This window comes from Chiloscyllium punctatum, chromosome 11 (genome assembly GCF_047496795.1).
Source record: "Chiloscyllium punctatum isolate Juve2018m chromosome 11, sChiPun1.3, whole genome shotgun sequence".
NCBI lineage: Eukaryota > Metazoa > Chordata > Chondrichthyes > Orectolobiformes > Hemiscylliidae > Chiloscyllium > Chiloscyllium punctatum.
Genome location: NC_092749.1, coordinates 107,133,351 through 108,283,770, shown reverse-complemented (window position 1 = coordinate 108,283,770; position 1,150,420 = coordinate 107,133,351). Strand labels below are relative to the sequence as shown.

Genomic DNA, 1,150,420 nt, shown 5'->3' with positions numbered 1-1,150,420 from the left:
TTATAGTACAACAGGTTTATTTAAAATCACAAGCTTTCAGAGCGCTGCACCTACATCAGATGAAGTCGCGACAAAGAAGCAGCACTCTGAAAGTTTGTGATTTCAAATAAACCTTTGGACTATAACCTAGTGTCGTGTGACTTCTGACCTTGTCCACCCCAGTCCAACTGGCACCTAAACAGCATTTCTGTTTAACAATTCAGGCAAGGTTGAAACCATTCAGTATATCTTTCTCTTTTGCTATGTTGATTTCAAAACTGAGATTGCTGAAGAAATGATAGAAGTCCCCAGTTTTGAGAAAGAGTCACTCGACTTGAAACATTAGCTCTGATAACTCTCCACAGATTCTGCCAGACTTGGTGAACTTTTCCAGCAGTTTCTGTTTCTGATTTTACAGCATCTGCAGTTCTTTCAGTTTTTATTGAGATTACTGAAGTCTCACTAAATCTGGAACGTTGGTTCTGGTTTCTCAACAGATTCTGCCAGACCTGCTGAGTTTCTCTAGCTTCTTCCATTTTCGTTTGCCAGACGACACACTTTTTATTAAAAGTCCCTGTTTAACCTTGGTGCCTTACTCGTCTTTGAAATGAGTCACAAGCACATTGACTCAAGACTGCTTATTATTTGATCTTTCTAATTCCTGTCTTGTCATAAGGTCCAACCTTTCTTTAGGTCAATAGTTCACATCCTAACACACATTCTCTGCAGCCGTTGATCCTGATCTCTGACTTCATAGATTTTAAAATCTTAATTTTCAATTGTCTACATGTCTCTGCTTTACCCTGTGTCTAATCTCCAATATTGTTCTAACTCTCCTAACCCTTCTGACCTCTTTTAAATGCTGTGACATTCATATTTCACTGATTAAATGTTATTGTATTGGCAGGTGATTGTTTAAATCAGACATGAGTCTTAAAACTGTCTGGAAAAACTACAGAGTTTTAATTGTTATGGGAACAAGTCTAACATTGATCCATTGGGGATGGTACAATATGAAGTCTAGTGAAACCTTCAAGAACAGAAACCAAGACTATATTTCACAGCCTGAAATTGTGACGAGCATCATCCAAAAGGAAAGCCGACCAAAGGCAAATTAGTTACTGGATTTGTTAGGTAAGCCATACTCCCTTCATAAATTATGTCAAGAATAGGAAAATCACCTCAGAAATTATGATGGTTGAAAAGTGTGCAAAAATACACAAAACTGGGCTATAAGTACTTTGAAGCACCTCATCTATTTTGTAACAATACAAGCAAACGACTTTTTTTGAGATGCAAATATCCCTTTTAATTTTATTATGAATGTGGGAGAGCAGGTGAATAGTTTCAGGTGTCTTTCGTGCTTTCCTTGAATTGGTCAGAGGTCATGCTGACTGTCTTTGGTCGGGGGGGGGGCGGGAGGTGGTGGTGGTAACTCAACAAAAACCCAGCGGTTTAAACAAAAGATATATGTTTGATGCAGCTTTTGTCAAGTTCTTTTAAAACATCCTTAACATGCAAACTGCCATAGTTTGCAAATTTATAGAAGAAAAGTAGGATTTGGTGTCATTTCTGGGGCTTTTAAATATATAGGAACTTGGTATGTACTGAAATCCGCCAAAGCCATTACTGTTATTATTGAAATGACCAAGATTTGAATACAATTCCAAAATTGGGAACCCATTATGATCTTGGTAATGCGATAATTGAGCATGATAATAGTAGAGTTCAGGAGAAGAAGGGGACGTAAGTGAGAAATTAAATTTCGCCACCCATTTTTCAATTTAATTTTGGATATATTTGAAGTGATTACAGTTTATGAGCAATAACATGGAAAGACAGTATCATTTAATTGGTGCTAATTTGAGGAGGCTGTATGAACATGTGAAACTGCAGTGCAGGTTCTTTAATCTTTGAAGGTGCCAGGGCAAATTTAGAAGGTGGGTAAGAAATTGAATGGGATGTTTGGCTTTACAAACATACAAACAATGTCTAGGAGTAAACCATTTAGCCCTTCAAGCCTGCCCCACCATTCAATAAGATCCTAACTGATCAGGTTTCTTGCCTTAAGTTTGCATTCCCACCTAACCCTGATAAAATTTATAAAGTCATAGAGATGTACAGCACAGAAACAGACCCTTCGGTCCAATTTGTCCATGCAGAACAGATATCCTAACCTAATCTAGTCCCACTTGTCAGCACTTGGCCCATATCCCTCTAAACCCTTCCTATTTATGTACCTATCCAGATGCCTTTTAAATGCTGTAATTGTACCAGCCTTCTCCACTTCCTCTGGCAGCTCATTCCATACACAGACCACTCTCTGTATGAAAAATTTGTCCCTTAGGTCCCTTTTATTATCTTTCCCTTCTCGCCCTAAATCTGTACCCTTTAGTTCTGAACTCCCACACCCTGGGGGAAAAGAAACCTTATCTGTTTACCCTATCCATGACCTTCATGATTTTATTAACCTCTAAAGGTCACTCGTCAGCCTCTGCCAGTCCATGGAAAACAGCCCCAGCCTATTCAGCCTCTCCCCATAGCTCAAATCCTCAAACCCTGGAAACCTCCTTGTAAATGTTTTCTGAACTCTTTTAAATTTTACAACATCCTTCCAATAGGAAGGAGACTAGAATTGGACACAAAATTCCAAAAATAGCCTAACCAATGTCCTAGAAGCCTTAACATGACCTCCCAATTCCTAACCTTTCACCCCTATGCTTAACAAGAATCAATACGTCTCTGCCTTAAAACAAACAGATACCTAGGGATGCAGGTACATAGTTCCTTAAAAGTAGTGTCACAGGTAAACAGGTTGATGAAGGCGGCATTTGGCACACTTGCATTCATTGGTCAGAGCATTGAGTACATGAGTTGGGATGTCATGTTATAGCTTTACAAGACATTGGTAAGGTCACATTTGAAGTTCTGTGTACAGTAACTGGAAAGGTGCAAATAAGATTTACAAGGATGTTACTGAGATTGGAAGTTGCGCTATGAAGAGAGGCTAGGGCTTTTTCTCTCAAGAGTGGGACAGACGGGTGACCTTCAAGTTTTTTTTTAATCATGAGGGGCATAGATAAAGGGAATAGCCAAGGTCTTTTTCCTAGGGAAGGGAAGCCCAGAACTAGAGGGCATAAATTTAAGGTGAGAGGGTAAAGATTTAAAAAGGAGGTGAAGGGCAACTTTTTTAAATAGAGAGTGGTGTGTATGTGGTATGAGCTGCCAGAGGTAGTGATAGAAATGGGTACAGTTAGAACATTTGAACGATATTTGCAAAGGTACATGGAAAAGAAAGGTTTTGAGGGAAGTGAGCCAAATGCAGGCAAATGGGACTAGTTCGGTTTAGGAAACCTTGTGAGCATGCATGAGTTGCACTAAAGGAGGTGTTTCCATCATACATACAGATGTACAGCACGGAAACAGACCCTTCGGTCTAACTCGTCCATGCCGACCAGATATCCCAACCCAATCTAGTCCCACCTGCCAGCACTTGGCCCATATCCCTCCAAACCCTTCCTATACATGTACACATCCAGATACCTTTTAAATGGTGCAATTGTACCAGACTTCATCACTTCCTCTGGCAGCTCATTCTGTGCACGTACCACCCTCTGCCTGAAAAAGTTGCCCCAGGTCTCTTTTATATCTTTCTCCTCTCACCCGAAACCTATGCCCTCTAGTTCTGGACTCCCCTACCTCAGGGAAAAGACCTTGTCTACTTATCCTATCCATGGCCCTCATGAATGTATAAAGCTCTGTAAGGTCACCCCTCAACCTCCGTGCTTCAGGGAAAACAGCCCCATCCTACTCAACTTCTCCCGATAGCTCAAATCCTCCAACCCTGGCAACATCCTTGTAAATCTTTTCTGAATTTTTTCAAGTTTCACAACATCTTTCTGATAGGAAGGAGACCAGAATTGCATGCATTATTCCAAAAGTGGCCTAACCAATGTCTTGTACAGCTGCATCATGGCCTCCCAACTCCTGTACTCAATACCCTGACCAACAAAGGAAAGCATACCAAACACCTCCTTCACTATCCTATCTACCTGCGACTCCACTTTCAAGGAGCCAAGAACCTGCACTGCAAGGTCTCGTTGTTCAGCAACACTCCCTAGGACCTTACCATTAGTGTATAAATTCTGCTAAGATTTGCTTTCCCAAAATGCAGCACCTTACATTTATCTAATTAAACTCCATCTGCCACTTCTGAGCCCATTGGCCCATCTGGTCAAGAACCTGTTGTAATCTAAGGTGACCTCCTTCGCTGTCCACTGCACCCCCAATTTTGGTGTCATCTGCAAACTTACTAATTACACCTCTTATGCTCACATACAAATCATTTATATAAATGAAAAATAGTGGACCCAGCGCCGATCCTTGTGGCACTGCACTGGTCACAGGCCTCCAGTCTGAGAAACAACCCTCCACCACCACCCTCTGTCTTCTACCTTTGAGCTAGTTCTGTATCCAGATGTCTAGTTCTCCCTGTATTGGATGTAGGTTTGCTCGCTGAGTCGAACTGACTATAAAAAATATGTAAGAATGGCATCTACCACTTTCTCCTTTTCAGAAAGGTCATTGCAAAGTGTCACGACTCTGAGAGAAAATATTTCACCTAATTTCTTTTTTAAATGGGTGACTTGATTCTTCTATAATGTATCCTGTCCGCATTGACCCTGTCAAGACCCCTCAGGATCTTCATAAATAGGGGAAATAAATAATAAGAAACTCTTAACAAAGCTTTACAAATTTCTGGTTGGACTTAAATTGAAAGAGTTATAGAGTCATAGAGATGTACAGTATGGAAACAGGCCCTTCGGTCCAGCTCATCCATGCTGACCAGATATCCCAACCCAATCTAGTCCCACCTGCCAGCACCTGGCCAATATCCCTCCAAACCCTTCCTATTCAAATATCCATCCAGATGCCTTTTAAATGTTGCAATTGTACTAGCCTCCACCACTTCCTCTGGCAGCTCGTTCCATACATGTACCACCCTGTGTGAAAAAGTTGCCCCTTAGGTCGTTGTGGAATCAGATTTCACAGTGATGTTTTAAAGTCAATTGGATAGGTACTTGAAAAGGACAAATTTGCAGGTAGATTGAGTAAGTCCAGGCCGAAATTTGGATCTAAACTATTTCAGAGCCAGAGGCATGATACACTACATGGTCTCCACAATGATGTAGATTATATGATTTGAAAACTTAATGTTTTCAAAGCACAATTTAACTGTACATCTTTTCTATTTGCAGATAATATTAAATTGGAATGCAGATATTTCGTTGTCGCATCCTTACAGAAGAATGAGAAATAAAGCATGGTTTCGCAAAAATTGGCTTCTAGTGGCGGGACTGTCCTTACTTGGAATCCATACTGTAACATATCTGATGCAGAAGTTTGTAAAAAAATCAACAAGATTAGAACTGAAGCAGAAGAATATAGATAAATAATAATGAAATGTCAAGCAAGATAAATCTTTTACAATGCATCCAAATTTTGCTCTTCTAGTTGGTTTAGCATTGAAATATGGGAATTTCAAATAACTTTCATCTTCTATAATATGATTGGCACATTTGGAATGTACAAGCATTTTAATGATCAGAGGAGAAGTGCTGCATGTTAAATTTCGGTTCATTTTGAAAATAATAAACCAACTAATCTTTGCAAGTTTACTGTTTTCAGACCTTCCACTACCTGAATGATGGCCTCAATTTCACCTAAAATAGCATCTTCATGCAGTTCTGGACAGTTAAATAGTGATGTACTTTGTCAGGCTCTTTCCACTCTCAGAGGAATTGTGGAGTCCTGTTATGGCCCATTTGGTAGACTGAAACTAATTCACAATGCTGTAGGAGGCTACGTTCTAACCACATCACAGTCTTCTGCGCTTTTGCGTAATCTTTCTGTGTCCCATCCTGTGATGAAGTTGTTAATAGCTTCCGTGCTGAATCATGTTTCTCGATTTAGTGATTCTGGACTTTTTACAGCGATTCTATGCTGTAATTTGGCTGAAAATGCAAAACAACTTAATGTACCAAGCAGTCACATTGTCAAAATCCATAAACACCTTCTGAATATTTGCCTTGACTATCTAACTTCTGAGGAATGTAGCTGCAGAATACAAATAGATTTTAGTAACAGCAAGACTTTGCTTTCACTTGTTCGTACAATGATAAATAAGCCTACTTGTATGTTGACTACAAAAGAAGCTGACTACATCAGTTCCTTAGTGTTAAAGGCATTCTTTTACACAATACCATCTGTGATTGGAGATCATGTATCTTTGGGAAAGATGCAGATTATTCCCATTGAGGGGCAAAGTGTTTCTGACTCCTTTGTGCTTTCTGGGATCCTTATAGAGATATTTTCATCTCCTTCAACAACAGTTGATATTACAAAATTGACATTTGGTTACATTAAGATTGCTGTATTCAATGTTTCCATGTCAGGAGATGTTGTTGACAGTGGGAATGGAACCTGGGAGGTGACACCAGATTTCAGTCCTGAAGATGAATCACTTGCACAGCTGCTGAAGGTGGGAAAACAGCTAGTTTATGACCAAGTTCACCTTGTTTTGTGTCAGAGAGTGATCCATCCTGTTCTAAAACAATATCTCCAGGAACAACAAGTGATGGTAGGAGATAGACTTGGAGTTGCCCTCATGGAGCCTCTGATTCAAATGACAGGTTGGTATGTTAATCACGAGCAATATTTACTTCAACTCGTGCTTCTGATAGTGATATGTGATGTTTGTGATTAGGTTCAGACTTTGAAGGTGAAAGTGTACATATGTTCTTTGTTTTTGTATAGGTTGTTTAGTTGTTTTTTGTTTTAACTCCCTAAGGCTTATTCCTAGGAGGCAAGAGGAATAGACAAATAACGTAAGCTTTACATCAATTGTCTGTGGTAAGAATTTCTTAAAATCATAAATATGATATCATTAACCTAGTTGTGTGACTTATTTAATTCTGTGATCCAAAAGCGATTTTCTATGTAAATGTCACTGAAGGTTCTTTTGGCCATCAGATTAATTGCCTACTGTTTAGATTCCCATTCTACCTAGCAGCAATTGATATCTATACCTAATGAAAATAAGACATCAAAAGGTGCTGTTTTGTCAGATAAAAGTACATCAGCAACCTGACCTAAGAATCAGTCATTCCTTTCAACATTTGATGCTACTTTTAGCACTTCTCAAAACAAATCCTTGGTGCTTGCTACAGAATATTAGTCATCAAGTTTGTCCTTGTAGTTTCCTACATGATAAATTCTGTATCATCCAAACTGGGTACAAGAGGTGGCAAGAGAACATAAGAAAATATGTGAGCTAATCTCCCATTGTTCTTGCACAATGGCTCACCCACAGTGACCAGCAGAGAGACTTGGGAGCATGTCATTCCACCTGCACGCGTTGCTGAGGAATTGTACAAAATGCAAGATGTAAACAGTAGAAGAATATGAATAAATATGAAATATTAGCAGTGATCAGAATATGAAAAAAAAATTTCAGTCAATAAATATAATTTAAAAAATTACTCTATCATGGGATGTGGGCTTCATTAGCAAGGCCAGCATTTGTTGCATATCCCTAAATGCCCTTGAACTGAGTGACATGTTGGACCATTTCAGAGGGCATTTAAAAGTCAACCACATTGTTTTAGATCTGGAGTCACATGAAGTCCAGACCAGGTAAAAATGGTAAATTTTCTTCCCTGAAGAATAATGATAAACCAGATGAATTTTTAAAACAACTAATGATAGTTGTCATGATCACCAGCACTGAGACCAGCTTTTGATCTCGGATTTTATTAATTGAATTTAAATTCTACCGGTTGCCATATTGTGATTTGAACACCTGTTTCCATGGTATTGGCCTGGGTCTCTGGATTATTATTACCTATTAGAATGAACGTTGCTGTTTTCAGTGTAGATTGCTAATTTGAATAGGTCTCAAAAAATGGTTCAATACCTATCTCAGAAAACTTCTGATACCTTGCATTGAAATCTCTAATAACTAGAGTTCTGGGACTGGGTCTGTTTCTTGACTGGAGGTGTCACTTGCCCATCAGAAATCAATGTTAACACTCATTCCACATCAGTCCCACTGTCTCACAAATGCTCACAATTGTCAAACTCGTTGGTCATTCTTATTGGAAGCCTGCCCTAACTCTGGTCTCTGCCTTTATAATATCATGTTCCAACGGTGAAGCTCCACTAATTTTGCATGCTCCAACTATTGTGGAATCTCAATACCTGCATTTGATGAAAATATGGAATTTAACTTGGATCTTTGTCTATCGGTATACTTCATTAACCAGCATCCTCCATTGCCGGAAAATGATCGATAACAGCAACCTTAGTATAGCTAAAAAAATACAGGAATGATGAAAATAATGCTTGGCAAGAAAATATAAGCTCGAACAATCAGAGTCATAGTCATACAGAGTTTTGACATTGTTCAGGGACTGGATCCTACAAGGATACATTCTTAGCCACAAATTCTTCTACATGCACCCTTTGTCTGAAGACCAGATCAAGTTTGGAAAAAGAGTAGTTTATTTCAAAAGTAAGTCATTAGCCATAAGTATGAAATGGAGCAATATTGTGTTTCATGAATCTATCAAAACAAAGTCTATTTGTAAACAAAATGAGTGAAAAAAATAATTCTCACATGCTCTCTTTCACTGCTACACGCTGCTGTCTCAATTGCATTGATTACTTAAGTGTCGGCTTCAGAATGCTTTATACAGAAAGCTAATTTAGTGGAAGGACAAATTTTGAATTTAAATCCAGGTAATAAAGATCCAATCTTCTTAAATATTTTCAGAATGTGTTCATCATATAGTGTGCGCGATGAAAGTGTTCCTGAAATAAAGTACAAATAAATTGTGGCACTTGAGTATGAAATTAAAAATATAGTTGGAAATAAAGTGACAGTCTAGAAATTCTGGCTCTTCCTACAACGAACAGGATATGACAATGGATGCAGGAAATGCGATTTTTAATTTAGTGTAATAAAAGAATGAAATATGTTTGTGAAAATGATAGCATTCTAATAGCTGAACAAATGTATGCTGTGTGTAGCTGTGCTGAACTGCCTTTAAAAAAGTGTTTCGTTCAAAACCATGATAAAATATATTTTTCTAACCTCTCTTTTAATGTTTTTTGTGCTTAGAAAGACAGATTCTACGTAAATACACCTTTTAGATTCTTCATCACAGAGCACTTTGCAAGCAATAAATTAGAACTAAAGTCAGCTGCTATTTCCAGGTGATCAAGCTGCCATTTTGTGCATGTTCAGTCGAGAGAGAGAGCGTGCGCAATATAACTACTTATTCTAAAGATCAATTTTGGTTTGGATGCTAGGAGAGATCCCTTTTGTTCTTTGCAATGTTGCAAGACGTTTTTCTCCCTTGGAACAGTAGACGAAACTTCAGTTTAATGTGTAATCTGAAGGACTCTTGTGGTTCCTTATTTAAATATTGGTCAATGGCAGTCTGTGAAAATAGCTCCTTTATTAAGTCATTCCTTAAATTTCTAATGCACTATTCCTATTATTGATTATGCTTTCTACAATGGGCTGCCCAGAAATGCCCACATACACCAGCTAGTTAAGGTCTTAGATATTTTCATCTTTTTGATTTATATCTTTAAAAAAATAATGGGTCTGTTTGTCATTTTATTGCCTTTTCTACTTCTGTTGCCATCTTAAGTAACCTATGTATTTACATACCAATATGGTCTGCCCTCCTACCCAATTTAAATGGTTGCTATTTTGGATGCATCTTTATTTCCTATTCCTGTCAAAAAATTTTTCCCACAGTTCCATTTGCTACCTGTGGTCATTCACAATTTGTAATCATCAGCAAGTGTTCCTCAATTCTTAAGTTCTCTTCATTTGTTACGTTCTCGAACATGTCAGCAGATGTTTGTGACCTGAGAAAACTTTGTTTTGCTGCATACCTTCTTATTTTCTACCTCTTCTTAAATGTTTCTATTGTGGCAACAACTGCTCTGGGATCATCTGGATCTGAAGATAGGCTAGTTTCTCTGTCAGTCAATACTCAGTAGCAAATTGTCTTGCCAATCCTATTTTTATATGCCATAACAGTGAAACCAATGTAAGCAACCAGAAGTCAGTGTAAACACATCTAAACAGATGCTACATTCCTCCTTTAAGTACTTCTTTATGCAAATTAATGTTTGAAACCATCAAATTTATTTATGTGCACAGGGAAAGCATTTCAATATTTAATTAGCTTTTTGATTCCATAAGTTATTTACTTCAAATATGCAAATAATAGTGTAAATCTCATTAAAGAGAAAATAAATAAGCACAGTAAAACCGCACAATCATTTTGGTCTTTGCTGTCCTACGTTGTTTGTAATTGCATGCATGAAATTAAGCATTCTAACAAACTTACCTCCATCATGTGCTAGTTGAGAAATTTGAAAATACATTTTCTATCACTGTCTTCAGCAAGCCTTTGTTTACTGGTTAAGCACCTGTTCAAATTCCTATAGCTATAATGTGCAATAGGTATTTGAATCAACCTAATCAGAGATGTTATTACACATCTCTACAGCAGGTGAAATGTGAACCTGGGCCTTCTGCCATGCTACTAATGCATCACAGGAGCTCTATTATAATGCACTATAAAATTGGCCCAAATGATTTGCTAACTCGGCAAATTTGATGCAAAAAATAGGGTACCTTCAAACTATCCAGCAAATGATGGTTACCCCAATCAGATCATTGCTCCCTGTTTATCTCACTAACTTACAAATGCTACGTTTTGGACTGGAAAAGTGTATAGTCAACCTCAAATTGGGTAAGATGCCACACAAATTGGAGCAGCATGTAAAGCTAGCTGTTTCACACCATTATTATGCAGTAGTAACACTAATATTCTCCACCAACAGAATGCTGCCATGAAGCCAAAAAGATATTCTTTATTACATAGAAGAATAATATGACATGAATTTCAGTGCTCATTTGATGCCAATTTTGCATGCCGTTTATCCCAATAACTGGTGGATCATGTCCCTTCAGCTCTTTGCAACTATACTAACTATGCTCAACTAACCTACAATTGCAAAATTCAGATCATAATGTACAACATTAAACATGATTCTGCAATTGGAGTACAATTGCTAAATAATCCCGAGCGATCCAAGCAATACACTAACAGCCAATTTAAGATAATCAGTCAAGCTTGAATTATGTTTGCTGGAAACAACATATACTCATGCACAGACTTGGTCTGCAGATAAAATGAATTTGTCCAGCCATCTTGTATTTGAAATTAAACATCAGCTTTTGAGACAGCTGTTCCTTGGTGCATTTGCTGTCAATGTCTGAACCATTCAATGTCGACTTGCTTTGCATAAGTTTGTACAAAAGACTGGGGAATAAATTCTTCATGGCGATACCTTGACTAATTAGCATCTATTTTCCTCATTCAGTATAAGTTATTCCCGTTGAAGTTTGATATTCCTGAGTTTCTCTCATTAAGTGAAAAACAAACAATTTCAATAGCATGTGTCTTCACTCATCAAAGCTTGCATTGTTTTATTTAAACCTGCTCCTGTGGAAAGCTGGTATACATGTAGGATATTTGTGTGAGTTGCTCTTCTATATTGGGGCAGTTAATGATTAGCAGACAAAATTGTTGGAGGTTAAAATTAATGAAATGGGCTAGTTAAAAAAAACAGTACTAATACAATGAATTTCCTTAATTTTTTTGTCCTTTCAAGTTTCCAAAAACTCTGTGATATGTTCAAAAATAAAATTCTCAACCCCCAATTAAAATACCAACAAATATATACTTTTTTGAAGTTCAACTGCAACATAATCAAGTGACATCAAAAGTTCAAAGTAGTTCAAACAACTACAGCATAAAAATATTTTTTGGAAGTTCTTTGGTTCAATATATTTCACAATGTAAAATCTTGTGAATTCCAGTATGATACTTTTTTTTAGCAATCATATGTAATTGGAGTGGAAGATTGATGGCTGAAAATTAATTGAGCATCACCTTTTATGAGTATATTATCAATAACCAGATAGAATCATAAGAGTTATAAAACGCAGAAACAGACTCTTTGGTCCAATTCATCCATGCTGTCCAGATATCCTAAACCAATCTAGTCCTGTTTGCCAGCATTTGGTCTGTATCTCTCTAAACCGTTCCCATTCAGATACCTTTTAAATGTCATAATTAAAGTATTCTCAAAGTGTTTATACTTTGTGAAAACCTGAATGATGAGTATCCATTAACTATTCTCTGGTGATGGTATCTTGAACTTGACCCTATTCTTAGTTTCTTTGGGTAAGTACTTTCCAATAGGGTCACTGGATATCAACCAAGAGAAGGAATCTAATTGAATTGAAGTGCTTTATGCGTTTTGCCCACAACTACATGAGACTGATTTGAAATTTATTTCCATGAAAATCCCATAGAGATGGAGTCCGTGTTAGTTGGATTTATTCCAAAGTCCTACAAATGAAATAGCAATGTGCTAACCTACTACCTCATAAAATCACCAGATGTAAATTGTTTAGTCCATTAATTCTGAGAGAATCCAAAGAGTAAAACTGCACTTGCAATTATCAAAATCCAAAAAGTTTTGTAACGTTTTTTCTGTGTATAGATCTCAGTCATTTATAATATCTTACACTAAGGTATCTTACAATTTAAATTTTAAATAGACTGCTTCTATTTAAGGTAGGTAAGTTGAAGGAGCACTGCTACCTGATTTCTTCATAAATTACTGATCACTAATGAGACCACAGCATTTTTGATAATTAGGAGGAATGTTTGAAAGTTGTATTTTTCAGTAGCTTAGGATATTCATACCATAGTAACACCATAAAAGTTTACTGGGGTAGTCCATGAAACAAGCTTCTGTTTCCAAATACTTATTTGGAGACTAATAGAGGGTTAGCAGTTTACTGTACCTTTTTATTTTGAGCCTGTGAAAGCCTGAGTACTGTAATTTACAGATGTTGCATGTGTGAATGAGTTCTACAAGTTTTTCTCATGTATACAAATTAAATGTTTTGTACACTGCTTATTATATTTGCATTATTTTTATAAATTCAATTTCTGTGGTTATGTAATTGGCATAGGAAATGGTAATTGGTGTAGACTCATGGGTATTGTATCAGTTTCAATGACCATACTTAATATTTCCGCAATTCAGAACTCACCTAACATTTTGCATTGCCTTCCTAATTCACTAAAATAGCAGGCAAAAGCTATTTGTTTTGAACAGCTGTAAAATTAATAGTTGTATAAATGTTCTGAACACCAATCAATGACTGCAAAATATCTTGATATCTTAAGTGTAAAGTCAAGTGCAGATTGCTGCCTTCAAGTATTTAAGCATTTTGCAAATCACCTTCTGAGATTAACGCACCATTGGTATATTTTTACAGCCTTTTACAATCAACTCTATTTTTAACTTGCTTCATGAATTATTGCCAAGAAAAGGACTGTCAGATATGGTGTATTGCTAAAGTATATGAATCCCAGTTACACAATTAAATGGACCTACTAGGGATTTAACTTGAAAATAACCTTTGTCCATTAAAAAATGAAGTATGTTGGAAGAACAGTCACTTAGTTCAGTTTTGCTGTAACATTTTGAACAATTGGATAACTGATACATTGGCAAATTACAGAGTGCAGCAAAAATAAACAAATAGAGTGTGTAAGACTAAGGTGACAACAATAACAAGTTGCATTTATTGAGATCCTCCAAAGTAGTAGAAGATACCAAATTGTTTCACAAAAAAAAGTTTTAAAATTGGACATTAAGCCAATGAAGGAAATATTAGCATTGATGACAAAAATTGCCTCCAGTGTTCACTTTCGTCGTCTTGGCAATGCCAAATAATTTAGCAGACAAATAGAAATTATGTCCCACGTCACTGAACCTTGCTAAATGATCTAATGGCCTTTGCACTTTGCATGCTTGTAATAGTGATGGTCTAAGATTATGGGAATTATCTGTCTTGTCTGCAAATATTAAATAATAGGACGTTTAATGCATGTGAAAGCTGAAATCAGGAAATGAAGGAAATTCAGATGCCATAAATATGTAAGTCCTGAGACATAAACTCGACCAACTGGATCCTATAATTGTACAGTTTTGCAGTCAGGACAATTTGCAGGAATACCAATTTGAGGGGAAACCAACATTTATACTGTATAAGAGGAGAGAGCATTTTTGGTCTCACCAAGGCCCTATACAGTTGCAGTAAGACACCTTCTGTCCTCAAATTCTCTCGCAAACCAACATACTATTTGCCTTTCTCAGTGAATGTAGTACCTACCTGCTAGCTTTTAGTGATTCACAACAAGTTCAGCCATATTCCTTTGAACAGTTCCAAAGCACTCAATTTAGGAAATATTCAACGTTTCCATTTTTTTTCTGCCAAAGTGGATAACTTAATACTTATCCACATTAGATTCCATCCGCCATATTCTTGTCCATTCACCTAACCTGGCCAAGTCTGCTTCAAACCTACTTGGATTTTCCTCAGACTTACATTTCAACCCAGTTTTGTGGCTTTGGCAAATTTGGAAATGTTATAATTGATCCCGACATACAAATCATTTATGTTGATTGTGGAGAGCTATGCCACTGGCACTACTCCTTGTGGCAGCCTAGTAGTAAAATCCTATTGTCTTGAGAATGGTCTGTTTATTCCTACTTTGTTTTCTGTTTGTCATCCAATTCTCAATCCACATTAGTCTACAACCCCTCTGTTTTGTGAAGTTTGGTTTCCAGCAATTTTTGCATGTGATTCCAAAAGAGAACAAGCACACTTGTACTTTGCTTCTGTGAAGTCAAAGTCAAGCTGGAGTGAATGAACTAAGGGTGGTTAAGTGATCTCTATGCCAGAGTAATATGATTTTCCTGATGGGTGCTCCATCCTCTTAGTACAGTACAGCAAATTTTCATATCTATCATTCAGGACAGTAGAATCTATTGCAAATTTATAATGGCAGGTACATCAGAATCAGAAATAAATTGATCAAATTACAACATTTCAAAAGGTTTTTCTGCAACCAATATTACAAATATATTTACTTTTCATTCTTATCTGCTGAATAAATACTGCAAATCTACTGCAAATTTAATTTTAAAGAGATGGCACAGATATTATGGGATGAATATCTTCCTACTGTGCTGCAAGATTCTGTGTTTGAATTGTAATGTTATTAAGAGATTCTTTGTTTTTTTAATGAATGTTTAATAGCGCGCTTGCTCTGGCAAATTGCTTGTTTATTCTTCAGTTGTTTGACCATCAAAGCTTTACACTTGAGCATGGAATAGCTCATGTTTAATTCATGTTCCATTAGTTTATGTTTGATTCAATGATCTTTATTGATGTGCTGCAGTATCTGAAATATTAATTTGTAATGGAATGTTGTTGAATTTTTACAAATCTAAATACATTTATCTCGTGGTTTATTGTGCTTCTTTATAATGTTGCTGTTTTGTAATTTTTGGCCATTTTTCTTTTACCAGGTGCACAATCCATTAGTTCATATTATCATCCTATTCTCCCTAACTGCTATGGCATTATTAAGAACCTGCACATTGTGAAGTTTGGTTTCAAGCAATTCCTGCATCTGATCCCAAATGAGAATAAGCCTGTGTGTAGTTTGTTACTATGTAATCGAAGTGAAGCTGGAGTGAATGAGCTAAAGGTAGGTTAAATGGTCTGCATGTTGTATTTTTGTATTGAGTGTTTCATATTTTAACTCTAAAATAGTGATTTTTCATTATCTTTCAAAGCAACATGTATCACAAAACATGTAAATAGCAACTGCATCAGAATCACAATTTATTTGAAGCTGTTTTCTTAATTATGTAAAAAGAAACTATTGAGGCTGTGTCCACAATTTGGACTAAAACAGCAGCAAAAGCTGAAGCAGGATAATAGACCTAAAAAAGGAAATTAGAATTTTCGGCATCAAATTCCTGTAAGCAGACAAACTTCAAGACTATTTGTATTTCACCGCTGTTAAGCACTTCGTGATGTTCAGTCGTTAACAAAGGTGATCATTGCAAGTAGTTTTATAAGACACTGCCATTGAAAATAGTACTTGTCATCATTTATGTAGCGCCTATGTAACCCTATGGTTACTTTGTACATATTGTCTCATCATTTGATGCTCTGATCATTATGAAAGAAAATTCAGTGTGGTGATTTATCTGTTTCAGCTTGTACATCAGTGTACAGTTTAGTGACTAAGTTCATTGGTTTAACAATTTGAAATTTAAAAATGATTTTCTGACGAAATCCTTTTTGTATTTTTTTGTTCTGTGCTTGAAGGTGCCTTCTCTTTATTAAACTAATGGTTAGTATGTCAAGCAAATGTTTTGATTGGATGTGGATTGAGGCAAAAAAATCACCAAGGTTCATAAAACCATTAATAGGAGAATTCCAGGACATTGCTTAAGCAATGAATTCAAGCAAGACTGCTAGGCCTACAGTTGTTCCAGTCATTTGTTTCCTTGTCCTATTAAAAATCATCCAGGCATCAAAGAATGGAACTACATAACATTATTGCATTGATTGCTAACTGTTTCAAGTTATTTTTATTACTTTGACACTTTTAGCTGAACAAAGTAAAGCATGCTTGACAAAACAGATCACACTTTGCCACAAAGGAATTATAGTAAAGAAGTGGGTATAGTGGGTATATGAAAATTATCAAAATACCATCATTCTAGCAATTTAACTTGCAGATTGTTAACTAAAAAACACAATCTTCCTGTGTATATTAGGTCTTTGAGCTCTAAAACTGTATATTTTAATAGATGTGAGGGGTCTGTTACCTGATGTTACCCCTTCAAGAAAGGTCTTTTTAGCTGTGATTCTAAAATATTTGACAAAAAAATGGTAGATTATGATTGTAAAGAATTCCTGTCAGGGTTGAAGTTATAAATATAACTTTTAATTCTTCTATTGGAGGTTACTCAATAGGGTTTAAGATTCACAATAAGTGTTCTGGAAAACAAGATAATCTCTCAGGGGTATAGTTGCCTGCAAGCCTTTATGTTAAGTCTCTCACAAACCTATGTGGCCCCCTTGGAGTCTGTGGTGTCCCATGAAATTAAGCTTCTTGGTTTTCAAAAGCTATTTGATAAAGGGTCCTAAGGACTTGTGGAATTAGTGAATGAAAAACTGGTTAGACGACAGGAAACTCAGAGTAATTATAAATGTGTATTATTTGAACTGGGAGATGTCTAGTGGACAATGCCACTGACCCAGTCATTAGATCTCTACTTTTCACAGACTACAAATGAGCTAGATTAGAGGATTAGAAGTAAAATTTCTAAATTTGCTGCTGGCACAGACAAGTGTGCGACAGCAGAATGCTTAGTAGAGTCAGATATTCAAAGGGATCCAGAAGCACTCATTACATGGGCTAATAATCAGCAGTTGGTGTTTAGCATTCATTATTGTAAAGCCCTGTTTTTAGTCAGAAAGGAAATTCAATTACAATTTAGGCGGTAAAAAGTTTCATGATGTTGGAAGCATACAAGAAATTGAAATTCCTCACAGACAGTAAACTTTGAAAACATCGAAAGTGTGAATGTTTAACTATATTGATAAAATCATAAAATTCTAAGGAAGTTTATTTAGCACTGTACAGCGCAGTGATTAAATTATTGTACTTAGTGTTTGTCACCGGAACTTCAAAGAGGCATTGATGCATTAGAAAGGACCAGGTGACACATTGACATTTTGAATCATTGAACTATGAAGACAAGATAAGAGGACAAAGATTATCAAGGATTGGAGCTAGGATTTTTTTTTTCATTTTAAAGAAGAGCAAATGAAGTTTTAATTTTAATTTTACTAAGATAAGAGAATTGCTTTCACATTATAAAACTTCTACAAAACTGGAATTCAAGAAAGGTTTTCTCATTCTGCATAGTTAACTTGTGAAAAAATCTACCACCTAATTCAAGGGAATACCTTTTGGGAATTCATTCTTAAAGGAAGCTTGAAGTTCTATCTTAAAATTCTGTGGAGAGATTTAACATTAATGGGTCTTCTTTCAACAATTGTCTTTTCTTGAAAGTTCACTCACAAGCAAATTTCTGTTGCGGGTCTGCAAGCTCATTTGTACTATAGAGACACAAAAATAAGTTGTACTGTTTTGTTATAAAGAAAGGCTGTGCTAACACCAGCGCAAGCACCCTATGTATCACTTAATTTCACGCAGAAAACTTGTTCTTTTGCTGATTTTATGAAGTAAATTCTGGGAAGGAGAGACTATTATTGCTGGTTATCCTCTTCAGTTGCATTGTAAAAGGTTGGAGAGATTTTTGATTTGTAAGGTGTCTAATTTATTGTGTTCATCTGTGAAATAAATTGATTTGCAGGACTTTCTAAAACAAACTTGTATGCAATAATAATGATTTTGTAACAGTAAAATCTAAGAGAAATAACAGGTAAAACAGAATGCAGCACACAGTTCAAAATTATCTCTTCTCATTCCATAGAAATATTTCCATTTAAAATGTGCAGCAAATGTATATTTTCATGCATCTATAGTCCTTTAGTTAGAAAATGTATACTTGCAAATAATATTTGAATTGTTATGTCTAATTGTAATGTTATTTTTCCTACAAACATATGCCACTGAATATATTGGCAATGAAAATGCCCGTTGTGTCAGAATTTTCCACTTCAACTTGCATGCATTCTTTGTTAATTTTATGTATCTGCATGTTGTAGCTTGTCTGTCAATCTGCAGAACATGTGATGCGACTTACACTCAAAGAGCCTTTAGCTGTACTGGGAGGAGGGTGTACTGAATACCATCTCGCTACTTATGTTGGACATAAGGTGTGTACTTTATTGGTCAGCTCTTCAAAAATTGCAATTTTTCAGTTAATCCATAGAAATTTTAATGTAAGAACTTGCAATGAATGCAATAAAAAACTTTTGGCTGCGTTCTTATGAGACAAAAATGACATACTGGGAAAAAAAACTATAACAAATAAATACTTAAATGCACTTACTATGTCCATTTTCCTTGATTATAAAGTCTACCATCCACAATTAGAATTGAATCTGTCTAAATAAACTTGTCACTTTTGTAATTATACTTTCCCATCAATGGTGGCACTGCAGCATCTTGCTTTTCCAATTCCCAGTTCTTCAGTCAGTGCTGCAAAGAGCCTTGTGTTCCATAGAATGTAATTGCTTCGTTGCCGTAATAATTGTAACTTCTGTTGTTTGAATAAAATTAATAACATGAATCAATGAACAATTTACAATTGTGGAACAGAATGTATTGCCTCAAAATTTGTGAAATATGCTTACCTGCCTTGCTATTTGCTTCATCGTACATATTTGATGTTGACTTCCCATTTGCTACAAAATGAGTCATATGTCAATATATCAACAATGTATGAAAACAATAAAATACCACAAGATCGAAAAATACTGCATCTGTACAGAATGCTAAAAGTGCAATATTATGGGACAATCAAGCATCACTTGATACTACATGATGGACTAAACAAGACCATCACTGAGACATAGTATTAGGCACTTTGTCCATTCCAAATGAACAGCAGCCCCTCCTCTGCCCCTTTGTGCTATTCTATTTCAATCTTTCCTTCCCTTCTTTCTTTCCTTCCATTCCTGTTCTATGCTCTCCATTTCTTACTTTCCCCTTCTCTCTTCACAGTGATTACATCCAATTTTTCCTACTCTGTTATAGAGTCATAGAGATGTACAGCACAGAAACAGACCCTTCGGTCCAACCCGTCCATGCCGACCAGATATCCCAACCTAATCTAGTCCACCTGCCAGTACCTGGCCCATATCCCTCCAAACCCTTCCTATTCATAAACCCATCCAAATGCCTTTTAACTGCTGCAGTTGTACCAGCCTCCACCACTTCCTCTGGCAGCTCATTCCATACATGTACCACCCTCTGCATGTAAAAGTTGCCCCTTAGGTCTCTTTAATATCTTTCCCTTCTCACCTTAAACCCTTGCCCTCTAGTTCTGGACTCCCCCACCCCAGGGAAAAAAAACTTTGTCTATTTAACCCATCCATGCCCCTCATGATTTTATAAACCTCTATAAGGTCACCCCTCAGCCTCCGATGCTCCAGGGAAAACAGCCCTAGCCTATTCAACCTCTCGCTATAGCTCAAATCCTCCACCCGTCCTTTCTTCTATTGCAGGCCATTTTCTCATTATCCGAGATGGGCAACAAAAGGCCAGCATTTGTTGCCCATCTCGTATCACCCGTGAACTGATAGTTTGTCAGACCATTTCAGAGGGCATTTAAGAGTCAGTTAAATTATGTGAATCTGGAATCACATACAGGACAAGATCAGAAAAGGATGGCAGATTTTATCTCTAAAGAACATTAGTGAACCAGATGGGTTTTTAACACCAATTGATAATAGTCTAACAGTCATCATTGTTGTTTAAGCTTCATATTTAATAATTTTTGTGGATTTGATTTTCAAGGATTGTGGAGTTATCTAGGCTTTTTCTTTGAAGAGGACATTGAAAGGATAGTCTTTTTAGCAAAGCATTTCTTGGGAACCACATGCTTCTAGATCTTGTTAATATTGGTTGCTTGAACTCATACCAGTAAAAACACCTCACTATTTTCACCAATAGGTTTTCTAGCTGTCCTGTTGACATAGTGTTTGCAGGCGTGAAGATAGTTTGGTTTCCAGCTGGAGAAGCCTGCAAATGAACAAGCTGCTAAGCTCTCATTGTCTGCTTTTGAAGCATCTTTATGATGAATCCAGTCTGAATTCTTTTGTCACCTTGAGAGTGTCTGAAAGACTTCCCTGTTTCCTTAACAAGGTGCATCTGCCAAAATCCCAACTACTTACATTTGGTGACATCCATCTACATGTGCCAGCTGACTGCTGCCTGAAAATCTTAAGCTTTGTCCTTTTTTATTGCCTTCAGAACTATGACTTATTGACCGAGAGTGTTTTCTGCCAATAGTGAATCCCTGTAGATAGAATATGCCCCTCCCCACTCCTGGCTTTTACCCAGTGTATGTTTGTGTGTGTGTGTTTTAGATTGTTTAGAGGGATTAACATTTATATTGTGATATCATAAACCAGTTTTACACCTTCATTTGATAAGTTCTTTTTTTTTTAAATTTGCGTTTTTAGAAATAAATCTGTTGAATCTTGTTGTTCTAAGCCTAATATAGAAAAATATACAATTGGCCATATCACAAACAAGGTAAGCCAGTTAAATTTATGTTGCAGCCCATGGAGTACTGGGACTAAACTCAGTACTTCAGGACTAAAGACACAGTACTTCTCCCATCATAATCATAACACCTTCAATGAGTCAAGCTTTCAGTTCTAAATTTACTTAATATTGACCCTGAATTCCACCAGCAGCCATAGTGTGATTTGTATTTGTGTGCCCTGCGCATTAGTGTCGACCAATATTCCATTATCTCCTCACATAAAATATGCTGCCCTTCTTCCTCTCTGCTCCAACTCATCTTCCATTCCCGTTTTCCTCCCTCAGTTTTACCCTCTCCAACACCCATCTGTCCTCCCTCTCTTCCCTCAGCTCTCCATCTGTTATTCTTAACACTGTCTGTCCACCTCACACATTTTTCCTTTTCTTCTGTCTGCGTTTCATTCCCAGCATTGTACTAGTCACTTTAACTTGATCTGAAAGCATAAAATTGGCCTTGACTCCCCATGTGTGTAGATTTAATATATACATGAAGTAATGGAAAAATTGCTTGTCTTACAACTTGAATGCTTTAATATGGCTATCATTGCACATTAGCTGCATGGGCCAGTTTGGTTGTCAGTATGTTCCATGATACCTGCCACCAAGGGAAAAATAAATGAAAACAGAAACAAAAGAAACATGAACTCAATTCAAAAATAACAAAGGGGGTGTAAAGAAAATAATTTGATCTCATGATTCAGATGACAAAACATTCAAACGTCCCTCACAGGATTGGACATCTTTTGAACCCTTTATCAGATTTCTTTGCAATATTTTTATCTAATTCATTATTATTTTGACCAGATATAGATAATATAGAATTGCTGAAAGCCATATTTATGGATTTGAAGCTGGATTCTTTCCACTTGATTTGTTGATAATGTCTATCTTTTCTGTATGTTTGGGTAAAATTCAATCAAAATTGGTCTAAATTGTTTATGTTGAGTTTTACCTTGTTTTATAATTTTAGCAGTGCAGATTGTAAAATGATGTAATAGAAGTATGTTCGCACAAATTTTTATAATCTGAAAATTTAGGTGTTTTGCTCACTAGTGTGGTAGATTTGCTGCCATTGAAGTTGTGATCATCTATGAAAACAAGCAATACACTTACTTTAATCTGGTATATATCATAAAAGTATCATTGAATCCCTGCAGTGTGGATGCAGGCAATTCAGCTCATCGAGTCCACACTGACCGGCCAAAGAGCATCCCACCCAAACCCACCCCATCCCTTTAACCCTGCAATTCCTATGGCTAATCCACACTACACAGCCCTGGGCACTATGGGTAAATTTCCATGGCCAATCCACCTAACGTACACAACTTTGGACTGTGGGAGAAAAAACTGGAACACCCAGAGGATACCCACGCAGACACCGGGAGAATGTGCAAACTCCACACAGAAGCCGCCTGAGGGTGGAATTGAACCTGGGTCCCTGATACTGTGAGGCCGCAGTGCCTGCCACTGTGCCATTCCATTAAGTAATGGTGAAATCTAGTTAATTTTCACTAGTTAAAAAATTACATGTTTGAACATGCTGGTGATTGAAAATTGTGGAGCATTTTCTAAGCCGAACTCTTTTCACAGAGCCAAACTGTGACTGATGATAAGTTAGCGGAGTTGGGCTGCTCTCGATCTGAATATGGAATTGTTGCTGACAGTTTCTGCCGCTCATTGCAGCGTACTGCCTCTTCACTGGAACATGATGGTGGTGAGAACTTCGTTGATACTAAGTATTCCCATCGTTGGTCAGTTCTACCCAAGATGCCTCTGCACACAGACTGGTCAGAAGTATTTTCTAGATGTGCTTGTGGTTTATACACAGCAGAACCAAATCTAAACTGGATTGTTTTAGGTAATAGGGCAGAAATAGTAAGCCTAGAATTGCCCCTTGAGAGACCCAGTGGGTATTTCCCGGATCAATTAGTATTGGACTCTTACTCAGTGAAACTTAATGCTTTGCATGTAGCTGTAGAAACAGCAAATTTAATTGTTGATTTACAGTATGTTATTCAGGACCAAAATTAAACTTCTGGAACTCTGAAATTCCAGCCCATGCCAGCACAAGACCTATAAATATAACTTCCAACTTAAGGTCACAGGCATATTTAGTATTATTTGCCATGACACCGAGAAAGATGTTCTGATAACATTTCAGGGATGTATTATTTTGAACTAAAGCCAAATGTTTTGTAACATTGTCTTCTATAATAATTTTTCTCAGACAATTCTGCTTACAGAAATCAGGACTTGCATAGCATGGTCATGCTGTGTGTTAATGTATTAATTCTCCATGTTAAAGTACTGAATCACAGAGCAAATTTGTGGAAGGATATTAGTTTGATTTCTTCTCCAGTGAACCATACAAGGCACAGGCGTAGTATTTTACTACTGGGAGAGGAAATGTTGGATGTAACACTGAAAAATACAAGCTGGTCAAAGAGGGAATGCACAGTGTATGTAACAGGTCTCTGCCCACTTTTATATTTCAGAGATGTTGCAGTCAAGAATCTACAGACACAAAGAAACAGTATAGTTTTATCTCTAAAACAACATAGTTGAGCTCAAGATGCTACATTTTTTTCTGATGTAGGAGATATTAATGCTATCCATTGGTCCCTTATGTATATTAAAAACAAACATCTAACGTATACACATTTGTTTCATTAGGAAATATATATAGCTTTCAGCATATAGTTATTCTTGTTGAATTTTTCACGTTGTTGGTTTACTAATATAACATTCCATTGAAGACTTGACTTTGATTTACATAGTTTAAAGTGCTTAGCACTCTTGTTTTTTTATTGAAGACCTCTATAGCCGACAGTTGAAAATAAACTCCTTGCTCATAAATGAGTTTAATCTGTAAGGAAAATGTAGAAGAGGTCAAAGATTTTGAATTTGATGTCTGATAACTGAGTCATTGAAGTTAGTGGAGTGGGATTCAAGGCACAAGAGAATGTGGGTGTAGACCGTTGGATAAGTTTCAGGTCATGTTTGTTGGGAATTTGGAAGTTTGATGAGGAGTGGATTGAATAGAAAAGACTTGAGGCAGCAAGGGATGAATTGAGATTTTCAGCAGGATTCGAGTGAGACAGGGTCAGAGGTGGAAATAGACAGTTTGGTATTAGCTTGAATATGGAATTCGAGACTAAGTGGCAAACTAGGCTTGGTCCATCAGGATTTGCATAAGGGAGAAGCTGCAGAGAAAAAGAAATGAGATTGGAGATGATGGTACAGAATGTTGGCAAGAACTAATCAGGTTGACTTCACTTCTGGAGTTAAGTTGGTGCCTAGCCCACATTGGATAAAACTTTATTCTTCTGTCACTTATGTTTGATGGGCTTATGGATCCATTTTGTATATTTAAAAATAATACACCCGTGATCGTTGACTCAAATTCAAACATTTGGTTAAAATATAGTCCATTAGTCTTGTGAATAAGTATATGAACAGTGTATTCTAAAATCTGACTCATTTACTAATTGGTAAGCAGTATGAGTTTTAGTTGAGGTTTATATTAAGTTTACAAAATTAAATATGTAATGGACTATCATATAATGTTTCATGAATGTAAAAATACCTCTGAAACATGATAACTGAGACCTGATCATAAGTAGGAATATCTGACAGTTAGTTAATTGTATTGCAATAAAATTTCCGTAATGTTTGAACAATTAGTAGTTATTGTCTTTTTTGGAAAAAAAAGTTCAAGGTTTCATATCTCCAGAACTAATTTCTGTAAAAGTAATAGACAGTCATCAAACAGAGAGCGTATTCTAACATCCCCTGTCATCATAAGATGACTCAGGTACTTACTTGAGTAGGATGACACTCGTGAGTGTGTGTACAAACTTCAAATCAAAAGTACAACAGTATATCCCTTTAATCTATTGTTGACCACTGTTATTTAAAACTGGATAGTTTTGTCCTTAAAACATATCCATTTCTGAAAAGATTACTGTGGGAGGAAAACTACATGGGTAAACAAGTGGTTTGTAATTATGAACAAAGGACTTAATGCCTCAGTATGCACAATTGGAAGAAAATGTTAAGACTTGTTCTGCTGTCGGAACATGTAAAATGCGGTCTTTTTGTTCTGAAAGTCCAGCAGTGTTAAATGAGAGTGTATGCATTTAAATAGTGCCTTTCATTCACCTCATCTCAGGATATTTCCAAATGCTTCATAGCCAAAGAAGTATCTTAGAAATGTAATCAGTGTTGTAAGGGAAACATAGCATCCAACAACAAGGACCCACAGGCAGCAATGAGATGCAGGATCAGATCATCTATTGTTACTGATTGGTATTCTATTAGAATACACTCAGATCCCGTAAAACACCTGAACTCATTTCCTGTATTACTTAGCAAAAGCTGTGATCAGAGTTGACTGAAAAGATGAAAGAGCAATTGTGGCTTTGCACATGGAACTGATTGCTCCAATCAGGACAGCATTTGGTGAAAATGGATCTGATAAAATTGGGCATGGGCTGAGATAAGGCTCCCTCCCGACACTATTGCTTTTTGATATCTTTGCAGAACCCATGATTAAGAAGGCGCACTAGTGGGCGGCACAGTGGCACAGTGGTTAGCACTGCTGCCTCACAGCGCCAGAGACCCGGGTTCAATTCCCGCCTCAGGCGACTGACTGTGTGGAGTTTGCACGTTCTCCTCGTGTCTGTGTGGGTTTCCTCCGGGTGCTCCGGTTTCCTCCCACAGTCCAAAGATGTGCAGGTCAGGTGAATTGGCCATGCTAAATTGCCGTAGTGTTAGGTAAGGGGTAGATGTAGGGGTATGGGTGGGTTACGCTTCGGCGGGGCGGTGTGGACTTGTTGGGCCGAAGGGCCTGTTTCCACACTGTAAGTAATCTAATCTAATCTAATCTAGATGCAGTACAGAAAGGTGTCAAAGTAGGTCAGTTGGTAAAGATAATGAGATCTGCAGATGTGCAGACTCTGGTTGCCAGAGCAGCAGAGGAAATACGGGTGCTAATAGATCAAATTAAAGAAGTGACAAAAGGAAAATTATTGTTGAAGTACAACAGTTATGAAGGCTGGGGCAACCAATGGTGGGAAAACATAGCACACGATAAATGGTCAACATCTGGACCCAACCGTCACAATTTAAATATTTGGGAAACATCTTGTCAGAAGATGATCACAGCCATAAAGAAACGCAGTAAAATAGCACTGACAAACTGCATCCACTAAATATAAAGAATTGCTCAGTATGGAATGATAGAAATCCTAAGAAAAGAAGAATGATCAAGTCTGTGATTTGACTTGCCTTATACAGAGCTGAAACATGGAAATTAAGAAAAGCAGACATTCAGAGACTAGAAAATTGTGACCTGTGGTTCTGGTGAAAGATGGAGTACATCAGTTGGAGGGACCATGAGAGCAATGAACAAGTTGTCAGAATGGTTGAATGGAGGAAAGCTCATTAGTGAATATCTTTCAGATGATCATATCGTCAGGCATGAAAACATACTGAAGAAGCTGTTTGTATGGATGGAGACCCAAGAGGGAGAAAGTGAATGAAAGATGTCAGAGAAATGAAAATTAAAAATGTGGAGCCCCAGTGAGCAACTAAGAAGCCACAAAGTTTGGAGAAATAAGCAGAGAATCTGTCATTGGCTATATCATTATTATGGATCTTCCATTAGCTTTTCTCTCTTCTAGAATAGTGGATACGAAGCCATGAAGAAAATGATGAGATTGAGTTTCCTCACTGGATGGTGGAGAAATGCATTGAGCTAGAATTAACTTTGTTGCCCAGATTTTGAAACAACACAGTCATGATTTTTTTTAAAAATGTAGTTCCTGTATGTTTTTGACAATGTGGCCAATTGATGTGCCTAACTATGAACCAATCAGAATGCACCTTCAATAATGATGCTGAGCTGCTTGTCCTGTTGTTATGGAGGCACTTTAATGAACTAAGATCTACAGAGGTTCCCCGATTTATGAATGTCTGACTTACAAACATGATTCCCATATGTGGTTGTAATTTCAAAGACCCAACATATGGACATTTCCTGTACTTATGAATGGCTTCTTTACATCATCCTGCGCAGTGTTCCAACTTGCATTCAAATCAACTTGTGACTGGACTCCAGAAGGGGACCTGTTCACAACCCAGAGACTGCCTGTACAAAATGTTGTCTGGTGAAGATGTCTCTGTTGATTGAATCGACTGCATGTTGTTATCCTGGAATTTGTTCAGCCCTGCATTAGCAAGTTTCATGATTTTTGCTATCACAATACTGCAGCCTGATTAAGAATTATTGTTTGTGAGAGTGCTGCACACTTTGAATTTGGCATGTTTGATTAACAACTCCAGGATTAACATTCACTGGTTCTTGGGCAGGGCATGTGACACAACCAATGTTGCATATGTGCAGCATTTTGTATGTCTTATTAAATTAGATGAAATGGTGTCTCTGGGAGTGGGGTGTTTGAATAGCTTAGGTGCATTTTCACAATATTTATAAATATATTATTTTGTTCTGTAAGAAAGTCCGCTAGCACTACACTTGAATGCATGCATCATTCACCAGATGTTTTTTTGTTACCAATGCAATATAAAGTTTAAAAGTTTGACATTGTAAAGTCACACCCTGAAACTGAGGAGCACATTCCAATCAGCAAAGTTTTCTGAGCAGTTAACAGTTAAATTTTTAATTACTTAGGTCTGCATTTACTTAACAATTTGATTTATACCCTTGAACAGTCGGTCATTGCTGCACATTAGCATTGTGCATTTATGGTAAAACACTCCTCAATCCGCAACCTATTATGTAGATTCCACTCATCAGTGCAGAACAGACATTTGTGTATATGTCATATGAATCATCAGCATTCTGTTCACTAGAAACTGGTTGGAATAAATTGCCATTAACTGGACCAAATGGCAACCTCATCAGCAGCTATTGCAATAATTAGCTGGAAAGTGGCTGCAGCAACGCAGGCTGAGAAAAACAGGATGCTAATGTTCCAAAATGTGTTGCTAATTGAAATGATATAGTTGGGCTGATAGCTTCCTGTAGTTTTCTAGTGTTCCTTATAAAGAAACTAATTTGGTTAAAACTCTTTATTTGAGATGTGACATCACTGGCCAAATCCACTTTGTTGTCCGTCCCTAATTACCCTCAAGAAGACAGACAATTATCACTTTCTCTTCATTCCATGGCCTCTTGGACCGGCCACTGCTGAGGACTGGATCCTGTTCAACTGCTGAGGACTGGATCCTGTTCAACTGCTGAGCACTGGATCCTGTCTAACTGCCGAGAACTGGATCCTGTCTAACTGCCGAAGACTGGATCCTGTCTACCTGTTGAGTACTGGATCCTGTCCGATTGCTGAGGACTGGATCCTATCTAACTGCAGAAGACTGGATCCTGTCTAACTGCCGAGGACTGGATCCTGTCTGACTGTTGAGGACTGGATCCTGTCCAACTGCCGAGGACCGAACCCTGTCCAACTGCCAAGGACAGAACCCTATCCCAACTGCCGAGGACCGAACCCTGTCCAACTGCTGAGGACCGAACCCTGTCCCAACTGCTGAGGACCGGTTCCTGTCTAACTGCTGAGGACTGGATCCTGTCTTAACTGCTGAGGACCTGGGGCCTTTCAAAACTGCCAAGAACCAGAGGCCTGTCAAAGCTGTTGAGGACCGGGTCCTGACAAAACCTCTGAGGACCAGGGCCGATTGAAACTGCCAAGGACTGGTGGCTTGCCGAAACCGCCAAAGACCAGGGGCCTGTTGAAGCCACCAAGGCCCAGGGGCCCTTCAAAACTACTGAGGGCCAGGGGTCCATCGAAACCGCTGAGGACCGGAACCTTGATGGTGGTGATGAGTTGCTTTATTGAACAGCTGCTGTCAGTCTGGTGTATAGACACCCACCGTGCTGCTGGGGAGGGAGTTACAGAATTCTGACCCAGCAACAGTGAAGGAACAGAAATACAGTTCCAAGACTTGGTATTACATGAATTGGAAGGCACCTAGTAGGGTGAACTAAAATGTGGGAACTAGAACATCCTCATTTCTGACCATATGATGGAGAGATGGTAATTGATGAACAATCTGAAGACTGTTGAGCCGAGGACACTACCTTCAGGAGCTCTTCCTACATCTTAGGGATGAGATTTTTTTCCCCAACAATCACAATTATCTTCCTTTATGATTGTAATAATAGTGACAAGCACATCAATTAGCAGCACATAGCACAAAAGGAAATCATTCACCCCATAGTGTTTCTGCCGACCTTTTTGAAAGGGCTGTTCAGTTAGTCCCTCTATTTCGCTGATTCACCATAGTTTCGCAAGTATTTCCTTTTAATCCTATTTATTTTGTTTTTTTTAAGTTAGTCATGAGTCTGCTTGTACTGTAATTTCCAGGGGTGCATTCTTGGGTTATAACTCATTGTGTAAAACTAATTCTGTTGATCTCCTGTCTGGTTCCTTTATCTGATACCTCTGTCCTCTGGCTAGAAATCCATCTGCCGTAGAAACAGTTTGTCCCTACTTATTGCTTTAAAATGCCGTATAATTTTAAACAGCTCCAATAAATTAGCTTCTCTAATTCTTCCGTGTAACTGAAGTCCCTCATCGCTGTTGTATCACCTTTTATTTTAATATTCTTGTATGGTATGTGAGCTTTATTTTACCTGCTGCTCCAAGACACCAGCTCTGAATGTTCTTGGCCTTCCTATGTCAAGTCCAAAATGGCAGGATTTACTTGAAGCTCCAATATTTTCTTTCAATTCTGGCAGTCCAGAATGGAAGAGACGAATTTCATGAAAGTTGCTTGGAGCACACAGAAACTTGGAACATGATCATTCCATTTGGTGAGCGACAATAACTCTGAGAGAAAGTTGTTTCCCAAATCTACCACCTGTTTGAAAACTGGATAATTGTATCCATTAATATTTCCCATATGTTTAAACTTCTTGCATTTTGTATAAATCGCATCGTATCTGAAAGCCTTGCTGTGACAGTTTTGGGTGATTCTTACAAAGTGATTGTGTGTGAAGTCCACACTGTCCTGCTTGTGAAAAAATGCTGTGCAATGAAAAATATATTGCTGCAGAAAAGTGTGGGAACACTTAAAAATAAATCATCTCCAATTCAAAAGATTTTGTGCCAGTTTTTCTTCAGCTCTCTTAGTCACTTTAAACACAATAAAATTGCTTGAAAGTAATCAAATGTGTGTGATCTTGTTTCTGAATGTGTCCATGTAGATACAGTACCTTCCCTCAAAACCAACAGAACTGAGAATGCAACCATGCTGAATTTTGGATTTTACGAGGTCGTGGATCAGTGGGTGGATCTGGCAAATCTGGTCAGATGGGGTCAGGGGCCACTGGAAGTAATGGGCATATGCCAGTGCGCAAATAGCAAAACAGAAATGGAGTCTGGAGCCATGCTGTTCCTTTTTGAATTGTCCAGATAAATTAATTTTAATTGAGTAAATTTAAAAAAAAAGGTGCATGGCACATTCGGAAGCACCCAGTTTTTTGGACATTTTCAGGTTTTCAACAGCCAGTTTTGAGAGTACATCTGTGTAGGGAATAAAACCATTTTCTCCAGTGGATTTATTTTTCTGCAATAAACTTTTGGGTCAAAAAGTTTGAATCAGAAAATCAAAGACTTTATATTTATGATGCTCACTATTTTAGAGTTTACACATTCCCGAAATGCTGCATGAAAACAAAATCTCTTGTACTGTGTCACCTCTTTCGTCTCTTTAAATGTGTTCTGACATGCTGTATGTTTCACAAGTCTCTGCTGCTATTAAAAATGCCTAATCCTATTGGGTTTGTTTCTGTCTGCTACATAACAACCACATTTTGTTAAGTTTTGTTTTGTATAACACAGGAGGGCTGCAGTCCAAAAAAAAAGTCGAAATGATTTATGTGGTACAAGCTTTAATGAACTTTAGACAAAGTGTGGGAACAGGGTTGAGTGTGAGTAATTGGTGGCTGAAGTACAAAAATTGTTGCATGCTAATCCAGAAGATTTCCTGTTTGACTGAACATAACTCTTTGCTATGAATCTCATTCTTATCTTGTAATTTGTGTTCGATACATGAGAGTAAATAAGCTGACAAATCTTAAAGAGCATAATTCTTGTCCAAATAATATGTTCACGTGTGTACTTGCCATTCCTTTATGGTAGATAGGCTATGGTACTTTCATGCTAACTGGTCATAGCAATCAGTTAAAATGCTTCGTCAGACTTTTAACCAGACTTCATAAGTGATTAATCGGTCAGGCGGTGAGTTACTTTTGCAAATGGGCATGCTGGGGCCTGTATGTATCTACAAACACTGACTTACCAGCCCATTAACTTCAAAACACTTCATCGTGTTTTAAGCAAGCTTTGTAAATGACTTCCTGTCATCAGACACTGTTTGTTTAGAGAATGAGCATGTTCGGAACTCTTTGTGCACCCGTTTGAACATCCATAAACGTTTGACTAACTGCCTCAGTGACTTATGAGTTTTATGAGATTTTAACTAATGTCAGAAGTGACTTCCTGCCATCAGATCTGGAGTTGTTTTTTAAACGTGAACGCTGTGAATTGTCAAAATTATTCTCAAACTTGTGTTGAAATGCTTGAGAGCATATAGCACCCAAGTGACTCAGTGAGTTTACAGAATGGAAGCTGAGCCATATAGTTCAGAAATGCCCCAGTTTTGACCTTCTGTCAATGCTGAATTAACTTTACAGCCTTGGGTCAGTGGGGTGCAAAAGTTGGAATCAACACTTCTAAGGGAAACTCCAACCCAATCATGCTCCTTACTGCTATACAATAACCCAAAATTTAAAGTCCTCCTACACAAACTACAGACAGGATTGGGACATAGTGATAGGCTATGCAATAAGGTGGTCTCTTCTAATATTCATCAATCATACTTCCACTTGGGTAAGCTTGTAGTCACACTGATGAGAGTTTAAGTGTGAAATTCATGACTAGTTCAGGATATATACATTCCTGAGTTTTTGTTTTGGTTGTTTAGAATGTTATAAAGTAAATTCACTGATCTTATAAAAAAAGCACAGGCAACGTTTACACTTTTCTGACGCTATTCAGCACAGATCCTGCTGAATGGAAAAGATACAAGGGCCACAAAGCAACTTAGAAGAGCTACTAAAAGCGATTATGAAAGGAAATATGCCAGGGACATCGACGTCATTTAGAAGAAATTTTATAGTTACATAAAGGGAAGCAGGTGGTCAGGAGCAGTGTTGGCCCACTGAACACTGAAAGTGGGGATATTGTCAATGACTATAAAGAAATAGCAGATACATTGAATAATTACTTTGCCTCAGTATTTACAGTAGAAAAAGAGGATAGCTTGCCAGAACATAGAACATTACAGCACAGGACAGGCCCTTCAGCTCTCAATGTTGTGCCGCCCTGTGGAACCAATCTGAAGCCCATCTGATCTACACTATTCCATTCTCATCCATGTACCTATCCAATGACTATTTAAATGCTCATAATGTTGGCTACTCTACTCCTGTTGCAGGCAGTGCATTCCATGCCCCTACTACTCTGAGTAAAGAAACTACCTCCGACATCTGTCCTATATCTATCAACCCTGAATTTGAAGCTATGCCCCTCGTGCTAGTCATCACCATTCAAGGAAAAAGGCTCTCACTGTCCACCCGATCTTAACCTCTGATTATCTTATGTGTCTCAATTATGTCACCTCTCAACCTTCTTTTCTAATATAAACAGCCTAAAGTCCCTCAACCTTTCCTCATAAGACCTTCCCTCCAAACCAGGGAACATCCTAGTAAATCTCCTCCGAACCCTTTCCAAAGCTTCCACATCCTTCCTATAATACGGTGACCAGAACTGTACACAATACTCCAAGTCGGTCACAGCTGCAGAATGACCTCATGACTCCGAAACTCAATCCCTCTACCAATAAAAGCGAGCACACGTATGCTTTCTTAACAGCTCTATCAACCTGCTCATCTACACTACCAAGAATCTTACCATTCACCCAGTACTCTGTATTTCTGTTATTCCTTCCAAAGTGAATCACCTCTCACTTTTCTGCATTAAACTCCATTTGCCACCTCTCAGCCCAGCTCAGCAGCTTATCTATGTTCTTCCGCAACCTACAATATCCTTTGGCACTGTCCACAACTGTACTGACCATAGTGTCATCCGCAAATTTACTGACCCAACCTTCCACACTCCCATCCAGGTTGTTTATAAAAATGACAAACAGCAGTGGACCCAAAACAGGTCCTTGCAGTGCACCACTAGTAACTGAACTTCAGCATGAACATTTCCCATCAACCACCGTCCTCGGTCTTCTTTCAGCTAGCCAATTTCTGATCCAAACCGCTAAATCACCCTCAATCCCATGTCTCCATATTTTGTGCAGTAGACTACCATGGGAAATGCTTTACTGAAATCCATATACACCAGAGCGTCGGCTTTACCTTAATCTATCTGTTTAGTCACCCTCTCAAAGAACTCAATAAGGTTTCTGAGACGCGACCTACCCTTCATAAGACCATGTTGACTATCTCTAATCAACTTATTCCTTTTGAGATGATTATAAATCCTATTTCTTATAAATGTTTCCAACACTTCACTCACAACCGAAGTAAGGCTCACTGGTCTATAATTACCAAGGTTGTCTCTACTCCCCTTCTTGAGCAAGGAAACAATATTTGCTATCCTCCAGTCTTCTAGTACTATTCCTGTAGACAATGATGACATAAAGATCAAAGCCCAAGTCTCAGCAATTTCCACTCTAGTGTCCCAGAGAATCCTAGGATAAATCCCATCCGGCCCAGGGTATTTATCTAATTTCACACTTTCCAGAACTTCTAACACCTTCTCCTTGTGAACTTCAATCCCATCTAGTCTAGTAGCCTGTTTCTCAAAATTCTCCTTTTCATAATTGTCTTTTTCCAGGCTGAATACTCATGAAAAATATTCATTCAGTGCTTCCTGTATCTCCTCTGACTCCACGCACCACATCCCACTACTGGCCTTGATTGGCCCTAATCTTACTCTAGTCACTCTTTTATTCCTTATGTATCCATAGAAGGCTTTAGGGTTTTCCCTGCTCCTATCTGCCAACAACCTCTCATATCCCCTCCTTGCTTGTCTTAGCTCTCTCTTTAGGTCTTTCCTGGCTACCTTGTAACTCTGAATCACCCTAACTGAGCCTTCACATCTCATCCTGACATAAGCCGCCTTCTTCCTCTTGACAAGAGATTGAACTTCCTTAGTAAACCACAGCTCCTGTGTTTGACAACTTCCTCCCTGTCTGACAGATACATACTTAGCAAGGACACACATCCACCTGTTTGGTCACCTTCTCAAAGAACTCAATAAGGATTGTGAGGCATGATCTACCCAAGTTGTTCCTTGAGTAAGCTCCACATTTCTATTCTGCCCACCCCCTGCAGTTTCCTTCCCTATCCTATGCATTCTAAATCTTGTCTAATTGCGTCGTAATTACCTTTTGACCCACCTGTAGCTCTTGCCCTTCATGTATACCTATCCCTTTCCATCACTAAGGTAAACATGACTCAATTGTGGTCCCTATCACAAAAGTGCTCACCTACCTCCAAATATAACACCAGGCCGGGTTCATTTTATATCTTTCCCCTCTCACCCTAAACCTATAGCCTCATGTTCTGGACTCCCTCACCCCAGGGAAAAGAGTTTGTCTATTTATTCTATCCATGCCCCTCATGATTTTATAAGCCTCTATAAGGTCACCCCTCAGCTCCAGGGAAAACAGCTCCAGTCTATTCAACCTCTCCCTATTGCTCAAATCCCCCAACCCTGGCAACATCCTTATAAATCTTTTCTGAACCCTTTCAAGTTTCACAATATCCTTCCGATATTGCATGCGATATTCCAAAAGTGGCCTAACCAATGTCCTTTATAGCCGCAACATGACTTCCCAACTCCTATACTCAATACTCTGACCAATAAAGGAAAACATACCAAACACCTTCTTCACTATCCTATTTACCTGCGACTCCACTTTCAAGGAGCTGTGAACCTGCACTCCATGGTCTTTTTGTTCAGCAATACTCCCTAGGACCTTACCATTAAGTGTATAAGTCCTGCTAAGATTTGCTTTCCCAAAATGCAGAACCTTGCATTTATGTAAATTAAACTCCATCTGCCACTTCTCAGCCCATTGGCCCATCTGATCAAGATCCCCTTGTAATCTGAGGTAGCTTTCTTCGCTGTCCACTACTCTTCCAATTTTGGTGTTATGTGCAGACTTGCTAACTATACCTCTTATGCTCTAAATCATTTATATAATTGAGGAAAAGTAGTGGACCTAGCACCGATCCATGTGGCACTCCAGTGGTCACAGGCCTCCAGTCTGAAAAACAATCCTTCACCACCACCCTCTGATTTCGACGATTGAGCCAGTTCTGTATCCAAATAGCTAGTTCTTCCTGTATTCCATGAGATCTAACCTTGCTAACCAGTCTCCCATGGGGAACCTTGTTGAACGTCTTATTGAAGTCTATATAGATCACGTCCATCACTCTGCCCTCATCAATCCACTTTGTTACTTCCTCAAAAGACTTAATCAAGTTTGTGAGACATGATTTCCCACGCACAAAGCCAGGTTGACTATCCCTAATCAGACCTTGCCTTTCCAAATACATGTACATCCTGTCCCTCAGGATTCCCTCCAACAACTTGCCCACCAACAACGTCAGGGTCACTGGTCTATAGTGCCCTGGCTTTTAGGGGAACACATTATAGATGACCTGACTATAATCTTTGAGAAACAAAAACAGAAAGTGCTGGAAAAGCTCAGCAGATCTGGCAGCATTTCGGGTCGAGTGAGTTCTGATTTCTCTCCACAGACGCTGTCAGACCTGCTGAGCTTTTCCAGCAATTTCAATTTTTGTTTCTGATTTACAGCATCCACAGTTCTTTCGGTTTTTATCATCTTTCAGGATTCCCTAGAAACAGGGTCATCCCTCTGCATTGGAAAATAGTTCTCAAATCACTCCGCTTTTTAGAAATGGGGAAAGAGGAAAACTCAGGGAATTACAGACAAATTAGACTAACATCTATGGTGGGGAAATATTTGGAGGCTGTAATCAAGGATGAGGTAACTGAACACCTAGAAAGTTTCCACTTAACCAGGAAGAATCAGCATGGATTCATGACAGATAGGTCATGTCTGGTAAACCTCAGTGACTTTTCTGAATAGGTGATTAAGATAGTGGACGGGGTAATGTCTATGGACGTTGTTTCTTTGGACTCGTAGAAGGCGTTTGATAAAGTCCCATATAAGAGACTGTAACATAAGGTGAAAGCCCACGGAATTGAGGACAAGTTACTGACAAGGCTGGGAAATTGAGTGAGAGGCAAGCGACAAAAGGTAGGAGTAATGTGTAAATACTCAAATTACCAGTGGTGTCCTACAAGGATCTGCGCTAGGGCCTCAGTTACTCGTATTATTTATTAAGTGATTTGGATAATGGCGTAGAAAGTCATGCATCTAAATCTGCTGATGACACAAAGTTAGATGGAATTACAGACATTGTAGATGATCATATAAAATTCTAAAGGGATATTCTAAAGGAAGTGAATGGGCAAAACTGTGGCAGATGAAGTTCAACGTAAGCGAGTGTGAGGTTATCAATTTTGGACTAGAAAAGGATAGATCAGGGTACTTTCTAATGGTATGAAGATAAATACAATAGATATCCAAAGAGACTTGGGGATTCAGACTGTTTAGATCTTTAAAGTTCAGAAAAAATTCAAGGGGCTAATATATGAGGACTAGAGTATAAGGATAGAGGTTATGCTACTGTTATGCAAAATCCTGGATAGACTCTGCTTGTAGTACTGTGAGCAGATCTGGGCATCAAACCTTAGCCTTGGAAGGAGTATAATATAGGTTTACCAGAATGAAACCTGGACTTTAGGGTTATGAGGAGAGATTATACAAATTTAGACAGTTTCTCCAGAACTTAGAAGGTTAGGGAGTGATCTGATCAACTCTTCAAGCTACTTATAGGAAAGGATAAGGTAGATAAGGATAAATTATTTCCACTGGTTGGGAATTCTAAAACTGGGAGGCATAATCTGAGAATTCTAGACCACTCAGGAAAAAGAAATTAGAAACACTTCTACACATAAAGGGTGATAGATGCTTGGAACACTCTTCCATAAATGGCGGTGAATACTGGATCAGTTAATAGTTTTAAATCTGAAATGGTTAAATTTTTGCTATAAATGGTTAAACGTTATAAGATAAGTAAAATTAGGCTCTTCAGTCCATCCAGTCTGCTGCACCATTTGATCATAGCTGATATGTTTAACAACCCCATACTCTGCCTTCTCCTCATAACCCTTGATCCCTTACTAATCAAGAACCTATTTAGCTCTATCTTAAGTATGCACAATGACTTGGACTACACTCAATGTTGCCATTGGCAGGCAGAAATAAAGTGGTAGCTCATTAAAAGTCACGATGAAGCAGTTGGAGTCCTATTTTCAGTGCCTGTCTAGTGACTCCCATTTTGGTGGGGGGGTCCTCAAAATAAATGACCCAAGCACCTCCTGGCTCAACAAATATCTAGACTTTCCTCAGCTTCATTTCTCCTCCCCCGGATCACATTCTTGACATTTTAAATTACTGCCACCAACATGGCTCCATGAGGGTCCAGGTTCAGGGTTCTTCTAATCCCTCGAATGATGAGTTGCCTTTCAAAATTTATTTAATGCTGGCAGCTTGCTAACTCTTTTTTTGTTTTTTATTTATTCATATTTTTGTTGAAAAAGTTTATACTCTTTAACAAAAAGTATTGTAAAAATACAAAGATACAGAAGAATAGAGATAATACAACATTATATTACAACAGTATTAACAGTGAACTACCTACTACTCTACAGAGTACGATCATCTCATAGTTACTTAACTTAGCTCAAGTTAAATTAAGAGGAAGTTAAATAAAATGAAATGAAATTAAATAACAATTAAATTAGATTTCATCACGTTACTCTCCTTGCCGCACCTCCACCTCAACGGGAGCAACAATTATTATACCCATACTTACTAAGCCTCCCCTCTCCAGAGTCCTGGGACCGCCAAACCTGGCCCTCATGACTCAAAAAAGGCCCGAATCAGTATCGCTGATGGATCCGTGTCTGTGTAACTTAGAAAGGGCCCCCACATTTTATAAAATTGCTCTGCTCCATGGTGTACTATATTTATAAGATACTTTTGGGGACGTGCTCCCCGTAAGACCTGGGGTTTTTTTCTTATATCCAATTCTTCCTGGCACTGTGTAAGAATGTTAAATAAACTCTTCCTGTGTCACCCAGAGAGGGCAGATTCGGCAGTTCCAAAAGAAGGGATACCGGGTCTGCCTTAACTTCAATTCCCAGGATTCTCTCTAGCTTGTTCACATTGGCACCCCGGTATCCCCGGGCAGGACCAAAAGCAGTGTGGAAGGGTGCCTGTGCTAATTTTATGTTTGGAACATCCTGGAGATGATCCTTTCTTAAACTTTGCTAACCTCTCCGGTGCCATATGGGCTCTGTGAAGGATCTTCAATTGCATTGCTTGTGCTTTATTGCATATTGAAATTTTCTTCACATTCTCCTATATCTCCTCCCATGTTTCCAATGAGATTTCTTCTCCTAATTCCTGATTCCAGATCCAATGGAGTCTTTCCATATCTCCCAAGGTGCTCCCTCTCTGCAAATGATATATGGTACGATCCGAGAGAACGCCCCCACTTCAGAGCACTCTTCTCTCTATGTGCAACTTGTAAGGCTGAGCTAAGCACATGGTTTTCTTCTGTATATAATCCCTCACCTGAAAACATCAGAAGAGGTCCCAACTAGGTATCCTGTATTACTGACTTAACTGATTAAAAGACTTCAAGACCTCTCCCTCAAATAAGTCTCCCAAACAGGCAATTCCCTTACCCTCCCATGCTATGAAGCCAGAGTCCATTGACCCTGGTCTAATTCCTTGGGCTCCCACTAATGGAGTGAACAGCGAGGCCTTAAGCAAATTGCCCTCACCCTGGCACATTACTCTCCATGCTTTCACTGCATTTAAGATAATTGGACTCTCACAGTGCTAAGCCAAGGATCACATCATGTCCATAAACGATAAATTAACAAAGGGACACCTTGCCTGCGAAGCCTTGACGTCAAGCCATAACGACCTCGAGTCCTTATGACCCAGTCACCCACATATGACAACAGGGCATCTATTTGGTATCTCTTCAAATCTGGAAGATCCACCCCCATACGCTGTGGGAGTTGCAACTTAGTACATTTAATTAGGGATGCCTGTGGCACCAAATAAAGGACCCAAGTCAGCTAATAAGCATCCGCAGACCTGTTAGGGCAGCAACAACGGGAGCATCCTAATAGGGTATAATAACCAAGGAAGAACATTCATTTTGATCAGGGCTATAAGGCCTAGCTATGATATTGGTATCCCACCACTGTAGTCCTGCTTTATCCTATCCAACAACTGCACAAAGTTAGCTCTATACAGCTGATGACAGACGGGGTAATGAAAATTCCCAGTAGAGAAAAACGTTTTGCGACCTCTGAAAAGGAAACTGCGTTCCATTCTCCAACTCAGGCACTTCCACCAATCCTCCCACAGGCACTTCTTCCCACTTTGTAAAATTTATCCTGTATCCCGAGAAGCTGCTGAATAATTTAATATTTTGTGTTAACCGGGGTACCGACTTTTCCAGGTTAGCCAGAAACAGAAGGACATCATTCGCATAAAGAGTAATTTTGTGCTCTCCAATTCCTACTTTTGGCGCCACTATTTCAGGATCCTTCCAGATGGCGTCTGCCAGTGGCTCAATTACCAAAGCCAATAACAGCGGCAAGAGAGGACATCTCTGTCGGCTGCCTCTCCCAATGCTGAAATTATCCGATTTTACACTGTTCGTGATGACCACCGCCTTGGGGTCACTATATAACACTGCCATCCACCGAGCGAAGGCCCCCAAGACCAAAACGATCTAGAATACCAAAGAGATATGACCACTCCACCCGATCAAACACCTTTTCCACATCTAGGGAGACCACCAAGCCCGGAATCAATCTCTGCTGACATACTTGTAATATGTTCAGTACCCTCCTGCTGTTATTGGAAGAGCTGCAGTCCTTGATAAAACTTGTCTGGTCTTCTTTTATAATAATAGGCAGTAGCTTTTCCAACCTCAGAGACAGCACCTTTGATAAAATTTCGAAGACTACATTCAATAATGAGATAATACTGTACGATGCACAATCCTCAGAGTCTCTCCCTATCTTTAAAATGAGTGAGATATTGGCTTTCCTGAGGGAAGGCGGAAGGCAGTTCTGTCTATACGAGTGACTATACATCCCCAGAAGTGGCTAACATGTTTATAAAGCTCACTTGGAAACCCGTCTGGGCCAGGTGCTTTGCCACTTTGGAGCTGCCCCCTGTACCTCTTGTATCGTCAGGATTGCATTTAGAAGGGATGCCTGCTCTGCGTTTATACCGGGGAGGTTCAGGTTTTCAAAAAAGGATTCCATTCTCGCTTCTCCATCCTCACAGCCCTCCGACCGGGTATAATGCTGCATAGAATTCCCGAAATCCAGCATTAGTCTTTTTCAGCTCGCGGGTGATGGTACCAGTTTTCTCCCTAATAGATACAATGGATTTTTCTTCCTAGCCAGGTAAACTATGTATCTATCTGGCTTATCCCCATACTCTAACAACCTTTGCTTGCAAAGGAGACCCCTCTCTTTACCACCTCTGTCAGCACTGAGTCCAGAGCAGCCCAGAGAGCTGTGACCTACTGTAACTTAACCACAGATGGCCTGTTATAATAGAGAGAGAAAGAACCTGCACAGTTACTGCCTTTGCTGTTTGAATTCATGTATTGCTAGACATCAGAGTGCATCTGGGAAAATTAACAAACAGTGAAATTCACAACTGATCTTGGAGGAACTGTTGGGCGAAGTTCACAGCATAGAATCAGATAAGTTAATCATTTTTAAGTGTGGCCTACAGAGAATTTTCTGTAGTGAGTAGAGTGGGTTCTTTCTTGAGTATATGTTTTTGGAGATATGTCTCTTGATTAAGTTTAAAATATAAGCCATAACTATTAATTTAACCTGGGGCAGTGTTTTGTAGAGGAATAAGACGGTGTTATTTTCTGGGTCTGTAGATTGTGAAGGAGCACAAATGGTCTTTAGTACAGTGATATGTACTTCTTGTCAGATGTGGGAGTTTAAAGAGAGTTTAAGGGTTACTGTGGATTATATTGGCCATAAATGCTGTTGGCTGCAAATCTTATCAGATCGAATGGATCGGTTGAAGAGACAGTTAGAAGCAATGAGGGTTTTGCAACAGCAACATTATGTGATGGATGGCAATTATAGGAAGGGGGGAATGTCTCAGATACAGTCACATAGAATGGTTAACCCCAGGAAAGGTGAGAGCGGTAGGCAGCTAGTGCAGGAGTATTGTGGATATACCCATTTCAAACAGGTATGCTGTTTTGGAAAATGTAGGTGGTGATGGATTCTCAGGGGAATGTAGCACGAACAGCCAAGATTCTGGTATTGAGACTGGCTCTAATGCAACGAGGGGTACGTCAGGTTCCAAGAGATCAATTGTGTTAGGGGATTCTCTAGTCCGACGTACAGACAGACGTTTCTGTGGCCAGCAGTGATAAAGCAGAATGGTGTGTTGCTTCCCTGGTGCCAGGATCAAGGATGTCTCAGAGAGGGTGCAGAATGTTCTCAAGGGGGAGAGGGCCCAGCAAGAGGTCATTGTCCACATTGGAACCAACAACACAGGAAGGGAAAAGGTTGAGATTCTGAAGGGAGATTACAGCGAGTTAGGCAGAAATTTAAAAAGGAGGTCCTTGAGAGTAGTAATATCTGGATTACTCCTGGTGCTAAGAGTTAATGAGGGCAGGAATAGGAGGATAGAGCAGGTGAATGCATAGCTGGTGTATGGGAGAAGGATTCACATTTTTGGATCATTCGAATCTCTTTTGGGGTAGAAGTGACCTGTACAAGAAGGACGGATTGCATCTAAATTGGAAGGGGAATAATAAACTGGCAGGGAAATTTGCTAGAGCTGCTCAGGAGGATTTAAACTAGTAAGGTGGGGGGGTGGGACCAGGGAGATAGTGAGGAAAGAGATCAATCTAAGACTGGTACAGTTGAGAACAGAAGTGAGTCAAACAGTCAGGGCAGGCAGGGACAAGGTAGGACTAATAAATTAAACTCCATTTATTTCAATGCAAGGGGCCGAACAGGGAAGGCAGATGAACTCAGGGCATGGTTAGGAACATGGGACTGGGATATCATAGCAATTACAGAAACGTGGCTCAGGGCTGGGCAGGACTGGCAGCTTAATGTTCCAGGATACAAATGCTACAGGAAGGATAGAAAGGGAGGCAAGAGAGGAGGGGGAGTGGCATTTTTGATAAAGGATAGCATTACAGCTGTGCTGAGGGAGGATATTCCAGGAAATACATCCAGGGAAGTTATTTGGGTGGAACTGAGAAATAAGAAAGGGATGTCAACCTTCCTGGGATTGTATTATAGACCCCCTAATAGTCAGAGGGAAATTGAGAAACAAACTTGTAAGGAGATTGCAGCCATCTGTAAGAATAATAGGGTGGTTATGTAGGGGATTTTAACTTTCCAAACATCGACTGGGACTGCCATAGTGTTAAGGGTTTAGATGGAGAGGAAATTGTTAAGTGCGTACAAGACAATTTTCTGATTCAGTATGTGGATGTACCTACTAGGGAAGGTGCAAAACTTGACCTACACTTGGGAAATAAGACAGGGCAGGTGACTGAGGTGTCAGTGGGGGAGCACTTTGGGGCCAGCAACCATAATTCTATTAGATTTAAAATAATGATGGAAAAGGATAGACCAGATCTAAAAGCTGAAGTTCTAAATTGGATAAAGGCCAATTTTTAGGGTATTAGGCAAGAACTTTCAAAAGCTGATTGGGGGCAGATGTTCCCAGGTAAAGGGGCGGCTGGAAAAAGGGAAGCCTTCAGAAATGAGATAACGAGAATCCAGAGAAAGTATATTCCTGTCAGGGTGAAAGGGAAGGCTGGTAGGTATAGGGAATGCTGGATGACTAAAGAAATTGAGGGTTTGGTTAAGAAACCATATGTAAGGTATAGACGGGATACATTGAGTGAATCCTTAGAAGAGTATAAAGGAAGTAGGAGTATACTTAAGAGGGAAATCAGGAGGGCAAAAAGGGGACATGAGATAACTTTGGCAAATAGAATTAAGGAGAATCCAAAGAGTTTTTATAAATACATTAAGGACAAAGGGTAACTAGGGAGAGAATAGGGCCTCTCAAAGATCAGCAAGGTGGCCTTTGTGTGGAGCCGCAGAAAATGGGGGAGATACTAAATGAATATTTTGCATCAGTATTTATTTTGTAAAGGGATATAGAAGGTATAGACTGTAGGGAAATAGGTGGTGACATCTTGCAAAATGTCAAAATTACAGAGGAGGAAGTGCTGGATGTCTTGAAATGGGTGAAGGTGGATAAGTCCCCAGGACCTGATCAGGTGTACCCGAGAACTCTGTGGGAAGCTAGAGAAGTGATTGCTGGGCCTCTTGCTGAGATATTTGTATCATTGATAGTCACATGTGAGGTGCTGGAAGACTGGAGGTTGGTTAACGTGGTGCCACTGTTTAAGAAAGGTGGTAAGGACAAGCCAGGGAACTGTAGACCAGTGAGCCTGACGTCGATGGCGGGCAAGTTGTTGGAGGGAATCCTGAGGGACAGGATGTACATGTATTTGGAAAGGCAAGGACTGATTTGGGATAGTCAACATGACTTTGTATGTGAGATATCATGTCTCACAAACTTGATTGAGTTTTTTGAGGAAGTAACAATGAGGATTGATGAGGGCAGAGCGGTAGATGTGATCTATATGGACTTCAGTAAGGCGTTCGACAAGGTTCCCCATAGGAGACTGATTAGCAAGGTTAGATCTCATGGAATACAGAGAGAACTAGCCATTTGGATATAGAACTGGCTCAAAGGTAGAAGACAGAGGGTGGTGGTGGAGGGCTGTTTTTCAGACTGGAGGTGTGTGACCAATGGAGTGCCACAAGGATCGGTGCTGGGTCATCTACTTTTTGTCATTTACATAAATGATTTGGATGAGAGCATAAGAGGTACAGTTAGTAAGTTTGCAGATGACACCGAAATTGGAGGTGTAGTGGACAGTGAAGAGAGTTACCTCAGGTTATAACAGGATCTTGACCAGATGGGCCAATGGGCTGAGAAGTGGCAGATGGAGTTTAATTCAGATAAATGCGAGGTGCTGCATTTTAGGAAAGAAAATTTTAGCAGGACTTATACACTTAATGGTAAGGTCCTAGGAAGTGTTGCTGAGCAAAGAGACCTTGGAGTGCAGGTTCATAGCTCCTTGAAAGTGGAGTCACAGGTAGATAGGATAGTGAAGAAGGTGTTTGGCATGCTTTCCTTTATTGGTTAGGGTATTGAGTACAGGTGTTGGGAGGTTATGTTGTGGTTGTACAGGACATTGGTTAGGCCACTGTTGGAATATTGCATGCAATTCTGGTCTCCTTCCTATCAGAAAGATGTTGTGAAACTTGAAAGGGTTCAGAAAAGATTTACAAGGATGTTGCCAGGATTTGAGCTATAGGGAGAGGCTGAACAGGCTGGGGCTGTTTTCCCTGGAGCGTTGGAGGCTGAGGGGTGACCTCATAGAGGTTTATAAAATCATGAAGGGCATGGATAGGATAAATAGACAAAGCCTTTTCTCTGGGGTGGGGGAGTCCAGAACTAGAGGCCATAGGTTTAGAGTGAGAGGGGAAAGATATAAAAGGGACCTAAGGGGCAACCTTTTCACACAGAGGGTGATACATGTATGCAATGAGCTGCCAGAGAAAGTGGTGGAGGCTGGTACAATTGCAACATTCAAAAGGCATCTGGATGGGTATATGAATAGGAAGAGTTTGGAGGGATATGGGCCAATTACTGACAATAGGACTAGATTAAGTTGGGATATTTGGTAGGCATGGACGGGTTGGACCGAAAGGTGTGTTTCCATACTGCACATTTCTATGACTCTGTGGCTTATTGTCTGCAAATATCTTTTTCTCTTCCCCACTCAGCCCAATTCAGTTATTTCAGAATGTTCATAAATTCTTTTGCCTTTTCTGCTGAGTTGAAACTATAAACAGATCCACCATGATTAAAACGCAATACTGCCAGGTACCTCAGAGAAAATTGAATATTCAAGTCTCTTCTCTTTTTTCTTAACATCATCAAAAGATTTCCTCTTCTTAATTATGGTCCAGAAAAAACTTGAAAGATACCATTCTCGAAACTTTATATATCAGGGCCTGTGGATCCCTTCCCAGTCTTCTATTATCAACTGCTTTTCTTTACAGTACTGGAGTCACACTAGGACTGCGCGGGGGTGCCGTTCCAACCCGGATCTGCGCATCGCAATTCGATGGGCCCGCTCCATACTCACCTGGCCTGACTTGATCTCCAGCTCCAAGATTCTCAAGGTCGTCAACCTGGTCCAGCAGGACCTGAACTTGGCCTTCCCGAGTTTGGATCCACCCCTCAGTGATCTCTGTCATGGTCTCCGAGGCTGCGGTCCTTTGTCTGCCCGCTTCCACACGTCGGTCCAACATCCGAATCGCCTGCTCATGCCTTTTCAGAATGGCAGAAATCGGCTCCAGTGCTGTTTCGACTTTTTTTCGGAGTTTTGCAAACTCCAAGAGTAGATGTTGCTGCTCCACCGAGCTCAAAGGCGCTGCCATGGGAGTTGAAGCAGCAGCCGCAGGTGTGCCCGATACAGGGGAGTGCCCTGCCTGCTACGATCCCTTCGCTCCTTTACCCTTGTCTTCATTTCGACTCCAGAGCTTCCAGATCCTAATTTAAAAGGTTCTAGGTATTCCAACTGCTTTGTGTAAACAATATTTCTCAGGGATAGCTAATGGGGGAAGTGGGTAGAAATCCACCTTGCCTGGGGTATAGCACAGAGCCAAACACAGCAGACTTTTCAGACCGCTGCCATCTTGGATCTCCCCTCGCTGACTCTAGTTAAATGCGGGCCAATAGTGTAGGCTCCTGAATACTTCCATAAGGTTCATTTCTTGTGTCTCCAATTCACTGGAAGTAGTCACGTGAAAATCACTTTCAGCGGGTCTATTGCTGCAATAAAAGGAGGACTTAAACGATAACATTTAGCATTTGCAAAATGAACAAGTATCCTTAAACGTCAGCTAATAATTGCATCATTTGGCAGCTGTAATAAAAGAAGCATTGAATCACTGTGAGAAAATTTGAAAGCAGAATGAAATGGCGAATGAGTCTGCAATTGTTCAAAAGAAGCCCTGAAATGAGATAAACCTGAGAAATCTCATGGGTCACAGAACATATGGGTTAGAAAACAATTCTTCAGTTCTAACAATTTTAAAATAATTGTGCATTTACTGTTAACACAGAGTGTTTCAGCGCAAAAACTAACATGTAACATGATAGATCTCTGAGGAATTCAGACAACTGGAGAAAGAAGGCTGTTTAAGATAATTTTTTGAACTACTCTCAGTTATGAGAACATTTACACAAGGTAATTTTACAACTTTCTTCTAACAATAACCTTGGCTGCCAACAATGGCTATTGAAAACTTATGTCTTAATGTCTGATACATGCTTTAAATAAGACGGAAAGTCTGAAACTCACATTTATCAAAATATTATCTTCTTTGATTTTTGAAGCAAGGAAAAGATGACAGCTTTGCTTACTCAAATCTTTAATCATACATGACATCAAGGCATGCGAAGCTATGGGCCAAGTGCTGGAAAATGGGCTTAGAATAGTTAGGTGGTTGCTTTTGATAGGCATTAACACAATGGGCCGAAGAGCCTTTTTGGTGTTGTAGATCTCTAGGACTATATATTTAGTGCCAGTTGTGGCCTGGTTTGTAGCACCTTTATCTCTGAGTCAGAAGGTTATAGGTTCAATCCTAAACCAGAACTTGAGTTTATAAGGCCAACATTCCAGTGCCCTGCAGTTCTGCAAAAGCTGAAATAATGTTAGCACCTTATGCAGATAGCTTTACTTGAAGCATTCCTTAAATTTAAACAAGAGGCAAATCATGTCTCCAGTGTAATGGTGTGAGTCTTCATTGGTGAATTCAGGTGGGCTAATTCAGTGCATTTTGCTGACCTCCTCCCAATTTTGTTGTGTTGACTGTACAATTAATGGTAGGGCCTTGGGTAGAGTTGTAGAACAGAGGAACTCAGGGTTTCAGGGACTTAATTCTTTGAAGTTTGTGTCACATACAGACAGGTTGGTTAAAAAAGCATTTCGCAAGCTTGGCTTCATTGCTCAGTCCTTTGAGTATAGAGTTAAGATGTCACGTGGAGGCTACAGAGAACATTGGTGAGGCTTCTTTTGGATTACTGTGTCTAATTCTGGTTGCCCTGTTATAGGAAGGATGTGATTAAACTAGAGAGGGTTCAGAAGAGATTTTACTAGGATGCTGCCAGATATGGAGCTTTGAGTTATAAAGGAAGGCTGGATAGGCTGGGACAATTTTCACTTAAGCAGACGAGGTTGAGGGGTGACCTTATAGTGGTTTATAAAATCAGGAGGGGTACAGTAGGGTTAATGGTGGTTGACTTTTCCTTAGGATGGGGGATTTCAAGAGTAGGAGGCAATTTTTTAAGGTGAGAGGTACAGAAATTACTAAAATACATGAGGGACAAATTTTTTACAGAGCCGGTGGTTCACATGTGGAATAAACTTCCTGAGGAAGTAGTGGATGTGGCCACAGTTATAAGTTATAACATTGAAAAGATATTTAGATGAATACATGAGTAGGAAAGGTTTGGAGGGACATGGACCAGGAGCAGACAGGTGGTAGTAGTTTAGTTTGGGATTATGTTCAGCATGGACTGGTTGAATTGAAGATTCTGTTTCCAAGCTGTGTGACTCTATGACTGACTTGTGTAATCAATAAGAGCTTTAACCTCCCACTGTCAGATTCTTGAAATAGAGAACTTTTTAAAATTTCATTGGCCATTGCTGACTCAGTCAGCACTTACTGCCCATACCTAATTGCCCTAGATTTACCATTTGAGACAGCAGTTAAGAGTCAACCAAATTGCCGTGGGCCAAGAATCACATGGAGGCCAGACTCAGTAAGGATGGCTGATTTCCTTCTGCAAGGGGCACTGCAGAAATAGATTGTTGCAAAACCAGTTGCGATTGGGCCAGACACATTGCCAAATGTTTATTAAATTTAAATTCCGCCACTTACCATGGCAATATTCAAACACAGAGAATTAACCTGTGGATTTGGGATTACTAGCTCAGTGACACCATCACTGTGCTATCACTTCTACATGCAAAGTTTGCCTCTTAGAGTCATAGAGTCATAGAGATGTACAGCATGGATTCCTGATGAAGGGCTTTTGCCCAAAACGTCGATTTTCCTGCTCCTCATATGCTGCCTAACCTACTGAGCTTTTCCTGTACCACTCTAATCTTGACTCTAATCTCCAGCATCTGCAGTATCCACTTCTGCCTATGTACAGCATGGAAACAGACCCTTCAGTCCAGCTCCATGCTGACCAGATATCCCAACCTAATCTAGTCCCACCTGTCAGCACCCTCCCAATATCCCTCCAAACTCTTCCTATTCATATACCCATCCAGATGCTGTTTAAATGTTGCAATTGTACTAGCCTCCACCACTGTCTCTGGCAGCTCATTGCATACATGTACCACCGTCTGCGTGAAAATGTTGCCCCTTAGGTCTCTTTTATATCTTTCCCCTCTCACCCTAAACCCTCTAGTTCTGGGCTCCCCCCCTCCACCACTACCACCACCAGGGATAAGACTTTGCCTATTTACCCTATACATGCACCTCATGATTTTATAAACCTCTATAAGGTCACCCCATAGCTTCCGACGCTCCAGGGAAAACAGCCCCAGCCTATTCAATCTCTCTCTATCACTCAAATCCTCCAACTCTGGCAACATCCTTGTAAACCCTTTCTGAACCCTTTCAAGTTTCACAACATCCTTCCGATAGGAAGGAGACCAGAATTGCATGCAATATTCCAACAGTGGCCTAACCAATGTCCTGTACAACTGCAACATGATCTCCCAACTCCTGTACTTAATACTCTGACCAATAAAGGAAAGCATACCAAACACCTTCTTCACTATCCTATCTACCTGTGACTCCACTTTCAAGGAGCTATGGACCTGCACTCCAAGGTCTCTTTGTTCAGCAACATTCCCTAGGATCTTACCATTAAGTGTATAAGTCCTGCTAAGATTTGCTTTCCCAAAATGCAGTACTTCACAGTTATCTTGTTCAAATTTAAACAGTGTTTTCAGATATAAGTATCTGCACATGGTGCAAATTGTACTTCAGCTTTTGCAAAACTTCCAAAATTAACCATCATTATTTATATAGTCTTTGTTAAAGATAAGGATGCAATAGGAGGAGTACAAGGTAAAAATTAATGAGTAAAGGAGAAGTAAAGGAGAAATGTAGTTCCTTGCTGATGTTTGTCAAAGTGAGTACACTAGTGCCATCTTAGGGGGAAGACATCTCATTGGTTTAATGTCTGAGCTGGAAACTGGTATCTCCGACAACGCAGCACACCCCTCAGTAATGCACGAGAATATTTTGAATTGATTTTGTCTTTTCACCCTATCTATGTCGCCCATGATTTTGAATCTGTATAGATTCTTTGATACTATGACAAACTTTATTTCCCGTGGTGGAGGAGTCCAAAACTAGAGGGCATAGGTTTAAGGTGAGAGGAGAAAGGTTTAAAAGGGACCTAAAGGGCATCTTTTTCACGCAGAGACTGGTGTGTGAATGAAATGAGCTGCCAGAGGAAGTGGTGGAGGCTGGTACAATTACAGCACTTAAAAGGCATCTGGTTGGGTATATGAATAGAAGGGTTTAGAGGGATATGGGCCAAATGCTGGCAAATGGGATTAGATTTATTTAGGATATCAACAAGTTGCCCTAAAGGGTCTGTTTCCATGCTGTGCAACTTTATGACTGGATGACTCTAAATGATGGCGAGCTTTGGGAATTATAAGTCCCAGGTCACTCAGTTCCTCCACTGTGCACACCACACTCAGTTTAGTCTCGCAGTCACAGGATCAGTTTTATACCAGGAACTTTGTGAACTGGAAAGAAGTGTGTTACCAACTGTGACACGCCTGAGATCAGAGGTGAGAAAAGGTGTTTAAAATGTGTGGAACAAGTGCAATTGCAAAAAAGTTAAATAATTTGATAAAGACATTGCAATGAGAAGCCATTGAGAAAGAGAAAGAAATATGGGAATCAGCCATAATTAGTGCATCGGAAAGTAATATTACCTTCAATTGTCATTTTGATAATGCCACAGGAGGTGATATTTTCAAAGGTTTTTATTTATTTTTTGAGGATAGCTTTGGCTATGATTTTACTATGTTGAAGTTTGAGGAGGTAAGCCCAAAGGCTACTTCAACCAGGACAGGAATCACACCCCCATACTGTTAATGTTATTTTGAACCATACACAGGCAGTTTCCGGATTTCGAACAGGTTCCATTCTGGAGTTCGTTCACAAGTCACTTTGTACGAAAGTCAGAACACAATCCAGGACAGGAACGCTTTGTATCAGACCTTCAAAAATACACTGCTGTGTAAAATTGCGTTCATTTGTACAAGCTTCTGTAAGATTAGATTAGATTCCCTACAGTGTGGAAATAGAACCTTCAGCCCAACCAGTCCACACCGACCCTCTGAAGAGTAACCCACCCAGACCCATTTCCCTCTGACTGATGCACCTAACACTATGGGCAATTTAGCATGGCCAATTCACCTGCACATCTTTGTGACTGTGGGATGAAACCGGAGCACCCGGAGAAAACCCACTCAGACACGGGGAGAATGTGCAAACTCCACACAGACAGTCACCCAAGGCTGTAATCAAACCTGGAACCCTGGTGCTGTAAGGCAGCAGTGCTAACCTCTGAGTCACTATGCCACCCCAAGTTGGATATTTATAAATCAGGAACTCCCTGTACAAACAGTCTCGTCAACTAACCAGGCCCCTCACGGTAATCATCTAGATTAGAATACATTGTAATGCATTGTGTATTACTTGTTAAAAATTTTATCCTCTCACTCAGTGTGAGCACACTGTGAACTATTGATTTTAATTGAAATGCAAGTTGCAGCTCTGACATTTTTAGAAAAGATGCATTTCACCTGCATCTTACACGCAAAAGAAAATTAAATCCTCAGTAAAATGTGTGTCAGTACGAGGCTGTTTATGCTTGATTGTGCATGACCTGATTACTGACGAAGGATTTCCACGTCTGTCACCACCTCTGATGGAAAGAACTCATTTTTGTACGTTCTTTTCCATTTTCTGCTCGATTTCCATGGCAGACTCATTTCTGATTTGGAGGAAGAAAAATGGTGAAGCATTTCTTATGTTGTGTGACATGACCAATTCCTACCACTTTTGAGAGACTGACTGATATGGCCTTGAAATCTTGCAAAGTAATGGACAAAGTCTATAGCAGGTTGAGGTCACTTGATATATGGGGAGGACTTGGGTAAATTTGAACACTCTTGCTCGCTGCCAACTCTCCTAACACAGGGCTACTAAAGGAATTAGCAGTCTGGTATCGTCCTCTGCTTTCCATCTTTCTGAAACCAAAACTGGACACTCTTCCCCAACTGTGGTACAACCATATAAGTAGGTGGAGCATCACTGCCAGTCTAAACTTATTGGACTGAATGGCCTTCTTCTGTGTCAAATATCCTATTTACACAAGTAGTTTGAGAAAGAAGCAATTACTGTAGATAAACATGCACTTATGTGGAAATCAGACACAAAACTCAACACTTGGAAGAAAGGAGCTTAGGGTGTGTGGCTGGAATTTTGAACAAAGAGCTGAGATTTAATGAAGAATTTGATGGAGGGCAGAGGCATACCGAAATAATTTCTAAGCCCTGGAGCTTAAATGACCGAAGATATGACGATCTTCAGTGGGGATAAAGAGAGGGAGATGTAGCAAAAGCTAGACTCAGGAGAATAGAGAATAGCAGGGATGTGGTTCAGTCTCAAGGAAGATCAGACACATGGAAGAATAAAACTCTGGATAGATTTAAATGTGAGATTTGATTTTTAAGGCGGACTTTGGTATAGGCAATGATGCAAAGTGGCCGAGCAGAGGCTGATAGCCAAGTTCAGTGTCCATGAGGATAGCTTCAACCAGAACCTTGGGTTCATGGCACACTACAGGTGACCGCACTGCACTACACACAAACACACATACACTCTTACATACTCACACATTCACGCAGACCCTCTCTCATAGACACGCTGTCTCTCATACACACACGTATACACCCCCCCCACACCCAAACCCTCTCACCCAAACTCCATCACACTCACGTGCACACTTTACCAAGTTTTCACACACGCAAACACACACACTCTCACATGCACTCACACTCACACGCAAACACTCACAAGCACACACTCTCTTTCTCTCTCTCACTCTCTCATGCACGCACACATACATATAGGTCTAAGGGTTGAATTTGTATTTGCATAATTATATTTGCAGATATATTCTATTTTGCTCAAAAATGCACAATCTGCAGGAAGTCAATGCAGGCAGTCAATACATGTATTATTTTGTAAATTCCACTTTGGAAATAGAAGCAGTCTGACTCAAGATTAGGATACAGACAGACTCTGACTTCATATCTTTAATGCATTGTCTGAGTTGAAATGTCACCTTTTGTTCTAAAAGTTATCTTGAGAATGTGACTTAAAAGAAGTCCTGGGATTTACATATTACTGAACCAAAACCCGCAACCCATTCTAAAAGATGAAAGACTTAACAATAATCCAGGTTTGTTCAATATATCATTTTAGTTGCATGACACTTTTGCTATAAATTCTGTGTCTTATGATCTTATACTCCACCACCAACTGATGAAGGAGCAGTGTTCCGAAAGCTAGTGCTTCCAAATAAACCTGTTGGACTATAACCTGGTGTTGTGTGATTTTTAACTTTGTCCATCCCAGTCCAACACCGGCTCCTCCAAATCAGAATGATGAATGAATGGGCCATGGTGCGAGATCGATTGTATGGAGTACAGTTTTGGAATAGCTGAAGCTTACAGTAGCTGGAGAAAGAAAGTTTGCAACTGAGTGGCTGAGGAGCTGCTGTAATAGGCATGGAAGGAAAGTTGCAGAGGCTCTGACATTAATTTTCATATTCGCTCTGGTTACAAAAGAGGTGCCAGAGGACTGGAGGACAGCTAATGTGATACTATTATTCAAGAAGAGTGGTAGTGATAAACCAAGGATATATAGGCCAGTGTGTTTAACATCAGGTGGAGGTAGATGGTTTCACAATGGATGTACATGCAACTCAGCAGCTGGGGAGAAGGATGGAATTGGTGACAAGATTAAAGTTTGAAGACCATGGATTTGGTCTTTCCAATGTCTTGTACCAACCCAATATACTTTCAATTGCAAAACCACCTAGGAAGGATGTGATTGCACTGGAGAGATTGCTGAAGATATTCATCAGGTTGTTGCCTGGGCTGGAGCATTTCAGCTATGAAGAGAGACTAGATAGACCGGAATTGTTTTCCTTCCCGGAGAGAAGGCTGAGAGGGGACTTGATTGAGATAAACAAAGTTATGAGGGATGTATAAAAGTTAAAAATCACATAACACCAGGTGATAGTCCAATAGGTTTATTTGGAAGCACTAGCTTTCGGAGCACTGCTCCTTCATCAGGTGGCTTTGGAGCAGGATCATAAGACACAGAATTTATAGCAAAAGATTACAGCATCATGCATGCAACTGATACGATATGTTGAACAAGCCTCAATTGTTGTTTAGTTTTTAAGGTATTAAGGTTTGTTCAATATATTGTATCAGTTGCACGCATGATATTGTGATCTTTTGCTATACATTCTGTGTCTTATGATGCTGCTCCACAGCTACCTGATGAAGGAGCAGTGCTCCGAAAGCTAGTGCTTCCAAATAAACCTGTTGGACTATAACCTGGTGCTATGTGATTTTTAACTTTGTCCACCCCAGTCCAACACCAGCACCTCCACATCACAAGGGATGTAGACAAAGTAACTAGGAAGAAACCTTTCTCCCCTAGTGATTGATGACCAATGTGGGAATAATGGGTGACAGGATTTCTTTCCATGCTGTAATTCTCTGAAATTTCCATCACTGTAGCCCCTTTCACAACCTCAGACCATCCCAAAGCACATCATAGAGTCATAAGAGACATACAGCATGGAAACAGACCCTTTGGACCAACTTGCCCACATTGATCAGATATCTGAAATTAATCTAGTCCCATTTGCCAGCACTTGGCCCACAGACCTCTAAACCCTTCCTATTCATATACCCATCCAGGCACCTTTTAAATGTCGTAATTGTACGAGCCTCCACCACTTCCTCTGGCAGCTCATTCCATGCACCCACCACCCTCTAGTCACCCCTCATGTCCTTTTTGATTCTTTCCACTCTCACCTTAAACCAATGCCCTCTAGTTTTGGACTCCCCCAACCCTGGGGAAAAGATGTTAGCTATTCACCCTCTCCATGCCTGTCATGATTTTATAAAACTCTGTAAGGTCACCCATCAGCCTCCGATGCTCCAGGGAAAATAGCCCCATCCTATTCAGCCTTTCCCTGTAGGAGAAAGTAAGGACTGCAGATACTGGAGATCACAGCTGAAAAATGTGTTGCTGGAAAAGCGCAGCAGGTCAGGCAGCATCCAAGGAGCAGGAGAATCAACGCTTCGGGCATAAGCCCTTCTTCAGGAATCCTGAAGAAGGGCTTATGCCCGAAACGTCGATTCTCCTGCTCCTTGGATGCTGCCTGACCTACTGCGCTTTTCCAGCAACACATTTTTCAGCCTTTCCCTATAGCCCAAATCTTCCAAACCTGGCAACATCCTTGTAAATATTTTCTGAACACTTGCAAGTTTAACAACATCTTTCCTATAGAAGGGAGATGGAAATAAATACAGTTTTCTCGAAGTGACCTCACCAATGTTCTGTACAGCTGCAACATGACCTCCCAACTCCTATACTCAGTGCACTGACTAATAAAGGCAAGGATGCCAAAAGCCTTCTTCACTGCCCTGTCTATTTGCAACTCCATTTTCAAGGAACTCATGTTCAAAAGACTTTTATTAATCATAAGTAAAATTGAGAGTGATGCAATGAATCTATTGATTTGACAGCAAGGAAAGTGATATGAAGGAAATAGGGAGTTTATCCACTCTCAATGGGGATAGTTCTAGATTTGGTGCAATGTGACACTAAGTTGACACACTCTCTCAGCATTGGAGAATTATGAGCATTCATACTGGTGCAGTAGAGATAGAGATTGAGAGGAAAATGTCCATATGTCTATACTTTGTACTCTTGGTTCGTGTTATAGTTTATCCTTCATTCCTTGCTGAACTTAAAATGGGATTCACCTGACAAAGGAGCAGTACTCCAAAAGCTTGTGATTTCAAATAAACCTGTTGAACTATAATCTGGTGTCGTGTGTGATTTCTGACCTTGTCAAAAGGGGATTGTAAGCCTTCTGCTTGAAATTCTGCGGATTGTGTGGTAAAAGTGCTCCAACATTTCCATCAGGTTGGTGTTGTAGCCTTGGCTCAGTTGGTTACCATGCTTGCCTCAGAATTGCAAGGTTCTAAATTCAATTCCTACATTTGGACGTAAGCTCAAAACCCAAGGATAACGCTTCATTGCTCCCTCTGTGCTGCACTGTTGGAGGTGTCATAATTATCCTTCAATCAACATCATAAAAAAGACTGGCTGGTCCTTATTATTACTTGTGGGAGCTAGCAGTAAACTGCATTTCATATAGCACAATAATTTCTACATTTTGTTAGCTGTAAAGCACTTTGAGATATCTGAAAAGTGCTATATAAATGCAAGTCTCTCTAGTAAGGAAGGCAGGATGGTATGTGACTTGGTACGTGGACACGCATTTGGAAATGGTGTGGATATTGTATATAGAGTCATAGAGCATGGAAACATACCCTGCGGTGCATCTGGTCCATGCTGACCAGGTTTGCCAAACTAAACTAGTCCCATTTGCCTGCATTTGGCCCATATCCCTCTAAACCTTTCCTCTCCATGCACCTGTCCAAATGTCTTCTAAATGTAACAACTGTACCTGCATCAATCACTTCCTCTGGAAGGAGAAAGTGAGGACTGCAGATGCTGAAGATCAGAGTCGAAAAGTGTAGCATTGGAAAAGTACAGCAGGTCAGGCACCATCTGACAAGCAGGAGAGTTGACGTTTCGGGCATAAGCCCTTCATCAGGAATGTGTCCTGATGAAGGGCTTATGCCCAAAACATCGACTCCCCTGCTCCTCGGATGCAACCTGACCTCTGTGTAAAAATGCTGTCCCTCAAATTCTTTTAAAATCTTTCTCCTCTCACCTTAAAAGTTTGCCCCCTTGTTTTAAACTTGTGCATCCTGGATAAAATACCCCTGCTTTTCACCTTATCTATGCCCCTCATGATTTTATAAACCTCAATAAGGTAACTCCTCAACCTCCTGTGAAAATGTCCCAGCCTATCCAACCTTCCTGTAGCAGGGTGACCAGAAATAAACAACAGTATTCCAAAAGCACGCCCCATGGACAGAATGCACTGCAGCCATTGTATATCCATCGTGAAGGTGCTGGACATTTGGCCAAGAGTGTGAAGTATCAACCAAATGGACTGGATTATACCAGGCATCCTGAGTGTTGTTGCATCTGCACCATGCTTCACAAAGTGACATGCAGATCTTGAAGAGGCACTGAGAAAGCTGGAGATGTGCCATTTGCTGCGGATACCTAGCCTTTGACCTGCTGTGACATTTATATGGCCGGGCCAGTTGAGTTTCTTGTCAATGGTGAACCATACCCACACCTCAAGATACTGATGTGGAATTTCAATAGTTGGGAGTTGACTAGGCTTTCACTTTTGGTCATGTTCAAGATCTGGTACTTAATTGGAATAAATTCTCACAAATCAGGCAAGATTTTTAGTATGTCTTGCTTCATTCAGTTCAAAATCACCTAACACCAGTTATAGTCCAACAGGTATATTTGGAAGTACTGGCTTTCAGAGTAATTCCAAACAAACCTGTTGGACTGTAACCTGGTGTTGTGTGATTTTTAACTTTGTCCACCCCAGTCCCACCAGGTCCTCTATAACATTGCTGCATGCAGGCTGCTTCATTATATGAGATCCTGTGAAGTAAGTTGAGTAGTGCATGATCATTTACAAACAGCCCTCTTTCTGATAGAAGAAAGGTCATTGATAAAGCAGCTGAAGATTGTTGGGCCTAGGGCACACCTGCAGACCATAAGACCACAGGAAATAGTAACAGGAGCAGGCTGTTCAGCCCCTTGAGCCTGCCCCACCCCTCAAGAGGATCATGGCTGACTCGACATTCCTCACATCCACTTTTCTGGCTTTTCCCTTTAACCTTTGATTCCCCAACTGACCACAAATCTATCTATCTCAGCCTTAAGTATGCCCAAGGACTGTGCCCCCACAGCTCTCTAGGGCAAGGAGTTCTAAAGACTCACCACTCTCTGAGAAAAAAATTCCTCCTCATCTCAGTCTTAAATTGGCATCCCTTTATTCTGAGTCTATACCCTCTGGTCCCAGACTGTCCCATGAGGGGAAACATCCTCTCAGTATTGACCCTGTCAAGCCCCTTCAGAATCTTATATGTCTCACTAAGATCATCTCTCAATCTTCTGAACTCAGTAAATACAGTCCCAACCTGTTTAAACTTTGCTCATAAGACAATCCCTCCATCCCAGGGCTTAATCTAGTGGACCTAAGGAGACCAAAACTGCTTTCAGTACTCCATGTATGGCCTCACCAGCACCTGGAATAGTTACAGTAAGACTTCCCTCCTCTTATCCTGTAATCCCCTTGAAATAAGGGCCAACATTCCATTAGCCTTCCTGGTTACCTGCTGCGCCAGGTGCTAGCTTTCTGTTTCTGTGCAGAGATATTCTGAGACCCCCAAAACCACAGCCATTTTCCATTGTCACATTGGCCGCCAATGAAAGAATTTGCTTTTACAGATAGGGGCTTAGCGAGTTTTGAGAAGATTTGTAGCTCGGGTTGAGGTTTTGGATGTAGGTTTGCTTGCTGAGCTGGAAGGTACATTTCCAGACATTTCGTCACCCTACTAGGTAACATCTTCAGTGGGCCTCAGGCGAAGTACTGCTGATAATTCCTGCTTTCTATTTATATGTTTGAGTTGGTGATGTCATTTCTGCGGTGATGTCATTTCCAGTGGTGAAGTCACTTCCTGTTCATTTTCTCAGGGGGTGGTAGATGGGGTCTAACTCGATGTGTTTGTTGATGGAGTTCTGGTTGGAATGCCATGCTTCTAGGAATTTTCATGCGTGTTTTTGTTTGGCTTGTCCTAGGATGGATGTGTTATCCCAGTCGAAGTGGTGTCCTTCCTCATTTGTATGTGAGGATACTAGTGAAGGACAGTCATGTCTTTTTATGGCTACTTGGTGTTCATGTAACCTGGTGGCTAGTTTTCTGCCTGTTTGTCCAATGTAGTGTTTGTTACGGTTCTTGTGATATTTGTTTGTTACGATATTTTGTAAATGACATTACAAAGACTCATGTTTTGCTCATTGTCTATACAGGGTCTTTCAAGTTCATTAGCTGCTGTTTAAGTGTGTTGGTGGGGTTTGTGGGTTACCGTGATGCCAAGGGGGTCTGGCAGTCATTTTCGAGACGTCTTTGATGTAGGGGAGAATGGCTAGGGTTTCTGGACATGTTTTGTCTGCTTGTTTGGGTTAGGGTTAGGGGATTCTCAGGATGGTATTGCATGGAATGCAAATCTGCAGGGTGGTGCAAGGGGATAAGTAAACTGAGGAACCTTGATGACATGGTGAGCTATGATGATACTTGTCAATTAAAACCATAAGCAATAGACAAATGCTGTTCACCTGATTAAAAATAAGCAAAGTAGAGCTCTTCTGTAAATCTGGTCACCATTGTGGATTATACCTTACGCTGACAGTTTTCATGAAAATGCTTGCCTCCAAATTGGAATTTTAAAATTCCCCCCCTTGCACTGATTCTCTTTTTCAATATGTCAGTTGACCCCATGGAGTGCTAATACAGACATCATGTTATTCTCAGCATGGCTTTGTAACCTTTGCTAATGTAAATGTTATTAATTACAACATTGCTGTTTATTCACAATGCAAAATGTACTCTTGACCTCCATCCAGAATCTGCTCCAAAGAGATTCCTGCCATTTCCACATTTCAGTCGTCATGTACGATAATACACAGCAGAGGGCATCACTAACATTCGAATGCCTGCTTACTACTGTAAGTAACATTTTCAATAGATGTTGTCAGACGCCTTCATTTTGCTGCATTGTGACATCCACATCCTTAACCAACATAATGGAAAAAGTAGCCAGAAATGTTAAAATCTAAGCTCTGGCATTATTCAGTTGTTGTTGAGAAACTTCCTAAGTTTTCACTTTTTAAATATCCTATCCTTAAGAAGACAAGATTGGCATTTGTTTGTTATAAATCCTAAAGGATAATGTGTAAAATGAATTGAGAATTGTTTACTGGAGCAGAATGATTATTGTTCTATAAAGCAACACAACAACGTTTGCACAAAGAGTGGTCCTGTGAAAAATCACTCAATGTTATAATCTGCAATATGGGGACTTAGGGGAAGGGAGTTGGGAAAACTTTACTATTGTTTCATAAACACCTTGATTTAATGTTTTATACTTTTGACAGTGCAGCATTCCTGCAGCAACTCATTGATGCACATTCATAACTACTGTCCCCCAAAATTTGGGTCAATTAAAATTTAAAGACTGAGTTTGATAGATATTTCACAAATAAAAATAAGAACGTGAATGAAGGTCAGCAGATGGTGTTGAGATGCAGAGGAAATCTGCACCAACTAGCCACGAAACGACACGACCTACCATCCTTAGTAGCCACACACAGATGACAAGCAACATGAATTCGACTGGGACAACACTACTACTATAGGACAAGCCAAACAGAGAACAGCCAGGGAATTCCTAGAGACATGGCACTCATCCACAGATTCAATCAATAAGCACATCGACCTGGACCCAATATACCAACCACTGCAACGGACAGCTGGAACTGACAACCGGAAGCGGCAGATTCAAACCACTATAAATGCCGGAGGAAAGATTACAGAAGCGCTTCGCAGGAGGCTCCCAAGCACTGAGGATGTCACCTAGACAGAGGACGAAATGCCTGCAACACAAATTCCCAGCTCAGCGAACAGAACCATGACAATGAGCACCCGAGCTACAAATCTTCTCCCAAACTTTGAAGAGGAAATGAAAGCTAATGGAGTAAAATAGGGAGGCTGAACAGCTTACTGTTTGTTCCTATGACACAGATTAGGCATTCAAGTTTGACAAAAGAGCTTTTAACCTAGTGAGGACAGGATTACATTTAACTGCAGTAGATAAAAGAATTCCCCAGCTAGAGGATACAGCAGGATGAGAGTGATATAGAAAGAGATTTAAACCTAGAAACAAAATTACAGTGGCAGAACCAGCAGTATCACCCAGAGAGTTTGTAATGAGAAAGGCCACAAGGTTTTCAGAAGTGGTGCAAGGAGATTGTGTGAGGCAAGAAAATTGAGACTCCAAGAATGATGTTCCCGTAAAGTAGTTCTGTGCACATAATCTGGGATGAGATCATAGCTGGTGGTGGTCAGTGTCAAATCTACCACCCCAGACTTTCATGCTAGACACGTTGTATTGACCTCACCAGATGGACTAAGGTGCTTAAAGACATGAGTGTCCCTATAAATGCTGAAATAATGGTAGAAGTAACTCTCCATATGATCCAGGATCACAAAGGATCAAAGCTGAAGTCAGTGAGACCATGAGTAATAACAGATGCTGACATCTTATTCTAATAAGGTATACCTTCACTCCCATCATTGCACTGACCCATATGCCTACACAGGCCTACACACTTGGTCTTGCGTTCTGAACTCTCTGGTGGCGTTGTACATTATAAAGATACAGCCATCTGTCTAAACTGACTCCATTAGAGAGACAGCGACTAAAATGGTTTTATACTAGAATAGCACATGTTGTGATGCCATGTTGCTGTCTTAAAGGTTTGGTCTGGAATCTGTGCCATAATTCAGCAGTTGGGTTTCTCAGTGAAGGTAATCACTGACAATGTAATCTAACAGGAAAAACAGCAGCCAACTGTTTAGTGAGAATAAAATCAAGGGAGCAAGAGGTTGGGAGTCTTAGAACATAGAACAGTACAACACAGGAACAGGCCCTTCAGCCCCCCATGTCTGTGATGACCATGATGTCATTCTAAATGAATACTGTCTGCCTGAAAATGATCCACATCCCTCTATTTCCTGACTGCTCATGTGTCTGTCTAAATGCCTCTTAAATGTTGCTATCATCATCCCCTGTTTCCACCATCTCCCCCTGCCAATGCATTCCAGGCACCTACCATCCTCTGAACATAAAACTTTTCTTGCACATCTCTCTTAAACTTATCCCCTCTGACCTTAAACCTGTGGCCATAGAATTTGACATTTCCACCCTGGGAAATAAACTTTGACTAAGCACACTATCAATCCCTCTCATAATCTCTCGATACTTCTTTCAGGTTGCTCCCTTTAGTAAAAATTGAAGACAGACTGCACCCGGATCGCAGATATAGAGCATAGAGATGGACAGCATGGAAACAGACCCTTCGGTCCAACTTGTCCATGCTAACCAGATATCCCAATCCAATCTAGTCCCATTTGCCAGCACTTGGCCCATACCCCTCCAAACCCTTCCTACTCATATATCCATATCTCAGTTGTGAGAAGCTAGATTTTATTGAGATATAAATTAAATAGGAACAGTACAGAAAAAGTAGGCCATTCAGCCCCTCAATCTGTTCCTCCGTTCAAGGAGATCATGGCTGGTCTGTGGTCATGTACCTCCCTTTGGCTCATATATCTTAATCTCTTAATAATTGATAATCTCTGAGAAAAAATAGAGTGCTGCTATCTCATGTGGTGGATGTCTATGGGCTGAATTCCTTCTGAGACTTGGACTTGAGATTTGGGTAGAACCAATTCTTAAGAAAAGGTATTTCCAGAAACTCAAGTTTATTCTTCCATGGGATGTGGCCATCGCTGGCAAAGCCAGCATTTATTGCTCATCCCTAAATGCCCTTGAACTGAATCACTTGATATTCTATTTCAGAGGGCAGTTAAGCACCAATCACAAGAGCCTAACATCACGAGTATTGAGAGCAGATAGGAGCAGAAGGTTTCCTTCTTCAGAGAGCATTAATGAATCCAATGGGTTTTTGCAACAATCAACAGTGGGAGTGGCATGGTGGCTCAGTGGTTAGCATTGCTGCCTCACAGCACCAGGGCCCCAGGTTCGATTCCAGCCTTGGGTGACTGTCTATGTGGAGTTTGTATGTTCTCACCGTGTCTGGGTGGGTTTTCTCTGGGTGCTCCGGTTTCCTCCCACAATCCAAAGATGTGCAGGTCAGGTGAATTGGCCATGTTAAATTGCCCATGGTGTTAGATGCATTAGTCAGAGGGAAACAGGTCTGGGTGGGTTACTCTTTGGAGGGTCGGTGTGGACTAGTTGGGCCGAAGGGCCTGTTTCCACACTGTATGGAGTCTAATCTAATCTAATTTAACAGTAGTTAATGTGTAAAATCAGCTTTCAATTCCAGATTAATTAATTTTGTTCAGTTTAAATTCCATCCAGAACTCAAAATAGCCGGTTGCAATGGATGAATTTGCCCTGAAATCTCAAACTGATGCCTGAAAATTCAACCATAGGACCAACCAACCAGAGAAGGGTCCCCACAGTGTCTGAGAGACATTGGATCTCTGAAGGGATACCTTTCTCTCCCATCTAAGTTGCTCCAGGACATCCAATCACAGTTTGCCTCTCTCCCTTACTTGCTGCTCCTGTCATTGGAGGAGCAGCGTTGGGAGGGTAGAAACCTGTAATTGGATGAATTGGAGGGGTGTGGTGGTCAGTCTTGAGCCCACCATGTCACAAAGATTGAAAGAAGTCAGCAGTGAGGACCCATCATGGCCAGGCCCAAGTTCTGGACAGATGTGGCACAGGAGCAGGATGTCAGCTGGACGGGAACCGGTGCCCAATGGCGCAAGAGGGTCTGATTGCAAGTAGAAAATTTCCAACCAATCGGAGAAAACGTGGGCATATGCCTTTATTATTCATCCATGTGTAACGAACCGATCCACCCGTACCTTTTGTGTTTGAAAGCATGCTGAACTCAGATTTAACTTTGGTGAAGAAACATTCAAATTCACTGCCAAAGATGGCTTTACAGAACTAAACAGGGCTATTGATTGTCATATTGTAAAGTTGCGACAAACTGCACACACTGAAATTTAAGTAAAAGCTTCAAAAGCACTTCTAATTTAACCATCTAGGGAACTGGCTGAACAAACCTTCAATAGAATCAAGCGGTTCAAGGAAAATATCAATATCAAACCCAATAAGATATAAATAAAAATATCAATATAAAATTCAATAACTTTAGAAACGGTACCTCTTTTCCCATGTTCTTGACCCATTCCCCACACATTTCTGGTTCTGTCGTGACAGGGCAGCTTTCAGCACAGCGAAGCCATTTTCACTTACTCATGGTGTCTATTATCAGCTTTTTTCTCTCCCTGGCATTCTATCATTCATTCCTTTTCCATCCAACTATTTTCTCTATTTCCATCTCCATCTATCCAATCACTTGCTCCATCCCTACCTACCTCCTTCAATTCATATATCACCTTGTCCTAGCTGCTATCAGTTCTGAGGAGAGGCTGGATAGGCCAGGACATTTTTCTTCATTGGAGCATATGTGGTTGAGAGGTGACTTTATAGGAGTTTATACAATCATGAGGGGCATAGATTAGGTGAATGGAAGGTGCCTTTTCTCTAGGGTGGGATATTTCAAGACTAGTGGGACATATTTTTAAGATGAGAGAAGAAAGATTTCAAAAAGACATGAGAGGGAATTTTTTTTTTACACAGTGAGTGGTTCATGTGTAAAATGAACTTCCAGAGGAAGCGATGGATGCAGGATTTAAAAGATTTAAAAGATGTTTAGGTAAGTGCATGAATAAGAAATGTTTGGAAGGACATGGGCCAAGCATAGGCAGGTGGGACTAGTTTAAGTTTAGGATTATGGTTGGCATGGATGGGTTGGACCGAAGGGTGTGTTTCTGTGCTGTATGACTCTATAAGAAGGATCACTGCATTCAACTTTGTTTCTCTCTCCATAGATGCTGCCAGACCTGCTAAGTTTCTCCAGAAATTTCTGTTTTTGTTTCAACAAAAATACTGTTGACCCTAAACCAAGGGAGTTTTTCATTATTGGTGGCATTTCTGCAAAAGATTAAATGTCTGTCTCGTATCAAGGAATGGACATGGTGAAAGTGCGGAAAGAAGGACTGACAACAATACATGCATGAACCCATTTTTCACAAAAAGAATGTGGGGGGATATATATCATAAGTTAATAAAACATCCTATTGATAGATTCCATTTTAAAAGATCTAGGAATGCGTGTACACAGACTTTGTCAGAATTGTGGGTATGTTCGCTGAGCTGGGAAGTTAATTTGCAGACATTTCCTCCCCGTCTAGGTGGCATCTTCAGGGCTTTGGAGCCTCCTCTGAAGCGCTGCTGTACTGTATCTTCTGGAATTTATCTGGTTCTGTTCCTGTTGCTTCCGGTTGCTGGTTCCTGTTGTTCATTGTAGTTGCCGATATATTGGGTTTAGGTCTATGTGTCTGTTGATGGAGTCTGTGGATGAGTGCCATGCTTCTAGAAATTCTCTGGCTGTCCTCTGTTTAGCTATGATGATTGTGTTGTCCCAGTTGAATTTGTGGTCCTTGTCATCTGTGTGTGTGGCCAGAGAATTTTGTAGAAGCATGGCACTCATCTATAGACTCACAGGAGGCTCCAAAGCACTGAAGATATCACCCAGACAGGGGCCGAAATGTCTGCAAATCAACTTCCTAACTTGACCAACATACCCACAACCACAGCAACCAGCATCCAAGCTACAAAACTTTAAGCAAATATTGAATACAGTCTTTGTATTTGTATAGCTTATCTTTCCAAGGAACAAAGCTGCAAAAACATATTCAACATAAATACAAAAGAAGATGTTCCCATGGGACTACATTATGATTAGATTCCCTACAGTGTGGAAATAGGCCATTCAGCCCAACTAGTCCACACCGACCCTCTGAAGAGTAACCCACCCAGACCCATTTCCCTCTGAATGATGCATCTAACACTACGGGCAATTTCCCAAGGCCATTTCACCTGACCTGCACATCTTTGGACTGTGGGAGGAAACCGGAGAAAACCCACACAGACACAGGGAGAATGTGCAAACTCCACACAGACAGTTGGACCAAGGCTAGAATTGAACCTGGTACCCTGGTGCTATGAGGCAGCAGTGCTAACCACTGACTCACCGTGTCACCCATAAAAAAGTGGTAGGAGTGAGAACAGCAAGCACTCCGTCCCTGGGCGGTTATCAGCACAGAGGTTAGTGAGAAGGAGAAAGGAGCCCCTAAAAACTAAAAATGATCCCCCAAAATCAAAATGAAGTCCGTGAGAATCTCTCACAAAGAATCCTTGGGGGATTAGAAAATTTGACCCCTAATTCTATTGATGGGATTTGAATTTACATTCCCAGGAAAATAGACTTGATATTTTGAATATCATTGAACATCAACTGTGTGCCACCACCACCATCCAAATCTCCCTGATGAGTTTCAATTGCTTGGAGGGTCAGAAATAATTTCCTGCATTTAATTTCCCCGAATTCTTACCTGGCTTTTTAATCTGCTTTTCTCACCTCTTCCAAAAGGTCGCGTGGGTTTTGGTGAAATGGAGAATGCGGATAGTGGGGTACACAAAGTATTTGCAAGGTTTGTGAAGGTTTGTAGCTCAGGTTGAGGTTTAGGGTGTAGGTTTGCTCGCTGAGCTGTAGGTTTGATATCCAGACGTTTCATTACCTGGCTCGGCAACATCATCAGTGGCGACCTCCAAGAGAAGTGAAGCTGTTGTCTCCTGCTTCCAGGAGAAAAATATAAATAGAAAGCTTCGCTTCACTTGGAGGTCACCACTGATGATGTTACCGAGCCAGGGAATGAAACGTCTGGATATCAAACCTACAGCTCAGCGAGCAAACCTACACCCTACACAAAGTATTGCAACTGTGTGGGACAAGCGAAATAAACTAGAAGGTCTTCCCCATGTGACAGTATTTTGTTCTACTTTGATTCATTATTGAGACATTCCAATTGGAGCAAGATGTTCCTGACACATGAATTCTCAGAGAAATTCCATTTATTTAGTTCTTAAAATGGAGTAATGCCCGATTAGTTCATTCATTTTGAAAACAAAAGCTTGCGAATTATATATACATAGGAAACCGTATTGGAGAGAATTTCGTCAGCATTTCAATTTGCTTCATCAACACACACATTCGTCGAGGACAGATGTTTCGCTACATAAGATAAAAGATGCTATCAAATGGTGTAGAATCATTGACTGATAGAATCATATAGTACAGGAGAGGCCTTACAGCCCATCAAGTACTGCCAAAGAAATGCATCTACCTACACTAGTCCCACTTTCCAGCTCTTGGCCCATAGCCTTGAATGTTATGACATTTCAAGTGCTCACCCAAGCATTTCTTACAAACTGTGAGGTTTCTTGCCTCAGCTACCCTCCCAGGCAGTGCATTCTGGACTCCACCGCCCTCTGGGTGAAAATACTTTTCCTCAAATCCCCTCTAAACTCCTGCCGTACACTTTAAAATTGTCCACCTTTGTTATTGACCCTTCAACTGAAAGGAATTGCTGTTTCCTTGCACCCCGTCCATGCCACCCTTAATCTTGTGCACCTCAACCAGGTCCTGGAAAATAAACCAGGATCAAGGAATCCATTTGTGAAACATAGAGTCATAGAGATGTACAGCATGGAAACAGACCCTTCGGTCCAACTCATCCATGCCGACCAGATATCCCAACCCAATCTAGTCCCACCTGCCAGCACCAGGCCCATATCCCTCCAAACACTTCCTATTCATATACCTATCCAAATGCCTCTTAAATGTTGCAATTGTACCAGGCTCCATCACATCCTCTGGCAGCTCATTCCATACACGTACCACCCTCTGTGTGAAAAAGTTGCACCGTAGGTCTCTTTTATGTCTTTCCCCTCTCACCCTAAACCTATGCCCTCTAGTTCTGGACTCCCCAATCCCAGGGAAAAGACTTTGTCTATTTATCCTATCCATGCCCCTCATAATTTTGTAAACCTCTATAAGGTCACCCCTCAGCCTCCGACACTCCAGGGAAAACAGCCCCAGCCTGTTCAGCCTCTCCCTGTAGCTCAGATCCTCCAACCATGGCAACATCCTTGTAAATCTTTTCTGAACCCTTTCAAGTTTCACAACATCTTTCCAATAGAAAGGAGACCAGAATTGCACGCAATATTCCAACAGTGGCCGAACCAAGCAACATCATTGTCTTGGACAACCTCATGGGGGCAGGTTCACAGCCTGCTGCTGATACATAAGGAGACCCATATTTGTTGTTCAGTCTTTGTAAAAGTACCTCAGACCTCAGGATGTCCTGCTCTGACATGAAGGAGATGTTGGGGTATGGTGTGTATTGACTTGAACTGTAAGGGCCGGATTTTAAACTCATTCAACACCCACTCACCCACTCACTAACACAGTTTAAATTGGACCCCATGTTAACTCTGTAGGGAAGACAATAAAAGGAGAGAGGAGTAAAGCAGAAATAGAAGTGATTTTATTTGATAGATTATATAAAGCACAGCTGGAGGCACAAAGATGAATGCAATTATTTCTTATTGCTTGCATTTTGCTTTATTTCCTCCCACTTACTATGTACGAGCAGATGACAATGTAATCTTGAAAGGAAATTGCCAGGTCTGAATGAGAAATGTACGATTTTTAGCAGCTGTAGGGGTTACCATAGATCAAATACCATGCTTGTCTGATTTCCATATATTTAATTTAAACCCCATTTCACTCTTTGCAAGTAGAATCCAGCTGGGTTTTTTTGTGGTTTTTTTTGTTAATTCAATGAGCAGAATTTTACTGGTATTCTCCATCGAGGCCAAAGCCAGTAGGATAGGAAGCAATCATACTAAATCCCCAACCAAGTGTCTTTTTCAGCTTCACTGTCTCTAGACCTATGAGGATTTAAATAAGGCAGCGAATAATCTAGATTATTCCTCAACCGTGCCTCAGCCAGGTAGAGACAATGAAAATGGAATAGATTCTAGGACACTGCATGCACATTAATTGATCCTTGGCCAATCCATTCGCATTCCCTTCTCCCCAGTTTCCTTACTGCTTCCTCAAGACAAGCTGTGACAATGTGAGTTAATACATGGAGATAAGAAACATGAATAAGAGTTGAACAATACATAATTGTGAATCTGTTCCACTATTCAATAAGGTCATGTCTAATTTGTATCTTAACTCCATCTGCACCCTTTGGCTCTTTTTCCTCTTACCTTGCAAATGAATCTCTTGATATTAGATTTAAAATCATTAATTGCATTAGCACCTGCTTTTCTTTTGATGGAGAGACTTCTCTTTTTGTAAAGAAGTATTTTCTGAGTTTTCTCCTGAGTGGCCTGATTTCAACTCCTGCCCCAGTGCTAGACTTCCTCCACCTGTTTCCCTCCCAACCCTTATAAAGTAGAAGTAGATGCTTATTATTATTTTTAATTTACAGTAAAACCTTGATTATCCGAATGAGATGGGCGTGGAGTATCTTGTTCGGATAATTAATCATTCAGATAATCGATCTGATCGTAAACTTGTGGTAATTTATGAGTGCTGGTTATTCTCGGTTACCCGGCAATGCACACTGTAATGTTGTTTAACTGATAACTGAATGCTGAGTTGCTTAATGCCGTTTTTACAGGACCTTGAGATCTTGTTTGGATATTCCGAAATTTGGATAATTGATGTTTGGATAACTGAGGTTGTACTTACACTCCTGGAATGTCCCTCTTAGCAAGAAGGAGGCTTCATTCACTCTCTTCTTTGTCTGATTCTCTCTCCCCTTTTTCTGCAACATTCCTTATTCTTTACCATGCAGTGTCCCTTCATCAGCTTTCCTCTTTTCTCCATCCCAGTTGAGGTGAGAGGTTGTTGGGTGATAGGTTGGAGAAAGCAGCACTTTATGACTGGGGGCAGGGAGTCAGGATTATGGAGGTGTTTGTTAGATGACCAGGCTAGGGAGCCGGTCCGCAGACTGGCCTTTCCAATGGCAATGATGGGGTGAGGTGGGTGTGATGGATGAAATGGAAAAGAATAGATATTTAGTAGAAATTAGTAAGAGGAGAGGGAAGTGCCTTAGAGGGGAGGTGGTGTCAGTGGGGAAGAGTGGGACTGTGGGACAGGTTTCAGTGCATCGTAATCATAGACTTGTAGGGAGTAGGTAATGAGTGCAGGATATCAATTGAAGAGATTGTACGGACAAGTGAGGGATATGATCAGAGCAAAAAAAAAGAACTAAGAACAGAATTCAGGGAATTAAGGAAACTTTGGATGCCAAAGCTGCCATTGGAAAGAGGCCAGGAAAAAGTTGAGGATTGAGGAGAAAAAGCAAATTTTTGAGGAGATGTGCCGTACGGGAGAGAAGCAGAAAAAAATACTGTTGTGTGATTAGAGATTAACTTTATCATACAGATGCAGATTTCAGGAAGTGCTAATATGTATCTTTCTGTAGTTTAAATGGAAAAACTCTTTGGAAAGTTCTGTTTGTCATTCAAGAACCATTCCTTGCCTATGTTGTTCAGTGGCTTTTAGATTAGATTAGATTACATGACAACTTTATGACTGGGGGCAGGGAGTCAGGATTATGGAGGTGTTTGTTAGATGACCAGGCTAGGGAGCCGGTCCGCAGACTGGCCTTTCCAATGGCAATGATGGGGTGAGGTGGGTGTGATGGATGAAATGGTCCACAAGTCCACACCGACCCGCAACCCACCCATGCCCCTACATTTACCCCTTACCTAACACTATGGGCAATTTAGCATGGCCAATTCACCTGACCTGCACATCTTTGGACTGTAGGAGGAAACCAGAGCACCCGGAGGAAACCCACGCAGACACGGGGAGAACGTGTAAACTCCACACAGTCAGTCGCCTGAGGCGGGAATTGAACCCGGGTCTCTGGCGCTGTGAGGCAGCAGTGCTAACCACTGTGCCACTGTGCCACCGTGCCGCCCACAAATTCAGAAAGCCCAATCCTCCATGCAAAACTTATGAAAAGTATCAAATTATTTGACTTCATGAAATATTGTGAGGGAACACTTTGGGAAAACTTTACAATACTATTTGGGGATAGACGTCAAGACACTTGACAAAATGATGGGTTGAACTGTAGAGCGTGGAGATTGGGGGGCAGAATTTCTTTTATTGGGATGGGAGAACGTAAGAGCATAAGAACTAGGAGGAGGGGGTAGGCCATCTGGCCCATTGAGCCTGCTCTGCCATTCAATAAGATCATGGACATAGCTCCACTTACCCACCCGAGCACCATACCCGTAATTCCTTTACTGTTCAAATATCTATCTATCTTTGTCTTAAAAGCATTCAATGAGGTAGCCTCAACTGCTTCCCTGGGCAGGGAATTCCACAGATTCATAACCCTTTGGGTGAAGAAGTTCCTCCTCAGCTCAGTCCTAAATCTGCTCCCCCTTACTTTGAGGCTGTGCCCCCTCGTTCTAGTTTCACCCTCTAGTGGAAACAATCTCCCTGCTTTTAATCTATTCCCTATATAATTTGGCATGTTTCTATAAGATCCCCCTTATTCTTGTAAATTCCTTTGAGTATAGTCCCAGTCTACTCAATCTCTCCTCATAAGCCAACCCTCTTAATTCCGGAATCAACCAAGTGAACCTCCTTTGTACCCCCTCCAATGGCAGTACATCCTTTCTCAGTACTTGGCCATCACTGGCTGGCCAGTATTTATTGTCTATTCCTAGTGGCCTGTGACAAGGTGATGGTGAGCTGCCTTCTTGAATCACTGCAGTCCATGTGCTGTAGGTAGACGTGCAATGCCCTTAGGGAGGAAATTCCAGGATTTTGACCCAGTGACACTGAAGGACTGGTGATATATTTCCAAGTCAGGATGGTGAGTGGCTCAGGTGTTGGTGTTCCCATATTTCTGCTGCCCTCGTCCTTCTAGTTGGAAAAGGCCAGGTGTTGTCTTCGGATCTTTGGTGAATTTCTGCACTGCATCTTGCAGTTAGTGTAGGTATTGTGTTGGGGTTGGGTCAAGGGGAAATCAGATGTCTGATGGTGTAGTCAGAGGCAGCAAGGACGGAGGAAAGCAGTAAATCAGACTGAGAAGAAGTGAGAGGGATGTATAGAGAAAAAGAGAGAGTGAGTCGGATTTAGGACTGAGCTGAGGAGGAACTTCTTCACCCAAAGGGTTATGAATCTGTGGAACTCCCTGCCCAGGGAAGCAGTTGAGGCTACCTCGTTGAATGCTTTTAAGACAAAGATAGATAGATATTTGAACAGTAAAGGAATTATGGGTATGGTGGAGGGGAAGTCACAGGATGTTACTTTGGATTGGCAATGGGGAAAAGAGAAGCAGAGATTGTCAAACACTGTAAACTTAAAACAGAAGAGTAGAAGAATTATTTAGAAATGTCCATAAGGTGAAGAACAATTCATCAAGGAGTACAAACCTATCTGAAGAGGAAAATGAAAGGAAGAGATTTCAGCAACTGTTCCACAGAACCACCAATTGCCTATACTTGGGATTACAGTGTGACATTGTTCGGAAAATATTTAAATCTTTACATAAGCATTTCTATCTCAAATTCTTACATTGGGACATTCAGTGTTAAATGTTGACATGCAATATCCAACTCTAAGAACTCTGTTTCTCCCTTCACAGATGCTGTCAGACCTGATAAGTTTCTCCAGCATTTTCTGTTTTCATTTCAGTTCTGTGGCATCTGCAGTGACTTGCTTTTTATCTGGATTATTTGTATATTTTTTTACATGCAGCACATTGGCAGTACAATTTTTATTGAATAAACCAACATAGTCATCGAATCCTAGAATTATACACGGCAGGAAACAGACCCTTCAGACCAACCCGTCCATGCCAAACAGAAATTCTACATTTATCCAGTCCCTTTTGGCACCTATCTCTCTAAACCTTTCCTATTCATATAACATCCAGATATCTTTTAAATGTTGTAACTGTACCAGTCTCCACCACTTCCTCTGGTGGTTCCATCCATACATGTACCGCCCTCTGTGTGAAAACACTGCCCCTCTTACCTTAAACCTATGCCATCTAGCTTTGGACTCCCCTACCCTGGGGAAAAAGACCTTGGCTATTCACCCTATTCATGCTCTCATGATTTAATAAATCTCTAGAAGTTCATACAGGAACATTGGGAAGGTTAAGATGAATGAAAACAGATTATTGGTGGAAGCTGGTACAATTAAAACATTTAAAAGGCATCTGGATGGGTACATGAATAGGAAGGGTTCAGAGTGATATGGGCCAAGTACTGGCAAATGGGGCTAAATTAATTTAGGATACCTGGTCAAGTGCATTTCCATGCTGTACAACTCTATGACTCTAGTTGGGACATGGATCTGAAATATCGGTTTTAAGCCGGGGCAAGTTGAAAATCATTAGCATATACAGAGAGAGAAAGAAAAGCAGAATAACTGAGAGAGCACAGTAAGGTATATGCTGAAGAGCATATAAAAAATGTGGCTTTGCAAATCAGTGTAAAAGAAATCAAAATTGTTCACAAATACAGAAGAACCTCAAAACAGAAAAAAGCTCTAAGGTTATTATAAAACATTGTTCTTAGGACAAGATAAGAAACAAGCAACATAATGCCCACATTCATCATGGAGTGCCTTCCACCCTTTGGAAAAGATAAAGGCATCAGGCACAAGGGATCACCATCACTTGGAAGTTCTCCCTAGGTCACACACTATCCCACCTTGCAAACACATGTCATTTCTTCACTGTTCCCTGGGTTAAAATCCCAGAAAGCCCGACCTAACAACACTCTGGATGTCTGTTCACCATATGGGCAGGCAGTGGTTCAATAAGATGGCTCACCACAACCTTCTGAAGTGGATGTGGGAGTGGGCAATACATGCTGGTGGTGTCTGCATCCCATGAAGAACAAAGTACACAATCAGCCATTGAGCAGACAATCCAACAGCGAAGAAAGAAACATTGCAGAAAATTATTACAATAAGGACAGAACTGCACATTTTCACAAAAGAAAAGCATGTAATCATGCATTCTGTAGGGGGAGGCAATGTCCTAGTGGTATTATCGTAGGTCTGTTAATCCAGAGTCCCAGGTAATGAATCCTGACATGGCAGACAGTAGAATTTGAATTCACTAAAAATCTGGAACTAAGACTCTTATGATGACCATGAACCCATTGCCAATTGTTGGAAAAACCCATCTGGATCATTAATGTCATTCAGGGAAGGAAGCTGCCATCCTTACCTGGTCTGGCCTACATGTGACTCCAGACCCACAACAATGTGGTTGATTCTTAATTGCCCTCTGGGCAATTAGCAATTGGCAATAAATGCTGCCTAGTCAATGACACCCTCATCCCGTGAAATGAATAAAGAAAAATTCACATATCCTTGGAGTGGGAGCACTTTGTTTCCACCTTGAGGCATTTAGAGAGAGGTAGGCTCTGTGGGGGTTGGCATTACGTCCCTCTCCAACTTCATTTTAATTTAAATCCCTCCCTCACTTCTTGCCCTTTTTTATGTTGTTGTACTGCCCCTGGTGGACAGTGCTTTTTAATTGGCACTTTGATAAATGAAATGGGTGGGATTTGATGGTGGGTTTTCAAAAAGAAAGTAGACAAACTGGAGGCCGGAAGAACACAGCAAGCCAAGCAGCATCAGGAGGTGGAGAAGTAAACGTATCGGGTCTCTTCTGTCTCTCTTGTCAAAAAGAAAGAGCTGATTTCTCTCTTCACTTATTTCCTCCCATTACTGTTTATTGTCATTGTCCTTGTAGGCAGTCCATGTAATTTGTTCACAAGGTGATTGGTGAATTTGGTGGTGGGTTTCTTTGTTTATATATAAAAAAAAGTAGGGCTCCTTTAGGGGGATTCCCTTCTGGGTCTGTTCCTGTTCCTATCTAACGTAGCCATCAATAGGTGCAGGCAGTGGGCTACGATGTGGGCGAGGGGGCGGGGTCATAACTGCCGAATGCTCACCCCACTTCCATGGCTATGTTCATACCCAGGAGTCCTTGCAGAAGGAGCATGTGGTGTCCTTGAGGCCTTTAGAGAGAGGTGGGGGCTGGAGTCCCTTATCTCCTCCTTCTAACACTATTTTGATTGATTCCCTCCCTAGTCCTCCCCTTTTTGTATTTCCTTATTGTCACACGGCCCCTAGTAGGCAGTGGATGCTCATTCCTGATTGGATAATTGATTATTCAGTGTTGGTTTTCAAAATAAAATGTGATTTAGTGGGTCTCTCATGGCCTAGTGGTAGTGTCCCTATCTTACAGCCAGGTTTAAATCTTACCTGTCCCAAATGTGTATCATAGCAGGTTCGTTGAACATGAGAGCTGGGTTCTATTTCCTCCTGTTTCCTTCCATTTTCAATTTTTGTTATTTACCCAGTAGACAGTCCTTATAATTTGTCTGCTGGATGATTGATGGTGGGTTTCTTTAAATACAACAAAATACTCTTGAGGTGTAGTGGTAATCTCCCTGCCTTTGGACATGGAGGCCAAGGTTCACCTGCTCCAGAGATGGTAACAGGATTTCTGAACAGGCTGATCAGAAAATGTACTTCCTTACTAAAGAAAATAAACTGGGCTCTTTTTGAGGCCTACTACTGGGCCTGTCCTAAGTAGGCAGCAACATATCTTAGTGTGAGTCCATTATCCCTGCTTGTCTTTCACAGTTATGTGCTCGCTCAGGTGTCTTTGGAGAGGAGTTGAGAGTGTGGTGCTCGAAAAGCAACAGCAGGTCAGGCAGCATCCGAGGAACAGGAGAATCGACATTTCGGGCACAAGCCCTTCATCAGGAATTTGGGCTTTTGCCCCGAAGCGTTGATTCTCCTGCTCCTTGGATGCTGCCTGACCTGCTGTTGCTTTTCTAGCACCACACTCTTGACTCAAATCACCAGCGTCTGCAGTCCTCACTTTCACCTGTCTTTGGAGAGAAAGCATGCAGTGCCCTCTGGTACTCTTGCAGCAGTTCAGGATAGCAGGGCACATAACTGCGGCGAGGGGTGTACTATCCCCGGTCATAAGATTTTGAATACCACTCCCCATCTGTCTTATTTCTCAGTTTTGCCAGTGGGTCTTGGTAAATGTTATAGTGCCCCTCATAGTCAAGTATCATCACTTGGAAATTAATTTATAACGGGAAAGAGCTGAATTCTTCCCTGTGGAGGTTGGCTTCTGGAAAGGGAAAAAGGCCCAGCGCAAAAAGTGAAAGCTGGTGTTTACATTAACCTATAGGTTTACACTAAATCCCCCATAAATCTTTGAAAATCTTAATTCAACTTATGAGTATCGTTCTGTTAAACACGTGGCAACACAACACATGCACAACAGCTTGTAGTCAAGGAGTTAATTCAACTGTTGAGGTTTGGTTTTGAATTGTAAAGACACTGGAAAGTTGAAATGAGGCTTTATTGAATTAAGCTAAAACTCTGCAACAGGCAGTTTTAGGATTAAAAAAACTCCCTGGTGGTGTAGTTTCCACTGGCATGTTTTCTTCATCCTAGATTCAAACTGAAGATGAAACTGTCACTACAGGACCAATACACCCAGCAGTCTCATCACTTACTTTAAAAACCCACTGATTTTTACAAACCCACCGATTCCCACAGCTACCTGGATTACACCACTTCCCATCCTACCTCTTGCAAAAATGCCATCCCATATTCCCAATTCCTCCGCTTCCGCCGTATCTGCTCCCAGGAGGACCAGTTCCACCATAGAACACACCAGATGGCCTCCTTCTTTAGAGACCACAATTTCCCTTCCCACGTGGTTAAAGATGCCCTCCAACGCATCTCGTCCACATCCCGCACCTCTGCCCTCAGACCCCACCCCTCCAACTGTAACAAGGACAGAATGCCCTTGGTGCTCACCTTCCACCCTACCAACCTTCGCATACACCAAATCATCCACCGACATTTCCGCCACCTCCAAAAAGACCCCACCACCAGGGATATGATTAGATTAGATTAATTACAGCGTGGAAACAGCCCCTTCAGCCCAACAAGTCCACACCGACCCGCCGAAGCGCAACCCACCCATACCCCTACATTTACCCCTTACCTAACACTATGGGCAATTTAACCTGGCCAATTCACCTGACCTGCACATTTTTGGATTGTGGGAGGAAACCGGAGCACCCCGGAGGAAACCCACGCAGACACGGGGAGAATATGCAAACTCCACACAGTCAGTCGCCTGAGGCGGGAATTGAACCCAGGTCTCTGGCGCTGTGAGACAGCAGATATATTTCCCTCCCCACCCCTTTCCACCTTCCGCAAAGACCGTTCCCTCCGTGACTACCTGGTCAGGTCCACGCCCCCCCCACAACCCACCCTCCCATCCTGCCCATCCTGGCACCTTCCCCTGCCACCGTAGAAACTGTAAAACCTGCGCCCACACCTCCTCCCTCACCTCTATCCAAGGCCCTAAAGGAGCCTTCCACATCCATCAAAGTTTTACCTGCACATCCACTAATATCATTTATTGTATCCGTTGCTCCCGATACGGTCTCCTGCCTCCTAGGGATCATCTCCGGGACACCCACACCAATCAACCAAACCGCCCCATGGCCCAACACTTCAACTCCCCCTCCCACTCTGCCGAGGACATGGAGGTCCTGGGCCTCCTTCACCGCCGCTCCCTCACCACCAGACGCCTGGAGGAAGAACGCCTCATCTTCCGCCTCGGAACACTTCAACCCCAGGGCATCAATGTGGACTTCAACAGTTTCCTCATTTCACCTTCCCCCACCTCACCCTAGTTCCAAACTTCCAGCTCAGCACTGACCCCATGACTTGTCTGGACTTGTCCTACCTGCCTATCTCCTTTTCCACCTATTCACTCCACCCTCTCCTCCCTGACCTATCACCTTCATCCCCTCCCCCACTCACCTATTGTACTCTATGCTGCTTTCTCCCCACCCCCACCCTCCTCTAGCTTATCTCTCCACGCTTCAGGCTCTCTGCCTTTATTCCTGATGAAGTGCTTTTGGCCAAAACGTCGATTTTGCTGCTCCTTGGATGCTGCCTGAACTGCTGTGCTCTTCCAGCACCACTAATCCAGAATCTGGTTTCCAGCATCTGCAGTCATTGTTTTTACCACTTTTGGAATGCAGTGAGCAATTCTCTCTCCCTGCTAAGATTTTGTTATCCTTGAAAGGGGACAGAAAAGATTTACAGGGATGTAGCCAGGGTCGAAGGATTTGAGCTACAGGGGTAGGCTGGATACGCTGGGGCTGTTTTCCCTGGAGTGTTGAAGATTAGTGGGTGACCTATAGAGGTTTATAAAATCATGAAGGGCATGGCTAGGGTGAATAGCCAAGGTCTTTTTCCCAGGGTAAGGGAATCCAAATCTAAAGGGCATACGTTTAAAGTGAGAGGAGAAAGGTTTAAAGGGGACCTGAGGGGCAACTTTTTCACACAGAGGGTCATCCAGGTATAGAACGAGCTGTCAGGGGAAGTGGTGGAGGCCGGTACAATTGTAACATTTAAAAGATATCTGGATGGTGACATGAATAGGAAGGGCTTAGATAAATATGATTCTGGATTAGTGGTGCTGGAAGAGCACAGCAGTTCAGGCAGCATCCAAGGAGCTTTGAAATCGATGAAGGGCTTTTGCCCGAAATGTCGATTTCGTAGCTCCTTGGATGCTGCCTGAACTGCTGTGGTCTTCCAGTACCACTAATCCAGAATCTGGTTTTCAGCATCTGCAGCCATTGTTTTTACCTCTTAGATAAATATGAGCCAAATGCAGGCAAATGGGTCTAGATTAATTTAGGTTATCTGGTCAGCACGGACGAGTTGGACCGAGGGGTGGTTTCTGTGCTGTACAGCTCTATGACATAACATTTAATGATCCAGGTTACCACACACACAATAATGTAGATGATTTCTTACCTGTAGGTGTCTGAACAAAAAGCACAGCTTGGCTTTCCCATAGCAACCTGACAGGCTGCTGATGATCTACGGTGACAGCAATGGATGAGCATCCTGGATAACCTCACACTGTGACGCCAGGAAGAATTCTTAACATAATAATCAGTATTGCTTTACTTATATCAATCTAAATCAGGCTCAGCATGCAAAGTTGAGCTTGCGTAGCGTATAGTCAACTGGACATGCTTGATCATCTCATCTCATCAACGCTAACATGCTCATTCGAGATTCCGAGCTGGCAGAGTGTTGGAACTTGCCCAGTCTGCAAGCAGTTTGTTCATGCTCTACTACATCCATATCATTCACTTGGGCCACCTGGAGCCTGGGCTGGTGAATTGTGTCTTAACCACAGCCACAATTCATCAAAGGCCAACAGTGCTGTTGAGCTTCCCTTCAAACAGTAAGCATATGGTAACTTGATGAACACGGTGATCGCCCAACACCAACATACCCCTCACCTCCTTATTTGTCCTTTTTTGTTCTTTCAACTTTTGTACATTCCTTTGAGTCTACACAAATTCAATTGCTTGAAGTTGAGCTTAAACGCATATGAATGGAGGTATGTGTGAGGACATATACTTGAAAGAAACAACTTGCGAGGACTGGGACAAACCAGAGAGCTGTCACATGGAACCAGCACGGATACAAATGCCCAATTGGTTTCTTTCCATGTGGAATGATCCTCTGAGCTCCAGGGAAAACAGCCCCAGCCTATTCAGCTTCTCCCTATAGCTCAACCTAACATATTTTGAAAATCATTATTTTGCATGTAGCTGTTCAGGGATATTGGTTTTGTAATTAGTAACATTTAAGAATGCTTCCCTTCTTGTTCTGCTTGGCTGTTTCTTAAACAAATAACAAAGGAAACAATATAAAATTTAATAAGCACATTATTAGTTCTCACTATAATGGTTCACTAATGTATTACCTTTGCAATATTTTATGTTTATTAGCTTAGGTTTATTGTTGGGTCACTTGTATAGCTTATATTTCCCTCATGGGCAGTTTGGCAATCTGGGCAATGGATAGTTCATCAACCACTCTCTGCTGCTAATAAACTTCATAAAATCTTATTTGTAAATACTTTGAACAATCCCAATTTAATTTTACATTATTTATTGAAAGACTTAACTGCCTCTGCAGTGCCAAATTTGGTTGAATTTCAAATATTCAATGAATATTTTCTTACCTTGCATGTTTCCATTGGATGCCCAGGTAGACCATGTCTGGGCCTCATCAATACTTCTTCAGTCATATTTGGGAAACCACTGCTTTGGTTATTTTACACCCCTCCTGATCCCAGTTAGTAATCCTTAATCTAACATCGATAATTTGTTAATTTTCAAATCTCACTGAGCCATTGTAGTCAGCATACATTACCTAAGAAACTTTTGTGGTAGTCCTTCTACCTCTGAGACAGGAGACCCAGGGTGATGGCCTACCTGCTCTAAGATGTGGAATAACATCTCCAAACAGGTTGCTCAGAAAATGTCTACATTGCCGTTTCATTCACTAAAACAAGCAGTATGTGCCTGTTGGGGCTCTTGTGATGAAGTGGTATTGTCCCAACGTTTGAGCCAAAATTCCCAGGTCAATTTCATCTTCTCTAGAGGTTCACTATTAAATCCCTCAAGCGATTGGTTAAAAATTAAAGTGAGAATATGGAGGGTTTTCTTCTGCTGTTGACTTGATTGCTTTATTTCTCACTTTAACTTTTGTTCCTTGCTTTGTTCTCTTTACCCTTCACACCAAATTCTTGTCAACTAAAAAGTGTTATTGAAAATGTTTAAAATCTTCTTGTTTTCCAAACAGTGGTAGTTCTTTATCATTTTCAGTGCACCAACCATGTCTTCATTTCCTATCATATTACCTGCAAATTTATTTGAGTGCACCGTTCTATGTTGATCACCTTCATGTTTTCTGCACTAGTGTTGTCTTTTGCTATTCATTGTCTTCTTGTCCTGGGTGTTTAATCTGATTTGGGTACACATTTATGGTTGAATAGCTTCAGATGGCCAAACTAATGCAATGACATGTATAAACCTGAGATTCCCTCCAGTTTAATACACAAATTATGACATTTTAGTTATGCTGGAGGCTTCTCCCACTGACAATAGAAATATACCACTCCGCCTCAAAATACAATAGCACACAAGGTCACAATATTATAGAAACTATGACCTTCTGAACAATTCTGGAGGAACAGGTAAATTTGTTTCATAGACACAACTTGATTAGTCACCATTGATTGTGTTGCTTTTCACCCTTAAGATGAGGGTAGGTTTAGTTTAGTTGGCTGGACAGTTGATTTAGGAGAAAGTGAGGACTGCAGATGCTGGAGAGTCAGAGTCGAAAAGTGTGGCACTGGAAAAACACAGCAGGTCAGGCAGCATCTGAGGAACAGGAGAGTCGACGTTTTGGGCATAAGCCCTTCATCAGGAATAATGCCACTTCTGTCTGAACCATCCAGTCTCCTGCTCCTCGGACGCTGCCTCTTCTGCTTTACTTTTCCAGATTCGCACTTTTCAACTCTAGACAGTTGGTATTCAAAGCAGCATGATGCCAACAGCAAGGGTTTAATCCCCACACTCGCTGAGTTTACCATGAAGGACTCTCCTTCTCAACCTGTCCCCTCATCTGAGTTATGGTGGTGCTCAGATTAAATTACCATCAGTTATTTCTCTCTAATGAGAGAGCATCCCTATGATCTGGTAAGATCATTGTGACTTGGCATGACCCTTAAAATAACTTCCATATGGCATGGATAATCTCAGCAGAACAACAGGAGAGGAATTTCTCAGAAAGCCTGTTCTGATAAGCCATTTTTCTTGTACTTTTCAAGAGACGTATCAGTACTAGGAAGGGGGTTGCTATCCAATTTTTTCACCTAATATCACTACCGTGCATCCTTGGTCATCTGTATAGGAGAACTATAAGGAACAGGACATTTGTTTTTCTCTATCTGCCCTGTTAAAATGGATATTCATTGCCCCAATGGCCTAACTAGGAATAAGCCCTTCACCAAGAAAGTAATGAATTGTGAACGTTGCATGTTGACCATGAGCTACAAACCCGTAGTCCACATTAAGGTTAAGAAATGCACACAAAAAGAAGGGACTGAAAAAAATCCTAACATTCCCAGAAGCTGAAGAAACATTTGGAGGAAGGTAACCAGGTTTTTGACAATTGACCAAAATTTGCTGACAGAGTAGTGGCTAATTTAACAGTGCTTGGCTCTATGAATATGTGAATTGGCAAGGAAGAGATATTCTGTGACTGTGACAATTGTTGCTGGACAATTCATGCCACCCTGTCAAATGTATGCCAAAATGGCAACTCAATCCATGCCTTCTCATGAGTACGAATGCAGTTTTGCAGTTGCACATTAATTTCTAACTAAATTTAATTTAGAAGGTTAGGGCTGGCACTTAATAAAGTAAGTATATTTGTAAAGTTGAGATTTATCTTCCTGTAATTCTATTCAACCTCTCTAGCCCAGAAAAAGAACAATTAAAACTTTGGAGATTCATTCCTGCAGGTAGCAATTTTCCCTGGAGAGTTTCAATTTATTTTTCTCTTAGCTTCTTTTTTTTGCCTCTTAATCAAATCTATTTTCATTTCTCTTTATTTTTTCCTTTCTCCAAGTCTAATTCAGAGTGGATTTTATTTCCATTCTTCCTTTGTTTCTGTCTCAATCCTTAAATATATCACAGGTTAAGGAGATAGACTGGTCATCCCCTCATTCAAGGAGAAAGTGAGGACTGCAGATGCTGGAGATCAGAGCTGAAAATTAGATTAGATTAGATTACTTATAGTGTGGAAACAGGCCCTTCAGCCCAACAAGTCCACACTGACCCGCCACCCACCCATACCCCTACATTTACCCCTTACCTAACACTACGGGCAATTTCCCATGGCTGATTCACCTGACCTGCACATTTTTGGACTGTGGGAGGAAACCGGAGCACCCGCACACAGACCACGGGGAGAACGTGCAAACTCCACACAGACAGTCGCCTGAGGCGGGAATTGAACCCGGGTCTCTGGCACTGTGAGGCAGCAGTGCTAACCACTGTGCCATCGTGCTGCGCACAAAATGTGTTGCTGGAAAAAGCACAGCAGGTCAGGCAGCATCCAAGGAGCAGGGGAATCAATGTTTCATGCATGAGCTCTTCTTCAGCTCATCCCCTCATTCATCAATGTCCCAGAAGCCTAATTAAGCAGCTTGCGCATCCAACAACATTTGGAGCTGAAGGATGAAACAGCCCCAACAAATGCCTGACTTAAACAAGTTCTGGGTCATTGTTCCAGCAACAGTCCATGACGCATTCCGATGTATAACATCTCTTCTGGTTTTCTGACTTTCTTATTCTGAAACCAGTTTTTTTTGTCTTTATCTCCATAACATGTACAAGCATACGAATTCCACCAGATACGATGATATGTAATTTAATTCTCAAATGTGGCTTCAGCTTTGGGTAAGTACATGTAACGTGAAACCTGTTAAATAAAAGGCTCCAATAATGTTTTGCTTTTGCTCGTATTTCTGTTGCTTCTTTCAATGCATATGTGTCATTTTTCTCACCGTTAATTATCTTGTATTTTCATTCTCCTTCCAAGTCTATCAGAAGGAAAACAATTTAAAACATGCTTAATGATAAGGACTAGGCCAGTAATATACTAATCTCCAAAAAGGAGCTTATTATATTAGTGTTATTATTAACAATGAATGTTAATCAATAACTTCAAAGCACTGATTTAGAATTGCTGTCATTTGCATATTCATTAGCAAGCCATCGATTTGAAATGAGATTTTAAGTGGCAGCTATCAGTATGTGGAATATAAAATAAAAATGGTGTCCCTCCTGTTAGCTGTCAACACAGCTACATGAACATTAACATGAGTAGCATATCAGGACTTAGATATTTCTAACAAAAATTTCAGTGTGTCAGAAATAAGCATTTGCTCTTTGAGAAGTAGATCAAAGGATCTCTTTACAACACATCAGGTAATCTTTAAAAGAATTGGAAAATGCTCAATCATTGGATTTAATAACTAGTTTAGATCACATGAGACTTCCTTTATGTGCTAAGTGTAGCAAAATAGTAGATACGCCTTGATAAAGAGATCTCAGCTGTATAAATAATGTACAATGGAGCTCTTCTCCCTTTTGCATCAAAGACATTAACCTGCCTCAATGCATGTTACAGGTTTTTTAGAAGGTTTGTAGGCAACAAACTAAACTGCACAACGCTTAAGGTTCGTAATATTTAATCATTTTAACTAGCTACAAAACGTTAACCACTTCACAGACTGACAGAGGCAGTAGGAATTCCACATTACATGCTATAATAACATTTATCTCAACAGATTTTGCTATTTTTGTTTAGTTATTTCTTTAACTACACAGTCCAGCCATTTGCTGTGCATAGCTCTAAATACATAAAGCGACAAGAAACTTTACAAAACACAGGGTAATAACAAACAAAATACAATTTCTTTATAAAATCTACATATCTTTCATAAATATTCAGGCCTATGTATACAACTACGTTTCCCCTGTTAGTGCAATCTTTCCATCAGATATCGTTACCATTAGCAGCATCTAAACCTTGTGGATAAAATGTCTAACCGCTACCAATATGTTTTGCTTCTGCCTTAAGTTTTCTCATTTTGAGAATACTCATTGCAGAAATTGTTCATTTATTAAATGCTTTATCCTTATTTTACACCATGTTCACAGTTTTGTTTCTCGAACATAAAATGTGGCACTACTGTAGACTTGCAGATAAAACCTATTATCAACTGTGTCTCAATACTGAGCATGCTTTGCCAAGGCGCTACTGCCATGTGAAGATCATTTTAGCAGAAGGTCTTACAATTAATATCATGCATAATTGTATGAGTACATCACCTCAGTGCAAGGACGGTTACAGTTACACACACCACACTTCCTTGACGTTAAGTTAGAAAGGTTCTGTGAAATGAACATAAGACAACAGTTTTGTTTTTAACTATGCATTTTTATCATCACATTACCCTTAGGAACATGGCAGTAGCTTTGTGTAATGACACAGTTCACAAGGACAATACTGTACACCCTGCATTTCAAAAGAAAAACAGCTTTTCTCAAGCTCCTATTTTACCGAGCAAACTTTGTAATGGGAAAACAAAATTAAAAATCACGAGTGAGCTAAAGCCATCAATCCAGCCCTATATACATCCTTTGGAAAGAGATTTATCTAGAAATAAATAATTACAAGTACTCTGGTTAAAAATATGACAAGCTACACAGGGCAACTTTTACACTGGGTCTGTCATGTGCATGTGTGCAAACCTAGTCAGTAAATACCACAATAAAATCAATGTATACGCTGCTTTCTGAAGAGTGCCAGGGAGTAGTGCACTTTCCTGCAGGCTTAGCCACTTCCCAGCATCTTTGTTGCACGTTGGTTAGCTTCGTCAATCCTGGTTTTATTGGATTCAGCCTAAAATTTAAAAAAAAAATTGCAAGCACATTATTTTGTGTTGGAGGAAGAGCAAATTAATTGTACATTACCCAAAGAATGAAGAATAATTGAATGGCAAGCACCACAAACAACTGGATCAGAAATAAGAATTGAAATAGGCCATTTGGCCCTTTAGGCCTATTCTACCATTCAATAAAATCTTGGCTGACCACTATCTAATAGGAGAAATTGAGGTCTGTAGATGCTGGAGGGCATCACCCTCTTGACATGTCCATTGTCTTTCCTACCTATGTGACCCACCCGCCTCTCCAATCTATCACCTTCTGTCCCACCTTCATAGAACATAGAACATAGAACATAGAACAATACAGCACAGAACAGGCCCTTCGGCCCACGATGTTGTGCCGAACTTCTAACCTAGATTAAGCACCCATCCATGTACCTATCCAAATGCCGCTTAAAGGTCACCAATGATTCTGACTCTACCACTCCCACGGGCAGCGCATTCCATGCCCCCACCACTCTCTGGGTAAAGAACCCACCCCTGACATCTCCCCTATACCTTCCACCCTTCACCTTAAATTTATGTCCCCTTGTAACACTCGGTTGTACCCGGGGAAAAAGTTTCTGACTGTCTACTCTATCTATTCCTCTGATCATCTTATAAACCTCTATCAAGTCACCCCTCATCCTTCGCCGTTCCAACGAGAAAAGGCCGAGAACTCTCAACCTATCCTCGTACGACCTACTCTCCATTCCAGGCAACATCCTGGTAAATCTTCTCTGCACCCTCTCCAAAGCTTCCACATCTTTCCTAAAGTGAGGCAACCAGAACTGCACACAGTACTCCAACTGTGGCCTAACCAAAGTCCTGTACAGCTGCAACATCACTTCACGACTCTTGAATTCAATCCCTCTGCTAATGAACGATAATACTCCATAGGCCTTCTTACAAACTCTATCCACCTGAGTGGCAACCTTCAAAGATCTATGTACATAGACCTCAAGATCCCTCTGTTCCTCCACCTGACTAAGAACCCTACCATTAACCCTGTATTCCGCATTCTTATTTGTTCTTCCAAAATGGACAACCTCACACTTGGCAGGGTTGAACTCCATCTGCCACTCCTCAGCCCAGCTCTGCATCATATCTAAGTCCCTCTGCAGCCGACAACAGCCCTCCTCACTGTCCACAACTCCACCTATCTTCGTATCATCTGCAAATTTACTGACCCACCCTTCGACTCCCTCATCTAAGTCATTAATAAAAATTACAAACAGCAGAGGACCCAGAACTGATCCCTGCGGAACTCCACTTGTAACTGGGCTCCAGGCTGAATATTTACCATCTACCACCACTCTCTGCCTTCAACCGGTTAGCCAGTTTTCTATCCAATTGGCCAAATTTCCCTCTATCCCATGCCTCCTGACTTTCTGCCTAAGCCTACCATGGGGAACCTTATCAAATGCCTTACTAAAATCCATGTACACTACATCCACTGCTCTACCCTCATCCACATGCTTGGTCACCTCCTCGAAGAATTCAATAAGACTTGTAAGGCAAGACCTACCCTTCACAAATCCGTGCTGGCTGTCCCTAATCAAGCAGTGTCTTTCCAGATACTCGTAAATCCTATCCCTCAGTACCCTTTCCATTACTTTGCCTACCATAGAAGTAAGACTAACTGGCCTGTAATTCCCGGGGTTATCCCTATTCCCTATCCCTCCAGGTCCCTTCTGGCTATCCTGTATCTACCTATTGCATTCTCAGTTACCTTCCCCTCAGCTCCACTCCATTCCCATTTATCTCTCAGCCTCCTTGGCCCACAAGCCTCATTCCTGATGAAGGGCTTTTGCCTGAAATGTCAATTCTCCTGCTGCTCGGATGCTACTTGACCTGCTGTGCTTTTCCAGCACCACACTCTCAACTCTGACCATTATCTACCTCAACTCCACTTTCCCCATCTGTCTCCATTCCTTTAGCTCAGCTGGCTGGTTTATAGTACAGAGTGACACCAACGGCATGGTTCAAGTCCCATATCGACCGAGGTTACCATGAACAACTGGTCTTCTCAACCTCTCCCCTTGCCTGACTTATGGTGACTCTCAGGTTAAACCACCACTACCCATCTCTCACCAATGACAGAGCAGTCCTCTGGGACTACGATGACTTTACTTACTTAATTCCTCAAGTGAAAAAAAAACTTGTCAAATTTTGGATATTAGGTACTCAATGGCTAAATACCCTCAGCTCCCCGGAGTGAAGAATTCCAAAGCTTCACAACCCACTAAGTCAAAAAACTTATCCCAAATCTGCAACTGAAATGACTGACACCTTCCTCTGAGACTGATTATTTCTAGATTCTCCAGCCAGGGAGAACACGTTCTCAACTGGACACTCTTGACATGTCCATTGTCTTTCCTACCTATGTGACCCACCCTCCTCTCCAATCTATCACCTTCTGTCCCACCTTCATCTACCTATTGCATTCTCAGTTACCTTCCCCTCAGCTCCACCCCATTCCCATTTACTAGCACTAGTGGGCGGCACGGTGGCACAGTGGTTAGCACCGCTGCCTCACAGCGCCAGAGACCCGGGTTCAATTCCCGCCTCAGGCGACTGACTGTGTGGAGTTTGCACGTTCTCCCCCGTGGCTGCGTGGGTTTCCTCCGGGTGCTCCAGTTTCCTCCCACAGTCCAAAGATGTGCAGGTCAGGTGAATTGGCCATGCTAAATTACCCGTAGTGTTAGGTAAGGGGTAGATGTAGGGGTTATGGGTGGGTTGCGCTTCGGCGGGGCGGTGTGGACTTGTTGGGCCGAAGGGCCTGTTTCCACACTGTAAGTAATATAATCTAATCTAATCTAATCTAAACATGTACTGTACACTCACTGTTAAATGAAAACATGTTCTCAGAAGGAAGGTATGTCATTTATAAAATCTTTTCCATTGACCAACAATGCAGAGGATATATAGATAACGTCAATACCTAAACAAATGCGCTGTGCAAATAGAGGTATAGAGATGTACAGAACTGAAACAGGCCCTTCAGTCCAGCTGGTCCATGCCAACTGGATATCCTAACCTAATCTAGTCCCATTTGCCACCACTTCCTCTGGCAGCACATTCCATAGATGCACCACCCTTTGTGTGAAAAAATTACCCCTTAGGTGCCCTTTATATCTTTCCCCTCTCACCCTAAACCTATGCCCTATAGTTCTGGGCTCCCCCATCCCTAGGAAAAGAACTTGTCTATTTATCCTATCCATGCCCCTCATGATTTTATAAACCTCTATAATGTCACCCCCAAGTAAGCACTAGATAGGAAACATTCAGTTAATTGGATATCGGTGTTTCTAATGCTGACGAAATAGTAAATCACAGAGGTACAGCACACTGGAGAACACTGCTCATAGCTCTACTGATCAGTGGTGCATTGCCACTGTCCCTTTGCAAGTATGTGCAGATGTTTCACTGCTCAGTGCTAGAGACTAAAAGGCAGTGAAACATCTGCAGATATGGGATTAGCATTCTGACAGCAGTGTCCCGGAAATAAAGATTGATCTTCTGGACAATGCCACGAACAATGATGGAAATAAAATAAATCATCGGGGCAATAACAAATGGAAAGTTTTTTTTGATATTCCCTTTTTGGTTATTAGTCACAAACATATGGGGAATGTTTGGTAATACCAAACTTGAATATTGCTGAAAAGAGAGACACATTGCTTAAGTTTTTCGTCTTGCACTCATCAGGACACACGCAAGAATGCCAAATTTCTGCTCTCACAACAGTTTAAGGTACAGGGATAAAGGGTGCTGATTGGCTGAGGCATGAGCATGGAGGATGGAATGAGGAACAAAAGGCACCCCGAAACCTCTGGGTGAACGTAATCCTTCTGTTTGCAAATAACAGGTTCTTGCATCTGAATGAATGTCACTTTATGCAAGTATAAATATATTATGAATTTGACTGATTATTTTAAACTGGTTGTTAGTTGTTATTGAGAAGTGTGGCACTGGAAAAGCACAGCAGGCCAGGCAGCATCTAAGGTGCAGGACGGTTGACGTTTCGGGCATAAGTCCTTCATCAGGAATCCGATTGGTTGTTGCCCAATTACCCAAAAACTTGGGGAGCCGATAGTTCCCTCCTGGTTTCCCTACCAATGAGCACACTTTTTTCTTGTCATATAAATCTTTGTGATTGTTTAAAATTTGTTATGCTTGAGTTTGTTCTGCTGATTGGAAGGTTAAAAAGCATTGACAAATGTCTCTCTTTTCAGGAATATTGAAGCTTGCGGAGGAGAGAATTTAGACGAATTGACTCAGTCGGGAAGCTTGTTTATATGATGAAACTCATAGGCATGTATCCAAAATATTATCTCCTCCAGAGGTAGTCTGGAACTTAGCAGCAGCAAAAATGATGACAGGAATATTCTAATTACTTACTTAGTTGTGTTACTGATCATTATTCCCTCATACAATAATAATTGAAGTACCCTGATATTCCACAGGTAACTGCCCATACTTTACCCATAGAGTTTTCAGTTCCCTTTCAATTCAGAGATCGTTCACTAAGCACTGAACACGTGAGCAACAAGAATCTTCAGGTGAAGTGGCTTCTTTATAGAAAATATATTTGTGTGAAGTTACTGTCCCATGCTAATGTAAATCTTTCATTAAAGCCATCAACAGGGAAAGTTTCACTTCTCTGTTACTCCAATGATGATGTGCTCACACATCATATTGAAGCATCCAGAAGATTCAAATCAGGAGGTCAAACTCAGAACAAACTCAAGCATAACAATTATGTCAGTATTGAAAAGGTGTTGCTGGAAAAGCGCAGCAGGTCAGGCAGCATCCAAGGAACAGGAGAATCGACGTTTCGGGCATGAGCCCTTCTTCAGGAATTGTGTCAGTACAGCTGTTTATGAAGTGTGAATGATGCGTTTATCCCAAAGTTTGTCTCATGGGTCATGATATTCCTATCTTTATTGGAGTTAGATTATTGAAAGTTCTGCACATCAGCTGGCAATATACACAGCAACATTCAGATAAAAATGTAATTTAGAATAGTCATTGAGTACATCCAAGGCAGGGGTTGATAATTTGTTTTTCACTTGAGGAAATTAGGCACATTACCCCAGTTGAAAATTCATACAAAACACATATTAGTACATGTTGCAAATGAAATAAGCTCAAAAGACTTTTGTCTTTTTTTAAAAAGTGTTTCTTGCAGAAATTATATGTCACTACAACCCTTCCTTTGGATGGGAAATGTTGATAAACAAGATGCCGTTGCTCACAGTTTAAAAAAAAATTAACTTGTAGGACATGGGTGTTGCGGCCTGGCCAGCATTTATTGCCCATTCCCTAGTTACTCTTGAGAAGATAGTGGTGAGCTGCCTTCTTAAACCGCTGCAATCCACATGCTGTAGGTTGATCCACAATGTGCTTAATGGAAAGAATTGCAGAATGTTGACCCAATGATTATGAAGGAATGGTGATATATTTCTAAGTCAGGATGCTCAGTGACTTGGAGGGGAATGTGCAGGTGGTGATGTTGCCATGTATCTGCTTCCCTCTATTTTAGACGGAAATGGTCGTTGGTTTGGGAGATGCAGTCTAAGGATCTTTGGCAATTTTCTGCAGTACATATTGTAGGCAGGACACACTGCTGCTACTCAGTGTCGGTGGTGGAGGGAGTGGATGCTTGTGGATGTGGTGCCAGTCAAGCAGGCTGCTTTGTCCTGTCTGGTGCCAAGTTTCTTGAGTGTTGTTGGAGCTACACTAATCCAGGCAAGTGGAGAGTATTCCATCACACTCCTGGCTTGTACCTTATAGATGATGGACAGGCTTTGAGGTGTCAGGAGGTGATTTACCTGCTGCAATATTCCTTGCCTCTAATCTGTTCTTGTAGCAGCTGTTTTTATGTGGTGAGTCCAGGTGAGTTACTGGGGATGGCCATTACCTGGCATAACTGGTGTAAATGTTACTGTGAACACAGTGCATTGAATTTAAATAAAAAAGGGTTAAAATTAGCCAATATCCTTTTTGTCAACACATCAATCCCTCCCTCCAATCTTGGTAATTGGCCTCAGAATGGGGCACCATTTACTGGCTCGGCAGAACATTTGCTTATAGTGATCAGCAACATGACCTTCAACATGCGACATTTTTCCTACTGCATTTACATTGTTAATGTGGGCACATGGCTATACACTGCATAATGATAGTACAGTGTGTGTTTTCAAACTTCAAATAGCGTCAGAGAGTTGTAGAGATGTACAGCATGGAAACAGACCCTTTGGACCAACTCATCCATGCCGAGCAGATATCCTAACCCAATCTAGTCCCATTTGCCAGCACTTGGCCCATATCCCTCTAAACCCTTCCTATTCATATACCCATCCAGATGCCTTTAAATGTCGTAATTGTACTAGACTCCATCACTTCCCCTTGCAGCGCATTCCATACATGCACCACCCTCTGCATGAAAACATTGCCCCATAGCTGACCTTTACATTTTTCCCCTCTCACCCTAAACCTATGCCGTCTAGTTCTGGACTCCCCCACCCCAGGGAAAAGGCTTTGTCTATTTACTCTATCCATGCCCCTCATTATTTTATAAACCTCTATAATGTCACGCCTCAGCCTCCGATGCTCCAGTGAAAACAGTCACAGTTATGCAGCCTCTCCCTGTACCTCAAACCCTCCAACCCTGGCAACATCCTTGTTAATCTTTTCTGAACCCTATTAAATTTCACAGCATTCTTCTGATGGGAGGGAGAACAGAATTGCAAACAACATAGATCAGTAAACAGTTCAATGAGTGAGCCGAAGTGCATTTTAAACACACGAGCACCGATAGTTCAGAATTAGTTTAGGGCCAGTCACAAAGTGAATTCATATTCCCCCCCAAGTACCTTTAAAATTGATTTGCTAATAGTCTTACCTTCTCCATAATCCTGTCAATCTGGCGGTTCTGTGTATCAATCTCGTTACCCATGTCAAGAGCCATGTGGCGAAGATTACCAATGATACCACCAACTTGCTCTAAATTGTCATCCATCTCATTCTCCCGGGCATCATTGGTTACTCTGCATCAGAAGAAAGTGTCTTTAAAATATATTACTTGGATCATTTCCTCGAGTCTGACTATACAGAAAAACAATTTTATCTCTTAAATTTGGTTAGAGGAATGGAATAGGCGAATTTTCAACTCATCAGCAATAGTGGTTTCTACTTTATTATGGTCTCAACTCATGTTATGACTGGACAAATCAGATCACAGAATGCAATCTGGTTTGATAGATCATGCGTTTTTTTTGTAATGTAACATATCGGTCATGATTTGGAGATGCCGGTGTTGGACTGGAGTGTACAAAGTTAAAATTACACAACACCAGGTTATAGTCCAACAGGTTTATTTGGAAGCACACTAGCTTTTGGAACGCCGCTGATGAAAACCTGATGAACCACCTGATGAAGGAGCGACGCTCCGAAAGCTAGTGTGCTTCCAATTAAACCTGTTGGACTATAACCTGGTGTTGTGTGATTTTTAACATATTGGTCATTCACTGCAGGATAGGTACACAAGAATGGAGACTTTCTTTAACAACAAAACAAATATTTAATTCACAAGAAAATGAAATGTAGAGCACAGTTTGAAAGATATTAAACACAGTTTCATTTGTTCCACAATATTATTAGTTTACAGCAAGTCAATTCCAAAGAAATTGCTTTCTTTATTAAATCTTTAGGTTCAACTTAACTGATTCTGTTCAGTTCTGTTTTGTGAACTGTGAAGGCTTTGTAAATGAATACTCACAGAATTGAGAGCTTAAACTTTATCAGTTTTACCATAATCTGCAGCTTTCTAACCAAACACTCTGGTCTGGAAATTTCAGAGGATCAGCCTTTACCTCAAGGTAACTGAATTTTCCCTGAACTGTCCTATCCACTTTTTCAGGAGAGTAACTATATTTGGTTCTGACCCCTGCTGCAAATACACTGCCCAGGAGTGTAAGAAATGACAGAAAGTTGCATGCACAGCTCAGTCCATCACGAAAGGCAACCTCCCATCCATGGACTTCATTTATACTTCTCGTTACCACGGAAAGGCTATTAACATCATCAAAGACCTCTCCCACCCCAGTAATGTTCTCTTCCAACATCTTCCATCAGACAGAAGACACAGTCGCTTGAACACACGCACCAACAGGTTCAAGAACAGCTTCTTCCCTGCTGTTATCAGACTGCTGAAGGGAGCTCTAATAACTTCCAAATCTAATATTGATCTTGCTTTACACACCTCCTGTGTGGCCATAACCTTGTATGTCCTGCTCTGTCTAAGCACCCTGTGATCTGTATGTCCTTGTTTGCTATGATTTGCCTGTACAGCTCATAAAAGAAACCTTTTCACTGTACTTCGGTGCACGTGACTACAAGAAATCAAGTCAAATCAAAATCAGTCAATTCTCCTCCAAAATCTTTTCTAAAAGCTTTTATTCTCCATGTTTTCTCAGCGAAAAATCATTCCTTGACTATTCTAAACCAGAAGAAAGTGAGGACTGCAGATGCTGGTGATCAGAGTCGAGAGTGTGGTGCTGGAAAAGCACAGCAGGTCAGGCAGCATCCGAGGAGCAGGAGAATCAACATTTCAGGCATAAGCCCTTCATCAGGAATGAGGGAGAGTCAACATTTCAGGCATAAGCTTTGGGCATATTCCTGATGAAGGGGTCATGCCTGAAATGTTGATTCACATGCTCCTTGGATGCTGCCTGACCTGCTGTGCTTTTCCAGCAGCACACACTCTCTAATGCCCGTCAATTTTCACTTCACTTCTCATGAACCTCACAGTATAAATAAATAATCTTTCATGATCACTCCAGGGGTCTTGTTGCTCTCTGACCCATCTGAATTAGGTTGGGTCTAATTCTTCCATTATCAACGCTTCCTGTTTTTCTGTTCCTCACCATCTTATTGTCGATGCATTGAAGGCAATATTCCCACTTTTCACAGCAAATCTCTGCCATTGTCTGGTCCCTCCCAGCCTCTGCCATCTCTTCCAGCATGGAAAATTAACAATTCCTTGAGCTCCAGCCTTAGGGGAGAGCTCTGTTTTGCAGCCAGTACACCTTATTTTCACCCTCAGTTTCCCACGTCAGACATTGGAGAAGCTACCACAGCTCAATGAACCATACTCTACCAGTTACTACGTTCAAGATAAAGAACAAAAGATTCACTCTTGAAAGAACAGAAACATCTGAGTTTTATTGCTAGACTGATGGGACTTTTCCATTTCATCTTCCAAAGTAATCAGCCTAAATGCTAATTTTTAACTTTGTACACCCCAGTCCAACACCAGCACCTCCAAATCACAGTTACAAAACAGTTCACCTTAACCTGTTGGTGTGAACCATACATTTTCTCCTTGCCAATCCTAAGATCAATATAAACCTTTTGTATTTAGTGACAGAGACTTGAATATTTTTGTAAGTGGAACAATTCCACGTTGGTGATTGTGGTCTCCAATTTCATTATACTGTTTGCTGTTCTTGTGAACATTGTAGGTATTATTTTACAGAACCGCAGTAGCATAAAATAGTCAGTAAAAACATATGAAACTTAATATGCTACAAGAAGGCAAATGGATATGTAACAATGAGCTGGTTTTGCTCCTACCCCTGCTTTCCCTGTTATATATGAATGACTTACACACTGGTGAACAGGACACATATTCAAAAATTTTCATGTGGTGCAAAACAAGGAATCAGGCTCATTAATGAGCTAATTGATATTAATTATTTCGAAGGTCAGCAGAAATGAGTGGTGCTCAAGGAGCGAGTGTTACAGTCTTCAAAAGGTTAACCAGAAAGCCCCTGTGGGATTCACCCACAGCTATTAAGACAAAATCCATCTTTCAAAGGCACTTAGTGCTCGACTGAGGAAACTGGTACACATCCTTGCATCTTGCCCTCTCCGTCATGTGTCCAGAGATCCTACGATGATGTCTGATGGAGGCAAACCAGCTATGTTGGTCCCTCTTATTTTTTTTTCTGTCATTTGTGGGATGTAGGCATGCCTAGTTCACCATATATTGTTTATCCCCAAATGCCACGAAAACTGACCGACTTGCTCAGGCCATTTCAGAGGGCAGTTAACAGTCATGGGTTGGGAGTCACATGTAGGCCAGGACAGGTAAGGATGGCACATTTCCTTCCTTGAAGAACATTAGTGAATGTTGTTTAGTGAATGGCAGCACTGGGCCAAGCAGGGTTTCCTTCCTTGAGTTCTGAATTCTAGGAAAGGCCCATCATAGAGTCATGGAGATGTATAACACAGAAATGTCTGCCCAACTCATCCATGCTGACCAGATATCCTAAATTAATCTAGTCCCATTTCTCAGCATTTGACCATATCCCTCTAAACCCTTCCTATCCAATTACCCATCCAGATGACTTAAATGTTGTAATTGTACCAGCCTCCACCACTTCCTCTGGCAGCTCATTCCAAACACACACCACCCTCTGTGGGAAATGATTGCCCCTTAGGTCCCTTTTAAACCTTTCCACTCTCACTTTAAACATATTCACTCTAGCTTTGGACTCCTCTACCCTGGGAAATCAAACCCTGGCTATTCATCCTATGCATGCCCTTAATGATTATATAAACCTCTGTTGTTGTGGTTCTCTTCGCCGAGCTGGGAATTTGTGTTGCAGACGTTTCGTCCCCTGTCTAGGTGACAGCCTCAGTGCTTGGGAGCCTCCTGTGAAGCGCTTCTGTGATCTTTCCTCCAGCATTTGTGGTGGTTTGAATCTACCGCTTCTGGTTGTCAGTTCCAGCTGTCCGTTGCAGTGGTCGGTATATTGGGTCCAGGTCGATGTGCTTATTGATTGAATCTGTGGATGAGTGCCATGCCTCTAGAAATTCCCTGGCTGTTCTCTGTTTGGCTTGTCCTATAATAGTAGTGTTGTCCCAGTCGAATTCTTGTTGCTTGTCATCTGCGTGTGTGGCTACTAAGGATAGCTGGTCGTGTTGTTTCGTGGCTAGTTGGTGTTCAGGGATACGGATAATGCCGGAGGAAAGATCACAGAAGCGCTTCACAGGAGGCTCCCAAGCACTGAGGATGTCACCTAGACAGGGGACGAAACGTCAGCAACACAAATTCACAGCTCGGCGAACAGAACCACAACAACGAGCACCCAAGCTACAAATCTTCTCACAAACTACGAATATAAACCTCTATAAAGTCACCCCCTAAGTGCCTATCAGATACATAAATCAGCCAGACCTCCGGTTAAGAGTGTGTTTCATTCCAGCAATGATCTGGACCTGGGTCAGTAATATTAAACTCCACCCAAAATGAATTCTAAACCATCTTATCCACCTGTGGAGAGCTGGTGGGTCTTCCTCATTGGTCGATACCATGGCTTTCTTTCAATCGTAAGCTTGGCTCTTGATGACTGAAATTTTCACATCGTTCAACTTGGGACCATGGTAAAGCCCCAGATAACAGTATGCCTTTTAGTCTGATGCGTTCTGGGTTTTACCTCACCTGCGAATAAATCCTCCACTGATTGCCATCTGCTCACGCTCATCCATCACCCGGGCCGGTTGGCTGGCCACGACTCCATCCTGGTTATTCCCCCAGGCCTTTTTATAAGCATCACTGGACTTCAGTCTGCACAAGTACAACAGGACACCATAACGTAGACACCGAAACCGGGGCTCAAGCCGGGACACTTTATAACTCCACAATTTCCAACTGCACCAGGCAGATGGAAATTTTAGGAAGTAATAGCATACCGATATATCATATGATTGAGAAAAAAATTGTAGCCATGATTGCACCAAACACATATTACACTTTTCAGTGCACAAACGTCCACATAATTGTTTCCGATATTATTCACATGGAAATTAATGAAACTTTGGGTTGTTACACAGAACAAGACATACAACACTAACATTAGCAGACAGAAATAAAAGACTGTCAAATTCAGCATGGACAACACATGACAGAAACCAGACTGTCGTGTTGGAGTGAAGTTTAGGATGAGCTTGAAGTTTTCTTTTCAAGTATCTCCCTCCCCTTTAAAGATAGCACAAGTATTTAATATCATGAAGCAAGTAGCCAATAGTTATCAAAGTAGCTTGCACAAGCTGTGTGATCAGAAGCACCATTTTACTTACACTTTTTCCCAACGCAATCTACCAATGTTATGTTGAAAGTTTTGTATTGTTATTGGAAATGTTGGCCGCATTTCAGAATAATATATCGGTACTTGTAATTTATCAACCATAAGTTGTTGTCTAATGTACGCCCCTTTGCCAATGAACACGCAAACTGAAGAAGACATACAGTGGAATAAATGCAAGAGCAAAAGGTAACGCAGTTAGTGAACTACTAGGATTAGAAAGGAAAGCATTGAACACATCCTTGTGTCTTGTTTGTGTCTGGACCCTAGGCACAAAAGGGAAAGCACAAAGCATACTCAGGCAGGCCCATGAACCGACGGGTCACTCGCAGAAAAAGCAACATCAATGGAAGGATACTAATGACTTGTTCAGCACACAATTAGAATAGATCTCTGATCATCAACTAATAGTGGAAGGGGAAGGGGTTGGGGGGTTGTAAAACAAAAGAAATGAGTCAATAGCAAGCTGAAAAAAAATTGTGATTCGCAAAGCTAGTGCACGTTTTCTCTCTATATATAGGCCCATTCTCATCCGTGCAGCTACAATAACAGTGCTGCAGTGTCAGGCCTCTGGGATGTGCAGTATGTACTGTGTTAATTGTATAGCAAAGTATATTCTATCTAGGTATTTATAACATCAACCTATTATGCCACACATCTGGAGCAGGCCTCCTATGCCAGAGGCAGGGACACTACCACTGTGCCACAACAGCCCAATCATTCCATTGTTAAAGCCATTTCTGATTTTTCCCAGCTGCTTAATCCTGTAGAATCTAACAGCAAAGTGACTATCTGTTCTTGACCATTGGTAGACTTGAGTGGCCAGATGAAACATTGGTGTCTATTTATATGCTTCACCCAGCACTCGGTTCCGATAACTTCTGTTGGGCACATGATACACAAATAAATAGATCAAATCAAATACATGAGCCGGCCCAGAACTAATGGACTGTCTTTACACAAAATCCTCGCAACACTGAGCAGGTCAAGCACCATCTGTGGAGGGAGAAACACTGTTAACACTTTCAGGCTTTTCACCTTCCCTCAGAACAGGAAAATGTTAGAGATGTGATGGGTGTTTTAGTCTGGGCATTTTTGCCTTTCAGATGAGATCAGGCCAGACCTTAAGGCTTTCTTGAGCTGGCAGTAAAGAAAATAAAGATCTTGTTGGCTTGCACAGCAAAAGGATTCAAGAACAGGAACAACAATTTCTTGCTGCAATTATACAAGGCATTTGTGAGACCACACATGAAATATTATGTGCAGTTTTGGTCGCCTTTATCGGATGAAAGATGTTCTGTCTATAGAGGGAGCAAAGCGAAAGTTTACCAAGTTGATTTCTGGGATGGCAGGGCTGATGTATGAGGAGAGATTGAGTCAGTTAGACCAAAGAACAAAGAAAATTAAAGCACAGGAACAGACCCTTCGGCCCTCCAAGCCTACTCTGATCCAGATCCTTTATCTAAACCTGGCGTCTATTTTCCAAGGATGTGTATCCCTCTGCTCCCTGCCCATTCATGTATCTGTTCCAATTATATTCCCTGGGGTTTAGAAGAAATAAGGGGACTATCTCGTGGAAGCCTATAACAGGACAGGAGAGGTTAGACGCAGGAAGGATGGTCCTGATGGCGAGGAAGTCCAGAACCAGAGGTAATTGTTTAGGGATAAGGGGTAAAACTTTTAGGACTGAGATGAGGAGAAATCTATTCACCCACAGAGCGGTGAGCCAGTGAAATTCACTGCCACAGAAAGCCGTTGAGGCCAAAACATTTTGTGTTTTCAAGAGGGAGGTAGATATGGCTGTTGTGGCTAAAGTGATGAAGGGATATGGGGAGAGGGCCTGTTTAGGACATTGAGACCAATGAACAGCTATGATCTTAATAAATGGTGGAGCAGGCTACAGGGACTGTATGGCCTACTCCTGCTCCTATCCCCTTTGTTTCTACGTTTCTCTGATCTTACAATCTGTAAGGCTGGGTACCATGAGGATTTCCACTTCCATTTAAATATACGATGCACAGTATTCAGATGTCCATGGAAGAAGAAAGAAAATTGGGGGTGGGGGTGGGGAGCGTTGCTTACGATAGGGTGGCTGTCAGTCACAATAGCTCCCAGTCCAACATTCTACAACGGTCCCCACCACTCAATGGCTAAGGCCACAGTTACAGCATGCTTCAGAGGTGTGTCTGCATGTTCACTAAACCTTATCTCAGCAACAAGTTTAAAACTCGTGCAGAGGCTGACATACCATTGAAACATACACTCCATTGGTAGTGACAGACCTGCTCTGCATTTCTCAAAACCTCCTTCCTATATTTTCATCGCAGCCTTTGCAATTCACTGCTATTCTCTTCCAGAAATGTCCACCTCATAGAACGTCTGCTGTACTGAGATGAGGAGTCTCATCTCCATTTGTCTGTTTATCATATTTCACCTTTTTTTCCCCTTTGATTTAATCTCCCCCCCGACCTTTTCACAGATTCCAGCCGTTGGGTTCTATCACCCCCGTCACTCATTTTCCCTGCCTTTGGAATTGTTTAAAATCCATCATGAAGAGTTTGGAGGGATATGGGCCAGGTGCTGGCAGGTGGGACTAGATTGGGTTGACATATCTGGTCAGCGTGGACGAGTTGGACCGAAGGGTCTGTTTCCGTGCTAAAACCTCTATAACTCTATGTCTGTAACTTCTTTCACTTCAGATCTGAAGCTTTTCTCTCTCGGTAGGCAGAGCCTGACCTGCTGAGTGTTTGCAGCCTCATCTGCTTTTATACGAAAATAGACAAGCTTTGTTTAAACATAAAGCACAAGCAATAGCCTGGTTCATGAAGTAAACATCTTGAAAATGGGCCCCTTTCTTCATTCGTCAGGGGGAGCGTTCCTGTCAGATTAGATTCCCTACAGTATGGAAACAGGCCCTTCAGCCCAACAAGTCCACACCGACCCTCCAAAGAGTAACCCACCCAGACCCATTACTCTACCCTACATTTGCCCCTGACTAATGCATCTAACACTATGGGCAATTTAGCATGGCCAACTCACCTGACCTGCACACCTTTGGATTGTGGGACAAAACCGGAACACCCAGAGGAAACCCATGCAGACACAGGGAGAACGTGCAAACTCCACACAGTCACCCAAGGCAGGAATTGAACACAGTGCTAGCCACTGTGCCACCCCATCACCAAGCAGAGCTGAAATGGTGCTTTTGAATCATCTGACACCACTAATTTCTCATGCTTCCAAGAGGGAACTGCAATGACCGCAAACAAGGCCTATAACCAAATGTGCCTGAACCCTTCCAGGATACACCTGCCAACACGTCCACAAGCCCTGGAGGGTTATGGAGCAGAGACTCCTCTCCCTTCAGGTCGAAAGCATTGAATAAAAGTCGAAGCCAAGAGAACTGTGGATATTGGAAATCAGAAACAAAAACAGAAATTGCTGGAGAAGCTCAGCTGGTCTGGCAGCATCTGTGGAGAGAAATCAGAATTAACATTCTGGGTCCAGTGACCCTTGCTCAGAACTGGTTCCTGAGGATGCTGCCAGACCTGCAGAGGTTTTGTCTTCGTTCAAGGGTATTGAAGTCATGGCTTGTCAAAAATGGGGAGGCGGGAAGTGGGGTCAGGTGGACAAATTGGGGTGGAGAGCTGAGAGTTTGGGGTTGTGCTCTCCAAGGTAGCAAAGGCTGCAACAGAGTTGAGTGCCTCCTGGCCCGCTCTGCTCTCACAGTTCTTACCTCTCTTGTGGCTTGCTCTCTCTCTCTCAGTTCCCACTGAGCAGGTTGTGACGGTTTTTAATCCTCAGCCTGGGGGAAGCACAGATTCGCATCTGAGCACAGAAGGGACCTGGCACCACTGCCAGTTTGATCAGGCTGTGCAGATTTCCTTGACTCTGGGCCCCATCTGTGTCAGAATCGCAATAGGAGCCTACATTTCCGAAGGGAGTGTGGACGGGCGAGTAGAACAAAGAGAAAACAAATTTCAACTGGTGTTGATTAAACTTTGAAAATAAAAATGAGAAAATCTGACTTGTTAGACTAGAAGACACAGGAGCAGAAATTAGGCCATTCAGCCTATTAAGTCTGCCCTGCCATTCAATCAGGGCTGATAAGTTTCTCAACTCCATTCTCCCGCTTTCTTCCCATAACCCTTGATTCCTGCGTTACTCAAGAGCCTATCTATCTCAGTCTTAAATATACTCAATGACCTGGCCCCCACAGTCTTCTGTGGCAGTGAATTCCATAGATTCCCCACTCTCTGGCTGAAGACTTTTCTCCTTATCTCTGTTCTGAAAGATCTTCCCTTTACTCTGTTGCTGCAATCGTTGCATATGTATGACAGGTATTCACATTTGGAAGTTACAAACTGTTCTGATTTAACCACAGCATACTGCACATGCTCAGCTCCTGAATCACTACCTGCTGTTAAATTTGCATGCTGAAATAATAGACTGTTACATTACATACAAGAACACACTCAGGCATGAAATAAATCTGTCATAATAAACATGCTCGAGAAACAAGGTTATCATTTCACAAAATGATGCGAAATAGAGACTACTAAAGAGCATCTGTTGACTGATTTACGTCAAAATTACTTGATTTGAAATTATGTTCAGGCTGTGTCTTGTCACACTTTGCTTTTCAAGGAGGTAGAATTAACCAAATTCTTCTCATTTTTGCTTGTTTTCCCCACGAAGCAACAAATGACACTCCATAGCAATAATGAATCCAGTTGTGTTAAGAATCGGAATGGACCACTTTCAATTAAAAATTGAAAGGCGATAACACAGTTCATTCATTGCTGCTCAACTGAACATTTAGACATTACACACTATTACCCACATCACATGGCACAATAAAATAAGTTATTCTTGAATAGATCTGTCAACTGATAACACGCTGAGTGTGTTCTGGTAATGTTCTATTATTTACGCTTTAGCATCTCCAAGCTAATAGCTCGATATCTGTACAATGAGCATGCAAGGGCATTGCTTACAGAGTTGACATCGAGAGTGGAGGGTTTCTGTTGCAGCATGCCTGATTTCTCTATGCATTATACCGACCGGATAGTCTACACTATGAAATGGATGCCTTTAAACTATATCATTTCTCTGCATGCCAATTGCTCATCCTGCCACTAATGCCAAGCGTGGATGAGCTGTGCAAGGCTTGACTTTGAGCCTTGGATGCCCAGATGCTTAGGCAGGCAGGCAGGCAGACGGACACCACCTACTTGTTACATGGACAGGCACAAAGACCACAGAATTTTCCTAGATCTGTCAAATTCTTTTCTGCTTCTTTCATGTCCTTATTGATTTGGTCCATTCCTTCCTCGATGCGTTCCAGTTGTTCTGATTAAACACAAGATTTTTTTTTGTTTTTAAATCCCCACACAATGAAGCAGATGAGAAAGAAAGGACAAAAAGAAAAAAAAGACAATTCAAAAAAGGAACACTTCAGACATTCACTTTGACAGCTGGACACCACACATCAGAGCCAGCACCCAGTACCTACTTGTTACAAGGGCATATGAAAAGGCCACAGCATTTCCCTAAATCTTTTAAAGTTTTCTCAGCTTCCTTCATGTCCTGGTTGATATGGTTCATGCCATCTTCCACACGATCAAGTTGTTCTGGTCAGGATAAAGGGATTATAGCAGTGGAATGAATTTCGGTTTTCATTGACCATGAATAATGACCATGTTGACTAAGTTATGAAGCCAGAGACAAGTTCACTAGCTTGATGCATTGTTACTGCTGTATGCACATTGAATGTGGACCAAATTATTTCTTGTTGATAGACCTAGAAAGGAAAATAATTATCTCATTGTTTCAAGTAAAGATGGTATTGGGCCATTTGATGACCATATTCTGCAATCTAAATGTAATGTAGAAGAAAGAAAAATAGAAGCCAGACCTTCAAAGAGAAATTTGTTACTCTTTGATTATGAATTCATAGTTTCTCTCCACGTAGCCTCTCCTCCTGTCAAGCTAAGGGGGTAGCACTCTTGCCTCTGAGTCACATGTGTCTTGGGTACCATTTTCACTCCAGAGACTTGAGTACTGAGAGATGCTGCACTGTCGGAAATGCCATGTTGCAGGTGGGTCGCTATGCTGATGCCCTGTTTGATCTTTCGGGTGGATGTAAATGTTACGTTTGTTTGAAGAAGGGAGCAGGGAGAAGTTTATCCCTAGTTTCTGGGCCAATATTTCTCTGAAAAACCAATACAACCTGATTAGCAGATTACTCATGGGACCATACTGTGTGCAAATTAGTTGTTGTGATATTACAACAGTTATTACATTTTAAATGTTTTAATAAACTTATGAGAAAAAGTTGAGTAGATTAGCCCTAAACATATTAGGATATAGAATAATGTTAGGTGATTTTATTGAAACATAATAGGTTCTGAAAGGATTTGATAAGGTCGATGCTGAATGTTTCATCTTGTGAGGAAGTCTAGAACTGAGAGACATAGTTTCTACATCTGAGGTCTTCAATCTAAAATGGAGATGAGGAGGAATTTCTTGTCTCAGAGGGCTATTAGTGTTTGGCACTCTCTTGCACAGAGATCAATGAAGGAAGATCATTCAAGGCGAAGGTAGACAGAGCTTTAAAAGCCAAAGAACTGTGGATGTTGGCAATCAGAAAGAAAAGTAGAAATTGCTGGAAAAGCTCGGCAGGTCTGGCAGCATCTGTGCAGAGAAGTCAGAGTTCTGGGGAAGGATCACTGGACCCAAAATGTTAACTCTGATTTCACTCCATGGATGTTGTCAGACCTTCTGAGCTTTGACAGGAATTTCTGTTTGTGTAGAATAATTTTAGATTGACAATGGAATCAAGTAGTTTCGGGGACGGGCAAGAAAGTGGAATTAAGGTTACAATCAGATTAGCCATGCTTTTACTGAATGATGGAGCAAGCTCAATGTTTCAAATGCCTTCCTCCCTCTCTTAATCTGTGTGATCGTGTGGTCGTATTGGTTATTAAGCACTGAGGGACATCCCAAGTTTACTTATATAAAGGAAAGTAATTTCTCAAAATAAATACAATGAAATTAAATTTAATTGTCTCCCAGTCGCTGTGTAAATACGCACCTGGAATTGAATTTTGCTAACATCTAAAATACAGAGTCTGTTAGATAAAAACAAAAACTGTGCTGCAATGACAAAGAATCCTTTTTAATTTTACAGTAATAAAAATCACATTCTACAAAGTCAACTAATTCAGGGAAACAAGCTGGTGTCTCCAGAATCACTCAGTGGCATCTTGCAGTTGAAACCTATGACAGTAGGTATGGAAACTTTACTGAAAAGTCACACAAGTCCCAAGACAAGACCAACCATCTCAGAGATCCAAAGGAACAATATACTGCTTCAGTTTGATATTTTTCATCACGGCTCTCAAAAAAGTACTTCACAATAGTACAATTGTGAAAGGTGAACAGAGAAGCAAATAGGCAAAAGGCCCTGCAGCCACTGTGATCATAAACCATTCAAACCAAAGCCCACGCAGAGTTGAGAAGAATTTTCAAAAGTGCCTCTTTCTGTCAGTGTTAAGCATTGACAGTTCATTGAAGCGCAAGGGAGTAGAGGTAAAGTCACCATAGTCCTAGTTAGGGAGGGATGTCTGGTGGTGGGTTAACACGAGGGGCACAGCAAGGAGAGTCCTTCAAGGTAACCTCAGCCAGTGCAGGAATTGAACCCACACTTTTGTAGCACGCTGTGTGGCAAACCAGCCATCCACCCAACTGAGCTAACCAGTCATCCACAAGATTGCTGGATGGCCCATTGGCTATATTGGTTGACCAGCCAGAGCTTGTCTTGGGTCTGCACCTTAATGAGTTGCAACTGCTGAGACAATGACCTGAAACATGTATTTAAAAGTCGTAACAGCCAGTGTGAGTAATGTGCAGAATAAGAAGATTATAATCACTAATCCTGAGTACTTTAAATCCAGCAGCATCCCTTGCATTCAAATCAGAGAGGGTAAAATGGGATAGTTGGATGGGAACAAGATTAAATCTTCCTACATAATCCTTCCTCAAAATCTATTATTCTTGTAGAATTCGTCTAAAGAACACAATGTTATGTGTAGTATCCAAACATATTTCAAACTGAATGCATACTTACCTCATTTTATCAGATTATTTTCCAAAAGCTGTAAATTGAATTTCCAGTAAATATAAATGCATACTACCTCTACCAGAATCAAAATGCCATCAAAGGTTTTTGAACAAGTTCCATTTTTATCACGCAATGCACAATAGTGCCAGCTGCACCCGAACATGTGGAGTTAATTATTTTTATCCCACGCTTGGGGAGTCGTGCCTCTCAACCTATGTATAACTAACTGTCTCTCTGTGATGGAGAGACATGCCTATTAGCCAAGTGGACTATGACGAATTTTGCACTTAATAATTTTTGCGGTCATTATAGAAATAATTTCAGGATTGCAATGCACAAGTTTTACTTATTTGGCTCAAAAAAAAATCATGACTGAATTTGTGACCAAGATATAGAATTTAATGTGATCCAGGTTTAAGGTTTACTTAACTGTGTTTCTGTTACGAGTGGCAATTAATTTTGCAGATATCATTCCTGCTGAACACGCAAGACATTTAAATCATGACACTTTGAGTAAACACATAAACTCATTGTAAACAGCAACTGTACTTATGTTTTGTCCTTCATCCATCCCAATACCACCCACTTTTTGTCATTTAATCTCTTCAGTTTACTACATTACCACTTTCTTTTTCTTTTTTCCTTTCTTCCCTTTAATTTCCTGGTCTCTTCAATTCCTTAAATGAATGTTCAATGGTCAGGCAAACTTTTGCTCCTCAAGGGAGTCACAGGTTATGTTGTTAGGAAAGTGAAGTAGAGAGGTGGAGGGATTGAGTTTCGGAGCCATGAGGTTATGTTGCAACTGTACAAAACTCTGGTGTGGCCGCACTTGGAATATTGAGTACAGTTCTGATGGCCGCATTATAGGAAGGATGTGGAAACATTGTAAAGGGTGCAGAGGAGATTTACCAGGATGTTGCCTGGAATGGAGGGAAGGTCTTATGAGGAGAGGCTGAGGGATTTGAGTCTGTTTTTGTTAGAAAGAAGAAGGTTAAGTGGTGACTTAATAGAGACATACAAGATAATCAGAGGGTTGGATAGGGTGGGCAGGGAGAGCCTTTTCCCTCAGATGGTGATGGCTAGCATGAGGGGACATAGCTTTAAATTGAGGGGTGATAGATGTAGGACAGATGTCAGAGGTAGCTTCTTTAAGCAGAGAGTAGTAAGGGCATGGAATGCCCTGCAACAGTAGTAGACTCACCAACTTTAAGGGCATGTAAATAGTCATTGGATAGGCATATGGACAAGAATGAAATAGTGTAGGATAGATGGGTTTCAGATTGGTTCCACACGTCAGCACAACATCGAGGGCCGAAGGGCCTGTACTGCACTGTAATGTTCTGTGCTCTAAGTTAAGACTACAATCAGATCAGGTGAGAAGGAATTTCTTCTCTCAGAAGGTTGTGAGTTTTTGGAATTCCTTGACACAGACAGCTGTGGGGGCTGAGTCCTTGAGTATATTTAAGGCTGAGATAAATAGATTTTTGATTAGTAGGAGAATCAAGGGTTATGGAGAAAGAGAGGTAAGTAGACGTGAGGAATGTTGGATCAGCCATGATCCTACTGAATGACAGAGGAGGCTCAAGGGACCGAATGGCCTACGCTTGGTCTTTTTTTATGGTCTTAAGGTTATTGAATGGCAGAGCAAGCTAGAGGTTCAAATAGCCTACTATTGCTCCTATGTCTTACATTTTAAGATTTAACTGTATTTCTCTCTTTCTGTTACTACCTGGGTTTCCAACATTTCATGATTCTATTTTGCTACTGGTTTTGTTGAAAATGAATCTCTTTAGGCACGTAATGACACATCTCTGGAGCAGGTGAGACTTGAGCCCAGACCATCTAGAACAGAGGTAGGGACACAAACAAATGTGCCACTGGTGCCTTTTTTTCCATAATATCTTCCTTCCCAGGCAGTCTCCCATCCAAGTGCCAACCAGAACTGAGTCTGCTTCGCTTCCAAAATCCAAATTCCAAAATGAGATTGTTTTCAGACTAGTACAGCCAGCCATAGGCAGCAGTTGGCTTGTGTTCTTGCTACACTTCAGGATTAATTTAATTGCCTGCGAATCACTGTGTGGTGTCTTGAGGACATGCAAAGTGATCAATAAATACTCAATTCCTTTCTTTCCTACTCTTTCTCTCTCTGTTTCTCTGTCAATTGGACCATTTTTACTGAAATGTAAATTTCAATGGAAAATAAGTTTTCCAGTTTTACCAGTTTTGAAATATGAGTAAAGTGCAGCTCAAATGTAATATACAATTAATTTGTTTTTAAAAATTAACTCGGCCTTCAGCACTTTGAAGAACACTTGATGTACGTTTTGAGATTTTCACATCTTCTTTGAGTTAGGTTCATGTCAAATGGAGTTTCAACAAAATGTTCAACGGCTGTAGATCAGAGTTTCTGCCTTAAATTGTTCCAAGCTTGCACACAGCATTACAATCGAGTTGGTATATTTTGCCTTACTGCCACATGGCTTGCTCACTGGGTGTCAATGACACCACTTGGCTTAGAATCCTATTTGCATTGCTGAGTGATGACGTGTTATAGCTTCATAGACGCACTTGACATTTGGTGTCATTGTTGGAGGTGCCTGACTAGATTTGCTTTTATAATTGGTACTCTTTCCATTTAAATGTTGGTGAGTCCCACTCCTTCACCCTCACCATCTACATGGCATCCAGTGGGAGACCACATGCCATCACAGACAGTTATCAGTTTGTTTATGCCCCAGTACATTTGCAGGAGAAGAAAGCAGAAGACATGAAGGGGAGCAAAGCAAAGAAGAGGGAGAACAAGGAGATGGTCCTCCATGATTTCCCAGCAAACAACTTCACAAAGGGAAGCGCTGGAGGTCAGTGGCATTTTGTATTCCCTGATCACTGAAATGGGACACCTACTCCATTGAAACATCAGCAACCCATTTGTCATGCAATTTTTGGCCAGCATCATTTGATTTCCACAGTGAGTGAAATTATGCTTATCCTCATGGGGGCAGCATGGTGGCTCAGTGGTTAGCATTGCTGCTTCATAGCACCAGGGACCTGGATTTGATTCCACCCTTGGGCGAGTGGCTGTGTAGAGTTTGCACATTCTCCGTGTCTGCACTGGATTCCTCCCACAGTCCAAAGATGCACATCTTATTGCCCATAGAATCCAGGGATGTGCAGGCTAGATGGATCAACCATGGGAAATGAAGGGTTCCTGGGATAGAATGTGGGGGTGAGATCTGGGTGGAATGCTCTTCAGATGGTTGGTGTGGACTTGATGCATTGAATGACCTGCTTCCACATTGTAGGGATTCTATGTCTAAGTTGCTATATGTTCTATGTATATTTTTACCTTTAAGAGACTTTAGTTTTGAGGAGCTGAGTTGCTGAGGGTATAGGGACACCCTGTAACCAGTTGCTCTACAATAATGTTTATTTTATAACTTGTAATGGACCAGAGTTTCCACTGGGCAGGTATCATTAAGCCAGTGTAGATAGAAGTGCTGCATGGATATCCTGCAGTATTCCCATTGTTGAATACACCAAAGAGGGAAATTGAAGATTCTGCTGGAAAATTCTCCTATGCTGGGAACCTCTGAAAGTCTCCATTTAATTTGGAGACTTTGAATGTTCAAACTAAAGTCGGTGAAATAGTTACCGAGGAATTTTTTTAGACTACTCATTACCTAGCTTACCTCCTGAATAACTATTAAACTGACCCCAGAGATAACTCACACTTGCCTTATCTTCACCCCTCTCAGAACTTTTATACCACATCCCCAAAACCAGAAGGGACAGCACAGGGAGGGAAAGCACCGTTTTGAAAAAGCCTATGAAAGTCCAGAAATAACTTTTAAAGCTTGAATGTTTGGATGTAATTTTGTGCCATTTTGCAAGGGGACTGGGGGACAATGCACAATCATGAAAGAGGTAGGTTTTCAATCTGTAGCTCAGGGAGAAATGCAGAAGGAAGTGATATTGAAAGAGGGTAGGGTGCGTGGTATGGGAGATACAAGCAAATGGTCGCTGATGGAATCATCCATGATCATTAGATGCAGAGTGAAGAGGCCATGAGAGATGGGGAGGTTGAGTCAGTGGCAATGAACATGGGATAGGAATTTCTTTTCCAAATATTTTCATGGTATGTGGTATCACTGGCACTTTTTGCACATCCTTTATTGCTCTTGAAAAGGTGCTGGTGAGCTGGCATCTTGAACCATTGTGGTCCATGAGGGTTTTCAGGTGTACCCACAATGCTGTCTGGGAGGGAATTTGATCCAGAGAAGCTTTGTAATCAGGATGGAGCATAGTTGCGGGGAATTTTGGTCCCAAGAATCTGCCGCGCTTGCCCTTCTCGGCAGTCAAGGTCATGAGTTTGAAAGATGCTATAGAAGGAGCCTTGGTAATGTGCTGCGTAAATTACACACTGCTGCCAACCTGTGGATGGAAGGAAAAGCAAGTGAATTCTCAAAGTGGTGGTTGAGATGCAGATGAAGTAAGCTGCTTTGCCCTGGACGATGTTGAGCCTCATGAGTGCTGTTACAGATGCAAGCATCAAACCAAGGTTATAGGAAGTGAACAATGCAGTCAATGCAGAAGTTAACTTACTAGAGAGCAGGGAGAGTTGAGATAGACATCATGACTTCTAGCTTTAAGCAGGAAAGACGATTTGATTTCCCGACTTAAAGCGCAATCGGATCTCATGGATCATTTTAAATAAATCTTTGTTTGACCACCTTTCACTTTTCCCCTACCTCTGCCAATAAACCTCTCCCCCCCCCCAGAATTGTGGAAAGATGCAAGTTAAAATCCAAAGTGATATAAATGGGTGAGGATCTGAACAGGTAAGTAATCATTGCTTTTCTAAACCCACAGATGTCTGTTAAAGTTAACCTAGCTCCTTTGTTCTTGGGTTGATGACCCATCCTACGATACGCCTCTGCTGCTAAAAGTGTCCTGCTTCTATCTACAAAAGGAAAGTACAGTGAATTCTGGAAATCTGAAATAAATGGGAAAATACTGGAAACACACAAGTCAGACAATTTATTCTGATGAAATGTCACAGACCTGAAACATTAGCCCTGCTTCTCTCTCTCTGTCTCTCTCTTTCTGTGTCTCCACATACTGCCTTATCTACCGACTGTTTCCAGCATTCCCTGTTTTTACTTCTACTTCTCTCTCTCTCTCCTCCCCTACCTTTACATAATTTTGAACACACCTATGCTGTCTACTCCACAAACTGCACTGTGTTAATCAGAACCCAATTCATGTCAGTTTCTGAATATATTTGTAGTCTCTCATGTTAGTGAACCTACAGGATGTAGACTCTCAAACCTCAGTAAATTTCATATTGTCTGGGCTCCAATAGTTTGTGGCATTTCCTGAGAATGAGCTGACTGATCAAAAGTGTTGGCTTTCACCTCTGATGTCTTTTTGGCTGTGGATTCTTAAGGTTCCTTTAGAAATATCCTGAAAAATGTGGCACTCACCCCTTATTCTATATATTCTGAGAGTTGGGGGTTGAAGTTCTGCCAATATTAAAACGACACATTTCTGCAGGTTGTCTGCCAAAGCTATTTCAGAATCCCCCTTGGTGTCAATAAAGTTGGAAATGCAGCCTAACAATAGCAATAGACAGAACACCCATTGTAATATCTATAGACAGGGCCTGATTTTAACTCAAACAAAATGCAGAGTTAAAATCGGGTCCTCTTGTGTACAGTTTAGAATTCAAAGGAGTATGTTTTCTGATATATGTTTTACGTCTGCTGGAACCATTTGGGACATCTTGGGTAAATTCATTGTCATCAATCATTCTTGATGGAATTAGTCAAGACAGTTGGGGTGGGATGCCCACTTGAAATCTTAAGTAAAACCAGGTTCAGTCTTAGTATGTTTATTACATATTATTTAATAACTAATTACTTTCTTTCTAAGATACGTTATGACCTCTTCCAAGACATCAGTCTCAACTAAAATTCACATTATGACTTTAACTGTTTACACTGTACAGAACTGGCTTAAAGTAGAAGACAGAGGGTGGTGGTGGAGGGTCGATTTTCAGATTGGAGGCTTGTGACCAGTGGAGTGCCACAAGGATCGGTGCTGGGTCCTCTACTTTTCATCATTTATATAAATTATTTGGATGTGAGCATAAGAGGTATAGTTAGTAAGTTTGCAGATGACACCAAAATTGGAGGTGTAGTGGACAGCAAAGAAGATTACCTCAGATTACATCAGTTGGGCCAATGGGCTGAGAAGTGGCAGATGGAGTTTAATTTAGATAAATGCGAGGTGCTGCATTTTGGAAAAGCAAATCATAACAGGACTTATACACTTAATGGTAAGGTCCTAGGGAGTGTTGCTGAACAAAGAGACCTTGGAGTGCAGGTTCATAGCTCCTTGAAAGTGGAGTCACAGGTAGATAGGATAGTGAAGAAGGTGTTTGGCATGCTTTCCTTTATTGGTTAGGGTATTGAGTACAGGTGTTGGGAGGTCATGTTGCGGCTGTACAGGATATTGGTTCGGCCACTGTTGGAATATTGCATGCAATTCTGGTCTCCTTCCTATTGGAAAGATGTTGTGAAACTTGAAAGGGTTCAGAAAAGATTTACAAGGATGTTGCCAGGGTTGGAGGATTTGAGCTACAAGGAGAGGTGGAACAGGCTGGGGCTGTTTTCCCTGGAGTGTCGGAAGCTGAGGGGTGACCTTATAGAGGTTTACAAAATTATGGGGGACATGGGAAGGATAAATAAAGTCTTTTCCCTGAGGTTAGGGAGTCCAGAACTAGAGGGCATAGGTTCAGGGTGAGAGGGGAAAGATACAAAAGACACCTAAGGGGCAACTTTTTCACGCAGAAGGTGGTATGTGTATGGAATGAGTGGTGGAGGCTGATACAATTGCAACATTTAAAAGGCATTTGGATGGGTATATGAATAGGAAGGGTTTGGAGGGATATGGGCCAGGTGCTGGCAGGTGGGACTAGATTGGGTTGGGATATCTGGTCCGCAAGGATGGGTTGCACTGAAGGGTCTGTTTCCATACTTTACATCTCTATGACTCTATGACTAACAACAATTATTTGAGCACATTCTGATGAGTACACAGACAGCTGGTTAGCTCCTCCCAGGAGGACCCCCTAACATACAGATGAATGGAAATTATTTCATAGCACCCCTACAGAGTGGAACAGGCCCATCAAGTCGACAACAACTCTCCAAAAAGCACCCCACCCAGACTCACCCCCCTACTCTATCCCTGTAACCCTGCATTTCCCATGGCTAACCTACACATTCATGGACACAATGGGCAACTTAACAGGGGCAACCCAGCTAACCTGCACATCTTTGGACTGTGGGAGGAAACTGGAGCACCTGGAGAAAACCCTCACAGACACAGGGAGAATGTGCAAACTGCATAAAGCCAGTTGTCCAAGGCTAGAATTGAACCTGTGTCCCTGGCACTGTGAGGCAGCAGTGCTAACCACTGAGCTACTATGCCAACCCTAAAATTATCTTGTGATGTCAATTAATCCTTTCAGGTACTAACTCTGTGATCATGTATAACGGACAATTACATTTATACCATATTACATCGTTTTTTTTAAACTGCTCCATCTCACAAACATCTGCAGTAGGAGAAAGTGAGGACTGCAGGTGCTGGAGATCAGAGTTTGAAAAGTATGGCACTGGAAAACCACAGCAGGTCAGGCAGGATCCGAGGAGCAGGAGAGTCGACGTGATAAGCCTGATGAAAGGCTTATGCCTGAAACGTCGACATTCCTGCTCCTCAGATGCTGCCTGACCTGCTGTGCTTATCCAGCGCCACACTTTTCAAAACATCTGTAGTACCCTGTAGTACACTCTCAAGTAGCTCATCGTGGTGAGAAAAAGTGTGCTTTACTAATTTCAATAGAGTTCAAAACAAAACATTTCAAATTGCCCATTTCATAACAACACACATTTACACATTGAAATGTTTAAAACCATACCTCCTTGTTCATCCAGCATGACCAAAGTTCTGATGCCAGCATCCTTGCTCTGTTTTATTTTTAAATAGTTGGAACAGGGGTGGAGGAAAAGGGAAGAACGAAAAAGAAAATCAGCAAGTTAACAAAAAAGTTTCAGAATTCTAAAGGTTCAGAAGAACTAAAAGGTTAAAACCAGAGTCTGATGTAAGCACTGAAATTAATGATGTTATTTGGTATTTAATCTCACTGCTTTGTTATTTAACAACAGGAAATTGTCTTGTGGAGGCTGAAAGAGATTTGTGGAGAAGTTGCTCTGATTATGACTTCGTAATTGTTTTATCAAACTTACACAGTATGAAGAAATGACTAAGCAACAATTTCTGCTCATATCTATTATAAAAACCTCCACGAGAATCAATCTTATGGATTATAAGATGGATTTGATTTTGAAAGATAAGCCGAAGAAAAGCTAAGCAATTTATGCTCTTGGAGTGCAGCACTGATCTATACTTATAATATGACATTGGTCATATACAAGGCTATTACACTGCAACACAATCCACATCATAGTTAGAGACTCATAGAGATGTACAGCATGGAAACAGATCCTTCGGTCCAACCCGTCCATGCTGACCAAATATCCCAACCCAATCTAGTCCCACCTGCCAGCACCCAGCCCATATCCCTCCAAACCCTTCCTATTCATATACCCATCCAGACACCTTTTAAATGTTGCAATTGTAGTAGGCTCAGCCACTTCCTCTGGCAGCTCATTCCGTACACGTACCACCCTCTGCATGAAAAAGTTGCCCCTTAGGTCTCTTTTATGTCTTTCCCCTCTCACCCTAAACCTATGCCCTCTCATTGTGGGCTCCCCCACTTCAGGGAAAGGACTTTGTCTATTTATCCTATCCATGCCCCTCATAATTTTGTAAACCTCTATAAGGTCACCCCTCAGCCTCCCATGCTCCAGGGAAAACAGCCCCAGCCTGTTCAGCCTCTCCCTGTAGCTCAAATCCTCCAACCCTGGCAACATCCCTGTCAATCTTTTCTGAACCCTTTCAAGTTTCACATCATCCTTCCAATAGGAAGGAGACCAGAATTGCACGCAATATTCCAACAGTGGCCAAACCAATGTCCCGCACTGCTGCAGCATGACCTCCCAACTCCTGTACTCAATACTCTGACCAATAAAGGAAAGCATACCAAACGCCTTCTTCACTATCCTATCTACCTGTGACTCCAATTTCAAGGAGATATGAAACTGCACTCCAAGGTCTCTTTGTTCAGCAACACTCCCTAGGGCCTTACCATTAAGTGTATAAGTCCTGCTAAGATTTGCTTTCCCAAAATGCAGCAACTTGTATTTATCTAAATTAAACTCCATCTGCCACTTCTCAGCCCATTGGCCCATCTGATCAAGATCCTGTTGTAATCTGAGGTAACCTTCTTCGCTGTCCGCTACACCTTCAATTTTGGTGTCATCTGTAAACTTACTCATTATACCTCTTATGCTCACATCCAAGTCATTTATATAATAGCTGAAAAGTAGTCGACCCAGCATCGATCAGTATAACTGAGGGACATCCTGTATCCCAAAGATTTAATTTTGCAAATCTGGCCACAAGTCTCGCATTAAAACACAGCCATTTGCAAAAATCAAAGCAACCAAATAATTAAATGGTTGATTTTACACAACACTGCTTTATACCTGTGTTTTGAAGCCTGAGAACTGTGCACACAGTATTAGTCCAGGCTCTGATGTTCCAGGTTCCAACTATGATCATCTGGCTTTAAGAAATAGATACAGGAGTAGACCATTGGAAAGTGTCCTGATCTCCAATTTAAATGACAGACCTGATTTGGAGCTGCCAGTGTTGGACTGGGGTGTACAACATAGAACATAGAACATAGAACATAACAACGTCGTACAGGCCCTTCGGCTGTCAATGTTGCGCCGTCCTGTCATACAAATCACACAACACCAGGTTATAGTCCAACAGGTTTATTTGGAAGCACCAAAAGCTCGTGATTCCAAATAAACCTGTTGGACTATAACCTGGTGTTGTATGATTTTTAACTTAAATGACAGATACTTTGAAACTGCATCCCCACAGAGATCAGAGTTGAAAAGTGTGGCGCTGGAAAAAGCACTGCAGGTCAGGCTGCATCCAGGGAGCAGGAGAATCGAAAAGGAAACATCCTCATGGCACCCACCCTGTTAAGCCCCCTCTGAGGGTTTAGTACACTTCAATAAGATCACATCTGTACCTCCTAAACTCCAATGGGTATAGGCCAAACCTGCTCAATCTTTCTTCATAAGACAATCCTTTCATCTAAAGAATAAGCCAATGAAATTGCACTGAATAATTTCTAAAGTAAGTACATCTCTTTTTAAGTTAAGAGTCTAAGCCTGTACACTTTACTCAGGCTGCAGTCTCATTAATTGCTTGAACAGTTGCAGCAAGACCTCCCACTTTTTAAACACTGTCCCCCTTGCAATAAAGACTAGCATTCCATTTAGTGTCCTCGTTACTTTCTGAAACTGCATGCTGTTCTTTTGTGATTCATGTACAGACACCCAGATCCCTCTATACTGCAGCATTCTACAGTCACCCTTCATTTAATTTTCTATTGTTCTGGCCAAAATGGACAAGATAACATTTTCGCCCATTATTCTGCATCTACTCCTTTTTTGCCAACTCATTTAAACTACCCATCTCCCTTGAAAGAATCTTCATGACTTCCTCAAAACTTGCTTTCCTACCTGTTCCTGCATCACCTGCAAATTTGGCTACAGTATTGTTTCTCTTTTTATTCAAATCAATAATTAAAAACATTAATCAATGCTGGGATCAGTTCTCCAGTACTGATCCCTGCAGCACTCCACTAGTTAGTTTGAAACACAAGGATGACCCATTTATCCTGACTCTGTATTTCCTGTTTGTTAGCCAATCCTCTAACCATGTTATAATAACGTCCTCAACATCATGAAGTCAGTAACATTTTATTTGGTACCATGTGAAATGCCTTTTGAAAATGTATCTGCTGCTTTCCCTTTGTTCACTCTGTCGGATCTCAAGAAACTTAATAAGCATGACTTCCCTTTCACAAACCATGTTGTCACTGCCTGATTGTATTATGATTTTCTAATTGTCCTGCTACTTCTTCCTTAATAATGAGATCCAGCATTCTCCCAACAACGGATGTTAGGCGAACAGGCCTATAATTTCTTGCACTGTCTCCCTCCATTCTTGACAATTACCATTTGAGGTTTTTGAATCTGCCAAGGCTGTTAGAAAATCCTGGGAATGTTGAAAGATTCCGATCAAAGCATACACTCCCTGCAAACTTTGTTTTAAAAAGTTTAGGATGAAGGGCACCGGGTTCTGGGGAGCTGCCAGTCTTAGCTTCATTAGTACTGTTTCTCTAGTGATCTAGATTGTTGCACATTCTTCCTTCCCTTTTGTGCCCTGAATTCTATTATTCTTGAAATGTTTTGGTGTCTTCTAGTATGATGACAGATACAAAATACTTGTTCACATTCTTTGCCATTTCCTTGTTTCCCACAATTAATTCCACAGTCTCGTCTTCACATTTCTGAGGAATGAACACTTACTTTAGTTACTCTTTCCATTTTCTTAAACTTACAGAAGCTTTTACTGTCTAATTTTACATTTCTTGCTCCTATGCTTTGCTAGTTTTTAACATTTTCACAATCTCCTGAGCTGGTACTAATATGTTTTGCAGCAATGTATGTCTTTTCTATCCATTTCCTTACATTCCTTCATTACCCATTAATCCTTTCCAAAGCAGCTAACTTTTTCGGTGGAATACATCTTTATTAAGAGTTACTTACGATCTCCTCAAATGTCTACATTGTTTCTGCATTGTCTTACATTTTCACTATTTTCTCTTACTACTTTAGTCAACTTTGTCTTCATACTTCTGTAATTGCTTTTATTAAGTTCAAGCAGACAGATCCAAATGTCTCACCCTCAAAGAGAATGTGAATTCTTACATGTTGTGATCACTCTTACCAAGTGTACCATTTACTACGAGATCATTACTTAATCCTGTCTCATTACACATAACCAGGTCTATAATACTCCATTTCTGATTGGTTTTAGAATGTGTTGTTCTAAGAAACTATCCCAAATATAGTCTGTGAACTCATCCTGCAGACTAGTTTTGCCAATTTGAATAATCATAGTGGCATTAAGTCTAGAGTCCAACAGCAGAGACAGCCCCTTTAGCTCAAACTGGTACATGCTGATCAAAATGTCCGTCCACACTAACCCCATGACCCTGCACTTGGCCCATTTCCTTCTAAACCTTTCCTATCCACGTATTTGTTCAAATGCCTTTCAACTGTTATTAATGTACCCACTGCTGCTGGCAGCTCATTCCATGCGTACCACCCTCTGTGTGAAAATGTTGCTCCTCAGGTTCCCTTTTATTCTTTCCCCCTTACCTCAAACAGATGCCCTCTAGTCCTCAATTCTCCAATCCTGGGAAAAAAACTGAGTGGCATTCACTCTATCTATGCCTCTCATGAGTGGGGCAGGGGGGCTGCTATAAACCGCTTCCATCATTATTTCATTTGCTGTTTCTTATCTGCATCCAAACTGGTTCTATACATGTTCCTCCAATCCAAAGCCATTTCTTATGACTGAACTGATTCATCCTTTATTAACAGAGTGACCCACCCCTCCATTTCAGCTCTTTGTGTCCTTCCAAAGTGTAAAATACCTTTGGATATTTAGATCCCAACATATAAAGAGACAAGCAGCTCTTTATATGTGCTTAAGTAGCAACCAAACCAATGCCTTCTAGATATTTTCTTAATCACCTTGCAATCATGTCTCTTTCATGGTTATCTTATCACACTTAGAATCATAGAATCGCCATTTGGCTCAACAAGTCCACACCGACCCTCCGAAGAGTATCCACCCCAGACCCATTCCCCTACCATATTACTTTACATTTCCTCGGATTAGTGCACCTAACCTACACATCCCAGAACACTATGGGCAATTTAGCATGGCCAATTCACCTAACCTGCACATCTTTGGACTGTGGGAGGAGCACCCGGAGGAAACCCACGCAGACACGGAGAGAATGTGCAAACTCCACACAGACAATCGCCCGAGGCAGGAATCAAACCCAGGTCCCTGGCGCTGTGAGGCAGCAGTGCTAACCACTGGGTCTCCTATATAACTATTTGTACTATCAAGTCATCTCCATTGTTACAAGTGCATTCAGATATTAAAAAAGACTCTAATTTTATCTTTTCCCAAATGCTCCCTACTCTGACCTTATTTGCTGTTGCATTCATGTTTCTATACTCTGTACCGTTGTAGATATTTTCTAATTCGCCTGCTCAGAGATGTTATTGTATGCCTCTGGTGCTGGTGGGACTTGAACACATGGCCCAAAGGTAGGGATATTACTACTGGGCCACAAGTACCTCCTTCCTGTTGTACTCTGGTTATCTTTGCCTGCATCACTACAATGCACTAAGGCCTTTCTTCTAAACTTAACAAATCATCCCTCACTTGAACCTTCCACTGTACTCTTACCTACTACTTTGCTAAAAGTCCATGGTCTAACCTTTGTTACACAGTTTTCCAGTACACCGGTCCTAGGGCGATACAGATGGTACAGTTCCATACTCCCTCACTATTGGTGCCAGTGTCCCATGAATCAAAACCCATCTCTTCCATGCCAATCTTTGAGCCACACATCCAACTCTCTGATCTTATTTCCTCTATGTCAATTTCATTGTGGTCCAATAGTAGCATGCAGATTACTGCTTATGGAATAACATGATCTCACCTCTGTGGAGTGTCACAATATGGACCCCAAGGATTGTATTATCATGAGGTCTGAGTGTGCATTTCAGTGAACAAGAATTAAAAGGCTAAGTTACAAATAAATTTCCAACACAAAAGTTTAAATCCCAGCTCTAGCTTTGACTATTTGAAGTATCGTTGATATTATCCTGATTACCAATTGGTGAAGGGTGAAACTAGTGCCAATCTTTACTCTCTTTAAATTTATTTACAAAGAGAAACATTACATTCTCCATTTCAACTACCATCATCGTATGTCACTAAGTGTCTCTTCATATGTGCTTAAGTAAAAACAATGACTGCAGATGCTGAAAAGCAAATACTGGATTAGTGGTGCTGGAAGAGCACAGCAGTTCAGGCAGCATCCAACGAGCAGCGAAATCCGGATGCTGCCTGAACTGCTGTGCTCTTCCAGCACCACTAATCCAACATGTGCTTAAGTAGCAACCAAACCAATACCTTCTGGATATTTTCCTAATCAAGCTGCTCAGAAATGTGATCATACACCTCTGGAACAAGTAGGGCTTTGACCCAGGCCTCTGGCTCAGAGGTAGGGACACTACCACTGCACCACAAGAGCCCTCCCAACACTCTTGCTCTCTTTTTTTCCTAAGTAATTTGTTTAGAGGTGTTATTACAATGCCTCTGGAGCAGGTGGGACTTGAAGCTGGGCCTCTTTGCTCATAAGTAGGGATACTACCACCATGGCACAAAAGCCCCATAATTAATGCTCTCCATCATCATACAATGTAATTGTAAAATTAACCACAATCCACATACAACTAACAATAAAGCTATAAGGGGACAGATCTAACTCAAAGTCAGCTAATTCCCAACGTAATTATCTCCAAATGTCACCTCATGATCTGATGCATCCAAATGCAGAACACCTGTCAGAAAGATGTGAAACTTGAAAGGGTTCAGAAAAGACTGACAAGGATGTTGCCAGGGTTGAAAGATTTGAGCTTAGGGAGAGGTTGAATAGGCTGGGGCTGTTTTCCCTGGCGCGTCGGAGGCTGAGGGGTGACCTTATAGAGGTTTACAAAATCATGAGGGGCATGGATAGGATAAATAGACAAAGTCTTTTCCCTGGGGTCGGGGAGTCCAGAACTCGGGGGCATAGGTTTAGGGTGAGAGGGGAAAAATATAAAAGACATCTAAGGGGCACATTTTTCATACAGAGGATAGTATGTGTATGGAATGAGCTGCCAGAGGAAGTAGTGGAGGCTGGTACAATTGCAACTTTTAAAGGCATTTGGATGGGTATATGAATAGGAAGGGTTTGGAGGGATATGGGCCAAGTGCTGGCAGGTGGGACTAGATTGAGTTGCGATATCTGGTCGGCATGGACGAATTGGACCAAGCTGTTTCCGTGCTGTACATCTCTATGACTCTATGATTACATTGGGTCAAGCAGTTATTGACTGACAAGGACACCCATTTATAATTGGCATTTGGCTCTTTAAATGCAGAAATGTGGGCAAGAGCAGACTGGTTGTTGAATCCTGAATATGAATTTGAGATATCCAAGGGTAGAGTCAGACTATGCACACTTTAAAATGACCACTGGCTGAAATAATCACAACGGCGTTCCAGGACCATTTCAGTTTATATTTACATCTGCTCCAGTGAGGCCTACAAGGAAATCTCTGGCCCAGTGCAGGCAAGTTAGACGGTTTCCTACTCCAGAATTGTATCACCGTCAAGCCCTCCCCTGTCTGAACACCCTGCTCAATACAGACCCCAGATAATCTCCCATTCCTTCATGGTCAATAAGCTGTAATGGACACTTGACTCGAAGCAGATTGTGACAGCATTTAAAAGTCAAACTGAAATGACAGAAGATTAAGGCACAGAAATAACCCATTCTGTTCACTAAGTTTACACAAGTGGTCTTCCCCAATATCTATCCCTCGCCACATCCTGCAATGTTGTGAGCAATTACTTACATCACTTCAAAACTGATCAAATTTGCTTCAATGGTGGTTTGCAATGATGAGTTCCTGACACCTTAAATGTCCTTAAATACGTTTTGTGATTACATTGAATTCCTGCGCTCCCGTGAAAATATTATTTTTTCATCACTTCCACATCAGATGATTCAAAACGCCAACTAATCTCTTGTGAATGTCTCTAGGGGCATTGCTACCTCTCCCATAGGATTGCTCAGGGGAATAAACAAGTACACCCATGCAAACGTAACAAAATCAGGCTTGCACACACATTTATAAAATTCAATTTCTGTTGTTGTGTTAAAAACTATGCTGGCATTGAAAAAGAATACTACTGCCTATCGACCTTTCTAAGACCACTTGCTTCTCTTTATTTCATCTACAGGAACCCTTCAGGATTTGGAACAGTTCTTTTTCTTAATGGCAACTGAATATTGAAGACCTAAATGTTATTAATACATCTCATCTTTTTGGCACAGATGACAGACTTGATGGAGCAATGAACAATATTTTCCATCGCCTAATATGTTTCATCGAAATAGAATTTCGGAGCATTGATGTTTACTGCTAGAAAACATTATAAGAAAATATTCCTGAACAGATTAAAATCATAAAATCCCTACAGTGTGGAAGCAGGCCATTCGGCCCATCATGTCCACACAGACTTTGCATTTTCCCACGTTTAATTCACCTAGTTTGCACAAGCCTGGACACTTCAGGCAACTTAGCATGGCCAATCCATCTAATCTGCATGCCTTTGGACTGCACAGAATCAAATGGCACATTTTAAGACTATCATTTAAAAACTTAGAGGGCAATTTTCCTCAGATACCTTTGTCATTAAAGAGCCTCCATGTTAGCCAAGGTTGGTCTTATTCTGAAAAGGCAGTTTGGTGGTTCATGAAAAATGATATCATAATAAAGAGTTGAAGATTGCATTTGGAATGGAGACCTGGAGATCGTTGAGAATTGATTGCCTTTTTAGCTGTTTGTTAATGCACATGAAGGAGGTTGCCACTTATTTTGTTGGCTAACACTTACGGTAAGGGCATTGGACTTAGGACCAGGTCATTTAGCCCTTCAAGCCTACTCCACTAATTGACAAGATTGTCACCAATCTCATTGTGATATCAATTCCAAATCCAGTTCAGTGTTAAACCAGCAAGTGGATGGCTCCTGTGATAGTCTCCCTGCCTCTGAGTCAGGAGGTCCTGGGTTAAAGTCCCACCTGTTCCAAGCTGGGCAGGTTAATTTGAACATATCTTAAATCTGCAAGTGCCTATCTTGGTATCTCCTGCTGAGTTCAACTTTGGTAATCAGCAATTAGGATCAAAATTGCATGCTAAAATCAGAAATTCAAGCAGCTATGTCGTATTAGCACCTTTTTTTGGTCTGTTCACACCATTGCACCAAAATAGCCCTCCTAAATTAGCAAGTCCCAATGTCCTTTCTCAATATGATTTTCTGCTTTGAAAACAGGTTTGATTTTCTGTTTTCATTAATAGTACTTAAAGCCCTGAGTGCTGGAATAGTCCTGGTGTCCCCTGACCTCTCACGAAGGCATCATTATCACTTATGAAATACCAATATTGTAAAAAAAGGCTAAAAATGTACTTTCACAGGTGAGATGAACACTCACTTCATACGTAAAAGCATCCCATTCACCCCTTCAATAATTCAACATTTAAGTTTCACCCAGATGTTTTCCTTTATTCCCTCTTTTAATGCTACATAACTCACATCATTTTAAGATACATTCTGTTATGGACCAGACCAAACCCCCACAAAATACATTAAGAAGTTAATCAGGTTGCTAACTTGTTCTAATTTTAAAGGAAGATGTTGTGTTCCAGATGCAATTCGGTTGGTCAAACTACCAGGCTTGAAATAAAACACACTTCATTTATACAGCAATTAAAATACAGACAAAATAAAGCTAAAAGAAGAGGCTTAATTGTAACTCTATCAAAATGCTTAACAAAATAATATATATTTTAATAATTATCTATTCCAGTATAGTAACATCCCGTGAACACACCATTAATAAAGGCAAATTCAGGAAAATAGATTATCTCACATGCATTTCGAGCGCAGCACGAGAACACCAGCTTTTAACTGCAACAGAGAGAGGAATAAAAGTCTCCACATTCAGCTTCAAGTCCCCAGCAACTGCTACAGAAAGCTACAACTAAAAAAATCCTGGTTCTGCAGGAGCTTGACCCCACCCATTCAGGCTGCGTCTATTGTTTCAACTTTTAAAAATATCCAAGGCCTCACAAAATGTTTATTAGCTTTGGAGCAGACTACTCAGAATTTCTGTCTCAACCCTTCTTCATTAAAAAAAGGACAAAATGCAACTCTGAAAGCCACAATATCATCTCAATATTTATAGATTTATGTACATATGAAGATTTATCAGTTACAATTTATCACATGTGTTCAAAATTCTTTTCAATTCAATCAATTTAGCTTAATCCCATCTTCAAATCACTTAGCTCATTGTCACAGTTAATCTGATATTATTGCATAGCGAGTACCTCCTACATATTTTTCATGAAAAACAGAATAAACTCTTGAGGAGCTCTGAACAATCCACCTAAAGAGTTCTCATTTATTGCCATCTTTTGTACCTTGTTAACTATTTTCTGCCTTTTCAATCTCCTTCCTCTCAGTCTCTGCTAAAGACAAAGCCTGCTTCTGTGGTAATACTTTGATCATTTGCCAACATCTTGCCCAAAGATGTTGTTGTTCGTGTGAAAGCCCAGTATATGTTGGCAGTTGATTGAACCGTGAAGGATATCACAGTCCGATAATCTCTTTGCACTCAAACACACAACACATCCACGTCTCCACCTCTAGCAGGGACCACTGGATGGTGATAAGTAACCTAGACCATATCTGATTTGTCCACTGCTAGCCCAGGGCACTTCCATAATAAAACAAAGAACTGGGAATGCTGGAGATCTGAAACAAACAAAATTATAAATTGCTGTAGAAACTCAACAAGTCTGGTGGCACCTGTAGAGTGAGAAACAGAGTTAACATTTCAAGTCTGGTATGACACTTATTCAGAACTAAAGAATGGTCAATTGACTTGAATTGTAACTCTATTTTCTCTCCATGGATGCTTCCAGACGTGCTGAGTTTCTCCAGCAATTTCTGTTTTTGTTTGGTCCAGAGATCTGCCAGTTGTGAAATCTCTCTACCACTCAGAAAGTTGATTTAGATAAATTATATAGACCAGGCCCTTTATGAAGACTTCAATAAAAGGAAACTACTGTGGATGGTGGAATTCTGAAATAAACATATAAAGTGCTGGAGAAACTCAACAGGGTCTGGCAGCATCTGTGGAGAGAGAAACAGAGTTAATATTTCGAATCTAGCATGACACCTCTTCAGAGTGAAAGTAGCTGGAGATTGGGGGTTATTATGCTGTTGAGAGAAGGAAGAGGAGCGAGTGGAACAGACTGTGAGGGTGACCAGAGCTAACGACAGAGACACTGATAATGGTTTCTCAAGCAATTTCCATAGTAATTGTAACAAGGTCAGCCAGGTGGACTTCGTAGAATATAAGTTCCCTGACTGGGGCAGTTAATCTGGTCCAATCAGGGAGCCCTGGCTGACAGATATAAACAAGAGTGTTAGAGGTTCTGTTCATTCTGAGAGCTGGCTTTGATGGAGCTGGATCAAGGATTCTCCAAGTGAAAATAAAGGGTGACTTGGTGTTGGTAAACCAGCCTCTGTGGAGTTATTTCACTTTTTGTTTTGATTTTAGGCCTGAAATGACTCAGTCACTCTATCATGAGGATTTTTGAGCCTATGGTAAGTCCAACTTCTATTGCTGACTAAGTGTTCAATAACAATTAAGTAAAATACATATCAGTTTTACCTTTCTACCTTCAACAGCAACACCTGAACCTGAGACCTCATCACCGAGAATGACAACAGTGGATGGCTCATGGTAATGTTATCACTTCCATGTTCCCCTCCCAGCTTTACATTAACCAGTCTTAGCCTCTACCTTGCTGGATTGACCTTGCAGCGATGCTTGATGCTCTGCCAGATACTTTGTGGTCAGTCAGTTCAACAACCTCCTACAACTCCCTACCTAACAGCCCTGTGGAAGCACATTGACCACATGGACACAATGCCTTCAATAAGAAAGCTAGTATGAGAGATGACCTTGTTGAACCATGCAACATTCTCAGAGGACTCGTCGGGGTAGAGGTGGAAATGCCGTTTCTCCTCTAGGGAGAGTCCAGGACCTAATCTCAGAGTAAGATGTTGCAAGTTTAAGATACAAATGAGCAGGAACTATGGGTGGGGAATAAACTTCAATCTAGCCAGCAACACCCACATCATGGAATATTTCAGGTAACATTTGATAGCCTGCAGGGTTTGATATTCCTCTAACATAGAAAACAGAAACCAGCGTAGGCCATTCAGCCCTTCCAGCCTGCTCTGCCATTCACTGTGACCATGACTGATCGCCCTACTCAGTACAGTACCCAATTCCTGCTTTCTCCCTATGCCCTTTGATTCCTTCAGATCTAAGAACTATATTTAATTCCTTCTAAAAAGCATTCAATGTTTTGGCCTCAAATGCTTCCTGTGACAAATTTATTTATGGCCTCTAAAAGCATTAACTAGTACCTTACAAAAAAAAAGTGCCTCATTTCATTAAGGATTCAGGGGTGTAAACTATTCAGTACAGTGTCCATTTAAGAACACATTTTCCAGTCTGGGGAATAAGGTGAACAACGACGTCATTAACTCATTTTTGAAGGAATATATTTATCCTGTGCTGTAAAGAAAAATCACACACACAGCTGTCTCAAAATATCTGACACATTCTCATTGAGACCATTCACATCCTTTAAAAGATCACAAGGCAGACCTAAGATGAAGACAGCTCAAAAAGCTAGCTGATCTCATCATGACTACTTACGCCCACATTTCCCTCCAGCTGCTTTCCGTAAATGAAGGCACTGTCCTAGAATCATCCTCTCTCCCGATGGAAACCTATTGTAGCTATTTACCATTCTTTCTCTCCAAAGCACATGATATCTACCCTAAATGTTACCTTCTGAACCCACAACCTCTTGTCAAGCTGCCTGGTACAGCTCCAATTATTGGATCAGATTTCCTTCCTACTTCCTATTCAGGCTTTTGTCTAATAAGGGGTCCTCTCTGATATATCTTCAAAGGGAAACAATGCAGGGGGCACCCTTTAGAAGGTACATAAAACACTGAGTAGGATATGGAAAGCAAACCTGAAACAATGGCCTAACAATTCACTCTTCATCGCTCTTTCATTTCAATCCAGCTGGTTTACAAATATAATCCTGTATTCTATTTGCTATCTTTACTGTCACCACAAGCTGATTAAACACGATGAGCCTCGGAGTCAACTCACATGACCAGGTCCCTTTCAACAGTTCCCTTGACAGGTTCTAGCCCACCCAGAGAGTGCAGGTGCCTCCCATTTTTACCTTTACCTTTGTCCAAAGCAAATTTAAAGTGGGCCCAGGGTGCAAACCCTATCAAGCTCACTTTTAGTGACATTAATTTCCTGAAGACAAATCCATTCCCCTCACTGTCCCTCAACCTAGCCCACCTAGTGACTCTGAGCACCTCACATGTAGATGGTTAACCTGGCCCCTTTCCTTGCACTGCCGTAACCAATTGAAATGCAAGTTTAGTGTAAAATCACCATGAAGTGACAGGAATGTTGATTTTCCAAGTGACAGCTGGCCTGTTAGCATACAAACAGATGAGGCTCCTGAGAATCTGTGGAGGCGGTTCACACCCTGCAAGCAATTGTGTGGCTCTTCATCAATTTCTTTAAAGGAACATGCTGGTGAACAAATAGTCATCGCCTATCCCTCAACTTCGAAAAAGATACTGAATCAACCATCAAGAGTATTGAAATTGTATTGAGCTACCTGAGGGTGGAACACGGTGTGTGGAGAAATGCTTATTTTATATTGCACTTGCTGTAATTGTCAATTTGAAATGTTTTGCCCTCAGGCTACATTCCTGATATGCAAAGTATAACATAAATATTAAAAATATTACAATTGTATTGAGGGGCACCAAAGAATTAGAACTTGCTGTATGGGGACAAGCTGAATTTTATGGCACCTTCTGCAATTCTCAAGTCATAATATTTTCTAATCTATTTTGCATAAATTTTATGAATACAGAATATTTTCGCTCAAAGGATATTCTAGATTCTAAAGCCTTCGAAGCAAATTGATAAAGAACTTCAATCTCTAACAATGGGCTTTACCTTACTTCTTACCTGGAAGTTAGTTTATGCAGTAATTCAATGTCACAAAGTCATTAACACGTCTACCTTATTATTCCTAGATACTTTCCAATCGACCTGGTCAGAAATATTATTACATGCCTCTGGAGCCAGTGCGGTTTGAAGCTGGGCCTCCTGCTTCTGAGGTAGGGATTGTACCCTGTATCACGAAGAGTCCTTCAGTTTATTTATCAGATTGTCCTTATTGAAGGGCTCAATGTTAAAATTGTCTCAGTGGTCCTAACACCATATGGAAATGCAGCGTAAGCTATGGTGCAGAAATTCCTGGATCCAGCGAAAATTACTCTGGACCTCTCACACTTCTCTATAACCATTACTTATGCACAAAACACAGAATGCTAGCATACAGGTGTAGCAGGTAATCAGGAAGGCGAATGGAATGTTGGCCCTTATTTCATGCAGATTGGCATATAAGAGTAGTGACGTCTTATGGCAACTGTACAAGGTATTGTGAGACTGTATCTGGTATATTTGAGCAGTAGGATCCTCTTATTTCAAGAAATATATTATTTTGTGGGAGGCAGTTCAGAGAAGGTTTACTAAGTTAATCCCTGGTACGGAGGAAATATCTTTTGAGCAAAGGTTAAACAAATCGGGACTTTACTCCCTGGAGTTGAGAAGAATGGGAGGTGATTTCATTGAGACATATTAGATTCTCAAGGGGCTTGACAAGGTCAATGCTGAGAGGATGTTTCCCCTCATAGGAGAGTCTAGGACAAGAGGGTATAGTCTCAGAATAAAGGGGCACCAATTTCAGACTGAGATGAGGTTGAATTTCTTCTCTCAGTGAGTTGTGAGTCTTTGGAACTCCTTGACACAGTAGCTGTTGGGGCAGAGTCCTTGTGTGTATTTAAGGTTGAAGGAGATTGATTCTTAATCATTCAGGGAATCAAAGGTTATGGGAAAAATGCAGGAAAGTGGATGTGAGAATGAGAGATCAGCTTTGATCCTATTGTATGGTAGACCAGCAAGAGACTGGGAGAACACAGCAAGCCATGCAGCATCAGGAGGTGGAGAAGTCAACGTTTCGAATGTAACCCTTCTTCAGGTCCTGAAATGTTCACTTCTCCACCTCCTGATGCTGCCTGACTTGCTGTGTTCTTCCAGCCTCCTACTGATCTACCTTGGATTCCAGCTTATTACAGAGGAGGAAGTGCTGGATGTCTTGAAACACATAAAGGTGGATAAATCCCCAGGACCTGATCAGGTGTACCCTAGAGCTCTGTGGAAAGCTAGGGAAGCTGGGCCCTTTATATCATCGATAGTCACAGCTGAGGTGCCAGAAGATTGGAGGTTGGCTAACATGGTACCATTATTTAAGAAATGTGGTAAGGACTAGCCAGGGGACTATAGATTGATGAGCGTGACATCGGGGCTGGGCATGTTGTTGGAAGGACTCCTGAGGGACAGGATTTACACGGATTTGGAAAGGCAAGGACTAATTAGGGACAGTCAACATGGCTTTGTGCATGGGAAATCATGAGTCACGAATTTGAATGAGTTTTTTGAAAAAGTAACAAAGAGGATTGGTGAGAGCAGAGCGGTGGATGTGATCTATATGGACTTCAGTAAGGCACTGGACAAGGTTCCTCATGGGAGACTGGTTAGCAAGCATAGATCTCATGGAATACAGGGAGAACTAGCCTTTTGGATACAGAATTGGCTCTAAGGTAGAAGACAGAGGGTGGTGGTGGAGGGTTGTTTTGTCAGATTGGAGGCCTGTGACCACTGGAGTGCCACAAGGATCGGTGCTGGGTCCACTGCTTTTCGTCATTTATATAAATGATTTGGATATGAACATAGAAGGTATAGTTGGTAAGTTTGCAGATGACACCAAAATTGGAAGTGTCGTGGACAACAAAGAAGGTTATCTCAGATTACAACAGGTTCTTGATCAGATGGGTCAATGGGCTGAGAAGTGGCAGATGGAGTTTAGTTTAGATAAATGCGAGGTGCTACATTTTGGGAAAGCAAATCTATATACTTAATGGTAAGGTTCTAGGGAGTGTTACTGAACAAAGAGACCTTGGAGCACAGGTTCATAGCTCCTTGAAAGTAGAGTCACAGGTAAATAGGATAGTGAAGAAGGCATTTGGTATGCTTTCCTTTATTAGTCAGAGTATTGAGTATAGGGGTTGAGAGGTCATGTTCTGGCTGTACAGGGCATTGGTTTTGGAATATTGCGTGCAATTCTGGTCTCCTTCTTATCGGAAAGATGTTGTGAAACTTGAAAGGGTTCAGAAAAGGTTTACAAGGATGTTGCCAGGGTTGGAGGATTTGAGCTAGAGAGAGAGGCTGAATATGCTGGGGCTGTTTTCCCTGGAGCATCGAAGGCAGAGGGGTGACCTCATAAAGGTTTATAAAATCATGAGGGGCATGGATAGGATAAATAGACAAAGTCTTTTCCCTGGGACGGGGAGTCCAGAACTAGAGGGCATAGGTTTAGGATGAGTGGGGAAAGATATAAAAGGACCTAAGGGGCAACTTTTCCATGCAGAGGGTGGTGCATGTATGGAGTGAGCTGCCAGAGGAATTGGTGGAGGCTGGTACAATTGCGACAGTTAAAAGGCATCTGGATGGGTATGTGAATAGGAAGGGTTTGGAGGGATATGGGCCAAGTGCTGACAGGTGGGACTAGATTGGGTTGGGATATTTGATTGGCATGGATGAATTGGACCAAAGGGTCTGTTTCCGTGTTGTACATCTCTATGATTCTATGACTCTATCTGCAGTTTGTTTTTGTCCGTGATCCTATTATATGACAGAGCAGGCTTGAGGGGTCAAATGGCCTAGTTCCTATTTCTTATCATCTTATTAGCACGCCCTTTGTGTTTTGTCCTGTGACACCTGTAATCACTAATCTCCCTTGCCCTCTAACTTTCCTTTGACCTTCCCATCTTTCCACTGCTCCTCCCCACCTTGTTCCACAGTGTGAAGTATACACTTTCCCAAGTTCCTTTTCAGTTCTAAAGGCAAGTCACATTGGATTCAAAACATTAACACTGTTTCCCTCACTCAAAATTGTTTCCAGATGCCGCCAGACTTGCTGAGTTTCTCCAGCGCTGTTTGTTCTTGTTTAATCCTGCATGTTCTGTACCCGGCTTGCACAATATTATGCATAGGGTTCTTGTAATAAGACATATGGTATCATTCTCTTAAATTTGAAATTCCTGCATCCTCCAGTTTAGAAGGTCCCATATTTCCAATGTATATTCATGATGTTGATAAGGGAAAGTAAATCTAAAGTTACAGATGACACAGAGCTGGGTGGGAGGATGAACTGTGAGGAGGATGCAGAGATGCTTCAGTGTGATGTGGCCAAGCTGACCGTGTGGGCAAGTGCATGACAAATGAAGCATACTGTGGATAAATGAGAGGTTATCCACTTTGGTAGCAAAAAGAGGAAGGCAGATTATAACCTGAATGGTGACAGATTGGGAAACGGGGAGGTGTAATGAGACCTGGACGTATGAGACCCATACAGCAGCCACTGAAAGTACACATGCAGCTGCAACCAATAGTGAAAAAAAAACAAATGGTATATTGGCCTTCATAGCAAGAAGATTTGAGTACAGAAGTAGAGATGCCTTGCTGCAATTGTACAGGGCCTTGGTGAGACCACAACTAGAACACTACATGCAATTTTGGTCTCCTTACCTGAGGAAGAATGTTCTGGCTCTGGAGGGAGTACAACAAAGTTTTATAAGATTGATTCTTGGCAGGACTGATGTGTGAAAAGAGACTGGACCCAGTTAGGATTATCTTCATTGATATTTAGAAGAATGAGGTGGATCTCATTGAAACATATAAAATTTATAAAAGGATTAAGATAAATGCAAGAAAGATGTTGCCTATGACTGACGTGTCCAGAATTATTTAGGACTAAGACGAGGAGACATTTCTTCACCCAGAGAATAGTCAGCCTACAGAATTCTCTGGCACAGAAAGTAGTAAGACAAAAACATTGAATGTTTTCAAGAAGGAGTTAGGTGTAGACCTTAGGGACCGAATGTTATGTGGAGAAAGCAGGAACAAGATACTGAGTTGGACTATCTATGAATGGTGGAGTCGGCTTCAAGGGTCAAATGACCTCCTCCTGTTCCAATTTTCTATTCTTCTATGTTAACCTTGTATTGTGCGGCACCAAGTTAAGAGGTTTCCTAACTGGAGGTGTTGGACCTAAGATAGCTGTTTTTTTAACATCGGTTCAAAAAGGCAGCAGGATTGAGACTGCTCCCACTCTTCATTCTCCCCCTTTGTTTTCTAATTTGGCGGCACGGTGGCACAGTGGTTAGCACTGCTGCCTCACAGCGCCAGAGACCCGGGTTCAATTCCCGCCTCAGGCGACTCTCTGTGTGGAGTTTGCACATTCTCCCCGTGTCTGCGTGGGTTTCCTCCGGGTGCTCCGGTTTCCTCCCACAGTCCAAAGATGTGCAGGCCAGGTGAATTGGCCATGCTAAATTGCCCGTAGTGTTAGGTAAGGGGTAGATGTAGGGGTATGGGTGGGTTGCGCTTCGGCGGGGCGGTGTGGACCTGTTGGGCCGAAGGGCCTGTTTCCACACTGTAAGTAATCTAATCTAATCTAATCTAATCTAATTCCTCCATTGCTTCAGCCCTCCCTATCTCCCCGTAACGTCTGGGAACTTCCATGATTTCTGCACTGCTTACACTCTGCCTTCCTGAGCATTCCAAATCAGAAAGACAGTGCCATTGGCCCCCATGTCTTCAGTTGGGTCTGCTCCAAACACTAGAATTCCCTCGCTAACATCTCTACTTCTTGACCGCACTTTCCACTTTTAAAGCACTCTTAAAGTCCACCCCTTTGATTCAACTTTCGGTCACCTGACCTATTGTCACCTCGTAGCTCAGTATCATGATTTGCTTCACAGCACACCTGTGGAGCTCCTGGAGCTGCGTCATGAACTTAAAGATGCTACTTAAATTTAAATTGTTATTGTAAACGTTGGGGTTACAGTTTCTGAAACTGGCGTGATTTGGGGACTGCCGGATATTAAAAATGTTAAAGAGATAAGGGACACAGGCAGTAGTTACCATCATTAACTAGGCAAGTGAGTAACTGATGATTGTGATTTAAATTATGGATAAAACATCCCTGAAAAATAGATAATCTTCTGTTGTTTCCCATGCTTTCCCTCGAATTAAATTGCTTGAGGGAAAATCAGGCTGGTTTCTTCACAGGCATGCACTCAGAGTGAGTTGATATTCTGACACTTGCCACACCCAGACAATCTGTTCAGGAAACTCTTCCCAGTACATGAGATTTCTAATTTTAGCTACAAAACATTTGACAGTGCTAACATATTCCTTATTTGCAATAGGAAAATAGGCAAGTGATTTCTTTGTTAATGTCGGATTGTAGGAACAGTTCTATTTCAACAACTGACTGCCCTTTGACAATGTTAAGTTAAACCAGAGGCAGCGAGATGTCAGAGAGGGCAGGATTCAAATGCAAAGGATGGCTCCAAATCAATGAGGTTGTTGCTTGTCTGGCTGACAGTCACTCGAAGTGTCAACGTCTGATGAGTTCGGAGTCATGGAATCGAACACCCGACTTTCTAAATAAGACGTTTTAATGTCAGGGTGGGATCAGATTAATAACATGCCACTACTTCCTCATGTACACTATCATTTTTATATCAACTTTCAGTTCAAATGCAATCAAGGGTGAGAATCTGAAGCCATTAGCAGCAATTAAGCTTCACCCAAGCATAAGTGCAGCACGGTGGCTCAGTGGTTAGCACTGTCTCACAGCTCCAGGGATCAGGTTCAATTCCATCCTCGGGCGAGTGTCTGTGTGGAGTTTGCACATTCTCCCCATCTCTGTGTTGGTTTCCTCCAGGTGCTCCGGTTTCCTCCCACCATCCAAAAATGTGCAGGTCAGGTGGATTGGCCATGCTAAATTGCCCCATAGTGTTAGGCGCATTAGTCAGAGGGAAATGGGTGGGTTACTCTTCGCAGGGTGAGTGTGCACTTGTTGGGCCAAATGGCCTGTTTTCACACTGTAGGGAATCTAATCTAATCAATAAGTCAGCTTCCATTGCTAGGCTGGAGCCTAATTGTCCTAGCAAAAATAAATATATTATCATACCGGACCACAGGGTTGTTCTCACATGAGTGAGAGAAGTGGAGGTGCTGGGGGTGACTGGTGATTGCTTTAACCTGCGGTAAAGGGAGAGTTTGAGAAGGAAGGGTCCTTCATGGGAATCGCAGACAATGCAGGAATTAAACCTGTGCTGTTACCATCAATTTGCATTACAAATCAGCCATCCAGCCAACTGAGCTCACTGACCCTCCTAGGTAGAGCACTGTGTAGACCTGTACTCGGGATGTCAGCCCTCTAACATTGCCCTGGAGACTCCAGGAATTAAGGACAGATTGCCAGGTTATTGCCCGGAGCAATCCCAGAGGAAAGTCATAGCAGAACTCAAACTCATTGAGTTTTTAAAATGTCTTTGAGCATCTTACTTGCTACACATTAACAAAAACAAAACTGGGGGAGAAGGTGGCATAGTGGTACCATCACTGGTTGTCAAGAGATTCAGACTAATGCTGTGGATGTATGGGCTTAATATGTTAGCTGATATAATTTGTAATCAATGTATATATCTGCAGTTGCTAGCCAGTTTCAATAATGGTGACCATGATAACCGTGATTGATAGTTGTTTAAAATTACCATCTTATTCACTAATGTCTTTCAGGGAGAGAAATCTGCTGTTCTTACCCAGTCTGGCCAGACGTGACTCTGGACCCACAGTCATGTGGTTGACTCTATATTGCCCTCTGAAATTGTCCAGACAGCCACCCATTTGTACAAAACTGCTACAGATGCCAGATGACAATGCCCATATTACATGGGGTCAGCGGGCAAATTTGCTTTTGAAATCTCCAATTCATCCAGGAAATTTCACTCGCAAGGGTGCATACTATGGAAAAGTCACCCCCATGAATAGCATGGAAAGGAATGGTGAGGTGCGGTTTCTCTAACGATGGGGAGTTGTTTCCATGCTTGCTGCTAATGATAAGCACTTTGTTGTGACTATGCCAGTCTGTGGAAGGTGCGTTTAGGATGATGGCCTTTTGTATGTAGAAGTGTTGAAAAGTGTGGCGCTGGAAAAGCACAGCAGGTCAGGTGGCATCTGAAGACCAGGAGAATCCTATTCTCCTGCTCCTTGGCTCCTGCCTGACCAGCAATGCTTTTCCAGCGCCACACTTTCCGACTCTGATCTCCAACATCTGCAGTCCTCACTTTCTCCTGTGTGTAGAAGTGTGTCACAATTATTTTGTGAAAAGAATTATTGTTAACTTCAACATGTCGCCCTGTGCCAAGTTAATTACTGTGTCATCTAGGAAATTGATGCTTTCCTTATATATTCTGGCTGTAGGTTTAATGAAGTTGATATTGAGGATATTCATGAATTATTCTAATTCTGTTTCTATGTGGGTCCAATACAAATATAGAACATAATTTTATGTGACTGCATCAACTAATAAAGGGATCAGTAAGCATTAAGAAACAGCTCTGGAAAACCAAAAGATAGCCTTTAAAAATCAAAAACTATCTCTTGAGAGGTGCTGAGAATTACACACTATGTTGGGTCTTGCCACATTAGCCAAAACAGTTCCAGAAGACACTTGCTGAAAGCCAGTGCAGAATTGGCCATGCCAATGATGCTCATACCCCATTTAAAAAAAAAACTACAATCATAGAATTCCTACAGTGTGGAAGCAGGCCATCCGGATCCACACCAACCCTTCAAAGAGCATCCCATTCAGACCCACAACATTCCTGCATTTCCCCTGTGTAACCCACTTAGCCTGTACATCCCAGTACACTATGGGGCAATTTAACACCGCCAATCCACCCTAACCTGCGCATCTTTGGACTGTCAGAGGAAATCCATGCTGACACGGGGAGAATGTGCAAACTCCAGATTGGAGGATGGAATTGAACCTGGGTCCCTGGTGCTGTGAGGCAGCAGTGCTGACCACTGAGCCACCATACCACCCCTAGAGACGGGACAAAAGATTGAGAAGCAGTGAGGAACTAATCAACCCTGGAAATGGTGTGATCGTTAGATTCTCCATTTTCTGGGAAACCCAGGGCATTATTCATTTAGGCTCCAGCTCTGTTTGCCTGAGCAGAATTTCCCACACTGTTTGGAGAAGCCACAAGCTTTAACACAGCAGTGCACTTGTTGCTGGAGGCTTCATCCTCTAATGAGGATGCAGGAAATGCAAAACCTACCCTACTGTCCCAACAATCCTCTGCCCCTCCCTAACCCCAAGATGGATTCCTTTTCCCACCTTTGGTTCCTTGACTCATCTCCTGATGTTCCAAAGCTTGTCTATCATCTGCAAGGCACATGTCAGGAGTGTGATAGAATACTCCTCGCTTGTCAGAATGGGTGCAGCTCCAACAACAATCTAGAAGCTTGACAACATCCAGAAACAAAGCAGCCCCCACTGGATTGGCACCACGTCCACAAGCTCCCATTCCCTCCAACACTGGCACTCAATAGTGGCAGTGTGAACCATCCTCAAGATACAGTGGGGAAATTCACCAAAGAGTCTTAGACAGTGCCTTCCCAACTCATGACCAATTCTATCTAGAAGGACAATGGCGGCAAATACGTTGGAACACCACCACCTGCAAGTCCCCCTCCAAGCCACACACCATCCCGAAGTGGAAATATCTCGCCGTTCCTTCAGTGTCGCTGGGTCAAAATCCTGAAACTCCTTCCCTAAGGCCATTGTGGGTCAACTTACAACATATGGTCTGCAATAGCTTAAGAAGGTAGCTCACCACCACCTTCTCAAGGGCAATTGGGACGGGCAATAAATGCTGGCCCAGCCAGCAATACCCACATATCACGACTGAATAAAACAAAATATTTTTACTTCCTCCAAATCACAGCCTCAAGTTCTCCTGCCTGTCTCAGCAGCACCTACATTTCCCAGGGGCTGTTACTGACACTTCAGACCATTATAGGAGGCCTATTAATATTCTCATTAACTGGACAGTTAATTGTCCACCTATCCAGTTAATTGGACTGTTAAGGAATCACCTTTCACCTCAATGTCATAGTCATAGAAGGGCTGTAGTAAACTTCAGGTCTTTATGTGTATCACAAATTGAAAGCTCCCCACCCCTCCTTCCCCCTGTACCATCTGTAGGATTAGGACAGCAGGAAGGATTTGAAAGGAAATAAAGCCTTCATTATCCCAGACAGAAGACTGCCTTCACTGCCAGTACATTTTCTTTCTATTTAGTCCTGTGGTTACATCTAATCGTGAGGTAGGTGATTCAATAAGATTGGAAAGGATTTGCCTCCAATTTTGTTAGTGTCTCTTTGTATATCAAGCTGCAGGGATACAGAAATCTGCATGTTTTCCACATTAAACACAAAGGGATTTTACAGTAAGATTGAGTGAAATGGATGCTATTTTCAGTAACTGCAGAAAGGAGCTTCTCTTGGGGAAAGCAAGCCTGTTTCATTACCGGGGCACTGAGGGAAAGGGAGTAAATTCTAACATATTAACAAAACAAAAACAACAACCTGGGAATGTCAGCAAAATTCTTAATCACTTCAGAACCTCAGCAGGTAGATTATCTATCATTTCTTTTGGAATGAATAGAACTTTCTGGAAGTAGTTTACAGAGAAACAAAAAGTGAAGGAAAGGCTCAGCAAGTGAGAGCATCTTTGCAGAAAGAGAAAACTTAAAACATCGAGCAGGAATAGGCCATTCAGCCTTCCATCATTCTTTGTCATCATGGTGGCCATCCAACTCAATAGCCTGTTCCTGCTTGTTCCCCACCCCCCTCCCCCCGTCCCCCGTCCTTTGATCCTTTCAGCCCCAAGTGTTATATCCAACAGCTTCTTGAAACCATACAATGTTCTGGCCTCTGTGCTAACAAATTCTATAGGGTTAACTCTCTCTGGTGAAGGAATTTCACCTCATTTCAGTCTCAGATGGTTTATCCCCTATCTTTAGATGACGACCCCTAGTCTGGAATCCCTGGGGAATGCCCTTCTTTGCTATTGTTTCAGGTCAATGATCTGTCATCAGAATTACCTTTCACTGAATTGGATGACTGGACAGGATTGTCCCTCATGGGCTTCTAAAACCCTGGCCTCAAGTTCAATGGGCATCAGAAGCCCAAGACAGGCAGAAGTTATAGCCTTGTGGGTACTCCGCATGCCAGTGTAAAGTTCAGAAGTGCAAGATAGGCTCTGAAAGACCAGCAGCTCCAGGGTAAAACTTTTCAAGACACACATGAAGTGTTGAGCTTTCCTGCTGTCTATTATACATATTTTGTAATCATTGATTCAGACTTGGCATCCCTTTTGCAGCAAGTAGGAATTGAGCCTAGGTTAGCTGGGCTCAGGGGTAAGGACACTACCAGTGTGCCACATGTGCAAATTCACTGGCCCACACAGATATTTTCTAATCACCCTGTTCAGAGATGCTATCATGATTTGGAGAAGCCGGTGTTAAACTGGCATGGACAGAGTTAAAAATCACACAATACCAGGTTATAGTCCAACAGGTTTATTTGGAAGCACTAGCTTTTGAGGCACTGTCTCTTGGTGGTGAAGAAGCAGCGCTCCGAAAGCTAGTGCTTCCAAATATATCTGTTGGACTATACCCTGGTGTTGTATGATTTTTAACTTTGCCCAGAGATGTTATGGAGCAAATGGGACTTGAGTTTGGCCTTCAAGTTCAGAGGCAGGAACACTACCAATGCACTACAAGAACTCTACTCCTGCCCAGTATATTGGAGAGCTATGGGTATAAATTGCCCATTTAAGGGTATCCTCCAGGCTACTGGCAGGGGACACACACAGCTTTCCCCATCACCTGTAATATTGTAACCTGTCTGCATGGGTCGCAGACAGTATTGCACTGACATAATCCATCAATTATGGGTCCATCTTCCTGTATTCCCCATGTGGAGAATGAGAACTTGCCTATGACTCTTTTTTCCCTAAATAATCAATCAGGAGTCCCTCCAGCTTGATATAATTTGATGTAAACATCCCTAATAGATGCTGTGGATGTATCTACACCACATGGAGTGCTGCAGTTCAAGAAGATGGCTCACCACCACCCTCTGAAAATCTATAATGAATGGGCGACAAATGTTGGCCCTTTCAGAAATGCCCACATCATATTAAAAAATGGTCTATGGTGCCTTATGAGGAGAACACAGTGCTGTGTCTTTGGAAAGGTAGCAAAGACCTTTCCAGAGGGAGAAATGAACATAAAACATAAGCAATATGAGACCATTCAGCCCCTCGAGTCCCCCTCTTCACGGGCTGATCTGATTGTGGCCTTAACTGCATATTCCCACCTATCCCCAATAACCTTGTATTACCTTGTCAATCAAAAATCAGTCTAACTCAGTCTTGAACATGATCAATGACCTGGCCTCCATTCTCTGAGGTGGGGAAATCCGGCCCTCAGAGAGAAGAAATTCCTCCTAATCTCCATTTTAAATGGAAGGCCTATTTTCTGAAAATGTGCCCCCACCACACAGATCTAGATTTGAGCACTCACCCTATCACGTACTTTCAGAATCTTTCACATTTCAATAAGATCACCTCTCATTGGCCATGCTAAATAACAGAAAGTGAGGACTGTAGATGCTGGAGAGTCAGAGTTCAAGGGTGGCATTGGAAAAGCACAGCAGTTTAGGCTACATTTGAGGAGCAGGAGGGTCGATGTTTCAGGTGTAAGCCCTTCATCAGGAACAATCCTGATAAAGAGTTTATGCCTGAAACGTTGACTCTCTTGCTCCTCAGATGCTGCCTGACCTGCTGTGCTTTTCCAATGTGCCACCCTTTTGGACTCATGCTAAATAGCCTGTCGTGTCTAGGGATGTGCAGGCTAGATGTATAAACCATGGGAAATGCAGGGTCATAGGGATGGAGTGGATCTGCATAGGATGCTCAGTGTGGGCTGAATGGCCTGCTTCCAACACTATCGGGATTCTATGAACCACAGAAAGTTCTGTTCCACCAATGTTAGTGAAACATGAGATGGTTATATGGGAAAGTGGACGTGGGGAATATTGAATCAGCCATGATCCTATTGAATGGCAGGGCAGCTTTGATGGGCCAAATGACCTTCTCCTGTCCCTATTTCATACGGGACCATACAGGTGAACATCCGCCTTTCGGACCAGACTTTCACATTCCGATAGTTTTGTGAAGATGTCGTGGTTTTCATTCCCAGTACCTTCCAATCCTTCAGCTGTAATGAGGCTGTCACTTGCTATCAATAATAGATTGTCTGACCCTGGAGCTGGCTCATATCTTATGTAATGAGTGGCAGATATACTTGCGCTGCCCTTTAAGAATTTTAACATTATGTCAGACTGCAGTTGGCAGATCTATTTTCAGAGTTTCCTCAGAGCTAGTGATGAACTTAACTGAAGTGTTTCTGTATGATTGCTGACTTGTGCCTCCTGGCCTTCCTTCAGAGGAACATTTGTAGACAGCAGTAATTATTATCTCCTGTAAGGTCATTTTGCATCACTGCTAAGGATAGGCATGTAAGACTCTTCCCTAACAACTAGTTAGCTCCATTCTAAGGATATGTACACTTTGCATAAATCAAAGGAATTAGTTGTCCAAAACTATATATACTCTGAGATTATTCAGATAGGAATAGCCAGCTTACTATTAGCCTGATTAATTAAATTAATTGAGATTGCCTCCAACTTTAAAATAAAGCAATCATCCTAAATAAAGTTTGCACATTCAAGATTTGATAACAGAGAAACAGAGGTAACAGTTCATGGCTCAAAATGTTTAACTGTTTCTCTCTCCACAGATGCTGCTCGACCTGCTGAGTTTCTCCAGCGTCTCCTGGGTTTTTAATAGATTTCCAGCATCTGCAGTATTTTGTTCTAAAGACTTACAGTTTGCTTTTTAAAGAAACGAATATGAACAATTCTGTCCTTGAAAGAATGACCCAAAATATACCTGTGCATCACCATAGGCACTTCACAGTCCCCCAGTAGCAGAGTCTATTTTAATTCATCAATTCTTTGAGCAAGCTCATCTGAATGAATGCTCCTGCAATGTGTGCACACCATTTTGAAGGTCACCTGATTTCAGTGTCAATTCTGCTCAGCTATCTGCTTCAATGAGGAGATACAGCAGCTGCCTGTCAAAACATCCCTTTTGATGGAAGCCACTCATTTCCCTTGAGAAACATACAACAGGAATTCTTTCAGCAGGTCCACAAAACCCAACTGACGTCAGGGCTAGAGAATATGGGTATTGAGTTGGGTGATCAGCCATGATCATATTGAATGCTGGAGCAGGTTTGAAGAACCAAATGATTAGAGTGGTGCTGGAAAAGTACAGCAGGTCAGGCAGCATTCAAGGAGCAGGAAAATCAACGCTTCGGGCAAAGTCCTTCATGGGGCTTTTGCCCAAAACATCGATTTTCCTGCCCCTCAGGCGCTGCATGACCTGCTGTGCTTTTCCAGCGCCACTCTAATCTTAACTCTAATCTCCAGCATCTACAGTACACACCTCCACCTCGAAGAACCAGATGGCCTACCTGTGCTCCTATTCTAAGTTTCTATGACTTTACTCGTGGCGGTGATAAGAGGCTGCTGCTAGGCACTCTGCCCATTGTAGGTGACAGCCTGCCTCTGTGAGCTGCTCACTCCAAGCTGTTCTCAGCTGCTGAGCCTACAAGTGGGAGGTCAGTGTTTCCATATTGAGCCTCTGGCACAAAGACATTGTGGGTGACTGTGTCAGCAGGTCCCGACAACTTAAGAGGTGAATCCTCCAGTGGCTGCACTGGGACAACAGGACAGTTATGACCCAATGAAAATGGTAGATGCTACAGTTACAACATTTATAAGATATTTTGATAGTACGTGAATAGGAAAGGGTTGGAGGGATATCAGCCAGGAGCACACAGGTGGGACTAGTTTAGTTCGGGATTATGTCAGGCGTGGACTGGTTGGACCAAAGGGTCTGTTTCCATACTGTATATCTCTATAACTCTAATTGATTCACCCTAATACTATAATAAGAGAGTGATCCCTACCTCTGAGTCCATAGGCCCAGTTACAAGTCCCACCTGGTCCAGAGGTGTGTAATAACATCTCTGAACAGATTGATTCAAAAATATCAACAATAAAGTGGGGCACTCTGTGTGTTGACAGGAAGCAATGGTATGTAATGCAGTATTCTATAAATAAACAAACTATCAAGAAAGGATTTGTGACTAGTTTCATACTTTAATCATCTGTCTTTGGATCAATTTATCAATCACTGAGTAACAGACCAAACACAAAGGGCTGAACTTTCTCTTTGTAAATCCCTAACAACTGCTATAGATAGTGATGTTAGTTAAAGTGGGATGGAGAAAGGATAGAATTTACAGAGTCAGTTTTACTCTTTTAGGATTAAGTGCAGTTAGAGCCTTACAAGAGATATTTGCATCCCAGATTCCTCAATCAAAGATATAAAATATAGAAAAGAGGAGTAGGGATAGGCCATTCAACTCTTCCATCCTGCTCCAATAGGAAAATGATGTGTAAAATGGAAAGTTGAAGAGAAGGGGTATTCTCTCGAAACTAATCCATGTAACAACCAAAACTTACAATTGAAACGCTTAGCATAAAACAACAGAACACAGTCCACATCTGAACACTAAAGTCCTTACCTCTTCAACCAGTTGAAGCATGCGGCGAGTGCTTTCCAATGACTGTAAATAGGAAGAAAGACAGAAAATGAATTGAACAAAATCAGAAACTACACAGCTTAACCAATTTTCAGGAATCATTGAATCAAATGGCAATTGAACAGAATAGGAGGGCTCTTGTGGCACTGGTACTGCCCTAGCCCCTCTGCCCGAAACGTCGATTTCGCTGCTCGTTGGATGCTGCCTGAACTGCTGTGCTCTTCCAGCACCACTAATCCAGAATTTGGTTTCCAGCATCTGCAGTTATTGTTTTTACCTTAACTCTGGGGGTTGGCTAGCACAGTTGGCCAGGTGCCTCATTTGTGATGTTGAGTGATGCCAATAGTATGGATCCAATTCCGGTGCCAGGTTAACGTGAAAGTCCTGTTTTTTCAAACATGTCCCTTGTCTGGGTTTTGGAAACTCTCAAATTAAGCTCCTCACCAGTTGTCTCTCTCTTATGAGAGAGTGGGACTGAGCCAGGAGGCCCAGGTTCAAGCCCCACCTGCTCTAGCAATGTGTAATAACACCTCTCAACAGGGAGATTAAAAATGCCTAGAAATGAATGTGGCCACGTGCATCAATATACCTATGTTAACCTGTCAATTCTCCTTCCATAGCCTTGCAAATTGCTTCCTTCAGATATTTATTCTGGTGCCAACTGGAAGTTACTATTGAATCCTGTTACATTTCCTTTGTGTTCACAGTAGCACTGTGCCTAGTAATTTGGGGTTATGAGTTCAAATCCTACCACAGTAACTGGGGGAATTTATATTCGCTTAATTTGTGAATCTGAATTTAGAAGGAAACAATGTTGCTGGTAATGGTCATCAAAAAACTATTAGATCGTTGTAAAAATTGTCCGTTTGGTTCACTGAGGTTCTTGACAGAAGGAAATCTGCCAGTGTTACTCTGTCTGGTCCTTATTTTAATCCAAATCCGTAAGAATATAGCTGAATATTTGGTCCTGAGGCACTTCATTCCAATGACTGCAGTGGTTCAAGATGGCGGCTCACCACAACTTCCTGAAGGACAATTAGAAATGGGTAATAAATGCTGGCCCAGCCAGCAGCACCCACGTTGCATGAACGAGTGGAAAAAAAACTGCCCTTTCAAACAGCTGAGCAAGCCACTCACTTAAATTAATATTGTTATGAAACAGTTTGACCGGAAGTATCATCTGTGGTTGATCAACATTTTTAAGAGGTTGCAATAAGTTATTAGCAACAAAACCAGACATTGCTGGAAAATCTCAACAGATATGGCAGCATGTGTGGTTAGAAATCAGACTTAATTTTTCTGGTCGAGTGACCCTTCCTCAGAACCTGCTGAGCTTTTCCGGCAATTTCTGTTTTCTTGTTTCTGATATATAGCATTTGCAGTTCTTTCAGCATTTACATAAGAAGAATTGGTTCTTTAACAAGTTTTTCAATGTTTAGGTTTTTTTCTAGACAAAAATAAGAGATATGAAGTAGGCTAAGCCTCTATTATTGATATTGTTAACGACAGAATCTGATTGGTACTTTTGTAGGATTGCAAGAGCTATAGTTTTATTCTAAGAAGATGTTTGAATGGCTCTCTTCTGTCTTGAGCTGTTACTGTATTGCTCATTGGCTCTGTGCATAGTGAATACTTGGGGAGTGGGCATGAGGGTCACATGGGGATATGAGGGTTGAGGGATAGAGTGTCTAATATCCCTCAGTACAATTGTGTCAAAGATTCAGGAACCAAGGTTGGCTCTCTGCACTCTTACATTACCATCGCCATACCTCCACACTGCTTCAGACTTAAGTCCGTCCTGCAGCCATCTTCCAAAATGAAAATACAGCAGACAGTGACTTTTTAAAGGGAGAATGGTCTGTTGGAAGCTTCCCAACTCAACATACCTACATTATTGATGTGAATCCGGCTCTAAATTGATGCGATTTTATGATCAACCAGACCAGAGACAAAGCTCAAATAGATTTTTAATTAAGATGGATATGGGCAGGAAGTACATCTAATGCCTCAGCAGACACAGAGTATGAACAGTTGTGCTTTAGCCTTTTCTCCTTAGAACAATTTACCTTCCGGCAAGTCAGTGCAGATTCTGAACACTGTCATTATCAGCATTTAAACTACTGAACTTGAGCAGGTCATATTAATGCAGTGCAACCATTGTACTGAATAAAAATATACTTGTCCTTTTCACAGGTTACACACATTTGAAATGCATTACATAATCTGGAAAATGAGTGTAGATAATCTCAAATCTGGCATTAATTATACATGACAGTAACTTGTAAAGAAACAAAGTAAGGAAGCTTGTATTTAGATTGCGTTTCTCACAGCCACTTGACACTTCACAGCACTTTAAAGTATATTTACTGTTGAAATGTAGGAACCGCAACTGCTAATTTGTGCACAGCAAGCTTCCACATGTAACAATGTGTTGACAACAAGCTAATCTGTTTTAGTCATGGTGATTGAAGGATATAGTTTGGCCAGAACGCCATGGATATTGCCCCTGCTATCATTCTATGGGATCTTCCATGCCAAGTGGAGAGTGCAGCCAGGGCCTGAGTTCAATGCTTCATTGCCAAAGTCAGGCCAATCAAACAGTGTAGTTGTCACTCAGTACTTCACTGGAGTGGTCTAGAATGGAACTTAGATGTGGATCTTTGTAACTAAGAGACAAGTGTGCTAAGAACTAGGTGAAATAATCTGAAAGTGGAATAGCATAGAATTCCCACAGTGTGGAAGCAGACCATTCAGCCACCAGGGCTACGCCACCCCTCTAAAGAGCCTTCCACTCAGAGCCACCATATCCCTGCAACCCTGCATTTCCCCTGGCCAATCCACCCTAACCTGCGCATCAATGGATTGTGGGAGGAAATCAGACCACCCAGAGGAAACCCACGCAGATGCAAGGAGAATGGGCAAACCCCACACAGACAGTCACCTGAGGCTGGAATCGAACCCAGGTCCCTGGAGCTGTGACGCATCAGTGCTAGCCACTGAGCCACTCATTGCATATTGTGCATGAAATTTCATACATTGAAAAAGCTTTTAACCATACCATACTCGCAAAATTAGGAATTTAGATTGTATACTGGTCTTGTTAAAGTGTTTATTGTGGGGGTTCCTTGGACATTAACGGTGAGGCTGCACAATGAGATAAACCTATGATTAATGTACATGCAGAAAATGGCAGGAACAGATTTAAAAGGCAAAAAGAGGTACAGAGAGAGGTGCCTTGGGAAGGATGGACTGACAGAAATCTGACACCAGTTAGGTCAGATTTAATGTAGAACTAAGTCCAGCTAGATCCAGAAAGAAACATTTCTTATTTGTAGAGCATGCAACACCTCAAAAGATGCTGTGCATCAGGAGAAGGTTACATTGTGGTGACTGAAGGTATGATAAAAATGTAAACTTTGAAGATGTTAATAAATATTGCAGGAGAAGTAACAAAGCAAAAACGTTTAGGATGAGGGATCTGACTGTTGAGACAAGTTTCTGTTACTGACAATGAAGCAGGAAAAGGGGGAATTCAAAGGACATTTGACATGAATAGCACAGAGATCAGTCCTTGAGAATGAAGCAGACATAGGAGCTAGGGTGGGCTGAAGCCATGCAGGCATTGATTGTATTCTTGGCCTGATCCCCTTCTTTGTCAAATGCTGCTCTTGACATTGCTATCCACAGCCAAAGAGTTAACTTTCGCATGTTAATGGATTGTACCCTGCTCTCCCTCTCCAGTTCCTTGCACTACAGCTTGTGTCTTGCAGCATGGTATTACTGAATCAGTTGAGTGCACCAACACAGTGACATGAATTGTGAAATCAGTGGGAATTAAAGGACGATTTAGAATTCAGCACCATCTGACTCACCTCATCAGCCACCTGGTCAGCACGCTGTTGCATATTCTCCAACTCATTGCGCATATCTGCATCATCGGCCATGATGAATTCGAGCTGTCACTGGAGTCTTCAATCCCAGAAAATAACAGCACCAGTTAGGTCTGTAGCAAAAGGAAATTGGATACGTTGAAGTGATTAACACAAATTTAAATGATAATCATTCCCATAGTTTCCATTGAAAGAAGACTTAATTTGACAATCTCAAAACGTAATTATTTGTTATTGAAATTAACAAAAGAGAAGCATCCAGTGTCAATGATACTTTTGTGAGACCACTTTGATTAATACCCTGCTGAAAGGTTAATAACTCTGTTTTTCTCTCTTCACAAGAGGTGCCAGACTTGCTGATGAGCGTTACTAGCACTTTCAGCTCTGATTTCAGATTTCCAACATCCACAGCATTTTGCTTTTGATGAACAACCTGCCACATGTTTGAAACTAGTTACAGCTCATTCTTGTTTTGACTGGCTGACTACCTTATTCAGTCCTGTCTCATGAACATCTGCTCTGCTAAGACAAGGCATAACTTTACAGGAGAAAATATTAATCTATGAGTATGTAGAATCTTACAGATAGTCCCACTCGTCCATGCTGACCCGATAGCCCAAATTAATCTAGTCCCATTTGCCAGCACTTGGCCCATATCCCTCTAAAGCCTTCCTATTCATCTATCCATCCAGGTGTCTTTTAAATGCTGTAACTGTACCAGCCTCCACCACTTCCTCTGGCAGTATCTGAATAATATGAACATTCAAAGAGAGCATATTCAGTGATATCCTTCATTGAGCAGATCAGCCATAATGTCATTGAATGGCGTAAATGCTCAAAGGGGCTGAATGGCCTACTCCTGTTTCCAGCTAATGTTTTCAATTGAGTGATTGCCAATTAAGTGCCAATTTGAGGTTCAGGTGTCAAATAAAGCTTTATGATGGGAAATTATTTAAAACGAAGTACTCTAATGTATCCCTGACATCATAAATTCATATTACAATAAGCAAAAACTGGATGAATGTAAATATTGGAACTAACCGCATAGACTATTAGTTTTAATAACACATTAGTTTTTTCAATCTTTCATGATGTTATAACTCATCTATCACATCAAATGACAATGTGATTTCCATTTTCTGATTCTCTGCTTAGTGAGAATACTTAGTATGTCATCTGGATAACTGTAGCTATGTAAACTGAAAATTAATTTCATTCCATATGGACAAAACAAGCAATATCAGGTAGGCAGCAGTGAATTTAAAACTTTAAGTCAAATGTCTGATATTCATAAACCATGTGGCTTCATTCTCAGAGACTAAATGATATTCGTTTTAATAAATAGACTCAACTCTAACACAGTTGAATAGGAAATGAATGTGGAGTGTTTCAGTGATCTGTTATCAATTTGAACTCTACCGGCTAATTTCAAGATTGATTGAGGTTCCTTTCAACACCATCCTCCTCCATGATTGCAGTACATTAATCAGAGAATCATAGAATAGCACAGGACTGAAAATGGCCATTTGGCCTGGCTGATCCATGCTAGCTGTGTGCAGAGTAATCCAATTAGTCCCACATTCCTTCCTCTTACATGTAAGCATAGAGGGCATTGGTAAGACCACATTACAAATGCTGTGCCCAGTTTTGGTTTCCTTAGTTATGGAAGGATGTAAATGCAATGGATCAGATCAGAGAAGATCTATTAGATTGCTACATGAAATGAATGGGTATTCTTACGAGGGAAGGTTGGTCAGACTGGGCCTGTTTTGAGTGTAGAAGAGTGAGACGAGAATTGATTGAAATGCATGAGATCCTGAATGGTGAGTTATCGTGGGTGTGGAAAGGGTTTTCCTCTTGTGGGTCAGTCTACAACTAGAGTCCACTGTTTTAAAATAAGGAGTCATAAATGAGGAGGGCATAAATGAGGAGACATTTTTCTCTCAAAAGGTTGTGCAACTTTGGAACTCTCTGTCTCAGAAGATGCAGAAAACATTGAATATTTTTAAGGCAGAGGTAGATAGATTCTTGGCAAAAGCATCCATTCCTGATGAAGGGCTTTTTGCCCGAAACATTGATTTCCCTGCTCCTCGGATGCTGCCCGACCTACTGTGCTTTTCCAGCACCACTCTAATCTAGTAGATAGATTCTTGTTCAGCAGGGGAATAAAAGACTATCAAGGTGTAGAATTCAAAACCCAAACAGATCAGCTGCAATTTTAATGCATGGCAGTTCAGATTTGAGGGGACTAATGTCCTATCATTGCTATTATTTCATAAATTCAGCACTGCTGCCTCACAGCACCAGGACCCAGCTTTAATTCCAGCCTCGGCCTACTGTCTGTCATGAGGTTGCACATTCTCCTTATTTCTGCATGAGTTTCCATCGGGTGCTCCAGTTTCCTCCCACAGTCCAAAGATGTGCAGGTTAGGTGAACTGGCCGTGCTAAATTGTCCAGCGTGTTCTGGGATGTATAGGTTAGGTGCATTAGTCAGGGAAAATGTAAAAGTCTTAGGGTAGGGGAATGGGTCCAGGTGGATGCATTCTCCACCAAAGATGGAGACTCTTCAGAGTCTTGGTGTGGACTTGTTGGGCCAAATGGCCTGTTTCCACACTGTAGGAATTCTATGATTATATGATTCTTTTCTCCTTCTGAAAATGCACCTTTTATCTTACTGCATTTAAATTGAAGCTGTATCCATCATACTCACAAGCTATGTGTCCCAATTCATAGAACCCCTACAGTGCAGATAGAAGCCATTTTACCCATCAAGTCTACACTAACCTTCCAAAGAGAACCCCACCTAGACCCACTGTTCCCTGTATTTCCCACAGCTAATCCACCCAGCCTACACAGCCCTGGACTGTACAAAGCAATTTAGCATGACCAATCCGCTGGACCAGCACATCTTTGGACTGTGGGAGGAAACTGCAGCACCCAGCAGAAACCTACACAGGTACAAGGCGAATGTGCAAACACCACACAGACAGTCATCCAAGGGTGGTATTGAACCAGAGTCCCTGGTGCTGTGAGGTAGCAGTGCTAACCACAATGCCTCCTAGTTAAGTCCAAATTCTATTGTGTAAAATCACGATTTCCTCATGTGGTTCTTCTGCAACACATCTTAAACCTTGTTTTCTCCAGCTATCAACCTTTGAAATAGTGTTTCTTTATTTACTTTCTCTAAAGTCCTCCTGATTTTATACAACTCTGTCATATTGCCTCCTACCCTTGTCTGGAGCGTTGACATGCAAGCACGTATGAGTTTGAGCTAGGCCAGCTTCCAGTTTGGATTCTACAACAAGCATCAAAGGGGACAGTGCCTGTTTTACACAGCCACCTCAGACATCTCTACAATGCCTTCACCAAAATGGCACTTGACATGTTTCCACCATTACCTGTACTGAGTTGATCAATCCCCTTATAGTTGCAGCTGTAGAAAACAGATTAAATAGAATAGTTCCATCTATTCTATTTTCAAACTAAGTCGATCAAGAATTGCTATCTGCAAAATTTGCTAGTCAATTTACAGTTGTGCGGCGGAATGGTTTGCTTCTGTACAGCAGGTACTCCACAACTACTTCAATGGAAAATTCATTCTATCAGCAACAAAAGAGGGATGGCCAATTCAGTCTTAATACATTTAATAAATTCACCACTTCTGTGTATTTTACTCAGCCTATGAATTCAGCTGGCTTGCAAATTCAAAAGCAAAATCTGACCACATGCTAAGCAGGTTTCCAGGACTTCAGAAGACTACTGGAGAGGAAAGGACATATTTTCACACAGGAAGGAATATGAATCAGAGATTGGATAGAGACAGTGAAAATAGTCATTTCACTGCACATCTATGTGACAGTAACCAGTTACAAATACAATGGTTTTGCGCAAAGTTTCACTTATTCTTATGTGTGTATACTCTTCCAATTTGCTTTGGAGCAATTGTCTAATTTGAATCCCAGTCAGAGTATTTTAGAATGGTTACAATACAGGAAGAGGCCAATTACTCATTCGTTCTCTACAAGAGCAACTCAGCTGGCCCTTCTTCCCCGCTTTTTTCAGACTGACAATGCAATGTTTTCCTTTTCTCTTCAGACGCTTTTTGAAAACTACACTCGAAGCTGCCTCTGGGGAGTGAGTTCCAGATCCTAACCACTTACAAAGTGAAAAGGACTTTACTCGTGTTGCTGTTGGTCATTTTTGCCAATCACCTTCAATCAGTGTCCTCTGCTTCTCAAGCAATTGTTGATGCACAGAAAACAGACAACAGGAATAAATGGGTAATTTTCAGGTTGACAGATTGTGACTACCACTCACTCCTTGTTATCCACTGACTCACAATCCACGGAGCTGTGCACTCAGGAATTTGGCTTCAGGCCCAGTTTTATCCTTACCCCATTGTCTGCCTCGCTAAACATCATGCAATCTTTCACACTGCAGGGTCGAAGAACACAGTAGTGGTCACCGTTCTTTATTTCTTATTCATAGGAAATCCATATCCCTGTGCCTCGTGGATAATGAGGATTGAGTGTAATCAGGTTTCACTAGATCAGCATTTGGGCTTGCACTGTTTCCAACCCACATCCATAATGATGGCACTACGTGTAACCTTTTCTGATGATATGAAGCTAAGTAGGACAATAAGCTGGGAGGAGGATGTGTAGAGCCTGCAAATGAATGTAGACCAATTAGAGGGAGTAATCAAGAACATGGCTGGTGAAATTTAATGTGAGGGAGTGCGAAGTGAAGGGAAATTGGAAACTTTTTAAACGGTGACAGCAAGAGACAGGGAAATGTTAGTATACAGAGGAACCTGGACATCCCAACTCAAAGATCATCAAATGTTAACACAGCTAGCGAGTAATTAGGAAAGCACATGGAGATGCTAATCTGTATCAAGCAAGGACTGGAATGTAAGAGTGAAGTAGTTTTATTACAATGTTATCGGGCCCTGGGGAGAACACAGCCGTCGTGCTGTGTGCCATTTTGCTACCCATACCTGAGCAAGAACATCCTTACCAAGAGAATGCAACAAGAGTTTGCTCGATTGATCCTGGGATGAAGGGTGAGGAAAGATTGAGAATACTGGACTTTCTGTAGAATTTAAATAATTTTGTTGAAGTATACAGCACAATAGCAGCATTCAAGAAGCACCTGAACAAAGATATGAACAGGAATGGAATAGAGGGATGCAGATCCTGTAAGTGAAGACAATTTTAATACGGAAGGGTGAGATCTGTTGGCATAGGCTTGGAGGGTTGAAAGACTTAATCTTGTGCAGATGTTAAGAGAATGACTTTTCTGGCTGGAATTCGAGAATATGGGGTCACAGTCTTTGAATAAGGAGTTGCTCGCTTTTCTTTGTGTAAAGGGGAGGTGATGTCTTAGTGCTTTATCGTTAGACTATTAATGCAGAGACCCTGGTAAGGTTCTGGAGACCTGGGTTTGAATCCAATAAATATCTGCAATTGGGAGTCTAATGATGACCGTAAAACCATTGTCAATTGTCAGAAAAGCCCACCTAGTTTATAAATGCCTCTAGGAAAGAAATGTTTATCCTTGCACGCTCTGTCCTACACATGACTCCAGACCAGCTGCAAAGTGATTAACACTTAACTACCCTCTGGGCAACTAGAGATGGGTAATAAATGCTGGCCTAGCCAATTATGCACACACCCTCTGAACGGATAAAAAAATGTCATATGTTTTTAAGTTATCTTCTAGTCCATAATACAGCTGGCCATGCCTTTGCTCACGAAGACATTGGAATTAAAATAAAAATCTCTCCAATCGAGTTTGATTTTTATTCTTGCCCATTCCTAATTGTTGTTGAGCTGAGTGATTTGCAAGTCCATTACAGTGAGGAGTCAAGCACATTGCTGCGAATCTATAGTCATATGTTGACAAGCCTGGGGTAAGAAAGGCTAATCTATAGGTATTTACAATAATCAATACTTTGTTGATTGAATTCAGATTTCATCTGTTGCCTACTTGGTAAGATCTGAATCCATGTCCCCAGGGCAGTAGCCGGGGACCGCAGAGTATTAATCTAGTGACTTTACCACTGTTGTATAATTGTGTAAAGGGCTGAAAGGGTTAACATTGAGGAGTGCATTGAGCACTACCACAATGATGATGGCATACAGACTTGGGGGAAGAGGTGCGGGGACGCGGGGAACAGCTGATTGTAAATGAGAAAGTACAATTATCCAAGTGCTCAGGGTCTGGGACCAGTCCTCATCAGGAACTGTCTCCTTCAGATGGAAGATGGACCAGAAGATATTGAGGGAAGACCCCAAGGAAGAGTTTCCTAACAATTCATCTGGAAAGCTGTATGCTGTCTTCACAACTTTAATGAGATCTACACACTCTGTGCTTCCTGTAGCAGACTCCTTGGATGGCTGGAATATCTCCAAGTTTGCAAATGCTGGGTGGGAAGGTGAACTGTAAGGAGGATGCTGAAACACTTCAATGTGATTTAGACATGTTGAGTGAGTGGGCAGACAGGTAAAGTATAATATCGATAAATGTCAGTTTGTCCATTTTGGTAGTAAAAGCAGGCTGACAGATTACATCTGAATGGTGATAGATTGGGAAAGGGTGACGTGCAACAAGACCTGGATGTCCTTAACAACAGTTTCTGAAATAAATTGTGCAGGTGCAGCAGGCAGTAAAGAAACAAATGGTGTGCAGGTCTTCATAGTGAGAGGATTCAGGTACAGGAGGACCCTGGTGAACACACACCTGGAGTATTGCATGCAGTTTTCGACTTGCTATCTGAGGGAGGATGTTCTGACTATTGAGAGTGTACAATAAGGGTTTATAAGACTGGGATGGGCAGAACTGACATATGAAGAGAGACCAGATTGGCTAAGTTTATGTTCACTGGAGTTCAGAAGATTGAGGAGGAATCGCACAGAAACGGATACAATTCAAACAGGACTAGACAGGGAGAATGCAGGAAGAATGTTCCTAATAACCAGGGAGTCCAGAGCCAGAGGTCAAAGTCTAATGGTACAGGGTAAGCCATTTAGAACTGAGCTGGGGAGAAATTTCTTCACCCAGGAATGGTGAGCCTGTGGAATTCCCTGCCACAGAAAGCCATTGAGGCCAAAACACAGAATATTTTCAAAAAGGAGTTAGATACAGTTTTTAGAGCTAAAGGGATCATAAGATATGGGTAGAAAGTAGGAACAGGGTATTGAGTTGGAGGATCAGGCATGATCATATTGACTGGTGGAGCAGGCTTGAAGGACTGCTCCTATTCTGTGTTTCTAACTGCCTGTTCACCCTTTAGTACCAGTGGACCATTCTCATTGTCACTGAAGTATACTTTAATTTTGTTGAATTAACTAATGTGTCATACTTCAACTGTTAGCTCTTTGCAAACTTAATTAACCATCCAAAAGTCCCTTATGAATGGTCAACTGCCTATATTAGGCAGCTGTGGTCCCAAACCTCTAAAATCTAACTCTTGGAATCTCTTGTCCCAGCATTAGGGGCTCCTGACTGAACATGGGAAACAAGAAATGATCCCCACTCCTACATATAACAGCAAAGCACAGATTTACTTTTATAAGCAGGAACAAAATTCACACCAGCTGCATTCATCACATACAGTTGTTACATGTAGATTAGCTTAATGTTTTAATTCATTGGGGTAATACTATAATTTTGTAACCTAGCAATTATTTAATACTGAGCAGAACTGCAGGGGTGGCAATGAAATTTGTAACACTTCCAACAACGCTGACATATCACTGGATGTTAAACCAGACTTCGCCCCCAGTTCATTGCATGCATATTTTTCACAGAGAAACTATTAGCTACATTTTTCTCCCCTTGTCCAAATTGGTAAACTAAACCCATTCGCTTCCACCACCTGATCATTCCTGTGAGTTTATGACATGCATTGCTGCACACCCTCCCACACTTGATAGGGTGTTCTCTGGGAATAATTAGTCATAGAGGTCTACAGCATGAAAACAGGCCCTTTGGCCCAACTAGTCCATGCTGCCCAGTTTTCACAATTAAAGTAGTCCCATTTGCCTGCATTTGGTCCATATCCCTCCATCCCTATCCATCCATATACCTGTTTAAGTGTTTTTTCAATGACAAAATTGTACTCACCTCCACCAATATCTCTGGCAGCCCATTCCAGACACTCACCACCCGCTGAGTGGAAACATTGTCCATCTGGGCTTTTTTGTAACTCTTCCCTGTCACCGTAAACCTATCCCTCTAGTTTTAGACTCCCCTACACTGGGGAAAAACTGTTGGCTACCTACTTTATCTATGCCTCCATAAGGTCATTCCCTTAGCCTCTTGTACTCTCGGGAAAAAAATCCCAGCCTATTCAGCCTCTCTATATAGCTCAAACTTTCCAGTCTAGGAAGCTTTCTAGTAAAACTTTTCTGCACTCTTTCTAGATTAATAATGTCCTTTCTATAGGAGGGTGACCGGAACGGCTCACAGTGCTCCAAATTTGACCAAACCAATGTCTTGTACAGCTGCAACACTTATCCACCTCTGATAAGGTAAAGTCACTATAGTCTCAGAAGACCACAGGACTGCTCTCTCATTCGAGAGAGAGATAACTGTTGGTGGTTTAACCTGAGGGTCGCCATGCCTCAGACGAGGGGGGAGAGGTTGAAAAGGTGGGACCTTCATGGTAATCGCAACCAGTGCAGGAATTTTTGGCATCACTTTGCATTGTAAACCAGTTGCCCAGCCAAATTACTGCAAACGATCTCTGGTAGTGCTGAGTAGATGGCCTTTCTCACAACAGAGGAATACTACTTCAGAAAGCTGTAAAGAATCAACAGCATAGTTGTGGGATTAGAGTCACATGTAGGCTAGGACAGAGAAGGAACGACAGGTTTCCTTCACTAAAAGACAATGGGGACAATAATTGTGTTTTTACAATAATCCAACAGCTACCACAGCACCTTTAATAACACTAGTGACTTATTCCCACGTTTTTCCTCAAATTCTAAAATTGATTAAATTTAAACTCACGTTCACTGGAATACTCATGAAAGCCTCAGGAATATCAGTCCTTGGAACGTATCTGTCAGATTATTCTAGCACTGGTATGAGATATTGGATGGAAACATGGAAGCCAGCAGCACCGAAAGGAAGGCTATGCAAAGACGTTAAGAGGAACATGTGCAAGGGTTTTGGGAAGGAACTACCTGGATAGCTCTTTCAAAGGGCCAGCAGCAGCTCAATGTGTTGAATGGTCTTCTTCAGTATTGTATAATTACAATTGGTTTCAAATTCTTCCATGGCTGTATACCACCTCACATCTTCTCCTCCATCTCTGTTACCTCTCCCAGCCCTATAATGCACTGAAATATCTGTGCTCCTCTAATCCTCAGTTTTCATTGTGCTACCATCAGGGACTGTGCCTTCAGCTGTCTTTGTCCTAAACTCTAGGATGATCTCCTAATCCTTCCCACCTATCTATCTCTCCCTCTTCCTGTATGAGGATCTGTAAAACCAAGCCATTTTAAGTATGTGGTCACCTACTTTGATCTATCCTTAAGTGATTCTGTGTCAAATTTTGTTTGACAGTGTGCCTGCAAAGTAGTTTGGGACATTTTGTTACCTTTCTATTCGATCAAAGGCACTGATTAAGTGGAAGTTGTTGATGCTGCACAACTCCATGGTAATGCAAGAGAACGGAGAAATGGTGACATTGTGGTATTCTTCCTAGCCTATTAATTCAGAGACCCAAGAAATATTCTGGGGACCTGGATTTGAGCTGTGCCATGGTCAATGAAGGAATTTAAAATCTGTAAAAATCTGGAATTATGAGTCTAACAATTATCATTGTTGACTGGACTCATCTGGTTCACTACAGTCATGGAGTTGTACAGCATAGAAAGAGACCCTTGGATCCAAGTTGTCCATACTGACCAGATATCCTAAAGTGATCTAATTCCATTTGCCAGCATTTGGCATATATCCCTCTAAATCTTTCCTATTCATACACCCATCCTGATGCTTTTTAAATGTTGCAATTGTACCAGCCTCCATCACTTTCTCTGGCAGCTCATTCCATACATGCACCACCCTCTGCATGAAAAAGTTGCCCCTTAGGTCTATTTTAAATCTTCACCCTCTCACCTTAAACCTATGTCTCTTGTTTTGGACTGCCCTATCCTGGAACAAAGACCTTGGCTATTCATCCTGTCCATGCCCATCATGATTTTCTATAAGGTCCATTTAAGGAAATGCCCTTTAAGGAAGGAAGCCGCTATCCTTATCTGGTCTGTTCTATATGTGACTCCAGGTTGATTCCTAGCTGCCCTCTGGGTAATTAGGGATGGGCAATAAATTGCTGTTTGCGTCAGTGATACCTACATCCCAAAAATGACTGAAGAAAAGTCGAAGGGATGGGAGAGAATCATATATAAAGGAGAGAGGATCCAATGTCATGGGGATGTATGAATGAAGACAGAATGAAAAAACATCCTTGATGGAAATTTCAACATCCCGAATGTGTGATAATAACAGCAGTTTGAAAAGAGTGGAATCAAGACACAGAGGCAAACTGAACCAAGGGATTATGAATCAGAGTTTAAAGGAATGAAATTTGTGAGACTTGAGACACCAGTTGTGACACATGGAGACAGCAAACCGCAAAAGACTGCAGAAGAAATGAGGTAACATTAATGCAGCTTCAATGAGAAATACACAATCTTTCTTTTAAAAAAAGTGCCAGCCAAATTTTATTCTTTAATCTTCTTATGTGAAAATAAATCTCTAGTGGCAAAGGGGAATGCAGAATGATTCTACAGTCAATTATATTACTTTCCCTGAGGCAATTTTTTTCTGAAGAAAATAAATTAATTAAAATTTTATTTCTATCATAATGGTTTATTCGCCCTTAATGGCGAAAGAAGTTTCACAAGGTAAAGACAATGAATAACCAAACCAGCAGTAACGAACATTGAACGTGCAATTGTCTTTAAAACAAATCCAACATCTACGTTCCTTGCAGATCCCAACAAATACATGAGATAAAGTGTCCCAGAATCAAGACTTCCTTGGGGAGATATTCCTTAAATCCGACTTAGAAATTTGATCTTGTTCTACCAGTAGTAGAACAAGGGCGGCACGGTGGCACAGTGGTTAGCACTACTGCCTCACAGCGACAGAGACCCGGGTTCAATTCCCGCCTCAGGCGACTGACTGTGTGGAGTTTGCACATTCTCCCCGTGTCTGCGTGGGTTTCCTCCGGGTGCTCTGGTTTCCTCCCACAGTCCAAAGATGTGCAGGTCAGGCTAAATTGCCCGTAGTGTTAGGTAAGGGGTAGATGTAGGGGTATGGGTGGGTTGCGCTTCGGCGGGGCGGTGTGGACTTGTTGGGCCGAAGGGCCTGTTTCCACACTGTAAGTAATCTAAAAAAAAATCTAATCTAGTTGTATTCCCCTGTCCATTGTTTATTTCTGACAAGACAAATGAGAGAATGAGGAGGATTTTGCTGCAAAAAAAATCACTGTTTTTAAACAATGTATGTCATTCTTGATGCACGAACTAGCCAGAAATTCCAGGATATGCCCCTAATTGCAGATCTGGTTGATTTCCCCAATTCCCCCACACAAATGTCATCTCATTCTTAGCCTCCTTATTAACATTAAAAACTTGCTATAGAGTGTCAAAGCTCATGATTAACAGCATAAATACCATTTTAACAACCTGAAAATGAATGTCAATTACGCTCACTGGTCGTGAAAGGGAACAATTTATACTGTTATCTTCCAAGAAATAATCAATTGTTGTTTGAGATTTTAAAAATGCCAAAATGCTTTTGTTACATATCAGTCTCACTTTTTCTAATCTTCAATTCAGTCTTTCTTTTCATCTTTAATTCTCTTCGGTGTCTTAGAGTCATACAGTCATAGAGCTGAAAACCACCTGATGAAGGAGCAGTGCTCCGAAAGCTAGTGCTTCCACAGAAACCTGTTGGACTATAACCTGGTGTTGTGTGCTTTTTAGTCATAGAGGTGCACAGCATGGAAACAAATTATTTGGTTCAACTTGTCCACACCGTTCATGCCAACCAGCTATCCCAAATTAATCTAGTCCCATTTGCCATGATTTGGCCCATGTCCCTCTAAACTTTTCCTATTCATGTACCCATTCAGATGCCTTTTAAATGTTGTAATCTTACCAGCCTCCACCACTTCCTCTGGCAGATCATTCCATACATGCACCACTCTCTGTATGAAAATGCTGCCCCTTAGATCCCTATTAAATTTTTCCTCTTTTACCTTAACTTATGTCCTATAGTTCTGAACTCCCCCACCTCGGGGTAAACACCTTGTCTATTTATTCATGTCCCTCATGATTTTATAAACCTTTATAAGGTCACCCCTCAGCTCTGATGCTCCAAGGAAAATAGCCCCAGCCTATTCAGCCTCAAACCCTCCAAACCTTGTGAATCTAATTTCACACTTCTGGAGCCCCTCCATTAACCTTCTTCATTTTCCTGTTGTGTCTTTCTGAACGAGTAAATCCTGTTAGTTAAGGAGATACATTAGTGGTCTCACCATTTACAGGTGTCTCAGATACCTCCATTCCCTTGCTGGGTCATTATCAGTTCACACTTCCAAGCCAACAAGGTCACAACTTATATTCAAGCTGAAGGCTGCAGGTAGAAGTCTAATTAACAGGACGTTCTGCACGATACCACATTTCGGTCGAAAGTTGTGTATACCAATCACTTACATGAAGGGCTTATGTTCCACTGCATATCCAGTGCCCTTGTTTTCAATTCATTCTTTACATAAAAGGCGCTGTTTAAATGGAAATTATTGATGCTACACAATTCTATGGTAATCAAGAGAAGGGGTAAGTGAGATAGCATTAAATATGAGCATCACTGACTGGGCCAGTATTCTTTTATTTGTTTTGACATTGAGCTTATCTTAAGGAGTTGTTTTTGGAATTAAGTCAAATTCTTTAAAGATGCTGGACCCATATTCTGGAATGCACCAAGACATAAAACTGGGGTAGAAACTGAAACTTATTGTAGCTCTCTGATGTAGTACGCCTGTTAAGAAGGGAGGGGGACAGAACATTAAGGGCTAGTTAGACTGACTTGGAACGATTTAGAGTCCATTATTAAGGGTGAGGTTATGAAGTGCTTGGAAGTGCATGGTAAAGTAGGGCTGAGTCTGCATGGCATTATCAAAGGCAGGTCATGCCTGACAAATCTGTTAGAATATTTTGAGGAGTACTGACCAAGTCAGACAAAGGAGAGGCAGCTGATGTGATGTGTTTGGATTTTCACAAAGTCTATGATTAGGGATCACACAGGAGGCTGCTAAATAGAGTAAGAGGTCATGGGCAATGTACTGGCATGGATAGAGGATTGACTGACTGGCAGAAGGCAGAGAGTCTTCTTCAGGAAAGACTTAAACCACAAAAGGACTTGGGAGTCCTACTTTAGGATTCTCTTAAGGTTAACGTGCAGGTTCAATTGGCTGTTTGGAAAGCAAATGCAATGTTAGCATTCATTTCAAGAGGTCTAGGATACAAGAGCAGAGATGTACTGCTGAGGCTACATAAGGCTTTGATTAGACTGCATTTGGAATATTGTGAGCAGTTTTGGACCCCCTATCTAAGAGAAAATATGATGGCATTGGAGAGAGTCCAGAGGAAGTTATAAGAAAGATCTCAGGAATGAAGGGCTGATCACATGAGATCTGTACATGATGGAGGTTAGAAGGATAAGATGGATCTGACTGAAGCTTGTAGATTACTAAGAGGCCTCGGAACAGACAGGAGAGATTAGGACCTGAGGGCACAACCTCTGAGTGAAGGGATGACCCTTTAGAACTGAGATGAAGGCGAATTTCTTCAACCAGAGGGTGGTGAATCTGTGGAACTCACTGTCGCAGAAGGCAGTGGAGACAAAGTCATTGCGTGTATATAGGATAGAGATAGACAGATTCTCCATTAGTAAGGGGATCAAGGCTTCCAGGGAGAAGGCAAGAGAATGGAGTTGAGGAACATATCAGCCATGATTGAATGGCGGAGAAGACTTGATGGGTTGAATGGCCTAATTCTGCTCCTACATCTTATTGTCTAATGGAAACTCATGTACAATGGGCACAAAGAGGGACAGACTTAAAACTGGAGCCCCAAGGCCTTAAAAACCCCCAAATGTCTCTCAAAGCAACATCTGTTGGACAATTTTTTCAAATACCGCTGGCAACTGCTTAAGACAGGCATGAGGTTCCTAACATATGGAGGTAAATGACCTGATTCCTGCTTTAGGCTTCTTTGCTAATGTTCCAAGTTTCACAGGAGCCTAGTTAGATCCACCCAGGCACAAGCACCCACAAAAGGCACTTAGAACAGTTATAATGGGTGGAACCAGGAAGAGCAGGAGTGCTTCACCAACTTGAACACCTTGATAGCACCTCGGTTGTTGCTCCTTATACCTGTTGCCCCAACAACACTCCCTCCCTGCCATCAACCCCCACCTCACCAGCCCCCATGTCCTCTCACCTTCCAGGCTCTCCCTCCAGGATGCTGATGGAGCAGAAGTGATTCTAGAAAACAGCTTTAATGAGGGCTGTATAATTCAACGCGTTCTTGGCTATTTCATTAAAGTATAAGGTGTGCCACATTACAGATTTGTAGTTAAACAGCCATGGAAACACAGAAAGTAGAAGCAGGAATAGGCCATTCGGCACTCCAAGCCTACTCCATCATTCAATAGGATCACGGCTCATCATCTACCTCAATTCCCTGTTCCTGCTTTCTCCCCATGCCCTTTGATCCCTTCAGCCCTAAGAACATTGTCTAACTCCTTCTTGAAAGCATTCAACATTTTAGCCTGGATTGCTGTCTGTACCAGTGAAGTCCGCAGGCTCACCGTGCCCTGTGTGAAGGCAGGCTGGAATATTTTGAATGAGATGACAAGATCGGAGATACCTAGACAGCTGTTGGGAGAGATGGAGCATCCCACTTCTGTTTTACACAGCCAATTAACATATGAATCCTTATTCGTAGCTGCAATTGCTTCCATATGGTCTGTGGGTTGTCCTGTTACCTGCTCACGTAACCGTAATCTGTGAACTTCTACACACAACACTTCCCAGTTTTCTGAAATGCACCAGCATTAACACTATAGTAGCAAAACTATCTTCCAATTTTAATTCTTTACTTTCACTCAGAAATTAGAATCTATGACTTGACTATTGATGGTTCCATCTTTTCATCTCCTGTGCACAGGCCAGTGAACCACAATGATAATTCAAGCTGGACCTTAAATGTATGAACATAAGGACCTAAGAAGTAGGAACATGAATAGGCTATTTGGCCCCTCGAGCCTGTTCTGCTATTCAATAGGATCTTGAGTGATTTTTCTATTGAACTCCACTATACTCATTGAAATACAGGAACAAGAGTAGATCATTCATCCCCTTTAACCCATTCTGCCATTCAATGGGATCATGGTTGATCTGTGGCCTAACTCCATGTACCAGCCTTTGGCCCACATCCCTTAATACCTTTGCTCAACTAAAACTGACTGATTTCAATATCCCCGATTCCATGTCATACACAGTCATAGAGTCATACAGCACGGAAACAGACCCTTTGGTCCAACTAGTCCATCCCAACTAGTCCCACCTGCCTGAACTTGGCCCATATCCCTCCAACCCTTTCCTATTCATGTATTTATCCAAATGCCTTTGCAAAGTTGTAACTGTATGTGCATTCACCACTTCCTCTGGAGGTTCATTCCACACATGAACCACTCTCTGTGTAAAAAGGTTGCCCCCCAGGGCCATTTCAAATCCTTCTCCTCTCATCTTAGAAATATTGAATTGAATTGAATTGAGTTTATTGTCACGTGTACCGAGGCACAGTGAAAAGCTTTGTCTTGCGAGTAATACAGGTAGATCACATAGTTACGTAGCGTAGATAAGTAAATAACCTGATACGCCCTTGGTCTTGAAATCTCAAGAAATTTTATAATCTCAGCTTTGAAAATACTCAGTGGCTGATCTTCCACAGTCTCTGAGAAAGAGAATTCTCAGATTGAGAACCCTCTGGGTGTTCTTCCTCATCTCAGTCCCAAATGATGGCTTCTATATCCTGAGACTGGTGTTCCATTTTCTAAAGTCTCCATCCAAAGGGGAAAAAAAATCAGCATTTACCCTTTTAAGCCCCCTGATAATTTAAATATTTCAGTGAGATTGCTTCTAATTCTTCCAAAATCCAGGGAATGCCTAAATGATTAAATGTTGGACTTTAGATAACACATAATTTTCTAAGCACAATAAAGTCGGAGGAGAAAGTGAGTACTGCAGATGCTGGAGATCAGAGTCGAGAGTGTGATGCTGGAAAAGCACAGCAGGTCAGGCAGCCTCCAAGGAGCAGGAGAATCGATGTTTCGGGCATAAGCCCTCCTCAGATGCTGCCTGATCTGCTGTGCTTTTCCAGCACCACACTCTCCACAAATAAAGTGGTGACAGTTTAAAGGGAAATAACAGGAAGCAAAGTTAAAACAGTATTTTTGTAAGAGATATTCAGCCAAAGATATCACTGCAAGTAAGCGACTGGTTTGATCTAATTAACTGCCTCACAACATTGTGATAGAGCTCAATCTTGGTCTGCTTTTGAAGAAATAATCATGCCCAGAATTCACCACAATGTTATGTGAATGTAATATCCGACTGTTTTAGTTAAACTCAACATTGTGTCAACATAAATGAGTAAGTCACTATCCTTGTGACCCCCACCAAATCCATAAAGTGTGAGACACCTCCAGTAGGTGCTTCCAGCTAACTGGTCGTCACACCCAGTTGCATTATAACTCCAACCTGGTACAATAGCATGTTTAGACAACCCACTATGTTGTCCCAGAAACCTTTGCACTGAACATGAACAGACAGGGAATAAAGGGATAGGGGCCACATGCAGGCGGTCTTCTAGTTGGAATTGAACCTACAATCCTTCTTATTCAGAGATGAGTGTGCTGCCATCATTGATGGGTAGGCAGACAGGATTAGTTTAGAGTTAGAATAAGATTTAGTTTAATTGGGGTGGCATGGTGGCTCAGTGGTTAGCACTGCTATCTCACAGCACCAATGACCCAGGTTCAATTCCAGCCTTGGGCAACTGTCTGTGCGGATTTTCCCTGTGTCTTTATGGGTTTTCTGTGGGTGCTCCAGTTTCCACCCACTGTCCAAAGATGTGTGGGTTAGGTGGATTGACAAAGTGAGGACTGGAGAGTTAGAATCAAGAAGTGTGGCACAGGAGGTCAGGATTGGCCACGCTAAATTGCCCACAGTGTCTAGGGATGTGCAGGCTAGGTGGATTAACCATGGGAAATGCAGGGTTACAGGGATAGGGGTGTAGGTCGGAGTGGGATATTCTTTGGAGGGGCATTGTGGACATGATAGGCCAAATGGCCTGCTTCCACACTGTGGGGATTCTATGATTGTTTGAATGGTATCATGGTTGGCACAGCTGTACTGTTCCATGAGTGGGAAACTGTCTTTGTTGTTTAAATGTTTAACAAGTCAAACACCCAATTCGAATGTTTCAGCCTGTATGCAGACCTGCCTTGTTGCTGGGCAGAAAGTGAAGCAATAGTTGGCAGCATGTTTTTTTTTAATTCATCATCTGAGGCTACAGACGCAATCACGAGACTGGTCCTTCCAGTAAAATGGTGGTCGCAGGTTGATAGATTGCTCTGAGTTTGTCACTGATTCATGACTTCACAAATGACCTGAAAACGAATGTGGATTAAAATTACAGGGAGTTGCAATGTCTGCAATAGATTTAGGACAGACTTTGTTTCAAGGAAGTAAGATGATGAGACAGTAATATTTAGCTTTTTCTGTCCCAATTCCCAAGGGCTAACAAAAGTTGAAGGTGAAGATTTGGCAAGCACACCACCATGCCATTTTGACCACCAGTTCAGTTAGCCATGGCTTTCATTTTTATTGATTCATGGGATAACAAGGTCGATGGATGGAACTGCATTTATTGGCCCTCTGCGGTTGCCCTTGTAAAATTCTTAAAATGTGAAATCTTACCATGCCATGCTCAACTAGAATTTCGAATTGAATTCCTAAAACGTTATCAGTCTCCACTGTATTTTAACACACATTTGATTTGTGTAAATTATCTAGACAGAGTCAAACTTGGTCTTCACTGCCATGCATTTGAGAGGATCCCATCTGATTTCAGCAGGAACAGGTCTTGCCAGCTGAGCTATTGGAGGCCAAGTGAATCAAGGGATATGGTAGGGAAGTAGAGTTAAGGGATGAGTATAGCTATGGTTTCATTGAATGGCAGAACAGAGTTGACGGGCTGAATGGTCCACTGCTGTTTTTGATGTTTTTACTAAGGTTTGCTACCGAGGCTAAGGGATTAGTAACTTGGCGCTCTTTCTTTTTAATCTTGACGAATTTCTAAAGCAAGTGCGCAATCATAAGAATGTGGAAATCTCCCCAGAAACATATTCACAGAGTCTATGCTCCATACGCTAAGGACGAACAATGACATAGGTCAAGGAGAGTACTCTATAATATGGAGGTTTTATAGAAGGTTATAATCTACTACCCAACACTCAAAGCGAACTGAAACAGGAAATGCTGGAAAAGCTCAGGAGGTCTGGCAGCATCTGTGGAGAGAAGTCAGAGTTAATGTCTCAAATCAAGTGACCCTTCTTGACAGTTTGTCACTGGACCCCAAACTGGACCCAAATCCAGTGACAAACTGTGAAGAAGGGTCATTGGATTCGAAACATTAAGTCTGATTTCTCTCCACAGATGCTGCCAGACCTGCTGAGCTTTTCCAGCAATTCTCATTTTTGTTTCTGATTTAGCTTTTACCCAAAATGAACCTCTTGCAAATGAGACAAATATCGCAGTATGCTTGGGTTGGCTTGTATTTGGCTTGTATTGGTGTGTTATTTCTAGAGAGTTGCTAAAACTAACTTGCTGCCGCTATTAGCTAGAAATTACCTATGTGCTGTCATCTCCAAGCAACACTTCATTTGCTCCCATTTATTTTTGTGCAATATGCCACATTTTGATTTCAATGATCATTTTTAATTGCGAGCACAAAGTGCGCCCATGCGTACATCATTGTGCTGGTCTGTTTAGAAACCTGGTCAACTATCTTCCCAGAAAACCCCTGATTTTTTTTAAAAAACTACCAGGTGTCAGAAAGTGTGGAATTTGTAGGCGGCTATGTAAATGTACCTGAGGGAGAAAGTTCATAGAAGTCATGAATAAGAGCCTGAATAAAGCAGTTTTTTGACAGCTACTGTTAAGTAGCATCCAATATTACTTTTCACAACTCAATTTAATGATTATAATGGTCTCTTAAAAGAATTGCTATATGTTGAAAGCACAACAGCTTTGACTATAGAAAACAGATCTCCTAGTGCATGTAAAAACTGAAATACTTTAGAGACTGCTCTGTAGTCACTTAACAAGTCAACTCTTGTAACTTGTGCATTCTGCTCCACTTACAGTAGCTAATAGGCTCTGCTGTGAACAGTGCAGTGCTTTAATACCAGATATTGTAAAAGCAAAACAAGTAAAGTTCAGCTGCATAAACTCCAAGACTATTGAGCAAAAGTGCTGAAAACAAGAGTGCTTAACAAGCACTGTTGAATGCATTATTCATATTTCTGCCTCACATTCTATATCTACTCATCTCTGGCTGTGAAATTAAATGCAATCATTACTTTGCTTAGAATGTAAACAGATTAATGGGAACTCTCTGGTTTATGGGCCCAAATCACTGTGGGTTAGGGGACTTGGGGAGGTTAGCTAGCTCTTCCCCCAACCCTGCAAGTTCAGCCAAACTATTTCAGACAACCTAGTGAGGAAAAGACATCCTGGGCAGAAATTCCAGGCATATAAGATTAGATTCCCTGCAGTGTGGAAACAGGACCTTCAGCCCAACCAGTCCACACCGACCCTCCGAAGAGCAACCCACCCAGACCCATTTCACTCTGACTAATGCACCTAACACTATGGGCAATTTAGCTTGGCCAATTCACCTAGCCTGCACATCTTTGGATTGTGGGAGGAAACTGGAGCAAACCAAATTCCATACAGGTAGCCACCAAAGGCTAGAATCGAACCTGGATCCCTGGTACTGTGAGGCAACAGTGCTAACCACTGAGCCATCGTGCCACCCTTAAAGACAAGGAAAGACTTGCATTTATGATTTAATATGCAGTCAATATTGTACTGAAGATATTATTGAAACCAGTTGGTACACAGCAAGCTCCCACAAGCAACAACATGAAAATACCCAGAAAGAAAATCCAATAAAACTGGTGAATGAGTCATATTGATCTGATTCATTTTGTTCACCTTCAAAACAGAAGGTCAGTACTGTATATTCATTTTCAAGTGTTACTGTTTTCCTTTCCTCCATGCAGGTGGCGTGGAGACAGTATAACCTACACGATGTTGGTCAGGATACTAAGGCAACACTGTTATGGGATCATTTCAGATCCACTTGAGAAGACAGGCAGAGCCTCGATTCAACATCTCATCCTGAACAACACTCACAATGAGGCTCACACATTGACATAATGTTGCACTAAAGTCCTGGAGTCAGAATTGAACCTGTTGCCCTTCTGATTCAGAGGCGAGCATGCTGACACACAAGTTTTGCCCACTAAGACAAAAGGCTTGCTACGAAAGATATATTTGCCAAAGTCCTTCTTCCAAACCTTGGGCCCTAAAAATGTACAGCTGGTCTTGCATGTGCATGCAGTGACACTGGCAGGAGTCCATTGCTATAAATGGAAACCAGGCTGGATACATATCTAAGCTGTTTGTATGTGTCCTCATGGCTAAGGTGTACTGAATAATACAAGGAGAACAGTGTGGATGCTGGAAAGCTAAAATTAAAATAACAGAAAATGCTAGAGAAGCAAAACAAGTCTGGCACCATCTTTGGAGAGAGCAACCTTTTGAGTCGAAAATGACTCTTCTCCGGAACCTCTGCACAATTCCAAACAAGAGTCATTGAACCCAAAATGATAAATCTGTTTGTCTCGCCGGCTGAGGCCTTCTGAGCCTCTCCACCATTTTCTGATTTTAGTGCAATGGATAATGTTGATTCCATTGTGTCACCATTGTACACTTAAATGTGCAGTCGACTCTCTAGCCCACTTTGAAATTATATCAGTTTCCCGATCCAAGGGAATTATTACTTTTCAGTAAAACCACAATGAAGCTATGACTTGCAGCTATACAGCCCCAATCCCAAGAAACCATTTCCAAAGTCCTTCATGGAAACATTAGCAGACAATAACGGACATTAAGACAAAGAAGAACAGTGGGCGCCAAAAGACTAGTCATAGACATAAATTGTAAATGGGCTCCTAAGGGGAGAGAAACGGAGAAAAGGATGGGTCTAGAGAATGAGGGTTTTATATGACTGAAGGCAGACCTGACATCAATGGCACAAAGGAGTTGGGGGGAAGGGTGGTGTAAACACAAGGGGCCATCTGTTTGGTTGAATGATGCAAAAGCATTATATTCTTTATCACACATGCAGTAAATCAGCATGTTCACTATTCTAACTTACAATCTGCCTGTCAATCCTGATGCAATAAGACATTCTTGCCAATGCTTTGAATTGGAAAATTGGAATTCCTGTAGCAGTATTGGCATCTGTCATGCTAATTTATTTGTTGAACACTTAACTTACATTTAGGGAGCTCCAAACTGACTGGCCCACAGATTTTGGAATTATCTCCTTGCTTTTTTAAATCTTGCTTCCTGAGAACAGTTCAGTGGCTTCAATGAACAGCTTCCTTTCAGTTTGCATGGATTTCTGATATCAGGTAATGCATTGAGATTTGCACGACACATTTAAGTCTAAAGTCATTAGTGACTTTATTATAAGGAGTGTCATTTGGTCATTCAGACAAGTGGAAAGTAGTGAATTAAAATCAAATCAGCTCCAGAGAGATAAATGAATATGGAGAAAGAAAGAAATAATAAAGAGGCAGAAAGGAAAAGCTGAACAAAATGTAAATATGTGCAAACATTCACTTTGAAAGATATCTCTGTGAACAGTTTGGTAGCTGTTGGAAAGCAACTTCATAGTTTAAATGGTATCCCTTTCTAGACCAGAGAGGTTGAGTGGGATTACATGAAAATAACCCTGTTTTTAAAAAGGTCTTACTCTGTTAAATACTGGGCTTACCTTGCATTGGAAAATTTGATTGTTTTAACAATACAAATGCAGAAATGTTTCGACATTCACTGGAAGTATGAGCATAAAATTGTGTTTTCTCATGGCTAAAGGTGGAACAATGCAAATTGCCCAGTAGTTTATGGGAATTCATAATTCATGGGATATATCACACCCTCCCTTCCCCCAAAGCTTTCCAGGTGATTGGGTCATATATAATGACAAGATTCTTTAAACCTGCTGTTGTTTTACCAGCAAATTCTGAGCCGATATGTTTTGAGAAACTCAACCTCGAAAACTTGTCTTCTGGTTTGAAGGCTAAAGTCTCATATTTGAAAGCTTATGAAATGTACTGGGACAACACTACTATCTTAGGACAAGCCAAATAGAGAACAGCCAGGGAATTCCTAGAGGCATGGCACTCATCCACAGATTCTATCAACAAACACATCGACCTGGACCCAATATACCGGCCACTGCAGCGGACAGCTGGAACTGACAACCGGAAGCGGCAGAGACAAACCACTACAAATGCCGGAGGAAACATCACAGAAGCGCTTCACAGGAGGCTCCCAAGCACTGAGGATGTCACCTAGACAGGGGACGAAACATCTGCAACACAAATTCCCAGCTCGGCAAACAGAACCACAACAACAAGCACCCGAGCTACAAATCTTCGCACAAACTTATGAAATGTAGTTTAGTTTTAATTTCTCTCTGAAATATACCTTTTAATTGTAACATTTAGACTGTCATTGGCCACTGCAAACAATGGATAGCTCTTAGTACATTTCCAGTTTCTGCTCTCATTTGCTAGCATAACAGGGAGATGTGAGTTCTAGCTTAGAGGGCATGGCAATGCTATAGAGTTAAATTGATATCAACATTCAAAGTGACAGGATCACTGAAGCATCTGTGTTAATGATTTATGCCCATGGACGTCAATTTTACCGTCCTTACACTGTTCAGACTCAGTAACACCTCTGAGCTCACTGTCTCAGAACTATAAATCAGGACAGACTATCCTGTGAAAGAAAGTCTTCAAGAAAAGGCCCACTGATGGTGACATGCATTGTGAAATACAAAATCCAAAGACAAATTAATGGTGGACGTTCCAAAAGGCTATGAGGAAAGTGCTGGTCTGATTTTTGTTTTGCATGGGAAGTGTCCATCACTGGCAAGACTGGCATTTATTATACATCCTGAGTCACAGTTGAACTGAGTAACTAGCTCAGCTTCTCAGCATATAAGTTTAAAAATCACATGCTGCCTCAGCAAGTTAGCTTCCTTGCAAGGTCAGCTCGTTGGAGTGACTGGGCGGTAAGAACAATGTAAGGATTTGATGCCTTTTCTGGCTGACATGTTTCCTTATTCTACCCATGATCAAAAGTGTTGTCTGTGCTCAGATCTAGCTTCAGGCAGCGAGTAGGCACAAGTGATTCCATGCAAAGTTGCATGCCTTTTAACAAGGGGAAAGTATTAGTTATTTGCTGCAGTGTATCCTATAGGAAATACATGATGCAACCTTTAAGCAACTGGATGAGGCATTTGCCTCGGATAGTATTGACGTCCCAGACTGAGGATGTCAATCTTTTGCACACCAACCTCCAGTATTATCAACTGTGGATCCCAGGAGCCAGCAGCTATTGGGAGGACTTTGTGGAGTGGGAAAATAATTTACTTGCCTTTGGCCTGCTCTGCACCACCAAATAAGGCTCTTCAGCCCAACGGGTCTGCTCTGTTCTCGTCCTATCTATTCTCATCCTATTTTCCAGCACTTGGCGCATCCAAATACTTTTTAAATGTTTCTACCTCTACCACCCTTACAGGCAATGAGTTCCAAATTCCCACCACCCTCTGGGTAAAAAAAAGCTTTTCCTCACATCTCCTTCTGCTCCTTACTTTTAAACCTCTGCCCCAGTTTTTGATCACTCCGTCATGGGGAAAGGTTTCTTCCTGTCAGCTCTGTCAATGCCCCTCAAACTGTTATACATCTGAACTCTGCTCCAAGATAAGCAAGCCCAGTCAATCCAACCTCCCTTCATCACTAAAACTCTCCAGCCAGGCAACATCCTGGTAAACGCAATGTAGGAGCAAATTTCTGCAGATACTGAAAACAAAAAAATGCTGCCGTTTGCAGCTCTTCATTAGAGCCATCTAGACTAGAAACGTTAACTTGCTTTCTCTACATGGATACTACCTGACCCGCTATGATCTCCAGCATTTTTTGCTTTCAGTAACATCCTGGTAAATCTCCTCTGCACTCTCTCCAGTGCTATCCCATGAATAATCAATGCATTCATCTGACATTTTTCTCTTTACTGTGCTATTGAAATTAAATAGGTCAACACCAACAGCGGAGTTTGGAATTTCAGATGAATACGTTCAGCATTCACATACTATAGATCCATATGTCAATTTCAATACTATTACATTGAATCATATGTTATATGCTACTGGAAAAATGTATGCTATTTGTTCCTTAAACCACAACTGAATATCTATCTTTCTTATCTGGCATCCCAGTGCCTTGGCTATGTTGCCATTGGCAACAGCATCTATGCTGTATTAACCACACAACATAAATAGTGCCAAGATTGCTGACTCTAACTGAAATCATGCGATTTTGCAATAAAGAACCACCTCCTGTCTCAGAAACAAGCTCTTTCACGCGTGCATTCAGGTGTAGCGATTTCACCAAGTCACTTCTGTTCAGTGATGGCTCAGGGTACTGGATGAATGTTCAATTTAAAATTGCCAGTAAGACACATCAATTTAAACCTGTCTCTGAGAGCAAGGAAAGCAGTTTGAAGGAAATTCTTTATTCCACAAATTTGCTGAGGCATGAAAGGGAAGATTTGCAGCAGGTAATTGCTGAGGAAGTATCCTTTAAAGTGATGCAGGATAAATATTTGCAGCAAAGTACCACGCAGAGCAAAAGTGGGTCAGCAGAGAAATTGGTCTCAATTTGAATGGGGAAAAGACAGGAAAGAAATCAGCCATGATCTCATTGAATGGTGCAACAGACTCAATGGGCTGAATGGCTTATTTCTGCTCCAATACCTTAAGTCAAAGAACCAGCAGAGACTCACTAGAGCGCCGAGCCTCTTGCCTTTCTTAACTTAATGTGATTGTATGCTAGGAATCAAACAACCACAAACACAGCATAGCTAAATAATATGCAAATCTCATGTTAATAAAGTAGGGATTGCTACCATGGTTGATAGCTACAGTGTTAATAAACTGTTGACCAAAAAACTGGGTGACACTTTATAGCCAAAAACATTGCACCTGAAAAAGAAGCCAAAATATTTCTAGAAAAATATTGGGCTGTGAAATTTTCATAAACGTAATTAATAGAACATAGAACAATACAGCGCAGAACAGGCCCTTCAACCCTCGATGTTGCACCGACCTGTGAACTATTCTCAGCTCGTCCCCCTACACTATCCCATCATCATCCATGTGCTTATCCAAGGATTGTTTATATCTCCCTAATGTGGCTGAGTTAACTACATTAGCAGGTAGTGTATTCCACGCCCTTACCACTCGCTGTGTAAAGAACCTGCCTCTGACATCTGTCTTAAATCTATCACCCCTCAGTTTGTAGTTATGCCCCCTCGTACACGCTGACATCATCATCCTAGGAAAAATACTTTCACTGTCTGCCTTATCTAATCCTCTGATCATCTTGCATGTCTCTATCAAATCCCCCCTTAGCCTTCTTCTTGCCAATGAGAACAGGTTCAAGTCTCTCAGCCTTTCCTCATAAGACCTTCCCTCCAGGCCAGGCAACATCCTGGTAAATCTCCTCTGCACCTTTTCCAATGCTTCCACATCCTTCATGAAATATGGGGACCAGAACTGAACAAAATATTCCAAGTGTGACCGCACCAGCGTTTTGTATAGTTGCAGCGTGATATTGCAGCCCCGGAACTCAATCCCTCTACGAATGAAACCTAACACACTGTATGCCTTCTTAGCAGCACTATCCACCTGGATGGCAACTTTCAGGGATCTATGTACATGGGCTCCAAGATCCCTCTGCAGATCCACACTACCAAGAATCTTTCCATTGATCCAGTACTCTGCCTTCCTGTTATTCTTCCCAAAGTGCATCACCTCACATTTATCTGCATTGAATTCCATTTGCCACCTCTCAGCCCAATTCTGCAGTTTATCCAAGTCCCCCTGCAACCTGCAACCTTCTGCCAAACTGTCCACTACTCCACAAATTAATATTCAGGCTTCTGGGTAAATATGAATTTTGTGGTGAGAAATAACAGTTTAAAAAAAAATTGGACTAGAGCATATTTAATTCTTTAACAAACCTCTCATGAACTTGGCACAACATCCAAATTCAGGCCTTAAAGTCTCAACTATAAATATTAGGAAAGACACTGAGTTAATGAGGGGACTTGTGACTAAAACATAACATCAAAGGAATTGTAGGACGTTGGGGGAGGAGAAAGTAAAGTACCTTCTCACTGACAAAATGAAAGGTTGAACAAGCCTAATGCCTAGCTGTGCTCAGTCATCCTAGCTCATTATAATTAGTTTCTACTGGAGATGAATGTTCTCTCAGGGAATCCTTGCCTCTCAGCAAATCACACTGTAGTCATCAGATTTAATTTAAATCTTTACAGTTTTACTTTGTTGGCCCACTCAGACTGCACTAAGCAAAAGATTAAAGAGATCCACAAAAGAGGATTTACTTTTTATGCAAATACAGAAGGCCAAACCCCATTCTATTTATTCCCAGGCAATCAACTAATCCCAATCTATTGTGCTCCTCAAGAGATTTCATGCGTATGAACAATACCAAAAATGCTGTACCCTGCAAAAAAAGCACTCAACATATTTAATCGTTCATGGGTATATTCACATTTTATATTTATTGCAAATTAGGTGCGTTCAGCAAAGTAATTAATGGAATTATCAACCTAGCACTTCAGCAAAATGACCATGTTCTGACTCCACATGATATGGACAGAACAAAAGAAGAATTCACCCAGATTGGTCCCACACCTAAGAATTGTGTGATCTTTTAGACAAAATGTAAAGCTGCTTTGCCCTTCCCTTCACTGGGCTGGCAAACCAGGATTTCAAATTCTTGTTAGAGGATGCACTCACAATTCACATGCAATTATTCGAGGCAACAAAATATGTGTAAGGAAATTGTGCAAGCTCTTTCAGTCAAGGTAATCTGTGCAATGTTGTAGAGGTGAAAGCTGCAGCAGAACATTGAAAATATCACCAGTGCTGCCAAATCCCTTGAGACAGTTTCAAGGCATTCATTTCGACAGGTAGCTTTGTTCTAAAATCTGACATCCATCCCTTAGCAGGGACAGAAAGGAAAGGAGGAAGGTGAGAAAAATGAGTGAAGAAATGTGTCTATGTGTGGGGAGGGGTTCAAGGGTGGGTGAGACCGAGGAGAAGGGGTGGAGGAAAGGGGAGAACTGGAGTTGGCAGAGGAGAGTGGGTGAAAGGAGAGGAGGGGAAGGAAATAGAGAGAAAAATAAAAGGACCGGCAGAGGTGAATGTTGGGGGACAAGGAGATGAGGGGAGGGGAAGAACAAAATGGCAGGAGGGGGAAAGGAGCAAAAGAGAAAAGGGAGGGAAAAGGGGAGAGCAATGAAAGATAATTGAGAAGAAGATCTGAGAGGAGACAGATTGAAGTGGAGGGCAAGGGGAGTGAAGAGGAAAGCTTAAATTAGCCGGTTGCAGGATTTAGATTTTTAATATTTCAACTTCCCACACAACCTAGATTCATTTGTTTCTGGTTGTTAAAATATCAAACAAATCCTGTTTTACAAATCTGTAAAAAGGATTCACAGGGACCAAGTGACAAATTCAACCATTCGCTTCTGTAGCAAACAGGCATACTGCAAGAATAGTTTCTTTTCTTTGGTACCCATGACTATCCCACATAAATTAAATTTTACTTGTTCAGACCTTTATGGGTGTGTGTTGGTCATGCAAACCACGTGTTATCAAGTACAAAATGTCTGTAAGTTTCAAATCATAAATGCAGACAATCATGTGGAGACTTTGCTGTAGCAAAGTACTGATAGTATCGTCAGGGAAAGATAAAAGCATGTGAACACCGTGAACCTGATGCTCAAGGGGCAATTTCCAACTGACCGTATGTGAAAACGAGGAGCAGGTCAGAGTTTAGTAATTCTGCTGCAAGTAGCACTCCTTCAAAGTCTGTCCAACTTCGACAAAACACAAATCAGGAATGTGATAGAACACCTGGATGATTACAGCTCCAACAATAGCCAAAAAGCTCAACAGCATCCAGAACTAGGCAACTAGTCTCACTGGCACTTCCCAACTTCCTTAAATATTCAGACTGTCCACCATTGACCCACGGTGGCAGGAGTGCCTACATCTACAAGATGTACCACAGTAATTCTTCAAGATTGCCTTGGTAGTACCATCAAAACCATGAGCCTCTACCATTTTTAAGGACAAGGCGTATGGGAACACCACCTGCAAGTTCCATTCCAAGGCACATGCCATCCTATCATATCAGTCCTTTGCTAGTGCTGGGTCAAAATTCGAGAACTTTCTTCCCTACTGCCCAACATGTACTGCAGCTATTCAAGAAGGTGAGTCACAATTATCATTTGCAGGCAATTAGGGATGGTTAATAGATACTGGCGTGGACAATGGCTGCCAAACCTCGTGAATGAGTTTTTAAAAATGCTTGTTACGGTAAATAACTGAAATCTGTGGGCCAAAACTACACAAGATTAAAAAGTTTCAAGTGCTTGCATTTTATACTCTTGATACATAATATGATGAAGGTGATTGAAACTTCATTAATGTTAAGCAAAATGACTTTTTTAACATAGTGGAACAATGTGAATGATTTTGAAAGTTTTTTTTACACTTCCTAATTTCACTATGGGGTTCAATTGTTCTTTACAGTTTATGGAAGACCAGTGAATATGGAAGAGCCATAGTTTGGCTTGAGAGTGGATTGAGGTGCACAGTCTGACACATGGGGCAGGAAGTTGCATGGACAGGGCATGGAACCTGTATGGGGGTTAGGTAAGATATGAAGTGGATGTGAGAGCTAGAGGTCCATTATTCATTCATCATAACTGGGATGAAGTATCACAGAATGAGGTAGACCTTTTAAACATCCCACATGTGCACCAACCAGCCCCTGTAGCTACCTTCTCTGGGTTAGCTGGTCTGACTACGGCCTGCATGCATATTCCTCAAACAGCAAAAGTTCCATCTTTGAGGGCACTTTCTCCTGAGGTCAGGAAGTCTCCCAACTCCCGCTACCTGCTTTGAAGATTAAAAGCCCACGCTCTCTTAGCAAAGACAATACTAGAGCCATCTACTTCACCACTGAATGCAATAAATGGCTGCTCATAACTGCACCACTGTAGACCCATCTTCCTTAATTATGTCCCAACAGCCAGTAACTCAAATCACACTAGCTGTGCTGGGAAAGCTCCTGTGCCTTTCTCTTCTCCCTTGCAAACACCAGCTCAGAAATATCACGCAAAAGGGACTGAGAGATTAATTTCCACTGGACAATATATACACAGCATACATGTGCATTGTGTGCCTAGGAACAACCCGTAAACAGCAGGACATTTGGGAACACTAGTCATCACAGTGCTGTCACATGCCTAAAGGGAATGTAGTGGAATTGCTTGCTCAAGCAAATATGGCTGTGTGTGCGATACATCTATGCACAGCTGATTAACTTAATGTTGTTGATGCCTCCTGTGGCATCCTGAAATGATCTAGAAACACATACTAGGGAAATGATTGAGAGCATAATGCTGGCGAAGTGTTCAGCTCCTGAATGGTAGCATTGTTTCAAAGCGATGAGCAAAAGAAGTGGAGCAAAAATTAAATTTTAATGAACAGCAAACATGAGTGAAAAGGTTGAACACAACACTTGAAGAAAACTTTTAAAATTAACTCTCAAACTGGATTTGCTCTGCAATAAACCATTTTTAATAGGCTTTGTTTAACCATGTTAACCAGGTTAACTGTTAGTGGATAAATACTTTGTTGGGCTGGAGCATTTTACATGGAAAGGTTGGCAATACATCACCGCACCATGCTCAAGTATTCAGACTCTATTAATATTAAGGCTGTACCAAGCATTAACTTTACATGTAATAAGCTGGCTTATTAACAGCAAAGTGTGTGTTATTATTTATACGCATTTTATGCATATTTATTGCAGGACACGTTGTCATGCTTCAATAATTGGAGATGCAGGCTGACACATGCTGTGTTGTAACTGATGTCAATTTGTTCAGTTCATGAACTATATGTCAGTGACACCTCACATAAAGACTGTGATATAGAATTGTACTGATAATCCCATTGCTTCTTTCCTTCAGCTGATAGTGACATTGGTAACCTGTTCAAATTTCTTGCGTTTTCATGTAGGATTCATTGAACTGAATAATTAATACAGGCTCCATGTATGCCCTATAAAGAATCTTGCAACTGAGGAATCTATCCTCCTTTCCAACAAGAGTGGGTGAGTCAGCAATGGTAATGCCATTAAATGTCAAGAGGCAATGGTTAATGGTCAACGACTGTTAGATTAGATTAGATTAGATTACTTACAGTGTGGAAACAGGCCCTTCGGCCCAACAAGTCCACACCGCCCCGCCGAAGCGTACCCACCCATACCCCTACATCTACATCTACATCTACCCCTTACCTAACACTATGGGCAATTTAGCTTGGCCAATTCACCTAACCTGCACATCTTTGGACTGTGGGAGGAAACCGGAGCACCCGGAGGAAACCCACGCAGACACGGGGAGAACGTGCAAACTCCACACAGTCAGTCGCCTGAGGCGGGAATTGAACCCGGGTCTCCGGCGCTGTGAGGCAGCAGTGCTAACCACTGTGCCACCGTGCCGCCCACGGTGTTAGTTGCCACATGTCGGTCAATCCTGGATATTAACCAGGTCTTGCTGCATTTGGATAACATTCGTCTCTTTGTCTAATCTGCTCAGCCAATTGGGGAGCCAATGACTTCATGGGATTATCACTGGATTGTTAATCCAGAGACCCAGGGAATGTTCTGGGGACCTGCATGTGAATCCCGCCACAGCAGATGGTGGGATTTGAATTCATATGGGCACGGTGGCTCAGTGATTAACATTGCTGCCTCACAGCATCAGGATCCCAGGTTCAATTTCTGCCTCGGGTGACTATCTGTGTGGAGTTTGCATATTCTCTCCGTGTCTGCATGGGTTTCCCCCGGGTATCTGGTTTTCTCCCACATTCTAAAAATGTGCAAGCCAGGTGAATTGGCCATGCTAAATTGTCCATAGTGTTAAGTGCATTAGTCAGAGGGAAATGGGTCTGGGTAAGTTACTCTTCGGAGGGTCGGTGTGGACTTGTTAGGCCAAAGGGCCTGTTTCCACACTGTAGGGTATCTAATCTAATGCCCAGCATTTGCAGTGCATCGGCCAGCCATCTTTCACACTGGCACTCTGATGTCTTCATGCTCAGGCTCCCAACAAACTTAATTGACTGGCATTGACCTGTTAATTCACCTTCTCAGAAAAGTTCACACCGAATGTCCAACCACCTGTCTGGGTCTGTGACCTCGAAATCAGCTCAGATTCCAATTCGTGACTTGAACAGGAAAATTCAGCCCTCACTAAACAAAATTCTGAGACTGATCAGCTTTGAAACATAACATTGTTCACGAATAACTAATATGAGATGGATGTAGATATTTTCCTGTCCCTGTGTTAGAACACTGTACTAAGATTACTCAAGAATAATGCAGCAAAACACTTCTGACTTAAATCACACCAGGGGTTACATAACAGATTAAAAACATCCAAAGTCATTGACCACACTACATGTGGGTGCCACCTTAAATTAACGAGTGATCACCAAGCAGTACAATGTAAATCTTAGCTCATCTGCTTTGCCATATTCCTAAAATGACGTTCGATTTGATTGAGGTACTGCTGTTCACTCAGTTAAGAATATCATAGTCCATAATACTATATTATAACTTTCAATTCAATAAATAATGTCAAGTGCATAATTATATACAATACCATTAATTAAATGAGTAATATCAGAGTGCACAATGCTATATCGTACCATTAATTCATGAATGATATAGAAACAGAGGAAGTTGTTCAGCCCCTCAAGCATGTTTCATCATTCAATGGAATTGTGGCTGATATGAAACCTATCTGTCCTTGCCCCATTCACCTCAATGCCTTTGGTTAACAAAAGTCTAAAAGTCAGATTTAAAATTAACAACTGACAAAGAATAAATTGACGTTTGTAGAAATGAGTTCCACTGAGCTGTGTTTGTAAACATGCTTTCCAGTTTCACTCCTGAAGGATTTGACTCGAATCTTTAGGCTTATCCCCTTAGTCCTACACATGTCAGTCAGCAGAAATACTTTGCTGTATCAATCCTATATGTTTCCCTTAGTAGGAATTTAAAGCTGTTACTGCCTCTCTGAAAAATTAAACAAATCAAATCATCAATTAACTTTGTAAATTCCAGGGATTGCAATGTTAGGTTAACTTATCTCTTCCAGTAATTTAACCCTTGGGTACCAGATACTATTCCAGCAATCTACATTGCACTTTCTGCCATCTCAAGGTTTGGTGTCTAGAACTATTCACAGTATGACCACAGTATGGAATCTACAGTACCATTCAGTACCATTCAGTCAGTGAGTAATATCCACAGCACATAATATCACACATACCAATCATGGGTAATGATAGACAGTATGAAACACAAACCCACTGTGTTTCAAGAGACCTTATTTGAAGTATAAAAATATTTTCATTTTGCACAGCTCATATCTATAATACTTTGCAGTAATTGTCCTTCATCAAGCCATTAATATTTTGCCTCACTCTTAATAATGAATAACATTGGATATTAACAGTTAGGTGTGCTGTCTTTTAGCTTACATCAGATTTGTTAATTAAATCCTGGATGTCAGAAAAATGATAGTACTTTGAATTCCCAGTATCACCATCAAAGTTAAAGCTACAATTGGAACATTTTCAGGACATAGTGATCACAAATGACGCAATTTTGTCTCCTTTTTGGGATAGAATCAAACATACAGCCTAAATACCTCAAAAAAAAGGAGCAGCTCTTACAGCTAGAAATTTTTCCCATCCTCCATCTTGGATTACCAATTCTGCTCTCGTTCCTATCGGAAAGATGGTGTGAAACTTGAAAGGGCTCAGAAAAGATTTACAAGGATGTTGCCAGGGTTAGAGGATCTGAGCTGCAGGGAGAGGCTGAACAGGCTGGGGCTATTTTCCCTGGAGCGTCAGAAGCTGAGGGGTGACCTTATAGAGGTTTACAAAATTAAGAGGGGCATGGATAGGATAAATAGGCAAAGTCTTTTCCCTGGGGTCGGGGAGTCCAGAACTAGAGGGCATAGGTTTAGGGTGAGAGGAGAAAGATATAAAAACGACCTAAGGGGCAACTTTTTCACGTAGAGGGTAGTACATGTATGGAATGAGCTGCCAGAGGATGTGGTGGAGGCTGGTACAATTGCAACATTTAAGAGGCATTTGGATGGTTATATGAATAGGAAGGGTTTGGAGGGATATGGGCCGGGTGCTGGCAGGTGGGACTAGATTGGGTTGGGGTATCTGCTCGGCATGGATGGGTTGGACCGAGGGTCTGTTTCCATGCTGTACATCTCTATGACTCTATATAGCCACATGAAAGCAGATCACCCCAGTTCAGCTCTGTAGAATCAATATTGCTTTAGTTATTGGCCACATTGTCTGCCTTCCAAACCAGCTCTCTACCTTGTCATTATTACCAGGAGGACAGAGGAAATACTTCAAATATGTCATTAAAGTCTCCCTGGAAAGAAATGCAACATCTCCACCGATCCATGAGAGTCACGTGCCCACTCAAATTGGAGAAGAACCATTAATGCAGGTGACAATCATCTCTAGCACTTCCAACAGTCATAGATGGGAGTCAGGCACAAGCAGGGGTAGTGGTAAGCAAAACCCAAACATCCCATCCACCTGCTTCATCAAACACTTATGGCAGGGTGTTCAAAACCTGCCTGTCTAATTACCTCTGGATCCACAACACTGGAGTGGAAGAAATTCATCTGTAATCACAAGGGACGGCTTTGGAGAATAAGTGTTAGGCACACTGTATTGTTCGATAACATTAAAGGAACACTTGTAACACTTCAGAACTAGCTTAGTATTTGTATGAGAAGGTCAGAAATGATCTCAAATGTTTCTTTAGTGTCTAAGAAAATTTAATTTCAAGTAAAAGCAAATTTCTGCAACATGAATTTATCATCAAAACATTGTTACCTGCAAAGATTTGAATATTTAACTATTGTGTCAACTATAAATGTGGCAATTCATTCTTAATGTTATGGAAGTGCTTTATGTTGCTGATCTTTTGCTTGTTAACTGTAGGTTTGTCACGGCACAGTATTTCAATCCCAGGAATCAGAATCAAGTGAAAATACAAATTTAGAAATTGCTACACTGCTCCTCAATATTAGTAAAATTCCTTAGCGGACTGAACAACCGTACTGCCCAGTCTAGTTGTAGCTATTACCTGTACCATTTATTGCTTCAAGAGCACATCACTTAACAGAGTGAGTTGGAAACAGAGTGAGAGTTAGAACTTAAGCAGGAATTTGGTAAGAATGGGAATTCAGTGGGTACATAATACGGAATTTGAACATTTTGTTTCATTGGTAAACTTCATGTAGTTAACTAGATCAAGCAGCAACTACATATCTGCTATACATAGGTCACCATCCAGTTGTTGTAAGACATTGAGTATCCAAGATGGCGGTGATATTGGATTCCTAAGCCGGAACTCATCTGTTCCATCCACTTCTTTTCCTTTTCTTTCTCTTGTTATGGTTCTTTTTCCTTCTTTCTTCTTGGTGATGTCCTGAACGCCAGGCTTCAGCGCAGACTCGGACTCTCAGTTTCAGTGGAGACCCAACATGGCAGTCTCTCAGCTCGGTGTGGCAGTCTCCCAACCTGGCGTAGCTGTCTCCCAGTCTGTCTTGGCCATCTCTCGGTCTGTCATGGATGTTTCTGATCCTGTGTGGCTGTCTCCCGGCCCGGTGTGGCTGTATCTCGGGCTGTCATGGCAGTCTCCCTGTCTATTGCAGCTGTTTGTCGGCCAGGAGTGGCTGTCTCCTGGGCTGTTGTAGCTGCCTCCCAGTCTGTCGTGGTGGCCTCTCAGCCAGATGTGGCAGTCTTTCATCTTGGCATGGTCTCAGCGTCGGCTTCCGGCCTTGCGAACCGAGTTGAGGAGAAACTTCTTCACCCAGAGAGTGGTGGATATATGGAATGCTCTGCCCCAGAAGGCAGTGGAGGCCAAATCTCTGGATACTTTCAAAAAAGAGATGGATAGAGCTCTTAAAGATAGTGGAATCAAGGGTTCTGAGGATAAGGCAGGAACAGGATGCTGATTGTGGATGATCAGCAATGATCAGAATGAATGGTGATGCTGACCGGAAGGGCCGAATGGCCTACTCCTGCACCAATTGTCTATTATCTATTATCTATTGATACGATTCCAGAGCTGTCTGTAAGCCTCAAGAACCTAAAGGTGAGGCCTGGTATGGTCCGGAATCAAGACCCAGTGCAGACTAAAGGCCAGGTGCTGCCGTGGATTGATTTGGAAGGACTGTTATTCAGAACTTTTTATTTCTTTATTTTCCTAATGAATCCTATGATCAGAAATGCTGGACTTTTTATTTCTTTATTTTTCTAAATTACTTTTCCCCTGAAGAATTTATACTTAAGAATTTGTATCTAGGTACCTTTGTACCAAAATGGCATTGTAAGTGTTGACTTTTAAACTTTCACTGTACCCATGTGAGTACGTGACAATAAAGCTAATTCTAATTCTAGTTCTAGTTGGGAGAAGACAGACCAGTTGACAATAGCTGCAGATAGTGAGGAGGATTGCCAGTAGATACAACAGGATATAGATAGGCTGGAGACTTAGGCAGAGAAATAGCAGATGGAATTTAATCCGGACAACTGTGAGGTGATATCGAAGATTGAATACAGGAGGGATGTAGACAATAAATGATAGAAAACTTAATAGGATTAACATAGAGAGGGATTTAGGCATACAGGTCCACAGTTCCCTGAAAGTGGCAACACAAATGGATAATGTGGTCAAGAAGGCATCTAACATGCTTGCCTTCATTGGTCAAGACATGGAATATAAAAATTGGCAAATCATGTTGTAGCTGTATAGAAAATTGGTTAGGCCATATGTGAAATATTGTGTACAGTTCTGGTCGTCGCGTTACAAGAAGGATATGGAAGCTTTGGAGCGGTTCAGAAACTGTATACCAAGATGTTCCCTGGTTTAGAGGGTGTTGGCTCTGTGGAGAGATTGGACAAAGTTGGTATGTTTTCACTTGAAAGTCAAAGGATGAGGGGTGGGACCTGATAGAAGTTTACAAAATTATAAGAGGTGTGGATAAAATGGATAGTCAGAGTCTTTCTCCCAGGGTAGAAATGACAGTTGCTAGGAGACATAGGTTTAAGGTAAAAAGGGGCAAGTTTAAAGGAGATGGGTTTTTAAAAGTTTTTTACACAGCGGGTGGCAAGTGCCTGGAATGCGCTGCCCTAGGAGGTGGTGGAGGTGAATACAGTAACAATGTTTAGGAGGCATCTTAACAGATATATGAGCAGGCAGGAACAGAGGGATATGGACCATGTTGAGGCAAAAGGAATTTAGTTTCAAAAGGCATCATGTGTCAGTGTAGTTGGTTAAAGGTCCTGTTCCTGTGCTGTACTGTTTGTTCTTTGTTGTTTGGTTTGTGTCTCAAAGTTCTGGCTCTAAGACCACATCATGAAACAAGGTGGGAAGAGTATAAGAGTAGGGATTTTTCCCAATGGGAGTTTAACAACAATGTTGACTTTATGCAAAGGCTGCTCAAGGTGCTAAGTAGATTTGCTCATGTTGAACTCACTGCTTCAAAGAAGATCAAACTTACTAAGCCAAGATATAGCAGCACCACAACTGATGCATCATCCCATCAAAAATGTGCAACTTCCAAGTACCAGGAAGGTAAAATCTCCCAACAAACCTCCCTGCTGTGATTTAATAAAAATAAAAAGGACATTTTGATAAGTTGGGGCAGTTATAGGAAGCTCACAGATTGTGAGACAATACCAATAAGATTGGGAGAGATTCCTGTTCAGCTATATGACACAAAAGAAAGTTGTACCCTCTACAGAGTACAACATGCAGGTATGACTGTCCCCAGTATCTCAGACTCTCTGAGTAATCTGTAGCCTAACACCACCCCACAGACTTACAACACAACAGAATTCAGTTCAAGGTTAGTCCTTAATTTAGGCAAAACAACCGTGAATGAGGAATGACAAAATAAACAATAGAGTCAGAGTATTAAAAGCCCTTGATCTTATTCTGCCATTTAATTAGATCATGTCTGTTCTGAACCTTAATTTCATTTACCCGCCCTTGCACCTGCAATTAACAAAGATCTATTGAATTCAGTCTTAAAAATTTCAATTGATCCAGCCTTTTGGAGAGGAGAGAGTTTCAAATTTCCACTGTACATAATGTAGAAATACTTATTGAAATCACTTTCATATGTCCTGGGTCAAATTTTGAGATGAGACCCCAGGTTCTGTTAGTTTCTCTGATTCCACTACATCAAAGTACTTTACCATTGTAACCTGTTTGATTGTATCAACTTCAAGGGAATATAAAACACAACTATGTAACTTGTGTTTATGAATTAATGCTTGGATTATTCTGGTGAATCTGTGCTGTGCTATGTCAAAGACAGAAACCTTCAAGAGTTGATTGGAGTAGACTGTTCACGGGTAAAGGGACGACTGGAAGGCTTTTGAAAGTGAGAAAATGAGAGTTCAGAAGCACTATGTTCCTGTTAGAGTGAAGGTTAAGGTTGGTAAGAGTAGGGTACAATGGATGAATAAAAATATTGAGGCTCTGGTCAAGAATACGAGGGAGTCATACACAGAAGAACCTCGATTATCTGAACAACACGGGTATTTTGTTCGGATAACCGAATGTTCTGATAATCGAATGCCAGCTAACACAGTTTAGCCAAGCATCTTGTTCAAATAATCCAAAATTCAGATAATCGACGTTTGAATAATTGAGGTTCCTGTGTTTTATATATAGACAACTGGGATGAAGTGAATCTCTTGAAGAGTATAAGGGGTATAGGGGCACTCGTAAGAGGGAAATCGGAAGGTGAAAAGGGAATATGTGATATCCTTGGCAGAGAAGGTGAAGGATAATCTGAAGAAATGCGACAAGTACATTAAGAGCAAGAGAGCAACTAGGGAGAGAATAGGGCCCCTTAAAGATCAATGAGGTTGTCTATGTGTGGAAACAAGGAGATGGGAGAGATACTACACAAATATTTTGCGACATTTTTTATTGCAGAGAAAGAAATGGAGGCTAGGGAACAAGGAAATAAATGTTGATGTCTTGAAAACAGTCCACATTACAAAAAGGAAGTACTGAAGATGTTAAAAAACATAAAAGTGAATAAATGTCCAGCACATGATCAGGTGTATCCCAGTATGTAAGAAGTTAGGGAAGATGTTGCCGACCCCTAGCAGAAATATTTGTATAATCCACAGTCATGGGTGAGGTGCTGGAGAACTGGAGGGAGGCTAATGTTGTGCCTTTATTTAAGAAAGGCTGTAAGGAGAAGTCGGAGAACTAGGGACCTCTGAGCCTGACATTGGTGATGGATAAACTGTTGGAGGGGATGCTGAGAGATAGGATTTACATGCATTTGGAGAGGCACAGACTGATTAGGGATAGTCAGCATGACCTTGTACATGGGAAATCATGTCTCACAACTTGATTAAGTTTTCTGAGGACATAACGAAAAACATTGATGAGGGCAAAGCAGTAGACCTTGTCTCCATGGACTTTAGTAAAGCCTTTGAGAAGGTTCTGCATTGTAGACTGATTAATAAAGTTGGATTACACGGGGTCCAGGAAGACCTTGTCATTTGGATAGAAAATGACTGTAGGAGACAGAAGATGGTGCTGAAAGGTTGTTTTTCGGACTGGACCCCTGTCACTAGCAATGTTCCGAAGGGATTTGTGTAGGGTTCACTGTGGTTTGTCATTTATATAAATGATTTGGATGAGAAATTAGGAGGCATCATTCGTAAGTTTGCAGATGACATGAAAATTGGGAGAAATATAGTGAAGAAGGCTATCTAAGATTACAAAAGGGACTTTGATCAATTGGGACAATGGGATGAATAGTGGTAGATGGATTCTAATGTGGGTGAATGCGAGGTATTGCATTTTGGTAAAGTGAGTAAGGGTAGGTGTTCCTGATGAAAGGCTTTTGCCCGAAACGTTGATTTTCCTGCTCCTCGGATGCTGCCTGATCTGCTGTGCTTTTCGGGCACCACTCTAATCTAGTTATACAGTTAATGGTAGGGCCCAGGGTAGTGTTGTCAAACACTAGGGAGAACTAGGGTTCAGTGACAAAGTTCTTTGAAAGTTGTGTCACAGGTGGACGGGGTGACTAAAAAGGCATTTAGCACATTTGCCTTCATTGCTTAGACCCTTGAGTATAGGAGTTGGGACGTCATGTTGAGATTGTCCAGGACGTTAATGAGGCTCCTTTGGAGTATTGAGAGCAGTTCTGGTCACCCCGCTATTGGCAGGATATTATCAAAATGGAGAGGGTTCAGAAAAGATCTACCAGGATGTTGCCAGGCATGGAAGGTTTGAGATTTTGGGAGAGGCCAGAATAAATTGGGACTTTTTTCCCTGATGCGTAGAAGATTGAGGGGTGACCTGATAGACTTTTATAAAATTGTGAGGGGCATGAATAAGGTAAATAGCAAAGGTCTTTCCCTGGAGTGGATGAGTCCAAAGAGGGTATATTTTAAAGTAAGTGGAGAAAGATTTAAAAGGGGCCTGAGGGACAATTGTTTCACATAGAGTGTAGTTCATGTGTGGAATGAATTGCCAGAGGATGTGGTAGATGTAGGCACAGTTACAACATCTAAAACACATTTGGACAGATACACAAATAGAAAAGGTTTAGAGGAACGTAGGCCAAATACAGGCAAATGGGACGAGTGAAGTTTGAGAAACTTGGTTGACATCGACAAGCTGGACTGAAGGGTCTGTTTTCGTGCTGTTTGACTTTATGACGGTAAGACCAATATATCCTTTCATGGGTTCTTTGGCGCAAAACAAAGTGCATTACTCCAGAAGCTACCTTTATAAACAGTAGCATAAATTTTGCCTATTTGCACTCTTAAAACAGTATTTCATTTGAATTTCCTTTTTTTTTGATATGTGTATGAACCTTTAATGGTTTGTATATTTAGTCATCTCCTTTTAATTGCTAATATGGGGAGTATGGAACTGTCAGTTAAGAAACTAACCTCCATAAGCAGTTGAACCACCTCTTACCTGTGCTCAAATTGTACTGTATATCATTAACCTCCTTTACATGTCACGCTGAAGATTGTTATCCAATGGTGACTCCGTATGTTGTCCCAGTTCTATAGCACCTGACAAATAGAAGGCTCTTTCTGAGCTGAGGTAAGCACCAGGTATGTCCCAAATTGGATAACGGTCATTTGTGGGTTCCAATGTTCCAGTTGACTGGGATCCAACAGGGACCCTGCGTGAGGAGAGCAGTAGTGGTTTATATCCAAGCAGGAAAACTTCATCTTGCTCTGCAGAGGCATGGTGTCTCGGATGGATGATTGATCCAATATGAAAGCAACGTGACAGCTGCTGGGAAAATGGGCACAGACCTGTATGGTATGCTGCCAGTCATCACACTGGCTGTATATTAATAGAATGGAGCACTTTGGCATCATGAGGACAGTCACAGCTTGTGCAAAAACAAACAATATAACATCCCTTGGAGACTGTGCCCTGGGCAGAAGGCACCAGACATTTCATTTTCAACTTACTGTCAATTTCTCAGGCTTTCTTGTCTTTGAGCAGTCATTTGGCTCGGTATTAAAGAAAAACAGGGATTTTAGCAAGGAACCTTTATAAATAGAACCTTACCAAACTCACTGCAAAGGCCTGGCATGTAGTCACTTTACAATATAGCATTGTTGACAACTTGTTTTCAACAGATACTTACAGAATATTTTTGACCAACAAATGTTAATCAATGGTGCATTTCCCACCACCTTTAAGATTATCTCTTAGGAAGCCAAATGGGATGTTGACAATAATCTATAAGACAGAAGTCAAGATTGTGATGGAATGCTCCCCATTTGATGTATGATTACAGCTCCAAACTCACCCAGGAAACTCAACAGCATCCAGGAGATAATTGTTTGTTTTGGGGCACTATCTAAACATCTTTTGCATTCACTCCCTCAACCACCAACAAACGGAGGCACAGTCTGTACCTTCTCCAAGATGCACTGCAATAGCCCACCAAGGTTCCTTTGACAGCACCTTCCAAACCTATACTAATCCCATCCAGAAAGACAAGGGCAGCTGATACATGGCAACACCCACCAGCTGTAAGTTCCCCTGCAAGCTATACATTGTCCTGACTTGAAAATATATTGCCATTTCTTCACCGTCATTGGGTCAAAATCCTGGAATTTCCTTGCTAATGGCATTGTGGGTCTATCCCCAGTATATGAACTGCGGCGGGTCACAAAGACAGCTCACCACCACCTTCTCAAGGGCAACTAGGGACAGACAGTAAACTCTGGCCCAGCCCACAATGCTCCCATCCCATGAACAAACAAAACACATTTTCTCAGTTCCTGCTCTTTAGCTTTTATTTCTGTGCATTCAATATGTGGGCCTATTAGTCCAGTATTGAGGACAAGGTCCTGTTCTGTTTTTTAATTCACTCATTTATAGCAATGCTATTAGAAAGTCACCTCTTCAAGTTAGTGACTCAAGTTTCCTACTTCAATGCAAGGACAGTGAACCTATGGAGAACATTACTAACGCTGCTGGTGACAACCACAGAGTTATTTGTAGCACCGAGTAAGAACTAAATCTTTTGTTCCAAATAAAGTGATGAAAATACAAAGAAAAATTATCACTACTTAAGTATCATTCTAACTTTTGTCTTCCAGCTAATTTAAGCCCTGGTTTTATAGCTAGCATAAGAAAGGACAGCAACAAAGTTGTAATTTTAGTGAATTAGTTCTTCAGAGGGCCAGACCAATGCTATGCCAACAAAGGTTCAAATCCCACCATGTATGAGCGCATTTAAATTCAGTTAATGCATTTGGAATAACACACTAGTCTCATTAATAATTATGATAAAATTAGTGGATTGTTTTGGGGAAAAAAAACAATCTGGATCATTAATGCCCACCAGGGGAGGAAATCCATTGTCTTTACCCAGTCTGGCCAAATGTAACTCAAGGTTCATGGAAATGTGGTTGACTGTTAACAGTCCTCTGAGATGGCTGAATTCAAGACAAATTAAGGGTAGAAATAAGTGCCGGCTTTGCTATCACTGTTCCTATCCCTGGAGCACATTTTAAAAATAAACATGGCAAGATTTGTGCTTAAAATGAGAGAAATAAAAAATAAGTCTTTGATCAAAATTACATATGTTGTGAAATCATTATGTATTACTCCCACAGTCCAAAGATGTGCAGGTTAGGTGGATTGGCCATGCTAAATTGCCCATTGTGTTGAGGGTTGTATAGATTAGCTGCATTAGTCAGGGATAAATGTAATGTAATAGGGTAGGGGAATAGGTCTGGGTGGGATACTCTTTGGAGGGTCAGTGTGGACTTGGGCCAAATGGCCTGTTTCCATACTGTAGAGATTCAATGATTCTATGATTACTACATAGAGAAAATAGCAAAATTAATTAATTCATAATAACTATTGATTGATCTGTTTCATTCAAAACTTTAGCACATAATTCAAACCATGCTCCTGAAATAATCTAAATAAGCACTCACAGTTTATCTTCAATTGAGCAAAAATGAGTTTCTACAGATTTCCCAACATCTGTTCAGAATCTGTTACATCAACAGAAAAGCTTTAGATACATTTAGAAAAGCCATTGGCATATATTTAACCACTTTCAAAATAAACTCATCAAAAGTAAGGCCTTTGTCTTGCTTCAGACAAACAAAGGACATAATTATGAAGCTTGTGCCAATTCTCAGGATAGAATGTCATGAATATCCCAAGTTCAATAATACAGATGAAGGAACTAAATGCATGGTTACTAAATTTGTTAATGCCCTGAAGATAGAAAGGAGACTAAGTTGTGACGTGGACATGTGGAATCTACAAACAAATACAGAATGATTAAATGAGTCAACAAAAATTTGGCAGAGGTATTATAATGCTGGAAAATGTGAACTTATTGACCTTGTCAGGAAAAACAGAAAAACTGCATAATATCTAAATGGATAGAGATTGCAGGACTCTGAGGTACAATGAGATCTGGGTTACCTAATACATGAATCACAATTAGTTAGTATTCAAGTGCAGCAAGTGGATAGGAAAGCAAATGAAATGTTGTTGTTCATTGCAAGAAGAGTGCAATACATAAAAGCAGAGAAGTTTTGCATGATGTTGTTGAACCCATATCTAAAGGACTGGGTACAGCTTTGGTCTCCTTATTTAACAAAGGGTATGACTGCAATAGAAGCAGTTCAGAGAAGGTTCAGTCAACAGCTCCTTGGGATGTAGGAGTTATCTTAGAAGGAAAGGCCAGACAGATTGGGCCTGTATCCATTGAAAGTTAAAAGAATTAGAGATAATCCAATTAATTAATATAAGATCCTGAGAGGGCTTGACAATGTGGATGCTGAAAGGATGTTTCCTTTTGTGAGGGAGAATAGAACTATGTACTGTTTAAGAATAAGAAGTCTCCAATTTAAGATGAAGCTGAGCAGAAATGTTTTGTCTCAGGAGGTAATGATTGTGAAATTTTTCTGCCCCAGGCAGTGGCAGAGACAAGGTAGTTGAATATTTTAAAGATAAATGTCAAAAGATTGTTGGTTAACACGGGAGTGAAAGGATACTAGTTCTAGGCAAGAAAGTGAACTTGAGGCTACAAGCAGATCAGCCATGATCTCACCAAATGGCCGCAAGGGGCCGAATGGTCTGCTCTTGATTCTCACCCGTATGTTCTTGTATATGTTCCACATCAACATGGTTTGTACCCATGGCAAACTGAGTGGGTGCCTGTCTGAAAGCTAAAACCTGATTAAACATCTTTCAAATGTAGTTCCAGCAATTCTATAACTACCTATGATAAAATTCTAACTTCAGCAGTTTCTAATGAAACCAAAACTTCACACAGTAAATCGAAACCCAGTACCAGAAAGTGCTATTTGTATAAATATCGGCCTGGTGAGAAGGTCATGCTGTGATACATGTTATATTTCATGAGAGTCACAGTCTTGAATTGACTAACGTAAAACGTGCCCTGAGGGAGTAACTTAGACACAATACAGTCAACTTTCAATTTGCAGCCATCCCATTGTTAGGCATCATCGAGTCATTAAGCCAAAAGGTCTTTTAATAATCCCAGCTGATCACTCAAGTTTTTATCGATTCTGATTTTTGGGGGGAGAAATGAAGAGGGTTTTTTTGGAATATTTTCATCATCACTTTTAATAATGTGCCAAAGCATTGAAGAAGACCAATTTATAGTTTAATTATGGATGAATTTCTTATACTAGCATTGGATGCTGTCCAGAGAAGGTTTATTAGGCTGAATGGGATGGGAGGTTTCAAGAGTGGGGGCATATTTTTAACATGAGCGGAGTGATAGATTTAACAAAGAATGAGGCAATTCTTTTACACAGAGCGGGGTTTGAGTTTCGAATGAACTTCCTGAGGAAGTGGTGGATGTAGGTACAATTTCAAAGTTAAAAGATATTTGGATAAGTACATAAATAGGAAAGGTTTGAAAGATATTGGCCAGGAGTAGGCAGGTGGGACTAGTTTAGTTTGGGATTATGTTCGGCATGGATTAGTTTGATCGAAGGGTCTGTTTCTGTGCTGTATGATATGACTCTACAACAGATGTTGAGTCGGTCGGGTTCGCACTATTTGGAGTTTAGGAGATTGAAACATATAAGATTCTTTGGAGACTTGACAAGGTTGATGCTGAGAGGATGTTTCCCATTATGGTAGAGTCTCGACCAGATAGTACAATCTCAGTCGAAGAGATCACTCAGTTAAGGTAGATATGAAGAGGCATTTATATTCTCAAAAAATAGTGAATCTGTGGAATTCTTACCACATAGATTGTCAAGGCTGGACCAATACATACATTCAAGGCTGAGAATAGGTAGATTTTTAATCAACAAGGGAATCAAGGGTATAGGGAAAAGCAGCATATTGGAGTTGAAGATCAGTCATAATCTCATTGAATGATGCAGCAGACTTGATGGGATGTATGATCTACTTCTGTACTGAGGTTTTATGATCTTATTTTCTCAATGAGTTATTGTAAGGAATGAATCATAACTTACAGTTTTACCACTTTTGTGAATTTTTCGTTTTTATATCAAGCATTAATTTTGCTATGTTTAATTTTAAATTCATTCATGTGTGTGAGCATCCCAAATGATGAGCCGATGATAAGCAGCGTATTTAGCATTGGCAGTATATATCTATTTTATTTGATTGACCCTACTTTAGAAAATAGCACATTTATAAGACAGCTATGTTTTGGGACCCTCTATTTAATATGTGTAAATTGGAAGAATGAACAGATCATGTGACCTGTTCATGTCAATGAACAGATCATGTGACAATACACTCACTCCTGAAGAAGGGCTCATGCCCGAAACGTCGATTCTCCTGCTCCTTGGATGCTGCCTGACCTGCTGCGCTTTTCCAGCAACACATTTTCCGCTCTGATCTCCAGCATCTGCAGTCCTCACTTTCTCCTACAATACACTCACCTGCAAGCTTGGGTGGTCTTGGTTGTTAAAGTTTAAAGGAGACCTTTGTTGTTTTACTGAGAAGAATGTGCGTGATAAAGCAATGCTGCGTTGATGGTGGGTAGACTATTAGTCTCCACGTCACAAGATGGTGTTAGTAACATCAGGTTTTGTTTAATTACAACTAAATTGTCTGTTCAAAAGAGAATGCAATTGTGAGTCTAGAGTTGAACTGCTTAACATGTCTGCTTAGATATAGTGCCTGTGTGATTCACATTGCCACGGACTAGGGTTTTGAGAACAAAAGAGTCCATGGCAAGCAATTGTACTGTTGGTTTAGTGAGTTTTTCCTAATACATCCATGATCTTCACAGAGAGGTCAGCCTGCAAGGATCCAAGAGACAGCATAAAAATAAAGGCAATAAGTATCTATTGTTCATCCCCGAAGAAGTAGATGGGAATTCACACTCAGATTGAAGAGACCATGTTTTGAGGGTCTAACCAAAGCTGAGAGTTACTCCTAGCTTTGGCTAGAGGCTTGGCTTTCTAATTCAACCTTCACCATTAAAGTTAGTTCGTGGCATGGAGGACATCCAGTCAGAGAAGAAAACACAAAGGAGCCGAAAATAGTTTTGGTTTGGTTCCTGGTGAATGAAATGTGAACATAAGAGATAGAGTTAAGCATAAGCATGACAAGGGAAGTTTTGGCCAATGTAAATGTAAAGTTAAGCATCTTCTCTGAATTTTGGACAATAAGCACCCTTCGGAAAAAATGTTTAGATGAGATTCTCTACGGTGTGGAAACAGGCCCTTCAGCCCAACGAGTCCACACTATCCCTCTGAAGAGAAACCCACCCCCCCTATATTTACCCCTGACTAACACTGTGGGCAATTTAGCATGGCTAATTCACCTGCACATCTTTGGATTGTGGGAAGAAACCCACGCAGAATGTGCAAATTCCACAAAGAGAGTGGCAGGAATCGAACCCAGGTGCTGTGAGGCAGCAGTGCTAACCACTGAGCCACCGTGCCGTTGATATTGTCTTTAGTTTGTTTATTACAGAGAGAGTCTTAAAACCCGAAACATTGTTTTATCATTGTTTTGGTCATTCATTGAATGTTCAAACTTTTTTTTAAATTTGTCAGACTCTATAGGTATCATAACATTACATAAGCACCAGGTCTCCTGCTAGCATCATCAAACAGACATGTAAATCTAGGTACAAAAAATGACTACCTGTTTTATAAATAATCAATAGAGTAATTTCAAACTAAGGCTTTCATCTATCCATCTGTCACCCTACTCCTTTAACTCAATGTTGATTAGGTAATTTAATAAAACTGAATAGAAGTCCCGACATAGGAAAAGCTATGGACATTAACTTCTGATAGGAAAAGACAGGAACCTCTCTACCTTCAGAAAGAAAAAAACTACATTTAAATAGCACCTTTCATGTCGTTCAGCTGGCATGAAGCACATGAAGTATACTAGAAGCATCCTCACTATTGTAATATAGGAAATGCAGTAGCCAGCTTTTGCACAGAAAGCTCCCATAAAAATTGACTTATTGCACAAATAATTTGCTTTTTTTAGTGATTCCAATAAAGCAATAAATATTGGTTAGGACATTCAGTTGATCTCCCATGCTCTTTTAAACAGTGACAAGGAATATTTTATCCCAATTTGGGAGGATAGACGGCATTTCATTTGAAAAATGACACAACCTAACACTGCCGAGATTTTGTCCTGAAATTTCAAGAGTGGGGACTTCAACCCATGGCCTTCCAACTCAGATGGGAGAGTTTAATGAAGCATTGACTGGCCCCATATTTTATTTCCAATTTAGACTTGTGCCCACTGAACTGGCTTGGAGTTCAAGTTCAGGACCTTCTTCCTTAACGTTCAAGCTTGAACAGGAAAGTAATTCTACGAGCATGTGGCGAGAATCAGAGATGAATTGAACTGCTTGACCTTGAACTAATAATAACCACTCCAAATCCTTGCTTGACCCTGTCTCATTTAAAATGCATTTTTGTTCCAACACTTTCTGCTTTCAGCACACCCTGGAACGATTTATGTGCATATGTGATGTTCATTGGTGCTCATAATTTTCCCTGCTCTAACATTGACCTCATTTCCAGCTTTAGAATAATTCAGCCACAGGCAATTCCTGAGGATTAAGCACAGTAAAGGTACTCTGTAAAGCAGAGTCTATGTGTAGGTGGATAGTTATTGTGAGTTGCTAAGAATTCTATGCTCTAACATGCTATGAAATAAGGTATTGTGCAAAGAGAAAAAGGCTTGCTTTTTATCTGCAATGTATTCATGGCAATTACATGGAAATAAAACTTAGTTTCACTCTAGTCTACCACTGCTTACAAAGTCAGTTCCAACAGCCTCTGCAATTGCCAAGGCCAAGATCAGTGATTTATGCAGTAGAGTACTTATTCTCGACATTGTATGTTATCTGGGGAAAACAGAATCATGTGAATATAAATTCTGAAGCAGACGCAGTCCAAGAAGTGTTGGACAGCAAGTGTCCCATTGTTTCTTTTAAATATATTTCACATTACATAGTTGATTTCCTTTTGCTTTGTTTAACTTCATTTTAAATTATATTTAAGACCCACTCTTAATAATACCTGTAATTGTTTGTTTGACTCCTAAAAAGCCTTCATATCTGAATGGGTCTTGTACAACATGAGAAAATAACTTGTCTTTGGTTTTGAGGATTGGTAGAAAAGTAAGTGTAAGTTAATATATTAAATATATTAATATCATAGACTAAGTTAATAGCAATTATCGCTAAGAAGGATTTTCTTTGTTCTCTGAAGTTAGCTGAAATTCCTGTGGTGTTCAAGAACTTTGATGCTTCATGTCTATTGAAGGCTCATGTTTCTAATGCTCAAACTCAAACCAAGGTTTTGTGAGTTTGAGGAGCGGCTGGGTTCTCCACAGTGTAAGTGGATAGTTGAATGCTTCCTGGATCACAGTATGCAGAAAAAAATTAACCCCTGGTCAGACAGAGATGTATAAGTGGGAGGTCATCTGAAAATGCAGGAAGAGACACACAGCACAGGAATTCACTGTGGGAACCATGGCACTGTCATACCAACATCCAACAGTAAATACCAGTGTGGGTTACAACAAGTCCAGTCCCAATCCTGGCTCTGTAAGTCAAATGGATGCATGGGACAGGAGGTAAAATATAGAAGCACAATAATAATTGTGAATTTAATAGTCAAGGGAACAAACATACAGTATTCTACATCTGACTTGAGACCCTGACCCTATGTTTTCTCCCAGGTGGCCAAGAAAGGACTATCATGAAAAGCTTAAAAATGTGTTGCTGGAAAAGCACAGCAGGTCAGGCAGCATCAAAGGAGAAGGAGAATCGACGTTTCGGGCATAAGCCCTTCTTCAGGAATCTTCATGAAAAGATCCAGAACATTCGACCAGGGGATAAAGAAGAGCAGAAGTCACGGTCCAGGTTAGAACCAACAAAAAAGGATGGACGATGGTGGAGATTCTGCAGTCAGAGTGTGCAGAATAAGTATGGAAGTTGAAAAACAGGATTGCATTGACAGTAACCTCTGAATTCTTCCCAGTGCGGCATAATAATGAGAACTAAAACAGGAGAATCTGCCAAGTCCATGTGCGGCTAAAGATATAACATAGGAGTGAAGTCCTCACATTTTTGGGCACTGGGGCTACTACTGTGGAGCATTGAGATCTGTTCAAGACCGGCTTTTGCATTTGAAGGTGAACAGGGAGATGCAAGAACTATGGAATACCGAGAATGGGAGACTCCAAGTCCCCGATATTGAATGGAATTATTATCATGTTCAAAGGAAGAGAAGGAGGGAAATATCTGAAATGTGTTCAGGGGGCTTTTCTTGATGATAACGTTCCCTACTCATTGAGAAAGAGGACATTGAGTCTTGAAGTGGGTCAAGTAGGAAGTGGCACAGTGGGAGGACATCTTAGGAAGGGCAATTATAATACCAAGTAGGTAAGGACAAGGAGCTGTCTTGAATAAAAATAACTATATTGCAAGACAATTAACTTCAGAGTACTGAAGCGCCAGACAAAGCAAAGCCTAAGATTGATCAGCACAAATATAATGGAGCAATGATTAGCCATAAAGGAGAAGAAGGTTCAGGAAACACCTGAGAACGTTCTTATAAGGGAGGTATGGAGGACAAACAGAGTGCACAAGAGGACGAAAGAGTTACAGAGAAAGATAAAGCAAGAAAAAGGCAGCATATGGCAGAAGTCAGTCTGATGAAGGGCTTTTGCCCGAAACGTCGACTTTCCTGCTCCTTGGATGCTGCCTGACCTGCTATGCTTTTCCAGCACCTCTCTGATTTCCAGCATCGGCAGTCGTAACTTTTGCCTGAAGATACAGGAGATCAGGCTGAACTGGATTGTCCAAACCTTGGCATTAATAAGGGCATGATGATTTCAGAAAGTGTATAGATGAGGCTTACCAGAATGGTTCCAAAGATGAGGGACTGCATTTCCCCAGATAGATTCGAAAAGGTAGATTGTTCTTAGAGCAGAGAAGGTGAAGGGGAGCTTTGATAGAGGTGTTTAAAATCATGAAAGCTTTCAAGGGAATCATTAAAGAGAACTTGTTTCCAATGACTGAAAAGTAGCAGATTTAAGGTGACTAGCAGCTAAGACACCAAGAAAAGAAATGTACTGATAATGATTGGTTATGGTTTGATTGCACAGCTTGATTTGGATGATTAATATCAGTTAAACAATAATCTTCAAAGTGGAATGGATAAATACTTGAAGGAGGTTTTTTAAAATATTTAGGGATATGAAGGAACAGCAGGGTGGGGAAAGTAACCAGATTGCTCTTCAAGAAAATCAGTGCAGACCCGAGGGGCTGAATGACCTCCCATCTGAGCTGAATGGTTCCTTATTTGACAATGCTTTTGGTCATCTAATATCACTTGATGAGGCTTATTCTCAAATATTCTTTGATTAATCTGCCCCGAGATGTTTTAAGATGCTTCATAAATGCAGTTTATGGTCATAACTATGCAGGATATCAATCAACAGTTCATAATATAGTCAGGAATTCATGAGTGTGAACAAACAGAGCATTTCCACAGGCTTAACAGCTTAAGCTATTAAATGAATATTTCTGATTTTAAAGGTTAAATTAAGGCAGGCATATGTGTAATTATTTTTCGGAGCTAAGGGACTAACATGGTGCAGCTGTGCTTTTATCAGCATCAAGGTCCCAGTTATATTCTACAATAGGAAAGAGCGCCCTGAAAGCTCATGCTTTTTCAAATGAGAAATAAAAAAGTCTGTTCCAAAAAAAAAGTAATGAATAAAGCAAAGATTTCAAATAGATCTCTTAGCTCTTCGCAATATCCCGATTCAATAATACAACTTTAATTAAAGAAAAATGAAGAAAATTTGCAACCTGGGATACCTTTGAGAACGGTATTGTCTAAACTACAATAAGCGACTTCTGCCAAAAAGTAATACTTTTCAGCCCACCAGGACTATCCTGCACCATGACATACAATGCTATTTAGCATTACTGAAGCCCTGAACAAACAATGCTAAAATACCTTAAGACACTTTAGAGCAGTGCTTATTAAAACAATATTGGCTCTGATTCTTATCAGCGAACATGAGGGTAGATGACCAAAATTGTAATCAAGGAGAGAAAATTTGAAATATTTCAGGAGGAAGTTCCATTGTTTAGACTCTAGGCAGCTGCAGACACAAACACCAATACTGGAGCAATGAGAATCTGGGATACCCGAAGGATTAGATTTGGATAATTATAATGCTTCTAGAATTTATCCTGTGCAGCTCAGAATGATGGATGTATCAGAATATTTTAATAAGATCCACAGGGCCTTCCCTGGAGCTCTGAGCAGTTTCCTATTTCCTGTTACACGCAGAATCCACATACTCAGTAGGTTTATTTATAACTTTTCGAAACTTTGAGGCTTTTTTTTATTAATGAGTGAGATTGTCATTCCTATTACAGGTCCAATTGTCATTCTCGCTGCCAACATTCCAGTTCCAAATTTTAATTTTACTCATTTGGTTCCTCATTTACTTTAACTTGTTTGAATATTGAAAAAAGTTGGGAATGTTGCCAAAGCATTTCAGCTTGCATTCTTCAAGACAAATACAAACACAATGCCAATTTTAAATGATCACAATATTTTACACTATAGAAGAAGAGGGTGCTGATTAGTTGACAAAAGGACTCTGATTGTCCCATGTCAGCTATTATAGAGTCATGGAGTCATACAGGATGGAAAAAAATCCTTTGGTCTAACCAGTCCATGCCGAACATAATCCCAGACTAAACTATATTTATATCCCATATCCCATATCCCTTTCTTGTTCATGTACTTATCCAAATGTCTTTCAAATGTTGTAGTTGTACTCACATCCACCACTTCCTCACGAGACCAAACCTCAGTGTAAAATATTTGCCCCTCATGCTATTGTTAGATATGATTCAATGATGGGATAATACTTGCTGAACAATCCTGAGTGCGCTAATTGCTACATTGACATTTTAAGATAAAAAGTCAAGCTTGTGACCTGGCTCATTAATCTCAACTAGAAGTCACATATTTTCACATCCAAAGAGCCTATGTTCTCAGTAAACAAATAGAATATGCCTTGTGCCTTTTTTTAAATTAACTGGGTAATAGCGCACCTATATTTTCCTGTTTCATTCTTCAAGGCAATGTTTTGTCTGTGTCTCTACTGTGGTATGGAACTGTGATGAAGAATCTACATGCTTGTGCAGAGTTCGACAGGCAGAATTAGAGATGATAGCTTTTTCTAGATTGACACAACCACAATAGCCCAAAATGGTCTTCTTTTGTGTTGCTAATCATTTTTGTACTTGTATAGAGGCAACATCATCTTCCTATCTAAAGTATTGATGCAGCTGTATTTGTGAGGTGTGTGCAAATATAACAGATTATAAATAGTCAAAGGTGATTAATGCAGAACTCTGAATCGAGTGTTTTCTATATTAGCAGATGTAAGCTGCGTGTTGTTGGCTACGTATGCAGCAATTAGTTATTTAAAATGAAAATGTTATCACACTTTCAGTGCTATTCAATTTTTTAAAAGTTGCAACAATGGGCATTATTTTACCAGTTCATGGATGACAGATGAGGTAAAATAGCAGGAACATCTCTTGGGGCTGTCCCATCACTGGGGCTTCTATCCAGCAGTGAGATTCTGTTCCGAGGAAGTAGCAAGCCAATTAGCATAATTACAGATCCAATTAAGGGCTACTTGATGGGTCTGCTGGCATTTCACTGACAGCAGGGTGGCAACTAAATGAAGGTGACCTCACTGCACCCAGAGTTGGGGGGGGAGGGGTGCAGGAAGCAGAGGTGGGACCAAAAAAATGAAACATCCAGAGAGTGCTCAGAGGGGTCTCTCCTTGCTCCAGGTGTCGAATTCCTGAACTGTTGTATGAATTTACCTGGCACACCTGCAGGTCCTCCTCCATACTTCAGACACAACCACCTCTCTAGCTATCAGAAGCAGCCAAATTCTGAGGTAGACCCACTGCTGACATCTGTGAGTTCAGGATCCACTCTTCACTCTGATATAGGCCACTGAATTACAACAGCAATAGACAAAGCAATTGATGTGCACAGAGCAACTCAGTCATAAAAGTTAAACAGAACTCATGCAATCGAAAGGTTATTACAGACATCAATCTTTTTAAAATACTCTGATGGGATTAAAATCAAAACTGCCTGAACCTCAGAGCTAGCACACACTGAATGAGTTTTCAGAAGACTTTTAGTCAACGCTCGATTAAAAACAGAGCCCAAATTTCTGTCTGAAAGTTCTCCTGAGAAGCCTTTAGGGATAGTTTATTATAAAGAAGGTGTAATATAAATGTAGTTTGCTGTATACCCATCATTTTTAATGTTACCAGTTGTTATGTTATGGTGTTTTTCACAGAAGAAATAATTTTCATTTGATATCTTCCAGTCCTTTGGTTTTTCATTACGCAAACAATTTGCTTGCATATCTTTCCATCTCTCTCTCTTTTTGCATTTTTTTAAAACTATCTTTCTTTCTCCATCTCACTTCTTATGCTGCCTCTGTCTCTTTATGAAAAGAGCTCTCTTTGGCTGAGGTGACCAGAGTTAAGGAGTTTAAGAGAAAGTGGGGACTGCAGACACTGAAGAGTCAATGTCTAAAAGTGTGGTGCTGGAAAAGCGCGGCAGGCCAGGCAGCATCTGGAGAGCAGGAGCACCAATGTTACGGGCAGAAGCAGACTAAGATTTAGGAGTGAAACCTTTACTTATAGGCTGGCGAATCTAAGGCCCAAATGGTTGCAGATGCTCAATCACTGAGTAACCTCAAGGCTGAGAGCAAGTTGGTTTTCAATACTAAGAGAATTAAAGAATATGGACAAGTAGATGGAATTGGGGTCAAAGGTCAGGAACAATGGAACATGTTCAACAGGCCATGTGGCATACTCTTTCAATTCCTTACATTCTGAGGCTCTCGCTGTTCACTGGTTGTTTATTTTACACCTTTCTGTCCATGTATTTTTCTCTCTCTCTCCTTTTTATGCCTCCGCCTTCCTTTCTTTCCACACATTGGTTTGAACACCAAAGCCTCACGCAAATTATATTTAACTGGCATATGCACAAAGGACAACCAAAGCAATTACATTTGGGAATACCGAGATCTCAGTACTTTCTTGAACAGATCACCAGGTAGACAGAATGGACCATGGACAACTGCCATGATCTTGAAGCTGGGGAGAGGTGTCTAGCCTGAACTATGGGAAAAGGATAACTTTGTTATTCGGAAGTTACAATGGAAGGTTCGTGAGTTTTATCACTACTTTATTTTTTGAAGAAAATGTGTTCATTGTATAAAATATGCTAAATATGGAAACACAGACCCTGGTTTTCCAGTAGTCTAGAGGCTTCTCACTGTCTATTGTAAATAGGAAGACTGTTCACCCACCCAACAGTGAATCAAAGAATTGGTTTCAACCTGATGACTTCTGACATTGACATCTGGTCACACTTGCGCAAAGCACTTATCAATCTGTTGCTCAATGAACTGCACTCTGCACACACACCCTGCTACCATGCTATCTTGTCTCTCCTCCTTTCTGTTGTGCAATGCAGCAGTGTAAACACAACTTACAATGAGTTTCACTAACTTGTTTTTTTAAAAGTGTAACAATTTCTTCCACAGTCCTTGGTTTTAGGACAGTCTTTTGCCATATCTGACTACAATTGAAAAATTTTTTAAAAATTAAAATGTAGCTTTTAAAATACCGCATATCTAATAGGTGCATTCTCCACAGAAACACCTCTACCAATCAGTGTACACTTGCCAACCAATTAGCAGTTCTTCCCATGCAGTATAAAATGTTGTCGTTCTTTACAATAGTATTCTTGCGTATAATCCTGATGATTGCATAACAAAAATCTTCAATAAAATGTACCTTTTCCAGCCATTTTTATCTTTCCATTTCTACTCTCCTGTTTTGTCATTTTTTTTATTTTCTGAAAGCATTGACTCAATGCTGGGATATAGTTCCATGGGTGGGCATTGGGCACCATCAGGAAATTTATTTAAGTTTCCATGAATTAGATGTGTGCCAGGACAAAAAATATTTGGCAGGCCATTTCACTGTGTGGGCTTCATGTCAAAGTTTAGTCTCCTTCTATATCCATACACAACAACATCAACCTGCGGAGTCATCAATACACATTTCAAAATAAATGTCTAAAAGATCTCTAGTGCCTCTCTGTTTGGAAATTTGCTGAAATCCACAAAGGAATTTACTAAGCATTGGCATTTTTGGAAGCGTTTTGCAGTCTTTCAGCAAATTTCTGGCAGGTATATTAGGATTGAATCCTGAACTCCTTTAGCTTCCTGCCTATTTATTACAGAAACAAATATCCATCCACCTATCATTCCCCTGCAAAGAAAATTAGTTGCTATGTGGTTATAGACAAAATAGTTGAATCAGTACATTACATTCAACAAGCCTTCCTGAGGAGAAAGCAAATATGCGCATTGTTTATCAGACAAGCATGATCAGATACAGCTAACAAGTCAAAATTCATACTTTCACACAGCCAATACTCAAGAATTGGCCACCAGTGAATGCCAATCATCACAGCACAAACCATTTATAGATAAGGTGCAGAGATTTATACCGACTGTAAAATAGCACTGCATAAAGAAGGAGAATGTGATAAGTGTTCACACAAATTCTCCAGACAATACAACCTGGAAGGTCAACTATATTGAAGATATTTTTGTGCTGAAATCTGCCCATTGTAATGACAGGATAGATATGACTGACAATAAAGAAAAGGTAAAAGGTGTTAACCAGGATCAAAAATAATGCTGTTTGTAAGTCAACAATCCTGACTTATGTCCACCAAGCTGAAAATTTTCCAACACTTTCTGTCTCATTTTCTCCATCGCAAAATAACTAGGGAACAATAAAGTGCCAGCCAGCCTGAACCCTGTATGCTCCCATTATTTTCCCAGTCAATATGTTCTTCCCATTGGGATGTAGATTATTAAAGCACATGGACCAAACCCTGAATTGAAATTTGTTGAACTTACTCAATGTCAAGAGATACAAATGGAAGACAATTGAAATGTTGGCTTTTATTTCAAAGGGAATGGAATATAAAAATAGAGAGGTCTTGCTAAAATTATACATGGCTGTAGTCAGACACAAGCTGGAATATTGTGAACAGTTTTGGTCTCCTTTACTAAGATAGGCTTGCATTGGTGTCAGTCCAGAGAAGGTTGATTAGGTTGATTCCAGGTTTGGAGGGACTGTTTTATGGGGAGAGTTTGAGTAGGTTGTGCTTATACCCATTGGAATTCAGAAGAATGAGAGGTGAACTTATTGAAATAAACAAGATTCTAAAGCAGCCTCAAGGGTAGTTGTAGAAAGGTTGTTCCCCCTTTTGGAAGACTCTAAGACCAGAGGGCAAAATCCCAGATTAAGTGGTCACTCATTTAGGATAAAGACGAGGAGGAATTTCTTCTCTCAGAGGGCAGTGAATCTATGGATTTCTAAAAACAGGAGGCTGTCAAGGATAGGTCATTAAGTATATTAAAGATCGACTCGTATAGATTTTTAACCAAAAAGGGAATCAAAGGTTATGGGGATAAAGCATGACATTGGAGTCGAGGATTACTAGATCAGCCATGATCTCATTTGAATGGTGGAGTAGACCTAATGAGCTGAATGGCCCACTTTTGCTGTTACATCTTATGGTCTTATGCATCACAGTACACACACTATCATTTACATATATAAGAAAGGGCAGATTCAGCCACTCTACCCAGTTAAAACTCCACAAGATTTGTGAGGAGGCCCAAACCATGCACCAATAGAGTAATATAATTTAGCTCTGCTGTCTACGCTATTTATGCTTTGTATAGAAAACGCAATAGAGTTGATCTTGTAGAATACAGGTGGTAACGTATCCAACAAGATTCATCCTCAAAGAAATTATTGGTTGCAGCCACTTAAAGGTCATAACAAAGATCGGAACATTTTGATAGGTTGGGAAAGTATTCAAATAATCAATTACCTGATTTTGTAGATAATGTAAAACAGCAGAAACACAGATAATCTTGTGGAAGCAAGAACAGGAGTCACTGGGCAATGGGAGAACTGGTCAAACCCCTGTTTGACAGCTAGGGAAGTGAATGTGAAGAGAATTACTCTGTTTGGAAATGCAGTGTATTCTCCACAATGGATTGCTGGCACTACCATTGGCCGATTGCAGAAGCCAGGCTCCATGCGAGACGTGAATGCAGAAGAAGACAGTACATTTTAAGGTAAGACTCCCCACTAGTACCATACACCAGGTAGGCAACCCAAGGACTGATGCCATGAAACGCTACTTGTTAACTGGCTGCGTGTTTACCAAACCCTGCCTGTCATCCCAGCCACGTTGTACACCTAAATAAGCTTGCAGCTCTGGCATTCTATTCCAAAACACATTCACACTTCAGTAAGGCACACAGTCAAGATGCAATGTGCAGCTGAAAGCCTTATCACATTTGCATTTCTTTGTGCTATCTCCATGTTGCATGTTGACTTTGACCATCCTTGCTGTAAAACACCATCCTGCTGATCCTCAGGAAATGGAGCTCGTTGAATTCAATTCCTTGCTGACCAATGGGCTAGATTTCTGCAGATGTGTTCTCCAGTTTGCTGGACTTTTTGGCAGACCTCCTTTCATCTGTTGTCTCAATCAGACACATTTTACAGGGTCTGACTATTTATGTGCATCGATGCAATGAAGTTTTACAACAGGACTTACAGCTTGCTTCAGACTAGGCCAAAGGGAGTCTGACAACAACATAGGCCAGTTTAGCTCCAGAAAGAGGCAGGAATGCTGTGTGGGCCCACAAGAAAACTTGAGGTCTCCTCTGACCTGGACTTGACTTTACTCCAACTTGATCTTACTTAAAACTCATCCCCAAAACTTACATGGAAATAAAAAGTTGCCCAATGTACTGCTGCTTTGAGTCACGGTGGCACAGTGGTTAGCACTGCTGCCTCACAGCGCCAGAGACCTGGGTTCAATTCCTGCCTCAGGCGACTCTCTGTGTGGAGTTTGCACATTCTCCCCGTGTCTGCGTGGGTTTCCTCCAGGTGCTCCGGTTTCTTCCCACACTCCAAAGATGTGCAGGTCAGGTGAATTGGCCATGCTAAATTGCCCGTAGTGTTAGGTAAGGGGTGATGTAGGGGTATGGGTGGGTTGCGCTTCGGCGGGTGCGGTGTGGACTTGTTGGGCCGAAGGGCCTGTTTCCACACTGTAAGTAATCTATCTAATCTATCTTTTTCATTGCTGTTCCAGCTGACAACTGGATTGGCAGCACTTACACAAGGCATTGAAATGCCCCAAGACTGAAATTTAGACCAGGCACTGCATTTGGCTTTCTTCTCATTGCGTTACACTTTGTAATTCCAGCCAATCAGTGAAACTCAGACTAACCTTTGTAATTCCAGCCAATCAGTGAAACTCAGACTAACCTATCCAGCAGCCAGCTAAACCACAAGAATATGAGCATGTTCTGTGATTTTACCTCAATATTTCCAAAACCAGTCTTTTTTTAAATTGAAAAGAGAAGGCTTAATAATTCAAACGATTTCCTGTTTGTTTAATTAATTGTAGGATCAAACAATTTTATTTACAATCGAATTGTTTTCACATAAAGGGCTCAGTTTGATTCTTATTAAGTAGGAGCAGGCTGCTGAGGGCAGCTGTCATCTAAGCTTGAGGGCAGCTATTAGATGTAACTCATCAAGTTGGATAAAATATATTGTTAAATGATTTCCCTAGTCTTACCCACAAGAGACACATGATATGTCAATCAGTCTTTTTTTCATGTTAAAGTCTCCCAGCTGATCTTGATTCGCTGCCATGTTTATAAACAGAGCAGTGATAACAATCCTACTAAACTGACCTTTGTCAGCTTCATTCTCCAAACGTCCAGCAGCATCAAAGAAGTGAGGAGATAAAGAGAGATGAACAGACATGGTCAATGCAGGAAGGATGTTCCTGATGGTGGGGGAATCTGAAGTGGGGATGATAGAGTCAAAGTCTAAGCAAAGGGGGTAAACCATTTGGGACTGAGATGAGAAGAAATTTCTTCACCCAGAAAGTGGTGAGCCTGTGGAATTTTCTACCACCGAAAGTAACCAAGCCCCAAAAATGTGCGATTTTAAAAGGAATTGGATATAGCACTTGGGCCTAAAGGGAACAAACGATATGGGGGAATCTTCTGGTAAGACAGCGATGGAGTAGGACAGTGGAACTGGAGCTCCTCCATTCCACCTGTTTCTTTTCTTCTTTGTTTTTTAGTTTCTCCCTCTCTCCTCCCTTCTCTCGGCCACAGAAACCCAGCCCCAACTTCCGAAGCTGGGTCGGAGGAGATGACAGGGGCTCGAGCAGGGACACCAGCAACCAGAGGCCAGAGCACGGTCACTTGCGACCTGAAGCAGGAATGGGGATATTGGCCAAACGTGGAGTGTGGTGGCAGCCAGCAGTCAGACCACATTGAGGCTCCCTGCACAGATCTGTTGTGGAGAGTCTTTAGAGGGACACTGTTTTGATTCTGGATTAGTGGTGCTGGAAGAGCACAGCAGTTCAGGCAGCATCCAAGGAGCAGTGAAATCGACGTTTCGGGCAAAAGGCCTTCAACAGGAATAAAGGCAGAGAGCTTGAAGCGTGGAGAGATAAGCTAGAGGAGGGTGGGGGTGGGGAGAAAGTAGCATAGAGTACAATAGGTGAGTGGGGGAGGGGATGAAGGTGATAGGTCAGGGAGGAGAGGGTGGAGTGGATAGGTGGAAAAGGAGATAGGCAGGTAGGACAAGTCCGGACAAGTCATGGGGACAGTGCTGAGCTGGAAGTTTGGAACTAGGGGGAGGTGGGGGAAGGTGAAATGAGGAAACTGTTGAAGTCCACATTGATGCCCTGGGGTTGAAGTGTTCCAAGGCCGAAGATGAGGCGTTCTTCCTCCAGGCGTCTGGTGATGAGAGAGCGGCGGTGAAGGAGGCCCAGGACCTCCATGTCCTTGGCAGAGTGGGAGGGGGAGTTGAAATTTTTGGGCCACGGGGCAGTGTGGTTGATTGGTGTGGGTGTCCCGGAGATGTTCCCTAAAGCGCTCTGCTAGGAGGCGCCCCGTCTCCCCAATGTAGAGGAGACCCCTTTGGGAGCAACGGATACAATAAATGATATTAGTGGATGTGCAGGTGAAACTTTGATGGATGTGGAAGGCTCTTTTACCTTCGCATAAACCAAATCATCCGCTGACATTTCCGCCACCTCTAAAAAGACCCTACCACCAGGGATATATTTCCCTCCCCACCCCTTTCCGCCCTCCGCAAAGGCCGTTCCCTCCGTGACTACTTGGTCAGGTCTACGCTGCCCTACAACCCACCCTCCCATCCTGGCACCTTCCCCTGCCACCGCAGGAACTGTAAAACCTGCGCCCACACCTCCTCCCTCACCTCTATCCAAGGCCCTAAAGGAGCCTTCCACATCCATCAAAGTTTTACTTGCACATCCACTAATATTATTTATTGTATCCGTTGCTCCCGATGTGGTCTCCTCTACATTGGGAGACTGGGTGCCTTCTAGCAGAGCCCTTTAGGGAACATCTCCAGGACACCCGCACCAATCAACCACACCGCCCCGTGGCCCAACATTTCAACTCCCCCTCCCACTCTGCCGAGGACATGGAGGTCCTGGGCCTCCTTCACCACCGCTCCCTCACCACCAGACGCCTGGAGGAAGAACGCCTTATCTTCCGCCTCGGAACACTTCAACTCCAGGGCATAAATGTGGACTTTAACAGTTTCCTCATTTCCCCTCCCCCCACCTCACCCTAGTTCCAAACTTCCAGCTCAGTAACTGTCCCCATGACTTGTCCGGACTTGTCCTACCTGCCTATCTCCTTTTCCACCTATCCACTCCACCCTCTCCTCCCTGACCTATCACCTTCATCCCCTCCCCCACTCACCCATTGTACTCTATGCTACTTTCTCCCCACCCCCACCCTCCTCTACCTTATCTCCACACTTCAGGCTCTCTGCCTTTATTCCTGATGAAGGGCTTTTCCCAAAAAATCAATTTTGCTGCTCCTTGGATGCTGCCTGATTTGCTGTGCTCTTCCAGCACCACTAATCCAGAATTTGGTTTCCAACATCTGCAGTCATTGTTTTTACCGCTGTTATGTTTGTCATTTTAACTGTATTCCTTGTTTTTCTGACTTGACAGTCATACGTTTCCTTCATTTTTCTATTCTGTAACTAAGGATTGTACAAAGGAACCTTTGTACCCAATATAGTGCTGTAAGTAGTGACTTATAAACTTTTCACTGCACTCGTTTGAGTACATGGGTGGCACGGTGGCTCAGTGGTCAGCACTGCTGTTTCACAGCACCAGGGTCCAAGGTTTGATTCCAGTCTTGGGTGACTGTCTGTGTAGAGTTTGCACATTCTCCATGTGGGTTTCTTCTGGGTGCTTTGGTTTTCTCCCACAGTCCAAAAATGTGCAGGTCAGGTGAATTGGCCATGCTAAATTGTAGTGTTAGGTGCATTAGTCAGAGGGAAATGGGTTTGGGTGGATTACTATTTTGGAGGGTTGGTGTGGACTTGTCGGGCTGAAGGGCCTGTATCCACCCTGTAGGGAATCTAATCTAATTAAAGCCAATTCAAAAACAAGGAAGAGGCCATTGATTTGGATGATCAGCCAGGATCATATTGAATGGCAGAGCAGATCAAAGGGCCAAATGACAGTCTCATTTTCCTATGTTTCAAATTGTAACATTGCTGAATCTTAAAAAGGTGTTTGGGAATTTAAAAAGCTTAACAAAATTGCTTAAGTATGGAAGACAGTCAGAAAATCCTGTGGAGAACAGCAAAGCGACAGAACATGCAGCAGACTGCATCTGAGCTTAAAAAAACAAGTCTTTTGTTGCACCACCTCTGCATGACTAAGCATGGGGAAAGGGGGCAGGGAGTGGAATTCCATCATCGGCTGTCATGGACTTTGCTGGAGTACAGCTTGATGAAGTAAATAAGGATAAAACTTAGTGAAAATGTGTGGTCAGGCTGGCAGGAGACGTTAAAATAGAGCGCCAGCATTGAGACTGAACACCACACCTAGGGCAGCACTCTTCCAACCACTTTTCCAATCAATGCAACTCCCATTTACCCTAATTCATTGCTTTACTGACTGTGATGATATTTTGGCTTTAAGAGGTGTAAATTTTGTCCTTTTTTTTAATGAAGAGAGGTTGAGACAGTGGTACCAAGCAGTCCGTTCCAAGCCAATAAAGTAAACAGCTTGTGAGGGCATTGAGTTTTTAAAAATTGGAACAATAGAAGCAGCCTGAATGGGTGGAATCAGGTTCCACACAGAACCAGGGTTTTAGTTTAGGTTTCAGCAGTTGCTGGGGTTTTGAAGCTGCCAGATATCTCTCCCTGCTACAGCAAAACATTTGAATTCTCTCTCTCTGCCAGAATTTTCTTGTGATGTTTCCTCCTGGACTGGAGAAACATTGCACATGAGCCAATCTATTTTACAGAATTTGCCTTTGTCAAGCGTTGGTTATGGGTTGTTACTATATTGGAATAATTTTAGGTTAGTAGTTAAATTATCTATTATTCTGTTAAATTTTCTGATAGAGTTAAAGTTAGATCAATTCTTATTTCTTTAGTTTGTATTTTAACTGTGGAATAGGAATAAAGTGTACTTTGCTTAAAGCTGAATAGTGTAACCTTTACCCTTGCCTTTATAAAAGGAAACGTTAGGGTCCAGACTATCTTCTTCATATATTTGAAGGGGGTCTGATCTGGTCCATAGCATGAGGGTGGCATGGTGTTTCAGTGGTTCACATTACTGCCTCATAGCACCAGGGACCTGGGTTCGATTCCAGCCTTGGGCGACTGTCTTTGTGGAGTTTGCACATTCTTCCCGTGTCTGTGTGGGTTTCCTCAGGGTGCTCCAGTTTCCTCCCACAGCCCAAAGATGAGCAGGTTAGGTGAAATGGCCATGCCAAATTGCCCGTAGTGTTCAGGGATGTGTAGGTTAGGTGCATTAATTGGGGTAAACATAGAGTAATGGGATAGGGAAATGGATCTGGATGGGTTACTCTTCAAAGGGTTGGTGTGGACTTGTTGGACCTAATGGTCTGTCTCTACACTGTAGGGATTCTATGATAAATATAGTTTAAACTAACTCTCCACAAGCTGTTAAGAAACAACATATTTGGAAATTCCCAGCTCCATTTTGATTGGACGTGGGTTAATTCCCAAAAAAGCTGTCCAGGATTTTGGACAAAAATGCAAAAAACTACAAATTTAATTTAAGTAGCCTTAAGGATATCAGTGTCAAAAAGTGTGGTGCTGAAAAAGCACAGCCAGTCAGACAGCATCCAAGGAGCAGGAGAGTCAATGTTTTGAGCATAAACCCTTCATCAATGTTAGCATAGCTGTGCTTTTCCAGTACCACACTGTTGACTCTGGTCTCCAGCATCTGCAATCCTCACTTTCTCCTTAAGGATAGCAGTGTTGAGAAGTGAAAGCATTCATACAAATATAATTATTCCCTGATAGATAAACATTTAGTCAGGAAACGAATCAAGGGTTATAAAGCTAAGGCAAGAAAGTGGAATATATGATTATCAGATCAGTCATAACCTCATTGAAAGTCAGAACAGAACTGATGGGCTGAATGGCCTTCTTCTGCCCCTACATTCTATGGTTCTTATGATCTTGTAATGTTGTTCCTTCAAGAACTCTGCACCAATCTGTGATGATCTGTGATAATAAAGTTGTTCACTTGCTCATCACTAATATACCTCACACTGAAACAAAGAACATACTGGCTATACCTACTATTTAGTAGTAAGCCAGTCTACCACCAAAGCACAGTCTCTCCAGGAAGGACATTTCAAAACATGGCAGACTGTGACTGTGAGATGTGCAAGTCAGATAACATTTCTCCAGTCACACTGACAAAAATAGCCAAATTCAAATTGAATTGAATATGTAGCAATTATGCACTGAGACAAACATTTGCTACAGCACCTTCTAAAGATATGTTTCCCAATAGCAAAGCTAATTTCTGTTATGTCGGAAATGCAGTTAGCATGAAATCAGTAACTGCATTCAGACAAACCATAAGGATAGGTGCAATGAAATGGAAAGTTCACAATGTTGGCTGAGAGGTTGTCTGAAGTTGAGCTTCACACACCTATGACAGCGTGGAGAAAATTTACATCTGTGACTTCCAGTGGTTAATACTGTGCAAATAGAAAGAGAGATTTTATATTTTCCAACACTAACATTTCGAATGAGCATGAAAAATGTGCAGGAGAAAAACAAAAGAGTTGACACCCTTGACTGTACGCATTTCAGAAGGGGTCACCTACACTTTCGAGGACTTTGTGTCTGATCTGCGCTCAGAAGCTCTCAGCTGTCAGATCAATCAAGGGACAACTTGAGCTGTTTTGCTTTGGTCTTCATGCAAGAACCAAGGTGGTCTCTAGCAACGGAGCAAAAGCACCAGAAGCAGTGACAGTTGGTTGCTCACAGTCCTGCAGCTCCACAGGAAAAGGTGAATCAGCAGACAGGTGCAGTTCACAGGAGGCAGAACCTGTTAAAAAGAATATGCGGGTAGAGGGTAAACCTCCTCAACACATGGGAACAGTAGCTTCTCAAGAAGGCTCAGGGTCTTAAGTTACATTTGTTAGATTGGCACCTGCTTCCCCGTTGGTCTGGTGGCCATACTTTACCATCTACAACACCTCTAGCTTCAATGTTTGTGCCTCTGGATCTTTCCAGGACTTCACCAGAGACAATTGGAGGATCGTACGGTAGCTGGCACACAAATGCATTTGAGAGGCCAATGATGGCTTGTCTGCCAGAACCAGAAGTTACGTACACTTTTCCTGTGATGGTGCCAGTCAGAATGACTGGGCACTCAAGGTTGCAGTTCTCGCTGGCTTGGCACAACTACAGGGCATCATTGATTTCTGCAATTGAAGCAATCTCTCAACTCCCAGGAGTACTCATCAACCACATGAACTCCCCAGCTCCATCAATGTACAATGGTAAAGGGATCTTTATGGAAGTGTGTGTAAAATTCATGGCCATATAGTCCTGAAGCAACTCATCCTCCCTTCACAACTAACAGCGCAACTATCAAGTATTTGCTCAGGGCCAAGAGGTACCTGTTGAAAAGGTGGATGACACCCATGAAGAACCTAATCAATGAGACCACAAGAGAAAAAGTGAAAACAATTCAAAAAGTCATATGCACTATTGGGCAAGACATGAAAATGCTGAGGATGCTTTTCAGGTCAAAAGGATGCATCTTTTAGGGGCGGCATAGTGGCTCAGTGGTTAGCCCTGCTGCCTCACAGCACCAGAGTCCCAAGTTCAATTCCAGTCTCGGGTGACTGTCTGCATGGAGTTTGCACATTCTCCCTGTGTCTGCGTGGGTTTCCTCCTACATTCCAAAAATGTGCAGGTCAGGTCAATTGGCCATGCTAAATAATAGTGTAAGGTGTATAAGTCGGGGGGTGGGTTACTCTTCGGAGGGTCGGTGTGGACTTGTTGGGCCAAAGGGCCTATTTTCACACTGTTGGAAATCTAATCTAATCTAAACTTGAGGCATCCTTCAATAGGGAGCAATCAGGGTCTCCACAATGGCCATAGGGCACTGCCCTCTGCACCAAATTGCAAGGGAACTTGGTTGGGCCCAAAGGAGGAAGATGGTCCAGAGCATAGTGCCTCTTCAAATAATTGTGAGGAGGAGTTAGAATATGATGCACCAAAACCACCAGCACCAATGTTCATTGCTGGATAGGATTCTTAGAATACTGTCGCTAATGCAAGATGCATTTTACCTCCCCAGTCCACCCATCTGACAACATGTGTAAAAATCACTTTTGCCATGCCGCAGCCATGCTATGACATTAAGACAAAGCCATCCTAGAAACAACTGCACATTTTTCCCAGCCCCACTGGTGCTCAGCGTTATTTATTTATTAATCATTAATTAAGAGTCAAAAGCCAGATGCAAACGAAAGTGGGGAAGCCAACATAAATGGGAAGAAATAGTATTTATGTGGCTGCAAGACCGAACAGCAACTTACCAGTCATTGTGTAACATTGCAATGTGATATTCTTGTGCATTCAGAGATCTGCATTCTTCTTCCCAACACTTCTGCATGATGCAATTCCTGTAGCTTGAGCAGAGTACGAGATAGGATGGTCTGACCACTGAATTGCTCTCGGCTGACTTCCTTGGGGGTTTCAGGCCCTTGAGGGGCCAATGGCTACTCTGCCTGTACAAGAGCAGACCCAGCCCTATGAACACAAGGTAGCATCTGAGGCACTGACAAGCCAAGGAAAATTGGGTGTGAAATGGAAGTGCTTTGAGCACAGCTCACATTTCCCTGTTATATTTCACCATCATTCTTCTGGTGGCCCAAATGCCCTTGCCTGCTAGCAATGAGAGTGGGATATTTTGTTGCTGTGGTAAAATAAAAGGTCACTGCTATCAGCCATTCTGTTTAAGATGATTGTCAGAATGTGCAAGCAATGTGTGAAGGTCAACATGAACTTGTCTATAACATTTCACGAACATGAAGATGACTCATCTATGTGCACAATAAAGGCCTGAAACATCATGCCACTCATAAGGAAGATGGATTCTTTCAATATCTATACATGCTGTGGGTGAACAAACTGCCAGTTACCACATCTGCTTTGCTGCTGCTTTAAGACTATTCTGTTTATTGAGGTGAGTAGACTTTAAGCATCCTGCATCGTCCAACCCTGACTCCCCCCATCTGTAACCTCTGCTCATGCTCATTTGTGATGTGGGAGTCATTAGATGAAACCCAACAATCTGCCTTATCAGAGAAGTGTGAGTGTTTGAGCTGGTACAGGCCTGTATAATGGTGTACCGTCACAGGGAAATGATCTCTTCAGGCACTGTCCTCATCTTCCCCGGCCATCTCCTCAGAGACACTTAAAGGCCCTTTTAAGTGATTAAAGATACGAGTTTGAGCTGTCAAGCTAATGACACTTTAAGTGATCATTACGCACATGCCCTATATTTCACTGGCTGCTGGCACCAAATTAACATGAGTGAGTATTGCATGCCATGAGGCTGTCAGACATTTAATTCTGTGTTCTGAGCCAAGCAGGCTGAGATTTCACTGTTGCCTGGCACCTCCCCCTCAGCAGCTATCAATGGCAAGATGGCTAGCAGGCCACCCCCAGTTCTCTGTCTCATCCCTCATTTTCTGTGCTGTCTTCTCCAAGAGGGGAAAGGAGAGAGAGAGAGAGTAATATGAATACAGTGAACAAATGAAGAGGATATTTGTTGATGATGATAATGTGAAATATGCCATTGTATAAGGAGTGTTAATCGTGGATGTGTCCATAAAAAAGCACCTAGATAGGAGAGGGATGGGTGTACCTGCAACATAAGAGTAGGGTGATGTGGTGGAGTAGGTTTGAAAAGGCAGAATGAGAGGGTTGAAGTAATACACACTCCAGGATGCTTTTGAATGTGCCATTGTCCTTATCATTGCCATCCTGCTTAGATCATTAAATCACTTTCATCCTTGAATCCATGAGTCTGGCAAGACACTCTATCTACTGGCCTCATGGACAACCTAAGGCTCACCTTCTTGATTTCACCTGCAGGCTTCTTCCTCCCATCAGTGAGGAAGATTATTTCTCAGTAAATCATTACAGTAGCACATCCAGAGAAGTATCATCAAAATGAAATGCAGTCTTCCAATGATTGTGAACTCCATCCTGCCAAGTCAATGTTTTCTGCACCCTACTCCAGGTCCATTATTGAAGTCTCCCTTCAAATACTAGAGTTGATGATAATCATCATCTTACCCCTCACATTAACTTGCCAGGAAACCTTTAAATGATATGACAGTGCAGTATTGAGCCTGTGATGCCACTCTATGAAGAAACAGTAACACTGATAGTATGTTGGAGGCAGATTATGGAAAGAGTATTAGACTGTTATTTGAAAAGAAAAGATGTTCAGGATTATAGGGAGAAAGCAGGTAAATATCATTAAGTGAAATGATTATTTAAAGAGCTGATGGACTGATTGGACTCTTTTGGCACTTTAATAATACTGTAATTCTATGAATACTTCTCCGTTTTCTGCAATTTGTGGATTACCTCAAAAAGGCCAGATCATCCCCTCTCTGAGTATGTTGCAAAGCTCATATTCATCCAGTTGTACCATCATAACTTTGTTTCCATGTCATAAAATTATTAGTCTGATAAACAAGAATAATGTCCAATCATATCATGAAGATGTATATATTTTCTAATTTATTTTTCTGGAAATTTCCCATCAGAAATGCTGAAACAAAAATTTAATGTTCACCTATACAGGTTAACAAATTAAATATCTAAGTTATATCAAGAAACTCATAAGTATACAATCAGTGACCTTTAAACAGCATGTTTTAAAATATTTAAATCAATACTTATCTGTCAATATTATATTTTCTATCATACATTCTAACTCCTATTCTACCCACACCCATTTACTTTTTTTGGAGGAAAGCTGGAATTGAAATTATCAATATAATTTCACTTCACTGTTGACCTTTCAAGTGAAGTCTTCACTGAGGTGCATCAATTCCATCAAAACTCAGCAACAACAGGAAATCTGAATGTAAAAATCATGTCAGGTCAATACAAATGACTGCATATTAGATTGCATTCACAAAGTAGTCTCTTCATTATCAACCCACTAATATCAAACAATTGCTTCAGATCATGAAATGCTTCTCACAAATTTTAACTGCTATAAGGAACAAGTTTGTGTCGGATACAGTGTTAAAATATTAAAAATCTGAATCTGACCCTATACTATCCACTTCAATCATGTGGGAGTGGGAGGAGAGTTGGGGAAAGACGAGAAACCAAATCATGGGATTCATTGGCAATTTAAATTTTATCAGGTTATGAGTGTATAACAATATTATATTAAATTTAATCTGGACCAGAAAGGTTTCCTACATCTTGGAAAACTCAAAGATTAAATGGAGCCAGAACTTTTTGCATCCAATCTACCTGATTAACCCACCCCATGATCAGACATTACCAAATCACCACTCACCCCAACCCTTCACTGTTGTAATGTTTGGTTAATTACATTGTTTCATTTTAATGTCTTTATTTAAGGTTTAGAATAAACAGATGTTGGCTATTAATTGTCTGCACACATGTACAGTGAGCACACATGGCACTGGCAGGTGGAAGCTGCTGTGAGACTGAGTAGTCAATAAGCTTCTATACACTGACTGGCTTGGATCTGGATTGGCAACTCACACCACCAACATTCCAGTTCCCTCTTACCCCACAATCCTTCTTATCCTCTCCTTGGGCCTCCAATCTTCCTCAAACGGGCCTCCAATTTTACACGGTCTCTGATCTTATCAATTAATTTGCATTCATACTTCTAATATTCAACTAATAGTTACCCTGATCTGGCCTCTGATTTTTGCTTCTGGTCAGTGATCTCCCCCAAATCTTGCTCCAGAACTGTATCTCTGCCTCTTCTGACTCAAAGCATTCCACCACCACGCATCTCTCATCAGCCCTCCCATCATCTCTCATCATCCTCCCCACTCACATACACCACCCCACATCATCACCCCACCTCACACTTCATCACTCCCCATGCTCACCTCTCATCATCTACCCACCCAAACAATTTCCTACTCACTTCTGTGGCCTGATGTTGAAGGCCGAGTGTCCTGTCAACCACTCAACCTTGTAATCTGACTGGCTGTGTCCTTGAAATGGAAGCAGGAATACTAATTGACATTCAGGCCCGCAGGAAACCTGTGCCACTGAGCTTCCTAAGGTCACAAAACACTGTGCTCTCACCTCTGCACCGTCTCCACCTCCAAATTCTGCCTGTCGACATCTAAACTCACCCCTCAGAGCCACCTAAACGTAAGTCTACAAATACAATGTGACAGTTGAATTGGCAAAATTAAATGGGAAATGTTGACACAGTCGATTAGAATTGCAATGCTATCATCAGGTGTCAACCAGATGTTGCGATAGCAGATAGCATTGGCTCCTTGCAAGAAGTTTCTGCGTTATTAACATTTATTTTAGACACAGGCGTTCTCGGTTTTGAAAATCAAATAGTGAGTCAGGAATCCATCAAATTCGATTTTGTTTTAAATGTCACGCAAGCTTTCAACAATGTTTGTTCCAAGGGACTTTAACAGCTTACAAACTCAAGATCGCTTGGTCTTCGATTGCAAAGTACATCATTTCTCTCTTGTCGTTCACAGCACCACAGATCATTCGCGTTCTCACAGCTGACCCATGTTCCAGGGGCTAGACCACCTAAACAAACCGCTTGAGAAGTCACGTTTGCTGGACCTAGAATTTTTTTTTGCTACTGAATCTTTCTCAGGCATTTCTGGGGGATAACAACCCCCACATGACCATTGCATTAAATAAAAGTAAAGCTTGCATGTTGCACTAATGCATATTTAAAAAAAAACCCTCAGGAGAACACCGAACAAGTAAATAACCTCCTCCCTTCCACTTACACCAAGCCACGTAGATATTCCCATCCGAGTCACGTGGAAGGATTTCATTCGACGTAACTCCGTGGCAGATCAGTGCGTGAACCAGAAGCGCGTGTTCATGGAAGTTTTACAATCATCTTTTTAAAATACAAAATAGCCCGGCATAACACACTGGGTTGCTCACACAGAACAGACTGGCGAATGGAAATATCTTTTAAATGATTGACTAATACAGAACATAGAGACACACTGTCAACGCAACTGAACTGGGTAAGCAATTGGGTCATTAATAAATTACAGTCATGAAAATGATCAGATCTCGTCTCATTTCTAGATGTTGGAATCGACAACTGGCAGCTCAAGTATCGTGTCTCCCTAATTAGATTATCTCACAGCTCCTTCTCTCGCAAGGTAGGTCTTGGGTGTGCCCTTAACAAATTAGTAAGCTCTGACAGCGGGTTCACTGAGAAATACAGTAATATATGGACACATGGTGGTTAGTGTTGGAACGCCTCCAGAAGCACCCGCCCTATTCAGGCAACAGGCGGGCGCTGTCCAAGGTCCTGGAACCACCCAGCGGCCTCAATCACACACTCGGGTCGTGAGATCGCTGTCCAGGGTCCTGAAACGAAACTCCCCTGACCTACTCCAGCCCAGGGTTCGGCCGGCAGATTGACTCTGTCCAGGGTCCTGAAAACCGACCTCAGTCCAGCTGAGGATCGGTCGTCAAACTAGCGCTGGACTGTAATCGCTGAACGTCAGTCCATCCCCAGGGTCAGGCATTATTCAAGCGTTTCACGGGGAGACCGCCCAGAATCAGCAGCTGCCCTCGGTGGCGATTCAATCCTGTACAATTAACACAGGCAAGAGGCTGACCCGCCCAAAGTCCCCCGAACACCATATAGGCAAGTTATACACCATCAATTCCCCCATCCCTCCCCCCCCAAAAAAAATCAGAATTTATATAGCTGGTAATTTAGCAATCGTAACACAAGAAGACACACGCACATCGGTCGGGAGCTTACTCACCAGGGACCCTCTGCTGCAAACAGTGTGAGAGGTGGAACTACTGCACAGTTTAAACAGATTTCTCACCTGGTCTGGAAAAAAAAAGATGCGGATGGCAGATTCCAACTTCTGCTGGCTTCGCCGGGTGTGAAGACTAGAAATGAGAGAGAAAGGGTGTATTTGCAGTGGGATAGCACACTGTTGCTGCCTTGCTGTCGTCGCCGTTCCGTATGTGTGTATGTGTGAATGTAGCAAGTGTTAGTCTCCTCCTCCCTCCCCGCTCTCTCTCTCTCTCTCTTTCTCTTTCTTCAATGGCAACAGCTCCAGTACCCATCGAGCATGTCCGCCTTTGACGTCAGCGCTTTATATAGACCCTGGCTGAGGGACAAACATCAGACACTGGCTTTGAGTCATCAACAGCTGCTCTCAGGATTTCTGCCTTCCCCTCAGCATCATTATTCCAGTGTCTGTGCTGTCACGACAGTTCCAGCCCTGTCGCATCTAGGAGCACTTTCTCTGGAGAAATCACAGCAGTTCGGCAAAGGAGGCTCAACAACTTCTCCAGCTTTGATCAAGGACTGATAGTGAAAGAACTAAAACTAATAGTTAAAAATATCCCAGCTTTTAAATATTTCCTGCAGATCCCGTTTTCTTTTCTCTCCCCGTGTGTGACGATCTAAATACAGTTTATTTGATGAACTCAGGACTTTATAACACTTTGAAGTTCCTAACAACTTGTTTCATAGGAATGTGCCTACAGAATTTCGCAGTTGGAAAGGGTTGAGTAGAAATATTGTACCCCGAACGCCACTTACCTTAAAAGAAGCACTCGGACCTTATATGCATCAATTATATTCATGCAACTAACGTGCCCAGAATTTACGATAAATTGCTTGTTGATTGTTCTCTACACTAAGGAACCTTGCTTTAATTCTTTGTCTCACAAAAACCGTTAACTTTGCTCTAGTGTGGTTTCCAGCGTACAAAGATGTGTAAGAAATGTAACTGTAATACTGTTGTGGGATATGACCCGCAATCCTAACTGAAAACTGGAGGGCTCAGTAAGTGGGCGCTGGGCAACGCTCCAAGTATAAACACAGAATTAATGACAGAAACAGAAAGCGCTGGAAACGTTCAGCAGGCGAGGTGGAGAGAGAACGCGAATTTATTTTTCAAGTTCATGTCTCTTTCACAGGGATAAAGCGTTGTTCCACTCTACAGACGCTGCCTGACCTATTGTACATTTACAGCTTTTTTTTGGTCAGATTTCCAGCATACACAGGCATTTCCATTCTGTAATCCGTCAACAAAACCATCTGTTCTGAAATGAACTGAATTCGCCAAATTGTACCAGTAATCTGTTCTTCTGAACTGCTAAATGCAACTCTATTTTGAAGCCAGGGTGGGGAGATGTTTGAGATATTTGCCCTGTTTAATTGTAAATCTTCAGTCACCTTTTCAGATTTGAAGGGATTGTGAGGTAATCCAAACTCTAGAGTAAACCAGGCATTTATTATTGGCTCCCCTGTTACATTGAACATCTTTTTTTTCAACAACAAACCCCACAATGTGAGGAATCGACCGCCTCCGGGAAGTTAACTCGAACCTCACGCAAAGTTTGAGGTTTGTTAACAATTCACCGATTAAGATATGTCTTGGTCTGCAGGGAGTCCTCTCTGAGGCAGCTGAATGCAAACATTCTCAGGAAATGACGCAGTTCTCCATTTTTGGGAGAGCAAACACGCTATAAAACGGACGGGCAGTTTTCCCATAAGCATTGTCAATATTTTATTTCAAATTGCAGTCAACAACCCTGCCTTTAGCTTCTGTAGCTCACATCACGGCTCTGTCAACTGCCCTCTAACCCTTGAAGATGCTAACCCCACTGGGGAGAGGCTTCTGTGGAAAATCCCAGATCTCACCAGCGGCTCTATGTTTGTCCATTCATTAGGATTACACGGTACCAAATGTATTGTTTCAATAGGGGACATCAGAACAAACGGTTTGGCAATGACCATTCATAACGATGTGAGTACCGAGGCAAAGATTCATCATGCATAATGGACAGACGCGTCTAATCCACTCCAGGTTCCGAGACCATCATTTTGAAAGCTTTCAGCTCACACACAATGACAGAGTCATACAGTAACACAGTAAGCAGCGTCCTAACGTCTTTCTGCCAAAGTACAATGGAGATCCAGTCAGTTGTCAAACCTTCCCATTGCCTCTATGTATGTAAATAGTGTCCTGCATAAATAAGAAATGCCCCTTTTTTTGCTATTGCAGGGAATGTCCGATTCCAATGTTTGTTTTTTTTTCTTGATATGCAAAGACTGCACAAAATTGATTTAGTATCTGTGTATTTACTCAAAGGTTTATTATGAATAAAGTATATTTTTGCAATACAAACACAGTAAGCAGAAACTTTATCATTGTATATTTTTAATATACTCAGTGCCACAAAGAGAGCTCTCACTATTCAAAAACTGCAGTTATAATCAGCTCACTGACTTCCTAAAGATAAACTTTATAAAATTAAAACTAAAAATATCCAAATTGGTTTAAATTACTGCCTTCATCCTGTTCACCTTATTGTTCCTCCCTCTCATTCTCCCTTTTGATATTTTGTTTAAACATTTACTTTAATGCTATCTTCCTTGTAACTTTTTACTTAAATCTTAACATTGTGCCACAATTTCACTTCTATACTGCTCTGATCCCACAATTCAGTTGAGACAACCACCTTGACTTTCAAAATTGATTTTGTTCATTCACCTGATAAGGAGATTACATTTGGAAACTGGCATAAAAGAAAAATCTATCAGAAAATATTCGAGAAAGATTTGCTTAGATGTACAGACATACAGATGTATAGAAGCTATAGAGTCATACAACATGGAAACAGGCCGCTTGGTCCAACCAGTCCATGCTGACCATAATCCCAAACTAAGCTAGTCCCACCTGCCTGCGCTTGGTCCATATTCCTCCAAACCTTTTCTATTCATGAACTTATCTAAATGTCTTTTAAATGTTGTAACTGTATCACATCATCCACTTCCTCTAGAAGAGAATTCTACACTGTGTAATTAAAAATTGTCCCTTCTGTCTTTTTAAAAACGTTCTCCTCTGAACTTAAAAATATGCCCCCAGTTTTGAGATCCCCCACCCTAGATAAAAGATACCTGCCATTCATCTCTATACCCCTCATGATTTTAAGTGCCTCTTAAGATCCACCTCCTGTGGTTCAGTGAAAAACATTCCAATCTATTCAGCTTCTCCTTATAACTCAACCTCTCTATTCCCAACAACATTCTGGTAAATCTTTTCTGACCCTGTCCAGCTTAATAATAACCTTACTATAACAGGGAGACCAGAACTGGACACAATGGTCCAGAAGAGGCCTCACTAATGTCCTTTAAAACCTCAACATAGCATCCCAATTCCTATACTCTAAGGTCTGAGCAATGAAGGCAAGCAAGCTAAACGTCTTCTTAAGCATCCTATCTATATGTGGTGCAAACTTCAAGAATTACGCACCTGAACCACTAGGTCTCTCTGTTCGACAACACTACCCAAGGTGTTACTTTTAATTGTATAAATCCTGTTCTTATTTGTTTTTCCAAACTGCAATACCTCACATTTATCCAAATTAAACTCTATCTGCCACTTCTCAACCCATTGATCCAATTGATTGAGATCTCTTTGTAATGTTAGATAACCTTCTTCACTACCGAATATATCATCAATCTTGGTGTCATCTGCAAACTTACTGACCATGCTTTCTGTATTGTCATCAAAATCATTTATATAAATGAGAAACAAAAGTGGACCCAGCATTGATACCTGTTGAACACCACTGATCACAGGCCTGCAGTCTAAAAAACAACCGCATTTATTTTGAGAGGACTTGAATATAAGAGTAGGGATGTACTTCTGAGGCTTTATAAGGCTCTGGTCAGACCATATTTGGAGTATTATGTGCACATTTGGGCCCTATATCTCAGGAAGGCTGTATTTGCCTTGGAGCAGGTTCAGAGGAGGTTCATGAGAATGGTCCCAGGAGTGAAAAGTTTAACATATGAGAAATGTTCGAGGGCCCTGGGTCTATACTCAATGTAACTTAGAAGGATGAGGGGGAATCTAATTGAAACTTACAGAATACTGAATGGCCTGGACAGAGTGGATGTTGGGAAGATGTTTCCATTGGTAGGAAAGACTAGGACCCAAGGACATAGCCATAGAATAAAGGGAAGACCTTTTAGAAGAAAATAAAGAGAAACTTCTTCAGCCAGAGAGTGGTGATGCTATGGAATCCACTGCCACAGAAAGCTGTGGAAGTCTGGTCTTTCAGTATATTTAAGACTGAGATAGATAGGTTCTTGATTGTCAAGGGGACCAAGGGGAGAAAGCAAGAGAATGGGGTTGATTGAATGGCAGAGCAGACTTGATGGACCGAATAACCTAATTTCTGCTCCTATGTCTTATGGTCTTTACAAAAGTCCAAGTAAACAATATGTACAACTGTGCTGGTTGCAAGTACATCATTACATATGTTAGGTTACCAGAAATCTTACTGCAGAAAGATATCTGCCATAAAACTATTCCCCATGCCTGGCTTACACACAACTAGATCTATTATATAAAATATTCATTATTGTGAATGATGTTGGCTAGGTCAGCATTTACTGCCTCCTCCTTTTTGCCCTTGAGAAGGTAGTGGTGAGCCACCTTCTTGAATTGCTACAGTCCACGTGGTAAAGGTATAGTGCCTATAGGAAGGCAGTTCCAGGATTTTGACCCAGCAAAAGTGAAAGAACAGCGATATATTTCCAAGTCTTAGAATCATAGAGATGTACAGCACAGAAACAGACCCTTCGGTCCAACCCGTCCATGCCGACCAGATATCCCAACCCAATCTAGTCCCACCTGCCAGCACCCGGCCCATATCCCTCCAAACCCTTCCTATTCATATACCCATCCAAATGCCTCTTAAATGTTGTAATTGTACCAGCCTCCACCACTTCCTCTGGCAGCTCATTCCATACCCATACCACCCTCTGTGTGAAAAGGTTACCCTTTAGGTCTCTTTTATATCTTTTCCCTCTCACCCTAAACCTATGCCCTCTAGTTTTGGATTCCCAAACCCCAGGGAAAAAAACTTTGTCTATTTACCCTATCCATGCCCCTCATAATTTTGTAAACCTCTATAAGGTCACCCCTCAGCCTCCAACGCTCCAGGGAAAACAACTCCAGCCTGGAGGGTAATCTGGTATTTCATGATTCAGCTTGTCTTTCTAGGTGGTAGAAATCTCAATTAGGCAGGTACTGTTGAAGGAGACTCAGTGAGTTGCTGCAGTCTGGTAGTTGGTGCATACTGCTGCTATAGTGGTGGAGGGATTGAATGTGAATAGGATATTGATCAAGCTGACTGTATTATCCTGGGTGACATTGATCTTTCTGAATGTTATTGGAGCCACTCTTATCCAGGTGACTAGGGAGTACTCCACCACAGTCCTGACTTACACCTTATAGACTGTAGACAGGATTTGAATAGCCAGAAGATCAATAGCATCTCTCAATTCCCAATGCTCAACTGCTCTTGCAACCACAAGAGATATATACCAATCCAGCTAGATTTCTGGTTAATTTTACCCCCCCTCCAGAATGTTAATGATAAGGGATTCAGCAATGTTAATGTCATTGAATATCAGAAGTGAGTGTTGTGCTCTCTAGTTGTAGATGGTTATTGTCTAGCACTTTGAGAGCAGTAAAGTTACTCACTATGTATTATCCCTTGCCTGGATGTTGTATAAATCTTTCTCCATGCATCCACAGGCTACTTCAGTATCGGAGGAATTACAAATGGAGTTGAACACTGCACAATTATCAGTGAGCATCTGATTTCTGATCTTATGGAGAACAAAGATATATTGTTGAAGCATTTGAAAATGTTTGGGTTTAGAACATTGTCCAGAGGAGCTCTCAAAGTGATGCCTGAGACTGAAATTTAAAACTCACACAACAGGTTGGACTATAACTGGCACCCCCATACCGTGGGACTGAAATGATTAAACTCAAACAATCGCAACCATCTTCCTTTGTATTAATATGACTCCAAGACGTGAGGTCGACTTTCTCTAACTACTGCCAGTCCTGATGAAATGTCATTGGCCTGATGTTAAGTCTGTATCTCTCTCCATGGACTCTTGAGTCCATCCAGGGCACCCTATTTTTATTTCAGATTTCCAGCAACTGCTTTAGTTTGCTTTTACTCCGTTGAATGCATTTAACGCTTGACTGAAGCACCACCTCATGGCCAGAGCCTGAAATTGCACATAGGCTGCCATTCTTTGCAATATTGCAGTGACACAGAAGGCAAGATTTTGAGTTCCCACCCAAGGCCAGGAATGAAGTCAGTCAGGGTCTGATAATTTCAGCACTATTCCCAGCACTGACCATTTTAAGGGTGAAATGTTCAGGCAGCCCAGTAAGAGATGACTAGGATTTTCCAATCTGCCTCCAGCATCTCGACACTACACAAGGCAAATGAACTGTCTAGAGCTGGGAACCCAGCAGCAGAAACAAAAAGAGAAATTGATAGAAATGCTCAACAGGTCTGGCAGCATCTGTGGAGATAAATTAGCATTAACATTTTGGGTCCAGTGACCCCCCCACTACTGTCTCAGTGTTACAGCTTATGTTAAAATAGAATCCCTAGTATGGAAGCAGGCCATTCAGCCCACACCAACCACTGAAGAGTATCCCACTGAGGTGCACTTGTTCTATCCTATCCCTGTTACCCCTCATTTCCCATAGCCAATTCATCTAACCTGCACATCCTTGGAGTGTGGGAGGAAATCAGAGCACCTGGAGGAAACTTGCACACACATGAGCAGAACGTACAAACTCCGCACGGACAGTTGCCCAAAGCAGGTCCCTAGCACTGATGGGCAGCTGTGTTAAGCACTAAATCACCATGCCACAGTTCCATAGACAATCCCTAGCTGCCTAGGTGCAGGAATAATCTCAGGTCATCTCCACACCCCGCCCTTCTCATCAAAACATTTCTCCATCCATCACACCCAAGGCCTGCTTTCTCTATTTTATTAATCAAACCTTTTAACAGTTGCTGAAAGCATGCTTTCATGTTGAAGTACCCTTTCAGTAATTATTACAAACCCTTTATTACAAACTGCTGCTCCTGGGAACCCCGGTCTCCATATCAGTTAAGGACTCACCCCCATCAAAATTCTAATGAGTGACTGTTGCAACATGGGGACAGATTCAGGATTCAGAAACAGTCCTGGTTCCTGGTTCCCATCCTTAGTGAGACTAAAAAGCTTCCCATTAAAACTGGACAATCTATCAAAACATTACAAGTCTCAGAGTAAAAGGGTAGCATTCAACGATATGGGACAAGTGCAGGAAATTGGGATTAGCGGTAGTTATGTTGCTGCAGACCTGATGGGCCAACGAGCCTTTTCTGCGCTGTATGATTCTTTGAATCTATGACACTCAAACTGGTATGTTGGCGTGAACAAATCATCTGTTTAAAACTTCTCTTACGGTACTTGGACGTTGCTGGCAAGACTAACATTTAATTGCAGTCCCGTGATTACTCCTTGAGAAGGTGGTGGTGGTAAGCTGCCTTATTGAACCATTACAATCCATATGCTGAAGGCACATATACAAGTGCTGTTTGGGAGGCAGTTCTAGGATTTTGGCCCAATGATAATGAAGGAATGATGATATAGCTCCAAGTCAGGATGGTGTTTGATTTATGAGGTTAAATGAAGATGGTGGTGGAGTTTGCCTGCACCTGCTGTCTAGGTGGTTGAGGCTATTGGTTTGGAAGGTGCTTTTGAAGGAGGCTTGATGGTAAAGATCCGCTAATCCCAATTTCCTGCACTTGTCCCATATCGTTGAATCCTACCCTTTTACTCTGAGACTTGTAATGTTTTGATAGATTGTCCAGTGTTAATGGGAAGCTTTTTAGTCTCACTAGGGATAGGAACCAGGAACCAGGACTGTTTCTGAATCCTGAATCTGTCCCCAAGTTGCAACAGTCACTCATTAGAATTTTGTAAATGGTTCATACTGTAGCCACTGTGCATCACCGTTGGTTGAGGAAGCAATGGTATAAGGTGGAGGATGAGATATTGATAAAGTAGACACCATTGTCTGAGTGTTGTCAGTTTCTTGGGTGTTTTTACAGTTGCACTCGTCTAGACAATGAAGAGTATTCTAACACATTCCTGATTTGTTCCTTGTAGATGGTGAATAGGCTCTGGACAGGAGGTGAGTTACTCTCTCCAAATTTGTTGCCTCTGACCTGTTGTTTTAATCATAGTGTTCATATTTTCTTTTCTAATCAACCTGTTCAGAGATGCAATGGCATACCTCTGGAGTTGGTAGAACTTGAAACAGGAGGCATCCTGGTTCAGAGATAGCGGTACTACCACTGTGCCACAAGAGCTCCCTCACTATTTATATGACCAGTTCAAATACGATTCTGGTCAATAGTGATTCCCAGGACATCAATAGTTGGTGATTCAATCGTGATAATTAGATAGTTAGAAATTTTCTTCTTATAGATGGTAAATGCCTGGAATTATTTTTTTTTTCATTTACTCATGGGGTATGGGTGTTGCTGGCTAAGCTAGCATGTATTATCGATTCCTAGTTTACCTTGAGAAGGTGGTGATGAGCTGCCTTCTTGAATTGTTGTTAGTATAAATTTTACTTGCCACTTCTCAACACATACCTGAATGTTGTCCAGGTCTTGCTGCATAGTGAGTCAGACTACTTCCGTATCTGAGGACTTGTGAAGATATTGAATATTGTACAATTATCAGCAAACATCCCCATTTCTGAGTTCATAATGGAGGGAAGGCCGTTGATGAAGCAGCTGAAGATGGGCTTTAGGCACAATCCTGAGAAATTCCTGTGGTAATGGCCTGAGATAATTCACCACCAACAGCTATAATCATCTTTGTTTGTGCTAGGAATGACTCCAGTCAGGGAAATGTATTTATCAAATTCTATTGACTCCAATTTTAGCTTTGCACTTAGTTCAGTGATGCCTTGATGTCAAGGTCAGTCACTGTCACTTCACCTCTTCAACTCAGCTTTCAGTTCATGATTACACCAATCTGCAATGAGGTCAGGAGTCAAGTAGTCTTGTTGGAACCAAACCGAACGTTGGTGAATCCGTTATTGATAAGGAAAGTACCCCTTGATATCACTGTCATTGACAATTTCAATCAATTTGTCCTTAATTGAGTCTAAAAATGTAATTAACTTTTTGTGAACAACCTTCGTTGTTAGGGAAACAGCAATATGTGTAAAGAAAACCCAAAAAGCTGCAGATGCTGTAAATTGGAAACAAAATAGAAATTGTTGGAGAAACTCAGCCCAGGCTTAACATAAATGTTGAAAATGGGTTGAGGTTTGGGGAAAGGATTAAACAATGGGTGGAGATGGAGCCCAGAGAGAGAGAGAGAAACAGCTGGGTGGAAAAAGGAATGGGTAGGGATCAGCCTCGAAGAGTGAGTGGCTGCTAATGGGGACCATCAGCAGTTGACAATGGGTTGTTTGTGGTAGCAGTCCATGTGGTAAGAAAAACTTGATGTGTGGGGACTTGGGTAAGGACATGGGAGAAGGTGCTCAATCCCTCAAATTTTTGAACTTGATATTGAGTCCAGAAGTACTGTAACTGTACTTGAGGTACTTGGCAAAAACCAACTTTGGGAGTTCAAGTCTTCAGCTAACATATTGTCATAGTCTTTGCTGTATTCAGTGGACTCAGTTGTTTCTTGATATCATGCAGACTAACTCAAATTGACCAAGGACTGGCAATTATGATGCTAAGGACATCAGGACAAGGCTGTGAATGATTATTGCCTTGACACTTCTAGTTGAAGATCTTTGTAAAAACTTCAGGCTTGCCTTTTACAATGATGTGCTGATCTGCCCCATCTCTGAGTATGGAGATGATCCTGGAGTCTCATCCTCTTGTTTGTTGATTAATTGTCCTTCACTTTTCATGACTGAATGTAGCAGGACTGCAGAGTATTGATCTGGTATGTTGGTTATAGGATTGCTGATCTTTGCCTTTAGCATGCATATACTTTTACCAGATTTGCACATTATCTGTATGTATATAGGTCTGTAATGCTGCTCCTGGTATGCTCCTTTACACTGCTGTTAAGCTAACATTGTGACCATCATTTGATTGTAGTTATGGAGTGAGGAAAATATTGGACCATGAAGATATAAATTGTGGCTGAATATAATTCTGCTGCTGCTCACGATTCACAGCGTCTCATAGATGTCTCTTTGAGCTTCAAGACCTGCTCTGAATCTATCCTATTTAGTATGGTGATAGTACACAACACTGTGCAGGAAAGATAGGACCTCATCTCAAGGATGTTGAAGTTTTTGTTCTGAGCAATACTGATGTAGACTGATGCATCTGTGATAAATAAATTGGTGATGGTTGAGGTCCAACAAGCTTTTCCCTCATGATGGTTCTCTAACCTTCTGCTGAAGTCAAGTCTGGAAGATATCCTTCAGAACCTGACCAGTTTCATTAGTTGTAGTGCTAGTTTTAATGATGGACATTGACGTCCGCCATTCGGAGCACTTTCTGTGTTCCTGTCATGCTCAGCATTTCTTCCAAGTGTTATTCAACAGGCAGGAACACTGATTCATTAGCTGAAGAATGCAAATGGGTGATAAACAGCAGGTAGTTCTTTGTCCATGTTTGTCCTGATGCTGTGAAAGTTTGAGGATTCTCAAGATAAAGTTGAGAACTCCCAGAGTTGTTAATCACTATATACCAATCAGGTACAACTTCCAATAGGTCAGTGCTGCCGATGGAAGAGAACACACCCAGGGATGACAATGGAGAAGACTATGGTATTGTTTGAAAGCTATGATATTGTAAATATGATTAGGTTCCTAGAGGGACAGGCTAGTAAATGCGAATCAATCCACAGACAACATGTACATAGGAGCTTTCAAAGTAAGGATGCGACAGACATGCCAATATTAGCAATACATAGGCACAAGGTGATGAATGAAACAACTTCTCAGGTGATGCATTTGAGAAATTGTTTCTATAATGATGATAATGATCAAAACAGGGTATTTCAAATAATTCTTTACATTGTCAAATATGACTGATTTCTTTTTAAATTAAGACTACCCTAATAGAAATATATATATGCAATTTCTATTAAATGAATACCAACTTTTAACAAATAATTTTAATTTGGTGATTTCATTTATGCTACTGCTGATGCACTCAAAAGGCTAAAATAATTTTGAGGAAGACTCATATTGGACTCAAAACATTAACTCTCTTTCTCTCTACACACATGCAGAATTTCTCCATCATTCTCTGTCTTTATTTCCGATCTCCATAAGACCATAAGACATAGGAGCAGAAATTAGGCCATTCAGCCCATCAAGTCTGTTCCACCATTCAATCATGGATGATAAGTTGCTCAACCCCATTCTCCCGCTTTCTCCCCATAACCATTTATGCCCTTGACAATAAAGAACCTATCTATCTCTATATACTCAATGACCTGGCCTCCACAGCCTTCTGTGACAGTGAATCTCCAGCATCTGCGGTCCTGTATTTAATGCGTTTTTGTTAGGTTTCTATTTTGATTTCTTGCACTGGTTTGAGAGATGAGGGATTATTAGTTACTTGGATGACTGAACAAGTTAGGATTGTTCTCCTTAGAGTAGACAAAGCTAAAATGACATATGATGGAGGTGTTTAAACTTTATAAGCAGTTTGGATAGAGATAATTTCCAACTAATAATGATGCAACATCCAAAGGGCGCAGATTTAAGGTAGTTGGGAAAAGGACTGGAAGCAACATGAAGATAGTTTTTATCCAACAAGTGGTAATGTTTTGGAATGTGCTGCCTGATAAGGAATAGGGTGATAGATACAGATCCAGAAGGAGTCTTCAAATGAGAATTGGATAAATATTTAAAGCAGAAAATAGTTCAAGGATAGGGGAACGGCAACAACTGAATTGATCTTGGAGAGTGATAGCATGGACCTGATGGACTAACTGGCTTTCTTCTGTGCTGTAGTATTCTACAAAATAGAACAGAAGTGAAAGACTCTTGGAAGACCAACTCGAGGTACAGTGTTCCAGTAAGGAATGTAATTCTTTCAAAGCCACTTCCTTAGTACTTTATAATCCTGTCATTGTCCCATTCAAAAATAATTTGCAATTAGGAGTTGCTTCTGGAGAGCAAAGGAATAATTCTGTCAACCATGGGTCAACATCAAACATTCCAGTCAGGTGAAACATGCATCAGTTACAACTATGTTTCACCAACAATACCAGACCCAAACAGCAAGGTCTTCCATCAGTGGGACATCTTTCATTTTCAGTGCAGCTATTCTTATGGCCTTTCTGAATGAAACTGCCAACCTCATGCTGAATTATAGGAAGATATGCACTGTGTTCAATAACAACAGTGCAAATGCCTTTCAATTGTGAAGATTTATAGCTGGTCGGTGGTGTATTTCCTCCTTTCAATTTGACCGACACTGGAAAACAGATTGCAGAGGTGAAAGGAAGTGTTCAGACACATTGTGACATGTGTACATGACTAATTATAGCTGCTTCCCCATACCCGTGATTGCTGAGGTGCATCAATATATTGCCTGATAAAGAATTTTCTTGCAGATTACAGCTTGTTAATTCAATGTTTACACCAGATCATAATTGTATCAAACACAACAATAACTAACATACTGAAAGATTTGGTGGAGGTTGGTGGGTGGGTGTCAAAACAGCACTGTCAAAGAGTAGAGCAAAGCAAAGATCTCAAAAAGCTTTGCATTTGGAATATTGTGAGCAGTTTTAGGCCCTGTATCTATGGAAGGATGTGCTGGCATTGGAGGGGGTCCAGAGGCGGTTTGCAAGAATGGCTCTGGGGATGAAAGGCTTGTCATATGAGACGTGGTTGAGGACGGACTCTGTGTCTGTACTCGATGGAGTTTAGAAGGATGGGAGAAGACCTCATTGGAATTTAGAGAAGACAGAGAGGCCTGATTAGAGACATGGACATGGAGAAGATACTTCCACTAGCAGAAGATACTAGGACCCAAGGGCACAGCCTCAGAGTGAATGACCCCGGATACATCTAATCAGGTGCTGGAGATTTATCCACCTTTATGCATTTCAAGACATCCAGCACTTCCTCCTCTGTAATCAGGACATTTTGCAAGGTGTCACCATCTATTTCCCTAAAGTGGGCGGCACGGTGGCACAGTGGTTAGCACTGCTGCCTCACAGCACCAGAGACCTGGGTTCAATTCCCGCCTCAGGTGACTGACTGTGTGGAGTTTGCACGTTCTCCCTGTGTCTGCATGGGTTTCCTCCGGGTGCTCTGGTTTCCTCCCACAGTCCAAAGATGTGCAGATTAGGTGAATTGGCCATGCTAAATTGCCCGTAGTGTTAGGTCAGGGGTAGGGGTATGGGTGGCTTGCGCTTCGGCGGGGCGGTGTGGACTTGTTGGGCCGAAGGGCCTGTTTCCACACTGTAAGTAATCTAATCTAATCTAAAAAAACTCTATAGGATTAAGATGAGGAGTTTCTTCAACCAGAAGGTGGTGGATCTATGGAACTATTGTAGCAGAAGACTATTGAGACCCAGTTATTGAGTGCATTTAAGACAAATACAGATAGGGTCTTAGTTGGTAAGTGAATGGAAGGTTATAGGGACAGGTTCGGAGAATGGGGTTAAGAACATATCAGCCATGATGAAATGGCAGAGCAGACTTGATGGACCAAATGATCTAATTTTGCTCCTATATCTTATGGTCTTATATTCTTATGGCATTATAATAATCAGTATTTGTCAAATCAGGCTAATCAAGTAAAGTTTGATTTGTGCCTTTTTATGCCAGTGTCAGAAGTTTGAAATTGTGTTTTGTTTGAAGCTAACAGATCAGACACGATAAAGTGATGGATGTTGAGGTAAAGTACTCATTGTGCATCTATATTGTCCCCAGTACTCTGTCACAGAAATACCTATGGGCAGCTGGCACAAAAATACACAACACCCAAAAGGGGCAGCATGGTTGCTCAGTGGTTAGCACTGCTGCCTCACGGCGCCAGGGAGCCAGACTCAATTACACCCTCAGGCAACTGTCGGTGTGGAGTTTGCGCATTCTCCCCGTTTCTGCGTGGGCTTCCTGCGGGTGCTCCAGTTTCCTTCCACAGTCCAAAGGTGTGCAGTCTAGGTGACTTAGCCATGGGAAATGTTGGGGCTCAGGATAGGGTGGATGGGAAGCCCCTCAGAGGGTCAGTGTGAACTTGATGGGCTGAATGGACTGCTTCCACATTATAGGGATTCAATGAATCTATGAACCACCATTCCAAACAAGCCCGTTGAGGGACATGGATTCCTCATGACTGGGATCTTCACATTTCCAGACTTTTCATGGCCTGCCGGGCAGAGTATGAGCGTATTACAGGAGTTTGAGAGAAGGAATGATATAGCTGTGATGATCCCTCCAGATCACCAGTCTCCGGTTCAGTTACATTTTACAGCCTTGTTAGAATGCTGGGATGTCTCAGAAATGCCCCTCATGGTGCAGGGACTTGCCATTTAAGTGGTAAGTGGCTCCCCCTCCCCCACCCTCAACCCTGTAAAGCCCATTGGGGTTAGCAGCAGATAATCCCAGTGGATTTGAGATGAGATATCTGCTAGTCTTATTCGTAAAGCTGGTTACTATCCTTTGCCAACTCAGGAATACCAGCTGATTTCTCATCAGTTATGATTAGTGCAATCTCTTTATCACCAGGTCTTAATGTCTCGCCTTCAAGCACTACATCACCACCTAATTCTTGCACAGTATCAGTAACTGTGTTGCAATTCAAATGTATGCGGTCGCACTTGGTGCTCTGGTGAGTATTGCTTTTCAGTTTTTGGTGGAGTGTGACTTTGTTAATCTTACCCTGACAAGACAGCAGATGGTGCGTTATGAGTAAATAAGACTCTTATCCATATGGGGACTGCACTGCCTGCTTACATGTGTCTGTGCTCAATCTCTGTGGGTGGAATACATAACATAACAAGGACAGAAATCGGGAAGCTCCACTCCTGGTGCACAACTGGCTATAGATGAAGATGGGATGCACAATCAAGACCTAACAGATCGAATAACAGCATAGCCTTGCAATTTCTGTTCCATTTTTATAAGTCAAAAACTACCCCTCCTTTTTAATGTCTATTTTGCCCTTTAAAAATAAAAGCAGTACATTGTATGGCAGAGAACGGCCTTCAAAACTGCATTTTCTTTTCCTTACAGGGCATTTTTATTTCTTGTTACCTGTTATGTTGACATTTCTAATATCAATCCAATTTTTGATCGTATCTCACATGCGTCTAGGGCAAATTCCACAATGACGCCTATACAATGAAAAAGTGATTGTTTAGCAAACACAGTGCACCCATGATGTCAGTTATGCTGTTTGCAAAGGGAGAAGGACGTTAGATGTTGGCAACAGTCCAGTGTATCCAGTTTGGCAACCTGTCAGAGGTTAAAGTAGTCATTAATCCCAATCTCACCTTCCCTCCCACAAAGAAATGATGCAGTGGAGAACATGCAACCAAGAGAGGAAGGCCCAATACTGAATCAACACAAATAGGGAATTCTGACAATAATTAGTGAGGGAAATTGTGCAAGATGACAAGATTGGAAGTGGGGTGGCAAAATGAGACTAGCAAAGGCACAACAACTAATGTCAATCCAATAGGTTTCATAAAGCATAGGTGTTATTTCTTCAAGGTTGAATTTATCATGTGCATGTCACTGAAAGCTCCCCTGTGTCTCACATTATAAGCACCAATCCTTGGGTAAAGAGGCTGTCTACATAATGACCTCCTTGACACTTCCACAGCATCACCCATCCTATTCATGTATCTAGGATTCCTGTCATATTATATGTCACATGACACATTGGGCAGAAATTTCCCTCAGGCTTTGGGACCCCAAGCTTAGGACCAAGCAGAGGTTCTGAATTCACCCTGGCCACCAGCAAGACAGAGTAACCACCTTCCGGGTGATGGTCTACCTCTGAGCTTGTCATCCTCCTGCTGTTTCGACAGAGTTCTAGTAACACTAGAGTCTCAATCTTTCCACCAGAAGCAGAGGTACTGCTGATGCAGGTGGGCAACAGCAAGGACACCTTGATAATCTGAATTACAGAAGTGGATCAGAGCAGAGGGGAGAAGACCTCCACTAGATTGATCTTCACTATGGTTGCACCCTTTCATGAGTGCAACCCTCTCTTTGGGAGGTGGAAACCCAGGTTCCAATGTCAACCTCATCCCAAACCTGTGTTAGGGATATTGTGGCATCTAAGCAAAAGTGAGGACTGCAGATGCTGGAAATCAGAGTCTAGATTAGAGTGGTGCTGGAAAAGCACAGCAGGTCAGGCAGCATCCAAGGAGCAGGAAAATCGACATTCCCTGATGAAGGGCTTTTGCCCGAAACGTCGATTTTCCTGCTCCTTGGATGCTGCCTGACCTGCTGTACTTTTCCAGCACCACTTTAATCTAGATGCTGTGCATCTAAACTGGCACCTTTGCACAAGGCAAGGAACCATTGCACTGTCAGCAAAAAGCCAGAAACACCATCAAATCACCACAAAAGACACCTTAGCAATGCAAATTACGTGGAGGTGGCAGTTGATAGCTTCCAGCTCCTCCTTGGCAGCTGTTAGATTGGTATCAGATCCCTGGTAGAGGGAATACATTGAAACGCCATCCTGGCATGCCAACCATGTTCCCCATCTCCAAATCTGCCCACATTGAAGATTAAGAAAATTCAGCTCCTTGTCTCTGCATTTGCAGTTGGTTCAATTTGTGCAAAATTTGGAGCACTGAGCCAGAAGAAGTAGTGAGTAAGGCAGAAAAGTTATTACAGGGAGAAAGTGAGGACTGCAGATGCTGGAAAGCAGAGTCGAAGAGTGTGGTGCTGGAAAAGCACAGCTATGACAAGGTAAATTATGAAGGTCTAGTGAGCTATTCCTGGATCCTAGAAGATGTTGCAAATACCATTCCCTCATGGAGACTGGAGAAGTGACCATTCTCCAATGGACAGTGTATGGGCTCAAATCTCAAGGTGCACGCAAAGAAAGCAACTCTCTCACATGCAGTTCATCGGGATGGTTTACATGCAATTGGTTGAGATGATGGCGAAGTAGAATGACCGTGGCACAGTGCTGAAAATCTCTGCAAAACATCCTGCAGAACTAGTCAAAACACTAGAGATTTCTGTTCATTGAAGGCAACTGGACTGGCTGTAACCCACTGTTTCAGTGGATATCTTTGAGGATCAGCCTGAAAGACATTCAACCTGACAGAGCATCCATGAACACAACCTGGCACTGACTATTTGATCTGTATTGATACAAATCAATGGAAGCTATGATCCATGGCTGGTACCAGTGGGCTCCAAGGTGTGGTGCCAGATGTTTTTGCCTATTCATAAAGTGGCATTAGGTGATTGACACTGTTTGTACTCCTGAACTCCAGCAGTTGGCTAGTATGCTTTTATAAAGACTAGAGATTTTATTTATTATAGAGTGTAGTATAACCTGTACTATAAATATAGCTAATTTAATGTGGCTTTGCTCATAGATTTTAGAAAAGATCTGAAAGACTGGAGTCTTTTGGATGAGATGTTGAACAAAGGCCATATTTGCTCTCTCAGGTGTATTTAAAGATCCTCTGCTCCCACTTTAAGGAAGAGTTAGTTTGTTGTGATTTGTTACCTTTTATGAATATGATATTTTGGCCACATAGAGGTGGCAGGAAGTTTACATGATCCAGGGTCACAAAGTGTGAGAGAAAGCAGGGTGTTGTGAAACGAGGGGTTAATGTTGAACACATGTCAATCACTGCTGGATCTTGCACAGGAGCTTCATGTGATTATCTACACATTGGTCTCTCCACATCACAGAAGCTTAGAAATTCCCAGACAGCTGCTTGTGTGAGTTAAAGATAATCAGATCAGCCTCTACATTGTTTGTGAAGAATGGATAGTTGAAATTGTAGCCATTATATTGGAAGTTACCAATAGTTCAGTCAGTGAAACAGCCATTTTTGCAGTCCTTAGTTTTGTCGATTGGTTGAGATTCTGACATCTCGATTTCTTTCGACCATGTTTGAATTTCAGCATTCGGTACGATAGAGTGTCCATTTATTACCCTATTAGCTACGTGACTTCGCGCAATCAGATTGAGAGATCCCTTTACCTGCAACACAGTGGTGATGACAGGGTAGTTCTTGACTTTGATCTTCACAGCACACTAACACTCAAACCCAAGTTGGCGCATATGAGAACATTTAGTCCCACTAGCACAGTCCAGAAGAATTATAAAGCTATAGGGTCATGCAAACTACTCTCTACATGAGATGTCACCCCTTAGGTCCATTTTAAATCTTTCTCCTCTCACTTTAAACCTATTCCCTCCAGTTTTGGACTCCCCTACCCTGGGAAAAATATCTTGTCTTTTCATCTTATCCATGCCCCTCATGATTTTGTAAACCTTTATAAGGTCAGCCTCCAATGCTCTAAGGAAAAAAAAGCCCTAACCTATTCCAGCCTCTCCCAACAACTCAAACCCTCCAGTACTGGCAACATCCTTGTAAATCTTTCGTATAGAAGGGTGACCAGAATTGTATGCAGTATTCCAAAAGTTGTCTAACCAATGGCCTGTATAGCTGCCACATGACATCCCAACTCCGAAACTCAATGTTCTGACCAATGGAAGCATGCATGCCAAATGTCTTTTTCACCAGCATGTCTACCTGCAACTCCAGAAACTATGTTTTGCCCTACCAAAATGCAACACCTCACATTTATCTACATTAAACTCCATTTGCCACTCCTCGGTCCATTTGATCAACATCCTGTTGTACTCCGAGATAATCTTCTTCACTGTCCACTACTCCACCTATTCTTTTTAACCCCTGCCCATGCGTACTCTCCAAAGGGAAAACTAACAAAATATGTCTGCAGTTTGGGACAATATCAGCAGTGGATGGCTTGCTGTTGAGCTTGGAGCTATCGGCTTCTTGTTAGTTTTGCAGTCAGAAGAGATCACAGGCAATCAGTTTTGACTTGCCTCTCCACAACCCATTTCTCTTCCAGAAGTGCAGTTGTTTGAAGTCTCAGTCCCATCCATGGGTGTTATATTCTGTGGGTCTCTCTCTCTCACCAGCTATCTAATTTATATGCACAGCTATTGTTGGTTGTATCAGCCTTCTGTAAATTTCATAGAGTTTTATTTTTATAGAAACCCTACAGTGTGGAAACAGGCCATTTGGCCCAACAAGTCCACACCGCCCCTCTGAAGAGTAACCCACCCAGAGCCATTCCCATACCTTAAATTTACCCCTGACTAATGCACCTAACCCACACATCCCTGGACACTACAGGCAATTTAGCATGACCAATTCACCTGACCTGCACATGTTTGGATTGTGGGAGGAAACTGGAGCACCTGGAGGACACGCACGTAGACAAGAGGAGAATGTGCAAACTCCACACAGACAGTTGCCTGAGGTGGGAATCGAACCCGGGTCTCTGGCATTGTGACGCAGGAGCTAACCACTGAGCCACTGTGCCACCCAAAACTCATGTTGGATTACAAGTTCAAAATGTCCATAGTACTTCAGTGTTTTAATGATGTGCATTCCTCAAAATATACCGTGTTTTAATATAATCCATCAGGGAAATTCTCTCATTTAACTGGAATTTAACCTGAAGCCTGTTTTTGAATTTGCATCCTTGTACAATTTCATTATATGGCCGATTGCAAGAGAAGTAATGTCCGAACGTATGCTCACTGCAAAACTGTTTGCTTAATAAGATTAATGGTGATCTCATTGCAGTTTTCAAAACAGTGAGAAGTTTTGAGAAAAATTGATTCCTTCAGACCAATGGACCAAAGCAGGAGTCATAGAGCAGTGACAAATGATCCAAAGGGAAGATGAGTAATTTTCTTCCTTCGGTTGTCAGGATCTGGAATGCTTGAAAGCTGATGCCGTAAGTGATTTTAAAATGTTGGGCAGCTACATGAGGATTAAGAAACAAACAAAACAGATTGTGCTAACACTTATGTACTTACTGATCTAAACTGGCCCCAGTTAAATAGCAAGGTAAAAACAATGACTGCAGATGCTGGAAACCAGATTCTGGATTAGTGGTGCTGGAAGAGCACAGCAGTTCAGGCAGCATCCAAGGAGCAGCGAAATCGACGTTTCGGGCAAAAGCCCTTCATCAGGAATAAAGGCAGTGAGCCTGAAGTGTGGAGAGATAAGCTAGAGGAGGGTGGGGGTGGGGAGAAAGTAGCATAGAGTACATTAGGTCAGTGGGGGAGGGGATGAAGGTGATAGGTCAGGGAGGAGAGGGTGGAGTGGACAGGTGGAAAAGGAGATAGGCAGGTAGGATAAATCCGGACAAGTCATGGGGACAGTGCTGAGCTGGAAGTTTGGAACTAGGGTGAGGTGGGGGAAGGTGAAATGAGGAAACTGTTGAAGTCCACATTGATGCCCTGGGGTTGAAGTGTTCCGAGGCGGAAGATGAGGCGTTCTTCCTCCAGGCGTCTGGTGATGAGGGAGCGGTGGTGAAGGAGGCCCAGGACCTCCATGTCCTCGGCAGAGTGGGAGGGGGAGTTGAAATTTTTGGGCCACGGGGCAGTGTGGTTGATTGGTGCGGGTGTCCCGGAGATGTTCCCTAAACATCCTCTGCTAGGAGGCGCCCAGTCTCCCCAATGTAGAGGAGACTGCATCAGGAGCAACGGATACAATAAATGATATTAGTGGATGTGCAGGTAAAACTTTGATGGATGTGGAGGGCTCCTTTAGGACTTTGAATAGAGGTGAGGGAGGAGGTTTTACAGTTCCTGCGGTGGCAGGGGAAGGTGCCAGGATGGGCAGGATGGGAGAGTGGGTTGTAGGGGGTCGTGGACCTGACCAGGTAGTCACGGAGGGAACGGTCTTTGCGGAAGGCAGAAAGGGGTGGGGAGGGAAATATATCCCTGGTGGTGGGGTCCGTTTGGAGGTGGCAGAAATGTCGGCGGATGATTTGGTTTATGCGAAGGTTGGTAAGGTGGAAGGTGAGCACCAGGGGCGTTCTGTCCTTGTTACGGTTGGAGGGGTGTGATCTGAAGGCAGAGGTGCGGGATGTGGACGAGATGCCTTGGAGGGCATCTTTAACCACGTGGGAAGGGAAACTGCGGTCTCTAAAGAAGGAGGCTATCTGGTGTGTTCTGTGGTGGAACTAGTCCTCCTGGGAGCAGATACAGCGGAGGCGGAGGAATTGAGAGTACGGGGTGGCATTTTTGCAAGGGGTAGGATGGAAAGAGGTGTAATCTAGGTAGCTGTGGGAGTCGGTGGGTTTGTAAAAAAATGTCAGTGTCAAGTCGGTCATCATTAATGGAGATGGAGAGGTCCAGGAAGGGGAGGGAGGTGTCAGATATGGTCCAGGTAAATTTAAGGTCAGGGTGGAATGTGTTAGTGAAGTTGATGAATTGCTCAACCTCCTCACGGGAGCACGAGGTGGTGCCAATGCAGTCATCAATGTAGCAGAGGAAGAGGTGGGGAGTGGTACCAGTGTAATTACGGAAGATCAACTGTTCTACGTAGCCAACAAAGAGACAGGCTTGGCTGGGGCCCATACGTGTGCCCATGGCTACCCCTTTGGTCTGGAGGAAGTGGGTGGATTCGAAGGAGAAATTGTTAAGGGTGAGGACCAGTTCGGCCAAACGAATGAGAGTGTCGGTGGAAGGGTACTGTTGGGGACGTCTGGAGAGGAAAAAACGGAGGGCTTGGAGGCCCTGGTCATGGCGGATGGAGGTGTAGAGGGACCTTCACCGCTGCTCCCACACCACCAGACGCCTGGAGGAAGAACGCCTCATCTTCCGCCTCGGAACACTTCAACCCCAGGGCATCAATGTGGACTTTAACAGTTTCCTCATTTCCCCTTCCCCCACCTCACCCTAGTTCCAAACTTCCAGCTCAGTAACTGTCCCCATGACTTGTCTGGACTTGTCCTACCTGCCTATCTCCTTTTCCACCTATCCACTCCACCCTCTCCTCTCTGACCTGTCACCTTCATCCCTCCCCCACTCACCTATTGTACTCTATTCTACTTTCTCCCCACCCCCACCCTCCTCTACCTTATCTCTTCAGGCTCTCTGCCTTTATTCCTGATGAAGGGCTTTTGCCCGAAACGTCGATTTCGCTGCTCCTTGGATGCTGCCTGAACTTCTGTGCTCTTCCAGCACCACTAATCCAGTTAAATAGCACTTCAATTGAAAAATTCTCAACCTCATTCTCATAGCCCACCAACATCATGCCTATTCCATATCATTGTAATCTCTGCCAGCACTGCAGTCACCACTCCTCCATTTATGGTGTCTCATAGACATAAATTTCAAATTGCTCCACCATTGATAGGCATATTGCTGAGGCCTCAAGCTCCCAAATTCCTGCTCTGCACCTTTCCAACTCTTTATCCTCCCTTACAGCACTGCTAAAAACCTACCTCTTTGACCAAACATTTGGCCATCTGTTCCAATATCTTCCCCTATGGCTTGGTGTTAAATTTTGTTTCATAACATCCTATGCATCAACCTTGGGTAACGTACTGTACTAAAGGAGCTACACAAATGCAGTTTCTTGTTACAGACAGGAGAGGGGGTCTGGACTTATCAGTGACTGCTGTCTCTCTCAAAGTGCCAACTGGTACAATGGGCCCAATGACATCTTTCTGTGCTGTATGTCTATGTGATTTTTTAGAGGGGTGTTTTCATGAACTATTGGATGCCAAGAATACATTTTCTTCCAATTGACAATCATATTAATTCAATATCATTTCTAAAGTCCCTTTGTCAGGTTGTCACAATCCACCCTGTAGTCATTTTAAGGCCTTGGGCATTTTTTCAAATGAAAACCTTGAGGCACTATTTCTCTTGTGTCTTTTTTTAATCTTTTGTTACACGCGATCTTTTAACAAATGGATACATGAAAGGCACAGACTGTTCCATATTTTATTGTGAACCACCCCATTCCAGTTACATTAATATTGTGGGTGTGCAGCTTGTACTTTGCAGTACAAAGTTCCAGTGCTTTGTTCAGTTAAATCATTCATTAATCACTGTTGTTCAGCCATTAATGTAGTTAAATGTTCAAAAACATTTCACAGAGGCCTAATTGGAAAAATAAATGGACACATAATTAAAGGAAAAGGTATTGTGGAAGCTTGGCACTAAATTTCTGGCCTTGAAACTACCAGGCTTAGTTTTTCAGCCCTGTTCCCAACGCCACACATTTTGCCCTGAGCAGTTCAGGACTTACTGTGTTACCTTCCCCCATGCGGTTCAGAGCGGTTAAGACTTGTTGAGAACCTTTATTGACAGAAGTTAAATGAGGCCGACTGGGAATTTCCACTCTATGTTCAGTTTACCAACTAATGGAGGCAGTTTAGCAGCCCAGAGGCAGTAATGGTCACTGGATTAATAATCCTGAAACACAAACGAATGTCCTGGGGACCTTAGCTCAAATCTCACCATGTCAGATTGTGAAATTTGAATGCGATGAGAATCTAGAATTAAAATTAAAATTTAGCATGATGGCAACCATTGTCAAAGAAATCTAATTCACTATTGTACCTTGAGGGAAGAAAATCTTACCTGGTCTGGCATCCATGTGACTCCAGACACACACCAAGGTTGTTGACTCTTTACTCCCTCTGGACGATTAGGGATAGAAATTAAATGCTGGCCCAGTCAGTGATGGTCACTTCCTATAGATGACTTTTTTTTTAAATGGCTGGTTTCCAGATGTGGGTGCTGCTGTATTTGCCATTTACGTAAAGACAGTGGGTGAGAGTTCACCACCACAAGGAATCCTCTTCCCAATTACTTACCCTCCAATCCAGGCTCGACAGCCCATAATTGGACAGGGAACTTGACTCCAAGTCAATGAAGTGGGACACTCAATGAAAATCCCACAGGGTGACTATTTCCTTTCCATTTCAGGACCCAGAAAGAGTCCCAACTCCCAGTCAACGTGAGTGTTAAAGGAGGTGAAGGAGGTAGAAGGGCTCCAGACATCATGGAGGGGGAAGGGATCTGTAAGATTTAGAGGAGTGAGGACGATTGGAGTCATTGTAGAATAAGAGGAGGTTACTGACTGGGGAAGAGATGAGGCCATAACGCAAGGATGAGAATTTTAAACTGGTGTATTGGGAAATTGGGAACTAGCATGAATTGCAAGGAGAAAGGTAACGGGAGAGTTGGACCAGACGTAGGTATGAAGATAGGTTGTGGAAATTTAGATGAGCTGAAACTGAAAGAATGATATCGGAGGTAAGCAATTCAGCGAACATTAATAGTTGAAACTGGAAGTGATAACAGCACAGCTGAGAGTTTTAGCAGAGGATTGGCTGAGCTAAGGACAGAGATGGTCAATGTTAAAAAAGGAGTGACTGTCTTTGTCACAGGGAAGATGTTGGATTGATTCAGATGTTAAGATTTCGGGCAGTGTGCCTCATAGAAAGACGACTGCTTCAATTGTTTCAACACTCAAAGCTGATCCTCATGGATAGACCCAACAATCCAAGCTCAGGTTGGCAAACTGGTTACAATTAATATACAGAGATATTGATTTTCAAAACAGCAATACAGAATTAGATAAAAGACTGTTAAATTTGGGGGGGATCTAAGATGGTGGCGATCTGAGAAGATCACACTGCAGAGCTTCGCATCGCAGCAAGAGCAGGATGGTCCTTTAATCCACCCAACCCAGGTCATCGGGATTTCTTGGGGCGTTGGAAAGATTGTGGAGCCCCAAGAAACATTTAAAAATTGACTTACCTGTATTTTCAGCTGTCCAAAAATGCCTAAAAAGGGAGGAGGAGCATCTGAGACCAGGCCTGCAGCTCAGCCTGCAGCAGCCTCAGAGCAGATTACTCTCCAGGACCTGGTGAACCAGCTCTCGAAATCTCGCGAGATGTCGGGGAAACAGATTGAAGAGAAGCTGGCTCCAGTCTCTCTCATGCTGTAGAAGCATGAGCAGCAGCTGGGGGACCTGGAGAAGAGGACGAATGAGGTGGAGCACAGGGTCACAGTGGTGGAAGCTGATGCCAGTTCATTCAAGGAAGAGATCCAAGCCCTGAAGACGCAGGTTCGTAATTTGCGTGACCAAGTGGATGATCATGAAAACAGGGGCAGGAGAAAAAACATTCGGATCATCGGTCTGCCTGAGGGTAAGGAAGGTGAGCAGCTTGCGGAATTTGTTGAAGACTGGCTTCCGAAATTCCTTGACTTGGAGACTGGCACGAGAGGATTGAAGGTAGAGAGGGCTCACCGGGTCGCAGCACGGAAGTCGGTTCTGGGTAAACGCCCTCGTCCTTTCCTGGTGTGGTTCCATCATTACCGGGATAAGGAGAGAGTCATGGAGGCTTCCAGACTCCAGGGGAAGGATCCAAAGGCCCTAATTTACGAAGGATCTAAGATCATGTTTTTTCAGGACTTTTCAGCGGTGGTGATCCAGAAATGAAAATCGTACGATGGTGTCAAGAGAAGATTGAAGGAGCTTGGGATTCAGTACTCCCCGAGATATCCGGCAGTGCTTCGGATCACCTTAGATGGATCCATGCATCTCTTTGACACATCAGAGAAGGCAAGAGACTTTATGGACAAACTAACTTAAGTTAAACAATTGTAGTATGTATAAATATTGTTGTTTGGGTATGTGTTTATCATTCTGTAAAAGAAATGGAGGAAATCCGGTTGGAGCTTTGTTTTTCCCTTCTTTTTCCTCTATTGATATTAATTTGGTTCAAACTATGTCTGGCGGTGGTTAAGATGTACATTTTAAATTTCTAAGTTAGGACATACCAAAGGATGGGTGGGGTATTTATTCCCTTTTTTTATGAAAGAATGTTTTTTTATTCATATTGATATTCTATGGGGTGTTTATTCTTTTTAGCTCGTGCTTGCGATGCGGCTCTAGCTGGGAGAAGTGAAGGTGGTTGAGATGGTTAGATGCCTATTTATGGGCAGTTCGGGATGGGTAGTTGCCCCCTCTGGGCAGGGGGTGAGTTCCCCTACTCAGCGCTATTGGCGCTTTATATGTTGGTTTGTTTTCTGGTTTTTGTTGTTTTTTATTTTTTTAAATTTTGTATGTTTGTTAAATGTAGTGGTTTTAGTTTATGTAGTTTTTATATTTGGTGGACCATGCGACACTAAGGCTCAGCAATTTGTGGTTCGGGTTCCTCCTCTCTGGAATTTAAATGTAATTGCAGAAGATTATGGCTAATGATTTGATTAAATGGTGTACCTGGAATATCAAGGGAAGTCACTTACCAATTAAGAGGAAGAAGAAACTCTTGAGTCTTAGAAAGGAGAAGGTGGATATTGCTTTGTTATAGGAGACACATTTGGATGACAAGGAGCATCTGAAATCACAGCAAAATGGTTTGGACTGAGTTTATTTTTCATCATTTAATACTAGAAGTAGGGGAGTAGCTATATTGGTAAGGAAAAATCTCTCATTTAAATTGTTGGAATGTGTTAAAGACACATATGGGAGGTTTGTAATTTTTAAAGCCTTGATAAATGGGGAAGAATATGGCATTTTAAATGTTTATTGTCCCCCAGCTCATCCTCTTAAATTCTTGGTAGATGCTTTTTCTAAACTGATAAGTCTCAAGTCTCAGCACATCATTGCAGGGGGAGATTTTAACTGCCTCATGGACCCCACAGTAGACAGGTTGCCTAAAGGTCCCCCCATACCCTCTGCACAAACTATTGGGTTTGTGTGGGGAATTAGGGTTGGTGGATGTCTGGAGGTGTCTCCACCCTACAGGTAGGGATTTCACGTTTTTCTCCAATCCGGACAGACGTCACACGAGGATTGATTTTTTTCTGACCCTTGCGGTAACCCTGGATCTGGTGACATCCTGTACGATTGGTATATATTGCCATCTCTGATCATGCTCCAGTGTACCTCATGGTTAAAATTAAGGATGTTACAGTGGATTCAAGGTACTGGTGAATGGACCCCTTTATTCTCATGGACAGCAAGTTTGTGGAGTATTTCTCTAGGGAATTTCGGGCATTCCTAGACATCAACATAGGCTCGGTTGATAGCTCATCTGTTCTCTGGGAAACTGCCAAAGCTTATGCGAGAGGGTTAGTTATTTCATATTCCACAAGTAGGAAGTGACAGAAGGGTGAGCAGCAACGTCTCCTTGAAGCACGGTTGAAGGCAGCTGAGAAGGCCTATTTTGACAGACCCTCGTTGGTCAAACTACAGAGGATTACGGCACTGTGGTCTACACTAAATTCCGTGCTCACATTGACGGCAAAGAAGGAGCTGGCTTTTGCAAAGCAAAGGTTATACGAGCATCGTGACAAGCCAGGCAAATACTTAGCATATCTTGCCAGAAAGAGAAGTGCCCCACAAACCATTACAGCGATTAGGGAAGGGTCTGGGAACCTAACATGTGATTCTAAAAAGATTAATGTGGCATTCCAGAGATTCTACTCTTAAGTTATATCAGTCTGAGAATTGTGAGGAGGGGCAGGCCAAAATGGAATCATTTTTTAGAGAACTGAAGCTCCCGGGTCTGACTCCCGAACAACAGTCCTTTCTCAATGCCCCCATTATCAGAGCAAGAAGTGCAGGAAGCTGTGAGGCAGCTTCAGAGTGGAAAGGCGTCCTGTCCTGATGGACTTCCCAGTGAATTCTATAAGGAATTTATAAGTATACTGTCAGGTCCGATGCTGAATATGTTTAATGATTCATACAGTCATGTTTATCTCCCACCATCTCTGAGAGAGGCCAATATTTCACTTATCCTTAAAAAAAGGAAGGATCTGGAAGACTGTGCTTCATACAGGCCCATCTTGCTCTTAAATGTGGACTTTAAGATCCTCTCTAAGGCTCTTGCGTTAAGGCTGGAGACTGTGTTACCTTCTATTATTAAAGAGGATCAGACTGGCTTCATAAAGGGTCGCAGAGCCTCCAATAACGTTAGGAGGCTGCTTAACGTAATTCAAGCATGCCGACAGCAGTCAATACAGGGATTGGTGATTTCTTTAGATGCAGAGAAGGTATTTGACCGAGTTGAGTGGCCGTACCTTTTCTATACTCTAGACCGGTTTGGTCTGGGCAAAGTTTTCATAAGATGGGTAAAGGTTCTCCAGAGTGTACCTCTCACTGCGGTCATTACCAATGGGGGACGATCAAGCAATTTTAATATTTCTAGGGGCAGCCGGCAGGGCTGTCCCCTTTCACCATTACTTTTTATGTTGGTGATTGAACCGTTGGCAGAGGCCATTCGTGGGGATCTCAATATATCAGCTTCAGAAGTGGGGTCAAAATTGCATAAGATCTCGTTGTATTCAGATGATGTTCTAATTTTCTTGACAAATCCAGCAGTTTCAGTACCTTGCCTGATACAATGCATTCACGCGTTGGGCGCTTTTTCAGGGTATAAAATTAATTTTGCTAAATCAGAGGCTATGCCTATGGGTGGTCTTACGAAAGAGTTGGCTCTTGAGAGTGACTATAGATTCCCATTTAGGTGGTCACAGAGGGGTTTTGTGTATTTGGGCATATTCATTACTCCAGTTCTGGATTGGCTGTTCAAAGCCAATTTTACTCAATTATTTGAAAAAATTAAACAAGATCTCCAAAGATGGGAGGCACTTCCTGTCTCATGGTTGGGTCGGATAGCACTTATTAAGATGAATATTCTCCCTCGTTTGCTATACCCTATACGGATGCTTCCCCTGATTTTCAATAAACAAACACTCAGGAGACTGAACAGTTGGTTCAGCTCCTTTATCTGGCACCGTAAACGGCCCCTCATTAAATTAGCCAAACTGCAGTTGCCTCTCAGATTTGGGGGAGTACACCTTCCGGACATTAAAAATAACCAATTAAGCTCGCTCTTGACCTACGTGAGTGATTGGGTTTGTGGGGACTCTCTTTCAATATGGCGAGATATCGAAGTCTCCCAGGCAAGGTGCCCCCTTAGCAGTTTGCTGTTTTTGGACAAGGTGAGGACAGTTAGGGAATATTGCCATAACCCAATAGTCATGTTAAAGCATGGAGGGCAATTCGGCAGAGGGAAGGTAATATTGGCAAAACATCTTTGTTTACACCTTTAGTGGGTATGCTGAGTTTTCAACCAGGTATGATAGATTCAGGATTTAAACGTTGGGCAACCAGGGGTATATCTTGCATGGGTGATTTATTTGAGGGAGATGAAATGGTGTCCTTCGATCAGTTAGTATGGAAGTACGAGTTACCTAATAGAGACCTCTTTCGTTTTTTTCAAGTTAGGGATTTTATTCAAAAAAGGACCACACTTTTGACTGATCCCTACAAATCTGACATAGAAAGAGGGGTACTAAGGGCTAAGAGTACACTCTCTATCAGTACTCTATATCACCAATTGGGGGGTGCCACCTCAGATGGGTCTGATCAACTCTGCAAGATGTGGGAAAGAGAGCAGGGTGTTGAAGTTTCTTCAGATGCATGGGAGGATATTTGGGAGAATGTAAGGAAGATATCAATTTGCAATAGGACCCAGGCTTTTCAGTTGAAGATTCTCCACAGAGTCCACTTAGCCCCAGACCGTTTGTCAAAATTTAAACCAGGGGTATCTTCAGCATGCCCCAAGTGCAAGGTCTGTATGGGTACTCTTACCCATTGTCTTTGGTCTTGTGACAGGCTTCAAACATATTGGAACGCTGTGGTGGGTGCAATGGAGAGGATTTTAGGTGTAGGGGTGGAGAAGGACCCTATTTCACTCCTTTTGGGCCTACCCATTGTATTTCCTGCAGACTCGCATAAGGAAAAACTTTTCAATATTCTTACATTCTGTACAAGGAAGAATATCTTGCTCGGTTGGATATCAGAAAACCCCTCAGACCTGTCAGGTTGGCGGAAGGTTGTTATGGAGCATATTCCCCTGGATTTTCTCACAAATATGGTACACCACAAAACTGAGAATTTTTACAAGACATGGCAACCCTTTTTGAAATACCTGGACACAGATTTATCTGCCACACTAACAAGGGCTTTTATATAGCCGTAATGATTGTGTTTCATGAGTCCAATATCCAGGGAGGAGGAACTGTGAACATATGAGTGTTTTGTTTGGCTGGGCTGAGTTATTGCTCTTTATTTGTTTGTTGTTCCATATTTATTTAGTTAGTTAAGTAGCTAGTTTAGTTTTTTAAAAATTTTATACTTCTCTATATATGTTTATACATTCGTATAGGAGGGTGGGCTGGGGATTTTTTTTTATTATTTGGGTTTAGTTTTGTACTATTTTTGTACTGTTTTGAATTGCATTGCTTTGTATTTGTTGTAATATTTAAAAATCTATTTTTTCTTAATAAAAATATATTATTAAGAAAAAAGACTGTTAAATTTAATTTGGGGTTATTATTTCATTCCTTGATGGTTGAAGACTCTGATTTCACAAAAACATTGGGAGCTATGACAGTCTCCCTTATAAATATTCCATAATGGGGAGTTACATGGCATGATATCAATCCATTTGGTCTGGAAAGATTTCAGTTTTGTGTCTATCACCTGACCACCATTTGCAAGCAGAGGTCAAGAATGTGATGGAATATTCCCAATTTGGCTGGGTGAATGCAGCTCCAAGAACACTCAAGAACCTTAACATCACCCAGGGCAAAGCAGCCTACTTGATTGACACCACATCCACAAACATTCACTTTCTATCGCACTGGGGTACAGTAGCAACAGTGTGTAAGATCTATAATACCTGCAGGAATTCACCAAAGCTCCTCAAACAGCACATTCCAAGATTACAATTAATCTAGAAGGACAAGAGCAGCAGATTCATGAGAACATCAAAACCTGCAAATTTCCCTCCAAGTTACCCATCATCTTAACTTGGAAATATATCAGTGCTCTTTCAATGACACTGGGTCAAAATTCTAGAATTCCTTTCCTAATGGCATTGCAGGGGATACCTATATCAAATAGACTGCAGTGATTCAAAGAGGTAGCTCCCCACCACATTCTGAAGGATGACTAGTCATAGAGTCAAATAGCATGAGAACAGACCCTTCAATCCAACTCATCCATACCGAACAAGTTTCCCAAACTCAACTAGTCCCACTTGCCTGTGTTTGGCACATATCCCTCTAAACCTTTCCTACTCATGTGTCTGTCTGAATGCCTTTTAAATGTTGTAATTGTACCTGTATCTGCCACTTCCTCTGGCATTTTATTCCACAAACAAACCACCCTCTGTGTGAAAAAGTTACTCCTTAGGTCCCTTTTCAATCTGCCCCCTCTCACCTTAAACCTATACCCTCTAGTTTTCAATTCCCCTACCTTAGGGAAAAGACCTTGAATATGCCCCTCATGATTGTATAAACCTCTATAAGATTACTCCTCAACCTCCCACACTCCACTGAAAAAGGTCCCAGCCTATTCAACCTCTCCCTATAACTCAAACGCTCCAATTCCAGGAACAGTTTTGTAAATCTTCAATGTAGCTCTTTAATAATATCCTTCCTATAACAGGACAACCAGATTTGTATACAGTTCTCCTTACTGGGTTATGAATGCTGGAACTTTAAAGGACAGAGATGGATAAGAATTTTCACCATGGTTCCAGTTCTGAAAATCCCTCCCAAGTACAAAACCTCTGGGGACAGGCAATAAATGCTGCCCAGCCAGCAACACCCACATTCCAAGAATGGATTTTTTTTTAAAAATCAATTTTCAAATAACATTGGTAAAGTGTCACGCAACATTTATCATAGAACTAATCTGTTACAAGCACATTAAACTTTACTAAATTATTTGAGATTTAGTAATACAGTCAGAGAGTCATAATGATGTACGGCACGGAAACAGACCCTTCGGTCCAACTCGTCCATACTGGCCAGATATCTCAACCCAATCTAGTCCCACTTGCCAGCATCCGGCCCATATCCCTCTAAACCCTTCCTATTCATATACCCAACCAGATGCTTCTTAAATGTTGTAATTGTACCAGCTTCCACCATTTCATCTGACAGCTCATTTCATACACGTGAAAAGGTTGCTCCTTATGTTTCTTTTAAATCTTTCCCCTCTCACCCTAAACCTATGCCCTCTAGTTCTGGACTCCCCCATCCAGGGAAAAGACCTTGTCTATTTATCCTATCCATGCCCTTCATGATTTTATAAATCTCTATAAGGTCACCCCTCAGCCTCTGACGTTTCAGGGAAAACAACCCCAACCTATTTAACTTCTCCCTATAGCTAAAATCCTCCAACCCTGGCAACATCCTTGTAAATCTTTTCTGAACCCTTTCAAGTTTCACAACATTCATCCAAGCAGGAATGAGACCAGAATTTTATGTAATATTCCTAAGTGGTCTAACCACAGTCCTGTACAGCTGCAACATGACCTCCCAACTCCCATACTCAGTGCTCTGTCGAAGAAAGGAAAGCACACCAAACACCTTCTTCATTGTCCTATCTACCTGCAACTCTACTTTCAAGGAGCTATGAACCTGCACAGAGTCATAGAGCTGTTCAGCATGGAAACAGATCTTTCAATCCAACCCTTCCATGCCAACCAGATATCCTAAATAAGTCTAGTCAACATGTGCCAGCATTTGGCCCATATCCCTCTAAACCCTTCCTATTCATATACCCATCCAGATGCCTTTTAATTGTTGTAATTGTAGAAAGGTCCACCACTCCCTCTGGCAGATAATCATTCCATACACACATTACCCTGTGTGTGAAAAGGTTGCCCCTCAGGTCCCTTTTAAATCTTTCCCCTCTCACCTTAAGCCTGCACCCTCCAGTTTTGAGCTCCCTTACCCTGAGGAAAATACCTTGCCTACTTACCCTATGAACATGCTCTCCTTTAATTCATTTATTAGAAGATGTTTACTGTCCTGAGATGAATTCTATTGCATTCGTATACATCAAAAGATGCAATTTTCCATGTCTTTGCTTCTTTCTGTAAAAATAACAATGTAACATTTAAAAGATATAGTTGTAATTCTATTTTAAATAATGAAAATGGAATAAAACATGATTAATATTTTAAAAACCCATTATTACTTCATTTATATTTCATAACAATATTGTATTTCATGAATTTTATAAGACCCCTGTTACAGAATTATCAACTGAGAGATGTCATAATTATTGTACATAACCCCAGCTATAATTTCTGAACAGTATCTTTTTCAGTAAACATACCTTAATGGCAAATATAAAGTGAAGAATGATGTATTCTTAATTAATTCGATAATCTTGCAGAATTGGTATTTGTAAAGTGCTGAGGGGAAAAGCATTGTGTGGTGGTCCCTTTAAAAGATGGTGCTTTGTCTGTGCTTAGAGATTTAAAATGGATGTCGGTGAGCAGCAGCTTGGTGGTTTGCAGGTGCACAGAAAGCCCGAACTGAAATATTTATATCGAAAGGCCGTACAGTTAGCAGGCCAAGCAGCAGTTTTTACCAAGACTTTTGAACTTAGCCAATTAATTTGAAAGAGGTAATTTGATATGAAAGACCTATTAAATTTAAATCTGATGGTTTTAACAACATAGCACAAATCCTGTTGTAAGAAATATTGATATGTCATCATGGGTGTAAAAGAAGGGGGCAGTTGGACAAAGGCCCCAGAGCTAGCTGCCAACTGCCAGAGCTAAGGGCCCTCAGCTCTCTCGAGAGAATTGTTGGCTCTCACAGCCTCCTCTGTGGTTTAGAGAAAACATCATCTAAATAACAACATTACCAACAACAGAGAAGGCGTCCCTGACACAAGAGTCAATAGAGAAGACATTCCTGACAGAAGAACTTTTTTATTGAAAGATTTTTAAAATAAAATTCTAAAACAAATTACAACACCAACAAACAAAGAAAAATACTCTGTATATAACAACAAAAGAGAAAAAAATACAAACGAAACACAACTATACTCGTGTGCAAAATAGGCAGATCAATAAAAGTAATTATTAAATCATAAATAAAACAGCTCAGCACAACAAAAAATTAGCTCCAACCTCCAAGTGTTACACACAAATTTATTTGGAATTCTTCCTTCAAGGATATCAAGTACACTGGATCAGATCATCATGGTGACTCACATGCCCTCGTTAAGATGGTAGATAAATCTACAACCAAATAGTCCAGAAAGTGCTGCCATATCCTATAAAAGTTTTCAACTTTCCGGTGTACTATTTCCGTATAAAGATCCATGATAAGCATATGCCAACCCAACAGACCCCAGAGGAGTGGGTTTCAGAAGTCCAACACATTAGAATATTTTTCCTTGCACAGAAAGTAAGAATATTAAAAAGTATTTTTCCCATAAACGTCCAGGGAAGACATATTGGGTAGGTCCAGGAGAAGAGAGATAAGGTCCATCTTAACATCTACTGGATTAGTGGTGCTGGAAGAGCACAGCAGTTCAGGCAGCATCCAACGAGCAGCGATTTCGCTGCTCGTTGGATGCTGCCTGAACTGCTGTGCTCTTTCAGCACCACTAATCCAGTATTTGGTTTTCAGCATCTGCAGTCATTAGTTTTACCTTCCATCTTAACATCGGCCACCAAGACTCTCTCTATAACTCCTGCCACAGCAATCCAGTATATACGGACCCTGCGGCAAGTCTATAAACAATAATTGAGAGTGCCAAGTGTTTTACCCTTAGGGCATAATGAAGATACTCCCACCTACAATTTTGAGAGACGGTCTGGGGCCAGGTGGAACCCTATGCTAAATCTTTACCTGCATGACATAGGTCCTCTTACAGATTGAAATCTTCCTAGCATTCTCGCAAATGTACCCCCAATGTCCCCGAAGAGATCTTGACCCTAATTCTCTCTCCCAGTCCCCACAAAGCCACTCTGAAAAATCACCCCCTAACAAATGATAAAGATTACTAATAAAGAGAGTACTTTTAGCATGAAGCATCATCTTCTCCATAACGGATCTACAAGGGTCGGTCAAAAGCGTGGGACCTTTTTGAATAAGATCCTTGACCTGAAAAAAGCAAAATAGGTCTCTAAACCATATTTACGGATTATTTAGTCAAATGATACCGTTATTTCACCTTCTAATATCGCCCAAACAAGAGATTCCCATAGCTGCCCAGAGCTTAAATCCAGAGTCCCTTACCCCCAGCTGAAAACCCAACATATCAGCTTGAGGAGTAAGAAGAGACGTTTTGGATATATTACTCTCCCTGTGTCGCATTGTCCTCCATACCGTGACAATGTTAATAATTATCGGATTACGGCAATATTCCATGACCGTCTTCAATTTATCGGAAAACAGCAAGCTAATAAGGGGACATTTTGCCTGGGAGGCCTCAATATCCAGCCATATTGATGCCGGGTCTTTACAAGCCCAGTCACTAACAAGCGATAGAAGGGAACTTAATTGGTATCCGGGAAATCCACTCCCCTCCCTCCCCTGAGGCAACTGCAACTTAGACAGCTTGGTAAGAAGCTGCCCATGGCTCAAGTAAAGGAGCTAAACCATCCGTTAAGTCTCTGGAATGTTTGCCTCGGAAAAATTAAGGGGAGCATTCGGATAGGATACAGCAAACGGGGGAGATCATTCATTTGAAAAGAGCTAGCCGACCTAGCCAGGGTATTGGAAGTGCCTCCTATCGCTGAAGATCTTGCTTAATCCTCTCGAGCAAGTGGGCAAAATTGGCCTTGAACAACCAATCAAAGACAAGTGTAACAAAGATGCCTAAATAAAGAAAACCCTCCTGGGACCATTTGAAGGGGAACCGTGATTCACCCTGCACATCAAATACTCTCCTAAGACCTCACCCATAGGCATACCCTCTGATTTTGAGAAATTAATATGATACCCCGAAATGGAGCCAAATGAATTGATATTGTATCAGATGGGATACAGAGACCACTGGATTCAACAGAAAAACAAGAATATCATCTGCGTATAATGAGATCTTATGTGATTTAGATCCTACTTTTGGGGCAGCTATATTAGGATCCCTGCGGGTCGCCTCTGCCAGCAGCTCAATCACCAATGTGAAAAGGAATGGCCAGAAGGGACAGCTTCGTCGAATGCCCCACAGATATTAAAGTTACTAGACATCACACCATTGGTGAGAACCGCCACCAAAGGATCAGTATAAAGGACCTCACCCACCGAATAAAAACCTCCCCCAACCTGAATCGCTCCAGGGTATAAAGAAGATCAAAGCTGAAAATGTGTTGCTGGAAAAGCGCAGCAGGTCAGGCAGCATCCAAGGAGCAGGAGAATCGACGTTTCGGGCATGAGCCCTTCTTCAGGAATGAGGAAAGTGTACCAAGCAGGCTAAGATAAAAGGTAAAGAATGTATGGCCACTCGACCCGATCAGTGTCTTTTCTGCACCTAAGGAGATCACTAGTCCCTGGACTGACTGCTGCTGACAAGCTTGAATCATATTCAGCAACCTCTTGACATTATTAGACCATCTATGGCCTTTTATAAAACCCGTCTGTCATCCTTCACAATAGAAGGCAGCACAGTTTCCAATCTTAACACAAGAACCTTAGGCAAAATTTTAAAATCAGAGTTCAAACATGAGATGGGCCTATAGGAGGCACATTGTTCTGGAGTCTTCCCTTTCTTGAGAATGAGAGAAATATTAGCCCCTCGTAGGGATGACAGGAGACAATCCTGACTATACGAGTAAGTATACATGTCTAACATTGGTCCCGACACTATACTTATAAATTCTTTGTAATACTCGCTAGGGAGACCATCAGGACCAGACGCCTTCCCACTCTGCATCTGTTTCACAGCCTCCTGTACCTCTTGCACTGTTAAAGGGGTATTAAGGAAAGACTCCTGCTTAGAAGTAACTCTTGGAAGATCCAGGTTCTTAAAGAAAGACTCCATCTTAGCCCATCCACCTTTACAACATTCAGACTGATATAATTTAGAATAGAATTTCCAAAATGCTGCATTGATCATTTTAGAGTTGGAAGTGACCATTCCAGTCCCATCCCTGATTGAGGTAATGGCTTGGGAAGCATTCGTTCTCCTGGCGAGATATGCTGGCACCTGCCCGGCTTGTCACCATGTTCAAACAGTCTTTGTTTCATGAAGGAAAGTTCCTTCCTTGCTGTCTGCATAAGAGCCATAACCCACTGCAACTTAACCACTGACGGCTTATCAAAATGTGACTTTTCAGTGGTCTTTAACCGCACCTCAAGCAGGTGCTGTTGCTCCCCCTTCTGTCGTTTCTGACTAGCAGAATAATAAATGGTTATCCCCCTAGCATAAGCCTTAGCTGTCTTCCAAGGAATAGACAGGTTACTAGCTGTATCCGAATTGATGGATAAAAATACCTTAAATTCATTGAGGAAATATTCAATGAATTTACTGTCCCTCAGAATAGAGGAATTCCTTCGCCAGTGTCAAGCTTCCGCAATATTGCCCACAAGCTCAGTCTCGAAATATATTGCAGCATGATCCGAAATAGTGACATTTCCAATTATACTGGCTGCTACCAAATCGAGGGATAGTGCAGGGGTTAGGAAAAGATCAATCCTAGTATGACACTTGTGTGAATGAGAGAAAAACATAAAGTCCCGACCCTTGGGGTGGAGACGCTTCCAGACAACTACCAATCCCAATTCCGCACATAAATCCACCAGTTGTTTCGATTGTGAAGAACCTGTTAAGGGGCCTTTAGGCATTTTACCCACCGGAGGATCCATGAGGCAATTAAAGTCTCCCCTTATAATAACCTGCTGCAATACACCTGATCAAATCCACCCTGTTGCAATTTCAAATGTCCATTATCATTGAGATGAGTGTCCTGTAAAAGGGTAATGTCCACCCTCTCCTTTCTAAGACTAGAAAGCACCTTTTTCCTTTAATTGGCAAATGGATCCCTCTAACATTCCATGTACACCATTTAAGGAAACAATTAGCTGTGACTCTCTATAACATCATTTGATCTCCAAAAATGAAGAATTCAAAATATCAACTGCTGAGCTTAGACAAAAAAATTCACAAAACCTAAAAATTACATAAACTAAAACTACTCCAATTGACATCCTAATAACTACGTGTACAAAAACCCAACAGACTAAAGCAAGTACAAATCATGTAACAAGAGGCTCTACCCACTGCCCATTAGGGGCACTTACGTATCCCAAAAACACCTTTGTATCTCCTTCCAGCTTGAGCCGCATCCCAGACTCAGGCAAAAAAGGAGAAGAAGAAATAAAAAAATATTAAACTGGAAATTAAAAATACACACTCTACCCATCCCCAAATGTACATTATCACTCATTAATCACTCAGCTACAAATCTTCTCCCAAACTTTGAACTCATTAATATCAGGGAAATAAAAGTTCAGCAACACCTTCTTAAAAAAAGCGGAAAGAGGAAAAAGAAAAAAAATAAACACTATTGTCCACACCCTTTAAGCCATCTGATCTATTTAACGTATCCAAAACATTATTCACTTTTTTCTGAAGAGTCAAAAGTACGCACCGATCCATCACACATAAAGAGAAGCATTGCCGAGTACCTTAGGGTATATTGGATACCAAGGTCTCTCAATCTGCTCTTGTCTTTATCAAAGGTCTTCCATTTATGAATTACAGTTGCAGAGAAGTCCTGGAAGGACTTCATCTTAGAACCTTGGTAAGTTAAGGCCTGTGGATCCTGTCCCTTTATTCTGCAGGCCTCCATAACTTTAATGTTGTCCCTGTAGCTGTGGAGTTGCATTAGGACCACATGAGGGCATTGGTCTGAGCCAGGCCTGCGCATCATGATTTGATGGGCCCTTTCAACTTTCACTTGGTCTGATGTGGTCTCCAGGCCCAGAAATCGTGGCAGCCAGCTTTCAAAGAAGGTCACTGGCTGGTTACCTTCTACTCCCTCTGGAACCCCACCACACAAACATTCTCCCGCCTACCTCTGTTTTCAAGGTCATTGACGTGCTCCTGTAAGGTAAGTACCTGCTTCTCCAGTACTCGAATTCGCTCTTTTAAGGAATCGATCTTGGTTTCCAAAACCACGGACCTCCTCTCAACTTCCTCTGTTCGGCGTCCAAGGCCTTTCAGCTGCTCTTTGTGCTTGTAGAGCATGGCCGTGATTGGGTCCTGTCTGGTGCAGAACTTTTCTTCAATCAAAGACTCAATCATCTCTTGGAGTTTTGCAAACTCTACAGCCAGGGCCTGGTGAGTGAATGACTCCGATGGGCTAGTAGAGAGAGCTGCAGCTGCAGCTGCGGCCGCGGAAGTGTCTGACTGCTCAGGTGAGTGTCCCGGGTGTTGGGGTTTGCTGGAGCCTTTACCTTTTGTCGTATTTCCTTAATCAAGCAGACTTTATAACAGCATTTGAATAAGTTCTATAAGTCCAAAAGCTCTTTAAGTACCAAATTTTCATACAAGTAATTTATTTGGGGAGATGAGAGTGTGACTTTGCCTAAACTGAGATGCAGAGTTCAGCAAAGCAGACCTCTCAGATCACCACCATCTTAGACTCCCCCCCCCACCCCCCCCCAACCGAAGAATTGACAGAGAAGGAATTCCTAACAGAAGAATTGACAGAAAAGACGCAGAACATTCCAGATGACATGTAACCTGGCTGTAATTTCGAGAGACTAAATCCTGTTTCTATGTATGAGTGGGATTCATATTAATTGGAACAGCATATCATTAGAATCTTGCTTTTTTTCAGGAATAGTTAGTAGTTAGAAGGGATTTATTTGCTTTGTTAATAGTTTAGTTAATTTGTTCATTGTCAGAGTTAGAGAAATAAATTGTTACTTGTTGAATTTAAAGTGAGTGTCCGGAATTTATTTTATTTAACTACTAGAAGTTGCTGAAAAGCAGGTTACACCACTATTCACACTCCTTTTGCAGATTATAGGGTGAGGTGCTCCTGTTTGGTTTTAGTTCTCAGAAGGAGGTCAACCTCTGCTTTATAACAACATATTAGATGTTATTCATTAGATTGAGTGTACAGAAAATAAACAAAAGAATACAGCCTTATGGGGAAATAAAAATTATGGATTTTGTTTGAACATCTCATCAAATCTCCATCCAAAAAGGAAAAAGGTAAAGTTTGCTCAGTGGAAGAAATGGTCAATTTGATTGGAATAGGTTCCACACTCATCAAATTATCCTTCAAATTTCAGGTTACTGGAGAGCGCCAGTGTGGAAAGGAAGTGCTGTCACGGAGAGATTGGACCAAATTGCCATTTTTTGCAGTGTTGTATGTTCCATTGGAGCAGTTATGCTTTGGTAGATATTATCATACACCGAGCAAAGTCACAGAATCAGCCCAACATTCAGCCCAACAGGTTCTCCAAAGGGCATTATGATTTGCCTTTGCTGTTGTTTCTATTTAAGTAATTATCTTATCTTGAGTGCCTCAATTGACTCTTTCACCCTTATATTTCTCAGCAGTGCATTCAATATCTGAATCACTCGTGTGTGAAATTTTTTTTTTCTCACATCACATTTGCTTCTTTTGTAAATCACTTTAAATCTGTGCCCTCATTATCATTCCTGAAGACATTTTGTAAATCTATCCTATATTCTTTCCTGTGCATTACAGCCTTTCAGCACTGTGCACAATACTGCAGCTGCAGTCTAGCAAGTATATTGTGTACGTTCAGCATAGATTCCTTACTGTTTGTTTCCATGCCCCTATCCTTAAAACTTAATTAAAAATCACACAAAAATCACACAACACCAGGGTATAGTCCAACAGGTTTATTTGGAAGCACCAGCTTTTGGAGCACTGCTCCTTCATCAGATGGTTGTGGAGGTTAAGATGGTAAGACACAGAATTTGTAGTAAAAGTTTACAGTGTGATGCAACTGAAATTATATATTGAAAAAGACCTGGGTTGTTTGTTAAGTCCAGGTCTTTTTCAATATTTAATTTCAGTTGCATCACTCTGTCAGCTTTTGCTATAAATTCTGTGACTTACAATCTTATACTTCACAACCTACTGATGAAGGAGCAGCGCTCCAAAAGCTGGTGCTTCCAAATAAACCTGTTGGACTATAACCTGGTGTTGTGTGAGTTTTAACTTTGTACACCCCAGTCCAACACCGGCATCTCCAAATCATTAAAACCTAGGACACTTTATGCTTTATTAATTTCTTTCTCCACCAGTCTTGCCTCCTTCAGCGACCTATGCATGTGTACACCCAGGTCTTTCTGCTTCTGCACCTTGTTAAGTAATGTATTCCCCATGTTATATTGTCTGTTCATGTTTTTCTTATCAAAACCCATCACCTGCTTCTGAAGCTAGAAACTAAGAGTTCAACTTCCACACCGGAATTTGATGACCAAACAACCTACATACTTGATGTGGCCAAACAGCTTGAGAATTTTCCCACACGTGCCAATAGCAGATGGTAAGGATGGGAGAGATTCTTGGTCGACCAGGTCCTAGAAAGAACATTGGAGCTTCTATTGTCAATTTCCATAGCTCCAGATTGTAACAACAACTCAGACTCAGTGATCAATAAGACACCACTACCAATGAGTTTGTGGCATTGAATTGTTTCAATTTTTATCAAAAGCAATACCATATTCTGCTTAATACCTGGTTATTGGCATGTGTCAAATGGGACATCTTTTTACTAGACATCCAGTAACAGCACTGAACTCACTCAAGTAAAAAATATCGGATGTTCATTCAGAATAAAATTTCCTGTGGCCTGTCTAAATGACTCTCTAAAAGATGCACCACTGTGACATTTATCACTTCTTACATCAGGCATCCTTGTAACCCTTGTGTTAAACTGACAATTTAATTTCTCCACATGCCGTAAGATGTAATGTGAAAAAATGCACAGTCCGAAACTTAACAGAAACAAATACTGCCCTGATTATGATCTCTACTCCACTTCTCAGGATATTATTAGTTAGTATTAGCTTGTGTTTGCTAATCATTGGCATATAATTTTCCTTTATGAATGCCGGACCAAAGCTTGAATTGTTTTGAACTTGAAGAAATAATGTACTTTGAGCCTACTAGGGATTAGAATCAAATAGAATGGTTAGAGCTCAGAAGGAGGTCATTCAGCCTGTTGGGTCTGTACTGGCTCTCTGCAAGTACCACTCACTTAGTTTCATTCTTTTCCCCATAGACCTGCAAAATCTTTCCTTTTCAGTCAACTACCCATTTCGCTTTCAAAAGATAGACTCTGCCTCGAGGTCCTAACCATTTGCTGTGTAATGACTTTCTTCCTCATGTTACCAATAATACTTTTGCCAATCACCTTAAATCTGTATCTGCTCATTTTCGTTACTTCCACCAATTGGAATAGTGTGCCCCTATCTAATTGGAATAGTGTGCCCCTATCCAATTGGAATAGTGTGCCCTTATCCAATCTGTCTTGACATACAATTTTGAAGTATCTCAATGAACCTCTTAAGCGTCTCTTCTCCATGACAAAAAACCCCAGCATGACCAATCTGTCCACAAAAACTGAAGCTCCTCATCTCTGAATGTACTCTCTGAATCTTTTCTGCTTTCACATCATTCCTGAAGTGTCATTCCCAGAACTGAGTACAGTAGCCAACAGGAAGACAGTTACTATATTAGTGCAGAGGAGAGTTGCACATTGGAACTATGCTGCAGTTATGATGCAGCTGACTCTGGGGCAATTATCCTGGCATTGAAACTTCTAATGGACAGTTATCCAATACTTAGATACCTTCAAACCAAGTCTCAACCTTCTGAGTTTGAGTCAGAGACTTCAGAGGGTTCTGACTGACCTAACTTAAAGTTTAGAGTTGAAAAGTGTGGCACTGGAAAAGCACAACAGTTCAGGCAGCATCCGAGGAGCAGGAAAATTGACATTTTGGGCAAGAGCCCTTCATCAGGAATACCTAGTCCTCAATTTCACCTAATTTATAGTTTACCCAAAAGAAGTTATAGGAACTAAAACCTGCTTTAACTCCTGGCTAAGTATTAAATTGATCACCTGCCCCTGACTCACCATGTCTCCCCTCTTTTGACTCCCATAATCGGGCAGCCCTCAGTTAGAGCCAACCCAGACTCCCCACCCACCATCTCAAGTTCATTTGACCTCAGCACCACCTACAATTACCCCTTTATGCCAGATCAAAGCCAATATCTGATTTCCTCTGAGCCCTGCCACACATGACACTGCCCCCAGGGAAGTCTCTCCTCAGTACACCACAAGGGCATTAAAAAAGAAATGTAGGAACATAGAAACTAGGATCTGGAGTTGGCTATTCAGCCCTACAAGCCTGCTCCACAATACAAGATGATCTTGGCTGATCCTCTACCTCAATGTCATGTTCCTGCATTCTCCTCATAGCCCTTGATGATTTTAAAATCTAAAAATGTACCTATCTTTATCTTGAATTTAGTCAGTGACTTGACCTCCACTTGTATCTTGCATCGTATTAATTATTATCTCAACATACTCTACTACCTTTGAAGACTTGTACAAATATATAACCAGCGCCCTCTGCTTCTGTACCCTCTTTACAATTGTACCCTTTGTTTTATACTGCCTCACTTCATGCTGCTCTGCATTAAATTTCATCTGCTACTTCTGTCTATTCTATGAGTCCAAGTGCTTTGAAATTCCAAACTATTCTCCCCACACTTAAAAGTTTTGTGTCATCCATTTCAAATTTGAGATTTCAACTTTGATCACCCAAGTCTAGATTATTAATGTAAATCTAGAAAGGCAGGGGCCCAACACTAGCACATGGCAAACCTCACCATAAACCATCTGCTATTTAAAAAGCAACTATTCATATTACTCTCTGCTCCTTGTCATTTAGCCAATATTGTATTCAGAATGTCACTATCCCTTTCATCCAAGAGCCCTAACTTTGCTCACAAGCTTGTCATGTGTCACTTTATCAAATGTCCTTGCAAGGTTCATGTACACTACATCAACCATATTACCATCATCTATCCACTCAGGTGCCTCTGCAATAAAACCTCAAACAAGTTACTTAAGCAATCCCTGTTGACTTTCCTTAATTAATCTACATTACCCCAAGCAACTATTAATTAGAACTGTTGAAGAGTTACTGGACCAAAAATGTTTACTCTGTTTTCTCCTCTCAGATGCTGAGTTTCTCCGCAATTTCTGTTTTTGTTTCACATCTCCAGCATCCACAGTTCTTTTTCACAACCATTAAAACTATTGGCCAGAAGTGGGCTTTTCTTTATGCCTTTTTTTTGAACAAGTCTGAAGATTTGCAACCCTCCAGTCCTCTGGCACCACTCCCGTATCTAAGAAGGATCAGAAAATTACAATCAATGTAATTGCAATTTCTGCCCTAATTTCCCTCAGTTTTGTTTTGTGTATCTCATCAATCTCCTTGGCTTATCCAACTTTAAATACAACCATCTTCTTTTACTGTGACCTTGGCATAATCTTCTTTCTTTCTCCTGTACTACCTCAACCATGCCTTCTGTGTAAATGCACTTGGTGGACATCAAGAATGGAGGGGTGCAATGTGCAATCTTGTCTAATCCACAGTCACAGCAAAAAATTTTTAAAAATATTATTTCCAGTTACCAAGATAACCAATTAAATACATTATTTGTGCCCAGTTATATAAAGGATATTAGTAAGCTGGAGAAGGTTCTGGATATGGAAGGTTTGGATAGGCCGGAACCTTTTTCACTAGAGCATGTGAGGCTGACAGGCGACCTGTCACAGTATATAATATAGTGAGTGGTATTGATGGAGTTAATGGTAGTTGTCTTTTTCCTAAGATGGGGGCTTTCAAGAGTAGAGGGGCACATTTTTAAGGAAGGGGGAGAGAGATTTTAAAAAGATATGAGGGGCAAAGTTTTGACACAGAGGTTGGTTCGCGTGCGGAATGAACTTCCTGAGGAAGTGGTGGATGTGTGTATGATTACAATGTTTAAAAGACATTTGGATAACTGCATGAATAGGATATGTTTGGAGGGATATGGGCCAGGAGCAGGCAGATGGGACCAATTTAGTTTGCGATTATGGTCGGCGTGGTCTGGTTGGACTGAAAAGTCTATTTCCATGCCGTATAATTCTATGACTCAATGTTTTAAAGAATAAAATCTATCAACTTGATTTCTTAATAAACATATTTATTAGTTTATCATCAAATCAAATCTTATTCAATGAAAGCGCAGTCATTAGTTAGCATACACAGTCTGTAATGCAGAAAAATAAATGCTTATCCCACTAAATAGCTCTAAGACACACAGGCAAACACTCTTCACAAGAAAGGAAAGAAAAGAAATTAGCAGTCTCTGCAGAGATTGATTCTCTGAAACAAAACATTTTGACTAAAAGAGTTATTCAGGAAGGAAAAAGGATAAAATGTTAGGGTTAAGGTTAAAACGTTGGTTGCTCTGATGTTGTGGTACTTGCATTCAAGACATATACACAACTGCCTCTGGATTCTTGCAGATGCAGATTAAGGAACACAATATTGAGATGTTCCTTCAATCACTCCTTCAGAAGAGCAAATGGATTTCATCAGACAACAAAAGTGTATTCTTTGCAAAAATGCAACAGCAGCTGGAAAGATTGTTCTTAGCAGGCTTTCCTCAAACTGAATTAGATAAAATAAGAACCTCTCTCAGCTAGATACTGTTCAAACAACTCCAGCAGGGATCTGCAGCAAATCAAGCAGGTATCATCAGTCAACATGATCTCAAAGAAGCCTTGTTAAAAAAAAGCTTCAATGTTCACAATAACCTCTATTAAAAAAAACCAGTCCACATATTTCTACAAAACTAGTAATAAATCAAATTAATGCTTAAGTCTTCCAAGCAATTTAACTATGAATGGACAACTTCATAACAATGTTTAGTTCTATAATAGGAGTGACATGGTGGCTCAGTGGTTAGCACTGCTGCCACACAACTCCAGGGACCTGGGTTCAAATCCACTCTTGGACGACTGTCTGCGGAGTTTGCACGCTCTCCCTGTGGATTTCTTCTCATAGTCCAAAGATAAGATTTATGAGGATGTTGCCAGGGTTGGAGAGTTTGAGCTATAGGGAGAGGCTGAATAGGTTGGGGCTGTTTTCCCTGGAGCATCGGAGGCTGAGGCATGACCTCATAGAGGTTTACAACATCGTGACAAATAGGGTAAATAGACAAGGTCTTTTTCCCTGGGGTGGGGGAGTCCAGAACTAGAGGGCATAGGTTTAGGGTGAGAGATGAAAAATTTAAAAGAGACCTAAGGGCAACTTTTCATGCAGAGGATGGTGCTTGTATGGAATAAACTGCCAGATGAAGTGGTGGTGGCTGGAACAAATTTCAAAGGCATCTGGATGGGTATGTGAATGCGATGGGTTTAGAGGGAAATGCAGAGTTATCTGGATTGGTCTGAGTGGAATGCTCTTTGGAGGGTCAGTGTGGACTCAAAGGGCTGAATGGCTTGTTTCCACACTGCTGGGATTCTATGATAATCACCTTCACTCCTCATTTTCCAGCTTTTTACTACTAGTATGCCTGCTGAAGACTTGTGGACTCCTTTTTATGTTAACTGCCAGTCTCCTCTCATACTCTCTCTTCACTTCTCTAATTTGTTTTTATATTTCTCCGCTGAATCTTGCAATGGCTCTCAATTGTATTATCCACTTGTCAATAAATCATATACATCTTTTTCGGCTTCAACCCACTTTCTAGCTTTTTTTTGGATCCTAGGAACTCTGGATTTTTTGCCCAACCTTTCCTCCTCATGATAATGCATCTCTTCCTGAAAGGAAGTACATTATCCTATCATAATTTTGTCTGCCAATCTTAGATTGCATCTTTTCTGAGCCAGATCCCTTCTCTCCCAATGATATTTGCCCTCCCCAGTTTTCTTGCTCTGGATTGGTCCACATCCTTTTCCATGATAAATATAAATGTTATGGTGCAATTGCCACTATTTCTTAAATATTCTCTCACCTTTATGTTGCATAAATATTTATAATGCAATCAACTCCTTGTAGTTCTGTTATTTGCCGCTTTAAACAAAACAGAGTATTTTAAATTAACCAATGCAAATAATGCTAGGTAAGGATTTACTGCCAAAATGTCTAATAATTCAAACAATATAACTTCAAATTAACTGAGGCAGATCAACAATAAATTTGAAGTGCAAATTACCTTTCCTTTCAAAGTAATGAAAAATTGCTGTTTTATATTTTATGAGATCTTGTTGAGTCACATGATTAATTGGAATAGAATTAAAGAGAGTTATATGTAATTGAAGTTTTATTAAAATGATCTTAAGTATTTAATTTTGTTCCTGTGAAGGGGTGTTACAATGTGACTCACAAACATGCTATGGAAGCATATACAACCATTGGAATGAAACCGTAACTAGTAGCCAACAGCTTTTTGGAATTGAGCAAGAAGCCTTAAGAAACTGATCCTTCATCTTGCTCATTACACTTGTCACAAGCTCATACATGATTAACTTTCTTCCACATACATTTGAAGGGTTAAAAATAGCAAGCTCACACCACATGATCTTATGGCAACTGCTGAATCACCATTGTTCAGAACCTCCTATGCTCCAGTGAGGAAAGTATCAGCCTATCCAGCCTATCCTTATAACTCAAATCCTGCAATCCCAGCAATTTAATAATATCCTTCCTGTAGCAGGGCAAGTAGAACTGTACACAGTACTCCAAAAGAGGCCTCACTAATGTCCTGTACAACTTGAGGACGGTGTCCTGACTTCTATACTCAATGATCTGGTCAATGAGGGCAAGCGTGCTAAACATATTCTTAACTACCCTGCCTACCTGTGACGCAACTTTCAGAGAACTACGTACCCGAACCCTTAGGTCTCTCTGTTCGACAACACTACCCAGAGTTCTACCATTAATTGTGTAAGTCATGCCCTTGTTCCCTTTATCAAAGTGCAACACCTTGCATTTATGCAAATTAAACTCCATCTGGCGCTCCTCGGCCCATTCACCCAATTGATCAAGATCCCCATGTAATCTTAGATAACCTCCTTCACTGTTGACTTTACCACCAATTTTGGTGTCATCTGCAAACTTACAAACCACACCTCCTAAATTCTCATCCAAATTGTTTATATGAATGACAAACAACAATGGACCCAGGAATATCACATGCCAAACAGCATAAGCATCAAGTGATTGACAGAATTAAGCAATTCCATAACCAACTGATCAGATCTAAATGCTGCAGTCTTGCCACGTCCGGTTGTGAATGGTGGTGGACAACTAAACAACTCATTGGAGGAGGAGGAGGATCTACAAATATTCCTATGCTCAATGATGGGGGTATCCAGCACGTCATTGCAAAAGATATGACTGAAGCAAATGTGACAATCTTCAGCCAGAAATGCCAAGTGGATGATCCAATCCAGTACCCTTTGAACGCCTCCAGCACCACAAATGCCAATCTTCAGCCAATTCAATTCACTCCAATTAACATCAAGAAATGGCTGAAGGTGCTGGACAATGCAAAAGTTATGAGTCCTGACGACATTCTGGCAGTAGGACTGAAATATGGTTTGAACGTTCCATGATCCTAGCCAAGTTGTTTGAATACAGCAACAACATTGGCATCTACCTGACAACATGGAAAATTGCCCAGGTATGTCCTGTACACAAAAAGCAGGACAAGTTCAATCTAGCTAATTACCAACCTGTCTCTCGATCATCAGCATTGTGATAGAAGAGGGCATCAACAATACAATCACACAGCACTTGTTTAACAAAATCCTGCCTAGCGATGCTCAGTTTAGGTTCAACAAGGGCCAGTCAACTCCTGACCTCATTACAGCTTTGGCTCAAGCATCAACTCACATTTGACAGGGGTAACATAAGACCATAAGACTTAGGGGCAAAAGTACATCATTCAGTGCACTGAGTCTGCTTCACCATTCAAGGACATTGTGACTGATCTGATAATTCTTGACTTCACTTTGTTACCATTCTCTATTGACCTCGATTCCCTTACTGATCAACTATCTGCCCATCTCAGCTTTCAATATACTTATTGATCAAGCCTCAAAAGTCCTCTATGGTAATTATACTATTATTATTATTATTATTATTATTATTATTAGATTCATTATACTATGAGAATTGAATTTCCTCTTTGCCTCTGTTTTAGGTGCATGACCCATTATTCTGAGATAAGGGTTTCAAAGAGCCCTAGCAAAATTAGGGTCAATAGGAATGGGGGTGGGGGGTGGGGGTGGGGGTGTGGTAAACTCTGACTGGAGACATACCTCGCAAAACGGAAGGCAGTTGTGATTATTAGAAGTCCATCATCTCAGGCCAGGAGCATCACTGCAAGAGTTCTTCAGAATAGTGTCCTCGGCCCAATCATCTTTGGCTGCTTCATCAATGACCTTCCCTCCATCACAAAGTCAGAAATAGGGATGTTCCCTGATGATCGCACAATATTCATCACTATTTATGACTCCTCAGGTACTGAAGCAGTCCATGCCCAAATGCAGCAAGACTTGGATGATGTCCAGCTTGGAACGACAAGTGGCAAGTACCATCCATAGCACGACTGCCATACAATGACCATCTCACGTCAGAGAGATGTAACTATTTTTCCTTGACATTTCAATGTCATTAATATAAATGAATCTCTATTATCAGCAATTACCACTGACCAGAAACAGAACTGGACTATCCATTGTCACGACTCAGTGAGATAGTATGTTGGAAATTAAGACTCACTATTCCCTGGGCCACCAAAACAGAGAAAAGACTTAGTCAAAGTATCCAATGTCCCCAATTTACCTGACTGATGAACTCACGTTAAAACACTCACCAGGTTTCTGAACTTAACAAGAAATATGACTGTTTATTGTGAACAAGATATTGTAAACCAATGGCAATAAGGAAGTTTGAATTACTAACATTTAACTTTATAACTCAAATTCTACCCACTTTAAATTCCCTTCTTCACAAACAGACTCAAAGATAGGCAAGGTTATTAAGTATGGAAAAAGAAAGAAAAATTAAGGAAACACAGCTTGATAGCACCAGACTGGAATACAGGATTCAATGTGTTATTTTCTTTTTTTCCCTTTCAATTCTTTCAAGTTGACAGAAGGTTGTTTACACTCTAATGTTCAGTCTTTCATTCACAGGTTCTGAAGGTGATTTTTCCCTTTCTCAACAGGAGATTTACATGGAAAGGTGAGTGGAAGACAGCCAACTGTTACTGCATATTTTCTGGCACCTCTGCACTGAAATGAGAGACACAAAGAGAGATTTCTTTTGATGCTTATACTTTACAGGTTAAGTGGCTCTTTGTTGCATTGCTTCCACACAAGCTATGGTCAGCTGGTCAGGATCTATTCAAAATCTTGTTATGAAGCAGTTGTCCCTTGGTTCCATGATGTCTCCTTTTGCTATCATTGTTGCATTGAAATTACACTGTATTCCAATAACCATAAACATCTCTTTGTGCAGTTTCCTTGGTTTAAAGCGTTATTTTCCTTTCTTAGTCCACAGTTCAAAACCAAAGGATATAAAAGTGCATGCTTTTTACAACATATAAGTACAGTTTTTACACAAGTAGGCCAAAGGCTTGGAATCCTGCAGTGATGACTGCAACCCCTGCCTCATTAATGTCTGTCCACCATCAGGTATTCCTACACTCAGATTGACTGTAGTGGTTCAAGAAGGTAGCTCATCACCCCTTTCTCAATGGCATTTAGGGACAGGCAATAAATGCTGGCCCAATCAGTGAAGCCCACATCCCAGAATAATCTTTTAAAAACCATCTGTGACTCACAGGTGAGAGCGCGACAGAGTGAGCCATAGTTAACACGCCACTCTGCCAAACCGCATGCAAATTGGCCTGATTGTTTACAGTTTGTTAAAAGAGTGGACAGCAGCCGAGAACGTGTCAGGGAGTTCTCATCCCCTCCTCCAAATGAACCTCCACTGATTGTCTCACTGACTGTGCACTTTATGGACTGAGCTGTTACATCTCCCTGTGCACCTGAGACCGGCTGAGTGCCTGTGGCCAGTCACTCTTAGGCATTTTCCATAAGTCTGTGATGTCATTACACAGTTCCACAGCAGGTGGGAGTTGAACCCAGGTGAATAGCGGGTGACTTTCATTGGGGTTCCACTTTCAAGACAAGGGGACATATTTTTAAGGTGAGAGGATTAAGATTTTAGAAAGACGTAATGGGCAATTTTTATTTTACACAGAGTGGTTTGTGCATGGAATGAACTGCCAGAGGAAGTGATGGATGTGGGTCTAGTTACAACGTTTAAAAGACATCTGGATCAATACACGAAGAAGGAATTTTTGGAAGGATATGGGCTGAAACTTGAGATTATGGTCAGCAATGGACTGAAGGGTCTGTTTCTGTACTATATGACACTTGGCTCAGATGTAGGGACACAATAACAAGAGCCCCAGAGCAGATGGGATTTGAACCTGGGTCTCCTAGCTCGGAGGTAGGGGCATTACCACAAAGCCCCAGAGCAGGCGGGACTTGAACAAGGTCTCTTGGCTCAGAGTTAAAAATCATACAACACCAGGTCTTAGTCCAACAGGTTTAATTGGAAGCATACTAGCTTCCCCAGTCCAACACCGGCATCTCCAATTCTTGGCTCAGAGGCAGGGACACTACCACAAAACCCTCAAATAGTGGTACTTCTTGTTTCCCAGTTACCCAGAGCCGAGGTAAACTAATCTCCAGCAGCAGCTGTCCTTTATATCCGCTGACAGTTGCCCATTCTGGCTAAAGTTGCTGAATCTTTGAATGTTCCTCTCCAGTTACCGAAAGGAAACCCTTTTCCATTTCCTTGTGATTTGGCATTATTTGTAATGCGGCCGCGTTCTGTTGCTATGGGAGCAGATGTTGCTTTGGCTCCAAAGCCCTTTCATTCTATTGTGTCTCCTGAGTGCTGCCTCCAGCTCGGTGCTGTAGCTCCGGGGCACCATTCCCCAACAAGTGCCCCTTTCAGGATCCCGGCATCCCAATCCCCACATCCTCCTGTGTCTCTGGCAACTGCGGGACGCCAGGAAGCGTTTCAATCTCCAGTTTCCATCACCGTCTCTCTCACTGGAGAGTCTCTCTGCCGACGGGTTCTAAAGACAGTTGAGAGACTCGGGATGAGGGCAAATTCTCCCTGAGCGGAGGCGAAAGCATTTGGAAAGTATGTAGCAAGTTATTTAAAGTCAAAAGCAACAGGCAAAGACTTTTCTTTTGGTGGTGGAAAGGGATACAGTTTCATTGTAACCTCTCAATGTTTCATTGTTTCATTTTAAGTTTGTGTCCAGGAGGGAAGTTTGACGTTGCAATGGCGAGATGACAAACATTGCAGAAGGACGCCTCCAGATCCTGCAGGTTTACAAACTCATCCAGTACGTCCGGCAGCGGAACAAAGCCGAGATCGAGAAGCTGCTGACCGTGGGGGTGCCGCACTTGGTGAATCTGAGTGAGCCCAGCCAGGGGGAATATGCCCTGCACTTGGCCGCGCTGGCCAACGATGTGGAGATCTGTCGGCTGCTGCTCTCTCTGGGGGCTGAGCCGAACGTGGTGGATAAGGATGGCCGCACTGCCGCGATGATCGCCGCTGAAGCCGGCCACGACAATGTCCTGGAGGTACTGGCTAACGCCAACACGGACATGTCCATCGTAGACAAGAAGGGCAAAGGTAAAGTGTGGCGGCTAATACCCCCATGCCTCTGTTAAAACACAAAACATGCATTTATAAAATGAAAACCAGCAGATTTTGCTCCAATTAGGTTTTCTCTATATATATATCTCACACATATATATGTTTATATATACATATCTGTCTGTGTATATCTTGCAGTATATATAATTAGGCAGTATATATAATTAGGGGCAATATACAGATCACATAATTTATATATACATATATCTGTGTGTATATGATGCAGCATATATAATTAGATGCTATACGTATGACATATATGTATGTTTATATATATACATACCCGTGTATATACCTTGCAGTATATATAATTAGATGCAAGATGTTTATATATATATATACATATCTGTGTGTATATCTCTTGCAGCATATAAATCACACACATATGTTTATATATATATCTGTGTGTGCATTATAGTATAAATAGGTGCTCTATGTGTGTATATATCACCTATATATGTTTGTATAGACATAAACATCCCTGTGTGCACATCTTGCATTGTATATAATTACATGCAATGTATATATACATATATATATTACACACACATATCTGTACCTGTATATCTTGCAGTATTTAAAATTAAGTGCTATATATCAGGTGACAAAGGAGCTTGTGATTTTAAATAAACCTGTTGGACTATAACCTGGTGTTGTGTGACTTCTGACTTTGTCCAGCACAGTCCAGCACTGGAACCTCCTTATCATGGCTATCATACTTGCCTGATAGCAAACCTGAACTTAATGGGGGTCTTCAGTGTATAAGTACTGTACATGGCTGAACAAAAACCAAGTCACCATAGTCCCACTCTCTCACTGGGGAGAGAGCGAGACAAAGGACTGGAGGTGAATTTAATCTCAGGGTCACCCTGCACCTCAAAGCAAGGGGAATCATAGAATCATAGATTGCAGAAGAGACCTCTCAGCCCATCAAGTTCATACTGTATAAACTACACGAAGTCTACACTAATTTCACCTTCCACCAATAAAGGAGGTGTTGAGAAGGCAGGATCTTCGTGGTAACCTCATCTGGTATAGGAATTGAACCCACACTGTTGGCATCACTCTGCATGGCTTTCTGGTTCTCAGGTACAGCTTTGAAATGTTCCCTTCTAAAACATATTGACAACACTTTAGTTCTAATGTTTACTGTATAACTATATTGAAAGCTATATATATATATATATATATATAGAGAGAGAGAGAGAGAGAGAGAGAGAGAGACAGAGAGAGACAGAGACAGAGATAGCAAAAACACCACAGAAGCATATTTATACTTATTGAAGATCTGGAATAAGCCATATGGTCATCTGCCCTATTATATTAAATTGGTGTGTTGCCATTTCTACAGTAACAACTTTAGATAGCAAGTTTCCTAACAGAAGTTTATGGGATCCACAAATTTATTCTTTGGTTCCTCATGCATATGGAGGACTTCATGTAAACTAAGCTCATACCCTATCCATTTTTAGTTAGGATCATTTTTTTCTCTTGCTGCTGGTGCCATAGTAGCTGTTCCCTCTCTGAGTCAGGAAACTCGGGGTTCAAGTCTGACTCCAGACATGTAAGCACAAAATGCAGTTGAGTACAGACAAATGGGTGGCAGATGAATGGCTTATCTTGCAAAGAAATATTGGACAGATTGGACCTATATCCATTGGTATTTGGAAGAATGAGAGGTGGTCTTGTTGAAACATGTTAGATTCTGAGGGGAGAGGATGGTGTGGATACCACAAAGATGCTCCTCTTTGTAGGGGAGACTAGAACTAGGAGACACACTGAGAATATGAGCACATGCTGACTTTGTCTAGCACTTCCTATTAATGTTTCAGGACTGATTTGCATTTCATTGACAATTATCATGTCGTAAAGAAGCTACTTAATAAACCTGACTTTCCACAACAAGATTACTGATTAACAAATGTACCAATCCAGCAAGATCTTAAAAGTAGAGCCATAGAGTCATAGAGATGTACAGCATGGAAACAGACCCTTCAGTCCAACCCATCCATACCGACCAGATATCCCAACCCAATCTAGTTCCACCTGCCAGCACCCGGTCCATATCCCTCCAAACCCTTCCTATTCATATACCCATCCAAATGCCTCTTAAATGTTGCAATTGTACCAGCCTCCATCATATCTTCTGGCAGCTCATTCCATACACGTACCACCCTCTGTGTGAAAAAGTTGCCCCTTAGGCCTCTTTTATATCTTTCCCCTCTTACCCTAAACCTATGCCCTCTATTTCTGGACTCCCCAATCCCAGGGAAAAGACTTTGCCTATTTATCCTAACCATGCCCCTCATAATTTTGTAAACTTCTATAAGGTCACCTCTCAGCCTCCGACGCTGCAGGGAAAACAGCCCCAGCCTGTTCAGCCTCTCCCTATAGCTCAAACCCTCCAACCCTGGCAACATCCTTGTAAATCTTTTCTGAATCCTTTCAAGTTTCACAACATCTTTCCATAGGAAGGAGACCAGAATTGCATGCAATATTCCAACAGTGGCCTAACCAATTTCCTGTACAGCCGCAACATGACCTCCCAACTCCTGTACTCAATACCTGAATTAAACTCCATCTGCCACTTCTCAGCCCATTGGCCCATCTTGTCCAGATCCTGTTGTAATCTGAGGTAACCCTCTTTGCTGTCCACTACACCTCCAATTTTGGCGTCATCTGCAAACTTACTAACTGTACATCTTATGCTCGTGTCTAAATCATTGATGTAAATGACAAAAAGTAGAGGACCCAGCACCGATCCTTGTGACACTCCACTGGTCAGAGGCCTCCAGTCTGAAAAACAACGCTGAACCACCACCCTCTATCTTCTACCTTTGAGCCAGTTCTGTAACCAAATGGCTAGTTCTCCCTGTATTCCATGAGATCTAACCTTGCTAATCAGTCTCCCATGGGGAACCTTGTCGAACAATTTGGAGGCAAAGGGTAAGATTCCAATGTGCAAATTCTGGCCCATACCGCTGAGTGAATTGGAACCCTCAAAGTAATTTCCATATCAGATGAGATGTGAAAATATAAAATAAAGCTCAAATTTGACTCCATCTCACTCATTTCCAATTTTAACGAACCTGGGACAAGGAGGCAGAAAGTCAGCCTGCTCTAAGGATTCACATTTTTTTTATTATTCATTCACAAGATATGGGCATCACTGGCCAGGCCCACATTTATTGCCCATTCATAATTGGCAAGAGGGTAGTTAAGAATCAATCACATTGCTGTTGGTCTGGGGTCACAAGCTGGCCAGACCACATAATGATGGCAGATTTTCCCTGAAGGCCATCAGTGAACCAGATAGGGTCTTTTTCCCCCCCTGACTGTTAACAGACTCTTAATTCCAGATTGTGAATTGAATCCAAATTTCACCATCTGCTGTGGCAGGATTTGAGCCAAGGTTCCCAGCTCATTAGCAGGGATCTCCGGATTAATAGTCCAATGATAATACCACTAGGCTATTGCCTCCCATTGATGGCATTGGATAATTTAAATATTATTAAAAGCTGCATATCTCAATCTTGCCTGCGCTCCCGTGTTAGCTTTGAAGCAGGTCATTTCTCCGGGAAATGTAGATGCTGTTCCTTGAAAGAGATAAGCACTTCTCTTAATCCAAGTTTCCTTATCATAAACTAGTTCTGCCCAATTTCCAGAATCAGAAGGAGCCTCCCTTCTAGCTTCCTAGTGTCAATATGTCTACCCTAGGATAAGACTCTCTTCCTACACAACATCACCTCTCTATGGAGAATAGGAAATCCATCGAAATTTCCAACCCTATATCCAAATCTACAAAAGTGTTAGCAAAGTTTTATTTTTTCCGTGAACAGTTTATTGTTTGTATAGTGGTTTATTTTCTGGCTTTCCTGTCAATATTACTGCGGATCACTGGAAGAATCATCCGTGGAATTTTGGCCTCTTTGTTCCTCATTTGCTACCTTCAGGCCATCAGCATAAAACTTGCTTAATGGATGGAGAATGATGAAACTGTGTTGACAGTTTTCCAATGTACTCACTTCCTCACCAGCATTGCAAACTCTGAAGTCACAATATGAGGGTATTATGAGTCTGTAGGCTATCTAGATGTGGTATGGGTCCTGGTGTGATACTACATTTAGCACAAATGGACCCCATTGAACTCCATGATACGCAAAGAACAAGGGGTGGCATGGTGGCTCAGTGATTAGCACTGCTGCATCACAGCACCAGGGACCCAGGTTCAATTCCCACCTTGTGGCATTTGCACATTCTTCCTGTGTCTGCGTGGATTTGTGCTGGTTCGGTGAATTGACCATACTAAATTGCCTGTAATGTTAGGTGCATTAGTCAGGATGGGTTGCTCTTTAGAGGGTTGGTGTGGACTTGTTGGGCCAAAGGGCCTGTTTCCACACAACAGGGAATCTAATCTAACCATTTTGAATGTGTGGAGGTTGTGGTGCATAACACTGGACAGATAATGTTTCTGTCAGATGAGAGGTGAAAATATAAAATGTGTTATGATCCCAGCTGATGTTATCATTAGATAAGTCTGATCCCAGTCTGAAATTTGGCTTGATAGGTCATGTTTACTTTTTTCCCCCTTAACAAGGGGCAGCATGGTGGTGCAGTGGTTAGCACTGCTGCCTCATGGTGCCAGAGATCTGGGTTCAAATTCCCATCTCAAGCAACTGACTGCATGACGTTTGCACATTCTCTCCGTGTCTGCATGGGTTTCCTCCCACAGTCCAAAACAAAATGTGCAGGTTAGGTGAAGGGGTACATGTAGGTGAATGGGTCTGGGTGGGTTGCACTTTGGAGGGTCAGTGTGGACTTGTTAGGCTGAAGGGCCTGTTTCCACACTGTAAGTAATTTAATCTAAAGTGGTCTTTACTGACATACAATGCTACAAATTCATTGGTTGCAATAAAACTGAAAATTATTACCTAAAAGAAATGAAGATAAAATAGAATGACATATAACACAAGTTTTTAAAATGTCAAAACATATGGTAAAATACAGTCCCCATAATCCCAACAGAACTCCTTTATAGTACTCACATTCCCTTTTCATTCACATCTGTACTGATTCGTTTAATAGTGCTTCAATTTACAGCCTTTGAAGCCAATAGCCTCTTCCTTGAGTCTTCATGCAAATGAGCTTAGAATTTCACAGCTTCAGATACCGTCTTCAGGGTTTTAACCAATCACTTCAGGTCCAGAACTTTCAAACTAAAACCCTTACACTGTCTTAAGTGTTCTAAATTATCTCAGAGCTTCAGGAGCCACTATCTTGCACATTGAGTCTTAGCCAAAACTTCTGCAAACCTGAAACTAAAAAACTTACTAAGCTATGAATATTTTCCTGAGTCAAAAAAAAATTCTGGAAGCATCCAACAGTTTACTTTGCTTGCCTGCAAAACTCCCCAATGAAAACAAAATCCCCTTTTACTTTCCAGCAAGTCTCTTATACTGTGATTTTAACAAAAATAACCATAACTACAGAAATACTTATAAATTAATTATGAAACCCTTTCATACTCACAGACTAACCCACATGCCATTTGTTCAAACTCCAAAATAAATGACATTAAAGTATATGTAAATCACAGCCTGCATCACAAAGGGTTCTCAGATTTGAGCTCAAACTGTCTCTGGACCATGAAGTGCTTAAAGTGGAATCAAACTTGGATGTATTTCATGTTCTGTTTTTTGCAATGAGAGTTAAGTAATTTTACTTTATTTTCTAAGCTTCAGTCATCTTATGTTTATACTTAAAGTTGTTTTGTACTACAGAACTTGCTTAAAAAAAAAGAGACATTTTGTTGAAGTCTTTCCATCTTGCCCTTTATCAGGCCATTCACAGTACATGAATATGAAAACTTTGGAGGGATATGGGCCAGGAGCAGGCAGGTGGGACTAGTTTAGTTTGGGATTATGTTCAGCATGGACTCGTTGGACAGAAGGGTCTGTTTCCATGCTGTATGACTGTATGACTCTAAGAGGGAATAACATTTATTATTCTGTAAGGACAGAGTTTTTTTTATGAATTTGCAGGATGTGGATGTCACTAGCTAGGCCAGCATTTATTGCTCATCTACAATTGCCTGGAGTGCATTTAATAGTCAACCATGTTTCTGTGGGTCTAGAATCATATGTAGGCCAAACAAGGTAAGGATGGCAATTTTTTTCCCTGAAGTGAGGCTAGGAACAGAGACCGAGGGCAGCTGAACACATGGCTGCAGAGCTGGTGTAGGAGGGAGGACTTCAGATATGTGGATCATTGGGATACCTTCTGGGGAAGGTGTGGTCTGTTCAAGGAGAACAGGTTGCACCTGAACTGAAGGGATACCAATATCGTGAGCGGGAGGTTTGCTAAAGCTCTTTAGGAGGGTTTAAACTAGTTTGGCAGGGGACTGGGAACCAGAGCTGTGGATCAGAGAATGGGGTAGCTGGTGAACAGGCAGATACAGTGTGCAGAGAGTCTGTGAAGAAAGATGGATAATTGATAGGGCAAAGATGCAGTCAGTGTGATGGGTTGAAGTGTGTCTATTTTAATGCAATAAGTGTCAGGAATAAGGGTGATGGAACTTAGAGCAAGGGGTCAGTACTTGGAGTTACAATGTCATGGCCATTACGGAGACTTGGAGATCACAAAATGGTTGTTGGATGTTTTGGGGTTTAGATGTTTCAAAAGGCATAGGGAGGAAGGTAAAAGAGGTAGGGGAGTGGCATTGCTAATCATGGATTATATCACAGCTGCAGAAAGGAGAGGGCATCGAGGAAGGTTTATCTACTGAGTCAGTACATGTGGAAGTCAAAAACAGGAAAGGAGCAGTCCCTTTTTGGGAGTTTCCATGGACCCCCCATTAACAACAGAGACTTGGAGGAGCAGATTGGGAGACAGATTTTGGAAAGGTGCAAAAGGAGCAGGGTTGTTGCCATGGGTGACTTTAATTTCCCTGATAATGATTGGACACTCCATAGTGCAAATAGTTTGGATGGAGCAGAGTTTGTTAGGTGTGTCCAGGAAGGATTCCTGACACAATATGTAGATACAGACCTGCTGTGCTTTTCCAGCACCACACTCTCAACTCTGATCTCCAGCATCTGCCGGCCCACAAGCCTCATTCCTGATGAAGGGCTTATACCAGAAATGTCGATTCTCCTGTTTCTCGGATGCTGCCTGACCTGCTGTGCCTTACCAGCACCACACTCTTGGCCTTCCTCAATATTTCGAATGACGAGAGGGAAGGCCATATTGGATTTGGTGCTTGGCAATGTACCAGGCAAAGTGTCAGATCTCTCAGTGGGAGAGCATTTCAGTGATAGTGATCACAACTCCCTGACCTTTACTATAGTCATTAAGAGGAATAGGAGCAGATGGTATGGGAAACTAGGCAGAGGTGGGTACAGCAGGTGCTGGAGATTAGAGTCAAGATTAAAGTGGTGCTGGAAAAGCACAGTAGGTCAGGCAGCATCTGAGGAGCAGGAAAATTTTTGTTTCGGACAAAAACCCTTCATCAGGAATGAGCCTGAGAGCCTCGAGGTTGGAGAGATAAATGGGAGGGGGTGGGGCTCAGGAGAAGGTAGCTGAGAGTGCAATAGGTGGATGGCGGTGAGGATAAAGGTGATAAGTCAGAGAAGAGGGTGGAGCAGATAGGTGGGAAGGAAGATTGACAGGTGGGACAGGTCATGAGGATGGTGCTGAGCTGGAAGGTTGGAACTGGGTAAGGTGGGGGAGACAGATTTTGGGAGCAACAGATACAATAAATGACATGTTTGGAAGTGCAGGTGAAACTTTGATGGATGTGGAAGGCTCCTTTCGGGCCTTGGGATGGAGGTGAGGGAGGAGGTGTGGGCACAGGTTTTAATTTGGTGAGGGGGAATAACAGTGCTGTTAGGCAGGAACTGTGGAGCATAAATTGGGAACAGATATTCTCAGGGAAATGTATGACAGAAATGTGGAGGTTATTTAGGGAGCACTTGCTGTAAGTGCTGAATAGATTTGTCCCACTGAGGCAAGGAAAGGATGGTAGGGTGAAGGAACCTCTTGACTTGAATTTCCACAAGAGATGTGGAAATTCAAGTCAAGAGGAAGAAGGAAACATACTTAAGGTGAGGAAGCAAAGATCAGACAGGGCTCTCGAAGGTTACAAGGTAGCCAGGAAGGAACTAAAGAATGGACTTAAGAGAGCTAGAAGGGGGCATGCCCACTAGGATGAAGGAAAACCCTAAGGCTTCCTACACCTATGTGAGGAACAAGAAGATGGCCAGAGTGAGGGTGGGGCTTATCAGGGATAGTGGAGGGAACATTTGCTTGGAGTCGGAGGAGGTAGGAGAAGTGCTTAATGAATACTTTGCTTTAGTATTCAATAGTGAGAGGGACCTTGTCATTTCTGAGGACGGTGTGAAACACTGGAACAGGTTGATGTTAAGAAGGAGCATGTGCTGGAAATTTTGAAAAACATGAGAATAGACAAGTCCCCTGGACCAGATGCGATATACTCACAGTTACTGCGGGAAGTGATGGAAGAGAGTTCTGTGCCTTTGGTGATGATCTTTGTGTCCTCACTGTCCACTGGAGTAATACCAGATGATTGGAGAGTGGCAAATGTCATTCTCTTTTCAAGAAAGGGAATAGGGATAACCCTGGGAATTACAGACCAGTCAGACTTACATCAGTGGTGGGCAAATTATTGGAAAGGATTCTGAGAGATAGGCTTTATGATAATTTAGACAAGCATAGCTTGATTAGAGATAGTCAGCATAGCTTTGTGAGGGGCAAGTCATGCCTCACAAGCCTTACTGAATTCTTTGAGAATGTGACAAAACATATTGATGAATGTTGAGCAGTGGTGTATATGGATTTTATCAAGGTGTTTGATAAGGTTCCCCATGGTAGGTTATTTCAGAAAATAAGAAGGCATGGGATACAGGGAAATTTGGCTATCAGGATACAGAATTGGCTGTCCCAGAGAAGACAGTGGGAAAGTATTCAGCCTGGAGTACAGTAACCAGTGGTGTTCCACAGGGATCTGTTCTGGGATCTCTGCTCTTTGTGATTTTTATAAATGACTTGGATGAGGAAGTGAAAGGGAGGGTAAGTTTGCCGATGATATGAAGGTTGGCGGAGTTTTGGATGGTATGGAGGCTGTTGTAAGTTGCAACGGGACATCAACAGGATACAGAGCTGGGCTGAGAAGTGGCAGATGGAGTTCAACCTGGAAAAGTATGAAGTGATTCATTTTGGAAGGTTAAATTTGAACGCAGATTACAAGGTTAAAAGCAGGATCTTGGCACCGTGAGAAATAGAGGGATCTTGGGGTCCATGTCCATAAATCCATCAAAGTTGCCACCCAAGTTGATAAGATTGTTAAGAAGACATATGGTGTGTTGGCTTTCATTAGCCTTGGGATTTGAGTTGAAAAGCCGTGAGGTTATGCTGGAGTTCTATAGAGCTCTGGTTAGACCACACTTGGAATATTGTGTTCAGTTCTGGTCACCTCATCATAGGAAGGATGTGGTAGCTTTTGAGAGAGTGCAGAGGAAATTTACCAGGATGCTGCCTGGACTAGAGGGCATGTCTTATGACGAAAGGTTGAGGGAGCTAGGGCTTTTCTCATTGGAGTGAAGAAGGATGAGAGGTGACTTGATAGAGGTGTACAAGATAATGAAAGGCAAAGACAGAGTGGATAGCCAGAGAGTTTTCCCCAGGGTAGAAATGGCTATCACGAGGAGGTAAAAGTTTAAGGTGATTGGAAGAAGGTCTAGGGCACATGTCAGAGATAGGTTCTTTACACAGAGAGTGGTGAATGTGTGGAATGCACTGCTAGCAGTGTTAGTAGAGGCAGATACATTAGGGACATTTAAGCAACTCTTGGATAGGCACATGGAAGATAGTAAAATTTAGGGTGTGTAGGTTAGTTTGATCTTAGAGTAGGATAAGAGGTCAGTGCAACATCAAGAGCCATTGGGCTCTCTTGAGAATGCCCTGATGAGTACAGAATGAAAAGCTGTAACAAAATGATTTTTTTCAGCAGTACACATTTATGCTTATCATATGGCAGTTATACAGTGATTATGCAGTATGTCACCTAGTCTTCTGATTTTCTATTGAAATGTATTTATTGTTGATGATGTAAAGATAGACTACTACTTGTGATTGATATTCTCAGGTCTCGAAGTGTGTTGAAATTTATTGTGCTATTCTAGTGATAATCTTTAGTGTATGCTCCCTTGTTACCAACTTGACAAGAAATGGAAACAATATTTGATTATGTATCAATGGATGTTTTGTCACAGTCTTGAAAGCCTCTGCTTGGTCTGTGTTTATCACTGCACTGCCACAATCTCCCATTTCTGCTATCAACCTAGTGAATTGTCACGTATCCTATCTGTAGCCCAATACCCTCCCTATAAAAGACATGCATTTATATGCGATTGTTTGCAATCTCAGGATGCCCCAAAGTGCTTTATAGGTCCATTAAGTGCTTTTTTGAAGTGTGGTCCCTGTTGCAATATAGGAAACACAGCAGCCAGATTTCACACAGCAAGCTCCCATAAACAACAATGTGCTAATGATCATATTATCTGATTTAATGTTAATGGTGATATTTATTGAAGGGCATATATTCATTGGAACATTGGAAGTAATCTCCCCACTTTCATCAGAATGGTACTATGCACTCTTTTAATTGACACTGATGAGCAAGTAAGCAGATAGTCTCTTAATTGGAACTTCTTCCACAAAAGCACAACCTCAGTCAGTGTGCAGGTCTCCCTCGGTACTAGAACGGAAGCCTAGATTTTTCAGCTGAAGCGTTTGAAGAGGGATTTAATTCCCATACCATTCTGACTGAGAGACAGGAACAATACCAACTGAATCACAACTGGTAGTGTTACCGTAGTCTATAAAGTTAAAAATCACACAACACCAGGTTATAGTCCAACAGGTTTAATTGGAAGCACACTAGCTTTCGGAGGAACGATCCTTCATCAGGTGATTGAGTCTAGAAAGCTGCTTTCAATAATTAACTATGATCTAATCAATATACAATACATATTCAGTGCCTTTTCTTTAATATGCAATGCTTGTATGTTTAAAATAGTGAATGCATTTTCGTAGAGTTCTCTCGCTGTACTGCCACCTACTTATACGCACTTTTTCACATAGTAAAGAACCTTACTGTTTTAGATCCAATTCCTTTTCTCTCCAAAAATGTAATAATTTATAATCTATTTTTTACAATAAACTGGACATGTGCCCAATGGCTACTCGATTAACTTGTTACTTTATATAAGATCCAGTTACCTATATATCTGGACATTTCTACCTAATTCTTTTCTTAAATCTCTACGCATTTTTCATTCTCTATGTAGCTCCATCTACAATAATCTTTTTATAATAGATATTTTTCTTGAAAATTTAACATGCTTTTACAAGCTTACAAATAAAAAAAACACAAGTACAAACACTAATATACAATTAAATATTAAATAAATAATAGCCAAAACCTGTCAAACAAAAAGAGATACAGAGAAAAAAAAGGAAAAAGACAAAACTCAACTAACTACTAATCTAACCTAATCTTATAGAAGTACAAATTCTTTCACCATTTATCCCAAAAAATGCTGTTTCATATTTCACTACATTGAACTTTATCTTTAAACTATCTGCCTAATCTACCATCACTTGTTCTTACTGATGGCTGTACCCTCTAATTTTGTGCCTTGGGACCCTTATTCAGTTGCAGCTTTTAGGCAAGCAAACAGATGCAATTAGAAATGTACAGCGCGGAAGCAGACCCTTTGGTCCAACTCGTCCATGCTGACCAGATATCTTGTCCCATTAATCTAGTCCCATTTGCCAGCATTTGGCCATATCCCTCTAAACTCCTCTATACTCCTTTTAAATGTTGCAAAGATTAGAAATGATCTCCCCACTTTCATCATAATGGTACCATCCAATTTTTTAATTGACATTGGTGAGCAGGTAAGTAAGTAGTATCTTAATTAGAACTTCTTGCACAAAAGCAGCACTTCAGTCAGTGCAGGTCTCCCTCGGTACTAGAACGGAAGCCTAGACAGGCCTCCAATACTCCTCTGGCAACACAATCCATATATGCACCACCCTCTGTGTGAAAGAGTTGTCCCTTACGTCCCTTTTAATCTTTCCCCTCTCAACCTAACTTATGCCCTCTAGTTTTGGACTCCCCAACCCTGGGAAAAAGAGGTTGGCTATTCATCCCATCCATGTCTCTCACGATTTTATAAACGTCTAAGACGCTTCCGCTCAGCCTCTGACACACCAGGGAAAACAGCCCCAGCTTATTTAGATCAAACTCCTCAACCCTGTAATCTTCCTTCAATTGTAGCTGCCTAACTGCAGCTACCAAAAGCTTGATGCACCAGAGTGTCTGTGTTCTGTATGGGTGGAGCTTCAGCTTAGCTTGTCGATGAACCCGTTCAAACTCATTACTTTAAAAAACAGGCAAAGGCACTATATGAATGCATGTTATGGCCAACACAGCAAGTAAGTGTCCGTTGACCTATTATTGCGTAACCAGACATTGAAATGGATGGAGACGGACACATTCAAAGCTGGACAAAGGCATGCACAAGCCAGAGATAGACACGGTTACAGACACACATACACAAAGTCATGAACAAATGCCAACTAGCAAAGCCATATACAGACAAACACTGTCACAAATGCCACATGAACTGATGCACTCTGTTAAAAATAAACATAAATGTTAGGCAACATGTATTAAGCTTAACAAGTTAACACCTTAATAACAAGTCCTTTTTGATTTATTGTTGGGATGTGCACATCGCTGGCACAGCCAGCATATACTGTATTGCTCATGTCCCCTAATGGCTTTTGAGAAAGTGGTGGTGAGTCACCTTCTTGAGCTGCTCCAATCCATGTGATGTAGGTGAATCCACAGTGCTGTTTGGGAGGATGTTTCTGAATTTTGACCCTGGAATAGTGAGGAGCATATTTCTAAGTCAGGATAGTGTACAGTTTGAAGGGGATCTTGCGGGTGGTTATGTTTCCATGCATATGCTGTCCTTGTCCTTCCTAAATGGTAAAGTTTGTCGGTTTGGAAAATTCTGTCAAAGAAGCCCTGGGAAATTTCTGGCTAATGCTTCCCATCTAGGGATTTTTTTTTGTTAATTGACAGATTGTCAAGAAGATTAACAAGGAACAAAAATAATCTGTCTGTTAATTAATGTTTCAAAGATAGCATCACTTCCACAGCAGCCAAAAATAGTATTGTACAAAATTGAATGGGATTTGTTTACACAGTGTCATCTGTTTGCAGTGTTGCAGCTAGGGCCTGTTCCACAGACAAAGGCACATGGCACCCTGTATTCCTGCTGTGGACCCCAGTAAATTGGCCTTGTGCCTTGCTCTCCCTCAAGTAAATCAGCTTTTTTGCTGCTCTTCGCTGCTGCATTGATGACATTGCAATTGCATGGGTGGTGAAAGCAGCCCCTGCAGTTAGAGTGGCAATGAATGTAACCCAGTTTTAAAAGCAACAACTTTGTTTTCTGTCAAATTTCCTGCGGCCTTGCTCTTGCAGAGTATTCACTTCATCTGGATCACACCACATGATGTTTGTAGGATCTTGCTGTGCTCATTTCAGCTTCTGCATTTACCAAAATCACAACAACACAGTTAGAGGGGATGTGAAGAAAAGCTTTTTCACCAAGAGGATGGTGTGAATCTGGAACTCACTGCCTGTTAGTGTGGTGGAGGCAGAAGCTCGCATAACATTTAAGAACTATTCAAATGTGCACTTGCCATACCAAGGTGTACCAGGTTATGGGCCAAATGCTGGATAATGGGATTAGAATATTGTTATGGACTAGGCCAGACCCCCTCAAAACATTTCAGGTAAGTAGCCCAGACCCTAACTTTGCTAGTTATTTTAAGCAGGTTAATGTGGATATTCCAGGAGGGATGCGGATGGTCAAACCACACAGTTTCAAACAAAACAGAGTTTATTTACAAGATTACCAAATGAAACACAAACAAAAGAGAACAGAATACTGAATAACGTAACCTGTCTGAAAACCCAACAGATCATCCCAACTTAATGATGATGTTGCAAATACTTGCAACAATCCGCATAAACACCCTTTGGCACAAAAGGTAAAATCAAACATAGGGTCTTACAGGAGAGATGTCAGAGAGAAAGGGGGATCAGCCTGGACCTCCTTCTTTGAGCCTAGCAGCTTTTACAGCTGTCTGATCGCTTAATAGCCAGACTGCCAAAAACCAAGTCAAACCAGAGAAAAGCTGAGCTGGAAGAACTGGCCACTCCCCTTTCATTGTACTGAGGCAGTATCTGTTAGCCAATAATCAAATTGGCCCTAAAACCCTTCAACTTAGACTTTTTGGAGTCTGTGTCTTTTACGATCTCTCTGAAAACAAAAACAAGGGCACCATAATTTTGTTAAAGAAGCAACTTCGTTGCAATGGTTAGGTGATCGTTTTTGACTGGCAGAGAAATTATGGGCTGAAGGGCGTTTTGCTGTGCTTTAGATCTCAATGACGATCTAAAATCTTGCCAAAAGTAAGCCCAAATACCCAACTCATTGAGCTTGCAGTAGGTAAGCATCCATTGCAGTCCAAAGACAAGTAACACACACAGAAAACCTGCATGTAGTTCTTTCAAAACCAGCATGTGGCTCATTAATTAACAAAGTAAAAGCTCTGCTGTCAGTCTCATACAGTTTTGGTAAGTAACCAATAGTAATTAATTGGTTGCAAATTGTGTTTGGACATTGTAATATCATGAAAGTTAGTGCATAAATGAGAGTTCTTTCATTTTTTTGTTCAACATTTAGCAGTGACTGCAGCATTAAATCAGGGAGCTCCATTTTTGTGTTCTTGTGGCTGTATTACATTCAAAGGAAGAAGCAGATTTACCTAAGGGAGAAAAAGGTGATTATAATTGCATCTGTAACATTAAGACACCAAGATTCTAGAACCATAGAATCCCTACAGTAGAGATAGAAGCCATTCAGCCTATCGAATCTGCACCAACCTTCTGAAGAACTTACAGCTCAGAACCACTGACACTCCCCCAACCTCGTAACCACGCATTTCCCATGGCCAATCCATCTAACTTGCACATCTTTGGATTATGGGATGAAACCGGAGCATCCGGAGGAAATGCACCTAGATACGAGGAGAATGTGCAAACGCCATACAATCAGAGAACCTCTACAGTGTGGAAGCAGGCCATTCAGCCCATCAAGTCTGCACCAACACTCCGAAGAGCATCCCACCCCAGATCCACCCTATCCCCATAACCTTGCATTTCCCATGGCTAACCTACCTAACATACACATTCCTAGACAATAAAGGGCAATTTAGCATGGCCAATCCACCTAAACTGCCATCTTTCGAGTATGGGAGGATCTTGGAGTACCAGGAGGAAACCCACAGAGGGGAATTGAACCCTTGCTGTTGGCATCACTAATCTACCATCCAACCACTGACCTAACCTCCCAGGAGGCTTGTCATTTTATTTATTGCAGTCAAGTTTCAGTTTTTAAACCACTTAAACTTAATAAACAGACCATCAGAGATTATACTTCACATGGGAGACTGTTGTGAAGTTATACCAGACTAGAGTAAGATCAGGACCAGTCAAGCACAGTAGTGGGTAGTTGTGCATGGAGTCCGAGGAGATAGGGGAGGCGCTAAATAAATATTGTTTGTCAGTATTCACACAGGAAAAAGACAATGTTGTTGAGGAGAATACTGAGATACAGGCTACTAGACTAGATGGGATTGAAGTCATAAGGAGGCGGTGTTAGCAATTCTGGAAAGCGTGAAAATAGATAAGTCCCCTGGGCTGGATGGGATTTATCCTAGGATTCGCTAGGAAGCTAGGGAGGAAATTGCAGAGCCTTTGGCTTTGATCTTTATGTCAACATTGTCGATTGGGATAGTGCCAGAAGAGTGGAGGATAGCAAATGTTGGCCCCATGTTCAAGAAGGGGAATAGAGAGCCCTGGTAATTATAGACCAGTGAGTCTTACTTCAGGTGTGGGTGAAGTGTTGGAAAGGATTATAAGAGGCAGGATTTATAATCATCTAGAAAGGAATAATTTGATTAAGGATAGTCAACACTGTTTGGTGAAGTGTAGATCATACTTCTTCTTTGAGAAGGTGACCAAACAGAGGGATTTCAGTAAAATGTTTGCGAAGTTCCCCACTATAGGCTATTGCAGAAAATACGAAGGCATGGGATTGACGGTGATTTAGCAGCTTGGATCAGAAATTGGCTAGTTGTAAGAAGACAGAGGGTGGTGGTTGATTGGAAATGTTCATCCTGGAACATTTGTGTACCGCAAGGATCTGTTTTGGGGCCACTGATGTTTGTCATTTTACAAATGACCTGGGTGAGAGCGTAGAAGGATGGGTTAGTAAATTTGCGGATGACACTAAGATCAGTGGAGTTGTGGACAGTGCGAAAGGATGTTACAGGTTACAGAGGGTCATAGTTAAGCTGCAGTGCTGGGCTGAGAGTTGGCAAATGCAGTTTAATGCAGAAATGTGTGTCATGATTCACTTTGGAAGAAGTAACAGGAATACAGAGTACTGGGCTAATGGTAAGATCCTTGGTAGTGTGGATGAGCAGAGAGATCTCAGTGTCCATGTACATAGATCCCTGAAAGTTGCCACCAAGGTTGATAGGGTTGTTAAGAAGGCATAAAGTGTGTTAGCTTTTATTGGTAGAGGGATTGAGTTTCAAAGCCATGAGGTCATGTTGCAGCTGTACAAAACTCTGCTGTGGCTGCACTTGGAGTATTGTGTACAGTCCTGGTCACTGCATTATAGGAAGGATGTGGAAGCATTGGAAAGGATGTGGAGGAGATTTATCAGGATGTTGCCTGGTATAGAGGGAAGGTCTTATGAAGAAAGGCTGAGGGACCTGAGAATGTTTTTGTTAGGGAGAACAAGGCTGAGAGATGACTTATTACAGACATATAAGATGATCAGAAGATTAGATAGGGTGGACAGTGAGAGCCTTTTCCCTCGGATGGCTTTAAATTGAGGGGTGATAGATATAGGACAGATGTCAGAGGTAGGTTCTTTACTCCGAGACTAGTAAGGGCATGGAACACCCTGCCTGCAACGGTAGTAGGCTTACCAACTTTCAGGGCATTTAAAGGGACATTGAATAAACATGATAATGGAATAGTGTAGGTTAGATGGGCTTCAGATTGGCTGCATAGGTAAGGTGCAACATTGAGGACAGAAGGGCCTGTACTGCGCTGAAATGTTCTATGTTCTATGGTTTCTGATGATGGACAATGTTCACTTTTGGTTATAAGCTACTGCATGCATCCTCAGTAAGGAGGGCAGCATTCCCACATCTCTCTCTGCCTCACTGACTCTCTTTCCTCCTCAAAACTTATCGAGGCTGATACCATCTTTTGAGGCTTGGTGCCAAATTTAATTTGGTCAGGCAGCATCCGAGGAGCAGGAAAATCGACGTTTCGGCCAAAAGCCCTTCATCAGGAATGAGGCAAGGAGCATCTGGGGTGGAGAGATAAATGGGAAGGAAGTGGGGCTGGGGAGAAGGTAACCAAGAGTACAATAGGGGGATGGAAGTGGGGATGAAGGTGATAGGTCGGAGAGGAGGATGGAGCGGATAGGTGGGAAGGAAGATTGGCAGGTAGGACAGGTCATGAGGATGGTGTTAAAACTGGCAGGTTGGAATTGGGGTAAGGTCCATCCTCAGGACCTGTCGTACCTGCCAATCTTCTTTCCCACCTATCTGCTCCACCCTCCTCTCTGACCTATCACCTTCCTCCCCACCTCCATCCACCTATTGCACTCTTGGCTAACTTCTCCCCAGCTCCACCCCCCTCCCATTTATCTCTCCTCCCGGGAGGCTCCTTGCCTCATTTCTGTTGAAGGACTTTTGTCGAAACGTTGATTTTCCTGCTCCTCGGATGCTGCCTGACCTGCTGTGCTTTTCCAGCACCACTCTAATCTAGACTTTGATCTCCAGCATCTGCAGTCCTCACTTTCGCCTTGTTAAATTATATTCGGTTATTGCTGCCATGAAGCACCTTAAGACATTCCCTATGTTGCAATGCTATATAAATGCATATTATTGTTGCTATTTGGCCCTGCTTTTCAACAATGCTTTAACAGTTCAAATACCATTAGAAAACTTTTAGGGTCCTTTTCATCTATCTCACTTTTTAATGTAGTAAAGAAAAATCCCAAGGTTCATAGATTAAACCATGATGCGTAAGGAGGTTTTAGGACATTCAGTACATCTTATGAAGCACCTTGGCAGGAGGAAAGAGAAAAGTAGACAAGTCAGGACGTTCAGGAAAGGAATTCCAGAGCTTACGACCCAGGCAACTGAAGGTTTAGCCATCAGTGCTGGAGCAGCAAAGCTCTGAGAAATGCAGAAGGCTAGTATTGGAGTGGAGGGAGCAAAGAACACAGAGAATCATGTGGAAGAATGAGTTAACTGTACCAATACTCTGTCAAGGGCTACTGAGCATGTGCATAAAGAGCTATGTTTTGATGACAAAGCAAAATACTGCAGATGCTGGAAATATGGAACAAATTCAGAAAGTACTGGAGGAACTCAGCAGGTCTGGCCAGCATCCTGTGGAGAGAAAATTAAGTCTGGTATGACTCTTCTTCAAATCTTTTGATGACATTGGATCACATGGGGCTGAGTCCTAATGAAAGAAGGCATGAGCAATGCACCTGCTGTACCTTGTGTCTTTATATATCTCATAAACAACAAATGTCAACAGCTTGCTTTGACCTTGTGTTCAGTCGTCATCTCTCTCAAGCTCTGTGAATGGGCCTTCCCAAAATGGGGAGAGGGTGAAGGATCACAAGCTGAAAGTTTAGGGTCACGAGCTCTGAGGCTACAAAAGCCACAATGGAGTTGTGACCAAGTGATAACAGCTATACAACTGTGCTCCATCTCTAACAGTCCTCACGGAGGGATCGGGACAATTTTCAAGCCTCTAAATCGGGTCACAGAGAAAACCTGTTTGGTAAGCTCCTGCCTTCAAAGCGACAGGTTGTTGGGATGGAGGTTTTGAGGAGCAGCAAAAACATGGAAGAATTTCAAAGCAAGGATAAGGATGTTAAAATGGCATAGAGGAGCTATAGGAGAATATGGCAGGTTATGTGGATAAATGCATAGTACAAGAGGGAAAACTTCAATTGCTTGGGATATTGGCCCCAGCTCTGAGACAGATAGGACCTAGTCTACAAAGCCAGCAGCATAAACAGTACAGTTTTCACAACACCCCATACTCCAAGGCATTACTGCAGGTACAATTATTTTGTAATATAAACATAGCAAGAGGAATGTGCACCTGTGAAAACTGTAATTAAAGTAATTGCATTTATAGTGACAGCCACCAAGGTAGTAATCTGACCACAACATAATAGACTGTAATTCAAATGGCAATATAATCTTTTGATCATGTTGTAGCTACTATAACGACAACTTAGCTCCTGAATGTTTCACTGCCACAAAGAGTAGACATGCCTTAGCTTGTGGTGATGATAATCATCTAAAGAACTCGTTTATAAATAGAAACTTCTGAAGATCATAACGTGCCTTGCTGGAAGTCATTTTGAATGCACATTGGTGATTGCATTTAAAGCAGCAAAATAAACTCTGTCAGAAATTTGTGAAATTTATTATTATTTTTCTTTGTTTGCATGTTACTTACACTGTTTTATGGGTTTGACCATGTCAATGACAACTTCATGAAACAATGACTTTGTCATGTATTGACTAACTGAAAAATCAAACATATTAATTTAGTTATTTAATTCTGTATTACCGAGAGACAAAATTATTTATTAGTATTGAAATTACATAGTCCTGTCCAACTGGTAGAACACTTCACTAATTTCAGCAAGCTTTTGTGTGTGGCATGGTGGCACAGTGGTTAGCACTACTGCCTCAGAGTGCAAGAGACCTGGGTTCAATTCCCACCTCAGGTGACTGACTGTGTGGAGTTTACACATTCTCCCTGTGTCTGCATGGGTTTCCTCCCATAGTCCAAAGATGTGAATTGGCCATGCTAAATTGTCTGTAGTGTTAGGTTAGGGGCGTGGGTTGGTGTGGACTTGTTGGGCTGAAGGGCCTGTTTCCACACTGTAAGTAATTTAATCTAGATTTTGAAAGAATTATGTGCAATCAACACCAAATTATGTTTGCATTACTGAGGATGCTAAACACCACTGCAGGCAGGTCTCGGTGTGTTGGGTGATGTTGGGTGAATGGACCTGTGTTTGCAAATGATGTTTAGAAGTTTGCAGTTTCAATGGATTTCCCATGGCAATGACAACTTTACTGACACAGTGAAACAGTGGCTTTGTCATGAAACTGAAAAATCAACCTTATTCTTTTGACATATTAAATAGGCATTCCCTTTTCAGGGAACCAGTTGTAAAAGATTTACCAGATCACTCTTCATAGGCTTACCTCCGCTGTCATGAAGCTGAAGCAAGCAGGTTTTAAGCTATCATATTATAACAGCAACAGAACTGTTTTTGGCCTATGTGTTTTTTTCGTTGTCTCTGATGCATTCTTTTTCAAACCATTTTGCAGGCATTCTATATTACTGTATTGCTCCCACTATCCGTCACCTTCATTGCTTAGAGATTTCTCTTGCACACGGAGCTGATGTTAACAACTGCTCACATGATGGAAAGCCAGTCTTCTTGTTGGCCTGTGAACAGGCCGCAGCCTGCACCGAAATGTGTCTGCAGATATTAGAGAAAGGTGCTGACCCAAATTCCAAGTTTGAGGTAAGGACATGCTAACCAATCGACCTGAGTGTATCACCTATTCAACGGCATTGAGATGAACAAGAAAGTGACATAAGAAATTCAACTTAGATATTTTGGGTAACATGACATGGATGAATAAGATTACAAAATAAGCCATCAGAAAGTCCACTTGCTCCAAATTATTCATCTATCTAGAAGAATGATAAACTTGTACATTCAATATAATGCAGGATGAAGCCATTCCACTCATGGTATTCGTTTGGTAGACCTATACAATTTATCATACACCTCTGCTCTTTCCCTTAAAAAAGTTCTCTTCAAACACTTCACCAATTTGAATGTCCAATTTAGAGTAGACCGCTGAACCGAGAAAGACATTTAAGAAACAATTAGATAAATGTAAATGGAGGAATTTTCAGGTCTTCTGGGTGGCTAACTCAAAATGGAGATAGATGATTGATCTTATTGATCTAATATATTTTAATTTTATACTTTTGTTATTTTCTTCCAATGTCTACTACAAAACCAAACAAATAAGCAGGAGTGGGCATTTCACTCTGCAGAGCCAGCTTCATCATTCAATAAGATAATGGCTCATCTGATTGTGGCTTCAACTCCACATGCCCACCTACCCACAATAACCTTTGAGATCTGTGTCAGACAAGAATCTATCTATCTCCTATTTAAAAACACTACCTCCGACCCTCTCTGGCGAAGAGAATTGCAAAGAGAAATGACGCTTTGAGCGAAGATATTTCGCCGAATCTCTGTCTTAGCTGGGACACCCCTTATGTTTGAACTGTGCCCCCTTGTTCTCGTCTCTCCCATAAGGGGAAACAGTTTTTCAGGATTTCATTTGTGGCAACAACCTTGCAATTATATGCTTTGAGTTTCTTCTGCCTCTGTCTTGTCCATTTCCAGGATTATTTTTTGATCATTTTATAATTGCTTGGTTCCTTTATCAGGCTTCACTAATTTTCTGACATTATTTATTAGCAGGAGTGCAATATTCATGACAAAAATAATGATGAACAACATTTTCAGTCATTTATTAATAACCACCAGTAGTTAATGATTAATTTTAATGGGTATTGTAACATCTAGACGAGTTTATCTACCAGAGACCTGGACTAGTGGCCCAGAGATGTGAGTTTACATCTGACTATGGTAGCTGTGGAATTTAAATAACTAAATAAGTGCAGAAGAAAGCTAGTATTAGCAATGGTAACCATGAGATGACATACAAAAGAAAATGTAGTTCACAATTATTTTGGGAAGGAAATCTGCTGTTCTTTCCCAACTTTGGTGTCTTGGGACTTCAGATCCACAGTAATGTAGTTATCTCTTAGCTGCCCTCTGGAATATTCTAGCAAATCACTCCACTTGTAGAGGGGTGAGCAATAAATGCAGAGGTTGGAAGTGACTATTCTGAATGAATCATCTTCAGTTATGCATCATAGCTGTTGGATTTTTTTGATATTGAAACATCAAGGTACAATTCTAGAAATCAAATTAATGATTTAACCAAAGGATATTAGCATTGGTATTCTGGCAAGCTAAGATCAAAATGGTTGAAGAATCTTCTTTATTCACAGTTGAATGGGATGACCATTGAACAAATGCTAGTGTCCTTCTTCAAACCAGCTCTAAGAGTATTCTCCTGCAAAACCAACTGCTATGGACAAGATGCTGTGTCTCCCCACGTAGTCCTGTTTCCTCAACTCTCAAAAGGTCAGCTTGGGAGAAACTGATTGAATTGGAATATGAAAGGCAGGAAGCAGAGCCGATTGTTTTAAGAAGTATGTCTTTGCCTCCGCCAAATCAACAGTGCTGTAATTAAGATAAGGGTCCTGAAAGTCCACAAAGATTCTAGACTCTCATCTATATTCTAAAGGAAGAACAGTGGGATCGGTCACCTCACCACCAAGGAATAGTAACCAGTAATTTTCAGCCATTGGTTCCATGTCCTGAAAGAATGACAGTTGTCCACCACAGTTAAAGATACCCAGGCAGTGCTATCAAGCAGCTCTGCAACAACTTCTTCACTGACACTCAGTTTGGTTCGATCAGAGCATTCAGCTCCTGGCTTCAGTACAGCCTTCATTTAAATATGGATAGAACTGAATTCGAGATGCCAGGTGAGAGTGATTGCCTTTGACATCAAAGTTGCTTTTAACTGTGTGATAAAAGGAACCCAAGCAAAATTAGATTCAATGGGAATCAGGGGAAAAAAATTCTCTACCAATTAGAATCATACCTGGCACAGAGGACGATGCTATTGTTGTTGGAATCAGTCATCTCAGCTCCAGGTCATCTCTGCAGGGGTTCCTCAGGATAGTGTCTTAGGCTCAGCCATTATCAGCTACATCAACAATGACATTGTCTCCATCACAAGGTCCGAAGTGGAGATGTTTGCCAATGATTGCACAATGTTCAGCACCATTCACGACTCCTCAGATACTGAAGCAGTCCATGTCCGAATGGGATATTTTCCATGCTTGAGCTGACAAACAGCATGTAACAGTTGTGCCACACAAGTGCCAGGGAATGACCATCTCCAATGACAGAATCTACTATTGGCCCTTGACATTCAATGGCATCATCATCACTGAATTCTTCACTATCAACATCCTAGAGGCTACCACTGACTAGTCAAATAACTACTGTGGCTGCAAGAGCAAGTAAAAGCCTAGAAATCTTGCAGTAGGAGTAACTTATCCCCAACTTTCCAAAGCCTGTCTAGCATCTGCATGGCACAAGTCAGGAATGTGATGGAATACTCCCCACTCACCTGGATGAGTGCAGCTTCAGCAACACTCAGGAAGCTGGACACTATATGGATTGGCATCACATCCACAAATATTCATTCCCTCCACCACCAATGCCCAATAGCAGTATTGTGCACAATCTACAAATTGCCTTGAAGTAACTTGCCAAGGCTCCCTAACTAGCACCTTCCAAACTCCTAACCACTACCTTTCGAATGAGGTGGTGGTTAGGAATACAGTACATGGGAACATCAACTCCTGCAGGTTCCCCTCCAAGCCGCTTACCATCTTGACTTGGAAATATATCACCATTCCTTCAGGGTCACTGGGGTAGCACCATGGCTCAGTGGTTAGCACCTCTGCCTCACAGCACCAGGGACCCAGGTTTGACTCTAGCCTTGGGTGACTGTCTGTGTGGAGTTTGCACATTCTCCCTGTGTCTGCATGGGTTTTCTCCGGGTGCTCCGTTTCCTCCCACAGTCCAAAAGATGTGCAGGTCAGGTGAATTGGCCATGCTAAATTGCCCATTGTGTTAGGTGCATTAGTCAGAGGGAGGTGGGTTTGTGTGGGTTACTTTTTAGAGGGTTGCTGTGGACTGGTTGAGCCGAAAGGCCTGTTTCCACACTGTAGGGACTCTAATCTAAAAAATCTTGGAATTCCCTCCCTGAAGGCATTTGCTGTGTGTCCCTACAGCAAATGGACTGCAGTGGTTCAAGAAGGCTGCTCACCACCCATCTCCTTGAGGGCAACTTGGGATGGGTGATAAACACTGGCCTAGCTAGCAATGCCCACATCCTGTAAATGAACTTTAAAATATCCTATCGTGTGATTAGTTTACTTACTGAATAATAATTTGACCTCATTACTGACCAATGGTGACAATGTTAAGTTGCTTTGTAGCTTGGGCTTGATAGATGTTTCCATATTTTTAATTACTTTTGTAGGCAACAGGACACACTGCATTAATGGAAGCATCAAGGGAAGGGGCAATCGAAGTTGTGTGTGCTATCCTGGAGAAAGGATGTGAGATTAATGTTCTACAAAATGAACGGTACAACGCTGCCCATTTTGCTGCCCAAGGGGGACACTTTGAGGTACAATAATGAAAAATTGCAAATATCCACTGATGTTACTTTAGTCATTGAATTAACTCTAACTACACAATTAAATTGTGAAAACGATTCCCCAGATTTTGTACAACCTTTGCAGTCCACAGATGCAGAATTTGCCATCAGTAATTCTAGGCATCTCCAGCGGATGTGCTGTTGAGCTGTCTTTGGACAGAGACGAACAGGATATTACTGAACTGAAGACATCTTTCACTCTTTACCCTCAGTCTCAGTGTAAACCCTTGCAAAATTACAGCTAGCAGAACAAGGTGTGACTGGGTGTTTGGCAGTATTCGAGGTTCATGGTGACTGATGAGCAGCCCCAAGTGATTTTTCTATTTGTTGAATGAAAGATGTCTCCATTATGACAAGAATTTCACACTGTTAGATAATGACTAAGTGGATGATATTCTAGCTCATACCTTAATCCCACGTCTGAATCTTTAAACTTGATATCTGTAAAATTTAAAATTAATGAAAAAGTTTAAAATTAACCATGGTGGCTCAGTGGTTAGCACTGCTGCCTCACAGCGCCAGGGACTAAAGTCGATTCCACCCTCAGGCAACTGTCTGTGTGGAGTTTGCATATTCCCTCTGTGTCTGCGTGGGTTTCCTCCAAGTGCTCCGGTTTCATCCCACAGTCCAGAGATGTGCAGGTCAGGTGGATTGGCCACGCTAAATTACCCATAGACTCCAGGGATGTGCAGGCTAGGTGGATTAGCCTTGGGAAATGCAAGGTTACAGGGATAGGGTAGGTGGATGGGTCTGGGTGGGATGCACTTCAGAGGGTTGGTGAGGACTCAATGGTCTGAATGGCCTCTTTCAGCACTGTAGGGATTATGTGATTCCTTGAATGTTGATACCAATCTCTGAGTTCTGGAGAAGAGTCATACCAGACTTGAAACTGTCACTGTTTCTCTGTCCACAGATTCTATCAGGCTTCTCCAGTGTTCTCTATGTTTTGTTTTTGATCACAGACTCAACGGCCAAACATCCTGGGCTTTCCAGCGGGAAGAATTCCAATGATTCACAACACCCTGAGTGAGAACATTTCTCCTCACCTCAATACAAAATGGCTGACCTCTTATCCTGAGGCCTTGACCTCTCATGTAAGGCTCTCCAACCAAACGGTCCCTCAAATCAGTTTGGTCAAGCCCCCTCAAAATCTTATACATGAGTCCTGCCATCACAGGAGTCAGTCTGGGACTCTCAAAATCTTGCATTTCAATCAAATCATTGCTCATTCTTCTGAACTCCAGAGAAAGTAGGCAAATTCTACTTCTATGATGGTGGTAGGTAAGACTTAGGGGAAAGACAAAAAGGTAGCTGAAATCTTGCCACCCCATTACCCAACTGAAAGGAATCAAATCCTGCTCTCTGTATCCAAAAGATGTTTCAGCTGGTATTCTACAACCATAGTGCAACCAATTCTTGGCTTTGAAACAATTGTAAGTCCCAAGTCTACACTTTATCACCTAAGTTGCAGATAGAATTGCTAAAAAAGACCGACTTAAGTATTAAGCAGTGGATGATAATATGATTGTTGGAATTGGAGGAGAAAGTGAGGACTGCAGATGCTGGAGATCAGAGCTGAAAATGTGTTGCTGGAAAAACGCAGCAGGTCACTGAAACGTTCCGCAAGAGAACACCTCTGGGACACCCGGACCAACCAACCCAACCATCCCGTAGCCCAACACTTAAACTCCCCCTCCCACTCCACCAAGGACATGCAGGTCCTTGGACTCCTCCATCGCCAGACCATAGCAACACGACGGTTGGAGGAAGAGCGCCTCATCTTCCGCCTAGGAACCCTCCAACCACAAGGGATGAACTCAGATTTCTCCAGTTTCCTCATTTCCCCTCCCCCCACCTTATCTCAGTCAAATCCCTCGAACTCAGCACCACCTTCCTAACCTGCAATCTTCTTCCTGACCTCTCCACCCCCACCCCACTCCGGCCTATCACCCTCACCTTGACCTCCTTCCACCTATCGCATTTCCAACGCCCCTCCCCCAAGTCCCTCCTCCCTACCTTTTATCTTAGCCTGCTGGGCACACTTTCCTCATTCCTGAAGAAGGGCTCATGCCCGAAACGTCGATTCTCCTGCTCCTTGGATGCTGCCTGACCTGCTGCGCTTTTCCAGCAACACATTTTCAGCTCTGATTGTTGGAATTGTATTGTACAACATTTGTGACTTGGTATATCACTGGGGTTTTGTTGCAAATGTGGATTAATATTTTGTCAAAATGATGCTTCATGTAGCTTTGTGTTGCTGCCTCTGTCAATCAAGTTGTTTAAAAAGTTGAAGGAAGTCCATAGAAAATTCATCTCCTCAAGTCATTCCAATTCGTCACCTATACTTGTAATTAACTTGCATGGTGCAATCACAAATGGTACATTCATGATGGAAAACATTAAAAGTACAGTGGTCAGCACTGCTGCCTCACCTTGCTAGGGACGCAGGTTCGATTCCACCCTTGGGTGACTGTCTGTGTGGAGTTTGACATTCTCCCCGTGTCTGTGTGGGTTTTTTCCGATGTTCTGGTTTCATCCCACAGCCAAAGATGTGTAGGTTAAGGGGATTAGCCATAGGAAATGTGGGTTAGGCTGGGGGATGGATATATTGCTTGCTGACATGTGTGTCTTTATTTAGGTGATTCGTGCCTTGGTTGCTCATGACTGTGACATTGATGTTATCAATATGGATGGAAACTCAGCTTTACATCTGGCAGCGTTGGGAGGCTTTGTTGACACTGCCAGGTTCCTGGCACAAAGAGGTACAGAAATGAAACTCTTGAGCTGAGGGAAATGCACAATCTAGACTCATCTGTTCTCATGGGGGAGTCTTAACTTTTGATGCAGTGAGTGTACACCCAGTGGCTTGTTGGGAAATCCAGAAGTCTCTATTGGTGTTTTAACCATGCACCCCTTTAGAAACCAGGCCCATCACCCGTCTGACTCAGCCCACTTAATACACGAGGAAAGTGCAACATACCCTGAACTCCAAACTGAATTCCAGGGGAACCAAAGGTTACAGGAACAATGCAGGAACATGGATGTGTGGAATGTCAGCTTAACTATGATCCTAATGCATTGCAGCAGCAAGGGACCGAATGGCATACTCCAATCCCAATTTCTTATGGACTTATAAAATCTGCTTGACTTTCATGGGCATATCGCACTTGCGGGCCCGCATTGGTCCATTGCTTAAAGAGAGAGAGAGAGAGAATGGCACAAAAGGTGTCCATTTGGTCCATCATGCTCAAAAGCTATGCAGTTAGCCACACAGTTTGTCACCCTATACCCCCTGCTGAAAAGTTTCCTCCTTCAAGTATTCATTTACTTTCCAGTTTGAGAGTTACTGTGGAATCTGCTTCCCCTGACCTCTCAGGCAGAGTATTCCTAATCCCAACATATTGCCAGGGTTGGAGGGTTTGAGCTATAGGGAGAAGCTGAATAGGCTGGGACTACTTTCTCTAGAGCCTTGGAGGCCAAAAGATGGTTTATAAAGTCATGAGAGGCATAGATAGGTTAAATGATCAATGTCTTTTCCATAGGGTAAGGGAGTCCAAAACTGGAGGGCACAGGTTTAAGGTGAAAGAGGAAAGATTTAAAAGGGACCTAAGGGCAACTTTTTTAAGCAGAGTGTGGTGCTTGTATGGAATGATCTGCCAGATGAAGTGGTGGAGGCTGGTACAATTACATTTAAAAAGCATTTGATTCAGTTTATAAATAGGAAAGGTTGAGAGGAATATGGGCCAAATGCTGGTAAATAGGACTAGATTAATTTAGGATATCTGGTCAGCATGGACAAGTTGGACCGAAGGGTCTGTTTCTGTGCTGTACATCTCTATGATTCTATAACTTTAAAGCAGGCAGGAACAGGAGTTAGGAAGCAGGCACCCACCAGGGACCCAAAGAAATTGCCTGACTTATAATAAGTGCACGAGGGTTGGGGTGGGAGGAGTTTCAGTTTGGCAGGGGCTGGGACAAGAGAGGTTCTGGAGCACAGAAGAGCTCTCTTGTTTCTTCTAGATCCCAAGTTAACTTCCCAAGTTCTAAAATATATCACTTGCCTTGACTTCTGCTGGCCACTCTCCACCAGGTTCCTGCAGCAGCTTCAATAGCTCGCCACAACTTTAAGATGCAAATGCAATTTCAGAATTGGCAAAGGTGAGATGCTGCCTGGTGTGAACACAGCTTCAACCCATTGGGTCTGTACTGACTCTTCTAAAAAGCTGCCCAAATAGTCCCAATCTCTGTTCTTTCTCTGCCATCCTGCAAGTAGAGGTTTATAAAATCATTTAGAGTATAGATAGGGTTCGTGGTAGATGTCTTTTCTCTGGGATGGAGGATTTCAGGACTTGGGAGCACATTCTTAATGTGAAAGGATTGTGTTTTAAAACAGAAATAAGAGGAAATGTTTTTACAGAGAGGGTGGTTTGCGTGAAAATGAACTTTCTGAGCAAGTGGTGGATGCGGGTGCAATTACGACGTTTAAAAGACATTTGGATAAGTACATGAATAGGAAAGGTTTGGAGGGATTTGGGCCAGGAGCAGGCAGGTGGGACTCGTTTAGTTTGGGATAATGTTTGGCATGGAGTGGTTGGACCGAAGGGTCTGTTTCTGTGCTTATGACTCTGTAAGGAGGTATCCAGTTCAAATTTCAGATCAGTCAGTCACCTATCATAACATCTCCCACGCTCTGTTCCTGATGATCAAGGTTAAAATTGACCCTCTATCTCGATTTCAACAGGACTCCTTTAGAGCAGGATAAAAGGTCTGCCAGATGATGGCACTCAGCAGTAAAGTGGTTTTGATACAGCCACAGCTAAGGATGGTTAGAAAATCCTGCAGGGGCCCTTAAATTTACAAACCAGAGTTTTCAATATGTGTCATCAGGTGTGAATTCCTCAAACACATCTGACTGAATTGTCAAGAAGGAACATGCAGCTTATTGACCCTCAGTATGTTCGCCAAGTGCGCAGGGGTGGAGTAGTAGCGTCATAATCTTCTCCTGTAAGATGGAAAATGGCCCGCTCAGCCTACTTTACTGACTGAAAAGAAAACGCTGTTAAGTTTTTAGCAGGGCACAGCTTGCAATTCCTTTCTCATTCGATCTCTCGGCTCTCTTTCCCCTCAGGGAGCAACCCCAAAACGAAAAACCTGCAGCAAAAGACCCCAGCGGTTGCCGCAAAAGCCAACGGTCATAAAGCTGTGTCGAAGGAACTCCGCAAGGTTGAGCGCCTCCTCACCAAGTACGCCAAGCCCGACGTGAAAAATCCCAATGCACCCTGGGCGATCCGGCTCTATGACTGGTCGATGTATCACGAGCTCGCACTTCGGAATCTATTTGCCACCGTGGACAGAGGCGATGGCACCTTGGCAAGGGAGGATTTTGCCGCCATCCTTATGGAGAAAAATGCCCCAATGGCAGAAGAAGAAATAGCTGCACTAATAGCCGCCCATGACAAGGGCCGGACCGGAGTCATCGACATCAACGAGTTCTTCAAAGGCACGAAGTACCTCGAAAAGGTTTTCCTTATGTCTTCATATGAGCCCAAGAAGAAAAAGGGAAAGAAGGGAAAACGTGGGAAAAAGGGAAAAGTTGCGATACCCATACCGATTTGCACCCTTCCTGAAGAACATATGATTCGGCGGGAGGATGGGGGCCCACCAGAGTTTATGATCGAAAGCCACAAGACATTCACGGATAGAAATCGATTCAGCCGTGATAACCCACCCCAGCATCCTCTGCAAGATGACTCTGCATGGTACTTGGACAAACCAGAAAAGGTCTACACAAATATTAACTATGCAGCGAGAGCAGAGGATATGCAATCATTAAAGAAAGCATTTATCCAGGGAGTGCCAGTTGATGTGCAGGACAAATTTTTTACCACTCCACTTATGGCAGCCTGTGCGGATGGGAATTATGCACTTGCCAAATACCTCATCGAATCAAAGTATGCCTGACTCCTTTTCTAGCTACTGTTAAAAGTAATCTGGCATTGATTTTATTGAAGCAGTATTTCTGCACACTTGATTTGATGGTTGATTTCACCAAGACTTTGAGGGGAACAGATGGGCAAATTGAGAGAAACTAGATTGTGGTCCACAAATTGTAGCAACGTTCAAATAGGAGATTGTAAAAGTTTGGAACATCCTTCCCCAAATGACAATTGGTCTGTCAATTTGTTAATTCTGTATCTGAGATTGATAGACTTTTGTTCACCAATGGTATTAGAGCGATGAGGGCAAAGCCAGGCATGTGGAGTTAGATTACGGATCAGGTTTGATCTGACTGAGTGGCTGAGTAGACTCAAAGGGCGAGATGGCCTTCAGTCCAACCAATTCATGCTGACCATAATCCCAAAATGAATTGGTCCCACCTTTCTGCGCTTGGCCCATATCCCTCCAAACCTTCCCTATTCACGCACTTATCCAAATACTTCCTATGCAATGTTCCTGCAAACACATTCCAGATGGGTATGCTGTGGATTGGGTGATCAGCTCACACACACTGACACACATATTAAGACTCCTCACACTGGGTCTTTCCAAGACCAAGAGTCACCTCCTTCCTAGGGACTACCATGCACACACGTACAGAAAGAATATTTGTGAAAAGATATGAAAAATACAGATGTATCCTATGAATAGGGTGAACAGTCAAGATCTCTTTTCCAGCGCAGAGGAGTCCAAAACTAGAGGGCATAGGCTTAAGATGAGAGGGGAAAGATTTAAAAGGGACCTAAGGGACAACTTCTTCTTGCAGAGGGTGGTGCATGTATGGAAAGAGCTGCTAGAGAAAGTGATGGAGGCTGGTACAATTACAATATTTAGAAAATACCTACATGGGGACATGAATAAGAAAGATTTCAAGGGATATGGGCCAAATGCTGGCAAATGGGACTGGATCAGTTTAGGGATATCTGGTCAGCATGGATGAGTTGGACCAAAGGGTCAGTTTCCATGCTGTAAACTCTATAACTCAATGACTATCATATATAAAACTATTCATTGATTGCAATATGTACAGTTGAATCTATAGCTAATGTTTTTTATTCAGATTTTTTGTTTCCTCTTGTACTGGGAACACCAGTCAAAGCCCCACTAACTTTCCTTCCCCATTGCAAAGTAAGACAAGAGAGCCACCAGCAGTGGAAACGATACTGGGAGCCCACCAAGAGCATGTTCATGAACCTGACACCAGGAAATCAGATGACCTAACTTCCCTTTAAATTCCCCCATGATCTGTCTATGATAGCGAGGCCTTCTAATTTTTATCTTTTATCGTTTACCCTGAGCTGGGGACCAGAAATCAGGTAAAGTATGTTGAAAGCAAGTATTAATTTTGTTTCGATGTTGTTCTTTTTATTTTAGTCATTGAAATTTCTTGAAAAAGCAAAGATGATAAATGTTTGCTGTTACTTTCATCAAGTAGGGCAGCAAGGAGCATTATCTGTATCCTTGATTGCTCTTTCTGTTTGAATCTTAATACGACTGCAGTACCTGGATGCGATGCAGATAATTGTGGATGCACTTTGCATCCTTTCTGACAAGTAGAGAAGAGATGAGGAACCATAAATTGGGCTCCATAGCACCTGTACTTTAAGTGCTACAGATCTATAACATGACAGTACAATTCCACTGCAGTCTATGTTGGAGACCATAGAGTTAAGGGCCAAAGAGAAAGACATTCTTTATCCATATTGGATAAAGGGCCTAGGCCATTAACATAGGCAAATCAGGAGCCTTAATCCTACTTCAGTCCCCTCGAGTAACACTGTCATGTATCAAAACCTCCTCAGAGCTCCCCATTTCATGACAGGCTATTAGCATACTGCAAGTGAAATGCCTCAAAATAAACACGACTGAAGTTTGGCAGATTCCTCTGCCAAGCAAGAGTTGGGGCTTAATGTCTCTCAGTACTATTTTGTTAATTCACTTAGGTTTTATCAATTTTTATGTTCAGTCTTGTCATTGGTTGCCAGAATTAGTTTGAGATTCAATCTGATATGGACTTGTTTTTGATTATTTCCTTAAGTGATTTGTATTATTTGCCATTGATATATTTTGGTTGTTTAATAATATCAAACAATTCAGGACTGATGAAATATTTGTGTTGTAGTAAGACATAAGATATAAGGTTACATCACATTCTTTACAAAGGTTTATCAGGAAACCCCTTTTAAATTACTACAGCAAGGGTGTTCTCAGTCGGTGTCATATTGTACATTATCTTCCTAAACCAGCATTTTAACTGAGTTAAATATGACCACTTAGACTAAGCACGTACAAGTAGTGAACAGCTCTGCTAGAAACTAGATATCATAATGCAGCTATGTTGTAATGTTTTGTGTATTCCTAGGGCTAATGTAAACGCATATGATAATTTACTGTGGACACCTCTTCACCATGCTTGCCATTCAGGAGAGCAGGGCATTGTTGAATTGCTACTGAATGCTGGTGCGTCGGTTAATGCAGTTTCCATTAATGGAGCCACACCTTTAATGAGAGCAATAGAGAGCTGCAAATTGGAATGTGTAACATATCTGATTAACCATGGAGCTAGTGTTGACATGGAGAACAATAAAGGTATGCTAGCACTGGGCGACAAAATTGAAAGAAAAATAGCTAATGTAAAAAGAATTGGGGGGTGAATTTTGACTTGACTTGAAAGGGTAAGGTGACTGATTGTGAATCAGCGACCAGCTTTGCATCTCTCAGCACTTTCTTTAGTTCCACCACGTCCGTTACAATAAATCAAAGATTTGACTCAGTGGATCCAAATTTTCCAGTTAATACTTTCGGAATGTTAAAAAGAATCCAAGAGAGAAATGAGTAAAAGAAGAGAACATGCTTAATATTTCAAAAAGATAGAAGGTTTGTTTGCACGTGGTTAGCTAGCAATGCTGTCTTGTGGTGCCTGCAGCATTATGGGCTCAGCTGCAAGTGATGTGATTCCCAAACTTCATCTGTGCTCATTAAATAAAGACAAAAAAAAAGCTTGTTCTTACATAATGTCCTCAAAAGCTTAAGATGCCTTAAAGCTCTTTCCAACCAGTACAGTACTTGTAAGTGTAGGGTCCCTGCTAACACCACCATGCATGTATATTATTGACAAGTTCCAGAGATGGTGTGCCTGTGCATCAGTGATGGCCTATATTAAAATTACTGTTCTACTTGCTAATATCCTGTGATCTCTCCTGCACCTTACTGACAAGGTCACTCTATATCTTACTTGTAAAGTCTCTCTTACATCTTACTGGTAAGGTCTCTACACCTTACCGGCAAGGTCTCTCCTACATCTTACTAGCAGGGTCTCACCTACATCTTATTGGCAATGTATTTCCTGTGTAATGTTAGAAGGGTTTGTCCTATACCTGAATGGAAAAGTCTCTCCTACACCTTACTGACAGGGTTTACCCTACACCTTGTGAGCAGGGTCTCTCTTACAAATTGTCAGCAGGGTCTCTCCTCCACCTTACTGACAGGGTCTCTCCTACAACTTACTGACAGGGTTTACCCTACACCTTACTGAAGTATCTCTGGACATTGGAGTCATCGAAGAAAAATTAACAAACAGTGCAATTCAAAGTTGACCTTGGAGAAGCCTATGTGGGCGAACTCACAGAGGGGAGCAGTTAAGTCACTTTTTTAAGTGAAACCCGACTTTTTTGTGTGTAAATCTCCAATCATTAAGTAGAATGGGTTCCCTTTTGTTTATATGCTTTATCGAGATGTGTAACTTTAAAAATATAAAACGTAGATATTAAGTTAACCTGGAGCAGTATTTTTAGACCAGTATCACTGTGCTATTTTCTAGGTCTGTACGTTATTAAGGTGCAAAAATGGCCTTTAGTAGAGTGAGGTGCTCTTCCTGTCAGATGTGGGAAATTACAAAGAGTTTCAATGTTACTGATGATTATGTTTGCAGTAAGTATGTTTGGTTGCGAATTCTATCAGATCGTATGGATCAGTTGGAGAGGCATTTAGAGGCAATGAGGAATTTACAGGAGCTAGGGGCAGTTGCAGGAACGAAGATAAACTGAAGATACTGTCAGGTAGATAGGGGACCTCCAGGAAAGGTAGGAGAGGTGGGCAGGTCATGCAGGAGTCTCCTGTGGCTATCCCCATCTTAAACAAGTTTTGGAAAATGTAGGGGGTGACGGCCTCCAGGGGAATTCAGCACTGACAACCAGGTTTCTGATTCCAGGACTGGCTCTAATGTAATGAGGGTAACGTCAGATTCCAAGTGATTGATTGCGTTAGGGGACTCTCTAGTTAGAGGCACAGACAGATGATTCTGTGGCCGACAGTGAGATAGCAGAATGGTGTGCTGCCTCCCTGGAGAAGATGCAGAATATTCTCAAAGGGGAGAGGGACCAGCAGGAGGTTGCTGTACACATCGGAACTAATGCATAGGAAGAGAAAAGGATGAGATTCAGAGGAGAGAATATGGGAAGTTAGGCAGGAATTTAAAAAGGAAGTCCACAAGGGCAGTAATTACTCCTGGAGCGAGCTAGTGAGGGTAGGTATAAGAGAATAGCATGGCTGAGGAACTGGTGCAAGGTACTATAGTGAGCAGGAAACTGAGAAACAAATTTGTAAGGCGATCTCAGATATCTGTCAGAATAATTGGTTGGTTATGGTTGGGGATTGTCCAAACATTGACTGGCATAGTGTTAAGTGCTTGGATGGAGAGGAATTTGTTAAGTATATACAAGAAAATCTTCTGATTCAACATGTAGATGTACCTGTACATGTAGAAGGTGCAAAACTTGGCCTACTCTTGGGAAATAAGGCTGAGTAAGTGACTGACGTGTCAGTGGGGAAGCTCTTTAGGGCTAGTGACCATAATTCTATTAATTTTAAGATAGTGATGGAAAAGGATAGACCTGATCTAAAAGTTAATGTTCTAAATTGGAGGACGGCCAACTTTGACGGTATTAGGCAAGAACTCTCAAAAATTGATTGGGGGCAGTTGTTTGTAGGTAAAGGGATAGCTGGAAAATTGGAAGCCTTCAAAAATGAGATAACGAGAGTCCAGAGACAATGGTAGGCATAGGGAATGCTGGGTAACTAGAGAAATTGAGGTTTTGGTCAAGAAAAAGAAGGAAGCATCTGTCAGGTATAGACAGCAGAGATGAAGTGAATCCTTAGAAGAATATAAAGGCAGTAAGGGAGTATACATAAGAGGGAGATCAGGAGGGCAAAAGGGGACATGGGATAGCTTGGGCAAATAGGGTTAAGAAAAATCTAAAGGGTTTTTACAAATACATCAAGGACAAAAAGTTAATGAGGGAGAGAATGGGGCCCCTCAAGGATCAGCAAGACAGCCTTTGTGTGGAACTGCAGGAGATGGGGGAGATACTGAAATAGTATTTTGCATCAGTGTTTACTGTGGAAATGGAAAAATATGGGGAAATAAATAGCGACATCTCGAAAGATGTCCAAATTACAGAAGAGGAGGTGCTGGTCTGCTTAAAACGTATTAAAGTGGGTAAATCCCCAGGACCTGATCAGGTGTACCCTTGAACTCTGTGGGAAGCTAGGGAAGTGATTGCTGACCCCTTGCTGAGTTAGTTGTATCAACGATAACCACAGGTCCGGTGTCGGAAGACTGAACGATGGCTAACGTGGTGCCACTATTTAAGAACGGTGGTAAGGAAAAGCCAGGGAACTATAGACAGGTAATACTGACATTGGTGGTGGGTAAGTTGTTGGAGGGAATCCTGAGAATATACATGTATTTGGAAAGGCGAGGACTGAATACAATATATTGAGGGCTGAGCTGTGGATGTGATCAATATGAGCTTCAGAAAGGCGTTCAACAAGGTTCTTCATGGTAGACTGGTTAGCAAAGTTAGATCACATAGAATGCAGGGAGAACTAGCCATTTGGACACAGAAACTAGCTCAAATGTAGAAGTTGGAGGGTTGCTTTTCAGATTGAAGGCCTGTGACCAGTGGTGTACTACAAGGATTGGTGCTGGGTCCACTGCTTTTCATTATTTATATAAATAATTGGGTGTGAACATTGGAGGTATAGTTAGTCAGTTTGCAGATGATACCAAAATTGGAAGTATGCTGGACAGCGACGAAGTTTACCTCAGAATACAATGGTATCTTGATCAGATGGGCCAATGGGCCGAAGAGTGGCAGAAGGAATGCAACCCTAAAACTCGGTTATGCATATCTTAGTTTGCAGTAAGCCCCATTTGCCTCTGACCCCAGTACTCACTGACCTGGCTCCTGGTCCAATAATGTCTCAACATTAAAGTCTTCCTCTTTATGTTGGAGATCTTCCATTCCTCACCCACATCCAACCTGAATTCAGAATCATCAGTGCCATGCATAACCTAAACCCATGGGTGTGAGTCAGTGCTATGAAAAGTATTGACCTGATGGGAGTTTGTGCCCTGCCTATTTTCTGGAAGCAGTCGTGTTGGTGTTGTAAATGTCCATGCCTGTCTGACCATGCCTGTATTCGATTGCACCATGCAGTGACTTGGAGTTACTACACAACAGACAGGACCAAACCATAGTTTGATTCAATTTTTTAAGAAAACACTATAATTTTTAAATCCCAGCTACAAACTGCTGGGCACGACCTGACCTCCAATCAGAAATCTGTTCCAACCCAATTTCAGTACAAATAAATATTATTGGGTCTGAAATAAGTGGCGAACATGTCCAAGGGGCCAAATGGCCTACTTCTGTTCCTATTTCTTACAGTTTTAGTTATGGTCTTGAAATCATATACTGTCCAGGTCACATGATGGTTGGCTCATAATGCTTTGGTAAACATATTAACATAACAATCCAGTCTTTGCTGTAGTCACATCCGTTACTCAATTTTTAACAATCCATTTTTAACCTTCCTACATTTGCATTTATGTCATTATAGCGGAAATCCCCAAATCCTTATCAACAAACCAGAGGCAGAGCAGTTCCAATGGGTCTATGATAGTCAATTGTTTAAAACTCTGCCCCAAGACATAGGGAGCTAGGCAGAAAATGTCCTCATTCCCCCAGACCAAAATAGGCCACTGATTTTAAACAGGGCAGCAAACTGGTGGATCTGGGTGGGGTTTTCACACTTTAGCTTCTGTGCAGCAACCTGTTTATCCCAGGGGTCAATATTTCAGTGCTTCAGCATTGTTAAAATTTTGTTTAAAAAATCCTGAATTCCAAATTATAGGATTTACAGGAGGATTTAATATGTTTTAAATGAAGAGCATGGGTCAGGAGAATTGGGCAGGCAGATGTAATGCAAATGTAATGGTTTACTTAAACACATATAGAGGACATAACTGGAAGATTTGAAAAATGGAGAGTCGATGAGTGTAAGCTGGGAGAGTCAAGAGATTCAAAAGGTTTAACTTTTTCATTTTTGTCGTGTTTATGTCCTTGTGAATGCTATGCATATTCATGCATTTTTTTTATCCAATCTCTTTTAAGCTTCTAAAGTTTCTAAAGTATTTTTGCTCAATTACATTGGAGAAATTTGATTGGCATTGACTAATGAAGCTGTTTCATTGGTGCATGGCCATAAATTTAAGAATGTCATCAGTGTTTAATTCAGTTCTCTTTAGGTTCTCTAAAGCAACATTTAGTGTAAAATTAAAGTCAAATAATTCTGTTCACCACAATCTTTTGATGCTCCTGCTCACCACATCTACCACACATGTTGCCGTATGTAGGAATTTCTCAGATACTCTGCACTGTCAGAGTTGATGTTTTTGAATAAATTATTAAAACATCTGCAGTCTCAAATGGACACAAAAGATGTCCCATGCCATTATTTGAAGAGAAACAAGGGAGTTCTTACAATATTCCAGTCAATATTTACACCCTCAATGAATACCAATTAAAAACTGGTGAGCAGTTTATCCAATGCCTATTTGTATCACCTTGTTGTACACAATTCAACTGCTGTGTTTGCCTACTGTACAACAGTAGATACATTTCAAAAGTGCTTGGCTGTGAAATTATTTATGGTTTTTTGAGAAATTAGAGACATATGCATTTTTTTGTTCTATCTCTTTAGATGTTTCTATGGACTGGGCCTTTTTTTGCTCAATTATGTTTGAGACTGATGGAGAAATTGGTTTGACACTGGTTGATGACACTATTACTTTTGTGTGGTATATTTTACAAAGCCATTTTTTTTGTTCCATTTAAATTAGGGCAAAATGCTTTGGATATTGCAAATGCCTATGCAGATGTAAGGATAACTCAAGTGGTCAAGGAGAAACTGGATAGCCTGCCAAAGAAAGAGAAACCCAAAAAAGGTGGGAAAGGTGCAAAAGGAGGAACTTCCGCTTCTTCAAGGCTTCAGGCAACTCTAGCTGGAGCTGAAATGATGGTAAACTAGCACCTCCTGTCTCTTGTTCTTGAGGGTGTATTGATAAATTTACTTTGAAGATGTAGCCTACTCTATGAGTGGTGAATATGGGATGCAGACATCCGTGGAGCTAGATTTCCATTCTTTGCCTGAGAGTGGAACATGAGCTCATCCTGGCTTTCCAGCACTGACATAGACAGGTCATCAGTGACATCACTATGGGGCAATTGTCAGACACCTTTCCTGACGCCCCCACCTCCAACACCTCGCAGGAAATCTAACTCCCCTACTTAGTCAGAGGTAGGATAGAAGTAGATTCCAGATTTGGAAAGAGGGTGCAGTGATGAAAAAAATGTAAGAGAAATTAATTTTAGCTTGCCACCTTTTGCAGGTTCATTCAGATTCATTAAGAGAAAGAGATTCATTTAAGAAATAAAAGGAAAAACTAAAAAGAAGCCTGAAATTTTCCAGAGACAAGGGGCCAGCATTCTAGGCAAGCCCAGGGGCCTTGCCTGCCTGAACAGTAACTAAAGACCACCCAGCAGAGAAAACACCCTACCACCCATCCCCCTCAACCACTTCCACATCAACCATCATCACCATCAACACTTGAAGCCTCACAGTTGGAACTTTTAAAGTCTATGATATCACGAAAATTGGTGAGAGGGTGCCTTTACCGTGAAAAGCCCCCTCTCAATTATTTGCCATCCATTTCAAGTTGCTAGTCTTTGCAAGCAGGAAGGCTTCTGACTGGCCTTCCAGCTTCTGAAAGTCCAGTTTGCCACTCTCAAGGGGTCAGAGGATTCTGTTTTGTGCCTTCTCAAGGGGCACCTCCAGGAAGATGCCAAAGTGGGACTGTTTTGGGTTGGTGATCCAGTAGCAGGCCATCTCCTGTATTCCAGGCTCAGGGCCTCATAGGAACACATTCCTACACAGCTGAAATGTCATGCTGTCCACTATTCAACGTCATTAGGATAGACTGGCCTAGAAAACCTTGTGGCCATTTCACCAGATGCCTGCCAATATAAAGCCCATTGACACCATCAAAAACTGAACTATAATCCAAGGGTACATTTCTTTCTTAGTGTCAGGGACAGTAATTTGGCAAAAGGTCATGCGAATGAATTGCATGTATTGAATTCATTGAGGTCAGCACTATATTCTATCACCTGGTCTTGGGAGTGTATTTTCAGGGGCTTTCCCCTCATGATTGGGATGCAACCACACCACATGGAATGCAGTGATCCAGAAATTCTAGGACAAAGAGGCAGTCTTCTGGGACAATGGTAGTGTCCTGACCTCTGAGTCAGAAGATCTAGGTCAAGTCCCACTTGTTCCAAGATGTTAAAACATGACCGAAAAGATTGATATAAAAACATCAATTTTTTAATTCTGTGGATTTATTGTTGCAAAATTAATGTTTAAATGAATTCTGGAGCATGCATATTCTCTTTGATGCAATTTGATTGATAAAATCCCACTTGAAATAAATACTCACTTTTTACTCTCATGCATTTATGTTTTAACAGACACCGTTTTCAACTCAGCCTCGTGCATTGAAATCACCAAAGAGAGAGTTTCCCAAGGATAGCATAGCAAAGAAAAGTGAAATGCTAAACAGTGGTATTGCCAAGAAAATTGACATTACATTTGTACCAAAGATTGTAAGTACAGGATGCTCTGCAAGAGCATTTTCTCTGCAACAAATTGTAAATAATCTAAAGGTCTGAAAGTTTGCAAGGTTCCTAAGAATTTCCTAAGAATAGGTCAGCATGCCATGATGCCTGAATTCTAGAGGAAGATTGGAAATGGCATGGTAAAAGTAAAGTCAAATTCTGTTCTATGGTAACTCAATGGCCCAGATCTTCCATTTTCCAGACGTTCAGATTCATGTTTAAGGATATGCATTAAGAGTCTTCAGAGGTCCCAGAGCACTGAGTCCTTGGAATTGTTCAGGAAGCTCAGACATGTAATAAGCAATTCCCCAGCCTCCTGGGACCCTGCACAAATATTTTCAAATCTATTAAGTCTCAGCTGGCTGGACAGTTGGTTTGTGATACAGACAGAGTAAAACCAACAGTATGGGTTCAATTCCTGCACCAGCTGAGGTTACCATGCAGGGGTCTCCTTCACAACCTCCTCATTTGCCTGAGGTGTGGTGACCCTCAGGCTAAACAGCCACCATTTGTATAGCTCTCTTTGGCCCTCTAATAAAAGAGCACCCTTATAGTCGGACTGCAACTGCAGCAGGACTGCAACTTCCCTTTATATTTAAAACTTGGGAGGGATATGACTTATTTACCGGGATTGTTACCTAGGAAATGTTAGTAGGTTAAAAACTGTGTCCAACTCCTGGGTAACAACACCCCATCCAGCTCCCCACTGATCTTCAACTTTCCAACATCCTGATCCACTGAACCTCCCACCTGAACCCCAACCTCCAATGTCCTTCCACTGACCTCCCTTCCCTGATGTCCTGTCCAATTGATAAACTTGGCTCTCCTTCAGCTTGGAGTTGGACACCACTTAATTTCACTTCTATCAGTACCCTGATCGCCACACAACTGCTGCATTCACCAATACTCCACATTCTGGACATCTAATGATCCAAAACTAATTCAATATCAAAGTAAATTTTCATGTGTTTTTTTAATGTTTGATCATTCCTTTCACTCCAGCATTAAACTCCCTGAATATTGTTCACCTCAACCTCACCCTGGTCACTATGAGCAATTTAGCATGGCCAATCCCCCTAACTTGCACATCTTTGCACTGTGGGAAGAAACTGGAGCAATGGGAGGAAACCCAGGCAGGCGCAGAGAGAATGCACAAAATCTATGCAGACAGTTACCAAAGGCTGGAATCAAACACAGGTGCCTGGCACGGTGAGGCAGCAGTACTGACCACTGAGCCACCATGCCACCCCTTTCCCAACATCATGTGAGTTAGAGATATAGTATCATTTTCTGATATCTATACTTCCACAGCGATGGTGCAAATGCAAGTTGTTTGAGGTCACATTGGCAACTTTTGTGTGTTACATGCACAGATCTTGCATACTCGGGATTGCAGTGTAGTACAAACAGTACCACAACATAAACAGATCATGGGAACGGAATCATGTGCCTTGAAAACCTACTCAGTCAAAGTGGATAGTGAAGAAGGCATTTGGTATATTTTCCTTTATTGATCAGAGTATGGAATACAGGAGTTGGAAGGTCATGTTATGGCTATACAGGACATTGGTTTGGCCACTTTTGGAATATTGCATGCAATTCTGGTCTCCTTCCTATTGGAAGGATGTTGTGAAACTTGAAAAGGTTCAGAAAAGATTTACAACAATGTTGCCAGGGTTGGAGGATTTGAGCAACAGGGAGAGGTTGAATAGGCTGGGGATGTTTTCCCTGGGGTGTCAGAGGGTGAGGTCTGACCCTATAGAGGTTTGTAAAATCATAAGGGGCATGGATAGGATAAATAGGCAAAGTCATTTCCCTAGGGTAGGAGAGTCCTGACCAACACGGCATAGGTTTAGCGTGAGAGGGGAAAGATATAAAAGAGACCTAAGGGACAGAGGGTGGTACATGTATGGAATGAGCTGCTAGAGGAAGTGGTACAGGCTGGTACAATTCCAACATTTAAAAGGCATCTGGGTGAGTATTTGAATAGGAAGGGTTTGGAGGAATTTGGGCTGGGTGCTGGCAAGTGGAACTAGATTAGGTTGGGATATCTGGTCAGCATGGACAAGTTGGACTGAAGGGTCAATTTCTGTGATGTACATTTCTATGACCCTATGACACTAGGGAGTTAGGAATTCAGGGAGTTAGGAAGTTCACCAAAATGAAGACATACTCCACATCATCCCCCTCACCAAAATGTTGCATACAAAGTCCCTGATGATGGATCTTTATCAGAGAAACAAGTAAATTCAACACAACTTGTACTTTTAGTTTCTCCTTTCTATAAAGAGTAAGAAGGTCAAAAATGTGACTTTTCTCTGCACAGAAATAGCCAATTTTTACTATACTATCTGAATTTTGATGGTTTAAGAGAATTTTACATTTCATTGCAGATATGGACCACCCCACCAACAACCGAAGAGCTAATTCAAAGGAGAGTACAAAACCGGGAGAAATTCACCTATGAAGTGGATTTTAATGCTTACCTAATGCCTTTCAAGAGAAACATAAAAAAGAAATTGGAAGAAATAAATAACTCCTCTTCCAAATAGGCAGGACATTTGCCACTGCAGACATTTGGGATGCTTGCACTGATCAGAGGAATGTGAAGGAATAAAAGACACACACAACAGAATGGCTCTTTGTTACAATGGCTTTCACATACTTATTATACATAGGCTTGTGTAACTCTTAATGTCTCATTGGGAAAGGCTGCAAGATGTAAGCAGTTTTATCAAAAGTGATCCTGCTTTGGTTAATGATATTATATATACATTAATTAAACACAAAACTTCTTTATTTCTCTATTTTGATTTTTCTTACAATGCACTGTGGGCACCATGTTCCTTGAAGTATGAGGAAATGTTTTGCTTAATTAATTTTTTAGCAATAGACTGGTGAGACACATTGAAATAGACACAGAAAAACATAGAATTACATAGAAGTCAGAACACAGAAACTGACAAATCATCCAGCCAACTACTATTAGCTGCTCCCTATAAAAGGACATAATCCTAATCACATTCACCCATCTCACTCCCAATCATTACATTGATCTAATCTAGCCTTGAATGTTGACCTCACCTTGCTTCTGTCTCTGAAGGTGAAATAACACATCCCCATTCCCCAACAGAGATGGCAGCCCCACCAATTTTCATCTTCATGTGTAGCATTTTCAAAAGCTAAAAGGTTCATCAAAAAGTTGAATTTTTCCAGAGGTTCTTAAGGGTGGAGAGAGAAGTAGACAGGAAGAAAGTGACACAAAATTTCTGAACTTCTTTAGAACTGAAGTGATTAATAATTATCAAAAATGTGTAATGTTAGAAATTTGCATTAAAATATGAGGTTGTTTTTCAACTTCCTCGAGGGTATAGGGAAACCTAACCAAAGTTGAAGATTCTTCCCCCAGTGGCAGCGCAAATGTAAATGCTGTGAGGATGATAGTGGATGGAAGCTGGTCAGAATCATCAGGGCTCAGGATGGAACCTCAGCTGGAGGGGAGTTTCAAAGTTAATGCCGAGCAAACCTGGGGGAGAGACATCAAGATTGGTAGGTGGTGCTGGCCAGGCAAGAGATGGAGTGGCTGCCAGAGAAGCCAAAGAAATTGTGTTTAAAATGGTAGGATCAGCATGTTTATGTCTCTTCGTGGTAGTGATGGCGAGATGGGAAAATTAATGCTCCAAAGATAAAAGTAGCCAAACTTTGTGATGAAAGATCAGCCCAGGTTGAACATGAAAACAGGCTCGCTTAAGATTTGGAATCAGAGACTGCAATGGAGATGATTTTGAATCAAATGAGTTAACTTTGGAATCTGGAAGCAGTGATTCCAAATTTGCTACGAGGATCTAATCCAGTGTGGCACCCTCTACAGGAGATCTTTAGTACTGCAAGCAGGTAAAGCAGCAAGCAAAACTCTTCAATCTATCAGACTACAATATGGAAAGTTAAAGAAAAAGGAAATACAAACTACATTTAAGCCATTATACAAGGAGCGAAATGAGAATGCCACAACACACTGGATTAGAGTGAATAAAAGAGAGTACAACTTTGCAGCATTGATTTTCTACTGAGTCATGATGTGGAGCCGCCGGGGTTGGACTGGAGTGGACAAAGTCAAAAATTACATGACACCAGATTATAGTCCAGCAGGCTTATTTGGAGCCACAAGCTTTCAGACCCCTCCTCAGGCATCTAATGAGAGAGAGAATACATCGGAAACAGTATTTATAAGTAAAAGATCAGAGGGTCATACAACTTATGCAAATATATTGAACAAACCTAGATGACTATTAAGTCTTTAATCAGTTAGAATGGAGGTGCCAAGATTACTCACTGCCCCAAGATTACTTCAGGTTTTATCAGAATAAAGGTGACACCTCAGGTCAGGTATGGGACATTGGCAAAACCAAGCAGCCACTATGACAATGATGCTTCTGAGTGAATGAGAGTGCAAACTTATAAAATGGTTAGTCAGAAATTATTTTCACTTATTATGCTGTTGACAGCTCAGTTACTCCTTATTGCATAGACCCTAAAATTGTCATCAGTCTGCAGGCAATACAGGTGGGTGATCACCACATATTCATGCAATTATAGAGGTATTTGTATAGATTCCAGCCAATCTTGCTCAGATGCTCAGATTTTTGTTTATGCAACTATAGAAGTCAGACATTGATGTCAGATTTTCCCTGAAATAACAGTGAGCATTGAAAGACTACTATGACACAACAAAATCTCGGCCATAGGCTTTATTCTTGCTGCTGCTTACTTAGATAAACCAGAATCTTTTGATATCTCAAACTGAGATTACATCATATTACATTGGTGGCAGTTGAGTGCCCTTTACTGTTTAGTTTTGGTTGTAGTGAGTGAATGACTGAGAATGGGAAAGAAACAGATTATCTTGAGATTAACCACGAGCTATCTGGAAGCAAAGATTCCAAATTTGCTGTCAGCATCTAATCCAGTATGGCATCCTCTACAGTGGATCCTTGGTACTGCAAGCAGATAAAGCAGCAACCAAAGCTCTTCAACCCATCAGATTACAATGTAGAAAGTTAAAGGAAAAGAAGATATAAACTACACTTAAACCATTATGCAGGGAGTGAAATGAGAATGGCACAACACACTGGATGAGAGTGTGCCATCAAACTTCAGCATTCCTTGCTTATTCTCTTACAGCATTTCTGCCTTGTCCTGCTTCTTACTCATGAAGAAGAAATTAGAGGTCCTCCAGATCACATTGCCTCCTCCTGTTGAACCCATACATAACATTGATGGGAAGACACATGCAAATTCGTAGGGATCAGTTCATAATGAAATTTGATGCTAGAAGCATGCAGGCATGGTACATGGAAAGGTTTCTGTACATGGACAGCAGTTGAAGATGCTACAGAAAAGTGGAGAAAGGAATAGACATGAAACATACCCTGTAGCACAACAGAACTCACCACATAAACACAGAGGCCATTAGAGCAGGTCAGAGGCTAAGAACACTCATCTGACTCACCAAAGCCTGTCCCACGATCAACAAGGCACAAGTCAGGACTGTGATGAAGTACTCCCCACTTACCTGGACGAGTGCAGATCCAAAGGCACTCAAGAAGATTGACACCATCCAGGACAAAGCAACCCACTGGATTAGTATCACATCCACAAGCATTCTCTCCTTCCACCACCAATGCTGAGTAGCAGAAATGTTTATTATCTACCAGATGCACTGCAGAAATTCACCAAAGATCCTCAGAAAGCACCTCCTAAATCCACGATGACTTCCATCTAGAAGGAATTAAGCAGCAAATACATGGGAACACCACGACCTTCAAATTCCCCTCCAAGCCACTTATCATCCTGACTTGGAAATATATCACCATTCTTTCAATGTCACTGGGTCAAAATCCTGGAATTCCCTCTCTAATGGCATTGTGGGTCAACCCACAGCAGGTGGACTCAATCACTTCAAGAAGGCAGCTCATCACCTCCTTCTCAAGGGTAACTAGGGACAGGCAATAAATGCTGGCCAGGCAGCGATGCCCAAATACCACAAATAAATTTTTTAAAAAGTGAGATAAGAACTTACACCATTCAACCAATACACTCTTAAATAGAAAGGAATAGTTAGGTCTCTATCTTGCTACAGCAGTGAAAAGGTGATTTTGCCATTTTATTTCCTCATAGACCAGATGAGTCATAGGATTCTTTGCTTAAACAAGTTATTCATGCATGTGTAAACATCAAGAAAATGGTCTACATTTCAAATTATTATTTTATACCATTCTGCAGATAGAATGCTTCCATTTGACTATTCTTACAGATAGCAATTTCCAATCAGAAGGTTACACATTTACTCACCCTTATCTCTACCCAACCGTGTTTGTATAGTTAACAATCCAAGCTAAGATACATGACTATGTTATCCAATCATATTTAAACTAATATACCTGGCTAAATTATCCAACTATGTCATTTCATGTCCAAGTCTCTTAGCTGCAGTACACACTTGTGATTACAGAAAGTGTACACAGTCAATTTCTCACCCCAAACCTATTACTTCCTGCTACCTCTTGCCACATTAACGTCACTCAAAAGATAAACATTTGGGAAAGGTAGAAGCTTCCTCTTCTGCCACACTGGAGAAGCCCATGTATACAATAATCTCCAGAATTATCCACAGGCATTCTTGATGGTTTACAGCAGCACATTAATGTTCATTGGCCAATACTCAAGTTTGGCACTCGAATGAGAGGAGGACAAAGGAAGCCTTTCAAAGACCCCCTGAAGGTTTCCTGCAGGAAAGACACATAGATGTCAATGCAAGGAGGCCCTCATTCAGAAGAAACTGATTTGGAGGAACCTCCTGATACAATTCTTTGAGATCACCCGTCGGCAAGAAGAAGTATGGGAAAGAAATCAGAAAAAATAATGCCAGTGATCTCAAGGCCAAGGGCCAATTCCACTTCCCAGAATCCCCTGCCAAATGTGTGGTGGGAGATGTGTTTCTAGGATAGGGCCCACAGAATCCAGGACCAGTGACAAGGGATGGACTAATGTGCACATTAGTGACCGATTGCTAAAGCTGCTGCCAACGTCAGCAATATTCCTTGAGATTTAGACTTCTAACCCACTGATGGGCAAGTTACTGATCAGGGGCTTTCATTGCACCTAGTACTTCCCCACAATATGTTCAGCTGAAGCTGTGAAACGTAGATGGGTTTAGTAACATCATTGTTCCACAAACATTACATTGGATTTTGTGATTGTGAATGAGGTGTGGGAGATGAGATGGAAATGGAGAGGACAACTCACTCCCACTCACACGCCAGCTCATACAATCAAGCATCAGATGACCAGTCAGTGACTATCTCATGGGGGATTGTGACTGATTTAAAGGGGAGGTTCGTGCCACAATAGACCATTGCAACAGGTTTAATGACACCCTCCTCTCAAAATGTCTCTGTAAATTTAATCAAGGACTTAAAAATAGAAGCTTAAAGATGAATTCCAAATGAAACACACAATGCTGCCACCTTGCCCCACAGAATCCTCTGCTACTCCCGGCCATGGTCCCAGTGACAGGGCCTGCTCCTCTGCTCTTGTATCACTACAGGTGCTAATGCACAGGCCTGTTCTGTGCTGTACTGTTCTATGTTCTATGTTCTATGAAATGCAGCAGAGAATTTCTGACAACAAGGTCATTAATAAGCACAAGTTCATTAGTCATCTCAAAATGGCAGTGGCAACTGACGTCCACACCCGGATCATTTTCTGTCATTTTGGAGATGGTTATGATGATGTAATGCCAACCTCACGTTTTCAATCCAGTGTGACGCCTCTTCAGAACTCACTTGATTTTCTCTTTTCGTGAATGTAAGCTTTTTGATGCTTTTTGATAAGGAGCTCATAGAAACCTATCAAATTCTAACAGGACTAGATTGGTTAAGTGTTTCAATCACCAGGGACTCCAGAACCAGGATCACAGTCTAAGGATACAGTCTAAGGACCATTTCGGACTGAGATGAGGAGGAACATTTTCACTAAGAATGTGGTGTTATGGATCAGGCCAGACCCCCTCAAAACATTTTAAGAAAATTGTCCGGACCCTAACTTTGCTAGTTGTTATAAGCAGGTGTAAAGTGATATTCCAGGAGTGATGCAGCTAGCCTAACTACTTCATTTTAAACAGAACAGAATTTATGTGCAAGATTACCAAATGAAGCACAAACAAAAGACAACAGAATACCGAATAACTTAAACTATCCGAAAACCCAACTGATTATCTCAATTTAACATTTCTGTTACAAATTCTTGCAACAATCCCCATAAACACCCCTTGGCAAAATAATGTAAAATGAAACACAGGGTCTTAGAGAGAGAGATGTCAGAGAGAGGAAGGATCAGCACAGACCTGCTTCTTTGGATCCAGCAGCTTCACAACTGCCTGACTGCTTGCTCTGAACAGCCAGATTGCTAAAACCAAACCAAATAAGAGAAAAGCTGAGCTGGGAGAACTGGCCACTCCCCTTTCATTGTACAAGTTATTTTTTGAAATCTGAAAGCTTTTTGCCTGAGGCGGTATCTGTTAGCTATAATCAAATTGGCCCTAAAACTATCAAAACTAGAGCTCCCAGAGTATTTATATTTCTGACCCTTCTGATAAAAGACCAAGGACAACATAACCTTGTTAAAGGAGCAGCATTGTCACAGTGGTGAGACTGTGAAATTCTCTGCCACAGAGAGCAGTTGAGGACAAAACATTACATGTTTTCAAGAAGGAGATAGTTCTTAGGAGGAAAGGGATCAAAGGATATGAGGAGAAGGAGTTAAGGTCCACACCACCCACTAAACCAACCTCCACTCCCAGCACCATCCCTTGCAACTGCAAGAAATGCAAAACTTGTGCCCACACCTCCCCCCTCACTTCCCCCCAAGGCCCCAAGGGATCCTTCCATATCTATCACAAATTCACCTGCACCACCACACACATCATTTACTGCATCCGCTGCACCCGATGTGGTCTCTTCTACATTAGGGAGACAGGCCGCCTACTTGCAGAATGTTTCAGAGAACACCTCTGGGACACCCGCACTAACCAACCCAACCCCGTGGCAGAACACTTTAACTCCCCCTCCCACTCCGCCAAGGATATGCAGGTCCTTGGCCTCCTCCATCGCCAAACCATGGCAACACGACGCCTGGAGGAAGAGCACCTCATCTTCCACCTAGGAACCTTCCAAACACAAGGGATTAATGCAGATTTCTCCAGCTTCCTCATTTCCCCTCCCCCCACCTTGTCTTAGTCCCAACCCTTGGATTCAGCACTTGGATTTGACCTGCAATCTTCTTCCCGACCTCTCCGCCCCTACCCCCTCTCTGGCTTATCACCCTCATCTTAACCTCCTTCCACCTATCACATTCCCAACGCCCCTCCCTACCTTTTATTTAGCCTGCTTGGCACACCTTCCTCATTCCTGAAGAAGGGCTTATGCCTAAAACATCGATTCTCCTGCTCCTTGGATGCTGCCTGACCTGCGGCACTTTTCCAGCAACACATTTTTCAGCTCTGATCTCCAGCATCTGCAGTCCTCACTTTCTCCTATATATATATGTTTGATGCCAGTATAAGACTATGCCTGAGTTGCAGAGTCCAACAAATTAGTGACTGTGAGGAGTTAAGAGATGCCTTGCAACGGGGGAAAGGAGAAGCACGCAACAGCTGGGACTTATATAGAGGAACCTCGATTATCCAAAGGGGAGTATTTTGTTCAGTTAATCGAATGCCGGATGATCGAATGTGGGATAACATAGTTTAGGCAAGCATTTGGACCCTGCGATCTTGTTTGGGTAATCTGAAATTCGGATAATCAAATGCAGGATAATGGCGGTTCCTCTGTGTATTGTGTTCCTGAGCTCTCCTGAATGCGTAACGAATGGTTTAAAAAAACCACTTTAAATGTTCTTAAGCTTTTTATAGCCCTGACTACTCTTTTTGCTGGGCAGGCTGCTTGGGAAAATCAGAACAGCCCCACCATATCCAGAATCCACAGGATAAAATAGCAATCAGGGCCCATTGGTGCCAATGGGCACATCTACTTATTTAAGAACTCCAACCAGAGTCAGTCTCAGAGAAGCAGTTTAAAATATAAAAGAAAAATGTGGAATTAAGAGTCAAATGATAACCATGAATTCATTGTTGATTGCTGTGAAAAGAAAACCCATCTGATTCACTAATATCCTTTAGGGAAGGATGAGGTCAAAGTCACTCGACACTAGGTTATAGTCCATCACGTTTAGTTGAAACTGCAGAGACCTATTATTTGGCCTGTCGACATTCCACTCATACCATTTGCATGATCTTTTGATCTCTCTGATTGTAAAGTCTGTGCCTGGGTGCTCTATTCACCCCCTGACAAAGGGGCAGCACTCCGAACGCTTCTGATTTCAAATACACCTGTTTGACTATAACCTGGTGTCATGTGACTTTTGACCTTGTCCACTCCAGTCCAACACACCTGGTACCTCCACTTTGGGAAGGAAACTGCCATCCTTACCTGGTCTGGAATATATGTGACTCCATATCCACAGCAATGTGGTTGACTCTCAATTGCCCTCTGAGATGGGTAACTGGATGTCTGCTGGATGCCCGCTAGCCTAGTTAGTGACGCCCTCATCCCATGAGAGAATTTTTAAAAAATGGATCACTGCCAGAAGAAGTGGTGGAGGCTGGTACAGTTACAACATTTGAAAGGCATCTGGATGGGTATATCAATAAGAAGGGTTTGGAGGGATATGTGGTAAGTCCTGGAAAATAAGACTAGATTAGGTTAGGATATCTGGTTGGCATGGACGAGTTGGACCAAAGGGTCTGTTTCGGTGCAGTACATCTCTATGGCTCCATGACAGATTTCAATAGGACCTTGTCCGACAAGTCCCATGATAATTTTAACCAAGCAAACAAGGTTAAAATTATTGCTGCATTTGAAAATACTGAAATCTGTTAAAATTCTCCCTCACATGGGCATACAGTAAACAACATATAAGATATTATGACCAATTGAGCTGTTCAAATAACAAGATAGTTTCTTGTTCAAATGGCTCAAATTCACAATTTGATTTAACATACAAAGTGCCACATTTGGTTTTAATAATTATTTTAAAAATTTTCCTTCCTCTATTAACTTCCTTCACATCTCGTCCAATTCCAATCTGCTTTCAAGGCTTGTGACTCACTGGAACTTCATCAAACCATATCCTTTATCTAGATTCAGAAACCGTTCATGGCACTGCAGCTGCCTTCACCAATGATGTAACAAGTAAGGGGCCCAAAAAAAAAGAACAGCCAAGTTTTTTCTGTTAGATGGAGCGGAATTCTCCCCACACATTGGAAATTTCAGTGAGTTTCACTGAGGGTTTCTCTCCATGAGGTTCATCGAGCTCCCCCACAAAATTATCTGCTGCTCATCTAGTTATGCATGACACCAAGCCAAGGAAATTGAAGGTCCAAAGAAACAAAGTTGACATAAAGAAAGCATGACAGAGTTTGCAATAAGCTAATCAATGGGAAATTAAGTCCAATATATACTACATAAGGTATTGCATATCGAAAGTGAAATATAAGACACATGCTCTAAGTAAGAGCACAGCTTGGCAAAAGGAATGGTGAAAAAGATCTAATTTACAGTAACTGGCTGTCACGCACCACAACTCATTGGCACTAAAGATTAATACCTTTATTAGCCCTCATACTGCAGGGAATTTGTGTATCACAAAAGAAAAGAAAATCAGAAGAGAGGCAGGAGACATTAAGCTAGAATTAGAGTCTCCTGCTTCCCTAATAATACCTTCCCTATTATTTTGAATATCACCTAATTTTATTTAAAAGGTAGGTACATGATAGAAACTTCTGTGTTTTACTTCAGACCAATGGTCTGTACCATCCTAGCTGTGTTAAAAGGTACTAAAAATCAAAATAGCCTTACATCCCCTCAATGTTCGTTCTTCTATTCACACCATATACATTACTTGTCAATAAACACCCGTGGAGAAAGTAAGGACTGCAGATGCTGGAGATCAGAGCTGAAAAATGTGTTGCTGGAAAAGTGCAGCAGGTCAGGCAGCATCCAAGTAGCAGGAGAGTCGACGTTTCGGGCATAAACGTTGATTCTCCTGCTCCAATAAACACCTGAACCCATCAACTCAGCTTTTGTCAACTGTAAATCAATCAATTCCATACCCACATAGAATTACAGATGTCAAGCTATCATTGTTTGTAATAATATGTGTGATATTTTACTGAAATATCTGCACATTCAATCATTTTATACTACTTTTCATGATGGAGGAACTTAATAGATTCGAGAAGGCCAGTGTAAAAAACCAGCTCCTGTTAATGCAAATGTAATGACTCAACTAAAAATGTGATCTGACCTTGAGTCCTGTAACAACAGAGCAATTCAATGGGGCAAACACGCTTTTAAGAAACTGGTTAATGCCAAACTAAAGCTAATCGTATTACATTACCAAATGTATAGAGTCATAGAGATGCACAGCATGGAAACAGACTGTTCGGTCCAACACATCCATGCCAACCAGATATCCCTACGCAATCTAGTCCCACCTGCCATCACCCAGTCTGTATCCCTCCAAACACTTCCTATTCATACACCCATCTAGATGCCTTTTAAATGTTGCAATTGTACTAGCCTCCACCACTTCCTCTGGCAGCTCATTCCACACATGTACCACCCTGTACATGAAAAAGTTGCCCCTGAGATCTCTTTAATATCTCTCCCCTTTCACCCTAAACCTATGCCCTCTAGTTCTTGACTCCCCCACCCCAGTGAAGAGACTTTGTCTATTTATCCTATCTATGCCCCTCATGATTTTGTAAACCTCTATAAGGTCACCCCTCAGCCTCCAACGCTATAAGGATAATAGCCCCACCCTATTCAATCTCTCCCTATAGCTCAAGTCCTCCAAGCCCTGGCAACCATCCTTGTAAAGCTTTTCTGAACCCTTACAAGTTTCACAACATCTTTCTGATAGGAAGGAGACCAGAACTGCACACAATATTCCAAAAGTGGCCTAACCAATGTCCCGTATAGCCGCAATATGACCTCTCAACTCCTGTACTCAATACTCTGACCAATAAAGGTCACAAACCTTGCAATAAAGGAAAGCATAACAAACACCTTCTTCACTATCCTATCTACCTGCGACTCTACTTTCAAGGAGAGATGAACCTGCACTCCAAGGTCTCTTTGTTCAGCAACACTCCCTAAGACCTTACCATTAAGTCAAGATTAGAGTAATGCTTGAAAAGCACAGCAGGTCAGGCAGCAACCGAGGAGCAGAAAAATCGACATTTCAGGCAAAGGCCCTTCATCAGGAATTAAGTGTATAAGTCTTGCTAAGTTTTGCTTTCCCAAAATGCAGCACCTCACATTTATCTAATTTGAATTTCATATGCCACTTCTCAGCCCATTGGCCCATCTGATCTATATCCTGTTGTAAACTGAGGTAACCTTCCTCGCTGTCCACTACATATCCAATTTTGGTGTCATCTGCAAACTTACTAACTATACCTCCTATGTTCAAATCCAAATCATTTATATAAATGACAAAAAGTAGTGGATCCAGCACCGATCCTTGTGGCACTCTACTGGTCACAGGCCTCCAGTCTTAAAAACAACCCTCCACCACCACCCTCTGTCTTCTATCTTTGAGCCAATGCTATATTCAAGTGGCTAGTTCTCTTTGTATTCCATGAGATCTAACCTTGCCAACCAGTCTCCCATGGGGAACCTTGTCAAATGCCTTACTGAAGTCCATATTGATCACGCCCACCGTTCTGCCCTCATCAATTCTCTTTGTTACTTCTTCAAAAAACGAGACATGATTTCCCATGCACAAAGCCAGGTTAACTATCCCTAATCAGTCCTTTCCTTTCCAAATACATGTACACCCTGTCCTTCAGGATTCCCTCCAATAACATCTCAGTAAGAGGCCCAGCAATCACTTCCCTGGTTTCCCATAGAGTTCGAGGATACACCTGATCGGGTCCTGGGGATTTATCCACTTTTATGTGTATCAAGACATCCAGCACTTCCTTCTCTATAATATGGACATTTTTCAAGATGTCACCATGTATTTCCCTACATTCTATCTCATCCATGTCTTTACACTTTTGTGCATAAGCTTCTGTCCACTATTCTAAAGAAGCTATCCATCCATTAGAAGAAAACATCATGCAATAATATATGAGTTTTTAACAATGGGGGAATAATGTGCAATTTTTTTCACTGTACTTTCATTTGGAGTGTACATCTGGGGGAAGGCCAACATTTGCTGCCCATGCCTCATTGGCCACGAACTGAGTGGCTTTCCAAGTTATGTCAGGGGGCAGTTAAGAGTCAACTACATTGCTGTGGATTGGAGTCACGTGTGGGCCAGACCAGGTAAGGATGGCAGATTTTCTTCCCTCAGATTATTAGCGAACCAGATGGTTTTTACACAATTTGAGGTTAGCTATCAATTCCTTGAATTCAAATTACCTCTGCTACTCTGATGGGATTTGAACTCACATTACAAAAACACCCGTTCCGGCCTTCGGATTACTTGTCCAGTAATAGCATACTATTCTTCTTCCTACTTTCAATGAATAAGAGTTGAAAAGTGTGGCGTTGGAAAAGCACAGCATCCGAGGAGCAGGAGAGTCGACCTTTCAGGCATAAGCCCTTCATCAGGAATAACCCTTATAATGGTACGGATCATTAGAAGAAAACATCATGCAATAATTTGTGAGTTTTTAATAATGGGGGAATAACGTGCAATATTTTTCACTGTACTTTCATTTGCAATGTACATCTGGAGGAAGGCCAACATTTGCTGCCCATGCCTCATTGGCAAAAAGCCAATAGTTAGAACATAGTTCTAGCAGAACCTCATTGTTACAAAGTCTGTTGTTTTGAGTGTTTATGTCACATTTTACATTAAAAAAACGCATTCGAGGCAGCACCAAAGAGGTAAGCAGACATAAGTTTAAGAATGAAAAGAACAGCCAAACCACCAATAATGTAATGTTTCTGAGGTTTTTATGACCATAGGGAATCCTCAATTATATTAGTAACTTCACTAGCATTTTCATATGCAATGCTGAAGTATTCCTGCTGTGCATCAATGCTTTCACAAACTCTTTGCTGTAGGCAGCCTTTTGCTGCATCACTCAATCTGTCCCAGATTGACCTCATCAGCTGTTTGTATAGATACAATGCTTGTTGAAGTTGAATAGTTGCCAGGCTTGATGACGTTGACTTACAGGAAGCAATTGCATTTACAGTATGCAATTCAGCTTCACTTTCTCAAAAATAAAACATACAAAATCTGTAGGTATCAAAATCATCGCACACCTTCACTTCTAATTTCTTCATTTCAATCCTTAAGTGATCTGCAAATGCTTCTAATCCTCTCTTTGAAATAAAAATACTGGCTGCCCCATGGAAAGTCATGAGATGCAAGCATAGGAAAACGATGCGACCTAAAAGGTATTTCAGAATCAAAGACATTTGTGACAGCTTTGGAATAATTTATGGTGGATATTCTGACTTTCAGGCAATAGTCTTAGACAGTGCAAGATAGCAGATGATGACACATCCCTCCCAAATCGTCTCAACGCCTTCTATGCTCACTTTGAGCAGAATTTTGGCAGAGAGGTAACATCGATTTCAACAAGTCCTTACGAACCTATCCCAACAGTCACTGCACCAGATATCAGATCAGTTTTCCTTTGTGCGAATCCAAGAAAAGTGATGAGACCAGACAGAGTACCAGGCCGTGCACTCAGAGAATGCGCAGAACAATTGGCAGAGGTCTTCTCAGACATCTTCAACCTCTCCCTGCAGCAGGCCGCTGTCCCTGCCTGTTTCAACAGGCCAACATCATCCGTGTGTCTAAGAAGGCTCATGCAGCATGTCTCAATTACTACCACCCAGTGGCCAAAACTTCAGTGGTCATGAAGTGCTTTGAAAGGCTGGTCGTGGCATTATTCAACTCCAGCCTCCCCACTACTCTTGACCCACTCCAATTTGCCTATCAGACCAACAGATTCACATCAGATGCCACATGACTTGCCCTACACTCCTTCCCAGAACATCTTGACACCAAGAACAGCTATGTAAGAATCCTACTCATTGACTACAGTCCAGCCTTCAACACTATTATCCCCTCGAGACTGATTACTAAACTTAGTAATTTCAGACTTCGCCCCACTCTCTGCAACTGGATCCTCAGTTTCCTGACACACAGGCCACAATCAGTGAAGATTGGGGACAATATTTCATCCTCACTAACATTCAACATTGGAGCCACCCAGGGGTGCATACTCAGCTCCCTACTGTACTCACTGTATACCCATGACTGCATTGCCGAATACCAGACTAATGCCATTTACAAGTTCGCTGATGACACCACCATAGTTGGTCGAATCTCAGATGGAGACGAAACTGACTACAGATGGGAGGTTGATGATCTGTAAAAATGGTGCACTGAGAACAACCTAGCTCTTAATGCCAACAAAACCAAGGAACTCATTACTGACTTTCGGCGGGATGTTACTCATGTCCCCTGCACATTAACAGCACACAGGTGGAATAAGTGGAGAATGTCAAGCTCCCGAGAGTGGTCATCCACAAAAAGCTTTCTTGGACTCTTCATGTGGACGCACTGGTTACAAAGATCCAACAATGTCTCTTCTTCCTCAGGCAGCTGAGGAAATTTGGCATGATGGCGAATACCCTTGCCAACCTTTATAGGTGTGCCATCGAGAGCCTTCTGTGTGGATGTATTACTATCTGGTATGGCAACTGTACCACTCAAGATCAGAGGTGGTTACAGAGAGTGGTGAACTCGGCCCGGACAATCACAAAGGCCAACCTCCCATCTATAGAAACCATCTACCAGGCCTGCTGTCAAGGAAAGGCCATCAGCATTCTCAAAGATCCATCCCACCCTGGCAGGGTTTTTCTACAACCTCTACCATCGCGGAGAAGGTACAGAGGCCTGAACACACACGCACAAGCCAGTTTCAAAACAGTTTCTACCCTGCTGTTGTTAGAATACTGAATGGACTCACAAACATTCACCTGTACCTGTGTTTTTGTTTTTGCTGCTGTTTATCTATTATTTACTTACTTATGCTACTAAACTTTGTGACCTGCCTATACTGCTCGCAAGACAAAGCTTTTCACTGTGCCTCAGTACATATGACAATGAATTTAATTCAAATTCAAATAGTCAATTATGAAGTGGTATTGTGCCTTCACAGTTGCCAGTTTTGAGAAGGAGCCATCCTCTGGTTGGTAAAAGGTTGTAAATGTTTAAAAAGATTGCAAGGTTGTGACGTTTGGCTCCATCATACCACTGCAGCTGGCATGGTGGCTCTGTGGTTAGCACTGCTGCCTCATAGTGCTAGGAACCTGGGTTCGATCCCAGCCTCGGATGACTCTCTGTATGGAATTTGTGTGTTCTCCCCACGTTTGCTTGTGTTTCCATCAAGTGCTCTGGTTTCTTTGCACAGTCCAAGGATGTGCAAACTAGGTGGATTGGCCATGCCAAATTACCCATAGCATTCAGGGATGTTTGCATTAGATCTGGGTGGAATGCTCTTCAAAGGGTCAATAGGGATTTGTTGGGCCAAATTGGACTGAGTGGTCTGTTTCCAGATTGTAGGGGTTCTGATGAGTGAACTCCAGGTGGTCTTTGGAAACAAAATCTCATCTATGTCTTCTGTGCACACTTCCAATGTGGCCTCAATTATGTGTTGAATTCATTAATGACTTAGATGATGGGAAAGAAAACTAAATATTCATACTTGCTGACAACACAAAGGTAGGTGATACTTAAGCTATTTGGATGATGATAGTTGATGGATTAGCAGAATGGGAAAAATTGTGCCAAATGGATTTCAGTTTACAGAAATGTGAGATCACCCACTTTAAAGCTAAAAATAAATAAAAACAAAAAAAAAATTAAAGCTCCTAAAGAGCTTGAAACAATTATGGACCAATGAGACTGTGTGGGGGGAGGTGTTAAAAATCATTAAATGTCATGAACGAGTACAGAAAATGACCAAAAGGATCAATGAAATGCTCTCCTTTATATCTAGAGAACGAAAATACATGGGGCAGAAATCATGCTTCAGCTAAACAAAGCCCTAGTTAAATCACACCTGGAGTACTATGAGCAATTAGAGGCATTACACCTTTAGAAAGGCCTTAGAGGGAGGCAGGATAGTCTTGGTCATAGAGTCATAGACTTGTACAGCATGGAAACAGACCACTCAGTCCAATTTGTCCATGTCAACCAGACATCCTAAATTAATCTAGTTCCATTTGCCAGCATTTAGCCCATATTCCTCTAAACCCTTTCTATACATTTGCCCATCCAGATGCCTTTTTAATGTTGTAATTGTACCGTCTCCACTGCTTCCTTTGGCAGCTCATTCCATACATGCATCAGTCTCTGCATGAAAAGGTTGCCCCTCAGGTCCCTTTTAAATCTTTCCACTCTCACGTTAAACCTATGCCCTATAACCTAGGACATAATCCATTGCTTTCATTCATGGAAAACACAGCCTAAATATCGAAGATATTATATGGCCACTTGTGAGTATGGGAGAAAATCTGGTCATAAAGAAGTCTTGGTCTGTATTTGTGAAGTTCCTGAGAGGAAACAATATGATCCAGCAATATTCACTATGAACCAGGACTGCAACATGTGATGTTAAAATTTGAAGTATTCATTATTTCTCGCATATTTGGATAGGCACATGGATAAGAAAGGTTCAGAGGGATATGGGCCAAATGCAGGCAAATGAGACTGGAAACTTGGCCGGCATGGACAAGTTGGCCGAAGGGTCTGTTTCCATGCTGTATGACACTATGTGAGTACAGTAGCTTCAAGTGAATGCAAAATGCAATTTGCAATACATTACAGTATCAATCAAATGCCATAGCATGTTTCAAAACAGGTTTGTGTTTATTAAATAAGGCAGTAATGATTAATTAATATTCTATGCCACCTTTTTCAGCATTGCTGATTCACAACTTTGGAAGAAAGAAATATCTGCATAGTACAGGTATTTAACATTTCTAGCACTAACAAGAACCTTTTAAGAATTAAATGGCTCCCATAAGAAGTAATTGATTATGAGGTGATTAATTCACATGCCTTTACATACACTGGATGAGAAATTTGTAAGAAGTCAAACATATTCCTTGTCCTGAAGATGAACATGGCCTTTACTATACTACATCACATTATAATAGTATTCTTATTATTTGAGAACTTAGGCTATAAAGTGGAGAAGAAATGAAGTTTAGTTTATCAGTCCTTTGAAAATTGATTTGTTCTTTTCAAAGTCAGAAAGTAATTTCATCAAAACCAGTTCAGAAATGGTTCATGAGAAAGTTCCCAGGTTTGGAGAGATTGTCTCATGAAACAGATTGAAATAACTCCACAGAGGCTGGTATCTCGTCCTCCAAATCACCCTTTATTTACATGTGGACATTCCTTGGCATTGATCCAGTTCCAAAAAGTGTGGCACTGGAAAAGCACAGCAAGTAGGCAGCATCTGAGGAGTACGAGAATCAATGGCTCGGGCACAAGTCCTTCATCAGGAGTATTGGGGGATGGGGGTGGAAGGGGGCTGATGAATAAATAGGAGAGTGAAGGTGGAGCTGAGAGGAAGGTAACCGGTAAGGTGATGCAGGTTGGGGGGGTGATGGTGGTAGGTCAGGGAGGAGGGTGCAGCAGATAGGTGGGAAGGAAGTTGGACAGGTAGGACAGTTCAAGAGGGTGGTAACGAGTTGCAGGGTTGGATCTGGGATGAGGTGAGGGGAGGGGAGATAAGGAAACTGGTGAAGTCAATGCTGATGCTATGTGGTTAGATGGTCCCAAGGCGGAAGATTGGGGGGTGGGGGGGAGTGTGGGCGGAGTTTGAAGTGGTTGCTCACAGGGCTTGTTTGGTGCATGTGTTCCAGAGATATTTCCTGAAACATTCACACGTTTGCATCCTGTCTCCACAATGCAGACAAGACCACAATGAGAGTAACAGACACAGTAGATTAGCAGGATTTGCAGGAAAATCTCTGCCGGATGTGGAAGGATCCTTTGGGGCCTTGGACAGAGGTGAAGGGGCGAGGTATGAGCACAGGCTTTATATGTCTTGTGGCGGCAAGGGACACAGATATAGAAACACGCAGTCCCCAGGTTGAAAACGGGTTCCATTCTGGAATCTGTTTACAAGTCAATTAACAAGCAATTTCGAAGATAATGCAGGACAATGTAAAGGAGCTGTTTGTAAGTACAGGCAATGGTGTATCTTTAAAGTTATACCTCTGTATGGGATCACGTACATGTGTAATAGTGTTCAGAAGTCAAATGTTCATAAATTGAGGTGTCCCTACATAATATACATGTCCACTCGATATTAGACATTAATATTGGGATCACCCATCTTCATTATACTACTGAACCATCACCAGAAGGAAAGAAAAAAGTTTCTACTTTATGCAGACTGAGATCAGTTACAATTCAGCTGCAAATGGCTGTATTTCTGGGACTGCAGGTGTTAACCTCTCTGTCCTGCCAATAGTCAAATCTATGGTGACAAGACATATTTTCTGCCAGTACCCAGTTCCCCTGTAATTTAATATACATTCACTTGAGAACTGGTGGAACTCTGGTGTAGATAATTTGCAAGTCAAACTCAAACCCTATCGTTTGGAACAACAACAACTAAATCTAAAAAAAAAGGAATTGTGGGTCTGAGGCTTAACTTTGAAATTACTCTGTATTTAATGAAAAGGATACATAAGTATAATCAACTGCCATGGTTATATGCAGATAGCACCATCTACTGGATGCCACTGTTAGCAAAATATGTAATGTTGTGGATAATTTGATTTGATTTGATTTATTACTGTCACATGTACCTAGGTACAGTGAAAAGTTTTGTTTCGCGTGCAGAATAGTCAGATCATAGCATATAAAAATCATACGGTGATTGAACAGAGTGAGGAATACAAAGTTACGGCTGCAAAGCAGGTGGACAAAAAGCAAGATTAACATTAGATTTGAAATTTGAGAGGTCCGTTCAGAAGTCTAGAAAAAAAAGCTGTTCCTGAACCTGTTGGTATGTGATTTTAAGCTTTTGTATCTTCTGCCTGATGGAAGGGGTTGGAAGGGATTACAACGATTGTGGGAGGGGTTTTTGATGATGTTAGTTGCCTTTCCGAGGCAGTGAGAAGTGTAGATGGTGTCTTTTGATAACTTGAAATCTGTAATTAGACCATGTGATGACACTGGCAATATAAAGTTTATTGCAAGTGACTGCTGGCTGGGAATTATCAGAGACAACTTCAAGTTTGGAAATGGACAGAATACCTGGCACTTGCAATCATCCTCTCTCGTCAACAACAGGACAAGTGGCACAATGAATAAAGCCAGAAGACCACATGAAACAGACACAGGAGCAGGCCATCCAGCCCTTGAATTTGCTCTGCCATTCAACTGGCTGATCCAACATTCCTCATTTTCCTGCACTTTCCCTGTAAACCTTGATTCCCCAATTGATCAAGAATCTATCTTTCTTAACAATAAACATACACAAGGTCTCTGTCTCCACCACTCTCTGTAACAAGGAACTCAGTTGGCAACCATCAACTTCATGGCCATGCCCAAATTAAGAATGTCCCTCTCTGTCGGCCAATCTGAAGAATCTCTGCATATGCATAAACACACATGTAGCATTTCACACTATGGTGGCACAGGGCTGTTTTATTAATGTTACAGGGGATGGGTGTCAGCATCCCCATTCTGATAATATTAAAACTTCATTTTTTAAGATTGCAGGGTGCCTCTAATGTCCAACAGAGTACTTGCGTTGCACTGAAGATATGCTCCATATGATGTAATTGCAAAGTATTGTAAAGAGGGATACTACTTTACAAGAGTGTTGCAGATTGGCACATTCTAAAGTCAAGCACTAGATGCTGAGAATCACAGCAAAATATGGTGCAGCAACCACAAATGTGCACTGGGGAAAGGCTGCTGTTCAAAATCTTTCAGACACAGTGCACTGTAAGGCTGGAAAGCATACAAAATCCCTCCATGCATATATTTATCATTGAACATATTTGGTCGATATAGCATGAATTCCAATTGTATTTAAGTGCCTCAGAGTCCATGAGAAAAATGGAATCGCACTTCCTGTAATGTCCAATCTGAAATGTTTTGGAATGTACTTTTACAAATTCTGTTAATGAAGTATATTTTTGGAGAAAACATCATTATGAAGGGCTTTATACTGCTTTGAGATATAGCTAGAGTCAAACTGATGCTCGTGTAAATTGCAAGCTCTAAACTCCTTAATCCTCTAAGACTCTGCTACCCATATCTTAGCTTCCACTACATCCTGCTCACTTTTCACATCTTAGCTGATTGACCCACATAGTAAAATCGCCATGATCACAAAGAGGCATTGGGGTGCTGTCTCATTGGAGAGAAACAACTGGTAATGAATTTAACCTGACAGCCTCAGGTGAGGGGCGAGGTTAAAAAGACAGAATCTTCATAGTGACCTCAGCTGGTACAGGAATTGAAGCCACACCATTGCCATTACACTACATTGCAAACCTGCTGTGCAGCCAATAAGTGGAGGAGGCCCAGGACTTGCATGCCCTTGGCGGAGTGGGAGGTAGAGTTGAAGTGTTCAGCCACAGGATGCTGGGATTGTGTGAAGCATGTGTACCAGAGATGTTCTCTGAAATGTTCCGAATGTTGGCATCCTGTTTCCCCAATGTAGAGACCACATCGAGAGCAACAGGCACGGTAGGTGAGGTGTTTGGAGGTGCATGAAAATCTCTGCTGGATCCTTCAGGGTCTTGGATGGAGGTGAGGGGGGAGGTGTGAGCGTTGGTTTACATGTCTTGTGGTGGCAAGGGAAGGTGCCGGGAGTGGGGGTGGGGGGCATGGACCTAATGAGGGAATTGTGGAGGAACGGTCTCTGCAGAGTGTATAAAGGGGTGGGTAGGGTAATATATCTGTGGTGGGGTGGGGGAGAGCCTAACTGTAGGTGGCAGAAATGGCATAGGATGATGTTTTGTATCCAGAGGTTGGCGGGGTGGAAGGTGAGGACCAGGGGGGTTCTGTCCTTGTTGCAGTTGAAGTGATCGGGTTCAAGGACTGAGGTGTGCGAAGTGGAGGAGAAGGGCTGGAGGGTATTGTTGACTACATTGGAGGGGAAATTGCAGTCCTTGAAAAATGAGACCATCTGCAATGTTCTGGAGTGGAATTGGTCCTCCTGGGATCAGATGCAGCAGAGGCAGAGGAATTGGGATTAAGGGAAAGCATTTTTACAGGAGGGGAGAGTGGGGGGAGGTGTAGTCCAGTTAGCTGTGGGAGTTGGTGGGTTTGAAGTAGATATCTGTATTGAATCGATCACTGGAAATGGAGATGGAGAGTTCCAGGAAGGGGAGGGATGTGTCTGAAATAGTCCAAATGAACTTATGGTCAGGATGGAAGGTGTTCATGAAGGTGATGAATTGTTCAACCTCTTGGTGGGAGCACGAAGTGGCCCTGATACAGTCATCAATATAGTAGAGGAAATGATAGGGAATGATGTTCCTGTAGCTGTGGGAGATGGACTGTTCCATGTACCTGACAAAGAGGCAGGCATTGCTGAGGCCCACACAGGTGTCCATTGCTACCCTTGGAAGAGTTAGGATTCGATGGAGAAATTGTTGAGGGTGAGGACCAGTTCAGCCGATCGAATGTGCCCCTGGTAGGGTACTGGTTGGGTTGGAGGAGAGGAAGAAATGGAGGGCTTGGAGGCCTTCATCATAGTGGATGGACATGTAGAGGGACTGGATGTCCATGGTGAAGATGAGGCATTGGGTAACTGAAAATCATGGAGGAGGTGGAGGGTATGGGTGGTGTCCTGAATGTATTTGGGGAGATCCTGGACCAATGGGGAGAGAACAGTGTCAAGGTATGCGGAGATAAGTTCAGTGACGCAGGAGAAGGCGGAGATGATGGGTCGATCGAGACAGTCAGGTTTGTGAATTTTGGGTAGGAGGTAGAACTAGGTGGTGCAGGGTTCCTGGACTATGAGGTTGGAGGCTGTGAATGGGAGATCCCCTGAGGTGACGAGGTTGTGGATGGTCTGGGAGATGATAGTTTGGTGTTGAGAAATGAGGTAATGGTCAAGGGGGTAGTAGTAGGAGGTGTCCATGAGTTGGTGCCTGGCTTCAGTGGTTAGAGGTCAGTGCAGCAAACTAGCACTGCACTCCCCTCCCTCCCTTTTCTGCTGGTTTAATGGTGAGGTTGGGATTGTAGCAGAGGGAGTGGAGGGCTGTGCGTTGCGAGAGTGAGAGGGATGGACAGGTTGAGATGGTCAATTTCGCAGCAGCAATTGAGATGAAGTGTTTGGGGTGGGGGGGGGGGGGTGGGTAACAGAACAGCACAGGGTGTCCAAGTGGATGGAGTATGTTGGAGCTGGGCAAAGGGGTCCTCGCAGGGCGGTTGGGAGTCCTGATGGAAAAAGTAAGCATGGAGTTGGTGGAGGTGGTGGAAGAAAAATTTGATGTCGCAACATGTGTTGAATTTGTTGATCTGGGATCTTTCCACATCCAGCAGAGATTTTCCTGCATCTCCAAACACCTCATCTACTGTGTCCGTTGCTCTCGATGTGGTCTCCTCTACATTGGGGAGACAGGACACCAACCTGTGGAACATTTCAGAGAACATCTCCGGGACGCATGTGCCAAATAACGCCATCGCCCTGTGGCCAAATGCTTCAACTTCCATTCCCACTCCACCGAGGACAAGCAAGTGGGCCTCCTCCACTGCCAAATCCTAGCCACCCGACACCTGAAGGAAGAACACCTCATTTTCCACCTTGGGACCCTCCAACCACATGGAATGAATGTCGATTTCACCAATTTCCTCATCTCCCCTCCCCCCCCCCACCTTATCCCAGATCCAACCCTTTAACTCGGCCTTTTGAACTGTCCTACCTGTCCATCTTCCTCCTCATCTATCCACTCCACCCTCCTCTCTTACCTATCACCATCACCCCCCACCTTCATCTACCGATCACATCCCTACCTATCTTCTCCCAGCCCCACCCCCTTCTATTTATCTCTCAGCCCCTTTGCCCCCCAATCCCATACATTCCTGATGAGGGGCTTATGCTCAAAACGTCAACTCTCCTGCTTCTTCGATGCTGCCTGACCAGCTGTGCTTTTCCAGCAGCACACTTTTTGAATCTGCCTCTCGGTCTTGACAAGTGATTCTTCATTATTGGCTGTCATTGGAGTAGACCCGTGTACTCAGACCATAGATGGCCTTGATGACACTGAAAAAGTTGTGCAAGTCTTGGTTGCCAGTGTGTTGCTGAGTCTGCTGCACTTTTTTTCACCTATTGTCTATTCTTCAGGTCATAGTCTCTTCACCACCCCTCAACCTTCAGTAGTCTGTCGGTTCGTTTCCTTTCATTTGAATTTTGGTCAAGCTGTCAGTTCGCGTTTGTGATCTAAGAGATTCTGGATCTCATGATCGTTCTCATCAAAATTAGTCTTGATGTTTCCTGGATGAGAAACCAAGCATTTCCACATGAGTGCTAACTAGGGTGGACCAGATGTTGTGGGCACTCTGTGGCACTGGCACATTGGTCATCACCAATGATCTGCGAGACACTGCCTCAGGAGCTCTTTCCTCTCATGATCTTTGAGTCCAACATCAGGTCGCTCGCAGAATTCTATTCTGCCTCTGTCAGGTTGGGACCATGTTGTTAGGGCATCAATGCTAATAGTGGGGTAGTTACAATCAGGGATGCATTTAAAGCCAGAATTGGAGCATATCAGAGATCTGGGAGGATCAAAGCCGCCATGAGGTGATGTGAGAAAAGAAAGGATGTGAAATGTGAAATTTGACATTACCAGGCATCATATTTCATGTGAGCTAATCCACAATTCTTTCACCTTGGAACAAATTAAATGGATTAAGTAAATTGCATTCCAGCTTGTGAACAGATTGACAATAATTCAATCGGCTGGTTTCTGTTTTTCACAATTAAAAATGGAATTATTGAATATGGTTCCCAAGACACCACTAAAAACTGTTTAATCCCCATAATAGTCACTGCAAATTGGTATCCCTACTTATGAATATCTAGAGTGTGCATAATATGATGCTTAATTTGGGTTAAATTCCAAATCAATTTTTATTAAAAATAGCATTTGACTTGTTCAGTCACCATAAGAAAGTGGCTTTGATAATAATAATAGCTTGTTGAAATGATTCCAAATTTCAAAACTGTGGAAAGCTTGCAAGAGTAAATGGAAGATGGATAGTCTTCTCTGAGTAAGCACATTTACACATCAAGATTCCATCTTTGCTTTGCACACCTTAACATCTGTGCTTACCTTATCTCTTCTAAGTTCAGAATTTCCAATTTATTATCATTATTTATAGTAAACCTACTACGATGCTGAGAAAGGGTCACCCAAAACAGTAACTTTGATTTCTCTTTACAGATGCTGTCAGATCTGCTGAGCTTTTCCACCAACCTGTTTTTGCTACTGCGATGCTTGTTTTATTTGTCAAGTTTGTTTTGTGTCACATGAACTTTACAAAATCCAAAACCTTTCATATTCAGAAAATGCAGCTATTTTTGCATTTTTCAGTCCACAACTGTTTTGTACCTAAAAGAAATTGCAATCCCAAAACTTCATGCATTTTGAAAGTAAGCAGTGATATTTTTGCACTAGTCCTTGGTACATTTTCTTTCAAAAGAAATGGATAAATAAGATTTATTTATGGAAAGTTGTAGAAATGTAATAGTACTGAACAGTTTTTCTCTGTACATTTCAGTTAAACTCTTGGCGTCAATTGTGAAAGAGAAAGTATCTCCCAACTATTAAAGTCCTTTCAAGGAATACAGGCAATTCCCAGGTTGCAAATAGGTTCTGTTCTAGAGTCTGTGTACGAGTTGAATTATATACAAGTCAGAACACAATGCAGGACAATGGACTATTCAAAAGTATGGGAAATGTTTGTCTGTCAGGTCTTTAAAATTATAACCATGTATGGGATAGCGTTCATAGGTACAAACATTCAGACACTGGGCATTCGTAAATTGTGTTTCTTACCCAATGAAAGTGATGGAAATAATCTATTTTTGCCCAATTTAAAACTACCAATAATTAGAATCTAACAATCTCTGAATTACTTATGGATCTTATACTTTTGGCAGGCATTAATGCCCTCCTCCAAGGCGAGTTTATGTTGTCATTGGGTCCTAAAAGCTCTAAAAGCATTAATGTGGAGGTGCCGGTGTTAGACTGGGGTGGACGAAGTCAGAAGTCATACGACACCAGGTTATAGCCCAACAGTTTATTTGAAATCACAAGCTTTCGGCTCTTTTGTCGAGTGAAGTGAGCACTAAAAGCATTAGCAATAAGGAGTGTCATAAGCACCATCCAGTATGCAATATTCAGCCAACTACAGTTACCTTGCCAATCGAAAGTACCTTTTTCTCATGTAGTATAAATTTTTGTGATTATTTGAAATTTGGCATTCTTGTTTGGCAAATTAAAAAGTTTTGATAAGCTCTCTCTTTTCAGGAATATTCCAATAAAATTTTGAGTATGCACAGAAGTATATGCGTTTTGGGTTATTTTTCTACATTAAAAGCCTTATATAAATGTATGTTGTTATTGTTTACACAACCTTCTCTCTGTTTTTCATTCAATGTTACTTGTGAAGTATTGTACTAAGAGCACTGTGGGAGCACCTAAACTACACAGGTTCAGTGGTTAGAAATGGCAGCTGGCCTCCACATTCTCAACGGAAATTAATGATGGACCATAATGCTGGCCTTGCTCGAGACACCTTCATTCCATGAATTAATAAATAAACTTTTAAAAAGAAACTGAACTACTAACAAGTTGGGAAACAGTAATGCAGACAGACCACAGCTCATGGAATAGTTAGAAATCAATCTCTGTTACCTAGAAAATACAAGCTGGAGTAGACCTTTTGGCATTTTGACATTTTGAGTCCGCTTCACATATTCAATATGATCGTGAACTAAATATTTTGACTTCGCTATTGCATGAACTTCCTATGAATTGAAAACTATGCTATAAAAACGAAGATGACATTAGATTTCATTAACAATAAAATTTGCTTCAGAAATAGTTACTGTGCTATGTGTTGCAACTTAGAATATGACATATTCTTAAGTAATAAAGTTATAGAAGGTAAATATAATGCAACTTTTAATTTTATAAATGAGAATTATTCATATCTCTCTGTTAGACTTTTAATCATTATTAAATTTCCTTTGAGGTTTTTCTGTATATCTTTGGTAGAATGTCAGCTAAACATTGGTATAAATGGAACACTTTCAGGTTGCAGGATGTAACGGGTTGAATGTTGAGGCCTCCAATATTTACAATGTATACAAATTTGATGAACAGACCAAATATCTGCTTGCTAAATTTGTTAATGATACAATAATTGCTTCAAAAGCAAGTTGTGAACAAGTATTGGCCTTGAAGGGAGTACAAGAATGATACCTTGTCTTCAGAGATTACGTTATGAGGAGAGATTATACAAATTAGGCCTGTTTTCTCAAGAATTCAGAAGGTTAAGGGGTAATCTGATTGAAGTCTTCAAGATATTAACAGGAAAAGACAGGGTAGATAAGCTGTTCCAGTTTGTCTACAACACTGATATCAACTCGATAATGTGGAAAATTGCCATGTATGTCCTGTGCACAAGGACAAGAAGCATAAATCCACTTGGCAAATTATTGCCTCATTAGTCTTGATTATCAGCAAATTAACAGAAGGTGTCATCAGATCACTTTTGGAGATCTGTTTTTCACTCTGGTCTCCCTGCTATAGGAATGATTTTGTTAAACATGAAAGCATTCAAAAAAGATTTCGAAGTGTGTTGCCGGGGTTGAAGGGTTTGAGCTATAGTGAGAAATTGAATGGGCCAGGCCTATTTTCCCTGGAGTGTTGGATGCTGAGGGGTGATCTTACAGAGGTTTATAAAATCATTAGGGGCATGGATAGGGTGAATAGCCAACTCTTTTCCTTGGGGTGTGAGAATCCAAAACTAGACGGCATAGGTTTAAGGTGAGAGGGGAAAGATTTAAAAGGGACCTAAGGGGCAACCTTTTCACGCAGAGGGTGGTGTATGGAATGAGCTGCTAGAGGAAGTGGTGGAGGCAGGTACAATTACAGCATTTAAAAGGCATCCAGATGGGTATATGAATAGGAAGGGTTTAGAAGGATATGGGCCAATGCTGGCAAATGGGACTAGACTACTTTAGGATATCTGGTCAGCATAGATGAGTTGGACCAAAGGTTATTTCCGTGCTGTACATCTCTATGACTTTATCTATGACTATAAACATGAATTATTTCCACTGGTTGGGGATTCTAAAACTAGAAGACATAGACTGAGAATTAGGGCCATGCCATTCAGGGGAGATGTTAGGAAGCACTTCTACACACAAAGGGTGATAGATGGTTGGAACTCTCTTTCACAAATGGTAGTGGATACAGGATCAGTTGTTAATTTTACACCTGAAACAGATAAATTTTAGTTCAGCAAAGGTATTAAGGTAAATGGAATTAGGTCACAGATCAGCAATGATTTCACTGAATGGTGGAAAAGGCTTAAGAGGTCGAATGATCTATTCCTGTTCTTATGACATATGGAGCCTGAAAAGGTATATAGATAGGTTAATTGAGTGGGTAATAATTTGAGAAATTGTGAAATTGTCCACTTTGATAGACAGAAAAGTACCATTTTAATTAATTAGAAAGGGATTGCAAAACTCTCAGAGACAGAGCGATTTGAGTGTGTTTGCATATAAATCACAAAAAGTTAATTTGCAGATACAGCATGTGGTTATGAAAACAATTGAAACGCCGCTGTTTAATACAAAGTGAATGGAATTTAAAAGTAGGAATACTTTGCTGCATTGTATAAACTGTTAGTGAGATCAGTTCTGGAATACTGAGTACAGCTTTGAGTCTTATTATTTAAGAAAAGTTAAAGGTGCATTTTGGTGCAGTTCAGAAAAGGTACATGACTAATTTCTGGGATGAGGGGATTACCTTATTAGGGAAGGTAATATTAGGGCAGCAGGTTGATGGTTAGCACTGCTGCCTCATAGCACCAGTGATCCGGGTTCAATCCCACCCTCAGACGCTCCAGTTTCCTCCCACAGTCCAAGCGTGTGCAGGTTAGGTGAATTGGCCTTGTTAAATTGCCCATTGTATCCAAGGAGGTGCGGAGTAGATCTAGGTGGGATGCTTTTCAGAGCATTGGTGTGGACTTGATGGGCTGAATGACCTGCTTCCACACTGTAGGGATTCTACCATTCTATGAAAGGTTCGACAGGCTGAGACTAAGTCCATTAGAATTTAGAAGAATGAGAGGTAAAAGTGTTGAAACATATAAGATCCTGAGGAGACTTGACTGGGTGGATGCTGAAAGGGTGCTTGTCCATGTGGAAAAGACTAGGACTAAGGTACAAAGTTTGAAATTAAAGGTTTTCCTCTTTAAGACTGAGAATGAGCAAATTTTCTTTCTCTCAGAGAGTAATGAGTCTTTGAAACTCTTCCCCAGAGACCTGTGGAGGTGGAATCATTGAATATTTTTAAGGTAAAGGCAGGCAGATTTAGACTAACAATGGAGCCAATAGTTATTGGGGTAGAGGGGTATGTGGAATTGAGACCACAATTAGGTCAGCCGTGATCTTGTTGAATTACAGAGGTTAAATGGCTTACTCCTGATCATAAAATACACAAGCCTTTGTGAGAAAGGTGGTCCCTCAATAGCATCCTATCCCAAGCCAGCTTACCCAGCATCAAGATGGTCACCACTTAAAGCCAGCTCCATTAGATGAGAAGTGCTGTATACATGGTTGAAGTAAGACTCCAACGATTCCATTTAAAGCTCAGACAAGACAGGAGGACTCCCAGAAGGTCAAGCAGATGTTCTCAAAACATCCGTAAAGAAATCAAGCAACACCACAAACTCAGTGGCTTTTGACTGACTTAAAATGGAGAAATTTGACTCAGAAAGTCACTAAACACATCCAAAGATATTGTAGAGAGCACAGAGAGGTGAAATCAAGCCATCAGATGGACCACACAATTTGAATTCAATTAAAATCTGGAATTAAGTGTCTAATGGTGACTATGAATCCATTGCCAATTGTTGGAAAAACCAATCTGGATCACTCTTAACTGTTCTCTGGGCAATGAGGGGTGCACAATAAATGCTGCCTAGCCAACAACACCCTCATCCCGTGAATGAATAAAAAAAACACAAACATTTAAGCAACACATCTAACCCAGCCTTCAAGCATCACCTGCTCCATATGAAGCAGAGTCAGCAAATCATGCACTAGAATTATCCTCCATTCCAGAATTCATTGAACCAGAATGGAACCAGGTCACCCTCAATTGCTGTTGACTCCCTCATCTTCATAACTGCATCAGTCCTGTTGTGCCTTCACTGAAGCTATAGTTTGGAGACTGTGGTGACAGCAGACTATTTTGGTGTCCTGAATCTGTGACAGTGATCTGTCCCATTCACCAGTTCTCACTGACACAGTGTAAAGTTATTGTGCACTCCACATATTACAGAATAAGGCTGAGGGGATCAGGAGCACAACAGACAGAAATGAAGACTGTTGGGGTGCATAGATGAGCAGACAAATATCACTAGAGTTGAATGTAAATGTAAGTTTGTACAACTCACATCCAGGCAACAGGCAGCTGATTATGGTTATTTACAAAATGCCAAATTTTATGAATTAGTTGCAATGGAATACCAAATGATGAAAGGTTCCTGACAAGGATTTGGAAGACTGATGATGAAAAAATGTATCTTGCTTTCTCATGACTATCCAGACTGATAATTCAAGCCCATGTTCTAGCTTCTATTCTTAGAATGGAGCCAGTATGACAACAAAGATTTTTTTTACTCAATCATGGATCCTGGGCAACACTGGTTGGGCCAGCATTTATTGCCTGTCCCTGGTTGCCCTAGAGAAGGTGGTGGTGATGGTGAACTGCCTTCTTGAACAGCTGCAGGCTGTGATTTGCAGGTAGACCCACAATGCCATTGAAGAACTAAGCAGTATTTCCAAGTCAGGGTGGTGAGTGGCTTTGAGGGGATCTTGCAGCTGGTGTTCCCATGTATACGTTACCTTGACTTTCTAGATGGTAGCAGTGGTGGGTTTGGGAGGTGTTGTCTGAGGATTTATCCACACATTAATCTTAATTTTCAATCCACCTGCCCCCAAGATCAATTTTGCTACGTGTATGAATCATCTTCAAATCATATCACATATCAAGAAATACATAAATATTTGGTCAGGATATCTCATTTATCAGAAAGAAAAAAGTCTGTAACCTAATATTGAAGACAATGGCATGGTCAGGATTTTGCCAGTCTCCTAGCTTCCAGCTAATCGAATCTTACTGCATGTAAACATGAGAGAAATATTTCAAATGAAACTGCCTACAACTTGGGAATCAGGCTTCATATTAATTAAGAATAATGTCAAAATGGTCCATCTTACAAACAATATGCCTTTAAGTAAATACTGAACCTCTATAGTGGCAGAATAAATCTTGGAGACCATCGTCAGCTAAAGGCAAATATTGTATCCTATTGACAAAATAAAGATTAATTAAAATAAAGCAGACATCCAGGCTGATAAATGAACTGATAATAAAATAAAACCAAAGCACAGATCTTTAAGTCTTTTGGAGAGTGAAGTGAGCTGCAGATTTACAAACAATTGTATTTCATGTGTCATCAATCATTAAAATTGGGTCCACTTCTTTCCAATTTAGCGATTTCAACAAAGTCAATCAAATCAGTCTTCTGTGAAAATAGTGTAGCTTTACAATTCCGATTCAAGGTCAACTGGAGGATTATAAATTGAAATTATATGTTTTTTAAAAGTACTCATTCGTGTTGCTTTGCTTGCTCTCCAGCCACAACACTACCAAAAAATATTGATATCACTATGCGTCCAGCAGCAACCAAATGGGTTCATCTACATTCACAATGGATCATTTAGTCATCACTTGACATCAAATCGTAAATGTCATCATTCGTGAGAAAATGCATGAGAGGCAATGATACAAAGCTCAAACATTGTTGGGTTTGATCATTTGGCATCATTTAAGTACTCAGAAGGCATTCAAGTGATGTCAAAAGTAATTAAGGAGCTTGCTTGTGAGGAAAAAGTCCATAGTTCTAGTGATCGCAGAAGTGGGATTTTTCTTTTCCTGGTGCGGCATGGGCAACAGTGAGTAAGATGGGAAAGTATAGTGGGAATGGAAAATCAGAATATTTACGTAGTGGAAATTTATTTCCAATTTTCCCCTTAAGCTTTAAATATATCTGGTTGTTGAGTGGTAACTAACTTATTTCCATGTCTTTGCATCTCATTAAAGATCCACCCTGCTTATGTATGCACCACTTCCAAATCTCCTCCTTGTACTTGAGAAACTGGCAGGTGCAAATTCCTAGCATGCGAGTCAGAGAAGGTACCCAGGAACTGCAGAAAACTGATTGACTACAGCTAGGACAAGCATTCTCATGAGGTCAGCCAAGTAGACCTCATACATTAAGAGTTCCCTTAATTGGGATTGTTAATCTGATCTAATCAGGGAGCCCTGTCTGACAGTTAGCATAGAAAGCCAGAGGTTCAATTCACTCTGAGAGCTGGGTCTGAGATGGATGGATCATTGTCAAGGATTCTCCATGCGTAAATAAAGGGTGACTTGGTGATGGGATACCAGCCTCTGAGAAGTTATTTCAATGGTGACGAGAGTGGGATTAATGACATAACCATGCAAAAGTGCCTGAAGTCCAAGTGGACTTCAAACAGGTACTACAATTGGCTTTTTCATTCGAACGTGAAGCAAGTGAAGCATATGAGTTGCAGGGTATTCTAACGGAAGTGGACAGTCTCGTCACCTTGTGGAACACCACTTCAGTGAAAGCAGTTGCATAGCCTCAATCAAGTTGCATAGCCTCATATCCTGAACAGAGGGACTCTAAGGTCAGCCCACAACAAAAACCCAAAACAAAGCGAAGCTTTGGCCAAATGGTTACAATTTTCTTCAGTATCCAGCCCCACAAGCCAATGTAGATGCTGCCTGCATGTGGACCCGAGGAAACAAAAGAGTCCACTATACCTAGCTCAGAGTTTGAGGATATAGGCCAGTTCTTTTCTTTTGTTGTCTCTCCTATTAGCACCAGGTCAGGTTCCTCCAACTCTACCTCTGATATGGGCGCATGGAAAATATAGTACATTGCTTCTTGTGCGTGGAATATCTAGCAAGAAATTCATTCTCTTCTTCAGGCGACATAAGCATTGAGGTGGCAACATCCGCAGTGTCTATCTCAAATTCAGAGGTATCTTCAACGCTTGGTGACGGAGAACCCATGAGGTCTGAAACAGGCAGGAAAGCAGTTGAGATGCCGGTCATGTTTCGTTCCCACATCGTTTACAAGTTTTCGGCTTTCATACAGTACACATACTTGTTCAGGGCCGTCGCTCGTATCCAAACTTTATACAGCTCTGGATCTGACCTTGCATCAACCATGTCTCTTACCCATGCATGGCTATTCCCCTGGATCCTACACTGAACTTTATCTTCTAAAGTATCTTGTCTCTCTCAGTCAGCAGAGTCTTGTGTCTGGTATTGACGTTCCTGATGCTACTTCACTAATCAATAACAATTACCCTGCATGTTCCATGGACACTATCATCCTCATTCTTTTGTCTGCTCAGGTCACTAGTTTCACCACATCAGCATGGCTGTTCTTGGTCCAATTCCCATATTACTCAATCTTTCGATGCTTTTCTTTGGAGGTCTTTTCATTGAATGCTTCTTCCAGGCTGCTAAGCACACATCTCATGCATTTGCATGTGATGCACTTTATGGTTCTTAGCTTTGTGCTCACTTGGCATTTATATGGAGGCTGGCAGACCCTGTGGCTTCCATTGCTTTTTAGTGCAGAGGAACAGGCAAATATCTTGTCACCATGAGGGTAGCAGTCAACAGTGAGGGACATGAATCTTTGACCTTTTCTCTTGTTGTCCCGTTATCTGCTTGGTTTTCCTTGACTTCATTGGGCAATCACACTTTCAAGTATCAAAACACTACATGTCCTACTCTCCATAAGGTAAAAAAAACAGTAGTGAAATGGTGCACGAACATGGCATAGCACTCAGGTTAGATAGCTTTTAGAGTTTCTCTCAGCATAGTATATTTGAATGCTTTGCAGCAAAGGCCAGCAAGTTGAGAGAATCCTGAATCCCTCTCATTATCAGTAACCCTTCAAATAAAGTTAAAAATCACACAACACCAGGTTATAGTCCAACAGGTTTAATTGAAAGCTAGTGTGCTTCCAATTAAACCTGTTGGACTATAACCTGGTGTTGTGTGATTTTTAACTTTGTACACCCCAGTCCAACACCGTCATCTCCGAATCATGACTACCTTCAAGTAAAGACACATTAGTGCAGACGCTGGAAATTAGGAACAAACACAGACAATATTTAAGAAACACAGAATGTCTGGCAGCATCTGTGGACAGAGAAGTGGAGTTAATATTTCACATCCTGTATGACACTTCTTCAGAATTAAGAGGCAGAGTTAATGTTTCCATTAATGTCAGACAAACAAACACATGCATACAATCTGAGTTGCTATCTCTAAGACCTCTGGATTACTACACCAGTGCTAATATGACTGTTGTCTAATGACATAAGGTTTGAGAGCATTAATGCTGAGAAATGCATTAAACACAGACCAATACAATGAAGTCTTGTTGAACTAGGACGGGTGAAGTCAAGAAATATGGCACTGGAAAAGCACAGCCGGTCAGGCAGCATCTGAGAAGCAGGAGAGTCGACATTTTGAGCATAAGCTCTTCATCAGGAATTTGGCGAGGGGAACGGGGAGGAGGCCAAGAGGGCTGAGAGATAAATGGGAGGCGGATGGGGCTGTGGGGAAGGTAGCACGGAATGCGATAGGTAGATGAGGATGGAGGGTGATGGTGATAGGTTGGAGTGGAGGATGGTGATAGGTGGGAAGGGAGATGGACTGATAGGACAGTTCAAGAGGGTGGTGCCAGGTTGGAGTTCAAGGGGGGGGGGGGAGAAGATGAGGAAACTGGTGTAATCAACTTTGATTCTGTGTGGTTGGAGGGTCCCAAGGCAGAAGATGAGGTGTTCTTCCTCCAGGTATTGGATGGCTAGGATTTGGCAGTGGAGGAGGCCTAGGACTTGCTGATTGGGAGGGGGAATACCAATTATTTGGCCACAGGGTGGGTGAGGTTATTTGGTGCATGTGTCCCGGAGATGTTCACGGAAACGTTTCACAAGTTAGTGTCCTATCTCCCCAATGTAGAGGAGACACATCGAGAGTAACGGACACAGCAGATGAGGTGTTTAGAGGCGCATTAAAATCTTTGCTGGATGTGGAAGGTTCCTTTGGGGCCTTGGATGTATGTGAGGGGCAGGATGTGGACACAGGTTTTACACCTCTTGCGGTGGCAAGGGAAGGTGCTGGGAGTGGAGGGTGGGTTGGTTGAGGACATGAATCTAATGAGGGAGTAGCAGAAGGAATGGTCTCTGTGGAATGCTGAAAGGGTTGGGAAGGGAAATATATGTCTGGTGGTGGGATCCTACTGTAGATGGCGAATGGCGGAGGATGATGCATTGTATCTGGAGGTCGGTGAGGTGGAAGGTGAGAACTAGGGTGGTGGGGTTCTGTCCTTGTTGCATTGGAGGGGTGGGGGTTCAAGAGCAGAGGTGTGGGAAGTGAGGTAGATGTTGAAAAGGGTGGGGTGGGAAATATATCTCTGGTGGTGAGGTCCACTCTGCAGAATGCTGAAAGGGGTGGAGAGGGAAATTTATCTATGGTGTCTCTGCGGAATGCTGAAAGGGGTAGGGTGAGAATCTCTGCAGAACACTGAAAGGGTGGGGAGGGGAGAACAGCTCAGTTTCTTGAAGACCTACCATCTCAGTGTTCCTAGTGTTTGTAACAATGTCTACCCCATCAGCGTAAATTGCAATACATGGGAAACGCATTTCAAACTATCAACACTGCCAAATTTGGGAAGTGTCTGAATGATTAAGAGCTGATTATGAGTTTACATTACGATCATGTAAGGAATTTAGTTGCACAAGAAACACTTTGCAACCTAACAAGAATTGAAGCACATCGTCTTCACGCCCGCAAGGATGACTGGAGCTTCAAAATCCCGAGGTTCTGTGTCTCTGAGACGTTGCTACAAGGCACCATGCACCATCATTCTGACTAAGCCACGTGCGCACTTGCAGCTCCCGGGAAACATTCTCTCAATTCTGACACCGCCCATTCCACGACAGTCAGCCACGCCCCCAAACCATATGGACCGCCCAATTGCACACAGGCCCCGCCCGCCGCACCCGATGTACCAATCCAAGGGCCTCAACCCTTCACAACTCGCGGCGCACAACTCGCCCCGCCCATCAGACTCCGCCCCGCCGCGCTCGGTCCCCGCACCACGTGCCTCACCTTCCCGCCCACCGTAATCCTGCCGACTATCGCCGCCTACCTCCCCATCTATCACCCGGATGGCGCCAGACTCCCTCAGGGTCCAAACTTTCGCGTGTCTCTCTCCGCCTGACGTTTGGCCACGTGCCCCCCCCCCCCCCGCTCGCAGACGGTCCCGCCCTCAACGGGCCTGCTTCACCTGGCGAAGACGGCCCCCTCCACGTGTTTCTCCCACCACGCGCTCATGGACCCTCCCTCCACGTGCCTGTCCCACCTCGCGCTCATGGACCCTCGCTCCACGTGCCTCTCCCACCTCGCGCTCATGGACCCTCGCTCCACGTGCCTCTCACACCTCGCGCTCATGGACCCTCGCTCCACGTTCCTCTCCCACCTCGCGCTCATGGACCCTCCCTCCACGTGCCTGTCCCACCTCGCGCTCATGGACCCTTCCTCCACGTGCCTGTCCCACCTCGCGCTCATGGACCCTCCCTCCACGTTCCTCTCCCACCTCGCGCTCATGGACCCTCCCTCCACGTACCTGTCCCACCTCGCGCTCATGGACCCTTCCTCCACGTGCCTGTCCCACCTCGCGCTCATGGACCCTCCCTCCACGTGCCTGTCCCACCTCGCGCTCATGGACCCTTCCTCCACGTGCCTGTCCCACCTCGCGCTCATGGACCCTTCCTCCACGTGCCTGTCCCACCTCGCGCTCATGGACCCTTCCTCCACGTGCCTGTCCCAACTCGCGCTCATGGACCCTCCCTCCACGTGCCTGTCCCACCTCGCGCTCATGGACCCTCCCTCCACGTGCCTGTCGCACCTTGCGCATGTGACGCCGTCCGCCTCCCGCCTGTTAGCCCGCCCCCACACGCGCTGACGGCTCCCACCTACGGACTTTCCAGTCGCCCTCCTTCCTCTCCCCCTCCATCCTAATCCCGTCAAGCGGGCGAGCCCGCCCTTCGAACGGATCGCCCCGCCCTCCGCGTGTCTATCCCCACCCTCCCGGGCCCTAGCCCCGCCTTTCCCGCTGCCCGGATGTGGCCGCCGCTCCGCCGGCTGTGGAGGGGGGAAAAAAACATGGCGTCGCCGGTGGAGTAACGGCGGGGCGAGGGGTTGGTGGGAAGCCGGGCATCGCCACCGCGGAGAGGCAGACATGTCTTTATCCTTTTACAGCTGTAATTGATGAACGCTCGGACAAGGTACGTTTGATTCTCAGGCTGGGGATGAGGTAAATGTCAGTGACATCGTGTCGATGATGCTTCGATCTGACGGTTGGTGGTGAGGGAACGGTTCAAGCGCAGCCTGACAGCAGCTTTGTTTTATTCTGAGAGCGGGCAGCGATATATTAACTTTCCTCCTCACCCTCGCAGACAAAGAGCGCGGTGCTGAAATTACCCCCTCTTTGGATCTGCCTGTCTGGTTGGGAACAGGTGCAATGCTGGGGAGAACCGACGATCCTCTCGAAACCAGCGTTTTCCTTCGCAGGAAATGTCAGTTTTGTTTTCCCCTTTTAATTTAAATGACACTTTGGGTTCGCCCCCACCCCCGAGTACCATCACAAACAAAAGGCGCTCTCTTCCTCTCCTTCCCCTTGTCATGTCAGTGTTGTCACACGTTTGCTGGCTCGTTCGTTCTTCCACTTGAATGAATGACTATTTGAATCCAGGTTTGCCTTTCTTTGGCATACGCTCCATCCAGTTACCCTCCAGCTTTGTCCATCATATTCTGTACCAGAATGCTGAAGTTCAAGGCTTTGAAGTGGGGAAAAAAAAAGTTTTGTTTATGTCAACATTGCAGGGAAGAGTGATACGTACGCCCGTTTATGAAAGTTTTCCTCTCAGATTAGGAAATACTTATCTTTAAAAATTTGGAGGGTTATCTTCGAAGAACCTGACTTGTAAGACAAGATGTCATTTCTTACGGTTTCTGGCAAAGATCTGTGTTGATGGGTTTATCTATATCTGTTTCTTTCTTTTGTTCTAAGTACAAAACAATTTATCTTATTTTGGTATTTCCATCTGTAGTTAGTAGCATTTTATTTTTAACAGAACTCTAATTTGGTCACTTTTAAAATACAGTACTCTTATTGCAGAATTGGCCATATTTGCATCTTGAATAGTGGGATATATTACACATATTTACAACTCGAAACACATAAGATTGTCATTCATGTTTTGAATTTTGTCAGTTGCAAATTGGTTTTATCTGTGCAAATCTGTTCTGGCTGATGTTCTTCAAGTCATTATACATTCGGATGGGATACCCCAAATTGAGCGCATGAGCAAGGAAAAATGAACTGGCTCCCCTTTATTCACTTGCTCCTGCTGGTTGGTCACAACACGGTTAATTTACAAAGGAGCTACTCTCTTGTAGATATCCATCTATATTTGTAGATACAAATTAATGTATGTTTTAGAAGGAGCCAATTTAAACCACTTTCTTGAGTTAATAGATGAGTGAGTTTATTAATTATGGGAAGAAATAATAATGCAGTGTATACACAGGAATAAGAAATGAATCCAAAAAATGTTAGTGAGACATTCGTGAAGAGTGCCCAGTAGAACATTGCAGTGAATGTTACTGCTAGTATCGGTGTTGGTAATTGGATCATTTGTTTTCAAGGTTTTTAGCTTTTCAGGTTGATTTAAAATTGTCCTAGTTCCTGTTTAAAATTGTGCTGGCTGGCAGCACTTGGAGTGGGGCAGAATTTATCTTTCATTACCTGTTGTGCAGGTAATGTCTTTTATTTTCAAAACTGTGACATCTACAGCGCACGCACACTCTTGAAGCTCAAAGTTAGACCATTTCCATGTGTATCCTTTAAAGAGGAAAAAAACAAACATGCCTCTGAAATAACTACACAGAGACTGCTATCCCTTCACCAAGTCACTCTTTATTTACATGTGCACAATACATGGGCTCTGACCATTCAGCTCTCTGACTCTTTGAATCTCCTGATCATATAAGAGTGCAGAGGAGATTTTCCAGGATGTTGACTGGTATGGAGGGAAGGTCTTATGAGGAAAGGCTGAGGGACTTCTAACTGTTTTCGTTAGAAGAAGGTTGAGAGGTGACTTAATACAGACATACAAGATAATCAGAGGATTAGATAGGGTGAACAGTGAGAGCCTTTTTTCTTCGGATGGTGTTGGCTAACGTGAAGAGACAAAGCTTTAAATTGAGAGGAGGCAGATGTCGAGGTAGGTTCTTTACTCAGTAGTAAGGGCATGGAACACCTGCCTGCAACGATAGTAGACTTGTCAACTTCAAGGGCATTTAACTAGTCATTGGATAAACATATGGATGATAATAGAATAGTTTAGGTTAGATGGGCTTCAGATTGGTTTCACAGGTTGGGGCAACATTTCGGGCCAAAAGGTCTGTACTGCGCTGTAATGTTCTATTTTTTTACATCTGTCAGCTGGGATTGGCCTAGGTTAACAATCCTAATAAAGGAGCTCATTGGGCAGGTGGATCTCATTGACAATCAGTATCTCTCCCAGATTTTCAGTTCTCTTACACAATCTGAGATAGAATGGGAGTTTAGGTTTCCAAATTAATTCTTGGATGTGGGTGTCACTGACAAGACCTATGTTTACTGGTAATCCTTAGCTGTCCTTGAGAAGATGGCGGTGAGCTGTTTTCTTAAACAGTTAGTCCATTTGGTGCAGCTATCCCCACTAATCCTGTCAGGGAGGGACTTCCAGGAATTTCACCCAGAAATACCTAAGGAACAGCAGTACTGATCCAAGTCAGGTTGGGTTGTAGCTTGGAAATGAATTTCCAGGTATGGTGTTGCATGCATTTATTATCAGTGTCTCTCAAGATGGTAGTGGTTATGAATTTGGAAGATGCTGCCTAAAGAGCCTTGGTAAATTTCTGCATCTTTTAGATGATACACACTGTTGGTATTAAGTGTCAATAATGGAGGTAGTGAATGTTTGTGGATGTGGTGTTGGTCTGGCAGGCTTCTTTGCCTTGGATGGTGTCAGGCTTCTTGTGTTGTTGGAGTGCATCCATCCAGGCAAGGGGGAATATTCCATCATGCTCTTGGCTCGTGCCTTGTAGGTGGTGGACAAGCTCTGGGTGTCAGCAGATGAGTTACTCAGTATAATGTTCCTAGCTTCTGACCTGCTGTTGTCTTCATTACATTTATAAGGCTAGTCGAATTCAGTTTCTGGTCAATGCTGACTGCCAGGATGTTGATAGTGGGGGACTGTGTGATGATAATGTCATTGAATTGGTTAGGCTTTCTCTTATTGGAGCTGCTTATTGCTTGGCACTTGTGTGATACAAATGTTACACTCCATTTGTCAGCAAAAACCTAGGTATTATCGGGTCTTACTGCATTTGGATTTTGACTGCTTCAGTAGCTGAGGAGTTACAAATTGTGCTGAACTTTGTGTACTCCCCAGCAAAAATCTCTACTACTTACCCTTTCATAGAAGAAAGATGATTTCTGAACCAGCCAAAGATAAATGAGCCTAGGACACTACCCTGAGGAACCTCTGCAGAGATGTCTGGAACTAAACTGACTGCCTATAACCACAATTATCTATCTTTATGCTAGCTATGACTCCAGCCAGCTGAGCATTTTCCTCCTGATTCTCATCGACTTTTGCTAGGGCTTTCTGATCTCACACTTCGTCACCCTGGCCTTAATATCAAAGGCAGTTAGATGCATGTCCCCTCTGGAATTCAGCTGTTTTGAGTTTAGGTTGTAATGAGGTCAGAGGTTGATTGGCCTGGGTGGAATGCAAATTGAGTGTCAGCAAGCAAGTTACTGCCTAGCAAGTGCTATTTGATTGTACTGTTGATGACCCCTTCCATTTCTTTTCTGATCAAGAGTAAACTAACATGATGATAATTGACCAGGTTGGATTTGACTTGCTTTGATGTTCAGGCCATTCCTGAGCAATTTGGCATATTGTCATGGAGATTCTAAGCTTGGAGCTGCACTGGAACAGCTTGACTGGGGGCACTGCAAGTATTGAAGCACAAATATTTATTACTATTGCTGGAATATTATCAGGGCCAATAGACTTTGAGGTATCCAGTTCTTTTGACTGTTTCTTGATCTCACGTGGAGAATTTTATGAAGACTAGCATCTGTGGTGCTGTGGACCTCTGGAGGAAGCAGAGATGGATAAATCACTCAATACTTCAGACTAATAATTGTAAATGCTTCAGCTTTATCTTTTGCCCTAATGTACTGAGTTCCACCATCATTGAGAATGGGGATATTTATGGAGCCTCCCCTGTCCTGTTCATTAATTTTCTACCACATTGCAAGGCTATAGAGATTAGATCTGATCTGTTCGTTTTGAAATCACTTTGCCCTGCCTGTTACTTGTTGCTTCACCAGATTCACATCCCATTTTTGGATATGCTTGGCGGTGTTCCTGAAGAAGGGCTCATGCCCGAAACGTCAATTCTCCTGCTCCTTGGATGCTGCCTGACCTGCGCTTTTCCAGAAACACATTTTCAGCTCTGATCTCCAGTCTTCACTTTCTCCTAGGTGTTCCTGAAGTAACAGTGTACCATACGTTGAACAATAAATGCCAAATTGAACAATGTAAACATTTGAAATAGCTTTCAGTGAATAAAGAATTGGAACTCCCTCCCATTGTGGCTGTACCTACACAACATGGACTGCAGCAGTTCAACAAGGCAGTCCACTGCACCTTTCAATATCAACAAGGGATGGCTAATAAAGGCTGGCTGAGCCAGCAATGCTCCCATCACCTGAATTAATGAAAAGAAACCCTATATCATACAAACTGATTTAATGCACTGTGAAATCATCAGTTGATATAATTGTTTTAATGGAGGAGCTACCTTTGCAAGTTGTGAACATGTTTTATTTAATTGCATGTAACCGTAATATTAAGAGTTCTGAATGGCACATTTTTCTAATGAACATTTGGAAAAATAAATAATGCATCATGTGTAAAATTGGAACTATGTAAAGATGGATCCATTTAATAGCCTGAAATATTTTTAACCTGTCATGGCATCTTGACTAATCCATCAAAATTCATACACTCCTGTGAGGTTTGATCCAGTGCACCTGTGCTTAAGAAAAGTCGCCATAGTCCCAGAGGAACATAGTGCTATTGTCTCATTAGGGAGAAAGAAGAAGCAATTGAGCTGTAGCAATGAAGATTATCTCATTAATAAAATGGCTGGTTATGTCCTAATAGTTGAGATAGCAAAAAATTGGACATGATCCCACTCTGTATAATCCTTGGATAATCTCTGCTGAAATATCTGTACGTGTGGATGTTGCTCAGCAATAAGAAAAAGCATGATTATTATCATCTGTTAAATACTGTACAAGAATCTCTTGGTTTCTAAGGCTGATAGGTAAGTGATCTTTTTTCCCATATCTCTATGTGAGCCTCACTGGCAAGACTGACATTATCATCAATCTTGAATAACATTGTGTTGATGGTTGAACTGCTGGAACCACTACAGGCAATGCTGTGAAAGTGCTCCAGCAATGTTGTTCGTGAGGAAGTCCCATGATTGTCATGCAGAAGAATGACAGTATTTGTTCGGTTGAGGTGTGTGTGAATTGGAGGTTTTGGTGTTCAGGATCAGTTCATTCCTAAAAGGAAGAAAGATCCCAGGAGGAGACATGGGCGGCCGTGGCTGACAAGGGAAGTAAAGAAACATATAAGGTTAAAAGAGAAAAAGTATAACTTAGCGAAGATAAGCGGGAAAACGGAGGACTGGGAAGCTTTTAAAGAACAACAGAGGATTAGTAAGAAGGAAATACGCAGAGAAAAAATGAGGTACGAAGGTAAACTGGCCAAGAATATAAAGGAGGATAGTAAAAGCTTTTTTAGGTATGTCCAAGGCAAAAAAATGGTTAGGACAAAAATTGGGCCCTTGAAGACAGAAGCAGGGGAATATATTACTGGGAACGAAGAAATGGCAGAGGAATTAAATGGGTACTTCAGATCTGTGTTCACTGGGGAAGACACAAGCAATCTCCCTGAGGTAACAGTGGCTGAAGGACCTGAACTTAAGGGAATTTCTATTTGCCAGGATTTGGTGTTGGAGAGACTGTTAGGTCTGAAGGTTGATAAGTCTCCGGGACCTGATGGCCTGCATCCCAGGGTACTGAAGGAGGTGGCTCGGGAAATCGTGGATGCGCTGGTGATTATTTTCCAGAGTTCAATAGAATCGGGGTTGGTTCCTGAGGATTGGAGGGCGGCTAATGTTGTGCCACTTTTTAAGAAGGGTGGGCGGGAGAAAGCAGGAAATTATAGACCAGTTAGTCTGACCTCAGTGGTGGGAAAGATGCTGGAGTCTATTATAAAGGATGAAATTACGGCACATCTGGATAATAGTAACAGGATAGGACAGAGTCAGCATGGATTTATGAAGGGGAAATCATGCTTGACTAATCTTCTTGAATTTTTTGAGGATGTAACTCGGAAGATGGACGAGGGAGATCCAGTGGATGTAGTGTACCTGGACTTTCAGAAAGCTTTTGATAAAGTCCCACACAAGAGGTTAGTGAGTAAAATTAGGGCGCACGGGATTGGGGGCAAAGTACTAGATTGGATAGAGAATTGGTTGGCTAATAGGAAACAAAGGGTAGTGATTAACGGCTCCATTTCGAAATGGCAGGCAGTGACCAGTGGGGTACCGCAGGGATCCGTGCTGGGACCGCAGCTTTTTACAATATATGTAAATGATATAGAAGATGGTATCAGCAATAACATTAGCAAATTTGCTGATGACACAAAGCTAGGTGGTAGGGTGAAATGTGATGAGGATGTTAGGGGATTACAGGGTGACCTGGACAAGTTAGGTGAGTGGGCAGATGCATGGCAGATGCAGTTTAATGTGGATAAATGTCTGGTTATCCACTTTGGTGGCAAGAACAGGAAGGCAGATTACTACCTCAATGGTATCAAATTAGGTAAAGGGGCTGTTCAGAGAGATCTGGGTGTTCTTGTACACCAGTCAATGAAGGCAAGCATGCAGGTACAGCAGGTCGTGAAGAAGGCTAATAGCATGCTGGCCTTCGTAACAAGAGGGATTGAGTATAGAAGCAAAGAGGTGCTTCTGCAGCTGTACAGGGCCCTGGTGAGACCACACCTGGAGTACTGTGTACAGTTCTGGTCTCCAAATTTGAGGAAAGACATTCTGGCTATTGAGGGAGTGCAGCGTAGGTTCACGAGGTCAATTCCTGGAATGGCAGGATTGCCTTACACGGAAAGACTGAAGCGACTGGGCTTGTATACCCTTGAGTTTAGAAGACTGAGAGGGGATCTGATTGAAACGTATAGGCTTATGAAAGGATTGGACACTCTGGCAGGAGGGAACATATTTCCGTTGATGGGGGAGTGCCGAACCAGAGGACACAACTTAAAAATACGGGGTAGACCATTTAGGACAGAGATGAGGAGAAACTACTTCACACAGAGAGTGGTGGCTGTGTGGAATGCTCTGCCCCAGAGGGCAGTGGAGGCCCAGTCTCTGGATTCTTTTAAGAAAGAATTGGATAGAGCTCTTAAAGATAGTGGAGTCAAGGGGTATGGAGATAAGGCTGGAACAGGATACTAATTAGGAATGATCAGCCATGATCATATTGAATGGCGGTGCAGGCTCGAAGGGCAGAATGGCCTACTCCTGCATCTATTGTCTATTGTCTATTGTCTATTGTCTCTTGCACCTGCTGCCTTTGTCTTCATGGGTGATGGGCATTGCTGATGGGGGTGAATCGTGTGGTGCATCATTTGGAAAGGATACACTGTAGCAATGTACAGAGTGCAGAGAGAATGGACATTTAAGTCAGTGATGAGATGTCACTTAAAAAGGACATCTTGAATGTGTCAAACTTTGAGTTGTACCCAACTAAGTATGTGGATAATATTTTCTCACAGTCCTTGATGTGCCTTCTAGAGGTTGGAAAGTGACCCATTTCTAACCGAATACCCAGCTTCTGATTCTCCTTGTTGCTTTTTGGACTATCTGATGAATTGTGACTGGAGCTATTGGAATCAGAGTCATACCATACAGAGGCTGTTTGGCCCATTGAGTCTATGCTAACAGCTCTTGGCTCATAGGCTTGAATGTTATGTTTCAAGTGCTTGTCCGTGTATCTTTTTAGAGGTTGAGAGGTTTTCTGCCTCTAATACTGTCCCAGGCAGTGTATTCTAGATTCCCATCACACCTAAAAGTGAAAATCCCTTCTTAAATTCCTCTCTACGCTGCCTATGTGCATCACCATCTTTATACACCTCAATAAGGTTTTTCCCTCAGCCTTCTATATGGTTTCTTTTTTAAAAAAAACCTGAGGCAATCCAGTCTCTCTTTTTAACTAAAATGTTCTATTCCCGATAACATCCTGGTGAATTTCCTGTCCACCCCCTCCAGTGCAATCATATCCTTCACATAGTAAGGTAACCAAATTGTATACAGTATTCCTGCTGTGGCTGAGCCAAATTTTTTTTTACAGCTCCAACATGCTCTTATTATTTATAAAGGCTGAGAAGGACAGGTGTCCCATATGAGAACTCCCTATTAACCTGTCCTGCCACCTTCAGGATCTGTGGACAAGCACTCCAAGATCCTCCTGTTCCTATGAGCTTCCTAGGTTCCATAATTCATTGAATATCCCCTTGTCTTCTTACTACTTCCAAAGTGCATGACCTTATACTTTTCTGGATTAACTTCCATCTGTCCTTCTGATCAGCCCATCTATACCCTCCAGTGCCCAAAGAACTTTTCCCTCACTGTTAACCACCCAGTCAACTAACAATCCTGTCATCTTCAAATTCACTTATCATTCCCCCTCCCTCCTCCCCCCACCCCCCGTATTCTCATCTATATTGTTTGTGTATATCACAAACAATAAGATATCCGCACTGATTCCTGTGGGACACCACTCCAGTCTCAATCAGCCTTCTACCACTACCCTCTATCTCCGGCCAAAAAACCCAACTTTGGATCCAGTTTGTCAAGTTACCCTGGATCTCATGTGCTTTTACTGTCTCCATCAGTCTCCCATGTGGAACTTTTTCAAAGGCTTTACTGAAATCCATATAAATTACATCAATGATTCTGCACTCATCTGCACACCTGATCACATCTCTATAAAATTCCATCAAATTTGTTAGGCATGTTCTCCTTCTGACAAAGCCATCCTGACTATACCTGAGCAAATCTTATCTCTTCAAGTGGAGATTAATTCTCTTCAGAATTTTCTCTTATAGTTGCTCTACCACTGATATGAAACTCACTGAGAATTCAATTACAAGAGCACGAATGTCTTGTTGCAATTATACAGGGCCTTGGTGATACCACACTCTGAATACTGTGTATGATTTTGGTCTCCTCTGAGTAAGGTATTCTTGCTAAAGAGGGAGTGCAGTGAAGGTTTATCAAATAAATTCCTGTGATGGCATGATTGATGCACGAGGGAAGGTTGAAGTGGTTGGAATTATATTTGTTGAAATGCAGGAGAATGAGAGGGGATCTTATAGAAAACTATAACATTCTAACAGGACGTGACCGAGTAGATGCAGGAAAGTTTTTCCTGATGGTGCAGGAGTCCAGCACCAGAGGTCACAGTCGAAGGATATTGGGTAAACCGTTTAGGACTGAGATGAGAAGAAACTACTTTACCCAGAGAGTGGTGGGCCTGTATACTTTGGTACCACTGAAAGCAGTTGCAGTCAAAACATTCTATGGTTTCACGAAGGAGTTAGATTTTGCAAGTAGATCGAAAAGGATCAAAGGATACGGGGGAAAAGCTGGAACAGGCTGCTGAGTCAGATGATCAGCCACGATCATACTGAATGGCAGAGGCACAAAGGAATGAATTGCTGTCTCCCGCTCCTACTTTGAGTGTCTATAATTCTCTGGTTTATCTCTACCAACCTTATTAGCTGTCCTCTCGTCCAACGTAAAGACACTTTTTTTTGGACTGCAGACTAAAGGTGGGAAGAGATATTGCTTTTAGGCAACAAAACTGTAGAAGAAATGTTTGGTGTTTTTAAAAATGAGTTATTTACTAGAGCACATTGTGAGTTGTATCTACAATGTTGCACTGTATGTGTGTTCAGGGAAGTTTGCTCAGGCAGTCTTTTTGCTGGTTTCACAATCAGGATCAGTGTATGGATCAAGAGTACTCAGCATAACAACTTTGTAATTGGTTCTTTGGCAGATGGTTACATCCTTACATGTAGACAATAGGGCAGAAACATTAATCTGTGAAGAGAAAGTACCTAAATCTGTCTCCTGCCTCATAGAAATACTAGAGAAAATTTGCTAGTAACTGTTGTCACTCACTTTTTTTTCCAAGAACAGCTCTCTCTATAAATCCCTATTAAAAGGAAAAGAGGAAATGTCACCTTCAGTCAGAGCAAAACCTTAACAAGTAAGTGAAAAACTGAGATTTTGCCTACCCACAACTTGTTCTCATCAGAATCGAAGGCAGGCGAAATGAACTGAAAGAAAACAAATCATTAATATTTGTGATCCCAAGTGCTGGTAGACCTGGCTATGTCTGCCCTTCTTTTCGTCCCATCCCATAATACTTGTCTCCATGTGTTTTCTTGTATTTGTATGGGAATTTTAAAAATAGTTAAAGTTTAAATTATGTATTTTAATTAGTCATGTTTATTTCTGCCATTCATTAAAAAAAATTCATGACAACAAAGTGATTTTCTTGTTAATCATAAAATATGGTTTACTTAATCTCACCTGAGGTAAACAGAGAAATTTAGGCGATTTAGTATTTTTATCAAAAGTTTACACTTGTGCGGCTTAATTTCCAGTACACTACCCCAGTGAGTCATGACTTTAAATGCCGTCCTAGTTCTGACCTTGAAGGAAAGTTATTGATGAAGAAGCTGAAGGTAGTTGGACCTGGACTGTAGCTGAGAGGAATTCTTGTAATTATGTCCCAGGCTGAGATGATTGGTCTTAATGATGTTATGATCTTGAGGGAAACCAGTGAATTTTAAGAAATTCTAACTTCCAGTTCATAGCTGAGAGAATTACATTGGAAAGTTTCACATATTAAACATAAAACCTTTGACTGTACAAGAGTTAAAGCAAGGATAATAGCACTTTATTTGTTAAGATTTCATTTTTAAAACTAAAAATCTCAACAGGATATCCCCATTTTTGTTATTTCTACCAGTAGTATCACCACATTTAGGTTTTTGTTTTATATTTTCTAGGATCTTGGGGTTGCTTCACTTCTCAGGACCAAACCAATGTGTGCTACAGCTCTCAGGAATTCACTAATATTTTTCAGCCATTCACCAGAGTTATGAAATTTCTCAATCTCTCTGTGATTATCTATTTAAATGACTTTCCAATTCTCCTTCATGACTGCTAACCCTAAACTCATGTATATGTTTCATTGTTTTTTTTTTACTAAGTGACTCCAATATGAGAAAACACACTTGGCTTCTGATAGTCCTTAGTTTCTGCTCTACAGCTCCTTGCAATTTTTTCTGTCTCTTGATGCTGTTGCCAGGATCTAACTGACTGCTTCTGTGAACAATTGCGCAGTTAAAACCGAACCAAAAAATAACCTCAGGAATATATCCGAACAACAATGTGTTATGCCTGAAATGTCCCACATTGACATTCTAACTAATTGTTTACACTTTCCAAATCTTCCTCTAGTTCTGTGAACCATATGAATAATTTACACCTTTTATGAAGACGACTGTAGCCATCTTGTCTCCATACACTCTTTAGTATTCTCCCACTTCCAACTTTGACTTACTAAATAACATGAACTTCCTGTTGAATGATAATTACTTGAGGTCTGTTTAGCAGTTTCTCACCAGGGATTATCATTTATTTTAAATTTAACAATCTGTACCTATACTAAAATTTTTAGTTAAATCATACAAATTGAGTATTAGACATTTTCATAATAATACCCAGTTCCTTTGTGCAAGGTATGATTCCATTCATGGAAGAATATTTCCTGCTGATCCTGATTGACTTTACTTTTTATTTGCATTGTAGAAGAAGTGGAGAAGATGCAAAAACAAAAATTCACAAGAATATTACCAGAACTGAGAAGCTTTACTTACCTAAAAGCTGAAGAGGCTAGAAAAAAGATAAAAGGCTGAGGGTATTCCAATAAAAAAAATATGTTTTTGTCAGGGTAGATGAAAAAGTTTTTCACTACTGAGTGTGTCCAAAATGAGAGATCATAATTATAAGATAGTCATTAACAAATCCAAGCACATTTTCTATTCAAATACTTGTAAGAGTGTAGAGCTTGTTAACATGGGGAGTAATTAAGACCAATACTATAAATAATACTTAATGGGAAGCTTGATTAAAAATTTGAGGCAGAAGGGCATAGAGAAGTATGCTGATGTGGTTAGGTGAAGTTATGTAGTTATGTTATATACCCAGGATCACCTTTCTTAAACTGTACTTTTTAAAAATCTTTTTCATGATTGAAAGTCTTTTTTTAATGCATGTTGCAGTGTAAAAATGGAATAATTGGTTTGTAATAAAAGTTCCAATTTGTGGGTCATGAGAAGGATGCCAGTTGTAATTTGCCAAGGTGCAACAATCACAATACATATTTTGTCCATTGGTCGCATTGCAGCATTTCTCTCAGTTGTTTAAAAGTATTTTAAAAGTATTTTAAACAACTGGGAGATAAGGAAATAGCAGGAGAACTTAACAAGTACTTTGCGTCAGTTTTCACAGTGGAAGACATGAGTAATATCCCAAAAATTAAAGGGTGTCACGGGGCTGAGTTGAGTATGGTTGCCATTACGAAAGAGATAGTGCTAGAAAAGTTAAAAAGTCTTAAAATTGATAAATCTCCTGGCCCCGATGGGATACACCCTAGAGTTCTGAGAGAGGTGGCTGAGGAAATAGCAGAGGCATTGGTTGAGATCTTTCAAGAGTCACTGGAGTCAGGAAAGGTCCCGGATGATTGGAAGATGGCTGTTGTAACCCCCTTGTTCAAGAAAGGATCAAGGCAAAAGATGGAAAATTATAGGCCAATCAGCTTAACCTCGGTTGTTGGTAAAATTCTAGAATCCATCATTAAGGATGAGGTTTCTAAATTCTTGGAAGAGCAGAGTCTGATTAGAACAAGTCAACATGGATTTAGTAAAGGGAGGTCATGCCTGACAAACCTGTTGGAATTTTTTTGAAGAGGTAACAAGTAGGTTAGACCAGGGAAACCCAGTGGATGTGGTCTATCTAGACTTTCAAAAGGCCTTTGATAAGGTGCCACACGGGAGGCTGCTGAGCAAGGTGAGGGCCCATGGTGTTCGAGGTGAGCTGCTGGGATGGATTGAGGATTGGCTGTCTAACAGAAGGCAGAGAGTTGGGATAAAAGGTTCTTTTTCAGAATGGCAGCCGGTGACGAGCGGTGTCCCGCAGGGTTCTGTGCTGGGGCCACAGCTGTTCGCATTATATATTAATGATTTGGATGAGGGAACCGGGGGCATTCTAGCGAAGTTTGCCGATGATACGAAGTTAGGTGGACAGGCAGGTAGCACTGAGGAAGTGGGGAGGCTACAGAAGGATCTAGACAGGTTGGGAGAGTGGTCCAGGAAATGGCTGATGGAATTTAACGTGAGCAAGTGTGAGGTCTTGCACTTTGGCAAAAAGAATAAAAGCATGGACTACTTTCTAAATGGTGAGAAAATTAATAAAGCCAAAGCACAAAGGGATCTGGGAGTGCTAGTCGAGGATTCTCTAAAGGTAAACATGCAGGTTGAGTCCGTGATTAAGAAAGCGAATGCAATGTTGTCTCTTATCTCAAGAGGGTTGGAATATAAAAGCAGAGATGTACTACTAAGACTTTATAAAGCTCTGGTTAGGCCCCATTTGGAGTACTGTGTCCAGTTTTGGTCCCCACACCTCAGGAAGGACATACTGGCACTGGAACGTGTCCAGCGGAGATTCACACGGATGATCTCTGGAATGACAGGTCTAGCATATGAGGAACGGCTGAGGATACTGGGATTGTATTCGTTGGAGTTTAGAAGATTAAGGGGAGACTTAATAGAGACGTACAAAATAATACATGGCTTGGAAAAGGTGGATGCTAGGAAATTGTTTCCGTTAGACGAGGAGACTAGGACCCGTGGACACAGCCTTAGAATTAGAGGGGGTCATTTCAGAACAGAAATGCGGAGACATTTCTTCAGCCAGAGAGTGGTGGGCCTGTGGAATTCATTGCCACGGAGTGCAGTGGAAGCCGGGACGCTAAATGTCTTCAAGGCCGAGATTGATAGATTCTTGTTGTCTAGAGGAATTAAGGGCTACGGGGAGAACGCTGGTAAGTGGACCTGAAATGCGCATCAGCCATGATTGAATGGCGGAGTGGACTCGATGGGCCGAATGGCCTTACTTCCACTCCTATGTCTTATGGTCTTATTTTCTAATAGTCAGAATGTGTCTATCAGTTAACAAAACTTATTTCTTGTCTTTAGGGTGTACCTCCGTGAAACATAAAATTTATTTTTGGAAGTGATCGTGAGCTGTGATGGTTGCTGTCACAGAAATAAATAAAAAGATGTCTTCCCCTAAATAGCTGGCCCTGCTTCAAAAATTTGTTAAAAGATCTTTGCCTGGATCTCTGCAGCTCTGTAAAACATTTTTTTCATTAATCCTTGTGACAAAACTCTCATGCTGCCTTGCCTGAGAACACATCAAACTTTGTCATGTGCTTAATATTGTTCTTTGCTTGGTGTCAAACTTTACAATGCTCCAATGACTTAGATTATCTTATTACATTAAAATACAAGTTGTTATTGCTCAGATGAAAGAGACAAATGTCTCCCTTTTTTTGGGGAAAAAATACATTGAAGAACTCTGGGAATTTTGTTTTTGGTCTGCTTCAATTTTATAAAAGAGTGGTTAATTTGGCCACACTCTGCACTCTACGTCACAAGCTTACAGATTCAATTCTCACTCCAAAGATTTGAACGTAAAATCTAGATCGGCATTGTGGAGTACTTGGACTACACTACCACAACTGACATTTCAGATGAGACTGACAGCCTATTTGGATTAGTAATTTGGGTGAACAAATGATGCTGTTCTAAAGAGGAGCATGATTTTGTTCCTAATGTGAGCAGTATTGATCACCTAAAGGTACTGTTTAAAAGATGAGTGGCCATTGTCTTATTGTGTGAATGGTGTAGTAATAATCACTGATTTTGATTGTTGAGTGAATCAGATTGGCAACATAGCCTGGAAGATAAGTTCTTGGCAGGTTCTCAGAAACTCAACTGGATATGACCCTACAAGAGCAAGTCAGAGGCTTGGAATACTGCAGCAAGTAACTCACCTATTGACTTCCCAGAGTCTGTCCACAAAGCACAATTCAGATATGTGATGCAATACTCCTCACTTGCTTGGAGGAGTGCAGCTCCAACAACACTAAAGAATCTTGACACTATCCAGGACAAAGCAGCTCCTTAACTGGCATCATATCCACTACCAATATTCTGTCCACACTGTTGTTAATAACTACAGCACTGCAGAAATTCAAAGATCCTGAGACAACAAGTTCCAAACCCATGACCACTTCAACCTCAGGAGAAGGCAGCAGATACATGGGAACACCACAACCTGCAAGCTCCCCTCCAAGCCAATTTCCATTCTAACTTGAAAATATATCACCATACCTTCAATGTCACTGGGTCAATGTCTTGGCATTTCCTCCATAATAGCATTGAGGATCCAGATACAGCACATGGAAGGCAGCTCACTGCTGCCTCCTCAAGTGCAACTAGGGACAAGCAAGAAATGCTGGCCAGCCAGCGAGGCCACATCCCAAAAGCTAATTTTAAAAACCTGTCATCAGTATATTTACCAATGCATTCAGTCCCTTCATCCAAATCATTAATATAGATAGTAAATAATTAAGGATACAAGACTGATCCCTGTGACACTCTACTCATTACATTTTGACAATGTAAAAATCACTCATTTAAACTTGCACTGAGATTAAATAAGCCATATTTTATGATTAGCCAAATGTAAACAATCATCTAGCCATGTTAATAGTACCTTTTGCATTATGGGCTCTTATTTTACACGGTAAATTTAATGTGGCACCTTGCTGAGTGTTAAGAAATATCTCCTTGAATGGCTGCCACTGAATCTCTACTTCCTATCCCTTAACTTTACTTTCCAGTTCTCATTTGCCAACTTGTCTTCATGCTTTCACAACTGCCCTCATTCAAGTTTAAATCACTTAATCTCTCTCTCTCTCTCTCTCTCTCTCTCTCTCTCTCTCTCTCTCAAACTTTGTTTGAGTTTCACACAATGTTATGATCTCATTGCCCCTAGTATGAAGGTATTAATTAATCCTGTTGCATTGCCCATGACCTAATTTATAAAAGTCTGCTCTCTCATTGGACCTACATGTTAAGAAAGTGTCCTGAGAACCTGCCAAGAACTCGACTTCCAGGCTATGTTGCCAGTTTGATTCACTCAATCCATCTGTAAATCAAAATCATCGGTGATTATTATTACACCATTCCCTCAATGAGATAATGGCCTTTTTTTTTAAAGCAATGCCTTTTGGTGATTAATACTGCTCATAACATTGGGAACAAAATCATGCTCCCCCTTAGAATAGTATAATTTGTTCACCCAAAAGGGCAAACAGGCTGTCTGTCTCATCTGAAATGTCATTTGTTATTGGTTAGTCCAAGTACCCCACAATGCCGGTTCAGCAACCCAGGATATTGATTGTGTGGGATTTAGTGATGGCAGTACCATTGAATGTCAGGGGGAGGTGATTAGATGGCCTCGTTAGGTTCTTCTCCTGCAGTTTCATACACTAGATGCAATTCGCACACACCAACTTCTGCAAACAGTTAAAGTTTATTAAAGCCTGTACAAGCTCGGTGCCCCCCTTTGATCCTCCTTGCAGGTGTGTGAACTCGAGTCAAAAGAGGCCCCAAACAAAAAAAAAGTCTCCTTTTAATACAGGTCAACTGGTAAAGCTCACAGATACTCTGGTCACTCCTCTCTCTCTTCTTTCCCCCCCACCTCCCCCATCACCCATACATACATACATACACACACACCCATAACCACATGTAACCTCAGGTACAATGGTAGGATGAGATCATTCTCTGAGATACTTTAAATGCCTAAATCTTGAGGAATTGTTATGAAGATGATTTCCTGTTTCCGTGATTTCCCCAAGACAATGTAGGTATGACATATCTAGATTCGGGGGATGGCTATGAAAGCATTTCTGAATGGAACGGACTGAATGAGAGTTTAACTTGCTATTAGTAGGGGAGTAGTAGCAAATGACTGTCTAATTGGAGTGGGAGTCATCCACATTTCTGCATGAATGTTGTCACCACCACTTCCAGGATGTTCAGTCAGTGCAGTTTAACTCTTTAATGTCCAGAGAGAGTCCAATTTATTCTGTTAACATTACAGTCTCTTATTGGACATTGTTATTGCTTACCATTTATGTGGTGTGAATTTACTTGGCATTTGTCAGCCCAAGCCTGGAAAATGTCCAGATTTTGATGCATTTGAACATGACTGTAGTTAAATGAAGTTGCCATATCCCTACCGATCATAGTGCTGCACCCACATTAGAGGGAGACAACTTTGTGGTGGTAACCTGAGGATCACCATGCCTCAGCCAAGGGAAGAGCTTGAGAAGGAATCGTATAAACATATACAAATTATATGAAGTAACAATGAGTACTCTTTTGAAGTACTTTGGCGAATTTCCATAAAGAATCATCCTAAGACATTTTAAAATTGGAATAAAGAAACATGTGGAACAAGAAATGTGACACTGACTTCTTTTAGTGCAGTGGGATCTTTTATAGCTACCCATACAGGCAGGCTGGACTTCTGATTTCCATCTCGCCCAATAATGCAGCATTTGTTCAGTCTTCATTGATGTCTTAAATTTCTTGAATGGGGGTTAAACTTATGACTTTTCAGTCCAGAAGGGGAAGTTCTGAAACTGAACCAGTAACGATTAGGATATTAGTAACAAAGTTTTGGTGAAATTTACGAAGGGTGAATGATGAAACATCAGGGTGGAATTGAGTTAAGAACTGACAAAGCAAAAATGTTTTGATGCCAGAGAGGCTAAGGTATGGAAGCAAGAGGGAAATTTTTAATATGGCAGCAGTAAATGATCCCTGATGGATAGGATCTGGTGTGACACCTTTGAATGAACTGAAATTGACTTTTTTTTAATAATCTGAAAGCATGATGCAAAGCCGGATGATGCAAACTAATTTTATTTCAAATGGAACCATATAGTTTGCACATCTTCAGTGCTACAGATCCACTCCTGCATAATATAGATAGTGTGCAACTCTCACTGAAACAGCTTTAGTGCAAATTGAACAGATGTAAAGCCAAAGGAGCACCACAGTAGTGCCTTGAGGTAAATATAGAAATGCAGTGTCTGAGTGGCTAATTTTAAAGTGGTACGTTTGACCTGCAAAGCTGCTACTTTCTTACCATTGAAAACATTCTGTCCTAAGTTGAAGAGGTGTCCAGAACTCATTGGGCACTTTTAAATTGTGGCTTTGTACAGACTGGAATGAGCCTCAGGCGACTGACTGTGTGGAGTTTGCACGTTCTCCCCGTGTCTGCGTGGGTTTCCTCCGGGTGCTCCGGTTTCCTCCCACAGTCCAAAGACGTGCAGGTCAGGTGAATTGGCCATGCTAAATTGCCTGTAGTGTTAGGTAAGGGGTAGATGTAGGGGTATGGGTGGGTTACGCTTCGGCGGGGCGGTGTGGACTTGTTGGGCCGAAGGGCCTGTTTCCACACTGTAAGTAATCTAATCTAATAATGTCCAATGAGAATTGAATGTATAGTTGACTCCCTTCTTGCCAAGGCTCTTGGTTTTAGTGTGCTTCAGAATCAAGTTTGGAATCTGATTCCTGAGATGTTAAGAATTAACTGTATTTTTATAGTGCTTTTCACAACTAGACAACCTTCCACACAATTTCACAGCAAAATACTTTTGAACTGCAGTCAAGAGTCAAAGTAGGAAAAGTAGCTGCAATCTTCTTTAAAAACAAAGGAAATCTACTGTTGGTAGTCTGTTTTTGAAATGTTGGTTGAGGAGTAAATATAATTCTCTATAAATAGGCCTACCCGTGCTTCTAGGTTCCAATTTGGGATTCCCAGAAAGCCCTCCTATTATCTGTATACCCCTTCTGAACTTCTGACTCTGCACGAGAGACTAGATGAGATCAGTTTAATGCTTCATCTGAAACTGGCATTTCCAATATTGCGGTATGCTTGAAGCACTGACTTTCTGACTCCGAAGCAAGGCTGATGTTTGTATGCTTGTCTCCAGTTTGGAAATTGCATTTCCATTGTTCAGCAGGCAAGTAACAATGTTTTGAATTGTATTCCTTGGTTTATGAAGTAATAATAAACTTGGAAGTATCTGATATTCCCCCTTAATCGTTTTGTTATTGACTTTGATCTGTTTCACCCTATGCTAGTAATGTACTAGAGCATAAAGGAACCTTAATGGTGGGACCATGGTGCTGTGTAGGATGAAATGGGGTTTAACAAATGTATAATGTGAGTGGAAAAGGTATAATATGAGAATGACAAAGACCAAAAAGTGAAACATTTTCGAAAGTAGTCAGACATAAGGGAATATCTTTGCATTTTATACCAAAATAACTTGATACTAAAATGAGACATTGCCATCCATGTAGAAATTGCTCAATATAACATGATTATGTTTTGCTTTGCTTTTGCTCTAATTCCCTTGTTACCCAACATGCATTAATTTTTGTTTTGGATATGATAGACTTCTATTTTAACATTTCTGCAGTCATTTTTTGAACCAATACAGACTTCTAAATTACAAATTAAATGTAAAAAATTAAGTATTTGTCAACAATTTAAGCACAAGGTTTTTAAATGAAGAATACTTTTTTCTGTATGTCCTGCTGGTGTTCTAGATGGTAGTTTTGAATACCTGTAAATACTAACTAGCTTTTCCATGGGTAGCAACTGGATACATCCAGAGCGAAATCTCCTACCTATTCTTTGGCCAATAAAAAAACAAAAAGTCCAAAGATGCAGATTAGCTGGATTGCCCATGCTAAATTGCTCAGTGTCCAGGGATGTGCAGGCTAGATGGATTACTGATGGGAAATACAGGGTTAAGGTTGGGTGGGGTCTCGCTGGGATGCTCTTTGGTGGGTCAATGTGAATTTGATGGGCTAAATGGTCTGCTTTCACAACTGTAAGGATTCCTTGATTCTATGGTTCTTAAAAAGAATAAACTGTCACTGAAAGCAAAATGAAGAACAGCCTCTCATTAGAATTGGAAATACATCCAGGGTTGTTATCTTATGCTGTAAATCATTATCATTCTTGTTTGTGAAGCTGATTGGAGCTGTACTTCTGTTCAATTGCACATACTAACCATTTTGTACATGGGGTGCGACTAGGTAATAATGAGATGTTAATATATGCAAGTAGGCCCCTTCCCACTCAAAGATGATTCTCGTCTCACCTTTAAAATCTTGGGTGGAAAATTGAAATCCCTTTCTCAACATTGAGAATCTGATTTTTGCATTCCTACCATGTGTTACCACCTGACTTGCAATTGACAGATTTTCCAGGGCTTGGAAGAATCTTCTAGTTATACCTATATCGTCTAAATTGAAACACAGTACTTTGGCTACCTTCCTATTTACATTAGTGAATAAATGTAACCGTTTTGTTTTCCTTCTGAAATTTTCTCAATAAATTAAAGATTCAAAAATCATCCATTAATAAATCCAATCTGTTATCAAATTCCTTTTTTGATCCTGTGACTGCTCTCCTCTTTTAAACAAATATAAAATCCATGTTGATAAGTAGATCAGAGAACCAGAGTTCATCAATGAAATCACCGAAGTCAGGAATGTGATGGAATATTCCTAGTTTGCCTGGATGGATGCAGCTCCAACAACATTCAAGCCACTTGACGCCATCCACAACAAAGCAGCCGGCTTGATTGGTACCACATCCACATGCATTCCCTCCACCACAGACCCTCAGTTGCAGTATGTATTGTCTACAAAATGCACTGCAAATATTCACCGAGATGTAGCGCAAGCTGAGTGGTAAAGCGTGGAAAATTTATCCTTCAGTGTCTGAGGAGACTTCTGGGGATTATGACTCTTTCTTGAAAAAACAGAGTTAAAAATCACACAACACCAGGTTATAGTCCAACAGGTTTAATTGGAAGTACACTAGCTTTCGGAGCATCGCTCCTTCATCAGGTGGTAGTGTAGGGCTCAATCCTAACACACAGAATTTATAGCAAAAATTTACAGTGTGATGTAACTGAAATTATACATTGAAAATTTGATTTGTCTGTTAAGCCTTTCATCTGTTAGAACACCGTGATAGTTTCACTTCTTTCATGTGTAAATCACAAAACCTTTTTTAAAAAGTTGCATTCTCGGGTTAGCTGTTAAAAATGGTGATAGCTAGACAATGTTAGTTCCCTGTGTTCGCTGTCTATGCCATGATGTTTAGATTGATTCTAATCTTAAAAGTGAGATAATGGAGTTTTACATGAATGCATGCAGTTTTTGAGCAAAGTACAATGTAACCCTGAAAGTACAAATTCACACCACAAAATATGTGTGCATGTGGGTCTTTGTCTGTGTTGGGGGTTGAGTGTGAGAAAGTGTATGTGTGTGTCCTTGTGCGGTGCCCAAACATCCGTCAATGCACAACAATCAACAGACAGGAGTGTTCCCTCCCAGTTGGGGAACACTTCAGTGGTCCAGGACATTTGACCTCGGACCTTCGGGTGACCATCCTCCAAGGTGGACTTTGGGACAAGCAGCAGAGAAAAGTGGCCGAGCAGAGGCTGATAGCTAAGTTCAGTACCCATAGGGAGGGCCTCAACCGGACGTTGGGTTCATGTCACATTACAGGTGAGCACCATTGCACTATACGCGCACACAGATACTTCTACACACACGCTCTCTCTCACACACACACTCACTCACACACACGGGCACTCCTATACACACATACACACCGGGCACACATATACACAGACGCGCACACAGACACCCACGCACACCCTTACAGACACACACTCCCACACTCTCACATGCACCCCCTCATGGACTTGAGACACTCTGCGCGCACACACATACACTTTCTCACACTCTCAACCCCCAACCCAGACAGACAGACAGACACAGGTTGCACACATATATTTTGTGGGGTGAATTTGTACTTGCAGGGTTACATTGTACTTTGCTCAAAAACTGCATGCATTCATGTAAAACTCCATTATCTCACTTTTTAGATTAGAATCTATCTAAACATCATGGCATAGACAGAGAACACAGGGGGCTAACACCTTCAACATATTGTCTAGCTATCACCACTTAACAGCTAACCTGAGAATGCAACTTTTTTAAAAAAGGTTTTATGATTTACACATGAAAGAAGTGAAACTATCACGGTACTCTAACAGACAAAAGGCTTAACAGACAATCAAATTTTCAATGTATAATTTCAGTTACATCACACTGTAAATTTTTGCTATAAATTCTGTGTGTTAGGATTGAGCCCTCCACTACCACCTGATGAAGGAGCGACGCTCCGAAAGCTAGTGTGCTTCCAATTAAACCTGTTGGACTATAACCTGGTGTTGTAATTTTTAACTTTGGACACCCCAGTCCAACACCGGCATCTCCAAATCTTGAAAAAACAGATTAGAGTTATTCTTTGGAGCATACAAAAATTTCTAAACTTAAGGAAATAGGTTTTCTGAGGCAATGCTGAATTTAAAAGAGTTAAACAAAATAACTTTGACAGGTAGATGGAAACACTAGGATTTGAACTCCTGTATGAAGTTCTTAGAGATCTGGCAAGAATCTAAAAACTCACAACCTTTATAATAAAAACCCATTTTGAAGATCAAAGAGTTGCAAGTGCTACACAGGCAGCACCAGTATTGTCTGGTTATGACCTGATTCATAAAACTGGACCTCATTTTAATCATCCCTGTAAACTCTAGAAGGTCAGGATGGGAGAGTCAGAAAGGCATAGCAAAGAGAGGACAGCTGAGAATGCCACAGGATTTCCCCATCGGATTAGAAGAGTAAGTTCTGAGGGTAGAGTTTAAAATGGAAGGTCTCAGTGTAATAAAGTGGAACAGTTTTTAGTTCTGGATGCTGGAAGTTGTGAAGGAAACTCATGGGACTAATTCAGGTTTGTAAGAACAAGTCCAGAAAGAGAACTCAAAATGAAAATACCACAGATCAAATTATGACATAAATTATAAGTAGGAAACTGGAGGTTAAAAATTGTTATGAGTATTGGAGAGTTCAATGGAGTAAAGGAGAATTGCACAAGGGAAGATAGTTCTGTTTGTTTCAAATGATGCAGCTAACCCCCTAACTATATTTAAGGTCACAGGAGCTACTCAAATTCTTATTCTAGAAAATTATTTAGTTTTCTTTGCAGAGCATGTGATCAAACCCATGTGTTAATAACATAAATTGAAAGAATACCCAGGTTCTATTGTCCAAAATATAATTGGAGTTTGGCATGACATTCAGGTGGTGGTGGTAACAGCAGTCGTTGTAATAGTAATAAAATTATCCTTGGATGGAGTGGATTTATTGGTTGGAGTAGAAGTTGCAGCTTCGAGCATGGGAGGTTAGACAAATCGGACAGTTTCAAAACAGGTTCCAGGTATTTTTCCATCTTTCTGTGGTGACCAGAGCAATGACTCAATAGATAATTAGACCTAGGACATAGAACATAGAACAGTACAGCACAGAACAGGCCCTTCAGCCCACGATGTTGTCGACCACTGATCCTCATGTATGCACCCTCAAATTTCTTGACCATATGCATGTCCAGTAGTCTCTTAAATGTCCCCAATGACCTTGCTTCCACAACTGCTGGCAACTCATTCCATGCTCTCTCAACTCTGTGTAAAGAACCCGCCTCTGACATTCCCTCTATACTTTCCTCCAACCAGCTTAAAACTATGACCCCTCATGTTAGTCATTTCTGCCCTGGGAAATAGTCTCTGGCTATCAACTCTATCTATGCCTCTCATTATCTTGTATACCTCAATTAGGTTCCCTCTCCTCCTCCTTTTTCTCCAATGAAAAAAGTCAGAGCTCAGTCAACCTCTCTTCATAAGATAAGCCCTCCAGTCCAGGCAGCATCCTGGTAAACCTCCTCTGAATGCCCTCTAAAGCATCCACATTTTTCCTATAATAGGGCGACCAGACCTGGATGCAGATGTAGAGGTGCCGGTGTTGGACTGCGTGGGGGGGGGGGGGGGAGGGGGGAGACAAGGTCAGAAGTCACACAACATCAGGTTATAGTTCAACAGGCTTATTTGAAATCACAAGCTTTTGGAGCACTGACGAAATTAGACTATAACCTGGCGTTATGTGACTCCTGACTTGTAATTAGACCGACACCTGTTTTTGAAGAACTTTTCAGCAGGGTGGTAGTCAGTTCAAAGAACATTTCTAATTGAGATAATGAAATTATGGTTCTGTTTGAAATATGGGTGTAAAGTACCAAATCTGAAGCCCTGATCCAGGACTGTGAATTACATAATCTATCATAACAAAAGATGGACAATAAAAGTTCATTCAGTAAGTAAAATATAAAACAACTATTCAGCGTTCAGTAGGAGATTTATCTCTACCATCAGGTATACTGTTTGCTGCTTTTATAAACTCTGGCTCTATCTGCTGGCATGCTGTTAAGATTGTAGTCACTGCCTGTGATACTTCCTGTTGTATTTTGATCATTATCCTATTTGCTACATGATCTCTTGCATTGTCTTTTTCATTTAACTTACTCAGTGTTTTCCTGCACGTTCTCTTCCCCACTCTATTCCGTTTAAATCCCTCTCTAATCCCTGATGATATGATCGCTGAAACATAGGCCACAGGACAGTTCAGATGAACTCTACCCCAACAGTACTGACCATCTACTACAGGAAATATTTTCCCCATATTTATTCTTTCAAAATGCTACATAATACTGAACACTATTTAAATCTCCTCTTCTCCTTTTTTGCTCAAAGGAGAAAAACCCAGTCATTCTGGTCTCCCCATAATAGTGAACTGCACAACCTAGGAATTCTCCCAAATCTCCTTCTGCACTCTGTTGCCTTGATATCAATGTCTGCTCTAAGCTGCACTCTGAGGCCCCATGCTGACACATTTATTTTTGGTTTCTTGAAGTCCGTATTGGGGAGGACAACCTTGCTCTGCAAATATTGCAGTGGGAGCTTACCTGAGAGAATAAACAGGACCTCTGTTTAAACTGTAATTGGAAAGTAGTATATATGACGATGCAGAAGCTTCTCAATATTGTACAAAATGTTTACCTGAGATTGTGCTCAAGAGTCTGGACTGATGCAAAGCATGCTGCCAACTGATCCAAGGCAGATACTTTATGCTACTGATTTTACGATCACTTCTTGTATTTTATCACAGTAGCATCTTTTTAGTAAGCTGCAAAGTGTTAAATTTGAATAATAATTGCCAGTAATTACTCATTAATATATCCCCCTCATGATTCAACATGACTTCAAGAGCAAAAGCTATTGAAATTTAAAGATTGATGTTAGATTATCCAGCATGTTATCATTCAATGTATTTGTTCTCATGTAATTCTAGCCTCTTGAATTTAGTTGCTCAACCATTGATGTCCTTGTCTTCTGATGTGTAGGCATAAAGCCCTGGAATTTCTTCCTTTAAATCCTCCCACCTCTTGACCTCACTTTCCTCTCATGTATTCCTTAATTTCTACCTTTTTTGATCAAGCTTTTGGCCATCTCCGAATATCTCCTTGTGCAACTCGATATCAAATTTTCTTTTTTATCTCTTCTGTGTAGTGTTCTTGAACCTTATCTATTATCATAAATGTGATAACCAAACACAAGTTGTAATATATTATGTGTAAGCCGTATGTAATGTCAAATGCATTGTCAGGCTTAATGTGAATTCAATAAAAATGGGAAAATATTAATTCTGAAGAATTGTTGCTATCTGTAGGAAACATGTTCATGTTTAGTGGGGTGAAGATAATGATCGAATTGTTTGGCATGATGGAAGGTATATTTAGCATACATATTTTTAAATATTGCAGTGTAAAGTTTACTGCCTAGTATAACTCAGTTAAGTATAATTCTTCATGTTTACATGTGTATCAAAGATACTTGAACCATGTTTATTGCACATGTTGTACTCCATAAAACAAATTTTGATATCAAGCTGAAAAAAAAAGTCTTGTTTCAACATCTTATGGCTCACTATTCGAGGAAGAATGTGGGTAACTGATATAAAATAAATGGCACAGTTCTGAAGAAGCAGCTGGAATGGAGTGGCCTGAGTGGATATGTGCAGACCTCAGTGAAGATGGCAACATAAATTGAGAGGGAAGCTAATAATACATACAATGTCCTGGGCTTTGTAAACAGAAGCATCGAATGCTATAGCAAAATGGCTATGTTGAACTTGTACAGGATACTAGTTCAGCCTTGGTTGAAATGTTATGTCCAATCTAAGTATACATTTTATCTAAGATGTGAAAGTATTGGAAAGAATGTAGAAAAGGAATGGTTCTAGGGATGATAAATTTCAGTTATGAAGATAAATTGGAGAAGTAAGGACTGTTTTCTCTGAGGAAAAAATATTTGGGGAGACTTGAAGGTATTCAAACTGATGAAAGACATGGAAAGAGTAAATAGGGAGAATCTGTTCCCCAGGATAAGAAGGCACAGGTTTAAGATTAGATTACTTACAGTGTGGAAACAGGCCCTTTGGCCCAACAAGTCCACACCGACCCGCCGAAGCGCACCCACCCAGACCCATTCCCCTACATTAACCCCTGCACCTAACACTACGGGCCATTTAGCATGGCCAATTCACCTAACCTGCACATTTTTGGACTGTGGGAGGAAACCGGAGGAAACCCACGCAGACACGGGGAGAATGTGCAAACTCCACACAGTCAGTCGCCTGAGGCGGGAATTGAACCCATGTCTCTGGCGCTGTGAGGCAGTAGTGCTAACCACTGTGCCACCATGCCACCCAGTTTAAAATTGAGCTAAAGAAGCAAAAGTGACTCGAAGAAGATTTATTTCATACAGTGAAATGGAGTGAACTGCTTGAAGTCAGGTTCAATTGAAATATTCAAAAGGAAATTGACTGTTGTCTGAACAATGGTGAATGTGCAGCAATATGGAGAGAAGGTGGGAGAATGGCACTAAGATATTTGCTCATTTGGAGAGTTGACATGAGAGGCTGAAAGACATCCTTCTATTGTGTAATTATTCTGCAAGCTTTGGGGTTTTGCTGATTAACAGGTCAAATTACCAATTAATTATTTGCATATTTTGATAAGGTTTAGCTAGGGACATCAGTGAAGAAATAATGTGATGGATGTTAGGTTTCTCATTTTTTTAATTTTATGGAAAATGTACTATTGCTGTACTGAATTACCATACTTGCTTGTTGATTTTGAAATGTGCCAGATTTCAATCAGTTATTTGAAATTGGATACTATTGTGTATAATTAAAGGCTCCAGTGTTTAAAGCATAAGTGAGAAAAATGAATACCTTTGACTTCAATAATTTCATGGATAATGTGTGTAATTTTTCAAAATTAAATAAAATACCTTTTTGAGGTCAGAGGAGAAAATGGAGCCAATAATTTAGATTAAATGAGGGCATTCTAAGAATAGGCCTAACAAAATTGTTAACGGTTAGTTTGCCTTATGAGCAATATAAACTGTTTGAAAGGTACATTTAATAGAAGTGTGTGAATCAAGAATGTACAAATGGCTATGTTTAATTTTCTTCTTAATGCTTGTGGTGCCGCCAATTCTAGTATGAGTGTCCTCCTTGACTGTTAGTGTTTTCCTTTCCTATTTTCTTCAGAATCTATTAGACAAATAAAGCACAGAGAAGCTGGCCAGCTTAAGAACAAGGAAAGGTACTGGTAAGCAATGAGATTTTTAAAAAATCAGAAAGACAGTGACTGTGGTATCCCAATTTAAGCCCTGTGGAATGTCCATATTCTATTTGTTCAAAATGTGAACACATGATTCATGAGTTTCTGCAGTACATTCATTAGGCTATCCATGATTGTTGCATAATTGAGTGTAAATTCTAAATAGATATGTTGTGCAACATTCATGCCTGAGGTTTATTGTGCTTGATTGTTAGCACCAGCATAATATTTCATAGGGAGTAAAGCTCCCAATGTTTTGCTACAAAGTGCAGTTGGAAATTAAAAATAGCCATAGAGGTTTGAAGTGTCACAAAGCTGGTTCCTTTTATTTTCTAAAAGCTATTCCTTTTCTCAAAGATACTATGTCCTTGGTTCTTTTCAGAGGGGTCTTAAATACTCCCGGTGCCGATTTAGACTGGATTGATACAGAGATTAAAGGGTATTAAGAGGCCTTTTTGTTTCCCACCCTCCCTCAAGCAGTTGGGAAGTTATAGGCTGGTTAGTTTAACCTTGGTTGTTGGTAAGATTTAGAGTCCGTTATTAAGAATGAGATTGAGGAGTACTTGGAAATGCATTGTACAATAGGACTGAGTCAGCATGGCTTTGTCAAGGGAGGTCATATGTTAAAATCCTTTGGACAAGTTAGACAAAGGATAACTAGTTTGGATTGCTGTATTTGGATTCCTAGAGGCCTTTGATAAGGTGCTCCTGCTAACAATTTTCCAACCTTTTCCGTCACTCCAATGAATCCTGAAAGATCAATATCAATGTCCTCTGCTATTACTTTCAACACCTTGGGGTATAGTCCATCTGATCCAGGTGATTTATCTACCTTTAGATCTTTAAGCTTCCCCAGGACCACCTTTTCAGTGATGGTCACAACACTCATCCTGTTCTGGTATACTCCTGGTGTCTTCCATCATGAAGACTGATGCAAAGTATGTATTCAGTTTCTCCAACATTTCTTTGCCTCCAATTACTACTACTCCTGTGTCATTTACCACTCTTGCCTCTCTCTTACCTTTTTATGAATGTAAACAAACTCTTGCAATTTGCTCATATGTTACTTGCTAGCTTACCCTCATACTTCAACATTTTCCCCTTCTATCTTTTTTAATTGTCCTCTAGTTTTTAAAGAATTCCAAATTCTCTGGCTTCACATTAATCTTCAACACATTGTATGCTTTCTCTTTTGCTTTTATTCTGTCCCTGACTTCCCTTATCAGTCATGGTTGCCTAATCCTCCCCTTAGTATGTTTCTTCTTCCTTGGGATGACTTCTGCTGTAATGGGTGAACAGAATTTGGCGCTAGTTATGATATACTTGATTATTCTTATGTTTATGAAGAGCAAAATATGGGAAGCCAGCCAGGAGAGTGTTGGAACAGTCAAATCGAGAGGTTATGATGACGTCAGATGAGGTTTTCAGCAGCAGGTGAACTAAACAGCAATGGAGTCTGGTGATCTTATAGATATGAAAGGAAACAGTTTGGTAATGGCACAGAAAACTAGTCAGTCTCACTGTAGGGGTCGACCATAACATCAAGATTGAGACAGTTCAAGCCTGTCTCAGAACTACTATGGAAAGGATTCAATTTTGTGGTGAGGGAATGAATTTTGTGGTGGGAACAGATTGTTGTGGCTTCAAATTTCCCAATATTTAATTGAAGGAAAATTGTGCTCATCTAATACTGGATGTTGATAATCAGTCTGACAATTTACAAAACATGTGGAGTAGAAAGGGCTGGGGCGAGGTGAAGCTGGATATCATCAGGGCACATGTGGAATCTGATCTTTTTCAGATGGTGTTGCTGAAAGAGATCAGCCATGTTGAAGGCTGCATACAGGTCGAGGAGGGATAGTTTACCAATTGCATTCCTGTTGGATATCATTTGTGACTTTGAGGGATGCTTCAGCACTAGTCAGGGCAGAATCTTGCTTGGAGTGACTCAACTTAACAGCATGCAAAGAAACTCTGTGGAAGGTCAAGTGCCTGTTTTGTTATTTGAATATTGAACTATTTCTCTCCAGAGACCTGAGTATCATTCTGAACTCTCTTTTTATTACTTTGTTGCTCTGTGGTTTAAAAGGCAACTGTGTTTTATAAAAGCTGTTGTTAGTTTTTAAAAAAAAATTTGTTTGTTACCAGTGGAGATGATTTGACAAATAATGAAATGTCCCTTATATAGACACCTTCTCTTGCAGTGTAAGCATATTTCTCCCACTGCATTAATGCTTTCAAATTTTTAGAATCTTGAGTATGCGTTCATGTCAAATGTAATTTTAATTCTCAAATAATTAATAAAATTGTAGACTTTATAATTACACACCTTATATATGTATATATAAGACCATAAGAGACAGGAGCAGAAATTAAACCATTCAGCCCATTGAGTCTGCTGTGCCGTTCAATCAGCCCCCTTCCCCGCCCACATTCCTGTTGCAGGACTTGTCCAAAATGTCGACTCTCCTCCTCGGATGTTGCTTGACCTGCTGTGCTTTTGCAGTGCCATATTTTTTGATTCTGATAAGTTTCTCAACCCCATTCTCCCAGTAACTCTTGATCCCCTTGATACTCAAGAACCTATCTATCTCCATATTAAAATACTTAATGACATGACCTCCACAACCTTCTGTGACAGTGAATTCCATAGATTCATGCGCTCTGGCTGAAGAACTTTCACATTACCTCTGTTCTGAAAGGTCTTCCCTTTATTCTAAGGCTGTACTCTTGTGTCCGAGTCTTTCCTACCAATGGAAACATCTTCCCAACATTCGCGCCCCCCCCCCCCCCCCCAACTCCCATTCCTTCTAAACTCAGAGTATAGACCCAGCATCCTTAAAGGTTCCTCATATGTTAAGCTTTTTACTCCTGGGCCCATTCTCGCAAACCTCCTGTGAACCCACTCCAGGACCAATACATCCTTCCTAAGATATGGGGCCCAAAACTGCACACAATACTCCAAATATAGTCTGACTAGAGCCTTAGAGCCTCAGAAGTGCACCCCTGCTTTTATATTAAAGTCCTCTCAAAATAAATGTCATTGTTGCATTTGCCTTTCTAACTACTGACTCAACCTGCAAGTTTGTCTTGAGAGAATTCTGGACGAGAACGCCCAAATATTTTTGCATTTCAGATTTCTGAATTTTTTGCCCATTTAGAAAATGTTTCATGTCTTTATTCTTCCTACCGAGGTCCTCACATTTTCCCATTTTGTACTCCATCTTCCACTTTTTTGCTTACTGTCCTAACCTGACCAAATCCTTCTGCAGCCTCCCCACCGCCTCAATGCTACCTGCCCCACTATCTATCTTTTGGATCATCTGCAAACAGTTTGAATGCCCTCAATTCCTTCATATAGATCATTAATGTATAAAGTGAAGAGTTGTGGTCTCAACACAGCCTTGCAGAACACCACTTGTCACCAGCTGCTATCCTGAGAAAGACCCTTTTATCCCTGCTTTCTGCCAGACACCTTTCCTCTACCATGATTGGCCCTTAACTTACCCAGCAGCCTCCTGTGTGCCACCTTATGAATGGCCTTCTTGAAGTCCAGATAGATAACATCCATTGGTTCTCCTTGGTCCAACATGTTTGTTACTTCCTCGAAGAATCCTAGCAGATTTATCAGGCATGACCTCCCCTTGGTGAAACCATGCTGACTTTGCCCTATTTTGCCATACACTTCCAAATATTCAGAAATCTCATCTTTCACAATGGATTCCAGGATCTTACCCACAACTAAAGTTAGGCTAAGCAGTCTGTAATTTTCCATTTTTTTGCCTTACTCCCTTTTTTTAAAGCAGGAGTGTCACATTTTCCAGTCCTCTGGGAACCTCCCTGACTCCAGTAATTCTTGAAAGATCACTACCAACGCCTCCACTATCTCTACAGCTGTCTCCCTTAGAACTCTGGGGTATAGTCCATCTGGTCCAGGTGATTTATCCACCTTCAGGCCATTTAGTTATCCTAGCACCTTCTCCTTGGTGATGGCAGCCACACTCAGCTTGGCTCCCTCACACTCTTGAATCTTTGGGATATTACTTGTGTCTTCCACCGTGAAGTCTGAAGTGAAATAAATATTCAGTTCTTCAGCCATTTCCTTATTCCCCACCATTATCTCTCCAGCATCATTTTCCAGTCCAATGTCCACTTCTGCCTCTCTTTTGCCCTTTTATATATCTAAAGAAACTCCTACAGTCTTCCTTTACATTACTGGCAATTTTCCCCTATATTTAATTATCTTCCTCCTTATTTCTTTTTTGTTGCCCTCTGTTGGTCTTTGTAAGCTTTCCAATCCTCTGGGTTCCCACTGTCCTTCATAATGTTATATGCTTTTTATTTTGCTTTTATGCTGTCCCTGACTTCTCTAGTCAGCCATGGTTGCCTCATTCTCCCTGCACTATGCATCTTTTTCCCCTGGATGAATCTTTTCTGTCTCCTGAATTACTCCCAGAAACTCTTGCCATTGCTGTTCTGTTCTCTTTCCTGCTAGGCTCCTCTCCCAGTCAATTCTACCCAGCTCCTCCCTCATGCCATTATTCAGCTGTAATACTGCTACCTCTGATTCTATGTTCTCCCTCTCAAATTGCAGAGTAAATTCAATCATAATATGATCACTGTCTCCTAAGGGTTCCTTCACCTTAGCTCCCTTATCAGACCACCCTCATTGCAGAACACTAAATTTAGTATTGCCTGTTCCCTAGTGAGCTCCTCCACAAACTGCTCCAAAAAGCCATCTCGTAGATATTCCACAAATTTCTTTTCTTGTGAAACACTACCTATCTGATTTTCTCCAGTCCACCTGCATATTGAAATCCCTCATAATCACTGTAACTTTGTCTTTCCTACACCTCTTTTGTATCTGCTGGTGTACACTTTTATACTTGATGTAATAAAAATGATATGAATTTTCTTAAAATCTCTGCCAATAAAAGTTCTATTTTATTATTTTGTGGAGTTACGACTCTGCAAGAGACAGGCATCTCATAGTCATTAGGGAAACTTTTTCTTACACCCATCAACTTGAAATGTTTTCCATTATACCTTACTGGAAGTATGCAATGGCAAGGTAGTAGTTAGGACATATCTTAAAGATAAAACTTCAATTTATCACCTCTTGACTGTGGATGCTTTAGTTCTTTGATCTGTTTATTTTTCAATACTTCTAATCCGTTGCTTTCTTCAGGACAAATTCTCTGTAGAGGATCATTGTTGATTCTTCCACTAATTTTAAACAATCTCTCATCTTTTGTACCCTCTGAGCTTAAACGGAGATTAAGCCTTGTCCAAGTTCAAAATGGTGAGCAATGAATTTTTTTTTAAATTCTACTTACGGGACTTGGCATTACTGCCATTTCCTTTGGTTATCTCCTCTCAGTGAGTTGCAAAATGTACAAATCAAGCATAAGCTACAACAAACTCTTAACAAAAGCCCATATAATCTAAAAGCAGAAAAGCTAATTCTGCGCTCATATAGCCTGATCTGGAATGTCCTCATTGACTGTTAGGATAATTATCCTTAATTTATAATTTTTTTTTGATCGGACGAAGTAAATGGGTTCTACCTCCCAAAATACTAACGTCTCTGTGTAATGCCATTACAGTAGTGATTGCAGATGTGGTGCCTCCAATTCTTTTGGTAAATAATCTCATCTGTTTTATAGCTCTGTCTCTTCTATTTTGACCTTTTTACACATACAATCCACATTTTGAACCACATTTCTTCGGGTGTTCTGGCAATCTCTAAAGGCCTGTATATTAAACACCTTTATAACCTTACAACTAATCCTAACTTTAATCTTTTCAGCACTGAAAATTATCTCTGCAATATTAATATAAACCATGAACTAGTTATTTGCAACAATCTGCAAAACTAAAATATTTCAGAAAATAACAGGAAAGTTGAGGTTAACACATTAGCCAATACAAATGGGCCAGCAAGCTTTCAATATTTTTAACTCATGTCGTAGTTCTGAATTCCCTGAATTTGCTGGCTTTAACCGTACAGTATATGTTTCAACAGCTGATCTATGTCCTAATTTTAAATCTGAAGTCCATGTTGTAATAAACTGGCAAGAGTAGGAAACACAGCTGCTAGCTAGCAATCTGTATCTCCTGCAGATATGGAAAAATAAATAAATCAAACTGCATTGCTACTTATCCATAATCTTGTCATTGCAGTTAGCCATCTATGCAATGTCAACAATGCTTCTTAGTGAGTATAAGTGCCAGTTGTTTCACTTAATTATAGCAGCTTTAACTTCTAGCAATTAGGGATGCTGACTTGAGCAACTGTCATTTCTCATGGAAATAAGCTTGTATGGAGAGAACAAAATAGTATGTCTGTTTCCATCAGAAAGATCTCTAACCTTGCCCAGTCCTACAGACCTCTGAGATGTCCATTTGGAAGGAGCAACAGGAATAAAGAGTACTGGGCTAATGGCAAGGTTCTTGGTAATGTAGATGAGCAGAGAGATCTCACTGTCCATGTACATAGATCCCTGAAAGTTGCCACCCAGGTTTATAGAGTTGTTAAGAGGGCATAAAGTGTGTTAGCTTTTATTGGTAGCGGGATTGAGTTTCTGAGCCACGAGGTCATACTGCAGTTGTACAAAACTCTGGTGTGGCTGCACTTGGAGTATTGCATATAGTTCTGGTCACCGCATTATAGGAAGGATGTGGAAGCTTTGGAAAGGATTCAGAGGAGATTTGCTAGGATGTTGCCTGGCATGGAGGGAAGGTCTTATGAGGAAAGGCTGAGGGACTTGAGGTTGTTTTCATTAGAGAGAAGAAGGTTGAGTGGTGACTTAATTGAGACATACAAGATAATCAGAGGGTTAGATAGGGTGGACAGTGAGAGCCTCTTTCCTCTGGTGATGGCTAGCACGAGGAGACATAGCTTTAAGTTGAGGAATGATAGATATAGGACAGATGTCAGAGTTGGTTGCTTTACTCAGTTGTAGGGAAGTGGAATGCACTGCCTGAAACAGTAGAAGAGTAGCTAACATTATGGACATTTAAATTGTCATTGGATAAACATTTGAATGAAAATGGAATAGTGTAGGATAGATAGCCTTCAGATTGGTTCCACGGGTCAGCGCAACATTGAGGGCCGAAGGGCCTGTACTGCGCTGCTGTGTAATATTCTCTAATTTATCTAATTTTCTCTAATTCCTGATTTTTAAAAATTTGCTCCAACATCTCCTTGTCTTCAAATTGCCAAGGTCGAGAGTTCCCTCCCAAAATTTCTCCATGCTCCTGTGTCTCTTTCTTTCTTTAAGAAGCACTGTAAAACTTAACTTTTTGACCAAACAATTGGTTATTTGTCAGAGTATCTCCTTTTGTGTCACAGTGACAAACTTTCTTCATTGACATACTTGTGAAGTGCCTTGGAATGTTTATTAGTGGTAATTTGCTGACAAATCTAACCATTCAAGTCTTACTAATAGTAATCGTTTATGAAGTTATTTTCCTGTAATGCTATTAGGATGGCATCTCATGGATGAACAGGGTACATTTGTGTGTTCTTTGCCTATTTATACACTGAGCCCATTAATTGATGTGAAGCTTTGGGAAACCAAATGTTCTATTTGAAAATGTGGTTCGAAGATTCCATAAACTTAGATGAAAATTGTAGTAGCCATATTACTTGGTTAATTTCAAATGATTTTGCATTATGATTGAGCTTATATGAGAATCTAATTACAGTATCGTACTTAAAATTCAGTCATGATTCCACCTATACCACCTTTTATTTGCTTTACTTTGATTTTTTTAAAATCAAAGCAATGCTGCAATTTTAATCAAATTTGTGGGTGGGATGGTTTCACAGCATCAGGTGGAACACTGATCTACAATCTGCCACATTTGATCTACACTCTCTCCGAACAATTAGGAAATCCATGGTATTGGTGTAATATTGATGTTTCCATCCCATCTGATTGTACCCTCCATTGAAGTCTGAGTAACTTGGTGTGTAAAATTAGTGTCCCACCTGATCCTTAGGTTTCCCATTTGACAAATTTGGATGGGAGGCCTTGGTTAAGTCCCACTTGCTCCAGGGGCATGTAATAGCATCTCTGAACAGGTCAATTAGAAAATATCTAAAATTATTTCCTAAAGCTCTGAAGGCAGATCCTTTTCTGAAGCTTTAACAAAGTTATCCTAAACTCTTAATAAATAAAAGATTATAACTCTCCGCAGCATCAAACTGGGTTTCACACTTAATCTTCATTAAATATTCTTGTTTGTACCAAAAATATCTGACATTTCTTATTTGAATGAATTTCTACATGTACGCAAGCTTCTGTGCACAAAAAATACTCTATGGCAGGAATGCACATGTTATGACCTTCCAAAAGGCAAACTAACATTTCAGCTCATCAGCGCAGCATTTTTGAAGGCCAATTTAGAATGCCTCCTGATGCAATGTATGTACTCCAAAGAATTGAGTGCAATTGGGAGAGTATGGACCTGGATCTGGACCAGAGTTTCCCTTTATCTATCATCGAAGGTCCCATCTATGGCTTTGGTCCTCAGCAAAGGCCTCACTTTTATCCCCCTCCACCCACTCATCAATGAATTTAATACACGCCCTGACGTTGAACACTTCTGCCGCCTCCAAGCTTACTTTTACAATCGGGACTCCCGCCACCTTCCGAGGACCGCTTTGCCCGCCTCCAGCACACTCCATCCACCTGGACACCCCATGCTGGCCTATTACCTGCCCTCTATCTCTTCATTTCCAACTGCCACCAAGACATTAACCGCTTCAACCTGCCTACCTTACTCCAACCTCTCACCCTCAATGCTCAGCCCTCCACTCCCTCTGCTCCAATCCCAACCTCACCATCAAGCCAGCAGATAAAGGGGCTGCAGTGGTAGTTTGGCACACTGACCTCTACACCGCTGAAGCCAGACGCCAACTCGAAGACACCTCCTTCTACCGCCCCCTTGATCATGACCATGACCCCAACCCCCATCACCAAACCGTCATCTCCCAGACCATACAGAACCTCATCACCTCAGAAGATCTCCCACCCACAGCTTCCAACTTTATAGTCTGGGAACCCCGCACCACCCGATTCTACCTCCTTCCCAAAATCCACAAGCCTGACCACCCTGGCCGACCCATTGTCTCAGCTTGCACCTGCCCCACTGAACTCATCTCTACCTATCTCGACACTTTCCTATCCCTCCTAGTCCAGGAACTCCCCACATACATTCGAGATACCACCCACGCCCTCCACCACCTCCAAGACTTCAGTTTCCCGGCCCCCAATGCCTCATCTTCACCATGGATATCCAATCCCTCTATACTTCCATCCGCCATGACCAGGGCTCCAAGCACTCTTTCTTCCTCTCCCGACGTCCCCAACAGTACCCTTCCACTGACACACTCATTCGTTTGGCTGAACTGGTCCTCACCCTTAACCATTTCTCCTTTGAGTCCTCTCACTTCCTCCGGACCAAAGGGATAGCCATGGGCACCCGTATGGGCCCCAGCTATGCCTGTCTTTTTGGTTACGTAGACCAGTCCATCTTCCGTAGTTACACCAGCACCACTTCCCACCTCTTCCTCTGCTACATTGATTGCATTGGTGCCACCTTGTGCTCCTGCGAGGAGGTTAAGCAATTCATGAACTTCACCAACACATTCCATCCTGACCTTAAATTCACCTGGACAAACTCTGACACCTCCCTCCCCTTCCTGGACCTCTCTATCTCCATGAATGATGACCGACTTGACACTGATATTTTTTTATAAACCCACTGATTCCCACAGCTACCTCCTGCAAAAGTACCATCCCGTATTCCCAATTTCTCCACCTCCACTGTATCTGCTCTCAGGAGGACCAGTTCCACCACAGAACACACCAGATGGCCTCTTTCTTTAGAAACTGCAATTTCCATTCCCACGTGGTTAAAGATGCCCTCCAACGCATCTCGTCCTCATCCCACCCCTCCGCCCTCAAACCCCACCCCTCCAACCGTAACAAGGACAGAACCCCCCTGGTGTTCACCTTCCACCCTACCAACCTTCGCGTAAACCACTTAATTCGACGACATTTCCCCCACCACCAGGGATATATTTCCCTCCCCACCCATTTCCGCTTTCCGCAGAGACCCTTCCCTCCGTGACTACCTGGTCAGGTCCACACCCGCCAACAACCCAACCTCCCTTCCTGACACCCTCCCCTGCCACCGCAGGAATTGCAAAACCTGCGCCCTCACCTCCATCCAAGGCCCCAAAGGAGTCTTCCACATCCATCAAAGTTTTATCTGCACATCCACCAATATCATTTATTGTATTCGTTGCTCCCAACGCGGTCTCCTCTACATTGGGGAGACTGGACACCTCCTAGCAGAGCGCTTTAGGGAACATCTCCGGTACACCCGCACCAATCAACCCCACTGCCCTGTGGCCCAACATTTCAACTCCCCCTCCCACTTTGCCGAGGACATGCAGGTCCTGGACCGCCCTCACCGCCGCTCCTTCACCACCCGACTCCTGGAGGAAGAACACCTCATCTTCTGCCTCGGAACACTTCAGCCGCATGGCATCAATGTGGATTTCACCAGTTTCCTCATTTCCCCTTCCCCCACCTCACCCCAGCTCCAACCTTCCAGCTCAGAACCGTCCCCATGACCTGTCTACCTGCCTATCTTCCTTTCCGCTTATCCACTCTGCCTTCCTGTCTGACCTATCACCTTCATCCCCACCCCCATTCACCTATTGTACTCTACGCTACTTTCTCCCCACCCCAACCCCCCTCTCATTTATCTCTCCACCCTTCAGGCACTCTGCCTGTATTCCTGTTGAAGGGCTTTTGCCTGAAACGTCGAACTTCCTGCTCCTCTGATGCTGTCTGACCTGTGCTTTTCCAGCATAACTCTAATCTAGACTATGCCTTTGGTATGTCCAGTCTCAATAATTCCAGTACTCTTCAGTCTACCATTTCTTCTTGAACTTGAGATAATGACAACTCTGTTTCCTCTGTCCTAACTTATACCCAGGTAATTGCCCCAATCACCCTGATGAAGTTACAAAACAGTTTTAAAACACTCATCCTTTTTTGCAGATCTATCCGTGGTCTCCCCCTTCCTTATGTTTGTAATTTCCACCTGCCTGATCACTCTTCAGGATATTTGTACTCATCCAATTCTGGGCTTGTGCTTGGTTTTCTCGACTCACCATCCTTCAGTTGCCTAAGGTTCTCTTCTATAGAATTTACCTACTAAACCTGCTCATCCCCCCCCCCCCCCCCCTTTATCTTTTTTGATGCTTCTTAACTAAAAGCTCAATGAAAGCAATTTTATCAACTCAAATGATCTAGATTTTATGATCCCTTCTGATGGCCTGATATAATATGGTATTGATTGGGAAGCACATAAAAAGCCAATCCACTATCCAGTCCTGTATTATGGCAGGTGGGTGGGTACTGAAATCAGTAGCCAGCTCATCATTTTAAATAATTGGCAGTTCAGTTGTTACCAAACTAATTGGTGCAAATATTATGCTGCCTGTGCCATAATGTAGTTGTCAAGGGAATTGAGCAGAAGTGAAAAGGTTACTTTGATATCAACTTGTGGAAAAGGCAGGGAGGAAGTGCTGGAATATTAATTGTTGGATGCTCTGTATGCTTTGGGGTGCCCCTCCACCAGATATTTCTCCTATCTTTGGCCCTCGCGTGGCCTGCAAAATCTACCTCCTTTGTTCCATAATCCCTCCCTTTGCATGACCCTGGACTTGTCTGCATCCAGATGTTCTGGCTGTCTTTGCTTGGACTGCCAGCTCTCCTTGAGATAATGTCCACTATTATTGTATCTTTGTCCAAGATCTGCAGGCCAAACGGATTAGCCTTCAGTTTTCTCAGGTAGGACTCCCTCCTACTGAAGGGTCATGATTTGGAGATGCTGGTGTTGGACTGGGTGTACAAAGTTAAAAATCACACAACACCAGGTTATAGTCCTACAGGTTTAATTGGAAGCACTAGCTTTTGGAGCGCTGCTCCTTCATCAGGTGGTTGAGATAAAGACAGCCAGAACATCTGGATGCTTGGTGTTGGTTTTTTTTGAGTATTCCAATGAAGCACTTATTTTGAAAATGCAATATTAATGTGAATTGTTATTGCTTATAATTTGTTTAATCTCAAATGCCTTGAAATTAACCATCAGATAATATCTTCATGTTGTGTTGTTGGTAACAGAGAGATTTATCTGCCAATGTACACAACGTAGTTTTAAGAACTAGAATTTGTTTTCACAGAAGGATTGTTCAGATCTGGATTTTTTTTACCCCCATGATGCTGTGTCAATTGAAATTTTCATCATACTGCAGTGTTTTGGCTTACCCCTGGAGCAGATGGAACCGAAACACAGGTATTCCAGCCCAGAGATAGGGACATTACCACTATGCCAAACGAGCCCCCAATTTTCATATTTGAGTGATTTTATTTTTAAAGTAAGCATAATGAGATTCTGGTAATTGTAGTTAAGATGCAGATGAGTCATAATCTCACTGAATGACCCAACAGGCTTGAGGTGAAGCGTGGTCTGTTCAGAATCTTGTATTGTTCTCTCTGCAAATGCTTTTAGGGTCCTGGATAAGCTACTATTGCAGGATCACTGCTAATGACAAAGTGATTAGATAGTATTAGACAAGAATAAATTAAATTAGGATTTTAAATATTGTTTTCTCTAAGTTTTGAACTATTGGTTTTTTTATAGCCAGAAGTGCTATTACACACAACTGAGCGACTTCCCCACCACCAAAATCACGAACTTGTTTTGTTTTCCCCTTTTTCAACAGAAACCATGTTGCCAATTAAATATTTACTTGGAAAGATATGAGCTATTTTGAAACATCATGTAAATTGAAATAAGATGTATACTAATTATAAGGAATGTGGAAAATCGAGTTCATTTAACATGGAAGTGTTGGACTACTCTCTGAAACAAGTTTACAAATGACCTTTATCAGATGGGAGGCTGAGCTCTCAGTACTTCAATCCATATATGGTATTACTTGTAAGGTCATGGCTCAGTGTGCCTCAAAAGTATCTTCAGAAGCAATAATTAATTCATTTTGATTTGTAACTGATTCAAAAAACTGTTCTATAATTTAGTTTTCTCCAGAATTAATTTAAATAACCTGTGTTTGATATTTGGCCTAATTATTTTGCCATCTATTAATTAGCAGTGCTTAAACAAATAGAAATTTTGATTCTGGTTTAGTTAATTGAATTCATGTTTGATCTGTTTTCCATTTAGGAACACAAAATGCTGGTGAATGTATAGTTAACTTATATCACTGTTAGAGTTGCGCATCATTTTTGAGATTTTTGTTTTTATGTGCAGTTATATTGGTTTGTGCTAAACTGGGGAAAGATAGTTGAAATGCTGGAGAGAAATTGTCACGGGATGAGTTTAGAAGTAACAGCATTGAGAAAGAAATGTCTGGATTGTGAATATTGGAAGAAGAATAATATATTGCGCAGGGAGAGATATACATTAATTTTTTTCTGGACTATTTTAATGGCAGAGAACATAATTAGAGGAAAGGCAAGAAAGTTTTTAAATGGTTGAGCTGCAGGTGATTTAGGTAGATCAAAATTTGAATCTGAAAGCAATTTACAGACTGTAGAATAGACTCCCTGCAATAGTCTGTCATTTTATCTTATTCTGCAATGATCCCAGATTATTAAAAAAAATGCCAGACACTGCATAGTACACAGCATATAGTATGTCTTTTGTGGCACAATGGTAGTGTCCCTAACTCTGAACCAGGAGACCTAAATTTAGATCCCACATACTCCAGGAGAATGTTATGTCTCTGAGCAGTTTGATTAAAAGTATCAACACAGCTTCTGTTGGTTGGGTGTTCTGTGGATAAATGATGTTTCAGATAATGCGTATATAACTGTAAACCAGAAAATGTTACCAACCTGCAAGTTTCAGAAAAGACATAAAAAGAAAAACTTCTATTTATCCTTTCATAACCATTGGAGGTCTCAAAACATTACAGTCGAAGAAGTACTTTTAAAGTGAACTTACTGTTATGATAGAGTCATAGAGTCTTATAGCATAGAAACAGATTCTTCGGCTGACCGTGGCTATACCAGCCAACAAATACCAAACTGCACTAATCCCATTTATCTCCACTTTGGTCAGCCTATCACTCCTGAAATTTTAAATGCTTATCCAGATGCTTCCTAAATGTTGAGAATACCTGCCTCTACCACTCTCTCTCAGGCAGTATGTTCCATATTTCTAACTCCACCTGGGTGAAAAATGTTTCCTCATACCTCCTCTAAACCACTTCCTCCTTACCTTATGCCATCTTGTCTTAGACACAACTGCTGTGAGGAAAGGATTCTCACAACCTTCTTTGTCTAAGCCTGTCATAATTTTGTACACTTTAATCTGGTCTTCCCTTTAGCCTCCTCTACTCCAAAGAATACAAACCCTGTCTTTTCACATAACTGAGATTTTTCATCCCAGGCAACATTCTGTTGAATATACTCTCCAGTGCAATCACATCCTTCTGATAGTGTGGCAACCAGAACTGCACATGGTATTCCATCTGTCGACTGATCAGTGTGTTATAAAGTTGTCGAGCGTGTGGTGCTAGAAAAGCACAACAAGTCAGGTAGCATCCGCGGAGCAGGAAAATCGACGTTTCTGGCAAAACCCTTCATCAGGAATTCTTGATTTTCTGTGGCCAGCAGCAAAAAATCAGAATGGTTTGTTGCCTCCCTGGTGCCAGGATCAAGGATGTCTCAGAGGGCGCAGAGTGTTCTCAAGCGGGAGAGGGCCCAGCAGGAGGTCATTGTACACATTGGTACCAAGGACATAGGAAGAGAAAGGGATGAGATTCTGAAGGGAGGATATAGTGAGTTAGGCAGGAATTTAAAAAGGAGGTCCTCGAATAGTAATACCTGGATTATTCCCGTTGCTACGAGCTAGTGAGGGTAGGAATAGGAGGATAGGGCAGATGAATGCATGGCTGAGGGGCTGGTGTATGGGAGAAGGATTCACATTTTTGGATTATTGGAATCTCTTCTGGGTAGAAGTGACTGTACAAGAAGGATTGCACCTGCATTGGAGGGGGATTATTATACTAGCAGGGAGATTTGCTAGAGCTGCTCGGGAGGATTTAAACTAGTAAGCAGAGGGTGGGACCCAGGGAGATAATGAGGAAAGAGATCAATCTGAGACGGTACAGTTGAGAACAGAAGAGTGTCAAACAGTCAGGGCAGACAGGGACAAAGCAGAAAACAAGGCAGGACTGATAAATTAAACTGCATTTATTTCAATACAAGAGGCCTAACAGGGAAGGCAGATGAACTCAGGGCATGGTTAAGAACATGGGACTGGGATATCATAGCAATTACAGAAACGTGGCCCAGGGATGGACAGGACTGGCAGCTTAATGTTCCAGCATACAAATGCTACAGGAAGGATAGAAATGGAGGCAAAAGAGGAGTGGGGGGTGGGGGGAGGTTAGATCTCATGGAATATAGGGAGAACTAGCCATTTAGATACAGAACTGGCTCAAAGGTAGAAGACAGAGTGGTGGAGGGTTGTTTTTCAGACTGGAGACCTGTGACCAGTGAAGTGCCACAAGAATCGGTGCTGGGTCATATACATTTTAGTCATTTAAATAAATGATTTGGTTGTGAGCATAGGAGGTATAGTTAGTAAGTTTGCAGATGACACTAAAATTGGAGGTGTAATGGACAGCACAGAATGTTACCTCTGTTTACAACTGGATCTTGATCAGATGGATCAATGAGCTGAGAAGTGGCAGATGGAGTTTAATTTAGATAAATGCGAGGTGCTGCATTTTGAGAAAGCAAATCTTAGCAGGACTTATACACCTTAATGGTAAGGTCCTAGGGAGTGTTGCTGAACAAAGAGACCTTGGAATGCAGGTTCATAGTTCCTTGAAAGTGGGCTCGCAGGTAGGTAAGATAGTGAAGAAGGCATTTGGTATCTTTTCCTTTATTGGTCAGAGTATTGAGTAAAGGAGTTGGGAGGTCACGTTGAGGCTACAGGACGTTGGTTAGGTGATTTTTGGAATATTGCATATACTTCTGGTCTCCTTCCAACAGGAAGGATGTTGTGAAACTTGAAAGGGTTTAGAAAAGATTTACTAGGATGTTGCCAGGGTTGGAGGATTTGAGCTATAGTGAGAGGTTGAATAGGCTGGGAGTGTTTTCCTTGGAGCATGGAGGCTGAGGCGTGACCTTATAGAGGTTTATAGAATCATGAGGAGCATGCATAGGATAAGTAGACAGTCTTTTCCCTGGGGTGGGTGAGTGAGTCCAGAACTAGAGGACATAGATTTTACGGTGAAAGATTTGATATAAAAGGGACCTAAGGGGCAACTTTTTTCATGCAGTAGGTGGTGCATGTATGGAATGAGCTGCCAGAGGAAGTGACTGAGGTTATCCACTTGCAACATTTAAAAAGCATCTGGGTGGGTACATGAATAGGAGGGTTTGGAGGGATATGGGCCAGGTGCTGGCAAGTGAGACTAGATTAGGTTGGGAAATCTGGTTGGCATGGATGAGTTGGACCGAAGGGTCTGTTTTCATTCTGTAAATCTCTGACTGTTATTCCATGTGCCACCTCTTCTCCCACTCTCCTAGCCTGTCCAAGTCTTTCTGCAGCCTTCCTGCTCCCTCCACATTACCTATTCCTTCATCTATCTTTGTGTCATCTGCAAACTAAACAACAATGGCATCAATACCTTTGTCCAGATCATTAATGTATAATGTGAATAGCTTCGGTACCCAACGCTGCCCCCTGTGGAACTCTGCAAATCACTAATTGCCATCCTGAAAAAATCCCTTTATCTCTACTCTCTGCCTTCTGCCAGTGATGATGCGGAGGTGCCAGTGTTGGACTGGAGTGGACAAAGTTAAAAATCCCACAACACCAGGTTAGAGTTCAACAGGTTTGTTTGGAAGTGCAAGCTTTCAGAGTGCTGCTCCTTCATCAGATAGCTAATGAGGTAGGATCATTGGAGACAGAATTTAGAAATAAATATTAATATTTCAAAACTGCTCCACTAGCTACCTGACAAAAGAGCAGCACTCCAAAAACCTGTACTTTATTTGTAAGTGCAAGTTTTCGGAGTGCTGCTCTTTTGTCAGGTAGCTAGTGGAGCAGTTTCGATAGAATTTAGAAATAAATATTAATATATCGAAACTGCTCCACTAGCTACCTGACAAAAGAGCGGCACTCCGAAAACTTGCACTTACAAATAAAGTACAGGTTTTTGGAGTGCTGCTCTTTTGTCAGGTAGCTAGTGGAGCAGTTTCGAAATATTAATATTTATTTCTAAATTCTGTCTCCAATGATCCTACCCCATTAGCTATCTGATGAAGGAGCAGCAGTCTGAAAGCTTGCACTTCCAAACAAATCTGTTGGACTATAACCTGGTGTTGTGATTTTTAACTTCAACCAGCAGGCCAATCCTCTAATCATGCCTGTACCTTGCCCCAACACTCTGGGCTCTTGTTTTACTTCACAGCCTTCTGTGCTGCACCTTGTCGAAAGGCTTCTGGAAATCCCAGTAGATCACATCCACTGGCTCTCCTTTGTCTAACTTGTTCATTACCTCAAAGAATTCTAACAGATTTGTCAGGCATAACATCTCCATGATGAAGCAGTACTGACACAGTCCTATTTTACCATGTGTTTCCAAGTGCTCTGCAATCTCATCCTTAATAATCCTTATAGTCTTAATAATGGACTCTAAAATCTTACTGGTAAGATTTGTCTAACTGGCTATAATTTCCTGTCTTCTGCCTGCCTCCCAAACAGGCGTGTTATGTTAGCCATATTCAGTTATCAACTCCAGTGATTCCTGAAAAATCACTACTAATGCACCTACAATCTCCCCAGCTATCTCCTTCAGAATTTTGGGTGTAGTCTATCTGGGCTGGGTGATTTATTCACCTCCTGACCTTACAGCTTCACCAATACTTCCTTAGTCATGGCCACTAGACTCACTTCTGTCCCCGACTTTCTTGAAGTTCTGGTGATTTACTGGTGTCTTCCACTGTGAAAACTGATTAAAGCACCTATTCAGTTCCTCCACTATTTCTTTGTTCCCCATACTACTACTCCAGTGGTCCAATATCTACTGTTAGCCCACTCTAACCTTTTATGTTGAAAAAAATACTTTTGCAATCTTCTTTTATATTACTAGCTTGATTAGTCTCACATTTAATCTTGTCCCCCATTATTGCTTTTTCATAGCTATTATCTTACCTGCAGTCATTTGGCATTTCACCTGTGGCCAGGGACGTTTTAAATATCTCTACCAGGGCCTCAACAATCTCCTCCCTTGCCTTGCATAACAGTCAGGGATATATCTCATCAGGCCCTGGGAATTTATGCAGCTTTATACCACGAAAATGCCTTCTACCACCTCCTTTATTAAATTGTAACATGTCCATGAACCTCACCATCCCAACTCCAATACCTGGGGCTATAATGTTTCTCTCCTCTGTGAATACAGATGAGAAATATTCATTTAAGACCTCACCCATGTCCAGTGGTTCAACACGCACATAGTCTCTTTGGCCTCTAATAGACCCACACTTTCCTGGTAATCCTCTTATTCTTAAAACAAATGTGAAATGCCTTTGGGTTTTTTCTGATCCTATCTACCAAGCGTAGTTTGTGCATCCTCTTGCCATCCTAATTTCTTTCTTAAGCAAACCCCTATACTCTGTACTTTTAAAGGATATCCTCTGTTTTCAGTGCTCAGCTGGCAAATACTTCCATTTTTTAAATCAAACTCTCTATCCCTTGTCACACGGGTTTCCTCAGACTTGCTTACCCTGCCCTTTGCTCTTAGAGGAACACACTGGCCTTGAATTCTTGCTATACTATTTTGTAAAGACTTCTACATTCCAAATGTAGACTTAGTTACAAGTAGCTGTACCCAGTCTATTTTTGCCTGATTCTGTTTAATTATTGAAATTAGCCTTCCCCAATTTACACACTTAACATCTGCACTATCCTTTATCCCTTTCCACAATGTGTTTGAAACCAACAGAGTTATGATCACTGTGCCCACTAAAACATCAAACCCTTGATCGCTTTCATTCCTTAGCATTAGGTCGAACACTGCCCATCTCTAGAAGGACTCTTTTATATATGGGTGAAAAAAACCTTGCTAGATCAACTTTAAAAAAATTCCACCTTGTCTAATCCTTTAACACTAAGGTGATCACAGTTAATGGTTAGCAAAGTTGAAATCGCCTCCAACTATAACCCTGGGTGTCTCTCATCTTTCTGTAATTTGCTATATCTTGCAGTAGTGAGCGAGGGTCTACTGTTGGAGTTGAGGGATAATATTAGACAAGACTAGGGCTTAGCTCTCGTACTCCTCTTTCAGATAATGCCATGTGATCCTTTATATGCATCTGAGGAGGCAGGTTGAGCCTCACTTTAGAAGAACACCAGTGTTAGCAGTAGGTGTGTGCTATTTAGCCCATTAAACTTGCTTCGTCATTAGGTAATATCGTGACCGATTTGATTATGATCTTAATTCCATGTTCTTGACCCACTCTCTTGCTGCTCAAGTATATATCTAACTCAGTGGTGAATGTATTCAATGATCCACTAATCTCTTGAGCAGACAATTCTAGGCAATAACCAATTGAGTAAAAAAAATTATTTATCTCAGTCTTAAATGGGAGCGCCCTCATTTATAAACTGTGTCCTGTGGTTATAGAGGTCTTCACAAGGGAACAATCTGAGAACTGGCACTTTTTAAAGAGTGCCATCTTTAATTGAATGTGAGACCCAAGCTTTCTTTTATTCAGTCACAGATTGCATGTGCTGCTGGCTATGCCAGATTATTGTCCATCCCCAGAGGGCAGTTAAGAGTCAACTACATTGGCTGTGGGTATGGAGTCACATATAGTTACAAGTAAGGACATAGTTCCCTTTCCTAAAGGGCATTCATTAATGCTCCAAATGGGTTTTGTCTATAATCAACAATGGTTTTGTGGTCATTATTAGACACTTAATTCTAGATTTTTATTGATTTCAAATTCAACCAATTATCATGGTGGGATTCAAACCCAAATACCCAGAACATTACCTCAATCTCTGAATTATTGGTCCAGTCATAACACCACTAGACTATCACCTTCCCATTTGCATCCCTTTTATGCAACATCTGTGACTCTGATTCAAGCATCCTGCTAGGATTTTAATAGTGTTTCCATGTGAGCAAGCCTGCAGCTTGTGCCAGTTAAAATTTGTCGTGGCATTACTGGACATAAATATTATGTAGTAAATAGGCCTCCCCTCTCTTCATGACCATTTTTTGGTTCAAATGCAGCCAGGCAAGAAGTCATTGCAAGCACAGAATGTACCCACAACTACCATTTTAATGACATGCCAGCTCAGTTTATATTGGCTAAGATGAATTAAATCAATTCAGTGAACTCTAAACAGAGAAGCATAAATGGTGTAGCCTCAATCTGATGAAGCATCCTGCTAATTCAGCATTAACCTCAAAGGAGACAGAACTCTAAAACAAAACACTATCTAATTTTTATTACCCTGCAGAGAATAACTCATTTCACCATGCACTATACGTTTTCTTGTCACATTATTTAGCATGTACTTTGATTTCAGGTATGTACAATTAAGACATGGTTCAAAGCAATTATTAACAATGTGTTGCTGAGCAGTAGTTTTAGTCGTAATTTCACAGTTTCCTGTTGCTATACTGTAGGTCCATGCTCACAGGGTTGAAGAACCAAGGCTATTAAAAATAACTTCTAGCGATGAGAGATTTTGGATTTATTTACATATTTTCATTAGAGAAGAAGGAAACAAATATATACAAGTCACTCAAAGGTGCACCCAACTGTTACCTGATCATGGGGATTCCTGAGAAGAGGAGAAAGTGAGGACTGCAGATGCTGGAGATCAGAGCTGAAAATGTGTTGCTGGAAAAGCACAGCAGGTCAGGAATCCTGAAGAAGGGCTCATGCCTGAAATATCGATTCTCCTGCTCCTTGGATTCTGCCTGACCTGCTGCGCTTTTTCAGCAACACATTGTTCTTCTCAGGAATGAAGCTGAAAATGTTTACAACGTTTAAAAATTTAACTGAACTGTGTGTGAACATTGTATAAATTGTGAGAACAAAACACATTTAACAAATATAAGGCAAATAATATCATAACTATAAAACAAAATTATGACAAACTAACTCCTATACTTGACCAAAATTTGCAATATAAAAGGCAAAAAGGAGTTTTGCTGGAAAATGTCTTATTTGGAGGTTTTAAATGTGAGAATGTGCTTAAATAACCAGAGCTGCTTAAGGAAATCTATATCTTTTTTTTAAAAATGTAAAGATCTAAAAATTTATGAAGGATGACATTTGCAATAAATTTCTAATTTAAATATGTTTTCCATAATAAAGTTAAAATGGACTAAGCAGAGTTAATTGATCTGGTTATACCCATGTGGTTCACAAAAATTCAAAGTTGCTTTTATGAGCATATATTAACAATTAAAAGAAAAGGAATTCCCTGCTGCTTCAAATGAATATCAACGAAATGACACTCATCTTCTGGTTTAAATCTAAGCAAGGCCGTTGCAATGATACATTCCACAATTTGTCATTTACTTGTAGCTTTGCTCTGATGGTAATGGTGTTGATTGTGTCACAGTGACTATTTTTTAAGACATAATTAGATTAGAAAATCATAATTTAAAAAATATTGGAAAAATATATTTAATTTTTGCTTATTATAGTTTAAACCAATCCCTCAAGTTCAGTTCATTTGAAAAGATTGCAGAATGGAAGTTTTCTACCTCATTGATGCATCTTCAATTTCGAAGTAACAAATGTGCATTTGAGAAGGGCTCTGTCTTCTGTGGAACATCATATTGGATTATCCACTGTTATGTCTTTGCACTCCATTTGGTTCGCTCTTGTGCAAAGTACTTGACCATATAAACATGTTTTTAAGGTTGTTTTTCACAGTGCTTTTTTATGTTGATCGTCTTCTAAAATGGATGACCATGGTCAGGTCTCAGAGTAGTGGAAATTAGTCAGTCACCAAGAGGTGGATGAAAATAACTCAGTCTTATTCCACTGAAAACTATTATTCCTCTTTGCATTTTTTTTTCAAATTCCCAATCTGTAGATCATTGGTATGTAATGCCTTAATGGTCTGAGGTCTTCCAAGAGAGCTTCAAAGCCAGTTACTTTCTTTGAAGCATAGTTCCTATGATTCCTCTCAAGACTGTTAAATTTATGATATGGTTCCAATTAGGGGCCAGTAATATTTCGTTGTTTGAAAATAAACAGTTTAAAATCCAAGTACTTACTAAGAAAATAAAGTCACTGTTTTGAACAAATGAAATTAAATGTAGTTATAGTATTAAACTATTGATAATGTATAACTTAACAGAATTGGCATGAGATAACTATGGGTTAATAGACAATCAGGTTGAGCACTCTGCGTGCTCTTTAAGTGCTCAATATTGTCAAGACAGGACCTATCCGTGCATTGGGTCACTAAATCTCATTAAAATATTGTCTCCTCTACAGAGGCTTCCAATTCTTCACTTTGAAAGAGCTGGTTTTGGAAGTCCCTCAAAAGCCTCTGCAGCTTGAACTCCCTCAATGACTGAATTACCAAGATAAAAACAATCTCTTCACCTGAGACAGTGTGCCACAGGACTCCTGAGACGACTCCTAAACATTTAGTTACCAGTATAATTTAAAGTTTTATCAAACAACTTCCACAGCTCCTAAACATTTAGTTACCAGTATAATTTAAAGTTTTATCAAACAACTTCCACAGCTGAATTTTTGATGTTTCAATCTTTCTCACTTTCTTAAGCAAATACTGCTTGTGGTCGTTTTTTTAACCAAACCACCCCCACTCAGCTGCACTGAACTTTGTGGCTTATGGGAACTTCTGTTCTAATTGTTTGGAGCCTGCTAACAACAGCATTTATGCTGCATGACTTTACTTCATCAGTTGCCCAGCTTCAGGCTGAAATTAGCTTCTGGCAAACACACTACCAAATAGAGAAACCTTCTAAGCTCAGCCCGGCTTGAATACAATGTAGCCCTTACAGGACTGTCCTTAATCTGAACTTTAGGCTTTATTCAATGTTTTTAAGTGAGTTTAGCCATAGCTCCCTTTGGACTATACTACTGTAGCTAAGTAAGCCTACCTACTGTTTTCTGTTTAGTTCCATACCTTCTGATTCTGTTGAACAAACACGGGTATTCTGATACTACATTTAAGTGTTCTGGCAATCATTAAAGCCCAGCATTTTAATTACTTGACTTTGTTAGTTAACTTTGTAACACATCGCGAAACCCCAACCTTTTAAGCATACGTGACTTCAAGGTGCTTAAATTACATTTGTCCCATTTTCTGATGCTAAGTTTAATTCATTAAATCAAAGCACACGAATCATGAATGAGATTTTCGCAACAGTCGCTGTGTTCTAAGCAAAGACTAGCCAAATTATGCACAGTAAAGGCTTACCAACAGTTGTGTGAAGAATTAGAAGTTATTTTGTTCTCATGTACACACCTGGTCACCACCTCAAAATTCTATCAGATTTGTTAGACATCACTTCCCGCTGACAAAGCGTGCTGACTATCCCTGATCAAACCTTGCCTCTCCGAGTGGAGATTAATTCAGTGTGTCAGGATTTTTTTCAGTGCTTTCCCTATCATGATATAAGTCCCACTGGTCCTTAATTCTCTGATTTATCTATGGCACCCTTCTTGAAAAGTGGAACAACATTAACTGTCCTTCAATTTTCTGACATCTCCCCTATGGCCAGAGTGGAATTAAAAATTCGGGTCAGAGCCCTTGTAATTTCCTTCCTCATCCCCTTCAGAGATGGATATCTCATTGGAACCAAGGTTTTGTTCACTATTAAGGCAGCCAAAACCTCAAATACCTCCTCACTCCCTCTGTCAAAATGCTTAAGAACCTCACATTTCTTCTTTTCTGAATTCTGTACCTACACTCTCCATTTCCAAAGTGAAGACAGATGTGATGTAATTGTTTACTACCCTACCACTTTTCTCCAGGTTCACATACAGATTGGCTCCCTTGGTTCCTAATGGGTTCTACCCTTTCCCAGGTTATCCTCTTACCCTTGATTTATTTATAGAATATCTTGGGATTCTTCCTGCTCTTATCTGCCAGTGTTTCTTCATTTCTCGTCTTCATTCTCCTAATTGTTTTCTTAAGCCCCCCCACTGCACTTTCTATACTCTGTTGATTTGCTACCAATTAAAAGCTCTCTTTCTTCCTTATCCAGTTCTGAAAGTCCTAGAAATTCAGGGTTCTCTGGGTTTGTTGCTCCTATATTCCAGCCTAAAGGGAACATGTTGGGTCTACACTCTCGCCAGTTCCATTTTGAATCCGCCCCCACCACTATTAACTGTAGGTTTACCTAGAAGTAGCTATTCCCAGTCTAGATTGACCAGATTGTGCCTGATTTTAATAAAATCTTCCCTCCCCAAACTAGAACCCTTTTTGGATCAGATTTGCCCTTTTCCATAAGCAAACTTAAAATGTCCATCACCACCTTATACCAAGGGTTCCCCAGAACCATAATTGACAGGGTCCTCTGCTGGGTCCAACCCATCCAGCGCACTTCGGCCCTCACTCTGTCTTCCCTCCCACAACAGCAATATGGTCCTCATCTACTAGTATCATTAGACATGCTTCACCAGCTCCAGTGGGATGCCATCACCAGACATTTATTCCCCTCCACTCCATTGTCAACCATCCACTGGGACACTCTAGTCCACTCCTCCTTCACTCCCAACATTTCCCCACAACCCCATGGCACTTCCCCTGTAATCACAGAATGTATAACACCTGCCCGTTTACTTCCTTCCTCCTTACCATCCAAGGCTCCAAACATCTGCGATTATAAAAGTTTGGTATCACACTTCCATATTATTTTTGTCTGAGAATAGAAAAACTGTTTGTAAAAGTAAAAAACCAGGGCCATGTAATACAGATCCTGATTTGCTATTATTTATTTAATATTGTACAATTTCACAAAACTTCCCCATGATTTAATGAAGGCACAACTTCGCAGAATGTAAAGATATTTGTTAACCCTCATTAAATATTTTCTTTGCATTTTATGTACCTCTTTTTTAAAAAAAAAAGTTTGGAGAAAACTGAAATTGTCTTTTAAGGTCATTTGCAGCTCCAGGGAGACTTGCTTGAATTGTTTTGCCAACCCCTCAAGTGAGAATGGAGAGTCATCTAATATTCGTTTATCATGGTTCAGTTGAAAGTTATAGCACTGATCAATCCATTTCTTGAATTTGCAGGAGGACTGTTAGGGAAATTAGGTCCAGAACATCAACAAACAGTATTTTAATTGTACAAATAAGTGAATATAAAGATGTACATAAATGTGCAACCTTTAATTAGATCTTCGATTTAGATGGAACATTTAGTAAGCCATTATGCAGACTTATGAAGAATGATTTACTTGGACATGTACTAATTAGAATAGTTTCAATGAAAGTGCAATGCAGTCTTTCAAAGTTTTATCTGTTATGCTGTAAACAGCTGTTAACTTCAAAGGCATATCAAATTTGTTTGAATCAGAAATGGAGATACCTTAGCTATGTAAAAACAGTTCTAAAGTACTGAACAGTATGCACTGCATATTATTGAAATATTGCTGAAAGATATAATAATTAGCAAATACAAACATATCAAAAACCATTAACATTCTGAACAATCAGAACAAAACATTAATCTTTGCTGAGCTTGAGTCGTTTTCACTGTCATATTGTTTTCTAATAAAGCAGGGATCATTATGAATTGAATTTGCTGATGTGTGTGACAAAGTCCTTTCAAATAGCAAAATAAAATCAAACTTGCCCTGCAGCAAAGTTAGGCAGCGTTACTACTTTTCTATCTGTTAACCATAGCCATAACAGCAAGGTGGCACAGTGGTTAGCACTGCTGCCTCACGGTGCCAGAGACCCGGGTTCAATTCCTGCCTCAAGCAACTCTGTGTGGAGTTTGCACTTTCTCCCCCGTGTCTGCGTGGGTTTCCTCCACAGTCCAAAAATGTGCAGGTTAGATGAATTGGCCATGCTAAATTGCCCGTAGTGTTAGGTAAATGTAGGGGAATGGGTCTGTGTGGGTTACTCTTTGGAGGGTTGGTGTAGACTTGTTTGGCCAAAGGGCCTGTTTCCACACTGTAAGTAATCTAATCTAAAAAAAACTGTTTACATTGAGTGCTGTAACAGCAAAAATCTACATTTAATTGTTTGAAAATTTTACATTGCATATTACTTTGTTTCTTATTAATTACAATTGTGTCATTATTGAACATGTCCCTGACAGCAAACATGATGGTAGTCAGTTGTGTGGTATTGTATTTTGATGACTACCCACATTTTTGGAATTACACATTTTCTTTTCAGACCTGTTGAGTACTAAAATGCTCACTTTATTCAAAATGCTAAAGCTGCTTGCCAAATTTTAAAAGTGAAGCACCCTGTATTCCCTTGGTAACTCATCACCTGTTCAGTGTATTAATGTCATTCAAGTTGCTCAAGGGTGGGATGCCTGTACTTTTCTCTTAAAGGTGGACTGCCATCATATTTCACATTCTCTACATGTTTGAGATAACTGAGTTTATACTTTCATTCTTAGCAAATGAGAGAACCAGCAAGAGCAGGAATGGACGCCATTATGATCTTGCATGCCACCAGGTCTTGCCACAGTGACACACAGCTATTATTTTTAACTTTTCCCCAAGGGTTACCCAAAGTTCCTCGTAGAGAATTAAGCCTAAATATGGCTTCTGTACTTGTACCACAAACCTCTAATTAACAGAAGCTACTGACTGTGATTAAAAGTTTGTAGCAGCAAATTACTGCAAATGCTGTAACCTGTATTCAAAACAAAAAATACTGGAGATCACAGTGGTTCAGGCAGCATCTATGGAGAGACAACAAGCTAATGTTTAGACTTTAGATGATTGTCATCTCTGATGAAGACTCATCTGGGCTTAACATTAAGCTTGTTTTCTCTCCATGGATTCTGCCTGACTTGTTGCGTTTTCCTTCATTTTTTTTTATGATTCAAAATTTCCTTCTGTTTCCTCAAACAGGAAATGACTTTCACATGATGTACTAAACTCAAGGCATAGTGACCTGCTAATGATAATGGAGATGTTTCTATAGAGATTGATGTTCAGTTGACGCAATAATGCAATTCCACTTTCTTCAGGAAGACATTCGAGGACATGTAGCCTCTGCCTGATAATGATGGGCACAAATTGTTAAACACTGGGGCCCTTTGTTGTAGATTTTGTCACGATTGTAGTGAAAATGGGCTGTCAATATTCAACTTTCATCATCGGACTTTAATGAACTAAAAATGGTTCTGCAAAAAGGGCTGATCTGATTACCCGACAAGCCCAGCTAATCCACTTGGAACATGTGGATCTGGTTGCATCAAAACTACTGTTTTAATTAAAAGGTGTTGAGACTCTGATGTCAAGAAATTTGCATATCTTGTTTCCTCACACTTGGATGATATATTCACACATCTAGGGACGAAAGTTTACCGAAGGAGCATTTAGCTTGAAAAACATAATGCATATTTCAGTAACTTGCTTTTGTTCAGGAGAGGACAAACATAAGGTGGATAATAGCTAGGTTGCTAGAAACTCTTATTTCCCTGCTTCTGTTTCATAGCCCAAAAAGCCACTTCGCTGTGACAAAGCAACTTTGAACAACAATTGTTTATTGAGAACTCAGGATTTACCAATTTGTCCAGTATCTTCAGCAGTGGCAAACAGCTGAATAATCAATTATGTGGTTTAAAGTTTAACACCATGATGCTAAGACATTTAAACTACAAATCCCTTTACGTTCCTATCTAAATGGATACCTTTCCTTTTTGAGCTTATTGTCTTTGTCCATGTGTTTGATGAGGTACTTTTGTCATTTTTCCAAGCAGTAGGTAATATTTCTCTTTCCTTCACTCTTAAATCCTTATAGTTAACTATCTCTTTCATTTTAATGTCGTTAGTTACATTTTAATTGAAGTTTGACAACTGCATACTAAAAATGGACAATTCTTTCAATATTTACCCCCGCTTTGTTTTCTTAAATATTATTTAATGACATTAGTTTCACTTCTCACTAACTGCACAATCAAGATATGGCAACAATATTCCTCTGGACAGCTGACTCCATACTGTCCTCATCTCCTTGGACCAGAAAATATAGCTGCTGAAGGTATTTTGAAAGGAGATGGATTTGTCAGATCAGGAAGCTTCTTGACTTGATCTTGCCATCACCTCCATAAAAACACAGATCTTTTGTGTTAATACAACATAGAGATGTTATGCTCAGCTTTTGTCTCTTTCTATCACCTTTTGACTAAGTCAGAATTTATGCAGCTTCAACCTGATGAAATGGGGAAGTTTCCTTGTTTTCTTCAACTATGTTAGATATAGAGATTTTTGGTGTGGTAAATTCCAAGGTAGTAATTTCACCTTTGTAACTTATGAATTTTCTTTTTAACTCAGAGTCTTAAACACTTGTTAAAATGAGAAATGACAACAATTACATAAAATATAATTGTAAGTATTCACAGGATAAAAGGCCAGGACAGGATCTACACTGCATTTGTTAGAACATAATATGGAGGTGCCAGTGCCAGACTGGGTGGACAGAGTTAAAAATCAAACACCAGGTTATTGTCCAACATGTTTATTTGGAAATACTAACTTTTGGAGCACTGCTCCTTCATCAAGTACATGATCAAAGTAACTGGCACACTGTTTTTTCCCTGTTTTACCAGAAATGTACTGAGAGATTAAATATTCATACTCCATATGAACGCAGGTACCTGTATTGAGATTGCACACTCAATAGTATCATTAACATTTTCCTATTTCTTCAATTAATTTATCCACGTCTGCATTCCTACTTAACCACATGTATCCTGCAGTTTTCCTGTTGGCCAAAACCACACTAAAACACACACTTCAGGAGTGTGTTTTAGTTCTACAAGTTTTTCTGTTTGTAGAACCCATAGTCCCCTTGGGCAAAATCTTTTATTATGGAGTTCTGTCGGATATGGAAATATGTGTCACTTTTGCTTGGACTGGGTTGGCTATTCTACTGTGATTATGCAGTCCTCAGCTTATTACATTTGCATGTGCAAGGGGCACGTGTTGGAGCAGGCAGGAAGTAGACATCCCTGTTGTTGCATTATGAAGGTTGAAAGTCTTTATCTTTTAAAGACCGTTCAGAAAGGCACTTGTTCCCTCTATACCAGGATTATCTTTGTGTTCCTCAGACAGACTTCCAGTTTTGGACAGTTTCCTGGACCCAGTTCTGTTGCACTCTAAACTCCCTCCCTTGGTCATTCTTCATATTCCATGCAACTTGGATTTTTACCACCCAGTCATAATCGGGCATGGCTCAGAGAAGTTATGTTGAAGCTTTACGGGACTTTGATTACGCCACAGTTGGAATACTATATTCAGTTCTATCCACTGCCCGATACGAAGGATGTGATTGTATTGGAATTGGTGCAGGGGAGATTTACCAGATTATTGCCTGGGATGGAGTGGTTTAGCTGTGAAGAGAGGGCGGATAAGTTGGATTCTTTACTTCAAGGCAGAGAAGGCTGAGAGGAGTGGATTGAGGTGTACAAAATTGAGGGTCATGGACAGAAAGCAAGCATTCCTGTTTGTTAAAAGATTAATAATGAGGGATCTGAGGAAAAGTCTTTTCACCTAGACTGTGGTGGGAATTTGGAATGCATGCCTAGGGAGGATACTTGGGGTGGGAAACCTCAACCTTGAGAAAGTACTTGGATGAACCCTTGAAATGTCTTAAAATTCAAGGTTATGGAAAGTGGGACTAATGTCCATTTAGAGTAAAATTGTTGATGTAGACTCAATGGTTAGAGGACCTCTTCTGTACTATATGATTCTAAGTATTTATGTTGTTTTCTGCTGAAAGGTATGTATTTATGAAATAGTCCTGTTAAAAGTAATAAATGAATTAATTTTTGTGTTGCTAGTTTTTCTTTATCATTCTAGTAGTATTTATTTTTGTCCAAATTAAGCATACATATCAATCCTTCGAAAGTATTACTACAAAAATTTGACACTTTGTCTTTTGACCCAAAAACATGATCTAAAATGTTCAACTTTTATACGAGTATGTACATTTTACCCTATCAACAATACTGTGCTACAAGCACCTCGGCATGAATTTGTACCCTTTTACTTTTCCTCATTCTTCCTTACAGTGAATCTCTCACTTCTCTGCATTAAATTTTCACTGCCATGTATCTGCCTATTGCATCGATATAACACTGTTACTGTCCTCTTCACAGTTTACAATAAGTTTTGTCATATGCAAATTTTAAGATTGTACCCTGTACACCAACTGTGGATCACTAATATGGATCAGGCAAAGCAGTGGCTCTAATACTGACTCCTGGGTATCTGTCGATGTCTCTCTAAAGTCTGAAAACCGACCATGCAGTTTTGTGCTAGTGTCTGTCTATTCTTGGGTATATTTGTGTATGCCTGTATCTTTGTGTGTTGTCCATATAGCATTATAGAAAGATTACAGGAAGAGATTACCTTATCTATTATGTTTGCACCATCTGGAAAAGTAAACCACTCAAATTAATCCCGCTTTTGACCTATAGCCATGCATTTTATGGCACTTGATGTGCATCTCTAGACACCTCTTAAGTATCTGTATTGTGTCCAGAATTATAGTTATTTCTGTGTTTTTGTCTGTATGTGTATCTGTCCATCTTATTTTTGGCCTCTAGTCCAAATACATTCCACTGCATTTTTCACTACTTACTCCCAGAAAACAGCACATGATTTTGAACCCTATCATAGCATCTACCTATCCATCCAGCTATTCTTCATACTTTAAGCTGAAGTCCATCCTAATGTCTATTGGCCTTGTGAATTTGGGTCTGCTGATAATAAATAACATGGAGATTTCAGTGGTGTCAGTTGGGGCTAAGTGCGTTGTTTTAGTTTGCTTAATGAGAGGTTTGGTGAGCAGATTAATCAATACAAAACAGTTTTGATGGTATAAGGCAAGAACTTTCGAAAGCTGATTGGAGGCAGATGTTCGCAGGTAAAGGGACGGCTGGAAAATGGGAAGCCTTCAGAAATGAGATAACAAGAATCCAGAGAAAGTATATTCCTGTCAGGGTGAAAGGGAAGGCTGGTAGGTATAGGGAATGCTGGATGACTAAAGAAATTGAGGGTTTGGTTAAGCAAAAGAAGGATGCATAAGTCATGTATAGACAGGATAGATCAAGTGAATCCTTAGAGTATAAAGAAAGTAGGAGTATACTTAAGAGGGAAATCAGGAGGGCAAAAATGGGGACAAGAGAAAGCTTTGGCAAATAGAATTAAGGATAATCCAAAGGGTTTTTGCAAATATATTAAGGACAAAAGGGTAACTAGGGAGAGAATAGGGCCCCTCAAAGATCAACAAGGCAGCCTTTGCGTGGAGCCACAGAAAATGGGGGAGATACTAAATGAATATTTTGCATCAGTATTTACTGTGGAAAAGGATATGGAAGATATAGACTGTAGGGAAATAGAAGGTGACATCTTGCAAAATGTCCAGATTACAAGAGGAGGAAGTACTGGGTGTCTTGAAACGGTTAAAAATGGATAAATCCCCAGGACCTGATCAGGTGTACCCGAGAACTCTGTGGGAAGCTAGAGAAGTGATTGCTGGGCCTCTTGTTGAGATATTTGTATCATCGATAGTCACAGGTGAAGTGCCGGAAGACTGGAGGTTGGCAAACGTGGTGCCCCTGTTTAAGAAGGGCGGTAAAGACAAGCCAGGGAACTATAGACTGGTGAGCCTGACCTTGATGGTGGGCAAGTTGTTGGAGGGAATCCTGAGGGACAGGTTGTACGTGTATTTGGAAAGGCAAGGACTGATTAGGGATAGTCAACATGGCTTTGTGCATGGGAAATCATGTCTCACAAACTTGATTGAGTTTTTTGAAGAACTAACAAAGAAGATTGAGGGCAGAGCAGTAGATGTGATCTATATGGACTTCAGTAAGGCGTTCGACAAGGTTTCCCATGGGAGACTGATTAGCAAGGTTAGATCTCGCGGAATACAGGGAGAGCTAGCGATTTGGATACAGAACTGGCTCAAAGGTAGAAGACAGAGGGTGGTGATGGAGGGTTGTTTTTCAGACTGGAGATCTGTGACCAGTGGAGTGCCACAAGGATCAATGTTGGGTCCTCTACTTTTGTCATTTACATAAATGATTTGGATGCGAGCATAAGAGGTACAGTTAGTAAGTTTACAGATGACACCAAAATTGGAGGTGTAGTGGACAATGAAGAGGGTTACCTCCGCTTACAACAGGATCTGGACCAGATGGGCCAATGGGCTGAGAAGTAGCAGATGGAGTTTAATTCACATAAATGAGAGGTGCTGCATTTTGGGAAAGCAAATCTTAGCAGGACTTATACACTTAATGGTAAGGTCCTAGGAAGTGTTGCTGAGCAAAGAGACCTTGGAGTGCAGGTTCCTAACTCCTTGAAAGTGGAGTCGCAGGGAGCTAGGATGCTGAAGAAGGTGTTTGGTGTGCTGTCTTTTATTGGTCAGAGTATTGAGTACGAAAGGAGTTGGGAGGTCATGTTGCAGCTGTATAGGACATTGGTTAGGTCACTGTTGGAATATTGTGTGCAATTCTGGTCTCATTCCTATTGGAAAGATGTTGTGAAACTTGAAAGGGTTCAGAAAAGATCTACAAGGATGTTGCCAGGGTTTGAGGATTTGAGCTACAGGCAGAGGCTGAACAGGCTGGGGCTGTTTTCCCTGGAGCATCGGAGGCTGAGGGGTGACCTTTATAGAGGTTTAGAAAATTGAGGGGCATGGATAGGATAAATAGACAAAGTCTTTTCTCTGGGGTCGGGGATTCCAGAACCAGTGGGCCATAGGTTTAGGGTGAGAAGGGAAAGATATAAAAGAGACCTAGGGGGCAACCTTTTCACGCAGAGTGTGGTACGTGTATGAATGAGCTGCCAGAGGATGTGGTGGAGGCTGGTACAATTGCAACATTTAAGAGGCATTTGGATGGGTATATGAACAGGAAGGGTTTGGAGGGATATGGACCAGGTGTTGGTAGGTAGGACTAGATTGGGCTGGGATATCTGGTCGGGGTGGACAGACCGAAGGGTCTGTTTCAATGCTGTACACCTCTATGACTCTGTGTCCATATCACTGGTTCTGCTTGCATTCATGTCACACATACAATGAAATTTGATTACATTGTATAGTATCTGGGTATAGGATTGCTCACTGAGCTGGAACATTCATTTTCACACGTTTTGTCACCATACTAGGTAGCATCATGATGTCACCATTGGAAATGATGTCACCAAAGGAAATGACATCACTGACCCGAGGGACCCTAAACACAAATAGAAAGTGGGCCATGCCACTAGTGCTTCATCCGGAGCATCACTGATGTTACCTAGTGTGGTGACGAAGCGTCTGAAAATGAGCAAACCTACATCCAGAAACTCAACCTGAGCTACAAATCTTCTCAAAACTAGCTAATTCTATAGTATCTCTGGATGTTTATTAAAAACATATACAAAAATGATTTCTAATATTACAGCAGTGTGCTGTAGTGAGTGTAATGTGTACGAGGCCCAGTGACTGAGTATTTAACAGTTACTAGGGTAATTTCATAGTTAACATATTTTAAGACAAGTCTCTAGCACAGTTGGAATTCAAGTGGTCAATTGCTCCAGGCTTGATTCATTCCATTTAGCTTTTGCAATCTACTTTGGGATGTCAAAAATTGTTTGTGTAAATACGTGCCATTGAGTTCCTCAGTAATTCAATAGCAATCTTGATGTAAACTGATATGACATGAAGACACGTGTGAATATTTGAAGCTTTTTGTGTATTGGATTTATTGCAGTGCATTGTATGAAAATTTAAATAAAATTGACGGATGTTGAGAACATCCAACCATTTTAAAATGAAAAGATTGGTTACTGTCATTAATTTTTCACAAATTTAATTTGTTTTCCTAATCTGATTTATTAAGGTTTTTATGATTTTTGTTTTTCACTTAAAATTTGCTTTAATATTGGGCTTAGTGCTATTGCTGGCACCTACACAGGAGGTTGACACAGCCAGCGGCAACCACAAAATTAGAATTGGTAGACTTTTTAAAGACTACTGGCTTGTAAGACCAGGTCAAAATAGGTTCTTCTAATTGCTAATGTTTGGAAATTGATTGGCTTTCACTTTGGATTGCTGTTCGCTGTGTGAAATCCCCAGGGGTCAGCAGATCTACCATCCCATTAAACAGATAAGTTTCTTAATTGTACCACCAGTACTGACGTCCATACTATAAATACAGCTGTTACTACTTTGTTTGCTGTGTCGGAGCCCTTTTGTGGCTCAGTGGTCTAGGAGACAGAGTTTAAATCTCACCTGCTCCAGTGGTGTGTAATAACATCTCTGAACAGGCTGATTTAGAAAAATAGATTAAATTTTTTAAAATTCCCTTGGGGGTCCTCTCATGGTGCAGTGGTCTCATCCCTACCCCTGAACCAAGAGGCTTGACTTCGAGTCCCACCTGCTCCAGAGGTGTGTAATAACATCTCTGAATAGGTTAATTAGAAAAAGAGATTAGATTTTTAAAAAAGTTAACTGACTTGATAATTAGTAGTTTCTCTAAGTATATTTTCATTCATTGCAGCTTCTGGACCATGCTGAAAGCTTTCTTAACCTAGACTATTCCATTTACCTACAAAAACAAATTTCTGGAAAAGCTCAGCAGGTCTGGCAGCATTCATGAAGAGAAATCAAAGTTAAGGTTTCCGGTCCAGTGACTCGAAGGGACACTGGACCTGAAACCTTTGATTTATTTTCACAGATGCTGCCAGACCTGCTGAGTTTTTCCAGCAACTTCTGTTTTTGTTTCTGATTTACAGCATCTCCACTTCTTTGGTTTTTATTCAATTTGCCTAATCTATTGTGTCAGTGAACTTGTTTGATATTGTCAAGTTGCTTCAATTCTTCCTCCTGCTCATGTACGGTTTTTGCCAAATTTCTTTGAGGGAAGAATGTCAACTGGAAATAGCATAAAATTATGAACATTGACCACTGCTTATAGCTGGCACTTCTATGCAAATACAGTTTTACAATTATACACAATGGCATTGTCCTAGTGCAATTACAGTAATCAGCTAAAATAGTATAGATTACCACTGAATCAGCTAACAAAATCTGCAGGAAGTACAATTAAATTTATACAACAGCCAATGCATTGTATAAACTGCAACTCTACACAACTTGGAGGGGATAAGATAGGATTACCGATGCAAAATATAATCAAATGTAAATCTAGTTATTTTTCTATCTATATTGCACCTTTCATGACTATAGATAGCCCAAATCACTTTGCAGTCAAATAAATACTTTTGAATTGTACTTACTGTTGTTATATAGTTAAAAATCTCACAACAACAGGTTTATTTGGAAGCACTAGCTTTTGGAGCGCTGCTCCTTCATCAGATGATAATAGACAATAGGTGCAAGAGTAGTCCATTCTGCCCTTCGAGCCTGCACCACCATTCAATATGATCATGGCTGATCATCCTTAATCAGTATCCTGTTCCTGCCTTATCTCCATAACCCTTGATTCCACTATCCTTGAGAGCTCTATCCAACTCTTTCTTAAATGAATCCAGAGACTGGGCCTCCACTGCCTTCTGAGGAAGAGCATTCCACACAGCCACCACTCTCTGGGTGAAGAAGTTTCTCCTCATCTCTGTCCTAAATGGTCTACCCCATACTTTTAAGCTGTGTCCTCTGGTTCAGCATTCACCCATCAGCGGAAACATGTTTCCTGCCTCCAGAGTGTCCAATCCTTTAATAATCTTATATGTCTCAATCAGATCCCCTCTGTGTTCAAAACTCCCAGTCCCTCCAGTCTTTCAGCGTAAGGTAGTCCCGCCATTCCAGGAATTGACCTCGTGAACCTACGCTGTACTCCCTCAATAGCCAGAATGTCTTTCCTCAAATTTGGAGACCAGAACTGCATACAGTACTCCAGGTGTGGTCTCACCAGGGCCCTGTACAGCTGCAGAAGAACCTCTTTGCTTCTGTACTCAATCCCTCTTGTTATGAAGGCCAGCATGCTATTAGCCGCCTTCACTACCTGCTGTACCTGCATGCTTACCTTCATTGACTGGTGCACAAGAACACCCAGATCTCTTTGTACTGCCCCTTTTACTACCTAAATGGAATCAATTTAGGTAATCTGCCTTCCTGTTCTTGCCACCAAAGTGGATAACCATACATTCATCCACATAAAACTGCATCTGCCATGCATCTGACCACTCACCTAACCTGTCCAGGTCACCCTGTAATCTCCTAACATCCTCCTCAAATTTCACCCTGCCACCCCGCTTGGTATCATCTGCAAATTTGCTAATGTTATTACTAACACCATCTTCTATATCATTAACATATATTGTAAAAATCTGTGGTCCCAGCACTGATCCCTGTGGTACCCCACTGGTCACTGTCTGCCATTCCAAAATGGAGCCGTTTATCACTACTTTGTTTTCTATCAGCCAACCAACTTTCAATCCAAGTTAGTACTTTGCCCCCAGTGCCATGCGCCCTAATTGTGCTCACAAACCTCCTATGTGGGACTTTATCAAAAGCTTTCTGAAAGTCCAGGTACACTACATCTACTGGATCTCCCTCGTCCATCTTCAGAGTTACATTCTCAAAACATTCCAGAAGATTAGTCAAGCATGATTTCCCCTTCATAAATCCGTGCTGACTCTGACCTATCCTGTTACTACTATCCAGATGTGTCATAATTTCATCCTTTATAATAGACTCCAGCATCTTTCCCACCACTGAGGTCAGACTAACTGGTCTATAATTTCCTGCTTTCTCTCTCCCACCTTTCTTAAAAAGTGGTACAACATTAGCCACCCTCCAATCCGCAGGAACTGATCCCGAATCTATCGAACTCTGGAAAATAATCACCAACGCATCCACGATTTCTCGAGCCACGTCCTTCAGTACCCTGGGATGTAGACCATCAGGCCCCGGGGACTTATCAATCTTTAGACCTAACAGTCTCTCCGACACCACTTCCTGGCAAATATAAATTCCCTTAAGTGCAGGTCCTTCAGCCACTGTTACCTCAGGGAGATTGCTTGTGCCTTCCCTAGTGAACGCAGATCGGAAGTAACAATTCAATTCTTCTGGCATTTCTTTGTTCCCCGTAGTATATTCCCCTGTTTCTGTCTTCAAGGACCCAATTTTAGTCTTCACCATTTTTTTGCCTTTCACATACCTAAAAAAGCTTTTACTATCCTCCTTTATATTTTTGGCCAGTTTACCTTTGTACCTCATTTTTTTTCTCTGCGTATTTCCTTCTTAGTAATCCTCTGTTGTTCTTTAAAAGCTTCCCAGTCCTCCGTTTTCCCACTTATCTTTGCTATTTTATACTTTTTCTCTTTTATATATTTCTTAACTTCCCTTGTCAGCCATGGCCACCCATGCCTCCTCCTAGGATCTTTCTTCCTTTTTGGAATGAACTGATCCTGCATCTTCTGCATTATACACAGAAATATCTGCCATTGTTCCTCCACTGTCATCCCTGCTAAGGTATTGCACCATTGAACTTTGGCCAGCTCCTCCCTCATAGCTCCATAGTTCCCTTTATTCAACAGAAATATTGTCACTTCCGAGTGTACCCTCCCTCTCAAATTGCAGATTGAAGCTTATTGTATTATGGTCACTACTTCCCAATGGCTCCTTCACTTCGAGGTCCCTGATCAATTCTGGTTCGTTGCATAATACCAAATCCAGAATTGCCTTGTCCCTGGTAGACTCCAGCACCAGCTGTTCTAAGAATCCATCTTGGAGGCACTCCACAAAGTCTCTTTCTTGAGGTCCAATACCATCCTGATTCTCCCAGTCTACCTGCATTTTGAAATCCCCCATAACAACCGTAGTAACATCTTTGCGACAGGCCAATTTCAACTCCTAATTCAACTTACATCCGACATCCAGACTACTGTTTAGGGACCTGTAGATAACTCCCAAGAGGGTCTTTTTACCCTTAGAATTTCTCAGTTCTATCCACACTGACTCTACATCCCTGATTGTCCACCTGATGAAGAGTAGGGAAAGTCTCAGTTTAATATCTTATCTGAAAGTTTGCACTTCTGAAGAGACAGCACCCCCTCAGTATTGCATTAATGTCAGTTAATCCAAATTGATACTGATTACCATTTTGACTGACCAGTTTTAAACATGGCTGTTTTTGATGTGAGGACTCAAGTAGAATGTCTTTTTATTTCCCTAATCATAGGTTTCAAAGTTACTGAGAAATATTTGTCAATGTTAATGATTAAATCATTTAAGAGACTTCACATTTTTCTCTGAACATTAAATTTTGTTTTTATTTGAAATCAGTTTGAAGGATTTTTTGCATGCATAACATATGCTATTTCCAGTTTGACTGCTACACAGTTTGATATAACAAACATTTACTAACACGTGAATTTTTGGGAGGTGAATACTGGGTTCTGAAATAATCTGCAGCTGCTAATTTATGTCTGAATTATTTCTTTGCCTGTGGCTTCTAAAATGGGTCATTTAATGTAACAACAGCTATAGGCTTTCACTGAGTAAAACAATAAAGGTACTGATATAACTGTCACTAATGGTGGCTTTCACACAGTTGCTATTATGAACCTAAGTCAGTTGGGAGCCAGCTGCACATTTCAAAAATTATCTTTAGCAGTTAATAACTAATTTATCACCAAGGTCACCTATAGAGGAGAGAAACCTGGATTGATTTTAATAGTTAATATATATTGTGACTCTAGCACTTGCTATAAATGTTGACTTCTGTTCTTTAAACCAAGGTGGAGTCAGCAATTCTTAATTGTCAATGATAGGATATGACTCCTTGAATAAAATTTCCCTGCAACTTATAGACCAAGCCAATGCTGACCGTGATTAGAATTTAAACCTACCATTAATAGCCAAATAGCATTGTAAACAAGCATTCAACCCTAACTTATTTTCAAGAGTTGAGTGTAAAAAGGTGCTGGTGAGTCTTGGAAAGATTAATTGCATCAATTGACATACTTGCACATTATTTTGTTGCAGTTCTGTCTACAAACAACTTTTAACCTTGCCATAGCAGATAATTTTTGTTTTTGATAAAGCTTCATGTAAAGAAATGTACGTTTTGCCAAAATATAATTTGGCTTCTCTTACATCCTTGCACAGAATTCTCCCTCCTCAGACTACATGAGCAAAGCTGAAATCTAGCATTTACAATCAGTATCTCAGTCATCAAATAAAATAACAAAATCAATTCTGCTTCGTAAGGCTGTTAGCTTTTTTTCACGAACATTCAGAACTTCATACCAAGGTAAAGAGCTTGGAGGACAGCTAGGCCAGCCACAATTACAAGGGTGTTTTAAAAAAAAGTATCCATTTTCTAAAAACATCTGGAGCAAATGGGACTTCAACCTGGGTCTCATGGCTCAGAGGTAGGGATACAACCACTGCACTACAAGAGGGCCACTTTGAAGGATGTTGCTTTTTTAAAATTAATTTAACCTAATTTTCTAGTCAACCTGTTCAGAGATGTTATTACACACCTCTGGAGCAGGTGGGACTTGAACCTTGGCCTCATGGTCCAGGGGTAGGACCACTACCGCTGCACCACAAGAGGGCTCATATGAAGAATATTGGTTTATTTTCTTTTCAGTGCTAAATGGAATGCCAAGTACCACTGCACCATAAGAGGCCCCAAGTGATGCTAGCTCTAGTTAAATCAGCAAACACTGTTCACACTTGGTGCCAGAGTTGTTAATTATTTTGAATAATAGATTCAGTAGATTTGCAGCTTATAATAGTTTGCTTAGTTTAAATTTTTTGTTGTTGTTATGACCAAGACAGTCAAAGACTCATTGTATGGGTTTGCACATGGAGATTGTGAAGAGATTTAAAACTAACCAACGTCTCAAGAACAACGTCCTAGTCAATCTCTGAAAGAACAGAGGAAAATTGGCAAAAAAAAGTTATCCTGAATCCTTCAAATTACTTTTCTACTTGTGATTGTAGAATGAACTGAATGAGCAGTGTTACTGAAATCAATATATTTCAGTGGAGAGTTCAGTTATGGTTTTAAAGAATATAGGTTGTAATGTTGGCAAGCTTCCAAAGTTCATAGATATTATAAATCGGTCATTGCCCTGCAGTTTAGTTTTAAACACACATGGACAAATTGATTGCTCAGAATTAAATTACTCCGCATTTAATTACTCTCAAGTGAAACTAGCTATAGTTAAAATTCAGCAAACACATTTCATACTTGGTGCTGGAGTTATTAATTACTTTGAGTACTGGATTCAGTCGATTTGCAGCTTACAATAACTCAGAGTAGTTTTCTCATTTTAAATTTTATGAAGCTTATTTCTGATATTCTAGCATATTTCAATGTCCTTTCAATTACCCAGATTTTTTCCACTTTATGTACAGTAGGGGAGAGAAGAGACCATTGAAAGAGGGCATTCTGTAATTTCCTTTGGGAATCGTATTGGATATCACATTGTACAAAAATACTAAAATAAAAATCTGACATGATTTCACGACAATCGTTTTAAATGAAACAAAATGTAGGCTTTCACACATGACGTCTCCCATAATACTGTCTGAAGGGGACTGGAACATTTACATAGTTCGAGGTGTAACGTATAGTCCTACAATTAAAATGTAGGTATATCCCTTTAAAGCTAAAATGTGCAGTTGCTGTGCTTTCTTGAATGGGCTTTGAATTGTTACAAATTTTTATTTGGAAGGTGACTCAATTCAAAAACTACTTATTTTTCCATTGCATGATGTGATGCAAACATTAGCATTGGCAGTAGACATATGGAATGCTGATTGCTCACAGTATTTATTGGGAGACAGCAGGGCACAAGGAAGGCTAGAAGTGACTGAAGAGCCCATCATGGTGCGAAAATAATTGGTCTGCTGAACAGATAGGCATAACCTTGTTATTACTACTTTGATTCTGTTTCCAAGCCAAATTGACAGACAGGTTGTGACTAGAGAAAAACAATGGAAGGAGATCACAACTGGGATCCTGTGCACCGGCCCCCACAGAATTAGGAGGTTGGGGAAAGATTAACATGGCGCAGGTGATGAGTGGGGAGCGATTAACCATTACAGGCAAAATTGTTTGAGGAATGGAGAGGGTACATTAGGAACCCAAGTTAAATATATTAATACAGTGTCTGTCCATGATAGAACACTGACACCTCAATATACATAGGAATAAAAGCACAGGGCTTATACATACCTTTGTGGGAAAGGGTTACTTGTATCTAAGTTTTTAATTGCACCTTCCTGCCCATTATGGGGTCATTATTATTGAAACCAACATCTTCAATTTTTTAAGGAACAATTGAGTGCTACAATATGTGGTTGGGAGAAGGGGCATGTATGTAAATAAAATGTTCTGTATTGCCTTTCCCATGAGTAATGATCTTGGTAATCTGAAGATTAATACAATGCTACATGTTTACCTTCCAATACCACGCAACAGTCTCATGAAGCAGTTAACAGCTGAACAGTATTGTTTTTATTACTGTTTTGATATCAGTTTCTTCTTTGCTTGTCCCATGTTGAAATCCTATGATGTAATTGAGCCAGGAGTTAATGAAATTCACAGACTGTGGGCAGTGTTAAACCCTCAATAATCTTGTAGCGAGAAAAGTACTCTACTTTGGAGAGATCGGACATTCCCCTTAAGACCTATATGTCCTAAATGATTTGAAGCCTTTACATTTAATTAGCTTCAGTGTGATTTCAGATACATATTCATAATGATCCAAAAATAGCAAGATATTGAAATTTCTGGCATTTCTTTGTGTCCTGAAAATAGATTGAGGTATCATATTGATATATGGTTAGAGATACAGTACTCTGCATGTTTACGTTAAGTTCTTTAATTGAGTGTTGAAACTGCTTACTAGTAAAGGCTTTTGAGAGTAATTGTAAGTTTATCACTAAATATTTGTCACAATGAGCAAATTAAACTTGAATTTTGGAATTGCTTTCATTCAGTAAAGTTTAAAATTTTATTCCTGTCTGGTTTGGCGTCAAAGCCTCAAACTTAAAGGGAATGCCTTTGCTTGGAATTTGCTATAAAAATAATATAATAAAATTTGAAGATGGGAATGCAGTCTTGATTAAATGCTAAAGATGTTTCACCTAACTCATAATACATTAAATGGTTACAGATTTTAGAAACTAAGAGTTGTGCAACCTTATGCTTTCATTTATTCCTGACAACCTTGAGAAATAGTTATCATTTTGCCATTCATGTCTGCCAGTCTTGAATTACTGTCAAATCCAACAGTGCACTCTGGCACAATTTATTTTTGCTCAAAGGCTGCTTTTTGATTATTGATGGCTGCCTTTCGTTTTCAGGGACTCCTTTTTCATTACTCCAATCCACTTATTAAATAATGTGGTCACTTAGTAGCAGCACCTTTTTGTGTTTGTGTTGACATATGGAGCATTTCTAGCACAGAAGCAGAATTAGAAGAATATATCGATATCCTCTAATTATCAACTTTTCATTAAACTTAACACTATAATGTATGGGAAAGCATTGTCTAGATTTCCTCGACAGCATGGTACTTAATTTGGCACAAAACAACAAGTATAAGTTAATGATAACTTATTAGTAGCAAGTCACACATTGCATGGAAAGCCAGCACCCAAAACACACCTTCCACAGATTACTGATATCACAGGTAATGCACTTTCAACGCATTTACAAAATGTTGGAACATTTTAACCCAACACTTATTAGCCTGTTTATTGTATCTCAATCCTTAATCTCCGCTTAAAATTTAACAATTAACACGTAATATTCATTTCAACAGTCCCCATACAGCAGCCCCTGAACATACACAGCCTTTAACCTTGAAATTCAATGTTCATTTAAAAGGAATTCATTACACCAGTGATTTCAATTCAATGCCTGAGTTGCTTCCAATTTCCTGAGCATTTTTCTGTTCACAGGTTTAAAACTTTTATCTTTGTATTTCCCCTTTCCTTGCCCTTACAGCCACTCCCTCATCTCTTGCAGCCGCCTCTTCCTCCCAACCCTCTTACAACTTCCACATTCTCTATCCTTCTATAAGTCACCTCGTTCCTCCACCTCCATCTTGCAAATTAATTTTCCTTCACCTCATTTGCAGCATCTGTCTTTTTTTTTAGATTAGATTAGATTAGATTACTTACAGTGTGGAAACAGGCCCTTCGGCCCAACAAGTCCACACTGCCCCGCCGAAGCGTAACCCACCCATACCCCTACATCTACATCTACCCCTTACCTAACACTACAGGCAATTTAGCATGGCCAATTCACCTGACCTGCACATCTTTGGACTGTGGGAGGAAACCGGAGCACCCGGAGGAAACCCACGCAGACACGGGGAGAACGTGCAAACTCCACACAGTCAGTCGCCTGAGGCGGGAATTGAACCCGGGTCTCCGGCGCTGTGAGGCAGCAGTGCTAACCACTGTGCCACCGTGCCGCCCACACCCTCTTCTCCCCTACCCTCTCATAACAGTTTTTTCCTGCAGCAGACACTACCCAGACCCAGATGACAGCCTACCCAGAAAAAAGCATGGCACTCTCTCACCAAAAGCCCTAGTCGATCCCCGAAGGCACAAGACTGTAGCTCTCCCAGTGACCTCCTCGCTATCACCATATACTTCCTAAATAATCACTATTCCTCCAAACAGGTGGTTCTCTGCTACATTTGCTGATGCTATCAGCAGCAAATGTAAGTGAGAACCAATCTGCACTTCTCTATTCTGCTTCTGGCAAGTGGTCTTTTGCCCACTGAACTTTGACTAACTTTTTGACTGAATTTTCTGGTGTATTATGGTGACTTTCAAGCCTAATTTGTCTGCTATTCTGTGTACTTGGAACTGCATTGTGAACATTATTCAATTTGTTATATATTCCATCTTTGTGTTTATGGACAGACTTTGCTTTGGTGATTGATGAACACGTTCCTGGTTAGGTGAGGAGGATGGTGCTGTTCTGTCTCTCTTGAATTATCTGTTCTGAGATACCACAGAGAGAGATTTCATAGTCAGATTTGACCTCAACTTGTGTTGAGAGATGCATGCAAGAATGATTGATAACTGGTGAGACCATTATGAACCCAGAGTGGTAGTCACCATTCTTAGTGTATAGTATGTGAAGTGTAATTGATAATAGTTTTTTGGAAGTCTCCTGACGCATTGTCTCTGATTTGAAATAGGTCACATTTCTGACTTCAAGATTCTAATAAGATATGACTGAAAGCTATTTCAAAAGTTCATTCAGATGTCTAAAGTGGAAAAGAAGTATAATTACCTCTGATAATCCAGTCCCCTCTCTTCTGCATTGTTGGTACTGTGATTTTCCTTTTTGCCTTCCTAGTGGATTTGCGCTTTCTTTGTCTCCGAGGTCAGCAGGTTGATGGATGTGCTGTGACCTCAGTTCAAACACAATCTCTTAGTCAACTAAAGAGCAGTGTTGTAAAACCAAAATTTATGCTACCTTGATACCCTCTAGGGTTATTGGGAAAACAGTCAAATAAACATAAACACATATTGCTCCACTATGTTCTGTTAAATTTGGAGAGTTTTCCATGTAATCATAGACATACAGCATGGAATCTTCGGCGCAACTCGTCCATGGTGACCAGGTTTCATAAACTGAATTAGTCCCATTTGCCTGTATTTGGCCCACGTTTCCAGTCCTAATACCTGTCCAAATGTCTTTTAAATGTTGTAATTGTACCTGCCTCTACTACTTCCTCTGGCATCTCATTCCATATACACACCTCTGTATGAAAACATTGCCCCAAAGTCCATTTTAAATCTTTCCCCTCTCATTTAAACCTATGCCCTCTAGTTTTAGACTCCCCTACCCTAGGGAGAAGACCTTCAACTTATCAATTCCTCTCATGATTTAATAAACCTCTGAGGTCACCCCTCGGCCTTTCCAGGGAAAAAAGTCTTAGCCCCTCCTTTATAACTCAGCTCTTCCAGTCTCAGGAGGATCCACAGTGTATCTTTAAAAATTTCTTCATGGAATCTGGCATTGCTGGATGTCCATTAACTATTGCCCCTTGTGAAGATGCTGGTGAACTGCTGCAGTCCATTTGGTGTGTATTTAACCACCGTGCAGTTAGAAAAAGAGTTCCAGGATTTGGATTTGGAAACAGTGAAGGAATGTATTATATTTTCAAGTCAGAATGGTGACTGGCTTGGAGGAGAATCAATGTGTTGCATCAGTGTGATTTGATGAAGAACAAGCTTCATATCTATATCTGTACTCTGCCATGTTTAAGCTGTCAGCTGTCACTAGCCAAACCTGTTTGCTGACCTGAAGTTGTTGGCTTCCATTTTAAGGCGATCAGTGGGCCAGAAATTGATTGGCATTTGAAACAAATCTTAAAAACTGATTAATGGCTGATTGATTACCTGCATTTCTCTGGCACAGGAAAGTATTTCAGCAGGAGTGTGACAGCTTTGTCATACTGGCACATTCACTGTTGCACATGAAGAGACGTTTCAAGTATGGAAGCTGTGTGTAGTGCAGTGCCTTGTAGGGATCTGTATTTATCAAGTTAACAAAATACGATATTTGAAATATCAAATCCAGTGGATTGAAGTGTCTGCTGTAAAGAGCAAATATTCTAAAATTATTTGGATGTACTTTTTGTAGTCTGTAAAATGTTTCAATATTTGCAAATTGTTGTCTATTTTTGAGTTGAGCCATGCATATCTTTGATTTGGATAGGCTATGTAGTGAGCCTGCATTTTGAATGGTAAGTGATGGATCAAGGTACATGTTTTGTTTTATTTACAGCAGCTTATATTTTGTATAATGTTTTGAGTATGGGAAAAATTGTGACCAAGTTCTCAGACTGACAAACCTGCTGAACCAAACAAGGAGATTTTAGGAGATATGCTGAAAGGTGTGCTTTAAGAAAGTTCTGAAAAGAAGCATGACAGTGATTTCAATGGAATTGTGGAGTCTGGGTCCTTTGTGACTAAAGTGCTGGTTGCCAATGGTAAGGCAAATCAAGGGAATGCACAGGAGCTTTGGAAATAAGAGAGCAATGCCAGTAGTTGCAGGACTGAAGTGGGTTAGAAAGATCAGAAGAGTTGAGCCATGGAGGAATTTAACCATGAGGATGAGATTTATAAATGTGAATATTAGGGAATTAGAAGCTGTTACAGATCATAGAGGGCAGGGATGAGGGTAGTGTGGACTTGGCGCTGGATAGTAGTCAGAATTTTGGATGCGTTGTGGTTTGAGTAGAGAAAAAAATGGGTTCTGGTTTAGAGAATACATAGGAACATTGGAACAGGGGTAGGCCATTAAGCCCCTTGAGCCTGATCTGTCATTCATCGAGACCATGGCTGATCTGTGGTCCAACTCCATTAACCTGCTTTTTTTCCAATATCCATAATATGTTTGCTTAATAAAACATTATCTGTCTAAGATTTAAAATGGAACATTGGAAGAATTGAATGTAAAGAAGGGGGTAAAAACATGAATGGAGGGCAAGTTGATGTAAAATTGGATATAGACAATATTACAAAGATGGAAATAAACATTCTTTATGATGTTAAAGACATGTGAATGGAACTTCTTCTCATGGTTGAAGGGGATACTGAGATTGTGCTTAGTTAGCTTGAGTGAACTAGCCAATATTTGTCTCTCAACCAACAGCAAAAGTAATTTGTTATTATACTATTGTTTGTGAGAGATTGCTGTGTTTTCTGTATTGCAATAGTGACTACAGTCAAATGCAACACCATCGGAACAAACCAACCCACTTGATCAGCCCTATATGTACCACCTTAAAATAATTTATTGCCTCTGCAACTAATGCCCCATGTCAGCAGGGTGCACAATACACAGATTGCACGACAGCAACTCAGCAAGGTTTGTTCAAGGGCTTCTTGCAAACACTGAGAAGAAGATCAGAAGATGCATGGAAATACTGCCTACAAACTCCTGCCCAAGCCATTACATACCATCCTGAATGTAACTACTTTCACTGTTGCTGGATCAAAATTCTGGAACTCAAATTTGATATAACCAAGAGTGCTCCTACTCTAGATAAATTGTGATGGTTCAAGAAGTCATCTCCACCACCACCACCTTGATGGGCCAGGTAAGGTCGCCTTGACAGTGGTCCTTTTGTCTTGGGAAATAATATTAAAAAGTGACTTAATTCTTAATTGGCTGTCAGTCACTGTGGGATGTCTTGAGGTTGTTAAAAGTGCAAGTTTCCTATAGCTAAATTTTAACTTTAAGGAAGTATTATGGCACAGATGACTGCATACGGTGCCACATTTAATGACTTTGGCCTCTGTATGCCTCTTAGGACTTGACATTCAATATTAATGTAGGCATCAATGTCACTGACAAGTTAGCACAGTATGGTTCCAATGCACAATTCTGTGTGTTGAAATTAAAATTTTTAGTCTGTCATTACTTTCTGCATTTGTGTTGGAAAGATTAATTTCCTATTAACATAAATATTGAACTATAAGTAAAGGCACAGTACACTTCCTATTTTGAGAAGTTTAGCAAAGTGCTCATTGAGGTGGATATTTAGAATTCCTGAGTTAATTATTAGAAATTTCAAGTGTACATGTACCATTTTAATCCATTTTGTCATTGTAAACAGCTGGTGGTTACATTTTTATCTGATCCAGTGCTCATGCATTATCTTCATTCATCGATAACTTAAGGCATTTAGATTAACTGGCAGCCATAACGAAAGAACCCATTGTGCAAAATAATGCCAAAGACTTTAATAAATAACATTACATCAGTACTAACTGTAGTATAGTGAAATCTGAGCACATTTAGCTCTCAATATACCGAGTGCTCAGTTACTGACTGCAGCAGGTGCAATACCAAGCATCTAGAATTAGTGATAAAATGATAGCATGTCTCAGGAGGGAACGATACTGCTGTTCTGTCAACCACAGTGCTTTTATTCTATCTGCTAAGATGCCCAAGACTGCTTGAATCCGCAACATTCTATCTTCAATTCTGTTGCCGAGACGACCTCACAAGCAATCTTCTATATTCGCTTGGAAATATTCATTACTGTTTAATTCTAAGAAGATAATACATATATATCAAATAACTCATGGAAACAACTGTGATGACCAAATGCTGACAGAAGCATTCTGCCAAATACGCCTGGTTGACTAAAAATTGTACCCTGTAGTCTATCTGAATGATTTGCAGTCAGATGGTAAAGCAAGAGGACTTAGCTTTTTTTTGTCTGTTAGTTGCAAATGTCTGCAATTTTGGATGAATGTCAATTTTGAAGTTGTCAGATTGTGTAAAAACATACACGCTGTGCTAAAGTACATTTATGTGAGTTCTGTTTTTAAGTCCTGCATTCTTGTCTGTTGCAGATTAGCTGCTAAAATGTAAAACTGACTCAGTTTAAGCACTATTCAACCAGAACTTCTATAATGTTCTTAGTGTGTGGGTTTCACAGTAACAGAAGAGCATGCATCATTTCCCAGGTGAGTAATGAGGATTGGGAAGTTAATAATTTATTTTGTTGGACAGTCTCATTCTATAAAAAGACTGGATGAAATAGTATAACTTTTTTTTAAAACCGGTTTGTCAATCCATTGAGATTAATGTTTCAAAGGCATTTTTTAACTAGTTCAGCTGTAATACTGTAAGAATTCTGTGAGGTAACACCTTGCTTGTGATTCATTTACTAGGTGCAGCATGCAGTTTAGTTTTGGTTCTTGATGCAATATTCAGAAGCATGTGCAGGAGTAGTCTTAACTGTATAAGTATACATTTAGGTTTACCATTTAAAGATGAATATATCAGAAGAAATTGTAAGCTGTCAGGAACATGAATACTTATTTATTTAAAAGCTCACTATGCACTTTGATTTAGAATTTAAATATGTAAGGCATTCTTGGTGACCAGGAAAATCCATGGTTTGGTCATGCTCTGGACTGGGCTAGTTGATCTTTGAGTTGATGGTAAAACTTAATTATCGACTTTGGCATCCAAAATTTATGGTAGATGCTTTTACTTCTGATAGCTATCCAAATTCTCTTTCTCATCATAGACAATAATGATTCGATTTGGATATGGTGATGATGCCTGGTTTGAGACTTAGTCAAATAGCCAGTATTTACTGTCGAGTCTCACACATGAGTAATGGTAACTTGGGGTATGTACATGCGGAATATGTGGATGGGCCCCTCTTTATCCTGCTATGAATCAACACCTTTAACAGGGAAAGAAAGAGAGAAAAGTGACAAAAGAAATTAACTACCAATCAAAGTATTTTGGTAGATTCATTTGGTTGAAATTGACTAAACAAGAAAGGATTACTTTTATTTACTGAATGCTTTACCAAATCATCGATGTCTAAATACTTCACAACAAATTACTTTGGAATATAGAATGGTAAATATTACACTCAGTAATGAAATGAAATCTGTAGGTATTTGTTAAGATTGGTATGTTATTATATAACACAAGTTGTCAATGTTTGTTTGAATGATGTTCTTGGACTGGAATCAATGTGTTTTTTTAATATCAAGACCACTTCCGCCTTTAAGTTACCTCAATGTGTTGATAATTTGGATGAAAATACAGAAAATTGTAAAAGGGAGTTAAAGTAAATACCTTAAAAGTGTAAAATATGCCAGAATTTTAGAATTCTTTGTTTTTTTAACAAATTGTATCCAACTCTTGTGCCAAATCTTCAAATTTCTGTCCGTGTTGTATGTAATCCATCTAAACTGCACCCTAAAAAAGCCAGGTGATAGAAATTTTATTTTAAAAATAATTGACTTTGAGTTTAAGTTATTGTGAAATGGATTTGATTCTTAAATTATGACACTCTTCTTCATCCACAATGGTTTGAAGAGAGTAAATCCTTCCATTGAAAATTTGATCCAAAACCTGAGCCTGGAAAATCTGCCAAAGTACCATTGATGTTCAATGATTTCATCTCATTAATGGAACCATTGGTGGAGAATTATAGGACTCCCTCTGGTCAAGGATTCTTCCCAAGCAGTTTAGAAAACTCTCTGGCTCAATACCCTAACTAGTAGGATGTTCTGAGGTTGAACTGGGGAAGCTTCCAAGAGCATTGTTTTTGTAGGTCTTGCTGTGATAGCTTGCAGTTTCTTTCACTGTAAATATAAAGGCTGTCATTATAGGCAATGGGAGCGGGAGGAGGCTTAAGTTTACAGTTTGACTGCACTAAATTGTTATAAAGTCTTTGTGAATCTATGAACACAAATGATTTGGTGTTAAATGTTTTTGTGCAGGATTAAGTACTTCGAGGAAATGTTTATTTTTACAAAAGGATAATGGATTTGAAAAAAATCTTAAATGTATTGAATGGGTTGCTATGCATAAATTGTTTTAAACAGTAAGGTCTGAAATAGATACTTAGAGCCTTATTTTATTACACCTCACCTTGGCTCCTGAGATCTGCATGTGGTGCACCTTGAGAGAATTAGCATATGGAGCATAGTTGAAACAATAGGTGGAGCATAGTCTGGCACAAGTTACCGATAAGTTGGAGTAGGGGTCATAAAAAACCATGGAGGATTTGGGGGTGGGGTAAGCATAGTTAATGTTTTGAGTTTGGTCTGCTCTTCTGAAATATTAACTTTATTTTTCTTCTCCACAGATGTTTCCAGACGTGCTGAGCTTCTCCAGCAATTTGTTAATAAGTTCAAAATGACCATCCAGTCAGCTACCATTGTTTCTTCCCTCTATCTCTTTAACTATCAGGCCAGACTTTGCCTAATTCCTCGTCCTGAGTCACCAATTATCTCTCTCTCTCCACTTTCTCTCCTTTTACTGCCACATCCCCCACTGAGCTCATGCTACCCATCAGACCCACTTCTTGAATTTTGATAAACATGCCCACAAATCTGTTGACAACCCAATTCCAGCCGTGCAATGAAAAACCCAAAGTAGGATATTAGATAACAGTTTCTAACTTAATATTGTACCTCTGTCCCTCTCAATTTGGCTATATCTTCCCATCATTGTCTTTGGCCCTCTACCATTTGTGAACTCTATACCCTTGTCACTAATTCCATCCAAATCCTCAGCTACGCATGCATAAGCTGAACCAAACTAGTCATAGTCTCAGCATCTTTTCAAACTTTAAGTTTGATTTCTGACGCCCTATTTATCTCAACCCAGTCTAACTACTTCCACCTCCATAACATCTTTCAACTCCACTGATTTAAAAAAACCACATGCTGTCACTCTTGATTCAATTATTCTGATACATTCTTGAACAGATTTGGTGTTCTATATTCCTCCATATAATTTCTTTCCCATTTAAAATCCAACTTACCATCCCAATCCAGTTGTTAACTTGCATTATTTCACACACTGTAATATCTCAAATTAAAATTGTCACCACAAGCTTTAAATCCTTTTGTGGTTTTGCACCCATTTCCCCTTCAGCCCTCATGCTGACCAGCCCCTTCCCCCTCTCTCTAGCCCACTTTCAGGTTCTTCTTGAGTCACATGTCTGACAAAAAAGTTGCCTACTCCTTCTAATATCTCCTGCTTTTGTTCAACATCCTTTGTTTTTAATGCATTTCTGTGAAATGTTTATGGGCATTTTCCTATGTTAAGACTGTTGGATATTGATCACACACTGTTTACTAGAAATCATGGAGGATTCCCAGCCAATACAGAAGGTGAAAAATATCTGTGTTAAAGCTGCATGCTACAGTCTGGAGTGACTGAATGAATCTACATCCAGTTAGATGACTTGCTTCACGGAGTATGTCAACTTCACACCTGAGATAAGTCTGTATTCTCCTAGCTGTCTGGCAAACTCCTGTGATGATGCCTTCTAGTGGAACTCTGTCAAATTGAATATTCATGTGGACAATATGATAAAATTAAAACTAGTTAAACTTAAAAATTTTAAAGCTCCAACCACCTGATCCTTAATGTTGAAATATTTTCCTTTAAAGATAAAGAATGGCCTACTTCTGTTCCTATTTTCTGTATTCCTATTGTCTCCAATAATTAACTTCAAAAATTTACGAAATGCACTGTTGGTAAGATTGTTGTGCTGACATGTGGCCATATAATCCCAGCAAATCAAATACTGGGCTACATCTTTGAGTCTGATTTCATAAGAGCAATGGCAAACAATGATGTTAAACCTCAAATGATTTGAAAAAATAGAGCGTGTGCCACAGACACCAGCAAACATGGCCACCACCTGTGTGTGCACAGATGGCAGTTTTGGCTGGCAGCAAGGTCGATATTGGAGAACCTCCAGTTCCATATCAGGCTCAGTATTAAGAGCAATGTGGAAAAAGGCTCCTTGGTGCAGTCAAAGGGACAAAGTGCAGGAAGCTTCTTCAAGCTCGCTAAGGAGGAAACCCAGGGGATGGTGGTAAAGAATGTGAAGAAGCCATCTGTCAGGAAAGAATTAGTAGAGAAACTCACAGCTAATAATTAAAAAGTTGAAAGTGTTAAAATCTGAAGTAAAAAGTTTGTCATTTCCCTGAATGGAGCTAAACCCACAATAAAATCAGTGTGCTCATTAACAGTAGAGATCATCTCAATCAATACAACAGCAAAATACTTTAGATCTATATTTTTTCTAATCAACCTGTCCTGAGATGATGATATACACTTCTGGAGCAAGTGGGACTTGAACCTGGGCCTCCTGGTCCAGGGTAGGAACACTACCACTGCACCAGTGCCCAATATTGCTGAATGATGTTAAATATCCAACACAAAGGTTTTGGGCAGTGCATGCATTGCTACTCCTAGTGGTGGCATTTATATGATTCACTGTCTTTATAAAAAGATTTGCATCTACATAACTCCTTTCCTGACAACTTGACACCCCCAAAACACTTCACAGTCAATCAGTATCTTTGACTTGTAGTTAGTTATATTGCAAAATATTTCCTGCACCTATCTATCAAAGTTATTTCTATACAACTAGAGAATAATTTGTGCACATTCAAGTTAGAGTGCTTGAGTTACCTGAAGTACAAAAAACTTGACGATGCTGAATGTTGCTGGAAAACATCTCTCAAATTAAAATTTGAACCAGTATCGTTTTCCAATTTGTGAAAAACGACATGAAATGACAGTCATCATTTTTGTTTTCGTTTTCCATGCACTCCAATTTGTTGGGTGGTTTATTTAGTTTCTATAAGACCATAAGACATAGGAGTGGAAGTAAGGCCATTCGGCCCATCGAGTCCACTCCGCCATTCAATCATGGCTGATGCGCATTTCAGCTTCACTTACCAGCGTTCTCCCCGTAGCCCTTAATTCCTCTAGACAACAAGAATCTATCAATCTCTGATTAAACAACCTTTGCATTTGAACCATTATTGTTTAACTGCTGTTGGAAGTTATACTGGAAAAATGTCTGAAGTATGGAGTTGCAAAGTAAACAAAATGCTCCCAAATGGAAATATTGTGCTGAAGGATGTCAAAATTTATATTTTGTAATATTTGGTTCCAATTTTATCAAATGAAAAATAATGTTGCAGTGCATTGCAACAATCACATATGATAAGGAGCATAAAGGTGCTGCAATAAGATTTATTTGTTGATTATTTACTATTATTATAAACTTCCTTGAAATATGTTGAGCTAATCTTTATTCAGGAATTCATTGTACCAGTTAGTTTACTGATAAAATGTCAACATTTTGTTTATCTCAGTATCAGAATATTCTAAGACTTGAAATTGACATTTTGTTTCTTTGTTCCTCAGTTGCAAGCTTGTGCAGTATACCACACTAAAGAGTGTGCTTTGGCTTCATAAGCTACTGGGGCATCTTCATTAAAGTACATTCACCTGTTCCAATTCAAACTTAATATAAATCAGTTTTTACCATGGAGAGGAGTGCCTTCTTCCTCATATTCAAACATTTTAGAATTCTAAGAATCCACATGCATGTGAGGTAGGTAAGGGAACTCGGGACAGGAGTGTCAGTTTCTGCAGGCATCCGACAGGGTTAAGTTATCTCACTGCTTGAATGAGTGGGGGCTGTGAGGACTGACTTAGGTGACCATGGCAACGTGATACAGGAAGCCATTCAAGAGGGGAGAACTGAAAAGAATGTAGCTATAATAATGGACAGCATAAAGCAATTGAAACGGTTCTGTTAGCAAAGAATGAGAAAGACAGCTGTGTGGACTGAATGGTGCCAGGGTTCAGGACGCCTCTGTGACTATCGATGATACAAGTATCTGAGCAAGAGGCCCAGCAATCATTTTCCTAGCTTCCCACAGAGTTCTAGGGTACACCTGATCAGGTCCTGGGGATTTATTCACTTATATGTGTTCCAAGACATCCAGCAATGTCTGTAATATGGACTTTTTTTCAAGATGTCACCATCCATTTCCCTGCATTCTATATCTTCCATGTCCTTTTCCACAGTAAATACTGGTGCGAAATACTCATTTAGTATCTCCCTCATTTCCTTCTGCTCCACGCAAAGGCTGCCTTGCTGATCTTTGAGGGGCCCTATTCTCTCCCTAGTTACCCTTTTGTCCTTAATATATTTGCAAAAACCCTTTGGATTCTCCTTAACTCTATTTGCCAAGGGCTCTCTCATGTCCCCTTTTTGCCCTCCCGACTTCCCTCTTAAGTATACTCCTACTGCCTTTACATTCTTCTAAAGATTCACTTGATCTATCCTGTCTATGCCTGACACATTCTTCCTTTTTGTTAACCCTCAATTTCTTTAGTCATCCAGTACTTTCTGTACCTGCCAGCCTTTCCTTTCACCCTAACAGTAAGGTACTATCTCTGGACTCTCGTTATCTCATTTCTGAAGGCTTCCCATTTTGCAGCCGTCCCTTTACATGCAAACATCTGCCCCTAATCACCTTTTGAAAGTTTTTGCCTAATGCTGTCAAAATTGGCCTTTCTCCAATTTAGAACTTCAACTTTTAGATCATCTTCACTATTTTAAAACTAATAGAATTATGGTAGCTGGCCCCAAAGTGCTCCTCCGCTGACATCTCAGTCATCTGCCCTGCTTTATTTCCCAAGAGTAGGCCAAGTGTTGCACCATTGGATAACGAACCAGGCCAGGTGTTAGAATTGGAGGTAGGTGAACACTTTGGGGACAGTGACTACAATTCGGTGACTTTTACTCTAGTTGGAGAGGGATAAGTGTGCACTGCAGGGCAAGAATTATAGCTGGGGGCAGGGAAATTATGATGCGGTGAGGCATGACTTAGGGTGCGTGGCTTGGAAAAGTAGGCTTCAAGGCAAGGGTGCAATTGATATGTGGAGCTTGTTCAAGGAGCAACTATTGAGTGTCCTTGATAAGTATGTTCCTGTCAGGCAGGGAGGAAAGGGTCATGTGAGGGAGCCGTGGTTTAATAAGGAATTGGAATCCCTTGTTAAAGGGAAGAGGGCGGTCTATGTAAAGATGAGGCCTGAAGGTTCAATTGGGGCGATTGAGAGTTATAAGGTAGCCAGGAAGGATCTGAAGAGAGCGCTAAGAGCAGCAAGGAGGGGACATGAAAAGTCCTTAGTTGGTAGGATTAGGGAAAACCCAAAGGCTTTTTATAGGTATGTCAGGAATAAAAGAATGACTAGGGTAGGAATAGGTCCAGTCAACGATAGTAGTGGGAAGTTGCGTGTGGAGGCTGAAGAGATTGGGGAGACACTGAATGAATACTTTTTGTCAGTATTCATTCAGGAACAGGACATTGTTGCTGATATGAATACTGAGTCACGATTAATTAGAATGGATGGCTTTGAGGTATGTAGGGAATAGGTGTTGGAAATTCTGGAAAGGGTGAAAATAGATAAGTCCCCTGGGCCTGATGGCATTTATCCTAGGATTCTCTGAGAAGCAAGGGAGGAGATTGCAGAGCCATTGGCCTTGATTTTTATGTCCTCGTTGTCTACAGGAATAGTGCCAGAAGACTGGAGGATGGCAAATCTGGTTCCCTTGTTCGAGAAGGGGAGTAGGGATAACCCTAGTAACTATAGGCCGGTGAGCCTCACTTCTGTTGTGGGCAAAGTCTTAGAGAGAATTGTAAGGGATAAGATTTATGAACATAGGAATAATGTGATCAAGGGTAGTCAGCATGGTTTTGTGAAGGGAAGATCGTGCCCCACAAACCTTATTGAATTCTTTGAGAAGGTGACTTAAGGAGGTGGATGAGGGTAAAGCAGTAGATTTGGTGTATATGGATTTTAGTAAGGCTTTTGATAAGGTTCCCCATGCTAGGCTACTGCAAAAAATACAGAGGTATGGCATTGAGGGTGAGTTGGAGGTTTGGATTAGGAATTGGCTGGCTGGAAGAAGACAGAGGTTAGTAGTTGATGGTAAAGGTTCATCTTGGAGTGCAGTTACTAGCGGTGTTCCGCAAGGATCTGTTTTGTGACCATTGCTGTTTGTCATTTTTATAAATGACCTGGAGGAGGGGCTAGAAGGTTGGATGAGCAAGTTTGCGGATGATACGAAAGTCGGTGGAGTTGTTGACAGTGAGGAAGGATGTGGCAGGTTACAGCGGGATATAGATAAGCTGCAGAGCTGGGCAGAAAGGTGGCAAATAGAGTTCAATGTGGGTAAGTGTGAGGTGATTCACTTTGGTATGAGTAACAAAAAGATGGGGTACTGGGCTAATGGTCGGATACTTGGTAGTGTGGATGAGCAGAGGGATCTTGGTGTCCATGTACACAGATCTCTGAAAGTTGCCACCCAGGTGAATAGTGCGGTGAAGAAGGCATTTGGCGAACTGGCTTTTATTGGTAAAGGAATTGAGTTCCGGAGTCCTGAGGTCATGTTGCAGTTGTATAAGACTCTGGTGCAGCCACATCTGGAGTATTGTGTGCAGTTTTGGTTGCCATACTATAGGAAGGATGTGGAGACACTGGAATGGATGCAGAGTGGGCGGCACGGTGGCACAGTGGTTAGCACTGCTGCCTCGCAGCGCCGGAGACCCGGGTTCAATTCCCGCCTCAGGCGACTGACTGTGTGGAGTTTGCACGTTCTCCCCGTGTCTGCGTGGGTTTCCTCCGGGTGCTCCGGTTTCCTCCCACAGTCCAAAGATGTGCAGGTCAGGTGAATTGGCCATGCTAAATTGCCCGTAGTGTTAGGTAAGGGGTAGATGTAGATGTAGGGGTATGGGTGGGTTACGCTTCGGCGGGGCAGTGTGGACTTGTTGGGCCGAAGGGCCTGTTTCCACACTGTAAGTAATCTAATCTGTAAGTAATCTAATCTAATCTAATCTGTAAGGAGGTTTACCAGGATGTTGCCTGATAAGGTAGGAAGATCGTATGAGGAAAGGCTGAGGCACTTGGGGCTGTTTTCATTGGAGGAAAGAAGGTTTAGGGGTGACTTGATAGAGGTGTACAAGATGATTAGGGGTTTAGATAGGGTTGACTGTGAGAACCTTTTTCCACGTGTGGAGTCAGCTATTACGTGGGGGCATAGCTTTAAATTAAGGGGTGGTAGGTATAGGACAGATGTTAGGGGTAGATTCTTTACTCAGCGAGTCGTGAGTTCATGGAATGCCCTGCCAGTAGCAGTGGTGGACTCTCTCTCTTTATGGACATTTAAACTGGCATTGGATAGACATATGGAGGATAGTGGGCACATGTAGGTTAGGTGGGCTTGGATCAGCGTAACATCGAGGGCCAAGGGGCCTGTACTGTGCTGTATTTTGCTATGTTCTAACCACCCTATTATTCTTACAGATAACTGAGATGTACAAACACATTGAATCTCCATTTTGCATGTTTCCTCTCCGGTGAACATCTTTGTACAACATGGCCCATGTTGATTTTTGTTAAATAACCCTTAGTTGAAGCAAAAGATACTGCTTGTTAATGGGACTTAAAATGGAAAAATGCGAAGTTATGACATGAGATAAAAGTCTTAGTAAGAACTAAATAGTATTACACTGGACATTATTCAAGAGAAAGATATAATTTGGTGAAGTTTTCAGTGCAACATGAATTAAAACAGTATACAGGATTGTGGCGATAAAACCAAAGAAATCGAGCTGAGTATGAAGTAGTAACCCAGCTTGAAAAAATTGCTGGTTCAGCTCAAGTCAAAGCACAATTTGCCTTCTGATTGACTCTGCTTTCTCTCCCCAATCTGGCCGTAGTAATGTTTCGGGTCCAGTGACCCTTTATTAGATTATGTCACTGACCCAAAACATGTCTCTGTTTTCTCTCCACAGATGCTGCCAGGCCTGCTGAGTTTCTCCAGCAATTTCTGTTTTTGTTTCACATTTTTAGCATTTTCAGTTCGTTCTCTTCCGGTATGGGTTGACCTTGGCCTGCAACAGTTAGTAATTTCCTCGCCTGATGCCATACTTTGTGTTTGAGGTGTTCCTGCTGTTGGGAGAATTTGAATAAGACAGAAATAAAGGAAATATCTACCATTGTAGAAGCTGCTACATTTTTTCAGGAATACAAAATTCCATATTTTATTTGGAAAGTCAACTGGACAAATCCTTCAGGAAAGGAATTTCATATTTTCAAACCAGTGCAGATATTGTAATGTACTGCTCCATCTTTGACATTTGTTCACTGCACATATTTGGAGTTGTCTTAGCAATGGATAGGACAGTGAATTGCTGAAGTATCTTAACTAAATATCAAAATAGAATCTTAATTTGAGAGAGGCCCACACAATGCTTCAGACTTCACCATTACATTAACCCTGAGAGTATCTGTGTCAGAACTCTGTGGTAGTGACCATTTAAGGAGGCTTTATAGTGATTGACATATCAACAGTTGGCATTTGCGACATGATCATATATAGTACTGCAATTCTGCTATCACGGTATTTCATTTCAATTACTGAAGGTAGCTATTTCTTTCTGCCACTGCATACCCACAAGGAACATTTGCCAAGTCATGCTTCCTATTGTACACACCATTATATGGAGTTGCCGTTAGCTGTAACATAATTAGTTGTACTGACAAAGTGAGTTTTTCAGCAAGTACCTTTACTGTTCTTGTATAAAGGGTATACACAGTCTGTAGTTATAAGAGTTCAATTTTTAGATTGGCCACTGGCGGTAAATCTGGTGTTGCAGAGCAGCATAAGCTGTCTCATGAGATTAAGTGCACTATTTACATTACAGTTAGTTCTTCTTGTGCAATCCTGTGTTATAGAAAAATTACACTTTAGAAACAGCGCTTGAAGTGTTGGCACTGTAATCGCATTATAGTTAACTCACATTTTAAGTAGTTGCACTGTAGAAACAGCTTACCCAAGTAGTCAACTGCATTACAGTGAATTCATGTTGATGAAACACACATCATAACAGAATGACCTGTACCTTCATTCAATGCCACACCTACAGCAATGCTGTTGATTCATAACCACTTTCTAAAATGGCCTAGCATGCCATTCAGCTCAAGGGCACTTAAGGATCCAAGAATTATTCCAATGCTGTCTTTGCCCAGATCACTTACTATAAACCTCTCCTATCTTTAGCAGCCGATTTCCATTTCCTCAGTGTAAATGGGTTTGGAGTTAAAATCTTATCCAGACTTATCCCCATGTCATTTTTGTTCACTATTTTATTATGCATCTGAATTTCAAACAAAGAAAAATGCTTCTGTAATATTTGAACTTACTTTTTACCACTTTCCCTTCAAAAGTATTTGGAAATGATTAACTATAAACTATAGCAAATTGTAATCACAGGTTTTTTTGCAAAACATCTGAGGTCTCAAATGTTTAAAATACTAATGGGCTAGGTATTAAAATGGTTTCACCAAAATTGTAAACAATAAATAATTCATTAACCTGTCTCTATATTGAAGAGCTTACACACATTATGTTGAGAGCTTCTTGGTTCTGGTCACTCAGCAGGGGTTGTCTGTCACAAGACTTACCCATGGCATGTGAATGATAGGAAACCAGCAGAAACCATCTAACAGATTTTAAATGAAATACAGCAAGAGTTGGCTGTTGTTGTCTGGCTCAGAATAGAATACAGGAGACTTGTTAGAAAGAAAAACAAAGTGCAAAGTTCCGAAGAAGTACTTTATTGGATGCAAAATGTGAACACTTTTTCTCTCTATAGGTGTTGCTTGATCTGATGAGTTTCTCCAGAAGTTCCTGTTTTTATTTCAGATTTCAAGCATCTGCACTTTCTTATTTTTTATGTAGAACTGTTCGAACTTATGCGAGTAAGATCATTACTTAGGGGAATCATTTGTTAATATTTTGGGAAGTTGAGATAATTGAACTTGGCGAGTCCGATCATGCTTCATGTTTGATCTCGTCTTAGCATTATTTCTCAGTCTGTATTAGAGAAGATTAGACTAATGCATATATTCAGTTCAGATTGCAATGCTGTACTATTACTATAACTTGTGCTTCATAGTTAGATCTTTGGCAATACAGGCATACCAGTAGGCTGTATAATTCACTTGGCCGGATATATGGTTTGTGACGCAGTGATGACAGCAGCATGGATTCAATTCTGCACCAGCTAAGGTTACCATGAAGGACTGTTCCTCTGAATGTCTTCCCTCCCTGAGACATGATGACCCTCAGGTCAAATCACCTGTCGTGTCCCTCTGATGAGGGAGCAGTCCTATGGTCCAGTAAGTCTATGGTGACTTTTCTTTTACAGGTAAATGAATAACACTAAATGAAAGGCACTAAGGACTCATGCAACAATGATATAATGCTACTGTTGCTATGACCCAAATTTTTAACAATTCAGATGCATAGATGGAAAATGAAGACTTGCATTTATATATTATTTTTCATGACTGTAAGATATCGAGATGTTGTGGTTCTGTTCGCCGAGCTGGGAATTTGTGTTGCAGATGTTTCATCCCCTGTCTAGGTGACATCCTCAGTGCTTGGGAGCCTTCTGTGAAGCGCTTCTGTGATGTTTCCTTCGGCATTTATAGTGATTTGTATCTGCCGCTACCGGTTGTCAGTTCCAGCTGTCCGCTGCAGAGGGAAGGTATATTGGGTCCAGGTCGATGTGCTTATTGATTGAATCTGTGGATGAGTGCCATGCCTCTAGGAATTCCCTGGCTGTTCTCTGTTTGGCTTGTCCTATAATAGTAGTCTTGTCCCAGTCGAATTCATGTTGCTTGTCATCTGTGTGTGTGGCTACTAAGGATAGCTGGTCGTGTCGTTCCGTGGCTAGTTGGTGTTCATGGATGTGGATGGTTAGCTGTCTTCCTGTTTGTCCTATGTAGTGTTTTGTGCAGCCCTTGCATGGGATTTTGTATACTACATTGGTTTTGCTCATGCTGGGTATCAGGTCCTTCGTCCTGGTGAGTTGTTATCTGAGAGTGGCTGTTGGTTTGTGTGCTGTTATGAGTCCTAGTGGTCGCAGTAGTCTGGCTGTCAGTTCAGAAATGTTTGTGATGTATGGTAGTGTGGCTAGTCCTTTGGGTTGTGGCATATCCTCATTCCGTTGTCTTTCCCTTAGGCATCTGTTGATGAAATTGTGGGGGTATCCGTTTTTGGCGAATATATTCTATAGGTGTTCTTCTTCCTCTTTTTGCAGTTCTGGTATACTACAATGTGTTGTGGCCGTTTCGAACAGTGTCTTGATACAACTTATTTTGTGTGTGTTGGGGTGGTTGCTTTCGTAGTTCAGGATTTGGTCTGTGTGTGTGGCTTTCCTGTATACTACTTTGGTGAATTCTCCATTCGGTGTTCATGTCCAGATGTGTTTTACGTTTAGGGAAGAATATTTGAAGTTTAGTCACTCTTCTGATGTCAGCAACATGGCAGCCAGTTTGCCCACAGCAAGGTGTCACAAATAGCATTGTGGCAATGACCAAATAATTTGTTTCTGTGATATTGATTGAGGTTGGTCAGAGCAGCAGGGTTAAATCCCCTTCTCTTTGAAATAATGAAGCAGCATAAAAAGATAATCAAGGCTGCTGACAGATAATTTTCACAGAAGAAAAAAATACAATCACAGAATTAAATCACCAGCACACCCTTCGTTCTTTTTTCAGAAAACTGTAACTTCAGCACTATAAAGTTTAATGACCGTAAAATTAAGGCTGACTGCTTCAAAGTATACCCTCCTGTTTCATGAAATTGTACACCAGAAACACTAATTTGTGCAGCATGTAGATAATAAAAGAAACTTATTAATTAGAATATCTTTGTGCTGGAATTTAACATTGCATATTCCAATAGAAGCAGATTTTGTCCCTCATCTGTTCCTTGTTTACTTTGATGTGGAGGTGCTTTATTGACTTGGCAGCTGCTTGAGAGTTTGTTTTTCTCTCCTTTTGCCTTCCTGCTGTGGCACACTCCTGTGTGATTGGATAAAAGGTTAATGCTATAGTTACACAAGATCACAAGGTTGTCTACTGATTTCCTGCTGCTTGTTTTGCTGTCCACCATTTATATTGCATAAATCATTTGTGCTGAGTAAAACAATGCATTTTCTGAATTCTAGTGAGCAGAGTCACTGGAAAATTGTGAATTAACATATTAAAGATTATATATATGCATATACTTATTGTCTATTGCACTTAAAATGTGAAACAAAGTCAGTGTTAAATGTGTTCTTTTTGTTGGAATTTTAAATTTAAAGAGCAAAGAATCAGATTGTTAGGCAAAGAAAATTTATCAAGTTAAGAAGAAACAGAATTGGATTACTCAAATGTTTTTCAAACCCTTTTGGGATACTTCTAATATATTCCTTGTGATTGTATGCATTTAGATTTTTTAAAAATCCCTTATGTGCCACATTTGAGATTTAATCTAAAATATTAGAGGTATAAGCAATGATTGAAATACATTCCACGGAAGGCCTGCATTTTAAATCTGAGGATGAAAGGAGCTAACACTGGATTGCTGGCTGTTGGATGTCTAATAGGCCTATGAATTAACTTGCTGACATCCATTATCCCTTGAGCCCACCACAGTACACGTTTGGGACAGGGATTAAGTGAGAGACGCCAGGTTTTTCAAGATCTCCTAAAGGCCACTCTGAACCAGGGGTATGGGGTCCATGATTATAAGGCACTCTTTATCCAATTGAGGGACCATTTAGAAGAGGGAAACTACAGAAGGATAGCCTCATGATCATACCTCTGACACCCCTGTGCGACACTTGCCGGTGACTCCCATCCTGCACTCCCTCACCTCTAGTCTTACGGATCATTGGAAATCCCAGGCTGCTTATGAGCACACTGTCGATAGCAGCCACTTCTCCTGGTGATGCTGACTACAAAAGGAGCAAAAGAACTAGGAGGAGTAGTAGTTAATTCATCTCCTCAAGTCTGCCTTGACATTTGATATGATCATGGCTGATCTCATCTTAGCCTCAACTTCACTTTCCTGCCACCTCTCCATTACCTTCAACCTGTTACTAATTAAAAATCGTTGCCTCCACCTCAAACTTAATCGATGTCTCAGCATCCACTGTACTCTGGGACAGTGAATTCCATAGATTTATGAACCTTTGACAGATGCAATTTCTCATCATCCATGTCTTAAATCTGCTACCCAGTTTTCTAAAACAATGATGTCTCAATCTAGAAAGCCCCACTTTGTCAATCCCCTTTGTTTTATACATTGCTTATCTTATAAGGAAGTGGATTAGCTGCAGAAGGACTGTAAAACTTCAATCCGTTTTATTGGTTGTGGAGTCTCTTAGCCCTGCCAATCACATGACATTTTGCTATTTGGCATCTGTAATCTTGTGTTACAGCCTCATCAGGCTGACCCCTCATGCCTTTAAGCTTTGCTTTGTTCTTCTCTTGTCATACTCACCTGCACTGTCCACTGAGGCAGGATTGATCTCCTGGCTTGATCATGATACTAGAGTGGAGGATGTACATTGCCATGACGTTATGATTTGTAGTTGAGTACAGATCTTATGCTGCTAATGGCTCACAGCACCTATGGCTGCTCAGTTTTGAGTTGTGGGAAATTTACTGATGAAATTCAGTCAGTGAATTAAAACAAAAAAAAACTGAAGATTGCAGTGGACCCACTTGAGGATGAGACTGGGACCAGTATGATACTGTTAGCTGAGTCATGTTCGTAGTAAACCACAATGTAACTTGCATTTTCACTGTCTACTTGCAATAAAAATTTAGATGCTTTTTTGACAGATAAGTTTTTACACAGAATTATGCATAAGTTAATTTTCCTCACTTATAGCTTAAACACATTAGTTTCACGAGTTCAAGACAACCTTAGATTTCAAAATGAATCAAATAATATGCATTAACAGGATGCAAAGGCATTCTGAAAATGGCATAAAAAGGAAGAAATTAGTCCAGTATTTACACCTAGAGACCAATAAGATCAACTCTGAAAATTACATTGGTAAGTAAGTGTTGCAACTGCCATTTTATTCCACTTATTAAAACTTATTGTATTAACCACTGCAACAAAGCACAGAATGGAATCACAGGTTTTCTGCATTCTGCTTAAAATTCTGTTGGATTAATTCAGGCTTATCCCTGCATTAAAACAATTCTCAAGGTGTTTTTTAGCTGTGAAACACATTGTGATGGCCCAAGATTAGTCAAGGTAATATAAACATTCAGCAGGTCCATTTTGATAATGCATAAACTTGGTGCAGTGGAACATCTACATTTATATGAAGTTCTTTGTTTTATGAAGATGAATAATAACTACCTAGCTACACGTATTGTATTGAGAATCCAGCAGGGCTGGACAAACAAGTGAGAAAAAAACGATTAAGATTTTTGTCATTTCAATTGGAAAGTCAAGAAAATCAGATATTAAATATTCCTCAAACATTGTTCAATCCCTCAAGGTAAATAGAAAATTTCTATGCACCCTTTTTTATGAAGATTCTTTGTTTCTGTTCTATCACCCAGATTTTGGGGTTTCCATAATCTACATCATTTCTTCAATTAGGCAAACAGGTTTAAAACTAATACTGCTAGTCTGTATGTATAGAACTTGTAGGAATATAACAGGTTGACTTCTCCAATTTTAGGATTTTCACTTTGGGCTACCTTCCAAACAGAACAGAACTCCAAACAGAAGTTTCTCAATGTTTATGAATTTGTTGATTAGTGTCCCATATTGAGAAAAGTTATGCATTCACTCATTGTTTTGTATAGTAAACTTATCCACAAGAGAAGCTACAAATTAGTTGTGGTTCACTCACAGGACAACATATTGTCATACCTGGTATTGACAGATTCCATCCCTAGTAGACTTTCAACTTGAAAAGTTTAATATTTTTGTAGTTACAGTATCATCTTTTATTCCAAGAGACTCTCCAAAAACTTACTTTAATATTCAGAATTAAAATTATTTATAAATTATTAAAATGGATTCCAGAAATACATAAAATGTTAAAAATGCCTGCGAAAATGATTTTTTTCTGTCTCCTCCCTAACAAAAATGTTTCCTGTTAAAGAAGAGCATGTATGACTCAAAACTAATCTTTGTGTCTGTTTAGCACAGCAATAAGCAAGTATTGTTTTTTTATCCCAGTCCATGTAGCTGAATAATTTAACCATACAGAATTCTAATTCATTTGCTCTGCACCTGCCTAATGCTCAAAACCCAGCCACAGAATCTCATCATACTGCAGAGCCTGGGGAAATACAGTGGGGAAATCACCTGAGAGGGGAAAGTTAATTACTCCAATTTAAACAGGCTTGTCTCGGTTGCTGTCTTGTTTATATTCATGTATTTTAAATAAATTCACTTAAAACAAAAACATTGACATAATGATTTATGAAGAAATCATGACTGACTGTATGGTGTGTTGAATGACCTCTCTTGAACTGCTTCTCTCACATTGGTTTGATGCAGGCAGCCAACACATCAGCTGGTTTGTAGCTGATTCATTTGCATCCATGACTCCCAGATAAGGACTAATTGTGTGAGTTCTGCTTTGTAAAAGAAATGTAAACAGGTGCCTGTTATTTGCTTTTTTTCTAACTAATTTGGTTTTCTTGTTAATACTGCCTGACTCCTGCTACATGTGAACCTTTCATTTAATTGAAGGATTGCGTGAATCTGCTATCTAGAAATGACCATCGCCCTGTAATGTTGCCAAAGGGCAGCTTTGATTGTGAGGAAGGTACTGTGTTCACTGGTATAGCATGGTGCATAGATCATCAAGATAAATGGCAGGAAAATATTTCTGTTTCATGCTGTCTCATGTGGAATTCCTGATTTTTTTTTCTTGCAGATGAACTGCAGTGTAAGGGGAGCTGCATAAGTTCTTTTCTTGATATCTATTTTCCAGCATTATTGAGGTAAGTACTTTATACAGGCAAAAAATATTTTACCATGAAGCATCTCAGTAAGTATGCTTGCTGTAATATTTGCAGTTAAAATAGTATTTAGCCTTGAGTAATTTGTACTGATTTATAATGTAACTGACAATGGTTTCTCTGTCAGTGTTAAGAATTTTTAAAATATTTTAATGATTTGTCTCAGTCCTACTTCCTGAGCTCCAATAAAAAACACACTTTAGACTCTGAAGGTAAAGTAGTATAACATAATGTTGGACATTTATCTTGTCTAGGAAGTGAGCATGAACAGCATAATATTTTAGCCAATGGTTTCTTCAGCTTTCACTCTGATAGATGCTTCACATTTATTTATATTAGCATAGAAACCTAACCATGGATTTGGATTATGTAAATGACACTGGCGATATAAATATTAATGTCAATTTGAATAATGTTTCCAAAACCAGGTTTGATCAGCTCTAATTGTATACACTAATCATATTTGTATGACTTATATATTCTTCTAAGAAGCAGTGGGTTTAATTTTTCTTGAGGGGGGGTGCACTTTCACTGAGGTGAAATATAAATATGAATTTGGTGACACAAGAATATACATGTGTGCCTACATAGAGACAGACAAACTCAAACTAGAAAATAAATTATTATTTCCTTTGGGAAATGTACAACAGCAGAAGGCTCAGTAAGATGTTCCAGCAAATACAGCAGAATGTTGTAGCTTTCCCATGGGTATTATCAACGATATGGCCCGAGGCCAACTTGAGAATGTACATGATGTCAGGACTATAAAAGAACACTTTATCAAATTTGTTAACACAATGGTCTTTTAACCATATTTACCATAGTAAGCCCTATTTTTCAGCCTGTATTTCAATGCCTGTGTGATGATCTCAGTGAAGATTGGCCTTTAGAGGCTGTTCCAAGCACAAGCTCCGGACAGTTTTCTCTTCAGATCCTTACCAAATCCTGCATTAGGAAATAGAAAATGTATGATAATATATCCGTTCTTGCTGCCCTCACTGTGCTTAGTGAATTGTTACCACCTCTTTGTGTTGCTAAGTATCTTGCTACCCACCCACAAGTTGTCACCTGTCACAATTTCACATTTTCTTGAAATTCTGCCACTTTAGTCTTTCCTGTATGTCTTTTTAACCACCCTTTTACTTTGTTCACCTTCTCATCCCTGCTGCTTTTCACAGCAACAGAGACTTAGGTGCAGAAATCTATCACTTTACTGGAGTACGTTACCTTTCAAAATGAGTGAACTCAAACGTAAACTAGTCAGAAATAGTAGTCTTTAACTGCACTCCTGAGCCAAAACATTGTATTTCTCCTTTTTTTTAAAGCTGTACCTGCTTTGGTAATTGTTTCTGAATGCTTTTAGGTTATATTCTATATTGGACTGCATGGTGGCACAATGATTAGCACCGCTGCAACAGTGCTAGGACCTGAGTCCTATTCCAGCCTCAGGTGACTGTGTGGAGTTTGCGGTTCTCCCCATGTCTAGGTCTCCTCCAGATGCTCCGTTTTTCTCCCACAGCCCAAAGATGTGCAGGTAAGGTGGCATGGCCATGCTAAATTGCCCTATAGTGTCCAGGGATGTGCAGGCTAGGTGGGCTAAACCAGGGTTGCAGGGATAGGGTGTGGGAGGTGGTGTTGCTAGATCTGCATGGGATGTTCTTCAGAGGATTGATGCAGACTTGATTGGCCAAATAGCCTCTGCACTGTAGGGATGCTATGTTTGTTGTTGCTTTAAGCTTCCTGTAAAATCTAGATCATGCCAATTATATTTTTAAGTTAACTTCCTTCTAATTGAAAGAAGGATGAAGAACCATATTGCCTTTCAGCTGTTCCAGCAGAAAATTCCAGAAAACCAATCTGTAAACGTCTGGGGTTTGACCATCACATATTTTAAGTGAGGCTGGGGAAAGAGTGAAGGCTGTTCTCATAACCTGAGGATCGCATGCAAGCTATCAAGACACCAAACTCCCCACACAAAATCAAATTGCTCTTCTGAAAAGAAGATGAGCAATGAAAAGAAAACTGTCACTAATCATATTAAGACAATTGTATGAGTAATTTGTTTTCAGGATTGCTTGGTGTTGACCGTGTTGTTTCTTTAAAGAATTACATCCCATGAAATAATAGAATATTTAATGCAACAGCAGCAAAGCTAATAAAAGCTGTTGTAAACATGCATTAAAATGACATGAATCCTGTTGGAAATTCAGTAAGTTTTTCTTGGGAAGGACATCATTCTCAGGGATGCACCAAAGTTTCCCTCCAAGCCAAACACCATCCTGACTTAGAAATATATCACTGTTCCTTCACTGCATTATCAATCAAAATTATAGATCTAATTTCCCAGTGGTGCTGTGGGATGTACCTACATCACATGGACTACATGAGTTCAAGAAGGTGTTTCACTACGACCTTCTCCAGGGCAATTAGCAAAAATACTGACCCAATTCCTGTAAAAGAATATTTTAAAATCCTCTGTACTTGCAGCCCTATTTCTTTTTACCTCAAGTGCCCTAAAGCCTCATATTTTCTACAGAATTTGCGTACAGTCCAAACAGTGTGGAAGAAGGCCATTTGGCCCATTAAGTCCGTATCAACCCTCCAAAGAGCAGCTCACCCAGGCCCACTGCCCCATTCTATCCCTGTTACCCTACATTTCCCATGATTAACCCACCTAGCCTGCATGCTATGGGCAATTTAACACAGCTAAATTACCTAACTTGCACATCTTTGGTCTTTGGGAGGAAACCGGAGTACCCAAAGGAAACTCACAGGCACAGGCAGAATGTGCAAGCTCCATACAGAGTCAACCGAGGGTGAAATGGAAACAGTGTTTCCAGATTTCCAGCCTCCATATCCTTACCTATTGTTTGCTTGACAAGGAAATTGAGTGGATGAATGAAGGGACTTTAATAGGAGTACAAGATGGAAAGTGTGATATCTGAAGGTAGATAAAGATGGCATACAAACTAAGTGATGAAAAGGGAGATGAAAATAATAAAGAATGGGAATGTGGCAGTGACAGTTATAAGAAGAAATTTTATTTTACATGAGCACTGCTATAGGAGATTATTTACCTCTCACTATACAAAACTGTATCCTCTGACTCCTGACTCGCTGGAACCCTGCTAATAATTCTTGAAGGCAATTGAATTGGAATGAGACATAAACATTTCGCATTCACCAAGTGCTTCCACCTTCCAAGATTCATGTCTGGTTTTAAGTGGTTTGGTGATCCCTTTTTGTGCAGAAGCACTTCAAAATTGTAAACAAAGATAGTATTCACCATCTGATCGGCACATTGTAAAATATTACTTCATCAGTACTGGAGTCATGCAGTTGCACTCCATTCTTGTAGAGTTTCTTTTGAAGTAGTGTATGTTTCTTGGAGGTGTTTAATATGATGTGCTAATTTAGAATTTGCTATGATTTGTTGGAACAGTAATGTTATTGTAGGAAACCATAGTGATTCACCGTGACACTTCCATTTCCGCACAATTTGCTGTACATGTACTGTTTCCATTTCTGGAACAGAATCGTTACATTCCTGCACAGCTTGCTACTGCACCAGGAAAGAATTTTACTGCATTAGTCAACTACCACCTCTTCTAATAAGTATGCACTGACCATATAGTTTATACATTAAGCAGCAAAAGATTTATGCGGTTGTCCGTAAATCACACTGCTGTTCATATTTTGAAAAGAGAGAGGTAGTTTTCAAGTATGGTAAGATTTCTTCTTAAATTAAATATATTTTCACATGTACTCACAGAAGTACAGTGCAAAGTTTACAAGTTGCCACTTATGGTGCCATCTGAGATACAGAGGTATCTTGTCAGAATCTTGGTGAAGGATCACATGCACTGTAACAGACAAGTGCCAAACCTGTAATTCATGGAGTATGTCATGACTCACTGGGGTGTTGTGCTGGAAATCAAGCCATGCTACTCGAGTTGTCAGATAAGTTGCAGATTTCAAACAGTACTCAGATTCCCCAGTTTGCCTATCTTATTTCGGTTGACAGAAAGCATAGATCAGGTTTCTGTACTTAACAAAAACTTCTAGTTAATACCAGTAAATAGACACTAGCTACAGGTAAACAGTTATGAACTGTGAGCATGCAACTCTAGTACTTAAAACTCTAATCCCTTTAAAAACTGCCCTTTGCACATGTAAGTAGTCGGAAAAAATAAAATGTTGAAGAAATGGACAAAGGGAACAAAGCAAAAGCAGTTCAGAGGTTGTTTTTCACAGGACCTGTTGAGATGGTTCTTGTGCTGATCAGAATGCTGCTTCTTGAACTTGCTTTTCCTGAATGCTTCCACTGATTTCCAAACGACACAGGGCAGCTGGTTCACGGATAAAAGATCTATGACCTATTGACTAAAAGTCACAGCATGCAGCAACTGCTGAACAAAAGTTAAACTGGTTTTGCTTCAGGCTTAAAATAGATTTTCTTCCTGCAGAAAACCGAGAGAGTTCCTGAGCTGGTGGTCTGAATAGCTTCTCTGTAACTTGCTCACAGACACACATTGTTCAGCTACCTAAGAGCCAAACATACATTTGTTTGCAGACAGAAGACCTTTATCATTGATAACTAGTCACTAGTCCATGAACCAATCCACTGTTTGTTACCAACCAAAGCTCCATTTGGACATAGCCCTTTGGCTCCAGTTCATTTGCAACCATTGCTATAACCCACAGCATTGCAAAGAGTGTATCAACGAGAATCAAGTTACTTGCTTTCAAACCATGCCAAAATCTTGTAATATCTGGTTTTTAAAACATTTATTTTCTCATTTGAATTCACAATTTTTAAAAAACCCAAAAAGATTCCGACTTTACAGTCAACAAGTATTCGATTGACTCATCTTGTCAGCATCCTTGGTGAACCATTTTATCCAACACTTATTCAAAAGTTCCACATACTGGCAGACTTTCATTTGTAAGTTGGCACTATTGTTGTGACTTCACTGAATTCAGAAAGCTAGGTGCTGGCTGTGCTTAGGAGAGCCATTTTTGTAGGGCATTAGGCTACCTTTTTGTAAATGTGCAAATAGTTTATCTGTGCTGGAACATTTACCTGCACTATGCATGACTTGCAGAATATAGGAGAGAATATATTGATTCATTTGGGTCTGAAAATGTGCCTACATTTCTTCAGGATGTAGCCTCATCCACCTGGTTGTGTATATCTAAATTGTTATCTGACCTATGAGAGGTCTGGAGTAGAATCATAAAGATGTATTGTACAGAAAAAGACTGTCCAGCCTATTGTGTTCACACTGATAAACAACAACCACCTCACTATTCTAATCCCGTTTTCCAGCACTTGGCACATAGCCTTGTTTGCTTTGGCATCACAAGTTCTTATCTAAATACTTCTTAAATTTTAAGTGTGTTTCTGCCTCTACCACCCTTAAAAGCAATGAGTTCCAGATTCCCACCACTCTGGGTAAAAAAAGCTTTTTCTCACATCTCCTCTGTACCTTCTGTCCCTTATCTTAAAGTTATGCCCGTTGGTCATAATTCCCCCCAGCAAGGGGAGAGGTTTCTTCCTGCCTGCCCTGTCTACATCCCTCATAATTTTATACATCTCAATCATTCCCCCTTTCAACCTCTGCTACTCGATGGAAAATAACCCCAGTCTGTTCAATCTCCGTAACTGAAGTAATTTTAAATTCCCTAACATTGAAGGGTTGAAATGATTTTCCTAATTGTCTAACCTCAGACTATTCAAAAATATGATATAAAAATAGAGCTTTTTTTAGGGGTGGCATTGTGGCTCAGTGGTTAGCACTGCTGCCTCACAGCACCAGGGTGCCAGGTTCAATTCCAGCCTCTGGTGGCTGTGTGGAGTTTGCACATTCTTCCCATGTCTGTGTGGGTTTCCTCTGGGTGCTCTAGCTTCCTCCCACAGTCCGAAGATGTGCAGGTCAGGTGAATTGGCTATGAGAAATTGCCTGTAGTGTTAGTTGTATTAGTCAGAAGGAAATGGTACAGGATGGGTTGCTCTTCGGAGGGTCGGTATGGACTTGATGGGCCAAAGGGCCTGTCTCCACACTGTGGGGAATCTAATCTAATCTAAGTATGGATTGTATTTTACCACATGGATACAGTGATATCCAGGGACTGACGCAGTATTTCCACAGTATTGACATTTCAAAAGTATAATCATTTATTTAGTTGTTTGCCAGTATAGAACATAGAATAGTACAGCACAGGAACAGGCCATTCTAAACTAATCACTTCTGCTTGCATATGGTCCATATCCCTCTCTTCCCACCCTGTTCATATGGTGGTCTAAATGCCTCTTAAACACAGTTTAAAAATCACACAACACCAGCTTATAGTCCAGCAAGTTTGTTTGGAAGCACTAGCTTTTGAAGTGCTGCTGCTTTATCAGGTGGTTGTGATGCAGGACCATAGAGACAGAATTTATAGCAAAAGGTCACAATGATACAATGATACATTAAACAAACCTAGATTAAGTCTTTCATCTCTTAGAATGGAGTTGCTGGTTTCCGTTCTTTAATACGTAAATCCCAGAAATTCTTTTGAGTCACATTCTCAAGATAATTTAAAGTTTCATAACAAAAGGCAACATCTCCGCTCAGACAATGCCTGAAAGGTGTCAGTCAAACCAATAATTGATTAGATTAGACGCCCTACGGTCTGGAAATAGACCATTTGGCCTAACAAGTCCACACCATCCCCTCTGAAGAGTAACCCACCCAGACCCATTTCCTGATATTTACCCCTGACTAATGTACCTAACACTATGGGCAATTTAGCATGACCAATTCACATGGCCTGCACATCTTTGGACTATGGAAGGAAACCATAGCATCCAGAGGAAACCAATGCAGACACTGGGAGAATATGCAAGCTCCACATAGACAGTCGCCCAAGATGGGAATCAAACCCAGGTCCCGGACGCTATGAGGTAGCACTGCTAACCACTGAGCCACCATACCACCTTTTGAGTCTGACCGGTTCTGTTTCCAAAGTGGAGTTTGCAAATATATGGATTCACTGCCTGCATTGACTGCTTGCAGGATCTGCATTTTTTGGGCAAAATAGAATGTATCTACAAATACATATTTACCCCAAAAACTTTTATGTGTGTTGTCACAAAGCTGGTTTCTTTTTTTTCTAAAAAACTGTTCCTTTTGTCAAGGATACTGTGTCCTTGATTTTTTTCAGAAGGGTAATAAACCATTCTTGGTGCTGATTAGTCTGGTTTGGTACAGAGATTGAAGGGTATTGAGAGGCCTTTTTATTTTCACAGGCTAAAGTGGTCATGTTTTAGAAGTGGCCTGTGTAATGAAAGGGGAGTGGTCAACTCTCTAGCTGAGCAGTTTAGTTCAGTCCAGAACTCGTTGGGAAGTTTAATAGTGGACTGTATGAACAGGCTTCGGCGCTCTCTTTCCCTCCCCCCTCTCTCTCTCTCTCTCTCTCTCTCTCTCTCTCTCTCTCTCTCTCTCTCTCTCTCTCTCCTCTCTCAGTGTATCTTCTCTCTCCCACCCACCCCTCTTTCCCCCTTTCCTCCTCTCTCTCTCTTTTTCCCCCCCAACCTTTGTCTCCTACCCCCCCACCCATTCTTTCTTCAACCTGTAGGCTTCTGTTCCATTCATTTTTTTTTTAACTGTTTCAAGAAGGTTTGCTTACTGGGACTGTTGTGTATATTCAGAACAGCATAATTAAGTCTACTTTGGATACACTAAGTTCTATAGGGGTTCGTTATTTTGTGTTTCATTGTGTAATTTGGTCAATAAATTTTTCTGTTTAAAACCTGGTAGTCAGCCTCGCTAACTTAATCTGGGTAATTTTCACTGTTCAATTACAGAAACAAATTGCAAAGTTATGGTCTGGCTGCCTGCTTATGAATGTTTTGAGTGGTCTGGCCTGGTCCATAACAGTGAGTGCACGTGAGAGTGTGTTTTTGTATGAGTGCAAGCTTGGTAAAGTATGTGTGTGAGTATGATGGGCATAGGCCTGTGAGAAGGTGAGTATGGAAGGTGTATGTGTATGCATATGAAAGAGACCTTGTGTATGAGAGGGGGCCTGTATGAGTGTGGGAGTATATAAAATGTGTGTGTGCGAGAGAGTGTATAGTGCAATGGGGTCACCTGTAGTGTGACATGAATCCAAGATACCAGTTGAGGCAATTCTCTTGGGTACTGAACTTGGCTATTAACCTCTGCTCGGCCACTTTGCGTTGTTGCCTGTCCCGAAGTCTGCCATGGAGAATGTTCACTTGAACGTCCAAGGCCAAATGTCCCTGACCGCTGAAGTATTGCCCAACTGGGAGGGAACACCACCCCCCCACCCCCAACCCCCCCGGTGATTGTTGTGCAGTGTCCATTCATCCGTTGTCGTAGCGTCTGTTTGGACCTCATTGCACTATACACTCTTGCATACACACAAGCACACTTTTACATACACTCACACTCACATTCATGCAGGCCCTCTCTCATATGCAAGCGGTCTCTCATACGCACACATACACCTCCCATACTCATCCTGTCACATGCTTATGCTCCATCACTCTCTCTCACTCACTCTCTCACTCTCACACACACACACACACACACACACACTTTACCAAGCTTACACACATGCAAACACATGTTCTGTCACGTGCACTCACACTCACAGTCTTTCTCCCCTGCATGCGCACACTCACATACAAGTTTATGGAGTGAATTTGTATTTGCAGATACATTCTATTTTGCTCAAAAATGCAGAATCTGCAAGCAGTCAACGCAGGCAGTGAATCCATATAATATTTGTAAATTCCATTTTGGAAACAAAAAGAATCAGACTCAAGATTGGTCTGACTCTCACCTTTCAGGCATTGTCTGAGCTGTCACCTTTTGTTATAAAACCTTAAATTATCTTGAAGTGACTCAAAAGAAGTTCTGGGATTTGCATGTTAAAGAACCAAAATCAGCAAATCCATTCTAAAAAATGAAAGACTTAGCAATCCAGGTTTGTTCAATGTATCATTGTATCACTGTAACCTTTTGCTATAAATTCTGTCTCTTATGGTCCTGCTTCACAACCACCTGATGACGAAGCAGTGTTTCAAAAGCTAGTGCTTGCAAATAAAACTGTTTGACTCTGAAAGTTGCCACCCAGGTAAATAGTGCAGTTAAGAAGGCATATGGCGTACTGGCTTTTATTGGTAGAGGAATTGAGTTCCGGAGTCCTGAGGTCATGCTGCAGTTGTATAAGACTCTGGTGCGGCCGCATCTGGAATATTGTGTGCAGTTTTGGTCGCCATACTATAGGAAGGATGTGGAGGCACTGGAACGGGTGCAGAGGAAGTTTACCAGGATGTTGCCTGGTATGGTAGGAAGATCCTATGAGGAAAGGCTGAGGCACTTGGGGTTGTTTTCATTGGAGAAAAGAAGGTTTAGGGGTGATTTGATAGAGGTGTACAAGATGATTAGGGGGTTAGATCGGGTTGACAGTGAGAACCTTTTTCCACGTATGGAGTCAGCTATTACAAGGGGGCATAGCTTTAAATTAAGGGGGGGTAGATATAGGACTGATGTTAGGGGTAGGTTCTTCACTCAGCGAGTCGTAAGTTCATGGAATGCCCTGCCAGTAGCAGTAGTGGACTCTCCCTCTTTATGGGTATTTAAGCGGGCATTGGATAGGTATATGGAGGATAGTGGGTTAGTGTAGGTTAGGTGGGCTTTGATCAGCGCAACATCGAGGGCTGAAGGGCCTGTACTGCGCTGTATTCTTCTATGTTCTATGTTCTATGTTCTATAATCTGGTGTTGTGATTTTTAACTCCGCCCACCCCAGTTCAATACCAGGTCCTCCAAATCATGGCTACAATTGACACTTAAACACAGCATTGCTGAAAAAAGACACTTTTGTTTGTTAAAGTTCTTTGTGCAGGATGAAAATATTTGACCAGTTGTATTTTTCAGCAATATCCAAATAATGTATATGTCAATACATTTATTCCACTTCAATATATTATAAATGATCTTATGCAAGGCGCATGGTGAATGAGGTATATTGCTTTATAACATGATACTAGCACTGATCCCATTAAATTGTTTTGAAATTTAAAGGAACAGAAATGTTAAGCATTGGTATAATCAGGGATCAAAATGCAGAATATGGAAAACACTGGAAATACTGAAAAAACAAAATGCTGGAAAATACTCGGCATCGGTATAGAAAGAAAAGGAGTCAGCATTGCAGGTCTGTAACCTTGCATCAGAAATAAGAAGCTAAAGGTATAATAGGTTCTGAGTATGAAATGTGTGGGGCACAAATGAGTGACACAGTGGTAGTGCCCCTACCTATGAGGCTGAAGGCCCCTGGTTCAAGTCCCATTTACTCCAGAGGTGTGTCATAACATCTCTGATGTTTGGTTGATTAGAAAATATTTAAAAGAAGGTTCTTGACAAGTTGAAATTGAGAAGAGCGATTGGATATCAGAAAAGCTAGCCCTCCAGGACAAAGGGGAGTGGAGATGTGGCAAGAAGTGAAAGATGTGCATAGAGCAGGTGCTGCTGGCTGAGGGAATCAAAATTGAAACAAGGAAAGAAAAGGGAGCAAAATGTGGGCAGGTTTTACTGAAACTATTGAACTCAGTATTAAATTCAGAGAGTTGTAAAGTATCTGAGTGAAAGATGAGATGCTGTTCCTGAAGCTCAAGTTAAGCCTCACTGGAACAGTGCAGTCAGCTGCGGATAGAAATATCAGTATGAGAGCAAGGCAGAGAATTAAACCGACATAACAACGGAAACCTGGTGTCATGCTTTCGGACAGAGTGGAGGTGTTCTGCAAAGTGGCCACCCAACCTGCATATGGTCTTTGCACTGTGGAGGCAGCCTGGTGAGCAACAAATAGCGTAAGCTAAATCAAAAAAAAGTACAGCTAAGTTGCTGCTCCACCTGGAAAGAGGGTTTAGAATCTTGGACATTGAGGAAGGATTTGCATGTTAAAGAACCAAAATCAGCAAATCCATTCTAAAAAATGAAAGACTTCGCAATCTAGGTTTGTTCAATGTATTATTGTATCACTGTAACCTTTTGCTATATATTCTGTGTCTTCTGGTCCTGCTTCACAACCACCTGATGAAGAAGCAGTGTTTCAAAGTATAGGTGCTGCCTTTCCTGCATTTGCATGGAATGATGTGATGGGAAAGGTATTGGGGTGATTAAGGAGTGGACCAGGCTACCATGGAGAGAATGGTGCTATTAGGGGCACAAATAAATAGCAGTTGGTGAGGCCTTAGAGCACTTGAATGAATCCCTGCAATGATGCAGAACTGATCTGGAACAAATTCCAGAGTTCAGAGCCTGGGAGCACTAAGGGGTTAGGATCTTATATTCCAGAGTACTGGCAAAAGAGGCTGTCAGAATTTGGGAACAGATCAAAGGATTTTGGATCGCTGAATGAATGATTCTGGGACTTTAGGACGTTTGGAGGCAGAAGAGCTTTTGGACCATGGAATAACATGGAAACAATTACTTTGTGGTTACTGCATTAATTGATCACAGCATTATATTTAAAAGGATGTATTGGGAACAATGGTGATAACTAGATGAGGATGTTGGCACGCTTCCAGTGTTCATGCATTGCATTGCACAGAATCAGGATGAATGCCAGATACAGTGTTGTGCACAAATCCTTTCATATTCCTGTTGACAATTTGATGCTACTTGCCACAAGTGCAAATGGCGACCACCAAACAAGTTTTCTCTTTCCGTTAGAGACAACTTTTTAATGTTGTCGTGGAACAATTACAATGAATGTGTGCAATCTCTGTTTTCCCCCACCTGCTGAAGTGAAATGTTTTAGTCTTAGTCGTTAACATGACATTGCTCATTAAGGAAAGTTTTGCTATCTCTTGTAATTGTCTTATTGATTCTTTCTAAATTTTTTATTGTCTCTTTTAAAATCTTTTACTCTCATGGAGTATTTAGTTCTTCTTTATCACTCTGCCTTACTTTTCTATTATTGTCCCTTTCTCTGGTACTTTTGTGCTTTCCTGTCCATTTGTATTTCCCTTCCTTGTCTTTTTTTCTTGGGTAGGTCTCCTAATGGTTTTTTTTGTCAATTGACATTTGCCATTTCCAGCACGCTAACTATCTTTATAACTGTCCATTACCTTTTAATTAATGGATATTAAAAACTCCAAAAAGAGGCTGCTGGTAAAGTGAGGAGAAAGATATCAGGACTACAAAAAAGAAAATGCACAGCTCACCCCAGAGCTTGATGAGGACAGATAGGAGATTAGGCTAAAGCACTGCTTTTTGCCCTGGTACCTAAATCATAAAATGCTTTGTATTTGTGGCAGAAATATCTCCATTATTTAACCTTTTTTATAGAATTAATGTGAAGGCACGTTTCAGTTTTATTTCTGACAACAGTTTCTGATCAATCTAAGTAGATAGTTGACATTAGACTGAGAGTATAGAGTCTTTCGTGAGCTTTATCGAGGCCTGTAGGACAGTACCTGTGCAGAATTGGCTTTGAAGGGATGCATTGTTCTCAGTAGGGGCCCTCTTATGACACAGTGGCTGTGTCCCTACCACTATACCGAGATACTCCAGTTCAAGTGCCACCTGCTCCAAAGGTGGTGTATATTTACATCTCTGAACAGGTTGATTAGAAAAATAGTGAAAGGTGCTCTGTTCCCAAGAATGTTGAGAATCTTTAATGTTGGGAAAAGCAAGTAACTGCATTTAAAGCGTTGAATAGTAAAATTCCAAGGTCTCAACAAGTAAATGGCCAGCGCACCACTGAAGTGCTGTTTAACTCAGCTGGAACCTTATTGTGCTCAAGTTGAGAGAGTCTGATAAAATGGGTTTTGCATGAAAGTCGGAGATTTTGCTTGTAAATGCATTGATGCTGGAAGTTGGTTTGCATTAGTATAAAAGTAATTTAACTGCAACTTAATTCACATACTAAAAGGTTCTGTTTTTAAACTTTAGCACAGTAGTTGGCCTAAGAACAGTTAGGGATAAATAGGTCTAAAATTATTACTCTCTCTTGGCAATTTATGAACGTTATATGGTCATAATTTTAATCCCCAATTATGATTTCAATTGTTGCTACCATAGTCTGAGATGGGCGAAATTGAGTGTTCCTCTGACTTATTTGTTCATGAAATAGGAGCATCATTGGCAAGGTCAGTGTTTAGTCCCCATAAATCTTTACCCTTGAAAAGGTAGTGGCAAGCTGCACCCTAAACTGCTGAAGGCTGTTATGTAGAACACCAACTATGCTGTTGAGTTAGAGTTTTGATTCGGCAATGATAAAGGAATGTTGTATTTTCAAATTCAAATGTTTGGAGGTGGCATTCTTCAATAATTTATACTGCAGTCTAAATCATTGTATGTTTTCTTTGCAACTCCTATTAGGTTACGCATTTTTGTTAGTCCAAAATAGAGATGTTGAGTTGTAATCTTTCCGCAGCACTGGAAATCCCTTTGTTCCGATTCTTATCTACTTAGAGTATAAAATAGGTTATAAATGTCTGATAGTGAGTTAGATTAGATTCCCTCCAGTATGGAAACAGGCCCAACAAGTCCACACTGACCTTCCGAAGAGTAACCCACCCAGACCCATTCCTCTACCTATATTTACCCCTGACTAATGCTCCTAACACTATTGGCAATTTAGCATGGTCAATTCACCCAACCTGCATATGTTTGGACTGTCAGAGGAAACCGGAGCACCGGGAGGAAACCCACACAGACACTGGGATAATGTGCAAATTCCACACAGACAGTCACTCAAGGCTGGAATCAAACCTGGGTCCTTGGCGCTGTGAGGCTGTAGTGCTAACTACTGAGCCACCGTGCCACCTGATCTTATCATTTTCTCACTTACCTGGTGAGGCAGAGAGGCGAGCACTGAGGGGCTCTTGCTTCTGGTCAGAGGTGGCCTGGTGTGACCCGCTCCAGGGACAGTGTCAGGTAGGGAGTTTGACTGGGGTGGTACACCTGTCACACCGTAACACAGGTGTCCTAAGGCGAACTCAGAGAGGATCAGAAGGGCAAAATCTCACTTGATCTTGATTTTCAGTACGAGTACAGACCGTGGAAGTTGGGGCCTCGTGATCCTTCTGACCTTTTGGGTTTTAAGCAGAAGATGTCAGCAAAGTTACTACAGGGATAACTGGCTTGTGGTGGCCAGGTGTTCATAACGACATTGCTTTTTGATCCTTCGATGTCAGCTCTTCCTATCATTGTGGAAATGCTTGTTTTATTGCAGCGTGATGAGTTTTCATGAGTATAATTTTGTGTGCACCTCACATTTAAACAGATGTACCTAATCAGTAAGTTTAATTAGATTGCTTACAGCAGCAAAGATGTTAATGATCCAGAAGATGGGGTATTATCTTAATATGGATATTAACTTAATACTTAATAAAATAGCAAAGCTCGTGCTTTATCGTGAATTATAATCACAGTTTTACGGATATGGATATAAATGGTTCTTTTGAAATGAACTGAATTTAAAATGTTTGGATCTTCCAGCTTGCAATGTGTTGTTGTCCTTTTTAACTTTATTATGATTCTTTCCTTTCTTTAGGAGCTTTAAATTGTTAGTTGTAAGATGTAAGGAAGGTAATGTAAAACTTCAAAAGGACAAGTTGATAAATGAGTGGCGATCTATTTTGATAGGAAGCTCAGGGAATGACAAAAAGAATCAAGGGTACAACTCTAAAGGGGTTGGAGGTGCTGAGGGGTGTGGGTGTATATATATTTAGAAGTCATTTAAAGGTGGCATCACAGGTTGAGAGAGCTTGATAAAGCAAACCGTATCCAAGGCTTTATTAGTAAGAGAATACATGACAATAGCAAGGAAATTACTATTGAACTTTAAATAAGTGGCATTTAGGCCTCAGCTGGAGTATCATCTAGTTTTGGGTGCCGCACTGAAGGATGTGAAGGCATGGGAGAGGATGAAGAAGAGCTTTATGAAATTGGTTTCAAGGATGAAGAATTTCAGTTACAGGGCTAATTTAGAGAATATTTTGCGATCTTCCTTGAAGAGAAGACTGAGAAGAGTTCTCACTCATGAAAGGGTCAAGAATGAGAGGGCACAGATTAAAATAAATAAAAGTTAAAAATTATATAAAGAAAATTTTCTTCATGCAGCAAATAATAATGGTCTGAAATGCACTTTCTGCGATAGTAGTGGAGGCTGGTAGCTAGAGAAGGATTTGTTAAAGGTGTACAAGAAAATTTTCTGAGTCAGTATGTGGATGTACCTACTAGAGAAGATGCAAGACTTGACCTATTCTTGGGAAATAAGGCAGGGCAAATGACTGAGGTGTCAGTGGGGAAACACTTAGGAGCCAGCAACCATAATTCTATTAGTTTTAAAATAATGATGGAAAAGGATAGACCAGATCTAAAAGTTGAACTTCTAAATTGGAGTTAGGTTAATTTCGACAATATTAGGCAAGAATTTTCAAAAGCTAATTGGGTGCAGATGTTCACAGGTAAAAGGATGGCTGGAAAATGGGAAGCCTTCAGAAGTGAGATAACGCGAGTCCAGAGACCGTATATTGCTGTAAGGGTGAAAGACTGGTAGGTGTAGGGAACACTGGATGACTAGAGAAATTGAAGGTGTGCTTAAGAAAAAGAAGGAAGCATATGTCAGGTATAGACAGGATAGATCAAGTAGGAGTATACTTAAGAGGAAAATCAGGAGGACAAAAAGGGGCATGAGATAGCTTTGGTAAATAGGGTTAAGAAGAATCCAAAGGGTTTTTGCAAATACACTTAAGGACAAAAGGGTAACAAGGGAGCAAATAGATCCCCTCAAAGATCAGCAAGGCAGCCTTTGTGTGGATCTGCAGGCGATGGGGGAAGATAGTAAACAAGTATTTTGATCAGTGTGTACTGTGGAGAAGGATATGGAAGATATAGAATGTGGGGAAGTAGGTGGTGTCATCTTAAAAAATGTCCACATTAAAGAGGAGGAAGTGTTGAATATCTTGAAATGCATCAAAGTGGATAAATCCCCAGGACCTGATCATGTGTACCCTAGAACTCTGAGAAGCTAGGGAAGAGATTGCTGGGCCCTTTTGCTGAGATACTTGTATCATTGATAGTCACAGGTGAGGTGCCACAAGACTGGAGGTTGGCTCACGTGGTGCCATTATTTAAGAAAGGTGGTAAGGACATGCCAGGGAACTATAGACTGGTGAGCCTGGCATCGATGGTGGGCAAGTTGTTGAAGGGAATCCTGAGGGTCATCGATGTACACTTATTTGGAAAGGCATGGACTGATTAGGGATAGTTAACATGGCTTTGTGCATGGGAAATCATGTCTCTAAAACTTAATTGATTTTTTTGAAAAAGTAAAGAGGATAGAGGACAGAGCGGTGGATGTGATCGATATGGACTTCAGTAAAGTGTTCGACAAGGTTCCCCATGGGAGACTGGTCAGCAAGGTCAGATTTCGTGGAATACAGGGAGAACTAGCCATTTAGATGCAGAACTGGCTTGAAGGTAGAAGACATAGGGTGGTGGTGGAGGCTTGTGACCAGTGGAGTGTCACAAGAATCTGTGCTGGATCCACTACTTATTGTCATTTATATAAATGATTTGGATTTGAACATAGAAGATATAGTTAGTACGTTTGCAGATGACACCAAAATTGGAAATGTAGTGGACAGCAAAGATAGTTACCTCAGTTTACAACGGGATCTTGATCAGAGGACCAATGGGCTGAGTAGTTGCAGATGGAATTTAATTTAGATAAATGCGAGGTGCTGCATTTTGGGAAAGCAAATCTTAGCAAGACTTATACACTTAATAGTAAGGTCCTGAAGTGCAGGTTCATAGCTTCTTGAAAGTGGAGACGCAGGTAGATAGGATAGTGAAGAAGGTGTTTGGTGTGCTTTCCTTTATTGGTCAGAACATTGAGTATAGGAACTGGGAGGTCATGTTGCGGCAGTACAGGAAGTTGGTTCGGCCATTTTTGGAATATTGCGTGCTTTTCTGGTCTCCTTCTTATCGGAAACTTGAAAGGGTTCAGAAAAGGTTTACAAGGATGTTGCCTGGGTTGGAGGATTTGAGCTATAGGGAGAGGCTGAACAGGCTGGGGCTGTTTTTCCTGGAGCGTTGGAGGCTGAGGGGTGACCTTATAGAGGTTTACAAGATTTATGAGGGGCATGGATAGGATAAATAGACAAAGTCTTTTCCCTGGGGTGGGGGGAGTCCAAGACTAGAGGGCATAGGTTTAGGATGAGAGGGGAAAGATATAAAAGAGACCTGAGGGGTAACTTTTTCACACAGGCTGGTAAATATATGGAATGAGCTGCCAGAGGAAATGGTGGAGGCTGGTACAATTGCAACATTTAAGAGGTATTTGGATGGGTTTATGAATAGGAAGGGTTTGGACGAATATGAGCCAGGTGTTGGCAGGTGGGACTAGATTGTGTTGGGATATCTGGTCGGCATGGACGGGTTGGACCGAAGGGTCTGGTTCCATGCTGTACATCTTTATTGACTCACAGTCTAAGTGATTGTTTATTTTCAAACAATCTTTAATATTAAAGGGAGAAAGCAGAAGAATAATTTGAGATGAGATATTCATTTGGAAAGCTGTCACACATATTAGACTGAATGGCCTTGCCCTGTGCTGTAACAATTCTGTGAAATTAAGTATACCGTTTATCTATATTTTAAATAGAAGGTCTAGAGACCCTTAACTACTGGAGATTTATTTTTCCAGATCTAATTTCTCTGCTGATGAACAATTGCTATGAATAATTAATATATTAAAGATTGGGGAATGCCAGTGTTGGACTGGGGTGTACAAAGTTAAAAATCAAAATATATTAACATGTATGTGGCTTGTGAACAACTAAAGAACTAACCCATGATTTTTTGAGAATCCACACAATGAAAGTTTAATGGTATCTCATTGCTTGCATCCACCCCTATGTTTATCTTTTCACTACTGAAACATTAATCCACATCTTAATTACCTTGTTTATCAAATGGCTAGTCTTCTCCTTCTAAGAGTGCAAAATTACTTAACTGCAGTTGCATCTTCATTTATGTTAAGTCTCAGACTTCCATCACCTTGTTCTTGTTGAGCACAGGATCCCTATCTTCCCATTTGCTTGCCCAATCCCCCTGTGTGTCTTTTGGCATTCTCTCTGTTCAACCACTGTTTTAACCCTCCATTTAGCTTTCACTCTTTATGCTTTGAAAACTGTTTAAAATCTCCCTTTTTGATTGTGTATTCAGACCCGTTGCTGAGCTTCCTGTCTGGTCCCCACACCTATCTTTTCATTCCTGCTGTGTTCACTTTTCTGCTTATGCTTTTTAAGCACTTGGAAATATTTTCTTTTTAATTTGAGGGAAATTCTAACCAAGTGAGTTACATCATTATGCTTAGTTTTGAATACATTAAGTTAAAGGTTAGTTCATTCAAAACACATTACATTTATGGGCGGCACGGTGGCACAGTGGTTAGCCTGCTGCCTCACAGCGCCGGAGACCCGGGTTCAATTCCCGCCTCAGGCGACTGACTGTGTGGAGTTTGCATGTTCTCCCCGTGTCTGCGTGGGTCCCCTCCGGGTGCTCCGGTTTCCTCCCACAGTCCAAAAGATGTGCAGGTCAGGTAAATTGGCCATGCTAAATTGCCCGTAGTGTTAGGTAAGGGGTAGATGTAGGGGTATGGGTGGGTACGCTTCGGCGGGGCGGTGTGGACTTGTTGGGCTGAAGGGCCTGTTTCCACACTGTAAGTAATCTAATCTCTCATTATTGGGCTAATTTATATTACGCTACTTTTTTTCATGTGTTGTTCTTTCATGTTAAAGCACTATTTATTTTGGAATTCCAATTTATATTTTAAAAATTAGTTTGCTCTAAAGTTTCACATTGACTGGGATCTGGACCCTCATTGCATTACTTTGGGTGTTCCCAGTCCAAGAGAAAGTAGAGAACAAGGGAGCAAAATGTTGAATTTCGGAATTAAAACCACTGGACCACAGAAGAAGGATGCTGTTTTGACTTTCTTGCTGGTGCTATTAACTTCAGCACAACTCCATTCAGTCATCTGTTGCCAAGAATATAGATCAGTGTAGATTCATATCATGTCTCTTACTGTTGCTAGCTTGGGAATGTTTCACATTATCCTTTCATTGTAGGGCCTATGTTTGAGGCTAAACAGAGCTTCATGATCCACTTGCTAGATAGAATACTATTAAATAACATAAGCAGTGCAGCAAAGTGTGACATTAGAAGTCATTTACTTACAATCACTAGGTTCAGTCCACAAGAATATTCTCTTGTTTTTCCATTTAAAAATCCAGTCACCAGCAGCACTGGCCATTCACAATTGTGCCAAAGCGCTCTTTGTCCACTTTCCTCTCTTTGACCTGGTTTATTTTCAGTAGAATGTGATGGGTCTAAAACTGCAATTATCTTGCATTATGAGAAGTACAGTCAATCAAGGTACCAGCCACTCTAACACTGAATTTCAAAGGTTTGCTTCCCTTGAGCTTTTTTCATTCAGGCAAGGCTGAGGAACATAAGACAGGTGGTGAAATGAGAATGGAACTAGTTTCTAAGCTCCATAGAATGGAGAGCAGGACTTGGGGAGAGCTACTTGAAATTATTTATAAATGCAAGGTCTGAGCTTTCCTTGTGAATCTATTATGGATGTCTGTTATATGATTCCTATTTTAATTTAGTTGAAACCCATGTGAATCAGCAAGAATGAAAGGAAGAAAGACTTAGCAGAGCATCTTGGGAAGATTTGTAGTATCTTGCAGCTATTTAGCTAATTCTGCTGAAGTATAGTCATGTCATTATCTAGGCATACAACTAACTATTTATTCACAACATAATCCTACAAACAGCAATGGCATGATTGAACAAGTAATTTGTTTTGGTCATGGTACTTGAAGTGTGCATATTACCCTTTTTAAAAAAGGTACTAAGTTTTGTTTTACATTTCTTTTGAGAAGATAGCAGTCTTCATAAAATTCCTTGCTGAAATGACAGTGGAGTATACCTTCAGTGTTGTGCTAACTGCAAGAGGGGATGTTGAAAATGAATCCAATATCACTTGTGCTTAATTCACGCAAGACACCATTACAAGATTGGAATTCTTAAGCAAGGCTTTTAATTGTATAACAAAATTTGTTTCATAACTTCCTTCATCTTTGTCTTCATCTTTCACCTGAGACGAAAGATGACTTTTTATCATTGGAACGGCGAAGGATGAGGGGTGACTTGATCGAGGTTTATAAGATGATCAGAGGAATAGATAGAGTAGACAGTCAGAAACTTTTTCCCCGGGTACAACAGAGTGTTACAAGGGAACATAAATTTAAGGTGAAGGGTGGAAGGTATGGGGGAGATGTCAGGGGTGGGTTCTTTACCCAGAGAGTGGTGGGGGCATGGAATGCGCTGCCCGTGGGAGTGGTAGTGTCAGAATCATTGGCGACCTTTAAGTGGCATTTGGATAGGTACATGGATGGGTGCTTAATCTAGGTTAGAAGTTCGGCACAACATCGTGGGCTGAAGGGCCTGTTCTGTGCTGTATTGTTCTATGTTCTATGTTCTAAATCTTGGATGACTTATTATAAATTTAAACCTTTATTTTCATGAATGAGAATTTGGGGACTAGTAAATATCGTGTTATTATACACATTTACATAATGTAGTTTTCTATTCGCTAGTATTGTGTTCTAATAAAAGAATAGATTTAAAATCTGTATAGATGTTGGCTTTCAAATTATCCACTCAAAAATTTCCTATTATTCTGTTGGTGAGTTTAACAGAAGCTCATGTTTTGTCATATCTTTTGAAAGTCAATTCGTATATGAAGAAAACCAATGAAAAATTAATCTTGAGTGAGGAATATAAGTTTTTATTTTAAATGTCATGATGTGTTACAAGGTATGTTACAAATCATCTTTTGTCATCTTAATTAAAAAGTAGTTAAGTAACAGTGTTGTTTGACATTTGCCAACTACATGCAACAGTGGGGGACAAAAAGCTTTAGTGCCTTTTTTAAGAGTAGTATGCACCGTTCAAGTACCTTCACTAGAACAAATTACTTGCTCATTCATTCCATTGCTCGCTCATAATCTGTTTCTTGACAATTTTGGAAATAAGCAAGGAAGGATAACACTAATGATTTACTTAACTGTGCCTCATGATTCTCAGCAATAATATGCTTTATAATATTGTATGATTCAGAAATAGTACTTGATTATAAAGAGTGTGTTAGATGCACAAAAGAAGCACTTTCAGCACTTAGTATAGTACAAATTCCAGCAGTATTTGTACTATACAGATGGAAATATATATAATTTTGCAAATGTAGTTTCATTGCTCATCCTTGAGTTTGATGCATAAGCTAAGAATTAGTTATAGCATTTTTTTGATTTGGATTTTATCCCAGCACTATATATGTAAATGTTAGGAAAGTAAGTTGCAGAGAAAAGTTTGATTGTTTTGTGTGGTTGCGAGTGAGTCTGCAATTTAGTCTGTTAAACGGCTGGTCACATAATATAACTAGTCCGTCTCCAGTCTAATTCTACTCCCTGAGAAGGGCTTGTCATCTTTTCTGTTCCGGCATGCCAATCCAAGATTTCAAAAAGTTATAAAGTTGAGCATACACCAGTTTGGCATTGAATGATTGACTTATTTCCAATCCCAACTTCATTCCACCTGAAGCTTGTCATCTGTCTAATCTTTGGTAACACTTCTACACCAGGTAATTGGAAATGTTTCTTCTGTGAGACCATATTACCTCCACATTTGGGAATCCAAAGTATTATCTGTGCCTAATGATAGTGTTCCATTCAGATTTTCCTCCATGTGATGCCCAAGTTGATAGATGCCATGTCTCCACCTTATCCTATACTTGTGTAGTGGTTACCTTCAAGCTATACATGATTGATTCTTTTTATTGGAGAGAGATGCCTGTGGTATTTTGTGGACTATGGTTCCTCACCTGACTTTCCTCATCCTTGCGATTTCCTCCTTTGGTTTTCGCACATGACGTGATTAAAGAATTACAAGGAGACCTTTGGTTGACAGTGGGCAGGATTTTAATTTAAATTGGTTTTCACTGGAGGATCCCTCTGTACCTCTTCCAGTTTATCATTATGGGCTTTGCATTTTCAGCAAATTGCATTCTACAGTTAACATACAGGGCGTTCTCTTTAAGTTTCTCTGTCCTGCTTCATATGCCAAGAATGCAGTTCCATACCATCATGAAAACAAGAGGTAAACTGACTCACAATTGATTACAACCCTCAGAAATTAGGTTGGGAACTTCAAGTACAACTCATAAACCTGTTCCCTCTGCACTGGAGATGTGCATAGTGCTTATGTATATCTATCCTCTGAATTCTTGTTCATATATTCTGTTGAGAAAGGGCACCTCTCAAAAAAGTTTGCATGATAAATTTAATGTTGAGCTTGAATTAAAGAAACAGGTTTTCGATATGTTGATCATTATAGACATCCTAACATGCTGAGTTTTGTGTTAAAATCTTCACAGCAAAGTACAGACTGATCTGATTGGTTCTCTGTTCAGAATTGAAAAGAATCCACATTGTAGTTTCCTAAAACATCATTGATTTTGTTTGCCGTACCATGGGACATTCAGCTCTCTTTGAGCATTAGAGTCTGTTGCTAGGATCTGAGGGGATAACAAAAAGGACTTTGTAGGCTTGTGACAGAATCACAGATTATGAAACATATTGGGAGCACTTTTGAAAAACAATTGCCTCCCACAGTCATCTCCAGAAAAAAAACATTTTGTTTGTTATAAATATAAGTTTTTACAATTTAAAAATTTGAGCATCGAAAATATCCTTTATTTACTGCATATGACTAATTGATTATCATGAGGGGAGGACTGACTGACTGGAATATTACTTTTTCTTAATAAATTCTTTGGATTTATTTTTACCATGGATAAATAGAAGTTGATGAGCTGTGTTGGAATTGCTAAGTGTGAATGGTCTGTCTGTACAGTGCATTTAAGCTGCATTGTTTGCTTTCAGTGTATATGGGAAAGGGTAATTATATTCCTAAAATAAAGGAGTAGTGACATTTCAAATGTACTGTATTGGCTTTAAAGCACTTTGGGATATAAAAAATGATATATAAGTGCCAAGCTCTCCTTTTCCTTTCAAAATTGCAATTTATTTTATATAAAGAAGTTCTGAACAAGATCACAAGTCTGTAGACTTTTTAGGAACTGTATGCACAAAATACAAATGATTCATTATTAGTTAATTCTATTTGACTTCTGTTTTAAGGTTTTTGTTTCTTTTTTATGGGGTCAGATTCTATACTTTATGTTGATAGCACATTGCTTTATTTTCACTTCTCAACTCTACGTTTCTGTCTGGCATTAAGATATAGATGAGTCAAAAATATTCTGCAACTAGACATTAGGAAAACTGACTCTATTGTTTTCAGCCATCAACATAAACACTTTTAACATTTATCCCAGCCCTTGTCTGCCCACTTGCTGAGTATGAATCAGATAGTGGTACTTGGGTATTCAGCTTGATTCAAGCCATGAGTTAGCACTTGTTTTATCCAAGGCCAATTATATCCACCTGTACAACATTACCTACATCTAACTTCACCTCCTTAATGAACACCCTCACCCAAATTTCCCTCCAACTGCTGGTAAAACTTTTTTTTTTAAAAATCCCCTAGGCACTACTTGCCACAACTCCAGACTCTTGTCCTCAGTCTTCTATGAGCTCCCAACTAATCCAAGTAATTCTTTTCCTCCCTGCCTTATGTTACCTTCAATGCATTGAATTGAACATTCTTCCACTAAACTTTTAATTAGTTGTCACACCTTGTTTCTGCAACCTCCACAACTCTTGCAGTCATGAGTCCATCTCCTGCTAAACCTCACTGCATATTTCAATTGTCCTAATATGTCTGACAAGGTTTCTATCTATAATCTTTGGAAATCTCCTGCCATACTGCTGAATTATTTCGTCACACTTTGAATAAAAATGACTCAAACCATATCTTTTCAACTAGACTTTCAAGTTGTTGAGACTTGCTTGCCTCATTATTAATCTGTTATCTTTTCCTTCTCCCTCTTTAGAGCATTTTTTTAAAAAATCAGCATGAATTCAGGAAGGTTCCTCAAATTGAGATGATTTTCTTAGGTGCATGGGTCCGAATAAAGGATTTTTAAAAAAAATTTCAACATAAAAATATTTACTTTTTAAAAACTGACCATTGTATATTCTTAAAACAATTGAATGGTACAGCGTAGTTAGCAGTAAGACATTTTCACTAGTTTTAAATTTGGTTACTCCCAGGTACAGGCTGGGCACTTTTAATCAAAATGTGTTTTGTGATTAACGCAGTTTCCAGCAGGAGAAATAAAACATTGCTAGGTTAACACTCTTTTAAAAGGATATGTCTTAATATAAAGCAAAATTGTATTGCATTACACTGTATATCATTGTCCTATTGTGCTGGTTCTTGCAAGATTTTACATTTGTGATCCTTTTAGTGCTAATTTGAATTGGAATTTAATTAATGTAATTTTAAGGACACTTCAGATGTGATTCGTCATCTGCACCCAAGTTCTGAAGCAATTAACATTAATGGTGCATAGAAATTTTGAAGTTGGAGAGAAAAAGGTAGTATGAAGTTTATCAAAGTAGCATTCGTTTCTTAAAATCATTTATTTAAAGTTGCCTCAGTTAAAATCTCTTCACCAACCTGTAAAAGGGAATGAGCTTTAGTTTCACAATGCACATTTGTCTGTGTATTTTGTAATTTGTGCATTTTGTAAGTTTGGATTCAGGGTTTGAAAATGAGGCTAGAGAATTATGTAAGTTTAGATAGAACCATTATAGAATTTAGTCTATTCTTAATAAAACCCTCCCTGCCGATGATTCTTGTATTATTCTTGCAGCGATACAGGTGACTTTTGTTTTCCCCCTTTTATCATGTTGCTAAGATTGGCAAACTGTTCACTGTGTCTTGTTCTCTCATTGGTGCAGGTCTATTAGGATTTTCCAGTATGTTTGGAAAGAAGAAGAAACGCCTCGAAATCTCTGCACCTTCTAACTTTGAGCATCGGGTTCATACTGGATTTGACCACCATGAGCAGAAATTTACAGGACTTCCTCAGCAATGGCAGAGTTTGCTTGCAGATACAGCAAATAGACCAAAACCTGTGGTTGATCCATCCTGTATAACTCCTATACAGTTAGCTCCTATGAAGGTACAGGTTCATTGTTTTTCATGCTGGATTTTATGACTTGTATTGCCTTTTGCATTTAATGCGATTATATTGAAAGAGTAGGTGTTATTATCTATAATGTAACCTTAAGATAGTTGCAACTTGGCAATAGAGTTTGTGACAAGAAATCTGCAAATAATGTATGAAAATTTAACAATTACTTAATTGTAATCTAAGAGTTTTATCACATGATTATAAAAGTAGCTTAATCAGTTTTTTTGTACTTCTGACAAAGCAGAAAGAATGAGGGACATAACTCTAAAAATTTGGAATCTCTGATACGATGCAATATGTTGACAGTCGTTCTTTTGTGTGGTAGATTAAGGTGAGAAATGATAGTCATTCCAGAATTCCTTTTCCAAGGCCTCAAGCAGTGTGATTGGCATGTTATTGACATGAGAACAAGTCCTGTGCTTTGGCTGCGTTCTACCACTTAACCGAAAGTGTTTTCGAACTCTTGGTGTTTCCTTCTGAGCCAGTAAATATTGTTGCTGTCTACAGCTTGCCTAATAGTGCAGTCTTTTTGCAAACTGAGGTATGTAAAGAAACAGCAGGCAGCAATCATTTGAAAGGCTGTTCTGTACAGGTATCAGAATCTTTATGGAAGAATACTGACATCATACAACTGATGTTTGTCTTAATACAAAGACGTATCAACATCTGCATTGAATAGGCTTGGTTCTTATTGATGGGTTTCCCTAACCATTCAACTAATATCGTAAGAACACAAGAAAAAGGAGTAGGCCGTCTGGCCCTTTGAGCCTGCTCCGCCATTCAATAAGATCATGGTTGATCTTTTTGTGGACTCAGGTCCACTTACCCACCTGCTCACCATAACCCTTAATTTCTTTACTGTTCGAAAATCTATCTATCTTTGCCTTAAAAAACATTCAACGAGGTAGCTTCAGCTGCTTTACTGAGCAAGGAATTCCACAGATTCAGAACCCTCTGGGTGAAGAAGTTCTTTCTCACCTCAGTCCTAAATCTGCTTCCCCTTATTCGAGGCTGTGCCCCATAGTTCTAGATTCATCTGCCAGGTGAAACCATCTCTCTACTACTATCTTATCTATTCCCTTCTTAATTTTATGTGTTTTGATAACATTTCCCCTTTATTTTTTTCAATTCCGATGAGTATAATCCCAGTCTACTTAATCCGTCCTCATTAAGATGACCCTCTCAATTCTCTAATCAACCTAGTGAACCTCTTCTGCACCCCACCCAGTGCCAGTACATCCTTTCTCAAGTAAGGAGACCAAAACTGTACATAGTACTCCAAGTGTGGCCTATACAGCTTCAGCATAACCTCCCTACTTTTTGACTCGATTCCTCAAACAATGAAGCACAATACTTCATATGCCACCTTAATTGCCTGCTGTATCTGCAAACCAATGTTTTGTGCTTCATGCACAAGGACACCCAAGTCACTCTGCACAGCAGCATGCTGCAATGTTTCACCCATTTGAATAATAGCCTGTCTTGTGGTTATTCCAACTAAAATGGATAACCTCACATTTATCAACATTCTTCTCCATCTGCCAGACTCTTGCCACTGGCTTAACCTATCAATATCCCTCTGCAGGCTTTCAATGTCCTCTGCTCACTTTGCTCTACCACTCATTTTGATGGCATCTGCAAACATTAACACACTGTACTTCGTCCCCAACTGTAAATCATCTATGTAAATTGTAAACAGAACCACCAATAAAATGATTATAATGACTTCCTGCAATAGATGTATTTCAATATCTGTAGTCACAGAACAGATCCATTTTGATGGAGGAGTGGCATTGGGTATATAGAAACACAGAAAAGAGGAACAGGAGTAGGCCATTCAGTCTTTTGAGCTGTTCAGTATGATCATAGCTAACCATCAACACAGTTTACTGTTTAACTTTCTCCCCATACTCTTTGATCCCATTTAAGCCCGAAGAACCATATCCAACTCCTTCTTAAAAACATTCACTACTTTGACCTTGTCTTCTTCCATAGAGAATTGTACACTCACCATTCTCTGGGTGAAGAAATTTCTCTTCATTTCAGTCCTAAATGCCCTACCTTGTGTCCTTAACTTGTGATCCCTATTTCTGGACTCCTCAGCTTTTGGGAACATCTGCATTTATTCTGGCAATTCCTTTAGAATTTCATAGGTTTCTATGAGAACCCTCCCCCTCTTCTAATCTCCAAGTACTCTTAACTGATCCAGTCTCTCTTCATAGTCAGGACATCCTTTCTGAAGTAGAGATACCCAAACTTCACACAGTACTCCAGAATGTGGTCTCACCAAGGCCCTGTACAATTGCAGATACTCATCGCTTCTCCTGTATTCGAATCCTGTCACCATGACAGGGCAACATACTATTTGTCTTGTTTGACACCCAGGTCTCATTGCACCTCCCCTTTTCCCAATCTATCACCATGCAAGGTAATAACTTACTACCAAAGTGAAGAACCTCATTTATCCACATTATGCTTCATCTGCCATGCGTTTGCTCACTCACTCAACTTGTCCAAATCACATTGAAGCATCAACACAGCCTCCTTACAGCCCAACCTCCCAAAAGCTTTGTGTTGTCAGCAAACTTGAATAGATTACATTTAGTTCTCTCATCTAAATCTTAAAGACATATTGTGAATAGCTGAAGCCCAAGTGCTCTAGTCACTGCATTCCATTCAGAAAAGGGTCCATTTAATCCATCTCTCTGATTCTTGCCTGCCAACTAGTCACTCCATGTCACTACACTACCTCCATTGAAATGCTACTGTCTCATATGGGATCTTTATTGAAAGCCTTCTAAAATTAAATCACATCTACTGGCTCCCCCTTATCAATTCTACTAGTTCTCCATGGTGACAATTAAAGCAATACCCATTTACCTCTATTTGTATTTTCAAATCATCAACCTTGTAATGAATACTGCCTTCATTTAGATTGCGTTTGTCTTTGTCTTTTTTAACATTATTCCAAATTCTAGTCTAATTCAACGCTTGCATCCATTTTGTCTACCTTTGAACTTTGCTTGCTACATTTCTACTTCCTGCTATCGTTTTTCTTCCCTTCAATCTAACCCCTTGCTCAGATTGCCATTCACCTGCAAATTGAGTTAAACCTTGCTGAGTAGTACTAGTAAATCTCACTGTGAGGATGTTAGTCCTAGTCCTACAAAGGTGCAAGCTGACTATCATATACAGGTGTCATCTGTCTCAAAATTGGTGTCAATATCTCAGAAACTGGCTGTCCTTCTTCCACAGACTTACCAGCCACATGTTTAATCGCTGAATCCTCTGTTCAGATGCTCACTAGCACTGTTTGGTATATTGCAGCTTTTCTGTCAATGCTGGAAAGCCTGTGGATTCTAAACTAGGGTACTCAGATATTATCTGAAGACTATTGGCTACCACTACAGATTCACAGTTGAGTTGTTCAAAATGTTCTTTCCTGCATTAACTAATGATATTGTCATCCTTAAAGACAGAGACATAATTTTATGAATGAAGGCGATTTTGTCCATTTATTTAGTTTACAGATGGCCCTCGTAGCTTTGGACAAAATCAAAGTCCACACTTACTTCGAGAGAGCTTCATTTCAGTTAGTCGCACTGCATAAAACACTCAATGCACTGTATAGTAGCTCCCTATATTTATTCTCACCTAATTAATCCTCAATAAAATATGATCAACTGTTACAAAACCAGAAAGTGCTGGAAACATTCAGCAGGTCTGACAGCATCTGTGGAGAGAGAAATAATAGAGTTAGCCTTTCAGGTCCAGACATTCTCCTTCAGAACTGATTTGTAGCTAGGAAAAGATTGATCTATGTGCTGAAGATGGGTTGGGCGGGTGGGGGGAGGAGGTGATGGAGTAGATGGAGATGGAGGCCAAAGAGAGAGAAAATAGTTGGGCAAAGGTATATATTGTTTCTAGTAGCAGCACATATGATGACAAGGCTTGGTGTGAGGGGATTGGGGCAAGGACAAGAGAAAAAGTGCTCAAGTTGTTAAACTCGATATTGAGCCCAGAAGGCTGCAGAAGTCGTTGGTGCATGACAGCAAGCCCAAGACACAGATGTTGGCTAGGCAACACAATGGTGTGTTAAAGTGACAGGCAACCAGAAGCTCAGTCATTTCTGCAGATAGAATGTAGGTGTTCTGCAAAGCGGTCGCCCAGTTTGTGCTTATCTCTCCAATGTCGAAGAGATCACATTGTGAGCAGCGAATACAGGAGACTAGGTTAAGTGAAGTGCAGGTAGATTGCTGCTTCACCTGAAAGGTGTATCTGGGGCCTTGGATAGTGAGGAAGGAGGAAGTTAATGGGCAGGTGTTAGATCTTCCATGATTGCCTGGGAAGGTGGCAACTGTTCCACTGGGTCTCAAGCATCCCTTCAGATCTTATTAGATGATGACACAAGACTCCATATTAACATAAATACAGAATATAATGTTACTAAGTGACTGCATCAACTAGTGAAGAAGGAATTATTTTGACCCTGTTTTTGTTCAAGGTCTCCCAGGTTCCTAACCCTGTATCAGTCACCAATTCTCCATCGCCATAAGACTTGGCGCATGGTCTTTGGTGGAAGCTTGCACTTAATCTGTGTTTAATGTGAGATCTTTCAGTGTCATCATTGTGCACATGATCAAGATGGTTTGGTGATCAGACTTCAGTACAATATCAAGCACAAAGACCGAGACCACCTTACCACTGCAGTCGCATTCCATCTTCACAGCTGGTGAGGCACACAGACTCCCCTTGCCCTTTCTGCCACTCCATACGTGTTTGAATTTTCTTTACCCCTTTCAGGGACAAGGAGCTCCCAGAGGCATTGCTTAAGGGATCTTTGAGCACACAAGCCTCCACATTATCAAGATAGTGATCAGGATGGCTTACAAGTATCTTTACTCTTGTCTGTCTCAATGTTATGTTACAACTCAATAGCATTAGTATACTGGGTGAATAGAAAACAATCTATTTGATTTAAGCTATCACCGGTGAATGGTAAATAAATGAGCAATGCAGTGTAAGTACTACATTGATGGCTTCTTTAACAGGTTTCAAAGAGAAAACTTTATTTTGTTGATGACAGACAACCAGTTTAGCACCGCTTTTGTTTCTGGCATGGCCAATGAGTTCTAACTAGATTAACCTTTTCGATTGTGTTACACCACACAATATTGGATTGGGTACCTCTTCATTGAATATTCTTTCTCAAATGAGATGGAAATTAACTAATAATTCCAAAAAGGTATTTTGATGGTAACAGGACAGTGAGACATTAGTAATATTGGTATAGACCCTATCAAATACTGGGAGTTTATAATCCCAGAAATCCTAAGTAGAAACAGTACATTCTGTGTGTAACAAGGCACATAAAGTTTCAAGATGTTTGAAATCTATGGTGAGAGTTCTATCAGCTAGAATTTCTTGCAGCTTTAGTAAAGGAGTAAGATTCATAAATTTTCTGATTAATTTGTCAATTGAGTGAAAATGAGAAGCTCCTCAGGAATACTTCAACAATGAGCCAAGTTTGCATTGCTGAACAGATTAGATTAGATTAGATTACTTACAGTGTGGAAACAGGCCCTTCGGCCCAACAAGTCCACGCTGCCCCGCCGAAGCGTAACCCACCCATACCCCTACATCTACATCTACAGATACCCCTTACCTAACACTACGGGCAATTTAGCATGGCCAATTCACCTGACCTGCACATCTTTGGACTGTGGGAGGAAACCGGAGCACCCAGAGGAAACCCACGCAGACAGGGGGAGAACGTGCAAACTCCACACAGTCAGTCGCCTGAGGCGGGAATTGAACCCGGGTCTCTGGCGCTGTGAGGCAGCAGTGCTAACCACTATGCCACCGTGCCGCCCACATGACAGCATTCCAATATTTGTTAAGTAGCTAATAAATGCTCCGGTGCAGAATCTTTTCGATAGGTCCATCAAAATATTCTGCTTTTACTAATGAAGATAGAATTGTGTGAGTATATCTTACATTATCATTTGCAGATCCCTTTATTCTTTCATTCCTTTTTCTAAATGGTTCCAAGTAAGATACTGATTCTTTATGCTTGATTGTAAAATATATTGATACGTTATAGCATTCAAGTCCAGGAAGAAGGGTATTCTTTAGTGTTTTATGTATAAAACATAATAGTATTCAAGCTATATCAGTATTTTTATGATCCATGCAGTCTATTACACTGTGCAGGGAGGCTTGGAGTTGCAGTAGCTGACAAATGTCTGAGTGTAAAATAAATTAATATGGCTGCTAATTAATTTCAGTTCCAACAAGAGAACCTGGCTGACCTTCACTAGGCATTTGAAGTGGGAGATTAGCACACTGCATGTGTTCTGTAAACTGCACAGAATGGTTAATAGCTCAGTTGGCTAGATGGCTCGTTTGTGATAGAGTGAAGACACCAGCATCGGTTCAATTCCTGTGCTGGTTGAAGATACCTTGAAAGACTCTCCTTCTCAATCTTTCCCCTTACCTGAGGTGTGGTGACCCTCTGGCTAAACCAGCTCCAGTTGTCTCTGTCTTTGAGAGCAGCCCTACTGTTCAGAAGAATCATGGGGACTTACCTTATAAACTGCAGGTTCCCCTTTTAGGTAGAATTTATGAATTAATGTTTGAATTGATAATGAAATGGACACGTGGCATAGTAGACCTGAATCTGAGCTAGTAATTTAAAAGCTGGAATTTTTAGGTTTGCAAAGCCAAAGAAATGCACACATTCAAGAACTTCCAAAATCCCTGCACGTTTTTAATTGGTGCAAGTGGCTGTAATTTCCAATTTTCAATAGTTGATCATTATGTTTTAAAAGTGAATAAATATTTTAACTGGAGGCAAACGTATGTTTGCTGTTGTAGACTCAGTGCTTTCGTTTCACATTTTGATGTGCTTTTTGTTTGTTTGCTTCTCATCCTATTTTTAAAAATTATGTTACATGTTGTCACTAGGACAGAAGATATAACAGATTTTCAATGGATATGTTGCAGCTAGTGTTTACATATCAGCATGGGAATTTGAATCCGAAGTAGGCCTTTCAGTCCCTTAGCCATTCAAAAATGTTATGGCTGATCTGATTATGGCCTCAATTCCCAACTATACACAGTAACCTTTGACCTTTATTTTTAGTTAAGAATCTAGCTACTTCTGTAGTATAGCAAATGGAGTAAGGTATTAGTGAAATAACATACATGTGGGTGTAGTAGAACTATTAAAAGGAAGTATTTCATAGAGATCCTTTGTTGTATTTTAGAAAGTTCTGCAATCCTGGGCAAGTCTTTGAAGCCTGCCCTCCACTGTTTTGTGGGATTTAAATAGTATGAATTGTGCCTTTGTGCATGAAAACTCTCCCCAACATTAAAACACACCTGTTACAAATGTTGTTTACTTCTACAGCTCAGTATATTTTGAGACATCCGTCTCATCAGCATGTTCAATCTCTGCAATTCCAAAATATTATTAGTTTAAACAAGCCTACTGAAATGTATTAACTTTGTGTGTAGATCATAGTAATTTGATAACTTTCTAATATTACTTTGATATAGTTTAGGTTGATTTTCTCCCATGTGTCAAAATTTGCTTGTTTAATACGAATGTAATTCTTGAAATCTTTCTTGGAGGAAAATGAAGTAAGGCTGCCCTCTAGAGGTCACCATTATTTAATTCATCCTAGTCAATTCAATATCCATTTTTAATCTTCTCTCCCTGGTCAGTTACTGACAATCTTATTGATAAGACTCTTGTCTCATCTGATGATTGACATATTGGTTCCCCATTCCCCAGAACCTGAATGTCATAATTCCTGTCCTTTTATATGTGTCTGCCTGTGAACTTGTCCACTCAAATTCTCCAGCCACAGAATAGCTAATATGCGCACACTGTTCTTCTAACTGCTGCCAGAGCTATAAAATAAGGTAGAAGGGGTTGCTGCCAACCCGGGCAGAGAAAATAATGTGCAGTGTATGTGTACAGAGATCGATGATTCAGAATATGGGGCAAAAAACATCCCGGAATGCAGACAAGCTGGGATGAGCAGTCAGCTATTGGAGGTCACCCTGATTAAATCTCTTTTTAATTAGTCTGAGAGATGTGGATCCCACTGGTTTGTAGTATTTATATTTATTGCCCTGGAGAAGGTGGTGGTGAGCTGCATTTTTGAATTATTGCAGTCTTCGGGTAGTAGGGCTCACAGTAATGTTAGGTAGTTCAGGATTTTGACTGAGCAACAGTGCAAGAGTGGTGATAAAGTTCCAAGTCATGATGACACCAAGACACCGTAACAGAATGGGAGTGCTTGTGCATCAGCGTTTTGCTTAGTTTGTCGTCCTTGGTCCGAAGAAGTAGCACCAGAGTGAGAGGAGAACATGAGGCCTGTGCATACAGGACATCCTACTCATGTGGCAATCATCCAGCATGACCTCCGTGGTGCATCCAGAAATATGTCCACCCTGTCACTCAGTACCTGACCCATTCTGAAACCTGCCAGTATATTGGCCAGCGCACTTTATACCTTCAATGAAAAACAATAAGTGAAGCCCACATTTGTTGTACCATGAAAGTTGCATCTAATCACTACCTGAGAATTAAACCTACAGTTTCTACTCTAGCATCTCTTGGCAAGTTCAAATTTTTCAGGTACTTACCACTTAGGACCATAATTGTGTGCTTAAACTGGACCTTCGAACAGGCATGTATTGAAAGCACAGCACCAATGAAAATCTATTACCGCCCTTTCAACAAGATAATCCCTAAGACTTTTAACATGTGTCAGGCAAATATCCTCAAAATCACAGGATGATGCACTGTTTGTCATCCTTATAACTGGATATACAATTTTGTTTTGACGCTCATTTAAGCAGTTTCATGGTCTTGATCTTAGATTTTCTTAATATCATCAACATTAATGTGAAAAATCTGTTTGAAGAATCACCCTGAAATTATGTGAAATTAATCAAAACTGATTTGAGAAATGGGTGCTATGTGCAACCTGTTGACAATATTATAATTATTTTCTGGGGAGTGGACATCACTGCTCTCAGTCCACCTTCAGAAACACTAAGGAAATGCAGCTGAGCACACATGTAAGACACATGGTACACAGTTCATTTCACAAGGGGGTGAAGTTATGCTATCAATGTTTAAATTGTGATGTAATCTAATAGATAAGAGAAGTAAATCATTCCTGGAATATCTCTGCAGTATCTCTGAATGAATACTGAAGGTAAACCTAAAATCTGTAACACTCCACCATTCATGTTCATTTTATTTATCTACAGTAGATTGCCCCTCAATGTAGTTTTCATGGTCTCGTTGGTATACAATCGTTGTCCATCCGTGCCTTTTGCTTCCAACCCTTTCCTTTGCCCTGTGATTATTTTATCTCCTCCTTTCCTGCCTTGACTCCATTCATTTACCTCATTATTTTGACCTGCCACAGTATAACTTTATTTATTTATTTATTTGTTTATTTACTTCCTTGCAACTTGTCTCTTCCCTTATATTTAATCCCTTAAACCACTGAACTATTTATGTCCTTCCTTCTAGATTCAGTCCTTCCTAATTATTTTCTTTACTCTAAGCAAAATATTTTTAATAAGTCACTGATCACAGTCACAATACATGAGCGCTCCTGGTGTTGCTTCACCAAAACACGAGGCCTCTGCACCAGAACAAACTTGCTGCACCTCAGCTGTAGAGTCAGGAAGTGCACTTGGATGTAGTGGGAGGAAGATGAAGAAGAAAATGTATTCAGGGCACTTTGGCTTGGGTGAAGAAGGCTATTTTGTTTCTCATGTTGTGTACATAAATGTTATTGACGGTAACTTCCATGTATTTGCTTTAGAGTGTCTCTATGGAGTGCACAGTACATTGTCCAAATAGAAGTCCACGCAAACAGAAAGCTGTGTGAATTGAGCTTTACATACAGAACCACTGATATCAGCTAAAATCAGGAAAAGTGTGTGTACAGGTGGCTTTTCATGCTGCTGGCATCTTTATTCACCCTGGATAACAAGTTCTAATGTTTTCGTTCTGTGCACAAATGCATATCTGCCAAAGAGTGGTTGTGCCAGGGAGTGCCACATTCAGAAAGGGTCAGTGAGTAAGCATCTTACAGAATTTTGCACTTGACCTTCAGGGATTCATGAGCTATATTCTGTCACTTTAAAAGGCATGTAAATGATGTGTGGTGCAGCTGCCTCATTCACTGTTCAAGTCACTTACCCTGTCCATTCAAAGTGTGGTCGCAGCCACTTGCTCTTCCAATTGTGCACTTTGGGTTTCCTGCACTCACTCTACTGCTTTCTTATGGGGTGCCTTAGTGGTTAGCGCTGCTCCCTCACAGCACCAGGGACCCAGGTTCAATTCCAGCTTTGGGTGACTGTCTGTGTGGAGTTTGCACATTCTCCTCGTGTCTGCGCGAGTTTCCTCCTGTGCTCCGGTTTCCTCCCACAGTCCAAAGATGTGCAGGGGAGGTGAGTTAGCCATGCTAAATTGCCCATAATGTTAGGTGCTTTAGGCAGAGAGAAATGGGTCTGGATGGGTTTCTCCTCGGAGGGTCGGTGTGGACTTGTTGGGCCAAAGGGCCTGTTTCCACACTGTAGGGAATCTAATCTTGGGGCGGCACGATGGCTCAGTGGTTAGCACTGCAGCCTCACAGCATCAGGGTCCCAGGTTTGATTACAGCCTCTGGCGACTTTCTGCCTGTGTGGAGTTTACACATTCTCCCCGTGTCTGTGTGGGTTTCCTCCAAGTGCTCCAGTTTCCTCCCACAGCACCAAAGATGTGCAGGTCAGGTGAATTGGCCATGCTAAACTGGTCCCTAGTGTTAGGTGCATTAGTCAGAGGGAAATGGGTCTGGGTGGGTTACTCTTCGGAGGGTCGGTGTGGACTGGTTGGGCCAAAGGGCCTGTTTCCACACTGTAGGGAGTCTTTAAAAAAAAGCAACAGTAAGTACTCTCTTTTGTGTGGGCCCACAGCCTCAGCCTGACCATGCTGGTGAGACTACAAATATCCACATTCCCTTTCTTGTAGTCCATGCTATCAACCCATGGAATTCACACTTCCCTAATGCCCCACCTAACCCTTCTACATTTGTCTATTACTACTTACCCTTCCCGCCCAGGCAACCTTGAGGTGACTTGGAGCAAGTGGTGAGCCGCATTTGCCAGGTACATGCTCTAGTCTCCTTGTCAAGTTTTCCTGATGTCAACTTGTTTGGTGAATTTGATTAGTTGGGAGTTTGGATTTTGAACTGAATTGCAATATTAACATGGTGTTTAACAAGCAATAATGAGTATCAATAGGCAGCCTGCCACTGCCTCGCAAAAATCATGCTATGCCTGTTTTGAAAAGTGTAAAAGATGAAATGACTATACTCAATGTTGGGATGGGCCTCACCACTCTTGTCACCATATTCTGCTTTACATCTCATCATAGCCCACGTTGCTTAGTGGATTGGTGTGTACAAATAAAGAGGCCTGTTAGAGTTCTGCAAGGCTTCGATGAGACTGCACCTGGAATACTGTATGCAGTTTTTCTCTCTGCATTTAAGAAAAAATGTACTTGCTTTGGAGATGGTGCCACAAAGGTTCACTGAAGTGGTACAAAAACAGAAATTTCTGGAGAAAACTCAGCAGGTCTGACAGTATCTATGGAGAGAAAGCAGAGTGAACATTTCAAGTCCGGTCACCCTTCTGCAGTACTTTCTCTCCACAGATGCTGCCAGACCTGCTGAGTTTCTCCAGCAATTTCTGTTCATGTTTCAGATTTTCAGCATTTGCAGTTCTTTCTTTCATTAACTCCCCCTGGAATTAGTCATCGTGTGATACAGGATAGAAAGGGGCCCTCTCCCAGCAGGGACTGTTACACTATTTTTTTCACTTCCTGTTTTAACAGTAAACCCCAGGGAGCTTTACTTTGTATTTAACCTTGTCCTTGCCCTGTTCCCAGCAATGTTTGGTGGGTGAGGTATTGAGGGAACTTACAGTTTGAGTCCTGAGAGCTTTATTTTCCTTTTAAAAAAAAATAGAAGCAGGCCCTTCAGCCTGCCAAGTCCATGTTGACTGACAAACATAAAACTACACTAATCCCTGAACCTATTCCATAGCCAACAATGCCTTGCCATTTTAAATACTTACCCAGATGCTGCTTAAATGTTACCTGTCCACACTGCGCTCTCTGTCAGCATATTCCATATTTCCACCACCCTCTGGGTGAAAAAACACTTTCCTCAGATACCCTAAAGCGCTTGCTTGTCACCTTCAACCTACGCCCTTTTGTCTTAAACCCGTCTGCCATGGGAATAAGATTCTTATGATCTACCCTGTCTGTGCCTCTCCTAATTTTATATACCTCAATCTGATCCTCCCCTCATCCTACTCTGCTGTAAGGAAAACAAACGCAGCCAGTCCAGTCTCCCTTCATAGCTGAGACTTTCCATCTCTGGCAACATCCTGATGAATCTCCTCTGAACCCTCTCCAGTGTAGCCACATCCTTCCAATAGTGTGGCAACCAGAACTGCTCATGGTATTCTCTATTCCATCAGTGGCCTAACCAATATTTTTTAAAGCTATAACAAGACTTCCATGCTCCTATATTCTACACTGTGGCTAATGAATGCAAACATCCTTTATGCCACCTCCACCACCCTGACTGCCTTTGCTAACACCTTCAAGGACCTATGGACTTGTACACCAAGAGCTCTTTGCTCTCAGTGCTCCCGATAGACCCACCATTCATTATGTATGTTCTTCCCTTTGTGGACCTCCCAAATTGCATCACCTCACACTTATCAGGATTAGATTCCATCTGCCGTTGCTAATCCTGATGTACCAGCTGATCAATATCAGATTGTAGCCTGAGACCATCCTCCTCACTACCATCAATTGTATCATCTGCAAACTTACTAATTATACCTTCTACATTCGCATCCAGACCATTAAAGTACATAACAAACAGCAAGAGTCTCAACACCAATCCCTGTGGTACACTGCTAGTCACTGGCTTCCAATCACAAAAGCAACCCTCTACCATCACCTTCTGCCTCCTATTTGCAAACCAGTTTTGGATCCAGTTGCCAACTTGCCTTGGATCTCATAGATTCTTACCTTTTGGACCAGTCTTCCATGTGGCACTTTGTCAAAGCCCTTACTGAAGTCCACGTAAACAACATCAACTACACTACTCACACCAATTTATTTTGTCACCTTTTCAAAACAGTTCAATTAAATTAATTAGGTAGGATCTCCCTCCCACAGATCCATACTGACTATCCCTGATCAATCCGTGCCCTTTCAAGTGCTGATTAATGCTGTCCATCTGAATTTTTATTAAAATTTTCTACACCACTGACATGAAATGAGATGGTCTCCAATTATCTGCCTTATCCTTCCTGCCCTTCTTAAATGAAGGAACCATATGTGCCATCCTCTCGTCATCTGGCACTTCACCTATGGCCAATGAAACAGTAAATATCTCTGCCAGGATCCCAGCAATCTCTTCTCTTGCCTCCCATAGCAGCCTGGGATACATACAAGGGATTTATGCACCTTTATGCCTGCTGAAACATTCATTCACTCCTCCTTATTAATCTTATCATGTTCTAGAACTTCACCATGTCGACTGAAATCTCCAGCTACAGTGTCTTACTCCTTTGTGAATACAGATGAGAAATATTCATTTAAGACCTCGCCCATGTCCTCTGGTTCCATGCATAGATTGTCCTTTTGGTCTCTCAGAGGCCCCACTCTTTACTGGTAATCCTTTGTTCTGAATGTACGGATAAAATGCCATTGGGTTTTCCTTAATCCTATCTGCCAAAGATATTTACTGGCCCTTTGCCACATAATTCCTTTAATGTACTATCAAACGCTCTCAATTCCTGTTTCATGTCTTCATTTTTTTTTGCCCATGTCATCGGTACCAACATTTACCACTAATGCTGGTTGTTCACCCTCCCCCTTCACAATGTCCTGCAACTGTTCTGAAACCCTGACCCTGGAACCAGGAGGCAACATACCATTTAAGAGTCTAATTTGTGGTCACAGAACCGGCTTTCCGTTCCCCTTACAATAGAGTTCCTTATCATTAAATCTCCCCCAGTTGTTTTCCTTCCCTGCTGTGAAGCTGACCCAACTGTGATGCCACAAGCTTGGCTGTTGCTTCTTTCCTCTGAAAGCCATTCACACCACCTTCAACAGAATCCAACATGATAGTTCTCTTTGAGAGTGGGATGGTGACAGGGGATTCCTTCACTGCCTGCCTATGCTTACTAGTCTGTTTGTTTTCTATCTATGTAGCCCTTACTTCTGGTGTCACAAGTTTGCTCATCGTGCTATCTCCGACCCCTTCAGCATCATGTATGTTCCAAAGTGAGCCCATCCATACCACCAGCCACTCCATGCAGTTAATCAGAAACTGCAACTGAACAGATGTCCTACAAACATCGTCACCGTGGACACTTCCAGTGATTTTGCACATATTGCAGGACTGGCACTCCATGTGGCCGAGTTCCTGCCCTTGTGAACCTTGCCAACTACAAGCAATAAACTAGGAACAAATTACTCAATCTTACCCATTACTCGCCAAATCAGATTTTTCACTCTCACACTCTCCCTCTTTTTCCCTCTCTATTTCTAACAAACTACAAATCAATTAATGGCTATTGTATTATGGAAGGCTGAATAATTTGGGCCTAAAATATCCAGAGTTTACAAAAATGTGTGCTAATCTGATTAAAACATATGAGATTCAGAAAAGCCTTGAAAGGGTAGATGGATGTTTCCTCCTAGCTGGGGAATTTAGAATATGGGATACAGCCTCAGGATAAGGAAACAATTATTTAAGACTCATTTAGATAAATAAAATCTGTAACCAAGAATCTGTGGATACTGTATAGTTAAATATAGTTACAGTTGAGATCGATGGATTTTTAGTTGACAGGGAACCAGGGATATAGGAAGTGGGTGGGTAAATAACATTGAAGCCATTAATCAGCCATGACCGTATTGAACTGTCGACAGATTTAAGGGACCATTTTATCCACTCCTGATCTTATATTTTTTTCCTTCCTAAAGGGCATTAAGTAAATGATCATGTAGTTTAAAGTTTGCCATTAAGTACTGATACTGTTTTTTTTTCTTCCAAATGTATTTTATTTATTGTACTTAAACTCTTCAGGATTTAAGCTCCTGTCTCTTGGCCACAATTCCTTGCCTCTGGACTGCCAAGGTAACCACCAATATGAAGGTACCAATGTACCTTCACAGGTTTATCTTCCAACCTTTTTGTCAACCAGCAGGGCTGCAAATTGTAAAGGGCATTACCTTCTTGAGCACAACCTCAACCCTCAAAGAATCTGCAGCTAAAGCAGAGATTTCAACATTCCAAAGCAGCAATACTTTCATTTATTTTCAGCCTATCTTGACTTGAAGAACAAAGTTTCAAAAGTATGTCCATCCTTTCCAAGCAAATCAATTAAAGTGCTTGCCGTTTTAATACTAAAATTATTTCTAAGAGAGATAAAGGTTGTGTTACATTGTGCATGAAAATATTAAAACTTCAGATTTGACTTCAATTACAAACTGTATTTTACTTGAAACTTAAATCATTTTAATCTGAAAGGCAGGAATCTCAAAATACAACAAGGTGTAGCTGAAAAAGTAAAGAAATAGGATCGAGTGAAGCAGAAAAAAATGGAATAACAAGTGTTTGGTAAACTGACATCTTGCAATATATTTAACAAACTTTCCACCACAAGGGAAAATCACGATGCCCATGTGTTACAAGCAGGTCATTTCATTGGGCAGCATGTGAGATTGAGAATTATAAATGCCTATGTTTAAATAAATGAGTGCGAGATCTATTAGTGCCTGAGAGTGAAAGAGTCAAAGCTCCAAATATTCAGCAGTGTTCATGTTGATCTCTCTGCTTTAGCTGCCAAATGATTGTTGACCTAAGAAACTACTGTTTAAATTTACAATTCTCCTAAACATCAAGTAACAATGATGTTATTAACAATCTATGTTGGGAGCAACAAGTCACATTTTCCAACTGAGTTCCAGACTTCAAGATGAGATTCTCGGTAGTGAGCAGCGAGAAGGCTGTTAATTGGGATTGTCAGTCTTTGTCGTCTTTAATAATCTTGTCTTATTAATTTGCAGTCTCTAATTCTACCATTGACAGGATGGAAACTAGATACTGAGAACTCCCAGCATGAAACTGGGCTGGCATGGAGGTTACCTGATGAGTTCAACCCCCTGCTTGCTCACCTGGATCTCAAACATGGACATGGTGGCATTAACAGCACAAGGCATGATCTATGAGTAGCAGGTGTATGCAACCTTCATCCATGAATGTTGGCATCCAACACATGCCAGTCTCTTTGGGGCATCATGGCACATCTCCAACACACTTACACTTTACGTCTGCACTATAATGTTGCAGCTCAAAGTCTACTAGCAACTTTGATTGCAATGCTGTGGCAGGGATAGAACATAGAACATAGAAGAATACAGTGCAGTACAGGCCCATTGGCCCTTGATGTTGTGCCGATCCAAGCCCACCTAACCTACACTAGCCCAATGCCCTCTTAAATGCTCAATAAAGAGGGAGAGTCCACCACTGCCACTGGCAGGGCATTCCATGAACTCACGACTCTGAGTAAAGAACCTACCCCTAACATCTGTCCTATACCTACCACCCCTTAATTTAAAGCTATGCCCCCTTGTAATAGTTGACTCCATACGTGGAAAAAGGTTCTCACAGTCAACCCTATCTAAACCCCTAATCATCTTGTACACCTCTATCAAGTCACCCCTAAACCTTTTTTTCTCCAATGAAAACAGCCCCAAGTGCCTCAGCCTTTCCTCATAGGATCTTCCTACCATACCAGGCAACATCCTGGTAAACTTCCTCTGCACCCGTTCCAGTGCCTCCACATCCTTCCTATAGTATGGCAACCAAAACTGCACACAATACTCCAGATGCGGCCGCACCAGAGTCTTATACAACTGTAACATGACCTCAGGACTCCGGAACTCAATTCCTCTACCAATAAAAGCCAGTATGGCATATGCCTTCTTCACCGCACTATTTACCTGGTGGCAACTTTCAAAGATCTGTGTACATGGACACCAAGATCCCTCTGCTCATCCACACTACCAAGTATCCGACCATTAGCCCAGTACCCCATCTTTTTGTTACTCATACCAAAGTGAATCACCTCACACTTAGCCACATTGAAGTCCATTTGCCACCTTTCTGCCCAGCTCTGCAGCTTATCTATATCCCGCTGTAACCTGCCACATCCTTCCTCACTGTCAACAACTCCTCCAACTTTTGTATCATCCGCAAACTTGTTCACCCAACCTTCTAACCCCTCCTCCAGGTCATTAATAAAAATGACAAACAGCAGTGGTCCCAAAACCGATCCTTGTGGAACACCGCTAGTAACGGCACTCCAAGATGAACCTTTACCGTCAACTACTACCCTCTGTCTTCTTCCAACCAGCCAATTCCTAATCCAAACCTCCAACTCACCCTCAATGCCATACCTCTGTATTTTTTGCAGTAGCCTACCACGGGGAACCTTGTCAAACGCCTTACTAAAATCCATATACAACACATCTACCGCTTTATCCTCGTCCACCTCCTTAGTCACCTTCTCAAAGAATTCAATAAGGTTTGTGAGGCACGACCTGCCCTTCACAAAACCATGCTGACTATCCTTGATCACATTATTCCTATCCAGATATTCATAAATCCTATCCCTTACAATTCTCTCTAAGACTTTGCCCACAACAGAAGTGAGACTCACCGGCCTATAGTTACTAGGGTTATCCCTACTCCCCTTCTTGAACAAGGGAACCACATTTGCTAGCCTCCAGTCTTCTGGCACTATTCCTGTAGACAACGAGGACATAAAAATCAAGGCCAATGGCTCTGCAATTTCCTCCCTTGCTTCCCAGAGAATCCTAGGATAAATGCCATCAGGCCCAGGGGACTTATCTATTTTCACCCTTTCCAGAATTTCCAACACCTATTCCCTACATACCTCAAAGCCATCCATTCTACTTTGCTTGCAGCGATAGTCATCCAGTTCAAGCATCTGAAAGATGCTTTCTTAGTACTCATTCACTTAATGCCATATGAAAGCTCACAATATTTATGCCTTGCCTTGTCTTTTCCCTTTAGCGCACAGACTCAGGACAAGACACTGTCCTTTCCCTTTCTCTCTCTCCTCTCCACCCCCCCCCCCCCCCCCCCCCCCACCATCCCCTGCAAGGTGTCCCTAGTGAGTGAGCAGAAGGAACATAGTGATGCACCATCTTGTGGGAATTGAGAGCGGGATGAGGGAAGATGTTGCGTGCCTCAGTGAAAGTGGTGGAGCATGAGTACTGGTGGGAAGTGTGCGCACAAGCATTGATGGTGTGTGAGAGTGATGGCAGAAAGAAGATGATGACACTTACTCTGGTGTAATAGTGAAGTTCATTGACCTTTCTACATTGCTAGGCATTCCTTCAAAAAGCTGAGATTGCACAGACCCAAACAGCAGTCTCTAACCATGGTGGCAATGCTGGTGTTCCCTCCTCTGCCAGCCCTGCAGGAAATGAACATACTTCCTCTGCATCATCCCATCCATAGGAACCTCCGGATACATGTCCAGAAATTAGGTTTGAAGCAATTATATTCACTATGGAAAAGGTACTGAGAAAATTGAGAACTGAAAGCTAACAAGTTCCCAGGATCCAGTGGACTTCATCCTAGGATTTTAAAGGGAGTGGCTGATGAAATAGAACATACATTGGATTTAATTTACCAAAATTCCCTAGATTCTGCAAAGTTATCAGATTGGGAAACAATGCATTCTGTCTCCATCTAGTCAAGGACAGGAGACAGAAAGTTAGAACATGGAGGCCAGTTGGCGTAACATTGATCATGGAGGAAAAAATCTGGAATCTTTTACCAGGAGGGTGCAGCAGGACACTTAGAAAATCTCGATGCAATCAGTTGGCATGGACAGGTTAAACCAAAGGGTCTGTTTCTGTGCTGTACATTTCTTTGATTCTGACTCTTATTCTGAGCTATGCCCTCCAGTCCAGGTTTATCCCTTAAGGAGAAACAACCTCTCCATATCTATCCTGTCAAATCCCTTAGTAATCAGCTGTGGAATTTAAACTAAGTTCAGTAAAACTAGCATAAAAAGTTAGCATCTATAATGATAACTATGAAACCAGAGGATTTTTATCCACGAATGCTGTCCTTACCCGGTTAGGCCTCAGGTTGACTCCAGTCACCCAGCAGTGCGGTTGACTGCCTTCTGAAATGGCCCATCACGACACCCAGTTGGGCTTTCTCAAGGACAGTTAGCAATAAGCATTAAACACTGGACTTGCCAGTGCCGTTGCCAGCCTGTGAATAAGAAAAACTGTAAAAGACACTTACAAAGTCACCATTTAGAGCATATAAAGCAGATGCTCACACTTGGTTAATATACAAGTCTTTATACATTTAAAGGGGCTCTGTGGTGCTGTGGTAGCATCCCTATTTCTGAGCAAGGAGGTCTGGATTCAAATCATACCTACCCCAGATATATGCCATAATGTGTCCAAATAGGTTGATTTAAAATAAAATCTTCATTGTACACGTAATCGCCTCTAACTGATATCAGATTGGAGCTGAAACTCAATTGTAGAAACAAGTGTAGTCAAGATTATCTTTGTAGGCCATCCCCACTAAATAGTGTGAAGTTATAGCTTGTTCTACTAAACACTGACTGAACCAGCAAATATTTTTCAGACTTATTCCCTGCTAGTCTGTAGTATATTATGCAATTAAGACACTCTGGCCGAATTCAGGTTTTTTCTGAGTAAGTAACATCTAAGATTGTGAAGGGAACAGTTATAAATTTGTCCTGAAAATAACATTTGTTACAGTTGTATTGTGTTTTTCACACCCACTGGAATTTTCAAAGTGCTTTACAATAAATTAAGAAGGTTTTAAATGTGTCGTTGCTGTTCTGTTCCAAGAAACGTGCAGCTAATTTCTCAGCAAACTATCACAGCAACATTGTGATAATGCCCAAATGCTCTGTTTTTCTTTTTTTGTCATGATAATTGAGGGATAAACATTAGTCAGGATATCAAATGTAGATCCCCTCTTCTTCAAAATAGTGCCATGGAATGTTTTACATTCACCCAAACATTCAGTGGGACCTTAGTTTAATACCTCGTTTCAAAATCTGATCTCTTTCTGTTGATTTAATACCTAATTCAAAAGGCTATCAGTGAAGCAGTCCCGTAGTATGGCACTTGGTGTCGGCCTTGATTTTTATAATCAATCTGATATGAGACCAAAACCTTGTGATTTGAGGTGAATGGACTACCAACCTATTGGTACATAGTCTTGGTACATTTAGTTGAACATAATTTGTTGTAAACTTCAATAGTAACAGTGCTATGGCTTTAAACAGGCATACAGGTACAGCAGGTAGTGAAGAAGGCTAATAGCATGCTGGCCTTCATAACAAGAGGGATTGAGTATAGAACAAAGAAGTTCATCTGCAGCTGTACAGGGCCCTGGTGAGACCGCACCTAGAATATTGTGTGTATTTCTGGTTTCCAAATTTGAGGAAAGACATTCTGGCTATTGAGGGAGTGCACCGTAGGTTCACAAGGTCAATTCCTGGAATGGCGGGACTATCTTATGTTGAAAGATTGGAGCCACTGGGCTTGTATACCCTTGAGTTTAGAAGACTGAGAGGGGATCTGATTGAGACGTATAAGATTATTAAAGGATTAGACACTCTGGAGGCGGGAAACATGTTTCCACTGATGGGTGACTCCCGAACCAGAGGACACAGCTTAAAAATAAGGGGTAGGCCATTTAGGACAGAGATGAGGAGAAACTTCTTCACCCAGAGAGTGGTGGGTGTGTGGAATGCTTTGCCCCAGAAGGCAGTGGAGGCCCAGTCTCTGGATTCGTTTAAGAAAGAGTTGGATAGAGCTCTCAAGGATAGTGGAATCAAGGGTTATGGAGATAAGGCAGGAATAGGATACTGATTAAGGATGATCAGCCATGATCATAATGAATAGTGGTGCAGGCTCGAAGGGCAGAATGGCCTACTTCTGCACCTATTGTCTAAACCGCATGAGACCTTTGCATACATGTTCATATGTATGCACACAGACAAACTTAGACACATACATGCACATGATCACCTCAGCATCAATATGGTATCAGATTAGATTACTTACAGTGTGGAAACAGGCCCTTCGGCCCAACAAGTCCACACCGCCCCGCCGAAGCGCAACCCACCCATAACCCCTACATCTACCCCTTACCTAACTACGGGCAATTTAGCATGGCCAATTCACCTGACCTGCACATCTTTGGAGTGTGGGAGGAAACCGGAGCACCCGGAGGAAACCCACGCAGACATGGGGAGAATGTGCAAACTCCACACAGAGAGTCGCCTGAGGCGGGAATTGAACCCGGGTCTCTGGCGCTGTGAGGCAGCAGTGCTAACCACTGTGCCACCGTGCAGCCCATAAAGTGCCGCTCAGAAGTACTGAGGATTTGAATCCGTAAAAGTGACCATGAAGGTTACAAGTTCAATTGGTTCATTGATCCCATACCAATGTAGTTGACTCTTTACTACTCGGTAGAGTACTTTAGCAAACCTTTGTGTTGCATCCAACTATATCTGCAGCTTAGCAATTTATGTTAGCCTTGCTGCCAGTTCCAACATTGTAAGAATGCATACTCACCACCTCAATCGGCAACATCACACTTTTGAGTAATTGTCTTTTATTTACAAATGTATTCTTACTGGTAAACCTATATCTTAAATTCAAAAGTGATACTGATGTTGCAACGTATTGATGTACCAAAGTATACCATTGTTGAGTGGATTATGTATTGTGGAGTAGTACAGATTATTTTTAAAAATTAGATGATTACATTATGTGAAAGCCATCCACAATACTAAAAGCCTTCAGTTATAATGTTAAATATTGTTGACAATTCTCCAAGGTACACAGGTCTTAACTGATAGATTCAGCTGTTTTCTCTTTGTAGTCCTGTTTGTTTAATTATGCATTAATGACTTCTCCCAACAGTCTTTGCATTTATATTATACAATTCTGCCTATTTGAATATCTCCCTTGAGTAAGAAATCAATATTGACAATCCGCACTAAGAATGAAATAAGCTTCATGTATCAATTACCATTCGAACTAAATGCAACATGGCTCGGACTTCAATCACATAGATTTATTCAAATGTAAATTTGAAAATAATTGTTGCCACAAAGAATATAAAGCACTAATGTATTTGCAACTTTTTAACAATCTTTTATAAACTGGGTTACTCTATTCTTCTGGAACTTGCAATGAGCAATCAGACAGGTTGGCAATAATGCTCAGTGCTATTTCACAAATGGAAATTGACTATCATTTTGTGCTTTTATATATTGGAAGGATATCAACCACGGTGCATTTATTAAAATGTTATTAATTGCCATATTTTGTACATTTTTCCGATTGCTTTAGATTTACAATCAAATTCTTATTGTTTTATGGTAAACCCCTATGTGAATTTATGTAGCTACATTAACTTTGCAAAAGAAAACACACACAATGCACTTGAAGGCAGATCGATTTGAACACCTGGTTGATGTTTTGATGATATGGAAATCAGATCTTTGTTTCTTTGATATCTGGTCTCCTTTGATGAACTGGAAGCTTATCTATGGAAAAATATGTTGATTGGTCAAGGAAGGTGTATTCATAATGCAGCCAAATTAATTTCGAACAAATATACAAATGAGGACAACAGTAAGGCCTAACCTGTCTCTCAAACCTGCTCTGCCTTTCAATAAAAGAATAACTGATCTGATTACTCCATGTGGCTGTCTCCCCTAAATAACATTTCATCTATTTGTCTGTCAAGAATCAATCTATCTAACACTGCCTTGAAAGTATTCAAGGACTCTGGAACTCAAAAGGCAGTGGAAGCAAAGACACTCAACCCTTTTGGGAAAAAAAATTGTTTAGCTCTGTATGAAATGGGCGACCCATTATTTTTAAACAGCAGCCTCTATTCTAGATTCTGTTACAACGGCATAAGAAATAGGTGCAGGACTAAACTATTCAGCTCCTGTAGCCTTCAACACTAATCAACACACTTATGCCTGATCTGTCCCAGACCTCCGTTTCTCCTCCATGGCAACTAAGCTATTAATTCTCTGACATTTCAATAATCTATCTACTTTCTGTTTAAATACTTTGTGATCTAGAAGAGGAAGCATCTTTCCACATCCACCCTTTCAAGACCCCTCAGAATCTTCTCTTTCAATCAAGTTTCCTAATGCTTTGCTAAATTTGAGATAGCCTGTCCACCTATTCCTCAACTTAAGTACTTCCAACACATGCCAATTGCAGGTATAAGGAGCAGGAGAGATTCCTGATCAGCCAGGTCTTGGAAATAAATTTGAGTCGCTACCATCTTTATTCATAGCTCCAGCCAGTGTGGATCAGATTGGTGCAAACTACAGGGTTTGCTCCCTGTTCCTGATTGGCTGTTTCCTTGCCCTACCCTCATGGCTCTGTGAGTCAGCCCTGTCGTTAGACAGAGAACTCTAAGAAAATTGTCGAGTATATGAGTTGTGTTTTAATGACCTGGTTACTCCAGAAAGCTGATCCTTTGCTGTCCCTGGATCAAAATCCTGGAATTCCCCCTCTTGGCATTGTGAGTCAACCTACAGCAGATGGACTGCAGCCATTTAAGAAGGCAGCTAATTACCACCATCTCAAGGGCAACTAGAGATGGGAGAATGGGTGCAGGTCAGCCAGCAGCACCCACATCCCACCTCTGAATAAAAGAAAATCTGTGAATAAATTTTAAAAATCTTAAGCTGGCAATTCCATTTGAAATAAATTGGCAACATTCAGATTTCATTTGATGAGAATTTACACGATGCTCTGTAAATCAGTGCACAGAATTATAAATATATGTATGAGGCTAGTTTTTTAAATGAAATATTAATCTCAAAAAAACGTAACTGTTGAAATAAGAAATGGCTAGTTTGACATTTCCATTGTTCTCTTTAAATCAGTGTACAGAGCTGACAGGTGTCTTATTACCATTAGGCTACCTAAATGTGCTCATAGCAGTCTGCTGCTGATTTGTAAATCAGACAGTTGCCTTCGTGAATATATTGAAAGAATCAATGACAGCAGGTCTCTCTGGCAGCTTATTTTATAATAGAAAGTGAAACTATTGCTTTATTTATTTTAAGCTCTTGAAGATGTTTACACAACATATGCCTCATTTGTAAAAGCACGCAAACCTTTACCGTCCCAATAAACTTTAAAACTGGTGTGTAGCTGTATCAGAGTTATTCCATTACTTCAAGTCTTCAATTATGGTATTGTATCAGATTAAATAGTTCCATTAATTATGTATTTTATCATGTATCAAAGCATTAGCTTGGTTTAGTTGCCAGTGTTCTCATTTTTCAGTCAGAAATCTTGAAAACACAAATGCAGCTGATGTTCCAGTGCAGCATGGATGTGGTGATTTATAGTTGAAGCATAAAAACGAAGTTATTGGAATGTAAGATGTCCAATTGGACTAGTACAAGAAAAGCAAGACGATATTTAATGTGCATCTAATTTGGTTATCATGTTTAACTTGGGATAACTCAGACATTAATAATCTTCATAGAATCATAGAAGGATAAGGCTGTAATTAACACATCAGCTTCAATATAGATGAGTATGAGATTGTACGTCTTACCACCAAGAATAAAAAGACATATTCCTTAGAATGTTTTTAAATGGGGTAGAAAGATGTGCGGTAGAAATACAACACAGATAAGTTAATAAGGCCATTCGTTTAAAAAAAAGCACCAGGTCCATTTCTAGAAGGATCTAGACACCATTTAGAGTACTGTGAATAGTTTTGGTTGCATTATGTAAGAAAGGACAGAATTGCATTTAAAGCAGTTAAGAGGAGAATCACTTGATTAATTCCCAGATGAGGGCTTTATCTTAGGAGGAAAAGTTTGACAATTTGGCCTGTATGCATTGGAATTTAGAAGAATGAGAGGTAATCTTTTTGAAATATACTGAAGGGACTTGATGGGGAAACCCTGAAAATATGTTTCTCCTTGTGGGAGATACCAACATTTAGAAGAGAGTAAAAAAGCCAGGGACTCTCCTTTTTAAAAGTTGATTTTTTTTCTCTCTTGGTGGGGTGGGTGAGTTCATCCATTTGTAGACCTCTCTTCTGGAGAGCCGCAGACACAGTTATTGAATATTTTTAAAGAAGAGATATATAAATTCTTGATGAAGAAGAGACTCCAAAGATATATTGGAGTAGGCAGGAAAGTTGAGTTGTGATTACAATCAGATCAACCATGATTTTATCCAGTAGTAGAGCAAGCTTGAGAGCCAAAATGCTTTACTCCAGATCCTAATTAATATGTTCATAAGTAGGGATTGAATTGAAAACTTGAGTGGTTAATGTCAAACTTCTATTTGGTTAGAACATAGTCACTGTACAACTGTAAACACCTCATTATTACAAACGTAGAGACATTGGAGAAGATGAAAGTGATATAACCATATCAAAACCAAAGTTATAAGCTAGCAGGAAAGATTGAAGATGCTGGGTTTCTTCTTTAGCAAAAATCAGGCAATCAGGAAGTGTTTTTGATTATGAAAAAACTTGATAAGATAGCAATAGAGATGTGTCCATGTCCTAGTATACATGAACTAGAGCCATAAATAAGAAAGCAATAGAGAATTCACAAGAAACGTCCTTACCCGAATGTAATTAGAATGTTATTTTTCTTTGGCAAATAGGAAAGGATTTCTAGTCTGTAAGATTGATTTCATTCAACTGCTGTGCAAGTATTTGTCCTTCCTGCTTCCCCTGACACTTGTCCTTCTCTAGTTCCACAGCCAATGGGCATGATATTTGGACCCTCCAGATTGGGGGTGGAGGCAGATGAAGTAGTTAACCAGCATGCCACTGCTGCTGATATTTGCTGAACTCCTTCCTGGCTTTCTGTTTAATGACATAGGTTTTCACTAAATAGTTGGGGAGCAGGCAGGGATGGGGGATTTGTTTCAGTTACAGGGAAAAAGTGGGGAGGGAGGGATCGGCAGAGGCAATTAAAGTTTTCAAAAGAAGTAGTAGGACAGACAGTATAGTAAGGGTCAAGAGTGATTTCAGACACAATAGAGAAGTGGATAACAATGAGGGGGAGGGCGGGCAGTACAGTCAACATGGGAATCAGGGTGTTGTACTTAAATGCACGCAATATATGAAACAAAGTAATCAAGCTTGAAGTGTAATTGAAATTGTCAGGTACGATGCTGCAGTTACCATAGAGACATGGCTGCAAGAGGATTAGGGCTAGGAACTAAATACTCAAGGCTACACATCTTATCAAAAGCACAGGCAGATGGGCAGAGGGTGTGGGTTTTCCTTGTTGTTAAGAAATGAAATTAAATTGATAGCAAGAAGTGACATACAATCAGAAGGTATAGAATCTGCATGGTTGGAGTTGAGAAACTGCAAAAGGAAAAAGACCCTGATGGGAGTTGTTTACAGGCCTCAGCAGTAGTCAGCATGTGGGGAAGAAAATAAATCAGGAGATAGAAAAGGCATGCAAGAAATGGTCTGTTATAATAATTATGGGAGACTTAATATAAACGTGGAATGGGAAAATCAGGTTGGCAGCAGGAAAGATAAAGAATTAATGAAATGTCTACAATATGATGTTTTATTTTAAGAGCGATTTTGATAGACCCCACTGGGAAATGGGCAATTCTGGATTTGGTGATGTGGTAGTAATTAATGACCACTTAAGGGCCTCTTCCTGTGGCTGCTGGGATTAACAGGGGAGATAATCAAACATTCGTTGTGGAGAAGTCCCATCTTTACAGTGAGGATACCTTTTTTATGTTAAGCACCACCATCATTGTACTCAATGCGATAGATGTCCAACAGATTTAGCAACTCAAATTAGGCACTGAGCCATCAGCAGTAGAATTGTCTTCAATCACCGTATAACCCCATGGCTCAGCATCTTCCAGATTCTACTGTTACTATGAAGATCTCGCTCCTTTCTATTTTTCTCTCATCTTTAAAATCTTCTCCGTAGCCCATCTATCTGCCTAGGTCTTCAGCCATTTCTTAAATTGTTCACTTCGTGCCATCTGTTCCTTTCTACTTCCATTTACTAAATGCAATTGGGACTTTTAATATATTAAAGACATTATATAAATGTAAATTATTAATTTGACCTTCATTCCTCTTCAACCAACACCTCCATATTAAGTAGAAATTAATGCCCTGAAGGCAATTAATAACTTCCTCAGAGGAAGTGATGTTGGGGTCTCATTGGCTCTCGAGCTGGTAGATGAGGCGAATATTGTTTGCATTAAATATCGTCCATTCTATGTAGTTCATTTATTCTGCTGTTCTGTAAAGGATTGTCATATATAATTTGAATATCTAATTTTCCAACCTGACAGGGGCTGCACTTTACAAGCTAATCTGTTGGTAGTAAAGCAGTTTGAGGTGCCCTGAATCTCTGAGGGATATTACATAAATGCAAGCCTCTTTGCTTCCCTTACACCAAGAAGTTGATCAATTTAACATTCAAATTTATCTCATAAAATATCTCCTCTGATCATGGTTCTCATCTTGACAGATGTGTTAGGAGTATGATGGAGATATGAATGGGGCCTGATGATTCTCCTGTCAGTTGCGTTGCTAATGCAGGTAATGACTGGGTGAGTAGGATTGAAGAGTCAGCCATGGGAGCCCAACATGATGGGATTCATCTTGATTAGGATTGCTGTTAGAGGTGGAGTTAGGAATTTTATATCTCAACTTAAGCCAGGTGACCAACATATTTCACTCAGTGCCCTCAGTATGGCACCAGAAGTTATTCAGACTCACTTAAACTTCCCAGATGTACTATTCTCTGGTTTGTTTTGCCATATGTAAAAGCCTATTTAAAAGGGTACTGGAGAAAAGTAGCAGTCAGCTATTTTGAGAGTGTACTTTTGAAGATGTGTTATTATTTTTATAAAATAATCTTTCCTGTAGTATATCTTCTAATCTTTTATGGTTATCTTTCATTACCTAAGGTTCTGGTGTTTTTTGTCCTTTTACTTATTTTTGCTCTATTTTTCATCTTGCCAACAGTCACTACCACCATTTAGAAGGTGAACATCACACAGGTCAAAGGAAGAAATTGGGAACTGGTTAGTTCAGTTGGCCGGATAGCTGGCTTGTAATGCAGAGAGGCATCCAGGTTCAGCAGCACTGGTTCAATTTCCATACTGGATAAGGTCACCATGAACACCCTGCCTTCTCAACCTCGCCTGATGCCTGAGGTGTGGTGACCCTCAGGTTAAGCTCACCATCATATGTTTCTCTCAAATGTGAGAACAGGCCGGTGTCCCTCTGGGATTATGGTAACTTTCACTTTCATTGGAAGAAATAATAAATACCTGCTCAAAAATAAAAGCAAGTGTGATGATAGGTCAGACCAGTGGCCCAGATTTTCTGTGCTACATTCATATGATGCATTGCAGTACCATAGCTTTATAACAGAATGCCATAGAATCTCTATTGTGCTGCAAGAGGCCATTCGGTCCATCAAGTCTGCACTGACTCTTCAAAGAGCATTCTACCCAGACCTAGCCCCCTATCCTATCCCCATTATCCTGCATGGCTAATCTACCTATCCTACAGATCCCTGAACACTGTGGATAATATAAAATGGCCAATCCACCTAACCTGCACGTAGAGTCATACAGTACAGCACAGGCCCTTCGGCCGAATTTCTCCATGCCATCCAGATTACCTAAATTGAACTACTCCTGTTTACCTGTGTTTGGCCCATATCGCTCTAAACTTTCCTATCCATATACTTGTCCAAACATCTTTTAAATATTGTAATTGTACTTGCTTCTACCACTTCCTCTGGCAGCTCGTTCCATAAACACACCACCGTCTGTGTCGAAAATTACCCCCCAAATCTGTTTTAAATCTTTCCTTTTTGCCTTAAACCTATACCCACTAGTTTTGGGCTCCCTTACCCTGGAAAAAAAGACCTTGGCTTTTCACCTTATCTATGCCCCTCATGAATTTATAAACCTCAAAGTTCACCCCTCAGCTTCCTATGCTCCAGTGTGATAAGTCCCAGTCTCTCTTGTAACTCAAACCTTCCAGTCTCAGTAACATCCTTGTCAATATTGTTTTGCACCATTTCCAGTTTAATAACATCCTTCCTACCACAGGGTGACTAGAATTGTATGCAGTATTCCAAATATTGTCTTTGTTATGAAGATGTGGTGTACTGTACCTTTTAAGAGTTGAATGCTTGCAAAAACTATCTAACAGCACCAATTGTTCGGAGAAAAAAAATACAATGTAACGTGCTCCAGCTACTGGGGTAGCTAGGGTAGTTGGTTGCCTGGAAACGACAAAATAGATTCAAATTAGGCCAATCAGTTTAAATTATACCCCAAAAAATACCAAACTCCAATCCAGTTTGAATTTAGTATATTGGTCATAAGAGCCAGTGCCACAATCCGATGCTTATGGGGTATAAGACTGGGGAAAATTGAACAGTTGAGAGGAGAACTGCCAAGCTACCAGCATGTAAAGACTAACTGAAAAATAGCTCTCTTACAAGGTAGCTTCAGTAACCTGTGAAATAGAATCCCCAAGAAGAAACAACGACCGGAATGCAGAGAAAACTGAAAGCTGCCTGGTTTTGAGATAAGGAGTTTTGCTTTGTAAATCTCTAATTGGGAGTTTTATCAAACTAATATAGTAGAAGGGTAAGATAAGTAGTTGCTAGTTAATTATTCTCTGTTATACTTTAAGAAATAAAGTTGTTAATTTTTCCTTTATATCGTGCTTGGCCTCTCTAATTTTCTTGGATTACTGCATGGGATAAATCTTTTCTGTGTTGTGGGTTTTAAATTAGAGGGGTTTACACCATGTCATAACACCTCATTAATGTCTTATGCAGCTGTAACATGACATCTCAACTCCTGTACTCCATGCTCTGACCAACAAAGGCACACGTGACAGATTCTTTTGTACCAGCCTGTTTACCTGTGACGGCACTGTCAAAGAATGTGTACCTGCACCCCTAGGTGTCTCTGTTTGAGTTAAGGCTCATTTCCTATACTCCTTATTTCAATATCGCCATTTCCAGTCAACCATCATAACTTCTAAAGTCGGTTACTAACTAAGTATATTAAAGAAATCTTTGGATAGTGGGAGGAAACCAGACCCCCCAACAGATACCCATGCAGACACAGGGAGAACATGCAACATCTACAGGCAATCACGCAAGCCTGGAATCAAGCCTGGAATCAATGCTGTGAGGCAGCAGTGCTTACCAGTCAACTACCGTGCCGCCTGGTCCAGATAATCTAGCTTCAAATCTAGATGCTCATTCATTCAATAAAAGATTCAACCACCAGCTATTGCTCTTTCTCTCTTCCCCTCTTCCCTTCCCCAACCCCCCCTCTTTCTTCTCCCCCACGCCCCATTTCCTGTCTCTCCTGTCCACCCCCCCCAACCCAAAATGCCATACACTGGTGGATCGACTGTTTATTTCTGAAATAATCGCAGTCACCGGGGGCCTTCTGCAATTGTTCATTTAATACCTAAGAGCATCATTTCCTGATGGTATAAAATGACAGAGCTTTGGCATTACTGTGTAAACCTTAATTTGGGCAAAGCCAGAAAAGTGGCGGTCCTATGATCTACTACCATTCTATCTCATCTAGCTCACTTCTCACCTCTGGACCCAGAAGTTTGCATCCTACAATTCTGCTCCATTTCAGTGGCTACAAAACGTGTGAAAAATGTAAATCACATAGGATACATGGGACACAAAAAGACCAATTGTTCCAACCATGTTTGAAATTTTAATGAGATGACAAGATGGAAAATTATGTTACATAGCAATTCACTTCCATATGGGCCAATAAGATAGCCTTTCTGGTCTTTTTTGATAAGGTATGATTTTAGTTCAATTAAAATAAATGCTTACAGATTTTTCATCAACTAATGATAAAAAGAATCCTAATACTTCACGTAAATGTTTAAAATTCGCACCTTGCACGTTTCACAATCTAAATGAAGGAAGCGTTGAAAGTGAGAGCTGGAAACAATTGTGTGCTAATTTAGAATTACCATCGTGTAACTGTCTGCATTGAGTGGTTGAACTTGTGCAAGCCAATAAGTGAAAGACATTATTACTTATACATGCTACTATTCATCATGTTAATTTGGTTTGTCTGTGCCTTGCTTTGCTGCCTCGAGGAAACAAGGCTTTCTGGAACCAAAAATTATTTTTCCATTGCTTATCATCAAAGAACAGACTGCACCAAAACCTTCATGAAAAATGGCTGCTGTCACTGAAATCGAGAAATAACTCCAAAGCCAGTTCCAAAAGCAATAAAATGGAAGGGCAAGCACTTGAAAACATTTGACTTTAATTTGCATATATGGGATGACATTGTGAAACACTTATATTTAAAATTGGATAATATTTGCCGATTAGAATCATCCCTTTGCCCTTAAATTTCATGTCCGTTTAACATGCTTTATGCTGATACTTCTTTTTTGAGGTAAAGCATGTATCTGTATGATCAACTGGAGATATCAACCTTGGTCACTCTATTGAGGTTAAAGGTTAATTATACAAAGTTGAGGCTGTTATAGCATTATCTGTATTCAAGTGGCTAGTTGTAAAGACTCCAAGCATAAATGCATAAATGCTGGATTAACAAACTGGTGAGCTGTCTTTTATTTCTGTTGCATAAATGATTTCCAGATAAAGCTGTATCTAAGTGATTTATCAATATTTGCCAGTAAAATTATTGTGTGCTTTTGAACGTAGGATTAAAAAAAAGACAGGTTACATTTCTTGCGGCTAAGGAGAAATCTTAAATGTAAAATATGAAATTGTTTACACTGCAAAAATAGTATTCAAAAAGAAGTGATGCATTAGAAAATAATATTTTGTCTAAAGATGAAGGCTGTCTGGTGAGAATACGCTCAGTTGTTCATCAGTCAACATAATCTGCCAAGTCTTTTTTATTTGATAAGTTAGCATTTAATTTTAAATTGTAGTTAGTCCAGAGAATTCAGCACTTCTGTAGATTGCCGCTTTGTCTTCATCTTCTCTAATACAAAGCTGAGAATAAATTTCCTAAATGTAATGCTGCTGAGATATTGGGCATACATTAGATTTATTGCTTCAACACCATGGTTATGTCGATATAACATAACATGTTAAGTGAATTTGAAATATGTAACATGAAAAATTGCTTTTTTAAAACCTTATTCACTCCCATTCCCTATTGCCATCATATTATCAGGTTTTCTTCTATACTTATTTAGTAGTTTTTCCCATTGGAGAGAAGCAGAATTCCTGCTATCGTTTCTATCAACTAGCCTGATACATTTATTTCTTCACTTAATCTTGTTTAACATGTTGCACCTGCATAATTAAGAAATTGAACATTAAGCTGTGTTTTGGATTTTTCACTGACTGTGTGAAGCTTTGACACCCTGTTCAAGCTGTTTCAAGTATCCAGAATGTTGATTATCTGTAACTGAAAAGAGGGGTCTGCTGAAACAGATTCCTTTGTTCGCAGTGATATGGGTTTTGAGAAAAATCGAGGCAAACAAGTATACACTGACAAAAAACGTAAAAGGATTGACAGAAAAAAAAATACTCTGAAGATACTAGAAGGAACAGAGGAATTGAGTTTTCTTTTCAAATCATTTTATTCTGAGATGTTATTACATACGTCTAGAGCAGATGAGATTTGAACCGAGGCACCTTGATTCACTGCACCACAAGAGCCTCTTCCAGAGGAATGAGATGTTGGTCATTCTGTTCGCCTGCCCACAAATGGAATGACACCTAGATTATAACCACATTCTCATGTTTTGACAATGGATCCTTTTTATCTCCTTTGCAAAAATGTATTGATTTTTATGTTTTAACTTGTGGATTGAGCTAGCACATATCGCTTAAACTATCAACAGTTCATTTTGGGTACAAATGCTTTCATGGAGGCTGTTTTTCTTAAGTGCACAAGAACTTCTAGAAAGAAACTGTTTTCTTGGCATTATCTGAACTTGGGCATTAAAAGACAAGAGGACAGTATTCTAATTCACTGCACTACAGTTCGGCATTCAGTTTGTAAATTAGCAATGGAAAACAGAAGAAGCTAAAACTGCTTTGGCAAGCAACATTGGATGTTGCAATTAAATTGTATCTGAAATCAATAACAGCACATTGAGAGAATAATACAAACCCATTAAAATTAATTAAATTGTGATTGAAACTCAGTAAGTAAAACTAAATAGATATTTTCCATTGTGGTGTTTTTGCTCAGCTTAGTTTCAAACGATGGCGAATTTTTTTTTAAATTGGGAGAATGTCGCTACTGTTTTCATGATTTGAAGATGCCAGTGTTGGACTGTGGTGTACAAAATTAAAAATCACATAACAGCAGGTTATAGTCCAACATGTTTATTTGGAAGCACGAGCTTTTGGAGCGCTGCTCCTTCATCAGGTGATTGTGCTGATCACAACCAACTGATGAAGAAGCAGCACTCTGAAAGCTAGTGCTTCCAAATAAACCTGTTGGACTATAACCTGGTGTTGTGTGAATTTTAACTACTGTTTTCATATCCCTAGATCAATACCATGCACAGCAGCATTGTTTTCAGCATTATTTGCATGACAGCCAAGTGTTTTTCTAACTTTGTTCTCATCCTTCCAGTAACCCTCACCTGCAACTCAGAAAGGCTTTGCTCATTTCTCGTAGTTTTCTCATTTCCCAGCTTCATTCTTAGCCTGTCTAATGCACTAAAGAAGAACCACCCCTCTGAGGTGTGCCTTTCACATCAGATGATAAGCAGAGTGTCTGCTTGACCTTTCCAGTGGATAAGAAATCTGCCACTCTTTGCACAGGAGCTGGGGTCCTCTCCCTGAGGCGTGGCTTGAGCTTAGACTTAAAATTGTAATGAAGACAGATTATCTGATCATTTTCTCACTGTTGTTTGTAGGATCTGTTACAAACCTGACACACAAAGAAGGAAAATAATGGAACTGTGCCATAAATGGCAGCACATAAATGGATAATCTCACGCCATTGTTTTCAATCATGAAATGCCATGCTTGTTAATAATTAGCCTCCATTATTCTCCACACCCATGCATGATTTAATTGCTGCTATTTTATCACTGAACGAAAAGGATGGAACTGGTGATGCAGGCTGCATTGAACAGATGTGTGGCAGTTAAGACATGGCCATTTATTCTGTTGGAAGCAGATAACATCTCAAAATGACAACCAGCCATACAATACCAGCAATACATTGACAGTCTTATACTCTGCGAATAAGTTGAGATTCATTTTTGGAGGAATTTTTTAAGGTTGGAAGGGTCAACTTCTACACTGGCATCAGTAGTATTTTTATTTTTACATACTAGCTAATCTCCCATAGTGTTGCACAGGAGTAGTCTTGCTTCTGACCATGATCATCATTTTTAGTGTGACTTCTTGTGCGGGTTTGAATGGTGCTGTCTGGGAATTGAGAGTCCACACCAATACTGTTAAAAACAGTACCTCCTGCACAATTTGTCAACAATAGTTTAGAATTCCTGGGAGCGATTTAAAAAAAAAATTCATTCTCACTTGATTGTCATGGGGTCTCGGTATTATTTTCCATGTTGAAAACTAAACCCCTCCCATGCTTTCTTGTGATGCTTGTTTTGTGCCTGTGCCCCAGAATTTGGCTACTTTCAAATCACTTTAGTTTTATGTTTTTCTTATATTGTCAATTTTACCTATGTGGCTGTATATTTCACTGGATCACAAATCAGCATGATTTGGGAATTAAGTTGGATAGCCTGATTGGTTGAAATTGCAACTTTATTCAATTTCTTTTTGCTGGAATCTTGTCAGATGATCATGCAATACAATTGGAATTTTAGCTAATGAGAAAGGATTAGTTTCTTTTAAAGCTGCAGGCTGTTTTTATGCATATCTTAAACACATGAGTCTGGGTGGGATATTCTCCATAGGGTCATCGTGGACTTTTTGGGCCAAATGGCCTGTTTCCATATTCTATGCATATAATGTGCAATATGTATCTACAAAACTTCTGAATGAATATAGATTTTTGAGTCATTCATAAAGAGTCTTCTCTGTTGAAGTGGAGTGCTTACCCCAATAGAACCATATTTTATATCTGATTTTAGGTGATAAATGTAACTCTATAATCATACAAATTTGACATGTGGCATTCTTCAAATGTGCTATCTAATACCAGTGCTACGCAGAATGACTATATCCATTATCTTTATTGATGTAGTTTAAATATAATCCTACCTTATACAATGTTAACAACATTTCAAAGGAAATGAATTGCAACAGACCAACCTCAGCATACTGATTCTATTATCAAACTTGCTATGGTAAATTGCCAGTTGAGGATTGTTTGTTGAAGTCGACCATGTTTTGAGGAGGCAGTGGTATTAGGGTATTGTCACTGGACTAGTAACTCAGGGGCGAAAGTGAGGACTGCAGATGCTGGAGTCAGAGTCTAGATTAGAGTGATCCTGGAAAAGCATCGCAGGTCAGGTAGCATCTGAGGAGCAGGAAAATAGATGTTTCGTGCAGGAGCCCTTCATCAGGAATGAGGCTGGGAGCCTCTTGGATGGAGAGATAAATGGGAGGGAGGTAGGGCTGGGAGATGGTAGCTAAGAGTGCAATATAGGTGGATGGAGTGAGGGATAAAGGTGATAGGTTGGAGAGGAGGGTGGAGTGGATAGGTGGGAAGGAAGATTGGCAGAGCGCTTTAGGGAACATCTCTAGGACAACCGCACCAATCAACCCCATCGCCCTGTGGCCGAACATTTCAACTCCCCCTCCCACTCTGTCGACGTCATACAGGTCCTGGACCGCCTCCATCGCCACTCCCTCACCACCCGATGCCTGGAGGAAGAACACCTTCCGCCTCGGAACACTTCAAACCCAGGGCATCAATGTGGACTTCACTAGTTTCCTCATTTCCCCTCCCCCCACCTTACCCCAGTTCCAACCTTCCTGCTCAGCACCATCCTCATGACCTGTCCTACCCGACAATCTTCCTTCCCACATATCTGCTCCACCCTTCTTTCCGATCTATCACCTTTATACCCACCTCCATCCATCTAGTAATTCAAGAGGTCCAGGCCGATGTTTTGGGGACTAGAGCTTGAATTCCACCATGATAGATGGTGAAATTTAAATTTGTCAAAATCATGAATTACAAGCTGGTTTAATGATCAACATATAACTGCAGTCCATTTGGTTCACTAATGGCCATTAGGGAAGGAATTCTGGCATCCCCTCATGGTCTTGCCTACATGTGATTCCAGATAGACAGCAATGTGGCTGATTTTTAATTTCTGTCTGAAATAGCTTAGCAAGCCACTCAGTTCAAAGTTAATTTAAGATGGCAACAAATGCAACCTTGCCAGCGATGTCCATATTCTGTGTAAGAATAGAGATGTGAAAACTCTTGTTAGGACAGACCATCTCGACAGGAGAAAGTGAGGACTGCAGATGCTGGAGATCAGAGCTGAAAATGTGTTGCTGGAAAAGTGCAGCAGGTCAGGCAGCATCCAAGGAGCAGGAGAATCTATGTTTCGGGCATGAGCCCTTCTTCAGGAATGAGGAGAGTGCGCCAACCAGGCTAAGATAAAAGGTGGGGAGGAGGGACTTGGGGGAGGGGTGTTGGAAATATCGCATTTCCAACGCCCCTCCCCCAAGTCCCTCCTCCCTACCTTTTATCTTAGCCTGCTTGGCGCACTCTCCTCATTCCTGAAGAAGGGCTCATGCCCGAAACATCAATTCTCCTGCTACTTGGACACTGCCTGACCTGCAGATCATCTCGACAGCTTTTCTCCCAACATGGGTCAAGGCATTTTGTATCTTTTGAAGACAAGATACCAAAGGGCTATTACTACAGCATTCTAATCACACGATTTTATGCAGTAACATGAATTTGAAAACCCTGGACTGAGTGCAAGAATCAAGTAAATGTGCAATAGAAGTCTTAAATGAAAATGCATTCTGTTGTTTTACAGGGCTGTTTAGAAACTGATTCGTGTGTGCTCTGCATCTACATTTGAAGAATGGCTAATGGGCATTTTATTCTTGTTGACAAATTGAGCCAAAAATAAGTTTGTGTACATTTCTATGTCTAGTGAATATAGCACTTTGTAAAAATTTTCTTAAATGCAAATGGTATTGAGAAAAATTAGTGCTGCCCTCATATTGAAATTTGACATTTTAAGCTGTGAATGGTTGGTTGGTTTCAGCATAATCTGGCGAGGGGTGTGGTATTCTTCCCATGTAATTCTAATTTGGTCATTTTCTACTGTAATAAGGAGTAATCTAAAAATTGAAATTAAGAAGGATAAATAACTGAAGAGATTACTTTCTTAACGTTTAAAAAATTACCTAGCAAAAATTATTTAGTAACTGAATTACCTTCAAGATCATTTTGAATGTTTCATTCATATGATCCTACAGAAAATTTTTGACAGATGGGATATTATATAGGAACAGAAAATGCTAGAAATACAATGCAGGAGCTGATGTCTGATGTGTTATTTATTTCCAGAAATTTTGTTTTTATTTTAACTTCACATTTTCAGCATTTGCGCTTTTTAATTCTAGACCAGATTTCAGGGACCAAAGGGAGAAAAGAACAATGTCAGTTTGGAGAGAGGTCCATCACTACACTTCTTTTAAAAAAAAAATTACATCCAGTGAGTTCCTGACCTTCCATGTTTGCCCTTTACTCAAACCCCATCCTGGTTGATCAGAACTGAGTCTCATTTACCACTGCATTGGCGGTTCTTAGTGAAATATTTGAGACCAAATGGGAAGGAGTAGGTGGATAAAACAGCCAGATCATGCAACACAAATGGATCAGCACAACCAACAGCAGGTGCCACATTTTAAAATAATATGGGGAGAGCAATTTTAATTATTTACAAACCTTTTCTCTTAGAGAAGCATAAAGATTGTTCTAAACAGAATACATTAAAGCACTATCATATTCTGATATCAAGCACGATTTATCCTCTGTCAATAATAACTGGTTTATTTTTTGTTACAGACTATAGTCAGAGGAAACAGAGCATGGAAAGACACCTCTTTAAATGGCCTATTGGAGGAGTTCAATGATATTTCTGTGACTCGCTCAAACTCTCTACGTCGGGAGAGTCCTCCTGCTCCACCACAGAAAAGTTCCAACCATAGCCTATACAGTCCAGAAGAAAATGGCTATGGCCATTATTATCTCAGACAGTCACATGATATTGAATCGTCAAAAGATTTTACAACAGGGAAATGCAAAGAACAGAGCAATCATACAGAAGAATGGGACAGACACCACAGATATATCAAAGCTGCTCAACAAAATGGCCAGGATCCTAACAGAGTTCGGTCTGTAGAAACATATTACTTAGAAGACAGTGTACACAAGGCAGATCTTGGTAGATTGCCACCAGACTATTATGCATATTTGGTGTCAAAAATTAGGTCAACAGACCACATTGTGGCAAACAGGGACTCCCCAAGAGCTCAAAGCTCCCCACCAATTCACAGGAGACACCTACAAAGTACACCTTCTAGAACTGCTCAAAGAGAAATTCCCAGGGAAAAATTGGAATACAAAGAGAAAGATTGGGATCCAGAACACCAAAGGGAAGATTTGGACAAACGACCAAAGTCATCTTATGTCACACAGACAAGTCCTCAACCAACTATGAGACAGAGATCAAAATCAGGATCTGGACTGCAGGAACCAAGTGTGCCATATGCTGCCAGTGCATTTAAGTCAACACATCCCACTGGACATGCATATAGTTCATACACATATCCCAGGCTGTCTGAGTCGACGGCTGTATCATGCATTCCGAAGGTAAATGTCACTTTCATATTCAAACCGTCAACACTTGTATTCAATTCTGCATTCCATCACTGTTTGGCACTGTGTGGTTTGATTTATTTGGATCGTCATTCTCCCTAGTTGCAATTTAACACACACTCACTACTTTTATTAGTTAATGCAAATATAATTGATCTCTTCGAATTTTAGAACTAATGCTTTCTTCTAAAGGCATGTGGTCTTAATGGCTTCACCTATTCTACAAGGAAAACACAGTCATGAAGTTAAGACACATGGTTAAGTAAGGAATGTATTCTATATTGCAAATAAAAGTAAGTGAAGAAATAAATTATCCTATCAAACCTGTGAACAACTGTCCCTCTGACTAGTTGTTCTGAGAATGCTTCAGTTTTGCCATGGAGATCAATTTTTTTCATTTTTAGCATGTTGAATGTTTCACTGATTGTTCTTGAGTTTTTGCAAATCTCAGAATCATCATTCACTTCTATTATAATTTTGCACATTCATCAATCAGTGCTGCTGTAATCTGCTTACCAGGAAATGCATGAAAGGCTCAGGCCAACAGAGCTACCAATATTTCCCATGTCCTTCAGAACTGCATTCCTTAATAGCATCAGATTAAGAACTAGCAGCAGGGAATTATAAGTCTTATGCTGCCAATCCAAAGCTTTACATGTCAGACTGTTTGTAATGTGGTTGAGCATTGGTTTTCATTAAAGTGTTTTAACTGGTGTTTCCATAAGATTTTCTTTTTGGGAATAAAAATCACTCAGTTGTTGCCAGCTGAGATCCATTTCGTACTGCAGCTAAGAGAATGGGTATGCAATTTATAATTCAGCCTCCAGTTATACAGGAAATAGTATTATCCAGCATGCAGCAATAACAGGTGGTGTTAGTAAATCAAAAATGGCGTTTAACACTGAGTTCCCTGTTGGTAAGCAATAACTGAGCATGGTATGTTGGCACAATCAATGCTACTGTTCTAGTTATTTCTGATCATGGTTACTATTGAAGCCGTTAGTTTTTAATTGAAGATCAAGTGTCAGTTTCATGGGTAGTTACTCAAAAGTGACAATAAAAGTATTGGGCTTTTTTTAAAAAAGTGCAGAAATTCTGGTTACTAGAGAATTCCAGCTGGCAGGGCCCAGGACAGAGAATATATTTGGCTCCAGTAATCAGAGCCCATTGTGTTTGGGGTGGAAGCAGAGTCACTCTGTTTTGTCAGGGACCACCAGGGCTTATAATGATGTCCCTGCCCCAGCCAATTGGTATAGTGCCAAATAATACAAATTTTACTGCACTGCTGTGTTATTGGTACCTCATCATGATGACACATTTTGGTAACATAAACTGCTTAGCTTTGTTGCTTATTTCTCCCTTCCCACTTCATTGTATTTACGTAATGCCTTTGGAGTAGTTAAAATGACCCAAAATGACTGGAGCATTATGAAACAAATGTTGACACACAACCATGTGGAAAAATGTGAGTTTATGGACCTTCTGCAAATATGGGAGGTAAATATTATTTAAACAGGAAAAGCTGCAGCAGGGGCACACAGGGATCCTCCTACATAAATCAGAAAAAGCTAGCATTCACATTCAGTGGATTGTAGGGAAGGCAAAAGGACTGTTGGCCTTTCTAAGAAAGGGAATGGAGTGTAAAAACAGATGTTGTGAAAACTATTCAGGACACTAATCAGGCCACACCCAGACTTTTGTGAACAATTTTCAGATTGTTCAGATAAGGACAGATTTCTTCTGAGGAGAGGTTGAGTAGGTTGTGACTGTACACAGTGGAGTTTAGAAGAATGAGAGGGTGACCTTACCAAAACAAAGATGATTCTCAGAGGGCTTGACAAAGTAGATGTGGAAAGGTTGTTTCCCTTTGTAGGAGGACAACAGGGCATAACCTCAGAGTGGATGGTCACCCAATTAAGACATGTGAGGAGAAATCTCTTCCGTGAAGGTAGTCAATCAGTGTAATTCTTCACTGCATTAGTGCTGTAGACAATGAATCATTAAACGTATTCGATGTTGAGGTGGATCTTTAGTCATGCAGAGAATCAAGGGAAATGGGAATAAGGCAAGAAAATGGAATTGGGCACTATCAGATCATCTGTGATCTCATTGAATGATGAAGCAGGCTGAATGGCTTATTTCTGCTTCCACATCTTATGGTCCTTTGGGATGTCAAGAAAGGTGACTAAAAGATTGATCATGGAGTCACAGAATCTTTACAGTATGGAAACAGGCCATTTGGCCTAACAAGTCCACACTAACCCTCCAAAGAGTATCCCATGCAGACCCATTCCCCTACCCTATAACTGTACGTTTCCCATCACTAATGCACCTAACCTACACATCCCTGAACAATGAGCCATTTAGCATGGCCAAATCTCCTAACCTGCACATCTTTGGACTGTGGGAGGAAACATGAGCATCCGGAGGAAACCCATGCAGACACTGGGAGAATGTGCAAATTCCACAGAGACAGTCACCCAAGGCTGGAATCGAACTTGGGTCCCTGGCACTATGAGGCAACAGTGCTAACCAGTGAGCCACCGGGCCACCAGTGGATTTTAAAGCACATCTTAAAGGAGAGAGGGAAAGACAGATTTATTGAGAAAATTCCAAATATCATGGCCTGGGAAGGTAAAGGCACAGATGCCAATGTTGGTACAATGTAAATCAGGATTGGGCAAGAGACTGAAGTTGGTGGAGTGCAGAGATCTTTGGAGGATTGTGGAGCTGCCAAAGAGGGATTTTCCAATGAGAACCAGAATGATTGTAATGCTGCTTTTAAAGTCAAAGGTATTGCCAGGTCCAGGGATGTTGGGCAATCAGAGTACAAAGTGTTGGGTGAATGGAACTTGGTGCACATTATATTATGTGCATTGTATTTTAGATGAACTCATGTTTACACAGCATTCAAGGTGTAAAGTCTGCTCGTCAGTCATCAGAGTACCTGAGTGTAGACGTGACAAAATCATGGATAAGGATTTCAGCATTTGAGCTGAGATGAACTAGAAAGGAACAGCATTATAGAGGTAGATGTAAGAGGTTTTGGTACAAAAGAGGATATTAGGTCAAAAACTCAGATCACAACTAAAAAGAATGAGGTTTTGAAAGTGCAATGAAGGCCTCATATTTTTGAGGTTTGAATTTTGAAGGATTACAATTGATTTATTTCAAGTTCTGAGGTGACACTTGGATTATATTTTAAAAGATTCAATGAAAGTATATTTGAATTTTTTTTGAAAAAGACATCCTGGGAAATCACATTTAGTTAATTGCTTGCTCACTTTTTAGAAACCATCTGCCTGCATTTTGTCTGTACAGTGTTTTGCTAGGAGATTTGTTTGGTTTTTCATTTGGGAGAAAAAAGCCTATTAAGGAAAGAATGTCCTTATCTCCCTCCACTTTCTGAACCCCCCTTATGATTCCAGTGTAAAACCTGATTCATTCTTCAAGAGGACGATGAAAGATTTCTTGATACTCTGTTTCCTGAACAATTTGTATCTGCCAAGACCCCAGAGATATTTGCACTTGTCAAGTGACCTGTGTGCAGAATGCCTGATTGGCAGCCACCTGGACATCCACATCTAACCTTATTTTCTTTTACAAAGTAACCATTATTGGTGAAAATAATTTTTTTCTCCAGAGTTTGTGCAGAGAGAAAGTTGTGTTTTCCTTTTCAGTAAATCTGATGTATGTCTGTGTGAGATTATTTAGAGGGCTAAACATTTACGTTATAAACTGTGTTAACCCGTTTTGCATCTTTGTGGAACAAGTTTGTTTTACAATAAATCAATAATTGTGTGTTTATTAAAGAAAGCTGGTCAATGGATCATTTTATTCTAAATTTAATACAGAGAAAGCATATGATTGGCCACATTGGAACTGGGGAAAATGTTAACATTGTGGCCTGTGCCATGATGGTACTAGAGAGGGAGAGTGCCCTCCTCCTATCTCGATTGTAACAAAAGGTCTAGTTCTCCCGAAACAGTGACGAGGGTGAGGGGTGAAATTAATAATAACAAAAATAGAAAATGCTGGAGAAACTCAGATTTGGCAGCATCTGTGGGGAAAAAAACTGAGTGAATGTTTCAAAACTGGTATGATTCTTCAGAATGGACGATTAGTACTGAGGAAGTCATATTGGACTTGAAACATAAATTCTTTCTCTTTCTTTGTAGATACTACCAAACCTGCTGAGTTTCTCCAGCATTTTCAGGTTTTATTTCAGATTTTCAGCAGTATTTCTGCAGTATTTTGCTTTTATCAGAGGAGGTTAATTGGTGGTTAACACAGGAAGTTCGTGGCAGGAAATTTCCTCAAGCACAATATGTTTGACAAACAGTAAAATAAATTCGAGGCAGTGGAGGCATCAAATTAGCTATTGGGGAAAGGTTTAGGAACTCTATAATGCTTCAATGTTGTGAAGATATTAAAATTTGCTCTCAAATGCCCACCTGTGAACCATACAAATAGACACACTCAGGAAGCCTTGAAGTCCCCATTATCTACTAATAATGAATAATTCAGTAACCTTTTTCTATCTAATTTATTATAACTCAGTGCTATAATAAAAGTAACTATGATAATCTACAGCTGAAATAAAATGTTACACTTTGCTTGTTCATGGAGCATTATATTTTTCTACCAAAAAAGCAGAATACTGCACATGCTGGAAATCTGAAGTAATTTAGAAAATGATGGAAAATTTAGCAGGCAGAGTCTATATAGAGAGACAGACAGAGTTAACATTTCATGAGTGTGACCTTGCATCAGAACCAGGAACAGTTAAGATATAATAGGTTTTGAAGAAGGGTTGGATGGGATACGGACAATGGAATGTCTGTGATAAAGGTGGAAGTTGGTGCTCCAGGACCAAGGGAATTAGAAATGGGGTAAGAAAGATATTGCTAGAGTGAGTGTGCTGCTGGCTGAGAAAAGAAAAAAAACACAAAAAGAAAAGGAAACAAAATGGAACACAAAGTTATGGTCATAAATTGTTGACATGCTCATTTTTTTTGATTCCTTTGCTTATTTTGTGTTTTTTTTCCTTCTTCGGGCAGCAGCACATCCACTGTAGGAACATCCTTTGTTTCTTACCTCAGATTCTAACCAAAGTACGTTTTCCCCAATATTTCATAACTAATATTCTGGTAAAGAATAAAATATGTCATCAAGTATATTGTTTGGAGAAATGCAATTAGAATCCTAGTGTACACTGACTTGACATAGTCACATGACATCTACCTCTGTTGTAAGTGCATTTATCTGCAGCCTAAGAGAACCATTAAATATGCTTCACTTTAAACACTGGTGAAAAGTTACCATGGTCTCAGAGTACCACAGGCTACTCTCTCATTAAAGGGTGATGACTGGTGGTGGAATTAACTGGAAGGTCACCACTCCTAAGGCGAAGGGCGAGGTTGAGAATGCAGTGACCTCAGCTGGTACATGAATTGCATTGGTGTTGTTAGCATCGCTTTGTATCACAAACCAGTCATCCAGAAAACTGAACTTACCAACTCCCATGGTGTCAGAGTTGCAGTTGAAAATAAGTGGATTTCTGGAGTTGAATAGAGCCAACTGCTGAAAGAAACAAGAAGGAATAAATAAGAAAAAAAGTTCGCAACTCAGGTGAGTCAAAATAGGTTGTCCATTTTTCATTCCTTGCTGCTGTGGAAATGAAAGGAGATGTGAGACAGTGGCAAAACTACAAAATAACAACAGAATTCATTTTAAAATAAACATGAACATCTAAGAGTTGCAATCCTGCTTTCCATATTGGAGAAAAGAATGCCAGAAGCTGTATTTTGACCTCCCTAAGGAGCAGAAAAGCCAGTAAGAGATTTTACAAGCTTAGAAGATACAATTTAAAACCCATTGTAATGTTATTTATCTGCATTATTTGTTCAACGTCTGTGTTCAAGGGGAGAGGGAGACTATTAACCAATATATGAGCATGCTGCTGCAGCTAGCTGAATGCTAAAAGTTTGGGCAAATGAAAGATCTCATCAGAGACAGATTTGTCTTAAGCACAAGGAATCCTGCGGTGAGAGCACATCTGAAAGAGGAGAAAACTGCCCCTAAAGTTATCAACATGTACAGAAGCTCTGAGCTTGTCAATCACCAGCTGGAGCATATTAATGGGAGAACATACTAATTGCAGGAAGCTGAAACACTTTACACATAAGTGCATAGCCAGAAAGAGATGAAACAAGCCTTTAAAGGTGCTGGAGATGTCAGTCAACAAATCTGACAAATCACTTTACAACGTAAAACACTTTGGATCTAAAGTTGATACGTGGTTTGTGACTGTTGCAATGATGACTGCAGAAGTTATTGACTGTGAACTGATCGGAGAAGATTGGATATATATTTTTACAGATCTTGAATGCATTCCTGATGAATGTAATGCGGTGAATGAGAGTATGAGACCAATGCAGCATTTACCAAGTAGAATACCAGTTGTCCTCAAGTCCAGTCAGAAAGATAACATAGAAGAGCTGGAAAAAGTGGCAACTTCACCAGTCTGGATTAGCTGCATGGTAACAGTGGAACAAGCCTGGAAAATGAGAATATACATAGATCTAAAGGATCTCCATAAAGCTTAATATCTCAACATCTCGAATGCCAGCAATTGGAGGAATATTTCCACAATTTGCCAAGATTTAGATGTTTACTTGTATCAATCTGAAGGATAGTTATTAGCAAATTACGCAAAGCAAACGTTTTCTAACTGTATTCTAATTGCCATTAGGAAGAAGCAAATGGCTGCAAATTCACTTAGCTATTTCCACAACACAACACAAGATAGTGATCTCCCTGGACTGGAAGCTATTTGTGGCTTATCTGCTACTCCATTGACGTGGAAACACAATGGAAGAGCCCAACCACAGATCATGATCAGAATCTAGAGGGACTGCAGAGAGGTTGCCAGTTGAGCCTGAAGTTAAGCAAGAGAAAGATACAATCATATGGCTTCAAATATATTCAATTGTATCATACACAACAGCAAAAAGACATTGTCCAGCTCCTGACAATGTGAGAACTGTAGCTGAGATGCAGCAACCAATAGGTCTAAAAGCAGTACAATGACTTGTTGGATTGTGAACTGAGACAAAGTTCTTGCCTAAGTTGTCATCAGATTATGATCCTCATCCCAAGGTCACTGCCAAGGATGTGCAGTGGTACTGTGGCACAGAAGAAGAGAATCAAAAAAACTAAGAATAATGTTAGTGTTGAGGTCTGCGATGTCAATGATGAAGTCACCTTGCAATGTGATGCCAGCAACCTATATGCAGCAAGAACAAGATGCTGCATTGGTGTCTCAGACTTTAATGCAAACTGAATGACACTACACTCAGTGTGTCTGGCTTTTGTCTTTGCTTGTAAGCGTTTTAACCAATAACCTGTTTAGGAGAGACAAAGTAACAGTGGAATCTGACTACAAGCCACTTCAAAGCATCTTCCTCATGCTGCTTCTATCTGCTGCAAAGAATATTACTTTAATCACAAAACACCATTTGAACATGACACACAGGCAGGGGTACGGCTGAATGTTGCTGACATTCTGTTGAGAGTGATACTGAAGAAACTTGAAGGTGCTAAAATACGATGTGTAATCTTCCAGATTCAACATGAAGCAATGCTCTGGAAGTCATCGACTCCGCAGATATGTTGAACCTGAAAGACAAAATTAATGCAAATGGTGCAATAATATGCAACCTTACAAGTGCTGCAGGTAGTAGTGATAAAAGAATGGAGAAAGTGAGGACTGCAGATGTTTTAGATCAGAGCTGAAAATGTGTTGCTGGAAAAGCGCAGCAGGTTAGTCAGCATCCAAGGAGCAGGAGAATCGGCGTTTCGGGCATGAGCTCTTCTTCAGGATAAAAGAATGGCCTGAAATCATCAAGGACTCGCCAATGCTATTAAGAGATTATTGGTATACAGAGATGAACTATTAGTCCAGGGTGTCATCTTGTACAAAGGAAATAATATTATCCTAAAGGAAATGAGAAAAGAGATACCGAAGCACATCTATGCAAGCCATTGAGGAATTGAATCTAATTTGAGGAAGGCAAAAAAAACTGCTCCACTAGCCTATCATAAACAATGAAATAAGAACCACATCAGCCAGTGCATCACTTGTAGAAATGCTACGCTTGTTGGTCTAGACTTGATGGGCCAAACCGTCTCTTCTGTACTACATGGTTCTAAGCAAGCAGAAAAGCTGCTTATTGTACATGACATCCCAAACAGAACGTGGCTGAAGTTTGGAGTAGATGTCTTCACTTTTGCAAGAAATTATTATCCTGTTATTATCATCTACTATCATGACCACTAGGAATCGGACCAGCTGATACCAATTATCAGTGAGAATTAGATGCCTGAAAACACAGTTCAGCCATTACAGTATTGTGGACATTGTGACGAGTGACAGTGACCCTCAAGCTACGAGTGAAGAATTCAGCTCCTTCATAAAGTAGGCATGAATGACAAAATCAAGGTGAAATGACCGAGAGCCAAGTTTGACTTTGAGATGCAATTCAGTGCAAGAGCTCAGCATTGAAGAGGCCACCAGAGGGCAAACATTAATACTCAACAACAGTCAACTCAAATGGCAACATGGGGCTTCTGAACTGCAGTTGTAACCTCAATTATATATGGTGAACATGAACAACCTGACATGTTTTCAAAACCATGGACATCTAGATATAAATAGAGAATTCTCTCAGATCAGAATGAGGTTATTTCACCACCTGCGCAGAGTACAAAATGACTATCAGTCCCAGAAGTTCACCATTCCCCAGGGGAAAAAAAAGCAACAAATGGATCAGCACCAATCAATCATAGCAACAGCACTCATCACAGAAATGACCTCCTGGAGAAGCATCATCACCCTGGGAATTAACATTACCTTGGGAACGAACAAATAACAGAGTAATAGCCGACGACAATGCTTACGGATGCCATTAAGAGACCTCCACAATTTTACGCTTCTGTACACAACACCTGTGTAGGAACTGACCAAATGGAACTGATTAGAGTGAACACTGTTACTGAATGATCACTTTCTTTTTGAAAAAGTACACATCTTGCAAAGATATTTTATGACTCAAATTTTATGCAAAATACTTATTTTTAAACTTTCCTATGTGTTGTATTTCTTTGAAATTAAAAAGTTTTGCTCTTATTACAAGAGGAAAGGATGTAGTTGACACTTCTCTGCTGTGAAAAGGAGATTTAATGGGATATTTCCATGTGGAAAATATTGGAAGCTGTCACTAGCCAATTTAGTTCTACACTCAAATCTTTTTTTCTCAATTTCTAAAATTATGTATGGATTGCCACCACATACATGACAATGACTTCTCACTAAAACATCAGAATGTTCGGGTAGTTACATGATTTGGAAATAATAGCAGGTATGTTTTTCTATTGGTAGAGGCTGTGAACAAAACATCACTTGCAAACGTAAAATAGAGAGACATATTGTATTTTACTTATGTTCTGAGTTGCATGGCTGATAGTGGCATCAGTGGAATTAAGGAACAATTAGGCCTAGTAATATTGTAATTAATCTAAAACTTGTGATATATATTCAAATCTGATCAGTCTTTTCCCCAGGACAGTGCACCTTTGCTTCAAAGGTTTTTGAATATTCTTCTGAAAAGTTTAAATTCTCCCCTCCTATCCGGAAGGCGCCTCACTGGGGTAATACATGTGAACATACAAATTAAGATCAGGCCTAGGTCACTTGAACACTCAAGCCTACTCCATTATTTAATTAGATCACAGTCCCAGCAGAACTTTTCATTTCATGCCTCCCCTTATTTAACAAAATCTATCTGCCTTTGTCTTCGAAGTGTTCAAAGTCTTTGTTCCCACCACCTTTTTAGGAAGACTGTTCCTAAGACTCATGAACCTTTGTAAAGGAAAAAAATTCTTCTTTTCTCTGTTTTAAATAATGTTCGACTCTTTAGTTTCAAACAGTGTCCTCTATTTCTTTATTCTCATTTTTATGGATCTGTAGATACCAGACTCCTTACTTTGCTGTATTTAAATAGGCATTCATCATATGAGTTAAATGGTGAGTGAAATGGTGCCATATTGATATTTGATTCACTCTTCATCTTATGTACTCTTATTATCAAGCACAGTGACTAGATAGCATATAGGTAACAGGAACCCTACATTGCTTTATTCTCCCCTTATCCATTTCTTAACCTCCTACACCCACTTCTCAATTTGAGTAGGAGATAAGCCACAGCCCATTATATTCAGCACCCTGGCCCAGCTATGAGCTGCAGGAAATGCTTGAGGCGTTAAGTGCTGTACTCTTATTCCTATCATCTAATTCAGAATACACAAGAAATCCAAGTTGCTGCCCTTCCGGCCTTTGTAATTTAGCTGCAAAGTTTCAAAACAATTGGTAAGTGTCTGGAAAAAGAATATATAAAGTGGATTGACCAATTGCTTTGAATTTGGACACATCTTTCAGATCTTGAAACCACTAGAATACATATTGAAAATCAGGCAAGTAAACAAGAACTGCTCTCAAAAGCAAACTAATCACTCAGCCAGTTTTATGTTTCCTTTCTTTTCTCAAACTTGGTGTAATTTTTCAGTACAGGAAACTTTCAACTCCTTTGACAGCAAAATGAAGATAATTTTGAGATTAGACTGTACTCTAAGTAATTTTTAAACTGACATGGTCAAGTTAAATTGTGCATGGGATAATTTAACTAATACAGTCATTATTTTCCTAAACCTTTTCATTTTCCTTTTTATACTTGCTAATTTTACTCTATGGAGTGTTTTGTCAAGGAGAGGATGTAGTGACAGGTGCTGAAACAGGATTTTAGTTAATTTGCAACACATCATTGCATAAAACACTTATCTGTGTAGGGAAAATAAAAGTATTCCTAATTGACTAATGATTACTTTCAAACATTTTGTAAAAATGCATTTACTTTGTGCAAATTAAAATGTTGACTAAGAATGAAATCATATAACTATGCATTGAGGATATCTGGTGTACATTTTTAAATGTAGCATTAATGCTGGACTTCAAAATGTTACATTCATCAGTGCTCTAACGCTTTCACATTTAGCTGCTGCAGAAATTCTGCTCCATAAGATCATTTTTTAAATGCCTTTTAGAGTTTTCAGACAATGTTTAAAATGTCTTTATCTACAGAATGCGATAACTGGTTAGGTACTTAATTTTGAAAGGGACTGAATTGTGTTTCAGTGCTCTAGTGGAAAATACTTTCCTTTTATGGAGCATGGTTTCAAACCTGGCTTGGACTTGCAGTTAGGATGGATGATAAATTCTGGCCCAGCAGTGACACTTACATTTTGGATACAAACAAATGCAGGTAGTTAGAAATCTGAGCAGTTGAATGTTTATTGCTCTGGAAATTTAATTCTTGCACCTTTTTCCCCAGAAAACTCCCTGCTTAATCTCTATTAAACAGAACTGGAGATACGGCCATATCCTAGATACATGCCCAGTAGAAAGTCACTGGATACTGTTCTTGAATGTGTGTCCAAAGAGTAAATACAATGAGGTGACATCACCAGTTCAAATGGTTCTTGTCCTCGTGAAGCTGTTGTTAGATATAATCAAAACTTTAAGAATCTATTTTTAAAGGGAGGCACATCTGTGGAGAAATGTCATAATAAAGCTGTGTTTATGTGTAATCAATGAAGCATTTGTTAGTAAAAAGTGAAATCAAGCTTAAACTGAGACTGTTCAATTAAATATTTGTATACTGCCATAGTTGCTTGTATCTACTTTTCATCACACAACATGGGAACTACAATGAAGAAAAGAAACAGCTATTTTAGAGGAAGTTTTTGTTTTTAATTTAATATTAAAATACCAAAAATACTGATACACAAAACTATATCCAAAACCAATAAATAAATAACAAGTATGCTCAAGCTGCTTAAAATAAGGCTTGTGTATTGTAGGTTCTGAATTCAGAAATATTTACTTACATATATTGTCAAATTTTTATTCACCATTCTTGCTCTTATTTTTGTGAAACTTGGAACTATTATGTATTTCCATTTGCAAATTATTGCTTTCAATGTAAGTAAATTTTTTAAAATATCAAATTTCCGAAACCTGGAATGAAGTTTTCAATTAAGTCACTAGATCATTTTCACAGATGGGCAGTCTGTAAGCCATATATTTCATAAGTATCTTAATAGCTCAGCAAGTGTCATGTAGAAAAAGACTGCAAAATTGTTTTGGTTGTTGAGTATTTGTTTGTGATCACTACAAATGTACAAAGTTGTCATCCTAGTAGCTACTGTCCATTAAGTTAACATTTTAAGGTGTATTGATATTAAAACACAGTGTCGTACAATGATGAAAGTTATTAGTGTATAACTGAACGTTGGGAACAGTATCTGAAGGATGGTGGGAGCACTAACAAACAGTCGTGCTGACTAACAAAATAGATTATCAAGGCGGCACAGTGGCTCAGTGGTTAGTACTGCTGCCTCGTAGCACCAGGGTCCCAGGTTCGATTCCAGCCTCGGGTGACTGTCTGTTTGGAGTTTACACATTCTCCCTGTGTCTGTGTGGGTTTCCTCCAAGTGCTCTGGTTTTCTCCCACAGTCCAAAGATGTGCAGGTCAGGTGAATTGGCCATGCTAAATGTGCCCATAGTGTTAGGTGCATTAGTCAGAGAGAAATGGGTCTGGGTGGATTACTCTTCATAGGGTCGGTGTGGACTGTTGGGCCGAAGGGCCTGTTTCCACACTGTAGGGAATCTAATCTTAAAAAAAGTTAATATGGAGATGACATAATAACTGTAAAGTCACATGCATTGCTTTATTTTAAAAAAACACATGGGCAATATACATTTGAACAGAAGTTTTGATCTTTAATCTTCTGGATTGAAATAACAGTAAAGCTAAGTGAAAGTTACTTAGTCACTTTACCCATTAAATTTAAATCATGGTGTTTCTATTTTTGCAGCATAAGCTATGGTAACACATGGGGAGTTTTAGTCATATGGGTTGATCATAGAGGTTGGTAAGCATGGATTTCATGCCACTGCCCAGTGTTCCAATTTGTTGGGTTTATCTCTTCTCGGGCCATTTTTGTTCCAGAGGTGGAATGGGTGTTGGCAGCACTACCTGCCAAGAAAGCAAATGTGCATAGAAGTGGCCTCATGGCAGGGAGCTACTACTCCAGACAGGCTTGCTCTAATTTTCCAACACTTTCTTAGTCCCTGGTCAGGAAATGGCAGAATTAAAGATGCCTTCTGGGCTCCACACAATTTCCTTGGATATTGCCAACCCTAATCTCTGTCTGTCAGCACTGATACCTATTGGTAATCACCCTCTATCACCAATCTTTCTTAGAACTACTTCCATTTTATCTTCAACTGTATGTGGTGAGAACTTAAATGATTTTGATCATGATCATGCTTAATCTTTATTGAATATTCAAATATAGTTTTGGAATGTCTGCCACAATGTTAAACAAACTTAAGTGATTTAAGTTAGAGGAAGAAGCGAGAACCATTTTTTTTAAAAGAGAGCCTGAAGACCAACAAGGTTTAAATCAGGAAATAACAGCCTAGGATTGGTGACTTGATCTGTAAACTTTAATAGCAATGCACAATAAACTGTTATGCCCTGTCATATTGAGACAAAAACAGTAGCCCACAAGTTGATGAAATAAGGTTTCATCTCATGGCTTCTGCCTGAAGTTAGACTTGCCCTTACTTTTTTAGGCATTTGTAATTTTTCCCTAACAAATTGCTGAAAGTCTAGTTTGTGATGGCGCAATCAGATGGAAACTTGAATCTGAGTGAACAGGGCAAGCAACTGCGTATTTCATTAGTCAAATTGAAAGATTGAAATTAACAGTGTAAGGACTGTGGAGGAAGGGGGTGAATTTCATTGGAAGAATTCCGTGTCATACCAGGTACAGAAAATGGAAATAAAATAGAAGAAAGGAGAGGAGAAAAAAAATTTACAACGTAATGTTTGTAACGCTTCAAAAGCAGTAAAGATGGAAGAAATGAACCTCAACACTTATAATAGTTAATATTCAGTCTGAGAGAGATTGATTGGCAATAACTAAGAGTTGTCACATCAATAAAAGGGTGATCAGATTGAAACCTACAAGATATAATTTTTTTTGTAGTGAGTTCTCTCCCCAAAATATATTTATAGGCAGCAGGATACCTTTAATTTAGTTGCAGGACAGTATTAATATAATTTTGCTTATACTTTCTCAGCAGACAACTGAAGGAGGAAATACTGTGATGAGTGAAAACAGCCTGGATATAAGGGAGAAATATGAAAATGATGAATGGAATGTATTGCCCTTAACTTTGCGGGTTCAATGACAGCATATTTAATCAGGAGGTCAGAATGACAGATTGAGACTACTATCTTTCAGCCTCCACCCACTTCCTGTCATGCTGCCAATTGATGCCTTGGGTAATTAAGCATTAAGTAATGCCTCCTCAGAGTTCTTTCTGCTGCTGCTGGTATTAATCCAGCAGCGGGAAGGGAGCATGATAATTCAACCTGTACAGGGTTACCTGTGGGCTTATGTGGAACTCCCTCATTCAAAGGCTGTTGGTGCCTGATTGAGGGACCAGGCATTGGGAAGTGAGGGTCTGCTGCAGTCCAGCATTCTTCCCATGCGGTCGACACTCACGTTTGGCTTGGACTCCAGTAACGAAACAAGGCCTCAGGAGGATGTCATAACAGCAGCAGTAACCACTGCCTCCCTAACTGGCTGGCAGTTCTTGGTAGGCAGCATCTCCAGCCATGGAGTCCTTGGTTCTGGAGAATCCTGATGCTGTCCAGTTAAGTGTCTGAGTGGCACACAATGCAACAGGACTTCCTTAAAAGTGGTGACACAGAACTCATGTCAGTACTCCAGCCAGCAGGCACAGGGCTCGTCATCTCCATTGTCAAATGAAGATTGTTCAATGTCACATTGGGTTTTGCCCTTTTGATATAGGACAACCTTTCAACAGCACCTAGAGATCTTTAAAAAAAGCTCCAAGCGTACTGGAAACCATGTTGATAGTATATAATTCCTCCAATGAATATTGGATCAATTTTTTTTATTTTAGAACAGACCTTGCATTTGTCTAGTGTAGAATCTTTCACATCCTCAGAATATCCCAATTAGTTATTCCTGCAGTACAGCCAGAGGTCAATTTCAGCAAAGCAAAGCCACACAAACAGCAAAGGAGTAAATGATCAAATCAATTTGTTTTCATGTTCGCTCCGGTTTAAATGTTAGCCACAATGTAGGAAGATGTTTCTATTCATCTTGAAATTACAATAGAATTTTTTAAATGCTGTTGAATGAGCAGATAGTGCCTTAGCTTAAGCAATATATCAATACTGCAGTTAAGTGTCATGTTCACATACATGATGTTCTCAAGTCTTTAACTACTTGCCTTTTGACTTGGAGACTGAGTGTTAAGACCATAAGACATAGGAGCAAAAATTAGGCCATTCAGCCCATCAAATATGCTCTGCTGTTACATCATGGCTGATAACTTTCTCAACTGTAACCTTTGATCCCCAAGACCCTATCTATCTCAGTCTGAAATATACTCAATGACTGACCTCCACAGTCTTCTGTGGCAATGACTTCCATAGATTCATCACTCTCTGGCTGAAGAAGTTTCTCCTTTTCCCTCTTCGAAAAGGACTTCCCCAAAGATCATCCCATCCAGACATCCACACCCCCAATACCCTAACCCTGTAACCATGCATTTCTCAGGAATGGTCCACCTAACCTGCACATCTTTGGACTGTGGAAGGAAACTAGAAACCCACGCAGACACAGGGCGAATGTGCAAACTCCACACAGTTGCCAGAGGCTAGAATTGAACTTGGGTCCCTGGTCCTGTGAGGCAACAGTGCTAACCACTGAGCCACCGTGCATCACTCAAAAGTTCCTCTCCAAGCCACACGCCATCTGTCTTGGCATTATTATATTTATTTTCTTTGTTCATTCTTGGGATGAGGGCTTTGCTGGCTAGGTAGCATTTATTGCCCAGAGGGCATTACTGCAGATCTGGAGTCACACATAGGCCAGACCAGGTAAGGATGGCACTTTCCTTCCCAAAGGACATTAGTGAACCAGATGGGTTTTTTCTGGCAATCAATAATGGATTCATAGTCATCATTAGATTCTTTATTCCAGATTTTAAAAATCGCTGTTCCTTCATTGTTGCTGGGTTGAAATGCTGGAACTCCCATCCTTATGACACTGCGGGTATCCCTATACCCTACAGAGTTTAGAAATTCAAAAAGGCAGCTCACCAGCATATTTTCTAAGGAAGCTTTGGATTATAATAAGTGCTAACCCAACAAACTACACCGATCACATAAACAAATCAAAAAAGCCCAATTTTGGATGTCTCCAGCTCTTTCTCCGATTAATTACTTACATAACATTTGTGTGATTAATTAGAAAATCTCGTTGTTACATTTGTAGAAATTACCTTCAAGTCAAAAACCGTTTTGTTTTATTGAGGACTGTTGCCTTCTCCACCTCAACAAAATCACAATCATTTTGCATTTGAAAAAGACCGATGTGTGCTCTTCAGCCTTCTACAATTTACAGAAACAGGTTTGTGTCCTTAAGAAAGCCACCTTTCAGGGAAGCGTGACCAGTCTAGATGGATCCATGAGTTATTAATTTACTATGTCAACTTGAGGCTGATGCTGCCAGGAAAGCAGCAGAAGGAATGAGGTGCAACACTCAATGTCAGCAACAATCATTGACTTGAAGTGATCTCTCAACAGCCTAGTTGGAATTACTTTGTATTTCCCCCAGGGATATTCTTATGCACTGCTGGAGCAGGTGGGACTTGAACACACTACCACTGTGCCACAAGAGCCCTAGCAGTACGTAGATTAATGTCAGCTGTCACTCGAACTACATATCCATATTGTCCTTCTCTCGTCAACACTAGGCCAGATTTTTCTGCTTGGTGGGTGTCTCTAAAGAATCACCCAAGTGAAACATGTAGAGGGAAATAGATGGAATATTGCCCACACCAAAGAGGCTACAGGATTTTTGCATCCATTTAGATTATACTTGGGTGGCTTCATGACAATATTTTGTGGGTTTTTTATGTTGGATATTGCTTTTTTTTTATTTTGTGTATAACGGAGGTCTGATCTTGCTATATTCAGCAAAATCTGGTGCCAGACCCACAGTGACACTGTCTGCTCATAACAGAAGGAGGGTTCTCCCAATATTACTCTTCTCCTTCCTGACCCCTACCCCCCCACCCAATCCCAAATGCACGCACACCTTTTCCTCAGGTCATACAAAATCTTGTTACTGTTGTGACATCCAACAAAAGCAAATTGCTGAGCTGACAGAATACAGGTTTTTCTATTGAATGTTAACTTACTGGGATGAGCCCACTGATCATCTCACAACCAGATGGTTGGTTCTAGTATAAAATGGGGACACTACTTGAATGGGAGAAGACTGGGGACAAAGATATCTCTCCAAGTCATTACTCACACTCCACAGCATCATGTTGTTCAATTTTCTATAGCTTTATGTGATAGATACCACATCAGGACATAATGCAGCCTGTATTTACAAGCTATGAAAGGTTTTTCTCAGAGAGTGAATCAGTCTCAGGAATATACAACACTATTTTTTAAGATTACTTGCAGTGTGGAAGTAACGCTGCACACCGACCTGCCGAAGCACAACCCACCCAGACCCATTTCCTACATTCACCCCTTCACCTAACACTACAGGCAATTTAACATGGCCAATTCACCTAACCTGCACATCTTTGGATTGCGGGAGGAAACCAGAGCAGCCGAAGGAAACCTACGCAGACACAGGAAGAATGTGCAAACTTCACAGAGAGTCGCCTGAGGCGGGAATTGAACCGGGGTCTCTGGTGCTGTGAGGCAGCAGTGCTAGCCCCTGTGCCACCATGCCGCCCACTTTTTTTTCTTTAACATTGTCCCATTCCCTCCTCATTTTTATTTATAAAAAGCAAGTGACCCACTATTAATGGAAAATGAACAATAATATGATGAAGTACAATCAGAAAGCATGACATACATTTCCCTTATACTGGTTTGAAGTGCTGCACTATATTACAGCAATTGACCAAACCATCACAGCTTTTGTTGTAGTGTAATAGCAATATTTGAAGTTCTCTAGAAATATTCCTTATTTTTTCACACTTGCTTTCTGCCTGTAAATGTGGTAGCTGCCTTATACTTTATACATATATATGTTTATGTATGTATGTTGTATACCTATGTCTGCATAAAATGATTTAATGTTCTTAAAATGGAGATTTATAATTGGGATTCAATTAATTTAATCTACACTATTTCACTATAAATAATATACCTGATTATGAGCAGTATCTAACAGTCCTTACTAACGATAGTAACAAACTTTGTTTACAGAATGAAAAGATATGAATATTGTCCATTTCCACATCTTATTTTGATTTTGTCAATTCACGAATTTTGAAAATGTGAATTTGTTTAAAGTTTAGTTTTGGAAGCTTTTACATTGCAGTTGGAAGGGGATAGAAGCCCCATTCTGCTATATGTCCATAGTTAATGGTGTTAAGAGAAACAAATTGAATAAATGTTAAATGTTAATTCTAAATCATATCAGCTACAAGTTTTGAATTTGTTCCACTTCATCCATTCATTTTAACTGCTTCACACCTCGTCGCATTATAGAGACAAGACAATGGAAAGGCAGCTAGGTTCCAGCACTAGTGTTTCTGGGGAAAGCTGAAAGAAGTGAGTGCGTAAAACTAGCACAGGTAATTTAACCCTCCAGTTTTCGAGGTTTACCAAGAAAAATGACCCTTCATTCACTTAGCACAACTTCCCATCAGTATTGCGAGGGTTCTGAATTCTGGATGTGGGAAGCTACACAACTCAAACTAAAATTACATCTTATGTATAATGAGCCATGATGATTGCATCTAAATTATTTTTGTGACTTAAGTAATTCTAATCCAATAATGGAAAATGGCAAAGTTAATTTATCCAAGAACTGTGGGTATTTATGTTCGTTCCCCATTCTACTTTGTCCCTGACCCTAAGCAGTGCACTATCTATTCCAAGAAGGGAAAAGAGTTCAAAGACTACACCGATGCTGCAATGAAAACAGCTGCCAGTATGTGTAGACCAGCAACCTGCTAATTGCTTCTACTCCTTCCTTTCCTGACTGGCCCTCAGTTGTTACCTTATAATGGCAATGCAACTTAGCTTGTAATAACAGGATGCCCAAGCTTTTGGTCTCAAGCCCATTGTCATGTCGAATGGACATTTAAAGGCCATACATCATGTTTTTTAAGTTCTGGTTCCGGTCAACTAGTGTATGTCTTAAACAGCAGATCTATTCTTTCATCAATTCTATAGTTATTGCTAAAAATGACCCATTCCAAATTTCCAAAGCCATTAAGTTCAAACAGGACAAATCAACAAATATAAATTATAAGCGCCGAGATTAATGTTATAGAACAAATTGCAAAGTTTGGGTCTGTAGTTTGAATAGCAGTGATGCAGAGATTTAGGGGCCTGAGAATGAGATGCACAAGTCTTTGTTGCCCAGTTTGCTGTGCCTCTTCTCAGCACTATATCAGTGATTTTCTTAATTGCTGGTTTTTTAACACTGAATTAGTCTGCACACCACCTTACGGAAGAATACTGTTACTTAGCAATTTAAATAGCAAGTTTGTGTTCAGAAGGGGAATCATTCAAAGAGGCATGGTTTTTAAAATATGCAAAATTCTATCAAATGTTTCATTTTGAGATAGCTAATGATTTTTTTTTCTTTCAAATGCTGATCTTTTATCAATGATCATTCTGTTTCCAGTTAGGTCCCAAATATAATGTAACCTGAGGGTATTGGACACTCCGTCTTCTCCATCTTAACAGCAGATAGCGGTGACAAATTGATGCCATAGTATTTCTCTCCGGCAGTCTTAGCATAAAGCAGCCAAATGATGTTCCACTGCAGAATTCAATTTCACAGTTCAGTTGGGTCCTTGATTACTCTGCCAAATTCAGATTAATGTGCATTTAACTAAAATGGATCAGGGGACTCTTGGCAGACAGCCAGTAGTGGTGCTGGCAATTGATAGCAGAGTTGCGTTTTATGTCCTGTCCATCCCCAAGCACTGCTGGTGAAAGTGATTGATTAAATTAATCAGGGGTTGTAATTATTTGCAATTGTGATACATCATGAGGCAGTGTCTAAGGCCTTCCATTCAGACTGTGTACATTTTGTCATTAAGAGGTTAGACCATGTCGCTAGGGATTATTAGGTTTTGCAGCAAGCTGTTCAGTTTTAGAAAGAACATGAACATAATTGGATTATTCGTTAGTTTTTTTTATGTTATAGGTGGATTATGAAAAACTACAAAGGGGCGTAAGTCCTCCGCTGACTTGGTCAGACACTTATCCTCGAGGACCATCAAAGCTACCTCAGTGTCCAACCAACCCCATCTACGCAACATCTAGCCATTATTTTCCATCATCATTCTGCAAAACATCTCAATACCACAATACGCCGCCGCCACCTCAGTCGAACTTTCAGTACGTTAACCAAGGTGCTTACCAGTATCCAAGCTGGAGTTCGTCAACACAACAGCAACCCACACGTGTATCCCATGAGCAGTTTAGAGCTGCTCTGCAGCTTGTAGTTAACGCAGGTGATCCACGGGAGTACTTGGAAAACTTCATTAAGATTGGAGAGGGCTCCACAGGCATTGTCTGCATCGTGACAGAGAAGCACACTGGAAAACAAGTGGCTGTGAAGAAAATGGACCTAAGAAAACAGCAGAGGAGGGAACTGCTTTTCAATGAGGTTAGAGAAGACATATTTTTCATATATGAGATTGTCTGTGACTGTCAAATTTGGGGAAATTTTGAATCAGTCAGATTAATTAAAATGATTTCTCTTTGGACTTAACTGACTGGATATTTTCCCTCATCAAAATTTATGTGCTAATGCAAATTGAAGGTGTTATTTCATTCTTTTCCTTTATGGTTAGTGATCAATTACCAAATGTTTAGAGCTTTTAGAACTGGAAGCTTTTCTGTTTCTATGCATGGATGTTAAACTGCCAAAGCTGTAATTACAGGTTCTGAGAACAAAGTTAAATATAAGTGAAGCTAAATAACTTTTAGACATAACTTAAAAATGAAACTGGAAAATATTTATCGCAGTTAAAATTGAAAACAATAGAATTATTTCAAGAACAATAGGTGTTTTTTAGTGTTGGTATGACTTTTAGTGTTAATGTAGAAAGCTTAAAAATTAGCAATAGCAATACTGTTACAGCAGTTCTATTAAACATAGAAGAACTGCTAATGGAGTAAACCTGTGGAAAAGCAGAAATTTCTGTAACTTCACAGCAGATCTCTCAACTTCTGGAGACAGTTAAAAATGTTGAAACCTTTCACAAGTGTATGACCTCTAAATATTAGCTTGTTCTCCTGGCGGTTAACATATGTGAAATATGTTTGTAACACTCAATTTTTTTTTAATGTGAACATTTTTTTGCCATAGTTTAGTTTGATACCTACCACTAACGTAGCTCACCAGCACACTCCTTTTCCTCAGCCCATGGTCTTCTCAGTGAACTTTATAAATATTGTCCACCAAAGTTCAGCTAGAAAAGATTTTTTCCAGAGAAAGAAAAAGGTTACGGTCAGTGTATTAAGTTACGTTTCCTTTTCTGTAACATCTTGCCCCACTGAATCAGCAATCTGTTTTGGCTTCATACTCTCTTTCCACTGGGATTAATGTTTTATATACATTCCATTATTTCAGCCCATCATTGGTTATAGAATCTCCAATTCCATTGTCTGCAAATCTCTTCCTATATATCTGCACTTCTCCCTGCACTGTCAATGTCCTTCTCAAATACTGTCCTTTCAATCTAGTTTTCAACCACTCCTCCCCCAAATCTCTCTCTGCAGGTCACAATATTCACTTCTTAGGCTATTTTATTTGTGGGTGTGTGTGTAAATACCATGGGGCGTGCTTTTAAAAATTTTGAGATAATTCAACTATTAAAGTTATTAAAATTACTCATTTTTGTAAATGATTAAGAATCGGTGTAGGGATTATAAAAATGGAAGAAGAAATGAAAACTGGGTAATAGTACTAGGTATTGATTTGGATAATTGAGAGTGTTAGGGTAACCCGTAGCTGGTGAAAGGGATGAAGCATAGCAGGCAAAGCTCCGTAGTGAAGCAAGTGCCTTTTAGGATCATCAACATGGAAAGATAAATATACTCTAAATGAGACAATGGATACGGAGCAAGATGTGATAGTCATATACACCTGCATACAGTTTCTTAAATAGGTACAACAATTCACTTAAATGATTTAAAAATTAACAAGTCACTTGGAGAAATAGCATGTTGGCGATGGCCTAGTGGTATTATTGCTAGACTGTTAATCCAGAGACCCAAGTAATGTTCTGGGGATCTGGGTTCAAATACCACCACGGCAGATAGTGGAATTTGAATTCAATAATAATCTGGAAATAAGAGTCAATGACCATCAAACAGATGTCGATTGTCAGTAAAAACCCATCTTGTTCACTAATGTCCTTTTAAGGAGGGAAATCTGTCAACTTTACCTGGTCTGGCCTACATGAGATTCCAGATCTACATGAGATTCCAGACCAACAACTGCCTTCTGGACAATTAGGGATGGCAATAAATGCTGGCATAACTACTGACACCCACATCTGTGGATGAATAAAAAAAAACTCCTCCAATTTTTTATATTTTAAAATCTCAGAAAAGATGTTTACACTAATGAGGGAGTACACTTTGGAGGGAGGTTGGGAAAGTTCTCCTTTGAAAAAAATGACTTTCTAGAAGTTCCCAAAATGAAATAGCTGCACAGAGACCAGGTCCTATCACCAAGTCACCCTATTCTTCCACTCATGTACAGTACACGAGCTGTGATCAGCCAGCTCAGAATCAGCTCTCAAAACCTGAGGAGAATCTCATCTCCTGGTTGTATTGGTCAGCCAAGGCTTTTCTGACTGACTGGCCGGCCCAGGTTAACAACCCCAACCAAGGACCTCATAATCAACAAAGTCCAGTTGATCCCAATCAGTGTACAAGGTAAGACAGTTTCACAGACGAGATTGCCAGAGGTGGTAATTCTTGTGTATGTGGGTCAATAATCAGAGATCAACGTTTCCAAATATCTAGCAAAACAACTAAAGGAGAACTGAGGAGAAATTTCAATCACTTGGATCTGTAAAGTTCTTGCCTAAAATTATGGTAGAAAGTGATTCCAGAAATCAGTGTAAAAGGGGGTTGGTTACTTGAGGATATGGGCTTGCAGGGTTAAGCATCTAAAGGGAGGGTTTGGGACTAAGCATGACTACCACTTCAAATAACAAACGCAGCAATGATGAGCTGAACAGCCTCCTTCTGTGCTGCATTGCAAGGTCAGTAGTAACACTGTCCAATTTGTTACTGTTCCAGATGGATACCCAAAATTGTTAAGCTTCTGGGCTGGGAGTGATTAACTGGCTTCCTTTCTTTATTCACCCATCTTTTGAATAGTCACATCAAAGTTTAAAAGGATGCCTCCCAGGGCCAAGTGTATTTATGTTTGCAAAGAACCAATTTAACCTGACTTTGTCAAATTAATAAGAGTGAGTTTATTAGTTGCTAAACCCTAAAATAAGTAACATAACACACAAATCAGTTGTCCTTTCAGCTTGTTGAGGTTGAGAAGGAGAGGGTTTCTTCTGATACAGGGGTTTGTGGGTCAGCTCATAGTTATCAGCTAGTGTGGTTGCCTGCTTAGACCTAGTCACTCACTGTCAGGAAGGGTAGAGAATTTTTACCCTCAAGGAGAGTTCATTCATCAAGGTTTTCATAAGCGGCTGCTGTGTTAAGAGCCCATACCACTGGTCAAAAGCAAACTGCTTAAGCCTTTCAAATTCCAGGTATGTCTGGAAGGTACAGCGGTTTTGACAGCATGCCACTGACACTAACTGCTGTGGGCACTTACTGGTAATCACTGTCACCTACCTCAGGCACAAAGAATTAAACCTTGCACATTTTCCCCGAAAGCTTACTCTGTGGTAATAGGGATTAATTTGAAAAGCTACTTTAACCACTGAGCTTCCTGCTCAAGAGATAAAGAAAACATCTGCCTTTACCTTCTAAAACTTGCGAATTAACTAGATATACCAATTACCTCCCTTATGTCTGAGTCAGTGGCGTCTTCATGTGATGTAACAGGGTTCCTGCTCCTCAGCTTGAGCTTAGATCAAATTTCTTTTCCTGTGCATTTTTTTTAAAACATTGTTCTCATATCACTCCTTGCTTTTTCTTGGCTATACCCTGTCTCTTCCTTTCTCTTTCCTGTCTCTCTTTGTCTTTCCTTTCCTTTCCCTTGGTGCTCAGATTTTAATCTCTTTGCTCCTCGTAACTCTATTTCATTGACCTCAATTTCCATCCATAAGCCACTAGTCACACTTTTAAAATTTTTCATTTTCCTGTCTTTTTGAACAAAATTCTTATCCCAAGTGCCTTGCTAAATCTTTTAATTGTTCAAAGACCAGAACTTTATAAATCATCATAAGTAACTTACCTTGATTCTGATAGGGACGTGTTAACATTAAATTCAGGTGTTTCTCTACTTTGGCAGCACAAACTCAGTTTATTTTTAAAACTGACAATTTACACACACTAAATCCTTTGTTTTATCTGTTCTGTGCTCTTTGATGCAATCTATGTGTTAAGATTGAAAATGAAGATTGTGCATTGATGTGAGAATGTTGGTTTATCTGTCTTTGTTGGAGACACTTGGAAGGTAGATGGTGTAGTTGGGGGAAGTGAGTCAAAAGAACTGCACATGTACATTTTCTACCCAAAGTGATAGCAGAGCAAATGAAATTAGTGAGAGCGATTGCTCACAATATCTCTAATGAAGTTGCCAGTAGTGACATGTGGCTAGTGCTGGGAAAGAAATAGTGTCTGTACAAAGAAGCCTATTTTGAAATGCTTAACTTTACAATTACATTATCTGGTATTAGAGTCAGAGTCATGGAGATGTGCAGCACGGAAACAGACCCTACGGTCCAACTCATCCATGCTGACCAGATATCCTAAATCAATCTAGTCCTGTTTGCCAGCACATAGCCCATGACCTTCCTTTTCATATGCCTTTTAAGTGCTGTAATTTTATCAGCCTCCATCACTTCCTCTATCAACTTATTCCATACACGCACCACCCTCTGCGTGAAAATGTTGCCCCTGAGGTCCCTTTTAAATCTTTCCACTCTCTCTCTAAACCTAAGCCCCCTAGTTGTGGACTCCCCCCACCCCAGGGAAAAGACAGTGTCTATTTATCCTATCCATGCCCCTCATGATTTTATAAACCTCTATAAAGGTCATCCTTCAGCCTCCAATGCACCAGAAAAACAGCCTCAGCCAATTCAGCCCCTCCATGTAGCTATCATCCTCCAACCCTGGCAACATCCATGTAAATCTTTTCTGAACCCTTTCAAGTTTCACAACATCCTTTTGATATGAAAGAAGCCAGAAGTGCACACAATATTTCAAAACTGGCCTAAGCAATGTCCTATACAGCCGCAACATGACCTCCCAACTCCTATACTCCATGCTCTGTCCAATAAAGGAAAGCATACCAATGCCTTCTTCACTAACCTATCTACCTGTGACTTCACTTTCAAAGAACTATGAACCTGCACTCCAAGGTCTATTTGTTCGGCAACATTTTCCAGGACCTTACCATTAAGTGTATATATCCTGCTCTGATTTGCCTTTCCAAAATACAGCGCCTCACATTTACCTAAATTAAACTCCATCTGCCACTCCTCGCCCCATGTGCCCATCTGGTCAAGATTCCATTGTACTCTTGAGATAACCTTTGTGCACAATACCTCCAATTTTGGTGTCATCTGCAAACGTACTAACTATACCACCTATGTTCACATCCAAATCATTTGTATAAATGACAAAAAGCAGTGGACCCAACACCAGCCTTTGTGGCAAACCACTGGTCACAGGCTTCCAGTCTGAAAATCAATTTAAATGCAGAACATGATCATTGTCAATGGAGCAAATATTAAAAGTAATGGTCTTACATTGAATTATAAAGGAGTCTTGCAGATTATTGAGACGTAATCACCAGACTGTGAAACTTGATATTCCCAATTTTGAAACAAAACCTGCAATAAATCTTATGGGATTCTCTTTCTTGGTCTTGCACCATCTCTGTCACATGCTGCTTCCTTCAACTTGTTGCTGAAATGGAAAACAAGTTGCATTTTTATCAGTGATTTCACTGGAAGGTTCCCTCTGAATCCTTAAGTTTTATTTTTGGTCTGTTGGTGCTGCTAAGTTGATTTTTTTTTTCTGCCTTGTCGTTTAATTTACACCGTTTTCTGAAGGGCACTCTTGACTAATTGGGTGATCTATAATACACTTTGGGAATAATCATTTGTGCCTCTTATATTTAAAGTAGACTTCAGTGATCTAAGATTGTTTTGTAATTGCACAGTACAAAATAAATACTTTGTTTTGTTACTAGATGTTAAGTTCCCAAATTACAGTGCTGGATTCTGGTTGGGTTATTTCTTGTCTGTCTGTCTTAATAGCAATAATTTTCTGTATTCTGATATGGGTATTATAACTATGGATTAAAAGTAGAAAAGAATTACAAAATTTTAAGATGTAATCAAACCGGATGTAAATTATTAAATGATGTATTGTCTGCTTCAGAGATCTATGATTTTTATGATGTCTCATTTAACAAATAGGTTGTCATTATGCGTGATTACCACCATGAAAATGTGGTGGACATGTACAACAGTTACTTGGTTGGAGATGAATTGTGGGTTGTTATGGAGTTTCTGGAAGGTGGCGCCTTAACAGACATTGTTACACATACCAGGTATGTTTTCAAATCTCTGAATTTCTGAAGCTTCCTTACCTAATTGAAATGTAAAGTGTTCTTAGACCATAAACTCTTTTTGTATCAAATATAATTTGTTAAAAAGTTAATTCAGTTTGAGGCCTATAAATGGAATCTTAGTGGGAACTGATCTTAGCGATTTGCTGGAAAATGGTAGCATTGACTGTCTGCCACAGGAGACTCTGTTAGTTCTTCCATTGATGATGTTATTAAATGCTGACCAGACTATACATAATGTGATTTACTCCCACATCAGTGGAATGCAAATTGAAAACATTGGAAATGTCTGTTAGCACCTCAGAAAGAAGTGATGAGTTAACTGGGTCGATTCACGAATGCTAAGCTTTCAGCCCCACTCGAAAAAAGTACTGGTCAGGGATAGGGTTACACCTTTGTGTTGACAGTCATAGACCGATGTTCCTTTTGAGCATGGCTCCCCACTGGAATCTCTACTCTGATGTTTCATGTTTGAACCTTCGATCAGAACTCAGTAGTATATGGAAATTATATAAATGGAAAACTTTGATTAATTTATTCTGATCAGCAACTTTATTATTGCAAGCATGATTATGTACATCATGTATTAATATATAATATTGGGCCAAACTCCCAAGTTGGGCGCACACAGTCAGGAAAATGCCCAACTGTGCAAACCAAATGGGAAGACAGTATTCTTTGTATTCTGATTTTTTGATTCTGGGGTGGGAGGATGCATGAGTGATACCAGGATTTTGACACTCACTGCCGGGAATAGCACAAGGGCAGCCACGGGTGCTGCAAGGCATGGAGGCAGGCTGCATATAAGGCCCACCTTGCTGATCCAACTCTAACTCGTGTTTAGGAAAACAATAGCATAAAAAATAACCATCTAATCCTCATGCCATCAACCTCTTCCACATGCTGCATACTTCATCCATGCCATCTGGTGCCACCTTATGTCCTATTCATCCCCTATGGGTTCCTCATAACCCCTATGCCAGCACATGCCATTTTACTTCCCTGCAGTGTTGCCTCATGCACCTGGTGCTTCTGTACCCATTGTCATGGTCTTTTATATGTTCTATGTCAACTTAATGCCAATACATTTCCCCTACTCACCACCCTCTGTCCTTGCATATACCATGCCAACTCACTCACTATGCATAATAGGCAGTCCTCAACTCATGCTGAGATGAAATAAAATACTACACTGATATCTATTGCAGAAATCGCTATCTTAAAAAAAACTAATTGATTTAAAACCCATTCAGCACACATTATATTTTTAAACTGATTAATCCTTTATAAAACATTTACTTCAACTAGTTGATTTATTATATCAACATCAGAGACTTTATCACCACTTGAAACTATCAATGTAATTGTGAACTGACAGGAACACCTCAACAATGATATTGAGGTGTAATTAATCTTACAGCACAAATCCAATAATAATAAACATCAGACTTGGGTCAACAGGCAGAATGAAATAGCAAGCACTTTACTGTGGACCTTTTTAAAAAAAGATTGAATGCAGGAGGTTAAAATGTCTTGCCTGCTTGAAAATTCCCATTCGGTTTTAATGCCTTAACTGATCCAAAAACATTTCTACTACTTATACACAGTCATGTTTTCTTTTAACAATTCCAAAGAGCATTTGAATCCTTCCAACAGGCTCCTTACTCTCCCAAAGGTCATTCCAGGCACATCTCCCTTATCTCTTCACCAGGGTACCTTACCTCACCAAAGAACTCTGCCAGACTTTATCCTGAAAATGTAAATCCTACAAGTCATGTTTTGGACAAACCATTGACAAAAATTCTATCAATTTGAAAACAGCTGTACTTTTACATGTACATCTGCCTTTGAAAGCCATGGATGTGCAATCTGCAATCCAATCTCCTCTTCCTTGTACAATTGCAGCACAACTTCCTCATTCTTATTCTCCAGTTCTTTTTCCGTAAAAGCCAGTCTTTGTAATTGCTTGCTGGACCTGCATGCTAATTTTTTTCTATATTTGAACAGGTATAGCTAAATATTTCTGAACATCAGCATTTAGAAGGTTCACTTGTAATGTCAGCAAATGTAATTGCATAACTTTCAGTCATTTTGTCCAAGTCCATAGAATCCCAGTACTGTTGTTTGCAGCATTCCACTAATTGCAGCCTACTAACTTTAAAATTCCCTGTTTATCCTTATTCTCTTTCTTGAAGATTAGGCTTGTTCAGCCCATTGAATCTGCTCCATCATTCAATAATAAGCATGGCTGATTTGATTGTAACATTAACTCCACCCCACCCATAGCCCCTAGCTAACTTGTAAATGTAAAAGTTGTCTCACTTATTCAGCCTCCACTGCTCTCTGTGGAAAATATTTCCAAAGATTAATGACCATCTGAGAGAGGAAATTCCTCCTTATCTCCTACCTATATAGGCGACATCTTTTTTTTAAAAACTGTCCTGAAGTTGTTCCACTCTAATTTTTAGGCCAGATTTTCAGCTCTCTGATTTTACTTACCCTGTGCGAGATCTCTGGTGTCTTAGATAGTAATTCAGCGACTATTTATCTTTGGTCTACTTTTTGACTTAGTCCCAAGCTACTCAGAGTCCCTCAGCAGAAGTTCTTAGTCCTCCTTATGTTCTTGGGGGTGTTAGCCCAGTTGGCTAGACGGCTGATTTGTGATGCAGAGTGATGCTAACGGTGTGGGTTCAATTCCGACACCAACTGAAGTTACCATGAAAGACTCTCCTTCTCAAGCCCACCCCTTTGATTGAAGTGTGGTAACACTCTGGTTAAATGAGAACACAGCCCTGTGGTCAAATGGGATTATGGCGAGTTTGCCTTTTATGCTGTTGACACCCATGTGGACCATACAACTGGATTCTTCCATTCTCATTCGAAGGTTCCCTCCCACCTCGAGAAGATGTGTTTAACCCTGGCACCAGGCAGGCAACACAACCTTCATGACTCATTCTCAGTTGCAGTGAGTGGTATCTGTCCTACTTAATATCTGTTCCAACTACCAGCTGCTTTCATTTTTAATCCTCTCACTTGATTTGTCCCTGCACGTTGCTGACATTTGATTATTTTCCCTTTATGTCCTTTTCTCCACCATATAAGCTATAAGAACTTTGAATCTGTTGGGTAATTGGAAGGGCTAAGTCTCCCCTATTGCTACTTTCTAAGTCCCTATATCTACCTCCTTAACTATTAACCAATTCTCTATCTATGCTATGATATTACCACATTACCTTTGCAATTGTATTTTGGAAATCGAAGGGTATCACCTCTACTCCTGTATATACCTATGAGTTAGATTGTAAATAAAAGCTACAAATAATTTATCAAATGCAATTGTCTTTTGTAAAGCAATGTTGACTTTTTTCATCGTGTTGATTTTCAAAATGAATTGTTCAGACTTAATCAGCGAATCTAGTTTCATGTTTGTTTATTCTCCCCACTTTCTTGATTAGCAGCATCATGAAATATGATGTGCGTTGATGTGCTATGTCATCACATTGTTGCTCCCTATCTGGACCTTGAACATGCAGCTGAATAAGAATGAAATTTAGTCTGGTCTTCACATTGTGCACTGACTGAATTAACATTTGCCTCAAAGATTGGTGTGTACAAAGATATAAGATATACATCAATACAAAGCGACAACTTTATTCAACCAAAATGGATGAGTTTGGGTTGAGTGAAACAAAAACAGAAATTGCTGGCAGAGCTCAGCAGGTCTGGCAGCATCTGTGGGGGAAAGAGCAAAGTTAAAGTCTTGAGTCCGATGCTTTTTCATCAGAAGTGATAGCAGCTGGGAAAAGAAGGTATCTATGCTAAAGGCGAGGTTGGGAGAGGTGAGTGGATAGTTGGAGACAAAGGCCAAAGAGTGAGAGATATGAAAGGGGTAGGCAGACAGTGGGATTATTGATAATAGGTCAGGACAGATCAGAAGCTGAATAAGTAATAATGAGAGCTGAGAATAGTAAATGATGATTTGTTGTCAGTTGTACTCTACATGAACAACATGATAAAATACAATGAAAATCTTCAACCGTTGCCACAGTCCAGCGCCATTTTGAATAGCTTAAGAATTAAAAGATGTAGCTGAAAGAGAGTCAGTTGTCATTTCCAGGCCTCCACCTTGAGTCCTGAACCCTGAGTTGGCTGATCTATGACCCCTGTGCCACCATCCCTCTGCATACTGTGCTGGACCTTCCAACGTCAGAGCCACTCTTCAGGTACCATCTCTTTGTTGCTTGGCCTCCCTCCCTTGGCCACCAATACCAGGTCCAGTGTAAGACTAACACTCGCCCTGCAACCAGGAATCCCCGACTCCGGGCCTTCCACAACCAGGAGACTCTGACTCTGCTGCCGCCACCGCCTTGCCGATAACCAGGACACTACACCACCACAGCTTCAGACCCCACCTCACTGATGCCTAGAGTCAGGGCCGACCACAACCAGGAGGCCCTGGCTCCGATGCCATGTCATGCCGCCGTCTCGCCAAGAGACCGTTCCGGCTGCCCTCCTTTGCAGTGTCACCGTCACCGACAGGTTAAAAAAAATGGAGAAAAGGCAAGAAAACAAAAAAGTAAGGAAAGAAGGTGGAAGCAACTAGTCTGGAGTGCACAAGCCCAGGAATCCGAACACTGTCTACTTTGCCAGCATCGCCATCTTGGGATAGGTTAGAATATGTCAGCTGTGCTGATAGCAATCCATGTCATGGGATGATAGGTCTAAAAATGGATGAGACTGTGTTGATTGTGCTGAAAGCAACCCACAGGATAACAGTACTGGTTGTGGGGGTAGGTAAAAAATATAGAAAGATGGAATCAAGGCCCTAAAGTTATTAAATTCTATATTGGGTCCTAGAGGTACAAGGTCCCCAGGGGAAAATACCATACTGTTCTTCAAGCTATCCTTAAGGCTCACTGGAACATTGCAGCAGATCTGCACCAGAAATGTTGGTGTGGAAATATGGTGTGTGTGTTGAAATGGCAGGCAAGTAGAAACTCAGAGTCATTTTTTATTAACAGAATGCTGAGGTTCTGTGAAGCAATCACCCAGTCTGCAGTTGTCTCTCCAATGTAGCAGAGACCACATTGTGAACAGCGAGTATAGAAGACTAGATTAAATGAAGTGCAGTTAAACTCTGCTTAACCTGGAAGGTATGTCTGGGGCCTTGGATATTGAGGAGCGAGGAGATAAATGGGAAGGTGTAAGACCTTCTCGTGCTATGGGGTGTGGGAGGTTTTTGGAATGGAGGAGGAATGGACTGAATGTCCCAGAAGAAATTGTCCCTGCGAAATGCTGAGAGGGGAGAGGCCATCTGGTCATGGCATCCTACTGGAGAACTGTGGCCTATGATCCTTTGGATGTGGAAGTGACATCATCAGAACAGAGGCAACAGGGATGGAGAAACTGGGAGAATAGGATGGAGTCGTTACAAGAAACAGGGTGTGAGGATGTGTAATCCAGGTAACTGTGGGAATTGATGGGTTTGCAATGGATATAAGTGGCCAGCCTAACTCCAAGCAAAACTCATCCAACCAAATATAAAACCCAGCTCAGTAAATATTAGGATGAAAGATGCAAAATTCCCATGAGCAAGAACTTCAACTGAAACTTCAGTAAATCAGATACAGCCTTTGGTTTGCTAATGTACATCTATAAAAATTAAGCAAAATCTGTGTAACATTATTAGAACCTCAGTTACCAAAGCCAGAATTCTCCATGAATGGTATATGATAAAACATCACTACCTCACATTATTGATGCCCATAGTTTAGATTCATAAACCTATGAAAAACTATGGTTCATCTCCTCAAAAATTTGTTTTGGAGTTTCTACAGAAATTAAAACATACATGATTTTTTGAAACACAGCAGATTTATTTTGTCTTAAAATTCATAAGCTACTAAATGAGAATTTTCACATTGCAAAGCACACAAACCAGTTGTGAAAAGTGACTCCTATGTTCTGCAGAAATATTATGTTAACTGAATTGCACATTATAGATCCGCTTTTTCAGATATTTGAAAGCTGGTTAAAATAATTTGTGCATTAAAAGTTTCATCCCTACTTAGCAGGAGTTGAGTTATTCTGTTTCCTCTGATTTTAAAGCAGACTGAAGTCTGCTGAATGCCAGATTATCATTTTTTTAATAGTGTAGAAACTCACTGGGTGGTAGTCAGGCTGTATTAGCTGAATTTCTTTCTCGCCTATGCATTCTACCCTACAGAGAATAGCAATGACCTGTTTAAATGTGGAGATTCACCATCAAAATTCTACTTCATTAACTTTTTAATATTTTACCTTCTATTATCTTGAATGCAATGATGCAATTATTAAGTTTAGTTTGGATATAATCTCATTAAAAATAATCAACTGCATTAAACTTTTGATTAAAGTTGGTTGAAAGCTGAAAAACTAAGTATTCTTCAATAATATTAATAATTTGTTAGTTTTCTCTGAATAGTGGAATATAAATACCAAAATACGCAATGTTTAAGTTTTGACCATTTTTATTTTATGTACCTTTGTTAAGTTCTCACTGCTGCCAATACATTAGCTCCAATAGCGAAACTCTCTTGGATCAATGTTGCTAATGTCTACAAGTTAGCCCAATATATTTATTGTAGGATGGGGTCAGATTGATCTGTTCAGCTTTTCCTTATCAAAAAATGCAGTACATTGTCTGGCATGCAACACAGGAGCTTATGACCTTTATGCCTTAGGGGAAATTTGAATTTCCATGTTGGGGCATTGTTTCAGCAGGGGCTGTGGCACTTAGTCTGAATCACTGAAGCTTGGTTGATCATAACAGTCTAACTTGACTTGAACAGCTAAAAGATAGCGAATTTCAAAGCTGCAAATTGTTTAGAAAGTTTACTTTACTGCCAGGGTAACAACAGTTGCTTTTATAATCATTGAATTTACCTTTACAGAAAACATCTTATAGGTTTACAAAATTATGAGGGGCATGGGTAGGATAAATAGACAAAGTCTTTTCCCTGGGGGTTGGCAAGTCCAGTACTAGAGGCCACACTAGGGTGAGAGGGGAAAGATATAAAAGAGACCTAAGGGGTAACTTTTTTCACACAGAGGGTGGTACATGTTTGGAATGAGCTGCCAGACGAAGTGGTGGAGGCTGGAACAATTGCAACATTTAAGAGACATTTGGATGTGTATATGAATAGGCAGGGTTTGGAGGGATATGGTCCTGGCAGGTGGGACTAGATTGGATTGGGATATCTGGTCGGCGTGGACGGGTTGGACCGAAGGGTCTGTTTCCATGCTGTACATCTCTATGAATCAGGGTTCACTGCAATCTAAACTGTTAAGCAAAATATTACAAATTTTGCAAGGGTTTCCTCCTATTTTTGGGAACTGAAGTGGGGTTTGTTCTTTCAGTGTAAATGGAACAATTTAAATGTCTAACATCCTAAAAGGTTATTCTTTGTTCATTCAGGAACATAATGTGGCATCACTGGCTAGACCACCTTCATTGTCCATTCCTAATTGCTTTTGAGAAGGTAATGGTACCCTTGAGCCCCTACAATCTGTGCTGTGGATAGACCCATAATGCCTTCAGGGAGAGAATTCCCAGATTTGACTCAGCAACACTAAAGGAACAGTGATGTAGTTCCAAGTCACAGTGGTGAATGGCTTGGAGAGGAACTTGCATGTGGTGGTGTTCCCATGTAACTGCTGCCCTTGTTATTCTACTTGGTACTGTCGAAGGATTATTGGTGAATTTTTGTGATGCATCTTGTGGATGATACACACTGCTTTTAAGCATTGGTCTTGGAGGGACTGAATGTTTGTGGATGTAATGCCGATTAATCAATTTGAAAGAAAAGGAAGATTAAAAAATAAGTGTAGTTCCGTTTGAGGAACAAGAGTAAATTTCTCAAAGATGATCCCTTTTGGCCAAGCAATCGTTAAAAAAGTATAAATTCCACTATCCATAACAGCTATTCTTTCTTAATTAAAAACAAAGTCCTGAACATACTGGAGATCAGAAATCAAAGCAGACAGTGCTGGAGGAAGTTCATCAGGTCTGGCAGCATCTGTGGAGAGAGAGAAGCAAAGCTGATGAATCAGGTCCAAAAGATGACCCTTCAGAACTGAAACTCTCAAAGTCAGCCTTGTTGCCCTGATTCTGTAAAATCCATATTGCATGGCTACATTGTTAATACGTTCAAGAGATAAACTGGCCAAAAATGGTGAAATAATATACTAATGGTGACCTATGTTAACCTCCAACAAGAAACATAAATTGAAATGTGTTATTTAATTTGAAATCACAGGGGGATAATGGAATATCTAGTTTTGTGCATCACCAGCTAAATATTTTAATTAGTATCATCAGTTAAAGGAATCTTCCTGCTTAGGAGTAAATAGTTATGATCGTGTTTTTTTAAATCTGCAGGATGAATGAAGAACAAATAGCAACAGTTTGCTTATCTGTTTTGAAGGCTCTAGCATACCTTCATTCTCAGGGGGTTATCCACAGGGATATAAAGAGCGATTCTATACTTCTTACCAGTGATGGAAGGGTAAGCAATTGCATTGATACATTCCATTGTAGTACCAGGCAATTACAGGCTATGTCATAATAAGGTAACTTAGTAATTCATAGAATGAGATTAATAGATATGATTCCATGATTGGAAAGCACTGGCTGAACAAGCTTGAGTCCACCAATACCTATACTAATAAGCAAAAAGTTCAACATATAACAAGGCTCACTAACGCATCCTAGAAGTGACATACATTCATGCAGAGAGCCATTCTCTGCAAACAGAGAAATATGCTCTTGTGAATTATTCTGAAGTTTGCAGACCCTGTAGTTCTCTGGTGCTTTCTGCATGGCAATCCTTGACCAATGAGCATCAACTTGCCAACCAGTCAGTAGGAAACTGCATATAAATTGTGTAATTGTTTGAAATTTGGTATTCTTGTAGTTGTAATGATAAAACTAGACAAAAAATGTTTCAGCAATACGCCTCTGTTTTCAGCAATAATTAATAGTGTTAGTATGTTTAATAAAGAAAACTACAGAATGCCTCACCCATTTTAACTCAAACAGTTAAAGTTTAACATATTCAACTTTTCTAAAAAAGGGTGTTAGTAAATAGAGTTTTGCAAAGGAAATTGACTTCAGAATTCTTTCTTTTTTCTAGATTAAACTGTCAGATTTTGGGTTTTGTGCTCAAGTGTCAAAAGAAGTTCCCAGGAGGAAGTCACTGGTTGGAACACCATACTGGATGGCACCAGAAGTCATCTCTAGATTACCTTATGGAACCGAAGTAAGGACACAACTCGAATTATGCAACATATTTCCATATGAAACTAGACACTAGTTTCAGAATGATGACATAATTAATTGCATAACTTACAATATTTCATTAATTTTTTAATTCTAACCAAACTATTGCTACAATACTTCGGCAGCAGTGATCAACTTATTAGAATATTGTTATGTATTTAATGGATGACATTAAATTATTTTTCAGGTGGATATATGGTCTCTTGGTGTCATGGTAATAGAAATGGTAGATGGAGAACCACCATACTTTAATGAACCGCCTCTTCAAGCCATGAGGAGAATACGAGACAATCTTCCTCCAAGACTAAAGGATGTACACAAGGTAGAATTCCCAAACTGTTTCTCCCAAAATAACTAACTAACGTGTGAGAACTGATTTTAATCAGAATGAATTTTAGGCAGGTACATTGAGTCCAAAACTGACTTGGATTCCGGGCCAGCTTTAAGGGTGCAGTTTAAAGGTTAACAAGGACTTCCACTTATAAAAAGAATTGTATCTTTTTATTTTAGTCAGTTTTTGATTGTGAACTAAATTGAAAAAAGTGCTGTATTAGAGCAAAAGATTGAGGAACAGATTGGTGTACTTTTTAAAAAGCAAAGTTACTGAAACCCGTTGTGGGTCGTGTTTACAGTCACTTTGTAAGCAGTAGGGAAAGGTATAAGAGGAGACTGTTCAACACTGGCACACACGTACGACGTGAGATTCGACTGCCAACAGTTTGCTGATTAGTTTATGGACTTGTGACCAGTTGTGGATGCCAAAGATCATCAGCCTGATGACAACACTGATTTGTAGCTGAACAGTTTGTGTGAATGAGAACTGCAAAGCTTTCAGATTTCCAGAGGAGAGAGGTTGTGTAAAGCAATGTTCACTGCAGTAAAAGTCTGTAGTATGAAGAAAGCCAGTTATTTCCTCCCAGTTAATGTACCAATTGCCCTGTGCCTCCTGTGAAGAAGTGAAACAACCTGGAAATGATAGATTGAAAATAGAAAATGCTGGCAACCAAAAGACTCATCTCAGTGAGCTCTCTGGACTGGTGCGATTGAACTGTTATTGAACCAGTTTCTTTTTTCACTCCTCCCATTAAAAAAACTTTCTTTGTGTGTTTATCTGTGTCTATCTCACACGTGTGTGTGTGTGTGTGTGTGTGTGGATAAAGGAGTTAAATCTTAACTAGTATAGCCGTATGTTGATCGTTCATATCTGTTTACTTGTATTTATAACTTACACATTTATAAGAAATAATTTTTTTTTTGTTAGGTACAGGAACCTGATTTTTGTTTTGTTAGCCTAGGTCTATCCAATGGGTAAATTGGGGACGTTTGCTTCCATTGATAAATTTTTTAATTTTTGTGAGGTTCTGAGAAGAACAGGCCTTGTTTTCAAACGTGCTATCCCAGTGAGGCGTGGCGTAACACAGACTGGCTTTATGTAACTTTTCAGAGGAGGGAAATGGGCCAGTCACCAGAGTTGGGGCTCTAATCAATTATTTCCTGAATTCTGTGGTCACATTTGGTTATGCTGGCCTTTTTTTGTTCTTTCTCCTTCGCCTTTATCTGATTGTTACTTCTGAAATAATGCCTTTTTATGCCCACGTATGTTCGCTGCTTCCATATATTTTGAGCGTTGGTCTCGGCAAGTAACCTTGGAGGGAAAATAAAGCCAGCCCAAGAACTGACCAAGGTGGGGGAGAATGGTGGCTCAGGGATTAGCACTGCTGCCTCTCAGGACCCGGGTTCGATTTCAGCCTTGAGCAACCGTCTGTGTGGAGTTTGTACATTCTCCCCGTGTCTGCGTGGGTTTCCTGTGGGTGCTCTGGTTCACCCCCTAATCCAAAGATGTTCAGGTTAAATGAATTGGCCATGCTAAAATGCCCATAGTGTTCAGGGATGTGTAGGTTAGGTGCATTAGGCTGAGGTAATAGGGTAGGGGAATGGGTCTGAATGGGTTACACTTCAGAGGGTCGATGAGGACTTGTTGGGCCGAAGGGCCTGTTTCCAAACTGCAGGGATTCTATGATTTTGCTGTTGCTTTGCCACTGAAAACCGCAATCCTCTGTTCATAGGTTAATGGTGACAGGGGAAAGATATTAAAGAGACCTAAGAGGCAACTTTTTCACAGAGGGCAGTGTGTATATGGAATGAACTGCCAGAGGAAGTGGTGGAACCTGGTACAATTACAACATTTAAAAGGCATCTGGATTGTTACACGAATAGGAAGGGTTTAAAGGGATATGGGGCAAATGCTGGCAAATGGGACTAGATTAACTTGATATCTGGTTGGCATGGTCGGACTGAAGAGTTTGTTTCCATGCTGTACACCTCTATGACACCATGGTGCAAAATACAACTCGTTTTGCATTCAGGTCTGGACACTGCACCTTGTGAAGACATTAAGGGAATGCAGCATCAGATTCACCAGAATGATGTAGGGGCTAAAGGATTAAGTATTAGATCAATTGTATATTTGTATTCCTTTGAATAGATAAGATTGAGTGATGAGCTAATTGAGATTTATGATGATCAAACACATTGGTGGTCTAGATGGGAAGAGTAATTATTTCTGCTGATGGGGTTATCCAGACAAGAAAGCAAAACATTAAAAATAGAATTTGATCAATCAGAGTGATATCAAAAATATATTTGAACTTCCTGAGGAGTTGGTGGATATGGGTAGAATTTGGATAGGTACATGAATAGGAAAAGTTTGGAGGGATGTGGGGCAGGGGCAGGCAGGTGGGACTAGTTTAGTTTGGGATTATGTTCAGAATGCACTGGTTGGACCAAAGGGTCTCTTTCCGTGCTGTATATCTCTAAGACATATAAATATCGCCCACCTAAAAGATGTTGGTGCTGGGGAATCAGTTGGAAGTTTTAATACCAAGATTAGTAAATTTGTATTAGCCAATTGCATTGGGTAGTATGGAAGTAAAATAGACAAATAGAGTGAAGGTACAGATCCACCATGATTTATTTGAATCGCAAAACTGTCTTGAAGGGGCAAATGATCTACTTCTGTTCCTATGATTGCTAAGGAATGTTATCAGTAACGTGTCTGAAGAAAAATAGTAGTAAAGTGGAGTTGAGGATTATCAGAAGTTCTGAAGAAAGATCACACATCATGAAACATTAATTCTGTTTTCTCTCTATAGATCTCCCAGATGTGCTGAGTTTCTCCAGAAATTTCTATTTTTGTTTGTAATTCGACAAGAAAACTGATTCTCTATATATATAATCTATATAAATCTTTGAAGCCTATAATACCACTTCGACATCAAATGATGCTGTTTCTTAAAGTCAAAATTGCATGACACTGCATGTCTTATTAAAAATCAATATTTCTTTTTGATTGAGACCCTAAAGATGCTTCAATTATAATTCATAATGGATGCCCAAATATGATCTTCATTTAGTTTATCAATAGTAGCATGACTGAGACACTGAGAAGAAATTTTAATTGGAATTATGAATGGTGAATACTTCACCTCCTTGTTGAAGGATGATTTAATATTGATGATAACATTTAAATCCCAGCCCTAATGTGTAACACTAATCAGGAAACCTGAGAAGTGGAATTGATTTCTGTACTTAAATTTGCATCATCTGCTTTAACCAGAAGTCAGTCTTGTCCCTAGGCAAAAATGCAAATATTTAACTTTATTTTTAGATTTTTATGCAGGTTAACATGGTCTTAATAACCACGTATATCAGACAATTCCAATTAGAAATGATCAAATGAAAGAAATAAAGTAGAATCAATCAAATAAAAACTATAGGAACAAGTCAGAATGTAGGAATTCTGGTGAGTAACTCACCTCCAGATTTCCCAAAACCTGTCTGCTATTGACAAAACACAAGTCAGGTTTGTGATGGAATACTCCCTGCTTACCTGAATAGAGGTGGCTTCAACAGCACTGAAGTAATTCTACGCTATCCTGGGCTGCTTGTCACCTAGTCCACTACATTAAACATTCATTCCCTCCACCATCAATGCACCATGACTATAATGTGTGCTCCCTACAAGATGCACTACAGCAACTCACCAACCTCCAATCATCTCTCACCTCTCCCACCTTGAAGGACAAGGGTAGCTGATGTATGGGGACACTACCCCCGCTGCAAGTTCTCCTGTAATCTACACACCATTGTGACGTGGACCTACATCTCTGTCCTTTACTGTTACTGGGTCAGAGACCTGGAACTCCCTTAGTATTAGGACCATGTAAAGTACCAACACCAAATAGACTGCAGCAGTTGTAAAATGGGAACTTGCCATCACTCAAGAGCACTGAGGAATGGGGAGTAAATGTTTCCTGAGCCACTGAATGTCCGCATCCCATGAAAGAACAAAAAAAATGTTGATTGCTAGCTTGCATTCTTTACTAGCCTCAGCACTTATTTCTGCAGGTATGGTCAATAGAAATGTACAAAACTTACAAGAAGATAATTAAACTTGTATATCCGAATTCATTTTCTATGTTTAATCATTTCTCATTAGATATCTCAGCCTCTCAGAAAGGCTGAGAATGTGAAGTTAATGGCTTTGTCAAAACCATCAAAGGGAGATGAAGAGATTTACCTTACCTAGAATTCAGCAAGCAATTCTATGTCTAATTTCCAGTGTGTGGCAGTCTGAGTATTTTCACTGTGTCGGACAGTTTTAGTATGCATCGATTATAGTCCCTGCCAAAAATCTGCAATGCAGGTTTAACACCTGAAGAAGGAAAGGCTGTGGATTGTAACCCACAGACTCTGAAACAAAATCTGAGCTTTTAAATATTTTACAAAGGTGTGTTTTGATAAGAGCACTATTTCCACAGGCTGGATGATTTTTGTTTGCTTCTCTTGCCATCGGTAGACAATGCTAATCAAACAAGAGACTCACGTATACAGAGAAGATAAATACTGCAGACCTACAGCAAACCAGAGAGGAGCCATGAGAGAGAAAAGCGCAGAAAAGAAAGATTATTATCCGAAGGCAAATTAGCAGGGGATTAACACGCTTCCCCTCATTCCAGCCACTATTTCCCCTTGCTAACCCTGCCATAATAAATTTGTAATGTGTTTTTAAAAGGCTATTTCTCTTGTGATCCAGGTTGTTTGAAATTCATATGGCACAATGATTCACTGAAGTGAATTACTTGCCCTTGCTATCATAAAGCAGTTTGCAGTTCATGGTATATCACTCCTGTCATTGAAAAGCTTTCATTTACTATAAGAACTCTACAGATGTTTTGGGTATTATCTTTTTTAAAACAAATTCAGCTAACAGGCAAGTGTACAGGTCATAATCAGTCATTACAAATTTCCATATCGCATTAGATTTTTTAAAAATTAAAGAGAAGTTAATCATACTTTGAATCATCCACATGCCTGCTAATACTAGTGAGCACCTTAAACTGAGAAGACCACAATTATTGCACTAGCATTAAAGGAGAGCACCAAAACAGACCCTGATACACATGCATGTCAGAATACTACATTGGCACATGGTGTGGCATAATGCCCTTATAAATCAATATACCTGTCAACCTGTTATGAATAATGCCTCTGGCATTTTAACATTAATATTCAACAACAAAAGTACATATATTTTGTTACGAGTTACACACTTGAAGGCATCCATCTCTTAGATATTGCGAATATCTTTTTTTCAAAATCAATATTAGGACTGCTTCCCTGCCGAGAAGGCTAAGAGGAGATTTGATAGAGGTATTCAAAGTCCTAAGGGGTCTGAGTAGAGTAAGTAGGGAGAAAATATTCTCACTTGGGCTCAGATATGAAGTTGGAAAAGAAACAAAAGTTATGTGGGGAAATAAAACCTTTATCACATCATTAATGGCTAAGTTCCAGAATTCACTGCCTCGTTCAATCAAGGCATTCAAAAGTGAATTTGACTCTGCTCTGAAAATCGACAATGTTCAGTGTTACCTGGTAGAGATCGGGGAATGGCGAGGTGAATCATTATTTAGAGAACTAATGCAAGCTCATAGGGCCGAATGGTCGTCTCCAGTTCTGTAACAATTCAATGATCCTGTGAAATATGTTGATTCCCTAACACTACAAGTGTGCATCACTGGTATATAAATACAGATGGTTCTGATATAACGTGTTAGTCCCGAATTATGCCACACGATGCCCCAATATATTATTCTACCATGCATGTGCGATCTCACGTTAAGAAAGTCACGCAATAGACGCGTCATTTAAACGAAGGGGGCCGGAATCGTGTTATAGCCAATACAGGTAAGGAAAGTTTGTATTCTTCAAAAAAACTATGTAAACTCTTCAATCGCATTAAAGCCAATTCACATTGAAGAAATGTATGTTATGGCATAGCCAAGTGTAATAAAATTTGTACATGGGTGTATTAGATGAAAGAGGATATTTTTTTTTATTTCTAATCTTTGTACAATGAAATAATAAAATTGTGGCATTTGTGAATAAAAGTAAATGTTAAAATTTAAATTAATTTTAAATCTGAGCAAGTTAAATGTGTTTGAGTCAAAGTAACTGAGAAAATTCTACATTTGACACTTTTTTTTCCTGGTCTGTTTTAGGCGTCATCTGTGCTACGAGGCTTCCTGGACTTGATGTTAGTGAGAGATCCTTTACAAAGAGCATCTGCGCAAGAATTATTAAAGCATCCATTCCTCAAGCTGTCCGGACCCCCATCCTGTATTGTACCTCTTATGAGACAATACAGATATCGATGAAGGGAGAGGAATTCAGCTGCACCTCCTGACACAGCAATGAAATGAGAATTAAAGATTAGTTAATAGCACCAGAAAATGTGAATGAAGAAGATTGAAGGATATTACAATGATAACAGGTTATGATCGTTCTTGAAACTGTTGGTCAGAGATATACAAAGCAAAATAAAGGAATCAATGACGTGTAATCCTCCAGTTCCCTGAGCTGCTGGTTTACCAATTCAGGTGCACAGTGCCGCAGTATAATCAATCAGGCAGTCAGGAGTTGTGTTCTCGTGATGTGACTTGGCTGGTGACTTCAAGTAGTACCTTCTGGAGCTTAGTTTCCTCAGGAGGTCAGTTTGTATGTCTTTCAAAATGTACAGGGGATGGAATTCATATAAGCTTTAAAGACTCTGACATTGTAACAGATTTCAGCACATTCAGAACTTTCCCGCAGGGTCCTGCTCAGTGAATTGTGTGGAATTTGTATTTCTATAAAATAGTGACTTTTTTTCCTTTGGTGAGCACTTTTTCCACACTTAGATGTGCAATGTATTTTGGATTGGATTTGTATCTTACCTACATTTTTTTTTCTGATAAACTAACAGTGTTTTGTGGTGAAGTAACTGTTGTGATAGCAATCAGTATTAAGAATTTTTCAGGGAAATTAACAAGACCTTTACATGGGTGGGGGTTAGTCACTTTGTAGGAGCAAATGGTTTGAGTTGCAGATATTAACAAACTTGTTCCAAATTTATGTACTGAAACATTTTGTTTCTGACTTAAGGCACTATACTGAACACTAAAGAACTTGTTCATTTTGATAAATTAACACTGTTTTTCTTGACCATGTTACTTTATCATTTTTTTAAAAATATTTTTGCTGCTGTCTACTCGTCAGTGTTTATAACATTAAATTAAATGTGTGTTTGTTAAATGTGGTTGCATGTTTAACAGTCATGCAAAGTTTGATGGATACCTAGTGAGCTGTATTGCTGCGTAAAGTGAAATGTGCGTGCCTCTGCAGAGGAAATAAATGATCCTGGTTATTTATTAAATGCCTTTATTTTGTCTCAACATTCACAAAACACCAATAGTAAAATACTTAAGTTTGCTGTCACAATGTATGTTCCTCACTAGTCTTTTGATCAAATGTTAGCTTACTGCAGTGTGTTGAAATGTTCTGGTTGTCCTTCCTGTCAATTTCACCATTAACTAGAAAATCAATGCACTATCAGGAAAGTAAACAATAAGGAATGAATATTATGAAGGTCCATGAAATCAAATTCACAGCAAGTTCTGTTCACACATTAGCCCCGCATGTGCTGACATACACTGGCATCTGCTTAAGCAATGCTTTTAAATATAACATTTGCTCCCTCATTTTCTAATCCTTCCATGGCTTCACACTTCTCCATCTCTGTAATCTTGACTAGCCTTCCAACTTTCTGAGGTAACTGTGTCGAACACTTCTCCAGTTCTTCCGTCTTGAGCATGCTACAGTTTTATTGCTTCATCCTTGGAGGACATGCCTTCAGCTCTCCAGGCCCTAAGCTCTGGAATTCCCTTCCTCAATCTCTCTGCCTGTCGACCACTCTTCCCTCTGTAAAGATGTTTATTAAACCTTCCCATTTGACCAATTTGCCATAATATCTCCTGATGTGACTTATAGCTTTCTCATAGTCCTGTAAATTGTCATTAAGTGTGCTACATCAAAGGTACGGGGGCCACAGTTTAGGGATAAAGGGATAGCAGATTTAAAATCAAAATGAGGAGAAATTACTTCTCTCAAAGGCTCATGAATCGGTGGTATTCATTCACCCAGTGTGCAGTGGATACTGGGTCATTTAGTAAATTAAAGAAGGCAATAGAGTTTTAATTGGTTAAGGGCTAAAAGGATTATGGGGAGTCGGCAAGACAGTAGTGATGAGGCCAAGAGATCAATCATTATTATATCAAATGGCAGAGCAGGTTGTGACTTGCCTACTCTTGCTCCCAGTTCTTAGAAATAAGTGTTGGAATGAAGCACACAATTGCTGGACCAGTTTAATTGATACAAGAAATACGCATTGTAACATGTATTCATAGAGTCACAGAGCTTTACAACATGGAAATAAGACCTTTCGGTCCAATTCATCCATGCCAACTGGAGAGCCTGAATAAATCTAGTCCCATTTGCCGGTATTTCACCAATATCCCTCTAAACACTCCAATTCATGCACCCATCCAAATGCCTTTCAAATGTTGTAATTGTACCAGCCTCCACCACTTCCTATGGCAGCTCATTCCATACACGTACCATCCTCTGTGTGAAAACGTTGCTCCTTAGATCCCTTTTAAATCTTTTCCCTCTCACCTTGAAACTATGTCTCTAGTTTTGGATCCCCCCCCCCCCCCACCCCATCCCAGGGAAAATACCTTATCTATTGACTTTATCCACCTGATTTCATTTTTGTTTTATATCCCTACTTTGCCCACAATGCCACTTTTGCACAAAACATTTTTTTCATCAGTCCAATGAATATAAGATATTCTGTATTCGTGAGCAAATTTCAAGGAAGTGCCGAAATGACTAATTTGTCCTGCTATCTAGTATAGCATCGGACAGCTGACTAAAAACATTTCATAGCCGATTATTACTTCTGAAGTGTGCTCATGGTTGCAATGTAGGAGAAAGGCATGGTTCTTTTTGTGGGCAACTGGACTCACTGTCAATCATTTAGAAGAAAGTTGCTGATGTTTCAAAGATGATGCCCATGTTTTCATTACACATATTTTTGACCTACACAGACCATCTGATTGGATTCAGGCAGAAAGAGTTTCCTAACACTTATTATATTTTGGCATATTGGCAAATTATCAAACTGGTATGACTAAAGTTATTCACTCCACCCCACACCCCCCCCCCCCCTCCCCCAGTTCCACTTAATTCTATTGCCCCTCCATTACTCAGGCTCTTTGTCACAAGTGAAATAGCACAACTCTCCTCAGTACAACACAAGCATTGACTTTGGAAATTATTAATCTATCCTTTGCTTCCTATAGATTTTGTCAATTCTGTAAGTGCTGTAATGGCTTCTAGTTTGAAGGATTTGCTTTCCAGTGTCTGACTGATCCAGCAGAGATGTCTCAATCCTAGGTGGATAATTTGGTTAGCCTCCTGGTTGCGTTGGAGCAGGCCCGGAGCAAGGACTTCTAGTTAATCGCAAGGAGGCTGTGGAGTCAGGGACTCCTGGTTGCAGTTCCAGTGTTGGTTCAGCATGGGGGTCCAGTGCCAAAGAAATGGTGGCAAAGTCTGGTGACTGCTATATTCATGTGTCCGGCAACAACAAGGCAGTGGAGGACTCTTTCAGTTGCTAGAGATTGGGTGCCAGTATGGACTGGGTTGGACAGTTTACCTGGAGAAAGTGAGAACTGCAGATGTTGGACATCAGAGTCGAGAGTGTGGTGCTGTAAAAGCACAGCAGGTCAGGCAGCATCCAAGGAGCAGGAGAATCGATGTCTCAGGCAAGAGCCTTTCATCAGGATGCTATTGCCCAAGATATCGACCTCCTGCTCCTTGGATGCTGCCTGACCTGCTGTGATTTTCCAGCACAATACTCTGGACTGTTTGCTTCTCTCTGTTCCTCATTTATTCCAAGGATATGAAGTGTAGGGCTTTTTATTTCTGTATTTTTCTCTTTTTTCCCGAACAAATTTGCACTTAAAAATCCGTACCTGTGTACCGAAGACAGTGCCTTATGTGGTGACAACAACTTTTTATTTGAGTACATGTGACAATAAAGCTAATTCAATTCAATTCAATTCATTGAGCTCTGGCTGAATTATGTTGTTCAGAGATGGTGCACAATTCAAAACACTCTTGTGACTTCAGGGGACTACTTTTCAGTAAGGGATGGAGCTGCTGTTATTTAGAATGCATGATTCTAAAGTGCATTTGAGTGTAAGTAAAAGTAAGTAAGTAATTTACAAGTCAAGGGGAGGTGGCAAGAAATATTTAAAAGGTATTGGTATTGCTTTTGGCTTCATTTTGCAGAGTAACATGAAAAAGAGGATTAAACAGGCAATCTCAAAATCTTAACCTGCATTTTCCCCTCAGATGGTTAAATATAATATTGTGATATCTGTTACTCATTGAACCATGTTAGATTGCTGTCAGATAATGTGCTCCAATGCTCAATTTACCTTCTGAGCCCTCCAATCTGTTCCTGCAATGTTTGTGCAGAGATGTTAAGAACAAGGTTGAGTGCAGAATACATATTCAAAAAAAATGTGTTTGAACCACTGTCTTGTCTCAAGGATGCCAAAGCAGGGGCATAGTAATATCTGTAGGAGATATTTATGGATGAGTTGATGGGCAGATTGTGAATAAAACAAGGCACTGTCTTCAAATCACCACTCCTGAGTATAACCACTATAAACTGTATCTCTCCACCTTCAGGAATCTCATGCAAAATATAGTTGTAGGTAAAAATATCATGTCATCAGAAAGCAATGATGAACTACTTATCCCTGCAGAGTGCTAACCTAAGGATTCCTAATGCTTCAAAAAAAAAGGTTATCCATAAGAATGTATGGACCTCTCTTAAGCAACAGAACAAATTTATTCTAGGGAGCATTCTACTCCAGCATAAACATTTTGAAAAGAATCTGTTGTATCATAAAATGATAGAATGGGTAGTATATGGGGAATTTAATCTCATTCTGTGATCCACTATTATCACAGGGTAGACAAGCAGCTGAGTTAATGACAACATTAGTTACTTTTGGCTACTGATCAAGGTGAAATGAAAAGTAAGATTTCTTTTTTTAAAAAAAAGCTTAAAATAAAGAAATTCATTCAGCAAACATTTGTTTTCAGAATTAGTTGTGGGATGAATATGCGGTCACTCATCTTTGTTACATCCACCAATCATGTTTATTTTTAATAATGTGCTTTATCTACTTTTTAAAAATAAAGTTGCCCTCTTTATCAAAGATAGCTGTAACATCAATAAAATTGTGAATCTACTAAAAGATATCGGTTACTAATACAAATCTCATAAGATTGGTAGAACAATGTTGATCGTGGCTTGAGATCATAACAACATTGATAAAGAATAAAATTGACAAGGTGCTATGCACCCTCAGTGTTTAAAAAAAACATACACTTTTCAAACTGAGGCAAAAGCTGATATACTTTCTACTAGTTAAAGTACTAATTGTGTCCTAGTTGTATTCCTCATATGTCAATTCCTCACAGAAACGTTTCAACTACCTGGAAGAAATCTGACTTACCTAAGATTGTAATTTAAGTGTTTTTACCTAGAGGAGCAAACCAAAAATGCTTCTGAATTAATTATGAGACTAGGCCACATTCTCATAAGAGCTAATTGAAAATGCTCAAACAAAAATGGAACAGTTTTTATAGCCTGCCTTATGGGGGAAAGTTGCTGATATAATTGTTTATTTCATTGTGTAACAAAATAATAAAACAAAGTAAATTTTAACTTACGATTCAGTTTTTCCCCATCTGTTTATTCTTTAACTTAAAAATATGTTTTTTTAAAATTAACATTAAACTAAATCTAAAGCAGTATTTTGAAGACAATGGATTCATAGCTGTGGTCAGGTATTGAGTCTTACCACACAGACATTGGGGGAAATGTCCTCCCAGCTAAAACAGAAGCAGAAATGTAAGGAACAGAGAGGGGAAGGAGCCGACAGTTCAACGCAAGGAGTAGAATATAACTCAGCTGGGACAGAATTAATTCAGAAACAGACCCTTCGGCCCAACAAGTCCAAGAGTATCCCACCCAAACCTGTTCCCATGACATTTACCCCTGATGAATGCACATAACCTGAACACTATGCGCAATTCACCTAAACTGCAAGGGTTTGGATTGTATGAGGAAACTCGCGCAGAGACGGGGAGATTGTGCAAACTCCCCCACAGCCAATCGCCCGAGTGTGGCATCGAACCGGATTTCTTGGTGCTGTGAGGCAGCAGTGCTAACCACTGAGCCATCGTGTTGCCCAAATCCCAACTGCTCCTGAGGTGTGTTATAATATGTCCAAACGGGTTTATTAAAGTAACTTTCGGTGACATGGACTGTTTGCCCTTGGGGAGAGGAAGCAGAACAAAACTGGCAACAAACTGATTGATAATTCCCAGTCAATAACCTTCCTTGAATGTAATTAACTCTCGAAGCAGCATATTTTACCCGGCCGGCTGTGCTTCAAATATGCAAAGGATTTAGCAACTAAATCTGAGTACACAACTCTTGTGGACTTAGCTCAGTCTTTTTGCCAGAGGAATTAGCCTCTCCATAACTGGAATACAGAACATCGGAAACGTATACGAGTGGTACGTCCCAATGGCTGTTTTAAAGCATCCTATCAAACAAAAAAAAATTGCCCGTGTATTGTGAAGCGAGCCTTACTCGCTCCACTGCTAATCACTTCCTCCAGAGCAAACAGCAGTTCAATGATGGAGGTGGGAAAGCGGGGAAAACATGTTCTTTATATTTGTAAACACAACACAAGAGCCACAACTCCATCTCCCTGTTGTAAACTGAGGGGAGTAAATGAGCCCAAATTGGTCAGATACTGTCACCAAGAACTAAGTTCCTCTTCATTCAATTCTCCATGTAACAAAGAAGCAAGCATGAACTCCCTGTCTGTCTTTCTAACGAAGCAGGGGTGAAGAGGAAGGGCGCTCCGTGAATAGCAAGGCGATTGGAGGGCACCCAAAGCATGCTAGAGAGATGACCTGTATGTTTGCAGGATACAAATTAATGTACATTTGAGGTACATTTGGATCCTTTACACTCCTCCCATTCATAGAGTCATAGAGATGTCCAGTACGGAAGCAGACCCTTCAATCCAACTCAACATGCCGACCAGATATTCTATATCAATGTAATCCCATTTGCCAGTATTTGGCCCACATCCCTCTCAACCCTTCCTATTCATCTACCCATCCAGATGCCTTTTAAATGTTGTAATCGTACCAGCCTCCACCACCCCCTTAAAAAAATCAGAAATAATGCAGTGTGCCCCTTTGTATTCCTCCCACATTCGGGAGGTAATCGTTTTGCCTGACAGCGACTGGATTTCAGGGACCTGCCGAGAGAGTTTCTGCCAAAAATCGCTGAAACTTCCTGCGCTCGGTTTATCAAATGTCCAAACAAAATACGGAAAAGGACAATGGGTTTTCAAACGGAGGGTGGGGGGGGGGGGGGGGGGGTGGAACGGCGGGTATGAAAGATTGTGACTGCTTCTGTTTGACCTGACCTCAATATTGCTCCGAGTGCATCCTGAAAGAAAAACAAGACTCGAATCAAGCTCAAGATTGAGAACCAAGCCACAGGGACGCCGAAAGATTTCCTTTTAAAAGTGACTGATTTATTTCTTGCGTTCAGGACTGAGCCCCAAACAGCTCGGCTGAGAATTTGTACAAATTCGCGTTTGTTCTTTTTTTCAATTCATGCACCAACCCCTTGCCCCGTGTACATTTTAAGCCAAAAAAAAAAGCGTTTGAAGGAACCAAATCGAGCTGAACCTTCTCGACATAATTGCAGCGATGCAGGTTTCCAATATACTATACAAGGTGGCGTTTACACTAATTCCGTAATCTTTGCAGTCAGTTTAATCGCTTTAAATGTGTCGGTTGTGCATTGGCAGTGGCGGGACTCCAATTTTTTTAGAGCATTCCACATTCTATTCCACTGTTTAAATGAAGAAGCGTGCAGTGAGAATATATACAGCGAGAATTCAGGGCGTTGCTATTTACAGTTGTGCTATAGAGGTTCTGAAAGCGTCACATACAACTCTCCTAGTGGCTCTCCACAGAACATATGTACCGCTCTATATCGTCTCTCTTTACATGTGTTTGTACTCCGACCTGTCCCTGGGGATCTGCACTTGACTGGGGGCCGTCAGCTTGTGGTGGATGTGATAGACAGACAGGATGACCACGATGAGGAGTCCCAGGGTCAGCCCCAGTATAAGGGGCAGAGTCTCTTCCAGCTGTTCCTGTTGATCCACCACACACTTGGAAGCTGCAGAGGAGAGACGATGGGGATGAACGCATGAATACTACAAAGATAGACTCTTTCAAAACAAAATCAGTTCAAGAAAAAAAAAGTCTAACCGTGAGGCTTGAGACCGGTATAGTATTCGGGTCATTCTACATACAATAACAAAACGTGGGTCAGAAAGTATGTAATTGTTTCCCACTTCAATTTCTTGAATTCTAATTTCAAATCAATGTTTATCTTGCTGTTGTGCACTTGAAGAAGGGTGATAGCCGAAACGTCGACTTCTCCACCTCCTGATGCTGCTTGGCTTGCTGTGTTCTCCCAGTCTCTAAATTAGTGTGATTTCCCAGCCATCCACGTAACTGCCACCCCTCCCACCTCATGTAGAGAAACAATAAAATACAGTGCCCCCCCCCCCCCCCCCCCCACCGCCTTTCTACCTTCGCTAAAGATGAAGTCTCGCTTGAGACCGAACGGTTGGATGTGGATCTGAGACAGCAGGATAGCCACCACCTTCTGGTGGTCACTGGAGATGACAGAGATGGTTTCCTGCGCCTCACACTTGTAAGACTTGCCCAGAGGAGTCACAAAGAGGGACAGACGGCGAGAACTGGCGGTGTGCTTCCCGGCTGCAGAGAGAAAGTCCTTGCTCAGACACCAAACCAAGAATAAAAATGCTACAGAGCTCCTGCAAATAACTGACCAGAGAGCATGCAACCTGAGATAGACTGGACCGTCCGATATGTACAAATCCAAGATCAAACCGCAGCTCGGCAGTGAGTGTGGGCAACACTAGCAGGGTACATCAGGACGAAGAAAAATCTCAATACTTGGGATGCACCGACGCACTAAAACAAACAGACTCCGGAAATCTGAAACAAATCTAGAACTTGCTGGAGAAACTTAGCAGGTCCGTGGAGACACAAACAGAATTCATCGCAGGACTCAAAATTAGATTAGGTTAGATTCCTTTCAGTATCGAAACAGGCCCTTCGGCCCAACAAGCCCATTCCGACCCTCCGAAGAGCAATCCGCTCAGACCCATTCCCCTACATATACCCCTGACTAATGCACCTAATACTACGGGCAATTTAGAACAGCCAATCCCCCTAACTCGAACATCTATGGACGGTGGGAGGAAACCCATGCAGACACTGGCAGAATGTGCAAACTCTACACAGACACCCGAGGCTAGAATCGTACCCGGGTTCCTGGTGCTGTGAGCCACCGTGCCATCCCAAGTTATCTCTCTCTCTCTCTCTCCCTCCAGTTCCTGTCGAGCTTCTCCAGCCCTCTCCGTGCACTGTGTCAGTGTGACTTCAGTCTAACTATTCATTTCTCCCTGGCCATACGCACCTATCAATCCCCCTCGGACTGCAAGGGTTGAAGAAAGCTGCTCGCCACCGCCTCCTGCAGGGCGGTTAGAGATGAGCATGACATATGCGCCCAGCCTACGGGCTCGAACGAATAAATTAAAAAAAGAACGAACACCCTTAAACGGTAGATTTTCAAACACAAAAAGGCGGCATTAATGTCACAACCTTGATCCCTTTCCAAAAAACTCGGGTTATATAGAGTTCCATGAATGATTCCCAGAACGCTGCACGGTGAGGCTCGTTAACTTCATTGGGGGGGTAAGATATTAGGAAACGCAGAACGGGGATCCAGCTAAGATCACAAACACAAAACCAGAACAACCGGGGCATTTTACATGTAACCTCCCGCCACACTGCAGTGACCCCACCAAAGTTTGATAGACCACCGGCTCGGGTCTTTTTGCCAAAATATTACGACGGCCCGTTCAGTTGTCAGATCCTGTCGGGGCCTCAAAGTGAACAGAAACAATTTCCTATAAAAGTCGAAAATGCGCCTTTTTTTGCAACTGTAGGGAAAATCTGAGAAACGTCAGCATTTCAGTGTTTTGCTTTGTTTTTCTTTATCTGTACAAAACCGATTTAGAATATTTGCATGTACTTAAAGATGAATAAAGTATATTTTTGAAAATAAAAACGTCCACTGTTGGCTACCAAATCGTCTCGCTTGATTCGCTGAGACCGTGCATCTGAAGGCGTGAACCCCAGGGGAGGGAAAAAAAATGATTCGGGCCGGATTTGCATTGGCGTAGCGCCGAGTCCGTTCGGGATTCTCACTGGAGAACTCACCATTGGCCGCGTCCTTAAAGTGAGCGGTATCAGACGAATCGTAAACGAACTGCATCTTGCTGATCTTCCAGTAACTGTCTTGCCTCGTCGAAACGTTGCGGATTTCCTGTTGAAAAGTTCAGCAACATCCATCATCAGATTGTAACCAAAGACATGACATTCTTCGAAGACGCCGCCCTATTCCACAGAACCCAACACGAACAACTTGACCTCAAACTGGTTTCCCATTTGGAGACTGGCGTACTTTCAAGTGTATTTAACACTTGGGTCTCCCTTATTGATGTTTGAGATGGCGAGAGAGAGAGAGAGAGAGAACAGCGATTGGCCAACCTCAGATATACAGAATGCAACCGATACTGGAGAGGAACATGCTGGAAATATTCCACACGTTTGGCAGCGTCTGTGTGGGGTCGGGGAGCGGGTGGCTAACGTTTCAAAATCTGCGACTTCTCATCAGAACTGGGAACAGGAGACCATCCCTAGACCAAGCAGTTGACAGTTTTGCAGAGCTAACACCGAGTCCAACAATTTCAGGCAGTGAACCGTGTCACATTCCTCACCCATTCCCCGACAAACACAACACTCCATTTGTTTCCCATTGCAGTAAAATGAAAACAAACTAAGGAAGCGGGAAATCTCAACCAAACAAACAAAAAAAACCCCAAAGAACAGAAATTGTTTTCAGCAGAAACAAAAAACAGAAATTGTTGGAAAAGCTCAGCAGGTCTGGCTGCATGTGCGGAGAGAAATCAAGAGTTAAGGTTTGCGTTCTGAAGAAGGGTCACTGGACCCGAAACGTTAACTCCTGATTTCTCTCCTCACTGAAATTAGGAGTTAACGTTTCGGGTCCAGTGACCCTTCCTCAGAACGCAAACCTTAACTCTTGATCTCTCTCCGCACATGCAGCCAGACCGGCTGAGCTTTTCCAACAATTTCTGTTTTTTGTTTCTGATCCGGGGTTCTTTCGGGTTTTTTTTTCAGCATCTCTAGCAGCATCTTTAAGAACCAAGCAGGGCTCGCTGGACTCGAAACGTTAACTCTGTTTTATCTCTGCTGGGTTTCTCCAGCAATTTCTGTTCGCGTTCTGTTTGTTTTTGATTCTTGACCGTTGTTTCCTGTTGCCAGTCTGCAGCAACTTTCGTTTGCTCCCAACTCTTGTTTGCTTTTGGCGCTGGAATGGGGATGGAGGCATAACTTTTCTGTCACCCAGGATTCCTGGTGGAGGGTCTTTGCCCGAAACGTTGATTCTCCTGCCCCTCAGATGCTGCCTGACCTGCTGTGCTTTTCCAGCACCACTCTAAAATCTTTTCTGTCGCCCAGTCTGCCCCGTCAGAACTGCAAACCAAAAAAGTGCTGGAGATCACAGGCAGTACCCATGGAGGAGAAGTCCGAGGTTACACGATTCTTCATCAGAATCGTGAAGTCTGGAGGGGGCAGCATTTATGCAAACTCTACTTTTGTCCTTGTCTCTCGGTCAAAACTAATCCAATTCCTACTTTTGATGAAAGGTTACAGACCCTTAAACAATAACACTGTCTCTTTCCCTCTCTCTCTCTCACACACACACACACACAGATTCTCTGCTTTTTCTCTCTTCGTGTGGACAAACTTCAAATTGGATATCTCTCCCCAGCTTCAGATAAAACTTTGCTGCTTACAGAGACCCACTAAGCGTCTCAGGCAATTTCTTTTTGTTGTTTTAGATATTCGATTTTTTAATCCCTCCCAGCGCGCCGTGGAGGGGGGTCGGGGGGGGGGGGGGTTTGAGTTTTTACCTTCACAAAAAAGAGCTTAAAACTGTAGGCGTCGTCCAGCCAAGAAATCTGCAGTTCAGATTCGTTATTTCCGCATTTTCCCCTCACGCCTGCTCCACGTGGAATCGAGATGTCAGCTTGTTCTGTAATGAGCTAGGGCCAAAAAGATCAAAAAAGTTGTGGGCGTGTGAGTGCACCGAGTAATTCGTTGCAAAAAGTGAACTAAATCAGTTCGAGATACAACAGATTTTAAAACAATTTGGTTTTGACCGCAAAAATTGAAGGGTTTTTATTTCGCGTGTTAATTTCAAGGAGGGAGCTATGTGTAAACGTTGTCTTACATCCACATAGTTACTAGCCCTTGCGTCGTAGGCGATGTTAAATTTTGCTGCAAATTCTGCCATCAGACACGTTGTTCCGTTCTCCCGAACCACAAAAATGTCTTTGTAAGGATCAGTGGAAAGTCCTGAGAGGTTCTCTGTCTCCTGTTCCGCACAGACCCCAGGAAGAACATCTGCAAAGTGACAATATGGCTCACATCTCAAAAGTGTAATCTTTTGCGGAAAAAAAAGCTCGATGGTTTTCTCTCTATCTCAACATTTACAGGCAAATCCGTGATGTGAAAATAAATTAAAATGAACTCAGTCGCAGAAAAGGTAACAGTTACTGTCCACCACCCAACCCCCCCCCCCCCCCACCTCCTCAATACCATGTTACAAAATACACCTGGAATAGTTGCAAAGGGAGATTAACACAAGATTAACTCAAAACAGGGAACAGGTTGGGTTTGCAGTAGAATTGGAACCAGGGAATGGTGTATTCAAATGTCCCGGCTAGTCTTAACAGTTCAATCCCGTGAAGTCAGGTCCAGGGTCGGAAGAACTTATTTCAAATATTTGCCCGAACACCCCAGTCATTTGTTTCTCTGTTTGGTCATTTTCTGAAATAAAAAAATAAATTAAAAAAAACAATTCACTGTCTCTCTAACGACGAATTCTGAACGCTCCGAGGACGGGAGGAGGTTACTTGAGGAATGCAGCACTTTGTCCGAATCAATGAAAATTGAGGGAGGGAAAAAAATGTCAGTGAATTTTCGGAACAGAGCATCTCTCTCGGGTCCCGCTCCTTCTTATTGGATTCACCAGAGAAACATTGACAGCAGCTTGTTTAATGTGATCCCTGACATTAGAAGAAAAAATAAACAGCTGTCAGGTACACAAGGGGTTAACGTGCAAAATTGCGGAAAACGCTTCGTTAGGCAGCTTTCGGAAGATATTCCAACACAACCTTTTCAAAGAGATTCGATCGGGGTGGGTGGGGGTGTAGAGATTATTCTCCACAAATTGGTTTTGGGGCTGGAGTGGCGGCGGGAGTGGGGGGGGGGGATGTAATGTTGAGATCTGCAGCCCCCACTATCACTCCCCTCCCGGACCCCACTCTCCCTCCAATGCAGCAATGCCTCTAGAGGCTGTACTTACTGAGGATGAAGGCGAGCAGATGCAGTGCTGGGCTGAGGTGAGGATGATGCCTCTTGCTTGGTTCCATACTGTACTGGAGATCGGGAATCTGCACTGCTGAGTAAGCGGTTCCTTTGACCGGCGCACAGCAGCTCAGACTGATAACCTGCCCAGGAATGAAGCAGCTCAGATTTCCCCCCCAACAAAAAAAAACCCTCCCCCCCCCCCACCCCCGCCCCCCGGCTGACAGGACTGGGTCTTTTTGTGCTGCCTCCGTGGTCAGCGATGGCTGTCGAATGGATTCTCTCTCCCTCTCTCTCTGTTTGAAATACGCAGAGCAGTGCTGAGGAATCCCAGAGTGAATTCTTTGGTGCAGTGTGACTGTCAGAGAGCAGCGCCTCAGCTTCTGTGGCAGCGGCTTTCCTGAAAGCGTGCAGAGCTCGCTGGGCTCTCTGGCGGAGCTGGGCTCTGTGGCGGAGCTGGGCTCTGTGGCGGAGCTATACTCAGTGGGCTCTCTGGCGGAGCTGTACTCATTGGGCTCTGTGGCGGAGCTGTACTCACTGGGCTCTGTGGTGGAGCTGAACTCACTGGGCTCTGTGGCGGAGCTGTACTCACTAGGCTCTGTGGCAGAGCTGTACTCACTGGGCTCTGTGGTGGAGCTGCGCTCACTGGGCTCTGTGGTGGAGCTGTACTCACTGGGCTCTGTGGCGGAGCTGTACTCACTGGGCTCTGTGGTGGAGCTATACTCAGTGGGCTCTGTGGCGGAGCTGTACTCACTGGGCTCTGCGGCGGAGCTGCACTCACTGGGCTCTGTAGCGGAGTTGTACTCACTGAGCTCTGTAGCGGAGTTGTACTCACTGGGTTCCGTGGCGGAGCTACATTCTGCGATGGAGCTGTACTGTCAGGGCTCTGTGGTGGAGCTCTGCAGGATGGCGGAGCTGTGTTCTTTGAGCTCTGCTTCTCTTGAAATGAGCTGAGCAGCACCTACACATCGCCTGCGGACTCCTGCCTGAGTTGGCAACAAACCCACAGAATCCATCAGACACCTCCAGAGGTATCACGACTCACGGAGATTCATTCTTGGGAAATAAATCTAAATGACACGACTTCACCCAAACCCCAAGAATAGATCTGTAGAAAAGCGGCTCATTAAAAAAAAATCTGTGCTATTAATTCTAATTACCAAACACGTAAAACCTCCGAACCTTTAACAGGGACCTGCAGAGGACGTTTCTTCACTTGGGAGATGTAAAGATGAATCAGACGTCCACTAGAGAAACAGAGTGATCTTTATTGGTTATAAAGGTGATTATTCTTGATCCAACCAACATCTCACAAGTTTACAAATACAGATGCGTGTACGTAGATTTACATGGAAAATAGTGTATAAATCTGTCACCCAACAAATCATCTTTTGAAAAAAAGATGAACTTGTACAATTAGAGTCATAGAGGTATATGACTGCTCCCCAGTACAGAAACAGACCCTTCTACCCAACCAGTCCATGCTGACCATAATCCCAAACTAGAATAATCCCACCTGCCCGCTCCTGGCCGATATCCCTCCAAACCCTTCATGTACTTATCCAAATGACTTTTAAACATTGCAACTGTACTCACATTCATCACTCCCTCAGGAGGGTCGATGGGCTGAGGAGTGGCAGATGGTGTTTAATTTAGATAAATGTGAGGTGCTGCATTTTGGAAAGGCAAATCAGAACAGGTAAGATCCTGGGGAGTGTTGCTGAACAAAGAGATCTTGGATTGCAGATTCATAGTTCCTTGAAAGTAAAGTCACAGGTAGACAGAATTGTGAAGAAGGCATTTGGTATGCTTTCCTTTTTTGGTAGGAGCATTGCATATTAGGAGTTGGGAGGTCATATTGTGGTGTACAGGACATTGGTTAGGCCACTTTTGGAATACTGTGTGCGATTCTGGTCTCCTTCCTATAGGAAGAATGTTGTGAAACTTGAATGAGTTCAGGAAAGATTTATAAGGATGTTGCCAGGGTTGGACGATTTGAGCTATAGGGAGAGGCTGAATAGGCTGGAGCTGTTTTCCATGGAGCGTCAGAGGCTGAGGGGTAGCCTTATAGAGATTTATAATATCATGGCGGGCATGAATAGGGTAGATAGTCAAGGTATTTTCACTGGGGTAGGGAGCCCAGAACTGGAGGGCATAGATTTTGGGTTTAGGTTTAGGCAAAGGGCAACTTTTTCATGCAGAGGGTGGTGCGTGTATGGAATGAGCTGCCAAAGGAAGTGGTGGAGGCTGGTACAATTACAACATTTAAAAGGCATTTGGATGGGTATATGAATAGGAAGGGTTTGGAGGGATATGGGCCAACTGTTGGCAAATGGGACTAGATTAATTTCGGATATCTGGTCGGCGTGGACGAGTTGGACCGAAATGTCTGTTTCCATGTCTACATCTCGATGACTCTATCTACATCTCTATGACTCTAAGTTCATCCGAAAAGTGCATTACCCTATGTGTAAAAAAAGCCACTGTTTTTTCTTTTAAAATTCTATTGCCTCCCAACACCAGCCGCCAGTCCCCAAAAAGCTGCAATAGACAACACAATTAACAACATGTGTAGTTTTAGGACTTACTGGTACCCAGTATTTTGAGTTGTCTTTGAACTTTTGCAATGCAGAGTCTGAGGGTGAGTTTGTAAAACCACGAGGGGCATAGATAAGGTGAACAGTAGAGGTCTTTTTTCTGAGGGAGTCAAAAACTAGAGGACATATTTTTAAGGTGAGAGGACAAAGATTTGGAAGGGTCCTGAGGGGCAACGTTTTCACACAAGAGGGTGATGCGTTTAGGGAATAAACTGAGAGGAAGTGATAGATGCAAATACAGTTAGAACATTTAAACATTTAATTAGAACGTTTAAAAGATATTTCACAGGCACACAAATAGAGAAGGTTTATAGGGATATGGGCCAAACTCAGGAAATACAGCTAATTTAGTTTGGGAAACTTGGATTTGGACCGAAGTATCTTTCCGTGTGGGATGACTCTACGGCATATTTTATACAAGAGAAATTTAGATTAGATTAGATTCTGTACAGTGTTGAAACAGGCCCTTCGGCCCAACAAGTCCACACCGCCCCTCCGAAGAGAAACCCACCCAAGCCCATTCCCCTACCCTATATTTACCCCTGACGAACGTACCCAACACTATGGGCAATTTAGCATGGTCAATTCACCTGACCTGCACATCTTTGGACTGTGGGAGGAAACCGGAGCACCCGGAGGAAACCCACGACAGACACCGGGAGAATGTACAAACTCCACACAGACAGGCGGGAATCGAACCCGGGAACCAGTTATTAAAACGTCTCAAAATCGATATCACATTACGAGTGATCTTAAGCTAAAGACCGTGATGTGGAGGGGCCGGCGTTGGACTGGGGTGGACGGAGTTAAAAATCAAAGTCGAAAAGGGTGGCGCTGGAAAAGCACAGCAGGTCCGAGGAGCAGGAGAATGGACATTCGGGCATAAGCCCTTCGTCAGGAATGTGGGGCGTCTGGCCTAAACATCGACTCTCCTGCTCCTCGGACGCTGCCTGACCCGCTGCGCTTTTCCAGCACCACCCTTTCCCACTCTGACTCTCCAGCATCTGCAGTCCTCACTTTCTCAAATTTAAAAAGCACACGACACCAGGTTATAGTCCAACAGGTTTATTTGAAAGTACAAGCTTTCGGAGTTAAAGACAGCACAGGCAGTAACTTGACCTTATCATTGGCTTCACCTCAGCGTTACCATGACCCCTTCAGTAACTGTACCCCACCCGTTATAAGGCTAACATGAGGGAAATCTCGCGAGCAATTTAATTGACATTCAGATCGTTCGTACAAGCGGAGAGAACGACACAAGGTGCAAAGCGTTACCGAGTACTGAGGAAAAGGCACAGTGTGGCTATGAACACCGGCATCGCGGTCCACTCCTTGGTCCCGTTTTAAGGCCAGTCTGAGGACTCTGTGCAGAGATACACAGCTGACGCACCACTCCACGCAACCAGTTTGAACTCCTGGTCCACGTCTGCACCAAGACTCTCCCTGGATAACACAGTTACTCCAGTGGATATGCGCGTCACGATCGAAGGCGGAAAGTTTGCTGGGTTGAAGGGGTCGGACAAATACAGAAAAAGTGTAGAAGATAAACTCCGGCGCTCTGGGGATGGAAGAGATTGGAAAGCTCTGCCATGGAGCTTAGTGCCAGGCACGTTGGCTTGAACGGTCTTCTTCTGGGCTATAAGATTCCAACAGCCCCAATAAACAGCGATGCAACTACAGCTTAAATCTGGTTAAAGGGTAAACACTCCGGAGTCTTTGCTCAGATAGTCCCTGGCCGTTGCACTCCCCTTGGCACACCGGGAGAACATAAGAGCGAAGCGTTCCTCTCGATCTAACGCCCAGAGGAATTCTGTTCCGCCCTCTCCCCCCGCGGTTGAGCTCACAATCTCCCGGGATGTCCGTTCTCCCTCAGTGTTAAAGAATCTCCACAGTGTAGGAGCAGGCCATTCGTCCCCTTGAGGCTGCACTGACCCTCCCAAGAACATCCCACGCAGACCCCAATCTCCGCGTGGGGTATTTCCCAGGGCTAACCAGCAACATCCCTGGACACTGCGGGGGCAATTTCTTCTGCTTTGTTTCAGCCACCGAACTTAGGATTTGTTTAAGATTGGGAACTCACACTGGACTCCACTGATGCTGTCGATGCTGGGCTTGCTGGAGATCTGTGGGTGATCCTTTCTGATGGGGAAAGTTTCTGATCGGGGCATCCTGTGGGCAACCTCCAAGGTGGTACTGCCCCGCTGCCCGCTGCACTGGTTGAAATTGGGGAAGGTGAAGCGTCTCAAGAGTCTGTTGCCCAGGGCGGTGAAGGTGCCAGAGCGGGTACTGGGCACATCCTTGCCCTTGCCGAAGGCTGGCTGTTTCTCTGGGGGACAGGGACACAGGGTGCTGGTGGGGAGGCTGCACCTCTTCTGGAAGTAACTGGTCAGGCCCCCGGAGTCCCTGCCCTGGGAAGGTCCTGAGCCCCTCTCAGTGGAAGCTGACCCTCCTGGGGTGATCTTGGTCCACACTGCTGCCCACTGCCGCTGGGTGGTGGTTTCATTCTTGACCGGCCGTGGGGAATAAGGGGTCATTGTTCTGAGGGTGCAGATCTCCGAGAAGCTGCTGAGAGGAGGCAGGAGGCTGGTGCAGGGGTCGCTGCCATGCTGGAGGCTGAGGGAGCAGAGCCGAGACCGGGAGGTCTGGGACAAGAGGTGCTCCCTCGCCGGGTCTTCATCTTCATCCTGATCCTCTTCCTCATTGATGGAGACCATGGCATCCTGGCCACTGCTGAAAGGAGCTGCTTTGTCCATGCCCGAGGGGAAGGGAGTCCTGGAGTGACCAGGGGACTGACTGAGGGAATGACCAGAGGAGGGACCGAGGGACTGACTAAGAGAGTCACCAGAGTAGGCAAGGAGGTGATCAAGAGAGTCACCAAGGGGATGACCTGAGGAGTGACCAGTGGAGTGACCAAGGTAATGACCAGGGGAGTGACCAACGTACTGGCCAGGGGAGTGACCAAGGGAGTCACCAGGGGAATGACTATGGGAGTGACCAGGGGGCTGACCAAGGTAATGACCAAGGGAGTGACCAGGGGACTGACCAGTGGAGTGACCAAGGTAATGACCAAGGGAGTGACCAGGGGACTGACCAGGGGACTGACCAAGAGACTGACCAATGGAGTGACCAGCGGGCTGGTCAGGGGGTAGATGGCCTCTCTCCCGCCCGGTCCTGGCCGCTGCCTCCAGCGCTAGGGCACAGTCGCGATGGCCCAGGAGCCTGGCCAATTGTCCGGCGGAGAGTCCCGCCCGGTTGGGCCGCTCGATGTCGAGCCCCAGGCGTTTGAAGGCCCGGAGGAGGAAGGTGATCACGTCTCTGTGGCCGGAGGCGGCGGCGTACATCAGCGGAGTGTTCCCGCGATGGTCAGCCAGCTCCGGGTCAGCGCTGCTCTGCACCAGCAGCTTCACAGCGTCCATCAGGCCGAGTTCACAGGCCAGGCTGAGGGCCGTGCGGCCCGTCCGCTCGCTGCTATCCACCCGGGCTCCCCGCTCCAGCAGCAGCCGCATGAAGCGAGCCCGGGCGGCGGGAGCCGGCAGTAACACCGAGTACATGAGCGGGGTCCGAGCCTCCTGGTCCCGGGTCTCCAGCAGACTCCCGTCCACCGCCTCCAGGAGGAAGCGAGCCAAGTGTACCTGCCCCTTGGAGATGGCATTCAGCAGGGCACAGCCCCCCTGCTCCTCTCTGGCTGCCTCCATGGCGACAGGGTTGGCCAATACCACCCAAACTGAGCTCCCTGACACAGAGACAGGATGCTGCTCATTTATACTCCCTATCCCCCTCCCTCCTTCCCACCCCCTCTTTCTCTCCTCCTTCTCCCCATCCCCTCCTTCCTCTCTTCTCCCATCCCCTCCCACTCCCCATCCTTCCTTCCTCTCTTCCCTCTCCCCACTCCTCCTTCCTCTCCTCCCTCTCCCCACCCCCTCCTTCCTCTCCTCCTTCTCCCCACCCCCATCCTTCCTCTCCTCCCACTTCCCACCCCCTCTTTCCTCTCCTCCTTCTCCCCACCCCCATCCTTCCTCTCCCATCCCCTCCCTCTTCCCACCCTCCTTCCTTTCCCCTTCCCTCCCCTACATTCCCCCACCCCCTCTTACATCTCCCTTCCCATCTGCTCCCTCTCCCCACACCCTCCTTCCTCTCCTCCTTCTCCCACCGCTCCTTCCTCTCACCTGCTATCCTCTCCCCCCATCCCTTCCTTTCTATACCGTCCCTCTCCCCACCCCCTCCTTCCTCTCCCCTCCTTTCCTCCACCCCCCTCTTTCATCTCTCCTCTCCCTCCCTCCCTCCTTCATCCCCCCTCTTTTCCCTCTCCCTTCTCTCTCTCTACCCCCCATCCCCCTCCTCCCTCTCCCCGCCCTCCCACTCTCTCTCTCCAACACAGTCGTCTAGGCAACATCCTGTTTGTAGAATCCTGGCTGGCATCAGAAGCAAGGGGCCCTTTGCATCTCCATCTCCACTTAGCAGCACTCCGAATCGTTGCAGTCAGAGAGCCTCCAGCTCTCAACACTGACTTCACCAACCTCAGGCGCTGACTGCTGATGCCCCGATATCTCTGCCAGTCAGCCCATCCAGTCTGCTCCGCTATCCAATTCACCAATGATGCAGTGACTGGGAGTACTGTGTGTAAAGCTGTTACAATCCCACTCTCTCATTAGACAGGGCGAGACGACTGGGGAGGGGGTGGCAGTGGTGGTAAGCTGTGTGGTTTAACCTGAGGGTCGCCATGTCTCAGGTAAGGGGAGAGATTGAGAAGGAGAGTCCTTCATGGTAGCCTCAGCCAGTATTAAGAATTGAACCCATGCTGTTGACTTCAGTCTGCAGCGCAAACCAGCCATCCAAGCTAAGTAAACCCAGACCAACCCCAGTACAGGTCACTGTTGTTACGGAAGGACATCAATGCATTGGAAGTAGTTCTGGGAAGATTTATGAGACTCATAGCTGGAATGAGCCGATTCCCCTGTAAGGAAAGCCTAGAGAGGTTAGCCCGATATCCTGTGGAGTTTAGAACAATCAGACCCATACAGACTCGGGGGTGCGTGGAGCAAGTTGCCAGAGGAAGTGGTGGAGGCAGGTACAATGACAACATTTAAAAGGCATCTGGATGGGTATATGAATAAGAAGGGTTTAGAGGGATTTGGGCCAAGTGCTGGCAAATGGGATGAGATCAGTTCAGGATATCTGGTTGGCATGGACAAGTTGGACCAAAGGGTCTGTTTCTGTGTTGTACAACTCTATGAATTACACAAGTCCTGCTCTGGTTTGTCTTATCAAAATGCAAGACCTCACATTTATCTAAATTAAACTCCATCTCTTACTCTTCGGCCCATTGGCCCATCTGATCAAGGTCCCATTATACTTTGAGATAACTTTCTTAAATCAACCATTACGCCACCTATTTTGCTGTAATCTGCAAACTTACTAACCATACCTCCTATATTCAAATCCAAATCATTTATGAAATGACAGAAAGAAATAGACCAAGCACCAATCCGTGCGGCACATTACTTATCATAGGTCACAACTCCTAAAAGCATCCCTCCACCATCACCTTCTGTCTCCTACCTTCAAGTCAATTTTGCATACAATTGGCTATCGCCCTCTGTATCCCATGGGATCCAACCTTACTAACCAGTTTACCATGCAGAACCACGTCAACTGCCTTGCTGAATTCCATATAGACAATGTCCATTGCTCTGACTTAATCAATCATCCTTGTCACCTCTCCAAAAAATCCAAACAAGTTTGTGAGACATGATTCCCCATGCACAAAGCCGTGGTGCACATCCCTAATCAGTCCTTGCCTTTCCAAATCCTGTTCTGCAGAATCTCCTCCAGCAACTTCTCCATGTCGGGAAATATGCAGGAATGCAGAGTTGAGGTTAAATCAGGCCAATCATGACCTTATTGACTGGGGGTGCAGGTTCGATGGGCTGAATGGTCGACTCCTGTTCTTTGTTTGTATGTTCAATGAGATCATGGCTGATCTGATAATCCTCAACTCCACTTTCCTGCCTTTTCCCCATAACCCTTGATTTCCTTCCTGATTAGAAATTTGTCTGTCCCGACAGAAGAAATTCCTCCTAGTCTCTATTTAGCCCTCATTCCCAATCCTAGAGTTTATTAATGTTGGCAGATTCCAATATTCCTTTCATCCCATGGTGTTCCAACGTTCAAAGGTAATGAAGGAATTTCCTGGACCCATATTTCTGCAAACATATTGTGGCAGCAGATAATCAATATTTATTGCATTTACATTAATTTTATTTGTAAAATAATATTAATTCCTTGCTTCACTAAAGTCTGCTTTGGCAGTGTGTGTACAATATGTTGGTCTCAACAATATGTTGTTGGTCACTGTACTGATAGAAATCTTGGCCTGGATAATAACAATGGTTTGCAAAATTGGGGAGGGATTGATGTTATTTGTTGGGAAAAGCTTTAGACAGAAATCCAATTTTCCCTCATATTGTGGAACTTGGACTCCACAGCATGTGTCTTCTGCTCTTGACCGATTCCCAGCCCAGATAAACAAGCTTGGCTTCCAGTCTGATGTGGAGGGCTCTGAAGCAAGCTGCTGGGGTATGTATTTACATCTGCTCCATGGTCACAAAGATGTTTAGTTTCCCAATTCCAAGGTGGAGAGGTCGGATATCCAATCCAGGATGGGGAGCTCTGATCCTGGCACTCAGGCATCTTAGTATGGGGGACCGTCCGATGGCGTGGGAAAATTACATAGGGATTGCGAGGGAGGATCTTTTAATCCTAGTCCAGAGAGTCATAGAGTCATGTAGCATAGAAACAGGCCCTTGAGCCGACCATGTTCATGCTGACCAACAAACACCAAATTGCACTAATTCCATTGACCTGTATTTGTTTCATGGACCACTGGCATTTTAAATGCTCATCCAGATGCTTCTTAAATGTCTCCACCACCCTGTCAGGCACTATGGTCCATATTTCCACCACCCTCTGGATGAAGATGTCGACTCAGATCCTTCTTGACCAATTACTCCTCACCTAAAACTGTGTGCTCTGGTTTTACATATATGTCTACCACGGGGAAAAGCTTCCCATGACCTACCCTGTGTAGGCCACTCATAATCTTGATGTGGAGGATGGATCTGATAGGATCTGTATTAGGACAGATGTCAGAGGTAATTTCTTTACTCATAGAGCAGTAGTGACGTAGAATACACAGCCTGCAACAGTAGTAGACTCGTCAACTTTAATATCATTTAAATGATCATTGGATAGGCATATGGATGAGAATGGAATAGTGTAGGTTAGATGGGCTTCAGATTGGTTCCACAGGGTGGCACAATAACGATGGCTGGAGGGCCTGTACTGTGCTGTAATGTAGTATATTCCATGTTCTAGGTGCTGGTGTTTGACTGGGGTGGACAAAGATAAAAATACACAACACCAAGTTATAGTCCAACAGGTTTATTTGGAAGTACAAACTTTCAGAGTGGTGCTCCTTCATCAGCCTGGTATTGTGTGGTTTTTAACTCATAATCTAATACAACTTTTGGCAGTAATGGCATTCAACATCTGCCTGAAGCTGTTATATTTCCCAAGGCCTAGGAACTCCCAGGAGGGAGTTAAGAGCTCAGGCTTGATTTCCTTCCTGAGAAAACATGGGTGAATAGAATAGGCTTTTACAACAATCAATGACAGTTTCACTATTACTGAGACTAGATTTGTTTTTGAATTGAATTCAATTTTTTACTATCCATGGATGAGGCCATTACTAGCTGGGCCAACATTTATTGCTCATCCCTAAGTGCCAGAGAGCAGTTAAGTGTCAATCACATTGCTGTGGAAGTCACATGGAGGCCAGTCCAGGGTAAGGATGGTAGTTTTCTTTCCTAAAGGACATTAGTGAACCAGATAGGTTTTCCCAACAAATTCATGGTCATCTTTAGACTCCAAATTTCAGTTTTTCTTTCCAGTTGAGTTTAGATTCCACTATCTGCTGGAGTGGCATTCAGGCTTGAATCCCCAGAACAGTACCTGGGTCTGTAGGTGAACAGTCTAGATGATAATACCACTGGCCCATCACCTACCCTAAATCCTACCAGTTGCTTAGAGTCATAGAGATGTGCGATATGGAAACAGACCCTTCGGTCCAACCCGTCCATGCCAACCAGATATTCCAGCCCAATCTAGTCCCACCTGCCAGCACCCTGCCCAATCCCTCCTATTCATATTCACAACCAGATGCCTTTTTAAATGTTGCAATCATACTAGCCTCCACCAAGTCCTCTGGCAGGTCATTTCATACATGTAGCACCCTCTGCGTGAAAAAGTTGCCTCTGAAGTCTCTTTTATATCTTTTCCCTGTCACCTTAAACCTATGTCCTCTAGTTCTGGACTCCCCCACCCCAGGAAAGTGATTTTGTCTATTTATTCTATCCATGCCCCTCATGATTTTATAAACCTCTATAAGGTCACCCCTCAGCCTCCGACACTCCAGCGAAAACAGCTCAGCCTATTCAACTTCTCCCTATAGCTCAAACCATCCAATCCTGGCAGCATACTTGTAAATCTTTTCTGAACCCTTTCAAGTTTGACAACATCCTTCCGGTATGAAGGTGACCAGAATTGCACAGAATATTCCAGCAGTGCCCTAACCAATGTCCTGTACAGCTGCAACATGACCTCTCAACTCCTATACTCAATACTCTGACCAATAAAGGAAAGCATACCAAACACCTTCTTCACTATCCTATCTACCTGCAACTCCACATATAAGGAGCTATGAACCTGCACTCCAAAGTCCCTTTGTTCAGCAACACTCCCTAGGACCTTACCATTAAGTGTATAAGTCCTGCTAAGATTTGCTTTTCCAAAATGCAGCACCTCACATTTATCTAAATTAAACTCCATCTGCCACGCCTCAGCCCATTGGCCCATCTGATCAAGATCCTGTTGTAATCTGAGGTAACCTTCTTCGCTGTCCACTACACCTCCAATTTTGGTGTCATCTGCAAATGTATTAACTATACCTCTTATGCTCACATCCAAATTATTTATATAAATAACGAAAAGTAGTGGACCCAGTACTGATTCTTGTGGCACTCCACTGGTCACAGGCCTCCAATCTGAAAGACTCTCTGTTTTCTACCTTTGAGCCAGTTCTATATCTAAATGGCTAGTTCTCCCTGTATGCCAAGAGATCTAACCTTGCTAACCAGTCTCCCATGGGGAACCTTGTCGAATGCCTAACTGAAGTCCATATGGATCACATCCACCACTCTGCCCTCATCAATCCTCTTTGTTATTTCTTCAAAAAACTCAATCAAGTTTGTGAGACATGATTTCCCACGCACAAAGCCATGTTGACTATCCCTAATCAGTCCTTGCCTTTCCAAATACCTGTACATCTTATCCCCCAGAATTCCCTCCAACAACCTGCCCACCACCGACGTCAGGCTCACTGGGCTATAGTTCCCTGACTTGTCCTTACCACCCTTCTTGAACAGTGGCACCACGTTAACCAACCTCCAGTCTTCTGGTACCTCACCTGTGACTATCAATGATACAAATATCTCAGCAAGGGGCCCAGCAATCACTTCCCTCGCTTCCCACAGAGTACTAGGGCACACCTGATCAGGTCTTCTGGGTTTTAAACCCATGCACCCAGGCCATTAGCCTCAGCCCATGGATTATCATTCCGGTGAACAGTACACCATCATCACTTTTATTCAGAAATAATATTAGTTTTCTCATGCTTTTATAATGGAGCTAAAATGAAGTCCCTGCTCCCAGAATCCTGACTGCACCAGAAATAACAACAGAAAATTGTTAGTCTATTTGCTTCTTATAATTCACCTTTTGCATAGATGTTAGTACACACCTGTGCAATTGAGTTGAGAGTGTGGTGCTGGAAAAGCACAGCAGGTCAGGCAGCATCCAAGGAGCAGGAGAATCGACGTTTCAGGCAAGAGCTTCCTGATGAAAGGCTCTTGCCTGAGACATCGATTCTTTTGCTCCTTGGATGCTGCCTGACCTGCTGTGCTTTTCCAGCTCCCCACTCTCGACTCTGATCTCCAACATCTGCAGTTCTCACTTTCTCCAGGTAAACAGTCCAACCCAGTCCATACTGGCACCCAGTCTCCAGCAACTGAAAGAGTTCTCCACTGCCTCGTTGTTGCCGGACACATGAACATAGCAGTCACCAGACTTTGCCAGCATCTCTTTGCCACTGGACCCCCATGTTGAACCAACACTGGCACTGCTTCATCGGGATTCTCCTGCTCCTTGGATGCTACCTGACCAGCTGTGCGTTCCCAGCACCACACTCTCGGCTCTGATCTCCAGTAGCTGCAGTCCTCACTTTCTCCTACATCTGGAATTGAACCTGGGTATCATGGGAAAGGCAGAGGGACACTACCACAGCACCACAAGAGCCCCACACATCAACTCTCTAATCATCAGACAGATTGAAAGACACATATGGGTGCCAAATCCCAGGTTTTCTTCCTTCGACTGACTATTGTCCATGTTGGGCTCAGTTATATTTTCCCTAGCTCTGCCATAGAGGTTGCTAGAAAACAGAAGATCTAATTTTCTCTTCTTAATCTTTCATACCAAAACACATTCTGGAGAAATTCATCTTGCAATCTGCAATTTTGGCTTCACTTAACAATTTGTTTTACTGTATTACTTTGATTTACTTTGCACTTCAATAAATCAAACATAAAGTTGGTGCAGAGCCTAGCACTAGATCGTATTAGTTTGTAGTTTTCTAGGCACGGCTGGAGACACCTAATTTAGTGCAATGTTGTCACAGACTATTACATTGGAAAGATAGGTCCAAGTTAATGTTTCTCTCCAAAAGCAATCATAAAATGGTTAAGCTCAATGTATTGTTTTGAAAGGGAAAACTGCAAAAGAGTGATTAAGGGTTTGGATCTATGTAAAGCTGACTTCAATGCAATGAGACAGAAACTGTCTACAGTAAATTGTGCAAGTCTATTAATGGGTAAAACAACAAAAGATCTATGGGAGGTGTCCGAAAGGGAATCTAATGCGGTACAGAACCAGCTTCTATCCTGAGGGGACAGGAGTCCTCTTGCTCAAGAAAAATAGCTGTGATGGCTGAAATGATAATCGATAACATGCAAGGCATATAACAATGCTAAAAATAGCTCAGATCCTCGCAATTGGCAACTGGGAAAGATCCAGAGGAGCCATGTTCCAAATGATGTGTATTTAATGACTGCCAAAGATTGGACACAAAGGCAAAGGTAGACGTCGTATGACTACAGCAAGCTAGCCAGTACAGGAAGGGGACATGTACAATTCTCCAAACAATTTCCCTGTCATAAGAAAAAAAACGCATGTGCTATTATTTTCCGTTGTAAGATATGCAAGTGACGCAAGATAAATGGTCATAAAGAAAACAATCATTATCAAAACCTTATGTTAACTCGAATTATTTCCACTTCGTTTAGTCTCTGTATCTCTTTTTCCTAGGATGATGGATTTCAACACTATGGGACACATTGTAAAGGTGAGAGGAGAAAGATTTAAAAAAGACACGAGGGGCAAATATTTTACACAGAAGGTTGTTCATGTGTGGAATGAACTTCCTGACGAAGTGATGATGTGGGTACAATTACAATGTTTAAAAGATATTTGGATAAATTACATGAATAGGAAAGGTTTGGAGGGATATGGGCCAGGAGCAGGCAGGTGGGGCTCATTTAGTTTGGGATTATGTTTTGGCATGGAGTGGTTGGACCGAAGGGTCTGTTTCTGTGCTATATGACTCTATGTGCATTGCATATATAGTCTCTAAATAATGCAGTTTGCCAAATGGTACACATGTGTGATACCACCAGCTGTTCATCCGATATTACCCTGTTCCCACGGAGATGATCCTGCACTGGGAATGCTGTTCCCATGGTTGTTGAAAACTGATAATAAAAGATAGCAATGAAATTAAAATGTGAAAGGTGCCCAGTCCCAGATAGTTTCCAAGCAAGTGGTTTCTTGCATTCTTTCATGGGATATAGTGTTCTTGAACCTAATGGCTTGCGAGACAATTTCAGAGAGCAGTTATGAGTCAGTCACTTTGCTGTTGATCGAGAGTCATAAATAGATCAGGCTAGATATGGTTGGCAGATTTCCTTCTCTAAGGGACATTCATGAACCACACAGGTATTTATGACCATGAATGGTGGCTACTATTACTGAGACTAACTTGCAATTCGAGGTCATTTTTTAATTGAGTTTAAATGGCACCTGCTACTAGGGTTGAGATTTGAACCCCTGTGCCAAGACATAAGGCTGGGGTCTCTGGATAACCGACCTAGTAGCATTACAATTATACTACGAGCTTCCTCCAAACATTACAATTCCTCTAATTCTAGTCTTTCAAAGTTCCCATGATTTGGGAAACGTACATTTAGATTGGAAAATTTTACATGTCACTCTTGTGTTTGATAAAGGTGAGAGTAAGAATTATCAATCAGTTAGTCTAATTTCTAGTATCAGGATATTACTCAAGAATATATTTAAGAGTAAGGTGACAGAACATCTTAAACATTTTCAGTTGACCAGAAGGAGCGAGCACAAATTTGCAAATTGTATGTCACGTGGTGAACCTGATTGAAACCTTTGAATAAGTAACTGAAGTAACGGACAGGTGAATGTCTATAGATGTTATTTATTTGGATGTGCAGAGTGTATTTGGTAAAGTCCCTCAGAAGAGACTATTAGCTCCAATTGAACCTCACAGAATTGAAGACAATTAATCGACCTGATCAGAAAATTGTTTTTGCCAAAGGAATTAGCGAGGAGAGATAATGAGCAGGCAGTAAGATTGGCAGAGCGCAACATGATGTTTAAAAGGCACCTGGATGGGTACATGAAGAGGAAGGGTTTAGAAGGATAGGGGCCAAATGCTGGCGAATAGGACTAGATCAATTTAGGGTATCTGGTCGGTACAGACGAATTGGACTGAAGGGTCTGTTTCCGTGCTTAACATCTCTATGGTTCTATGACGATTGATTGATTGATGGATTTATTGTCACGTGTACCGAGGTACAGTGAAAAGCTTTGTTTACGAGTAGTACAAGCAGTACAAGCAGATCATAGTAAGCAAGAATGTACACATCAGAGAGACATAGTCAGAGGTATACAGGTTATACTGCACAGGGCGTGTGCAAGGCGAGACTAGTGTTAGCAAGTGAGCATTATTTGAGGCTAGACAATCCATTCATTGGTCTAACACGACTGGGAAGAAGCTGTTCCTGAACCTGCTGGTGCGAGTTTTTAGGTTACTGTATCTTCTGCCTGAGGGAAGAGGTTGTAGGAAAATTTAATATCGGCAAAGGTAAAGAACTGATCATTGACCTCATAAAGAAAGGAGGAGAATATACCCCCATCTACATTAACGTAATGGAGGTTGGGAGGTTGGAGATTGTCAGGGTCCTCAGAGTGACAATAACCAACAACCCGTCCTGGACCTCCCACGTAGATGCAATGGTCAAGAAGGCAAAACAATGCCTCTCCTTCTTCAGGAGGCTCAGGCAATTTGGCATGTCCATAAGGACTCTCACCAACCTCTACAGATGCATAATGGCCTGGTGCAGCAACTGCTCTGCTCAGTACTGTAAGAAACTACAGAAAGTGGTGTGCACAGCCCAGACCATCATGGAAGCCAATCATCAATCCATAAACTCCATTTACATGGCTCACTGCCATGGTAAGGCTGCCAATGTTCTGAAGAGATCTGTTGAGGCCTTAACTACTGACAATTGGAATGATGGGATAGGAAGTTGCATATCCACATTTACAGGTGACTTGAAGATGAATGATATTGTCATAGTGAAGATAGAAACTTAAAACTACAAAGGGAGACTGACAAGTAAATGGGCATAACAGTGGTAAATGGATTCCCATGTAAACAAGTGCGAGGTCATCTAATTTGACTTAACAAAAAGATAGTATCAAATATATTCAAAATGGTGGAGGTTCAAATTAGGCATATATTTCCAGGTGCAAAATACAGGGAATGGTCATGGACAGGTACAGAAAATCAGCCTAAAATGCTAATGGATGCTGGTCTTTATAATTATAGAGTGAGAATATAAAAGAGTTGAAGTCAAGTTGAGACCACTTAAATTTTGCAATCTCTGTTTGTGTAATGTGGTACCTCAAGATGACTGAGACTAGATTTTAATTTCAGAATCACTGTTTGAATATAAATACCACAAATTGCCATTGTGGAAACTGAACCTGTTTCCTCCTGTGATATAACCATAATTTTCTAGTGACATTACCACTCCCACCATCAACCCCCATTAATTCACAGGAACTTGGACAATACTTTAGTGATCATCACGATGACTTGATCATTAATTGTCCTAAAACTCATCAGGTTCACTAAACTTTTAAGGAAAAATCTGCCATATTTATCTAGTCTAGCCTACATATGACTCTAAACCAACACGTATCAGGTCACACCTTAACTATCCTCTGAAATTTACCTGACAAGACATTCAGTTCAAGGGCAATTTAGGGCAATAAATACTGCCCTTACAAGTGACACTCACGTCCAATGAAAGAATGTAGCAATAAAAATAACTTGCCTCATCCAGAAAGGCTGAAAACTACTGACAACCCAAAAAACATATAATTGAATAATCACTGGTGAATGAAGACTAACGGCCAACATCACTGGTGACAGAGGAGATGAAATTCTCTTTCATTGAATCAGATTTCATGAGTTTCCACAATTTGTCTTGGCTTTCTGTGAAAGCTGAAATCCAATGGCTCACAGATAAAGCATGAATTATGCATGACATCACAAGTGCACTGGCTCAAAGGTTTTACACAAAACACAGTTGATGTCCTGGAAGTCATAAAGATTCTCTCTGGGACATTGAGACATGCATATTGAGTGGCTTTTTGGGCTCACACACATTAAACCTCCCAATATCTGCAGGGAACCCAGCCTCCTCCTAGAATGCCACTGGCTGACAGCTAACAAATGACACAGGACCTCAAACCCCTCACCTGTAATCCCACAGCCCCTAATGGAATCTCCTCCACACCCTGAAAACTGATGGGTAGCCCAGCCTCTTGATGATACACCTTTGTTGACTGCAGACAGTACAAACCCCAACCTGGTAACTGACCTGAGTCCTAGGATTTGACCTTCCAAGGAAAGTCTGGACAACCCAGAACTGTTGGTGACATTCTGGGGACGATGTGGACCTTTACTCCCACAAGTTGAACCTGGGGAATGACCCAAGTGGTGACCACCCAAGTCAGGCCGTAGTCTGTACAATGAGCTCCTGCCCTGAGAGGTGCCTGCCCGGTGGATTCACAGCCATTCATATTACATTCACTGAAGCCATTGAACAGAATGTTGGACCTTGACATTGATCTACAAATGCCTCTCCTGATAAACAAGCAAATTGTGGGTCACTAGCTTAGTATGGCTTTGCTTTAACTATTGCAATTAGGAATTGTTCTGACTTTTTGGCCTGCATTTTGATTTGTGGACCTGTTGGTATTTTCTGTCATTGTTATGCTGAAACTGATAGAACCATGTGCAAAATAATGCAGAAATTCAAAAGTTGCTGTCAATGATTTTACACTCTCAGGGTCTGATGATAAGGTTATTTCAAAGTGAAATCCAAAACCGACAGCAAATATGTCAACATTGCCCCTTCTTCCTAATGACAGATCGATTCCATATAGATACATAAACGTTTTAAAATATTATTTGTCATATTTGAACTTCTATCTAAATACAATTACAATAGTTTATTTTGCTATCTGAAAAATTTGGAGGTGAATGATTTAACATTTTTAGCTTCTTGTTTTGCTATCTGTGAGAATACTTCCAGGTGACATCACCGCTGCTGGATGTCTTGAGATCCCTTAAGTATTTAAGCTGATGAAGGGCTTATGCCTGAAGTGTTGACCCTTCTGCTCCTCGGATCCTGCCTTACTTGCTGTGCGTTTCCAGCACCACATTTTTTGTCTTAAAGTATTTAAGCAGATTTAAGCATCTATTGGAAATGGGGTAATGCATGCTACAGAGGTTACAAAACTTTTCCGAGCAACCTTCTTTGAGCTCAGTGGTGAAAACCTTACTTCACAAAATGTAGCCCTTTAAGTTTCAATGGGCACACTCCCTGAATTCATTAGCATTTGTTGTACTGTGATGCAAATTCCCACTCACTTTAAACTTCTGTGCAAGTCCAACCCTACTGATGTTTTGATGGATTAATAACATTTCCAGGCACTGATTGTGGCTAACAAAGACTACATTTTAATACTGATGCTCACATTAGTTTGAAATGTAAAATGAACAAGATGGCATATGTTGTGACAGACTGTTGGATTCATGCCATCAGCAGAGGCATTGGTTGAAAGTTCCACATGAAAAAATATTAAAATGTATATAAATAACTGCTAATTAATTAGAGTTTCTTCCATCTACACCCTGGGAGTTACCATTACCCACAATTTAACGAAAGATAAAACAACTTAATAGCTAAAAGAACAGGTTGAAGGCTAAGAATTTTACATCTCCTGATTCCCAAAATCTGACCGCCATCTGCAAGGACATGTCTGGAATATTCCACACTTGTCTGGATAACTGCAGCTCCAGCAACTCTCAAGAAATTCAATCCATCAGAACCAAGCAGCCCATTTTACTGACAACCCCATTTGCCACCCTCAACATTAACACTCTTCACTGCATAAAGGAGTATAAAATATGAACTTAGGCAAGCCACTGAATACAAATGATAAAAGCATCTTAGATTTTTAACCTAGCATTATCTTTAAGAGGTGCATCAATAGTTAGAATGCTGATTTGTTTTCCTCATTTTGGTCATGAAAGCATTTTTTTTTATTCATTTAGGATATGTGTGTTTTGCTGGCCAGGCTTGACTTTTAGTGGCCATGTAGAATTGCCCCTGAGGAGGTGGTAGTAAGCTGCCTTGTTGAACCGTTGCATTTGTTAGGGAGGGAGTTCCAGGATTTTGACCTAGTGACAGTGAAGGCGATAGATTTCCAAGTCAGGATGGTGAGTGTCTTGGAGGGGAACATGCAGGCGGTGGTATTCCCAGGTATCTGCTGCCCTCGTCCTTCAAGTTCGGAAGTAGTTGCGGACTTGGAAGGTACAGTCTAAGGAGGCTTAGTGAATTTCTGCAGTGCATCTTGTAGATGGCACACACAGCTGCTACTCAGCATCGGTGGTGGAGGGTTTGGACATTTGTGAATGTGGTGGCAATCAAGCAAGCTGTATTGTCCAGGATGTGTCAAGCTTTTTGAATGTTATTGGCGCTGCACTCATCAAGACAAGTGAGGAGTATTCCCACTGCATCTCAGCCCTCCAAGGATGTTGACAGTGAGAGATTCAGTAATGGTAATGCCATTGAATGTCAAGGGATGTTGGTTAGATTCTTTCCTGTTGGAGATGGTCATTGCCTGGTACTTGCTTGGCATGAATGTTACTTGCCATTTGTCAGCCCAAACCTGGATATCGACCAGACCTTGCAGCATTTGGACATGGACTGGTTCAATGTCTGAGGAGTTGGGAATTGTGCTGAACACTGTGAATCATTGGTAAACATTCCCACTTCTGACTTTCTGATGAAGCAGCTGAAGATGGTTGGGCTGAGGACACTGAGGAATTCTAAGTGTGATTGGGCAGGATTGAATACTTCACAACCACATTCCAAACATGTTGCATGTGTATCAGTGAAATTGGTTTATTTTGCCACTTAAAAAGGATAGATGAAATATTATTACAGAAGTGGCATGATTCACCTGTCACTCTTGATCCAGATGGATTTAGAAGGTTTCACAGAGTTATCTTCAGGAAAACAGAGATCAGCTCTCATTTCTTTCACAGTTGAAGTTGTTTAGATGCAAAACATGCCTTTTCCTAATTTCAAGCTGAAGTTTTCAAGGCCAAAAGACATCAGAAGAGAAGTAGGAGCATTCAGCCCGCAATCTCTATTTCACACTCAATGGCTAATCTGATAATCCTAAACTCCACTTTCCTGCTTTTTCCCCATAACCTTTGATTCTCATATTGATTAAAAATCTATTGCAGTCTTGAATATATCACTACCTGGTATGGCAACTCCATTGAAGATCAGAGACGGTTACAGAGGGTGGTGAACCCGGCTCAGACAATCACAAAGGCCAACCTCCCATCTATAGAATCCATCTACCAGGCCCGCTGTAAAGGAAAGGCCACCAGCATTCTCAAAGACCCATCCTACCCTGTCAATGTTTTTCTACAACCTTCTTATACAGAATCAGAAGCCTGAACACACACCAGCTGGTTTTGTAATAGTTTCTACCCTAATGTTGTTAGAATACTGAATGGACTCACAAAATCTTAACATTCACATGTGTTTTTGTTTTTGCTGCTGTTTACCTATTATTTGCTTATCTATGCTACTTAACTCTGTGATCTGCCTGTACTGCTCACAAGACAAAGCTTTTCACTGTGCCTCGGTACACGTGACAATAAATTCAATTCATTCAGTATATTTAATGATCAGCCCTCAACAACCCTCTGCACTGAAGGATTCCATAGATTCACCACCCTCAGAGAAGGAATTGTTCCTCCTCTCTATCTTAAATCAATGACCCTGGAAAGGGTTCAGAAAAGGATTTAACAGGATGTTGCTAGGAGTGGAGGGTTTTGGGGCTGGATAGCCTGGAATTTCTTTCACTGGAGTATAGGGGTTGAGGGGTCAGCTTATAGACGTTTATACAATCATGACGGCCATAGATAAGATGAATAGCAAGGGTCTTTCCCCTGGAGTAGGGGAGTTCAAAACTAGGAGGCATATTTTTAAGGTTAGAGGAGAAATATTTAAAAAGACACGAGGGGCAACGTTTTTTTACACAGGGAGTGATTTGTGTGTGAAAAGAACTTCCAGAGGAAGTGGTGGATACAGGTACAATTACAATGTTTAAAAGACATTCAGGTAAGTACATGATTAAAAAAGGTTTGGAGGGATATGGGCCAAGTGCAGGCAGGGTGGGACTAGTTTAGTTTGTGATTATGGTCAGCATGGACTGGTTGCACCAAAGGGTCTGTTTCTGTGCTGTATGACTCCTTAATTTGAGATTAAGACCTTGGTCCTAGTCTCTCCCATGATGGGAAATGACTGCTCCACACCTATGCTGTCAAGGCCCTTAAAGATTCTTTAAGTTTTAATTAACTTGTTTCTCATTCTTCTACATTCCGATGAGTACAGACCCAACCTACACAACCTCTCCTCGTAAGATAATCCCTCCATATCTGAGATGAACGCTATGAATCTTCTCTGAACGTCCTCCAATGTCAGTACACCTTTCACACAAACAGAAAGTGCTGGAGAAACTCGGCATAGGTAGGAAGAGAGACGGACTCTGTTCTTACAAAGGGTCACTGGACTTGAAACATTAATTCTACTTCTCTCTCTACAGATGCTGCTTGTGTTTCAGATTTCCAGCATCCTGCAGCTCTGTGTTTTTATTTCGGTATATCTTTCCTTCGATAATGGGACCAAAACTTTCAAAGTGTTCTCGACGCTGAGAAATCATTTTTGTTGCAAACACTGCCACAGTCACATCAAAAACACTCGAATCATTAAGTCACTGCTCAACTTTTATCATTTATTTATAATGGGGTACAGAAACTATAAAATCGTATTAAAGAATTCTGGGAACATCAATTAAGAGTTCATGATTTTCTACCTTTTAATTTGACAGATAATATAAATATAAAACACCTTCACCAAATCTCTTTTCTAAATATATATATATATTTAAACAAAACCAATACATGTTAGTGATACCTGTAAAACAGCCTGCTTTTTCAGTAAACCTACATAACTAATTATATATAAGCAGTAGGACAGTTACCTGATATAAAACAGAACAGCCATTTATAGACAGTATCTACCAGCAAACAGAACAGAATTTGTGTACTTTTGTTTTTAAAAACTATATACCCGAGTTGCAGAATTTAGATAATTCAAATTGTTTCAACATTGCACTTCATTTCTTTGTGAAAGCAGCAATTCCCAGTAACCCACCTACATCAGTTAGGTATACCAGTGGCACATTAAAAGAACTGTTACAGTAGTACACATTACATTTTAGGAATATCACCTTACATATACAATACCATAATTGATATGTTGTAAAAGCTATTTGTGTTAAGAGGGTTAAAAATGGCTTGCTGGAGAAGAATCCCTCAAAATGGCTGATAACACGAAATTGCATTCTCAGAAACAAATATATTCTTAGCAAGTCTGCAAGTATTACACGACCACACAGCCCTTAAGATAATCGATATGCCTTAAAACACATTTTGGTCTTAAATGATATTATAGAATTAAATACATATTTACATACAATATTTCATCATGGTACATTTCAACATTTCTGCTCTGGTAGACAAGTGTTCATTTACCCTCTCTTGTGTAATGCTACAAACATTTTTGGGAAGTTTATTTGGGTGATGGATGCATGTTATCGTCTGGCAAGAGCATTTCAAATACTTCTTAAGACACAGATTTGAACCTTCTCCCAAAGCATGAAATAATATGGTGTACATATGGTGTACTATAACTATTAGCTACACTGAGCTACAGAAAATCTTTGATTTGTTTTGTTTTGTTTTATGCAGCATCACTTAAGATGTCCTTTTAGTTAATAGTGTGAAGGTATATTGCCATATAAGATCTGGGATTGCTCAGGTCTCTGTGCTGAATCGGGCAATATTAAGGTTGCCCTTCAAATTTTGCTCTGATAAGTACTATATGCTTAAAGTAGAACAATTTGGTGAATATCTGCTTTGCACAGATGTGTATTTTTGTTTCGTATATGCTGTTTGGACTACAAGACTCTTTGCTACAGTAGCCCCAAACTTCAGCAAACTTTGTTGAATACTTTGCTACCTATATTTGATTACAAAAAGATGTCCGACTTTCTGGCACCAGTGTAATAAAACTTGTTTTGTTCACATTATGTGCTTAGAATATTAAATAAATTCCCTGATTCAACATTCCTCATCTGATTTATTTTCTTGTTTTATTATAAAGTACATTAACTTGGTCTGAATCCACTTTGTCTTATAGTGTTCACATATTGCAAAGTAAGAAATGCAATGGTTGTGTATGTGTTTTACATATTTTCTTTTTTTTTAGAAAACAAAACTTGTGTCTATCAACATTCTCAACAAGGATTTTCCCTTACCAACAACCCCTGACAAAGATCCATAAATGCATCCTGGACAGTTCCAGGTACTGGATATAATGAATTATTTCCAGATGGATTCCTTGGTATTACCTTTGGGAAAGCTATCAATATACATGTTAGCTTCATCGCTTTGAGGACAAAGCTACCAGTATTTCAGGCAGTCTAATGCTGAATGGTAGCACGCCAACAACTTCAAGGGAGTAAAAACATGCAGCAATCCGTTGTAAACTAAAAGCTAGTTACTTGTGCAAGACCATGCAAAGAGCTCAACATTTACATGAATGGTTGAAACAATGCTCCGATTTGAAATGACGATGTTTAATTTGCTGTGTAAAGCCACTTTTGTGATCAATTCTGGTCACTGGGCTAGAAGGATCATCACGTTTGGGTTAGGTTGTCCACTTATGACAAACAAGACTGAGTAATTGTAACAGCAATTGGTCCTTGGAAGCTCCAAATTGGAGAGGGAATGCAGGATCACAGTCATTGTGACATGGTGGGGCTCTGGTAGATCAATCTAAATGTCTAGGATTCTGAACATTTATTGGCAATATATGCAGACCTAATGTAGGATATTTCTCGGCAAGCAATAAAATGTGTTCTAACTAATTTAGTAATGTTCTTACTGTGTATAACATTTATAATTTTGTGACTTTATCTCCACTTTGCTGGAATAGCCATTTTCCAACCTATGGATTTTAATGAAATGAAATGAAATCCTAACCCTGCCAGCATTTCTAGGCTGGTTACCTTTACCAGAAGACAGTGATTCAGATTTGGACACATACTAAGTAGAATCAGCAACCTTTAAAGTGCTCGTAACATCAAAGCCATTGACTTGAGATACGTAGATCCTTTTGATGCAGAAAGTTGCTGGCTACAGTAGATTTGTGAGGTAAGAAGAGATGGCAAAATTGCTGTTAATATTGGTAGTTTGCACATTACTATTCATCGTATGGCATTGGTCTCAGTCAGTTTCGGGGGAATTCAGACCACTGTTGCTGGTCTGCGAGCCATCTCTGCTTCCAGCTTCACCATCTGCCGCATCTCTTTTGCCTGGGGACAGAAGACACTGTTACTCTAATGTATGGTTTTAGAACAGTCGACAAAGAATTAACAGGCACAGCAGTGATAAACACATCAAACTGTTTTGCATATTTTGGATATCGCAGCATCATTACAAGATGCGGTCTGTCCACCAAAGGAGTTTTCTCCCCCTCCTTTTCAAAATTAGGATTCGGAAAATAATTTTCCTACATCAGTCAGATGCTTGTAATTTAGAAGTTTCATTTGGACAAACGTAAGAGGTTTGTTGGGTACATAATTAGCTGCAGAGGAAGGTTAAAGTAATGTAATAAATTCTATAAAATAAACTACTCTAAACAACTACTATTCAAAAAAATTTAAATTTTACCAATAGTTACTAACAGCACACAGGGATTGCCTGATATACGAATGTCTGACTGAGGAACAGTCATACTTACGAATGTGTGTAATTTTAAAGATCTAACATATGAACATTTCCTATACGACACAGTGGCTCAGTGGTTAGCACTGCTACCTCACAGCATCAGGGTCCCAGGTTCAATTCCAGCCTTGGGTGTCTGTTTGTGGTCTGCACATTCTCCCTGCGGGTGTGTTCCGGTTTCCTCCCACAGTCCAAAGATATGCAGGTTAGGTGAATTGGCCATGCCAGATTGCCCATAGTGTTAAGTGCGTTAGTCAGAGGGAATGGGTCTGGGTGGATTACTCTTTGAAGGGTAGGTGTGGACTTGTTGGGCCAAATGCCCTGTTTCCAGACTGTAGAGAATCTAATCATACTTACAAACAGCCACTTTCCATTGTTCTACATTGTGCCTCAACCTGCGTACCGTTTGACTTATGAATGGACTCCTGAACAGAACCCACTCACAACCTAAGGACTACCTTTATGTGTGATCCAGGTGGTGGTACAGTGATAGTGCTCTGCTCCTGAGCCTAGGATGTGTGGGTTCAAGCCCCACCTACTCCAGAGGTGTGTAATAACATCTCTGAACAGGTTGATTAGAAAACACCTAAAGCTAGGATGGCTTTGACTGAAGTGCAAATGTCACACTTGAAATTATTGTACAGCTCATTAGGAAAGTTTAAACAGAAAATTAGAGTCAATGTATTGAATGTTTAAGAAATATTCTTATTATCCACATGCTCCATGAAATAACATTTGACGCAGTTTAAGGATAATGGGGAAGGCAGTGGTGATGTCATTGGACTAGCAATCCAGAAATTCAAGACAATGTATTGGGGTCCTGAGTTTGAATCTACTTCAATAAATAATCCAGAATAAAGATCTGGCCTAAAAGCAGTCTTATAACTATTGTCAACTGTTGTAAAAACTCATCTACATCATTTCAGGGAAGGAAATCTGCTGTCCTTACCTGGTCTGACCTATACGTGACTCCAGACGCATAGCAATGCAATCCAGAGGAGGTTTTAAGAATGATCCTGGGAATGAAGGACTTGTCATATGAGGAGTGGTTGAAGATACTGGATCTGAACACGTTGGAGTCGAGAAGGTTGAGAGCTTTCTCATTGAAACTTACACATTCACACACACTCACAATCTCTGGTGACTCAGGTAGTACTGAAATAGTGCATCCAACTGCACCCATGTGTGATCACTCATGAAACTATTCAGGTCGCAGACACTAGATGCTTGTGCATTTTTTTTAGATTACCGACAGTGTGGAAACAGGCCCTTCAGCCCAATAAGTCCACACCAACCCTCCAAAGGGCAACCCACCCAGTCCCATTCCCCTACATTTACCCCTAACTAATGTGCAAACTCCACACAGACAGATGCATGTACATCATTTTTCTTGTTAATAATCTGCTTACATTGAAGTTCTGCGCCCAATCTGACATTTTACAGAGGCTTGCAAACATGTTTTCATCATCTAGAATTTAGAAAAGCCTGGATGAAGTGTATGTGGAGAAAATGTTTCCATTAGTAGGAGAGACTAGGCCTTAGGGTGGGGTGTGGGGGGGGGGGGGGGGGGGGGGGGGAGGTAGTGCACAGCCTCAGAATGAAGAGACAACCTTTAGAACTGACATAAGGTGGAATTTTCTTCAGCCAGAGGGTGGTGAATTTGTGGAACTCATAGCACAAAGGGCTGTGGAGGCCAGGTCATTGAGTGCCTTTAAGTCAGAGATAGATAGGGTCTTGATGGAAAAGGGGATTGAGGGTGATGGGGAGAAGGCAGGAAAATGGGGTTGAGAAACTTATCAGCTGTGATTGAATGGCAGAGCACACTCGATGGGCTGAATGGCCTAATTTCTGCTCCTATGTCTTATGGAAGTATCTCTTCTCTTGAAGAGTTTGTGGTTAATCCTACTCCCCTGAAAATGAGTAAGCCTGTAGACAAGTATTACCAGACAGATTGGTGGTGAAAAATCTACCCATAGAAGATTTGAGTAGAATCCTATTTCTATTCAAGTTGTCTTGCTGATGGTAGCCAGGGTGTGATGGAAGGGCTGAAAGTGACATGGATGTTAGTTAATGCTGTCTATCGGGGCAGCAACCCATCTTTTTCCTTCAACCATTCTCAACCAGTGACTGCTTACATTTCAGAAAGCTACTTACGATGTCCTAATAGTTACGGAATCACACCTCCATTCCATTCTTCTTGTGCATGCTCTCCAAATCTCTGGTCACTCAGGTGGTACTGAAATAGTGCACCAAACTGCACCCACATGCTATCACCAGCAAAACTACTTTGGGTGCAGACACTAGACACTCATATATGTCACCCTCTCGCAACCTGCCTTACCCCCTGTTTTGGTGTTGTCTGCAAATTTGGCTGCAGTAAATTCACTTCCTTCCTCCAAGTCATTAATGTATGTATTGCAAAACAGTCGTGGCCCCAGCACTGATCCCTGTGGAATCCTACTGGTCATGGATTACCAATCTGAAAAAGAATTCCTTATCCCTATTTGCTGATTCTTGCCCATGAGCCAATTCTCTACCAATGCCCGTGATGATCGAAGGAGATGTGGGGCTTGCGAATCCGTGAACTTTCACAGGTGGGGCATAATTTGCTGGGTGGAGCGCTCCAATTGTCCACTCTTCTTGCCCTTTAAGGTCAAAGAGTTTGTTGGTTTAGAAGGTGCTATCAAGGAGATTTGGCAAGACACTGCAATGTGTTTTATGTATACTACATGCAACTGCCACAATTACTTTAAAGTGAATGACAGGAACTCTCCCAGAGTGGAATATTTCTATTAATTTATAATAAAGCGATATAACTCCCCTGCCATTTCCAGTCTCCACTCAAGTACATTACATTCTCACTATTGAGATATAAATTAACGGTGTGTAAATGCATATGTGAGGTGAGTGAAGGACAATGTGAAGGGAAAGCATCAAATTCACTGACTTTTGCTACACAACAACGATTTTCACACATCAACATGATTAAACAACGTTTATGAAGAAGGGTTAAGTCTGATTTCTCTGCCCAGATGCTGCCAGACCAGCTGAGCTTTACCAGCAATTTCTGTTTTTGTTTCTGATTAAACAAGGAATACTTCACAACACGTTTTTTAGCCTTCAACTTGTCATTTCAGGACATAGGAGAAAGTGAGGACTGCAGACGCTGGAGATCAGAGCTGAAAATGTGTTGCTGGAAAAGCGCAGCAGGTCGGGCAGCATCCAAGGAGCAGGAGAATTGACGTTTCGGGCATGAGCCCTTCTTCAGGAATGAGGAGAGTGTGTCCAGCAGGCTAAGGTAAAAGGTAGGGAGGAGGGGCTTGGGGGAGGGGCGTTGGAAATGCGATAGGTGGAAGGAGGTCAAGGTGAGGGTGATAGGCCGGAGTGGGGGTGGGGGCGGAGAGGTCAGGAAGAAGATTGCGGGTTAGGAAGGCAGTGCTGAGTTCGAGGGATTTGACTGAGACAAGGTGGGGGGGGGAGGGGAAATGAGGAAACTGGAGAAATCTGATTTCATCCCTTGTGGTTGGAGGGTTCCTGGGCGGTGAGGACTGCAGATGCTGGAGATCAGAGTCAAGAGTGAGCTGCTGGAAAAGCACAGCAGGTCAGGCAGCATCCCAGGAGCAGGAGAATGGAGATTTCAAGCAAGAGCCCTTCATCTAGGCAGCATTGCAGATTGTATCTATTGTAGCAACTTGTTCAATTTGAATTTTCACTAAACCCATCGTTTACGTCAGAGCATGGGAGCTTGAAAATATTTAATTTTCAGGTCTATTACCAGCTGGATACTTACAAGTTAAAAAAAAAGCAACTCAGTGACCTCCTTTCAAGAAGACCTTCAAGTGACTTTTATGCTGTGTGCAACTTATTTGTTGCATGTGTACCTTTCACAAGAGAATTTACATTTAACAGCTCATGTATTAAATGGTGATGTGAACTTAGCTGATGATACTGCTGGACAGGTCAAACATGTTAGAGCCCAGAATGAAATCTGGTGTGACAGATGCTAGAATCTGAACTGAAAACAAAAAATGCTGGAGATCACAGCAGGTCAGGCAGCAACCATGGAGAGAAAGCAAGCAAACATTTTGAGCCTAGCTGAGCCGATCTCCAGCACCTTTTGTGTTCAACCTTGATAGATCATATGTTTTCTTCGGTTACTGTGGTGGCCAGTTAGTGAAGGGAATTGGTTTAACTCAGCTGGCTGGATTGTTGGTGTGCCGAGCAGTGCAATACCAAACAGTGTGGGTTCAATTCCCAAGACCGGTTTGAGGTTCCCATGAAGGACTCTCCTTCTCAACCTCTTCCCTCACCTGAGGTCCGGTGGCCCTCAGGTTAAATCACCACCAGTCACTTCTCTCTCATGAGAGAGCAGTGACTATGGTCTGGTAAAACTATGGCAACACAACAACGCAGTTAGCGAAATGTAGTTGCAAAGGCTACAGAGTTTCTTTAATAATGGAAGAGTCTGACACAAAAAATGAAAACTAATAAAAAACAAACCAAGCTGTCTAGATGTAGAACACAGTCAGAAAGATCTTAAAACACACAGCAAAAACACTGATACTATCCAGTGCAAAGACATAAATTCATAACTTAACCCTCCATATCAAATATTTAAGTTTGACTTAGCACATTTTTCATAATTTCTTCCCGAGGCTGTGAAGTATTTTCCCACAAAGACTCACAAAACTATAAGCTTAGGTTTTCAAAGCTTCAAATAATCAGCAGATTTCTAACCAAACACTCTTGGTTTGGAAGTTTCAAAATCTAATCTTTTCTGCAGGGGTAATCTATTCCCTTAACTGCTCTAATAAGCTCTTCTCTACCATGGTATTTATACTTACTTCTGACACCAATCAGATCTCCAACAAAACTTTCAAACTCTGCTCTTTCTAAGCTAAAAATCGGTCCTAGTTTATTTGGAGCCAAAAATAAGCAAATGGCCTGCAATGTTTAATTTTCCTGTTGCATACCACCAGAGTACAAACAATTTCCAATTAACACTGCAGGGGTCCCCCTGCTGTCTGAAAAATACTGTATTAACTTGAATAATTATTGGAGGAATACTATAATTATTATAGTGTTACTACAATGTCACTGAAGAACTGTCTGACCTAAAAAAATTTCATTAACATAATCAATGTTATATGCCACTATTTTGAAATATTGTCTCTAAAACTGATATTTTAAAAAATCCCAGAAAAGACACCCTAGTCCTACAAGACCACATGGCTGCTCTCGGATTGGAGAGAGATGGCTGAGTCCAAAGGCCTGATGGTTCACAGTGGGAGAGGATGAACCCCTTTGAGTTTCAACAAGGGGCATCAGTCCCAACACCAATTTGTACTTTATTGCAGAGATGGTGCTAAAGTAGGATGTACCATCTGGAGCTTCTCTGCCCCACCTTCTGCCCAACACAACGGTGGAGTGGGTGTCCCGTCCATTTCTCTTCTCTTCTCTTGAGTGCTTTTTTAAAAACCGTTAACATTTTAAACTTACTCAGAGGGAAATCGGAGAGGCGATTCCAGACCTGCAGACTGTCACGGGAGGTTAGTCTCAGACCGGAGGAAGGCACAGGAGGCGTGTCACAGACCAGAGGTGAGTCCCAGACTGGAGGCTGGTGCAGGGAGGTGAGTCCCAGACTGGAGGCTGGTGCAGGGAGGTGAGTCCCAGACTGGAGGCTGGTGCAGGGAGGTGAGTCTCAGACTGGAGGCTGGTGGGGGGAGGTGAGCCCCAGACTAGAGGCTGGTTGGGGGGGAGGTGAGCCCCAGACTAGAGGCTGGTGCAGGGAGGTGAGTCCCAGACTGGAGGCTAGTGTGGGGGGAGGTGAGTCCCAGACTGGAGACTGGCGTTGGGAGTTTAGTCCCGAATGCAAGTCTCAGAGACGAGACCCCTGCAGTTTGGAGGCAAGCCCTCGAGTTTTGAAGCTTGAGTTTTGAAACCCGGTGTGGTCTGGAGACTAGGTGCTGGCATGGACTGAGGTAGAAAGAATGTAAATTGTGTACAGTTTTTTCCTTTTTATTCTTATGCTGGACTTCTATTTATTATTCTTTTAGTTTTGTACCAAATACTTAAGTATTTGTACCTAGGTACCTTGTATCTAAGATGGTGCCATAAGTAAACATTGGTGGGTGGCATGGTGGCTCAGTGGTTAGCACTGCCGCCTCACAGTATCAGGGTCCCAGGTTCAATTCCAGCTTTGGGTGACTGTCTGTGTGGAGTTTGCACCTTCTGTGGGTGTGCTCCAGTTTCCTCTCACAGTCCAAAGATGTGCATAACAGGTGAAGTGGCCATGCTAAATTGCCCATAGTGTTAGGTGCATTCATCAGAGGGAAATGGGTCTGGGTGGGTTACTCTCCGGAGGATTGGTTGGTTCAAAGGGCCTGTTTCCACACTGTAGGGAATCTAATCTAAATTGCAAACTTTTCACTGCACTAATTCGAGTTCACGTGACAATAAAGCTTATTCAATTCAGTTAACATTGGATAGTTAGCACAATCACAAGGGCTATCAGAAGCCAGAGTCCAATGTTATTTGGATGTCGAACTGAACTCTCAGATCCTCCATCCAAGGCGATAGATATTGTCAGATGAAGAGCTTTTGCCCAAAATGTCGATTTTCCTGCTCCTCAGATGCTGCCTGACCTGCTGTGCTTTTCCAGCACCACTCTAATCTAGACTCTAGTTTCCAGCATTTGTAGTCCTTGTTTTTATCACTGTCAGATTAGGGACAACTTAACACAGTCTCTACCATTCACCCGTTCTGAACCATTATGTTTTACACGACAACTTGTTGGCAGATGTGACTAAACCTAAAACATTTAAATTAATTTAATGGTGATTGGTGCAATTGACCCAAATTAGAGCCAGGGAAAAAAACACTGGGTCCATCATTAAAATAGGCAAAAGTCGAGACTGCAGATGCTGGAGATCAGAGTCAAGATCAGAGTGGTGCTGGAAAAGCACAGCAGGTCAGGCAGCATCCGAGGAGCAGGAAAATCGACGTTTCGGGCAAAAGCATCTTCATCAGGAATTCATGAAAATAAAACAGTAAACAGAGTGTTGAACAGAACGAATGCACAGCCAGAATGAACTTGACACCTCGTGATGTCATGGAGACATTTGAGAAGTTTGAACAAAAGCAGAGATTGACATTCACCAGTTTCTTAAAAGGCACTAACAATTGTCAGGCAAAACCTCTGTTGGGCAGGAAACCAAGCGTTATATTAATTTAACAGCTGGGAACTTACTGCAGAAGACAGCAGAAACATGGATAACATTTTTGAAAGAGTCAACATCCACCTCCAAACAAGATCAAACTACCAGATCTCCTGATAGGAATTTCAAGGGTTCAGACAGGGGATTGGGTGAGCCTGCTGACAATTTTGTAACAAGACTGAAAAATGTCAGAAAACACAGGTTTGGGGACACCGATGGAAGACTGATAGATGAACTAATTTGGGGTCCTCACATCCCAGAATTACTAATTGGAAAGCATAATCTCACAATAGTGTAAGCTGTAGACATTACCAGAGCATATGAGGGTATGAGCAGACAGCTGCAAGTGCCAACTAGCCAAACCACTAGCCCTCAGTTAGGCCAAGAGAAACGTAGCAGGGCTTGACGCAGTGAAACCTTATCAAAAGAATAAACACCAAATTGGGGAAGAAAGACATGCAGGGGTTGTGGATGACCTAGTGAATTAACAGACAGAGGAAATGTCCTGCATATGGATCAATCTGTAGAGCTTATGGAGAGCTCTGTCACTGGCAAAAGATGTGCAAACCAAAGGGAGAAGATGATAGGGGAGTCACCAGAGATAGAAAAACAAGGTGAATATACAGGAAAAGAAACTGAAATGTCCATAACCTAGATGCCAGTGAGCTTGAGAATATGATAAATACATGAAACCACACAACCACATGAATTGTCTAGATGTCAAAGTTCAGAGAAAGTAAATTCCCACAACCATTCAGGTCTGGAAGCGGCTGAGAAATGAGCTCACAGCCATAAAAGTGAAGGTGAAGATAGACACAGGAGCTTAGGTAACATCACACCCACTCTCCATCTGCCCCACTCAGGGCTACAATATCTTCACTGAACATTTGGAAGGTGTCATGATCACACTGTAAGGAAGCATAAGTTTCTACAGCCAGGAGTAACCTAAATCAGGCCGTTATACAAAGGAAAAGATGTTAACTGCATGTTCTACATCATTGAAACAGACCAGGGGCTGAGCAGCTGCGAAGTACTGTGGATGATCTTAGTAAACCATGAGGTGAAGGAGGCTGAGCATTGAAGACAGTGAACCCATTAAAAAGCACCCTTTGAAGAGATGGTGCAAATGCACCCAGATACTTTGGTGAGATGATTTGAAAGATCTAGTGTTTCACATCTCCTTTAACCCAGCAATGAAATCAATGATCCACGTCCCTTATAAAGAATAGAAAAGGAACACTTGAAAAAACGTCAAAGCACAGTGACAGAATTTGCAGTTTGGATAATTTCCATCATAGTGTAAGAGAGACTATATGTAGAGTTAAGAGTCTTCCTGGATCTTCTGGGGTGGCATGGTGGCTCAGTGGTTAGCACTGCTTCCTCACAGTGCCAGGGACCAGGGTTCAATTCCAGCCTCGGGCGACTGTCTGTGTGGAGTTTGCACAATCTCCCCGTGTCTGCATGGGTTTCCTCCAGGTGCTCTGGTTCCCTCCCACAATCCAAAGATGTGCAGTCAGGTGGATTGGCCTTGCTAAATTGTCCATAGCGTTAGGTGTGTTAGTCAGGGGCAAATATAGGGTAGAAGAATGGGTCTGGGTGGACTTGTTGGGCCAAATGGCCTGTTTCCCCACACTGTAGGGAATCTAATCTAATCTTAATCATGTCATAAAATACGATCGCTGGAAGGGATCACACTGATGCAGGTGGAAGTTTGCAGCAAGCTCAATGCCAGAAATGGGCTACAGCAATATAAAGGGCAGGGTGTCAACTGTTGACAATATTCACCCCCCCCCCCCCACTTAGGACAGTCCAAACTCCCTGAGTCTACCTTCCAGCTTTAATGTGCTCCAGCAGAAACCTGGTGAGACACACATTAGATTAGACTAGATTCCCTTCAGCGTGGAAACAGGCCCTTCAGCCCAACAAGTCCACACCGACCCTCTGAAGAGCAACCCACCCAGACCCATTTCCCTCTGACTGATGCACCTAACACTATGGGCAATTTAGCATGGCCAATTCATCTGACCTGCACAGCTTTGGACTGTGGGAGGAAACCAGAGCACCTGGAGGACACCCACGCAGACACGGGGAGAATGTGCAAATTTCACACAGACAGTTGCCCGAGGCCTGTGAGGCAGCAGTGCTAACCAATGAGCCACCATGCCGCCCATGGGGATATATGATGATATCCAGAGATGTGAATAAAAGAGAAAAGATCATGACAACCTGGAGTGAGACAGGAGAGCTGGATAAAGTTGAACACAGACAGATGCATTGTGATTGTGACAGAAGAATGCCAATACTTACAGAAGCAAGCCAGGTTCTGAAAGATTTGGGGGTCACCTCTGGGATTCAAGATGCAAGAGGTAAGAGAGAGATTAGGAGTTTCTTGTCTTGACCCTATACATGAGCACTCACAGCCCCCACATACAGCAAACATGTGGAAGCTGACATAGGCAGGAGAGTCCCAGTGGTTAGACATACGTAACAGGATCTTTAATCGACGCAAAACAGAAATATGTCCAGAGACAAGGCTGACAAAGAGAAACCTGTCACTCTGTGAGTAGATGCTTCTACAAAAAGACTGGAAGCCACACTGGTCTGAGAGGGGGGGAAAGCGGCAGCATTTGCATCCAAGATTTTAACACCAGTCGGAACCAGACGTGCCATTAAAGAAAGATCGCCTCGAGTGGTTGTATCTGAATGTGGGAAGTTCAATGCATGTCTAAAGTAACATCACCAGTATTTTACTTGATCACAGGGCTGCTGTCTCATTAGAGAGAGATGTCTGCTGATCATCTCATCTTAGGGTCACCACACCTCAGGCGAGGGGAGATGTTGAGAAGGAGGGACCTTCATGATGGGAATTGAACCTGTGCTATTGGCGGTACTCTGCATCACCAACCAACTGAGCTAACTGTCCTCCTGATAGATATTTATGAGCTGTAGGAGGAAGTCCATTGAAGACAGTGATCACTAACCAGTGGAGCAGATCTGACAGAGACATATGTGAAACAGATCAGACTACAGGGATTACTCTCAAAGCTTCAGAGTTAGGTTTTCACCCTGAAATGCAAGCCAGGAAGAGAAATGGTGCTGCATTCTCTGCATTAAAGGCATTTAAATGGTCATTCAATAGACAGCTAATTTACTGGGTTAAAAATACTCAATACATACATGAATTAATAATTGTGTAACACAGCTCAATCCATCATGCAAGCCAACCTTCTATCCACGGACTCCATCTACACTTCTTGTTGCCATAGAAAGGCAGTCAGGATCATTAAAGACCCCTTCCACCCCAGTTATAATCTCTTTCAACCTCTTCCATCAGAAAGAAGATACAGAAGCTTAAACACACGTACCAATAGGTTCAAGAACAGTTTCTTCCCAATTGTTATTACACTTCTGAGTGCAACTCTCAAACTTCAAACCTAACGTTAATCTTGCTTTTTGTCCACCTTCTTTGCAGCTGTAACATTGTATTCTTCGCTCTGTACAATCACCCTATGATCTTTGTGTGGTATGATCTGATTGTACTGTATGCAAAACAAAACTTTTCACTGTACATAGGTACATGTGACAATAATAAATCAAATCAAATCAATTGTTGGTTTATACAATTGATATGTATTAAGATGGCTAGGTTCAACTACTCAGATACATTTAAAGAAGGGAGTCTCACATTGCCTTTTGGCTCATCAGGGACTTTGGTGACAGTGGTGCTTGGAGGTGTATCTCAGATTCCAAAGCACAGGTCTTGCAAATCTCAGTCCAATGATGAAATACCAATGAATGGAGCCAAGTCCCCAGTGTTAACGCTACTCCGAATTTAATGTTTTGTGCTGTACCACAATTTTGTTCTGCTTTCAGCAATTTTCCAGGTATTCCACTGTACAGAAAACAGGTTGAAAAACACTTCCAGGTAGCACTGTGTTAACTGCACAATTTTCCATCTCCAACCCAGCCATGGTTATGCAGTTATCTCCCACTCAAAACAGGCTTTTTTTTTGCACAAAGCTTGCTATTTGTCTTTAATTGCTTATTCTCATGTCTGATCAATCCTTAACAATTAACCCTTAATGGTCTGCATTGTAAGCACAATGCTACAATGATCTCTCAGCAACTGATGCTGGGTGCCTTGTGGAGATTTAGCGTACACAGCCAGGTCTATCAGAGACAATATCTCAATGGGGGATGGTGATCTGCTAGTCAGATGCAGAACAATCAATCCCAAAGAAATGAAGGACAAATTTCGCCAAGAGATAAATCTTGAAATGGTGAAGTGCAAACCCAAAACCAGATCAGCAGTGTACTGGATAAGCAAATACAAACACATTGAAGATATGGTCTCTACATTCAGTGTACACCAGAAATACAGAAACCTACAGTGGAAAAGTTGATGATAGCAACTGAAGCACAACCCAGTTCATAGCAAACGGGTGAGAGCTGATTTATTCACACACAATCAAGAATAGCAACTAATAGATTGTGCAGTTTAGGCCTATACTCTCTTGAGTTTAAAAGAATGGGAGGAGTTATAATGAGGTATATAAATTGCTGAAAGGAATTGACAAAGTAGACATGGAGTGAATTTTCCCATGTGGGGCAATTTAGAATGAGAGGCCATAGCTTTAGACTGAGGAGTGTCAGATTTAAACCACAGAAAGAATTACTTCCCTCGAAGGATTGTGAATCTGTGAAAGGCAGGACATTGAATAAATTTAAAGAGGAGATAGACAGCTTTTTAATTGGTGAGGGCTAAAGGGTTATAGAGAATGGGCAGTAAAGTGGAGTTAAGGCTGGGAATGAAATTAGCCATTATTATGTAGAGTGAAACAGCAAGCTCAAAGGGCTGAATTGCTTACTCCTGCTCCTTGTTCTTACAGTCCGAGACGACTTGAAGGTACTTTTGAACCTCAAGATGGAAGATTAGAGAGCTACATCGATCAGCTCAGTAGTACAAGTTCTGTGCGTGAACAAGAAATTTCTGAAAGAATATTGTGTAACAACAAGCACCCAATTCACATGACCCCTGGTGACACATGCTGACAGAAAGACACATCCTGACAGTCAAAAGAACTTCTGCGATATTTTGACGGATACAGGACAATACAAACTTTGCCTGTTATCACTCTGAGTCTAGATAAGAGTGGTGCTGGAAAAGCACAGCAGGTCAGGAATGGAGCAATGGAGGGACTTTGGTGACAGTGGCGCTTGGAGGTGTATCTCAGATTCCAAAGCACAGGTCTTGCAAATCTCAGTCCAATGATGAAATACCAATGAATGGAGCCAAGTCCATTGGAGGAGTAGCAATGGAGGAGCAATGGAGGAGCAGGAAAATCGACACTGATCCATCCTTCCCAAAGGCTGACATGAAATGACCTGCAGAGTTGATGAACAGAGGAAAATACAAGAGTATACTGCCAAGCAAAATGCATTCTCCAGGTAACCAGGAGGAAGTCAGATAATTTACTGAAGCACTTCAGCAAACAAGTATTGGCTGTCTACTTGTTTTTTTAAAATCTCATTTAGCCAGAATTTCTTGCAGTTTCTCCTACTCATTCCACCTTTTGCAAAATAAATTTCTGTCCAAACTTCCAGCTTAACTTATTCTCTTTTTTACCTATGTCCTCTGCTTCTGGAATGCCTTAACCAGCAAATGATCTTGCAATACCAATTTGCCAGAACCCTGTGCGAAAACCTTTTAAGTCTCATTGTTTCAAGTCCCATTATATATAATCAGATATATTTTCAGAGTTCAGTTCCTGGCTTAGTCGAAAGTTAGTCTTGCAGCCAGTTTCATACAGGTGACCAAACTTGGGCAATTAGACTGAACAGGTAGGCTTATGTAAATTTATGGGCGGCACAGTGGCACAGTGGTTAGTACTGCTGCCTCACAGCACCAGAGACCCAGGTTCAATTCCTGCCTCAGGCAGAAGTGTGGAGTTTGCACATTCTCCCCGTGTCTGCGTGGGTTTCCTCCCACAGTCCAAAGATGTGCAGTGAATTGGCCATGCTAAATTGCCTGTAGTGTTAGGCGAATGTAGGGGAATGGGTCTGGGTGGGTTGCTCTTCGGAGGGTCGGTGTGGACTTGTTGGGCCGAAGGGCCTGTTTCCACACTGTAAGTAATCTCATCTAAAACACCTTTACACTAAATCCTGGCTGGAAATTCAAGAATGTGGGGACATATTCAGCATATGTGCAATTATTGCAGAGCAAAATATTACCATCCACAGCAAAGTGAATCATTTCCATGTAGATTTGTAACCTCCGTCTCTTCCACCTTACTCTAAACCCTTGCTCCTTAGGTCCCTGCAGAAAATATTGTGCCATTTCAGACTGTTCCACCACGGACAAATATCCTCAAAAAAAAAATCTTCCACGATCCATCTCAGCAGCAACAATTACAGTTGCTCCCATCTTTTAACTAAATTCATATCTAGGTCAGAAAATATTTTGTAAAAATGTGAAATGGCATATCAAATCAGTATACAAGTAAATTACATAATCAGCTATTTGAACAGATTACATAAAAAGACAATGATGTGGATTAGATCTATTGGGTACTCAAATTATTCCTATTTCCATAATGCTATGATTCATTTTACCCATTTCCTTCCTGAGAATCATTTGAAAATATCCCTGTTACCATGGCATAGTTGAATTATTCTGAGTACGAGGTACCAGACAACAGCGACTATGTTTAAGGTATGTCTTTTAAGTGTGAAAAATAATCTAATCGTACAAATGCTGCTAATGTTGTTCGGGCTATCTGCTGGGATTCCAGTAGATCAGAAAATTCTTTAAATTCTTCTGCAGTTTATAGTTTAAAGCACGGTTTATTATTGATTTTAAGCATTCCATTATTTGCATCTGATGTTGCAATGGAGTATCTTGCTGCAATGCAGCTTGAAAACTGAGACTCCAGTGCTTCCTGTTGTTGACGAACATGAAGGTTGAGGAACCAAAGTGTCGTGGTACTGGCATAAGGAGGCCTGAAACCTTTGTGCTGTTGAGCTTTTGTTCTTGACCAAGAGTCCTGCGGTAGTGTTGAACAGTGGACAGCCCGAGCAGGCAAGGGATGAGGACAATGCAATAAAGGCTTATGGGGGTTAAGGTAACAAGGGGACAGAGCGCAGGGAGATTTTCTAGCCGAATGCTTTATTTCAGTGAAAGACTGAACTCAACATTTTTTAGGAGGGATACAAATAGCTGCCTGCATTGCATCTGCGATGATGCAAGTTAAAAGGACTTGACATTTATCTTTCTGCATGCATGGGTCTGCAAACATCACTGCGAAAGTGTCCATTCTCTACAAGCTGATTTACAAATCCGCCAGAATAGAAAATGCAAGCCTGTGAAGAATATCTACGCAGTCCAGTTTCTAAATGATTTCAGCGTGCTGGGCAATTATGAGGACAACCGCTGAGACAGCTTGAGATGAAATTTCCACAAGGGCTTTCCCATTCTTTTCTTATAACTTCAGTGGAACCCCTAGTGAGATAAATCAACGGATGTTTCTCCAGGATTTCTGCTAATCTGTTGCCAAATTGTAGTGGAAGATCAAGCGAGACTATACCTCACTATATTTCCCTATGTGGGCCTTTTCCTTATGGGCAATTTATTTTATCTTCATCACACATAAACACTGGTCCCTTACTCAAAGAGTGTACAGTGAAGAGGAAATTGGATCCGATTGTGTTGAGGGAATCAATGCACACTGTTTATAAGTCACAGAGGTAATAATCTGAAAGCAGTAATAAATTGCTTCGGTGTATAGTATTTAAAAATATGTGCTGTTTGGTGAATTTTAATCCATGCTAATCTGCTTGCAAAACTGCAATATAATTAATCCTGCCAAAAAAGAAACAGTAAGAAGATGCTCTCATAGGCACTTAAGAAATTAGTAGCAAATCCTGATTTTAAGTAGTATTTACTTTTCTGCACTTTTTTTACTAAATGTGATGAATTTTGCCAATGGTCAAAAATGTTGAGACTGACATGTGAGAGTAAGGTGCTACTTGATTGACTGCCAGAGGTAAATCTATAAACTGTCATATAATTGACTGTTCGTGATTTTCAGATATCATGTGGGTGAACAACAGGATGATATAATGAGCTGATGACTGTGCAGAAGGGAGGAGTGGGTGGTAGCATCCAAATGCATAATTGCAAGGTCTAATTTTCATCTTTCTAATGGAAAGCAATCACCGCCCCCTTTGCAGCGCTGAACAGTGGCCTTGCTTTTTTTGTTTGTATAACAACAATTACTGTACTTCTAAGTAACTCATTGTAAGAGATGCATTGAAGTACATTTTTAAGAAATGTGAAGACAGCATTAGACAACTGTGAGATGGTCACCAGTGCTCTTTAAGGCCCATTAAGTCCATGTTCAGCCATATTTAAGTGAGCTCAGGTGGGCATGACTCATGTCTCTGACCCACTTTATCTAAATTGGGGAAGTGATGGCCTAGTGGTATTGTCACTGGACCTGTTGGTCTAGGTAATGTTCTGGGGACCTGGGCTCAAAACCTACCATGGCAGATGCTGGAACATGAATTCAATAAATGTTCAGAATTAAGAGTCGAATGATGACCATGAAATCATTGTTTTTGGAAAAGCCCATCTGATTAATTAATGTCCTTTAAGGAAGGAAATTACCATTCTTACCTAGTCTAGCCTACATGTGACTCTAGACTCACAGCATTATGGCTAACTGTTATCTAGATATGGGGTGGGCAATCCTGGTCTAGCCAACAATGCCCTCGTACCATGAATGAATAAGAGAAAAGTTCAGCTCAGTTGCTGGAGGAGGCTGAGGGCTGATCTTACAGAGGTTTCTAAAATCACGACGGGCATGGATAAGGTGAACAGCCAAGGTCTTTTCCCCAAGGTGGGGGTGGGGGGTTCAAAACTAGAGGGCGTAGGTTTAAGGTGACAGGAGAAAGATTTAAAGGGGACCTAAGGGGCAACCTTTTCACGCAGAGGGTGGTTTATGTATGGAATGAGCTGCAAGAGGTGGTGGTGGAAGCTGATACAATTGCAACATTTAAAAGGTATATGAATAGGAAGGGTTCAGAGGGATATGGGCCAAATCCTGGCAAATGGGACTAGATTAATTTTGGCTACCTGATTGGCGTGGGTGTGTTGGGACAAAGGGTCTGCTGCTTGCTATAAGTCTCAATGAGTCTCTAATCGCTGCCTTTATACATAACAGTAAAAGTAGTAACACCCTTCAGAGTCAGATCCTACAGTGCAACATCCAGTGATGAAAGAGTTGTTGCTTCCTGAAGCTGAAGGGAGTGGGTGATGAAAACTGGGATTTGGCAGAGTGCCTTCATCTCAATGCTGTGAGGTGGGTGCAAAGGAATGAAAGAAAAACCCTTTCACCTCTGCCTTAGAACCCAAGTAGTAATAAATATATATCTTAAGCTTTCTTCACACCTTCATTTCAAGCTGTCGCCTCTCCATGCCCATTCATCACCTTCACAGCAGAATCAATAAACATTGAAGGAACATTAAGATGTGAAATTAATGATTAACTTTCTATTTCCTTGATTTTTGATAAATATTGCTCTATAAAAGTGTCAATCATCTAGTCCCTCTGGGGTTCCCTGAACCACGGTTACAGAAACACAGCAAATAGCATCAAGAGTAGGCCATTCAGCCCCTCGAGCCTGCTCCGTCATTCAATATGACCATGACTGATCATCCAACTCCTGTTTCTGCACTGTCTCCATATCCTTTGATCCCTTTAGCCTGAAGAACTATATCTAATTCCTTCTTGAAAAGTTTATTGTTTTGCCCTTAACCACTTTCTGTGTGAGAGAATTCCATAGGCTCGCCACTTACAAATGAAGAAATTTCTCCTCATCTCAGTCCTAAACGGCCCACCCCATATTCCTAGACTATGACCCCTGATTCGGAACTCCCTGGTCAATGGGAGCATCCTTCTTACATTCAACTTGTCTGGTCCTGTTAGAGTGTTATAGGCTTCTATGAGATTCCCCCTCATTCTTCGAAACTCCAGTGAATATAATCCTAACTGACCAAGTATCTCTTCATACCTGTCCTGCCATCGCAAGGATCAGTCTGGTAAACTCTTGTTGAACTCCTTCCATGGACAGAATATCCTTCCTCAGATAAAGAGACCAGAATGCACACAATACTCCAGGTTTGGTTTCACCAGGGTCCTGTACAACTGCAGCAAGGTATCCCTGCTCCTGTACTCGAACCCTCTCTCTATGAAAGCCAACATACTATTTGATTTCTTCACCACCTGCTGCACCTGCATGTTTACTTTCAGCAACTGATATATCAGAACGTCCAGGTCTTGTTGCACCTTGTCTGTTCCAATCTATGGCATTCAGAAAACAATCTGCCTTCCTGTTTTCAACCTCACGTTTATCCACATTAGGCTCCACACATTTGCCTACTCACTCAACTTGTCCAAATCACAATGAAGCATCTCTGTATCCTCCTCACAGTTCACCCTCCCACCCAGCTTTGTATCATGTGCAAACCTGGAGATATTACATTTAGTTCTCTCATCTATACTCTTAAAATATGTTGTGAATAGCTGGGGTTTAAACACTGATCTGGCGGCAGCCTACTAGTCAAGGCTGCTTCTCTGAAAATGACCCATTTATTCCTACTCTTTTACCTTTAACATATGGCCTAACTCCCTGACAATGTCAGCTGGTCAGGTTCGGGAATGCTGAATGTGTGTTTACAATTTGCAGCAGCCCGCACCCTCGACCCATCCTGCTAAAAACAGGGGGTTCTGGAAGAGGGTTTGGGAATCCCAGAATTGGGTCCAGGCCACCATTTTGCCATCTTCACAGAGTCTTCCTGACTCCTTGGAAATCTTGCCCAAGGGTCTGGGTGCATGGCTGTTCAAACACAAACCAACTCTCTCACTGACCTGCCAATGTTCATTCATTGGACTGAAGTCCAGAGGTCCTGTTACCACCCTACAGCCCAAAATTGGAAGTGTTCCCAGAAATAAACTTAAGACACTTATACCCTGGAGTGATTTACTTTCCATTTACCCAAATTATTCACCCAAAGGTCCTAAAGATCTAGCCTCCCAAAGGGATAAACGTTGCCCTTGCAGGAGCAGAGGGGACCCAAGCCATGTTTGGAGCTCTCCATGATCAGGTGTTGCAAACAAGCTGTGCAGAGATCAACTCAGCTTTTACTCTCTGGAGATGCAGCATTAGTTATGACCATTGTTCGCGGTTCACCGATGCTGAATGCAGGATCAGAGGGCTATGTAATGCCAGATGGAATTGCTTTCAAAGCTCTCATTGTTGTTTACAAATCTCTCCCATGGCATTCCCCCACCCTCATATTTTCAATGAGCCCCTGGAAGCCCGGCTTAACTATGGCGTTCAAGGCTGACCCTCAGGGCATCTACTGATGAAGTGGAAACTAACACTAACAGGAGAAGCATTAGTCCATTTGACCCCACCATTCAATGAAATCATAGCTGATCTGGTATTAGGAGAGCCCTAGGAAATAAAGTGGAGAATTTTGGAAAGACTCTACTTGCGTTACCAAATGACAAACAAAAATTATTGGAAGTGGGTCCTGCGAAAAGTAATGATCACAAGAATCTATCTCCCTCCACTTCAAAAGTACATAGTTTCCTTGTCTCCTTGGCCTTCTAAAGCAGAGAGTTCAAAGGTCACAAATCATGTAAAAGTAGAAGGTTCCCCTCATTTCTATCCTAAAAAGGGCGATCCCTTATTTTAAAACAGTATCTACTAGTTCTGGACTGACCCGCAAGACAAAACATCCTTTCCATGTCCACCTAGTAATTCAGGATACTTTAACCAAGTCATTCTTCATTTTTCTAAATACCAGTGAAGACTATTTCAAACTATTTTCAAAAGAGAACCCACTTATTCCAGGTTTCTATCCAGTAAACCACCTCCATTGTATTGACATTGTTTCTTAAATAAGGGGAGGAAAACTGCACAAAGTATTTGAGATGTCCAACGTCCTGTACAACAGTTGCATAACATACTCACTTTATAGTCAAGAGTGGTGCTGGAAAAGAACAACAGGTCAGGCAGCATCTGAGGAGCAGGAAAATCGACATTTTGGGCAAAAGCCCTTCATTGGATGCTGCCTGACCTGCTGTGCTTTTCCAGGACTATTCTAATCTTGACTCTGATCTCTAGCATCTGCAGTACCCACTTCTGCACATTCCCTTTTTTATTCAATTCTTCTCGTAATAAAGGATACTAAACCATTAGCCTTCTTGATCACTCTTGAATAAGTGAATTAGAACTCCTACAGTATGGAAACAGGCCATTTTGCCCAACAAGTCCACACCAACCCTCTGAAGAGTATCCCACCCAGATCCACTTTACTCCTAATTAATGCACCTGGCCTACACATCCATTAACACTATGGGCAATTTAGCATGATGAATTCACCTAATCTGTACATCTTTGGATTGTGGGAAGAAACCGGAGCACATGGAGGAAACCTATGCAGACACGGAGAGAATATGCAGACTCCACACAGACAGCCACTCAAGGCTGGAATCGAACCCAGGTCCCTGGCACTGTGAGCCACCATGGCACACCTGTTTCCTTATACAAGAATATAGGATGAAGAAACATTAGGCTATTTGACCCTGCCATTCAATGAAATCATAGCTGATCTAATACCAATCCAACATGCATGCCCCTCCAATCCCCTAAGTAACCCTCGACTCCTTTCTCTATCAAAAATCTAACACAGCCTTGAATAAAAACAATGACCAGCCTCTTCTGCCTTTTAGGAATAAGAATTCCACAGACTAACGACATTCAAGAGAAAAAAAATCCTTCTGGCCCACATTTTAAAAGGGAGACCACGTATTCTTAATCTGTGTCCCCTTGTTCAAATCTCCCCGAAAGAGGAAACATTCTCCTTGTATCCAACTTAATCGTGACCCCTCAGAATCTTGTACGTTTCAATATAAGCTATCCTTCCAAATACCAAAGGTAAGGGCCAGGAGCTTGGCTTTGAAAGTCACCACTGCATTAAACATTTATACCCCATTACTGACTTAGGCCAAATAGGCAGGTAGTGCCAGGTGTGGCTCAGTTGGGAACACACTCATTAGAAAATGCTGGGTTAAAGCCTGACTTGAATGCAGGGCGACACTTCTATGATGGACGCTGTTGAAGGTAACATCCTTTGAGTGAGACGTTAAATGCAAGGCAGCAACTGCTTGCTTGGTTGGATGTCAAAATTCCCTATTTCGCAGAGATTTATCCTCGATGTCCTGGACAGAACTTATCCCGGATTATCTGGTCATCATCATTCCTAAAATCCAAATGTTAGGTTGTGATGCCGACTCAAGCCAAACCAGATTCAGAGGGTGGATAATCAACTCAATGGAGAGGACTTCGTTTCAAGATGCTTCTCAACCTCCGTGTGGGAAGAGGAAATCTACATGTTAAGTCGTTACCAGGTGGATGGCTCCCCAGTTTATCATGTCACACCCACATCGTCACTGAGCTGCCAAATCTCTTCTTCTGCCTTCACTCACTCCTCCTGAAGTATGCAGGATGCTTCACGTCTGTTCTCTCCTGGTATTCATTAACATCATCATCGAGCAGGTGCAAAACAGAGTTAGTTCTTGCAAATGGAGCAGTCTCACCCTTAGTTCACAATCACATTTGCATGGGTAAACTTACTGTTTGCTGCAAGTCTATATTACTGTCCAAAGGGTTACTGAGAAAGAGACTCATGCTGAGTGCAACAGGATAGAATGAAAAGGAAAGCTTTCATTTATTTACCATTTATCACAGCCTCAAAGTGCTTTACCAGTTAATGCGTTTGTTTTGATTTGATTTGATTTATTATCGTCACATAGAGTCATACAGTCATAGAGATGTACAGCATGGAAACAGACCCTTCGGTCCAACCTGTCCATGCCAACCAGATATCCCACCTAGTCCCACCTGACAGCACCCGGCCCATATCCCTCCAAACCCTTCCTATTCATATACCCATCCAAATGCCTCTTAAATGTTGCAATTGTACCAGCCTCCACCACATCCTCTGGCAGCCTTACTGAAGTCAATATAGATCACATCTACTGCTCTGACCTCATCAATCTTCTTTGTTACTTCTTCAAAAAACTCAATCAAGTTTGTGAGACATGATTTCCCACGCACAAAGCCATGTTGACTATCGTGAATCAGTCTCACATGTACAGTGAGAAGTTTTGCTTTGTGAGCAGTGTACGTACCACGCTGTGTGTGAAAAAGTTGCCCCTGAGGTCTCTTTTATATCTTTCCCCTCTCACCCTAAACCTATGCCCTCTAGTTCTGGACTCCCCGACACCAGGGAAAATACTTTGTCCATTTATCCTATCCATGCCTCTTATAATTTTGTAAACCTCTATAAGGTCACCCCTCAGCCTCCAATGCTCCAGGGAAAACAGCCCCATCCTGTTCAGCCTCTCCCTGTAGCTCAGATCCTCCAACCCTGGTAACATCCTTGTAAATCTTTTCTGAACCCTTTCAAGTTTCACAACATCTTTCCGATAGGAAGGAGACCAGAATTGCACACAATATTCCAACAGTGGCCTAACCAATGTCCTGTACAGCCACAACATGACATCCCACCTCCTGTACTCAATACTCTGACCAATAAAGGAAAGCATACCAAATGCCTTCTTCACTATCCTATCTACCTGCGACTCCACTTTCAAGGAGCTATGAACCTGCACTCCAAGGTCTCTTTGTTCAGCAACACTCCCTAGGACCTTACCATTAAGTGTAGAAGTCCTGCTAAGATTTGCTTTCCCAAAATGCAGCACTTCGCATTTATCTGAATTCAACTCCATCTGCCACTTCTCAGCCCACTGGCCCATCTGGTCCAGATTCTGTTGTAATCTGAGGTAACCCTCTTCGCTGTCCACTCCACCTCCAATTTTGATGTCATCTGCAAACTTACTAACTGTACGTCTTATGCTCACATCCAAATCATTTATGTAAATGACAAAAAGTAGAGGGCCCAGCACCGATCCTTGTGGCACTCCACTGGTCAGAGGCCTCCAGTCTGAAAATTCACCCTCCACCACCACCCTCTGTCTTCTACCTTTGAGCCAGTTCTGTATCCAAATGGCTAGTTCTCCCTGTATTCCAAGCGATCTAACCTTGCTAATCAGTCTCCCATGGGGAACCTTGTCGAACGCCTTACTGAAGTCAATATAGATCACATCTACTGCTCTGACCTCATCAATCTTCTTTGTTACTTCTTCAAAAAACTCAATCAAGTTTGTGAGACATGATTTCCCACGCACAAAGCCATGTTGACTATCGCGAATCAGTCTCACATGTACAGTGAGAAGTTTTGTTTTGTGAGCAGTGTAGGCAGATCACAGCAAACAAGGGCATACAGATCATAGAGTGCTCAGACAGCACAAGGTGTATAAGGTCACAGCTGCACAGGAGGTCCACAAAGCAAGGTCAACATTATTTGGACTTAGGGAGGTCCATTTAGCAGTCTAATAACAGCAGGGAAGAAGCTATTCTTGAATCTGTTGGTGCATATGTTCAAGCTTCTGTATCATCTACCTGATGACAGAAGTTGGAACAGAGCATTACTGGGGTGGGAAGGGTCTTTGAAGATGTTGGCAGCCTTTCCATGGCAACATGAAGTGTAAATGGAGTCCCTGGTTGGGAGGCTGGCTTCCAAGCTGGTCGCGGCTACGCACACAACTTTTTGTAGAATCTTACGATCCTGGACAGAGCAGTTATAGAGTCATAGAGATGTACAGCACAGAAACAGACCGTTCGGTTCGACTCGTCCATGCTGACCAGGTATCTCAACCCAGTCTAATCCCACCTGCCAGCACTTGGCCCATATCCCTCCAAACCCTTCCTATTCATATACCCATCCACATGTCTTTTAAATATTGCAATTGTACCAGCCTCCACCACTTCCTCTGGCAGTTCATTCCATACCCATAACACCCTCTGTGTGAAAACATTTCCCCTTAGGTCTCTTTTATACCTTTCCCTTCTCACTCTAAACCTATGCCCTCTAGTTCTGATCTCCCCACCCCAGGGCAGAGACTTTGTCTATTTATCCTATACAAGCCCCTCATGATTTTATAAACCTCTATAAGGTCACCCCTCAGCCTCCAATGCTCCAAGGAAAACAGGGTAAAAACAATGACTACAGATGCTGGAAACCAGATTCTGGATTAGTGGTGCTGGAAGAGCACAGCAGTTCAGGCAGCATCCGAGGAGCAATAAAATTAACGTTTCGGGCAAAAGCCCTTCGTCAGGAATACAGGCAGAGAGCCCGAAGGGTGGAGACATAAATGAGAGGAGGGTGGGGTGGGGAGAAAGTAGCACAGAGTACAATTGGTGAGTGGGGGGTGGGGATGGAGGTGATAGGTCAGGGAGGAGGGTGGGGTAAGGTAGCAAAGAGCACAATGGGTTGATGGGGGTGGGATGGAGGTGATAGGTCAGAGAGGAGGGTGGACTGGATAGGTGGAAAAGAAGGTAGGCAGGTAGGACAGGTCATGGGGACGGTGCTGAGCTGGACGTTTGGAACTGGGATGAGGTGGGGGAAGGGGAAATGAGGAAACTGTTGAAGTCCATATTGATGCCCTGGGGTTGAAGTGTTCCGAGGCGGAAGATGAGGCGTTCTTCCTCCAGGCGTCTGGTGGTGAGGGAGCAGCGGTGAAGGAGACCCAGGACCTCCATGTCCTCAGATGAGTGGGAGGGGGAGTTGAAATGTTGGGCCACAGGGTGGTGTGGTTGACTGGTGCGGGTATCCCAGAGATGTTCCCGAAAGCGCTCTGCTAGGAGGCGTCCAGTCTCCCCAATGTAGAGGAGACTGCATTGGGAGCAACGGATACAATAAATGATATTGGTGGAAGTGCAGGTAAAACTTTGATGGATGTGGAAGGCTCCTTTAGGGCCTTGGACGGAGGTGAGGGAGGAGGTGTGAGCACAGGTTTTGCAATTCCTGCCATAGCAGGGAAAGGTGCCAGGATGGGAGGGTGGGTTGTAGGGGCGTGGACCTGACCAGGTAGTCACGGAGGGAACGGTCTTTGTGGAAAGCGGAAATGGGTGGGGAGGGAAATATATCCCTGGTTGTGGGGTCTGTTTGGAGGTGGTGGAAATGTCTGTGGATGATTTGGTTTATGTAAAGGTTGGTTGGGTGGAAGGTGAGCACCGGGGTGTTCTGTCCTTGTTACGGTTGGAGGGGTGGGGTCTGAGGGCGGAGGTGCGGGATGTGGATGAGATGCGTTGGAGGGCATCTTTAACCACGTGGGAAGAGAAATTGCGGTCTCTAAGGAAGGAGGACGTCTAGTGTGTTCTGTGGTGGAACTGGTCCTCCTGGGAGCAGATACGGCGGAGGTGGAGGAATTGGGAATACGGTATGGCATTTTTGCAGGAGGTAGGGTGGGAAGAGGTATAATCCACGTAGCTGTGGGATTCAGTTGGTTTGTAAAAAATGTCGGTGTCAAGTCGGTCGTCATTAATGGAGATGGAGAGGTCCAGTAAGGGGAGGGAGGTGTCAGAGATGGTCCAGTTAAATTTAAGGTCAGGGTGGAATGTGTTGGAGAAGTTGATGAATTGCTCAACCTCCTCGTGGGAGTAAAAACAGCCCCAACCTATTCAGCCTCTCCCTCTAGCTCAAATCCTCCAACCCTGGCAACATCCTTGGAAATCTTTTCTGAACCCTTTCAAGTTTCACAACATCCTTCTGATAGAAAGGAGACCAGAAATGCATGCAATATTCCAAAAGTGGCCTAACCAATGTCCTGTACAGCCGCAACATGACCTCCCAACTCCTGTACTCAAGACTCTGACCAATGAAGGAAAGCATATCAAACACCTTCTTCACTATCCTATCTACCTGCAACTCTACTTTCTAGGAGCTATGAACCTGCACTCCAAGGTCTCTTTGTTCAGCAACACTCCCTAGTACCTTACCATTCCGTATTTAAATCCTGTTAAGATTTGCTTTCCCAATATGCAACACTTCACATTTATCAAAATTAAACTCCATCTGCCACTTCTCAGCCCATCTGATCCTGATCCTGTTGTAATCCGAGATAACCTTCTTCGCTGTCCACTACACCTTCAATTTTGGCATAATCTGCAAACTTACTAACTATACCTCTTATGCTCACATCCAAATCATTTATATAAATGATGAAAAGTAGTGGATCCAGCACTGTTCCTTGTGGCACGCCACTGGTCACAGGGAAAAACAATCCTCTTTGTTACTTCTTCAAAAAACTCAATCAAGTCTGTGAGACGTAATTTCCCACGCACAAAGCCATGTTGCTGTACCAAACCATGACACCCAGATAGAATGTTTTCTATGACGCATCCGTAAAGGTTGGTGAGGGTCTATGTGAACATGCTGAATTTCCTGAGCTGTCCGAGGAAGAAGAGACATTGTTATGCCTTCTTGACGTTGCATCTATGTGGGAGGTCCAGGACAGATATTTACTAATTGAAGTGTAGTAACCGTTGTAATTAGCTCTGATGGCTGGTGTGTGATGCCAACGGTGTGGGTTCAATTCCTGCACTGATTGAGATCACCATGAGCCAGGTTACATTTCCTTGCCTGAGGTGTGTTGACTCCCAGGTTAAACCACCGTGAGTTGTCTGTCTCACTAATGAGACAGCAGCCATATGGTCCTGCCAAGTCTATGGTGACTTTACCTTTACTGTTGCAGTGTAGTGAACACATTGCAGGTGGTTCAAGGTTTTGTCAAGAGATTTGAGGAGCATCTTTCTGCCTGGGTCATGTGTGGGTGTCTGGGCCGGGCTTTTCCTGAAATCCTCTGGCACCTACTCTTGGCATAAAAAACCACATCACCATAACCCTGTAAAATACTTCCAGTTCCACCACTTTGATATCATCAGGCAGGTTCCCAGTAGATAACTGATGAGAGCCTGGGTGTCACATTGTGTGGCTTTCATCTCTGTCTCTCAATTAATTTTCACTGTGACTGCATCCTATGGTGACATAACCACTCATTAGCCGATTCACTGATCACGATTTGTTTTTCTGTATTTTACTCCAACTGAAACTCCAAAGTTGGGAACTGGACAACATGAGGTCGAATTCTAGAGGTGGGGATTAGACCACTAAGGGGCAAATTCAAATGTGTTGCTCAAGCCCAGGAGAAGTTTCTGGAATTCTCAGCCAGAATGGATGCTGGATCCGCAAATATAATTCTGCAAATGCAAATTCACCCCATAGACTTATCTGTGTGTATGCGTACATGAGAGAGGAGAGTATGTGCATATGAGTGTGAGTAAAAGAGTGTACGTTTTGCATGTGTGCATGTTTGACAAAGTGTGTGAGTGTGATGGAGTATAAGCCTATGAGAGGGTGTATGGGTGGGTGTGAGTGTGGGGAGTATATGTGTGTGTGTATGAAAGAGACCGTGTGTATGACAGAGGGTCTGTGTGAGTGTGCGAGTATGTATGAGTGCGTGTGTATGAAAGAGTGTACAGTGTAGTAGGGTCACCTGTAGTATGACATGAACACAAGGTCCCAGTTGAGGCCAAACTTTGCTCTCAGCCTCTGCTCGGCCACTCTGCGTTATTGCATATCCCAAAGTCAACCTTGGAGGATTGCCACCCAAAGAACCGAGGTGAATGTCCCTGACCGCTGATGTGTTTCCTGACTGGGAGGGAACACCCCTACCTGGTGACTGTTGCGCGGTGTTGATTTGTTCATTGTTGTAGCGTCTGCTTGGTCTTGCCAATGTACCATGCCTCAGGGCATCCTTGCCTGAAGCGTATGAGATAGACAATGTTGGCCGAGTCACAGGAGTACCTGTCGTGTACATGGTGGGTGGAGTCAAACTGGGAACATTCCTCATCACAATGGACATCTCGGCACTCTACACCAGCATCCCCGATGATGACAGCATCACTACAACAGCCTCAGTACTAAATACCAAAAAATGCCAATCTCCAAGCACCATCCTACAACTCATCCACTTTCACATTTGATCACAACGCTTTCACATTTGACAACCAGTTCTTCATCCAGACACACAGAACAGCCATGGGGACCAAAGTTGCACCCCACTATGCCAACATTTTCATGCACAAGTTCGAACAAGGCTTTATTGCTGCACAGGACTTCAACCAACACTATACACCAGGTATATGGACAACATTTTCTTCCTCTGGACCCATGGTAAGGAGTCACTAAAACAACTGCACGGTGATATCAACAAGTTTTGTCCCACCATCAGACTTATCATGGACTACTGTTTAGTATCTGTCTCATTCTTGGTCACACGCATCTCCATCAAGGACGGGCACCTCAGTACCTCATGATGCTGCACTTCTCCAGCTTCCACCCTAAACATATTAAAACAGCCATCCCCGATGGACAAGACCTACGCATCCACAGGAGGCGTGTTCAGATGAGGGGGAATGCAATGGACACCTGAAGGTGCTCAAAGATGCCTTCATAAGAACAGGGTATGATGCTGAACTCATTGACTGCCAGTTCCGACATGTCACAGCGAGAAACCATAATGATGTGCTCAGGAGATAGACACTGGATGCAACCGATAGGATACCCTTTGTTGTCCAGCACTTCTTAGGAGCGGAGAAACTGCGTCATGCTCTTCATAGCCTGCAACCTATTATTGATGAGGATGAGCACTTCACCAAGACCTTCCCTATGTCTCCACTTCTCACCTTTACATAACCGCCAAACCTTAAACAGACCATTATTCACAGCAAACTGTCCAACCTTCAGGACAACATTGACTATAACACCGTACAACACTGTAATGGCAACCACTGCAAGACGGGTCAGAGTGTCGACACGGATACCACCATTACACGTGGGGACACCACCCACCGTGTACGTGGCAGGTACTCATGTGACTTGGCCAACATTGTCTATCTCATATTCTGCAGGCAAGGATGCCCTGAGGCATGGTACATTGGCGAGACCAAGCAGACGCTACGCCAACACCGCACAACAATCGCCAGACAGAGGTGTTCCCTCCAAGTCGGGGAACACATCAGCGGTCAGGGACATTTGGTCTTGGATCTTTGGGTGACTATCCTCCAAGGTGGACTACGGGATACACAATAACGCAGAGTGGCCGAGCAGAGGTTGATAGCCAAGTCTGGTACCCAAGGGGTTGGCCTCAACCAGAACTTGGGTTTATGTCACACTACAAGTGACCCCACTGCACTATACACTCTCTCTCTCTCTCTCACACACACACACACACGCACACATAGTCATACACTCATGCAGACCCTCTCACACACACACACACTCTCTCTTATACACAAACATACACCCCCCACACTCACACATACTCTCACAGGCTTATACTTCATCACATTCACACACACACACTTTACCAAGCGTGCACACATGCAAACACACACTCTCTTATGCGCACTCACAAACACACACTAACACTCTCTCTCATGCGTGCACACACACGTAAGTCTATGGGGTGAATTTTCATTTGCAGATTTATATTTGCAGATATATTCTATTTTGGTCAAAAAGTACTCAATCTGCAGGCAGTCAATCCATGTAATATTTTATAAATTCCTACTTCTGGGAGTTCTGGAATTCACATATTCGTGAACTGAAACCTGTAACCCATTCTAAAAGGTGAAAGACTTAAATCTAGGTTTATTCAATATATGATTTCAGCTGCATGACACTGTGATCTTTTGCTATAAATTCTGTGTCTTATGATCCTGTTCCACAGCTACCTGATGAAGGAGCAGCGCTCTGAAATCTAGTGCTTCCAAAAAAACCTATTGGACAATAACCTGGTGTTGTGTGATTTTTTAACTTTGTCCACCCCAGTCCAACACCGGCATCTCCACATCATGTCCTGCAGGAGAGGCTGTGATGTTATTTTTCCATGGGTCACTCTGGGTCTGATTCTGAATGTGTTCTTACATTGGTCCAGTGTTCTTATGTTCCCTCACATCCTCCCTCAAAGATGTGTGTGTGTGACTGACAGAGAGAGTGTGTGAGAGAGGGTTACTGAGAGCATGAATGCGACTGTACCCTGAGGGTAGAAATGAACGGTACAGAAACAATAAGTTCTGTGGAGGGGACGGGTGTACACATTGTCCTGGGCCTCCTCCCTTTCTAAACAGCTCTTCACAAGAGTGAAGTAGGGCGGCATGGTATCTCAGTGGTTACCACTGTTGTCTCACAGCACCAGGGTTCGATTTCCGCCTCGAGCAACTGCACATTGTCCCCGTGTCTGCGTGGGTTTCCTCCGGGTGCTCTGGTTTCCTCCTACAATCCAAGGATGTACAGGTTAGGGTGGATTGGCCATGCTAAGTTGCCCATAGTGATAGATACCTTAGTCAGGGGTAAATGTGGGGTAGGGGAATGGGTCAGTGTGGGACTTATTGGGCCAAATGGCTTGTTTCCACACTGTAGGTAATCTAAATTAGGCACAAAGTGGAGGAAAACCCAGGGTAAAGTACAACTTGCTCTAAAACCCACTTCCATAAGAATTCCAATGAGCTGAGCTCAGAGTCAGCATCACCAGTGGCGCTGGTTAAACTCAATTCCTTAGCTTGCCCCTGGTCTGGGGCTGAGCCCGGCTCTTTCAAGCTTGACTCCTTCAGCGAAAAAGCAAAACAAAAATGCTCTGCTGTTTTGTAATTTTTTAAAATGTGTCTACCAATTTTTTTTTGCTTTGACATTGATTTTAGTTGCGTTCAGTAAGTGATATATGTTCCCCTCACAACTTGCAGAACCAGAGCTCAGGCAGCTTGTCGATGGGTTTCTTGTTGAAGGGAAATGAGAAAAGTCCGAACCTTATGTTGAAGGGTGACCAAAGGGGTTATTTCTGTTCCGACAGAAACATGAAGCATGAGAAATGTTCAGCATGTTTGGTGGTATCTGTGAAGACAGGGACAGATGGCAGTGACTCTTCCTCAAGTTCTAGTGCAAGTTGTAGACCTGAAGTGTTGACTCTCCTTCTGTCTCCATAGATGCTGCCCAGCTGAGTGTACATTTCCAGAATTTTTGGTTTATAGCACAGATTTCCAGCATCTGCAGTATTTTATTCTCCTTTTATCTGCTTCATGCTGTATCTGTAAGCATGGCTAGATTCAATCTAACATTAGAAGATACTCATCAATGAAACATGTGATTTTTCGTTGAGAAAGCCCACTTGTGTGGATAGAGAGAGCATAATATTGCAGCCATGTTAGTTGATGCTAATTTATCGAATGGTTTTGCCATTTTTTAACTTGAAAGTGAAACCTGGAGTCATGTACCCATGGAATGCCACTGTAAGTTTAATGATTTGGAGATGCTGGTGTTGGACTGGGATGTACAAAGTTAAAAATCACACACCAGGTTATAGTCCAACAGGTTTATTTGGAAGCACACTAGCTTTCAGAACACTGCTCCTTCATCAGGTGGTTGTGGATGAAGGAGCGGCGCTGCGAAAACTAGTGTGCTTCCAATTAAACCTGTTGGACTATAACCTGGTGTTGTGTAATTTTTAACTGTTAGTTCAAGATAGTCTCGTTTGTCCATAAGATTATTGTTTGTGTGCATGGTCTTTCGGATATTGAGGCCTGAATACTGCATAGGGCCCATTTCAAAGAAGCAGAGCTGGCTGCATAGTATGAATGACCAGGTGGTGTGTAATTGTCTGACTAAGCTGCAGTTGTAATATGTATCATACGGAAACCTGAAATTTCCACTGGCTCGGTCAATAGAGTCACTGGGTACAAAAGCCTGAGAAGTGTTTCGGATCTTACATAGAACTGTTCAACACCAATGTGACGATGGTTTCCAATTCTGGGGATCTGAAAAATGTGAAGATGTAAGGTTTAAGGTTGGAAGGGGGTCATGGGGAGCAGTAGGGCCCATATCAGCAGCAGAAGAAGCATCAAGGTCCACGATTTCTCATCCTGGCTCTGATTATTTCTGCTGAAAGCTTTTAAACTTTATTATCCGAACATTCCACCTTTTAGAATCAGTACACTGGGGTGCGATCAGGCTGATTTTTAATGTTGGGGAAGTGCAGTGTGCAATTTTGGTCGCTTTAGTTGAAAAAAAGACGATATAGTCATGTCGAAAACAAAAACAGAAATTGCTGGAAAAGCTGAGCAAGTCTGACAGCATCTGTGAAGAGAAATCAAAGTTAACGTTTCGGTTCTGTGACCCTTCCCTTCTGTTTTGAGGGACCCAAACCGTTAACTCTGATTTCTCTTCACGGATGCTGCCAGACCTGCTGAGCTTCTCCAGCGACTTCTGTTTTGTTTCTGATTCACAGCATCTGCAGTTGTCTTGGTTTTTAGTTATGTTAGAAACCGTTCAGAGATGGCTCATTTGACACATGACGGGTTGATCCAATGAGGTAAAGCTGGGCAGGCCAGGCCTTTGATTAGATTACTTACAGTGTGGAAACAGGCCCTTCAGCCCAACAAGTCCACACCGACCCGCCAAAGCGCAACCCACCCAGACCCATTCTCCTACATTTACCCCTTCGCCTAACACTACGGGCAATTTAGTATGGCCAATTCACCAAACCTGCACATTTTTGGACTGTGGGAGGAAACCGGAGCACCCAGAGGAAACCCACTAAGACATGGGGAGAATGTGCAAACTCCACACAGTCAGTCGCCTGAGGCGGGAATTGAACCTGGGTCTCTGGCGCTGTGAGGCAGCAGTGCTAACCACTGTGCCGCCATGCCGCCCACAAGTTTGGAGTTTAGAAGACTGAGAGGTGATTGTATTGAAACAGATGTGACCTTGAAAGGAGCTGCAAGTGTGGACACTGACAGGATATTTCCTGTTGTGAGGGTCATTAGGACAATGGGACACGGGTTAAAAATAAGAGGTCTCCCTTTCCAATGGGAGATGAGGAGAATTTTCCTTTCCTCTCAGAAGTTGGCTATGTCTGTGGAATTCTTTTCCCCGAGAGCGGTGAAGGCTGGGTCAATGAATTTATTCAAGGCAGAGTTAGAAAGGCTTTGGATAGACAAAGTCAAAAATCACATGATACTCGGTTATAGTTTTGTTTTTACCACAAGCTTTCTGAGACCCTGCCTCTTCCTCAGGAAGGAACAGTGCTCCGAAAGCTTGCAGTTCAAATAAACCCGTTGGACTATAACCTGGTGTCATGTGATTTTTGACCTTGCCACCCCCAGTTCAACACTGACACCTCCACATCTTGGATAGACAAGGGAGCTAAGGGGTTATGGGTGGCAGTGGTTCAGATCAACCATGATCTGATTGAATAGTACAGCATGCTCGAAGGGCTGAATGGTCTTATGTGTTCCTCAGTCTTGTGTTCCTATGATTTATGATGAAACGTTGGAGTGTCTTATGTTTTCTTAGCCTGGAATAAAAAGATATTTAAATGGTGATCCATTAGAGATTTTAATTTTTCCTGTCAAGTCTGTTAATGAAGGGCTAAAATGCACCTTGGTTTGGGTGAAGGTAATCTCATTTTTACTAGTTTCATTGCAAACAAAAGGAAAAAAATTTGATGTGAAAATCACTTGAAAGAAAAAGATGTTGGAAACAACACAAGCTTGAAACTACGCAACAATTTTATAAATATTATCAAAAACCAAGAAACCGAAGCAATGCTGAAAACCCAATGACTCTGATGAAAGTGCTGGTGATAATTATGGTACCATGGCAACTGTGATTCGATTAAATTGTTCTAAAGAAATAAGAAATACAATCCTACTTTCATTCTATGTGAATAAAAATTGCTGCAGAAATGTTGGTGTGGGTCACACGAGGAGAGGAACTGCAAAGAGCAACTCTGTGTAAAAATGAGAATATGTTAAATTAAGGTCAGAAGTCACACGACACCAGGTGACAGTAAAACAGGTTTATTTGGAATCACAAGCTTCCAGAGCACTGCTCCTTCGTCAGGAGCCGTTGGACTATAACCTGGTGTTGTGTGACTTCTGACCTTGTCCAGCCTAGTCCAAACCATCACCTTCTCATTGTGTTAGACTGAAAGTGACATGTTCTATTGGTGCGTGGCTCCGGAATTCACATCCAAGTTTAAAAGTGGCAAAATCTTCTTGTAAGTTAGCACCGACAATTCACCTGTGATGGCATGCCATATTCCTCCTCGGAGACAAAGTGCAAATGTTTTATAATTGTACTGCGTTTCCATTGGTCAGACTTCATACGTCTGACTGGGCCCCGAGACAAAGGCTGGGGTATACACCTGTCTAAAGGACTCCAGGTTGCTGGAAATAAGGACAGGCATGACGCAGAATGCCACACTTAATAATTCCCTTTCACTGTATTTCGGGGATTTGTGTGGAGCAAACTCAGTGATCACGGAGAGGAAGCGACAAGTCAGAAGCAAGGGAAACAAACATCACCAGCAAGGCATGGCATTTGGTATTCCTCATACTCAGCTGCGTCAAGAATTTTCTTCAGAAGGTTAGGAAAAGCCTGTTTCTGAGCACAATTGTTTGGTGAATAAATAACAGCAGATGCAAGAAATGGGCTGCATGTTAATGAAGTTAGCAAGAAGGCCATTTTGACGAGAATGTCTGTGGTAAGTGCACTGGGTGTAGCTAATAAGGATTGTCAATGCATTGGCTGGGTGGGATTCCTTTGCATAGTGATGGGATGGGGAGGTTGTTGTATACCTTTTACTACCAGCTATGTTGGCTCAGCAGGGAATGCCTTCTGTCTCCTCATCTTGATTTACCCTTGGCTTTAAGAGATCATCCTCTCATTTTATCCTGATGACTCTGTGGCTCAACACACGTTTCACATCCAGGAGTAGCTCCAGCACATCGCATCAAGTGATCTGCCTGGCATCTGAAATGTCCCTCCCAGAGACACAGAGGTGAGATCCCATTCTAAGATGGAGAGCTGTGTCATTTTTTAGGGGTGTGCGGGAGCGACGGAATTGAGTGCCTATCAGGCTGGCATTGGGCCTTCCTTGAGATTCAACAACGTGCAGGAAGGAAATTCTGAAGTCCCTCCCCCCAGAAGCCATGAGTCGGTCACAGGCTGGGCTTTGCAGGCGGTAACCCCACCCCAGAAGTGGTGTGTGCTGCCATTGACATGCCATGCCAAGAGAGGGAACCAGGCCACAGATGTTGAAGGGCTAGAGATGGGACTTCTGGGTGACCCTCTCTGCTCCTTGCTGAGCCCCTCGATCAGGCGCTAAATGCCTGTTGGGCTTTCCTGTGGCTATCCAGAGGTACGGGACGTCATGATGCTGCCTTGCAATCCCTGGGCCACCAACTAAATCCCGACGTGTCACGGATAATCGGAATCGACTGGCACAATCGATGAGCTTAAATGACTGCCAACTGTGGGTGGGCAAGTCCACCCAACGGGCCCACTCTTACCCATCCCCAACTTTATCACAAGAGGCTTTCCCACCACAGAAGATTGACAACGGGGTGTCTCCTGTTGTGAGGGTGGTTCAGCCGTTGTGTTTCCTACTGCGATGGGCTGCACTGAATCCAGTCCCTACTCCTCAACTGATAATACGTTGGTGGTATCTACACTGGTACTCATAGCTGTGTTGGGGATGGCAAGAAACCATTTTTGAGGAAGGGAAAGTCAAATCTCTAAAGTTGTCAATAAAATCTACTTTACTGAATACTCTTGACATGATAGGCTTTACCTTAAAAGCCAGTCACCTCAACATTGGAGAGACTAAGTGCAGATTGGGCGACCACTTTGCAGAACACCACCATTCTATCTGCAAGCCTGACCCTAAGCTTCTGGTATCATGTCAATTTGATTCTCTGCCTTGCTCTCACACTGATATTTCTGCCCTCAGCCAATTACACCATTCCAATGCTGCTCAAAGCAAGCTTTATGAATAGCATTCGTTTATGAATAACAGGAAAAAGATCAAGTACTTAGCAGAATGGTATAAAGACAACAATTTCTCCAACAATGTCAGCAAAATGAAGGAGCTGGTCATTGACTTCAGGAATTGGAGTGGAGGGCATGCCCTTGTCTATCAATGGAGCTGAAGTGGAGATGGTTGAGTGCATCAGATTCCTGGGAGTGACAATCTCCAACAATTTGCCCTGGTCCACACACGTTGACAGTCAAGAAAGCACATCAATATCCCTACTTCCTCAGAAGGCTAAGGAAATCTGACATTCCACAAGGACTCTTATTAATTATTATAGATGCAACACAGAAAGCATCCCATCTGGATATATCACAGCTTGGTACGACAAGCTCTTCTCAAGACCACAGGAAAAGGCAGAGAGTTGTGAACACAGCCCAGTCCATCACATAAACCAATCTTCCATCCATTGGCTCCATCTATACTTCCCACTGCTTTGGGAAGTAACCAACATGATCAACAACACCTCAGCTATACTCTATTTCACCCAATTCCGTTGGGCAGAAAATATCAAAGATGGAATACACATACACGTAGATTAAAGAACAGCTTCTTCCCTGCTGCTATCAGACTTTTGAATGGACCTCTCAAATATTCATTCTGATCCCTCTCTCTGCAGCTGTAACACTATTCTACACTCTGTTGTGCTACACTGATGCACTTTGTATGGTACAATCTGCCTGCATAGCATGCAAAACAACACATTTCACTGTATCTTGGTACATGTGACAACAATCAATCAGTCAGTCAATCTGTCCAGTATCTGATCCTTCACTGACACCTTACACTCCTCCGAATTCAATATTAGTTCAATAGTTTCGGACTGTAACCTCCTCATTTTGTTCCCCGTTCTTTCCTGCTTTCAGTTTTTGTTCTCTCTCAGCCAGCAGCTCACTCTCGCCACATCTTTTGTTTCTTTTTTCACCTCACCTCTATTCCCTTGTACCCTGGAGGATTAACCCTTCTGTTGTTCAATGCCTTGCACTCTGTGTTAGACTTTCCTTTCAACCGTGTTCCTGCTCTCCCCTTGCTGAAATCCTATTCCATTTCTAACTGGTCACAGAGTGAGTTCTGTTTCCCTCCCTCCACAGATGCTGCCACACCTGCTGAGTATATTTCCAGCATTGTTTTTGCTTTTATTTCAGGTTCGCAGCATTTGCAGTCATCTCATTTTCGAAACAAAGGACTAATGGTGCCTCCTGCAGCAGCTCAGAATGAGCTCAATGTATGAAGGTTGCGAGCCATGGCATAAACACATCAATTAAAACACACTCTGACAGTGAACTGGAATTTATCTTAGTGGGCTGAATATCCTGCGCCTTATTTTAAGTCACAGGAAGTATGGCACAGATGAAACCTGTTGACAATACATTCTGCCATATTTGCAAAGTCCCACTGTGTGCCCTGGGTACTGACACTATGCAGCAAGGGCCTGATCAGTGAATATCTTTCGTTTACTTCAAACTTGTGTGACATTGAAGTAGTTACCTTCCATATCCAACAGTTTACTCAATGAACAGTTTAAATGGTCACACTGGTACAAATATTTTGACAGAGGTGACTATAACCCCACCTAAATTCCACAACTGTGTATTGCCTTGGGTTCTGTATAAGGGGCAGGGCATTGACCTTCAAGCGTGGTTTCATTCTCTCTCATCTCTCAAAAGTGCTGACTCAAGCTGGGTTCTAGTTCAATGAGTTTCTCCCCAGTCCTCTCATAGTTGGCCCTGTTCAAGGAATCTCTATAGAGAGAGCCAGCAGATAATTTTAGTATGTTATATATTCTACCACCTACTATCAAGTGCCAGACCTGTTGAGTTTCTCCAGCAATTTCACTTTCTATTTCAGGTCTCTAGCATCCAAAATACTTTGATTTTACAATCATCAAATATGCTGCCAATCCCCCTTTCTATAGGGAGTCGAAGGGCCTGCCTGATTCACAGTGGTGGGTGATAAGTGACTGGTAACATTCACGTCTCATAAATACCATGAGTTTTAACAAGAAGAGGCACTTTTCTTTTTATACATCTGTGCGTTGGATGTAGCCATGTTTCAGTTGGGCGGAGGGTTAGAACTTGAGAGGCACATAAGTCAAGTCGACCCATTGCAATGGGAGATGTGTACCCAGTGTTGGCAATCCATAAGAAAGGACAGAGTTGATGACTGTTGTGAAAGATGCCGCAAATACCACTCCACTTCTCTCACCTCCTGTTGATACTATCCAAAACCCAACTTCGGCAAGCCATCCTCCATTTTTACCACCCTTCCAATGCTCATGTGCACACAACCAACAGATCTGTGATCCCTACCCATTTGGCTACCTTTGAAACCCAGTTACTTTTGGATTCTGCCCCTTGGAGTCATTGCTAGCATCTCAAGGCTGGGCAAGCAAAGTTCCACAATTCATTCGATGCACTAAAAGTTTCAGTTTTCACATCAATAATGTAACAACTAATATTAATCACTGTAAGCTCATTGTTATATGAATATGAAGTACTGTCAAAATGGAACAACAGATTTGATTGTTGGTTGGTAATTAAGAACAGTCCTACCTTGAATGGCAGACCCTGCATGACATGATTTCAGCAGCTGTTTGTACAAAAATAATAGTCAGTGATTACAAACGAAAAATATAAATAAAATGAAATGCCAGTCCTTAAAACATTTTAAAAATGTGCTTTACATCTGAATTCTAATGGACAAGGGAAAAATGAAACAGCAGATTCAACATGATATTTTGGATTATTGCATTTTCTCACTGGATGATTACTAGTGTAAGTAACAAAATAACATAAAATGTCTGTTAATTCATGCTTATTTTTCAGAAGGGACTGTGAATAGGGGATTGCAGAAAAATGAATGGAAGAATCAGGCAAAAACAATGACAGAGATGGAAGGAAAGAGGAGATGCTAAAAATATCGAGATCAGCTGGAGTGCACAAATGAGTTATGTTGATGATTATTAAGCAACATACCTCTATTTAACAATTAGACTGCAGTAGCAAGGCACATACAGCCCACCACCAAGCTGGCTGGAGGCATAAAAGATTGCACCTTCAAAACATCTTCAGCAGAAAATGCTCCTGAGATTTTGATGAAGGTACTCAAACAGATTTGCAAAGGTTCACACCATACAAAGAGCAGTGCTGACGGAGAGTTTTGGCTGGCAGATGTTACAAAAAGCGTAGGAAGAGATGCAAAGCTTTCTGCTAGTATACCAACAGTCTTGATTATTGTAAATTATGGAGTTGAAAAGAATGTAACGCTCTCCTTAAAACCCCCAACCTCATTCCTAGACCCCCATCCCCATCTTACTTCTGGCAGTGGCCTCTTCAAAGAAATTTATGAATGATTGCAACCAAGCCTGCTCTGGCGAGATTTCTTGGGCAAGAAATGACATTAATCATGATGGGGTCAAAGGCTGGTGGGTGAGGCTAGGATGTAGGCAAGGTACTCAGTGTCAAATATATTTGGTGATGGATGTAGAACAGGGGTTTACAAAAGGCCATGAGCCAGGGTTATGCTTGAGTTGGCATTACATAGGCATGGAAACTACAAGGGGTAATGTTGATGGGTGGTTAGGGAATATGAGCTGGCACCATGGGAGCAGGTTGGGGGGACATGGGTTGGTATTGACGGGGCATGTGAAATGGGTGGCGGAAGGTGATGGGGTTGAATAAATATGGCGAGATGACTTAATATTTAACAAAATAACGAGTGTGGAGTCCTGGAGTACCGAGAGTGGTCTGCATTCAACAGTCTCTGTGGCCAGTTCTGATTGACCTCTGGGGGCAGCGGGAATGACTACACTCTGCTTCCACCCCAGAATGAAGAGAGTGGTCTCCTGAGGCACGTACGTTGTGTCAATAAATCTCTTAACTCGACCTCATTGTCTCAGGAATGAAAAGCTGGCCCATACTGAGGCAGGACATCATTTAACATCATTCCTATTTACTGGGGAAAAAATAAATCATAGTTACGATGAGATCGGTTAACTCAGCTCAGACTGGCGGTGACCCCTGGTATATTTCAATTTACCTTGGAGGTCCTGTGGGTAATGTCCTGCCTCTGTGCCAGGTTCAAGTCCCTGACCAGGACTCGAAGCCCAAGGGAGGTGAGTTCATAGCATGGCCAAACTATCAATCTGAAAAGCCTACTAAAGCAAGGTCGTGATACCAAGAGATTAGGGATCAATGTTCTTTCCCCCATGAACCACAGTCCCAAACTACAATATGTGTGTAAAAGTGCATGTCATATGGCAACTCAGACACATTGGGTGTCCTCTAACACATCCCCAACAGTCAACTAATGATTGCCTTTATGTAGTGATCCATCAAACTAACCAGGAGCTAGATTTTATGATCCTGCCAATTTGAATGAGTATTCACTTTAAGGCCTCATCTCTGATTTATTGGGTAAATACATCTCTTTATGGTTGACAGAAAGTTTAGCAAGTAAAACATACTGCAGAACAAGCTGCAAACTTAATCAGATAAGCTGATGTCCTCTCCCACTCATTGGGAGTTGGGAGATTAGACAGTGAGGCCATTGCAGCCAAACTGGCCAAAACAGTCATCCCACTGAAACCAATGGAATCTACAATCTATTGAGGTAAGAATAGACATGTCCTTCTGTATGCCTGTGTGAGATGACCTTACAAAACCATTAAGCAACGCTCTAAGCCTCTCAGTTGCGCTCTGTCAGTGGAAATTATTTTCAATTCAGCCGGATTGATGAACACCATTACATAATTACTGAAGCAAAAGCTTCTTTGGACCCATAAAGTTAATTAGCTTAAGATGATTTTTTTGAAAAGAACAGTTAATATAGTGACAATTTTCTAAAGGCATGGTCTATGAAATAAGAACACGCGTTTGACTAAAAGTCTTACATTTTGAAAATGGCTAACACATTCAACTTATTATTCGAATTAAGAAACTTTTTAAAAATGAAAGATTAAAATCCTTCTTAAAACTAAAATAGTAATAATTCTTGCATCTAATATCTCGTTTGTGAACGGCTGAGAGTTTATATTTTTCAGGCAGAAGCGGTATTGTGCTGAGCACCATTACATATTCTTTTTAACACAGATCATTGTGGCTAATGCTTGAGAGGCAGCTTTCAAAAGTAGTCAAATTGTTTAAATGCTAATTATAAAGATTAGTGGAACTGTTCGGGAACATCATGATGGTTACCGAGCTGGTCTGTACTCAGTTTTTTAAAGGCAGTAGCTATTAGAACTTAATGTCACGTCAACCTTAAATGATAATTTGCACTGATTCACTATACAATGCTAGGGACAACATCACGCATCAGTATTCATGCTGTTCTCTTGCGGCGAATCCTTTTGTTCTCTGCATCAACGAATAAAGGACTCAAATGGTTCAATACATGGGTTTTACAATTAACTAGTAATTAAATCACAATTCTATTCCATGTGTTTGTTCAGTTTTTGTGTTTTTTGACAGATGAACAAACGAAAAAAAGACTTGTGGAATAAAATAAAATTCTTTGTGTAGCAATTCCCCTTGTCTGATGCTCTGCATGGTAGCCTGGCATGTGCGATATTTTCATCTGTGAACAACTCATTGTTTTAGACTCTCTAAGATCAGTAACTATGATAAAGATGCCCTTCAGTTCATTAAGTCCTCGAGTGTAACAGAAGGGAAACCTTGAGGGCTAGTTAAGAAAGTAAATAATCCTTTTGCTTTCCACCTCATCAACATAGTACAATTTAATGCTATAGACGCAGAATGTCTGAAACTACTACCTGATCATTCTGTCTCTCCAAGCCTTCCAGCTGTTCAAGCTGAGCTTTCTTTAATTGGTCCATTTCCTTGGATTGCTTCATTGCAAGCTATGAAAGAAAAGCAAACATTGCAGTTATGTTGCACAAGAAGTATTTATTGCAGGATTTAAAATTTTTTCGACATCTATAAACAGTTTTTGCACATTTAGCGCACAGACCTTCTGCACTGTAACGCCCAAAATTTGTTTTTGCATCATACTCATGATTGACTTTCCAATAAAATTAGTGAACGGGAAAAGCAAAATATATAGCCCATTATGTAAAAATAACTGGCAGTGACTTCTGTAATTAATACATAATTATTTACTTAATTAATACATCACCACAAAATTAACCACAAATAATTTTGATAAAATAAGACTAAGCTTAATATAGTAGTTCTGACCTGCTGAATACCAAAAGCCAAAGCTTGATTCAAGCATTAAAGTAGGAGGATGGTCTACTGGTATTATCATTGGACTATTAATCCAGAGACCTACTTCATCATCTGAGGACCTGGATTCAAATCCCTCCATGTCAGATGGTGGAAAATGAATTCAATGAAAATCTGGAATTATGAGTCTGATGATGACCATGAATCCATTGCCAATTGTTGGGAAATCCCACATCTGGTTCACTAATGTACTTATTGAGTCATAGAGATGTACAGCATGGAAACAGACCCTTCAGTCCAACCCGTCCATGCTGACCAGATATCCCAACCCAATCTAATCCCACCTACCAGCACCCAGCCCATATCCCTCCAGACCCTTCCTATTCATATACCCATCTAAATGCCTCATAAGTGTTGCAATTGTACCAACCTCCACTACTTCCTCTGGCAGCTCATTCCATACACGTACCACCCTCTGTGTGAAAACATTGCCCCTTACATCTCTTTTATATCTTTCCCCTCTCACCTTAAACCTATGCCCTCTATGCTGGACTCCCCAACCCGAGGGAAAAGACTTTGCCTATTTACCTTATCCATGCCCCTCATAATTTTGTAAACCTCTATAAGGTCACCCCTCAGCCTCCAACACTCCAGGGAAAACAGCCCCAGCCTGTTCAGCCTCTCCCTATAGCTCAAATCCTCCAACCCTGGCAACATCCTTGTAAATCTTTTCTGAACCCTTTCAAGTTTCACAACATCTTTCCAATAGGAAGGAGACCTGAATTGCACGCAATATTCCAAAAGTGGTCTAACCAATGTCTTGTACAGCCGCAACATGACCTCCCAACTCCTGTACTCAATACTCTGACCAATAAAGGAAAGCATACCAAACGCCTTCTTCACTATCCTGTCTACCTGCGACTCCAATTTCAAGGAGCTATGAACCTGCACTCCAAGGTCTTTTTGTTCAGCAACACTCCCTAGGACCTCACCATTAAGTGTATAAGTCTTGCTAAGATTTGCTTTCCCAAAATGCAGCACCTCGCATTTATCTGAATTAGACTCCATCTGCCACTTCTCAGCCTATTGGCCCATCTGGTCAAGATCCTGTTGTAATCTGAGGTAACCTTCTTCGCTGTCCACTACACCTCCAATTTTGGTGTCAGGGAAGGAAATCTGCCATCCTTCCCTGGTCTGTTCTGTTCATGACTCCAGACCCACTGCAACATGGTTGTCACTTAACGGTCCTTTGGGCAAGGAGGGATGGGCAATAAATGCTGGACTAGCATGCCCTCATCCCCTGAATGAAAAAAAGCAAGTTTCATAGACGTGAAGGCAATTGAGAGAAATGCAAAGGTTAACTTTCTTTAGGGCTATCTGCTGGACAGTAGCCAGGCATGGTATACCAGAGGTTCTGCTGAACTATAAGCAGAAAACGTTTTGATAATGCTGTCTGCCACACTGAGACCTCACACATTCCTTCTTCAGGTAGATAAGAACTGGAGGAGGCTATTCAGCCCCTCAGAGCCTGGTCTGTCATTCAATGAGACAATGGCTGATCCTGTGACCAAACCACTTTTGCACTATATCCCTTGATATCTCCTGCTGACAGTAACCCTAGTGTACTCTGTCTTAATAATAACAATGGGTCGAACATCAACTGATACTTGCAGAAGAAATTGCTACGACCTTTTGTGCGAAAAAGGGGTTTCTAACTTTGTCCTTAGTTTTTGACGTCGTTAGTTTAGAAACGAAACAGAATTGCTGAAAAAGCTCAGCAGAACTGGCTGTGGAAAAAGAAAGAGGACCTTTTTGAATCCAACATGACTTCTCCAGAGTGGATCTGATGAAGGAACACATGGAACTCAAAATCTTATCGTTTTCTTTCTCCACAGAAGCTGTCAGGTCTGTTAAAAGTTTTCCAGCACTTTTGTTTCTATTTGAGATCTCCATTTGATTTTATTACTCACTCCTGGCCCTAACTTCTTGACTTTCACCTTCATGTCCTAGATTTTCCTCCAAGCAGGAGTAGTTTCTCTCAACTTATCCATCTGCTCCCATCATTTATAAATTCACTTATACTTGTTTCAATCTAGTATGCTGCCTTCAGTGCACATGATGCAAAGGTGGATTTACCAATTGTTTTTCTGAGCATCTCTGTTCTGTTGGAAGATACTAGCTTCACTACCCAATGTCCTAATCTGTCCCATTCCATGTTCTTCCACTTTGCGCTTCTATAACATTCCAATTAAAGTCAACACAAACTGGAGGAAGATCCTCCTACATCAAAAACTGATGACAATTCCTATTCTCATTGTACTTCAAATCTAGTAATATGCCTCAGATGCTTCACAGGACCTTTTTAAGACAACATGTGACCTTGAGTTGCATAAGGAGGTATTTGAACAGGTGACCAAATGCCTGGTGAAAGAGGTGTATTTTAAGGAATGACTGAAAGGAGGAGGGAGTTAATGAGGTTTAGAAAGGGACTCCTGAGGGATAGACAGCTGGATACCAAAGAGAGCTAGGATGTGTGAGATATCATAGAGTCACAGCATTATAGAGATGTACGGCAGGAAACACACTCTTCGGTCCAAATTATCCATTCCGACCAGATGTCCTAATTTAATCTAGTCCTATTTTCCAGCACTTGGGCCATATCCCTCTCAACCCTTCCTATTCATATACCCATCCAGATGCCTTTAATTGCTGGAATTGTACCAGCTTCCATCATTTCCTCTAGCTGCTCATTCCATATACACACCATCCTCTGCATGAAAAAGTTGCCCCTTCGGTCCCTCTTAAATTTTTCTTACCTATTTACCCTATCCATGCCCCTCATGATTTTATAAACCTCTATGAGGTCACCCCTCAGCCTTCGACGCTCCAGGGAAAACAGCCCCAGCCTGTTCAGCCTCTCCCTGTAGCTCAAACCCTCCAACTCCGGCAAATCTTTCCTGAACCCTTTCAAGTTCCAATAGAAGGGAGGCCGGAATTGCACGAAATACCAGAAATAGAAAACTGTGTGGTCTTTCCTTAAATTTATTAATTCATCGGAATGTGAGAATTGCTGGCCAGGTCAGCACAGGAGTAGTGCCCCTACTTCCGGACAAAGAAAGCAGGGTTCAAGGCTTCCTCCCACCACTCCAGAGGAACGACATAACATGTCTGAACAGGTTGAATAGAAAATATCCACACCATTCTTCCCTAAAGAGTGGTGGTGAGCTACTATTTTGAACCATTGCAGCCCAGTTGATCAAGGTAGCATTCTGGAGTTTTAGGACTTGATGGAACTGGCAATACATATCCAAGCCAGGATGGTGTGTGGCTGGTAAGATATGACAAGAAATCTCCCTGGACCTTATGACGGGAATCCCTCCAAAAAACTTGTCCTTAACCAAAAACCGACATGCAAATCAGGGGCTTTGAACAGATCATTTGCTTTTTGTGGCGAATTTGAGTTTTTTCCAGCACTTTCAGTTGCTATAGTGTACAAGGAAGCTCATGACCGGGGACTGGCTAACCTGTAGTCGAGTGTGTGGTGCTGGAAGATCACAGCAGGTCAGGCAGCACCTGAGGGGCAGGAGAATCAACGTTTCGGGCATAAGCCCATCATCAGGAATGAGGCTTGTTGGCCAAGGGGGCTGAGAGATAAATGGAAGAGGGCGGTGGGGGTGTGGGGAAGGTAGCTGGGAATGTAATAGGTAGAGAGTCCACTTCTTCCAATGACCCGCATAAAAATCACAGCCAAATTATTGCTATAACACAGAATCAATTGTATTACGTTTGTGCGGAAATACACAGTGACATACCCGTTTCCTCTCCTCCAGGAATTTTTTAGTGTTGCTGCTGTTCAGCTCCCGGACCCGCCTGGAAACCAAAAACATTAAGACATTTGCCACGACTTTTGACATCTTTGAAACGTGCCACTGAAATACATTCAGGTTCTGATCAGTTGTCTCAACAGCGTCATCTAGGCTATAATGAAATGAAACTAAAATTTCCCCTGAATTAAATTTCATTAAATTATCTTATCTTATTTATCAATATCAGCCTGTAGAATTCAGGAAGCAAAATGCAAATCCTAAAATTCTCCACAGAAATCAAAATGTTAGTGCTCCTCTCTCTCCAGATCTGCAGAGCTTCTTCAACACTCTCTGATCTTATTTGTTTGAGATCCCCAGTTTTCTGCTTGTATTTTCTTTACAGGCAGCATGGTGGGTTCAGTGGTTAGCACTTCTGCCTCACAGCACCAGGGATCTGGGTTCAATTCCAGTCTTGGGTGACTATGTGGAGATCACAAATTGTTCCCGTGTCTGTGAAGGCTTTGTCTTCCAGCCCTAAAGCATTGCAGGTTAGGGTGAATTGGCCATGCTTAAAAAATCCTGCCCCATAATATTCAGGGAGGTTAGATGGGCTAGCCATTTTAAATGGCGTTTACGGGGATGGGGTGGATCTGGATTGGAAGCTTTTCGGGGATCTCTTTCTGCACTGTAGGGAGCCTATGATTACAAATCAATTAACAAAGGCAAAAGCAAATATTTTAAAAAGTCTTGTGCGAAAAAATAATATACAGTTACTATCCTGGCTGTTGATTCTTGGGACAGATGGAGAAGGTTCCAGATGTAGAAATTCGTGGACAGATGAAGAAGATTCCAGATGTAGGGAGTGGTGGACAGATGGAGAAGGTTCCAGATGTAGAAATTCGTGGACAGATGAAGAAGGTTCCAGATGTAGGGAGTGGTGGACAGATGGAGAAGGTTCCAGACGTAGGGAGTGGTGGACAGATGAAGAAGGTTCCAGATGTAGGGAGTGGTGGACAGATGGAGAAGGTTCCAGATGTAGGGAGTGGTGGACAGATTGAGAAGGGTCCAGATGCAGGGAGTGGTGGACAGATGGAGAAGGGTCCAGATGTAGGGAGTGGTGGACAGATGGAGAAGGTTCCAGAAGTAGGGAGTGGTGGACAGATGGAGAAGGTTACAGACGTAGGGAGTGGTGATACCACTTATGGGTTTGAACAAAGGGATGAGAATTCTAAATTTTCGGCATTGCTGGAGTGAGGGGCCAGTGTCGGCCAACGGACATGGACAACGAGTGATCAGAGTTGGTTCAAGTCAGAACAGGGCATGGACAGTAGAGTTTCAAATGGACGTTTATGGAGGCTGGTCAGGGAAACATTGCAATAATCAACTTGAGAGATAACAAGTACAAGATGACGACGTTCAGAAACCAGCATAGTAATAGATGATACTGTACTGTGAAGCAACATTAATTTTGAAATCTCACAACATTAAATTTAAGAGTGCAGAACAATGATCAGAATTATTGTATTCCTATAAACCTGAAAGAACACAAGGGAATTTTGTTAATTCAGCAATTGTGTAAGGACAGATAGAAGGACACCATCCTTAAAAAGGGTGAGCATCACGCATTTATAAAAACATGAATCAATATCTTTTTTTTCTGATTTTGTTTACAGAGAGGACAACTTGCCTTTCCCTTTCAGCTTTGTTTTTGATGCTTTTATCCTGGCTTATGGCTTTACTGTTCTCCATGGAGCTCTTTGCCTGGTTAGCCCGCATCTCTTTGCTCAGTCTGTAGCATGAACACAAGAAGCCAGATCAATGATATTCACAGTACAGGATGCAGTACAGGGATTCCAAACCCAAAATACAAGACCACTCTCTGAACGCCTCTGCTCAGTCTATAAGCATGTTCCCTGAGCTTTCACTCACTTTCCATTTATATTTTCTAGGAACAGCAGTAGGCCATTCAGCCCTTTGAGCCTGTTCCTGCCATTCAATAAAATCATGGCTGATGTGTGGGCTGACTCTATGTACATGCCTTGGGGCAAAATCCCTTAATACCCTTGATTAATAAAAACATGTCTATCTCAAATTTAAATTTCATAACTGAATTAGCATCAACCGCTGTTTGAGGAAGAGAATTCCAAACCTCCACTACTCTTTGCGTGTGGAAGTGCTTTCTAACATTTTTCCTGAATGGCCTGGCCTTAATTCTTAGACATGATGTGGACTGGGGTGGACAAAGTTAAAAATCACACAACACCAGGCTATAGTCCAACAGGTTTATTTGGAAGTACGAGCTTTCAGAGCGACGCTCCTTCATCATACAACCTGGTGTTGTGTGATTTTTAACATAATTTTTAGACTACACCCTTAGTTCTATAAACTCCATCCAGTGGAAATAGTTAAGCTTTATCTTTCCCTGTTAACATCTTGAAAACCCCTTAACCTTCTAAATTCTGGAGAATTCTGCCTCATTCTCCCACACCTTCCAATGAGGCTAAATGAAAGCTCAAAAAGCAAATTAAAGCAATTCACAGCTTCTCTTTGTCATTGTCCATCACAGAAACATTAAAAAATAGGAGCACAAGAAGGCCATTCAGCCCTTTGGGTCTGCTCTGTCATTCATTATGATCAGGGCTCAGTTTCCCTGTTCCCTATACCCTTTGATCCCTTCAGGCTAAGAACTGCATCCAACTCCTTCTTGAGAACATTCAGTATTTTAGCCTCAACCACTTTCTATGATAGAGAATTCCACAGGCTCACCAGTCTTTGGGTGGAGAAATTTCTGCTCATTTCAGCCCTAAATGGTCTATCGCATATTGTAAGATTGTGATCCCTGACTCTAGATTCCTTGGTCACTGGGAATAAACTTCCTGCATTCACTCTAAATAGTCCTGTTCAAATTCTATAGGTTTCTATGATCTCCGTCCTCATTTGTCTAGACTCCAGTGAATATAGTCAGAACCAATGCAGTATCTCATCACCCATCAGTCCTGCCATACCAAGATTCTGTCTGGTAAACTTTCGCTGCAATCCCTCCATAGCTAGAACATCCTTCCTCAGATAAAGGAGACCAAAATGATACACAATATTCCAAGTGTGGTGTCACCAAGGCACTGCATAATTGCAGCAAGACATCCCTGTTCATTCACTGGGGACCACAACGAGAAAATAAAGGCCACTGCAAAATAAGACACACTGAACCAAATGTATGAATTAAAACCTGCCCTGTCTGAAAATACTCACACGAGTCCTTTGCACCAGAGCCTGGGAGTCAACTTGCCCTGAGCTGAGCTGATATTGGTGCCATTCCTCCTGCCTGCTCTAACTATAGTGCAGTTAAGGTTGTCAACTTGCCCATGTTCAGCTCTGAGCTGTACACACTGTGTCCATATCAGGGTCTGGGTTGAGAGTGTAGAATCTAGTTGATAGTGCTATAGTTCCATCATCACCATCATGTTGGTATTGATCTATCCCAATGGACTGGTTACATCTCTTGAGTCTCTGAATGCAGGTAGGCACAACGGAAAGACCATCCTGGAGCATGGAGGGTGGGGGCAGGCGGTGCACTAAGTAAGCAGTCGATCAAACTGTTGGACATATTGTGACACACCTCTGCGGACATCATATCCTAAGGGGGGGTCTTGAACCCTGAGATCTTCTTGTCACTGACTACCACTGTATGTCAAGACCTCCTGCAAAAAATAATAATAGTCTTTCCCTTATGCCCACCTCCATTTGGACACTCGAGAGGGGCATCCTGTCCAGGGTGTAGACAAAGAGGAGGATTAGGGATGAGTGCATTCATGATGTAAAACTTCAATATTGCTGAAAACAGAAACATGTTGCTGAAGATATTCTGCTTACCCCACAATTAGTCAATGTAATGTAAGATTTCCATTTGCCGGTGTGATGCCAGATACGTGGTCCATGTATTTGTAGCTGATATTGTAGCATGTTTCTTAGCTAGTTGATATTAAGAGTACAGACCACGCTCAATCAGTGCACGTCTGGAAAACTTAAAATAGAACTCCTACTATTAAATAGAATTCTGTGGTTGGGCTGCACTTGCTGAACAATCTTCAAGGTGCTAACTGCTTCAGTCAAGTTTGGAACACGGCTTATTTCCATTTGCCGGGAGTTTCATACTTTCAAATGCATGGTCTTGACAAGAAGGATTAAGATGAAGTGTTGCATCTTCCTTAAGTGCCAGAGAGCTTGGGGAGCTTATGCTTTCAAATTGCTTTCTTCATGGTGAGACCTCAGCCAATCAGAGTTGATTAGTCAACCAATCATCAGTATTTTCTCCTGTAGTTCCAATTATAGTGATTGCTTGAAATTAGTATTCTTGCATGTGTCCTGATGGGTGCAATCTTTAGCAACATGTTCCTCTTTGTAGCAATATTCAATAAGGCTTTGCACTTTCTCTTTTTTGGCCACTAACCCTCATACTTAGCTTGGCAAATTCTGTTACATGGAAGGTGTTTTATGTGTACAAATGTTTGTTGTTGCCAATGTGTTTAAAGATGATCCTACCTGGTAGAAAACCTATTGAATTATTATGAAGCCCATTGACTATCTCATTAGGAGAAGTCTCAAGGAGACATGAGAACTGACAGAATTTCTGAACTCCACCTGATCTAAATTTATAATGCTTCATCCAATGTTATTTTGCAGACAAGGCCATGAGAGATTTTGTAACTTTCTAGCCAGATTCATAGATTTAATACACAAATGCATTTTCTGTTATGCCTACGTTATTGATATTTAATATTTTTTTCCAAAATTAAAATGGCATCCTCAAAGTGATATGAATTACATCATTCTTAAGCAGGCTATTTTGCTTTTGTTTTAAAAGGGAAATGAAAATTGTTACTTATCTTTGGACAGTTGACTGTGACAGTATTGGAACTATTTTCTTTTAGTACATGTGACATTTTATATTAAAATTTGCATCAATCTTTACCAACTCAACTTTCGTCTCAAAACCTTTTTGGATAATAAAACCATGAAGTGCTATTTAAATTTAAAATGCCCATATCTGCTTTAAATTGCTCTGTGAAATTCTCAGTACTCTGCAAACATATAACTATCACTTCTGTAGCAGCACATTTAACACAGAATGTTCCTCAAATGTGTGCATCTCACTGCCGATCACAAATTGAACGTTACCTAAATCACAGGGGAAAAATTAGCAGTAGAAACTGTCTTTTCTTTGAAGGAAAGTCATTTAATTAATATAAAATTATGTGGATATTATACTGGATATATTTAAGAGACCAAAATGCTATCTAACTTTAGGACAGCATTACCACCTAGTCCCCCTGAGATTTGAACTGTGCTTTAATAAGCTTAGTGGAGAACACTGTTGAACACTGGTAAGTGCAAATCTTAATTCGAGCACTTTATGTTCAACTTTATATTGTCAACATCTGATAGCATATTCTGTTACTATCTGTTGTAAAGCTGTTTGTATGACATTGAGTCTATGATGTCTTGTGAAGGTGGATTGAGGCATAGTAATCAGCTACATTGCTTGGCCAATAATAAGAGGGTCTATTTAAAAGAAAATGAGATCTGGTATCCTAGCAGCACCAAACTAAAGCATATTCAACAACAAAGGTATTAATATTCAGAATTTTAAGTGCTCCTTAACAAATACATGCTACCTGACAGTTCCTGCATGTAAATCCAAGTTCACCACCACTGATTAAAATAAGTTCATAACACAGATCAAAGACACTTTTGTTTAATTGGGCACATAATGATACCTTTTCTTCTGTAGTGAATATTATAATTCTAGTGAGATAAACTCACAGGGAAACATGTTTTTAGAAAAAAAATCGGTTTACTGTGGGTGCAAACAGCTGGTTAGAACCCTGCTTCACTTGTATTTAAATTATCACGTTTATGAAAATGCACTCATCATCAATTTTAAAAAGAAACAAAGTTGTGTCTAGAATGGTTTATTTTAGTCAAGTTTCAAGAGAATCTGCAGTGATTTAAAGGAAAATTATTTTGCAAAATGATTCTATTCTTACAAAGTGAATACTTTTTGTAGGGATTCTTGTCAATGGTGATTTAATTACAGAGACCTCCAATTTTTGCAAGTTTGGAACTCCAGTCAACCAATATTCCCAAGATCGAAGATAGAATATCCAAAATTTGTGTTGCCATTTACATTGTTTAGTTTGAGGTTTTACTCCACACTCCCAAAATTATGACAAGTTTTGAAAACCAAGTCTTGTAATTTGTCGCTTAACAGCAGAGGGAATTTTTGAAAAGGTTTACTCATGGGAAGTGAGTGTCGATGGCTGGCCAGCATCTATTGCTTATCACTAGATGCCTTCATCTGAGTGGCTTGTTCGACCATTTCAGAGAGCAGCTGGGAGGAATGCCCATTGATTTGATTTGTTTTATTATTGTCACATGTGCTGAGATACAGTGAAAATTCTTTTTTTTTTGCGCGCTATTCAGGCATATCATATCATATATATATATACACCAAGGTAACAGAACAAACTTCAAAATACAGTGTTATAGCTATAAAGGAAGTTGAAAGAGAGATCAACTTTAATATTTAACAATCAAAAGTCTGACAACAGCAGGGAAGAAGTTGTTGTTGAATCTGTTTGTACATTCGATCATGGCTGATATGTTTCTCAACCCCATTCTCCTGCTTTCCCCCATAACCCTTGATCCCTTACTAATGAAGAATTATCTATCTCTGTCTTAATTACAGTCAATGGCTTGGTCTCACAATCCTCTAGGGTAATATATTTCACAGATTAACCAGCCTCTGGCTGAAGAAATTACTCATCTCAGTTCAAAAGGGTCGTCCCTTCACTCTGAGGATGTGCCCTTGGGTCCTGAGTCTTTCCTACTAGTGGAAACCTCTTCTCCATATTCACTCGTTCCAGGGTTCTCAGTATTCAATATGTTTCAATCAGATCCTCCCTCATCTTTCTAAATTCCAACGACACAGAACCTGACTCCTCAACCACTCCTCGTATGACAAAGCCTTCATCTCCGGGATCGTTCTTGTAAACTTTTGTCCAGATCGCCTCCAACTCCAGCACATTCTTCCTTAGATTTGGGATGTCTACAATGTTTTCCGCCCAATTTACAATGCTTTCATATCATCCGCAAATTTGGAAATTAGAGACGTTAAATATGTTCATTTTAGAGTTCATTCTTAATGACATCAAAATAGCTGGGGTGTGCAAACACCTGACTGTGTAGTGATAAACGGCTCCATTTCGGAATGGCAGGCAGTGACCAGTGGGGTACTGCAGGGATCAGTGCTGGGACCGCAGCTTTTTACAATATATATTAATGATATAGAAGATGGTATTAGTAATAACATTAGCAAATTTGCTGATAATACTAAGCTGGATAGCAGGGTGAAAAGTGAGGAGGATGTTAGGAGATTACAGGGTGACCTGGACAGATTAGGTGAGTGGTCAGATACATGGCAGATGCAGTTTAATGTGGATAAATGTATGGTTATCCACTTTGGTGGCAAGAACAGGAAGGCAGATTACTACCTAAATGGAATCAATTTAGGTAAAGGGGCAGTACAGAGAGATCTGGTTGTTCTTGTACACCAGTCAATGAAGGTAATCATGCAGGTACAGCAGGTAGTGAAGAAGGCTAATAGCATGCTGGCCTTCATAACAAGAGGGATTGAGTATAGAAGCAAAGAGGTTCTTCTGCAGCTGTACAGGGCCCTGGTGAGACCACACCTGGAGTATTGTGTACAGTTCTGGTCTCCAAATTTGGGGAAAGACATTCTGGCTATTGAGGGAGTGCAGCGTAGGTTCACGAGGTCAATTCCTGGAATGGCGGGACTACCTTACACTGAAAGACTGGAGTGACTGGGCTTCTATACCCTTGAGTTTAGAAGACTGAGAGGGGATCTGATTGAGACATATAAGATTATTAAAGGATTGGACACTCTGGAGGCAGGAAACATGTTTTCGCTGATGGGTGAGTGCCGAACCAGAGGACACAGCTTAAAAATATGGGGTAGACCATTTAGGACAGAGATGAGGAGAAACTTCTTCACCCAGAGAGTGGTGGCTGTGTGGAATGCTCTTCCCCAGAGGGCAGTGGAGGTCCAGTCTCTGGATTCATTTAAGAAAGAGTTGGATAGAGCTCTCAAGGATAGTGGAATCAAGGGTTATGGAGATAAGGCAGGAATAGAATACTGATTAAGGATGATCAGCCATGATCATATTGAATGGTGGTGCAGGCTCGAAGGGCAGAATGGCCTACTCCTGCATCTGTTGTCTATTGCTACTCTCCTATCAAAGCCCATACCTCAATAATAAGGAAGAACATAGAACCCATAACTATTAATCAGTCTCCAGGCATAGCTTGATTAATGGTCTGATGTCTTGATTAATGATCCTGCCCGAAACATTGACTTGCCTCCTCCTCGGATGCTCTCTGACCTGTTGTGTTTTCTACAGCGCCACACTGTATCGACTGTAGCACCATGATCAACAATAGTAAGGCTGAAGAATGTGGCAATGTAAACACAATGACCAGTGCATATATAAATGTTAAGTACTTACAATCAAATGTTTTCAAGGTTCTACACCCTAATTATATTCCAACAGCACATGCATCAAACACTTGAGCTTTGCACTCTAATTGGAGATGCAGTTTTGATGCGTTCATTGTATTACAGCCTTCCAAACATTTATTATCCATTATTCTGATTGTACCAAAGCTGTGGAAACTCAAGATAACTAATTCTAAAGCACTGTCACTTTAATAACCTTGCAACTGAACAAAACTATTTACAAACAGTTGCTTAGCCATTTGTCTCTCACCTCCTCAACCACAGCATCTACGTCCTCAACTCTTCTTTGCTTTGTCCAATACCTAAATGCTCTGTACACGTTAAATTAATATCTTTTCTTATAGTTTGGATTTAAAACAGTGGTATCCATGAGTTGACTTATTTTCTATTGTGCAGTGGTTTAATAACTAAATCGATCGGTCTTTTGAGAACCATGTTAAGCCAGTTTGTGTCTCCTGGAGTGTTAGTGAACGTTTGTGTAAATTGTGGAATTTTGCCCCAGAAGAGATAAGACATTAGCTTGCTTTGAGGTTTAGGATATTTAAGGATTGATTTCAGCTCAGAAAAACCTAGAGATGGTGAAGTTTTTCAGCAGTTTGAAAAAGCCCTGATTAGAATCAGCTGCAACAATAGTTTCTCCTGGAAAAAAGGGATTATTCAGAGTAGATAAGAATAAGTTATCTCAGTGAAGGAGCTTAGTTGGTGAAATTTCCAGACCAGGAATATTCAGTTAGAAACCTGCATTTGTTCTTCAAAGCCGAGTAAGTCTAAGATCTCAGTTGTGTAAATATTCCAGAAAAACTGAAAAGAAGCAGTTCGGTCAAGCCTACAGATTTGATAGAGTTAGGAAATTTCTCTGGTTTTTGAGTAACTGTAAAGTGATAGGGTTGGGAAGTAGCCAGGATTTTGTTTTGCCGTGTGTTTTGAAACCTTTCCAACAGTTTTCGATTTAAATAGCTTTGTCTGTTTTTTTTAAAAAGTAAAACTTCTGTTTTATTGTTGAAGACAAACTGCAGTCTGGAATGTTTACGTGTCAGAGAAAGACCACCAGATTAGATTGCAAAACAAGGAATCTATCAAGCCAGATTTAATTCTGGCAGCTGACTTGTCCAGAAGGAACAACAACTGGAATCATAAAACTGAGTGCAGAATGATCTCAAGCCCCTGTACTCTTTGTTTTTTTGGCAAAACTTCATCTGGACCCATATTTGATCCTTGGATCATTGGTGTGGATGTGTGCTAGCGTTTCCCTTCAGTTTGTAACATGGTAATCCCAACATGTTGATGAGGTTTAAAAGCACCACCAGACCAATCTTTCACACCCATTTTAACAAACAGAAAACCCTCATTTAATCACACATTCAAAGGCCACCTTACTGAGAAATTTACTCCCTCTTGAGTTCCCACTGTCTGGAGTTAATCCAATGACACTGGAATTTGTCAGCAAAATTTTGTTTTATTAACATGTGGGATGTGGATGTTGCTTAATAGGGGAGGCAATGATTTAGTGGTATTATTGCTAGATTTATTAATCAAAAAACTCAGCTAATGTTCTGGAGACCTGGGATCAAATCCCACCATGGCAGGCAATTCAATTTAAAAAAAAATCTGGAATTAACAATCTACTGATGACCATGAAGCTGTTGTCAGAAAAAACCCATCTGGTTCACTAATGTTCTTCAGGGAAGGAAATCTGCCATCCTCACCTCGTCTAGCCTACATGTGATTCTAGACCCATAGCAATGTGGTTGACTCTCAATTGCCCTCTGAAATGGCCAAGCAAGCTATTCAATTACAAAGCCTCTTCAAGGCCAACTAGGGATGGGCAATCAATGCTGGTCAGCCAGCAACATCCACATCCCACATGTTAATAAAACAAAATTTTGCTGACGAATTCCAGTGTCATTGGATTAACTCCAGACAGTGGGAACTCAAGAGGGAGTACAATTTCTCAGTAAGGTGGCCTTTGAATGTGTGATTAAATTAGGGTTTTCTGTTTGTTAAAATGGGTATAAAAGATTGGTCTGGTTGTGGTGGCCTGGTGGTGCTTTTAAACCTCATCAACACAATGGGATTACCTTGTTAGAAACTGAAAGAACTGTGGATGCTGGAAATCAGAAACAAAAACAGAAGTTGCTGGAAATGCTCAGCAGGTCTGGCAGCTTCTGTGAAGAGAAATCAGAGTTAATGTTTCAGCTCCAGTGTCTCTTCCTCAGAACTGATGGTAGCTAGGAAAAGGTTGGTTTTTATGCAGAAGGTAGGACCAGTGTAGAGGGTAAGGAGAGCGTGATGGGTGGAGATAGAGACCAAAGACAGGAAAGAGCAGTTGGACAGACAAAGGAAGGGATAAGGATCAGCCTGGGAAAGTGAATAGCTACTAGTGGGGACTATTAGTGGCTAATAATGTGTTATATGTAATAGTAGACCATGTGATAGTAAGGTGTATGATGTTAGAGGGATGTCAGGAAAAAGTGCCTCAAGCTCTAAAACTGTTGAACTCGATATTGAGTTCAGAAGGCTGTAGAATCGCCAAGTGGAAAATGAGGTGCTGTTCTTCCATCTGGCGCTAAGCTGCACTGGAGCACTGCAGCAAGCCTGAGACAGAGATGTTGGCCAGGATTACATGCTGTTCCTCTCATCAGAACTTTGGAACATCCCTAGTTGCTAAGTGACTGCTGCTTTCAAGGGCAACTATAATAACTCGGTGACTGTAAGCTGATTTTTAAAATTTTATTCATTCATGGAATGTGGACATTAGTGGCTGAACTGGTGTTGGTTGCTCATCCCTAATTGTCCTGAAAGAGATGCTGAGTGGCCTTCTTGAACCACTGCAGTCCTTGGGACGAAGGTCACCCACAATGTTTTTCAGGAGCTAAGTTCCAGGATTTTGACTCAGTGACAATGAAGGAACAGTGATATAGTCAGGATGGCATGAGCCTTGGAGAGTGAGTTCCAGAATGAAGTTTTATCCAGTGACACTGAAAGCACAACAACATACTTCCAACTTAGGATGCTGAGTGGCTTGAAGAGGGTATATGAAGTAGAATGAGAAACAGTGCATATCCAAGTGTTTCTTAAACACATTGTGGATTTCTGCCTCTACTAACCATTCAGTGAGGTTCAGATCCCCCACACACTCCAGATATCAATATTTCTTCTTAACTCCCTCACAGAATCAGAGAAATATATTTGATTTATCTTGCTTGATTTAACAATTTCTGAAAAAAATAAATCTTATGGTTTATATTATGGGCAATATAGGAATTCCTAAAGTTCACAGTCAAGGAAAATAATCTCGAAATAGGAGATGGACAAATAAAATTCACATATTACGAAAAAGGAGCAATGAGTAAGGTTCTGTGGATAAACGGGATTTCAATTGAGACTTGTTACATCACTAATCATCCGTTTACCAGAGTAGGAAGAAGGAGTCAGTCAGAGAGATGTACAGCACGGAAACAGACCCTTCGGTCCAACCCGTCTATACTGACCAGATATCCCAACCCAATCTAGTCCCACCTGACAGCACCCGGCCCATATCCCTCCAAACCCTTCTTATTCATATACCAATCCAAATGCCCTTTAAATGTTGCAATTGTACCAGCCTCCACCACTTCCTCTGGCAGCTCATTCCGTACACGTACCACCCTCTGTGTGAAAAAGTTGCCCTGTAGGTCGCTTTTATATCTTTCCCCTCTCACCCTAAACCTATGCCCTCTAGTTCTGGACTCCCCGACCACAGGGAAAAGGCTTTGCCTATTTATCCTATCCATGCTCCTCATAATTTTGTAAACCTCTATAAGGTCATCCCTCAGCCTCCAGGGAAAACAGCCCCAGCCTATTCAGCCTCTCCCTGTAGCTCAAATCCTCCAACCCTGGCAACATCCTTGTAAATCTTTTCTGAACCCTTTCAAGTTTCACAACATCTTTCCGATAGGAAGGAGACCAGAATTGTACACAATATTCCAACAGTGGCCTAACCAATGTCCTGTTCAGCTGCAACATGACCTCCCAACTCCTATACTCAATACGCTGACCAATAAAGGAAAGCATACCAAACATCTTCTTCACTATCCTATCTACCTGCGACTCCACTTTCAAAGAGCTATGAACCTGCACTCCAAGGTCTCTTTGCTCAGCAACACTCCCTAGGACCTTACCATTAAGTGTATAAGTCCTGCTAAGATTTGCTTTCCCATTTGCATTTCATAATTCAGTATAAATTCCAGTCTGCCCTCTCCCCTTCTTGATTAAATCTACTTAGTGGGGGAAAGCCCCCACCAAATCACCCAGAATTGTCAACAAATTGATAACAGAGGAAAACCCATCTTGTGTCAAATAACCCACCACCAAATCACCCCACTAACAAATTAAAGCAAACAGCTAGCTAGGGCAGTGCAACAGTGAAGCAAGTAAAGGAAGAAGGGAGAGGACTAAATTAAAATGGATTTGGAGGTGAAAATAATGCATTCCAACAGCCAAGGTGCGCCCCTCTTGTTCAAGATGGCACTGACACTGGGCGACTCCTTGCCATCCCCCTTTAGCAGATTTTATTCTAACATTTCTTTGAACCGATACACACTTTTAAACCTAAATTCTAAGTTTGTAAAAATTACTAATAACGTTCCTTTCAAATAATATTGATCTTGTTAATGTTGATCTTGCTTCACACGTCCCCTGTGCAGTGTAACCTATATGCCTCACTACATCTCAGCAATCCATGATCTATGTGTCCTTGCTTACTATGATCTGCCTGTACTGCTTACACACAAAGCCTTTCACTGTACTTATGTACACATGACTACGATAAATCAAATCAAATCAAATCTAAATAACTCAAGGGTGTTAGTGCATACAGTGTGCTCCCTTGCTATAGACATCAGGGGTCAGACGTAGCTGTGGAAGAGGGCCAGGAAAAGTTAGCCTTTCTACTTTTATATTCGAAAGTGTTATCACACAAAACGGAATGGCTTTTTTCTCCCAACACCAAACCACCTGTGGTATTTGTCACAGGTAAATCACCACCATTAAATCACCCATGGTATTCCATTGATTAATTTCCACGCAAAGTCTGTTAAGAGCAGTGCAGACCATCAAAGGTGAGGGAGACGTAGGGAGAGAGGCGGGGAGCTGAATCAAAATGGAATTGGAAGGGGAGATAAGATTCTCCACCTCTTGTGGTGCACATCCCTCTCGAAATGTATTGGTGGATACCAGATACTCCCTCTCCAAGGATACCCACGTGCAAACATAGCTGCAGAAGAGGGGAAGTCAGGAACTTTGACCTAAAGAAAAAAATAAGTTTTCTTAATATCAAACAATTGTTTTACACACCTATCATGAATAAGTTTCAGGTGCTGGCTTTGTTGCTCATGCATACTGATGAGCAGTTTCTTCAACAAATCGCACTGCTGGCTTAAATGAAGATCCTTCAGTTCCTGCTCTTCTGCACAATGTATATTTATCATTTCTGACCACTCCTTAGTTTGCTGAGTAACAATCTCCTTCACCTGTCAAAAGAAAAACATAATGCGCATCACACATAACCTGCAATTAGATTTATTGGGTGGTGGTTATGCCAGTTAATATTGATATTTGAACTCAAATTACATCGTTTTAACTGGATGTTGGAGATATGTGTTCGAGAATTAAAGAATATTAGCAGGATTATAAATGAACTGAAATTTATTTATAATTTGTTGTTTCATATGAAGATTTCAATAAACAAAGTTTCTGGTGCGAATTGGCATCATTGTGGTTGCACACAACTAATGGGAGTGAAAAATGGTGCAAGGGCAGAAATTATTGGAATGGACTAAACTGTTGTGATGATACTATGGCTTTAGGAGGTGTATTTTGTCTTTTTTTATCAAGAGAGGTTGAGACAGAGATGCAGCGATCTGTTCCAAACCAATAAAGTGAACAGCTTGTGACGTCTTGTTTTTTGGAAGTTAGAACAACAGAAGCAGCCTGAATGGGTGGGGTCAGGCTCCCACAGACCTAGGGTTTTACGATAGCTATCAGTAGTTGTTGGGGTTTTGAAGTTGCCATGGATCTCTCCCTGGTACAGCAAAACACATGAATTCTCTCATTCTCTCTGCGCCAGAATTTTCCTTGATGTACTTTTCTCCTGGACTGGAGACACATTGCATGTGAGATAATCTAGTTTACTGAATTTGCCTTTGCCAAGGGTTGGTTATGGGATGTTACTGTATTGGAACAATTGCTGTTTAGCAGTTAAATTATCTTTATTATTCTGTCGAGTTTTCCAATAGAGTTAATTAGATCAATTCTTCTTTCTTTGGTTTGTGTTTTAAGTGTGGAGTAGAAATAAAGTGTATTTTGCTTAAAGCTGAATAGTGTAACCAATTGAATTATACTTTCCTTTAAATAAGAAAAAGTTAGGGTCTACACTATCTCCTTGATACATCAGAAGTGGGTTTGTACATCATATTATCATAAAATAAAGTTTCTGAAAATCTTTGAAAAGCCATTTACAGTGTTTGTTGGGGTGCTACGTGTCTCCTAATAAATCAGAACTTCAAGCTTCAATATTTAATCACTATAATTTCAAATGGTGATAAAATGGATGCACACTTTGAAAATTTCCAATTTTTTGATATGTTGCTCCTCCATGTGAGTACTTGGAATTGCTCTGATAGGAGCCCAGTCTGTATTCCACATCTCGCAATTAGTGGCCATGTGCTATCTAGCTTCCAAGCTCTGAAATTTCCTCCTGAAAGCTCATGGTATCGCAAAGAACAATAAGCACAGTAACAGGCCCTTCGGCCCTCCAAGCCTGTGCTGACGCATTTCGTGTGTCCATACTAAAATTGTCTTCAGTTACAGGATCCGTATCCCTCTATTCCCTTTCCTATTCATGTGTTCGTCCAGGTGCTTCCTGAGTGCTGCTATTGTATCTGCTTCCACCACCTCCTCTGGCAGCACCTTCTACGCACTCACAACCGTATGTGTGAAAAACCTACCTTCACTTCTCTTTCCTCCTTTACGATAAAGACATGGACTATTTTCGAAATGGGGAGCAAATTCAGAAATCTGAAGTGCAAAGGAACTTCAGAGTCCTAGTCCAGGATTCTCTTAAGGTAAACTTGCAGGTTGACTTGGTAGTTGGAAGGCAAATACAATGTTGTAATTCATCTCAAAAAAACTAGAATGTAAAAGCAGGGATATACTTCTCAGGCTTTATCAGGCTCTGGTCAGACCACTTTTAGAGTTTTCTGAGCAATTTTGGGCCCTGTGCCTCAGGAAGGATGAACTGGCCCTAGAGTGAGTCCAGAGGAGGTTCATGAGAATGATCCCAAGCTTAGCATATGAGGAAGGTTTGAGGACTCTAGGACTATACTTGATGCAGTTCAGAAGAATGAGGGGGGAATCTGATTGAAACGTACAAGAAACTGGACATCTGGACAGAGTGGACGTTGGGAAGATCTTTCCATTGGCAGGAGAGAAGAAGACCTGAGAGCACAGCCTTAGAGTAAAGGGAAGACCCTTAGAATGGAGATAAGGAGAAACTTCTTTAGCCAGAGCGTGGTATGTCTGTGGAATTCATTGCCACAGAATGCTGAGGAGGCCAGGTCATTGAGTATATTTAAAACAGAGATGGATAAGTTCTTGATTGCCAAGGGGATTAAAGGTTACGGGGAGAATGGGGTTAAGAAACCTATCAGCCATGATCAAGTGGTGCAGCAGACTCAATGGTCGATTGGCTTAATTTCTGCTCCTGTGGTCTTATGGATATCCCCTAAAACCTTCCTCGTTGACTGACCACTAGGTCAACTGTCCAAATTCTCCTGATTTAACTTGGTGTCAGTTTGTGTTTGCTAATGCTCTTGGGAAGCATTTTTACGATGACTTATTACATTAAAGAGGCTGTACAAAAGTTGTTGCTAACTACTAAGATCAGACATTTCATAATACAACCGTATGTACCCAAATTTAGACCCATGAACTCTTCAGCAGAAGAATATGGTGCTGCCTGTTTCATTCACCTTTTGGACAGAATGTTTTGTGCATCGATCTAGACATATAGTGAAGATTACTGGATGAACAGAATGATGCTGAACAGTGTCATAGCAAAACTTGGTTGAAACATATCTCTTCTTAAGGGGCTTGACAGGGTCAATGCTGAGAGGATGTTTCCGCTCTTGGGACCAGAGGGCGTTGTCTCAGAATAAAGGGGCAACACCTCTCCCCCACTCCACCTCCATCCATGGCCCAAAGGATCATTTCAAATCTGGCAGAGATTTTCCTGCACATCCTCCCACCTCATTTACTGCATCCGTTGCTCTCAATGTGCTCTCCTCTCCAGGATGCCAACTCACGGAACGCTTCCGAGAACATCTCTGGTCAGCACACATCCAACAACCCCACTGCCCTGTGGCTGACCACTTCAATTCCCCCTCCCACTCCCCCAATGACATGCAAATCCTGACCCTCTTCCACTGCCAGATCAAAGCACCCCCCCACCCGCTAACTGGAGGAACCCTTCAACCACACGGCATCAACATCGACTTCACTAGTTTCCCAATCTCCCCTCCCCCCCCACCTCATCCCAGATCCAACCTTACAATTCAGCACTGCCCTCTTGACCTGACCTATCTGTCCATCTTCCTTCCAAGCTATCTACTCCACCCTCCCCACCAAGCTGTCACTATCACCTCCTAGCTGTATCTACCTATCGCCTTCACACCAATCTTACCCCAGCCCCACCCCCACCCCTCCATTTATCTCTCCGCCCCTTCCCCCTCCATATTTCTGATGATGGTCTTATGCCCAAAACGCCGACTCTCCTGCTCTTTGGATGCAGCCTGACCTGCTGTGCTTTTCCGGCCCCACACTTTTCAACTCAGAATTAAGGGGCATCAATTCAGCCTGAAGTGAGGAGGAATTTCTTCTCTGATGTCTTATAGTGCGTGGAACCCCTTGCCACAGAGAGCTGTGGGGGGCAGAGTCCTTGTGTAGACTTAAGGCTGCGATAAATAGATTCTCGATCAGTTGGGGGAATAAAGGGTTATGGAGAAAATACAGGAAAATGGCCTTATGGAATGTCAGATCTGCCATGATCCTAATGAATGGTGGAGCAGGACTGACGGACCGAACGGCCTTTCCTGTTAACACTTTGGTTCTAATTACCCTCTTTCAGAACATAAAGACAAAGTAAATGAACTTGCACTAACATAATGCCTTATAATGGTTCATGGGAACTTCCTGCAGCACTTGTGTTGAATGAATTACATTTTGCACTTAATGTTTTGCTGATAAACAGCAAGCGGATTTTTTAGATTTGCATTGTACAACAAGCAAGGTACAATAGCAATAGTACATCCATATGATTTGATTCCATATCTCCCTTTACCAGCAGTCCTACCCATTGACAAAATGAAAATGCTTCTCACTGTGATGGAAACTGACGCTACACTTTTGTGATTTCCCAATCCTCTTCTGAGTGATGTGAATAGCTAAAACTCATTCAAGCCTCTGGAAGTTTCTGCTTACAATTATTCCAGATAACTATCAACAGGAGCATCAAATGTGATGGCTTCAACTCTTCAAACATCTTGGATCAGTCAATACATTTCACGCACTGTCTCTCACTTCCCACAACATTTCTGAACAGTAGCATTATGATCTCTATCGGACACACTATGTGGTGGATTACCAATCTCAGTTGCTCCCTGGAAAGATGTCAAATGCAATTTCGTGTTTGCAAATTTCCAGTATTTCGCTTTTAGTTGAGTGTTTAATTCACTGCCACTTTCCTTCCACCTTGAACACGTTTTGCTCCTCTCTCTGACAGGATTTCCGTTTTTAATCTTTCAGCTTCTTAACCTTCATTGCTTTCTGCTCTCCCTCCTAATGCTTGATAAAGTGCTTGCCAAAACTGGTGGGGTGGGGTGTCTTGGCAGAATTGAAATGTTAACTATGTTTCTCTCTCCACAAACACTGTCAGACCTGCTGAATTTCTCCTGGAATATCTGTCTTTATTTCAGATTTCCAGCATTTTGCTTTTATTGGAGTTTGCAAGCTGCTGTTTCGTGGTATTAACATCTTGGTATGAAGTTCCTTTGCCTGTCAATCTAAGCCAGGTGCAGTCTGTTGGAGGCATAACTGCAGGAGGTCTGGGTTCAAGTCACCCCCACCACGATCCAGAGATGTGCAATAACATCTCTGATAAGGTTGGTTAGAAAATACTTACCTGGAGTAACATGCAGAAGAATGTCTTACAAGCACATTAAGCTTGTAAGTCCTTCAAAAATGATAAGTTTTGCCTTCGGGGAAGAAACAAATGGCAAAAGGAGAAAAATGTCCCTGGTTAGTAATAAATAATGTTCAATGATTTTATGAATAAGTAATGTTCAAGGAAATTATGATTGCATCTCATCCAACTTGCCAATAAATGGGTTTGTGCTAGTGTCAAGAACTCAGTTTCATTTGGTGGGTGTTTTCTGTACATAGCAAAACTGGCACTTATTAGTAAACTATTGTGAGACTATTTTAACTAATATTTGATTGAATAGCACCTTAGACTGCCAGTAATTTTTCTTTCCAAGAGATTTTGTTCATTTTAATACTGTACCAAGTCTTAGCACACAAATCTACTTGGGGAGAAATCCCTTGTGGTTGCTATGTTTGGAAAATATTAGCTCTTCCAATTTGAATACTAGTGAAAATAACAGGTGGATACTTTTAATATGCAGATTAGGTTCTAGATATAAACATTTACCAAACACATTTATTAAAACAAAATATTGTGTTCATTGAAGATCTGATATATAAATAGTGCTGGAGAAACTCAACAGGTCAGGTAGCATCTCTGGAGACAAAGAGAATTAACACCTTGAGTTTGATATGACTTTTCTTCAGAACTCCATAGTGAGCACAAATTTGTTTCTGAGTTACTGCTGATGTATCTATTCTTGCCCTATGTAAGCCATATTGCTGGCCATTCTACCAAATCATGTAGAACAGAATTTAATTGCACAGAAAAGTTAAAACTCAACATTCAAATACCTTTAGCTTGTGGTCTGAAGATAATGCTTCTATTTTGACCTCTGTTTCTTTCTTCAAGTCAATACAATTATTTTCTCTGGAAAATAAGGAAAATCAAATGAACAAGAATAACTTCTCTGCCCCCTTTCTCCCAGTTGCTGGTCACCAATTTACTGGTTTGTCTCAGGTGAACAGACAGCAAAAGTATGCACTTGTTCCAAAACATTTACTTTGTCCAGATAAGGGAGATTGTTAACCTTAACAATTCTGCATTGGGAATCACAGGATCATATCCCAGCTCCTGTCACCAAGGACAAAAATAATCCGGGTTCTGGAGCTGATTCTGTACTCGTAAGTATGGTGCTAGGACCATGCACTTGTGACATTATGGCATGTTAGTCACACACTGACAGTACATTTGAATATTATTATGATTCAAGCTACTCAGATCACAGCTAAGTGCACTGAGATTGGTGAGAGTGGTTAGAGAGTTGTTTGCATCAGACAAATGTGACCTATTTTAATAATGCAAATTTCACGTGGTCCCAGAGTGAAACCTCAGGGAAGGGTGAGGTTGCTAGATGCACTTTAGAGGCGAAATACTTAAGTTAATGCCTGGGAGGTGAAGGCTTCAGATGTTGAAAGTTAGGGATAGTGGTGGTGAAGTTTGTAGCTTCAAATCTAAAAGCAGTGGCTAGAAAGCTGTTGACATGGGCTTAACCTATGCACCCTCCAAAAGTGGCCCTCTGTCATCTCCATTTAGGCATTGAACACACATCCAGTTGTATTAGTGGTTACATCAAGCAGGTGGAAAATCACTGTTACGTTTAAGTTAAGATCTTTGTACAGCAGAACCTCTGACTCTGAAACCTCAAAAGGCTCAGTGTGCTGTTTCTTCCCTTTCCTTGTTCTTTTCGGGGTATAAGATTTCTGCCTGGAGCAGAACTTCCTAAACTGGGGGTCATGAAACGCACCATGCCCCTCCCACAACCTCCATGGGGTCAGGAGATATTTAGGGTCACGAGTTCAAAGGTGGCTGAGGAGCTCGGACTGATTTCTCACTTGTGTTTTCACGTAGTTATGTGTAGTCTCATGGACAACTCTGGTAATAAAACACAGTCTTTGAACCAAAACGTGTGTCTTTTCATTTGGTGAAACCTTGACTTTTCAATAATTACTCTCCCACGCTCAATCCGTTTACTCCCACAATAATCCCCATCCTACTCATCAACTGAAACCTCCAACCCCCCTCCTCTATATGCAGCATTAATGCAGGAGTGAAAGCAAATCTGTAAGTCTGGGCAGGCTGCCAAGTGTTATGAACAGGCCCCCAGGCGAAACCCCCCTATGTGTTATGGTTCCAGGTGGGAAAGTCCAAACAGGGATGAACTGGATCCCTTCTGTATTCACCTACTCCCACAGTAGGTCGGAACAAGGTTAATTTAAAAATAGAACACCCTGCCTCCCAGACCCAAATGTAATCCACGTCTTAAAAAGAGTTGATTTAAACAGGCTTTCTTGAGTTAACACAGTGTGAGTTCGTTCATTACTAAATGCGAGAATTATTAACACTGCACACATCCAGACAGATTAGAAATAAGAGTCGAAAATGAAGAAATTTTTAAAAAAACACAGGCAGATTAATGTCTGGATTGTTCGCAAAGAGCTGATAGTTGAATGTTGAGAAATGGAAATCACCGGTAGCATTAATGTCCATAATTGAACAGTTAATTTTGCTTTTGGTCTTGTTGACTGCCTTAAGTTCCTTTGCTCAGATTCCTTTTGTTTTAACATCTGTCCTTGGGTATTCTTCAAAGGGAAAAACACATAATGTACTCACCTTGCGTAGACTTCCTTCTCTACAGGACATTCATGAGCCAGATCAGTTTTTATGACAATTGAAAATGGTTACATTCAGCTAATCTAATGATCATGTAATCATTGTCGATTAACAATTGACAGAACTAGCAAACTTAAAAACAAATTGCAACACCTAGCAAGCATAGGGGTCTTGTGACATATTGGTCGTGTCTCGACATCTGGGTTGGAAGGTTAAAGTCCTTCCCACCCCAGAGGTGTGTCATGTCCGATTAGAAATCACACTGAAATGGTCAAGGGAATGCTGCAGGAAGTAACTGCTTTGAAATGAACATCACAAGTGTTCTTTCGAGTGCTGAACGCTGCGGCAATATTATCATGAATAAGAGAAGTCTGATCACATATCACTACTAGTTCACATGGCACTCCCTTCAGCACATGCATGACCTCACTCTTCACCCTTTCAGATCCTCCTCCCCCCTTCTTACAGCCTCTTTCTCCTTGCTAATGCAGCCCCTCTTTCCTGCTATTTAAGTGCCCACATTTGAAGCTGAGATTTTGTCTCCTCACTACCACTCTACAGACCACTGGCCTCACTCCCCAGACACTAGCTTTGTTTAATTTAAAATCAGAGAATAAAATATGGATTCTTAAGCTATTCCTAGTAATGGTCACCGTAACCATGTTCATCAACCTGGCTCTCTAATATTCTTGAGGACAGGAAATCATTCTTCCTAACTTGGTCTAGTTCATTAGTAACTCCAGGCCAATGGCAATGTGGTTGACTCTTAACTGACCTCCAGCAAGCCACTAAGTTCAAGGGCAATTAAGGATGGGTGACAAATGCAAGCCTTGCTCATATCCCACAAAAGGAGTACAATAAAACTGGGCTGAATAGACTGAAGACTGGTTACGAATGCTGGTCTAGGCTCTGCATGCACTAATTTTCCTCCTTATCCAAAAGATAAAATAAATGTACACCTCAGAAACAACTTAAACTCAGGGAATATTTGCCTTCCTGTTCTTAAGAGTTCATCGCTTCATAATCCCCTCCCAATATTAAAGTGCTTCCTTTTGGGATCTATCGGACAGTGCATTGCAGTTACTGAAAAATCACGAGGCACTTACCCCTTCTTTTTGATTGCTTTTTCCAAAATCTTCTCTTGGGTTAACTTTTCCTTGTCGTGTTGTGCCACCATTTTATCCACTTGCAAGCAATGCGATTTCTGAGTGACGCTGTGTTCCTGGAACAAAGATGAGCCATCAGCAGCAGTGCTTGACCGTGTGGTAGACCATGTTAAGCAACAATCTCAGGAGCCTCAAGTCAATGATTGCTTACTGAGCCAACATTGGAGTAGCCTATCCCAAAAAAGGTGCTGAGGTAGACGAGAATTCATCAGACACTGACACATTGTAAGTCACGTAGGCAGTACATTACTCAAATTCCAAAGTGGTCTGTTTGTGAGGCAGAGACTTCCACCCTTTGAGTGAAGCAATTATTCCTCATCTCACCCCTAAATGATTGGTACTTTTTCCTGAGATTCTGAGCCCACATTACAGATTCCAATGAATAATCTCTCAGTGTGTCCCTTCAGAATCTGGTTTATTTCTATGAGGTTGCCAAACTCCGGAGGATAATGGCTAAATTTATTCAGCCTCTCAAAATAGCCCAACCCCTCAGCCCAGAGACTGGCTTAGCAAACCTTCATCCTACCCCTTCCAATGGAAAAACATCCTTCCTTAAATAAGGAGACCAGAACTAATTACAGTATTCCAGTCATGCAAAGAACAAATGTGAATCCATATAAAATAAGACTGATCAGGTCTGAGGGCAATTGTACAAACCATTCCTTGTGCAGTGCTCCCATTAAGCTTGCAAGCTGGCCATGAATGAATTATTACACCCCAAATTTATTGAACACTTGAGAAGATTAATACTGAACCATTTATACTATGAATTCTTATCTTGTGACATACATTAATTTTAATTTGTTTAGATTAATACAATTCTGATAGAAAAATCAGTTAATAATTACCTCAAAAGAACCACAACCAAAACAAGATTTTAAATAAATAATTTTAACATTAATTTGCATGAATTAATTTTAGTGCAAAAGTATTCTGGATGTGAAATGACAAAGACTTAATTGATTTGGAGATGCCGGAGTTGGACTGGGGTGTACAAAGTTAAAAATCACACAACACCAGGTTATAGTCCAACAGATTTATTTGGAAGCACTAGCTTTCGGAGCACTGCTCCTTCATCAGGTGGTAGTGGCTCAAACACCCGATGAAGGAGCAGCGCTCTGAAAGCTAGTGCTTCCAAATAAACTTGTTGGACTGTAACCTGGTGGTGTGTGCTTTTTAACTAAAGAAATAATTGGCCTTGGTAATAGGTTTGTTGATATAAAAATACAAACTTGCACAGCAGTGAACCACAGATAAGTTTAAATTCCACATTTCTAAGCAGCCAATCTCCCATTTCTATTTAAAAATGCTGTAAAAAAGTGTTCAAATATGGACACTTTGACAATTAGTAATTGCTGATATGAGGACCATCAAAGAACGCAGTTGTAAAAGTATCCCAATCCAGTCTTCACTGCATGCAGTACAGGGAGGTTAAACTTGTACATGACACTTTTTAGACCTCAGCCGTGTAATGCAAACAGTTGTGGGTGTCAAATTACAGGAAAGATTTGAATGTATTGGAGACAAAGCAGAAGTAATATACAAAAATGGTTTCAGGAATATCTATCCTCAGAAACTTCAGTTATGAGGATAGATTGAGGGATGCTGCCTGGACTGGCGGGCTTGTCTTACAAAGAGAGGTTGACTAGAGTCATAGATTCATAGAAATGTACAGCACGGTAACAGACCTTTGATTCAACTTGCCTGTGCCGACCAGATATTCCAATCCAATCAAGCCTCACCTGCCAGCACCCGGCCCATATCCCTCCAAATCCTTCCTATTCATATACCCATCCAAATGCCTTTTAAAACTTGCAATTGTACCGGCCTCCACCACTTCCTATGGCTTGAAAATCATTTTTTATATCTTTCTCCTCTCACCCTAAATCGATGCCCTCTAGTTCTAGACTTTTTCACCCCAGGGAAAGACATTATCCATTTTTCCTATCCATACCCCTCATGATTTTATAAACCTCTATAAGGTCACCCCTCAGCCTCCAATGCTCCAGGAAAAACATCCCCAGCCTATTCAACTTTTCACTGTAGCTCAAATCCTCCAACCTCAGCAACATTCTTGTAAATCTTTTCTGAAACCTTTCAAGTTTCACAACATCTTTCTGATGGGAAGGAGACCAGAATTGCACGTAAAATTCCAAAAGTGGCCTAACCAATATCCTGTACAGCCATAACATTACATCCCAACTCCTATACTCAATACTCTGACCAATAAAAGAAAGCATACCAAATGCCTTCTTCACTATCCTATCTACCTGCTCCACTTTCAAGGAGCTATGAACCTGCACTCCAAGGTCTCTTTGTTCAGCAACACTCCCTAGGACCTGACCATTAAGTATATAAGTTCTGCTCTGATTTGCCTTCCCAAAATGCAACACCTTGCATTAATCTAAATCAAACGCCATCTGCCATTCCTTAGCACATTGGCCCATCTGATCAAGATCCCACTGTAATCGGAGGTAATCTTCTTCACTGTCCACTACTCCTCCAATTTTGGTGTCATCTGCAAACTCACTAACTGTACCTCTTATGCTCACATCCAAATCATTTATATAAATGACGAAAAGTAGTGGACCCAGCACCGATCCTTGTGGCAAACCACTGGTCACAGGCCTCCAGTCTGAAAAACAACCCTCCACCATCAACCTCTGTCTTCTATCTTTGAGCCAGTTCTGTATCCAAATGGTTAGTTCTTCTGATTGTCCATGAGATCTAATCCTAATGACAGTGTCCCATGTTGAACCTTGTCGAACGCCTTACTGAAGTCCATGTAGATCACATCTACTGCTCTGCCCTCATCACTCCTCATTGGTACTTCTTCAAAAAACTCAATCAAGTTTGTGAGACATGATTTCCCACGCACAAAGCCATGTTGACTATCCCTAATCAGTCCTTGCCTTTCCAAATATATGTACATCTTGTTCATCAGGATTCCCTTCAACAACTTGCCCACCACCAATGCCAGGTTCACTGGTCTATAGTTCCCTGGCTTGTTCTTACCACCTTTCTTATACAGTGGCACCATGTTAGCCAACCTCTAGACTTCTGGCACCTCACCTGTGACTATCAATGATAAAAATATCTCAGCAAGAGGTCCAGAAACCACTTCCCTAGCTTCCCACAGCATTTGAGGGTACACCTTATCAGGCCCTGGGGATGTATCTACTTTTATGCATGTCAAGACATAAGCTTGGACTTTTCTCTTGGAGAGAAGGAGAAAAAGAGGTGACCTGATCGAGGTGTCCAAGGTAATGACAGGCATAGAGAGAGTCAATAGCCAGAGACTTTTCCCCAAGACAGGATTGAGTGTTCATAGCTTTAAGGTGTTAGGAGGAAGGTATAGAGGAGACTCAGAGGTAGTACAACTCAGAGAGTTGTGAGTGCATGGAATACATTGCCAGCAGTGATCGTGGAAGCAGTCATTAGGGACATTAAAGGACATTAAAGTGAATTGAGGGGTGCGTAGGTTCGGTTATTTTATTTTAGATTAGGATTAATCTTTGGCACAACATTGTAGGCTGAAGGGTCTGTTCTGTGCTGTACTTTTCTATGTTCTATGTTCTAAATTGGAACTGTCTTCCCTGGAGAGACCGGATGGAGCCTTTCACAATGGAGAGTCGACTGGTTAGAGTAGATAAGGAGGAGCTGTTCCTACTCACATAAGGAGAAAGAATGAACAGGCATAGATTTAAAGTGATGTGCAAACAATACAAGGTCATCATAAAAAAAAAACTTTTTCACAGAGCAAATAGAGTCTGGAAATGTGGTACAGGAAGGTTCAACTGAGGCATTCTAGAAGGGCATAATATGATTATTTGGATAGAAATGGTGAGCAGGGCCATGGGGAAAAGGCAGAAGATTTACACCAGGTAATGAAACCAACACAGGGACAATGGACTGAATAGCCTCTTTCTGCTCTCTGGTTCTGTGGTAATGGGTGCATTTGTGCAAATGTAATTTGCCAATATGCACACTGGGGATAAAATTATCTCAATAAATCAGTAGCAATAATAAATATTTACATCTCTACAATTATCTGAACAAAGTAAAGCACTCAAGTATTCTTTAAAGGAACACCATCAAAGAAAATTGGATACTGATTCATATCAGGAGGACTGACACAATGGAGAGGAAGATTTTAAGGAGCTGTTAAAACAGACTAGCTGAGAGTTGTAGAGAGGTAATTCCAGAACTTGGGATTACAGCTGCCCATACTAAATCCAGCTTCCAGTTTCCAACCAGCTCCCGTTAAAGCAGGCCAGACAGCGGGTAAGAACTGTCAAGCTCATCAACTGTTCACTCTGAGAACAAGCGGAGGCTGTCAGAGGGTGGATGATCCAATAGCTGAGGAGAAACATTGGATGTTCCTTGACAATCCCTTCTGTGACGATTGAAAGATATAAACTACAAGAAGTTTCATCGATGAAGGAAGGTCCTTGATGGTTCCAACCCTTTTGTCATCAGGTTTTTAGCTACAGTATTAGCAACAAAAGCCAAGAACACAGCAGCAATTAAAGATAGATGTGGCTCAAAGGTAGAAGTCAGAGGTTGGTGGTAGAGGGCCTTTTTTCAGATTGGAGGCTTGTGACCAGTGGAGTGCCACAAGCATCGGTGCTGGGTCCACTACTTTTTGTCATTTATTTAAATGATTTGGATGTGAGCATAAAAGGTATAGTTAGTAAGTTTGCAGATGACACCAAAATTGGAGGAGTAGTGGACAGTGAAGAAGGTTACCTCACATTACAACGGGATCTTGATCAGATGAGCCAATGGGTTGAGAAGTGGCAGATGGGGTTTAATTTAGATAAATGTGAGGTGCTGCATTTTGGGAAAGCAAATATGAGCAGGACTTATACATTTAATGGTAAAGTTCCAGGGAGTGTTTCTGAACAAAGAGACCTTGGAGTGCAGGATCATAGCTCCTTGAAAGTGGAGTCGCAGGTAGATAGGATAGTGAAGAAGGTGTTTGGTATGCTTTCCTTTATTGGTCAGAGTATTGAGCACAGGAGTTGAGAGGTCATGTTGCGGCTGTACAGGACATTGGTTAGGCCACTGATGGAATATAACATGCAATTCTGGTCTCCTTCCTATCGGAAAGATGTTGTGAAACTTGAAAGGGTTCAGAAAAGATTTACAAGAATATTGCCAGGGTTGGAGGATCAGAGCTATAGGGAGAGGCTGAATAGGCTGGGGCTGTTTTCTCTGGAGTGTCAGAGGCTGAGGGGTGACCCTTTGGAGGTTTATAAAATCACGAGAGACATGGATGGGGTAAATAGATAAAGTCTTTTCCCTGGGCTGGAGGAGTCCAGAACTACAGGGCATAGGTTTAGGGCGAGAGGGGAAAGCTATAAAAGAGACTTAAGGGGCAGCTTTTTCACGCAGAGGGTGGTGTGTGTATGTAATGAGCTGCCAGAGGAAGTGGTGGAGGCTGGTACAGTTACAACATTTAAAAGGCATCTGGATGGGTATATGAATAGGAAGGGTTTGGGTCGGGTGCTGGCAGGTGGGACTAGATTGGGTTGGGATATCTGGTCGGCATGGACAGGTTGGACCGAAGGGTCTGTTTCTGTGCTGTACATCTCTATGACTCTATAGCATGATTGATACGTGGGAAGTTTCAATGTAATGTGGTATATGGAAAAGTCAGCTCATTTAATACTTTGTAACAGGGAAAGACGATGAGTGACTTGGGTGTCACTGCCTGGGCCAGTATTTATTGCCCATCCCTCGTGGCCATCAAGAAGGTGATGTGAGTTTATGTCTTGAACTGAAAGGACAGATGAGGAAACATTTCTTCATTCAAAATGGCAGTAAACCTGTGGAATTCACTACACAAAAGGCTGTGGAGGCCCTGACAGAGTATATGCAAGAAAGAGATTGATGCAATTTTATATGTTAGAAGACACCAAGGGTGTGGAGAGAAAACAGGAGTATGGAGTTGAGATTGAGGATCAGCCATGATCATAATGAATGGCACATCAAGCTTGAGAAGGCTACTCTTGTTCCTAGCTTCTAGCAAACATTCCATAAAGCGCTGAGTCAAGTAGTATCCGAAGAGCGGGGAGTCAATGTTTCAGTTTGGGTCCTTTCATCAGGAGCTCCGGACCTGAAACATTGACTCCCCTGCTCCTCGGATGCTGCTTGACTTGCTGTGCTTTTTTCCAGCTCCACACTCTATTGACTCTGGCTTTTTAGTATCTGCAGTCCTCACTATCTCCAAGGTTCTATAAAGAACTAACTGGAAAGGGGAAAATAAACTGGCTATCTTCAGGCTTGAGATGTTTTTCTCTACAGAGTAAAACACAACTCCTTCACTTCCAGAGATGATGTGGTTTCTACCAAGTCCTTCACCCCCATCAAGTTGCTCAGCTCCCTGAGGGTTAATCAGTCATTGGCAGGTAGAAGGCTTTTGTCACCAATAATTGGTCACAAATTCACAGACCAATCAGCTCCTTGCTGCCAGCCAGTGCTTCATTTGTAGACATCCCTTGGCTACAGCTAGTCTGCAAACTAGGGTTTCATGACTGCTTCAACAAGCAGGTGTGAAAGCAGCACTTACAGTGAGCGTCAGGCAATGTCCCCTCTGAGCTGCACAGAGGGTCTATGCGGGGGCCGACACCATTCGCAGCACTGATGTCCAGTCCCAGAGGTCGCTCTTTCACATGGACCTTCAGTCCACACAGAATGGAAAATATTGCCTGACCAACTTAACAGTTCATGGTAAGCACAGATGGTGTATGTATTTTTTTCTGAGAGTAGTGGAGTTTAGCGTATAGAATCTAGAAACAATCTATAAAGGGCATCAATGATCGATGTGCTTAACGATGTGAACCAGTTACCTTAAAGCAAGGCTTCCCAAAGTGGAAGTCAGGACCACAGGTTGGGGCTGAGAGCTGAAATTTTGGGGTTGTGAACTCTGAGGCAGTAGTGCTACAGATTATGTTATAACAGCTGTACTTACATTGTCACAGCCCCTGGCTTTCACAATAGGGACAGAGAGAAAAAGGAGCAGGAAGAGGCCATTCAGTCCTTTGAAACTGCTCCGCCATTCACTATGATCATGGTTGCTCATCCAACTCAATAGCCTGTTCTCTCTTGTCTCCTATTTCCTTTGATCCCTTTATGGACAAGCGTTATGTCCAACTCTTTCCTAAAATCATTCAATGTTTTGGCTGTGACTACTTTCTGTTGTAGCTAATTCCACAGCCTAACCACTTTCTTTGGATGATGAAATTCAGTCATGACTATGAACCTTGAAATGGGGTCAAAGCAGGAAGCACTGTCTTCATGGTAAATACTGTCGAGACTTGTAGTGACCCTCAACATGGTAAATAATAAACTAAACAAGTCCCTCCTCAATCACCTTCCACAGTTACAGGAATTATATGATACAAACTGATAATATGATATCGAGATGTATTCCCAAGGCGCTATTCAAGAGTGTTGTACAAAGTACAGAGCAAACAAATAGCTAACTTCTCTTCCATTAGAAGAACCATGACAATTTGCAGCCAAGCACGGATTCTAAATTTGCACAACACAAAAGTCATAAGTACAACAGATGCATGTGGAATGATGTGGATAATGGAATACATTTGTTTAATTCATGCCATTTAATTAATCAGCCCTTACCCCTTCTTTCTCATTTACCATTCAAAAACCCTGAAGTGACTGGCAATTTGCAAAATTCAGTTAAATATAAGAAATGGCAATTCTGTTCATGAATAAGTTACTGCTTTTCAAGTGCAGGCAATTCATCATTCCCACATTTCACACAAATGTCTGACAAGTGGCTCAATGGCTAGCACTGCTACCTCACAGCCCCAGGGACCTGGGTTCAGTCCCAGCCTTGAGTGACTGTCTGTATGCATTCCCTCTGGGTGCTTTGGTTTCCTCCCACAGTCCAAAGCTGCACAGGTTATGTGGATTGGCCATGCTAAATTGCTTATCGTGTGCAGGCTAGGTGGATGAGTGATATAAAAAGCAGGGATTGAGTGGGAAGGCATTGGGGACTCAATGGGCTTGGATGCTATGAAATGGGGTCTCCAACGTTTGAATTTATAGATAAGACAATTTGTTCATGATGACAACTAAAATACAGTAAAAAATCCCCATATACTCCCTTCTTATTAAACACTTTACAGAGAGGATCTTAATTTATGAAATCTAAGTGGCATACTTGCCTCCACAATGACAAACTTCTGGGTTCAAATTCCACTCCTCACCCGGAGAGAGGTTAGGATGCAGGGAATATTTCTTTGATGGGATGTTACATCAAGGTCTAACCTGCCTATTTTTGGGTAGTTCTTAGATCCCATGGCACTTATTCAATAGAGAGCAGAGGAATGATCCCCAGCTTCCCAGGTTTTAGTTATCTCTCTGAAGTGCAAATTCATAGAAAATGTTAACCTGCTGGCATCACCACCCCACCAAACCAAAAGTTGTGGAGATTGGGGAAGCAAAGTAACAAAAAAAAGCATGCACAGGGTCTAGAGTAAGTGCTGCTGGCTGAAACAGAACAATAGAGAGAAAGGAAACCATGCAAAGAAAGCAAAATAATGGGGGTGGAGATGGGACGAGTTAACTTTTTGCGACTGGTGGCATAGTGGCTTAGTGCCTCACAGCCCCAGGAGAAAGCGAGGACTGCAGATGCTGGTGAGTCAGAGTTTAACAATGTGGTTCTAGAAAAGCACAGCAGGTCAGGCAGCGTCCGAAGAGCAGGAGAATCGATGTTTTGGGCATGAGCCTTTCTGATGAAGCCCTTTTTCAGTGCCACACTTTTTGACTCTCACGGTTCCAGGGATCTGGGTTCAATTTCACCCCAAAGTAACTGTCTGTGTAGAGTTTGCACATTCTCCCCGTGTCTGCATTAATTTACTCTATGTGCTCTGGTTTCCTCCCACAGTCCAAAGATGTGCAGGTTAGGTGGATTGGCCACAGGAGATGCAGGTTTATAGGGTAGGGGCTGTGGATTTGGGTAGGATGCTCTTCAGACGGTCAGTGTGGACTTGATGGGCTGAATGGCCTGTTTTTATTGATTCTGTGATTGTTGGAAGAGTTGAAACTGTCCACTGCAAAGTTGGTGTTCCTCGAGACTGTCTCCTCACTTTGCTTTCTTCTTCTCATGGCATGTCTTGGGTCTTCCTCCTCGTTTTTATCTCAGCCAACAGCACACGGCACATCTGCTCATTCTTCTCTCCCCCCCCTCTCAAGAACTTCTTCATCACTCAGTCTCCCCCGTCTTCCAGAAACAGGGAGGGTGGTGTGTGTGTGTGTGTGTGTGTGTGTGTGTGAGTATGTGTGACTGAGAGAGTGTGTGTGCGTGAGAGAGAGTGTGTGCGTGTGAGTGAGAGGGTGTGTGACTGAGAGTGTGTGTGAGCGAGAGAGAGAGAGAGAGACAGAGTGTGTGTGAGGGAGTGTGTCTGCGTGTGTGCATGTGTGGGAGTGTGTGAGTGGGTTTGTGTGTGTGTGTGAGTATGTGTAACCGAGAGAGAGAGTGTGTGTGTAAGAGAGTGTGCGCGTGTGAGTGAGAGGGTGTGTGTGGGTGAGAGTGTGTGCGTGAGAGAGACAGAGAGAGACAGAGTGTGTGTGTGTGTGTGTGTGTGTGTGTGTGAGTGTGTGTGTGAGAGTGTGTGTGTGACTGAGAGTGTGTGTGAGTGAGAGAGACAGAGTGTGTATGAGAGTGAGGGAGTGTGTGTGTGTGTGTGTGTGTGGGAGTGTGTGAGTGTGTGTGACTGAGAGAGAGAGTGTGTGTGTGAGTGAGGGTGTGGGTGTGAGAGTGTGTGTGAGTGAGAGTGTGGGTGTGAGAATGTGTGTGAGTGAGAGAGAGAGAGAGAGAGAGTGTGTGTTTGTGTGTGAGAGAGTGTGTGTGCATGAAAAAGAAAGATTCATTGTAACTGGAATGATCATTCCTGCAAATTACCCCTTCCCCCACCAAATATTAATATCCCTCTCTTCCCTGGCACTTTCTCTCAGGGCCAATGGGCCAAGCTGGGAACTACCCTGACCCCTGCTCTTCATCTCAAGGACAAGAAAACCTGGTTGTTAAGTCTGCGATTCTCTCATCGGGTGCTGCCTGCCCAGCTGGGCATTGCTGGCATTTTTCCGCTTTTACTTCCGATTCCCAGCAGCCACAATGTCCTGCCTTTCTCCGGTCCGAAGACTAGGCTGGCATTGGACTAAAGATCGGCAGGAACTCTGTGGTTGTCAAGTCCTCTGTGCACTTACAACTTCTAAACATACAGAGCTGATGGAGGAAATTTCATTTCTCTTTGTCAAAGTGGTACAGAGCGAAGTCAGAATGTGGGACTGAAGAATGGAGGTGGGTGGGGGGGAACCTCCTAGAATCCTACATAATTCTTGAAGTATTCAAAGAAGACGTTCCTCATAGCCAAGGAGACCGGAATCACTGTCCATTTTCCTAAACAAACTGTTCAGAGATGTTACTTCACACCTCTGGAGCGGGTAGGACTTGAACCCTTGCCTCCCAGTCTATAGATAGGGACACTACCATCATGTCACAAGAGGGCTCAGGGGTCACAATCTAAAGATATGGGGGGAATTATTTATTGAGTCTATTACATTCTCTGCCTGAGGCCAAAACATTGGATATTTTCAAGGAGGAATTAGGTATAATTCTTGGGGCTAAAAGAAAACAAGGAAAAGGGGGCAAAGCAAGAACAGGGTGCTAAGTTGGATGATCAGCCATGATCATATTGAATGGTGAAGCAGGATCGAAGGGCTGAATGGCCTATTTCTACCCCTTTTTCGATGCTTCTATACAGCGCTGACAACTGATTCAATTCCAAAGGAAGCACAAGTAAAATAAGAACTGTAAAAAAACTTGCGGAAAATAATCCTAAATCAAATAGCGTGTATAATCACCGTTGTTAAGGTTGAATCATTGCAATTATTGGGACATATTTGCTTTTTTTCCAGTGTACTTCAGGATGTCCAAGTATTGAAGCTCAGACCACCAAGATGACCCAGGCTGCATACATTAACAAGCTACCAAAGTTCATGATGGAAGAGTTCATTTACGCACAGAGTACTGAGATAATGGCTGAAAACAATTAAGAACCCATGACAAAGCTTGATTTGGTTGCGAGAATCCCAATGAACCAAAGATTTAATTATTCACCCAAATTACATTCAGCAAACAACAGGGACACCAGTCACCCAGCACACCAACAATGACTCACACCAAGAAATCTTTGCTTGCGTGAGTTCAGACTATTAGGTTGAGATAATGCTACTTCTGTTACAAAAGCTGCTGCTGTTTACTTGTATCATTTCAAAAGGAAGGTCTGGATGAGTAGACTTTGGACTTCCTTTCTAAACAACAACAACTTGTGTTCTTTTTGCGTCTTCAATGTCGTAAAAGGGATCAAATTACTTCACAGGAGTTTTATTAGATAAAATGCATGGCCCAGCTGTGAGAGGAGATACAAGGACAGAAAACAAAAAACCTGCTCTAACAGTTAGGAACGAAGGAGAGGTCAGACAGTGTTAGGAAGGGAAATCCAGAGATTAAGGCCTTGGCTGCTGATGGCATAGCCACTAATGGCATAGCATTTAAGTGCTACAATCTCAGGGTGTTACAGGACAAGAGGAGGTGAGAGAGGTAGGATGGAGTCAAGGTCACGGATGGATTGAAAATAGAACTATTGAAATGAGGTATTGCTTAACTTGGAGTCAAGGCCACTCAGTGAACATGGGTATGTGGGACAATGGGGGTCTTGGTGTGTGTTTCTGATGTGCTAAATAAAGCAGAATGTTTGTACATGTGTGAGAATTGGGAGGATGGGTGGTTGATGAAGCAGACATAGATACACTTGAAGGGTGGATCAGGTCTGTAAATGTTATAATCTGTACATTTTTAAATCCCCTACTCTTTAAACTTATAAGAATAGTTAAGTGGTTGTCTTGACCAGCATTGACTCGATGGGCCAAAGGGCCTTTTCTGTGTTGTAGGCCTCTATGATGGATGTAGCTGTCATACAACTAAAACAAACCTTACTGGACTGCTTTGATTAACAGGCCATCTGCTGTGGATTAAGAAATGCTGCTATACAATGCCTCTGTGAAAAGCCTTAGGTGTTATTAGGTTAAAGATGTTACATGAATTCAATATTGTCACGTCTATCTGTTTTGTCCAAAAAAAGAGAAAACATTAGGATTGATTTGACCCTTTCCATATGGTACCGTTGGATTTGCCCTAAGCTACACCTTTTGCGCTAGTTCTTAGTCAGCCTGGCCCAACTCCCTGTCTCAGGAAAATGGTGGCCTCACCTGGTGTCGGCTCCTGCTACGTCTTGAGAACAGTGCGTAAGAGTGAGGAACAGAAGTAGATCATTCACCCCAATGGTTTTGCTCCATTACTCAATGAAACCATGACTTGTCTGAAATTGCTCAACTCCAAGGAGGAGAAAGTGAGGACTGCAGAAGCTGGAGAGTCAGAGTCAATAAGTGTGGCGCTGGAAAAGCACAGCAGGTCAGGCAGCATCCGAGGAGCAGGACAGCTGACGTTTCAGGCATAAGCCTTCATCAGGAATGGGGTTGGGGGGGGGGTGCGTGGTGGTGGTGAGGGGGAATGAAGGATGCTATCTGACCTGCTGTGCTTTTCCAGCACCACACTTTCTGACTCTCAACCCTCAACTCCAATTTTCTGCCTTTTCCCCATAACCCTTACTGCTTAACAATCTATCTCAGCCTTGAATATACTTAATAACACAGCCTCAACAGCTCTCTCTCTCTCCCACAGATTCATTACCATCTGAGAGAAGAAACTCTCCCCCAGCACCAACATCATCCCAACTCTTTACTCTGTGATTGTGGTCTCTGGTCCAAGATTTCCCATAGTGTTTGGTCTGCACAGCCACTGACCTGTAGACTCAAGGGTGCAAGTAAAATCCTGCCTCATTGCTTTGTGAAACTAATCACCAAGGTTTTTAGAGCTGGAACAGACAACCTTCTCCACTCCTGCACCCCAGCTATCAATATCCTCCATGATCGGAACAGAGACTAGCCTTTGGAGTTCAATCTTGGAACTTAGCTGATAGTGGTGCCATTGCAGTGTATTACAGTATTGTGTAAATGCCCCCTTCTACACCCTGCTATTGCTAAATAATCATATGCCGCACACAATCAAATATAGCCCTGGTATCTCCACAAGATAAAACTGTCCTTTTGTACTTTTCTGGAGTACTGTGTACAGATTTAGTTGCCCTGTTATTGGAAGGATATTATTAAACTGGACAGGATTCAGAAAAGATTTACCACGATGTTGCCGGGTATGGAGGGTTTGAGGTAGAAAAATCGCCTGGAAAGATGGGACTTTTTTCAGTGGAAGTTGACGGGGTGACCTTGTTGAGGCTTTTAAAATCATGAGGGGCATAGATAGAGTGAATGTCAAGTCTCTTTTCCCTACAATGGCGGAAGTCAAAACTAGGGGGGCATATTTTAGAGGCGAGAGGACAAAGATTTCAAATGGACATGAAGACAACCTTTTTTACAGAGAGTGTTTTGTGTGTAGAATGGATTGCCAGCGAAAGTGGTGGATATAGGTTAAGCTACAACATTTAAAAGATATTTGGATAAGTACATGAATAGGAAAGTTTCAGAAGGATATGGGCTAAACATAGACAGTTGGGACTAGTTTAATTTGGGAACATGGTTGGTGTGGACTGGTTGGACCAATGAGTCTGTTTCTCTGCTGTAGGATTCCATGACTCTAAGCGTTTATTATCTTTCATTCTTGAGTGTGATGTGTGTATGCCTGGCAAACTGGTATCCATCCTGAATGCCCTTGAATTGATTGGCTCTCCAGGCAGTTGCAAGTCTACTTCAGTGTCATCCACATTCTGTAGGCCTGGAGTCACAAACAAACCAGGCAAAAGTGAGGACTGCAGATGCTGGAAATCAGAATCTAAATTAGAGTGGTTCTGGAAAAGCACAGCAGATCAGGCAGCATCCGAGGAGCAGGAAAATTGATGTTTCGGGCAAAAGCCCTTCATCAGGAATGAACAAAAGCCCTTCCTGATGAAGGGCTTTTGCCCGAAACGTCAACTTTCCTGCTCCTCGAATGCTGCCTGATCTGCTGTGTTTTTCCAGAACCACTCTAATCTAGCCTAACAAACAGGCCAGAACTAGTAAGGACAGGAGGAATCCTTCCCTGAAGAGCATTAGTGAACCAGATGGGTTTTTAACGACAGGGGTTAAAAGGTCACCATTTGACTCGCTTTTAATGTTAAACTTCTTCTATATGAAAGTGAGAATCAGTGAAAGATTACAATTTTGGAAGGGTGTATTGTCATTTAAGGTACAGGTGTCTGTCACCTGTTAAAGCTTTCTTCTGACCAATGGGGGCTGGTTCGCTTTTGAAAAAGAAGCCAACAGGACTGTGACATCTAGCAATATGTAGCAGGCTGCATTTAACCCATAATCACTGTGATGACATCATACGCCAGACTCTTGCAAGCCACATTAAATGACAATGCTCCCTTCCAAGCATTGACAATTGCAATCTTTCACTGATTCTTTTTGGGCACTGCCAGTGAAATCACCCATTCCCAAATGTCTTTGAGATGTGTGGTTCATTAGGTTATTTTAGAAGGTGGTTAAGGGTCAACCACATTGATCTCGGTCTGGAGTCACCAATGTTAGGCCAGATCAGATATCCTCATGGAAAGAGGATAGGCTGACTGGCAGAAAGCGGAGATAGGGATAAAGAGATCTTTTTCAGGATGCCAATGATGAATGGAGCTCTACAGGGGTCAGTGTTGGGACCAAACTATTCATTTTACATATTAATGATCTAGACAAAGGAGCTGAGGGCATTGTTACTAGGTTTATAGGTGACAGAAAAATAGATGGAGGAACAGGTAATGTTGAGGAAGGGGAAGGCTGCAGATGGACTTGGACAAGTTAAGAGAGAGGGCAAATAAGTGGCAGATGGAATACAATGTGGAAAAGTGTGAGGTTATGCACTTTGGTCAGAAGAATAGAGAAACAGACTGTTTTGTAAATGGGAAAAGGCTTTGTATATCTGAAGCACAGAAGGACTTGGGAATCTTAGTTCAGGATTCTCTTAAGGTTAACGTGCAGGCTCAGCTGGCAATTACAAAGGCAAATACAATGGAAACATTCTTTTCCAGAGGCCTAGAGCAGGGATGTACTGCTGAGCCTATATAAGGCTCTGGTCAGACTGCATTTTGAATATTGTGAGCAGTTTTGAGCCTTGTATCAAGGACAGGAAGTGCTGGCATTGGAGGGGGTCCAGTGGAGGTTCACAGGAATGATTCCGGGGATCAAAGGCTTGTCGTATGGGGAGCAGTTGAGGATTCTGAGTCTTTAATCAACAAGAGTTTAGAAGAATGAGGGGGTATCTAACCAAAACTTTCTAGAATACTGAGAGGGCTGGATACAGTAGACATGAACATGATATTTCCAATAGTAAGGAGAGATGAGGACCTGAGGGCACAATGTCAGAGTGAAGGGCCAATCCTTTTGAATTGAGATGAGGAGGAATTTCTGCAGCCAGTGGGTGATGAATCTGTGGAGCTCATTGCCACACAGGCCCGGTTATTAAGTGTACTTAAGACAGAGATAGATATGCTCCTGATTAGTAAAGGGATCAAGGGTTACAGGAAGAAGGCAGGAGAATGGGGATGAGAAACACATCAGCCATGATTGAATGGTGGAGCAGACTCAATGGGCCGAATGACATTATTCTGCTCCTATTTTTTATCGTCTAATGGGTAAGGATGACAGACTTCCTTCCCTGAAGGTTATTAGTGAACCAGATGGGTATTTAGGATTGATGATAAAAGTGGTCATGGTCACCATTGATGAGATTAGCTCCATAATACAGACTTACTAACAGCCCATGTGCTGACAGCATTAGGTTGGATGTCAGCACTGCGACATTACCACCACAGTACCATCGCCCTGCCTGAGTGAGTGATCAGTGTAAATGGTGGGGCAGCTTGAAAACTGTAATCTGGTGGACACTACCCTCCAATGCTGAGATGCACCTCAGTGGTGAGGCTTTTGCATTTACACTTCGTGTTCTGATTACTTCCTCATGTTGCCCTGCGCAGCTCTCCTTTGGGAATCCTGGGTTGCTCTGTGTCAAACAATGCCTCCTTCCTTTGCATGACTTCCTTCACTGGAATGTCCCTGCCTGCTCCAAGAATGTGAGCACTGGCTCTCTTCCTGCGACCTGACAAGGCGTTCCTTGATAAACAAATTGGGTCGGTTGCCCAAAAGACAATGCTGGACCCAGGGTGCTATACTCTGCAGCAATTCACTATTACTCACTCTCTAAGCTGTGGATGGACAGTTGCTGAATACATTCATGGCTGAGAATGATTGGCCTTTGGAATCTAAATGAATTTGGAGATCAGGAGGGTGAAGTTAAGGCTGACCAAGATCTTATTGTATAGCAGAGTAGGCCTACTCTTGTTTTGACTCCTCGTGTTATCCTCACTACCCTCAAGAAACTTAGCGGTGAGTATGACCAGTACCAGTGGAACATTCATTTACATAGCATCTTTCATAACCACAGTGTACTTACAGCGAATAAAGTACTTCATGGTGACAGGATTCGAGTACTGGAGCGAGGATGTCTTGCTGCAGTTCTACAGGGCTTGGAGAGACCATACCTGGAGTACTGTGTGCAGCTTTACCTAAAGTAGAATATTCTGGCTTTGGAGAGAGTACAAAGGCTGATATATGAAGAGAGACTGGAACGGTTGGGACTGTACTATTCGAAGTTTAAAGAATGAGAGGAGAATGACATAGAACCCGATAAAATTCTAACAGGACTAGACTGGACACATGTAGAAAGGATGTTCCCTGTAACTGGGGAGTCCCGAGCCAGGGATCTGGTTATAGTCTACGCATATGGGGTTGGCCATTTAGGTCTGAGATGAGTAAATGTTTTGATACCCAGAGCATGCTGAGCCTATAGTATTCTCTGCCACAGGAAACAATTGAGACCAAAACATTGAATGTTTTCATAAATGAGTTAGATATCATTCTTAGAACTAAAGGGGGTTAAAGAATATGGGGGAAAGCACGAACAGGGGACCGAGTTGGATGATCAGCCATGATCACATTGAATGGGAGAGCTGGCTGAAAGGGCCAAGTGCCTACTCCTGCTCCTGTTCTCTATGGTTTGGAAGTCCTTCAAAATACATCTGAAGCACTATCATGGTTGTAATGTTGGAAACACGAGTGCTAATTTGTACCCAACCAGGTACCACAAACTAATGTGTAAATATTTTCTTAACAATTTCATCAGAGCTGTTCTGACACACCTGTGGAGCAGCTGGGGCTCAGAATTCAGACCTGCTGACCCAGAGGTGGGGACACTATCACTGTGTCAAATGGGCCTCAAACCTGTTCAGAGATGTTATTGCACTCCTCTGGAACTGGTGGGACTTGAACGGAGGCCACCTGGTTCAAAGGTAGAGATACAACCATTGTCAAGAGCCTCCAAGATAATCCAGTATATAATAATGACTAGATCTTCTGCTCCAGTTATGCTGAGGGATAAATTTTGGTCAAGACACCAGGCGAATTCCACTGTTCTTTTGTGAACCAGTGTCATGGGAGCTTTCATATCTGTACAACAGAGCATCATCTGAAAGACGGTCTCCTTCCTATCGGAAAACTTGAAAGGGTTCAGAAAAGACTTACAAAGATGTTACCAGGGTTGGAGGACTTGAGCTATAGGGAGAGGCTGAATAGGCTGAGGCTGTTTTCCATGGAGCATCAGAGGCTGAGGGGTGACCTCATAGAGGTTTATAAAATCAGGAGGGGCATGGATAAGATAAGTCTTTTCCCTGTGGTGGGGGAAGCCAGACCTAGAGGGCATAGGTTTAGGGTGAGAAGGGAAAGATATAAAAGACACCTAAGGGACAGCTTTTTCACACAGAGGGTGGTGCGTATATGGAATGAGCTGCCAGAGGATGTGGTGGAGGCTGGTACAATTGCAACATTTGAAAGGCACCTAGGAAGGGTTTGGAGGGATATGGGGCAAGTGGTGGCAAATGGGACTAGATTATGGATTTATATTTGCTCGTTGAGCTGGAAGGTTCATTTTCAAACGTTTAGTCACCACACGAGGCAACGTCTTCAGTGAGCTTCCGAATGAAGCACTGGTGGTGTAGCCTGCTTTCTATTTATATGTTTATGTTTCCTTAGGTTGGTGATGTGATTTCCTGTGGTGACATCACTTCCTATGGTGATGCCATTTCCTATTCTTTTTCTCAGGGGGTGGTAAATGGGACCCAAGTCAATGTGTCTGTTGATGGAGTTCCAGTTGGAATGCTATGCATCGAGGAATTATCGTACATGTCTCTGTTTGCCTTGTCCTAGCATGAATGTGTTGTCCTAGTCGAAGTGATGTCCTTCCACATCTGTAAGAAAGAATACTAGTGAGACTGGGTCATGTCTCACTGGGTCACTGTGACTAGTTGATGTTCATGTATCCTGGTGGCTAGTTTTCTGCCTGTTTGTCCAATGTAGTGTTTGTTACAGTCCTTGCAAGGTATTTTTTTTAATGACATTAGTTTGCTTGTTGTCTGTACAGGATCTTTCAAGTTCATTAGCAGCTGTTTTAGTGTGTTGGTGGTTTGTGGGCTACCATGATGCCAAGGGATTTGAGTAGTCTGGCAGTCATTTCCGAGATGTCTTTGATGTAGGGGAGAGTGGCTAGGGTTTCTGGACGTGTTTTGTCTGCTTGTTTGGGTTTGTTGCTGAGAAATCGGGGACTGTGTTCACTGGGTACCCATTCTTTTTGAATACACTGTATAGGTGATTTTCCTCTGCTCTGCATAGTTCCTCTGTGCTGCAGTGTGTGGTGGCTAGTTGAAATAATGTTCTAATGCAGCTTTCTTTGTGGATGTTGGGATGATTGCTTCTGTAGTTCAATATTTGATCCGTATGTGTTGTTTTCCTGTAGACATTGGTTTGAAGATCCCTCATTGGCTGTTTGCTCTACTGTGACATCTAGAAATGGCAGTTTGTTGTTGTATTCAGTCTTTCATGAATTTTATGCCAGAAAGGGTATTATTGATGGTCTTGAAGGTTTCCTTGAATTTGTTTCATTTAGTGATAACAAAGGTGTCATGACCTAAACGTCTTAAATACAAACCGCCCATAACACCCCATTAGCCAAAAGAATAGCAGAGCAAAATGGCCATAGAACGCTAAGAGAAATGATTAAAGATGCCCACAACACACTTCGTAAATACAACTGAGAAATTTTGCACCAAATTCTTTACTCACTCATGCAACAGACCATGAATTGACAGACACAGTACAACAAGCCATAGATATTATACAGTAACAAACAAGAAAATGAAAGAAAACTAGACCTACAGAAAATTACTGGACAAACTTACACAAAATAACAATACTGACAACACAGAAGCATGGATAAAAACTTATCTGACTGACCTTGATCTGACACTGAAAAAGCAGTCTTAGTAAGAGGATTAAATTACAACTTCCAGGATGCATACAAGAAAGATTCCTTAGCAGCATTAGAAACAACACTGAAAGACAACCAATTCACAAAAGCAACCCAACAAATCATCAGACAGGCAGTTGCACCAACATTAAGCAGGGAAAAGGAACAGTACACACTGAATACACAAGAAAGTAAAATACTAGAAAGACTAAAATAAGATAAAAACATTGTTATCCTACCTGCAGACAAAGGAAGTTTGACAGCCATTTTAAATCAAAGAGACTACGTTGAGAAAGTGAATACACTACTTGCAGATACCAACACTTACCAACAACTGGTGATAGACTTGACCCCATAACTACAGAACCAAATCATAGCCCTATTCAAAACAACTTCAGAAATCTGGAGAAATAAATAAGATCAACTTCCAAAAAATGAAAACAGATGGATCCAACGTACCACGCTTCTACAGATTACCCAAAATTCACAAACCAGGGAACCCCCTCAGACCCACAGTCTCACTACCTGGAACACCAACATACAGATTGGCCAAGGAGCTACACCAAAGACTAAAACACTTAGTAGAAGACTCACACCACTCCATCCACTCCACCCAAGAATTCCTGAAGACGAACAAAGACACCAAGATAGAAGAGGATGAAATAACGGTCTCCTTTGACGTAACAGTCCTGTTCACATCCATCAACATCAACCTGGACAAAGAAACACTGACTACACTATTAGAAGACCCAAAGACACATACACCAAACTCCACTAACTTCATCAGCAAGTTAGTGGACCTATGCTTTACTACCCACTTCACCTTCAACAACAAAATCTACAGACAAACCAATGAACACCCATGGAATCTCCGATATCAGGGTTCTTAGCAGAGGCAGTAATGCAGAGACTCGAACAAACAGCTCTGCCAACCATCCAACCCGGACTTTGGGTCCGCTACATGGATGACATCTTTGTCATCACTAAATGAAACATATTCGAGGAAACCTTCAAGACCATCAATAATACCCATGCTGGCATAAAATTCACGAAAGAGAAGGAAAACAACAACAAACTGCCATTCCTAGATGTCACAGTAGAGCGAACAGCCAATGGGGAACTTCAAACCAGTATCTACAGGAAAACAACACATACGGATCAAATATTGAACTACAGAAGCAAATATCCCAACATCCACAAAGAAAGCTGCATTAGAACATTATTTCAACTAGCCACCACACACTGCAGCACAGAAGAACTATGCAGAGCAGAGGAAAATCACCTATACAGTGTATTCAAAAAGAACGGGTACCCAGTGAACACAGTCCCCGATTTCTCAGCAACAAACCCAAACAAGCAGACAAAACACGTCCAGAAACCCTAGCCACTCTCCCCTACATCAAAGACATCTCGGAAATGCCTGCTAGGTTACTCAGACCCCTTGGCATCATGGTAGCCCACAAACCCACCAACACACTAAAACAGCTGCTAATGAACTTGAAAGATCCTATACAGACAACAAGAAAAACAATGTCATTAAAAAAAATACCTTGCAAGGACTGTAACAAACACTACACTGGACAAACAGGCAGAAATCTAGCCACCAGGATACATGAACATAAACTAGCCACAAAAAGACATGACCCTGTCTCACTAGTATCCTTACATACGGATGTGGAAGGACATCACTTCGACTGGAACAGCACATCCATCCTAGGACAAGGTAAACAGAGACACACACGAGAATTCCATGAAGTATGGCATTCTAACCGGAACTCTATCAACAAACACATTGACTCGGATCCTATTTACCACCGCCTGAGAAAAAGAATAGGAATTGACATCACCATAGGAAATGATGTCACTACAGGAAATGACATCACCAACTCAAGGAAACCCATACATATAAACAGAAAGCAGGTTACACCACTAGTGCTTCATCCGGACAAACAGTGAAGATGTTACCTAGTTTGGTGATGAAATGTCTGAAAACGAACCTTCCAGCTCAGCAAGCAAACCTACATCCAAAATCTCAACCTGAGTTACAAATCTTCTCAAAACTCGCTGGGACTAGAGTAGGTTGATATCTGGTTGACATGGATGAGTTGGACTGAAGGGTCTGTTTCCCTGCTGTACATCTCTATGACTCTGTGACACTGACAGTGCAGAACTCCTTCAACATTGGCACTTGAGTATCAACGAGGTAATCTAAGAGTGGAACCACAGACAGGAGAGATATGAAATAAATATTTCACGTCAGGTTTTACTACGGAGAAGGGAATGAAAGCTAGGGAACTCTGGTAAATCAATATTGGTATCTTAACAGTTCAAATTGACTCTATGATTCTAAAATGAGGTGCTGAAAGTCTTAAAAAACATGAAGGTGGATAAATCAGGATCTGATTAAGTGTATTCCAAGACTTTGTGGAAAATTAGGGAACAAATTGCTGGACCCCAAGCAGAGATATCTGTATCATCTACAGCCACGTGTGGGGTGCTAGAGGACTGGAGGGTGACTAATGTTGTTCTTTTATTTAAGAAAGGTTTTCAGGAGAAGCCTGGGAACTATAGACTGGTGAGACTGACATCAGTGGTGGTTAAGTTGTTGGAAAGGATTCTGACAGTTAGGATTTATATGCATTTGGAGAGACAATGATTGATCAGGGATTGTCAGCATTGCCTTATGCATGGGAAATCGTGTCTCACAAACTTGATTACGTTTTTTTGAGAACATAACCAAAAAGATTGATGAGGTCAGAATGATAGATGTTGTCTGCTTGGACAAAGTTCCATGTGGTAGACTGACTAGTAAATTTTTTTTACATGGGATTTAGGGAGAGCTTGCCAATTGGATACAAAATTGGTTTTACAGTAGGACACAGAGGGAGTGGTGGAGGATTGTTTTCTAGATTAAAGGACTGTGACCATTGGTGTTCTGCAGGGACTGGTACTGGGTCCCCTGTTGTTCATAATTTGTATAAATGATCTGTTTGAGAATTTGGCAGGCATCATCAGTAAGTTTTCAGTTGACATCAAAATTGGTGGTCGAGTCACTATGAAGAAGGTTAGCCAAGATTACAAGGGATCTTGATCAATTCGGCCAATGGGCTGAGGATTGACAGGTGGAGTTTAAATTGTACAAATGAGAGGTATTGCATTTTGGTAAAATGAAAAAGGGTAGAACTTATACAGTTAATGGTAGATCCCTGGGTAGTGTTGTCGAACAGAGAGACCTAGGGGTTCAGATTCATTGTTCTTGGAAAGTGGAAGTGCAGTGAGACAGGAAGATTAAGAAGGCATTTAGCATGCTTGTCTTTATTACTCAGATCATTTAGTAGAGGAGTTGGGAAGCCATGTTGAGGTTGTACAGGATGTTGGTGAGGCCCCTTTTGGTGTACCATGTATAGTTCTGGTAGCCCTATCATAGGAAGGATATTATTACATTAGAGAAGGTTCAGAAAGAAATTACCATGAATGTTGATGGGACTGGAGGGCTTAAGTTATAGGGAGAGGCTGAATAGACTAGGACCTCTTTCACTGGAGTGTAGGAGGTTGAGGTTTATAGAGGTTTATAAAATTATGAGGGCTATAGATAACGTGAATAGCCACGGTCAATCCTTGAGGGTAGAGGAGTTCAAAATCGAGGGCATATTTTTTAAGGTGACCGGAGAAAGATTTAAAAGGGAGCTGAAGGGCAACTTTTCTTACAGAGAGTGGTTTGTATATGGATTGAATAGCCAGAGGAAGCTGTGGATTGAATAGCCAGAGGAAGCTGTAGATTCAGGTACAATCACAATATTTAAAAGACATTTGGACACGCATATGAATAGGAAATTTGGAGGGATGTGGGCCAAACGCAGGCAAGTAGGCCCAGTTTAGTTTTGGAAGCTGGGGGGGGGTCGTGGGTGGGGGGGGGGGTCGTGGGTGGGGGGGGGGGTCGTGGGTGGGTGGGGGGGGGGGGCGTGGGTGGGTGGGTGGGTGGGGGGGGGGGCGTGGGTGGGTGGGTGGGGGGGGGGGCGTGGGTGGGTGGGGGGGGGGGGGGCGTGGGTGGGTGGGTGGGGGGGGGCGTGTGGGTGGGTGGGGGGGGGGGCGTGGGTGGGTGGGGGGGGGGGGCGTGGGTGGGTGGGGGGGGGGGGGCGTGGGTGGGTGGGGGGGGGGGGCGTGGGGGGGGGGGCGTGGGTGGGTGGGGCGTGGGTGGGTGGGGCGGGCGTGGGTGGGTGGGGCGTGGGTGGGGGGGGGGGCGTGGGTGGGTGGGTGGGGGGGGGGCGTGGGTGGGTGGGGGGGGGGGCGTGGGGGGGGGGGGGTGGGGGGGGGGGGGGGCGTGGGTGGGTGGGGGGGGGGCGTGGGTGGGTGGGTGGGGGGGGGGGGGGGCGTGGGTGGGTGGGGGGGGGGCGTGGGTGGGTGGGTGGGGGGGGGGCGTGGGTGGGGGGGGCGTGGGTGGGGGTGGGGGGGGCGCGTGGGTGGGGGGGGGGTGTGGGGGGGGTGGGGGGAGGGGGGGGTGGGGGTGGGCGGGGGTTAGCATGGACAGGTTGGACGAAGGTCTGCTCCCGAGCTAGATAACTCCATCACTTGAGGGTCATCATACTTCAGGCAAGGGGAGAGGTTGAGAAAGAGACACCTTCATGTAATCTTGGCCAGAGCAGAAACTGACCCATGCTGTTAGTATCCCTCTGCGTCGCAAGCCAGCCGTACAGATAACTGACTCCCTGCATAACTAATAAGTAATCAGGTATGGAGGAAAGGCAAAAATATAGATTCTCTCTCTAATGGTGAGAGACTAGGAAATGATAAACTTTCAAGGTGCCTGGTGTTCTTGCTCATGAGTCAATGAATGTAACTGTGCAGGTATAGGCAAGCAAGTCAGAAGGCAAGTGGTATGTTAGCCTTTGTTTTGAGAGGATTTGAGTGCAATAGTCAAGATGTTTCATTATAATTATTTAAAGCCTTGGTGAGATAATACTTGGAGGCTAGCTTGTAGTTTTAGTGCCTCCTCCTTTACAATTCACAATCCCCTCCTGGTTTTGTGCTGTCAGGGCAACATTTCATTTATGTCCCTGTCCAATCATTTACGTATATTGTGAACAGCTGGGGTCCCAGCACCGATCCATGTGGTACACCACTAGTCATCACCCGCTGTTCGGGAAAAGACACGTTTATTCCCACTCTCTGGATCTGGACTGTTAACCGATTCTCAATTCATGCCAGTGGATTACCCTCAATCTTGGTTGCTTTAATTTTTCCCGCTAGCCTTTTATGTGGGACCTTGTCAAAAACGTTTTTGAAATCCAAATGCACACCCACCGATTTTCCCTGATCTGTTCTCCTCGTTAAAAATCACACAACACCAGGCTGTTGTCCAACAGGTTTATTTGGAAGTATCAGCTTCCTTCATCAGGGACACCCCAAAAAAAACTCCAGTAGATTAGCAAAGCATGATTTTCTTCTCATAAATGTATGCTGACTTCTTCTAATCTCAATAACCGTTCAAGTGTTCTCTTATCACATTTTCTGCAATTGAGCAGCATTTTCTCTAGGGCGGATGTCAGGCTGTTTTTGTGTTTTTTTCTCTTTTTAAAATAGTGTGGTTATATTTGGCACCCTCCAGTCTCTAGGAACTGCACTAGAGTTGACTGAATGTTGGGGAATGACCACCAATGCATCTAATAATGCACTTGCTTTAGTAATTTGGTGCGTGGATTATAAGGAACTGGAGATATGTCAGCCTTTAATTTCTGATTAATTTCAATTACAGTTTCTAACTTTCTCATTTTTAACCCGATTAGAGAAGATCAATCTCGATGTTATTGAATGGCAGAACAGGCTTGATGGGTCGAATGGCCTACTGCTGGTCCTTTTCTCTTTGTTATTACATTCCAACACATAATTTGCCTGTCATGAAACAAAGAGCCATCCGAGTGGTTCATGGGATGAGCGGTTTGTCTTATGTAGAGGGTTGTGTGGTTGAGACCCATACTCTCTGGCGTTCAGGGAAATGAGAGATAATCTCATTGAAACGTATAAGTACCTTAAAGGGGGTTAACAAGTTGGGTGTTAAGAGGTTGTTTCCCCTGCCTGGGAAATCTAGAACATTGGTCACAGTCTTAGAATAAGAGTGCCCATCATTTCTGACTGAGCTGAGAAGAAACTTTTTCAATTAAGAGGGTGATGGCTCTTTGGAAATCCTTATCACAAAGAGCTTGGATGCTCAGCCATTGAGTATGTGACAGACAGACTGCCTGTGTGGGGGGCTTTGTACGTTCTCCCCGTATCTACGCGCATTTCCTCCAGGTTCTTCCCAAAGATATGCAGATTAGGTGGATTGGCCATGCTCAATTGCCCTGTAATGTGAATTAGGCAAGACAGTTTTGTGTAATTGAATTAATTCAGGGACGTGGGGATAGAGCACAAAGGTGGCATGGACATAAGAGATCAGTCATGATCTTGTTAACTGGTGTCACATGTTTCAGGGACCAAATGGTCTACTTCAGCCCCCTTCATGTTTTTATAATCTGCTACTGCTGCATATATGATCCTTGCCCTTCACTCAGTAACAAGCAGAGGTAAGTGGCATTGTAGGTCAGATGACCATCAAATAGTTACTTTGTTATTCTTTGAGGACACATGCATGGTGGCTCAGTCATTAGCACTGCTACCTCACTGTGTCAGGGAGCAAGGTCGAGTCCACTCTTGGACAATTGCCTGTGTGGGGGGGCTACGCACCTTCTCCCATGTCTATCTGAGTTTCCTCCAGGTGCTCTGGTTTCTTCCCAAAGATATGGAATTGAGGTGGGTTGGCCATGGTCGAGTGCCCCACAGTGTGGATTAGTCATGATAACCATGAGAATTGGGTAGGATGCGTGTTGAAGGTTTGGTGCCAACTTGATGGGCTAAATGGCCTTTATCTGTGTTGTCAGGATTCTATGATGCTAATAGAGGTATTAATGCCAGCCCAACATTATTCATTTCGAGTTTTGTTACTCTACAGAAAGACAAATTAATTCAATTAAGAAAATATTATTACCTATGTCTTGCATGTGTGCTGCTACGTTTTTGGCAACTAAATTATGGCTTTACACATTATTCAATTTTTCCGTAGTGGTTCGACTCATTTGCTGCATAAAATCAATTCTTAATAACAAAAAGGATCTGTATTCTTATTATGAAACAGTTAAACTAAACAAAAATTATTGCTGTACTCAAAGGGTTAAATGATGAAGAGTGATTACCCATCTTCTCAAAACTCTCTAAGTGATTACACAAATTGAGATTGTATTCCTTCCGACTTCAAACATCAAGGGCAATCTGGTCTAAGGTTTCAACAGATTAAGAGAAATAGATAGGCTAGATAGAGCACTTCTGCTGGTTAGGAAATCCTAATACCAGGACACATGGTCTTCCAGGAGCCAAATCAGGAAACATTTCTCACACAAAGGATGGGAGAACTTTGGACCTAATTTCCAAAAACTGGTAATCGATGCTACGTCAATGTTAATTTTAAATATAAGTCTGATAAATGTTACTTCTCAAAAGAGCTGTGGAACAAATCCTGGTAAAGGAGATCAGCCACAGATCAGCAGCAATCCCATTGAAGAGAGGGTTTGAAGAACTCTGAAGGCCAAATGGCCTCCAGTTCCTAAAGGTATGAAGAGCACATACATACCTTGGCATGTTTTTTCTTTAACGCACTCAGTTCTTTTTGCTGCTTCTTCAACAATTTTAGGTAGGCCTATAATATCAAACAATAAAATGATTTTAATTGTTTGCAACTAAGGAAAAACCACAATTTGCGACAGGAGTTCGGAATATGCCCTGCTTTGTTTTAAAGAATCTACATCAATTATCCCATTGCATCACTGTCATACAGCTCTCCTTTGTACCTTTTCCTTTATTTTGTATTTCCATTTTAGTTGTTACCTACAAAAAACGAATAAAACGTGATGTTTTTTGTGTAACACGTATATGAGAGAAAAGCTCATGAGGGTTTATGTTTCAACAACTATGAAAGACATTGCCTGTCTAACAAGGCCAATTTTTCTGATGTGTTTTTAACTCGCACTATGACATTATAATTAGTAATGTTACAGTCATATAAGCTGATAAAATGTCAGGACTTGCTTCATCACTGTAAGACTGATCTAACTATCAAATCAAACATTGGGAAAATAATTTCATCTGTAGATGCAAAGGTTTGGATCTTGTGTTTTTATGGTGAACTGTCAAGCATTTGCTATCATTAACCCCCTAAAATTCATTGCAATAAGCTTTAGTGCAATTAAACATCTAAGTCCTGACTTTGCTGTGAGTCATTTATTCTCTTACCTTGGGCAACACTTTGCCCTACACCACCATCTCTCCTGAGATGGCAATGAATGAGACCAGTTATGTGGCAAGAATTGTTGCTGCTCATGTATCGGTATTAGAAACTTGATAAAGAAGTTAAGATTGTGTTCAATGAGTTGTAAGTGGAATTTTAACAGCAACCTGAGTAAAATTATTGCTGAATGACAGATCTAGCCCTGGGGAAAAAAATATAAGCTGAGTATTTAAATGTCTCCATTACAATTAGTTACTGTACTTTTGCAAGTTACCTTGAGGGAAAAAAAAAGCAATCAGAAGAGGTGGCACGGTGGCTCAGTGGTTAGCACTGCTGCCTCACAGCACCAGGGACCCAGGTTTGATTCCAGCCTTGGGTGACTGTCTGTGTGGAGTTTGCACATTCTCTCTGTATCTGTGTAGGTTTCCTCCCACAGTAAGGATGTACAGGTTAGGTGAATTGGCCATGCTAAATTGACTATCGTGTTCAGGGATGTACAAGATAGGTGTGTCATTCAGGGGGAATGGGTGAGTTTCCCTTCAGAGGGGTTGGTGTGGACTTGTTGGCCCGAAGGGTCTGTTTCCACACGATCGGGATTCTAATTCTACACAATTCTTTACTTCACTGTGTAAACGTTTAATCAGTTATTTGATTCTAAGTATTTTTACCTTCCTGTTAAACCGTCTGTGAGAATTCTTCAATGTGACTGATTGCTAGAACAGCTTAATGACATCACTACATTCAGTTGCATGGGTGAGAGGTCAAGTGTTTGCCATGGAGATTGAAAGATCTCAGTGCAGCTTTGTTCAAGGCCACAGTGAATACCCTTGCTCCATGACTGATAGCAAATTCTGAACCAAGCTTGCATTCATTCTATTTCTGGTTGTCTTAAAAAAAATGTCCATTCTTCCTCTCTTTCTCATTCCCTGTACTTTTCTTGTTTCTAAATGAAAATTCCACTCTTGTTCTCACTCAAATTTAACTCCATTTCCTCAAACCTCTTCCTTCGAAACAAATTTAACCTTTTTTAAACTTTGCTCATTTCCTTGTCCCCTTTCACCCATTCATGAACAAACTTTTCACTAGTTGAAAAGTGGCTTTCAAGGTCAGGTTTCTGAGGATGTTGGATTGGCGTTATCTGAAATATGACAAAGTACACCTGTGACATTAAATTTTAAAAATGCTTAATGTTGACAAGTACATTAATCGGAGACCTTAGCAGTCAAAGTGCATAAGCGTGTAACAGCTAAGCGGATGTGAGGGAAAGGGAAATAATAAGTTATGCTGATAGACTTAGCTGATAAAGCATAGGATACTAAATGCTAGCATGGACAAATTGGACTGAATTGTCTGTTTATTGCACGCAGTTATTTCTTCCTAATTTTTAGATCATTCTTGGCACTGGGCAATTGTCTAGTTCAAGAGGGAAACAACGTTTTATACCCAGATCTTTACAACTTGAGAATAAGATTCCGTTATTTTTGAATTCACTATATCTCACACTGAATAGAACGTGTTTTGAAAACTGCAGAGAACTGTGACATGAGAGTTAAATAAAGAATAGCAGAGACCAGTGAATGTGACACAGACACTTTGTTCATGGGTGTTTGTCAAGGAATGAGTAAGAAGATGGACCTAGGCTGTGGACACAGTCCGGTGAGCAAACCTTCAAACTGTGACACTTTTATAATCTGTCACAAAACGTGGGTATAGCTGGTTCTGCCAACATGTATTGTTCACTTCTGTTTCCTTGTAAAAGGTAACGGTGAGCTGTCTTCTTAAACTGCTGCAGTCTATGTGGTGTAGGGACACCTACCATGCTCTTAGGTAGGGAGTTCCAGGATTTTGAGCCAGGAAAGAATTTTGAAGGACAGGTGATGTATTCCCATGTTGGGACGATGAGTGGAAAGGAACTTGCAGAAGGTGTTGTGCCCATGTATCTACGACCCTTTCAGATGTTAGAACTTGTGAGTTTGTGAGGGGCTGCTGAAGGTGACCTGTTGTGCATCAGAAAAATACCTAATTAGCTGTAAAGCAGCCTCAGGATGTGAAAGGCATTATTTAAAAAAAAACTCACTGCCACTGCTTCAACATTACCAGGTCAAAATCTTTTCTTAATGGCGCTGTGAGTGTATGTAAATTGCATGGACTATAACAGTTCAAGAAGGCAGTTCATCATCATCTTCTTAAGGTCAATTAGGAATAGGCAACAAAAGTTGGACCGACGACTGATATCCACATCTCAGGAATGAATAATGGTTAAGCCTTTTAAAATGTTACATCAAAATTACCTTCATTTGCTTCAAGTCTTCAATATTCACCTGAGGTACCACCGTTATATCTGTAAAAAGAAAGTTCCAGCTATGATTAATCAGCATCACTAAACTCACTCCCAATTACTTTAAGCATATTAACAGTCCAATAGGATATACATGATATACTCATAACAGTAAAACACTGCAGAGACTGATGTACACTGTGAAAAATAAAGCTACAACTCCAACATCTAAAACCCTGCATCTAAAATGAAGTGATGCAGATGTTGGGAAGGTTCTAGCTAATTTTTTGTTAAGCAAAGATAGTAAGGGATATGGATCAAAGGCAGGTACGTGGAGTTAGGCCACAGATCAGCCATGATCCCATTGAAGGCTTGAAGGGCTAAATGGCTTGCTACTGTTCCTATGCAAGTGGCTTCAGTTGGTATTAATCACCATAACTGGAAAAAAAGTTTGCATTTAAATAATGCCTTTCACAACCACAAAGTGCTTTACAGCTAATTAGACACTGAGGAAGACACTGTTGTAATGTTGGAAAATGTGGGAGCCAGTTTGCATGGAGTGTGGTCTTACAAACCACAATGAATTAATGGCCATATAAATTGATTTTATGTCAGACACTAGGTTTAGTATTCGACAGCTACACAGTACTGATTGGAGTGGGGAAGTGGGAACGTCTGCTTTTTAGTCATCCGTAAAAAGAAAGGAAGTCTTGGATTAATATAGTGTTTTATTTTAGAATGTGATTTCCCATTTCACAACTAATGGTCAATTCCTGTTGAGGTTACCAACCTTCTCAAACTCTCCCCGTGCCTGAGGTCTGCGAACCCCCAGGTTAGACACCCACCAGTTGTCTCTTGCTCTAATGAGAGAGTGGCCCGATAGTCCAGTGGGACTATGGTGACTTTACCTTTCACTCATGTGCAAATTAACTCAATTATCAAAACAAAACAAGTTAATGTCTGATAACAAAGGATTTCAGGGCCATGGTGGATATGTATTTATGGCAGAGATTGTCAAACATCCATGAAGTATCGCCATCCCTGCACTGTTAAAAGTAGCCAAGTACAAAACCATATTGTTACATTAGAATCATCGTGTGGAAGCAGGCCATTTGGCCCATCAAGTCCATACCATCTCTCCAAAGAGCATTCCACCCAGATTCATCTGTACCAGCTATCCCTGTAACCCCACATATCCCATATATATGTTTACACTACAATTAAAATAAAAACAAAATGAAAGTAAAAGAATTGGCCTAACTGTAACTCGACAGAAGTGCTTAACAAAACTATATATATATACACACACATAAAATATATGTACTACTAATAACTAATTGTTCCAATATAATAATATCCCATAACACACCCTTGGCAAAGACAAATTCAATAAAATAGCTTGTCTCAAATGCAATTCTAGCAGCAGGAAGAGAACCCCAGCTTTTAACTGTAACAGAGAAGGTAACAGAAGCTTCCACATCCAGCTTTAAGACCTCAGTAACTGTTGAAAGTTAAATGAAAAATTTACGGATTTTGTGGGAGCTTGATCCCACTCATTCAGGCTGCTTCAATTGTTCTAACTTTTATAAAATGGCCTCACGCGCTGTTTACTCTATTGGCTTTGAGCAGACTGTTGGTATCTCTGCCTCAACTTCTCTTCATTTAAAAAAAAGGAAAAACAAACCTCTTAAAGCCAAAGTATTGTCACACAATGAAATAGATTGTCAAATACACCATGGAATATGACCATTCCTGCAATGTTTGTTCCATGGAAGTGGCACTTGGGCATTTTGGTCAATCACAATTTTAAAGCATAGGATCTAAGTTTTATGTAGATTTTATAAAGAGCTATGTTTATGAGCAATGCCACCACCAGATGGAGCAATTCAGTTCACAAGCAGCTACTCAATGAACACACTGCTCTTGCAGCAATGTGTGAGTTAACTTGGCCACACCTCTCGCTGTTAGTAAAGAATCGAAAGACAAGTTTTAAAATCAACGCAAAAAGCATTTCTGAGGATGAATTGCAGTGATTTGCAGCCGGGCATTATGACAGAGCAGGGTAACCTGTTGCATGGTACTAAAAGATCATGAGAAAATTTATAAGAGATTGAAATATTTTCGCACTTAACATTTGTAGGGTGCACCTGAATGTTAAATGCAAGGACTGCTGTAGATCGACTGGGAGGCAGCTCAATATGATCGGGTGAGTAAAATGAAGTAAACACAAGAATGGCGGATGCTGGAAATCTGAAACAGAAACAGAAATTGCTGGAGGAACTCAGCAGGTCTGGCAGCATCTGTGGAGAGAAAGTAGATAACGTTTGGGGTAATGTTCCAGCTCAGGTCCAAATGAGGCCTGACAGGTGTGAATTCCAATCTGTCAACTCACTGTGCAGGCTTGCAATGTTATAGCACAACTGTGCTTGGACAGATGAGTCATGAGGCCATTTCTTCCATTGGGAACCAATACCCTGTTCATGAAATTGCTTTCTTGAGCAGAACGTTTGCCATCAGGATGTATGTTAAGTGGTTTTAATGGACCTTAATAAAAATAACGTTTTGTGGGGCCCACCTAGTGTTCTGCTCAATTTCCCAAAGTGTTCCGTTAGATAGTAAAAGGTAAGAGAGAGTAACTGGGCTGCTGGAAAATGAGGCGATAGTGAGCACTGCAGGGGCTGGAGATTAGAGTCAAGATTACAGTGGTGCTGGAAAAGCACAGCAGGTCAGGCAGCATCCGAGGAACAGGAAATTCAACATTTCGGGCCTGATTCCTGGTGAAGGGCTCCTGCCCGAAACGTCAATTTTCCTGCTGGAAAACGAGGCCAGAGAAATAGTAATGGAGAGCAAAGAAATGGAGGAGGAACTGAATTGGCACTTTCCATCAGTTTTCATGGTGGAAGGCACCAGCAGCATACCAGAACTTCAAGAGAGTCAGGGGACAGAGGCCATGGCTAAGGAGAAGGAGCTGGGAAAACTGCAAGGTCTGAAGGTGGAGAAATCCACCTAGGGTGGCCTAGATATGCTACACCCAGAGCTCTGAAGGAGATAGCTGAGGAGATTGTCACGGCTTTGATGGTGACCATTCAGGAATCACTGGAGTCAGGGAGGATCCCAGAGGACTAGAAATGGCTAACTTATTACAGAAGAGAGGGAGGCAAAAGATTGAAAATGGTAGGCCAGTTAGCCTGACCTCAGTCATTGGTACAATTTTAGAGTTTATCATTAAGGATGAAATTGGGGAGTACTTGGAAGTGCATGGGAAATAGGTTTGAGTCAGCAAGGTTTCAGCAAGGGGAGGTCATGCCTGACAAATCCTTGAGTAGGTAATGAGCAAGTTTGACAAAGGATAGTCAGTGGATCTACTTGGATTTCGAGAAGATCTTTAACAAGGTATTGCATAGGAGGCTACCAAATGAGTAAGAGCCAATGGTGTTAGGGGTAAGGTACTGGCATGTGTAGAGGGTTGGCTGACTGACAGAAGGCAGAGAGTTGTAACAAAGTGGTCTCTTCAGGATAGCAGCCAGTGACTAGTGGAGTTCAGCAGGAGTCAGTGTTGGGACCACAACGATTCATGTTATACAATAAAGATCTGGATGAAGGAACTCAGGGCATTGCTGCTAGGTTAGCAGATAACACAGAGATAGGTGCAGGGGCAGGTAGTGTTGAGGAAGTAGGGAGGTTGCAGAAAGACTTGCACAGACTCGGAGAGTGAGCAAAAGAGTGGCAGGTGGAATACAATGTGGTTATGCACTTTCGGAGGAAAAAGAGGCACAGACTATTTTCTAAACGGGGAAAGGCTTTAGAAATCTTGAGTACAAAGGGACTTAGGACCCCTAGTTCAGAATTCTCTTAAGGCTAACATACAATTTAGCTGTCAGTTAAGAAGGTAAATGCAACATTAGCATTCATTTCAAAAGGACTAGAATGCAAGAGCAGAGATGCATTGCTGAAATTGTCTAAGACCCTGGTCAGACTGTATTTGTAACATTGTGAGCAGTTTTGGGCCCCATATCTAAGGAAGGATGTGTTGGCCTTAGAGGGGGTCCAGAGGAGGTTCACAAGAATGATCCCAGGGATGAAGTCCTTGTTGTATAAAGAGCAGTTGAGGACTCTGCGTCTGTACTCAATGGAGATTAGAAGGATGAGGGGGAATCTGATTGAAACTTTCAGAATACTGAAATGCCTGGATAGAGAGGACCTGAAGATGTTTCCACTAGGATGAGAGACGAGGACCTGAGGGCACAATCTCAGAGTGAAGGGCCAACATTTTAGAACTGAAATGTGGAAGAATTTCTTCAGCCAGAGGGGGGTGAAACTGGAACACATTGCCGCAGAAGACTATGGAGGCCAAGTCATTGAGTGTCTTTAAGACAAAGATGGATATTTCTTGATTAGTCAGGGGATCAGTGGTTATGGGGAGATTAGAGTTGAGAAACATATCAGCCATGATTAAATTGTGGGACAGACTCGATGGGTCGAATGGCCTAATTCTGTTTCTATATCTTATGGTTTTATGTTACACCGTTGGTAAACAACATATCTGCAAGGGCATAAATTCAAAAGTTGCAATTTATAATAATAGCAATGTTGTATTTGTTAATTTACCACATAATTTCAGGGAGTAGTTTCACAAAGCTACATGGGATTTTTACACAGTTATTCATTAATTAACATCCACTATACAAGCCAGTACCTTGCCCCAAACTTCACACAGTTTGTCAAAGGAACGTGTATACTAAGCTGAACTGCTTGTTCTCCCGAAAATGATCAAATGATAAGTGTATGTAGGCGGTGTTTAAATCTGAATTGAATAAGTGGATGACATTTCTTGGTGCAATGTTTTATTCTTTCATGGGACATGGTCCAGGCCAGCATTTGGGGAACATTTTTCTTACCCTTGGTTTGTTAGGCCATTTCACAATACATTTACCACATTTCTGTGGATTTGGAGTAACACATAGGCCAGGACAGTAGATTTCCAAATAAGTGCAGGGACTGGGTCGTTTTTTAAACTATTGTTTCACAGTCACCATTGATAAGACAAACTTTCAAACTCTGATTTTATTAATTAACTCCATCAGGTGACATAGTGGATTTGAACCTGCATCTGATGGGTATTGGGAATTATCGGACTACTGCATTACTATTCAACTACTGTCATCCCTGAGCGCAAATTATCAGCAGCTGAGATTTTGTTGCACCAAGAAATTCCACCCACTTATTTAATTCAGATTTAAACACTGGCTACATCCACTTATCATTGACTACACCATTGCTGCACAGTGTCTGTGGAGTCCATTGGTGCCTCTTTAATTATCATGTATTGTAATTATAATGTTAGTGGAGTATGACGTGGGGAACTGCTTTCAGGGAACTATGAGTAAGCAGTATGACATGCTCCACTGGCACTACTTTGTGTTCACTGAGGGACGACACCACAGATGACGGAAAGCCAGTTAAGTTTGTGATCAACATTATATGGATTCTGAAACAAACTATTGCTTGCATGTTCATACACTGGCATTGTGTACGGTTCTGTGAGAAACTCCATAGAATGTTCACAAGGCTGATCCCTGGTATGGAGGGACTACCATATGAGGAGAGTTTGAGTAGGATAATCCTGTAGTCATAGAATGAGAAGACCACATATAAGGTTCATAGTGGACTTGACAGGGTAGGTGCAGAGAGGTTGCTTGCACTTGTGGGTGAGTCTAGTAGCAGAGGGCATAATCTTAGAATTGGGGGTTGCATATTTAAGGCAGAGGTGAGGAGTGATTTCTTCTCTCAGAGGGGAGTGAATCTGTGGAATTCTTCATCGTAGAGGGCTGTCGAGGCTAGATCATTGAGAATACTCAAGGCTATGATAGACAAATTTTTAATCAGTAAGGGAAACAAAGGTTATGGGGAAAAGGCAGGAAAATGGAGTTGAGCATTATCAGACCAGCCATGATCTCAGTGAATGGTGGAGCAGGTTTGATGGATTAAATGATCTATCTCTGTCCCTACACCTTATAAGGTTCATAAGGGAATTGACAGGGTAGATGCAGAGAAGTTGCTTGCACTTGCGGGAGAATTTAGGAACAGATATATCACAAATTTGCAACATATTTAATCTTCTCTATTAGCCAGGAGGTGGGTTAGCTCAGTTGACTAGATTGTAGTGTAGAATAAAGACATAAGCATGAGATCAATCCTTGTACTGGCCATGGTAACTCCCGGAGGACCTGTCTCCTCACCTTTATCCCACATAGGCAGAGTATACTTAATGAATTGGAGGAATGCAAGGAGCTGTCCATGGTCCCTTATGGACTATGGCTTCTTAACATACCATTGTCATCTGGTGCAAATACAGGTCGTTCTGCTATAACATGCATTTCGTCAACTCGAATTAGCTCTGACGTGACTGACGAATTGTAGACGCTGTTTGGATAACGCAAACTTTCAACTGAACGAGCATAGCGACTTTCTCTTAGCAATTTTCTACAGCGCAATTTTCGTAAACGGTTTCCCATAACGTGATTTGCTCTTGCGCGACTGTGGCGTTATAGCAGAATGGACTGTATTCATTGACAATCTCATACTCAACTTTATCATTATGACAATGGGAGGGAAGGAGCCAAAGTCCATAAAAGACTATTGGCGTCTTCCTCCATTATTCTAATTTATTAAACAGCGTAATAGTGGTAAGGGCTGGATGAGGCACGTAAGTGGCCATTAAGACCATAAGATCTAGGAGCAGAAGTAGGCCATTCAGCCTGTCAAGTCTGTTCTGCCTTTCAATGAGATCATGGATGATTTGATAGCCCTGGGGGCTCCATTTTCATGCCCTTTTCCCTTAACCCTTGATTCCCTTACTGATTCAAAATCTGTCTCTCTCACCCTTGAATATACTTAATGATCCAGCCCCATTAGCCTCCTGATTAGATTAGATTCCCTACAGCATGGAAACATGTCCTTTGGCCCAACAAGTCCACAATGACCCTCCAAAGAGTAACCCACCCAGACCCATTTCCCTCTGACTAATGCAGCTAACACTATGGGCAATTCACCTGACCTGCACATCTTTGGACTGTGGGAGGAAACCAGAGCACACAGAGGAAACCCACGCAGACTCCACACAGACAGTCGCCCACGGTTGGAATCGAACCTGGAACCCTGGTACTGTGAGGCAGCAATGCTAACCACTGAGCCACTGTGCCTTCTGTGATAAAGAATTCCATAGCTTCTCTATCTTTTGACAGAAGAAATTCCTCCTCATTTCTGTTTTAAATGCACAACCTCTTTTTATGAGGCTAATCTCCCCCAAGGGGAAACAACCTGTCCACATCTACCTTTCTAAGTCCTCTACGAATCTTGTGTGTTTCAATATGGTCACCTGTCATTCTTCTCTATTCTAATAAGTATAGGGCTAACCTATTCAACTTCATCTTACATGGCAGTTCCTCCACAACAGAACCAGCCTACTAAGCCTTCACAGGACAGCTTCCAATGCCAGTCCATCCTTCCTTCAATAAGGGGCCCAAAAACTGTCCATGGTATTCCATATAATGGACAGGTTGAATAGGCTGGGGCTATTTTCCCTGTAACATCAGAGGCTGAGGGGTGACCTTAAAGAAGTTTATAAAATTATGAGGGGCATGGATAAGGTGAATAGCCAAGCTCTTTATCCCACGGTGGGGGGGGGGGGGGGGGGAGAGTCCAAAACTAGAGGGTATAGATCTAGGGTGAGAGAGGAAAGCTAAAAAATGGACCTAAGGGGCAACTTTTTCATACAGAGGGTGGTATGTGGATGGAATGAGCTGCCAAAGGAGGCTGGGACAATTACAACATTTAAAAGGCATCTGGATGGGTATGTGAATAGGAAGGGGTTGAGAAGGATTCCGGCCAAATGCTGGCAAATGGGACTAGATTAATTTAGGATATCTGGTCAGTATGGATGAGTTGGATCGAAGGGTTTGTTTCCATGCTGTACATCTCTATAGCTCTACGACTAGAGTCAAGTGTAGTTAAGTGGTGGGCGGAGCAACAAATGCTTCCACACAGCCCTCCCTTCCTAGACCCGGAGACAGATTGGGGGTGGGCAGGTGACATACCCAATCCTCCCCTCCCACCACTGCCTTCAAACTCTTCGGCAGGGAACTTAAAATGCAGCCCAACGTGGAACTGTTACCCAACCTAGATGCCAGCGGGAATGTTTTTGCCCAAAAAACCATTCAATATCTGCAAACTCAACAAGATTTAAGGCTTCCAAACCAATAAGACTAAATTAAGAAGACAAACACCAGTTTAAAAAAAAGCACCATTGTCCTGGATTCTCACCTTTCTTTGCATCGTTTCCAGTTCCTTGTCCTGACGTTGAGTTCTGCCTCAGTTCTGAGCTGCTTTGTGGTGTGACGCTTGCTTTAACCGGATTAGATTTCCCTTTCTTATCATTTTTGGAGGTGTCGTTTGGCACATCTGCTATATCACTCTTGAAGTACAAAGTAAACAAAATGCCAAGCATGACAAAACAATCCACTAACTGATGTTCTACATTAAGAAACCTCACCCAAACTGGTCATCTTGGAAACTAGGATAGAGCTACATAAATTTAAACTCTGCAAGAAATATTCTCAAGTCTTATCGACCAGTTGTTAGGTTTACAAATACGGGTGTGCGACTTACTTATGTACATAATTAAAGTCGGTTCTGATGTAACATGACAATCCCATTCTCATGCGATTTCGCGTTATAAGAAAATCGTGCAGTAGCCTCGCTATGTAATGGGACCAGAATCACGTTATAACCAAAGTTCACGTTCTACAAGTAAAAGTTTAAATTTTTCAATTGCATTAAAGCCAATTCACGTTGAAGAAACATGTGTTACAGCAGAACCTACTATACATTTTTATGATCACATTATTAAAAACATTATTGTTGGATATGATAGATATTAATCGGGCGCAATCTTTCCCCTTGGCCACAGCTGCAAGTTACAGGTTACCTGACCTCAGGATGCCTATAAGATATAGGAAAGGCCTTCATTTTCCTGCCTTTGGCTCAATGCATTTCCAGTAAAGACCATGCACTAATGCCATTGCTGAACCTCCCTATTTTGACCTTCATAACATCGCCTGAATTCAATAGTCTCAGCTTTTCTGATGCTGAGACTCTCATCTGCACCTTAGTGAACTTTAGATTTTATTTTTCAGTAATGCAGTCTGGGCTGGACCCTCAAATTCCAATTTATGTTGCCCAAATGCCTCACATTCACGTGAAATCTTGATCATTCATGTACCTTGTATATGATGACCAACACTGGGTCCTGGCTAAACAAGGTCTTGCTCTTGAATTCCTCATCACTGTTTTCAAAACACTTCCCATTCTCACCCCTCTCTATCTTTATCATGTCCTCCAGCCCCACAACTCTCTGTAGTATTGGCACTCATCTCATCTTGTCCTCCTGAGCATCCAAATTGGTTTCTAGTTGCCTGAGCCTTAAACTCTGGAATTCCCTCCTTAAACCTCTCCTGCTCTTTTTCCTGCTTAGGATGCTTCTTAAATCTAACTTCTGTGACCAAGCGCTGAGTCAGCTGGTGCAATATCTCCTTATCTCGCTCAATTTCATAATCTCTTTTATATTACTCCTGCGAACTAACTTAACATGTTTGATCATATTGAAGCGTGAGTGAAATCTTCACCAAATCTTTCAGCACCCCTCTGAATAGTTCCATCAATTCTTGCTTTACTCCTCTATAAACTATTGTATGGAAGTTAAAGAATGCAATCAGTAAAGTAATTAAGGGTTGCATGGATTAGTGGAATTGAGGATTATCAGATCAGCCATGATCTCACTCATTGACAGAGCAGACTTGATGGGCTGTATGGCCTACTTCTACTCCTAGATCTTAGGATCTAATGGAATGGTACACACGCTCCTACCAGTTCACTTCATCTCTGCTTTTGGCAGGTTACTACATAGTCATGCAATGGTGCTGCATGATTAGAGATTAATGACATTTCCAACGACTACTCTGCTGATGAATTACAACTCAGCCACCAAAAGCTGCTTGGCAATTCCTGCAGAATCACATTTAAAAATGTGTGCCTGAACTGGAGGTGAAATAAAGGGGTGGTAAATATAAACTGCTGATTTTGATAAATTGATTTAGGCCTGAAATAAAGGTTTGTTTCCTGCAATAATCCTTTTTCTTTCCTTGCTCTCTAAAACGATTGGACTATGATGTCTGTCTCTGGGACAACCCTGCAGTAACTTACTCAAGAGTTTGGCACGTGAAAGTTGGCAGTTGTTTGATGCTGGTGTTATCGCATTTCAGCCTCATCCGATCTGCATTCAGCATCTATTTAGAACAGTGCAGCAGAGTATAGGTCCTTTGGCCCTCGATATTGTGCTAACCTTTTATCCTACTCTAAGATCAAAATAACCTACACTCTCTTCATTTTACTATCATAATTTCATGCATCTAAGATTGAATCTTCATGATCACCCAAAAGATATGTTTACAATGTGAACCAGGAGCAAAGTGAGAACATTTTGTTAAAGGACATCTTCCCAATATGATTCTAACTCCAACCAATCTTGCCGGAGGTGGGGATCTGATTGGCAGAGTAGATTAGTAATTAGCTTCAACTTGGGGTCTACCTGGTTATACCACTGGGACCTTGCTGATAACCAACAGGCCTGAATGCTCCTGTGTTGAGGTTTAAGTTCAGCAGTTATTTACAAATGACCTCCCAGAAATAGGCATTGGGTCCAGAGAATTCTCCTTTAAAACTCAAAGCTGTAGTATATAGAGCTATGGCCCCCAGTCAATCCTGAGGAAAGGCTGCCTCTCTACATCCATGACCTGACTATGACAACATTTCTTTATTTAGAGACTTCACCAACTCTTCAGAAGCCAATTCCAACTTCAGGTGTCCTTGTGCTTTCTGACCTATCCTGGTGGCACCATCTCTCCTGGTAATTCCGCCAACTAAACATCACTGGTGAACCTGTCTGTTCCCTGTTCTGCCAGACAATCTTAATTGGACGGAGATCTTGGAGGCAGTTTCTGAACTGGTCATCTCCAGGAATATCTCCATCTCTGATGTCCCCACTTGATCACTACCAGGCTCCCAACCTGGAAGTTGAGTTTGCTTTAAGAGTCCAGATGATCCAGTGATTAAGATCTGGTCATTAACCTCCCTTTCAAATCCATCAAGGATCTATTCATGAGTTAAAAACCCGGCTGATTCAACCCGCAATGTGATGACTGAGCACAAGCCAGCGATTAAAGATTCCATTCTGTGTGATCCACAGAGTGCACTTAAGAAAGAAAGAAAAATGTGGGCAATTACAATTCTTTTAATTTTGAAACACACCAGCTCCTAGGCTTGAAAATAAGCCAGGGAAATCTCAATCAGTGACAAATTACAAAATTGTCTGGATAACATAATTCTTAGATTCCTTGTATTGACAAACCACATTATATCTCAACTTAAAATGCAGTGAAACCTCCAATTTCTGCACAAGTACAACGCACTGGAAAGTAACATTGGATATTAAAGGATTCATTCTTAATAGTTCTTCATTATTAGGAAGATTGCACTCAGAAGCCATGTTTTGACTTCAAGCTCCTCAACAGACATTTGCATCTGTTGTTTGGTATGTTTCTCTTTTGACTAACATTCATGAGGGAAAATAAACTATTTGCAAACTTATTCAGAAGGAAGATTATTCAATCATCTGCTATTCAGTGTAAATGTTTAAGTATTTTTTACGTACAGTTTCGATTCCCATTGCCCTCATTTGGTCAGCTCTCTTTTCCATTACCGACAGAAACTTCTTTGGATCTGATAAAGCGTCAACGATATCTGATGAAGAAGAGAAAAGCCTTAAAGAGGTTCGAAAAGAAATAACACCGAATGCTATTATTTTCAAGGCAAGGATTGTTGCAAGGATAAACACTAGGTCATCTGGAGTCCAGACATCAAGATTAGCCAGACACCTCTAATGCTTTGATTTGCTCTTTGTACAGTAGATTAAAATATTATATTTAAATTCATACAGATAGGTTTTCATACGTACCACATAAAGTTGTGTAAAAGAGACCAGACTTTTAGGAATTGACTTTTACCTATGTACTGAAAACAATAAATGCTGGGGATCACAGGGGGTCAGACAGCATCCATGGAGAGACAGCAAGCTAACATTTCGAGTCTAATGACTCTTCATCAGAGCTTGACATACGTAATACTTTTGAGGGGTTCAAATCCATGTTGGGTTTTTGCAGCTGCCAATAATGACAGTCGTTGCTGACCATGGTCCTGAATTCAGCAGGGAACAGCTACCCCAGGCAGTCTACTGGTAGTTCTGATGTTTAAATGAGAAAAGAGTTCAGAGCTAATAAACTTTTCCCACAAGTCTTACTCCTAAAACTAAAACAGGGTCTGTGAAAAAAGGATTTTGTCCTTCAAAAGTCGGGGTTGCCTATTACACAAGAATGATGGTTACTTCAGCATGCACAGTAGATCTTAGAGAAGAACAGGAAGACAGAGAGATTTAAGTACTTACAAAGGAATTTTGAACTTGACTTGTATTAATCGTGAGAGAATAAATTCACATGGAGGGGGTTTAAAGTACAGAGGGAATTTAAGACTTGGGTGTCGGGATGCCGAAACTGTGTGAGTCAAAAGTATGGGGTGGGATTTAAACATAGATGAAATAGGCACCAGGAATTTTGGATAAGTTATTTTGATTTGATTGATTGTAGTCACATGCACCTAAATACAGTGAAAAAGTTTTGTTTTGCGAGTAGTATAGATGGATCATAGCAAACAAGGACATACAGATCATAGAGTGCTTAAACGGAGCATGGCGTACGAGATTACGGCTGCACAGGAAGTGCACAAAGCAAGATTAACGTTAGCGAGGACAACATTATTTGAGGTTAGAGCAGTCTAATAACAGCAGGGAAGAAGCTGATCTTGAATCTGTTGGTGCATATGTTCAAACTTCTGTATCGTCTGACTGATGGAAGAGTGTTGATGGAAAGGAAATCAAGGGATTCTGGTTTTATGAAGATGTGGGTGTACTGTACCTTTAAGAGAGTTAAAAGCTAACAGAACTACATGACAACACCAAGTGTTCTGAATAAGATACAATGTAACATGTGGTCCAGCTACTGGGGTAGTTAGGGCAGCTGGTTGCCTGGAGACAGAAACAGATTCGGATTAAGCCAATCAGTTTAAATTATACCCTGAAAAATACCAAATTCCAATCAAGTTTGAATTGAATATATTGACAATCTTAAAAGCCAATGACACAATCCGATGCTTTGGGGATATAAGACCGGGGAAAATCGAACAGTTAGGAGGAGAACTGCTATGCCACTAGCATGTGGAGATTACCCAAAAACTAGCTCTCTTAAAGGTATTTTTATCGATCCGTGACCTGTGAAGCATAATCCCTAAGAAGAAAAGAAGACACAGGAAGATCCAAATAGAAGATGCAACAGTTGGCTGGTTTTGAAAACTTAAATTTTTGGTAAATCTTAACCGAGGTTTTTATTGGACTAGTATTATAGAAGGGAAGCTAAAAGGCAGGTTAGAGGAGTGAGTTGTAAATAGTTGTTAGTTAATTATTCTCTGTTATACTTTAAGAAATAAAGTTGTTAATTTTTACTTTAAATAGTTCTTGGCCTCTCAAATTTTCACAGATTACTGCACGGGATAAACCTTTTCTTTGTTGCTGGTATAAATTAAGCAGGAGGGTTTACCCCATGTCGTAACATTAGCCTGGTGAACACTAGAATTACCAAGCCTGGAGGCAACTAAGGCAAAACTGGGAGAGTTCCAGCAGCAAATGAGCTCAGGTGGAGGCAGAAGTGAACAGTGTATGCAGAGGTGAAAGTAGTCAATCTTTGTGAGGGATGAACTCAAACATTAGACCTAGTCAAGCATGACAGGAAATGGAAAATCTGACCTGGAGGCTTCCAAATTTATACATGTCACAGAAAACGGGACTGTCATTCAAATCTAAACAAGTAAAACCATTATTGAAAATAAAAGCATGCCAATGGCTCAGTAGCATCGGTGACATGCATTAGATACCCATAGAGCATGGGTCCCAGATTCAATCCCTGATTGTAGGCAGCCAGTCATTTGGAATGCCACCACTGGCATCAGTGCCCTGCTGTCACTGTCCAACAACGCTCTGGAAAATGAATACGCTTACCAGTGTGGGGCTCAGCTGCAACACCCTCATTGCGATACAGCATGCTGAGAGCCTGGGTCCAAACTCAGTGATGGGCACTGAGCCAAGGTGTGGAAGGCCACTCTCAGAGCTCTCAGGAGAGACTGAGTGGACCATTAAAAAAGGCAATGTAAATATAGCAGACAAAATTGCCAAAATTGCCTGATAGAAACTTCTAGTTTGTAAATTATTCCCATGGAACATATACTCAGACGATTTAATTCTGCCACTGTCAAAAGTTGTTACAGACAGTACAGGCAGAAGATCCTTTATCCGAACATCCAAAAACCGAAAAGCTCTGAAATCCGAAGGTTTTTTTTGTGAGGTTTTTTTCTAATTAGCAAGGTTGTTTGGCAAGCAGTTAACCCCAAATTGACACCCACTTGATGTGTGTCACTCAGATGCGACGTGGCCAGGATGGGGCGTGGCCAGGTATGTTCTTAGTTAGAAGTCTGCTTCTCCAGTAAGATTTTTAAAAATTTCACCATTAAACTGTCACATTCTGAAAAAGCGAAAAATTCTGAAGTCCGAAAAACAGCTGGTCCCGAGCATTTCGGATAAAGGATCCTCTATCTGTACAAATGTTGCTTTACGTTTCAATTGTCATTCACTTAGTGGTCAACCTTGCAGTCCATTCTCATTGTAAGATAATGCGAACTGATATAAGAACTTGACAGTCTCACCTCCAAATCCATCGGGGACATAGGTTTTGAGTACAATATTACAAAAGACCGTGGGTAACGATAAGGGCTTATTGCCCTCATTTCTGAGAGATATGTGCCGGTAGCCAGCTTGCAGACCGTCCAAAGGAAGGATTCTTTGGCCAATCAGCCTGTTGTTGTCATCATAAACTGCTATTCTCAACACTGCGAGGTCTGGCAGAATGACCTGAAAAATGAACCAAATTCTGACTTTGTTTTCACTACCGAAATAAAATTAGTTTCACAACTCAAAAGAAAATGATACAATTGCACTGCATGCTAACGCAACGAAGACTGTGCATTGTGAGTCAAGACTTAAACTATATTAATGGTACTTCTGAACAGAGCAGATTTTATGCCAGAATTTTTCTCTTCATAGAGTCATAGAGATGTACAGCATGGAAACAGATCCTTCGGTCCAAGCCGACCAGATATCCCAACTCAATCTAGTCCCATTTACCAGCACCCGGTCCATATCCCTCCAAACCCTTCCTATTCACATACCCATTCAAATGCCTCTTAAATATTGCAATTGTGCTAGTCTCCACCACTTCCTCTGCATGAAAAAGTTGCCCCGTAGGTCTCTTTTATATCAATGGAGTAATTTAATTCTACACTTCAACTTCCCACTTGCTTTTGAGAAGCACATCATCCATTCGAAGCAGTTTGCTTTCTTTTCCAAAGTGACTCCACAAAGCTAATAGTTTTATGGATTTGTCTTGATTTGGATGGTGACTGGAAAGGAAGTGTCGAGCTCAGTTTAGTGGTGACCCACAGTCTTTCTTCATAGTCCACATCAAACTGGTTCTGGCTCCATGTTCCGGCTGGAATCCTTTTGGTCAGATCCCCGCCTGCTATCAGGCGAAGCGTAGCTCAGGGGTCTACACTCTGTCCAGCACTCTCCTAAAGTGGCAATCAGCACCCTATCTAAATCACAGGATCACACTCGGCCAAACCCATACCAAACCCACTCCCTGACGTGGATTTTAAAAATAGCACTGCTGCCTAGCTCTGAGGGATATATCATCCTTAGGGAGATTAGCATTGTCACGCTGACACTGGGACTAGGCTACTTAGATATCAGCCACTATTTGCTTGGTGCTACCATATGTTTGCACAGGAGGTCTCAAAACTGACTGTGCTATTCATGATTCACGTTCAGGAACTATATAAGCCTTTGCCTCTCCCATATTGAGTGACACAACAGCTCTTGTTTTCTCTTAACCCCAACCCTAAATCCCTCTCCAATGCCTATCCCACCAGTTAGAATAAAGCATGACTCATTGGGTTTAAAAATGAGATTAACTGGACAGTTCTTTCATGGGCTGCATAACTTCCTTGGGTGTGATGTGATTCTGTACTTCACCATCCCGCAGGCAAACATTCCCATTCTATTTCTGTAACATCAGACTTGGAACCAATTTAAGCACCGCATCTCTAACCTACCTTTCGAAACACAAATGGTTCCTCGTTATAAACAGGGTTCAATCCATTGTTCATCACCATTCGTGTTCGGAACTCCTTTCGAATAGTGTCAGTCGGTAGGCCATACATATCTACTTCTACGTATGTGCCGATTTTCTTATCTGATAGAAATTGGCCTGATATTACCTAGAAACGAGAAAGACATTTATGTAATTACAGGCTAACAAATACTTTATCATGCAACCGTATCCTTTTAAGTGTTCACAAGATGTGGGCATTGGGAGTGGTTACGGCCCATTCCTATATACCCTTAAGAAACTGTTGTTGAGTTACCTTCTGGAACTATTATGCATGAATGTCTCTCATAGTGGTTATCTGATACAACATAATGGCTTGCTAGACTATTTCAGAGGGTTGTAACTGGTTAACTATGTTAGCTATGGGTCTGGAGTCACAGGTAGGCCAGAATAAGACAGGATGGCAAATTTCCTTCCCTAAAAGATATCAGTAAACCAGATGAATTTTTACAACAATCCAGTAGTTCTTTGATCAATATTTTAACTGTGCTGGGAACACATATATTTATGCATTATGAAAATTGGAAAATGGGAAGTTTGGATACTTTCTGGGTTAGAAAGGATTTAACATGTGAATTCTTGGAGTTCAAACATCAAAGGTCAAAAGATCATTCATGAAAAGCAACACTGGATAGCTGCCTGTAGTATTTTGGTGGGGCACACAGAGTTTGGGAGCTTGATTGAAGTTCTGTAGAGTGAGAACATCAATTCCTCAGTTTTCCTATTCTAGTCAGTAGTATTAAAAAGGCATCTACTGTGAGCCATCTTAAGTTAGAGGCAATCTTCTTCTGCTTGAGTTCTCTGTCCAAAGCAAATTCGACTCCACCATGTTTAGGATGAAAGGAGGATTCCAAATCCACTTCATCTCGAATGGGGATAGACCCCATTTTGTTGGCGTCAATCTGATTGACACCAACCATCCTGCCAACTGGATCTAGAATATCATCTTTGAATTTAAAGGAGGCTTAATAACTGCCTTGATCTATTAACCATATCTCAGTGATAAAACAGCCATATTGCAAAAGACATTCTTTGCAGAAATCATACTGGGAACAAATGACCAATACTGTTTGCTAATTGTCTCGGTATTCATGGGAATAGTTTAGCATGTTTGATATGAATTGTTCACAATGGTTTGTCTTATTGATAACTGTATTATTGTAACATTGCTTGTTTAACCACAATCCGCATCTAAACGTACGTACCATTTGTTTATAGTGGAATGCAATTTCTGGGACCAAAAGGAATTGGAGAATGGACAAATATCTCAGTTTACACAGTCTAGTTACAGGGATGGAGTACAGATAATCTTTACATGCAGCCAGTAAAAATGGTTAGTCTGTGCTATCCCTTGTGGGCACCTGTGGTTTAGTGGTAATGTCCCTACCTCTGAGGCTCAGGTTCAAGTCCCACCTTCTCCAGAGCTGTGTAATAACATCTCTGAACAGGTTGCTTATAACATGTACAGACTACTTCCCAATAGACAGTCCGGATTAGGGACAGGAGTTGAAAACTCAAGTGTTTTCATTGACATACTTACACTATCACTTCGGTGGTGTAACTCTGTAACACGGCTCAATGTAATGACAATTTTGAGATGGAAACGGGGAAAAAAGGCGTTGTTTGTCCTGGCAGTAATCAAGAGAACCTTGAGACACAAAAGATTCTCTGCTGGTTTTATTGCTTTTTGGGGCAGCACGGTGGCACAGTGGTTAGCACTGCTGCCTCACAGCACCGGAGACCCGGGTTCAATTCCCGCCTCGGGCGACTGACTGTGTGGAGTTTGCACGTTCTCCCCGTGTCTGCGTGGGTTTCCTCTGGGTGCTCCGGTTTCCTCCCACACTCCAAAGATGTGCAGGTCAGGTGAATTGGCTATGCTAAATTGCCCGTAGTGTTAGGTAAGGGGTAAATGTAGGGGTATGGGTGGGTTGTGCTTCGGCGGGTCGGTGTGGACTTGTTGGGCCAAAGGGCCTGTTTCCACACTGTAATGTAATCTAATCTATATATCATATCTTGGATAGTAAATTCTGCTTGGCTCATAAATACTGGGTGTTTGTACTTTCTTAAGACCCCTTAGTTTAAAAGTTTTATGCTTCAAAACAGTGAAGTTCCAAGGTTGAAGTGAGGCAGCTTTGCTCATGGCACCTTACACATGATTCGATACAGGCCCTATGAATATTCTAGCAGCAGGTTTTCAGAACGGTTAACGGTTGTCACATTTTCTTGGTAGATTATACATGCCTTAAAAGAATGGGGGTGGGCGGTCAATTCTGATCATAATTTTGTCCATCCCATGGAACATAATGGTGTTGCAGTGAATGACAGGTGGACAATGTAAGACATTTCCTCTGATTTCCTGAAATTAACTTCCATAAACAAATAAACCACTCTGTCATAGAGACTGAGAGACAAATAGTGCTATCAAAATAATAAAGAAGCTATGAGCAGGAGGTCTTTCCTGTGAGACTTCGCTGTGCATAATACACTATTTTCGACATGATGTCTACAAAACTGCACAAGCTGGTGACCATGACTCTGAACTGCTTTTAGATACAATGAGGATTTAATTGGATGTGAAATAAAGTTCCTTTATTTTTCTTCTTACCTGGACAGAACAGGTTGCTGCAATAACCCCATCCACTGGAGTCTCAGAGAATGGGTCAAAGGTCCGATCAGGGCGACGCATGAAGTCAGGCTTAAGTAGGAAACTAACAAGGGATAAAAGGAATTCCAAAGAAATGAGCATTACAGTGCAAATTATGCAAATTTCTAATACAGAGCATAATCATCTCAAAAATTTAACAGTTTCTGACAAATCTATGGATAACTATCATTAGAAACAATCTGCACAAGGTTAATAAAATCATGAGGGGAGTAGATGAGGTGAATAGCAAAGTTCTTTTCCCTAAGGTGGGGAAATTCAGAACAGTTCAGAAAAGATTTATCAAGATGGTGCCAGGACTGGAAAGTTTGAGCTATAGGGACTTTTTTTCACTTGAGCTTAGAAGGTTGAAGGGTGACCTTATAGAGGTTTATAAAATCATGAGGGGTACAGATAATGTAAATAGCAATGGTCTTTTGTCTAAGTTGGGTGAATTCAAAACTAGGGGGCATATTTTTATGTGAGAGGAGAAAGATTTATAAAGGGCATGAGGGGCAAATGTTTTACACAGAGAATGGTTCGTGTGTGGAGTGAATTGCCAGAGGAATGCAGGTACAGTGACAATGTTTTAATGACTTTTGGATAAGCACATGAATAGAAAAGGTTTGGAAGGATATGGGCCAAACGCAGGCAGATGGGACTAGTTTAGTTTGGGAACATGGTCAGTGTGGACTAGTTGTACCAAAAGGTCTGTTTTCATGCTGAATAGCTCTATGACTCTCTGGTAGAGTTCAGAAAAGGTTCACTAGGATGATCCCTGATATCCCTGGAGGGATTGTCTTATGTGAAAAGGTTAAACAGGTTGGGACTCTGCCCACTGGATTTTATAAGTATGAGAGGTGCTCTCATTGAAACATACAGGGTTTTTAGGGGGCTTGACTGGGTAAATGCTGAGAGGATATTTTCTCTCATGGGAGAGTCTGAGATCGGGGGTATAGACTCAGAATAAAAGGACACCAGTTTAAGACTGAGACAAGGAAGAATTTCTTCTCTCAGAGGGTTGTGAATTTTTGGAACTCCTTGCTGCAGAGAGAGCTGTGGGGACAGAGTCCTGTGTATAAGACTGATGTTTGATGAGTTAAGGAAATCAAGGGTTGTGAAAAAGTGGACATGAGGAATGTTGGATTAGCCACGATCCTGTTGAATGGTGGAGCAGGTTCAAGGGATGGAACTGGCTACTCCTGTGTGTAACTTTCATAGTCTTATGGCCTTAAAAATATTGAAAGCCAAAACAACAAATGTGAGCAAGTTGTCAGCAAACTTTAGATGTGTACTGATTAGAAATCTAATTTGAGCCTGGCTTGGCTTTGATGTCTAATGACAGGAATGTGCACAAGGTAGGAATTGCAAAGGAACTTGCGTCCACCAAGTCTACTTACCTTTGAATAAAGGGAAGATCCTTTAGAACAGAGATATAGAAGAACATCTTCAGGCAAAGAGAGTGGTGAATCTATGGAATTCATTGGCACAGAGGGCTGTGGAAGCCAGGTCATTGAGTACATTTAAGACTGAGATAGATAGGTTCTTGATTCTTAAGGGTTACGAGCAGAAAGTGGGAGAATGGGGTTGAGAAACTTATCAGTCATGACTGAATGGAGGAGCAGACTCGATGGGCTGAATGGCCTAATTTCTGCTCCTGTGTCTTATGGTCTTATGGACTTGGGCAAATCCCCTCCGCCTGAATCACCAAGCTACAGTCAACTTTCCAAAGTGTTTGGAAGTATCCAAAAAAAAACAATGATTCTGTGACATCACCCAGGCATGTTATAATCATACTCTGGACGAGATATGCATGTTTTAAATGAGCATTTTTTCAATCTTTGTGGCGGACTGAATGAATACTTATTAAGATGAGACTTTGCATGGCTCATTGATCTGCCTTACAGATCATCAGGTGAGCTTACAGAACATGTTACGTATTAGTTTCATGGATAATTGCGGCCTTTGCGCACTCTCAAATCTTCAAATTGCTTGAGTTGAGATAACGCCTAACTCCTCTCTGTTGTACTCAATCCTTCTCACAGCCCACAGTTGTTACATTGTCCCCTGCTTCCACAACTCAAACTCATTCATGGTTTCAGAGCACAGCTCCAGCGTCAGTTTTCAATTATATTGAATATTCCCGAGAGCTGCAGCCAAAAGCCTAACTTGGCAATGATCCTGGCTGAGTTTGAAGGAGTGAGAATTGTCAGGCAGTGGCGCGTGTGAATAATTGCTCTGACATTGAATGATTGTTGCCTCTAGGCAATTAGTTTGTGCATCCCTGTTGAAATTTAATTTAGATGTTGCCAGCCTTGTTGTCCTTTTGGCTTTATCCCTTAATAGCTCGCTAGCTTTCACTCAACAACAGCACTTTCATCCTCTGTTGTACCAAGATGCACCCATTACGCCAGCTTCCCTTGAAGGCAGCAATTAAGCCTGCATTTATATTGGGTGGAGATCCAACATTGCTGGAGCTGGGGGAGGGCACTTCTGCCAGTCCATCTCGATTTTGTCATAAGTGCTTGGATTTTGCAGTCAGCAGCAAAAGAGGCAGTAATTACCTCTGACCTTGAAGAAAGCCACCCACACAGATCGATTCATCTCCCTGATGTTGCTTTCACCATTCCCAACACTGGTCTGATTCTGAGGCCAAGTTGAGGGGATCTCCAATCAATTGCATTGAGAATGCATTATCATCCACTAACTATAGGTTTTACAGAGGATTAAATAAAGTTTGGGACACAAGGTAGTAGTTAAAATAGCATAAACCTGTTCAAGAAAAAAAACTTATACTAAAATCTTCTGGAATGTTTGATAATCCATAAATTAGTTTTCCAGGCCCAAAGGGTTGTTTATCAGTAACTATGATTAGTGAGTCATTCAAAGTTCAGTTGTACCTCATTCAACCGGACTTAAGTTCTTGGGTTGGACCCACTTCCTGCAATTTCATCCTCAACCCTTCCGCTCCCTCCCAGAACAATGATGGGGTTTTCCTTGTCCTCAATTTCCACCCGACATTTGCAGGACCATTCTCTGCCATTTTCCTCATCCCCAGTGTCAAGCCACCACCGATCATGTCTTGCCCTCTTCTCCCCTGCGAGCATTCTGAAAGAGGCCACTCCCTCCCTGATACACTAGCCCATTCCTCCAACACCTTTAACACCACATCCACCCCACATCTCCCGTTCAAAACTGCAACTTCCCACGTGATTGCTGAAGGGATAACACTTGCTTTTTTTTAACCTCCTCTGTCCTCAGCCAAACTCTCCTTCCAGGTGAAGTAAAAATTCACTCTGTACTTCTTTTAATCTGGTCTACTGTATCCCTGCTCACAACGGGAGACCAAATGCAGACCGAGTGACTGCTTTGCCAATCTGCAAGCAGAACTCTGACCTTTCTGTCACTTGCCACTTCAGAAACAAAAACCATCTTGCTCTCAGGCTCACATTTCTGTCCTCAGCCTGTAGCAGTGCTCCAGTGAAGCTCAATGAAAGCTGCAGAAAGGCACATCATTTTCCATTTGGGCACTTCACAGCCTCGGCACTCAACACTTAGTTCAATAACAACAGGCCATGAACTGTGCCTGCCATTTTGATATTGTTCTCCGATGCCCCAATTGTCTGTATCCTGTTTTTCACGATTTGCTTTCCATCAGTGCTCATCGTCGTTCTGCCATTGGCACCAATTCAACATCTCAGCCTCGTATTCTTTACAATGATTACCACCCCTTTGAACAAAAGACAATGACACCTTTGATCTCAGGTCTCCGTTAGCTCCTCCCTGACCTTTGCCACCTTTCATGGAGGGTTTGATAAACAGGAGGCTGAGTATATTTTCTTGTGCTATTGTTTCAAGCTCACCCCATTAACTATGCACCACACTCTTATGTTGTCTCCCGATACCCCCCCTCAACACACACAGACACACACACACACACACAAACACACACACACACCATAGGCAGAAGCACTTCCCACTGCCAGATCTCCAAGAACCCCTGGAACTACCTGTGAACACCAGCCGACTGAGTAGTGGCAGTCTGATATAAGTGGGACAGCAATCACAGACTAACACTTTTCAAAGGTGGCATGGCTGACATTTCATTGCACATACATCTGTAAATTCATACATTTATCCCAACATCTACCCAGCCAGAAAGCAGACCTGCCCAAACCCCATCGTTCAACCCAGCCTAAGCCACTGCTGCTTTTCCCCCATTGACCACTGTATCCCAACATCTTTTCATTGTTCAGTATGGGACCATCACAGACAGAAGGGTTTTCAAATACTTCAACACAGCCATTTTTATTCAGCAATAGCAAAAGCTAAGGGACAATAAACATAAATAAGCCATGATTGACTCTTGGGAATAAAATGCTTGCTTGCTGTGCACCAACAATTTCACAGTCAACGGGTGACTCTCATGGACTGCGATTAGAAATCAGTTAATTCCTACCTGCCTTGCAGAGCTCCATGCTGCTGCACTCTATCACGCTGAAGGTGACGTTTTGTCTGCCCTCAATGCCTTCCTCCTCCTTGGAAGATTACTCCCGCTCCCCTAGCTCACCAGCCTCCGCCATCTCCCATCTTTGCCTCCTCCGTTTGAACAGAGGACGTTGTGGCAGGATTATGTGGGTTAGTGTCCTGGCTGTTCTACTGGGCCTGACCCAGATTGATCCACTTTCACCTTCAGCAGGATTATCGTCTGTTAAATAAATGGTCTACCTTGTGTCTATACTCAGCCTCCATTATGGGTGTATTGGCCTCAGTCACAGATGGTGGTTATTGTCCCCCAGTAACTATTGGCATCTGGATCCTCAAAGTCAGCAGGAACACGAGAATTCTCAAGGATATAGGCATCATAATGTCTCCCTAACACAGATCTGTAAGATGTAGTACTGATGATCACCGATGACCTACACATTGATAGAGTGGAACCTGATGAACTGACTGGTGTTATGATATAGCTCTCTGAACATTATGTGTGCACAGTCTATCAAGCCTACAATTGGGAGTGCCAGCTGGGGCTGCAGCACTGACTTCACTACGGGGAACCGAGTCAAAGCAGTGTGCTTTGGCATTGGTAACAGCCTTGGAACATTTGATCACCAATTGAGAGATCACACAGTGATCCTTAGTAGCTTAGACCCTATAATGTTGGAGCAGAATTAGGTCATTCAGCCCATCAAGTCTGCTCCACCATTCGATAATGGCCGATATGTTCCTCAACTCCATTCTTCTGCCTTCTCATCATAACCCTTGATCTATTTTCTAATCAAGAACCTATCTATCTGTGCTGGGTCCACTACTTTTCATCATTTATATAAATGATTTGGATGTGAGCAAAAGAGGTATAGTTAGTAAGTTTGAAGATGACACCAAAATTGGAGGTGTAGTGGGCAGCAAAGAAGGTTACCTCAGATTACAACGGATCTTGATCAGATGGGCCAATGGGCTGAGAAATGGCAGATGGAGTTTAATAACTCGAGGTGCTGCATTTTGGGAAAGCAAATCTTAGCAGGACTTACACACTTAATGGTAAGGTCCTAGGGAGTGTTGGTGAACAAAGAAATCTTGGAGGCAGGTTCATAGCTCCTTGAAAGTGGAGTCGCAGGTAGATAGGATAGTGAAGAAGGCGTTTGGTATGCTTTCCTTTATTGTTCAGAGTATTGAGTACAGGAGTTGGGAGGTCATGTTGCCGCTGTACAGGACATTGGTTAGGCCACTGTTGGAATACTGCATGCAATTCTGGTCTCCTTCCTATTGGAAAGATGTTGTAAAACTTGAAAGGGTTCAGTAAAGATTTATAAGGATGTTGCCAGGATTGGAGGATTTGAGCTATAGGGGGAGGTTGAACAGGCTGGGGCTGTTTTACCTGAGTGTCAGAGACTGAGGGGTGACCTTATAGAGGTTTATAAAATCATGAGGGGCATGGATAGGATAAGTAGACAAAGTCTCTTCCCTGGGGTGAGGGAGTCCAGAACTAGAGGTCATAGGTTTAGGGTGAGAGGGGAAAGATATAAAAGAGATTTAAGGGGCAACCTTTTCACACAGAGGGTGGTACGTGAATGGAATGATTGCCAGAGAAAGTGGTGGAGGCTAGTACAATTGCAACATTTAAAAGGCATCTGATTGGGTATATGAATAGGAAGGGTTTTGAGGGATATGGGCCAGGTGCTGGCAGGTGGGACTAGATTGAGTTGGCATCTCTGGTTGGCATGGACAAGTTGGACCGAAGGGTCTGTTTCCGTGCTGTACATCTCTATGACTCTATAACTTTATCTCTGTCTTAAATATACACAATGACTTGGCCTCTACAACAATGAGATTAATCACTCTCCAGCTGAAGAAATTTCTCCTCATCTCAGTTCTAAAGGTGAGGTGAGAGCGACAGCCCTTAACATCAAAACTGCATTCAACTGAGTGTGGCAATAAGGAGCCTTACACAAACTGGAATAATTTGGTACTGAGGGCAAACTTTCCACTGGTTGGAATTATTCCAGACATAAAGGAAGTTGGTTATGGTTGTTGGAGGAGAGTCATTTCAGCTCCAGGACATCTCAGCAGGAGTACCTCAAGGGTAGTGTCCTAATCCCAACTATCTTCAACTACTTCATCAATCACCTTCCATCCATTATAAGGTCTGAAGTGGGGATGTTTGCCAATGATTGCACGATGTTCAGCACTTTTGAAACTTCTTAGATACTGAAGCAGTTCATGTTCAAATGCAAAAATATCTGGACAATATCCAGATTTGGACTGACAAGTACCAAGTAATATTCACGCCACACAAATGCCAACAATGACCATCTCCAATACGAGACAAATGAACCGCCCAACACCAACCCCCAGACATTCAATGGTGTTATCATCACTGAATCTCTCCATAATCAACATCCTGGGGGTTATCATTAACCAGAAACTTAACAGGACTCACCACATAACAGAGTGGCCATAAGACCAGGTCAGAGGCTAGGAACACTGCAGCAAGTAACTACCTCCTCACTCCCCAGAACCTGTCTACCATCTTCAAGGCCTAAGTCAGGAATGTGACTTGCCCTTGATGGGTGCAGCCCCAACAACACTCAAGAAGCTCGACACCATCCAGGACTCAGCAGCCCACTTTATTAGCACCATATCCATAAGGCATCCACTCCCTCCACTACCAATGCTCAGTAGCAGCAGCGTGTACTTTCTACAAGATGCACTGCAGAAATTCACCAAAGATGCTTAGACAGCACCACCACCTGCAAGTTCCCCTCCAAGCCAGTCACCATCCTGACTTGGAAATATATCACTGTTCCTTTACTTTTGCTGGGTCAAAATCCTGGAATTCTCTCCCTAGGGTCATTGTGGGTCAACCTACAGCACGTGGATTGCATGGACTTGGTCAAGAAGGCAGTTCACCAGCATCTTCTCAATGGGCACTAAGCATGGGCAGTAAATGGTGCCCCAGCCAACAACACGCACATCCCATGAGTGAATAAAATAAAATTACAAAATCTCTTTTCACTTAAATGGCCAACATCAGCACCTAAGTGACTGAATTTAGAAATCTAAAGAATATTTTAAGAATTTATGTATTTGAATAAAGTTTTATTCACTTAATTACCCTTAATGAATTGTTTAAATGCAAGTATAGATAGTGTGCAAAATAATTTTCAGTGCCAGTACTTAGATATATTTAAGTTCAGCTGAAACACTGCATTAGCCTTTTAACAGGAGAGATATATTTACTTACCCACATGATCCATTGTACTCAAACTTTCCCTGGTTTAACTGCATGGCCAAATCTGTTATGCGACATAAAACATTGCAGAATTAGGTCAGATAGGACAGGTATCAAAATGTAGATGCTCAACAAGAATTAGTGGGATTTTAAAAAAAAACTGTTACATTGATACTTTAATTCTTAACTCAATATTAACACTGTCATGAGCAAACAGATTTTTAAAATGTTTGCATGCTTCTAACTTAATGGTGGTCTTAATCAGTTTATTTAAAGGGATCAACTGTTTCCATTAAAATGATGGGGAATTATACAATGATGTGTGATATATGGCACTTTTAAAACCTGGGACAATGGTATGATTAGATTAGGTTCCCTACAGTGTGGAAACAGGCCCTTCAGCCCAACAAGTCCATACCAACCCTCCAAAGAGCAACCAACCTAGACCCATCCCCCTCTGATGAATGCACCTAATACTATGTGAATTTTTTTTTAAGCATGGCCAATTTACCTGCCCTGTACATCTTTGGAATGCGGGAGGAAACCGGAGCACCCAGAGGAAACCCACCCAGATGCGGGGGGAATGTGCAAACTCAGCCGCCCAAGGCTGGAATTGAACCTGGGACCCTGGTACTGTGAGCCACCGTGCTGCCCCAAAGCTGAAGTTGGTTCAAAGCCAACTTCAACTAAAAAGCTCAAGATTTTCCCCATAAGATGCTCTGAGGGAAAGTTATGAGGGTTATATGCAGGGCAGCAACGTTTCCCCTTGGTGGAGGGATCATTGATGAGGGGGCACAGATTTAAGAATCCCTACAGTGTGGAAACAGGCCCTTCAGCACAACAAGTCCACACTGTTCCTCCAAAGAGTATCTCACCCAAGCCCATTCCCCATTACTCTACATTTATCCCTGACTAATGCATCAATCCGTGGACACTATGGGCAATTTAGCACAGGCAATTCACCTAACCTGCACATCTTTGGAGTGTGGGAGGAAACTGGAGCACCTGGGGGAAAGCCACACAGACACAGGGAGAGTGTGCAAACTCCACACAGACAGTCACCTGAGGCTGTAATCGAATGCAGGTTCCTGGTGCTGTGAGAGCCAGGAGGTTTAGAGGGGATGTGAGCAAAAGATTTTTCAGCCAGAGGGAGACTGGAATCTCAGACTCACTGCCTGTAAGAGTGGTAGAGCCTGAAATCCTCATAACATTGAAGAAATATTTTTATGGAATGCAAGGCTAGGTGCCAAGCGTGGGAGAATTGAATTTGAATAGTTAGGTGGTTGTTTTCAACCACATCAAACTCGATGTACAGCAAAAGCCTTTTTCCTTGGATAGTGATGGCTAACACAAGGGGGCATAGCTTCAAATTGAGGGGTGATAGATATAGGACAGACGTCAGAAGGAGTTTCTTTACTCACGAGAGTAGTAGGGGCGTGGAATGCACTGCCTGCAACAGTTATAGACTCGTCAACTTTACAGGCATTTAAATGGTCATTGGATAGGCATATGGATGAGAATGGAATAGTGTAGGTTAGATGGGCTTCAGATTGGTTTCACAGGTCAGTGCAACATCGAGGGCCAAAGGGCCTGTATTGCGCTGTAATGTTCTGTGCTCTAAGCTAGAATGGATTGAAAAAAAGGTCAAAACAGATCGCTTCTGCCCAAGATAAATTCACTTCCTCAACAACTTGGTCCGTCATGCATTCATTTGGATTCATTCTGTACTGACCTCAACCAGAACTGGATAACTGAGGTCCAGGTGTCAGCAATGAAGGGCATGGAGGAATACCACTCACCACCCGCCCCCCCCCCCCCCCCCCCCCCACCCCACCACCTCCCACGTGGTCATGACTTCATGGTGGACTCCAATTCCACTGAGTATACAAAGCAATTGATAATCCATGACCACTGAGAGTGCATCACAGAAAATTCGGAAGTACTCTTCCTGTGATGTCCTTTACATTCACGCTTTGTTAGAATCAGTCCATATTTTGCCAGTTACATTGATGGGGACTCTTGGTGGGGAGCACAGATTCTTGGCATTGTTGGTGAGGCAGCAGCAGAGCTAGGGTCTCCTGGGCATCAGCAATGTTGGTGCTGTACCCGGAGCAGGGAATCCTTGAGGCCCAGAACACCTTGTAGAAGTCCTGGAGGTATGCTTGAGACCCCAATTTGAACAGAAGATGAACTATTCAGTAATTTCTTCTTATTCATTTTGTAACTCAAAATGGCATCGGTTTGTGGCGACAAAACACTTTTCACTAAATCTTTCTAGATATATGTGACAATAAAATCATTCATTATTGGGATTTGTGATTTATCCATAACATAACATAGGGGCAAACCATTCTAAAGCAAAAGTCATTCAGATATGAGGTTTATTGCTAAAATATAACTTGCTATAGTTTAATTTAGGTTCAGTTCTCCCATCGGTACTTGGATATATTGGGATTTGCACTGGCTTGGGTGAAAGATTCCAAGCCAGAAGTCACTGAAATGTCAAATGTGCAATGATAGCGGTGCACCAGAGTGATGCAACTGACCCTCTTTCATTTTTATAATTGTGCCCTATTGTCAGGCAAAACGGGAATTATAAATGAAGCTTGCCCACACATAGCTTTTAATCAAAATTCTGTTGGTAGTGGACAATACAGTGGAATTAATCCTGTGACTTTCAATCTGCATAACACTGAGGCTTCACTGTGCATTTTTCATGGCTTCTTGGTTACATAGGCAATTCTGTGCTGGGCCATATGTCTGCTGATGGAAATGCCACTGGCAAATGATTGAGCCTCATCCAAGGGCATCTGTTTGGCAGCCCCTTCTTGATTCCTGCACAGCAAGTCCAAGCAGTCCCTACCTGGGGTCTGGAAGTTCAGTGAGACCATCTGGCAGCCAGCGTTCCAGAAGATTTGAGGCATGTAATTGCTGGAATCCACTCGGCCTCCCTTGGGGTAGATACGACTCATTTGTCGTTTGTTATAACTATGAAGCTCATTAAGGAAAATGAACCAAAAACAGCTGCAGCAGCATGTACATACAAATTTACAATTCAACATTGTCATTATTCTTTATTTCCCTTACTTTGCAAATCCCATTCTGCAGAAGAAAGGGGAGCGATGATTCAATCATTACTTAAATGTCATGTTCAGAGGATCAAGGTGAAGATAATGAGTCTAACATTGTGTATGAATTATCTTTTGATTTTGGTTCAAAGCTTCTAACAGTTATACTCAGAAAGTGATGGTTTTGGCAAATATGTCAAATGTATGTCATATAATTCTTTGCTCAATAGTGACAAACCTGAAAAATGCAACTTTAAGCAAAAGAACTTTTAAAAAATCAGATTTTCCCATTGCAACCTGTGTGAAAGCTAAAGTCAGGTTCTGGATTGCACTTCCCATTGGAGAGAAAAATAATTTAAACATCATACTCTGTACGATGAAGTGCATTCCCAAATTCCTATATTAAGAAATGAATAAGAACTTTCAAACAAAATAAATTTTGAATATGCTAACTCTTTCTACAGATACTGTCTCACTGGCTGTCTCTCTCCCATTCCAGACTCTCTTCCACTCACTGACTCCTTCCCTTACTCTGTCATGTTGGACTCTTCTTATGAACTTCAAATTAGTCTCAAAATTTCAGACTGTGATGAGAAAGAATTTCTTCTCTCAGAGGATTCTGAGTTTTTGTAACTCCTTGCTACGGAGAGCTGTGAGGGCAGAGTCCTTGTGTATATTTGCGGCTGAGATAGATTCTCGATCAGTTGGGGAATCAAGGGTTAGAAAGAAAGTGCAGGTAAGTGGATGTGAGGAATGTGATCCTATTGAATGGCAGAGCAGGCTGGAGGGGCTGAATGGCATAGTCCTGTTCCTATTTCCTATGGTCTTATAAACTTTCACTATACAGGAAGGTGGCTGCAAGAGAGATTAAGTAAAGCAAGTGACAGAAGCAGTAGGCTTGGGACGGAAGCAGGGGGTTCAGGACTGTAGTGGTGAGCAGGAGAAAGTCAGGGAGCTAAAGAGGCTATTCCAAAATGCAGCTGATTATAGACTCACAGGATCCCTGCAGTGCAGAAAGCGGTTATTTGACCCATTGAGTCTGCACCAAACCTCCAAACAGCATCCCACTCAGACCTATCTCCCACCACCATCTTTGTAACACCACGTGGGGTTTTCAACCAATGCCTCACCCACTTAACTATGATGCTGCATGTGCTTTTTTGATCCCGTTATATCTGTAACACAGAAACAATTCAAAGCTGAATGAGACAATGTAAAACAATTGTGTTACATCTGGCTTGAAAGATGCGGGGCTGGATTTTGCTGCTGAAGCAACAATGAGACGACAGCACTCACAATTACTTATGCCCACATATTAGCAACTTTCAGATATTGACACATAGAGATGTAACACATAATCTGATGTCTGTGACTCGCATCTCCTCATAAAGCAACAAGAAAGCAGCATCTTGATGACCGGCTCCTGACTAGAATGTATTGAATCTGATGAAATTCTTGGACTCTTGCTAAACAAAGACAAAAAAACTAAGTTGTCCGTGCAACGTAAATGCCCTTTTAATAGTGTGGTGTTAATTTTTAATTTATTCCCAGGACCTCTCTGGCACAAGAAATGATTTTGAATATGTGTGGAGTCTCATTCCTTCAGATTTTAATTGTTGTTGGAGATTTCTTTGCTTACTTTTTTATCGTTCATTCAATCTCAATCCAAACTTTCTTTTGCCTCCTTGATTTTGTTTACGGCACCTACATTTACAACTCTAACTAATTTGGACAGCGTGCGGTGCATTATTGAATCTTCAATTGGATTGATTAATGTGATATTCAGTTGTTTCCTGAACAAACCTCCGTGTAAAGTCATGGAGGTCTACAGCATGGAAACAGGCCCTTCGGCCCAACTTTTCCATACCACCCAGTTTTCACAACTAATCTAGTCCTATTTACCTGTGGTTGGTCCATATCCCTCCATCCCTATCCTATCCATATACCTGTCCAAATGTTTCTTAAATGACAAAAATTGTACTCGCCCCCATCACTAAATTTGGCAGCCCATTCCAGAAACTTACCACCCTCTAAGTGAAAAAAAAATGCCTCTCTAGACGTTTCTGTATCTTCCCATTTCAACTTAAACCTAAGCCCTCTAGATTTAGACTCCCCATACCATGGAGAAAAGCTGTTGGCTATAAACTTATCTATGCCTCTCACGATTTTATAAACCTCTATAAGGTAACCCCTCAGTTTCCTGTGCTCCAGGAAGGAAAGGCTCAGCCTATCCAGTCTCTCCTTATAGTCTCCTTAAAGTGTAAAGTCTGTGGGTAAGTGCACATTGGAGCATTAGCTACTTTGGACTGTTCACTGTTTACAGAAAACAAAAGGCCCTTAATCACAGATTTATATAAACAGTGAAGAGAATCTAAGTTTTAATTTAATACCCTTCCATTATTCCACAAATTATCAATTAAACAAAATGAGAATGTCATTTATACATAGATAATTACATATCTGCAAATTAAATTTTAGTTCTGCATTGCTATGTTTTATACGTTAGGTATCAATTTTGTCTTATCAACCAGAAACTAAATCTGAAAGAGGAGAAAAAGGATAAGCTCATGAATGTAAATTGACTGTGATTATTTTTCTGTGTTCAGGGCTTTTATTGCTACCAGGATACTTATATTCTCTTTCCTCTTGCTACAGCTCATCTTCTACGGTGATTGGAAATTACAGCATCAGTCCAATTGGCTACAGTTTTTTAAAAAATCACTCATTATAAACAATACAAATTCATGCTTAATGTGAATATGAGATGTAAACAACATCTACATATTATTGACAAATGTCTGCAAGGTACAAGTCAGGAGTGTGATGGAATACTCCCCACTTGCCTGGAAGAGGGAAGCTTCAAAAGAAGCTCAACACCATCCAGGACAAAACAGGCCACTAGATTGACACCATATCCACAAACATCCACTTCCTCCTCCAGTGATGTTCAGACTCAGCAATGTGTACTTACCTACAAGAAAACACTGTAGGCTCCTTCAATTAGCATCTTCCAAACCGACTACCTCTATACCCGGAAGGACAAGGAAAGTAATGCTTGGGGACACCACCAATTGCAATTTCTCCTCTGAGCTACACACTGCCCTCAACTGGACCTATATTTCTGTTCCTTCAATGACGCTGGATCAAAATCCTGGAACTCACTCTCTAACAGTGCTATGGGTCTACCTTCACTACGTGGACTAGTTCAAGGTACTCAGGGGTGGGAAATAAATGTTGGCCCGGCCATAATTTCTTCTGAAAACTTTCAGGACCATCTGAAGCAATTTACAATCAATTAATTTTTTTTTATTTTGCAGTCATTGCGCTAAGGTGGAAATATGGCAGTCAATTTGAGCATGGCAAGAGTCTATGAACTTGGCAATGAAATTATGACCAGATAATTTGTTTCGTCCTGTCGATTGAGGGATTGTTATTGGCCAGAACACCAAGGTTAACTCCTCCTTCCTCAAACTAGTACCTTCGGGTCTTTTATATCCGCCAATGAGGGTAGATAGGAACCTCTGTTTAACTTCTCTCAGTTAACCTGTGGATTTTTTTTTACCGTAGAGGGTTGTTGAGGCCGGGTCATTTATTACCTGTCCCCAGTTGCCCCTTGAGAAGGTGGTGGTGAGCTGCCTTCTTGAGCTGCTGCAGTCCACCTGTAATGGGCTGACCCACAATGCCATTAGGGAGGAAATTCCAGGATTTTGACCCGGAGACAGTGAAGGAATGGGGATATATTTCCAAGTCAGGATGGTGGGTGGTATGGAGGAGAACTTGAAGGTGGTGGTGTTCCCATGTATCTGCTGCCCTTGTCCTTCCAGATGGGAGTGGTTGTGGGTTTGGGAGCTGCTGTCTGAGGATCTTTGGTGAATTTCTTAAACTGTCTTCTAAACTGCAGGGCTATCCATATTGCACAATAGTGGTCTTTTTGGCTGTTGCACAGCTTCTGATGCAAAACTCAGGAAATCTTTGCTTTTCTTGCAAAGGGATTCAAATTCAGATGTGGTGGTTTGACTCTTCGGTTGCACAGTCCTTTGGTTAGACCACATCTGTAATAACTCATTCACTTTTGTCGACTGAACCTCATGGAAATCTTATTGACCTTAAAAGACAGCATAGAGGACAGATTTGCTAGAATGACACCACAGCTTATAATGAGGATATGTTGCAGAATTGACCCTCTTGATTTGAGAGGGTTTATTGGTTCTCGGGACCAATTTTTTTTCAGGGCCCATTATGTCACTTAGGAGTGTAGCATTAGCAAAGGAGATTCATTGTAAGGTCATGCAACATGACTTCCCAATTCCTATAGGCAAAGGTAGGTACTGCAGATGCTGGAAATCAGAGTCTGGATTAGAGTGGTGCTGGAAAAGCACAGCAGGTCAGGCAGCATCCGAGGAGCAGGAGAATCGACATTTCGGGCAAAAGCCCTTCATCAGGAAACTCAAAGGAATGTGCAATGATGGCAAGTGTGCCCAATGCCTTTTTAACCACCCTGTCACATGTAGACGGTGCTTAATAAAGTGTTTAGCATGCTTGTCTTCACTGCTCAGTCCTTATGAGTACAGGCGCTGGGAAGTCATGTTGAGGTTGTGCAGGGCTTTGGTGAGGCATCTTCGAGGAAACTGTGTTCAGTTCTGGTCACCCAGTTATAGGAAGGATATTATTAAGCTGGAGAGAGTTGGGAAGAGATTTACCAGGACGTTGCCGGGGTATAGAAGGTTTGAGTTATAAAGAAAGGCTGGACAGGCTGGGACTTTTTTCACTGGACTGTAGGAGGTTGACAGGCAACCTGATAGAAGTTTATCAAAAAATGAAGGGTTCAGTTGGAGTTAATGGTATTTGTCTTTTCCCTAGGATGGGGCATTTCAAGACTAGGGGGCACATTTTTAAGGTGAGAGGAGAGAGATTTAAAAAATACGAGGGACATATGTTTTACACAGAGGCTGGTTTGCATGCGGAATGAACTTCCTGAGGAAGTGGTGGATGTTAGTACAATTACAACATTTAAAAGACATTTGGATAAGAACATGAATAGAAAAGGTTTGGAGGGCTATGTGCCGGGAGCAGGCAGGTGGAACCAGTTTAGTTTGGGATTATGGTCAGCATGGACTGGTTGGACTGAAGGGTCTATTTCTGTGCTGTATGACTGTATGTCGATGCTTGGACTTGCGAGTTCTGATGGTCTCACATATATACTTTAAGATAATTTACTAGAGTTTGGATTTTGAACTAGTGGCAAGTGGGTTTTGATCTGTGTGTACGAGGGCATCTAAGTATAAGATTAGCAGTATTTCACGAGGCATGAATTTTTTTCTGAAGCCTGAGAGAGGAACTTCCTGGAGAGAAAATGGAAATGCATTTGCATTGGGAGAGTCTTATGAGCGGACAAAGTAAACACTGCAGAACATCAGTCTGTTTTTTATTTAGAAGATTAGAAATTTATTTTGCTTTATGGAGATGAACCCACGCCTGTGAAAACTTTAGTTTGCCGGTTCACAGAACTCCTGGTTGAAGTTAGATGTATGAAAAAAAAATTCTCCTAGCAAACGGAGTTAGTTCAGAAAAGTTATGAAATTGATTACCTCAGTTTATGGATTTTAGTTTGAAACTTCATATTCAAAAGTGTTTGGTTATAGTCTCAAAAATCTTAATCAAAGGTGAGAAAGTCTAAGCTTGATTGTGTGATGATGAGGCTGTAAAACTCTCAAGATTGGGGACTGAGAGCAACAGGTGAGTTAAACCAATAGATGGGCTAGAGAAGCAAATCCACACCTTGGATTACGCCAGCAAATCTTTTGTGGACTGCATCCAATGCCAGCATATCTTTCCTGAGGTAAGGGGACCAAAACCTTTCACAATATAATAAGTGTGGTCTAGCTGGTGCTGTGTACTAAATATAAGCATTTAGTAAACCTGCCTCAGTATTTTTTCCAGATCCAAAACAGTCTGTGTTCTTTTCCAATTTACAACATACTATTTTTGGAAATTGTCAAATACACTTTAGGAATCCTTCCTTGTGGCTATCTCTCCCAATATGATATTCCCAATCTGCATGAAGATTGAAATCACGTATGATTAATACACTGCTTTCCTAACATGGCATCAATGCCTTCTGACATTTTTGCTGTCCTACAGTATAGTGACTGTAAGAGGGCCGATAGACTGCTATCACTAGTGTCTTCTTTCCCTTAATAGTTATTATCTTTAGCCATATGTAATCTACATCTTCTGATTCAAAATCATTTCTTGCAGTGGATGTAGGTTTGCTCGCTGAGCTGTAAGGTTCATTTCCAGACGTTTCGTCACCATACTAGGTAACATTTTCAGTGGGCCTCCAGGCGAAGCACTGCTAATAATTCCTGCTTTCTATTTATATGTTTGGGTTTCTTTGGGTTGGTGATGTCATTTCCTGTGGTGACGCCAATTCCTATTGTGATATCATTTCCTGTTCTTTTTCTCAGGGGCTGGTAGATGGGGTTTGGGTTGATAGAGTTCCGATTGGAATGCCATGCTTCTAGGAATTCTCGTGCGTGTCTGGGACAACACATCCATTCTGGGACAAGCCAAACAGAGACACGCACGAGAATTCCGAGAAGCATGGCATTCCAATCAGAACTCTATCAAGAAACACATCGACTCAGACCTCATCTACCACCCCCTGAGAAAAAGAACTAGAAATGACATAGGAATTGGCATCACCACAGGAAATTACACAACCCAAAAACACCAAAACGTATGAATAGAAAGCTGGAATTATCAGCAGTGCTTCACCCAGAGGCCCACTGAAGATGTTACGGCGATGAAACATACGGAAATGAACCTTCCAGCTCAGCGAGCAAACCTATATCCAGAACCTCAACCTGAGCTACAAATCTTCTCAAAACTTGCTATTTCTTGCTTATTTATTCAATCTCATGTTAATAAAGATGCCCCAACACCCTCTCCAAACTGCCTTTACTCCCTTTATTTTGTTCTAAATTTGACATGCATTTAAGAGCCATTAACTTTGCCATCTTACCATTTTTTTCCAACCTATATGATACTTCTTAAAAAAAAGTTTGTACACTGCTCCTTCCTTTCCCACTTTGGGTAACGTCACCCTGCAATGCTTGTCATGTCCTTTTGCTTTGTAGACCTATGTTCTCCCATTCTGAACCCTCCAACCATGCTGCCCCATTTAATTTAAAGTCCTCTCTATACACTCATTCTATTTGCCAGGACACTAGTCCCAGCGTGGTTGAGGTGAAGCCAGACCCATCAGTGACCTATGATCTGAAACCCATTCCTCCGCATCAGTCTTTGAGCCAGAGTACTCAGATATACAGGATTTTCTTTAGATATAGAGCTGAAGACAGACTTGCTGATTGTTCATCAAACTATGGCAAAGGGCCATGAATTTTAATAATGGGAGGGACACAATTTAATTTGATTTGATTTTTTGTAGTCACATGTAGCTACGTACAGTAAAAAGCTTTGTTTTGTGAGGAGTATAGGCAGATCAATCAGCTTAGCTCAGTTGGCTGGATTGTTGGTTTGCAGAGCAGTGTCATACCAACAGTGTGGGTTCAGTTCCCAAGACCGGTTTGAGGTTCCCATGAAGGACTCCCCTTCTCAACTTCCCCCCTCACCTGAGGTCTGGTGGCCTCAGGTTAAATCACCACCAGTCAATTCTCTCTCTGATGGGACTATGGTGACAACAACAGGCCGATCATAGCAAACAAAGACATTCAGGTCATAGGGTGCTGTGACAGAGTGAGGCATACAAGGTAGCAGATCCTGAGTTTTACTGAGCCAGAGTAATGATCAAACCACATGCTCTTGGTGTTAATCTGATCCAGAGACTGAATGCAAGTTCAATCGAGTTAATTGACCCTAACATGGGCATCTAATGGTGACTGTGACAATACCTCTGGCTAGTTTATGTTTCACTTGTACATTTCAAACTCTAAGATTCACATCTTTCCAATACCATAAAAACTGCTGAGTCCAAGAAGATGGGGACGCAACTTGATTCAGGGGCTCTCTTAATGAATCATTTATGTTATCCAGCAGGTAGACAGCATGACCAATTTATGATGTCTTCGTTTGTACCCTGTCAAGTGAAAAAAAGTCACAGTATGGGGAATTGTAAGAACGTCATCACAGTTGACTTCTCCTAATACTAAGACCTTGCTTCATTGAACCAACACTTTCATCTGCAGCATATTTTATGTTGCAATGTCAATGAAGTTGATTCTCATCCTTAAGATACCACTAAATCAGCTACAGCAATCGCTGCAGTCACTGCAAGGCGGACCAGCACAGTCAGCTCAGTATTCAGTGTTCATCGCTGAGGCACTCCCGTAGTTTGGCAGCATTTGTTCAGAATGTACTGCCTCATTCAAATCACCACAAAGGATACTTGACAAACTCTATTGCGTGGGTTTTCAGGTATCCAAGTCCAACTGATTCATTGAACGAGGACATGTTATAGTGAATATTCCGCTCTGCAGAAACATGAATTCACAAAAGCTAGGTTAGGAAGCAGATATGCCTAAAGTAAGGCAACCAGCATGACTCTTGCCTCAATCGTGTTGGTGCTGATGCTAATGCCGAGGGTAATGCATTTTTTGTATGTTTCCTCTGAAGTTTCGACACTCAATACCTGCAGTGAATCACTGCATCAGAATTCACTCTGATGGTTACAGCAGCACTAGCATATTGGCTGTCCTCAATACTGAGTACTTTGACAAAGCATTGCAACACAATTGTTCATGTAACACACACAATTTTGCTTAAAAGTTGAACCACCGAAAGCAATTAATCACAGGCATTGTTGTTCCAATGTCGGTGATAAATATTTCTGCAACAATGCATATTTAGAAAACATTTATCTATGTTGCTGTAAAAATGAGTGATTACATGGCAGCAAGTATAACAGCCATTTGTTCACATAGCACAGAAAACAGTAACGGCAAGGGCACTTGTACCGCAGTGGCAGTGTCCTTACCTCCCAAATAGGAGGCCTGGTTCAAGTCCCACTTGCTCCAGAGGTGTGTCATAACATTCCTGAACAGGTTGATTAAAATATCTACAGTAGCTGCAGTCTGCTAGGCAGGAAAATGCTGCAGGGGGTGAACTGTGAAAAGATTAAGAGGAAATCTAGACAATGAAAGGGGTTTTATTGCTGCTATTGGACAACCGATGTGTTTTTGATACTGCGTGTTATCTTGTCTGTTTTTATTTACCAGATGCATGTTTGGGAATTAACTGAAAAATGAAAATCATAGCGGCACTCTGAAATGAAGGAAAAAACATATTCCTTAAAAAGCAAGGGAGAAGGAAGAGTTAAAAATACTGGAATAAATTAACGGACTAATACCGAGATGTATGCATAATGTGACGTGGAGAAAGGAAACTGACACCATTGTTGCCATCAAGTGGTGAGCAGACTTGAGTTACATTTAATATGAATGAGACAATTATAATATTTAAAATACAGGATGACCCCTGTATTCATGGGTCCGATTTCCGCGGTTTATGGTGACCTGAACATATTATAGGGAAAGTTCCAGAACCAGGGACCCCAGGGGGCTGCTGGGAAGGCAAGTTTTCCCTTGAAATGAATGGGTGTGCACCTATCCGCGGTTTCAGACTTCCACGGTAGGCCTTCGAATGTATTCCCCGTGGGTACGGGGGGACTACTGTATACGACATTGGATACCCACGATTATAAGCCTTCTTTATTATGAAGCATTCTTTCTCACTTTTAAGCATGGAGTGTGAAATTTTTTCCACCGAAACATTGCACATTGCGTTATTTCCCTTATTGTGTCTTGTCTTCTCCATTTAGTGCATCACATCTTCCCAAATTTGATTCCTCGTCCCCAAAAGACATGACCTCCTACAGTGCCCTCAGTACTGCAGGAGAATGGGGTTTGATTTTTGCACTCTGCACTGTAGGAAGGATAGGGTAGTGCTCATACAATTAATTGGGTACTTGTAGAATTATAGAGTCATACAGCACAAAAACAGACCCTTCGATGCAACCAGTCCATGCCAAACATAATCCCACACTAGACAACAGAGGGACCTAGGATTTGGGTGCATAATTCTTTGAGGTTTGCAGCACATATAGGCAGAGTGGTTAAGAAGGTGTTTGGCGTGCTTGCCTTCATTGCTCAGTTCCATTGAGTATAGGAGCTGGGACGTCATGTTGAGGTTGTACAGGATATTGTACAGGCCTCTTCTGGAATACTGTGTCCAGTTCTGGTCGCCCTGCTTTAGGAAAGATTAAGCTGGAGAGGGCTCTGAAGAGATTTACCAGGATGTTGTGGGTACGGAAGGTTTGAGTTATAACAAAAAGCTAGATAAGCTGAGACGCTTTTCATTGGAGAGTAGGAAGCTGAGAGGCGACCTTATAGAACTTTATGAAATAATGGGGCGTTGATAGAGTTAAGGGTCATTGTCTTTTCCCTAGGATGGGGGCTTTCAAAACATCGGGTGAGAGGAGGAAGATTTAAAAAAGGCATGAGGGGCAATTTTTTTACACAGAGTGTGGTTCACATTTGGAATGAACTTCCTCAGGAAGTGGTGGATGTGGGTACAATTCCAAATTTTAAAAGACATTTGGATAGGTACCTGAATAGGAAAGGTTTGGAGGGATATGGAGCAGGCAGGTGGGACGAGTTTAGTTTGGACTGGTTGGACCTAAGGGTCTGTTTCCGTGCTGTATGACTTAATGTGATTGTATGGGAGGGGATGCAGAGGAAATTGACCAGGATGTAGCCTGTAATGGAGCACTCTAGCAATGAAGAGAGGCTGGATAAGTTTGGGTTGTTTTCTTTGGAGCAAAGAAAGCTGAGGGGGAACCCAATAGAGGTGTATAAGCTTATGAGGGGCATGGACAGGGTGGATAAAAAGCAGCCTGTTTCCCTTAGTCAAAAGATCAATAATGAGGAGGCACAATTTGAAGGTGAAAATCATGTGGTTTAGAGAAGAAAATGTTTTCACTCAGAGGGTGATAAGAAAGCTGGAATACACTGCCTGTAGGGTAGTTGAGGTGGGTAACCTCACAACCTTTTGAAAAATACTTGGATGAGCACTTGAAATGCCATAACATTCAAGGCTATGGGGCTAGTGTTGGAAAGTGGGACTTGTGTAGATTTGGTTTGGTTTTGGTGGCACAGACTTGATGGGTCGAATGGCCTTTTCTCTATGTTCTGATTCCACATTTATATTCATAGCCTTCTTTTCAGTATCAGCCAGGCCTAACTGGTAGCACTCTTAACCCTAGGTTCAAGTCCCAATCTCATGCTTGGGTACTAAAATCAAAGTTGATTCTCCACTGCAGTACTAAAGGTGCACTGCGCTGTCAGAGAGGGTGTCTTTTGCAGGGCAAGTGCTAAAATTTGTGAAGATATGATTATTAAATAGGGAATATCGTGAATGATTATGATTTAGTAGCCATTACGGAGACATGGTTACAGGATGGTCACGACTGGGAGTTAAAATTCCAAGGGTATCAGACTATTTGGAAGAACAGACAGGAAGGTAAGGTTGGTGGTGTAGCTCTGATATTCAAGGATGAGATCAGGGCAGTGCTGAGAGATGATGAAGGTTCTTTGAATAAGGTTGAATCCATTTGGGTGGCAATTGGAAATTCTAAGAAGAAAAAGTCACTGATAAGTGTAGTCTACAGGCTACCAAATAATAACATCACATTGGAGTGGGCACTAAACAAAAAAATAACGAATGCCTGTAAAAATTATCATGGGGGATTTTGATTTACATGTTGATTGGTCGAACCAGCTCGGTCAGGGTAGCCTTGAGATCGAGTTTGTTGAGTGTATCCGTGATTATTTTTTGAACAATATGTAATGGAAGCAACGACAGAGCAAGCTATCCTAGATCTGGTCCTGTGCAATGAGAAAGAAATAATCAACAACCTCAGAGTTAGGGATCCTCTTGGAAGGAGTGGCATAAGGCATAAGAGGTACAGTTAGTAAGTTTGCAGATGACACCAAAATTGGAGGTGTAGTGGACAGTGAAGAGGGTTACCTCAGATTACAACAGGATCTGGACCAGATGGGCCAATGGGCTGAGAAGTGGCAGATGGAGTTTAATTCAGATAAATGCGAGGTGCTGCATTTTGGGAAAGCAATTACAGACTGGAAACAAAGGTTTTATGGTAGGATAGTTGATGAGCAGTGGAGGGTTGGACATTGCATGGGTGACAGACCTGACTGTAACTGGGTTAATTACAACAAAGACAACCAGTAGGGGCTGAGACCTTTAAGAGGACTGTGGAGCTGCAGGAGATAATTGAGATATAAAGGCCATGGGGACATTTGCAAACAAAGGACCTGCAACCCTCACAATCCAAATGCACCTGTGTTTCGGGGTTTTCAAGAGGGAGATTGACATAGTTTTTCAGGCTAAAGGTCTCAAAGCTCCAGGAAGAAAGTGGGAACAGGTGTCTGAGCTGGATCAATCAAAAACAGAAACTGTTAAAGAAGGTCCACCGCTGGACTTACATAGAACATTACAATGCAGCATAGGCCCTTCGGCCCTCGATGTTGCGCTGACCTTTGGAACCAATCTGAAGCCTATTTATCCTACACTATTCCATTATCATCTGTATGTTTATCCGATGACCATTTAAATACTCTTAAAGTTGGCGAATCTACTACTGTTGCAGGCAGGGCATTCCATGCCCCTCCTACTCTTCAAGTAAAGAAACTACCTCTGACATCTGTGCTATATCTATCACCCCTCAATTTAAAGTTCTGTCCCTTTGCACTCGCCATCACCATCGAAGGAAAAAGGCTCTCACTGGCCACCCTGTCTAACCCTTTGATTACTTATATGTCCCAATTAAGTCATCTCTCAGCCTTCTTCTCTCTAACGAAAACAGCCTCAAGTCCCTCAGCCTTTCCTCATAAGACTTTCCCTTCATACTAGGCAACATCCTAGTAAATCTCCTCTGAATCATTTCCAAAGCTTCCAAATCCTTCCTATAATACAGTGACCACTTGCAATACTCACTAGAGTATTGTATAGCCGCACTAGAGTTTTGTATAGCTGCAGCATGACTGAATGGCTTCGAAAGTCAATCTCTCTACCAATAAAAGCAAACACATTGTTTGCCTTCTTGACAGTGCTATCAACCTGGGTGGCAACTTTCAGGGATTTATGTACATGGACAACGAGATCTCTCTGCTCATCGACACTACCAAGAATCTTACCATTAGCCCAGTACTCTTTATTTCTGTTGCTCCTTCCAAAGTGAATTACCTCACTTTTTTGCATTAAACTCCATTTGCTACCTCTCAGCCCAGCTCTGCAGCTTATCTATGTCCCTCTGTAACCTGCAACATCCTTCAGCACTATCCACAACTCTACCGACCTTTGTGTCAACTGCAAATTTACTAACCCATCCTTCTATGTCCTCATCTAGGTCATTTATAAAAATGACAAACAGCAGTGGCCCCAAAACAGATCCTTGTGGTACACCATTCGTAACTGAACTCCAGGATGAATATTTCCCATCAACCACCACCCTCTGGCTTTCAGCTAGCCAATTTCTGATCCAAATTGCGAAATCACCCTTAATCCCATGTCTCTGTATTTTGTGCAATTGTCTGTCATGGGGAACATTATCAAACGCCTTACTGGAATCCATATACACCACATCAACAGCTTTACCCTCATCCACCTGTTTGGTCACCACCTCAAAGAATGCAATAATGTTTGTGAGGCACGGCCTACCCTTCACAAAACCATGTTGTCTATCCCCAATCAATTTATTCCTCTCCAGATGAATATAAAGCCTATCTCTTACAACCTTTTCCAACACTTTACCCACAACCGAAGTAAGGCTCACTGGTCTATAATTGCCAGGGTTGACTTTACCCTCCTCCTTGAACAAGGGAACAGCATTTGCTATCCTCCAGTCTTCTGACACTATTCCTGTTGAAAATGTTAGCTCTGTTTTTCTCTCCACAGATGCTGCAAGACCTACTGAGTTTCTCTAGCAGTTTCTGTTTTTTGTTTGTATCAGTATCCTCAGCTCTTTATTTCAAATTACTGAGTTGGATGATCAGCCATGATCTTATTGAATGGTGGAGCAGGCTTGAAGGACCGAATGGCCTACTCCTTTTCCTATTTTCTATGTAAACTCCTTCTCAGAATTTTACAACTGTAACACCACACACCAACACTTCTCTTTCCACAGATTTCTACAGGGCAGTTATGTACAATTTATATTAGTTCAATACTGGATCAGAGTCCTTCTGCATTCATTAGAGATGTTCCAATCTATAATAATAAGGATTACGCCTTATTTTTGTTTGCTCATCTCCAGTAAACAGCCAGCAATTTCTGGAAAATCCCATCTGGATCACTGATGTCCTTTGGGAAAGGAAGCTGCCATCCTTACCTGGTCTGGCCTCCATGTGACTCCAGACCCATAGCAATATGGCTGACTCTTAACTGCCCTCTAAAATGGCCTTAGCAAGCCACTCATTTGAAGGGCAAATTGTGATGTAACAAATACTGGCCTTGACAGCGATCCCATGGAAGAATTAAATAAGTAAGATATTCCTCTGGACGCACACTCTCTGGGAAAGCCCTGGTTGAGATTGGTGTAACATTCAATTACATTTCTATTTGAGGTTGTAAGGTTCTATTTAATATTCAAATTGCAGACATGAAGTCACACCACGTTATTCATGAATAAAACAACAATGTAAAGTCAGCAGACAAAACATACTTCAATGATTATTCTCAACTTTAATGAAGTTTACATACCTTCTGCTACCTGAAAGCCTTGAAATTTGACAGGTTGGGCGTAGTTGACCATAGCAGATAGATAAGGATGTATATTGGTGGTAGCACCAACATACGTGTAGGATGACACCCAAGCTTGCTCATCTTCGACAGTTATCGTCCCCTTTAAAAATAAAGAGAATATTTTGAGCATCGATTTGTGTTAGAATTCCATTATGTATCAGTGAATCACACAAAAAAAATCACATTTTTCTCCAATGCTTAAATTTACACATTGCTAATTAATGAAGACCAAACTTTTCATCCTGTGCCTGTATAGTAACAGGAACACAAATATGTTTTAGATTCACAATGCTATCGACACAATGGTCTGGAGTTTTCGTTGGGTGTTGTTGTGTATGCCATCGCAACTGGCCTGAAACCAGTCAAAAGATCATGGGATTTCAAATGCAAATTATGCCTGGCACAAAGCACATTTCTGCAACATTTATTTTCATTAAAGGGCATTGGCTTAGCAATGCCTGCCTCAAAACTGGCTATCCCACAGGATACGTTTATCATCAGTGGAAATATCTGCCAATTGTGGGGATTTGAGAGAGCAGCTGAAATTAAGCTTTTTTTTGCGTGTTTGAACACCAATTTTGAAAGCTTACATGTAGATATTTTTCTTCTAAACTTACACAGAAACACACTCTGCACAAATACAACTAACAAATAGCATCGCTATTTACAACCCCTGATCAATGGGATAGGCACGGCTCTACTCAATGAAGTATTTCTATCATTTCAATTTCTTCTGATTAATATGCTTCAGCGCTGGATTGGAAGTTATGTTTCTGACCATTTTATACTTTATGACAATTCATGGGCACCTGTTCTGCTCAAACAGAACTTGCTGAGGATTCAAATCTCCCCAGATGCTGCCAAACCTGCTGGATTTCTCCAGCAATTTCTGTTTTCATTTCAGATTTCCAGCTCCTGCAGTTCTTTTTCACTTCCTGAGGATTGTTCATTTTGTATTTGTGACCTCCAGACAGACAACCACAGTTTCTCACGGGCATTTGGGCAGTGGATCCAGTGATGTCCACATCCCAAAAATGAACACACAAAAATAACAGCTGGCATTAAATATACTATTTATATCTATTTTATTCATGCCTATTATTGTTTTGAAGATTCGTCTCATGTTCCCCTCTCAATTTTTCATTCTCCAGTAAAATATGTTTAGCTCCTTCGACCTCTCCATTTAATATAGAAGCCAAAGTTTTGGGCATTTTGACCCTCTGTGCAATGCATCCATATGAAATTATGGATGTCAGTTTGGAGAACTACATGCAAGTAATAGAGTTCATTTTAATCCTATCATTCACTGCTCTGCACAACGTACATAAATTGTATTCAAATCTGTTGGCAAATTTCTTTGAAGGAAGTGCTTTCTATTTCTCTAGATTTGAGACAGAACATCCTCCCAATCGATAGGTTACAGAAACGAGAGAGTGAAAGACAAAGGGAGAGATCGAGGGTGAAAATGATAGTGAGTGAAAGAGAAATAAGACTATTCATCCAAAGTCCCTGTGCATCTCCCAAGGGTTAGTGACACAAGTATATTGGTGCAAAGCTTGAGGGGGTCATTATCCTTTTGGCAAGCAATGGTGCACAGATTGTCATGTTAATGCCAATGAAAATATAAAACAAGAAGGAAGATTAGACATATGCATGTGTTCAAACAGTAGTCTTAGGGATCAGTTTGAGGACACAGCGCATATGGGTGATAGCATCTTGTTAGACTAAAAGAGAACCATCTGTACCTCAGACGTCATGACTCATGACATGTGCTAAGAAGCTCTGTTCCAGCTTATTTAAGTTCCAACAACTAGAGTGCAACATGGATTTGTATTAGTTTAGGCTGAGTAGGAAAAAAACAAACCCCAGATTTCTAAGATATATGCATGTAATTGTACAAGCAATCCTGGACACAGTCAACAAATGTTCATTTACACGTGCATGCACTGAAAACAAAAAGTTTCAACACCTTGAATAAAAAGGTCTTCTATCTGTAATTAGACGGAACAACTTTCAGGGTTCAACAACTGAAAATGCAACTAGACTCAGTTGGTATTTGCAATGTAGAATTGATATTGATTGATTACACTTTTTGTTAACAGAGGTTTGCAGATGTGATGCGTCCATAGACAACATCATTTTTCCTGCAAATGACCATCTGTAAAATCCGTAATTTCTGGAGATAAGTAGTTGGTGGTGTGGCGGTATGAACGAGAACAGACAAGACAGAATTGAAAGAATGTAAGTGATGAATCTGCAATTATACCCTTCCATTTCTAATAAACAAATTATGACAGCAAACCTGATTTATTGAAGAAAGTGCTAAACTTTCACAAGACCATGAATGAGCAGAGCTTACCTTTTTGTTATTGTCCTGTTCCGCATCTTCGATTACCTTCAAAAGAAAACAGTAATTGCTTTTCAGTCCCCCTCTCCTAATGAATACTTACACATTCATAATTGATTTAGAATGCTCTTAAATCTTAATCAAATCTTGATTTCAGCTCTGAAAGGTGAGTGAACGGAAATTGCAACAGACAGCAGTTTGGATGTTATAAAGGTTATGAGGTAAAAGTGTCAAATAAAATTTAGAAAACCATTGTCAATCAATAAGTATAATTATAATAGGAATAAATCTTTTTTTAAACTAACTCCTGGCTGCACGACTAAAATTAAAATCCTGACATAAGCAAAACATCCTACATCATGGGCTTTTAATTTTAAGATTATTTATATGTTTCTTTTTGGCTATTGACTTTTTTGTTGATTTAAAATCTGCTCTTGTTTATTACATTGACCTGTTACTCTTGTTAATATTGGTCACTCTGATGAGGGGAGCACATCACTGTGGCAGCACTGTCTCCTCAAAGTCCATGAAAATTAGTGCTAACTCTCGTCAAAGACAAAATTTATCAGCGCACTTTTATTTTATGCAAACTGGTTAATGTATTTCCAAAATTCTGTGAGTCCTATTGTGACATACGGCCCACTGCTTGAAAGGCGCTGGTGTAAAACTAATTTATCTTCCTAGGGGTTTGGAGCTGTTTCTGGCAACATTTCCCTATCCTACTTGTGTGCGTCCAAGTGTATACTTCTCAAAATTCTCGGATCTCATTATTGAAATGAATGAAGTGAAAAATCACACAACATCAGGTTCTAGTCCAACAGATTTATTTGGAAGCACTAGCTTTCAGAGCGCTGCTCCTTCATCCGGTAGTTGTGGAACAGGATCATAAGACACAGAATTTATAGTGAAGGATCACAGTGCCATGCAACTGAAATGATATATTGAACAAACCTCAATTGCTCTCAAGTCTTTCATCTTTTAGAATGGGTTGCAGGGTTTGGTTCAGTAAGAAATTCTGGGATTTACATATTAATTAACTGAAACCTGCAACCCATTCCAAAAAATGAAAGACTTAACAGCAGTCTAGGTTTGTTCAATATATCGTTTCAGTTGCATGACACTGTAACCTTTTGCTATACATTCTGCACCTTATGATCCTGCTCCACAGTTACCTGATGAAGGAGCAGTGCCCCGAAAGCTAGTGCTTCCAACTAAACCTATTGGACTATAACCTGGTGTTGTGTGATTTTTAACTTTGTCCACCCCAGTCCAACACTGGCTCCTCCACATCATGGTTGAAATGAATAGTAATAGCAGCGGAAGCTCCCAAAATCCCATAGTTTGTGTTTAAAATTCACCAAGGGCAATTCTACTTTGAGATAAATAGGATGTTTCTCGTATGAATTTTAATCTGGTGGTAGTCTGTCTTCCACATAGGTTTGCTCACAAGACCCCACATGACACAATTGCAGACCAGCCTCTCCCAGGTAGAAACCTAGGAATGAGCCCTAATCTTCCCCCAGTTAGTATCAATTGCTTTTAATCACACCAGACCATGTGCATACGCAGTCATACACACAGCAGAGTCACAGATTCACAGAATTGATACAGAATTGGTAGGAGACCATCCAACCCATTGTACCTGTACCAGTTCTATCCCATACTGCCAACCTCTTTTCCCTGTTGCCCTAGATACCGTTTGTATCCAAACAATCATCCAAAGCCGTCTTGATGCTTCAATTGAACCAAACATTTGCAACACTAGCACCAATGAAGAGGTGATATGGGTAAAAGGGGTAGGAGCTGATGTTGGATAAGATCTTGTAAAATCCTTCCATTTTGCCTTGCATCCAGATTTGGCTGCATTTACCTCCGATCACCTGAAGGTTTGTCAGGCCACTGCAAGACACTTGGGGTAAAGGATTCTGGTTGCCACACAAGTAAAGAGAGACAAGCAATTATATAACGCCTTTCAAGATTTCAGAGTACATTTCTGAACAGCAACCACTATTGTGGTGTTGATGACCACAACACTTGGTTAGCACAGCAGCTTAGTGGTTAGCACTGCTGCCTCACGGCACCAGGGCCCCCAGTTCGAGCCCAGCCTTGGGTGGCTGTCTGTGTGAAACTTCTCCCAGTTTCTGTGTGGGTTTGCTCTGATTTCCTCCACAGTCCAAAGACGTGCAGGTTAGATGAATTGGCCATGCTAAATTGCCCATCGTGTCCAGGGATGGATGGGTGCACTAGTCAGGGGTAATGCAGAGTAGTAGGTGTAGGAGAATATGTCTGGGTAGGATACTCCTCAGAGGGTCAGTGTGGACTTGTTGGGCCAAATGGCCTGTTCCCGACTGTGGGAATTCTAATTCTCACACTATTGTGCAATGATGTTAACAGTGCCCACCACGAATTTATATAACATTTTTGTTTGTAGAGTACACGTCCAAACTGATTGACAAGTTCAGCATTGAAATCTGACCAGGTCACACAAATGCCAGATTAGCAAATATCTCAGCTTCTCCTGTATGATAAGGGATAAGCCACTGATGACTGAACATTGGAGCATTTCTTCACTCAAGGTTGCAAACCTGTGGAATTCTCTCCGACAGAAAACTGTGGGACCAGTTAGTTAGATATATTCAAGAGGGAGCTGGATATGGCCATTGCAACTAAAGGGATCAAAGGGTATGGGGAGAAAGCGGGTGTGGGACGCTGAGATTGTATGATAAGCTATGATCATACTGAATGGTGGGGCAGAGTCAAAACACCAAAAGGCCTACTCCTGCACTTATTTTTATGTTTCTTTGTTTCTATAATTTACAATGGAATTTTTTTTTAACTAACCCCTGGCTGCACAAGTAAAATTAAATTCTTGACTGAAGCAAAACATCCTATATCACATGCTTTTAATTTTAAGATTATAGATATTTTTCTTTTTGATTATCAATTTGCATAAAATCATCCTGAGTGCCATATTAAAGTAATTGTTCAGAGAGTTAACAACCACATTCAGATACAATTTTGAGACATTTTATACAGGAATGTCAAATAAGATATTGCTCCCAGACATTAATTCTGTGCGCATTCAATAATATGAAAATATTAGAAGATATAGCAAAATAGACAATTAAACATTCAATGTTAAACATTCAAATCCAGAAATACGACACCCACCTTCTTCACACTGTTGATATGTGCTTCCTTCTCTTGAATAATATCATCAGCAGAAAGTTGGCTATTGAATTTCAGCTCAGGATGAGCTTCCTCGTTTTGGTCAACTACACATGGAACAAACACCATTATTGCCCATTTCAAATAAAACATGACAGTTCTGTAAGACCAGTAAAGTTGAAAGTAATTTTAATTTATAACACACCATATCCAAAGGAACACTCAAGGGATTGTAATGCCACACTGCAGATGACAGGTATGTTTGTGGTATAGATTATGATGCATGTTATCTTCCCCCAACTGTTTTTAAATCGTGGTTTTGACTGTCGTGGTGAACATCTTACCAGTTCAACACCTTTATAAATAAATGACTGCTGAATACTTGCCTACTTGTTATCAAGTTATGACCAAAAGTCTTATTTTTAGCAAAATCAGGAACTGTGCAAAGGGATTACTAGAATTGAGAGAGTAGGGAATATATTTTCCTGCAATGAAATAAAACAAAGGGAGAAACAGCCGTGATCATATCGAACAGCAGAGCAGCGTTGGGGGGTCAGATGGCCTCCTCTTGATTTTCTAAGTAAATCCTGTTTCCTGTTCAGAATTTTCAACCATTGACATGTCCCCGGCAATTCAGTTTTCGAAGCACATAATTCCTGAAAACGCAATTCTGCTGCAGGGGCCAAATGAAATTCTGGCTATTCAGTACCCCAGTAACAATGATGGCTAATCTCCCATCAGAAGTTCAGTCTGATTTGAATTGGAGGAATGTTCAATCTTCACCCAGGATCAAAAAGGGACCAATCATTGCTGTAACGGAGAACTGCAAGCCTGTTGTAAAAGACAGGCAACTAGCTGGTAAAGATAAAGTTGCCATAGGCCCAGAGGGCTGCTCTCTCATGAGAGAAAGGACTGGTGGTGAGATTTAATCTGAAGGTCACCACACCTCAGGTGAGGTTGAGAAGGCAGAACCTTTATGGTAACCTCAGCTGGTGTGGTAACTGAACCCTGTCTCACAAACCAGCCGTCAACTAGCACACCCACTCAAAATTCTCCAGTATAGAAGAGTTAGAAGAGGCAACTCAATTCCAAAACAAGTAGCGCCAAGGAAAGCACAAAAAAGATTACTGTAAAGTTAAGGCAACAAAAATCCTCAAAGCAGCTCTGCCCACAGCTACTGGTGACTTTAAATCTTTTCATTTTGTTCCTTGCTACGTTGATAGAATCCCTATGGCGTGGAAGCAGGTCATTCAGCCCATCGGGTCCACAGTGACCTTCCAAAAAGCAAGCCACCCAGACCAATCCCTATAACCCTGCATTTCCCATGGCTAATCTACCTGGCCTGCACATTCCTGGACACTACAGGGTAATTTGGCATGGCCAATCCACCTAACCTGCACATCCTTTTAACTGTGGGAGGAAACTGGAGCATCCAGATGGAATCCACACAGACATGGGGAGAATGTGCAGACCTCACACAGAGAGTCGCTCAAGGATGGAATCAAACCCGGATCCCCAATGCTGTGAGGCAGCAGTGCTGACCACTGAGCCATTATACTGCCTGGCTCTGATCGAACATTGTCAGAGGAACAAATTCATCATGTCTGATGTATCTTCTTTTACGTTGACTAATTTAATAGGCCTTTCCATTGAAACCAATTGCATAAAGTAATGAAAGTCAACATGATCACACTGAATACAACCACCCGTCAGATTGTAGCTCACTGTGTTAGGAGACTGGAGTCAATGTTGAACAATTCACAAGCTAGGAGGTTGTTAAGGCAGTAAAGGGCATGAAGCCACTTTTTTGAGCTGTTCCTCAATCGTTGATACAATATATGCAGTGAATAACTGATTTTAGGGTGTGTTATAAAATAGTTACTGAATAGCACAGAGTTTTGAGATTTAAAGCACCCACGAAAACACTGAAGTGTGGCTAAAAGCAAAGATCGTTGGAATGATCTGTAATCAGATCAATGAAGTAAAACTATCTCTACAAGCATGCAATTTCCATTTGCCTGTGAAAGGCTCAGGCAGTATTTCTTGAAAAAGTACATGTTCTCAGGAAATGTCATGTGCATGACTACTTCCCATCCCAACACCTTCCAACATGCAGAGGATTAAGCTGTCCAGGACTGCTGCAAGTGTTCAGGACTGACAGACTGTGGTTAATTGAGTGCAGTTTCACTCAAGTTACTTGAGTTTTTAAAGCAGTTGGTGATTCACTCTTTCTTTTTACCTAAACCCATTGCTAATCACAGTGATAACTTCAATATGAAACAGTTTGTTCAATTTCATTACATCAAAGAAAAATTACGAATAAATAGGTTCATCAATTTGGTTGGTCAGTCCAATTGTATTGTTCCATAACCTCTGCTCACATATTGCAGTTTTGACACACCAACATCTTTAAATAAAAGTGATTTCAGAAAGATGGATAATTTTAATTCCTTATACACATAATAGAGTTTTGTGTGCATATATATAGAAAAGTCAGCCTAAATTCTCAATAGGATCCACCACAAGAGTGCTGCATCTCATTCAAGAGTGAAATGGTGCAGTTAGATGAATAAATTAGATTCAGTCAAAGTGATATGGAGAAAACAAGCCAGAGAGAGGGTTTTGAGGTTTAAACAAATTAAACCAACGTTAAAATGTTCAATATACATCAAAATTAGGTCCCGTTTTTGTTCTGACCTATTGTGTAATTGATGTTGTTTTGCATTACCTGATTATGTGAGATTTCATTCTCTGTTACGGAATGGGTAGCATGCTTTCTCCATTAGTCACTGAAATGACTTGTGTGAATTTCAGACTTGTGAAAACCGAGAGAGCTTAAGTGCTTCATAATGTGTCGCTTCCAAAAGATTGCTACAGTACCTCCAACACTATTCCAAAATAGGAATAAACCAGTTTTTAATCAGACCCAATTATTTATCCACAGCTATTTTCTTACCAGAATTCGGAGACAGGTCAGCTAGAAATGTAGGACAAGAAAAAATTACGACCATTCAAACTAATTGCGCTCATGGACAATAAATTTTTGTTTCAAAAATTATCAATGCCAACATTTTTAAACACAGTTACCATTTTCAGTTTCTTCCTCATTTTCATCTTCAAGCATACTAGCCGGACTGGGTGCTTCTCCACCTTCCATTAGCCTTTTAAAGGTTTCAAGTTGCTCTAAAAATAAGATTGATTTATAAAATATTAGACGAGTAGCTAACAGAGAGAACTCACTTTTCACTGACATTTTTTATTACATTATGAAGGCCTTCTGCAACGTTGCGCTAATAGTGGCGGTTATGCTGGAGGTGAGATATCTTTGCTTAAGTTCCAAGCTGCAGCCAAGTTATTTCACAACACCCTCCTGTGCTGCTGTTTGAAGTTTCTGAACTTTTTTAAAAAAAATGTATTCATCAGCTCTTTGAAATGTGTTGAAATCTCGTCAGAGGGTTTTGCACGTGCTTCAGTTGGATCAAGCGATTAAGAAGTGAAGATGAAACTGGATTAAACTGTAACTCCCTGTCTAACTGCATTGCAAATCGGCCTACAGCACATGGACTGCAGCAGTTCAAAAAGACAGCTCACCCCCACCTTCTCAAGGCCAACCGAGCATGGGCAATAATGTTGACGGAGTCAGTGATGCTCACGTTCCACAAAAACAGAAATCGCTGGAAAAGCTCAGCAGGTCTGGCAGTAGGTATGGAGAGAAATTCAACTGAGAATTGTTCTGGGGAAGGCTCACTCGAGCTGAAGCATTAGCTCTGCTTTCTCTCCATAGACTGGCTGAGCTTTTCCAGCAATTTCGGTTTTTTGTTTATTTTTGTTTCTGATTTCCATCAACCATTGTTTTTGAACGGTAAAGCAGATTAAAAGCCGAAAATAAGCCAAATAAGCAAAACCGTTACTAGTTTTGAATTTCAACTTTATTAAATGAATTCAAATTGCACCAGCTACCATGGTGAGATTTGAACCCTTATCCCTAGAATCTCTAACTATTGTGCTGCAGATATCACTAAAGGAATCTATGTCTTTTCGGACTTCTTTTAAATATTTTTTTCAGAAAAAAATTATTAACTTTAAAATTGTTTTCCTGTCAATGTTTGTACGCTTCCCTTTCGAGAGAGGCTAACCATGTTGGAGGATATTGAACCTGTTGTAACTTTCGTAAAATAAAGTGACATCAAACTACCAAGAATGCATTCAACAGGATCACAATTTTACAGACTGACCTTGCAGGCAATGAAGATACGTGTGTGTGTGTGTGTGTGTATGTGTGTGTGATGCATGGTCCTCTCCTATTCCACAGCTAATATATCAAGTAGTCGAAGTGTAATTTCCTGTTTTTGATTTGATCTATTATTGTCACATGTCGCCAAGTACAGTGAAAAGTTCTGTTTTGCATGCAGTGCAGGCAGATCGTAACAAAACAATATCACAACAATAATGCAACCAACTACAATGCTGCGACAAAAGGTTCATTTTGCCTCCAACATCACCTGTGCTGTTGGCTCGACCAGCATTTATTGCCTGTGGTAGGGCTTGAACCTGGGTCCCCAGAAGATTACCTGGGTTTCTAGATTAACATTCTCGCATTAATGCTGCTAGACAATGACTTTCCCTGCATCGGAGGTTGGCGGGTGACCTTATAGAGGTTTATAAAATCATGAGGAGTACAGATAAGGTGAATGGCAGGTCTGTTTTCCCGAAAGTGGGAGTTTTCAAGACTAGGGACATATTTTTAAGGTGAGAGGAGAAAGATAATAAAAAGATGCGAGGGGCAGCTATTTTATATAGAGAGTGATTTGTGTGTGGAATGAACCTCCAGAGGAAGTGGTGGATGCGGGTACAGTTAGAACATTTAAAAGACATTTGGATAAGTTCATGATTGGGAAAGGTTTGGAGGGATATGGGCCAAGTGCAGGCAGATGGGGTCTAGTTTAGTTTGGGATAATGGTCAGCATGGATTGGTTGGACTGAAGGGTCTGTTTCTGTGTTGTGTGACTCGATGAATCAAGAACGAAGGTCAGTGCCTGAGTATACATTTCAGACAAGTTCATTCTTCAAAGGAACTTTAATATTACTGCACAAATATTGCAGGTTAGTAAGTTCTGAGGTTTGTACAAGAACCTCTATAAGATACAAATTAACTTAATGAGACCTAACATCAGACTTATTCATTTATTGTTCCGTTTTTTTTCTGACAAGTTGTAAACTTTGATCTTAAGACAACTGGATTCCTCTGGTAGTCACCACTCCAAACACCTGTTCCACAACCCACTTGTTCAATCATCTAGTTAAGAGTTTTTCAGATCTTACTCATTTCCAAACTTACTTGATTCTACTTCAGGTTTTAATCTTTTATTTTTGATTAGTATTTTTCTTTTCAGATCATTGGGAGATGGCAGAGGTCGGCCAGCTTCAAGCTGTAAAGCAATCAAAGGAATTGTATTTATATCGCGCCTTTCACAGCCACATGATATCCCAAAGCACTTGCTAGCCAACGAAGTACTTCTGAAGTGTAGTCACAGCAGTAATGTAGGGAAAACAGCCAATTTGCACTGAGCAAGCTCTGACAAACAGTAATGTGACAACATTGGGTTTTTTTTTGATTGAGGGATAAAAATTGGCTGGGACGCTGAGGAGGGGCTCTGTGCTCCTCATCGAAAACCTGAGAAGGAAGGCACTGACACAGTTGTACCCGCCTTTCGAAAGCCAGCACCTTTGACAGTGTGGCCCTCCCTCGGTGTTGCACAGGAGTGTCAGTGCTCTTGATTTCTGTGCTCAGGTTGTGGAATGGGGACCAGAACGCTTGGACTCAGAGACGTGAATTTCCAGTCACACGGCCGCAGCAGAAATGGTGGATAGGTTCACTACACTGTCTGTCCACTGCAACATTCTATTATAGGGGTTTAAATCCCAATGGCTTTTAATAATATATACAAAAAATGTAAAAATGGCAATCATACTACATGGAGTTCATGGGGCTGCTTCAGTAAAAGCTCTCCAAAGATTTCTTCACAATACTTGGCCATCTTGTACTGCTGGGGTTTACTGTAAAATAGAAATAATTGTCAGAGTCATGATTGTGTCTCACAGCATTAAAAGCAGTAACCTATTTTATTAAACTTCACATAAGACATTACCTGCAGTGATTTTCAAAGGACAGGATAACAGGATAATCAGAAGTCACAAACGCTGTTTCTTTGATGGCTTGAATTACATCCTACCAACAAAATGACATTTTCATTACACATTTTAAATAAGGCTGATATAACCTCTGATGTCTCAGAAATAACAATGACCCAAGCTTCTAGAGTCTCTTTTAATGTGAAAGAGTCCCAACCCGGTAATAGTCTCTTGTAATCTCTTCCGTCAGGCAGAAGATATAGAAGCTTAAATACAGGTACCAATGGATTCAAGGACAGCTTCTTCCCTGTTTTTATTAGACTGCTGAATGGACATCTCTAGTTTCAAATTTAGTATTGATCTTGCTTTTGTGTACCTTGTGTGCAGCCGCAACCTTATGTACCTTGCTCTGTCTAACACCCTATGATCTATATGTCTTTGTATATTAAATTCTGCCTGCACTGACAGCAAAAACAAACTTTTCACTGTACTTAGGTAGATGTGACAATAATAAATCAAATCTCTGTGACCCTTTGCGTTATTTCACTGTCAGAAATGTCAATCACCCAACATTAATTATACCGCAATCATCAATCATGGCTCCTCATCTTGAAGCGCCCCACCCTCAGGGAAAAGACACCTAAACTTAACCCTATCTCTACCACTCATGATTTTATAAACCTTGATAAGGTCGCCTTCCAGCCTCGTACGTTCCAGTGAAGAAAGTCCCAGCTTATCCAGCCTTTCTTTATAACTCAAACGTTCCACACCTGGCAACATCCTGGTAAATCTCTTCTGAGCCCTCTTGAAGTGAATACCATCCTTCCTATAACTGGGCAACCAGAATTGGACACAGTGTTCCAGAAGAGGCCTCTGAGGTTATTGATCAGCCATGATCTCACTGAATGACGGAACAGGCTTGAGAGATTAACCTCCTCCTTTTCTTATAAGTTCCAAACAACATGTGGATGCAACTACACCAGATAGATGTCAATGGTTTGAGCAGGTGGGTTACCATCATCTCCTGAATACAATAAATGTGGGCACTAGAGATGCCTATGTTGTATGGTCCAACAATAAAAACAGCTCAAATTACAGAGGCATTTTTTTGTTGCAGCTACAAATATCTTATGTTGTCCTTGATAAGGTTAACATTTCCAGACACTTCCTCATTAAGACCAGAAAGCACAAGTCTAAAGTGAGAAACAAGTGCTTTAGAGGAAATTTGAGAATCTCTTGTTCCTCAGAAGGTGATAGGTATTTGGAACATGCTGCTTGAGACAGTAATGGAGACAAGATTAAGCTGGAGAAGGTTCAGAAGAGATTTACCAGGATGTTGCCGGGTATGGAAGGTTTGAGTCACAAAGAAAGGCTGGGGATTTTTCACAGGAGGTTATGACCTTATAGAAGTTTATAAAAAAATGAGGGGTATAGAGAGAGTTAATGGTCATTGCCTTTTCACTAGGATGGGGGATTTCAAGGCTGGGGGTATATTTTTAAGGTGTGAGAAGAGAGATTTAAAAAAGACATGAGGGGCAATTATTTTTTACAAAGATGGTGGTTTGTGTGTGGAATGAACTTCCTAAGGAAGTGGTAAGGTCCTGGGGAGTGTTGCTGGACAAAGAGACCTTGGAGTGCAGGTTCATAGCTCCTTGAAAGTGGAGTCTCAGGTAGATAGGATAGTGAAGAAGGTGTTTGGTATGCTTTCCTTTATTGGTCAGAGCAGTGAGTATCATGGGAGGTCATGTTGTGTATGTACTGGACATTGGTTAGGCCACATTTGGAATATTGCATGCAATTCTGGTCTCCCTCCTATAGGAAGGATGTTGTGCAACTTAAAGAGTTTAGAAAATATTTACAAGGATGTTAGCAGGGTTGGAGGGTTTGAGCTATAGGATGAGGCTGAACAGACTGGGCCTCCTGGAGCGTTGGAGGCTGAGGGGTGTCCTTATAGAGGTTTATAAAATCATGAGGACCATGGATAAGGTAATTAGACAAGGTCTTTTCCCTGAATTGGGGGAGTCCAGAATGAGAGGGAATAGGTTTAGGGTGAGAGGGGAAAATTTAAAAGGGACTCAACGGGCAACTTTTTCATGCAAAGGTTGGTGCGTGTATGGAATGAACTGCCAGAGGAAGTGGTGGAGGCGGGTACAATTACAACACTTAAAAAACTTGTGGATGAGTATGTGAATAGGAAGGGTTTAAAGGGATTAGGGCCAAGTGCTGGCAAATGGGACTGAATTAGTTTAGGATATCTGGTCAGCATGGACGAGTTGGACCGAAGGGTCTGTTTCCGTGCTGTATGTCTCTATGACTCTATGGCGGAGGTGGGCACAATCGCAATGTTTAAAATACATTTGGATAGGTTGATGAATATGAAAGGTGTGGAGGGATATGGACCAGGAGCAAGGAGATGGGACTGGGTTTGTTTGGGATTGTGTTTGGCATGGACTGATTGGAGCGGAGGGTCGGTTTTCATGCTGTATGACTCAATGACTAATCACTCTGCAAAGTTAGAATGCAACATTTGGAAAGTCAAGTTGTTTTTTGTTGACACAAATCTAAGCAATTGAAATTAAGCATTATTTAAGAAATGACCCTGTGATCGATGGGAAAACTATACTATCTAAAGTTTGTACATTTACTGAGACAATTTGATTAATAATTAAATGGGCAATCCAGAACAAAACACTCCCATGGTAACGTTTTAAATTTGTCACGCCCGATCATGAATTATCACTGAAGCAAGTGAACTTTTACCTTACAACTTTTTATTTTTGAAACTTAATTTTGATGTTCTGCTCAACTAGAGGGCATCAGTTTAGGATGAGAGGGGAGAAATTTAAAAGGGACTTAAGGGGCAACTTTTTCATGCAGAGGGTGGTGCGTGTATGGAATGAGCTGCCAGAGGAAGTGGTGGAGGCTGGTACAATTATAACATTTAAAAGGCACCTGGATGGGTATATGAATAGGAAGGGTTTAGAGGATGTGGGCTGAGCACCGGCATATGGGACTAGATTAATTTAGGATATCTGGTCAGCAAGGATGAGTTGGACCGAAGGGTCTGTTTCCATGCTGTACATCTCTATGACCATGATTTAGGTGAACTGACTTAACAAAAAAGACTTTAATTTCTCTCATGTAACAGGGTGGATGCAGAAAGGATATTCCTAATGATTGGGGCCACAGTTTAAGGATATAGAGTGTAGTATTTAGGACCAAGATGAGGAGAAATTTCTTCACCCAAAGAGTGGTGAGTCTGTGGAATTCACTGTCATAGAAAGCAGTCAAGGCCAAACATTGTATGATTTCAAGGAGTCGGATATGGCATTTGAGGCTAAAAAGGATATGGTGAGAAAGCAAGAACAGGCTATTGAGTTGGATGATCAGCCATGATCATAATGAATGGTGGATTAGGCTCGAAGGGCTGAATGGTCTACTCCTATTTTCTATTTCATGATCTCAACATGTTATAATTGGCAACAATGAGGTATCTTTGAAGCATGATCATTGTTGGAACATAAAACGTACAGCAGCTCATTTTTACACAGCATGATTCCACAAAGAGTGACGAAATAAACACTAACAGTTTTTAAAAAATTTATTGATGGGATGAGGACATTACTGGCCAGGACAGCTTTTATTGCCCATCCCTAATTACCCAGAGGTTAACCACATTGCTGAGAGTCTGGAGTCACATGTAGGCCAGACCAGGTGAGGATAGCAGTTTCCTTCCCTAAAGGATATTAGTGAACTCAATGTTTTCTCCTGATAACCAGCAATGTCTTCTTGGTCATCATTAGACTCTTCATTCCAGATTTTCTTTGGTCGAAGTCAAATATCATGATGGGATTTGAACCCAGGTCCCCAGAACATCACCTGGGTCTGCGGATTAACAGTTTAGCAAAAACACCACTAGGCCACAGCCTTCCCACGTTGGTTGATGGTTGACCCGATCCCAGCTGAGAGACAACACAGCAATCCCCAAATTTTGTATTGGAGGGATGTGGGCCAAGTGCAGGCAGGTGCGGCTAGTTTAGTTTGGGATTATGGTCAGCATGGGCTGGTTGGACTGAAGGGCCTGTTTCACGGCTGTGTGACCCAATGAGTGTGAGTCTCATTGATATGCTCAAGATTCTGTAAGTAGGATTCAAACCCACATCTTCCAGAAGTTGATCTTCACGCTTTTCAATAAGTGAACATTTATCGAAATAGTCCAAGGATGACATTCCGACATTGGAATCCCAAGTGGAATGTCAACACGTCAGAACCCAAGTCATGACACAAGGCCTTTACATCAACACTGTAGAAAATGTGAAAACTCAAAACATTGTTCAGTCAAGGTTATTCCGAGCAACAACTTTACCTTAAAAAGAATATCTGTGCACATGGCCTTTCCATGTGTTATTATGGGCTCCTGGTCCTCCCCTTTTCCATCCCAACAATCTAACTCTACACATCTGTTAAACAAAGGAAAGAAGTTACAATCGGGTGAAGTTTAATGAACAGCTCCGAAGATACAATATATGTAATGTTCATTCATAATAAATGGAGTTCTGTTCTGACTAAATGCTGCCCAAAATGCTGCACAACAGACACTGAGCAATTTGTGTCTCAGTTCACCACCAACATATTAATCGGCCAAAATTACATGTTAATAGTATTTATTGAGTGTGGGCTAAAAGAGCCCCCTGTTAATCATTAATGCATAACTTGCATCTGAATGCACAAAATATGATTGATAATAAAACCAAAAAGTGAAAATTAATGGATTGAGGCAGATTTCTGGCTTCCTAAAGCCTGAAACAGCAGTCATTATCCAATGCACAGTGTGTCAGCATCTGTTTTAACCCATTCTTTAACTTGAACTTTTTCAGCTCAAAGTAGGCTAACAATTGTGTTGCAATAGAGCAGAACAGAATTTGATAGGAATATGCTAATTTCACAAATCGCAGAGGGCAATTTCAACTGCACACTATCCCACCTGAGGTATCACTAACATTTCTGAGACAAAAGGCAGCAACTGAAGGGAGGTTTTATTCATTAAAATTATTAACAATCACAGTGAACATTTAAGACAAATCACCACTTGCTGTGGGAGATAATGCCTGTTTGTCTAATTTAAGGAAAGCAGAAATTGCACTGATTTTGCATTTATATTAACACAACTGTCATAACCCTTAAAACTAGCCTGTCACTTCATACAGCCAGAATTTTCATAACTGGTGAGACTGACATCAAGCAGAGAACCAAAGCCATATCCATTAATCATAATTCTTATCCCTCAAATTATAGATTTTATCCATAAAACTCCCATGTTGCAGATTCCTTGCCAAGCACACCAAAAGTCCTTGCCCTTAAGCTATGCAACTATTCCCAAGGTGCTTTGTGAATGCATAATTTACAATGCACAACAGCTGTTGTTCTTTCAAGGGCAATATTTTTCAGGCTGTCATCCATTCAGTGATGAGCACTGATAGGCAAGGTGATTTAGCATCTTCAGAACATCTGCTAAAATACAATTCACAGCAGTGCCTTAACTCCGTGGTTCGGTCCACGAGGAATTTAAAAAAAACACTCAGAGGGTCAACAAGACTGCACCACACAGAAAGTGCAGCAGCTAGAGTTCAGCATTGTGCTTATGCTACTGATCAAATGGTTAGGTTATGGACTCTGATTACACAAATGTGAGAGTTCATGTCACCATCATTTGTGCTCCTGTCCAAACAAGTGTCTCAGGCGAATAAAGCAATGCAATTGCATTTGCTGGATATTTGGTGATTACTACAACATGAATGCGGATTCGAAATTACGTAAAGATAGACTAAAAATTGTCAATAAATCTTCCAGATATATTAAATATTGTAGAGTATTAAATGAATAAAGTTATCATAGTCATAGGGCTGCTCGCTCATTAAAGAGAGAGGTGACTGCTGGTGGTTTAATGTGAGGGTCGCCATGCCTCAGGTGAGGGGGAGATTAAGGTAATCCACCATGGTAACCTAAGCTGGAGCAGGAATTGAACCCATACGCTGTATTGCAAACCAGCTGCCCAGCCAACTGATGCCAGTCAACACAGTAAAAGCAGATTTAAATGTCTTACACTTCAGATACAGCTGACTATATTTTAGTTTATCCTGACAAATGAATAATCTTTGAAAAAAATTGGCCTCTCTCAAACGAGAAGAAAGTGAGGATTGCAGATGCTGGAGATCAGGGTCGAGAGTGTGGTAGAGATCAGGGTCGGGAGTGTGGGGGGGATCAGGGTCGAGAGTGTGGGGGGGATCAGGGTCGAGAGTGTGGGGGGGATCAGGGTCGAGAGTGTGATGGGGATCAGGGTCGAGAGTGTGGTGGGGATCAGGGTCGAGAGTGTGGTGGGGATCAGGGTCGAGAGTGTGGTGGGGATCAGGGTCGAGAGTGTGGGGGGGATCAGGGTCGAGAGTGTGGTGGGGATCAGGGTCGAGAGTGTGGGGGGGATCAGGGTCGAGAGTGTGGGGGGGATCAGGGTCGAGAGTGTGGTAGAGATCAGGGTCGAGAGTGTGGTAGGGATCAGGGTCGAGAGTGTGGTGGGGATCAGGGTCGAGAGTGTGGTGGGGATCAGGGTCGAGAGTGTGGTGGGGATCAGGGTCGAGAGTGTGGGGGGGATCAGGGTCGAGAGTGTGGGGGGGATCAGGGTCGAGAGTGTGGTAGGGATCAGGGTCGAGAGTGTGGGGGGGATCAGGGTCGAGAGTGTTGGGGGGATCAGGGTCGAGAGTGTGGGGGGGATCAGGGTCGAGAGTGTGGGGGGGATCAGGGTCGAGAGTGTGGTGGGGATCAGGGTCGAGAGTGTGGTAGAGATCAGGGTCGAGAGTGTGGTAGGGATCAGGGTCGAGAGTGTGGGGGGGATCAGGGTCGAGAGTGTGATGGGGATCAGGGTCGAGAGTGTGGGGGGGATCAGGGTCGAGAGTGTTGGGGGGATCAGGGTCGAGAGTGTGGTGGGGATCAGGGTCGAGAGTGTGGGGGGGATCAGGGTCGAGAGTGTGGGGGGGATCAGGGTCGAGAGTGTTGGGGGGATCAGGGTCGAGAGTGTGGGGGGGATCAGGGTCGAGAGTGTGGTGGGGATCAGGGTCGAGAGTGTGGTGGGGATCAGGGTCGGGAGTGTGGTGGGGATCAGGGTCGAGAGTGTGGTGGGGATCAGGGTCGAGAGTGTGGTGGGGATCAGGGTCGAGAGTGTGGGGGGGATCAGGGTCGAGAGTGTGGTGGGGATCAGGGTCGAGAGTGTTGGGGGGGATCAGGGTCGAGAGTGTGGTGGGGATCAGGGTCGAGAGTGTGGGGGGGTTCAGGGTCGAGAGTGTGGGGGGGATCAGGGTCGAGAGTGTGGTAGAGATCAGGGTCGAGAGTGTGGTGGAGATCAGGGTCGAGAGTGTGGTGGGGATCAGGGTCGAGAGTGTGGTGGGGATCAGGGTCGAGAGTGTGGTAGAGATCAGGGTCGAGAGTGTGGGGGGGATCAGGGTCGAGAGTGTGGGGGGGATCAGGGTCGAGAGTGTGGTGGGGATCAGGGTCGAGAGTGTGGTGAGGATCAGGGTCGAGAGTGTGGTGAGGATCAGGGTCGAGAGTGTGGTGGGGATCAGGGTCGAGAGTGTGGTAGAGATCAGGGTCGAGAGTGTGGTGGGGATCAGGGTCGAGAGTGTGGTAGAGATCAGGGTCGAGAGTGTTGGGGGGATCAGGGTCGAGAGTGTGGTGAGGATCAGGGTCGAGAGTGAGGTGGGGATCAGGGTCGAGAGTGTGGTGAGGATCAGGGTCGAGAGTGTGGTGGGGATCAGGGTCGAGAGTGTGGTAGAGATCAGGGTCGAGAGTGTTGGGGGGATCAGGGTCGAGAGTGTGGGGGGATCAGGGTCGAGAGTGTGGTGGGGATCAGGGTCGAGAGTGTGGGGGGGATCAGGGTCGAGAGTGTGGGGGGGATCAGGGTCGAGAGTGTGGTGGGGATCAGGGTCGAGAGTGTGGTGGGGATCAGGGTCGAGAGTGTGGGGGGGATCAGGGTCGAGAGTGTGGGGGGGATCAGGGTCGAGAGTGTGGTGGGGATCAGGGTCGAGAGTGTGGTGGGGATCAGGGTCGAGAGTGTGGGGGGGATCAGGGTCGAGAGTGTGGGGGGGATCAGGGTCGAGAGTGTGGGGGGGATCAGGGTCGAGAGTGTGGTGGGGATCAGGGTCGAGAGTGTGGTGGGGATCAGGGTCGAGAGTGTGGGGGGGATCAGGGTCGAGAGTGTGGGGGGGATCAGGGTCGAGAGTGTGGTGGGGATCAGGGTCGGGAGTGTGGGGGGGATCAGGGTCGAGAGTGTGGGGGGGATCAGGGTCGAGAGTGTGGGGGGGATCAGGGTCGAGAGTGTGGGGGGGATCAGGGTCGAGAGTGTGGTAGAGATCAGGGTCGAGAGTGTGGGGGGGATCAGGGTCGAGAGTGTGGGGGGGATCAGGGTCGAGAGTGTGGGGGGGATCAGGGTCGAGAGTGTGGTAGAGATCAGGGTCGAGAGTGTGGGGGGGATCAGGGTCGAGAGTGTGGGGGGGATCAGGGTCGAGAGTGTGGGGGGGATCAGGGTCGAGAGTGTTGGGGGGATCAGGGTCGAGAGTGTGGGGGGGATCAGGGTCGAGAGTGTGGGGGGGATCAGGGTCGAGAGTGTGGGGGGGATCAGGGTCGAGAGTGTGGTAGAGATCAGGGTCGAGAGTGTTGGGGGGATCAGGGTCGAGAGTGTGGTGGGGATCAGGGTCGAGAGTGTGGTGGGGATCAGGGTCGAGAGTGTGGGGGGGATCAGGGTCGAGAGTGTGGGGGGGATCAGGGTCGAGAGTGTGGTAGAGATCAGGGTCGAGAGTGTGGGGGGGATCAGGGTCGAGAGTGTGGTGGGGATCAGGGTCGAGAGTGTGGGGGGGATCAGGGTCGAGAGTGTGGGGGGGATCAGGGTCGAGAGTGTGGGGGGGATCAGGGTCGAGAGTGTGGGGGGGATCAGGGTCGAGAGTGTGGGGGGGATCAGGGTCGAGAGTGTGGTGAGGATCAGGGTCGAGAGTGTGATGGGGATCAGGGTCGAGAGTGTTGGGGGGATCAGGGTCGGGAGTGTGGTGGGGATCAGGGTCGGGAGTGTGGGGGGGATCAGGGTCGAGAGTGTGGGGGGGATCAGGGTCGAGAGTGTGGGGGGGATCAGGGTCGAGAGTGTGGGGGGGATCAGGGTCGAGAGTGTGGTGGGGATCAGGGTCGAGAGTGTGGGGGGGATCAGGGTCGAGAGTGTTGGGGGGATCAGGGTCGGGAGTGTGGTGGGGATCAGGGTCGAGAGTGTGGGGGGGATCAGGGTCGAGAGTGTGGTAGAGATCAGGGTCGAGAGTGAGGTGGGGATCAGGGTCGAGAGTGTGGCGGGGATCAGGGTCGAGAGTGTGGTGGGGATCAGGGTCGAGAGTGTGATGGGGATCAGGGTCGAGAGTGTGATGGGGATCAGGGTCGAGAGTGTGGGGGGGATCAGGGTCGAGAGTGTGGTGGGGATCAGGGTCGAGAGTGTGGTGGGGGGATCAGGGTCGAGAGTGTGGGGGGGATCAGGGTCGAGAGTGTTGGGGGGGATCAGGGTCGAGAGTGTGGGGGGGGATCAGGGTCGAGAGTGTGGGGGGGATCAGGGTCGAGAGTGTGGGGGGGGATCAGGGTCGAGAGTGTGGTGGGGATCAGGGTCGAGAGTGTGGTGGGGATCAGGGTCGAGAGTGTGGGGGGGATCAGGGTCGAGAGTGTGGGGGGGATCAGGGTCGAGAGTGTGATGGGGATCAGGGTCGAGAGTGTGATGGGGATCAGGGTCGAGAGTGTGATGGGGATCAGGGTCGAGAGTGTGGGGGGGATCAGGGTCGAGAGTGTGGGGGGGATCAGGGTCGAGAGTGTGATGGGGATCAGGGTCGAGAGTGTGATGGGGATCAGGGTCGAGAGTGTGGGGGGGATCAGGGTCGAGAGTGTGGTGGGGATCAGGGTCGAGAGTGTGGTGGGGGGATCAGGGTCGAGAGTGTGGGGGGGATCAGGGTCGAGAGTGTGGTGAGGATCAGTGTCGAGAGTGTGGGGGGGATCAGGGTCGAGAGTGTGGGGGGGATCAGGGTCGAGAGTGTGGTGGGGATCAGGGTCGAGAGTGTGGTGGGGATCAGGGTCGAGAGTGTTGGGGGGATCAGGGTCGAGAGTGTGGCGGGGATCAGGGTCGAGAGTGTGGGGGGGATCAGGGTCGAGAGTGTGGGGGGGATCAGGGTCGAGAGTGTGGTGAGGATCAGGGTCGAGAGTGTGGTGAGGATCAGGGTCGAGAGTGTGGTGGGGGGATCAGGGTCGAGAGTGTGGTGAGGATCAGGGTCGAGAGTGTGGTGGGGATCAGGGTCGAGAGTGTGGGGGGGATCAGGGTCGAGAGTGTGGTGAGGATCAGGGTCGAGAGTGTGGGGGGGATCAGGGTCGAGAGTGTGGTGGGGATCAGGGTCGAGAGTGTGGGGGGGATCAGGGTCGAGAGTGTGGTGAGGATCAGGGTCGAGAGTGTGGTGGGGGGATCAGGGTCGGGAGTGTGGTGAGGATCAGGGTCGGGAGTGTGGTGGGGATCAGGGTCGAGAGTGTGGCGGGGATCAGGGTCGAGAGTGTGGGGGGGATCAGGGTCGAGAGTGTGGTGGGGATCAGGGTCGAGAGTGTGGGGGGGATCAGGGTCGAGAGTGTGGGGGGGATCAGGGTCGAGAGTGTGGTGGGGATCAGGGTCGAGAGTGTGGGGGGGATCAGGGTCGAGAGTGTGGTGGGGATCAGGGTCGAGAGTGTGGGGGGGATCAGGGTCGAGAGTGTGGTGGGGATCAGGGTCGAGAGTGTGGGGGGGATCAGGGTCGAGAGTGTGGGGGGGATCAGGGTCGAGAGTGTGGTGGGGATCAGGGTCGAGAGTGTGGGGGGGATCAGGGTCGAGAGTGTGGTGGGGATCAGGGTCGAGAGTGTGGTAGAGATCAGGGTCGAGAGTGTGGTGGGGATCAGGGTCGAGAGTGTGGTGGGGATCAGGGTCGAGAGTGTTGGGGGGATCAGGGTCGAGAGTGTGGGGGGGATCAGGGTCGAGAGTGTGGTGAGGATCAGGGTCGAGAGTGTGGTGGGGATCAGGGTCGAGAGTGTGGGGGGGATCAGGGTCGAGAGTGTGGTGAGGATCAGGGTCGAGAGTGTGGGGGGGATCAGGGTCGAGAGTGTGGTGGGGATCAGGGTCGAGAGTGTGGGGGGGATCAGGGTCGAGAGTGTGATGGGGATCAGGGTCGAGAGTGTGGGGGGGATCAGGGTCGAGAGTGTGGGGGGGATCAGGGTCGAGAGTGTGATGGGGATCAGGGTCGAGAGTGTGGGGGGGATCAGGGTCGAGAGTGTGGGGGGGATCAGGGTCGAGAGTGTGGTGAGGATCAGGGTCGAGAGTGTGGGGGGGATCAGGGTCGAGAGTGTGGTGGGGATCAGAATCGAGAGTGTGGGGGGGATCAGGGTCGAGAGTGTGGTGAGGATCAGGGTCGAGAGTGTGGGGGGGATCAGGGTCGAGAGTGTGGGGGGGATCAGGGTCGAGAGTGTGGTGGGGGGATCAGGGTCGAGAGTGTGGGGGGGTTCAGGGTCGAGAGTGTGGTGGGGATCAGGGTCGAGAGTGTGGGGGGGATCAGGGTCGAGAGTGTGGTGGGGATCAGGGTCGGGAGTGTGGGGGGGATCAGGGTCGAGAGTGTGGGGGGGATCAGGGTCGAGAGTGTGGGGGGGGATCAGGGTCGAGAGTGTTGGGGGGATCAGGGTCGAGAGTGTGGGGGGGTTCAGGGTCGAGAGTGAGGTGGGGATCAGGGTCGAGAGTGTGGTGGGGGGATCAGGGTCGAGAGTGTGGTGGGGATCAGGGTCGAGAGTGTGGTGGGGATCAGGGTCGAGAGTGTGGTGGGGATCAGGGTCGAGAGTGAGGTGGGGATCAGGGTCGAGAGTGTGGTGGGGATCAGGGTCGAGAGTGTGGTAGAGATCAGGGTCGAGAGTGTGGTGGGGATCAGGGTCGAGAGTGTGGTGGGGATCAGGGTCGAGAGTGTGGTGGGGATCAGGGTCGAGAGTGTGGTGGGGATCAGGGTCGAGAGTGTGGGGGGGATCAGGGTCGAGAGTGTGGGGGGGATCAGGGTCGAGAGTGTGGTGGGGATCAGGGTCGAGAGTGTGGGGGGGATCAGGGTCGAGAGTGTGGGGGGGATCAGGGTCGAGAGTGTGGTGGGGATCAGGGTCGAGAGTGTGGGGGGGATCAGGGTCGGGAGTGTGGTGAGGATCAGGGTCGAGAGTGTGGTGAGGATCAGGGTCGAGAGTGTGGGGGGGATCAGGGTCGAGAGTGTTGGGGGGATCAGGGTCGAGAGTGTGGTGGGGATCAGGGTCGAGAGTGTGGTGAGGATCAGGGTCGAGAGTGTGGTGAGGATCAGGGTCGAGAGTGTGGGGGGGATCAGGGTCGAGAGTGTGGTGGGGATCAGGGTCGAGAGTGTGGTGAGGATCAGGGTCGAGAGTGTGGGGGGGATCAGGGTCGAGAGTGTGGTGGGGATCAGGGTCGAGAGTGTGGTGGGGATCAGGGTCGAGAGTGTGGGGGGGATCAGGGTCGAGAGTGTGGGGGGGATCAGGGTCGAGAGTGTTGGGGGGATCAGGGTCGAGAGTGTGGTGGGGATCAGGGTCGAGAGTGAGGTGGGGATCAGGGTCGAGAGTGTAGTGGGGATCAGGGTCGAGAGTGTGGGGGGGATCAGGGTCGAGAGTGTGATGGGGATCAGGGTCGAGAGTGTGGTGAGGATCAGGGTCGAGAGTGTGGTGGGGATCAGGGTCGAGAGTGTGGGGGGGATCAGGGTCGAGAGTGTGGGGGGGATCAGGGTCGAGAGTGTGGGGGGGATCAGGGTCGAGAGTGTGGTAGAGATCAGGGTCGAGAGTGTGGTGGGGATCAGGGTCGAGAGTGTGGGGGGGATCAGGGTCGAGTGTGTGGCGGGGATCAGGGTCGAGAGTGTGGTAGAGATCAGGGTCGAGAGTGTGGGGGGGATCAGGGTCGAGTGTGTGGCGGGGATCAGGGTCGAGTGTGTGGCGGGGATCAGGGTCGAGAGTGTGGTAGAGATCAGGGTCGAGAGTGTGGTGAGGATCAGGGTCGAGAGTGTGGTGGGGATCAGGGTCGAGAGTGTGGTGGGGATCAGGGTCGAGAGTGTGGGGGGGATCAGGGTCGAGAGTGTGGGGGGGATCAGGGTCGAGAGTGTGGTGGGGATCAGGGTCGAGAGTGTGGTGGGGATCAGGGTCGAGAGTGTGGGGGGGATCAGGGTCGAGAGTGTGGTGGGGATCAGGGTCGAGAGTGAGGTGGGGATCAGGGTCGAGAGTGTGGTGAGGATCAGGGTCGAGAGTGTGGGGGGGATCAGGGTCGAGAGTGTGGTAGAGATCAGGGTCGAGAGTGTGGTGAGGATCAGGGTCGAGAGTGTGGGGGGGATCAGGGTCGAGAGTGTGGTGAGGATCAGGGTCGAGAGTGTGGGGGGGATCAGGGTCGAGAGTGTGGGGGGGATCAGGGTCGAGAGTGTGGGGGGTTCAGGGTCGAGAGTGTGGTGGGGATCAGGGTCGAGAGTGTGGGGGGGATCAGGGTCGAGAGTGTGGGGGGGATCAGGGTCGAGAGTGTGGGGGGGATCAGGGTCGAGAGTGTTGGGGGGATCAGGGTCGAGAGTGTGGGGGGGATCAGGGTCGAGAGTGTGGGGGGGATCAGGGTCGAGAGTGTGGTGGGGATCAGGGTCGAGAGTGTAGTGGGGATCAGGGTCGAGAGTGTGGGGGGGATCAGGGTCGAGAGTGTGATGGGGATCAGGGTCGAGAGTGTGGTGAGGATCAGGGTCGAGAGTGTGGGGGGGATCAGGGTCGAGAGTGTTGGGGGGATCAGGGTCGAGAGTGTTGGGGGGATCAGGGTCGAGAGTGTGGGGGGGATCAGGGTCGAGAGTGTGGGGGGGATCAGGGTCGAGAGTGTTGGGGGGATCAGGGTCGAGAGTGTGGGGGGGATCAGGGTCGAGAGTGTTGGGGGGGATCAGGGTCGAGAGTGTGGTGGGGATCAGGGTCGAGAGTGTGGGGGGGATCAGGGTCGAGAGTGTGGGGGGGATCAGGGTCGAGAGTGTGGTGGGGATCAGGGTCGAGAGTGTGGTGGGGATCAGGGTCGAGAGTGAGGTGGGGATCAGGGTCGAGAGTGTAGTGGGGATCAGGGTCGAGAGTGTGGTGAGGATCAGGGTCGAGAGTGTGGTGGGGATCAGGGTCGAGAGTGTGGGGGGGATCAGGGTCGAGAGTGTGGGGGGGATCAGGGTCGAGAGTGTGGTGGGGATCAGGGTCGAGAGTGTGGGGGGGATCAGGGTCGAGAGTGTGGTGGGGATCAGGGTCGAGAGTGTGGTGGGGATCAGGGTCGAGAGTGTGGTGGGGATCAGGGTCGAGAGTGTGGGGGGGATCAGGGTCGAGAGTGTGGGGGGGATCAGGGTCGAGAGTGTGGTGGGGATCAGAGTCGAGAGTGTGGGGGGGATCAGGGTCGAGAGTGTGGGGGGGATCAGGGTCGAGAGTGTGGTAGAGATCAGGGTCGAGAGTGTGGTGGGGATCAGGGTCGAGAGTGTGGTGGGGATCAGGGTCGAGAGTGTTGGGGGGATCAGGGTCGAGAGTGTGGGGGGGATCAGGGTCGAGTGTGTGGCGGGGATCAGGGTCGAGAGTGTGGTAGAGATCAGGGTCGAGAGTGTGGGGGGGATCAGGGTCGAGTGTGTGGCGGGGATCAGGGTCGAGTGTGTGGCGGGGATCAGGGTCGAGTGTGTGGCGGGGATCAGGGTCGAGAGTGTGGTAGAGATCAGGGTCGAGAGTGTGGTGAGGATCAGGGTCGAGAGTGTGGGGGGGATCAGGGTCGAGAGTGTGGTGAGGATCAGGGTCGAGAGTGTGGGGGGGATCAGGGTCGAGAGTGTGGGGGGGATCAGGGTCGAGAGTGTGGGGGGTTCAGGGTCGAGAGTGTGGTGGGGATCAGGGTCGAGAGTGTGGTGGGGATCAGGGTCGAGAGTGTGGGGGGGATCAGGGTCGAGAGTGTGGGGGGGATCAGGGTCGAGAGTGTGATGGGGATCAGGGTCGAGAGTGTGGGGGGGATCAGGGTCGAGAGTGTGGGGGGGATCAGGGTCGAGAGTGTGGGGGGGATCAGGGTCGAGAGTGTGGGGGGGATCAGGGTCGAGAGTGTGGGGGGGATCAGGGTCGAGAGTGTGGTGGGGATCAGGGTCGAGAGTGTGGGAGGGATCAGGGTCGAGAGTGTGGGGGGGATCAGGGTCGAGAGTGTGGGGGGGATCAGGGTCGAGAGTGTGGGGGGGATCAGGGTCGAGAGTGTTGGGGGGATCAGGGTCGAGAGTGTGGGGGGGATCAGGGTCGAGAGTGTGGTAGAGATCAGGGTCGAGAGTGTGGTGGGGATCAGGGTCGAGAGTGTGGTGGGGATCAGGGTCGAGAGTGTGGGGGGGATCAGGGTCGAGAGTGTGGTGGGGATCAGGGTCGAGAGTGTGGTGGGGATCAGGGTCGAGAGTGTGGTGAGGATCAGGGTCGAGAGTGTGGGGGGGATCAGGGTCGAGAGTGTGGGGGGGATCAGGGTCGGGAGTGTGGTAGAGATCAGGGTCGAGAGTGTGGTGGGGATCAGGGTCGAGAGTGTGGGGGGGATCAGGGTCGGGAGTGTGGTAGAGATCAGGGTCGAGAGTGTGGGGGGGATCAGGGTCGAGAGTGTGGGGGGGATCAGGGTCGAGAGTGTGGGGGGGATCAGGGTCGAGAGTGTGGGGGGGATCAGGGTCGAGAGTGTGGGGGGGATCAGGGTCGAGAGTGTGGTGGGGATCAGGGTCGAGAGTGTGGTGGGGTTCAGGGTCGAGAGTGTGGTGGGGATCAGGGTCGAGAGTGTGGGGGGGATCAGGGTCGAGAGTGTGATGGGGATCAGGGTCGAGAGTGTGATGGGGATCAGGGTCGAGAGTGTGGGGGGGATCAGGGTCGAGAGTGTGGGGGGGATCAGGGTCGAGAGTGTGGCGGGGTTCAGGGTCGAGAGTGTGGCGGGGATCAGGGTCGAGAGTGTGGGGGGGATCAGGGTCGAGAGTGTGGTGGGGATCAGGGTCGAGAGTGTGGGGGGGATCAGGGTCGAGAGTGTGGTGGGGATCAGGGTCGAGAGTGTGGTGGGGATCAGGGTCGAGAGTGTGGTGGGGATCAGGGTCGAGAGTGTGGGGGGGATCAGGGTCGAGAGTGTGGGGGGGATCAGGGTCGAGAGTGTGGGGGGGTTCAGGGTCGAGAGTGTGGTGGGGATCAGGGTCGAGAGTGTGGGGGGGATCAGGGTCGAGAGTGTGATGGGGATCAGGGTCGAGAGTGTGGTGGGGATCAGGGTCGAGAGTGTGGTGGGGATCAGGGTCGAGAGTGTGGTGGGGATCAGGGTCGAGAGTGTGGGGGGGATCAGGGTCGAGAGTGTGGGGGGGATCAGGGTCGAGAGTGTGGGGGGGTTCAGGGTCGAGAGTGAGGTGGGGATCAGGGTCGAGAGTGTGGTGGGGATCAGGGTCGAGAGTGTGGGGGGGATCAGGGTCGAGAGTGTGGTGGGGATCAGGGTCGAGAGTGTGGGGGGGTTCAGGGTCGAGAGTGTGATGGGGATCAGGGTCGAGAGTGTGGGGGGGATCAGGGTCGAGAGTGAGGTGGGGATCAGGGTCGAGAGTGTGGTGAGGATCAGGGTCGAGAGTGTGATGGGGATCAGGGTCGAGAGTGTGGTGGGGATCAGGGTCGAGAGTGTGGTGAGGATCAGGGTCGAGAGTGTGATGGGGATCAGGGTCGAGAGTGTGGTGGGGATCAGGGTCGAGAGTGTGGGGGGGTTCAGGGTCGAGAGTGTGGTGGGGATCAGGGTCGAGAGTGTGGGGGGGATCAGGGTCGAGAGTGTGGGGGGGATCAGGGTCGAGAGTGTGGTGAGGATCAGGGTCGGGAGTGTGGTGGGGATCAGGGTCGAGAGTGTTGGGGGGATCAGGGTCGAGAGTGTGGTGGGGATCAGGGTCGAGAGTGTGGTGAGGATCAGGGTCGAGAGTGTGGGGGGGGATCAGGGTCGAGAGTGTGGGGGGGATCAGGGTCGAGAGTGTGGTGGGGATCAGGGTCGAGAGTGTGGTGGGGATCAGGGTCGAGAGTGTGGTGGGGATCAGGGTCGAGAGTGTGGTGGGGATCAGGGTCGAGAGTGTGGTGGGGATCAGGGTCGAGAGTGTGGGGGGGATCAGGGTCGAGAGTGTGGGGGGGATCAGGGTCGAGAGTGTGGGGGGGTTCAGGGTCGAGAGTGAGGTGGGGATCAGGGTCGAGAGTGTGGTGGGGATCAGGGTCGAGAGTGTGGGGGGGATCAGGGTCGAGAGTGTGGTGGGGATCAGGGTCGAGAGTGTGGGGGGGATCAGGGTCGAGAGTGTGGTGGGGATCAGGGTCGAGAGTGTTGGGGGGGATCAGGGTCGAGAGTGTGGTGGGGATCAGGGTCGAGAGTGTGGTGGGGATCAGGGTCGAGAGTGTGGTGAGGATCAGGGTCGAGAGTGTGGTGGGGATCAGGGTCGAGAGTGTGGTGGGGATCAGGGTCGAGAGTGTGGTGGGGATCAGGGTCGAGAGTGTGGTGGGGATCAGGGTCGAGAGTGTGGGGGGGATCAGGGTCGAGAGTGTGGGGGGGATCAGGGTCGAGAGTGTGGGGGGGTTCAGGGTCGAGAGTGAGGTGGGGATCAGGGTCGAGAGTGTGGTGGGGATCAGGGTCGAGAGTGTGGGGGGGATCAGGGTCGAGAGTGTGGTGGGGATCAGGGTCGAGAGTGTGGGGGGGATCAGGGTCGAGAGTGTGGTGGGGATCAGGGTCGAGAGTGTTGGGGGGGATCAGGGTCGAGAGTGTGGTGGGGATCAGGGTCGAGAGTGTGGGGGGGATCAGGGTCGAGAGTGTGGTGGGGATCAGGGTCGAGAGTGTGGTGGGGATCAGGGTCGAGAGTGAGGTGGGGATCAGGGTCGAGAGTGTTGAGGGGGATCAGGGTCGAGAGTGTGGGGGGGATCAGGGTCGAGAGTGTGGTGGGGATCAGGGTCGAGAGTGTGGGGGGGATCAGGGTCGAGAGTGTGGGGGGTTCAGGGTCGAGAGTGTGGTGGGGATCAGGGTCGAGAGTGTGGTGGGGATCAGGGTCGAGAGTGTGGTGGGGATCAGGGTCGAGAGTGTGGTAGAGATCAGGGTCGAGAGTGTGATGGGGATCAGGGTCGAGAGTGTGGTGGGGATCAGGGTCGAGAGTGTGGGGGGGGATCAGGGTCGAGAGTGTGGGGGGGATCAGGGTCGAGAGTGTGGTGGGGATCAGGGTCGAGAGTGTGGTGAGGATCAGGGTCGGGAGTGTGGTGGGGATCAGGGTCGAGAGTGTTGGGGGGATCAGGGTCGAGAGTGTGGGGGGGATCAGGGTCGAGAGTGTGGGGGGGATCAGGGTCGAGAGTGTGGGGGGGATTAGGGTCGAGAGTGTGGGGGGGATCAGGGTCGAGAGTGTGGGGGGATCAGGGTCGAGAGTGTTGGGGGGATCAGGGTCGAGAGTGTGGTGGGGATCAGGGTCGAGAGTGTGATGGGGATCAGGGTCGAGAGTGTGATGGGGATCAGGGTCGAGAGTGTGGGGGGGATCAGGGTCGAGAGTGTGGTGAGGATCAGGGTCGAGAGTGTGGTGAGGATCAGGGTCGAGAGTGTGATGGGGATCAGGGTCGAGAGTGTGGGGGGGATCAGGGTCGAGAGTGTTGGGGGGATCAGGGTCGAGAGTGTGGGGGGGATCAGGGTCGAGAGTGTGGGGGGGATCAGGGTCGAGAGTGTGGGGGGGATCAGGGTCGAGAGTGTGGGGGGGATCAGGGTCGAGAGTGTGGGGGGGATCAGGGTCGAGAGTGTGGGGGGGATCAGGGTCGAGAGTGTGGGGGGGATCAGGGTCGAGAGTGTGGGGGGGATCAGGGTCGAGAGTGTGGTGGGGATCAGGGTCGAGAGTGTGGTAGGGATAAGGGTCGAGAGTGTGGGGGGGATCAGGGTCGAGAGTGTGGGGGGGATCAGGGTCGAGAGTGTGGGGGGGATCAGGGTCGAGAGTGTGGGGGGGATCAGGGTCGAGAGTGTGGGGGGGATCAGGGTCGAGAGTGTGGTAGAGATCAGGGTCGAGAGTGTGGTGGGGATCAGGGTCGAGAGTGTGGGGGGGATCAGGGTCGAGAGTGTGGGGGGGATCAGGGTCGAGAGTGTGGTAGAGATCAGGGTCGAGAGTGTGGTGGGGATCAGGGTCGGGAGTGTGGGGGGGATCAGGGTCGAGAGTGTGGGGGGGATCAGGGTCGAGAGTGTGGTGGGGATCAGGGTCGAGAGTGTGGTGGGGATCAGGGTCGAGAGTGTGGGGGGGATCAGGGTCGAGAGTGTGGCGGGGATCAGGGTCGAGAGTGTGGTGGGGATCAGGGTCGAGAGTGTGGGGGGGATCAGGGTCGAGAGTGTGGGGGGGATCAGGGTCGAGAGTGTGGGGGGGATCAGGGTCGAGAGTGTGGGGGGGATCAGGGTCGGGAGTGTGGTGAGGATCAGGGTCGAGAGTGTGGTGAGGATCAGGGTCGAGAGTGTGGTGGGGATCAGGGTCGAGAGTGTGGGGGGGATCAGGGTCGAGAGTGTGGGGGGGATCAGGGTCGAGAGTGTGATGGGGATCAGGGTCGAGAGTGTGGGGGGGATCAGGGTCGAGAGTGTTGGGGGGATCAGGGTCGAGAGTGTGGGGGGGATCAGGGTCGAGAGTGTGGGGGGGATCAGGGTCGAGAGTGTGGGGGGGATCAGGGTCGGGAGTGTGGGGGGGATCAGGGTCGAGAGTGTGGGGGGGATCAGGGTCGAGAGTGTGGTGGGGATCAGGGTCGAGAGTGTGGTGGGGATCAGGGTCGAGAGTGTGGGGGGGATCAGGGTCGAGAGTGTTGGGGGGATCAGGGTCGAGAGTGTGGTGGGGATCAGGGTCGGGAGTGTGGGGGGGATCAGGGTCGAGAGTGTGGGGGGGATCAGGGTCGAGAGTGTGGTGGGGATCAGGGTCGAGAGTGTGGTGGGGATCAGGGTCGAGAGTGAGGTGGGGATCAGGGTCGAGAGTGTGGTGGGGATCAGGGTCGAGAGTGTGGGGGGGATCAGGGTCGAGAGTGTGGTGGGGATCAGGGTCGAGAGTGAGGTGGGGATCAGGGTCGAGAGTGTGGTGGGGATCAGGGTCGAGAGTGTGGGGGGGATCAGGGTCGAGAGTGTGGTGGGGATCAGGGTCGAGAGTGTGGGGGGGATCAGGGTCGAGAGTGTGGGGGGGATCAGGGTCGAGAGTGTGGTGGGGATCAGGGTCGAGAGTGTGGTGGGGATCAGGGTCGAGAGTGTAGTGGGGATCAGGGTCGAGAGTGTGGGGGGGATCAGGGTCGAGAGTGTGGGGGGGATCAGGGTCGAGAGTGTGGGGGGGATCAGGGTCGAGAGTGTGGGGGGGATCAGGGTCGAGAGTGTGGTGGGGATCAGGGTCGAGAGTGAGGTGGGGATCAGGGTCGAGAGTGTGGGGGGGATCAGGGTCGAGAGTGTGATGGGGATCAGGGTCGAGAGTGTGGGGGGGATCAGGGTCGAGAGTGTGGCGGGGATCAGGGTCGGGAGTGTGGTGGGGATCAGGGTCGAGAGTGTGGCGGGGTTCAGGGTCGAGAGTGTGGCGGGGTTCAGGGTCGAGAGTGTGGGGGGGATCAGGGTCGAGAGTGTGGGGGGGATCAGGGACGAGAGTGTGGTGGGGATCAGGGTCGAGAGTGAGGTGGGGATCAGGGTCGAGAGTGTGGGGGGGATCAGGGTCGAGAGTGTTGGGGGGGATCAGGGTCGAGAGTGTTGGGGGGGATCAGGGTCGAGAGTGTGGTAGAGATCAGGGTCGAGAGTGTGGGGGGGATCAGGGTCGAGAGTGTGGGGGGGATCAGGGTCGAGAGTGTGGGGGGGATCAGGGTCGAGAGTGAGGTGGGGATCAGGGTCGAGAGTGTGGGGGGGATCAGGGTCGAGAGTGTGGGGGGGATCAGGGTCGAGAGTGTGGGGGGGATCAGGGTCGAGAGTGTGGGGGGGATCAGGGTCGAGAGTGTGGGGGGGATCAGGGTCGAGAGTGTGGGGGGGATCAGGGTCGAGAGTGTGGGGGGTTCAGGGTCGAGAGTGTGGGGGGGATCAGGGTCGAGAGTGTGGTGGGGATCAGGGTCGAGAGTGTGGGGGGGATCAGGGTCGAGAGTGTGGTGGGGATCAGGGTCGAGAGTGTGGTGGGGATCAGGGTCGAGAGTGTGGTGGGGATCAGGGTCGAGAGTGTGGGGGGGATCAGGGTCGAGAGTGTGGTGGGGATCAGGGTCGAGAGTGTGGTGGGGATCAGGGTCGAGAGTGTTGGGGGGATCAGGGTCGAGAGTGTTGGGGGGATCAGGGTCGAGAGTGTGGGGGGGATCAGGGTCGAGAGTGTGGGGGGGGATCAGGGTCGAGAGTGTGGTAGAGATCAGGGTCGAGAGTGTGGTGGGGATCAGGGTCGAGAGTGTGATGGGGATCAGGGTCGAGAGTGTGGGGGGGATCAGGGTCGAGAGTGTGGGGGGGATCAGGGTCGAGAGTGTGGGGGGGATCAGGGTCGAGAGTGTGGTAGAGATCAGGGTCGAGAGTGTTGGGGGGATCAGGGTCGAGAGTGAGGTGGGGATCAGGGTCGAGAGTGAGGTGGGGATCAGGGTCGAGAGTGTGGGGGGGATCAGGGTCGAGAGTGAGGTGGGGATCAGGGTCGAGAGTGTGGTGGGGATCAGGGTCGAGAGTGTGGTGGGGATCAGGGTCGAGAGTGAGGTGGGGATCAGGGTCGAGAGTGTGGTGGGGATCAGGGTCGAGAGTGAGGTGGGGATCAGGGTCGAGAGTGTGGGGGGGATCAGGGTCGAGAGTGAGGTGGGGATCAGGGTCGAGAGTGTTGGGGGGATCAGGGTCGAGAGTGAGGTGGGGATCAGGGTCGAGAGTGAGGTGGGGATCAGGGTCGAGAGTGTGGGGGGGATCAGGGTCGAGAGTGTGATGGGGATCAGGGTCGAGAGTGTGGTGGGGATCAGGGTCGAGAGTGTGGTGAGGATCAGGGTCGAGAGTGAGGTGGGGATCAGGGTCGAGAGTGTGGGGGGGATCAGGGTCGAGAGTGTGGTGGGGATCAGGGTCGAGAGTGTGGTGAGGATCAGGGTCGAGAGTGTGATGGGGATCAGGGTCGAGAGTGTGGTGGGGATCAGGGTCGAGAGTGTGGTGGGGATCAGGGTCGAGAGTGTGGTGGGGATCAGGGTCGAGAGTGTTGGGGGGATCAGGGTCGAGAGTGTTGGGGGGATCAGGGTCGAGAGTGTTGGGGGGATCAGGGTCGAGAGTGTTGGGGGGATCAGGGTCGAGAGTGTGGTGGGGATCAGGGTCGAGAGTGTGGGGGGGATCAGGGTCGAGAGTGTGGTGAGGATCAGGGTCGAGAGTGAGGTGGGGATCAGGGTCGAGAGTGTGGGGGGGATCAGGGTCGAGAGTGTGGGGGGGGATCAGGGTCGAGAGTGTGGTGGGGATCAGGGTCGGGAGTGTGGGGGGGTTCAGGGTCGAGAGTGTGGTGAGGATCAGGGTCGAGAGTGTGGGGGGGATCAGGGTCGAGAGTGTGGTGAGGATCAGGGTCGAGAGTGTGGTGGGGATCAGGGTCGAGAGTGTGGTGGGGATCAGGGTCGAGAGTGTGGGTGGGATCAGGGTCGAGAGTGTGGGGGGGATCAGGGTCGAGAGTGTGATGGGGATCAGGGTCGAGAATGTGGGGGGGATCAGGGTCGAGAGTGTGGGTGGGATCAGGGTCGAGAGTGTGGGGGGGGATCAGGGTCGAGAGTGTGGTGGGGATCAGGGTCGAGAATGTGGGGGGGATCAGGGTCGAGAGTGTGGGTGGGATCAGGGTCGAGAGTGTGGGGGGGGATCAGGGTCGAGAGTGTGGTGGGGATCAGGGTCGGGAGTGTGGGGGGGTTCAGGGTCGAGAGTGTGGTGAGGATCAGGGTCGAGAGTGTGGGGGGGATCAGGGTCGAGAGTGTGGTAGAGATCAGAGTCGAGAGTGTGGTAGAGATCAGAGTCGAGAGTGTGGGGGGGATCAGGGTCGAGAGTGTGATGGGGATCAGGGTCGAGAGTGTGGGGGGGATCAGGGTCGAGAGTGTGGTGGGGATCAGGGTCGAGAGTGTGGGGGGGATCAGGGTCGAGAGTGTGGGGGGGATCAGGGTCGAGAGTGTGATGGGGATCAGGGTCGAGAGTGTGGGGGGGATCAGGGTCGAGAGTGTGGGGGGGATCAGGGTCGAGAGTGTGGGGGGGATCAGGGTCGAGAGTGTGATGGGGATCAGGGTCGAGAGTGTGGGGGGGATCAGGGTCGAGAGTGTGGTGGGGATCAGGGTCGAGAGTGTGGGGGGGATCAGGGTCGAGAGTGTGATGGGGATCAGGGTCGAGAGTGTGGGGGGTTCAGGGTCGAGAGTGTGGTGGGGATCAGGGTCGAGAGTGTGGGGGGGATCAGGGTCGAGAGTGTGGTGGGGATCAGGGTCGAGAGTGTGGTAGAGATCAGGGTCGAGAGTGTTGGGAGGATCAGAGTCGAGAGTGTGGTGAGGATCAGGGTCGAGAGTGTGGGGGGGATCAGGGTCGAGAGTGTTGGGGGGATCAGGGTCGAGAGTGTGGTGGGGATCAGGGTCGAGAGTGTGGGGGGGATCAGGGTCGAGAGTGTGGGGGGGATCAGGGTCGAGAGTGTGGGGGGGATCAGGGTCGAGAGTGTTGGGGGGATCAGGGTCGAGAGTGTGGTGGGGATCAGGGTCGAGAGTGTGGGGGGGATCAGGGTCGAGAGTGTGGGGGGGATCAGGGTCGAGAGTGTGATGGGGATCAGGGTCGAGAGTGTGATGGGGATCAGGGTCGAGAGTGTGATGGGGATCAGGGTCGAGAGTGTGATGGGGATCAGGGTCGAGAGTGTGGGGGGGATCAGGGTCGAGAGTGTGGGGGGGATCAGGGTCGAGAGTGTAGTGGGGATCAGGGTCGAGAGTGTGGGGGGGATCAGGGTCGAGAGTGTGGGGGGGATCAGGGTCGAGAGTGTGGTGGGGATCAGGGTCGAGAGTGTGGGGGGGATCAGGGTCGAGAGTGTGGGGGGGATCAGGGTCGAGAGTGTGGGGGGGATCAGGGTCGAGAGTGTGGGGGGGATCAGGGTCGAGAGTGTTGGGGGGATCAGGGTCGAGAGTGTGGGGGGGATCAGGGTCGAGAGTGTGGGGGGGATCAGGGTCGAGAGTGTGGGGGGGATCAGGGTCGAGAGTGTGGGGGGGATCAGGGTCGAGAGTGAGGTGGGGATCAGGGTCGAGAGTGTGGTGGGGATCAGGGTCGAGAGTGTGGTGGGGATCAGGGTCGAGAGTGTGGTGAGGATCAGGGTCGAGAGTGTGGGGGGGATCAGGGTCGAGAGTGTGGTGGGGATCAGGGTCGAGAGTGTGGGGGGGATCAGGGTCGAGAGTGAGGTGGGGATCAGGGTCGAGAGTGTGGTGGGGATCAGGGTCGAGAGTGTGGTGGGGATCAGGGTCGAGAGTGTGGGGGGGATCAGGGTCGAGAGTGTGGTGGGGATCAGGGTCGAGAGTGTTGGGGGGATCAGGGTCGAGAGTGTTGGGGGGATCAGGGTCGAGAGTGTGGGGGGGATCAGGGTCGAGAGTGTGGGGGGGATCAGGGTCGAGAGTGTGGTGGGGATCAGGGTCGAGAGTGTGGGGGGGATCAGGGTCGAGAGTGTGGGGGGGATCAGGGTCGAGAGTGTGGTGGGGATCAGGGTCGAGAGTGTTGGGGGGATCAGGGTCGAGAGTGTTGGGGGGATCAGGGTCGAGAGTGTGGGGGGGATCAGGGTCGAGAGTGTGGGGGGGATCAGGGTCGAGAGTGTGGTGGGGATCAGGGTCGAGAGTGTGGTGGGGATCAGGGTCGAGAGTGTTGGGGGGATCAGGGTCGAGAGTGTTGGGGGGATCAGGGTCGAGAGTGTGGGGGGGATCAGGGTCGAGAGTGTGGTGGGGATCAGGGTCGAGAGTGTGGGGGGGATCAGGGTCGAGAGTGTGGCGGGGATCAGGGTCGAGAGTGTGGGGGGGATCAGGGTCGAGAGTGTGGTAGAGATCAGGGTCGAGAGTGTGGTGGGGATCAGGGTCGAGAGTGTGGGGGGGATCAGGGTCGAGAGTGTGGGGGGGATCAGGGTCGAGAGTGTGGGGGGGATCAGGGTCGAGAGTGAGGTGGGGATCAGGGTCGAGAGTGTGGTGGGGATCAGGGTCGAGAGTGTGGGGGGGATCAGGGTCGAGAGTGTGGGGGGGATCAGGGTCGAGAGTGTGGTGGGGATCAGGGTCGAGAGTGTTGGGGGGATCAGGGTCGAGAGTGTTGGGGGGATCAGGGTCGAGAGTGTGGGGGGGATCAGGGTCGAGAGTGTGGGGGGGATCAGGGTCGAGAGTGTGGTGGGGATCAGGGTCGAGAGTGTGGTGGGGATCAGGGTCGAGAGTGTTGGGGGGATCAGGGTCGAGAGTGTTGGGGGGATCAGGGTCGAGAGTGTGGGGGGGATCAGGGTCGAGAGTGTGGTGGGGATCAGGGTCGAGAGTGTGGGGGGGATCAGGGTCGAGAGTGTGGCGGGGATCAGGGTCGAGAGTGTGGGGGGGATCAGGGTCGAGAGTGTGGCAGAGATCAGGGTCGAGAGTGTGGTGGGGATCAGGGTCGAGAGTGTGGTGGGGATCAGGGTCGAGAGTGTGATGGGGATCAGGGTCGAGAGTGTGGTGGGGATCAGGGTCGAGAGTGTGGGGGGGATCAGGGTCGGGAGTGTGGGGGGGATCAGGGTCGAGAGTGTGGGGGGGATCAGGGTCGAGAGTGTGGTAGAGATCAGGGTCGAGAGTGTGGGGGGGATCAGGGTCGAGAGTGTGGTGGGGATCAGGGTCGAGAGTGAGGTGGGGATCAGGGTCGAGAGTGTTGGGGGGATCAGGGTCGAGAGTGAGGTGGGGATCAGGGTCGAGAGTGAGGTGGGGATCAGGGTCGAGAGTGTGGGGGGGATCAGGGTCGAGAGTGTGGTGGGGATCAGGGTCGAGAGTGTGGGGGGGATCAGGGTCGAGAGTGTGGGGGGGATCAGGGTCGAGAGTGTGGGGGGGATCAGGGTCGAGAGTGTGGTAGAGATCAGGGTCGAGAGTGTGGGGGGGATCAGGGTCGAGAGTGTGGTGGGGATCAGGGTCGAGAGTGAGGTGGGGATCAGGGTCGAGAGTGTTGGGGGGATCAGGGTCGAGAGTGAGGTGGGGATCAGGGTCGAGAGTGAGGTGGGGATCAGGGTCGAGAGTGTGGGGGGGATCAGGGTCGAGAGTGTGGTGGGGATCAGGGTCGAGAGTGTGGGGGGGATCAGGGTCGAGAGTGTTGGGGGGATCAGGGTCGAGAGTGAGGTGGGGATCAGGGTCGAGAGTGAGGTGGGGATCAGGGTCGAGAGTGTGGGGGGTTCAGGGTCGAGAGTGTGGTGGGGATCAGGGTCGAGAGTGTGGGGGGGATCAGGGTCGAGAGTGTGGGGGGTTCAGGGTCAAGAGTGTGGGGGGGATCAGGGTCGAGAGTGTGGGGGGGATCAGGGTCGAGAGTGTGGGGGGGATCAGGGTCGAGAGTGTGGGGGGGATCAGGGTCGAGAGTGTGGGGGGGATCAGGGTCGAGAGTGTGGTGGGGATCAGGGTCGAGAGTGTGGGGGGATCAGGGTCGAGAGTGTGGGGGGGATCAGGGTCGAGAGTGTGGTGGGGATCAGGGTCGAGAGTGTTGGGGGGATCAGGGTCGAGAGTGTTGGGGGGATCAGGGTCGAGAGTGTGGGGGGGATCAGGGTCGAGAGTGTGGTGAGGATCAGGGTCGAGAGTGAGGTGGGGATCAGGGTCGAGAGTGTGGGGGGGATCAGGGTCGAGAGTGTGGGGGGGGATCAGGGTCGAGAGTGTGGTGGGGATCAGGGTCGGGAGTGTGGGGGGGTTCAGGGTCGAGAGTGTGGTGAGGATCAGGGTCGAGAGTGTGGGGGGGATCAGGGTCGAGAGTGTGGTGAGGATCAGGGTCGAGAGTGTGGTGGGGATCAGGGTCGAGAGTGTGGTAGAGATCAGGGTCGAGAGTGTGGTGGGGATCAGGGTCGAGAGTGTGGTGAGGATCAGGGTCGGGAGTGTGGGGGGGTTCAGGGTCGAGAGTGTGGTGAGGATCAGGGTCGAGAGTGTGGTGGGGATCAGGGTCGAGAGTGTGGTAGAGATCAGGGTCGAGAGTGTGGTGAGGATCAGGGTCGGGAGTGTGGGGGGGTTCAGGGTCGAGAGTGTGGTGAGGATCAGGGTCGAGAGTGTGGTGAGGATCAGGGTCGGGAGTGTGGGGGGGTTCAGGGTCGAGAGTGTGGTGAGGATCAGGGTCGAGAGTGTGGGGGGGATCAGGGTCGAGAGTGAGGTGGGGATCAGGGTCGAGAGTGTGGTAGAGATCAGGGTCGAGAGTGTGGGGGGGATCAGGGTCGAGAGTGTGGGGGGATCAGGGTCGAGAGTGTGGGGGGGATCAGGGTCGAGAGTGTGGGGGGGATCAGGGTCGAGAGTGTGGGGGGGATCAGGGTCGAGAGTGTGGGGGGGATCAGGGTCGAGAGTGTGGGGGGGATCAGGGTCGAGAGTGTGGGGGGGATCAGGGTCGAGAGTGTGGGGGGGATCAGGGTCGAGAGTGTGGGGGGTTCAGGGTCGAGAGTGTGGGGGGTTCAGGGTCGAGAGTGTGGTGGGGATCAGGGTCGAGAGTGTGGTAGAGATCAGAGTCGAGAGTGTGGGGGGGATCAGGGTCGAGAGTGTGGGGGGGATCAGGGTCGAGAGTGTGGGGGGGATCAGGGTCGAGAGTGTGGTGGGGATCAGGGTCGAGAGTGTGATGGGGATCAGGGTCGAGAGTGTGGTGGGGATCAGGGTCGAGAGTGTGGGGGGGATCAGGGTCGAGAGTGTGGGGGGGATCAGGGTCGGGAGTGTGGGGGGGATCAGGGTCGAGAGTGTGGGGGGGATCAGGGTCGAGAGTGTGGGGGGGATCAGGGTCGAGAGTGTGGGGGGATCAGGGTCGAGAGTGTGGGGGGATCAGGGTCGAGAGTGTGGGGGGGATCAGGGTCGAGAGTGTGGTGGGGATCAGGGTCGAGAGTGTGGTGGGGATCAGGGTCGAGAGTGTGGTGGGGATCAGGGTCGAGAGTGTGGGGGGTTCAGGGTCGAGAGTGTGGGATCAGGGTCGAGGAGTGCTGGTGGGGGCTCAGGGTCGAGAGTGTGGTGGGGATCAGGGTCGAGAGTGTGGGGGGGGATCAGGGGTCGAGAGTGTGGGGGGGGATCAGGGTCGAGAGTGTGGGGGGGATCAGGGTCGAGAGTGTGGGGGGGGATCAGGGGATCGAAGGGTCGAGAGGGTGGGTGGGGGATCAGGGTCGAGAGTGTGGTGGGGATCAGGGTCGAGAGTGTGGGGGGGATCAGGGTCGAGAGTGTGGGGGGGATCAGGGGTCGAGAGTGTGGGGGGGATCAGGGTCGAGAGTGTGGGGGGATCAGGGTCGAGAGTGTGGTGGGGATCAGGGTCGAGAGTGTGGTGGGGATCAGGGTCGAGAGTGTGGGGGGATCAGGGTCGAGAGTGTGGGGGGGATCAGGGTCGAGAGTGTGGGGGGGATCAGGGTCGAGAGTGTGGGGGGGGATCAGGGTCGAGAGTGTGGGGGGGATCAGGGTCGAGAGTGTGGTGGGGATCAGGGTCGAGAGTGTGGTGGGGATCAGGGTCGAGAGTGTGGGGGGGATCAGGGTCGAGAGTGTGGGGGGGATCAGGGTCGAGAGTGTGGGGGGGATCAGGGTCGAGAGTGTGGTGGGGATCAGGGTCGAGAGTGTGGGGGGATCAGGGTCGAGAGTGTGGGGGGGATCAGGGTCGAGAGTGTGGGGGGGATCAGGGTCGAGAGTGTGGGGGGGATCAGGGTCGAGAGTGTGGGGGGGATCAGGGTCGAGAGTGTGGGGGGGATCAGGGTCGAGAGTGTGGTGGGGATCAGGGTCGAGAGTGTGGGGGGGATCAGGGTCGAGAGTGTGGGGGGGATCAGGTCGAGAGTGTGGGGGGGATCAGGGTCGAGAGTGTGGGGGGGATCAGGGTCGAGAGTGTGGGGGGATCAGGGTCGAGAGTGTGGGGGGGATCAGGGTCGAGAGTGTGGTGGGGATCAGGGTCGAGAGTGTGGTGGGGATCAGGGTCGAGAGTGAGGTGGGGATCAGGGTCGAGAGTGTGGGGGGGATCAGGGTCGAGAGTGTGGGGGGATCAGGGTCGAGAGTGTGGTGGGGATCAGGGTCGAGAGTGTGGGGGGATCAGGGTCGAGAGTGTGGGGGGATCAGGGTCGAGAGTGTGGTGGGGATCAGGGTCGAGAGTGTGGTGGGGATCAGGGTCGAGAGTGTGGGGGGGATCAGGGTCGAGAGTGTTGGGGGGATCAGGGTCGAGAGTGAGGTGGGGATCAGGGTCGAGAGTGAGGTGGGGATCAGGGTCGAGAGTGTGGGGGGGTTCAGGGTCGAGAGTGTGGTGGGGATCAGGGTCGAGAGTGTGGGGGGGATCAGGGTCGAGAGTGTGGGGGGATCAGGGTCGAGAGTGTGGGGGGATCAGGGTCGAGAGTGTGGGGGGGATCAGGGTCGAGAGTGTGGGGGGGATCAGGGTCGAGAGTGTGGGGGGGATCAGGGTCGAGAGTGTGGGGGGGATCAGGGTCGAGAGTGTGGGGGGGATCAGGGTCGAGAGTGTGGTGGGGATCAGGGTCGAGAGTGTGGTGGGGATCAGGGTCGAGAGTGTGGGGGGGATCAGGGTCGAGAGTGTGGTGGGGATCAGGGTCGAGAGTGTGGGGGGTTCAGGGTCGAGAGTGTGGTGGGGATCAGGGTCGAGAGTGTGGGGGGGATCAGGGTCGAGAGTGTGGGGGGGATCAGGGGTCGAGAGTGTGGTGGGGATCAGGGTCGAGAGTGTGGTGGGGATCAGGGTCGAGAGTGTGGGGGGATCAGGGTCGAGAGTGTGGGGGGGATCAGGGTCGAGAGTGTGGTGGGGATCAGGGTCGAGAGTGTGGGGGGATCAGTGTCGAGAGTGTGGGGGGGATCAGGGTCGAGAGTGTGGTGGGGATCAGGGTCGAGAGTGTGGTGGGGGATCAGGGTCGAGAGTGTGGGGGGTTCAGGGTCGAGAGTGTGGGGGGATCAGGGTCGAGAGTGTGGGGGGGGATCAGGGTCGAGAGTGTGGTGGGGATCAGGGTCGAGAGTGTGGTGGGGATCAGGGTCGAGAGTTGGGGGGGTTCAGGGTCGAGAGTGTGGGGGGTTCAGGGTCGAGAGTGTGGTGGGGATCAGGGTCGAGAGTGTGGGGGGTTCAGGGTCGAGAGTGTGGGGGGTTCAGGGTCGAGAGTGTGGGGGGTTCAGGGTCGAGAGTGTGGGGGGGATCAGGGTCGAGAGTGTGGTGAGGGATCAGGGTCGAGAGTGTGGTGGGGATCAGGGTCGAGAGTGTGGGGGGTTCAGGGTCGAGAGTGTGGGGGGGTTCAGGGTCGAGAGTGTGGTGGGGATCAGGGTCGAGAGTGTGGGGGGGGATCAGGGTCGAGAGTGTGGGGGGGATCAGGGTCGAGAGTGTGGTGGGGATCAGGGTCGAGAGTGTGGTGGGGGATCAGGGTCGAGAGTGTGGGGGGGATCAGGGTCGAGAGTGTGGTAGAGATCAGGGTCGAGAGTGTGGTGGGGATCAGGGTCGAGAGTGTGGTGGGGATCAGGGTCGAGAGTGTGGGGGGGATCAGGGTCGAGAGTGTGGGGGGGATCAGGGTCGAGAGTGTGGTGGGGATCAGGGTCGAGAGTGTGGGGGGGTTCAGGGTCGAGAGTGTGGATGGGGATCAGGGTCGAGAGTGTGGTGGGGGATCAGGGTCGAGAGTGTGGGGGGGATCAGGGTCGAGAGTGTGGTGGGGATCAGGGTCGAGAGTGTGGGGGGGATCAGGGTCGAGAGTGTGGGGGGGATCAGGGTCGAGAGTGTGGTGGGGATCAGGGTCGAGAGTGTGGTGGGGATCAGGGTCGAGAGTGTGGTGGGGATCAGGGTCGAGAGTGTGGTGGGGATCAGGGTCGAGAGTGTGGTGGGGATCAGGGTCGAGAGTGTGGTGGGGGATCAGGGTCGAGAGTGTTGGGGGGGATCAGGGTCGAGAGTGTGGGGGGGATCAGGGTCGAGAGTGTGGGGGGGATCAGGGTCGAGAGTGTGGGGGGGATCAGGGTCGAGAGTGTGGGGGGGATCAGGGTCGAGAGTGTGGGGGGGATCAGGGTCGAGAGTGTGGTGGGGGGATCAGGGTCGAGAGTGTGGGGGGGATCAGGGTCGAGAGTGTGGGGGGGATCAGGGTCGAGAGTGTGGTGGGGGATCAGGGTCGAGAGTGTGGGGGGGATCAGGGTCGAGAGTGTGGGGGGGATCAGGGTCGAGAGTGTGGGGGGGATCAGGGTCGAGAGTGTGGGGGGGATCAGGGTCGAGAGTGTGGGGGGGATCAGGGTCGAGAGTGTGGGGGGGATCAGGGTCGAGAGTGTGGGGGGGATCAGGGTCGAGAGTGTGGGGGGGATCAGGGTCGAGAGTGTGGGGGGATCAGGGTCGAGAGTGTGGTGGGGATCAGGGTCGAGAGCTGTGGGGGGGATCAGGGTCGAGAGTGTGGGGGGTTCAGGGTCGAGAGTGTGGGGGGGATCAGGGTCGAGAGTGTGGGGGGGATCAGGGTCGAGAGTGTGGCGGGGATCAGGGTCGAGAGTGTGGCGGGGATCAGGGTCGAGAGTGTGGGGGGGGATCAGGGTCGAGAGTGTGGGGGGGATCAGGGTCGAGAGTGTGGCGGGGATCAGGGTCGAGAGTGTGGCGGGGATCAGGGTCGAGAGTGTGGTGGGGATCAGGGTCGAGAGTGTGGGGGGGATCAGGGTCGAGAGTGTGGGGGGGATCAGGGTCGAGAGTGTGGGGGGGATCAGGGTCGAGAGTGTGGGGGGGATCAGGGTCGAGAGTGTGGGGGGGATCAGGGTCGAGAGTGTGGTGGGGATCAGGGTCGAGAGTGTGGTGGGGATCAGGGTCGAGAGTGTGGGGGGGATCAGGGTCGAGAGTGTGGGGGGGATCAGGGTCGAGAGTGTGGGGGGATCAGGGTCGAGAGTGTGGGGGGGATCAGGGTCGAGAGTGTGGGGGGTTCAGGGTCGAGAGTGTGGGGGGGATCAGGGTCGAGAGTGTGGGGGGGATCAGGGTCGAGAGTGTGGTGAGGATCAGGGTCGAGAGTGTGGTGGGGATCAGGGTCGAGAGTGTGGGGGGGATCAGGGTCGAGAGTGTGGGGGGGTTCAGGGTCGAGAGTGTGGGGGGGATCAGGGTCGAGAGTGTGGGGGGGATCAGGGTCGAGAGTGTGGTGAGGATCAGGGTCGAGAGTGTGGTGGGGATCAGGGTCGGGAGTGTGGTGGGGATCAGGGTCGAGAGTGTGGTGGGGATCAGGGTCGAGAGTGTGGTGGGGATCAGGGTCGAGAGTGTGGTAGAGATCAGGGTCGAGAGTGTGGTGGGGATCAGGGTCGAGAGTGTGGTGAGGATCAGGGTCGAGAGTGTGGGGGGTTCAGGGTCGAGAGTGTGGTGGGGATCAGGGTCAGAGAGTGTGGGGGGGTTCAGGGTCGAGAGTGTGGTGGGGATCAGGGTCGAGAGTGTGGTGGGGATCAGGGTCGAGAGTGTGGTAGAGATCAGGGTCGAGAGTGTGGGGGGTTCAGGGTCGAGAGTGTGGTGGGGATCAGGGTCGAGAGTGTGGGGGGGTTCAGGGTCGAGAGTGTGGTGGGGATCAGGGTCGAGAGTGTGGTGGGGATCAGGGTCGAGAGTGTGGGTAGAGATCAGGGTCGAGAGTGTGGTGGGGATCAGGGTCGAGAGTGTTGGGGGGATCAGGGTCGAGAGTGTGGGGGGGATCAGGGTCGGGAGTGTGGGGGGGGATCAGGGTCGGGAGTGTGGGGGGGGATCAGGGTCGGGAGTGTGGGGGGGATCAGGGTCGAGAGTGTGGTGGGGATCAGGGTCGAGAGTGTGGTGAGGATCAGGGTCGAGAGTGTGGGGGGGATCAGGGTCGAGAGTGTGGTGGGGATCAGGGTCGAGAGTGTGGGGGGGATCAGGGTCGAGAGTGAGGTGGGGATCAGGGTCGAGAGTGTGGTGGGGATCAGGGTCGAGAGTGTGGGGGGGATCAGGGTCGAGAGTGTGGTGGGGATCAGGGTCGAGAGTGTGGGGGGGTTCAGGGTCGAGAGTGTGGTGGGGATCAGGGTCGAGAGTGTGGGGGGGATCAGGGTCGAGAGTGTGGGGGGGATCAGGGTCGGGAGTGTGGGGGGGGATCAGGGTCGAGAGTGTGGGGGGGATCAGGGTCGAGAGTGTGGTGGGGATCAGGGTCGAGAGTGTGGTGGGGATCAGGGTCGAGAGTGTGGGGGGGATCAGGGTCGAGAGTGTTGGGGGGATCAGGGTCGAGAGTGTGGTGGGGGATCAGGGTCGAGAGTGTGGGGGGGATCAGGGTCGAGAGTGTTGGGGGGATCAGGGTCGAGAGTGTGGTGGGGATCAGGGTCGAGAGTGAGGTGGGGATCAGGGTCGAGAGTGTGGTGGGGATCAGGGTCGAGAGTGTTGGGGGGATCAGGGTCGAGAGTGTGGGGGGGATCAGGGTCGAGAGTGTGGTAGAGATCAGAGTCGAGTGTGGTGCTGGAAACGCACAGAGCAGGTCAGGCAACATCCGAAGAGCAGGAGAATCAATGTTTTGGGCATAATCTCTTCATTAGGAAGATAATTCCTGATGAAGGGCTTATTCCTGAAACATAGATTCTCCTGCTCCTCGGATGCTGCCTGACCTGCTGTGCTTTTCCAGCATCACACTTGACTCTCTCTAACTAGGCCATGCAGGTAAGGAAGTCAATCTAACTTATAGTTCCTCTGATTTTAAGTTGGATCTGGCTTTGGTTCTCTGCTTGATGTCAGTCAGACCAGTTGTGAAAATTCCAGCTTTATGTAGTGGCAGGTGATTTTAAAGATTATCACAGTTTGTGCTCATAGTTAATATAAATGCAAAACTAGTGCAATTTCAGCTTTCCTTAAATTAGACAAACAGGTATTATCTCACATAGCAAATGACGATTTGTCTTAAATGTTCAATGTATTTATTAAAATTTTAATTTTAAGTTGATGGAGAACAAAACTATAAGTAGGTACAGCAACTGAGGTTTCAGTTGCTTGTTTTATCTAAAAGAGTGTTATCACTGAAAGAAATGCAGGTGAAATGGCTCACGACACACTAGCACTGTCTTTGTTGGGGATGAGAAGGCAGAGGGGAAATATGATTAGATTACATACAGTGTGGAAACAGGCCCTTCGGCCAAACAAGTCCCACACACCGACCCTCCAAAGAGCAACCCACCCAGACCCATTCCCTTACATTTACCCCTTCACCCAACACTACGGGCAATTTAGCATGGCCAATTCACCTAACCTGCACATCTTTGGACTATGGGAGGAAACCCATGCAGCCACAGGGAAAATGTGCAAACGCCACACTGACAGTTGCCTGAGGCAGGAATTGGCCCTGTGAGGCAGCAGTGCTAACCACTGTGCCACCGTGCCGCTTTCAAGTTAATACAATATGCAAAGACTCAGCCAGAGCGAATCAGGCTGATATGGGAGAACACAGCCAAAAAATATATGAATGCAAGCCGAGGTGAGGGAGAGAAATTTAGCAAATGCTACGAAGAGCGATCAAAGTTTGAAAAACAGCTACCAGGTTGAGAGGATGAAGGTTGAAAACACAAGGGTGTGAAGAAAATTAAAGAATATTTATGCTGGATGTTTGTCTAAACTGCTGTTTCTCTTTTAGATTAGATTACTTACAGTGTGGAAACAGGCCCTTCGGCCCAACAAGTCCACACCGCCCCGCCGAAGCATAACCCACCCATACCCCTACATGTACATCTACATCTACCCCTTACCCAACACTACTGGCAATTTAGCATGGCCAATTCACCTGACCTGCACATCTTTGGAGTGTGGGAGGAAACCGGAGCACCCGGAGGAAACTCACGCTGACACGGGGAGAACGTGCAAACTCCACACAGTCAGTCGCCTGAGGCGGGAATTGAACCCGGGTCTCCGGTGCTGTGAGGCAGCAGTGCTAACCACTGTGCCACCTCTTTATTTGCCCTCATCTACCTCCTTTACCATTCACTGACTTCATTTTTATCTCTTACTCTTTCTTCCCACTTTCTCCTCTCTCTCTCCTCATTCTGGGACTCCATGGTCAGTGAAGTCTTGTTCCTGAGAATTGGCAAGAGAGTTGATGGGAGGATGGGGGGGGGGGAGATGAAGTGCAGAACCTCTTAAACTGGAAGACAAACACACCCACCCTCTGGGAAGATCAACCAGATGGGACCTATGACGACAGATGTTCCAAATCATTGCATCATGGGAACTGAGCTTCTTTGGGACAGCACCCCCAAGACATGAAGTTTATTCTGGGCAGAAGGGCTGTGGAGGTGGCAGTAGGGGTTGGAGAATTGGAGGATACTGAGCTCAAGAACACCAATTTTATGAGACAGAAGCAGAAACCCAGCCCAAGAAAGAATCCCAAAGATCCACAGGAGATCTAAAACAAAAATGGAAATTGCTGGAAAAGCTCAGTAGGTCTGGGCAGCATCTGTCAGAGAAAGCAGAGTTAACGTTTCAGGTCCAGTGACCCTTCTTCAGAACTCAGTATTTGGCTTCACTTCCCAACACAGACAAATCTAACCTTTGTCCCAAAGTCATCAGGAGTCCTAGGGGGCAATGGGATGAGATAGGAGAGGTGTGAATGAAAAATTACACACGGACGTCACATTATGCTTTTCTTAATCTGTACCTCAGTAACCGATATAGAGCGAGTATAATCTTTTCTAAGCATACTGAGACAAACCTGCAGCCTGATAAAAGAACTTGTCTGTACATCTCAACAGAGGATTTGCCTCCGAACTGCCTGCCTGTGAGATACGTATTGTGTGAGGAACTGATAAAGTAATGGGACAGGGGCTGATCCATCTCCTGGTACAGGTCCAAGCGATCAAGGAAGACAGGCGCATTTTCATCGGACATCAGGTAGCTGCAGAACCCGTCGCATGACATACTGGCTGCAAAACAAAATTGATCAGTTTAATTCAAATTGGAGCAGTTGACAGAGAAATCTGTGTCAATGCCATGTTGTGAGTTAATACGGCATTTCTAATTAGGTCTGTGCAACCAACCAGAACTGATTAAAGTGCGACTTTTGGACTCTATATTGAAAATCTTATTCTCACCTTAACAAAAATAACCAATGATATCTATGTCACACAGAAGCTTATTACTGTGTCCAGTATCACAATGGCAAAGGGCAATCCCACGCATCTCAATGCAGAAAGATACCTCTGTTCTGAATGAAGTAATAAGGTTTAAAATACTGTAATGTAAGTACCATTTGTTGTGCTTTCATGTGCAGGTCATCAATCCTTGAGAAGTAATTGATTATTTCACCAATATCACTAATTTGACCAAGTGAGGCAAGGTTGAATTTGGAGTGGCACACACCCAGGACCACATTCACTTTCTGCCGCTGTTAAAAGTCCAGTTGGGGAACTGCACACCGGTTCCCTCTAAGCTCCTCATAGTCTTGTCGAACTCAATCAGGGCCCCCCCACCACCCCCTAGCCTTCTCTGCTCTAAGGAAAACAACCCCAGCCTATCAGTCTCTCTTCATTGCTGACTTGTCCAGGTGACAACTTGGCAAAATTATACAGAAAACTGCAGATATTGAAGATCTGAAACATAAAGAAAACTTGCTGCAGAAACTCAGCAGGTCTAGCAGTGTCTGTGAAGAGAGAAACAGAGTTAAGGTTTTGAGTCTGGTGATCCTTCTTCATGGAGTCATACAGCATGGAAACAGACCCTTCGGTCCAACCAGTCCACGCTGAACATAATTCCAAACCAAACGAGTCCTGCCTGCTAATCTCCCCTAAACTCTCTCAAGCGCAATCCAACTTTCCTATGGCGGGTGGGGGGGGGGGGGGGGGGGGGGGAGGTGACCAGAACTGCATGTAGTATGCTAGCTGTACAGCCCCACCATAACCTCCCAGTTCTTGTGTTCATTGTCAAGATGAGCAAAGACTAGTATCCCAAATGTCTTATCAACCACCTCATCCACCTGTCCTATTGCCTTCAAAGATCTATGAACCCACACACCAAGATCCCACTAACCCTCAGTGCTACTCAGACCTATTATTAGTTCATGAGATATAGCAGCAGAATTAAGCCATTCGGCCCATCAGGTCTGCTCCACCATTAGATCATTTCTGATATGTTCCTTATCCTCATTTTCCTGCCTTCTCTCCATATCCTTTCAACACATTAAAAGCTGTCTAACTTCTCCTTAAATTTCCTCACTGTCCCAGCACCCACCACACTTTGGGGTAGGGGATGCCACAGATTCACAACCCTTTGGGAGATCTAGTTTCCCCTCAACTCTGATTTACATTTACTCCCCCTTACCTGAAGATTTTGACCTCTCACCCTAGAATGCCCCACAAGTGGAAGCATCCGCTCCATGTTCATTTTATCATCTTGAATACTTCAATCTGATCTCCCCTCATTCTTCTAAATTCCAGAGAGTATAGGCCTAAACTGTTCAATCTCTCTTCATAAAACAAACCCCTCATCTTTCGGATCAATTAGTGAGTTTTGCGAATATTTGTAGCTGAGGTTGAGGTTCTGGATGTATGTTTGCTCACTGAGCTCGAAGGTTCATTTTTAGGTGTTTTATCATCATACTAGGTAACATCATCAGTGAGCCTCTGGTGAAGCACTGGTGCTATGTCCTACTTTCTATTTATGTGTTTAGGTTTCCTTGGGTTGGTGATATCGTTTCCAGTTCTTCTTCTCAGAGGATGGTAGATGGGGTCCTAGTCAATGTGTTTGTTGAAAGAGTTCCGGTTGGAGTGCCATGCTTCAAGGAATTCTCGTGCGTGTCTCTGTTTGGCTGGTCCTGGGATGGATGTGTCGTCCCAGTCAAAATGGTGTCCTTCCTCATCTGTATGTAAGGATACTAGTGAGAGTGGGTCATGTCTTTTTGTGGCTAGTTGATGTTCACGTATCCTGGTGGCTAGTTTACTGCCTGTTTGTCCAATGAAGTGTTTGTTACAGTTCTTGCACGGTATTTTTGTAGACGACATTAGTTTTGCTTGTTGTCTGTATTGGGTCTTTTAAGTTCATTCGCTGCTGTTTTAGTGTGTTGGTGGGTTTGTGGTTCTATGGACTAGGCCAAACCACTCAAAACATTCTTAAGCAGGCAGTCCACACCATAACTTTTCAGTAAGTGTACAGTGAAAATTACCTTGAGTAAGTTAGCTAGGTTGACTAACAGGTTTTAAAACAAACAAACATTTATTCACAAAATTACGGAACAAAACACAAGGAACAGAATATAGAATATGCACAGAACTCAGTCTATCCAAACTTGATGTAATTATGCTGTTCTGAATACACACAACAGTCCTAATACACAAACCCCTTAAACATAGAGTAAAACTGAAACAGAGGCTTACAGGTCAAGGTTAAAAGGGCAGAAGAAGAAAGAGTTCAGCAGCCTGTTTCCACACAGCTCCACTGCTGAAGTGAACTCAGAATAAGAATTCAGCTTCCGGGACTGACCACACCCCTGCATTATACAGGCCACTTCTAAAACATAGGTAAAAACAATGACTGCAGATGCTGGAAACCAGAGTTTAGATTAGAGTGGTGCTGGAAAAGCATTGCAGTTCAGGCAGCATCCGAGGAGCAGGAGAATCGACGTTTCGGGCAAAAGCCCTTCATCTAAAACATGAAAGCTTTGGCCTAAAGTCTCATCTGTTTTTGTATAAGCAAAAAGGCCTCTCAGTAAACCCTTCCATCTCTGTACCAAACCAGCCGATTCGGAGCCTGGACTGTTTTACAATCCCTCTGAAAATAAAACAAGTATACGGTACCCTCGAGAAAAGGAACTGCTTTTAAAAAAAAGGACCTGCTTTGTGACAGTGGGCTACCATGATGCCCAGAGGTCTGAGTAGTCTGGCAGTCAGTTCTGACATATATTTTATGTTGGGGAGCGTAGCTAGGGTTTCTGGGTGTGTTTTGTCTACCTGTTTGGGTTTGTTGTTGAGAAATCAATGGATTGTATTCTTTGGGCACTCGTTCTTTTGAAATACACTGTATAGTTGGTTTTCCTCTGCTCTTCATAGTTCCTCTGTGCTGCAGTGTTTGGTGGCTTGTTGGAATAATGTTCTAATGCAGCTTCGTTTAGGGGTGTTAGGATGATTGCTTCTGTAGTTCAGTATTTGTTCCATATTTGTTGTTTATCGGCAGACACTGGTTTAAAGATCCCCATTGACCGTTCTGGGATCAATGTAGTGAACCTCCTCTGATCTGCCTCCAATGCCACTACATGTTTCCTCAAATAAGGGGACCAAAGCTGTATGCAATACCCCAGGTACGATCTCACCAATTCACAAACTCTTGCCTTGTCACTCCCTCAAAATGCATCACCTCTCGCTTTTCAGGATTAAAATCTATTTTCCATTCTGTCCATCTGACCAGCCAGTCTACATCTTCCCGTCGTCTAAAGGTTTCCTCCTCGCTATTTACCACATCACCGATTTTTGTGTCTTCTGCGAACTAACTGATAACAGCTCCAATATGTGCGACTAAATCATGAATGTGCAGTACAGACACTGAGGAATCCAGCATCAGATCCTGCATTACACCACTGGACTCAGACATCCAGCCACAAAAACAATCTTCAACCTGAACCCTCAGTCTCCTGCTACTAAGGCAATTTTTCACCCAAACTGCCAAACTGCCCCTGGTCTTAAGGGATAAAAGGAATGCAATTCATTGTAACATGTGCTGAGTATAAATATGAAAGGGGCCATTTAATTAGTTTTAATTATGAATCCCACAAAAAGAAAATAATGTTTAGTCAATAGTACTTTCAGTCATTTGTTACAGTAAATGTTTTACAACATGAAATCTTGTCATGGCATTTATTCATTCAGCTATAATATGTCTCAGCAGGCAGTCGTGAATTTGGGCTGCTTGATGCCAATCTAGCATGCAGGTGGAGAATCACAACGCAAATGAAGCCCAGTTGTTTTCATAGACCGGGCTTTGAACAGAAAATGCTAAGTGGTTTTGTCCTTTATCCAGTGTCACTATCACTTCAGCTCAGTTAAAATCCACCAGCAAAGCAATCTCCCCCAACCTTATATCTTACACTTTCTTCGGTGGTGCAACCCAACTGTCTCAAACACTTCCGAATAAGAGTAACGTTCTGGGTGTCCGAATGCATGAATCATAAAGAAGCTATATCAAGTATTTGGGCAATCTAATATAGAGTCATACAGCATGGAAACACTCTTCAGCCCTGATTGAGGTTTATAACATCATGAAGGGTATAGACAGGGTGGATAGAGACAAGCTTTTTCCCAGGGTGAAGGATTCAATAACAAGAGGTCACGTTTTCAAGGTGAGAGGCAGAAAGTTTAAGGGGGATACACGCGGCAAGTACTTCACACAGAGGGTGGTGGGCGTTAGGAACACGTTGCCAGCAGAGGTGGTATAGGCAGGCATGGTAGATTCATTTAAGATGCGTCTGGACAGATGCATGAGTAGGTGGGGAGTAGAGGGATACAGATGCTTAGGAATTGACCGACAGGTTTAGACAGTACATTTGGATCGGCTCAGGCTTGGAGGGCTGAAGGGCCTGTGCCTGGGCTGTAAATTTTCTTTGTTCTTTTTAAAATCTTTCTCCTCTCACCTTAAAAATATTCTCCCTAGTTTTGAGACCCTCAACTCTAGGGAAAAGACACCTGCCTTTCACTTTATCTGTACCCCTCATGATTTTATAAACCTCCAGAAGGTCATCCCTCAACCCCCTACACTCCAGTGAAAGAAGTCCCAGGCTATCCAGCCTCTCCCTGAGGAGAACTGAATAACAACACAGGAAGATTATGCTCAATTTCGACAGGGAATTGGTGAAACTACATTTGGAATACTACATGGAATATTTGTCTCCTTATTTAAGGAACGATGTCCATTAAAAGCAGTTCTGAGAAGGTACACCAGACTTTTGCCAGTAATCATCAGGTTTCTTATGAGATAAGGTTGGTCAACCCAGGCTTGTATTCAAATGAGGTCAGAAGAGTAGAAGATGATTGAGGCGTTAAGACCCCCAAGGCTCCTGAAAGGATGCAGGTGAAAGGATGCTTCCTCTTGTGGGAGAATCTAGAATGGGGGATCACTGTTTAAAAATAAGGGGTCACCCATTTAAGACTGAGATAAGGAGAGTTTTCTTTTCCTTAGGGAAGGTTTGGAACTCTCTCTCTCTCTGAAAAGGCAGATTCTTGATAAGTGAAGAGGTGAAAGGGTGTCAGTGACAGATGGAAATAATCGGACCAGTCATGGTTTCACTAAATGATGAAGCAAGCTCAAAGGTCAAATGACCCACTCCTGCTCTTTGTCTGGCTGTTTGTATATTTTGCATTATATGATGTGTGAGCTAGACATCATCATGCTCACACATCACCCCTGTTGGCCCAGCAAAGCGTTACATTTAAAATCCTTGCTAATCGTGATACTGCTATGGAGGGAGATCCAGGATTTGATCCAGCAACAATGAAGGAATGGCGGTGTGTTTCCAAGTCAGGGTGGTCGAAAAGTGCGGTGCTGGAAAAACAGCATTTCAGGCAGCATCCGAGGAGCAGGAGAGTCGAGGTTTCGGGTTCCTGACGAAGGGCTTATGCCTGACTCGTCGACTCACCTGCTCCACAGATGCTGCCTGACCTGTTGTGCTTTTCCAGTGCTACACGTTTCGACTCTGACTCTCCAGCATCTGCCATCCTCACTTCCGCCAAGTCAGGATGGTGCGTGGCTTGGAGGGAAATGTGCAGGTCACGCTGTTGCCATGTATCTGTTGCCCTTCTAAGTGTTAAGTGGTCGTGGGTTTAAGAAAAACCCTATTGAGTATTTCCACCACCTTCTGTTATTACATTAACATGAAGTATTGGGTTGAATCAGTGAGATTGCTCCATCTAAAAACCATAAATACTCTGTTGTTAAAAGTTAAGGCAATGTCTAGAACTACGAAACCCAACCAGCATTTTATTGACTGGTATAAATTCAACTTGCCTGTCACGCCTCCCTTCATTATTGAAGACTCACTCCCAGCCCATCTCAAAATTCATAACATCCACTAAAACCCCCTCCCCAGCCTCTAGGACTCATTCTTCCTAACCAAAGCCTTTTTCTCCTTCTATTCCGGTCTTCTGAATACCGGCTCCATTTCCTGTCAATCCATCATTGACTGGTCAGGTGTTCAGCGGACTGAGTCCTTGTTTAGTAATAATCTTTGATTTCTGCCCTTTTTCGCCCTGCTTCCTCTCACTCCACTCTGAAAAGCATTTCTCAGACCTCCTCTGAATGATTCGCTGAGCTCTGCTAACCTGCAGATTAGGCCAAACTGAAGCGGGAAAGGAGAATTCAGTAGTTCAGGATGAGATAGCTGGAACAATCCCCAGATACAGGGCAGCAAGAACATCTAGGAATCTAAAAATAAGGATAAAAATGAACTTGTGGAGCTGTGGATGACTAAGTACTTTGATGTGGCCTTGAATGCAAGCAAAATGAATTTTGGATACTGAGGAGATTGGAACAAAGCAGTGGATCAAGATTAGTGTGGTGCTGGAAAAGCACAGCAGGTCAGGCAGCATCCGAGGAGCAGGAATAATCGACATTTCGGGCAAAAGTCCGTCATCAGGAATGAGGAATGAGCCCTGATGAAAGGCTTTTGCCTGAAACGTTGACTCTCCTGCTCCTCGGATGCTACCTAACCTGCTGTGCTTTTCCAGCACCACTCTCACCTCGACTCTAATCTCCAGCATCTGCAGTACCCACTTCTGCCAAAGCAATGGATCAGCCAATCTGGAGGGGACAGGGACATTGATAAGGGAGATGGGCTGCTGTAGGGTTATGAGTGAGCGATGTTACCGAGTTGTGGAAGGTACCTTTTGCAACAGTACGTATATTGTGCAGAGGAGATGAGATGTTAGAAGAGAATGCCATAAAAATTGTGGTTTATGCAGACAATTTAATTTGGTATCCACTAGGTGGCAGCTAGCCTTAAGGTTTCATCATATGGCTGCATTAATTACAAATGTGATTGTACTTGTGTAGCTTATCTGATAGAGTTTGCAATACAGGTACGGAAAAAATCGCCTATATAGCCAGAAAATGGCATCAATGGAAAAAATCAAAAGAAATGGGCTGGATCTTCCTGTTTCTGGGATGGTTGGGGATCAGATGTAAAACTGGAGATGTGCTCTGAGACACTGCGGAATGCCTAGTGTTTCTATTTATGTGGGAATTGCTTTGAAAGGTTTTAACTTTTGATAGGCAATTCTCCCACTCTGAGGACCTCCTGCCAATGTCATATACATTAGATGCTTTTAAGTCTTAGAAGGAACATGAACAAGAATACGGTTAACCAGAAACTTAGTGCTTGTAAAATGATTGAATAGTTTAAAAACAAGCAGATTAGATTCATTCCACAGTCACCCAAACCCTATTTACTGGAGGAAGCTGAGATAGGAGGTTGCTTACCTTTTTTCCTCAACTCTTCTTCAGGTTCATAAGTCTCAAGTATCTGCATTGCTCTCTTTGCATCATAGAAGGGGAACAAAATTTCATTCAGACGAGGATCGCGTTGGTTCTGCAAGCGGTAAGGAAAAATCCAAATTAAGGTGTTTCCTGCTCATGTCTCACAACCCAAGACAATGTCAATGTTTGTGTAAGGGAACTAGAATCATAGCATCCCTTTCGTACAGAAGCAGGCCATTCGGCCCATCGAGCCTGCACCGACTCTCCAAAGAGCATCCCACCTAGACTCACTTCCCCACTCCCACCCTGTAACCTGGCATTTCCCATGGCTAATCCACCTAGCCTGCACATCCCTGGACACCATGGGCACTTTAGCATGGCCCATCCACCCTGACCTGCACATCTTTGGACTGTGGGGAGAAACTGGAGCACCTGGAGAAAACCCACGCAAAACATGATTGAACAGAAAATATTTGCATCCCTCTCCTAATTGCCTTTGTACAATAAGCAATAATCGGCTGTTGTGGTGCAGTGGTAGTGTCCCTACCTCTGAGCCAAGAGGTCTGCTCCAGCAGTGTGCAAAACTGCCTGAACAGGTTTGGTTAGAAAAAAAGTTTCTCTAATGTCACAAACTTATATTTGAAAAATAACTCCTTTTATTTTGAGTTAATTCTTTTGCCTAAAATTATGCTAAAGGTCTGCTATACCACTCAAAGGATTTTGTACATTATTTTGGGAATAGTGAAACTTCTGTATTATACATGTCAGAGCCAACCATGAAATTAAATCAATATTTCCACATGCAAGGTTGTTATTCTTGAGTTTTCAGATCAAATTCACCTCATGTATTTGAGTATGATGTACTCAGCAAATATATGTTGCAAATGTTTTTTCTCAGGACAGCTTTCAATTTAACATTGAAACATAGTTTGGTTTTGTAGCCCATGAAACTGTGTGCGAGATACGTGGCTGTCCAGCCCCATCTACGGCACTTTTTATTTCCCTTCCCAGGAACAAAGACACGGAGGAGTCTGTCCAAAACTTTTCATTCAACTTTGCAAAGTCGGGTGCTGTTCCCAAAGGTACACACACACATGCATAGTAATCTCCACACATTATATACATGTATATGTGGGCTGGGTTTACTACTGCTGCCTTGACCAACGAGTGCTCGGATTCCCCACTGTTTTCCTTTTTTGGGTTCTGGTGCCTGCGATTCTTTTATCATTCACTTGGCCAATCAGTGTTTGAGCTTCCCATTCTTCCCTTATATGGATGATGTTGTACAACTGTGGTTAAGGACGGCCTCTCAACTATCGAGGAAAGCTGTTACAACTGTTTCATTCATATAAACGTGGGGGAGGTCCGGCAACAGTTTCGAGTGTCTGCTTGTGTTTACTATGAGGTAGAAAAGACTAAAAGGCAGCTAACCGTCTACCCTCTACATGCTTGTGTTTACTATGAGGTAGAAAAGACTAAAAGGCAGCTAACCGTTTAAAAATTACACTACCCCCTACAACTGCTGTTTAATGTGACTTTGTCATCATAGCAAGGGAGGGGGGAGAACAATCTCATCTTTATTTCCAGGAAGTGTACTGAACAGATGGTCAAAAATATGTAATCATCTCCCCGATGACAGAGGCAGCAAAGTCACCATCACATGTAATGCTGAACCACAAACCAGACATTCTCAATTCTATCTCTTCTCTGTGCTCCTGTTGCTACTCTCACCTGGGACATTAGTAAGGACACTACCAGTTGGCCTTGTCTGTGTACACGTCTGTTAGTGTATCATGTACACGTCTGTTAGTGTATCATGTACACGTCTGTTAGTGTATCATGCACACGTCTGTTAGTGTATCATGTACACATCTGTTAGTGTATCATGCACACGTCTGTTAGTGTATCATGTACACATCTGTTAGCAGTAGCAGGCTCGAGGGTGACACATTCCCTCGATGAATATATCAGCATGTAATATTTTCACTTATTGAAAGCAAGGGACAATTTGCAAGGGTCATTGGTACAGAAGGAGGTTGCCATTAAATATTTTCCCGAAAACCCTGATTTATGTCAAGTTAAAGCACCACTCTTATCATGTCCAGTCAGGCACAGGTGATGCAGTGATGTGTTTTACTGAGGACACACCCTTGTTCCCAAATTTACTAAGCCAAAAAGAAAAAGGGATGTTAAATTGTTTCTTCAGCATTGTGAGCTGTGAATAAGTCCTGCCTCTGTACCCTCAGTTTATCTATAAACCGTTTCTCATATTGTTCATTGTTGTGTTCTCCATATCTTTATGGTCTATTCTTTCACATATAATGGGAATGAATATCCCCTGCTCTTTTTAAAGTCCCTGCACGTGGTTTAGGTGATGTTGAATTTATTCATCCTTCTCATAACAAAAAAGGACCTCAATGTTTAAATCATATCCCATGCTAAGACACTTTGAAGAGTGTATTAGCAATGTGTCCAAATACTGAATCACATTAAAAAAATCCCCATAGGCAGTCAATGAGAAACATTAATAACCAAATAAACTTAAGAAAAGAGACCAAGCAAAACAAACAGGACAGGGAAAATCCATAACGTTTTGGAAAGTTGCTCCCAAGTGCCCGTGAATTATTCCTATGGACTTAAATGAAGCACACAACATGTATTCATAATGTAAAAGTAAAATGAACCAGATTTGAAAGCACATGGTAACCAAAGCCACTAACTGATTCGTTTTACCCTTCAAGCCAATGTTCTATCAACACTCTGGCATCAAGATACACAAGCTCAAAGGAGGTCAAACTAAGTTCCCACAAAAAATACTAAACTATCAATTGATCCTGTTCAAAGAAGTGGCCTGAATATCACAAAATATTAATGACAATTATTTTGCAGGCCTGACTAAAATATACCAAACAATATAGTCCTAGGTAGATTCTATACAGTACAAATTTTGAGGACATTCCTAAAAGATACATGGAAGGAAGAAGATTTATTTGCATTGCATAAATTAACTTTCAACGTTAATTATCATCTATATCCCCTGAAGTTATTAAGTGGGACAATTATGTACAAACATCTGACACATTTCTTTAAAATATTTTCCCTCTGTCACTTTGGTAGAAGTGATGGAACGATAAAAATGGACAATAAATCAATAAATACAATAACAATGTAATAGGTTCCAGGACAGGTAGCAGATTAAAGATCTGCACACAAATGCATTCAATTGCTGCATGTGTGTAGCCCATGCAATAGCATCGGGGCTGTGGAATTAAGATAATAAAACACGTATTGTTAAAAACAGGGCATCTAGTTTAGGGAAAAAAAAACACAACAGTAATTTGAGAAAGAAAGAATCTCTCAAGGGTTATCAGTGTAAAAAGAAATTAATACATTTCAAACAGTCACAGCAACACTAAAGGCCATTCAACATCCACTGAGTAAAAGCAGCATGCAGTACCTCTACAGCGAAAGCAAAGTCAATCTCTCAGGAACTGGGGTTTCATTTTGTGCACCTGGATGTTGCCAATGTGGCACCCATTAAAGAAGAAAAACAGGCAGAAAGCAGTGGAGGAATCTATGCCATGCATGCGCTCGGAAGGCAGGAGTAAAGCAGGCAACTACAAGCAGTTTTAATTAATGAAAGAAAGCTTACTTCATTCAGAAAGCTGACTAATTGGTCTACAGTTAAGTAATCAGATTTGTCTCCATTGCTGAAAAGGAATTCAGTAAAAAAAAAGATATAAGTCGTCTGCATAATTTATCATTTTCAAAACATAACCTATGGAATAATGAAAACTCCTTGCAGTTTCAAAATATGTACTTTGAAATCTCCAGTACGTGGAGAGATGAACGAAATCATTTAATGTTCCCCTCGTTGAGAGTTATTGCAATGTAGTTTTTTAATATCATTGAATCCTGCTGGTTATTGCAATTCTCAAAAGGATAAACACAGAAACTAAAAACGTTATTCTAACTTTCCAAAATTGAAGCAATAATTAGCAATCCATCTGTTTTACGTACTCCATCTTTTTGGAGATCCCTGTGAATGGGTTAAATATTTTGGAGTAAGAGGCATAATTTCCTCATTGGAAAAGAAGTCTTTTTTTTCTGAAACCATTATCACAAGGTTTATAACATAATTAACGAAAATGACTAATGACAGAGCATTCTGCCTAAGCTCAGCTGCTGGGATTCTGAATCAGAAGGCCGCAAGTTGAAGTTTCACTTTAGGGGCTGGAGTTTACCCCAATCCCCAACTACTCAGGGGGAATGACCACTGTCTCACTCTCGCCCCCCAAAAAATACAGAAACAGAAAGAGCTAGAAAAGCTCAGCAGGTCTGGCAGCATCTGTGGAGAGAAATCAGAGTTAACGTTTCAGGTCGAGTAACCTTTCCTCAGAAGGAAGTTGGATTGACAATGGGCATCATTGCACAAGTCTTCCAAATTGTAGAATGCGAGTCAACTAAATAGTAAACCTGCAGCTCACTCGCCGTTATAGCATTAAACCAAGAACAGAAACAAAATCAAAAACCGCCTCTTCTGAAGAAGGGTCACTGGACCCGAAATATTAACTCCACTCTCTCTCCGCTGATGCTGCCAGACCTGCCGCATTTTTCCCAGTAATTTTCAATTTTGTTGCCATTACTGATTTCAAGTCACCCAATCGTCAGAGCCTTTCTGACGGCCTGCATTTTCTTGGCGCCGCCTGTGAAAAGGCTTGGGGTATGTTTTGTGAGAGCCATGATGGGGTAACACCAGGCTGGAGGAAAAGGCCCCAAACGCTGGCTTCAAAGAAGCAACAAATTCTGTTGGAGGAACGTGGCAATGTCTTTGTGTTTCTTCAAACTCATTTTTTGAGCTTTTATTAAGATCGTAATAACAAAAATGAACAGAGACATTCAGGGAGCAGAGGCCTTTTAGTCTATTACCAATTTACTGCTCACAGTATCATCCCTGCCCTGGGATGTTCCCGGCTTGCAGTCCCACTCCACCCCACCCCTCGAACTGGCTTCTTCCCATTAGACAGCCATTGAATGACCATCAGACTCTTTCTTGACTGGATGATCTAAGATGGTAAGCGGGAATGATCACTCTCTCAGTTTCCATTCCGTTTCCTTCACTCCAACAAAATCCTGGAGTGGGGGACAGTGGCTACTATTGACTAGAAATTGAACTGGAGCAGCCATATAAATACTGTGCTCAAAGGCTAGGAATCTGCAGTGACTAACTCACCTCCTGACTCCGCAGAGCCTGTCTGCCATCTACAAGTCAGGAGTGTGATGGAATACTCCCCGTTTGCCTGGATGGGTGCAGCTCCAACACCACTCAAGAAGCTTGACACCATCCAGGATAAAGCAGCCTGCTTCTTGGGCATCACATCCACAAACATTCACTCCCTCCACCACTGGCACTCAGTGTGAACCATCTACAAGATGCGTTGTTGAAATTCAAAACCCCTTCCAAGCCCACCACGACCATCCAGAAGGACAAGGGCAGCACCTGCAAGTTCCCTCCAAGTTACTCACTGTCCTGACTTAGAAATACAGGTCGTTCTGCTATAATGTGTGTTTCACTCACGCAAATTCGTTACAATGCGTTTGATGAACTGGGGACACTGTTTCTAAAGCGCAAACTTTTAAAACATGTGCTGGCTATAACGCGAGTACATCACCAACACTTTAAACATTGTTTCTAAAGCACAATTTTTCTATAATGCAGGGTTTCACAAGAACGGAACCATCGCTTTACAGAAGAACTACCTGTATATCGCCCTTAATTCACTGGGTCAAAATCTTGAACCACCCTCCCTAATGGCATTGTGGATCTACCTAAAGCAGTGCAGTGTCTCAAGAAGGCAGCTGACCACCACCTTAAGGGCAACAAGAGATGGGCAGTAAATGTTGGCCCAGCCAGCAACATCTATTTCCCACAAGGGAATTTTATGTGAGCTTGCTGGGAGCAATGTTCTGTATTGAGACTCCAAGGACACTCCACAAATATTCCATTGGCTGCAAAGCATGTTGAGATGACCAGTGGTCATGGACGGTGCTATATAAATGCAAGACCTTTTAGTTTCAGTGATAATGTCAGAAAAACAGCCTATTATAAACTCGCCTAAACTAATGCTGTGATTACTTGTCAGAAGAACCAAAACTGACCCTGGAATGGGAAACTGACCAAGAATGTCCTTGAATCCAGTTGTGGAGGAGCAAACTAACACAGCAAAGATCTCAAGACTCTATAATCAATCGAATCATAGCCCTTCACACCTGAACCAGCTCTGAGTGTCAGCCTTGGCTATCTCACTCCACCTACCACTCCAACCCCCACACACCCAATGAATGTATTTAAAACTGACCAATCATGGACAAACTGCCACGATGGAGGTAATGAACAGAAACTGGGAATCAGATCCAAAAGGCTCAACTGCTGGATGTGTTATACAATCCCGACAGTGTGGAAGCAGGCCATTCAGCCCATCAAATCCACACTGACCCTCCAAACAGCATCCCACCCAGACTTAACCACCTACCCTAGCTTTGCATTTTCTATTGCTAACCCTCCTTGCCTGCACATTTTTTGACTGTGGGAGGAAACCATAGCACCCAACGAAAACCCATACAGATAGGGGGAGAATGTGCAAATTCCACACTGGAGGTAGAATCAAACCCAGGTCCCTGGCGTTGTGAGGCAGCAGTGTTAACCACTGAGCCCCTGTGCTGCCCCCATTATGCAATGGATCCTGGAATCCAAACATGTGGAAATGAAAGCAAATCCGTAATAGATTACAAAAGGAACACTCGGGAAACTCAATGCCCCAGAAAAAAAAAACAAGCTTTCGGAAAAATGTACTATTTTGCACTTTCAAAGATTCGTGCAAGACTTTGTCTTGAAAGATACTGGGGGTGAAGAAACAGGAGGTGGACTGAGTTATAGAGCGCAGTATTCCAAAGTGGGAGCTGCAGGGAGCTGACTGAGTAAACAGCTTGCATTTAGTTCTGTTAAAAGAGCAAGACATTAAGATTTAAAGGTAATTAAGTAAAGGCTGTTCAGTTAAAGTCTGAATACATAAAAGGGAAGCAACTGGAACTGGATGAGAGAGCTGTTGAGTCACAAAGTCGATGTGCACTGCACAAAACAAGTCTATGCCTTAGAACCTCTTGGCCTGGCTACTGTAGGAGATAAAACAGTTGGGCTTTATTTTAAGTCTTTATGAAATCTCCAGATAACCCTCGCCATTCCACCCCACATCTCTAACGGACCCTCATTCCTCCATGCTTTGGTAAAGGCTACTCAGTACCACCATCCTTACAGTTGCCCGCTTTGCCAACTCTTGTAGTTCTCACTGAAGGGTCAAGACAACATTCCAGCCTTGAGATAGCATCCCAATGGGAATGTTTCTTGAAGCTCCTGCCCTGCAGCTTGGTGACCAATCAATAAGATCAGAGCTTAACTTCTATCCAGTTTCCACCTTGCTGCTTATTTCTTAAATCCTTTAGAGTCTGATTATCAATAAATCTCAGCCCTGAACGTGCTCAGCTAAAGAGCGTGCAGTACTCAGTGGAATGTGGAACTCCCTCGATTAATATTGTAAGCAAAGACAAGACGTCTTATCTGATCCCTAAATAGTCTTCTCCTGAGAATATAAACCCTGCTTTGAGACTCTTCAGCCACCGATAAATGAAATCATTCACAAGCTGATTATTGGCAGAAAACAATTAAGGTTTTTCCCTCACGGTTAGCCTAAAATTTATGAGTGCCATTAGTTTTCTAGATTAACTAAAATAAAGCTTTTGCACATTCCAAGGAAGGTCGTAAAGTCTGACAGGTTTATTAAAGACATGTTTTCGTACATGATTAATTTTGAATCTGTGTATATCCAGCTATTCCACACTGAGACTGATGGGTCAGAGCAGTTATGGGTTCATAATCCGAGTGTATCAGCTACCACCAGAGGTCAGGCTTGGTATTACAGACTAATATCAGAAACTTGACTAGTGCAAACTGCTGACACTGAAAACAGTGCCCAGTGAAGAGGGATGGCACTGGAAGCAATGCCCAATGGACAGGGCTGACAGTGGAAGCAATTCCCAGTGGACAGGGCTGACACTGGAAGCAATTCCCAGTGGACAGGGCTGACACTGGAAGCAATTCCCAGTGGACAGGGCTGACAGTGGAAGCAATTCCCAGTGGACAGGGCTGACACTGGAAGCAATTCCCAGTGGACAGGGCTGACAGTGGAAGCAATTCCCAGTGGACAGGGCTGACAGTGGAAGCAATTCCCAGTGGACACGGCCGACAGTGGAAGCAATGCTCAGTGGGCAGGGCTCATACAATGCTCATACAGGGCAGTGCTAGAAAAGTTAAAAAGTCTTAAAATTGATAAATCTCCTGGCCCCGATGGGATACACCCTAGAGTTCTGAGAGAGGTTGCTGAGGAAATAGCAGAGGCATTGGTTGAGATCTTTCAAGAGTCACTGGAGTCAGGAAAGGTCCCGGACGATTGGGAGATGGCTGTAGTAACCCCCTTGTTCAAGAAAGGATCAAGGCAAAAGATGGAAAATTATAGGCCAATCAGCTTAACCTCGGTTGTTGGTAAAATTCTAGAATCCATCATTAAGGATGAGGTTTCTAAATTCTTGGAAGAGCAGAGTCTGATTAGAACAAGTCAACATGGATTTAGTAAAGGGAGGTCATGCCTGACAAACCTGTTGGAATTTTTTGAAGAGGTAACAAGTAGGTTAGACCAGGGGAACCCAGTGGATGTGGTCTATCTGGACTTTCAAAAGGCCTTTGATAAGGTGCCACACGGGAGACTGCTGAGCAAGGTGAGGGCCCATGGTGTTCGAGGTGAGCTGCTGGGATGGATTGAGGATTGGCTATCTAACAGAAGGCAGAGAGTTGGGATAAAAGGTTCTTTTTCAGAATGGCAGCCGGTGATGAGCGGTGTCCCGCAGGGTTCGGTGCTGGGGCCACAGCTGTTCGCATTATATATTAATGATTTGGATGAGGGAACCGGGGGCATTCTAGCGAAGTTTGCCGATGATACAAAGTTAGGTAGACAGGCAGGTAGTACTGAGGAAGTGGGGAGGCTACAGAAGGATCTAGACAGGTTGGGAGAGTGGTCCAGGAAATGGCTGATGGAATTTAACGTGAGCAAGTGCGAGGTCTTGCACTTTGGCAAAAAGAATATAGGAATGGACTACTTTCTAAATGGTGAGAAACTTAATAAAGCCAAAGCACAAAGGGATCTGGGAGTGCTAGTCGAGGATTCTCTAAAGGTAAACATGCAGGTTGAGTCTGTGATTAAGAAAGCGAATGCAATGTTGTCTCTTATCTCAAGAGGGTTGGAATATAAAAGCAGAGATGTACTACTAAGACTTTATAAAGCTCTGGTTAGGCCCCATTTGGAGTACTGTGTCCAGTTTTGGTCCCCACACCTCAGGAAGGACATACTGGCACTGGAACGTGTCCAGCGGAGATTCACACGGATGATCCCTGGAATGACAGGTCTAGCATATGAGGAACGGCTGAGGATACTGGGGTTGTATTCGTTGGAGTTTAGAAGATTAAGGGGAGATCTAATAGAGACGTACAAAATAATACATGGCTTTGAAAAGGTGGATGCTAGAAAATTGTTTCTGTTAGGCGAGGAGACTAGGACCCGTGGACACAGCCTTAGAATTAGAGGGGGTCATTTCCGAACGGAAATGCGGAGACATTTCTTCAGCCAGAGAGTGGTGGGCCTGTGGAATTCATTGCCACGGAGTGCAGTGGAAGCCGGGACGCTAAATGTCTTCAAGGCCGAGATTGATAGGTTCTTGTTGTCTAGAGGAATTAAGGGCTACGGGGAGAACGCTGGCAAGTGGAGCTGAAATGCGGATCAGCCATGATTGAATGGCGGAGTGGACTCGATGGGCCGAATGGCCTTACTTCCACTCCTATGTCTTATGGTCTTATACTGGAAATGCTCAATGCACAATGCAGAGAGCCGTTACTGGAAACAATGCCCAGTGGACAGGGCTGGCACTGGAAGCAATTCCGAGTGGACAGGGCTGGCACTAGAAGTAATACCCAGTGAAGAAGGCTGCTAATGGAAGCAATGGCCAGTGGACAGGGTTGATACTGGAAGCAATGTCTAGTGCAGAAGGCTGACACTGGAAGCAATGCCCAGTGAAGAGGGCTGACACTGGAAATGATTCGCAATGCAGCGGGCTGGCACTGGAAGCAATGCCCGGTGGCCAGGACTGGCTCTGGAAGCAATGCCCAGTGGATGGGGCTACTCTGGAAGCAATACCCAGTAGACAGGACTAACACTGGAAGCAATGCCCAGTGGTCAGGGCCAGCACTGGATGCAATGCCATGTGCAGAGAGTGGGCACTAGAAGTAATGCCCGGTGCAGAAGGCTGCCAATGGAAGCAATGGCCAGTGACAGGGCTGGCACTGGAGCAATGCCCAATGCAGAAGGCTGACACTGGAAATAATTCCTAGTGCAGAGTGCTGGCACTGGAAGCAAGGCCCAGTGAACAGGGATGGCAGTGGAAACAATGCCATGTGCAGAGGATTGACCCTGGAAATGATATCCAGTGAAGAGAGCTGGCACTGGAAGCTGTACCCAATGCACAGCACTGACACTGGAAGCTATACCTGATGCAGAGGGCTGACACTGGAAACTATACCTGACGCGGGAGGGGGCTGAAACTGTAAGTTATACCTGATGCAGAGGGCTGACACTGGAAGCTATACCTGACGCGGGAGGGGGCTGAAACTGTAAGTTATACCTGATGCAGAGGGCTGACACTGGAAGCTATACCTGATGCAGAGGGCTGACACTGGAAGGTATACCCAATGCAGAGGGCTGACACTGGAAGGTATACCCAATGCAGAGGGCTGACACTGGAAGGTATACCCAATGCAGAGGGCTGACACTGGAAGCTATACCCAATGCAGAGGGCTGACACTCGAAGGTATACCTGATGCAGAGGATTAAGGTCAAATAAGAAGGATTGATTGATCCTGGAAGTTTAATGAAGATGGAATTGAGCGATGACAGTTTTCTGAGCTGTGTGTGCAGGCTATGCTGGTTTGGCCCTTCATACATAAGATGATGGCCCACTCTGAATAAACAGTTGAAATGCATTTGTTTAACATCTAGTGATTCCCTTTTCTCACATTTCAGACTGCGCACAGCTTCACATCCAATTGCAGTACACGGACAATTATCACTTTTATTCAGTTTGATCAGATTCACCCCAAAGCAAAACATTCCCCAAGACTTTTCAAATGCTTACTAATCACGTTAGTGTTTTATTGAATCGAGCAGGTTAGATTTCAAATGCTGCAAGTCCAGCAGATGCAAAATGATTCCAGGAGCTCTCTGTGCTATACTAGTTACAAAGAATATCCTAACTATTTCTGCAAAGGATTTAATTATGCTACTGTGTTAATATAACTGGCATAACTAATATAACAATGATAACAGTAAATGGATAAACAGTGTAACGCACCATTTAGTTAAGAGGTTTCAGATGAAGCATGGTCCTGATAAATCGTAGCAAGTAATCTGTTATTAAGCGTGATACTTTCCATATGGGTCTGCTCTAATTCTTTTGTATGAGAGACCTGTCTTCAGCTCTGGTTCATAAATAGTCATGCGACCAATTCCAAATGACTCTCAACTTACAGTTTCTTGAACAGCTCCTCAATGTCAGTGCGAGGGCAAATTTTTTGCGTTAGCGCATAAAATTTATCGAAGGTGAAAATCGTTGGCTCAATTTCATCATTCTGCAAGAGACGAGAGCACGCCATTATAAAAGATCTGTCACAACACATTTCAATATCAGTAACACACTGCCAATTTATCAGCAATATCAGGAATGCTGCGTCACGGCCTGTTTAAAATGAACTAAATTCGTCATATAGTTAAGGAGGGGATAAAGGCTTACTTTGTATAATGAATTTGGGGCTTGGAATAACATTTGATCACCGCTGACTGCTCCCATCCAAAATGAGAAACCATTTATCTGTTTCACGAGGCGTGAATGATTTATGATTCACAACACACATTTGGCATTTTCTACTTTCAATTCAGATTGGAACAGGTTCTCCATCAGGCCCCAGTGTGTGATATGTGATTGTTAGCCTGTGCATGCAGAGTAAAAAGTTTATAATAGCTCTATCATAAGCTGACTGAAATAACATTTTTGCGAGCTAACAGCAGTCTTAAAAATAAATCGGACAGATGTGCACTCGCTCTCACCAGCTGTAACCATGGGAACTCACGACAATCCCTATGCATCTGGAGAACTGGAGTTTAAAGTAAATCTTAATGAGACTAATCCAAAAAAAGACGATAGAATGCATGGCGAATTTCTATCAGTATCAAAATGAAAAAGTACTTAATCTCCAATCACCAAACAGGGAAGGTTGGGACACCTAATATCCAGTTATACTTTGGGTTTGTAGGGTGTCTCATTTATGCAGCTTGAGGAACTGGGATGGACACAGGGAGGGTTCCTTCTTGCAACCTCTGACAGCAAGTAGAGTGAACATGTGGCAAAGAAAAATAACAAGGCTTGAGAGCCTGACTCAACAAAGTAAATCATTTAGTGGAGGTGATGGCCTAGTGGTATTATTCTCGACTATTAATCCAGAGACCCAGGTAATTGAACTGAAGAGCCAGGTTCAAATCCCACTGCAGCAGATGGTGGAATTTGAATTCAATAAAAATATAGAATGCAGAGTCTAGATGACCATGAATTCATTGTTGATTGTCAGGTAAAAAAACCCATCTGTTTCACCAATGCCCTTTAGGGAAGGAAATCTGTTGTCCTTACCTGGTCTGGCCTACTTGTGACTCCAGACCCACAGCAATGTGGCTGAGTCTCAACAGCCCTCTGGGCAATTTGAGATGGACAATAAATGCGGGTCCAGTCAGCGGATTCCTGCCTCTCAAGAATGAATTTTAAAAATTGTTGCAGGGTTCTGCCCTGACACACAAATCTCTTGAGCCATTAAAGAGACTGACTGGCCTCCTCCCACATTTCTATCTGCACGCTAAAGGTTCTTATTCAGCTGGCACAGCTGTAATCAGTTTCCTTTTGGCAAATTCATCAGATGTTATTTTCATGTCTCTACCTGAAACCCTTAAAACAGTTAACTATTATTTGACACGGATTCCCTAAACCGAGATCTTCAATAGCCTTGTGGAATTCTTTCCCTCTGACACATTAACAGCCCATGGAGCCTTCTCTCCCTCTGCAGTAAAATGGATGTCAGCAAACACCGGAGATGTTATCTGCACTGGTGGCTTGCTGGCCATTTACTTGCAATCACATGACTTCCTTTCTGAGCTCGAAGTTTGAAGTGATCTTCTGAAATGGTCAATTCTTCATTGACTGAAGAACCAAAAATGATTTCTCCCTCATCTTTAGAAACCTGGTACCCATTCTGGCAAGACCACAACACAGAATATTAAAAAAAACGGTCACAATGAACACAAAACACCTTTGCAATTTTGATAGGAAAGAAAGGTTATAAATTCAAAGAGTTATATGGCACGAAAACAGACCTTTTGGTCCAACGAGTCCATGCCAAACATAACCCCAAACTAAACTAGTCCCACCTGCCTGCTCCTGGCTCATATCCCTTCAAACCTTTTCTATCAATGTCCCTATCTAAATCTCTTTTAAATGTTATCATTGTATCCACACTCAGCACATCCTCAGGAAGTTTATTCCACACATGAATCACTCTCTGTATAAAAAAGGTGCCCCTCATGTTGTTTTTAAATCTCTCTCCTCTCACATTACAAATGTGCCAAGTCTTGAAATCCCCCACCCGAGGGAAAAGACAACTACCATTAACTCAATCTACACTTCTCATTATTTTAAAAACTTCTATCAGGTTGCCTCTCATACCTCTTATGTTATAGTGACCAGCCTATCCAGTCTTTCTTTATAACTCAAACCTTCCATACCTGGCAATATCCTGGTGAATCTCCTCTGAACTCTCTCCAGAATAATAATAATAATAATAATAATAATAATAATAATAATAATACCCTTCCTATAGTAGAACTGGAGCTGAAAATGTGTTGCTGGAAAAGCGCAGCAGGTCAGGCAGCATCCAAGGAACAGGAGAATCAACGTTTCGGGCATGAAGGGCTCATGCCCGAAACATCGATTCTCCTGCTCCTTGGATGCTGCTGACCTGCTGCACTTTTCCAGCAACACATTTTCAGCTCTGATCTCCAGCATCTGCAGTCCTCACTTTCTCCTATAGTAGAACTGGACACAGTATTCCAGAAGAGGCCTCACCAATGTCCTGTACAACCTGAACATGACTTTCCAACTCCTATACTCAAAGGACTGATCAATGAAGACAAGAATAGAGAGGGGAATTCATGAAGATTGAAGGACGATATTATCCCAAGATGTAAGGAAATGGCAGGAGTATTAAACAATTACTTTGGATCAGTATTCAAAGTACAGCAAGTCCATAGCATGTCACATGTCTGGAGGAAGCTAATATTGAATCAGAAATAGGGACTCACAAGAGTTCATGTGGACAAAATCAAAAGAAAGACAAAAATCATAGTGCTAAATAGTGACAAATCCCCAGGCAGATAGCATCCTTCCCAGGGATTTAAAATGAATTGATGAGTATACTGTGAAAGCCCAATTACTCTTGATGCAGTAACCATTCTTTTATGTTCAAAAATTGTTTTTGCCACTCCACTTTTGAAATAAGCTGAGACAAAGTATTGTGGATCAGTTAACCAAACATCTGCTGTCAGAAAATTACCAGAAGTATAAATAATTCATAGAGTGACTGAACATCGTAAACTTTCAAGTGATCAATATGGATTCGTAGTGGGTAAGCCGCATCTGACTAACAGGGACAGAATGTTTTGAGCAGGTATTCGAATAGTGGACAAGGGAATGTTTACAGATGTTATTTATGTGTATTCACAGATAGTACGATCTCATATCAGACAGTTAGCTAAGGTAGAAGTTCATGGGATTGAAGGTGAAAATGTGTTGCTGGAAAAGCGCAGCAGGTCAGGCAGCATCCAAGGAACAGGAGAATCGACGTTTCGGGCATAAGCCCTTCTTCTGAAGAAGGGCTTATGCCCGAAACGTTGATTCTCCTGTTCCTTGGATGCTGCCTGACCTGCTGCGCTTTTCCAGCAACACATTTTCAGCTCTGATCCCCAGCATCTGCAGTCCTCACTTTCACCATGGGATTGAAGGAACATTCTTTACCTGGTGAGGAGATTGGTGGATTGGAAGTGACATGGTTTGAAGGGAAAGTGGGCAGATATTCTGCTGCAGAATGTGATAATGGTGGCCCTTAAGGATCTATGTTGTGCTGTCAACTACTCAAAGCTTTTCTTTAGCAACCCAGATGATATGATGGGACAGATACCCAAGTTTCCCAAAGATGAAAAGGTAGATAATGCTATAAGTGGTCAATGGAAGCCTAAATGTTACAACCTTATATGGGACTAAACTATGCAAACTGCTAAATGTCAGCAAAAGTCAGGACGTTCACCTTGAATGTGGACATTTCTCAATGTTGAGAAGCTAGAAATAGTGAAGGTTGGGCTTCATGTACATCTGTGTGCAGAAATAAATCAAATGTTGAATGGAAATACAGCCTTTCTAGCTAAAGGATTAAGTTGCAGAGGGACGAGAAATCATGCCTTGGTCATACAAAACCCTGGTTAGTCTGGAGTACTGCAAGCAGTTGTGGGCTCCATCCCTTTAAAAGGATATTCTGACCTTAGAGGGAGTGCAGGGTGAATTTAATAGAAATACCAGGTCCACAGGGTTAAAATACGAGAGATTACACAAACTGTAGCTGTATTCCCTGAGTTTTAGAAGGTTAAATGGTGAATTGTGCAAAGTTTTCAAGATGTTGAGAGGAACTAGTAGGGTGGATGGACAGAAACTTTGTTCATTTGTTCATTGTTTGGGGACTGTAGAATTGGCTAGAGTCTGAAACCTAGAGCCAAGACTTTCAGGAGTGAAGTTCGGTAACACTTTGACATGCACAGAGGTTTGTAACACTCGTTCTGCGAGTTGCAAATTATGCTCAGTCAATTGTTAATGTTAAGTCTGAAACTGATAGGCTTTTGTTAACTGAAGCTACCAAGTGACATAGCCCTAAGTCAGGGATGTGGTGTTAGATTGCATACTAATCGCCAATAACAAGGTGGAACAGGCTCAAGGAAATAAATGCACACTCCCTGTCACTACGTAAAATATCTGAATGTTGCATTCAACCATGGAATTGCTTCTGAACTCATGAAATATCAACATCTTTTTGACATTTATTTCTTCAAGATCTGTGAAGAAGGTCAGAATTAATACAAGGTGACACAAAACTTGCTTTGAATCATTTAGGTCCTTTATTGCACAGTACAGGTGAACATCCAGAACATAAATACAATCACATTTACTTAGCTCAAATAGATAAATTGCATGGTCAGATTAAATAATGAAAGCAATATGCTGTCCATAATTCTGTGGTCCGTCTTGCCTGATTGAAAGATAAGAACACCTATTTCATAACCATCGGGACAACTACCTTTCCCTGCTGTCTTCTGGTTCTCTTGTTTCTGTTCTGAGAAACCCCATCTCACAGACAGACAGAAACCAAAAGAATTACAGAATCCCCACAGTGTGGAAGCAGACCCATTTAACCCATTGAGTCCACACCGACCCTCGGAAGAGCATCTCATCCAGACCTACACCATCCCAGTAACCCTGCATATCCCACGGCTAGTCCACCTAGCCTGCACATCCCTGCACGTTATGGGCAACTTAGCATGGTCAATTCACCTAACCTGCACATCTTTGGGTAGTGGGAGGAAACCGGAGCACCCGGAGGAAACCCACGCAGACATGGGGAGAATGTGCAAACCTCTGCTCAGAACAGTTAACCCAAGGGTGGAATCTTTGCATCAGTTGCATAAGACACTGGTGAGGGTCAAGTCTCAAATATTGCGTGCAGTTTTTGTCTCCTATTTAAAGAGGGATTGTGATGAAGCTGCTCCTTTAACAAGGTTATGCTGTCCTTGGCTTTTTTTTCTAGAGAGGCTGTAAACGACTCAGACTCTGAAAAGACTGGGGATTGAAAGGTTTTACGGCCAAGTTGATAATAGCTAACAGATACTGCAGCAGGCAGAAGGCTTTCAAGTTAAAAAAAACACTTGTACAATGAAGCGGAGTGGCCAGTTCTCCCAGCTCAGCTTTTCTCTGGTTTGGTTTAGTCTTTTCGTAGTAGTATGGAAAGGGCTGCTGGACCTAAAGGAGCAGGTCCAGACTGGTATTTTCTTGCTGTCTGACTTCTCTCCTATAAGACCCTGTGTCTGATTTTACCTTTTGTGCCAAGGGGAGTTTATGGGGATTGTTGTAAGTATTTGGAACAACTTCATTAATGTGGGATGATCTATTGGGTTTTCGGGTAGGTTAAGTAATTCAATATTCTGTTTTCTGTTCTGAATGTATTTAATTCAGTAAACTTGAAAATAAATTCTGTTTTGTTTAAAATTGAGTGGTTTGACCAGCTGCATCCCTCCTGGAATATCCACTTAACACCTGCTTAAAACAACCAGCAATGTTAGGGTCTAGGCTAACTTCCTGAAATGTTTTGAGGGATCTGGCCTGTTCCATAACAGAATGTAAATGTATTGGAGGTGGTTTTACTAAACTGATAATCTGGAACTAGCAGATCATCTTATGAGGAAAAGCTGGACAGGCTGGGCATGTTTTCACTGGAGTTTAGAAGAACGAGTGTTGATTTGATTGAAGTTTATAAGATCCTGGATGATCTCATCAAGTTGGAAGGGAAAGGATTGTTCACTTTCTGTGTGAGTCCAGAATGAGGGGGCACTGTTTTAAAACAAGGGTGTTACTCTTTTAGGAAAGAAATTAGGGGGAATTTCTTCTCTCAGAGTCGCTCTACTATGCCTCAGAAAGTGGTGGAAATCAGATATTTTTAAGGTAAATAGAAATGTCGAATTTGGAAACGGGAACGGAATAAACTACGGTCTTATTAAATGGCGAAGCAGGACTGAAGAGCCAAATGGCCTACTTCACATGTTTTTTTGCAGCAACAAGAATGCCACAGCATTTTCTGAACCACTATTTTTTAAAATCCACGGGAACCAGGAGTAAGGTTACCCAAAACACCTGAAAGAGACAACACTATATAACGTTATTGAATCACCAATTAAGGTGTTGAGCTGTTCTCCAGCGGGATGGGGGTTTCATTTCAGACTCATTCAAGAATATGCTTTCAATTTCTGAAGGGAGCCAACAGATTCAAGACACTTGGAAAGTTGAAGGCAAACTCCTTTTCCTAATTTAACTTACGGGGTGAATGAACCGATTAAGAGAAGCTGATCAGCTAAAATTGAAAATCGGAAGGATTTCAAACCTTACCTTGCCACTTGGAAGACCAAGTTCCTTCAGGACCTGAAATATCACCTTTTCTGTTTTGCCCGAGGCAAAGGTTCTGGTAATACTGAAAGTGATGAGACAGTAAAAGCTTAGCTCTAGTTTGTCAGCTTAGTTCTATCATGGAGCTGCACTACTGACCAACATGCAAGACAGAGTGGGAATGTGTGCGACAAATTTCTGCAGGCACTCCCGACACATAAGCTATTCCTGTCTGAAGCCTCAGCAAGGAAGATTTTCGAGGCCTTTAAAGACTCTTCCAGTTAGAATAGATAGAACATAGAACATAGAAAAATACAGTGCAGTACAGGCCCTTTGGCCCTCGATGTTGCGCCGATCCAAGCCCACCTAACCTATACTAGCCCACTATCCTCCATATGCCTATCCAATGCCCGTTTAAATGCCCATAAAGAGGGAGAGTCCACCACTGCTACTGACAGGGCATTCCATGAACTCACGACTCGCTGAATAAAGAATCTACCCCTAACATCTGTCCTATACCTACCACCCCTTAATTTAAAGCTATGCCCCCTCGTAATAGCTGACTCCATACGTGGAAAAAGGTTCTCATGGTCAACCCTATCTAAACCCCTAATCATCTTGTACACCTCTATCAAGTCACCCCTAAACCTTCTTTTCTCCAATGAGAACAGCCCCAAGTGCCTCAGCCTTTCCTCATATGATCTTCCTACCATATCAGGCAACATCCTGGTAAACCTCCTCTGCATCCATTCCAGTGCCTCCACATCCTTCCTATAGTATGGCGACCAAAACTGCACGCAATACTCCAGATGCGGCCGCATCAGAGTCTTATACAACTGCAACATGACCTCAGGACACCGGAACTCAATTCCTCTACCAATAAAAGCCAGTACGCCATATGCCTTCTTCACCGCACTATTTACCTGGGTGGCAACTTTCAGAGATCTGTGTACATGGACACCAAGATCCCTCTGCTCATCCACACTACCAAGTGTCCGACCATTAGCCCAGTACCCCATCTTCTTGTTACTCTTACCAAAGTGAATCACTTCACACTTACCTACATTGAACTCCATTTGCCACCTTTCTGCCCAGCTCTGCAGCTTATTTATATCCCGCTGTAACCTGCCACATCCTTCCTCACTGTCAACAACTCCACCGACTTTCATATCATCCACAAACATGCTCACCCAACTTTCTAGCCCCTCCTCCAGGTCATTTATAAAAATGACAAACAGCAATGGTCCCAAAACAGATCCTTGCGGAACACCGCTAGTAACTGCACTCCAAGATGAACCTTTACCGTCAACTACTACCCTCTGTCTTCTTCCAGCCAGCCAATTCCTAATCCAAACCTCCAACTCACCCTCAATGCCATACCTCTGTATTTTGTGCAGTATCCTACCATGGGGAACCTTATCGAAAGCCTTACTAAAATCCATATATACCACATCTACCGCTTTCCCCTCGTCCACCTCCTTAGTCACCTTCTCAAAGAATTCAATAAGGTTTGTGAGGCATGACCTGCCCTTCACAAAACCATGCTGACTATCCTTGATCACATTATTCCTATCCAGATGTTCATAAATCCTATCCCTTACAATTCTCTCTAAGACTTTGCCCACAACAGAAGTGAGACTCACCGGCCTATAGTTACTAGGGTTATCCCTACTCCCCTTCTTGAACAAGGGAACCACATTTGCTATCCTCCAGTCTTCTGGCACTATTCCTGTAGACAACGAGGACATAAAAATCAAGGCCAATGGCTCTGCAATCTCCTCCCATGCTTCCCAGAGAATCCTAGGATAAATGCCATCAGGCCCAGGGGACTTATCTATTTTCACCCTTTCCAGAATTTCCAACACCTGTTCCCTACATACCTCAAAGCCGTCCATTCTAATTAATTGTGACTGAGTATTCACATCGGCAACAATGTCCTGTTCCTGAGTGAATACTGACGAAAAGTATTCATTCAGTGTCTCCCCAATCTCCTCAGCCTCCACACGCAACTTCCCACTACTATCCTTGACTGGACCAATTCCTCCCCTAGTCATTCTTTTATTCCTGACATACCTATAGAAAGCCTTTGGGTTTTCCCTAATCCTACCAACCAAGGACTTTTCATGTCCCCTCCTTGCTGCTCTTAGCTCTCTCTTCAGATCCTTCCTGGCTACCTTATAACTCTCAATCACCCCAATTGAACATTCACGCCTCATCTTTACATAGGCCGCCCTCTTCCCTTTAACAAAGGATTCCAATTCCTTATTAAACCACGGCTCCCTCACACGACCCTTTCCTCCCTGCCTGACAGGTACATACTTATCAAGGACACTCAATAGCTGCTCCTTGAACAAGCTCCACATATCGATTGCATCCTTCCCTTGAAGCCTACTTTTCCAAGCCACGCATCCTAAGTCATGCCTCACCGCATCATAATTTCCCTGCCCCCAGCTATAACTCTTGCCCTGCAGTGCAAACTTATCCCTTTCCATCACTAGAGTAAAAGTCACTGAATTGTGGTCACTGTCCCCAAAGTGCTCACCTACCTCCAATTCTAACATCTGGCCTGGTTCGTTACCCAGAACCAAATCCAGTATGGCCTCAACTCTTGTTGGCCTGTCTACATATTGTGTCAGGAAACCCTCCTGCACACATTGGACAAACACCGACCCATCTAACGTACTCGAGCTATAGCTTTCCCAGTCAATATCAGGAAAGTTAAAGTCCCCCATAACAATCACCCTATTACTTTCACTCTTCTCCTGAATCATCCTCGCAATCCTTTCTTCTACGTCTCTAGGACTATTAGGAGGCCTGTAGAAAACTCCTAACAGAGTGACCTCACATTTCCTATTTCTAACCTCAGCCCAAACTACCTCAGATGGCGAGTCTTCATCCATCGTCCTTTCCACCGCTGTAATACTATCTTTGACAAGCAATGCCACACCTCCCCCTCTTTTACCCCCACCTCTGACCCTACTAAAACATTTAAACCCTGGAACCTGCAACAGCCAATCCTGTCCCTGTTCTACCCATGTCTCCGTAATAGCCACAACATCGAAATCCCAGGTACCAACCCACGCTGCAAGTTCAAATCCCAGGTACCAACCCACGCTGCAAGTTCAAGATGATTAGGGAACAAATAGTGTGCAGAAGTCTTCACTTTCTCCTGCAGAAATATAGCTCAGGTACATTACCCAAATGTGTTATGATGCCTTCCTGTGCTCCGAACATTCAAGGTATACAGAGGAACCTTGATTGTCTGAATATTCTTCGGATTGTCCGAAGAAGATCTCAAGGTCCCGACAGAGATGTTTCAACATTAATCTCGTCTTTTGCTTACAATGGTTAAAAACAAACCCACTTACTGAAATGCTGCTGAGAACAGTCCTGGGCGTCAATGGGAGCCCAGGCACTGTCTCCAAATGACTGAATTCCCGTCCTCTTTCTCTCTCCCCACACTTTCCCTGGAGTTCTACACAAGGGTGTACCTTAAACCACACCCTTCCCCAGATAATCTCTCCAACACTATCCTGCACAGGGCAAAGGTGGAACCTGTCAAAAGGTTGTGTTTGTGGCTGGGTGTGCGCCATTTTGGGACTCACCCCCAAAGGCAGCAGCAGTCTTACTGTTGGTGTCCAATCCGGCTGCCCCGGAGGCTGGGGGTGGTGTGGGGAACAGACGGGGCGGCTGACAGCAGCGGGGCGCATGGTGGGTGGGGGCAGGGGGTGGGACAGGTCGAACGGGGTGGGGGGGGTCACGGATGGGGGTCAGATGTTGGGTGGGGGTGGATGGGGGACTGGGGTTGGACGGGCAGATGGTGGTGCAGGGTTGGGCGTGGATGGGAGGTTGCGCGGGGCTCATGCGTGGTGTGCTGCTTCCTCATCTCCTAAAGGGGAGCGGACTTAACAGAAACTCCAAGCCCCAGAGGACAGGCATTGAATCCCAATTAACTGAATAATCAATTATCAGAACGAAATAGTGCCCATCCATCTCATTCGGATAATCGAGGTTCCTCTGTATTCAGAATTAGTGTTTGCAGAGAAGGAGTAAATGTGCATATTCCTTTATTGAAAGCAAGCTACGTCGTCAAAGGCGGCATGCCCCAAACCACCTAACTTAATGTAAATACTCGGTTTTTGCATCACTTAAGACCACTTCTGTCACCTCTGTACTCTTGGATCAGCATTTGTCCAGTTTTGCTGTGAATAAAGCACACATTCCCAACAGCGAACAACAATTAGCACTGGTTTAAAAAAGAAAACACTTCTCACCTCCTGACTGGAATCTTTCCATTTACATTTGTGAGAAACGATAACCTCATCCAGCTGAAAGGAAGGGAGAAATATTGAGATTAATTATCAAGTCTGAAAAAGAGAATAGAAAGTTCAGAGATGCTCAACTTGAAGCCAAAATCCCAAAAACGCTCAGTAGTGAGGTGGATTCCAGGGGAAATATAAGTACCATAATATTGCCATGCACAGCCCAGTATAATATTAACATAACTACTATTTATAACTGAAAAGAGTGACATAAAATCACGAGGCATCAAACTAAAATGACCATTTGGATCTTAGGAAGCCTGAAACGTCGATTCTCCTGCTCCTTGGATGCTCCCTGACCTGCTGTGCTTTTCCAGCACCACACTCTCAACATCAATATAATTAGGGACAGGCAGCGTCTCTTGTGGCAGGCTGATATCGAAGGTAAGATGGATACAGAACTGGCTTGGTCATGGGAGACAGAGAGGAGCAGTGGAAGGGTGATTTTCTAACTGGAGATCAGGGACCAGTGGTGCCCTGCAGGGATTTGTGCTGTTGTCTTTAATATATACAAATGATTTGGGGCTGAATGTAGGTGTCTGATTAGTAAGGTTGCAGATGACGCAAAGATTGGGGAAGCTGCAGATAGTGGGGAGGATTGTCAGAGGACACAGCAGGACATCGATAGGCTGGAGGCTTGGGCGGAGAAATGGCAGGCGGAATTTAATCCGGATAAGTATGAGGTGATGCACTTTGGAAGGTCTTAAGCAGGAAGGAAGTTTGCAGTAAATGGCAAAACCCTTCGTAGCATCAACATAAAGAGGGACCTGGAACAGTTCACTGAAAATGGCAATACAAGTGGACAAGGTGGTCAAGAAGATGTACGGCATGTTGCCTTCATCAGTCAGTGCAGAGAGTGTAAAAATTGGCAAGTCATGTTAAAGCTGTATAGGCCTTTATTCAGGCCACATTTGGAATACTGCATACAGTTCTAGTTGCTACTAGCAGAAGGATGTGGAGGCTGTGGAGAGGGTACAGAAACAGTTTACCAGGATGTTGCCTGATGTGGAGGGTGTTGGCTCTGACGAGAGTTTGGACAAGCTTGGTTTGTTTTCACTGGAATGTCGGAGGCGAGGGGGCGACCTGATAGAGGTTTACAAAATTATGAGAGGCACGGAGAGAATGGATAGTCAGGGTCTTTTACCCAGGGTAGAAATGCCAAATACTAGGGGATTCAGGATTAAGGTAAAAGGGGGTAAGTTAAAAGGAGATGGGAGAGGCAAGTTTTTCTGAGAGAGGGTGATAAATGCCTGGAATATGCTGCTAGAGAATGTGGCAGAAGCAGATACAATGGCAACATTTGTACCATGACAGGCACCTGAATAGGATACGGGATACAGACGGTATACAGGCAAGAGGTTTTTAGTTTAGAAAGACAGTGTGTTAGCTCAGGCTTGGTGAGTTGACGGGTCTGTTCCTGTGCTGTACTGTTCTTTGTTTTTTGTACAATTAAGGTGATTTGAACATGAAAAGACTTTCATCAAATAAGACTCACAAGCATCAGGAATTTTGACTGAAATCCCAGTCGAGCTGCTGCAGTTATCCAACTGACTGCACCTTTTGGGTCATTACACTGCTCTCCAGAGCCGTGCTGTTCACTGAAATCTCCCCCCTTCTCCATTCATGTGTTCATGACAGCTATGCCCAAGGAAGAGTCAGGGGGAGTGCTCTAGAAACATTTGGACGTGGCTGGGGATGCAGCTGGAGATTGTAGTTGGGTTTAAGATTTGCCTGAATTAGGGTGGAGTGGATGGGGTATATCTGCCAACTGGGTATATCTCAACACAGATGGATAGGAGGACCATTGGTTGGGAGCGTCTGAAGAACTTAAATACTGCAAAGTTGAACACTCAACATTATGTAGGATATCTGGAATTACTTATCTAAATTGCTGGAAAATGGGACTAGATTAGGTTAGGATAACTGGTCGGCACGGACGAGTTGGACTGAAGGGTCTGTTTCTGTGCTGTACATCTCTATGACTCCATGACTAAAAGGTGGGTAATGACGATCATCTTCAAGTGCTCAGACATTCCTATTTGTGCTGAAGGCCTCCTGCCCAAGGTATGTGACAGACTCAATCCAAATACTTAGGACCATTAAAGGCTTTGCCACATACTCTGAGCTGCTCATCCTGTCTTTCTCAGGTGATTAGATTTCCAAATACACATAAATGTACAAATTCCTATTTCCTGAGCAGATTATCTCTTTAGCTCAGATCAGAACATTACTTCCAACTACACCAGTTTTAGTTAGACAAGAGCAAAATGGGCAGAGAACCTGTCAATGAAAAAGAACACAAAATCGCATGTTGGTGCACAACTACATAATGGCTTCATAGAATCCCAACAGTGTGGAAGCAGACCATTCAGCCCACTGAAGAGCAGCCCAAACTGACCCTCTCCATCACCTTGCATTTCCCATGATAAGTCCACCCAACACGCACATTCCTCGACACTATGGGCAATTTCCAATGGCCAATCCATCTAACCTGCACATCTTTGGACTATGGGAGGAAACCGGAGCACTTGGAGGAAATCCACACAGAGGAGATAGTGCAAACTCCATACAGACAGTCACCCAAGGATAGAATCTAACCTGGGTCCCTGGTGCTGTGAGGCAGCAGTGCTAATCTCTAAGCCACTGTGCCATCCTGTATCTGCTTGGATCTGCTATACTAACACAGGCATTTTCGAAAAACTGCATATGAATCTCGGTTTCACATTAATAAACACAATTTCAAGTACTTGGTCACAAACTAATTCCTTGTGCTTTGTTCTGTTTTGTTTTGGAGCCTGCATGTTTTCATTAAAAAGCCCAGTTTTTGTGTGTATGAATTTAATGCTTGATTTGATGCTGTACACATCACTTAATAAAGCTCTCCATGAGAATGACTAATACAAGAAAATCAAATTCATTATTTGTTAACGCGATTTAAATAAACAAATAAGACGCGTGTAACTTAACTGTTTCTTCAGACAGGTCATGGGGCAGACATTGTTAGCTCTGAAGTTGTGAATGATGGCTCTTAATCCTTCTACCCAATGCTGCAAGATCAGAAAGACAAGTGACCTTCAGTGAACCCTTGTGATAACATTCGACTTTCAGTAATACAGAACTTGAACACAATTGAAAAAAGGTTTGTTGAGGTTTCTAATCTTCAAGACCATTTGCAAGAACACCAAAGTGAAGGGAAAATAACATTTATACAGAAACTGCTGTTTGGCCAATAGCTAATTATCACTCTCTCACGCGGTAGAGAAACACTGTTTTCACTTTAATTAGCATTCATACAATGAGGGCAAGATGAAAAGCTGTGGCACAGGGTTTCTTTTTGTGTATCTCCTAAGCAGCTGTAACCTTGTATGCCTCACTCTGTCTAAACACGCTATGGTCTCTATGTCCTTGTATATTATAATCTACCTGTACTGATTGCAAAACAAAACTTTTCACTGTACTTAGGGTCATATGAGAACAATAAATCAAATCAAACCAAATCCTTGTCATTTCATCAATACAGCAGCTTCAGAAGCTAGATTAAGTCCTCGTCATAATTTAATAGCACAGTCCTAAAGCAAAAGATCATTTTCATAGAATCCCTACAGGGTGGAAACAGGCCCTTCAGCCCAACAAGTCCACACCGACCTTCTGAAGAGTATCCCACCCAGCCCCATTCCCTTACCCTATATTTACCCCTGACCAATGTACCTAACTTACACATCCCTGAACACTATGGGCAATTTAGCATGGCCAATTCACCCAACCTGCACATCTTTGGACTGTGGGAGATAACCCACATGAACATGGGGAAATTGCAAATTCCGCACAGACAGTTACCCAAGACAGGAATCAAACTCAGGTCCCTGCCGCTGTGAGGCCTCAGTGCTAACCACTGAGCCACCGTGCCGTCCCTACCACTTAGCCACGGAGATTTTTTTTTAAAAAGTCAGCAATAGGGGAAGAGATCTGTCAATGTCACTTGCTTTTTAAAGCAGTCACATACAAACATATTTAATAACTTTTGCTAATGTATAATGCAATCTCTTGTATAAACTTCGGAAATGTAATAACTGTTACTAGATTGAAAGAAGCAGCACTAACTCTGTAATAAACTATTGAGGGACAAGGACAAACCTATACAGGAACTGAGAGCAATTAGCCACCTCTGGGAGAAAGAGTAGAAGGTACATGAATAAAACTATTTTGATACCTGCTCTATAACTGGCTGCTTTATACCACAAGGACAAGTGATTGTCCTGTAGAAGAACTGAAGGAATTAACTGCAGGAAAGCTGTGTCTTCAAACAGGCAGTCAATGCCAAATGTAACAAGGAACAAGAATTCTGATAACATACGCTGCAGAGATGGTGTCAGAGGCACAGTCAATAATTTGGATGAAAGAATGTAAAGAATGGTCAATAATATCACCTGTAGACTTGAAGAACAAAAAAGATCTGTAAAAGAATCCAACACCAGAACTAGTCAGCAGCAGAACGTCAAAGAACAGCACTGCAAGAGGATTGAACGCTGGACCCTTTTAGAGACAGACACTGTGGTTGGAATCCTGGCCAGATTTCACCACTAATCAGGTGTAACGAAGCTGAGTTGTGCTGCTTAACTTGTTTATTGGGCAGGATCTTATTTTGGTTGCTACACAAAGTTGAATTACTTGTTTTAGTATTTGATTGTCTGTGAGATTTCTTAGGTAAAAGCAATGACTGCAGATGCTGGAAACCAGATTCTGGATTAGAGTGGTGCTGGAAAAGCACAGCAGTTCAGGCAGCATCCGAGGTGCAGGAAAATCCTTAATAAATTTTTAAATTTCTTAATAAATAACCGAATTAAAGATAACCTGTGGTGATTTACCCACAACACCACAAAACAACTAGTAATATTTTATCTACTGTGACTGCTCTTAACAATTATATGAGTGCAAAAGTCTTCAAATAATCCAACATCGGCAATAAATTGCTGGTAGAATGCAGTCATGAGATGGGTAAAGACAAGACTTCACCATGCTCTGGCTGGGCTCTTTGTTGTTGGTACTGTGCCCAGTGGGTGTAATCTAATAACTCAATAGCAGTTGATTACTTGCGGCCAATACAGATGGCTTTCATAGTGCAGCAAGGTGTTTGAACCACTAGAGGGCAGCACAGTTCTTAAATTGCATGAAAATGGTACTATGCCTCCTGACACATTGCTATCTATAGGTGCATCGCTTTCTTTGAAGATATACTGTTTCTAAAACATCCATCTAGGAAAGTAGTGTGGGATGCGACCTTACGATTTAAGCCGCAGCATTTCCTTAATTTGTTTGGGATCTCAGGACTGCCAACAGGCACAACACTAAGAGGCCAGGATACAGGGTAATTGTGCCCTGCAACGCAAGTAGAACTCATTTGGATATTTTAGTCACATGCCTGTTGAGTCAATTTTAAGGTGGGATTTTCATTGCCTTCTGCTGTCGGGAAATAACTTCCTGGTTTCCCAATAGCCTGCCCCTGCTGCTGCCTCTCAACAATGCGTACAGGACCCCATTTACAAATGGGGTTTCAGAGGTTCTCTGGTTGCAGGTTCTTCACTGAAGGATGATCTTTGCTCGCCCCCTTGTCCTCCATCCTGAAGACAGATAACCATCAATGAAGAGCACAGCCAAAGCAGCAGGGATGAACATAACGAAGTATACAAATGCAGCCCTACTTATTGTCAGAACTTGCGTATGGCTGAAAAACATACAGATTTGGCCACTGTAGCTTTCTATCTTTAGGTCCATCAGGACGGATGCCAGATTGCCAAATTTCAAAGGAGCAACCATTTACGCTCCTGGGAACAAGACCAATCTGCACTCTTTGCTCATTCAATATAAACTATTGCCCCTTTTGAAATCTGTTATTCTTGTTCCTGTCCTGATGAATGCAGGATGAAAAGTTTCAATGGGACGTCTCTAAGTCAGGGATACATGGTCTTATTTGTGGCTAAACTCTGCAAATGGCTGTGTTGGACGATGTAAAATGATCACAGTAAAGGCCATCTTTATCATAAGACATGTGCCCCATGAGCTGGAATGCAGCCACCATGCCAATTACTCATTTCCCTAAGTGCTCATAACTGCATCTGGAACTGTCCATGGGGTTGTATCAAAATGTTACTCAACAAATGCAACAGATACCAAGTACAACTGCAGCAGAAGTTGCAACTGTCCATTCGGTAACCTGAGTAACTCACACCTTTCACATTCAACTACCCAACGAGCATGTATTTTTTTTAAGTATCGGCTTGTAGAAGGAAAACACACATAAAAAGGCTGTGGTTACATACAGAACTGGGGGTTATCATTGCAGCAATCCACAACTGATGGGCTGGACAGAGCTGTTGGAGAATATGATTTGGAGATGCCGGTGTTGGCTTGGGGTGTACAAAAGTTAAAAATCACACAGCACCAGGTTATAGTCCAACAGGTTTATTTGGAAGCACTAGCTTTCGGAGCACTGCCTGGAGGCAACCACCTGATGAAGGAGCAGCGTTACGAAAGCTAGTGCTTCCAATTAAACCAGTTGGACTAAAACCTGGTGTTGTGTAATTTTTAACATTGGAGGTTATAGCTGTGGAGTTAAGAGAGGGTCTGCAGCCCCTGACTAGTAGCAAGAGCTTTCAATCCCCTATTTCTTCTATCACACACCTTGATCAACTTCAGTGCAACATACTCAAGAGTAAGATATGCAAAGTGATACTTTTTTTGTTGAAAGCTTTGCAAAATATGTTATCTCTAAATTGTCAAGGAGATATAATGAGCCTAAGATTTTGTCTCAATGTAGCATTCTGCATGAGCCTATGTTACCTATTCCCTCACCAGTCAAACACTCATTCCTGATTATGACGCACGTGTTATTTAATAATCCATGGAATGTGCCAAGTAAGCTGTTTGGTGATGGTGGTGGGAGTGTGTTTCCAGGGAGAAGTCTGCAAAAGGGCCATCGGCTTTTGCCCAACACTGCAGGAGTTGTGGATCTGTCTGAAGACCAGTATTGATGATGAGACCTTTCTGTGGCCTCTGTCATTGGAAGCGTAACTGTTGGTCCAGGTCTCAAAATTAGGCACAGCCACCTTTGCTCAGGTCATCTGAGGGAACGCTCAACAGCACAGCAACAAAGGCTGGCGCACAGCAATTGCACTGAACTGTGCCCACACGAAGCAGACAGCTTACAAATATGTTCACAGATATGTTATGGGCGGAGAGTCCCACAGGAACTGGGGCAAGCACAAGCATTGTGACAGTCACAGATCCATCCACTGAACCAGCATAATAAAATATTACTCTGAAGCCTTCCAGACTCAATAACGAGTTCAACAACTTTAAGGCTTGAGCTTCTCCCAAGTCCTTGACCTACCCCCCACCCACCAAGCCTATCAATCATGGCAGCCCACAAACCCACCAACACACTAAAACAGCAGCTAATGAACTTGAAAGGCCCTAGACAGACAACAAGCAAAACTAATATCATTTACAAAATACCTTGCAAGAACTGTAACAAACACTACGTTGGACAAACAGGCAGAAAACTAGCCACCAGGATACATGAACATCAACTAGCCACAAAAAGACATGACCCACTCTCACTAGTATCCTTACATACAGATGAGGAAGGACACCACTTTGACTGGGATAATACATCCATCCTGGGACAAGCCAAACAGAGACACACACGAGAATTCCTAGAAGCATGGCATTCCGACCAGAGCTCTATCAACAAACACATTGACTTGGATCCCATATACCACCCCCTGAGAAAAGAAAACAGGAAATTGCATCACCACAGGAAATGACATCACCAACCCAAGGAAACCCAAACGCATCAATAGAAAGCAGGCTATACCACCAGTGCTTCATCTGGAGGTTAACTGAAGATGTTACCCAGTACGGTGATGAAACATCTGCTAATGAACTTTTCAGCTCAGCGAGCAAACCTACATCCAGAACCAAGCCTTGTTATCACATAGTCGGGTTTTACACATTATTAGCCACTAACAATTCTCACAAATAGTTATTTATCCTCTCGGCCTTATTATTATCCACCTACCCAAATATTCTTCACTCTTGTTGGGCTTTATCTCCACCTTTCACTTACTCCTTGTCCCTTCCCCCACCCCATCTTCTGCACAAAAAGAACATTTGCCTAACCACGATCAGCGCTGAGGAAGGGTCACTGGACCTGAAACATTAACTCTGATTTCTCTTTAGAGATGCTGCCAGGCCTGCTGAGCTTTTCCAGCAACTTTTGTTTTCGTTTCTAATAGAAGTATTCATCCATTGCAATCAAGAAACAAGCAACGGCATTCAGAGGTCATGTGTGTCGTAGCATTTGCTCATTATGTAAACACCCTTTAAGGGGGAGGATGATACAGATGAGGACACATGGACTACAACGTCATTCCAAGGGCAAGAGCCAAGGTTAAAAACACTGAAGACGCCTGAATATCCCAGTGCAAGGTTGAGCAAAAAGCTGGATTGAGTGGATGTGTCCTGCCAGGTATCAGGCAGAAGGGATGAGCAATGCATTCCCATATCTCGGAGTCAGACTGAATGTGAAGGATGAAGGCAAAAAGCAGGCGATTAAAGGATTATTGCAGAGAAATGAGGAGCAGAGCTATCACGGTGCAGACTAAACTGAAAGGATCACAGGCTATTAAAAGGAAGGTTGGAAATAAGTTAATCCTATTGCATCACATGGAAAATGATTTTTAACCAGTAATCCTAGTTTTTCCCAACAAAGTGTGTGTTCCATTATAAATACTGAAACATCGTTGAAGAACTGGGGGGAAGTGCTGGGTACACTTTTGTTTGCCATTTGTACAAGTGATCTAGATGTGAATATAGAGAGCATGGTTAGTGAGTTTGCAGATAACACCAGGATCAGTGGTATAGTGGACCGTGAAGAAGATTTAAAAAAGACACGAGGGGCAATTAATAACACAGAGAGCAATTCGTGTGGGGAATGAATTTCCAGAGGATATGGGTACAGTTACAACATTTAAAACACATTTGGATAAGTACGTGAAGAAGAAATGTTTGCAGGGAATGGGCCAGGTGCAGGCAGGTCCTACACGGATGACAGTGGGATAGTGTAGGGGGCTGAGCTAAGAATAGTTCACTGGTCGGTGCAACATTGAGGGCCGAAGGGCCTGTTTTGCACTGTGTTGTTCTATGTTCTAGGTGGGACGAGTTTAGTTTGGGATTATGGTGGGCATGGACTGTTTGAACTAAAGGGTCTGCCTCTGTGCTGTATGACTCAATGGCTATTCCTGGCTTTTCAAAATGATGATGCGGTTTTGCACTGTCTGGGTTGAATGCTCTGCATTTCAATAGCGGAGAGTGTGTTGGGACCATTTCTAGGTCCCTCCTCTTACTCTGGTTTTCTAAAGGGCCCTAGCTACAAGATCCTTCCAGTCTCCAGGTTTCCAGTTCAGACCCAGCCACTGTTGCAAACAATCATCTGAGGGAACGCGCAACAGCACAGCAACAAATGCTGGCACACAGCAACTGCATTGAACTGTATCCACACAAAGCAGTCAGCTTGAAACATGACTGCAGATATGCCCATGGAACAATAGTCCCACAGGAACAGGTGTCACGGTGGGTCAGTGGTTAGCACTGCTACCTTGCAGCACCAGGGACCCAGGTTCAATCCCACATCTATCTGTGTAGAGTTTGTACATTCTCTCCAGGTCTGTGCGGGTTTACTTCCATAGTCCAAAGACGTGCAGATTAGGTGCATTAGTCAGGGGTAAATGTAGAACAATAGTGTAGGGGAATGGGTCTGGGTGGGTCATTCTTTGGAGAGTCAGTGTGGACCCGTTGAGCAGAATGGCCAATTTCCACACTGTAGCGATTCTATGATTCTAACTAGAGCAAGCACAAGCATTGTGACAGTCACAGATCCATCCACTGAAATAGCAGAATAAAGGTATTACTCTACAGCCTTCTGGACTCAAATTTGAGTTCAACGATTTCAGGGCTTGAGCTTCTCCCATGTCCTTACCCCAACTCCACATACAAGGCCTTGGTCTCCTATTACATACAACCCAACCAAGGGGATTTCTGATGCTGCGCTTTGGAAAGATGGCAGCCTCAGTGTCAGGGTGGACACTGCCACCCATCCTCACCCCCTGGGAGACCTGCTGGGCTTAGCCTTCAGTGAGTGGGCCACTGTGAAGATCCTGGAAGGAACACCTCCCCCTGTTAGCCCACCAATGGTCAGTGGCCTGCGCAGACCAGTTATCCATCACGATTGGGTAGACTGTCCAATTACAGGTGAGAACCTATCAGTCCACTCACCTGGCACCACTAATTCAGAATTTCATCTGGTCCCAACTTCAAATTGGGCTGTTTGAGATCAGGAACATTATATCCCAATTTTCTCACAGAGATGGCCACAGAGATTTGTGCTATTTCCAACATCTCTCTGTGGAACTTTGCAATTGGTAACCTAACAAAGTGGGCAGGTTGTGAGGCAGCCGTGTAAGAGAAATGTTTTGCAATGTCCTCACCCTGTAACACCAGAGGCCTTAAGATTGTCTTCATAGCAAAACATCCAACTCTATTTTCGAGGACCTCAACTGAAGTTGAAGGACTTGATCAGATGCAATCCAGGTTCCTGACTTTTTAAAACTCCTTGCATAAAGGCTTTTGTGATGCAGTGGTAGTATCCCTGCTCCTGAGTCTGGAGGCCAAAGTTCAAGGTGTGTCATAACATGTTTGAACAGATTCATTAAAAATGTCTAAAAATTCATTCACGGTGTGTCAGCATCATGAGCAAGGTAAGCATTGTTGCCCGTCCCTAGTTGCCCTTTGAGAAGATTGGTGGTGAGATGTCTTCGTGAACAGCTGCAGTCCACTTGCTGAAGGCTGAGCCACAATCCTGGGATTTCCAGGGTTTTCACCTAGTGACTATGAAGGAATGGTGATATGTTTCCAAGTCAGGATAGTGAGTGTCTTGGAGGGGAACGTTCAGATGGTGGTGTTCCCATATGCCTACTGCTTTTGCTCTTCTAGATGGTGGGTTTGGAAGCGAGCTGTTGGAGTGCTTCTTGTATGTAGCCCACCCTACTGCCACATCCAGTGATGGAGGGACTGATTGCTTAAGGTGGTGAAAGGAGTGCCTATCAAATAAGCTGCTTTGTCCTGAATGGTGTGGAGCTTCTCGAGACTTGTCAAGGCTGTGTTCATCTAAGCAAGTGGGGGGGCATTCCGTCATCGTGCTGACTTGTGCCTTGTAGATAGTGGACAGGAGTCAGGAGGGGTGTTAATCTCAGTGGACTCTCCCATTTTCACCCCATCCTTGGATAAATACCTCTACTTTTACCTGTGCTTGATTGTATCTCCGAGACCATGCAGATGTTTCTCTCAAAATAAGAGATTATTCTTCGATCCCTCCACACATCCAAGCACACATTCATTCTGTGGCAAAACACAGATCAACAATCCATCTATATCCAGTCATTAAAAGCAGAACTCTGATCTGTGGGATGGTGCGTATAATTGCTTGCCATCTTCTCAAAAAAACAGTCAATATTTGGCATTCAGCAATGTCAGGAACAAGTCTGTGTCCTCTATACACTCAGATTTGTATTTGGTTGATTCAGTGCACTGTGCTGATATGCATCTCAAACCTTACTTTCAACAGCAAATTATCCTCCCTATTTTCTTCACCAATTTCCCATCAATGAATCAATCCCTGAAACTTGACAGAGCAACCTCAAGAGGGAAAACAGGGAGTGCAACCAGGAGAGATGTGAAGAGCAAAAAATTATGGCAGAGGACATCGTGTTTAAGATCTCGCAGAATCACTTACAATAAGTTGGTAGATGTCAGAAGTAAGATGAAATAGAAAATCACATATCATTTAGACACCCGTTTCAAAAATAGAGTACCAAATCTCCCATGTGATAATGTGTATTGGTAGCATTCAGTAGGAAAATAGCAACATGTTCACTGTGAAAATATTAGCTTTTGCCACATCCGATTTATTTGAAGGACGTGCTAATTATGTGTACCTTGGCTGTTTCCGCACTGTCAGCCACCAGATACGTAAAGCTGATGTTAACCAAGTCGGCATCACTGCAAACACAAAAGATTCTTCCATCCAGATCGTGCTCTGCTTTTCCACTGGCCTCGAGCGCGGACAGTATTTTCGGATCCTAAGAAGGAAAGAAGAAGAAATATATTTGTCTACTGGATTAGTTACAGTTTATGAAATTACATTCAGAAAATAATTACCAGCTATATTTAGTGGTATCCTACTATGGTTGGTGAACCCTGAATTTGGTAGAGTAAAACTTACTGAAGTTTTCAAAATATTATATACACTTGAAGAATAGTCGATATTGTGTAAGAATTGTTGACTCTCACTGGGCCTCATAAATCTTACTGTTTCATAAATTGCATGCACAAGTCGATCACTGACTTTTGGACAAGAAACCCTTCATGTTTCGTTTCATCTTGTGCCAGTGTTGGGAGCCCAGTTGCTCTTTTCCTATGGAAATGTCAGCAATACTCTTTGTTAGCCTGGGAGAGCTGTTCCCCACTGAACTCAGATCCTGAAAGAATTGGCCATGCTAAATTGCCCGTAGTGTTCGGTGAAGGGGTAAATGTAGGGGAATGGGTTGCGCTTCGGCAGGTCGGTGTGGACTTGTTGGGCCGAAGGGCCTGTTTCCACACTGTAAGTAATCTAATCTAATCTAATTGTCAGTTCAGCACAGCAAAAGACCCTGCATCAATTTCAATCTCTGCAAGGTTTTTAATTGATAGGCAATCCTTTCCTTAATTTTATTACAATCCAGTTAGGAGGATTCGTCTCCTTGTGAACTGATTATTTTCCAAGTCTCACTCTTCCAGAGTTTGAATTTGAAAAGAGAAGTGGTATTCCCAATTATACTTCAGACCACATGTAGCTCAATATCAGAAACAGCCCTGCTGGGTTCCTTTAGTAGCTTGTAAAGAACTTACTTCAGCAATGATATAGAAAATATTAACTGAAAGTTTGAAATGTGCAAATATATATAGCTACCTTTTTGAAAACTAACACAGATGCACATAGCCTCCAAGTCTAGAAAAAAAAATCAAACTTTGCAGAGTGTTATAAGTACTGTCCACAAGTAACAGTAACACTGTAGCTGAAGTCATTTTTTGCACAAGCTGTTAGCACTTGCGTGCTTGCCTGGAACAGTTACGGTTGGCTGCTATCAATTTTCTGGAGTCAGTGGTGTAGATTTCAAATTCTCCTTTAAGAAAGCTGGCACTTCTGTTGGGGAGGTCTCCCAGTGAGTCGGCAATTCACAAACAATGATGGCAGGGGTTTAACAGGCAAGACAAAGAGAAGGCAGAGGCTGTTGCTCCAGGTACGTTCTCCCGCTGACTCTCTAGTCAATGTCTTTCCACCTTCCTCCAACAGCAATGCAGCTCAGTAGTTAGCTCTGTTGCCTCACAGCACCTGGGACGCGGGTTCGACTCCACCCTCGCCGACTGTCTGCGTGGAGTTTGCATATTCTCCCCATGTCTGTGTGGGTTTCCTCCAGGAGCTCTGGTTTCCTACCACAATCCAAACATGGGTGGATTATGTGGATTAGCCATCCTAAATTGCCCACAGAGTCCAGGAATGTGCAGATTAGGGGGATCAGCCATGGACAATGCAAGGTTAACAGGGATGGGATGGGATGGGGTGGGTCTGGGTGGGATGCCCTTTGGAGAGTTGGTGTGGACTTGATGGGCTGAATGGCCTACTTCCACATTGTAGGGATTCTAAAACTAACAACACTGACTCTCCTACCAGCCCTGATAGTGTTGCAGACTTGGTATCTCCATTCTAGTAGCTTATTCCTTGCAAGTGTAATATTGCTGCCACGGCTAATATTTTTTGCTTTGTAAAATGTACTTTCAAAAGACTTTGTACATATTGTCAGCTAATACTTACAATTTCGGATAAAATATCTTCAGAACAACTTTAACCTTAAGTTATTCTGTTGTGTCACGACCTTCCTCCAGTTTACAGAGGAGCTGAAATAGTCTGTGTGCCGCCACAATCATTTCCTTTGTTTCTCCAACTGTGCAATCCCACACATTGTCAGATTTATCGTTTACCTCACTGCATGGCTTTTCCAATGTCCCTGCTGCAGCAGACTATATAGCAAGTCACCTCATTCCGGGAAGTGACTGACCTGTTTCAAACCTGTTAAGGTGCTGACTAAATGCGAGGCATTTTTTGACACTCACTTCAGTAGCCTGAAAGCGTTATTGTGAACGCAACCCAAGATAAACTGCACTCAATCAGCGTCTTTAAAATAAAGGAAGAATTGTCAGGTAAAAGCACTTGGACACCAGGCTGCATTTGCTGCAGAGTGACATTCTCTAAAACATTAACTAACGTGCCATTTATTTTACAGCGTTGCTGCTGATAATGATAGCCTTAATTTTGGCAGGAACTCTAGAAGGTAAACATTGACTTGAAAAGATATCTTGATGGCTTCCTTGGAGACAGTTGCCACTACAGTAGTAACATCCACCTTATGGTCAAACACTCCTAGTAAGTCAATGGCTTGAGTAGTTCAGGACAGCGACTGATCCTGTCTTTAAAAATGGGCAATAGTAGCTAATGCACACTGAATGATTTGTCCCCTGTGGCTAATTCACAATAGGAAGGAATCCTGAAGGCTCCTACGAAATAGAGAAAGTATTGGAAGCACACAGCAGCGTCTGATTAGATTTTGTTTCGACCTAGAATAGAATCCTTGCAGTGTAGATAGAGGCCATTCAGCCCGTTGAGTCAGCACAGACCCTCTGAAGAGCATCCCACCCCCACCCCCAAACTAAATCCCATAACCCCACGTTGACCATGGCTAATACACCTTGCCAACATCCCTGGACACAATGGGCAACTAAGCATGGCCAATCCATCCTAACGTGCACATCTTTGTGGGAGAAAACTGGAGCACACCACTGAGGTGAAGGTGAAAACTCTACAGAGAGAGTTTCCTGAGGAGGAAATCGAACCCAGTGCCTTGGCACTGTGAGGCTGCAGTGTTTACCACTGACCCACTGCCAGTACTTGAGACAGGCTGGCTAGTGAAACCAAGAAAGCCAAGTTAAGGGTAAATTTAGTTTGAATTCAGGTCACTGTACACAAAATATTTAAGCAAGTTGAGAGGGGAAGTTAAAGCAAGTTTGGTGTCAGAAGATGGAAGCAGTGGTCGACAATGTGACAAGTGCAGTGGGTTGGTGAGATCCGAAGTCAACAGAGCTGTGACAGTCAGAAGAAGTGGGCAGCAAGGGAAATTAGACAGGCTGACTTCATTACAGGACCTGTGAACTCTCAATGGAAGAGGGGCTGTCAAGAAGTCTGACCCAGAAGGCACAGTCATCACAGGAAATTTGACTGAGAATTAGAAAGTGGACTGAGAGCAGGAAGCAGATTATTCAATATACGTGTCAAATACTCTGAATGAAGAGGTGATTTCGTAGTCAGAGAAGGGAGAGAGAGAGAGAGAGAGAGAGAGACACACACACATACACTCACACGCATGCAAGGGGAGGAAATGAGGGGGAGAGTTGAGGAGATGGAAAAGTAGTGGGGATAGACAGGCGAGAAAGGGACAAGAAAGGAAGAAAAGAGGGGAGGGGTAGAATGAGGAGAAAGGTGGAGAGCGATGGGGAATGGGGAGAGAGCTGGAGAGAGAGATGGGGAATGGGAAGCAAGGTGGAGAGAGATGGGTCACGGTGAGAGAGATGGGGAGAGACGGGGAACGGGGAGAGAGATGGAGAGAGATGGGGAATGTGAAGAGAGTTGGGGAAAGAGATGGGGAATGGGACGCAAGGTGGAGAGAGATGGGGAACGGGGAGAAAGATGGAGAGAGACGGGGAATAGGGAGAGAGATGGGGAGAGAAGGGGAATGAGGAGAGAGGTGGAGTGAGATGGGGAACGGGGAGAGAGATGGAGAGAGACGGGGAGTAGCGAGAGAGATGGGGAGAGAAGGGGAATGGGGAGAGAGGTGGAGTGAGATGGGGAACGGGGAGTGAGATGGGGAACTGGAAGAGAGATGGGGAGAGAAGGGGAATGAGGGGAGAGATGGAGAACAGAGAGAGATGGAGAAGGGCGAGTGAGAGATGTGGAGAGGGCTGGTGAATGGGTGAAAGAGGCATGTGGACATAGGACAACTCAGAGAGATCCCCAGAAAGTGAGCAATCAGGAATAAACCAGGGGAAGGAAAGTGGTGAAAGGCCATGGGAAATCTGGGTAATAAAACGTTCAAGATCAAAACTAAAGTGTTTGTGTTTACACACTCTTCAAGGTCATAGAAAATACAGACGGATAGGAAGGGCTCGGTGAAATATACAAGAATCTTATCTCGAGTTAAGTCTCCCCACAAGTATCTCGCCGATTTTCTTATCAGTTCTTGACCAGGAAGCAATTTCTTCAGATTAATTTCCAAGTAATTTAACTGAGTCAACATATTTCTGTCACGTTGCCTCATAACACTCGCAGTTTATCTTTCTTGTGAACTAGATTTCCCAAAGATAAGGCGCACAGAACAAGTTCTTACTTTAGGGATGGTCCCATATCGAATGCTGTTGACCATAGAACATTCCAATACTTGTCCTTCCTTAAAAACATACAAGAAAATCATGCCTTAGGTAATGCTCACATGACACAAAGATTTATATCATTTTAAGCATGCCAGTATTACTGCTGAATGTACCAAAAGCAGATGTGGTTTCAAGAATGTTTATTTCCAGCTGTTTACAAAGGGAAACTTCTTACAAACACCTTAATACTACGTTATGGTGCACTGCAGTAATTTGAACAGAACTTGCATCATGAATAACTGCCTGGTCAGGAATTAACGAGAAAGAGAATCGTACAATGGCTGGGACAAAGATAAAGCATTGTGTGCAGTCTCGGGTATCAAAGACTAGTTGGACTGAAGGGTCTGTTTCCATGCTGTATGACTCTATAAGTCATACTATTACTAAAGCCATTGGGGTCATTAAATGTTGATTCCATAGGATTGGTGCTGAGGACTGGACACCCAATTTAGGACAAGCGAGTTCAGGTACTCCAGTGCAGCAGAGGAGGGATTTAATGGACATGTTACAGTTTAAACAGGGAAAAGGAACGTCTTTTATTAGACAGCCAGTAAAGAACGGCCTTCCAGATAGACATGGGAGGGTCAGGAAATGACTTTATGAACCGGGTGTTGGAGAACGGGAATGCTTTGCCATAGGAAACGGCTGCAGAACTTTGATCCTTCTGAAGGGAACATGGATAAATATGAGAAGGTATGAGACAATTCAGAGTGTGACAGGCTGTATGAGACACATTCTGGTTTTCTCTCTCAAAGACACAATAGAATCAAGTGTCACTGGAGAAAGCCTACTTCTCCTGTGCTACAAACTCTGTCTAGACCTTCTGGGAACAAAGTCAGATATTTCCGCAGCGTATTCAGGTATCCAGAGATTTTAGTATCAGAGCTGGGATGTTATGTTGAGGTTGTACAGGACATTGGTAAGCCCATTTCTGGAGTTTGGTGTCTAGTTCTAATCTGCCTTCTATAGGAAGGATATTATTAAGCTGGAAAGGGTTCAGAAGATATTTACCAGGATGTTGATGGCTATGCAAGGTTTTCATTATAAAGAAAGGTTGGATAGGCTGGGAGGTTGACAGGCGACCTTGTAGAGGTTTATAAAATAATGAGGGGTATAGATAGAGTTAATGGTAGTTATCTTTTCTCTAGGATAGGGGATTTCAAGACCGGGGAGCACATTTTTACAGTAATAGGAGAGAGATTTAAAAAAGACAGGAGAAGCAGACTTTTTAACACAGAAGGTGGTTCATGTGTGGAATGAACTTCCTGAGGAAGTAGGGAATGTAGGTATAGTCACAATGTTTAAAAGAATTTGGATAAGTTCATGAATAAGAAAGGTTTGGAGAGATATGGGCCAGTAGCAGGCAAATGGGACTAGTTCAGTTTGGGATTATGTTCGGCGTGGATTGCTTAGACCGAAGGATCTGTTTCTGTACTGGATGACCCTTTGACTCTATTATGTTCTATCTGTTCTCCCTAAAACTGAGGAAAGGTTTGCACTGGAATAGTTTCGTGAGAGGGCCTTTCGAGTCATGTTGTTCTCAAAATTACTCTAACTCAACTGATATTTAGTAATGGAAATCCACTAACAGCATTCTAACGTGTGAGAAATATTGACTGAAAAGGTAATAAGTTTATAAACTGTGATCACCGAGTTGAAATGTAGACAACATACCTTTCCTTCACTTTTCCACGTGAGAAAGAATCCAAATTCGTCCACCTTAAAGATACAGTTAGGTTCCAATACAGATGACTCCTGTTGGAAGAAATAGTTTCCAGTTGGTGACCAGTCTTAATAAGGTCAACCTTTTGCCAAACAGGCCTCAGGTGGAGAATCTAACCATAGAAGAGAATCCCTACAGTGTGGAAGCAAGTTCACACAGACTCTCTGAAGAGCATCCCACCCAGACTCACCCCACTACCCTATTCCTTTAACCCTTCATTTCTCCTGGCTAATCCAAATAACTTATATATCCCTGGACAGTATGGACAATTTAGCATGGCCAATCTAACCTAAGCTGCACATCTTCGAACTCCAGGATGAAACCGGAGCACCTGAAGGAAACCCATACAGACATGGGGAGAATGTGGAAAATGTGGAAAATCCACATACATAAGTAGTCTTGGCTTGAACTGAACCCAGGTCCCTGGCACTATGTGGCAGCTGTGCTAATGACTGAGCCACCATGCTGCCCTGTACAGGAGTGGAGTAAATCAAATGGGTCCCTTACCTCTCATGCACACCTCTTGGTCATCAGTCTAAATACAGAAAATATTTGAGGAACACTAGTCACTGCTGTGGTTCTGTTCGCCGAGCTGGGAATTTGTGTTGCAGACGTTTTGTCCCCTGTCTAGGTGACAGCCTCAGTGCTTGGGAGCCTCCTGTGAAGCGCTTCTGTGATCTTTCCTCCGACATTTGTAGTGGTTTGAATCTGCCGCTTCCGGTTAAACCACTACAAATGCCGGAGGAAAGATCACAGAAGCGCTTCACAGGAGGCTCCCAAGCACTGAGGATGTCACCTAGACAGGGAACAAAACGTCTGCAACACAAATTCCCAGCTCGGCGAACAGAGCCACAACGAGCACCCGAGCTACAAATATTCTCACAAACGTTGAACACTAGTCACTCTTTCCTCACTGAACTCAGAGTTAAGTGAGAGCAAAGATTAAATCTGACATATGTTATCATTTCATTTCCCCCTCTATTTTGGTGTGGAGGTGCGGGTGTTGGACTACGGCGGACTAAGTCAGAAGTCACATGACCCCAGGTTATTGTCCAACAGGTTTATGTGAAATCACAAGCTTTCGGAGCACAGCTTCTTTGTCAGTGATTTCATCTGATGAAGGAGCAGCACTCTGAACGCTTGTGAGTTCAAACAAACCTGTTGGACCATAACCTGGTGTCGTGTGACTTTGGGGTAAAGGACAGGAGTAGGGATGAGAAAATGTTGACAGTGACCAATACTACTTCTCAACTCCTTGCAAAAAGCAATTTTGCTCTATTGAGGTTTAAGGACATGGGTTAATTATAATAACTAACAATTTGTCAGCAATGAAGGTCAGGATTACGCTGTATCTCAGAATTGATCAAAAGAATGTGATGCGTTGGTACCTCAAAGGAACAGGGAGCCTCTGAATCTTATAAAACTTTCTCTCCACTCCATTAATTCAGTCAATTGTCACTGCCCCCCCCTCAAGGCAGCGTGATAACATTTAAAACAAAGCACCAACTCATTGTCCCTAAATATTGCTACATGTTCCCATTACATTAATGTACAGATCTTAGACAGGGGCATCAGCCCACTAAAGCAGCAAGATATCATCATGACATTTGACCGGCTAGTTCACCACTTTACTCTCTGGTCAGTTATGCTGCAGTTAAGTGTTCAGTCAGTCAGTCAGCTGGTCAGTCAGTCATCCAGCAAGCTACATATGGAAAACCACGGTAGGAGTGTGCTGCCACACCAAAGCCCATGACCACCACCTGTCCCAAGTGTAACACAGCGTGCACAGCTCTCTGTACAGCCTGCTACGGACTCACCCTGAGAGTGGGAGAGAGCCACCCTCATCCACAAGGGACTGCTGATGAATGAATGAATAAAACTACGTATGGAGTAGTTACGTAAGTGCATAACCTGGACAGCACATCTAAGTCTGAGATGTCATGTTGGGTGCATCTAGTTAATTGTTAGTAAACTTCCAGACATCTGTCGCAATATTAACATGTGGCTGGCTACAGAAAACCACTGGCATGTTAGTTTCTGAACTCACACACGTGTTGCGAAGAATGACGATGCATTCTTTTGCTGAGCTGATCTTTATATTTTGTGCTTAGTTAGACACGTTGCTGCAGGAATAGAGTGACCAAAAAAGGGTGATGAGCTGCAAGACAAACTGCCCGAAAGCAGACATTCTGTCTAAGCCGTGCAGACATGTGGTACAATATAGGGGGCCAAATATACCACAGCACGAAGGATGGTCCCAGTCTGAAAAGGGCCACACAATGGCATGCACAGCAAAAGGTCATCAAAGAGAACCTTGGCAGGGAATCATTTCTGCTGCCCACTATCTCCCAATGTAGCACAACCAGAAACTAAACTCAAACAGGGTCAGGGATGAGCATTAAGCCTCCATGGTGGCACTCACAGAGGTCAGCATTAAATACTGTGGCGTCAAGGATGACCATGACCTTTGCACTAAAGATTCTTAAATTATTAAAGGGGTGCAGCCTTCATGAAAAACTGACTGGCTAACAATCATTTTTTTTTCTCTTCTGGACAGGGAAAAGGGCCTGAAGCTTCTAGTACATTTATATTATACATAACCTGAATGATAAGAGTCGTAGAGATGTACAGCACGGAAACAGACCCTTCGGTCCAACTCGTCCATGCCGACCAGATTAAATTAATCTAGTCCAATTTACCAGCATTTAGCCCATATCCATCTAAACCCTTCCTATTCATATACCTATCCAGCTGCCTCTTAAATGTCACAATTGTACCAGCCTACACCACTTCCTCTGGCAGCTCATTCCATACACGTACCACCCTCTGCGTGAAAAGGTTGCTCCTTAGGTCTCTTTTATATCTTTCCCCTCTCACTCTAAACCTATGCCCTCTAGTTCTGGACTCCCCCATCCCAGGGAAAAGATGTTGCCTATTTACCCTATCCATGCCCCGTATGATTTTATAAACCTCTCTAAGGACACCCCTCAGCCTCCGACACTCCAGGGAAAACAACTCCAGCCTATTCAGCCTCTCCCTGTAGTTCAAATCCTCCAACCCTGGCAACATCCTTGTAAATCTTTTCTGAACCCTTTCAAGTTCCACAACATTCTTCCAATAGCAGAGAGAACAGAATTGCACACAATATTCCAAAAGTGGCTTAACCAATGTATAATTTAACAATGAAAAATATCCCAAGACACTCGTCAATATGAATCCAACCCTCTGTTTCTGAAAAAGAAATCACCTTGTTTTTCAATCAGCCTGACATTTCCTAATCAATTTAGCCATTCCAGAATATTCATTGCAATGATCAACCTAAGCACAATTTAAACATTTATTTTATTGCAATGCTACAGTACACACAATGGATTCTAACTGATATCAGTCCTTTCACTTTGCATTCCAGCCATCTTCTCTGTATTAATCACTACTGACAGTCAATCACACTGCCAACTCCTATTTACCTGGTAATAAACAGTAACACAGATGTTGAATATTAATAAAAAGAATTAAAAATAGCTTTTTCATCAAAGGAAATATTACAACAGACAACAGCAGGATGCACTGAGAGCCATTTCTGATAAGTAAACAATCATTCTTGGGTGCTGAAGCTCAGAGACAGTGAGGCTGAAGCATAAAGCACAAAAAAATGGCCAGTCTGTCTCTTTCTAAACTCCACTTAAATTAAATTTGTTTCTTGAGGCTACGGTCACTGTAAACGATGTCTAAGAATAGTCATTCTTTAAACAAAAAGTCAGTGGTTCAGAACTTATATCATCTTGAAGGTCACCTTATGTTTATTTATATCACTGTGTCCTGTGTTGTTCATAAAATATCGATAAGTGTGCAGAAACCACTATGAAATATTCTTCCTTCACGATCTTGAAAAGTTTCTCTAATGGCGAGATTGTAATGCGGGGCAAACGGAAATGATTGTTAATTTAGACAAAATCTTGTTTCATTGCTTTGTGTGCAGTCCAGATTTTCTCTCTGATTAAACGCAAATTTGTTTCAAATTGCAAAGAGTGTAGGAGCAGGTGACTATGGGGAACTCTTGTCAATTTTCCCTCAGAAAATGATCCATTTGATAGCGATTCACTTAACCAGCAAATTAATGCACCAAATCTTTTCCAAATCACAGGCACAATGTCAGTATGCAACTACATTTCGTGAGAAAACGAATGAATATTTTCCACAGAACAAGACTAAACTAATTTTGTTACTCTTTGAAAGATGATTAGGATTCTCTGCTCTTGTCTTGCCACTCATAAACTATTCAAACAACAACTAGAAGCAAAAAACATTGGAAATGCACAGCAGGTCAATCAGCATCAGATAAAATTAAGTAACAGAGAAAATGTTCATCAAATTTCTACAGGATGGCTATCTCATTGCTTTATGAAGTAAGGTTCAGCTATCAAGTAAAGGGTTAGATTTACAGATGCATCACAACAGATGCTTCAGAGACTTGGCTGTTTTCATTTCTTTAAATTCATGGTGCATTCTGAGTGAAACACACCAACTGGTGTCAACAAAGACTTGGATCACTGCAGCACAATTACAACATTTAAAAAGCATTTGGGGTAAAAAAAAACAAAGAACAAAGGAAATTTACAGCCCAGGAACAGGCCCTTCGGCCCTCCAAGCCTGAGCTGATCCAAATGTATTGTCTAAACCTGTCGGTCAATTCCTAAGCATCTGTATCCCTCTGCTCCCCACCTACTCATTCATTTGTCCAGATGCATCTTAAATGAATCTACCGTGCCTGCCTCTACCACCTCTGCTGGCAACGTGTTCCTGATGCCCACTACCCTCTGTCTGAAGTACTTGCCGCGTGTATCCCCCTTAAACTTTCCACTCTCACCTCGAAAGCGTGACCTCTCGTTACTGAATCCTTCACCCTGGGAAAAAGCTTGTCTCTATCCACCCTGTCTATACCCTTCATGATTTTATAAATCATGTCCCCCCTCAATCAGGTCCCCCCTCGATCTCCTGTTTTTCAAATGAAAATAAACCTAACCTACTCAATCTCGCTTCATAGCTCGCACCTTCCATACCAGGCAACATTCTCTCCAAAGCGTCCACATCCTTTTGGTAATGTGGTGCCCAGAACTGTACACAGTATTCTAAATGCAGCCGAACCAATGTCTTGTACAATTTTAACATGACTTGCCAGCTCTTATACTCAATACCCCGTCCAATGAAGGCAAGCAGACTATATGCCTACTTGACCACTCTATCCACCTGTGCAGCAACCTTCAGGGTACGATGGACCTGCATTCCCAGATCTCTCTGCCCATCAACTTTTCCCAAGGCTCTTCCGTTCATTGTATAATTCGCTCTATGTTTCTACATAAGTAAGAAAGGTTTGGAGGGATATGGGCCAGGAGCCAGCAGGTGGGACTAGTTTAGTTTGGGATTATGTTCAGCATGGACTGGTTGGACTGAAGGATCTGGCTCCGTGTTGTATGACTCCATGTACAAATAGGCACTGTTTAATGTTTCCAAAAACGCTAGAAGCGCATGTTTTTTATGTCCAGCCAGTGTCTGAAAAACATTTTGCTGATATTGCTACCTTGGTGGATGAACAAAATGCCCCTCTCTCAGTGGCTGGAAAGTTTTGCTTTTGTGCCAGTGTGGTAGAAAATGAGGGCAAAACAGTCGTGCTGTCCTCTACTGTAAAACATGCGACACCACATCGACCACCCTCAAATGCCCCCTTGTCCTGTTCAGCATTACTGCTGCTAAATTCACCTTCCTGGGAGTTGCCTGAAGTTGGATACTCGCTCAAATCTGCTTCACTCTCTTGCTTTTTGTTCACACATAAACCAAACAGCACACGGTAGTTTTTCAGAAGAAACTGGGGTGGTCCTTGCTATCTATACACAAGACTGTTACACTAGATGAGGTTACTGGGACAAGAGTACTGCTGTGAAGAGAGACTGAATAGATGAGGCCTCTTTCTGCAGTTCAGAAGAATTAGCAATGATTTTATTTAAATAGGTAGTATTCTGGGACAGATTAACAAGGAATAAGATATATGCAAAGGGATCTGTTTCCCTGCATCAGAGAGTCTAGAACTGGGGACATAGTCTCAAGGATGGCCGTTGACCTCACAGGAGCGAGATGATGAGAAATCTCTTCACGGAAGATGGTTGAAGTCTTCAGAATTCTCTCCCCCAGACAGCCACAGCTCAATCAGTCGATTGATATATTCAAGACAGAGATTGAAAGTTTTTTGGATCCTCAGGGATTTAAGGGAAAGGTGGCTCAGGCAGGAGACTAGAATTAAGACAGATCAGCCATGATTGTATTGAATAGGGAGGAGGCTTGAGGGGCCGAATGGACAATTTCTGATCCTATTTATTACATACGTAAGGCCTTAATAATGATTGCGGTTTGCAAGTATTAAGTCATTTAAGACATTTAGAGAAAGCAGACAGACCTCCTGCATCAGATAAAAACTCAGGATTGAATTACCGTCAAAAGATAAGGATTGAAAGTGCCTTGATTAGTCAGAAATGTGATATGAATCAAAGTGCATACGACAAATTATCTGCAAAGTGCCTTCCATTCAAAAATCAGGAATGCGTAATAGAGATCTGGATTTGCACTTCAAAATATTATCTGTTGGCTGTAATATCAGAGACAGTTTTGGGGCCTCTCGACAGAGTTACAAAACCATTTCTAAAAGTCATGTTCAATAGCCCTGTGGATGTTAACAATGAGCTGATATGCTTATACTGCTTTTGCTTGTGGCAATGCAATGTGTGACCAGTCATGAGTGCTGACAGAGAAAAAGTAATGGAGAAAAGGCAGGAAGCAGAATGGAGCAAAGAGATGATAAATCAGACATCTGACAGCAAGAGGATAACTCAAGAAATTATTGCTCTAGGCATCTCCAAGATACTTACTTGCTATTTTTGCTTTTCACCAACTAAATCATGGCTATTTATTCTACCTTAGCTAATTTACACTTTAATAAGCATTTTGCAACCTTCTGGGCTCAATACTGCGTTCAACATCTTCAAATTGCGAACCCATTCCTTTCCTTTCTTTTAGCTTTACTGGTTGTATTCCCTTGTCACCATGCCCTCTCTCCCCTCCCCACACTCCAGCGGGACAGTCTGTTCTTTCAAGTCTGGCAGTTAGATACACCATTGCCTTCACATTCCAATCACTTAATCTGAATTGTCAACACGCTTTCTCCCCCTGCACTCCAACTCCTCCCCTCCACTATAGCATAAATGCTGCCCCCATCTCCCACATTTCACATCAGCTCTGATGAAGAGCCATAGAGTCATAGAGATATACATCATGGAAACAGACTCTTTGGTCCAATCTGTCCATGCCGACCAGATATCCCAATCCAATCTAGTCCCACCTGCCAACACCCGGCCCATATCCCTCCAAACCCTTCCTATTCATATACCCATCCAAATGCCTCTTAAATGTTGTAATTGTACCAGCCTCCACCACATCCTCTGGCAGCTCATTCCATACACATACCACCCTCTGTGTGAAAACGTTGCCCCTTAGGTCTCGTTTATATCTTTCTCCTCTCACCCTAAACCTATACCCTCTAGTTCTGGACTTCTCGACCCCAGGGAAAAGACCTTGTCTATTTACCCTATCCATGCCCCTCATAATTTTGTAAACCTCTATAAGGTCTCCCCTCAGCCTCCTCCAGGGAAAACGGCCCCAGCCTGTTCAGCCTCTCCCTGTAGCTCAGATCTTCCAACCCTGGCAACATCCTTGTAAATCTTTTCTGAACCCCTTCAAGTTTCACAACATCTTTCCGATAGGAAGGAGACCAGAATGGGCGGCACGGTGGCACAGTGGTTAGCACTGCTGCCTCACAGCGCCGGAGACCCGGGTTCAATTCCCGCCTCAGGCGACTGACTGTGTGGAGTTTGCACATTCTCCCCGTGTCTGCGTGGGTTTTCTCCGGGTGCTCCGGTTTCCTCCCACAATCCAAAGATGTGCCGGCCAGGTGAATTGGTCATGCTAAATTGCCCGTAGTGTTAGCTAAGGGGTAGATGTAGATGTAGATTTAGGGGTATGGGTGGGTTACGCTTCGGCGGGGTGGTGTGGACTTGTTGGGCCGAAGGGCCTGTTTCCACACTGTAAGTAATCTAAATCTAAATCTAAAATCTAAATTGCACGCAATATTCCAACAGTGGCCTAACCAATGTCCTGTACAGCCGCAACATGACCACACAACTTCTGTACTCAATACTCTGACCAATAAAGGAAAGCATACCCCATTTAGATTACATTCCCTACAGTATGGAAACAGGCCCCTCGGCCCAACAAGTCCACATCAACCCTCCGAGGAACCCACCCAGACCCATTCCCCTAACCTATATTTACCCTTGACTGATGCACCTAACACTAAAGGCAATTTAGCATAGCCAACTCACCTGACCTGCACACCTTTGGATTGTGGGAGGAAACCGGAGCACCTGGAAACAGGTGCAGATAGGGGGAGAATGTGCAAACGCCACAGCGACAGTCACCCAAGGTGGGAATTGAACCCGGGTCCCTGACGTTGTGAGGTAGCAGTGCTAACCACTGAACCACCGTGCCGCCCCACCGACTCGTAATGTTAGCTTGCTCCCTCCTCATAGATGCTGCCTGACCCTCTGTGATCTCCAGCATTTGTTGTTTTCTGCCAAATTTTACATTTGTTTCTTAGTGTTGAGATATGTTGACTCAGGGCACTTTTCTCTGCCACTTCCCTCACCTCTGGTATTGGGCAGCAGCAAGTAAACCCATAGTTTCCCCTTCCCATCTGTGGGCTCCCAGGTTCCCCCTTTCACATCTCAGGCGTTGGAAGATTTAATACTGAATGACTTGGCCAAGCACACCTACCACATCCCACTCAAGGGCATTTGATTGTATTGAGCTCGCAGGCTTGGTACTATCTGTGCTGTTTCATATCCTAAAAGACCTCCCCACTCCACACATCTGATACAGGCCATGCCTTCGCTCAACTTTGTGCAGCTGACTGAATTGCCAGCACGGTTGGAGCACAAGCGACCTGTCCCACTGGGCTACTCAAAACGGTGATCAATGACGTGCACATTAGCTGTGGCTTCATAAACTCGTGAATACAAGCTCCATGCCAGGAAGCAAGTGCAAATATCAAAGTGAACATGCAGGTGCAGCACTTAACTAGAAAGGCAAATGGAATCCTGGCATTTATTGCAAGAGGACTAGATTATGAAAGTCAAGAAATTTTGTTTCAATTATATATTGTTCAATTGTTGGTGAGACCACACCTGGGAGTGTTGTGACCAGTTTTCGTCTCCTTACTTGAGGAAGGATGTGATAGCACTGGAGGCAGTTCAAGGGAGGTTCACCAGATTGGTTCCAGGGGTGAAAGGGCTGTCGTACAAGGAGTGGTTAAAGAGTTTGGGCTTGTACTTGCTGGAGTTCAATAGAAAGAGGGGTATCTGATTGAGGTCTATAACATGATAAAGGGCATGGATAAGAGGGATGTTGAACCGATGCTCCCCTTTGTGGGACAGTCATGGACAAGAGGTCATCGATCTCGAGTGAGAGAAGGTAGGTTGAAAACTGAGATGTGGGAGAAATTACTTCTCTCAGAGGGATCTGTGTAAATCACGGCCCCAAACTGCAGTGCGGGCAGAATCAATCAACAGATTGAAGAAAGAAATGGTACCTTTCTGATGAAAAGAGGACTAAAAGGCAATGGGGACCAGCAGGAGAGTGGAGTTGAGGCCCGGATAAGATCAGCCATGATCATGGTAAATGGTGTAACATGTCTATTCCCACTCCTAATTCCTACGTTTCATTCCCATGTGGTATTGATGGATTGACACACTGCTACAGGGGCTGTCAGGGGTTATACTGAGGATCCACCTTCCTGTGACGGGGGTTGGCAGGGGGTCAATGTGAAAGATTCCATGACACAGAGCACAGCTGTTATCCCCAGTATCAAACGCTTAATCAAAGTCACAGTTTGGTCAGGTGACCTATGACCTCCAGGATTGCTACAGAAACATTGACATTTTTGCATGAGCTTAAACCTTGCCAGCCTCCACAATCTGGATTAGTGGTGCTGGAAGAGCACAGCAGTTCAGGCAGCATCCAAGGAGCTTCAAAATCGACGTTTCGGGCAAAAGCCCTTCCTCCACAATCTGCAAACTGCAGAGCTGGAATGGAGAGTGTTCACGCAGTCTGGCCTTGGACAATCCATGTCCTGTCAAAACCTGACAGACCTGGAACTGCACGGTCAGGTGCTCATGGCCACATTGTTTTCAGAATGAGCCATTGTTCCCATCTCCTGCTCTGTTCAAAGAATGCCATGTAGATTTGGTGGCACCCAGTTCAGTCAGAGGCCTGAGGTACAGCACTTAACAGCTGAAGGGTAAAAGAAAACATGTTCTGCATGCTCCAGGTATGGAATGTAGTCACCCCATTGTATTTTCCTGCCCCTGTCCGACACTGGTGTTGGACACAGGCCACAGAGAAGAGCTTGATGAGAAAGATAGAGGGTAACCTGAAGCCTCAGCAGCTCTCTGTGTTTTAAACCACCTTCAACGATGTCTTAACAGAGACAACCTCAGTGAGGTGACCCAAAATCCAAAACCAGTCCGAGGTGAAGGGGGAAGCCCAAATCGAAGACTGCTGATCCTGAAACATCGGCCATCCCTCAAAGACTGAGGAATTGGTATTACTAGCCTTTTCACGCAAACAGTTGAAATACAGCGGAAGGGATCTTGGAATAATGGAATGGTGTAGGTTAGGTTAGATGGGTTTCCGATTGGTTTCACAGGTTGGTGCAACATCAAGGGCTGAAGGGTCTGGACTGCGCTGGAATGTTCTATGTCCTATCTGTGGATAGGGCATAGTGAAATGTCGAGCACTTGTCAGAGTGGATAGAACATAGAATGTGGGTTTCCTCCGGGTGCTTCAGTTTCCTCTCACAGTCCAAAGATGTGCAGGTCAGGTGAATTGGCCATGCTAAATTGCCCATAGTTTTCGGTGCATTAGTCAGAGGAAAATGGGTCTGGATGGGTTACTCTTCGGAGGGTCGGTGTGGACTTGTTGGGCTGAAGGGCCTGTTTCCACACAGTAGAGAATCTAATCTAATCTATAAGTTACAGCGCAGTACAGGTCCTTCGGTGCTTGATGTTGCGCTAACCTGTGAAACCAATTTGAAGCCCATCTAAGTTACACTATTCCATTCTCATCCATATGTCTATCCAATGACCATTTAAATGCCCTTAAAGTTGGCGAGTCTACTACTGTTGCAGGCAGGACATTCCATGCCCCTACTACTCTCGGTGTAAAGAACCTACCTCTGACATCTGTCCTGTATCTATCATTCCTCAATTTAAAGCTATGTCCCCTTGTACTAGCCGTCACCATCAGAGGAAAAAGGGTCTCACTGTCCCCCTATCTAACCCTCTGATTATCTTAAATGGCTCAAATAGATAGCTAATTTGATTTGAGACTGTTTTCTGAGAGAGTTAAGATCTTTTATTGAAGAAGCGATTGAGAGAATTTAATTAAAGTACTATAGAAGGGTCTGATAAACATCGCTCGTCCTCGACAAAGTGTCCAATAAAGTTGTTTTGGAGCTTCCCCTGATTCTCGTCCTCCTTTTGACATTCCCAATGCAGAACACATCTGAGTTGAAAAGGGTCACTGCAAATTGGTCAAGGTCAGTCAGGGGACATTTACCCACCTTTCACTTGACAACAGCGAAAGTACAACAAAATGATCTAGCCTTTGCCACACTGCTGTTGGGTGGGAGCTTGCTGTGCACAAATTGGCTGCTGGGTTCTCTCACAGTGACTATATGTTGAAGAGCTGCAGGCCGGCTGTAAAGTGATGCTAACCTTGAATGAACCTGGCCACCCCGTGGCAATGCACAGCCATGACTGAAAACATAGTAACAAGCCCCAAGTTTGCTTGCCCCCTGCATGTCCAGTTAATTGCCAATCACCACTATTGGGGCGATACAGCTTTGTCCCTAATAACTGCAGTCTAGCGAAAAAAGATGGCAAAATTTAATAATGAGTCATCATCTGATTAATTGGTATCTTGCAGCATTAATATAGGAATACATTTTCAACATTCGTGCTTCTGGCAGAGCGCTTTGTGCTCTGGGAAGTGCAGTTGGGAATTCAAGCGCACACAGAAATCTCTGAACCGAGAGCATTGGATAAAACTTTACTCTGTAATGAGTCAGTGCCTCATTAAGGCATTGATTTTTTTTTTGGTATGTCACAGGAGAGGGTTTTTCCAACACATTTACGGAATGCTATTTCAGTGGTTTGTTAAAATGTTTTTAGGCAGTGGTTTGCGAATGCATCTCTCTGACTTTGTTGTATCCTCAATTGTTGAATGCTATCCTTTTCTTAACATTGCCTTCAAGGGCTGGGTATTATAGATTACATTTTTTTTTCAACTTCTTAAAAAATAATAATGACTCATGGCATTTCAGCTATATTTAGCCACTCTTAAAATAGAGTCCACAGTTCCCCAGTCAAACAGGCTAAATTGCTATTGCTTCATTGGCAGTATTGCTGCAGAAACCTCATACTGACCAAGGGGCAATGTGAAAATCTCCACCGCGTGTGGGTAAACCAGTTATTTCTGTCCCTTATTCCAAGCACAAGGTCAAAGTGCGGAGGCTGGATTCACAAACTCCATTCATTAAAATTTCCCTTTTATGGCTCAGCATACTTGATTAGATACACTCAAGATAGTTGCATTTGAGTCTCTGCCAGTCTGTTCAATCTGCCTATTAACCCTCTCAATATTTTAGTTCCCAAAACCAATGCTTTACATTCTGTAAAGTAAGTTTTCTTAAGCTATTGGCTTTGTATTTTTTTCCCACCTTATTGCAATAATGGATGGATTTCTTTTTAACACTGACACACAAAACCCTAAGACAGGCAAGGTTGGTTCCAGATTTACCTTGCGTCTCAATGACTGCAGCTTTGCATGCTGGGATTGGAAAGCTTTGTCTTTGTGAGCGCGACATGCAATTGTGCTACAATTACCTCAGAATTTGCATTCACTGCTAACCACACTGGCCTTGATCCAGGACTGATGATTTGTTTAATCCACATCAATTCCTGCATAATTGGGTCAATATTGATTCTGTCTAACCCTTTAATGTCAACGTGCATTTTGGAGTCATCTAGTAAGTGCACTTTCAATATATACCTTTCTTCACGGCTGGGGCGGGGTGGGCTAAGTATCCAGAATGCATTGAGAAACATATTTTCTATTTGATATGTTATCTCTGAAGGTAACAATTATGAAATATGGCAGAGTGCTTATGTAACTGGATTAGTAATCCAGAGGCCTGGATTTATTAAACCTGTGATGTACCCGACCAAAAATATTTGAGTGGAGGTGAAATCCCATCACAACAGTGAGAGGCAGTGCATAGCAGCAATGTCACTGGACAACAAGCAAGAGAGTGGCAGGCCAACATTCTGCAAAGAAACAGAAATGTGGAATTTAAAAACCTCATGGCAATCATATCGATTGTTGTAAAAACTCATCTGATTCTGTCACATCTTTTAGGGAAGGAAATCTGCTGTCCTTACATGGTCTGATCTACATCTGACTCCAGACCCACAACAATGTGGCACGAGGTGCAACTGGTCACCTGGCCTACCCAGTGATGTCTGTATCCCAGGATCAAATAAAGAAAAATCATGATTTGAATGAAGTGTACTAAATAAACCTGGAAAAAGAAGTCAGCACTAGGGACGTTGAAACTAAGGGATGATCAGAAAAGAAACAACTCACTGATGCATCTCAGGAAGGGAAATCTGCAGTCATTCCCTGGTCTGGCCTACATGCAACTCCAGACTCTCCACAACGTGGTTAACTCTTAACTGCCCACTGAAGTGGCCAAGCAAACCACTCCATTGTATCAACAACAGCTATAAACAAAAACAGTCACAGACTATAGCAGTTCATGAAGGAAACTCGCCACCACATTTTAAAACAAAATCATTCTTTAGGAGAATTGAGTAAGTTCAACCTGAATAAAGTAGGTTTCATCTCTCCAGATTCAATTGTATATGATGATGAGGATCTGACTGTTGATGATACAGGTAAAAACAATGACTGCAGATGCTGGAAACCAGATTCTGGAGTAGAGTGGTGCTGCAAAAGCACAGCAGTTCAGGCGGCATCCGAGGAACAGGAAAATCGATGTTTCGGGCAAAAGCCCTTCATCAGGAATACAGGCAGAGCACCTGAAGGGTGGAGAGATAAATGAGAGGAGGGTGGGGATGGGGAGAAAGTAGCGTCGAGTACAATAGGGGAGTGGGGGTGGGGATGAAGGTGACAGGTCAGAGAGGAGGGTGGAGTGGATAGGTGGAAAAGATAATAGGTCGGTAGGACAGGTCATGGGGACGGTACTGAGTTGGAAGTTTGGAACTGGGGTGAGGTGGGGGAAGGGGAGAGGTGGGGGAAGGGGAAATGAGGAAACTGTTGAAGTGCACATTGATGCCCTGGGGTTGAAGTGTTCCGAGGCGGAAGATGAGGCATTCTTCCTCCAGACGTCGGGTGGCGGGTGGTGAGGGAGCGGCAGTGAAGGAGGCCCAGGACCTGCATGTCTTCAGTAGAGTGGGAGGGGGAGTTGAAATGTTGGGCCACAGGGCGGTGTGGTTGATTGGTGCGGGTGTCCCAGAGATGTTCCCTATATCGCTCTGCTAGGACGCATCCAGTCTCCTCAATGTAGAGGAGACTGCATTGGGAGCAATGGATACAATAAATGATATTGGTGGATGTGCAGGTAAAAGTTTGATGGATGTGGAAGGCTCCTTTAGGGTCTTGGATGGAGGTGAGGGAGGAGGTGTGGGCGCAGGTTCTGCAATTCCTGCGGTGGCAGGGGAAGGTGCCAGGATGGGAGAGTGGGTTGTTGGGGGGCGTGGACCTGACCAGGTAGTCATGGAGGGAACGGTCTTTGCAGAAGGCGGAGAGGGGTGGGGAGGGAAATATATCCCTGGTCGTGGGGTCCGTTTGGAGGTGGCAGAAATGTCAGCGGATGACTTAGTTTATGCAAAGGTTGGTAGGGTGGAAGGTGAGCACCGGGGCGTTCTGTCCTTGTTACGGTTGGAGGGGTGGGGTCTGAGGGCGGACGTGCGGGATGTGGACGAGATGCGTTGGAGGGCATCTTTAACCACGTGGGAAGGGAAATTGCGGTCTCTAAAGAAGGAGGCCATCTGGTGTGTTCTGTGGTGGAACTGGTCCTCCTTGGAGCAGATACAGTGGAGGCGGAGGAGTTGGAAATACGGGATGGCATTCTTGCAGGAGATAGGGTGGGAAGAGGTGTAATCCAGGTAGCTGTGGGAGTCGGTGGGCTTGTAAAAAATGTCAGTGACAAGTCGGTCGTCATTAATGGAGATGGAGAGGTCCAGGAAGGGGAGGGAGGTGTCAGAGATGGTCCAGTTAAATTTAAGGTCAGGGTGGAATGTGTTGGTGAAGTTGATGAATTGCTCAACCTCCTCACGGGAGCACGAGGTGGCGCCAATGCAATCAATGTAGCCGAGGAAGAGGTGGGGAGTGGTGCCGGTGTAATTACGGAAGATATAATTACAGGACTCATGAGGTTTCTGAAGTTCTCAAGAAGCCAGGTAGCTATATAATGATAAGATTTCCCAAGTAAGAAGTAAGAAAGACATCAACTCATTCAGCACCTTGTTTTTACTCTTTTCAATGAGATGTGACTATTGCCAGCATTTGCTGTCCATTTCTAACTGCTATGAATAAAATCCATCAGAGAGAGAGAAATGAATAGTGGGTGGTTTAATCTGAGGATCACCACACCTCAGGCAAAGGTTGAGAAGGCAGCATTGTCACAGTGAGCTCAGACAATGCAGGAATTGAACCCATGCTATTACATCACTCTGCAACCAATAATCCAGCCAACTGAACTAACTGACCACTACTACAAAACAAAGAGAACGTGGAAGGGCAAAACAAAATGCTATCAAAATATGTTCATCACCAAGAAAGTGGATAACAAATACATTAAGAAATTCTTTACGCTGACCCTTAATGGACTTCATCCTAGAGTCTTAAACGAAATGGCTAGTGAGATAGTTGATGCATTTGTTTTAATTTTTCAAAGCTCCCTTGATCCAGGAAATTTCCCATTAGATTGCAACATGGTAAATGTAGCTCCTTATTATTAAACAGAGGGAGACCGAAAGCAGGAAATAACAAGTCAGTTTTAACATCTATTATAGGGAAAATGTTCGAAGCTATTACGAAACAAGTTATGGCAAGGCATTTGGATGCATTCAAGGTAATCAGGCGTGGTTTTTGTGAAAAGGAAATTGTACTTAACAAGTTTATTGGAATTTTTTTGAGGAAGTAACTCATGTTGTGGAATCAGTGAATATGCTCACTTTAGATTTCCAGAAGGCATTTGACAAAGTGACACATAAGCAGAAAAATAAAGGAGGTTCTTGTGTAGAGAATATCTTATTAGCTTTGATAGAAGATTGGCTGGTTAACAGGAAGCAGAGAGTATGAATAAATGGATCTTTTGAAGGTTGACAAGATGTAACAAGTGGTGTGCCACCGAAATTAGTGCTGGGATCTCAACTGTTAATAATTTATATAAATTACTTGGAGCGAGACATGGAAGTTGTGGTTGTCTAATTTGATCATTTTAAGATAGGTAAGAATGTAAGTTGTCAAAAGGACATAATGAGAATACAAAACAATGTAAATAGGTTAAATGAGTGGACAAATATTTGGCAAATGCCTATAATGTGGGAAAATGTGAAGTTGTTCATTTTGGCAGGAAGAAGAGACAATCTATTAACTCAGTAGTGAGGGATTTCAAAGGTCTGAGATACAAAGGGATTTGGATGTCCCAGTGTATGAATCACAAAAGGTTAGAATGCAGGGACAGCAAATAATGAGAAAAGCCTACACAACAGCATGATCTATTTCAAAGTGAAACAAATACAAAAAATAGGGAGGTTTATGCTTCAGGCAGCACCTAGGTTACTGTGTACGGTATTGGTCACTTTATGAAGGAAAGGTGTAAATACATTGGAAGTTCACAGAAGGTTTACCAAAGTAATACCTGCAACAGGTGGGTTGTGTTTTGAGGAAAGTCATAATCCATGGCAAACATGTCTGTCTGCTGTAAATATTTGCAACTTAGAATCATAGAACCCTTGCAGTGTGGAAGTTAGTCATTGAGATCCTCCGAAAAGCATCCCTACAGACCCACCCCCATCAGTGTAATTCTGCATTCCTCACAGCCAATCCACCCTGACCTGCACATCTTTGGAATGCTGGAGGAAACCAGAGCACCTGGAGGAAACCCAGCCAGACACGGGGAGAATGTGCAAACTCCACACAGACAGTCATTCAAATGAGGGATTGAACCTGTGCCCCTGGTGCTGTGAGGCAGCAGTGCTAACCACTGTACCACCCCCAACAGGCTGAGCTTGTATCTGAAGTTTAAAAGAGTAAAAGGTCACTTGACTGAAACTTACAAGATCTTGAAGGGTCTTGACAGGGGGATCAGTTTGTTTCCTGTTCTGGGAAAATCTAGAACTTGGGGCTGGTACTTAAAAATCAGAAGTTGCCCATTTAAAAAGGAGATGAGGTTAAATATGTTCTCTCAATTAGCTCCTAGTCTCTTCCTGAAAAGACAGTGGAAGTAGAATCCTTGGATAATTTTAAAGTACAGGTTGTTCTGCTTTAACGCGCGTTTCACTAACACAAATTCACTATAACACGAGGGACGAATTGGGGACACTGTTTCTAAAGAGCGAAGTTTTAATGTCATATTGCTCCATTAGTTTAAATGGTGCTGCTAATATGCGATTTTCCTAAAACCTGGGACTGCACGAGAACAGAACTACCGCCTTATTGCAGAACCGACTGTAGAGAAGGATAGATTCTTGTTAAGCAAGTTGGAGTGAAAGCATATCAGGGGAAGGCAGGACTATAGATTTGAGGTGACCGTCAGCTTAGCCATGACCTTATTGAATGGTACAGCAAGCTCCAGAGGCCAAATGGCCTCCAACTGCTCCTTGTTCCTGTGTTTGTACCAGAAGAGTGCGAGGAGGATGTGGGACTCACTACCACAGACACTGATTGAAGTGAATGGTATAGGTCCATTTTCAGGAAAGCGAGGTAAGCAAGTGGAGAAGGGGGGGGTATATACTGAGGTGGATAAGGTAGAATGCGAGGAGACCCCAATGCGATATAAAGAGTAGGTTGGGCAAATGACCTCCTTCTGTGCTGGTTAATTGATTTAACCCTCCTTTCAAGCATTCCCCACTTGTCGAAGGAAAAACAAGCTTGACCTTTGCTCCTTTAAAAAGCCTATCTTCTCTCAAAGTTCATGACTTAGAGAACAGGCTGCATGACGTAAATTATTTTTTGACATTTTCACCTTGTTAAATTTCTTCAATAAGCAGAACTCACAGTGTTGTAAGGTGTTTGGCTTTCTGATGTCATGCATTTTAATGTGGGGTACAAAAAGTGACAAAGACAGAGTAAAAGCCGGCTCTTTTACATTCAGCTATTGGAGAGAGGGCCAATGAAAGGTCATCTTACACAGGTTTGCCTTACGTTAAGCTGTCTGGTGGCACAAATGTCCAGATTTTTGGAAGAGAACACATCAACATTATTTCATAAACACGTTGTCCTCTCATGGAATCAAGGGGTATGGCAGCAGGCTGGAAAGTAGAGTTGAAGCCCAAGATCAGCCACAATCGTATCAAACATTGGAATGGGATAGGTGTGGCCGAGTGGTACTATCACTAGACTATTAGTCCAGAGACCCTGGTAATGTTTTAGAGACCTTGTTCAAATCCTACCATGGAAGTTGGTGGAATATGAATTCCATCTGCTGTCTAGAAATAGGAGTCTAATGACGACTATGAAAGCATTGCTGATTTGGAGGAGATGGTATTGGACTGGGGTGGACAAAGTTAAAAAAAATCACAACATCGGGTTATAGTCCAACAGGTTTATTTTGAAGCACTAGCTTTTGGAGCGCTGCTCCTTCATGAAGACTTACATTCTGGAGTCACGTGTCATCACAACCAGGTAAGGGTCCCTTCTTAACTGACTTTTTGCCACAATAACCAGTGGTTTCAGATTTTTACAGAATTCAGACTTTGCCATCTGTCACCGTGAGGTTTAATCTCATGTCCTCAGCAGATTGGCCTGGAGTTCTGCATTTATGAAGTTGATGTGCTGGACATTTTGGCAAACATTAAGATTGATAATTCCCCAGGGCCAGACCAGATTTATCCTCGGCTGCTCCGGGAAGCGAGAAAGGAGGTTGCTAAGCCACTGGCAAAGATCTTTGCCTCCTCACTCTCCAGAGGAGTCATACCGGAGGATAGGAAGGAGGTGAATGTTGTTCCCCTTTTCAAGAAGGGTAATAGGGAAATCCTTGGCAATTACAGACCAGTCAGTCTTACGTCTGTGGTCAGCAAGTTTTTGGAACAAAATCTGAAGGATAGGATTTATGACTACTTGGAAAAGCACAGAGTGATTATGGCTTTGTGAGGGGTAGGAGATGCCTCACAAATCTTACTGAGTTCTTTGAAGAGGTGACAAAACAGGTCAATGAAGGTTGAGCAGTGGACGTGGTCTATATGGACTTCAGCAAGACGTTTGATAATGTTCCCCATGATAGGCTCATTCATAAAGTCAGGAGGTATGGGATACAGGGAGATTTGGCTATCTTGATTCAGAATTGATTGGCTGACTGAAGGCAGAGAGTGGTTGTAGATGGAAAATATTCTGCCTGGAGGTCAGTGTTTAGTGGTGTCCCGCAGGGCTCTGTTCTTGGGCCACTGCTCTTTGTAGTTTTTATAAATGACTTGGATGAGGAGGTTGAGAGGTGGGTTAGTAAATTTGCCAATGTCACAAAGGTCAGAAGTGTTGTCGATAGTATCGAGGGCTAATGCAGGCTGCAGCATGACATAGACAGAATGCAGAGCTGGGCTGAGAAATAGCAGATGGAGTTCAACCTGAATAAATGTGAAGTGATGCATTTTGGAAGGTCGAACTCGAATGCTGAATATAGGATTAAAGACAGGATTCTTGGCAGTGTGGAGGAACAGAGGGATCTGGGTGTTCAAGTACATAGATCCCTCAAAAGGTGCCATCCAAGTAGATAGGGTTGTTAAGAAAACATATGGTGTTTTGACTTTCATTAACAGGGGGATCGAGTTTAAGAACCACAAGGTTTTGCTGCAGCTTTATAAGTCCCTGGTGAGACCACACTTGGAATATTGTGTCGGGTTCTGGTCGCCTTACTATAGGAAAGATACGGAGGCTTTGGACAGGGTACAAAGAAGGTTTACCAGGATGTTGCCTGGACTGGAGGGCTTGCCTTATAAAGAATAGTTGAATAAGCTCAGACTTTCCTCTTTGGAGAGAAGGAGGAAGAGAGGTGACCTGATCGAGGTATACAAGGTAATGAGAGGCATGGATAGAGTCAATAGCTAGAGACTTTTCCCCAGGGCAGGATTGACTGGTTCGAGGGGTCATAGTTTTAAGATATTAGGAGAAAGGTATAGAGGAGATGTCAGAGGTAGGTTCTTTATGCAGAGAGTTGTGAATGCATGGAATGCGTTGCCAGCTGTGGTGGTGGAAGCAGAGTCATTAAGGACTTTAAGCAACTGCTGGACATGCAGATGGAGAGCAGTGAATTGAGGAGTGTGTAGGTCAGGTTATTTTATTTTACATTAGGATTAATTCTCGGCACAACATCTTGGGCCGAAGGTCCTGTTCTATGCTATACTTTTCTATGTTCTATATTAGTCCAGTGACGTTACTGATATATCACCAACAGGCAAACTTGCAGGTCATGTTACCTGAAACATATTTCCCCACACCACAACCCTCCTCCAACCCCATACAGAGGCCAAAACTTGCTACCTCAACAAAGACCCAGCTATGGTTTTTAGCTACAATGGTGGTGCGGTGGTGTGAAAAGTGTAACAAATTACTTGCACAGCACAGTGTGCATTTTAAGATCCTGGAGAAGACTGGAGGTGGTTTTACTTGGGAGGGGGAGCTGCAGAGTGTAAACAAATCGATACGGTTCACTGGACTGAGTTATGGGCGTGGGGAGTCCCAGAGCTGCAGCAGTCCAGATTATATCGTTACACTCCTGCTTTTCTGAATAGTCCACCACTTACACTAACTGCAGCTTGGGCTAGTTCCAACAGAAGTAGCCCAACTAGTGTACTCTTTATACAACAGCATCCTGACTTCCACATAAAGAGGAGCCTATCGGGCAGCCACAAATCTCAGAGCCAAAAACCCAGAAACTCATGTCTGAGGCCCTAGTGGCCCAGTTAACGGGGTGAGAGGGAAATGGAAACTGACCTCACTGCCAGTTTCAATCCCTCTAAGGAACTGATTTTCTCATTTACCCAGAGTCAGTGCTATTTCACAGCTGCTGGTATGGAGACTGTCTCCGAATCCTTCTAGGTGCACATCAGTCTCAAAGCAAAGCAGCAATCATAAGCTCAATGAACATCAGACAAATTAGCTGGTAATCAATTTTAATTTGGACTTCTGTTTGACTGCTCCGACAAGCACTACCTCCTAAAATAAATCTTTTGAGTCTAATGTGGTGATTTAACATGACTTCCCACACCACTCTTCCCCCAAGTAACCGGCAGAGCAGATTTCCCCTACATCAGAAGTGTGGTTACAAAGAAGAACTAATTTATGACTGTGTTACACCAAGCAACCGATGCAGTAATCCTCTCGTTTCTGCTTCCTTGCCAGACACAAAGAAATGCAATACCCTGAGTCTGAGCTTAGTTTTCTCAGGTAACTGGGCCACCAGGACAATGACGGTTTAGCGCGAAACAAAACTCGACACAAAACACCAAAACAGAGGCACTGCTTTGCGTCCAAACGGGTACTTTCAATGCATTGGCCTAACAGCGTGGAGAAAATGCAGGCAATGGAGTTTTGTCGTGGCAAACTCCATCAGAAGGAAACTGCTGTTTAAGATGGCTGTCACGGAAAGATGTGGCTTAAGTGGGAATCTCATTGTGTGAGAAAGAGGCACTTGTTTTTAACAGTCACTTACCTCCTCGTATATTTCAAAAACAGCTCCCTCTTGCATAAAAGCTGGAACAGGTTTCTGCCACAAGAATTCGTATGCTTTAGCCATTATTGTTCAGAAACCTAAACCAAAAGAAAAAAACAATCAAGAGGACTAATTAATCCTGAAAAGCATTCATTAAATCAAGGACAACCTTCATTTAAAGCAATCACGTTCGACAATCGCGAGCACTGATGTTCTGGACATGTTGTAGCTAACCAAACACAATCAAATAATGCTGACATTGTCAGTTACAGAAGCTGTGACACTCTCTCAGTATCTTTGCAGCCTTCATGGATCCCTGGTCAACCCTTAGATTGTAACCTGAAAACTGCCTTCTCTTACTTGTTTGTAAAGCCTGTAAAGAATCATTAATAATTTGGGAAGGCTGTGTACAATTCTAAGTTAGTGGCCTCACTCCACTGAGCGTATGGTTGACAAGAGCAAGTTCAAATCCCTCATTCTCTTCTAGGTAATTTTTTTTCGCTCTAAAAGGAAAATTAATTAAATCCTTTTCCTCCTACTAATAGATTATCTGCTGCTACTGGGAGAAATAAAATAGAAAGCAGAATAATTCATCCCCAAGTGGCAAAAAGAGAGTAATTTTCAATAAAATCCAGCAAAAGTTCCCCTCTCTTCTGATGTACAAAGTGCAACACACATTTCCATTCAGAATTTAAAAATGAAAGATACGCCAAATGCTGCTCTGCACTTTGCTAAAAAATAAATCCTGTACTTTTAATACTTGGATCTCACTTTTATTTCGCCAAAGACTGTCACAATAGTGGCAAGATAGGGGCTAACAATTTCAACTTCCATCACATGATTTTAGTGTCTGAGCTCTTTATGGACTAAGTGGTTTAAAAAGGGAAGAAAAAGCACTGACTGAATATAGCGGCAGTGGGCACTTGACTGGGTCGTGCCAAGTTCATGAAACCAATGCAAGATAAACAGTCTGAAATTACCATTTCCTCAAATGACATTGAAACTCAATCAATTCAAGCAAACCATCGACTCATGTTTTTTGGCTTGAACCTTTCTGGAAGGTGTGCATTCTGGATGAATGTTGCCAGCAGATTATGCAGTGGACGGTATCTTTCCAACCCTTGAGCGACATGAGCAATGGTGAGAAAGTTGGAGGAATCACATGAAATGGCCAGCGAAGAGGTTGACAATATCAGGGTGGCATGGTGGCTCAGTCTTTAGCACTGCTGCCTTACAGCGTCAGGCACTTGGGTTTGATTCCACCCTTGGGGACTGTCTGTGAGGAGTTTGCATGTTTACCCTGTGTCTGCACGGGTTTCCTCTCACAGTCCAAAGATGTGCAGGTTAGGTTGATTGACCATGCTATAGGGCCCAGGGATGTGTAGATTAGGTGGATTTGCCATGGGGAATGCAGGGTTACTGGGCTGGGGGTGTCTGGGTAGTAGGATGCTCTTCAGAGGGTCAGTGTGGGCTTGATGGACTGAATGGCCTGCTTCCACCCTACAGAGATTATACAAATGTCTGGAGCAAACAGTCCTATTTTCCAGCCAAGCAGGTTAAACGTCAGACGGCATTGAACAGCAAGAGGCTGAATTGCATATATTGGCATGCACTAACATCCTCATCGGATTGACATCTGACCTCACTGATATGCAGTTTCCCATCTTCTATGTTCTACGTTTCAATATAACAAAGGTCACCTTTTGAGATGCAGTTACTTTAGGTCTGTTTGTCATTTCCTCAAAAATAGATGCTTTCAGTTTTCAAATTTTGAAACCTTTTAGTTCCCAAACTAAAAGTTATATTCCTGCAACATATGCGTCATGAAATTACATGTTTGTATGAAATTGTTTGGTGATATGTGTGGGGTATTTCAATTACATTACAATTAGTTTTGTTGTTAAAGGCAACAATATTGACAACAGTCTCAACTACAATGGCCAGACATGTGAACATTGAGTGAGGTGGTGGATCAGGCTGAATATCGACAATGCTTCCAATCAAACAGCTGGCCAGTACTCAATTTTGCTTAGAGGCCAACAGTCCTCATTTAACACTGGTATTTCTTCCAACTTGTCCTGATGGGTGCAAGAAACAAAATGCCTTGAGAGAATGTGTACTGTAGTTATTTCAGGAACATTCAAGTTTTGAGCTACCAAATGATTACCCTTCTTAATCTCATCTTGCTAAAATGTTGTAGCACACATGATGGCTGTTCTCAATATCCCATCCAGTTCTTAGTTCTTTTCATAACACATTACAGGAGAATGGCATTTTATAAATAATGTAGCACATTTGCATTATAAAATGACCCAGAATGATCCATGTGTACGTTATTGAGCAAACTTTGACAAGCCATAAGGGAGTGTAGGATTGGTGGTTAGAAGTATTGTCAAAGAGGTTAACTTTACCTTAAAGAGGGAGAGGAGAGAGGAATACAGGAACAAACTAAAACTAACCACTAACTGATTTATGCAAACATTTTTCGCAGTTTCTCTTTTTACTGTAAGCTGCAGCTTGAAATGTGCACGTGCTACATGAAAGACACAATAATACCTACCCTCTATACTCGTCACCTTTTTGAAATCTGATAGAAGTAAAGAGGATAAGAACCAGCTGGATTTTTCTGATCTGATAATCTGACCTGTCCTAACCTTCAAGTGTAGGAACTGTGCCTCCAACAAAGTCATAGAGTCATAGAGATCCACAACATGGAAACAGATCCTTCAGTCCAACTCATCCATGTAGACCAGATATCCTAAGTTAATCTAGTTCCATTTGCCAGCACTTGGCCCATATTCCTCTAAACCCTTCCTATTCATATACCCATCCGGATGCCTTTTAAATGTTGTAATTGTAGCTCATTCCATGCACGCACACCCTCTGTGTGAGGTTCTTTTTATATCTTTCCCTTCTCAGATTAAATTTATAGCTTCTAGTTTTGGACTCCACTAACCTGGGAAAAAGATCTTGGCTAGTTACTGTAAACATGTCCTTCATGATTTTATAAACCTCTATAAGGTCATCCCTTAGCCTCCGACGCTCCAGGGAAACTAGCCCCAGCCTGTTCAGCCTCTCGCTGTAGCTCAAACCTTCCAACCCTGACAACATCCTTACAAATATTTTCCGCACCCTTTCATGTTTAGCAACATCTTTCCTATAGAAAGGTGACCAGTATTCCAAAAGTGGCCTAACCAATGCACTGAACAGTTGCATCATGAGACCCCAACTCTTACACTCAATGCACTAACCAAGAAAGGCAAGCATACCAAACACCTTCTTCACTCACTTTCATTGACCTCTGAATGAACCTATTTAGATCTCTTAGTCCTGGCTGTAGCTTGAGTCAGAAAGCCCATACATTATGCACCTGCTTTAGCATATCAATGTTATGACACAAGGTAAACTCTCCTGCTTAATTTAAACCAGCAACACAGAAAAAAAATTATCCCTTGAAGTAATCTGTGAAAATTCAAGAGGCCAAGAACTATTTAAAATAAAAATTAACAACTTTATTTCTTAAACTATAACAGAGAACAATTAACTAACAACTATTTACAACTCCTTCCTTTAACCTATCTTTTACGTTCCCTTCTATGATACTAGTCTGATAAAACTCCCGATTAAGATTTACAATACAAGACTTCTTGTCTCAAAACCAGGCAGCTTTCGGTTCTTCTCTGTATTCCCGTCTTCTTTTCTTCTTCTTAGGAATTCTGTTTCACAGGTTACTGATTGATAAAGGTACCTTTAAGAGAACTATTCTCTGGACAATGTGCAGATGTCATTGGCTTGGCAGTTCTCCTCTCAACTGTTCAATTTTCCCCAGCCTTATACCCCCAAAGCCTGATGAAGGGTTTTTACCCTAAACGTCAATTCTCCTGCTCCTAGGATGCTGCCTGACCTGCTCTGCTTTTCCAGCTCAGTGATTAACACTGCTGCCTCACAGCACCAGGGACCCAGGTTCGATTCCGGCCGCGGGTGACTGTCTGTGTGGAGTTTGCACATTCTCCCCGTTTCTGCGTGGGTTTCCTCCGGGTGCTCCAGTTTCCACCCACAGTCCAAAGATGTGCGGGTTAGGTGAATTGGCCATGCTAAATTGCCCACAGTGTTTGGTGCATTAGTCAGGGATAAATGTAGGGTTGGGGAATGGGTCTGGGTAGGTTACTCGGTGTGGACCTGTTGGGCCGAAGGGCCTGTTTCCATATTATGGCTAAGTTAAGCTACTCTGATCTTGACTCTAATCTCCAGCACCTGCAGTACCCACTTTTGCCTCGTCCTTCTTGCTGATCTTAGATTAAGCTACTGATACTGCAGGAGGGGAAGGATGACCACACAACATCTTCAGAAGAAGATAGGCTCCATCTTGATGAACACATGTTAGGTATTATTTAATGGCGTGCTCCATTATATCGGAGAAACAGGAAGGGTTCTAAGAGACATCAGGCTCAACTGAAGAATAAGTTCACATTATAGCCACAGAAACACTCTGGTTTGGTATTGAACTGATACAGGACTGGTTGGCTCTTCCCAGCAATCTCCTGATTGACAGAGTCCATCTTTGATGTGAGTTAACCCTTTCAGGCACTAGCTGCCTTCAACAACAAATAGTTACTGGTACTGCAGCTGGTTGCTGTACATTGAAATACTACAGCGAAATTACAATGGTTTACCTTCAGCATTAAAATACGAAATGGATTAACATGCAACCAATCAGTTTGAGGTTAAATTCAGGACACTTGTACATATTCTATGGTACACAGCCATTTAGGGGCAGCACGGTGGCTCAGTGGTTATACTGCTGCCTCACAGCACCAAGTTGCCAGGTTTGAATCCAGCCTCAAGCAACTGTCTGTGTGGAGTTTGCACATTCTACCTGTGTCGGCGTGGGTTTGCTCCTATAGTCCAAAGATGTGCAGGTCAGGTGAATTGGCCATGCGAAATGGCCCATAGTGCTAGGTGCATTAGTCAGATTAGTCTGGTGGGTTACTCTTCGGAGAGTTGGTGTGGGCTGGTTGGGCTGCAGGGAATCTAATCTAATCATATTCCTAAGCAATGAAACCAATTTGCAGGAGACTTGGTCACGATATGAATTATCCAAAGTCCTTCAAATCAAGCATCACAAAGAGAAACCAAACATTCACAAAGAGAAACCAAAGACAGTTTAGATTAGATTACTTACAGCGTGGAAACAGGCCATTTGGCCCAACAAGTCCACACCAACCTGCCGAAGCGCACCACCACACCTATTCCCCTGCATTTACCCTGCACCTAACACTACGGGCAATTTAGCATGGCCCATTCACCTAACCTGCACATCTGGGTGGAAACTGGAGCACCCGGAGGAAACCCATGCAGACACGGGGGAGAATGTGCAAACTCCACACAGTCAGTCGCCTGAGGCGGGAATTGAACCCGGGTCTCTGGCGCTGTGCGGCAGCAGTGCTAACCACTGAGCCACCGTGCCACCCACAGTTTGTTCTGAACTTGTTTTGAAGACAGTCTTGATGTCTGCCCTATCCAGCTGTGAAAAAAATAGGTGAAGGGAAGATGGACGACTGCAGTCTTGCACCTCAGGAGTCAGTAACAGCAGTTACACTGTCAGCATCTTCATTTCATATCTATGTCAGTCATCACTAATGATATTAGGAAGCAAACAAAGGTTAACGCAACAGGATTCTGTTTGGAGAAATGATTAAAATCTAGCAAGCTAACATCTAAGTACCGTGGTTTGGGAAACAATTGTACAGAGCATGACTGATGAAAGACATCAAACGTAAAGAGTTTCGCAGTGCAAGGAATTCTGAGGAGCCATAAAGTGGGAGTGTTGTCGTGTGCTGCACTCACCACTCCTCCAACATCTGGTCAACCTCTGCCCACTTACACTACTCTTCCAAATGCCCGGATGACTCTCCGCCACCCCATGCACCCCACAAACGTTGGTTTCCAAAGGAGAACAAAAGTAGTCACACATCATTCGTACCGTACAACAATGCTTTGAAATCAAACTGCTGGAAAGCAAACATCAGGCATGCCCACACTTAGCTGACAATCTTGTTGAATATCAATAATGTCAAAGCTCTAGCCCCAGGTTAAGAGACTTCAGTGCCTTTCACAATCCAACAGTCTGTAGGCAGCAACTTCACTGTAGTCCTTCCTTCTCTCCCGATCTCTTTAACATTGATCTTTTCAGCAGCCTGGTCTTTCAGTACAGCTCAGTCATGAACAGCTCCTCAAGTTCAAGTCTTATGAAGAATTTACAATGATTAAAATTCCGTCCCACTCTGTATGAAAACTTATCTGTTCAATGTTGTTGTTTTTCAGCCATTCAGCAGAATTGTGAACACCTGAATAACTAGCTGCCTATTCCTCCTGTAAGAAAACACACGTACCAAACAGCACAAGCAATGTCCAGTCCATTTGTCATATAGTCCTTGAAACCCACTTCCCAGCCCGGGCAGCAACGTTTCACTCTCAGTGAGTCAAGAAGTGTTCTACAATCACTGCCTCAATTACTTCTGGTAACAAAAGCAGAAGCTTCAGTTTGAAATGGTTGTTTACACAATAACCTTACCCTTACTGCTCAATGACTGTCACTCTGCAGCACTAGCACAATCAGTTCCAAATACCGTGAAATTTCTCACATGAAATTTTGTTACGCCAAGCATAATTTCATCATGAAGAAGTTTTTTAAGGTCTATTTAAAATCTAATTTTTCTGATGTATTAAAATCATAACAATAAGAAGCATCCTCTCACATTGTTTTTCAACATCTTTTTATATACTGCTTGGTCATTAAAGCACTTTTTCACTCTTATCCCAAACAATATTTAAATTCCAATTCCAGATATTAAATATTGTTTAATGGCAGCATTCTCTCCTTTTAATCACGGGCACAAATTCCACCCTAGAAGATGTGTCCTTACCATGGACAGATACCCTAATGTAATATCCTATTTTAGCTGAATATGATAAATACTGTCTCAGAAAGGCAGTGTTCAAAGAAAAGCAATGGAAGATCTCCTGGTCAATACGTACCCGTCAGTTAACGTCAGCATAGCAGATCATCTGGTCATTGATCGGAGCTCCCCTTGACAGGTCCAGCTGCGCAACAAACCATTGCAGCTCTTGGGGAGTTTTGCTTAGGAAGAAAAAACTCCTCAGGGCCGACCACTGATCAGTGACCCTCACCAGGAGATGGGTGCCCGAAGTCGTGGGGTGAATGACAAGTTTGATGCTGATTGTCAACAAACAGCAGGCATTCGCTCTCCCACTTGGAAGATGAAAGCCCAAATTGTGCAGACGGCCAAATGGACATTATCTCCTGTGAAACCATAGCCCAGTGTAAACAGTTTATTGTGAAAGGCCAAAAATTAGGATTGAAATCAAATGCGGTTGTATTGAAATTTTATTCGTTTTTGGGGTGTAGCGGTCACTGGCTGGGCCAGCATTTATCACACATCTTCAATTGCCCAGAGGGTAGTTGAGAGTCAACGACATTGCTATGGATCTGGAACAAAGGAAAGCCAGACCAGTTTAAGGACAGCAGAAATCCCTTCCTAAAGGATATTCGCTTAAAATGAAAACAAAATGCGCTGGAAATCTGAAAAGAAAACAGAAAGTGCTGAAGAAACTCTGCAGGTCTGGCAGAAACCATGGAGAGAGAAGCAGAATTTTGAGTCCTATATGACTGTTCTTCAGAATTGAAGACTTAATGATAAGGATAGTGAAATATTGAGGCACGTAAGGGTAGTGAGGAAACTGTACCACCAGCATCCACCTATGTCACTTGCTAGAAATCCTACAGTGAAATTGAACTTTCACCTCTTATGATGTATGACTTTTGAGGACAGTAATTTCTGGTGTCTACCTCAGGAAGCATAAAGAAATCTTCTACATTAAAGTAATTGATACTGTCATAACTTAATTACTTGTGAAATAGAACGTGCACTAAAGACACATGCTGTCCTCTCACCCAGCATCTGAAATGAGTGCCCTGATAAGTGATAAAGATCAAAGTGTCAGCAACAAGGCAGCACTCTGGGAATATGAGCCGATTACAGTCTAACCGTGGGAAAGATAACTTACCCAAGGTTCCTGCATCCCGATCACCCAATCTAAGGTCTCACTGTGCTCTTTATCTTAACTACAATTAGCTTGTAAACAGATCATTATCCCATTAGAACTTGCCATGTACTGAAGAAATGTTGTGTGGTTATCTTTAATCCCCATCAGAGTAAACAGCTGAAGATAGCATTGTTTCTTTGGCTTACATTTCCTCAGTATTGCTCCTCCTCATGCAATGGCCAAGTCCCCAGCTGTGAAACTAGGTACACTGTTCTAAAACGTCCCCAGTGACTTTGGTCAAGAAAGACCAGCCCTTTCCAACTGCAGGCTCTCACTCGTTAATCATATCCATTCTTCTCTAATACATCGCCACAGACATCTGGCTGGGTTGGACCACACTTGTCTGGTTCCATTCTTATCTACCTCATTGCAATCAGAGAATTACCAGAGATTTCTCTTCCCATTCACATATGTTTCTAATCAAAAATTGCGATCTTGTTTTCAAATCCTTCCGTGTCCGCGTCCCCTCCCTATCTTTGTCATCTCCTCCAGCCACACACCCTCTCAGATATCTGCACTTCTCTCATCCTGGCCTCTGTCAAACTCACATTTACAACTGCCCCAGCTTTAGTGGCCACGCTTACAACTGCTCAGACATGAGCTCTGGGATTCCCTCTGTGAACCTCTTCACCTTGCTCTCCTCCTCAAAGACAGTCCTTAAAGCTTACTTCATCAGCTAAGCTTCTGATTGTTTGACCTAGTATCCCATAGAGTGGGTCAGCTAGCTGGATAGGTGGTTTGAGTCATGCCAACAGTATGGGCTCATTGCCTGTACTGACTGCGGTTACTGTGAATAATTCTTCTTCTCAATCTCTGTCCTCATCTGACATGTGGTTACCCTCATTAAAACACCATCAGTTGTCTCTCTCTAATAACAAAGCAGCCTAAAGTTCTATAACTATTTTACTTTCTTTCATAGAACTCCTGCAGTGTGGAAGCAGACCATTCAGTCTATCGAGTTCACATCAACCCTCTGAAGGACATCCCACCCAATGATTTGGCATTTTCCATGGCTAACTCACCTAAGGTTTGCACATCTCTGGACACAATGGGCAATTTAGCATGGCCAATGCAACTAACCCGCACGTCTTTGGATTATGGGAAGAAACCAGCCCACCTGATAGAAACCCATGCAGACACAGGGAGAATGTGCAAACTCCACAGAGGGTGGAATTGAACCTGGGTGCCTGGTTGTGAGGCAGTGCTAACCACTCTGTCATTGTGCCCTTCATGGACTAGCTGTAATACTTTATTTTATAATGCTCTGTGAATTGCCTTGGAATTGTTGATTGAAAGCACTACATAAATAGAAGTTGTGGTTATATCTGAAGTCTCCTTTCCCCTTCCAGAATCCATCATGGACATCTTATTTCTCATCTACATACTGTCCCTCGATGGCAGAGAGCAAAAACAAAGTTTCCCCAACTATTTTGATGACAAAAAACACACTCTACCTCAGCACCATCTCTCTCATCAGCAGCTCAACTGGGGAAGACAAAAACCAGTGTCAATAAACTCCAATTCCTCAATACTGACTCCATCCCTCTCCCTGCTGTCTGAGACTGAACCACACTGTTTGCATTTCCCACACAGAGACAAGGAATCAGCCACACACCCTAACCATCTCTCAGACTGTTTATTTTCACCTCGGTAACGTCACCTGTCTCCACCCCATCTCAGCTATTCTGTTGCTGATATTGATATCCATGCCTCTGTTCCCTCCAGAGTTAATTTGTTCCTGGTCAGCCTCCTGACATGGCCCCTTCACAAATTTGTGGTCGTGCAGCAATTCCCAATGTCCTAATTTGTACCAAATTCCATTCACCACCTTCACTGTGCTTAATGACTGAGCTCAGTTCTTGATTTAGCAGTACCTCAATTTTAGAATTCTTATCCACACGTTCAAATCCCTCCATGGTCAGGCCCCTCCCTTTCTCTTCCATTTCCTCTAACCCTACAATGGTATGAGTTATCTATACTCAGGGCCATGTTTTCAGTTGTCTAGACTCTTGAGGTCTGCTGTTTTCTAGCAATAAAGCCACCTTCAAGCCTTGATACCTGAAACAACTCTTCAGATACTGTATCCCATCACAAATCACCCTTTATTTACAAGTAGCCTTTGACTATCATACTGCTCCTTACTGAGTCAGGCACTAGAGAGCCAGTATCTCTGACATTTATCCTTTTATGTCAGCCAGGGCTCCTTGATTGGGTCTGATTAACAGGCCCAATCAGGGAACTCATATTCCATGGGGTCCAGCTGACTGACCTTGTTACTATGGCTACATCATGAGCTCAGAGTTAGGTAAAGGTTTGGAAAATATTGTTATAGAGTAAAGCACAAACATTAGCCTTAAAAAAAATGATTTAAATGTTGCCACCTCTCAAGCTTGCTTTCCTCCTTTAAGACAATTCTTTGAACCTCTCTCCATCACTGAACTTTTGGTGGCAATCAAATTTTTCCTTACGTGTCCAACTGTTATACTTTGTTTTATAATGCCTGTGTGAAGCATCTTGGGATGTTTATTATGCTATTGACACTGTTTATTGCTTTGGAACTACCTCCAGTGAGCCTGCCATGTGCTAAGGATGCTTGAGTTCTGGTTACTAAAGCAAATCTTCTTCATTCAGCTCAAGGAAGGCCCTCGAACAAGAAGAGAGCAAAGGAGGCTTTTCAAAGACTCCCTGAAGTGCTCCCTCAAGAAATGGAACATTAATGTTGTATGGGAGACCCTCGCTCAGAAGAAACTGACTTAGAGGAACCTCCTGTACAAAGGAGAACACCCATCAGCAAGAGAAGGTATGGAAAGGGAACTTGAGAAAGGAATGCCAAGGACCAATCTCCCAGAATCCCCTGCTAAATGTGAGGTGGGAGATGTGGCTCTAGGAGTAGGCCTATTAGCCACACAAGGACCCACAGAACCCAAGGCAAAAGTGAGGACTGCAGATGCTGGAAACCAGAGTTTAGATTAGAGTGGTGCTGGAAAGCACAGCAGGTCTGGCAGCATCCAAGGATCAGGAAAATTGACATTTCGGGCAAAAGCCTTTCATCAGGAATGGTGGAGGCCTGGATTACACCTCTTCCCACCCTACCTCCTGCAAAAATGCCATCCCATATTCCCAATTCCTCCGCCTCTGTCGTATCTGCTCCCAGGAGGACCAGTTCCACCACAGAACACACCAGATGGCCTCCTTCTTTAAAGATGGCTATTTCCCTTCCCACACTGGAGATGCCCTCCAGTGCATCTCATCCACATCCTGCACCTCCGCCCTCAAACCCCACCCCTCCAACATAACAAGGACAGAATCCCCCGGTGCTCACCTTCCACCCTACCAACCTTCGCATAAACTGCATTATCCGCTGACATTTCCGCCACCTCCAAACAGACCCCACCACCAGGGATATATTTCCCTCTCCACCCATTTCCGCTTTCCGCAAAGACCATTCCCTCCGTGACTACCTGGTCAGGTCCACGCACCCCTACAACCCACCCTCCCCTCCTGGCACCTTCCCCTGCCAGCGCAGGAATTGCAAAACCTGTGCCCACATCTCCTCCCTCACCTCCATCCAAGGTCCCAAAGGAGCCTTCCACATCCAAAGTTTTACCTGCACATCCACCAATGTCACTTATTGTATCCGTTGCTCCCAATGCGGTGTCCTCTACATTGGGGAGACTGGACGCCTCCTAGCAGAGCACTTTAGGGAACATCTTTGGGACACCTGCACCAATCAACCCCACTGCCCCATGGCCCAACATTTCAACTCCCCCTCCCACTCTGCTGAGGACATGCAGGTCCTGAGCCCCCTCCACCGCCGCTCCCCCACCACCCGACGCCTGGAGGAAGAATGCCTCATCTTCTGTCTCGGAACACTTCAACCGCAGGGCATCAATTTGGAGTTCACCAGTTTCCACATTTCCCCTTCCCCACCTCACCCCAGCTCAAATCGTTCAGCTCAGCACCGTCCCCATGACATGTCCTACCTGCCTTTCCACCTATCCACTCCACCCTCCTCTCTGAACTATTACCTCCATCCCCACCCCCACTCACCTATTGTACTCTTGGCTACCTTCTCCCCAGCCCCACAGCCACACCCCCACCCCACACCACCCCACACCACCCCCCCCCACCCCACACTTATCTCTCCACCCTGGAAGCTCCCTGCCTGTGTTCCTGATGAAGGGCTTTTGCCCGAAACGTCGATTTTTCTGCTCCTTGGATGCTGCCTGAACTGCTGTGCTTTTCCAGCACCACTCTAATCTAAACTCCACAGAACCCAAGATCAGCGACACGGAATTTCCAAAGTGGACAATCATATTTGTTAGCGAATAATTGCCGACAATGATATATTGATGTTATTATGCAGCACGTTTTCCAAAACGTGGGCTCAGAACTTGGTGTCATGAGCTGGAATTTTTCTGTGCCAATCTCAGAAGCAGTAAGGGATGCTGTGCAGTTCCAAATGCATTCGAATAGCTCTGACCCCGTACCAACAGGTCGCTGGTTTCACAGCCTCCTTTATCTTTGCCTTCTTTCTCACTGAGCAGTCCACAACAACTTTCAAGTCGCAATAATGTGGTCACAGCGGGTAAAGGGTTGGAAACTACGGTCATACTGTAAGCCACAATTGTTAGCTTCACAGCGACACAGGATTAATTTCACGCTCGGGCGACCCTCTGTGTGGAGTTTGCACATTCTCACAGTGTCTGTGTGGGTTTCCTCCGGGTGCTCTGGTTTCCTCCCACAGTCCAAACCTGCGCAGGTTAGGTGGATTGGCCATGGGAAATTGCCCCATGGTGCCCAGGGAATGTGCAGGCTAGGTAGGTTAGCCATGGGAAATGCAGGGTTATAGGGATAGGGTCGGGGGGGTTGGGTCTGGGTGGGATGCCCTTCAGAGGATTGGTGTGGTCTTGATGGGTCTAATGACCTGCTTCCACACTGTAAGGGTTCTATGATTAAGAAAATGATGTAACTTTTAAGCATTTCCAAATAATTAAACACTAAACAAAAGGAATTTCTGAAGAAGGGTCACTGGTCCTGAAACATTCACTCTACTTTTGCTTCACAGATGCTGTCAGGCCTGCTGAATTTTTCCAGCAATTTTTGCTTTTGTTCCAAGTGTTTGAACTTTTGGGTGGTAGCGGGCAGTATCACATCATGTCTGATTCCATTTACCAGTCACAGCAAGTACACTCACCATTTCCAGTAAGGGTTACCGGATGCTATTATTAATGCTGTCCCATACGCGCAAAGACCTCAATCCCAAATACAACAGCATTGCCTTAGAATCAAAATTGAACAACTACTCCCTGTCATCTCACCTGAAGTTGAAAATCACACAACACCAGGTTATAGTCCAACAGGTTTATTTGGAAGCACTAGCTTTCAGAGCACTGCTCCTTTATCAGCTTGCAAGTGCTTCCAAATAAACCTGTTAGACTGTAACCTGGTGTTGTGTGATTTTTAACTTTGTCCACCCCAGTCCAACACCGGCTCTTCCACATCATCTCATCAGAATACAGCCTGAGCTCTTGCATTGTTGGGAGATGCACCAGAAAGCTGAAGATGATTAACTGTCAATGCTCGGGCCACTTTTCTATTTATTATACGTGAACAATTTGTAACCAATCACCCAAGTTAGAATATTTGAAACAGGAGGAGCATGGCTCCAGAGCAGCTCAGTGCAAGCTGGAAGTACAGCACCTCATTTTCCACTTGGGAACTCTACAACCTTCTAAACTCAATATTGATTTCAACAATTTTCGGACCTGAGGCATCTTTTCCCATGTCCTCACCCCATCTCCAGGCCTTGTTATCACAGGGGTCTGCTATTATTAGCAACCCTTTATTAACCAACAATAGTCCGCGCCTTTATCTCTCCAACTGTTCTTCTCTCTCCTTGGGCTCTATTTCCACCTGTCGTTTGCTCCTTATCCCCTCCCGCACCATAACTCCTGCATTAAAAAAAACATTCCAAGCGACCATCAGTTCTGAGGAAAGGTCACTGGATTTCTCTCCGTAGATGCTGCCAGACCTGCTGAGCATTCCCAGCAATTTTGTCACAGAACCACAATTTGTCATGGTTTAAAAGGAGACTACTGGATCCATCATGTCTCCAATGCCTCTCTGAACGAGCATTATATCTCAAGGCCATTCTCCTTTCTTTACTCCAGAATCCTGCATATCGTTTGTCTTCATATAATCAAATAATCAAATAATATCGTCTTCAATGTCTTGCTTGAATTTACCTCCATCGTATTTCCAGGCAGTGATTTGAGAACTCAAATGACTCACTGCACAAAGATTGTTTTTCTCACATGGCAATTACTTCATTTCCAAACATTAAATCAGTGTTCATTTATTCGTAATCCTTAGATGAGTAGGAATAGGTTTAACCCACGCAAGAGTTTGAAAACGATCATATCTCTGCTCATCCAAGGAAAACAATCCCAGTTTTTCCAAATGACCTTCGTAAGTGAGTTTCTCATTCCTGGAACCATTCTTCCAAATTAAGGCGAGCATGTGGGTCAAATAGAGTTTTGGATAGATGGTGCTAATTTGGAACTATCGTGTACCTTCATGACCGTATAGAGAAAAATGTATTATTTGGGCTGACTAAAATGACAACCAACATGCTCTTGATGAGCCAAATAGCCTTTCAGAGCAGTAATCATTCTTTGATTCCAGAACTCAGACATAGAAAGTCAACAGTGCCCCCAGTTCCATTAGTTTCCCTATTGATAGGATGTTAACTTTGCTCCATGCAGCGGAGGTGGAGGGGGGGGTGGGGTGTTTTGAAAATAAATATTCCACATGATGCAATGGGTTTTTCTGTGAAGAAGGGTTACACCTGAAACGTCGACTTCTCCACCTCCTGATGCTGCCTGGCTTGCTGTGTTCCTCCAGCCTTCTGATGTCTACCTTGGATTTCAGCATCGTCAGTTTTTTTTTGACTCTAATGGGCTTTTCTCTGACAACGTAATATCACATTGCGACCGTTGTCTCGGTTGGCAGCTTCTTTGAGTTGGATTTCCTATCCCTTTGAGCTCCCTCTTCACCTTCTCTAATACAATACACCTGTAGCAGGCAGTGTAGTCACAGTAAAAATCCTCTGTGGAGAGAGAATGAAGGCAGTGGCCTTGTGATTTTAGAATCCCTGCAGTGTAGAAGCAGGCCATTTGGCCCATCAAGTCCACACCGACCCTTTGAAGAGCATTGGTCCCCCCCACCGATGTGGCTTTGGAACATTCTCAAGCTTGCCAGAGTTCCAACAAAGTATAGAATTTGCAGTAGATTTTGTTTGAGCAATTTATCATTTCCTTTCCCTCATCAGTCTTCCCACATTATTCATCTTTTCCTCCTTCTAGCCATCCTCAAGCAACTTGCACTCATTTCCAAGTGATTTGCTTGTGCTCTCCAGACACTTATGGAGAGACGGTGGAAATCAGGGTCTCTCTGCATGGGGACAGATGAAGCCTTATGCTTCAGGCTGAGACAGATACAATAAACTGGGCGGCACGGTGGCTCAGTGGTTAGCACTGCTGCCGCACAGCGCCAGAGACCCGGGTTCAATTCCCGCCTCAGGCGACTGACTGTGTGGAGTTTGCACATTCTCCCCCGTGTCTGCGTGGGTTTCCTCCGGGTGCTCCGGTTTCCTCCCACAGTCCAAAAATGTGCAGGTTAGGTGAATTGGCCATGCTAAATTGCCCGTAGTGTTAGGTGCAGGGTAATGTAGGGGGATGGGTGTGTGGGTGGGTGCGCTTCGGCGGGTTGGCGTGAACTTGTTGGGCCAAAGGGCCTGTTTCCACTCTGTAAGTAATCTAATCTAAACTGGCTTTGGTTTCTCTTTGTGAATGTGATGCTTGATTTGAAGGACTTTGGATAATTCATATCGTGACCAATTCTCCTGCAGATTGGTTTCATTGCTTAGGAATATGATTAGATTAGATTCCCTGCAGCCCACACCGACTCTCCGAAGAGCAACCCACCAGAACCCTTTCCATCTGACTGATGTATCTAGCACTATGGGCCATTTCGCATGGCCAATTCACCTGACCTGCACATCTTTGTGGGCGGCACGGTGGAACAGTGGTTAGCACTGCTGCCTCACAGCGCCAGAGACCCGGGTTCAATTCCTGACTCAGGCGACTGACTGTGTGGAGTTTGCACGTTCTCCCCGTGTCTGCGTGGGTTTCCTCCGAGTGCTCCGGTTTCCTCCCACAGTCCAAAGACGTGCAGGTCAGGTGAATTGGCCATGCTAAATTGCCCATAGTGTTAGGTAAAAGGGGTAAATGTAGGGAAATGGGGGGGGGGTTGCGCTTCGGCAGGTCGGTGTGGACTTGTTGGGCCGAAGGGCCTGTTTCCACACTGAAAGTAATCTAATCTAAAACTGGAATGTCATTGCCTCCTTCCCCACACATGAGTTTGCAAGGTGTTTTTGTTTTGCAGCTGGTAATGCATCATATAATTCGACTGGGGTTTAACATGAGCTAACCACAGTCAGATCAGCATTCTAATCTCTTTGGGAGTTAATCAAAAGTGATGCTTACCAAAAGTTGTAGTGAGAAAATTGCAAGACTTTCAGATATGGCAGGCATTTAGCTAGCTAAAAAGGCATTCTGCAAACCAGTGTAATTTTGATTCCACTACACCATCCAAAAAAAACCCCAGGCTGATTGAAATGGAGAAATCAATATTACCGAGCAATTTCAAAACTTGCGGACAACAGAGCTGTATCCTGACAGGGAGAGTGTGTGAATCACGGATGGCACGGTGACTCAGCGATTAGCATTGCTGCCTCACAGCACCAGGGAGCTAAGTTTGATTCCAACCTCCCGCAACTGTCTGTGTGGAGTTTGCACATTCACTCCATGAGTGTGTGGGTTTCCCCCAGGTGCTCTGGTTTCTTCCCACAGTCCAAAGATATACTGGTTAGGTGGACTGGCCATGCTACATTGCCCCATAGTGTCTGGGGGTGTGCAGGCTTGGTGCGTTATTCATGGGAATTGCAAGGTTACAGGGTTAGGGTGGGGGGGACCGATGCTCTTCAAAGGGTCGGTGTGGACTTGATGGGCCAAATGGCCTGCTTCCACACTGTAGGGATTCTATGATCACAAGGCCACTGCCTTCATTCTCTCTCCAACAGTGGCTCCAAGCCTAATGCCTGCAAATCAAGGCTTGGTTTAAGATCATGTGAGACAATGCCATCCTAGATGAGGAACAACTGGTCTTCTTGTTGAAAACTCTCCCATTGTGTTAATGTAGCGCTCAGGCGGTGAGGAATGAATGATAAAGAAGTGAACGGATGGAATGTGGCAGGAGAGCTCAGAATTTTGTTGGAGGAGGAAGAGGCATGTGAATGAGAAAGGGGAAGTTAACAATGCGAAACCTAAATATAGTGGAAAATGATTTTAAAACAATAACAGAAAAACAAGAAAGCAAACAACTGGTGGATGAAACAATAAAGAACTAAATTCTTCAATGCTTTCTTCATTATCCCATCTACCTGCGATTCCACTGTCAAGGAACTATGAACCTGATAATATGGTAAATGGTAAATATTGCCAGTTAACCTGTCTGACACTGAAAATTAACAACAATGAGAATGGGCTCTCATTTCTTCAGCTTTTAATCACTGTTGGAGATTTTAAAAAGGCAAATTTTTCAATGACTGTTCTTCATATGTTTCCTTTCTGTCTATTTTCTCCTCTCACTTTTAATTCCAATTTTTCATTCCCTCCCACTCTCTGCTTCTGTACTTGGTTACACACTGAATTCACCCTCTCTAATTTACTTGTACTCTCTGAATTTCACAATCCTGCAATGTGTTTGGCTAATGAGAGCGATCATTACTTGCCCTGTTCACATACGTCTCAGATACCCTGGTTCCCACACTGCGACATTAACAGCTCACACTTACAGCAGCATTTCACTCAAGTCCATATAAACCAAATAGTACAAGGGCAAAACTAAATAAGGTCAAGCACCACTAGATGGTCTATTGAAGAAAATTATGGCCTTCAAGTTGCAGTAATGTCACTCAATCGCTCACCTCCTTGGTGCAGGACTCTATGCTCTATGGTCTGTTCCCTGGGATGCACACCGAGACAAACATTGACTGCGCCTGGAGGACCATCACCTTGGTGAAAGACGCCTCTTAGGTCTTCCAGAACAAGGAACTGACCTTGACTGAGTGTTACAGACTGGCGCAATCCAAGGTCCAGGACAATGTGCTGATTGATGCACTGAAGCTTGGGGTAGCTGCTGCTAAATGGAGTGGGGATACACCACCATCAGAGGTCTTCCTGCTGAAGCTCAGTGAGGGTCCATTCAGTTATAGCACCCTCCTGGTGCCTCGAACATGGCCTGATTTGAGTAAGAGAAGCCGTTGGTTTGTTTGGTTCGAGTCAAACTCCAAAACTTGATGGTTTCCTTGATATGAAACTGGACAGAACTGAAATGCATTTGTGACAATGTGTATATACTTACAGTGATTTTTTTACAAATAAAGTATATTTTGAAATAAAAAAATGTCACTTAAGTTTTCTAGGGAGAAATCAGTGCTCAGGCACTGGAGGGATAGTGGAAAGAGTGAGGACTGCAGATGCTGGAGATCAGAGTCAACAAGTGTGTTGCTGGAAAAGCACAGCAGGTCAGGCAGCATCCGAGGAGCAGGAGAGTCAATGTTTCAGGCATAAGCCCGTCATCGGAAATGATTAGAAAGTCATTATTGTGGGCTGGGCTGACAACAGGTGCTGGGCAAGGAAAGTCATGGGAGGGATCTTACCAACCCCACACCACCAGTTTTCTCAAAGCAACATGTGGCACCAAATTAGAGGGGCACTCAAAAAGAACAAGCACCTAGAGCATTCACAAAACCACAGATTTGTTCCTGTGCAGAAGGAGGCAATTGGGCCCATCATACCTGCATTGCTTCTATCATCTAGTGCTTTTTCCCCCATCTCCCTGCACACCATTTCTATCCAAATAACCAGCCAATGCCCGTCTTGAATGTCTCAATTGAACTTGCCTCCAGCACATTTCAAACTGAAGGTTCATCCTCCAGAAGGCAGCTACAGCTTTCTGGACTCCAACATGTCTGTGCTCCCAACCCACAGACCACAGAGCTAAGGCCAGGCAGTTTTAGGGTACTGCACTTGTCCAGCACCGAGGCAAGGTAAGAGAGGGCTGGATTGGTGCAGCAATGAAACAATTACACGCTTAAACAGTAATGTTCAAGTGAGAGGTGCCAAAGATTAAAGGAGTTCCAACATTCTGTTATTTACTATAGCACCAGTCATAGAATGTCACAGTCAGCATTATTCATTCACTGCTTTTAAAAATGCAATCTTGAAATGCAATCACCTTGAACAGGCTTGTGCCAGAACTTGAGGCAGTGCTTACCTCAAAGTAGATCAGTGCAGCGTTGAAATTTCCTCAAATACGCAAAAAAAAACTTCAATCTGACAAAAACTGGAATCACAAGCTTCAGAAGGCAATCCGAGCCGCAGTGTTTGTTTAACCCATCACGTCAAATCCTCTTTTCAAAACCCAGTCCTGTGATGAAGCCAAGAGCTGGCATGTCTTGAGAACAGGAAGGGTCACTGGATCTGAAGTCTTAACTCTGAGGACTGCAGATCAGAGTCAAGATTAGAGTGGTGCTGGAAAAGCACAGCAGGTCAGGCAGCATCCGAGGAGCAGGAAGATCAACGTTTCGGGCAAAAGCCCTCTCCACAGATGCTGCCAGACCCGCTGAGCTTTTCCAGCAATCTCTGGTTTTGTTTCCAATTTCCAGCATCCACAGTTCTTTCAGTTTTAGTTGTGATTAGGGTCACTACTAATCGCAGTGGGACAGCACAGAGAGTGACCATTCACCCCACCATGCCAGCTCATTGGCAGATTGAGCCAATCAATCCTCACCCCCTTTTCCTCATAGCTCTACAAATGAAATTCCTCCCTGCAAGCCTTTAATCATTTTTTTATTGAGTGCTACTGCCTCCACCAGTCTTTTGTGTGAAATTCAGGCCGTAGTCATGCAGAGGTGGCATAGTGACCTAGTAATACAGGAACTCAGGTGTATGCTCAGGCATCAAGGGTTGTAATCCCACACGGAAGCTGGTGAAATGGCCACAAGCTACTCCTCAAAACAAACCTGAATATTAAGTCAGTCTCAGTATTGTGGCCTTTCAACGAACATAAGTTGTTCCAACACCCCGACTGATTCACTCATCCAGGAAGGAAACCTGACATCTGTACCTGGTGTGATGTATTCAGAGTCAAAGAGTCATAGAGATGTACAGCAAGAAAACAGACCCTTTCGGTCCAACTTGTCCATGCCGACCAGATATCCGAAATGAATCCAGTCCCATTTGCCAGCATTTGGCCCATATCCCTCTAAACCCTTCCTATTCATGTCCCCATCCAGATGCCTTTAAAGTGCTGGAATTGTACCAGCTTCCACCACTTCCTCTGTAAGTATATGGGGTGAATTTACATTTACAGAATTGTATTTGCAGATACATTCTATTGTGCTCAAAAAACACACAACCTACAGAATTTACATATTAATGCATCGGAACCTGCAATCCATTCTAAAAGATGAAAAACTTAACAGCAATCTCGGATTGTTCAACATATTGCATCAGTTGTATGACACTATAATCTTTTACGATAAACTCTGTGTCTTATGATCCTGCCCCACTAGCTATCTGAAGAAGGAGCAGCGCTCCGAAAGCCAGTGTTTCCAGATAAACCTGTTGGACTATAACCTGGTGTTGTGTGATTTTTAACTTTGTAGACGCAGGTCCAACACAGGCAGCTCCAAATCACAAATAAACCTGTGGACTATAACCTGGTGTTGTGTGATTTTTTTCTTTAAAACTTTGACCACAGTCCAATACCAGCTCCTCTACATCAAGAATAGCCCTTGACAGTGCAATTTCAGGGTGGGGGAAGTGAAGCGTCGGGTGTCCTGTCATGATTACAGAGCCCACTGCAACAGCCTGCACCCTGTAACTAGACAGTGCAGTCAGGTTTACTACTCATATGGACTGCACTCACAGAGGGGCCTAAGGCAACTTCAAAAAGATCGTTCATCTGTCGATGCAACCAGCCTTAGATTAATCCCATTTAAATGGGGTATTGTAGTGCGAGAACCAGTCCCACTTAATGACTACAAATCTTTCCATTGTTTTCAACCTAATATTCTTTTCTGGTACTTTCCTCTTTTGGTTTTTGCCGTAGGACTTGGTGCTACAAACAAAGTTTTGACAGTGTCACATGAGGTCAGTTTCTCCATCAAAGGGATGGATTTTCATAGACTCTCAGAATCCCTAGTGTGGGAGCAGGCCATTCAGCCCATCGAGTCCATACCGATCATCTAAAGAGCATCCCACCCAAACCCAGCTCCCTATAACCACCTATTTAGCATAGCTAATGCACCTAGCCTGCCCATCCCTGAGTGCTACAAGGAACTTGGCCTGGCTAATCCACCTAACGTGCACATCTTTGGACTGTGGGAGGAAACCCACACAGAAATGGGAGAATGTGCAAACTCTACCCAGACAGTCGCCTGAGGTTCAAATTGAGCCTGGGACCCTGGTGCAATGAGGCAACACTGCTAACTATTGACCCACTGTGCCTTCCTGTTTTATTCTTGCAGCTCTTTACCACAGTGCCTACGTACGGAACCTATAAACACGAGCCTACCCGTGTACCTTAACATGGCTTTAAGAGTGAGCACCTTTTTAACCTGCTCACTCTCAAATGTCTGAAGATGATGCAAGTAAAGATGAGGTGCGAAGCCAAAGTGGATGGTGTCATTAAGCTGCTGCTACCTGTCATAGGAAAGCCCAGGTTGCTACACTGCTTAATGCAACTCAATGTATTGCCCCCATGGTACAAGGCAAACCAGACTGCTCCCTGCATTTTGAGACATACATCAGGAAAGATGACAAAATGCGTCAATAGAAGAGAAAGGATGATTATTCCCCAGATAGATCTGAAGAACCTGATGAACGCTTGCCTGCCCACCTGCCTGTTTCGTCAGGAAATTTGCATTTAAAACCATTGAAAAAATGTTTGACTGAACTGGTGGTCTTGTTCAACGACAGCGAGCTATGTGGATAAAAGTTACTGAGCTTTTCCAGAGTTAACTTCCAACATTTTTCAATGCTTTTTGTGGTATAACATCAATTCCTCAATTTCTTTGACACACAGCTCATTGGTTGACAGATCAGTTCCAACTGTTCACTAGCTGATTTTGAAGCTCTGCTGAACATGGATTTGTGAGGGAGCAAGTCTGCGATTCAACTTGTCACAATCTTACAGTCTCTCAAAATCACTAATAACCTTCCAACCACTGAAATTGTCCCTGTAGCTATCTAGTACCCCAAGCCACTTAGAATCTAATTGATCTTTTAATTAAACTAAGCTCCACAGCAATGCAGTCCTGCATTTATCTAACACTGACAAATTACTGACAATGCATTCAACAGAAGCATCAGAAATACTGTGTCCTAACTACAAGCTTATTTCCAAATGTTCAAAGACATGAGTTTGCCAAAGAGTTGATTAAAATTGATTTGGTGCAAATTGGGCTGCTGTCCATGTGATCAATGTGCACCAGAATCCCTACTGTATGGAAACGGGCCATTCGGCTTATCTAGTCCACACTGACCCTCCAAAAAGCATCCCACCAGACTTCCCTGCTATCCCATCCCTGCATTTCCTATGGTCAATTCACCCAGCCTGCATGTCCTTGGACTGTGAGACTAAACCACAGCACCTGATACAAACACAGGGAAAATGTGCAAATTCCACGCAGGTCAGACACCCAAGGCTGGAATTGAACCCAGGTCCTAAGTGCTATGAGGTAGTAGTGCTAGCCACTGTTGAGTGGTGTGAGGGAAACCAGTCTGATAACTAGAACTCTCAGCTACCTTCCTCCCAGGCCCACCACTCTGCCATTTATCTCTCCACCTCTGAGGCACCCAGTTTCATTCCTGATGAAGGGATTTTGCCTAAAACATTGATTTTCCTGCTCCTTGGAAGGGGCCTGACCTGCTTTTCCAGCATCACTCTAATCTTGACTCTGATAACTGTAAATGTTAATCAGTCTGCTTTGCCAGGCTACATGTAAACACATAGTCAGTACACTCGACCATTTTCTGGGTTTGTTGCTCTGATTCCAAGAGGTAGCCAGATGTACATTCTCATGGATACAAGAGAAAAGACTTGCATTTAGCTAGCACCTTTCATGACCTCAGCGATGGTCTACAGTGAATGAAGGTACCCCTGAAGTTTAGATGGTAAGGTGAAAAATGTGGCAGTCAATGTGCAGGCAGTAAACTCCCACAAAATAAGTAATGTTATAATAATGAGATCATCCTTCTTCTCTGATGTTGGATGGGAGCTAAATGTTGACAGCGGCACAGGGGATAGTTCCCCGGCTCTTCGAGCCATAGATTCATAGAGATGTACAGCATGCAGATTCTTCAGTCCAATTCGTCCATGCCAACCAGATACCCTAACCCAATCTAGCCCCATTTGCCAGTGCTCTAAGCCCTTCCTATTCATATAACCATCCAGATGCCTTTTAAACGTACCAGCCTCCACCACTTCTTCAGGCCGCTCATTCCATACACACACTACCCTCTGTGTGAAAAAGTTGCCCATAAGGTCCTTTCTAAATCTTTCCCCTCTCATCGTAAACCTATGCTCTCTACTTCTGGACTCCCCCAACCCTGGGGAAAAGACCTTGTCTATTTGCCCTATCCATCCCCTTCTTGGTTTTATAACTGTGCCATGGGGCCTTTCTGGGAACAGGCTGGATCCTGGTCCAACATCCCAACTGAAAGATGGCCCCTTTGATTGTACAGCTCTCCATCAATAGGAATGTCAACCTAGAGTTTTGTCCTCAAGCTTCTGAATCAGAATCATGCTGCTTGCATCTTGCTGGCTATTTGGATCTTAATGATCAATGACAGCCTTAGCAGATTGGTTTTAGCCGATGAGAAAAATCAATTCTATTGCTGTCTGGACTTGAACTAAAGAGTGAATAGAAATAATGAAGTGGCTACATGCCAAGGTGCTAGATTGATTTGTTTGATGGAGTTTAACATGATGGGGTTTAGAACGATGGTGGGGGGGGGGAATCTATTTTAAACTTGCAGAATATAGAATGGCCTAGACAGAGTGGATGTTGGGAAGATGTTTGCATCGGTAGGAGAGACTAGGACCCGAGGGCACAGCCTCAGAGTAAAGGGAAGACCTTTTAGAATGGAGATAAGGAGAAACTTCTTCACCCAGAGAGTGGGGAATCTATGGAACTCACTGCCACAGAAGGCTGGGAGGCCAGGTCATTGAGTATATTTAAGACAGGGATAGATAGGCTCTTGAGTATCAAGGAGTTCCAGGGTTACAGGCAGTAAGCAGAAGAATGAGGTTGAGAAACTTACCAGCCATGATTGAATGGTAGAGCAGACATGATGGGCTGAATGGCCAAATTTCCACTCCTATGTCTTATGGTCATATTGATTATGATAGAATCACCACAAATACTACAACATACTCTGTCTTCAGTGAAGTTTACTGCATGTTATTTTCTCATTATTTCTTGAAGTTCTTTCCTTGCAATGAATCTAACACAAAACAGGGAAAATGTGTAGAGAATAAAAACATGGAGGTTTGGAATATATATAAGTGGTTTCTTAAAGAGTGTTTGTAACAGACAGAGTGTTTTGATCCTGGCTGATATTGTGAACGGACAGGTTGGATCACATTTTTGTTCACTTTCATTTGAACAATGTGGCAACTCACTGGAGCAGAACCATGCAGTATTGCAGATTTTGCAAAACTGGAACTTATTAACAAATGAAGGTAAGATGGAATAAACTTAATGCCTACTCGTAACATAAGTTCAAAGATTTTTAAACAAACTGTAAACATACAATCCCATAAGTCCCAAAGAACACATATACATGGAGAAGAAAAACATTTGTATAATATCTAAAACACAGTAGCCCAAAGCATACCTTGTACTGTACACCACTTATACAGTATCACACTAAAGTCCCTGTCCCTTACACTCCAATAGATCTCAGCCACTTGTGACTTTAACTTCTGCACAGAAATGCTGATTGCTCCTTCCTGAAGCTGTCATACGTGTGAGCTTTAATCTACAAAGATGGATGAGGCTAAGGATGGCTAACCTGCGTAGTGTGGTCGCAAATAGCAATATATTAATTATCTGCACTTGTACTTGCAATGGAGTGCTGGTTGTCATCGCTGTGCTCCAAGAAACATTACTTGTGGCTGCCCTCCCCCTACATGAACAGTGGATGCCAACTTCCGGCTGGCAGTGTATGGCTGGGCTTTAAAAATGATGCCAACTTTGGGATTCCTGACAGTAGCAGGCACTTCCACTTCTGCCAAGAGGGGAAACAAAATGCAAAAGGTGCCACAGAGGTGAAGTGCACTGGTAACGAGGTGGGTTTCAGAATATAGCATGAGTAATCTTGCTAGGGACGATAGAGGGAAATCCTCCATGAAACTCATTAAAATTCAAGAAAGGGAATAGGGAAAACCCTCCGAATTAAAGATCAGTCAGTCTTATGTTGGTGGTGGGAAATTATTGGAGAGGACTCTCAGAGACAGGATTTAAGCTTATTTGGAAAAGTATATTTTGATTGGAGATAAGTCAGAATGTCTTTGTGAGGGGCAGTTCATACTTCACAAGCCTTATTGAATTCTTTGAGGATGTGACAAAACACATTGATGAAGGTAGAGCAGGGGATGTGGTGTCTATGGATTTTCGCAAGAAATTTAATAAGGTTCCTCATGCTAGGCTCATTCAGAAAGTACTGGGAAATTTGACTGGACACAGAATTGGCTGGTCCAAAGAAGACAGAGGGTGGTACCAGATGGAAAGTATTCAGTGTAGAGCTTGGTGACCAGTGGTGTTCTGCAGGAATACGTTCTGGGACCTCAGTTCTTTGTGATTTTGATAATGACTTGGATGATGAAGTGGAAGGGTGGGTTAGTGAGTTTGCCTATGACATGAAGGTTGGTGGAGCTGTAGACGGTGTGGAGGGCTGTTGTAGGCTGCAACAGGACATTGCTCGGATGCAGAGCTGGTCTGAAGAGCAGCAGATGGAATTCAACCTGGAAAACTGTGAAGTGAGTCATTTTGGAATGTCAAATTTGAATGCAAATTACAGGGTTAAAGGCAGATTTCTTGGCACTGCGGAGAAACAGAGGGATCTTGGGGTCCACGTCCATAGATCCCTCAAAGTTGCCACCCAAGTTGAGAGGGTTGTTAAGAAGGCATATGGTGTGTTGGCATTCATTAGCAGAAGGATTGAGTTGAAGAACTGTGAGGTTATGCTGCAGATCTATAAAGCCCTGGTTAGGCCAAACTTGGAATATTGTGTTCAGTTCTGGTCACCTCATTATAAGAAAGATGTGGAAGTTTTAAAAAGGGTGCAGAGGAGATTTACCAAGTTGCTGCCTGGACTGGAGGGCATGTCTTATGAAGAAAGATTGAGGGAGCTCGGACTTTTCTCATTGGAGTGAAGAGGAATGAAAGAAGACTTGATGGAGGTGTACAAGATGATGAGAGGCACAAAGATAGAGAGGATAGCCAGACACATTTTTCCAGGGTGGAAATGACTATCACGAGGGGGGAGGGGCGCGAGGAGCATAACTTTAAGGTAACTGGAGGACAGTTTAGGTAGGTTCTTTACACAGAGAGTGGTGGGTGCGTGGAATGCACTGCCAGCAGTGGTAGTAGAGTCAGACACATTAGGAGCATTTCAGCTACTCTTGCATGGACACATGGAAGATAATACAGGGAAGGGTATGCAGGTTGGTCTGATCTTCAAGTGGATAAGAGGTTGGCACAACATCAAGGGCCGAAAGGCCTGTGCTGTGCTGTATTGTTCTATGTTCTAATTGACACTTAGCTGGCTTCTAGTAAAATTCAACCCAAGGTCTCTCTCATCTTAGTACAGACCCAAGAATGTCAAATTTTCAAACTGATTCTGACTGGTCGAGTCACCGTCATAGCAAATGCATCAGGGATATAGCATTTTCAATAGCTTTGGTGACACCTCAGCCAATCAGAGGCATGTTGCCGATGGTTCAGCCACCTTTTCTCATGCAGTATAAATTATTATTCCCTTTGAAATCTGATATTTGCGTGTTGTTCTGATGATTGCAAGACAAATAAATTAAACAACAGGTCTCTTTTTCAGCAACATTGAAGCTACGGGTCGCATTATTTTCCAGCATCCTACATTAAGCTAACTCATCAATAGTTCCTTGGGCATGTTCTATCTATAAAATGAATAACATGAAAACCGCAAAAAAATGATTTATTTTGGAATCAAGGGAATATTTACAATTAATTGCTGTTGTAGCCTGCTACTGAGCCACTGCAATGCCAGATAAGTTTGTCTCTTTGGCAAGACACTTATAAAATTATTTTATAAAACTTTCATAAAATACTAGGGTTAAAATCAGAATGCATCGGTGTTGAACACTGCGATCCACTTGGTTATTTGTTCAAAGATATTCAGGAATCCTGAGATTCTAGAATTGCAAGCAGTGCTAAAGATTTAGATTAGATTAGATTCTCTACAGTGTGGAAACAGGCCCTTTGGCCCAACAAGTCCACACCGATCCTTGAAGAGTAACCCACCCAGACCCATTTCCCTCTGACTAATGCACCCAAACACTATGGGCAATTTAGCCTGGCCAATTCACCTGACTTGCACATTTTTGGACTGTGGAAGGAAACCGGAGCACCCGGAGGAAACCCACGCAGACAGTCATCTGAAGCTGGAATTGAACCTGGGACCCTAGTGCTGTGAGTCAGCAGTGCTAACCACTGAGCCACCATGCCACCCACAAAATTTTCCAGTTTCTAGTAGGATTCAAAATACTGGGTTAACTGACAAGCTTGGTAAAAGTACACAGACTTTTCCCAAATTCCTTAATAATGTGGCTACAGCAGCAACCCTAGCAAATTACTCATTGACACAATGAATAAAGTTCCTCAAGTTCACAATTATAATGCATCCTGATTGGAACTCACACTCTCTATAATGTGCACATCACATGTGTTTTCACCGCTGAATATACTTTGACAGATAACATACATTACACACGATGAGCAAGGGTTTGCGGTCATTGTGAGTAAAGGCACTGAATTGCCTGGATGAGGTATTGGGGGAAATATTTTATGTATATTTGTGCTTCTGCCTAACAGATGACAATTTTCCACCATAAAGTGGCACTTTGCACAGTGAATTTGTTTGTTATGCAAATGTAATAAAGTCTCTCGTGTACAATGCTTAAAACAGTCTCGCAGTGATTCAGTAGGTTGCATTTTCCTTCCAAGTCAAAGGGTTCTGTATTCACGTCTCACCCTAGTGTTTATGGACAAACATACATGCTGACACTCGAGTGCAGTACAGCCAGTTCTGCTATTATGCGTCTTTCATTATCATGGGTCTTTAACATACGAGGAACGGCTGAGGATCCTGGGATTGTATTCATTGGAGTTTAGAAGATTAAGGGGAGATCTAATAGAAACTTACAAGATAATACATGGCTTGGAAAGGGTGGACGCTAGGAAATTGCTTCCATTAGGCGAGGAGACGTGGACACAGACTTAGAATTAGAGGGGGTAAATTCAGAACAGAAATGCGGAGACATTTCTTCAGCCAGAGAGTGGTGGCCCTGTGGAATTCATTGCCGCAGAGTGCAGTGGAGGCCGGGACGCTAAATGTCTTCAAGGCAGAGGTTGATAAATTCTTGATGTCACAAGGAATTAAAGGCTACGGGGAGAGTGTGAGTAAGTGGAGTTGAAATGCCCATCAGCCATGATTGAATGGCGGGGTGGACTCGATGGGCCGAATGGCCTTACTTCCACTCCTATGTCTGATGGTCTTATTAACACAAATTGGCTGTAACGCGATTTATGAATAGGGAATGCACGTTTCTAAACTGCGAACTTGTAGATCATGTGTTGGCTATAACACAATTACATTTCCAACGCTTAAAGTGTATTTTTATTATGCGATTTTTATATAGTGCAGGTTTGCACAAGAACACAACTATCGCGTTGTAGAAGAAGTGATTATGCTACCAGGGGAGTGCTGCACTGTTGGATGTGCCAACTCTTAGACGAGACATGGAGACACTTTTTCAGGTGGATGTACAAGGTTCCTGGCACAATTCACAAGAAAAGAAGGGAAGTTATTTGTGCCCTCAATCAACATTGCGAAAAAAAATTCTGATATTATTATACTGGCGTTTGCTGTATTCAAATTTAGCTATTGGGATTCCTACATTACAGCAATGAATACATTTCAAAAGTACTTCATTGACTGAAAAGTGCTTTAGGATGTACTAAAGTCGTACAAGTCACTGTGTGAACAAAAGTCTCTCGCTTACATGCAAGTTGTGTTATCATAATCAACACTGCACACACAAATTGTACATGATAAGTATAATGCTGCCAAATGTAACACACTAACTACTGGCACAAAATTTGCTGCACACAAATTATTAGTTCATATTTTAATATGAGATATTGCAGTGTGTTAACTCATAGAATACATGTGATTGCATGACATGTGCTCATAAATGAGTACGGTATACACACAAATGAAAGCTAAATACTGTAGATCCTGGAGACTCAAATTAAAAACAGAACCTGCTGGAGAAACTCAGCAGATCTGGCACCTCCTGCAGTGATAACAACATAATTAACATTTTAAACACTTCGCTCTGAAGAAGGGTACTGGACTCGAAATGTTAACTCCAGTGGAGGAAAGGTTGCTAAGAACAAGCTACCCAGCAGATCTCTCTGATTTCTTAAAAGAAAGCCCTGTTGCTGAGTTCATGGTGGAACCTAATTGTTCTTTTGGAAGAATGATTGAAGAAACATTTCAAGACTGTATTTCCTGAGCAAGTCTTGCTTGAAAGCAAGACTATAGAGATAACTGTGTGCGACCAGTGAAATGGCCACACATGCTAGAACTTCAGAGTTAAAACCTGGAACATTCTACAAATTTGTCCTATTGACCTCAAAAAATAGCTCAATAGCCACAGAGTTTGATATGTGTGTGCAAGAGAGGGGGAGAGAATGTGTATCTGTGTATATGTGTCTTTAAGAATGTGTGTGTGTGCACACGTGCAAGAATCTGTGTCTGCATGTGTGAGTGTGTGCGAGTCAGAGAAAGAGAGTGTGTGTGTGTATGAGAGTATGTGTGTGCGAGTGTATGTGCGTGGATGTGTATTACTGTGTGTGTGTGTGTGAGACGTAAGAACAAAAGTACACCATTCAGCCCACTGAGTCTGCCACACCATTCAAAGAGATCATGGCTGATCTGATCATCCTTAACTCCACTTTCCTGCCTTTAACCCATCACCCTTGGTTTACTGATTAAAAATCTGTTTATCGCAACCTTGAATTTACTTACCTCAGCCTTGACAGCCTCTGCAAGATAGAATTCAACATATTCATTACTTTTTGAGAGAAGACATTCTTCCTCATCTCTGTCTTAAATGAGGTGACTTCTTACTCAGAGATGATGCTCTCTGGCTCATGACTTTCCCACAAAGAGAAACAAACTCTCTGCCTCTGCCCTGTCAAATCCCTTAAGAAGCTTTATGTTTCAATAAGGTGTCCAAGTCTTCACTCATTCTTCTGTATTCCAATGAGTATAAGCAACCCACTCAACCGCTCTTCATTAGAAAACCTGTCCATACCCAGGATCAATCCCGTGAACCTTCTCTGGATTACCTCCTCACGAGTCCAATGGGTCTTGACATAAAATAAGAACTTTCCCAGTTATCAGGCGGCAAATTAAATATCGGTGACAGGTTTTAAACAATAAGATTTATCAAGTGGATGGATCAACATTTATATTTCAATATTACTCATAGTGTATTGCATCTTCACTGAATAAATTTTGCTTTGATAATAAACTAATATTGATGTATAAAAATAATTGGTTGATTTGTCATCTAAATAACTGGGAGAAGTATTTTAATTTTAAATTGAGGTTCAGTGGAGTAGAAGCACTCCAGCAACAACCCAGTCTTGGTCATAACACAACCTCAAAACTAATCTATCACACTCTTCCATTCACTAAGATAGAGCACATCTCAAAACCTGTAAAAATAATTCTAGCACACAGTTCACAACTACCTACTTCAGGACGTCTTGCAACGTAAAATGCAATCATGTTACATACAAAAAGTTGAGACTCAATTTTCTAGATACAGGTATTTTTGGTAGAACATGATCATTACGTTCCTGGGAAACCTCGCACTGTAGAAAACCCGTGCTATATAAATACCTCTGTACAATCACTTACAATGTAACTTTTAAGGTGGGACTAATTTCAAATGTAAAACTGTGTTAAATAGTTGAAGGCACTGAATACAACAAAGGTTACGGGACCTGACAATATCTTCTTATCGTGCTGAAAACTTGTGCCAAAGATCTAGGCAGGATGGTCAAGTCCAGATACAACATTGATATCTATCCACCAATATGGAAAATTGGTATGTTCCATCCACAAAAACGCAGCACAAATCCAGTCAGGCCAATTGTCAGCCCATCAGTCTACTCTTGATAAGCAACAAGGTGATGAAAGGTGCCTCTGTCTCTGTATAGCACTGCCACTGACTCAGAAATAACCTGCTCCATGATGCTCAGCTGGGGCTCTGCCAGGGCCACACACCTCCACACCTCATAGCAACCTTGGCTCAAGCATGGACAGAAGACAGTGAGGTCTGCAGATGCTGGAAATCAGAACATAGAACATAGAACAATACAGCACAGAACAGGCCCTTCGGCCCACGATGTTGTGCCGAACATTTGTCCTAGCTTAAGCACCTATCCATGTACCTATCCAATTGCCGCTTAAAGGTCACCAATGATTCTGACTCTGCCACTCCCACAGGCAGCGCATTCCATGCCCCCACCACTCTCTGGGTAAAGAACCTACCCCTGACATCCCCCCTATACCTTCCACCCTTCACCTTAAATTTATGTCCCCTATCGACATTCCAGGCCGGAGCCCTTCATCAGGAAATCCGGCCTGAAACGTCGATTCTCCTGCTCCTTGGATGATGCCTGACCTGCTGCGCTCTTCCAGCAACACACTCTCAACATGGACAGAAGAGTCGAATTCAAAAAGTAAGGTGAGAGTACCTGCCCTTGATATTAAGGCCACATTTGACCAATAACAACTCCTATCCAAATTGAAGTCAATGGGAATTAGGAGGAAAACCATTCACTAGGTTGGGGTCATACATTTTCTTCACCAATTAACAAGGAAATCGAATCGCATTGTGCACCTTTTTCAAGCACAATCTGGGCACTACTTCACGATGATTCTGTAGCATTAATTTACCATTCCTCTCGTTCTGACCTCTACTGATCCAACCTCTTAGCGCCTGTCTTAAGTGAAACTAGCCAAGGAATTGTCTTCCTGAATTTTCCACCTCTCCATCATGCTCCCCTCTTTCAATACCCTCCACAAATTCATTAAACCGAGTTTTGAAGCACTCGTGGTTCTTGGCATCTTCTATTATTTTCAGAGAGGAGTTTCAAAGTCTAAGGGCACTGTACAAATGCAAGTCAGTGTTGTTAGCTGAAGTTCAGTGGTTTACCAAAAATAAACGCTCATCAGACAGCTGTACCAGGGCCAAGAATAACTTGAGTGTTTTTCTTTTTCCTGACAAACCACAAACCTTATCATACACCCACGGCATTAGTGTTCCTGCGAAGGACAGTGGTAAAGTGATAATGGCTCTTCAATGAAATGACAAAATAAAATATAAAAAGAAGCTATAGTACAAAAGGTTCCTTTCAGCGTGCATTTATCGAACCCACTTAAATGGCAAAAAGACAAAACGGGAGTTCGTGTGAATTTTGATAAGCTCTTTCTTGAGAAATCTTAATATTGTGACATACCCATAAATATATTTCACAGACACAGTACGAAGTAAAATATAAGCAAATGAAAATACTCCACATTTCTCTTTAGAAGTAATTTCTTAATACTGTATAATGTGCACCAGTTATTGATTGGTGGCTTTGCTTGGCTAATGGGAACTTATTACCTGCTTAGTACAGATCATAAAGCATATTAAAAAGGCTTGCAAAAAGAACACATTTCTTGCTCATTTTCCATATTTTGAATGTCAAGAAGTATAGGAGTTGGGAGATCATTCTATGGCTGCACAGGACATTGGTTAGGCCACTTTTGGAATACTATGTGCAATTCTGGTCTCCCTCCTATCGGATTTGTGAAACTTGAAAGGGTTCTGAAAAGATTAATGAGGATGTTGCCAAGGTTGGAGGGTTTGAACTATAGGGAGAGACTGAATAGGCTGAGGCTGTTTTCCCTGGAGCCTCGGAGGCTGACAGGTGACCTTATAGAGATTTATAAAATCATGAGGGGCATGGATAGGGTAAATAGACAAAGTCTTTTACTTGGGGTTGGGGGAGTCTAGAACTAGAGGGCATAGGTATAGGGTGAGAGGGGAAAGATATAAAAGGGACCTAAGGGACAACTTTTTCACACAGAGGGTGGTGCGTATGTGGAATGAGCTGCCAGAGGAAGTGGTGGAGGCTGGGACAATGACAACATTTAAAAGGCATCTGGATGGATACACAAATAGGAAAGGTTTAGAGGGATATTGGGCCAAGTGCTGGCAACTAGATTAGGTTGGAGTATCTGGTGGGCATGGACGAGTTGGACCGAAGGGTCTGTTTCCATGCTGTCTATCTCTATGACTCTATCTTGTAGCATGGTATTTGGGTTAAGATTTTTAAAGAGGAAATCCAAGGTGAGACTGTCCTCCCCTAAAACTTGCATTAATCTCGGCTCAGGGGGTGGCACTGAATCAGAAGATCCAGACTTTTAGCCCTAATTCTACTGATACACAATCTTCCACATGGGACTTATCTTAACATCATACACATGGGACTGAGAGACAGCACTCCACTGTCAGACATGCAATGTTTCTGCCAAGACACTAAACAGAGGTAGAGGTATACATTGGCATGGTTCTGTCCTAGGAACAGCCGGCAAGTTCGTCCAGCACAAAAAGAGAATAGCGCAGAGGCTAAGAATCAGAAATGAAAACGGAAACTGCTGGATACACTGAGTAGGTCCTGCGGCTCTTGTGGAGAGCGAAACAGTGTGAACGTTTCAGCTTGATGAACGTCCAGCAGAATATCCAGTGTTCCAATCCTCACTCGGCCTTCAACTTTACTGATAACCTCACTGCTGCCTTGAGGCAAGAGAATAGAAATACAGAAAACATAGAAACATTGAAGTTAAGAGCAGCAGGAGGCCATTCAACTCTTTGAGCCTGCTCCGCCATTCATCACGATCATGGCTGATGGTTCAACTCCAAAACCTAATCCTGCTTTTTTCCTGTAACCTTTTATTCCATTTGCCCCAGCTGCTTTATCTCGCCCCCTCTTGAATGTTTCATCAAATGGACCCTCTAGTGGGGGATGGGATGCACTGAGGACATCAGAGGTGATATATTAATGAACATTCTTTGTACCTTTAGCTGTCCATTTTTAAATGGTAGCATACTCTACGTGGGAACAATTCAATAAATATTATTCCATATAAACATGCAAACAAGTATCTGTAGGCCACTTAGTCCTTGCTGCCTGACCTGCTGTGCTTTTCCAGCACCACTCTAACCTAAACTCTGGTTTCCAGCATCCGCAATCCTCACTTTCACCCATTCAGTCCCTCATTCTGCTCCAGCATTCCATAAAAGATTGTAATCTTAAATTTGCTTTCCTACTTAGCCCTGAGAACCTTTCACCCCCTTGCTTAGGAAGTATTTATCTCTAACTCCCTTAAAAGCATTCTGTGGAGGTGTCGGTGTCGGACTGGGTGGACATGGTCAGTAGTCACACAACACCAGGTTATAGTCCAACAGGTTTATTTGAAATAGCAAGCTTGCCCCCAGAGCAGTTCACCTGAGGAAGGGGCAGTTCTACGAAAGCTTCTGGTGTCATGTGACTTTTGACCATTAAAAACATTCAAGGACTCTGTTTCCACCATCCTCCAGGAAAAGAGTTCCAAAGTCTCATAAGCCTCTGATAGAAAAATATTTCTCCTCATCAGTGAGCCCTAGTTCTAAATGTTCCTATAACTTAAAGCTTGTTGCTTGTACCAGTACTTGTGAGATTTTCCTGTAGACATTACAGTGGATACTGAATGCACCAATCTATTGTGATGCAAGGTAGACAATTTATATATATTTATTTGAAAGTTTGGATTTTCATTTTGGCAGAGGAGTGACAGATGGAGTTACATTTGGACAAATGCATGGTATTGCATTTTGGTAAAAGAAACAAGGACAGGACTTATACAATTAATAGTAAGACTCTGGATGATGTTGTAGAATAGAGAGATGAGGGGTTTGGGTACATAATTCTTCGAAATTTGATTCACAGATAGACAGGGTGGTTAAGAAGGTGTTTAGCACATGTTCCTTCATTGCTCAGATCTTTGAGTATAGGAGTAGGGACGTTATGTTGAGGTTGTACAGGATATTGGTGAGGCCTCTTCTGGAGTACTAGTTCTGATTGCCCTGAAGGATATTATTAAACTGGAAAGGATTCAGAGAAGATTCACCAGGATGTTGCTAGGAATGGAGGGTTTGAGTTATAAAAAGAGGCTGAAAAAGCTGGGACTTTTTTCACTGGAGTGTAGGAGGTTGAAGCTATTTAAACTTTACTGAGGTTTATAAAATCACGAGGGGCATAGATAAGGTGAATGACTAGGGGCTTTTCCCTAGTGTGGGGGAGTTCAAAACTCAGGGGCATGTTTTTAAGGTGAGGAGAAAGATTTAAGAGGGACATATGGGGTAACTTTCTCACACAGAGAGTGGTTCATGTGTGGAATGAACTGCCAGACGAAGTGATGCATGTGGGTATAGTTATGACATTTAAAAGACATTTGGATAAGTACATGAATAGGAAAGATTTGGAGAGATTTGGGCCAAGCACAGGCAGGTGGGACTCGTTTAGCTTGGGAACATGGTCAACATGGACTGGTTGGACAAAAGGGTCTGTTTCCATACCGAATGGCTCTATGAATTGGTGGCATGTGAGCGTTGGATATGCTTTATGAGGGATTTAATAACTAATTTTCCAAACTTTTGAGAGCCATGGTTTTAAATCAGCATATTTTGAAGAGCAGGTGATTAGGGCTGTCCTGGAATGGTAATGTAAATTTGTTTGCTAGATCTTTACAACTGGAGAGCAAAGATTAAAAGGTATTCACTTGCTTTTGGTTTAGAGGAATCAAGAACTTATTTCTGTTTAGGAATAATTCATGGACTGAAAAGCTTTTGGTTTCAGTTTGGATAGGATCTGATCCTGGAGAAAGGAGTTACTTAAAAAAAATGGTAGGATATGGCCTACACAGCAGAGGAGTTTAGTTTGAAAATTCTAGACAAGAAGTGCTTGGTTAGAAATCTGAAAGGGTCATTTGAACATAAGAAAGTTTAAGCTCAGTTGTGTGAATATCCATGTAAAGGTTCTAAAACCCTCAAGATCAGGAATTAAAAGAAACAAAAGCCAAAAGAATTGTGAATGCTGTAAATCAGAAACAAAAACAGAAATTGCTGTAAAACCTCAGTAGGTCTAGCAGCATCTGTGGGGAGAAGTCAGAGTTAACGTTTCAGATCAACTGACCCTTCCTCAGAACTGAATCGAAAGAAACAGTTAAGTTAGATATGAAAGAGATGAGAACTCTGCCTGGTAGTTGAGAAAAATGGAATGGCATTTTTTCCATGTCTTTTGAAACCTTTCAAATTGTGTGATGCGCAATTAGCTTGATTTATTCTATTTTATCTGCATTTCATTAGTTTAATAAACGTGTTATTAAAACCAACTCTTCAGCATTACATGTTTGCTACATGACATAAAAAGAAAACAAAATATGATCTATCAAGCTAGGCTTCAGTCAGTGATCTGACATATCCAGTAATCAGATCAGCTGGGACCTTGGCACGATAGGTTGCTCAACGGCCTGCTGAAGGAAGTAAGATAGATGATCCACTACATATTCCTTCAATTATGCCTTTGCAACACCATGCATAAGGAACATTACTGTATCTGGCACCAGCACTGGAGTGGGTTAAAATCTGTTAAGAAAACTATGCACAAAGTTGCTTGGTTTCTTCCAGGGAGCTGAAAGCAGGTTTTAGGCCTTGTATTCACATATGCAACGTGGTGACTTTGAGGTAGGTGCCCAGTGTCTGTAAATATTATGACACCTACAAACATGGGCTGTGGAGACTTCATGCTGAAATTTATCCTTCGCCCACCTAGTTAATATGCATAATCTGGTGTGGGAAGGATAATTTGCGAACACAATTGTCCAGCTTTGTTAAACAACACGAACATTTTTATGACTTGAACCTCGGCTAATATGCCAAAGAAATACAAAACGAGTGATGCTCCTAATGAGTGACACTCCCCAGGGATGGGGGGGAGGAGGGTTGCTGGGAAGCCTGGAGAAAGCACTTAACTTTCCCCCAAAGCTGTCCTCTATCCCACTGCTCACCACTGCTGATCTTCACTTTTCCAGGGCCTGGAACCCCATGTGGCTAGGGGCAAGCTCCTCTCTAAGGTTGCCAGCCTCAGTACTCAATTGGCCAATCCATCTCCTGGTAATACGTTGGTTCCCTGTTCTCTTTGCTGCCTCAGTTACACCTGGTAGTGAACAGTTTGCAAGTGGTTTTGGAGGATTATGAGACAGCTCTATATAGCTTGCATTCATTCGAGAAATGTCTTAATTCCAGACACCCCATAACCTGTCCCACCAGGCATAAGAATCAAGGTAGAAATCTATCCTTCAGATGTGCTGATGGAACCCCATAGTGTGCAAACACACCACCAAGTCCACACTGACCCTCAGCAGACCATCCCATCCAGCCCCACCCCCATAACACTGCATTTACCATGGCCAATCCTGCATATCATTGGACCATGGGAGGAAACCAGAGTATGGGGAGGAAACCCATGCAGACACGGGGAGAATGTGCAAACTCCACACAGACAGACAGTCACCCGAGGGTGGAAACAAACCCAGGTCCCTGGTGGTGTGAGGCAGTAGTGCTAACCACTGAGCCACCCATTGGGATACCATTTCTCACACTTATCCTGTTGTAGCATTGTGCACTTGCACTGGTCACAGTGGAGAGAGGGGAGTGATTTGAAAGGGACCGAAGGGGCAACTTTTTCACATAGAAAGTGGTGTGCATATGGAACTAGCTGGCAGGAGAAATGGTAGAGGTGGGTACAATTACAACATGTAAAAGACATTTGGACAGGTACATGAATAGGAAAGGATTAGAGGAATAGAGGCCAAACACCAGACGAATGGGACTAGTTCTGTTTAGGAAATCTGGTCAGCATAGACACGTCATACCAAAGGGTCTGTTCCCATGCTCTATGATGATGAGTGCAAATCTTGGAGCAGCTCTGAGGAATTCCATTCAGGCTTGAGATTTTGAAATGGATCTCTTTTGACATTAAGGCGACACGGTGGCTCAGTGGTTAGCACTGTTGCCTCATAGCACCAGGGTCCCAGGTTCGTTCCCAGCCACGAGCGACTGTCTGTGTGAAGTTTGCACATTCTCCCTGTGACTGTGTGGGTTTCCTCCCACAGTCCAAAGATGTGCAAGTCAAGTGAATTGGCCGTGCTAAATTGCCTATAGTGTTAGGTGCATTAGTCAGAGGGAAATGGGTCTGGGTGGGTTACTCTTCGGAGGGTCGGTTTGGACTTGTTGGGCCAAAGGGCCTGTTCCCACACTGCAGGGAATCTAATCTTAAGTAATCACCCCACACAACTGCTCAAGTTCCAGAAAAAAATTGACAGACATGAGGCAGGAATTCATTTATTACTTGGTTAATTGATTGCATTGTGGCAACTAATTATTACACGACTGACTCAGGAGAATGCATTGATTCGCCAGCCCAACTCCTCTCGGGGACACCACAGAAGTGACCAATCTAAGCAAAGCAAACAAAGTCCCTGAGATACTTTCGGATAGGCTCAGGTCAATGGCAAACACTGACCAGGTTCCTGGACATAACAAGAACAACTGTTTATTACACATAAATAAGTTCAAGCCACGGGTAATCAAATCAACTATTAACCTATAACTCTGCCAGTTTAAACTCTGACTCTTTTAGTGTCTCTACATAAGCATACAGACAAACAAAACAAAACTGACATTGGGGATGGAGGACAAAACACTGGAGAAACGCTATTCCATAGCACCAGTCCACAGAACTTTATGAGATATTCCTTTTGGTTCCCAAAATTTGAGAATGAGGGAGCATATTCCAAGATTTTGACCCAGCGGCAGTGAAGAAACAATAGATTTCCAGGTCAGGATGGTGAGTGGCTTGGAGGGAAACTTGCAAGTGGTGGCGTTTGAAGTATCTGCTACCATTGTCCTTCTCAACTGAAGTATTTGTGGGTTTAGAAGATGCTGTCTAAGAATCTTTGGTGAATCTCCACAATGCATTTCATAGATAGCACACACTGCTGCTACTGAGTGTCAGTGGATGAGTGGATGTTTGTGGATGTTGTATGTGACCCGATATAAATAGATTGCTTAGTAGTACAGAACTTAAACATAACTCAAAAGACTTTCCATCTTGCAGTCTTCAGGACTACAGTGCAGGAAATCAAATGGTCCAATCGATCAGCAGCTTCTTTAGATGCGATATAAATTAACGTTCTCTTTCAAAGTTTGATTTCTTGTGTCCCAGTGCTGGTGAGTGGAAGATTAAAAGCTTCAACCTGGCATTTCTTAGCAATTTTTAATGTTCAGTATATTATCCTTTCCTCTATTTAAATAAATCGAAATGACATTTTTACTACAAAATCTTGTAGAAATACTAGTGACATCATTCTGCGATTAAATATGCATTTGTGCTGAATTGTAAATCAGTCTCCCCAACTATTATTGATTTAGCTCGGTAGGTTCAGTTATGCCTTGCCTTCTGTAAAGTCTAGGGAGAGAGGGAAGTGTTAAATGTCAAGAGAGTGGTGCTGGAAAAGCACAGCAAGTCAGGCAGCATCCGAGGAGCAGGAAAATCAACATTTCGGGCAATGAAGGCTCATTCCTGATAGGAAGGGCTTTTGCCCAAAACGTCGATTCCCCTGCTCCTCGGATGCTGCCTGACCTACTGTGCTTTTCCAGTACCACACTCTCGACTCTAATCTCCAGCATCTGCAGTCCTCCCTTTTGCCTCGGGAAGTGTTAAACAGATTTCAGTAAACCGCATGCAGATAAGAAATAAACTGGAGAAACTATGGGTGGCAATTTCGAAAACTATTTAGTGTTAGCCAAGTAGCTCCAGAGAGTAGGATCCTTGGTGCCAGAAATTGGAAGAACATCACGGGGAGCTTGTGAGATGAAAGAATGGTTTTGTGTTTAGGACAATGAAGACAGTCTGGTGGGGCTGACAGTGAGATGTTCATGGAATCATCTCAGTTACGAAGAGGCCCTTAAGCCCATCAAGTCTATACTGCCAAAAGATGCCACTACCAGCACTCATCCCACTTTCCTACAGTAGGCCTATAGCTTTGAACTATTTTTTATTTCAAATACATACTCATGAAAAATATTTATGTACATTCATAGTCACTGAAGCAGTTCGGTTCTGTATGTTCTTTAGCATATGGAGAACAAACAAACATTGGAGTTTGATTTTCCCTATAGCTCCCACAAACAACACAAGGCATTTCTTATTTATGCGAGAGATTATTTATTTGAGGCACTAGGAGATTCCAATAACTGAATGGATCCCCATTGTACTTTGGTGCATCCCTCAGCACATAGTCCTGGATCTTGCAAACTGCCAGGCTGCAACACTCAGTCGAAGTCAACTCCTTGCTCCGGAAGACCGGACAGACCAAAGAATGCCTTTCACCGAGTTGATGATCCTCCAGGCAGTCGATGCTTGTCTCAGTGTATGTCCAGGGAACAGACTGCAGAGCACAGAACCACGCATCACAGAGCTGCTCGGGATGAACCTTGACAAAAACCACTACATCTTTCCACAGACTTCCTTTACAAAGGCACATTCCAGAAGGAGACGTGTGTCAGTCTCCAACTCCACCCGCAACCGCTTTGAGCAGAGCGTTCTGTGGGACAGACTGACTGGAGTACGTGAAGGATCTCACCACAGAATGGTGTACTCGGCCCGGACAATCACAAAGGCCATCCTCCCATCTATCAAATCCATCTACCAGGCCCACAGTCAAGAAAAGGCCGTCAGCATTCTCAAAGATCCATCCCACCCTGGCAATGTTTTCTACAACCTCTACCATCGGGGAGAAGGTACAGAAGCCTGAACACATGCACCAGCCTGTTCTGAAACAGTTATTACTCTACTGTTGTTAGAATACTGAATGGACTCACAAACTCTTAACATTCGCCTGTACCTGTGTTTTTGTTTCTGCTGCTGTTTACCTATTATTTACTATCCATGCAACTTAACTCTGTGATCTGCCTGTTTTGCTCACAAGACAAAGCTTTTCACTGTGCCTCAGTACACATGACGATAAATTCAATTCAATTTACCCAGCAAGCCATGTCTTGAGGGCTGGTTGGAAAATGAGGCATTCTGCCAAATATACCTCAAGTACACATCCATATCCTTTTAAAACACTGTGAGGCTACCCTCCAAGGCAATGCATTCCAGACCCCCAGCACACTCTGGGTGAAAAAGTTTTTTCATCAAATCCCTTCCTGCCTTTCACTTTAAAATTATGCCACCCCTCCTCTCCATTATTGAAGTTGTCCAGTTTTGAAGCAGAGCGACAATAAAGGGGTCTCAACTGAGTAGGCAAAGGATGGGAGACAGGTCAGCTTTGGAATGCTAATGGCTAGGTCTAAAAGAGCTGGGGCAGGAATTGTTACCTTTGGAGGTGAAGTCTGCAAGATATCATTAAGGAAATATCCTTTTCACAAGAGGTTAGTCAGTGGAGGGTGAAAGAATATGGAAGGTGATGACAAGTGAGAAGGGAACTAAAGGTCCACAAATATTCCACTCAACGCAGAGGTGCCACTATTAACACTAAGCAATTTCAGCACCGACAAAATGTACAGAAACTACATCCTGATAGAGGTTCTGTAAGTAGTCCATCAATGCTATGGATGCTACAGATTGTGTATTAGAATGCAGAATGAATTTTTTACAGTTACATTGGGGTGGCAAAATCATGTGAATGAATGACAGAGAGCGTCATTCCATGAAACAGAAAAACTGAGAATCAATGTCATCTGAAAGCCAAGTGACAAAACTATTTGCATCTATGTCAATGTAGAATTCTGATAAAGGGTCACTGTTATCTCTGCTTTCTCGTCACACATGCTGCATTTCTCCAGCCACTTTTGTTTCAGACCTCCAGCATTTAAAAGGGACCTGAGGGACAACTTTTTCACGCAGAGAGTGGTGCATGTACGGAATGAGCTGCCAGGAAGATGGTGGAGGCTAGTACAATTACAACATTTAAAAAGGCTTCTGGATTGGTATAAGTAGGAAAGATTTAGAGGGATATGGGCCAAATGCTGGCAAATGGGATTGGATTAATTTAGGATGGACAAGTTGGACAACATGGACAAGTTGGACTGAAGGGTCTGTTTCTGAGCTGTACCTCTCCATGATTCTATCAACAGTTCTTTGTTCTGTTAAACTAGAGTGGTTTTGAAATGAAGAGGGGTTCAAATATCAAGTTGAACCTATTGCTACTTCTTAATTTCAAGCTCTTTTAATTTGCAAATCAAACCACTTTCAGTCCAGTTCGTAAGGGTTTTTGACAAATGTCAATGAATATCGAAATTAACCTGCTTAATTGTCAGACACAAACATGACCTGGCATTAAAAGGAAGCATCCGCAAAGAACAAACCACACTGACTAGTAACCCATCTTTTAGTCAAAGTGTCTTTCTCATGCGGCATTAACAGTACTAGCAAATTAAATCATTCAAACTCATAAATAATTTCTGGCAAAGTAGCAGAGATATAGATAAGGTCCCAATAACATTGTACGGAAGAGACATCATGAAAATACTGGAAAATAAAGAGACATATAAAGCAATTTCAGATAGAATAACAACACAAAAATTATAATAAAAGGAAGAGAGATAAGACACAGACATGTAGGCCTATGCTTTGAGCTTTAATGCTAAGTACATGTTTATGTGTTTTCCCTAATGACTTCTCCATGTAATACACAAAGACGTGCCAGAAGTAATCAAAACAGGGATCGCAGAATTGAGTTAGCTCTAATGCAATTATCTGACTCAAAACACTCATGTCCCACAGGGTTTCCAGTTTCAGTGCTCCTCCAGCGCACACCTTCAGAGAAACGTGAGCCTCACACACAATGTCGTGCTGGAAGGATTGTAAAGCCAGTTTCCCATATGGCCTGCCCTCTAGATCTTGGCACAGTGATTTTGCAAAGTGCATCTGGCAAATGAACATTAACCACTTCAATTTTGTTAAACACAACCTTCATTTGTAAACAGCACTCTAATTTGTTTTGCCTGAACAAAGCCACAAGGAGATGTTGTGTGTTCGCATGCATACTTAATCTGAGATGGAAAATTGCTTTAAAAGCAATAACCGCACTGCAGTTTGATCTCTCTGCTTCAACCTTAGGGAAGCTGGTATGGTGATCCAAGCTTTTCCTGCACCGTTTCAAAGTACCTGGACAAAAATATCTTTGTGCCAAATTTCCAAATGTTGTACCATAGAGTCATAGCACAAAAAAGACTCTGAGATTCATCAAGCCTGTACCAGTCAAAAACAAGCACCTAACCATTCTGACTTAATTTTCCAGCACTTGGTTCATATCCTTGTATGCCTTACATATCTAAAGACTTCTTAAATGCTATGAGGATTTCTGCTTATCTTGGCCTCACTGGCAGTGAGATCCACTCACCAGCCTGCCTCAGAAACCTGGGTAATAAGGAAAGACACAGGAGGAGGTAGAGGCCTCTGAAATATAAATGCTAAGATTTCATAGACAGGATGTAAGACAATTGAAAAGATATTTTATTATACACACTTGGACAGCTTCGTGGATTGAAGGTCCATTTCCATCAGTTCAATTTAATTTAGCACTAGCTACTTCATTGATATTTTGCTTTTTGTAATTCATTTGTGAGGTATAGATATCACTGGCTGGGCCAGCATTTATTGCCCACCCCTAGTTGACCTCGACAAGGTGCCTTCTTGTACTGCTGCAGTCCATGTGCTGTGGGGTGGGGTGGTCCACAATACCCTTAGGAAGGGAATTCAAAGAATTTGATCCAGCGACAATGAGGGAACAGCAAAGGATAGTGAGTGGCTTCAGGGGAACTCACGGGGGGTGGTGTTCCAATGTATTTGTAGCCCTTGTCCTTCTAGATGGAAGTGGTCATGGGTCTGGAAGGTGCTGTCTGAGGATCTTTGGTGAATTTCTTCAGTGCATTTTGCAGAGAGGGCACACTGCTGCTACTCAGCATCAGTGGTGAAGGGAATTGATTTTTGTGACTGTGATGCCAATCAAGGGATCTACTTTGTCCTGCTGTATTGAGCTTCTTGAGTGTTATTAGAGCTACACTCATCCAGCCAAGTGGGGAGTATTCCATCACACTCCTGAGTTGTGCCTTGGAGATGGTGGGCAGGCTTTGGGGAGTCAGGAGGTGAGTTATTTCCTGCACCATACCTCGCCTTTGAACTGCTCTTCTAGACACTGTGTTTATGTGACAAGTCCAGTCTGGTCAATGGGGACCTCGAGGATGTTGAAAGTGGAGAATTCTGTGATAGCAACACATTGAATGTCAAGGGGCAATGATTAAGATTGTCTCTTATTGCTGGTGGGTCAGGCAGCATCCGAGGAGCAGGAAAATCGATGTTTCGGGCAAAAGCCCTACATCAGGAATAAAGGCAGGAAGCCTCCAGGGTGGAGGTTCCACCCTGGAGGCTTCCTGCCTCTATTCCTGATGAAGGGCTTTTGCCCGAAACATCGATTTTCCTGCTCCTCAGATGCTGCCTGACCTGCTGTGCTTTTTCAGCATCTCTCTGATCTGAACTCTGGTTTCCAGCATCTGCAGTCCTCACTTTTGCCTGGTCTTATTGCTGGTGGTCACAGCCTGGCATTTGTGTGGCGCGAATGTTACTTGCCACTTGTCAGCCCAAGGCTGGATAGTAGAAGAAAGTGAGGACTACAGATGCTGGAGATCAGAATCGAGAGTGTGGTCCTGGAAAAGCACAGCAGGTCAGGCAGCATCCTCGGAGCAGGTGAGTTGACGTTTTGGGCATAAGCCCTTCATCAGGAATGAGGTTGTCCGAATGATACATGGTGAAGCCGATGGAACTGCATGGTGGAAGAGGAAATAGCTTGAGCCACTTTGAGCATTTTAAACTTGAGTGTGTGAGTATGGTGCAAGAGAAATTAGCATGCCATACCAAGAGGACTTTCAAAGGAACAGCATCTGGTCCATCATCTTTCGTCTGTTGATGGGTGTTAGAATATTTTTGACTTAAATTGCTGGTCAATGTACTCAATGTCAGTGTGAAACGCTGACTGTCAATGAATATATCAACGGGTGACACAGTGGGTCATTGGTTAGCACTGCTGCCTCACAGCGTCAGGTTCGATTCCAGCCTTGGGCAACTATCTGTGTGGAGTTTGCACATTCTCCCAGTGTCTGCATGGGTTTCCTCCGGGTGCTTCGGACTCCTCCCACAGTCCAAAGGTGTGCAGGTTAGGTGAATTGGCCATGATAAATTGCCAAAGTGTCCAGGGATGTGTAGGTTAGGTATATTAGTCAGGGGTAAATGTAGAGGAATGGGTTTGGGTGGGATGGTCGGTGTGGACCTGTGGGGCCGAAGGGCCTATTTCCACACTGTGGGGATTCTATATAGTTCCCATGTATATGTATGCACAGATGCAGTTTGCATCGCGTTCTCCAATCTAAAGTGGCTCTGCTCCATTTACAGCCAGGCATTATCACATTTGCCCGCAAAGTGCACACGACATTTGCATCGGTTTGGAAATGTATGCAGATTAGCCACAGCAAACTACAATCAGTTAGTGTTTCCACAGTGCGAGCAAGAACGAATGAAAAAGATACTGGGCCTGTCATAGAGAGACGGCTGCTCCGGAATGAAGACGGCATGGCAAAAACCAAGGGTATCAAAACACCCAACTTGGACAAACACAATGGACATCTGAACTACAAAGGATGTTAAGACATCAGCCCCATTTATTATAGGACATGGTAACAATGCCAATTGCTCTTCAGTTAAATCAATGATAGAAGGAATCACAAGCATTTACTTTGGTTATTGAATAGACTGTTACATGATACAGAATTGGAAACCAAGCTGATGACATTTCTAATGTTAATGGCGTTCTTCCTATTGCTCTTTCACAGAAACATTGTTAATCCTGTTCAAACAATGGGAGAATTTCATAAAACACATTAAAACATTAACCAATAGCGTCACTGATTATGACTGCAACACCCAAGCACTGAAATGTTATCTAGCACAGAGTTCAAGAGATTGCACATTCATAGATTTTTTTTTCAGGTGATTTTGCAAAGCAATGATGAGCACCACTTGTGAAAAGAACAAATGTGATGCTACCATCTTCCACAAATTCACAGACTGGAACTCCTTCCTGCTAGCCAAAGGATATGGATTTCAGACAGGCATACACATGCTGGCTTCCCATGAACTGGGCACTGGAATTTTGTCCTTGTAAGGTACACATTGGAACAGTGACTTCAATCATTTTGACTCTAATGAAAGACTGACAGCAAGCGCCAAGTTTTTAAATGCCACTAGTCTGCCCCTAGTATTCCTGCCTCACTGCTATTTTTGAAGAGCCGAATTTGTAGATGGGGCAGGGTGGAGGAGTCAGCAGTGATATATAGCCGACCAAGCCCCCTAATGGGTGATTCAATAGGTGGATGCTAACTGGAATGTTCCAGTCAGCTGTTGGACCCAGGCTGATGCCTAGTCCTGAGTAGGTGAATGGAGGTGACCTCCCAGGGACAGAACAGTGGAGAACACTTCATGTAACATTCATTATGCATCCCTCTCCCCCACATCCTGCAGCCGCAATTGTCCAGGGCTGTGGTCAGGCAGCTGTAAACTCTTTTTATTTCTGTAACGTCTTCTGGGGCATGGCAAGACAGCAATGGTCTCTCTTGAGCCTATCTACCTCAGCACCTCCCATCTCCGGTAGTGAATTGCCAAAGCATCAGAGTCAGATGATCTTCTTCTTGTCTCCTGCTTTGGGAGCCCACCCTCCACTGTTACTTAGATAAGACCCCTGGTGGGTGGGGGGGGAAGGGGGGGTGCAACAGCTTATTAACTGGGCACCGCCTCAAAAATCTCCCTCTGCGTCCCAATACTGAGCTGTGAAGGCTATGGACCTGCAATTCCTCCCAAGAGCAGGACTGGAACCCAAGGCCAAAGATTCAGCCCTGAATGTGTGCCAATGACATAGCAAATGACATCGCCTTTCAACTCAAATAACTATTATAAGCTTGTGAAACAAATCTTAGGCTAGAGTAATTTTCTCACCAAAAACCAATATGAGTTTTCAAGTAAAGAAACACGTTTTAAACTGCACCTGCCTCAGTCACTCAGCCCAATGTAAAATCCCAGGAAAAGTACACAGCAGATCGTGGTGTTTTTTCCACTGACTGGAATATCACGTCCACTGAAATGTAATAAAATATTGGCACGTGTGCAGAACAGAAAGCAAACCACTTATCTGAGCAATACCTCATGACACAAAACATTTCAAAACACAAGGCATACCAGTAAGGAAGTTAGACATCAATCTGGGAATAATCAGAATGAGCAAATTCCATGGATATTCAAAAAAAGGTTATAAACAATAATCTGTCATGTAAGCCCCAAAGTATAAATGAAAGGATTACAATTGCAGTTGACCAAGACAGCAAAACAAATATTTCATTTGCCACGGCTAAATTATTTCTCTATAATGATTCTCTGTCAAACACAATCACTAACAGTCACAATATCTTATACTTTACAGAGAATTGGTATTCCTCACATTAATCATAACACTGTTCTGCCAAAGATGTAAAAATTAAGTACGGCTGGTAAGTTTGCTGCATTCTGAATTTCTAAATTCTGCCACGCTACTTCAATGTGCCTTTCAGATTAACACAATCATACGCTGGTGCTACATGGTTAATAATCTGTAATCAGTACGTAGTGCTGAAGGATCAACAGCACTTTACTGCTGTTGCCAGAACAAGATGAGGATGGGTATTTTGACCATCTTAGTTCATCAGACCAGAAAGATCCTAAAGTCCCATTGGAACTGCATACAATTTGTTAACTGAGTCCAGAAATTCCAAATGCGTTGCATTCCCCAATATCTATTCCACGTTTCATTCAAGCGACGTGTGACAAATTCCCTGTCAATAGTCCGGCGTTCCAACAGTGACTATACCACAATATATTCCACGGTGGACATGTGTTTATGGAAGTGCTCTAAGACTGTGAAAGATGCATCAATTATCATTTTCTACACCTGCCATTTACATTCTGAATATGCATTAACTTGAATTATAATCACAATTTATTTTACAAGGATTTCTCAGATTCGTCTATTTCACAAAGTTTCTTGGCTGAAACCCTCTGTAAGGTCAATTCTCAGATGCCAACCACACCTCACACACGCCTACAATGTCACATTTTTACAATTAATCCTAATATATTCGGCACAGTGGCTCAGTGGTTAGCACTGCTGCCTCAGAGAGCCTGGCTTGATTCCAACCTCAGGCGACTGTCTGTGTGGTATTTGCACGTTCTCCCTGCGTCTGCGTGGGTTTCCTCCCACAATCCAAAGATGTGCAGGTTAGGGTGGATTGGCCAGGCTAAATTGCCCATAGTGTTCAGGGATGTGTATGTTAGGTGCATTAGTCAGGGTAGGGGAATAGGTTTGGGTGGGTTACTCTTCAGAGGCTCGGTGTGGACTTGTTGGGATAAAGGCATTCAGTGATTTTAATATTCAGGTTTCTACCAATAGTACTTCATCACAATATTTCTTCCTCCCTGGTCATCACCAATTAAATGCATTTTTGGGAATAACAGAATGAAACATGATGCTGAAGGTGTAATCTGACCAGGGAGCTATGATGTCAAGGCATAACATTGCTGGCTTCACCTGTTTGGTGGATTATTTGATTAACTCTGTTAATTGCTGGCATGCTGAACATAATGTTGACTCATCAGGTGAACATTTAACTTGACACTTTCAACAACATTGCTGGATTACACCATGTCATCCAATTAGACTATCCATGTGGCTTGGCGGAGGTGGGTATTACAGATGCTGGAGACCAGAGTCGAGAGTGTGGTGCGAGAAAAGCACAACATATCAGGCAGCAGCCGAGGAGGAGGAGAATCGACGTTTCGGGCAAAAGCCCTTCATCAGCAACGAGAACTATCCATGTGACTTTTTCAGACTTGCCTGCATTACCTTTCACCTCACACACACCAACAAAATCAGAAACTCCTGGGAAAGTTCAGGAGGTCTGGCAGCATCTGCGGAGAGGAAGTTTTCTTCAGAACCTTCTTCAGAACTGATAAATTGGTAAGATTGCTAGAGAAGGAGTGGTGGGGCGGGGGGGGGAGGCAAGGGCTAACAACAGGTGGAGGTGGAGCCTGGACTTAAGAGAAAAACAGTTGGGCCGGCAAGGAATGTGTGAAAGCCAGCCAGGGAGAAGAATAACTGCTAATGGCTGACAATCGATTGTTTGTGGTAGCAGGTCATGTGACGGCAGGGCCAGGGCTGTGGGGTTTGGTGTAAGGACGTGGGAAAAGATGTTCAGGCCCTACTTGATATTGAGTCTGGAAGGTTGCAGAGTTCCCAAGTGATAAATGACGTGTTGTTCTTCCAACTTGTGCTGAGCTTTGCTTGAATCAGGTGCTCAGAGGCAGGAACACTGTACACTATGTAGCAGAAATTAAGTCAATAATTTTTTATCAAATCTATTCGCGGGATGTGGGCATGACTAGCTTGGCCAACAGCTATTGCCCATCCTTAATTTAGGGTCAACCACATTGCTATGGGTCTGGTGTCACATGTTAGCCAGACCAGGTAAGGACAGCAAATTTCCCTCCCTGAACAGCATTAGCAACTCAGGTGGGCTTTTTATAACAATCAGCATGATTACCCCTAACTTGCTGCTTTCCTTCCCCCTACTGCACTGAATTCAAACTTCCCCAATAGCCATGGCGAGATTCTAGCCCATGTCACTAAAGCATTAGCCTGGGGCTTCTGGATTACCAACACAGCACCAGCTTCCTCAAATGGACTGAAACTCAAAATGAGCGAGCTGGTTACTTTACCAGTTAAAAAGAAACAAGACAGAATGATTGCAGCTGGGTTCCGCAGATCTTTATCTCCTTTGCAAAAGCAATTTACGCCAAGCCTTATTTCCAACAATCCTCACTGCCTGAGTTTTTTTGTTAACTGAGTTTTTCTGATAACAATCAGATCTCATGAGGTAGCAGCAACTTCCTCATGGCTATGTATTTCATCGATACCATTTTTGTTCAGTTATTCATCAATATCAATCCAAACGGAAGTTCTGAAGAAGAGTCATAGAGATGTACAGCATGGAGACAGACCCTTTGGTCCAACCTGTCCATCAGGTGAACATTTAACTTGACACTTTCAACAACATTGCTGGATTACACCATGTCATCCAATTAGACTATCCATGTGGCTTGGCGGAGGTGGGTATTACAGATGCTGGAGACCAGAGTCCCAACACAATCTAGTATCACCTGCCAGCCCACAGCCCATATCCCTCCAAACCCTTCCTATTCATATACCCATCCAAATGCCTCTTAAATGTTGCAATTGTACCAGCCTCCACCACATCCTCTGGCAGCTCATTCCATACACGTACTATCCTCTGCGTGAAAAAGTTGTCCCTTAGGTCTCTTTTATATCTTTACCCTCTCACCCTAAACCTATGCCCTCTAGTTCTGGACTCCCCGACCCCAGGGAAAAGACTTTGTCTATTTATCCTATCCATGCCCCTCATAATTTTGTAAACCTCTATAAGGTCACCCCTCAGCCTCCGACGCTCCAGGGAAAACAGCCCCAGCCTATTCAGCTCCCCCCCCATAGCTCAAATCCTCCAACTCTGGCAACATCCTTGTAAATCATATTGGACTCAAAGTGTGAACTCTGTTTCTCTCTGCATAGATACTGCCAGACCTGTTTAGCTTCTCCAGCATTTTCTGCTTTTATTTCAGATCTCTAGCATTCACAGTGGTTTGCTCTTATTATAATGGAAATTAGTCACTCAATTTCAACAGACACTTTGATTTTTTTTCCCCAAAGAAAATTCAAGGTAAAACTGTGAATACTGTCAATTCACCTCTCGTACAAGGCCAGGAAGCAGCCAAAATCACTTCTGGCATTTCAGTAACAGTATTCAGTGCAGGTACAAGCTGTATTATGATATTGGATTACTAATTATAGCTATCTTTCTTCCTTTGTCATCACACTGAATTGCAATGGAACTCAAATCACGATGTCAGCTGGAACATTTAAGGAGCTTACAAATGATGAGCCCTTCCTGATGATGTGCATTGTCTGTGGCAAGATGTGCAAGATCTAGATGTAGCCTGCTGCATTTGGCATGATGTTTTGCAAAGGCCTCAGGTCCTAGAAGATTAATCTCCAATAAAGTTCTCACTTTAGCAGATCTACTGCAGCACCCTTTCCATCATGGCTTACTCAACATGATTCACAAAGGCACCATCAAACAGCAGCTTTGCAGGCAAAAGCAATTGTCCGCAAAACACACAAAGCTTTCTTGATCTCCCACCCATACCGATACCCCATTCTTCCACTTACTTACCACCACTTCAGCAAAGAAGTATTTCTGTAAGAAATGCGAGTGAAGACAGAGTAGGTCGACAGCTGTCAGCCTCAGTCAAAGCGAGTGGGGATTATAGAATCACCTCATATTGTGTCCAATGTCCAGGTGCTGCTCCCTACTGGAGCACAGCAGAGATGAATGTACTTCTTGGTTTGTTTTTGAGACACATTGTCCTGTTCAAGGCAATTCATATACTTTTCTTCAATGCAAGTAGAGATGCCATGTCAGATAGAATTATCAACAATGGGAGATTGGCCTTCACTGATGACAAGCATGTGATCTGCATCCACAAGAAGGGGATGGCATGCTCTAAACATCTCAGGGATCTGGGAACATGGCCTCCCCCTTCCACTTCAGGGAAGACTGGAAAGGCGCCATGGGGACTTGGGTAACTGCGGTATGTATTCCAGAATGCAATCAAAATAAGAAGGGTCTTGGAATGTTGGAATGTTTCGTTGGATTTGGGATTTCTAGAGATAGGAACATAAGAACTAGGAGCAGGAGTAGGCCACCTGGCCCATCAAGCCCATTCCGCCATTCAATAAGATCATGGCTGATCTTTTGGTGGACTTACCCACCCAAAAACCATAACCCTTAATTACTTTACGTTTCAACAATCTATCTTTGCCTTTAAAACATTCAATGAGATAGCCTCAACTGCTTCAATGCATACAAACAGAAGGCTGGAGGAACACAGCTCAGGAGGTGGAGAAGTCGATGTTTCGGGTATAACCTTTCTTCAGGAATGCTTCCCTGGGCAGAGAATCCCACAGCTTCACAACCCTTTGGGCGAAAAAGTTGCTCCTTAACTCAGTCCTAAATCTGATCTCCTTTATTTTCCGTCTAGGTCTGGTGGTGATGGCCAACCTTCTGCTTTCCTCAATCTTTTGAAGAAGAAAGCAGGTATTCAGCCACAGCCTCCAAGCTTTGTGCTTGCCTGCAGCTTAATCCAAACTTTACCTGTTAGACAACAGCACAGGTAGCGCAGGCCAAACCAGCATCCGCATAGGACTGAGGTCCCAGGCCGCACTGGAAGAACCACCAGAAGTGAGGAGGAAGCTTGTGAACTCCAACAACTTGACCTGGCAGATGTTGCTCTGTGGTTAGCACTGCTGCCTTACAGCGCCAGGGACCCAGGTTCAATTCCAGCCTCAGGTCTGCATGTGTTTCCTCCGGGTGCTCCAGTTTCCTCCCACAGTCCAAAGATGTGCAGGTTAGGTGGATTGGCCATGCTAAATTGCCCATAGTGTTCAGGGATGCATAGGTTAGGTGCATTAGTCAGGGGTTAAATGTAGAGTTATAGGGGAATGGGTCTGGGTGGGTTACTCTTTGGAAGGTCGGTGTGGACTTGCTGGGCTGAAGGGCCTTTTTCCACACTGTGGGGATTCTATGTAATGGGTGCTACTGGTGCCCTGTCCAATGTAGAGTCATTTGGTGACAACTGTTCAGGAAAGAGACCTCAGGAAAGTACCGACAGATTCAAGAACAGCTTCTTCCCTGCTGTTGTCAAGTTTATGAGCCTAATCCTCTAGCCTTCTACTGGCGAGGAAGGGTCAAAAAAGCGCGTGTGTGGACGGGGATGGAGGGAGGAGGGGAAGAAGAGAAAGGAAACAGAAAAAAGCTGCAAAGTAGAGCTGTCAGAGCAGCTGCCAGGAAAGTGGGCACACACCCATTCCAGTTATCTTCTCTCCTGCTGGGCAGAAGATACAAAAGTTTGAAAAGATGTACCGACAGATTCAAGAACAGCTTCTTCCCTGCTGTTGTTAAGTTTATGAATGAACCTCTCATACATTAGAGTTGAGCTTTCTCCGCACCTTCTCTGCAGCTGTAAGATTATATTTTGCATTCTGTTCTATTACCCTGGTGTTCTTATGTAAGGTCTGATCTGCCTGGACAGCACACAAAACAATGCTTTTCAGTGTGTCTCGGTACATGTGACAATAATAAATCAAATCAAACCAAATCACAGCCGTACCAAAGGGCATGGCAGCCAGCACACACTGGTTGAACAACCAGAATCCTGAGGAGATTCAAAAGGTTTCGCTTAAAAGGAAGTACATGGTGCCTGATGTTTTACCTCAAGGATGGCTTAAAGGCTTTACAAATCCCAAAAGGGTATCCTATCACTTGAGTTTGTCCACGAGGCATGCGAGAATCATACAATGTCAGTCATCTTCTTAACATGAGCACAGGCTGCATACTGACTCTTGATGTCCTTCCCTTCAGCAACCTGACAGTAGCCACAGGCAAAACAGCTCAGCGACTGTTTCTGACAGTGAGCGCCAGGAGAAGAACACAAACCTGTGTGACTCTCTCCCTCGGGAAGCAAGGCCTGATTTTATACTCCTCCACAATTTAAGCTTCATCTTTTCTATCACAGGATGGTGGAGCACACACTGAGAGGGGGTCTGCGTTGTCTACTTCCTCCAGTCCCCAACGCCCTTTCATCCCCCAATAGCGAGAGTGCATGGAGGGATCCTGTCACAGAAAGAAGGGCTCCCCTGGGCAATTGTAAAGCCATTCCAAGCACTTAAGTTCCCAGCACTGCTACAGATTCTCAGCAAAACGTCTCAGAATCTGTCACATTGCTTGACATGATGGCAGGGGAGTGTTCTTTTAACTAACCTTTACAAGCTCCTGCTTGTGGCTGGTTCAGGACACCGCATTGTTAAAAGGGCTGATTGATACAAAGATGCCAGTCAGACGTCAGCTGACACCTTTGGACATCTATTTGCAAGGCCCCCAATTCCTTTCTGGCAGGATTAATAGTCACACAAATTGAATCGCACTCAGTGAGCAGGACAAGTTGCCCTCCCGCCTTACACTGGCATTTCCTGAGCTAGGACTGTGTCACAGACTCCCATTACTGCAGGAAGAGGCCATTCAGCCCACCAAGTCTGCACTGACCCTCCCAAAGGCATTCCACCCAGGCCCTCACCACCTCCAAAACCCTGCCTGGGGTTTATACCATGGCCGATCCATCCTAATCTGCACATCGTCGGACTGTGGGAGGAAACCGGAGTACCTGGAGGAAACCCACTCAGACATGGGGAGAATGTACCAACTCCACACAGACAGTCGCCCAAGGCTGGAATCAAACCCAGGTCCCTGGCGCTGTGAGGCAGCAGTGCTGACAGCTGAGGTACGCTGTGCCAAAGACAAGGGACCCAAAAGCAGCAAAATGGAATTGCACTCCCTCTCCCCCATATCTCTCTCTATGAAGAAAAACCACATGTGCAAAAAGGCATTTGCCACACACGCTGGAAGCCATTTTAACATCAGGCCTTCTCTGTCCTTGCTGATGGGGAAGTACAGGAGGGGAGAAAATGAACAAAGATGTGTTGAAAAAGCAGAGTAGATTAATCCATTGCTCTTTCAAATGAGCTGGTAGGGTAATAGGCAAGTGGCTTTTGAAAAGGGGTGCAGCAGTAAGGTGGGAATTTAATGGGAAGTTGATGGCCTAATGGTGTTACCACCAGACTATGAATCTAGACACTCAGATAACGTCTTCCCATAGCAGATGATAGAACTTGAATTCAACAGAAATCTGGGATTAAGAGTCGCATGATGACCATGAAGCCACTGCTGATTGTCGGGATAAGCCCATCTGGTTCACTCAAATCCTTGAGGGAAAGAAATCTGCCATCCTCACTACTCAAATAGAAGGGATTCAGAGGGACATAGGCCAAATGCTGGCAAATGGCATAGATTTATTTAGGATATCTGCTCGGCATGGACGAGATGGACCGAAGGATGTGTTTTGGTGCTGTACAACTCTATGACTCTACCCTGGCCTACATGTGACTCCAGACTCGCAGCACTGTGGCTAACACTCAACTGACCTCTGGGCACTTAGGAATGGCCAATAAACATTGGTCTGGCCAGTGACATCCATCTCCCATGAATTAATTAAAACAAAAATGCGACTGGATCTGGATGTAGGTTTGCTCACTGAGCTGGAAGGTTCATATTGAGGCATTTCATCATCATACTAGTTAACATCTTCAATTGAGCCTCCGGTGAACCCTTCATTCGGAAGCTCACTGAAGATGTTACCCAGTCTGGTGATGAAATGTCTGAAAACCATTGCAGCTCAGCGAACAAACCTACATCCAGAACCTCAACCTGAGCTACAATTCTTCTCAAAGCTCGGTGTTACTAGATCTGTAAAAGAGGCCCAGACCCAAGCTGTGGTGACATGGGTTCAAATCCCAGCACAGCAGCTGGGGAACTGAAACTCAATCAACTAAATAAGATTTACAACAAAAAAAAATGCTTGGATTATTAATGCTGACGATCAAACTGTTGTCACGTGGAAAAGTCCTGACGGCGTTTAGGAAAGGTAATCAGGCATCCTTCCCAGGTCTGGCTTGGTTCACAGCCACACTGTGGACAAAGGGGTATTTGAGAAGGCAGCTCACCACCATCTCTGAAGGGCAATTAAGGGTACCTCACCAGTAATGCCCATAACGCGTGAATGGAAAAACATGCCAGTGGAAAGCTAATCCGTTCGTACATGGCGTAGCCATGTTCAGATTATGGAATCCCTCCATTATGGAGGCAGGCCATTCAGCCCATCAATTTCATAGCAACCCTCTGAAGAACATACCATCTACCTATAACCCTGCATTTCCCATGGCTAATCCACCTAACCTGCATATCTTTGGACTGTGAGAAAAAAACTGAAGCACCTGGAGGAAACCCACACAGACAGAGGGAGAACGTACAAACTCCACACGGCAATCGCCTGGAGGATAGACTTAAATCCAGGGCCCTGGCACTGGGAGACAGCAGTGTTAACCACTGACCCACCTGCACTGCGATCCCAACATTTGAGTTAATGCACCTTTAATTGGTTAGTCCACATTGCGCTTATCAAATACTTCCCTTTCTATGTTATTTTAAATGTGAATTAGAACAGTAGAAAATGCAGAATGAGAGCGATTGAGAGCCAGCAATTACAACAACTCGTACACTGACTTTCACACAACAGACTAGCACCGGTCTGGCTTGTTAAAATATCACCCTGTATATTTATAATCCATAGGCGGGTGCACATTATTTATAGCTGGGCAAGAATTTCCAATTATAACTTTCCGAGATTAATTTGATGCTCATCACCCTTTGGAAACAGGCTTTTAAGTTTTAAGCACTAATCAATGTAGTCAAATCGATAAAAAGCACAAGCACACACATTGTTCAGATGAGCGAGTGTCCATATCAGTCTGCTTTCAAAGTACAACCCTCCCTTCATGGTAAAAACTGAATGGTGTCTTGTGGTAAGCCCACAATTTAGATGGTAAAAATGACAGTACAATGATGAAGTGCCCCTTGTGTGATGATTTATTTGCGATAATTGTTGCTTTGGTTTGTGATCATTTCCAAAACATTTGGCAGCCTATTGCCAATATCTTGCTTTCACTGCATGATGTTACTATTGTAATTTGGAGGTGCCGGTGTTGGACTGGGGTGTACAAAGTTAAAAATCACACAACACCAGGTTATAGTCCAACAGGTTTATTTGGAAGCACTAGCTTTCAGAGCGCTGCTCCTTCAGTTTAATTTCAATTGTAGTAATTGGAATTAGGGCAGCCGGGTGGACCTCACAGAATATGAGTTCCCTGATTGGGGCTGTTAACTTGGCCCAATCAGGGAGCTTTGGCTGACAGATACAAACAGGAGTGTCAGAGATTCTGCTCACACTAGGAGCCAGATCTGAGCTAGCTGGGCGATTGTCATGTCGGATACACGTATAGATTTAAGGTGACTTGATGATGGGATACCAGTCCCTGTGGAGTTCTTTCAACAATTGTCAAGGCAGGGGAGAATTTGCATAAAATATTATCAATCTGCAGCTAATTAAAACAAAGCCACATGACGGCAACTTTGCCAAATATTCAGACAGTGTATTAAATGGGGGCCCCCAATGTGTTATCTGAATCAACCATTAACTACCTACAGAAGTGATTTTGCCTCCTGGTATCACAGTTAGAGATAATTTTAATCAGCCTGATCAGATTTATTATGACATACCTCTGGAGTAAGTGGGACTTTGAACCTAGGCCTCCTGGCTTACAGATAGGGACATGACTGCTGCCTGTTCAAAGACAATTGCTAAGTCAAAAAAAAACAACAATCTGATCCATAGCGATTAAAAATTCATTGAAATCTGCCAGCGTTGTAACAAATATTCAGCGTACAAGACTCAACACTGACTGATTTCCATTTAAAATTTATTGTTGCAAGCAGCTGTTTGAACAAGCTAACAAAATGAGTGTTTAATATCGTTATAAAAGATGGATCACTCTCAAACTGGTTCTCCTCAAAGTCCAGCTGAGACTTATAGGAATGCCAGCAATCATTGGTCTGAATGTCAAGTATGGTTCAAGTTTATTTGGCTTGCAATTTTCTGTTTGAATTTGCCTTCAAAGCTTAAAAATTCTGTGAAACTTTAACATAGAATCATAGATTCCCTACAGTGTGGAAACGGGCCCTTCGGCTCAACAAGTCCACACTGACCCTCTGAAGAGTAACCCTTCCAAACCCCTTCCCCTTACTCTATTGCTCTACATTTACCCCTGACTGACGTACTTAATCTATACAACCCTGGACACTTCACCTAACCTGCACATCTTCAGATCTTTACATTACAAAGCAGTCTGTAAAGTTGAAGGGAATTAAAATTAAACCCTCTTCTGGTAACAATTCTTTGGTGGCTCCCATTGGGTAACTGCCTGTGTCACAGGTATATTTGCATGACTCTGTCTCTCAGTGGATGCACCAGGTGTTCCACCAACTGCCTTCTCACCCAGCCCTTCAAAGTGGCAAAGGTGAAACCTCAGATTTCAGAAATCATAGGATGTCATTCATTGTTGAAAACAATTGCATCCATCATCAAAAGTAAGGAAAATGAGCCAGGAAGCGAACTGGGGAGCCAATTTGCTACATTCCAACTGCGTCCTCAAGTTCAACAGATAGACACAGGAGTGGTAGAAATGGCCACTGTCATTCTCTGATTGTGCCCGATTGGATACCTTGATGCTGCTTGCCATTCAGACCTTCAGAAATATGATCCGTGTCTCTTGGGAGAAGACAAACTGCAAAGGCACAAGCCAGGGTTGACAGGGGCCAGAGGTATTTTTTGTGGAGGTTGGAGGAGCAGGACCTCTGGACCCTCGGCATTGTAGCTGCCGTAATGTCAGAGATGTCAACGCCAACACAGGGCACATCTCCTCCTTATCTTCCCTGGGAAGAGCCTGAGGACAATTCCAGAGTGGCTCCAGCAGCTTTTGGCTGCTCAGTGCTTCCAACAACTTCTCATTACCCATTGCCCCTCTCCCCTGAGGAAAGTAGCTTTGCACTGCTTGATCCTCCCCATCCACAACTCTGCACTCTGATGGTCCAAATAAGGGATACCCTTCCTGCCGGGTCTATTACTACAACACCATCACAATGGACAACCCTGTTTCAGTGCACACAGACCATTCCAGCTCAGCTCCATTGCAAAGTGCTTTCTCAGGGAGGGGATGGTTGTCTGCGATGGGCATTTCTACCATTGTCCTTCAGTGCGAGTCGCAGGGTCTCTACACTCTGGCTGTCTGTGGCAGCTCAAGACACTGCGAGCCTCAATCTTTTCTGAGTCCTCCTATGAAGCAGCGTCTGCACAACAGAAGCTGTTGGGGTATGGACCGCGCAAGGTATCAGATGCTCACACACTGCTCACGGTCGGCAGAGTCATGGGGCATACGGGACAGTTGGAATCCACACAAGGTACCAGGCATTACTCTGGCATGCATGGGGTACATGGGATGCCAACTGAGCAGTTACTAAGAACGTGTGAACAGGATGGCGTCCCAGAGTCAGGACATTGGTATCATCCCGTGATAAGAACTTGACAGTATCTAGCCACGTTAGTGCTGGCACAGTGCGTAACAAATTCTGCAGAATGTCTTCAGCAACTTACAAGTGTCAAGTTACATTCAAAGGCACCAAAAAATATTGCAATGAACTTACCACCAGCAATCTACATGTGACTCCTTCAATAGGGGAACGGTGTACCTTTCCAGACCAGCGACAGGATAAGAACGGAGTGAGGGAACCCAGGAGGAAGTCTGCAGCCTTTGCCTGGTTTTGTTACTGAGCTGCAGCGAGAGACAGCAGCCGCACAGTAAACACCACCTGAATGGAAAGCAGGATATGTAAAACGACAGCATTATACATACCAAGGAATATCCTGTCTCTCTGCATGTGGGTGGATCCAATTATGTTTTAAAGGAACAGGCTGTGTCAAAAAAAAAAGTGTCTCACGAGTCATGTCAGGAAAGTAAACTCTCAAGTCTGCGTAGTGCTGGGCTCACCAATCATCATTTTTAAGGTCAGCAGATCGGTTATGTCCAATGTTGTAACTACAGACCTTACGCGGCTATTAATATAAAATTTAGCTGACAAACACATAATGATAACTCTCCAGAGCCAACTTCCTAACCTCACGCTGCCCACTCCAGATTCTGGGAAACGGCTGACACAGCACGTTTAAATTTTCTAACATGCAAAGCAAGGCTCTTTGCATGTTTTGGCAAGTTTCTTCTGATACCGTATGGAGCTTCTATTTGCACCACATCAACAGCCAAAGATCATGTACTTACAGTTGCTGCACAGAGCAACGATGATAACTGGCAGAGACATCAAGTAAAGCAGTGCACACAATGCACATGACCTCTAGCAAAATTGTGAGATGTAAAAACACATCTATGATTAACACATTGGAGGAGTCTGGCTTGTTAAAATCTAAAGCTATGCCACAGATATTTCATTAGCCAATAAACAACTAATGAGATAACAGAAACATCCCTCTTCTTACGCCTTACAATCTGCAACCATTTTAACAACGAGGACAACAGCAAACACTCCTGTTTCAAAGACTGCTTTACGAAACTTCCAGAGTACTGATTAGAGCACAATAGAAGTACTAACAATGTTGAAAAACACATTTTCAAATAAAACATTCTCTGCAGAAGTAGATTATGTTGAATTCAAAGATTTGCCTGGGAGATTATCCAAACGTAAACGAAGCATTTGCAATTCAAAGAATAATAAATTGCAAAGAGTAAATCAACAAGTAACATGTTCCACCAGAATCAGACAAAAGTCGCCAGATGTAACATTGCAGCCTCATTTAGTTTACTTTGCACACATATTTATCAAGGTGCACAAAAGACGAAGGTTGGTCGAAAACTGGAGAGAAAGCACATCTGATTGACTTGCAGCAACATGTGAAGATACTTGTGCATTTCAAAAGTTTAATAGATTGGTTTGAGACCACACTTGAAAGCAAAGAAGACTTACCTCCGTTTGTAGTTTCCCAGAAGTTAGCTTGTGCGAGGGAACAGATACAAATTTGATTATACTCACAATAGAATACCACAAGTATGCAACCAGAGTAAGAACTGAGTCACAAGATGAGAAAATTAGGAACTAAAAGATGACAGCAGAAGCTCAACGGATACACAATACACAAACTGCAAATGTTGCCTGAGGACGACATTCCTGCCTTAATTTGTAAGTAACAAAAAATCAGAAGGCATCTTCACACAGTTAATGGCTAACCATTGGACAGAAGCAAGGCAGAAGCTATACAAACTAAAGTGAAGAACAAGCTTCATGAACAAATCATTACTCAAGGGAGAAGTTTAGCCAAAACTTGAATGCTGACAAGCCTCCTTATCCAAGACACGAAACCTTACGAAAACTGAGGATTCATTTCAGGAGTATAATCCACATTTCAACAAAATAAAGAAAAACAAGACAGCAAGTGAATTCTGCAACATTCCATGTTTCCGCAAGTTCGACGTGTAGACATTGGAATGGCTGAAATGGTCAATGTAACTGACTCCAGTTGGGCACCTCGATGTAGCTCAGTGGTCAGATCTTTGGGAAGTAGTCAGCGTATCTTGTATTGCTTGTGGAAAAGCAAATTACAAGGGTGCAAGCCAGAGCTGACACAGGCCAAAGGCATTTTAGTGGAGCAAGATTGCTGAACCATGTGCTGAACACTGTCACGTACAAACCACCCTGCCTGAAATTGCTCTGAAATCACTTTTGCCTTGATTACACCAGCCTTGCAGGGCAGTTAGTTGCAGGGCACAACCTTTGGCTGTGCAAGACAATTCTTCCTTGCAAACCCCTGCTTCTAATGTCCCAGGAATTTACAACTGCATTGTGGTATCCTTGTAGTTCAGTTAGCTGGATGGCTGGTTTATGAAACACAGTGATATCAGCAGTGTGGGTTCTCTTCCTGCACTGGCTGAGGTGACCATGAAGCAGTTTCCTTTCAACTTCTCCCCTTGCCTGAGGTGTGTAAATCATCAGGTTAAAGCACCACTAGTTATTTCAATTTTAGATTTTATTGTCACATACAGGAGTACAGTGAAAAGTGTATAATGTCGCATATATAAAAGCATAGAAATTTCATGGAAACAGACCTCTCGGTCCAACACTTCCATGCCGACCAGATTTCCTAACCTAATTTAGTCCCATTTGCCAGCACTTGGTCCATATCTCTGGAAACCCTTCCTATTCATATATCCATCCAGCTGCCTTTTAGGTGTTGTAATTGTACCAGCCTCCATCACTTCATCTGGCAGCTCATTCCATACACGCACCACCCTCTGTGTGAAAAAGTTATGCCTTAGGTCCCTTTTAAATTTCTCCCCTCTCACCCTAAACCTATGGCCTCTAGTTCTGGACTCCTGCAACCCAGGGAAAATACCTTGCCTATTTACCCTATCCATGCCTCTCATGATTTTATAAACTTTCATAAGGTCACCTCTCAGCCTTCGACGCTCCAGGGAAAAGAGTCCCAGCTTGTTCAGCCTCTCCCTGTAGCTCAAACCCTCCAACCCTGGTTACATTCTTGTAAATCTGTTCTGAACCCTTTCAAGTTTCACACATCTTTCCTAAAGTGGCCTATTCAAAAGTGGCCTAATCAATGTCCTGTACAGCTGCAACATGACCTCTCAACTTCGATACTCAATGCTCTTGACCAATAAAGGAAAGATACCAAACGCCTTCTTCACTATCCTCTCTACCTGCAACTCCACTTTCAAGGTGCCATCTTAGGTACCAAGGTACCTGAGTACAAAAAAAAAAGCTTAGGTACAAAGTAAGAAGAGAAATGAGAGTGAAAAAGTTAGCCATTATTATCTTTCAAACAGGAGAGCAGCCCTACGCTCTGGCAAAACCTTGACAACTTTACCTTTACCATCACACTAATGAAGCCCAGCTAAAACCATGATCATCTCCCATTCTAGGTCCTGGCCAGCAGACCCACATCTGCATCCTAGAAGTTCAAGGAATGAAACCTGGCACACAGCTGGATTAGCCATTCAGTGCCAGGTAGCTGGAGCGACTGTGACCTTCGAGAAACATGGGAATTAGAAACTGAAGCAGGAATAGAATGATGCAGTGAGGAGCTCAAGAGATTTGAAAAACTGGTGTGGGAGAGACACACACACACGCACACATACACATAAACACAAACACACACACGCGCACACACACAGACATCACACACCACACACACACACACATACAAACACACACGCGCGCACACACACACACACAGACATCACACACAACATACACACAGACATCACACACGTACACACATGCACACACACACACAGACATCACACACAATATACACACACAGACATCACACACCACACACACATACAAACACGTGCACACACACATCACACACAACATACACACACACAGACATCACACACCACACACACACACATACAAACACACACGCGCGCACACACAGACATCACACACACATACAAACATGCGCACATACACAATATACACACACAGACACCTCACACCACACACACATACACAAACACACACACAACATACACATCACACACACACAATATACACAGACATCACACACACAACATACATACACACACACACACACACACAGCTATACTCATTCCCATGGGTCAAAATAAAAATGACTGTCAACACTCTACACTTATCGTTATGGGTTCTAAAACACTGTCCATGCAAAAGCTGTCTGTCGGTGTGAAATAATTTGCCTTGCAATATGCAAGATTCATTAAAAATAAATTACTCATTTCTGCCTCTGGAATTTTCAGAATTGTTTAATTGTTTAGGGAGAGAATAAAATTGGACTCATTGTAACATTCCACAGTTGAAACAATGTCAGAAAGAAATACCTCTTCCTTCAGTAAAACTACCAATGAGAAACCTCATTCAGTAAACATTTTAAGGGGATATTGTACTTCTACGTTCACCTTTGTAAGTGGCAATTGTGAATAACATTTTGCAAAGCTGATTCTGGCAATTTCCGAGTTCTACGCAGATACAAAATAAGAGCAGAAGTACGTCATTCGGACACTCAAGACTGCTACAGAAGTCTGTTTGTGCTTCAAATTTGGCATTCGCACCTAAACACCCCCACCCTACCAAAACCTATTCTTGATTCTCCAGCCTCACAAGAACCTCCATGGCCTCCAAGATGCTGCTTCTCACTGTCACGTACACTCTCCAGTGGCAGGCAGACTTCCCGCTGCTGAGATTTCCATCACAGGTGCCATACTCAAAGCCCAACTGTGCACCAGGCCTATCAATGCCAGATACAAACAACCAACATGGCACATCTGGTGGGAGGGAACTAAGGAAAAAAAAAACCGAGGATTCACACAGGGACACAGGTGGCACTTTCTTGCAAATAGAAGTTCAAGTTCATAAATGCGTTACCTTTTTAGATTAGAGTCCCTACAGTGTGTAAACAAGCCCTTAGGCCCAACCAGACCACACCGACCTTCCGGACAGTAACCCACCCAGACCCATTCCCCTACTAATGCACCTATCACTATGGGCTATTTAGCATGGCGAATTGACCTGACCTGCACATCTTTGGACACTGGGAGGAAATCGGAGCACCCGGAGGAAACCTGCACAGTCACAGGGAGAATGTGGAAACTCCATGCAGACAGTTACCCGAGGCTGGATTTGAACCTGGGTCCCTGTCGCTGTGAGACAGCAGTGCTAACCACTGAACCACCGTGCCACCCCAGCTTTACATCAGCTTGTACCCGATCAATCGCCACAGCAACCATGGTGACAAGAATGAAGTGACACAGGATACCTGTTCTTCAAGCTAGAATCCTCACTGAAGGAGAGCTTCTCTTTCACTAACGCCTAGGGCAGCACAACGTTTTGTTATTGATCAGGGCTAACCAGGGTCCCACTTCACTGACAGACTTGGAAGGACAGTCCTTACTGATGAGTGGTTGGACATTGGGCTGATCTCTGTGCCGCTCCCTGACTGTTTTATCACTAAATTCCTGGACTGACCGTGGCCCAATCCCCCAATTACCTGCCCAAAGGCCTGGACTGATTTTGGACAATGCTTTTCACTTACTTTACTGCTCATTCCTGACCAATGACCACCCCCTCTGCCTTGTTTGAGGATTCCTCCCCTGAGCCTTTGAGACATGGTCAATTGGTTCATTCAGTGTGCGTGTGTTAAATAAGCTGCTGGCACAAGGTGCAGGTGTGAGATTGATGTAAAATGGTGCTATCTGCTTTTCTGACAGATCACTTCTGGCAAACATGACAAAACTGCTTGGCCTTATGTCTGCACTAAGTGCCAAGGCAAGACAGAAGTACAGTGAGTCTGTGGTCTCTAAATGATGAGGCATTGGACCAAAAGGCAAGGTGGAGACGTGTGAGTATACAAGGTAGGCATAGAGTGGGCAGTAAGGCAGCAAGTTACCCGAGATACCCGATTCCAATGCCCATCCCTGTGTGCAAATCAGTCTGGCAGCAGATTATAATGTAAGGCATCGGTGTGCAGTATTCTGTGTTGTAAGCGAGGTGAACACCCTAGGGTGGGAGGGGGGGGAGTTGGATGCATGCCAATACTAGCAGTCATTACCCAAGGAACATAGCATGAGACATTGGGGAAAGTTAGCAAGGTACCTGTGCTGACTTTCATGTTGGGATTGTCACTGTCCAGTTTCTCTCTGGTGGGTAGGAGAACAGCACTCTGTAATACCAATGAGGCGAGAACAGATAATCAGGGAATGCTAATTTATAGGCCTCTTGCTCCCCAGTCATGAGATCCTCATATTGGTGTTCAAAGTTTGGATGGAAAATGGGACTACATTTTCTCTTGACATCGATAAACTCATTTTGTTTTCAATGCTGCCAATTTTTTCAGCTGTCTAGGCACTGTCCATATCATTCAGGGAAATTACAGCCCTCAGTTTCTGCACTGTAATTTGGCAAACCAAGTAGGTACAACAAAGGATTTACAAAACTAGACACACACACACAATTCAACACAATGCTTTGTCAATCCGCACTGTGTAATTTGAAACAAGCAGAATAGATAAAGGGGAAGTACTGGATATAACTTATTTGGATTTTCAGAGGACATTTGATAAGGTCTCACACGTTAGGCATCGTAATCAGAACTTATGCTGTTGGACAAAGTTAAGAAGGTTAAAAACACCAGGTTATGGTCCCCCGGGTTTAATTGGAAGTACAAGCTTTCGGAACAAGGATCCTTCATCACAAGGATCACAAGGAGCACTGCTCCTTCGTCACAATCATCTGATGAAGGAGCAGTGCTCCGAAAGCTAGTGCTTCCAATTAAACCTGTTGGACTACAACCTGGTGTTGCGTGATTTTTAACTTTGTACACCCCAGTCCAACACCGGCATCTCCATATTATGCTCTTAGAGGATTATATTAGTATTGACAGAAGACTGGCTAACTAACAGAAGACAAAGAGTTGGGGTAACGAGGGTATTTTCAGAATGACAGCCTGTAATTAGTGGTGTGCCACAGGGATCAGTGCTGGGACCACAATCATGGACAGCACACATTAACGATCAGGATGAGGAAAGTGAATGTACCCATAGCCAAGTGTGTGGATGACACAAACGTAGGTAGGAAGGTAAGTGGAGAGGATGACACAAAGAGTCTGCAAAGGGACACAGACAGGCTAGAAGTGAGCGACAAAGACTTGGCAGATGGAACATAATGGAGGGAAATATGAAGTTATGTAAGTCAGCAGGAAGAGTAGAGGGATTGAATATTATTTAGATGGAGAAAGAATGCAGAAAGTGACATAACAGAGGGATGTCAGGAGTCCTCATCCATGAATCACAAAAAGCTAGCATCAAAGTTCAGCAGACAATAAGAAGTGCAAGTGGAACGTTGGCCTTTATTTCAAAGGAAATGGACTATAAAAGTTGGAGGTTTTGCTAAAACTATGCAGAAGGCTGCCAATTTATAAACATTCAACATACAAATGCTCCTACTTATGAACTCGATCCCATATAGGGGCGTACTAATAAGCATTTTAAATATCAGACACATGAACATTACCTGCACTTACACACTATTAATTAATATTTCCCTGTATTGCATTCTGAACTTGTGTACAATTGACTTGTGAATGGACTCAGAACAGGACAACTCAGGGACTGCCTGTACTAGGCACTAGTCATACCACAGCTGGAGTACTGTGAACAGTTTTGGGCCCCTTATCTAAGGAAAGACACTCTGACATTGAAGGTAGCCAAGAGAAAGTTCACTCTTTTAAATAAATTTGTTGGACTATGACCTGGTTTCTTGTGACTTCCAGGTATGGAGGGACTATCTTATGAGGAGAGGTGGAATGGGTTGGACCTGCACTCATTGGAATATAGAAGGAAAAGTGACCTTATTGAAGCATACAAGATTCTTCTTGGACTCAACTATGTAGATGTGGAGAGGTTGTTTCCCGTTATGGGAAGGTCGAGGACCAGATAGCATTATCTCAGCATAAAGGGCCACACATTGAAGACAGAGTTGAGGAGGAACTTCTTTGTTCAGAGGGTTACGAATGCTTCACTGCAGAGGGCAGTTCAGGCTGTGGTGTTAAATATATTCAAGGCTGAGACAAACAGATGTTTTTATCATTCAGGGAATCAAAGGAATGGGAAAAGGCAGGATTGACGGGTTGAGGTTGAATCACCAATTTCTGCTCCTATGTCTTATGCTCTTGAGGAAAGGTTTTTCTTTTGAAATATGAGTCTAAAATGACTCACTTTAAATTTAATGCAAATGAAACCGTCTAGGTGACTGAAGAAGAGTCAATTCTGTTATAAACATACTTACAGTCATTGAGATATACTGCACAGAAACAGACCCTTCGGTCCAACTTGTCAATGCCGACCAGATATCCTAAATTAATCTCATCCCATTTGCCAGCACCCGGCCCATATCCCTCTAAATCCTTCCTTTCTATATACCCATCCAGACGCCTTTTAAATGTTGCCATTGTACCAGCCTCCACCACTTCCTCTCGCAGCTCGTTCCATACACGCACCACGCTCTGTGTGAAAACGTTGCCCCTTAGGTCCTTTTTAAATCCTTCCCCTCTCACCTTAAACCTATGCCCTCTAGTTCTGGACCACCACCACTCCCACCCCCCCTCCACCCCCACCCTAGGGGGGAGACCTTGTCTATTTACCAAATGTTCACAACTCAATAAGCTACCTCTTTTTTTGTCGAATCAGTCAACTGTGTATTTCTATCAATTTCTTATGAATATTGAACATACTTTTGTGTGAAAGAACAGATCCCTTGGTGCCAATTCATACTGTTGGATTCACTAGCTCCTCAGAGCCAGCTATTCTCGACCCTGTTCGCACATCAGCACTGAGTATTTGAGCTGAAAACTGTTCAAGTCAGGAAGAATTACTGATAGGCATTTGGCAATACAGTTTTGACTTCCATTATCCAGCAAAGGCTCAGGGCTAAAGGTTCAATAAAAACCAAGTCAAAACAGCCCGGGTTCTGATAAAAGGTCAATGAACCGAAACATTGACTCTGCTCTTCCTGATGTAGATGCTGCCAGATATCCAAAGGATTTCTTGCATGTTCTGTTTTCACTGGCCCCTATCAATATTGGCCACCTCACCTATATATTCCGCTGCAAATGAAAATAGTTTCAAGTCATCCAGTGAAAGAAAAAGATCAATGTATATCAAGCAACGTTGTTTAAATGAAACAACATATCCAGGTGAGAGGGCAAAGATTCAAAAGGGACCTAAAGGGTGACTTTTGTCACACAGAGGGTGGTGCGTGTATGGGGTGAGCTGCCAGAGGAAATGGTGGAGGCTGGCACAATTACAGCATTTAAAAAGACTTCTGGATGGGTATATGGATACAAAGGGTTTAGAGGGATATGGCAGAAGTAGTTATTGCAGATGCTGGAGATTAGTGTGGTGCTGGAAAAGCACAGCAGGTCAGGCAGCACCCGAGGTGCAGGAAAATTGACGTTTCGGACAAAAGCCCTTCATCAGGAATGAGCCATGAGAGGGATATGGGCCATGTGCTGGCAAATGGGACAAGATTAATTTAGGATAGCTGGTCAGCATGGACAAGTTGGACTAAACAGTGTGTACATCTCTATGACATTACAGTACGATGGAGAGTAATGAACGAGACCGGCTCAGGTCGACGCTGACATTAACCGGAACATGGGGAGACAAGTACCACTTTGAAAGGCAATCTTTTACATGTCTTTGTGTAATGTGGGCGACGCTAGCCCAACTGTCATTCATTGCCTGATTCTAAGTGCCCCTGAAATGGAGCAATTTGCTGGGCACTCGGCCACGCCAGAGGACAGCATAAAATTCCGATCGGAAGATGCGAGAGAAAGCTGAAGTTTCTGCTGAAAGCTGTGGGCTGAGCTTGGACTTTTATAGTTTTCTCTTCCTTATTTTTTTAAGGGATTCACCCCTAATTGACCTTGAACTGATTGGCTTTCTGGGCCATTTCCAAAGGGTCAACACCATAGCTGCGAGTTTGGAGTCACAGGTAGGCCAGACAGGCTAGGAATGGCAAATTTCCTTCGGTGAATGGCATTACTGAGCCTGAAGGGCTTGTCCAAGAATCGCCAATAGTCACCGCCACTGAGACAAGCTTTCAGTCCTGATTTAATAATACAATACTAGCTGTCATCCTGAGTTCTAAGCTGGTGTCACCACAACACGATCCTGAGCCTGTAGCCTGTTAGCCCAGTGACATGGCCACTACACCACCATCAGCCACAAGATGGACTTTGTTAAAATGATGGCCATGGTGCTTAGGTGCCAGTGGTGGACTGGGGTGGACAAAGTCAGAAGTCACATAACACCAGGTTATAGTCCAACAGGTTTATTTGAAATCAAAAGCTTTCGAAGCGCTGCTCCTCTGTCAGGTGAATCTTCAGCGCTCCAAACGCTTGTAATTTCAGATAAATCTGTTGGACTATAAGTTTGTGTCTTGCGACTTCTGATTTTAAAATGTTGGGACATTCTTCACAACATAACCTTCTTCGCATTCAAAGTGAGTAGCATTAAATAGGTCAAAGCAAATAAAAAACTAAACACTAACCTCAAAAATCAAGTTTATGGCTGCAAGTCAATAGACAATAGACAATAGACAATAGATGCAGGAGTAGGCCATTGTGCCCTTCGAGCCTGCACCGCCATTCAATATGATCATGGCTGATCATTCCTAATCAGTATCCTGTTCCAGCCTTATCTCCATACCCCTTGACTCCACTATCTTTAAGAGCTCTATCCAATTCTTTCTTAAATGAATCCAGAGACTGGGCCTCCACCGCCCTCTGGGGCAGAGCATCCATACAGCCACCACTCTCTGGGTGAAGTAGTTTCTCCTCATCTCTGTCCTAAATGGTCTACCCCGTATTTTTAAGTTGTGTCCTCTGGTTCGGCATTCCCCCATCAACGGAAATATGTTCCCTCCTGCCAGAGTGTCCAGTCCTTTCATAATCCTATACGTTTCAATCAGATCCCCTCTCAGTCTTCTAAACTCAAGGGTATACAAGCCCAGTCGCTTCAGTCTTTCCGTGTAAGTCATTTACTAAAACAACAGAAACTTCTATTTTCCATGGAATACAGAACCTGGAAACAGGGGACTTTTTTATTATTCATTCATGGGATGTGGGCGTCACTGGCTGGGCCCAGCATTTATTACCTGTCCCTAGTTGCCCCTTGAGAAGGTGGGGATGAGCTGCCTTCTTGAACCGCTGCAATACACCTGCTCTGGGTTGACCCACAATGCCATGTGGGAGGGAATTCCAGGATTATATTCTGGAAATCCAGAATTCCAGGACTAGTTGCCAAATTTTATCTTGCAACAGGACAAACGCAAGAATGCCAAATTCCAAGCAATTTACATTAATTTATGCGACAGCACTTGTTGGCTGGTTGGTTGGCAAGTCACCTTTGACTGGCTGAGACGTTGCCACGACGAAAATGATTCATAAACAGGGGCCCACTCCCTGCAAACAAAAGGAATGTGTTCAAGCTCTGCAGCTTGTTTTAAATTAGCCGGGAGCATGGGAAAGCTGTAGCTCCGCAATTCAGGGTGATCATGGCTGATGTGACTGCAATCTAACTAACTCCCTCGCCTTGAAATTGTTTGGACAACAAAATCAAGCAAAATTAACCGAATTTCCAAGTACTTCCCTAAGAGTTGAATACAATTCAAATAGGTTTTCAAAAATACGCTGCTTTTTTCTGATCATGTAAAAAAACAATTTACAGAAAGGCTTCATATTTGGTTTAACTCAGCAGGACTGGAAGCACCTGTGGAGAGAACTCTGCTCTGAACAGGCGTCACTGGAACCAAAACATTAACTCTGCTTTCTCTCCACAGATGCTACTAGACCTGCTGAGTTTCTCCATCTATTTTTGTTTCTCTTTCTGATCCAACATCGACTCTGATCCCCAGCATCTGCCGTCCTCACTTTCTCCTGATTGTAGAGTAGGATAAAAGGCAGGCACAACATGAAGGGCCGAAGGGCCTGTGCTGAGCTGTACTGTTCTATGTTCAAACACCTGCAGCTGTTTGTTTTATTATCATATTTGGTTAGACATTTTAGCTTCATATTGAATGGGGTTCCATATTTAGAGCCACAACATGAGAGAAGCAATTTAAGTGTTATGTGATTTTGTTACTTAACCTCACTCTTTGTACATTTATACTAATTGAACATGAGGTGCTCTATCTACAACCACAGTTAATTACTGCTCTCACTGTAAAGAGAAGTCATGTAGAGGTTGTTCAGGACACTGGTGAGGCCTCTTCTGGACTACTGTGTCCAGTTCCGGTCACCCTGTTACAGTAAGGACATTATTAAGCTGGAGAGGGTTCGGAACAGTGTTACCAGAATGTTGCTGGGTATAGAAAGTTTGAGTTATAAAGAAAGGCTGGATAGGCTGGGACTTTTTTCACTGGAACGTAGGAGGTGAGAGGCAACTTCATAGAAGTTTATTAAAGAGAGGGTTATGGATTGAGTTAATGGTAGGTGTCTTTCCCCTAGGATGGGGTATTTCAAGATTATGGGGCACATTTTTAAGGTGAGAGGAGAGAGATTTAAAAATGACATGGGGCAAACATTTTACAGAGGATGGTTCATATGTGGAATGGACTTGCTGAGGAAGTGGCAGATGTTGGGTACAATTACAACGTTTAAAAGACATCGATTTGGATAAGGACATGAATAGGAAAGGTTTGGAGGGATATGGGCCAGGAACAGCCAGGTGGGACTAGTTTAGTTTGGAACAATGCACGGCATGGAATGGTTGGACCGAAGGGTCTGTTTCCATGCTGTATGACAAACCTTTTTACTGTTTTCTACAAAAAGATTGTGAAGCCTTAAAAGAATTGCACTGGTTAAAATAATTTTGTAAAACAACCGTTATCAGTTCTTGTAACTTAACATCTACGCGAGTAGAAGCCAATATTCTCAGACTCGATTTTTCATCCAAAACTACGAGGTCTATTTTAGATGAGAAACATTTCGGAAGGTTGAAATTCTCTCTGCCCCCACATCCTGCTTCCAAAGAGTTGTGAGATCAGACATCAACATTAAATTGGTTCAGAACTACATTCAATTACTTCACCATTTCAGGCTATTCCAAATCTAGCCACATAATTATAACTGGCATTTTGGATTACTCCATATGATCAAGATTGCTAGTGAACGGCCTTTAAGCTAAAAACCCACATTTGGTTGCAAGTAGAACTGATGTTTTTCAACATTTTGTTCAGAGCTAGGAAGTACGTGTTCAGTGGAATACAACAGAAATTCACTAATGGCTTGATCAATCTAAATGCAAAGTCAACCTATTTGTTTCAGTCTTTTATATATTTCTTCTGACACTGCATATTTCAATATCAGTCCAGTTTGACTGGTACCATGGGTGTCTCTCAATTAGAATTACGTCAGCTCAAACCGGTTCGAGGAGTTCAATGCATTCTGCAATTTGACACTCTCCAGCAGAAATGGATTCACAGTTACTCCAGGCTGAGGGATATCGAGCAAAGAAATAATGTTTACGTACATCGAGGACCAAATGCATAGCTCCTTGAGCCTGTCAACAACTCCATTTTTAACTTGCAAACTCAATATTTTGTCTCCTAGTTAGTAACCTAGGGTTATGCCTGCCTCAGTCAATACCATGAGATCAAACACACTGCCTTATCAAGTCCACTACAATAAGTCCGACGTACCACAACATACAACTGTGAGCACACTGCAATGTGATTGCTGTTGAACGTACCAATTACAATTTGAACATGTCTTGTTCTGATCCTCCTTGCATTGAATGTCAGTTCCTAATCAGCCAAGGGTCTAAGCAATCACCTTGTGTTTATGAAATAAACATCTGTCCAGGAAAATGAAAGCTGGGCCTTTTTCATGGCAACTGTTAAGCCAAGGTCTGATTGACTCAGTACCCTGTGTATAGAGTCATAGAGATGTACAGCATGGAAACAGACCCTTCAGTCCAACTCGTCCATGCCGACCAGATATCCTAAATTAATCTAGTCCCCATTTGCCAGCACTTAGACCGTATCCCTCTAAACCCTTCCTATCTATATGCCCATCCAGATGCCTTTTAAATGCTGTAATTCTACCAGCCTCCACCACTTTCTCTAGCAGCTCATTCCATACACGCACCACTCTCTGCGTGAAAATGTTGCCCCTTAGATCTCTTTTATATCTTTCCCCTCTCACCCTACATATTTATTCTTTCTCAAGACATTAGGGAGGCAGGTGGAGCCCTTACTTTAAACTGGTATTAAATTCCCCTACAGCATTAAGGGAGATGGTAGTAATACTACTGGACTGGTAATGCAGAAATCCAGGCTCAGCTTCTAGAGTCATAGGTTCAAATCACACTATGGTGGATGGTGAAAATTTGAATTCAATAGAACAAGATCATGGCACATGCTAACTACTGTCACTTCCAAAAAAAAATCTAATTCACTTACTTCCCTTAGGGAAGGAAATCTGTTATCCTAACCAGTCTAGATTAACGTGACTCCACAGCAATGTGGGTGACTCTTACCCCACCCCAGCCCCTAGGAGGTGGGGTGGGGGCAATTTAGGATGGGCAATAAATGCTGGTCTGAGCTAGTGATACCACATCGCACGAGTGAATGAAAAAACAGGACTGCCTTTTCAAACTTGAAAGGGTACAGAAAAGATTTACAAGGATGTTGCCAGGGTTGGAGGGTTTGAGCTATAGGGAGAGGCTGAACAGGCTGGGGCTGTTTTCCCTGGAGCGTCAAAGGATGAGGGATGACCTTGTATGTAGAGGATACGGTGAATAGCTAAGTCTTTTCCTCAAAGTAGGGGAGGGCATAGGTTTAGGGTAACAGGGGAAAAGTTTAAAAGTGACCTCAGGAACAACTTTTTCAGAGGGTGGTACGTGTATGGAATGAGCTGCCAGAGGAAGTGGTGGAGGCTGGTACAATTACAGCATTTAAAAGGCATCTGGATGGGTATATGACCAGGCAGAGTTTAGTGGGATATGAGCCAATTGCAGGCAAATGGGATGAGATTTATTTGGGACTACATTAATCTGGTCAACGTGCATGCATTGGACTGAAAGGTCTGTTTCCATGCTGCACATCTCTATGGCTCTACTTATTAGGTGATGCTGTTTGCTAACACTGCAAACATAAAGGGTGTACACTCCATGCAAGCAGAGATCGATTGAGAAGACAAGAGTTTATGGTCTGAAATGGTTGAACTTGTAGTTGAGTCCGTAAGTCTATGCACTGCTGCATCGTAAGATAAGATGCTTTTCCTTGAGGTTTGCATTGGGGTTCTTTGGAGCATGGCAGCAGGCGGAGGACAGAGATGGGAGCGGGAGATCGAGGTGAAGGAGGCAGGCTCTCAGATGCTCAAAGTCCTGTTTGCTCACGGGCTGGAGTGGGGTGTTTTGCCAAGCAGTCACGTCATTGGACAGGAAGCCTCATTGGGAGCAGGGAACACACTAGCTTCATTCAAGGGAACTACACAGACACCATTGCTTCACCTGGAAGGTGGACTTGCAGCCTCAGCAGTGATGAGAGAGGAGGAGGTCGAAGGTCATGTGTGTTATACCTTTTGCGTTTGCATAGAGAGCTGCCATGGTTGTTAAGGGACCGATGGGCAGGTGAGTAAAGAGTGGATGAAGGTGTCGAGGAGAGATATTGCACCCTTTGGGCTGCTAACAGGAGGGGAGGAGAAATCGCTTTTAGTTGTAGTTGTTTTAAATTTGACGAGAGTGAGTCCGTCCCGTAAACTGTAAATCCACACCGTTTAAAAGGGACTAAACACACAAGATATTTGACCTTAAAGAGGCATTGTTTACTTCACCGAATTTGACTGCAGAGCTGCGTGTTCATGGTCCATAGAAAAGATTATGTATAGAAGGAAAATGCAGCTTAATAAGGCACAAATTCATAGAGGAACAACTGTTTCTGTCCAAAGTCCACAGAACACTAAATGCACACTAGATAACAATTTTGTGATTGATGACAATGAAGCCATGAGCACTTGTTTGCCAATTTAAGTAATTATCTGATTTAAACATGGGTAGTTTAAATGCTAAGGATGTGAGGATTTTTTTAAGCAGAGTATGTTGCTTTGTCTGCAGAGCCCAGAGATAGCAGTGTACACACTCTTGTCCCGTGGCTCAAAAGAGTTAACGGCCATTGCTCTGTTGAAGGAGAAAAGAACTCGCATTTGCATAGCAACTTCCACACCTTAGTGCCTCCACAACCAGTGATGCGTTTCAAAATGTAATGATTCAATGGGAGTGCTTGTGTCATCATGGGTAGTGTCTCTGGGCCCGGAGCACTGGGTCTGAGTCCGACACTGCACTGGCCACGAGGGTTGACTATCGTCCGGTATGTCCATGAGGTCCGCCTGAGGACAAGTGGTAAAGATGGGAGAGCTTTCTGGCTGGCCTTCCTCCAGAAGGTGATGACCAAACCCTGCCATATGCCAACACTTGGTTGCAACGTGTGGCACTATCAGTATGACTGCTCTGTGGAACTCAATGAGCAAATTGCTGAACAACATGGAAATTCATCAAACGCTGACGTCAGGCTGTAAAAGTAGGAGCGGCTGCTAGTCAGCCATCCTGCCATTAGTGATTCCTGATCAGCTTGGACCAATCCTGTGGGAGTCATAGAGATGTACAGCACAGAAACAGACCCTTCAGTCTAACTCGTCCATGCCAACTTGATGTCCCAGCCTAATCCAGTCCCATTTTCCAGCATTTGGCCCATATCCCTCCAAACCCTTCCTATTCATATACCCAACCAGATGCCTTTTAAATGTTGCAATTGTACCACTTCCTCTGGCAGCTCATTTCATACACGCGCCACCCTCTGCGGTGCCACTTAGGTCCCTTTTATACCTTTTCCCTCTCACCCGAAACCTATGCCCTCTAGTTCTGGCAACATTCTGGTAAATCTTTTCTGCACCCCTTTTAAGATTAACATCTTTCCTATAGCAGGGAGACCAGAATTGAATGCAGGATTCCAAATGTCGTCTGGAAGTGATTTCAATGACACTTGTAGTGAACAAGGTTAACATGATGATTGAAAGCCACATTGTAAAGATGCAGGACATGTCCGAGAGGACCCTACCATGTGGGTACAATAGTGGACCTGGAAATGGTCCTGACTGCCATGTAACTGTGTAGGCCACTCTGGTGACAATCTGGAATGGCCTAGCCTCTGATTGGTTGGTTTTGATATCATTCATTTCTAAAGCATCGCCAGATTGGTTGGCAAGTGCCTGCAAATTAATGGCCCTTCCCTCAGATGGGGGTCAGTCATTGCGAACACTGTGGGATTCAAAGTACCAGTCCTGAGGGCATCCTGTTCCATGTGCACTGAAATCCAGGCAATCCAATCCAAAACCAAACAACTGGCCACCCCATCAGTGTCAGGACTACATTTCTCATTGACGTTTGTGTAAGTGCAAAAGTCCCTCGCTGACAAAACAGCACCATTCCTATTAAAATTAATCATTGCACACACAGGTTTGTGAAAAACATTGCAATGTTAGCTTGACTGAGCAGCTGAAACACCAGCCATCCCAGCGCCCTACAGATGAAGAAACCCAGCTCACTGGCATCTGTCTTGGCTCCTTTGCTCGCAATCGAATTGCTTTGTTTATTTTGCAGTGGGGCTTCAGTTATTGGTCTGGCTATCAAGGTAACCAGGGAGATGTTTTCTCACTATATTCCCACTCTCAATGCTGATTGCACATGATACACTGTCACCTGCATCCCTTTGACACAAAGGATTTAGTTATGCCCTTCAAAGACAATTTGTTCAATCAAGTCCTGTCATCAATAAGTGGTGTGTAAGTTATGAATATCTGGGAACTGTTGTATTAAATATACAAGAAAGCGTATTATTGTAAATGCTGATATTTGGATTACGTTTATCTTAATCCTTCAAACTTGCTCTGCAGATCATGCATTTGTTGAGCAGCGCAAAGACAATATAGAAATGTCAAGAAAATGCACTGTTTATCAGCAACTCGCATTATTTTGTCCCAGGAAATGTCTCCTTCAACATTACTCTCTCCTGTCCAGGTTAGAAACAAGCAACAATACATCCAATGGCTTATTCATTACTTTTCTCTACCTGATGCCAAGCAACGGGTCTCACATACACTGGGAAACTGCTCCCATTTTCCATAGGCAACAACATGTAGTTTGCAGTATTTCTATACTGTTTTCCAGGCTTATTAAACTTTATTTGAAAAGACTTCCTGAAGCAGCAAACACTATGTCCTATTTGCTTAGGGTCATTTATTTTAATGTTTCATACCACACCTGCTTATCATCATTGAATTTCAAAACAATAATGATTTCCATTTGATTCTGAGCAATTTATCCAGCTTTATGTCATAAACGACTCTGTTTAACATCAAACATAAAGCCAAAGCACCTCAGGTTTCATAACACCGACATCAGTTTAATCTGAAAATGTAATTAACTTACTCCATCATTCGCCACATAATTATGAGCATGAGTGTTTTATTTTTCATCTCTATTTGTACAATGCTATCTTTTCAATCTTTAACCTCATGATCAATGCAACACAAGCAGGATTCTGCTGAGGCCGGGAAATAAAAACAGAATAAAATCAGGAATATTCAGGAGGTTAGGCAGCAGCTGTGGGAAAAGTTCCTATTTCAGATCGGTGATCTGCCTGTTTGTAGAGTCACAGACTCCCTACAGCACGGAAGGAGGCCGTTCAGCCCATCGAGTCCACACTGACTCTCTGAAGAGCAGCCCACCCAGACCCATCCCCCCAATCCATAACCCCCGCATTTTCCATGGCTAACCCACCTAACGCGCACATCCCTGAACACTTTGGGCAAATTTCCCATGGCCAATCCACATGCCTTGCACATTTTTGGACTGTGGGAAGAAACCGGAGCACCCGGCAGAAACCCACACAGACATGGGCAGAATGTGCAAGCTCCACACACAGTTGCCCAAGGATGGAATCGAACCCAGGCTCCTGTCAGGCAGCAGTGCTAACCCCTTAGCCACTGTGTCACCCTCGCCGTTGGAACTGGAAGAAGTTTTACAATGAATAATATAGAAATAAATAAGTGGTTCAATAATCAGTTCTAAAGAAGAGCCACTGGACTTGAAACAATTTCTCTCCACAGATGCAGAGTTTCATCGGCACTGCTTTCATGGGTGTCACTCAGTCACAACTTGCACTGTGGGAGTTTGCCGCATCCAAGCATATTTTATAACAGCATCAAGTCACAAGTAATTGCTCCATCTGAATGTGATACTTCTGAGCCTTACACTACTGCGAAAAAACAGAGTCCCAATGCAGGAGCAGCCATTAATTATGGTGGCTGTGATCTATCTATGCACATGACATGACGTCACATTACAGTCAGAAACACACACTCATAATGTGACAAGGGAAAAAAAGTAGTCACTGGGTTATATACTTTCATTAGTATGGCAGTATATCTTTAAGAGACAGGGTCATGATATTATCACTGTATCACAGCATGTGACCTAAGGGCATGTCATATATAGATGGGGTGGTTAAAAAGGCGTTCAGCAAGCTTGCCTTTATTACTCAGTCCTTTCAGTATAGGGGTTGGGAAGTTACATTGAGGTTATACAGGACATTGGTGAGACTTCTTCTGGAATACCGTGTCCAGTTCTGGTCACCTAGTTCTAGGAAGGATATTACAGAGCCACTGAAGGTTCAGAAGAGATTTACCAAGATGTTGCCAAGTATGGATGGTTTGAGCTATAAATTAAGGATGGATAGGCCAGAACCTTTTTTACTGGAGCATTGGAGGTTGAAAGGTGACTTAATAGAGGTTTATAAAGTCATGAGGTGTACATACAGGATTAATGGTTGGTGTCTTTTCTCTAGGATGGGGAACTTCCAGACTAGGGTACACATTTTTAAGATGAGAGGAGAGCGACTGAAAAAGACATGAGAGGCAAAGTTTTTACACAGAGGGTGATTTGTGCGTGGAATGAACTTCCCAACGAAGATGTGGATGTGGATACAGTTGCAATATTTAAAAGACACTTAGATAAAGACATCAATAGGAAAGGTTTGGAGGAGCAGATAGATGGGGCTAGTTAGTTTAGGATTACGATTGGCATGGACTTTTTGGACCGAATGGTCTGTTTCTGTGCTGTACGACTCTATGACTATATGCCATCTTACCTGAGATCACCTGAAGCATGACGTGCTACTTGATGCATGTTGGTCAATGTAACTTAACAGCTTGATGTTAGACAAGTCACACATGAGAGTGCAATGTTTGCATGTAACAGCTAGATGCAACAAAGGTCTGCTGGATTCTTTAGCTTAAACCGTCCAGTTTCTTATGTTATGAGTGGTAACAAACATTGCCAAAACTGGGAAAATATCTTGTGCAAAACCCCAACAGTAGTGACTGGAAAAGACAATTTTTAAAAACCACTGCTTCCAAAAACTAACAGGGACGGGATAGCTATTGCCTGTGTGAAACACCAGAGGGAATTACAGAGAGTGAGGTTGTAACAATAGGATAAAATGCTAAACCAACTCTTACAGTTCCAGAACATTCTTCCGAATGACTCTTTATTTCCTTTGGACCTGGAACAGCGCAACATAGTACAGGCCTTTCAGCCCTCGATGCTGTGCTGACCTTTCATTCTACTCTAAGATCAAACCAACTGACATACCCTTCATTTTACTATCATCCATGTGCCTGTCCAAGAGTCACTTATCTGTTCCTAATGTATCTGACTCTACAAACATACCTTTATTGTTTGCTATGGTTATGAGTTTGAAAGAATTACTCTGATGGTGCTCATAGGCCTTGTGGTGCCATTGGTCAAAAACACAGCCACAAAAAATAACAAGTGGGAGCCAATGTGGGCTGGACATGTGATCATTACGTTAAAAAAAAACAGAACAAGGAGCTCTGGATTACTAGCCCTCTCTTGCCTCCTCTTCGTACAGAAACGGTGAAGTCACCATAGTCTTTCCAGACCAAAAGGCTGCTCTCTCACCAGAGAGAGGTGACTGGTGGTGATTTAATCTGAGGATCACCAGGCCTCAGGGAGGGGAAGGACAATAGACAATAGACAGTAGGTGCAGGAGTAGGCCATTCTGCCCTTCGAGCCTGCACCACCATTCATTATGATCATGGCTGATCATCCTCAATCAGTATCCTGTTCCTGCCTTATCTCCATGGCCCTTGATTCCACTATCCTTGAGAGCTCTATCCAACTATTTCTTAAACGAATCCAGAGACTGGGCCTCTACTGCTTTCTGGCGCAGAGCATTCCACATACCCACCACTCTCTGGCTGAAGAGGTTTCTCCTCATCTCTGTCCTAAATGGCCTACCCCTTATTTTTATCTGTGTCCTCTGGTTCGGGACTCACCCATCAGCGGAAACACGTTTCCTGCCTCCAGAGTGTCCAATCCTTTAATAATCTTATACGTCTCAATCAGATCCCCTCTCAGTCTTCTAAACTCAAGGGTATACAAGCCCAGTCGCTCCAGTCTTTCAACGTAAGATAGTCTCGCCATTCCAGGAATTGACCCCGTGAACCTACGCTGCACTCCCTCAATAGCCAGGACAGGTCTTCCTGGCAACTTCGCCAATGCAGGAATGGAACCCACATCATTCTGTGCTGTAAACCAACAGCCCAGCCAACTGAGCTAACCAACCTTTCTTAGAGACCTTTACCTCATGCAACACATAAAGAGGAATTTGTGCCTCAACGCTGTGTTTACTGTTTGGTGAAGCAACCCAGATAGTCCAACCCACATGCTCTTATCCCATAGCCCAACAAAACTTTTCCACTTTAAATACTCATCCAATTCCCTTTTTGAAAGTTACCACTGGCAGATAGTCATAGAAACATACAGATTTGCAGCACGGAAACAGACCTTTTGGTCCAACTCATCCATGCCGATCAGATATCCTAAATTAATCCAGTCACATTTACCAGCACTTGGCCCATATCCCTCTAAATAAGTCCTATTAATATACCCATCCAGATGCCTTTTAAATGCTGTCATTGTACCAGACTCCACCATTTCATCTGGCAGCTCATTCCATACACGCACCACTGTCTGTGTGAAAACGTTGCACCTTAGCTCCCTTTTAAATCTTTCCTCTCTCATGCTAAACCAACCTTTTGGCAACCTTTTCCCAGTTTTGGCAATGTTTCTGCTACCACTAATAATGTAAGAAACTGGACGGGTTAAGCTAAAGAATCCCTGTAGTTCTGGACTCCCCAAGCCCAGATAAAAGGCCTTGTTTATTTACCCTATCCATGCCCCTCATACTTTTAGAAACCTCTATCAGGTCACCCCTCAGCCTCTGATGCTCCAGGGAAAACAGCCCCAGCCTATTCAGCCTCTCCCTTTAGCTCAAATCCTCCAACCCTGGCAACAAATTGAAATTCTTTCCTGAACCCTTTTAAGTTTCACAACATCCTTCTTATAGGACGGAGACCAGAATTGCATGCAATATTCCAAAAATGGCCTAACCAATGTCATGTATAGATTCAACATGACCTCCCAACTCCTATACTCAATGCTCTGACTTAGAAACATAGAAAATAGGAATAGGCCATTTGGCCCTTCGAGCCTGTTCCACCATTCAATAGGATCATGGCTGAATTCAACTCAGTTCCCACTTTCTCCCTGTGGCCTTTGATCCCTCTCGTCCTATGACTTATATTTAACTCATTCATGAAAATATTCAATGTTTGACATCAACTGCTCTTTGTGGCAAAGAATTCCACAGGCTCACTGCTCTCTGGGTGAAGACATTTCTCCTCCACACGTTCAGATTGTGAGCCCAAGGTTTTGGACTCCCTAGTTATTGGGCATATCCTTCCTGTGTTTACCTTGTCTAGCCCTGCTTCTGCAGCTAGTGAGTCCTGGGTGGGACTTGAACACCCCCCGATGTCTGGCTCAGAGATAGTGAAGCGATTCAGTGCTCGACAAGGCCTCACCCACCCTCCACACTGCTATATTTTAAAACATCTCAAATGTTTTTGGTTTAATGATCCCTTATCATCGCAGATTCCACATCTAAATAATAACACTAACAAATGTTTATTATATGGAAGTGCTGCATGTAAATAATATTTTTATGAAGGTAGAGCACAGTTTTGCCCTTTGAGTTGGGGAATTCGTAGAAACATAGTAATTAAGAACAGAAGTAGGCCATTCAGCCCTGCGAGTCTGCTCCACCATTCAATACTATCATGGATGATCACTTAACACACTATGCTGTTCCTGCTTTCTGGGGCACAGTATTTCACATGCTCCCTACTTTCCAGATGCATGAACTCGGAAGTGGTTCTCAGAATCTGTTTTCCTCGCCCTTTTTGGATCACGACAACTTGCTTCATACAGTGGACAAACCTCAGATTTATAGCCTCAAAATGCAGAGCCAGGCGCAGATTTGAGCGAAACAATCAGAAATTCACAACCGTTTGACAGAGCTTTCCTTTGGAAAAGGCAGCCTCTATGCTGAATCTAAAAAGCATCTAATAGCAACTGTTACATTACGTAGTTCTCGGTAGCAATGCCTAGATTAGTACAAGATTCAGTTCCTGGATATAGAGCTTTTTATCTTCATATCTAAGATTAGAATCTTTTTGCTATTCTAGGCACTGCTGCTAAGTATTGGATTGAGGAACCCAGCGACTAACAGCTACCTTAGAACACAGTGATCCGTTGGTTTAATTGTTACTAACAAATATAAGACCATCAATAACCAAAAATATCCCCTTAGTTGCAAATAATAGTGCACATTTCAACATGTTTGACACCAAAGCCAGAAAATCGTAATGCCAATTTTCAGTATTTTGTTAAAAATTTGAATCAATCACCAGATTACAAACACAGAAAGACAAATCAAAAAGATTTGCGACAATGAGGGGTTTCTGTTCCATGGGCAGTTCAGGGAAATATGGGCTACTTACCTTGAAGATTAACAAAGGTGTTCTAAGGTCTGAGAGATCTTGACAGGATAGATGGTGAGGAAGAGATTGGTAGAAGGTCTGGGAGCCAGAAAGAACAGATGTTGAATGATTCGCAAAAGGAGCAACAGCTGCTTTCGGGAAAATTTATTTTCATGCAGGAGGTGGGCACAATCCTGGAAAGCACTGCCTGACTGGGTGGTGGAAGGGGTGACATGACAGCGGTGACGGAATGAGCACATGAAGGGAAGAATTTGCGGGGTGAAGGGGAAAAGGTGCTGGGAGTGGGACAAAGTCTTTTCTCTCGCTGAAGACTGAAATAACCTCCTTCTGCGCTACAACTCCAATTTATAGAATAAACCTTCCAAATGAAACACCCTTATTCCCAGGCAACCTTACTTCCAATTGTCACAGCTCACATGAAATACCGGCAAACCAGTTAAATCAGACAGGTAAAGTACACAAACACAACATCAATACATTTACCCGTACCACAGTTATTGATTTGCATTCAATCAAAACATAAATTGGAGCACAATTTGTCCTGCAATTTCTCTCCCACGTGGATTCTGCGATAGACTGGCAGTGTTCAGTTTGTTCAAGATGTTCTATTGTGTGTGTGCATACCCTACTCTGGCACTGGTTTTTATGCTGTGCAGGTGCTACCTGCTGACTCCCTGCCAAATACCAAATAAATTGAAGTGCGTTCAAATCTGGTTTTGAACACATTGCTTTCTGAAAATTATATCCCCTTTTAATCTCAAAGCTGCTAAAAATACCAAAAACAATTTGCAGTTCAAATGAAGCACAAGCACGTCTTGCACACAGTCCTTAACAATGCAGACAGATTTCAAACCCCTTTCTCCTCAAAACTCACTCAAGGTCAGAAAGGGCCATGGATCAACCCATCACAAACATATTTATCAGCTTACAAATGTCATACAGCAGCCCGGTGACACAAGATCCAACCCAGACAGAAAGGAAATAGCTGCAGCTCTTAGTTGTTTAATATCAAACAGACCAAATATTTTTGGATTAACAAGGGTAAAGCTAAGAGAAAAGTCTATGCTGCTACCAAATGCATGCTTGGTGCGTGAGAATTCACAGGAGTGTAGTAATGGAAACGTACAGCAGTCCTATCTCCCATCAGCACCTTCGATCGAGACACAGCCTACATGTCCTATTCAGGAAGGTGGCAGATTAAAATTACTTTAGCAAACTTAAATCAGAGTTAAGGGGAAACTACTTCTCCCAAAGGGTTGTGAATCTGTGGCATTCCCTACCCCAAAGTGCGGTGAGTGCTGGGACAGTGAGGAAATTTAAAGAGGAGTTAGGCAGATTTTTAATTTGCAATTGGTTGAAGGGCTATGGGGAGAAGGTACGAAAATGGAGGCGAGGAGCATATCAGCCATGATCGAACGGCGAAGTAGACTCGATTGGGCCGAATGGCCTAATTCTGCTCCTCTATCCAATGAACTTCCGTGGTATCTGACAGCGATCCACTGCACACAGAGCGATTCCCCTGCTCCTCATTTCCACTCCCACCATTTCTCACACTTATTATTTTTAATAACTTCTTATTTCCCCCACCATATCATCAATGCTTCTGATGAAAATAAAAAAGTTTATAAGCACAGTGAGGAAGAGTAGGAACAGCATATTTCATATTTACATTACATGCTCCAACTATACTTTATTATTTCATGGGATGTGGGTTGTGCTGTCTGGACCAGTATTTATTGCTGATCCCTAAATGTCCTTAACATGGGCAGCTTGCTTCAGAGGAGAGTTAAGAGTCAACTACACTGCTGTCGGCCTGGAACCTGATGTAGAGTAGACCAAACAAGAATGGCAGATTTCCCTTTTTTAAAGGACATTGGTGAAGCAGATGGGTTTTTAAGAACAGCAATTACCAGGTCCCCATCAGGCCAGCTTTTCTTTGAATTCAAATTTCACAACTGGCCCACCTTGGCATCTGAACCGACATGCCCAAAACTTTAGGTTGGGGTCCTTGATTACTTAGGAGAAAGTGAGGACTGCAGCTGCTGGAGATCAGTATCAAAAAGTATGGTGCTGGCAGCATCCAAGGAGCAAGAGAGTCGAGGTTCCAGGCATAAGATCTTCATCAGGATTGTGGCTTATGCCCGAAATGTCGACTCTCCTGTTCCTCAGTTGCTGCCTGACCGGCTGTGTTTTTCCAGCACCACATTTCTTGACTTTGGAGCTGGATTACTTGCCCAATGAGATTACCACTACATCACTGCACAGTCAAAACACCATTCTACACAGTTTCAGAGTCTGTGACAGCATAGAACCAACACTGCTAACTAATCTGTCACTGCATCCTAAAAGGTTAACTCTGATTGCTCTCCACCGATGCTGCCAGACCTGTTGAGTTTTTCCAGGAACTTCTGCTTTTGTTTCTGCTAACCAACAGTTGGGATGATGGGCTCACGGATTGGATCAGGGTGCACCTCAGGGCTGCTCACTTGCTCTGTTAATGGATGGCTGCATACCCTCAGCATCCATACTTTCTCTAAGCATGACAAATGTTAGCACATTAGTGCTAACTCAAAACTCAAGGTACTGCCACATTGTTGCATTCTTTAGCACGTGCGTTTATACACACACACACACACACACACAGATATACATGCATGTATGCAGACAAATACACAGACACACATTCACACGAGGGCACACACACACATGCACATAAACACATGCACACAGCCACATACATACGTACAGATACATTCACACACTCATGCACACAGAGACACATGCATGCACATACATAGACATGCATGCACAGACACAGACACACAGAGTCATACACATGTGTGCGCACACACACACGGACACAAACATACAGAGATATATACACACACTCACTGGTTTAGGATTAGCCATTAGAGGTGCAAGAAAAGTGACAGCCTCTGATGCAATTATAGACTATAACTGACTCAAGCAGCTTTTAATAAGCAAAAAGATTATGATGTAAAACTCTGACACTGGCATTATTGCCTGTCTTACTAATATCACTGAAAAATATGAAACAAATGGAATTCTTTCCATGAATATGTGGGTCTGGCTTAGGGGTCAATAATGCATGTGGCCCAGCTGTGTTTGTAACTTCAATGAGTTACAATTACTGTCTCCACCAATTTTATAAAATGCCCCGGCTTAAAACTCCCATCTTGGCAAAGAAGTGATAATGATTAGCCAACTATATTACCATCCATTTGCATATGGCCAGTTACAGTGCATTAATTGCTGTGTTTATTTCGGCCAGAAACAGCGATCGAGTTCCCGAGATTTAGTACCGTAGTTCTAATGACTGCACAGTGGTGTAAGGTATCTTGCCAACAGACCTAACAAAGATGACAATCCTCCATCAAAGGAAGGTACTTCCAGGCCACCAAAACAGAATTCGCTGAAATGTCAGTAAAACTTGCAGAATGCTACAGTTTCCTGGTTTACAGCACCTCAATTAAAGCTCATGAATAAATCCTATTATTTCCTTACACTCCAGTTCTCCGGATGTCGTACTGTCATTGTTTTGACAGTGCCTTCCAAACCACTGACCACTAGCACCCAGAAGGACAAGTGCAGCTGATACACTGGAGCACCACCACCTGCAAGTTGCCCTCCAGGACCCTCACCAACATTCTGTGCTCTATGCACACCAAGCAAAGTGCCAACTCTGTGCTGACACACTCACGCCCCATTCTCTGGTTGTTGACGCACATGGGCCCCCGAGATCTGTACAGCGGCTGGAGAAACTAGAGAGGATGTAGCCACACACTATCCTGGAAATGTATCGCATTCCTTCAGTGTCAATCAGAATCCTGGAATCTTCTAACACCACTGCCAGGTGTTCAACACAGCGATTCAGGAAGGCAGCTCACAACCACCTTCTCAAGGGGAATGAGGGAAAAGCAATAAGTGTTAGCTCAACACTTCCCATAAAATAATAAAATATGTCTATGTTATTGTGCTCAGCAGGCAGACTTGTTCACAAACAAAACACTAATTATCAATAATCGGGACTGTATAATGCAGTCAAGGATGGGCCCCTATATTAAATTACTTCTTTTAAAATTATTCTTTCGTGGGATGTGAGCATTGCTGATAAGACCAGGACGTACTGCCCATCTCTAGTTGAAATGAAAGGCGTGTTCACCCATTTAAGAGTCAATGAGATTGTTGTGGATCTCGAATCGCATGTCAGCCAGACTGGGTAACAGTGGCAAGATGTTTGTGAACCAGATAGCAAGCATGATGACAACGACAGAGACAACTTCCTATTTCAAACTGAATTTATCTTCCACAAGCTTAAATCCCACTGTGGGATCTGAACCAGCATCCGCAGCACACTAATCTGCACCTCTGGCCTAACAGTCCAGTGATATTGCCACCACATCACCATCTCCACCCTCAGAACGTCAGCAATCATCTTATCGAATCAAGCCACAGGCTCCTGGCTTAAGTACAGAGGCAAGAAACTTCAGAAGTTACTGAAACGAGTACTTTTTCATTTCTCAATGTTTTGAGGTGAAAATTCATCGCAAACAATACCCTGTCAAGGCATTCACCCCCTGAGTGTGACCCTTCATTTTGCATCAATAAGGTATCATGTTATGTGTCCACCCTTTGTTTTCTGTTTGCTGTTACATTACATCAAACAATGGCAGGGAGTCTACATTTATTAAGAATGCTGCAAACATATAAATGCAAAATGAAATATGCCGTGAACAGGTATTGTTTTTACAAACAGGTGCCATAATCAGGCTTACTCTTGGGAGTCCTTAGCCAATGGGTATAGCTCAAATAACACTCAAGAAACTTGACACCATCCTGGTTAAAGCAGCACAGTTAAAGTTGCACTCCCTGTAAGCCTATCACTGTTCACCTCCTTCATCACCAAAGCATAGTAGCAGTTGTGTGTACCATCTACTGGATGCACTGCAGCAACTTACCAGTAACTGAACCTGTAAACTCTACGATACAGGAGCCTCGATGATGCGAACACCTCAGATAGGGGAGTGTTTGTTCGGATAATCGAATGCTGGATAACACAGTTTAGCCAAGCACTGGGGCCTTTCGATCTTGTCCGGATCATCCAAGATTCGGATAATCGAATGCCGGATAATCAAGGTTCCTCTGTACCTAGAATCTCAAAGGTAGCCGATGTATCGGAACCACTGCCAACTGAAGGCTCCCCTCCAACCGGAGCTAAGGAGTCGAGCAACTGCTGGTAAACGGGTAGCACAGCACTACTGAAAGCAGGCCCATGAGACAGATTCTCATCTCCTTTCGGCATTCCATGTTCCCTCAGTGAAACCAGGAAAAATTCAAGACTAAATATTTTATTCAGAATACGTTTGGAAATGAATGTGGTGGCCGCACTGGAGTGCCAACCTGAGGTATCCAAGATGAGCCGGACCAGTTTGCGTCAGTCATAAAGTTTGACTGGATTTTCCCTCTCGGACCCCAGTTCACTCCGCAGTCCCACTAAAAAACACTATCCCTTTCCTGCATGCAGACGCAAACTGTCCGTGCATTTCTTCGCTTGTCCCACACACTCCTTGCAGGTGATGCATCAATTTACTTGTACGCCTTACAACCGATAACACTGCCTTCACAGCTGATGGACGGGGCTTCCTCTACTTTGGGGCCACCACACACAGATTGGGTTACCACTGTGCAGAACAGTGTCACTCTGTCTGCAAGCCGAACACCAGGTTTCCAGTGCCATGCCGGTTTAATTCTCTGCCTTGTTCTCACGTTGACATTTCTGTCCTCAGCTGACTGCACTGTTCCAGTGAGGCTTCGTGTGAGCATCAGGAACAGCATCTCATCTTTCACTTTGACACTTCACAGCCTTCTGAACTGCACAGTGAGTTCAATAATTTCAGACTGTCAAACTTTGCCCCCATTTTATTCCTCACCTTTTTCATTGTTTCAGTTTCTTTTCTCTCTTTCTCAGCCAACAGCACCCACTCTAGGCACATCTTTGGTTTCTTTGCTTGCCCCACCTCCACTCCCTTTTGCCCCAGAAAGTTTAACTGCTGGTAAACGGGTAGCACAGTGGTTAGCACTGCTGCCTCACAGCGCTAGGGACCTGGGTTAGATTCCAGCCTAGGCTGACTGTGTGGAGTTTGCGCATTCTCCCCGTGTCTGCATGGGTTTCCTCCAGGTGCTCTAGCTTCCTCCTACAGTCCAAAGGTGTGCAGGTTTGGTGGATTGGCCACGCTAAATTCCCCATAGTGTTCAGGGATTAGTATGGTAGATGGGGTAGCTATGGGAAAGGCAGTGTTATTGGGGTGAGTCTGGGTGAACTGCACTTGGGAGGGTTGGTGTAGGTCTGATGGACCAAATGGTCTGCTTCCACACTGTAGTGTTATGAAATGGAGTAAATTCTCCTGCTTAATTTAAACCAGCAACACAGAAAAGATTAATCCTGTGCAGTAAACTGTAAAATTCGAAAGGCCAGGAACTATTTAAAGTAAAAATTAACAACTTTATTTCTGAAAGTATAACAGAGAATAATTAACTAACAACTATTTACAACTCCCTCTTCTAACCTATCTCTTAACCTTCCCTTTTATAATATTAGTCCGATAAAGCCCTCTGATTAAGATTTACCAAAAATTCAAGTTTTCAAAACCAGCCAATTGTTGGATTTTCTGTTTGAATCTTCCTGTGTCGTCTTCTTCCTAGGGATTATGCCTCACAACTCACGGATCGATTTAAGGTACCTTTAAGCGAGCTATTTTTCACGCAGTCTCTACATGCTGGTGGCCTGGCAGTTCTCTTCCCAACTGTTCAATTTTCCCCGGTCTTATACCCCAATTCCAATCTGTTTTGTCGTTTCTAGACAACAAGCTGATCTAGCTTTTGACCAAGTCTTACATTGTTACCTTATTGAGAACACTTGGTTTTGTCAGGTAGTTCTGATAGCTTCTAACTCTCTTAAAGGTACAGTACACCCACATCTTCATAATAATCGGGATTCGAAATTTTTGCCTTTGTCCCACATTTCCAATGCTCGTCGTTCTTTGTTTTATCTGAGTTTGCATTTCTCTTGAACTACAGTTTTCGGTTCTTCAGCATTGCTGAGGTGCCATTATTATTACTGCCAAATCATGTATAGTGTTTCTTTAATGGAAGTTACATTTTGCAGATTCTGGAAACCCAGAGCAAAACAAATGAAACGCTGGGAAAAGTTCAGCAGGTTTGGTGGGAGGGAAAAAAAAAACCAAACGTTACCTCCGAAGAAGAGTCAGGATGGATTGAAACATTATCTCTGTTTCTCTCTCAACAAATGCTGCCAGACTTGCTCTTCTGGGTTTTCCAGTGCTTTTCTATTGTCATGTACAAAACAAAAGGTGGGACTTGACTTAACATTAATTACAATGCTGCCCACTCAGTAAGCTGCCCCGTCAATTCAATGATTTCAATGTGTAGGTGGCACGAACCTCACTGTTTGGACTGGACTGGAGCAGGTATGTGGGGCAGCCTATAGCAATAGAAGCCACCACACCACTTAAATGTAGCCTGCACCTCTCCTAGGGACTCTGCACTGTGGTTACAGTGGGTGCTGGCAGTGGGGGAGAAGTGAATCTGTCCTGGAACGGAGTGCGTGGCAATTGGAAAATGATACAGCGGGGAGTAATGTGGGCGGTTCGGCAGACCCTCCTCAACGCAATGTTCGCCCAGAAAGGCAAGGTCAATAATCAAGCTCTGGGCTTTTGCAAATGACGCCTCCAGTGGAGCAGGTTGAGAGGTGACCTTATAAAGGTTTATAAGCATGGTGGTTCAGTGGTTAGCACTGCTGCCTCACAGCACCAGGGTCCCAAGTTCGATTCCAGCCTCTGGCGACTGTCTGTGTGGAGTTTGCACATTCTCCCTGTATCTGTGTGGGTTTCCTCCGGGTGCTCCGGTTTCCTCCCACAGTCCAAAGATGTGCAGGTTAGGTGAGTTGGCCATGCTAAATTGCCCGGAGTGTTAGGTGCATTAGGGAAATGGGACTGGGTGGGTTACTCCGCGGAGGGTCGGTGTGGACTTGTTGGGCCGAAGGGCCCGTTTCCACACAGTAGGGAATCTAACCTAATCTAAAAGATCATGAGGGTACAAATAAGGTGAATGGCAGGTGTCTTTCCCTGACACTTCATGACTCGGGGGCATATTTTTAAGGTGAGATGAGAAAGATTTAACAAAGACAACGTTTTTTATACAGACAGCGGTTCGTGTGTAGAATGAACTTGCACATGGAGTGGTGGATGCAGGTGCAGTTACAATGTTTGAAAGACATTCAGGTAAGTACATGAATAAAAAAGATTTGGAGGCAAAGGGACCAGGCACAGGCAGGTGGAACCAGTTTAGTTTTGGGATTATGGTCGGCATGGACTGGTTGGACCGAAGGGTCTGTTTCTGTGTTGCATGCCTCTATGAATCTAAGATGCTCAATGGTCTCCCATGAGTAGTTAAGATCGTTGAATAGGCACATGCTACAGTTGCCATTCGGAGCTCCAAGGGAACTCACAGACTCTAGAAAAAGAGGGAAAATAGTTTCAGTTTCACACTCAACCCACTACAGGTTCTCTTGGTACTTTCTGGCACATCAGGCTCCTGTAATTCAATTGTCTCCTTTGACAAATTAAGGGCGGCACAGTGGTTAGCACTGCTGCCTCACAGTGCCAGGGATTTGGGTTTGATTCTCAGCTTGGACAACTGTCTCTGTGGAGTTTGGACATTCTCCCCGTGTCTGCGTGAGTTTCCTCGAGGTGTTCCAGCTTCCACCTGCAATCCAAAGATATGCAGGTTAGGTAAATTGGCCAGGCTAAATTGCCCCATTGTGTTCAGGGATGTGTAGGTTAGGTGCATTAGTTAGGGAATGTAGGGAAAGGGTGAATTACTCTTCGGAGGGTCAGTGTGGACTTGTTGGGCCAAAGGGCCTATTTACATACTGTCGGGAATCTAATCTAAATTTGGGTGTGTGTGCACGCATCAGACCAGATAACCCAGCCATTGCTATTTATAATTCAAATTTCTTCCCAAATAATTTGCAACATTTTGCATTCCAATTGCCAGCAATAAGCACTTGAAAAGCAGCCTGGATTGAATCCGATGAGCCTGGATTGAATCCGATGAGTAATTTGACACAGACACCCCTATTTGTCACACTGAATGGTATTTTTCCAAGATCCTTTAAGCACGGCAAAAACTGGACAGCTGAGTAACATTTCAATTCATATTTGCATCTTATCAGCAATTGTGCTTTGAAGAGCAGTCGAGTGCAAAGACAGTTTGGTTAGCAAACATCAAAAGTGGAAATAACACCCTGGTTGTTAGCTTGAGAAGCAGTCCCCTGTTTCTTCGTCATGTACCCCCTAGCCACAGCTAGAGTACTGTCTGCAGTTCTGGAATCCACATTACAGGAGGGATGTGATTGTACTGGAGAGAGTGCAGAGGAGATTTACCAAGATGTTGCTTGGCTTGGAGAATTGCACTTAGGAAGGGAGATTGGATTGAACATGGTTGTTTTTCTTAGAGGAGAAAAGTTTGAGAGCTGTAAAATTTTGAGAGGTGTAGATAGGGTAGACAGGAAATAATCTTTCCCCTTGGTGGAGGGAGCAATGACCAGAGGCTAACAGTTAAAGGGGCAGGAGGTTTAGAGAAAATGTGAGGAAACATCTTTCTCACCCAGAGGGTGGTGGGAATCTGGAACTCACTGCCTGCAAGGGTGGTAGAAACAGAAACCCTCAGAACATTGAAGTAATATTTAGTTGCTCACATGTGATGCCAAGGTACACAAGGCTATGGGCCAAGTGCTGTAGAAGAGTGAGCTGATTATTTTCGACTGGCACAGATTGATGGGCTGCATGGTCTTTTTCTGTGCTGGGGACCTCTATCCTTCTATGTATTTACTTTTACACAGATCCCCATGTTATGGCTAGCTATCAATAAAGGGCTACAACTATGCAGAACAACCAAGTCAATTACACAAACAAAGAATAGAAAACACTGGAAACTATTAACAGGATTAAGGAGCTAAATAGCCTAGTCCCATTCCTTACTCATACATTCACTCATCAGTCAGTATCGATGCACTGAGGATATGAGTCAATGTGAAAAGGCTACAGACCCTGGAAGAAATTGTCCATGAATCACATATAAATCGTACAGCACATACAAACACACACAGACATACGCATGCGTGCACACACACAACACACACACACGCACACACTTTGTCAGCAAATAGTGAAATGTTTACACCACTATCACAAGATGGAAGACATCATGAGAGGAATTAAAGACGTGCTTGAATAGTTTGAATAAGGACATGGCAATCACACAAGGAGACATCAAGTCCCCAGGTGTCATAGAGTCATCGAGATATACAGCACTAAAACAGACCTTTCAGTCTAACTAGTCCTTGCCAACCAGATATCCTATCCTAATCCTATCCTCACCTTAATCCTAGTCCCATTTGCCACCACTTGGCCCATTTCCCTCTCAACCCTTCCTATCCATATACCCCTCCAGATGCCTTTTAAACGTTGTAATTGCACTAGCCTCCACCACTTCCTCTAGCAGCTCATTCCACACACGTACCACCGTCTGTGTGAAATAGTTGCCCCTTAGGTCTCTTTTAAATCTTTCCCCTTGCAGCTTAAACCTCTGCCCTATAATTTTGGGCTCCCTGAACACAGGGAAAAGACCTTGCCTATTTACCCTATCCATGCCCCTCATGATTTTATAAACCTCGACAAGGTGATCCATCAGCCTCCGAGGCTCCAGAGAAAATAGATGGAGGAGGATAAAATAAAGATTTGCATTTACATAGCTTTTGCATAACCACCATATGTTTTGAAGTGTTTTACAGACAATAACATACTTCTGAAGTGCAGTTGTTGTTGTAATGCGTGAAACACCATTTATACACAGCAAACCCCCCACATGCCGCAACCTGATAATAACCGCACACTGTGTTTTCGTAACACTGACTAGAAGGATAAATGATTTGGAGATGCCGGTGTTGGACTGGGGTGTACAAAGTTAACAATCACACAACACCAGGTTATAGTGTTGTGTGATTTTTAACTTAGAAGGATAAATATTGGCCAAGGCACTTGGGGCAACTCCCTGGCTTTTTTTCAAAACAGTATCTCGGGATCACTAAAAAACAACAGAAGAACTGCAGATGCTGTGAATTAGAAACACAAACAGAAACTGCTGGAAAAGCTCAGCAGGCCTTGCAGCATCTGTGGAGAGAAATCAGAGTTAACGTTTCGAATCCAGTTCTAAAGAAGGGTCATCGGATACGAAATATTAACATTGATTTCTCTGCACAGATGCTACCTGACCTGTTGAGCTTTTCCAGTAACTTCTGTTTTTGTTCATGAGATCATTACATCAGACTGCGTCCAAAATATGGCAACTCTAACAGTATCGCCCTCTTTCAATACTTCATTTTGTTTTCATGCTCACTCCCTGGAGTGAACCTGGAACCCTGTGACTCAAAAAGCACTAACAATTAGGGTGGCACGGTGGCTCAGAGGTTAGCACTGCTGCCTCACAGCACCACCGACCTGGGTTCGATTCCAGCTTTGGGTGATTGCCTGTGTGGAGATTGCACATTTTCCCTGTGTCTGCATGGGTTTCCTCTCACAGTCCAAAGATGTGCAAGTTAGGGTGGATTGGCCATGCTCAATTGCCCATAGTGTTAGATGCATTAGTCAGGGGTAAATACAGGGTAGGGGGGGGTTTGATTGGGGTGGGTTACTCTTTGGACATTCAGTCTGGGAAGAAGGGCCTGTTTCTATACTGTAGGTAATCTAATTGGAAAATAGTTTGCTGCCTCTGTATGATTTATTTGGTGGATGTGGGTGTTACTGGCCACGCCAATATTTATTGCACTACTTCACAAACAGAGTTGCATGTTGAAAGTTCTATTCCCCACTGGAAAAGTGGGAACTGGATCATTTCTCTCATTACTCATGCCCGAAGACCATATGACTGAAAATAATTTGGCTTGAAGTCATTACATAATTATCTGGGAGAAAGTGAGGACTGCAGGTGCTGGAGATCAGAATCAATAAGTGTGGTGCTGGAAAAGCACGGCAGGTCAGGCAGCATCCGAGGAGCAGGAGAGTCGATGTTTCAGGCATAAGCCCTTCATCAGGAATGTGGGGTGCCCAAGGGGGCTGAAAAATAAATGGGTCGGGGTGGGGCTGGGAGAAGGTGGCTCAGAATGCCATAGGTAGATGAAGGTGGGATGTGATGGTGATAGGTCAGAGAGGAGGGTGGAGGGGATAGGTGAGAAGGAAGATGGACAGGGAGGTTAGTTCAGGAGGGTGGTGCCGAGTTGGAGGGTTGGATCTCAGATAATGTGGGGGGAGGGGAGACGAGGAAACTGGTGAAATCCACATTGATGCCATGTGGATGGAGGGTCCCAAGGTGGAAGATTATCCTCCACTTCCTCCATTTCACAGGAGAGGTCGCACTCTTTGGGAGTAGGACCTCCAGGTCATACGTTCTGCCTGCTGACCCTGTAAATAGACACTGTCAACAGTCTTTGTTCACCTTTCTGCTTGCAAAGTAAACAGACATTGCTGGTGGATAGACCAATCGCAGTGAGTTCTGCTCTGGCTTTTCCAAACATGCTGGCACCGTGTTAGTAATAAACCCTCCAGGGTGGCAAGTGATGCATCTAGTGTAGACACAGCACCAGCAGCGCACTATTCCTGTCTGTTCTCCCTATCTACATCAGATGACGCGAGTGGAAGTCTGAGCACATCCAGACATGCCAGTGTCAAATTATTTCACACATTTCAAGTCTTTGCAAAAGGAAGCAACCCGTCAGAAATGGGTCAATAACTATCGTCTATTTTACTGTGATAGCAACATCTGAAACTTCCAATCACACACGAGAGAAAGAGCTTCCCTGAGACATGAGATGGTGCCCCATAGCCGTAAACAGTCTCGTGGACCTTTTCTGGACTGTCTCCAAGGCCAGGACATCCTTCCTTCCTCAGATAAATGGCCCATAGCTGTTCACACTATTCCATCTGTGGTCTGACCAACACCTGGTATAGTTTTAGCAAAACCTCCTTACTTTAGTATCCCAATGCCCCAGCTTCTGATGTTTCCTGGGGAAGGGAATTCCACAGACTAACGCCTCTGACAGAGAAAGATAAATCTCTATCTTAAATGAGACATCGCTTATTTTTAGATAATGTCCCCTTGTTCTAGTGCCACCCTGGGCGGCATGGTGGCCCAGTGGTTTAGCACTGCTGCCTCACAGCACAAGGGACCCGGTTCAATTCCCGTCTTGGGCAACTGTCTGTGTGGAGTTTGCACATTCTCCCCGTGTCTGCGTGGGTTTCCTCCGGGTGGTCAGGTGTCCTCCCACAGTCCAAAAGATGTGCAGGTTAGGTGATTTGGCCATGCTAAATTGCCCACAGTGTTAGGTGGATTAGTCAGGGGAAAATATAGGGGGGTCAGTTTCTCATCGGAGGATCGGTGTAGACTTGTTGGGCCGAAGGGCCTGTTTCCACACTGTAGATAATCTAGATCTAGGTCTAGGTCTAGTTTCTCCTAAAAAGGGAGAAACCACCCTGTCAAGTCCTCTTACAACCTTAAGTGTTTCGACAAGATCACCTCTCATTCTTCCAAACCCTAATGGATATCGGTCCAAAGTTTCCTGGTAAGAGAACCCTTGCATCTTTGAACTGCTTCTAGTGCAATGATAACCTTTCGTAATTAAGGACATTTGAAACTGTACGCAACACTCCAGGTATGGTCTCATCAATGCCCTGTGCAAGTGCAGAAAAACTTCCACGTTTTTATATTTCCACTTTCCTTGCAATAAACACCAATATTCTATCTGCTTTCCTTATCATAACTTGCAACCAAGTTTTTTTGTGATTCATGGACCCCCAGATCCTGATGGACTGAAAGGGTTCTGAAATCTTTTTATGCTGTTTTTCTATACTTCTTAGCAAAATGGACAAGTTCACATTTTCCTACAATATATTCTCTTTGCCTGCTTCCTTAACCAATATATTTCATTTGCAGACTCATCCCCTTCACAAGTTGCCACATCGTTGCAACATCAGCAAATTCTGTAACCACACAATTCCTTTTAATGTGTGTGTGTGAACGTGCGTGTGTGTGTGTGTGTGTACCTACGTAAAGAAACATAGAAAATAGGTGCAGTAGTAGGCCACGTGGCCCTTGGAGCCTGCCCCACCATTCAATATGATCATGGATGATCATGCAATCTCAGTATCCCAATCCTGCCCTCTCCCCATCCCCCTTGATCCCTTTACCCACAAGGGTCATGTCCAGCTTCCTCCTGAATCTATCTAACGAACTGGCCCCAACAGCTTCCTGTCGGAGAGAATTCCACAGGTTCACAACTTCTGAGTGAAGACATTCTTCCCCATCTCAGTCCTGAATGGCCTCCCCTTTATTGTTACACTGTGTTGGGGGGAAACTCAGAGCTGAAGGGGAATGAGAAGGATTGAAACTATCAGGTAAAGTTACGATCCCCTCGAAGTGACTGCCCTGGTCACGTTCATGCTTTGTGACCCACAAATGTCCCCACCACAGGCTCCCTGTAGCATTTAAAGCAATTCAACATGCCCTCTGGTTCTCATCTTTGTGGTCCAGTAGCGTGGACTGTCCTTAAATGATCGTGGTTATAACAGCCGAACCCAGCTAAACAACCAAATATTCTGAAGCTGAAAGTGGAGCAGATGAAGCTACACATTCAGAAGAGTCAAAGAACGGGAAAAAAATGAGGATCGAAGGCAAAACATAGACTGAAGGAGGCTGTGATAAGACTATTTTGAGCTATCAAGGAAAGTCTGCTGTGTAATTAATGTAATTTGAACATGTGGTACAGGTCTAATTACTATACTTTATTATAATGTTATCTGTAACAGCCTAATAAGTACACCCTCCAAGTTTCATGAAGAGATCTCCCACAGGAGAAAGGAAATGAACCCCAACTGCATCGTGTACAGAAATTATTTCTATTAGCCAGAGAGAGCGCTGGTAAAATTGCTGGGATTATTGCAAAGACTCCACATAATGTCACATTGCTTTATTACATTGCCAAATTACACTATTCTTAAGGGGAGTATATACTGTTCACAAAGATTGAGATACAAAGAGGAACCTCATTCTATTATTGAAGCTTCAAGTATAAACACTACCATTAAAGAGCCTTTAAGCTGGATCATCTCAGTTCTATTTAGAAGTTAAAAGAGGAAGGTTGCTGATCAATTAACCCAAATTTTTGACTTGCTGCCAACATTTCTGGGTAGATTTTCCACAGTTTTATTTTCTTGTGGCTTATTATTGGCATCGCAGAGGATTATCAGATGTATTTCACTACACAACAACAACTGATTGAAACGGCACCCTTCAAACAGCCTGAGGGGCTTGACTGGAATGTGCAGAAGGAATATCTGACACAGGGTGAACGAGGTGATGTAGGGCCAAAAGTTTCATCAGAACTTGGTTCTGAGAGGCAAAGAGAGGTCAAGTTCAGAGGGAGTTGTCAGACGTTCTCTCTGTTTCTCTTTCCACGGCTGCTGTGTTTCTCCAGCACCTCTTGCTTTTATTTCAGACTTTCAGCTTCCATGAAAACGCAGTGCTGGGTGTCATCGGCTGAATGGAAGGTCAGATCTCTAAAACATGAGCGAGTGAGGAAGAGCGAAGGAGGAGGACAGAACAAGGGGCACATGCAGAGGAGGCACGATGAGGGAAGATGGGTGGAGGGGAGAGACATGGATAGGGGATAAGGGGTGGAGGGGAGAGGAGTGTAGGGGAGGAGTGTAGGGGAGGAGTGTAGGGGAGGGGGATGTAGGGGATGGAGTGTAGGGAAGAGGAGTGTAGGGGAGAGAGGGTAGGGGAGAGAGGTGGGTAGGAGAGAGGTGGGTAGGAGAGAGGGGGGTAGGGGAGAGAAGGGTAGGGGAGAGAGGTGGGTGGGGGAAGGGGTGTAGGGGAAAGGAGTGTAGGGGAGAAGAGGGGTAGAGGAGAGGTGTGTAGGGCAGATGGGTGTAGGGGAGAGAGGTGTAGGGGAGAGAGGTGGGTAGGGAAGAGATGTGTAGGGCAGATGGGTGTAGGGGAGAGAGGTGAGTAGGGGAGAGATGTGTAGGGCAGATGGTGTAGGGGAGAAGGGTGTCGGGGAGAGGGATGTAGGTCAGGGGGAAGAAAGAGGTGGGTTGGAGAGAGAGTATAGGGAAGACAGGGAGGCAATGGCCTAGTTGTATTTTCACTGGACTGTTAATCCCAGGGACCCAGGAATGTTCTGGGGACCGGGGTTTCAATCCTACCACGGTAGGTGGTGGAATTTGAATTCAACAAAAAGGAATCTGGAATTAAGAGTCTAACGATGACCAGAGAACAGGGGGTTTCAGGGAGGTGTGGGTAGGATATTGGGATAGAGGAGGGGTAAAGACTGAATGAAGGTGGGGGAGGGAGGAAGAGGGGACAGAAACATGAGACAGCAATTCCGTAGCATGCAAAAGCAAGCACAGAATTGTCATTTAATGGATTGTGGTATTTTGCATACCACCACATTAGCATGTCCCGAACATGTTTTATATCATTACATTTACTGTGTAACTGGCAGCATCAAACCTTCAGAGGCCTTTGACAGTTGAGTGGTTACTGCAAAGTGCAACTGTCTCTGGGAAAACCCACAGGGTTTCATGAGTTGGTCACAAGAGCCGAAATTTATTGAGAGGAAACGCCCTGTTTTAGGTTGTGTCTGATACATGAATCAAATAAAAAAAACCGAGATCTGTGACCAATTCCTGGCATATTCCCATTGCCGTCCAGGCAGTCACTATCATTGCCTTCATCAAAGACCAGGACCATGTGCCACAGATGGAGGAGTAGATTTAGGACAGAGATGAGGAGGAACTGCTTTTCCCAGACAGTAGTGAATCAATGTAATTCTCTGCCTAAGGAGGCAGCTTTGTTAAATATATTCTAGACACAGTTGGATGAGTTTTTGCATGGTAGGAGAATTAAGAGTTATGGGGATATTGCAGGTAGGAGGAGCTGAGATGATGGATAGATCAGTCTTGATCTTAATGAATGGTGGAGCAGGCTCGATGGGCCAAATGGCCTCCCCTTGCTTCTATTACTATGGTACTATGAAACACTGAAGACTTTAACCAATGCAGAAACAAGTCATTGTCAACTTTTTCGAATATCTGCCTAGTGTTAGATGCTTCTGTAGTTTTAACTAAGCCAAGCTGGGAGAACAAGGGGCAGGGATCTGAGTGCAGAGGACAGTATAGAGGTGACAGCCTGAGGACACAGGGTAGGCTATTGAGCACTGAGATGAGGGAAATCGAAGGGTAATGAACCTGTTGAATTCTCCACCACAGAAGGCGCTGGACGCCAAGTCAGCAAATGCAATCAAGAAAGAGATGGGTAAATTTTTAGCTTTTAAAGGTATCTGGGACTGAAAGCAGGAACATGACATTGAGAGAAAGGATCAGCCACGATCATATGAAATGGTGGAGCAGCCTCAAAGCGCTGCTAGGCTTACTCCTGCTCCTAGTTTCTATGTTGTCGAGATCAGCCAAATGTTGTGAATCTAAGACTGTTAAGAGGATCAGAAAGGCCATTCAGCCCATCAAGTCTGCTATTCAGTAAGATCATGGCTGATCTGATAATTCTCAATTCCAATTTCCTGCCTTTTCTTCAAACACTTGCTTCTTTTACACTGATTCAAAATCTACCTCAGAGCTGACTATGCTTAACAACTCAGCATGAGAGCCTTTTGAGGTAAAGAATTCGACAGATTCTCTGAGAGAAGAAATTCCTCTCCATCTCTGTCCTACATGGGTGAGCCCTTACTCTGAGATGGTGCCCATTGATACCACATTCTCCCACGAGAGGAAACCTCTCAGAATCAGGTCTGAGGATCCTCTTAAACATTTTCCATGTTTCAAACATACTTTGCGAATATTGAATTCACCTTCTCGCCAGTGGGATTTTAAGGTTATATGCCTTGTCATCCAGGGAGACAGGTCAATGTTCTGGGGCCACAAGTTCCAAAACCACCCAGGGCAGAATAAACCAGCAATTGAAAGCTCATCTTAGTGATGATGACCATGGCAACTGCTGCCTCACAGCACCAGGGACCTGGGTTCAATTCCAGCCTTGGGCAACTGCCATGTGGAGATTGCACATTCTCCTGTAGGGTTTCCTCTGGGTCCTCCAGTTTCCTCCCACAGTCCAAAGATGTGCAGGCTAGGGTGAATTGGCCATGCTAAATTTCCCCTAGTGTCCAGGGATGTGCAGGCTGGGTGGATTAGCCATGGGAAATGCAAGGTTACAGGGATAGGGCAAGGGAGTGGGTCTGATAATGTGTTGCTGGAAAAGCGCAGCAGGTCAGGCAGCATCCAAGGAGCAGGAGAATCAATGTTTCGGGCATGAGCCCTTCTTCAGGAATGATTCTCCTGCTCCTTGGATGCTGCCTGACCTGCTGCGCTTTTCCAGCAACAGTTTATCAGCTCTGATCTACAGCATCTGCAGTCCTCACTTTCTCCTCCAAGGGAGTGGGTCTGGCTGGGATATTCTTTGGAGGGTCACTGTGGACTTGACGGGTCAAATTGCGCGCTTCCACGCTTCAGGGATTCTAAGCTTCTAACCCAGCTGGCTCTCTCGCAACACTGCAACCCAATCTGGCCTCAACGTGACTCCAGACCCACAGCAACTGCCCTCTGCAATGGCTTCGCAAGCCACTCTGTTCAATGACATTCAGGAAAGGTAACAAATGCAGAGCTTGCCAGCGAGGCCTACGTCCGATCAGAAAAGTGGTTTCCCTTGCAGCATGGAAGGAAGCAGTAAGTGGGTTATTTCCATCAGGTTCCAGTGAAGCTCAGAAGTTAAGGAGTGATGCTGCAGCTTGATGCAATGCTGGATAAATCCAAATAAGGTGTACCAGTTGCTATTTGTGACATTGTATATTAACAGGTGATGGTACAGAAGATAAACTACTTCCACTGGTTGTGGATTCTAGAACTGGGTGAGGGGGGTGGGTTTGGGCCCATCTGACAATTAGGGCCAGACTGTTTAGGAGAGATACTTAAAGCAACAAATGCTGGAGATCACAGCTTGTCAGGCAAAATCCATGGACAGGAGAAAGTGAGGTCTGCAGATGCTGGAAGATTCCTGAAGAAGGGCTTATGCCCGAAATGTCGATTCTCCTGCTCCTCGGGTGCTGCCTGGACTGCTGTGTTTTTCCAGCATCACATTTTTCAAACCAAGATGCTGGAAAAGCACAGCATCCGAGCAGCAGGACTGTCGACATTTCGGGCAAAAGCCCTTCATCAGGAATTCCAGGCCCATTCCTGATGAAGGGCTTACGCCTGAAATGTCAATTAAATTAGATTCGATTCCCTACAATGTGGAAACAGGCCCTTCGACCCAACCAGTCCACACCAACCCTTTGAAGAGTAACCCACCCAGACCCATTTCCCTCTGACTAATGACCCTAACACTACGGGCAATTTAGCATGGCCAATTCACCTGACCTGCACATCTTTGGGCTGTGGGAGGAAACCGGAGCACCTAGAGGAAACCCATGCAGACACGGGGAGAATATGCAAACTCCTGCTCCTCGGATGTTGCCTGACCAGTACCACACTCTCGACAGCATCCATGGAGAGACAGCAAGTTAAGGTTCCGAGTCTAGATGAAGTCACGCCAGCTCTGATGAAGAGTCATTTAGACTCAAAATGTTATTCTCTCTCCATGGATACTGCCTGACCCGCTATAATCTCCAGCATTTGATGTCTTCAGTACGGATTGCAGTAACTTGTTCTTACATTCAGGAGCAATGTCAGGGAGCACTTCTCCACACAAAGGGTGGGAGAGGTTTGGAACTCTCTTCCACAAACAGAAGTGGATGCTGGATCAGTTATTAACTCTAAGATCGATAAAGTTTTGTCAAACAAAGGTGTTAAGGGATATGGGCTAAAGGCAGGTACATGGAGTTGGGTCACAGATCAGCCACTGACTGCTGGAACAGGGGCAGAATGGCATACTTCTGTTCCTATATATCTTCAGCATCAGGAACGCAAAGATTCCAAAGGTCTTCGCAATTACTATCTGCCTCATAATGCATTCAAAAACAGAGATAGTTCCCAAAGATTATGACCGAGCTTGGCTTGCAGAAGTAATGATGTGAAATCGCCATTTCATCTTTATTAGCAAAAAAAAAGTTCCCAGACAAACATTGATCAAAATTGCTCAGTCATGTTAGATCGCAACATGTTAAAAGACCAGCAACCCTCACTAAGTGCTGCTATTTATAACTTGACATGCACATTCATGAATAGCTAGTACAAACTGCTGCCTAATGTATTGGTTTTTTGGGTACAATTCTGCACAGTGCTTCCATCAGTGCTGATTGTGACACAAATAGAACAGTGTGGTATAATGGCTCTAAAAATATATTTTATTTAGCAACACAATGCATGATTATAGGCTTCCAGATGAGCATTCGATTTCTGATTAAAGGCACTCAGGGACACACTTTTATTTCCTCCCCACAGTTTGCCAGCATTATCACTGTGGAATAGCATATGAGTACGTACTAATTAGGAGCAACTCTACCACAAGGTAATGAGAAATGCAGAGAAACGTACAACATGCCAACTCGACAAAGTTCGTGATTACAGTGTGTGGGAGATCTGATGACCCAGCAGGACATGAAAATAGCAATGTATCACCATTCCACTCTCTCCACTGGGGGAATAATCTTGTCACTAACAACATGCGATTGGTGCAGTGTTGAAAAAAATATATTAAAGCATCATTTTCAGAGTCAAATTTAAGACTTAAAAAGCAGGAAATGGAGAAGTTATGATAAAGGGGGCAGTGTACTTGCCTCTCAAACAGAAACTCTGGAGGTGAGTCCCATTCCAAGGTTATCAATTTGCACATCCGACCAACATCTCAACACATCTCTAAGTGTGTATTTGCCCATTTCCACACAGGAAAGCCTTCAAGAGTCTAACAGCCACAACACTGAACCTCTGTGGCACCAGAAATGAGTGAGGATCATACCTGATGAAAGGTCAGTGACCAAAACTGATATGGAGGACCCAGTATTGGACTGGGGTGGACAATGCTAAAGGTCACACAACACCAGGGTTATAGTCCAACGAGTTTATTTGGAAGCACTAGCTTTAGGAGCACTGCTCCACAGCTGCCTGATGAAGGAGCAGTGGTCAGAAAGCTGGTGCTTCCAAATAAACCTGTTGTTCGCTAACCTGGTGCTGTGTGATTTTTAACGGTGACCAGAAAGGCCGACCCTGTGTCTCTTTCCACAGATGCTGCCTGACCTGCTGAGCAGTCCAAGCATCCTTTTGTACTAATTTCAAATTTCCAGTGTCGCGCTTTTCGAGGGACACTTACAAACTGCTGCTGTGCTTGCGTGCTACTGGCAATGCTGGACTGACATTATGCTGCAAAGATTGTTCCGAAAGTAAACCAACGCGGGGGGAAAAAAAAATCCACATTATCGCACGGCTTTGAAAAGATAACACATCAAGACCCAGCCCAGGGTCCTTATAATTGTCCGGCCCAATTTACAAAAGGAATGACAGCCCAGCAGCTAAGTGCATGCAGTTCCAGATGGATAGGAAGATTATCTGTCCCAGCTATCTTCAAATCTTCAACAGATTGTGTGCAAAAAGCTGCAATGAACACTGACAGGGCTCCTCACAACAGCAGCCAAACTAGAAAGCAGGATGTGCCAATGGAGTGCGTGACTGTCACTCTGAGTCTGCCCATTTGAGGTCACAGCATATTGAGATAAAGGATAAGGAGGTATCACACAGAGTTCAACCAATTTTGATCTACGATCTGCAATTTTTCCATGCTTGTTGACTTCCTCTGGTCGTCTGTAAATTAGATTCCTGCAACTGTGCTCACAGATTGGAAGAAGTCAACAGTCCAATCACCACATACACCCACAATCAATGGGGCATCATTTCTGAGAGGGGTACTGAAGTAACAGCTCAATGCCTGATCCCAGGGCTGCTTTGTTCAATGTACAGCATCCTCCTCTGTTTACCAACCAGGACAGGGGAGGTATCTTCTGACGAGCCACAGTCGCTATGCAGCTGACTATGCCACTGGCAAAACAGACATAAACTGGGCCTACATGAATAAAACTTAGAGGACGGCACGGTGACTCAGTGGTTAGCACTGCTGCCTCACAGCGCCAGTGAACTGGGTTTGATTCCAGCCTCCAACCACTGTCTGTGTGGGGTTTGCACATTCTCCCGTGTCTGCGTGGGTGTGCTGCGGTTTCCTCCCACAGTCCAAACATGTGCAGGCTAGGTGAATTGGCCATGCTAGTGTTAGGTGCATTAGTACAGTAAATACAGAATAGGGGAATGGGTCTGGATGGGTTACTCTTTGAAGGGTTGGTGTGGACTTGTTGGGCTGAAGGGCCTGTGTCCATACTGTAGGGGGCCTAATCTAATCAGGTCACTCTCCTTCTGTAATTCACCATCCAACAGGCTTTAGTACATCAATGGGGAATGGTTCTCTGCTCAACAAAACTCAATAGCAGCGACAGGTAACATACAATCTGGGCTTCTTGCACCAGACTTAACAGGCCCTGTGATGGGCTGCAGTAATGCCTGCCTTGCCCCTCCAAGTCAACTTAGCAACCGGCTTTTAAAACTAAACGTAACAAACAAAGGTCCTTATCCAGCTGAGTAGAGAGCCTGTACATTCCAATTTACTATTACAAAAGATTTTCAAAATGTTATTTGCGGCTAGCACAGCATTTTGCGATCAGGCTTTTACTCATTTACACGATGAGGGTGTCACTGGCCAGACCCGCCTTTATTGCCCATCCCTAATTACCCAGAAGGCAGTTAAGAGTTCAACCACATTGCTGTGGGTCTGGAGTCACATGTAGGCCACACCAGGTAAGGATGGCTGTATCCTTCCCTAAGGGACATTAGTTAAACGGATGGGTTTTTCCTAACAATCGGCAATAGATTCATAGTCATCAGTAGATTCTTAACTCTAGTTATTTTTGTTATTGGATTCAAATTCCAGGATTTGAACCTGAGACCCCAGGACGCAACCTGGGTCTCTGGATGAGCAATCCAGTGATAATACCACGAGGAAAACTAGGACACGTGGCCTACTTATATAATCTGCATCTGAAGTCACACAATTTTTTTTTCCTGCTTTAGTTTGTTCTGCCTTTCTCTTCTATTGGCAAAAATTGTGTAAAGTTTTCAGTTTGCCAGTTTACCTCTTCAAAGTATGGACAGTCCAATGGAGCTGAAACCATGGCGCTTGTCAAATGTTAAATGCTCATCTGTTTGAAATGCCCCAAGCCTCAGCTAATTCAAACGCTGATCACCATACTGCAGTAAATGGTTTCATACAGCTCGCTGTAAAGCTAATGGGATGATTTGTTTTTGCCTGTGATTAAGGCTGCATGCTTTCTTCCACAAAGTGTAACACGCAACTGGCTAATCCAACGGAAGTCATCACAGTCCCACTCTCTCACTAGAGTGGAGTTGGCAGTGAGTTTAACCTGAGGGTCACCATGCCTCAGGCAAGGGGAAGAGGTTGAGAAGGATGGTGACCCTACCCAGTGCAGGAACTGAATCAGCTCAGTCTGCATTGCAAACCAGCCCTCCCCCCACCCCCCACTGCGCTAACCAACCTCCATGGCAATGCAACAACAACAGCAGAGAAAACATCCATCTCCGTTTGTGCATTAATTCGCAACGCAACCCCATCCTTGATTCATTGTAATTCGTCTTGGCAGATAGCTGCAGCTACTGTAATTGGGAGTTTGTAAACAAGGCTGTAAAACCACAGTTAGACAGCCTTACACACCTGGCAGACACAAGGGGCTGGATGTTTATGTACTTGTGGTGTAATCCCCACCCCTCACCACCATCCCAGTCTAACCACCATCATATGGGATACTGGGAAGGTGGTGTGGGAGGAGATATGATGAGATGGGCAGCTGACATTAGGTTAAATAAATAACTAAGAGTCACTCAAGCTTATAAAAATTCAACCTACACCAATAATAGAGTCGAAAAGTGTGGCTCTGGGAAAGCACAACAGGTCGGGCAGCATTTATAGAGCAGCAGAGTCAACGGTTCGGGCATAAGCTCTTCAGCAGGAATGTGACCAGTAGTGTCTAATCCATGAAATTATTAGTACAGCAGGCAAGTGGAAGTGGGCAGCTCGCTTTTATTTTAAAATCGGATTTCACAAGGAGGGGATGGGAAGTGGGTACTGTCTTCAAGGAGGTGACCTTTGCACTTTGGTGACAAGACCTCAGCCGCCACCCCCCCCCCCCCCCAAAACAAATAGCACGTCCCCTCCCCCAAATAGCATTTCCTCTCCCCTTCCATGACTTCAAAGTCCACCCTTCTTCCTTTTTTGCAGGTAAGGCCAGAATTTGTTGCCTGCCCCAACTGATCAGCTCTGTCAGCCATTTCAGAGTCAACCCCATGTCTATGGGTCTGGAGACATGCGTAGGCTAAAACGTGGAGAGTGACAGCAGATTTCCTTCCCTGGGGGATCCGGGCAGGTTTTGAACAACAATTGACAGCAATGATGTGGTCACTATTTAGACTAGCTTTTAATATCCCCCTTAAATTCCAAATTTTATTGCATTCAAATTTTATCATCCCCCAAAGTGGGTTCGAACCCACATCCTGCTACAGCGTTAGCCTGGGGCTCTGCATCACTAGCCCAGTTCAAACACTGCAACATCACCTCTGAAAGGCACTAGAATCCAACCTGCTCACTGTCCCTGATCTGCTGGGATCCAGGATCCACTGGGGCTTCCTGTGTCCAGTTGCAAGCTCTTTATTGGTACTATTGCCCACCAGAGGATAGGACCAGCAGAAAGTGGGTGTCTTCCTGAAGACGAGTTATAGGAAGGGTGTTATTAAGTTGGAGAAGATTCAAAAAAGATTGACCAGGCATGCTGCTGGGATTGGAGGGTTTGAGTTGCAAGGAGAGGCTGGAGAGGTTGGGAATTTTTCACTGGAGCTTAGAAAGTTGACAGGTGACCTTGAGGAGGTTTATAAAATCATGAGGGATACAGATTGGGTGAACGGCAGGTGTCTTTTCCCTGGGGTGGGGGATATCAAGACGAGGGACATATTTTTAAGATGAGAGGAGAAAGATTTAAAGAAGACACGAGCGACAACATTTTTAACATAGGGAGTGGTCCGTGTGAGGAACGAATATCACAGAATCCCTACAGTGTGGAAGCAGATCATTCATCCCATCGAGTCCACACTGACCCTACCCTACCCTACCCCTGTAACCCTGCATTTCCCATGGTCAACCCACCTAACCTGCACGTCTTTGGAAACCGGAGCACTGAGAGGAAACCCACGCAGACACGGGGGAAATGGGAAAACTCCATACAGATTGTTGTCCTTAATGCTGTGTTAACCTCTGAGCCCCATCCAGAGGAAGTGTTAGATGTGCAGGTAGAGTTACAATATTTAAAAGGCATTTAGGTAAGTACACGAATAGGAAAGGTTTAGAGGGATATAGGCAAAGTGCAGGCAGGTGGGACGAGTTTAGTTTGGGATTATGGTCGGCATGGACTGGTTGGACCGAAGGGTCTGCTTCCGTGCTGTATGACTCTATGACTATGACTCTATGAGTCCCACTCTGCTCTTGGTAACACCAAGTGCTGCACTTTATCATTGCATAGCTGAGTCGCTTTTCTTCATTCTCTGACTTTCAAGGTTTTTTGTTGGGAGTGGGTGGAGGCGAAGGGTTAAGCCATCTGGCCCTCTGACTTCCCTACAAATTCTTCCCAGTGAAGTAGAGAGAAAAAGGAAATACAATGATGGTTACACCTTGTCTCACAAATTTCTGATCGCTCTGGTGCCAGTCTTCACCAAAGGCAGGATTAGCAGTTGAAAATGTTCCTCATCTTTTTCTACAACTGGGTATTTTTCATTTAGATTGAGCTCCGACAGTGAATTACACATCTAGGTCATTACACTGGGTTGTCAGTCGGAGCGGGAACATTTAACTTCCCAAATCTTTCGAAGGACAACTGTAAAACATTACACGTCCTTGAATTCCTACAGCATAGAAGCAGGCCATTTGGCATGAGTCCACACTGACCCTTCAAAGGGCATCCCACCCAGACCCATCCCTATTCCTGTAACCCATTTCCCCATGGCCAATCCACCCTAACCTGCACATCTTTGGACTGTGGGCGGAAACTCACGCAGACACAGGGAGAGGGTACAAACTCCACACAGACAGCCACCTGAGGCTGGAATCGAACCCGGGTCCCTGGTGCTGTGAGGCAGCAGGGCTAACCACTGAGCCACTCTGATACCCCCACCCATCTAACCTTAGGAAACTGGGGTGAAAACAGAGAATGCTGAAAATACTCCACAGATCGGGCAACATCTGTGGGGAGTTAACAGAAGTTCCATGGCCTTCTCTGTTTTGTCTACAGATGCCTCCTGAATTACTCGCTGAGTACTTCCAACAATATCTGTTCCCTCTTGGATACAAACTTGACAAACTTGCAGAAGGACCAGAAAAGGGACCAATTCTCCCCCCATTTGACTTTAAGGAGTTTTAAACTTTTCTGAACATACAGTGGTGTCAGTGCAATCTTCCGTACTCAGATTGCAGCCTCTTCTAATCTAACTCAGTATCGTACTCTTTGGGGAGATTCAAGCCTAACAGCATGATCTAAAAAGGCAAAAGGTGATTTCTTCCACAGTAATTTACCTCTGTGTTTCTTTTTGTCATCTCATTCTCTCCTCACTTCAGGAAGTGGATGGAGGCCCCTATCTACATGAATGGAGCTGAGTTGGAGATGTTCGAGAGCATCAAGCTCCTGCGAGTGATGCTCACCAACAATTTGTCCTGGTGCTCCCACATTGATGGGATGGTCAAGAAGGTACAACAATCTCTCTTCTCAACATCTCATTTGGCATGTCTGCAACCTTTCCAGATGCACCACAGAAAGCATTCTATCTGGGTGCATCATGGCCTGGTGTGGCAACTGCACTGACCAGGACCGTAAGAAACTACAGAGAGTTGTGTACATAGCCCAGTTCATCACACAAGCCAACCACTGACTCCATTTACACTCTCTCTGCCTCGGAAAGGCAGCCAACATCATCAAAGGCCCCTCCCACCTCGGTTATCATCTCCTCCAACCTCTCCCGTCAGGCAGAAGACACGGAAACTTGAACACACGTAGCAACTGGCTCAAGAACACCTTCTTCCCTGCTGTTATTCGACTTCTGAATGGACCTCGCAAATTTCAAATCAAATGTCGATCTGGCCTTTTGTGCATGTTCTCTGCAGCTTTAACATTGTATTCCTCGCTCTGTCCAATCACCCTATGCTCTTTGTATGCTATGATCTGCCTGTACTGCACGCAAAACAAAACTTTTCACTGTACCTAGGTACATTCAACAATACTCAAATCAAATCAATTATTTTAATAATTTTTTCATTCTTTAACCCTGTTATCTCCTGCATTTTTTCAAATTCTTTATTCACTCATACTTAAATAACAATTCAAACTAAAGCAAAAGATCCACTTAGCTCATTAAGTCTGTTCCTCCCAGATGATCACCTACAATTTGAACTGTGAACACTGATATTACCACTATAACATTCTTGAATAGGAGGAAGACTTAACCTTTACATAGTTTCATTCGCACTTTCCACAACCACTGTTTACGATAATAGCAAACTTGGGTAACTGATAAAGCGCAGCAGGTCAGGCAGCATCCAAGGAGCAGGAGAATCGGCTTTTCGGACATGAGCCCTTCTTCAGGAATGAAGGGCTCATGCCCGAAATGTCGATTCTCCTGCTCCTTGGATGCTGCCTGACCTGCTGCGCTTTTCCAGCAACACATTTTCAGCTCTGATCTCCAGCATTTGCAGTTCTCACTTTCTCCTGGGGTAACTGATATTCAATTTCCATCACTTGATTTTAACACTCACAACCTTTAAGAATTAAAAAGAACAATATTGACCCAAAATGGCTATTGTGGTCACCTGACCACCGGATTGAGGTAAGCTCTGTAGAACCAAGTTGAGTCATACTGCACTTAAATGGCCATCAATCGAAAGATAGTAAAACCAGACCACGATGTTAGAGACAAAAAAATTCGCATTACCTGTTTTAATTCTGTTCGTGTGATAAGTTCATAGACAAGGAGTTGAAAGGTTGTCTGCAGGGTATTCAGTTTGGAAAGACAATGGAGCCAAACTCAGGAATATATCAAGTAACCATGTTTCCGAAGCTTCTGAGGATCACTCAACCCAAAACGTTAACTCTGATTTCTCTCCACGGATGCTGCCAGACCTGCTGAGCTTTTCAAGCAATTTCAGATTTTGTTTCAGAAGCTGGTTTGGCAGAGCCAGGACAGATGGGAAAACTAGATTTTTAAGCAAGAGCTGGGTTCTCTCTCTCTCTCTTTTTCGTCCCCAAGACTTATACACTCTTCAAAGATGTGCCCATTGAAAAAGCAACTTGGGAAAACAACCATTCAGCAAGAACTGAGGATTGCACAGATCTCACTATTGATGAGAAAACAAGACAGCTAAACAGTGAACACAGACTTCACTCCCTCAATTCCGGCCTCAAAGAATTTTAAAGTTGTATTTGATTCCATCTTCCTTTCTTTCCCCACTTTTCCCTTAAACTTACTGTGTGTGTGTGTGTGTGTATGTGTATATATGTGTGTATGTGCGCGTGTGTGTATGTGTGTATGTGTGTGTGTGCATGTGTGCGTGTGTATGTGTGTGTATGTGTGCGTGTGTATGTGTGCATGTGTGTGTGCGCGTGTGTATGTGTGTGTGCGACTGGGCTTGTATACCCTTGAGTTTAGAAGACTGAGAGAGGATCTGATTGAGACGTATAAAATTATTAAAGGATTGGACACACTGGAGGCAGGAAACATGTTTCCGCTGATGGGTGAGTCCCGAACCAGAGGACACAGATAAAAATAAGGGGTAGGCCATTTAGGACAGAGATGAGGAGAAACTTCTTCACCCAGAGAGTGGTGGCTGTGTGGAATGCTCTGCCCCAGAAGGCAGTGGAGGCCCAGTCTCTGGATTCGTTTAAGAAAGAGTTGGATAGAGCTCTCAAGGATAGTGGAATCAAGGGCTATGGAGATAAGGCAGGAACAGGATACCGATTGAGGATGATCAGCCATGATCATAATGAATGGTGGTGCAGGCTCGAAGGGCAGAATGGCCTACTGTCTATTGTCTATTGTGTGTGCGTATATGTGCACGTGTGTGTGTGTGTGCGTATGTGCGTGTGTTTGTTTGATGGCGCAATTGTATTTTTTACAAAATGTAGGAAACAAAGTTCTTCTTTTGAGTCAAGATGGCTTTAGTAATTGGCTCCACAGTTTTCTAGTGAACTAAGTCCTAATTGAACTATGATAGAGTCATAGAGATGTACAGCATGGAAACAGAACCTTCAGTTCAACTCGTCCATGCTGACCAGATATCCCAACTTAATTTAGTCCCATTTGCCAGCACCATGACCATCCAAACCCTTCTTATTCACATACCCATCCAGATGCCTTTTAAATGCTATAACACTTCCTCTGGCAGCTCATTCCATACACGTAACACCCTCTGTGTGAAAAAGTTGCCCCTTTGGTCCTTTTTAAATCTTTCCCCTCTCGCCCTAAGTCTATGTCCTCTAGTTCTGGACTCCCCCACCACAGGGAAAAGATTTTGTCTATTTATCCTATCCATGCCCCTCATGATTTTATAAACCCCTCAGCCTCTAACGCTCCAGGGAAAACAGCCCCAGACTGTTCAGCCTCTCCCTATAGCTCAAATCCTCCAGCGCTGAAAACATCCTTGTAAATCTTTTCTGAACCTTTTCAAGTTTCACAACATCTTTCCAATAGGAAGGAGAACAGATTTGCACACAATATTCCAAAAGTGGCCTAACCAACTTCCTGTATAGTCGCAACATGACCTCCCAGCTTCTAGACTCAATTCGCATTAAAAAAATAAATAAAATTGTTGTAATCGACTGAAAGGAGGTTATAAAAAAGGGGAAAATTGACGTTTCAAGCAGGAGCCCTTCATCAGGAATGAGGGGTGGAGAAATAAATGGGAGGGGATGGGGCTGTGAGGAAGGTAGCTGAGAGTGCAAGAGGGTGATGGAGGTGGGGGTAAAGGTGATAGATTACTTACAGCGTGGAAACAGGCCCTTCAGCCCAACAAGTTCACACCGACCCACCGAAGCGCAACCCACCCATACCATTACATTTACCCCTTCACTTAACACTACGGGCAATTTAGCATGGCCAATTCACCTGACCTGCACATCTTTGGACTGTGAGAGGAAACTGGAGCACCCGGGGGAATCCCACGCAGACACGGGGAGAATGTGCAAACTCCACACAGACAGTCGCCTAAGGCTGGAAGGGTGGAGCGGATATGTGGGAAGGAAGATTGGCAGGTAGGAAAGTCATGGGGACGGTGCTGAGCTGGAAGGTTGGAGCTGGGGTAAGGTGGGTGGAGGGGAAATGCAGAAACTGGTGAAGTCCACATTGATGCTCTGGGGTTGAAGTGTTCCAAGGTGAAAGATGAGGCGTTCTTCCTCCAGGCGTCGGGTGGTGAGGGAGCGGTGGTGGAGGAGGCCCAGGACCTGCATGTCCTCGGCAGAATGAGAGGGGGAGTTGAAATGTTTAGCCACAGGGCGGTGGGTTGATTGGTGCAGGTATCCCGAAGATGTTCCTTAAACTACTCTTTAGCAGAGCGCCTTAGGGTTGTACCCGTTGCTCCCGATGTGGTCTCCTCTACACTGGGGAGACTGGATGCCTTCTCGCAGATGCTTTAGGGAACATCTCCCATTTATCTCTCCACCCAAGAGGCTGCCGGCCTCATTCCTGATTAAGGGCTTTTGCCTGAAATGTCAATTTTCCTGCTCCAGGGATGCTGCCTGACCTGCTGTGCTTTTCCAGCACCACTCTAATCTAGACTCTGATCTCCAGCATCTGTAATCCTCACTTTCACCTATAAAAAAGGGGAGCCAAAATCCTCCTCATTCACTGGTAAAGCACCAGATTTCTCAGAAGCACATTGTAGTTAACGCGTACGTTTTGAAATGTGCTCACTACTGTGATACACAAAACAGAGCAGCCAATTCAAACACAGACAGCTCCCACATACAATGATAAGTCAATGACCAGGAATTTGCATTAATGAAGTTGACTGAATGGTGAATAGGACACCTGTTCTTGTCTAAATTGGTGCCGTAGGATTTTCTACATCCCCCTTAAATGGCAGAGGATTTTTTTTTAGAATCCCTGCATTGTGGAAGCTCACAACGACCCTCTGAAGAGCATCCCACCCAGATCCACACCCCCTACCCTATCCCTGTAACCCAGCATTTTCCACGGCTAACCCACCTTCCCTACACACCCCTGGACACTATGGGCAATTTATAAGCATGGCCAATCCACCTACCCTGCACATCTTTGGACTGTGGGAGGAAACTGGAGCACCCGGAGGAATCTCACGCAGACACGGGGAGAAAATGTGCAAACTCCCCACAGGGAGTCGCCCGAGGCAGGAATCAAACCCAGGTCCCTGGAGCTGTCAGGTAGCAATGCCAACCACTGACCCACCGTGCCACCCTTAAAGATGAATTTTGAATGAACGTCACCTCCAAAAACAGTAGTAGGACACTCCATCAGTATTGCATCAAAGTGTCAGCCTTAACTTCTGCACTTAGATCCTGGACTGAGACTTGAATTTGGAATCCTGAGATGCAGAAGCAATAGTGCGAACAACTGAGCTACAGCTAATACAGAGGAGCCAAGCAATTCATTCAAAGCACAGTAATTATTTTCCCATCCCTGACACACTTGTGTTTTCTTTAATGTCCCCCCCTGCCTAGTTCTTTTCCCCCATGGCTTATCTAACTGTGTGCAGTATCCACTGCTGAGCCCAAAGGCTTTCTATTCTGTCAGAGCCTACCTGACCCTCTCCTCAGCCTACATCCTGCTGACATCTTTCAGCGTTGGTCGTTGGATAATGATCAAAAGTAGAAACCCTGCCTCATGCTCTCCCTTTTCATCCCTGGGTGTAGGTCACTATTGGAGATAGTGAGGACTGCAGGTGCTGGAGATTCAGAGTGAATAAAGAATTGAGCTGGAAAAAGCACAGCAGGTCAGACAGCATCAAAGGAGCAGAGGAGTCGATGTTTCAGGTCAGAACCTCTCATCAGGACTGGGGGAGCGGGGAGGGGGCTGAGAAATAAATATAGGGAGGAGTTTGGGGCTGTGGGAAAGGTAGGTGGGATAATGATAGGTGGATGTAGTTAGGAGATGATTGTGATTGGTCAGTGAGAAGGGCAGACCAGGTAGGTGGGAAGCAAGATGGACAGGACTCTTGTCCGAAATGTCGATTCTTCTGCCCCTCAGATGCTGCCTGACCTGCTGTGCTGTTCCAGCACCACATTCTCGACAACAAAGACAGAGAGGTTAGGGCAGGTCAAGGGGGGAAGGGCAGAGAGGGATGGCTGGACCTGGCATAAGGTGGGGGTTATCGAGTCATAAAGTTGTACAGCACAGAAACAGACCCTTTGATCCAACCCATCCATGCTGACCAGATATCCCAACCCAATCTAGTCCCACCTGCCAGCACCCGGCCATATCCCTCCAAACCCTTCCTATTCATATACACATCCAGATAACTTTTAAATGTTACAATTGTACCAGCCTCCACCACTTCCTCTGGCAGCTCATTCCATACACGTACCACCCTCTCTTTTATAACTTTCCCCTCTCACCCTAAACCTATGCCCTCTAGTTCTGGACTCCCCCTCCCCAGGGAAAAGACCTTGTCTACTTATCTATCCATGCCCCTCATGATTTTGTAAACCTCTATAAGGTCACCCCTCAGCCCCCGACGCTCCAGGGAAAACAGCCCCAGCCTATTCAACCTCTCCCTAAAGTTCAAATCCTCCAACCCTGGCAACATCCTTGTAAATCTTTTCTGAACTCTTTTTAGTTTCAGAACATCCTTCCGATAGGAAGGAGACCAGAATTGCATGCTATATTCCAAAAGTGACCTAACCAATGTCCTGTGCAGCTGCATCATGACTTCCCAACTCCCATACTCAATATTCTAACCAACAAAGGAAAGCATACCAAATGCCTTATTTACTATCCTATCTACCTGTGACTTCACTGTCAAGGAGCTGAACCAGGGTCTGTTTGTTCAGCAACACTCCCTAGGACCTTACCATTAAGTGTGTAAGTCCTGCTAAGATTTGCTTTCCCAAAATGCAGCACCTCACATTTATCCAAATTAAACTCCACCTGCCACTTCTCAGCCCATTGGTCCATCTGATCAAGGGGATCCCATTGTGATCTGAGGTAACCTTCTTCACTGTCCACTACACCTCCAATTCTGGTGTCATCTTCAAACGTACTAACTATACCTTTTATGCTCACATCCAAATCATTTATATTTGGAAGCCGATAAATTCTATGTTGAGGCTGTATGTTTGTAAGCTTCCCAGGCAGAAGGTGAGGTGTTCCTCCATCAATTTGTGTGCGGCCTTGTGGACATGTCGTTGGAGGAGTGGGAGGGGGAGTTGAAATGGCTGGCAACCAGGGTTGATTGAAGGAAATGGGCATAGATGTTCCCCGAACCAGTCTCTGAGTTTACGCTCTGTCTCTCTGACGTGGAGGAGACTACATCGGGAGCAACGGATACGATACATCAGGTTGGAGGAAACACAGGCAGAGTTACTGATTGCAGTTTTCAATTCCTAATCTTTAACAGGAGGAGATGCTAGCTCAAGACCGCATATGGGGAAAGCAGCCCCAACAAAATGGTGAAGAGGTTCGACAAAGTCCCACATCTGTGTGCGACGTTGCCAATGCATGGATGACTAAGGTGATTGCCATGCAATGGGAGAATCCAGGGGATCTTGAGAGGTGGGACGGGAATCTATTGCCTGATGACAATTGAATCGGTAACAACATCAAAAAGGTCGAGTGATACCAATGAGCTGGCTGCTGATGGAGAAAGGTTGGAGGAACATGAAGTATCAGTCATACTGAAGGACACAGAGAATCCATTAGGACGAGATTTATTGGGTCTGGTAATGTAAAGGCCCAATAGTCTGTACTCCTGGGTTCGAAATTCTACCACGTGCAATTCAAATTCAACTCATAAACATGGAGTTGAAAGCTGGTCTCAGTGATGGTGACCAAACCAAATGTCACAAAGACCCACCTGTTTTTTTTTTGTTAATTCACTCATGGACAACACCAACTGGACCAGCCATTATTACCCAAAGGGCAGTTAAGAGTCAACCACATTGCAGTGGCTCTGGCATCTCATGTAGGCCAGACTAGGTAAGGATGACAGATTTCCTTCCCTGAAGGACATTAGTGAACCAGAGGGGTTTTTCCTGACAGTCAGCAATGGTCATCATTAGACTTTTGATTCCAGATTATAACTTAATTCAAATTCTACTATCTGCCCTGTCAGGACCTCAAAGCCAAGTTCCCCAGAATTGCCTGGGTCTCTGGATTAATAGCCGAGGGATAAAGCCATTAGACCATTACCCCTCCCTGCCTCCATTCACTAGTCTCTTTCAGCTGGATGAAAGATTACCAAGGATATGCAAGCATGTAGACTTGAGATTAAAATCAGATCAGTCATGATCTTACTGCGTGGTAGAGCAGGCTTGAAGGGCCAAGTGGCCTACCCTTGATCCTATGTTTAGGGAAGAGAATCTGCCATCCTAATCAGGTCTGGCCTACATGTGACACCAGACACGCTGCAATGCAGCTGACTGTTAACTGTGCTCTGAGATGGTCTAGCAAGCTGCCCAGTCCAGGAGCAATTAGGACTGGACAAAAACTCTCAAACCTTATCAGCCATTCCTATATCCCATAAAAGAATGAAAAAACACCATGGACATTGCAATAGAATCAAAGAATCCCTATAGTGTACAGCAGGCCATTCGGCCCATCGTGTCTTAACCCAACGTCCCTTACCCTATCCCTATTCTTGTCACTCTGTATTTCCTGTGGCTAACCCACCTAGCTTGTACATCCCTCGACACTATGAGGTATGCCCAATCCATCTAACCTGCACATCTTTGGATGTAGGGAATGATATTTGTGCTTTTTGGTTGACGGTCAGTTTTCAAACCCAGTCAGATAATTAAAATTTACTCACTGCTTTTGTGTGGAGAATAAAATGGTTAACCGAAGACAGGTCCTTTGGCTCATGCCAACCAAAATGCCCATCCACGTTAACCCCATTTCCCTGCATTTGGCCCATATCCTTCTAATCCTTGTCTATTTGTGTATTTGTCCAAATGCCTTTTAAATGTTGTTAATGTACCCGCCCCAACCACTTCCACTGGCAGCTCATTCCATTTGTGTACCACTCTATGTGTAAAATAGTTGCCCCTCAGGTTCCCTTTTATTCTTTCCCCTCTAACCCAAACTGATGGTCTCTAGTCCTTGATTCCCCAACCTTGGGAAAAACGACTGTGTGCATTCACCCTATCCATGCCTCTCATGATCTTATACACTTATATAAGATCCCCCTCGTTCTCCTACACTCTATAGAAAAAGGTCCTAGCTTGTCCAACCTCTCCCTACAACTCAGACTATTGAGTCCTGGCAACATTCTTGTAAATTTCTTCGACACTCTTTCCAACTTAATAACATCCTTCCCCTAGCAAGCTGACCAAAACTGAACACAATACTCCAAGTGCGGTGTCACCAACGTCCTGTACAATTGCAATAACTTCCCAACTTCTGTACTGATGAAGGCCGAAAAGTGTGGCTCTGGAAAAGCACGGCATGTCAGGCAGCATCCGAGGAGCAGGAGAGTCAACGTTTCGGGTCTAAGCCCTTCATCAGGAATGCCAGCGCCACACTTTCCGTCTCAGATCTCCAGCATCTGCAGTCCTCACTTTCTCTCAGCCCTGACTTCTTCATTGCCCTGTGACTCCACTTTCAGGGAACTGTGCACCTGAACTCCAAGATCCCTCTGTTCCATTACACTCCTTAAGACCCAATCATTCACCATGAAACTCCTACCTTTACACCCACTGAACACCCAGCTTGATTTGATGGACCCTCAGACTAATGTAATACAACAGCAACAGCATGGAGGCAAAGCTGTTACTGGGCACTTTGCCATCTCAATGCCAGCTCAGGCAGTAAATTCAAGATCATCAGTGAACTGCTTGGAATACACGCTGAGCGACTGACTCCTGTCAAGAATCAATAGTTCAGAATAGATTCAATCGCTGGTTCAGATACAGCACAGCCACCGAATACCCACAATAATGAAAGTTCTTGTTTGTTACTTCAGTTGACGTTAGCTGAGGCACGCACGTAAAAATACAGCAACTGGAAGGCTGACATAATTGGACAAACGAAACATCAAAGCTGAACTTATGCACAATGCAACGATGCTCCTTCAAATTTTGACACAGTAATGGTTTCTGTTTCAGTAGAAAACAATCTGACCTTTCTTACGAACAGCACACAGATGTTGCAGCACTTGCCTGACATCACTGGTTGCCATGGCAACCTTCTTAGAGTGACTACTGGTCTGCAATACATAATCAGTCCAATCACAGCCCAACAAGGAAAGACCCTGTGATGAAAACCACACAAATCCTCTACGCTCCCGCAAATGGTAATCCCCCATGACCTCCCTTGGTAGAAGCTCGTCTCTTATCTGCACTTTCTTGGCCGCAGTGTTCGGTACTGTGTCCAAATGGATCACAAGATGAAAGCAATAAGACCCACTGTTCTCTGCAAATATTCCTGAAAATCCTCAAGACCATAAAACAGACCTAACAGAAGCCAACACTGAAATGCTGGGAAGCACACAGCATAATCACAGGGAGTGGAAATGGGGAGGGGGGGGAGGATATGAAAAGAATGATTTAATATTCTAGACAGACAGGGGTGTCACGATGGCTCAGTAATTCGCACTGCTGCCTCACAGCGCCAGGAGTCTGGGTTCGATTCCACCCTCAGGCAACTGTCAGTCTGGAGTTTACACATTCTCCCTCTGTGTCTGCATGGGTTCCCCCTGCTTGGGTGCTCTGGTTTCCTCCCACAGTCCAAAGGTGGATTGGCCATGCTAAGTTGTGCAGGCTTGGTGGATTAGTCACGGATAATAGAGGGACAGAGTAGGGGTGTGTGTCTGGGCTGTATGGTCTTTGAAGAGTTTGTGTTGACTCGATGGGCTGAATGGCCTGCCTCCACACTGTAGGGATTCTATGGTTTGAGAGAACTGGAATATATGAAACTTGCAAATCCCTGAACAAGGTGACGGGTGAGGGAATGCCTAACCAGTAAAGGTTAAAAATCACACAACACCAAGGTGTAGTCCAACAGGTTTATTTGGAAGCACTAGCTTTTGGAGAGCCGCTCCTTTTTCAGGTACCTGGTGTAGCAGTGCTCCGAAAGCTAGTACTTCCGAATCAACATGCTGAACTATAACCTGATATTGTTGATTTTTAGCTCTGTCCACCCCAGTCCAACACTAGCTCATCCACGTCATAACTGGGAAAGGTTAGGGAAGCAGGTCTGCAGATTGCTGGCCCCAGAACACAGATGATCAGGTTCGTGAACCCTTGTTCAAGTTTCCCAAATGTGTGTTAAGGTTTATGCTGGGTACCGGGATTGGATTCCGAGATGGGGATGTGTAGTTGCAGGATTCGATGATCCCTGGAAGGATCCTCGTCGTGAATAGGACCGTGTTGTTAGGAATCCTGAATGGGAACCAGTTCTGCCTGATGGCAGGCACCTCCTTTGTAGCACAATCCCCTTGTGGGGTTTGCACGGAGAAGCTCAGCGGGCGGAGGGACATTGCAAGCTGAATTTCCACTTCACAGAATCCCTACAGTGTGAATCAGGCCCTTCAGCCCAACAAGTCCACACCGACCCTCCGAAGACTCACCCACCCAGACCCAATTCCCTACCCTATTACTCTACATTTACTCCTGACTAATGCACCTAATCTACTCATTCCTGAACACCACGGGCAATTTAGCATGGCTAATCCACCCTAACCTCCACATCTTTGGACTGTGGGAGGAAACCGGAGCACCTGGAGGAAACCCACGCAGATACGGGGAGAATGCACAAACTCCACGCAGACATTCACCTGAGGCTGGAACCGAACCCAGGTCTCTGGCACTGTGAGGCAACAGTGCTAGCCACCGAGTCACGTGCTGCTTGGCATACTCAGTGAGGAAACTCCAGCCTGGGAAGGCCAGCTCTGCTGAACAGACATTAACTGATGGCACTGGATTCCTGGGAGCCATCAAGGAAATTCTTCGGAAGCCTCATATCCCTAATGGACTAGCACACGTCTGAAGAGCTCTTGGAATCTGTTACCCCCAGCCCCACATCGCAAAGGATCTTGAGTCGGCCATTTGGCGGGACAGAGGGAGAGAAGGGAAAATCTGCAAGGTTACTCCGGTGACCAGCTTGCCGTGTAAGAAGCCTGGTGACCACACCCCAAGCCCCTCTCACAAACTCGGCCATTCGACACCGAAGTGATATACTGCAGGTGCTGGAAATGAAAAAGAGAAGCAACAAAAATAAAAAGCAGGGAATACTCAGCAGGCCAGGAGGGATCTGGGGAGAGAGAAAAGCAGGATTAACGCCTTGGATCGAGAGACCCTTCGTCAGAATCCTGTGTAACTAATCAGCCCTCATGGGGCGTGACAGTCACTCAGCTGCAGGTAACAGTGTAGGGCCAATGTAGTGATAAATAGAATCACAGAATCCCTGCAGTGCAAAAGAGGCCCTTCAGCTCATCAAGTCTGCACTGGTCCTCCAAACAGCATCCCACCCAGACCCAGCCTATCCCAATGAGTTTCTTACATAGCAGAAGCAGAAAATTGTTACCTTAAATTATTTTTAAACAACATTTAAAAGGCACTTCCATAAGCACGTGAATAGGAAAGGTGTGGAGGGATATGGGTAGGCAGGTGGGACTAGTTTAGTTTGGGAACATGGTCGGCATGAACTGGTTGGACCAAAGGGTCTGTTTCCGTGTTGTATGACTGTCAAACTCTATAACCCCACATTTCCCATGGCTAACCTACCTAACCCGCACTGCTGTGGATACTGCGGGGCAATTAAGCATGGTCAATCCATCTAACCTGCACATGTTTGAACTGTGGGAGGAAGCAGCGGGAACCCAGGCCTAGAAGCTTCTACGCTGTGGGATTTTCGAGTCAGTTCGAGAGGGGTCCCTCAGCCTTGACTGGAATCTTCAGCAAAGCTGAGGTCTGTCACACCAGGGGCAGCACTGGGAGAGTGCTGCACTGTCGAAGATACCATCTTTCAGATGAGACACTAAACCGAGCCCCAGCCTGTTCTCTCAGGTAAATGCTAAAAGGAAACAAGACAGTATTGAAAAAAAAACAGCAAGAGTCAAGCATCATTGCAGATTCTTGGGTGCCAGCCTACACATCCATTAGTCAGTTGAAATGACTGTACTCGAGGCAAAACTTAGCTTGACTGGCAACTCTTGTAATCTATTCTGTCAACTGCATAATGTTTACTGACAAAAGGTTAGGAATTGAGTAAAGTTTCTGTTTTTCCAAGGTCAGGATGACTGACAGTTTTATAGTGCTGCAATAAAAAGGTTTTTTTTTAAAAGATGGAAGATTATGCAATTGCCAATAACATTTTCAAAAAAGGTTTAAAATGCTGCTACATTATGTCTGAACGGGCTGTTTTATCTTATTCACTTATGAGATACGGCTTTCGCTGGCTGTTTGTTGGAGTCAAAAAAAAGCTGCCCACGCTGGAATCCAAAGTAGACAGAAAGGAGGCTGGGGGAACACAGCAAGGCAGGCAGCATCAGGAGGGTGGGGGGACACAGCAAACCAGGCAGTATCAGGAGGGTGGGGGAACACAGCAAGGCAGGCAGCATCAGGAGGCTGGGGGAACACAGCAAGGCAGGCAGTATCAGGAGGGTGGGGGAACACAGCAAGGCAGGCAGTATCAGGAGGGTGGGGGAACACAGCAAGGCAGGCAGCATCAGGAGGCTGGGGGAACACAGCAAGGCAGGCAGCATCAGGAGGCTGGGGGAACACAGCAAGGCAGGCAGCATCAGGAGGGTGGGGGAACACAGCAAGGCAGGCAGCATCAGGAGGCTGGGGGGAACACAGCAAGGCAGGCAGCATCAGGAGGGTGGGGTTACACAGCAAGGCAGGCAGCATCAGGAGGTGGAGAAGTCAACGTTTAGTGCCCATCCCCAATTGCTCTTGAGAAGGTAGTGGTGAGCAGCCTCCTTGAACTGCTGAGGCCTGTTTCATGTACAGTGTGAATAAGCATAGAGTCCCCATTGGCTGGCATAGAAGGATGTGAGGGACCAAGGGCCACAGGGTGGCATAGAGATGCAGGAAGGACATTTTGAATGTACCTTCCTAAAGGTTCCTAAAGACTGACGGGGAATGCACCATAGCTCCTTAAAAGGCTGACCTGACTCTACAAAACTGTCCAAATAGGAGATACCTCTCACCACCATGGAGCAGAGTTGAGTGATTCACAGAGTGCATCAGCCTGCACCTTGACCACAAGACCATAAGATACAGCAGAATGAGGCCATTCAGCCCATTGAGGCTGCTCCACTGTTCAATCATGGCCAATGCTTCTCAACCCCATTCTCTTGCCTTCTTCCCATAACCCTTGATCTCCTTAACAATTAAGAACCTATTTAACACTGTCTTGAATATATCTAATGAGTCTACCTCTGCAACCTTGTGAGGGAATGAGTTCCACAAATTCCTCCATATCTCACTTCTAAAGGGTTGCCCCCTTCACTTTGAGGATGTGTCCTCAGGTCTTAGTCTCTCCTACTAGCGAAGACATCTTCTCCGCATCCACTCCATCCAGGCCTCTCAGTATTCTATAAGTTTCAATCTGATCAACACCCCCCTCATCCTTCTAAACTCCATCGAGTACAGACCCAGAGTCCTCAACCGCACCTCATCTGACAAACCTTCATCTCCCTAAGGATCATTCTTCCTTAGGTACGAGGCCCCAAACTGCTCACAATATTCCAAATATGGTCGGACCTAGACTGGCCAAAAAGTGGGAGATGCAGGGAATGGGGTCACAAATCCTGGAATCTTGTCCGAGTTATCATTTTGAAACCAAAAGAGAAAATGCTGGAAAATCTCAGCAGGTCTGGCAGCATCTGTAAGGAGAGAAAAGAGCTGACCTTTGGAGTCTAACTGACCCTTTGACAGCTTTGACAAAGGGTCAGTTAGACTCGAAAGGTCAGCTCTTTTCTCTCCTTACAGATGCTGCCAGACCTGTTGAGATTTTCCAGCATTTTCTCTTTTGGTTTCAGATTCCAGCATCCGCAATAATTTGCTTTTGTCATTTTGAAAGGTTGTCAAAGACTCCCTCAACCCCATGCCCTGCCCCGCCCCGCACCCCCCACCCCCAGCCAATCCACCTAACCTCCAGAGAAAAACAGAGTTAACGTACCAAGCCCAGTTGGAACCCAGCACATCATGATTTTATTTCAGATTTTTTACATCAGCAGTAATTTACTTTGGTTTATTTGATGTTACACGTTTGCCAAAATGATAAAACGTTAATCCAAGCTGTGTCATGCTTTGAGGCAAATGGACAATGATGGAGCTTTTACAATAATGGGAATATGTTCTTATGGATTTCCATCCTCAAAAAAATAACAATTCCCTGGGGTTTCAATGTCTTATGGTCGCTTCTTTCTGTTGTCCCCTTTCAAGGCCAAAAATGTTTCACAAGCCTGTGCTTGATCGTGGCTCAGTTCTATCACTGTTGGCATGTGGGTTCTGGCATGTGTGGAGGTGACAGCCTCATGGTTTTAGAGACTTAGATTTAGATTTTATTGTCATGTGTACTCAAGTACAGAATTACAGTGAAAAGTGTATAACGTCACCACACACAACAAAATGTAGGTACAAAGCAGTTAAAGAAACAAGGTTAAGAAAGTGAAGCATTACCTTCACAGAATAAGTCAAAAAATAAAGAAATAAGGTAGAAAATGTTTACTAGGACGCTGCCTCGATGAGCGGCCATAATAACTCGCACGGTGGCTCAGTGGTTAGCACTGCTGCCTCACAGCGCCAGGGACCCAGGTTCAATCCCAGCCTTGAGTGTCTGTCTGTGTGGAGTTTTCACATTCTCCCCGTGTCTGTGTGGGTTTCCTCCGGGTGCTCCAGTTTCCTCCCACAATCCAAAGACGTGCAGGTTAGGGTGAATTGGCCAGGCTAAATTGCCCATAGTGTTAGGTGCATTAGTCAGAGGGAAATGGGTCTGGGTGGGTTACTCTTTGGAGGGTCGGTGTGGACTCGTTAGGCTGAAGGGCCTTTTCCACACTGTAGGGAATCTAAACTCGGATTGTTTTCTCTAGAACAATGAAGGCTGAGGGGAGACTTGATAGAAGTCAATAAAATTATAAGATGCACAGATAGGACGGACAGTCAGAATCCTTTTCCCCGAGTTGAAGGGTCTTATACTAAGGGGCATTCACTTAAGGTGAGAGAGGGAAAGTTGGCAGAAGATATGAGGGGCAGGTTTTTATACACAGAGAGTGGTGAGAGTCTGGAAGATGCTGCCAGGTGTGGTGAGGGAGGCAGGTACGTTAGGGGCCGTCGAAGGGAGTTTTAGATAAACACATGAATATGAAAGAGATAGATGGATATGGATCAAGGGCTGGCAGGAAGGATTAGCTTGATTTGGCGTCATGTTTGGCGCAACATTGTGGGCCGAACGGCCCGCTCTTGTGCTGCACTATTCTATGTTCTAAGGAAGTGTTGTCCTTACTCAGTCTGGCCTACATGTGACTCCCGACTCACAGCAAAGTGGCTGACTCTCAACAAACCTTTGGGCAATTAAGGGTGGGAAATAAATGCTGACCTAGCCTGAGCTGCCCACATTGAGAATAAATAAAACAGGTTTAATTGCTGCTGCCTCAATAGAAATACTTTCATGATGGTTTCAATAAAAGTGGTAATTTGCTGTCTGGGTTTGTCACAGTGACAATAAAAGTTGCTTGTTACCATCAATGACAGCGGAAGCCACCGTTGAATATTCATAAATCAGGACATTCATTTCATTTTTCAAACTGCCATGATGGAAGCACTTCATTACAGTTTTTTTTAATTGCCTCCTCAGCCCAGATACTCAAACTGTAAAAAATTATTGTAATTTGTCATCATTCTCAAACAACTTTCAAGTAGCACAGAATGAAAACAGATTTTTAGTCAGGCTTTCCAAAATCCCTCAAATCCCTTGTGCACACTAACTCACACCGGCCCAAGTTAAACCCCCAACACAACTCGTCAAGTGGATGAAGACCTGGCGGAACCACAGTGGAGTTTTGATTCAGTGTCAATACACAGTACACGGTTGGAAGTTCTCTGTAGAGCATGAATTCTGGCAGGCCAGAAGAGGTTAAATGTACAATCATGCCTGCTTGTTTTTCAAATTCATAGACTGCAAACTTCGCCAAATGCCCACCTGTGGTTTCCCTTGAGAAGGTGGTGGTGTATCCATTTGGTGTTGGTACACATACAATGCCTTTAGGAAGGGAGTTTCATAACCTTAATCCAGCGACACTGACGGAATGGTCATGTGGTTCAAACTCAGGATGGTGAGTGGTTCAGAGGGCAACGTGGTGTTCCCATGTATCTGCTATCCTTGTCCTTCTTGATGCACTGGGCATGATTTTGGAAAGGCCTATCTGAAGGACCTCGGTGAATTCCTGCAATGTATCTTGCAGATAGTACACTCTGCTGCCTCTGAATGGTGGAGGCGGTGGATGTTAATGGGTGGGACAGGCTGCTTTGTCCTGCAGAGTATCAAGTTTCTTCAGTGTTAGAGCTGTGCTCACTCACGTAAGTGAGGAATGTTCCATCACACCCCTGACTTGTGCCTTGCAGATGGTAAACAGAATTTGGGAGTAAGGAAGTGAGCAACTTCATTGCAGGATCTCCAGACTCTGACCTGCTCTCATGTTGACATGGCTAGTTCAGTTCAGTGTCTGTTCATTGATAATTTTCAGGATGTTGACAGTGAGGAACTCAGTGATGATAATGCTCTTGAATATCAATGGGGGAACGGGTAGATTCCCCATTGTTGGAGATGGTCATTGCTTCGGACTTGTGTAGGTGTGAATGGAACTTGCCAATTGTCAGCCCAAACCTGGACATTTTCCAGGTCTTGCTGCATTTGGATAGGGACTAGTTTAAGAGCCCACAAATGGTGCTGAACACTGGGGACTCACCACTGAGCATCCCTACTTCTGACCTTATAAGGGAGGGAAGGTATTTGATAATGGGCCAAATAACATATCGTTCTGCACCATAACATATCAGTGATTCTGTAGCAGCTGAAGATGGATGGGCTGAACACACTACCTGGTGGAACCCCTGCACAGAGACGTCCTGGAGGTGAGGACACTGACCTTTGGACCAAGGATTATTGAGGTCAGGAGCTGAGTCAGGTTCAGCCAGAAACCAAGATAAGAGTCAATGAGCAAGCTATTGCTGAGCAGATAACGCTTGACAGCACGGTCGATGAGAGCTTTTGTCATTTTCATGATGATCAAAAGTGGGTGGTTTTGGCCATAACAGGGTGGATTGGATTCATTCAACGTCTTGTGCACAGTACATAACTGAGCAGGATTCCAAATTGCCAAGGAAAATGCCAGTGTTATATCTCCATTGGAACAGCTTGGTTCAGAGCAGAGCAGTCAGCACACTGATCAACAATTTAGAGGGAGCAGTGTACACTGACAGCACTGTTACAGGGGGCTGTGTACACTGACAGCACTGTTACAGGGAGCAGTGTACACTGACAGCGCTGTTACAGGGAGCAGTGTACACTGACAGCACTGATACAGGGGTCTGTGTACCCTGACAGCACTGTTACAGGAAGCAGTGTACACTGACAGCACTGATACAGGGGGCTCTGTACAATGACAGCACTGTTACAGGAGTCTGTGTACACTGACAGCACTGTTACAGGGAGCAGTGTACACTGACAGCACTGTTACAGGGGGCTGTGTACACTGACAGCACTGTTACAGGGAGCAGTGTACACTGACAGCACTGTTACAGGGGGCTGTGTACACTGACAGCACTGTTACAGGGGGCTCTGTACACTGACAGCGCTGTTACAGGGAGCAGTGTACACTGACAGCACTGTTACAGGAGTCTGTGTACACTGACAGCACTGTTACAGGGAGCAGTGTACACTGACAGCACTGTTACAGGGGGCTGTGTACACTGACAGCACTGTTACAGGGAGCAGTGTACACTGACAGCGCTGTTACAGGGAGCAGTGTACACTGACAGCACTGTTACAGGGGGCTCTGTACACTGACAGCGCTGTTACAGGAGTCTGTGTACATTGACAGCACTGTTACAGGAGACTGTGTACACTGGCAGCACTTTTACAGAGGGCTCTGTACACTGACAGCACTGTTACAGAGGGCAGTGTACATTGGCAGCACTGTTACTGGGGGCTGTGAACACTGACAGCACTGTTACAGGGACATTGTATTGTAAGTCGAAGATATATGTTTAATGAAGAATTCTTGCACATCAGTTTCGCTTAGCAACTACTACCTCTTATGCTACTCTATTTAGAAAAGAAAGCAATTGCTCACCAAACAATGACTGTGCCTGGATTAATGTGTTCTACTTTGCCAGATGAGTCATCAGTTGGTTTCTTCTGCAAGAGAATACAGAATAAGAAAAACGATTTTTGTGGCACTCTCCTGTGCAAGGGGTTTTCTTTAATAAACAAAACACTACGCTAGGACAAATATTGCATTTCGGTACAGCATCAGAAAGTTTAATTGCATCATGTCCTCCAAGCAGAATACAATACTTATGCAATGAGATACATCTATTTTAATGTAATAGTTTCTTGAAGTGACTTAAGAAGTCAGTGATGCAGGGTACTGCGGAATGCCTTGAGGATGTGTAAGATGCTGCAAAAATTCAAGATCTTTTAATCGCTTCCTTTACATGACTCTCACACTCCAGTATTATTGTTCAACCACCCTGACTGGCTCAGGCAACATTGATTAAACCTGATCCAGACAAAGACAACTTCAGTCATTCCATAGATGGGAAAACACAGCTAAATTTGGTTAAGATTTGCAATCAAGTCATAAGATGCATGATTTTTGTTCCTCTTTCACAGGTTGTGGGTATCACTCGGAATTTTTGCCTGTCCCCATCAGCACTTAAACCGAGTGGCTTGCTCGGCTATTTCAGAGGGCTTCAAGAGACAGCCTCAATGTTGTGGGTTTGGAGTCACGTGCAGGTCAGGCTGGGTCAGGGCAGATTTTCTTCACTAGAAGTGAAGCAGACAACGTTTTACAAGAGATTTCAATTCTAAATATATTGTACTAAACTTCATCAGACTCAGGACATGAACTCATGTCTCCCCAGAGGGTTAGGTTGAAGTTACTAAGCCCAGCAGCATTAGCACTACCCCATCCTCTCCCCTGTTTGATAGACTAAACTAGCGTTACAAAGCCAACTACTTTAATATCAGTCCAAAAGCGCTGGTCTAACTTTTCACACTTTTAGTCACTTGATATATCATTTTGTGAGCTTTCTGCCTGAAGGAAATTCTGAATCACAGCGTAAAAATCTCCACCAGAGGGCACAGTAAGTAACTCTGAATCCACACTAAGGGTTCTAATCTATGGGGATTGAACCCTGTACTGTTGGCAATGAGTCCGAGTTGCCATGACAATGTACACTTTTACATGCCTGTTGTAGCCCGGGCCAATAGGTGATGATGGCGAAAGCTGTCATTTCCTTCCATGTCGCAGCTAATCAGGAACCTCCCCTGCTCCTAGCACCTACCATTACAGCATTGGAAGGATTTGTAAATTGGTAAGCTGCTTGGGCAAGTAATGAACACATCTTTCACTTAATGCAGAACATTTGAAAATAACAAAATAAATAAAGTTGAATCGTGCCCAAGGAAGTCCATCCAGTTGGCATAAGCCAATGTTTGAAATGCTTCACGAGTCTGCCCCTACAGTTGGTGTGGAATAGCTTCTATTTATGACATGGAATAATTCGAAATCAGTAACTTGTACACTCTGAGAAAACTGTGATCATTTGTAGATGTAAAAGAAACAAACAAAGAAGATAACACAACTTGGTAATTTGTGCATTATTCTGAAATCACTGTTGAGATTTGCAATCTCAGTTTGCAATCCAGTAAAAACCAACTAGTGAGTAATATTTAGCCTGCAATTGTACATTCTGCTTTACTACATTTCTTTGGAGCCTTCTGCGAAATAATTTTCTGTGAGGATTGCTTGGGATTGTGTTTCTGGTGATCTTAGACAAACCATCATTCTTTTTCTGCTCAAGGGAAGTGCTTACTTCTCATTAAGACAAACAATTCAAACTTTGTTACACAGGGTTGCTTGCCGATTTCCCCGCCCCCCCCCCCACCGTTTCCCTCAGGCCACAGCGTCCATCCTAATTGTGGCAATCGTTAACAATATTAGAACGCAGGATTCTACAAGCTTAACACCGTTTGTATCATCAGTTATAAAGGTGGTGGAATCTCTTTCCAAAAAAATGCCCTGTGCCCAACAGCAGGTCCTTAGCTCATCGCCAGCTGTTGTTACATCCCCAACCAAATCCCTACCACAGAGTGGGCCATTTAGGACTGAGATGAGGAGAGATTTCTTCAACCAGGGAGTAGTGAGCCTGAGAAATTCTCTGCCACAGAATGAGGTTGAGGCTAAAACATTGAACATTCTTAAGAAGGAGTTAGATAAATTTCTTAGGGCTTTCAAATATGCAGAGAAAGCAGAGCGTGATGCTTAGAGATCCACTTGGCGTGGCATCAAACTAAAACTATCAACAGGAAAGAGGAAATCCACCCCATAAAGATCTTTGGTTGAATGTGGGAAATTATCTTTGATGTCAATGGCAAACAGTACCACTTAACAAAATCCAGGCCAATGCAAAAATATAAACTAACGACCAACGAGGCGTTTTGCAGAAGGATGGACAAAGTTAACATCTTAAGGAATCCTTGTAAAATATTAGCAGGATCACAACCATACCTGTTGCCAGGGTTGGAGGGTTTGAGCTATAGAGAGAGACTGAATAGGCTGGGCTGTTTTAACTGGAGCATCGGAGGCTGAGGGGTGACCTGAAAGAGGTTTATAAATTCATGATGGGCATGGATAGGATAAATAGACAAGGTTGTTTTCCCTGGGGGTGGGGGAGTCCAGAACTAGAGCGCATAGGTTTAGGGTGAGCGGGGAAAGATATAAAACTGACCTCAGGGGCAACCTTTTCACACAGAGGGTGGTGCGTGTATGGAATGGGTTGCCAGAGGAAATGGTGGATAGGCAGGAGACTGGAAGAACACAGCAAGCCAGGCAGCATCAGGAGGAGGAGAAGTCAACACTTCAGGTATAACTCTTCTTCAGGATTGTGGGTGAATGTAAGGGGAGCTGCAGAAAAAGGGGATAGTGGTGAGGTGGGGGATAGGTGAAGACAGGTAGAGGGTACGACCTGGTTGGCCAATGGGAGGAATGAATCCAGTAAGTGGCTGGGAGGAGTGGAAGGGTGGGGGGAGGGGCTGGGAAGGGAATTGGGGGATGGGAAAGGAGGTTGGTTGAAATTGGAGAACTCAACGTTGAGTCCTCTGGGGTGTAGGCTGCCCAGGCGGACGCTGAGGTGTTGTTCCTCCAATTTAAAGTTTAGTTCGCTGTAGTAATGGAGGAGGCCGAGGATGGTCATGTTGGAAAGGGAGTGGGAAGAGGAATTACAATGGCCAGTGACTAGGAGGTCCAGTCAGCCCCTGCCCGCCTGGCTGAGATTCTCGGTGCACCATTTCCTAAGTTTACATTTAGTCTCCCTGATTGCTACAACATGGGTAAATTCTCCGGCTTACTTTAAATCAGCAACACAGAAAAGATTTATCCCGTGCAGTAACCTGTGAAAATTCGAGCAGCTAAGAACTATTTAAAGGAAAAATTAAGAACTTTATTTCTTAAAGTATAACAGAGAATAATTAACTAACAACTATTTACAACTCCTTCCTCTAATCTAACTTTTACTTCCCTTCTACAATACTAAGTATAAAACTCCCAATTAAGATTTACAAAACAAAACTTCTTATCCCAAAACCAGGCAGCTTTCAGTTTCTTCTCTGTATTCCTGTCTTTTCTGCTTCTTGGGGATTCTCCTTCACAGGTTACTGAATGATAAAGGTATCTTTAAGACAGCTATTCTTTGGGCAGTTAGCAGATGTCATTAGCTTGGCAGTTCTCCTCTCAATTGTTCAATTTTCCCTGGTCTTATACCCCCCCCAAAGTATCAGATTATGTCATTGTCTTTTAAGACTGTCAATATACTAAATTCAAACTGGATTGGAGTTTGGGTTTTTTGGTGGTATATTTAAACTGATTGGCCTAATTCGAATCTGTTTTTGTCTCCAGGCAACCAGCTACCCTAACTGCTGGTCCAAAAGGTTACTTTATATCTTTTTTACAGAACACTTGGTGATGTGTCAGGCCATTCTGTTGCGTTCAACTCTCTCTTAAAGGTACAGTATGCTCGCATCTTCATAACGCCGATGTAGAGAAGACCACATCAGAAACATCTGGCACAGTGAACGAGGTTGGAAGAGAGGCAACGTTGACTTCTTCAGCTCCTGATGCTGCCTGGCTTGCTGTGTTCTTCCAGCCTCCTGCTTGTCTACCTTGGATTCCAGCATCTGCAGTTTTTTTTTGTCTCTAACTAGAGGAAGTGGTGGAGGCTGGTACAATTACAATATTTAAAAGACATCTGGACGGGTATATGAATTTGAAGGGTTTAGAGGGGCATGGGCCAAATGCTGGCAAATGGGACTAGATTAATTTTGGATATTTGGTCAGCATCAGAATGAAGGGTCTGTTTCCGTGCTGTACATCTCTGTGACTCTATGTGGCCTCTGTCTTTAGAAGCCATTAATATTCCAGTGGTTCTCATACTAGGAACTGTTTTTCAATGAATTTGATGTGTAACAGTAATGAGAAAACCACGACAGAGTTAAGTTTGTACAACTAGATTACAGCCAACTTCAGGAGTCACACTGCAAGTTACAGAATCACAGAATCCATACAGTACAGAAACAGGACATTCGGCCCATTGAGTCCACAACGATCCTCCAGAGAGCATCCCACCCAGACCATCCCCCTACCTTATCCCTGTGAGTCTGCTTTCCCCATGGCCAGTCCACGCAGCCTGCACATATGTGGATGGTGGGAGGAAACTGGAGAACCAGCAGGAATCCCACGCAGACATGGGGAGGATACTTGCGCGGACTTTGCATAGTCGCCTGAGGCTGGAATCAAATCTGCATCCCTGGCAAGTTCTGGCCTCTCTCTGAGTAATTTCACAGCAAATATTACTGACAAAATTTCTCACCCAACATATGCAAGGCTTGCTGTAGGTGCAAAAGGCTGCAGTCCTTCCCTCTCTTTATTCTTAGTTATTTCTACTGGAAACTCCCCCAGCCCGACAGAGAATTTGCACCTACTTGCTTCAGATGCAATTGCTTTATTCATCTCGTTACTGTTCACTTCTCCCTTCCCTGGTATACCATCTTCTGTGTGCTGCATTGAAGTATCACTCAAATATCGTGTTCAAAGATAACAATCACACAACACCAGGTTATAGTCCAACAGGTTTAATTGGAAGCACTAGCTTTCGGAGCACTGCTCCTTCATCAGGTGGTTGTGGAGTACACAATTGTAAGAAATAATCTTACAATTGTGTACTCCACAACCACCTGATGAAGAAGCAGCGCTCCGAAAGCTAGTGCTTCCAATTAAACCTGTTGGACTATAACCTGGTGTTGTGTGATTTTTAACTTTGTACACCCCAGTCCAACACCGGCATCTCCAAACCATAATATCCTGTTGGCATTAAAGCTAAGGAAACTGATTTTTATTTTTATTGTATACTTTTAAAGTTTAGAACGAATTCCCTCATTTTTGGAGTATCTGCCAGCAATGCTGTTAATTGAGTAAATAATTAGCAGATGCGAGCATGATCCTAATTGCAGAAACACTCTCTGTGGGTCTGAAACAAAGAAATCAATCAGTGTGGGAGGGCCAAGACCACTGGAACTGCTGTGTAAAGTAGAGGATTCAGAGAACACAGCAACGAAAATTTTCATCACTGGCTCTCTCTAGTGCTTGTGAATGAACTGCAGTCTCACAAGCACAGGTTAATTAAACAGATCAGCAAGCAATAATGTCAGCTGTCACTTTGGTCACAGAGGGGCGTGACACAGTAGGAATCATAGTCATCATCAGATTCAAACAATCCGTGTAACTGTGGGCCAATGAGCAGATCTCTTGTTATGAGGCCTGCTTATTGAGTCGTACAGCACAGAAAGAGACTCTTTGGTCCAACTTGTCCATGCCAACTAGGTATCCTGATCTGATACAGTCCCATTTGCCCGTATTTGGCCCACATCCCTCTAACCCTTTCCTATTCATTTACCCATCCAAATGTCTTATAATTGCTGCAATCGTACCCACCTCAACCACTGTTGTGGAGGCAATGGCTTAGTGGTGTTATCGCTGGACAATTAATCCAGCGACCCGGGCAATGTTCTGGGGACCTGGCATTGAATCCTGTCACAGTAGATGGTGTAATTCGAACTCAGTAAAGTCTGGAAGTAAGAGTCTAATGACGACCAGTTTAGCTAATCCATTGTTGGAAAAACCCATCTGGTTTACTAATATCCTTCTGTGGTCCGGCCTACATGTGACTCCAGACCAACAGCAATGTGGTTGACTCTTAACTGTCCTCTGGGTAATTAGGAATGGGCAATAATTTATGGCCCAGCCAGTGACACCTGGCAGCTGGTACCATACACATACCACCCGCTGTGTGAAAAAGTTGCCCCTCAGGTCTCTTTTGCTGGGCATGTCTATCTGGCATTCCACTGTCTTATTCATCCTCAGTCAGGGGAGCTCACAATGAAGGGCAGAACTGGGGCAAGGCACTGAATTCGGGGTGTTAGCACCCTGTCAAGCTTTTCTTGACGGGCAAGGGGATGGAAGGGGTAGCGCCATGTTCTTACCGATGACAGGGCAGGCCCGAGGACATGAGTGGTCTAGGGGCAAGAATGGCCTGCTCCTGCTCCCAGTTCGAAGGTTCTCGAAAGTCTGCTGCTAGCAGCTCAGGCAACTCTCCCTGGAAGGGAAGCAATAGTTGGAGTGGAGTCCACCAGCTGCTACACCAATCTTTGTTGTTCATGGTAGCTCCTGCTCCCACACATCAAATATACCATGCTCTCAGCCGCCTGGAGGATCTTCAAATCCCTGTTCTCCAGAAGGTACCCAGTGTCGCCACATCAGCCCTCAGGTGTCAAGGTGGTGAAGAGTACAATATGGGCATCGCAGCATTTACTCAGTAACACAGGAGGCAAACCAGGGTAAGGGATTCCAGTGGTAGCAAAAGTACAAATTAAACAGCAACACATTTTATTCTGACAGGACAGTCTGAGCAGTTCTGTTGTCAAAGCTACAGTCTACATAATCTGTCGTGCCTAAAGCAAAGATTGGAAAGAACTTCAAAGGCAGCGGTTTCAGCAATTCATAAGTAGACACGCTTCAGAAGCTAAGAAAATATTCATCTGAGCACCAAGCCGTTCCTTTTATGCAGAAATGGAATGAGGAAATTAGAACACTGAATAAAGGACCTTAATTATCCTTTTCAAGTATTATACAACTTTGTAATGCAGCGCCACAAGAAGCTTTCAGAAGCATTATCTAAAGCAAAGCAAAATGCAATCTATGCCCCTGAATACTCATAAATTTCTAGAAGTTTCTGAAATTATGAGGGAATGGATAGGGTGAATAGTCAAGGTTTTTTTCCCCCCAAGAATAGGGGAGTCCAAGACTAGAGGGCATAGGTTTAAGGTGAGAGGGGAAAGATATAAAAGGGACCTAAGGGGCAGCTTTTTCACGCAGAGGGTGTTACGCGTATAGAATGAGCTGCCAGAGGAAGTGATGGAGGCTGATACAATTGCAACATTTAAAAGGCATCTGGATGGGTATATGAACAGGATGGGTTTGGAGGGATATGGACCAAGTGCTGGCAAATGGGACTAGACTAGGTTAGGATATCTGGTCAGCATGGACGAGTTGGACCGAAGGGGCTGTTTCTTGCTCTGTATCTCTATGGCTCTAAACCATCATTGAACTCATTGTTAAAGAATATTGGCAGATTCTGGGTAACCGATATTTGAGCAAGAAAGCCCTGAGGATACACAGCAACCCTTAACCATTCTGATCAGTGGGGGAGGTGATTAACAGTACCTTTATCTTTCTGTGTTTTTGGCTCTGGGTGAAATGGAAAAAGGACTGTTTGAAAAAGCCTAGGCCTTTTCAAGGATTGTGGCACCTTCTAAAAAGCAAATTGCTCATTGTAAGTGCTATTTACACAGCTGCTGGTTCAAACAGTGGGGAAACCACACAGATGAGTTGGGTTGGGTATCAATGAAGCTTTGATCAGCAATAAGCAGCTGATTGATGACTGGCCACTAGTCCATAAACCGATGCCAAAGGCTCTCTGCCTGCCAACAACTATGTTACTGGTGCCCAGGTCGCTGAACAGCTAGGAGGTCTGAATGTTTGAGTCAGATGCTAGCAGAGCTCAGAAAGGAAGGAGTTTTCTCAGTCTGGAGTAAAAAAGCATCTCAGGTCTGAAGTTGGCCAGGCTATGTCTCCTCATCAGTCATTGTAAAGTGTAACTTTAATAAATTAGAGACATTTATAAGCATGAGCCAGTCACCTTGTGTCTCATGCAAACAAGTGAAAATATCTAGAGAAAGAAGATTGAGAAGGAGTGTTCTGATCAGCATCACAATCACCTCAGCAAACCCTGCAGACAGGGACCAGTGAACTGCCTGCCCAATAGAACAGTACAACACAGGTACGGGCCCTTCGGCCCACAACGCTGTGCTGAACGTGACACCAAATTAAACTAATCCCTTCTGCCTGCCTTTGGTTGATATCCCTCCATTCCTTGCATATTCATATACTTACCTAAAAGCACCTATAATGCTCCTATCGTATCTACCTCCATCATCAACCCTGGCAACGCATTCCAGACTTCACTCTCTGAGTAAAAACATTGCTCCTAGCACCTCCTTTGAACTTGCCCCCTCTCAACGTAAATGCATGTCCCATAGTTTTAGACAAAGATTCTGACTGTCAATCCTATCTATGCATCTCATAATTTTGTAGGCTTCTACCAAGTCTCCCCTCAACCTCTGCCGCTCAAGAGAAAATAACCTGAATTTTTCTAGCCTTCCCTGTAGCTCATACCCTCTAATCCAGGCAGCATCCTGATCAACCTCTTTTGTACCCTTTCCAAAACCTCCATATCTTTCCTGTAACGTGGCGAACAGAATTGAATACTCTGAAGCTGAACACTTCAACTCACCCTCCAACTCCCCCAAGGACATGCAGGTCCTGGTCCTCTTCCATCGCCACTCCCTTACCACCCGATGCCTTGAGGAAGACTGCCTCATCTTTCGCCTCGGGACCCTCCAACCCCAGGGCATCAATGTGGATTTCACCAGTTTCCTCAATTCCCCTCCTCCTACCTTATCCGAGTTCCAACCTTCCAACTCAGCAATGCCCCAATCACCAATCCTACTTGTCCATCCTCCTTCCCACCTATCCGCTCCACCCTCCCCTTCAACCTATCACCTTTACCCCCACCTCCATCAACCTATTGCCCTCTCAGCTACTTTCTCCCCAGCCCCACACCCCTCCCATTTATCTCTCCACCCGAGGCTCCCAGCCTCATTCCTGATGAAGGGCTTTTGCCCGAAACATTGATTTTTCTGCTCCTCGGATGCTGCCTGACCTGCTGTGCTTTTCCAGCACCACACTCTCGACTGTAATCTCTAGCATCTGCAGTCCTCACTTTCGCCTCCTCTTAAGTGTAGCCTAACCAAAGTCTTTATAAAGCTGCAACATGACATCCTGACTCTTGTACTCAATTCCCTGACCAATAAAGGCAAGCACGCCATTCAGATTCTTCGCCACCCTATCTACTTGTGTGGCCACTTTCAAGCGAACCTCAGATCCAAATGTACATCATTTTCCCTCCAACGACAGCATCCATTTTTTTCACTGTCTCTATGTGTGTTTAGAGGGAGAGTTTTATAAGTGCTTTGTAGTTTGAAGTTAATGGTTCATAATTCTTCATTTGTAATTAGAACCTACTAATTTGTAAGAAAAAGTAAATCTTATGAAGTACCTGGTTTCTGTCAACCTGGATTGAAAAGATAAATAAATTGTGAAATTCTGCATATTTGCTAGTTTCCCAATGGTTCTGGGAAAATTGGAGCTTGATTTCCCATGAAGGTATAACAGCATTCACAATGGTCCAGCAGTTCTAAATGTCCCACAAATATAAATAGCAAACAATACATTTCAATAGAATTCAACAGAGAACTGTTCAATAATGAAACAAACAGGTTTAACTGGATTTAAAAAGCCTGATGCAGATAATAAACAATTGTTTGCGATTTATTTTAGAACATAGAACATAGAAAAGCACAGCACAGAACAAGCCCTTCAGCCTACGATGTTGCACCGAGGATTATTCCAAATGTAAAATAAAATAACCGAACCTACGCACCCCACAACTCACTGCTCTCCATGTGCATGTCCAGTAGTCGCTTAAATGTCCCCAATGACTCTGCTACTACCACCACCACTGGCAACACATTCCATGTATTCACAACTCTCTGCGTAAAGAACCTACCTCTGATGTCTCCTCTATACAATCCTCCTAATGACCTAAAACTATGACCCCTCGTCCCAGTCAATCCTGCCCTGGGGAAAAGTCTCTGGCTATTGACTCTATCCATACCTCTCATTTTAGTGCCAGTTTCCACTAGTAGACATGTTCGAACACAGTTGGAATTTTCAATCCCAATTTTTACTGCTTCCTAACGGGCTTGATAAATAATGCAATGGGCAACAAGTCAAAAATTCATCAGAAAATCAAATTCCCAGATGAATTACATTTGCAAGGCGGAATATAAATGCAGGTAACTGATAAAAATAAATCAATGCAAGTAACCAGGAGAATTACTCACTGCAGCAAAACGGTCTTTTTCTCTCTTTCTCAATCTACAAATGCTTTGATGAATTCTGAATATAAATAGTTCACAATGGGACCCAAGCCAAAATGCATATATGATCACCAGTCCAGAATATTAAACAGATGTCCTCATGTTTTTCTGGATAATAAAGTGAAGCAGATAATGACTCTTGAGCCCAAAGTTTTCTTATTGCTCTCTTCCACATTGGCCTCCTGTCAAATACAAATCCCAGTGGCTACAAGCAATATTAAGCACAACAGCAAAAGATGATGGTCATTCGGTTTAGGATGTGGAGCGGATCTTTGTCTCAAGTGCCTTTTCAGACACGCTCAAGAGGGATAAGATACTCGAGGCATAGATGAAAAGATAATGAGATGAGAGTCAGTTTCATGTAGAATGAAAGGATACAGTTTCGATGGCTTGACTAAACTCTGAGAAGGTTAAGCTGAAGGCTTCAGAGAAATACTCATCATTCTGAAATGGGTTCAAAAGACCAACAGTATGAGCTCATTTCACGGTCAGGGAATTGATAACATTATAAGCTTAAGGTCAGCACCAGGAGAAATTCAGAATATGTTTAAGTTATCTATTATAGGGATGTGGGCGTCGCTGGTTAGGACAGCATTTATCACCCATCCTTAATTACCCAGAGGACAGTTAAAAATCAAACATGTTGCTGGGGTCTGGAGTCACATGTAGGCCAGGCCTGGTCAGGATGGCAGATTTCCTTCCCTAAAGTGCATTAGTGATCCAGATGAGGGTTTGTTTGCAACCACTGGCAGTGTGAACAAAGCCACCCTTAGACTAGTTGTCATTAAATTCAATTTCATAGAGTCATTCAGCACAGAAACAGACCCTTCGGTCCAACTAGTCCACGCCAACCATAATCCCAAACTGAACTAGTCCCGTCTGCCTGCATTTGGCCCATATCCTTCCAACCCTTTCCTATTCATGGACTTATCCAAATGTCTTTTAAATATTGTAACTGTACCTGCATCCACCACTTCCTCTGGCTGTTCATTCCACACATGAACCACTCTCTACGTAAAACGCTGTCCCTCAGGTCCTTTTTAAATATTTCTCCTCTCACCTTAAAAATATGTCCTTAGTTTTGAATTCCCCTATCCTAGAGAAAAGACACTTGCTATTCACCATAACTATGTCCCTCAAGATTTTATAAAGTGGTATAATTACTCTTCAGAAGGTCGGTGTGGACTTGTTAGGCCAAATGGCCTGTTTCCACACTGTAGGTAATCTAATCTAAAAATGATTACTCCTCAACTTCCTACGCTCCAGTGAAAAAAGTCCCACTCATCTTTATAGTTCAAACTTTCTATTCCCAGCAATATACCAGTTAATCTTTACTGAACCATTTCCAATTTAATAATATCCTTCCTATAGCAGGTGACCAGAATTGTACATAGTACTCCAGAAGAGGCATCACCTTCATCCTGTACAACCTCGCCATCATCTATAGTGCAATTGAAGCCGTGTTCCCAGAACATTTTCGCAAGATTCTGAAATACTAGTCCAGTGATATTGCCACTTCTCCACCAGCTCCTCCCTGCAACTTAAAACACAATTAAAAAAAGGCACCAGTTGAAGAAGAAGGTGGGTATGTACAAAATTCTGAGGGGATATGGGATAGTGTTTCTTTCTGTGGGGAAGACTGGAAGTAGGGGACAAAGTTTAAGGATAAGAGGCCTCCCATTTCAGATGGATATGAGGAGAATTTCTCCCCTCAGAGGATTGTCATTACCTGGACAGTAGTGGAGGCGAGGTCATTGAATTTACTCAAGGCTGAGTTTGATAGATTTTCAATAAACAAGCGACTTGAATGTTAAGGTGAGGCAGACAGGAAAGTGTGGTCTAGATCACAAGCTGATCAGGCCATATCTCATCGAATGGTGCAGCACACACAAGGGAATGAATGGCCTAGTCCAATCCCTATGTCCAATGTTTCTATGACAGACAAATAAAATTAGTAAAGGGGCCAGGAAGTGAGCAGGACAATGGAGCATGGGCAGACAGCCATTTTCTGAATCCAGCTGAGGATTGAAGACAATGGGCTGAAAGTGCACTTAAGTTTTTCTGTGACCCCATCAAAATCATAAAACCAATCAGCAGAGAGAGGTTTCACAGCGAGAATTGGATACAAACTCCCCTTCTGCAACTGCAACTTGGCCCAGACGTACAGGTGATACTCTGATCACATGGATAAGGGTGATTCTGCAAATCTAAGGCTCAGGAGGAAGTAGCACCAAGGAAAACTCCAGCCGTGGACTGAGAAAGATCCCGATTGTCCAACGTTGTCGAAGAAGTCATCACCTCCCACGATGGCTGTGGAAATTCCCACCTGACTTGCTTTCCAAGAAGAATTTGACTGAGATCTGCTCAAGAAGATCTTAGGGCTACTCTGACCCAACCCACCCAGCCGAAGGGTGAAGGGATGGGGTCAATTGTCTGCTTTGCGCAGGTTTAGGTTATGACAAAATGTCATTGCTCATGGTAATAGCAATGGAGACTCAGGGCAAGATGTGTAAAATGGATAAGGCTGGAGACTACGGACAACAGGTAGTTATCAAAGGAATTATATTGGGGTGAGGCACCAGAGGTGAAACTTTGGTAGACACAGTTTGGACGCATGTATGTACGCACGTACGCACACACACACACCTTACAGAGGTTTATAAAAGCATGAGGGGCATGGATAGAATAAATAGACAAAGTCTTTTCCCATGGGGTGGGGGAGTCCAGAACTAGACGGCATAGGTTTAGGGTGAGAGGGGAAAGATATAAAAGGGAGCTAAGGGGCAACCTTTCCACGCAGAGGGTGGTACGTGTATGGAATGAGCTGCCAGAGGAAGTGGTGGAGGCTGGTACAATTACAATATTTAAAAGGCATCTGGATGGGTATACGAATAGGAAGGGTTTAGAGGGATATGGGCCGGGTGCTGACAGGTGGGACTAGATTGGGTTGGGATATCTGGTCAGCATGGACTGGTTGGACTGAAGGCTCTGTTTCCATGCTGTATGACCACATGACTATGACAGAGACACACACCCCTACCAAAACACTATTCTAAATCTACACCAGTCCCACCTTCCAGCACATGTCTCATAGCCCTGAACGTTATGGCATTTCAAGTCTCCTCCAAGGAGGTTTTGAAGGTTGTCAGGTTTCTTGCCTGTGCTATCTTCCAACACAGTGCATTCCAGATCCCCACCCCGCTCTGGGCAAAATTGATTTTTTTCTGAAATCCCCTTTAAACCACCTGCATTTCACCTTAAAAGTATATTCCTTTGTCACTGACCCTTCAAGTGAAGGGAACAGCAGCTTCCTGTCCACCCTGTCCATGCTCCTCACAATCTTAGAGACAATTGCTCCTTTTTTGGATTCAGTCGTGGAATGTGGGCTAGCCCAGCATTTATTGCCTGTTCCTGGAGAGAAAGTGAGAGGTGCTCTACCTTCTTGAACTGCTGCAGTCCATGTGCTGTAGGTAGATCCCCAATGCCCTTAGGGACTGAATTCCAGGATTCTGACCCAGCATCACGAAAGGAATGGCCATATATTTCCAAGTCAAGATGACGAGTGGCTTTGAGGGGAACTTGCAAATGTGTTCCCATGTATCTGCTGCCCTTGTCCTACTAGATGGAAGTGGTCATGGGATGGAAGGTGTCTCTGAGCATGTTTGGTGAATTTCTGTAGTGCATCTTGTAGATAGTACATACTGCTGCTGCTGAGCATCAGTAGTGGAGGGAGTGGATACTTGTGGATGCGGTGCCAATCAAGAGAGCTGCTTTGTCCTCAATGTTATCAAGCTTCTTTAGCTTTGTTAGAGCTGTATCTATCTGGGCAAGTAGAGAGTATTCCATCACACCTCTGACTTGTGCCTTGTAGATGGTGAGATATGTTTTGGGGAGTCAGGAGGTGAATTGCTCAGGAGGTGAATTCCTAGCTTCTGACCTGCTCTTGTAGCCACTGTGTTTATGTGGCCAGTCCATGTTTATGGTCAATGGTGGCAGTCCAGTGATAGTACCACATTTGAATGTCAAGGGGCAGTGATTAGATTGCCTATTATCGGGGAAGGTCATTGTCTGGCATTTGTGTGGCACAAACATTACTTGCCACTTGTTAGCCCAAGCCTGGACATTGCCTAGATAAGCTCTAGCTTATCTCTCCACGCTTCAGGCTCACTGCCTTTATTCCAGATGAAGGGCTTTTGCCCGAAACATCGATTTCGCTGCTCGTTGGATGCTGCCTGAACTGCTGTGCTCTTCCAGCACCACTAATCCAGTAATTGCCTAGATCCTGTTGCATTTGAACTTGGGCTGCTTCAATATCTGAGTGAATGCAGCAGAACATTGTGTAATGCATTGGCAAACATCCTCACTTCTGACCTTCGCATGAAGGGAAGATTATTGAAGAAGCAGCTGAAGATGGTTGGGCCCAGGACACCACCCTGAGGAACCCCTGCGGAGATGTCCTGGAGTTGAGATGACTGACCTCCAATAACCACAACCATCTTCTTATGTGCCAAATATGACTCCAACCAGTGGAGGGTTTGCCCTCTGATACCAGCTGACTCCATTTCGCTAAGGCTGCTGGATGCTGCACTCAGTCAAATGTGGCCTTAATGTCAAGGGCTGTCACGCCCACCTCATGTTTATTCCATTTGGTCTCAGGCATTCCTGCCAAACCCTGGATGGTAACACAGAGGAGGAATCACATATAAATCCAACTCATAAGACTTTGATTCAGGAACGTGATGAAAGCTGTTGGCCTGTACTTGGATAAGTAGCTAAGTGTGTGGCAGCAGCCCTGAATCTAAATGAGAGCTTGGCAAACCATGAAGCTGTCCTTCCAGTGCCCATGGATGCCATCGTGGAAAGACTGAGATCACTCTGACATCAAATAAAGTCTTACATCAGGCCCTTTTGATCATTACTTTCAAAGAGATGAGTCACCACTTCATCTAAATATTCTAAAAATGGATAATTGGCTGAAGCTAAGTTCATCACATTTGAAGTTCTGTGAGTGAAAGGTTTTCTTTGTAGTCTTGTGGATGTTTTCCTCACTGGCAGTTTTAGAATTTCTTTTCAATTTTTTTTTCTTTTTCCAACAAGGGTGAACAAATTGGATTTGCATTCCATCTTTTGCAACATCAAGTTGTTCGAAGGGTCTTACAGCAAATTGAGTCCTTTTTAAGTGTATTTTCTAATGCCCTGCAGTAAACATACCAGTCACTTTGTACACAGTAAGCTCTCACAAAGAGCAATGTGACAATGACCAAATCAGCTGCTCGCAATGATGTTGCTCAAAGGATAAATATTAGTCACAGAGCAGTCAGGATACTGCCATTTCCCTTTGTTCAAATCATGTCGTGGAATCTTTTATATTCACCAGGGAGTGCAGACAGGGCTTCAGTTTAATGCCTCATCTGAAGACAGTCCCTCCCACAGAGCAGCACTCCCTCAGGGCAGACGTTTGTGCTTCAGGGCCTTCTGAATAGGGGTCATAGTGCCAGCCACTGAGCCCAGGCCACCAATACTGGTGCAATCATATTGAGAGGCAATGGGGTGATATGTCAGAAATCCAACTGCAATAGAAACATTCAGGGAGCAGAAGATGGTGCAGTAGTAATCTTACTTGATGAGTAATTCAAAAGCTTTAACTAGTGAGTTTTGAAAAGATTTATGGCTCAGGTTTGAGGTTCTGGATGTAGGTTTGCTGACTGAGCTAGAAGGTTCATTTCCAGACGTTTTGTCACCCTACTAGGTAATATCTTCAGTAGGCCTCCAGGCGAAGCACTGTTCATGATTCCTGCTTTCAATTTATATGTTTGGGTTTCTTTGGGTTGGTAATGTCATTTCCTGTGGTGAAATCATTTCCTGAGGTGATGTAATTTCCTGTTCTTTTTCTCAAGGGGTGGTAAATGGGGTCTATCTCGATGTGTTTGTTGATAGAGTTCCAGTTGGAATGCTATGCTTTTAGGAATTCTCATGCGTGTCTCTGTTTGCCCTGTCCTAGGATGGATGTGTTGTCCCAGTCAAAGTGGTGTCTTTCCTTATCTGTACGTAAGGAAACTAGTGAGAGAGGGTCATGTCGTTTTGTGGCTAGATATGTCAACCCTCTCTCACTAGTATCCTCACATAAGGATGAGGAAGGACAGGAATCATAGAAAGTAGGAATCATGAATAGTGTTTCACCTGGAGTCCCATTGCAGATGTTACCTAGTAGGGTGACAAAATGTCTGCAAATGAACCTTCCAGCTCAGCGAGCAAACCTATATCCAGGTTTAACTAGTGCTCCAGAGTCCTGGGTTTAAGTCCAACTCTCGTAGCCGGTGGAATTTAAGTTCCACAAACTAAAAAGATGCTTTAAAAGCATCGTAAAACCCATTACTTTTTTTTATTGCTTAAAAACCATTCTTGTTCACTCTTGCCTTTCTGGGGCTGAAGCCCTGTTGTCCTAACCCAGTCTGACTTGCGTGTGACTCCAGGACCACCGGAGTGTGGGCAACCCTTAAGTGACCTCGGATATGGCAGAGCAAGTCACCTTGTTCAAGGGGAATTGGGCGAAAAAAATGCCAGCTGTGCCAGCGACAACCATGCCCTACGAGATGGGGGGGGGAAATAAGTGGGAAGAGAAGCTGGCTGAGATGGAAGACATGAAAAATAAGGCTTGCGCTTGGGAATTCCAAAGTCATCCCAGGGGTCGAAATGGAGAGCCTTGTGGCAATACCCAAGCCACGCTACAGGAGATGGCTCCATGGTATGTAACAGCCGGTGTGGTGGGAGTGAAAAGAAGATGTAGCAGTGGGCGGATCAAGCATGACATTCAGACTACCCCCACTGATCACAAGCCCAGGTCTCGGTATGCTGCTCCAGGCCACATTGCAGTTCTCAGCTAATGCAGAGGCAGGTTAGGATCTGCCTGAGACAGTGCTGTCAATGACCATTATGGTCACCACCTCACTCAATTTATTTTGCAGGCTAGCTATGGAGATCAAAGACAATAGCAACTCTCACTGCTCTCACATATAACATAGAGTCATAGTCATAGAGATTTACAGCACTGAAACAGAACCTTCGGTCCAACTTGTCGGTGGGGGGGGAAACCATCTATCCAAAATTAATCCAGTCCTATTTGCCAGCTTTTGGCCCACATCCCTCTCAGCGCGTCCTATTCATATACCCATCCAGATGCCTTTTAAATGTTGTAATTGTTACCAGCCTCCACCACTTCCTCTGGCAGCTCATTCCATACACGCACCACCCTCTGCGTGAAAAAGTTGCCCCTTAGGTCCCTTTCAAATTTCCATTCCCAATAATATTGCTTCCAGTCTGAGAATGCAAAGAGTGCCACTTCCTGGCAAGGGCTTTGGATACTAGCCAACTCAACATCTCCCCACGTGTTGGATTCCCAATTAAATTATCTAACTATTTCAGATGTCAAATTATTCAGAGGTCCTTTATTGGCTTTATTGAATCTTTGCATCATTTGCTTGAACGATTGGCAGAATTCCATTTTGTTTAATTTCTTTCTTTCTTCCCTTGTCACATTTGTTGATTTTATTTTAAAAGGACATTTATTTCATTCAGACATGCTGCAAACAGTCATTTCAGCTGCTTGGCATTGACGACTTTAGAAGGAAAGGACCGTTCTGCTCCTCTCCCAACATTTTCAGCACTTTTCCAGAGAGTGAATTCTTTCGGAGACTGATGTTACTGTTTTCCCAACCCCTCCATGTTATGCTCCTTGGTTACCAACTTAACACCTGGCAACAATTTTGAGATTAAGACGACCTCACAACTTTCTCACGTTTTGGCACCAAAATGAAATCATTCTTGGATGAATTCTTGGTGGTGGAAAAGGATATGGAAGATATAGACTGTAGGGAAATAGATGGTGACACCTTGCAAAATGTCCATATTACAGAGGAGGAAGTGCTGGATGTCTTGAAATGGGTAAAGGTGGATAAATTCCCAGGGCCTGATCAGGTGTACCCTAGTACTCTGTGGGAAGCTAGAGAACTGATTGCTGGGCCCCTTGCTGAGATATTTCTATCATCGATAGTCACAGGTCAGGTGCCTGAAGACAGGAGGTTGGCTAACGTGGTGTCACTGTTTAAGAAGGGTGGTAAGGACAAGCCAGGGAACTATAGACCGGTATGCCTGATGTCGGTGGGAGCAAGTTGTTGGACGGAATCCTGAGGGGAGGATGTACATGTATTTGGAAAGGCAAGGACTGATTAGGGATAGTCAACATGGCTTTGTGCATGGGAAATCATGTCTCACAAACTTGATTGAGTTTTTTCAGGAAGTAACAAAGAGGATGATGAGGGCAGAGTGGTAGATGTGATCTATATGGACTTCAGTAAGGTGTTCGACAAGGTTCCCCATGGGAGATTGATTAGCAAGGTTAGATCTCACGGAATACAGGGAGAACTAGCCATTTGGATACAGAACTGGCTCAAAGGTAAAAGACAGAGGGTGGTGGTGGAGGATGGTTTTCAGTCTGGAGGCCTGTGACCAGTGGAGTGCCACAAGGACTGGTGCTGGGTCCTCTACCTTTTGTCATTTACATAAATGATTTGGATGCGAGCATAAGAGGTATAGTTAATAAGTTTGCAGATGACACCAAAATTGGAGGTGTAGTGGACAGCGAAGAGGGTTAGCTCAGATTACAACAGGATCTGGACCGGATGGGTCAATGGGCAAAGAAGTGGCAGATGGAGTTTAATTCAGATAAATGTGAGGAGCTGCATTTTGGGAAAGCAAATCTTAGCAGGACTTATATACTTAATGGTAAAGTCCTAGAGAGTGTTGCTGAACAAAGAGACCTTGGAATGCAGGTTCATAGCTCCTTGAAAGTGGAGTCACAGGTAGATAGGATAGTGAAGAAGGCGTTTGGTATGCTTTCCTTTACTGATCAGAGTATTGAGTACAGGAGTTGGGAGGGCATATTGTGGCTGTACAGGACATTGGTTAGGCCACTGTTGGAATATTGCATGCAATTCTGGTCTCATTCCTACCGGAAAGATGTTGTGAAACTTGAAAGGGTTCAGAAAAGATTTACAAGGATGTTGCCAGGGTTGGAGGATCTGAGCTACAGGGAGAGGCTGGACAGGCTGGGGCTGTTTTCCCTGCAGCGTCAGAGGCTGAGGGGTGACCTTATAGAGGTTTACAAAATTATGAGGGGCATGGATAGGATAAACAGACAAAGTCTTTTTCCCTGAGGTTGGGGATTCCAGAATTAGTGAGCATAGGTTTAGGGTGAGAGGGGAAAGATATAAAAGAGACCTAAGGGGCAACTTTTTCACACAGAGGGTGGTACGTGTATGGAATGAGCTGCCAGAGGAAGTGGTGGAGGCTGGTACAATTGCAACATTTAAGAGGCATTTGGATGGGTATATGAACAGGAAGGGTTTGGAGGGATATGGGCCGGGTGCTGGCAAGTGGGACTAGATTGAGTTGGGATATCTGGTCGGCATGGATGGGTTGGACCCGAAGGGTCTGTTTCCATGCTGTACATCTCTATGACTCGGATGATCCCGGTATGAAGAGACTGTCTTATGAGTAAAGGAGGAACAGGTAGGGACTCCCTACTCACTGGAGTTTGGGAAAATGAGAGGTGAGCTCATTGAAACAAATAAGATTCTTACAGGTTTGACAGGGTCAATGCTGAGAGTATATTTGAGAGTCTAGAACCAGAGGGCACAGTCTCAGAATAAAGGGGCACCAATTTCAGATTAAGATTGGAAAGAACTCCTTCTCTCAGAGGATTGTGAGTCTTTGGAACTCCTTGCCAGAGAGAGCCGAGGGATATATTTAAGGCTGAGGGAAATAGACTCTTGATCAGTCGGGGGATCAAGGAAAGGACTTTTTGAGTGTTGGATCAGCCATGATTCTAGTGAATGGTGGAGCAGCAGGCTCCAAGGGTTCAATGGCCGACTCTTTTCCTATTTCTCGTGGTCATATGATCTTAGGATGCCCTTTCACCCCACCAGCAGAGCTGCCTATATTCACCTCCGTAAACATGGCTGAATATCGCCCCTCTCTCAGCTCATGCACTGCTCATTCATGCCTTTGTTTCTCTATCCTTGAATACTCCAGTGCACGCCTGTTTGGTGTCCCACAGTTAATCCTCCATAAATCTAAGGTCATCCAAAAATGTCTTGTCTGTGTGTTAACTCACAACAAGCCCTGTTCCTCTATCACACTTCATCTCACTGACCTAGACCAATTCCTGACCAAACAATGCCTTGATTTGAAAATTCTCATCTTTTCTTTAGAATCCTTGCAAGATTTTATCACTCCCTACGTCTCTGATTTCTCCTAGCCCATAAATCTCCAAGATATCCACATCCTTATAATTCAGGCTCCTCATGCATCCATGATTCAAATTGCTGTAATATTCATGGTGATACCTTTAATTGGACCTGTCCCAGACCCTAGAACACCCTCTCTAGACCATTCGATTTCTCTTACATTGCTCTTTTAAAATATCCCTTAAAACCTACCACTTTTACCAAATGCATGGCCTCATTCAGCCCCTTTCCAACTCAAAATCAAAGATCTGGAGGAGTTGGGAGTATAGTCTGGTTAGGTTCATGGGTAACTTCCAAGGCTGGTCTGAGCCAAGACATTCTGCAGCAAATGGCCAAGAAAACTGCAGCTTATTGGGATTCGGTGAGTTGTTGACGTGGGCATTGTGTCTTCTCGTGTTTTCTCATTGCATTAGCTTTCTAAAGAAGCAGCACCGGTCTTTGCTTTGAATCATTGTTGGAAGGACCTTGGATGTTTTATTACATTCAAGGTGCTATAGAAATGTAAGTTGCTGTTGTTTGACATTTTCTTCTGGCACAATATGTTAATTATTGTAAAGGTGATAAAAGAAACTTGTTCACTCTTCCTTTCAAACAATGTTTTCTCATAGGCGTCGTACAAAGTTGTAGGCCAAGTTTAAAGATTAGGCCATAGGCATGGGACAGAGAGACCATTAAAATATCATAAACCTGAAAAGAGTAACTTATTTACCATTTTAGGATTTGGCAATAATTTCAAAGGAATGGAGATGTTATTCTGAAATTCCTCCGTAATAAAATTAAGTTTTTGGTGCTAGGGAGGTTGTTCCAAAGTGATTAAAACATAGGAAATGGTGGCTCTGGTTAACACTGCTGCTTCACAGCACCAGGGACCCGGGTTCAATTCCCACCCTCGGGTGATTGTCTGTATGGAGTTTGCACATTCTCCCCGTGTCTGCGTGGGTTTCCTCCGGGTGCTCCAGTTTCCTCCCAGAGTCCAAAGATGTACAGGTCAAGTGAATTGGCCGTGCTACATTGCCCATAGTGTTAGGTGCATTAGTCAGGGGTAAGTGTAGGGGAATGGGTCTGGGTGGGCTGCTCTTTGGAGGATCGGTGTGGACTTGTTGGGCCGAAGGGCCTGTTTCCATACTGTAGAAAATCTAATTTAATTTTAAAAATGGATAAGAAGCTAAATTATGCATCATCAACTCTGTCTAACTTTTTAAAGAGGATTTTGCAGTAAGACTAATTGCATGAAAAGTGAAAATCAGTTCAGTGATTTCCAATTCATAGAATCACTACAGTGTGGAAGCAGGCCAACCCTCCGAAGAACATCCAACCCTATCCCTGTAACCCTGCATTGACATGGCCAATCCACCAACCCTGCATATCCCTGGACACTATGGGCAATATAGCATGGCCAATCCACCTAACCTGCACATCTTTGAACTATGGGAGGAAACCCACGCAGACACAGGGAAAACATGTAAACTCCACACAGTCACCTGAGGGTGGAAATTGAACCCAAGTCCCTGGTGCTGCGAGGCAGCAATGCTAACCACTGAGCCGCTGATTTCCAATAAATTTCCAAATGTGGGAACATCAATAGCAGAGCCTTTGGAGAAGCAGAGAATCACTTCCAGCAGTTTCTGGATCTGCTTGCATAACTACTCTTGCTGTTAGTTTCACAGAAAAACCAGAGTTACCAGGGGTGGTGTCAGTTCCGATGACCCTACAACTGTAAAATGTGGGTCTTAAATTAGTAATAGTAACTTGGACCCAGGAATCTGGGAAGGTGAATTCTGAAATTGTGCAATGGGCCAGAGAAGATTTATGATATTGCGAATCAACAAACAGAGAGAAATGCAGTTTGCACAGAGCCTCAGACACCACTTGCACAAAGAACTAACGGGCAAATTGCTCAACTTACCATTTTTGTTTATGCCCTGCTTCGCTAACTGCATTTTTGATGAGATAAGGATGAGTGCAGTATGATGGGAGGGGCATGGCTGACAGTTTGCAGGAACGTGTGATTGAAATGTGCCAGTTTCTGCAGTGGTTCTGTGGTATTCAGGCTTTGATAATGGGCCAGTAGGCATCAGCTTGACGGCATACAATATGTTCTGATTTGGCACTGTACACAAGAGGCGGCATTCAGAGTTTCTGTCCTGTTCCACTGGTTGTGGGAAGGAGTTTGTTCAGTGCTGCTGTTTACTTTCACCTATCAGACCTCTGCACCCCCCCCCCCTCACTGTGAGCTGGATCTACAGGTGATTTTATCTGCAGGCCAGGTAATTACGCGGAAAGTGAAGCCTTGCCTAAATAATGAGCGAATCCCCAATCCCCTGTCGACAAACTGACTTTAGGCTGCAGAGGGAGAAAGTGAGCTCTGCAGATGCTGGAGATCAGAGTCAAGAGTGGGGCGCTGGAAAAGCACAGCAGGTCAGGGAGCGTCCGAGGAGCAGGAGAATCGACATTTCGGGCATAAGCCCTTCATTTTTGACATTTACACCACCTACTCTCCAGCAGATCCTATCTACACCAAAATGGCAATATTTGAAGGCAGTTTTGATTTTTGCAGTTATGTCCATAAATTGAGATTATTAGTTTATTAGTCCTGATTATGGAATTCTGTTTTCATGATTCTAGTTGTGAGGGAACAGAATCTTTCATTAGGTTCACTCAGAGCTGTGTGTCTCTCTGCGTTCCCCAGTGGCTCGGGGAATGCATGTTTTCCAAATGGTGAGAGATAGCAGAGCTCTGAAATGCAGATAGATCCTTGTGAATGACACAAAATGTTAATATACAGCTACAGCAAGTAATTAAAGCAAGCTAACAGAATGCTGTAATTCATCTTGACAGGAATTCTATACAAAAAGTTTGGAGGGTATGCTTTCATTACACAGGGCACTGTGACACTGTACCTGGAATACTGTGCACAGTATTAGTCTCCTGATTCAGGAAGATGTTAATACATTGGAGGCAATTCAGAGGACATTTACCAGACTAACACCTGAAATGGATCATTTTATAAGGAAAAGTTGGACAGGGTAGACTTGTAGCCACTGGAGTTTAGAAGAATAATAGGAGCCTTCTTCGAAGCTTAAAGGTCTTGATGTATGTGTAGAGAATGTTTCCGTATAGGGTAGAATGTAGAACTGGAACTAGTTTTAAGATTAAGGGCGGCACAGATACGGTGAAATGGTTTTCTTTCAGCATCATGAGTCTTTTAACTCTTCTTGAAAAGGTGATGGAAGCAGAGTCCTTGAATATTTTGGGGGTCAAAGATCACATGACACCAGCTTATAGTCCAACAGGTTTATTTCAAAACACTAGCTTTCGGAGCATTGCTCCTTCATCAGATGCCAGTGTCGTGCGCTTTTTGACCTTGTTCAACCCAGTCCAACACCAGCACCTCCACATCACGAATATTTTTAAGATGCAAGGGGTTGAAAGGTTATCAGGGTTAGGTGAGGACGTGGAGTTGAATCAACAATTTAATGTTGTTATCCATGATGTTATTGATGGATGGAGCAGGTTGAAGAGGCTGAATAGCTTACGCCTGCTCCTGATTTGTATGTCCATATGTGCCATCCAGGACTAAGCAACCTCCTAACAACCACCTTCAACGTTCGTTCCTTCCAGCACAGATGCGTAGTGACAGCAATGTGTACCATTTATAAGATGTGTCGCAGCACTTGCCAAGGTTATTTTGACAGCAGCTCATAAAGCTACAAAGTCTACCATCTGGAAAGCCCAGTGCAGCAGGCACAGCACCACCTCGGAGCTCTCCTCCAAGTAACACACTAGTATCACTCGGAAATACATCGTTGTTCATTCAAGGCACTGGGTCAAATCCTGACAACCCCTCCCAAACAGCACTTTGAGAGTATATCAAGTAACAGTTTAAGGAAATGGCTCAGCACCACTTATTCAGGGATATTGAAAGATATCTGCTACATGCAGTGAATGAAAATTAAAACATAAATGACAACATTGGAGCTGTCTGGCAAAGCACTCAGGCCAACCGCAAATCGTTAGACACCAGTGACAGAAAGCATAGCAGTAATGTAGATTGGCGCAGGATTTGTGTGCACAGTTGGATTATGTGTTGGAAATATTGAGAGGTCTCTCAGTTTGAGAAGAGTTGAGTTGAAAACACCAATTTGCAAACGGCAATTAGTATGTCCTCAGGAGTTGCCTGGGACATTTTTGTCTGTGAGGTGGTGTAAATGCAAATCGTTGCAATGAATAATGCCATATTAGCCTCGCAGTGTGAGGGGGAAAGTTTTCAAATGCATTTGTTACACACTAGTTTATCAATGTCTCATTAATGGCAAGTGGTAGGAACTGTTCTCATTATACTTTTGAAATCAACTAAAACAAGTGGATATTTGCCTCCCCCCCCCACCCCGCCCATCTTTTAGGTTATTTTACAATAAAATATTCTGAGTACAGAAGTTTTTATGTGGCCTTTTCCAAAGAGTTTGGAAACTCCCAGTTATCTGGCATGTACAGGGCAACAAGGGAAACACTGCTTACATGAACCTGCCCAGTTGCATCAGAAATACTCTTATGGAAACCCATCATAATAACGGAACCAGCCAGTACTGTCATGGTACCTCTGCGAGAGAGGACAATGGACAGCACTACTAGTGGCAGCTGGGAGAAGTACAACTGGGCAGCTGAACTGACACATATTGGAACGGGGCACACCAAGTTCAAGTGGATGCTTTTTTGAGAAACGTCTTAAAAACAGTAAGTTTCATTTTGTAATTTTTGTCAGTTACTTGAGAATGATCAGATACTGGATGGCAGGTGGGTTTGCTGTCATAGTGAGTATGAATTGGGTCCCAATCTTTTCTGTGTGTGTCCTGGTATGCACACTGTTATTTTGACCGGTCTGAAACGAAATGTTCATCTTCATGGAGGGCATGCCAATGGATGTTCCCAGGGTCTGGAAACACCAGCATGGACCAGCCCATTCCGGTTTTCCGATCCTGATCTAGCCTCTGTTAGTATCGGCGTGTGGTCCCTTAATCTTGTTAAGATGAGGTCATGGAGTCTGACAGGGATTATCCTGTTGGTCTCCACATTCCGGGAGTACAGAGATGGGGGGAGGGCTCTGCTGTTTGGGAAGGGGGCCTGTAAAAGCAAAATATACCAGATGCTGGAAATCTGAACCAAACATGGAGAAGGCTGAAGAAGCTCAGCAGGTCTGGCAGCAATTGTGGAGACAGAATGTGGAGATTGGAACAAGGGCCAGGTAGATCTCATTGAGTGTGAGATACCTGATTGGCCCAGGTTTACAACCCCAATCAGGGAGCCCTGGCTGACAGATATAAACAGGAGATTCCGAGAGTCTCCTCACTCTCGGGATTGGCTCTGAGCTCATTCTCCTCACTCTTGGGATTGGCTCTGAGCTCATTCTCCTCACTCTCAGGACTGGCTCTGAGCTTATTCTCTTCACTCTCGGGATTGGCTCTGAGCTCATTCTCCTCACTCTCGGGACTGGCTCTGAGCTTATTCTCCTCACTCTCGGGACTGGCTCTGAGCTTATCCTCCTCACTCTCGGGATTGGCTCTGAGCTCATTCTCCTCACTCTCGGGATTGGCTCTGAGCGTATTCTCCTCACTCTCGGGACTGGCTCTGAGCTTATCCTCCTCACTCTCGGGATTGGCTCTGAGCTCATTCTCCTCACTCTTGGGATTGGCTCTGAGCTGGCTGGTCAGAGCCTATGTACTGTGCCCATGTAAATGAAGAGTGACTTGGTGACAGGATACTGGCCTTTGTGCAGTTATTTCAGAGAGCCAGTGTGAGCATTTTGAGTCCGGTTTGACTTTTCATCAGAACTTAGACCCAACTAGAGACGTGAACGCTGCTTCTGGCTGTACAGGTGCTGCCAGACCTGCTGAGTTTCTCCGGCCTTGTGCCAATGCTTCAGTCTGGCTACTAGGCTTCTCCAGCCCAGCCTGGGTGAAGATGAAGCCAAAGGCCTTACTATGGAGGATCTTCGGTTGCTCTCCCTCAGTCCCAACACAACCTCTTGTGGTGGTCTAGTTGCTTTTTCTGTCTTTTAATTAAACATTTCTAAAAGGTCTTTCTATTTGAAGAGCCACTTGCCTATCACTGCACAGCGACATTGATGTGAAGCAGGAATAGCTGGCTCTGATTGGCTCGCCATCTTTTCAGAGCACTTCACCAGTGGAGACAGTGTCCCCAACAATATTCCAGCCGGTGGCTTTCCGGGAACGACTCAAGGGACCCCACTAACAATCTTGATGCCTGGTTCCCAACTCCCAGGAAATAAAATTTGACCCACAGTGTTGTTTTCCTTTTTGATTTGGGATCTCCAGATGCTGCAAAGTGCAGTCAAATTCTTTGGAAATAAAATTTTACATCATAAAGCAGAAAGAATGGCAGGAGAAAGGGAGATGGGGAGTCCTGACAACAGAATATGTGACCCTGACATTCAGTACCATCGAAGTGTTACAGCGCAGCGGGAGTCTCTTTGGCCTATCAAGCACGCACCAGTTTATTCAACGTGTCAATTTCCTGCTTTCATACAGCACAGAAACAGACCTTTCGGTCCAACCCGTCCATGCCGACCAGATATCCCAACCCAATCTAGTCCCATTTGCCAGCACTTGGCACATATCCCTCTAAACGCTTCCTCTTCATATATCCATTCAATTGTACCAGCCTCCACCACTTCCTCTGGCAGCTCATTCCATACATGCACCACCCTCTGTGTGAAAAGGTTGCCCCTTTAGGTCCCCTAATGCCCACTGAATCTACACTGACCTACCCAAAAGGATCCCATCCATCCAACTCTGCATTTCCCATGGCTAATCCACCTAACCTACACATTCCTGGACACTATGGGCAAATTTTTGCATCCTAATTCACCTAACGTGCACATCTTTAGGCTGTGGGAGGAGGCCAAAATACACAGAGGAAACCCACACAGACATGAGAACATGCAAACTCAACACAGACAGTCACCCAAGGCTAGAAATGAAGCCAGATTCCCGGCACTGTGTGGCAACCGTGCTAAACACTGAGCTATCCTATACCTCTGCATGCCACTTATCTCCAAATAGTTCCTTCTTGGGGCCTTAATTTAACCTGTCTCTTCTACACATCTCGGCCCTGGACAATTTCAGTGTTTCTTGCACATCTCACTACAGAGAGACAATTGTGACAATTGTTTGTTTGTTTAGATTAGATTAAGTTAGATTACCTACAGTGTGGAAACAGGCCCTTCAGCCTGACCAGTCCACACTGACCCTCTGAAGAGTAACCCACCCAGACCCATTTCCCTCTGAATGATGCACCAAACACTGTGGGCAATTGAGCATGGCCAATTCACTTAACCTGCACAGCTTTGGACTGTGGGAGGAAACCGGAGCACCCGGAGGAAACCCACGCAGATAACGTGCAAACTCTACACAGACAGTCGCCTGAGGCTGGAATCAAACCTGGGACCTTAGTGCTGTGAGGCAGCAGTGCTGCTCTTCAAGATTAATTTTGGCTATATTTCTGGGAGGTATGATTGGATGTTCTGATTGGTGAATGCATTAAACGCCTCAGTCTGTAAATTCCAGTTTAATCTGTTAATTTGACACAAACTTGGAATCAAATGGTTTTGTATTTGAACTCCACTCCAGGCACTGGGGCGTATATGGAGGCCGACACTTCAGTGAGGTACTGAGTGAATTTCTGCTTTGAAAGACTGAACGGTACAGTGCACGGTTCCCTCCTATTGTCCTGGCCAATATTTATTCCTCAACCAGCAAAACTGGAACTGGTCAGCATAACCCATTTTCTAGCTAGTGGGACTTTGCTGCAGAGTTTCTTCTGAGGCTCAGCGGTCAGCACTGTTCAACGCTGTCCTGAAAGCTCAGCCTGGAGTTTAGCTGCTTACACTCTGGGGTGGGACTTGAACCCACAGCTTTCAAACACAGCAACGTGGGAAGTTACCAACTGAGCTGGAGCTGACAGCGTGTTTCAAACATGAGTTGCTGTTTGTTGACTCTGGCTGAGGATTATGTCAGACTGTTTACCACAGATATATTTAAGAAACAAGAAACCCTGAGAAATTCCCTCCTAGATACTGTATTCCTTTCTTTTTTCATTCGGAAAAGGAAAAATCCCGGCCTGTTGTTCTATAAGGGAGGTTTGAAAGGCTCTTGCAATAGTCCCATTCGGGATAAAGTTGAACATTCCAAATTGTGATCAGTAACTTCTGAATATTTGTTGACTTCCTCTTGCAAGGAACTATACCAACTGGCCCACCAGCATTGGGGTATCATAATCTCTGTTGACCTTCTGTTGCTGCGTGTACTTGGTGAAAATTGGCAGTCCAGACAAATCTGGAGATGTCCGACATGAAAGCCGGCCTCAGCAGAAGCCTGCTCATGTTTTGAGGGGATTTTCTCCCTCGAGGGAACAAATGAACACAGATGGAGTTCTTTGCCCCAGGGAAAAAGGGCAATGGTGGCCAATCACTGAGCTCTGAGGTAGATCGTATTTAGAGAGGGATACAGTGCTTATACCTACCAATAGGCACAGCAGAGCGCAGTACACACTGTGTATGTTCAGTGAGCCGCACGGTGGAGGGGGGTACACACTGTGTATGTTCAGTGAGCCGCACGGTGGAGCGCGGTACACACTGTGTATGCTCAGTGAGCCGCACGGTGGAGCGCGGTACACACTGTGTATGTTCAGTGAGCCGCACAGTGGAGCGCGGTACACACTGTGTATGTTCAGTGAGCCGCACAGTAGAGCGCGGTACAAACTGTGTATGTTCAGTGAGCCGCACATTGGAGCGCGGTACACACTGTGTATGCTCAGTGAGCCGCACGGTGGAGCGCGGTACACACTGTGTATGCTCAGTGAGCCGCACAGTAGAGCGCGGTACACACTGTGTATGTTCAGTGAGCCGCACAGTAGAGCGCGGTACACACTGTGTATGTTCAGTGAGCCGCACAGTGGAGCGCGGTACACACTGTGTATGTTCAGTGAGACGCACAGTAGAGCGCGGTACACACTGTGTATGCTCAGTGAGCCGCACAGTAGAGCGCGGTACACACTGTGTATGTTCAGTGAGCCGCACAGTGGAGCGCGGTACAAACTGTTTGCTCACTGAGAGGCGGTGCGGAGAGCGGTTGCTATAGTGTCGTCAGTTCAGTAGCAGGGCCATCGAAGTGGAATCGCCAGATCCAGGCCCATGGCTGTGTTAGAAGCTGGAGCTGTTCCAAAGACAAACCTACCCTTACTGAGCTAAGACCATAAGGTGAACTTTATTGGGTTTTTTCCTGGCTTTATTTTCTGTGCTTTAAGATGGCACCAGAGACTAGCGACACAAAGCAACACGTTTCATTGTGGATGTAATAAAAACATGTGACAACAAATCAAACAATCAATCAGTAAAATCTGTTGCCAGGTAATAAGTTAAGTAATCATTGGCTTCTCTCTCAGTGGCATTTGATGCCACCTTTTCAAGATGGACAGCAAGGTTCAAATACTCAAAAAAAATTAGTTTTTAAAAGCCCATTGTCATTGAGCCCACATCTGCAGTGTAAGATTTTGAACATTCTTCGATGTTCGCAAAGGTGCAAAGTGAGCAGTTTCTTTTCAAGTTCGTAATGCTTCAAACACCTTAAGAGATACCCATTCTACTTAACAGTGACCCCAATTTGGATTTTACTGGCAGTTTTGAAATGTTTTGTGCCTTTGTTTATCCGGGAAATGCATTTCGCAACACTCCTGGTCGGCCACAGCGATCAGACGTGTATCTTTGGGACAGTCCCTGTGAATTATCCCCAGAGTACCCACAATGGTCACATTTCTCCCTCTAAACATTTAGAGAATATTCATCACACTTCAGATGCTAAGCTTTACAAATCAGCCTTCACAAAGTGCCAAAGGGTACATTTTGGAAGAAAAATGGAATAACTTCAGGTTGTTTTTCCATTAAAAATAAAGTTATTCCGGGTATACTGTGCGTTTTGTCAATGTGAATTGGCTATAAAGCGATTGACAAATAGCGGACGGTTTGGATTGTGAGAACTTTCAGATATAGTGATCTTCTACAACGTGATTCTCTACTGTGCAATTTTCTACAATGGAAGCTTGCACAGGAACACAACCATCACGTTATACCAGAAATACCTGTAAGCTGAAACCATATGTTGACATGGATCTTCCAAATCTCCCTTACAGAGCCATGAGGTAGGGTTTTCAGACTCGGTCTGAAGGGGACGACAGTTTCTAGGAGGGGAGTCTGCAACACCCTGGATGAGAAAGCCTGCCAGATCTTCCAGCAAATGGGCAACTCCCTGTCAGACTGGCAAGTCATGCCAATCATTCCCTGGGCTTCCAGGATGGAGGAATACCACTGGGAAGGTTCAGTGTTGTCTGGTAGAGCGCTGGGTGAGGGGCACGGGGTGGGGGAAGAGTGCAGTGCAGTGGGTTGAGACATCGGATTGGACAACTCTCGTCCCTTAATGGCAGCCCAGCAAGCATTGGGTCCCGGAGTGTTCATTAACCAACCACAGAGGAGAAGGTGAGGACTGCAGATGGTGGAGATCAGAGTCTAAAGGTGCGGGGCTGGAACAGCACAGCAGGTCAGGCAGCATCCGAGGAGCAGGAGATTCAATGTTTCAGACATCAGGAATGTGGTAGGTGGGGGTCCAAGGGGGCTGAGAGATAAATGGGAGGGGGTTGGGGCTGGTGGGGGTAAAGGTAGCTGGTTAGGCGATAGGTAGATGGAGGTGGGGGTAAGGGTGATAGGTCGGGGAGGAGGGTCCATTGGCAGCAAGGCAAGAACACGGAGCTCGGACCTTTAGCCACGTGGTGGTGGCAAGGAGGCTAGCACAGTGGCACAGTGGTTAGCACTGCTGCCTCACAGCGCCAGAGACCCGGGTTCAAATCCCGCCTAGGCAACTGTCTGTGTGGGGTTTGCACATTCTCCCAGTGACTGCGTGGGTTTCCTCCGGCCGCTCCGGTTTCCTCCCACAGTCCAAAAATGTGCAGGTCAGGTGAATTGGCCGTGATAGATTGCCCATAGTGTTGGGTGAAGAGGTAAATGTAGGGGAATGGGTCTGGGTGGGTTGCTGTTCGGAGGGTCGGTGTGGACTTGTTGGGCCGAAGGGCCTGTTTCCAAATTGTAAGTAATCTAATCTAATGTATTTCTAAATCTAATCTCTGCCACAATTTCAAGAGGATACGATTCTGCCTCATTGCTGCCTTGGGTCTCATTTCCTCAGGATTGAGATTTCCAGGCACCAAGGGAAATGAGAGATCTAGCGTACTCAGTGTAAAGGCAAAGGATCAGCCATTATTAAGTGATGGAGAGGTTTGAGAGACTGTACAGCCTTCCGCTGTCCTGATATATTACGTTGTGAAATAGCTTTTACTTCAAGGAGTCAAACTCTGTGACCTTAAACTGACAAGTAAAACATAACTCCAACATAATGGTAGCATATTACGTTATGCTATACATGGTCTCGCTTTCCTGACATTATAATGCAGCAGGTCCTCTGACTTTCCACAAGTAATGCTATTGGAAATCAATACTGTGTAAAGAAAAATAACAAGCCCTGGTATCATCCTTGCATGTTAACAATCACTGCAGGATGACACTCAGTTACTGTCAAATTTCCTGCATTATGCATTGCAGACTCTGTCCTTCCTTTAGAACTTGCCGTGCTAACCAATCTGCTTCCCGCAGCAGTCGCAAAGTATCATCTTCTTAAGGTAGGGACATGCCTACATTGGAACAGGGTTCTTTTTTATTGCTCATGGGTTTGGACTTTGCAGGAATCCCAGTAGCTGCACGGAATATAGAAAAATGACAGGCAACTTTACTGAAGCATGCAAGATTCTTAGAGGATCTTCACAGAATCTCTACAGTGTGGAAACAGGCCCTTCGGCCTAACAAGTCCGCACCAACCCTCCAAACAGTAACCCACCCAGACCCATTCCCTTACCCTATTGGTCTACATTTACCCCTGACTAATGCACCTAACATACACATCCCTGAACACTATGGGCAATTTAGCGTGGCCAATTCACCTAACCTGCACATCTTTGGACAGTGGGAGGAAACTGGAGCACCTGGAGAAAACCTACGCAGACACTGGGAGAAGGTACAAACTCCACACAGACAGTCGCCCGAGGCTGGTATCAAATCCGGGTTCCTGGCACTGTGAGGTTGCAGTGCTAACCACGGAGCCCGCTGACAGGGAAGATGTGGAAAGGTGTTTTTCCTCTTTTTGGGAGAGTCTAGGACAGAGGGCATTATTTTAGAGGAAGGGGTTGTACATTTAAGACAGAAATAGCGTTAGAGTTGTACAGCACAAAAACAGACCCTTCAATCCAACTCATCTATGCCAACCAGCTGATTGAGTCTACTCCAGCATTGAATATAATCATGGCTGATCAACGGATAACAAATGACAGAATCTCTACAGTGTGCAAAGAGGCCATTCAGCCCACACTGACCCTCCAAAGAGCATTTCCACCCCCCACCCCCTCTATTTAGCGCAGCTAATCCACCTAATTTGCAATCCCCTGGATACTACAGGATAATTTTGCATGGCTAATCCACCCAACCTGCACTTACTTAAAATATGGGAGGAAACCGGAGCATCCAGAGGAAACCCACACAGACACATGGAGAATGTGTAAACTCCACACAGAGAGTCGCCCGAGGTTGGAATCTAACCATGATCCCTGGCGCTGTAGGGCAGCAGTGCTAACCACTGAGCCACCGTGCGTGTTCTTGAAGAAGTACTAAGGGCCATGTTTTGTGTCTACCTGAGAATGCAAATTGGGCCTTGGTGGTGTATCTAAAAGATGTGTTCCTTAAGAGTGCATCACTCTGCGGTATCGCACTGAGATGTTTGCTAGATTATGTGCTGGAGTAGTACTGAACCTTCTGTCTAAGAGACTGTGATATTAACAAGTCTCAGGCTGCCTCCTTATCCCATTCCTTAATGTATTTGGAAAGCAGAAAGTTAGTCCAACGCTTACTGGTGAATATAGTATTACATTTATTGAAATACATACGTAAGTATCACTTCAATATGGATTCATAAAAAATAAGTTCAAAATGCGACCTCTTGGCTAGGCTTGTTTTTGGGAGACTAGCTGACCTTAACAATTGAAAAGGTTGACATTTTATTGCACGCATTTGACCTGCACATGAAAATCACTGAACCGGCTTCAACTTTCAATTCATATGGAGATCATTTGGCCAGGAGTTACTGCATGGTTAACGTGACTGCGAGTGAGTAGGATGAAGCAGATTTTTTTGGGCTTAGCAACTACTGTCTTGGAAGTGCTTGTTAGTTCTGATGATGTGTCGTGCTGTAGATAATGAGGCAGGGCCTGACAATTCCACACGGCATTAGCTGACCGCTGATGTTGAAGTAGCACTTGTGAATCCAAGTTCCGCATTGTGATTACTTTGAAAGCTCTTCACACAGTTCATTATGGCTTGTGTTAGTTGTGTTTTCCCTAATTAGGGATGTGCATTGAAATTCACTCACGTTATCATGACATGTGTCATTACCTTGGCTAGTTTAATGCATTTCCAAAAAAACAAATACATCATGAACATGTTTAAATTGTAAAAAATCACACAACACCAGGCTATAGTCCAACAGGTTTAATTGGATGCACTAGCTTTCGGAGCACTGCTCCTTCAATCACCTGATGAAGGAGCGACGCACCGAAAGCTAGTGTGCTTCCAAGTAAACTTGTTGGACTATAACCTGGTGTTGCATGATTTTTAACTTTGTACACCCCAGTCCAACACCGGCATCTCCAAATTATGTTTAAATTGGGCTCCCACAGTGCAGGTAGAAGCCAGATTATAATTTAATCATAGTGGGTCTGTTTTCCGGCATATCTGCCATGGATATAGGGGGTAAATTCGCTATGGTTGCCCTCCTTCAGCACTTCTTCCGGGTCAAGAGGAGCAGGAATACTTCTCCCTTTACAGATCAATGCCTCTGCTCCCAGCCACAATTAGCAATCACTCCTCCACCAGAGCTCAAAATACACCACAGCAGCAGACAATTTTGCTGTCAAAAATCCTCCCCAAATTCAATTAGGACCATGACCCCTCAGGCACTACAGGGCAGCTGTGCTAACCACTGAGCCACAGAATCACAGAGTCCTAAGCACAGAGACAGGCCCTTTGACCCAAACTGGTCCACACTGACCAAAATGTCTATCCACTCTCCCCCAATTTCCCTTGAAAGCTCTTCACTGAGTTCATTATGACTTGTGTTAGTTTTGTTTTCCCTAATTAGGGATGTGCATTGAAATTCACTCATGTGAAATTGGGTGAGAGTGGATAGACATTTTGGTCAGCGTGGACCAGTTTGGGTCAATGGGCCTGTCGCTGTGCTGTAGGACTCTGTGACTTGGCCCATATCCTTCGAAACCTTTCCTATCCATCTATTTGTCCAAAGGCCTTTTAAACGTTATTAATGTACCCGCCTCAACCACTTCCATTAGCAACTCATTCCATATGCGAATCACCCGCTGTGTAAAGATGTTGCCTCTCAGGTTCCCTTTTATTCTTTCCCCTCTAACCTTAAACAGATGCCTTGATTCCCCAACCCTGGGGAATAGACTGAGTGCATTCACCTTATCCATGCCTCTCATGGTCGTATACACTTCTATAAGATCCCTCCCTCAGTCTCCTATGCTTTAAAGAAAAAGTCCTAGCCTGTCCAACCTCTCCCTATAAATTGGACTGTTGAGTCCTGGCAACATCCTTGTAAATTTCTTCTGTACTCTTTCCAGTTTAATAAAACCCTTCCTATAGAAGGTGACCAAAACTGAACACCATACTTCAAGTGCAGCCTCACAAACCTCCTGTATAACTGCAACATACCTTCCCAACTTCTATACTCAAAGGCCTGACTGATGAAGGCCGTAAAGTGCTGCACTGGAAAAGCACAGCAGGTCAGGCAGCATCTGAGGAGCAGGAGAATCGACGTTTCAAGTATAAACCCTTCATCAGGAATGCCAGCGCCATACTTTTCAACTCAGATTTCCAGCATTTGCCTCACTTTCTCTCAGTCCTGACTGATGAAGACCAGTGTGCCAAAAGCCTTCTTCACTGGCCTATCTACCTGTGACTCCACTTTCAGTGAACCAAGAACCTGAACTCCAAGGTCCATCACCCTACGACTCAGAGCTGCCTGTGCTGTTCTTGAAAAAGTGCAGTGGACGATCCATCACAGAATGCAGATTGGGCCTTGGTGAAGCATCGAAAAGATGCAAAGTATTGCATTTTGGTACAACAAACGGGGACATGACTTACACGATTAATGGTAGGGCCTTGGATAGTGTTGTAGAACAGAGGGACCCAGAGTTTCAAGTTCATGATTCTTTGAAGTTCGCATCACATGTAGACGATGGTTAAAAAGACTTCTACCATGCTTGCTTTTATTTCTCAGTCCTTTGTTAGAGGAGTCGTGAAGTCATGTTGAGGTTGCGCAGGACATTGGTGAGACTGCTTCTGGAATACTGTGTCCAGTTCCGGTCACCCAGTTAAATTAAGGATATTAATAAGGTAGAGAGGTTTCAGAAGAGATTTACTAGGATGGTGCTGGGTCTAAGGCTTGAGGTATAAAGAAAGGCTGGGATTTTTTTCACTGGAGCATAGGAGATTGCAAGGTGGCCAGGAAGAGGTTTAGAAAATCATGAGGGATATTGAGAAGGTGAATGGTAGGTGTCTTTTTCCTTAGGACAGGGGATTTCAACACTAGGAGGCATATTTTTAAGGTGAGAGGAGAGAGAAATTAAAATGAGGGGCAAACTATTTACACAAAGGTTGGTTCGTGTGTGGAATGAACTTACTGAGGAAGTGGTACATGTGAGCACAGTTACAACATTTAAACAACATTTGGGTAAGTACTTGAATATGAAAGGTTTGGAGCGATATAGACTGGGAGCAGGCTCTAGTTTAGTCTGGGATTATGTTCGGCATGACCCTGACCTCAGTGGTGGGAAAGTTGTTGAAGGGAATCCTGAGGGAGAGGATGTACACATACTTGGAAAGGTAAGGGCTGATTAGGGGTAGTCAACATGGCTTTGTGAGTGGGAAAATCATGTCTCACAAACTTGATTGAGATTTCTGAAGAAGTAACAAAGAGGATTGATGAGGGCAGAGCGGTGGACGTGATCTATATGGACTTCAGTAAGGCGTTCGACAAGGTTCCCCATGGGAGACTAGTTACCAAGGTCAGATCTCATGGAATACGGGGAGAACTAGTAATTTGGATACAGAACTGGCTCAAAATGTAGAAGACAGAGGGTGGTGGTGGAGGGTTGTTTTTCAGACTGGAGGCCTGTGACCAGTGGAGTGCCACAAGAATTAGTGCTGATTTGGATATGAGCATAAGAGGTATAGTTAGTAAGTTTGCAGATGACACCAAAATTGGAGGGGTAGTGGACAGTGAAGAGGGTTACCTCAGGTTACAACAGGATCTTGATCAGATGGGCCAATAGGCTGAGAAGTGGCAGATGGAGTTTAATTCTGATAAATGCAAGGTGCTGCATTTGGGGAAAGCAAATCTTAGTAGGACTTATACACTTAATGGTAAGGTCCTAAGGAGTGTTGCTGAACAAAGAGACCTTGGAGTGCAGGTTCATAGCACCTTGAAAGTGGAGTCACAGGTAGATAGGATAGTGAAGAAGGCATTTGGTATGCTTTCCTTTATTGGTCAGAGTATTGAGTACAGGAGTTGGGAGGTCATGTTGCAGCTGTACAGGACATTGGTTAGGCCACTGTTGGAATATTGCATGCAATTCTGGTCTCCTTCCTATTGGAAAGATGTTGTGAAACTTGAAAGGGTTCAGAAGAGATTTACAAGCACGCTGCCAGGGTTGGAGGATCTGAGCCAAAGGGAGAAGTTGAACAGGCTGGGGCTGTTTTCGCTGGAGTGTCGGAGCTTAGGAAGGTGGTGCTATGTGCTATGGTCCGGCGTAGCAACACGACGGCTGGAGGAAGAGCACCTCATCTTCCGCCTAGGAACCCTCCAACCACAAGGGATGAACTCAGATTTCTCCAGTTTCCTCATTTCCCTTCACCCCACCTTGTCTCAGTCCCAACACTCGAACTCAGCACCACCTTCCTAACCTGCAATCTTCTTCCGGACCTCTCTGCCCCCACCCCTACTCTGGCCTATCACCCTTACCTTAACCTCCTTCCACCTATCACATTTCCAACACCCCTCCCCCAAGTCCCTCCTCCCTACCTTTTATCTTAGCCTGCTGGGCACACTTTCCTCATTCCTGAAGAAGGGCTCATGCCCGAAACGTCGATTCTCCTGTTCCTTGGATGCTGCCTGACCTGCTGCGCTTTTCCAGCAACACATTTTCAGCTCCTTGTGTTTTGAACCTTTGTTTAATAGACAGACGATGATTACTGAGTATAACATGGAATTCATCTAGCTCTGCTTCTTCACAAGCCCTCATAGGTCAACAGAAATACTGAATATTTGCCCTGATGAAGCAATGACGAGAAATGAAAAAGGGCCCCCGAGTGTGTGTGGGAGTGAGAGAGTGTAAGTGTGAGAGTGTTGTGTGTACACGTGTAAGGAAGCCTCTGTGTTAAGTCCATCACTTATGAGGTAGATCAGTAACATGATACAATTCAATAACGTGGAGGTGCTGGAGTTGGACTGGGGTGGACAAAGTCAGAAGTTGCAACAGGTTACACAGTTACATAGAACATAGAACATAGAACATTACAGCGCAGTACAGGCCCTTCGGCCCTCGATGTTGCGCCGATCAAAGCACCCCTAACCTACACTAAGCCACTATCCTGCATATACCTATCCAATGCCCGCTTAAATACCCATAAAGAGGGAGAGTCCACTAGTGCTACTGGCAGGGCATTCCATGAACTTACGACTCGCTGAGTGAAGAACCTACCCCTAACATCAGTCCTATATCTACCCCCCCTTAATTTAAAGCTATGCCCCCTTGTAATAGCTGACTCCATACGTGGAAAAAGGTTCTCACTGTCAACCCGATCTAACCCCCTAATCATCTTGTACACCTCTATCAAATCACCCCTAAACCTTCTTTTCTCCAATGAAAACAACCCCAAGTGCCTCAGCCTTTCCTCATAGGATTTTCCTACCATACCAGGCAACATCCTGGTAAACTTCCTCTGCATCCGTTCCAGTGCCTCCACATCCTTCCTATAGTATGGCGACCAAAACTGCACACAATATTCCAGATGCGGCCGCACCAGAGTCTTATACAACTGCAGCATGACCTCAGGACTCCGGAACTCAATTCCTCTACCAATAAAAGCCAGTACGCCATATGCCTTCTTCACTGCACTATTTACCTGGGTGGCAACTTTCAGAGATCTGTGTACATGGACACCAAGATCCCTCTGCTCTTCCACACTACCAAGTAGTCTACCATTAGCCCAGTAATCCATCTTTTTATTACTCTTACCAAAGTGAATCACTTCACACTTAGCTACATTGAACTCCATTTGCCACCTTTCTGCCCAGCTCTGCAGCTTTTCTATATCCCGCTGTAACCTGCCATATCCTTCCTCACTGTCTACAACTCCTCCGACTTTCGTATCATCCGCAAATTTGCTCACCCAACCTTCTAACCCTTCCTCCAGGTCATTTATAAAAATGACAAACAGCAATGGTCCCAAAACAGATCCTTGCGGAACACCGCTAGTGACGGCACTCCAAGATGAACCTTTGCCATCAACTACTACCCTCTGTCTTCTTCCAGAGAGCCAATTCCTAATCCAAACCTCCAACTCATCTTCAATGCCTTTTCTCTGTATTTTCTGCAGTAGCCTACCATGGGGGACCTTATCAAACGCCTTACTAAAATCCATATATACCACATCTACCGCTTTCCCCTCATCTACCTCCTTAGTCACCTTCTCAAAGAATTCAATAAGGTTTGTGAGGCACGACCTGCCCTTCACAAAACCATGCTGACTATCCTTGATCACATCACTCTTATCCAGATGTGCATAAATCCTATCCCTTACAATTCTCTCTAAGACTTTGCCCACAACAGAAGTGAGACTCACTGGCCTATAGTTACTAGGATTATCCCTACTCCCCTTCTTGAACAAGGGAACCACGTTTGCTAGCCTCCAGTCCTCTGGCACTACTCCTGTCGACAAAGAGGACACAAAAATCAAGGCCAATGGCTCTGCAATCTCCTCCCTTGCTTCCCAGAGAATCCTAGGATAAATACCATCAGGCCCAGGGGACTTATCTATTTTCACCCTTGCCAGAATTTCCAACACCTCTTCTCTACATATCTCAAAGCCATCCATTCTACTTATTCGTGCCTCAGTATTTATATCGACAACAATGTCCTGTTCCTGAGTGAATACTGACGAAAAGTATTCATTCAGCGCCTCCCCAATCTCTTCAGCCTCCACACGCAACTTCCCATTACTATCCTTGATTGGACCTATTCCTTCCCTAGTCATTCTTTTATTCCTAACATACCTATAGAAAGCCTTAGGGTTTTCCCTAATCCTACCAACTAAGGACCTTTCATGTCCCCTCCTTGCTGCTCTTAGCTCTCTCTTCAGGTCCTTCCGGGCTACCTTATAACTCTCAATTGCCCCTATTGAACCTTCACGCCTCATCTTTACAAAGGCCGCCCTCTTCCGTTTAACAAGGGATTCCAACTCCTTATTAAACCACGGCTCCCTCACACGACCCTTTCCTCCCTGCCTGATAGGTACGTACTTATCAAGGACACTCAATAGTTGCTCCTTGAACAAGTTCCACATATCAATTACGCTCTTGCCTTGGAATCTACTTTTCCAATCCACACATCCTAAGTCATGCCTCAACGCATCATAATTTCCCTGCCCCCAGCTATAACTCTTGCCCTGTAGTACACACTTATCCCTCTCCATCACGAGAGTAAAAATCACCGAATTGTGGTCACTGTCCCCAAAGTGCTCACCTACCTCTAGTTCTAATACCTGGCCTGGTTCGTTACCCAGAACCAAATCTAGTATGGCCTCACCTCTTGTAGGCTTATCTACATATTGTGTCAGGAAACTCTCCTGCACACATTGCACAAACACTGACCCATCTAACGAACTTGAGCTATAGCTTTCCCAATCAATATCAGGAAAGTTAAAGTCTCCCATAACAATCACCCTATTACTGTTGCTCTTCTCCTGAATCATCTTCACAATCCTTTCTTCAACGATTCTAGGACTATTAGGAGGCCTGTAAAAGACTCCTAACAGGGTGACCTCACCTCTCCTATTCCTAACCTCCACCCAAACTACCTCAGATGGCAAATCTTCGTCCATCTTCCTTTCCACCGCTGTAATACTATCTTTGACAAGCAAAGCCACACACCCCCCTCTTTTGCCCCCACCTCTGACCCTACTAAAACATTTAAACCCTGGAACCTGCAACAGTTCAACAGGTTTATTTAAAATCACAAGCTTTCACCCTGTGTACTCTTCAATGGGACGCACAATTCCATGCCGCATCTACTTTTTTCAGCTGAATTGACTGTACACCTGCTATCTTACCACAGGAGTTTGCAACATAATGGGCACAAAAAGCTAAAGGAGGACCAAATGTGTGAATGTTTTACAATTTAATAGCAGCACGCTTTCAAACTTTGCTCAACTCAACTCAACTATTCCTAACCATTAACAGCCCTAAATCTGTTCCACACACTGTATTGAATTGATACATCATTGAAATTCAGTGAATCAGAGCAAAAGACGGAATAAATTGCAGATGCCTGGGCTTGCCGGAACCCTGGGCCTGCACTGTGAACAGAGGCCTTTGTGATGAGAGGGCCATCGCAAATCTCACTCCATAGCGTGTTCTCTCTGGTCATTAGCTTGTTTCATCTCATTTCAACAAGAGTGGAAAAGCCATTGTTTGGTCACTCATTTAAACTACCCTGGGATCTCAATTCTGCCTTATCCACTCCCCCCAGCGATTGCAACATTTTCACATTTCCAAATCGGGAGACCAGTACCTCAGTTCGAATTTGATGACTAATTTTGATGCGTTTTAGTTTAACTTTGCTATAAGTTGTTTCTGAAAGAAACAGTTTTCAAACCTTTACACAACACTTCATGGCACATCTGGACAAGTACCAGGGTTGAAAACCATTGGGGTCAATGGCCGAAAGATGTACGGCTTTCAATATGTTCCATATTAACTGTGACTCCTGAATTCCATCAAGACAATTCATCTCAATATCACTGTATGATGAGCACAGGCATTTCATCTGTAATTTACAACTGATATCCTCAGCCTACCTAAACTTTCGAAGGGTTGGAGAGAACAAACCCTTTCAAACTGTAAGATCCCCTTTCTCACGTACACCATCAAGACTGGTTGTTGTCTGTGCTTTCTTCAATGTTGAATAGCCATTGCTGCTCAGGGGGACGGAATGCAGCATTCACCCATTGGAAGGAGGTTGTGCAACTTGAAAGGGTTCAGGAAAGATTTACGAGGACCTTGCCAGGGTTGGAGGCATCAGCGAAAATATGTATCCATGGAATGTGCGTACACAGAGTATCTCTGGGTCACCACAGAGATCCTGCTTTTTATACAGAGTATCGTGAGAAAGTGCCAAGGCTAAATAATGGCTTTGCTTGCTCGTGGTGATAAGCTAATAACTGACATCTCTTCACGGCTGGTACCTCCCAGTTGTATGAGATCAGAGCAATGCGCATATGTTTTGTACACAAGTGGTAATAAATTATACACAGGTGAAGAGCATTAGCCTCACCTTTACTTAATTTTCCTGCAAACAGGCAGAATGGTGTGGATGTTGGGTTAAGAAATATACACTTGTGATATATAAGTAAATAAACACAAAGATATGAAGCTTGGAGTCAGTTCTATCCTCCACTGATCAGATTTCTCGAGCTAAACTTTAGATGAGCAGAATTCTCCTTTAAAGTCAACAGAATTCTATCTCAAAGACTATTAATGCCCTGACTATAGATCTTCAAAGTGTCAGCTTGGCTCAGGAGTGGCACTTATACCTTAAGTCTGAACATTTCTGTCCAAGCATTCCAGACTCAGGCGACTGTCTGTGTGGAGTTTGCACATTCTCCCCGTGTCTGCGTGGGTTTCTTCCAGGTGCTCTGGTTTCCTCCCACAGTCCAAAGATGTGCAGGTCAGGGTGGATTGGCCATGTTACATTTCCTACAGTGTCCAGGAACGTGGAAATTGGGTGGATTAGCCATGGGAAATGCAGGGTTACAGGAATAGGGTGGGGGTGTGTGGTCTGGGGAGGATGCTCTTCCAAGGGTCGGTGTGGACTCGACCAGTTAAATGGCCTACTTCCACACTGTAGGGATTCTATGAAGCAGCACTGCAGAACTTGTACCCATAATTTCAAGACTGTCCCTGTCCAATATTACTGCAGGAAGCTGAACTGTGGGCAAGGTCATTTTTCAGGTAAGATCCGAAAGTGTGGCTCTGTCGTCTTTGTAAGTGAATGCAGGACTTTTCATGGCACACTATGTGGAGCAGTAGCAGAACTGTTTCCTCAATCAATAACCATGAAAATAAAATTGTTCATGCATCTCTTTGCCACGCACTGCTTCACCTCGGCACGTACCCACAAAACAAGTGACAGCTCTTCATTGGCTGTGGAAGGATTTTCATTTCACACTCACAAAGCCCGAGAGCTGAAGGGCACAATACAAACCGGAGTCCTTTCTTCCTTCGATCATACACCCCCGTCTACCAGATGGCCACAATTAAGGTAACATACTCCAGTCCATGGGTCAACAAGGCTTCCACTGAAACCAAACACTGCCATGGTGAAGTTTGCACATAAGCCTCTGAGCTCCAACTATTCACCTCAGACAGGGAGACCATCCTCACCAAGATAAGACCATAAGTCATAGGAGCAGAAATTAGGCCATTCAGCCCATCCATCTGCTCAGCTATTCAATTATGGCTGGTAAGTTTTTCAACCCCAATCTCTCACTTTCTCCCCTTAACCCTTATTGCCCTTGATACTCAAGAACCTATCTACCTCAGTCTTAAATATACTCAATGACCCAGCCTCCACAGCCTTCTGTGGCTGTGAATTCCACTGTCTGGTTGAAGAACTTTCTCCTTATCTCCATTTGAAAAGGTCTTCCCTTTACTCTAAGGCTGTGCCCCCAGGCGTTAGTGTCTACTACCATCTTCCCAACATCTACTCTGTCCAAGCCATTCAGTATTCTGTATGTTTCAATTAGATTCCCCCCTCATCCTTCTAAACTCCACTGAGTATTCAAAGTCCTCAAAAGTTCCTCATATGTTAAGCTTTTCATTCCAGGGACCATTCTTGTGAACGTCCTCTGAACCCGCTCCAGGGCCAGTTCATATTTCCTGAGATATGGGGCCCAAAACTGTGCACAATGCTCCAAAAATGCAGTCTCTCTCTGAGCACATGGGTCAGCAATTTTTAGTCACTCTTTCTCCAGAACCCCATTCACCGTTCTCCATTTACTACTCTCAATTCATCATCAATGCCAGGGCTGATAAGGTAACACTGGAACCTAACTGCGGGGTGCTCCATGTGCTGAATGTCAGAGAGACCAGTCCCTCACTTCTGTCAAGACTTCCATGTTTCTGCCTGCCTCCCCTCCACCTCTTCCAGCTATTAACCATGCTCTCTGCACTTCTAATATGACTTTTGGTTCTTTGATTTCCCGAAGTATCACACTACTATCACTCCTTACTAGTTAACCATCTCCTCCCATCATTGGTGTAATAGTGATTGTTCTGAGCCAGCTGTGACCAAGTTGGGTCAGCATCTCGTACTATGCAAGTGTAAATAAAGGGTGATTTGGTGACAGGATACTGGCCTTCGTGGAGTTATTTCAACCAGTACACTTCCTTTCTCTATACGTGCATATTTGTATGTGCATGTGTATACACAGATATCTTTCCTCACAATCTACTCCTGTTCATTCAGCTCTGTTTTACGTGATGCCCTGTGTAATATCTTCCAGGAGGACTCCCAAAACTCTTCTGTCCTCACCAGAGATTTACTCAGTCGTGTACGTCAGCGATTGAGGAGGGTAGGTAATGATACCTATCCACCTCCAATGTCTGAAACTTGCATTCACTCGATTTGCCCATGACATGTCACCCACCTGGACCACAAGAAATAGCAAACAGTCCAGCCAATTTAGCAGGTCAATAAAAACATCCAACAATTGCAGGCAAGTGTCTCAGCTGCTACAGGGTTAAAGAAACTAGATGGCAGAGAAAACTGGCCGAGTTCAGACAAGGTGGCAAATTCATCCTAATTTCATCACCGACCATCAGGTGATGAACTGGGGTAAACCCAGACCCACGTCTTCTGAAAGAAATGGCACTATCAGAAGAAATTGAGTTCGATATCCACCTGTTGGGCTGATAATAATCATATTCATACTTGTGGTGGAGCGTGCCCTGTACAATAATTTGTCTAGAAGCCCCAAGGTATAGCAAGATGTAAAATATGGGCAAGAGTAGGCCATTCAGCCTTTTGAGCCTGCTCCACTATTCAACAGGACCATGGCTGATCATCTAACTCAACACCCTGATCCCACTTTCCCCCATACTCTTTGATCCCTTTAGCCTTATGAACTAGATCTAATTCATTCCAGAAAACATTCAATGTTTTAGCCTCAACCACTCTCTGTAGCTAAGAATTTCACAAGCTCTCCAATCTCTGGGTGAATAAATTTCTCCCCGGTATTCTTAGATTGTGAGCCCATGGTTCCAAACTCCCTGGTCATCAGGAACATCCTTCCACATACATATCATTCCCGGTTCTACAAACAGCAGGAAGAAATACAGAAACTGAATTTCTTTCTTTTACTGTCCATGGGCTATACTTCAAAGAGTTGAATGAGGCCTGCAAATCTACCAAACCAATCCCATTATAAGCTGAGTTTATGCAAAACATCCAAAAGCCATGTTCTCAGGACTCTCAATCCTTTCAGAAATTAAGCCATCTGAATATTTTCATGTTTTCTACCAGATGTCTGTTGGCACCTCCGATTTGAGTAGTGGCATTGTCCCAGTAATAAACTGGAATGTGTGATGCTGAAGTCAAGATGGCTGCCAGTGTCTGTATATGCTCAGATGGCTACGATACCTCACATCACCATAACAAAGTCTTCTGATCACTCCTCTCGCCAATGGCTACACCTCTGAATGCCCCATTGGCCAGTGTTCACCATTCTCAGCTTGCCCATTGCTGCCTGGCTCATCCCTCCGCTCTGGGAGGGAGGCAAAAAGAGAGATGATGGATAAGGTACTGAGGAACCTTCCTGAGAGCACAGTGCATCAATTCATTTCAGGGGAACCTCCTGGATGTTTTGGCTGAACCATTTCAGTAATGCCACACACTTCCAAGCAAATTCTGCTGCACCATAATGTCCAGTGATTTCAGGAATTCAAGAGTTTAACTGTCTCCTCTGTGTGTTATATGGGCAATGCTACCATTGTTCCCTGGTATGTACAGTTCATAGAAGAATTATAGCATCCCTCCAGTGTGGAGGCAGGTCAGTGGGGCCATTGAGTCCACACCAACTCAGCGAATAGCATCCAAACCCAACCCCCTTCCCTATCCCGATAACCATGTATTTACCATGGCTACTCCACCTAGCCTACATACCCCTGGACACTTCCAGGGCAATTTTACTTGGCCAATCCATCTAACACACAGAGTTTTAGACTGCGGGAGGAAACCACTGCACCTGGAGGAAACCCACTCAGACACGGGGAGCATGTGCAAACTTCACACAGTCGCCCAAGGCTAGAATCGAACACGGGTCCCTGGCGCTGTGAGGCAGCAATGCTAACCACTGAGCCATCGTGCCGCTTGCGGTCACGTAACATTAAAAAGCTCCAGTTCTGTGCAAACATAATTACCGCAACATCTGGCAGCGACTTTGGCAATGAACGCAGCCAGTGTCGATAGTGAATCTGGTTAATAGGGCATCTGGTACACATTTGTTACTAAACATTAATACCAGTGTCTTCAGCCAACAACCATTTTCCTTACATAGGCCCTTTTCTTTAGGCCTTCCATCTTCTCGTCTCCTAAAAGTTTGGAGTTCAATCAAACAACAAACATGTTTCGGGGGAAAAGTACTGACTTCATGTTGCTAACGTTTCCCAGGTTTGTTGCAGAACTTTTCTATTGCTGTTCACTTTGCCCCACATAACAAGATTCAGTGTTTGAATTAAATTATTCAAGGTGAATTTTCAACTCTCTTACATAGAAAAGATTACCCACCCTCATTCTCATGTGGATCACTAACTTTTGAAGTTCAGTATTATTAATTATAATTTAGGTGCAGTCAACTGGGCACACAATGCAGCTCAAAAGCGATCCATATATAAAGAAAACAAAGTTGGCTCTTGTTCTTACTTTCAACACATGTGGACATTATATACAGAGAGGGAAGGTAAAGTGATCACTGTCTTACCAAAGGGCTGCTCTCCAATTATAGAGACTTGACTAGTAGTGGTTTAACCTAGGGGTCAGCACACCTCTGGTAAGGGGAGAGGTTGAGGAGGAGAATCCTCAGTCAGTGCAGGGATTGAACCCACAATGTTGCCTCATTCTTTTTCAAACCAGCCTTTGAAGTGAACCAATCCCCATTACATATGTACATTTATACATACATATAGAATATAATCAGCATTTCCGAATCAAAAGACACATTTCATTGATGTTGTCCACCGTGCACTCATCAGGACAATTTGCAAGAAGACAAAGTAAAGGGAAATGACAATTTTACTGGTGCATTCACCATAGCGACACATCTACCAATGGTCAACCAATCAGCATATTCTTCTCATAAAAGGTTTTTAAAATGTTGGTCTCCCTTTATTTAATTTGATTTGATTTATTATTGTCATGTGTAACTAGTTACAGGGAAGAGTTTTGTTTTGCAAGAAGCAGATCATACCATACAAAGATCATGGGGTGAATGAACAGAGGGAGGTACGTAAAGTTTCGGCTGCAAAGAAGGTGCACAAAAAGCAGCATCCATGTTAGATTAGAGATGAGAGGAGTCCCCTCAGGAGTCCATTCAGTGGGGAAGCAGCTGTTGGTTCATGGGTTTAAGCTTTTGTATCTCCTGCCTGACTGAAGAGGTTGGAAGAGATTCTAACCGGGGTGGTAGGGGTCTTTAATGATGTTGGCTGCCTTTCTGAGGCAATAAGAAGTGTAGATGGAGTCAATGGATGGAAGGTTGGCTTGCATGATGGTCTGGGCTGTGTTCACAACTCTCTGTAGTTTCTTACAGTCCTGGGTAGAGCAGTTGTCATACCATGATGTGATGTATCCAGGCACAACATTTGCGATGGTGCCTCTGTAAAAGCTGATGAGAGTCCTGATGGACATGTCTTTACACTGATATTCTTGCAAATTGTCCTGATGAGTGCACAACAAAAAGCTTTTGCAAAACATGACTTTTGTAAGCAATACTCAAGTCTTATGTGGCCAAGTGATGCTGTCCTTTCACAAACCAATGCTCAATGATTCCATAAAATATGCATGAGTAAAATTTGATGTGCAGTCTGTTTCAGCATGCCATACTGCTTTGATGATTTAGCAATCTGAATTAGAGTACACAATAAGAGACAGGAGGATTAATTTCCACTCGCAATTAAATTTGCAAGTCCAGTCAGAGACGTTTTCGAAAGTATTGCAGATAAATCCACAACAACAAATGAATAGCGCAGCTATGATGTGATGTCATATCCTGCTCAAGTACAGCAGGCGGGATGCAACAGCCTGATCAGCCTGCAGTGAGGAAGGCGAGCTGCTTAATTCACCCATGTGCTTTCCCATCATGTTAATAGCATCACTCGCAAAAAAGGACAACTGCACTGCATTTCAATGGAAAACAGGCAATACTGATGGCTATAACAGAGACTGTGCGGTAACTTATTGAAGCCTAATCAATCTTTACTTTCAACTTTCAATTCAATCCGCACGACTGCAACTTTAAATGATTCTTGTGGACGAAGCTTAATCTTATTTCTCCAGTCTCCCTGGGACACACGTGGATAAGGGATAGTATTGACCTCCAGTGCTGTTCCTCAACTGGTCTCAAGACTGGAGACACGAGAGATGATATGTCCACCTGCATTAACCTTCCCTCTCTTCAGAGAGTCACTCATCAGGTCCGGTAACATTCCAGAAATCTATGTTCCTTTTTGAAGTTTACCGCATCAGCAAAGATGTCAATCTTTGATATCTCAAAAAAAATCTCCAAAACGTTGATTTAGAGTCATAGAGTCTTCAGTCTAACTCATCCATGCTGACCAGATAACCTAGATAAATCTAGTCTCATTCACCAGCACTTGGCCCAAATCCTTATAAACCCTTCCTATTCATATACCCATCCAGATGCCTCTTAAAATGTTGTAATTGTACCGGCTTTCCCCACTTCCTTTCACAGCTCATTCCATACACGCACCACCCTCTGCGTGAAAAGATTGTCCCTTAGGTCCCTTGTAAATCCTTCCCCTCTCACCTTAAACCTATGCCCTCTAGTTTTGGACTCCATCTGCCATGGGAAAAGATCATGTCTATTTACCCTATCCATGCCCCTCATGATTTTATGAACCTCTATATGGTCACCTCTCAGCCTCTGACGCTCCAGGGAAAATAGCCCCAGCCTATTCAGCCTCTCCCCATAACTCAAGCCCTCCAATCCAGGCAATATCCTTGTAAATCTTTTCTGAACCCTTTCAAGTTTCACAACATCCTTCCAAGGAGACCAGAATTGCACACAGTATTCCAAAAGTGGCCCAACCAATGTCCTGTAACATGAGCTCCCAACTCTGATACTCAATGCACTGACCAATAAAGGCAAGCATACCAAGTGCCTTCTTCACTATCCTATCTGCCTGCGACTCCACTTGCAAGGAACCTGCACTCCAAGATGTCTTTGTTCAGCAATACTCCCCAGGACCTTACCATTAAGCGTATAAGTCCTGCTCTGATTTGCCTTTCCAAAATGAAGTCTGAAATGCTGAATTACGAAAGCCCACCTCTTGCAGGAGTATGGCCCAATGCCATTTTGAAGTTTTATAGGCGGGCACGCATTGTCATCACAACACAGTCTACTGAGGAACAGAAGTCGGCCATTCAGCCCATCAGACCAGCTCTGCCATCCATCAGATCATGGCTGATCATCTACTTCAATGTCACTCTCCCTCACGATCTCCATCATCTTCAGGGTTGTTGGTTGCCAGAAATCTATCATCCAAACAAGCTCAATGTTTGAACTTCCACAACCCTCTAGGGTGGAGAAGTGGAAAGATTCACAACTGAATGAAGCAACTCCTCCACAACTCACACGGAATATCCTGTTTTCGGAGACTGCGTCCCTTGATTTTTGATTCTCCGACCAGGGAAACTTCTCACCTGTATCCACTCTCTCATGGCCTGTAAGAATTTTGCAACTTTCAGTCAGGATATGCTTTGACCTTTGAAACCCTTGTAAAAGAACAGAATACAGACTCAGTCTCCTCCATCTCTCCTCACAAAATAATCCCAATATAGTCATCGAGTCATACAGCACGGAAACAGACCCTACAGTCCAATCAGTCCATGCCGATTATAACCCCAAACCAAATGGGTCCCACCTGTCTGCTCCTGGCCCATATCCCTGCAAACCTTTCTTATTCATGTACTTATCCAAACGTCTTTTTGTGGGAGATAATCCTGTCCATCTACAGCATGTCCACACAGAGCGTAAGGAACCATGTCTGCCTAAGCCACAAGAAAAGCTACCCAGAGTGCCTCAGCCTTGATCAAACAGGCTAAGACAAAAGGCAGCAAACTCAAGCCACTTCCAGACTGGGCAATACACTTCCCAAGATAGCCTGACAATACAGTCAATAAGCACAACTGCTCCCGAAGCCTGAAGGGCAGTCTCACTCCTCACGCAAACTGGAACTCCGCAAAGGATGATCAGACTGAAAGGTGGGATTCAAACACATGACCTGAATACTAGCCTGGGTTGCTACATGACTGACCCTGTGACATTATACATCCATCAGTATGACTAATGGTAATGATTATGAGATGGGAGTACATTTTACGTTAAAATTCGAACACTGAAACCAAGATCCGATTTCACAAGCACTAAAACGAAGTACTGCAATTTGCGGAAAATCTGCAAATAACAAAGCAAGGTCAGGTTTCGATGCATACTGCCTGACTGACACAGTACTTTGAGCACTTTAGAATTCTGGGAGCATACAGTACTGAAGTGGCCATTTGGCCCATCAATTCTGTACTGACAAAAATTCATATGAATCACAATTTCTAGCACATGGTCCTTAGTCTTGATTTTTTAAAAAAAATTCACTCACGGAACATGGGCATCACTGGCCTGGGTCCAATATTTATTGACTGTCCCTAGTTGCCCCTTGAGAAGGTGGTAGCGAGCTGTCGGTAACCTACAATGCTCTTAGGAAGGGAATTTCAGGATTTGACCCAGTGGCAGTGAAGGAACAACGATATGTTTCCAGGTTAGGATTGTGAGTGGCTTGGAGGGGAACTTCAGGTGATTGTGTTCCCATGCATCTGCAGCCCTCATCCTAGTGGGAGCAGCCATGGGTTTGGAAACTGCTATGAAAGGATTTTTGGTGAGTTTCTGCAGTGCATCTTGAAGATGGTACACACTGCTGCTATTGAGCGCCGGTGGTGGAGGGAGTGCTTATTTGTGGATGTGGCGCAATGAAGTGGGTTGCTTTGTCCTGGCTGGTGCCAAGCTTCTTGAGTGTTGTTGGAGGTGCACCCATCCAGGCAAGTGGGGAGCATTCCATCACACTCCTGACTTGTGCCTTGTAGATGGTAAACAGACTTTGGGGAATGACGAGGTGAGTTACTTGCTGCAGTACTTTAGCCTCTGACCTGCTCACTTGACATTGCAAGTGCTCACCAACACACCTTTTTAAAGGTCGCAAGGTTTTTCTGTCTCAACCATCCTCCAAGGCACTGCAGTGAAGATACCCACCAGCCTCTGCGGGGGAAAGCAATCTTGCCTCCAATTCCCTCTAAACCTCCTGCCTTTCAGCTTAAAATTACGGCTCCTTGTTAGGGACTCACCAACTCTGTTCTCAAGGTCTTTCAAACTCGAGATGGAGGAGGCAGGAGAGATAATGAGTTGTCAGAGAAAGGTGGTAGAATAGAAATGACAGGAGCAGCAAATGTGCACACACAGCAGCAAACATGGTACACATTACTGTTCTGCTCTGGATTAATATGTCTGTCACCATTGTCAATGTTTGGCATGAGGAAGTTGATGAACAAAGAACAAGGAAAATTTACAGCCCAGGAACAGGCCTTCAAGCCCGCCAAGCCTGAGCCAATCTAAATCTAATGTTTAAACCTGTCGCCCAATTCCTAAGCATTTGTATCCCTCTGTTCCCCACCTGCTATGCATCTGCCCAGATACATCTTAATTGAATCTACCGTGCCTGCCTCTCACACCTCTGCTGGCAACGTGTTCCAAATGCCCACCACCCTCTGTGTGAAGTACTTTCCCAGTGTATCCCCCTTAAACCTCCCACATCTCACGTTAAAAGCATGACCTCTCATTATTGAATCCTTCACCCTGGGAAAAAGCTTGTCTCTGTCCACCCTGTCTATACCCTTCACGATTTTGTAAACGCTCAACCAGGTCCCCCGGCTGTGGAATGCAACAGGGTCAATTCAGAGCAACATGACATACGGGAATGTCAGCCCAGAGGGGAGGCAAACTGTACTTTACTTCGGCTCTCTCTCATACTTGCTTCTTCGTTTTAAGCAATTCATCCAATTTGCAACGAAGATGAAATGTTAAGATTACCCCGAAGATAATTATACCTCCTGCAGCACAGCTTGCAAAATAAATACAGTGGAGCAGTTCAGTTAGTCATGCAATGCCAGCTGGCGATTTGAAAGTTGAAACAGCTACTGTGCAAAACTTTGAACTGAAGAAGAAAAATCAATGCTCAAAGCAGCTCGGGGACATGAAGAAGCAGATTTAATTTGACGTGAAACGCCCAGGGATGAAACGCACGATTTACAAAATTCTTCACGTGTGTTGAAAGCAGGACTGTGCCACAGTCCTGGCTCGGCCACGAGAAACAACTGCCCGAAACTGAAACCAACAAATGTCCTCTGGCTCAGCTAAATGCCACATTGAAAAGGCAGCTGGTAAATGCGAACATTGATTTTCATGTCGTTGGGAGGTTGTTTTATAGGAAGCTTTATGCACAAAATTACATTAAAGCAGTTGGGAAAGATAGGGCAGACAGGTCAGTCTGGGCCCTATGCTTCTCATCGTGTTTGCAAATGATACAGAGTGAGACTCGTTTGATAATCATGACTGATAACTTAAACTGTGAAGTAAGGTGACAAACAGAAAGCAATTGCTTGAAGAGAGAACAAACAGACTTACATTTATATTGCACCTTATCATGTTCTCTAATCCAATTAATTGCTTGTTTTTTAAAGTCACGGTTGTTAAGTAAATAAATGCAGTTAGCAAAAATATACAAGACTTTTATTATGCTTTTTAAAGCCACAACACACCCCAAAGAAATTTGCAGCAAATTAAATGCTTTGGAAGCCCAGACACTGTTGTAAGGTTGGAAATAAGGCAATCAATTTGCACACAGCAAGCTTTCACAGGCTTTAACGTAATAATAACATGTCCAGATAATCTGTTTTTGTAATGTTGATTCAGACTTAAATCAGAATTAGAACCTCTACACTGTGGAAACAGATCCTTTGACCCAACAAGTTCACAGCGACCCTCTGAAGGGTAATCCACCCAGATCCATTCCCCTACCCTACACTTACCCCTGACTAATGCAACTAACCTACACATCCATAAACACTATGGGCAATGTAGCATGGCCAATTCACTTAACCTGCACGGCTATTTTGGATTGCAGGAGGAAACCGGAGCACCCGAAGGAAACCGGAGCACCCGAAGGAAACCCAGGCAGACACAGGGAGAATGTGCAAATTCATGCAAACAGTCATCTGAGGCTGGAATCGAACGCAAGTCCCCGGTGCTGTGAGGCAGCAGTGCTAACCACTGAGCCACCATGCTGACCAGGGCAAAGTACTGCCGTGTTTTTAATATCTCATTCCAAGGCAAGGTCCTCAGACAGTATAGTGCTCCCAGCACAGCAGTGAAGTGTTGAAAGGATATCAACATGTCACAGTGAAGCCCATCCCACTCTCCACAGATACCAGAAGACCTGCTTAGCACACTCAGCATTCCTCTTCCAATTATTTATTGGAGAGTTGTTATTTCTGTTGTATGCACGTCCTGGAGTAGGACATGAACTTGCAACCTTCTCACGCAGAGGATTATTTTGATAAAAGCCGCATGCTGAAGACCCGCTTTCAAGATCCTCTTGCTTTAGAGGTAAGGACACTGCCGCTATAAGAAGACAGCCCTATGCTGACTCAGAGGAAATCATGCTCCCAACTGAACCATGGGTGATGCTACTGCTGTAGGAATGATCTACAATGAAAAATGAAGATCAGTTTATCAGCGTTGGTGGCGCTGTTGATAGTAAATGATGGTCAATTGGCTAAAATTGACAAATGCAGGATATACAGGGCTATTCCTGCACTTCATTTAAACATTTGTATGGCCAAATTTGCTCAGCAGACCCAAATCTCAACACGAACCTTACGCTTGTTCGTCACCCCAACAGTATAGACATGTGAACCAAACTCGCTGGTTTCAGCTGGTTTAACAATGAGGCACAATAAAGGATCAGAAAGTGAAAGCATCTGTTTCCAACTTATTTGATTTGATTTGATTTATTATTGTCATGTGCTGAGATAAAGTGAAATATGTTATGTTGTGTGCAAACCAGACAAACCATGCCTTATATGAGTACACCAGGGTAACAGAACAGAATGCCCAACGTGGTGTAACAGCTACAGAGAAAGGTGCAGAGAAAGATTTATGAGAGATCCATTCAGAAGGAGAAAGTGAGGACTGCAAATGCTGGAGATCAGAGTTGAAAAGTGTGCGGGCAGGTGGAAAAGCACAGCAGGACAGGCAGCATCTGGGGAGCAAGAGAGTCAATGTTATGGGCTTCATCAGGAATGCGGCTGGGGAGAAGCAGGCTGAGAGATAAATACAAGGGCGGTGGGGCTGGGGGGGAAGGTAGCTTGAAAAGCAATAGGTAGGTGCAGTTTCATCATCTCCCCTTGCCCCACACCATCCCAGATCCAACTCTCCAACTCGGCACCACCCTCTTGAACTGTCCCACCTATCTATCTTCCTTCCCACCTAGCTCCCTCGAGATCCGTTCGTAAGTTTAATAACAGCTGGGAAGAAAATGTTCCCGAATCCGTTGTTTTCAAACTTTTGTATCGTGTGCCCAATGGAAGAGGATGGAAGTGAGTATAATCGGGGTGGGAGGGGTCTTTGATGATGCTGACTGTTTTCCAGAGGCAGTGGGAACTGTAGATGGAGTCAATGGATGGAAGGCTGGTTTACCTAACGGACTGGGCTGTGTTCACGACTCTCTGTATTTTCTTGTAGTCTTGGGACAGGCAGTTGCCCTACCATGCTGTGATGCATCCAGTTAGGATGCTTTCCATAGTGCATCAGTAAAAAATTTCTTCCTTGAGTTAATCACTGTGTTGCGTACATCTTTCCAGAGAATTACTGCATTGCCAGACAATGAGAGATGCAGAAACAAATGTTTGAGTCAACTTTTCTTCAAGTGAGAACACCTTCTCTTCACTTGATTCTTCTTCCCAAAAAGAATATCCTTAACTTAAAAGCTGCTGATTAGGTTAATAAAAGTAAAGCAAGACAAAAGTTATTTGAAGAAATCAAAGTTCGCAGATGTCCTGTGTATAAACCCACTGCCATAATAATGCAGAAACAAAATCATTCCAGAGATTTTGTTCCCCTCTTGCTAACCTCAAAGGAGCAGATATTGCATGATTGCAGTAACTAGCACTTTCATTTAACATGTCCATTTTACAAGCAGCATTTTACTCATTTCATCCACGCAATTTTGTGCTGTCAGATATCCAGGTTCAGACCATTAATCACAGAGAACAATGTGTAAGAACAGGAAAACAGCCAAACTGAGAATTACTGTGGTATTGTCTGGCGATGGAAAGCATTTGATAACACACAAGTAATGTCATTTTCAAACTTTGAGAAAAACTTTCTCCCGGGAAATAAGTAAAAAATCAACACCAGACAAGACCCAATTTAGAAGTAATTCAGTGAATTTGGACCAGCACTGAAGTACAGAGAGCTATTTAACAGACAGCACAAAGCAATTCCAAGTGCAATTGGTTCAGGGACAAAAACACGGAGCTCAGTGACTGTAAAATTACTAACACTCTATTAATGCCCACCTATTTCCATCTTTGTAACAGCACCCAATTCTGTTCCCGCTTCAGTTTATATGCTGCTTAACCCCTTAAACAGGTCTTCCTTACTTCTGTTATTGACCATTCTCTCTACCTCCTGATCAGCCTCATAAAATCTTCACTTTATTAACTTGAACTCATTGAAATCTCTGCTGCCTGCATTTTCCCTTGGACAAAATAGATAGACAGATAAGGGAGAGGTGATGACCTAGTGGTATTTTCACTGGATTGTTAACCCAGGAGGTCGGAGTAATGTTCTGTGGACCTAGGTTCGAATCCTGCTCTGAGAGATGGTGACCTCAATAACAATCGAGAATTAAGAGTCTAACGATGACTATCCATTGTCAGTAAAAACCCATCTGGCTCACTAATGCCCCTTAGGGAAGGAAATTGCCATCCTTACCTGGCCTACCATATAACTCAAGAGCAATGTGGTTGACTCTTAAATTGCCCTCTGGGTAATAAATGTTGGCCCAGCCAGCAAAACCCTACCCCAATGAATGAAAAAAACTTGCACTCTGCTATCACTCCGGCACTCACCGAGATGCGCTGGTTCCCAGTTAAACAGAGCCTCACCAATAAAAACACTCTTTCTTTTAAATTCATCATGGCCTCATTTCTCTCTATCATCTTCTCTAGCCCTATGACTCTCTGAAATATCTACGCTCGACCAATGCCAGCCTAATTGGCATTCTAGTTTTGAGCCAACCACTGGTGACCATGTCTTTACAACTGCTCAGATACCTACCAGATTCTACACTTCTCCAACTCTCTCTCCTCTCTTTCTCAAATGCTCTTTAAAGCCTCCCTCTTTGACCAAGCTGCACATTATTTGCTTTAATATCACCGAACACTACTCAGTATCAAACATTTGTTTCATAATATTCTGAGGAAGGGTCACTGGACCTAACCTAACTGCGATTTCTCTCCATAGTCGCTGCCAGACCTGCTGAGATTTTCCAGCGATTTCTATTTCTGTTTCATCCACAGTCCCTTTAGGTTTTTGTTTGTTCCATACCTTTTGTCTGAAGTTGCCCGTGGGGGGCATTTTATTGCAGTAAGGATGAATAGACAAGGTATTTTTCCCCAAGTTAGGGGAGTCTAAAACTAGAGGGCATAGGTTTAAGGTGAAAGGGGAAACATATAAAAGGGACCTAAGGACCAACTTTTTCATGCAGAGGGCCGTGCATGTATGAGGAAGTGGTAGAGGCTAGTACAATTACAACATGTCGAGGATCCGGGTGGGCATATGAATAGGAAGGGTTTAGGGGGATATGGGCCAAGTGCTGGCAAACGGGACAAGATTAATCTAGGATATCTGGACGAGTTGGACCAAAAGGTCTACTTCTGCGCTGTACAAGTCTATGATTCTAAAAAGGTGCTACATAGTACAAATTGTTGTTGTAGGTTTTGAAATGTGAAGTGCAGTGCACAAGTCAGAAATAATCCAACTCTGCTGTTCGCTCTCTGGTTGTCACCAAAGAGTCAGTGACAGTATGTGCAGCTCTACGACGGCTGCCTAGTAACCAGGACATCACAGAAATTGTGCCATTTACTTTGAGGAGCTTCCATCAGTCGGCCTGCACCCAGCTGGGGTGGTGAGGCGATTTTTTTTTATCCTGTGGATGCAGATCAGTGCGTTAGATAACACAGCAAGCCAGATATCAAAAGAACTTTGTGCAGACAACTGTGCTACATTTTCTCTCAGAAAGTGACAGGGGAGGAAGCTGGTAATGGATTGATTTATGCTGATGACCTTCAGGGAGACACTGCAGAGAGAAAGCAGAATTGCAACACAACAGCAAGAGACTCCACTTGCATCTACGTACAATAACCAACCTTCAACTTTTCATAAGGAAAAATAGATTGAGCAACATTATCAATAGATGTTTCTTTTAATTAATCACGGGATATGGGTATTACTAGCCAGGTCAGGAGTGATTCTGCATCCTATTGCCCAGGGTCACTGCTGTGGGTCTGGATTCACATGTAGACCTGACCAGGAAAGGATAGCAGTTTCTTTCCCTAAAGAATGTTAGTGATCCAGATGGGTGTTTCTAACAATGGTTACCTGGTCGTCATTAGATCCTTAATTTCAGATGTTTGAATTTATTGATTTCAAATCCTCCAATGGCAGGACTCGAACAAAGGCCCCCAAAACGTTACCTGGACCACTGGTTCCGTGATAGCCTCCGGAGGTGGGGTTGGTGTTTTACTGCAGTAAGGATGAATAGACAGGGTCTTTTGCCCCAGGTTGGGGGAGTCCAAAAACTAGAGGGCATAGGTTTAAGGTGAAAAGGGAAAGATAATCACCTCCCTGTCCCCAATTACTAAAACAATTACACTTCTCAAAGCCTGTAACTGCTTGCCATGTTAAATTTGAACAAAGTAATGACGAGGGAGTTGCTGAACTGACTTAACTCATCAGGTGAGTTGAAATTCTTGAAGGCATCACTGGTAAAGCCAGTACTGGAAGTCTCACTGCCTTTGATCTGTGTGGTGGGTTAGGGCCATTTCAAAAATCAACGACATTGCTGTGGGTCGGGAGTCACATATAGACCAAACCAGGTACAGATTTCCCTCCTTCAAGGGACATCACTGAGCCAGATGAGTTTCTATGACAACAGATGATTATTGTTACAGTCACCGTCACTAAGACTACCCTTCAATTCAAAGTGTATTCACTGAATTTGAAATCACACCAGCTGCCACACTGGGACTTAGTCATGGAGTCATAGAGACGTGCAGCACAGAAACAGACCCTTCAGTCCAACTCGTCCATGCCGACCAGATATCCTAACCTAATCTAGTCCCATTTGCCAGCAATTTGGACACCTTCTCCCACCTCCATTTGTCTCTCCAGGTGGTCACCCAAACGGCTGAGCATAAGCACCATGGGTGGGCTACACAACTCACAGAGAGACCTCTGCTTCTTGCAGGGAGAAGGTCTTGGCCCTGTCAGAGCTCTCTAGTGCACAATGCTGGAGCTGTAGACAACTCCACGAAGGAGGTAACGATGGGATGTTTGGGCAGCGGTGGATGGATTTCATTTCCTCAGTGAGCGAGGACGTGGTGGTGGGTAGGTGGTGGAGGGGAGAGGGTTAGGTAAAGTCACCACCATTCCAGTGGACATGTTTTCGATGGACACCAAACACACTCCAATGAGGGCAACTCCCCTCCCATTCCTTCCTGGCCTTTTCAACTAATTAGATAACAGATGGCCCATGCCTGCCCCATTCCCCATGCCAATGGTTTTATGGCATTGGCAACATAATATTTGACAAGATCAAATGACGCTTATTTATTTACCGTATTACATGGGTGAGCCCAGGCATGAGTAGGAAGATGGCACACTGGCCCCACATTACGTGACACATTTTATGTTGAACACCTCAATTATCATTGTATCGTGCAACTGTTGGAAAGGCAGGGGGCTCACTAGACCAACATTTGCTATTGGGTAGGTGAAGGAAGACCAATATTACTATATTTGGACATTTTCTCTCAGTCCTTCATATTGTATGTGAACACCAAATTCACCTAAGTGGCTGACTGAATGCCATTGGGTTTAGCAACTTGACATGGCAACACACTAGATTAACAGCAGAGAAACAAATCATTCACAATGGGCAGAAGCATCTCATGGGCATCTTCTCACCTTTCTTCATCTCACACCATCAACATATCTTTTTTTACTTCTTTCTTCTCTCCATCATGTGTTATCTAGTTTGCCTTTAGATTCATCTAGGCTGTTTACCTTGACTACTTCCTGTGGTCGTTACACCATTTACTTAACAAAAGTAGTTTCATAATCCTGTACTGAGTATCTCACTTCCTAATTCCTCCACTATCCACAAGTGTGATGGAATACTACTTTGCCAAAATGGGTGCAGTTCCAATAACAGTCAAGAGGTTTGCCACCATCCTGGACAAAGCAGTCCGCTTGATTGATACCCCATTCCCCATCATTGGATGGTGATGGCTAGCACAAGGGGACATAGCTTTAAATTGATAGGTGACAGACATAGAACAGATGTCAGAAGTAACTTCTTTACTCAGAGTAGTGGGGCATGGAACTCACTGTCTACAACAGTAGTAGACTCACCAACTTTAAGGGCATTTAAATGGTCATTGGATAGGCATATGGATGAGAATGGAATAGTGTAGGTTAGATGGGCTTCAGATTGGTTTCACAGGTCAGTGCAACATCGAGGGCCAAAGGGCCTCTACTGCGCTGTAATGTTCTATCTTCTAACATTGACTTCCTCCACTGCTAATGCACAGCGGCAGCATTGTGTACTGTGTCCGGGATTCACTGCAATAACTCACCCAGACTCTTTCAGACAGCGCCTTCCAAGTCAATAACCACCACCATTTAGAAGGCCACCGGCAGTAGATAATTGGGAACATAACCACCTGCAAGATCCCCTCCTCGTCACTCATCACCCTGACTTAAATATCACCATCGTTCCTTCAGTGTCACTGAGTCAAACCCTCTCTACCAGCACCATGGGAACACCTGCATTATTGCAGTAGTTCAAGAAGACAGTCCGTCACCACTCTCTCAGAAAGACAAATGTCGATGATGCCCATATCCCATGAAAACAAGCAGTTCAACAGAACGCAATAAGGGTCACTGAACTCAAAACTGCCCTCCACAGATGCTGCCAGACCTTATAGAGTCATACAGCACGGAAACAGACCCTTCGGTTCAACTCGTTCATGTCGACCTGGTATCGTAAACTGAACTAATCCAATTTGCCTGTGTTTGACCCATATCCCTGCTGGGTTTCTCCAGCAACTTCTGCTTTTGATTATCATCACATTGCTGAACTGCACGGAGATTTGCCCACTTTGACATTTGCTTGCAAAATCTTACTTAACCAATGCACCTGCAGCTGGTACAAAATCAATCGCACAAGAACCTCCTCAGAAGATTCTAAAAGCAATGGTTTGGAAAATAAAACTTCTCAGCCGTCGTGTCCTGTACATCCGGGCTTAAGTGGAATCATTCGAGCTTAGTGTGTAATTTGCCTTACGTTGTCACTCCCACACTGTAACGTTCACTCACAGAATAAACTGGTTGAAGGAGAAGTGGTTACTGCATGCAAAATCCAACACAGGTGTGTAGGAGGCCGAACTGTTAAGGCAGTAACCGTAAGAGAGAAAATGCTGGAAAATCTCAGCAGGTCTGGCAGCATCTGTAAGGAGAGAAAAGAGCTGACGTTTCGAGTCTAACTGACCCTTTGTCTTTTATTTAAGGCAGCAACCGTAATTAGTTTCCATAGGGACTACAGCTTAAGGGAGCACTGTGGTCATGATGGGTAGAAGTCATTAAATCTAGAAGGACACAGGTTGAAATCTCACCACAGCAACTAGTGAAATTCACACAAGAGTGTATAAAGATATTTTTCTTGGATAAAGTATATATTTAAAATCTAAAAAAAAAAGGTTCTTCCAGGCTAAGGTGCATTGGGGAAAGGCCGCTGTCCGAGGTCTTCCAGCGGAGGTTGAATGGGGGTCTGTTCAGTTGTCGTATCTTCCTGCTCCCTCGACTGCCTTGCCTGGTTCAAGTAAGAGATGCCTTACGTTTGTTTTGTTCGAGTCAAACTCCAGTGTTTATTTCCTCAATACGCTACTGTACAGAACCGAACTGCATGTGTGACTGTGTGTAGGAAGGGATACTTTTTATGATATTTTGAAATTTTAAAAAAATTCCTGGAAGTGTTCAGATACAGAGCAAGGCCATTTGTCCTTTGCATTTATACTAGCTCTAGAAAGGACTTTGTTCCGTACCCCTCCACATTGTTTGAATAGAAACAATGATCCAACGACCTCTTGAATACCTCATTTAAACCTGCCTCCACAACACATCCCGAATGTGCAACCTGGACACAAACTATTTGCTGCGTGAGAAAGTTTTTCCCCTTTCGCATCGCTTGTGCTTCGTTTGCAACAAAAAGCAGAAATTGCTGGAGAAGCTCAGGGGGTCTGGCAGCATCTGTGGGAAGAAAGCAGAGTTAATGTTTCAAGGCCAGTGACTCTTCAACAGATGCTGCGGAGTTTCCTCAGCAACTTCTGTTTGCGTTTCTGATCTTCAGAATCCACAGTCCTTTGGTTTCATTTAATGCTACTTTTGCAAGTCACTTTAAACCTGTGCCCTCTCATTTTTGATCCTTTTATGGGCTGGAGCAACTACAAGTGAGAACAACTTCTCCCTGTCTGCTCTACTCAGCCCCTTCATGATACAGAATTCAAGTTCTATTAATGCAAGTGGGTTTGAGAGCCAGTCCTAAAAATATATTTGGCTCACTCGTCCACTTTAGGAAGGACAACATGCAGTCCTTGTCTGGTCCTCTGTGAAAGCTGCCCTCAAAAACTCAGCAAGACTCCTTCAACAGCACCTTCCAAACCCAGCAACGCAGTTGAATCTTAAGTGCCTTCTGAAATGGCCTGGCAAGCCACTCAGTTCAAGGGCAACAAACATTGGCAATGATGAGCAAGTATTGTATTAAGAACGTACAACCATAAGAACTAGTAACAGGAGTAGACCATCTGGCCCTTCGAGTCCGCTTCTCCCTTCAATAAGATCATGGCTGATTTTTTCATGGCCTCACCCACCTGCTCACCATAACCTTCACTGTTCAAAAGCCTATCTATCTTTGCCTTAAAAACAAAGTAGCCTCAACCACTTCCCTGGGCAGGGAATTCCACAGATTCACGACCCTCTGGGTGAAGAAGCTCCTCCTCAGCTCAGTCCCAAATCTGCTCCCCCCCTTATTTTGAGGCTATACAACCTTAGTTCTAGTTTCCTAACCCCAGTGGAAACAACCTTCTTGTTTCTATCTTATCTATTCCCTTCATAATTCCATACAGTTCTACAAGATCTCCCCTCATTCTTCTAAATCCCATTGTGTATCGTCCCAATCTACTCTCTCTCTCTCTCTCTCATAAGCCAACATGTCAACTCCAGAATCAACCGGAATCTCCTCTGCACCCCTTCCAGTGCCACTACATGCTTTCTCAAGTAAGCAGTCCAAAACGGTATACAGTACCCCAGGTGTTGACCATCAGCACTACCTGGACTACACCTCCTCCCACCCAATATCCTGCAAGAACTCCATCCCGTTTTCCCAATTCTTCCGCCTCTGCCCCATCTGCTTGGACGAGGAGACAATCCACTTCCAAGCATCCTACATGTCCACCTATTTTGAACAATGTGCTTTTCCCCCCCCTCTGTCATCCCAACAGCACCTCCGCTATTCCCCTCTCCACTCCTCTAAAGCTCCTCCCTCAATCCAAGCAAAGTAAAGACAGGGTCCCCCTTGTCCTCACCTACCACCCCAGTAGTCTCCGCATCCAATGCATCATCTTTAAACATTTCTACCAACTCCAATTATACCACACCATCAAGAACAAGCTCCCCTCTCCACCCCTCTCTGCCTTCCACAAGGACCGTTCCCTTTGCTAGTCCTTGGTTTGTGCCACTCTCCGCATCAACTCCCAGGTACCTTCCCCAGCAACCAGAAGAGATACAAAATCTGCCAGCACACCGCCCCACTCACCTCCATGCAGGGCCCCAAACTGTCCTTCCATGTGAGACAGAGGTTCACCTGCCTCTCCTCCTAGTTTACTGTGTTCCTAATGTGGTCTTCTCTACAGCAGGGAGTCGAAATTTAAAATCAGGGCACGTTTCATTGAGCATCTCAGCCAGGCCCACAGGCCCCAGTCACTGCTCATTTTAACTCCCCTTCCCAATTCCTTTCCATCATGACCATCCTCAGCCTCTTCCATTGCCACAATGAACCGGCCCGCAAATTGGAAGAACACCACCTCATCTTCCTCCTGGGCAGCCGACAGCCCGGAGGACTCAACACGGAGTTCTCCAACTTCAAATAACCTCCCCCGACTCCTTTTTCAGCTCCTCCCCTTCCCTTCCATTTCTCTGACCAAACCTTCCTTGCAGCTACCAATCGGATTCATTCTGATCCGAGCAGGTCACCCCCTCTACCTGCGTTCACCTATCCCCACCTCACCACTCTGCCCACCCTCACCACGGCCCCCTTTACCTGCAGCTCCCTTTATACTCAACCCCAGGCCTGAAGGAGGGTCACACCTGAAGGTTCTCCACCTCCTGATGCTGCCTGGCTTGCTGTGTTCTTCCAGCCTCCTCCCTGTTGACCTTGGGTTCCAGTACCTGCAATTCTTTTGCCCCTATACAGCTGCAGCACAGCCTCCTGTTTTTAAACTCTATCCCTCTAACAGTGAAGAACTGTTATCGTACAACATTACTTTTGAGGATTCTGTATACCTTTAACATTACAAATCCAACCAGCGCAGAAACAAAATACTGTCACTTTAAGCACTGCTCAGTCTACAGTGTATAGTCATGATTTGGAGATGCTGGTGTTGGACTGGGGTGGACAAAGTTAAAAATCACACAACACCAGGTTATAGTCCAACAGGTTTAATAGGAAGCACTCACTTTCGGAGCACTGCTGAAGGAGCAGCGCTCCGAAAGCTAGTGCTTCCAAATAAACCTGTTGGACGATAACCTGGTGTTGTGTGATTTTTAACGGAGACTAGGGGAAAGGTTCATTTCTGTCAAGTTGAAAACGAACACATTGAAATGTGCATCGATTATAATGAAACAGAAGAAAGGAGATAACTGTACCAGTTTCATTTTGCTGGTCATGACACCTTCAGGTAGCTAACCAGTTAAATTAGCAGAGATGGGAGCTTGTGAAAGAAATGAAAATAAAGTCAGCTATTGTTGCATTTGAAAACACAGCCAACTTCCTGACACTGGTGATGAGAAGCAGCCGTGATTCCATTGGCAAGTGCCTTCTTATCGGAGTGCAGCAATTATCTGGAAAGCTGCAAGGTTACTTACCTTAAAGAAGATTAAGTACTCCCACTTATCCGGGCCTATGCTCTTGGCAGACAAAACATATACCTCGAGTCGTTATAATTTAACAAAAATAACTGTTTGTGTGAAATATTTCATCACAGTAGACTCTTTATGGTCACACTTACCACTGTAACGAGACATTACTTTAACAGTGAATTAAGGAACTCTGGGATGCCTTTTTCGTGAATTAGTTCTCTTTATTTCTCCCAGGCCACACACGCCTTACAGATGTGGATATTTCGGGTAGACAATGACAACATGTCCAAGACACCTGCAGCTCAAAGCTTCTCAACAGAGACGATGGGGTGGTGGTGATGTTGCTGAGCTGGTGATCCAGTGTAAGGGAAACGCATTCAAACCCCACCACCGCAACGACTGGGTTTTACATTTGAATGAACAACGAAGGTGGTCTAGAATTTACAGCTGGTCTCGGTATGGGGGACCATAAGCAAAACTATCGGCAATTGTCTTGGAAACCCATCTGGCTCATTGGTGGGCTTCAGAGAAGGAAATCTGCAATCCTTACCTGGTCTGACTACACATAACTACAGACCCACAGCAATAAGGCCAGGGTTGTGGGTGGGGTGGGTAGAAGGGAGGGGGTAGAGCAGGAGGGAGTCAGAGATCACACAGTCTGTAAAGGACGCTGGCTTATTGGGGACCAAGGTAAAGTCTTCTGCTGCTCTTAACAGATGAGCCTTGGTCTAAAAAGCACCCAACTCCTGCCTGGATTCAGTCTTTCTCACATCTTCCTTCACCACCTCCCCCACCCCATGCACACCCCCCCACGACCACCCCACCCCAAGATTCCCAAGTTCTGGGAACATCAACCTGCACAGTTTAGGGCACATACAAAAACAAAATGTAGCTCAAATGGTGCCACACAGCCTGCCCGAATGATTTTACAGAATTGTCTGCCGCTTGAGCATCGAAAAGGAAGTGGGTGGAAATCAGGTATCTGTGTGGCTCCTCATGCTACTGTTCCAGCACACGCTACCATTCGGCCCATCATGTCTGCATGGGCTCTCGGTACAAGCCACTCATCCGGCTTCTTCCTGCAGCCCAGATAATCATCCAATTCCCGCTCGATCGAATTGGTCTGCCAATGCCCAGGCAGCAAGTTCCCCATCCTAACCTCTCACTGTGTTATAAAGTCCCTCCCTGGGTGGGCATTGCTTATTTGAACAATTCCCTTCAATCGGTGTCCCCACTTTCCCAATCCTTCCGCCCACAATGTTTCCCCATCAACCCTCCCCAAACTCCTCATGAGTCTGAAAACCTCTGTTAAGTAGCCTCTTCACCTGACTCCCCCCCCCCCCATGGAAAATAGTCCTGACTTCTCCCATCTATGTACACAATGTCCTTTTGTCATTTTCTGTTCCAAACATCAGTGCAGAGTATATCCTCATTTGTTAAATATAAAACATTGAAGTTGTCAGATAAGCAGATATAACTTTAAATCATCTTGTAAAATGTTTTTGCATTCTGTCAAGTTTTGGTAGCTCAGACGGCCACTGGGCTGAATGTACCCATTGTTCATGGTGGCTCAGTTGTTGGCTGGCACTGCAGAGTAATGCCAACAGCATGGGTTCCATTCCCACACCAGTGGAGGTCACCATGAAGGCCCCATCTTTTCAACAGTGCCCCACTCACCGGAGGTGTGGCGACCATCGGGTTAAACTCACCACCAGTCCCCCTCTCTAACGAGGGAGCAGCCGGAGGGAGTGCGACGAGAGCTACGTAGTAAACACCAGGACTGACATACTTGCATACACAGTAAATATGCAAGGCTTCTCTGTTCCACACATCAGCTCCCACTTTAAGATAATCTCACGCCCACACCACAAATTATGTGGATACCCAGAAAATATTCACATCCCAGAGTCACCTTAAAAAGGAGCCAAATAGAAAAATCTTCTCACAAACGTTTAAACTCTTCCTCCCTCTCATTAACATCCCTCAACCATCACATTCCAATAACTGTTTTCTCAATAGCACAATTCACAAGTTAATTACCCGATTTCCGTAATGCGGCCATTTGACAATACAGAATGCATTTGATATTGCTATCAAACAGCAATTCTGAAATAAAACTGTTGAAAGCATCACGGTCTTGAAAATTCCGAACATGAGCAATCCAACAGGCAAGGTACATGGCCTTACAAAGCAAAACTCAAGTTTGCATTAACTGCTCGCTCCCAAACAGAGCTTAGCATAAGAAAATATGACCTATGAGTGCCATATTTCACTGACTGTTAATTAAGTCATGATGAAACGGCAATTTCAGAGGATATTGAGAGATGAAACAGCATAATAAAAAAGACAAGTTCACAACCTGAACATCATCTTCAAAACCCACAGCACTCACTTTTCTCATCAGTATCACGCGAAACACGTCGAGAATCCATTTCACACGTAAAATCAAGGCTAGAATTTCTCTGAAATAGGAATACAGCACTGAGTGTTAATAATTTACCCCAGTCGTGTTCCGAGGTCTGGGCATGAATTTATATCTGGCACCCAGAGCACGCCCCAACACAGGGCAATACAATTTGCAAGATGTCAAGGTTTACATTCACAGGCAGGAGAAATCCATTTGCACCTTTTGCTGTGACAGCAGGAACGCACGAAAAAGGATTTGCACTGTAAGGTTTGCAAACGACATTCACTTCTTCAAAGAAGTGAAACTATCATGGTATCTGAACAGATGAAATACTCAACAGACAATCACGGTATTTTTCAACATATAATTTCAGTTACATCACACTGTAAACCTTTGCTATAACTTCTGTGTGTTACAATTCAGTCCTCCACAATCACCTGATGAAAGAGCAGCGCTCCGAAAGTTAGTGCTTCCAATCAAACCTGTTGGATTATAATCTGGTGTTTTTTGATTTTTAACTTTGTACACCCCAGTCCAACACCGGCATCTCCAAATCATCACTTGGATGTTGCTTGCGATGGAGACCTTTAGTTATGAAGAGAGGCTGGATAAGCTCAGGCTGTTTTATTTGGAGCACAGAAGGTTGAGTGAAGGCCTGAATGAGGTGAATAAAGATTATTTCAGACTCTGTTGCCAGGATGAATAGAAAGCATTGTTCTTCTTAGTCCAAAGGTCAAAATCAAGGGGAGATAACTTTGAAATAAAAGGCAGCAAGTTTAGAGAGGATTTAAGGAAAGACTTTTTCACTCAGAGGCTGGTAGGGATCTGAAACGCAATCCATTAGACCTTTGCTCATAAGACAATCCCTCGATACCAAGGATCATCCTTGTGAACCTTCCCTGAACTAGTTGGATAGGGCGGGGCTGGATAGGGCGGGGGACCCCCCTGATGTGACGAGGTCTTTACTGGGAGGGGAGCTGAGACAGAAAACCCCAAAACCTTGAACAAGTACTTGGATGAGCACTTGAAGTGTCATAACATTCAGGCTATGAGCTGATATGTGGAAGTGGGACTAGTGTAGGTAGCTGCATATTTTTGACAGTAGAGATTTGATGAGTCAAAGGGCCTCTTCTGTACTGTAAGATTCTATGATTTGGAGAATTTGGAAGCATTTCACTCCTCAGAGAACTATCTGCATAGGTGCAGCTATTTTGATCTCAGAAGGACTCCAAGAAATGGCCTTGTCCTCCCACTTTCAGACTCTGTTGTTCAAACACCAGCCACTGCTTGCCTCACTACATTGCACCAAGTTCAAGCTAAACTGGTTTCCAATCCCTGCAACCTCTCAGAAAACATGCATTCAGAACAAACCACTGGGACTCTGAACTATCTCAAATGCTCCATCCAAATAACCGTGGTTCATGTTTTCAATCTCTGAGCATGGTGTACTGTTTGGCTATTTGACTTAGGTGGGCATTGAAGTCAGGGCTGATGCTTACTGTCAAGTGGAATCAGTGCACATGGACTTGGCCACAGCACAATCATATGCTTGAGACTCTAACTGATACCTACTAAAACTACACAAGCCACTGGGCAGACCACAACTGGAATATCGTGAACAGTGTTGAGACCCTCATCAAGGGACAAATAGACTGGCATTGGAAGCAATCCAGAGACAGCTGATCTCTGGGTGAGGAGGAACTGTTGTGAGGAGACACAAGAAATAGGAACAGGAGAAGGGCATTTGGCCCCTTGAGCCTGCTCAGCCATTCAATAGGATCATTGCTGATCCGACATTCCTCATATCCACTTTCCTGCCCTTTCCCCAGAACCCTTGATGCCTCGATTGACCAAGAATCGATCCATCTATCTCAATCTTAAATATACACAAGGACTTTGCCCCCACAGCTCTCTATGGCAATGTGGTCCACAAAAACTCACAAAACTCGGCAAAGAAATTCGCCCTCATCTCAACCTTCAATTATGCCCCTTCATTCTGAGACTGCGCCCTCTGGTCCTAGACTCTCCCATGAGTCTAGCATTGACCCTGTCAAGCCCCTCAAGAATTCAAAATGTTTCAATGAGATTGCCTCTTATTCTTCTCAATTCCAGTGAGTAGGCTCCCAACCTGTTCAACCTTTGCTCCTGAGATCTCTCTTGGAGATCATCTCAGTGAACTGGCTGAGTAAGTTGAGGTTGAGTAGACTAACCTTGTACTCACTGAAGTTTAGAAGAAGGAGAAGGGACCTTCTTGTAACACACAAGATTCTTAAGGGGCTTGATAGGGGTGGACACGGAGAGGATTTCATTCCATGTGGCAGAGCCTAGGACCAGGAGGCATAATCACAGAATAAAAAAGTTACACATTTATGACACAGATGAAGAAGAATTTCTGCACTCTATGAGTGGTGAATCTGTGGAGTTCTTTACCACAGAGAGCTGTGGAGGCTGGGGCATTAAGTATATTCAAGGCTGAGACAGACAGATTCTTAATCAGGAAGGGAATCAAGGGATACAGGGAAAAGGCAGGAAAGTGCAGTTGAGGATGATCAGATCAACAATGATCACACAGAATGGTAAAACACGCTCGATGGGCTAAATGGACTATTTCTGCTCCAACATCCTCTAGTCTTGTTTTACATCATTATCACCATCAACAGTACCCTGTCAACAGCACCTTCGCCGTCACCAGCACCCTCGCCGCCACCAGCGCCCTTGCCGTCAATAACGCCCTTTCCGCCAACAGCACACTCGCCGCCAACAGCACCCTCGCTGTCAACAACACACTCGCCGCCACCAGCACCCTCGCCGCCAACAGCACCCTCGCCGCCACCAGCACCCTCGCCGTCAATAACGCCCTTTCCGCCAACAGCACCCTCATCGCCAACAGCACTCTCACCATCAACAGCACCCTCGCCGTCACCAGCGCCCTTGCCGTCAATAACGCCCTTTCCACCAACAGCACCCTCGCCGTCAACAACACCCTCGCCGTCACTCGCACTCTTTTCGCCAACAGCACCCTCGCCTCCAACAGCACCCTTTCCGCCAACAGCATCCTCGCCGCCAACGACACCCTCGCCGTCAACAGCACCCTCGCTGCCAACAGCACCCTTTCCGTCAACAACACCCTCGCCGCCAACAGCACCCTCGCCGTCAAAATAATGCCCTTTCCGCCAACAGCACCCTCGCCGTCAACAACACCCTCGCCGCCAACAGCACCCTCGCCGCCAAACAGCAACCTCGCCGCCAACAGCACCCTATCCGCCAACAGCACCCTCGCCGCCAAACAGCACCCTATCCGCCAACAGCACCCTCGCCGCCAACAGCACCAGCGCCACCAGCACCCTCGCCGCCAACAGCACCAGCGCCGCCAACAGCACCCTCGCCACCACCAGCACCCTCGCCGTCAACAGCACCCTCGTCGTCAACAGCACCCTCGCCACCACCAGCACCGTCGCCACCACCAGCACCCTCGCCATCACTAGCACCCTCGCCATCACTAGCACCCTCGCCGCCAACAGCACCCTCGCCATCACCAACACCCTCGCAATCACCAGCACCCTCGCCGCCAACAGCACCAGCGCCGTCAACAACACCCTCGCCGTCAACAACACCCTCACCGCCAACACCCTTGCCTCGAACAGCTCTGCTATTTCAGTTGGACAGATAAATTAGAGGCTGGCACTGTTTACTTCCGAGTGAAGACTGAGAAGAGACCGGAGTCAAGTATTTAAAATCATGAGGGGTCTGGACAGACACGAGTGGGGAGAAAACGCCCCTGCCTGTGAAAGGATGGAGAGCAAGAGAGTACAGAAAATGGAATTCGGAAAAGTGACGAGGAAAATTTCTTTCATGCAGCAATGACCTGGAATGCTCTGTCCAAGCGTTATGGTGGAGGTGGGTTCAATAGAGAAACGACTCAGCTGGTCATTTGAAAAGGACCAATGAGCAATGAGACTGGGAAAAGGCAGAGTATGACACTGATCGAGTCACTCAGTCAGAGACATTGCAATGGGCTGAATCACCTCCCACTCCACAATATCAATTCTGTGATTTACTGTGTGGCATTATGGCAGGTCGCTTTGGAAACCAACACACCAAGGTCCTTTGCTGTTCGGTAGTACAGTTGTGAGTTCTAAATCCTTCACAAGGGCCTCCTAGTTAGTGTGAAGACTCACACCCAGCCTCACTGTTATGGCTGCTTTAGCTGACCAGAGTCATACAGCATGGACACAGACCCTTTAGTCCAACCAGTCCACGTTGACCATAACCCGAAACCAAACCCGTCCCCTCTTCCTGCACTTGGTCCAGATCCCTCCAAACATTTCCCATTCATGCACTTAACCAAATGTCTTTAAAAATGTTTTAACTGTGCCCACATTCACCACTTACTCTGGAAGTTCATTCCCCACACGAACCACTCTCTGTAAAAAAAGTTGCCCCTCATGTCCTTTCAAAATCTTTCTCCTCTCACCTTAAAAATATGACTCCCAGTTTTGAAATCCTGACCCTGGGGAAAAGACATCTGCCATTTAGCTTATCTATACCTCTCATAATTTTTATAAATCTTTATAAGGTGACTATAAGGAAAGAAAAAAATGCCAGTATATCCAGCCTCTCTTTGTAATTGGCAACCTTGTTCTTGGCAACATCCTGGTAAATCTTTTCTGAACCCTCTTCAGATTAACAATATCCTACATAGTGGGGCAACCAGAACTGCACACAATACTCCAGAAGAGGCCTCACCAACACCCTGTACAATCTCAACATGGCACCCCAACCCCAATACTCAAAAGTCTGAGCAATGAAGGCAAGCATGCTAAACACCTTCGTAACCCAGCCTGGCAGCACATTTGGTGGACTGGGCACTCATGACGTTAGCAATTGCTTGGCAGTACAGAATGCAAACATTCATAAAAAGAAAGACACACAGTCAGAGTTCTCATCTTGTACTTGCTGCTATGGAATGCAAGGAACCAGAGTGTACGTGCATTGTCAGAGTTTACTCAGCCAATTAAGATTGACAGTTAACAGCTCCTGCTACATCTCTATGACAACCAATCTATCAACACCCTCTGATTTTCTCAGGGGGAAATTATAAAAAATGTACAACCTCATGCGAAGCATAAATTATTAACTGAAAGAAGACACACTGGCAATGATTTCATTCTTTGTACTGAAGTTAGTATTTGGACTGTTGTGGTGTAATGGTAGCGCCCCACCTCAGGACGAAAAAAGCTTAGGATCAAGTCCCACCTGCTCAAGGGGAGTGGCATTGCACATCTGAGCAGGTTGGTCAGAAATTATCTAGTCTCAAGTATTCTTGATAAGAAGCTAGCAATTAAGTCAGTCTGATCATTCATCCAGGAGGTGGATTTTATTTCTAAACTCTATGAAAGCATCAGTGGCAGGTCCAATGGATTGATTTTGCTCTGAAAGGAATGAGACAATGTTTGCCATTGTCATTAACAATGTCTCCATCAATAATGTCGTGGTCAAGTACAGCCTCAGAGCGCCTGTTCTCGATCTATCCTGTGACCCCTCTCTAACGCCACAAATTTGACCTGGATTTAGCACGTTCCCACACTCCACCTTGACAGTCATGCATAACGACAGTGTAATGTGTTGCCCTGCTTGGGAAGTGAGGTGTGGCTGGGCAATCCGTTACAATTGTCAATATCCATTGGTCACCAGGGTTACTGGTGAAGCACCCTTCAGCAGCATTCCAAGAGAACAGCAGTTACGAGGCACCTCAACGATCAGAGAGTTCCAGGTAAGATTAACAGTGTGACTTATCAGGTCATTTTCAATCATTTCCCTGCAGCTTCCTACCTCCATTCAAAATGGCCGCACACCACTGATATATACTATTGCATTATTCAGCTACAATGTCCTTATAGAGAAAAGTGTGCTGTGTTCACTACCTCCTTCCAATACATCAAGAGTCAACTCTTTATCCATTATGATTCCTCAAGATGGGCATGCTGTTATCAAGGCTGGCATTTATTGCCAATCCCTAGTTCACTGCTGCAGTTCATGTGGAGAGAACACTCCCAAAGCTGCTGTTCTGTAATTTTGCCTGAGCAATGAGGAAGTTATCCAAGTCACGATGAAATGCAACACAGAAGGGAGCTTGGCAAGTGATCGTGTTGTCATCAGCACCTGATGCCTTTGTCTTGTCTAGACTTGCAAGATGGGTGAAGCAACTGTGCCAGTGCAGTTGGAAGAAGTTAATTCCCCTGCCTTGTTAGAGGGTGGATGACGAAATCTAGGTACAATCCAAGTAATGTCCCACAGGTAGATTAAAGAGAGCGTGCCACCTGAGAAATGCTCTCTGTGATGATGCCGTCACTTTAAAAAGGTTATTTTGTCCTTTTTTTTTAATATAAGAGGCTGTAAAGGCAGAGGTGCCGAGGAGTCGAGCTGGGCGGCATGGTGGCACGGTGGTTAGCACTGCTGCCTCACAGCGCCAGAGACCCGGGTTCAATTCCCGCCTCAGGCGACTGACTGTGTGGAGTTTGCACGTTCTCCTCGTGTCTGCGTGGGTTTCCTCCGGGTGCTCCGGTTTCCTCCCACAGTCCAAAGATGTGCAGGTTAGGTGAATTGGCCATGCTAAATTGTCTGTCGTGTTAGGTAAGGGGTGAATGTAGGGTTATGGGTGGGTTGCGCTTCGGCGGGTCGGTGTGGACTTGTTGGGCCGAAGGGCCTGTTTCCACACTGAAAAGTAATCTAATTTTAGCAGGTGGAAGGGGAATGGCCAGTTCTTCCAGGTTAGGTGCTTTCTCGTTTGTTTTTAGCTGTAGCAATCACAAGAGGTGAGTGTCCAGGAGAGTCGCAAGCTTCAGTAAAGGATTCCGCTGACTCTCTCTAAAGTCTCTCTCTGGATGTTGTTCCCTCCTGCCTTTAAGAATGTTCATATTTGCAAAGCAATCACAGGAAATCAAAGTGAGACCTGATGTTCAGTAACGCTTAATAGTTAAATAATACACTTTACAAAGAGGAAAAATACATCACTGGGATGCTAATCCTGCCCCAACATCAGATAGCGATCGAAAATAACATCCTTGCCGTAAGATGGAACGCAAACAGCAGTGCACAGGGAAAAAGGAAAGGCCCATCATATCAAGCTGATTCTTTCACAGCAAAGTGCAGACAAAGCCAGAACATCACTCCCCTGAATGTAAAACGGACGACAAAATGGGTAAACTCATGTTGTCAAGCTCAGGGACGATACAGTCAAAGGAGGCACATTGTACAATGTCTTACAAATGAGCTGTGGAGGTGCCAGTGTTGGACTGGGGTGGACAAGGTCAGAAGTCACGTCACCAGGTTATAGTCCAACAGGTTAGTTTGAAATCACAAGCTTTCGGAGCACTGCTCCTCCGTCAGTGCCTTCACCTGATGAAGGAACAGCATTCTGAAAGGTTGCGATTTCAAATAAACCAATTGGATTGTAACCTGGTGTCGTGTAACGTCTGAGTTTACAAATGACAGAAAGGACAAGAGAGAAGAGAATTAGAGCGAGGGAGGGACTGAAGCACGCAGGGAGAAACATCGACAGAGAGGGGTGAAGAACAAGGATACTTTTATTTTTAAAAATCCAGGCTTTCATAGAATCCCTACAGGTGTGGAAACAAGCCATTCAGCCCAACAAGTCTATGCTGACCCTCCAATGAATATTCCACCCAGACCCATTACCCTACCGTACATTTTATCCCTGACAAGAGCACCTAACCTACATATCCCTGGACACTATGGACAATTTAGCATGGCCAATTCACCTAACCTTCATACTTTTGGATTGTGGGAGGACACCGGATCACCAGGAGTAAGCTCACACAGACACGGGGAGAATGTGCAAACGCCACATGGACAGTTGTCCAAGGCTGGAATTGAACCCAGGTCCTTGGCGCTGTGAGGCAGCAGTGCTAACCACTGAGCCACCGTGCTGCTTAATTGGCCCTGCTGAATTTTCTTTTGCAAAAAGCATCGAGGGCAAATGGTACCAGTGGCATCGGCGAGTTGATTCAGGAGCTGGGTCACAGCATTCTGCCAAGGCTGCCAGACTTTTGTGACCACATTGTGATGAATTGGCCTGGGGCTCCTAATCCCAGCGTCACGAGGTGGGCAGACAGGTCAGCTAGGGGACTGCAAAACGGCTTCTCGCCACGTTCGGCCGATCGGGAGAAGCAGTGAGAAAACCGCCCACCCCCCACCTCAGGAACGCAGCTCCCCATCCAGCGTAGGGCTGAGTCAGCTCGGATCAGCCTGCCCGGCGCTCAGGCAGGAGAAGTCAAACGTTGACGAGGCTGGCAAGTCCAAAATAAGGACCAAACACGACTGGAGAAAGCCAGCACGTCTGCTGATCATCTGTACAATGAAAAGAGAGGAAACGTTTCAGAGTAATGAGTTTTTAAACAGACTGAAGAGAAACAGAGGTGTCCGAGCTGTCACACCAGTGGAAGGAGGGACTTCATGTCTCATTTGGACACAACTTTGATTTCTTCACTACGTCTGTTATCATTCTCCAGCCGTCACACCCCAAAACCATTCATTGTTTCACCTCGCCTGGCCTCCACAATATCACAGGCACTGCTCCTTGCTTCTCGTGATCCCCATCCCTTCCAATGGGTTATGCCTCCATTTCTCTTCTGTTCCGACACTGACCTGAAGCGTTCGCTCTGTTTCTCAGCACAGATCCCACCTGACCCTGCTTAGTCCTCCCAGCCTTTCCTTGTTGCTCTCATTACTGCACGACTAAAGAACCAAGTTTGAAGCACGCAACAATTCCGACAAAGACAGAATGGCATCAGTGATCCTTCATTGCAACTTCGGAGACTTCTAGGAAGGTTTCGACAAAGTAAGCCTGGCAGACACATTCAATGACTGCAAAGGAAGACAATTTAGCGGGGAGTGGGGGAGGTAGGGTTCAGAGCTCAAGGTGGTATGGGTGACCACAATATGCACTGATTACCTGGCTGCATTTGATACGTCCCTGCCATCTCGCGGAGAAGTCATTTCACTGACCGTCTGACAATGCAGCCACGTCTGCAGTCACAGAGGTAAGAGCAGATCGAGCACTTCTGATGGATCTGCAGGAAGATCTGTCTCATTGTGTTTGGTGCGGTGGAGTTCAGCAGCTGTTGGTACACTGCCAGACACTGACGCTTATCTGCAACTGTACGGCTTAATTGCTTAGCTGCAATTGGTTCAGGAGCTACCTGACTATCAGAGCCAAGACAGTGCACCCAATGGATTTAACTGATTTAAGTGTAAGGTTCATTATTCCACTGCACTTGGGAGGATGTAAAATTAAGCATTTCTTGCTGCCAGGCATCACAGTTGACAAGTCGCTACTCTTATCCGAAGCACAGTAGCGTGAGGGGGACACAATCATTTTAACAGATACACTTCTTCGCCTGAGAAACATTCCAAGTTTGTGTGAGAGCCAATTGATTGTTCAAATTCTACTGTGACTTCCAGGTAATGAGGACCTTGAGTATCCTCTCATTCTTCAGTCTAGGTCAGTCAGAATTGCTACATGAAACCTGCATACACACAGACACACTCACGTTATATCCCAAGAGTTTTACAGCAGCTCACCTCATGATAAATGCAGCAACCAATCTATGTACGGTGTCCCAGAAATTAAATTAACGATTGCTAAGGATACCTGTTGTTTAAAGAATCTTCTTCAAATACAGCTACAAGACGTCAGCTTCAACAAGTCCAAAAACAAGTCCTCGATTTGCAAGCCATCAACTCCAACACTCCTCACTGAAGCACTGAATTATCATTACTCACTTTAGTCCATAGTGAGAGCTGTAACTGTCCAAGTCAGAAGCAGGGAGGCTGCCAACTGAGAAAGGATGCTATTGGGATGGATCATTTGGTATGGTGAACATTTTCAAAACCAGTGTACTGAATTTAGCCTCTATTCCGCTCCTGGAGCACCAATCACAGTTTAAACTGGGAACCCTGTGAGCAGTCTCAGGTGAGTAACACATTACAGAACATACATGGAGTCCTAAGATATACACACTAGCTTACAGCAATTTCCGGGTACCACTGGGTAGGAAATCCTGAGCTATCTAACCAGCTGTTTTTAAAATAGACTCTTCGATCACACTTGGTATAACCCATCCTACCTACATAATCCAACCATTTGGTCTTTACCCACTGTGATGTGAATTTAACTCTATTTATCATGTTACACTCTGCTACAATCTTGATTCCCTTTGTCGAAACATATCAAGTGCCTCATTCATTGGTAAGCCTTGCACCTCTTCAAAATCTCTGTTCAGTGGGAGGTGTGGGACCTAGATGTAGACCTTTTACCTCTTTATGCCGGGGAACACATCAATAACGGCACCTTGTCCACCAGGCACAGTCTCCCATCACTACCTCAGCTGCCATTCTCTGAAGGAAACAGCTGGGATACAAAACCACCCTGAGACAGGAATGCTCTATCATCCACCTCTCTTTCTGGTAACAGATACCTCTTACTGACAGGCTCATGGAGAAAGACGCTTGGGTGACATTAGTGAGTGGCAAGGTCACCGTCATGATCTTCCCAGGATCTCCAGGTCAGTGATGATGCCTCCATCAGGGAGGGCCCAAGGTTTGCCAGAAGCTCAGTGTTGGCACGGGGGGGGGCAGTGTCTGTGTGTGTCTGTGTGTGTGTCTCCGTCTGTGTGTGCGTGTGTTCTGTGCGTGGCTGTGTGTGTGCACGTGTGTCTGTGTGGGTGTGTCTGTGTGGGTGTGCGTGCGTGTGCCTGTGTGTGTGTCTGCGCGGGTGTGTCTCTGTGTGCGTGTGTGTCTGAGTGTGTGCGCACGTGTGTGTCTCTGTGTGTGTGCGCGTGCCCGTGTGCGCGCGTGTCCGTGTGTGTGCGCATGTGTGCGTGTCCATGTGTCTGTGTGTGCACCTGTGTGTCCCTGTGTATGTGCGTGTGTCTGTGCGTGTGTCTGTGTCCGCGTGTGTCAGTGTGTCTCTGTGCGTGTGTCTGTGTCCGTATGTGTGTCTGTGTCCGTGTGTGTATGTGTGTCTGCGTGTGTGTGCGCATCTCTGTTGTCACTGTGTGTGTGTGCGCATCTGTGTGTGCGTGCGTGTGTCTGTCTGAGCTTGTGTCTGTGTCCATGTGTGTCGCTGTGTGTGCGCGTCTCTGGGTGTGTGTGTGTGTGTTTGTGTGTCTCTCTCTGTGGGTGTGCACGCGTGTGTCTCTGTGCGTGTCAGTGTGTCTGTGTCTGTGTGTGTGTGTGTGTGTGTGTGTGCGTGCGTCTGTGTATCTGTGTGTGAGCATCGGTGTGTGTCTGCGTCTCTGTGCATGTGTGCGTATGTCTGTGTCTGTGTGTGTCTCTGTGTGTCTGCGTCTGTGTGTGCGTCTGCATCTGTGTGTCGCTGTGTGTGTGTGTGCGTGTCTGTGTGTGTGCGTGTCTGTGTCTGTGTGCGCGCGCATGTGTCTCTGCGCATGTGCGTGTCTCTGTGCACCTGTCTCTGTGCCAGTGTGTCCATGTGTCTGTGTGTGCGTGTGTGTGCGTGCGCGTGTGTCTGTGTCCGTGTGTGTCTCTGTGTCTGTGTGTGCGTGTCTCCGTGTGTGCATCTGTGTGTGTGCGTATCTGTGTCTGTGTCTGTGTGCGCGCGCGTCTCTGTGCGTGTGCGTGTGCCTGTGTCTGTGTCCGTGTGCGTGTCTGTGTCTGTGCATGTGTCTGTGTGTCTCTGTGTGTGTGCGCGTCTCTGTGCGTGTGTCTGTGCTTGTGTCTGTGCTTGTGTCTGTGCTTGTGTCTGTGCTTGTGTCTGTGTGTCTATGCGTGTGTGTGTGTGTGTGTGTCTCTGAGTCTCTGTGGGTGTGTCTGTGTGCGTGTGTCTGTGTGTATGCATGCGTGTCTCTCTGTGCGTGTCAGTGTGTCTCTTTGTGTGCATCTGTGCGTCGCTGTGTGTGAGCGTCTCTATGTGTGTGCGTGTCTGTGTCTCTGTGCATGTGTGCGTGTGTCTGAGTCTCTGTGTGTCTGTGTCAGTGTGTCTGTGTGTGTGTGTCTGTGTGTATGTGTGAGTGTCTGTGCCTGTGTGCGTGTGTGTGCGTGTCTGTGTCTGTGTGTGTCTGCGTGTCTCTGTGTGTGCGTGTGTGCGTGTATCTGTGTCTGTATGTGTGCGCGCGTGTGCCTGTGTGCGTCCATGTGTCGCTGTGTGTGTGCGTCTCTGTGTGTGTGTGCGTGCCTGTGTCTGTGCATGTGCCTATGTCCGTGTGTGTCTGTGTGTCGCTGTGTGTGCGCACGTCTCGATGTGCGTACGCGTCTGTGTGTCTGTGTGTGTGTGTGTGCGTGCATGTGCACATGTGCCTGTGTGACTCTGTGCGTGTCTGAGTCCGTGTGTGTATGTGTCTGTGTGTTTCTGTGCGTGTATCTGTGTCCGTGTGTGTCAGTCTGTGTGTCTGTGTCTGTGTGCGTGTCTGTCTATCTGTGTGTCTGTGTGCGTGTCTGTGTTTGTGTGGGTCTCTGTGTGTGTACATGTGTCTGTCTGGGTGTGTCCCTGTGTCTGTGTCTCTGTGCGCGTCTGTCTGCGTGTGTGTCTATGTCTGTGTGTCTGTCTGCGTGTGTGTGTGTGTGTGTGTGTGTGTGTGTGTGTCTGGCTGTGTCTGTCTGTCTGTCTGTCTGTCTGTGTCTGTGTGCGTGTCTGTGTGTCTGTGCCTGTGTCTCTGTGTGCCTGTGTCTCTGTGTGTCTGTGTGTCTGTGTGTGTGTGTGTCTCTGGGTCTGTGTGTCTGTGTGTGTCTGTGTCTATCTGTCTCTGTCGGTGTGTGTGTCTGTCTGTGTCTGTGTCTGTGTGTGTATCTGTGTCTGAGTGTCTGTGTGTGTCTCGGAGTGTCTCTGTCTGTGTCTGTCTCTGTGTATCTGCCTCTGTGTGTCTCTGCGTGTGTGTCTGTCTGTGTCTGTCTGCCTGTGTGCCTGGGTGTGTGCCTGTGTCTCTGTGCCTGTGTGTGTCTGTCTGTGTGCCTGTGTGTGTCTGTGTCTCTGTGTGTGTGTCTGCCTGTGTCTGTGTGTGCTGTGTCTCTGTCTGTGTCTGTCTGTGTGTGCGTGTCTGTGTGCTCTGTGTGTGTCTCTGTCGGTCTGTATGTCTGTGTGCTGTGTCTCTGTGTCACTGTGTGTGTCTGTCTGTGTGTGTGTCTGTGTGTGTCTGTGTGTGTCTGTGTCACAGTGTCTGTCTGACTGTGTATCTGTGTGTGTCTGTCTGTCTATGTCTCTGTGTGTGCCTGTGTGTCTGTGTCTGTCTGTGTGTGTCTGTGTCACAGTGTGTCTGTCTGACTGTGTATCTGTGGGTGTCTGTATCTCTGTCTCTGCCTGTGTCTGTGTCTGTGTGCGTTTGTCTCTGTGCGTGTCTATCTGTCTGTGTCTCTGTGTGTGTCTGTGTGTCTCTTTGTGTCTCTGTGTGTCTGTCTGTGTGTGTCTCTTTGTGTCTGTCTGTGTGTGTCTCTATGCTTGTGTGTGTGTCTGTCTGTGTCTCTGTGTGTGTCTGTCTCTGTGCGTGTCAGTGTCTGTGTCTCTGTGTCTCTGTGTGTGTGTCTGTGTCTCTGTGTATCTGTGTGTCTCTCTCTCTCTGCGGGTCTGTCTGTGTCTGTGTCTGTCTGTGTATCTGTCTGTGTGTCTCTGTGCCTGTGGGTGTCTGTGTGTGTGTCTGTGTGCGCGTTTGTGTGTCTGTGCCTGTGTCCATCGCTGTCTGTGTCTCTGTGTTCGCGTCTGTGTGCGCGCCTGTGTCTGTCTGTCTCTGTGTCTGTCTGAGTGTCTGTGTATGTCCGTGTCTCTGTGTGTCTGTGTCTGCGTGCCTGCCTATCTGTGTCTGCATCTGTGTGTGTGTGTGTGTCTATGTCTCTGTGTATCGGTCTGTGTGTCTGTGTGCCTGTGTCTCTGTGTGTGTCTGTGTGTGTGTCTGTCTCTGTGCCTCTGTGCGTATCTGTCTGTGTCTCTGTGTGTGTCTGTGTCTCTGTGTGAGTCTGTCTGTCTGTGTGTACTGTGTCTCTGTGTCTCTCTGTCTGTGTGTCTCTGTGGGGGTGTGTCTGTCTGTGTGCTGTGTCTCTGTGTCTTTCTGTCTGTGTGTACGTGTCTGTGTCTGTGTCTCTGGCTGTGTGTCTGTGTCTGTGTGTGTTTGTCTCTGTGTCTGTCTGTCTGTGTCTCTGTGTGTCTGTCTCTTTGTCTGTGTCTCTGTGTGTGTCTGTGTCTCTGTCTGTCTGTGTGTCTCTGTGCCTTTGGGTGTCTGTCTGTCTGTCTGTGTCTCTGTGTGCTGTGCCTCTATGCCTGTCTGTGCGTGTCTGTGTGTGTGTCTGTGTGTCTGTCTGTGTTTGTCTGCGTGTCTGTGTGTGCCTGCGTGCTGTGTCTGTGTGTGTCTGTCTCTGTCTCGGTGTGTCTGTGTCTGTGTGTGTCTGTCTCTGTCTCGGTGTGTCTGTGTCTGTGTGTGTCTGTGTCTCTGTGTGTGTGTCTGTGTTTGTGTCTGTGTGGGTGTGTCTGTGTGTGTGTGTCTGTGTGTCCGTGTCTGTGTGTGCCTGTCTGTCTGTGTCTGTCTATGTGTGTCTGTGTCTGTCTGTCTGTGTCGCTGTATGTCTCTGAGAGTGTCTGTGTGTTTGTCTGCGTGTCCGTGTGGGTGTGTCTGTCTGTCTCTGTCTCGGTGTGTCTGTGTTTGTATCTGTGTGGGTGTGTCCGTGTTTGTGTGTCTCTGTGTGTGTCTGTGTGTACGTGTCTGTGTGTGCCTGTCTGTGTCTGTCTGTGAGTCTTTCTGTCTGTGTGTGTCTGTCTGTGCCTGTGTGCCTGTGTATGTGCGTGTCGGTGTCTATGTCTGTGTCTCTGTGTGTGTGTCTGTCTCGGTCTGTATGTGGTCCATCTTCTGCTGAGGAAATGGGTGTCTCTGTGGATCTCCATGGGACTGATCAGTCATTTCAAGATACTCAGTAAGTTTTGCTGCCTCAGATCCACAGTAATAATTCTGAACAGACTTTTGCTTTATAAAAAGCTTTGTTTGTGGGCTATGGTGTGGTGCAGTGGCAGGGTTTATATCTCTGAGCCAGGAGTTCAAGTCCCACCTGCTCCAGAGGCGTGCAATAACACCTCTGAACAGGTCAACTACAAAATATCAACAGAACCTTTAAATCGAGAAGGTTTCTGGAATAAAATGTGAAGAGCTGGGTTCCTGATTTAGAGAGAGAGAGAGAGAGAGAGAGAGAGAGAGAGAGAGAGAGAGAGAGAGAGAGAGAGAGAGAGAGATAGAGAGAGATAGAGAGAGATAGAGAGAGAGAGAGATAGAGAGAGATAGAGAGAGATAGAGATAGAGAGAGATAGAGAGAGATAGAGAGAGATAGAGAGAGATAGAGAGAGAGAGAGAGAGAGAGAGAGAGAGAGAGAGATAGATAGAGAGAGAGATAGAGAGAGAGAGAGAGAGAGAGAGATAGAGAGAGATAGAGAGAGAGAGAGAGAGAGAGAGAGAGAGAGATAGAGAGAGAGAGAGAGAGAGAGAGAGAGAGAGAGATAGATAGAGAGAGAGAGAGAGAGAGAGAGAGAGAGAGAGAGAGAGAGAGAGAGAGAGAGAGAGAGAGAGAGAAAATTCCCATTTCAACTTCATTCAGACTGAGTCCCCTCCTCCTTTTCCGAACCCCTCCCTTTTCTTACTGGTGCACTGCCTCTAGTGGGAAGGACTGGTAATTCATTCATTGTTGACTTTGTGACATGGGTGATTTTGTGGTGAGTATTCACACTTAGAAAATAACTGGAAAAGAACTGGATTCTAGGGATAATGTAGTGTCCCTGTCTCCAAACCAGGTGGCTGAGGTTCAAATCGCACATACGCTATAGCATAGAGCCATGGTCATAGAGTCACTGTTTAGAACATATCTACCATTGGAGGCGGTTGGAAGAGAGTCAATTCTTAAATGGTATATTTTGAGTGAATAGAGAGGTAATAGCTAACCTCCACTCATCCCTTTGTAAGGCTCTTGAGGTGGAGTGGTAGTGTTCCTACCACAGAACCAGCAGACCCAGGTTCCAGTCCCATGAACTCCAAAAGTGCGACTGGACTGCTGAGTGATTGAAAAAGAAATTCCCCAAGTCCAGTGGACATGGGACAGGGAAGGCGGAAATGAATTGGGAGAGAGGAAGGACTGCAGATGCTGAAGATCAGAGTCGAAAGCACAGTGCTGGAAAAGCGCAGCAGGTCAAGGCAGCATCTGAGAAGCAGGAGAATCGACGTTTCGGGCATAAGCTTGAAATGAGACTCTCATTCCCAATGAAGGGCTTATGCCCAAAATGTCGATTCTCCTGCTCCTCAGACATTGCCTGACCTGCTGTGCTTTTCCAGGACCGCACTCTCAAAAAGGTGGAAATAAATGTTTGTGCCAAACTATTCACTTAAAATAAAACACTGGTAAATTTCTGAAAGCCTTTTACTGCCCTGTTCAACATGGGGATATTGGTTTGTTCAACACATTCCTTTCCATTCCATAGCGAATTCATTGAGAGTCTCAAATGGAACTCAAAATACACTCTTGCTTAGTAACTTAAACTCCACATACACATTACCTTTATCTATCCATCCTGGTCTAAGCTGGGTGCTTCACTGATTGGTACCTCCATTCTAAGTGAAGGTGAACGACCAGGTCAGGTGCGATGTGAGGAGACAGTACGGAGGGGATTAGGTCAGGGGACCTCAGGAGGTTTTCACAGAAGGTGGTCGCTGTTCATTCACTATGGAAGAGCCCTGCACACAGGGAAAGGAACAGCTGTCAGCATAAAATAGGAGGGTAGGGGAGTGGAAACAGGGCATGTACATACTGCACCCAGAGAAGAAAGAAAAATACAGCAGCATCTGCTACTAGTTCGGTAACTTCCAAAATTTGCTTCCAATTGACTGTGTAAAGAGAACATGGAGTGCAGTGACTCACCACCTTTTCATGGTTAACTAGGGAACGGCAGTAAAAGCTAACCCAGCCAGCGTTGCCTATAGTCCATCAGTGAGTACAGTCAGAGTCATACAGCACGCAAACAGATTCTTTGGTCCAACCTGTCCAGGCCGACCAGGTTTCCCAAGGTAAACTCATCCCATTTTCCTGTATTTGGCCCATATCCCTCTAAACCTTTCCTATTCATTTACCTGTCCAAATGCCTTTTAAAATACTTTAACTGTATTTGCATCTACCACCTCCTCTGGTAGCTCATTCCACACACAATACCCTCTCCGTGAAAAAGGTCCCTTCTAAATCTAACCCCTCTCACCTTCAACCTGTAATTCTGGACTCTCCTACCCTCAGTAAATACCTTTGCTATTCACCTTCTCTTATGCCCCTCATAATTTCATAAACCTCGAGAAGGTCACCTCCCAGCTTCCTATGGTCCAGGGAAAAAGGCCCCACGCTATCCAACCTCTCCTTTCAACTCTAGCCCTCCAATTCTGGCAACATTCTTGTAAATATTTTCTGCCCTTTGCAATTTAATAACACCCTTCGTGTAGCAGGGTGACCAGGATGGTACACAGCACTCTAAAAGTGGCCTCATCAATGTGCTGTCCAGCTGCAATGTGGTGTCCCAGCTCTAACACCCAATGTAGAATGGTTGGCTATGCAGCCTCATGGCATCAGGGACCCAAGTTCAGTTCCAGCCTTGATGACTGTGTGGAGTTTGCATGTTTTCCCGCGTTTCTGTGGGTTCTTCACATCCTCTGGTTTCCTCCTACAGTCTAAAGATGTGCGGGTTAGGTGTATTGGCCATGCTAAATTACCAAGTTGTGTCAGAGATGTGCATGTAGGATGGAGTAACCATGGGAGATACAGGGTTACAAAGATGGGGTGGGTCTGGGTGCGATGCTCTTCAGAGGGTGGGGTGTGGACTTGACGGGCTGAATGGCCTGCTTCCCCACTGTAGGGGTTCTATGAAAGCAAGCGTGTCAAACATGTCCTGTCCACTTGCAACTCCACTTTCAGGGAACTCTGTACCTGAACCTCCTCGGTCCCCCTGTTCGACAATGCTCTTGTTCAGGATCATACAAAGACATTGCAAGCTCCTTCCTCATCCAGACCCTGCACGGCTCAGAGGGCACACATCTCACACAGCTGAAGCAGTAGAGATTGGCAGGGTTCCTGCACAGATCTCCAGATTCTTCAGGGAGGAGGGAGTAACTGTTTTGACTCGCTGGGGATAATGGAGTGTACTGAAAGCACATCCAGAAACACTGGCTAACAATCTAACCTGTTCGCTAATCACCAGAGCTGGTACATTACGGAGAGCTTTACTTTTTGAAAGTGCAGTTTTGTGAAAACCAATTGTGGGGGCAAAATGCCAAAGATGCTTCATGACAATTTGTACGTTAACCACAAAATGTTTGAAATGTTTAATTTCTTAAGGAGGTGTTATCCAACCATTCCAAGTTCAGATGGTGTCGTCCATTCCTAGTTATCCCTTGGGAAGGTGGTGATGACTCCCCAGCTCCAGCCTATATGTCATCAGGACATCCATAGAAGGGAGATCCAGGATGTTGACCCAGTGACACTGAAAGTATGATGGTATATTTCCAAGTCAGGATGGTATGTGTTTTGGAGGGCAACTTGTAGGTAGTGGTGTTCACTTGCACCTACTGTCTTTGCAGGGGATTTGGTTTTGGAAGATGCTGAAGAGGCCTTGGAGAGTTATTGCAGTGCATCCTCTAGATGATGCACAATACTGCCACTGTGGGTTGGAGGTCAAGGGGATAAATGTTGAAGATAGTGGACAGTAATCAAATTCAGGAAGCAGAGTAAAGGACTCAGCCACGTCTGTGTCAATGTTGCTGAGGTGGAGATAGTCAACAGCGTCAATGTCTAATGAATGAAGATCACCAACAATCTGTCCTGGTCCATCCACGTCAACGCCACAGTTAAAAAAGCACACCAACACCTCTACTTCATCAGGATGCTGAGGAAAGTTAGCATGTCCATAATGACCCTCAGCAGTTTTTATAGATGCACCACAGAAAGCATCCTATCTGAATGCATCACAGCAACTCCTCTGCCCAAGATTGCAAGAAATTATGGAGCATTGTTAACGCAACCCAGTCCATCACGAAAACTAATCTTCCTTCCAGTCACTGCATCTATACTTCCCACTGCCTCAAAAGCAACCAATCCTCCCACCCCAGTTATACTCTCTTCCACCCTCTCCCGTTGGGCAGAAGTGATAAAAGTTTGAAAACACGTACCAACAGATTCAAGAACAGCTTCTTCCCCACTGTTATCAGGCTTATGAATGGACCTCCCTTTTTGAGAGTTGATCTTTCGCTCCACCTTCTCTGTGGCTGTAACACTATATTCTGTTCTATTACCCTGATGTACCTAGGTTCAGATTCCTGATGAAGGGCTTTTGCCCGAAATGTCGATTTCGAAGCTCCTTGGATGCTGCCTGAACTGCTGTGCTCTTCCAGCACCACTAATCCAGAATAAGGTATGATTTGTCTGGATAGCATGGAAAACAATACTTTTCACTGTATCGGAGTACATACGAAAATAATAAATCAAATCAAGTCAACAGGGAGCCAACCAATCAGGCTGCTGAGTCCTGGATAGCATCAAGCCTCTTGAGAGTTAGTGAAGCTACGTCCCATCCAGGCAAGTGGGGTCCATCACATTCCTGACTCAAATCTGTAAATGGCAGTCAGGTTTTGGCAAGTTACTCACTGGAGAATTCCCAGCCTCTGACTTGCTTCTGAAGCCTGACTATTTCTAGAGTTAGGAGAAAGGTGAGGACTGCAGATGCTGGAGATCAGAGCTGAAAATGTGTTGCTGGAAAAGCGCAGCAGGTCAGGCAGCATCCAAGGAGCAGGAGAATCGACGTTTCGGGCATAAAGAAGGGCTTACGTCCTGAAGAAGGGCTTATGCCTGAAACGTCGATTCTCCTGCTCCTTGGATGCTGCCTGACCTGCTGCGCTTTTCCAGCAACACATTTTCAGCTATTTCTACAGTTAGTCCAGTTCAGTTCCTGATCAAGCAGGTAGTAAAGCTGAAGGCAATGCCCAGATATCAGAGGATGAAGCAGGCACATGAAGTTTTTGTCCTGTCATGAAAAGCAAATTCATGCGCAAAAGGCAACCAGAGAATATCCAGATTTAAACAACGTTATCACAAGATGAAATGAGAACGATTGTTAGAAAACCCATCTGCCGTAAGTTAGTAATTATCAGAGTCAAAGACGATCACAGATATCTGGTGGATTTGTTGCAGCAGCTTAACAGAGTTATCCCAGACATGCGAAAGGGAATGAACAAACACAATTGAAAATCAACATAAGCAGGAACTAAAAAGGATTCGAGAACGATGAAGCCAAGAAAGACTGACACTGTAATTGTATGCTGTATGAAATGTGATTATAGTGCCATGAGGGAGCTATCAAACACTCTCACTAATTCTTTTATATTCAGGAGACCAATGAATCAGACCCTTACAATTTCCTATCTGCCTGGCAACAACATGTCAAAATGCAATCATGGACTTCTGTGGCTCTTGCATCTTCACCACCAATATGTTGCAAATGAATAGAGGTGCTGGCATTTCCAGCAACAAGTCTAACCACAGGCACCCAGGTCATCGCCCAAATAGAGCCACTCTGGAGGGTCTTACACTATTAAGGGTGAAGTAACCTTGCACAAAAACATGACCGGGAGGCTGAGAGACTAAAGACTGGTTGCCAGTGAACATTTCCCACCTAAATTGATTTGTGACTCCAACATACATCAGATTCACGATACTGGCCGGTCCTGGCAGGCAAGTCTGCAGAGTGGTTTCATATCATGAACAGCATGCGATATCAGCAGAGAAATCTCAGGTATGCAGGCACTGCAAAATGCCTCCACTGATAATAACATTGACGTCTATGTTGCATGTAGTGACAACACAGTGTGAACAGATTCCAGGAAATAACTGCTGAGGGATTGAGAGATCTCACAACATGACAATGCTCTGTGCTCAGAGAGCAGAGTGATTGACATGAAGAATCAGCCATCTGTACAGCATTTGATGAGAAGCATGGGAACAAATGAATAGCATATGCCGGAAGATATAAGACTCTGAGACAGACTGCGCACTGTGTAAGAGGACAAGGCACCTGGTTCCAACTCTCACCAAGGTAGACATCCAGCTGAATGATAAACAGGCCAGGAAATGGCTCAGAAAGCTGATAATCCTACTTCTAAAGGAATCTTGGAACATTAATACAACCAATTTATTCATATCCCGTTAGACACAATAACTTGTCAATGGGAATGTGATGAGGGTCGGAGAGTGATCTGGTCAGACAGAGTCAAATTTCTGACCTTCTTTCATTGAAATTCCTTCCTGAGCGATATTGTGTTCAACCCACAGCAGGTGGACTACAGCAGTTCAAGAAGGCAACTCATCCCCACCTTCTCAAGGGGCAACTAAGGACCGGCAAATAAATGCTGGCCCAGCCCGTGACATCCACATCCCACGAAATGAATAAGAAACAATTTTATCTGAAAGAGCTTCCTGAGACACTTCCTGGCCTGCTTTTCATTCAGCTGCATGTGTAGCTTGGTGAGACTGGAGCCAGTCTGTCTCAAGGTCTTCGGTTTTCTGATATTCGCTTATTGCTGTATTATATCAGAGATTAGATACCTGATGTAGTGGTGGTCGTGAGGTCAGCCAGGGAGACCTCATAGAATATGAGTTTCCTGATTGGGGAGGTGATAGCCTAGTGGTATTATTGCTGGACTGTTAACCTAGAGACCCAGGTAATGTCCTGGGGAGCTAGAGTTCAAATCCTGCCATGGCAGATGGTGGAATTTGAATTCAATAAACATCTGGAATTAAGAATCTAACGATGACCACAAATCCATTACCAATTGTCAGGAAAAACCCACCTGTTCAGTAAAGTCCTTTAGGGAAGGAAACTGCCATCCTTACCTGGTCTGGCCTACATGTAACTCCAGACCCACAGCAATGTGATTGACTCTTAACTGCCCTCTGGACAACTGGGGATGGGAAATAAATGCTGCCTAGTCAGTGACGCCCTCATCCCATGAATGAATAAAAAATAAAATTAGGGAGCCCTGGCTGACAGATATAAACAGGAGTGTCAGGGATTCTGTTCTCCCGGAGCCAGCTCTGAACTAGCTGGATCAGTGACATGTACTATGCACTTGCAAATAAAAAGTGACTTGGTGACAGGGTACCACCTTTGTGGGGTTATTTCACAAGACAGGCCTGTACATTCTAGACAGCTACATTACATTACAACTTGTGACGGTTAAAGGGACTGGCCTTGCCTGCAGTCACACTGTGTACCATGGAGTCAGTGCAGTCACCCATGTTTGTTTATAATGTACAATCACATCAGTAAGCACAAAACAGACTATAAGTGCAAGACAGTGAGAGTGTCGCATTGTAACGAGGCTGTGTTGCAAATAACATCTAAGATATGTGACTCAACAAGAACCCAGTCTTCCTGGTTCTATGTTAGACAAGCTAAACATGTGGATGACACGAAACTCACAGCAGAACAAAATCTTGGAGGAATTAGCAACGTTTTTTTCACATAAGTACAGAATTACAATTTGCAAAGAAAAATCTGAGGCTGCATGTTTCGTATTCCACACTTACTCCCCGAGACTTGAGTGCAATTCTCACGAGTTCAGGAATTATCCTCTTCCTTGGGTGGACCTGATCAGTTTATGAATGCCATTTGCATTAGCTTGAAATGTTCATTCATTTGGAATTAAAATTTTGGAGACCATTCAATTTTCAGTGAATATAAGTTCATAGCATTAAAGACTTGGCCCATTTACTTGTGGTTTTAATTTGAAAATTAATGAAATAAAGTGTGCAAAATATAGAAACAGTTCACCTGATACAGGAGAGCTAAATATCTGGTATTGCATAATGTAATTTACCTCAGGGTCAACTGTATTAATTCTGCCCAAAGCAGCCAGTGATGTGATCACAAAATGCAAAGTCATTTTTTAAAAATTTATTCATTCACGGGATGAAGGCACTGCTGACTAGGTAGCATTTATTACCCACCCCTCAATGCCCAGACAGCAATTAAGAGTCAACAACATTGCTGTGGGTCTGGAATCACATGTAGGCCAGACCAGGTAAGGATGGCAGTTTCCTCCTCTAAAGAGCATGAATGAATCAGATGGGTTTTTCCTGACAATTGACAATGGATTTATGGTCATTATTGGACTCATAATTCAAGATTTTCTTTCAATTGAATTCAAACTCCCCCATCTGCTGTGGCAGGATTTGAACCCAGCCCTCTACATTAATAGCATAGTGATAATACTACTAGGCCATCACCTCTCCATAAGCCCATAACTCCATTCACACCATTGACTAATGAACATTGGTCTCTCTGCTGGTATACTGTGTGCTGTCCTGGTTACCCTGTTTTAGGAGAGATATCTTTTGCCATTAAGAATGATTGAACTGCCAGAGTTACAACTGTACTATCTTTAAGTGTACGTCACAGGAACAAACTGGCCATTTTGTTCCTCTGTGTTATTTCTTGTCCCTCACCCTACATAGGCTGAGCAACGAATCCAACAGCCCTCTGATCCTTTCTGCTATTTGAAAGGGATTGCTTTCCAAATTTCATATTCTGACGAAAAGTTCCGAACCCTCAGCGGCAAATTTGCCAATGCTGTCGATTTTATTCAACAAAGCAATTACGTGCTTCGAAGTTAACCCTTTCAAATTGTGCCAAAGACATTACCGTTTTCGCTAAGGTTTTACGCACTTTGGGATGTTTTATCATGTGAAAAGAACTACACAAAATTAAGCTGATGGTTGCTTTTAAATTTTTGGTTGTTCATTTCCTCTTTTTTTTAAAAATCAAAATGTTTGAAATTTTATTTAAGTGAGTAATTCAAATAAATGTAAAATCAAGACAGTTAACTTGAACCCACCCCCATTTATCCACAAGCCTCATCTATGGACTTACAGTCATCCATGTTCTCCTCCCTACGCCCCTTCCGATCTCTCTGCCCTTAGCCTGTGACTCGATTGCACCTAATCTTTCAATCCAGCACTTCACAGCTCACTGGGTTCGGTTTGTCCGTTGAGTAGCTCTCACACTCAATCCTCAGCCTTTACGGGATTAGTGCGGGGAGCGTCGGAAGGACGAGCAGGCTGACGATCCAACTGCATCCCAAAATCAGGATTGACGTTTCCTGGAATCAGCCTTGAACCCAGAGATTCCAGCCTGGAAGGAACAGCAGTCGTTTCGAAGCCACAAGACTTCAGGCTGAAACAAATCAGCTTGCCGGGTTCAGAATATGTTCAAAGAATAGGTTGGCAAGGGGCAGTCCTATTGGGAGCTCTCTGGAAGGAGATAGAAGCATGCTGTGAAGGATTGAGACTAATGAGCACCAAGGCCAGGGTGGGAAAAAGATGCAATCCAATCATGGCATTGGAAAAAATGTAGGAGTTTGGAGGAGGCATTAGAGAGTTGGCATTCTGCTTCTGCAACTGACATCTGCAAACGTCAATAATTTATATCGATAGAGCACCTTTAATGAAATGAAACACTTCAATATGCTTCACAGGAGCATTCCCAGAACTGCAGAAATCCCACAGTGCAGAAAGAAGCCATCCAGTCTGCATCAAACCTCCAGTGAGCATCCCACACACACATTCCCCCACTCTGTGGTCCCACCTTGAGCATGGCCAACCCACCTATCCTGCACGAAGAAACCCACGCAGACACGGGGAGAACGTGCAAACTCCACACAGAGAATCGCCTGAGGCGGGAATTGAACCCGGATCTCTGGCGCTGTGAAGCCGCAGTGCTAGCCACTGTGCCACCCATTCTTCACCCGGAGAGCGGGGAGCCTGTGGAATTCTCTGTCACAGAAAGCAGTTGAGGCCAAAACATTGAAGGAGGTAACAGCTATAGTTCTGAGGGCGAAAGGGATCAAAGAGTTTGGGGGAGAAAGTGGAAAACAGGTGCCTGAGTTGGATGGTCAGCCAAGATCATATTGAATGGCAGAGCAGACTCAAAGGGCTGAATGGCCTATTCCTGCTATTCTCCATCTGTTTAGATGTGCATCACAGGCCACCTCAACTGCATTTGTCTGTTGTTTCTGACATTTTCTGCTGGAAATAAGCCTTCTCTGTTCAAAAGGCTTTCTCGCTCCCTTTCTCTGCCCAGATCCCTCCCACACCCTAAATAGGAGATTTCGCTCTCACCAGGTTACCACGCACATTCCCAGTTTCTTAGTCAGTCAACACATTCTTGTTCTCAAATGGGCTGTGTCCTTCATGAAAAGAGCTCACACAGGAGACTACCTAGCCTAGGGCCAACAATTACCCTATTTAGCAACAATAATATGCAGGGGAACTCGTGTAATATTCTCATCTCATCTTCCATTTATGCAAAAGGCACAGAATATGCTAGTCAGAACCTCACTGGTTCAGGCGGAAACAAACATTAAATTCTTTACCTCTGAACAAACAAGACAACTGGGGCATGGTTTGGGACGCTCATTGGGGATTTAAGCTCTCCACAATGATCTGAATGTAGACTTTTCAAGTCTTCCTCAGGTAAAATGAATACTCCATTATGATATTATGAACTTTCTAACTCTTACAACGAAATGCTTCCAGCGACTGAACCAGCTTCATTCAGGTCAAGAATCTCAAGAGGTTTTCCCCCGGCCGCTGAATTTTACAGCTTCCTAAATAAATTATTTTTTTGTGGGACGTGGGCATTGTTGGGTAAGGGAGGCACATACTGACCATCCTTGAACAGAGTGTGTCATCTGCACATTTCCAGAAGATGGCTAAGTCAACAGCGTTGCATTTGGAGTCACAGACAGGCCAGAGGACGCTGCCTGAACTGCTGTGCTCTTCCAGCACCACTAATCCAGAAGGAGAGGAGATTGCCTTTTCCAAATGGACACGAGTGAACCGGATAGGTGTTTATGACAATCAATGGCAATTTCACAGTCACCAATACCCAAGACTCGTTTTCAGTTCTGGACCATTTAAAGAATTGCCATTGAAGATGCCTTTGAACCCGCATCTCCAATGCATTAGCCTGGATGCCTGGATTACTAGCCCAGTCAGTACTGCCTCCCCTCATCGTGGCAAAATACGAGGTTTCCCAGAACATAAAAATGCCCCCCTGATATTCCCGCCACACCGTGTAGCCATTCCCAGTACTATTGTTTGTTCCGGTAGCCGCTCCTGCGTGCAGACCTCGGAAAACCATGAGGAAGAAAACCAAATTAGAGGGAACACAGAAGCTCACCATGCTCCAAAACAATTCTGCACCTCCTTCCCCTCAATGTGTCAAGGGAAGAACAAAATTGAACTTAGTGTGCCCAGGAGTAGGATCACACATCAGGTCATCTGTTTTTATTGTTTGGATGGTATTGACTGGGGGATAGAGTCATAGAGGTCCACACCATGGAAGCAGGCCCTTCGGCCCAACTAGTCCATGCCGCCCAGTTTTCACAATTAATCTAGTCGCATTTGCCTGCGTTTGGTCCATATCCTTCCACACCTATCCCATTTGTGTGCCCGTCTAACTGTTTCTTCAATTATAAATTGTTACTTGCCTCCACCATTACCTCTGGCAGCTTGTCACCACCATCTGTGATAAAATTTGCCAAGTTCATCCATACCTCCTCCCTCACCTTAAACCTATGCCTTCTCGATGGAGACTCCCCACCATGGAGAAAAGCTGTTGGTTATTTATCCTAACTATACTTATCATGATTTTATAGACCTCAATAAGATCACGCCTCAGTCTCCTACATAATTAGATTAGATTACTTACAGTGTAAAAACAGGCCCTTCGGCCCAACAAATCCACACCGACCCTCCAAAGAGCAACTCACCCAGACCCATTTCCCCCCTTCACCTAACACTACGGGCAATTTAGCATGGCCAATTCACCTAACCTGCACATCTTTGGACTGTGGGAGGAAACTGGAGCACCCGGAGGAAACCCACACAGACACAGAGAATGTGCAAACTCCACACAGACAGTTGCCTGAGGCAGGAATTGAACCCAGGTCTCTGGCGCTGTGCAGCAGCAGTGCTAACCACTGTGCCACCGTGCCGACCTCCTACACTCCAGGGGGAAAAAAATCCTAGCCTATACAACCTCTCCTTATAATTCAAAACTTCCAGTCCAGATAGCATCCTGGTAAATCCTTCCTGCACTCTATCTAATATTCTTTCTTGAGAACTGCACACACTACTCCAAATGTGGCCTCACCAAGGTCTTATACAGCTGCAACAAGATGTACCACTCCAGTGCTCTGACCAATGAAAGCAAGCATGCTGAAAGCCTTCTTCATCACCCTGTCTACCTGTGACTCCACTTTCAAGGAGCGAGGGACCTGTACCCCTATGCTAACCAAAACCCCGAGAACCACCATGTTCTTGTCCAAATAGTGCAATGGTATAGTTCACAATCACCAGTGGATCCTACACTTCTGTCAGAAGGCAGCGATTCTGACAGCACAGCACTTGAGCAGCATAGGGACACGAACCCACATTCCTGTGACTCAGGAATGCCATCAGCGAACCAACGTCTCCTCTACTCATTTTCTTGCAATTCTCACTTTTTCATCTCCTTCTGATTGTGCAACAAAGCCCACTACACAGCTCCTTTCCACTGTCACCAGGGAGAAAGGCAAGTAGACTAGCAGTGAGCAAGAGCACAATCATTATTTAACTGAACCAGACAACCACCTGCTAAACAAACACGGCTGATCAACAATGGGGAAGATGCAGTATATGTGAAGACAGGAGAGAAACGATGGGGCAAGAAAAGGTTGGAGGGAGGGACAGGGTGAGAAAGAAGCTGGTGGAAAGAAAAGGAAAGCATCACGACAGAGGGGTGTGAGGGGACTGTGAGAAAGAGGAGGGGGAAGAGTGTAATGGGGCGAAAAGGGGGTGAGAGCAAGATGGGTGACAGACAGCGGGGAAAGAGAGAGTAAGAGAGAGAGAGAGAGAGCGAGAGAGAGAGAGCAGAAGTGTATTATGGGATAGATTCCAGATCAGATAGGTATGTAAATTTAAGACATGATATGTGATGTTCTAACATAAAAGGTACCCACCTTGCCTTAAGGCACTCTCTATGTGTAATGGAGTCAGTACAGTATGTTCAGTTAGCTACTCAGTCACAGGAACAATATATAGCAACATCAGTCAACAGAGAACCCAGACTGTTTCGGTCTGTGATACAACAGCCATGTAAATAGTTAGTGTTGTTAATAAGATTTAAGATATCTATCTCAACAAGAATCCACATCTGTCCTAAACATTACGAAGATGGACATATAGAGTATCACTTGGAGGTGCACGATAAAATAGGGATGAGTCAGCATGGCTTCATCAAGGGGAGGTCATACCTGACAAATCTGTTAGAATTCTTTGAGGATGCAACAAGCAGGTTAGACAAAGAACAGCCAGTGGATGTGACCTGTTGGGATTTCTAGGTGACCTTCGAAAAGGTGCTGTATAGGAAGCTACTACATAAGAAAAAAGCATTAGGGGGCAAGGTACTAGTATGGCTAGAGGATTGGCTGAACGGCCGAAAGCAGAGAGTTGGGATAAAGGGGAATTTCTCAGGATGGCAGCTGGTAACCAGCTCAGTTCTTCATGGATTAGTGGTGCTGGAAGAGCACAGCAGTTCAGGCAGCATCCAACGAGCAGCGAAATCAACGTTTCGGACAAAAGCCCTTCATCAGGAATAAAGGCAGTGAGCCTGAAGCATGGAGAGATAAGCTAGAAGAGGGTGGGGGTGGGGAGAGAGTAGCATAGAGTACAATGGGTGAGTGGGGGAGGGGATGAAGGTGATAGGTCAAGGAGGAGAGGGTGGAGTGGATAGGTAGAAAAGAAGATAGGCAGGTCGGACAAGTCAAGGAGACAGTAACTGAGCTGGAAGTTTGAAACTAGGATGAGGTGGGGGAAGGGGAAATGAGGAAGCTGTTGAAGTCCACATTGATGCCCTGGGGTTGAAGTGTTCCGAGGCGGAAGATGAGGCGTTCTTCCTCCAGGCGTCTGGTGGTGAGGGAGCGGCGGTGAAGGAGGCCCAGGACCTCCATGTCCTCGGCAGAGTGGGAGGGGGAGTTGAAATGTTGGGCCACGGGGCGGTTTGGTTGATTGGTGCGGGTGTCTCGGAGATGTTCCCTAAAGCGCTCTGCTAGGAGGCGCCCAGTCTCCCCAATGTAGAGGAGACCACATCGGGAGCAACGGATACAATAAATGATATTGGTGGATGTGCAGGTGAAACTTTGATGGATGTGGAAGGCTCCTTTAGGGCCTTGGACAGAGGTGACGGAGGAGGTGTGGGCACAGGTTTTACAGTTCCTGCGGTGGCAGGGGAAAGTGCCAGAATGGGAGGGTGGGTCGTAGGGGGGTGTGGACCTGACCAGGTAGTCACGGAGGGAACGGTCTTTGCGGAAGGCGGAAAGGGGTGGGGAGGGAAATATATCCCTGGTGGTGGGGTCTTTTTGGAGGTGGATCCAGTATTTGATTTTCAGCATCTGCAGTCATTGTTTTTATCTCAGTTCTTCAGGGGTCAGTATTAGAACCAAAACTATTCACATTATGCATTAATGATCTGGACAAAGGAACTGAGGGCATTGTTAGTATGTTTGCAAGTGAAACAAAAGATAAGCGGATAGATAGGTAAAGGTGAGGATGTGGGGAGGCTGCAAAACAATTTGGACAGGCTAGGAGAGTGGGCAAAGAAGATGGAATTCAATGTGAGGTGATGCATTTTGGTCGGATGAATAAACACAGACTATTTTCTGAATGGGGAAAGGCTTCAGCAAACTGACGCACAAAGGGACCTGGGAGTCCTCGCTCAGGATCCTCTTAAGGTTAACATGCAAGTTCATTTGGCAGTCAGGAAGGCAAATGTGGTGTTAGCATTCATTTTGAGAGGGCTAGAATACAAAAGCAGAGATGTACTGCTGAGGCTGTATAAGGCTCTGGTCAGACCGCACTTGGAATACTGTGAGCAATTTTGGGCCCTATAGGTGAGGAGGTTTGTGCTGGTGAAAGAAAGAGAGAGCCCAAGGGAGGTTTACAGGAATGTTCCCAAATGAAGGACTTGTCAGTTGAGAAACAATTGAGGACTCTGGGTCTGTATTTAATGGAGTTTATAAGGATTAGGGGGGGTAATCTTATTGTAACTTACAGAGTACTGACAGGCCTGGATACAATGGACATTGAGATGATGTTTCCACTAATAGGAGAGAGTAGGGCCAGAGGGCACAGCCTCGGCATGAAAGGACCACCCTTTACAACTGAGATGAGGAGGAAATTCGTGGTGAACCTCATTGCGGCAGAAGGCTGTGGAGGACAAGTCATTGAGGGTCTTTAAAACAAAGATAAATAGGTTCTTGATTCGCAAGGGAATCAAAGGTTATTGGGTGAAGGCAGGAAAATAGGGTTGAGAAATATATCAGCCATAATCAACTGAATGGGAGAATCAACGTTTCGGGCATCAGCCGTTCTTCAGGAATGGCTGATGCCCGAAACGTCGATTCTCCTGCTCCTTGGATGCTGCCTGACCTTCTGCGCTTTTCCAGCAACACATTTTCAGCTCTGATCTCCAACATCTGCAGTCCTCACTTTCTCCTCCATAATCAACTGAATGGCCTAATTCTACTCCTATATCTTATGGTCTTATCACAAAATGTATCATTATGTTGCATTAAATGCTGTTAATTAAAACTAACTAATAGGTGTTAATAGCTGAAAAGCATGCTAGTTCCGGAAGGCATTTTTTTCCTCGCAATTATCTGTCAAGGTGGCCAGGTTCAGAACTGAAGTTACAACTACAACCAAAACCAACATGATACAATTAAAATTAAAGGCAACTAACCTGTACTGAAGAACAGTGGTGAATTAGCTTTGCCTATCCCTTTAAGAATAATCAGCAATTTACAAGAAGCCCAAGACAGGTCAGATTTAAAAATGGTGCTAAAATGTGCTGAAAGAACCAAAACTATTCAACTAATTCTCAAAGCAAAAAAAAAGAGAAAGAATAGTCAGAAAAAATTATTTTATATTACCTAAGACTTACCTATTCACAGACATTGTTGGGTTCAGCCATCTTGTCACTCGGAAATGGCACAAAGACAAGAAAAGGCACATGTGATACTACCACGGTTTCATTTTAGGAACAAACAGAATCCACAGGCACCAGCCTTCAAATTTTAATGGGTTAGAAACACATTGCAAAAATAAGAGAGAATTCAGAAAATATAATGTAGGAAAATCACTGGACTACAATATAGATTCATAAAGATAGATCGAAAGAAAGATAGAAAGCAAACATCTAACCATGGAACGGCAATCCATTGACATGCTGTCAGAACTTCAGTTATTTAAAGAAAACATCAAACTTTACTTGATAGATCAACTGATAAAGCACCTAAGACAGTCAACTTCAGTTTCCTTTGAGCACTGAACGGTTAAGAGGAATAAAATCGTTCAGTATTTCTGCTGGTAACTGTAAAGGTCTTGACAAAATGTTTCAGATTTTAAGGTCAATTTAAACTTCAAATCAATTTCAGGATACATAAGCTTGAGTTCACACCATAGGAGCAAAAGCCACGTGAAATATTTAACCAACTTATATCTCAATGCAAAGTTAGAGAATGCGATTTCACCAAAGCTAACTTATCTGAAAAGCTTACATCTCTATAAACATACTAAATAATTTCATTAAGCACATCTCAGCGAATTGAAAGAAATACATATTTCATACTCTAGGGGAATATTAACGCAGGTTTGAAACAACTGTAACAGGCAGCAGTATCTGCAACTGCTAGACTTTGGAACAACTATTGGAGCCATCACCAGATTCAACATAACATCCAAATCTTGTCTGGTTTGTCTCATCCACCAAGACAATGCCCAGCATATCATAACATGTGCAAGCTACATTGCGCAAGAGACGTTGTGCTGATACGTGGAGGAAGACCAGTCAACCGAAGATACCCAAAGTGCCATCATGTGAAGAGAAGCCAAACAAAGAACAGTGCCAATGAAACTGCCAAAGTTCTGTTCATGGCACAGTGGCATGTCAACAAATTCTGAGAGGTAACCACAACGTGACAGCTTGCAGAGCCCAGTTAGACAGAACATGTGTTAATGTTGACATATCATACACTGTCAGAAAAGCTAAATTTCTACATCCATCCAAGTGATATACTTCATTCAGAATTGCTGAAGTGTACTTTATGATTGACTCTGGTATTAGTGCAATCATACAGTACGCAGGGAAGCAACTGCCTAGTGGTAATATTGTGAGCCTATTAATCCAGAAAGTCAGCTATTATTCTGGGGGAGACCTGGGTTCAAGTCATGGTGGAAATTGAACTCAATAAAAAATCTGGTACTAAGGGTCTAATGATGGCCATGAATCCATTGTTGATTGCCAGGAAAAGCTAATTTGGTTCAATAATGTCCTTCAGGGACATTACCTGGTCTGGCCTCCATATGCACAGCAATGTGGTTCACTCTTAACTACCCTCTGGACAATAAATGCTGGCCCACCCAGAGATGCCCACATCATGTGAGTGAATAAAAGAAAAAAAAATCATGCCTTTATACATCTTACACAAGAAGCACTCAGAACTTAGTGCAGCACGTGCAGTCCACACAAAACAAGCCAACTGCTTACGAACAATGTCCTCTCGAAGCTGAGAGTGTGGGGCTGGAAAAGCATAGCAGGTCAGGCAGCATCTGAGGAGCAGGAGAATCGATGTTTTGGGCATAAGACCTTCATCAGGAAGGGCTGATGAACAGCTCATGCCCGAAACATCAATTCTCCTGCTCCTCAGATGCTGCCTGACCTGCTGTGCTTTTCCAGCCCCACCCTCTCGACTCTGATCTCCAGCATCTGCAGTTCTCACCTTCTCTAGTTCTCTCAAAGCTGCTTGTTTTAGATTTTAGATTTTATTGTCACTTGTACTCAAGTACAGGAGCATAGTGAAAAATGTATAATGTCACCACACATGGTGCCATCTTTAGGTACCAAGGTACAGAAAAAATACTTAGGTTTAAAGTAGTAAGAGAAACAAGAGTTCAACAGCTAAGCATCACTTCATGGAATAGTTGAAAAGTAAAGACGTTAATAATAGTTTATATTAAAGCCTTTTGTAGTCTAAACTAGGAAAATAAATAAGTTAAAACTGCAACAGTCTTTGAAGAAAAAAAATTACACGTAACATTGCTTACAATGTGTCATGAATTGGGCATTATTAATTTAACAAGGTAAAAACAATGACTGCAGATGCTGGAAACCAGATTCTGGATTAGTGGTGCTAGAAGAGCACAGCAGTTCAGGCAGCATCCAAGTAGCTTCGAAATCGACGTTTTGCCCGAAACGTCGATTTCGAAGCTACTTGGATGCTGCCTGAACTGCTGTGCTCTTCCAGCACCACTAATCCATTATTAATTTAACTCTAAATGCAGATCCTCAGTATGGATACTGGACACCTTTTGTAATGACTGAAAACAGTTGGGATTCCTATTCTTGCTATGTCAGTATGCATAGATTTGCTTAATGTTATAACATTCAAACCAACCAGTCGCAACACCAGAATTCCAGACTACAATGTCACTCTCAGATGTTATGGTCACGGCCAAGCAGGGCAGATATACCTGTAGCGAGCTGTGTCTAATGCAGCAGCTCAAAAAGATCATCTTGAACAGGTAACTCGAAACGTTAACTCTGTTCCCCTCTCCACAGATGCTGGCAGACTTGAGTTTCTCCAGCATTCTTGATGCTGGTTATTGAGTGAATTGCAATCCTGGACATCAGGACCAAATGGCCGAATTCTGCTCTTATATTTTATAGTCAGATGAACAAGTTATCAACACATTGCTTCTTGTGTAACGGATGGCCAGCAGAGAAAAGACTCTTGGGAAAGCCTCTGCTAAAGCTGGTGTACTTCAACAGATTCCAAATGAACCCCTGAAATACAGCAAGGAGGAAGGAGATTGCTTGCCAGTTCAACCAGCAGAGCACTTGGACTATGGAGGCAAACCCAACAAGAGCAGATTAAATCAGGAAATAACTGACAAAATAAAAAGATACAATTTCGAAACTTTACCAAAGGAATATAAACACAGTGCAGAAGCTAAAAACAATTTTACAAAGTCAGCGAGCATACATTGGTGCAGAAGACATATCTATCCTTACTCACGATAACCTGAGCTGTATTTTCAATCAAGACATAATGTATTGAGTTCTGTAAAAACACCACACACATATAGATTAACCTTCATGAAGATAAACATCAAATGCAGAAAATCCCATGGAATTAGCTTGTTCCATTGAAAAATTATGGAAATAAGGTCATTTCCGGAATGAAGGTTATTAATCTGTGCATGAATGTTACAGCATATCTGTAAAAGGCAGCATTTCTGTAACTGATAGTTATCTGTACTAGTGGGATATATGTTTATATCAGTGCTTTCATTACCAAGCAGTTGTCATATAACTGTTGATAATCAGCTATTTTTAATTCGAAAAATATACTAAAGAGCTAAAATAGGACAAATAAATAAAAAGAACTGCCAGTCCCTTCAATAAAAATATGTATTCTGCCAAAGTTAACACACACAGAATTTTAAATTACTTTTCATAAATAAGTGAAGTGAAAACACAGCTACACAAAGAACATTGTAAATAGGTAGTTTATTCATATCCTGATAAGGTAATAGCAGAGTTGTTATGTAGCTGGCTTCAAATCAGAACGTAGCCTACTTATTTTCTTAAAATTCTCATGGCTACTCTCACTTGGGAGCATTTGAAAATTTTACGAATAGCCACAGCACTTTCAATCACCATCGATATAAAGTACATTACTGCTGATTGGGATTGGCAGGTAAATGCGTGCTCGTGAGTTCTCACACACAGTGGAAACAGCCAAGGAGGTTCAACCATGTGAATAAACTCACTGATGTAGAGCAGTAGTCATCCTCACGACAACGAGGTTAAATTACACTGTGTGCTCAAGAGGAAAGAATTACATACCAAAATTGGTGTCATCGAGTCACACAACACGGGGATAAGGCTTTTCAGGCTGACCAGTTTTCCTGAAATGAACTAGTCCCCCATTTGCCTGCATTTGGCCAATATCCCTCTAATCCTTTCCTATCCATATACCAGTCCAAATGTCTTTTACATGTTGTAATTGCACCCACCTCTACCACTTCCTCTGGCAACACGTTCCATCGTGAAAAACTGCCCCTTTTAAATCTTTCCCTCTCACCTTAACCTATGCCCCCTCGATTTGGACTGCTCTACCCTGGGGAATAAGACCTTGGCTAGTCACCATATCCATGCCCCTCATGATTTTATAAACCTCGATAACATGGTCATCCCTCAACCTCCAGAGAAAGAAGTCCCGGACTATCCAAGCGCTCCTTGTAACTCAAACCTTCCAGTCTCTGTAACATGCTCGTCAATCTTTGGATTAGATTAGCTTCCCAACAATATGGAAATAGGCCTTTCGGTCTAACAAGTCCAATGCCAACCCTCGAAAGAGTAACCCACACAGACCCATTCACCCAGCATATATTCACCTTGAACTAATGCACCTAACACTATGGGCAATTTAGCCTGGTTAATTCACCTGACCTGCACATCTTTTGGATTATGGGAGGAAACAGAAGCGCCTGGAGGAAACCCACGCAGACACAGGGAGAATGTGCAAACTCCACACAGTCACTTGAGACAGGAATTGAACCCGGGTCCCTGGTGCTGTAAAGCAGCAGTGCTAACCACTGAGCCACCCTGCCACCGATCTTTTTCAAAGGTGAGAAGTTGGACCGTTTGTTGCACCCTTTCCAAGTTTAATAACACCCTTCTTATCGCAGGGTGATCAGAACTGTACACTGTTATCCAAAGGTGGCCATACCAGTATCTTGTACAGCTGGATCGTGATGTCTCAATTGGTGTACTCAATGCTCTGACCAGTGAAGGCACACGTGCCAGATGCCTATTTCACTACTTGCCTATCTGTGATACCACTTTCAAGGAACAATGCACCTGCACCCCAAGGTCTTTCTGTTTGAGTTAAAAGTTCATTTTTCACACTCCATATTTCAACATCTTCTTTTTTGGATGACAGTCACAGCTTCTGAAGTCAGTTGCCAACAAAGCACATTAAAGAGAGTCCAGAAGAAACTCTTCCTTTCACGGGGATGATTAGCTTGTGGTGCATCAACACATGACTAAAAATCCTGGATTGGCAATCAACGAAATAACAGATTCTCATGGAGTCAGGCCAATCCTGACACAAGTTGAAACATCATGTTACAGCAGTACAAGGCACTGGTAAGGTCCACATTTGGAGTACTGTGTGCAATTCTGATCACCCTGTGATTAGAAGGACGTTATTAAACTGGAAAGGGTGCAACAAAGGTTCACAAGGATGTTACAGAGACTGCAAAGTTTGAGTTACAAGGAGAGGTTGGTTAGACTGGGACTCATTTCTTTGAAAGCTGGGGGGTAATCTTATGGAGATTTATAAAATTATGAGGGACGTAGATAAGGTGAATAGGCAAGGTCTTCTCATAGAATAGAACCCCTGCAGTGTGGAAACAGGCCCACTGAGTCAACACCACCCCGCCAAAGGGCAACCCACCCTGACCTATCCCTGTACTGCCCCTGACTAACTCACCTAGTCTGCACATCCCTGAACACTATGGACAATTTAGCATGGCCAATTCACCTCACCTGCACATCGTTGGACTGTGGGGGTGGAAACCAGAGCAAACCAACGCAAACAAGGGGAGGATGTGCAAACCCCACACAAATAGTTCCCAAAGGCTGGAATCGAACCAGGTCCCCGGCACAGAGAGAGCAGTGCTAACCACTAAGCCACCATGGTGAATCACCTGTGCATCATGACTGGTTAGATGGTTCAAACACCGTGTATTGGTGCATTCTCCACGGTAACGCCTCTACCCAGTACAGTCCGCTTCCCAAATAATCAGCATTTTTCTTTTTGTACTGTGTAAGCGTTGGTTTTCCACTTAATTTGGTATTCTTACAAATTGTCCTCATGAGTGGACACGCCTCACCACAATGTGTCTTTTTCCTAGTCAACAGTTTTTTTCTCTACTGTGACTAACAGAGGCATTCGATATATTAAAAAAATGCAGTCAGGCAACACAATTAATACACGGGGTTTACGTCACAATTAACAATTCTCATCAGCTAAGCTGAGAATTGATAAACTCGATGACCAGGAAAAGCACGCAGCCTGAAGGTATTGACCGTCTATTAAAAAGCACAAATAGCAGGCGAGTCAGAACATTCCACTTCAACACACAACATAAAGCCCTGTGGCATTTTCCACTGTAAGCTAACTGCAACACTCACATATCTTGAAGTGACAAGGAAACAGAGCTTTAATGCTTTAACTGTTTAATTGGTCACAGAGGGCAGTAACACATTAACTGCCAGCTTCATTACTGCTATTTTACCCTGGATTTACAGATTCAATTTTAACCTTCGCCACATAGGCAGAACTAATAATTTGGTCATCATCTATCCAACAATGCTCAGCACTCCTCAAATCCCTGAAAAGGAAATCTGAAAAGGGATGTCTACTGGGTGAAGGATCCACACCTTCCAATTATCACCCATACACAAAAGTGAAAATTAATCTGTGAGTCTGGCACACTCTGATCACCTACCCATCTCTATGCTTCTCAACGTCAGGTATTGTCCTCCACATCGCTGGGGTTGGAGGGTTTGAGCTACAGGGAGAAGCTGAATAGGCGGAGACTGCTTTCCCTGGAACATCGGAGGCCGAGGGGTGACCTTATCGAGGTTTATAAAATCATGGGTTCAGAAAAGATTTATTAAGGATGTTGCCAGGGTTGGAGTGTTTGAGCTATAGGGAGAGGCTGAATAGGCCGAGACGGTTTTCCCTGGAGCAATGGAGGCTGAGGGGTGACCTTATAGAGGTTCTTAAAATTACGAGAGGCGTGGATGGGGTTAATAGACAAGGTCTTTTCTCCAGAGTAGGGGAGTCCAAAATTAGAGGGCACAGGTTTAAGGTGAGAGGAGAACTATTTTAAAGAGACCTAAGGGACAGCTTTTTCACACAGAGGGTGGCACGTGTATGGAATGAGCTGCCAGAGGAAGTGGTGGAGGCTGGTACAATTACAACATTTAAAAGGCATCTGGTTGGGTACATGAATAGGAAGAGTTTAGAGGGAGATGGGCCAAAAGTTGGCAATGAGACTGGATTAATTTAGGATATCTGGTCGGCATGGACAAGTTGGACCAAAGGATCTGTTTCTGTGATTCTATGACTCCATGTTGCTAAAGAAAAGTCAATTGTGAAAAAGGTTATTTAGCCAGCAAACTAAATCGACTTGGCTCTTCCACTGCAGGAGGGATTTATACTTCTGTGAGAACTCCACTTCAGCAAAAAAGAATCAGTCATTTCCACTCCAATTTTCACTAACTCAGGACGTTTGGATTCAGCATATGAAGTATCTTTGGAGAATGCTCACGATTGTAAATGCAGGAGATATGGAGCAGCCAGTTCTCACATATCACACTGCAGTACTATCATGAAGTCACCTGCTTTCAGTGATTTTGACAGCAGTGTGTTGGACTACCAGGAAAGAACTGCCCTGCTTTTCCTCAAATAGTGTAACCTGGCTACGGGTGGGGCCACAGAAAGGAGGAAGAGGAGAATACACAAATATGCATTGATCATAATTGGCATCAGTGGCTTGCAGGTTTACCTCCTGCTTCGGACAATTTGAGTGGAGGAGTGACTAAGCAGAACTTCTTGTTGATTTCAAACAGGCAGCTACTGGATCATTAATTCAGTTTCTGTTCTTGTGGAGGTGCCAATGGTGACAGCCTCACAAAGTTGAACGGTGCCACTTCAAGGGCTCCAATAGCCTCCTTCTGCCTCTAATTCAGAATTTCTATATATTCTGCTTCTTGCGTCCATTCGGGGATGATATAATGATGTGGAAGAGCTGGTGTTGGACCAGGGTGGACAAAGTTAAAAAAAATCACACAACACAAGGTTATAGTCCAACAGGTTTATTTGAAAGCACTAGCTTTCAGACTGCTGCTCCTTCATCAGGTAGCGGAGTTTGTCCAATTTACAAGCTCAACCACAGATTGTTCTGCTCATCTATGAAGAATAGCTTCTTCAGCATCAGTTTAGTGTATGATACATAGAAAATAGGAGTAGGCCATTCAAATGTGATTGTGGCTGACCATCCAACTCAGTCTCCCTGTTCCTGCTTTCTCCCCCATACCCATTGAGTCCTTTCGCCCTATATCTAACTCCGTCTTGAAACCATTCACCTTAACTGTTTTCTGTGGCAGGGAATTGCAAAGGGTCATCACTATCTGTGAAAAAGTTTCTTAGTCCTAAACAGTCTATCCTTGTATCCTTAAACTGTGACCCCTGGTTCTGGAACCTCTGGCAACTGGAAGCATCCATCCTGCAGTTATCCTGTCTAGCTTTATAAGTTTCTATGAGATCCCAACTCTTTCTTCTAACCTCCAGTGAATATAGTACTAATTGATCCCGCCTCTCTTCATACATCAAGGACATAAAGTACTGGCCAGGATTAGTTGATGCTTCCACACTTTCACTTTAAAACCAAGTTCATCTGTATCTACATCTGCCTCTCCTTCAAATTAAATATTGAGTCTATGAAAGTTTTGGTCTGACATTGAACTCCAAACCAAGTGACAGGTTAAGTGGCCAACAGGTCTGTTTTGGGTCTACTGCCATTTGCCATTTCTATAAATGACCTAGATGAGGGCATAGAAGGATGGGTTAGTAGATTTGCAGATGGCACTAAGAACGGTGGAGTTGTGCATAGTGCTTAAGAATGTTGCAGGTTACAGAGGTACATAGGTAAGCTGCAGGGCTGAGCTGAGAGGTGGCAAATGGAGTTTAATGCAGAAAAATGTGAGGTGATTCCCTTCGGAAGTTGGTCAGGCAAGTGATTAACTCACGGAGGGGGAATGGCAGATGTTATTATTTCCCCCTTTGTGCTGGTACTGGTAGTCAGTCGTAAATGTGAATGGTATCTGTTCCTCCAGGTGGACTCATTATGAATGCTTAGCTGGGCTCTAAAACTCACAAATCGAATCACATCAACCATGGGTCAGTTTATACCAGCTGAAGTTGAGCATTGGATTTAACTGGGTGATATATTTGAGGTGCCGATAAATAGTTATTTCTTTGAGGTGTGGTGCACATTGGTTAAGGGGCGCAACAGAACCGTATGTCACAGGAATTCATGGAAATAACTTTTCAGGTGAGCAACATCTCTATCATGGCTCTATCTGAATGACAACATTCAGGGATTGGCAACCAATTCGTTTCCTGCACAATCACACGGCCTATACTTGCTCAACTTTCCACGTCTGGGTACCACACAGCAGTTCTTGGTAGAATGAGTTTAACACTTTGACCAATTTTCCGCCCTGCCCAAACGTACCCTCCATTTTGTAAACATCAAGAGCCAGAAATTTTATCATATTTGCACTGAACGGGTGAAAGCACAAATGTCTTCAAATGAAAAGTAACATCGTTTGCCATTTTCAATCTACGCAGCTTTGTGCGAGAGTCAAAACATATCGACAAAGGAAAAAAAAAACTGGTGTAAAATCAAAGAGGATGCCTCACGCGGGAGGTTTCAAAACAGATCTACACAGTATTATCGCTGAGGCCTGACCAATTTTAACAAAAGGTAATCCCTGAGATTACAATTGGGACCAATGATAATTGCAGACTGGCTTAATGTTAATATCGGGAGCAAAGAGTCTGCCTCCCAGCTTCAGATGATTTAGTTAAAGCCTTAAGCCAACACATTTAAAGGATAAACAAAATATTTATAGAAGAGCTGATGTATTCACTTGCTTTGAACACTTGCATCAAAAGTTTTAATTTGGGCACCACTGTATCGTTGATATGGCTGGTATGAGAGGAAGGAGTGACCACATCCCACCCTACCCTTCTCCCTTCAAGCAGTGTTACAGTTCATAAAGAAGCCACTTGGCCTATCTTGACTGTGCCAGCCCTCCAAATGACCATCTCACCTTCAGCTAGTCTCCTCACTTCTTCCTTAACCCTGTTAATCTTCAAAGAGCTCTTCAATTCCCTTTTGAGTGTCTCCATTGAACCTGCTACACCCTCTCGACCCTATACACTTGCCGCATGGAGAGGATTTTCCTCACACCACGTTTGGTTTCGTTATGAATTATTTTAAACCTGTGCCTTATTATTCTCAAGCCGTTCACAAGTAGGAACAGGTTCCTCTGATTTACTCTGACCAGGCCACTCATGAGCTTGAACACGCCCTGAGATTTCCTGATGCCTCAGTGAATGGCTCACGGTCCAAACAACAGGAGACATTTCCCTTAGCTTAACAGATGGTATAGTGGTAGCATCCCTACCTCTGAGCCAAGAGGCCCAGGTTCAAGTCCCACCTGCTGCAGAGGTGCATCATACCATCTTTGAACAGGTTGAGGAGGCAACTGTATAAAAGTAGAGACATAGGCACCCAATAGCTGGTCAAAAGTGTGGCTCAAAGCATTGTATCAGACTAGCAACATAATCAAAGAATCCCCCCCATCTCAGTTATACTCTCTTCTACATTCATCCATCGGGCAGAAGATACAAAAGCTTGAAAATACATACCAACAGATTCAAGATCAGCTTTTCCTCCACTGTTCTCAGACTTATGAACAGACCTCTCAGATTAGAGTTGATCTTTCTGTGCACCTTCTTTCTAGCTGCAAGACTAGATTCCGCATTCTGCTCCATTACGGGTGTCCCCCGCTATCTGAACGTTGAGTGTTCCCAGGAAACCTTTCTTAAGCCGAAAATGGCGTAAAGCAAAGATGTACGATTTATATGGGAATAAGTGTCAGTGTTTTTCATAAAAGCGAAATCCCTCTTCAGATTTGTGAAAACAGGTACTGACGTAAAAGTGCCATAAAGCAAGTGTTCAAAGAAGGGGGGATACCTGTACCCTGTGTATGATTTGTCTGGTTAGTACAGTGAAAAGTATTGTTTTGCCTATCTCGGTGCATGCAATAAGCAGCAAATCAACAAGAATACAGCAGCTGCAGACATCAATGAAATGCTGTCCATATTGGGGAAGGGGGAAAGGGACAGGGAGCACAATCTTTGCAAACTAAAGGGGTCTCCCTGTCAAGGAGCTGGGCAAGGAATTAATAGCAGCCACTAGCATCACAAACGCCAGACAACTTATTAAATTTATAACCATTTCACTCCTTTTGTCTGTCTTCTTCCTTATCTCTCACCCATTCCTCTTTGGGATGACTTAATGTTGCTTTCAGTCTTTACCTGTTAACTGTGTTCTCTTACTCAGGTCACCTTTACGCATCTAATTCTTCTGAGCGCTGGATGAACTTAAACTTCAGCTTGCTTTTGGGAGTAAATTACGCTGACAAATTTTCATCGTTGCCAATGGGTTCAGAAATCCAAAGCATGGTTGTGTAGGGAATGATGAGAAACGTTGCTGTTAATTCACTGCAGTTCTCTTTGAGAGCTCCTGTCTGCTTGAGAAACACAAGGTTTCAGACTTGGCAAAATATCACAGGCAGCAGTCTAGCCACCTCTGAGCAGATGCTATTAAGGCCAGAATTTGCAAGTTTCTGCCAGTCACAGCAAGCGCTGTTTGGCTGCACAACACTATGGTCCACCCTTCTGCCAACCTCCGCTGTAGACTGCTCAAGAGACTAGAGAGCAGAAGACCAGGTCTTGCCTAGCGACTGAAATTAAACAGGGCACCAGTACACCCAGCAACATGTTACTACAGAGCAGTCAGTGTACAACTCTAAAGTATTATTGACTTTTAAGGTATATAAGCCAATTAGTAAAGGGTGTCCGTCAATGTTGGCTACATTCTTCTTTACAACTGAGTAGCAAGCAGGTTCCAAACCAAACAGGTTCATCAACCTATGTGCCTAATATGAAATGTGATCTCTTTCCCCACCCTGGAAAAGGGACAAAGTGCTCTTATTGCCACCCAGGAAGCGCAGACATAAAGGGAGGGCTCCTTCACAGCACAGCCCCTGTCCATGTACGCACGGGCGGTTTCCAATCTGGCACACACCGCTGGCAGAGTCTGCCTTCTACGTTTGAGCATGTGCCTTCAGCTGTCTACCAGCCCACAAGGCAACGCCAAGCCTTCCAACAGCAAGACAATCTCAGCTTCCAGCGGGGATGCCCAGCTCTTGGGGCTGAGGCACAAGATGGAAGATGGCCAGCTGTGACAGCCCTGGAGCTTTGCAGACAGTCACCTGACCAGAGTTCTTCAATGATCTGACTACAACCATGTGTACTGTCCCACCCAGAGGGGGAATGGCCAGCAAACCGTAAGATCAAAAGAAGTAGGAGCAAGAGTAGGCCAATCAGCTCCTCGAGCCTGCATCATTTAATACCATCATGGCTGATCTCATCATGGCCCTTGAACACATTACTAATTAGAAATCTGTCTGTCTCCTACCTTAAATTTACTCAATGTCCCAGTATCCAGGGCACTCTGTGGAAGTGAATTCCACACATTCATGATCTTTCAAGAGAAGTCATTTCTCCTCATCTCTGTTTTCAATCTGCCACCCCTTATCACAATCATATGATGTCTCATTCTATATTGCCCCAGTTTAGATTAGACTCCCTACAGTGTGGAAACAGGCCCGTCAGCCCAACCAGTCCACACCGACCCTCCAAACAGTAACCCAGCCAGACCTATTTCCCTCTGACTAATGCACCTAACACTACGGGCAATTTAGCACAGCCAATTCACCTGGCTTGCACATTTTTGGACTGTGGGAGGAAACTGGAGCACCCGGAGAAAACCCACCCAGACATGGGGAGAATGTGCAAACTCCACACTAACAGTTGACCGAGGCTGGAATCGAACTTGGCACCCTGGTACTGAGAGGCAGCGGTGCTAACCACTGAGCCACTGTGTCGCCCTAAGAGGGAATATCCTCTCTATATCTCTGCTGTCAATCCCCTTCAGCATCTTATATACCTCAATTAGTTCTTCCCCCATTCTTCTAAACTCCAAAGAGCACAGTCTTCATCTGTTCAACCTCTCTTCAAAAGACAACTTGCTTATCTCTGGAACCAACCTAGTGAATCTCCTCTGAACTGCCTCCAATGCCTCTGCACCCTTCCTCAAGTAAGGGGACCAAAGAGATTGAGTGCTTGGCAGCATGATGTCAAGGCAACCATCTCTTCATCAACATCAGCAAATCAAAGAAGCTGGTCATTGACTTCAGGAAACGGGATGGAGGGCATACCTCTGCCTGCTGTAGTGGTGAGGTGGAGATAGAACATAGAACATAGAAGAATACAGCGCAGTACAGGCCCTTTGGCCCTCGATGTTGCGCCGATCCAAGCCCACCTAACCTACACTAGCCCACTATCCTCCATATGCCTATCCAATGCCTGTTTAAATGCCCATAAAGAGGGAGAGTCCACCACTGCTACTGGCAGGGCATTCCATGAACTCACGACTCGCTGAGTAAAGAATCTACCCCTAACATCTGTCCTATACCTACCACCCCTTAATTTAAAGCTATGCCCCCACGTAATAGCTGACTCCACACGTGGAAAAAGGTTCTCACGGTCAACCCTATCTAAACCCCTAATCATCTTGTACACGTCTATCAAGTCACCCCTAAACCTTCTTTTCTCCAATGAAAACAGCCCCAAGTGCCTCAGCCTTTCCTCATACGATCTTCCTACCATACCAGGCAACATCCTGGTAATGGCCGAGAGCGTCAAGTTCCTGGGAGTGGTGATCACCAACAATCTGTCCTGGTCCACCCACGTTGAGGCAAAAGGTCAAGAAAGCACATCATGAGCCTAAGGAAATTTGGCAGAACAATCTTTACAGACGCAACACAGAAAGCATCCTACCTGGATGCATCACAGTGGGATACGGCAACTAATCTTCTCAGCACCGTAAAATCAAAAATCACACGACACCAGGTTATAGCCCAATGGAGTTATTTGAAAACACTAGCTTTCAGTTTTCAAATAAACCCATTGGCCAATAACTGGTGTCGTGTGATTTTTGACCTTGTCCACCCCAGTCCAACACTGGCACCTCCACATCAAGACCATCAGAAACAACAGAGTTGTGACCACAGCCTAGTCCATCACTCAAACCAGCTTTCCAACCAGTGACTTCATCGATACTTCCCCCTGCCTCGGGAAAGCAACCAACACTATCAACGACCCCTCTCACCCCTGTTATACTCTCTTCCACCCTCTTCCAACAGCAGAAGATATAAAAGTTTGAATACACATACAAACAAATTCAAGAACAGCTTCTTACATTTTAGATTAGATTACTTGCAGTGTGGAAACAGGCCCTTCGGTCCAACAAGTCCACACCGCCCCGCCGAAGCGCAACCCACCCATACCCCTTACCTAACACTACGGGCAATTTAGCATGGCCAATTCACCTGACCGGCACATCTTTGGAGTGTGGGAGGAAACCGGAGCACCCGGAGGAAACCCATGCAGACACGGGGAGAATATGCAAACACCACACAGACAGCCGCCCAAGGCTAGAATCGAACCTGGGACCCTGCCGCTGTGAGGCAACAGTGCTAACCACTGAGCCACCATGCCGCCCCATGCTAGTGTCAAAACTTTCGATTGGGTCTCTCAAATGATAATGCTGATCTCTCTCTCTCTCTCTCTCTGCACTTCCTCTGCAGCTGTAACACTCTGCACTCCGTTCTGCTACCCTGATGCACTTTGTAGAGTACAATTGACTTGTATAGCACACAGAACAACACTTTTCACTGTACCTCTGTACATGTTGCAACAACCAATCAAACTCAAACTCAGGTCTTGTCTCAATAAGGCCTTGCACAGTTGCAGCAATAGTTCTCTACTTTCATATCTATGCCTGTACTCCACACTCTTAAACAGTATTTGCCACCTGGCATGAGGATATATAAAAACCAGCTGTGGACTTTATGTTTTAAATTCTGCACATCACATCACACTACACTTCATCATTTAATGGGAATGCTTTAAAATCTTTGTTGCTTTTTATTCAAATGGACCATGTCAATTTTATTTGAGTAATACATACTTTTTTAAAATCAGCATCGCTTACATGGAGCAGATTAAGACACTGGAAAGCAAATCAACAAAGCACCAAATCCTTCTTGAACAAAATATACTGCAATGAACAATTCTAGGACGTTTTTTTAAACCCTTGTACCCTAGGCTTCTAGGCATGAAGGCAAGCATCCCATTAGCCTTTGTGGTTGCTGCATATTTGTGTCTATGATGTGTTAACAACCTGTCCTTGAGGGAAGGAAACTGCCGTCCTTACTCGGTCTGGCCTACATGTGAATCCAGACCCACAACAATGTGGTTGACTCCAAACTGCCCTCTGGGCAATTAGGTAAGGGCAATATGCTGTCCTAGTTAGTGACACCTCATCCCGAAAATGAACTTAAAAAGCCTGCACTGACCCTCAGGTCTCTTTGGGTCTCTAATGCCCCTAGCTGTTCATCATTTCACAAGTACTCAGAGCTATCACTGAAGCCCCAAGGTGGACGACTGAAGATTCTTTAATGTGAATGTAATGCGCCAGGAAGGACGGAGCAAAACAAAACATCCACCATTAGGACTGACTGGCTCAGGAATCTGCCATCTATCAAACAGTGCCACCATACTGCTGTACCCCTGGCTACCCCAACTGATCCATGACCCGAGAAGCACAAAAGAGAGCGGATGCATGGGAACACTGACAAGGCCACCTTCCAATCAACGCCATCCCCACTCAGGAACCTAACATCGTCCTGCCATCACTGTCACATCAAAATCCTGGCAGGCTCTCCGGTTGGCATGGAAAACAGTGGCTCAGGAAGGTGGGCCACCATCATCTGCCCTGTGGGCAATTAAGAGCAACAATAAGGGGCAAATTCCCCAACGCTGCCCTCATGCCACAAATGGATTTCAAAATATCGAACCACTGGGAAGCGGCAAGTCATAGAGCTGAATCAATTATCAGTTAATCCGAGCCCATTTCATTAACGAGCTACTGAAAGTACTGGCGCACCTCAAGAGAAATGGACAGCTTGATCATTAACAAAAATTAGAAGGATGCGCAAGGACAGCATAGTTATGTCAACAGGAGAGAGCAGCCAACCCAGCCCGATATAAACTGCAAAACCCAAACAGTTTTGAGTCAGAGTTGGTTAGTGCAACACAGGACTGGAGTCAAACCATATTATTCAACATTTACCCTTAACTAATGCACCGAACTGGCACATCCCTGAACACTGTGGGCAATTTGGCATGGCCAATTCAGGAGGAAACGAGCACCTGGAGGAAACCCACGCAGACATGGGGAGAACATGCAAACTCCACACAAACAGTCGCCGAAGGTTGGAATCAAACCCAGGTCCCCGGTGCTGTGAGGCATCAGCGCTAACCACTGAGTCACCATGCCATCCATGGCTTGGAAGTGAAGGAAACCCAGGAGAGACAAATATCAAACCGAGCTGGCAAAAAACAAAGGTCAAGGCATTCCAGATGGATAGTGACCACAGCAGAAATATCAAACATAGGAACAGGAGTAGGCTATTTAGCTTTTCGAGTCTGCCCAGCCATTCAATATGATCAAGGCTGATCATCCAACTCAATCGCCTGTTCCCATTCTCTCCCTATACCCTTTGATCCCTTTAGCCCTAAGAACAGACTAATCAAATGTGATTAAGGATGATCCAGTAGCATATAGTTTAAATTACTTAACAAGTAATCCAAACGCCAGAACAAATAAGCTAAAAAAAAATTCAAATCTCACCCTGGCCCCTTGAGAATTTGGTTTTGGTTTAAAAAGAATAAAAATACACTGGCAAATAAAAAGCTGACTTTTTTGTTGACGTGACCATGTTGCTATAAACCTGGAGTAATTAGATCTATCTGGTTCACTGACCAGGAATGTTAACTTTCCTCAAGTAAGACACGGACAAGGGATGTTCTGACCAACAGGCCCTGTTCCAATAAAAATAGCAACGCACCACTCAAACTTTTGATAGCAATAAGATAAGATGACCAAGGAAGAAACAAATCAATCCCCTGACAGGACCAAGTACAAACTCATTCATCTTATTTCAATTCCACTCAAAATAATGGAAGCGGTTACCAAGAGTAACACAGAGAATTATTTGTGCAATGGCTCAACCGACATTGCTCACTGCTGTACACGCAGAAGATCCTGTCCAGCCAATAAGTCTCTTTCATTTCTCTAAGTACTTGGCTAAACTCTCTTGCAAAAGTCTCTAAAGATATCTGCTGAAGTTTCACACAGAAAAAAAGGATTCAGAAAAGATTTACAAGGATGTTGCCAAGGTTTAGAGGGAAATGGACCAAATGCTGGCAAATGGGACTAGATTAATTTACGATATCTGGTTGGCATGGACGGACCAAAGGGTCTGTTTCCGTGCTGTACATCTCTGTGACTCTAAGACAGCGTGGGTTCAAGTCCCACTTGAACACATAAACCAGATGGATACTTCACCATCCTGATTTGGAAATGTATGATTAGATTAGATGAGATTCCCTACAGTGTGGAAACAGGCCCTTCGGCCCAACAAGTCCACACCGACCCATTTCCCTCTGAATGATGCACCTAACACGATGGGCAACTTAGCATGGCCAATTCACCTGACCTGCACATCTTTGTACTGTGGGAGGAAACCAGAGCACCCAGAGGAAACTCTCACAGACACAGGGAGAATGTGCAAACTCAACACAGTCACCAGAGGCTGGAATCGAACCTGGGTTCCTGGCGCTGTGGGGCAGCAGCGTGAACCACTGAGCCACTGTGCCACCCCCGTTCATTCAGTGTCACTAGGTCAAAATCCTGCAACCCTCTCCTAACCGCACTGTGGATGCACTTACTCTAAATGGACCCCAGCAGTTCAAGAGGGCAGCTCCCCCATTCCTTCTCAAGGGCAATGAGAGCTGGGGCTAATCAGCAAAGCCCATCCAATGAGTGAATAACAGTTTAAGAAATCAATCACCGATTCATGATTGAGACATTAAAAATCCAATGAGCAGGAAGATTGACATTTCAGGCAAAAGCCCTTTATCAGGATGGGACACTAAAAATTCAATGCCTAATATTGCTGTATCCATCCACATCACCAAAACAAAGTAATCTCATGTACACCGATGCTGCTAGTGGGATCTTCCAATGCACAAATTAACTGTATGCACGTTAAAATACTTAATTGGCTACAAGTTTTTTTGGGGGGTGTCCTGGAGGGGTGAAAGATGCTATTTGGAAATGTAAACATTTGTGAGACACGGTCACGCAAATAGAGAATGTACCTGTTAATACTGATTGACAGTTAACAGCCACGTTTTATTTAAATTTTATGTCAGGATGCTTGAGTGCAATATTTCCAAGTAAGTTCTGAGAAATAAATGAGTGAATGGCATGCCAATGCCTCTATCAATCAGATTCATTCTCCTTCCATGATGTATAATGATGGCTTCCTTACCCCCCCCACCCCCCACCACTTTTGATTTAGTATTTCTTGCAAACTGTCCTGATGTATGCAAAGGCAGTAAAGCCTTGACAAAATGGTGCCTTCCTTTCAGCTATACACAAGCGCTGTGCTAGGAAAGCAGAATACGGAGGATGTTGGAAACCTGAAAAAGCAGCGGATTATGGCAGCAGCTAGGTGGGGACAGAAACAGAGTCAAAGTCTCTGCTATGTGACCTTCCTTTTAAAATGGGAAACATTAGAACGTAATGGACTTTCAAGCAAGGAGATGAGCAGGCAGGGCATGGATAAAGTGAGGGTTATGACAGGGTGGGCGACAGGGGCGATGGAGTAACAGAAACACTACGTCTCGAGGACAAAGGGGAACAGAGATTGGGTCAGAATAGGTACAAAAGATGCGTCAAATGCAGGTGGAAGAACAGGGAATAAAAATGGGGGCAGTGTTTTCCAGGTAAAATGATTGAATTCAATGTTGAGTTCAGAAAGTTGTAAAGTGTCTAAGCCAAGGATGAGATGCTGTTCCTGAAGCTCACACTGCAACAGTGCAGTCAGCTGAGGTCAGAAATGTCAACGAGTTCTGCATAGTAGTAACCCAATCTGTGCCTGGCCTCTCCAATATAGAGGAAGCCGCGTTGTGAATGGTGAGTACAGTCAGCTAAATTAAGAAAATAGTTTCCTCGCTTTCGCACAAACGTATTTCAAACGATTCCCAGGCGGAGATGTCAAAAGATTCCACACAGCAAGTTGCATCATTTTTTTAACGTGAGACGGGTCACTGGAAATAATTTATAATATGACTCAATTGACGATAGAGATTTGACCATCTCCACACTGTTTCTGTGGAGTTTGCACGTTCTCCCCGTGTCTGCGTGGGTTTCCACCGGGTGCTCCGGTTTCCTCCCACAGTCCAAAGATGTGCAGGTTAGGGTAGATTGGCCATGCTAAATTGCCCCATAGTGACCAGCAGTGTGCAGGGTAAGTGGGTTAGCCATGGGAAATGCAGGGTTACAGGGATAGGGCAGGCGGGTGTCTCAGTGGGATGCTCTTCGGAGGTTCGGTGCAGACTCAATGGGCCGAATGGCCGCTCTCCACACTGTAAGGATTCTATGATTCTATGACACATTCAGATAAATAAGGCCAACGTTTTGTTTTAATTAGTTCCTTGCTTTTGATACCACCGTTACAAAACCTTTACACCCAATCTCTGGTTTACCCGATGTACAATTTATTTTAAAATCTTTCTCCCCCAAGGGTTTGCCGATTTATATAAAATTTGTCCATATTAATAGTAACATTTCTGCAATGGTCCTATAGCATATCAGGAAGAATTTCTGCAATAAATCCTTGAGGAGAGGCATTGAAGGTTAGGATCAGTAGGGTAATTGGAAACATTACCTTATGTTACTTCAGCAAACTTTTAATAGTTCTCAGCTGTGAGCAATGAAAGACAATTATGAAACCAGAGGTTGAAGATGACTGAAGGAATAATCAGTTTAGTTTCCCCAAGGGAAGGTTCTGGTCGATAAAATTAAGGTAACGCTACATCTTTTAGCTCAGATTGAATTCAATCCAAAAACGCAGCTAAATCAACAATGGGCTTTCAATAAACTGTCAATAGCAGGAGTTCAGTGCGAAAACTATGCCCAAGGTATTTAAATATTTATTCAGACTTTGCTAGAAATTAAGCTGCACAAGTCAGTATGCCATTAGCAATGCAGATGAAATGTAGTTGGACTCAAAGTCCCAACTATTGGCAACATGAGTGAAAAAGTTTGAATGCATCACAACACCATCTGTCTGGAGAGCTAGAGGGGATTACGTGCAACTCTTGTGGTGGAGCACGGACCTGAGAAAGACAGGGCCATCATTCTTTTCTCTACTTCATATTTTCTGAACACCATGAAAGTCACAAGAAATATCGGGGAGGACCTGTACTGTCAGACCACGTGTGGCAACGCAAGCAGTAACATCTAGTAATCATGTGGAAAGCTCTCCCTGTATTGGCCTTGCACATTGTATCAACTGGAATCTGATTGGGAAATGTCCAAACATCTGGAGAGCAAAAGTGGAATGAGATTTCAATCCATCCCTTGGGTTCCTTCATGTAACCTGGTAACAATGCTTAAGGAATCCCAGCATCTAGTCAAACATCCAACTTCTGGTTGCCACTATTTCAGTGACATTGACAGTCGAGTGGTCCAGGTCTCCTTTTACACTTGGGCAACATTTTAATGAAGAGGGTGGTGTGTGTATGGAATGAGCTACCAGAGGTGGTGGTGGAGGCTGGCCCAATTACAGTGTTTAAAAGACATCTGGATGGGTACATGAATAGGAAGTATTGAGAGAGATATGGGTCAAAAGCTGGCAAATGGAACTAGATTAATTTAGGATATCTGGTCAGCATGGACACTTTGGACCGAAGGGTCTGTTTCTGTGCTGTACATCCCTATGACTCTCTAATTAAAAATCAACTAGGAAGGCATACTCTATATCTTTAGCTCCAGCACAATCTAAGCTGCACAGTGCTGTCACAATCTTGTGCTCATGCCCTCCCATGTGATCAATACATCAGGAGTCTGGCACAGGGTGATGCAAATTATGTCTTCCTCCGCTGCCCATATTGTTTCACCACCAGCTTTCTCATAACACTGGTGAGAAGTATGAAAATCTCAACACTAAGCACAGAACGGTTCCTGGTTTTGGTGACAATCGGCACCTCCCTCCTTAGATTCAAGATTGGAGGACAATTCTTCTCCAGTGCGGTTCGATGGGTACCAACATGGCAATCCAGTCCGACTGTTGTAATCATAGTCAACATTGAACCACTGACCATCCCAAGGACAACACTATAAAAAAATGACAAATGTGGTCGGCCCCGATATGTTGGCGTTCACCAAACAGACAGCCAACATCGTTGGCTTGACTATATTCACAGGTCAGAAAGTGGACACATGCCTGAAAACGTTCTGTATGGAGACCAGAGTCAGTCTGACCAGTGAGACGCACAAAGCTCCACCACCAGGATGCTTATTGATGGGACATGAAAGCTCTCAACATCCAAGTTTCACAGCTCACAGGCACAAGCCAATGACAGAGGATCGCTGTGACGGTAGCTATGGCAACTAGGCAACAGGCGTCAACACTGAAAAACACTGATCCACAATGACACCCCTAGCTAGTTGGAAGGTCTAGGGCGGCAGAGACATCTAAACACAAGTTCCCCTCTGAGCCACAATACATACACACACTTGGAACATTAATGTCCCTTCTTTCCTGTCACTGGTCAAAGTCTTGCAACTCCCTCCCAGACAGTACTGTGGGTCACCTCCCCTCTTGCCCCATCGCAGCCAAGGCAACAAGCCACCACACACTGCTGGGCATTTAGGGATGGGCAATAAACGCAGTACAATCCACATCCCCTAAGCAGCATTGTTTAATTTAAAAAGCAGCACTTGCACCAAAACCTACCAATCCTGTCATGGATTGGTCTCTTTAGCCACTCGCAAATGTGCACTGTCTGAAGCCAACCCATTGCCATGGTTTGCCACATCTTCATGTAGACAGAAGGATGCTGCTGATGGCACTACCTGAATCCAATTGTTCCAATAAGCATGGCTAGAGCCTTGCCTTTTTCAGCTATTTAGTTCTGAACAATGCAGAAAATCTACAAGCAACCATCATTGCAAATCTATAAAAGGATCACAGATTCGGGGAACGAGGCCAATCAGCCCATCATGTCTGCACCAGCTCTCCAAACGAGCATCATGGTTTTGGGCCATTCTTCTACCTTTTCCACATACCATTCATGCTTGTTTGACTCAAAACACACAGTCATCCAAGGTCCTCTCGAATGCGCCTCTACCACCTTTCTAGGCTGTGCATTCTGGACTCTAACTACTCGTTGGGTGAAAAAGTACTTTTTCTCATCACTTTCGTTTCTTTCTCAAACCATGTTGAACGCGTGTCCCCTTGTTATTTAAACTTTTACAGGCGGGCCAGTTTATATCTACTCTACTCAGCTCCTCTTAATCAGATCTCCTCTTAGAACCCCGGCAGTGTGGAAGCAGGCCATTTGACCCATACTAACCCTCCAAAGAGTATCCTACCCAGGCACACCTCCCCTATCCCTGAATTTCCCATGGCTGCTCCACCTAGCTTGCACATCCCTGAACACTCCGGGCAATTTAGCATGACTAATCCACCTAACCTGCACATCTTTGAATTGTGGGAGGAAACCGGAGCACCCAGAGGAAACCCACACAGACACGGAGAATATCTGTGTGAAGTTTGCACAGAGTCATAGACATGTATAGCACAGAAACAGACCCTTCGGTCCAACTCCTCCATGCTGACCAGATATCCTAACCCAATCAAGTCCCACCTGCCAGGACTTGGCCCATATCCCTCTAAATCCTTCCTATTCATATAGCCATCCAGATGCCTCTTAAATGTTGCAATTGTGCTAGCCTCCACCACTTCCTCTGGCAGCCCATTTCATATACACACCACCCTCTGATTGAAAATCTTGCTCCTTAGGTCCCTTTTATATCTATCCCCTCTCACCCTAAACCTATGCCCTCTAGTTCTGGACTTCCCCCACTCCAGGGAAAAGGCTTTGTCTATGTCCCCTATCCATGCCCCTCATGATTTCATAAACCTCTAGAAGGTCACCCCTCAGCCCCCAATGCTCCAGGGAAAACAGCTCCAGCCTATTCAATCTCTCCCTATAGTTCAATCCTCCAACCCTGGCATCATCCTTGTAAATCTTTTCTGAACCCTTTCAAGTTTCACAGCATTCTTCCGATAGGAAGGAGACCAGAATTACATGCAATATTCCAAAACTGGCCTAACCAATGTCCTGTACAGCCGCAACATGAACTCCCAACTCCTGTACTCAATACTCTGACCAATAAAGTTGCCCGACGGTGGAACCAAACCCAGGTCCCTGATGCTGTCAGGCAGCAGTGCTAACCACTGAGACACCCTAGTTAGCCTTCAAGCAGATGACAGGGACTATATTCCCCATGACTGTGGGTAACTACAGTAGGGAGTGGAATGTTCAATTGTGTCATCTATTCAGACACTTTAACAGATGCTGGTTATAAATGTGCTAACCTAATCACGTATCGACTTAATATGTTGGAATCTCCTCAACTTAACCTGTGACACACTTGGACTCAAATCGATGCCAATCTCACCAACAGCAGTTGCGTGCATAGAGTCATAGACATGTATAGCACAGAAACAGACCCTTCGGTCCAACTCCTCCATGCTGACCAGATATCCTAACCCAATCAAGTCCCACCTGCCAGGACTTGGCCCATATCCCTCCAAACCCTTCCTATTCATATACCCATCCAAATGTCTCTTAAATGTTGCAATTGTACCAGCCTCCACCACTTCAGACAGCAGCAGCTACACAGTGATGTAAAGCAGCTTAAAACACTGGGGTCTGGGAAATTACAGTTCATAGGTTTTCAAATTTCTTCATGTCAATTAGATGCCATTAACGTTTATACACAGTAAGCATAAGTGACCCCAAAAAAAGCAGCAAACAATTTGCCCGTTTGCCAGTTTGCTTCCTCCCACCCCATGTAGCTACGTCTCTGCCACAGGCCAACCAAACTAATGAAGCTGCAACTTATTTTGATTATTCAGCTGCCAAGGGAAACCTGCGCCTCACATTCAGCTGATCACTGTATTCATTTTAGCCATGTGCTATTAAACTGTGCTGCTTATGGAGAGTCTAAGCTCATAAAGCCATGGCGACAAATTTGCAAGTGCATAAGTCATAATCCCAATGATCTTCACTTATTCTGCTCATACAGCACATGAAATATTAGGTTTAGATTTCAGTTTTATTGCCACACATACTCAAGTACAGGGTACAGGTGGACAGTGAAATCTCACCACTATTTTAGGAACAAAGTGCCAAGGTGCAAAATCTTAGTTACAGGATTGAAGAGATGAGGAAGTAAGTTAAAAAGTCCAGTACTACAGTTTTCTTCATATATAAAGAGAAAACTAAAGTTAAAATGTCAAATCTTTCATTCTTTACTTGGGCCGTTAATCTGATTGAAATTAATTTTTATTAATTAATTAACCTTTTGCATTGGGCCCCATAAAGCTGACGTGATTTCTTAACCAGTGTCATTGTTTTAGAGTTTACGAGACCTCATGCTCTGGATTAAGAGGTATCCTGCTGATCGGAATGTGACCACAAAACTGCGGAAGGCCATTCATTCCTGAGCTAACCTCTCAACTGCAATCACGATGCTCTCTCTCTCCCAGAAATGGCAGGGCTGACACAACTGTCAAAACGGGTTAAGGGAACGGTACTGAAAAGCAATTCTGAAGTGTCTGTTCTATAAATGGGGCCCGGGCATCTCAGCCAGCTGGCTGGGTAATAACAGATTAATGCAGAAAGTGCGGCTGGAGTCCCGTTCCAGCTGAGGCCGACTTAGGAGCTGACCCTGAGAGTGCAGGGCAACAGCAAACCATCACTGACAAACCTCACCACTTAAGATTGCTCAGCATAAACAGATCAACAGTTAATGAGTTGAGCTTCTTAGTGAGGATGGAGCTATTTAGTGTGCCTTGCCTTCAGTATTTGCCTGATCGTACCTTGTTTGGGATGTGCAATTTAGACTTTAAAATTGACCCAAGCCTTATTTTGGAGATTCCAATTTGTATATTTGCTCATATCTTTTCCCATGACTTCACAGAATCCCCACCATGCCAACAGAGACCATTTGGCTCATCGAGTCTGTACCGACCATCCAAAGAACATCCCACTCAGACCCAAGCCTCAAGATATCCCCATCATTCCACATTTAACTGGTTTACCCACCTGGCCTGCACACTCTTGTACAGTATGTACAATTTAGCATGGCCAGTCCACCTCACCTGCACAGTCATTAAGTCATACAGCACGGAGACACACCCTTCGGTCTAACCAGTCCACGTTGAACATAACCCCAGACTAAAGAGTCCCACCTGCCTGCTCCTGGCCCTTATCCCTCCAAATCTTTCCTATTTATGTATCCATCTTTTAATGTCTTTTAAACATTGTAACTGTACCCACATCCACCACTTCCTCAGGAAGTTCATTCCACACACAAACCACCATCTGTGTAAAAAACATACCTCTTACGTCTTCTTTTAAATCTCTCTCCTCTCATCGTAAAAATGTGGACCCTAATCTTGAAATTCCCCATCTTGGGAAAGTGACCATTACCATTAACTCTATCTATACCCCTCACTATTTTATAAACTTCTATCATGTCACCTGTCAACCTCCTACACTCCAGTGAAATAAATCCCAGCCTTTCTTTATAATTCCATACCTGGCAACATCCTGGTAAATCTCTTCTGAACTCTCTCCTGCTTAATAATATCATTCCTATAACTGGGCAACCAGAACTGGACACGATATTCCAGAAGAGGCCTCACCAACATCAACATGACGGCCCAACTCCTATACTCGAAGGACTGAGCAATGAAAGCAAGTGTGCTAAACGCCTTCTTAACTACCCTGTCTATATGTGATACAAACTTTAAAGAATGATGTACCAGCATACTAGGTCCCTCTGGTCTGCAACACTACCCAAGGCCTGGCCATTAGTCTTTGGACTGTGGGATGAAACCCACGTGGGCACTGGGAGAACGTGCAAACTCCACACAGCCATTCACCCGAAGCTGGAATTGAACTCAGGCCCCTGGTCTGGTGAGGCGTCAGTGCTAACCACTTCAATCAGAACCAACAAACTGAATTGAATTCCGTTAGGACAATTTTCCAAATGCTTCATTCAATGTGCACTGGTGTCCCACAACCATCCACAGTCACATCTCCACTGAATCATGAGCAGAAAGTTAGGAAAGGAAGAACATAATTTTTCCAAAATGTGAATCCTTATTGGCCTGACAGTTGTTGTAATCCACACATTTGACCAACTCCTACTGTGACAGCTATGCCCCTTGTTTTCAAATGATATTTGTCATGCGACTAAGCAAATGGGACCAGGAAGTGATCCAATAAACAGAATCGAGTGAGGGCAGTCCAGCAGGACAGGCGCTGATGGAAGGCCGTGCCAAAGGTCATGCAGAGGTGCAGGAGGTCAAGGCATCAGGAGTAAAAGGAGGATGAGGAGAGGTTACCCTTTCTCAATGATACGGTGCTGGAGTTTATTAGGTGAGGATACAATTCACTGCATTTATGAAGCAGGCAGAGAGTGCATCTAAGGAAAGATGTGGTCATTGTGGTAATGTCACAGGAAGGCCAAGACCAACACTGCGGGGGTTTGGATCCAAATCAATTCATAAATCTGGAACGTCCCTGAGTATTGCTGACAATTCTCATTAATTGCCGCAGTAAACTGAAAGAATTGCGAATGCTGGAAATCAAAACAAAAACAGAAGTTGCTGTAAAGGCTCAGCAGGTTTCCAACACCTGGTGAGCCTTTCCAGTAATTTCTGGGGGCTTTTTTTTTGTTGTAGTAAAGCTACCTGGTTCACTGACATGAAAGGAAATCTGCTGTCCTCACCTGGTCTGGCCAACATTGACCCCAGGTCCACACCAACATGACCGAATCTTAACTTCCCTCTGAAATGGCCATAGCAAACCACTCAGTTCCAGGACAAATCAGGGGTGGGCCACAAATGTTGATCCTTGCCAGGGACACCATGAAAGAATGAGGAAACAAAATTACAATGTCAACCAGCGTGAGGGCAAGGAATTGTCCCATTCTACATCCACTGGGCTTAAAGAAATTGAGGTGGGACCAGACCATGGGCGATCAACATAGCTTGATTGGAAAAAAGGGTTAAGATTAGAGTGGCGCTGGAAAGGCACAGCAGGTCAGGCAGCATCCGAGGAGCAGGAAAATCGACGTTTCGGGCAAAAGCCCTTCCATCTGGAACGTCGATTTTCCTGCCCCTCGGATGCTGCCTGACCTGCTGTGCATTTCCAGCACCACTCTTATCTAGACTCTGGTTTCCAGCATCTGCAGTCCTCACTTTTGCCTGGAAAAAGGTTAACTCCAGGCACAATATGACAAACAGAGCTTGGGGTTAATTTATATTCCAGGGAGATGGACTCATAACTTGGTGGATGCAGAGGGAATTTGCCTTTAAGTAACTGCAGTAACCCAAATTCTGGCTGAACAACTGAATCCACGTACCCACAACTGAGAGCTGAGGGAAAGCAAAACACATTCTGTCCTGAAGCCTATGGGCAGCTATCACTTTCTAATTTTGGATACCACGCCACCAGCTGAACAGAAAAGAAGATGAACATCAGTTCTAACTCATAATCCCAACAATGCCCAGATGCCATGAAAATATGGCACGGTGGCTCAGTGGTTACACCAGGGACCCGGGTTCAATTCCCACATCGGGCAATGTCTATGTGGAGTTTGCACATTCCTCCCCGTGTCCGCGTGGGTTTCCTCCGGGTGCTCCGGTTTCCTCCCAGAGTCCGAAGATGTGCAGGTCAGGTGAATTGGCCAGGCTAAATTGCCCGTAATGTTAGGTGCATTAGTCAGGGGTAAACGTAGGGAATGGGTCTGGGTGGGTTGCTCTTCAGAGGGTCATGCGGACAGGTTGGGCCGAAGGGCCTGTTTCCACACTGTAGGGAATCTAATGTAATCTGAAACCAAAGTGGTCATGTTTCAGGAAATGTAGGCTTTGAACTGTTAATAAATCTTTGAAACCCCTCAAAATCAACCAGATGAACAATGAGACCACGGTATTCAGAAAACTGATGTGTATGTCTAATGCTGTTCTACTAAATGCGTTTGGTGCAGTTTTTACCCGAATATTATTTTCTAATACTCCAGGCTTGATGTACTAAAATTACTAACAGAGTCCAGCAAACCTTGTGATATTATGGCTGTGGTTTTATCCTTTTTCACAATTTGTGCCCATGTTTGGTGCAAAAATGTCTTCACAGTCACGGGAAAAGATATGAGCAAATATACGAATTAGAATTTCAAAATAAGGCTTGGGTCAATTTTAAAGACTAAATTGCACATTCCAAGCAAGGTACGATCAGTGAGTTCAGATCAGGCAAGAAGCACTAAGTAGCTCCATCCCCATTAAGCGTTTTGACTCATCGCTCCATTCCCTCCCTTCAATCCCTCCCCCGGTTCACAGCTCCCATCCAAAACTGGTGGATAGAAAAATAAAAACGATGAAACAAAAAGCAAGTGTTCTAACGTTATCCTTTGAGTAGAATTCTCTGCAGTACAGCATCAAGCCCATTGTTGAACTGTTAATCCAGAGACTTAAGTCGTATTCTGGGGACCTGGGTTCAAATATCCCTATGGCAAATGGCGGAATTTAGCTCACCATCACTTTCACAAGGCAATTAGGGACAGGTATTAAATGCTGGACAGCCAGTAACACCCACATCCCACGCGTGAATATAAAAAGAAATTAAAATGTGTGCAGTTGACTGAAAAAAAAATCAGGTAAAACTAGAGTCCTTTTCATTACTGTATTCACTTGAAACAAAAATTGAAGATGCACATAAATAAATGCTGGCTGTTACTTCAAAAGTAAGAGAAAATCACATGCAGAAGTGAAGGTGCATGCACAAAGATTCAACCTGTCCTTCCAATTGCTGTCATTTGTTCCTGAAGTGGGAGTTTGCACAGTAAGCTCACAGTCATAGAGAGTCACAGAGTCTTACAGCATAGAAACAGGCCCTTCAGCCCGCCATGCCAATGTTATCTGCGAGGACTAGAATACGGAGAATTCCTGTCACATGCTCACTCAGAGACGATCAGTGGGATAGATCATGACCACAAACAGCAGCAGCAGCCTGACCAGATGAAACCCATCAGAGGTGCACTATTGAATAAGCTGCAATTGCACCAAGTTGACAGAAAGTGGAAGCACATCAGTAGATGGGAAAAACAGCAATGAAGCAGAAAACAGAGTTGCTATATTGGAGCACCTATATTGGAGAAGGATCTTCCTCTTGTCTCTCCTACATGCAGTTCAAGCCTGGTTCAAAACACAATTCTGCTTCAAAACGTAAATGACTGCATGTTATTAAATTAGGAGCAGGGCTTCAATAATATATTATCCCATGCACTGCAGACGTTATAGCGCAAGACTCTTGTGGCAATGTCCTTATCTACGGACCAGGAGGTCTGGGTTGAAGGCCCATCTGCCCCCGCCATGTCCACAAAATGTCTCAGCAGGTTAGTTAAATATGTAAAAAGAGGTCAAGATGATAAAAAAAAGCATGATTTTAATCAAACCTACAGGAAAGTTCAACCTAGCGATTTCCACAGTATAATTTAACCAAATTGACGTTTTTTTCCCTTTATTCATTCACGGGATGAGGGCATCAATGGCCAGGTAGCATTTACGGCCCATCCCTAATTGCCCAGAGGGCAGTTAAGAGTCAACCACATTGCTGTGGGTTTGGAGTCACACGTAGGCCAGACCAGGCAAGGACAGCAGTTTCCTTCGTGAAAGGACATTGGTGAACCAGGCAGTGTTTTTTCCCCCCAACAATGGTTAATCTTTAAATCCAGATAATTTATTGAATTCAAATTCCACTATTTAGCCACAGTGGGATTCAAACCCAGGTCCCCAGAAAATAATGTGGGTTCTCTGGGTGAACAGCCCAACATCAATACCACAAGGCCATCACCTTCCCATCCTGTTCTGAGTAGGCCATGGGGAAAGACTAGAGGATCTCTCTCTAAAAAAATACTGCAAATCAGTATTATGAAGTTACCACTGACTCCTAGCTGCTAGTTTAGCCTGGAAGACCGAGCAGAGAAGATGCCAAGGTGACCTCGACTGCAGGAACCTCGAGTTTTGTTGATCCCCCAGAGTCTCAAATGACACACCCACTTCTCCATTCCAAACCATCCCCACATACCAAGACAAACTCCTTTGCTTCCCCTGATGCCAGACACTGGCCTCTTGAGCCTCAATTCTGCCCCAGACCAACTGTTGACCTGGTCTACACAAACAAGACCCGGAAGGTGGTGAGGGGGATAGACGTGGCAAATACCGAGCAGGTGATTTCTCTTTGTGGTGGGGCGGGGCGGTATCTAGAACCAGGGGCCAGAGCACACTGAATACATTTGGAGCTGAGTTAGCGTTTAGACTGAGGAAGGAGTAAAGCGTTACAGAGAGGTAGGCAAAAAGATAGTGTTAAATGACAATCAAATCAGCACTAAACTTATATAATTGTGGAGCAATTATCCCTTATCAATGGAATTCCCTGCCCAGTGAAGTAGTTAGCTTTAAAAGCATTTATTGAAGTAGCGCTAAGATAGATTTTATTTGAACAATAAAGGAACTAGGGTTACAGTGAGATTGCAGGTAAGTTGAGCTGAGGCCACAAAAAGATCAGCCATGATCTTACTGAATGGCAGAGCAGGCTCAAAAGGGCCAGATGGCCTACTCCTGCTCCTAGTTGTTATGTTCTTATGTTCAAACTCCAGGCATCAAATCATCTGCTCCCTTTACCTTAGGAGTTGGGGGTCCACTGATGTCAAGATTAGCGGATGTTCACTTCACCTTGCCAAATCTCACCTCAAGGTTAATATCAGGGCAGCAACTTTGCCCTTTGTCAGGGCAGACACACAGGGACAACAAAGGGACAACTTACATGAAGTAGTAGCAGGAATGGGTCCATCTGCTCAACAATATGGGCAACATGGTGGCTCAGTGGTTAGCACTGCTACCTCACAGCACCAGGGACCTGGGGTCAATTATAGCCTTGGGAGACTGTCTGTGTGGAGTGTGCACATTCTCCCCGTATCTGCATGGCTTTCCTCTGGGTGCTCCGGTTTCCTCCCACAGTCCAAAGATGTGCAGGTCAGGTGAATTGGCCAAGCTAAATTACCCAAGGAGCAGCGAAATCAACGTTTCGGGCTAAAGCCCTTCATCCTTGGATGCTGCCTGAACTGCTGTGCTCTTCCAGCACCACTAATCCAGAATCTGGTTTCCAGCATCTGCAGTCATTGTTTTTAGCTCCTAAATTACCCATAGTGTTCAGGGATATGTGGATTAGGTGCATTAGTCATGGGTAGGTTACTCTTCTAAGGATCGGTGTCAACTTGTTGGGCCAAAGGGCCTGCTTCCACACTATGGAGATTCTATGAATCTATAAAGCCTGCTCCAGGATTTGCTTGAATCAGATTGGTGGTCTCAGCTCCACTTTCCCCTTATACCCTCTGACTCCATTGCCAGGAACCTAACTTAGCCATAAGCTGATGCCTGAAACGTCGATTCTCCTGTTCCTTGGATGCTGCCTGACCTGCTGCGCTTTTCCAGCAACACATTTTCAGCTCTGATCTCCAACATCTGCAGTCCTCACTTTCTCCATAAAAATATACTCCTGTTCTCTGGGGAAGAAAATTCCATGACTTCAACCCATAGAGAAAAACAATTCTCCCCATTAAATCAGAGATGCCCTATTTTTAAAAGACATTTCATAGCTCTAGACCCTCCTCCAAGAGTGAACATCACACTCAGTATTTACTCTGCCAATTCCCGTCAGGATTTGGAGATGATGGTGTTGGACTGGGATGGACAAAGTTAAAAATCACAGAATGCCAGGTTATAGTCCAGCACGTTTAATTGGAAGCACTAGCTTTCAGAGCGCTGCTCCTTCATCAGGTACAATAACAACCACCTGATGAAGGAGCAGTGCTCCGAAAGCTAGTGCTTCCAATTAAACCTGTTGGACTATAATCTGGTGTTGTGTAATTCCCCTCAGGATCTTCAACATTTCAATCAGCTTTGAATCCACGAAACACCAAAGGATGCAAATCCAATATGGCCACCTTCCCTCGTAAGATGGCCCCAAATCCCAGGAATCTGTTGAGAGAAACTTCACTGAAGTACTCTAACTTCCATTAAATCCTTCCTTGTGTGAGGTGTCCAAAATTGCACAACACTTCTGCTCCTGTCCATCAAATTAACATATAATTAACATGCGTCATAGCATAGTTCCAGGAAGTATTAATTCAGCCAAAACAAGTTTGGGACATGTTCTAGCGAATCTCTTCCTGAAAGTGTTCAACAATTGAACAGATAGCTAAAGCCTACGGAAGATATCAAATTAGATCATTTGTGCAATCTGAGACCACATCATCAACTCTGTATTTATTACTGTCACCCACACTCCCCAGATTCAAACCAAGTGCAAGCTGCCACACACAGCAAGTGACCAGGAATACTTTCTGGTTCTACATTCAAAATTGGTAAACTCTTTCAAAAGGATTAACATAAACACATTCTCATGGAGTGAAACACTTCAAATTAAAACAGGAAACTGTTTTCTCACATAGTTATAATCATGAATAGAATCTCTATGCAAGCAGGTCATTTGGCCCATCAAATCCATACTCAGCCTCCAAACAGCATCCCACCCAGCTCCACCAACCCACCCTATCCCTATAACCCTGCATTTCCCATGGTTAACCCACCTAGCCTGCACATCCCTGGACACTAGGGGCAATTTAGCATGGCCAATTCACCCGAACCTGCGCATCTTTGGACTGTGGGAGGAAACCTACAGGGAGATGACGCAAACTCCACACGGTCACCCAAGGGTGGAAGTGAACCCTGGTCCCTGGCACTGGGAGGGAACAGTGCTGACCATTGAGCCACCGTGCCTCCCCAAACCTCTGTTGAAGTTTTTGGGAAATATCTGTAACACTTCCTCAGAGCTAACTATAGTTTTACTTCTGTTTGGTCTGCTGTAATATTGACAGAAGGATTGGAGGGAACATAGGAAAAGTAGGAAAAAAAGAGGAGCAACAGGAACAAAGGAGCCAGTTTAGGCCATTCAGCCCCTTGACACCGCTCCGCCATTCTAGTTCATGGCTAATCATTTACCTCAATGCCATTTTACCACCCTACCCCCAGATCCCTTGATGTCAATATGATTACTTACAGTGTGGAAACAGGCCCTTTGGACCAACAAGTCCACACCGCCCCGCCGAAGCGCAACCCACCCATACCCCTACATCTACCCCTTACCTAACACTACGGGCAATTTAGCATGGCCAATTCACCTGACCAGCACCCGGAGGAAACTCACGCAGACACGGGGAGAATGTGCAAACTCCACACAGACAATCACTCGAGGCGGGAATTGAACCGGGGTCTCTGGTGCTGTGAGGCAGCAGTGCTAACCACTGTGCCACCGTGCCGCCCCAAATATGATGTAGAAATCTACTGATCTCAGTCTCGAGCATACGTCTCACCTTCGAAAGGCAAAAGGAGGAGAATAGCAGCGTGGACATCTCCCGGTGTGCGGTTCTGTCCCAGAATGATGGTCTCGTGTGCACTGCATCTTCAGATTATTCCATCGTTCCATAATCAGCTTTCCCCAGACCAGGAGCTGTGACAAACTTTGTCTCAATTTAACTCTTCTTAACTATTATATATATGACTTCTGTCAATATTACAGGCACTGTGGTGGGACGATTTGTAAAGCCTATCACTGTATATTTCAGGTAAAAGCACACGTGACAATAAATTGCGATCATATTCTTCATTTACGTGTGGAAAATCTTTGACACTGACCCAGCTTCCTCAGAGCCAGCTCTCAGAGTGAGCAGGGCCCCCTGTTTTTGTGTGTCAGCCAGGACTCCCTGATGGGACCAGGTTAGCAGCCCCAGTCAGGGAACTCATATTCTACAAGATCCACCAAGCTGACCTCATTACGATCAACGCATTCCCTACTGTGGGAGGCAAACGTGATTTAATCCACACCTCTCCCTACGCCTCTCTCTCTCAAGCACTTTCCTGCAGCTGAACCAACAATGCCATTGGCAGAATGCAAAAACTATACTCATAACCTTGCTTCTCAGTCAAACAACAGCACAAGACAATTCACTGACAGGCAGGAATAATATTCACTTGAAAAACGGTGGCCTAGAAAACAGACAGGCCCATTTGCAAACTAACTGTCTTCAAAAACACATTTCATCATTTCAAAAGTATGCTTTTGTAGAGAGAATTAAAATCAGCTGAGAACAAACTTTACTGAAGCACTGATAGTGGCAAGATACACAAGACTTATTTGACTGAGATCCAAGGATTCATGAAAACCATTCAAAGAATTCAAACCAGCCACATAGCTAACTAAAAGATGTGACTTCATCTAAATTTTCAAGCTTTTGCTTTTAACCCTGGGCGTACATTGACATTGACAAACAACAGTTGACGTAATGAACTCAATTAACTGATAAAATATTTGTCAGGCCGGAATTTAGTACTGTATTTTATGTTACTTATCAAGCTTTGACTGATCACTAAGCGCACTCCATTTATAATCAGCACTGTCACACCTTTAAGAGTGAAAAGAAACATTCATAGGATCACTCAGCTGTGTTCTAAGTTAATATTTATGGAGAAAGTGTGATCAAGCAAAAAAGCCATTTAGGATTTAGCTTTTTTCTGAAGATTAATGTGGCCCTTTTTTGTGTGCGTTTATGCTCATATTCACATGTTTGGGCTGACTGATGGGAAAGCAAGGTCAAAGAAATGTCTTTATGCTTAGCCTTCTTTATAACAATGTTGATTATATATTAAGATTAAATACAAATACATGTTATCCTTCAGAGGTATATCAGGCTCTAACCTTATTGCTAAATAAATAAAACTCTATTCTATAAACTCTCTCATCTAATGACAGTCAACTCCATATGCTTCTTTCTGTATGTGTTTCTGACATTCACATGGATGGACTTCAGATTTCGATCTGGCTCTCGATATGTTTCCCTCCTTATTCCTGTGGCTCCGCCCACACTGTGCTATTTATGCCCCAGTGAAGAGCAGTGCTGTGACATCATCACCAGCTTACTCCAGGTTCCTGAAGACCTTACATAACAGACTCAAAACATGGAACCACACCCAGAATCGACGTCCATGTGGACACAGACACAAATGTGTAAAACAAAGTCATGAATTGAGTCTATTTTCAGAACCCTTACCTCAGTCTGAGGATTAATTAAATTAGTATTATTGAAGCATCAGATATAAAGTAAACTGTTCCCCTCTGAAAAAGAACCTAAAGTCTAATGAGAGGAAGCCATTTACAGAAAGATCAGTGCAGTTCAAATGAAGCATTATTAATTAAAGTGACATTTAGTGCTTTCAGGCAAATGTACAGACCTTTGGAGCCAGCCACATGCTCTCTGAAATGAAAGCAAACGCTTCCTGTCAAAGAACGAATACATTAAGGGGAGGAGAGAAGCTCCCCAAGCAAGTGCAATTAAAATTGAATGAAAATAAAACCCTGTTGAGATTGCTAATCAGTTCCACAGAACAGTGCTGGTACCGTTTAGTCAGAATGACATGTCCATTTGAAAGGAACTTGTCATTCTCCTCTCTGACATCCCTCTCATCATTTAACAACCATCCAGAAAACCATTCTAATTCCTCTCTGTGACTAATGAGCACCACAGAAATGTAGGTTGCTGTGAGCTCGGCTCGAAAACATATGTTAACTCAAGAAATAATGATACAACCAATTGATGTAATAATGTGAAAAGGAAATGTATCAAAACATATTAAGCAATAAGAATTCCACATTGACTTGCTTGAAAGCAAAGTTCATTTTCACATAAACCATTTTCAATCATTAATCAATATGTATATTGATTAACGATATCCCTGTACAACGATAGCTGCACTTCAATACAACTTTTTTTATTCACTTGTGGGATGTGGGCGTCACTGGCTGGGCCATCATTTATTGTCTGTTCCTCAATTATCTCATTTACAGCCAATGTACAAACTACTAACAAGTTTAATTATTCTTTATTTGCAACTCACAACCCAATGACTTTTGACAATCCTCTGCCAAAGCCTTTCACGACTTGGTGCAAGTCTAAATTTTGCAGCTCTGTTGATAAAGCCATCTCACAATTATTCTGACCGGTCGTAAGGGATTTTAACTTGTGCACAAACCCATAAGCTCCACGCAGCAGCATTAAGCAAACGGTGATTAATAATGTTGAACATATTGATTAAAACGCCAAATGTTCAGGACAAAGTTAAACAATGTTAAGGGAGACTTGCGGTGCAGCAATCTTGCCTTGAATTCAGGAGACTGTGTTCAAGTCTCACTCCAAATTCTCTAGTCAAAAATCAAAGCTGGTACACTGTTCTACCAAAAGTTGGTGTCTTACAAATGAAATGTAAAGTGCAGGCCCTTCATCTCTCTTCCTGAATGGCCATTCCATGGCAATTTTTCAAAGTGTGGCACAGTTCTCCCTAGTGTCTTGGAAGACAGTCACATCACCAAGATGGATTATCTGATCATTATCACACTGCTGTGCAGAAACTGGCTGCTAAACTTTCTATATTTCCATAGTGACTACACTTTTTTTTTAAAATGCACTTCTTTGGCTGTAGCACAGTTTGGGATGAGCTTCATAAAATGGGCCATTAAAAAAAGAACATCTTTTTGTTCTCATTTCATTCTGACAGCTCTGACTAGGGCTCAGGAGAGATTTACCGGGATGTTGCCAGGTATGGAAGGTTTGAGTTATAAGGAGAGGCTGAATAGGCTGGGAGTTTTTTTCACTGGAGCATGGGAGGTTGACAGGTGACCTGATAAGAGGTTTATAAAATCATGAGGGGTATGGATAGGGTTAATGGTAGGTGCCTTTTCCCTAGAGGGTACATTTTTGAGGTGAGAGGAGAGAGGTGTAAGTAGGACATGAGGGGCAAACGTTTTACACAGAGGGTAGTTGATATGTGGAATGAACTTCCCGAGGAAGTGGTGGATGTGGGTTGCACGGTCACCTGTCAGCAAATTTTAAATTTCAGATTTTACTTCAATTTAATTAAAATTTCATTATCTGCCCACCATGGTGGGACTCAAACTCATGGTCCTAGACTGTTTACCTGGTCCATTTCTCATCCAGTACCATTATCACTAACTCCCCAACTCCATACTATTCACTTCACACTCCCTCAAGGTATCAATTTCTGTAACTGACTCACTCTGGACAAAATGGTTTATCCTGGTTAGCTTTATTCATGGTCAGAAGTCACACGACACCAGGTTATAATCCAACAGGTTTATTTCAAATCATAAGCTTTCGGAGCACTGTTCCTTCATCTGGTGGAATAAAGAGAAACACAAAGGTATGTCAGTTAGACGCAGAGAGAGCAAAAAGATGAAATGGTGTGAATGGAGTGCCTACAGGCTGAATAATAAGTCTCTGCAGGTGACTGAAAGTGTCCAATGGTGTGAGTGAAGTGTCACAGCTGAATAGCAAGAGAAGGGATAACCGATTAAATGAGGCAGAGAGCAAATACAAAAAATTAAAAATAAGGTGGTGCTGGAGACAAGGAGGCTGGAATCACATGATTGGTAGAAGAGTTACATGCCAAGGGTCAAACCAAAGTAACAAGTAATCTAAAACTGCACAAACTAATTAAGGTAGAGAGATCATAACAAGTTATCAAGGTGATGGTGTCAAACCAGGACAGGGAGGAAGATTTTACAGATGCAGAACAGTGTGGTCGGGTCAGATGGAGAGCGACATGAACCCAAGATCATGGTTGAGGCCATCTTCATGGGTACAGAACATGCTATCAGTTTCTGCTCGGCGATCCTGCGTGGTTGTGTGTCTTGAAGGCCGCCTTGTAAGGTGCTTACCCGAAGATCCGAGGCTGAATGCCCTTAACTGCTGAAGCGTTCCCCGATTGGAAAGGAACATTCCTATCTGGCGATTAGTGCGTGGTAACATTTATTCATACCTACCTTCGATCTTATTCTGGTCTTACTTGCAAGTGGAAACAGCATCTCTATCTTTACAGTATTCATCCCTTTCAGTGTCTTGGAGATCTCTAATAGGTCACCCCTCAGTCTCTTCCCCAACACCAACCTGCCTGATCTTTTTCAGTTGGTCCAACCTTTCAGACCCAGGACCATTCTAGTAAACTATTTTTTTAGCACTTCTATATTCTTTGCATAAGGCGGAGAGCAGATCCTGTTTACAGTAGACCAAGTACTGTCTCACCAGGCTTCTACGCAAGGTTAGCATAAAATCTATTAATTTTAGCACCACACTTGCAGCGAGAACAATCGTTATTGTGGTGCGGGAATCCAAGTGAGAATTGGAGTTAGAGGCAGAGCCAAGAGCTCCTCAAGCTGCTTAATCTCAATTTTAAGAGCAGCAATAGAGAACGGTGATATTTTTGCTCCTGATTTGTAGCCATTTCTGTGTCAGCAAGTAATTAAAAATGAGAAAAACCATTTGACACATCTTAGCTCCTGGGTTATGAATACAGTGCATTAGTTACTGAATCATGATGATCTGTGTCCCTTGATCACTAATCTGGCATTGTCCAAATTCAATCTGAATAGAAACCTATCAAGCATCAGAGAGACAGCAGCTTTTATCCCATCAATCAAGACCTAGTTTGAAAAACAAGGTTAAAACAAAATGTATTGCTTCATGAGCTCCTCATCCAGCTTCAAATTTAACAGTTAAGAAAGAGCAATTACTCATGACACTTAAATCACGTTTGCAATGAGGATTATTCTTATTATTTTCCTTACTTGATTCAGCATGGGTCTTAATTCTGTAAGCAGAATAACTCTCTATCCATTTGAATTTAAGAGCTGCATTCAACAGCAGCTTCAGCTGAAAACACATAAGCTTTTCCTGAGCATTTAAGAAAAAGGGGGTAGGAAAAGATCCCGCAGCCTGCTGCCCTATTCAGTACGACCTATGGTCCTGGCTCCACTTTCCGACCCACTCTCCAATTCCCTGATTCCATGACGAGCCAAAAATCTGTTGTTCTCAGCCGTATAGATACTCCATGCTAGCGCACCCACAACTCTGGGTAAAGTCTTTGACAGTCTCGGAGATTTCTCATCCCTATCCTAGACAGTCAGCCCCTTTACCCGGAGACTGGGTTCCCAGGTTCTTGATTCCCACGCCAGGGCAAACATCAGAGGTTCTGAAAAGATTTGTAGCTCAGGTTGTGGAGGAGGTCGTACACCTGTTTGCATCCTCGCTTAGCCCCTCTTCAAGCCGTTTCAATTTGTTTCAGTGAGGTCACCTCTTCTAAAACCCAGAGAGTACGGGCTCAGTTTTCATCACAGACTACCTTCTCATCTCAGGGACCAATCTCGTAAACATCTCTAGCAGTGTTTCCATTGCAAGTCCATCCTTCCTTAGACGTGAGGAGCAAAACTTAAGATACAAGCATTCCAGACATGGGCTCATCAAACATTTTTGTAACTGTAGCAAGACCTGCTTATTTCTGCAGTCTAAGTGCATTGCAAAACAATAGTCAACATGCCATGTGCCGCCTTCAACTGGTTACGGTTCACAAGTGTTTACTTGTGTAAGCACACCCACGCTCTTCTGGGCATCAACGCGTAGTGGTAATGCTACTGGATGAGTAATCCTAGAACCACATGCAAATGCTCTTGGAATGTGTGTTCAAATCCCACCATGGCAGATGGGTAAAAAAAATCACAATGCCAGGTTATAGTCCAACAGGTTTATCTGGAAGCTCCACAACCACATGATGGAAGGAGCAGCGCTCTGAAAGCTAGTGCTTCCAAATAAACCCGGATTGTAACCTGATGTTGTGTGATTTTTAACTTTGTACACTCCCATCCAACACCGGCTCCTCCAAATCATGGCAGATGGTGCACTTTTAATTAAGTAAAAATAAAATCGAGGATTCAAAGCATGTCTACAGGTGACCATGCAATCACTGTCAATTGTTGTCCAACGACATGACCAGTGTGCCATTGCAGCAGCTGACCCATATTCTTTTGATAGTGCCAAGTTCATTGGTCTTTCTGCTTTTCGATTCCTACTGCCAAAATGAATAGTCTCGCATTTCTCCATCACCTTCTGCCCATTGAATAAATGTGGTTTTAGCCCTGGCAGCTTCTGTGCCCTCACAGCTTACATTCCCACCTAGCTTTGTACTGTCAGCAAACGTGGACACATTACTCTCACGCTCTCTGCCAATGTCACTCAAATAGACTGCAAATAGCTGGGGCCTCATTTTGACCCTTGTCACACAGTCCACTTGTCATAGCTTGCCAACTTAAAAATGTCCCATTTATGGCTATCCCTTGCTTCCTGACCCTTAACCAACACTCCATCCATTTTAAAATAGTTCATACTCTGTTCTCAATGCATTAAAAAAAACGCTGCAGTCTAAAAGCAGAGAAAGTAGGACAATAAAGTATCTTTTCAAAGCAATTCTTCATAAATGCTGTGGGATAGTAATGCCATTTCTCTGACTTGCAGATGCTCATTGTGGATCCTTTCCTGATAATACCGCATCAGTAACAAAGTTTTCCTGATGGACAGAATCAGCACAGCTCAAGATTTACCTTTGACCTTCTTGAACATTTTGTCACGTAGGAAGCTAAGATTGATATTTCTAGCTGAAATATGGAGCATTACTCAGAGTTATTATTACTTTGTCATGCTACAAGTTCAAAATATATCTACTCAAATGATCTGCTGAAATAAGAGTTACAGCTTTTAGTCACCAATCACATGGCTTAGTGATGTGTCTGATACGGAGCTGAAAATGTGTTGCTGGAAAAGCGCAGCAGGTCGGGCAGCATCCAAGGAGCAAGAGAATCGACAATTCGGGCATGAGCCCTTCTTCAGGAATGAGCAGAGTGTGCCAAGCAGGCTAAGATAAAAAGGTAGGGAGGAGGGACTTGGGGGAGAGGTATTGGAAATGCGATAGGTGGAAGGAGGTTAAGGTGAGGGTGATAGGCCGGAGTGGGGGTGGGGGCGGAGCGGTCAGGAAGAAGATTGCAGGTTAGGAAGGTGGTGCTGAGTTCGAGGGTTAGGACGGAGACAAGGTGGGAGGAGGGGAAATGAGGAAACTGGAGAAATCTGAGTTCATCCCTTGTGGTTGGAGGGTTCCTAGGCGGAAGATGAGGCACTCTTCCTCCAACCGTCGTGTTGCTATGGTCTGGCGATGGAGGAGTCCAAGGACCTGCATGTTCTTGGTGGAGTGGAAGGGGGAGTTGAAGTGTTGAACCACGGGGTGGTTGGGTTGGGTTGGTTGGTCCGGGTGTCCCAGAGGTGTTCTCTGAAACGTTCCGCAAGTAGGCGGCCTGTCTCCCCAATATAGAGGCGGCCACATTGGGTGCAGCGGATGCAGTAAATGATGTGTGTGGAGGTGCAGGTGAATTTGTGGTGGATATGGAAGGATCCCTTGGGGCCTTGGAGGGAAGTAAGGGGAGAGGTGTGGGCACAAGTTTTGCATTTCTTGCGGTTGCAGGGGGAGGTGCCAGGAGTGGAGGTTGGGTTGGTGGGGAGTGTGGACCTGACAAGGGAGTCACGAAGGGAGTGGTCTTCTCGGAACGCTGATAGGGGAGGGGAGGAAAATATATCCTTGGTGGCGGAAATGACGACGGATTATATGATGTATATGGAGGCAGGTCCTCCCAGGAGGACCAGTTCCAATACCGAATGCTCCCAGGAGGACCAGTTCCAATACCGAATGCTCCCAGGAGGACCAGTTCCAATACTGAAGCCTATTCGTAGTATATGTGGAACAGTCCATCTTCCGCAGCTACACTGGCACCACCCCCCACCTTTTCCTCTGCTACATCGATGACTGTATTGGCGCTGCCTCGTGCTCCCACGAGGAGGTTGAACAGTTCATCCACTTTACCAACACCTTCCACCCCGACCTCAAATTTACCTGGACCGTCTCAGGCTCCTCCCTCCCCTTCCTAGACCTCTCCATTTCTACCTCGGGCAACCAAACCAACACGGACATTTACTATAAACCGACCGACTCCCACAGCTACCTAGACTACACCTCCTCCCACCCTGCCCCCTGTAAAAACACCACCCCATATTCCTAATTCCTTTGTCTCCGCCACATCTGCTCCCAGGAGGACCAGTTCCAATACTGAACTGGTCCTCACCTACCACCCCACCAACCTCCATATACATCATATCACCCGTCGTTATTTCCGCCACCTCCAAACGGACCCCTCCACCAGGGATATAGTTCCCTCCCCTCCCCTATCAGCGTTCCAAAAAGACAACTCCCTCCGTGACTCCCTTGTCAGGTCCACACCCCTCACCAACCCAACCTCCACTGCAATCGCAAGAAATGCAAAACTTGCGCCCACACCCCCCCCTTACTTCCCCCCCCCCCCAAGGGATCCTTTCATATCCACCACAAATTCACCTGCACCTCCACACACATCATTTACTGAATCCGCTGCACCCGATGTGGCCTCCTCTACATTGGGGAGACAGGCCGCCTACTTGCGGAACGTTTCAGAGAACACCTCTGGGACACCCACACCAACCAACCCAACCACCCCGTGGCTCAACGCTTCATCTCCCCCTCCCACTCCACCAAGGACATGCAGGTCCTTGGACTCCTCCATCGCTAGACCATAGCAACACGACGGCTGGAGGAAGAGCGCCTCATCTTCCGCCTGGGAACCCTCCAACCACAAGGGATGAACTCAGATTTCTCCAGTTTCCTCATTTCCCCTCCCCCCACCTTGCCTCAGTCCCAACCCTCGAACTCAGCACCGCCTTCCTAACCTGCAATCTTCTTCCCGACCTCTCCGGCCCCACCCCCACTCTGGCCTATCACCCTCACCTTAACCTCCTTCCACCTATCGCATTTCCAACACCCCTCCCCCAAGTCCCTCCTCCCTACCTTTTATCTTAGCCTGCTTGACACACTCTCCTCATTCCTGAAGAAGGGCTCATGCCCAAAACGTCGATTCTCCTGCTCCTTGGATGCTGCCTGACCTGCTGCGCTTTTCCAGCAACACATTTTCAGCTCTGATCTCCAGCATCTGCAGTCCTCACTTTTTCCCATGTGTCTGATACAGTCAAGATCACTTTGCTTTTCAACCTTTAGTTGGCTGGAGGAGAGAGTCACCTCTCAGAACTCCTACAATCCTTCGAGTGATATTCCTCGACAGGTCATTCTCCAATTGCTATAAACTTCACATTTATGTTCCTGTTTTAGGAGACACAGTTGTGTGGCAGTAATGTCAATCTGTCGACCATCCCTCAGAAATCAGAATGATGCTGTTGGGTTGGATGAATTTTCAGATGACAGAGGAGCTCAGTTTGGATCCACAGGTTTTCCCACAGTGGAGACACGCTATTATGTGGGCAAATGTGGGGTAGCTTCCTTCTCCTTCCTCTGCCACCGTGTGCCTTGATTGATCAGAAGTGCCATGCCAAGCAATGACCAGCTTTCTCCACCCAGTCAATCTTTGGGGGGGATTTGGAGAGGGGTGTGTGTTTGGGCATCGAGATGCAATGGCCAAACCATTGCAGTCTGTCAGGCACAGGGTTTCAATACTGGGCAGACATGGCTTCCTGGAGGATACCTACATGATCATGTGGTCATCCCACTGGACCCCCCCAGGACATCAAACAGGCAACTATTAAAAGATCCGAAGGCCTTTAATGTGACACAACCAGACGGCACAGTTTTCATATAATCCCTACTGTGTGGAAACAGGCCTTTTGGCCCAACAAGTCCACATCGACCCTCTGAAGAGTCATCCCACCCAAACCAATTTCCCTACCCTATTACTCTACATTTACCTCTGATTAATGCACCAAACCTACACATCCCTGATTACTAAGGACAATTTAACAAGGCCAATTCGCCCTGATCTGCACATCTTTGGACTGTGGGAGGAAACCAGAGCATCCAAAGGAAACCCAAGCAGACACAGGGAAAATTGATTTCTGATGAAAGGCTTTTGCCCAGAACATCAATTTCCCTGCTCCTCAGATGCTGCCTGACCTGCTGTGCTTTTCCAGCACCACTCTATTTCTGACTCTAATCTCCAGCATCTGCAGTACCCACATCTGCCACAGGCAGAATGTGCAGGCTCCACACAGACAGTCACCCAAGGCTGAAACTGAACGCAGGTCCCTGAAGCTGTGAGGCAGCGGGGCTGACCACTGAGCCACCATGCTGCCCCAAGTTACTGTACAGTATGGGAGCGCGGGTAACAACAACCCTACAGCCTCGGTCCTTTGTTGACTTCCACCATCAATACAGAAAGACAGGCTAATGCATTGTTGACAGTGGTTCAAATCCCAGCATGCCAACTGGTGAAATGTGAATTCAGCTCATAAAAGAAAACCATAATTGAAGGCTAATGTCAGTAATGCTGATCATAAAACTATTGTCGATCATCTGGTTCATCCCTTTAGGGAAGAAAATCTGCCATCTATACCCAGTGTATCCTCCATGTGACTTCAGACTCACAGTCAGGTATTGACAATGTACAGAGGAACCTCTCCAATACGTATTTTGTTCAGATAATTGAATGCCGATAACACAGTTTAGCCAAGCATCGGGACCTTGCAATCTTGTTTGGATAATCCAAGGTTCGGATAATCAATGTTCAGATTATTGAGGTTCCTCTGCAATAGGTCACAGCTAGAGGACTGAAATTTTGCAATTGCAGCTCTGGAATCCAGAACTATAGCAGAGATGCGATACCACTGGAGAGGGTGCTATTTAGCACATATTCTCAATAGACCAAGAAATGTTCAAGGAAAAACACTTTTAAGAGGAATACCCTTACATTCAGGGAATCGACTAGCTCAGTTGGTTGGTTTCCAATGCATAGTGACACCAGTAGGATGGGTTCAATTCCTGCACCAGCTGTGGTCACCACAATGGATTCTCCCTCTCAATCCCTCCCTGTCCCTGAGGCACGGTGACCCTCAGGTCAAACCACCACCAATCATCACTCTCTAATGAGAGAAAGCAAGCTTCATATTCAAGGGGAAACCCAGCGCATCCCTGAAGAAACAGTGCAATTCAGGGCAAATTGGAGAGAAAAGATTGTTTTTATATAGCACCTACCACAACCTCAGGACACTATGAAGCAGTTTTCACAACCTTTGGGCATTGCAAAACGCTTTTTAAAAATTCATTTTGTGGGATGGGGGTGTCGCTGGCTGGACCCAGCATTTATTGCCCATCCCTAGTTGCCCCTTGAAAAGGTGGGGGTGAGCTGCCTTCTTGAACCACTGCAGTCCTCCTGCCATGGGTTGATCCACAATACCTTGAGGGAGGGAATGCCAGGATTTTGGCCTAGCGACAGTGAAGGAATAGTGATATTTTACAGCTGAATAATTGCTTTTGATGTAAGTAATGTCTGCAATGTAAGAAATTTGATAATCAGAGTGCAGATAAACACTTGGAATAGTGGCACATTGTAAACGGTGTGTGAGTCTACGAAGACCGTTGCTAATGGGTATAGGAGAAGCTTGGTGTACAAGTTAGCCCTTAAACTGGAAACCACTTTGATTTTCTTTTGCCATCTACAGTGCCTTCGATAATATTTCTGAACCTGTGAACAAAAATTTGTGGCATGCTTTTTCCAAGGCTAATCTTTCATAAACACTACAGGAAGACTGCATTAAAATTTCCACCAAATATTATTGTTTACTAAGCCACCTGCAAGACGTGAAACCAAAGCATTGACAGGCTCTCAGTGGTACCAATGGAGGTTTAAGATCCAGTTCCATTTATTGACTTCCAAACCATTTCAAAGGCTAGCAGGACAGCCAAGTACAAAGCTGCACCACAGGTGGAAAGCGAGAGCCATGTTTAAAATGGAGGTTCCCTTTGGATGCTGACTAACACTTGCATGCCATGGTCAAAATCATACAAGGTACAACAAGGAACATTAGACCCCAGAACCACATCAGGCGTCCTTGCCTCATTGCCAGCAAACACACTTAGAATCCCTACAGTGTGGAAACTGGCCATTCAGCCCATTGAGTCCACACCAACCCTCCAAAGAGCATTCACCAAGACTCATCCCCTTACCCTATAACCCTGCAACCCCTATGGCTAGTCCACCTAGCCTGCACGCCCATGGACACGATGGGGCAATTTAATCTGGCCAATCCACCTAACCTGCACATCTCTGGACTCTGTGAGGAAACCCACACAGACAACTGGGAGAATGTGCAAATTCCACACAGACAGCCGCTCAAGGCTGGAATCGAACTTGGGTCTCTGGGCTGGGAGGCAGCAATGCAAACTACTGAGCCACTGGGCAGCCCTTGGCCAGTCTTGCCAGTGATTAGGATTTGGATCAAGAAAGAGCGTGTTGCATGTATGCTGCACAATGACAACTTGGAGCCCTGAAGTGCTATCATAATGGCTCACCTTGCGTGCACTACAGGGCTGGCTCTACCAACCAAGGGCAGGTAACAAGGAGGCCTGAACAACTAGACCAGAGAGTCCACTTCATTTCTCCAGGACAGATTTCTTTCACTTTGTTTGCACATGCTTGCCCATCCAATTTTGAAAGCATCCCCAATGGGAGCAGACACATGGCAAATTTTTCTAATGGTGACAAACATTTGCAATGTCTTTAAATGGCAATGTTCTTCTTAACATCCTGCACTTTGTGATTTCCTGCATTCCACCCTCTCCCCATTAGGGAATGCCCTCCCTGGAGCTGTGGATTAGAGAAATTAAGTGCTCCAAAAAACTTCAACACGGTCAGACCTTTTGTTTCAATTCTCAGAACTCTGAGCCATTCTGGACTGAGCTGCTCCAGGATGCAGTGGTGAGCCCCACTCGTTCCATTTACCTTGACGGTATTATAGGAAGGGGAGAATTTTCAGGTCTTCCATTTTAGCTTTGATAGGCTATCGATGTTTTGTTTCACATAAAGCCATCTAACTGTGAATTAAAAAGTAGATTTCCAAACACTGTTTCCAACTGGCAACTGAAGCTTGAAATGATTTTGATGAAACTGCATTGCAGTAAGTGTCTCCAATATCTTATAACTGGTGTGCATAGATCAGAGAGAGAGAGAGAGAGGAATGAGGAGGAGGAAGAAGAGAATAAGCAAGCGAGAGAGGTAGGGAGAGAAAGAGGGGGGGGAGAGACACAGAGACACAGAGACACAGAGACACAGAGACACAGAGACACAGAGACACAGAGAGACAGAGAGACAGAGAGACAGAGAGACACAGAGAGACACAGAGAGACAGAGAGAGAGAGACAGAGAGAGAGAGACAGAGAGAGAGAGACAGAGAGAGAGAGACAGAGAGAGAGAGAGACAGAGAGAGAGAGACAGAGAGAGAGAGAGACAGAGAGAGAGAGAGACAGAGAGAGAGAGACAGAGAGAGAGAGACAGAGAGAGAGACAGAGAGAGAGAGACAGAGAGAGAGAGACAGAGAAATAGAGATGGAGAGAGATAGGAAAGAGAGAGACGGGGATGGGGTGGGGGGGGGTTGACAGAGGAGAGAGACTGAGATGAGAGAGAAATACAGAGACAGACAACCAGGAGAGAAAGAGAGCAAGAGACAGTGTGAGAAAGGTGAAAGGGAGAAAGAGTGGGAGGCCGAGAGACAGGAGAGAGAGACAGACAGACAGAAAAGAGAGAGAGATAGGAAAGAGAGAGAGAGAGGGAAAAGAGAGAGAGGAGAGAGAGAGAGAGAGGAGAGAGAGAGTGATTGATGAGAGAGAGACACAGAAATGAGAATGACAGTCAGGAGAGAGAGAGAGAGAGAGAGAGAGAGAGAGAGAGAGACAGAGAGAGAGAGACAGAGAGAGAGAGACAGAGACAGATAGAAACAGAAGGGAGAGATAGAGAGAAGGGACACAGAGTGAGACACAGAGAGACAAGGAAGAGATAGTGACAAGGAAGCGATAGAGACAAGATAGAAACAGACAGAAATAAGAGATCCAGGAAAAGACACCGAGAAAGAAGATGACTGACAGAGATGGAAAGAAAGAGGGAGGCAAAGAGGAAGAGATAGGAGAGAAAGAGAGAGAGATGAAAACAGTGGGTAACATGTTAATCTAATCCCCATCACTATGGAATCAGGTCACACTGCAGAGACAACTCATTTCTGCAGTCTGGTCCCTCTGACTGCGGAAGCAGATCTGCTGAAGGACTGGGAGTGATAGCGGGTCATCAGAGATGAATGCGTCTTTGAATCATCTACCCAGTCACACTTTTGGCTACAAATCCTTAAATGTTAACAGTCTGTCCTGTTTTGAACAAGGCAAATTCCTCTCTGAAACTGAATCTTCCAACAAGGTCAGGCACTGTGCTTTGTTTAATTTCAAGAAAACATCCACTTCAAACTCTTGCTGATCAACACATTTACGTTTCTAGCATTCCTCTATCATAAAAACATGGATATTCAGCTAACAGAAGCATTAGGTTGTGAAAATACAGTCTGATAGAGCACTGATTGATACAGAGTGAATGGAAACCCCTTTTCTGATGTTACCCTGCCTTTAAGAGATGTGATTTGGAGATGCTGGTGTTGGACTGGGGTGTACAAAGTTAAAATTCACACAACATCAGGTTATAGTCCAATAGGTCTAATTGGAAGCACTAGCTTTCAGAGCGCTGCCCCTTCATCAGGTAGTTGTGGATTCTTGCTCTTGGATGCTGCCTGACCTGCTGTGCCTTTTCCAGTGCCATACTTGATCAACTCATGCAACCACCTGATGGAGGAGTGGCGCTCCAAAAGCTAGCGCTTCCAATTAAACCTGTTGGACTATAACCTGGTGCTGTGTGATTTTTAACTTTAAGCGATGAGTTCTCTCCTGTTTCTCTTGCAGCAGGGTTTTGCCACAATGGTGTTGAGGTGTCTTGTCCCAGCAGGCACTTTGTAAATGGCTTTGGGTTTCTCCCTGGGTGGTTCTGGTTTTAAGAGTAAGACAAAAGAATCATGAGTGGGCATGGTCAGAGCTCTCACACACCCTGGGGACTTTAGTTTTGCTTTCAATTGTTATTTTTTGTTAGCTAGCTACTGGAGCTCTCTCTGCTGTGAGATCAAACACGAAGACACAGAGGTTTCCTCTTAGAAGTCAAAAGGGACAGATTGTTTCCTTCAGTATCTTGTTCTACTGGACTGAAGACAGACAGCGTGCTGCCTTGTATATTTACCAAAGGGTGTGTTTATGGAATACTGACACTATTGGAACAGTTTATGATTCGTGGTTAGATAATGCATTGTCTTGTTGAGTATGACAATGGTGTAAAGTTATACCAATTCTTCATTTCATTACATTTTAATTGCACTGTAAGAATAAAAGTGTGTTTTGATTGATGTTTAGAGACAGACCAATCAAATCATAGCTGGAACATTTACCTCTAATATAAATTATATTATGGGGTCTCCATAATATAAAATTTGGGGAATGCTGGTCTAGTCCCTAACATTGTGCATAAGAGGACAATTGCGCTGCCTGGGCACTCCAGCCATCTCCACAGAGGCCGCAATGCCTGGCATATGTCAATGGCCAGGATCGCCTCTGCAAACAAAGGACGTAAGAGTATGTGGAAGCCATTCAGCCCTTTGAGTCTGCTCTGCCACTCAATACTTGCAGGATCTGAGAATAGGTTGCAGGAAAAGGCAGCACACTTCAAACAAATGCAGCAACCATCATCACCTCCCACCTTCTCCCACCCATCGCCTACCTTTCCCCTAGCCCCACAGCCCTTCCCCCCCGCTACATTTATCTCTCAACCCCCTCCCCTCCCCTACCAGTCTTGAAGGAGGGTTATGCCTGATATATTGACTCTCTTGCTCCATGGATGCTGCCTGACCTGCTATGCCATTTCCAGTGCCATACTTCATTGACTCATGCAACTTTGTTGACTCAAACCTGTCAAAAGTTCCATTTGTCTTCACATACATCTAGACTTCCCACAATCTTGATTTTAATCTGACCCATCACATTTAAACTGCAGCTTACAGTTTACTGTAAACTTCAGCATTCATATCATCCAAGGGTCTGATGCATTAGAATTGCTCTAAAACCACCCAAATCGATTGATGCATGGTCACTCACTCATCACCCACAATAAGCTGCAGGTGTTGGGCATATTTTGTCACTGTGCAGTGGATCACTCCAATTCTAACATCTTAACTCTCTGTTGCATAGAACTGCAGCATTATTGTAAAAGACAACATGTTGTCCAAGTTTTTCACCAGTACACTCACCAGTACAGATGCCTGAATGACAAATCTTGAAGGAAGCAATAAGCCCTGCTGGGCAGGGAAAGGGTAGTGACTAGTCAAGGCCTTGCCATGGAGGATGCACCGGAGAATTATTATCCCCTTGTGCTTATGCAAAATTCAAAAAAGGCGCAATGCCTGAACATGTTCCTTTTGCCTGCAGAGGACAGATCCCTATATCTGAATATACGCAAGTGTAAGTGAGACACGCAGAGCCTAAATGATCATCCTGAACTGTTTGTTACTGGTTTTCTTACATCCATTGCTTGGCAGTTAACTGTCAGTTGTCATCTAACTGGTGCACTCCCTAAGAAAATGCCTCTACCAGAGTCCACATGCCAACCAATCAACACTCACAATATAAAATGTTGGCTCCCCTTTACATTAGTATTTCTTGCAATCTGTCCTGATGAATGCAAAGTAAAAACCTTTGAGAAAATGTTGGGTTTCTCAGCAATACTCAACGTCTGCCTGTTATTGTGCCTCACAAGGTTAATCGTCTACAGCAGATCTACAGGTGAGCTTAGCATCATGGAGCTTAATTTCCTTGCAGGGCCATATCTTGAATGACCGCACACAACAGAATGGGGAACCTCAGCAAATATGAAACCACGGTCTCACCTTGCTCTCCAGTCAAATACATCCTGTTCTTAAGGCTCACCTACATTTATCACTCAAGCCTTCTCTTGCCATGCACAAGAACAATACACATTGGTCTGTCATATCTTAACATATACACAATAGCCAGCATTATACTATTTACCAGATCCTCAGAAGATCACAATGCATTCAAATCATTTGCCCTCCTCAACAGTGACTCCAATTTACAAGTCCTCCATTAGTTGGAAGGTGCATTGGAATGTCCATAAAACCAGAAGGCTGTACCAAAACAGAACGGAAGTAGGCCATTCAGTGCCTTGACCCTGCCCCACCATTCAACAGGATCATGGCTGATCCAGTCCTTTCCCTGTAACCCTTGATTCCCCAGCTGATCAAGAATCACTCACTTTCAGCCTTAAATATACACAAGGACACTGGCCCCCAGAGCTCTCTGTGGCAAGGAGGCCCAATGACTCTTAACCCTCAGAGAAGAAATTCCTCCTCATCTCAGTCTTGAACTGACTCCCCTTTATTCTGAGACTATGCCCGCTGATCCCAGACTCTGCCGTGAGGTGAAATATCTTTTCGGCATTTACCCTGTCAAGTTCCTTAAGAATTCAGTATGTTTCAATAAGATCTCCTCTTATTTTTCTCAAACTGTTTAACATCTGCACATAAAACCATTGTCCATACTTGGGACCATCCTAGTGAACCTTCCCTAAACTGCTTCCAATGAAATGATACATTCCCTTGAATGAGGGGACCAAAACTGCTCACAGTGCTCCACGTGTGGTCTCACCGTCACTTTGTACAGTTGTAGTCAGACTTTCCTATTCCTACACTCCAAAGTCATTGCAATAAAGGCTAACATTCCATTAGCCTTCCTGATTACCTGCTATACCTGTGTGCTTGCTTTGTTTTATGCACAAATACCTCCAAGTCCCTTCATGTTGCAGTTTTCTGCAACTTTACTCTATTTAAACAATGCCGTTCTCCACATGTGCTTCCAAAATTTGCATTTTCCCCACAATATACTCCATCTGCTGACATCTTTCCCACTTACTTAACCAATCAATATCTCTGTAAACTGTATCCCTCTCACAACATGCCTTTCTATCTATTTGATGTTGTCCACAAATTTGGCTGCAGTACATTCACTTCCTTCCTCCAAGTCATTAACATTTATTGCAAACAGTTGCCTTTGGAACCTCACTGGTCACAGGTCACCATCTGAGCCCCTTATCTCCACTTGCTGAATCCTGCCCGTTAGCTAATTCTCTAAACATGCCAGTATCCTCCCTCTGAGTATAACCTTTCTTCCTGATATTGCCTGGGTGGCTGTGTTCTTCCAGCCTCCTGTGTGTCTTCTTTGGATTCCAGCATCTGCAGTTATTTTGTGATTAATATCCTACCTCCTCTACCTTATCTTATGACTTTTGTGAGCTACCTTGCCGAATGCCTTCTGGACATCCAAAGACAACACATTGACTGCCTCCCTCCTATCCACTCTGGTTGAGAGTTCCTCAGAAAACTCTAAGAAATTAGTCAGACAATTTCCCTTTCATCAAGCCATGCTGACTCTGCTTGATGAGATTATGATTTTCCAAATGTGCTGCTATTACTTCATTAATTATTAATTACTTAATGATTGATTCCAATACCTTTCCAACAATAAATGTTCGTTAATTGAGACTCTTTGCCTCAGTCCCTTTTCGAACAGAATGTCGCATTAGCAGATTTTCGATTCTTTGGGATTGAATCAATGCATCCCTTGTCTCTGTAGCTGAGATCTTAGAATGAAAACCATCAGGGGCAGGGGATCTATTGGCACAGTGAAAGAAAAGGGGCAACACGGTGGCTCAGTGGTTAGCACTGCTGCCTCACAGCACTAGGGTCCCAGGTTTAATTCCAGCCTCGGGTGACTGTCTGTAAGGAGTTTGCACATTCTCCCCATGTCTGCATGGGTTTCCTCCTACAGTCCAAAGATGTGTAGGTCAGGTGAATTGGCCATGCTAAATTGCCCATAGTGTTAGGTGCATTAGTCAGGGTGAAATGGGTCTGGGTGTGTTACTCTTCGGAGGGTAGATGTGGACTTGTTGGGCCGAAGGGCCTGTTTCCATACTGTAGGGAAACTAACCAAATCTGCCTTTCATCCCATTAGTTTGTCTAAAACTACCTCTCTCGTGATGGTGATGTTACTTAATTCCTCCCTTATATTCTTTAATATTAATAGAGTGCTTCTACTGAAAAGACTGATGCAAAATATCTGTTTAATTCCACTGCCATTTCCTTGTTTCCTGAAACTATCCCCTCAGATTCATTTTCTAAGAGGTCAAGTTTCTTTGACCATTCTCCTCCTTTTGATATGTTTAAAGAAGCTCTTATTGTCAGTCTTCATATCCCTCTCTAGATTGCCCTCAGTTTTTTTTTCTGTCTTTATTTTCTTTTGAGTTTTCCTTTGCTGGGTTCAAAATTTTCCCCAGTCTTTGAGGCTGTCATTTTGGTCTCCTATGTGCTTTTCTTTCAAATTAATACTCTCCTTAATTTATACAGTTAGCCATGGTTGGTTTATCTCTATCTTAGCATCTTTCCTCTTATTGGAATGCGTTTGCTGACAGTCATGATTCACCTCCTTAAATATCTGTCACTACTGCTTATTCTCAGTCATTCTTCCTAATCTATCTTCCCAATTTAGCTCAGCTAACTCTCTCCTTATTTCATTTTAATTCTCTTTATTTAAGTTAAACACAGTTGCTTCTGACCCAAGTTTTTCACTCTCAAACTGAATATTAAATTGTATCATGTTATGATCACGACTTCCTCAAGGATCTTTTAACCAGAGGTCATTCATGAAACCTGCCTCATTACCCATTACTAGATCCAAGATAGCTTGCTCCCTGGTCAACTCCATAACATACTGCTCTTGGTAACTGCCCCAATGCATTCTATGAATTCCTGCAGACATGAAAGGTATGACAAAAATACAATTCTTTACTTCTCGGTTTCTCATAGAAGTTTGCTATTATTAGTGTAATAGTGCATATATCAACAAAGGCAGTAAAATGAACTTGATTAGGCAACATCAGGCCAGTCAAGACTGTTCTGGAGAGATGCAAATGTTGCCACAAAGGTCCTTTGCACTTCAGGAAACGAAACAGCCTGGTAAAACTGGCCAGTGACGCTGGGGATCCTGATGCTGATCGGCAGAAGAGGACAGAATCACGATAGCCACATTGAACAAGGCACTGGCTACCTACTTCATATGCATGGGTTGCTCATGAACAGAAACCCATGAGTTTGGAACAAGCTATGAATTTCAGATTGTCACTGATAGGCAACTTTATGGCCAATGTTAGCTCCATGCTGCAATTGTGCTACACAAGTATTTGTAATAAACAGCTAATTTCCCTGAGTTTTGTAACTCCATGTGCCTCATAAATACAGTTGTGATTTAATAGAGGGTACAAGCAAGTGTGGTATCAATTCCAACAAACTTGCCTCCTGAAATAAAGTGACAACTCTTCCAAAGAGCAACTCTTCCATTTAGGACCTGAAATGTTAACCCTGTTTCTGCCTTCAAAGAGGGAGCCAAACCTGTGCATTGCTCAAGCATTTCCTATTTTTTTTTCAGATCCAACGTCTTCACTTCTTCCTCCTACAACCGACAGGTAACAGATTTGTGTTCCTTCAAATCAACTGCGTTATGGAAGTCTACTTGATTTGCTAACCACCAAGGTTTGTGAACTTGCTCTTCATCAGCTCCCCAAGCTCTTTTTCATGGTTACAGTCCCTCTCTTTGGAGATTCTGCAAATGCTTCACATGCTGTCAGTGTTCCAGTGTTCCAAAATGCTGATGGGCCACAATTTTTGTTTTGAAAAGTGCAGAGAAATCTTTACTACTGGTAAATGAAATGCCCCCCAGTCTTCAAATGGTACTAAAAACAAATAGCAAAATATTGGGAAAAAACTCAAAATATTGTCTTCAAAATGTGGTATCGAAGCACGGTATGGTACGGGAGGAAATTCGGTACAAATTATCAGTTCTTTTCCTTCTGCTTGTGGGACGTTATTTAAACCTGCTTGGAACAGTCTGGTCAGGAAAAATAGTACAATTCCAGCAAACATTGCAAAAGTCGCATCAGGATTACCTTCATCTATTTTATGCATAACCTTACCCAGAATGTACAGCAAAAATTATATTTAAATATTTCCAAGGCAGAGGTAAACAGATTCTTCATTGCCAAGGGGATGGAAGGTTATCAAGGGCATTGGGTGGCATAGTGGCTCAGTGGTTAGCACTGCTGCCTCACAATGCCACAGACCTCGGTTCGATTCCAGCTTTGGCTGACTGTCTGCGTGGAATCTGCACATTCTCCCTGTGTCTGCATGGGTTTTCACTGGGTGCTTTTGTTTTTCTCCCACAGTCCGAAGATGTGCAGGTTAGGTGGATTGGCCATACTTCAGTGACCAGAGTTGTGCAGATTGGGTGAATTAGCCACGGAAAATGTGGGGCGATATGGATAGGGTGGGGGCTAGTTCAGTGTGGATTCTTTCTACACTGTGCAGGAATATGGATTTGAGGTTAACATCAGAGCAGCCATGATCATATTGAATGGGCAGAACTGGCTTGAAGGGTCAAGTGGCCTACTCTAGTTTCTTATGTGTGTGAACAGGCCTCCCAGCCTATAAATGAACCTCTCTCCTTAAACTCCCCACTATCAGGCAGTCCTTTGATTCCTCTCTCTCACATGTATTTACTTCTCTTCAATAAAAGGCATCCACTCATCTCAACCTCAGTCAGTCCCACATTCCAATCACTCTCCAAATCAAGAGACTTCTCTGGAACTGCCTGCGAGCTTTAATGGAGAGTGTCTCAAATTTATGGATCTTGGTTACAACAAACTCATGCATGTGACACCAAAATTATCAATATGTAAGCAGAACAAATATCCCTAGAATTAAATGCACATGGTCAAAATTGGAGTCAAGAACATTGCAAACATGTCAACAATATACTGGGACTTCAGAGGTTAGGTCATGAGGAGGGATTATCTCAATTAGACTTGTTTTCTTGAAAGTGTCTAATCAAAATCTTCAAGATATTTAACAGGAAAAGACAGAGTAGATAAATATAAACTATTTCCACTTTGGGAATTCTAGAACGAGGAAACTAGCCTAAAAATAAGGGCCTGACCATTCAGGAGCAATGTTGGGAAACACTTCTACACACAAAAGGTGGTAGAGGTTTGGAACTCTATTCCACAAAAAGCAGTTGATGCTCAATCAGTACTTAATTTTAAATTGGAGATAGATTTTCTTTGATAAGTGAAGTTAGTAAGGGATACGGACCAAAGGCAGGTAGATGGAGCGAGGTCACAGATCAGCCATGATCTCACTGAATGGCAGAACAGCCTATGAGGGGCTGAATGGCCTACTTCTTTTCCTATTACACAAAATAGCAAGTAAACTACAGGTTTAGAATATGGACTAAGACTGAACACCAGAAAAGATAAAAGATAAAAGCAGTTTAAAAGAATGAGTCCTTCAAGATAGACTAGAGTGAAGGTTGAAGTGAAATAGTGCTACAATGGAACAATAGATACATTTTTCTATGCGGGGCAAACAATAACAAAGGTGGTGGATGTGATGAAGACATGAGAAGGAAAGACGCAGCTAGATGTAATTTTGTGCAAATAAAGGGCGTGTTATCAACAAGGAAACTGAAGTTTGGAACAAAGGAAAAGCTCCAAAATTCCCAAGCTCCATCCCTTTCCTGAGCACCCTCAGCAACCCAGACAACAGAAGAAATTTACAGGAATGTTGCCTGTGGTCTGAGTTATAGGGAGAGGTTGGACAAGCTAGGTCTTATTTCTTTAAAGTATAGGAGACTGAGGGGGGATCATACAGAAGTGTATAAGATCATGAGAGGCATGGATAGGATGAATACAGTCAGTCTTTTTTCCCCAGGGTTGGGGAATCAAGGACAAGAGGTTATCAGTTTTGGGTTAAAGGGGAAAGAATAAAAGTGAATTTGAGGGGTAACTTGTTTTTTTACACAGAGGGTTGTACATGTATGGAATGAGTTGCCAGTGGAAGTGGTTGAGGCAGGTACATTAACAACATTTAAAAGGCATTTGGATAAATACATGGACAGGAAAGGACAAGAAGGACATGGGCCAAGCGCAGGGAAATCGGGTTACTGTGGATGGGCATTTTGGTTGGCATGGACCAGTTTGGGCCAAAGGGCGTGTCTCCTTGCTGTAGGACTCTATGACTATGAATAATTAAAGATTTGTGGAAATAAACAGAGGCCTTTGAAGTGTGAGCACTAAGATTTGGGGTATCCATATACCAACAACAGAACAAATGAAAAAGTGCTTGAAATTACAAAAACAACAGTCACTCAAAAAACTGAACTGCAGAATGAGAAAAGTCAGTATTTCAACATCTGATCACAGCCGAAAAGCTGCAGGGGAGGTAACATCAGTCTAGTATGGGAACCAAACCCACACTCAAGCACATTGCTGTGGATCGAGTGTTACATTTCAGCCAGGCAATACAGGTAAGGGTGGGAGATTTTCCTGTAAAGTGAATCAGATGGATTTTTACAACAAAACACGATGGATGCTGGCAATCCAAAACACAAACAGAAATTGCTGCAGAAGCTCAGCAGTTCTGGCAACATCTATGGAGAGAGTTAACATTTTGGGTCCAACGAACCTTCTTCAGAACCGGTTCATGACAGCTTCATGGTCAGTATTACTGAAACTTGGTGTTAACTCCAGTCTATTAAATCAATACAATATAAATTCTGCCATTTGGTTTGGTGTACCATGCTGTAGGCCCTGAGACCCCAAACACTCATGGTACACCTCTACACAGATCAGGGTTTAATGACATTACCACGACACCAGCATCTCACCCTAAACATAAACATTTATAATGCAGCAATCAAAAATGCGCAGAATATTCTAGTTAAACTCTAACCAAGGTTCAATCAATATCCAATACTTTTAAGTTCCATCCCTCTGGAAGCACACCTTCAGGCTTTAATTTGCTATTTTTTAAGGTTTGATAAATCACATGACCCCTTTCAATTGGAACTCTCGAATAAAATTTACAGTAACCCAGTACATGGAAACATTCTCCACCTGCAAAGAGAATACAGGATTGGGAAGAACTCGGGAATAAGTTTGGCCCAAGTCTGATGGCTCATGCTCTCGGCTTTCCACATGCTGTATACAGTCAGCAAATCAATAAATCCAACCTGCTGCGTTCAGTAGTGCAGCACACATTGGTACCCCCTGCTGAGTCAATGCCACACAATGCAAGTACGGCTCCCATACAAGAAGCTCAGTGCCTTGGTCATGATAGCAGCATGTATTACTGAGTGCATCTCAGACTTCCCCTTCACAATGGACAGGAAAACAACTGGGGGAGAACCACAGTGTGCAAGGGGCTTCAGAGTGAAAGTAAACGTATCCTAGAATCTCTACAGTGTGGAAGCAGGCCATTTGGCCCTTCAAGTCCACACTGACCCACATCCCACACAAACCCATCCTTAGACTGTGGGGTGGAACCACAGCACGCAGAGGAAACCCATGCACAGGGAGAATGTGCAAACTCCACACTGACAATTTCACCCAAGGTTCACCCAGTTCCCTGGTGCTGTGAGGCAGCAGTGCTAACCACTGTGCTACCGTGCCATATCATGGATGAGGAGAAAAGCAAATCTAGTAGGGACAAATAGGGAATATATATAAATGTACTTCCAAACCATAAATTGACTTGCAAAACAAGCAGTTCAACAAGCAAGAAAGTACCTTCAAAAGCATCATTTTTAGATTAGATTAGATTACTTGCAGTGTGGAAACAGGCCCTTCGGCCCAACAAGTCCACACCGACCGCCAAAGCGCAGCCCACCCAGACCCATTCCCCTATATTTACCCCTTCACCTAACACTACGGGCAATTTAGCATGGCCAATTTGATTTGCATTAAAGCAATGCAACTGCTTCAGCAAGTGCAGCAACAGATGAACCAGTTAATGCAAAGCATGTTAAGAAGCTGGAATGATTCACTTCATTTAAAGACCTGTTTAGATTTAAACCTGGGGCAGACAATAATAAACTTATCCGACAAGCAGAATCTCTCATTTCCAAATTGCACTGGGAACAGAAATCTACACCTTCCCGGAGACCACCCCGGTTCCAGCAAAAGGACATTTCACCACAGCTGAACTACATCCTTTACGCTACAAGTTTAGAAGGTTTTAATGGCCGAAATGCAGGAGAAGCAAGTGACAGCACAGTCACAAACACAGAGCTAATACAAAATGACTGACTGCTTACCTGTTCCAAATTAGTTTTCCATTCTTATTGCAAAGAAATGTCTTCTTTCCCTGGGAGAAAGGAAAGCAATGTTTTAGGGGTGAAAATGCAAAATCATTGCAACGAGTCAACTGCTTGCAATAAATCTCACAAAAAAAGATGTCATTTTTGGCAGATACTAAGACAACGTAGTTTCCTTAAATCCTTGTAAAAGGTCCTGCCAACCAAAACACAGACCCCCCAAATACCACAGAACGTGTCTTTCCAACTACAACAAGACCCGAGTCACCTCTGAAGTAAGACAAAATATTTATTAAAAGACTTATTATGCGTTGTTCCCCGCACACAAGAGCATCGCTTACCGATTTTGTGATAAAATTGCAGAAATGAATACACTTCTGGGAAGGGGCAGGACGTTTAGAGGGGACTGGAGGACAAACTTTGGGAGGTATCTGGAACTCGCTGTCTGAAAGGGTGAGAAAGGCTAGAATTATGCTGACATTTCAGAAATATTCCGATGAAATACCACAGCGCACAAGGCAAGGCTATGGACCAAATGCCCGGAAATGGGATCAGAGCAGATGGTACAGTGCAGATTCGAATGGCCGAAGGGATTCTTTCCATGCTGTAAAACCCTATGACTCTGCCAAACATTCAGTAAATTTATGGATCCTTGCTTATTCTCAACACACTGGAGCTTCACTGACCAAACCAAGGGTGTAATAAAAATGTAGAGTCATAGAGATGTATAGCAAGGAAACAGACTCTTCTCTCAACTCGTCCATGCCGACCAGATATCCTAAATTAATCTAATCCCATTTGCCTGCATTTGGCCCATATCCCTCTAAACTTTTCCTATTCATGTACCCATCCAGATGCCTCTTTCAATGTTGTAATTATACCAGCCTCCACCACTTCCTCTGGCAGCTCATTCCATAGATACACCACCCTCTGCAGGAAAATGTTGCCCCTTAGGTCCCTTTTAAATCTTTCCCCTCCCACCTTAAACCTATGCCCTCTAATTTTTGACAGCCCTACCCTGAGGAAAAGACCTTGCCTATTCACCACATCCATGCCCCTCACGATTTTAAAAACCTCTGTAAGGTCATCCCTCGGCCTCCGATGTTCCAGAGGAAATAGCCCCAACATATTCACCCTCTCCCCTACACCTTAAATGCTCCAGCCCTGGCAACATCCTTGTAATTTTTTTCTGCACCCTTTCATGTTTCACAATATCTTTCCTATAGCAGGGAGACCAGCATTGAAAGCAGTACTCCAAAAGTGGCCTAACCATTGATCTGTACAGCCACAACATGATCCCCCAACTCCTATACTCAATGCACTGACCAATAAAGGCAAGCATACAAATCCTTCACCATCCTGTCTACCTGCAAGTCCACTTTCAAGGAACTATGTACCTGCACCCAAGGTCCCAGGACTGATAGATTTCTGACGGGGGGAAAGAGGGGGCACTTGAAATCTTTGATCAGCAGTGATTGTGATGAAAGACGGGGAAATCTTGATGGTCTGAATGGCCTACTCCTGTTCCTGTTCCTAGGTTCCTTCCAAAATAGTTGCTCCTACTGACAGAAGGGCCCTTGTAATTTTCATTTTGAAGCTGAATTGCAGTAAAGGTGTGCAAAGGAAGCAAAATAAAACTGGGACATCTAAAACTGGACACTCACTGATATTACACCACAGTGCTATTTATCAAATCAGAAAGTAGACATCAAGACACAGACTTCTGGTATCTTTTGGCTATAAACTGATACACTGCAAATGCAAAGACCATATATAGTGACAATGTTATTAGCACCGGTATCAATCAGGACAACTTTACTTGCAGTGATCACAAAATTCTAAAATAGCATTTCCGACCATCATTATAAAACAAGAAACACTCTCAGCCAAAAATACCTTCTGCAAGTGAAATTACAAAAGTAAATGACGCAAGTAATTTTAATGCAAGTATTTTTACATCAGCTATTAAGGGAACAAAAAGCCAGCTAGTGGAGTACTTAAAACAAATATTGAAGCAGATTGTGGTTTGTAAATAAGCAAGCTTCTCTTTCATGTTTTTTCCCCCACTGATATCTGGACACAATTTCTTTGAAGGTTGTTTTGCTTAATTTGATTATGAATACGTTGTTTCAACTATAATGTAATTGACTACGAATAAGCAAAGTTGCAGACGTAGCGTCCGACTGGTACCAATAATATCATAAGTTGGAAACACAGTGACTAATCTACCCTTTTATTCATTACAGGTCGGTTTGAAGGATACAGTGAAAGATTTAGACAAAGGAACAGAGGCTTTGGGAGCGGGACTACACCTGCTCCACCGTTCAATGAGAGCTATTTGTGGTCTGATCCCCACTCTCCTGCTTTCTTCACAGTTCTGAACTCCCTCGGTCTATCAAAAATCTATCTAATTAGATGACACAGCTTCTGTTACTTTCTGGGGAGTTCCATGGACTAATGACCATCCGAGACAAGACAGTGCTTAAAATCCATGTCTAAAAACAGAGTCTTTTAATTCTTAAACTGTGTCCCCCAATTCTAGTTTCCCCCCACAACAGACAAGAATGGGTCAAATCATTCCAACGTCCTTTCTTATTGGGAAAGTGTTTCAGCAATTGCACTCATCCTTTGAGATAAACTGCAGTGATCATGGCAAAGTCATATTTCACACTGCACCAGGAAGCAGCATCCACAAAAAAAGACTCAACTCTGACCAGTTGCTTTTAAGTCTAAGCTTTTCCCGTCGGTGTTCACCAGTTATGAACGACACATTTTTCCACAAATCTGTTACGGAAGATTGTGCATTCCTAAATTTGGCTGGGGGAGGGAAGGGCATGTGACAGGGACAGGCAGATAGGGGAGTGGAGAGAGAGATGGTGCACAACAGATAGGTGTGGGGGAGAATGGGAGAGCAGGAGGAGTGTGTGCATGAGAGAGGGGTGCAAGGCAGAGGAGTGCACAAGACCAGAGGGAGGAGAGTGTGAAGGAGTGGGGAGAGTGCATGCAGGAGGAGATAGCATGCATCAGAGAAGCAGGGAAAGGATTTCAGGGGAGTCAGTGGGTGAAGGGAGCGGTACAAGAAATGCAGCCACACAGCTCACAGGGAGACAGGGAGGAAGGCAAGAGGAGAAGGGTGGGGAAACAGAGAGAGAACATAAATGAGAAGGAGGAGAGAGAGAGAGAGAGAGAGAGAGAGAGAGAGGAGTGAGGAATGGTGAGGGGAAAACAGAGCAAGTGAGGAAAAGACAAGAGAACCATAAGTGAGGAGCAGAAGGAGAGAGTGAGTGAGGAGCAGGGGGAGAGAGGTGCAGAGAGGGGAACATTGGGCAAGAGAGAGAGAGTGAGTAGGGAACAGGGGAGAGAGCGCGAGCGAGAAACGGGTCGGGAGAGTGTGACCGAGGAATGGGCAAGAGAGTCAGTAAGAAAGAAGCAGGAAGAGAGACAGTGAAGTGCAGAGGGAGGGACAGTAATGAGGAAAGGGGAAGATACTGTAATTGAAGAGCAGAGGGGAAAGATAGCATGGGCCAGAGTGGTGACAGAGTTTGGAGGGGGGATGGTGGGCAGACAGTGAGAGAGGATTACATGGGGAAAGACAGCAATAGACAATGATGTGGGTCAAGTTTAGATTTAACTAAATTATAATAAACAGCAATAAATTCTGAACAAATGCTGTTATAATTAAGTGCTGTCCCTAAAAGATCTCACAAATATTACTGTCAGAAGGCTTGATGCTATTTACACATTCACACAGATTTTTTGGTCATGAGGAAATATAGCACCTGAGGTTCACAGAACTTGATGTAATTTTTTTTCTGTCCAATGTTTATATTTGACTTAGCTATTTTCAAATTAATGCGAACTATTAAATGCACGGGTACCCATATTTGGTCCAGTCAGAGCACAGTGTAAAGTAATTAGTTTACTGCAATCTTTCATTATGACTGTACTTTCCCATAAGCTCAGGCCTGAAATTAGCAGGTTGAAATTGATTTTTCAAAACAAGGTTTCCATCAGGAATGAGCTTGGTAATATTTACATTCTGGTGTTTATTTGCTTTACTATTAACAGCTCCATCTGACCTGAAGTGATGACTCAAATAAAAACTTCAAAATATATTCTCAAAATGTTAAGAGTTGTCAGCTGTTTTGGTTTGCTCTTGAAAGTTATAAATAGTCAACAAGAAAGAAAAAAAAACACAACAGGCATTACAAAGTCTGGTCCCAATGACAAGGGCACAGCCTTCACTGAGCGAGATTCATTTTCAGTTAGAAACTCCATTTTGCTACGTGTTTGAAAGTGAACTGTCTGAAAATGAAAGAGTGATTTGACTAAATTGCAATTCAGTAACTTGAGACACTTTCAATTGTTACAAAAGGTCCTTCCATTTAATAAGATCGTCTACATCTTTTTTTAAGGTGCTGATTTCAGCACTCCAAGTTTCAGAGATTTCCCAACCCACTAACATTCCACGTCCACCTTATGGAGGCCTTTCAGGAGCATTTACACTTCCATCGGGTCACCTCTCACTTCTCTAAACTGCAGTGGGTATAAGCCCAGCCTATCCAACTGATCCTCCTAAGACTTGCCATTCATTCCAGGCATCAATCTGAAAATAATCTTTCACTGGAGGCAGTTCTGCAGAGAGTTCAGTGAGATGGTCCACGGCATGCAGGAATTGTCTTTGCAGCAAAAGTTAACCAAGCTGGGAGCCTACTCATTGCAATTTCGAAGAACGAAAGGTGATTCCATTGAAAGGTAGAGGATTCTGAAGGGGCTTGACAGGGTAAATGCTGAGATGATGTTTACCTGTTGGACTATAACCTGGTGTTGTGTGATTTTTTTTAACTTTGGACCAGAAGCCTTAGTCTCAGAACAAAAGGACATCAATTTCAGACTGATGTGAGGAGGAATTTATTCTCTCAAAGGGTTGAAAGTCTTTCAAACACCTTGTGACACACAGAGCTATGGAGACAGAGTCTTTGGGTATACTTAAACTAGAGGTTGATCGATCGGGAAATCAAGGGTTATGGGGAAGAAATAGGAGCAGAATTAGACCTTTTGGCCCAATGAGTCTGCTCTGCCATTCCATCATGGCTGATATGTTTCTCATCCCCATTCTCTTGCCTTCTCCCCATAACCTTTGACCTTCTCAATTATCAAGAACCTATCCTAGCCTTAAAGACATTCACTGGTTTGGCCTCCACAGCCTAGAAAGTCAATGAGTTTCACAGATTGGTGGAAGAAACGGCTGAAGAAATTCCTCAGTTCCAAAAGGTCATCCCTTCACTCTGAGGCTGAGCCCTCATGTCTAAGTCTGTCCTACTGGTGGAAACACCTTCTCCACGTCCACTCTATCCAGGCCTCTCAGTATTCAGTTTCAAACAGATTCCCCCCTTCATCCTTCTAAAATTCATCGAGTACAGACCCAGAGTCCTTAACCGTTCCTCACAGGATAAGCCCTTCATCCCCTGGGTCATTCTTGTAAACCTCTTCTGGACCCCCTCCAATACCAGCACATCCTTCCTTAGATACAGGGCCCAAAACTCATCATTGTATTCCTCGTACAATCCAACTCGAGCCTTAAACAACTTCAGCAGTATATCTCTTGTCTTTTATTCTAACCTTCTTGAATGCGAACACTGCATTTGCCTTCTTAACTGCCAATTCAACCTGCAGGTTAACCTTCATAGAAATCTGAACTAGGACCACAAATCCTTTTGCGCTTCAGATTTCTGAAGATTTCCCCCATTTCTACGCCTCTACTCTTTCCACCAAAATGCATTACCTCACACGTTCCCATGCTGCATTAGATATGCCGCGTCTTTGCCCACTGTCAGATCCCACACCACTCTCCCTAAGTTTTTCTGCAGCCTCCCTGCTTCCTCAACACCAAGAAAATGGACCCAAGGAATGTGGTTGGATCAGCCATGGTCCTATGGAATGGTGGAGCAGGTTAAGGGACCAAATGGCCTACTCCATTTCCTATTTCTTTTGGTCTTAAAACCCCACCTGAACTGCCTCCTGGGCAGTTACATCACCCATTAAACACTAAAACTAAGGACTCTTGAATTGAAATGTATTGTTAAGAAAGCAGCATGCATCCCTCAAACACTGCAAGGCACTTTAAATATTAATTCTTCCAATTCATCTTCTGCAAATGTCAATCCACCAGAAGCAAAAACACGTTAGAATTAACTGCTAAGTCTGACTGGAGCTTGAAATATTGGCGGTTGCATGATGAAATTTTAAGCAATAACTGTAGTGGAGAGCCGCTGGCTGCAGTTAAAGCGGGAAGGGAATCAGACCGGTATCCTTTGTCAATACAAAGTGTCATCAAGTGCGGGCTTTGCGCGGGGACCGGGGCTCACAAGCCAGAACACTGAAGGCGCTGTCAAGTTGGTGGTGTCTCCCCGTCTGAAACTCATTGGCAAACCGGCTCCTGCTTAACCCACGATGCCAAACAAACAGTCACCAACCATTTTGCAGCAACTTCGCTCCATTATCTCTCAACGCAGCTCCCTCTCTCTGGGACTTTTTTTAAAATCGGGTTGCAAAGGGGGGGGGGGGGACCCCATCTCGTTGTAGCTGCACCAAAAACAACCAGTAAAACAAAAATAGGAAGGGGTTATTGATTTGGCTTTGTCTGGACCAACCTCTGCCGTGCAACATGCACTTTCCACTGCCCTCGACCACGGAAGCAGCAACACCAGTAGTGCACTGAGTTATAGTTTGCAAAATACAGGAGGGGGTGGGGGGGTGTCGGGGGATTGAGTCGGTGTCTCGTCGCTGTGGCCGATTGCTGACCGGGTCACAGGCTGGGGCAAGGAAGGAAGGGAGAGACGCTTGCCTACCTGTCAACCACACAGCTGCTGGGTCCGTCCTGTTTTGCATTCGGCAAAATCCCACCCAAGAAACAAGCAGCTGCCGCGCACACCCAGCAGACTGCTCTGTTCATGAAAAAAAAATATGCTTCAAATGACACCGCGTCAGGAAGGAACTAATACATAAACATAGGCGTGCATTACAAAGAGAGAGGGAGAGAGAGAGAGAGCGTAAAACAAAACTGATTTCTTACATCAAACAGACAGGGAGAGATGATGTGGGCGTACTCCAGCGGAGCCGGTTGCTGTGGTGATGGGACGGCTGCTGCCCAGTCACACACGTTGTCCTCAGTCACACTCTCATACTGGAGAAGCGGACTTTCCCCTCCACACAAAACTACACCCCCCCCTCCCCCCACCTACACCCAACACGCAAAAAAAAATCTTAGCAAGAGAAGTTAGGAGGAGAGGGAAATGATGCATGTACTTTCCTCGCTACCGGGAGGAGGGGGGAAATGTACCAAGACTTGCAAAATAGTGAGAGAAGCACCGGCTGCCGATTCGCTTCACTCTGCACCGCCACGTTCCATTCCTGGGCTAAGATTCTATTATCCCGGGCCAACGTTCTATCATCCCGGGCTAAGATTCTATCATTCCTGGGCTAAGATTCTATTATCCTCGATTAAGATTCTATTATTCCGGCTAAGGTTATATTATCCCGGGTAACGTTCTGTTATTCCAGGGCTTAGATTCCAAAGCCACCCCGCCGCCCTCGCCTTATCTCGGAGCCCCCCAGTGCCAACCTTCCCTTTTTTTCTTCACGGGACCACGGAAGAGGTTGGGTTGGGGGCTGGTATTAAGCATGCACCAAGATTGGACGGGGAATGCAGCGCTACAGCAGCTGGGTGCAAGCAGCGCTTGCACGGCCAAGGTTAATGAAATTCTCACTGTAAATCCTCCCGTCGGTGGGAACTCTGCAGTCGGCAGAGGAAATCCAATTGGACCGTCCCCCTTTCCCTTTCAAACGCCATGTGACCACTATTACTGGGAAATACATACGTCATTGCCTTACACGATTTGCTATCTTAACGATATATAAAGAGAATTCAGTACCGTATTGTGTGTTCAGGACCGTCGTCTGTACGGTGTGCATTTTATCCCGGTCTCTCGTGTTGCAATGAAACGCTGCAGCATATTACTAACCCTGAGTAATTAACGTCTTGTGATTTAAAATTGCACTTGCTAATCTAATATTGACAGAAATTACATTTTTTACAAACTTATTTCCAGTTCTAGAAGTCTAGGATTGCTCTGCACATTTTCGAAAATAAAGGGATAACAAAGGGTTGTTTTTTTAAAAAAAATGTTACATTCCTGTGCAAACGGGTAAATCTTCCTGTTGTCATTGTGCACGGTAAACCAACATCACACAGACTGTGAGCCTGTCTCTCCAGCCCCTTGCTGTTTTGAAATGTCCTTGACATTACCATTATTGAACAGAAACTTCATTGCATTCTGCATTTGCCAACTGTGGCCTCTTGGGTTTTTGTTTGTTAATCCCTGTGCAGAATTTGTTCAAGATGTTCGCAAACGCAGATCGATTTACTGCAGAAAAGAGCCGTAGAAAGGTCGGTGCAATTCAGAAAGCAAGCACCAACTTAAAACCAATTCTAACATCGGAGGCTGTTACCAGAGCAATTACATTGTGGTTACTGAATAACCAAAGTTCCGGTTTCATTAACTGAGATTCCAGTGTTGTTGCTGGCACCTGCAATTCAAGGCAATCTTACAGCGCAGAGGGAGGCTATCGAGCCCATCATGTTTGCACTGGCTCTCCAAAAGAGCAAGTCATTTAGTTCCAAATCCCCACTTCCTCTGCGTTAACCTCTGCCACTTAATCGGGGGCTGTGGCGGTACAGTCCCTATTTCTGAGGTGGGAGACCCAGGTTCAAACCCCACCTGTACCAGATAAGTTGTGTTACCAGGTCTGAACATGTTAGTTAGAAAGCACTTTTCCACTTGGTCAGCAACAGTGGTCCATTTATGATGTTGCTCAGTTTGTAATCCAGAGACTTTAGCCCATAGGGAAAGAGCTTCCATTGAAGAAAATCATGATAGACTCAAAACATTAACTCTGTTTTTCTTTCCACAGATGCTGCCAGACCTGCTGAGTTTCTCCAGCATCCACTGACTTAATTTATTACTGTCACATGTACCTAGATACAGTGAAAAGTTTTGTTTTGCATGCAGTAAGACAGATCCAACCATACAAAGGTCATTGGGTGATTGAACAGAGCGAGGAATACAAAGTTACGGCTGCAAACAAGGTGCAGAAAATGCAAGATCAATGTTAGATTTGAACTTTGTTTGGTCAGTTCAGAATTCTATTAACAGCGGGGAAGAAGCTATTCTTGAAACTGTTGGTGCACGTGTTTAAGCTTTTGTATCTTCTGCCTGACAGAAGAGGTCAGAAGAGATTAGAGCTGGGTGGGTGGGGTCTTTGATAATGCTGGCTGCCTTTCTGAGACAGTGAGAAGTGTAGGTGGAGTCAATGGGTGAAGTCCATGGCTTGCATGAAGGACTGAGTTGTGTTCACAACTCTCTGCAGTTTCTTATGGGTTGATATGCTGAAAGGATCTGATGAACAGGCATGGAAGGAGACAGATATGTTGCCATAAACCGGTTGGCTTGAATAGCCAATTCTTCTGCTGAAGACGCCATGATGTAGGTTTCACCGTTGTTGATGAACCAGGGAAATGAAGTGTAGCCAGCCGAATAGGCCGGACAGGTGCCTCTGCTGTGAGGTCTTACTTTAGCCTTTTGATGCAGTGGAAGATCACACACTCACTTCAATTTAAAAACACCAAATGAGTTTATGAAGCAGAAGACAAACACTGAAGTGTTGTGTACCATTCATCTCCAATAGGTGCCCAGGGCTTGAGAATGTAAACCAAGGCTGGCATCACAGTGCCACACTGAAGGAGTGCCACACTCTCTAAGGTTCCACCTTTCAAATGAGAGGTTAAACAGAGGCTCCATCTGCCGAGTTAACTGGATGTGAAGAATCCCATGACACGTTTTTTAAGGAAAACACAAAGAATTATCCAGCTGGCCTGGTCAAAATTCTCCCTTAATCAATAATGACAATAAATGGACTATCGAGACATTATCACTTTGCTCTTTGTGGGATCTTGCTGTGTGCAAATTCCTAACATGTTTCCCACTCAGCAAC

General features: G+C 42.8%; 8 protein-coding genes and 1 long non-coding RNA gene across 40 annotated transcripts; 5 read left to right on the top strand and 4 right to left on the bottom strand.

Annotated features, from left to right (window-relative positions):
- Positions 1-954: 954 nt before the first annotated feature.
- LOC140483315 (uncharacterized) lies at positions 955-5,657 on the top strand. The gene is made up of 2 exons (XM_072581505.1): positions 955-1,113; positions 5,238-5,657. Exon 2 carries the CDS (start codon positions 5,289-5,291, stop codon positions 5,433-5,435), a length of 147 nt encoding a protein of 48 aa, XP_072437606.1. The 5' UTR covers positions 955-1,113; positions 5,238-5,288; the 3' UTR covers positions 5,436-5,657.
- A 26-nt stretch (positions 5,658-5,683) lies between these two features.
- mkks (MKKS centrosomal shuttling protein) lies at positions 5,684-59,747 on the top strand. 3 transcript variants are annotated; one of them, XM_072581500.1, is made up of 5 exons: positions 5,684-6,671; positions 15,529-15,710; positions 18,758-18,868; positions 22,857-22,980; positions 59,669-59,747. In XM_072581500.1, exons 1-5 carry the CDS (start codon positions 5,684-5,686, stop codon positions 59,722-59,724), a joined length of 1,461 nt encoding a protein of 486 aa, XP_072437601.1. In that variant the 3' UTR covers positions 59,725-59,747. The 3 variants fall into 3 exon arrangements, with proteins under 3 accessions (XP_072437601.1, XP_072437602.1, XP_072437600.1); XM_072581501.1 differs by lacking the exon at positions 59,669-59,747 and adding an exon at positions 26,565-26,869; XM_072581499.1 differs by lacking the exon at positions 59,669-59,747 and having other exon boundaries at positions 22,857-24,934.
- A 24,259-nt stretch (positions 59,748-84,006) lies between these two features.
- On the bottom strand, positions 84,007-218,934 carry snap25a (synaptosome associated protein 25a). 2 transcript variants are annotated; one of them, XM_072581504.1, is made up of 8 exons: positions 218,696-218,934; positions 146,257-146,387; positions 142,367-142,408; positions 113,533-113,581; positions 102,939-103,056; positions 96,781-96,906; positions 92,176-92,320; positions 84,007-85,240 (listed from the first exon to the last, which is right to left on the bottom strand). In XM_072581504.1, exons 2-8 carry the CDS (start codon positions 146,326-146,328, stop codon positions 85,172-85,174), a joined length of 621 nt encoding a protein of 206 aa, XP_072437605.1. In that variant the 5' UTR covers positions 146,329-146,387; positions 218,696-218,934; the 3' UTR covers positions 84,007-85,171. The 2 variants fall into 2 exon arrangements, with proteins under 2 accessions (XP_072437605.1, XP_072437604.1); XM_072581503.1 differs by lacking the exon at positions 102,939-103,056 and adding an exon at positions 102,658-102,775 and having other exon boundaries at positions 218,696-218,932.
- Positions 218,935-270,602: 51,668 nt separating this feature from the next.
- On the top strand, positions 270,603-314,843 carry ankef1a (ankyrin repeat and EF-hand domain containing 1a). Of its 2 annotated transcripts, XM_072581497.1 has the most exons (10): positions 270,603-270,858; positions 270,972-271,359; positions 292,009-292,208; positions 295,903-296,052; positions 298,721-298,844; positions 301,211-302,033; positions 304,442-304,668; positions 310,265-310,443; positions 311,952-312,086; positions 314,492-314,843. In XM_072581497.1, exons 2-10 carry the CDS (start codon positions 271,011-271,013, stop codon positions 314,648-314,650), a joined length of 2,346 nt encoding a protein of 781 aa, XP_072437598.1. In that variant the 5' UTR covers positions 270,603-270,858; positions 270,972-271,010; the 3' UTR covers positions 314,651-314,843. The 2 variants fall into 2 exon arrangements, with proteins under 2 accessions (XP_072437598.1, XP_072437599.1); XM_072581498.1 differs by lacking the exons at positions 270,603-270,858; positions 270,972-271,359; positions 292,009-292,208 and adding an exon at positions 294,284-294,328.
- Positions 314,844-350,790: 35,947 nt separating this feature from the next.
- Positions 350,791-553,972, top strand: LOC140483308 (serine/threonine-protein kinase PAK 5-like). 14 transcript variants are annotated; one of them, XM_072581484.1, is made up of 12 exons: positions 350,791-350,958; positions 378,709-378,763; positions 445,216-445,282; positions 446,664-446,834; positions 470,333-470,556; positions 508,835-509,641; positions 530,069-530,533; positions 536,499-536,632; positions 545,070-545,196; positions 545,824-545,949; positions 546,157-546,291; positions 552,530-553,972. In XM_072581484.1, the coding sequence occupies exons 4-12, from the start codon at positions 446,798-446,800 to the stop codon at positions 552,683-552,685; spliced, it is 2,211 nt and encodes a 736-aa protein (XP_072437585.1). In that variant the 5' UTR covers positions 350,791-350,958; positions 378,709-378,763; positions 445,216-445,282; positions 446,664-446,797; the 3' UTR covers positions 552,686-553,972. The 14 variants fall into 14 exon arrangements, with proteins under 14 accessions (XP_072437585.1, XP_072437586.1, XP_072437584.1 ...); XM_072581485.1 differs by having other exon boundaries at positions 378,709-378,769; XM_072581483.1 differs by lacking the exon at positions 378,709-378,763.
- A 6,056-nt stretch (positions 553,973-560,028) lies between these two features.
- Positions 560,029-566,254, bottom strand: lamp5 (lysosomal associated membrane protein family member 5). Its single transcript, XM_072581482.1, has 6 exons — positions 566,080-566,254; positions 564,943-565,115; positions 564,623-564,754; positions 562,848-562,953; positions 561,126-561,314; positions 560,029-560,706 (listed from the first exon to the last, which is right to left on the bottom strand). The coding sequence occupies exons 1-6, from the start codon at positions 566,144-566,146 to the stop codon at positions 560,528-560,530; spliced, it is 846 nt and encodes a 281-aa protein (XP_072437583.1). The 5' UTR covers positions 566,147-566,254; the 3' UTR covers positions 560,029-560,527.
- Positions 566,255-569,727: 3,473 nt separating this feature from the next.
- LOC140483402 (uncharacterized) lies at positions 569,728-572,373 on the bottom strand. Its single transcript, XM_072581651.1, has one exon. It carries the CDS (start codon positions 572,371-572,373, stop codon positions 570,730-570,732), a length of 1,644 nt encoding a protein of 547 aa, XP_072437752.1. The 3' UTR covers positions 569,728-570,729.
- Positions 572,374-588,316: 15,943 nt separating this feature from the next.
- On the bottom strand, positions 588,317-1,148,375 carry plcb4a (phospholipase C, beta 4a). Of its 15 annotated transcripts, none has more exons than XM_072581470.1 (43): positions 1,148,302-1,148,375; positions 1,140,368-1,140,417; positions 982,204-982,268; positions 913,851-913,877; positions 912,519-912,683; positions 852,342-852,439; positions 830,179-830,259; positions 828,462-828,521; positions 823,923-824,066; positions 814,840-814,919; positions 811,825-811,878; positions 807,554-807,635; positions 800,785-800,885; positions 792,753-792,810; positions 789,104-789,212; positions 781,362-781,572; positions 749,927-750,020; positions 745,578-745,657; positions 745,401-745,485; positions 744,767-744,857; positions 742,516-742,611; positions 742,385-742,405; positions 739,432-739,535; positions 736,273-736,308; positions 733,872-734,013; positions 727,483-727,567; positions 718,871-718,995; positions 716,020-716,071; positions 708,240-708,342; positions 705,579-705,743; positions 704,115-704,319; positions 700,963-701,051; positions 697,518-697,668; positions 689,209-689,258; positions 686,264-686,329; positions 659,049-659,164; positions 656,124-656,199; positions 650,427-650,602; positions 638,187-638,288; positions 636,506-636,563; positions 632,282-632,368; positions 629,064-629,100; positions 588,317-590,977 (listed from the first exon to the last, which is right to left on the bottom strand). In XM_072581470.1, the coding sequence occupies exons 6-43, from the start codon at positions 852,423-852,425 to the stop codon at positions 590,889-590,891; spliced, it is 3,645 nt and encodes a 1,214-aa protein (XP_072437571.1). In that variant the 5' UTR covers positions 852,426-852,439; positions 912,519-912,683; positions 913,851-913,877; positions 982,204-982,268; positions 1,140,368-1,140,417; positions 1,148,302-1,148,375; the 3' UTR covers positions 588,317-590,888. The 15 variants fall into 15 exon arrangements, with proteins under 15 accessions (XP_072437571.1, XP_072437567.1, XP_072437570.1 ...); XM_072581466.1 differs by lacking the exon at positions 1,148,302-1,148,375 and adding an exon at positions 1,147,443-1,148,151; XM_072581469.1 differs by lacking the exon at positions 1,148,302-1,148,375 and adding an exon at positions 1,147,219-1,147,406.
- LOC140483306 (uncharacterized) lies at positions 605,261-736,150 on the top strand. Its single transcript, XR_011961929.1, has 3 exons — positions 605,261-605,318; positions 728,312-728,503; positions 736,016-736,150. It is a non-coding gene; the product is annotated as an uncharacterized lncRNA (long non-coding RNA).
- Positions 1,148,376-1,150,420: the final 2,045 nt, after the last annotated feature.

Bases quoted from the DNA above. Each gene is read 5' to 3' on its own strand.
- lamp5 (XM_072581482.1), bottom strand. From the start codon at position 566,146: ATGGAACCAAGCAAGAGGCATCATCCTCACCTCAGCCCAGCACTGCAT. The intron at 564,755-564,942 runs GTAAGACAACGT...TTTTGGCCCTAG, and splicing joins GGGCTAGTAACTATGTGGAT to CTCATTACAGAACAAGCTGA. The intron at 560,707-561,125 runs GTAGAAAGGCGG...TCTCCTCTGCAG, and splicing joins AGACTTCATCTTTAGCGAAG to CTTCCAAGTGTGTGGTGGAT.
- mkks (XM_072581499.1), top strand. From the start codon at position 5,684: ATGATGGCCTCAATTTCACCTAAAATAGCATCTTCATGCAGTTCTGGA. The intron at 6,672-15,528 runs GTTGGTATGTTA...TTCTTTTACCAG, and splicing joins GCCTCTGATTCAAATGACAG to GTGCACAATCCATTAGTTCA. The intron at 15,711-18,757 runs GTAGGTTAAATG...TGCATGTTGTAG, and splicing joins CTGGAGTGAATGAGCTAAAG to CTTGTCTGTCAATCTGCAGA.
- plcb4a (XM_072581470.1), bottom strand. From the start codon at position 852,425: ATGGCTAAAGCATACGAATTCTTGTGGCAGAAACCTGTTCCAGCTTTT. The intron at 742,406-742,515 runs GTAACTGTGTTT...CTACATTTCTAG, and splicing joins TGAGGAAGAAACTGAAAATG to CTGACCTGTCTCCGAATTCT. The intron at 708,343-716,019 runs GTAAGTAAATAT...ATCCCTTGTTAG, and splicing joins GAGTACAATGGATCATGTGG to TTTCCTACTTAAGCCTGACT.
- LOC140483315 (XM_072581505.1), top strand. From the start codon at position 5,289: ATGAGAAATAAAGCATGGTTTCGCAAAAATTGGCTTCTAGTGGCGGGA.
- ankef1a (XM_072581497.1), top strand. From the start codon at position 271,011: ATGACAAACATTGCAGAAGGACGCCTCCAGATCCTGCAGGTTTACAAA. The intron at 296,053-298,720 runs GTACAATAATGA...GTCTTTATTTAG, and splicing joins CCCAAGGGGGACACTTTGAG to GTGATTCGTGCCTTGGTTGC. The intron at 312,087-314,491 runs GTAAGTACAGGA...ATTTCATTGCAG, and splicing joins TTACATTTGTACCAAAGATT to ATATGGACCACCCCACCAAC.
- LOC140483308 (XM_072581483.1), top strand. From the start codon at position 446,798: ATGCTCCGTTTTTCTCCCACAGCCCAAAGATGTGCAG. The intron at 536,633-545,069 runs GTATGTTTTCAA...TTAAATCTGCAG, and splicing joins GACATTGTTACACATACCAG to GATGAATGAAGAACAAATAG. The intron at 546,292-552,529 runs GTAGAATTCCCA...GGTCTGTTTTAG, and splicing joins GACTAAAGGATGTACACAAG to GCGTCATCTGTGCTACGAGG.
- snap25a (XM_072581504.1), bottom strand. From the start codon at position 146,328: ATGGCCGATGATGCAGATATGCGCAATGAGTTGGAGAATATGCAACAG. The intron at 103,057-113,532 runs GTATGGTTTTAA...TATCCTGACCAG, and splicing joins CATGCTGGATGAACAAGGAG to AACAACTTGATCGTGTGGAA. The intron at 96,907-102,938 runs GTAGGTACTGGG...GTACTTGTGCAG, and splicing joins TTCATATGCCCTTGTAACAA to ACTGAAGTCCAGTGATGCTT.
- LOC140483402 (XM_072581651.1), bottom strand. From the start codon at position 572,373: ATGGAGGCAGCCAGAGAGGAGCAGGGGGGCTGTGCCCTGCTGAATGCC.